Raw genomic sequence first — 1,153,433 nt, 5'->3', positions numbered from 1 at the left:
AAAATATATACTTCAAAAAGCAATTCATTTGCTGTAAGGCAATTTGGGATATCCTGTAAGGCGCTATATAAATGCAAGTTCGTTCTTTCTTTAGGTTTATTATACCAGAAAACACCAAGGAGTTCAAAATCAAGTCTTTATCAAGCTCAGTTTGGTATGGCCTAACTAAAGGCAAGAAGACCCTACTCAAGGGTTTCCATGCTGATGTTAAAATTGACATTTTTGTAAACACCAAGAAATTTGTAGCAAGACTTATTTTCTGTAAAAAGGGGATTAGTCTCAACCAAAAGTACATGCCCTAGATTTCCTTCCCTTTTGTAACTCCAAACACCTTCAACTTAGACATATATATTTATATATATATATAAAAAAGTGCATTAAAATATTACACCAACACACACGGTTAAATGCAAATTTCTGTGTTGCACTTAAAACTGGAGGCAGAATGTCCGCAGTTTAATTGACCTTCCCAAGAATAAAGCCAGGGTTTTGACCTGATAACTGACCCGACCATTCATTTCACCAACGCAGAGCAATTACTCCTAGTCAAAAAGGGAAACTCACCTACACTTCAGCAACATAATACAATGGGCCAGAATTTGCTGCCAAAATAATGGTGAGGCTAATGGCGCTCGCCGTTATGTATGTGTAAATGGTATGTTAAGGCGAAGAGCAGATGCGCGGATAAATGTGAATATCCAAAAATTACTGTCCGAGTTGCGCCATTAGTGTCGTGAAAACGGCATTTCACTGTCTGCTCACCATTGACATGCATTGACTATGATAAAGTTGCTGTATTTGCATGGTAGATACGAACTAAACCCGCCACAGATATTTAGAGCTAGTGCCCTTTTAACAATGCGGTAATTGTTAATTACTGCCAATCAACCTCTCTGGCACCGAAAATTAACTATTACAAGTGTGGAGTCTCATTCCTTCAGGATTTGAATTTTTCCGGGGGATTTTAAAAATGTCAAATTTTAATTTTTTTTCTTACTTTTCCTCTCGGTCTCTTTTATCTCTCTCAATCCAATCTTTCTTTCCCTCTCTTTATTTCTCTTACTGTACCTGATTTGACATTGAATTTAGCCCCTTTAATTCGCCCTCCTTCTCAGTCCTTCCTGTGTTTATTTCCAAATCCTTAAATCTCTTTGGTTGATGAGATACCCTGTTATTTGCCCTGTTCACTCAGGTCCCAGATGCCGTGTTTCCCTCACTGCTCCGTTATCAGCTCACACTTTCAGCAACTTTGTGGGCAAAATTTTCTGAGATGAAGGGTGCAAGGGGCAAGTCTAACTAATGGCAGGTGCCGTTAGATGCCCTGCTACAGCAAAATCTGACCCATTATGTTTACAAAACGGCATCGTCTTTGAGTTACTGTGAGTAACAAAACAGGACGCTCATTACTAAAAACAGTGCAAGCACATACATCACACTTTAACAATCTTAAAAAAGGGCCAAAAAAGCCAAAGGCTTAAATGCTGTGGGATCTTTTACACCCAACTGCTTCTCACCAGCACTTTCTAATCTGCAAAACTCCCTAGTCAAACAACAATTAAATGTCAATTTAGCTTTTTTACTTAGGAATTAGACTTTAATTGGTTTTAAACATATAAAAAACAAAAAGGCCAATTTGAACTGTAACTGATGTAACCACTGATTTCAGGAATGAAGAGCAATTACCCTTTGTAGCCTTAAATAGAGAGATTTGCATTCATGTAGCACCTTTCATGACCTCAGGTCGTCCCAAACAGCTTTACAGCTAATGAAGTACTTTTGAATGTAATCTCTGCCTCAGTGCTGCACTGGAGTATCAGCTTAGATTTTGTGCTAGAGTCTCTGGAGTGGGACAGGAACCCACAACTTTCTGTTGAGACGAGAAAGCTACCTATTGAGCCACGGCTGAGACACACCTACACTTCAGTAGCAGAATAACACATTTTGTATTAAATAATTCTCCTGCCCTTATCAGACAACACATCTTCACACTTAATGTGAGCAGCTCCATAGGAAAGCCACTGATTAAGATTATTTTGATATATATACTCAGTAACCACTGTTAACAAATCCAAGCTTACAATACGTAGATTTAAATATCCCAAATAGTATACAGGGTTACTCAGTGGCAGAGGTTCCTAAACTGGGGGGGCATGATGAGGTTATTGGGAGGGGGCACAAAGAGCTGCTGGCTATAACGCACTAACGATTAATGCCTGCAAATCCTATTCTCCATTGGTGTAGCACTCCTCGCAACTCTCGCAGTTCTCGATTCCTGACTTTTCTATCTCCAAAACTGCATCTCTATCCCCTGCAAACACTTCAGTTTAAATGTGTTTCATGCAGTTTAAAAAAAGTTGTTTTCTTTCTGGTCTGTACCTCTGTGCAGTATAAATTCCAATTGGAAGTGCTCATGAGCCCCGTGGTCCTCAATGCCATTGAGAAAGTAACAAAAAGCACCCCCTGCCTCCCAACTCTGCTTCAAAAATCTGTTTTAGTGTTCTTTGCCCTGAGTTCTACAGCTCTGTGAGACTAAGTTTTTAAAGCTGGGCATCATTCTTGTGGCTCTTCCAAAACCCCTACATCACCCACCATGTGAGGGGACCAAAACTGGACTTTAAATGTACAAGGACAAAATGGTGTGCTTTGTACAATATTGAACAGTCCAATTAATACAGCCTAATATCCTCTGTGCTTTGGTTATGGCTTCTTGGCATTGGTCTTGAACCATAACACCAAAATCCTTTTCTCTCTCAACCGATTTCAGATCTGTTCCATGTAAGTGTAAGTATACTTGGTGTTGCACCTGCCCAAAAGCATTGCACTGCACTTACTTGGATTAAATGCCAGAGTTTAGCCTATTCCCCCAGTGCATCTAAATCTGCTTGCAGAAATTTGATCTCCACAGTCCTAACACTTGCACTAATTTTTGTAACATCAGTGAACTCGGGAATCATTCCACCAACACCCATATCTAGGCCGTTTATGAAAATAATAAAAAGCAGTGCCCTTACACCGATCTCTGCGGAACATCACTGATAACTGGCCTCCAAGCAGATCCACAACCATTATTAAGAACAATCTGCTCATGGGACTGTAGCCAACTCTTAATCCATTGCAGCAACTTCCCACCGATTCCACAACATTCTGTCTTGTAGAATAATCTATGCTGAGGTAGCTTATCAAAGGCTTTCTAAAAATGCAAGTAGACAATGTCTACTGGGATACCCTCATCTACCATCCCAGTAACTTATTTAAAACAGCCTAGCAAATTAGTAAGACATTACCTTATTTTCCAGCTAAGCCTGACCACAAGCTTGACTCAACCTCAAACAAGTGCTGTTTATTTCAGCAAATCCCAAATAAGTTAACAGAATGACTCTCTACAATTCAGTAATTCACATCCCAGTTTTACAAACTGAGGCAAGAGGTATAGCTTCTGAAACTGTGCCACTGGAGCAATGACGCACCAACCTGGCTCTACTGTGAATACCACTGCATATCAGGTAGACCTCGGAGAAAGGGGAGGGGACTGACTAATTTCTTAACATTGCTAACTGTATCACAATGAGTTGAAAAAATAAAGTTAAAAGTATCAGAAACTGTACATGCTTAAACACAGAAAGTCCAATATACTAAATGACCATCGTTCACTGAACACAGGTCAGGCTAAGATGTCGAGTGGAAAATTTCACATAGTCTCATTTCTACTCTATTTTAATTTGACTTTCTTCCCGCCCCTATTTTTGACCTCAACATACCAAAGGAGAATGTGGTTTGTGTATCACATACTCTCCCACAACTAAATGCATTGCATTGAAATTGGTATCTGCTGCAGAGACTTGTATCTTAAAGTAGCATATTTCAGGCAGTGCTACTAAATTATAATCGTGTTGGTTACTAGTAAGCCGAATTAATTTAAATATATTAATATAATCCATATGACATCCATCTATGACAACAACTGAACATGTGTAATTTTGGCCAGAATGCCGAGCTTCAAGGAATCTCAAAAACCTCAGACCTTATTTAGTTGTACCAATTAACTCAAAAGGGCTGGGCAATGATCTTTGGCCAACGTAGGAGGGATGGGTCATGACAGTGTGGTAACATGGCAGGATTAAGGAATGTGGACTGTATAATGCTTATTGCATCTCAGTTGAACGATCTCCAGAACAAGCAGTCTTGATAACTAAACATATGTGGGGGAGACTACTCAGAAGTTTGAACAGTATGCCAAGGTTCCTTACCTCCAAACTCAACTTGAGCTAGCAACCAGGGAGTTTGATGGAGTTAAAACCAGTGGGATATGGGTGCTGGCGGCAGCCTAAGAGGATAGTTTCAGTATTGCTGACAGGAAACAAAAGAAAATTTGGGTTCATTCAGGTCTTAATGTTAAACAGGCAGCTGGAGAGGGTAACACCAGCTTTTGGATCGATAGACGAGGTAGAGTTGGGGTCATCAGCCATTGGAGGTATTGAGTTGCCATTGTTGCAGCAGGTAGGAGCATAACCAAGAGACTGTTAGAGGAGACACGCTGAAGGAAGATGAAATGATTGCGTCAAATGCACTGGATAAGTCAATTCACCAACAAGACTGGAATTACTGCAACGTACTAGGAATCCTGTCAACTGTTTTTCAGTTTTCTTTATCATGGAATCTCGTGGAACTGGGGTAATGAGTGAACAGAGGGCCTAAGATGATTTTCATCGAACAGCCCTGCTAAGGATTAATAGACCTCTGCACATTTTGTGACTCAATCATTCTAATGTTATCAGAATGCCCTCTGACTTAAACCTTTCGCCACAGAATGTTGAGGCGAAGATATATTCAGCCAGGGACACAATCCAAAGACAATTTTCTGTTGCTATGTTTAGATGATTTTTGCTTCTTTCCAAATTCAAGAACTTTCTATGGCAAGGCAGTGGGTGTTTCAGTATGGTTTTTAATGTGCACACAGGTGCAACCATAAACAATTAAACAGTCATTTTATCTTTGAAGCACATCCAATGTTGTTGCCTACTTTAGTCAGACATTGCCCAATTCATGAATGTATATTAAAATGTTAACCTTACTTTTGTATTTGCATTCCACATTTTTTTGACAAACTAATATCTAGGTCACTTACAACAAGAATTCCCTTAAAAAAAACACTTCTGGAAGAACCTCAACATGAGCAGGCAAGTGAACAATTTAAAACATGTCCACGGCTTCCACTACTGGAAGCATTTATAAATTAGCACAGCACCCCTACCAATCAGGAATGACATTTAATAGTGCTGTAATACACTCTGGACACACGTGAACCAGAAATGGGTTTGTGTTTCTTAACCTGCCTACTTGAGGTGTTCCAGCCAAATAATTTGAATTTTTCACTAAATTCCAGCTTACATGCATCATCTAGGTTGATGCGTCAGTTTGACATCAAGTGATTTTACTTTTTAAAAAAAATGACAAGTAATCTTACATTGTTGCCTAATTCAGGAATAACAGACAGTTTAACATGCGCATAAAGCCAGCTGTCCCACATCCAACACACCCAAATCAAGGGCCAGTCTTTCAGGCTAATTAGAAACTGTAAAGAACACAATGTAAAGGGTAGCTATGTGGCACTAATGTTCTACCATTAGTGTCCAGCACCATGGTGTAGAGGGACACAGGATCCATCACCCACTCTGCTGAATTCCCCATCTCAGCCTGAGGGGAGGCCAGATGTGTTCCGGCGGAGGTGAGTCGTTCACCTAATCTATATTGGGGAGCAAAAGGTGGTGGTAGAACAAATGGACTCTTGCTGCCATTGGCACTCTATCAATTTAAAAGTGCCAACAGACAAAAAAAATTATCCAGGAACCCCCCCCTCCCAAAAAAAAGAAAAGCAGTAGCCACACCCATAGCATTTAATTCAAGTTGAAACCAATTCTGCTCAAAACAATTTCTAGAAAATTCTTACCTCATCAGGAACCATCACCAGTGGATACTTGTCCTCAGACAGAAAGTTGAAGAGGCACCACAGCCTGAAGGCGTCATGATCAGAAATAGTGCAGTTTCCATTCTTGTCGTGTTTATAGTTCTTCTTAGCAGATAAAGTCCAGCAGAGTTCATCAAAGCTTTCTTTGGCAAAGGCGCCTTCCTCAACCTGAGTAAGACAGGTTTACATCTAGTTTACATCTAGTTGCTCCAACCAGACACCCATTTTGAACTAAACTTCCTTTCACACAATATTCACAAAGGGGAAGTCATGTCCTTTGCCTCCTCAGTCAGCTCTCTAACCCACATACCCAAGTAAAATTAGACTTTCTCGTACTTGGCACGATTGACCTATCAAAATAAGATTACATTCTATTATCTATAAATTTTATACATTTAGTAATAGATCCATTTTTTTTCTACGATTATATTTCTGGAACTTTCATTACTATTTCAAAAATAAAAGAAATATTACCAGCAGGAGTCATACAGATTTGAAACATCCTGACTGAACCTGAATGTTCATTTTAAAAAGGTTCCAGTGCTCATTCGCGGGAAAGATTCATATATGTTGTATAAAACAGTGATGATAATTTCTAACCAGAATGTATCACTAACACATTTCTATATGTCATCACAACGACAGTGACATATATTTTTGGCAACATAAGACTAGTTGGAAGCTTCCTAATAGAATTCTTACATTGTGCATGCAACTAACTTTAATTCTGATCCTTCCTTCCTATTTACTCACTTCTGTTAGGTTACCAGAAATCTACATAAATGTAACTTTATCATTCTGATAATGGTTATACTGGTTATAAATGATCTTTTATATAACAGGTACGGATAGAAACCTGGGGGCGGGGGGGGGGGGGGTGGAGGGCGGGGAAGGAAGGGTTCTTGACGGGAGACCAGCAGAACCCCTGAAGAAATGGTGGAGACCTGGCTGTGCCAAGAGTTTCCTCAATGATTTCTATGGGACAAAACTTCTGTCTACCCTTTACAAGGAAAATGATGGTTGGGGGTAGGAACTCCCTAATCCTGGAGTGCTCACATCTGCTTCACAGTCAGGACCTGGCTTTTGTCTGGGCCACTACGCTGACTGAGAGGAGGCGTACCGGCCTTCACAAGGGTGCACGTGAGCCCCACTGGTGGGGATCCAGGCCAGTCTGGGCCCCCAATGACACCCAATTTTTATGATGTGGAGATGCCGGTGATGGACTGGGGTTGACAAATGTAAGGAATCTTACAACACCAGGTTATAGTCCAACAGTTTTATTTGAAAATCACAAGCTTTCGGAGGCTTTCTCCTTCGTTAGGTGAAGTGTGGGATTCCTTGAAGGTTACCGCATTTGATTGCCTTGACAACGAGCAGTTGGAAAGATTATCTGTAATCACCAGGCATTGTTCTCTGACTATAAATGCGGTAACCTTCAAGGAATCCCACACTTCACCTGACGAAGGAGAAAGCCTCCGAAAGCTTGTGATTTTCAAATATAACTGTTGGACTATAACCTGGTGTTGTAAGATTCCTTACATTACCCAATTTTTAATAAAATGTTGGGAGATGGGCCCCCTTACTAAGGAGGCTGAAGATATAGAATCATAGAAAGGTTACAGCACGGTAGGAGGCCATTCGACCCATCAAGTCCGCGCCAGCTCTATGAAAGAGCAACCCAACTAGTCCCACTCCCCCGCCCTTTCCCCGTAGCCCTGCAAACTTTTTCCTTTCAAGTACTTATCCAGTTCCCTTTTGAAGGTCATGATTGAATCTGCCTCCACCACCCCCTCAGGCAGTGCATTCCAGATCCTAACCACTCGCTGTGTAAAAAAGTTTTTTCTCATGTCACCTTTGGTTCTTTTGCCAATCACCTTAAATCTGTGTCCTCTGGACCTTGACCCTTCCGCCAATGGGAATAGTTTCTCTCTATCTACTCTAGACCCTTCATGATTTTGAATATCTCTATCAAGTCTCCTCGCAACCGTCTCTGTTCCAAGGAGAACCACCCCAGCTTCTCCAGTCTATCCATGTAACTAAAGTCCCTCATCCCTGGAATCATTCTAGTAAATCTCTTCTGCACCCTTTCCAAGGCCTTCACATCTTTCCTGAAGTGCAGTGCCCAGAACTGGACACAATACTTCAATTGTGGCCGAACCAGTGTTTTATAAAGGTTCATCATGATTTCCATAGTTTTTTACTCTATGCCTCTATTTATAAAGCCCAGGATCCCGTATGCTTTTTTTAACCACTTTCTCAACCTGCCCTGCCACCTTCAACGATTTGTGCACATATATCCCCAGATCTCTCAGTGCCTGTACCCCTTTTAGAGTTGTGCCCTTTAGTTTATATTGCCTCTCCTCATTCTTCCTAATGAAATGTATCACTTTGCATTTTTCTGCGTTAAATTTCCACCCATGCCACCAGCCTGTCTATATCCTCTTGAAGTCTATCACTATCCTCCTCACTCTTCACTACCCTTCCAAGTTTTGTGTCATCTGCAAATTTTGAAATTGTGCCCTGTACACCCAAAACCAAGTCAATAATATATATCAAGAAAAGCAGTGGTCCCAGCACTGACCCCTGGGGAACACCACTGTACACCTCCCTCCAGTCCGAAAATCAACTGTTCACCACTACTCTGTTTCCTGTCCTTTAGCCAATTCTGTATCCATGTTGCTACTGCTCCCTTTATTCCATGTGCTGCAACCTTGATGATAAGCCTAACGTGCAGCACTTTATCAAACGCCTTTTGAAAATCCATATAAACCACATCAACTGCATTGCTCTCATCGACCCTCTCTGTTACCTCATCAAAAAACTCTATCAGGTTAGTTAAACACGATTTGCCTTTAACAAATCCGTGCTGGCTTTCCCTAATCAATCCACCCTTGTCCAAGTGACTGTTAATTCTGTCCTGGATTATCGTTTCTAAAAGTTTTCCCATCACTGAGGTTAAACTGACTGGCCTATAGTTGCTGAGTTTATCCTTACACCCTTTTTTGAACAAGGGTGTAATGAGAAGGGTCGGGTGTTGGTCCTGGACAAACACCTATCCAACTAGCAGGCTGGTGCCAGAGTTTCTGGCAGGCATGATCAGGTGGGCAACGGAGATGTGCCCAAAATGGCACAGAGTCCACACGGTCCGTTCAAATTGATGCCCTCCTGCTGGCATTGCCAGCTCCAGCCCAGGAGGGCAGCATCGGATTACAACTCTGTTGTTTTGTGCTTCCCACAAGTGATCACTGAGACTTTTTTTTTAATGATGACATAACGTGCTCAAGACAGCCACAGGAAAGATATCTTAGAAAGAAGACTCAACGAGGATAATTTTAACTTTGGCCGATGGTGTAACACGGGCGATATTGAATTAGCCATCCATTATACACCCCACCCGATTTTCCTTTATAATCAAGTCAATGGCCACCGATTCGATATCGCCCAACCAAACGAAAAGAAAAATACCATTCATTTTAAATGAATCAAAAATATCCACCCACAGTAGTGCCACTCGTGTTAGCAACATAATGGGCCAAACCTTGGTGGAGCGGGCCATCTCACGTTAGTTAGACTTCCTCCTGAACCCTTTAGCTTGAAAAATTTCCTGGAAGTGCAAGTTCGTAACAGCGTAGCGAAGGCAAAGGGGCATCTGGGACCTTAGTGAACGGTGGGCCCAATAGTGTATCTCCTTAACCAATGAGATTTAAGAATTGAGAAAGAAACAGTGGAACAACGGAGAAAGAGGGTGATTTAGAGTCAAATCAGGTACAGAAAGAGAAATAAAGAGAGGGAAAGAAAGACTGGATTAAGAGAGAGAGAAAAGAGTCGTTAATATAAAAAATTTAAAATTTATTAAATCTTAAGAATAATTCACTACCTGAAGGAATGAGACTCCACAGTTTGAATAGTTCCCTTTCTGGGCCAGAGAAGTTGACAGACTAAACTTTCTGCGGCGAGTTTAATGGGCAATTATAATGTGCAAATTCAGCAAGTTCTTAAAAATAACAGGGAGGCTAAGAGCGAGATTCTGTTTGCACAAAGCAAACGGCAGAGCGGTGTAAATCGACCAGCAAATTCTGGAGATTCGCAACTCACGGCATTCTCTTAACCCTCTGAATTTGCTGACCGATTTGTGCATTAATAACGGCGTGCGTCGTTAACACGCCGTTATTTTTCCAGCACGGTTTGGCCCAATGTCTGTGGCACCAGCGAGTTATGTGCCTACCACTGCTCACTGCTTTAATTTCTATACACCACAAACCCCTGAAATACATCCTCCACCAATCACATCCCAGTGTTATAAGTGTTCTATTTTTTTGTTCTTCCATATTTTAATTGCAGGAATTAATGTAAAAATGTTATTTTCAGATCTTAAAGTTGACATTTTAATCCTTGTGGTTTGTTGCAAGTGGTAACAGTAAACAGCACTAAACCATTAAAAAACGTATGTGAGGATTGTACTGATTTATTTTTACCCAAATAGGTCATTCTGTATTCTGGTTACTAATTTAACTCTAGTCATAAGCATAAGCATAAAGCAAAATCACTTTTCTGTAAATTATGTGGAATCAAGTGGGTTTATTATTTGAATTTGGCATTATAATACACGTTTGCCCCTTAATAGTATCACACTGAATTCCTTTAACCTGACAATACAGAATACAGTTCTAAACAGATTTTGGAGCGTCTGCGTTCTGGTCAACACAAACTTCCTCTTCCTCTCCAAAACAGCCACTAGCTACTAAATGCAGCCTGAATGAATGCACAAGTCTGAAACAGAAACTTCTCCACAACCACAGCATCTATAACAAACCAACAGAAGGTATACTTGCAATGGGTGTAAGTACAAAAGGTTCACCAGTTCTTAACTAAGCTCGGCACCTCACCATGCTTTCTATCTGTGGCAGATCAAGTGGGTGTAGACTATATCTATTTAATCTGCCAGAGATGGAATGCATGGTGAGATGTCCAGCCTGGCTAAGAACTGATGAACCTTCTCCCAACCGTGGTAGGTAATCTTGAGAATGGAACCTGTGACGATCAGATTGGGTGGAAATGTGCTCTATTGCCTATGTTACTGGACCACCCAACTATGTCTCTTCCGTATTATTTCTAAGAAATGTCATCAAAGTCCCACATTCCAGAGACTCAAGGTGGGCACCTGCCTCTAAACAATGAAGCTCTAGGGCTAAACGTGCAGCCCATTCAATGTGGGAAAGAATGCTAATTGCAGTGCAGCCACTCCCAACATTCATCACAAATTCCATGGTACCAGAGGCGGGTAGATGCATGCTTGCATGGAATAAGTTCAATGCAGTATTAATTGGCCCTCTTCCTGGTGAATTAAGTTTGAGGTTTTTGGGCCAACTAAAGGACTAGCCTCCCATTCCTTGTCCAAGATTTCAACATCCATTTCACTCTCCTCCCCAACACACCTGTTGAGAAAAGCTAACCACAAAATTACCATCCCAAATGGAATCGGTTAAAAATGACTCCAAAGTTGACATGTCTAAAAAGGCCTGAAGGGAGACCTCAGGCATTGACAAGAAATAACAGACTTGGACCTATGAAAAGATACAGAATTGTAGGAGCAAACAGTTTCCCTTGCACCAGATGCAAGCTATGTAAGGCCTATCTCATACCCCCATCTGTGAAAACCCCCATGCTGCTATAACAGAAGGAATCTCTGGGTTCTCCCACAAAGGGAACAAGTGGGTTGACCCCATGAAAAATAGAAGCATTGGCAGATGTCCTGCCAAAAATGCATGACTGTGGTCGCCTGTACGGTGTAACCTTGCAGAGATAGAGAGTGTAAAACCCACCACAACGGGTACATGAGAGAGACAGCAGGATGTGAGAAAACCTGCTGTGTCCCTGTCCAGGGATGTATGTCCAAAGGTGAAATACCATTGAAAATAGATTGAAGCTGAGCCACCCAGTAATACAGTGATGGAGTGCAGTCCCCTCTGGATCAGTTTGGCGCTATTTAAAGTGTGAATACCTGCCACTGTGACATCTGACGATTAAATGTGGTTCTGGCATACTGGCAACATTTGGAACAAATAGAGAAACCTGGGAAAAATATAAATTTAAGAACACAGATCCTCACTGAATGGGAAAAGGAAGATAAGCCGAATGGACCTTGTCTTCGAGGGTAGACACCCAGCAAAAATGAAATAGATCAACAAATTCTTCAGTATATTATGTAGCCAGAAAAACAGGCAAGATGATGACTAATGCTCAGAAACATTAGTGAATAAACCAGTATTGTCCTCCATCCAAAACCCTCTGTTGTGGACAGCTAGGGACCCCAAAAATTGTGTCTTTTTTATTAAAGAGATTATGGTAAGGGCATGGCACCAAAAGCAACCAAGCCCAATTCAACATTCAGTTGTGTGAAGATGACATCTTACACAATCAACTCTGCCCCATTAGAATCCTCCTGAGAACCAGCACACATTAGTCAGCCAAAGGTCAATCCTTTACACCCCAAAAGTAAAATAGTAAAAATTAGGGAAGCAAAATCCCTTACCACCAGGAAAGGAGAAGTAGGGCAAGAAAAACAAAAGAAAACACAGAAACCAAATAAGCCTCCCACTCAGTTACTAAGGACAACAGACAAGAGGATGTAACTTATGTTGGGAAGACAGAAGGATGAGGCTTACCAACAACAATTTCCCCTCCCACCTAAACTAGCTGTCAAGACTTGTTCAGTCAAACAACACAACACAAGAGCCACCTTGAAAAAACAGGCCTGCCAAAAATAAACTGTCTCAAAATGTGCTGCAATAAAAAAGGGGAGAAAACAGAAAGGGAAAATGAAACAGAATTCACAATTTTGACAAAGCAATCCATCCTGCCAGAAAAATAGAGCATTGCACATCACACACTGAATAAATTAGTGAACACTTCCCAACTATATTAATTTGGAACATAGAAATCACCCAGATGGAACAAACCTCCATAAACCTTAAACATCCTCCTCAGCGATATGAGAGAATGCTCACTCAAGCAGTAAAACAAACAGCTTCCCACTGGATAGTGATCGGAAGTTATAGTCAGCAATTACATAAAAAGGGGGAGAAGCCAATTTGCCAGATTTTTTAAAAGTATATAAAATATCTACAAGTATATAAAAAGGAAGAGGGTAGCTAAAGTAAACATTGGTCCCTTACAGGATGAGACTGGGGAAATAATAATGGAAAACAAGGAAATGGCAGAGGAATTGAACAGATATTTTGTATCTGTCTTCATGGTAGAAGACTCTAATAATAAACCAATAATAGTAGATAATCAAGGGGCAAAGGGGAGGGAGGAACTAAAAACAATCACTATCACCAGAGGAAAAAGTACTAATGGGTCTAAAAGCTGACAAGTCCCCTGGACCTGATGGCTTGCTTCCGAGGGTCTTAAAGGAAGTGGCTACAGAGATAGTTGATGCATTGGTTGGTTATAATCTTCCAGAATTCACTAGATTCTGGAAAGGTCCCAGCGGATTGGAAAACCGCAAACGTAACACCCCTATTCAAGAAGGGAGTGAGACAGAAAACAGGTGACTATGGATCAGTTAGCCTAACATCTGTCATTGGGAAAATGCTAGAATCCATTATTAAGGAAGTAGTAGCAGGACATTTGGAGACTCATAATACAATCCAGGAGAGTCAACATGGTTTTACGAAAGGGAAATCATGTCTGACAAATTTATTAGAGTTCTTTGAGGAAGTAACGGGCAGGTTGGATAAAGGGGAACCAATGGATGCAGTATATTTGGATTTCCAAAAGGCATTCGATAAGCTGCCACATAAAAGATTACTGCACAAGATAAGAGCTCATGGTGTTGGGGGTAATATACTGGCATGGATAGAGGATTGACTAATTAACTGAAAACAAAGAGTCAGGATAAAAGTGTCATTTTCAAAATGGCAATCTGTAACTAGTGGGGTGCCGCAGGGATCAATGCTGGGGCCTCAACTGTTTACAATATATATCAATGACTTGGATGAAGGAACAGAGTGTCTTGTGGCCAAATTTGCTGATGATACAAAGATAGGACACAAAGTGTCTGCGAAGGGATATTGACAGGTTAAGCGAATGGGCAAAAATTTGGCAGATGGAATATAATGTGGGAAAATGTGAAGTCATCCACTTTGGGAGGAAAAACAAAAAAGCAAAATATTATTAGAATGGAGAAATGCTAAAAAATGCCGCAGTACAGAGGGATCTGGGTGTCCTCGTACATGAAACACAAAAAGTCAACATTCAGGTGCAGCAGATAATCCGGAAGGCAAATGGAATATTGGCCTTTATCTCTAGGAGGATGGAGTATAAAAGCAGGGAAGTCATGCTACAACTGTACAGGGTGCTGGAGAGACCACACCTGGAGTACTACGTACAGTTCTGGTGCCCTTATTTAAGGAAGGACATACTTGCATTGGAGGCAGTTCAGAGAAGGTTCACTAGGTTGATTCCGGGTATGGAAGGGTTGTCTTATGAGGAAAGATTGAACAGGTTGGGTCTGTACTCATTGGAGTTTAGAAGAATGAGAGGAGATCTTATTGAAACATATGAGATTCTGAGGGGACTCGATAGGGTAGATGCTGAGAGGGTGTTACCCCTCATGGGGGAATCTAAAACTAGAGGGCATAGTCTCAGAATAAGGGGTCGCCCGTTTAAGATGGAAATGAGGAGGAATTTCTTCTCCCAGAGGGTCGCGAATCTTTGGAATTCTTTACCCCAAAAAGCTGTGGAGGCTGAGTCATTGAATACATTCAAGGCTGAGTTGGACAAATTTTTGATCAACAAGGGAGCCAAAGGATATGGGGAAAGGGCGGGAAAGTGGAGTTGAGGTAAAAATCAGATCAGCCATGATCTCATTAAATGGCAGATTAGGCTCGAGGGGCCGAATGGTCTACTCCTGCTCCTATCTCTTATGGTCTAGTATTCAAGCACTTCAGTGGTCCCAAATAAACCTGATGTAAATGAGCCAATCAAACCCTCCCACAAAAAAAAAAGGATCAACAAAACACTTTGCAGACAAGTGCTAAAGGAACAAAAACAATCAACTTAAAACATATAGAAACAAAACGGGGGCAGAGGCAGGGGGGAATCATGAACCCAGGAAAGATCACACCATTAATCTATATTGAATGCACTAGATAATAGAAGACTTAAATCCAGGGAGTAGGGAAAAGAGATTGTGAACCAAAGCGAGCATTTCATGAGGGTAATACCCATAAGCATTAGTTCTACACAGCTTTATGGGCCTCTTAACCCAGTGGGTATAGGTAGGCAATTATCTAAAGTATTTATCTGAAGTACTTCCATTGTACAACCAAAACAGTATACTAGCTTCCAGAACACCAATGAAGGAGTATGTTGGCGATAAGGTGGCAAAACTTAGGACAGATGTGAAGAAGTATTTCTTTACTTCCTTCTTGCAGCAAAATTATTTTGTTGTCAGAATTGTACAAAAATGCACACTATGTGTAAAGGTTCAGTGAATTGCTATGAACACCAAAACTTATTTGACCATCCTGTCACTGTGGCAATGCCCCTGAAGTTTAGCAGGTTCTGGTCAAATCAGTTTTGGTACTGACAGCAATTTACTGAACCCGTGAATGCACATCTTTCCTTTTACATAATATATGGAAAAGTTATAATTTTAGTACATTTTTAATGCCAATTGTAATAAGTAGAATTACAAAAATGAAGATCCCAATTCACAATATGCTTGGTTATTAACCTTTCAACTGGTTGTACTTCTGACTTTGATGTGGTAATGTTACTGGAGCCTTCCAATGTTTCCTGTATACATTACAATCTGACTTTTCAACTGTGCAATTAATTTCATACTATGGGACACATATATCAAAGGATTAGGAAATGGTAAGGGACTGGCAGCTCACAGTTATCTATTTTTTAAAGCTCATAAATTTTAAGTGAATTTCTGTGCATCTTGATCTGAGGGATGTCACTGTGAGGAATTAAACATTTTTTTAAAATTTAGCCATCCAAGATCAGCATACAGCACTCCTGCATTGGACAAGTTGTAACCAGATGCGATGTGGAGTTCCCTATATTCAGCCTCACCATTGTGCCTGAATTCTAATCTATTACTATACAAGTGTGAATTTTTTTTCACCTCCCTCACCAGCTTTTCGTGGTGAGGTTATTATTTAAATCCAGTTCATTCTGAATTGTAGGCAATTTTGTATTGCGTACCTATACCCACTGAGTTAAGAGACCCATAAAGCTGTGTAGAACCAATTCCCATCAACAACAAAACAAATTCAAAATATTTTAATTCCATCGAAGCCTGTATATTTTCCATTTCATTAACAAATCAGTAGCAAATATACTGGGGGAGAGGTAATGGTGCATGACCTGGGAGAACTTAAAAGAGAGAAAAAAATTAATTAAAAAGTTTAAGAGGGGAGAAAGAAAGGGGAGAAGATGCCAACTTCCATTTTGAAAGGGTTAAAAGACAGATTAACTCAATGCTGATGAAATGAAATGTATTACTGTTCGATTTAGTAATCGGAGAAATGGTAAACACTTATCCCCTTCTTTTTAATTAACTTGTGGATAACTCAACAGTTCAAGTGACATCAAAAATTGGTACAACGCTGGGCACAGAACTGTTTGGAAGGGGGAACAACTGGTGGATGACCTGTTCTAGATGTTTCTCCTAAACAAGATTCCTTGCCAAGAAACCTTTCAGAATTACCCCTGGCCTAGCAGGTCACTTATCATTACAGCACTGATTAGTGGCTGAGCTGCTGGCATCAGGAACTGTGGCTCAATTGGTGTTTTGGGCACAGGCAGAACATAAGGTTGATCCTGTTAACAGGTGCAAGGCTGATACACTGAAGCTACTTCACAGCATTTCCTCTTTTATAAATAATTTTGCAACTTTGTTACATTCAAGTATAATTGCACAAAGATGTGCTTGAGGAAAAATGTTTTAAATATTACAACAGACCTCTTTATGCATCCAAGGAAATGATGCAAAGGAACTCCCGGAGTATTGTTCTGCAGGGACTTGCATGTAGTTTCTGACACCAACTTTTGGGTCAATTGAATTGAAAACTGATTAAAATGGGTTAGCCCAGTCTAATGGGTTAAATTACCCTTTATCCCTGGAAATATTGAAAGAGGAAAGCAATTACTCTTTTCCTAGTTTTAGATTTAAGTTTCATTCCTTCTTTTAGGCTCCTCCCAATGCTATGCATCATTCCCCAGTCAAAAGGCCAACTAAGCAACCTCTTCCTCAGGCTGCTTTCTGTCCCACTCTGGAGGCAGCCATTCAAAGGGAGCGAGAATGACCTATGTAGATTTGCCCAGTGATTTCTCTCCCTCTCCTTCGAAAAATATCTCAGGATGGATTTTTGCCTCGGCCCGCTTTTGGTCTCAGGCTCTGCGGTGTGTGAGCAGCGCGCACCCTATGCTAAAAGGCCCGAGGATCGATGGAAATTGGCCTCATCAGCGAGCTGTCAGCGCTGGTCACGTCTCCGGAGGCAGCTCACCTGAGGGAAGACTTCAATTTTGGACCACCTGCCTTCAGATAATTCCCGGAAGTGAGGTTGGAGCAGGTTACCGGGGGCGGGTGGGGGGAGGCAGAATCTGTTCTTCTGCCTCTGGGACCTAGATTCATATCAAACTGCATATCTGAAAATAAAGACCTGGATAAGCCAAGGATTCCTTCAGTTGAATATTGGCAAAATCAAGACCATCCTCTCTGACTCCTGTCCAAACGTCCATGCCTCTGAACTCAACTCCATCAACCTTACCAGCTGCCATTTCACGCTGAGTCAGGAAGTGCGGAGCCTAGGTATTCTGCTCGAGCCTGCGGCTGCTTCCTCATCCCCATTCATTGTTACCAAAACTGTTTTCCTCCAGCTCCACAACATTGTCCACTCTGCCCCCATCTCTTCCAAACTCTAGGCCATGCCTTCATCACATCAAGGCTCGACTTCTCTAACACCCTTCTCGCTGGCCTCCTCACCTCAACCCTCCCAAAGCTTCAAATTACCACAGCCCACGTCGCCAGCCACATAGCCCCACACTCCTATCACCCATTGCTCTCCATACTGCAGTGGCTCCTCATTTCTCAACAGGTTGACTTCAAAATTCTTGCCCTCATTTTCAAATGTCTCCAAGGCTTCACACCACGCAATCCCCTCTGGCCTTATGTTCCTGCATGCATCTTCCAGTCATGCAACACCAGACTTCTGCTCACCCCTTGCTTCCCCCGTTCTTCCACTGGCAGTTAGTACACTCCTGCCTTCTGGAACCCTCCACCTTGCCATCTCCTTCTCTGCTTTCAAAAACTTCTTTGAACTCCTCATCGTTGGCTGTGCCTCCAGTTCCCAATCTAGCCTCTCCACTTTTTGTTCCCTATTTCCCATGCTTAGCATCCACGACATCCTTTTCCTCCCTATTATAAAGTGCTCTGAGACATCTTCCTACACCTGAAAAGCGTTATACAAATGCAAATCACTATCGCTGTAAATTAGCTCATCAAAGTAAAAGGTATGAAGTGGTTAATGTAAATTAGACAGGTCACCACCAAGTTTTGCAATGCTCTTGCCAGCAGATGGGCTAAGAGTTGATGAAGTGCTGAGCAAGTTGTACTGCTGGGACTTTCATCCAGCAGTAAGCACTCTGCCTCTTCATCATTCGGCTACTCTACAGTGCGATAAAGTCAGCATTTCTCCCACATCGCCAATACACGATTCAAATGCCGACATAAGGTAAACTGTTTGAGATGGGCTATTGAAGAACACTGCCTAGTCAAAAGATGGTTAAGTATTTAGAGAGTATTGGGTAGGCAAATTATCAAACATGACTGCACATTTCTTCCTTACCTCCTTACAACAAAAAGTGCTTTCAGGATTTTAATTTTTTTTAATATTAACACCATAAATCTGAGTTACATACAGCCCACAATTATATAGAGACAATTTAAATACAAAATATTTAAATAAATAACCCACTTAGTGTGAGAAGTATTTACCAGAAGCCCAGAGATCGCCATTAAGTCTGGACTGATATTTGCATCCTGGGCAGTAAATGTGCTAGTCTTGGTTATGTCATTCAAGAAAGCTGGTAGCAGGAGGATCCACTCCTGCACTGCTCAACTGCACTATGCAAGCACAGTGACATCACGTTCACAGACTTAGCTTCCTACCCTCCTGGATTCAGGACATTAAATGGACCCAAAATCATAATGCTAAACAGAGAAAAAAAAATGCATTCAGGATACCGCTGATTAAGGATTACCTTATCAAGGATGTATTTATTGAGATACGGCATATAGCCCTGGCTGGATACAGGCCCATCATCGTCATCTCTGAAATGCTCTTCAAGTGCCACTGGGTCATGCGGGATGTGCAAGACTGTACACAGATTATGAGATAAGACCTAGAGAACAGTAACAGGCACAAAGTTACTAACTTCCTTTCAGAATCTCAAATGACTGCCAGTATACTCAGTCAGGCCCATCAAGTTCCGCACCCATTTCCTTACGAATGCTGTCAGACAGCCACAGCAAAACGGTGACCTACACAATTATAAACTAGTAGGTACACTCCTCCCCAACACATTCCAATTGCGCCACATTGCTAACCTGAAAACAATCCTTAAAACTTGTGCAATGATGAGCAGTTTGTAGAACAGGCCCTTTAAAATTGTGTTATCACTATTTCAGTAACAGTACTGCAAGCTTTCTCTCCCAGAGTCGGTGTCTATATATTGCTTTCCATGATTCACAGTGAAATGGGGGGGCGGGGGTGGGTGTCAGCCTTGGCTCAGTGGTAGCACTCTCACCCCGGAGTCAGAGGGCAGAATTTTAACTGTGAAAAACGGGTGGGGGGCAGTGAAAGTCGCAACAAATTTCAGACCTGCCCCCAACCCGCCCATTTCCGGTTTTCACCGGGGTGGGACGAGGGGCGGGCAACCAACCTACTCCCAGGAGGCGGAGTGATCACTAAAACATCACAAGGAGGCTGCGAGCCTCCATTTTGAAAGGTTTTGCAATTTCAACCCCTGGGGACTGGGATTCCCAGGCCTTCTCCTTCACACCGCGTGAGAGGAGGCAAGAAGGCCCGAAACTGCAGGTAATTGCCTTTATGGCACAGCTTGTAGGCCTGGAGGAGCAGGAATGCTTCCCCCAGGCCCAACAAGCCTACCTGCAGCGACCCCCACAACGATCATGACCCCCCCCCCCCACCCAACGATCTCCGATCCCCCCCGCAACGATCACAGACACCTACGATGACCCCCGATCCCACCCAAACGATCGCGGACAACTGCAATGACCCCTATCCTGACCCCCTCCACCTCGGTGACTGACCCCCAATCGCTCCCCCCATGACGACTCCTCCGATGCCCACAGGTGCCCCCACTGGTGCTCCCATGTCCACCGCCCACCCCCATCCATACAATCAAAGACTTACCTGAAGGCTTACCTTTTCACGTCCTTTTCTTTGCTCTGCTCCTGTCTGACTGAAGCCAGCCTGTCAATAAGGCCGGGCCAGTCGGACAGGAAACCGACAAAAAAAAATAAAAACAAAATCGTACGAATGTCCGGGAAACCTGTCCGTGATTTGACCCCCTCCCCCATCCCCTTCCTGGCTCCGGGTCAAAATCCTGGCCAGAATATTCTTAGTTCAAGCCCCACTCTCAGCACATAATCTAGGCTGACACTCCAGCGCAGTATTGAGGGAGGTGCTGTCAGATGAGGCATTAAACCAAGTCTACCATCCCAGGTAGCCGTAAAAGATACCACTGCACTATTCGAAGAAGAGCAGGGGATTTCTTCCAGTGTCCTGGCCAATATTTATCCCTCAACCAACGTTACTGAAACAGATTATCTGGTCATTTATCTCATTGCTGTTCATGGGACCTTGCTGTGCACAAATTGGCTGCTGCATGACCCTACACTGCAACAGCGATTACACTTCAAAAGTACTTCACTGGCTGTGAAGTGCCATAAGATGCCCTGAGGTCTATATAGATGCAAGTTCTTTCTTTATTTGAAATGAATACACTGCTGAGAGAAAAACCAAATTGGATGGTAGATGGCTGGAAGCAAATTGGGTAGGAGAGGGAAAGGTTAGGTCTGGCAGGAGAAGAGGTAAGGAGGCAGACGGGGCATGCAGCAGAAGAATTTAAAGGCAGAGGAATAGAAGGCCAAAGGGGAAGCATCAGAACAACGAGGGGCTTCAGAGATATGAAGTAAGCAACGGAGACCAATACGTGGAATAAAATCCCAACTGATAAGATAGTAGAAGCAAGGGTCATAAGCATAAATCAGTGAAAAGTAAATTAACATCAGGTACGAGAGGAACTTCTTCATGCAAAGGCTGATAAATCTATAATAATATACCAGGTAGGGTAGTAGAGATGCAGGCTCTAGGGATATTCAAAATGCAATTGGATGCTGGACTAGAAGAATTGGAATACAAGATGGGTGAACTTTGGTGGGCTGAATGGCCATCAGCTTTCACATGTTCTGAAGCAAACAGCTCCCAGTCTTTTATTAATGTTGCTCTGCTAGCCAACTACCAGGAGGTACATGGGATCGGCCAGGGTATACTGCTGCCTCTGATTTCAGGGAAGTGGTTGGTCCTCTGCTCAACATCTCCCTGTGGTGCGATTAGTGAGATCAGTGACCCACTGTATGCGGCACTGTGGATGTGACTGCAACTTCCATCATTCCCCATCTCTCCTGATCTCACCGACACACGGTGGGAGATTTTCAACTTATCGTCTAGGCATAAAACTGGTGTTTCAGCTTGGCCACCTACTGAAATCAATGGAAGTGAAAATGGGTTGGCTTCTATAACGTGTGGGCAGGCTGCAAAATTTTGCAAAGCCAGTTTTACACCCAGGTGGCAAGTTGAAAATCTATCCCAAGTAATCATTCTTGAGGTGTCGGCCTTGACAGGCATGCCATTTGTGCTGAGTCTCATCCGATGTCAGCAGGTGTCACTGGATAAAGACCAGGAGCCAGAACCGTGACGAATATTTCTCCCCTCCCAAGCCCAGAGGCACTGAAGCTCCCACCACTGGCTTGGCTTGAGATCAGTTGACTCATACAACAAGGGATCAAGCTTTCCTGTACCATATCAGGAGTGATCCACATTCCAAAATGTTAAACCATCAACATAAGAGAATGTTGCACAACAGTGACAGTTCCAAGAATAAAGTCTAATTGTTGGTCAAAGGAAAGAAGCAAAAGGAAAATGAGCATTCCAGAAACAAATTCAAAATCTTCCCAAAAATAAAATGCAGAGCATATGACTTGTCTGTACTAAATACAAAAAAATCTAATTCCGAACTATATTATTTACAGTTTTGTACAATTAGCTCCTTTTCCACTGATGCAATCTCCATTCCATATCACTGCATCATTCACCTACAGCCTTACATTGTCTGAGTTCAGAGATTTACAATTTTTGTGTGATGAATGCTAACCAATTACTTGGTTGTTCCCTACTCATAAAGATTAAGAGTCACAAGTACGTATGGAACAACATGTAAGCTGGACTGTATAGATACTGCATCAAGTGGTTGAGAAGTTACAAAAAGTAATCAAAATTACTTGGACCTCAAGATGCATTACATCCCTTGAACATACTAACCTAGATTTTCTGATCTGACATAAGCCTGATGGGTAGTTGGGCAGTGCACGGGAAATGCCTCTCACTGGGTGCTTGTCTACTGGGAGCAGAAAATCCCATTCTGCTACAGGATTTAATGGTCTGCAGCAGCTCAAAGGGACGGACATTCAGAAACTTCCAACTGATGAAAGGAGAAAGCTTTTGAGGCTTGTTTGGAAGCAGCTGTTTAGATCACAGAGCAGCCCATTTATCTGATGGGGCAGTAGAGATTCTTTTGGAAGAAGTAAGGCCAAGGAGGAAAGCGTTCTTTGGCACTGAGAACCACAGACCTCCAAGAACAGCAGCCTGGGAGAAAGGGAGTAGGTTCCCACCAGTGTGTATGCTGCCTCCGCATGATCATGCACATGGAACAAAGTCAGCAAAGGTACAAGGATCCACTTTCATCTTACTTTAATGCAGTATACTAAGTAGGTGTGACACTTCAATTACCTACCTTACACAGTCTTAAATGACTTACAAGCTTTACCATGAATCCCCATGAGGAAGAGAGGTATACCCTCAGTCTTCTCCTGAAAGTGTTCCTTCACTCACATCCTTACATGCATTCAGCTGAAACATCCTCCCATCTAATCTAACTGACTGTTGCATGTATTTCATCACACCCACTTTGGGAGGAATGCTAATACTTTGATATAACATCTGATATGTATGAACACACGAATTAAGAGCAGGAATACGCCATTCGGCCCCTCGAGCCTGCTCTGCCATTTGATCAGATCATGGCTGATCTGATTGCGACCTCAACCCTATTTTCCCGTCTACCTACTATAACCTTTGACTCCCTTGTTAATCAGGAATCTATCTAACTCGGCCTTATAAATATTCAATGACCCTGCCTCCACTGCACTCTGGGGAAGGGAGTTCCACAGACTCACGATCCTCTGAGAAAAAAAATTCTCCTCATCTCTGTCTTAAATGGGAGACCCCTTATTTTTAAACTGTGGCACCTAGTTCTAGTCTCTTCCACAAGGGGAAACATCCTCTCAGCATCCACCCCTTCTAGTCCCCTCAGGATCTATATGTTTCAATAAGATCACCTCTCATTCTCCACTGCAGCTTTTCACTTCTTATACTCCTCTTAAAAAAGACAGGAGAGGGAGATCCCAAAATTGTGGGCATTGCCAAACAATATACTGCAGATGGCAGCTTGGGTGGAGAAGCCCAATATCCACAAGCGCAGGACCATGCTGGATGGCTTTGCAAAACTGCAGTCCCTGAAGGCCACCCTGCAGAAAAAGCACAGGTGCCAGTGCATTGAGGGAAGTCAACGAATGAGTTAGTGCTGCCCCTTGGACCTGGCTGAAATTGAGGCAGAAGTTTGCTGGCCCCAGAAGGAAGGCAAGTGCAAGTGAGCTCTTGACTTTATCCTAGAATTGTTTTGGGGGTCCATCGAACATGCCACAAATCTAAGTCGGGAACTCCCACACCCTCTGGGAGGTATTATTTCAAGCACTGTGCACAGCCATTGATCCTTTTGCGCACACTCTCTCACTGTGCCAAAGCTGGAAGGCACGCCTTTCTTGCAGACAGAGGTGGTGGCCAAGGAACAGCAAACAAATGCCCAGGCTTCCAGTCCTCGCTGCTGGTAGTGGATTGCTCAGTGGCATCAACAGCCATGGATGCAGAGGCTAGCCGTGGTCTCCACACAGTGCTTCAACTACTTCATCACCACCATGGAGTGCCACACAATAAATACGTCATATATATATAGCAATATATAGCTATATTGATGTATAGCTATTATGGCTATACATCAATAACCATTATCTTCCTAGATAATGGCTATTGAAGTATACAAAGATGCCACCTGGTCATTAGTTAAATGTAAACCTTTTCATGGAATCATAGAAAGTTACGGCGCAGAAGGAGGCCATTCGGCCCATCGTGTCCGAGCCGGCCGAAGAAGAGCTATCCAGCTTAATCCCACTTTCCAGCATTTGGTCCGTAGCCCTGTAGGTTATGATACTTCAAGTGCACATCCAAGTACCCTTTAAATGCAATGAGGGTTTCTTCCTCCACCACCCTTTCAGGCAGTGACTTCCAGACCCCTACCAAGAGCTGGGTGAAAAAATTTCCCCTCAGCTCCCCTCTAATCCTTCCACCAATTACTTTAAATCTATGCCCCCGGTCACTGACTCCTTTGCTAAGGGAAATAAGTTTTATTTATTGGTTCACGGGATGTGGGCGTCGCTGGCGAGGCCAGCATTTATTGCCCATCCCTAATTGCCCTCGAGAAGGTGGAGGTGAGCCGCCTTCTTGAACCGCTGCAGTCCGTGTGGTGACGGTTCTCCCACAGTGCTGTTCGGAAGGGAGTTCCAGGATTTTGACCCAGCGACAATGAAGGAACGGCGATATATTTCCAAGTCGGGATGGTGTGTGACTTGGAGGGGAACGTGCAGGTGGTGTTGTTCCCATGTGCCTGCTGCTCTTGTCTTTCTAGGTGGTAGAGGTCTCGGGTTTGGGAGGTGCTGTCGAAGAAGCCTTGGCGAGTTGCTGCAGTGCATCCTGTGGATGGTGCACACTGCAGCCACAATGCGCCGGTGGTGAAGGGAGTGAATGTTTAGGGTGGTGGATGTGGTGCCAATCAAGCGGGCTGCTTTATCTTGGATGGTGTCGAGCTTCTTGAGTGTTGTTGGAGCTGCACTCATCCAGGCAAGTGGAGAGTATTCCATCACACTCCTGACTTGTGCCTTGTAGATGGTGGAAAGGCTTTGGGGAGTCAGGAGGTGAGTCACTCGCCGCAGAATACCCAGCCTCTGACCTGCTCTCGTAGCCACAGTATTTATATGGCTGATCCAGTTAAGTTTCTGGTCAACGGTGACCCCCAGGATGTTGATGGTGGGGGATTCGGCGATGGTAATGCCGTTGAATGTCAAGGGGAGGTGGTTAGACTCTCTCTTGTTGGAGATGGTCATTGCCTGGCACTTATCTGGCGCGAATGTTACTTGCCACTTATGAGCCCAAGCCTGGATGTTGTCCAGGTCTTGCTGCATGCAGGCTGGGACTGCTTCATTATCTGAGGGGTTGCGAATGGAACTGAACACTGTGCAGTCATCAGCGAACATCCCCATTTCTGACCTTATGATGGAGGGAAGGTCATTGATGAAGCAGCTGAAGATGGTTGGGCCTAGGACACTGCCCTGAGGAACTCCTGCAGCAATGCCCTGGGGCTGAGATGATTGGCCTCCAACAACCACTACCATCTTCCTTTGTGCTAGGTATGACTCCAGCCACTGGAGGGTTTTCCCCCTGATTCCCATTGACTTCAATTTTACTAGGGCTCCTTGGTGCCACACTCGGTCAAATGCTGCCTTGATGTCAAGGGCAGTCACTCTCACCTCACCTCTGGAATTCAGCTCTTTTGTCCATGTTTGGACCAAGGCTGTAATGAGGTCCGGAGCCGAGTGGTCCTGGCGGAACCCAAACTGAGCATCGGTGAGCAGGTTATTGGTGAGTAAGTGCCGCTTGATAGCACTGTCGACGACACCTTCCATCACTTTGCTGATGATTGAGAGTAGACTGATGGGGCGGTAATTGGCCGGATTGGATTTGTCCTGCTTTTTGTGGACAGGACATACCTGGGCAATTTTCCACATTGTCGGGTAGATGCCAGTGTTGTCGCTGTACTGGAACAGCTTGGCTAGAGGCGCAGCTAGTTCTGGAGCACAAGTCTTCAGCACTACAGCTGGGATGTTGTCGGGGCCCATAGCCTTTGCTGTATCCAGTGCACTCAGCCGTTTCTTGATATCACGTGGAGTGAATCGAATTGGCCGAAGACTGGCTTCCGTGATGGTGGGGATATTGGGAGGAGGCTGAGATGGATCATCCACTCGGCACTTCTGGCTGAAGATGGTTGCAAACGCTTCAGCCTCGTCTTTTGCACTCACGTGCTGGACTCCGCCATCATTGAGAATGGGGATGTTTGCAGAGCCTCCTCCTCCCGTTAGTTGTTTAATTGTCCACCACCAAGTCCTGCCTATCCACTCCCGTCATAATTTTATATACCTCAATTAAATCTCCCCTCAGCCTCCTTTGTTCCAAAGAAAACAACCCCAGCCTATCCAATCTTTTCTCATGGCTAAAGTTCTCCCTGTCAACATCCTCGTAAATCTCCTCTGTACCCTCTCTAGTGCAATCACATCTTTCCTGTAATGTGGTGACCAGAACTGCAAACAGCACTCAAGCTGTGGCCTAACCAAAGGAAAGTATCCCGTATGCCTTTTTAACCACCTTATCTACCTGTCCTGCTACCTTCAGGGATCTGTGGACATGCACTCCAAGGTCCCTCACTTTCTCTACACCTCTCAGTATTCTCTCATTTATTGTGTACTCCCTTGCCTTGTTTGTCCTCCCCAAATGCATTACCTCACACTTGTCTCGATTGAATTCCATTTGCCACTTTTCTGTCCACCTGACTAGTCCATTGATATCTTCCTGCAGTCTACTCCTCACTATCAACCACACAGCCAATTTTTGGATCATCTGTAAACCTCTTGATCAAGCCCCCCACATATAAGTCCAAAGTCCAAATCATTTATATATACCACAAAAAGCAAGGGACCTAGGACTGAGCCTTGCGGAACCTCGCTGGAAACAGTCTTCCAGTCACAGAAACGCCCGTCAAGCATTACCCTTTGCTTCCTGCCACTGAGACAATTTTGGATCCAGCTTTCCCTTGGATCCCGTGGGCTTTTACTTTTTTGTCCAGTCTGCCTTGTCAAAAGCCTTGCCAAAATCCATGTACACTACATCAAATGCGTTACCCTCATCGACCCTCCTTGTTATCTCCTCAAAAAATTCAATCGAATTAGTCAGACACGACCTTCCGTTAACAAATCCATGCTGACTGTCCTTGATTAACCTGTGCCTTTCTAAATGATGATTTATGCTGTCCCTCAGAATGGATTCCAATAATTTGCCCACCACCGAGGTTAGGCTGACTGGCCTCTAATTACTCGGTCCATCTCTTTCTCCAATCCTCCGGCATCATACCTGTAGCCAGGGAGGATCGGAAAATGATGGTCAGAGCCTCCGCTATTTCCTCCCTTGCTTCTCTTAACAGCCTGGGATACATTTCATCCGGGCCTGGCAATTTATCTACTTTCAAAGGTGCTAAACCCCTTAATACTTCCTCTCTCACTATGTTTATCCCATCCAATATTTCACACTCCTCCTTAACTACAATCTCTGCATTGTCCCCCTCTTTTGTGAAGACAGATGCAAAGTATTCATTAAAAACCATACCCACTTCTTCCGCCTCCACACATAGGTTACTTTTCTCGTCTCGATCAGGCCCTACTCTTTCCTTAGTTACCCTCTTGCTCTTTGTGTATTTATAAAATATTTTTGAGTTTTTCTTAATTTTACTTGCCAGTATTTTTTCATGCCCTCTCTTTGCTTTCCTAATTTCCTTTTTAATTTCATCCCCGCACTTTCTATACTCCTCCAAGCTTTCTGCAGTATTGAGCTCTCAGTGTATGACATAAGCTTCCCCATTTTGCCTTATCTTACCCTAACTGCTCCTTGTCATCCAGGCGGCTCTAGATTTGGCAGTCACACCCTTTTTCTTTGTGGGAACATGTTTACTCTGAACCCCTTGAATCTCCCCCTTGAATGCCTCCCACTGTTCTGACACTGATTTACCTTCAAGTAGCTGTTTCCAGTCCACTTTTGCTAAATCACTTCTCTGCTTAGTAAAATTAGCCTTTCCCCAATTTCGAACTTTTACTCCTGTTCTTTCTTTGTCCTTTTCCATAACTATGCTAAATCTAACTGAATTATGATCACTACCACCAAAATGCTCTCCCACTGATACTCCTTCCACCTGTCCAGCCTCATTCCCTAAAACTAAATCCAGAACTGCCCCCCCCTCTTATTGGGCTTGCTATGTATTGGCTAAAAAAGTTCTCCTGAATGCAATTGAAGAGTTCTGCACCCTCTATAACTTTTGCACTGATTGTATCCCAGTTAATATTCAGGTAGTTGAAATCCCCTATTAGTGTTTGCTAGTGCTGTTGGGGAGGGTTTAAACTAAAGTGGCAGGGGGTTGGGAACCTGAGCAGGGAGAGAGAGGAAAGCGTAACAGGAAGGGACAGAAGGTATGGAGTAATAGGTAAAGTGTTAAAAAAGGAAAAAGCAGGAACTAAGCGTCACAAAACAGATTGAAAGTTCTTTATCTGAATGCACGTAGCATTCGTAACAAAATGGACGAGTTAACGGCACAAATAACTACGTATGGGTAAGATCTTGTGGCCATTACAGAAACATGGCTGCAGGGTGACAACGACTGGGAATTAAATATGCCAGGGTATTTAACAATCAGGAAGGACAGGCAGGAAGGAAGGGGAGGTGGGGTGGCTATGTTAATAAAGGAAGGAATCACTGTAATACAGAGAAATGATATTGGGACAAAGCATCAAGATAATGAAACAGTTTGGGTGGAGATAAGGAATAATAAGGGGAAAAAAACACTAGTGGGCGTAGTATATAGGCCTCCTAATAGTTGCAACTCTGCTGGAAGAAGTATTAATCAGGAAATAGTCGGGGCATGTAATAAGGGAACAGCTATAATTATGGGGGATTTTAATTATCATATTAACTGGACAAATCAAATTGGGCAGGGCAGCCTTGAGGACGAGTTCATTGAGTGGATCAGGGATGGATTTCTTGAGCAGTATGTAACTGATCCTACTAGGGGGCAGGCAACCTTGGACCTGGTCCTGTGTAATGAGTCAGGATTAATTAATAATGTCCTAGTTAAGGATCCCCTTGGAACGAGCGACCACAACATGGTTGAATTCCATATCCAATTAGAGGGTGAGAAGGTTGATTCTCAAACAAGCGTACTGAGCTTGAATAAAGGAGACTATGATGGTATGAGAGCGGAATTGATTAAAGTGGACTGGGAAAATAGATTAAAGGGTAAGACGGTACATGAGCAGTGGTGTTCATTTAGGGAGTTATTTTACAACTTTCAAAATAAATATATTCCACTGAGGAAAAAAGGGTGTAAAAGAAATGACAGCCATTCGTGGCTAAGTAAAGAAATCAAGGATAGTATCCGACTAAAAACAAGGACATATAAGGTAGCCAAACTTAGTGGGAGGATAGAAGATTGGGAATTCTTCAAAAGACAGCAAAAAGTAACTAAAGGATTGATTAAGAAAGGGAAGATAGATTATGAAAATAAATTAGCAAAAAATATAAAAACAGATAGCAAGAGTTTCTATAGTTATATAAAAAGAAAAAGGGTGGCTAAGGCAAACGTAGGTCCCTTAGAGGATGAGACCGGGAAATTAATGGTGGGAAACATGGAGATGGCAAAAATGCTGAACAAATATTTTGTTTCAGTCTTTACAGTAGAGGACACTAAGAATATCCCAACACTGGACAAACAGGGGACTCTACGGGGGGAGGAGCTAAATACGATTAAAATCACTCAGGAGATGGTACTCAGTAAAATAATGGGACTCAAAGCGGATAAATCCCCTGGACCTGATGGCTTCCATCCTAGGGTCTTGAGGGAAGTGGCAGTAGGGATTGTGGATGCTTTGGTGATAGTTTTCCAAAATTCCCTGGACTCAGGAGAGGTCCCGGCAGATTGGAAAACTGCTAATGTAACACCGTTATTTAAAAAGGGTAGTAGGCAGAAGGCTGGAAATTATAGGCCAGTTAGCTTAACATCTGTGGTGGGTAAAATTTTGGAGTCTATTATTAAGGAGACAGTAACGGAACATTTAGATAAGCATAATTTAATAGGACAAAGTCAGCATGGCTTTATGAAGGGGAAGTCATGTCTGACAAATTTGCTTGAGTTCTTTGAGGATATAACGTACAGGGTGTATAAAGGGGAACCAGTGGACATAGTGTATTTAGACTTCCAGAAGGCATTCGACAAGGTGCCACATAAAAGATTGTTACTTAAGATAAAAAATCACGGGATGGGGGTAACATTCTGGCATGGGTGGAGGATTGGTTATCGAACAGGAAGCAGAGAGTTGGGATAAATGGTTCATTTTCGGACTGGCAACCAGTAACCAGTGGTGTTCCGCAGGGGTCGGTGCTGGGTCCCCAACTCTTTACAATCTATATTAACTATTTGGAGGAGGGGACCGAGTGCAACATATCAAAATTTGCAGATGATACAAAGATGGGAGGGAAAGTAGAGAGTGAGGAGGACATAAAAATCCTGCAGGGGGATATAGACAAGCTGGGTGAGTGGGCGGAGATTTGGCAGATGCAATATAATATTAGAAAATGTGAGGTTATGCACTTTGGCAGGAAAAATCAGAGAGCAAGTTATTTTCTTAATGGCGAGAGACTGGAAAGTACTGCAGTACAAAGGGATCTGGGGGTCCTAGTGCAAGAAAATCAAAAAGTTGGTATGCAGGTGCAGCAGGTGATCAAGAAAGCAAACGGAATGTTGGCTTTTATTGCTAGGGGGATAGAATATAAAAACAGGGAGGTATTGCTGCAGTTATATAGGGTATTGGTGAGACCGCACCTGGAATACTGCATACAGTTTTGGTCTCCATACTTAAGAAAAGACATACTTGCTCTCGAGGCAGTACAAAGAAGGTTCGCTCGGTTAATCCCGGGGATGAGGGGGCGGACATATGAGGAGAGGTTGAGTCGATTGGGACTCTACTCATTGGAGTTCAGAAGAATGAGAGGCGATCTTATTGAAACATATAAGATTGTGAAGGGGCTTGATCGGGTGGATGCAGTAAGGATGTTCCCAAAGATGGGTGAAACTAGAACTAGGGGGCATAATCTTAGAATAAGGGGCTGCTCTTTCAAAACTGAGATGAGGAGAAACTTCTTCACTCAGAGGGTGGTAGGTCTGTGGAATTTGCTGCCCCAGGAAGCTGTGGAAGCTACATCATTAGATAAATTTAAAACAGAAATAGACAGTTTTCTAGAAGTAAAGGGAATTAGGGGTTATGGGGAGCGGGCAGGAAATTGGACATGAAGCTGAGTTCGGATCGGTCAATGCCCTGTGGGTGGCGGAGAGGGCCCAGGGGCTGTGTGGCCGGGTCCTGCTCCTACTTCTTGTGTTCTTTAGATTTGTGGTTGGGATCAGATCAGCCATGATCTTATTGAATGGCGGAGCAGGCTCGAGGGGCCGATTGGCCTACTCCTGCTCCAATTTCTTATGTTCTTATGTTCTTATTATTACTGTCCTATTGTCTTTGCACTTCTCAGAAATTTGGCTACATATTTGCTCTTCTATCTCCCTCTGACTGTTTGGGGGTCTATAGTACACTCCCAGAAGTGTGACTGCCCCTATTTTGTTCTTTAGCTCAACCCATATGGCCTCATTTGATGATCCTTCTAACATATCATCCCTCCTCACAGCCGTAATTGTTTCTTGAACCAATGTTGTCCCCCACTTCTCCCTTTTTATCTTGTCTGAAAACCCTGTGACCAGAAATGTTGAGTTGCCATTCCTGCTCATTTAAACCATGTTTCTGTAATAGCTAAGATATCGTACTTCCACGCGTCTATCTGTGCCCTTAGCTCATCTGCCTTATTCACTATACACCTTGCATTGAAGTATATCCCATTAAGCACTGCCAAACTCCTTTGTTGTCCAGTTTCTAACCTTTGTTTCCTCTGCCTTCCAAACTCACTTACTAATTTTCTGCCTTCCATTTACAGCTCTGTTTCTCTCCCTTCTGAATCTACGCTCAGGTTCCCATCCCCCTGCCAAGCTAGTTTAAACCCTCCCCAACATCAATAGCAAACCTCCCCGAGGATATTGGTCCTAGCCCTGTTGAGATGCAACCCGTCTGGCTTGTACAGGTCCCACCTCCCCCAGAACTGGTCCCATGCCCCACTAGCACGTGGCACTGGGAGCAATCCGGAGATTACTACCTTTGAGGTCCGGCTTCTTAATCTCTTTCCTAATTCGTTAAAATCTGCTCGCAATACCTCATCCCTCTTTTTATCTATGTCGTTGGTACTGATATGGACCATGACCTCTGACTGTTCAACCTCCCCCTCCAGAATTTTCTGCAGCCGCTCAGTGACATCCTTGCCCTGGCAACATACCATCCTGGAATCACGTCTGTGACCACAGAAACGCCTGTCTGCTCCCCTAACTATAGAATCCCCTATCACTATTGCCTTCTTGACCTTTCTCCTCTCCCCCCCACCTCCCCGTACAGCTGGGCCACCCATGGTGCTATGGTCTTGGCTCTGGCTGCACTCCCCAAGGGAACCCTCTCCCTCACCAGTATTCTGAACTGAATACCGGTTAGACAGCGAGATGCCCTCAGGGGACTCTCAGGGAACTTTTCTGTTCATGTAGGCCAGACAATTGACATGAGGAGTCCTGTTGCTCAGATGAGTGCCATCTTCAGTGCACTGCACTTAAAACAACCTTGTCCCCCACTGAAAGCTCTGTGCTGTGTCCAGTTAATGGTTCCTTTCCATAGGGAAAGTGAAGAAGGCGTTGCCCCTAGCCAACATAGTGTTTGCCATTTGCTTGATACATTGTGCACTGCAGACCTCCTGATGTGCCAGATGCCCTCTGCAGCCTTGGAAAGATTGAACAACATGAGAGCTTCTTGATGTAGTAATCTTCACTTCCATGAAAAGAGCCATCCCAGATGCTGTCTGAAGGTGATTTGTGCAGCAGATGGTACAACTGTACAACAGCCCGTTTAGTGAAGCAGAGGCAGTGAAGGCAGGTCTCTGACATGTCCATGGGGTGTCAGGGACTCCCTAAACGCGGCTGCTGGAGTATTGACGGATGTGGAAAAACACCTCAGGTGTCATTGCACATGTATTTGTTGTTCCCGCATCAATTCGTCGCTACCATGAATTTGTCTTCCTCATCTAAATCACGCAGCACTACATAAACACCCAAAGGAATTCCCAATTTCAGCACTTTGAATGGCACTATTTAAACGGCAGCAGAAATCAAAAATAATGACAGAATCATACAGCACTGAAGGAGACCTTCTGGGACAGGGGAGGCTCTTTTCATAGTGGGGACAAAAAAAACCCCAAAAATTGCAAAACCCTAACAAAAATGCAGCAAAATGCAACTGCAAATGCAAAATAAAACATTCTTTTAACAGCCATTCAAACGGTGTTCTCCCTTTAAGAAGCCTACTTGAGCAGGCCAGTCTCTGGATGTGCCTATTTTACACGGGCAAGGTGGGCTAAAGTTGTGAAATTCAACAATGGGGCAAAATTTGAAGAAATATATTGAAATAAGGATCATGTTGTCTGTTGTAAAGCCTCATTCTGTCCCCAAAAACACACATTGCAAAATGCCGCGTGCAGCAAACACAGTACAGCACTAATAATCACTCCACCATTGGCAGCTGTGCCTTCAGCTGCCTGGGTCCTCAGCTCTGGAAGTCCCTCCCTAAACCTCTCCACCTCTCTCTCCGCCTTTAAGACGCTCTTTAAAACCTACCTCTTTGTCCAAGCTTTTGGTCACCTGTCCTAAAACCTCCTTATGTGGTTTGGTGTCAAATTTTGTTTGATAATCGCTCCTGTGGAGCACCTTGGGACGTTTTACTATGTTAAAGACGCTATATAAATGCAAGTTGTTGCTGTTGTTGTTTGCCCCACACTTGCCCGCCCGCCCGCCCCCTATGATGCTAAATACGGTTGGCAGAACTTTCTAAAATTTATCCTTATGACTACATCAATTTCATATAGAACAAAACAAAATCTGTTAAAACCATTAAAATGCAACTCTTATATTTGAGAGCAATTCCACTTTTGGTTATGCCAGCTTTTTAAAAAAAAATTTTTAACAAACGATTACCTAGAAATATTTCCCAGCCATCAACAGGCAACCGGTTCTTCCAGAGCTCTGCCAATGCCATTCTCAAACTGATTTTAAATTTTAATTTTTTTTCTTACTTTTCTTTATGCTCTCTCTTAATCCAGTCCTAATTGCCCTCTCTTTATTTCTCTTTCTTTACCTGAGTTGACTCTAATTCACCCTTTTTCCTTCTCCATCATTACTGTTTCTTTCTCAAACCTTATACCTCATCGGTTAAGGAGACAGACTGTAGTCCCGTCGTTCACTAAGATCCCAGATGCCCCGTTGCCCCCACCACGCCATTATCAGCTCACGCTTTCAGCAGCTTGCAGGGCAAAATTTTTTGGAGCTCTAGGGTGAGGAAAAAGTCTAACTAGCGGGGTACGCCGTGAGATGCCCTGCCTCTGCGAAATCTGGGCCTTGATGGACCTGAATAAGTTCATTCTAAGATATTAATGAAAATCAGGTAATGGAATTTCTGTAACAGATCATGGTGCGTTTAAGTAATGCTACGAGTGAGTTTGATACTTCTTGTTTACTTTTATGCTGATCAAGGAGTGATGTCAGTGCTGGGTGATGGAGAAGTTTTCAACTTTCGCATCTAGTGTCATCAAGTACTCCTAGGATATACACACACATGGACAATATAAAGGTCCTTCTATACTTTCCAAAAAAAAACTTTAAAATGATCCAGAGCCGATGACAACATTCAAGGATGAGAAAAGGATATTCAGTCCATCAAAGCTTACCCTTCTCTCAGCCTAGCAACCAACTTTGTCTTGAATATGTATTTGTTGCTTTTAATTTGCCTGGAAATTTCTTCTAAACATTTATCAACCGCTGATTAAAAAAGTTCATCCTTATACCAGTTTTAAATTCACCTTTCACTAATTTAGGTCTATGCACCCTGGTCCTAATGGCTTGGCTTGACTTTGAAAGATTTATCTTAACTTTCTGTAAAGCTTACTATTTTATATACTGTCATGAGGTCCACCCTTAAGCTTCTCTCTAGTCTGTAAACGTTTGAACTTCTCTAATATTTTCTCATTTCTCAATTTCTTTACACCTGGGATAATTCCCTGCATCCTCCCCTATGCAGGTATATCCTTTTTGTGGCATGGTGACCAAAATTAAACACAGTGCTCCAAGTGGGGTCTGATCAGCGCATTGTAAAGCTTTTGCATAATCTCTATAGATTTCCACTGTGCCTGTTCGACCTGTATATATCTCAATATTATATTAGCTTTATTAATTACTTAAGCACATCATCTGGACATTGAAAATGAATGGAGTAGCATTAGCACAGCAAGACAGGTCCATATCCAAGTCTCCCTTTGCTAATTGTGTTCAATTCTTTGTGTACTATGCTGCATATTTTTTGCTCAATGTGCAATATTTTACACTGGGAACTGCAGTTCCTTTCTTTTAAAAAAAAAATCAAACCCTAATAGATAATTATGTTTGAGCCCAAAATCTTTTTGTTTTCTTCAACACATTTTGGTTGATTCTTCAATAGTTTTGTGTAAGCACAGGTAGCACAGGTAGCAATGGTATCACTGCAGGTACTGGCTTGGAAGCATTAATGAGCCTGACATTGTCAAGGGGCTGAATTAACAAATGCAGCTGCTGCTAAGGCACCTGATTAAAAAGCATCTCGATCAACGTTAATTCTGCCTCTTTGTATTTTCAGACTCAATAATTATTTTAATCTCAGTATCCCGGGGATGTCATCAACATTCACTGACTTAAGAACTCAAAACTTAATTAAAATGAATGGAAAGATCAGGGGTGGGAACCCTGGATGATTTGCCCTCCCTAGCCACAGACTCGAGGGCCAATTGTAATGCCATTCCCAACTTTTATCAGCTAACATAACCGAGTTCAGAGACCAAACCTGGAACCTTTCTGGTCTATATGGCTCAGCTACTCAATGGATAAGCTTGCTGGGACCAGCATGAGAACTTTAGCACCCAAGTATAACATTGCTGTAAATTGTCTGAACTGGATTCAACCCTAACTCACTCTGCCACCTGGTCCCCTCTTTCATCATGGGTTGCTGTAAAATGGCAGGTTGCTTTTCTTCTATTGGGGGGGGAGAATATTTAACAGTCAGCTCAGCAACTGCAAATATGCTTCCTAATGCCTGATGACAAAGCACGTTTAACAGCAGTTGTGAAGGAGCTTGTAGCACAGACTGTCCTCTCCCCTGCCCGCCATTCCCCCATGAAAGAGGCACCTGACAACAGTGGAAATCAAATAAACAAAGGAGTTAAGTGAAGTCTGAAAACATCAAGATTCTCTTGCCACAATATAGAAACCATCCATCAAATAAATGTTTCTTTCCTTTTTCCCCCAAAATTGTGTGTTTGCTATACTAATATTTATGTCCCCATTTAATACAGCAAATGTGTGTGTACACAACAGCTTCATGAATGGATTTTTTGTTCCAAAGTATTACCATGCCATGCAGCTACTAAAACCATGCTAAAGCTGCAAGATGGCTATTCAGCGACTTGTTAGCATTGCTACTTCTTTATTCCCCTCCCACTAGTGGTATGCAGGTCGTCTGTGAAATCAACAGCAATGTGACACCAATGTAATTTTAATGTGTTTGTGTATTGTGCAAGCCTTGACCCCGCACCAGTAATAATGCCACTTGGCTGCACTGCAACAGTAGCACCATCCCTGTCAAAACCATTAGATATTCATTGTAGAAAAAGGAAGAAGATTCACCAGCCTTATACCAGAAGACAATGCCATTTCTGATCTTCATTAAAAAAAATTTAAAAGAGACCCTCTTTCTAAATACAAACTGCTACAATGAAATATGATCAGATTATCATTTTTTTTTGTCTTTCTGCTTTTAAGAAAACCATCCAGAACAATTTAACTGAGCCAAATAGCATGAGACCGCAGCAGAATCAATCTTCCACAATCATGAATATTCTGGATTAACAATCATTAAAACGTGTCTCTATGTCCTACTGACACGCTCATTCTTTCTGGCACCTCTCAAAAAGGATGTGCGATAAGAACGTGAATTAAGTATGAAAAAAGGTCCTTCAATCCACCGACGCTTATCGCTTTAGCATTCCACCTCTTGTCATCCACATTGACTTAGCATATTTATAGTCACAAATGGAATGAAGAATGACTGCATGGATGCATTGTGTGGCTGCCATTTCCAACTATAATTGAGCTGCTTAGCAAAATACCCAGTGGGAACAAAACATGGCTGCTGCTATCCTCCTACCTCATACCCTTGTAGCAGAGTTAATACTTACCTTGACTCGGGTTTCTCTTTTCAACATTTTAAAATGCTGTTTAGAAAAAATAATAAAGTGACATTCTCCAATGAAGGGCTGATCCCGCAATCTGAAAGTCCCAGTGGAGTTCTTAGGGAGCGCATCCCAGAAAAAAAATTACCCCAACATAAAAGCATTCTGTCTTGCACACCACCAGGTACAGTCTACTACACAGGCATACATGACTCCTGCTGTCCTGTGATACTGCATCAACCTACTACTGCTACAGTATTGTTTGTGTAAGAATAAAAAGTTAGTCTTTTATGTACGTAAGAAATGATTGTCAGAATACTGGATCTTCATAGCTTTATGTACAAAGTGGCACTGAGGGTCTGTTAAATATCAAAGATGTTCCAATGAGAGGTACTCACAGCCCTCAGTAATGCAGTCAGACATGTGCCATTGTTACAGCATGTTGGCAGGTTTAAAGCGGTCAGGGATCTGTCACACTCAAAAGGGTTTCTGGGCCATGTGAACTTTTAATATATGAACAATTCCACACTATGACAGACACAGCGATATACAAACAGCAGCGCCTAATAAAATATAGTTGGGGACTATCCCTTTCCTAGACTGGTCCATGCTTTTAATTTTTTAATTGTTTCGGCCACAAACCCTGATTTTCCTAAATTTAAAAACAAAGACCTAGATTTAACAAATAGCTTCTTTAATGAGTATATAAAAGTGCACAGTACAGCTTATGGGAAGAGAAAAACTGGCATGGCAATGGCAGCGGCAGTTACAGTGCTGCCATTTTTTTTTGCATCTTGTGAACTTCATATGAAATTACAGGAAATTCATGATAAGATCTCTAGGGCATGTTTGTAGGAAAAAACACAGTCTATACTAAAATGTGTGCAAGTCACACAGATTATGCTACACACATTGTTCATTATTAAGTTTCATCCCAGATACTAGACACCCTGAATGAGGAAGTTTTGAGAAATGTTTTATTCTATTTCTTGAGCTGATAATGCAAGTATAAAAATGAGCCAATGATACATTTCTTGACCAAAGTATCCAAAAAGATGCAGCTAATTTCCTGTGCTGCACTTCCTGTCACATATTAGCTGTCGTTATGGTTACAGAGATGATGACAGAGTTGTCAGTTTCCTTCATCTTTCTGAAACGTCTTCAAAACCTTGTATCAGTTTTAACTTACAACACACGTGTCACGTGGAAGGATTTGGAAATACTAGAGTTCACATCCCCTCTAAATTATTCTGTAAAACTTCAATAATACCTAAACGCATGAAAAAATAAACCTACCACTCAGATCAATGCAAAATAGATCTAGCTCTTCTTTACAACTTTTGATGAAATTAGATATATTTTAAAAATATGTAAAAGTCTAGCTTCTAGTATGTGTCCATCACAGAAAAAAATCCTGATTGGTGAACCAATGAAAAACACAAAGACAAAAGCAATACTTGCATTTATATAGCGCCTTTCATGACCTCAGGACGTCCCAAAGCACTTTACAGTCAATGAAGTACTTTTGAAGTGTAGTCACTGTTATAATGTAGGAAATGTGGCAGCCAATTTACGCACAGCAAGGTCCCACAAAGAGCAATGTGATAATGACCTGTTTTAGTGACGGTGGTTCAAGGATAAATGTTGTCCAGGACACTGGGGAGAACTCCTCTGCTCTTCTTTGAAATAATGCCGTGGGTTCTTTTACATCCACCCGCAAAGACAGACGGGGCCTCGGTTTAATGTCTCATCTGAAAGATGGTACCTCCGACAGTGCAGCGCTCCCTCAGTACTGCACTGAAGTGTCAGCCTTTGTGCTCAAATCACTGGAGTGGGGCTTGAACCCACAACCTTCTGTCTCAGAGACGAGATTGCTTCCACTGACCCATAGCTGACACGGCTTACTTCAGCAGCTCTGAGCATACCTCTCACAAACGTCTTTCTAAGGCCTTTCAGCAGCCATGCTGCTTCCTCACCCCAACTCCCTTTTTCCCCCACTGTAAGCACATAACATCCAACTCACCATGTGTTGTGCCATGGCTGATTCACTAGTCATTTTAAAATAAAATATTTGCACAGATTATGTAATCAATGTTATACTGTACTCGTTTCTCTTAATCCCTTCCAAAAATATCCTCACTATGTCAATACATTTAAGAATCTTCCACACAAGTGTTTAGAAGTTATTTTACTTTAGTGGCATTTTTACTTCTTACACTAAGACTAAAAGAAAAATTTTCATGGACCTTAAAGGAAAATATAAAGTAATTTTCAAATCATTAATTGGTAAGTTTACCCCCAGTATAACTGATGCACAGAAACCAAGACGGTTCCAGTTTCGATCCCTGGTTTGTGCTGAGTTAGCTAATTTCAACCAGAGCAGTGAATATAGGCAGTGTATTTGGCTCCAGGGTCCTGTACTAGGGAGGAGAAAATAATACAAGCTAGGGTTCCCATTCCTATCCACTGATTCCTGCTGAAAAGTCTGAATGCATGAGGATTGCGTGAGAAGGGAAGGGGGCTGCGTGAGAAGGGAAGGGGGCTGCGTGAGAAGGGAAGGGGGCTGCGTGAGAAGGGAAGGGGGCTGCGTGAGAAGAGGATTGGGTTCGGCTGTGATGTCCCCTGCGGTTGAATATCCTGCCAACATTCAGTGCTTAGGCTCGCACACGAAAGATTGCCAGTTGGGAAAGGTATTGTGGGGTGGGGGGCAGTGTCTGGTGCCAGACACCTGAGGAAACTTATCTCCAAAACTCTGCTGCCCATATCCTAGCTCGCATCAAGTCCCGTTCACTCATCATCCCTGTGCTCACTGACCTACATTGGTTCCCAGTCTGGGAACGCCTCGATTTTAAAATTCTCATCCTTGTTTACAGATCCCTCGTTGGGCTTGCCCTCCCTATCTCTGTAATCTCCTCCAGCCCTACAACCCTCCAGTTCTGGCCTTTTGTGCATCCCTGATTTTAATCACTCCACCATTGGCGGCCCTGCCTTCAGCTGCCTAGGCCCTAAGCTCCGGAATTCCCTCCCTTAACCCCTCCGCTGCTACCTCTCTCTCCTCCTTTAAGACAAACCCAAACATACCTCTTTGACCAGTCTTTTGATCACCTGTCCTAATATCTCCTTATGTGGCTCGGTGTCAAATTTTGTTTGACAATTGCTCCTGTGAAGCGCCTTGGGATGTTCTACTATGTTAAAGGCGCTATATAAATGCAATTTGTTGTTGTTTGTTGTTATCTTAGCACAAGACTGCAACTTCAGGAGAGAAGGGCAGGGGAGGTCAAACAAAGTGAAGGTTTTCCCTCCTGGCGTGCAATAAATTACAACTATATTTAATTGGAGCTGGAAACTAATTCTAACAGTGCTTCAACTTTGACATGTTTGACCTTTCAAAAAGCTTCAATTAGAAGCAAAGTAAAATGTCACATTAAGAGATATATAACGGAGTTTACAATAATGAGCCCTAATGGTTAAATATGCCCTGAGTGGTCTCAAAACGTGGAATCTCGAGGGCAATTAGGGATGGGCAATAAATGCCGGCCTTGCCAGCGACGCCCACATCCCGTGAACGAATAAAAAAAAATAAAAAATAAAAATTTTGGCATCTCTTAATTACCTCATACTTTGTCTAAATCTTCTGCTGCAAGGAAAAAATTGCTTTGCGTTAAAATAATGACAATCCACTGGGAAATCAATTTTCTGCCCTCTACTTTATATATTCCCACTCAATTCACTTTCCTGATGGCTGTTTAAATTATGCTGCACACAGCTAGAATTCTGTCTCACTGAGGCTATGTCAAGATCAGGCAGAGGTGGCAATGGATGAGAGACCAGCCTCTGTCCAGCTTGCTATCTCTCTGGTAGTATTGCTGCCAGCAGAGTTTGGAAAATCCAGCAACAGCACTATCGATTCACACTATTCTTCATCAGCATATCCCTTTCTGTACCCAAACAGCTCCCTACCACCAGCACTTGGAGATGAGGGAAAATCACAAACTAACTGACCTTGCAGAATTACACCAGGTACAAAATCAGTCGATTGATATCATTCCCCTTATCGCCTTGAAGAAAAATTAAACCCATCGCTTATGGGTTGCTCCTGTTTCAAAATATACTATAGTCAATCTGTAAATTAATATTGAGTATGTCTTCAGGAAGATAATATACAGTACACCTTCTCGAAGTTATCTAAACAATACTGTAAAACTTGTGGATTTGTGCGGCAGTGGTACACATACAGTTTGCGCAACTGATACAATTACAAATACTTCTATGTCCTGCGAGTTGTGCAAATTTTTCACATCTCTCTTACCAGAAAGCAACTGAATATGCCAATGTATAAGCTTCACCCCCAGGTTTGCAGATCCTGCCCAGGTATGCTCTGAATTTAACAGCAATTCCACTTTATAAAAATGTTAAATCCCAAAAATCTTTACAGCTCTTAAGACAACATCTCTCTGCTCAGCCTTCCAGTTCTTAATTCCCCTTTCTCCAAAGCTACAACTACAACTAGTTAAGTTCACTTGGGGGGTTTTCTGCCATTACTACAAGTTTCCGATAGGTATTTTACTGTGCAAAACCACACTAGGCTGGTAGTGAAACTTTTAATAGAATGTGCGTACTTTGAGCTATATTGCAAATACAAACCTAATACAAAAACATTTTGACTCTGGAGGCAGTGGAATTTTGTGCCACAAGAGCTCATTGTAAGCAGGTATGGAATTCTGCTAAGCACTACATATTTCTTCTCTCCTCAGCCACTTTGCCCAAGACTCTATTTCTATTTTGAGTTTCTTTATTTTCGCTTCAAATTTTCTCCCCTCCCTTCCTCTCGAAGATGTTGACTCCTTTCTGGGATACAGTTCCATAAGCCCTCTGATATTACCCAATGGTGCCATTATTCACGTGTGAGCCTTAAGAATGTCATCAGGATATTCAACTATGGTGGGCATCACAGCCAAATCCTGTCCTCATCTAAAATTGATATGTGTATCTTTCCAGCCAGTAGAGACAATATTCTTCCCTCTAACCTGGAGGTGCTGATGAGAACTGCAGTGCTCTGACTGCTATTCTAACTGAGACAGCTAACACAGCACAGGCTGGGTATTTAAGCTGGCATCTTCCTGATCTATTCTCTGAACAGATTCACTGAGCCATTAGGCGAGTCCCCTCTCAGTCTCTTTAATGTGAAAAGTAATCAAATATTCTATCACATCAGTAAAGCTTCTGGAATTCCAAATGGCTGCCTACTATCCATTTGAAATTGACCGATACCCTCGTGTGACAACCCCACAAAGCCTTCATAAAAATCAGCCCCACCTGCGGCCTTGGATTTAACCAATAAGTTATCCAGCCACGTATTTTGACAGCCTCTCTGAATCTAGATCCCTGTTGAGGGAGCAGACAAGCAAAGTAGACAACCTTGTGGTCTCCACCAGTCGTTAGAGGTGTTGGAGTAAACCCGAGGTTGAACCCCAGCCATTCTCCCACTTGTCAGGTTGACCGCTTGCCTTTGCTCAGCATTCTGCCTAATGGCCCAGCTGAGGCCAGCAACTTACTGATGCAGCTGAAACCATAACTTGGTTTTTGATGCATAACTGTTTGTTTTATTTGAATTCTGACTGCACTGAAACTTGAAAATTAGCGCTTTTTATTCAATGCCATATCATGCGCCAGTAGTGTAGCAACTCTCTGCCATCACCAAATGATGCCAGTAATGTCAGCTCTGGACCATCATATAAGGTAAGCTGGTATGTACGTGGTGAGGCAACACTATGACGCTCTGCCACATCAACAAGTGATGTGGAGGGAGGGAGGCTCATTTCACTTCCTTTGTCAAGATGCAATCTTGATAGCATGTTGGTGGTAACTAGGACACAGTTATTTTCTCAGCTTTAGCTTTTAGCTAAAGTCAACAACAGCGTGGCAGATTCTGTGAGTGATTTCATCGTTTACCCTCATAAGTGAAAGATCTACCCCAAGAGTGTTCAAGACATTTTTCAGGAGTTTGGTCCATCCAGAAATAGGTCCATTTGCCTCTCCAGAAAACCATCAGGTCCCATGTGCCTGTTCAAGGGGTGAGGCAATGGTCAGCTTAGAATGGGCATTCTCTCCTTTTCCTGCTGTTCAATGCAGCCCCCACCAATCAAATTTGTTTAAATATGCAAGTTTACATTTCTTACATGCAAGTTTCAGCTTGTAGAATGAATGATCTGCACGTCCCTATTGTAAATGAGCCATATTTGATTTGGCATCCTCACAAAGCAGTCCTTAGGACACATCTGGAGTTTTTAAACTAGAGTTGCTTCCCAATTTCATTTGGGTCAAAAGGTAGTTGTCCCATTGTTTTATCAGCTGTCATAGAGGTCACAACTGAAACACCATTTCCACTATGTAGAAACATCCAGAACCTGAAATGATGTCATTCACTCAGAGCAATTTAGAGCATCTCAACAGTTATTTTCTTCCTACGGTACAACAACCCAAGGCAAACTGGTGATTAAGCAGTGGATATAATGAATGGTTGAGTGCACGTCACGCTGCTATCATCTTGCGAGGCAGAGGTTCAGGGAGCAGTTAAGGATCACTCCATCCATTCCACAGCTGCTTCCTGTGTATCTCTCAGTCAGATTCCAATTGATAATATAATGCTCCCACACGCAGCAATCCTTACACAATTACTAAACATTACTGTCCAGATTTGATTCCAGCTCTTTTCACAGATCAGTCCAGGCAGTTGTTATAATGGTGAGTGCGGACCAAGAATTATTTTTATTTGAATGGACAGAAGCATTTGATGGAATGCAGAATCTTTGGGACATTATTACACAAGGATCCACACATATTTTTCATTTTTGCATATAACCCTCCAATTTTTCTCCTCCTGTCCTGAAAGTACTGGCCTATGCCCTCGTATGGTCCCACCAGACCAGCTACCCTTGGTATCTCAGTGTTGGACAGCTATGCAACTCTGGATGGTACCATGGATGAGCCTTATTCTGTCCTCAACTGAGATGCAATTGTGTGCACTTTTTCAGCTATCAGCGGGAGTCACTGGCTAGTGATCGGGAGTGGTAAATACCGGTTGATATTTTTCCCTTTCTAGTCCCTGGGCATTGAGTTGAGTTGTAGTATCCTTCCTATCACTTGAGCTGAGATCAGTGATCTTACTCAACTGTATGTCTCAGTACCATATTGTGCAGTGAACCTATTTACTGAACTATTGCACTTTTAAAAATAAACATATCGAGATGTTTTGGCAGGTATCAAGGCAGGCTTTGTGAAAAAAGTGTGCGTGTGTGCAGGCCCACATTGATGGAGCCAGCAAATCAGTAAGATTTAATGTAGACATTTAGGGGATAACTTTCCGAGTGCACACTGGCGTGGGGGAACCTTGTGCAAAAGGGAAAATTAGGACCTGAAATTTTCCAATATGCATTAACGAGATTCCCTGCCGCCAGTGCATACTTGGAACAGTACCTCTTAATGTACAAAATTCTCTGTGGAGGAGCCATCCTGATCCCTCACTCTGCCATTGGGAGGGGAATGTTAATATTGAGGCCAAAATGTTTATATGTCGTGGGCTCATGACACCGAGAGAAATCATTTGTTGATATCACAGTTATATCCTCACTGCGTTGCAAAAATAACTACGTGTGTCTTCTTTAAAGGTCACTGTAAATAGAGATATGACTGTTATATGTTGTATTATTTCTGATATTTCATGAAGAGAATGTTTGAACACTCCCTGTGCCAAACAGAAAGCGGCTTTAAGCTTCACACCAGAACTGAAAAATGAGAGAATATATTTAAATGTCAACTTTGTTATTGCAACAGTTAATTATTATTTTTTTTTTAAAAAGACCTACGTGGCATTTTGGCATCAAAAGAAACAAGAATAATGTTTCATCTATTCAAAAAATGCCCTTAAAAAAATTTGGCTTGTGATCCTCCCAAGAGAGGTCAATTAAAAGTGGGTGAAAACACTTGAGAGTGATTATACAGCAGACAGACCATAATGCAGACTCACATGAATGAGTGTGCACGAGTGCATGAACGTAAATCCAGGCAAGAGAGCTGAGCTGACCAAAATAGGACTATTCTGTTTAACTTTGCAAAATACGGATTAAGCTCACAAGTATGGTTCTTTCCATTTAAATATTTTCACATAATTTTATTAATAAGACTGTCAGTTTTCTGACATTTCAGTCTTTCAAACAGTTATCAGTGACAATCTCCTAAAATGCCGTTTAGAAAGACTGGACAGGGAGGAAGTACATGTGGTCACTGTTTTAGGCTAACGAGGGATCAAGTTCTAGTTAGGAACAGAGCAGGCTTTTGGCATGTTTGAGAACTAAGACATATGAGAGCTATAGGAAGTAAGATGATGGGGACGGAGTGTTGAGGGGAGGTATGTGGGTGCCACTGGAGAGGGAAGATACAAAGGAGATTAGTTGGGTACTAATGATGATGAGGTTAGACCAAGATGGGGCCCATTGCATGGAAAAGGTCAACTAAGTAGAAGGGGAACCTGGGAAAAAATGTTATCTTGGAGGTGGGCATATCATGGAACCTTGAAGTTACACTTCATGCAGTTTCTGGTGGGCTCTGGAGTTTCTACTGAAGCTAAGTACTGAATTTAGTTTGGGTGGGTGGATAAGGATGGGGTAGCATTAAATCTTGCAATGCAGGTAATATATTTTAATTTGTTATGTTAGAGTTGGCAGTAGAAAGTAATTAAACGCAGGCTGAACAGTGACAAGTTCACTCATCCAAATGCCTGATGTTCATTTGAAAGCTAACCCTTGGTTGAACCAGTTCAGGGTAATATAAAAACTTCCAGCACACTATATTCCTCCTAAACTTGTGTAACTGCAACACACGCGAGGCTGAATTGGGACTGCAGTTTATCAGTAGGCAATGACACCAGTGTGTTTGGGGAGTGTCCCGCCATTACTTCATTCTGGCTAGATGTGTAAACCTATTGTGGGATATCCTGTTGAATGTGACCCTAAAGGAAACCAACCTGGCTGTGATTATGAACAGGAGAGCAGTAAAACTAACACTGCCCTTTTCAGTTGTTGCTGGCACGAGATGAGAAAATTCCCCCAAAACACAATAGCAAAGAGCAAATAGTAAACTATATACGTGTGCGTGCGTGTGTCTCTCTATCTTCCTCCTAACTTTGATTGGAATTTTTTCTCTTTAATTTGAATAGGTTAAATTAATGGCACGCAAATGCATGCCCAGTGATGAAGCAAACCCGCACAATGCAAGTCGATATTTATGAGCGATTACTTATCTAAAATGTTGGTATTATTATGTTGTGCCCAATGAATTTTAAAGAAAAATAATTGGTAAGGAGTATGCACTCTATTGAGTGAATAAAGTTTAGTTCAGTTTGGGAAGTGCCACTCCTCATGCATCTCATGTGCTATGTGCAATGAATTCCCTTCTCATGCTTAAGTTCTTACACCTTCTACATAGCACAGGTAAAGCCACTCAGTAGGCATTTTGGAGACATTTCACCTCTTTGCGCTGAGCCAGCCTTAGCTCAGTGGTAGCAGTCTCACTTCTGGGTCAGAAGGTCATTCTAAACCTCATTCTATAAGATATGAGCACGTAATCTAGGCTAACACTTCAGTTAGAGGTATTGTCTTTCAGATTAGATGTTAAACCAAGGCCCTCTATACTCTACTCATGTGGAGGTAAAAGATCCCATGACACTATTACAAGAACAACAAATGATTTCTCTCGGTGACCTGACCAACATTTATCCCTCAACCAACACCACTAAAACAGACCATGTGGTCATTTTTTTCAATGCAGTTTGTGGGATTTTACATTGTGCATTACAACAGTGACTACATTTCAAGAGTACTTTGTTGGCTATGAAGCACTTTGGAATGTCCTGAGGACAGAAAGGACTCCATATAAATGCAAGTTCCTACTTCCTTAGTGCGCATCTGGAAATCACACATTTGCCACCTTTGGAAGTCAGTGTCTACTGGGTCCCAAATACAGGCCAGTTTAGACTCTACCTTCTTGGCCATCAATATCTCTTTTACAAGGCTACTGATACTTGGTCCCTGACTGTTTGGAGTTACATTTTAGGCTAGGAGTCACAACAGTTTGTTTAAACATGCTAAATAATTAGCTCTTAATGACCAAGTCATAATGAGGTGGAGCTTTATATGAGAATGATGAGGAAAAACAACAAAAGTCACAGTAGTGACTAGATTTCAAATACTCCATTACTCAGCAATATGAAAGGGAAGCTAAGATTCATTACAGTTGAAGCTGCATACCGTGCAATAACAGCCCATCATGTACAGTTCAGACAACAAAGTCATCTTATCCCGTTCGAGCAGACTTTATTTCAGCATTTTCTTTACAGTTTTCAAAATGCACAGAATTTCCTTAATCCACCCTCTGCAAAAAAGAGATTATGTAAACTAAAATTGATATTCTTCTCACTTTCCCAATTTTTATCTTTCGGGAAGCAGAGCCAGCAGAATCTGGGCTGCAGATTGTAACCACAGCTGCCACACACAGCAGCAAAAGATACGGCACCCAACAAGAGGCGTGACACAATGATAGGCTTCTTGTGTCCCATCCCCATACCTAGAGATTTAACAGTTCACTCCCATATGCCATTCTATCTAAAAGCATACCCAAAATTTAAAATTCATCCACCTATGATAAATGAATCTGAGTGACAGGCACCAGAAGGTCTCATCTCTGTAGAGACAACTGAACCCCATAGAAATTCCAAGTAAAAATCAGATATGAGCAAAGAATTCCCAAGAACGCCATTCCTACAGATTCTCAAAACATCCATGACTATTCATGGCAAATGGCAGCTAACATTCTTGGAGCAAACACGATTATTTTCTTTGAGTATCCTGTTGGCCATTTTGTTGCAGTAACTGCTCCACCTCTTATCCTGAGGTTATGGTAGGTACAAACTTGGAAATAGTGGAATGAATGATAAAAGGGACAGAACAGGGGTGTGAACTGTGATAAACACAGAAAAAACAAGAAACAAATAAATGCAATTGGACTGATATCAGAAGAAAACAGACAACAGTAAGAAAGGTCACATTATAACACTGTACCATTTTCCCCCCCCTATCGATGCACATAAGTGCGATCCATTTCAATGTTTCCATTCTCTTTCTTGCTGTGATTACACTCATTGGTGTGTAAGTAAACTAGCTAATAGAAATGTGCTGTGCACAGGAAAAGTTTGTTCAAGATATGGGAGCACTGCACAACTAGATTGTAATTGCATGACTTTCTGGTTGGAAATGTGCTGCCCATGTGGACATTTGTAAAGCAGAATTGGAAAACTCTGGAATATTCACCACAGTACAAAGGCACCAATGTTCTACCCTTCCCTCTTGAAAGTGCTGCCTCATGCCACGTATGGTTTGACAGACACTGTCTGACTCCGGAACCTGGCCCAGTGGCCATTCTTCATGTTGGGTGATGGCAGACTATTCAACCACAGGGTGCAATACACAACCTCAATCTTTTCCCACCCAACGCACCGACAACAAGAACTTGCATTTATATAGCATCTTTAACGCAATAAAACATCCCAAGGAGCTTCACCGAGACATAATCGACATACAATCATTTTCCAGCACTCAATAACGATCAGCAGTGGGATCAATGGCTGGTCCAATTCCTTCTCCCCCCCCCCCCAACCTAGGGGCTGATTATAGCCCCCAACTGGACTCGCTGAATCAGCTAACTCAACACAGTCCAAGAATTATACCTAGCATTTTTCTGATCTGAATGGCTGAGTTTCAGATTGGGCAATGTAGTTATCCACAAGATCCATCAGATAAGCTGCACATCTAAAAAAAATGTTTTAAATGTTTCTAAAAACTGCAGTCAGTTCCAGTATATGTTGTCACACGTCAAGGATCAGTCCGAGAGGACATTTTAATAGCTGCATAATTAAACACCAATGTTCTGTGAATTTAAAATGAGTTGTAACCACTATCGGCAAAACAGCACTGTGGGATGTGTGTAATGCCATAAGTCCTCCATTGACCCAGAGTTTCTGTTGTACTCCAGCAGCAACAACATTTGTGTAAAATAAAAATGGGCAGAGTCAATGCAGACATTCAGTTAAAAATATATTAATTACTTCTTAAATTATGCATTCAAAGAAAAGACAAGGGCTTATTCAGTCTGTGCAGAAATTGTACTGCAATGTGGGCCAGAGACTCTCAAATGTTCAAAGGTTTCTTGGCATGTTCAGCGAAGGAATACTTTTTTTTGTTCAGTGGAGTGATAGCGGGAGTTCAGTCACCTCAGTACCAAAAGCAACAGACACAGTACAATACTGTGAAAGAAATCTCTCTGACACCGCTTTTACAGAGTTAATATTTGTTAATCCATTTTGAAATGATCAAAGCCTCACTTACAACTACCAGCTATCAACTACTGAATACAAAAGACAAAACTGCCTCAACAAATGTTGGTGCTAACAGCTAGACACTTAAGAAAGGGATTGTTCTCGGCTGGAACTGCTGGACAGAGAGAGCCACAGTCACTCTCACTCTCACACACAGACATACTTCATAGGTGGAGTGAGTGATTTGCTGCAGCTAGAATTTGTTATTGGTTTGATAGAAGAACGAACTTGAATTTATACAACACCTTTCATGCCCTCAGGATGTTCCCAAAGTGCTTCACAACCAATTCATTCTTTAAGTGTAGTCACTGTTGTTAGGTAGGAAATCTGGCATTTCACTGCCTTCGGGACATTTATACATACTGTGGCAGTCGGGTAGCAAATTGTGCTACGCTCAGTAACTCAGAAATTTGCGCGATTTGCCATGGAATATTCTGTCACTCTAAACCAATTGCCCTGTTTATAGGGAAGGATTTTGTTTAGAATTATAGAATGATACAGCACAGAAGGAGGCCATTCGGCCCATCATGCCTCTGCTGGCTCTTTGAAAGAGCAAATGCAATGGTTGTGCCCTCTGGGGTTCTATAGAGCCTTTCACGGCCTCAGGACATCCCAAATCACTCTACAGCCAATGAAGTACTTTTTGAAGTGTAGTCACTGTTGTAATGTAGGAAATGCAGCAGCCAATTTGTGTACAGCGAGGTCCCACAAACAGCAATATGATAATGTGACAATGACCAGATAATCGTTTTATTGATGTTGCGGAATAAATATTGCTCCCCGGCTCTTTTTCGAATAATGCCAGGAGATCTTTTAAGTCCACCTGAGAGAGCAGACAGGGTCTTGGTTTAACATCTCATCCAAAAGTACTCCCTCAGTACTGCACTGGAGTGTCAGCCTAGATTTTGCACTCAAGTCCCTGGTGTGGAACTTGAAGCCACAACCTTCTGACTCAGAGGCGAGAGTCCTACCACTGAGCCAAGGCTGACATATAAGAATTTCAAGTTCTTAAACCAGCCTAGCTAAATTTATCAATTTCAATGACTATTTTCCATTCATCTGTGCAGTACAGATAACCTGAACTAAACAGGTATTTTCCTACCAAACTACACTGCCACCCATGAACAGAAGACTTAAACCAACCACATTTTGTTTTTTGCAACAGTTTTTCTTTCTCCTTATTTCTCCAACAGTTCCCCCCCCATATCAATTTTGCCCACAGTAAGTCTGTCTGCTTTTGTTACTGTTTATTTATGACCCATTCTAAGCTCCAAGATGTATTATTTGCATTTAATGCTGTTCACTCATAGTATAAGCAAACAAAGAAAGCAAATTACTGCACACAATATTTATCCAAAGGCAAATCTAACCCAATAATATATAAATGGGTCCTAATCTGTACAGTCCATTTAGAGTACTAGAGTAAATTAAACCAATCAACTCAGTGTCCATCTTTTCAAAAAGTATTTCCAACCCAGAATCCAATTATTTTTCAAAAAGGTCAGTGTGAATGCCAGAGACATCTTACCCCAGTACTAAATAATGGTCTTTGGCAAGCAATTCCACTGTGGGCAGCATCACAGTCAAGCCCAATCCAAACATGCATTTTCTAGCAGCTATTGCTGGAGATTGACCAAGAGCAGGAAGTCTGGTTGAATTTTCCCCTCCCTAGCTCAGGGTACCAAGGTCTACTCTAGCACCCCAACTGCTGCCCAGGTTAGCATTCTGATCTGGACTTTTCTAGTCTGCATAGATTAGCACAGAACAAGGCAATGCAGTGATCCACTAAGCCACCAGGGAAATTAAGGAGACCGATTTTAAAGAGGGTACTGCCTTCAAAATTAGGTTATTTGGCAATATATTATTTATTTAGGAAGCAAGCAGAACCCAGGCAATTAATGCATCATCTTCAACACAATAGCATCATATGCAAACAACAATATTTGGTTTGTCGTGTCACATGTCTGTAAATAAATTTCATAAAAGGTTCATAAAATGCCTTTTTTTTAAGAATTTAAACAAATCAACCTTTGGGTAACATCTCTTTGGATCTATTGTTGGATTGACAAGACAACTGACCTTTCTTTTCCTCTATATCAAACTCCAATATGGAAGATTTTAGGTTCAAAACTTTAGTTATTGAGCCTTGAGCTTTTGCTTTAGTTGCACCTGAAAGAACCAGGAAGTACATAACGAGCAGAATGCCCTGTGCATGCATCAAGAATTTGTATGGCAGAGAAAGGGATGGGATTAAAATAATACCTGTTGTTTTCATCAAGTAGCACACAATGTTTTATACAATGATCTCTCAGGACATCAATATGGCTGTGATTTGTGGCAAAAGGCCATTTGTTGCTCAGATTTGCTAAAAAAAAACAGCCTTTTCATTCAAAATTGTAGTACTCGCACAGCAAATCAGGCTACACAAGCAAAATGCAACAATTCTCAGGGATTGCTGCGGGATGTTACATTGTGCCAAATCTCTTACCTTACTTAAGATGAAAGTAACATCTCACATGAAAGAATACATGGCCTGCTGCAATATAGCAAATGATGTGACTGAATGAATCTGTATGGTTTAAGAAGGCTATAACTCAAAAGAAAATTGCCACATTTTCTCCCATCTCCTGAAGGTACTGACTGACCCAATCGGGAGTAGTGTTCCACAGGCGCTGATGGAACCATTCTGAAGTACGGTTCCACAGGCGCTGACGGACCCATGTTGGAGTCCTGTTCCACAGGCACTGACTGACCCATTCTGGAATACTGTTCCACAGGCACTGACTGACCCATTCTGGAATACTGTTCCACAGGCACTGACGGACCCATCCTGGAATACTGTTCCACGGGCACTGACTGACCCATTCGGGAATACTGTTCCACGGGCACTGACTGACCCATTCGGGAATACTGTTCCACGGGCACTGACTGACCCATTCGGGAATACTGTTCCACGGGCACTGACTGACCCATTCTGGAATACTGTTCCACGGGCACTGACGGACCCATTCGGGAATACTGTTCCACGGGCACTGACGGACCCATTCTGGAATACTGTTCCACGGGCACTGACGGACCCATTCGGGAATACTGTTCCACGGGCACTGACTGACCCATTCGGGAATACTGTTCCACGGGCACTGACTGACCCATTCGGGAATACTGTTCCACGGGCACTGACTGACCCATTCTGGAATACTGTTCCACGGGCACTGACGGACCCATTCTGGAATACTGTTCCACGGGCACTGACGGACCCATTCTGGAATACTGTTCCACGGGCACTGACGGACCCATTCTGGAATACTGTTCCATGGACACTGACGGACCCATTCTGGAATACTGTTTCACAGGCACTGACGGGCCCATTGTGGAGTACAGTTCCACAGGCGCTAACTGACCTATGAACATAAGAAATAGGAACAGGTGTAGGCCATAGGGCCCTTCGAGCCTGCTCCGCCATTCAATAAGATCATAGTTGGTCTTCGATCTCAACTCCACTTTCCCGCCCAATCCCCATATCCCTTGATTCCCCATGAGTCCAAAAATCTATCTATTTCAGCCTTGAATATATTCAACGACTCAGCATCCACCGCTCTCTGCGGTAGAGAATTCCAAAAATTCACAACCCTCTGAGTGAAGAAATTCCTCCTCATCTCAGTCTTAAATGGTCGACCCCTTATCCTGAGACTATGTTGGAGTACTGTTCCACAGGCACTGACTGACCCATGCTAGGATGCTGTTCCACAGGCACTAGCTGCCTGAGTACCTCATGAGTTGGACATTCTTCATGGTCAGAAGTCGATATAACTATGACTGGGGGGGGGGGAGAGGGGTGAAGAGAGAGATAGAGCCGAGTGGGGGAAAATCACAGAGTGGAATCCAGAAAAAGGGGGCACAATCTTAAAATACAAACTAGGCTATTTAGGAGTGAACTCAGAAAGCACTTATTCACACAAAGGGTAGTTGAAATGTAGAATTCTCTCCCTCAAAAGGCTGTGGATACTGGGTCAATTGGAATATTCAAGACTGAGATCAGTAGAATTTTGTTAGGTAATGGTATCGAGCGATATGGTGAAAAGGCTGGTAAATAGAGTTGAGGTTTAGATCAGCCATGATCTGATTGAATGACGGAACAGGTTCGTGAGGCTAAATGGCCTACTCCTGTTCCTCTGATCCTAGCTCAGCTAAACAGCTGTGGAGTCTCAATTTTTCCCTAGGTACTTGTCAGGACTGTGATTTCCGTAGTCACATGTCACAGAGGCTTACAATCTAAGAGCTGAATTACTGCAGAAAGGATGAGAAAATAAGTGACTAACAGAACCTTCCAAGATGAGGAGGTGAATGTGACAATGTAACTCCATGTAAGTAACTTAATGAGCAATACAGTAAAATTCAGTGACAGATTCAATTGAAACAAAAAAAAATGCAATTCAATTGTGAGAGAACTTACCAGATTTTTAAACAAATTGGAGAGGTAAGGTGTGTGTGTGTGCGCGAGTGTGTGTGAATGAGTGAGTGAGGAGAGAATGTGTGTAATGGTAAGAAAGAATTATTTAGGTGAATTCCAAACTGTATTAAGAATCCTAAATGCTCTGTCTCTAAAAAGCAGATTAAACTCAAGCTCGGACAATACTTCTTCTGAACAGTTGTTACATTACAAATTTATAGCTTTTTCTGTGATGTAACCGCAGCCTGAAATTTCCTGGAAAGTTCAGGTGTAACTACGGCACAAGAGCTGAGTTGCGCTGGTTTTTTTCCAAGGAAATGCCCGCGCAACTGATTTACACCGGTTTTACTTTGAATCATCATTACGTGTGAATTTCCTTAGTCATTTGCGCCACTCCAGAGTTATGCCCACCAAAACTCCTCTTAACTCATTAACATAGCTCAGCACCCCCCTCCCCCCACCCTATGCAAAAGACCGGAGAATGCAAGTTTCTTGCCTTTAAGCCCATTCTGAACAGGTATAAATTTACTCCCCAAAATTTAGGCATAGCAGGTCCTAAAGTCACTATTTCTGGTATTTTATGGCAATTTTTTTTAAAACTACTTCTTACTGACACCTGGACTGTATTTTCTATCTCTTTGAATGTTTTTTTTACGGCATCTGTTAAATCAAAATGTGAAAAGCTTCCACAATTGCATTTTCTTACACATGCTGTGCTTAATGTGCATAAATGATGGTTTGATGGCTTCAAACTTTAATTTTCATTACAGCAATAAGGTAACTAGGGACTCATAGAAAGAAGATGGCGCTTTCATAAGAACATAAGAAACAGGAGGAGTAGGCCACGTGGCCCCTCGAGCCTGCTCCGCCATTCAATCAGATCATGGCTGATCTTCGACCTCAACTCCACTTTTCTGCTCGATCCCCATATCCCTTGATTCCCCTAGAGTCCAGAAATCTGTCTATCTCAGCCTTGAATATATTCAATGATTCAGCATCCACAGCCCTCTGGGGTAGAGAATACCTAAGATTCACAACCATTTAAGTGAAGAAATTCCACCTCATCTCACTCTTGAATGGCCGACCCCTTATCCTGCGACTATACCCCCTTAGTTCTAGACTCTCCAGCCATGGGAAACAACCTCCCAGCATCTACCCTGTCGAGCCCCCTCATAATCGTATATGTTTCAATTAGATCAACTAGATTCAATTAGATTTTCTCGGGCCCCAATTGTTTTACACCAGTTTTTAAGTTCCAGCATATGTTAATGAGATTCTCAGGAAATTTCGGTGTAAGTTGCCAAGTTAGATTGCCGTGGGAACTGGCATAAAGTTAGGATCAAGCAAAACCTAGCCCAATGTTTCACACTGTATTCAAATGACTACCTCCCTCATTCCAAACACATTGTACATTCAAATTGATACGGATTAATTCTCAAATTACAAATCAGAACCATGCTAATCTTACATTTTCTGTTCTCACTCATTAATCAAAAACATCTATAATATACTGAAAGTCTTGGGTGAAGTGTACACGTCCCATGTCATACTTACTTCCTATAGCACTTCCCCCGTTGCAGTCCTATTGTTATAAAATGGCGTATCCTTTGACTCATTGTGAGCAACGCCACGAGAGAGCTGCTAGTTTATCCATAAAACTCTCAGGATTCTAATGGAGATATATATACAAACTTTTATGCAGTCTTTTAACTGTTCAGCTTAACAATTCTGTCTCAATATTGTGTCATTTTACACTTGGTCTACTCAATACCATTTTCTTTTTATTCTAAATAACTTCTAATTTTTTAAGAAAGCCTCAAGGAAACCACAATCACTTTGGCAGCTTTCCGTACTATGAAAAACACGGTGTTAACAGAAAGGTAGAGACAGTCGACCTTTATTGCATTTTAACGTGCCTTCATTACAAGCAATGCTGTCTAATCTGTGAACTTATTATCAAACTGAATAAATACTATGGGCCTAGCTTCAGTGAGATCAATGAAAGCTGGGCTTTCAGCAATATTCTGATGGGGAGGGGGAGAATTAGAAATGATGGGTGAGTAAGGGGAGGGGGGGGGGAATTATGCCGTACTCCCCCAAAAACATTCACAGAATTATTACAAGCAGCCACCGGAATTATCTCACCTCGACATCCTAAAAATATTTTTAAATTAATCACCCCACTAAATTTTTTTTTTATCATTTCAATATGATTATATCCGAGAATTTAATTGGATTGATTAAAAGGTGAAAGGTTAAGAAACCCACTGTGGAAAAACATGCCTTTTTAGGACGAACTGTGTTCTTGTTGAAGCAGGTATGTCATGCACATACTTAAGAGAAGTATTCGTATTAGTTTAGTTTCCTACATTACAACAGTGACTACACTTCAAAAGTACTTCATTGGCTGTAAATGCTTTGGGACGTCCTGAGGTCGTGAAAGGCGCTATATAATTGCAAGTCTTTCTTTCTTACTTGAAACATTTAATATAGTAATTTCACCACTAATTTGTCAAGCAATTTTAAAAGAAAATACAATTTTAATTATTACTGGAAGCAGTGTAAAACTTTTGCTACTGGACCAGGATGGCCATTTTACCCGTGGGTGGTTTAGAATGTTGCAGCTGCACATTCCTATGCATGTGATCCAGTTCCCAGGCATCATGGGATACACTTACAGATATGCTATGTTCGCCTTTGGCTTCCTGCATCTTTTCAACCGGGCTCAATGTAAACTTCAAGAACCATATCTCATCTTTCTCCTGGGAACTCTATAATCTTCTGGTCTAAACACTGACTTTAACAATGTCAGACATTAGCTGTCTGCTTCTCTCATACACCTTCCACTTTACTCCGTTCACTTTGCAGCTGTCTTTTCCCCCCTTTGTCTTTCTCGTTCTGTTTTGCTGAGCCATTTTCATGCTCTTTAAGTTCTTTAATGCCTTTGCTTGACAGATGAATTTTTGTTATCTTTCATCACGTCTTTCCAGAAAGCACCTGTTGGCAGATTAATAAACCCACTCGCTGCCTCTTTGTGATACCAGTCTGTACACCTTGAGTCTTGACGTTCATATCGTGTTGTTTGCACCCCTCCCCATTCATTTTGTTCAGGCCTATGATGGTGTTTGCTTACCTTCCAGCATCTAATTTTGACAAAGGATCTACACGCAAAAGGTTAACCCATTTTGTTTCTTTTTGTAGCTACTGACAGACCTGCTGGATACTTCCAGAATTTTCTGTTTTCATTTCAGCTTTTCAGCGTTTACAGCTTTCCTCTCCGCTACGCTCCCTGTCCTGTCCATTACTGCGGTGGAGCTAGGCAAAGGTGCAACTTGGAATTTTGGATGGATTTGAATAAAATCCACAATTGGTTAAAATAAATGAGGGTACGTTAAACTTTCATTTAAGAAATACACACAAGTTCAACTACTGTAATGACTAAGAATTTGACAATTAAAATCATCCAACTTCTAGCCAAGCTACAGTGGTTGACAACAATATCCCACAAATGATAGTAAATCGGAGGAGAACGTTAGGTGGAAGCAGCATTGAATTCCAGGAAAACCTTCTAAATCCACTGTCAGTCCTAGATTTCACTCAGTTATGATCTTTTTTCTAAAGCCATTTGATTTTATATCTGATGGACTATGCCTTTAAAGTGCTAGGTGTTATGATGGACTACCCCTTTAAAATGCGAGGCAATCTGTTGGACTACCCATTTAAAGTGCCAGATGATTTGATAGACTACCCCCTTAAATAGCCAGGCGCTCTGATGGACGACCCCTTTGAAGTACCTGGCGATCTGATGGATTACCCCTTTAAGTTTCTCTTAGGAAAGAGCTAACTGTCCCACCTGCTTCCTTTTAACTTTGGAAATTCCACCAGTTAAGCCATACACAGATCGTGGCAGGTTCGATTCTGGGCCGAGTTACCTGACCTTAGCCAGGGCAGCAGTTTGGATGCTACAACTGGCCGTGGCATCCCTGAGAAACAGAGAGGGAAATAGTTCCCACACTCATTGCTAACATATGTGTCATCGGGTGATAACAGGTTTAAAATTGGCGATGATACCCTCCTCGGTCAAATAGACTGCTGATACTCGCTGCCTAGACACATGCATGAAGAATGACCGCTTCAGCAACATGATGGGGAACTAGATGTGCCCATGAAACTGTGCCTCAACAACTGGCTCCTTCAGGAAAGATGGGGAGTAAACTGGAGGGAGAAAAAAGTAATTTCAATCGTGTCAGTATGTGGAGCTCTGCCTATGTCTTTAAGTACATGTATACAGAGCTCCATTTTGCTTGAGTACAGAGCAGTGGAATCCACTGCTGCCCACTCACACTGCTCATAAAGCAGGTAACTGGGTCAAACACAATATGGCTGCGGCGTAATTCTGCAACCCCTATGCCACTACTTTTCACGTAAAAATCAAATACAGTTCTCTGAATAATCGTAATGAATAGTTTGTGAAACATCCCATTGAGTGGTATTTCAAATCCCCTAATGTGCAGGAAACCGTGAATGTCGAGAATTGGTGGGAACAGAAAAAAAAATACAATAGAGGTAATTTCCTGACTTTGAGTTCCTGGTCGGAAAATAATGCCCAGTGTGCACAAAGATTTCTGTTGCGATCACGATAGGTGAGGCTCACTGCCTGCAAAGTCACAAAATTACCCAACATATCAACAAGGTGTACTAGCAGCAGACCTTAGAGATGCTGGTCTCTGCTAGCTCCTTGAACATCTTCTCTTTCTGCCTCTTGTGGCCTACAGAACAGCAATCAATATTGTGGTATTGTCACAGCTGCTCCCACTGCTAATATTGTACATTGTGTGTAGAAGTAGAAATGTACTCTTCACATTAGACAATGTCATAAAATATTACTTTAAAGAGATCCGTAAGTATTACTGAAGCAGTGGTACAGACAGATGAATACTGGCTCCTTTCACAGGAATCTTTTCCTCACTTAAATCAATCTGGATAAGGGAGATGGAAAAAAAAAATCAGGCTGGGTTTTCAATCCTGAATACTATCCACTGACCCTGCTTGAAAATCCATGTGTGTCAACTTCAGTTGAGGACAAGATTAAGCTTGACTGAAGTCTTAATGAGAATGAAAAATCTACTAGCTCTCACTCTCTAGGATCACACATGAAGAACAGTCACTTGGAACATAAGAATAGGAATAGGCCATTCAATAAGATCATGACTGATCTGCACCTCAACTCCATTTACCCACCTTAGCAACATATCCCTTGACACCTTTATCTAACAAAAATCTTGCAATCTCAATCTTGGGAAATTTCAGTTGACCCAGCATTCACAGCCTTTTGGGGGAGAGAGTTTCAGATTTTCTTTAACCTTTGTGTGGAAAAAATGCTTCCTGATTTCACTCCTGAATGGACTGGCTCCAATTTTAAGATTGTGCCCCCTTGTTCTGGATTTCCCCATTAGAACAAAATAGTTTCTCTGTATTTATACTATCAAATCCCTTTATCATTTTAAAGACCTCAATAAGATCACCCCCTCAACCTTCTAAACTTAAGATTCTTGTGGGATTATTCGGTGAGGACCAGAGATGCCCCAGGAACCAAACCTCTTAACAAGAGTCAGCATTTCCAGGAAAGTAGGTGGGGGTGATGATTCTTTTGATTATTGGTGATTTATGAAGATACATGAGTTTGGGAAGTCACAACCTAATTCCAAGTGTGCATGTAAGTACAACATAAAAATGATTAGAGTTTGAAAATCTCACTCCAAAGACCAAAAGGATGCTTGGTGTGGGAAATGGAAGTATCATACTGGCCCTTCCTAGGCTGGGTTGAAGACACATTTGTAATTACATGATCAAAGGATTGAAAGAGCTACTAAGCCTGACAGTATGAAGGATAGTCATTAAACAGTTCAGCTCCATTATGATGTTGAGCTCAGTAACCTCTCAAAGCCATGCCCCCGAATAATGTCACTGCTTTACTTACTGTTTAAACAAAATGTTAGGCTAAAAGTGTCAGTTGTGGCTCAGTGGTAGCACTCTGAGTCAGAAGGTTCAAATCCAGAGATTTGAGCACATATTCTAGGCCGACACTTCAGTGCAGTACTGAGGGAGTGCTGCACTATCGGAGGTGCTATCTTTCAGTTGAGATGTTAAACCGAGGCCCCACCTGCCCTCTCAGATGGACATATAAGAGCCCAGCCTACTTTTTAAAGAGTAGGAGATTTCTTCCAGTTCAGCCAAAATTTATCACTCAATCAATACCAACAATAACAGATTATCTGATCTTTTGTCTCATCACTGTTTGTTGGACTTAGCTGTGCGCAAATTGGCTGTTGTGTTTGCCAATATTACAACAGTCACTGTACTTCAAAAGTACTTCCGTGGCTGTGAAATGCTTTGGACCGTCCAGAGGTTGTGAAAGGCAGTATATAAATGCTGGTTCTTTCTTTCTTAAACGTAGTTACTTTTAAACAGCGTAATCCTGAAAACAGATACTAATGAACTACCTCTCAATATCACTTGTGAAAGACAAAATCTTTTGGGTCTTTACACCATCATTATGACCAAAGTGATAACACTGGAAGACGTATTTATATAGTACCTGATCACAGCTCTCAGAAACATCGCAAAACACTTCACATAGAAATGAAGTTCAGTGGCTGTTGTCTATGTAGGCAAACTATGCCTCACTGTTATGTTGCAGCTTTTACTGTAACACACAGCAACTAAAAAACCTTTGCTGTATATAGCACCATCTATTTTATAAAGATATCTTTACACAGCTGGTTGAGTATTAATTTTCTGATTGCAATTTGCACTGGTGATTAGTCAGAATCAAACTACAGTTGAAAGGTCGCTTTCTTCTCAGACTACAGAAAACATGCAAACTGTGCTCCTTCCACAAAGCTTCAGAAAGTCATTAACTATTTTTCATTCTCCACACAGACTATTCTATCTTTCTGATCACACATATATATTCTTCTCAACCAATAGGACTGTCGATTGCACCAGCACTGACAGGACTTCCTCTGCACTCCCCTCTCATCTATTTTTAAACTAAAAAAAGTGTCTTGGCACAGGCTATTAAAAAAGAAAATCAGCTCTGATAACATCTATTGTTCAAATGTTATTCAGCACGTAGTTTAAACTTCTACACAAAGAAACTGTCAAGATCAACTTTTGATCAAGTGCTCAATAAAATGAATATAATTTAAAATATTAAGAGGCCAATATTCTCATATATAAAGGATGTCAAAACCTCAGCTCTATCTTTTATCTGCTGCTGTCACTTTCCAACAACCCTCTCTCGACCTGCATGTTGCATTAAAATTTTAGGCGACCCACTGAATAGTTACCCTAACAAAACACATAAATGAAATGTATATGGTAAATGGTATATGGAAAGGTAAAACTTTGCATTATTCACACACGGTTATGGGATATTAGTTTTAAAGAACCCGTGAGTCACGATTGCTTCTGCACTGCAGAAGAATTCTAACCACTTCTGCCTCGGTGCTGCTGTGTATTTCCTGTGTGCGTCTTTTACACAAATGTACGTACATATGAAAAAGTATGACATTACTGGCAAATTTAAATTTCGAGACTTTTCAGATGAAACGGTCCCAATTTGAGTCTGATCGATTTACGTCTGTAGAAGTTACCAGTGAAATATTTATTGTACCGGAGCCACGGCAAGTTCTATGGCTTATAAAAAAACACAGGGGGTGACCTGATTAACTTTATCCAGGACACTAAACATAATAAAAATACTGATCTGTAAAGAACACTAAACCCAGAGCAAAATGACACGTCTACAGTTTAAAGCAGCAGCCCTCACACACTCTCCCCTTTTGACACATTACAGATGAATTGAATGACTTCCTGCCACCTAAACTCCATTAGAAACGTGTTCCGTGTGTATGTTTTAAAAAAAAAATAATCCAAAATGATATAAACACAAACTTGTACCGAGTTCTGTTGTTGATTATTTTTTTTATATAATGTGCCCCCATCCTCAGTACCAACTCCCTTCCAACACAAGGCACCAACCAGAAGTCTCTAACTTTTGAGTGTTGCTCTCTCCCTCTCCCTCTCCCTCCCCTCCCCTCCAAGCTCCTGACCGGGGGAAGCCGACGCTCCGACAGCTGGACGGCCGGTTTACCTTGAGCTGGGATTTGGAGACTTTGCCACTTTTCTCCACGTCCAGCGCTGTGAACGCGTACCAGATGGACTTCAGCAACTCGCTCCGCAGCTCCATCACTGCACCGACTCCGGGCGGGGGGGGGGGGGGGAGGCGCGGGCAAGGCACGGGGGCGCGCGTGCGCGTGCCCGAGCGCGAGCCCCAGCCCAGCCTCTGGGCTCCTCCTGACGTCAGCCTCGCCGGGGCCGGGCGCGCCGCCGCAACACACACCCAGTGCGCGCGCTCACTGCCACCCAAGGGGCAGAGGATCGGAGTTGGTGTTGCTCAGTCCCGCTCCCTATTTTACTCAATTGCAGACTTTCCAGCTAACCCTCACTTCCGAGCAATTACCCGCCCTTCTAAATACATATATATACACACACACACTGATTACTGTGTTTTCTGGTATATTTTAGTATCAAACAGAACAAAGAAAAATACTTCCATTTAGATACAAGAGCAAAATACTGTGGATACTGGAAATCTGAAAAAATGCTGGAACCACTCAGCAGGTCAGGCAGCATCTGTGGAGAGGGAAACATAGATAAGGTTTCATGTCATGCCCTTTCATCAGAACTTCCATTTCTATAGCACCTTTCAGGATCTCAGGACTTCCCAATGCGCTTTATAGCTAATCAAGTACTTTTAAGTACGGACTTGCAGGTGACGAAGGAGGAAAGCTCCGAAAGCTTGTGATTTAAAATAAAACTGTTGGACTATAACCTGGTGTTGTGCAAGTCCTTACATTTGTCCACCCCAGTCCATCACCGGCATCTCCACATCACTTTTAAGTACAGTCAGTGTTGTAATATAGGTAGCGAATATGCACACAGCAAGCTCCCACAAACAGCAATGACATAAATGACCAGATAATAATTTTTTTTAGGTGTTGGTTGAGGGATAAATATTAGCCAGGACACTGGCAGAATTCCCCTGCTATTCTTCGAAATAGTGCCATAGAATCTTTTACATCTTGGAAGTGTAACGAACAGTGAGGAGGATAGTGATAGACTTCAAGAGGACATAGGCTGGTGAAATGGGCAGATACGTGGCAGATGAAATTTAACGCAGAGAAGTGCGAAGTGATACATTTTGATAGGAAGAACGAGGAAAGGCATTATAAACTAAGGGGTACAATTATAAACAGGGTGGAACAGAGGGATCTGGGGGTATATGTGCACAAATTGTTGAAGGTGGCAGGGCTGGTTGAGAAAGCAGTTAAAAAAAGCATACGGGATCCTGGGCTTTATAAATAGAGGCATAGAGTTCAAAAGCAAGGAAGTTATGATGAAGCTTTATAAAACACTGGTTCAGCCATAACTGGAGTATTGTGTCCAGTTCTGGGCTCTGCACTTTAGGAAGGATGTGAAGGCCTTAGAGAGGGTGCAGAAGTGATTTACTAGAATGGCTCCAGGGATGAGGGACTTCAGTTACGTGGATAGACTGGAGAAGCTGGGGTTGTTCTCCTTAGAGCAGAGAAGATTGAGAGGAGATTTGATAGAGGTGTTCAAAATCATGAGGGGTCTAGACAGAGTAGACAAAGAGAAGTTGTTCCCATTGGCAGAAGGGTCGAGAACCAGAGGACACTGATTTAAGATAATTGGCAAAAGAATCAAAGGCTGAGGAAAAACTTTTTTACACAGCGAGTGGTTATGATCTGGAATTCACTGCCTAAAAGGGATTCAATTGTGGCTTTCAAAAGGAAATTGGATAAGTACTTGAAGGAAAAATAATTGCAGGGCTATGGGGAAAGGGCAGGGGAATGGGACTAGCTGCATTGCTCTTGCAGAGAACTAGCACCAGCTCTCTGCATTGCTCTTGCAGAGAACTGGCACCAGCTCAAAGGGCCGAATGGCCTCCTTCTGTGCTGTAACATTCTATGATTCTATCCACCTGAGAGGGCAGACAGGACCTCATCCAAAATCTCATCCAAAAGACGGCACCTCCAGCAGTGCAGCACTCCCTCAATACTGCACTGGGAGTGTCAGCTTGGATTATGAGCTCAAGTCTCTGGAGTGGGGCTTGAACCCATGACCTTCTGAGCATTACCACCAAGCCAAGGCTGACAAGAGCTTGTGTCAGCCCAAAGTTTCTGATGACCCAAAACGGCCCCAAATTGGCTTCACATTATACTTTCAGTACTTGGCTCAGTCTTCACCCTCAAAATATTGTCCTCAAGTCAAACGTTCTTCCGCTGTTACTGGGGAATGGGGTCTCTTGCTTATTTAGTTTGTGCGCATTGTAACATTTTTTTAAAACTAAAGACATGATCTGGAATTTCTAACCTGCAAGCCAGGAATTCCTGTGTACAAAAGGTGGTCTGATCCAGAGAATCAGAAATCCTGGTGGAAATGTCTGACGTTTCAATGAAACCAAATAAAAACACGACCACCCATCCCTTTTCCTATCATCCCATCTCCATGCCGTTCTTTATTCAAGAAGGTGAATGGTCTGGAAAATGCTGGAGTCAGAATATTTTAATTGGTGGATGAGGGAGGAGAGGTAAAGAAAAAAGATACTTTAATAGAATATTATATAGAATTTACAGCGCAGAAACAGGCCATTCGGCCCAACTGGTCCATGCTGGTGTTTATGCTCCACACGAGCCTCCTCCCATCCCTCTTCATTTAACCCTTTCAGCATAATCTTCTATTCCTTTCTCCCTCATGTGTTTATCTAGCTTCCCCTTAAATGTATCATATGAATAATATAGACAGAGACTGCAACGAGAAAAAAACATAAATGCTGGAAATCCTAAATAAAAAGAGAAAATGCACAGCAGATCCACCAGCATCTGAAGAGAGAAAATACAGGATAATGCTTTGGCTCTGGATCCTTCATTAGAAGTGTTATCACTTGATAAACCTTCAGTGACTATATCACAACTATAATCCTTCAGGATAGCTGTCTGGATTTCCCAACTTTATAAAGAATGCTGGCAGACACTATGCACTTTGACCAAGTCAAAGGCCATAAACATCATAATGTTGTCCCAACAAACTCCACTGTGTGTTATAAGAAATAATAGACATATAGGGGGTAATTTTAACCCCAACGAACGGGTGGGTTGGAAGTTAAAATAACAGCGATTTGTAGCGGGAACGTATCCCGGCTCCAACTCGCTCACTTCTGGGTTTAACCCAGGCAGGTATGAGTGCGTGTGCAGAGCAGACACCAGGAAGTCCCGCCCCCACTTAAAGCCGGCAGGCCGGTACCTAAAGGGGCAATGTACCTCACTGAAATACTTGAGGTACTTAATTCTCTGTGTATTGGAAAACTTAACTGAATTTAACCTTACCTGTTCGGGTTTCTCATCGCTTCCAATTCACGTCAGGTGAAAGCAGGCGGGAAGGGCTGGATCCATGAGGTGAGTGCCTTTATTACACTGCTTGTGGGTCAGGAGGAGCAGGTGTGCTTCTTCTAGGCCCAACAAGCTCACCTGCAGACAGGACCCCCGCGATCGGCGGCCCCCCCCCCACCCAACCCTGATGCTGAACCTCCCCGCACTTCTCCCCCACCCCCGATGGTGGTCCTCCACCTACCTCTGACTCTTCACCCGACCTCTGATCTCTAAGTCCTGGCATCAGACCCCCGATCTCCACCTCCCGGCCCATCCGATGTCCTCCCCGGCCCATGATCCCTCCCTCCCTCCGATCCCGGCTGCAGCCTGCTACCACAGGCCTTCCTACCTGACAGCCTGTCAATCGCAAAGCCTGGAAGTAAAATTTGTCGATCTCATAGAGGTCACAATCTCAACTGATCTTCTGGACTTCGCACCCAAAAATCTCCCCACCCTCCCCGCCTCAAGGTCAAAATTCTGCCCATAGAGATCTCATTTTGGATTCAGATAGTGGCTTTAATCCAAGCCTTGTAATTACTGTCATTATTCTCTGGTACCTAAGACTTGTGGGAGCCAGAAATCAGTATTGGTGGAGCATTGCTGCTCCTGCATCTGACCTGTAAAGATTTCCAAAGGCACACTATGTTAACCAACAAGAGGCAAGCTCAATAAACAGAATAATTCTCAGCTCCCAAAATAGGCTGCTGATGAAAGGGGGTGCATAATCTTTTGAACTGCTCTATAATTTCTAAATGTTGTAAAAAAATACATTCCCTCTGTAGCACATATTCTGTGGCCCTGACTTTGGAGTCCCGTCGCACCAGTTTCCCAGTAGATCTAGAGTGGATGGGGCCAGAAATGTGTTTGGGATGCACTCTGCTGTTCCACCCCTTCCTCTCTCCCTTCACCGCCCCCCCCCCCCCCACCACCGTTTTCCAGAGGGCAATTGCAGCAGCATCAAATGGCATCATATATGGGCAGGCATGTGCATCCACTATGTTTCCCACCATTTGTGTTATTCCAGCGCTAGATAGGGCTGCCTATTAGGCACGGATTCCAAGTGTGCTATGCACAGACTCTATGCAGAAAAAGTAAGATTGAAAAAAGACATTTCTTTTGCACAGGCAGTGCACTGACCACCTCTTTTTCTGGCTGCGACAGGCTTTTGGGATCTGTCACACCACTTTTCCACCTCCAGACATGCACGACTCCCAAGGTGCAACGGTCAAGGCCTTTGTCTCAGTTGTTGCTGTTGACAAGAAGCAGCCCGAGAGCAAACATGTGGTCTAGATTACCCCTTAATGTGACATCATGAATGTAGTCTACAGCTTCCATTCACAATGCCGTGGGAACAACCATTCATATCATGTATGGAGGTTTATACACAGCACGTCTAACAAAGGGGTGACAGACACCAGGACAGCCATCTTTCCTTAGAACAGTTCGGAATTATGGGACAATTCAGTAGAATACATCTCTTCTGAGTTTAATCACATTCAGTTTTAACCCTTTCATCAGCCCAAACGGTTTTGCTTGAACGTGATGCCCTCAGGACAACACTGATGCTGCAGTTTGTTGTGGTGTCCTTCTTTCACATTTGCTTCAGTCTGACACTCCGAATGGAAATATACAAAAGACACGGCATCACAATTTTACCAAATTTATAACAAAGACAAAACTTCTGAAGTAGCTTCATAATAACCCAAGCTTAGTGTTGTACTGAGATCATTTGTACCGTCACAAATTGATGAGAGAGGGAAAGAGGGGAATCAAGAGAGAAGAAAATTCAACTTCCAGCTTATAAGTGACAGAGCAATGTAAAAGCAGATTTACATATCAAACCTCTGGAGACCCTAATGCAACCCCTCTCCCACTTCGTCCATTTATTTTGATAATCTGACAAGGATTGGAAAACATTTCAATTTATCTCTTGTACTCTTCCTCTCTGATTCTTACTTTTCTTTTCTGTATTCTACATTTTCTTTTCTATTCATTTCAAACCCATTTTGCTGATTTCCTCTCCCCCTTTAAGAACACACTGTCTTTCCTCTTTTCGTTTGTGCACCTTTCTCTAAACAGTCTCATCACTGAGCTGAAAGAAACAAAGAACATCTCCAGATCACCAGCAAGAATCATAGAATCATAGAAGTTACAACATGGAAACAGGCCCTTCGGCCCAACATGTCCATGTCGCCCAGTTTATACCACTAAGCTAGTCCCAATTTCCTGCACTTGGCCCATATCCCTCTATATCCATCTTACCCATGTAACTGTCCAAATGCTTTTTAAAAGACAAAATTGTACCCGCCTCTACTACTGCCTCTGGCAGCTCGTTCCAGACACTCACCACCCTTTGAGTGAAAAAATTGCCCCTCTGGACCCTTTTGTATCTCTCCCCTCTCACCTTAAATCTATGCCCCCTCGTTATAGACTCCCCTACCTTTGGGAAAAGATTTTGACTATCTACCTTATCTATACCCCTCATTATTTTATAGACTTCTATAAGATCACCCCTTAACCTCCTACTCTCCAGGGAAAAAAGTCCCAGTCTGTCTAACCTCTCCCTATAATTCAAACCATCAAGTCCCGGTAGCATCCTAGTAAATCTTTTCTGCACTCTTTCTAGTTTAATAATATCCTTTCTATAATAGGGTGACCAGAACTGTACACAGTATTCCAAGTGTGGCCTCACCAATGCCCTGTACAACTTCAACAAGACATCCCAACTCCTGTATTCAAGCTCCCAGCTCATCAAGAATTTCAGAAGAGCATCATCATCTTGTAATAAGCCCCTGATAGTTATATTCCATGTAAATTGAAGTAAAATCTACATTTCAATAAAACCACTTGCAAATGGGAGGACAAAATATAGAAGGCTAATGGGTATATTTCCTGAAAAAAAAGTCTTTACAAAAAGTCTTTCTTCCACAGTATTTTCTTTGAGGTGACTATTTTCCTCATCATTCAGGATTCAAGTCTACCAATGGCAGTGAGTAACTCAGCAGGGACCAGATCCAAATAACATCAATACTGATGTGTTTCATGCACCACTTCTTCTGCCACTGGACCACTTTTCCAGACAGATTTATCCCCTGGAAATCTGTCCTTTGTACACAGAAGTTCAAAAGCAGAGCCAACCATCATTCACAGAAGCACATGCTTGCATTAGGCCTTAGGAAATGTTGACTTGCCTCTTGCCAACCTCTCTCTAATTCTTTCTGTGCTCTCAGCGAGCCCTGTGATCACACTGATGAGCAAATAAACTGAATCTGCATATACTGGTGTATTAAAAAATAATGGTGCAGCAATTGTGAGTTGTGAAAATCCTGTACAGTCTTCAAAACATACTTTCCATTATATAGCAGAAAGGGCTTTACTGTATATTTACATCATGCACCATATAATACCAGTAGGTAAAACAGGAGTAGCGAACAGTGTTATTGGTGGGAAATTCAATTGACAATTACCACAAATCAATTTTTTTTAGTCAGCCAGACATCTGGCACTTGTGAAAACCCATCATCATTCTTAAGTCTCCAAACCAAACTACTGAGAAACCCACATTTACTTGATAATGAGTGTTCATTTTATCTTATTTTTAAAATCTCATCCTCACGTTCAAATCCCTCCACGGCCTCACCCCATCCTATCTCTGTAACCTCCTCCAGCCCTACAACCCTCTGAGAACTCTGCATTCTTCCAATTCTGGCATCTTGTGAAACCCCCTTCCTTTGCCGTGCTTTCAGCCATCTAGGCCCTAATCTCTAAAATTCCCTCCCTAAACCTCTATGTCCCTCTATACCTCTCTCTCCTCCTTTAAGATGCTCCTTAAAACCTACCTCTTTGACCAAGCTTTTGGTCACCTGTACTAATATCTCCTTCTTTGGCTCGGTGTAAATTGTTGTGATTACGTTCCTGTGAAGCGCCTTGAGTTATTTTACCACGTTAAAGGCGCTATATAAATGTAAGTTATGGTTACCCATTTACCTAAGCCCTGAAAACGTAGGTGCAAGTTGGCAAGAGCCAAGGCTAATGGACCCCAACACATGTGTTATGGGGTATGCTGGCATTCTACTGGCTAAAGCCGTGCAGCTTATCAGCACAGAACATCAGTAGGCTTCCTACTGCTTGTCTAGCTAGGACCAACCTATCCATTGGTATTGGCTCACATTTACCTGGAGCCTGGTAGGAAGAACCCCAACCCCAATGACCTGACTACCCGCCAAGATCTTCTTAATGATCTTCTAACTGGTCAATTATCAACAGTGCCCTGAAGTACTGTGAACCCGACTGGCTCAGATATTGGGTTACCGAGCCTGCCACAGAGGAATGACTCAGTTCCAATCTCCCATGAAAAGGACATCATCTTGTAACCAACTCAATCCCGAAGAAATGCTGTTTGCAAACAGAAAATAAAAGCAAGTTAAATTCCAAACTATATTTCTGTGTAGTATAAAATTATAAAAAATATAGATCACAATAAATTTAATCCAGCTTTCTTTCTACACAAAAAAATTAATACAAAAATCTTATTTTAAGGTGTGTGATATAGTAAATTTATCTTGACTTTACTTAAGGCTGAGTCCAGGTGTTATGATATGGGTGCCGAAATGCCACTACTTGTGCCCCACCTGGTGGGCTATTGATAGAACTGCACATCCAAGATTTTATCCCCTGCTCCTTTAACGGATAGAAATGACACATCAGAAGTGTTGAAGGCTCACAGTTCTTTCTACAGTCCGTGCACAATCAGCACTTTAAAATCAAAGGTGACCCAGTGAGCACTTTGCTAACACTAAAAAAAAAAGTTTTTTCAGATTCTACATCTGTATTAAGCAGGTCTGCAACAGAGCTCCAATTTGCTGGAGTCATGGGAGGGGGACAATTAAGCTTGGTGCTATCCCCTCCTCCCACTACTGTGAAAATATAACTGCAACTATAAAAGTGTTCACCAATGTCCTTCAGGGAATGGGACCTGCCACCCCTACCCAGCCTGGCCTACATGCGACTATGGTCCCACAATATGTGGTGATGTCTCAAGCCACTCAAGCCTTAAGGATGAACAATAAATGTGGTCTTGCCACTGTCACCCACATTTAAAAAAAATATTTTCAGGATGTGGCAAGGCCACATTTATTGTTCATGCTTTTAGAAGCTGGTGGTGGGCATTCCCTTTGAACTGCTGCAGTCCTTATGCTGATGGTGCTCCCACAATAGTGTTATGTAGGGAATTCCAGGATAATGACCCAGTGACAATGAAGGAATGGTGATATATGTCCAATCCAGGATGGTGTTTGGCTTGGAGGGGAACTTGGAACACAGGAACAGGAGTAGGCCTACCAGCCCCTTAAGCCTGTTCTGCCATTCAATTAGATTATGGCTAATCTGTACCTCAGCTCCATTTACCCGCTGTTGATCCATATTCCTTGATACCCTTATCTAACAAAACTCTTGTCGATCTCAGTCTTGAAAACTTCAATTGACCCAGCATCCACAGCCTTTTGGGGAAAGAGAATTCCACATTTCCACTACCCTTTGTGTGAAAAAGTGCTTCCTGATTTCATTCCTGAATGGCCCAGCTCTAATTTTAAGATTGTGCCCCTCTGTTCTGTATTCCCTCAACAGAGGAAACAGTTGCTCTGTAACTATTCTGTCGAATCCCTTTATCATTTTAAACACCTCAATTAAATCACCCCTCAACTTTCTAAACTCAAGGGAATACAACCCAAGTTTATGCGACCTGTCCTCATAATTTAACCCTTTAAGCCCTGATATAATTCTGGTGAATCTGCACTGTACCCCATCAAAGGTCAATATACTCTTCCTGAGTTGCGGTGCATAAACTTGGCTTGTATTTCCTTGAGTTCCTAATCCCTCGTCATTAAGAAAATATTCCAATTTGTCTTTCTTGGATCCAAAGCAGATGATCTAACATTTCCCCATACTGAACTCCATCTGCTATAGTTTTACCCACTTACTTAATCTGTATTGTCCCTTTGTAGCTTCCTGCTCCTATCTACTCAACTTACTGCACTTAGTGTCACCTGCAAATATGGATATACAACTTTCTGTTCCTTCATCTAAGTCGTTGATATATTTGGTGAAAAGCTGAGGCCCCAGTACAGAGGGGGTCACCACTTGTCACATCCTGCCAATCAGAATACATTCCCTTTATCCCTACTCTCTGTCGCCTACCTCCCAACCAATTACGAACCCATGTTGTAAGGTTACCCCCAATTCCTTGCACTTTAATTTTTGCTACTATCTTGTACGAAACCTTATCAATTACCAATTAGGCAAATCAGGCCAATTACCACCTCATCAGTCCACTCTCAATCATCAGCAAAGTGATGGAAGGTGTCATCGACAGTGCGATCAAGTGGCACTTACTCACCAATAACCTGCTCACCAATGCTCAGTTTGGGTTCTGCTCGGCTCCAGACCTCATTACAGCCTTGGTCCAAACATGGACAAAAGAGCTGAATTCCAGAGGTGAGGTGAGAGTGACTGACCTTGACATCAAGGCAGCATTTGACCGAGTGTGGCACCATGGAGCCCTAGTAAAATTGAAGTCAATGGGAATCAGGGGGGAAAACTCTCCAGTGGCTGGAGTCATGTCTAGCACAAAGGAAGATGGTGGTGGTTGTTGGACGCCAATCATTTCAGCCCCAGGACATTGCTGCAGGAGTTCCTCAGGGCAGTATCCTTGGCCCTACCATTTTCAACTGCTTCATCAATGACCTTTCCTCCATCACAAGGTCAGAAATGGGGATGTTCGCTGATGATTGCACAGTGCTCAGTTCCATTCGCAACCTCTCAGATAATGAAGCAATCCGTGCCCACATGCAGCAAGACCTGGACAACATCCAGGCTTGGGCTGATAAGTGGCAAGTAATATTCACGCCAGACAAATGCCAGGCAATGACCATCTCCAACAAGAGAGAGTCTAACCACCTCCCCTTGACATTCAACGGCATTACCATCGCCAAATCCCCCACCATCAATATCCTGGGGGTCACCATTGACCAGAATCTTAACTGGACCAGCCACATAAATACTGTGGCTACAGGAACAGGTCAGAGGCTGGGTATTCTGCGGTAAGTGACTCACCTCCTGACTCCCCAAAGCCTTTTCACCATCTACAAGGCACAAGTCAGGAGCGTGATGGAACACTCTCCACTTGCCTGGATGAGTGCAGCTCCAACAACACTCAAGAAGTTCAACACCATCTAGGACAAAGCAGCCTGCTTGATTGGCACCCCATCTACCACCCTAAACATTCACTCCCTTCAACACCGGCGCACCGTGGCTGCAGTGTGTACCATCCACAGGATGCACTGCAGCAACTCGCCAAGGCTTCTTTGACAGCACCTCCCAAACCCGCAACCTCTACCACCTAGAAGCACAAGGGCAGCAGGCACTTGGGAACAACATCACCTGCGCCTTCCCCTCCAAGTCACACACCATCCTGACTTGGAAAAATATCGCCGTTCCTTCATCGTCGCTGGATCAAAATCCTGGAACTCCCTACCTAACAGCACTGTGGGAGAACCTTCACCACACAGACTGCAGCGGTTCAAGAAGGCGGTTCACTACCACCTTCTAAAGGGCAATTAGGGATGGGCAATAAATGCTGACCTTGCCAGTGACGTCCACATCCCATGAACGGATTTAAAAAAAAGTGCCTCAGGAAGCCCATATAAACAACATCCATAGACACTCCCCTGCCCACCATGTTAGTGACCTCCTCAGAAAATCCAACTAGATTAGTCAGACATAACCTACCTTTCACAAATCCATGCTGACTCTCTTTGATCAGCTCATACTTGACAAATTGCTCAGTCACTCTGTCCTTGATGATAGATTCCAGTAGCTTTCCCACAATGGACATTAAACTGACAGGTCTGTAGTTTCCTGTCTTAAATAATGGAGTGAAATTTGTGATTTTCCAATCCAAATGGAAGTTATGGTGTTCCCACAACATTGCTGTTCTTGTCCTTCTCAGTGGTAGAGGGTCGGAGGGGAGGGAGGTGCTATTGAAGTAATCTTGGTGAGTTGATGCAATGCATCCTATAGATCATACATATTGCAGCCACATTGTACCGGTGATGAATCTCGAGTCTAGTGACATCCCAAGAACAAATTCAAGTCCAATTTTCACTCACTTAGAGGAGGACTGAAAGCAGCAGTATGGAGGGAGGCATCATTTCTACATTTTCTTTTTAATGTTGACTGAGACAAAAATGACAGTAATTCTACTACATGGGTTGACTCTAATCCTATTTTAAATTTTCCAAACTCCAACCTTGTTCTGATTTTAAAGATTGGCACTCCAATAAATTGTATGAAAGAGCCCCTCAAAGAACAAGAATAGCACATTAAAACAATGGGATCTTGGCTCCCCTGATTACCCGCTGGTTAAATGTACCACCCAATGTAGCGCTCAACTATAAAGGTCAGAAAGATCCCAAGTTCAACTTCTGGTTGGAGCCAAGTTAGCTGATGTCAACTGAGATGGTAGTGGGGACAGGACAAATGGCTTCAGTGTCTGAGGCTGGCATGGAGGAGGGGGTGTGGTGGGAGAGAAGACCCACGATGGTTCCTGCCCCGCTAGCCATCCAGTAACTCTTGTTCGAAAGTTTCTGTGTGTGGACATTGAGCGAGGACAGGGTTAGCTCAGCTGTAATGCCTTCCACGGTTGAAAACAATAAGCTGTTGACATTCACTGTCTAGGCTCACTGATAAAGAATGGCTATTTGGGTGAGGTGCCACAGAGCTGTCAATACCCACTGTACCTTCCCTGCATAAGCCACTACCTTCACGAAAGGGAGAAAAGGAAAGAAAATTCAATCAATTGAAAAGTGGGTATTGATCTCTGATAAATCTCACCATCTAAGCCCATAAAGAGCACACTGTTATAAATTGGATAGCCCAGTGGTGAAGGATAGAATACTACAGCCTGATCTTCAATTGCTTCCAAGCCTTTATTCACAGAGATCTACATTACCCACTGCACACCCGAGATAAGCTCTCATATAAATGGATACGAGAGTCCCCAATTGATATGCACTACCTGAATACAATTAACACTAATTGATATAAATCATATGGATACAATTAACACAGGTATAACTGCTAAATCACAAATGACAGAGGTACGATGCATTTTTTTTCCTGATTTCTTGTTGAAGTTTGCTCATTACCTTTTCAGGGTAATGGATGAGTTACTGAGCTGAATTAACATAGCAATTAACTCAGTGTTTGAGCAACTGTACTGTTTTCACTGTAGGCTAATTGAGCTCTCCTGGCTCTGCAACTTCAAGTTTCCAATACCAATATAATTTAATCAAGATAATTAATCGGAAAATAGGCCTCTTACGTTACCATTCGATAATAATGATGGCTTACCATTGAGTAAAATGGCACCTATCTGAATAGATCAAGAAGCCAAGATCTACCCACAGGGGGTCAAATTGATTTTGGAATAGATGTTGAAAAAACAGGTCCCTGTTCCTGAGCGCATCATCAATCCTCAAACCCCAAAGCCTGGAAGAAGTGCTGAGGAACTGAAAACAATTGCTCATAATGGAACGTGGTACAATGTTAGAAAAAAAAGTCAATGATTATCAAGATGGTCAAGGAGAAGACTGCACAAGGCTGGCAGAAGGATCACAGACTCTGAAATCTCCAGTATCTATTAAGGATTAAGTGGCAGAATTTTCTTTCCATTAAGTTTCTGGAGGGGGTTGGCAGCTATAAATTTGGTCATAACACCCCTGATTCTGCCAAGTTGTTTTTCATATTATTCACTATATTGTGTCACTTAACAGTTTTAAAATGCTGACCATATATACTTTAGACTATTGTATATGAGTATTAATATAAAGCGCATAAAAAACTATTTAACTTTTTATTTGTTCTTGGAATGTGGGCGATACTGGCGAGGCCACATTTACTGCCCAATCCTATTTGCTCTGAGAAGGTCTTCTAATGAGAAGGTGACAGTGGGCCTTCTGCTTTGTAGCAATTGTTTGTATAACTGAATGGCTTGCTAAGCCATATCAAAAGCTATTAAAAGTCAACAATGTAGTGTGGGACTGAAGTGACATGTAGGCGAGACCAGGTAAAGGTGGCTGGTTCCCTTCCCTGAAGGGCATTGGTGAACCAGTTGGGTTTTTATAACAAACTAAGAGTTCTGATTTTTCCGTTGGCTAGTGCACAAATTGCTAGATTTATTGAATTCAATTTCACAAGTTGCCACAGTGGGATCTGAACTCACGATTTCTGGTGGCACCATAACCACTACACCACTCTACCTGTAATAATGTTCTTGTTCTCCTTGTCTGCACTGCAGAAAGCTTTATAGGCAAAAGTAGAGTTCAAAATTAAAACACCAGTCTTTTCCCAAAATAAGTGAACACTGCAAATGATTCAAGGGTCTAAAATCATACGGTCATAAATCAAATTTTCATATCTACGCAGATAATTGATTTACATTTTTAACCATGGCTGATGCCTCTTAAGAAGAACCTTTGTCTTGTCTCAGAAGGCAGAGGATAAATATTAGGTGGAGGAAATGGAGGAGGCAGATACCACTGACACTAGGAAAGCCCAGCCGAAATTTGTGTGGTGCAATGTAGCCAAAGACAAACAAAACCTGGGAGAGAAAGCCACATTTGCAGGATCCTTCACTGTCCCTGCTTGCACCTGGAAAATATGAAGAGACTTATCAGGCACAGTAGTCTGCTCAATCTATCTCCATCCTATACCTCAAGACATCGGGAGGCAAAGTTCCGCACAAGCTCAAAGCACCAAAATGGCTCAAGTCCTGCAGCTCTCCATTTTGATGCTACATTCTTGTCTCATTGTGCAAAGTTGGCTAGCTACTAGCCAAGAAGGTGGTCCTCTTGTCAGTTTCATAACTACATTGATCCACAACCAAACATTCTCCTCCAAGCAGCTTAGGACCGTTGCCAGTTAGAGCTAGCTGGTGTCATATGATAGCCAATATGACAGGTTGCTGGTCAGTTTATAATGCCACCATGGCCAAAAGATCACCTCTTTTTCCAGCTGACTTTGTGGCGGATCCTTGAAGCCATTCCTCCTCCTAAATGTGTATATCAAGCAAAACGGTTAACAAGCACAACTATGATAATTAGTAGCTATGTTGGTTATGAAAAAATATCAATAATGTATTTTTTTTGTTGAAGACTTGTCCAGAACCTTTCTCCTTGATGCTGAAAAATTGTTTATGATTTCAAATGAAATCAAAATGTAAAAAACAACCTGAGGTGCCCTGTGTCCTGCACTTCTATTTTCTGGAGTGTTCCAATACACATGCTGTGCCTTTTCTTTCTGGAACTAATTTCCTCACTGAATATAAGTAGCAGGTCACTTACCTTGTGCCAGGTATTTCACAGAAATAGTTGGATAGCTTGAGATGTCCATTTGTGTCATACTGGTTATTGTCCCATTGGCGCCAACACAGTTGTTGCAGTTTAAATCCAGTTTCAAATAACCAGAAACTTCTTTGTTATTGCAGTCTATGTTAACAAGTTCCCATAGTTCTATGAGCAGTAACATCACCGCAGGCGGGAGAATTCGGCCTTGATGTTTTTATAAATATATGAGGATGTTGTAATGGATGTCCCATCAGAGTGAACATTAACCCTCCCACAGCCTTCCCCCAGTAACAAATCACCAAATGCTGCACATTGTTAAAAGGCAACTCAGAAATCGTCAGAGGTCAACAGCCAAGTACAGTTTTCAAAATTTATTTTCATATATACATACAGGTTCATATAGCATCAAGTACTGGACTTCAAAATGCAGCGTACACATTCTGAAAACTTGTCACTGATTGCCATTAAAATGCCCAGCCTGATGCCTGTTCCAACTCTGCACAGAAACCAACCCTACACCAGTTTCAGTAAACATTTCATCTTCAATAAAAAGCAAAACTATGGAAATTTCAATAAAACTATATCTTATACTGTACAAGTAAATCCACAAGTCTATCGACCAGCACAGCAGCTCTAAAACTCCTTTTGATCATAAAACCCTTACCATATTATGTAAAATCACCTGAGTTGAGATCAACATACACACAGTAAATTATTAGTCCTGAGAATAGACTGATTTAGTCTGTGAGTAGTTTATGTTTGGTTCCCAGGATTTTATTGGACAGTACTAGGTAGCAAACCACAGTTCGTTCATTCCTTAATGTGGCACTTTTTTCCTGATCCCCATTTTCATTGGCCATTATCTATCATAACTGTATCCTGTGTAATTCCTTCATGCTGGATTGCTGCTGTTGCCATGCCAATAGCTTCCTCCAATGTCTGCTGTTCCTCCAACTAAAAAGAAAAATAATGACATGGAGTCAAAAAATCAGGTGGGGTGAGGCACTGGGTTTCTGCTGGTTAATCTTTCAAAACTGTACAAGTTCTTTTATAGAGAGGCTTAATGCCACTGTTGTGGCCAATGTTCTTCCCTCAAACCAACTGGCTAGTCATCTCATTTACTGTTTGTGAGATCTTGCCGCATACAAACAGCAATGACTGGACTTCAAAAGTGATTCATTAGATGTGAAGCACTTTATGATGCCCTGCGGATATGATTAGGCGCTGCGCCAGTGTTAAGTTCTTCATAAAGGGTTAGCCAAACTAGACGATAGTAAGGCCCAAGTCACAGATCTCACACACTTCGCATGCTGGCAACCCCTGATAGGTGTCAAACCCACTGTACTGTTAGGTTACATACATTAACTATTATGGCATCAGATCATCTTCCCTGGCTCTAAAATTAATTTATCTAAGAGATTGAAAATAATGACCTTGTACCCAATTGCTGTTATTATTGGAACTACTGGAGTCAATGTTAAGTAACAGCTTTGACAGCAGTAAAAGTCTATATGTAGCTTTCTAACAAGTTTACCTGCTCCACCATCAATCAAAACCATAATTCTCTTTTAAAAGCCTGTTGCTGAAATCGCTCCCTTTTGGTTTGGATATCATGCGGCAACCTTGCCCCGCAGCAGTAGAAGGCAGCAATTTTTTCTGAACAGGGTTATTATTAACCCAGAAAGAAAGTATACCCTCCACCTGCCAGTAACAATTATTACTTTAGTTAACGTAGAATCAACCAGTTTGCTTGAATCTGCTTGTCCAAATTCCTCTCATAGCAGTCAGTGATGTCTGTGTGGCTATCGGTAATCAGAAAGCAGATCACCAGGGATAGAACAGATTCCAATCCAGCTTGTATCTTTAATTAACAATGGATTGCAATTAAGAGAAATAGCTCATCAGGGATAATGGAGACCTCTCCAGTTACTGGTCACCGCCTATAATAAGGACAGCGTACTTGGGGTTAAGAAACATATTGGTCCTAGTGAGTGGTTCCTACACTTAAATCGAGAGATAGATACCAAGGGGGATTAACCTTAAACTCTCCTTTCCCCTAGCTGGAATGTATACTTTGGTCTATGAGCAAACAAGCTGCTCCTCAAATATTTTCATTTCCATTGTTTACACGTACTAATGTAACAGCACATCATTTCAACCAGCTGCTGCACATTTATTTCTTGATACAAATTGAAGAATGCTTGAAAAAAAATTTAAACAGCAAACTCAAAAATCAAAGACAACCTTTCATATTCATTAATATAAATGTTCTCGTTTACACGTATACATTACAGACACACAAGACTGGCAGCCCTGGCATAAGAAGGGATTCGCTGCAAGTAAGAAAAACTCAGCAAAGTCCCTTTATGTTACGTTAACTTGCCAGCCCAAAAAAGGTAATAAGCGGAAGTGAAGTAACAAGGATACACCTCCCAGAATGACAATGTTTTTCACACCATGTTTCAAGATGATCCACTTTGCAATTAATCACTAGAAAAGATACCACATTCCCAGATCTATCAGGATTTTCACATTTAATGTGAGCTGTGATTATCGTTAAGGTCATACCAAACTTTGCTGATCTGTATAGTTCTGTGCTACCTCCTTTCAAAACTGAGGTCATGATAATTACTGTTCCCACTTCCGGCCGTTGTAAACCCACCTCATCGTCCTCCACAGCAAGTACCAGAACGGGTCTGGAGAGCACATGACAAAGAGATATGAAGAAGCTAAAGAAACAGCAGCAGAAAGAGGAAAAGAGCAGCAAGAGAAACAACAGCAACAGAAGAAACAGTATGACAGAGAAATTCAATCCCAGTCAAGGGACAGACACATGGAGAGAAAAGCAGAGCAGAAAAGATAAACAACAGACAAAAGCGTGCAAAACAAATTCGAAGTGTTGCACACAATTTACTTCTTCTGTATAAACTTATCCGTTGTATTTTCTTGATTTTTTCTATGTATATACAACCCTGGATCAAAATATATGAATTGCTTGTTTTTATATTTCGCTTGGTACATTTCGATCTGCGTCTACACAGGTAAATCAGGAAGGAAAAATAGAGCGGAGAAAGTACTTAGTCTACAGGAAAAGTCTAAACATGATCTGTGAACTCTTACTGAAAATGTAAGATTTTTTGTAGGAGTAATTCTAGGATCAAATAATATTTGGATTCCACAGAAATTAATATTTTTTTGACTGTTTTCGTCTTTAGCTACAGTCACCCTCTTTGATATGGAGATGCCGGTGATGGACTGGGGTTGACAATTGTAAACAATTTTACAACACCAAGTTATAGTCCAGCAATAAAATAAAATTGCTGGACTATAACTTGGTGTTGTAAAATTGTTTACAATTGTCACCCTCTTTAGCAGCAATTAGACTGTTACTTTTGGATCAATATGAAGCAGGTTTACCTGCGCACTGATACGGAAGTGGCAGGATAATGGGAGTTAGGTTGGTGAGCTGACCTTGGAGTACATGAAAGCAAGAGAAACAAGATCACCTCAAGTAGGTAGTCTCGCACTGCTTCAAGCTAACAGTCAGTGCGGAAAACTCCATGGTTGCTAAGGTCAATACAAGGCACAGTTAATGATATAACTCATCTGTTGTGACTGAGAATCTCATTTTACATATACCCGTCTCAGACTGGTGGTTGCAAGATGACACCCTTAGAAGCTTTAACTTCCTTTGGAGTCTAAGGATGTCGTTTCACTTTTCCACTTTGATGCAAAAGTGACAGTGTAATTCGAGAGTACTGACCTGACTCCGCATAGTTTCACACTGCTTTAGCTTGGAATATATCTCCAGTGCAATGTCAACCAGAGAGATTAGGAAAGGCCTCCTTAGCACTTCATAAGCAAAGCTCATTTAAATATGATGAGTATGTGGATGCTCCCATTTACGCTCTCAGTATATTTAAAGTTTATGGGAGCAGAGTTCTGTACATGACAGAGTCAGATTTGCAGCAGGCAGTATTGATCAAGTAGATACTGAAGCAACTAAGCCTGCAATCAGTAGCTATGGCATAACTGCAGCCTAAAGCATCTGGACAAAAAACACCTGCCCAATTTAAGCAATATCTGCTAGTTGGGTATAAATATTAGTCACAACACAGCTATTTTATCAGTGCATCTCTGCCAACATTAATTCGCTCTCTTCTTCCCCTCCTATCCCATTTATGTACACCATTTGCTTACTGAAACGTGCAGAAAATTGAATCATTGTGACAGGAATTTAATGGCGCAACTCTATTAACGAGATGGCCCCCAAAAACCTGGCTTACTGCCAATAACATCATGAACTGTCAGACTCCCAAACCTTAATCTTAGGCAGACATTCAGCACACTAAACAAATACAGTAGATGAGAAAGCTGACAATCAGTTTTTTTTTTACTTCCTGTTATGTAAATGTGCCCCAGCAGCAAAAACTTTAAGCATTTAGCAATTGTTACCCAACAAGATATTACAATTTATGGTAAAATTAACAAACTCCCATGTAGCATGTTAATATTGCCATAAATTGTACTCCCATGCAGTAATTTGATTTGTTCTGTTCTTCAAATTATATTAACTCTGCAGAAGACGATGGCCCCAGTCCCACTGTAACCATGGTGATGTCCTCTGTGGAATGTTAGGCTGAGGTTTGTTTGTTTTGTCGTTTAAATTCCCTTGGGGGTCAATGAAAAATCTTTTCTTGGAGCTTTCACCTGTAGTTCTTCATCTCTATCAGGAGATTTTAAAAAAGTTAGGGAGATACCATAGCAGTGCTAAACATACATGGTCTCTTAGAATGGATTAATTGGAAAAAATAGCCTTCAATTGTTTCATTGTTTATTATGTCAGTGCCTTTTTACATGGTACTGGAATCTTGGATACAGAAACATCATCCAGTTTGAGCCATCACACTTACCCACCTGTACTGCTATCTGTGTACCATTAGCAGTTGCTACTAACGCTACTTGCTGATGATGCTGCACCACCTCCGCTGCATGAAGAGCTGCTAAAGCCGAGTCCCCGGTTACCATCCCATCTGATGTCACTATAGCAACCTGGCAAAATAAGGTTCACAAATGAAGGCAAGTAAAGCCTGTCCACCGTATAAACTTTATCAATCCATTAGTTTCATTCCATTTTATAAAAACTGCTTGTACAAGTCGCGCATACAGAATTTTAAAAAATTATTATAAATAAACTGCTAATGCGTACAAAAGGAGTATGTTGTTTCTCCTAGTGACATTGTCCTAGTTTCTACCCCCACCCCCATATTCACACCGCTTTTTGGTTGAGGGGGTCCAGCCCATGAGCATCTCAATGAAGGCCGTCAAAGCTCCTCCATGGTGAATCCAACAGGACATGTATTTGAGCAGTAAAAGAAAGACAACCCCTCAATTCAGCTTCTCCTTCCCACCCCTCCAAGTTGACACAGTTGAAACCCACCTACTAAAGGCAGAAGCAAGTGCACACATCAGAATGGCCTACTGCTGTTCCGATGTTAGATGCAAAGTAATGCTCCCATTACACTGCCTTAACAGTGTGGACCTTCCATTCCAGGACATCCTATAATCTGGGCGCAAAACTGCCAATTTACCACTGAACTGGGGTCACTTTTGTGCTTTGAATTAAGAACTGGGTTGAGACATCCCAGACTCGCCGGAAGGATCCTTACAGTTGGCAGTGAGTGTAGTCTTTCATCTCAATAGCCTGAGGTGGAATCAAACCCAGATCCCAGAGACCCACCTATTCCCCAATTCTTTGGATTTTTTTAGGTAATGTCATACAACACATTGGACAATCACACTTCAGGAAATCTGAAATACATTGTTAAATATTTTTTGTAAATGTTCAGCAACAATTTCTTTTGATTCTAGGAAGTTGAGCTCTTACTAAGATCAATGTTAGTGACATTCACTTTTTTCATACTGCTTTCTAGATAAACTTTTTGTGATGCTTAGCATTTCTGGTGTTTTTCCATTATGCCGCTTCATTAAAAAGTTGATTCAAAAGATTTTTTAAAATATAAGATTGATTAGAAGTTATAACAATTAATTACAATACATAATTTGAATGTTTTTGATTATCTGCATTCTCAATTAATGATAGTAATGATGCAAGCCATAACATACCTGCTGTGCTTCTGTACCATCTGCCGTCACCATGGTAACTGTATGAGCACCCGTTGACCCTGTGAGGTCACCTTCATGTGTGGGTACAGCAATTGTCGTACCATCCTGAGTTACCATGGTGATAGCTGTTCCCAGGGCCTGCAAGTCTTCATGCGATAGACTAACCTGCAAGTAACAATGTAATTCTTTTAGGAAAATCTAGGATTGGTTACTGCTAAATAACAATAAATATTTCTAACTTACAAAAAAAGTCTCCATACTGGCTCTACCAAGTCGTGCTAATGGTTGATTTGTGGGTACTCTGTTATCAAGTTGTTGACTGATGTGGAAGAAAAGATGGTTTAACTTTAGCGACATAAAACAAGGCTATTTTGCAATCCCCAACAAAAAAAATAGGGATTTTTAAATCCATTTGCCAGGCATTTCAATAATGATTTTACATTGCTAAAATTCTAACAGTGAACAAACAACCATAAAAATATTTATTTTTCTCCCTCAATGGCTTAGTGGGTATAGCTACTACCCGCTGTGGTACTGAGCTACACAGAGCAGGTCTCAGGGTTGATCCCCAGTCTGTGCTGAGTTGGTGATATCAGTTGGAGAAACCGCTGGGGATACAATTGGTGCCAGTCTGCTGGATTAAGGAGCAAAACATCAGCCAGTTTTCCTGCTCTTGATTGCTATTCAATGACACCTGCTGGAAAGTGCAAGTGTGTTGCTATCAAACTGAATCAGATTTGGCCAGGATGCCCTCCATGGTAAAATAGCCTGTCTTTGCTCACCATAGGGACTCATAGATGAAAGATGGCTACCTGAACAAGGTATCAGAGGACAGGCAGCGCCTGTGGAAATGTACCCCATAAATGGGCAAAACCTTCAGCAGAGCAGGGGAGAAAGTTTGAAAAAAAACCTTAAAAGAATGTTTACTTTCTTTGTGTATTCACTTTTCACCCGGTATCCTAAACACACTGAATTGATTTTCGGGGTAAGAGAACAAATCACCATATAGCCCAACCTCCCAGGCTTTATTCATACCTGTTGAGTGCCATCCTGTGATATAAGTGCTACCTGAGATCCCAGCCCATCTTGGGTTACCATAGTAACCTGGGTGGGAATTCCACCATCACCTTCAACCCCCGAGAGGTATGTGACGCGCGGCCTTTTCAATGCAGGTTCAATAACTGTAGCTAAGAATGAATGAAATATAGGGGGTTAGAGAGACCCGGTTAAACACAAGTACAAAAAAAACCCACATCATGAGCACATACATTCAAAAAATGTAAAGCCGCCAGCTATAAGATGCTAATTTTGTTGATTTTCATTCCAGATTCAACCAGTGTACCATTTTCATTCATTTCAATTAGACAGAAAGTTTGACGCAAGTGTAACACTGAGTAGAACATTTTTGTGCGATACAACGGGTGTACATGTCAGTGAAATAATAATCCTAGTAAGAAGGTTCTGAACAAGAAGGAAAACTGTTGTGTGGGGGAAAGTCCTCGATGAGATTAGCAGGTAAATTTTACTTAATTTTCAATTAGCTTCTCACAAAAAAAGAGGAAGAACTTAGTGACAAAAAGAAAAATCAAAGACAGTGTGGATTCATATCAAACAGCAACATTATAAAAGTAAACTAACTCACTGTTATACTCATTTAAAACTGCTGTATCTTGACAGAGTCCTACTTGTCCTAAATTTGTACTTAAATTGTCCTCTCTTGGCATCTTTTTGTTAGACTTCCATTTATCTGACGTCCATTGAGACGGGAGCCGAGAGTGCGGCCGGGCACAGCTCGCGGGACAGAAGGTATGGAATTGGATCTATAATATGTTTAAGTACGTTTATTAAAATTTAAAATAAGTTTATCAATGGCAGCCTAGAGGCCCCCAGGAGTGGGTGTGAGGAGGTAAAGACCAGCACCAGAGCGCAGAAAGCCGATTTAATTTTAAATTTGAGAGAGGAGGCAGGAGAATAAGGCAGGAGGTGGCAAAATACTAAAGAAATGGGGAAAAAAATTGAACTGTAAAAAAAGATTTTAAAAAATGATAAAATTTAAAACTAAAACTTACCTGAAGAGAAAACGACATGGATGGTAGGAAGAATGGATGGTCTCTGAGAATGTTCCAAGCTATGTACACTGCCACAGTGACCAGATTGCACAATTACAATGTGACAAGTTTACGTAGGGTTTACAATATAAATGTGGAAATGGGAATATCTAATGGTAAAAACTGCTGCAAAAGTGTAACAAAAATGTGACAAGAATAAGATTTTGTAGACACTAAGTTGGAGAATATGGTCCCACTCCTACCTGCCTCTGCTTTCTTCCTATTGCTGTTTGCTTCTCCTCTCCTGCCTCTCTCTTTCTCTTTCCTTAACTCTTCTTTGTCTTCTCTGCCTTTTCTTTCCTTTTGATAGGGGGTGGGGGGGAACAGGTAGGTGACCAATATGGTGTGGTGTTTTGCGGAATGAAGCCACCATTGGCTGTAGGCTGCATATGGGCTAGGGGCGTCAAAGAAAATGTGGCTCTCTGTGACTCCTCTCCCTCCCCTCAGTCCCATTGTGTCCCCTGCCCATTCACCTTCTGACTACCCTTTCCTTATCCTTCCCACTTCCTACCATCCTCACTCCCATCATTACTCTCACTTTTTTGCCTTTGAACTACCTACTCAACCCCATTCTCCAATTTCCTCAGAATGTGGAAAAATAACATGCAGCTGGACGACTGCACACATTTATTTACAGATAACATAATGTGGAGAACCAGAAAGATTGGCAAAATACTAATACTGGGTGGGAAGGTTGGGGGTTGAAATTTCTTACTTGGTAGGTGAGGGAGGGTTGCTCGATTGGACAGTACATTATTTCCCAGTAGGGCCATTTTTACCACAAAATTGACGGTTGAGATTGCTTTGACTTTAGTTAGGGGCTTGCAGAAGACTTTAGGTCTGGTCCCATTGTAAATAATAGGTCGTGTAACATTATCTTTACGGTGCCACCGACTGAGACCACGCACCGTTTTTAGTATACAATAGTATGTAATACATATATCACACACGCTAATAGTTCTCCCACTGCATCGCTTTCATTGAATCCTCTCCTCATCTGACCTTTGTGACTTCTATCAGAGTCTATTTCTTCCCTCCACATGATACCTTAGTCTTACTTTTCCACAATGTTCCCTGATGACTATATTTTTGTTACCTGATCTTTCACTCACTGTCGGCAGATTTATCTCTCAATGCTCTCTGTGTTGCCCCAATCCAAATATAAAATAATGGACAGGAAAAGACCGCAGGTCCATCGAGCCTGTCCCAAACAGTCATGATGCAACTAAGCATCATGACACTCAGTGTTCCCTCCAACCAACAGCCATATAATCTTCTGGGAGAGGTAAAAAAAAGATTTAAAAACCCTAGACCAATTAAGGGAAAAAAATCTAGGAAATCCCTCTCCGACTCCGTATGGCGATCAAAACAAGTTCAGGCAATTACAGTGACCATGAGGTACATACCCAACATCCCACTTACCTTTTGCACGCAGTGATATTAGTCACGGCAAGAAACTCATCCAGCTCCTTTTTGACCTATTGCAGCGAATCCGCGCACACCACACAAACCGGTAACTTATTCCAAGTGTCAATAACCCTCCGCGTAAAGGAAAACCTCCTGACACCTAACCTAGTTCTATGCTAAAGTAACTTATACACATGACCCCTTGTTTTCCCTAACCTGTCTAGTTCAAATAGTCTGCCCACACTGACACCGTCTACTCCCTTCACCATTTTAAATACTTCAATTAAATCTCCCTGAAGTCTAATCTTTCCTGGAGTAAAAAGACCCTGCTCTTGTGGTCCTTCTTTAAACATTTTTCAGAGCCTCTATATCACCCATCATGTGAAGGGATCAAAACTGGACTCATTATTCCAGACGAGGCCTAACCAGGGTCTAGTACGATCCTTTTAGTTTTATAATAGATCGTCTTCATTATATGTCCTTGTACTCTATTTGCCTTCACAATAGCCTCTCAGCATTGGTGATACACTTTCAGCGACTCATGTACTATAACTCCTAGCTTCCTTTCGCACTCCACAGACTTACCCAGCGAGGTATATACCTGCTTCGCATTAGCTCTACCCATGTGCACGACACTGCATTTAGCTACATTAAATGACATCTGCCAGATCCGGGCCCATTCCCCTGTCGCATCTCGATCAGGCTGTAGTCTCTTTTTCTCACCGAGGGCCCTAACACAAGAACATAAGAAATAGGAGCAGGAGTTGGCCGTCCGGCCCCTCGAGCCTGCTCCGCCATTCAACAAGATCATGGCTGATCTTCTACCTCAACGCCATTTTCCTGCACTATCCCCATATTCCTTGATGCCTTTAATATCTAGAAATCTATCGATCTCTGTTTTGAATGTACTCAATGACTGAGCCTCCACAGCCCTCTGGGGTAGAGAATTCCAAAGATTCACCACCGTCTGAGTGAAGAAATTTCTCCTCATCTTAGTCCTAAATGGCCTACCCCTTATTCTGAGACTGTGACCCCTGGTTCTAGACTCACCAGCCAGGGGAAACATCCTCCTTGCATCTACCCTGTCAAGCCCTGTTAGAATTTTGTATGTTTCAATGAGATCACCTCTCATTCTTCTAAACTCTAGAGAATACAGGCCTAGTTTACTCAATCTCTCCTCATACGACAATCCCGCCATCCCGGGAATCAGTCTGGTGAACCTTCATTGCACTCCCTCTTTGGCAAGTATATCCTTTCTTAAGTAAGGAGACCAAAATTGTACACAATACTCCAGATGCGGTCTCACCTAGACCCTATATAATTGCAGTAAGACATCTTTACTCCTGTACTCAAATCCTTTTGTAATAACTGCCAATATACTATTTGTCTTCCTAAACTGCTTGCTGCACCTGCATGTTAGCTTTCAGTGACTCATGAACAAGGACACCCAGGTGCCTTTGAACATCAACATTTCTCAATCTCTCACCATTTAAAAAATACTCTGCATTTCTGTTTTTCCTACCAAAGTGGGTAACTTCACATTTTTCCACATTATATTCCATCTCTCATGTTCTTGCCCACTAACTTAGCCTGTCCATATCCCCTTGAAGCCTCTTTGCATCCTCCTCACAACTCACATTCCCACCTAGTTTTGTGTCATTAGCAAACTTGGAAATATTACATTTGGTCCCCCCATCCAAATCATTGATATAGATTGTGAATAGCTGGGGCTCAGGCATTGATCCCTGCGGTACCCCACTAGTCACAGTCTGCCAACCTGAAAAAGACCCATTTATTCCTACTCTCTGTTTCCTGTCTGTTAACCAATTCTCAATCCATACCAGTATATTACCCCCAATTCCACGTGCTCTAACTTTATTCACCAACCTCCTGTGTGGGACCTTATCAAAAGCCTTCTGAAGATCAAAATACACAACATCCACTGGTTCCCCCTTATCTATTCTACTAGTTACATCCTCAAAGAACTCCAATAGGTTTGTCAAACACGATTTCCCTTTCATAAATCCATGTTGACTCTGCCAAATCCTATTATTATTTTCTAAGTGTCCTGTTATCACATCCTTTATAATAGAGTCTAGCATTTTCCCTACAACTGATGTCAGGCTAAAAAGTCTGTAGTTCCCTGTTTTCTCTCTCCCTCTTTTCTGAAATAGTGGGGTTACATTTGCTACCCTCCAATCTGCAGGAACCATTCCAGAATCTATAGAATTTTGGAAGATGACAACCAATGCATCCACTATCTCTACAGCCACCTCTTTCAAAACCCTGGGATATAGATCATCAGGTCCTTGGGATTTATCAACTCTCAGTCCCATTAATTTCTCTAGTACTATTTTTTCACTAATACTAATTTCTTTCAGTTCCTCATTCTCACCAGACCCTTGGTTCTCTAGTATTTCTGGGAGGCACAAATCTTCCTGTCACCTGCAAGTTCCCACAACACCTTCATCTAAATCATTAATATAGATCGTGAAGAGCAGCTGTCCTAACACAGACCTCTGCGGGACTCCACTAGTAACCGGTCTCCACACAGGACCACTTCCATTAATAACAACTTTCTGCCCACGAGGACTCAACCAATTCCCTAGCCAATCCAGGATCTGCCCTCCTATCCCACTGGACTCTATCTTATGGAGGAACCTTTTGTGCGGCACCTTGTCAAAAGCTTTCTGAAAAACCAAATAAACACATATATCTCCTGGATGTATGTCTCTCTGTACCTCCAATTACACGTTCTCTGTCCCCTGCTCTTGGTACGCTCCCAGACATTCTGTCTGTCCCTGCAGCCTTTATTCTGTCCCCCAATTTTTCTCTCTGTCAATCTGTTTGTCTTTTCCCTATCTCATGCTCTCTGTCTTTCCCAATCTCTCTCTCTCCCTCCCAATCTCTGTGGGGGTGATTTTAAACCCCAAGAACGGGTGGGTTGGGGGCGGGTGGGAGTTGAAAATAGTTGTTTTTTGGGTCGCGACTGCAACCCAGCTTTATTTCCGGGTTTAACATCGGCACTTAAAAGTACAGGCTTCCCACTGGGAATGCAAAATCCGAAAATTTTGCGGTTCCGACCCAAAAAAACAACTATTTTCAACTCACACCGCCCCCAACCCACCCCTTCTTGGGGTTTAAAGGTACAGTCTGTGTGTGTGTGGTGGGGCAGGGGGAATTGGTCTGCAGCACCACCTGATGGTTTGAGCCAGCAACTGCATGCAGACATCAAAGCAATTTTTTTAACCCTGTAGGGCACTCACTTTGGAACAGTGGGCGTTATGTGACAAGATGTCATAACATTGAAAGTTCTCTTAAAGGGCCAACTACAGGAATCACAGATAACTGCAAAAATTGGACTTTTATTGTCCACAAGAGTAAAGACTGAGATCTGTCCAGTGATTTCCCAAGTGTTTAAAAGTTCCATCATTAGAGCTAATGGGCCACCTCTGGTATAGTTATCACTCTTAATAGCAAGATTCCCTAACCAAAAAACCACTACCAGAGAGACTGCAGCGACTATACTTAAGGTACCTACCTTGCTGGTGTTGTTGTTGCTGTTCGAACAAGGCCTGCTCACTTTCCTCTGTTGCTTCCATGTCACCATGTGCAGTGCGTTTGTGCGTAGCTAATGTGGAAGTCTGCCGGTACGTCTTTCCACAGTGGTTGCAGTTATATGGCTTGGAATGTGTGTGGACCACATGGTGCTTATACAGGCTGGAGTATTCTGTGAAACGTTTCCCGCAGCCTGGTACTGTACAAACATAGGGCTTCTCTCCTGAGGGAAAGTAAAGTCAATCAGTCAAGATCTAAACTTTCCAACCACAATCAAAGCACAAGAGCCTTTATTTCTTGTCTTTTTAACAATTAAATTATTTTATTTGTTACAGATTGCAATGTGTCCAATTGCTTATAAGTCACTCAAGCTCATTGAAGTTGAAGAATAAAAACAAACTGCACAGCTCAATCCTTTTGAAAGAATGCTTCATGTTCAATGCTAATTCCCTCCAAACTAGATTCACCTTTCTTCACCCCAGTTTTCTGTCCTCCTCTCCTGAGATCCCGACTGTTGTTGGATTATGGTTCCACAGGTGCCAGGAGCCTGTCCCAAGTGGCCATTCTTCACATACGAGTCTAGGTTGTGAGTGCTGACATGCGACTCGACTGTGGGGTACTTTACAGCTGAGCCTAATTCTGTTCTCAAATATGTGCACTTCAAACAAGAATCGCTAAAGAGCAGTCAGAAGCTGATTTCCCCCTCCAGCCCAGGGATGATGATCCAATTTTAGTGCCTCAGTTGAGATCAGCTAACTCAGACTGGGAACTGTACCTGGGAGCTTAGTGCTCCATCAGATGGTGCCGTCACTCGCACTGAGTCCCGTTCACCCATGACCCCTGTGCTCGCTGACCTACACTGGCTTCCCGTCCGGCAAAGCCTCAATTTTAAAATTCTCATCCTTGTTTTCAAATACCTCCATGACTCTACCCCCCCATATCTGTAACCTCCTCCAGCCCTACAACCCTCTGAGTTCTCTGCGCTCCTCCAATTCTTGCTTCTTGCACATCCCTGATCTTAATCACACCATCATTGGCGGTCGTGCCTTCAGCTGCCTAGGCCTTAATCTCTGGAATTCCCTCCCTAAACCTCCGCCTCTCTAACTCTCTCTCCTCCTTTAAGACGCTTCCTAAAACCTACATCTTTGACCAAGCTTTTGGTCACCTGTCCTAATAACTCATGTGGCTCGGTGTCAAATTTTGTTTGATAACGCTCCTGTGAAGCACCTTGGGACATTTTACTATGTTAAAGGTGCTATATAAACACAAGTTGTTGTTGTTCACTAAACTCAGCTTTTAATACTTTGTGCAATGAATGCCATTTTCAGCTATCAAACACAAGCAATTTGTGTCTGATTCTAAAGCAGAATCAGAATAGAGAGGCCAGTGTATGTCTCAATTGGCAGAATCCTGACAATGTACAACAGTATTTGCTTGAAACTGGAATAATGTTTATGTGAAGGACATTTGCTCTCACTACTGTGGAGAACATGATAAAAGCAGCTTCTGATGGCTCAAAGCACTTTCATTTCTTTCAAATGCGTCAATGTTAATCAACACCAAATTTTATTTGGTGTGTCCATGTTTTTATCAAACCAGCTGTGAACATCTGAAACGCAAGATGGCAACCAACATTTTCTAGATATTGCACAATAAAGTTTCAAATACACAAACAAAAAGATGCTCAATAACACTTTTTGTTGTGAAATATGTCTTTACAGCTGAGGGAACCGGTTCTACTGGTGGGAAGTATCCTTAATGTCTCTAAAAGCATAAATACTGTATTCCTTAAATTCTTTCTTAAACATCAGGTTTTGCAATGTTTTGTAGAATCTAAATTAAAACACACAGCCTTTTCATATGAAACAAACACAGATGCAAACACACCACAAAAGCTTTTATAATGCAGTGAAATTGCACTGTGCAACATTAACATACCAACATGTTAACACAATCATATGAAATTCCTGTATCTTGTTCTAGCAAAGATGCTAATCCATTTAAAGCATGTTCCTTTGAATTATTCAATTAAAATAGCAAAGGAATTTCACACAAATGCATTAATGGAATTCACCCCATACCACAACAATTTAATCGAAAATACAATCTCACGGGAAATTAGATATCTATTCACTCAATTGGACCTGCTACACGCTCCATCAGAGTTGGCTGTATAAATTAACTTAGCTTTACTGCTTTGTGTTCAATACTGCACTTTACCTGTGTGAATTCTCATGTGGTTCTTGTAATTAGTCGCACTGGCAAACCCTCGACCACAGCCCGGTTCACAGCAGATGTACGGCCTCTCTCCTGTATGCGTTCTGATGTGAACTTTACGGATATTGGAAGTAGTAAAAGAGCGGCCACAGCCCTCAAATGGACACTTGAAAGGCCGTTCGCCTGGAAGAAAAGCAGACACTATATTAATTGGAAATAAAACCTAAACCTAGATTTTTTAATTTACTGCCAAATTAAGTACGCAGCAGTCATTTCAGTGATTTACTCAGGGCACCCCTATGGCTCAATGGGTAAATGTACAGTCTGCTGTGGTACTGAATCATACACGGTCCCAGGTTTAATCCCTCAATTAGTTGATCTTAGCTGGGACAATGAAGAGGGTGCTACAGTCGGCCTCAATGACGCCAGGGTCGGATCTGAGAACATGAAGCAAGATTTTCACTCCTGCTCACTATGTAGTGACATCTGCTAGATGGAGCATATTGCATGCTCAGGTTCAATGTATAACTCAGAGGGTCCTGGAGGCCAACTTCCATTTAGGTGGCACCGTTCATGACCTCACGTTGTCCCAAAGTGCTTCGCAGCCAATGAACTATTTTTGAAGTGTGGTCACTGTTGTAATGCAGGTAAAAGGAGGAAAAGTGGGCAAATATAGATGCAGAATTCCTAATTCACGCAGAATACTTAGTCCTAATCCTAATCCAGGTAAATAATATTCTTCAAGTATTTATATTTTCAATGGTAAGCACATTAATTGTTTTCAATAAACTGATGACAGCAGCACATTTTAGAAGTGTAATTGCTTTTAAGTGGAATATTGGCTTTTGTTAGTACTTTGTGTTATGTTTGTTTATTTATATTGAATGGTTGAATAAATAATAAGAGCTGCAATACAAAGATTTACAAATTGGTTATATTTTATCTGAAGTTTATACAAATGGTGATTCAAGGATAACATCTCTTGGCAAACCATTCAGTGGCTTTATCAGGATCTAATTCCAGATAATAATAAATAATGTCAAACAAAGCAGTCATTTGCACCATCTTTCAGCACTGCATCTTAATTAATACCAGTAAGAAATGTGGATGTTATTAACACTGGGCACTTGGCCACCATTTAGATAGTTTGCTCCAGAAATTATACAAACTGTTTGCTGATCTATGTCTAAACAAAGAGATGGGTTACATCTAAACTCCAGTATTGTATCAAAATAATTTCTCTGTTACCAAATGTCTCTTTTTAATTCTTAACATTTCATATCCCACAAAAATATTCTCCCATTTTCTTTACCCTTCTCCAGAAGGTGATGATTGATGTGCTGGTATGATTCTGTGCCTGCCCACAACCTTCACTACCTCCCTCTAACTGGTCATTCTTTACATGTAAAGCTGCGCAATGAGTGTTGGCAGGCTATTCAGCTGTGGGAGCATCACCATCAATCCTGATCTCACCTGGTGTTCGCACTTACAGACTTTTCATCACGGGGTCACTGGGAAGTGATCAGGAGTGAGGCCCACCCAGCCTAGTGTGGCACAGTAAGGCCATTTGTAACAAAAGATAGATAGCAAATTATATTTTCTATTCTAAAGCAGGTCAAAACTTTTAAATATAAAGAAAAGTGGCACACATTATAATCCATACACTGGAAGTATAATGGGCTCACCTGTGTGAGTTCTAATATGTTTCTGTAAATCTCCTGATGTTTTGAATGCTTTATTACATGTGTCTTCAGGACATTTGTATGGTTTTTCTCCTGTGTGCGTTCTGGTGTGACTTTTCAATCCATAACCTGGAATTGTACAAAAATCACACATTAAGTTTAAATTTCACTGAAATATTTCACTCTCACCCGAACTAAATTAAGTACCAGCAGAACATACAGAATGGATCACACAAAGTGACAAATAGTCTGAGACCTCAGGTGGAATCATGGAAGTAAGACAGAAGGAGAAAAAGAAAGAACACAAATGGGAAAGAAAATGGCCCCGATATTTACGGGGAGGGAGCGGGGGCGCGTGTCAGAGGCCAGGAAACCCTGGAAGGCGGAGGTGTGGGGGCGTGGCGGGGGGGAGGGAGACGTGGCGGGGGGGGGGGGGGAGACGTGGCGGGGAGGGAGACGTGGCGGGGTGGGGAGAAGAGACGTGGCGGGGGGGGGGGGGGGGGAGAAGAGACGTGGCGGGGGGGGGAGAAGAGACGTGGCGGGGGGGGGGGAGAAGAGACGTGGCGGGGGGGGAGAAGAGACGTGGCGGGGGGGGGGGAGAAGAGACGTGGCGGGGGGGAGAAGAGACGTGGCGGGGGGGGGAGAGAAGAGACGTGGCGGGGGGGGGAGAGAAGAGACGTGGCGAGGTGGGGGGGAGACGTGGTGGGGGGGGGGTGGAGGGAGACGTGGCGTGGCGGGGGGGGGGGGGGGAGAAGAGACGTGGCGAGGTGGGGGGAGGAGACATGGCGGGGTATTCGACAGATCGTGGGGGTGTCAGAAGATCACAGCAGGTGTGCTTGGGGGGCCGGGGAAGCACTCCTGCTCCTCCTGGCCTCTCCAGAGCTCTACCCAACGCGCCTCAATAAAACTGGAAGCAGGCGCGTTCGCAGCGGGTTGGGGTCGGGTTTCATATCTTTAGCAATTTAACCCCGCTCCCCCCCGACCCCCTCCCACCATTCCAAATGAGGGAAGGCGAAAGTACAGAACCCAATAAAAGAAAGCAAGCAAGGTTGCCTTGTTCTCCTAAAGTTCCAGGAGGTTCAGGGTCATTCATGCAAATCACTAATTAATTTAAAAATACCCTTTCAGATAGCCCAGTGACCTACTGTACTAACACTTCTGTCCAGAATGTTGGGGTGCAGAATTCTGAAATTCATCACAAATTATCTTTCTGGGTCAAGACGTTAGAGGAGATGACAAGTGGAGACATGGCACTTGCTGAAAGGGAGACAAAAAGAACTCAGAGGGCAAGAATAGTCCGTTCTTGAGCACCCCGGGTGACAGGTGAAGGAGGCCCGTATATGTTTTAGGAATGCTAAACAATTTCAGCAATGGATGGGAAAAATGTGGACATCTTAAAGCCACCCATCAATTTTGTTTCTCTCCGATTTTCTCCCCTCTCCTGATGGTGATAACTCCTTGCTGAGGTATGATTCCACGGACAGCAGGCACCCTCCAATATCTTGTTCAAGTGGCCATAATGCGTGAGCCGTGACAGCGAGTGTCACCAGACTATTCAATCATAAGGTCACGATAGCACATGTGCACAATTCCAACAGGGGTCAATCACCCAGTAGCCATCTAGAGTGGGAACGTGGATGACTTGTCCCTTCCTAATCCAGGGCACTGAAACCACTTGTAGTACCCCTACATCATCCTGTTGGGATTAGCTAACTCAGCAGTGATCGAACCTGCATGACTCAGCTGCTCACTGGATAAACCTGCTGAGGCATGAGGGCAGTCAAAACCATCTCGTTTTAACTGGAGATTAAAATCCACACAATATTTACCCATCTCATTATTTTCAATACTGAAAAATACAATTTGCAACTCAACTAATCCAACAAAATTTTCCCAGTGTATTTCATAGTATGTGACAGGACAGAAGGAGGCCATTCAGCCCATCGTGCCTGCGCCGGCCCTTTGAAAGAGCTATTCAATTAGTCCCACTCCTCTTCTCTTTCCTCATAGCCCTGTAAATTTTTTCCCTTCAAGTATTTATCCAATTCTTCTTTGAAAGTTACTATTGAATCTGCATCCACCACTCTTTCAGGCAGTGCATTCCAGATCACTACAACTCGCTGCGTAAAAAAATGTTTCCTCATATCGCCTCTGGTTCTTTTGCCGATCACCTTAAATCTGTGTCCTCTGATTACCGACCCTTCTGCCACTGGAAACAGTTTCTCCTTATTTACCCTATCAAAACCGTTCATGATTTTGAACACCTCTATCAAATCTCCCCTTAACCGTCTCTGTTCTAAGGAGTACAGCCCCAGCTTCTCCAGTCTCTCCACATAACTGAAGTCCCTCATCCCTGGTAACATTCTAGCAAATCTCTTATGCACCTTCTCTAAGGCCTTGACATCCTTCCTAAAGTGTGGTGCTCAGAATTGAGCCTAATACTCAGCTGAGGCCTAACCAGTGTTTTATAAAGGTTGAGCATAACTTCCTTGCTTTTGTACTCTATGCCTCTATTAATAATGCTCACGATCCCTTGTGCTTTTTTAACAGGCTTCTCAACTTGTGCAGCCACCGTCAAAGATTTGTGTACCAACACCCCCAGGTCTCGCTGTTCCTGTACCCCCTTTAAAATTGTACCATTTAGTTTATATTGCCTCTCCTCATTCTTCCTACCAAAATGTATCACTTCACACTTTTCTGCATTAAATTTCATCTGCCATTTGTTTTACTTTTTCTGCAATATAAACCTGACTTTCTATATCGTAAATGTTTCTGCCATTACCTGTAGCAAATGCTTTTCCACAGCCCGGTTGCTCACACCGGTAAGGCCGATCTCCTGTATGGGCCCGTTCATGAACCTGCAATGTGACACAAAGAAACAGTGCTTAAAACTCACCACTCTTTTACCCATCTGTCACTATGTTAAAAAGAAACTAACCATTAGTTTTACAGATTATCAGTATTGCTCTGAATTGATATTAAATGTCCTTCTTATCTGACTGTATTTTTTGTTATGTACCATTCTCTATTGTACAGGATCCAATCAGATTACATAATGCCTGTCACTATTTATGTTCATTATCCGAACTCTAAAATTACATCACTGTATTAAATTTAATCTGAGTTATTGTATTTTTAAAAAAATTCCTCTTAATTTTCTTGCCTCTTCTTCCAAAAGTGTCTTCTCCTTCCTGGGCTACATTTCCATGGATGCAGGTCACTCTCTGGTACTTTACTTGTGGCCATCGTTCCTGTGTGGACCTTGACAGTAAGTGTCAGTGGGCTGATGAACCACAGAGGGCATCACAGCTGATCCCAGTCCTGTTCTCACCCAACAATCAAACATACGCATTTGCAGCAGAGCTCATTGGGCAGCAGTCTGGAGTGGCAAATCTGGCTGATACTTTCCCCCTCCCTAACCCAGGGACACTAAGGCAAATCGCAGTGCCCCATAGGCAAATTTGCTGAGAACAGATAAGCAACACAGACCAGGGATGGAATCTGGAAACTCCCAGGTCTGAATGGCTCACCCACTCACTAAGCCAATGGAGGAATGGGTCTAGTTATTGTGTATTACGTATACATTATTGTAGGTTTTCTTTACAATCCCTTCCTTTAGTGTTTCATTACTTCATTCAAAAGTTTTGCTCAATGTTTAATCTGCAGTACTAGTTCTCCTGCCCTCCCACTCCAACCAAAACATTAAATTAAGCAAAATTCACTGCAGAAAACGGAGGATGTAAATGTACCAAATCCTCACTGTGGGTGTGACAAAAATGTGGAATATTTTGTCCATGTTTTTTTTTCTCTACTGGCTTTCTGAGTATAAAATAGTTGAGCCATACTACAGAAGCACTGATGGGAACAATGTATCCTTAATATGCTAATATTTTGACTGAAATTAAGTGTGCCTGTCCCATCGGAAGCAGTCATAACTAATCAGTAAGGTCACTTGCTTTGGACCAGGCAATATAAACTAAATGGTACAATTTTAAAGGGGGTACAGAAACAGCGAGACCTGGGGGTGTAAGTACACAAATCTTTGACGGTGGCTGCACAAGTTGAGAAGCCTGTTAAAAAAGCACATGGGATCCTGGGCTTTATTAATAGAGGCATAGAGTACAAAAGCAAGGAAGTTATGCTAAATCTTTATAAAACACTGGTTTGGCCTCAGCTGAGTATTAGGTTCAATTCTGAGCACCACACGTTAGGAAGGATGTCAAGGCCTTAGAGAAGGTGCAGAAGAGATTTGCTAGAATGGTACCAGGGATGAGGGACTTCAGTTATGTGGAGAGATTGGAGAAGCTGGGGTTGTTCTCCTTAGAGCAGAGAAGGTTAGGAGGAGATTTGATAGATGTATTCAAAATCATGAACGGTTTTGATAGAGTAAATAAGGAGAATCTGTCATTAGAACGTATCAACAGGCTAACTGCAGATGATGCATATTACATTTCTCATCAAACTGCACAGACTGGCACCTTTGGGCCCTATCTGCTTATTGGTGATGAAGATGGTGGGTATTGTGCAGCGAATATTTGTGTCCCCCAGATTGAATTTCAAATTCAAAAAGGTGTTTATAATATATTTATAGAACCAGCATATTTCATGTATCTTTGTAGTGAGGCATTGAGGCGATGCACAATTCCATGGGTACATGCCTACATAAACTCTGCAAAGGCTATAGAATTGTTCTATTATCTCTCTCTTGGAAAAGTGTTTGTTTTATCCCTAAGTTCTGCAAGGAAGTTTTAAAGGACCTTAACCGGCTGGTTTGTCTATTTAATCTTTCATGAACTGGCTCCAATTTACTGTTTTTTTTGACTAATTTCAATACCTCCCTTTACTGCTTGCTTCTATAAATAATCACGTGAATATTTTGGGGGTGAAATTCGTCTCGGGCGGTAGCGAATTGGCAGCCCATTGTACACCCCACCTGTTGTTTCTTTTCCATTGACTTCAAGAATAATTTTAGCTTCTTGCAAAAGTGTTTGGTGTGACTAATATTACTCATCTTCTGAAGTGTGGTGAAAGTCCTGCATGTTATCCAGTAACAGGAAACAGGTTCAATGTTTGCCTGGGGCATGCTCTCTCAGATTACTTTGTGCATAAGGTGACGTTTTGGTTTTTAGGGGGTGAGGATGGGCTACGGAAACAGGGGCACAAAAAAACAAATTCTAGAATGATCTCGAATCGTGATAATAGAGACTCCTTAAGAATTATGATGCCAGCCTCCCTGGGTAAATGTTCTGGCTGGTGTGAGACTGAGCCTTACAGGCTAAAAGGGTCGCTGGTTTAATCTCTGACATTCTGGCACTCGCTGGCTCACACGGTATGAATGGCTGCTTGAATAGGGTAGGTAGGGCAGCAGATGCCCATGAAACCACACTGCAACATAAGTCATTGCCCTTGGAAGAGATGCTGAGAAAAATAAGCAAAACTGGAAAAAAATAAAAAATTTTGCTGAGATATTATTCCACAAGCAGTGCAGCTATCCAGTACTTGACCCGTGATTTTTTTTAAAATTAATTCTCGGGATGTGGGCATCACTGGCAAGGCCGGCTTTTAATGCCCATCTCTTGTTGCCCTGAGAAGGTGCTGGTGGGCCTTTTACATGAACCGCTGCAGTCCGTGTTGTAAAGGTGCTCCCACTATGCTGTTAGCATGAACTATGATCACAACAAAGTCTAATTTTGTCTCCAAGTGATAGCCACAGATAGCATGGGTTGCAGGATAATAACTGGAAGTGAGAACCATAATCGTTTTTTTCCCAGGAACAGCTGCAACAGCTCACTATTGTACTAGTTGAGATTGGCCAACTCAGCACACAACTACAATTGAAGCTGCAGCCTTCTTAGACTGTACTAAACAAGACTATCCATTTACACACTTAGCCATCAAGGAACTCAGCAATTTAACTTTTTCATGATATATATAAATACCACTTTGAAAGCTATTCTCGTTGAGAGATGCTCCATATAAAATGCTGATATAATGGGGAGCCGGACTGAGAGTGGCTGGCTAGACAATACAGCACCAACTCCAGTGGTTCAGTGTAAAAGTACAAAAATGATAGGAACAAGAGAACAGGAGTAGGCCATTCCGCCTCTTGAGCCTGTTCTGCCATTCAATTAGATCATGGCTGATCTGTATCTTAACTCCATCTACACGCCTTAGTTCTATATCTTTTAATACCCTTACCGTACAAAAATCTATCAATCTCAATTCTGAAATTTTCAATTGACCCCTAGCCTTCACAGCTTTTTGGGGGAAAGAGCTCCAGATTTCCACTACCCTTTGTGTAAACTGCTTCCTGAAATCACCCCCGGTGCTCTGATTGGGAAACCAGTCATGGCTAAAAACATTTTCACATAAAATTTTAATAGTTTTGTTTTTGTTGCAGGGGTATGGTCTTTAAAAAGAACCTTTAACAATTTTAGACAATAAAAACTTAATGAAAAACTGCTAAAAATTGTATCTGAGCACACGGTACGATTACAGTACCCACTGCTGCCACTAGATGGTAACAGCTACCTATTATGTCTCTAATGCAAACTCATGGCCAAGCTTCAAGTAGAGTGAAGGATAAGTACAAACATTAATTTGATTCAGTTACATACTGCAATTCTAGCCTACCGGGAGCTGATTTTTCTATCACCACTGTCCCATTTACATTGGAAAATGGGGCAGTAGGCAAATGAAAATTTGATTAAAAAATCCCACTGAACTGGCCACCTGAGGCCCGCCTGACTTGATTTTTGAGCAAGCATCAAAATGGGGCCAGCCCGAAACAGGCGGGAGCGTTATTTAAATGTATAAATTGGGATCCTACATCTTGTTAAACCCAACACAGTTTTCGAGGGCCAGTGGACGAGGGATGCTCCGTACATGCTTTGCCCGTTGTTCCTTGGTGTGGAACAGCCTAACCAGTGGTCCTTAAAGGGACCATTGCAGCCACTCCAAAAACAGCCAACATCTTTTTTCTTTAGTTTTTGCAGAGCCACGAGAGCCATAAAAATACTCCAGTCTGCTACCGGTCCCTCCGCAGCCCCTCTCTCAGGATCACCTGTTTCCCCCCTTCCGGAATGACAGTTGCATGGACAATGTCCAGCAGGAACAAGGCTGAGAGTGCCCAGAATCATTTCATGTTGGATCCCATCAGTCTACGTTGGAATCAAAAGCGGGCCTAAGATGTCAAAGGACAGCATACTGATCCAGTCTCCTGTACTATATTTTTCAAATTGAAACAACATGTATGTAAGTTAATTGGGTGAGGGCTAAAAACTCAAGTGCCCAAAGCACCAACAAGAAACACAAACCATGTCAACTCAGTTATTTACCTTTAAATGATGTGCAGTTGTATATAGTCGGCCACAGCCCTCGAACCCACAGCGGAATGCCTTTTCCCCTATCTGCTGGCCTTTAGCACTAACTCGCACTTCACCATCAATCACCAGCTGTATACGAACAAGAGGGGGGGAAATCTTTTAACGTTAATTAAAGCAATTTGTGTGGTACAGCACATTAATGCATATTGGGTATGCCTCAGATAACATTCACACCTCAACTTCAGCTGGACGGCAAACTTCTGATCTCAGGACAGCGTTCAGATGAGACAACTCATCAGTGGGAAGCAAACTGAAATGGTGATCTGCCCTGGCAGCTAAGCAAAGGTAGTTTAGGAAATATGACATTAAACGGTTAACTTTTTCATGATATTACCACCATGAAGCAAACTGACTTCTCAACTGTACACAAAAAGAAAGTGAATGGATACAAATCAGATAATGGACATATAGTCAGCAATATTGGGCAATAGAATGGTTCTATCAACAATAACGTGCACCTCATTAACTTTTAATTAAGTGCAAATGTGAAGCACCTGCAGACGTAAAGTTAGTTGGACAAATAAAATATGCAGTTTTGTTTATGACATTTTAATTAGAATCTAACCACTGACCTGTTGACCCTAGAGAGAAGCAGTTAAGTAAAGGATTTACTCTGTTAAAGAACTTTTTTTTAAAAAAAAAGAACTGCTCTCCGAAATAAGTGAGGGTACCCAAGCCTTGGAACAAATATTTCAACTAGAGTAAGTTACAGATGTGTTTCTGTCAGTTTTCATTGAAACTCTAATCTTAAAGAAGACCAATTTATTGATCAGACTGCCTGGAGTAATGCTTTAATCTTGATAAATTAATGCATTTAAAAAGGAAGCTTTTCCTTTAGTTTTTAGAATGCTTAGAGAAGTGTGTAACATAGAGTGTAGTGCAGCAGTTAACTCAGTAGTATAAGTTAGTAGAAGAAATACAGAGTAACATATAAATATGTGCAGTGTGTTAACTAATAGTAAAGAAAGATAAGATGTCCCAGAGCGGAAACCAGTACCCTCAGAGGAAGGCTGAACTTGTTTCAATATAGCAGTTAAACTGTTGCTGATCAAAACTGTATACCAACATCATCCAAATTATACATTTAAACAGGAAGTGTCCAACTTCTACTGGTTCTGCTGCAATATAAACTGCAAAATATTATCGTTGCCACAAATGAGTCAGGAAAGATGTGCCATATTCACCACTTCTCGGGGACTTATTTGTGTACCCCAAGGAGTCTCACACTGATCCTGTGTTGGAATGAAATTAACGGAATAAAGCGATACCTGCATAGGCTTGTCCTTGCTCGTATCCGAGGGCAGTCCGGTAGTGCTGCTGACCCCTTCATCTTCCTCAGACACCTGAAGAAACAAATGCGTACAACTATTGCCATTCCATGTAAAAATGTCTTAAATTATTTTAAAACCAAAAAGGTTCAAATACGACAAATATAATTTAAATCTCAAATTGCACATATTTGAAAAATACTTTGCCGATCTCCTGTGGCGTCGCTCAAGGAGTCAGAGGATACATTGTTTTATGCATTAAGTATATTATTTAAATAGAGAGAGACTGCAGAACTCTGAGGTACAGAGGGATCTGGGTGTCCTAGTACATGAATCACAAAAAGTTAGTATGCAGGTACAGCAAGTGATTAGGAAGACAAATGGAATGTGGTCATTTATTGCAAGGGGAATGGAATATAGAAGTAGAGATGTTTTGCTACAGTTGTTCAGGGCATTGGTGAGACCACATCTAGAATACTGTGTGCAGTTTAGGTCTCCTTATTTAAGAAAGGACATAATTGCTTCAGAGGCGGTTCAGAAATGGTTCACTCGACTGATTCCTGGGATGAGGGGGTTATCTTATGAGGGAAGGTTGGATAAGTTGGGCCTGTGTACACTGGAGTTTAGAAGAATGAGAGGTGATCTTATTGAAACATATAAGATGCTGAGAGGACTTGAAAGGATAGATGCTGAGAGGATGTTTCCCCTTGTGGAGAGACTAGAACTAGGGGCCACAGTTTAAAAATAAGGGGTCTCCCATTGAAGGCGGAGATGAGGAAATTTTTTTTCTCTCAGTGGGTCGTGAGTCTGTGAAACTCCCTTCCCCAGAGAGTGGTGGAGGCAGGGTCACTGAATATTTTTAAGGCTGAGTTCGATAGATTCTTGATTAACAAAGGAGTCAAAGATTATAGTAGGTAGACAGGAAAGTAGGGTTGAGGTCACAATCAGATCAGCCATGATCTCATCAAAAGGCAGAGCAGGCTCGAGAGGCCAAATGGCCTACTCCTTCTCTTAATTCGTATGCCATCTAGGGGATAATCTGAGGACCAATGACTGTATTACACACAAATTACATTTTTATTAAATCATATTCTGGGATATTTACTAATGCTTTGGATTGAATTGCACAACTCTGTCTATTGTTCTATGGAAAAGCATGAGTGGCCTTTATTTATTCACTCCTTTAGCTATGTATTTAATTTTCATCCCTTACCAGTTTTAAAGCTGAAAATAGACAGCAAAATAGTTGTTCAAGTACCTGATGGAAATGAACATCTGATATTTAGCAGCATTGGGTAGAGGGAGTGGAGTCTAGCTGAAATTTGGCAATCTTGCACTTTGGTAGTACTGGGGTCGATCATGGACTTTGGTGGCATTGCAGGATGGTCCTGGAGCTTGGCAGCACTGCAGTGGAATTGCAGGGATTGGCAGAATGGAGTATTCTTGGGACTGACATCAGCGTGGAGGGGAACTTGCGATTTGGCAGAAGGGTGTGGAATGTGGGGTTTGGCTCACTGCTGGATTCCTGATGTCTGTCAGCAGTGAGGGGTGACATCTAGTTATGGCAGCAATAGTTTGTAACTTTCTAAGAGATCTCTGCAAACATTAAATTTGGCATTTGTGATTAGTTCTTAGAAATGTATGTGTGTCTATTTTGTCTCTTTGCAATCCTTGCTCTCTATATCTCACAAAGTCGTTAATTAGAATGTTTACATTTTCTAATTATCAACAAAACACAGGTGATAATCAGAGGCTTTCTATTTGCTTTCAAAATTCAACACATTTTTAAAAAATCAATTTAGGTTGAGGAAAGAAACTTTATGTATGTGTCTCTCATGTCTATTTCTCTCCCTCTCTCATGGTTATCAGCAATCAGGATGTTTACATGTTCTAACTATTGGCAAAGCACAGGTGATACACAAGTGATTATTTGAGGCTGTTTCATTTGGCCATTTAATTTATTTGTTTCTCAAAAAAAGAGAACTCCAATTAGGATAAGAAGAGACTCTCTGTGTTTCCCTTTCTCTCTGCATAATATGCTTTCTGAAGCTTCTGGAGTATAATTCAAACACCAATAAAATCTACAATAGGTGTGTAATTAGTACAGTCTATCACATTTTTTCTCTTTCTCTCTCTCACTGTTTAAAAAGTCAGTACAAATTTTACTTCAATAAAGCTTTTGAAATGTTTTCTAGCTTTTCTTCAAATAATTTTGAAAAACAATCAAATAAATTTTGGTAAAGACTGAGAAAGGCATTCTTTTGTTTATTCATTTGACTAGCTTAAATGCTACTGATGAATCTTGAGAAATTGTGTACACTGCACAAGCTCAGAATGCAGGATCTGCCCTCAGCTAGAGAAAGTCACAGCTATGGGCAAAAACATCAAGTGCAAACCCAGGCTTTTGGAAGAGTTTGAGGCCTTGAAGTAAAAACTTTAATGAAGGTATTAAAAGACTCAAGGACAATCTAATTGATAAATTTAATCATGTTTTTAATTTTAAAATTTTGCTTGAAACCTTATTTTGGGCGTTAGAAAAAAATGGCAGGTGAAATTTTAAAAGAAATTTATAAAGCATTTTGAGTAATTGGATTGGTTCATCAACAAACTGTGATAGTGAAAGTTCACACAAGAAAACTGAATGGATAATATGGACACAAAAATTTACAATAAGAAAAGTGACATAAAAATGTGACAATGGGAAATAAAGTTTGTAGGCAAGAAATGTGTGCAGATGTAAGATTTTTAATCTAATACTAGTTGATAACCTGTGGTGCTGCATAAAGGGATTGAAGGCCGAGTGCAGTCTTCTGGTGAAAAGGGGTTAGAGGTCAGGGGATAATTGGACAAGTGCATGCAGATTTAGTTCTCATTTTAAAGTCATACATTTTGCCCTTATTTATTTTTATATAATATTTTGACAAAGTTTACCTCAGTCTGGGAAGCAGAGAAGTAGAGCTGGTTGCCGCATTAGGAGTTTCTTTGCCGTATCGGCTGAGCAGTTGGCTGATGCAAAACTAAGGCACAATAATAAATCTTTATGTTCTAAGTTTTTTTTTAAACAGCACTGTGAATCTCCCAGCTGCAGAAACACCTTTGCATGTCTGGATTGTCACTGACCAATTAACGTTGTAGGAGCAATCTTTTAATTGAATGAGCCAAAGGTTGTCCCAGATCACGGACAACGCATACCTTGTTGGCATAATGCTCAAGAGCACTAATGGTCTCATGATCAACGGTGCCATCTGTTGTTGCATGTAGTGCTTCCAAGCCTGCTTCCGTCTGCACAGCCAGGATAGTGTTGGAACCCTGCAAGGAGACTGGGTGGTGAATATATGCTGTTGTACCATCCTCCAGTTGTACGGCTTGTACTGCATCCGGGTCAAATTCATCTGGACAAAAAGAAAATTCGACAGGCGTCAGGTAAAATAAAGCTTTGCAGAATTTTTTTTTAAATACAACTATGGTAACTACTCAAGACAGCATGGAAACATGACAAGCCTAAACAATTTCCAGCGCGACAGAAGATACTTATAAATGTCCATTATTGATGGCTATTTTATTTAAAGTCGCAAGTAAATGATGGTGTAGCAATCTCAGTCCAATCATTTGGATCATTTCCCACCTTCAATTCCAACAGGCTTGGGGTTGACATAAATCATTAAAAGTAGCAATGCAGGTTATCAAAGCCATAAAAAGTGCAAACAAAGCATAGGGGTTCATTTCTGGAGGAACAGAATTGAAAAGCAGAGAAGTCATGTTGAACTTATATAGAACCTTGGTTAGACCCCACTTGGAGTACTACGCTCAGTTCTGGTCTACATATCACAAAAAGGATATCGAGGCACTGGAGAAAGTGCAAAGAAGATTTACAAGGATGATACCAGAACTGAGAGGTTCTAACTATCGGGAAAGACTGAATGGGCTGAGGCTCTTTTCTCTGAAAAAGAGAAGACTGTCAGAGGACCTGATAGAGGTCTTTAAAATTATGACGGGGTTCGATAAGGTAGATGTAGAAAAGATGTTTCCACTTGTGGGGGTGTCCAAAACTAGGGTTTCTAAATATAAGATAGTCACTGCTAAATCCAAAAAGGAATTCAGGAGAAACTTCTTTGCCCAGAGTGTGGAACTTGTTACCACATGGAATAATTGAGGCGAATAGCATAGATGCATTTAAGGGGAAGCTAAATAAGTACAGGAGGGAGAAAGGAATAGAAGGATATGCTAAAAGGGTTAGATGAAGTAGGGTGGGAGGAGGCTCGGATGGAGCATAAACACCGGCAGACCTGTTGGGTCGAATGGCCTGTTTCTGTGCTGTAAATTCTATGTATCATAATCACGCAGTATATGGTGCATATATGCATATATTTGTATAGCGTTTATATTTGCATAAGTAAGCTTCAATGGGAAAGGAGTGGTGCTGGTAGGTAGGGGCGAGGGTAGGGTTTTGGATCAGAGGGTTGCAGGGTCAGGGGCCTGAGGAGGTAGGCTCAAGCCTGTACCACTGCTAAGGAGAATCGAAACCAGAGAGCGGAAAGGAGCCCATATGCCAATCTGATCTTTAGAATCAGGTCGGGGCAAGTGAGCCCAAGACCAACCCACTAATAGAAAGGAAACTGAGTAGGTAGGCTGCAGCCTGAAATCGGAGTTGAATGGCTGCATACGGGTTGGGCAGGTAGGGGAGTGAGATCTGACTGCCCTGAATATTAGGGAGGAAAATCCCCAAAATTGTGTTAAATAAACAAAATGGTGAGTAGAGTTGGGCAACCTATGCAACAGTACCATCTTGTGGCAGGAGGCCTGCAATTACAGCATGACAGCCAAATGTTGACATAGCCATTATGAAATGTTGACATAAGATTTTCCTATCATAAATGTTGACATAACAAGCGTGTCTCAGAAATTGTGATAAAGGAAGTGTTAGAGCTGTTTATTAAGTACAGAAGGTGCTGGGACTATTGGAGACAAGTGATACATATTCTAGGCCAGTTAGCACTTTCAGGCTTCACAAAAAATGGCTTTATTGTTATAACATCACGCCATTGCTAATGATCCAGCATAGTGTAATTTAATGGATGAAACAATTTATTATATATAAACTAATAGTATTATTTCCCAAACAATGTTTGCTCTTTATTGTCCATACAGTTCTGGTCACCACATTACAGGAAAGATGTGATAGCACTAGACAGGGTCTAGAGGAGATTTACGAGGATGTTGCCAGGGCTGGAAAATTATGGCTATGAGAAAAGATTGGATAGGCTGGGGTTGTTTTCTTTGGAACAAATGAGGCTGAGGTGGAGATTTAATTGAGGTATATAAAATTATGACGGGACTAGATAGAGTGGAAAGGGAGGACCTATTTCCCTTAGCAGAGTGGTCAGTAACCAGGGGGCATAGATTTAAAGTAATTAGTGGAAGGATTAGACAGGTGGTGAGGAGAAATTTTTTCACCCAGAGGGTGGTGGGGGTCTGGAACTCACTGCCTGAAAGGGTAGTAGAGGCAGAAACCCTCAACTCATTTAAAAAGTACTTGGATGTGCACTTGAAGTGCCGTAACCTACAGGGCTAGGGACCAAGTGCTGGAAAGTGGGATTAAGCTGGATAGCTCTTTTTCGGCCTGCATGGACATGATGGGCCGAATGGCCTCCTTCTGTGCTGTAACTTTCTATGATTCTATGAACAATCAACTGTGGATTAAAAGGTGAAAAGTTTGGAGTGCTAATTTTCCAAGTATTAATTCTCCAAAGTGACCATTATCACATAACAGCATATGGCATATTGACCACCTGCATCCACAATGACACCTGAGATAATGCTGGATATTTTGGTAAAAAGGATGTACTCTGTTATGAGAGTTTTAATTGCAGTACCTTCTACTTACAGTAATTACATCAGAGTCTTTTCACCATTCTTTTCTCTGTAAATATAACTACAGCAAGATGCAAAAACTATTTAATGTGCATGAAATATCCACCTTCATATTGACCAAACCTACTTATTACCACCAGTTCTGATGAAAGGTCATCAACATGAAACTTAACTCTGTTTCTCTCTCCACAAATGCTGCCTGACCTGCTGAGTGTTTCCAGCATTTTCTGTTTTTATTTTCATTTTATTATCACGCTTGTTTAATTTCCTGACATCAGACAGGATAGGACAAGAGCACAGCAAATCATTTTTCAAGATACAAATGCCAAAACTACAGAAACAAACTCAATTGAGTACTTAATGGTTCGCTGTTTTAGTACTGGGTACTCTTTCCTTTCACTCTGAGAAATAATAGACCAAATGCAGAACCTTCAATTATTTATCTAATGTAATTGTAATAAGTGCTGATTATTAAATACAATAGGGAGTCATTAATTCCATCACTTATTTAATTATCTTAAAGCTTCCAATTTTGTCATTACATAATTGATACTGGATATCTGGATCTGCTCCAGCTTGATGCTGTCCTGCATAGAAATAAGATTTTAAAGTGCACACTATGAGAATCACAGCTACCTTTAGGGGTATGATGGATATATGCAGTGCTGCCATCTTCGAGCTGGACAGCCTGGCCATCTTCAAAAGGCAGAGAGTCACCTGTAGATTTAAATACATTCAAATGTTTGAAATGCAGGAACAAATTAAGGACTTCAAGTTATAGTTTTAAATTTCTTTCAATTTTTTTCTAACCTCATTAAAGTGATTTTCTCCCCTCTTGAGGTTCTCCTTCCCCCCTCCACTGAAAGAGTGGGCAAATAACCCGTTCCCTCCAGTTTTCCCAGTGATGTTCTGTAACAAACGACTAAGTGAAGCACAAAAGCAGTCAAGCATATTTATCTATTGATTTTCCTTCCCTGTTTCGGATGGCCTCTGTTCAACTGACTAACTAATCAAGAACTATATTAATTATCTGTTAAAACATGCTGGCGTGAGAGCAGACCACAGTGTGATGGTGCCTTGAATATACAACATGTCAGCACGATTTAAATGTACCTGGGAGGAACAGTGGGATGTGATAGGGTGCTACATAAATACAAGTTTGTTCTTCCTGCTTTACACTATCCACAGTACAACACACAGACTGCTTGCTAAATAAAAGTGTTAATTACTACAACTCTGGCACGAACTGTGTGGTGCTTCTGTGCATTCCGCAATATACGTGCTATGCTCTTGCTAAAATTCAAGGACTTCTTGTTCAATGACATGAGGTTTAATTTATTTTGTTATCATAATCTCACCACTGCAGTTTAATGAAATTGCAGATTCAAATCTAGTTAGATTTTGTGACGTGTTTAAAAGAAAGCCATTTTCTTCTGATTTCGCCATAGGTCTTTCTATACCATACAGCACCCACGGACAAAAGGGTGGGTTGAATGAATGCTGGTTACAAGGCCTCTGTCAATGGAATTCTATAACCAGCTGCCAGGAAGTGCAATTGAGTCACTTGGATAGCTCTCCCTATTACTGCCTTACCCTTTCTGTACACAAGTGCCTGGTCTCTATTCAGCACTTCCCTATAGCAAAGTGGATTAAAATTCAGCAGCATGAGAGATCATATACACGTGCCTGCTTGCATCACGTTGTGTGTTGGTGCTTCAAATAGCTCCATCTCTGTACGTTTTTTTGTAACAATCTACCATTTCAGGAAGTTTCATCAATGTGCTACTTTATATAAAAGTGGCACCACTTTGTAGGGATAATTTTGGTTGAACTCCCTCTGTTGTGTCAAACACTATTAGACTCCAGAATATGAACATGATCTCCACACATTAGTCAGTAACTTACTATTAAAACCATGCAAACATATTAACAATTACTTTAGGCAGAAGGAGGATAATGACAGATAGAGACAATTCTACTGAAAACACAACGTTCAACATGCCTAATAAAGTAGAATTGACTGTGTAGAAAATACAACTGTACTCTTCCATATCAAACTGGCTCTCGCTCATACCCTCGGACATAGTTCAGTATAAATGAAAGATATGTCTATATTTACCATCGTTACCTTTTTGCACCGTAACTTGTTGGATGTAGGCTGTCGTACCATCTTCCAGCTGAATAGTTTGCCCCTCAACCAACTTTGCATCTGTCAAATATATTCAGAAATCAATAAACTGGGAAATAATGCATTCGTAACACATTCATTGAATTGCATTGTGCAACAATCGTACTGAATATGTTCATTTAAACTTCCGCTACCTGCTTTTTAAATAATAAACGCCTTTTTTAAACTAGCAGGCAAAATAATTTCATATGACTGCGTTAATGCGTTTGTTACTAATATTGCCCAGTGCGGTTTCAATGCCTCAAAGTGCATCTAATACATTACAGATTATGCACAGTATAGTACATATTGGACTGTGGTAATTTGGTTTGTTGGCTAAACCCAAATCCATGTAGTATGAAATAAGCATAATAACAATCCTATAAGTTTATCCCCTGTATAGATTCAAGCAAAGATGATGCTACAATGGAACTAATGTAACACAAGGCAACAGTATTTTATATTGAAAATGGATTTCGTAATTTGCAATACATCAGAATGGACAAAAAAGTGGTTTCCAAATCAGACTTGCATACAGCAGATCTGGCGATACAGGTATTCCCTCTGATTCACTCTGCTATGGAGAGATGCCCGGTCTCCACTTGGCACCTCCCAAGAAGGACTGAGATTAGCAACGAAGTGGAGTGAGAAATCGAATCTCCATCCCAACATTTCATAGTACTACACGTTTGGCCACTGTAATTTAAATTCTAATTCATGGCTCACCTTTCAGTGTATGTTGGATGTAGGCTGTAGAGCCATCCGTAAGGGTCACTGCCTGCAGGCTCAGGCTCTCCATCATCTAGTGTAATCTAAAACAATGACAAAACACTAATATCAATTACTACTTAAAGTGAACAACTTACATATATATATAGTATCTTTAGCGTAACAAATCATCCCAAGACTTCAATAATATGAGAAAGTAGACACACAAGGTACTTAAACTATACAAAACAATACATATGGACAGAATATATAGGAATCAGAAACATAATGCTGGTTATGATGGACATCTAGTGTTGAAGATCTGCTTGTTAGCCCTCTAGAGGTTCATATTCTAGATACTGTACCCCAAGAATATGTATTTATATTTTCCATATACAATATATTTAGTGCAAGGAATACTAACAATAAAAAATGGCAGCAAACATTTAGCATCTTTATTTGTGAAAATCAATTGAGGTTCAATGTTTAAGCTTTCCAATGTGCCAGTGGCATAAAGAAATGGAGAGGGAGTATTGTTTAGAATGAAAACGTGAAACTCCCGCGCAAACAAGAGACTGATTCTGGAGTGTCTGGCATGTCAATGGCTTAGTATTCTGTCATCATTCTTACAATCTAATTTTCAAATGGTTTCAAACATGCTGGATTCTGAAGGACACATCTTTGAAACTGTTTCATCATGATCATGAAAAGTTACGGTGAACTCCATGTTCATTGCTGCATAAATACTTACAAATCTGCCCCTGTTTACATGTAGTCTTGCAGGTATTTTTTGTATGTTATTTTATATTTTCTCCCTTTCACCTATTTGACCTCCGTGGACCATACTCCGGATAAGGGAGAGCTGGTGAAAATGTTGCCAATTTGTGGGTGAATCCAAGTTAGAATCATTCGGATCCTACTTTCGACGAATTTTTACAGATTTCTCTGGGAGGGATATTGGACTCTGAATTCAATAGGAACATAGGAACAGGAGTAGGTTATTTAGCCCCTCGAGCCTGTTCTGCCATTCACTGAGATCATGGTTGATCTGTGACCTAACTCCATATACCCATCTTAGCCCCATATCCCTTAATACATTTGGTTAACAAAAATCTATCAATCCCAGATTTAAAATTAACAATTGAGCTAGCGTCAGCTGCTGTTTGCAGAAGAGAGTTCCAAACTTCTACCATCCTTTGCATGTTAAAGCATTTCCTAACTTCACTTCTGGAAGTCCTGGCTCTAATTTTTAGGCTATGTCCCTTTGTCCTAGACTCCCCAAACAGCGGAAATAGTTTCTCTCTATCTACCCTATAAGTTCCCTTTAATGTCTTAAAAACTTCGATCAAATCACCCCTTATTCTTCTAATTTCCAGGGAATACAACCGTAGTTTGTGCAATCTCGCCTCGTAATTTAGATAGAACTGCCTACAAAGCTCTCCGATCTCTTCTTTGAATAATAATAATCTAGGATGTCAGTTTATTAGGAATAACAAAACCTTTGTATATCGTAGGCAGAGTTACTGGTTTTCCTTTCTCATAAAACAAAAAAAAACAATCTCCAAAACCCTGGTAAAAATGTTGTCATCCCACGTAGTAAAAATAGAAATTGACTTCACTATAGACCAGTGCCCTAGTCAGTAAAAAAAAGTCAGTTATCAAACTTATTTTTATTTTCATGGAGGTTTACAATTAAAAGCACAGGAAAATGCACAACAAAAAATGTTAATCATTTTCCAAGTAATGCCAATCCTACACCCACTCCAAAAAGTACCACAGTTGGAATCTTTCAATATTCCCCAGCAGGTCTTTCACTCCTCCCTCCGGCTGCTATGTCTCCTCCTGGGGTCAAGGGACAGCAATGAGATTAAGACTTAATTGCAGCTATCCACGATTGGTCGACAGTAGTTTTTTGTGGGTTGACTGGAGCTGCCAATCCTTCCTGCCCTGAAATTCTTTCCACACCCTACAACGTCCAAAAGGTCAGTTTAGATTTACATAGCCAATTGGATAGCTATGACAAGATATGGTGACCAACCTAATTGATCAAACAAATGCCAATATGTACTGTCCAAAAACTGTGCTTCACAGTAGAAATACAATGCTCTCACTCATTAAATTTTTTTTAATCTAGACAATTCCCATTTTTATTGTTAAGGCTCTCAGTTGTAACACCAGGTTGATTACACTTGACATATTTCAGCAGCTAAATCAACTTAAGTCTGTATTGTTGATTTATATTGACTAATAACTGGATTAAAACTTTGAAGTGTGTTTCAATATGAGCCTTTCACATCCTTCATCCTGTTAGTCTGGCTGGAGTGTGTGAAGTTATGAATCCTCCCCTCTCCCATCCCCAGACAAGAACAGTGCTGTAACAGAATCCACACTCAATGCCCTTTAACAACTTACAATTAGTATTCAATAATATATATATATATATACATACACATAAACATTTTCCAGAGTACAACACCTGTAACAATATTTTGTCCTAATTTGCAACTGATTACCTAGTTGAAGTCTGTGTAAGTACTCTTATCAGTTATCATCGAGTATTGCTAATAGTAAGAATATTACTGTAGTTTGAGGGAAAACTGACAAGAGCTAACCTAAATTACTGATGTGGAAACAGAAGGCAAATAGCAACAACAGGATTGATGTTATGTGTGTGTGATGACAGACACTATATAAATCTTTCAAACCTTAACATATATTAGCATAGAAATTACTGTTTGTGATATTTGCTTAATACGGTCATATAACACTCATCAGTTATTTTAATGTAGGTATCAACCCATTTGTTTTAACACCTTTCTTAACAGTAGAAAAGGAATACGCTAATATCACAGTCATTTCTAGGCTATACAAATTCCAAAGTGGGCAAACTTCTGTTAACATTCAAAAAGAAAAATTCTGCCTCAAAGAACTTGTAAAACACAGTACTATATTATTAAAATCATGTCAATTATGTATTTTTGCCTCATTGTTCCTAATTATACTTTATACTCAGCTAGAACATACATCAGTAATATATTATATGGTACACAGAAAGTGAAAATACAGATGTACTAGTAATGTCTCTGAACAATACCAAGGAGCAATTTGAGCTGTGGATCTTCTATTTTCCTCATATATTGAACATTCCTTACATACAGTGTTCACTGTTTTGTTATTTTAAAAAATATTATCTCAGTAACAATAAATAATATAACATGTTCATCTCGCAAAGGGAAAAAATCTAATCGAAGAGTTAAATTCCGTGCAAATAAAATGCCCCTGCACATTTTAAACATCGAAACCCATTATTTCAAAGAGCACAGTAAATCTAAAACTGCTACTAATTATGTTTTAACTATTGAAGGTCCTAGGCAAAGACAATGTACCTCCAAGTTCACCTTGTTGTTTTAGTAGCAAACAAATAAAAAAAATACAAAGCCCAGTTTGAAAACATTAAGCACAAAAATTGTCTAGATGTGGCACAAGTGATAATTGAAGTGAACACACAAGGAGTTCTCAAATCTATGAAAGAGTACATTATAAATATTGAGAGATTATTAAACCTATTAAATCTTCTTGTGCCTCAGACAAATGATCCTGCCCAGACATAACTGTCTGCCAGCTTTGCGGACGAGATAACTCATCTTGCAACAGTAAGTCTCCATTTAATGTTAGACAATCACATAAAGGATTGATTTGGTCATGCTTATGATTAGATAATGCCCATCTGCAGAGTTCTAGGTTTCAAATGACTGAAAAACAAACCTTCAGAACCTGTCTTCAGTTAAACAGAGGCTAATTTTTTTCCTTTTCAAAATAGCCAGTAGGGCCCAGGAAGCATTAAATAAATGTTCAAAAATGGGTGTAAAGATAAAGGGTGTAAAGATGAATCCAGCAACAAATGCCAGTCAGTTTAACCTCAGTGGTGGGGAAACTTTTGGAAACGATAATCCAGGACAGAATTAACAGTCACTTGGATGAGTGTGGATTGATTAGGGAAAGCCAGCACGGATTTGTTAAAAGCAAATCGCGTTTAACCAACTTGATAGAGTTTTTTGATGAGGTAACAGAGAGGGTAGATGAGGGCAATGCAGTTGATGTGGAGATGGATTTTCAAAAGCATTTGATAAAGTGCCACATATTAGGCTTGCTATTAAGATTATGGCCCATGGAATAAAGGGGGCAATAGCAACATGGATACAGAATTGGCTAAATGACAGGAAACAGAGAGTAGTGGTGAACGGTTGTTTTTCGGACTGGAGGGAGGTATGCAGTGGTGATCCCCAGGGGTCGGTGCTGGGACCACTGCTTTTCTTGATATATATTAATGACTTGGACTTGGGAGTACAGGGCACAATTTCAAAATCTGCAGATGACACAAAACTTGGAAGGATCGTGAACAGTGAGGAGGATAGCAATAGACTTCAGGAAGATACAGACACTCTGGTGGCATGGGCGGACACGTGGCAGATGAAGTTTAACACGCAAAAATGCTAGGTGATGCATTTCGGTAGGAAAAATGAGGTGAGGCAATATAAACTGGAGGGCACAATTCGAAAAGAGTAGAGGAACATACGGAACTGGGGGTATATGTGCATTGAAGGTGGCAACTCAGGTTGAGAAAGTGGATAAAAAAGCATACGGGGTCCCACTCCCACTCTGATCTCTCTGTCCTCGACCTCTTATGCTGTTCCCGGGCTTTATAAATAGAGTCCAAAAGCAAGGAAGTCATGATGAACCTTTATAAAACACTGGTTCGACCACAACTGGAGTATTATGTCTGGTTCTGGGCACCGCACTTCAGGAAGGATGTGAAGGCCTTCGAGAGGATGCAGAGGAGATTTACTAGAATGATTCCAGGGATGAGGGACTTAAATTTCGTGGATAGACTGGAGAAGCTGGGATTGTTCTCCTTGGAACAGAGAAGGTTGAGAGGAGATTTGATAGAGGTATTCAAAATCTTGAAGGGTCTAGGCAGAGTAGATGGAGATAAACTGTTCACATTGACGGAAGGGTCAAGAACCAGAAGGCATAGATTTAAGGTGATTGTCAAAAGAACCAAAGGTGACATGAGGAAAAAAATTTTTACGCAGCAAGTGGTTGGGATTTGGAATGCACTGCCCGAGGGAGTGGTGGAGGCAGATTCAATCATGGCCTTCAGAAGGGAACCGGATAAGTACTTGAAACGAAAAAATGTGCAGAGCTATGGGGGTAGGACGGAGGAGTGGGACTAGCTGGATTGCTCATGCATAAAGCCGGCGCAGACTCGATGGGCCGAATGGCCTCCTTCCGTGCTGTAACCTTTCTATGATTCTATGATAAAAGATTTTAAAAACTCTAAGGAAACAAATAACTTGAAAAGTTTCTATTAATTAGAAAACAAAAGTAAAACTAAACTTACATAATAAAAATGGAAGAGAGATGTCGGGGTAAACAGAAGTAAAGCATTTCAATTTTTAAAAAAATGTTTAATTTAGTCACATTCGGTTATTACAGTAATAAAGTGATACCTTTATTAGTGCTTGCTTCGGCATCATAGTTTGTGAGCTGTAATTTTTTTGAAAGGCCTGTGAAGACTGGAATTTCCCTGCCCCAGCCAGCAATCACAAGAATGAAAGGTGTCAGTGTTACTGGATTTGCGAGTAAATGCACCACCTTGTGTGATGCTGAGCCTCACAGCCCAGGAAGGTCCAGGATTCAATCCTCAATCTGTACTGGAAAAAAACTGATCTAACCCAGGATAACAGTGGGGACAGTACAACTGGCCTTTTTTTGTCCCCAGGCTAAGGAGGGGAATGTTGGCCAAAATTTCTATTGTTGACTGATATCCAATGACTCCTGCTGGAAAGTGTGTGTGTGTGGATGCCAGGTGAAGACAAGATTGGGCTCGCCTGTGTTGCAAACCCCCTCATGTCCAGGTATCACATGAAGGCTGGTCATTAAGGCAATCTACTGGAGTAGCTCATGGAACCATATCCCAGCATGAGTCAACACCTTCAGGAGAGATGAGGAGAAAAGAGGAAATAAGAAAATAGAAAAGGGTCCAGCTAGAAAATCTCTGAGAAATTCAGCTAACACTATATCCTCTTAAAAAGTAAGAACAGGTCCTGAAGTAAGTCCAGTCAGTTTCCCAATTCTGAGCAAAATTACACATATCCAGCTTCAAGTCCAATACAGCACTTCCAAATCACACTCTCTCTCCAATACTGCCGCCTTCATCAATAACAAAATCTAGTTTCCAGGTCTGCAATCTCACCCGGTGGCCTCCCTGATTCATCTCACATCTGGTCTTGCTGAATCCTGCCTTCTCCCCTCATCAGCTGGTGCTTAGACTGAATCCTTCCAATGAAAAATACTGTAAATTCCACAAACAACACAACTGAACAAATCACAGACTTCTGACTAGCAGCAAAAAAAAGAAATAATACATGTGCCACATTGCAACTGACCACTTATTTCTAAATCATTTCTCTAGCCTCTACTTTGTGACAGGTCCTGCTGGAGACTACCATATACTCTCCCATTCTGCAATTACCTTCCACTTTAATCTGTCTCCTATCCTAGCACAGGACTTGTTGCTGACTGAAATAAAAACAGAAAATGCTGGAAATACTCAGCAAGTGAGGCAGCATCTGTGGAGAAAGAAACAGAGTTAACGTTTCAGGTCAATGACCTTCGTCGGAACTGGAAAAGTTGAAGATTAAACAGTTTTTAAGCAAGTACAGAGCCAGGGAAAGGAGGAGAGGAAGGGAAGGGAAGAAAAAAACAAAAGGGAAGGTCATTCAATTTAGTATACTGTTTTCGTTGCTCACGATGCGGTCTCCTCTACATTGGGGACAGCAAACGCAGATTGGGTGATCGCTTTGCTGCACACCTCCGCTCGTCCGCTAGCGTGACGCTGACTTGCCGGTCACTTGCCATTTTAATTCTCCGTCCCACTCCCACTCTGATCTCTCTGTCCTCGGCCTCTTACGCTGTTCCAATGAAGCTCAACGGAAGCTCAAGGAACAGCACCTCATCTTTCCATTAGGCATTTTACAACCTTCTGGACTCAACGTTGATTCAATAACCTCAGATCAAAGCCACTGCTCCCATTTTTTCGGACAGCAGGTTCTGGTAATGGTTCTGATGTTGCCATTTACAGCTCCTCTAGACCCATCTTTTGTTTCTTTACTTGTCCCATTTCCACCCTCCTTGCCTTGCACCATCACTCCTTTTATCATTTAATCACTCCTGCCCTCCACCCTATCAGAGACTATCCCTTTTGTTCTTTCCTCCCCACCTTTCTCTGGCTCAGTACTTGATTAAAAACTGTTTAATCTTCAACTTCTTCCAGTTCTGACGAAAGATCATCGTTAACTCTGTTTCTTTCTCCACAGATGCTGCCTAACTTGCTGAGTATTTCCAGCATTTTCTATTTTTATTTCAGATTTCCAGCCTCCGCAGTATTTTGCTTTTGATTTGTTTCTGACTGAACTGTTTTGAGGATATTCTAATGGAGTTGTGAGCTATAACGTCTAGCTTGTGTACGTTCAGGACCACCCTTCGTTCTTCACCCATAGTTCCCTCTAGATCAGTCCCCTAAGTATATCAAACTGCACACTTACAATTCTTGATCTTGGTCAGAAAATAATAAAACATCTTGAACAAAGAATGCCCTTGGAATGTCATTTTTTCCAAAGATAAGCTTCTCAGGCCAGGAGCAAAATAGGAATTGCTAGACGATAAAAGACCAAAGTCCATCTTTTTTGCCTTCTACCATCCTGGTAGTCGCATGATACAACGATAATGGAGTTGTTGACTAATCATAGCAATCAATCTCTATCAATTTTTCTACAACAGACGCAGACAAGGAAAACCTGTAGTATACAGCTTCGGAAACCATAGTTCCAAAGTCACCTGTTCCTCCCAAGCACGCTGCACTTACATGTCATGTCTCAAATTACTCATACACAAACCTATAAGGAACTACAAACAGAATCTATTGTTTAAAGCTACGGGCCACTGAAGTTTCAACTGCGCCAGGATCAAAAAACCAGCTGTCTGCCTGCTCAGGTGAAGCACGTACATGTTGCGACTGGAATAGTTTTTGATACTTATCCCCGGCTTGCACAGGCCAGGTTTTGATCATCTGTCTTGAGGTGCTATCTGCACTAACAGACACTACAGTTCAAGAATTTCACCAAAAATACAGCTTTGCATTTTTACACAGATATTTTAACTCCAATACATTAAAATGCAACTATTTAAACATGTATAAAGCCGAAAGAGAAAAATGATCGTTCACTTTTTATGGCCATGTTTAAACTGAGAGCCCAACCGGATTAAACCACAGAAATCAAATGGTTTGCCTTTACCTCCCTGATCAACAAGGTCTTTTCCCCAAAAAACTTGTTTAAATTAATTTTTCCTAACTATAAATTTCAGTAAAATCAATGAGGGACTCCCTCTTCCACCCTCCAACCCCAACATTTTAACATTCATATACATGCAACATGTGTACATAGAAATAAAAATGAAATTTAAATCCAAACAAATTAACAAAGTTAGTTGCTTCCAGAACAAATCTGTGTGCAGCACCCATTTCCAGAATAAATTTTCATAACACCTCATTATTTGTTATTGGGCAATATTTTATTATTGTATTGGTGTCATTCAAAAAAGCATCGATAAATGTATTTCCAGACAATCCAGTTGGAACAGAGAGAAGACCAGAGTTTGAATCCAGGAAGCCTCAGCTGACAATCACACTGAGGCGTCCTTCAGATAGCGATTTATAGATCACGGCTCAATGGACGGAGAAAACACTGAGCATGGATAAGGAGTTAAGCCAACAAGAGAAAGGGAATTCCCAGAGATTCCAACACCAGATCACATTTTCATATTCCTACCAACTAGCCACAAAACATCACTGGTGGAGACCACTGAGATCGCTGATTACTCACTTGTTTTGTAAACCAGAGCCCAGTACACATGAATACCACAAAAGGGAAATAATTCTTTTTTAAATATAAATTATTTCCAATAATTTTGAAAATATGATTTAATAGGCATATAATAACTGCCTTTATAAAATTCTATAAGTCACTGGTACTCAAGAAACAATCATCTGCCTACTCACCAAATAGGGACAACATTAGGCTAACTGTTCTCCCTATTGACTTTTAATGGGTGGTCCCTTTCCCAACTGTTGCTTTTCCTTATAGACTAAGAATATTACATGATGTGGAGATGCCGGTGATGGACTGGGGTTGACAATTGTAAACAATTTTACAACACCAAGTTATAGTCCAGCAATTTTATTTTAAATTCACAAGCTTTCGGAGGCTTCCTCCTTCGTCAGGTGAACGATGTGAAAACGATTTTTCACATCGTTCACCTGACGAAGGAGGAAGCCTCCGAAAGCTTGTGAATTTAAAATAAAATTGCTGGACTATAACTTGGTGTTGTAAAATTGTTTACAAGAATATTACAGTACAGGAACAGGCCATTTGGTCAATCAGGTCTGCATTGGTGTTTTCCTCCAAGAGCCATCTTGTCTAATCCCACACCCCATAACCTTTAACATTTATCTTTTTTAGGCAGCTATCTAATTCCCTTTTAAAATAATCTACGGTCTCTGCTTCAACAACAGCTTGTGGCAGAGTTCTACATTCTAACTACCCTCTGCGTAAAAGACATTTTTAAAAGTAGTTTGCAAAATTATGTGAATGATCATAAACAACAAATTAAACAGCTACCTGAAGATTGCACCATAAATGTAATCAAGAGTACTGTAGTAGAGATCGGCTTGCTTGTGGCTTGAGAATGCGACCATTCCGTCTGTTATTAAATTGTTCTATGCATCGGATGTGACTTCAGTTGTAACTTGGATGAGGTAGAATTTAATTGGGATAAAAGTGTCTCCTAGTACCTGTTCCTGTTTCCAAGGACAAATGAGATTTTGCAAATTACTTCTATGCCTCCAGCATACAGCATGGTATTCTGTTGGGAGTCACACTAACTGTGTTTGTCACCCTGAACACTGATTAAAACGGAATACTGTTGAATACTGATCAATGCACAAGGCACAGTTTTAAATGGATTTTGAAATAAGATGTTAGTCCCCTAGAAATAGGGTATTATTTAAAAGGAATGCTGAATATTCAAATAGAACATTTCAATAATTCCGAGGCCAGAGAATCAATTGATGCCGTCGATGCCTTTTGTCATTTTGGGGGAACACCAATCCTTACTATAAGCAAAAGTAAATGATTTGTACACTATTAAAATTCACCACCAACTTTCCAATAGCGTTAAATCTGAATATTCAGAAAGAAGCATTGTTCTGGAAAAATCACATGGTTTAACCCTTCCAACTGAATGGGTATTGAAAAGATCAGAGTGATAATGAAACAGGGGATTGTTTACATTAACAATGCACCCAGTAGATTTATTTGAAAGTAATGCTATAGTGAACCACTGGGTGAAAAATATATTTCTCCGTACTGCTAATTTTGGTAACTGTGCTCCAATGCCACAAGGGTATTTACATGAAACATCACTGTCTTAACAGGCTTCTGTGCTGAAACTCTGGCTGCCAGACTCCCATTAAACTCAATGATTTAAAGGATTTTTTAAAAAAATGTTTTTAAACTTCCATATTTTGAATGAGTAAAATGAGCCAATTATCAGAAACATTTTCTATTGCATTCAAAACTCCCAAAAAACAATTTGTGTGTTATTGTCTGGCCCCTGTAAAGTAAAAAAAAGAGACAAAGAAGGTATTGGATAGAGGCTGTGTGAAAAGCAGAGGTGAGCAAATATAAATTGTTGTACAAAGCACTCCAGTCTCACTAACGTAACGGGTATTTAGCAACTGAATGTGAAACAGACAAAAGTTTTTCAATTTCAACAATTCTTATGAAATAAAATTTTAAAAACATGCAAGATTCACCTTTTTGTTAACGTCATGATTGTTCTCACTTAAAATTGCTAACAATGCAATACAACTCACATCTACCCGAATACGAATTAACAGGTGACAATTCCGAACACAGTATGTCACATTATGATTGAGTCGTTTATTATTTTGCACAATTTATTATACAATCTACAATTTCAACTATACACCCTTTCTTTAAGGGGGCATAAAATGCAACTTTGCATCATTTGATCACAATGTTGTATCAAAAATTGTATCAAAAATAATGACTGCCTCTTCCTAACAACCAAATAAAATATGGTCTTCTAACACTTTCTAATGAAAATAGGCACAGCGGTAAGGATCAGAAATGACCATAAGAGTTTTATACTATGTGTGACTTGATTCTTCTCCTCCCCACTTTGCAAGAGTTTCGCATTAGTTTGAGGAACAGGCAGCAGTGAATACTTTTAATGTAAATCAATGACTCTACGTGTTCCACATCAACAGGTCTGAAACACAATCAATCATTGGAAAAATTCAGCAGTTGAAGGAATGCTCCATAGAGTTCCAGAGACACATCCAAGCAATTCACTCACATCAGAGCAAACTTTGTGGAACTCACTGGCATGCTCCATTATAGTTCCACTTGTCTCACAAAGAACTACAACATGGAAGCAGCCCATTCGGCCCAACCAGTCTGTGTTGGTGTTTATCCTCCATGTGAGCAGCAGTCCTAATTCCATGAGCCTGCTCTGTTCCCATATCCCTTTAACCACCTATCTAACCTATTCTTAACTGTTGACAATCTCTGGTTCAATCATCAACTCCTATAGTGCATTCCACAGCCTCACAATCCTCTGTGCAAAGATATTACCCCTGCTCTGTCCTAGATCTTACATTTAATCTCATATCTATGTCCCCTCATTCTAAACCCTTTATTCACTGGAAACAGCCCGTTTCTATTTACTCTGCCCCATCCCTTCATACTTTTAAACACCTCTATCAAATCACCCTTAATATCTTTTGTTCTAATAAAAACAGCTCCAATTTACAAGTATTTCTTTTTATTTTCTCATACGAGGCAACATCCTAGTGAATCTGTGCTGTACTCTTTCTATTGCCTCAACATCCTTCTTATAGTGTGGAGCCCAAAATTGCACAAACTACTCCAAATGTGATCAATCTTACTATGGTTTTATATTCTATATCTCTTATAAAATCCAGTATTCCAGTAGCTTTCTTCATGGCCTTATCCACTTGAGGTGCTGCTTTTAAGGACCTGTGAACCTGACCCCAAATTCATCTGTTCTGCCACATCACCCAGCCTTCCCTCAAAGTATAATTATTTATTTTTACCAAAATGTGCCACTTCGCATTTACTGATATTGAATTTCATCTGCCAGTTTTTTGTAAATTTCACCATCTTATCAATATTCCCTTGCAGCTTCCTTCGGTCCCCAGAATTATTTATTATGCCTCCTATTTTTGGATCATCTGCAAATTTGGACACCATTTTCTAACCCTAAATTCAAATCATTGATGTACACAGTGAACAGAAGCGGTGGCAGAACAGAAACTCCTGGGACACCCCAACCACTCTGAGAAACTGAGGAAAGGCCATCGACCAGAAACATTAACTCTGTTTCTCTCTCCACAGATGTTGCCTGACCTGCTGAGAGTTTCCAGCATTTTCTGTTTTTATTTCAATTTCCAGCATCTTCAGTATTTTGCTTTTGCCCTTAGCTCCTACTCTGTTTCCTTCCTTCTAAGCAGTTTTCAATCCAGTTTGCTGCCCTTCTCCTAATTCCATCGTCCTTAATCGCCTCCAAGTCTCCAATGTAGAACCTTGTCAAAGATTTTCTGAAAGTCCATCCACATCCACTGCATTTCACCGAGCCACCATATCTATAACTTCCTCAAAGAACGCCGTCAGGTTTGTTAATTTTCCAAGATGGTTTTGTCTCCTTTTTTGAATATTGACCATTCTCCAATCTTCCAGCACACGTTCACGGTCAATAAAACGCTGAAATATAACTTCTAGGGCATCCACTAGTTGTTCCTCATTTCTCTCAAGATCCATGGATGGATTCTGTCAGGTCTTGGCACTTTGTCCTCCTTTCTCTTAACTAACTTCTCCCAGTACCTTCCTTTTATTTATTATAATATTTCTCATCTTGCTTTCAACCATCGGAAACACTGGATCTTTTTGCTTTGGGCTAGAATTACAATGATCAAGTGCTCTTCTTCAGTCAGCTGCATACCAATTAAGTGTAAAACAGAGCTGTATTATTACTAGAGGGTTTTTTGTTGTTGAAGGTATAGTGTCCCACAGGGAAACAATCACACCCATGCACAAAACAAGCTAGATGCAGGTATTAAGGAAATATATTCTCACATTCTAATTTATATATTTTTTATTATTTATGAACACGTGTGGCTATTATTTTGGTGGTTTGTTTTTGATGGAATATTTTCCTATCAACCCAATTTCCATTGCTTGTGTGCATCTCCTCCAATTGCAACACAGACCCAACACATCCAAGAAAACAGTTACTGAATCCTAATTACTGAATAGCTGTCTCTCCCTTCCTCTCTTGTCCCAACTGTCTCTATCTTTCCACCTCCACTACATCTTCTTTGTTTCTGTTGCCCTGCTTCAGATTCTTTCATTCCCATTCTGTTGTTTTCCACCTCTTTGTCCCTTTTCATTCTTATCAGTTTCTTTCCCATATATCCCTTACACCGGGGCTTAAAGGGTTAAATTATGAGGCCAGGTTGCACAAACTTGGGTTGTATTCCTTTTCCCTTGGGTTTAGAAGGTTGAGGGGGTAATCTGATTGAGGTGTTTTAAAAAATAAAAGGATTCAACAGAGTAGATACAGAGAAGCTATTTCCTCTAGGAACCATAGTAACATAGGAACAGGAGTAGGCCATTCAGCCCCTCGTGCCTGCTCCGCCATTTGATAAGATCATGGCTGATCTGTGATCTAGCTCCATATACCTGCCTTTGGCCCATATCCCTTAATACCTTTGGTTGCCAAAAAGCTATCTATCTCACATTTAAATTTAGCAATTGAGCTAGTATCAATTGCCGTTTGTGGGGAATCCAGAAAAAGGGGGCACAATCTTAAAATCAGAACCAGGCCATTCAGGATTGAAATCAGGAAGCACTTTTTCACACAAAGGGTAGTAGAAATGTGGAATTCTCTTCCTCCAAAAGGCTGTAGATGTTGAGTCAATTGAAATTTTCAAGATTGAGATCAACAGGTTTTTGTTAGGTAAGGGTATCAATGGATATGGATCAAAAGCAGGTAAATGGAGTCGAGGTACAGATCAGCCATGATCTAATTAAATGTCGGAACAGGCTCGAGAGGCTGAATGGCCTACTCCTGTTCCTAGGTTCCACAGTGCAATGGCTGTAAAATTAACCCAGGGTTTTAATGACTGAATAAACTACCCAAAGTTCACTTCTCTAGTTTGTTAAAGCCTCTCTACAAGCCTACTGTTGTGTGTTACTGCTTTGTAACAGCTCATCACTCACCGTTGGATAGTGTATTAAACTCTAGGTCTGATCCATGATGTGCAAGCCTCTTGGCTTCTCTGCTAGTGTTGAAGATCCTTCTTCAAATGGTGTATCCAAGTGCAATGTTTACAACTTAAAATTATGATTTCTAGATTGCAAATGTTTCTAAATTGGTTTACTGTGAAATTGGTATGGTAAGTGGTTCTAACAACTTTGTTCAAGGTTCCAGCTTGTTGCTGTCATTTGTTTTACTGAAGGAAAATAAGTGACATGTTTAAAAAATGGCAGCAACGGGTTTATTTTAGCAATCAGATACACCAACTGAAAAAAAATAACTAGGTGTTCTGACGATAGAAACTAACAATTTTCTGGGAAAGGATTAGTCCGTTACAACACTTAGTGCAGGGCCATTTTGGTGCACGCACACAGAAAGGGAGAGAATCTGGCAGCTAATCCACTTTTCCATGAAGAAATTACAGACCAAATATATACGCAGGCAAAGAGATTGATTAAGAAGGGAAAAATAGAGTATGAGAATAAACTTGCAAGGAACATAAAAGTGGACTGTAAAAGCTTCTACAAGTATGTAAAAAGAAAAAGATTAGTGAAGACAAATGTAGGTCCCTTACAGTCAGAAACGGGAGAATTTATAATGGGGAACAAGGAAATGGCAGGGCAATTAAACAAATACTTTGGTTCTGTCTTCACGGAAGAGGACACAAATAACTTCCCAGGAATGCTATGGAACCAAGGGACTAGTGAAAAGGAGGAATTAAAGGAAATTAGTATTAGTAAAAAAAAAATAGTGCTGGGGAAATTAATGGGACTGAAAGCCGATAAATCCCCAGGACCTGATAATCTGCATCCCAGAGTACTAAAAGAGGTAGCCATGGAAATAGTGGATGCATTAGTTGTCATCTTCCAAAATTCTTCAGATTATGGAACAGTTCCTGCAGATTGGAAAGTGGCAAATGTAACCCCACTATTTAAAAAAGGAGGTAGAGAAGAAACAGGGAACTACAGATCGGTTACCCTAACATAAGTGGTAGGGAAAATGCCAGAGTCTACTATAAAGGATGTGATAACAGGACACTTGGAAAATATTAACGGGATTAGACAAAGTCAACATGGATTTATCGTGTTTGACAAACCTTTTTTTGAGGATGTAACTGTTAGAACAGATAAGGGAGAACCAGTGGATGTGGTTTATTTGGATTTTCAGAAGGCCTCTGATAAAGTCCTATATAAGAGGTTAGTGTGCAAAATTAAAGCACATGGGATTGGTGGTAATATACTGGCATGGATTGAAAATTGGTTAACAGACAGGAAACAGACAGTAGGAATAAATGGGTCCTTTTCGGGGTGGCAGGCAGTGACTAGTGGGGTACCGCAGGGATCAGTGCTTGGGCTCCAGCTATTCACAATGTATATCAATGATTTGGATGAGGGAACCAAATGTAATATTTCCAAGTTTGCTGATGGCACAAAACTAGGTGGGATTGTGAGTTGTGAGGAGGATGCAAAGAGGCTTCAAGGTGATTTAGACAAGTTGAGTGAGTGGGCAAATACATGGCAGATGCAGTATAACATGGATAAATGTGAAGTTATCCACTTCGGAAGGAAAAACAGAAAGGCAGAGTATTATTTAAATGGTGATAGATTGGGGAATGTTGATGTACAAAGGGACCTGGGTGTCCTTGCACACCAGTCACTGAAAGTAAACATGCAGGTGCAGCAAGCTGTTAGGAAGGCAAATGGTATGTTGGTCTTCATTGCAAGAGGATTTGAGTACAGGAGCAAGGATATCTTACTGCAGTTATACAGGGCCTTGGTGAGACCACACCTGGAGTATTGTGTGCAGTTTTGGTCTCCTTACTTAAGAAAGGATAGACTTGCCATAGAGGGAGTGCAGCGAAGGTTCACCAGACTGATTCCTGGGATGGTAGGACTGTCGTATGAGGAGAGATTGGGTCGACTAGGCCTGTATTCACTCAAGTTTAGAAGAATGAGAGGAGATCTCATTGAAACATGTAAAATTCTGACAGGGTTAGTCAGACCGGATGCAGGGAGGATGTTTCCCTTGGCTGAGGGGGTCCAGAATGAGGGGTCACAGGCTCAGGATATGAGATAGGACATTTAGGACTGAGATGAGGATAAATTTCTTCACTCAGAGGGTGGTGAACCTGTGGAATTCTCTACCACAGAAGGCTGTGGAGGCCAAATCACTGAATATATTTAAGAAGGAGCTAGATAGATTTCTAGACACAAAAGGCATCAAGGGGTATGGGGAGAGAGCGGGAATATGGCATCTCTGTCTTAAATGGGAGACCCCTTATTTTTAAACATTGGCCCCTAGGTCTAGTCTCTCCCACAAGGGGAAACATCCTCTCAGCATCTACCCCTTCTAATCCACTCAGGATCTTATATGTTTCAATAAGATCACCTCTCATTCTTCTAAACTCCAGTGTACACAGGCCCAACTTGTCCAACCTTTCCTCATAAGATAACCCCCTCATCCCAGGAATCAGTCGAGTGAACCTTCTCTGAACCGCCTCCAAAGCAATCATGTCCTTTCTTAAATAAATAAGTACTGTTAACAACCCATCTGTTGTATATTTTAGTTTGAAACCTTCCTATTTACTCATTTGGACAGTTAAGAGTGTCTTTCTTCACCATTCCTCCATTTACTTACTTTCTCCCTCTCGTGTGCTCTCCATCTTTCTATACTTGATGGGGCAAGCAATCAGCTCCCAGGCACGTGGCAATGTAATTCTGTACATAGCCACTTAGAGATGCATAGCCTCCCCACTGCTATTTCATCCTTTTCCTCCGAAGTCAGTTTCTTGTCTCCTCTCGGCAGCCCACACAAGATCGGAAATCTGCCATGATTTCTCTGCATGAACATATTGTTTTGTATTGACTGCCCCACTCTTGGTTTAGCAGACCTTTGTGTGTAACCTTGCACTAGTTACCTCAATGGACCATCTGACATCAGCAGCCATTCTCCACTGCTAAGAAATCAACCAGCTCTTCCAGTATGGTTGGTATCTAGTTGACAGCAATACACTCAACCTTGGAGTTTACTCATTGATTGTGTATTTATTGAAAGTTTTCCTAGCATTTACTTTCACTATGGTGATATTTTAACAGTTGATTTGACATTTTATTTTGCCAGAAACTTCACACTTTAGCTTCCAATTCCAGCCTCTTTCCCAGTTACTTGTTCAATGTACAACCTTGGTGTCCTGTTTGTCCCTGAGTTGAGCTTCAAACCCCACATGCAGTCCGTTACCAAGACTGCCTAGTTCCAACTTGCCCATCTTTAGCCCCAGTGCCACTGAATGTCATCCTCACCCTCGTCGCCTGCAGGCTTTACTTCTCTATGTTCTCCTAGTCTGCCTATCGAGCTCCACCCTACGCAAACTCCAATGCACACAGAAATGCAAGACCCCCCCATTCTGTGCTGATATCTGCTCACCTATTACCAAGTCCTCGTCAACCTCCGCTAGCTCTCAGTCCCTGTCCACTGATTTCAAAATCCTACTCATTTACACCTCCCTCTATGGCCTTGCTACACCATACTTCTGCAATCTAGCCAAGCTGTTCCAGTACAGCTACAACACTGGCATCTACCCGACAATGTGGAAAATTGCCCAGGTATGTCCTGTCCACAAAAAGCAGGACAAATCCAATCTGGCCAATTACCACCCCATTAGTCTACTCTCAATCATCAGCAAAGATGGAAGGTGTCGTCGACAGTGCTATCAAGCGGCACTGACTCACCAATAACCTGCTCACCGATGCTCAGTTTGGGTTCCGCCAGGACCACTTGGCTCCAGATCTCATTACAGCCTTGGTCCAAACATGGACAAAAGAGCTGAATTCCAGAGGTGAGGTGAGAGTGACTGCCCTTGACATCAAGGCAGTATTTGACCGAGTGTGGCACCAAGGAGCCCTAGGAAAATTGAAGTCAATGGGAATCAGGGGGAAAACTCTCCAGTGGCTGGAGTCATACCTAGCACAAAGGAAGATGGTAGTGGTTGTTGGAGGCCAATCATCTCAGCCCCAGGGCATTGCTGCAGGAGTTCCTCAGGGCAGTGTCCTCGGCCCAACCATCTTCAGCTGCTTCATCAATGGCCTTCCCTCCATCATAAGGTCAGAAATGGGGATATTCGCTGATGATTGCACAGTGTTCAGTTCCATTCGCAACCCCTCAAATAATGAAGCAGTCCCAGCCCGCATGCAGCAAGACCTGGACGACATCCAAGCTTAGGCTCATAAATGGCAAGTAACATTCGTGCCAGACAAGTGCCAGGCAATGACCATCTCTAACAAGAGAGAGTCCAACCACCATCCCTTGACATTCAACTGCATTACCATCACCGAATCCCCCACCATCAACATCCTGGGGGTCACCATTGACCAGAAACTTAACTGGACCAGCCATATAAATACTGTGGCCACAAGAGCAGGTCAGAGGCTGGGTATTCTGCGGCGAGTGACTCACCTCCTGACCCAAAGCCTTTCCACCATCTACAAGGCACAAGTCAGGAGTGTGATGAAATACTCTCCACTTGCCTGGATGAGTGCAGCTCCAACAACACTCAAGAAGCTCGACACCATCCAGGACAAAGCAGCCCGCTTGATTGGCACCCCATCCACCACCGGCGCACTGTGGCTGCAGTGTGTACCATCCACAGGATGCACTGCAGCAACTCACCAAGGCTTTTTCGACAGCACCTCCCAAACCCCCTTCCTCTACCACCTAGAAGGACAAGAGCAGCAGGCACATGGGAACAACACCACCTGCACATTCCCCTCCAAGTCACACACCATCCCGACTTGGAAATATATCGCTGTTCCTTCATCGTCGCTGAGTCAAAATCCTGGAACTCCCTTCCTAACAGCACTGTGGGAGAACCTTCACTACACACACTGCAGCGGTTCAAGAAGGTGGCTCACCACCACCTTCTCAAGGGCAAATAGGGATAAGCAATAAATGCTGGCCTCGCCACCGACGCCCATATCCCATGAACGAATAAAAAAAATCTCTTCCAGTTTGAGGTGCCATCTTAAACACTCTGCCCTTCTGACTTTGTGCAATCCCTCACCCCATCCCTTTTCATGCCCTTACACTCTGATATTTTCTTCCTAAACCCATCTGTATATCTCTGCCCAACTTCAAAAGTCTCATCAAACCCTATCTCTTCGACCACACCTTCACTCACCGCTCATAGGTCCTCTCCCATTTCCTACTCTGTGTTCATCCGCACTTGTAAAGCGCTGTGACAAAAACGTACCTTTCCCCTGTTGAATTTTTAACTTTTATTTCTTATTACTAGAAACCGTGTTGTGGTGGGGGTTAACACATGTCATAAAGGGTTAAGATTAACTTCTCTGCCTTTCCACTCTAAAATGCCATCTCTTCATCCAAGCTATCAATCACACCTCCTAATCTCTCCTTTCCTGGCACAGTGTTTTCTTTACACCTATTTATAAAGTACCCCAGAACATTTCTTTACGAAAAAGGCAGTATATAAATGCAAGTTGTTGTTGGTCCCAATGCGGACTTTGAAGATCGGATCAGGGATTTTAAAAGATCTGCATTTTTTAGTCCTCCTCTGAATATTGCCACATAAAAGTTAAAACATGAAATATTATATACAAAAAAGGTGCTTTTGAGCAATAGATTTTTTTTAGTGCTGCAATTGGAATGTAATTGGTCTGTGTTAATCTCTACATATTGGTGAAAATATCCATTGCAAAAAACCAAAAATATAACAAATGTCTTGGTTTGTTCTGACATGCTAAAGATGCTATAAGTGCAAGTTGTACTTTTTCTTTGTTTTAAACGTAAATTTAGCTGGTTTTGTATATTTTCCTAAATTTGGAGAAATCATCACTGAAGGTACTAATTTGAGTGTTTTTATCGGATTGAATCCTTCCCCTCCCCCACTGAACAAACAGATTCTAATATGATCTAGCTGTTGCACATTTCTTTTATGATATTTAAGTTTTGCAGCAAAGATATTTATACTTTTGGTTTGCGTAAACACTCCTGACCTACATCCCCAGTTTCTACAAACTGCATATTAAAGGTCAGGAGTAACAACTACGTTGCCAAGTCTCACTCATTGGGAATGGCAATCAATTTGGTTTAGAAATATGACCTATTTAGATGCTAATTACTCTTAAAAACAAACAGTTCCATTTTTAAATGTGATTTGCAATCTGCATCATTCTTAGTGATTAGAAATGTTACTCTTTAATAATTCCCAAATGTTGAGATCACTGGGTAATCAGCAGCAGGACGCAAAGTTAAATTGTGCTGTCGGAACAACTACAGAATGATTTTTTTTGTATATATAAATTTTTAAGTAGTTCAAATCTATAAAGAGGTGGACAATGCAAAAAAGTGTGGGTATTGCAACTTTAATTATTGCAAATAAAACTTCACAATTTGGACACAGGCACATTGACTGGAATTTTCATTATTTTTAAAAAGGTGACATTTTCAAATTCCAGCCTATTACAGCAGGCCACAAAACCTACACTAACCAAGACTGAGCAAAATACTAAAAGTTTAAAGCAGAGGGGGAAAAAAATGGAAAAATAAACAAATTCTGTGATGAAGCAAAACAGGCACACATTGCAGTATCCCAGGCACCATAAAAAGAACTCCCTAAAAACATCAACAGATGATTAATAAACATTATTTCGAATGTTAAAGAGATCAGAGCCCAAATCTCTTAACAATCAGATCACTTTGGCTGAAAAATGTGATGCGTTTTCGATGGGATATACAATAACCTCTATTAAAACTCTTGTTCCACTGGTACCAGGCGCTGGAGGCTGCACAACATCCCGGGAGGGATTAAAAACCATTAAGAGTGCTGGAAATACACAAGCAGATTCATCAACATCTGAAGCAAGGAAACAGTTAACATTTGGAGACCACCCCTCCCGACATCAGGTGCAGGCTGCACCCTCCAAACATTAACGTGCTCCCTTCACAGCTGCTGACCGACCTGCTGTGCATTTCCAGCACTTTCTGTGTGTATTTTCCGATTTGCAGCAGCCCTAAGGCACCGTGTATGTGTGTTTTATCTGTTTTTTCTGACCCAGACCTCCGCGCTGCCGGCCCCATTGACGCAGTTTACTTTGCTCTGCGGCAGACGGAGGGAGGTGGGGCGGCGGCAGAGGACATCTTAGAAGATTTCATCCATTAGCGCAGGACCACGGGGAGAGGGGGGGGAACCGGCGGACTAAAAGCCTGCGGTAGGCCGAGATCACACCCGTTGTTTGAAATAGAGGGCGAGAGGAAGGGGGCCGCCATCCCGCCTCTCGCCGAGTTTCCCCCGCCGCGTCTCTCCCGCCTTTCATTCCGGCGCCTCTTGGAGTCGGCGGCTGCTGCAACGCAGACTGGGAAAAAAAAATTTTACTAACCTTTTTTTCCAACAATTCCTCCGTGCGACCGCCATGCACCAGGGCAGGAAGCGCTGTGGCGGGAATCGCCGCCCCCGAACAGGCATCGGCGAATGTCACAGGCGCTGCGGCAATGCAAGAGAACATTGATATTCAGAGTCCCGGGCGCCCTCACTGCCGCGGCTTGCTCCAACCCCCCCCCCGAACAGGCATCGGCGATTGTCACCGGCGCTGCGGCAATGCAAGAGAACATTGATATTCAGAGTCCCGGGCCCCCTCTCTCGCTCTTTTCCCCCACCGCCAAGCCTCGCTCCAACCCCTGAACATGCATAAAGCGACATTCGCTATGCGCTGATATCAGAGCGAGGCAATATTCAGGGTCCGAGGCCTCTGAACCGGCATTTCGGACATGTAACAGGCGCTGCGGCGATGTCGGTGACTGGAAGTATTCAGGGTCCCGGGTGTCTAACCCGCCCCCAAACCCGAGGCCCGAAACACTCCGCCCCTGAACCTGTATAAATAAATCAATATCAAAGCCGTAAGGCTCCCAACCCATGATATTCAGAGGCCGGGGTAGAAGTCGATTCCCCCGAACGAGGATTAAAAAGTTGAATGAAATGCGCGATTGGATAGGGACAACAGTACAGGGTGATTGGCGGACCCCAGAACAGGTATAAAAACAGCACGGACCCAGTGAAAGGGGGCGGTCAATATTGATACTGAATTTCATATTGAGTTTGAGAGTGATGGAGTTAAGTTGGAAACTGGGATCTTAAATTTAAACAAGACCAATTATGTGGGTATGAGGGGTGAGTTGGCTGAGGTAGATTGGGAAATTAGGTTAAAAGATATGACGGTAGATAAGCAATGGCGAACATTTATAAGAAATAATTCCCAATTTCCAACGAATATACATTCCCTTGAGGAATAAAAACCCCATGGGAAAAGTGATCCAACTGTGACTAACTAGAGAAGTTAAGGATAGTATTAGATTAAAAGAAGAGGCCTACAGTGTTTCCAAAAAGAGTTGTAAACAATTTTACAACACCAAGTTATAGTCCAACAATTTTATTTGAACTTCACAAGCTTGCGGAGGCTTCCTCCTTCCTCAGGTGAATGTTGTGGAAATGTTCCACAACATTCACCTGAGGAAGGAGGAAGCCTCCAAAAGCTTGTGAATTTCAAATAAAATCATTGGACTATAACTTGGTGTTGTAAAATTGTTTACAATTGTCAACCCCAGTCCATCACCGGCATCTCCACATCACATCCAAAAAGAGTAGTAGGCCTGAGGATTGGGAGGGTTTTAGAAATCAGCAAAGGATGACCAAGAAATTGATAAAGAGGGAGAAAATTGAATATGAGTGTAAACTAGCAAGAAATATAAAAACTGATTGTAAGAGCTTCTACAGGTACGCAAAAACAAAGAGATTAGCGAAAGTAAACGTGGGTGCCTTAGAGGCAAAGACAGGAGAAATTATAATGGGGAATAAGGAAATGGCAGAGATGTTAAACAAATATTTTGTATCTGTTCACAGTAGAAGACACAAAAAACAAACCGTAAATAGTAGGGAATCAAGGGTCTAACGAGAGTGAGGAACTTAAAGTAATTAAGATTTGTAAAGAAAAAGTACTGGAGAAATTAATGGGACTATAAACTGACAATCCCCTGGACCTGATGGCCTACATCCTAGGGTTTTAAAAGAGATGGCTGCAGAGATAGTGGATGCATTGGATTTGATCTTCCAGAATTCCCTAGATTCTAGAACGATCCCCGTGGATTGGAAGGCAGCAAATGTAACCCTGCTATTCGAGAAAGGAGGGAGAGAAAACAGGGAACTATAGGTCAGTTAGCCTGATATCAGTAGCAGGGAAAATGGTCGAATCTATTATTAAGGACGTATTAACAGGGCACTTAGAAATCATAATATGATTAGGTCGAATCAACATGGTTTTATGCAAGGGAATTTGTGTTTGACAAATCTGTTAAGAGTTTTTTGAGGATGTAACTAGCAGGGTAGATAAGGGGGAACCAGTGGATGTGGTATTTTGGATTTTCAAAAGGCATTCGATAAGGTGCCACACAAGAGGTTATTACATAAGATTAGCACTCATGGGATTGGGGATAATATATTAGCATGGATGGAGAATTGGTTAACGGACAGAAAACAGAGAGTAGGAATAAACAGGTCATTTTCAGGTTGGCAGGTTTTAACAAGTGGGTTGCCGCAAATCAGTGCTTGGGCCTCAGCTGTTTACAATATATATCAATGGCTTAGATGAGGGGACCGAGTATAATGTATCCAAGTTTGCTAATGATACAAAGCTAGGTGGGAAAGTAAGCTGTGAGGAGGACGCAAAGAGGCTGCAAAGGGATATGGACAGATTAAATGAGTGGGCAAGAAGGTGGCAGATGGAGTATAATGTGAGGAAATGTGAAATTATCCACTTTGGTAGGAAGAATAGAAAAGCAGAATATTTTTTAAAAGGTGAGAGACTACGAAATGTTGGTATTCAGAGGGATTTGGGTGTCCTTGTGCACGAATCACAGAAAGTTAACATGCAGGTACAGCAAGCAGTTAGGAAGACAATTGGTATGTTAGCCTTTATTGCAAGGTTGGAGTATAAGAGTAAGGAGGTCTTGCTGCAATTATATAGGGCTCTGGTGAGACCATACCTGGGGTCCTGTGTACAGTTTTGGTCTCCTTACCTAAGGAAGAATGTATACTGCCTTAGAGGGAGTGCAACGAAGGTTCACTAGATTGATTCCTGGGATGAGAGAGTTGTCCTCTGAAGAGCGATTGAGTAGAATGGGCCTATATTCTCTGGAGTTTAGAAGAATGAGAGATGATCTCATTGAAACGTACAAAATTCTAAGAGGGCTTTACAGGGTAGATGCTGAGAGGATGTTTCCTCTGGCTGGAGAGTCTAGATCCAAGGGTCATAGTCTCAAGATAAAAGGTCATTGAGGTCCGAGATGAGGAAAAATTGCTTCACTCAGAGGGTTGTGAAAATTTGGAATTCTCTACTCCAGAGGGCTGTGGATGCTCAGTCATTGAGTATATTCAAGACTGAGATCGATAGATTTTTGCACATTAAGGGAATCAAGATATATGGGGATAGGGCAGAAAAGTGGAGTTGAGGTCGAAGATCAGCCATGATCTTATTGTAAACAATTTTACAACACCAAGTTATAGTCCAGCAATTTTATTTTAAATTCACAAGCTTTCGGAGGCTACCTCCTTCCTCAGGTGAACGATGTGGAAGGAAGGAGGTAGCCTCCGAAAGCTTGTGAATTTAAAATAAAATTGCTGGACCATAACTTGGTGTTGTAAAATTGTTTACAATTGTCAACCCCAGTCCATCACCGGCATCTCCACATCATGATCTTATTGAATGGTGGAGCAGGCTCGAGGGGCCATGTGGCCTACTCCTGCTCCTATTTCTGATGTTCGATGTGCCTCTGGTTGTTTTGGCACGTGAATCTCCTGAGCAGACTTGGTCCTGAGCACAATGCAGTACCTTAGCTGGGCTGCCTCTTATTGTCAAGTCCTAAATTACACAAGAGACCGTGTGGGAAATGGCTGGAAATCCATTGTTTGCTTTGCTGATGACAATTCATTAAAATGTTCACTGTTAACATCAATAATAATCACTCCACGACCTAAGACATTAAAAAAAAAGAGAGGGACTTGCATTTATTTGGAGCCTTTCACAACCTCAGGACCTCCCAAAGCACTTTACAGCCAACTAAGTGCTTTTGAAGTGTAATCACTGTTGTAATGTGGGAAAATTAAGTGCAGGGACAATTTTAGGAGTCTGCGACCCGTGTAATTGCAAGGGGGCCCAAGCGGGTCCAGTGATAAGTGCATTCTCAGAACTCGGTAATGTTAGCGCTGTGCGTTCGCTGAACTCGGTAATGTTAGCGCTGTGCGTTCGCTGAACTCGGTAATGTTAGCGCTGTGCGTTCGCTGAACTCGGTAATGTTAGCGCTGTGCGTTCTCTGAACTCGGTAATGTTAGCGCTGTGCGTTCTCTGAACTCGGTAATGTTAGCGCTGTGCGTTCGCTGAACTCGGTAATGTTAGCGCTGTGCGTTCGCTGAACTCGGTAATGTTAGCGCTGTGCGTTCGCTGAACTCGGTAATGTTAGCGCTGTGCGTTCGCTGAATTCGGTAGTGTTGGCGCTGTGCGTTCGCTGAACTCGGTAGTGTTAGCGCTGTGCGTTCGCTGAACTCGGTAATGTTAGCGCTGTGCGTTCTCTGAACTCGGTAGTGTTAGCGCTGTGCGTTCTCTGAACTCGGTAGTGTTAGCGCTGTGCGTTCTCTGAACTCAGTAGTGTTAGCACTGTACATTCTCTGAACTCAGTAGTGTCAGCGCTGTGAGTTCTCTGAACTCGGTAGTGTTAGTGCTGTACATTCTCTGAACTCGGTAGTGTTAGTGCTGTGCGTTCTCTGAACTCGGTAGTTTTAACGCTGTGCGTTCTCTGAACTCGGTAGTGTCAGCACTGTACATTCTCTGAACTCGGTAGTGTTAGTGCTGTGCGTTCTCTGAACTCGGTAGTGTCAGCACTGTGCGTTCTCTGAGCTTGGTAGTGTCAGCACTGTACGTTCTCTGAGCTTGGTAGTGTCAGCACTGTGCGTTCTCTGAGCTTGGTAGTGTCAGCACTGTGCGTTCTCTGAGCTTGGTAGTGTCAGCACTGTGCGTTCTCTGAGCTTGGTAGTGTTAGCACTGTACATTCTCTGAAATCGGCTGTTTCAATGTGAACATTCTCTGAACTCGGTAGTGTTAGCGCTGTGTGTTCTCTGAACTCGGTAGTTTTAATACTGTGTTCTCTGAACTCGGTAATGTTAGCGCTGTGCGTTCTCTGAACTTGGTAGTGTCAGCACTGTACATTCTCTGAAACGGCAGTTTCAACGCTGTGCGTTCTCTGAACTCTGTAGTGTTAGTGCTGTGCGTTCTCTGAACTCGGTAGTTTTAACGCTGTGCGTTCTCTGAACTCGGTAGTGTTAGCGCTGTGCGTTCTCTGAACTCGGTAGTGTTAGCGCTGTGCATTCTCTGAACTCGGTAGTGTTAACGCTGTGCGTTCTCTGAACTCGGTAGTGTTAGTGCTGTACATTCTCTGAACTCGGTAGTGTTAGTGCTGTACATTCTCTGAACTCGGTAGTGTTAGCGCTGTGCGTTCTCTGAACTCGGTAGTGTTAGTGCTGTACATTCTCTGAACTCGGTAGTGTTAGTGCTGTGCGTTCTCTGAACTCGGTAGTTTTAACGCTGTGCGTTCTCTGAACTCGGTAGTGTCAGCACTGTACATTCTCTGAACTCGGTAGTGTTAGTGCTGTGCGTTCTCTGAACTCGGTAGTGTCAGCACTGTGCGTTCTCTGAGCTTGGTAGTGTCAGCACTGTACGTTCTCTGAGCTTGGTAGTGTCAGCACTGTGCGTTCTCTGAGCTTGGTAGTGTCAGCACTGTGCGTTCTCTGAGCTTGGTAGTGTCAGCACTGTGCGTTCTCTGAGCTTGGTAGTGTTAGCACTGTACATTCTCTGAAATCGGCTGTTTCAATGTGAACATTCTCTGAACTCGGTAGTGTTAGCGCTGTGTGTTCTCTGAACTCGGTAGTTTTAATACTGTGTTCTCTGAACTCGGTAATGTTAGCGCTGTGCGTTCTCTGAACTTGGTAGTGTCAGCACTGTACATTCTCTGAAACGGCAGTTTCAACGCTGTGCGTTCTCTGAACTCTGTAGTGTTAGTGCTGTGCGTTCTCTGAACTCGGTAGTTTTAACGCTGTGCGTTCTCTGAACTCGGTAGTGTTAGCGCTGTGCGTTCTCTGAACTCGGTAGTGTTAGCGCTGTGCATTCTCTGAACTCGGTAGTGTTAACGCTGTGCGTTCTCTGAACTCGGTAGTGTTAGTGCTGTACATTCTCTGAACTCGGTAGTGTTAGTGCTGTACATTCTCTGAACTCGGTAGTGTTAGCGCTGTGCGTTCTCTGAACTCGGTAGTGTTAGTGCTGTACATTCTCTGAACTCAGTAGTGTTAGTGCTGTGCGTTCTCTGAACTCGGTAGTGTTAGTGCTGTACATTCTCTGAACTCGGTAGTGTTAGTGCTGTACATTCTCTGAACTCGGTAGTGTTAGCGCTGTGCGTTCTCTGAACTCGGTAGTGTTAGCGCTGTGTGTTCTCTGAACTCGGTAGTGTTAGTGCTGTACATTCTCTGAACTCGGTAGTGTTAGTGCTGTACATTCTCTGAACTCGGTAGTGTTAGCGCTGTGCGTTCTCTGAACTCGGTAGTGTTAGTGCTGTACATTCTCTGAACTCAGTAGTGTTAGTGCTGTGCGTTCTCTGAACTCAGTAGTGTTAACGCTGTGCGTTCTCTGAACTCGGTAATGTTAGTGCTGTGCGTTCTCTGAACTCGGTAGTTTTAATGCTGTGCGTTCTCTGAACTTGGTAGTGTCAGCACTGTACATTCTCTGAAATCGGCAGTTTCAACGCTGTGCGTTCTCTGAACTCTGTAGTGTTAGTGCTGTGCGTTCTCTGAACTCGGTAGTTTTAATGCTGTGCGTTCTCTAAACTCGGTAGTGTTAGTGCTGTACATTCTCTGAACTCGGTAGTGTTAGTGCTGTGCGTTCTCTGAACTCGGTAGTGTTAGTGCTGTGCGTTCTCTGAACTCGGTAGTTTTAATGCTGTGCGTTCTCTGAACTCGGTAGTGTCAGCACTGTACATTCTCTGAACTCGGTAGTGTTAGTGCTGTGCGTTCTCTGAAATCGGCAGTTTCAATGTGAACATTCTCTGAACTCGGTAATGTTAGCGCTGTGCATTCTCTGAACTCGGTAGTTTTAATACTGTGCGTTCTCTGAACTTGGTAGTGTCAGCATTGTACGTTCTCTGAACTCGGTCGTGTTAGCACTGTGCGTTCTCTGAACTTGGGAGTGTTAGCACTGTGCGTTCTCTGAACTTGGGAGTGTTAACACTGTGCGTTCTCTGAACTTGGGACCGTTTGTACTGTGCGTTCTCTGAACTCGGGAGTGTTAGTACTGTGCGTTCTCTGAACTCGGTAGTGTCAGCACTGTACGTTCTCTGAATTTGGTATTAGCACTGTGCATTCTTTGAAATCAGTAGTGTTAACGCTGTCCGTTCCCTGGGCTTGATAGTGTTAGCATTGTATTCTCGGAAATCAGTGGTGTTCGTGCTGTGCCTTGTCTGAATTCTGTAGCCTGCCTGACAATGACTGGATCAAATTACACATTCCAGAGAACTTGAATTACTGTGCAGCAGACTGGATCAATAATACACATTCCAGATAAAGGGTTGGGTGAGTATTGTCCTCTCACATCCTGTGGGTGGCAAGACCAGAATGTGTTACTGCCACCATTTATTTTGATGGTATGCACGTCCCTGTGACAGCCAAGAGCAGAAACGAACCAAAGCGTATTCATAGAGTAAGCTAATGGAACAAATATTCATTCTTTCCAATTGTTGCAGTCAAATAGGTCTCTGCTGAAGGTGTAAAGTCGCTAAAGATCGATAAAGTCGAGATTAGAATCATAGAATGGTTACAGCACGGAAGGAGGCCATTCGGCCCATCGAGTCCGTGCCGGCTCTCTGCAAGAGCAATCCAGCTAGTCTCACTCCCACGCCCTTTCCCCGTAGCCCTGCAAATTTTTTCCCTTCAAGTACTTATCCAATTCCCTTTTGAAAGCCACGATTGAATCTGCCTCCACTACCCCATCAGGCAGTGCATTCCAGATCATAACCATTCGTTGTGTAAAAAAAAAGTTTTTCCTCATGTCGCCTTTGGTTCTTTTACCAATCACCTTAAATCTGTGTCCTCTGGTTCTTGACCCTTCCACCAATGGAACATTTTCTCTCTATCTACTCTGTCTAGACCCTTCATGATTTTGAATACCTCTATCAAATCTCCTCTCAACCTTCTCTGCTCTAAGGAGAACAATCCCAGCTTCTCCAGTCTATCCACGTAACTGAAGTCCTTCATCCCATTCTTGTAAATCTCTTCTGTACCCTCTCTAAGGCCTTCACATCCTTCCTAAAGTGCGGTACCCAGAACTGGACACAATATGCCAGTTGTGGCCGAACTCGTGTTTTATAAAGGTTCATCATAACTTCCTTGCTTTTGTACTCTATGCCTCTATTTATAAAGCCCAGGATCCCGTATGCTTTTTTAACTGCTTTCTCAATCTGCCCTGCCACCTTCAATGATTTGTGCACATATACCCCCAGATCTCTCTGTTCCTACACCCCTTTTAGAATTGTGCCCTTTGGTTTATATTGCCTCTCCTCGGTCTTCCTACCAAAATGTATCACATCACACTTCTCTACGTTAAATTTCATCTGCCACGTGTCCCCCCATTCCATCAGCCTGTCTATGTCCTCTTGAAGTCTATCACTATCCTCCTCACTGTTCACTATACTTCCAAGTTTTGTGTCATCTGCAAATTTTGAAATTGTGCCCTGTACACCCAAGTCCAAGTCATTAATATATATCAAGAAAAGCAGTGGTCCCAGTAGCGGCCCGTGGAGAACACCACTGTACACCTCTCTCCAATCCAAAAAACAACCATTCACCACTACTCTCTGTTCCCTGTCACTTAGCCAATTTCGTATTCATGCTGCCACTGCCCCTTTTATTCCATGGGCTTCAACTTTGATGACAAGCCTATTATGTGGCACTTTATCAAACACCTTTTGGAAGTCCATATACACCACATCAACCGCATTGCCCTCTGTTACCTCATTAAAAATCTTAATCAAGTTAGTTAAACACGATTTGCCTTCAACAAATCCATGCTGGCTTTCCTTAATTAATCCACACTTCTCCAAGTGACTGTTAATTTTGACCGGATTATCATTTCTGAAAGTTTCCCCACCATCAAGGTTAAACTGACAGGCCTGTAGTTGCTGGGTTTATCCTTACACCCATTTTTGAACAAGGGTGTAACATTTGGAATTCTCCAGTCCTCTGGCACCACCCCCGATTCTAAAGATGTTTGGAAGATTATGGCCAGTACCTCCGCAATTTCCACCCTTACTTCCCTCAGCAACCTAGGATGCTTCCCATCCGGACCGGGTGACTTACCTACTTTAAGCACAGCCAGCCTTTCTAGTACCTCCTCTTTATCAATTTTTAGCCCATCCAGTTTCTCAACTACCTCTTCTTTTACTGTGATTTAACTCAATGCTTAAACTTATGGTCGCGTCTGTTGCCACCATAAATCAATCTCGACTTTATCGATCGTTAGCGACTTTACACCTTCAGCAGAGACTTATTTGACTGCAACAATTGAAAAGAATGAATATTTGTTCCGTTAGCCTACACTATGAACATGCTTTGGTATGTTTCTTGACTGTCACAGGGACGTGCTTACCATCAAAATAAATGGAATCGATTACTCTTTAAACATATGTAATGGTGATAATAGGGCAGTTTACACTACTATCCTTTCGGCTGATGAAGGGTTCAGCAATAAACTGCATAATAAGATGATCATGCCCTTCTGGTGCACAGAAGTGAAAAGATGCTGAAGAAACAGATTTTGCTAGAAGAGCAGTACTGGAAGTCTGTTTTGATAAGGTTTATCTCTATCGTTTGTCGCCTTGCTGAACAAAACCTGGCTTTCAGTGGGAAAACAGGTAAGCTTCTTGATCCTCATAATGGAAACTTTCTTGGCCAGATCGAATTGCAAGCTAATATAGATCCAATATGAGCGAGTATCTGAGATGCATCGAGAGGAAGGAGATTCGGAACAAATTGATTGAGCTCACGTCCTTCAAGCTATAATCAAATGGGTCCATTGTGCAAGATATCTTGGTGATTATGGCTTGCACTCCACATGTTAGTCACACCGAGCAGGTGTCTCTGACTTTGTGTATAGTTACCTGCGAGCTATCCATTAGTGCATTTGTAACAGAGCGTTTTGTCAGTTTGCTTGCCGCTGAGGGCAGCACTGGCGAGGGTCTGTGAAATACCCTACTAGGTCATCTCAAAAAACTGAATATTGATATCGCAGATTGCAGAGGACAATCCTATGACAACGGGAGTAATAAGAAAGGCAGCCAGCAGGGAGTACAATAAAGAGTGCTGGATATGAACGAGAAGGCTTTGTGGCATCCACAGTCTGAAACTGGCTCTTCGAGACTGTGCAAAGTCATCAGCATTGTCTGTGATGTTTTTCGGCATCCTGCCGTGCATCTACACGCTGTTTAGCTTCTCTTCTCAGCGCTGGTCTGTATCAAGGGAGCACATCACACAATCTACTGCGAGGGGGCTCTTAAATAACTGGTGGGAAAGTAGCATTAATAGAGCAAAGGTGCTTTGCTGTCAGCTAAAAGACATGCTCAAATGCTCTTGCCGTTCATGCAGTCGAGAAGAATGGCGGCATGACTGCATCGGCAGCAGAGAGCTTTGCCAATGAGATTGGCTCGTGGTGCTTCATTCTGTGCCTTATTATATGCTACAACCTTTTGTGCCAGATTAATCATGCAAGCAAAGCCCTAGCAGCAATATCAGTGTTGCCAGGAATGAGGTAATGCAGTATCTGCAGGCATATAGGGAAAAGGGACTCGCGTCTGGAAAGGTCAATGTGCGAGAAGTAGCAGAACAGATTGGAGCAGTAATGGAACTCCCTCAGGAAAGGCAAAGACAAAAGAGGCACATCAGCTAGATTGCTGTTGACATGCATTTCTGTGATACTTGTATTAGGTGGAAGAAGCTTTCCCCAACAGAAATTGATAAAGAACTATGTGAGGTCAACTCTGTCGCAAGAGCGTTTAAACGGCCTGGCAGAAATCTCGACTACTCAGATATTATAAAAGATTTCACTGCAGCCAATGCACGAGAAGCTAATTTGAGTTGACATACGGCTCATATTCTGAAATAACATTGGTGTTTCAAGACCTTTATAATCATTTGATCTCATTTACTCTTGTTTTCATTTTGTCATCTACAGTCCCCACCATTTATAGTGGGTATGTTGGTGTTAACCCAATTTGCCCGTTATATGTGGAGGACGGTAAAACCAAAATGATAGGTAACCAATATATTTTTTAAAAACAAGGAAATCTCACTTAGCAACTGCCTCTCCTAATTGTTAACAGTTGCATCCAGAGTCTCATCACTGAGGTAATCACACTTTGACGAGGTGCGAACAGCTGATTGAAACTACTTGAACACCCGAATTTGGTTAAAAGCGACAGAGCCTTTTAAATGGGTAAGTACAGGGTGAGAAGTTATTGAACTGCCCGAAATAGTGGGTGCGCTTAATACATTATAGGCACAGTGGAGACTGTATTTTTATATTGCCTATTCCAAACATGCCTTTTCACGATCATACATATGCGGATTTGACAACAGGTTAAATAGGTAGTATTTAGTATCGTTGTCTAGTAAAATGTATGGGCCCCAAACCGAACCTTTGCATGGCAGCCCCGCAATGCAGTGGAAAACTGGCTTCTGCTTAATTAAATATTTTTGGTGATCAGTTTGCATTTTAGAAATTTCCAGATGCACCACTGGCCTAAGTGCGGTAACTGTTATGTAGGTAAACATGCACGAACGTACGGAAAAGTGTAACTCAATAGAAAAAGATTGTTCGGTATTTATAGAAATTCAGCTGCCTCGTTTCCCTAAATTACTACAGTGACTACACTTCAGAAATACTTCATCGGCTATAAAGCGCTTTGGGACGTTCTGAGGTTGCGAAAGGCATAATATAATTGCAATTTCTTCCTTCTTTCAAAATCATCGTGTTCTTTATATATCTGCTAACGATTTTATTATAAATAGCAAACAGCAGAAATCTTTCCACGTTGTTATTCAGAGTTCGGGATACTTAATTCTGTCTATCATCAGCTCCCTCCCACCACCATCAAAAATGAATCCGAGCAAGAGGTACTAACCAAACTACAGAGCACGTGCCTGGCTTCTTACGGAAGAAAAATCGGCAAAATTTCTCCCCGACACCAGAAGACAGTTAAGGAAAATTCCACAATTTCCATCTATATCTTTAATATGGGCTTATCCCCTTCATGTCCTCAGCAAAGCTGGTACTTCCATGCATCTCTGGAGCTTCCAACATGGACTGCCCAGCTGTGGGGTGTTGACTGAACTGGAATCCCGTGTTGTTCCCACTGTTCTTACTTTCAAGCAAAAAAAGAGGCAAAGGAATGCTGTTAGGAGGCAGGATTTGTCCCAGTTGGTATAATTGAAAGTAGTAGCTCGCTGTGTGAAGAGCTGCTCAGCCACTGCCTGCATCCCACCATTCCATGGTGCAGCATTTCTGAGAGTGGCCCTCAAGGAAAATAGTGCATACAAGAATCTAATACAAGTGCACAAAGCAGATAGACGTGAACTTTGACGAACAGAATTTCAGACCTTTGACAGAAAGACCCTCATATAGTTGTCTTCAATTCCACCCTTTGTTTCTTATAACTTTTGGAATAATTTCTTTCTCCTGAATAATAGAACAATCTGACAATTCCCGAATGGGGATACTGATCTTATCAGGAACATGAAGCTATCAGGCGCCCAGCCTATCTAACCTGAGCAGCTGACAAAGGTGGGACTGGACTGCAAGATATCATTTCCTTCAGCGTTCCCTGGCAGATCCACAATGCAAATGTTATTCCTTTTATTTATTTTCATTTTTTTGAAACCAAGGAAGCGATTACCTTGGCCTACTTAAGTGGTTTGTCCACTAACACTCTTTAGTTTTCATTCACAAAGATCCTGAAGAAAGAACTGGCATTTATGGAGCACCTTTTACATCTGCAGGATTTCCCAAAGTACTTTACAGCCAATGGCAAATGCAGCAGCCAATGCATGCACAGCAACATCCCACAGACAGTAAGTGAAATGAATGACCAGTTAACCTGTTTAGTGGTGTTGATTCAGGGATGTATGTGAGCAAGACACTGGAGAATTCCCCTGCACTTCTTCAAATAGTACCATTGGATCTTTTACATCTACCTGAATAGGCAGATAGGGCCTTGGTTTAATGTTTCATCCAAAAGATAGCACTCCCTCATTACTGCATTTAAGTATCAGCTGAGATTATGTGCTCCAAGTCCTGGAGTGGGGCCTAAAATCCTGACCCTCTGATTTAGAGGCACTATTACCAAGCCAAGCTGACAATCCCATCTTTCATTTCCTATTCTCTTTTCTCTATTTCCATGAGTGGGTCCCTTCAAAGCTATGACTGCAGGGGTCAATTCTTGCAGCCACTTTATACTGAAATTTGTTTTCTCGTTCACTTCTGGAGCATAACCAGTGTGTTACTCTGCTTCATTGCAGCCATCTGATTGTAGTGGGCTCCAGAGGTTTGTCACACTTTTGATACAGGATTTCCTTCACCTGTCAACATTTATTATTCATTCTAGAGTTATAGCTAGGCCGGTATTTATTGCCTATCCCTGGTTGCCCTGAGAAGGTGGTGATACAACTTAAGACTTTAAGGCGCTTGAAGAAAAAAAAATTGTAGGCAAACTTTAATCATCAAATCTTATTTCAGATGTCACAACTATTTCAGAAGTGTTGTAATAGAGCAAGATATTTAAAGTATGATTGGCTTTTGTTATTTCACCAAACTAGGTTAAATTATGTTGTACCTCTTCCAGTTACATTCAAAAGCATTAGACAAATAGTGAGATTGTCAAAAGATGTAGGGGGTGGAATTTTCTGTGTATTTGTGCCTAGAGACAACTGTAATTGGGGCATAAAGCAAGTAAATGGGGTAAACGATTGAGGAAATTCAGGCTCAAGTCTTTTACGCACGTAATTATGCTACACCTTAATTTCCTCGCTCTTTCACACTCGTCTATCCCTGCGCCCGAATGCATCCCGGCTCATTATAATGGCTTTTCCCCCGGTCTAAAGAGCCATGCAGGTGAATTTCCAGAAATCACGCTGCTTCAAAATGGGTATAAAATTAAGCCTAGAATTTTAGGCACAGCAGAATACAGTCATTTTTCTGGTGTTTTATTTCAATTCTTTGTCAGCGATTTAAAAAACAATTATGCTCACTGAGACCTGGTCTGTATTTTATGTTTCTTTGAATGCATTTTAATGGCATCGGTATAAGTTATATAAAAATTGAAGAGCTTCCACGATTGCATGTGCTTAAGCATGCTGTGGCTAATGTGCATGAGTGCTGGTTAGATGGCTTGAAACCTTCATTTTTATACTTAAAGAAGGAATGTATGGTGCGAGTTCAGCACTTTCCTCGGGGCCCAGTTGTTTACGCTGATTTAAGCCCATTTTTTACGTATACTAATGAGGTTTGCAAGAAATTGAGGTGTAGTCATTGACCAATTGGGCGCAATTTTGGGTGTAACTTCCCGATTATGCCCCCGTGGGAGATTCCACCCAATGGGATCAGGTATTGCACAGCCAACAGAATATTCACAAATACCAAAAGTGTAATTTCTTTGTCACTGAGCATGTCGTGTGATGGAGGTCAGGCAAACTGTAATTCTATGCAGTGACCTGCAGTCCCAATACACAAGAAAATAAGAACGTTTCAAATATGGATCCTGCTCAGTTCCAAGTTTCAGAGTATCAGCAAAACCCGCTCTCACTCAACCATCATTTGTTAAGCAATTTGAGTAAAGGAATTTTTATTGTGCCAACATGAAACAGAAACAAAACCTTTTGTAATTTTTAACACTGCTTATTTTTTTTTAAAAAGAGTACATTTATAAAACTACTTTTATTCAAAGTATTACAAAATGCGACTTTGGATCTCCTGGAGAAGTTACAGTACACACAGAGTAAAGGGCAACGACTCTCTCACATCTAGCAGTGTGTAATCTGTATTGGTTTCAGTATCAGCTCCTGTAAATGCAGCACTTAAAACAATTATCCAACATGCCAAGGGAACTGATTAAAAAAAAAACAATTTTCTTGTCTTCTGCTGGAGTACACTTCCACGGGCCACCAGCAGACCAAGCTATTTGGCTTTTAAGGCATCACAGCTGAGTCCAACCATGTCCTCACCCAACATCCATACAGGCAGACTCTCCAGCAGGGACCAGACCAGTGGCTGATTTTTCCACCTTCAGTTACTGACCCAGCTGTAATCAGCTAACTCAGTATGGACTGGAGATGAACTCAAGAGCTTCTGGTCCGTGTGGCTCAGTACCTCCACATAGTGGATTTACCCACTAAACCATCAAGAGTGCGCTTTGAGCTGACGGTTTGAAAGGAGAATTTAGTTATGGGAGGTAATGGAAAAGATGGCCTTGATTTATCTCTCGTGTAGATATAAGTGTTACCATTTACACTGTGTGAACCGTACTTGTACACACATCTGATACTGGAAGTAATGAATACAATGAGAAATAGCCACTTCCTGGTTAAGCAATATGTGCACTTGATCCACTGCAGTCCAGTTGTCACTGACTTACTAACATTTGTGTTTTTCCTTTTCATTTACAGAGCCATTTGAAGCAAACAGTAGGTAACATTTTCCCCCTAAGTGCCTTGAAATCAAATACTTATTTTTTTAAAAAAGTCCCTTTTACACTTCTGTCCAGGATAGATTGAAGCAGCATTGTTTACAGATAGGAAAGTCGAAACCAGTCAGAGATGCTCCCTCCTCCCCATCACTTACTGTTGGATTGCCGTATTTTGTAAAGTCCAAAACCAGACGGACAGCAGAATAGGGATGCGGCGGCAGCGGGGGAGTGGGGCTGAGATGGCGGCTTCAGTTCTGCTGTTTGCTTCGTTGCTGATGAAATTTAGTAGGAAACATTAGTAATCTTATAACTAAAATTTCCACATCATAAGACAAAGACATAAGTGGAAAAAAAGACTTTTATTTTACAAATCAGACTTGTTCGGTTTACATTTTAGAATTATTTCAGATACCCCTCTTCAAAAACTGGACTGTTGTGGTGCAAAAGCAGACAGTTAGCAGCCCTCCACACACTGTTGCTTGCAGTGGGCCAGCTCTGCTGGCACAGACTGGTACAGATGCTCGAGCTGCTGTGTTTGTGGATGGATGCCAACAGTGACATCTGTCACACCTGACTCCTCTCTTGTTAGCATTAGGAAAGTTAAATGACTTATTTTGTCAGTCAATGTTTTTAATCTCATTTTATTTTTTGAATTGTGTTGCCAAGCAAACAGAAGGACAGAAGTTCAAGAGCGATACTGGGATGCCATTAACCATCCCAGCACGCTGAAGTCACATTGGCATAAAACTTGCAGCTGAAGAGCCGAGTCTCCACATTGCCTGCTGCAGTGTTTTTAAAAAAAAACAACGTTCATTCTAGATTTGAAACAGCAGCCGGATTCACTATAGAATGAACTTTGTAAATTAAACATGGCTTTAGTGTATTCTGAAATCACTACAATAACGTAACATAGAAAAAATATATAGAACCCTGCTAATAGTTACTATCCTTATAAAACATCTGCTTTATAGTGTTTTCATATCCTTGTGCAAACATAAGCCACACCAGTCACAATGAAGTAAAAGAAATACTTAAACACTACAATGGAATGAAGTACTTAACACTCCAGCTAGTGGGCTCAGTACAGTGAGACACTCTGTCCTTTAACTTCAGGGACCTGTGTTCCAATCCAACCCAAATAAACAGGTTGAAAGTTTTACTTTCTCTGTCTCTGATAGCTGTTTTGGGTCCCAAGCAAGATGAGTTTGAGCAGCTCAATTCAATTCCCACTGGGCATCTGACCACAACGTGAAGGTGCCCTCTAATCACAGTTCCCAAATGGCACACTAAAACATTCCTATAGAATTTAATATAGTTAGTTTGCTAATTCTTTAGACCTGTCATCGAAGAGAAACGTAGAATACATATTAATGGAGATTTTGTAGACATTAAAGGGTAGAAATTACTGTTGATCTTAATTTCTTATTAATGAGTTAACACCTCATTAAAATAGCAGAGAATTTGATATGAGCACATTGAGTGTTCACAAGATAATATTGCCAACGGCAGACATTAAAATATTTTTAATGTAAAAAGGAAGCAAATTTTTTTTAAAAAACTGTTTTCTGATTTCCAGATAGCAATGTTCATGGGATCAGTCAGTTTTACTGCAACTCAGTTTTTATGATTAATAAATGGCAATTAATATAAAATGTGTTCAAGGATTAATAATGCTACATGCATATTTTGCAGGTTTTTCTTGTAATTTGAATATCAAATTACACTTAGCTTGTGCTATGCAATGATGTAGATTGGGTTTTTTGGTTCAGATTTATTTTAAATTAACAAATCTGTTAGTTCCTTAAAACGTTTTACCTAATTTACTCTAATTGGTTAATAGGCCAGGTGTGGTGTTAGCAAAACTCCAGGGATGAAGGTTACTAAATGCAAGACCAGTATTCAGATACAAAACATTAATCATTGAAGAATCCAATCTGGCAACTATTTGGGAAATGAAGTTACAGAAAAGAAGTCCTCAGGGGTTCTGGGACAAAGAAATCTAATTCCCCTTCTCCAGTAGGCTGGAAAATCCATTTGATCAATGAGCTTGGGGCAGATTACTTTCCAGCTTTGTTAAAGCTAAAACAAAGCAGTTTGCCGCCTCCCAAATAACACCAGGTGCTTTTACGGTTAGCAGTTGCCTAGGTCAGATTACAGGAGACTGATATCCGTGTGCCAGCTTGCTGCGTCTACATTCCCAAATCTGGCTCCCTTATTCCAAGGGCAGAATTATCGGCACACAAAAAAAACAACCCTCTATATAGAAACCTTAGTTTTCCTTCTGTGCCTTTTGCTCCATCTGATCTTTTGTGATGTGTTGTGACTCCCTCCATGATTAACTCCTTGTCCAGACTAAAGGTCACGTTTTGCTCCTCATTCGGAATCATCTCCTTTGGTTAAAATTCAAATTGTAGTTATTGGTGAGGAAAAAGCCAATTCAGGAGAATTTTTTTTTAAAAAGTACTGCTCGATACCTTCAAAAACTTTCCCAGAATTGATCCCACCACCATAGTTTTGGGGTATTTACATGTCATACATGCTGGGCCTTGGACATTTGTCCCTCACCATATGTCTCCTTCTCTCAGTGGTTCTGGATATTTACTTAACAGTACCTGCTAATGTTCTAATGTAATGAAGGACCTCTACTGCTCTCCCATTATGGGGCCTCTACTGATTGATTATTTTACATTGTGGTCTTCTATTTTACACATTAAAATGCATTTCTTTCAATAGCTATAAACAATTACACATTTACTGAGGATGCATTATATGCACTATTTTTAATGCATGATACATGTTTTATTTCAGGATCTTGAAATTAGTTTTTGTATTGTAGTGTTCCCACCTGCACCTCAATATAGATGATGAGGTGAACAAATAAATTGTCTGAAAAACATGAACTATATTTTATATATTGGGAAAAAAAAATGATCAAAATTGCACTAAAAATGATAATATATATTCCATCAACCCAAGTTGGGGCCGAAAGAGCTAGTGTTTACATCATCAGAACTATACTTGTAATTCAAAATTCTTGGAGATTCTTAAGCCCCTTAGAGTTAAAACAAATGGTTGTTTCGCAGTTGTACTGTTTGATACAAGCTCGAGCATCATGAGAAACTGGGGACAAACTAGCATAAAAAAATAAGGAAAAAAACAACACAAACTGTGAATATCTCAATTCAATTAAAAAAAATGACAATACAAAATCCAAACTTTTGTACATGTTCAAATACAATTCTCAAGTGCAAATAAATTCCAAAATTATTAATGCGTCAACATTGCAATCCTGTCACTTTTCATTATGATGTGATTTGCGGGTGGTATCAAGTTACACTGCAGTGGAGACGATAAAGGCTTCCTTGCAGATATAAATATTGTCGTCTTTCTGTAGAAAAAACTTCCATTCAAACATCCAACAGGAGAAAGAAATCATTGCACTTTCTTTTCTTATACAGGGAAAAAAAAACACACAATGCAGACAGAAAGTCCTAGTGCATAAAGTATGCTTGCATACGGAGCAGGCTTTGGATGTGCTCCCAGCAGTCATATATACCAGCGTACACATAAATATAAGGAATGAACAGTCTTCATTATGATGGACTGAGAGCTATAAATAACGTACAGTGAAGTATGAACTGGGATCCTTTTGAAGAAAGCCACAAAAAAAGTCAGCATAGTGAAATATTACGGTTACAAAGCTGTAAAAATAAAATTCAGTCGGTCATTTTATTGCCTTTGTCCTGTCAAGCTATTTGTAGGGCCTTAGAAAGCTGGAAACTTTGGAACGAAGCAGTTTGATAAAAGATCTCGGTAGCATCTCATTGGACTCCTGTGCTGTGTACTTGAAGTAATTTTGTGGATGTGCCAGTACATCAAAGAGAGCTTTGATCAGCTTCTTGTCCTGTAAGATTTTTAAAAATCATAATGTAATACCATTCCGTGTCTAATATTATATATTACATGCTTTGTCACTCTCCAGATAACACACTTTGTTATTGATGCAAAACAGACTTAAAAAAGATAGCCACTCATTTCATGCTGGGTTCTTCAGACCTGAAGCTAGACATTTATAAACAGCTACAATTTGCTTCTAATTGACCTCAGACATGTTTAGAAGCAGTTTCTTACCTGAATTTGCCTATTTAGCCTACTTCCCCACAGAAAGTAACTGAGCAGTCATCTTAAATGGATAAGAAAGGGTTGGGTTCAACCTGATCTAACAGTTACACATTACAAATGTGCTCCAGCTTCCAGATTAATGTCAGCAACACCACAAGAGATCTACAATTATCTACAATTTATTAATATTCATTAAAGGTTCCACTGAAAAAAAAAATCACTCAAAAACAAATACTTTGCATGTTGGGACTATTTATCAGATGCCTATTATATATTAAAAACGGTGTGTGGTACCAAAATCCTGTACTTGCCGTTGAGCATCACGTTACGTGACTGAATAACTTAAGCAGAACTCCACCTGATGTTCTGTGGCAATCAGCTGTTATTAAGTCCTTTTTCTGAACTGTCAATGCAATTCCTAACACTTGCCACCAGATGGTGCTGCACCAATCCATTTGATGGAGCACGGTGGACATCTCAGTAAAGGTGACTTTTTTTTATATACTGTCCCATACATGTTTCTATCCCTGCCAAAAATACAATTTATACCTCATAATAAACTATTTAATTCCATCAACATGGCCCCGCATCACTAGAGCCTTACAATCCTGCTGAAGATTCTCCCCATGCCATTGCCCTGACATACTTCGCTTGCAGCCTAAGTTTTGTCGTCAACCATCCCTAACCTCCATCCAACAATTCGCAGGACTATTGTGGTGGCCGGCTCACAGTCCAAGTTCCTCATTCATGACCCAGTGGCATGCAAAAGCTTGGCACCGCCAACTGTACCGAACATCAGCCATGGAAATCCCACCACTATTCTCCCTGCAACGACGCTGAGTTGCAGGCCCTCAGAAGGAGTGGGGGAGTGAAGTGGGGGAGTGAGGGAGGGTAGGGGAGAGAGAAGGGGAGGCTGAAGGAGAAAGGGGGATAGCAGGGGGAGAAAAGGAGAGGCAGAGAGGGTGGTATAAAATGGGAGGGAGAGGGAGAAGAAGAGAAGGGAAGTGGGGGAGAGGGAGAGGAGAAGGGGAGGGAAGAGATAGGAATGGGAGAGAGATGGGGAGGGGAGAGGGGAAGTGGGAGAGGAAGGGGAGGAAAGGGGAGTGAGAGAGCACAGGAGGGATGAGATGGAGAGAGGGGAGGGGAGAGAGAAGGAGGGTGAAAGGGAGAGAAGGTCAGAGGAAGAGGGGAAGGAAAGTGAGTGGGTGAGAGGGAGGAGAGAAGGCGAAAGGGTGAGTATTTTTCATGCTAATTGTTCCATTTTCAAAAAAAACACCACTTGAATTTTGAAGCTGGTTAATTAACGCATCTGTTTTTTGATGACAGAGTCAGTGCTAATTCATTACATGTGCGAGACAGAGATTCTAACTGCTAACATCTATGAAACAGACAGACAGAAGGAGACACAGAAAGAAAGACAAAGGGGTAGAAATTACTAACTATATAACCAACACCTGTTTTAGGCAGTCACCCGGGACGACCAAAAAATGGGCACCACATATTTAGGAGTGGGGGCAGGGACATGATGGGGGCAAGATGGTGGGCAGAAGCACGAGTGTTTGGGGGAGGGGATGGGCAAGGAACTGCTGAGGGTCACATTTTCAGTGCATCCCTCATGCATCCTGTAGTGATTGATGGCTCCTTTCCACACCCATCACCTCCCACCCGAGAGAATAGCAGAGGAGGGAGAGAGAAGGAAAAAGAATTGGGGGAGGGAAAAGAAAGGAGGGCAGAAGCAGAAGAGAAGAGACAGAGAGGAATAGCAACCTGAAGGCAACAGAGACAAGCAAGAGTGAGAAACCATATTCTCTGACTTACCACTTAAAACAATACGGGTGATCTACTAATTTTCATAAGATCTCATTGGCAATTACACAGCCAATGTTCCCAGAACGTGTGTAACTGTATTGATATTGTTTTGTGGATCACATCCAGTCCAGATAATTAGGCACTTCAAATGAATAAATCACCTACCTTTAAAATTTCTTGATGGTTTTCTGAAGCATATAATCTACCATCTCGGACAATGTCTTCGACAAGTTGCTCATAGTCCTCTAGCAAAGAAATGTAAAAGTCAGTCAAGCATGAGAGAACAACTTCCAATATTTGAAAGGTCATTGACCTGAAACCTGATATTTATAGGGAGGAGGGGAGGGAGCAGGAGCACCGGTCAGCGGCCCGGAAAACCGGAAATAAGGGAATGGTGGCGATCCTGCCGAATTTAACGGCAAGACGCCATTAGAATTTTTTTCACTCTGTTTCCCGCCCTGCAGCCAACCAGATTGAGAGACTGGCTGGCTGCCGGGTGGGAAAGCCAGCTGTATAGAGGACCAGAGAGGAGGGAGGGAGAGATCACAGTGGGGGGAGGGGAGAGAAGAGAGCTAACAATGTACAGCAGAAAGGGATTTAAAAGATAATACTCCTGAGTTCCTGATTCAAGATCAGTGAACAAGGAAAACAACTGGCCCTGGATTCCAAGCTGTTGATGCAGATTTTGTAATTCTTAATAAAGATACGGAATTTTCTTGTACAAACCTTGATTAATGTTTTCAGCAAATTTCCACTTGTGTATATTTTTTCCTCTTTTCTCACCTTTTTACTGTCCATATCTTTTTCTTTCTGCCCCCTGCCCTATTTCTGCTCCTTAATGTGCCAGAATCTCCCCTTTTCAGCCTTTTCTGAAGTGCAGCACAGTGTGTATGTTTACAATGGAGTTATCATATTTTTGCCTTAGTGATACAACCGCATCATTGCAAAAAGTGCATTGTGAAACACTTAAGATCTTGGTTATGTGCACAACACCAATCATGGCAGCTATCTGTAATACAGCACATCATGAGGCTCACTCACCATCATAGGTGACATAAGGTATCTGGAACCCTTTGGCGCTGTTTGCTTCATTAGTTTTGAAGTTGACCCACAGCTTGCGGGACCTGGCAGTGAAGGCTATTGGCCGCTCGTAGGTCTGGCAGGTTTCATATGTTGTGATTGAGGTCGGCGAAGCTATAAATAAAATTCCAGAATTAAGAAAAAAAATTCCATTGAAAGCACTTTCCAATTTTATAAATGGTCTCCTTTAAGACAGGAAAAAGCAGACAGGTTAAAAACCAACACTTCTTTTTCATGCTCTTACTCCCACTATTTCCTCGCTTTCTCTCCTGAAGGCCCTGGTTCAGGCAGCAAATTTCTACAAATGGCGACAGCTCCTCCAGTACTCTACAAAGTAGCCATTCTTCCAGTTAGCCCATACCGTGAATGCTGGCAGGCTATAGGACGACACATTGCATCATAGCCGAGTTCCATTTCCTCCTCACCCGCCATCCATCCATACACCCTTTCCAGCACGGGGTCACGGGACAATTTGTTTTTGTTTCTGTGGCCTGGGAACAGGGGACCAATTCTAGTGCTCTACTGCTGCCCCAGCTAACTTAGATTGACAAAAGGATCCTATCTATGATCTTCCTGTTCTCATGGCTCAGTACCACACCGTGGTGCGTTTGTCCACTGAGGCATCAATGAGTCCATTTTCACGTTCTTGATAACGGTGAGGAATTGTTTACACCCATTCAGCTTCATGCTCTTTGTTCAAGCCAGATTCTAGATTCCAGACCACACTCCAGAGACTTGAGCACATAATCAAGGCTGACACATCAGTGCAGTACTGAGGGAGTTCTGCACTGTCAGAGGTGCTGTCTTTCAGATGAGACGTTAAACCAAGGATCCATCAGGTGGATGTAAAATATCCCATAGCGCCATTCAAAGAAGTGCAGGGGAGTTCTCCCTGGTGTCCTGGTCAATATTTATCCCTCAACCAACATCACTAAAACAGATTATTTGGTCATTATCACATTGTTGTTTGTGGGTCCTTGCTCAGCGCAATTTGCAGGCCGCGTTTCCTACATTACAACAGTGACTGCACTTCAAAAGTACTTCATTGGCCGTAAAGCACTTTGGGACATCCTGAGATCATGAAAGGCGCTATATAAATGCAAGTCTTTCTTTTTTTTAAGATTGTGTTCCCTGATGGCTCAGCAGATTTATCCAGTGAATAGCTAAACCATACAGATCAGGAACATCCCAGGTTCGGTCCTGGGTCTGTGTTGAGTTAGCTGATTTCTGCCAGACAGCAGATAAGGCGCTACACATGGCCTCAGCACCCGAGTTGGGGAAAGATCCTGATCGTTACCCAGAGACTCATCTGTATGGATGTTGGGTGAGGATAGGTTCAGATTTGACTACAATGAACCCTGTAATTAAATAGCCTGATCAGACTCACTGTCGAAGCTCATGTGAATAATGGCCAATGGGTGAGATAATTAAAGCACCAATGGTCAGAAAACTGTACTTGGCCAGAAGTGGAGAGGAGAAAAAATATCCTGTGCGATTCAAAGCAAACACTTAGGCTGAATCAGTCCAGTAGCAATTTCTGATGAATGTTAGTGTCACATTGCTAGATCAGCGCTGGTTTAAGCTTTCACATTCAGCAACAACTTGCTTTATACAACACCCTTAGCATATAAAAGGCGCTTTAAAAGTGTGAAGAAAAAAAATAGTTAATAAGGGAGCCACAGAGGGAGAGTTTAGGAAAGATGATCAACAGCTCGGTCGAATAGATAGGTGGAGAAGGTTTTAACAGTGTAGAGGGGAAAGAGAAGAGGTGGAGGGGTTTAGGGAGATTAGAGCCGAGGCAGATGAACCTTCTTCCAACAAAGGTGGAATGAAGTGGGGGGGGGTGGGGGGGCGCGTGCATCCAGTATAAAGCATTTGGGATACTCACAGTTTTTCCTCATGACCAAAACATCTCCACAGTCATCCTCAATGGGCAAGAAGATTTCAGGAACCACTATCAGGATTTTCCGTTTCGGAGGTGGGTTAATATTCCAGGTGCACTCCACATTTGCTGGGTAGTTCCCGGGATAGTTGGGGGATTCAATGTAGCCTGTGTATTCCCCAAGTTCCCCGCCACACTGACGATCTGTAGGAAGGAGACATGTGGAATGGATAATTGATCTGAAGATGAGCTAGAGTCTCAGAAGCAACATATTTCCTGGACCCTTAGATTGTTGGCCAGTCCAGGGAAATCTCTATCTCCTTGGGCCAGCTTAAGTTTGTGCTGAGGTACATTTCAATGGGGATTTCGACCAAGTGGGTATTATTCATGTGAGCGCTTGGGCAGTGACCATCAGCAGGTTATTTGACCACAGGGATGCAGTCTGACCCTGTCCCCACCAGATGTCCACAGAAGGGCACTTACAGGAGGTGCCACTGGAAAGCTATCAAGGGCAGAAGCCTAGCTGATAGCACCCCAGGCTAGCAGGAGAATGAGGCTAGTTGAGTGCAGATCAACTAACTCAGCACATCCAAGGTTGATTTTCCTCCCTCTAACCTGGGAGTGCTAAGGCCATTTGTAATGTTTACACGAGATCAGCTAACATGGCAACAGCCTGGGGATCAAGCCCGAGACCTTCCTCGTATGTTTGGCTCAGCTACTCATTGTCTTAATCAGCTGAGCCATTAAGGAAGCAATGATTTGCTTTATTACTGTAATATTAGCACTTAACCACAAAACGACACATATAAAATAGTAATTGCCTGTGTTCTTCTTTCACCTGTCTCCCATAGCTTAGAGATGGGGGCAACTCTAAAATACTTGGTTTTCATTGTCTGAAAACCAATGTTAGACTCAGTTTTCCAACTCATTGAAAATTCAACGTCTTAAGATTGACATGGTCACATCACATATTTTCTCAAAAAAGTATATTCTCATAAAGAATGAAATGAACTGGACAAATTCAGATCCAAGGTAATTCCAATAAAACTCAGTTTTGATTTGGAACCAGCTTTGACCTATATCCTAATCTGGTGCGAGCAATCAGCACTTCAACAGTTATACCTCAGACTCGTTACTCTGAAAATACTCTGCACATTTTCCAATCCACAAACCACCTGTATCGACGTCAAGTAGACATTCAAACTAAAAGACATAAAGAAGGTTCTCTGAGGTCGTAGTTGCCTTAGGACTGTGTAAGAGTTACAATGATGTTAGGGATGGAGGTGCTGTCAGGTGGGCTTTTTCTTGTAGCTCCCAAAATACAAGTGGGGTCTTACTTTTGCACTGTCGGACTGTAGTTGACCCATCAAAGTCAGAAGTGGTGTTGCCAGGACATGCGATGCAGTAATTCTGTCGAAACTCTGGCTGGTAGGTGCCCAAGGTACATCGTATGCAATGGTGAACTGTTGTGTTGTAATAATGGCCTGGAGAGCACTGAACTGTGGGAGTTTGAAAACAGTGTCACAATTACAAACACAACTGTCCATGACACACCAACATTGAATCTATTCATCGTTTAGAACCAAAGAATCTCAATAAAGGTCCTGTTAGACCAAAAATAGACTCTGGCTTCAGTCAGGATTCCTTGACTGCTCAAGACTGCAGAGGTTTTTATTCAGACCATGTCCCATATTTGTTTACCAAGGGAATTTACCCACATTTTTTTTAAAAAAAACCTCATTTTAATGGTTATCAGCAAATACAAAAATTGGTGCCAAGTGTTCAACCAATTTTCAGATATGTTGTGGAGAAATCCTGTTTGTATTATTAGTTTTTGTTGGGAATACTCATTCACTAAAGCCACATCTAGAACATCCAAACACTAATGTCACATCTAGAACATTCAATCACTAAAACCACCTCTATAATGATCATTCATCAATGTCATATATAGAAAAGTCACTCACTGCTGTTATTTGATTTAATAATTTCCTTTAAATTAAATGGGTATTGGCTTTGGAAATTTGCTCCTCTTTCTTGCACTCACAAAGTACATTCCTGTAGTAAAGGCAAGAACCAATCTCCAATACCCCATACAATTGGTATTTAAAAGGGAACTGCCCTATGTGTATTTATCTTTTTCAACTTTACAGTTCATTCTTTGAACTTGTATTATATGAGCATGAGAGGATTCCAAACGATAACAGAGCTCCCACTGATGTCAAGTAAATGCAGTGCCACATAAATCACACACATTTTAGCCTGATGCTAAAAATTGGCCAAAGGTTTTAGAAAAGAATACAACTCTTATCAAAACTTATCTCTTATCATTCACATTGTGTCCTTATAACCGTTTAATTGGACAATGAAAAGATTGCATGTGGAGATCAGCCATTTTCTTGCAGAGGGGGGCAACATTGGTTAGACAACCCTGGACCACTTTCATGTTGGTCATATGAGAGCACCATTGGCAGAGGCCTGTGAACAGATTGCCTGCGCACTCTCTCGGCTGGGAAATAGTGTGTTGGGGACCTTAAAATAGGGGTAAAAGATAAAATAACTTAGAAATGACAGCTTTCGAATAGCTCAGTTGATAAATGCACTACCAAGTGTGCAGCTGAGCCACACTGAGCAACAGAGTCCCATGTTCTATTCCTGGCCAGTATCAAATTTGCTGATCTCAGTGAGTTGGTGATAAACTCGTTGCAACTGGTTTCAGTAATCCTGGGGTGGGGAGAAGAAAATCAGCAAGGCTTTCTGCTTCTGGTAGGTATTGAGTGACTCCTGCTGGAAAGTGCATGCGTGAGAATGTTATGCAAGGACAACATCTGGCTTGGGTATGATGCCTCCTGCAGTCAAGGGTACGGTAGCATAGTGGTTATGTTACTGGACTCGTAATCCAGAGGCCTGGACTAATAATCCAGAGTCATGGAGTTCAAATTCCGCCAAAGCAGCTGGGGAATTTAAATTCAATTAACGAAATAAAATCTGGAATTTAAAAAAACTAGTATCAGTAATGGTGGCCATGAAACTACTGGATTGTCGTAAAAACCCATCTGGTTCACTAATGCTCTTTAGGGAAGGAAACTTGCCGTCCTTACCCGGTCTGGCCTACATGTGACTCCAGACCCACCGCAACGTGGTTGATTCTTAATTGCCCTCTGAAATGGCCTAGCAAGCCACTCAGTTGTACAATCTCGCTAAAAAAAGTCATAATAAGAATAAAACTGGACGGACCACTAGGCACTGGACACGACAAAGGCAAACCAAGCCCAGTTGACCCTGCAAAGTCCTCCTCACTAACATCTGGGGACTTGTGCCAAAATTGGGAGAACTGTCCCACAGACTAGTCAAACAACAGCCTGACACAGCCATATTCACAGAATCATACCTTTCAACCAACGTCCCAGACTCTTCTATGTCCTGTCCCACCCGCAGGACAGGCCGACCAGAGGTGGCGGTACAGTGATATACAGTCAGGAGGGAGTGGCCCTGAGAGTCCTCAACATTGACTCTGGACCCCATGAAATCTCATAGCATCAGGTCAAGGAAACCTCCTGCTGATTACCACCTACCGTCCTCCCTCAGCTGATGAATCAGTCCTCCTCCATGTTGAGCACCACTTGGAGGAAGCACTGAGGGTAGCAAGGGCACAGAATGTACTCTGGGTGGGGGACTTCAATGTCCATCAGCAAGAGTGGCTCGGTAGCACCACTACTGACCAAGCTGGCCGAGTCCTGAAGGACACAGCTGCCAGACTGGGCCTGCGGCAGGTGGTGAGCGAACCAACACAACGGAAAAACCTACTTGACCTCGTCCTCACCAATCTACCTGTCGCAGATGCATCTGTCCATGACAGTATTGGTAGGAGTGACCACCGCACAGTCCTCGTGGAGATGAAGTCCCGTCTTCGCACTGAGGACACCATCCAACGTGTTGTGTGGCACTATCACCGTGCTAAATGCAATAGATTCAGAACAGGTCCAGCAGCTCAAAACTGGGCATCTATGAGGCACTGTGGGCCATCAGCAGCAGCAAAATTGTATTCCAGCACAATCTGTAACCTCATGGCCTGGCATATTCCTCACTCTACCATTACCAACAAGCCAGGGGATCAATCCTGGTTCAATGAGGAGTGTAGAAGAGCATTCCAGGAGCAGCACCAGGCGTACCTAAAAATGAGATGCCAACCTGGTGAAGCTGCAACTCAGGACTACATGCATGCTATAGACAGAGCTAAGCGATTCCACAACCAACGGATCAGATCAAAGCTCTGCAGTCCTGCCACATCCAGTCGTGCATGGTGGTGCAAAATTAAACAACTAACGGGAGGAGGAGGCTCTGTAAACATCTCCATCCTCAACGATGGCAGAGTCCAGCACGTGAGTGCAAAAGACAAGGCTGAAGCGTTTGCAAACATCTTCAGCCAGAAGTGCCGAGTGGATGATCCATCTCGGCCTCCTCCCAATATCCCCACCATCACAGAAGCCAGTCTTCAGCCAATTCAATTCACTCCACGTGATATCAAGAAACGGCTGAGTGCACTGGATACAGCAAAGGCTATGGGCCCCGACAACATCCCGGCTGTAGTGCTGAAGACTTGTGCTCCAGAACTAGCCGCACCTCTAGCCAAGCTGTTCCAGTACAGCTACAACACTGGCCTTTTCACAACAATGTGGAAAATTGCCCAGGTATGTCCTGTCCACAAAAAGCAGGACAAATCCAATCCAGCCAATTACTGCCCCATCAGTCTACTCTCAATCATCAGCAAAGTGATGGAAGGTGTCGTCGACAGTGCTATCAAGCGGCACTTACTCACCAATAACCTGCTCACCGATGCTCAGTTTGGGTTCCGCCAGGACCACTCGGCTCCAGACCTCATTACAGCCTTGGTCCAAACATGGACAAAAGAGCTGAATTCCAGAGGTGAGGTGAGAGTGACTGCCCTTGACATCAAGGCAGCATTTGACCGAGTGTGGCACCAAGGAGCCCTAGTAAAATTGAAGTCAATGGGAATCAGGGGGAAAACTCTCCAGTGGCTGGAGTCATACCTAGCACAAAGGAAGATTGTAGTGGTTGTTGGAGGCCAATCATCTCAGCCCCAGGACATTGCTGCAGGAGTTCCTCAGGGCAGTGTCCTAGGCCCAACCATCTTCAGCTGCTTCATCAATGACCTTCCCTCCATCATAAGGTCAGAAATGGGGATGTTTGCTGATGATTGCACAGTGTTCAGTTCCATTCGCAACCCCTCAAATAATGAAGCAGTCTGTGCACGCATGCAGCAAGACCTGGGCTGATATGTGGCAAGTGACATTCGCACCAGACAAGACAAGTGCCACGCAATGGCCATCTCCAACAAGAGAGAGTCCAACCACCTCCCCTTGACATTCAACGGCATTACCATCGCCGAATCCCCCACCATCAACATCCTGGGGTCACCATTGACCAGAAACCTAACTGGACCAGCCACATAAATACTGTGACTACAAGAGCAGGTCAGGGGCTGGGTATTCTGTGGCGAGTGACTCACTTCCTGACTCTCCAAAGCCTTTCCACCATCTACAAGGCACAAGTCAGGAGTCTGATGGAATACTCTCCACTTGCCTGGATGAGTACAGCTCCAACAACACTCAAGAAGCTCAACACCATCCAGGACAAAGCAGCCCACTTGATTGGCACCCCATCCACCACCCTAAACATTCACTCCCTTCACCACCGGCGCACAGTGGCTGCAGTGTGTACCATCTACAGGAAGCACTGCAGCAATTCACCAAGGCTTCTTCGACAGCACCTCCCAAACCCGCGACCTCTACCACCTAGAAGGACAAGAGCAGCAGGCACATGGGAACAACACCTCCTGCACGTTCCCCTCCAAGTCACACACCATTCCAACTTGGAAATATATCACCGTTCCTTCATCATCGCTGGGTCAAAATCATGGAACTCCCTTCCTAACAGCACTGTGGGAGAACCTTCACTGTACGGACTGCAGCGGTTCAAGAAGGCAGCTCACTACCACCTTTCAAGGGCAATTAGGAATGGGCAATAAGTGCTGGCCTTGCCAGTGACGCCCACATCCCAAGAACGAATAAAAAAATAGCCCGCTGTCTAGGTTCATATATGAGAAACTACCCTTGAGTGAGGTACTAAGGAGAGGAAAGGAAAAAATTGTCAAGGAAAAAAATTGTCAGGTGAAAAAGTTTTATATTTACAGCTTTTCAATGGTATTCAAGAAATCTCTGATGCAAGTTAAATACAGGACTTGTAGAATTTGTGCTCCAGTATCAGCGATTAATCTAAATTTCCAAGGAGTACACTGTCATTTATTATATGTTAATACAAAACTTAAAAAGAAGCTTCCCGTTCACCAGCTTTCCTCACTCACCTTTAGTGTCACAGTCCTGGAATGATGAAGCTCCCTCGTGTTTTGTCATCAATCCTCCTCCACATTGGAAACACAGTGTTCGACCTGGCTCAGGCTGGTATGTGCCTCGACTGCATAACTGGCATGGCTGAAACCCATCTGACGAATAATGTCCTGGACTGCACTGACCTACATCAACAATAACAACAGAGGCTTTAAATGAGCTGACCAGACCTGCTTAAAATAAACAACATAAATCAAAATGCTCTGGACCAAAGGCAATGTTTATAAACCAAGTTCTGGGACTGAGTGATGAAATGGATGTTGTGTTGCCCTTTCACCTCTAAGATCTGCGTTTGAATTCAACTTAGACAGATGGAATGACGGTTTCCGTTGTGGTATTGGTTAAGAACACTAATTAAAATGTATTTAGACAATCTCAATCCTGTTCCCGGTGGACATAATCCAAAGCCACAGGCCACACTCATCCGGGGCTGGGGCACTTTATTGTACAGCATTGAGGCAGATCTACATTTAGGCTGGCTTAGTTTGGCTTTAATTATTTTGGTCAAAGAAAGTTTTGTTGAGGTGTTCTGACCCACCATGGCTCTTGTTCACACTTTAGCTGACGTTGGACAGGTTGTGCTGGATCCTACTGTGCACAAAAATAAAGTAGCATTTGTAACCCATTGACTGTTTCCTCCTGCATGCATTTGTAAATTACTGTGTTCATCATTGGAAATGTGCAGAGTCCCTCAAGATACTGTAACAGAAAGTACGCTTTTGAGTGCTGAAGGGCCCCTTATGGAAAAAAGTTACGGTGCAGAGAGGATGTAATGAAGTTATGTGTTGCATTAGTTGGGTCCTATACCTGATCTGGGAGAACTTGGTGTTGTCACTAAGTATAAATGTGGAAGTATTTGTTGAAGGAAAATCATGTTTGACTAACCTGATTGAGTTCTTTGATGAAGTAACGGAGAGGGTTGATGAAGGTAGTACGGTTGATGATGTGCATATGGACATTCAAAAGGCATTTGATAAAGTGCCATATAATGTACACGTTAGCAAAATTAAAGCCCATAGTATTAAAGGGACAGTAGTAGCATGGATACAAAATTGGCTAAGGGACAGAAAGCAGAGAGTAGAGGTGAACGGTAGTTTTTCAGAATGGAGGGAAGTATACAGTGGTGTTCCCCAAAGGTCAGTATTAGGACCACTGCTCTTATTGATCAATATTAATGACCTGGACTTGAGTATAGACGGTATAATTTCAAAGTTTGCAGATGACACGAAACGCGGAAATGTAGTAAACAGTGAGGAGGATGGTAACAGACTTCAGGAGGGCATAGACAGACTGGTGAAATGGGTAGATAATGGGTAGATACATGAAATTTAATGCAGAGAACTATGAAGTGATACATTTTGGTAGGAAGAATGAGCAGTGGCAATATAAATTGAATGGTACAATTTTAAAGGGGGTGTAGGAACAGAGAGACCTGGGGGTGTATATACACAAATCTTTGAATGTGGCAGGACATGTTGAGAAGGCTGTTAAAAAAGCTTATGGGATCCTGGGCTTTATTAATAGAGGCATAGAGAACAAAAGCAAGGAAGTTATGCTAAACCTTTATAAAACACTGCTTAGGCCTCAGTTGGAGTAATATGTCAAATTCTGGGCACTACACTTTAGGAAGGATGTCAAGGCCTTGGAGAGGGTGCAGAGGAGATTTACCAAAATGGTACCAGGGATGAGGGACTTCAGTTATTTGGAGAGACTGGAGAAGCTCGGGTTGTTCTCCTTTGACAGAGAAGATTAAGGGGAGATTTGATAGAGGTGTTCAAAATCATGAATGGTTTTGACAGAGTATAAGGAGAAATTGTTTCCAGTGGCAGAAGGGTCGGTAACCAGAGGACACAGATTTAAGGTGATCGGCAAAAGAGCCAGAGGTGACATGAGGAACCTTTTTTTTAAGCAGCGAGTTGTAATGATCTGGAATGGACTGCCTGAAAGGGTGATGGAAACAGATTCAATAGTAACTTTCAAAAGGGAATTGGATAAATGCTTGAAGGGAAAAATTTACAGGGCTATGGGGAAAGAGCAGGGGAATGGGACTAACTGGCCAGCTCTTTCAAAGAGCTGGCACAGGCACGATGGGCTGAACGGCCTCCTCCAGTGCTGTACCTACAATGATATTATGATATATGTTCCATTTACAGCACTGTAGAGAATTCCTTTATGAGGAATACTCAATGCCTAAACATAGATCAAAATATACACACACACACACACACACACACACACACAGAGGACAAATTACACAAATACATACATATACAACCACACTCCCTAGCACCTACACCAAACATACTGATATCTACAGACTGCCACATGCAGATTCACAGATAACACACAGTTAACTTACCCGTGCATACAGTTATGTTACGTGCTCCAGTTGGACCATGTCCATCAGTTCCTGGACATAAGTCACATGACAACTGTCCATCTTTTTCCTGGTAGGTGCCAGCAGGACATGGAAGGCATTTCTCCTGCTGTCCATGGTAGAAGGATCCCGATGAGCAGCTAACTGAGAAACAAAAGTGCTGGTGAGGAATCGCAAAAGAGCAATTCACCGAAATTCCTTTTTATTTATATTATGGCCAAAAATAACGTAATCATTTCTTTTCTTATTCAAATAATTATATATTTCATAAATAATTTCTGTGATGTACTGAAATCTAATCCCCTTGGGGCAGTGTAAGACTCAGAGAAGGTTTAGTAAGGATACCCCATCTAGTAAGTGCATTAGGAGGTCCTGCTCTATACAGCCTGCCAACATATTCCAAAAGAAAGTAAGGGCAAACTATCTGTCCTCATTTTCAGTAGTGCAACGTATGCTTATTTGTATGTCTGAGTTTAGGTTTTGAGTTCAATTTATAAAATATACCAATGCTATTTTAACTAAGTTTGATTAGTTTTGTTACCAGTTTATACAGTTTTATTTCATGTATTTATCTTAGTAAATTATTCTCCCATCTTCAATCCATCTAGGCCAAACACCTCTGCTGCTGAGAGGGGAAATGGGCAGCATGCTCCCAGACCACTGCTAGCGATCTGGTAGCTAGTCTCTAAAAGGTGCTGGGACTGCCAGTAATGTCTCTCTCTCTCTCTCTCTTTTCCTTACAGAAAGACATTTGGTGCCTGCCCACTCATCTTGCATTTCTCACATATACACAGTTCTTTCTCCTTTGTATTTATAATGCGCACAAGGTAGTTTATGCCCTTACACTTATATAATGAATGAGTGCAAATGAGAAAAGGCCAATCAACCCATTAAGCTTTCCCCTCTCCCTCCAGTATTTTAGAGCTGTCTTGTTTAACAATAGTCTTCACTCCTCAGCTCTCCTCTCCTCAAAGTGTTGATCTGCTGGGTGGAGAACATCAGTCATCTTCCAGGACCTTGCGTAAATGGCCCTTGTTTACGTGTGAGCCTGGACAGTAAATGTTGACAGATTATTTGACCACAGGGGGCTGGGCCCAATTCTGTCTTCACCCTACGTCCATGTACATACACTTCCAGCAAGGTGTCACTGGAGAGCCATCAAGCAGAAACCTTGATTAATTCCTCCACTTCCCAACCCAAGGGTGCTTAGGGTTTGATCACTGCCCGGCTAACATCAACTAACAGCACATAACAGGGTCCAAATCTGGGACCTTTCTAGTCTGTACGGCTCAGCTACTTGTTGGAAAAGCCTGCTGAGCCCTTTGCAGGAAGCACATGTCCATTTTCATCTGCCTCACGCCTTGTTATTAAGCCCATATCCATCCACTCTCTGATTAATAAGGAATCTGTCCCTTTTACTTTTTTAATACATCAACTAAATTTCAAAGTACACATATTTTCTTTTCATGTATAATTTACAAAAATATTTTAAATTTTAATACTAGGTCCTGTATTCGAGGGCAATGGGTAGTTCATGCAAATAAATTGGATTAACTATTAGAGGGACATTGATCCTAAATAGGATCCCATATTTTAAGAAGCTGCTTGAAGAATCAGATATGTTACTGTAGTAAAGCTAATGATTGAGGGACAAGGATATAAAAGATTTATTGTGGAACAGATGACCTCAAGCTGATTGAAACCAAGGTTATCGGTCTGTTCAGGATGTCAAACTGGGAGTCTGACCAAGTTCTTATGGTCAATAATGAGGGAGTGGCATGAGTGTCGCAAAGAGGATGCAACACCTAAGTGTCGCAAATGCAGCAATCTGTCTTGTGCTCTACATAGTTGTTTATTGTCACGTATTGCTAGCTCCCGTGTTTGTGCTCTCCTGCAAGTACAATGTGATAAAACTCTGCAGCGACTTCTCTAAAGTAGGTATTTTGTTTAATTTTAATTCAGAAAATTACAAACAAATTCGCTCCATGTATTCCCTCACTTCATACAGCAAACCAAGCTTTATGAATAGCTGCCACCTCACTCATCCTACACACTTACCACATCTCCCGTCCATCCACTCCTGCCCGATGTTGCATGCTTCCTGTTTCTCAGGTGCTTTTGCCAATTTCTTTGCCACTTCGTACTCCGTCCCAGAGAAGCGAATGTGGAAGCGCTGCTGGTTGATTGATTTTTTCAAAGTTTTAATCGCAGATTTCAGTTTCTTCTCCATCTTCTGCCTCAGACAGTTAATGTTGCAGCTGTCTGCAAGGAATGGTTTTCATTTTGTTAAAGTGAGTTGGAGTGAATGAGCTGGGCAGCAGCCGGAGTGAATGAGCTGAGACAATCTCAATCTAGTTCCCAGTGAACAGAGGCCATAGCTGAAAGTTGCCCCTAAATCGAGATCAAAGAATGGCTTGCATGCAAAACGGGCAAAAATGTCACCCTGGTGCACTCTGGGTTGCTCCTCAGGGACTTTGCTGAGGCATAGTAGAGAGAGCTTTTCTGTGCATGTAATTATGTTGCAGCTGACATGGGAGTACTTGATGGCACTAGGTGCCTGAACTAGAAAGTGCTTTATTCCATAGCACTAACGTTCTTTGTCAGGTTCCATGTGAATGCTGACGACACAAAGCTCTACCTCATCACCACCTCTCTTGACCCTAACCCTAACCCTCCATTGCTTTTGAATGGTCATGCTGATTGTCCGTCATCCAATATTTTTAAGGAGAGATTTCTTCCAATTAAATATTGGGAAGACCGAAGCCATTGTCTTAGGTCCCCACCACAAACTCCGTTCCCTAGCCACCGACTCCATCCCTCTCCCTGGCCACTGTCTGAGGCTGAACCAGACTGTTCGCAACTGTGGCTTCCGATTTGACCCTGAGCTGAGCTTCCGACCCCATATCCTCTCCATCACTAAGACCGCCTACTTCCACCTCCGTAACATCGCCTGTCTCTGCCCCTGCCTCAGCTCATCTGCTGCTGAAACCCTCATCCATGCTTTTGTCACCTCTAGGTTCAACTATTCCAATGTTCTCCGATGGCCTCCCACCTTGCACCCTCCGTAAACAAAATTTTGCTGCTCGTATCTTAACTCATACCAAATCCCGTTCACCCATCATCACTGTACTCACTGACTACATTGGCTCCTGATCCGGCAACACCTCGATTTTAAAATTTTCATCCTTGTTTTCTAATCCCTCCATGGCTTCACCCCTCCCTATCTCTGTCACCTCCTTCAGCCCTACAACCCTCCGAGATGCCTGCACTCCTCCAATTCTAGCCTCTTGCGCATCCCTGATTTTAATTGCTTCTTCATTGGTGGCCGTGCCTTCAGCTGCCTAGGCCCTAAACTCTGGAGTTCCCTCCCTAAACCTCTCTCGGTCTCTACCTCTCTCTCCTCCTTTAAGACACTCCTTAAGACCTACCCCTTTGACCAAGCTTTTGGTCACCTGTCCTAAAATCTCATGTGGCTCGTTGTCAAAATTTGTTTGATAATCGCTCCGGTGAAGGGCCTTGGGATGTTTTACTACATTAAAGGCGCTAAATAAATGCAAGTTGTTGTCGTTGTCGTCGTGAAAAGCACAAAACAAAGTTAAAGTGAACTACTGCAGTGCAGAGCAAGGGGATCATTTTGCACTATATTCATTCAGCATCATGTGTTCCATCTCTGGGAGGATATTTTCCTCAGTTTTTGCTAAATATTTGCAAACACAATTGCACAATGTTGGCTGTTACTTTGTAAATGAGAAAGAATAAAATGCCTACTGTGGTTTATATATAATTTAAAGTTCCCTTCTGTACATGAGAAAATGTGACCTATTGTTTTAAAATTTATACTTTAATAGCAATTTCAGCATTTTATTCTATTTTTGAAAAGTGCTTTAAAGTAGAATAAAATGAAAGGTGGAATTTTCCCACCCCTTTATTTTTTGCATATATCTATTTATGACATTACAGGCCCTTGCTGGTGTCTGAGAGAATGGGTCTGTGTATGTGTAGTAGAACATGCGCCTTAGATGCGTATATACTGCATTGAAGCCTGCTTTAATGTATACCTGATAAGCCAATAGCCTGCTTAAGTGAATGAGATATCAATGCGCAAAACCTTTTCTTATGACTCCCTGGGTTTTCCAGATTGGTTAAATGAATTAGTAGCAATTTTAAGCAAATCACAATATTATCAAATACAGCCGAACTGAGCCATCAGCAGCCCATTTGAAATGCTGGAGGTGTAATACAGCTTATCAATGCTTCATTATCCAGTACTAGGATATTACAATGCTTTTCGATTTTACCCGGGCAAGAATTTGATTTAGGAGCTAATTTACAAGGAATGATGGTAACTCAATCAATCTTTAAACTAAGCAAGTGCAATTTAGAAGGAGGACAGAGTATGACAATAAATTGGGAATGAGATGCTTTAACTACAAGCAGCATATTAAGCAACTGGCCTTGGGACACCATGACTAAAGTACAAATTTAAAGGGACAAAGTTGATTACCTCACGTGAACAGAGGTCAGTTGTGGAGGTACCTGTCCTATATTTTCCAGTTACCATTTTGAATAATTTCAAAGCTGCATTCTTCATCAAGTCTCTGAAATTACTCAAATTCGTCATCAATGAAAATTACAGAGAACTATCTGCTGCTATTTTCAATGCTCCCCCCATCCTCCTCCACCACAGTTGAACCCAGTTAACATGCAAGAATTTATTGCTTTTCTGAGGACTGTGGCATGTTAATCCCTCCCCTGCCCTCTGAACTCACTGCTAATACTCTTAGAAGAACAATCACTTCTTGCTGACATGTTTTGTGACCGACATTCTTTCAAACCTGCAGGTAGGTTAATACTATCTACAGGACATTTTATTCAGTCCTATATATAAATTTGAGTGGGTTAAAGAGATTACAATATCACCGTAAATGCTGGATCTATACAAGAACAGATTTTGACAGTAAAATCCAGTAATATCAAGTAATTTGATTTCCACAAGCTATGGTCAGGCTGGGTACAGCCACACTGTCCAACTAAGCTGGGTCCTGGAGTGTTTATTCATACCTATAATCTTTAGTGTTGGTAGTCTATTATAAAGCACTTTGTCTGCATTAAAGAGAATGTAATACACAAGTATAAATGACATTAGTTTCAAGCTTGCGTCGATTCTTGCCTTTGAGTCAGAAGGTTGTGGGCTGAAGCCCCCTTCTCAGACTTGAGCGCATAATCTATAGACTTATACTTTAGTGCACTACTGAGGGAGTGCTGCACTGTCAGAGATGCCAACCTTTGGATGAGACGTTAAGTCGTGACCCTGTCTGCCTATTCAGATAGACATAATGTAAAGTACTATTCAAAGAGCACAGAGTGCTCCTGGGGGCCTGGCCAACATTCCTCCCTCAATCAACACCACCAAAAACAGATTAACTGGTCATTCATCTTATTTGTGGTTTGTGGGTCTTGCTTTGTGCAAATTGGCTGCCGTGTTTGCCTACATAACAACAGTAAGCACATGTCAAAAATATTTCAATTGATGTGAACCATTTTGGGATGCAAATTCCTTCTCAACTATGTTCCTAATCATAGGTGAAACTGAACTGCTTTATAATCGACAGAGCAGCTTCACTACACAAGGGAATGGCGGAGGCCAAGCACCATAGGCTGATCCAGCCAGACTCATACTGAATGTTGTGTATAGGTCAGGCTACAAAAGATAAATAAAAAGCAAAATACTGGAAAACAAACAAAAATAGAAAAAGCTGGAAACACTGCAGGTCAATTAGAATTTGTGGAGAGAACAGACAGTGGACAATTTGGGCTCATCCCCTTCATCAGAACCGAAGAAGAGTCCACGTCTGAAGTGCTAATGGTCTGATCTTTCCACATATGGTGTGATCGAGCTGCTGTGTGTTCCCAGCTTTTTCTACAAAAGATAAAATCCTGAGCCAGTTGTGAAATTTATCCTGCGCAGACTTGAACAATTTTTTGCTGTTGCCAATTATCTACCCCCCTGAATCCTTGTGGGTTTTCCCAGATCCACGGGAGTCAGGAAGCCTGCAGGATCTTGCTCAGGTAGCCACTATTTAACTGTGAGCCCGTACGGTGAGTGGCGTCAGGGTACTTATGACCGCAGGAGCTAATGAGCGCCGAGCCCAAGTCTGCCTCTCTTACTGTGCCCACTCCCAGCAGAGGACAGCGATCGGGAGTGGGGAATCCTAGCTGACGTTCTCATCCCTGAACTAGAGGCCAGCTGTACCAGGCTTATTGCCATCCTGGCTGAGACTGGCTAGCCCAACACAGACCAGAATCGAACATAGGACCTCCCTCAACTGCAGTTTAGTCCCCAGATAAACTCTCTTAAAGGGGACCCTCGTTGTTTTTTATTTTAAATTGCAGAAAACTAAAAAACAACTAAAAAAGAATCTTCATTCACCTGTTATATCTTCCTTTCTTATCTCCGCTTCAAAGTCCAGTGTTATGCGGGTCACTTCTTTGCCCGGGGGGTTGCGAGTCCGTCGACCTTTCGCTTTCTTGGAAGAATCGCATTTTAGGTTGACAAAGGTAACTTGGCAGTTGTCTGTACAAGGGAAGGCACCTCCTTCATAATAAGGCAATGAAACAAAGCAAGCACAGTGAGTGGCTTCAGCAGGCACTGTAGACAGCTCCCCAGCTGGCCAATATTTATCCCTCAACCAAAATCAATAAAACAGATTATCTGGTCAAATTGCCGTTTGTTGGCCCTTGCTGTGCGCAAATTGGCGACTGCGTTTCCTACACTTAAAAAGTTCTTCATTGGCTGTAAAGTGCTTTGGGACATCCTGAGGTCGTGATAAATTCTTTCTTTCTTTCATTTCCTCCTTTAATTCAAAACTGTTGAAGTCCTTACCTCCCTCTCTCTTCCTTTCCTCCTATGATCTTCAGGCTTTTAAAACCCAAGTCTGCCAGCATTTGGACTCTCGGGGAATCCAGGGATATGGGGATTGGGCAGTAAAGTGGAGTTGAGGTCGAAGATCAGCCATGATCTGATTGAATGGCGGAGCAGGCTCGAGGGGCCGTGTGGCCTACTCCTGCTCCTATTTTCTTATGTTCTTATTTAACCACGACGTCTTGATTTTTCTCACTTTCTCTCCTACTCGTTTCAATCTTGACTCTTCACTTCGGCGTCTTAATTTAATAAAGTACCAGTATTGCATACCTCTGTGACTCTTATTACTACTGCGTGACGACTTCGAATGTAAATGAATAATTTATTTTAAAAATTCAATTTTTAAAAGTTTGTGTGGGGCATGGTTCAATAATGCGCCACTCTAATTTAACTGAGACTTTGGGTTTGATTTTGAAACGGAACTGCAGGTACATTGGGGCCGGGGGGGGGGGGTGAAGAAAGTCATGATTTCCAGGAGCGGGCAGAAATCCCGGCTCCAACACGCCTAAGAATGTGCACGACCCAGAGTCATCTGGGTGCTCGCGCCATTCCCTTGAACTACTTGAAATGTACATGAATCTAATTAAGAGTGAAGGCAACCGATTTCAACGCTGCCTCAGTGTGTTTCCCGTGCAGTGTGAAACACGCCATGGTGAACGAGTCGTGTTTCAGCCGGCAGCCATTTGGGCATTTAAATGCCTGTTTGACAGATGGGGATAAAAGGTGAATTATTGCAGCAGGGCACTCAGTTCTCTCAGACAAACTTTTGGCTGGGAGATCTTTGTGCTTAGACTGAAAATTCATGGTTTCCACTCAGAATTGTTCTGTTTGCACTCATTTCAACTTTTCGGACCCCCTCAAACTGACACCATCAGGATGGGGGAGGGCGCGATGGCTGCATTCGCCAGTACATCCGAGGATGAGGAACATCACCATCCTCGCCAGGCATGGCGTGCACTTCCACCACACAGTGCTGCACCACAGGCACCTGCACAAGAGCACAGAGGGGAACAACAGAGGGAGCGATGTTGCAGGAGGCACTACCCTCATCAGAAGGTCTATAGACCGAGGCTCAGCTTCCTGGACCTCTCTGAGGAGCAGTGCATGCAGAGGCTGAGAGTGAGTTGCCAGGTGGGTCGCAGACATCTGCAGCCTCCTTCATGCCAAGCTGCTCCCGCCTGCGCCTGGCAGCATCTCATGTTAAAGTGACCATTGCCCTCAACTTCTTTGTCTCCGGATCATTCCAGGGTACAACCGGTGACCCTGCCGTGGTCTCTCAGTCGTCTGCACACAAGTGCATCAGGCAGGTCACCGACGGCTTGTTTTGCAGGGCCTCGAAATATGTCAACTTCCCCATGGACGACCTCAGCCAGACAGAGAGGGCAGTGGGCTTCCCACGTGTACAGGGTGCAGTTGATTGCACGTATATAGCAATACGAGCACCTCCACACGAGCCAGGACTGTTCATCAGCAGAAAGGGTTATCACTCCATCAACATGCAGCTTGTTTGTGACCACCGCAAAAGATTCCTTCACGTGTGCGCCAGATTCCCTGGCAGCTGTCACGTTTCGTTCATTCTGAGGGAATCCAACATCCCGGGCCTCTTCCAAGCACCGAACACCTGTAAGGGCTGGCTCCTCGGGAATAAGGGATACCCCCTGCATATGTGGCTCATGACACCTCTGAGGAACCCCATCACCGAGCAACAGCGTCGATACAACGACAGCCACAGCGCCACCAGGTCTATAAGTGAACATGCTATAGGGCTGCTGAAGATGTGATTTCCGTCCCTCGATTGTTCTGGGGAAATGCTTCAATACGCACCAGTGAGAGTGGGTCGCATTATAGTAGTGTGTTGTGTCCTGCACAACATGCGCAACAGAAAGGGGTACCGGTTAATGAGACCTCATGTCCTCATCCACCATCCACATCTGCCATCCACATTGAGGAGGAGGAGGAGCAGCAGCAGGAGGAGGAGAACAAACACATGGGCAGAGCAGTGGCTCACCTGGCTGCTCGTGAGGGTAGGGAGTCACTCGTATGTGAACGGTTCTCATAAGATCAGAAAGTGTGAAGAGTCCAGTCCTCACACCACCTGGAAAGAGCAGCGCCTAAACCAGCCCCTACCCCGACTCCCTGCACAAAACAGTCCTACAACTACATATACACCCACTGTAAAGTGACCCACTGGGTGGCATCAAGTGTTGCCGGTCATGGTGAAGCACATGAAAGGGCCCTATCACAAAAGCCAGTCAGTAATGGGCAAGACATGGCAGCGGTGGTGAGAATGATAACATTTAATGTGACTTTAACAGAAACCAAACATGAATGAAAAACATGACAGATTGTCAGACACCCTTGTTCATACCCTTCGTGATCACAAATCCTTAGCCTTCCTCTTCCTACTGCTTCTACGTGGTGCATCCCCTGTGGCTGCAGCAGAGGAAGTGGCAGGTTGCTCATGTCCATGGCCGGACTGCTTAGATGCTTTTGGCCTACGCCCTCTGGGTTTTGGAGCCCATGAGGGCCCCTCCAAAGACTGTTCCACCTGCACCTGGAGAGGAGGCAGCATTGCGGGTACTGGTTGATTGAGGGGCAATGGGTGAAACGTGGGAGTGCTTTGAGTGGTGTCCCCACTTCCATGTCCCCTTTTGCCATCATCCCTCTCCTGGGCAAGGGCCACAATACTCCTACCACCCTGCTGGAGAACAGTTTGGAGGACATGTATGATGCCTTGGAAGCCCAGTTGTAAAGTTTCTGTCTGCCTGTTTAAGGCGGCAGAGTGTTGTTCACCATGAGCCCAAACGGCCATTGTCAGGGCCTGAATGGACTCATTTGTGAGCCATGCTTGAAGCTTAATGGAGGCTAGCCTTCTCTCCATTGCAGACATTCCCACACTTACCTGCGACAAAATCTCAGACATTTCAGCAGTTACGTACGACACTATCTCAGACAGTTGTTCACGTCCCTGCAACACTATCTCAGAGATTCCCTCTCGTACCTGTGCCACCGTTCCACGAATGCAGGAGCTGGACTCCTCCATCCTCTGGGCTATCGTAGAGAGCGTGTGTGACACCTATTCCAGTGCCTCGCAAATATGCTGCTGTCCCTCAATCGTTCTCCTTTAAAAGGATGGCCCTTAGGGTTCAGCATCTGCATCCAGCTGAGCAAAGCCCGGAGAGGAGTGCGCCCTCCGACGTGGACTCTCCACAGCTGCCCCTGCCACCAGTGTCTGCTCGTGCTCACTTGTGTGTGGTGACTGACCAAGTGCCAACCCAACTAACTGACTACTAGGAACAACCGAGGCCGGCAAGTCCTTTGAGGAATCACCCTCTGTCATCACTGTGGTCGATGAAAGGCCTGTAAGAGAACAGAAGGCAATATTAAGCACAGATGTCTCATGTCGTGATGAGCATACTGAGGTGTCCAACTGTTAACATCAATTCATGTTGTGTGTGATGAATGTTAAAGTTGTGTCACCAGACATTTGTGGGGTGCCAGTCTCGGCGTGCCCGATGGACAGGCACTCGAGGGTGCGGCTGATCTCCAGGGCCTCCTCCTCCGCATCTGTGAGGACCAGTGTTTGTGGAGGGCCCCCTCCAGTCCTCACCCTCTCGCATGCATTTTGCGCTCTCCTCTCCTAGAAGGGGAGAAAGTACAGACGTGTGAGTGAGTGATGGTGAAGTGGTCAGTCGATGAATGCATTGTTTTGGGTGAGGCTGACCATGAAAGAGGTGCATCAGAGGGTGAGTATGAGTCAGAGACATCACATTGGATCAGGATTGGGGTGAGTGGTAGGAGTGGAGTCACAAATGGGGAGGTGAGGAAGTGCTTGGGAAGTGAAGGTAAGTTGAGGATGAGCCTTAAGTGGGTGTGAGGAGTCGTCTTGGCAGTGCAAAATGAGTTGGGGGCGAGGGACGAGTGGGTGATGTGCAACACGGAATGCAGGAGAATCGATAAGTGTACTCACTTTTGCTGACCTAGTTAGGTCATTGAAACGCTTCCTGAACTGGACCCAGATGCAGGATATGTTACTCCTGCTGGTGACCTCCTCTGCCACCTCGAGCCAGGCCTTCTTGGTGGCAGAGGCAGGGCACTTCCTCCTGTCGGCCGGGTAAAATAGTTCCCTCCTCTTGCTCCTCCTCCTCCTCACCCCGGCCAGTAGCAGCTGAAGTGAGGCATCGGTGAATCTTGCAGCAGCTTTGACTCCATGCTGCTCCATTGGGTGGTCTTGCTCTTTGCTCCAGCAAAATCCACTGGAGCAATGGCCCTTTAAATCCAGACGCTCCAGCTGACAGCCTGTCATGCGGGTGCGCAGTCCGCCCACTGCGCAGCTTTCGGACGGCAAACTCGGAAACAAGATTAACGGCCACCAATTAAGTCGCGATCGCGTGGGGACCAGTAAGTTTTTATTAGTTGGGTTTGCCGCGCGCCCATTGACCCCGCCCCGCTGCCATCTTGCCGCCCTTTTAAAATCGAGCCCTTTATATAATTACAGGCTCTGACACAGACATAGAAGGGCTAACTTTATACATGAGATGACACATTTGATGGGAACGGAACTGTAAACAGTACTGAAAATCGGCACCTTTGAGTGCAACTCAATAGTTCAATGGGTAATTACATCACCTGATGGTACCTAGCACAAGGAGACTAAGGCCAATGATACACAATGCTGGGAATGTACCTAGCACAAGGAGACTAAGGCCAATGATACCACACAATGCTGGGAATGTACCTAGCACAAGGAGACTAAGGCCAATGATACCACACAATGCTGGGAATGTACCTAGCACAAGGAGGCCAAGAGTAGGGGTGCAGAGCAAACAGTAAAAGGTATACCACCATTCTAGCTGAAGCAAGAGCTGAAGGCCTGAAGAAAAAGGAGAATAAAAAGGAAAATCTTAAAAGCAAATCTAGAGACTGGTGTCCAGTGTTTTGTACCTGTGATAATTGGACGTCCGCTGTCCTGCTTTCCCTTAATACGTGGATGGAGGTGACACTTGGCATCTTTAATCTTGAAGGAAGCTCTTTGTTTGACCGGGGGAGCTAAAGTCTCTAAAAGGAAACAAGAGCATTTAAAGACATCTTAAAAAAAAAAGTGAATGGCCTTTTATTCAGTGACTGTGATTCCACTGTTCATTGTGTACACTTCATATTAAGGACACATAGCAGGGTGCAGCTTCACAATTAGAAACTCCACCTTAGGACAAAAATGAGGATGAGGCAAAATGCTGCAAGTCTGAACAAAATGTCTTAAGTCAACAAAAGATTTCAGCAATGTTTACAACAGCAGGGCGCCATTTTGTCAGGGGCTTACCTACACAGCCTGTAACGCTGGTGTTGTGTCGCTGTTGGAAACCAGCCCTCCGTATAGGTGCTCCACAGCTCACAGTGTAACTGTTATCAGAACCTGGCAGAAATGAGAACAGTATAAAGAGGCAGGAATGGATGTGAGATTATCGATGCTCTTTCATTGCTGGAAACATCGGCGTCATAAAATGCACAGAGCACTCACTCTGAACAATAGTTATTATTCTCCTCCTACAGTTTCCTCTCCTTCCCCACCTAAAGGCAGTGACTGATGCTGATGATACAGTTCCATGGCACTGGACATCTCCTGTACCACGCCCAGACGACTACTCTTCACCTGCAAATTTAGACAGGCTTTCCGACCATGGAAGACATCAACAGCCAAGCCCGATCCTGGCCTGACTGCCACCCACACACACGCACGCTCAACCCCACAGGGGTCACTCAGTTATATGGAGCCGCAATCCCAGTTAACTTTCCGCCCTCCCTGTGGGGACATTGAGGCAAACTGTGATGTCCCAGAAGCTGCCCAGCCAAAATCAACCAACTCAGCACAGACTGAGAATTGAACTTCAGGTCACAGCGATCAATGCAACAACCGCCTGAGCCTAAGAATATGAAGGTTAAATCATTCTTACAGTTTTTAGACAGATTTTCTTACAAATCAGAGGAGAGGGGGATAGTAAACTTCAAAGTATGTATTTTAACCAATGTATTTGGTTTAACCAAGCTAGTGCTTGATTTAACACCTGACAACAAAATAATCAAATACTACATACTCACGTGGCCTCCAGGCTTATTAATAAATGAAGCAGTAGGAGTCTTACAGAGTCCGTTAACATGGACTTTCCAGCAGGAGCAACTGGATAGTGTTAAAGAGTGCAAACCCTGGCGGATTTTTCTCCCTCTGTAATCCAAGGTGCTGATGCAATTGTAGCATCCCTAACACTGCTTTAACTAAGATGTTCCTAAGTTCACTATTTCTAGCAAAATTGTAGAAATGTTCCAAAAAAGCACATTTACCCTTTTGTTAGACAAAGTGACCAGAGGGAATCTTCCCGCTGTTTAAGGATGTTGCTAACACACAGTGACCAGAGGGAATCTTCCCACTATCTAAGGATGTCGCTAACACACAGTGACCAGAGGGAATCTTCCCGCTGTTTAAGGATGTCGCTAACACACAGTGACCAGAGGGAATCTTCCCGCTGTTTAAGGATGTCGCTAACACACAGTGACCAGAGGGAATCTTCCCGCTGTTTAAGGATGTCGCTAACACACAGCGACCAGAGGGAATCTTCCTGCTGTTTTAGGATGTCGCTAACACACAGTGACCAGAGGGAATCTTCCTGCTGTTTTAGGATGTCACTAACACACAGCGGCCAGGGGGAATCTCCTAGTTGGGCTTACGATATCATTAATACACAGGAGTTAAAATATTCAAAATTTGATATTAAAACAGTTTTTTTTTGACAAATCTTTCACTCTTCAAAACAAATGGAGAAACAAAAGTTGTTTACATGCAAACAGGTTTGTTAAAACATTTCTTGTTCTGCAAAATTTGAACTTAGGTTACACGAAAATCAACATAACCCAACTTTATCTAAATAAATCCCAAGATGGAACAGCTCTTCTCTGTAGTATTGCCAACTCTGGTTGGACATATTCCTGGAGTGTCATCACATGACCGCCTGTCTCCACCCGCCCCACCCCCACACACACACCATGGGTCGCCCAATATATCCATCCTCGCGGTGCACTGCCTTCCCACGACAACTGGAAACCGGATAGACTCTTCATTACCCAAATGGATGATTCTTGACTGTCAGTCAAATAGCCTTTTCTCCCCATGTTCAATAATTTTATAACTAGTATAACTAGTGTTCAAAGAAAATTAAAAAAAAACAGAATTTTTTATTGCCCCTATGCGTTTTCTCCCGGGTTGCTTGCAGCTGTGTCCTGGAGATTAGTCTTTAATTCCTGGAGGCTCCAGGGCAATCCTGGAGGGTTGGCAACCCAACTTCCTTGACCAACCAACAAGGACATCAAACTTTCCTCGCGAAGTTCAGTGATACTGGAAATGCCAAACAGGATTGTGGGTGGTAGTGTTACTCGTCACCTCCCGCGATGCCTACCTGCCTGGAAGTGGGCCTTGGAGGCACAGCTGAGGGAGCAGGTCTCCCTCTTCCCACTCTTGATGCAGGAAAGTTGTGCTCGAGGAGAGTTGGAACCCGACAGGCATTTTGCCGCCTCTGAAAATGAAAAGAAATCGATTTCACACGTCATGAAAAGCTGAGCGAAACAACAGGAGAGGATTAAAAAAAAACCTAAGGGGGGTCATTTTAACCTCACCCGCCTGCCGGCAAACTGACAGGATTGAAGATAATGAAAAGTAAAAGTGGGCAGTTTCCCGCCGGGCGGGATAGGTTAAAATTACCCCATAAAAATTCGAATATGACTTTGAATGCATTGTAAGGGAATGTTTCAGAACAAAGCAGCAAATTGAGCACATTCTAATTTCTAGGAGATCCAACGGGTTCAACAAATTTAGCCCAGCACAATTTTTGGGCAGAGGGCAAACCAATCTAGTGCACCTCAATTTCTGGGTTTCTATTAAACCAGCAGCTTTCAGAATAAAACTTAAAAGTTTAATCTAGACTTTACTGAGAGCTGCCGACGTACGATTCTTGACGTAGGGGTGAGAGCCCTTTTGCTTTACTACGTTTATAACTCTTTTTTAAAAAAAAAACAACTATATGAACGGCCGGCTTGGTTGAAGCATGGCTGTAAGTGAGTTGCCTGAAATTAATATCCGGACCTTAGTGAACTCACTGGATACAAAGACATTTTGAAAATGGATCCGGGACGATTAAGGGGTGATCTAATTGAGGTGTTTAAGATGACTAAAGGATCTGGTAGGGTAGATAGAGAGAAACTATTTCCTCTGGTGGGAGAGTCCAGAACAAAGGGGCATAACCTTAAAATTAGAGCTCGGCCATCCAGGGGTGATGTCAGGAAGCACTTCTTCACACAAAGGGTAGTGGAAATATGGAACTCTCTCCCCCAAAAAGCTGTTGAGGCTGGGGGTCAATTGAAAATTTCAAAACTGAGATTGATAGATTTTGGTTAGGCAATGGTATTAAGGGTTACGGAACCGAGGCGGGTAGATGGAGTTAAGATACAGATCAGCCATGATCTAATTGAATGGTGGAACAGGCTCGATGGGCTGAATGGCCTACTCCTGTTCCTATGTTGCTATGAAATACTTGGAAAATAAATTCTGCAAAAGCTAGAGGAGAAGAGCTCATCTTAAGTGGGCGAGCACCTTCCACCAGCATTGACTGCTGAAAGGAAAGGGTCGTCAGCGGCTGGTTTCTGCCTCAGGATGCTGTGGCTTTATAAATATTATACTGCAAGAGTATTTACAACACAAACTGGAGGTAGCTTTGGCGCTAAGAAGTACTTTATCCCTAATTCCCCTAGGGAGGAGGTGTCAAAGTCTTAACCTGCAGACGTTAGCAAGCCGTTGTACAATGAGATGCAGGGCATAAAGACCTTAAGTAACCTTGGACTGAAATTACAGCAGAAAATGTTGATACAAAGCAGAATCTGACCTTGTGCAGATGACCTGTGTAATGAATGATCTCGCAGGGAGTGGGAACAGCTCTGTCCTCCCTCCCCCCACAGATAGCTCTTTGACACCATCGCAGTGATTGACAGCGAGGTTCCTTGAATAGTATAAACAGTAAGGCCTTTTAACAATAACACACTCAAAAAGTAAAACTTCTCTGAGAGGGAACAGACTAAACGTAGCGAGTGTTGGAGGGATAGAATGTTTCAGGGAACATTTCCGATTGGAAAATAACATTTGGGAGGGAAGTGCAGCACTCCACAAACTACATTGATGCACAATTCATGGAGAACCATGGATGTTACGGAGCATGCAGGGCAAGATAAGCAAAAAAGGGAAGCTTATGTCAGACACCGAGAGCTCAATGCTACAGAAAACCTAGAGGAGTATAGAAAGTGCAGGGGTGAAATTAAAAAGGAAATTAGGAAAGCAAAGAGAGGGCACGAAAAAATATTGAGAATTAAAATTAAGGATAACCCAAAGATGTTTTATAAATACATTAAGAGCAAGAGGATAACTAAGGAAAGAGTAGGGCCTGTTAGAGATCAAAGAGGTAACCTATGTGTGGAGGCGGAAGATGTTGGTATGGTTCCTAATGAATACTTTGTGTCTGTCTTCACAAAAGAGATGGTCAAAGCAGACATTGTGATTAAGGAGGTGGAGTGTGAAATATTGGATGGGATAAACATAGTGAGAGAGGAAGTATTAAGGGGATTAGGATCTTTGAAAGTAGATAAATCACCAGGCCCGGATGAAATGTATCTCAAGCTGTTAAAAGAAGCAAGGGAGGAAATACCGGAGGCTCTGACCATCATTTTCCAATCCTCCCTGGATACAGGCGTGGTACCGCAGGATTGGAGAACTGCTAACGTTATACCATTGTTTAAAAAGGGAGCGAGGGATAGACCGAGCAATTACAGACCAGTCAGTCTAACATCGGTGGTGGGCAAATTATTGGAATCAATTATGAGGGACAGGATAAATCGTCACTTAGAAAGGCAGGGAGTAATCAAGGACAGTCAGCATGGATTTGTTAAGGGAAGGACATGTCTGACTAACTTGATTGAATTTTTTGAGGAGGTAACAAGGAGGGTAGATGACGGTAGTGCATTTGATATAGTCTACATGGATTTTAGCAAGGCTTTTGACAAGGTCCAACATGGCACACTGGTCAAAAAAGTAAAAGCCCATGGGATTCAAGGGAAAGTGGCAAGTTGGATCCAAAATTGGCTCAGTGGCAGGAAGCAAAGGGTAATGGTCGACGGGTGTTTTTGTGACTGGAAGGCTGTTTCCAGTGGGGTCCCTTGCTTTTTGTGGTACATATTAATTATTTGGACTTAAATGTAGGGGGCATGATTAAGAAGTTTGCAGATGACACAAAAATTGGCCATGTGATTGATAGTGAGGAAGGAAGCTGTAGACTGTACGAAGATATTAATGGACTGGTCAGGTGGGCAGAAAAGTGGCAAATGGAATTCAATCCAGACAAGTGTGAGGTAATGCATTTGGGGAGGGCAAACAAGGCAAGGGAATACACAATAAATGGGAGGATACTGAGAGGTGTAGAGCAACAAAGGGACCTTGGAGTGCATGTCCATAGATCCTTGAAGGTAGCAGGACAGGTAGATAAGGTGTTTAAGAAGGCATACAAAATACTTTCCTTTATTAGCCGAGGCACAGAATATAACAGCAGGGAGGTTATGCTGAACTGTATAAAACACTAGTTAGGCCACAGCTTGAGTACTGTGTACAGTTCTGGTCACCACATTACAGGAAGGATGTAATTGCACTCGAGGGGGTATGGAGGAGATTTACGAGGATATTGCCAGGACTGGAGAATTTTAGCTATGAAGAAAGATTGGATAGGCTGGGGTTGTTTTTTTTGGAACAGAGGAGGCTGAGGGGTGATTTAATTGAGGTGTACAAAATTATGAGGGGCCTAGATAGGGTGGATAGGAAGGACCTATTTCTCTTAGCAGAGAGAATAATAACCAGGAGGCATAGATTTAAAGTGATTGGTAGAAGGATTAGAGGGGAGCGGAGAATTTTTTTTTCACCCAGAGGTGGTGGGGGTCTGGAACTCACTGCCTGAAAGGGTGGTAGAGGCAGAAACCCTCAACTCATTTAAAAAGTACCTGGATGTGCACCTGAAGTGCCGTCACCTACAAGGCTATGAACCAAGTGCTGGAAAGTGGGATTAGGCTGGGTGGCTCATTTTCGGCCGGCGCGGACACAATGGGCCGAATGGCCTCCTTCTGTAAATTTTCTATGATTTCTGTGATTCTATGAACCAGGTACCACACATTAGTTGTGTGCATGATATTTGTGATTCATTTTCCTTGAACTATCCTGCCACGTAATTGGAGCGATTAAAATTGTACATACAGGGCTGTCACCTGTTTCCAAGTCTGTGGCTTTAGTTCTGATGTTTGCTTTGCTTTTAATGAAACTAATCGAAAACCTTCATAATCTCAATAACTAATAATTAATGCCTCCATGCCATGGATACAGAAGGAAGTGTTAAAATGGACTTTTGTTTACAAAAAAATGAGACTGTTGGTGTCCATTTTTCATTTTACAACACCTCTGGACAAACTATTAGAAAAACGTCTGGTTCAAAACTGGACAGATGGCGGCCTTAAGTTTACGAATGGACCCCAAACTCTTTTGGCCATGAGGAGCAAATCTAACACATACTGCGAGTGTTTTGAGTTCACTAAACCTCTCCAGCTCTCTACCTCTCTCTCATCCTTTAAGACGCTCTTTAAAACCTACCTCTTTGACCAAGCTTTTGGTCACCTGTCCTAATAGCTCCTTATGTGGCTTGGTGTCAAATTTTGTCTGATAACACTCCTGTGAAGTCCCTTGAGACATTTTACTGTGTTAAGAGTGCTGTATAAATGCAAGTTATTGCTGCTGTTGAGTGACAGGAAACACATTTAATATGTGCAGCACCTGAGTAAAGTGATCACGTAGGGATTTCAATGTAAGCTTTGTAAATCACATGCCAGCCGCAGTGTGAGGAGTCTTTTAACAGCAGGATACAGGTGAGCTCCCCTCTTTTTTTGGCCATAATTATCTCCCCTGCCCCAAACTTGTGTCAGGTGTCATCCCTGGTTGAGGGGGCAGGTGACTCCATTGCAATCTTACTCTCAACTGTTTCAAGGTGCACGAAAGCAGCCTGGGACCGGCCTCTACTGGATGCATCACCATAGCAGCAAAGCTGAGATTAGGAACTCAACAATTGAGGGTGGGGGGCAAACCATCAACATAAAGACAGAACCCATCACTCTGAGGTGCCTTAGTAATACTGCAAGGTTCATGGAGGTCAGAACTGGTAGCTCCAGCAGAATATAGGTTGTCCATTGAGACCATCCAGCTTTGAGTTCCAGTAGATAAGTCATGGTGATTCTCAGTAGGAGGGGTCCCCTTCCCCCTCTGCCATTCCCAATACTGGGGAGAACAATTTGCCTGGATAACCTTTGCTGCCCTTCAAAGTGCACTTCCCAGTGATATACATGATGCAGAATATCCCATTCTTCCAGCAGAGCGAGGGCAGCAAGGAGGCAAGAGGGCAGCAAGACAGGTTAAAATCAGGGGTAATATTCCTAACACTTCCTGTCTTTCAATGGGAAAATATATTACTTCCTGTACAGCTTATTTTAGAAATGATCTACATAATAACAGCAACTACACCTCAAAGTAATTAATTGTATTTGAAGCATTGGCGACGTTTTGAGACACATAAGATGGCCTATAATTGTAACTTCTTTCTGGGGTGAAATGCTTTTAATTAAGACAATGTTCCAGGATTGCTACTTCCATTAGTGCCACAAGAGGGCACCAGAGATCAGAGCTCTTCACATACCCACACAGTCTTTCTTGTTCCAGTGCAGTCTGTAGCTGTTATTCAGACAGGAGCATTGATAGCCTCCCAGAGTATTAACACAGCCGTGCTTGCAGCCACCATGGTTCATGCTGCATTCATCGATATCTGAAAGAGGCACAGAGAAACAGCAAGTGAATTGGCTTCTATTAAACAAGACACAACCTTTTTGTTTGCATTTTTATCCGGTTCCCAGGTCATCCAGTCCCAGGACTCCGCTATTGCACATTAGCATGACAGCGGCCGTGGGTAACTCTTCCACTTAGTTCCCTCAACAGCACAGCTCCAATCAACAGCTCAGTGTATGGCTGTGCAAACTTGTGTGTGACCACTACTAAGCTGAATACATTGAAGTCCAGGGCTGTGCATCAGCATTGCATTTGCTGTAATATCACAATCCTCGAAGGTTAGAAGTAGAAGAGTCTGAGGGAGGGGTTACAACAACCAAACGGTCTGTACCCAACAGAAGATTTCTTCGATTTGCCAAGTTTGCTGCATTACTTCATTATAAAAAATAAAAGTACTTAATTGGCTGTAAAGTGCTTTAGGACATCCTGAGGTCGTGAAAGGCGCTACATAAATGCAAGTCTTTTTTTCTTGTGCTGTGCGCTGCTCAACACTGTTCTTAGAAATCAATATTTTTAAGAGCAATTAACAACTCCATCCAACGGTTTGGCTCTAAACTAACCCTGAAAATGTGAACTGCAGAGGAGAACATCTCTTCTTAAAGAGGCACTGTATTCATGAAAATCCAACATATTGGTATGAGCTGCATTGAACATCATCTTGTCACCCAAGCCTGAAATATGATGAAAATGATGCACAGATTTTTTGCCTGTTCGCCCTCTGCCAACAAAAGATGATTTGCCAAACACCATTTTATCACGTCAGTGCCCCTTTAACCCCTTCAGCAGCATAAACTTACATTTAGCTCTGCTTAAATTGTCCTAATAGGAAATGGCCACTCACAGCACTTATATGTAGCACATTTGCTGATATGGAGAGCACACTTATATCTAATGTGCTCTGAAGCAGAACCATGTAAATCGGTTTTAAACACAACAATGATGTGTGAATGCTAATAGCACAGTGACTCAGTAGGTTGGTAAACTTCTGTGCTCTATCACAGATCATACAGTTCGTCTCCCGTGACAGTGGGATATCAAATCCCTATCTCAGCTGGGTCATCGGGGAGAGATTTGGCAAGTGGCGCGTTGGACACTATACCAAAGGGAAGCGAGCAAAAACAGGAGGGCAAGTCTTCACATGTGCTTGACAACTGCTTACAAAGTAACAAAGCAGGATTCTAGAATAACTTCTGAATCAATATCCTTTAAAGACAACTTCCCTCACCAAAATAACCAAAAGCTATTTTGCAGTTAACACCAATACAGCTGCCATACACAACTTGTAATACTCATAGCAATTTACTAATGCTTTGTTGTGGTTTCTCGGCAACAGCCTAACGACCTAGGATCAGAAGAGTGGCAACACCATCGACTCACAATTCAGTTCCGCAGAGGCCAGTTTCTATTAAGTGTATAATAATAAGGGTCATTTTCTGATAGTTGTTTGGATTTTGGGCCTAAAAATAATTCCCTTCAGCAAGTGTGTATCCATAGCAACAGCTTCAAAACTGTTTCTACCTCGGCATTTTGAGGAAAATGGAGATGAAAGGAGGCTGCAACAGTGGAAAAAAAATGAAAGAAAAGGAAATGAATACTTAGTAATGGAAAAATAAAAAAAAAGGTATTATAAAACTAAGGAAATAGGGAAAGAAAAATGAAAGGTTCAAAGAATGAAGAACTTAAAGGGGAAAAATAACTGCAGGGCAGGGAAAATGAAAGGATTAAAAAAAAGAAAGAATTGCAACATTTCATTAATAAAATCCAACATCAACTTTAATTGAAAGATTAGAAGCTGTTAATGTACTCCAAACTCGAGGCTACTGGCAGACAGCCATCAAGTCTACAGTTACATGAATGTAATGAGTCTGAGCCACATAACAGAGGGATGTCTCACCACAGCCTCCAGCACAATAAGATGCTCAGCTTCATCTGCATTGGTTTTCTTTGGTGGGGGGGGGGGGGGGGGGTGGGTGGTGGGCAGTGGAAAGGAATACAAGAGTGTTCATCACTTCTTCTGATCTGCAAGATCTTTTTATTCTACAGTCTGTGATACAATCTCTGTATTTATTACTGAACTCTAACGTTCCTCAAACAAATTTTGATAATGCTCCTGTGAAGCGCCTTGGGATGTTTTACTACGTTAAAAGCACTATATAAATGAAAGTTGTTGTTCTCGTTGCGCAGCTCCTGAAGTGCCCGAGATGGCCTAGGAGATCCTTGCCTGCCGGTTGATATTTAATAAATTGGTGCTTGAGGAATTTTACGTCCATATTGCTTTTAGTTTGTGGGGCTGTGTTTTTTAAAACAAGGCATTACTTTTGGTTACCCTATCGGTTTGCTGCCTGATGACTCTGGGCACAGTGGTTGAGCAGCGGGTAATTATTTGGCGACTACCAAACTCAAACAATCAGCCTCTGGGCCGGGCTCTCAATCTGGGCCTACCAACATGGAAAGGAGGAAGGGCAGAAAAATAGAAAGTAACCAAATCCACAGATACAAAAGCAAATCTTAAGAGTTTATGATACATCATCCGTCTTTCGGATGAGATGTTAAACTGAGGCCCCCCCACTACGTGGACGTAAAAGATCCCACAGCACTATTCGAAGAAGAGCAAGGGAGTTCTGCCCGGTGTCTTGGTCAATATTTATCCATAAACCAACATCACTAAAACAGATTATCTGGTCACGTATCACATTGCAGTTTGTGGGATCTTGCTGTGCGCAGTTTGGCTGCCACGTTTCCTATATTACAACAGTGACTACAATTCAAAAGTACTTCATTGGGTGTAAAACGCTTTGGGATGTCCTGAGGTCGTAAAAGGGGTTATATAAATGGAAGTTCGTTCTTTCTTTCAGGCAAGACAACAACATCAAAATGTAATTTATTTTTAATTCATTGGGCAGTGCCAGACTCCCTCTTTAAGGTGTTTCCCCCCTATTTCTTCTTTTCTTTATCCACACAGCACACACCACTCTCTGGTCTGTGGGGAGGGTAGACGAGTGAGCTGTTCCCAGATAGCAGCATGGTTTTCAAAAGCACCAAACCTCCCGGCATTGATGCAACTCAACGACGACGACAACTTGCATTAATATAGGGCCTTCAACGTAGTAAAATGTCCCCAGGCACTTAGAACGTGAACTCTGTGTGTGTGGAGAGACACGAGGCCAAACCTGGACTGTAACACTCTGTAGCACTGTGTGTTGGTGGCTGCAGTGCACTGCCTCATCTTGAGACTGCTGGATCACTCTATTTTCCAATAAGAGGTATCACTGGCTGCACTTGGCCTTAATTTTACAAAAACGGCAAAGAATTAAAAAGAAGAATTCTTCCACCATTGCACGTTGACTCAGCTGGCGCCAGATGCTTGGTAATTCGGTACTATCTAATTATAATTCACATCCCCCCCCCCCACCATTAGTTATGTTCTCCCAAGGGCCACACACCATTGCCTGGATAACATGACAGGCAGGCCTATCTCCAGACATCTGCCTCTTTCTCTGCCTGGTTTCTAATGGACGTCTCTCTTTCACCACCCCCGCCCCCCCCCCCCCCCACCATCACATAACTATTAAGAAGACCCTCCCCCCTCCCCCACCCAAGAGTCCCGTGGTATTGTATTATAATTCCACCAGGGATTCCATTTCATTGATCTTGTGAGTTTTAAAAAGCACTCTTAAGGCAATCTGTACAGCATCACCCCTTGTTAGCACACTGAGAGGAGGCCAGGTGCCTCACTACAAAGGTTAAGAGAGGAAATCTAGGGCTGGGTCACACCAACAACCCCTATGTCTGGCACACAGCAGGACTGACAGAGGATTACCTGTCCCTTCAACCAGGTTAAGCCAAATGACACAGGAAGACTGAAAGGAGAACACTCAAATCCACAAACATAAACCAAACAATGAAAGCAGATGTCAGATGTCACTGATACATCATTCAGGCCAAATGGCAACAGTAAAATCAATTATCTTTGCATTTTAAAATCCCATTGGATAAAACTACTTAATATGAGATCAAATCACCTCATTTTTATTAATTATCAGTGATTAACTGCAATTAACTGCAAGAGGAAAGTAGTCCAAACGGGAAAATTGAAGATGATTTTTCAGTGACCTTTTCAGTGAAAAGTTACAGCCACAATCATTATCATTGTGTAATTAAGATGGAGATAAAAAAGTGATCCAGATGGGTTTCAGAATCTAGCCTCAGGTGTAGATTTACCTAGGCTTCTCTGCACTAACATTAGGTTTGCATTATAAATGAGTACAATCAGAATCCAGGAGGAACCTCAGTCGTATACACAGGAGAGCAACAGTTCCAACTCAACCACTATTTCCATTTATTTCCATCTAAACAGGCAGCTGGAAAACACCTCGAACCCCCTGAGCACTCATTGATATTTGCCTCCACAAGACATTTTTTCACATTTTTGCAAAGCAATAGAGCTCACATCAGCCTGCATTGCAGACTTTAACTAACAAGTGAATTTAAAGAATGAAACTTGCATTTACGTAATGCTTTTCATGTTCTCAGCACATCCCAAAGAGCTTCACAGCCAATGAATAACTTTTGAAGAGCAGTCTTGTCGACGATTATTTACAGCAAGGTCCCACAAACAGCAACATTAAGCTGTTTATTTGATTGTGCTCGTTGAGGGATGAATGTTGGCCAGGAGAACTCCTTGCTCTTCTTTAAAAAAGTACCAAGTGATCTTTTACGCCCACCTGAACAGGCAGACGGCTTGATTTAATGTCTCATCTGAAAGAGTATTACACTAAACTGTCAGCCTAGATTTGTGTTCAAGTCTTAGGGTGTTACTTGAATTTGCAACCTTCTGACTCACAGGCAAATGTGCTAGCACTGAGCCAAGTTAACATTTATTGAACAAAAAATTAATAAGCACATATATAACAATGATATAATCTATCTGTACATAAATATTAAAAATGTTACATCAGTCAACAAACCTTACTTTCTGCTGCAATGTGTTTTGGTCACACTTTTGTGTCAACTTTTCCCATTGTAAATTCCTATGTTCTTATTTCCCATTCAATTTTCCTACGTCAGCTATCCCCTGTCACAGTGTAATTACAGGCTCTGGTCACCAGGAAGCTCTATGGAGCAAATTCACTAACTCTTTTGCTCAGCTCTGTCACCACCATGTTTTTTTAGCTTGAAGGTAAGTAACTTAAATATTTTAGTTTCTTAGATATTTTAATTAAATACATATTTAAATGTTGTGAATTATTTTTACATTTTAAAATAATTTAAAACTTTTTACCCTCTTCAAGGCCTCCTGCTCCTGTTTTGGGTCAGACAAATGCTTGCCTCCCTGCCTCCTTTCCCCTTTCTGGTCAACCTCATGTGATGCTCCACCATCGGGCCTGCTGCATCCTACTGGGGCAGACCCATTGATTTGAGGCCTTTCCACACCCTCAGACAAGTTTTGATGATCGTCCTCCTCTTATTCCAGCCTTTGCACTGGAGTGAGATCGTCCCCCACCTAATTCGTTCCACTCCCAGCTCTCAGGAGCGGGCGTTACCAAATAAGGCATTAATGTCAGACTGATATCATAAATTACATTTCCCATCATTAGTGCCACAATGATGCTGGTGTAACGAAGGTCTGTATACAACGGGTGTCCAGCATTGCTAGGGTTGATCGGGGCCTCTTAAAATCCATAGCCCCACCATAAGGAACGCAACCAGAGGGGAGATGAGGAGAACGTTCATTTTACGCAGCGAGTTGTTTTGATCTGGAATGCACTGCCTGAAATGGAGGTGGAAGCAGATTCAATAATAACTTTCAAAAGGGAATTTGATAAATACCTGAAGGGGAGAAAATTGAAAGGCTATGGGGAAAGAGCAGGGGAGTGGGACTAATTGGATAGCTCTTTCAAAGAGCAGGCATAAGCATGATGGGCTGAATGGCCTCCTTCTGTGCTATATGATCCCATGTGGAGTGCCATAGGGAGGGAGGGAAACGTCAGAAGCCACAGTCGCCCCAGGCTGCTCTGGCAAGCCGCCTAGTGATGGGTAACAGAGTAACATTAACAAAGGCCCGAGTTCAGGCTGTTCACCCAGCCAGGTATAAAGGAAGGGGAAAGATTATGTTTAAAAAAGAAGAGATGGAGTCTCACTCTGAAACTGTGATGAATTCACGCCGTCCACTACCGTCTTTGCTATCTAACACACATCCGGTTGTTGACAACCTGGGGGCTTGAATTGCGTTTCTAGATTGGAATTGAGAAAACAAATTCTTTTCACTTCCTAGATGTAAAGCTTTTATGATATTTCATTCAATTAATAACAACCTTTCAGAAATTTTCCTCCAATTAAGGTATAATTAAAAACACTGTGTGAACTGTACAGAGATCAACCCCCTCTTAATAGATCACATCTGCTTTATCTATGAAAACATTTTCAACCAAAGTGACTGCTTTCACTGTGGTTGTACATCCCACACTTGCAGCAATGTAAGCGGATACTTGACACAGAGGTTATGTACGAGCTAGTTAAATACCAATATGTTAAGATTCACCCAATGTCCATACACTTTACCTCCAAAATCCTCAGCTCTGCTGAAATGGTGAACAGCTGCTATGTAAACTGAGGTGGACCTGTGAGTCTGCCCCTCTTATTTTGTTTGGATTGATTTAAAGCTTTGATGGCTTCTCCAGATCAAAGGGCAGAACAATGATAAACTATGATGAATCACCTCAAGAGATCCCATTGTCTTTCATCTTTTCCCACTAAATCTCTATGGCAAGTGCTGCGGACACACCGGGGACTCATGAAATTCATCTGTCTAAACCACAACAGCGGTAATATCTGACACTACTCAATACCGGCACCCATCCATATCAAGCAGCATACTAGCAGTGGATTAATCATCATCAGTCTATTGACAGGACAACACCAGGCAACATCAACACTGGTGTATTTGAAAATGAGGCATTTCGAGATTTTTCTCCATTCCCTCCCATGTCAATCATCTAGGAAAGTTGCTTAATCCAAATATATCAAGTTTCAAACTTTATGTAAATATGGTGATACAGACTAATTACGAGATGGGTAGCCATTGTGTCAATGCTAACTATGTCGCTACGGTGTTGCTTAAACCTGTGGGAAAATGCCTGACACCGAAGAGACCCAGATCGCACCTTTTTAGGCCTTGACATACATAAATGTCATGTGAACCAATTAACCTTTCCCTTCTGCTAAAGGATACATGAAACTATTAGTGAATTGCTTCAGAACCACTAAGTGCATCATTATCGTGTGGTACTATAATGATTAAGAATCGACACTAGATACCTCACTGTCTGGCAGAGTTGTGTAAATCCCCAAAATGTATTCATGGTAAATACAAATACTGAACTATAAACAGAGCCATTCTGCGTGGCAACAGTTCACAAGCTCTGCTGGACCTGCTCCTTGAAGCTACTCATGGGGTTGGGTCCTAGTGGAACCGACACTTCTATCTTCTGATAAATGCCAGTCGTTTCTCCAGTTCTCACCAGGCCATTAGCTAGAGTGCCTCACCAAAAAAGAATAGTACAAGAGATTGTTAAATAACCAATTTATCAATAATGCCAAATTAGCTCCAGAAGGCTTGGGGGAGGAGAGAAAAAAAACGAGTGAAACTTTGTCTCAAGATATTCATCCAGCATTGAAATTGCTTCCCTTTCCTTTTACTTTCTTCCTATATTTTCTTTTGTTGTGCCTGCATGGATTATGGATACTCCATATGGGAAAGAGCAGGGGAGTGGGACTAATTGGAAAGCTCTTTCAAGGAGCCAGCACAGGCACGATGGGCCAAATGGCCTCCTTCTGTGCTGTAAGATTCTATGATTGCTTCATTCCAACCAATGTTTAGCTGAAGAAAGTTAAGATACATCCAAGACTGGATGTCGGACAAGCAGTCCATCAGCGTAGAGCCAGTGGAGGGGTTGAGAGAGGCGGTGGAGAAGTAGAGCTGTGTACCATCAGCGTACATGTGGAAGTTGACTCTATGTCTGCGGATGACATCGCCAAGGGGCAATATGTAGATCAGGAAGTGGGTGGGGATTCGAGAATGGTAATGGAGAGGGTGGGAAGTGAAGGCATTGCTGCAGATGCTCTGATGACGATCAGAGTGGTAAGAATGAAACTAAGGTCGGGCAGTCCATGCGTGGACGAATGCGTTGAAGGCTGCAGAGAGGTCGAGGAGGATATGGAAGGATAACGCACCGTGGCCAGTCACGGATGGCATTCGTGACTTCGGCAAGGGCTGTTTTCAATGCTGTGGGAGAAGCGGAAGCTGGATTGGAGACATTCCGACAGGGAGTTGCAGAAGAGAAAGGCATGGATCTGGGGGATGACAACATGTTCAAGAAACTTGGAGAGAAAAGAACGCTTGTTGGATAGGGCATTATTTAGCAAGGACAGAGGTGGATGACAGAGGTGATGACTGTCACTAACTGTCTTTAGCAACTTCACAAACGCACCATGGGGTAAATTTTTAAAACATCCCAACAACATTATATCATTTCATTGTGTTTACTTATCAAATAATTTAAAACGTACAATGGTACTTTGTGGGGTGATTGGATAACTACAAACTGCTGGGCAATTCTCCTCTTTCTTCAGTTTCAATCACTGCGCTAATGAGCATAAATCCACTTTAAAAAAAACTTTTGAGGGTAGCATGGGCTGGATAATTTAAACCAGGATACAAAGCTGCCGTGAAAATAAAGCAAACAATGTAGTCCTACCTTTACCGGGATAGTTCTGGTCAAACTGGAAGATACGGTCAGCTTATATTCGGGAATGTTTTCGAGTTTCAAGCTCAGTGAATGGCACAATGTAAAAATGTCGGAGGGTTCATTTGGCATCTTCACAACATTTTGTCGCAAGTAAAACCACAGTTTAATTTGTTTTCACACGATTACTATCACATCTAATTGTTTTTCATGTTTCTCCTCCTCGCAGGAAGAATTTGTGGAATGGAAGCACACAATCACAGGCTGCTTATCTAGGATTTTGGATTAACCCTCTGCATGCTGAATTTCATCAGTCATCAACATGCTTCCCTTTTTGTTAGTATACATTAATGACAATTGCACAATGTGCCCAAGTGGAAGCAATACACAGCTAAAGATGCATGATGAGCCTATGCAGTGGTCATGTTCTGAGTGGACTGAACTAAGAGGTACAGCTACAACAGACCTTTCAGGGCACACGTCAAAGAAGTGTGTGCATTCTGATGCAAATGTGAAAGCATGTGCTTTATCTTTTAATTTGTACCAATATGTGTGCAGAATCCTGACATAAACCCTACATTTCATATTGTATTCAGCCATTGCTCTCCCCGTCTCCCAGCACTGAACTCACACAGGGCCAGAGTCTTATTTCCCCTTACAAAACTCAACCGTGTTGCAAATGCCAACATGCCTGCTATCTATAATGTGCGATAGTGTGTTCCTGGCCAAATACTCTTATATCAAAAATCTTTTATGGGAAAACAACAACAACAACACCCACCCACACCCAAACCCAAACAAAACACTCTCCACATCTGCAATCAGTGCCCATTTGGAATTGGCACAAGTTATGCAGTGTGAGAGGCAGCCAATGTTACAATTTTCCTTGAAGACCCCTTTGGGACAGATGTCTCTGTTCCATGTTTCACTTCTTCGAGCAGCCTGACTGACAAGTGATGAAACTCATCCGAAATGAGATGAATGAGATCAAGTTACAGGCAACCCAACCATGGTTATTTGAACTAGCAACCTGGATGGAACAGAAATGTGTTCGCTGTTGTTTGGGAAGTTCAGTACATTAGCTCTATGATGGATCATGGAGTGTTAAATATAAGTTGAACAAACTTATTTCTACATAGCAAGCTCCTGTTCAGTCATGATTTCAGGACATGCGAGGGTAAATTCTCTGAGGCTCAATGCTGCAGGCAGGGCTTCACACACAGCTAGTGCATATTGGAAGATTTGGCTATGAGTGGGAACCCACCTGTGGTATGGGGCCTCCCAAAATCTACCCTGCAAAGTAAAGGGCAAGCACCTTCCTGTGGGCAAGGAGGTAATCCAAAGGTGAGTAATTGGAGGCGACTCTCAAAATTCACCAAGAGGTCAACTCAAAGGGTTGGCAGTCTGCCCTGTCAGCTGAAGATGGTGCATGATGTGGGGAGAGCTGAAAATGGAAGAGACTTTTATTTAACAAAAGGAAATGAACTCTTGTCCAGTTGGAGTGTGATTTTCCCATCCAGATTACCAGTTCAAATCTCAGGGTGGATTAGCTGAAACTTGAGTTTATCCATCGCTTGCCAATCAGGCTGTAAAAGAAATGCAACGTGGAAAGTGAGCCATTTGATCCTGAGGGGGTGCCTAAGGAGAAACATTACAATGCTATCTCTCCCGATATGACTAGTGTTTCCAGTCTGACAATTACAGATAGCCACCACTTGCTGATGTGGAGACCATGGAGTATGTAGTGCTGTCTTCCTATCAAGAGGATGCATGGTTGTGAGCAGTATGCTGAATATACACTGCCCAGCCCCACCCCGCCCATAAACCTCTACTATTATGGCACATCCAGCTTTGCCTTGTACTCCTCAAAGTTATGATGTGGAGATGCCAGTGATGGATTGGGGTGGACAAATGTAAGGAGTCGCACAACACCAGGTTATAGTCCAACAGCTTTCAAATAAATATCGTCCAACAGAATTTCAAATAAAGCTGTTGGACTATAACCTGGTGTGTGCGACTCCTTACATTCCTCAAAGTTAAGGTTCAGTCAAGTCTGGTCCAGTCAATGAAGCTGTGTCAGTGAATGGTTCCACCAATACCGGTCTGTAGGGTGATAGTTCTTACCCATGCTCACAAGCACAGATAGAAGTTCACTACAGGGCAACAGAATGAACAGCACAGAAGGAAACTTTTGCAAATGTAACTCATTCACCAGAGTGTTTTCACCTACACAAAGATACATGAAGACTGGAATTAGAAAGATCAATGCTCAAGTTTGGCTAGATAATATAACGGCCCACGGCTGGGTCTCTGTATGGACAGCGAATTACGCTCCTCTCCATACGAGGTCCAAATTCAGCCCTGGTTGCTGTAGATCTAGTGAGAATTACAGGCAGACAAAAAAAAATCTTACAACATTTTTTAAAACAACCTATTATTGATGCTGCTGAAAACAGAAGATGATGATCTCAGACAATGTGGATTACTTATTACTAACACTAGGTACAGGGCAGAAAATGCTTCACTGTCTAAATGGTCATCCCTACCTTGATGAACACATTTTAAACAACATATATAAGCAATAAACCGCTGTTGTAGGGTAGTTTACTTAAAAATAACCATCTCCATCTGGCTGATTAAAAGCATGGCCTCATCTTTATGATTAGTTACTCCCCAGTGAGTTGGCTTTGCCTTTGTGTTTATATAGTTGCTTGGGGGGGTAAAAGCTTCACATACTGTACATGCACTTGCACCGTGCTTGAGATTTTTATCTATTTCAGGAATTTTAAATAAGCTTCCTCAACCATGAGTGCATCTTACTATTGATTACAGGCCCACTGTTACATTTTTACTTTTAACTTCTAATAAAAAACCATGCAAAGAAGCATCGGTGGGGTGGGGTTGATATTCGGTTTGGGCGGGGATGCAGAACGGTTAGTATTGCAACTGCCTCCCATTATACACCCCGCCTAATATTCAGTTCCATTGACTTCAATATCGGGCATGGCATAAAACTGGCGGAAGATGTGATACCGCTCGTTTTGCGTCCCCGACCCCAAGCCAAATTTCACCCCCACCGTGTTCATTTTCTTAATCAACTTTATAATTCTTTCTGTATTCTTTAATATAGCATTTTAGTTTATAATCCATCTTCACACACCCTTCCACTGATGGGAGTACAAAAGAATAGGAAAGAAATGCACTTTGCCCAGGGAAGGATGTACACCTGGAAGCTGGTGTTCCCACTATTTTGAACGCTGATGCAAGATAATTCTATGACTCAATTACCCAATAAACTGAAGAGCTCTTCGTCAAACCTGTTGGGACAGAGTGCATTGAACTTTGCACTGCATCTGGCTGTGCTATTCCTGGCCTGGGAGTGCTTGATGCTGACTGAAACTGGGTGCCTGAAATGGAAAGTGTTCCATTCACCAGCCCGGACATCCCTCACATCGATGACACAAAATAATGAAGAATTATGAATTTTTAAACAATTGAACAAAAGGAGAAAAGCATACTAAAATACTTACAGACACATATAAACAAAAACTGTGTCGCTCGCTTCCTGTAAATGTTTCTCTACTCATTTATCACTCTCCTAATTCTTGGTTTTTCTTCTCTTTCTTTCTCTCTGTATGCTTCTCACACATTTTCTCTTGTTATCTCTGTCTGTCAATGACTCTTTCTCTCACTCTTTGCTCCTTGGTGTAAGTTTCTCCTTGTCTCTGTCTTCTGTATCTCTCATTCTTTCTGTGTGCTTACCTAACAGTTTTTGTCACTCTCTCTCTCTTTTTGTACGTCTGACATGTCTACTTGGAGGCAGATGCAGGGCTCGAAATCTCTGATGGCTAGGGCATGTGTTATCTTGTTGACCTGATGCAAGAGAGTGGTGGCAGGTTGGAAGTGGGGATCAGCGACTTGGTTGAAAGGCAGTGGTGGTGGGTGGGGGGAGGGGGAACAGTAAGTTGGGACCTGGAGATCAAGCTCAAAAAAAGAAAGGTGGGATTTGAGGCTTGGGCTCGGAGGGAGTGGAGATGCTGGGACAAATGTGGGAAGGATAGTCAGGCCTTCCCTCGGAATGCAGGGATTGGTTTCTGGTAACCATGTGAGTAATAATGCATTGTTATGTGGTTTACCACCAACCAATCAGCTCTGCAGGACAGTTTGGACCACAGGGGTTGCACCTTTTATTTATGTATAGATATGGAATGGATTAATAATGAGCAAACATGTGACCCCCCCATTCCCCTGAATTTTCTTTCTATTCAGTATTTTATAAATGTTGTTTTTAGGGGCATATGTTGAGGTAGGTGGGAAAATATCCTAACAACCTTATCTCAGAGTTTTTTTTTGTCGTAATAAGATTGGGTAAGAGATGTTTTACATAATATGATTGGTGATTAACAAAAGTAGAAAATAGCCAATTAGAAAGGCGAAAAACACAGAATTAACCAACAACAATGAAGAAGACACAACTAATAGGCAAGAAAAAACTAACAGACTTGAGTCATAATAGACACAAGAAATGTTCTGGTAAATAAAAGCAAACCTTAATTGAAAAAAAACACTGGAGTTTTAGGCCTTCAGAAAGGATCCTGCAGAACTCCGCCTTATCCCTTCATCTGTCTTCAGTCACAAAGCTACTTCTCAGGCTCTACTCTGTTATTGTGATCAGTTTTGATATAACTTGTCAATATTATAAAAAGAAAGAACTTGCATTTATATAGCATCTTATTACACGATGGGCGAATGGCCCCCTTCTGTGTTGTAAGATTCTACCATTCTATCCTCAAGATATCCCAATGCATTTACAACCAGTATATTTAAAGTGCAGCCACTGTTGTTATATAGTCAAACCTGGCAGCCAATCTGCACAAAGCAAGGTCACAAGAGAAAATGAAAGAATGGCTAGATAATCGGCTTTTGGTCATGTTGGCAGAGGGAGAAATATTGCCCAGGACACCGGGAGAACTCTGTGTTTTCCATGGGATCTGCAAATTGTTGTTGGGAAGAAAGTTTTCTTCTAATCTCTAGTCTAACGAGGCATGTGAGTTCTGCGCTCACAGTTTAAGTCAAATTGCTTACATCCATGCCTCTCAGCATTTTAAAGGGCCATGAACCATCTCAATAATGCAGGGCAATCCTGCTCCATCTAAAATTGAATAAACCATACTGCCTTCCACCACTGATACCCTAAAATAAATGGTAAGCAAAAGAATGTAATTGACACTTATGGATAAAGTAGGATATCAGGCATGATTAGTGTGGTGTTGAATTGAATAGTCCCTGCATTTCCAAAGCTTAGCTTAAACCTGTAGACCAATCTTTATAGTAAGCAAATCAAATGGATTAATGTGGGGGTTAATTCTCAGATTATTTGTGTGGAAATGAATTCTCACCGATTAATTGGTCTGGGGTGGTCATTCACAAAACACTTATGCAATGGAAGCACATTCTCTGATAGAAATACATTTTGGAAGAGGACAAATCTTATTTGTTTCAAAATGATGCAATATATTTTCCTGGGTTATTCACTATCTTGTATCTATTCTAAAGTAAGTTAAGACTGTAATTATAAAGTTAATCATACCTTTTTACAGCAACTCATTGTAATTCCATCACTAAAACTGTAATTACATTGCATTCTTTACGGTTGTAAGCCTTTAATGTGTAATGCTATTATAACGGGATTTCTGTAGTTTCTATGATTACACGGCTGTACTCAGACAACTGTAAAGCAGCCCTCGCCACTGTGGGTTTGTCTCTGGTCACAAAAATAGTCTTTGACGGATAAAGTCCTAGTTACAGTATCTGCTGTAGCAACTGCTGAATCATTAAAAAAAAACTTTGCCCTGAGTATAAAAAGTTGTTTCCACTGTACCACAGGCTGTCAGCAGTATAAAAAATTAGTAATAAGTTTTTAACATAACTTCAGCAACATGGAACTGTTTAAAGCAGAATCCCAATCAGTTCAGGAAAGTGAAAGGTTTAAACCAGAAATTCAGTCAGCATTCCCTAGGCACATCCCATTTGTCATAGTTACTTCAGTATGTCAACACCTTATGGGAAACTGGATTAAAAGTGTTCTTAAATTTCACTGTGTCCAATCCATTAACCCAACGCAATAGTATTTTTCAGTCTCTAATGTAGTGAACTCTGCAGATTCTCTGCAATGTTTCAATTAAGTCAGTGAATTATTTTCCTGTGTCCCTCGCTCTTTCCAACAAGGATATGGCACAGCCGAGGACTTCTGTCACAGCTACGTTTTTATGGCACTCTTGTCACATGATCTAAGCTGGCCTTGTCTTCTGAAGACTGCATGATGGCCAGTGCTGGATTTCTAAGCCTTCATTCATTTCAGCATATTATTAAAGAATAAGAATTGCATTGAAGCAAATTATACAATATTTGGGTTCTCAAACCTAACTTGAGAGAGTTTCACTCTTATTGTGTCTGATATCAGACCCCAGCTTTGGAGGATTCTCCAACTTAACCATTCCACGTGCAGGGACGGAACACTTTCACAGGTGATTAGGCAGCTCAATTAGTTTATCCCATTGAGAATATTCTTAGTTATAACCTTACATCATTCCAACTTGCTTGTCTCGGTTGGGTGAGCACCTGGACAGGCTGGCTGCACAGGGCAGAGATGAGGAATTTCACCACAGGGATCACAAAGAAGCAACTGGCATTGTCTAATTCACTTCAAATCCATCGGGAACTCAAAATGTCCATACATGCCTTCCATCCGTGTTTTACATGGACAGTCAGTGTTTGCACCCTTGTCCTTGTTTACCGGTGAAAATCAACTGTTCTGTACTCAACAGAGCTACCCCAGAGCTACCCCATCAGTCACTGCGACTCCCTTTAGCTTGTAACACTCATGCGGACATACCGAATGCTCCCTTGCTTGGTGGATGTTATGAATTTGGGACTACTGTGATACCCTTGCGGGTACAGTGGTGTCAGTTGCTCTCTTATGCGGTCTGAGTGCCTACCTTCTAATGGAAGTGGACTCCTCATGCCCTAAATCTGTTTTTGCAGTAGTGGGACTCCCTTGTGATCTAGTCTGGATTTCTGTGTCTTATGCACATGTACTGCTTCAAATTCTTCGAGTTAACACTGGGCGAGGCGATGGGCCATTTCGATTCGTAATCTGCTTTATTCCGCAGTAGGCAGAACACACAGATCAATGAGATTGATGAAATAAAGAATATGCAAACGCTAGCCGATTCCAGTGGGTCATCTAGCTTAACTTAAAAGCACAATCTCCCTGTACCTTGTACCTTGAAGCATTTGGCCTCCCAATACAGGCCTATGCTGAGTTGTGGGTCGGTAGCAGATGAATGGTAATTACAATGCGTAATGGGAAGTTCTCTCACAGACCCAAACAATGGGACGTTCATTAGCCATCGCTAGTTATTGAGAAGGACACTTGGTGTTGGAAACTTTTTTTTTTGATCTGTGGGGGCTGTGAGAGGCTTTTAAAAATCAGAACACAGACACCAAGAGGGAGTTGAGTTCAGAAGGCGGTGAAGGGTCTGTGGTCACTGAGTCAGGAGTGATCAGGCGTTGGAACCTAGGCCGATTTGCCCCTCCCTAACCTGGGGCACTGAGGCCAATTGCGTCAGCTGACCACTGCCTCAGTTGAGATGAGTTAACTCAGCACAGAGGTTGAACTTGGGACCTTTCTGGTTTGTATGACTCAATACTGCACCAAGCAGCCCATTTATCCGTTGATAACCATTCTGTGCATTTCTAATAGAGGGGTGGGGAGGGGGGAAACAATAGAGTGGAATTAGAACCATTGAAAGTAGCACAAAGGAGGCCATTCGGCCCATCACATCTGTTACAGCAACCCAAACAACCCCGCTCCTTCTCCGTAGCTCTGTAATTTCCTTTGTTTCAATTGTTTCTCCATTTTTTCCTTATAAGATGTGATGGGTGCTAGTTCAACTATTCTCTGTCGCAAAGCATTCTATGCTCCAATAACTCTGTGTAAATTTAACCACTTGAATTACTTGTTGCTCAACACATTCAGAGCCCTGGATTATGGCAATATTAGTATTAAAGGGATGGATTGGAAATAATTCTTTGGACTTTTATGTGAGCAATATGTCTGGATTTTTTTTTGTGTTTTACATCTGTTCTATAATATTCAACCTTATTTTTTTTAAGTTAACAATGAATTTCTCAGAAAATACATGACCTTTAGTCTTTAAACGGTTACAAGTTGGAAATTTTGTGGCTAAGCCACGAGGTACGTGACAAGGGGTTTTGTATGAATATGAGATATAATTTCATCAGCCATCAAAAGGCTACTGTTGCTTTAATGTGCATTACTGTGGTTAATATGTATTTTGATCTTTGCTCAAATTCCCCATGGCAGCATTTTCAGAAACCCTCTTCTTATCTCACGGCTCGTACAGAAACACAACACTGCTTGTTGTGAAGCATTTTAGCTGCCAGTGATGATAAACTTCCTTCTACAAGTCTCAAACTGCATTTCAATTCACCTTTTGAAGTGGCTACACTAAATGAGCGTTTTAATCTTAAAGCCTCAAGTTCAGAAACGCTGGAGTTATCAGATATTGCCGACCACATTTTTTTTGATTTATTGCGTTATTAGAAGCATAAACGAGCAGAAAGATTGAGACCTTTGGCTTCAATGTGTACAGTGACGGTCTGCCGGAGCCTTTCGGTGCTAAATCCTGGCTACAACTTTCAAAGTACATTTTCTATTGTGTTACTCATTACAATTTGTCCCGTTAAATCTGAACGTCTACAAACCTACAGAATTTTTTCTTTTGTATTATACAGAGGGGGGTCTTTCAGGCAGATATCTGGACATCTTGGTAGCCATTTTGAAGTGAGTAACAGCATTTCAGTAACAGGGTCACCATTACACAAAAGACATTCTAAGCACTTGTAACAATAGCTGCTTAAAAGTTTTACATTTGTGCCAAATTCCTCAGAGTCAATATGAACTCCAGTTATTTTAAAAACAATTCAGAAATTTAAGAGCTGAGCTCAGGTCCTTAATTTTAAAGTGATGATCACAGCAGACAACTAAATGGAAGTCCTTCACTCTGGTAGCACATTCTGAAATACTTCTGCTCGCTGATTAAACTGAAAAATGCAAACTTAGTGTTTTTCAAATTTAAGCTGCATAAAAGGTAAATTTTGTTTTAAGAGGATGACAAGTCCATGTGTTTCACATAACTCACTGGATTACGAGTTTCGTGAAATGGACTGACATGATAACATATCAAGTTCTATGAACTTGGGCTACTTAACCGCTTGTAATGTGTGTGGAGCTCAGGTATGCACAGCCAGGAAGTGAACAGAAAGAGCAAGCACACACAAACAATGAGCACATGCAATGAGTACGCTAGTACCAGAAAATGACCATGAAAGCTGTTGGATTGTCAGAAAAACCCAACTGGTTGACTGATGTCTGTCAGGGAAGTGAACCTGCCACTCCTACCCATTCTGATCTACATGTGACTCCAGTACTGCACGACTCTTAATGTCCTCAGGGCATGTAGGGATGGGCAATGAACTCTACCAATATCACCCACATCCTAAGACCAAAATAAAAAAAAGTGGGCATGCTGTGCACAGTAAGCTGACTAATGCAACGCAACTTGGTTTTATATTTTTCCAACATTGGAACAGCCACAAATTCAGTGTGAAGTACATTTTTTTTTAATAGTAATAGAACAATAGGATAGGATTATATGTGGAATAAAAAAAATCCCATGATGAGTACTGAAAATTTGATGACAGAGTGAGCTGGATGGGCTGACTGGACTGTTCCTGAGCTTGTATCAGGTTGGAGGGACTATCCAATCTGTATTGTTTCCCATTCAGAATTGAGATTGGGGTAGTAGGGTGGCCTGTGCTATGTCTGATAGGGTGGCTTACCAACTTGTAGCTTTGGAACGCAAAACCCATAATAGCATGGCTCTGTGTCATTAGAAGGTGCTGAGGAGAAACCAGGCACTTCCTCAAAGGAAAGGGAAAAAAAACAAAAACAAAAACAAATCGATGACTGAGCCACCCAGGCCACTGTCACACATCTCTAGCAGGGTCAAGGGCGACATTAGGAGAGGTGTGTAAACAGACCACCAGCCCAACCCTTTTAGCTATGGAACAAGTGTGGGACAAGTGCACATTGGAGAAAGAGAAAAAGTAAAGTGATTGCTGCACAAACCATACTCTGTTACACGGCCTTAAATGACAGAACATGATGTCATGGCTCTGATGCCACCTCAGACTCTTGCCCAGTTGAGGAACAGGTATCCTCTCGTGGACAATCCAGCTCGTAGTGAGATACAATGTCATGGTGTCAACTGCGTGCCTCTAGCACAAGGGACACTAAATTCAGTTTTCAATGCGTTGCACTTCTCAGGATATGGTTTGTTTTTACAGTCCCGTAACTATGTCATCAGAGCACAGACATCTGGTGTGCTGAGGATTTGATAGGGAATAGAATCATGGATTATGCCACTAAGTCTATTTAACATTGCCTCAAATTAATAGAATTCATCCCATGGTATCCCCTTATATAAACAGGCCACATGTCCATTCCATGTGGTCTGCTTATACAGTGGACTCAGATTTACCAAAATGTAATTCGTTCAACTTCACTCATCACCAGTTCTCTGCATTACTGAGTGTTCATTCCAGCCCTTCACAGAACAAAGTGAAAATCGATAGCATCCACCTACCTCCACAGTGGGTTAGGCCATATAACGTGTAACCCTTGCGGCAAAAGCATTCAAAGCTTCCAGGAGAGTTTACGCAGATGTGATCACATGTTCGGTCAAAGGAGCATTCATCAATATCTAAAAACGAAAAGGGAAATTAGTCACGGAACTGCACATTTTTAACCTGGGCTCATCTAACATGCTGACTATCCCAAATCATCCCAAAAGCAAAGATGGAAGGATTGGGGCAGAGTCCAAATCTCACAGACTGGAATAGTCTGCATGCGCAAGAATCAGAAGCTTGTCATAGACTCGGTCCAGACTCATGTGCACTAAATATAGAATGTGTTTATAACCACGTGTCACAGTTAGGAGTCACTATTGATTTAAAGGTGCCAAACCAACCATTTGCTCATAGAAGAAAGATATAAAAGTGGGAGCATGGAAATAACATGACACAAATATAGAGACGCAAGCCTCATTTTTCTTGCGTGCGACTCCTAAAACAGTTGCTGAGGTGAACACCTACACCTGCTTCTCATCTGGTAGCACAATGATATTTTAATAAAAGGACAGATTCTGGCCCACTTCTGTGTGACTTTTTCCATTTGCGAGTGCACAAAGGGGGAAGATTGTAACCGAAGAATCTAAAACTAACTAATGGCCAAGAGTCATCCTTTAAGAAACTTCTCTTACTCGCAGCTCCCGTAGTATCACCTGAACCTCAAAGAGCAGCATTACCACAACATGTTCAGCATCAGTGATGCAAGAAGCAGTTGAATGGTCTCAGACATTGTATCTTACAGGCAAGCTCCCAGCAACAGGAGGCGATAAAACATCGTTCGCCAAAATATCTCGGCACTAAAGGAAAACAAACCTTACAGCAATAAGAAGCTTCAAGCTCTTCCATTTTTTTGCTGTTATTTTCTGATCCAAAAGCTGAATAGCAAATTTCCCGCGACATTATAAAGTAATCTTTAAATTGGACTTATTATCAGTTGTTTCCTTTCAGAAATTTATGAAGATTTGCTGATAAGGTTGTACATATATCAGTTGATCTTTCTGAAGCCAGGAACAATGGAAAGGCCATGCAACCCAGGAAACTAGGCACAATCCTGTTACAAAGACTGGAATAGTGCTGTGTCAGGGTGTCACACTCCAATCTGTTCTTTTCTAATCAAGTATCTACAATCCAGATGATATGAAAAGGAAACTCTAATAGGAGCTAGTGAAAACACCATAGTTTGCTGCCCTTTCTCATATTTCTTACAGGTAGGACCTGCATATGACAGCGGCCTGGCTCGGCTGAACACTAGATCGCTCCGGGCACATGATAAAATCATCGTCGCAGAATTGAGTATTTGTGACCAATTCTCGTTACAGTCTTAGCATTATGAAGCAAAATACAACTGCCAAAATAATCATTCTGACACCACAACTAAATGTTTCCGTCCATGCTGACCAGGTCCTACGTAATCTCACGTTCTGATATAAAAAGGTAACCTGAAGTGCCAGCCGTGGCTTGGTGGTAGCACTCTTACCTCTGAGTCAGAACGTCATGGATTCAAGTCCCACTATAGAGACTTGAGCACATAATCTAGGCTAAAACTTCAGTGCAGTGCAGGAGTGCTGCACTGTCGGAGGTGCCATCTTTCGAATGAGTTGTTAAACTGTCTGCTCTCTCCGGTGAATGTAAAAGATCTCACGGCACTATCTTGAAAAAGAGCAGGGGAGTTCTCCTGGTATCCTGGTCAATATTTATTCCTCAACCGAAATCACTAAAACAGATTATTTGGTCATTAATCTCATTGCTGTTTGTGGGATCTTGCTGTGCACAAATTGGCTGCTGCGATTCTCCACATTACAACAGTGACTATACTTAAAAAAAGTACATCATCGGCCGAGAAGCTCTTTATATAAATCTAAGTTCGTTCTTTCTTTCTTTTACATGTAATAAAATCAATGTTAGAACTCGAGAGATTCACAAAAGCTCCATTAACCCGAGATGAACTCCTTTAAAAGCTCCTTTTCAAACACCAGCCACAAACATTTTTTTTTCTCTGAAAATCAAACTGCCTCCAGGTATGGGCTGGGCTAAGTTTCAGTTGGCACATACAAGAGTTATTGAATCCAGTGTGGAGTCAACTAAAACTGGGCTCAGCTCCACGACATAGACTGTAAAGGTTTGTTCTATACCACCACCAACACAGTGCTGTAGGGAATTTTGATATGGGTTGCTTACATGAAATTCTTGTCCTCCCATTTTTTTATTTTTATCTCTTATTTTTTCTCACTGCACCCCGCGACATTTGGCAGTCAAAGAGAATCAATGATCTAATCATTGACCCTTACTGACGCTACTGTTGAGCAAGCTACTCAAAGGTGAGCTAGCGTGGCTGAGACTAACTTGCCACCCAATTCTTTCTCCTTGTGGACAAGTGCCCAACCTCTGCACGTGCCTCTCCCCTTGAAGGATCCCTTTGGTCTCACTGCGTGGGTATTGTTGGCATGAATCCTTATCCTATCACTCTGTGGGAGTTTATTACAGTACAAACATTTAACATTGCCAAGCCACTGCATAATCCACTGGTTTGTATTAGTAAAGATAGGTAGATGTGCCTACTGGATCAGTAGGTCACAGCATGTAAATATACTCTGAGTCAGTGGTCACAGGTGGGTTGTGTGAATGTAATGGGATTACGCTATAAGGGGTGCATTTCTTTCCCCATCAACAATTGGGCAGGAGTGATATTACCACAGCTTGACTTTGGCTGTCAGTGGCAGGAATAGCAGACTGCTATTCAGAATTCTCCTTTCTACAAGCACAGCTGGTAGGGAGCTCCTGCTAAAGCTGATGAAGAGATTGGCGATCATCTGCCAGTTTCCTCTCTCCCTCTCGGTACAGGTGTGTGTCCCCTCGTATGTGTGTGCATACGTGTGTATGTGTGTACTTGTGTGTGTGTGTACACCAATGTCTGTGCACATGTGTGTATGTGTACATATGTGTGTATATGAGTACATGTGTGTATGTGTGTGCTTGTGCAGATGCAAAGGGGAAAACACTATCACTTTGTCCACTCAATGGATGCCAGACCTTGAGTAAATTACCTACCATAACATGCAAAATCCTGAGCGGACGAATCAGTGAAAAATGAATGTTCAGATAGTAAACTGTCCTTTCACCTGAGGAACCCTTGTTCAAATCCAGGTCAAAACTATATCAAGATTTCATCTCTCTGGTGTCTGGAAGAAGCTGAAGTGAAATGGGTTTGAGACAGTCCAAATCCAGTTCCTAGTGGGGGTGAATCGTGATTGCAGAAGTGCCCATAACTTGGCACAGACTGACCATCCAGCTCAGAAAGACCAAAATGATAACTGCTCTGGAAAGTGGAACAATTCACATACACACACACACGGTTATACTTATATAACCTTATCTCTCTCTAAATACCCATCTTTGGCTGGTAGCCAATTTTCTCCCAGGTCAAACAGTGGTAAATCTGCTGCCACCTGTCCTTGTAAAGATATTACACTCATATAAGTTTGATCCATGTTTGGATTTGGGTTTGAAACACCCTCCCTAGCTTTAATGGAGTAAAGCGTGTGTTCCATCCCTCAGCATGTACTCACATTACTACGGGGCACTGGCTTTCATTTAATCCATCTGTTTTCCTATATAAAATAATGTTATGATGTATTATGTTGTGGAAGCATAATGACCATCAATGTTAATGAGAACCACAGAATGATCAGACGGATCTGATTTTAATGAAATGTCACTGCTGACATTTTCAGCATGTTTTACATGGATTTGATTATTTTTCCCCAACTTTTTTTTCTCTTAAATGTGTGCTGCATTTGAAACTTTGATGCAATTATAAGAAATCTTTTGCTTCCTTCTGGGCAGAATGGAACTTTCGATTAAAAGCTGGCTAACCACAAAAATGCCACGCTGCTACAAAAACCAACAAGCTGTCCGCGCTGCAGCTAACAGTAGGAAAAAAGAAGCCATGATATATTTGGTCCTTGCAGTCAGAATCCCAACACGGGCCGGGGTGGGGGGGGTGGGGGGGGTGGGGGGGGGGGGGTGTGGAAAACAGCAGCAGCAATAACCTGTATTTGTACAGTGCTGTTCACGTGAAGAAACATCTCGAGCGCTTAGCAAGGAGGAGAGTGGTGGACAATGAGCAGCAAAAGTTGGAAATTTGGTGGGCTGGGGGGAGGGAAATGGAGCCAAACATCTGGTCAAAGAGAAGGGTCTTTAGGAAGTTTTTTCTGAAAGGAGATAGAGAAGTAGCAAAGTGGTTTGGGCAGAGAATTCCACAGGGCAGAAGTACAGTGGCTGAAATGTGTGGCATTTTGCAATATTTGCCACTTTTTAAATCAAGGTAAGCTGCTCGGAAAATTCGTAATTTTTTTTAGAACTTCTGGCTTGGGTGAACTATAACAACACAACACTCAAAAAACTTTACAGACTAGAGCAAGTCATGTCATTGAATGGAGAGAGAATAGGTTTGAAATGGGCACCTTAAGTATCTCAGGACTCTCACAGACTTTTAGGGAATGGGACAGATCACAGTGATTCCACTCTGTAGAATTTACTTCAGCTATGAAGAGAGACTGGGAAGATTGGGTTTGTTTTCCTTGGAGCAGAGGAGGCTGAGGGGGGACATGATTGAGGTGTACAAAATTATGAGGGGCACTGATAGGATGGATACTAAGGAGCTTTTTCCCTTCGTTGAGGGTTCTATAACAAGGGGACATAGATTCAAGGTAAAAGGCGGGAGGTTTAGAGGGGATTTGAGAAAGAACTTTTTCACCCAGAGGGTGGTTGGAGTCTGGAACTCACTGTCTGAAAGGGTTGTGGAGGCAGGAACCCTCACAACATTCAAGAAGTATTTGGATGAGCACTTGAAATGCCATAGCATACAAGGCTACGGACCAAATGCTGGAATATGGGATTAGAGTAGACAGGGCTGATGGCCGGCGCGGACACGATGGGCCGAAGGGCCTCTATCCGTGCTGTATAACTCTATGACTCTATGAAGGCTAATGAGTTTATTTTTAGGTGTGGGGATGAAGAGAGAAAATTTGGGGAAGCAAGCTCACTGTGGCAAAAAATTGAATATAATTTTTTTTGTAAATTCCCATCCCTCCAGGGTTAATGATGTCAATTATTTCACTTTGGATCACCACAATCCCCAGCTCAAATAGCCAGGCCGACAAACTCTTGGTGAGGAATCATAGCATCATACTGTATGTATTGTGCCAATAATTCCTGATTACTTCTCTTGCTTTCTCTCAGTAGACAGTGAGAGAATGCAAAACAACACCATGGAAGTAAGACTATTCCAGCATTCACTGAGTTAGTGAAAGTCTTCTATTTGAACAATAGGCCCTAAGGTTTCACTACTGTTGTGCCTACATAGCTGAAGGAGAAAAAGCTCTCCAGTCCCAGAGCCAGGTGGGCAATGATTAGAAGAAAAATATGGCAAAAATGGGGAAAAGATTTTACAAATGGGGAAATGAGGATGGCCTCAATACGCCCAGGCTAGGGTAAGGAAGCAAAAATAAATCAGCCAGTACCCCGATCCTGATTACTATCCGGTGACGTCTACTGGAAAGCACGTGTGTGTAGATATTAGGTGATGGCGTCCCATACATATTGTCACAGTAATGTCTTCTATTTTAGTTGTAGGACTCACATGACCAAGAAACAAAAATACTAAAAACAGTGAAGGAAGTTGAAGAACAAATCGTTTTGGAAAAGATGTCACCTTGAAGATCAGAATGAACACAATTTGGAACATATTGCCTTGTATTAATTCCAGCTCACCCTTGTAAACTGAGCCATAGAGTTAATGTTTAGTGTTTTTATGAGATAAGGAAACTGTATCTCAATCAGTAGACAAAGTAGAGTCAGAGAACAGAGAAATACATTCTGGTTTGATTGCAGCCTGAGATAATGCATGTTTCCCCGTGAAGCCCATACATCTCCCACGAGTCTTTACAACAAGCACACAATTAAAGAACTCGGGGTAAGGAGTGTGTGGAATTAGCCTGGCCTCAGTATATGAGCTGCTGTGCTGCTTGACTGCACTGCATGATGATAAGTATTAAATGCGATACAACAGACCATGCATCGTTTAGCTCCTTATTAATGTGAACCAGTCAAGCACTCAATGTCCTTTGTAGTTTTTAAACTCTAAATCCTTCCTGTCCTAGAATAATCGCAAAAATTATTTTCTGAATTTTTCTCCCAAATGGTGGTTAATTCGTGCCCCTCCCCTCGGTATGCACCCCATGCTGCTCAGTGGGGAGGGGATGGATGGTACCGCTGCAGTAGCATCAGCACAGATGGCCATTTTGCTACCAGAAGATGGCATAAGTCGACCCACCAGAAGGGACAGGATTAGTGCAGGGAGGATTCCTCTCTCCCTTCCCTGCACCCGACTTGTTACCAACCTGAACATGACCAGCCCTGATGGCAACGCTCAAGTTCATAGGTCAGTTGTGATTGAAATTTGAAGTTAGGAATCGTACAATCCAGCATTATGGCCACGGGGGCTACAATTTGTGTGAATTCAAACTTTAATTTCCCCCCCGCCCCCACCTTTTATAACTTTTTTTTCCCCCTTCTCCACTATGAAATGCTCTAAGGGAGAGGGTGGCTCCTAGTCCTCAGTCATAGGAACATAGGAAGAGTAGGCGGCCATTCAGCCCCTCGTGCCTGCTCCGCCATTTGATAAGATCATGGCTGATCTGTGATCTAACTCCATATACCTGCCTTTGGCCCATATCCCTTAACACCTTTGGTTGCCAAAAAGCTATCTATCTCAGATTTAAATTTAGCAATTGAGCTAGTATCAATTGCCGTTTGCGGAAGAGAGAGTTCCAAACTTCTATCACCCTTTTTGTGTAGAAATGTTTTCTAATCTCGCTCCTGAAAGGTCTGGCTCTAATTTTTAGACTGTGCCCCCTACTCCTAGAATCCCAAACCAGCGGAAATAGTTTCTCTCTATCCACCCTATCTGTTCCCCTTAATATCTTATAACAATATCATTTGGGAGCTGGATGTGTTACCCCAGGGAAGCTCCTCCCCTTTATTCACCACCTTTTCCCAAATGGCTCAGGTCAGCAACCTTTCACACAGTGAGTCAATGTGGAGATCCCATGTTGTAACATGCCACAGTGCACTTACATGCTTCTGTTACAGGCCATCCTCGTTCCACAGCTCGCAAGTCTTTATGTATTACCAACGACAATCAAAGTTAAATAAAAGAAACGCGTAGAACTTGCCTGAATACAGAACATTACCAATATAAACATTAAAACATACGGTCTCTTCAGTTTTGATGCGTGAAATTCTAAATGGGCCACTAAGTAAAAACAAAATGACTTCACATCGTGCAGACATTGCCAGTGCTTCCAATAGTTGGGGCGGGTGAGTGCAGGAGGAGGATGTGAGGTTGAGAGTCCATTCCGTTCAGACTCTGCTGCGACCACTCATGACTAAGGTTGCCAACACTAGTTGGATGTATTCATCACATGAGCTCCTGCCTCCAATCGCCTCGCCCAGTCACACAGCCTTTCCCCTCCCCCCCCCCACCATCTCTAATATTTTTATAACTAATAAACAAAAGTGTTCAAATAAAATGAAATAAAACACACAATTTTTTTTTAATGCCGCTATGATTTTTCCAGGAGTGTCCAGGAGATTAATCTTTAATTCCTGGAGAATTCAGGCCAATCCAGGAAGGGGAGGAGGAGGGCTACAATTTCCTCCATGTACTGTAAGTAGCAAAATTGTACGTGCATCTTTTACAAACATGTTCACGATTTTGCTACACACAGTACACAGAGGAAATCTTCTCTCCCCAGATTTGGACAGGATCAGGCTTCACAATGATGCCTCACATGGTCAAACAGCACAGTGACATGCACTGTCTAGGATCGCACATGGAGAACGGCTGATTGGGCAGGGTAGCAGAGTGCCTCTGAAATTGCCCTGCAGCACGAGTCAGGGCTTGGGGGAGAATTTTGGAAAAGCAAGAACGGCCCATGGTCCTCTCTACAAGGCTGTACAGTATTTAGAGACTGTGTGAAACAGCATATTTTATTGAGGTTGTTCTGCTACAACCATTGTAACAAAGTTTACTTGATGTCACAATGCTAAGGTAATGATCTCCCCGGCAATAGTAACTTTCAAAAGAGAATTGGATAAATACTTGAAAGGAAAACATTTGCAGGGCTATGTGAGACTAATTGGATAGCTCTTTCAAAGAGCCAGCACAGGCACGATGGGCCGAATGGCCTCCTTCTGTGCTGTACCATACTATGATACTATAGTGCACACTATACCATATAAAATAATACTATTTTACTGAAAACAGGGCAATTTCAAATTCCGACAAGAAAACGAGGCAACTTCAGGTGGACCACATCAAAGTAATTGTGCGTAAATAAGGAAGGTTTAATTCTGAGCTGTTCACTCTTCCTTGAGCAAAAACATGGCCACAATTCAGTGAGCCTATCACAAATCGCTATTTAATTAATGCATCGAGACTTTTCTCTTTGCCAGCGTTTCTGATGAAGCCTCTTTGTTCAGTCTTGAACTGTTTACATAGTCCCACCTGATATACTTGCTTGAATGCACAATGAACCCACAATATTTTATCAAGGTGTAATCCTCAAGGGATCTCACTTCTACTGCAACAAAAATAAGATTACAGTAAGGTTAAACTGAGGTGAGATTGACGAACCACTGACATACTCGACTCCAAACGTGGCATCACGATCCCTTGTTGTCTTGTCTGCGGTTCACATTCCTCTCTGCTGTCGCTGACTGTGAGGGATCACCACAGTTTTCATTTACATGAGGGCATCACTCCCTTATTTTGAGTAGGGTGGCGTCTTGAAGAAAATATGTACTGACAAATCTATCTTTGCTAACATACATTGCAATGACACACTTTGTCCAAATGCATCATCTTGTCCCGTCTGTGACCTCTTGCCATCTTCTAGCTCTTCTCCGCCCCCCCCTCCCCCACCCTTAAACATTGCTTTCCTGTACCAGAGGAAGCCCAAATGCTACTGTATGCATGCGATCTTGTGTCTTGAGTCTCCTTTTCAAAGTTAATTTTATGTTCCTGTTGGTGACAGATGGGCAATGCTGGGAATGGATCACCATTCAGTCTTTTGAAGCCAGTCAGATGTAGCATTGGTCATATGCAGACTGAAGCTCCTGCTACTTTGCTCCACTGAAGTACCAAACCTGAATTTTCCATCTGCTGTACTAGCCATCCTTGCTGCCTCTATGATACCCTCTTTACTCTGGAACCAGCACTGGTTACATCCCGTGTGGGTAATTTGGAACCCTCTGGCTTCCAGTTCTCAGTATGACCGGAGCACAAGTGAACGTGGCGATTATTCCAAATTATGGGAAGTTTTGTGTTGTGCGCTGGCAGCGTGAAGCCCAGAGGCTCACTGCATCTTTACAGGAGTCAGCTCTTCAAGTGGAGCTAATTACGTGTCCCTGTACTTTCATCTTTTTATATTCTGCCTTTTCAAATAAATTGTTCAATTCTGTTTTAAATGATGTAGGCCCTTCCTCAAGAGCCACTTTTTGCAAAACATTCCCTGTTGTAATAACTCCAAAAGATTTTCTTCCGACTTCTCCCTCTCAAAACCATTCAGAATTTTGAAAACCTCTATTAGGTCCCCCTTAACCATCTCTGTTTGTGGAAAGAGACTAATTCTCCATAACTATAACCTCTCATTCCCGGTATCATTCCAGCAAATCTTTCAAAGGCCCAATATTATCAGCAACGCTGCATGGCCTTAATATCCTTCCTACAACAGGGTGCCCAGAACTGCCCACAATACTCCAACTGTGGTCTAACCAGTATCTCGTACAAAGGAGCAATGCTGAAACTTTGCCCTTGTAACCTTCAACATTATCTGAAAGAAGGCACCTCCGATAGTGCAGCACTCCCTCGGTACTGCAATGAAGGGTCAGCCTAGATTACATGCTCGTATCCTGGAATGGGGCGTGAAGCTATGAGCTTCTCACTTCGATTGTGTTACTGTCTCATTCCCGACTCCTGTTCTGGTTCTATATCTCAGCACTGCTGGTTTGTTGTGAAAAAAAATCATCTGAATGAAATACAATGTACGAATCAGTGTTGACTGGGCACTGCTGCTTGACCTCGGAAATGAATTAAAAAGAATCTAGGACACTGGACTGTAAAGTGTGTTTGAGTATAGTTATAGGGCAAAGGCTTTCACCTCAGGAGTTTGAACTCAGACCAGAGACTGTCAAAAGATGCAAAATGGACAAGCTGCTCGAAGCATCACAGGTTGTGGCAGAAATGCAGGCCGACACCAGGTTAGAGAAACATCTGGATAACATTATCTGTGTGATCTTAGAAAGACTGCTTTTATACCAAAAGCACATCGTTAAATACTGAAAAATATTGGTGGTTCAAACCTTATGGAATATGAGCCTTTCTCTCTGATGTTGGGAGAATGACCCTGGAGCATGTGAGCTGGTAACAGCCTGGAGACTGTTCACTATGTAGCAGGGGCCAAATCCCATAACATACTAAGACAGAAAGACAGAAAGAAAGATATTCCAAGACATAGGAGAACTCCCCTGCTCTTCAAAATAGTGTCATTGGATCACTTACGTCTACTTGAGGGGGCAGATGGGGCCTCGGTTTAACGTTTCATCTGAAAGATGGAACCTCCGATAGTGCAGCACTCCCTCAGTTCTGCACTGGGAGTGTCAGCCTAGATTATGTGATAAAGTCCTGGAGTGCGGTGTGAACCCATGAACTTCTGACTCAAGAGATCAGTGCCACTAAATCAAGGCTGACACTAAAAATTAAGATGTTAGGTAAATGTTTTTATACCAAGCGTATTAAACTTGTGGAATTAGTACTGAAGAAGGTTGCTGAAGCAGACTCTATAGATGCATTCAACTAAATGTGTTTCTGGTGAGAGAACAAATTGAGGGATAGGGTCAGAAGGGGCAGAGGGATAGGGTCAGAAGGGGCAGAGGGATAGGGTCAGAAGGGGCAGAGGGATAGGGTCAGAAGGGGTAGAGGGATAGGGTCAGAAGGGGCAGAGGGATAGGGTCAGAAGGGGCAGAGAGATAGGGTCAGAAGGGGCAGAGGGATAGGGTCAGAAGGGGTAGAGGGATAGGGTCAGAAGGGGTAGAGGGATAGGGTCAGAAGGGGTAGAGGGATAGGGTCAGAAGGGGTAGAGGGATAGGGTCAGAAGGGGTAGAGGGATAGGGTCAGAAGGGGTAGAGGGATAGGGTCAGAAGGGGTAGAGGGATAGGGTCAGAAGGTTAGAGGGACAAGGTCAGATGGGGTAGAGGGATAGGGTAAGAAGGGGTAGAGAGATAGGGTAAGAAGGCTCATTAGGCCTAATTGATTTCTCCCAAATATTTGTATGTTTTTAATATTTTTTAATACTTTTACCAAAATTGAGTTCTTCATCATCCTTCCTCAGGAGAGGATACAAGAGCCAGTGTTAAACCCAGACTGCACTCTCCCCTAACATTTATCTGGCCCGCTCCCGATTTCTTGTTTCTATGACTAACAGAAACATAGTTCTAAATCATTTAATGCATCAAGAGTGTGACTCCCTGATAATCTCTGGCCGGCCCTCACCAACATTGGCTTCTCCCCAAAAGGCTTTAACCACAGGGATATTGAAATGTGTATACGTGACTGTAGGCCTGTAGAGATTACAGCAGCGATGTGTTTGATGAGTACCATGATGCAACTACACTGTGATAAGATAACCTGTAAAGTTACTCTCTGCAGGCCAAGTCTCTGACCCCTTGTAACATTCCTTGGCACAGGAACAAAACGTTCCATCAGTTCAGTCAGCAGTAAACTTCCCTATATCAGACGTGGGCCATAGGAGCTGAACCCTGTACTCCCTCCCTAAACCCTTTTGTTTTGCTATGTGCCCGCTTTTAAAAATCTGATTTTTTTGATTGCCACAGGTAAACTATCCTAAATCCTCGGCCCACCTCTTCCTTATATGCTCTACCCCTCGGTCCATCTCTCTCCTAAATCCTCCATCCCTCGGTCCATCTCTCTCCTAAATCCTCCATCCCTCGGTCCATCTCTCTCCTAAATCCTCCATCCCTCGGTCCATCTCTCTCCTAAATCCTCTGCCCCTCGGTCCATCTCTCTCCTAAATCCTCCATCCCTCGGTCCATCTCTCTCCCAAATCCTCCATCCCTCGGTCCATCTCTCTCCTAAATCCTCTGCCCCTCGGTCCATCTCTCTTCTAAATCCTCCATCCCTCGGTCCATCTCTCTCCTAAATCCTCCATCCCTCGGTCCATCTCTCTCCTAAATCCTCCATCCCTCGGTCCATCTCTCTCCCAAATCCTCTATCCCTTTGTACATCTCGCTCCTAAATCCTCTAAAGGGCGATATTACTGCTTGGATCATTAAGCAAACATTCTCCTCGCTGGAAAAGAATTATATCCAGTTTCATCAATCTAGGAAGGGGGTCATGATAATCATTTGTGACCAGAACATCGATAATCCACGTGTAACAAAGTTCATTGCTGTCTATCTTGGAACTACAGACTTGTGTGATTTACCGGGTACCGTAGCATAATGGTTATGTTACTGGACTAATAATCCAGAGGCCCAGACTAACAATCTGGAGACATGAGATCAAATCCTACCACAGCAGCTGGGGAATTTAAATTCAGTTAATTAAATAAAATCTGGAATAAAAAGCTAATATCAGTAGTGATGACCATGAAAACTATTGGATTATCATAAAAACCCATCTGGTTCACTAATGTTCTTTAGGGAAGGAAACCTGCTATCTGTACCCGGTCTGGCCTATCTGCGACTCCAGACGGACAGTAATGTGGTTGATTCTTAACTGCCTTCTGAAATGGCCTAGCAATCTACCACCACCTTCTCAAGGGCAATTAGAGATGGGCAATAAATGCTGGCCTCGCCAGCGATGCCCACATACAATGAATTTTTAAAAAATCATCTAAATGTCTCACATGACATCATCACGTGATTTGAGAGTGGATATGGGGTGTGCGCAGGGAAAGATTGGCATCGGCAGGTTACCTAGGCCTTGTCCTAGGCATGAGGCTATGCTGGGAACCTTTGCATTCTGTGTATGCAGGCGAATAGATGCTGCAAGTACTTTGAGAGTGTTAGGGAAACACTGCAGGCAGGAGCTCTCTCACTCTCCAGATTTAATTATATTTGGATTTTAAAAGTCAAATTAAGATATCTATATTAATTATATATTAAATCATGATAATTTATTGAATCCTGAGAGAATTTTGGAGATCAACTAAATGCAGACTTGTAAAATAATAAAAACAGAAAATGCTGGTAATACACAGCAGGTCAGTCAGCATCTGTATAGAAAAAAAGTCATTCTGATGAAGGGTACACACCTGAAGTGTCATAACTTGCCTTTTCTCTATGCAGATGTTGACTGACCTGCTGTGTGTTTCGAACATTTTCTGTTTTTATTTCAGATTTCCAGCATTTGCAGTTTTTCTTTTTATTTCACTTGTAAATTTAGTTTTAAGTGCTCCAATTATGAGTAGCCGGTTCTCAGAAAGTGGGGTGATGGAGTGGATTAACATACTAGCATTTCACCTCTGAGAACTTGAGTTCAAATCCAGCCCAGGCTGATGAGGTGAATATCTCTTCCTTCCACTGGCTGCACAGATCATGCTTGATGAGCTTGGGCAGTGTTAATCCAACTCCTAATGTGTGTGAGCCCCCAGAACAAAGCAGCCCCCAATTTAGCAATCTCAGATCCACAATTTACCATTCAATGAGTTCCCAATGTATTTTGTTATTAACGGAAAATGTTAAGCAGAAAATAGACAATTCCCAAACTGGAAAGGAGGAAGCATTTGAGGATCGATCACCTCAGGAAGTTCTCACATTCCTCTTCAAAACTGGGGGGTGAAGAAGAATTGGCAGAGGGCTGGGATTAAGGCCTGGCTGCCATTTTTTTTGCTAGAGCTTCCACATGGTGCAGTGAGAATTTAAAAAAAGACTAAGGGAGAAAAACAGAAACTAGCTGACTGGAACCAAATGATAATGCAAGTCAGTGGAAATAAAGGATTGATTAAGGGCAATAGTAATGATTGCGAGTCTGAACCATTGCTTCTTTACAACAATGTGGTATCGGTGCTCAAAATGATTTCGTGGCCATGCTAGTCCAGGATCTCAAAATCTGTAAGTATATCCCTACAACAAAACCGATTGGCCGCTCACAGCCATACTGCTGCACTACCCAGGCTCTACCACCAGAGGACCCCAGTGACCTATGGAAATATTTGCTCACCCTCCGGTGGCAGGAAAGCGGTATTGCAGAGCTCCAACATTCTACCCTTGACTCATTCTCCACAGGTCCAAGTGACTTTACTCTCATGGATTGTGCAGGTCCTGACCCTCGGAGAAATACTGGACTTTCGGCCTATGGAATTTTCATCTCTTGAGGAATGTTATTTCTGGACTGTAGCACTGACATCTAGATTAAAGATTATTTCACAATTTAACCTTAAGGGGAAATATTTGCAGGGCGACAGGGAAAGGGCAAGGGAGTGGGACTAATTGGATAGCTCCTTCAAAGAGCCAGGACAGGCACAATGGGCCGAGTAGCCTCCTTCTGTGCTGTATCATTCTATGATTCTGGTAATTTCAATACATGGAAGTGGAGATCCTACACATTATAAATATCCCTGGTCAGACCTGTTTTGAAATGGATATCATATCCAACAAGAAAACAATTCTGATCCTAATCGGATGACACTGTAGTACTGTAACAAGTATATTCTCACACTCCACTGCCTGCCCTCCCTCACAAACAAAATCAACACTGCTGATGCGATTTGAGATATCTACACAAATGACTCATACACAAAACGAACATGTTCCGACCCAAACATTTTTATCCTTAAAGTCTGTCACAGAAAATTAATGGCCAAATCTAAAATCTAATCTTTCTGGTTTTAACACACAGCCGATGACACTGTTCAGCCATCAGATAATGATAATAACAGAAGCACCAAACACACCCCACCTAAGGGTTAGCTGATGAGTTACCACAACTGCAGCAGCTGCTTTGTCTTTCAATGTAGTGAAAACCATAATTTCTGAACTCACCTTGTTACTATGTGACTCATGAGAAGCAACGTCCCAGCTCAAGCAAATAAACTGAAAATTGTAAATAAAAGTGAGATTGCAGTGGCTGCACCACAAACTTAAAAAAATAACTTGGGAATGTTGACTCACCTTGACAAGTCCTTTCATTAGTCAGCAGTTTGTAGCCCTTCTTGCAGCTACACTCAAAGCTTCCAATGGTATTCCTGCAGACATGGTCACAGCCACCATTGTGCAGGCGACATTCATCAATATCTACAGAGAGGCAGAGAGAGAGAGGCAGAGAGAGAAAGGCATAGAGAGAGAGAGAGAGCAAGTGAGGCATAGAGAGAGGCAGTGGCATAGAAAGGCAGAGAGAGAGAGAGATAGAGAGGCAGAGAGATAGAGAGATAGAGAGGAATGGAGAGAGATAGAGGTATAGAGAGAGACATGAAAGTATAGAGAATGAGGCATAGAGAGAGGCATAGAGATAGGGAGACAGAGAGGCAAAGAGAGAAGGAGAGACATAGAGATAAGGAGAGAGAGGTGCAGAGAAAAAGAGAGAGACATGGAGACAGAGAGACGTAGAGACAGAGAGAAAGAGAGGGAGAGAAGAGAGAACAATTCCAGAGTGTTAGTACCAGCTTCAAGACAATTCGGTGAACATTCAAAGTACATAAAAATGTTACTGAAGAGACATGGGTGCCTGTTCTTCCACTGGCCCTGATCATAATCTCTCATTCCTGGACAGGATACAAGAAAAATCTTGCTGTCTAACAAACAACTCTTCTCTCACCTCTCGTCTCTCCTTTTTCCCAATCTTTCTTATTTTTCTCCATGTTATTGGTACTACTGTGGTCACTAGTCCTCTAAATTTTCGTCTGTAGGCTCTAAATACAACTTTCATTACATCCTTCCTCTTCCCTGATTCTCACTCTGTTGTAATCAAGACTCAGTGTGCCATCTGTCATTCTAAATAATTCTTCCTAGAACCTCAAAACCTGTAGTACTCAAAGTCTTCCCTTCTTCTTAAAAATCAATTTGCTTTTGATTACCTATCCTCTACTTCCCGATTTATCCAATCTTCTCTCGTTCTCTTTCCAACTTTGATGGTCCACTGCACTATTGGGCCTTGGCCCCTTTCCCTGGGTTTCTTCATAAAAACGAAATGTTAGAAACTCTCCCAACTCATTCCTTCCACACTGATTTATTACAATATACTTTTGCCTTGGGTGACAGCTTCACAATATTACAATGATTTCTAGCTTGAATATTGCAACACAATGTTGGTTCGGAGTCAAAAACACATCACATCACTTTTGTGTTTAATTACTGTAAAGGGATTGAGAGGACTGGAATCCGGGATATCTAAGGCACAGATTCTAGCTTTTTAACCTTCAGATGCAGCTACTCATTATACCCTTGGGCAAAATTATAAAAAGTGATTGAGCAAAGAGCCACCACATGTAAGGATATAAAAGAAAAGATTTACTCCAGTCTCTACATGAGCTACATCTTTAATACATCAGGATATAAGGTAGTTTTTTCAGGTTATGAGGTATCTACCGCCACTCTAGTTAAAGTAGTTACTGAGTTCCTATAATACCCAAAGCATTTACAACACACCCTCTGTCACCTCTGCTACTGTTGGGTTAATAATTTACCACTACATCCCTTATTTAAAGTTTATATTTTCATACTTTTATTGAAATTTATTGACATTCAGTGGTACAGAATTTTCAGATGGGACAGAAAGGGAGATGGCATAGCCATATACATCGGGGACAAATGGGAAATAAATTAAATTGATCCTATGGAAGGGGTAAGCCACAGAAAGAATTACTCTAGTTAGAAATCTCTAATGTGAATAAATCCATGCTAACACTAGGGGTATGATACAGACCATCAGGTCAACAAAAGAAGGCTTCAAAATGAAGAGATAATAAGGGTGTGTGAGAACAGGAAAATTATGTTAATGGTAGACTTCAACCAATTATAAATTATGAAAATCCAAGTGATTTAGATTTTGATTTGGTAATGACTGCTTCATGATTCAGTGCATAGGGGAAGCCATAGGAGGCAGTGCTCATCTTGACCTGGTATTCGTAAATGACCTTGACAACTTACAGGAAATGGAAGCCATATCTCCTCTGGGGGGACAGCGACCACAGAACAAACAAGTTTAGCATGTTCAAGGACACAATAATATCAAAAACCAGAAGCCTGGTTTATAACTTTAAAATGGCGAAATTCAAAGAGATGACAGAATTTAAAAAAAATTATTCATTCATGGGATATGGGCGTCACTGGCAAGGCCAGCATTTATTGCCCATCCCTAATTGCCCTTGAGAAGATGGTGGTGAGCCGCCTTCTTGAACCGCTGCAGTCCGTGTGGTGAAGGTTCTCCCACAGTGCTGTTAGGAAGGGAGTTCCAGGATTTTGACCCAGCGATGATGAAGGAATGGCGATATATTTCCAAGTCAGGATGGTGTGTGACTAGGAGGGGAACGTGCAGGTGGTGTTGTTCCCGTGTGCCTGCTGCCCTTGTCCATCTAGGTGGTAGAGGTCATGGGTTTGGGAGGTGCTGTCGAAGAAGTCTTGGCGAGTTGCTGCAGTGCATCCTATAGATGGTACACACGGCAGCCACGGTGCGCCGGTGGTGAAGGGGGTGAATGTTTAGGATGGTGGATGGGGTGCCAATCAAGCAGGCTGCTTTGTCCTGGATGGTGTCGAGCTTCTTGAGTGTTGTTGGAGCTGCACTCATCCAGGCAAGTGGAGAGTATTCCATCACACTCCTCACTTGTGCCTTGTAGATGGTGGAAAGGCTTTGGGAGTCAGGAGGTGAGCACTCGCCACAGAATACCCAGCCTCTGACCGGCTATTGTAGCTGTAGTATTTATATGGCTGGTCCAGTTAAGTTTCTGGTCAATGGCGACCCCCAGAATGTTGATGGTAGGGGATTCGGTGATGGTAATGCCGTTGAATGTCAAGGGGAGATGGTTAGACTCTTTCTTGTTAGAGATGGTCATTGCCTGGCACTTGTCTGGTGTGAATGTTACTTGCCACTTATCAGCCCAAGCCTGGTTGTTGTCCAGGTCTTGCTGCATGCGGGCACGGACTGCTTCATTATCTGAGGGGTTGTGAATGGAACTGAACACTGTGCAATCATCAGCGAACATCCCCATTTCTGACCTTATGACTGGAGGGAAGGTCATTGATGAAGTAGCTGAAGATGGTTGGGCCTAGGACACTGCCCTGAGGAACTCCTGCAGCAACGTCCTGGGGCTGAGATGATTGGCCTCCAACAACCACTACCATCTTCCTTTGTGCTAGGTATGACTCCAGGAACTGGAGGGTTTTCCCCCTGATTCCCATTGACTTCAATTTTACTAGGGCTCCTTGGTGCCACACTCAGTCAAATGCTGCCTTGATGTCAAGGACAGTCACTCTCACCTCACCTCTGGAATTCAGCTCCTTTGTCCATGTTTGGACCAACGCTGTAATGAGGTCTGGAGCCGAGTGGTCCTGGCGGAACCCAAACTGAGCATCGGTGAGGAGGTTATTGGTGAGTAAGTGCCGCTTGATAGCACTGTCGATGACACCTTCGATCACTTTGCTGATGATTGAGAGTAGACTGATGGGGCGGTAATTGGCCGGATTGGATTTGTCCTGCTTTTTGTGGACAGGGCATACCTGGGCAATTTTTCATATTGTCGGGTAGATGCCAGTGTTGTAGCTGTATTGGAACAGTTTAGCTAGAGGCGCGGCTAGTTCTGTAGCATAAGTCTTCAGCACTACAGCTGGGATGTTGTCGGGGCCCATAGCCTTTGCTGTATCCAGTGCACTCAGCCGTTTTTTGATATCATGTGGAGTGAATCGAATTGGCTGAAGAGTGGCTTCTGTGATGGTGGGAATATCGGGAGGAGGCCGAGATGGTTCATCCACTTGGCACTTCTGGCTGAAGATGGTTGCAAACGCTTCAGCCTTGTCTTTTGCACTCACGTGCTAGACTCTGCCATCATTGAGGATGGGGATGTTTACAGAGCCTCCTCCTCTTCATAACACCTGATGTTGTGCAGTACCTTTTTTATTTGTTTTAATTCACCTGTAAACCAATCTGGCTCATTAAAAAGCCTCCTCCTTCTGTTAGCTGTTAAATTGTCCACCACCAAAATTAAAACAAATGGAATAGAAGCGTTTGTTCATCTCATCAACATTTCAGTCGAAGAGAAATCAAACACCTGTAAAATAATGTAAATACACCTGACCCAAAATGGATTGAAGAGGAAAAATAACCTCTACAAATTTGCTGGGAGAATAGGGGAAGAGGCTCATGTCAAAAAGGTACTAAGAGAGACCTAAAGAAAAGGTTAGCTGCAGAGGTAAAATATAACAGTTAAAACATTCTGCAACAGCAAGAGGGCACAGAAACAGGCCAATTTACCCAACAAGTCCATGCCAGTATTTATGCTCCACACGAGCCTCCTCCCACCCCCCTTAATCTAACCCTAACAATATACCCTTCTATTCCTTTCTCCCTCATGTACTTAGCTAGCTTCCCCTTAAATTCATCTATGCTATTCGCCTCAACCACTCCACACAAGTTGCACATTCTCGCCACTCTCTGAGTAAAGAAGTTTCTCCTGAATTCCTTATTAGATTTTTTTAGTGACTATCTTATATTTATGGCCCCTAGTTTTGGATTCTCCCACAAGTGGAAACATCTTCTCTACTTCTACCCTATCGAACCCCTTCATAATTTTCAAGACCTCTGTCGGGTCACCTCTCAGTCTTCTCTTTCCCCAGCCTATTCAGTCTTTCCTGATCGCTGTACCCTCTCAGTTCTGGTATCATCTTTGTTATTCTTTTCTGCACTTCCTCCAGTGTTTCTATATCCTTTTTTTGTAAAATGGTGACCAAAAGATGCAAATGGACCTGAACCTGAGGATAAGCACAAGATAATAAATATTCTGAATAATTACTACCTCAAAGCAAGACATCAACAACATGCCCTCCCTCCGAAAAAGAGCATCAAGGCATAATTCAAGACTTTGATATAAAGGAGATTGAAGTATGAGACATGCTGGGTTGGATTAAAATAGATAAATCCCTGGGGTTTGATGGTCTTTATCCCAGAGTGTTGGGAGAGATGAACAAAGAGATTTGCGAGGCACTGACAATCATTATGAGGGAGTCAATGGGACTCTGGGCAAAGAGGAGGTGAAAATCCTGGAATAATTAGATTAATAATTAGATGCAGCAGTGGGCTGTGTCTGGATGGATGTATTAAGACAGGTCAAATGGTGTTCCTCATCTGTAAGTATCTTGTGATCTCTTACAGTCTCTCTTCTACCATGTCATGTCACACAGTAATTGCTGGGCTGAAATGAATTAGTCACCGGTTTGGTCAATAAGGGAGCTAGAAGCTGTCCTCCTCTTCATTGCCCTCCCAGAATTTATATTGGTAAGTCAAGTGTGGCAAGAATCTTCTTTGATCATACAGAGATTTTTTTTTGGGAGGAGTTAGAGAACTGTTTAGTACCATTTACTCCATAGGGAAAGTGATCGCTACGCTGCTTCTGACTGTTGTCATTGTAGAGCAGAAAATTTGGGATGAGGTGATGGAAAAACCATAGAGATTCAACTTGTGTAGTGGCTGAGAAACCTCAGGGTCCAACCTTGAATACAGGTCCCTATACTGACCTCACTGCTTTTAACAGAAGCATTTATAAATACAATGGCTGCGTGTGGGGTTGTGGGGTTGTGGGGGGGGGAGGGCGGGGTGCCATTTGTCAGGTTCTGGATTATATTTATGTGATCAGCTGGTGAAATGGCCCCTGTTACAGATCAGCGACCGATGGCCCCTGGTAGAAGGCGGCAACCGGTGGCCCCCGTGACAGGGCGGCAACCAGAGTATTTTTTGTTCAAATGTATGGACAGTTTTGGCTTTTTGCTGGTGACAGACTGACAGGAGTCAAAAGCTTCCCAAACACTTTTGGGCTGCAACTGACTTTGAAAGGTCTCACAGACTTTTTTTAAAAAAAAAACTTCTTCAGGACACCGCCGCATCAATAATTATTATCTTCAAATGGCAATGAAGAGAGATTTCAAACATTTAATAATCTTGCAAATCTTACGAAGGGATACTCACTTCCACACAGCAGTGCGTTGCTGTGTTGTGTACAACCGGCAGTCGCTGAGTGATTGATGCACTTGTTAATGATGGAGCTACGAGTTCTGAAACACCCTAAAGACTGCATTTATTGGTTGTTTGTATTTCACTTGGCGAAGGATAATGGGCTGCACGAGGGGACTGGATAACCCGAGTTTCACGCAGCATTTAATGTGGCAGTATCTCCTTTTGTACGTATACAAAAGACAGATTTTATAACTATTGAAAACTGTATCTAGAAAATGTCCACCTGCAATACTTTAACCATGTTTCGATAGAGTGATAATTTATGGCTTTTACAATTGATAACCATTCTTCCCTTGCACCTTCCATATTTGTTTAACCCGTACACCAAAATAAACCATATTCAAACTGTGCCCCAATTACTATTGACTCATACATGGTACGTTTGTTTATATGCTTCCAATTGTATGTAGGCAATAAACACACTGAAGTTGCTCTGTCAGACAGCACAATACAGGTTAACATGGATCCACATCACAAGGATATAGAAAGAAAAGTCAATATTACAATGCAAAACTAGTGTGAGCTGCTGATTCAGTGAGTCTGCACAATGTCCTTTCAGCTCTGGGATTTTGAGTACGACCCAGACTGGTGGACAACTAACAAACTGCAATACTCAAAGTTGGATAGTGGCAGCCTTGACATTTATGCAAGAAGGTAAGTGTCAACTTGGCTCAGTGGTAGCACTATTTTCAAGGACCAAAAGTTAATGTTTCAAGCCTCACTCCAGGACTTGAGCACAAAATCTAGGCTGACATGTCAGAGCTGTTAGAGGTGCTGTCTCCCAAAAGAGATGTTAAACTAAGGCCTTTTCTGCCCTCTCAAGTGGATGTAAAAGATCCCATGGCACGATTCAAAGAGTTGGGGAGTTCTCCCGGTGTCCTGCCCAATATTCATCCCTCAACCAACACAATCAAAACAGATTATCTGGTCATTATCTCACAGCTGTTTGTGGGGCCTTACTGTGCACAAATTGCTTACCATATTTGGCTACAAAACAACAGCGACTGCACTTCAAAAGTAATTAATTGGCTGCAAATCGCTTTGGGACATCCTTGAAACATGAAAGGCATGGGAACAACACCATCTGCACGTTCCCCTCCAAGTCACACACCATCCCGACTTGGAAATATATCGCTGTTCCTTCATCGTCGCTGGGTCAAAATCCTGGAACTCCCTACCTAACAGCACTGTGGGAGAACCGTCACCACACGGACAGCAGTGGTTCAAGAAGGCGGCTCACCACCACCTTCTCAAGAGCAATTAGGGATGGGCAATAAATGCTGGCCTCGCCAGCAACGCCCACATCCCATGAACGAATAAAAAAAAACTACACAAATGCAAGAGTTTCTTCTTTTTCTCTCCTGACAGCTGCGTAATGTCTCGCTCCTCCAGAATTAAGGAGTAGTAGTTTCCCCAAGTTAGTTAGTTTGTATGATCCTGCTAGAGACAGACAACTTAGAGTGTACCATCTGCTTGGACACTACTGGCAAATATAAGTGTCGGATCAGGGACCACGTTGCAGCCTGAACAACTTGTACTTTGGCATCAAAGTGGACACTGGCAAATCAAAATGGCAGCTGTGGAACCAGTGGAAAAATAACTTCAACATTTGCTCTGGGATGCAAACCGATCCTTTCCCAGCGCTGGGAGAAATTCACAGCTGAACTCTTGTGCCAATGAAGTGAGAGAGATCTTGTACACGCTCATACAGGGTAGAGTTATCTGCGTGAAGCAGCATCAAAGACTGTCGGAGGATAGATAGTCATCGGTGTCACGCTTGAGTAGTGTTAAATCATATCTTGGGAGTTACCTTATTTTTAAACAGAGTCTATTTTATTGAGTTTGTAAACACAGCTCCTTCTACTGATGCAGTAAAATGTGATTGCTACAAGTAACAGGAGTGAAAGGAAACTTTTCAAGGAGTCTTTTTTGAAAACTGTATACAAGCTCTCTGAAAATATATTTTTTAATTTATTTTTCTTTCTCTGTCTTTCTCCCCCCACCCCCCATGAGTTCCTGTCAGCTGGGTGGTTGAGGCAGTCTGGGCTGCGGCCATCTCCATACCCTGCTGGCAGGGTTGCTGTGTAACAGGCTGACAGGAGGCAGAAAGTTTACATCCAGCTTTTCCTCCTCCCCCACCTGATCCGCTCTGCCGGGCTGATTCTCCACGCTATGGTGCTCCATCCTACGGACCCTGCTAAGGACCAACAAAATTCTTCCAAAATGTGACAGGCAGTCCTGAGATAATCTGATGTTGCATCCTTGCCGAAAGAGTCTTCACTTAAAAAGGACAATTTACAACTGCATACTTCCACACACTGGACTTCATTTTGAATGGGTAACTTGCATTGGTTTGGTCCAAAAATAGTCACCCTTTTGCACTGGAGTTGAAACCTTGTATACAAGATCACATGTGCCGTGGTGTTTTGAAACATTTAATATTATTATTGAAATGTATATATAAAATGGCACTTCTACACCCGAGATACCCAAAGTGTCAGGGAGGGAGGGCATTCCAAACACAGGTAAATCCAGGCCCATTTCTCAGGTCCCTTACCTATTGCGCTGAGAAATTTTTCCTCCAAAATGCTAGTTCCAAGTATGTTATCCCATCGAGGAAATGATTCCTTTCCCCGATGAGCTTTGGTGACACAACGTAACGATTAGCACTGGCAAAAAGTCAAACGCCTATTATTGGCATCAGGTCTAGCATAGGAACAGGAGGAGGCCATTCAGCGTCTCGAGCATGTTCCGCCATTCAATTAGATCATGGCTGATCTGTACCTTGACTCCATTTACCCGCCTTAGCTCCATATCCCTCGATACTCTTACCTAACAAAAATCTATCGATCTCAGTCTTGAAAGCTCCAACTGTCCCAGCATCCACAACATTTTTGGGGAGAGATTTCTACTACCCTTTGTGTAAGAAAGTGCCTCCTGATTTCCCTCCTACATGGCCTGGCTCTCATTTTAAGATTATGTCCTCACGTTCTTGATTCCCCCATCAGAGGTAATAGTTTCTCTGTACCTATCCTATCAAATCTCCTTAACATTTTAAAAACCTCCATCAGATCAGCCCTCAATCTTCTATACTCAAGGGAATAGAAGCCAAGTCTATGCAACCTATCCTCATAATTTAACCCTCTAAGCTCTGGTATAATTCTTGGACTGCACACCCTCCAAGGCCAATATATCCTTCCTGAGGTTCGGAGTCCAAAACTGAATGTGGTACTCCAGATGGGGTCTGACCAAGGCTCTACACAACTGAAGCATAACTTCCTCCCCTTTGAAATAAAGATCAACATTTCATTTATCTTTTTTGATTGCTTTTTGTACCTGCCTACTAGCTTTAAATGATTTCTGTACTTGGACTCCCAAATCTCTTTGCTCCTCTACAGTTCCTAACATAGGAACATTTGAACATAGGAACATGAGTAGGCCATTCAGCCCCTCGAGCCTGCTCCGCCATTTGATAAGATCATGGCTGATCTGTGATCTAACTCCATATACCTGCCTTTGGCCCATATCCCTTAATACCTTTGGTTGCCAAAAAGCTATCCATCTCAGATTTAAATTTAGCAATTGAGCTAGTATCAATTGCCGTTTGTGGAAGAGAGTTCCAAACTTCTACCACCCTTTGTGTGTAGAAATGTTTTCTAATCTCACTCCTAGAATCCCCAACCAGTGGAAATAGTTTCTCCATAGGAATATAGGAACAGGAGTAGGCCATTCAGCCCCTCGAGCCCGCTCACACCATTTAGAAAATATTCCAATTTATCTTTCTTAGATCCAAAGTGGATGACCTCACACTTGCCCACATTAAACTCCATCTGCCATAGTTTTGCCTGCTCACTTAATCTGTCCATGTCCCTTTGCAACATCCTACTCCCATCAGCACTGTTTACTATCCTTCCTAATTTGATGTCATTTGCAAACTTGGATATACAACTCTCTATTCCTTCATCCAAGTAATTAATAAATATGGTGTCGAGTTGAAGCCCCAGACCAGGTCACCACTTGTCACATCCAATGCCACAAAGAAGATTAAAAGGAGGTGCATATCTCACTCAGTGACGTGCGCATGCACGCAGGAGTCGGAGACAGGGGACGGTGAGGTCAGGGCAGGATCAGGAATGAGAGCCCTGGGAAATGATAAAAATTGTAAGAACGAGGGAGAAGACAAGTCTTTGGCCCAAGGATGAAAGTTCTTCTACATGTTGGGAGAGAGAAGTGGTACGTTTTGTAGTTTGCTTTGAGGAGGGTTGAATTGGTTTTTTTAAAGTTGTATTAGGGAGTACATAATTGGGGTGGGCGAGAAATCAATCTGGCTGCTGAAAAGATTTGTGAGAGATGTGCTCAGAGAAAGAAATGTAAATGTTTTTTGATTGGTTTCTGGGAAATTTCAGTTAATCAGTAAAGTGTAACAGATTTATTTTGATCCGTGGACACATTTAAAGTTTGACCCGCACTATACGCAAAAATACATGGAAGATACATTATCTTATCACAGCAGGAACCAGGATGGGTTTCCCCCACCCCCACCCCAGGCCTTGAGCACTGAGGTAATTCTAGACCACCACTGCTGCCCTGGCTGAACTCAGCAAAGACCAGGGACTGAACCTTCCTGGTCTGTATGGCTCAATGCCACACAAATGAATGTCATTATGCACTGAAAGAAACAGAAAGACTTGCATTTATATAGCACCTTTCAAGACCTCAGGGCATTCCAAAGTGCTTTACAGCCAATGAAGTACTTTTGAAGTGTAGTCACTGCTGCAATGTAGGAAATGCGGCAGCCAATTTGTGCACAGCAAGCTCCCACAAACAACAATGTGATAATGACCAGATAACCTGTCTTAGTGATGATGGTTGTGGGATAAATATTGGCCAGGACACCAGGGAGAATTCCCCTGCTCTTCTGCGAATAGTGCCGTGGAATCTTTTACGTCCACCTGAGAGGGCTGTGGAGGGGGCTGAATACTGGATGATAGGAAGTAGAGAAACCAAATCTGGTACCCAATAACAGTGAACAAGTAAATAGTTAATGATGTAAAACATTTACTGAAGTCTTCTCAAGCATTTGTAAACAAATAGAAGAATGTCAGTCAGTCAGAAAATGTATACAAGCCTTCGGAAATCCTGAAAATTTTACAGACAATTTAAAATTTACAAACAAGTTGGGGAAAACTTTACCTACAACTATTTTAACCCTTGTTTTCTCTATCTCTGACCTGACACTGATCTCTCAGCCTCTTTCTTGGCCTAAAAACTTAGGTCTGCATTAATAATGATGATGGATTCTAGTTTTTTTTTAAATTTGTTCATGGGACGTGGGCATCGCTGGCGACGCCAGCATTTATTGCCCTTGAGAAGGTGGTGGTGAGCCGCCTTCTAGAATGAACCTTTCACAGGTTCTGTACCTGTGTTCATTCACTTGCACTATTGCTTTACTTTAAATTGTTTCAATGCACTGGAATCATTGTTATTAATACAAATGCATTAGTCTACTAGAAAGTAAAAAGAGGAACACTAAGAAAAATAAAATTGTTTTACAACTATTACAGTGCCTGCTGTGCTGTGGTGTTCCAAGCAGGCTGTTTTGGGAACTCAACATGTTCAGAACTCCCTAAAAAGCTGATAATACCCCTTTAATACAAGAGTTTTAAGAACAGCACTGCACAAAGAGTCGGGGTTTCAGGGTGTTCCCACACTTTCCTATGGCTCGTGGGACTGAATCCAGCTGAAGCTGAGGGAATGAAATGCTCCTCTCTCTCTCTGTCTCTCTACTGGTTGTAAACAATTTTACAACACCAAGTTATAGTCCAGCAATTTTATTTTAAATTCACAAGCTTTCGGAGACTTCCTCCTTCCTCAGGTAAATGTTTCAGGACCTCCTTGAAGCCTACGCATTTATACATATAGAACAATACATGGTGTTTACAGACTGCCCCTGCAACTGCCCGTTGCCAAGGCAATCACCGTGTTCAGACAGAGAGGTGTCACCTGCAGAACCCCCGAATACACATTCAACAAAAAAACAAACAGGGAAAAAAAAACAGAGAAAAAAAACAGAGAGAGGCAGAAACATCCGGAAGGCAGAGAGAGCCAGCAAATGACCCATTATATTAAAAACAGATAACATTTGTTCGCTGGTGGGGTAACGTGTAGCGTGACATGAACCCAAGATCCCGGTTGAGGCCGTCCTCATGGGTGCGGAACTTGGCTATCAATTTCTGCTCGACGATTTTAAACGCAAAATCGTCGAGCAGAAATTGATAGCCAAGTTCCGCACCCATGAGGACGGCCTCAACCGGGATCTTGGGTTCATGTCACGCTACACGTTACCCCACCAGCGAACAAATGTTATCTGTTTTTAATATAATGGGTCATTTGCTGGCTCTCTCTGCCTTCCGGATGTTTCTGCCTCTCTCTGTTTTTTTTCTCTGTTTTTTTTTCCCTGTTTGTTTTTTTGTTGAATGTGTATTCGGGGGTTCTGCAGGTGACACCTCTCTGTCTGAACACGGTGATTGCCTTGGCAACGGGCAGTTGCAGGGGCAGTCTGTAAACACCATGTATTGTTCTATATGTATAAATGCGTAGGCTTCAAGGAGGTCCTGAAACATTTACCTGAGGAAGGAGGAAGTCTCCGAAAGCTTGTGAATTTAAAATAAAATTGCTGGACTATAACTTGGTGTTGTAAAATTGTTTACAATTGTCAACCCCAGTCCATCACCGGCATCTCCACATCATCTCTACTGGTTGTGAAGGTTCTATGTGAGATGAGTATGGACATCCCAGCTCAGTTCCCCTTGGGGATGGGCCCTTCACATAAAACAGATCCTAAAACTGCACTCAATTTGTGTTAACATAACCTCTCTAAGTTTGAGGCTAAGGCACAATGTCAAAGTAGATCAGGGAGTTTTACTCTCATAAAAATTCACAAAAAAACAAAAAAAAGCACTAATCAAAAATGGTACCTTGATCTAGTGCTATAAAATCAGGCCATTCTATACATTAAGGCAGTCATTTGTTGGCAATTTTACTTGTGATCAACTCTATTTCCCAAATCACTTTGTTTCCCGTTGCAGTTGAAACTAGCCTCTTCCATATTGTAGTATCAACCACATTCTATTTGCTGTGAAGATGCAATTTTATTATGTCCGTTACTAAAACTCATCCCAATTCAGACGGAAAGATTCATAAACCAGAGACTCCAATTTTCAACCATCTGCTTGGAAGGCTCACACTGTAAGCATCAGCCAAGCCTCTGTACAAAGCGAGAATCCGACAGCCCTCTTACACTGCAAGCTTCAGAGAGGTGCGGGTCAGCAGCACTCTATACATGGGCAATGTGCGCTTAAATACATGCACGGAGCTCCACACAGGACACTGGTTACTTTTTAAAGCTACTGATCAGCTGGTGGTCCCGCAGGCTGTTTAGGAACATTACTGAGCTAGTGTGAGCACCTAGCAGCTTGCAGCCTCCCCTCAAAATGGTCACACAATACTTCCCCTCGAGTCAGGTACTTGAAACCACATTTATGCAACCTGCTTTTATATAGCACCTTTAACACAGTAAAAGTCCCAAATTGCTTCACAGTAGTGAATATGATCACCAAGGGTAATTGGAGAAGTAGCAGGGGAGGTGACTGAAGGCATGGTTGAAGAGGTAGGTTTTCAGAAGGCTTCTGAAGGAGGGGGGGAATGACATAGCAAGGTGGAGGCATTTAGGGATTGAGTGCCAGAGTATTGGGCCCAGACAGTTGAAGGCTCTGCCACTGGGGATGGCAAGGGAGGGGAGGTGCCAGAGGAGGCCAGTGTCAGTACAGTGGAGGATGTGTGCTGGACAGAGGCAAGGTCAGGTGAAGCTGTTGGGAGGATTTTTAAACAAGGACGAGCATTCTGAATTCATTGCATTGGGAGGACAGGGGGAAAATGGAGGACGGTGAGGACAAGAATGAAAATTGAGCTGAAATAGCCAAGCAGGATTTAATATGGGGTAGGATACAGACAATGGCGTTTTGGACAGGTTGGAGTTGGAGCAAGGAATGGAGTTCGGGGTCCAGGATGCAGAGTTTTTGGCAGCAGATGAACTGGATGGCTTTGGTTTGGTCAGTTTTGGAGGAACGACAAGCAGTCAGGCAACAGAGTGATAGTCATGGAGTCAATGAAGGTAACAGAGAGGTAGAGCTGAGTATCATTGGAACACAGATGATGTCACCAAGGGGCAGGACGTGGATGAGAAATACCGTGAAATAGATGTGAAAACTGTGTCAGATCAGTGCAGAAATGACAATGTAACTGGCCCATTCAAATCAGAATATTTACCTCCTCTAAGAATTCCTACATCTAATTCTAAACTAATGAAGTCATGAAACACATCTGTCAATCACAGTCAAGCACGAGTGCTTAACCTTTAAGTTAATTAGTCTTCAATTTACATAATTCATGCTTGTACCCCAGGGGTCGTACAGCCTTGATTACTGCATTATGTAGGTATTTCAGCTGCCTATTAAGCCTTATTATTTCATCTGGATGGTTTTAGTTTACAGCTATGATGGCCTCATTCTATTTACTAAGCTTGGAGGAAGATTATTCTGGCCTTTGTATAGCAGCATTGTAAACATGTTCTTTTGAATGAATTTACAATATTGCTACACATAGTGACCAGGGCAATCTGCCCCCTGATATACTGTCTTACGAGTCACTTATCAAATGAGAACGTATCTGTAACTGCCAGTAGAGAACCTCTTTTAGGTTCAGACTGAAAGAGAGGTTCTCTGCTGACAAGTTAAACTAAATGTTTATTTGTACTGTATTTTGGTCCTGTTTTCCTGTATAAATGAACTAAGAAAAAGGGAACCGTTTCTCTGGGTTTCTTGGCACATTCATTGTTGTGTCTCTGCTTTAAAGATACTAATGTAAGTTTGACATTTATGTTACTTACTATTGCTCTCTCTTTTGCTACGGTTCTCTTTACTTTTCTCAGTCTCATTGCTTATCCCATTGCTCTTGGTGCTGTTTTTCTTCATGCACTCATTCCTCACAATTCCCCTCTATTTCCTTCCCTACTCTATATTTGCTGTCATCTCTTGCCAGTTTCTCTGCTCTCTCCCATTGCCATGCCCCAGCCAGCTGAGTCTCATTACTTCAAAACTTCTATCAAGTCACACACCCTCCATTCCAACGATTGTCATCATCCTTATTCCTTTAGATTTTCCAGGTAACCAATGCTAGGGGCAGCATAAATGGGGAATTCTGTCAGGTTTTATCAGAATTCCAAAATACTCCATTGGATGCAGAGCACACACCAGAAGGTTGGAAAAACCACAATTAAAATGGAAAACTGGCTGCCATTTTGAAATTCCACAGGTTTGGGTCACCTATTTAATGACTTTGACCAATGTGAGTTAAAGTAGGTTGCCTCCCCAAAACCCCATGAATTTGGGGAAATTCAAACTGTCCAAATGAGACAAGTGGATTCTTGGTTCCATGTTATTGAAAGTTCAATTCTAAACTGTCCAATCATACAAGCATATTTAGAAATATTGCAAAGTCAAAGTTGCTTAAGGATATAAAACTCTCCATTCATGGCTCAAGCATATGTCTTCTGTTGGTTTACTCTGACCAGACATATCAATTTAATTCAAATGCTTAACTCAGTTAAATGAGTGAGGAAATTGTAATTTATCCTAACATTTCGCTAAACTGATTGATCAACACTTAAAGGTATGAAATGTTTTTGTGGGAAATGTTGGCAAGAACTGACCTTTGCATGTCTTCCTGTCAGGCTGCAATGTGAATCCAACTGGGCAACTACAGCGGACACCCGTGACAGCGTCCTGACACGTGCTGTCACAGCCTCCATTGTTCACAGCACAGGTCTCTGCGGGAAGGAAAACAGTAGGGGTACAGATCAGAACAACCTGAGATTAAATACCACCACAGTATAGCTTCACAATGCACATTAAGGACATCAGAACTTCCTGCACAGAAACACCCGTCAGTCTGGAGTTGAATAGAACTGGAACCAGTGGCTTTTCCCTTTAGTCAGAGCAATAGGCAGAGGAGCTGGAAGTTTGGCAATGTCTTATACCAATTATACACGCCTCCTCCCACCCCCCACCCCGTCCAATTTTCTCCTCTCTTCAAGAGAACTGCTTTGTTACTAGATTTCTATAATTTATTTTTCTATTTCCTGCCTGTCTCTAACCACATACAAGTTATTCTTTCTTTAGTGAGATATACCCATGGGTGGTATCTTATGCTGCTGTCCGCTCCAGCTCCAGATCCAGTCATCCCCCTTCTACCTCAGAGGCTGGTCAAGCTCAGGGAACAAGCACATGCCTGTGGCTAAATGTCAGTGGAAACTGAGATTTGAATTTGGGTTTCCTGAGGTAAAAATCAAAAGTATAACTCTGCAGATCAGAGACTACACAGATTACCCTGAATAAAAGTGATTTGCAATGTGCTGAGCTTCCTGGAAATCTGCCTGCAGCAAAATGAAAGTAAATGACTTGGTGTCATATGATAACACAATCTAATTAATGTCAATTGATCAGCTCCACATGCCTTACATAAACATCACATGACACTGAATCTAAACAGATCCTCTCTAAATCTACTTGGCAAACCAGTTAAATGTAGAACCACTTTCCCACATTAAGCCCATGGGTCTATAAGCAGGTGGAATTACTTTCTTTTTTTTTTAAGACTCCATCATTGAACCACATGCTAATACAGCACACTACACCACTACTGTCACTTACACTTTGCATCAAGATCTTGTAACCAATGCTTATGTTATAGAAGTGCAGTGGAATTGACAACTTAATATGATCATACTTGGAATACGCGTGCAGTCCTGGTTGCCTACAAAAGAGCTGTGCAAGCATCGAGGAGGTGCAAAGAACAAAAATGATCCCAAGTGCAAGAGGGATGAGCAATGAACAAAGGTTAAAAGAACTTAATCTCTGTAGCCAAGGGAGTTACAGGAAGTGGGGTGGGTGTGTGTGGATGTGTGTGTGTGGTGGGGGGTGGTGCTTGTTGAAATGTATAACATATTAAATAGCTCACATAATGTAAATCTTCAAAGAAAGCTAGTAGGACCAGTCATCATGTAGGCTAGTGAATATGCAGATTTTAGGAGTATTTAAAACGCAGCTGGATGCGAGCCTGAACAAGATAGAGTACGAGAGGCTTAACTTTGATGCGCCAAATAGTCGTGTCATTGATTTTCCTTATGCTCTTATCAGTTCTCTGTTAAATGGAAAGCACACTTGTAACTTCTTGCTTGAGGAAGACATTTCAATTTACATAACACCAAAACCCAGAAATCTTTGAGTAATCAGGATTTTATTTTAAAAAACCCAAAAGACTTTAGAAGTAGTTCTTATGAAAGACAACTAACTCATCACAGGTGTTTCTCTTTAAATTGATGTTAATATTTTTCTGCCAGTATTTTGTCAACTGTTTCATGCTCTGGCCTCTTGTGCATCCCACCATTGGCAGCCATGCCTTCACCCGTCTAGGCCCCACGCTCTGAAATTCCTTCCCTAAACCCCTTCGCCTCTTTACCTCCCTCTCTACCCTCAAGACCCTCTTTAAAACCCACCTCTCTCACCGAGCTTTAAGTCACCCCTCCTAATATTTCCTTCTTGGGGTCAGCTTCAATTTTTGACTGATTACACTTCTGTGAAGTGCCTTGAGATATTTTCCTACATTAAAGACGCCATATAAATGCAAGCTGTTATTGTTGTAGTATCTCTATTTAATTATAAATAAATATATTAGCTACAGTACTCTTCCTGAGATTAATATTCACTATTCCAAAGCAAGTATAATAGTATATTGTCAGCCGTGGCTCAGTGGTGGCACTCTTGCCTCTGAGTCAGAAGGTTGTGGGTTCAAGTCCCACTCCAGAGACTTGAGGACAAAAATCGAGGCTGTGCTGCACTAGGTGCTGTCTTTTGGATGAGACATTAAACCAAGGCCCCATCTGCTCTCAAGTGGATGTAAAAGTTCCCATGGCACTATTCAAAGAGGAACAGGGGAGTTCTCCCCAGTGTCCTGGCCAATATTTATTCCTCAATCAACATCACTTTAAAAAAAACAGATTATCTGGTCATTATCACATTGCTGTTTATGGGACCTTGCTGTGTGCAAATTGGCTGCTGCGTTTCCTACATTACAACAGTGACTACACTTCAAAAGTACTTAATTGGCTGTAAAGCGCTTTGGGACGTCCTGAGGTTGTGAAAGGCGCTATATAAATGCAAGTATTTTTTTACATTCAATCCAATAAGCAGATCATTGCACTCAAGGGTAATTGTTAACCGCTTGGGTCATACAATTCTCCAAGAGAAAATGCCATAAAAAATATAGTTTCCAGAATATAGAGGGTAATATTTGCTTACAGGGACTGTGAAATTGTAAAGTGAGAAAACAGTTGTATAAAACCCTGACATCCTAACAATCCCTTAATCACAAGTCGTTAGCTATAAACAGCTGTATTTCTTTCATTTGGGGTGGGGGGAGGGTAAGGGAGATGATTAACAACATTTCTCCATAATGCTGTGATTAGTTAGTTATTAATTGGTGTAGGTAGCACGGCAGATCCTGTAACCTTTCAGGGTACGGTTTGCTGACAGTGAACTCACGCCGGTGAAAACTCAACTATTGACCTTCATGAAATACACATTCAATTCTATGTATGAAATATTTCAACAAACAGAGTGAGGGGAGCAGCATTAACTCAAATACTCTTGGTCCTGTCATCCATGACAAGCATTTAAAGTTTTCTGTTGGCTTGCCTGCAACCTATGAGCCACAGGAGTACAATCAAAAAGCCAGCAATAATTCCCAATTGAGTGCTGGCAGCCAACATAAACACTGCAAACTATGTAATGTGTGGCCATTAGAGAATTCATTAGAACTGAACAAATGTAAAATGTGTTAATTCTTTCCAAACAAAAACACGCCGTTTCTTATTTGATGTTTTTTTTAAACCTAACTAATTCTGCGAGATCTGGTGCAATTGTTACAGGGGAATTGTGCTTTGGTGAGTCAACAGATTCAAAAACTTTTCATTTTTTTTTGTTCTCCCTCAATAGTCTCAGGATAAGGGGTCGGCCATTTAGGACTGAGATGAGGAGGAATTTCTTCACTCAGAGGGTTGTGAATCTTTGGAATTCTCTACCCCAGAGGGCTGTGGATGCTCAGTCGTTGAGTATATTCAAGGCTGAGATCGATAGATTTTTGGACTCTAAGGGAATCAAGGGATAAGGGGATTGGGCAGGAAAGTGGAGTTGAGGTCGAAGATCAGCCATGATCTTATTGAACGGCGGAGCGGGCTCGAGGGGCCACATGGCCTACTCCTGCTCCTATTTCTTATGTTCTAATTCAAAACATCACATTCAACCCTTGGCCAGAAATGTAGGATTCCCATCAGTCGTATTTCTTCGCTTTCTATTTTTATTTCCTTTCAAAAAATTTCATAGGATCTGTGAAGTCACTGTACAATTTGTCACACAGTACTTGCAGATTATATTAGATCAAGTTGTTCAGATGGTTCTGCACAGGCTGGAAGCAGCACACTATTTACGGCCTAGATAGTTTGACGATTGTCCCTGGAGTTCGACAGAGGGATATAAAGGCCACTGCTTAAGTGGACTGATAGTCTTGCCGGAGTGATTTATTACCCTTTGTGGGGTTTTGCTAGCTTTCTAACTGGTCCACTCTTTCCTTCTTGGGTGTGATCTGGGGATATGTGGGGCACCAGCCCCCTTTCTGGAAGCCTGCACATATTCCTTTTCTAATGATCTGCTTTTCAATTGCATGTCAAATCCACCCATTCAAAAAATGAGGCAGTTATTTAAAGAGGAAGTCTCACTGGTAAGATTGCTTTTTGAATGTCAAGGGATTATGATTAACTCCTATACTTCTTTTACTTATTTTTGCTGATACGCAAATGCTGATGCCTTCATCTTGGAAAGTGGCTGGAAGGAGTTACTGGCCCTGACAGTGTGAGGTAATTGATTCACACACGGTTGAAGTGACCAGTAACCATGGGTCTCTGCTGACGATGGTTCAGCTCCCTTGCACCGTCGGGTACAGTACCTTCTTCAAGGCAGCTCTCCAGATGATATCATTAGCACTTTAAACAAAAATAGTCAATAAAACAAAACCAAGAGAAAAACGCAAACATAATTACTCTTTGTAATTTTACAAATGTATTTATACTTTCGAACCATTACCAATTCAATGATGGAAAGGAAGAGAATTGTGGGAGTTGAACATTTAAAAAAACCCTCCAATTTTGCCTCTCCTGAAGGTGATGACAACAACAATAAAGTGCCTTTAATGTAGTAAAACGTCCCAAGACACTTCACAGGAGTGTTATCAAATATAATTTTGACACCAAGACACATAAGGAGATATTAGGACAGGTGACCAAAAGCTTGGTCAAAGAGATAAGTTTTAAGGAGCATCTTAAAGGAGGAGAGGTAGAGAGGCAGAGAGGTTCAGGGAGGGAATTCCAGAGCTCATGACTCATGCTGGGGTGCAGTTCCAAAGGGTGTCATCTCTCTGGTATCTCACCGAAGTGGCTATTTGTTATGTGTGAATCTGAATCGTCAGTGTTGACAGGCTATTTGTCCCAAGGGACATCACAGCCAAGCCGATCTTTTCTCCACTTGAACACGTTCCAGTAGGATGTAACTGGCTGGTTATCAGAAGTGGGGACAAGAGCTGCTCTTTTTATTTTTCCTTCTCTGGTTCAGGGATGCTGAGGCCAATTATAGAGCTCCTATCACTGCTCCAGCTGAGCATAACTAGCTCAGCATAGACTGGGAACCAAACCTAGGTTAAGATAAACTGAACATTTCTACGTACAGTATATCACAGTGTTACAGATTAACCATGCTGCTATAAAACAGCACCAGCAAAGACTTTCAGTGCATAAAGACCATACCAATACCACTGTATAAGGCAATGTGTTGTACTACACTGATAAAGGGTTGGCATGGGGCTAGGCCAAAAGTTAATAGGAGTTGAGGCCAATGACACTGTATCAGATGGTCCCAGGGATTCACCCTCTAAAATGGATGCGTCATTTATTGGAGCAGGGAAACAATATCAGCGTTGGCTCGGGTAGGAGTTTCAAATGTGATATTGAGTGTGACACAAGTGGAAATACACTGAACCTGGCAATGACAGGATCAATGCTCAACACAACTGACCTTTGGCTGCCCTCTATTTTCTTACTTGCAAATGAGAAATAAAAAAGAGACTTTGTCACCTTCATTAGTTACTTTTACCAAATTTCAGTTAGGCAAATAGAGCATTTAATGGCAGCAGAGCACTCCTGGGGTGAGAATGGAAGAGCCAGGAGAATGAGTCTCTCCCTCTGCTCCAACATGCTGCACTGTGGACTGATGGGATACGGGTTTGCACTTGCAGTTCCCAGAACTCTCCAACACAATTCACTTCTTTAATCAACATTTTCTTTTCTTCTTCCTGGAATGAACAACACTTTACGACTGCTGTCTGTCTGACTACCTTTCGGAAAGAAACCAGCTCAGTATTTACTGCACCTCATTCCTGGCAAACAAAAACCCTGAGGTCAATTCACCCTTTTTGATTCCACCCCCCCCCCTCCCCAAAGTCTTCTGACATCTGTGAATCCATCCAAGCTTAACCTTCAGATTTCTGCCAGGCTTCACTGACCATCTCTGTTTCCCATTATACGTGGAAATGGTGTATGAAATTGTAAATCCAAGTCATTTCCTTGACTGATTACATCAGATTGCTCAACTCTGAGTCCCTGTTTCTTGTAGTTGTTTGCGGTACCTCGATCTGAGCCAGCCACTTACCGACGCACGTTTTTCCATCTGAGTGCAGGGCAAATTTAAGATGGCATCCGCACTTTGGGCCTTGATCGGTGTCATCACACGTGTGCTGGCACCCTCCGTTCCCATAGTTACACGTCACTGCAGAGAGAAAGTACATTATCAAGTCTCGATAAATGCTAAAGGGTAATATTAACTGACCCCCAGCCTCACAAATGTGTCAAAGAACATGTTTTGAGATTCTTATCTAACCAAAGCTGGAACTATCGCCTTTTATAGTTGGGAAACAAACTCTCTCAAGAATGTTTCTTTTGTTAGTTTATTTTGTTTTCCAAAAAAAAATGCTACTAGTTAGAAAAAAAATGTGATATAATCAGAGCCGCATTTTCTATCAATTAAAAGAAAAACAGAACAGTGAATTTTTGTCAGAGACAAATTTTTGGAATGCCGAACTACCTAAGAGCAGCACCATCCTTCAATATAACGCGTTATCCCCACTCTTTCTGTGGTTTAAGACTGCATCACCAAAATATCAAAATCACAATTCTGCAACAAGTTACTGGGGCTTTTAAAGCCCCAAATTTGAATCAGGTTTCACCCCTTTTCCCTCAACGTCTCTGCCTGAACCTTGCAACATCCCACAGCCCAAATGGACAGCAGATAACCTGCTCCTCCTACCAACCGAGTACTGGAAGAGACTGCAGGGATCAACGCATGGCCCATCACTGTGTGGCACTGTGACACCCCACTGTTATATCTCTTACTGTAAATTTGTCCAAATTTTATGAGATTCTTCTTCCTTCAGGACGTAATCTTATTTTTTTTTGGGAGCAAAGGGTTTTGCAGAACCTACAACTTTTATTTTTTTTTACTGAGAACCCAAGGTCAAAAGCCAAACTGAAATGAGTCTGAGAGAAGATGAGACAAATCAATAATAGCAGTTAGATGATGTCAAGCTTGGGTTGAGGCTCTGGCCATGGCCAGGCTTTGTACAATCCCATGCTCTGTTGATTTCCGACTGCAACATTCTAGGGAGATGTTAAGAAAAGGCCAGGTACTGCCCACAGAAGAGGAGGAAGAGATTAGATGAGGAGTCCATGCTGCTTTCGCATGCTGGCTGGTGTGAGAGGCAGCCCTCTACCATGAAGGAGGAGCTTGGATTGGAAGGGAATTGTGAGGGAAGAAAAATCTGTAGAAAAAACATTGTATGTTGTCTTATGGGTCATTGAAAAATCCCTCCCAAAAAAAAACACTATTTAAAGGTGCAGCTCAAATTTGTTAGTTGTGCAAAGCCCCTTGTTTGGAGGGAAAAAAAACCTGAAAACATAGTTTGCTCCAACAATGCCAATACATTTCTAAACTCCTCAACGTGTGTTTTTGAACCTGCACTGGCATTTATGGATTATCAGCCCCCTCCCTCACCTCCCATTCCCCTATTATCTCACTATTGGTTACAGGATATTGTTTACAAAAAAGAATCACAGTGGAGCCAAGATTGTGAATGCATGCAGTATTTTTAATTTTTGGTACTGATGGCTCCTGTCCATTATAACCCTGGAGCATCTTGCTTTGCTCACCCAACAATAATATAGTAACACTAGACAACAGGATCAGAAGACATGCTGGTAAGGCCCGGTTACCACCATAAGGTAATTTATAAAAATATTCCCTTCTCCACCTGTCCCCAATGACTGCCAGTAATTAAGACTGTTGGGTATTTATACAGTACAAATTGGCCAGGGGGGGGTCGGATGTTATCTTTGTAAATATCTAGCAGATGATTTTAATTTCTTTTAAATGAAACTGCTGGAATGCACAGCAGATCTGTTGGCATTTTAAAGATAGGGCCTATCACCTGAAACTGTAACCTTTGTCAAAACTCCCCAGTCTTTTCTCTTTACAGATGCTGATGGACCTGCTGTGCACGTCTAGCATTTTCTGCTCTTATTTCGAAGTTGGCAGTTTTTTCTTTTTATCTCATGTTATTTATTCGCTATTATAACAATAATGCAAAACACCATTCAAAATGTTGTAAAAAGAATTCTTAATAAACCGAATCAGACTCAAACTGGCTAGTAATGGTGGAAAGAATTTAAATAGAAACATAGGAAGAGCAGTAGGCCATTCAGCACCTCAAGCCTGTCCCCCTATTCAATTAGATCATGACTGATCTGTACCTTAACTCCATCTACCTGCCTTTGACCCATATCCCTCGATATCCCGAGTGAAGGAAAATCTATCGATCTCAGTCTTGAAAATTTCATTTGACCCAGCATCCACAGCATTTTGGGGAAGCGAGTTCCAGATTTGTGTGAAAAAGTGCTTCCTGATTTCACTCATAAATGGCCTTGCTCTAATTTTAAGATTATGCTGTCTTGTTCTGCATTCCTCCACCAGAGGAATTAGTATCTAGCCTATCGAATACCTTAATTATTTTAAGCACCTCAACCTTCTAAACTTAAGGGAATACAAGCCAAGTTTAAGCAACCTAGCCTCATTATTTAACTCTTTAAGCCCCGATATCAATCTGGTGAATCTGCACTGTACAGTCCCATTTCCACAGCTCCACAAACTAGAATGGCTTCAGAGGAGCCCAAGACTCTGATGGGCTCCTCTGCTTTTCCAGAAATATCGATAAATGGAATATGCAACACAATGGCATAAAGTAGAAATCGTTACATTTCTCCCCTCCACCACAATTTTCTCCTCTCCTCCTTTGAAGTTGCTGACACAATGCCCAAATGGCCATTATTCATACGTGAGCCTTATTAGAGTGGTAGCAGGTTATTGAACCACCGAAATCAACATAACAGAGTTTGATTTTTACCAGACCTCAACACACACACACACACACACACATCAAATCAAGTCCAGCAGGATTGGCTGGAATGCAATAATAAGTGCAAATCCTGGTCAAACCACTGCACCCCCTCCCCAGCTGAGATCAAGCCTCTCCCATTGGGAGAGTCTCCAGATATATTTTAATTCCACTTGTGAGGCTGACTATAACTCGCAGAGAGCCTTAATCCTCAAGTTGCCAGGTCAGCCACAATCAAAGAACTAAAAATCACACTCCACGGAGAGTCACTGTATATCTTCCAGCAACACAGTTCACTATTGGGATAATATCTTTAACACTGTGCAAACCTTAATACTGAGCTGAAAATGATACACAGATAGCAAGACAAAGGTGCATATGTTGAGACTTACACTTGCAATCCCGTTGATTCTTTGTGAGTTCAAATCCGGGCCTACACTCACAGGCAATTCCTCCCTTTGGAGTTTCCCGACAGATGTGAGCACATCCATGGTTTTTATTCATGCAGTTCATTCCTTCTGTAAAGAACAATCAATAAGAGAGAGAGTCCATCAAATAGCAGTAAACCAATATAAAACAGCATACAGGTTATTATATCTAGGAATCAAAACTGAGCACAGCTATGACCAACACTGTAGTCCGATATCAATCAATGCACAAATTTCTTGGATTTTGTTTTTGCCACATTTTGTTTGACCTTTTCTCACCAGAATTTTTCCACCAATCCCCTCAAAGCGCTGACTCTTACTGTGACAGAGTTCCATGAGTGCTGGACATACCTCAATGCCTCGTCCATTAGCCATTCTTTATGCGTGAGCTTTGGCAGCGAGCGGTAGCAGGCTATTCAATTGTGTGTGTGTGTGTGAGAGAGAGACTGTGCACGTGCAGGCTGTTATCACAGTCCAGCTCATTCCAAGATCCTCTCCCAACATTCACACGCGTACTTCCAACAGAGGCTGCTGGATAACAATCAGGAGCAGAAACCATGAATGATTTCCCCCTCACTGAGCCAGAGGCACCTCTACTGCCACACAAGCTAAGATCAGCTAACAGGACAGACTGGGAGCATCCTGGTCTGAGTGGCTCAGCTACTCTTAGATAAACCTGTTCAGTCATTACAGCATAGGAGGAGGCCATTCGGCCCATTGTGCCTGTGCCGGCTCTTTGAAAGGGTTATCCAATTAGTTCCATTCCCCTGCTCTTTCCCCATAGCCCTGTAAATTTTTTCTCTTCAAGTATTTATCAAACTCCCTTTTGAAAGTTACTATTGAATCTGCTTTCACCACCCTTTCAGGCAGTCCATTCCAGATCATTACAACTCGCTGCTTAAAAAAATGTTTCCTCATGTCGCCTCTGGCTCTTTTGCTGATCACCTTAAACCTGTGTCCTCTAGTTACTGACTCTTCTGCCACTGGAAACAGTTTCTCCTTATTTACTCTGTCAAAACTGTTCATGATTTTGAACACCTCTATCAAATCTCCCCTTAACCTTCTCTGTTCTAAGGAGAACAACCCCAGCTTCTCCAGTCTCTCCACATTATGCAAAAAAAAATGATTTTTGAGCCCTTATTCATTGTGAGGGTATGATTTTTTAGTTTAAGGATTAAGAATTGACCATCCAACGTCACCCACATCTCCGCCTCCTGCCCCCCCCCCACCATCTCAAGGTGAACCTATCATATCCCTCACTGCACCGCACGCTCTCTGGGAAATACGGCCAAGCTGTAGAAGGGGCGCAAACAAGTAACTGCAGTCCAGTCGCACTGAAATAATGACAACCTGGGGTAGGTAGCAGGGATCAAATTTTTTTTTGGAAAATCTACAAAAATAATATATTTCAAGAACTGTTAGTTGCAGATTCATAACATTATCTTGTTGTACCAGTAGCAGACACAAACACAGCTCCTTTAAGGTAGGAACCTCAACATTTTAAAACATTGCATTAAGGAAAATTTGAGAAATACAATGCGTGCTGACACTGAACTCCAACATCTTCTGTTATATTGCAATACCGGGTGAAAGGTCAACATCACTCAAAAGGGGTATTGGGACCTATAAATTCCTGGTTCCCTCTTATTTACCCTTTTCTCCATTTTGTTATCCTGCAGCTGCACCAAAGACATTCTAGAGGTTTCTGTTAAGGAATATTTAATGTTATCCTGTTTTATTTTTAATCTCGTTGAGAATCTTGTAAACATTGGATCCTTTATAAAAGATAGTTACCATGACATCAGTGTGTTGATGACATCATCAGAAATGAAAGGAGAAACAAAAAAAAAATCAAAAACCTGAGAAGAATTAATTCCACAGTAAAGTCAAAAAGAATACAACTTTTGCACACAGTTTTGAACACTTTTCCAAAGAAACTTTTTTCTTAGTTAAATGTTACCCCTTGTGGGCCTCTGCAGCCTTAATTAAGAGGCATAGTTCAATCTGACGAAGTGACCCCTCTGTACCTCACAAAGACATGGTACAAGGAAGTTCGTAAAGAGAGAGAAGTAAATGGCTCAGAAATAGTGTTGAGATGAATAATTATAGATGTATAATTTTTCTTTAAAATCTTTTGTTAAAATGCTTTCTTACACGAAAGGAAAAAGACAAAAAATGGCACAATTAATACGTTTTTTAAAAATTGTATTGACATCCATTATAAGGACTTGTTTCTAATCTGCAGTTCGACAATTCTAGCATAGCAACCACAAAGATTGGATGGGAGAGAGAACACAACAGTTTTTCATAGTAACACAATGGGAGGAGGAGGGAGAACATAACTTTCTTTCAAATGGAAAATAGAGGGGAAAAATGATGGCAACAATTCTCCTTAAAAGAGAGTACAAGGTTTGAATCCTTCATTTACCTATCTGACTATCATCACTTCATACAGGAATTATTCAGTGTGCCTCAGTTAGGCTAGATTACATTGACCTCTCACATGGAGTAATCCAACTGAAGCACAGAAAGGCACCACACACCGTCAGGAACTTGCAGGATGCAAGTAACTGCCCAATGGTGATGGTACAGGCATGCACTCTATCTGTAGCTACCTGTCAGTGACAGTACAGGGAGGAGCTTTCTGGGTTAGTACCTGCCAGCGACAAAACTGGCAGGAACTCAGTGGGTTAGTAACCAGTACTGGTAGTGTGCAGCTTCAGGTGTCCTAATTGATTTTGAGTTGGGCAAGGATGAGTGGGTTTGAAGCCACCATCAAAACCACCTATTTCCACCACCACAACATTGCCCACCTCCACTCATACCTCACCCCCACTGCCGCTCAAACACTTTGCCATCTCCAGATTCAATTACTCAAATGTTCTGCTTGTTAGCCTCTTGGGTTCTAAACTGTATAAATTTCAACTTGTCCAAAACTCCTCCACCCGAATCCTAACCTGCACCATTCCACTGCTGTCCTTGTGCTTGCCAACCCTTCACTGAATCTCTCTCAGCTCACACTTCAAATTCCTCATCTGCAGATTCCCTCCACGGCCTCAGCCCTCCTCACCTCCGCTACCTCATTCAGACCTACATTCCTTAGCTGTTCAGCTTCTGGTCTTTCTAACACCCTCCCTTCGATTCGTTTCACTTTGAGCTGCGGAGCATTCAGCCAATTTAGCCCTGCACTTTGGAATATTCTACCTAAGTCTTGCTATATCTCTCTCTTTCTCCCCTCCTTTCAAAAGCTTCCTCGAAATGTATCAATCTTGCTTTCAGTCACCTCCTTTAATCCCAATTCCTCCATTTTGAAATTTTCAATTATTTTCTACGTGCTTTGGGATGTTTTACTACATTAAAGGTGCTAAATAAGTTTAAGTCTTTGTTGTTCAACTCTATAGGTAGGAAGATATCGGTTCTGATCCCAGCAGAGTTATCTTGTCTTCTTATCATTTTTTTTAAGAGTTTGATAAAATCTCAGTCTTAAAGAATTCTTCAGATAAACTTCAGCTCGGTGTACGAGCAGCTGGTACAGATCTGCTTCCACAGACCCAGAGGGCTACAGTAATAAACATTCAAGTCTTAATGTAATTTCTCAACCTCAAGGCATTTCTCTGGGTGATTGCCGCTAACTCCTGCTCTCCAGTTATCTAAACACACAGACATCAAAGGGGATTCCATTAAAGAGGCAATATCCATAACATGGTCTGTTTTAAAATTCATTCTCTTTTATTTCTGAAGCCTTAAATGTAGACTTCATTCTTAAAAGCAATCAGGATTTTATTAAATGATGTAGAATTAATAAGAAAACTGCAAATCCTAGAAATCATAGACTCTTACAGCACAGGAGGAGGCCATTCAGCCCATTGTGCTTGTGCCGGCTCTTTGAAAGAGCTATCAAATTAGTCTCCCTCCCCTGCTCTTTCGCCGTAATTGAAGTGGAAACAGAAAATGCTGGGAATGCACAGCAAATCAATCAGCATTTGAAATGGAGGAAGGTAGGTCAACATAAATAAATAGCCGATAAAGGGTCACATCCAAAATATTAATCCTCTTTCAGATGCCGATCAACCTGCCAAGTATGAGGGGGAACCCGTGCCACCACGCTGATCTGACATAAACATTACACGGAGTTCAAAAATGTTGGAAATACACAGCAGGTCAGTCAGCATCGGTGGTGCAAAAAATATAGGTTAATATTGGACAGAGTTCTTCAGAACTGATTCTAAAAGAAAATCAGCATTCTAATTGAATCAAAAAAAGAGGGGAGGGGGTGACAAATAAAGACAAAGACAATCAGGTACAGCAGTCACTGCTGGAGAAATCCTGCTGCTAATCCATAAACCTTTGTAAAGAACACTTTAATGTTTTAAAAACTACCACAGGATTCTCCCTAAGCAAAAGAGGTGAGCAACTTGCCCAGTCTTCTTGCTTGTGTCCATGGAGATGGTTTGAAAGACGTTGTTGCACAGTAAAAACAAACTTCTGAGAGTGTTGATTCTCTGGGGATTCTCCATTCGAAAGTGTCTGTGGTTAGTGTAAGGATGGGGGCTCCTCCTCTCTCTTCTCTTCACCCCCACCCACCTCCCTCACGAAAACCCCTCCACCCAGCCTCACCTTTTCCTTGAAATAATTCTTTAAGTAGTTTTATTAAGAATACAATGAAGTATAGAATAAAATGAGTCTTCCATCTCAGCCCAAACCTGCTCCTCCCACAGATCATTCACAACCTATTATTGATTCCACCCCATACATTTAATCCTTTTTGCAATAAAAACTTCCCGATCTCCAAAGATAATTAAGCAAAACTCCAGAATATTAATCCACCTTCCCATCTCCAATATTCTGTTCTGGCCCGCTACCCTCCAGACAAACATTCCAGCTCCAACAGCACAGAAATCCCATCTGTATTTCATCATCTTGGTCTACACCTATCCCGATAACCACTAATCCCATGACCCCAGAACATACTAAAGCCATAATCATTCGTGGAGGCTGTTTCACACAGCTTCAGTTTTTATTTTAGCTTCTTGTAATCACCAAAGTGAGGGATATTAGTGCTGGGAAAGCAATGTCAGCTGTAGGGTAAAGCTCCCTCTAATCTGCCCAATAACATGCCTCAGACATGCAGTCTTCTTAATATTAGGAGAAAGTGCATGTTCCTCTCAAAATATAGATAATTTAGTGGCCAGTGAGTGGCTTTCTTCATCACCTATAGTCACCTGAACAAAATCGATACCAACCAACGGAAAAAAGACAAGTTCACATTTCCAAGTTCCCACACTGTGTGAACAGTCAAAATAAAACCTTTGACTAACTGACCAAAGCTTATAGGGCTCGATTTTGGCGTCGGGTTTCCGGCGGGTTTCCAGCGGGGGGGCCCGGAAAATCCCGATATCCGGTCACGTGACCGGATTGCGACGAAATCCCGGCCACTTCCGGGTACCGCGCTGACGTGCGGGGCTGCGCACGCAAGCCCCGCTGGTGGGAATCCCTCAGGCAATTAAAGCCAGCGGGGTTCCACTTGAGTGTACTTACCTTGCTTGTTGAGGTCAGTTAATGAGCTGAATCAGCTGTCAAAAGAGGAAGTGTGGGATTTTAGTTTCAAGGCAGTGAGTTTCACACACTGGGGGAAACAGTCTCTCTCCAACCAGGCGTGTTGCAGCCAGCAGCCTGTGGCAGGTGCCAAGGTGCACTCCATGGGGGACAGCCCTCACCCACGCAGGAAGCCACCGCGTCACATAGGGCAACCCCTGCCCCCCACCACACCCCGCCAAGCCAGAGGACAGACCGACACGAAACCGCAGCCCCAGTCCGAGGAACCACCCACCTACCCTGCACAACCCCTCAGACCAACACCTGCCAGATGGGTGGTGCGTGGACACCCTCGGAGGACGAACAGCATGACCAGCCCCAGCAGCCTCGCAGTCCACGCCGTCCGCCGCAGAGACGTGGAGCCCCCCAACACGGTGTTGTTGCACGCCCACCTGTACAGCAGGAGGGAGGGCTACCGCAGAGAGAGACGCATCGCAGAGGGCACTACCCTCGCCACAGGGTCCACAGACCGAGGCGCAGCTCCCCGGACCTCTCTGAGCAGCAGTGCACAGGGAGGCACAGATTCGCTCGACATGTAGTCGTGGAGATCTGCAGCCTCTTTCATGCCGAGCTGCTCCTGGCTGGCCCCAGCACCAACTGCTTACCTGTCGCTGTCAAAGTCACCACTGCCCTCCACACCTTCTCCTCCGCATCCTTCCAGGGTGCAGCCGGCTACACCGCCGATGTCTCTCAGTCGTCTGCGCGGAAGAGCCCTGCAAATACACCTGCACCTACTCTGCAGTAACACGATGGGTGGCATCAGTGGTGGGTCCTCATAGTGATACCCAGGAGCGGGCATTATTGGACACAACGGACAGGATTCGCGGAGACATGGCAGTGGTGGTGTCAATATAATGTGTGCTGTTTGTTGCTCTGAAATTCAATATAGGTAACACCCATGACAAACCGTCAGACACCCTTGTGCACCCCCTTCATGCTCACGACACGTTTGCCTTACACTGCCTACTGCACATATGTGATGCATGCCCTGTGGCTGCAGCACAGGTGGTGGCAGGTTGAGTGAGGCTGGCCGTGAGGGAGATGCACGAGAGGGTGAGTATGGGATGGAGCAATGAGATTGTATGAGGATTGGGTTGCGTGTTAGTGGCAGGATGAGTACTGGCGAGGTGAGTAGGTGGAGGTAAGATGAGGATGGGGTTTGAGTGGGTATGAAGGGTGATGTGACAGAGTAGTGTTGGCGGTGCCGAAGGAGATGTGGGGTGGGGGCAGTGTTGTGGCAGACGGAGTGTAGGGGAAAGACTTCGTGTTCTCACTGTGGCTGACCTACTGCGGTCATTGCAGCGCCTCCTGCACTGTATGCAGGTGGGCCATATGTTGGTGGCGCAGGTGACCCCCTCTGCCACCTCGAGCCAGGCCTTCTTGGTGGCAGAGGCAGGCCGCTTCCTCCCGCCCGCCAGGGGGAAGATCTGTGTCCTCCCACTCCTCCTCACCCCATCTGATGATACCTGGGGTGAGGCATCATTAAACTGGGAGCAGCCTTCCCCCTGGGCTGCTCCATGCTGCAATTTGTTCCATTGGTTGCAGCATCTGTCAGTGGAGGACTGCCCCTTTAACTAGAGAGCCTCCAGCTGACAGATCATACTGCGCATGCGCAGCCCGCCCGACGCGCAGGCCAGCGCCGCGGACCCCGGAGGAGCAGGTAATTGATTCCTATTAGTGTGTTGCCTGCTACGATCGCGCGGGCAACCCACTAATTTCGCCGAGCGTGTTGACCACGCTCCCGAAACCCAACCCGCCGGAAACCCGCAGGCCTGGTAAAATCGAGCCCATAGAGTCTGTATACTTGCAGGATGGGTTCTGTGGGATCTTACGTTGTCAGCACCCCAGCATGGATTTGCCTGCATGCATCTCTAATGTCTGTCCTACATGTGACCGTAGTCCCATAATATTTGGTTGACCCTTAACGTCATGGTGGCATTGGAAGCTACTCGGTTGTAAAACAATCATGGCAGAAGGAAACATGACAATCAGACGGACCTCTTGGCAATAACCCATGCATCGGATCACAAGACCCATGCGGTCAACGCTGAAAAGTCATTCTCACTAACATCTGGGGATTTGTGCCAAGTTGGGAGAGCTAAGCCACAGACTAGTCAAGCAAAAGCCTGATATAATCATACTCACAAAGTCATACCTATGAGCTAATATCCCAGACTCCATCGCCATCCCTGTGTATGTCCTGCTCCACCAGCAAGGTTGACCAACCAGAGGTGGGAGGACAGTGGTATGCAGTAGAGTGGGCTTGTCCCTGGGAGTCCTCAACATTGATGCCAGACTCCATGATGTGACATGGCTTCAGATAGATCAAGGCCAAGGAAACTTTCTGCTGATTACCACTTACTGGTTATACTCAACTGGCGAATCAATAATCCTCCGTGTTGAGCACTATTTGGAGGAAGCATTAAGAGAAACAAGGGTGGGGGCTTCAATATCTACCATAAAGTGTGGCTCGATAGTACCATCACTGATAAAGTTGGCCAAGTCTTTTAGTACATAGCTGCCAGAATAGGTCTGTGTCAGGTGATAAAGGAATGAGAGGCAGTAACCTACTTGACCTCATCCTCACCAACCTACCTGTTACTGACACGTCTTTTCGCAATAGCACTGGTTGGAGTGATCACTCGCTGCACAGTCCTTGTGAAGACAAAGTGGCACAGCAGTCTTGCTAGGTGGGGCAGACCAAGGACAAATCTAGTTGCCCAAAAACTATGTGTGCATGAGGAGGTGTGAGTCTACAATAGCAGCAGATTTGTATATCACCATAAGTTGTAACCCCATGGACCAGTGCATCTTAGTCCTCCAACACCAGCAAGCATTGCGACCAACTCTGGTTGAATAAAGAGTTTAGAAGGGTGCGTCAGGAGCAGCACCCGAATGAGGTATAAACCTAGTGAAAGCTATAATACAGTTTTATCTGCATGTTAAACACCAAAGTAGCAAGATAAGGACATAGCTAAGTGGCCCCAAAACAGACAGATCAGAGCAAAGCTCTGTAGCCCTGGTCAAGAATGGTGGTGGACAATTGGGCAACTAACAGGAAGAGAAAGTTCCATGAACATTCCCATCCTCAACTATGGTGAAGACCAGCATGCATACAACAGGCAAGGCTGAAGTGTTTACACGTATCTTCAGCCAAAAGTGGCGTGGATGACATTCCACTCGTCACCTATCGAAGTCCCCACCATAATAGATTCCCATGTCCACCAAATTTGGTTCACTCCATGTGACTTTAAAAAATGGCCAAGTGCATTGGACACATCCAAGGCGATGGGCCCTGACAACAGCTGTAGTACTGAAGACCTGCACATCAGAACAAGCTGCACGCATACTACTCCAGTGCAGCTATGACACTGATATCTACCTGACAATGTGGAAAATTGCCCAGGTATGGCCTATCCACAAAATGCAGGACAAATCTCCAGCATGGGTTTGATGGGCTAAATGGCCTCCTTCTGTGCTGTAACCATTCTATGATTCTATGAAATCTGACCCAGCCAATTACTGCTTTATCAGCCTCCTCCCAATCATCAGTAAAGCGATGCAAGGAGTCATCAATAGTGCCATCAAGCGACACCGACTCACCAATAACCTGCTCACAAACACTCAGTTCGAGTTTCACTGGAACCAGTTGGCTCCAAACCCTCATCACAGCCTTGATCCAAACATAGACATCATGGCAGCATTCAACCGAGTATGGCACCAAGGAGGCCTAGCAAAAATGGGAGTCAAGGGGAAAACTTTCCAGTGGCTGGAGTCATACCTAACACAAAAGAAGATGGTTGTGGTTATTGGAGGCCAATCATCATAGCCTCAAGACATCACTGCAGCAGTTCCTCAGGACAATGCCCTTGGCCCAATCATCTTCAGTTGCTTCATCAATGACCTTCCCTTCATCATAAGATCAGGGGTGGGGTTGTTCGCTAACAATTCCAAAATGTTCAGCTCCACTCACAACTCCTCAGATGGACTCCTCTGACTTGGACATTCCTTCATCGTTGCTGAGTCAAACCCTGGAATTCCCTACCTAACACCATTGTGAGAGCACCATCACCACAAGGACTGCAATGGTGCAAGGAGAAGGTCCACCGCCACGTTGTCTGGGCAACTAGGGATAGGCAATAATTGCCGCCTCGTCAGCCTTCCCCACACCTCGAGTACAAATAACCATTCAGCAATCCAGGGTACTGGGTTTTATCGATTAGTGTCAGCAGCCTTGGCACAGGCAGTGTGCACAGACATAGGCAGGGGTTCTATGGCACCCTTGGCAGATATTGTGCATCAATTCAATGAAGCACGCACAGTTAGCTGTTTCACTTCTCAGCACAAAGCACCTTTTCACACCCTCATGTAAATATTAACATCATGATGTATTTAATAGGATAGAATTAGTCTCATGTGGAGTCAAAAGAAAAATGTTTCCACCCAAGTGGAAGGTGTGATGATGTTTTTATAATGTATTTTACACTGCAGCAATGTGTCACTTATACTCCAGTCAGCGGTGGAGCTTTCAGCCTCTAAAATGGAGTGAGGTGCTGATGCAGGTTCTTCCATTCCTACGTAAGGGACACCAATCCTTTGTGCCATAAAGTGAAGAGCAGACAGTGAGAAAAATTCTAAATACCGATTTCCTCCATATCACAACTACACATCGTTCTGAACACTTATGCATGAATAAACTAGTCAATTTTTTTTGAAATGGTTGGAGCCCATCTTTTAAAACATTTGTCAATGTTATTTTAAGCTTTGAAAGCCAATGTACTACAGCATTTCAAACTCACTGTTTCCACTACAAGATCACGTTACATAATGCATACATGAAAACTATTTACCCAAGCTGACATACATCTTCTTCATAGTTAAGAGTTCAAATGAATAATTCGACATATTGCCAATCTTCTATATTTTTTCTTGTACAGATAATACTAATAGCACTGTTATATCAGCAGTGTAGGATTTCAGTGGGAAAAGTTGCAGGAATTCAACAGTTGCTCTCCGATTTAAATAAGAGAAAGAAACTTCAAATATTAGAAACCTGAAACATAAACAGAAAATGCTGAAAACACACAGCAGGTCAGTCAGCATCTGTGGAGAGAACAGACAGGCTAATGGTTTCCGTGTAACCCCTTGTCAAAACCCTCTCTGATTTAATCAGCAAGTACTGCACTCTGATTTAACCCAATGAGTACTGCAGGCACTATTGATTCTGCAGGTACTCTGATTCAACCCTGCAAGTGTTGTGCTCTCTGGTGTAACCCTTAGATAACTGCACAATGAGGCAATGCCAGGTTGTGCTGAACACTCTGTTTAACCCCGTGAATGCTGCACTCTCTGATGTAATCCTGCCAGTACAGGGTATCCTTTGTTGCTTTTTTTTAAGCTCCAATTTCTACGGCCTCGCTCTGTGAGGCTGACTTGTGCTGGGAGTCCTATGCGTACTGGACTCATCCCGGTACCTTGCCTGAGTGGCCATTTTTCCTCATGTGTGAGCCATTACTGTTTACCTTGCTCCAATATCAAAAATAATTGGTGATGGTGACAGTCATTATCTAAACAACAGAGCTCTTTATTGCTTCTGCTTCACAAATGATCTTCTTGCTCACAAGTTTACCCACACACCTGCCAATTCCCCAACTACTGCACAGAACTGCTATATAAACTCAAATCAGCATGAGTGCACATCAGGACTGTACGCATCAGTATCACCCACCACTGCCTCCCTTATCTAGTGCACCTAGTCACTGTCTAAACCTAACTGGAGTGGGGATCTGAGCAAAACAGCAGCTTAGCTTGATCAACTAAGTCACCAGTATCAGTGAAGCTCTATTGTGGTCTACAGCATTGCCATAGGCCAGTTGATGTCTCCTTTTTTTGTCGGAATCTCAAAATTGGAGCTTAAATGTCAGCTTTTGCCACTTATAAAACAGCAGAGGTACAATAATATTACTATAATTTCTATTATAAATATGGTCAAATGTTACCACACAATTAAATTAATATTTTTTTTTACAGATATAGCTTTCAAGCCTCGCACTCAACCAACACTGCATCTATTACACATGCAACTGAATTTTGTTATTGTTAACTTATGGCAATTGGCAAAGTAATTCATTCTAAGATATACATTACCAGTTACGTTTGCACCAACAGACTGGTGCAGATTCTTCAGTGATACTGCATTCTATAGCTTCTGAGCCAGTTCTGAGTTTATAGATTCAAGGTTGCCTCCAAGTATTTAACTGGCTGTGTGACAAAACATTATCTATACTGAATACCAGCCTTCAATTTAATATTATGATAACTCCTTTACTTTCCTCGGTCCCATTTTTTGTAATGTACTTTGTATTGTTCCCCCTTTCCTTTTTTCTTCCCAAACAGGTGAAAGTTAGGAAAGAGCTTGCATTTATATAGTGCTTTTCACATCCTGAGGATGTCCTAAGTACTGTATAGCCAATGAATTACTTTTTTTAAGTGTAGTCACTGTTATGTAGGCAAACATCAGCCAATTTTTGCACAGCAAGGTCCCCTAAGCAGCTAATGAAATTAATAACCAGTCAATTCATTTGTCATCGTGTTAGTTGAGGGAGTAATGTTGGCTAGGACGCTGGAGAACTCCCAGTTCTTCTTTGTATCTTTTGCATCCACCTCAACAAGCAGAGAGCACCTCAGCTTAATGTCGCATCTGAAAAGCAGCATCTTCAACAATGTAGCACTTCCTCAGTATTGCACTGAAGTGTCAGACTAGATTATGTGCTCAAATCCTAGGACAGGGTCTGAACCCACAAACTCTGACGGCATGGCTGGTATCAGGAATTCACAATGACAGACTCATTCCCCCCGCGCTCTGTGGCATGATACGTTCTTGGCACAATGCCATCACATTGCTCCATGATGTCTGGAGCCCCTTACAAACATTTGCATACACTTGCAGCTGAGTGTGCTTGGGGGGAAAAAAACTAAGAATCTCTTTGAAAGTTTAGATTAAAATTCCTTGCAAGTATAGCAAATACTAAATGTTTACATCTTATTCAGTACTAGGATGAAAGAAGGCATGGCAAACATGACAGAAAAATCTGTTGATGACCAGCAGGCAAACCTTGATATTTAAACACATGCACTGTACATTGAGGAAAGAAATAATGAACATTCTAGCCTGTTTATTGCAGGAATAGGGGGCCGAGAGGTGACTGGCTGTCTTGTTCTTTAATCAGCTTGTAGTCCCCTATTCCAGCATAAACCATGCTGGAATGTTCCTTATAACCAATAGGTGATAGCAATCGCTTTAGGAATGCAAGTTTTGATCATGCATTGATAGCCACTGTCTTATCTGAACAGGGAATAGAATGTGTATCGATACTGAATTGAAACTTTGTATCAATAGTGAGGTACAGGAAGCTCCCAGATTGTCCCCTCTGTTCAGGAAGCTGTTTGTATGTCCGTCAGCTTCAGTGGAGAATTAAGATGGCTGCACAGCAAAGAGCACATTTGCTTAGCTCTGAAGTCTTTGTCACTTGTCATGGACTGGCATAAAATAAAAAAAACTGCAGAAAAATTAACTCTTTCCTCTGAAAGTTTCAGTGCCTTCTGATAGTAGGAGTTTCACCAGAGAGACTTTGCATAGAATTCAATGGCCACCTGGAACTTTGTCGATTGGAAAAATGCCCTTTGACATGCTTTTGGTTGCCCTGGTTTAATTTTTCCATAATTTTTCACCTCCTCCCCTCAAGATGCAGCCTCATGCTGGGGTACAGCTCCACTGACACCATCAGCTCTCTTGAACTTCATTCAAGTCAGTGAGCATTGGCAGGCTATTTGATCATGGAGAGTACAATGTCCACGTATGTGCACTTTCCAGCAATATACCCTCCTTAAATACCCTCCATCTCCCTCTCCTACTTTAAGATCCTCCTTAATCTCCACCTCTGTGCCCAAGCTTTTGGACACCCCTCCAAATAGCTCCTTCTTTACCTCGGAATCCATTTTTTTAGATTTGACCTCTGTGAAGCACTTTGGGCCATTTTCCATGTTAAGGGCACTGACATTGTCATTAAAGGATCGGAATCAGGAGCAGGGACCCCTCCCTAAACCAGGGGAGGCTGAGCAAATTGTTCCTTCCCCAATATTGCCCCTGCTAACCCTGCACAGATTAACAATCAAACCTGGGTCCCTTCCTGATCTGTTTGACTCAGTGCATTGCAGCTACTGACCGAGCTATCAGGAACCTCATAATCCTGCTATAAGGCTGTCCTTAAACAATCAGAATATTCAAGTATCACTCTAGAACTATTTGTTGAGGTAATGGGAATCAGCAATCTGCATGTACTAATTTCATTTAGAAGGTACCAGTTCTGAAAGAGGATCTCCACCTGAAACCTCAACCTGTCTTTTCAGATGCTGCAGACCTGCTGGGTATTTCCAGCATTGTGTTTTTATTTCAAATTTCCAGCATTTGTCGTTCTTTTTCATCTCTTATGATTTCTTTGTTACTTATGCAACACTATATTTTCTTAAAAGGAATAAAACCTTTGATAAAAAGTTTAAAAAAATATTTAGGCAATGTTATGTATACAGGGGAGAATTAGGTCTCTCCAAACTTTTATTTTTTTAAAACTTAAAAACACGTCTGCTTTCTCTCCCAAAACTGACTCAAGGTGCTATGGCTTTAGAGTCTTCTCCAAACACTAAAGCTGGGCTAACTTCCTGCAGTTCCTGATAACATCTCCAAATTCCTAAAGCATCCCGTTCAGAACCTTGAGGAATTTGTGAAGACAGGCTAAAGGCAAGGCGAGGAAAATAACGACCTTGTAGAAATTATGTGGGGCTGGGGTAGAAGCCATCCAGCATACTACAACATCAAGCTCTTCCATTATAGGGAACCCAGATTCAAGAGAAGTCAACACTAAGGGCTCGATTTTCGGACCCCCGAACTGGCAAGTTCGTGGCGGGAGTGGGCTCCGAAAATCGGGGATTCCCAGGGCAGGTCCGGAGCCCGGCTCCAACCCGCCCACTTCCGGGTTCCCCAGTGACGTGCTTACATGCGCGCGCAGCCCCCGCATGCGGGACTGCCACTTAAACTAATTAAGTAGATACTTCAGGTCGTTAGCAGACCTGATTGACATGATATTTTAGGAGGGGGAGGATTTTCAACTCAACTGAGACTGTTTCCCGTACTGGGGGAAACACTCCCAGTTGAAATGGACGTGTTGCAGCCATCAGCCTGTGGCAGCTGCAAAGGTCCATTTGACGGGAGGAGGGGGGGGGGGCGCTGTAGCTGCAGTCATGACCTCCTCGGAGGACGAACAGCATCGCCGGCCACGCCGTCCACCTCTGACACGTGGAGCTGCACAACACAGTGCTGCACAGCAGGAGGGAGGGCAACCACAGAGAGAGATGCGTCGCAGAGGGCACTACCCTCGCCACAGGGTCTACGGACCGAGGCTCAGCTTCCTGGACCTCTTTGAGCAGCAGTGCACACGGAGGCTCAGAGTCACTCGACATGTAGTTGTGGACATCTGCAGCCTCCTTCATGCCGAGCTGCTCCCGGCTGGCTCGAGCACCATCTTCTTACCTGTCGCTGTCAAAGTCACCACGGCCCTCAACAACTTCTCCTTCGCATCGTTCCAGGGTGCCACCGGGGACATCGTCGACGTCTCTCAGTCGTCTGCACAAAAGAGCCCTGCAAATACACCTACACCCACTCTGCAGTGACACAATGGGTGGCATCAGTTGTGGGTCTTCATAGTGATCCTCAGGAAAGGGCATTATTGCACAAACCAGACAAGATTTGCAAAGACGTGGCAGTAGTGGTGCCAATATAATATGTAATGTGAGTTGATCAGAAATCAAATATAAGTAAAAACCATGACAAACCCTCATACACCCTTGTGCATCCCCTTCATGCTCACAACACGTTTGCCTTACGCTGCCTACTGCACATATGTGATGCATGCCCTGTGGCTGCAGCACAGGTAGTGGCAGGTTGAGTGAGGCTGACCGTGAAAGAGATGCATGAGAGGGTGAGTATGAGATAGAACCATGAGATTGTATGAGGATTGGGTTGAGTGGTAGTGGCGGGATGAGTACTGGCGAGGTGAGTAAGTGCAGGTAAGATGAGGATGAGCTTTGAGTGGGTGTGAGGAGTGACCTGATAGAGTTGTGTTGGCAGTGCAGAAGGAGATGTGGGGTGGGGGCGGTGATGTGGCAGACAGAGTGTAGGGGAATGAGTAAGTGTACTCACTTCAGCTGACCTTCTTAGGTCATTGAAGCGCCTCCTGCACTGTATGCAGGTGCGCGATATGTTGGTGGTGCAGGTGACCTCCTCTGCCACTTCGAGCCAGGCCTCCATGGTGGCAGAGGCAGGCCACTTCCTCCCGTCCACCGGGGAGAAGATCTCTGTCCTTCCCCTCCTCCTCACCCCATCCAGTAAGACCCGGAGTGAGGCATCATTAAACCTGGGAGCAGCCTTTCCCCTGGGCTGCTCCATGCTGTAATTTTGCATATTTTCTGCAGCATCTGTCAGTGGAGGACTGCCCCTTTAAATAGGGCTCCTCCAGCTGACAGCCTATGATGCGCCTGCGCAGTCCGCCCGCTGCAGAGCTTTCCAGCGCGAAACCCGGAAGCCAAGGTAAGCACCTTCAATTAAGCTGCGATTGTGTGCGGAGCACCCGAATTCAACCCCCCGCTGCCAACCCACCTCCCTCCCAATATCGGGCCCTCAGTCTTGCTTGGCAATTCATGTTAATTAACACCAAAAGTGCTTTCTGTAATTCCACTTTAATATTTCTGTTATGCTGCATTACAGCGTAGAAATTTTAATGTGTTTATATAAAAGATATTTTCAGAATGGTATTTGATGTGTGTTTTTTATTAATGGCTTAAGAGGTTTTTTTTGGCAGATTTTCACTTCCTATATATTTTGTGTTAGATGGGGGGGTGGTGGTGAGGAGAGTGTTTGCCTGTTGTTTTTAACTTTTCAAGGAGCTCTGTGGTATTTGGTTAGTGATTCATCTCACTAATTATTCCAGCTTGTTTGGTTTAAGATGTCTTGTTAGAAACAGATGGTGGAAAAAATACCATGTATCTCAGTTATTACAGTATAGAGCTCATTGATTCAAGATGGGTACATTTAGGAAGTAAAAAAACCAATCATTTTTGTTCCCCTGCTACTGATTAAGTTCATTATCCTGCTGTATCTAGTATACATGGATACATACAAGAGATTGAATTTTACAATGTAGTCTGGAACATAAGGACTGATCCATCAAGCCAGCGCCCGCATCCAAAAAAAATCTCGCCATCTCTCACGCTTCTCATTCATTCCCCTCCAGTCACCTACCATCCTTCATTGTCACTGGGTCCTACCCAACATCATCGTGGGAACACCATCGCCACATGGACTGCAGCAGTTCAAGTAGTAGGCCCATCACCACCTTCTCAGGGCAACTAGGGGTGGATAATAAATGCAGCCTTTCCAGTGTCACCCACATCTCAAAAAACAAATGAGAAAAGTTTGAATGTTGATGCTGTTTCTTGCATTTTCTTTCCATAAAGGATTGCCTGTTCTTCTCATTGTCACATTTTAAATCTTTCCTTTTTCAGAATTAAGTGTTCAGGCTGCCTATAATAGAGCATCAGTTTCAATTCCCTTCCTATTTGCCTGATACAAAAACTGAACTGGAGGGCAGAAGTTTGGGAGAGACAGGGGAAATGATCCAGGTCTTTAAAATGCTGAAAGGCATCAATGTAAGCAGGCTTTTTGATTCTGATAGAGCAGTTGCTCACAGTCTAAGACATAAGACTGGAATTAGGGGAACTATTTTAAATTTTCCATATGTTAATGTATTTACAGTCCTAACTTTAGACAATCTGAGAATAGTCCAAGTTTTGAGATGTGTCCAAGCTTGCACCTTTGCTGGCTGAAGTGAATTCTAATTTGCTGAATTCTCTACTTCCAAATGTAGATGAGATACCCTCATGAGACATTAACAGCAATTAAGGACTTTTATTGAAGATACAAGTTATTTATAGCTTCTCCATTTCTCTTCTGTTAGGTTTCCTCATGCCTCACCCTGGTTCATAATGTGGGCAGGCAACTTCTGCCACCTCTGGCACTCTGTAACCAGCGACCAGGAAGATGCACGAGAACAGGCTCATCCTCTGATTTGTCTCACCCGAGCTGTGAAGGAAGCTTCCAGCCTGCACCAGTGGCCCTATCGTATTACTGAGATTAGCTGTGCCATAAAGAGAATTGCAGGCACTCGTCCGATTTCCATGGCAGCATTTTGCAGCTCCAGTGATGCTGGTGACCCTTCTAGTTGATCTGCCCAAACATAGCTGCATTATTATCAAGTCATCTCCAAGCAGAAATTATTCCTAACAATGCAACTCAAGGAAAGAGCTATGAATGTCAAGGACCTCAACTGTAGAGTTCTTTTTAGGCAATGGAAAACCCCTGGAAGAGAGCCAGGAAACGACATTACATGCCCCAGGAGGGCAATAAAAAAAGATCACCAATACAATGGGGGTATTTTGTTAGGATCATTTCTTTTTAAAACCTTTTGCCACTGACCTATCAAAATTGCATCTATTAAGCCAAATCAAAGCGCAGAATCACAAAATTAAATGCAATTTTACATAATGCAATGCAATTATTTATAATTTAAAAATTCTTTAATTGGTTCAAAAGAGACCATTTTGCCCACAGCAGATCAACTTAAATAGGAAAATCTTACCCTTTAATAAAATCAATTGAAGCACTTTTTTTGTATGACCAAAGTATTTCAGTGACAGTTCTCAACACTAGAATCATATTAATTTAGTATATTTGGAGCCAGAGCATCTCCATCAATTGCTTCTCTACACAACCCCATGCTATTACCTCTGCAGTCCCCAAATGATCTATCCATGGCCACCCCCGATACTTCTTCGACATGCTGCCCTTCGGTAACATCATCTGAAGACATGGTGTTGGGTTCCACGCCTACACTGTTGACACCCAGCCCTACCTCTCCTCCACCTCGCTCGACCCCTCCACTATCTCTGTATTGTCGACTGCTTGTCCGACATCCAAACTCGGATGAGCTGCAATTTCATACAGTTAAACATTTGGAAGATTGAAACCACAGTCTTTGATCCGCAGATTACTTTAGTTCAACTTTGGTACGTTCAGGGCGAGACAGAGGACACACTTTGGGATTACACTGGGTGTGTTATTAATCTAACCAGTGGACCTGAGTAAATAAGATATGAGCTAGAATATGTGGATGTGCTAAGATGCTGAGGGCTTGTGATACTTGGGCATCCTGACGAATTCAGCCTGAAACAATGCGTAACAATAACACGTGCCTCTAGTGAAAGTAAAACAAAAAAGTGCTGGGGCAGGACAGAAATGAATAATATTCAGTTTAATATTTCACTGGCAAGTAATTATGTCCTGCCCTTTAACTTAGTGGCACCTCAAACTCTACCATGGTCTTTCTCCTGCACAGTTTCTGATGGTGCCCTAATGCTGGCCTGTTGTCGTACTGACTCCTTCACAAGTTCTTTCTTGTAGTCTTCTCTCCTTGTAACACATAACTGAAAGTAGTAGAGTGTGTCATAAGACAGGATGTCACAACACAGGAAGCTGCTTTTAAATAGTGATTGATGCTACCTGCAGCAAGCTCCAGTAATAAACCTAATTCAAAAAAGCATCAGGTTCCAAGTCATTGTAGTAATTATTAAGGGAGTCAGTTTCAAATAATTCGAAACAGAATGCCCGAGCAACCGTGCCAACAAACTAAAAACAGGTGCGTGCAGTCGGCAGCGGCAACAATACTCAGAACTGGGGGACTTCACACTGTGTGCTATTCTGCTACACCAATACACGGTAGGAAGGCATATCGCAAAATATTCAGGCCAACAAATCTTTCAAACTGATGATAATTTCTTAGATACAACTCACACCCCCCAATGCAGCAAGATGTGGGTTAATTCAAGATCCCGTGTCCACCTCACACTGGAGGAGAACTGTGAGTTCAATCTCACTTGCCCCAGAAAGATATATGGCTCATTGTGATGATCTGTTGTCTTGCATACCCAAACTTACAATCATCAGTCTACACAGTCAGCGACAGCTACAGTTGACCAGACAGTAACCAACGGCTACAGACAGTTACAGGCAAACGTAGCTGCAGCCAGCAAAACCGATACAGCTACAGTCTAGGTGAATTGACCATGCCATTGTGTTTTGTGAAAATGTTACCAACACAATGGGGGTAACTGTAACTTTCGCCAATTAGCTTTCCGGCGATGGAAAGGAAAATCAGGCGGGGTGTGCAACAGGCGGCCGATCCGTTATTGCCTGTTTTACGCCCTCATCCAAGTTGAACGTTTCTCCCAATATTCTCAAAGAAAACACTGGACCCAGTTTCAATTTTCCCCCAGGACATCCTTCGGGTTATTTCTTTGCAGTTATGGTACTCTCCCCATAACAAGCCATACAACATTTCAATATTTTGAACATTTCAGATTTTCCTCCAGTCTCTAGTGAAAAAGTTGCGAAGGATGCAAAATAGGGAAAATCAATTTTAAACTTTCACCAACTTAGCATTAAGTGGAGGAAAGTTTATACAATTGTGTTTTTTTTTTACAAAAAGGTGACAGAACATACTTTTATCGATTAAAATAAAAGGCTGACTACTCTTGTGTAAATACTCTTTTGTAAAGCATGGTTGAAACATTTCATGTAGTCTTGTGAAAATGTTGAATGAGCCTTAAAATACAATTCCAGGTGTCAAAACGTAAATTAGTCTGTCTCAAGGAAAACCAAGCCTAAAGAGCAAGAAAATTAGAATCTATATGGGTATGAATTTGACGCTTTTGGATTCATAGTGAAAATTCAGAAATAGGCCATACCGAACCAGATGAGCCTGTCCCTCTAAACAAAATGGACAATTCTCCACTGGCTCAGAGAGTAGATTAGCTGCACAGATCACGAAGGTCTCAGGTTTAATCCTGGTCCATGTTGTGTTACTTGACCTCGCTACACATATATATCATGTTCATGTATATCTTACAAAATCTACATGTACCTATCTGATGAGAGATTTCTTTTTAAGAGGAATTTAAAACAAAATTCGAACCATTTTCTATACCCGTTGTATTTAATCCTGTTAAAGGGGAAGGGTATTCTACCGAATGATCACATAACAGCCTCAGTGTTTATCTAAAAATGAATATCATGGATGCACATTCTTTCAGACATTCAGCATCCTTATCCCTTTTGCTTTGTTTAAATCTCATGATGCATGCTAGAAAGCCGAGAGTGTGAAAGGGAATCTTGTACAAGTTCATTTTTTTCACTACTTTTTAAACAGATCCATTGAAAGGAGACTGTTTCCTTAAGATAGCTTGCAGAAGGGAAGTCTCAGATAAATATTTATCTAACGTTGGAAGTTATTAGGTTAGAGCAAAGTGTGTAACCTCCATTGCTTGGAGCTGCCATTTATAATTTAAAATCTTTCACCTCTTAATGACCTCACAAAACCCAGTAAAATAGCGGGCTTTTAAACAGCGAGTCTGCCCATCAGGATCCCTTTTAAAAACCAATTCCAAAGATTATTAACTTAAACTTCCTTTTTTTCTCCTCTGTCCATCTGTTTTGTTTTTTGGAATTTTTTTTTCCTTAAACCGTGAGTATTGTTGAGATTATCATGAGAATTGGGTTGGAGGAGAAATCGAGCCAGACAGTGCACGGGAGCTGAATGAACTCTCATAATTGAAACAACACAATCGCTGATGTGACCCTGGGTTAATGGCTGTACCTCCACTCATGGCTCTCTGTCAAAGTATTTCCATAAAAATCCTAAACGTGCAACCGAGCAGCAATCAATCTGAAAATCCCTGAATGCTCTGGTAATAAACTGAAGAAAAGGTTCCCTTAGAGCACAAGAATGTAAGAAACACAGAGGAAGGAAAGGCTACCTGGCCAATCAAGTCTGCTCCTTCTACAGGCCAAGCACAATCTACCCCATCATAAATAAGAACACACGAGAGCATGAAATGAAAATGGATCATGTGGCGCATTGAGCAAATTCCATTGTGCCCAGCAACTGCTCAGTGCTCAAGCTATAGCAACAACTGTACAAAAGGTTTATTTTTTTAAACTTGTGGCCCTGGTCTGATTGTTGGTGTCTTGTGGGGACAGGGTGGAATCTGATTCGTGGCGTGTATTGATGGGTTGTATTGATTGTTGGTGATCTGTTCTGTCACCGAGTGCTGTGTTAGCTGTGTTGAGTCTCAATTGTTCAGAACGAGGGGAGTTGACTGTATTTTGAAAGCTAGGTACCACTTTTATTGGACAAAACTTTGGTGTTGTATATTAAGAGAATAGCAATCTATTAAGCGAGTTACTGCTGAATATCGATAACCATATAATCTAATTTCTCCCCTCAAACACACATTATCGGACTCTGACATCATTTACCCCACATGAATACCAGCAGATTCTGATGCAACCCAATCTCTCCTATATACAGTCTTCGACATAAGATGAACATCAGTGATAATACTAGGTGATATCCTGACTCTGATACTAGAACTATAGACACACACAAACACACACACACACACTGAAGCGGTTATTTCAGACTTTACTAAAAATGCTTCCTGAACTTTTTAAGATGCAGAGCTGATTTTGCTTGTGATCATTTTGAATACAGCCTGAGTAGCTTATGGAAAAAAGGGATGTTGTCCCTTTAATTGGTGATTTCAAGATAGAATCATATACAAGATTTACTAGCTACTGATGTTAATGTCCCATGTGTAACGGGACTAGTTTTTTTAAAAAACAAAATAGTTTAGTTGCTATGAAACATGAAACAACATCTGTGTGCTCCAAATTTAACCTGTACTCAAGAAATCCAATGAGGAATCAAACACGGAGTGACAAGGAGGTGAACCAGAAGTTCCAGTAATTTCTGCATAAAGTCCCCCGCCTTGTGTGAAGCTCTGGGCATCTGTGACTAGCCAGAAAATACTTGAATCAGATTTTTTTTAAAAATAGAACAGGGACATAGTGCATTGAAAAATGGCACCACAGGGTGAGAAGTTGGTGGGATATTGGTTCACATCCATGATGACCTTGCACCACAGGGTAGTAGGATATGGTTTTATAGTCATGATGGCCCTGCACCACAAGGCGGTAAGATATGGCTTTACACACATGATACCCTTGTAACACAGGGTCGCAGGCACTGGATATAGCTTTACAGACATGATGCTTTTGTACCACAGGTGGTAGGATACACACCGGTGCACCCATCTCAGCTGCATCTCTGTGAAAGCAATGGCCAAAAGCCAGCTAATTCCCAGCAATAAGAGACAGCCATCACCAGACCACTTCTGCAGTACTGGCTCAGAAGATCTGATGGGATAAAGGTCTCCTCTCTCTGCCAGCTGTGAGATTCCTTTTTGATATATGTTTGGGCAGTCTCAACTAAATTCCTAGTTGATGCGAGTCCATAGCACAAACTGTCTACAATTTGCCTCATATTAGCCTCACTCTGAAAGGTCACTGGGAGAGCTGGTGTGGAGAGTGGGGGGGGGGGGGGGAATCACAATGGTCCAATAAGAGATGCTTTTCTTTTGAGGAGAAGATATATTGTTGGGGCAAATTAAAGGATGCTTTATCCTTCGGCTGACTATGGTCAGGTTTAGCTGACCTGAGAGTATTTGATCTGGGGCATCCTGGACAAACATCTTCATTTTATGATATGCGTTCACTTATCTCATTACATAGTTTACTGATAGTGTCAAACCGAATAAATGAAAAGTTGTGACAACCCATAGCTTTGAGGGTTAAAGAAGCCACTGAAACCCCCGCAAATTTGACTGAACCACATAATTTGGCTGCGTTCCCCCTCAACGTTTTCCTTGGGTTGGAAGTTTTTTTTTAAAGATATGTACTGTTTTCTAAAACCTTGAGCTTTTTATTGAAGGAGCTATATTCCTTACTTTTTTCCTCCAAATGGCACTCCTCTGGAGGGTGGCGGTCAAAGTGTTACATGTCAACAACTTGCATTTATGAAGCACTCCGCATGTGGAGGAAGGTGTCTCAGAGTGCTTTACAATAAGGAGGAAATGGACACCAAGATAAGGGGGGGGTGGAAAATGAAATGATTAGGATGGAAAACTGAAGGCATAGTCAGAAAGGGGAGTTTAGTGGAGGTTTCTGAAAGCAGGGAGAGAGGTGGCAAATTAAAGAATTGACTTGAAATCCGACTCATCTATCTTCCCTCCACCCTGTCTTAGGAACTGACGCAACTGTGGGCTGATAGCTGCTCTGAATTTACCAGGGCCTGCCTGGGAAATGGGGTCAGGAACATCCAGCTGCAAAATAACAGCCCTGGTGAGATAGCAGGAGTACGATTTCACTTAAGCTTGATTTAAAAAAGAAAGTTTTGTTTCCAAATATAGTTTTGTACATTGTGACTCTACCACCAGCAGCGACAGATTGGTATCTTGGTCTCCTTTACATGAGGCCTGAGCACAGACCTTGTCAAGTTCAGCTTGTATTTCTGACTTGGACAGAATAAAACTGTATTCTGTTTTTTTGAGGGATCCAGCTCAGAAGATTTGGGAGGGTGGGGGAAGGGAGGGTTAGGTTACCAATTTACATTTCATTGATGTGTATGACTCTATAAATTACAAGCCAACCAATTCTCCTGCTTTCTGTGCAAGACTAGACCAATCCAAGTTCATTCAACATTTTGTGGGTGACCTTCTAATTTCTGCAATTTCAATCTTTCATTACTTATTTTGCTGATATGTTTTATATTAAATAGCACTCTCTCCCCAGCAACCTCTACTATCAAGAAGGAGAAGAGCAGCAAGACTATGGGAACGCCACCGCTTTCAAGTACACTTATCATCATTCCATCATCGTTGCTGGGTCAATGTCTTGGAATTCCCCATCTAACATCATCTTGGGAGCACCATCACCACAAGGACTGCAGTGGTGGAAGGCGGCCCACCACTACCTTCTTAGGACAACCGAGGACAAGCAATAAATACAGCCTTGCCAGCATCACCCACATCCCATAAACAAAAAAAAACTGGTAATTCGAAGCTTCCTGGGGCCTAAGCAACACTTGAATCAACACCAAATTTATCTGCACCTCATGTCTTGGGTTTTTAATTCACCCTCAAAATCTTCCTCTGGTTGGAAGGTCCAGATAAGATCGCACTCTCCTGTCTTGGTAAAATAATCTCACACGTGTATGGACCATGCCCCCTGCCCTCCCTCCCCCCACTCCTCCCTGGAGAGAAAAGGCTATAATTTTAATAGAGGGCTTTCACTACAGCTATGCATTCTGGGAGAGAAAGTAGTGGTAAATGTCACAGTCAGATAGGGCTGTGAAGTGATGTAAAGAAAACGGGAAAGAGGAAAAAGAGTGAAAGCAAAGAAAGAGAATGAGAGGTTAGGATCTATCATTACTTGCCCATGCCCCACAACCCATATGATGAACGCTTGCTGCTTTTAACCACTTTTATGTTTCTGGTGTAACATGACAGTTCATGACTGAAAACCTCATGCCTGAGATCTGTCTAATATTGACAACTTTTCCAACAACTCACAGGTGATAAAGCGTGTCACACCCAACAGTAGAATATAAACGGGTATTACCTCACCTCCCTCTCCCATCCCATACCACAACCCCATTATACCCCTCTCCCCATTCTATGTCACAGTGTTTAACTAGTGTGGCTGAATTGGGTATGCTTGACAGTCAGGGGCAGTGTTTTTTTCCCAGGTGCATCAACAATGGGTATTGTCCTCATAGACCGTCAGATAAGCTCGCACTGTTTGAAAATAAAAGCAGGACAAATTCTGGTGACGTTGCATTGGTGAAAACATTGTTTTCTATTTCACAGGCACAGTATCGTCACCTCGTTTTAAAATCGGCACGTGGAGCTACCTGCCCTTTTAGTTGTCGTGGGTGCCTCTTCCGTGAGCAATTCTAACAGATAGAAAGTCACGAGCAGGCATTCTCAATAAATAGGTTGGTACCACCGAACGCTGGTATAAAATTCACAAAAATTATTTGTTAAAAGTATGTGTCAGAGATTCTTTAACCGTTCTGCCGCACAAAGTGATTAACGATTAATGCCTGTAAGGTTAGTGGAAGCAAAAGCTCCAAAATCATTCAAGATTTTTAGATGCTGTGATGACAGACCATCGGTTTCTATGAAAGGAAGGGCTATTGAGCTGACTGGCCTCTCACATCTGGACTTATCTATGTGACCTATGGATCAATGAATTAAACAATCTCACCACAAAGATAGATCTTTATATATACCTCAAAAGATTAGAATCCACAAAACTTTGATACAACATGGCAGTCTGGCTGAGTTCAGTTAACTCAGTCCCCCTTTACAGCTCAAACTGCCTATTGAATGATTTGCATCAAATATACAGAAAAATTAAACTTTTTGTTGCAGTTCCCTTGATGACTCAGCCAATGAGCAGCTGATCAGGAAGGTGCCAGGTTTGACCCCAGGTCTGTGCAAAATTAGCTGGTCTCAGCTCGGACAGCAACGAGAAAACTGCACTTGGCCTCTCTGCCTGCGAGATTCCTACTCCTGATCCTGACCAACAATTCCTGCTGAGAGTGAGTGCAGGTGGATATCAGTGATGCTGACATCAGGGCCTGGATTTTTACTCCGGGCCGTGGAGAGAGCAGGGAGGAGGATTTCTGGATAGGAAACCTGGAAGTATGGGTTTTCTGGACGTCCTGACCATTTTGACATCAGGTCGTCTTTTAAATTTTATCAGCAGATTTCCTGCGCGACAATCAAGGGCTGTGGTTTTTTTTTCCAGGTCCATCAACAATGGGTATTTTTCTGATAGACCCAGATAAGCTTGCACAGTTTGAAAATAAAAGCAGGACATATTCTTGTAATGTTGCATTGGCAAAAACAGTCTAGATTGACAGGCTGATTGCCTGTCGGACGGGAAAGCAGCCGGGAGCAGATGCCCGAGGGAGGGGGGGGTCGATCATTGCGGAGTTGGGGGGGAACGACACATCGGGGACCGGAGATATCGGGGAGGGGGGGGCATTGAAAATGTCAGGGAGGGGAGGTCGGAAACATTAGGGGGGGTTGGAAACGGGTGGTGGGGGGGGGGGGGTTGGCCAATTGCCTGGGTCCGATGGCGGCAGGTAAGCTTGTTGGGCCTGAAGGAAACATCCCTGCTCCTCCTGGCCGACAAGCAGTGCAATAAAGGCACTCACCTATTGATCCAGCCCTTCTCGTCTCTCTTTACCTGGCGAGAATCACGAGTCCCGGGAATCCCAGTCCCAGGAGTTAAAAGTAAAAAAGCTATTAAAAGTGGAAGCACTCAGCCTCCTTAAAACATTTCAGTGACTGACCCGCCTCCTGAAAGCGGATTGGTTGTCCGCCCCTCGACCTGCCTCCGTTAAAACCGGAGGCGGGTTTTACATTTTTACCTTCTCACCCGTCCTTGGGGGTTAAAAGTCCCCCCCATCTGTCGGTTCTAGAATTTTCTCTTTTGATTTGAGTATTTACAAATGGGAATCAGGGGGAAAACTCTCCAGTGGCTGGAGTCATACCTAGCACAAAGGAAGATGGTAGTGGTTGTTGGCGGCCAATCATCTCAGCTCCAGGACATTGATGCAGGAGTTCCTCAAGGCAGTGTCCCAGGCCCAACCATCTTCAGCTGCTTCATCAATGACCTTCCCTTCATCATAAGGTCAGAAATGGGGATGTTCGCTGATGATTGCACAGTGTTCAGTTCCATTCGCAACCCCTCAAATAATGAAGCAGTCCCAGCCCGCATGCAGCAAGACCTGGACAACATCCAGGCTTGGGCTCATAAGTGGCAAGTAACATTCGCGCCAGATAAGTGCCAGGCAATGACCATCTCCAACAAGAGAGAGTCTAACCACCTCCCCTTGACATTCAACGGCATTACCATCGCGGAATCCCCCACCATCAACATCCTGGGGGGTCACCATTGACCAGAAACTTAACTGGACCAGCCATATAAATACTGTGGCTACAAGAGCAGGTCAGAGGCTGGGTATTCTGCGGCGAGTGACTCACCTCCTGACTCCCCAAAGCCTTTTCACCATCTACAAGGCACAAGTCAGGAGTGTGATGAAATACTCTCCACTTGCTTGGATGAGTGCAGCTCCAACAACACTCAAGAAGCTCGACACCATCCAAGATAAAGCAGCCCGCTTGATTGGCACCCCATCCACCACCCTAAACATTCACTCCCTTCACCACCGGCGCACTGTGGCTGCAGTATATACCATCCACAGGATGCACTGCAGCAACTCGCCAAGGCTTCTTTGACAGCACCTCCTAAACCCGTGACCTCTACCACCTAGAAGGACAAGAGCAGCAGGCACATGGGAACAACACCACCTGCACGTTCCCCTCCAAGTCACACACCATCCCGACTTGGAAATATATCGCCATTCCTTCATCGTCGCTGGGTCAAAATCCTGGAACTCCCTTCCTAACATCACTGTGGGAGAACCTTCATCACAAGGACTGCAGCGGTTCAAGAAGGCGGCTCACCACCACCTTCTCAAGGGCAATTAGGGATGGGCAATAAATGCCGGCCTCGCCAGCGACGCCCACATCCCATGAACGTATAATTAAAAAAATGCCAGGTTGTCTTCCCTAGAAATAATCTACATTTAGAATATTTTCGATTAGTTTTAAACATTTTCAGAGGTACTTTTATGAGAAATTCATTGAGTTTCACATGTACCCAAAGTCACATCAAATCAAAGGGTACTGACTGTTTAATTGACTGGTATTTTCTGCATGGAAATTTCAATTCTTTTTGAAGTTAACTTCTTTACCAGCAATACTGACTAAAAGCTGGTTCACTCGGTTAGGCATGAATCTGAATTCTGAATGTTTATTTTGTGTTTGCTGTAGTTTCAGATCCCTTTACTGGCTTTCCACACCTGCAGCCTCAAAACTCTTGAATCATGTAGTTAGTGTCTGTGCGCAGATCCTGTAGCTGTACTTGCCTAAAGTAACCAGTAAGTGTCACCTGAAATGCAAATCCATCTGAAGTGGACAAATTCAGAAACCAAACTGATACAAGTTGAGTGACTCAAGATTCCGAAACGAACGGAGTCCATCACCACCAACACAGACATGGTGAAATGTGTAAGAGTTTGTGTCAAATATGTAAGTCACACCCTTACGTATAAGAATAGAAATTTCACAAGTTCTCCCCCATTGGCTTTGTATCAGCTAATCTCCGGTAGGTCAGCCGGAGGGGTGCTACAATTTGCCCCAGCAGCCCTGGTCGGAAGGAAAATTCAACTCGAGTTTCACTCCTGATTCCTATCCAGTAATCACAGCTGGAAAATGTATGAGTCATTGGACAGGATTGGACTTGGCTGTAATACTCCCCACGGTCGAATAGCCTGCTATCTAAGTTCATACATGGAGTCCGGCCACCTGAGCAAGGTAGCAAAATTAAAGAAGTCAACTGTCGGTAATGTAGGAGTTAAAAGTGAGATCTGTGTTGCATGTCCCTGGGTAAGTAATCTTCAGTGATGCAGATGCTTTGCATGCCTGGATAAGCAGAGATTGCTGTTTGTCATTCAAATGTGAAACCAAAACATATACAAACACCACATTAGGGAAAAGAGCAGAATGTTTCCAGCAAAATTTTGACCAAAACTCCACTGACCACTTTCAGGCAAAGCAACCCTCAGTAATGACTGGTTTACACTCTGAACCATAATTGCAATAAAGGTTTCAATATAAATTAACAGCAACAAACACTAACTGTTCACAGTCAATGTCTCCATTTCTCATGGGCACTTTCCCATAGTCAGTCATAATGGCTGAAATTTTCACTTCATCCAAGGAGATGAGTTCCTGTTTTTACTGGTTTCTGTAGAGAATTGTTGGGGGGGGCGGGGGGGGGGAATGTCTGACAGTAACAGTGCTGAGCATCAGACTCTCAACTGGGACACTAATGTTTGAAACCTGGTCTTGCCCGGCAGTCCCAATTAGGAGTCTCCAGTAAACCACTTCTGATCGACTCCTAGGCTGCCAGTACTCATCAACTAGTCACTGTAAATTTAATGCGAACACCCAAAGTGATTCAACCTCTCGAAATTCCCTCTCTCCCTATTGGAAAACACTTGTCCTCTGTCAATGCTCCATTGTAAATGTGGACAGAGGAATTTATAACAGAAAAAAGGTGACCGGAAGTGCACATAGATATAAGATTTTTAATATATTATGGATATATTGTACTTTATACATTTAAAATCCAACTATAAATTTCAATTACTATTCCTTCTGGGACAATTTTGTAAACTGGCAATGAAAGGTTCGGACCACACAACAGGTTTTGATGAAGAAGGGCCATCTCATCCAATCAGAATACCAACTCTACCACCTTCTCTTTACAGCATCTGGCCGTCCAGTGTCCTGACCTCAAACAATTGTCCTGGCAACCGATTCCAGCTAGTGATCATCCTCTGTGAAAATAAATACTTCCCAACAATTATCCCAAATGTGCCCTTCATAATTCTGAATCTGTACCCTCTTGTGGGGTTTACTTGCTCTATACAGTTAAGTATCTTGTCTACCTCTATAAGGTTATCTGCTGGTTACTCACAAGCACCACTTTCTTTTGTAAACACAATAGGTTTGGATGAAGAAGACCCATTAGCCCATGTGATCTAACTTCTTGATAAATCCCTTTTTTGTTTTTTGTCTCAACTACACATCACAGCACCCTGAGCCTCCCAGTATGGCCATGTGAGGCAAATCACAGGTAACTGCTGGCCAGCCGAATCACAGGTAGCCACACAGGATTCCCTCTCCCACCAGTTCACCTTCCCTAAAATTAAGTTGAATAATCCTTACGAATTTTTAAGAATTACGCCTTCTACCATGAGACAGGATACATGATATCAAAAAAACGCCTGCTCCCACTAAATTACACCCAATGGCATCAAAGAATCTCCAACAAAAAGCTTCACGAGTCAGACCCCTGCCGACTGCAGCAATGTGGCTCACACACTGCTGTATTTTACTGATTTCTGTTACATATAACTCTTTGAATAATGATGGTTTAGGGTCAATGTGGGACAAAACTATGCTGCATTTTATGTCTGCACCTGTGAAGCACTCACACTTGGCTGCTAGCCATTCTGCCTGACAGTACTCTAAGATTTACTTCCACACAAGTCACCACTCTCCGTCACACATCCTGTAGAAACAGGCCATATTTCTGTGCATTAACACATTGCAAGATGAAGATGTGTATCAGGCTTTGATGATTTACTGCTTCCCCTTTTCATGTACAAGTATAATTGCGGTTCGATTCCCAGTCCTCTCTTTCATCTATAATGCAGTTGCCAACTGCTGTTATTTTGCTAGGACTGTCCTGATTTCCCCTCTGCATCTCTGGTAGCCTCAGATTCTGCAAGAAGCTTCTTCCCAACTCACCGACACTGCAGTGCCTCACTGCTGAGATGATAATACCCTTCCCCTAACTAACACCAATCCTGGAAACTCACTTCCCTCACTTCCGTCCTCTCAGTACGACTGTGGCCAATTCTCCTCTCCAGTCCAGACTGGGAGACATCAGATGTTGGTAATGGCAATATGCCCCAACCACAGTTTAATTACAATTAATATCAGCTCTGGCATCAGCTGAAAAGCAAAATTAAATTACACCTATTTTTAAAATTTAATAGACTATAGATATCTTCACTGAATGCTGCATTGTTTTAGAATATTTTATTGTTCCCACTAGCTGAAGTGTCAATTGACTACTTGTTACACAGTACAATAAAATGAAGGCGGCCTCTTTAATGGTTAACATGTACTTTCAATCACTCCTACAATGGTTTAGTTGGTAAATTTGCTGCCCAGCATGGAACTGAGCCATATGGACCAAGACCGTCTCAGATTCAATCCCACTCTGTGATGTGTTAGTTGATCTCAAACTGGGGTGGCAGCAAGGGTGTCACAACATGGAGGTGGGGGAAAAAAAAAATCAGCCAGGGTTCCTGCTCCTGATCAGTAGGAGAGGGTAGATATGGTTGAGCCGTGATCCCTCATTGTAAAGAGCTTGCTGACGCTCACCACCTTAGCTCACAAATGAAGAAGGGCCACATTGTTGCAGTACTGGAAGACAGGAAAGACACTTGGATCAGTGAGTCAGATCCTCCATAAGAGGAGAAAATGAAAGCCTTGCATTTATATTGCGCCTTTCACAACCTCAGGACGTCCCTACATTACAGCAATGACTATATCAAAAGTACTTAATTGGCTGTAAAGCCAATTAAGTACTTTTGATATAGTCATTGCTGTAATGTAGGAAACGTGGCAGCTAATTTGCGCACAGCAAGCTCCCACAAACAGCAACGTGATATTGACCAGGTAATCTGTTTTAGTGATGTTGGTTGGTGATGGGGATGGGGATGGGGGCAGTACTTTCTGAGATACACTGCACATAGATCACAGCTACAGTGGGTAAAAGCAACAAGTAGGATTTGAGATTTAGCATAGTCAATAGGCTATGATTGCTTCCCTGTTAACACAAGGCATCAGAAGCAACTGCACCATAAAATCCAATGGCACAGTCTGGCCTGCCACTTTCATATTCTGCACCCTGCTTAACAAGAGGCTTCAACTGCACTACCATACATAAAAAACATTGGATAAAAGACAAAAGGGGGCGATTTTAACCCTACCTGCCCGACAGGTAGGTGGGCAGTTAAAACCGCCCAGGCCCAGAGATGTCAGGAACCGACCAATAGTAATTTTTACCTGCTCAACTGAGAAGGCGGCAAGGAAACCCTCTCAAAGCCGGCGCTGTCCTTTCTAACATGTTCATGTTGGGTCCCAATGACATCATTGGGACCCAACTGCAATTTTAACTCGGTGGCCTGAGCGAGAAGTGGCAGTGAGTTTCCCACTCGGCCAATCTAGTGAAGAAGTGAATAGTGGCCAGAAGAAAAGGTAAGTTTTTCAAATCTTTTTCTTTACTTTCCTCGTGGGGCCAGGTGTAGCGGGTGTGCTCTACAGAGCCCCAGAGGGAAAGCTGAGGCCACCCTGCCACAGAACTGGCCTCCCCACCACCCCCCACCCCGAGATCACGCGACCTCTGCAGGCCGACCCTGGCAACCAATCCCACCATTCATCTGGTCTCGGTGGGTGGTTTCCAGGAAGTCAGCTGGTGGGCTTCAAATGAGGTCCAGGAGTTAAAATACCCCAGGCCTCATTTCTAGAGCAGCGGGTGAGATTCTAATTCACGCTGCTGCTCACCCACTGAAAAATGGCCCAGAGTTAAAATGGGGCTGCAAAGGACTCAGAATGGCTAAGCTAAAAAGCCTTCTGTTGGATATCACATTTACGCAGAAAAACAAAGTCTGCAGCACACGCAGAGAGCTGTACAATTTGATGTCTTGATAATCTAGTGCTTTAATTGTATGCACATATTACTTGACTTGATAACACCATTAATGCAAAGTTACTGTAACCGCACAGCTAAAAAGTACAATCTCACTGCATCCAGTAATGTTTAGTGTTGATGCACAATTTCTAAAGGGACATTTCTTTCACTAGTCTCTTGGCCAGTATTTTGTCATCAATCTTGAGCATGGACATGGGTCCATAGGATGACCAGGGAGTGCGGCCTTTGCCTCCTTTGTGTGTAAACGCAATTGTGATTGGGTTGAAAGTACCTGAGAGTGTGCTCACCCCTTCAACATGGCGGAGGGGTTGCAGCAGGTGGGTGTCAGATTGGGGTGAAAGGCTACAAGACCTACTGCCCAGTTCTAAGGCCAGTCAGACATTTACTCTCGCCGTCCCTCTAATTGCTTTTGCAAATAGCCTAGATCAAATGTTGAATGGGATAGTGGGGCATCAAATGCCACGATCCATGTTTTATGAAATTTTCCAAGGGTGTGTAATCTTCTCTCCCTCATTACCTCTGTCAAGGTCACTTGACAGGAATCTGGAAATTAATTTTCAGCTGAACGGAGCCGTTCTACGCAAAAGGTAAATAAACTTTAGTCTAAAAAGAAATATTCTGGGCACTGATATCCTCCTGCTAACCAACCTACGTACACACAGTAAAATACCCCCATCCCCATATGCATAACACTCACACTAGTTTTCTACACTGCTTGCTTGCACTCCTCAATTAGTTACTTGTGCCAAAGCCTCATATAATATTAAGGAACATTTTTCTTTTTGATTTAAAAAAAGTTCGCAATTTGACTATTTCTTTCCGTTCCACCACTCTTAATACATTGAGTAAATGGAGGAAATCATCCCTCTGAACTTAACATCATCGGCCAACACATCAGACTGAGTTAAAATGATTCTGAACTCACTCTTTGCTGGCAAACTATAAACTGTCAGATTCTAATAATATTGGGACACTGAGTGCAACAGTCAATGTTCAACTATATTACGAGTTCAGATTCTCTCGAGCACGTGAATATTCTGGCAGGAGACACAAATGAGAACTTGAACATAGGAACAGGAGTAGGCCATTCAGCCCCTCAAGCCTGTTGTGCCATACAATTAGATCATGGCTGATCTGTACCTCAACTCCAATTACCCGTCTGAGCGCCATATCCCTTGATACCCTTACCTAACAAAAATCTATCGATCTCAGTCTTGAAAGCTCCAATTGTCCCAGCATCCACAACCTTTTGCGGGAGAGAGTTCCAGACTTCTACTAACCTTTGTGTGAAAAAGTGCTTCCTGATTTCACTCCTGAATGGCCGAGCTCTAATTTTAAGATTGTGTCCCCCTCGTTTTCAATTCCCCCACCAGAGGAGTTGAAGTTGATTCTCTGAGTGTGCTTCCAAGGTGATCAGGTGAGTTGGGGCTTGTACCTACCATGGTCAGACATGACAACCGCCTGAACTCCACGAGGGCACTGTTCTGATGTGAGTGCTCTTTCCTTTGTGACTTTTAAAATGTATCACGACTTCATTACAGGGCCCCTCCAGCCAATGCAGGCTTCCTCCTGCCAGGTGCAGAACTTGGAACAGTTTGTTTCGAGCAGGCAAAGGATTAAAGGATTAATTAATGGAGCTCCTTTGTGTAAAGGAGCTGTGATTTACTGCAACAATGCTTGGCCTCAAATGGAGACCAATTGCCATAATATCTCATGTAAGCAAATGCTAGTTTGTGAAATGATTGATGAATGTGTAATAAAATAGAATTTAGTAGAGCTGTGACTTTGGGAACAATCAAATATTAAAACTACATAGAAGTATTGGCACTGGAATCTAATCTTGTAAAAGATGGAACAGCCCACAGTAAATTCAGAGAGCGAGCCTTTATGGGATAAGAACTTCAGAAACAGAGAACGTCAAATGTTACTGTAGTAACAAAAGTGCCTTATATTGACTATTCATAGATATGGGTAAGAATTACCAATCTCCTGCTGTAACTTTGGTGGCAGGTTGGCGGTAAACCTGGAGAAATCTTCCAGCTTCCGCCCTCCGTAAACCTGAGCTCATCCAAACTCTGCTGCCTGTATCCTAACCTCGCACCAGGTTCTGTTCACCCATCACCCCTGTGCTCGCTGACCTACATTGGCTCCCAGTCCAGCAATGCCTCAAATTTAAAATTCTCATCCTTGGCATCGCCACTCCCTATCTCTGTAACCTCCTCTAGCCCTACAACCCTCCGGGAACTCTGCGTTCCTCCAATTCTGGCCTCTTGTGCATCCCCGATTTCATTTGCCCCACCATTGGCGACTGCGCCTTCAGCTGTCTAGGCCCTAAGCACTGGAATTCCCTCCCTAAACCCCTCCACCTCTCTTTCCTCCTTTAAGACTCTCCTTAAAACCTACCTCCCCTGTCCTGATATCTCTTTATGTGGCTCGGTGTCAAATTTTGGCTGATAATGTTCCTGTGAAACGTCTTGGGACATTTTACTATGTTGTTAAAGGCGCTATATAAATGCAAGTTGTTGTTGTTGATGAATTGAGACCAGTTAAGTTGCCCCATCCCTCTTTCTGTCATTGTGTCACTGTATCTGTAGATTTCTTTCTTAGTAGCTGTTAAAGGCACTTTCAAGTTGTTGGGCAATTGCTAATTGAGGGGGCTGGATAATATGCAAATGATAGTATATAATTTTTATTCCTTGGATAACTTTAATGCTGCTGTGTACAGAAAATTCTATTGATTGAAATTATTTGTTCACTTTGATAGTATGATAAAACGAATTAGGACAAACAGGATGGCTGAACGTTTACAATAGTGTAATGCCTTTTGTGGTCAATGGCACTTTTTGTTTGTGACACGTCTATGTTATTTTCCTGTACCATTCAGAGAAATAAAACTCAACTGTGCTTGTAAGGGTCACATGGAACCATAACACTGCAGTACAGGTCGGGTGATATGAGCACCAGAACTTGATACCTGGTTGTGCTGGAGGCAGCCTGGCACTCTGCACCATGGAGCAACATGATGCAGATAACTCACTCGACTGCATATTTTCCCATCAACCACAGCTAGCTGGAGATAGCTTTATTTTAAATTTTGTTTGCCACTCCTCATAGATATTGGCATTTTGGGTGTCCACGGGCACATGGGAGCCGTCCAATTACATCACAAGACTTCCACACCACTTGAAAATCCATCACCTCTAAGTTCCCCACCGTTCTGATTTGGACATGTATCGCTGTTCCTTCTTTGTCACTGGATCAATATCCTTGAATTCCATACTTAGCGCCAATGTAGAAACACCATCCTGCAAGGAGTACAGCGGTTCAAGGAGAAGGCCCACCACCACCTTCTCACAGCAACCAGAGGTGGGCATTGCCCACATCCCAAGAATAAATAGAAATCATGCAAATTGGCTTCTGGCAAAATCCTGGATGCCGACAAGGAAGTGTCTGAACCATCAAAATTTCACACCAGCCTAACACTACAACACATTCAGTTGATACTCAATTATGGTTGCCTCGTGATTGGCAATATGACTAGTCTGGATATTTATCTGTGGAATTTCTACTGAAGCAGTTGCCAGCTGTGTACGAGAACTTAAAATGGCTGATCTTCATGGTGGTGGTGGTGGGGGGGGGGGTTTAGGAGAAAATAAAAAGCAAAATGAAAATGCGAGTATCTCCAACCTCACAATATCCTTACCGTCACATTGCTAGAGATAACATCAGCCATTTATATTAGGGGTACTCGTGCTTACCTTCTTCTTCAACAAAACTCCAACCACTACTTTCAATCAGTTAAGTACTTACAGCAGCAATATATAAAAATGGACATTAAAATGTTCCGGTATATTTTACCACAATTGTAACAAAAATGCTTTGAATTCAGTTCAAAGGACATTTTTAATGAATGTAATATTGCATACATATAAAAATGAATGATCAGCAATTAGTACAGGATGTAATATTCCTATTGGGACAACTTTAACCAAAAACACATCTTTTTATATGAGTCTAGTACTTGGCATTGGTTGAATTGAATTTGAAATCCAATAGCCATGCAATAAATTCACATTAAGATGATTTAGTAATCAAGTAATATTTTTAGCCAGCTGCACACTCTGGGACACCCGTCAATCACAGAGAGTAGAACAAGACTCAGCTAACCGCCGGAGTCAGATACAGCAGCTGCAGAGAAACTTTGTAAATTCTTTTCAAGGTGTGCCGCATGTTAAAGTCACAGTAACTAAGAACCTTCATTTATAATGCAACATGTAGGGTCGACATGACTTCAGAAAACAAATTATTGGAGCTCTAAATGAAAGCAAAGTATAAACAGCAAAAACATTAAAACTTAAAGATTTGTGTTCACCTTGAAGCTGGGGTTGCTTTCTTCAATGAAAGAGAGAATCCCTTACCAAAGTGATTACATTGGTCCTTAAATTATATATTTTTAAAATTCCCACCTGAGAGCTGTCTGTCAATCCCCTGGCTGGAATTTCTACAGATTCCAGCTCATGTGATGATTATCCAACTTTTATCTCTTACCTCAGTTCCTCTCTGCTATTCTCTTCTTCAGGGGAGATGCCTATTCATTTTAAATCTGTTGCGCACAACGATTTTCTACCCTCTCCTTCTACCATGGATGTTACTATCGCAGGGTAATGCTACAGCCTAATAACATGCTTCAGCCCACATTTTCAGAAAAGTAACTGCCACTGCACCAGTATGATCTCCATTCCCCCAAAACAAGCTATGCTTGTGCCTCACTGATGAAGTTGGCAATTTAATTCAGAATTATTGACTTGGAACTGTAAACTGACTGATGTTAGAACACTTTCAACTGGCAGACATCAGTTAAGACTGTCAACAGATGAAAGACTACAGACAATGGAGATCTCAAAAGGTAAGAGGTGATGGCTGTTGGTTCGGCTTCCAAGAAACATGAAGAAATGGTGTCTTTTAAAAATTGAAAGAAACTAAATCTTCTTTGCACCAAAGGATGCAGGAAGGATCAAGTGGTTGTGGTTTAATCGCTGAGAGGGGAATGGAAGTTGTGTACATGAAGGATGTGCAATCTAAAAGGAATTTATTGAGCGGAGACTGAAATCATCAGTAAAAGAATGGATAGGATGGGATGGGATGATAAATGGAGGAAGACATTGATATTTATAATTAACAGTTAAACACTGGGAGGACCAAAGCCATCGTCTTCAACCCCTGCCACGAACTCCGTACCCTCGTTGCGCATTCCATATCCCTCCACAGCCACTGTCTCAGGTTGAACCAGACCATTCGCAACTCGGCGTCCTAGTTGACTGCGAACTGAGCCTCCGACCTTATACCTTCTCCATCACAAAGACTGCCTACTTCCACCTCCGCAACATCGCCCCGCTCCGTCCCTGCCTCAGGGCATCTGCTGCTGAAACCTTCATCCATGCCTTTGTCACCTCCAGACTCGACAATTGCAATGCTCCCCTGACCAGCCTCCCATCCTCCAGCCTTCATAAACTTCAGCTCATCCAAAGCTCTACTGCCTGTATCCCATCCCGCACCAAGTCATCCGTCACCCCTACATTCACTCACCTAAATTGGATACCGGTGCTCCAATGCCTTAAATTTAAAATTCTCATCCTTGTATTTAAATCCCTTCATGGCCTCACCCCTCCCTATCTCTGTCACCTTGTCCCAGCCCTACAATTCTCCGAGAGCTCTATGTTCCTTCGACTCGGCCTCATGCTTCCCCTACTCCACTTACCCCACCATTGGCAGACATGCCTTCAGCTGTCTTGGCCCTATGCTCTGAAATTCTCTTGCTAAAGTTCTAACTCTCCACCTCCCTCTCCTTTAAGACCTCCTTAAAATTCACCTTTTTTGACCAAATTTTTAGTCACTCCTCCTAATATCTCCTTCTTTGGCTTCACATCCATTTTTGCCTGATTACACTTCTGTGAAGTGCCTTGCAACATTTTTCTATATTGAAGGCACTGTATAAATGCAAGTTGTTGATGTAGAAAACAAACAGAAAGGAAGGGAAGACAGAGCACTAGGGGATGCCTGAATTGATGCAATAATTCATAGGATGAGCCATCAACTACAGCATAATTAGATCAACATGAAAGGAAAATTAGTCACGAACACAGACTTGTGCAAGAACAGTATTCGAGATGTGCGTGACATGAGAATGGTCACCACTAATGGAATAGCCTTGCAGATACCTATGCTGGCCATCATGGATTAGGCTTGAACTTTCAAAGCAGCAAGATCATTTTAGAGTTAACAGCAGCTTCCATAACTTCAGAAAGTACAGATGTAAAGTCTGGCAATATTAATCAATTCAGTTTGGCGCCTGAGCCACCAACAGGCCTATGCTAATCACCCTGGCACCGCTCATGATATGTGCTGCAAAGTATCTGAAGATGAAGTTGCATAAAATCTTCCCTAACCTGACCATTGTTCCAATCGCTGTTCTAAGTTGTGCAGAAATGGTACCACAAAAATACTTGAAATGGTGCCCTAGTTTGATACTTCAGAAGTACCAGATTATCAGAAGCATCTCCCCATCAGATACACTTCAACACATCAACAGCCTGTGCCTCATTTTTGTTTCTCATGGATCAAAAATGTAACATGGTAGTTCAGTTTTCCAAAGGCGACATTGTTACATTTTCCTTAATTTATTCCTGTCTGCTCCAGCATTTCATTTTATGAAAGTTATCATTATTGTAAACATTAGATTATGGAAAATATGTCCCTGCTCTGCAAAGTTCAAAGAAATGTCAATCCTCCAGGCTTAAAGTCATAATTGGCATTTGTCAGTCTCACATCTGTCACCAATTTGCCTTATTGTCCATGCCACTAATTAACAACAAATGCAATTGCACACATCCAGTAAAAACACAATGAAATGATCTCTTACATTAAATAAGGTCAGACAACATTTATCTTCAGCTTCCTGCCCTTAGACTTTGATAAAAAGCACTGTCAGACGAACAGAAAATGCAGCAATACAGGGAACAGGAAGTGCACAACCTTCAGATTGTTAGTACAAAGCAAGCTCCAAATGGTCCAAAAGCACAGGTTGGAAACACATTTTACATTATGTGCCAGCCTTATCACTACAAAAAAGACAGATCCACAGTTTTAGATGCATCTCACGTTCTTTTGAAAAATCTGTAGCATTCTGTTAGCCACCATTATCTGGGATACTGCAGGTCAGACGTAACCTTTTGCTGCTGATGTATTGTTTGGATCTGCTCCAGTCAACTCAAACCCTGACAGGTCCCATCATTGGAACAAGTTCAACGTGAAATCCTTAAGTGGCGGATGGGGGGGGCGGGCGGTGAGGAGGGAACGCTCGTGTGGTGATCGGTTTGGCAAAAGGCAAGGTTTAAAAATAAGCTGCATACAATGATACTGCTGATGACAAGAAAACATCAGCAATGGCGTCTCTGGACCGGCAGAAGGTCCGTGGGGCAAATTTATAGATTGGGATGAGAAAAATAACCAACCAACCCTCTGACCCCCTCTGGAAAAAAGAGAAATACTGCTTAAATTTGTGCTATAACAAGTGTTTATTAGACCCACTATAGGGATTGATGTGAAATGGCATCAATTGAATGATAGAAGAGATGGGTTCTGGCTGTTGGAAGAGTCCACCTATCCAAAATCTTCTATCTGTCCCAGTCTTTTTTATCATTGCTATGACTGCTTACGGAATGCCGAATAAAACAAGCCTTCCACAAACACAACTTCAACATTAACAAGTCTTAATTGAACGGGTCACTACAGCAATGTCACCAAACAAAATATTGCAGCAGTCTCCTTATGGTAATCTCTGCCCTAGAGCCTCATTCTGCCCCTCAGAGTAATCTCTGAACCAGAGCCTCATCTTATCACTCGGAGTAATATCTGAACCAGAGCAGCACCCCCTCTGTCAGACTGAATCTGAGCAGCACACTTTCCTCAGAGTAATCTCTGAATCTGAACAGTGTCCCATCACTGAGAATAAATAGCTTGCTTTCACCTTGTATTAACCCGGGGTAATCCTGTGTTCGATGATACATCACCCTAATAATTAACAGCATGCATCTTCTTTGTACTCCAGAACAAAGCACAACTCTCCCAGAGTTTCAAATGCAATTTTTAAAAGGAGTTGTGGGGCTTACTCCTTGAATAATAATGATCTCTTTTTGAAAAAACAATTTTTTGATTATTTGTAATAGTTGGTCTGGTATCTACCATAAGCTCATGTCAGAGTTGGGCAGGAGCAGTCCACTGAGAACTTCTTTAGCCCCCCTCCCCCATTTGTGGGGTCACTGCCTGTTTTCCTGGAACACAATCCAAAGAGTCTCTTCCTAAAATTTAGCTGCCATCCTTCATCCTCGTGAGCCGTGCCCAGTGCATGGTGGAAGTAGCCATATTGTGAACATAAATTAGATAATGATTTCATTAGGATTGGCATTGTTGAGCTGGAGTCAAACAGGAGTCTCACTATACCTAGGAGACATGCTGAAAAATGCATTAAAAAAAAAATTGCCTTGTTTTGCTTTTTTCCCCTCTACATGTGCCTTATACTAGGAGGCGTAGCTCAGGTTGGTGAATAGCAGTCGACTGGATAAGTTAGTTTGAAGGAAAAACTTAGCAGGGCAATTATGCAATGCAGATAAGCACCTCTATCAGCAGGTTGTGTCCTGATGATGCAGGAGGAAATGCAACATAGAGATGGGAGTGACTGGGGCTAAGGGACAAAACAAAGAGAGAAAAAGACACAATGACCTCAGCCACTTGACCAAGAGAGCTGCATAAATAGGATCTGTGTGGGTTCCCAGATGTAAACACTTATCCATCCCGTATCCAGGACATAATAAATGCTTCAGTTGCACTTTTTACTGCAATCACTCAGCACTCATTTGGATGTATGTAAGTGTTTACTCGAAAGGATATTGTACTGACTTGAGTTTTTAGATACCGGCAAGAGAAAGCAAAAGTACAGCAGAACTGCTGAGAAGATGGGCAGGGCCGAGAGGCCTGTAACAAAGTCTGTGCCCGCTCCCCCTCCCCCTCAGCCACCAGTTTGTCCTGCCAAAACACAGGTGCTTACCTCAGCCAGCCAGGACCTAAAGATCCTAAAAAGAAACCAACAGCAGGAGTGCCCAATATAACTGGGTTGAAGCTGCCAAAAATCAGTCCAAAGTCCCTGCTCTGTTAATGTTAATTTTCTTTCCAGTGTCATTCATTACAAAGATATAATTTTTTTTACACTGAAGATCAGCTATTGGCCCCTCCCATCTTTATCCTTGGGTTTCCTGTAGTCATATAGACTTCTCTAACTCCTATCTACAAGTGTGGTTTCTTTGTGTACTTGCACTGCAGAGCTGCGTTATTTACTCTCCTGTTCCTAATCCCCTAAACTCCTATGTATACAATAGGAGAAAAAGATATTTTACAGCAACTGCTGAATACTGCAGCATCAAAATGTGTGGCTGTTGTGAGATGTTTGTCAGTTAGCGGCTCTGTCTCCGTGAAGCAATGCCCACCATGTTCATTTAAACCACAATAGGAAACTTCCACTGGTAGCAGAAACCTCTAATTACCGGTCAGAGTTTTTAGGTAATAATCACATGTTGTTCAATCATCAGGGACAGTTCAGGAGTCCGAAAGGCCTCTGTAACACTACAGTGTCAACAAGACTCCTGCCATCTTCAGGACTTCAAAATAATATTCTGCTTCACCCAGTATATAAAGAAGAAAGGCTTGCATTTTATATTCGCCTTTCATAACCTCAGGATGTCCCAAAGCAATTTGCCAGTTAAGTACTTTTGAAGTGTAGTCACTGTTGTAATGTAAGAAACGCGGCAGCTTTTTCGACAGCACCTCCCAAACCCGCGATCTCTACCACCTAGGACAAAGGCAGTAGGCACAGGGGAACAACACCACCTGCACGTTCCCCTCCAAGTCACACACCATCCCGACATGAAAATATATCGCCGTTCCTTCATCGTCGCTGGGTCAAAATCCTGGAGCTCCCTACCTAATAGCACTGTGGGAGAACCTTCACCACACGGACTGCAGCGGTTCAAGAAGGCGGCTCTCCACCACCTTCTCGAGGGCAATTAGGGATGGGCAATAAATGCTGGCTTTGCCAGCGATGCCCAAATCCCATGAACGAATAAAAAAAAGGCCAATTTGCGCACAGCAAGATCCCATAAACAGAATGTGATAATGACCAGATAATCTGTTTTAATGATGTTGGTTGAGGGATAAATATTGGCCAAGACACTTGGGAGAAATCCCCGGCTCTTCTTCGAAATAGTGCAATGGGATCTTTTAAATCCATCTGAGGGGTTCCAACTGTTCTTGGACTTCTTCAACATTAGCATCTTCAGCAACATTAAGACTCAAACATTGTTGGTTTTCATCTCCCTCAGTACTGCATTGGAGTGTCAGCCTAGATTTTTGTGCTCAAGCCTCTGGAGTGGGACTTGAACCCACAACCTTCTGACTCAAAGGCAAGAGTGCTCCCAACACCTGAGCCACAGCTGACACTTAAAGAAAAATAAGTCCACTGTACTGAGTACAGCAAACCGTGTGCAGCAGGATACTAAGGGAAGAGAGTGACAAAGGGCATTAACTACAACCATGTCAACGATTTAAAAGCGTGCTCTACATCCTGTGAAAATTATGGGAATACCGTCGCAACAGATGTTTGTAAACAGAGATGCACGACGGCGTAATTTTTTTTTAAAAAGTTAATTAATTTCAAACAGCTGCTCAAAGTAAACTCAAACAAGTCCATCATGAAAAATGCATCGCGCTGTAGTAGCTTTCAGGGGGCGTCATCCTGCAGCGAAGGAAAGTCCAGCTGAAGAGGTAAGCGACGTGATTGGAAGCCAAACGGTGAGCGGCAGTCACCAAGTGGGGTTAGCAGAAGTTGAGGAGCAGGTTGTCTGCGCATCCATGGAGTTGGAAAATGGCTCTGATGGAGGAATGACTGAAAGGGGGACATACCTTAAAACAAAGTTGTGGGGTGGGGGGCAAGAAGATCAAAGACAATGGTCAGATAGCCCCACACTCCAGTGGTCCCTGCTGATATGACTGAGTAAGAGGTCAACCAGATTACTGCACAGGAAAAAAATTGACTGACTCAAATAAATTGAAATCACCCAGTGAATATAAAGTCCTATGGCCAAAACTAAATACTGGAGACATTCATAACTCATTATAGAAGAGAACTTTTAAATGTTCAAAAAGAAAATCTTAAGATGGTTCCAAAAACTTGCACAATTACCAGTTCCAACTGCCCTTGGACGTCTTCAGCAACATTAAGACTCAAAGATTGTTGGTTTTCAGCTTTGTTCTTGGCACTTAGGGGTCTGTGTATTTATGTGGCACAGGGACTGGATGGGTCAGTGGGCTTCAAATGTCCTTTCAGCAATGGGCCGAGGTTTCGAGGTTTGAATCAAGTCCAGTTTGAGTATTCTCTAGCAGGCAACTATAATCTTAATTTTTTCCGAAACTAAAATTTGTCACAAAATTGTGAAGTACAGTCCTTATGGTCAGCACCATGAGATTTTAATCCCATCAGTATGGGTTGGATTCAAACCCAGGTCCATGGTTAGATCAGTGCCACAAACACTTGACTACAATGGACATGTTCAGATAAGTTCCCTTTCAGTTTTTGTATTTTTTAGCCCCCCATTCTTCATCTTCCTGCCTAATGCCTGGGGCCAAGAGCATATTACATAGAATTTACAGCACAGAAACAGGCCATTCAGCCCAACAGGTCTATGCCAGTGTTTATGCTCCACACGAGCCTCCTCCCACCTTACTTCATCTCACCCTATCAACATATCCTATTCCTTCCTTGCTTATGTACTTATCTAGCTTCCCCTTAAATGCATCTATGCTATTCGCCTCAACTACTCCATGTGGTAGCAGGTTCCACATTCTAACCACTCTCTGAGTAAAGAAGTTTCTCCTGAATTCCTTATTAGATTTATTGGTGACTATCTTATATTTATGGCCCCTAGTTTTGGACTCCCCCACAGATGGAAACATCTTTACATATGTGCAAGGCCTGCTCTCTACCCATCATCAATGCTACTTATAGCTGCTCAGGCATGACTTTTGCCCACCGATTATTCCTCCCTCCTGCTGGGAGAAGCCACCTCCCCACTTGACATGGTTCACATCTAGAACTGGACGGATCTGGACTCGAACTTGTGTTCAGCTTTGCGTCATGGCAACAAGTGCTGTAGTTCAGTGCCACTGTGCTGTCAACATTTTAATTACCTTTAAAGCATAAAATGACCTCTGGTAAGCCAAAACAAATGTATCTGAATACAAATATCTTAAGCCTAACTGCAGTGTTAAAGAGGACATTTTGCCCATTCCTGTCATTTAGGAGTAGGCTGTCTACACATTCTAGGGTTTAATTTCCTTTAGTAATGCACAGGTTAACGTACTTGTGTAAAATTCCTTCATTAGCTTAACAACTGCATTAAAATCGAGGGCAAAGGAATTTAAGTGAATACATTAAATAGGGGAAATTAAACCCCTTGGGGGCTTATATGACTGGTGTTTAAACACCTAATTAAAGCTGCAGACTACAGGACGGAAAGGTGTAAGGGTATCTCAGGTTAATGGCTGTACTACAGCTAATGTACAATGTGTTTATAAGTAAAACAGCTCGTCCTTCATAGGAATTTAATACCATAGCAATTAACAACAGGAAAATCCAAACATCAAGCTTACTCCTGAACAGAGAATGTAGAACTTACTCTTAAATATAGTCGTAGCAAATCACTTGAAAACCATAAGCAGGAGCTCAGTATTTTATTAACTTCCAAGAATAAAAAAATAATGTTCCCACATTCTACTCTGCTACTATGCAGTCATTATGCAGGTGGCTTTTATAGTATTGCATAAATCACAGCATAATCACAGCTTCCCAGAACATATCATTACAAGAGGCTATAAAAACCATTAGGAATTTGAGGTTTCATTAAAGTATAAGGGCCTATTCATTTTGTATCACTATATTTTACATATAATGAGCTGTCCAAATAGCTGAACTGCCCAAAGGTAGAGAGACGCTGACTCTCTAGACTTTCTGGGCAGTGGCGAGGGGCAGAGCCAATTGCAACTCCACAAGACATTTTCTCTGTCTGGATGGCCTCCCTTCATTTCTTCTACTCAAATCTACAGGTTTGCAGTTTTACTGCTCTGTAATGGCTACCAGAAATATCACACTCTTATAGACAAACTACTGATTTGCCTCATTTAAACGCATTAAAAATTGGGTTTAATTCCAGGAGTTTAGGACTACTGCAATTGGAAGTTTCTACAAATTTGACATCGCATTCATAAAATGTTGAGGGAATTTTTTTTAATGCAGCCTCTTTAAAACAGAAAAGGATTCAGTGCATCAGCTTCCCATTGGTGAAACCCACAGTTTATTCCATGCTGGTGCAATATGACGACTCACTTTTGACTTGAGAAGGTTTTCTTGTGATTGGGATCAGCTGGATAGTCCAATGACGCTGATAGTTCATTCTGTTTGTATTACAGATGAGTGGATTAAAAGCACCAAATAACTGGTGCTCTTTTCAACAAACATTAGTTTTTGTGAGGATTACTGCAAGTTCAGAAGGTAATTAAAATGTCTCAAAACACTTCACAGGGCAACTATCAGACACTGAGCTGTGATGGGAGAAGGATTGAGGGATGTGACTGAAGGCGTGGTCATAGAGCTAAGTTTTATGGATGCGTTTGAAGGAGGAAATAGAGTTAGCAAGGCAGAAGGGTAGGGAGAGTGTGGGGCTGAGATGGCTGAAGGCTCTGAAAGCAAAGGTGAGCAGAAAGAAGGGTGAAGGAGGAAAATGAGGAAGGCCAGAGTCAGAAAAGCAGAGGGCACACTGGTGAGCAGGGTTGAAGGAGATTTCAGAGATATGGAGCGCTGAAGCTGTGGAGGGACTTGTAGATGAAGATAAGGATTTTGACTTCTAAGTGTCGAGAGATGGGAAGCTAATGGAGGTTAGTGAGGGCATAGTGATGGGGGAGTGGGACATAGCGTGCAATAGGGTGTGAGCAGCTGAGATGCAGTTTATGAAGTGCAAAACCTGGGAGGCCGTCGAGGGGAATGTTCAAGTAATCAAGGTGATCTGGAGATGAAGGCAGCATAGATAAGGGTTTCAGCAACAGTGGGAGTGAGGCAAGGGTGTGGGCAGGCAATGTTTTGAAAGTGGAAACAGGCAGTCTTGGTGATGGCCAAGGTGTGAGGCTTGAAACTCAGCCTCAGGATAAAACTGAACACTGAGCTTGTGCATCATCAGATTCAGTCTGAATAAACAGCCAGGGAAGGGGGGGTGGAATCAAGGGCTAGGGCATGGAGTTCCGTAATGGCTTCAGTTTTCTTGATAAGATGAAGAAAGTATGGGCCCTGCTGACAAATACCACCTGACAAATGGGTGCCACAGCGAGGAAAAATGAGCACTAATCCTTTTGCCCCTTCTGCAGCTGAAATTTCTCTATGGCTTTTCTGGTGCCTGCACCAGACTACACCTGAAGAGGGCGCAAAAATGTAAATGACATTCAAATGGATGTCAAAGGGCTCTGCATACAGATTTCTTCTATTAGTGCCAGATGCAAATCAGGGGCAGACTGCCCCTATAAAAAACTGGGCACTACTGCTTCCTGAGCTGCCATTTAGATGCTTTCAGCATCAAAGTAACAGGCTGGTTATCAACAGTTCAACTAAATAACTGTTGTTTGCTAAGGTATTAACAGCTCATTAATAAATGATTAGGAGGACCATCCAACACAATCATAAACTGATGCTTGGTGTATCTAATCCATTGGTGTTTGCTTCCTCCCACAGGGCAAATTGTAAAGTAATGTTCCTCACAAACAGACCTACAGGTGACATCAATATCTAAGATGTGGAGATGCCGGTGATGGACTGGGGTTGACAATTGTAAACAATTTTACAACACCAAGTTATAGTCCAGCAATTTTATTTTAAATTCACAAGCTTTCGGAGATTCTCTCCTTCCTCAGGTAAATGTTCAGGATCTCCTTGAAGCCTACGCATTTATACAATATCTAAGTCAAAGGAAGTTCACAGTCAAATCCTAGTAAAATTGCAGCATTTCAATAGGTTGCTTCTGTAGCACAATAACCAAATCATAGACTCTTACAGCACAGAAGGTGGCCATTCGGCCCATCATGCCTGTACTGGCTCTTTGAAAGAGCTACCCGATTAGTCCCACTCCCCTGCTCTTTCTCCATAGTCCTGCAAATGTTTCCTTTTCAAGTATATATCCAATTCCCTATTGAATCTGCTTCCACCACACTATCAGGCAGTGCATTCCACATCATACAAACTCGCTGCATAAAGAAAATTGTCCTCAACTCCCCTCTGATTCTTTTGCTAATTACCTTAAATCTGAGCCCTTTGGTTACCGAACCTCCTGCCAGTGGAAACAGTTTCTCCTTATTTATTCAACCAAAAGTGAAAAGCTGTAGATACCCTCTTCATATTGGCCACAAGCGTACCACTTGCAGATTCATCTCACGAGGGGCTGGTTATAGAGACAGAGTGGAAGTTTTTGGCTGTCTGCTCTCAGATCCTTTCTACAGAAAAGTGAGACCTACATTGGTCTTTATGTGCCCCGAGGTAACTGGACAACACTTTGGCCAGTGGACCCAGTGCAGCCGCCAAACAGTCATTCCCTCAGTCAGATTCAAGGGCTAGCTGTTTCTTTGGAAGAGATCAGTTCTGTGAAGAAGCAATTATGAGAAATAAAGGTAATGTAAAATCGAAGTGAAACCACTTCAATTTATTTTCAATCAGATGACATTTACGTTAAAAGATGATGGAGTCTGACCTTCAGGCCGCAGGATGCAGGTGTGCTGGTTGTCACTGAGGAAGAATCCGTCCCGACATCGGCACTCGTAGCTCCCCATCATATTGACACAGATCTGCTGGCATCCACCGTTGCTATCTCCACATTCATCCACATCTAGTGAAAAGGAATACAGAGACATCATTAAAAATACACTAAAACATGATATTCCAGTGTACTGGAGGTAAACCTGTCCTCACCAAAAACCTTCCGTTTATGATCATATTCACACGAGCAATAGCAGAGGCCAAATTTTGGAAATGGGAATGGAAGGGAGAGAAACAGTACTTCACAAAGAGATAAGCAAACTTACATCCTACATATTTGAAGACTAGACATTTGCACAGACAGGCAGGGCTTTCACTACCCCCGCCCCGCCCCCCACCCCACCACCACCATTGTCACCTCCTGTGGGGAAAAATAACCGTATGAAATTGATTTGCTCTGTAACAAAGTGCATAACATTAGTTGGAACACTATGAGGTGGAACTCAAGTTCCCCACATGGAGTGTTCCAAATCTCAACTTTTCCATCAGGAAAAGCAATGGAGAGAGGCCAGATGGTTACCAACAGGATAGGAGGGCAAACTGTGACAAAACTAGAGATCAATTCATCTCACGCCACTAGTATACGCCTCCAAGTTGTCAACTCACGGCATGTACTGGCAGAAATCTTGGCACAGGTTACATGCCCTTCCTCTGGGTAAAAAACAGTCTTTGGTACAGAGAAATCTAAAGTTAGACATTAAACACAAAGTTGTAAAATTAATAACTCAGCAACATGCCTACTGGAAATATATTTCTTACTCTCAGAGGAAAGTAAAACACATCCGAACCATTCAGGTCCAAACATAAACCTTCAAGTAAAGCGACAAATCACAGTTTACTTTAGTACCAAATAGACCTGACTTTTGCCTTTATTTGTGCTTTTTGCATCAAATCATTTCAATGCAAATGGACCAGTGTTTGAAAGATCAACATGTGGAGATTGGACCTCAGAGGAATAAAATCGACAAGCCATACGATCATAGGAAGAGCACATATAGAAATTTCTACCTCTGGATTACTATTCTGGGCAAATTTTAAGGGGGAAAAGGAGTATTCTTTGTGAAGTGGTACTTTGATTTAAATTCAAGAACTGTGGAATAGATTGGGTGAACTATTAGAAGTGAAGGGAAACTTGTGAAGACTGAATGTTGCAGCTCAGATTTCTAAGTTAGGAACAGTTTGCTCCTTGACTATAAATTAAATCTCTAAGCCAGCTGTCAGCTAAAATTTGTTGATTTTATTTTGTGCCAAGAGTCCAGTCTACTCACTCCATTAACTGTACACCTATACAGAACTCCATCGGTTCTTAAAGGAACCTAAAGGCATAATTAAATATTATTAAAAGTTCCAGTGGTTTAATGTCCAGCTCTTGCCTGAACAGCTGGTATCCAAACCCAGGATTTTCAACAAGAAACTAAAATTAGCCTGGGGTAAAAAGGAAAGAAAAAAAGTGAACAATAGAAATCTGAAATAAAAACAGAAAATGGTAGAAATACACATCACCTGGATCAGAAAGACAGGATAATGTTTCCAGTGAACCTCTTTGTCAGAGTCATTCTCTTTCAGATGGTGTCTGACCAGCTGAGTACTGACAGCAATTATATTATTAATACCACCAGATGATCACACCACAGTGTGTCAGAGGCTTTGGTGGTACATCATCACCTAGTGGCCACTGCCTGCAACTACAGTCCCCACCGCTTATAGGAGGTGCGTTGGTGTTAACGCGATTTGCCCGCTTTACACGGTGGACGGTAAACCCAAAACTCAAACATAACCAACATATTTTTCAAAAAACAGGAAATCTCACTTAGCAACTGCCTCTCCTAACTGTTAACAGATGCATCCAGGATCTCATCGCTGAGGTAATCGCACTTTAACAAGATGCGAACAGCTGATTCAAACTGCTTGAAGACCCGACTTTGGCTAAAATCAGCAGCGCCTTTTAAATCAGTAAGTACAGGGTAAGTACTTACTGAACTGCCCGATATAGTCGGTGCGCTTAATACGTTATAAGCTGCGCCTTTGTAATTGACTCCTATGGTAATGCCAAATGGTTAGTGCCATTTGCCCAATATAGGCGGCTGCCCGTGGTAAGCATGGACGGTATATGTGGCGGGGACTGTACAGGTTACAGTAGAGCTACATCATCACCTAGTGGCCGTTGCCTGTAGCTACAGTGCCATCAGGATCTGTTTACATCGGGAATTCCCATTATAACTGATTGCATAGTCATTTTTGATGTTAAATATTGGCCGAAAATTGTGACAACAGGAAATGAAATATGTGGACAGGAAATTGTTGCATTCGCAAGAACTTTAGTACAATATACATAGATTATTGCTCTATGCGTGTCAGCTTGGCACAGTGGTAGCCATCTTACCTCTGGGGCAGACCGTTTTGGGTTCAAGCCTAAGTCTAGGATTTGAGCACATAATCTAGACTCACACTTCAGTGCTTTGCTGAGGCAGTGCTGCATCGTCAGGTAAAGTCTTACAGATGGGACATTAGGCCGAGGACTGTTTGCCTGTTTGGGTGCACGTAAAAGATTCCGTGGCACTATCTGAAGAAGAATTGGTGAGTTCTCCTAGTGAGATCAACATTCATTCCTCAACCAATACCACCAAAGCAGATTATCTGGTCATTTATCGCACTGTTGTTTGTGGGATCTTGCTGTGCGCAAATGGGCTGCCAAATTTGCCTACATAACAACAGTGACCGCACTTCAAAAGTAATTAATTGGCTGTAAAGAACTTTGGGATGTCCCAAGGGCATGAAAGGCGCTATATAAATACAAGTTCTTCTCATCTCTCCCTAACATGATCAGGGCCACTATTTTGGAATCAGGACCCCAAAGACAGACGCGCCCATCATGTAGTTTGCAGCTCTGCAGTAATCTATTTAAAATAAAATAAAACCATGATTTAGATGTTTTCTTAAAAGTTGGGTCCTGCTGTTAGAATATGCTTCAGCTAAGTATTGAGCAATTAATGTTGGGGCATATTAATAGTGTAGATCCACTTTAAAAGTCCATTATTCCCCTATTCATTTTCTTGAGAATCTATAGGGTTAATTTGGGTTGGGGATTTACATTATCAATGGAAATCTTCAACTCAGAAATCTAATGGGTCTTTCAGTGAAGTGATCATATTAATTTCAAAATCCAGCATGTAATAAACTTTAGATTCCTATATAGGAATATAGGAACAGGAGTAGACCATTCAGCCTCTCTAGCCTGTTCTACCATTCAATGAGATCATGGCTGATTTGTATCCGAACTCCATCCATCTATCTTGGCTCCATATCCCTTAACACTCTTGGCTAGCAAAAATCTATCGATCTCAGATTTAAAATTATTAATTGAGCTAGCATCTACTGCATTTTGTGGGAGAGAGGTCCACAATTCTGCAACCCTTTGCATGAAGAAGTGTTTCCTAACTTCTCTCCTGAATGGCCTGGCTCTGATTTTAAGGTTATGTCTCCTTGTCCTAGACTCCCCCACCAGCGGAAAAAGTTTCTATCTATCTACCCTATCAAAATCCTAAAAACCTCAATCAAATCATCCCCTAACCTTCTAATTCCAGAGAATACAAGTCTAGTTTACATAATCTCGCCTCATAATCTAACCCTTGGAACCCTGGTAAACATTCTGGTGAACTGCGCTGCACTCCACTCCTTCCAAGGCTAGTGTATCCTTTCTAAGGTGCGGTGTCCAGAACTGTACACAGTACTCCAGATGTGGTTAAAAGGGCTTTGTATAGCTGTAGCAAAACTTTCTCCCCATTACATTCTAGACCGCTATTATTTGATTATTTTTTGTACCTACTACATTTTAGTGATCTGTGTATCAAATTTATATTGTTCTCCTGTCCTCCGTGAGCAAAATCTCAGACATACTCCTCGTAATCTGTTCAATCCAGGGCACCGTCCAGTGAAGAGAGGAATATAATTTAAGTTATTACATTTGCAGCTCACACTCAGGGCTCTCAACACTGGGCTTTAATAAAAGGCGCAACAAATGTTGGATTTTGACAACAGAGGCTTGGTTCAGTAATTAACGTTAAATGTACAATAATAAATGCATGTTTATGTTCGAAGGAATAGATCGACAAACCCTGGCCAGATTCTGAACCAACAACGGGTTACGTATTTATCTATAAACTAGAGTGGAGCCAGAACAAATGTGATATACTGAGCTCTTCAATCAGTCATAAGGACTCATATTCTTGTAACTATTAAAGCAGCATTTTGCAAAAAGATTTGATTTGTACTACAAAACAAATTATATCTCTTCCTTTTAGATGAATGGAGCTGAGTATGTTATCCATGTACACTGCTTTTCCTTGTAGACTTTGCAGTTTTTCCTTGTATTTTCCTAAATGGCAGTGGACTTTTTCCTTGTGAGACTCCCTGTATGTGCATAACTGAAGACTACACATGAGCAATGATATTGCTCTGGTGATAATTTGCTAAGTAATGAAGAAACATAACCCACTAAATGTGTCCCAAATATTTAATCTACCCACTCTGTTATTTGTGTGGTTTTATTTCTTCTGGGAGCAGGAGGCGAAAGTGAAGCAGCATTTTGGAACCAGGCAGAAAACATGAGGGACTTTGGTTACGTGGAGAGACTAGAGAAGCTGGGATTGATCTCCTTAGAGCAGAGAAGGTTAAGGGGAGATTTAAAATTATGTTCAAAATTATGAAGGATTCGGATAGAGCAGATATGGCGAAAGTGTTTCCAGTGGCAGGAGAGTCGATAACCAGAGGACACAGCAAGTTGTTCTGATCTGGAATGCACTAGTTGAATGGGTGGTGAAAGCAGGTTCAATAGCAACTTTCAAAAGGGAATTGGATACTTGAAAAGGAAAATTTGCAGGGCTATGGGGAAAGAGCAGAGGAGTAGAACTAATTGGATAGCTCTTTCAAAGAGCCAGCACAGGTACGATAGGCTGAATGGCCTCCTACTGTGCTGTACAATTCTATGATTCTATGATAAAGCAAGCTGATTTAGCCGGTTTGGGACTTTCCTTCCTGCACTGACTCGAGACATATTTTTTCTTGTAAAATACAGGAATCTCTCTAACCTATGTGTCTTTTCCCCTTTTAACATGTGTACATGCTGCCAGGACACTTAATTACAGGTGAAGCTTTTTTTTTTAAAAAAAAGTTGCTTTTGTGAGGCACTTTTATATTTTCCCCTAAAATCGTCCTGTACTGTAGACTTTCCCCATACCAATAGGACCATTACTAGGCTTCCCCTAATGACTCAGTACAGCCATCCAATAAAAGCTCCTTGCCTTCTTCTGTGTGGCTGTGCCCACCCTCCACTCAATGCCTCCACACTAGACCACGACTTAGATTGGATAACTTAACAACCGGGGACCTGATACAAATCTGCAAACTATCAATCTGAGCACAGGACATTAACAAGCTGCACCAGCTTGCCTTTCCCCAAATCATTTACTCTCAAAAATGTTTAAAATACATGCAACTATTTCAGAAAACAGTAATATCTCTCATTTAGTGAAATTAACAGCAAAGATAAGAAACTAAGACACTGGCAGGGTGGTGTGGGGAAGCAATAGCTCTTCCACACACTACAGTCAGCACAGACTCCATTCTGTGCCCACTGATTGCAGGCAATTTTAGACAAAAGATCTTTGTCTCGTTAATGGCATTTTACAGTGTAGGCTCCCCCAATGTTGGCCTGCCTACAGACCCTTTGTGAGATGAAATGTCACTTTTGATGTGGTTGCCATTTAATTCTCTTACCTCTTGATCTTGTCACTTTGATTAATCTTACGCCCTCAAGCACAATTGCCTCTTATTTCTTTCCATGACCGAGAGGTTCAAATAAAGTTTTTAAGTATGCCCTCCAGCATTCCTTTTTTTTTAAAAGGCTGTATCCTCATCCATCACAGACATTGGGAACTGAAGTGTCAGACCTCTCCTAACCTTGCTGGGTAAACTTCATGTTCTTTGGGGATATTGAGCCTTGTGCTTGGCACAGCTACCTCATTTATGTGAAAAGTTCTGACTGTAGTGCAGCTTGGTGGGGTATGGTTTAGAGCTTCAGTCAGTAGAAATAATGCAGAATTGGTTCATGATCCAGTGTATAAAGAAAGTCCTCTGATTAACTTGGTAATGAGTGAACTTGACAGCATAGAGAGAGAAGGGAAATCGTGGTACTCCTGGCTGACATTATTAAATTTGAAATCCTCTGGGATTCAGCAATGCCAAGAATCAATACTCAGGTGTACAATTTTAAGAGGGCCACATTCAAGGGTATGAGGGAAGAGCTGAAATAAATCGCCTGGGAGGAAACTGCTTATTATTCAAGGACAAATGGAATACCTTCAGAAGCATTCAGAAGAAAAATGGACCAGCAAAAATATGCTAACCAAGCATGACGTTAAATGGATAAACAAGATCAGAAATTAAATGAGAAAGAGGAATGAACTCTACAAAACCAGTAGCAAGAAAAATGTGGGGATCCACTGAGAAGAATGCAGGAACTTCAGAAACATATGAGAGTGGCCAAGGGTCAAAGAATCTGGAAATTAGAATCATTACTACCCTGAACACATTAGTAAAATGTCAACTGTGGTTCTCCTGCCTAGGAAAGACGGCTGCTGTTGCCTACTTACTCCCACCATTTAAATATAAATGTTTTGATGGGAAGGATCCCCTCAGCACTTTTTCCAACTAAGTTTGATAATACACTGGCGTTATCATGCATGTAATGTCAAACCTGATACAAGACTACCTCCTCCATGGGGTAGTAGTCACAGCACTGAGCTCCAAAGTCGAGTTGGGCAACGCTTCTGGAGTTATACTGCAATATCTATATGAAGCAGAACCTGCTTTGCAGTGATGAATAAAGTTGTAGTATAAACATATGCGAAGATACTGAATGGTGAGGAAAAGGCAGAACCAGAACATTAGTTCAGGGTAAGTCATAACAGTGAGGTCAAGGCTGCAGATGTTCAAACTGGTTAACAGTAAATGTAGGCTGATATGAAAAATTCCCACAAAGAGGGATCTGTACATGAGAGAGGTTCCCAGATAGGGTGATGCAGGTCAAGCTAGTTGGATGCTTTGATGAAGGGACTGTCGGCTTTCTTTTCTGGATGAATGATCTGAAATGGCTGAATGGCCGTCCTAATTGGCATTTATCCTTCACGTTGGCACAAACTGGAGAATTTTGTGCTCTGTAAAACTTACAACCAGGTTAAGTGATTATCTATTGAACAACAGGGTTGCAAAAGGTCCATTGGTGGCTGGTACAGAGCAACAGCACAAAGTCAAGCCAGCAACACCCTCTTGTCAGAGAATGTTGGGCTTACACATGGAGTTTTTACAAATGTAACTCATTTACAATGGATAGGCAGATAAACAATGCACCATCTGGTTACTTTTCCAATTGATTTCAACACAAATCTTCCTCTGCAGTTGAAACAAGTATGCTCTCATGAATCATACTTTAGATAGAAGACAAAGAAACTGGATGAATATCTACTTACTAAGTGAATTGGAGATTGAGTCACAAATGCCCTATGGAATACAATGGCCCTAATCTCATTGGACCATGGAAGTGTAATCTGTGGATTGCAACTGGAGAGGGTTGAATGAAATAATTTTAGATTAATATTGGAGAGTTTCTTCTGGCTTTTCCTCTCTCACCTCTGGTTTCTCCTGCCCCATCTCCACCTTTTTGGTCCCTGTGTTGTCTTTCCACTGCTGTTTGCACCTGAGGGTGAGGTATAGTTCTGTGCAGGAGACATCCTCTTTAGTCTCGGTGAAATGGCTCTGTGTAGCCATCAGTTTCATTAATGTTACGCAGAAGGGGCTTGCCTCATAACCCACAAGGTACCTCAAACTCTCTCTAATCTCCATAGCAAGCAGAAGCAGAAAGATTAAGTTGAAGCATTCGAGAGGGTAGACAAAGGAGTAGGAAAAAAAAACCATAGCCAGGAAAGTAAGGACAGATCAGGAAAGGCAGCAGAAAGTAGTAATAAACAGGATGTGTCACTACAGACACATATTTTGATGTTACTAAGCAAACTTCCCTTTAATTTAGAGGGGAGGGATGTTAAGATCTACTGAATGCTATAAAGTTTGTAGTGGTTAAGATTTTTGAGGGCGTCTCTAGCATGGTTTATAAAGCCCATACCAAACAAGGATTAATTCAATTTATCCAGAGATATGAAGCCTCATGTAATTCTGACAAATAAATATAAATGAATATTTAAATGCTCTTCCAGCTCACTTTTGCACTGCCTTCAGCACATGGAGGAAGGAAATGGCCTCTTGTGATATATAAGAAATTCAGAGACCATTTCCTCCACGAGCTGAAAGGTCAAAGGGCAGCATTTTAACAAAAATGCAAGCCACTAGGGCCTTTCTGGGGCAATCAGAAAGTACTTTTCGTTTAAGAAATATATTATTCAGATGCCTTGTAATACTCCATTCATTACCACATAGTGCAGTGATCACACACCATGAGACAGAGAGGTCAATAGCTCTTGCTGTACTCACCACTACCCTTCAAAATGGACTAGTCCTGATAAAGTTTTGTTGTAAAGGGATTAGTAATAATTAGCAATTTTACTTTTGGCAAAAGCAGGGGGGAAATGATAACACTCTTGCTGGACCTTAAATAATGGATCTGCCCAATTGCCTCTCTCATGCTTCAGCCTCTCTGTTCTTCGCATGATCATTTCTTTAATATAAACCATTAACAGTGAGATGGAATGGGATTGAATGAAGTTGGTCACTTTTAGTGGCGGTAGAAAACACGATAGTGGGTCGGCCCTCCATTATACACCCGCCCAATTTTCCTACCCACTGAAGTCAATAGCACGAGGGAGCCAGAGTATAATGGTGAATCACTAAGTATTATTTAATTTGTGAACAGCTACAGGGACAAATATTTGTAAAAAAATTTACGTTAGCAAATATACACAAAAAAATCTCTCTATGTCGCAACCATTCCTCGCTCTCTACTTGTTATGGTCCTTTCTCCTCTGAACATTCCTCTCTTGTTCCTCCTAAGCTTAAAACAATCTATTTTATCATTGCTCCTCCTCCTACAGCCTCACTGTGTTGAACGAATTGCAATGGCATTCTTTTCCAGGACCTCAGTCTTCCTTTCTTCCTACAATCTAAAAGCTTTTAAAATGCAATCTTGGCATTATCTAACCACTAATTCTTGATTCACATCGTCTTTTATCCTATGCTTTTCAGCCTACCCAGCATCATGGGCCTATGTGACACAAACTTTCCATGGCAACCAATATGGCAGGGGCTGAGCTAAGGTGTCAGAGGAGGCGGGGGGAGGGTTATTAATGAGTATTGCTGAAAACCCCCAACTGAAGGGACATCCAATGACTAAATGCAAACTCCCTCCTCCCCAGGGTGCACTAAGCCAGATAGAGCAGGAAGGTCCCAGGTTTAATCTTTTGTGTCCACTGAGTTGTTGATTTCATCTGGGGCAGCAGTGGGGATACTACATTTGGCCTAAGTGGCCCTGAACTAGGGTGTGAAAAAATAAACAGCCAGGGCTCCCACTCCTGATCTCAAGTCTCGCTTGAGACCTGTTCATTAGATATGCATGTTCTCGAGTTCTGCATTCAGAATCCAAGTTAAATAACCAGCTCATATCTACATTGACCATTCTTCTCAGCATTTCAAAAACCTGGATAATGTCTCCTCAATCATCGTTCCTGAAATAAAAAGTTCTGTGAGTCTCTCCCTGGAACGTAAAGCCCCAAAACCAGAAATGTTCTAGTCATTCTTCTCTGGGCACTTTCCAACGCACTAATCTCTTTAGAAAGATAGGATATCCAAAATTACACACAATGTTCTAAATGTAACCTCATGATGAGCTATAAGGTTACAATAACTTGTTTTAACACAATCAAATGTCCTTGGACTGTCTCCCAGTACATGATTGGCTTGGTTGACAATAGCTTCACATTAGCTGAATACATTCAGTGAATGGTAAGTAACCACTTCCAAATCCACATTGTCCCTTTAAACAATTCTTTCCAATGCTGTCTCTCTGTGGATGATTCATACATAGCAAAATCTCACTTATACTAGTAATTATAGGGCTAGTACTTAGATACCTTTTATATACGAACCAGTCTATAATAAAGACTATTACAAGTTAATTCATGTATGGTATTAGGACATGTATGGTGTTATCACTAGAGATTTTGAGAAAATGATGATAAACATAAAACACTTCATTGTCATCAATCCCTCATCCTGTGCCTCAATCACTCCTGGCCAGCCACTTCCCTGTACAGTATCCTTCATTTGGCATTTAGATCACCTCTAAAATCCTGTTCATGCACATTAATTTAAAGCTTTGTTTTATTGCAGCTTTTTGAAGAGAGATGGGGTCTTCCCCTTGATGTTCACTCAATCTTAGGAAAGCTGTAATCCACTAACAAGTGATTGTGGAGGAGGTCACAACAGGATGCATTAAATGTAGTAAAACAACTTAACATGAAGAGAACTCCATTAAACCATTTTGGATTCAAAGATGTGCCCACAACTTAAACACAAAATACATCTGGAGAGTGCCCTTGATCCTTCTTTAGAAAAATGCAACGCACAACCACAAAATTCACCTGAAAGCTGCTGCTTGTTTAGGGAAAGTCACTCAGTTTTACTTCCCCATTGGTTTCAATGAGACAAACCACAGTAGATTTTGCAAACCAAAGGCAGTAATGAAGAAATTAAACAAGTTGAAAAAAATTTACATTACCTAGAATCTGCAATTATTTATTAATTTTTTAAGTTATCCTTCCAAAAAACAGCATTCACCATTACAAAATATAGCATCACAATACAGTGTCTAATTCACCTTTTCTTTGGCTGCATAAAAGCATCACAAGCTTATTCCAGCAGCAGTCCTCTGAGGGTTAACCTAGTACAGGAAGACAGATTCATGACCAGTTTTGTTTGTTTAATAATAAAAGAGTAGGCCTGCTGGAGAAGGGATCAGCTTGTAATAGGGCTGTAGATCTGGATACATACAATTTCCAGATGGAAACATATAATTTCCAGAAGGCCCAGGTTCAAAATGAGAAGGAAGAGCCTGATGAGCCCTTTGTAAACTACGCAAATATGAATTTTGGTTAAAACCTGGTGTTTTTTTTTAATGTTACTGAGGTGAGATATTTTTGTACAAACATGAGAGACATGTGGATAGTCCTGTGGCTGAAATGCTCCTTTAAAATGTTTTGGTAAGCTAATTGTCATCAAGGTAATAGATGCCAATGCTAGGAAAGGAAATCCTTTTCCAGCTTTGATAGTCAAGGGTAGAACTTCCAATGGCCAAGTTCATGTGTGACTGTTTACTGCGTTTGTACTTATGTGTGCTGCTTATATGCAAGCTGGGTTAACTATGAAACTGGGTTAACTATAAATTATGAAACTAGTGGCTCAACTTTGCTTGGTTAGGAATAGTATTGAAGGTTTTAGAGATCACTATAAACAGAGATAGTCAAATATTCCAAGCACATGATCGTTCTTGTGCTGCAGGAACCATGGAAATATCACTGTGGAAAATAACCAGCCAGGCTTGAAGAGTTAAAATGAAACTGTAGATTGAGAAAATGGAATTTTGCTCAACTATCTCTGGAAATTAAGGAGAAATTCTGCAAAACTTTTGCTCAGAAGATTAAATAAATGGTAGTATCCATTATGGGACAGGATCTATGCAAAGAATAGGTTTAACGGGCTGAAGTTTTTGCTTTATTGCTTTTGTTTGATAACGCTCCTTTGAAGCATCTTGGAACATTTTACTATGTTATAGGCGCTATATAAATGCAAGCAGTAGTAGTAATAGTAGTTGTTGTTGAAGGGCCCTTTTTTGGTCTGTGCTTCACATTTCACCAATGTAGAATTAGGTTTACTTATCTGAAAGCTCAATGCATAGGAACATGAGTTGGCATGAGTTGGTCATTCAGCCCCTCAAGCCTGTTCCGCTATTCAATAAGATCATTGCTGACCTGTACCTCAACTCCATTTACCCACCGTTGCTCCATATCCCTTAAATTCAAGGCATATTTTGAATTTATATGTGGGTGGGGTTGCACGTGCATGCTGACATTCATTTCCAGCCTCAAGCTTTTGGCTGTTGACACTGGAGAGTGAATACACACTCATCTGAAATCAATTTGCTTTCTATTTACACAGTGAGGACAGAGGCACCAGATCAAGTTCCATTTCCAAGCATTCTCACAGCAATATTAAATCAGGAAAACAAACCAAAAGGGCTGCTAAGTCCAAGCACAGAAGAAACTGAAAGAAAGCCAAAGTAAATTGGAACAAAATGGAATCCTGGTTCATTCATCTGGACATGTGACTTCACTGGGAAAACCACGGCCCCAATTAGGTTCCTTCAAAAGAGACAGAAATAGTATTTAATAGCCCATAGTCAGACAGGCTTTTATACTGTATTTGGCAAAGAATAGGGGGAAAAGCAACATACCTCAAAAGAAGCACTATTAGTCGAAACCAAAATTCCTGGAAAATAAATGTTTTGTCACATTTGAAGTCTAAATATATAATTCTTGGCTTCCAAAAGATTTTTATTATTCTCACTGAGCTTACTGAAGTCACTGGTTGGAAAATTCCAAAAAAGTTCAGATTTGTTTTACACCGTATATATTAGTATAAATTCACTCATATCCCCTCCCCCCATCAATATTAATTAAACTCAGATCTCACTCCCCAAAGCCTCATTGTAGAACTGAACCTTTCAGAGTAGGAAAGTCCCGGGCTTAATTGTTCAGTTATCTGATCTCAGCCGAGGCAGCAGCTGGAGAGGTTACCACTATCCTACTGAAATCCCCGACTACACCGACCCATAAAACTCTTTGTGGCTTGGGGCCTTCAGTTGGGCTCTGTTTCAAAACTTGCATTCTTCAATGGGATTGTTCTCTCTTGTCAAATTGTATGTGCACGTGTGTTTGATGTATCATAAGATTTGAAATTTTTCACCTTCTCCGAAGTGCGGCATGTCACATGACAACCAGACAGAAAAGGCACAAACAGTTGTGAGGTGTGAACAGCAACAGCAAACATCAAAACTAAAAAGACATTCTTCTTTCCAGTGTTTTATACGGGGTTCTGCTCCTGTTGAATCCAGTTTGTGTGTGAGGGAGATGTCTCATGGTAGTTCGAGAATTCATGTCTCTCTGCCTGCACCACAACATCCACTGTTACATGACAACCCGGCAGAAAATTTGCAAACGACAATCATGATTCGCAGGTGACAAAAAGCAAAAAAAATACAGATATAATTTTTTCAGCATTGTGTAGCAGTTAAACTGTTACATAAAAACTCTGAGCTAAAGGTGTTGTTCCTGTATTAGGTGGTTTTTGTGCATTGCTGAGGGGGACTGATTTTTCCAGGGCCAGAGGGGCATGTTTATGAGGCGGTTTGAAGCTGAGCCAGAGACACTGCCATTTTAGTCAGTCAGCCAGTCATGACAGGACCATCGCAAATAACCACCTGTTCATTCACGCTGCTCATTAGACGCTCAAATGTAGGAAAGAAAACTCCTTGGTGTAGCATTAAACCAGCTTCGGAAAGAATTACATATCCACTGTGTTGAGTAAGGGGAAGAAGAAAATAGTCTTATAATAATCTAAATAACTGAGAAAAATGTTTAGGGAGGGAAGGAGAGTAAAATAAATAAATGAACTTGTAGAGTAAGCAAATACTGTAAATCCACCTAGAGATGCAGGGCTAAAAACAGCTAAGAATGAGAGGTTTTGAGGAGGGAAGGACAACGTTATTTGCATCATAAACAAGGTTTATAAAGTGGTAAGTAAATAGTATTACAATCATTGCATATGTGTAATATTGTATTGTATCCTTCAGCATCAGTAATACATTTTACCTAATGTCAGTCATGCTACATATCACTTCAGTACATTTGCTTTATTACAGTGTTAGGCAAACTACAGTCATGTTTACGCTGCTAAAGGACCAAGGGTCAGGGGGAACTGCACTCCAGGCTGCCTGTGAACAAACAGGTGCATCAATCACTTGCCTCCTTGCAGACCACCTCACAAATTAGGTTTGCCACTCTTGTCGATTCTGCTAACCAGTTGTATATGGTTATGAAGAAAAAGTGGACTGCTCAGTGGACTGTCATTACACAGCATACAGTGCCAGTGGCATCAACAGGAGATTCCTCAGGCATAAAAGCAGCAAGCACAGTTGGAGCATCTTTCAGGAATTCCCCCATTAAAGATGTCAAGGTGTTTACACCCATGATTCAACAACAGCCATCTGCAGTGTGCTTGGGACGGACTCCAGAGAATCACAAGTGAAACATTCAGAGATCTCATGGCAGTGCAGTGCTCTGTACTCGAACAGGGCAGTGGCCAATGTCATGACCCAATCTCCAGCAGGGCCATGCAGCTCTTGGTACTGAGCAAGCAGGTGGGTCTCAAGTTGTCACCAGTCCCATGCCTCTACGTGCCTCTGGACAAGCAACAAAAGATAGCAAGCAAGCTGCATAGCTGGAACTGGACAGTCAACTCTTGACACACAAGCAGCACTACCTCAAGCTAAGTGGAATTACAACCAGGTCCACAGAAGACCACTGAGGAAGCATTCACAATCTCTCCAGCAGTCTGTCACCTCAGTGTAGTAGAGTAGAAATACCACAGCACAAAAATTCACATATCACAAGGGATAGGCACAGCAGCACATCACATTAAAGAAAGAAAGCAAAACTTGCATTTATATAGTGCCTTTCATGACCTCAGGATGTCCCAAAGCACTTTACAGTCAATGAAGTACTTTAGAAGTGTAGTCACTGTTGTGATGTAGGAAACACGGCAGCCGATTTTGCGCACAGCAAGGTCCCACAAACAGTAACAAGATATATGACCAGATAATCTGTTTTAGTGATGTTGGTTGAGGGATAAATATTGTCCAGGACACAGGGGAGGAATCCCCTGCTCTTCTTCAAAATAGTGCCATCGGATCTTTTCTGTCTGCCTGAGAGGACTGACGGAGCCTCGGTTTAACATCTCATCCAAGAGACAGCACCTCCAACAATGGAGCACTCCCTCAGTGCTGCACTGAAGTGCCAGCCTAGATTTTGTACTCAAGTTCCTGGTGTGGGATTTGAACCCACAACCTTCTGACTCAGAGGCGAGAGTACTACCCACTGAGCCACAGCTGACCCTAACACATGCTACATGTTCACTACTATTTTTAATAAAGATACAACACATCATCTTAAACTTTAGAATTATTGTTCACTTTGGAAATCAATAAATAGCACAACTTGAGGAATGGTCATTTATATATATATAAAAGAAGTAAATGTTGTGTAAAGAATGGTCTGGTCAACAGAGCTGAGCGAACCCATACTGCTCCCGAAGTGGCTGCTGAGCTTCTGCTAGCTCTTCACCATCATCCAATGCTCCTTCCTCCTCCATCTGTGTTATGGCTGAAACTGTCCTTTGCCTCTTTCTTCAGCTATGCTGTGCAGCATGTAACACACCACTACCATGCTGCCAAGTCTCTCCAGGCCAAACTATAGAGGCCAAACTTCAGAACTGTTTGAGCATACCAACTGTCTCCTCAATAATGTTCTAGCCTCTCAAATGTACATCTTTGGAGGCTCTTGGATAGTGAGTATGGGATTGTGTTACGGTGTCACGAGCCACAATTTGAGTGGATAATCTATATATACAAAGAGAAAACAATCCAACTTGTCTTCACCAGAAAATAATTGGAGAATTCATGATTCCCTTAAGATATGGAAATTACGAGCATTGCACAAACTGTGCATTCACATGCAGATTTTCTTGGCAGTGGTTCACTGAGTAGTATTCTTTTCTGTTAATGAATGCCATGGTTTACTGTACGGGTGCCTCATTGCTACATGAGTGTACTGGATGATACATTAAAAGGTTTTCAGTCTCTCCTCACGAGAGATTTTACTGTATCCATCAGCATGTTGAATATGGCATGTGTAACCTGGGTAATCCTTGCTGTTGCCTGGCAATAGTTTGTGGTAAAAAAGTTGAGTGTCATCATTACTTTTACTACTGTCACTGACATTGCTCCTTGGCTGGAGGTCATTCATGTATAGTTTCCAAACTGAGGTCTAGCCTCTCATACCTTGCTTCTTGGCAAGATTGAGGTAGCTCCGTTATGGATAATAGACACAGTGCTCCAGTAGTGGATTCTGGTGGACCACCTACTTATGGACTCGAATTTCTTTGGCGCTCCTCTGTTACTTCACCACTAACAACCTGTCCATGCTGATCCATTTGTGCTGCTGTGTAGACTGAAACAATACAGCCACTCCTTTACAATGACCCGGAAATTGCACTGAGCGGTGAACGAACGTTGCCCACTGCTCGTTAGTTATAAACTATTCGTGGCCATTAGTGCGGGAACTTCATCTAATGGTGAGTTGTAAAAAGTGCAGCGTCCTTTCCCAGGCTTCTTTGAATTGTGAAAGCGGGGAAAGGATCTCTCTCTCCCCTCAACTAATTAGCTAGAAACATCCTTGATTAGCCGCACAGAGTCAGAACCAGGAAGTGAAAGCTACAACAGTAAATTGAATGTAAAATCAGTTACATTCAATTGTAAAATCAGTTACAGTATCATAGAATCATAGAAGTTACAACATGGAAACAGGCCCTTCGGCCCAACATGTCCATGTCGCCCAGTTTATACCACTAAGCTAGTCCCAATTGCCTGCAATAGAATCATAGAAGGAATCATAGTAAGCAAAATAAAGAGAGGGTAAGAAATATCAAATTAAAAGATGGAGATAAAAGAGACAGAAAAAGATAAAAAAATGTTTTTTTATTTTTTATTTTTTATAAATGTCCAACAACAATTAAAATCGGAAGCAGTGAGACTCCACATTTTTAAAAGCTAATTTTCAGTGCCAGAGAGTTTGTTTGGCAGCCATTCCAACTTAACATGCCGTTAAAAGTTAGTTTTTACCTAAAAAAGCCAGCGTACTTTTTTTAAATGGAGAGATTAGTTTGTTTCCAGCTGGGCAGAAGAGCAAGTTCATGCTGGTCCATTCAATCAGCCGGCGAGTTGTCCTTCCCGCACAGCTTTCAAACAAAAGCCCTGAAATAACGGTAAGCCCTGTCAGCATTGCCATTATTTTATGAACAATTTCCAGGCCAATGTCTTTAGCTCTACACTGGACCTCTGGCACTCTTTCTGCTGCCTTAACACAAATTTTATAAAAGGAAGAAATTGCATTTATATAGCACCTTTCATGACCTTAGGATGTCCCAAAGCGCTTTACTGCAAATTAAGTACTTTTGAAATGTAGCCACTGTTATAATGTAGGAAGCATTAGCAATACCAAGCATCGCTAACATAAGGTTGGCTGGAAGGGCAAGCATGAGTAAATATGCATCTTCACCTTTAATTGGTATTTAACAAACCGGGAAAAAAAAACAGCTTTTACACTGGAACCATAAGTTATCCTTTGTTAGTCTGGTTTGGTTCTGGGAGACATTTTGGGACCTTGGCCAAGAATTGCTAATGAGCCATTGATGTCAGCATACCATATTATTAGACATTAATGCATAGTCAGCTTGTCCATTTACCTTAACAGAGTAATTTCATCCCCATAGTTAAGCACATGCACAGCTAGAGACTGTTAAAATCAACAATGAATCAAGCAATTCTATTAAAACTGAATAAAAACTGAACAAAAAGCTGAAGACCTGAATCAAATTGCCTGGAGGATTTTTTTTTACTAAAGGCGCTGAAGAAACGAACAAGGTGGAAACCCAATTCATCACAGATGCATCTGTCTACATATAGACGTTTATATACATATATATATATAACTACTTCCAGTCTCTAAACTGCATTTGCAGCATTTGCCCCGATTCTGTTTTGGGGCTACATAAACATCACAGCTGTACTACAGTAAACTCTTTCCTATTCTAGCCCTAATCATATAAAAAAGAAAAATCAGCTTCAAGTTCCCTCCTTCTCTGCATCCAGTTGTCTAAACTTTAAAGTTGCATTGTACTAAAGTGTACAACAGGAATTATGATTGTATGTAATGCAAAACGCATGTGTATTAAATCCTATGATGGTGGACAGACAAATCCACAATGACCCATACAGCTGAATAAAGTGAGAATACTTACACGGCAAGATCCTTCTGCGACTCGGTATGGTTTTAAATTTCACATGACACACAATTACAGTTTACTGAACTAGCAGTCATTGGTTAACAGTCACCAGAGTCACTCTCATGTTGCAAGCTAGGCACTGCTGGAGTCGAATGGGTATAGACAATCATGAACTATGTGAAAGGTTAGATCTCTCCTATTTCCATTTCAAGCTGCCGTCTGCAGTTCGGCTATTTACTGGTTCAGTTCTAATTCTTTTAGTTCTCGGTTGCTGTTCTTCTCTCATGGTCTTCCTTCCTTCCCACCAGCTTCCTTCAAAGTCTCTCGCATAAAATCAGTTTTAGCTGTTTTTCATTCTTTGAACATGTTTGTATTCTCCACCCATGGACTAAGGGACTGTTTGAAACGTGATAAATACAACTTGTGTCTTGGTCACTTGGACAATGTAACTGTCATTTCCAAGAAACAACAGAACACAAAATAGACGGTTAATTTTATTCTGAATTTATATTAAATAAAACCTTACAAAAATAATCAAATGCTCATTTTCTCAAGGTACAGGGTAATTAAACAGTAAAATTTTGCAGAATCAAAGCAAACATAGGGTAATGCAGTGTTGGCTTTCTACCACAAGTGTTTTTTTAAGCATGCTTTGTAAAAGTAAGTATCTCTCTTTCTTACCATACATATCTTGCAAATATAAGCACATCTATCAGCTTCAGCTGCCGACGGGCTTTGTGTGGTTGAGAACAGGTCAGCGGTCAGACTACAGACTGGGGGCAGTGGTTCTCACACTACCCCAGTGCTGCCAGACTTTGGGGTCTAAACCCCCCCCCCCCCCCACCCAGCAAAGCCGTCAGACCTCATGGACATCCCCTGCCTCAATGCTGCCAAACCTGGGACGCCCTTCGAGTGCCATGAGATGTTGTGAACCCTCCCTAAGGTTGGTATCCTCACCCAATTTCACCAGACTCCCGACATCCCATCCCAAAGCCACCCTTCCCCAGTGTTGCCAGAGTCTGGGGATCCAACTCAGTGCTGCCAGAACCCAAGAACCTCTCTCTCAGTCAGTGAGTCACTGGGGCACCCATACCCATTTGTGCCAGATCAAGGGTCCTCCCCAAACCTGCCAAACCCACAGATTCCACTTCCAATGTCACTAGATCCTGGGACCTGTCCCCATCCCATCCCCACCCCCCAATCTTTGCTCAGTGTTGTCAACCCCTAGGATGCCCCCCTGCCTCCAGTGAGCATAAACCCACATTCCATCCCCACACTCCTGCCAAAGCTTAGGTTCCTCTTCCCCAGTCCCAGGATCCACCCCAGTGCTGCCGAACAACAGGACTACAACTTTCATTGCTGCTAAACCCCAGGACCTGCAATCTCAGTTCTGTCAAACCCCAAAGGCATCCCCTAGTCCAAGTCCCCATTGTTGCTAAACGCTGTGACCACCCCTCCCTCATTCCCTAATGTCGGTAAATGCCAGATACCTGCCGTGCGATCTGGGTTTTAAAAAGGCAAGGTGAAAAAATTGAGCACATACGTAAAGGCATAAATAATAATCATTAAGATAGAAAACTACACAGGATTGAAGATCTCCAAAACATCAGTAAAAATCCCAGAACGCCATGTAATAACATGATTTGACATAATCAGTCACCGTGAATTGATAATACATTGTGTGTTAAATATCATCAGATCCCTGTTGCTATAAGTTAGTGTATCCTCCAACTCCAGGAGATCGGATACGTATATTGTTGTTATATAATCTACCTACGATATATTAAAAATCTTATGTCTGCATACGTTTGTCTGTAAAACCTTACTTCCCACTGTCACCCTATTGTCTTTTTAGTGTCAACTTTTTCCACTATATATTCCTTTTTTCACATTTATAATGGAAACTGCCTATGTAAACTTACCACACTATAATTACACACTCTTGCCAGTGCTGGCACTGCAGCACTTCAGTTTTGCATTTTCCAACTCCTCAGCCTTTACTGAACAGAAACTTCTATGCTCCAATCAGTTCTACTTCTCTGTTTCCCATATTACCACAAGTTTTGCTATTTTTAAATAATACCAAATCAAAGCATTACATAAGCATAAGGACACAGTGTATGGGTGTAATTTTAACCACAAAGAACAGTTGGACTGGGGGCAGGTGAGAGTGTAAATTACAGATTTTTTGAAAAGAGACCGCATCCCAGCTCCAACGTCCCCACTTCCGGGTTTAACCCAGGCGCGCCCGCGCATCCGAAACCCAAAAGCCCTGTCCCCACTTAATGCCAGTGGTCATATTGTTAAAGTGGCAATGTATCTCATTGAAATTGTTGAGGCACTTAATTTTTTGTGTATTAAAAAGGTAAAATTAATTTAACCTTACCTGCACGGGTTTCTCATCGTTTCTGAATTACGTCAGGTGAAAGCAGGCAGGAAGGGCCACATCCATGAGGTGAGTGCCTTTATTGCACAGCTTGTGGGCCAGGAGGAGCAGGAGTAATGCATCCAGGCCCAACAAGCTCACCTGGTGTGATCAGACGACCACCCCTCACCCCTCGATGGTGGACCCCTCCCAATGTCCAACCCCCACAATGCTCAACCAACATCCCCGATGGTCAACCCCCACGATGGCCAAGACCCCCTCCCTACCTCCGATCTTCTGGCGACCTCTGATCTTCTAGTGACCTCCGATCTTTTGGCATCCCGAGCACTTCCTCCCGTGATCTTCTGGCGACCTCCGAACTTCTCCACGGCCTGCGATCTTCTGCTGATCCGATCACCTCCGAGCTCGTGATCTGCTCTGCACCCCCCCACCCCCGAAGTCCTCCATGGCCCCTCCCCCCCACACCGACTTCTCCCTCCCCCCTCTCCAATTCCTGCCCGGTAACCAGCCAGCCTGTCAATCAGGTGCGAAACTCAGAAATAAAATTTATTGCCTTCAATTAGGTCGAGATCGTAGATTGTGGCCCGCCAACTTTACTTTCAGGTTCCGTGTCTAACTATCTCCGCACTCCACTCCACTCCACACTCCACACTCCACACTCCCCCCCGCTTCCTGTAAGAATCATGCCCCATGACTTTAAATGGGAATTAATTGACATCTGTGCAATTTGGTCCAATTAACCCCACCCACTAACCACGCTTCTCCTAAAGTCTACACTTGTTCTAGACTCCCTGTGTGCAATGCCATGGGAGCTCAATCATATATTAAAAAAGTATTGCTTCTGCGCACATTTCTTGTTGTGTAATACATACTCCCTGTAACATCTTACTTTTGCCATCACACGTTATCGATTGTCTCAATGTAAAGCAGCAGAAAATCAGAACTGAAGTTGAAGAAATGCATTAATCCAAAGTGAGGAAAACTGGCTAAAAAACTACCAATGAGAAACTACAAATGACTTATGAAAACAACTGGTCCTAAATGACCAGTCAGGAGAACCTATTAATGAAAGAAAGGTGAACCATCAAATCTCTTAAAAAACTTTTCTCATTAATTTTCTAATGTCCAAAATTCTAACTTAAAAGAGACATTAAAAAATTTAATATTTCACAGTGTAATTAAACTAGTGTAATTAATGTTTTTATTTGCAGGCCTCAGCCTCTCCCAAAAGCCTCGACTTGGATGATATTTTTGCCCAGAGCTGTTAGCTGAGGCAGATACTGCTGTCTGAGTATATATGGTATGCATCACACTTCCTGTTCGTTAGGCTCTGACATTACATTTTGTTCATTTGTTCCTGTTTCATGAACATGAAATCTGAGCCAAACAAATCTCAGCAACTATGAGAAGTGATGAAAAAGTGGAGAGGATGCAGAAGAGATTCACTCGGACAACAGGGACGAGAGACTTTAATTATGAAGAGAGATCAGAGAAACTGGAGCTCTTTTCATTAGGGCAAAGGAGGGTAACAGGAAATCTGATAGAGGTGTGTAAAATTGTGACGGGTTTGATAAGGTAAGACTATTTCCACTGATTGGTGAGTCAATAACTAGAGGGCATTTCTGATCACCATTCCTCCCCTTTGCAACAATATAACCTCCAAATCACCGTGTGTGATACTACAGGAGATCCATAGTATTACCAACACATGCATGCATTTTCTCTGGTCCATTCTACTTCCTTTGGATACTTCAGTGTAACACTGGCTTATGCAAGTTTCTATGCCATTGTGTCACCTGATTAGCTCAAATTTCATATTTCGAAATCAGGAACAAATCAGAACTTTCCAACTCTGAGCAGTGATGGAAGGCCACTAATAAAAAACAGACAGAAACTGAACCAAGTCACTCAAAATGTTTTTCAAAAACCTTTCATTGCCATATTTTTCTTTAGGCTAGACAGTAATTATGAGTTTGAGTTTTCTTCCAAGTGATTTCAATACAGGCTGCTGCATTAATTTTGAAATGTTTTTGAGACAAGGTTTGGCAAAAAAAGAATACATTTAATTGCTTATTTTGTTATTTCTGATACAGTGGCTGAGAGAAAGAGAGAGCGTGAGATAGAAAAACAGGCATGCACACACACAGGTTAGAAATACACTAATTATTTTCCACAAATCGATCAAAACAAACTTGCTTTCACTGTATCAAGGCAAAATTCTTACGGCAACTTTTCAAATTCTTTCATGCGAGTTGTGCACCTCTCCCCTATTTTCACACCCCAGCATCCCCCCCTCCCCAAACGGTGTAATCTCTCCACTCACCGTCGGCAATGCCATGGGAGATCTGCCATGCATACTAAACATGATACACGTGTGCACATGTCCTGTGCATATCACGCTTCCTGAGCAACACCGAACAAGAGGCAAAGTTGTATGAAGCATATTTCTTGCAGCTGAATGGCTAAAATAAAAATTCCTTCCAACAACCAGGTATACCGTTTTGGATACTGTTGTGGGAGATGGCTCACCAGGGGAAGGTGGCAGCGGCCAGGTTCATGGCACCGTGGCTGGCTCTGCTGCACAGGAGGGCAGGAAAAAGAGTGGCAGAGCTATAGTGATAGGGGACTCAATTGGAAGGGGAATAGACAGGCGTTTCTGCGGACGCAACCGAGACTCCAGGATGGTATGTTGCCTCCCTGGTGCAAGGGTCAGGGATGTCTCGGAGCGGCTGCAGGGCATTCTGGAGGGGGAGGGTGAACAGCCAGTTGTCGTGGTGCATATAGGTACCAACGATATAGGTAAAAAATGGGATGAGGTCCTACAAGCTGAATTTAGGGAGTTAGGAGTTAAACTAAAAAGTAGGACCTCAAAGGTAGTAATCTCAGGATTGCTACCAGTGCCACGGGCTAGTCAGAGAAGGAATGACAGGATAGCTAGGATGAATACGTGCTTGAGAGATGGTGCAAGAGGGAGGGATTCAAATTCCTGGGACATTGGAACCGGTTCTGGGGGAGGTGGGACCAGTACAAATTGGACGGTCTGCATCTGGGCAGGACTGGAACCAATGTCCTAGGGGGAGTGTTTGCTAGTGCTGTTGGGGAGGGTTTAAACTAAAGTGGCAGGGGGATGGGAACCGATGCAGGAAGTCAGTGGGAAGTAAAGTGGTGACAGAAACAAAAGGCAGTAAGGGAGAGTGTTCAAAACATGACCGGACAGATGGTCTGAGAAAGCAGGGCAAAGACCAAGGGAAGTCTAGATTAAACTGCATTTATTTCAATGCAAGAAGTCTGATGGGCAAGGTAGATGAACTCAGGGCATGGATGGGTACATGGGACTGGGATGTTATAGCTATTACTGAAACATGGCTAAGGGAGGGGCAGGACTGGCAGCTCAATGTTCCAGGGTACAGATGCTATAGGAAAGATAGAGCAGGAGGTAAGAAAGGAGGGGGAGTTGCGTTCTTGATTAGGGAGAGCATCATGGCAGTAGTGAGAGAGGATATATCCGAGGGTTCGCCCACGGAGTCTATATGGGTAGAACTGAAAAATAAGGGAGAGATCACTTTGATAGGATTGTACTACAGACCCCCAAATAGTCAACGGGAAATTGAGGAGCAAATATGTAAGGAGATTACAGACAGCTGCAAGAAAAATAGGGTGGTAATAGTAGGGGACTTTAACTTTCCCAACATTGACTGGGACAGCCATAGCATTAGGGGCTTGCATGGAGGGAAATTTGTTGAGTGTATTCAGGAGGAATTTCTCATTCAGTATGTGGATGGCCCGACTAGAGAGGGGGCAAAACTTGACCTCCTCTTGGGAAATAAGGAAGGGCAGGTGACAGAAGTGTTAGTGAGGGATCACTTTGGGACCAGTGATCATAATTCCATTAGTTTTAAGATAGCGATGGAGAATGATAGGTCTGGCCCAAAAGTTAAAATTCTAAATTGGGGAAAGGCCAATTTTGATGGTTTTAGACAGGAACTTTCAGAAGTTGATTGGGAGAGTCTGTTAGCAGGCAAAGGGACGTCTGGTAAGTGGGAGGCCTTCAAAAGTGTGTTAACCAGGGTTCAGGGTAAGCACATTCCTTATAAAGTGAAGGGCAAGGCTGGTAGAAGTCGGGAACCTTGGATGACTCGGGAGATTGAGGCCCTAGTCAGAAAGAAGAAGGAGGCATATGACATGCATAGGCAGCTGGGATCAAGTGGATCCCTTGAAGAGTATAGTGATTGCCGGAGTAGAGTTAAGAGAGAAATCAGGAGGGCAAAAAGGGGACATGAGATTGCTTTGACAGATAAGGCAAAGGTGAATCCAAAGAGCTTCTACAAATACATAAAGGGCAAAAAAGAGTAACTAGGGAGAGAGTAGGGCCTCTTAAGGATCAACAAGGTCATCTATGTGCGGAACCACAAGAGATGGGTGAGATCCTAAATGAATATTTCGCATCGGTATTTACGGTTGAGAAAGGCATGGATGTTAGGGAACTTGGGGAAATAAATAGTGATGTCTTGAGGAGTGTACATATTACAGAGAGGGAGGTGCTGGAAGTCTTAACGCGCATCAAGGTAGATAAATCTCCAGGACCTGATGAAATGTATCCCAGGACGTTATGGGAGGTTAGGGAGGAAATTGCGGGTCCCCTAGCAGAGATATTTGAATCATCGACAGCTACAGGTGAGGTGCCTGAAGATTGGAGGGTAGCAAATGTGTGCCTTTGTTTAAGAAGGGCAGCAGGGAAAAGCCTGGGAACTACAGACCAGTGAGCCTGACATCTGTAGTGGGTAAGTTGTTAGAGGGTATTCTGAGAGACAGGATCTACGGGCATTTGGAGAGGCAGGTACTGATTAGGAACAGTCAGCATGGTTTTGTGAGAGGAAAATCATGTCTCACGAATTTGATTGAGTTTTTTGAAGGGGTAACCAAGAAGATAGATGAGGGCTGTGCAGTAGACGTGGTCTACATGGACTTCAGCAAAGCCTTTGACAAGGTACTGCATGGTAGGTTGTTACATAAGGTTAGATCTCACGGGATCCAAGGTGAGGTAGCCAATTGGATACAAAATTGGATTGATGACAGGAGACAGAGGGTGGTTGTAGAGGGTTGTTTTTCAAATTGGAGGCCTGTGACCAGCGGTGTGCCTCAGGGATCGGTGCTGGGTCTGCTGTTATTTGTTATTTATATTAATGATTTGGATGAGAATTTAGGAGGCATGGTTAGTAAGTTTGCAGATGACACCAAGATTGGTGGCATTGTGGACAGTGAAGAAGGTTATCTAGGATTGCAACGGGATCTTGATAAATTGGGCCAGTGGGCCGATGAATGGCAGATGGAGTTTAATTTAGATAAATGTGAGGTGATGCATTTTGGTAGATCGAATCGGGCCAGGACCTACTCCGTTAATGGTAGGGCGTTGGGGAGAGTTATAGAACAAAGAGATCTAGCAGTACAGGTTCATAGCTCCTTGAAAGTGGAGTCACAGGTGGATAGGGTGGTGAAGAAGGCATTCAGCATGCTTGGTTTCGTTGGTCAGAACATTGAATACAGGAGTTGGGATGTCTTGTTGAAGTTGTACAAGACATTAGTAAGGCCACACTTGGAATACTGTGTACAGTTCTGGTCACCCTATTATAGAAAGGATATTATTAAACTAGAAAGAGTGCAGAAAAGATTTACTAGGATGCTACCGGGACTTGATGGTTTGACTTATAGGGAGAGGTTGGATAGACTGAGACTTTTTTCCCTGGAGAGTAGGAGGTTTTGGGGTGATCTTATAGAAGTCTATAAAATAATGAGGGGCATAGATAAGGTAGATAGTCAAAATCTTTTCCCAAAGGTAGGGGAGTCTATAACGAGGGGGCATAGATTTAAGGTGAGAGGGGAGAGATACAAAAGGGTCCAGAGGGGCAATTTTTTCACTCAAAGGGTGGTGAGTGTCTGGAACGAGCTGCCAGAGGCAGAAGTAGAGGCGGGTACAATTTTGTCTTTTAAAAAGCATTTGGACAGTTACATGGGTAAGATGGGTATAGAGGGATATGGGCCAAGTGCAGGCAACTGGGACTAGCTTAGTGGTATAAACTGGGCAACATGGACATGTTGGGCCGAAGGGCCTGTTTCCATGTTGTAAACTTCTATGATTCTATGATTCAACCGTTTTTTAAAAAGATAGTTAATTGGTACAGAGAAACTCTCCCGTCAATAGAAATATCTTATTAATACAACAGTCACAAGGTCCATATCCTGTAAATTCAAACATAAGTTTAGGAATCACATTTTTTTTAAAAAGAGAAAGATAGCCAGACATTTCATTGTGGATTCTGACCTACTAACTGAAGAGCAATTAAATTCTAAGTGACCTTACTCTGTGCATTTCTCTCACCAAATAATTAAGCACTGATTAAATTCAAGTTCTGTTCCTTTAGCACAATTCCACAATTAAACTTTGTGGCCTTGAAGGGACATAGCTAAACCTTACCCGCAGAATAAAACTATTCTGAATTACATGGCACAACACTCCATAAGGTAGATATAGATGAGGAATATGTTAGTTCATCCATACAGGAAAAACCCAACAGTCCCCTCATCATGGCATCTAACTGCTTCTTAAATGATTCCAGGATTTTCATTTCAAATACCCTACCCTGAAGTCCATTCCATATGACGATCACTTTTTGTATAAAAACGAACCTCCTGACATTGGTCCTAACTCAGGCTTTTATTCGTTTGGACCTGTGGTCCCTTGTCCTTGGGTAAGTGTTTTGCTAGAAGTAGTAATTGAGATTTACTGTTTCTATATCAATTGCTCTCCTATTAATCAATCACTCGTAGTATTTCACACAGGGGAGTCACAAACAAGTGTAGTCTACAGGTGAGGCAGGATTGGAGGGCAGTGAGTAATTGGATCAGGCCACCCAGACATAACTCAGTCCCCATTTTAAAGTCATAAATACTGTTGATATTTTGTTGCAATAAAAAAAAGCCGAGGAGATTTTTCAAGCAGAATCTTTCCTTTCTTAATCCACATTGACTGCTGTTACAATATCATAAAGGTAATCCTCAAGTTTATTTCTGGTAATTTATTACATTAGTTTACACAGTATTGCCACTAGATAAATCCTGTCCTTATAAACCTATTCTGAGCAATGCCGCGGGAGATCTGCTGCTACTATATTAAAATTGTGGATTCAGCACAGATAGTACACTCTAGACATCACATACAATATAATCCGAAAATGGGGAGCAGCTCGGAGTTGCACCCTGAAACTGACAAACCTATTCCAATTTGCAAATTTCCCTCAAACTCTCAGTGATCTCCGGCTGTGCTCACTTATAGCAATTAGAAATTGTGGCCTTCGTGGGACAAACACACCTTAGCACCACATTAGCAGCAGAATAATACATTTTGTGTTACACAGTAAAACACACCTGTCCTTATAAAACAGTGTAAAATCTGATTTATCATGAGCAATGCCACATGAGATATGCTTGAGGACATTAAATTTTGTATTATTTTGACAGGATGTCCAATATGGACAGCTTGAGTGTTTTATATGATAATTGGAATGTCAACTTCTATTGGGTGGTTGGGAAGTGTGGCTCAGATCTAATACTGTTCACAACTGTGAAAAAGAGGTGGTCACAACCCTAATAATCCTGGTGACAACACTGCATGTCCAAGACACCTTCATTTTGCATTTTGGGAGCAAACACAAGGAATGGGAGTATACAATCAATGAAAGAATACTGAAGGGTACGGAGGAACAAATAATTCCTTGGAAGTGTGAATATAGATAGATAAAGCAATCAAAATGGCAATAGCATTTGGGTTTTATAAAAATGGGCATGAAGTACAAGAGCAAAGGGGTTATGATAATTTTTTTACAAGATGATGGTTCGAGCAGAATTAGAGTACCACGTGCAGTTTGTAGTTTATAGAAAGGACATGAAAGCCACACAGCATAGATTCATCAGGATGATACCTGGGATGAGGAACCATAGTTTTAGGAGGAGAGATTTGAGATACTGGGACTTTTTCTACTGGAGCAGAGAAGGCTAAAAAGGAGATTTAATTGATTTTTTTTTAAATTAAGAAGGATTTTTATGGGCTGAATAGAAAATAACTATTCTAGATAGAGAGTCAGTGACGAGGCATCATCAATTTAAAATGGTCAGTAAGAGTACGGTTCGGAGAAATTTCTTCACAGTTGTGAGAACAAGGGGTGCTTTGCCACAGGGAGTAGTTAAGGCACAAACGATTACATCTTTTAAGGGATGAGTAGATAAACATTTGAAGGGGAGGAAGATGCAGGGTTATGGGGAGAAAGCAGAGCAGTGGTATTAGTTTTGGAATAATCTAGCAAAGCGCTCGCACAGACACACTGGATCGAGAGACCTCCTTCTGTGCTGTAAACTTCTACGATTCTACTGCCTTGTTTTAAAACTCGTGAAATACGTGGTTGGTTTGTTCTTCTTATTTCTTCATTTAAAACGTGGCACCCTTACCACTTTATATTCCGGATTGCACTTGGATTTTTGATAATGTTTAACACAATTCTGCCTTGAAGGCTTTTAAAGAAGATGTAATTCTGCTGGCTGTATTAAAGATCTGCTTGGAGAAGAAAGCAGAAAGTCAGGATCAATGGAGAGGGCCCCACTTGGAATGCATGGACTTGTGAGGCTCCATAGCAACCTGTTCTGTTCTGGCCAGAAACTTATAAGTGCTTTAGCTTCTATGGGGTAAGTGGAAACATCATGGGGATTCAGGAATTGGCAGGTTGGTTACATAAATCCTTCACAAAAAAAAGGTGTGGAATATTATGCAGGATGCTTTCAATGTTCACGTAAAGAGCACTAAAGATATTAGGGGGAATAGTAGAGAGTCTCACAAATCCACTCCAGGCAATCAACCTAGTGGGCGAGGATTATCTGGTGGACATAATGCACTTGGATTTTTGATAATGTTTAACACAATTCTGCCTTGAAGGCTTTTAAAGAAGATGTAATTCTGCTGGCTGTATTAAAGATCTGCTTGGAGAAGAAAGCAGAAAGTCAGGATCAATGGAGAGGGCCCCACTTGGAATGCATGGACTTGTGAGGCTCCATAGCAACCTGTTCTGGGTCCACCACTGTTTGCACTATTTAAAATTATATGGAGGAGAATACTTAACAGTGTTTTCAAAGTTGCTGATAACACAAAGCTAGATGACTAGTTCTCTACACATCAAAAGGAATGTGGTCAAATTAAGTAGATGAGATAAAAAAAGTCAAATGGAAATTATTGTGGATAAATACAAGTCAATGTACACTGGTACAAAAAGACTAATCAAGTACTGAGATGCATTTCAAAGGCATTTGATTGCAAGTCATACAGATTATTTTGTTCCTGCAGACCCATTTTGAATATTGTGTACAGTTTTAGGCATTGTACCTTCAAAAGGACATTGATGCAGTGGGGAAAATGACTGAGACTGAGATGCAACATACCCAAACTTAAAACAAATTACGATAAAAGGCTCAATATTGAACTTACCATCTTTGATGAAAAAATTGACAGGAGGGGGCATGATCCAGGTCTTTAAAATTCAGAAAACCATGGATAATATAGATGTAAGCAGGCCATTAACTTAGATTTAATTATAAGTTAGTGGACAGAAGCAAAAACCTGGCAAGCTGCAAGCATGACAAAAGATCGGAAGAATCTCCCCCCCCACCTCACAGATGTGGACTCGTCTCCCATCAATAGCAGTTTATGTTGCATCAATACATTTAATAAAAAGACATGACTGAAGGTTATAAGGATGAGTTATGGATGTAGATTAGCAAACACGGCATGGAATACTAGGGTCCCTGTCCTGATGCAGCCATGTAAATATCTGTAGAATACAACCAATCAGGATTGAGTAAAGAAGATCGTAATGTTAAATTGATATTATGCAGTTTTCACTTTTAAACTTTAGGAGCTGGATAGAAAGTTCTTTAACTGATATCTTCCCAGGAGCAGTTCACCAACAACACCCACCCACCCCGCAAATGTGTTTAATAAGGTTGGGAGAGCCCATCACAATTCAAATCATACATAGCCTATTGGGAATATCAGCCACATTACCTTTTCCTGATCTACACTCTATTTCCTTTTGCCTACATAATAGAAGTCACTTGCAGCTACATTACTTCTTTCAGATGGGAGGGAGGATGACGTCGGTTTTGAACTTCGTGTCAATACTGCTCAGTCATTGGTAGACAGGCGTTAGGCTCTAGATGGAGCTTTTCACAAGGCAAAATAAAACCCAGCAATACATTCTCTCCAAATTTTTATTTTTCTTGCTGCAGTAATAAATCACCTCAAAGTCACTTTACTGGATTTGTGGAAAAAAGGCATGGAATGGCATGATTGTAGGTGTGATAATGACCCAGCATTACTTACGGAGTCTCCCACTAAAAACTTTAAGACTTCTTTGTTTGTGTAAATTCCAATGTAAATTTTTTTTTCCAAAGATTAAAATTAAATCACAACAGTTCATGCTGCAGCACATTGATAGTCTGCTGTTAACAAATGTTCCCAGATGTCCAATGTGGCAACATTTAAACCACATGTTTACTGGCTGTTGCAGGGACCAATGTCTGATAACTGCCCAATGCAACAACACACCTTCAGTTTTTAATTGGGACAAGGGAAACACCACTGAAACAGTTCCAGTCCACGGTACTTTAATTCCAATTGCACGTGTAATATACACCGAATTGGAATTTCACAAAAAAAAATGCAGTAAACCAGAGGTAATGTTATGGATTTGAATTTCAGCTGAGTTACGTGCAGTTAATAGTCTGACACAGTAATCTGGGATCAGAACACTTCGTTTCATGGGAACACTGTGGAGGCAATTTTCACTTTCTACGGAGGCACAATATTGGTGTGAGCGGATGGGCCGCCCATTATCCACCCCGCCTAATCTTCGGGCAGGATTTATAACAGGTGGCCAATCGGCTACCGCCCATTACTGCCGCCGTTGACTGTGAAAATTATCCCTCGTGCCTTACTCTGTCTTGATGTACTGTTTGGCACATTGCCAGGCTGTGATTAATCTCTCTGGGCCTAGGTAAGTGGGGTATGTCCCCATGGAGCAAGAGTGTGCACTCTATATCAGACAACCACAAACTCCAAAACAAGACCAGAAAATTCTGCAGTCGGCATCTGGTAAAAACAGGCATGTTAATGTTTCATCAGAACTGGAAAAATTACAGATCAACAGTATTTAAAAAAAGAACAGAACAAAGGGAAGGGGGAAGAGATAAACACAAACACACAAGCATTAAAACGACCTGTAAAATGCTCGAATGAAAAAACAGGTTAAAGGGCTGAAGTGATATTCACATGAGGCAAGAAGAAGCGTACTGAGAGAATTTAAAGACGTTTAAGAGACACAAAGTGTGAATAGTTCAACTGATGGAGGGAGTGGGAGGTACGGCAGGTGGAAATAGAAACAAGAAAAGCGGAACAGGCTCCAACTACCCAGGAGAGAAAAAACAGCAGGCTGAAATCACTGATGCAGACTGCTCCGTCAGCATGCTGCTCAGACAGAGGGTCCCCACCCCACACACCAACCTCTACATGTGTACAGTTACCAGTGGTTTAATTTGGAGACTCTTAACTATGGTGATGGTTCATTTCAGACACCCAACCAACCAAAATATATTGAACTGTTTGTACAGATTTACTCAGTAGTTTTCGAGAACGGTCACAAGCTGAGGTGCTTCAGTTCCACACGTGCATCAAGGTTTCAGAGGGGACATTGTCAATATTGAAGCCTCCTGCTCTTATAACTAAAAACACCATGCAAACAGGTCAGTTCTTTCAAAGTGGAGAGTTGAAGATCTTCCAAAGAACAATTGATGAACTCCAATTAATCACTGAAAAAGGTCATTATTTTAAAATTCAATACTTGCAAATGGCTCAGTTGCCTCCTTAACCTCAGATGAAAACGGACGTTTCTCCTCCACCCCCGCACCCCTCTCCACGCACCCCTCCGACATCCCTTCACATTAGAAAGACATGACCAAAAAACAAAATACTGCAGATGCTGGAAATAGAGAACAAAAAGGCAAAAAGCTGGAAATACTCAGCAAATCAGGTGGTATCTGCGAAAGAAAGAGAGAAAGGCAAACATATATGCATTTACATAGCACCTTTCATGACCTCAGGACGTTCCAAAGCGCTTTACAGCTAATGAATTACTTTTGAAGTGTAGTCACTGTTGTAATGTAGGAAACACAGCAGCCAATTTGCACACAGCAAGGTCCCACAAACAGCAATATGATAATGACCAGATAGTGATGATGGTTGAGGGATAAATATTGGCCAGGATACCAGGGAGAACTCCCCTGCTCTTCTTCGAAATATTGCCATGAGATCTTTTACGTCCACCTGAGAAGGCAGACGGGGCGTCGGTTTAACATCTCATCTGAGAGACGGCACCTCCAACAATGCAGCACTCCCTCAGTACTGCACTGGAGTGTCAGCCTAGATTTTATGCTCAAGTCGCTGGAGTGGGAATTAAACCTACAACCTTCTTGACTCAGAGACAAGAATGCTACCCACTGAGCCACAGCAGAAATAGAAGTCAATCAGGCAGCATTTCAGATCTAAAGACCTTTCCTCAAGACTGACCCAGATACTGCCTGACCTGCAGAGTATTGCCAGCTTCTTCTGTCCTTTCCATGGATTATTTCCCCTTCATGCCTTTAAAAATAAATATTTCAAGCAGATCATCGTTTGCATTGACAAACTCAGAAGACTGCAACTGCCCACCTTCAGCCTGACCCCATTTAATTTACAGTCCCTTGTACAGGCTCATCATTGTGTCTATTAATTCAATTGATTTGGAGGGAAGCGGGGCGAGAGAGGAGTTCATCAATTTTTTAAACTAATCTCTCATGTGCAATAAACCTTCGGAACCAATAACTTTTCCATGTCCATTGCCATTCAACATAATGCTGACAAATGAATTATAGTCCTGCAGCATGGACATCAGTTATCTATTTTAGAGCATCATGCCATGGCGTGACACTCAATCTTTGCATCCTGGCTGAAAACCAAGGAAGGTCAAATTGTTGGCAAGTGATTAAAAGAGCTAAGAGACTTTGCAGTGTGCTGAGAAGTGGCTCTGAATTTTTTATTTGAAGTCCATTTGGATGCCACAGCTTTTCTGAATACTGCTGGAGCAATAAAAAGTTTGGACATTGTTTTCTGCAGCAACTTTGTTCATGTCTCAAGACTATTAATTAAGAAATGTTATCCCATGGAATCCAGCTTTGAAAAGCTAAGCAACCGGAAGGCTAATCAAAGCTTTCGACATTTATAAAGTAATAACATATTTCACTTAATTATGTACAGAAGATGACTCATAACCACACTAAAACAGACATATGTGGGTTAAGACAATTTATAGATTACACGACAATAAAAAATGTCAGGCAAACAGGACATGAAGCTGTCACTGTTTACAAGGCCAATGATTAGAATGACAACATTGTCAAGTAAGAAAATGATTCAGAGAGCTGTTGATTTTGGTTCCAAGTTCTTAGTTATAAAGCACTTGGATTGGAAACTACAAAGCAAATTTCAGGGAAGACCTGCTCTTGTTGGTTTGCATACACCTAGCAGAGGACTGTGCTGACTAGTGACCCCTTGCATCTTATGAAGTTGAAGGTTGTGACCACATTGTACAGTGAGGACCAATAAACTATTGGATTTCAAAAATCAATCCGATAATCTATCACAACCTATAAAGTATGGTTATGAACTTCCAATAAACACTTTTTAAAGATTACTATTTTGAATTGGTTAAATGCTGACTTTACTTGTGATGTGGATGCCGGTGATGGACTGGGGTTGACAAATGTAAAGAATCTTACAACACCAGGAAAGCCTCCGAAAGCTTGTGATTTTCAAATAAAATTGTTGGACTATAACCTGGTGTTGTAAGATTCTTTACATTTGACTTTACTTCTGTTAGGGCTGCAAACTTTGATTATACAAAAAATAGCTTCTGCTTGTTGAATTTGTTGTACGTGTCAGTGATTTCTCAACTCGTGGAAATAACACTAAAAACCAACTCAGGAGGCAGACGCGTTAGTATACAAACTGAAAAATCTGCATTGGATAAGTAGGAAGTGCTCTTTTGAGATTAGGTACGTAACAATATAGACTATTTTACCGTAGCTCCGGTTGCACTACACCTGACCTGAAGAGTTGATACTAACACTGTCTGCTCAATGTAGAAAAGTGTTCTGTTCCCCAGAACAGACAGTCATCACCTGGATGAGCACAAACATCCATGTTTGGATAACCTTGAGCTCCTTCTCATTATACAATATACGATTCCAGTCTCTCTCTCTAAAAATGCATAATGATCTCTAGTGGCTTTGAACAAATATCTTTATTTAAGGCTCATGGGGACTCACCTTTTGTGGTCTCTAGTCACTCTGGTGAACCAAGCTATGAGGACAGCTTATCTGCATCTTGGAACAGTTCTACTGATTTTCAGTGGGAGTCGAGACTTTGGATTGGGGGAACAATCCATAGTTACCCCAGTCAGGAAAAAAATTACTACTGCGATGAAAACCACAAATGCCACAATCACACAGCAGCTCAATCCAAAAGAGACAGATGGGTTCGAATTTCAGAGCACGAGAGATGACTATGGGTTCTGATGAACGGTTATTACACTTGTATTGTTAATTAGGTTTTTGTTCCAACTGCGGATCAACCTGCTAAATATTTTCTGTTTTTAATTCAGATTTTCAGGATTGATTATTTTACCTTAAAATCATTATTTGTTATGCATATTTATTTAAATTTTTCATATCAGGTATTCTTATGGCCTCTCTTCACTAAGCCTGCCACTTACAAATAAATCAGCATTTTACGCTATAGATTCTTATTTACCCAAACTTATTTTATTTAGATTTTTCTTTTACAGCGTTCAGAGACGGCCGACTTTGATCTCTTCAGTCTGGGCTGGCTCCAAGCTCCTTTCACTGGCTCATAATTTGATTCCTGAGATGGAATAGCAATATTCTTGCCCATTGCTCCTTCAAGTTGCCAAATTTTCCCTTCCCTTTCTCTGTTTTCCTGAAGTTCCCTGGTTTTTATTGGATTATCAGGTGCCCTCTGGTACATCACCCATGAGGTCACAATGTCAACAGGCTATCTCACTGCAGAAGGAATAACAGCCAAGCTCGATCCCGTGCTCACTCAGCATCCTCACACATGTACTTCCAACAGTCACTGGATGTCAGAACTGAAACTTTGGCCAATTTTCTCCTCCTTAGCCCCAGGTTCTGAGAACTGTTGCATCCCAACCACAGCCCAGCTAAGATCACCCAACTCATCACAGACTGGGAATCGAACCTAGAACATTCCTCATATGTTTGGCTCAGCTACTCACTGGATAAACTTGTGAGTATCAGGCCATTTCCATAAATGCAAGATATAATTTCTACGCTCATCAGCAAACATGTTGTTGTCTCTCAAATCCACGTCCATCTTTCCTGCAACTCCATATTTGAACCTCTCCAATCAGGTTTCCGCCCCATCCATAGCACTGAAATTGCTTTAATCAAAGTCACAATTGGCATCCATGCTGCATTTTCCCACCTCATCCTCCTTCACGTGTCTTCAGCCTTTCACACGGTCGACCACACCATCCTCCTCAAACACCTCTCTCCTCTGTTGACCAGGTCAGTGCGACAGCCATCACTTGTTTCCACTCTTACCCATCCAATCATAGTCAGAGAATGTCCAGCATTGGTTTCTCTTCTTGCCATCGCAAACATCCCTCTGGAGTATCCAAAGGTTCTATCATTGGCCCCCTCCTCTTCCTCATCTACATGTTGCCCTTTGGCAACATCATCTGAAGACAAGGCGTCAGATTTTGCATTTACACTGACAACACCCTGCTCCACCTGTCCACCATCTCTCGACCCCTCCACTGCCTCTGTGCTGTCAGACTGCACATCCAACATCCAGTCTTGGATGAGCTGCAATTTCCTCCAGTTATACATTGGGAAGATGGAAACCATTGTCTGCATCCCCCGCCATCAATTCTATCCCCTTCTCTAGCCACCATCTCAGATTGAACTAGACTGTTTCCAATCTAGGCGTCCTATTTGACCCCATGCTGAGTTTCCAACCCCATATCCTCTCCGTCACAAAAGACACCTACTTCTACCTGTGTAACACTGCCTGACTCTGCCTCAGCCTATCTGCTGCTGAAACCCTCGACCAAGTCATTATCACCACCAGATTGAACTATTCCAATGCTCTCTTGGTTGGCTTCCCATCCTGCATGCTCTAAACTCATTTAAAACTCTGATGCCCGTATCCTATCCTGCATTGTCCCACTCACCCATCACTCTTGTGCTTGCTGACCTACATTGTCTCCCAGTCCCCCAACGCCTTAAATTTAAAGTTCTCATTCTTGTGTTTAAATCCCTCACGGCCTCGCCCCTCCCTATCTCCTTCAGTCCGACAATCCTCCGAGAACTGCACATTACTTTGACTTGGCCTCTTGTGCATCCCCTACACCACTGCCACACCATTGGCAGCCCTGCCTTCAGCCATCTAGGCCCTACACTCTCAAATTCCCATGTTAAACCTCTCTGCCTCTCCACCTCCCTCTTTAAAATCCACCTTTTTGACCAAGCTTTTAGTCACCTCTCCTAACATCTCCTTCTTTGGCTCAGTGTGCATTTTTGTCTGATTAGTGTGAAGTGCCTTGCGACATTTTTCTATGTTAAAGGCACTATGTATGTAAATGCAAATTGTTGTTGATATAGAAACAAACAGAAAGGGAGGACAGAGCACTGGGAAACCCCTGAATTGGTGCAAAAGGATGAGCCATCAATTGCAGCTCAGGTAAAAACATAAGAAACAAGAGCAGGAGTAGGCCATACGGCCCCTCGAGCCTGCTCTGCCATTCAATAAGATCATGGCTGATCTTCTACCTCAACTCCACTTTCTCGCCCGATCCCCATATCAGCTTGATTTCCTTAGTGTTCAAAAATCTATCAACTTGATTAGGTAGACAAATTTGAAAGGAACATTAGTCACAAACATAGCTTTTCTTGGACCAAACTTTTGGTCACCTTGCCTATTATATCTCCTTCGTTGGGTTGGCATTCCATTTTTGTTTGATTATGCCACTGTGAAGCACCTTAGGATGTTTTTCTATGTTAAAGGTGTCATATAAATGCAAGTTGTTATTGTGAGTGTAGAATTTAGATGAAAATCTAACCGTGTGATGTAATTTGATTAAATATAGTAAACGTCAATGCGTTATTTAAATCTGTATTCCCAAACAGGTCAGATAAACACATTACCTGATATAAGCAAACTTCAGATCCAAACACAGCATCCCATGATTAAGAATAACCAGGAATCTTATTGAAAGAAGTTACAGCTGGCATTTTTCTACCAATCACATGACTTATACCATATGTCATAATACTGTAACATGCACTGAAAGTGAGGTCACTACAAAAAGATCTAAATCAGTTTTGAATGCAATTTTCATCATTCATTAATAAATATCAAAACTGTACACACAAGATAGAAGAAAAGATTGGAAGGATTGAGTTGACAGAATTCGAAAGCACCTGGGGTTGACCAGGTGAATCACAATGGTCTTTTCCAGCCTGTATGTTTCAATAGCAGTAACACAATTTAATGTGACGTGGGGTGGGGTGAATGGGGGGTCAGATAATGTGCATGAGCATTTCAGTCTTCACTCTTGTACATAATGGCATCAATGTTCCCATCGCTGTATTACTCCTTTAAACTCCACTCCACTCCCAAATATCCATATTAAACTACTGCCTGTTTAATCCCATTATACATGTGATTCATTAGCAAAGTCTACTAGTGATCCAGAAGGTGAATTTGTAACGCTGGTTCATTAATCTAACCACCATCTGTTAACACCATGCACATGAACCTCTCACAACTCGAGCTTCAAAAGCGAAAGAGGCAATTCCCAAAGTAAATCAATGCAAAACACTTCAACATCTTGATGTCTGGAGGTGACAAAAAACAACATGCCATCACAGAATAGTATTTAAATACATTTGGATTAAGATAAAAGAACAGTTTCACGTTATGCCAGAAGTCATGTACAGCTCCATAGCCTTGATGGACCACAAAAGACAAACATTTCACGTTGAAAATATGAAACGACACCACAGCTCTCAGATTTTCTATATAATGAAACCCCTGAGAGCATGTTTATCACATGAGGTAATGTTTTGAATGGCAGTCACACTGCTTACCTTATAAATTTGTTAGTCCCATTGAAAAATATACATTTATTCACACTGATTGCAGACACATGTTAAGAGTGTCACAGTACACTGCATTTGTTACAGTTCCTTCACACCAAATGTTAACATCTTTCAGACTGGTAAAAATACTCATCTGTTCTTATTTACTGTCTCTGCACCAAACCAAAGACAAATCAGTCATATTTTAGCACAGACTTCCTTGGCCAAAATGCATTTTTGCTTTTACATCTCTAATTTTTTCAAAAATTTTCTTTCCTTAAAAAATATTCCAATTCTTTTCTAAATTACAAAATTGCCTCTTCTAGAGATCCTTCATTTAGCTTCTCACCGCCACTCGGCAAGTCTGTAGACTTCTCTGGTATTGTGATGTTGGTGCTGTTTTTTTGATTCAAACTACAAGGTAATGGTCGACGGGCGTTTTTACGACTGGAAGGCTGTTTCCAGTGGGGTGCCGCAGGGCTCGGTACTAGGACCTTTGCTTTTTGTGGTGTACATTAACGATTTGGACTTAAACGTAGGGGGCATGATTAAGAAATTTGTGGATGACACAAAGATAGACAGGAAGGATGTAATTGCGTTTGAGAGTGTGCAGAGGAGATTGATGAGGATGTTGCCAGGACTGGGGAATTTTAGCTATGATGACAGGTTAGATAGGCTGGGATTGTTTTCCTTGGAACAGAGGAGGCTGAGGGATGATTTGATTGAGGTGTACAAAATTCTGAGGGGCCTAGATAGAGTGGATAGGAAGGACCTATTTTCCTTAGCCAGGGGGTCAATAACCAGGGGGCATAGATTTAAAGTGATTGGTAGAAGGATTAGAGCGGAAATTAGGAAAAACTTTTCATCCAGAGGGTGGTGGGGGTCTGGAACTCACTGCCTGTGAGGGTGATAGAGGCAGAAACCCTCAACTCATTTAAAAAATACCTGGATGTGCACCTGAAGAGCCGTGACCTGTAGGACTCTGGACCAAATGCTTGAAAGTGGGATTAGGCTGGATGGCTCATTTCTCAGCCGGCGCGGACATGATGGGCCGAATGGCCTCCTTCTGTGCCATGAATTTTCTATGATTCTAAGATTTCTATGAACCACTGCTGGAAGGCTCGTTCCTCATTTATTATTTCTTGGTCCTTAAATTGACTGGAGAAACCTCCACAGTCAACATCACCAACTCCAATTTCTCAAGTTACACTCATCCAAATTTCTTCAAATAAAACCCACTCACCTGCAAAAGTAGTATTTGTCAATAGTCTATTACCCAATTTAAGCATTAGAAGGGAATGCCTGCCAGCAGACCAGCAACAGCCAGAGGTAGTTCAACACCATTTGCAGTCCGGAAAGATCCATGCTCATTTGTTATGGATGGGTGACATTAAGTCACATGTACACATTTTGATTCCTACAATATTGACCGTTCTTATCTAAAGACTAATGAAAAGATAACAGTTGACACCATATGCAGCGACAAAGCCAAGCATCGCATGCTTACATTTAAACGTACGCAATCCCTCACTAGAACATTCCCCAAGATGCATCAATACTTCTCTGTATAGAATATAATTATGTTTCACTCAGAGTAATCTCTCTCTTTACACAATCACATTCCAAAAAATAACCTTCGAAAGGTTTGCATAATCAATTCTGTTAAATAGTTGATTATTAGGACAGTCAATGAGAGCGGAGGTACTAGGGAGGGGGGGGGGGGCGAAGAGCAATGGGCTACAATTAAATCATGATTAGATGGAATCTCCATTTATTTAAGCTCTATGGTATTGGTTTGTTCTTATGCCATAAGTGGGCCCAGTGACTAGCACCTCAAAAGGTGGCTTTGTAGATTCTGTAAGGTCGCTTCAGGGCATAAGTTTGCACCTGCTTTTATTAGTTTGTAATCATGCATGTTTTCCACCCATCTCCTCTCGTGGCTCCTGAACCAGCATTACGCCACTTTTGAAGTATTGCAGCTAGTTTCATTAGTGTAAGATTACAAGGTAAAGACAACATGGACAAGAAAGTGCTTCAAAGCTGTTACCTTGAGGCAAGCAGATGGGATTCGACATGATTTAGTTATCTGTGAGTATCAGGAAAAACAAAGGATTAAGTTTGAAATCTATACTCAGTAAATGATTTGGAGCACGTATTTTAACTGTGATGTGGAGATGCCGGTGATGGACTGGGGTTGACAATTGTAAACAATGTTACAACACCAAGTTATAGTCCAACAAATTTATTTTAAATTTCACAAGCGTTCGGAGGCTTCCTCCGGTGAATGTTGTGGAAATGAAATCTTCGAATCCTACGCATTTATAAATCACAGAACAATGCCTGGTGATTACTGCCCGTTGCCAAGGCAATCACAGTGAGCAGACAGAGAGGTGTCACCTACAAGGCCACCGAATATACAAACCCCCCCAAAAAAAAGAGAGATAGGCAGAGACATAGAGACATCCGGAAGGAAGACAGCAAATGACCCGTTATATTAAAAACAGATAACATTTGTTCGCTGGTGGGGTTACGTGTAGCGTGACATGAACCCAAGATCCCGGTTGAGGCCGTCTTCATGGGTGCGGAACTTGGCTATCAATTTCTGCTCGACGATTTTGCGTTGTCGTGTGTCTCGAAGGCCGCCTTGGAGTATGCTTACCCGAAGGTCGGTGGCTGAATGTCCTTGACTGCTAAAGTGTTCCCCGACTGGGAGGGAACCCTCCTGTCTGGCGATTGTTGCGCGGTGTCCGTTCATCCGTTGTCGCAGCGTCTGCATGGTCTCGCCAATGTACCATGCTCTGGGGCATCCTTTCCTGCAACGTATGAGGTAGACAACGTTGGCCGAGTCACAGGAGTATGAACCATGCACCTGGTGGGTGGTGTCCTCTCGTGTGATGGTGGTATCTGTGTCGATGATCTGGCATGTCTTGCAGAGGTTACCGTGGCAGGGTTGTGTGGTGTCGTGGATGCTGTTCTCCTGAAGGCTGGGTAATTTGCTGCGAACGATGGTTTGTTTGAGGTTGGGTGGCTGTTTAAAGGCGAGTAGTGGAGGTGTGGGGATGGCCTTAGCGAGGTTTTCGTCGTCATTGATGACATGTTGAAGGCTGCGGAGAACATGGTGTAGTTTCTCCGCTCCGGGGAAGTACTGGACGACGAAGGGTACTCTGTTGGTTGCGTCCCGTGTTAGTCTTCTGAGGAGGTCTACGCGATTTTTCGCTGTGGCCCGTCGGAACTGTCGATCGATGAGTCGAGCGTCATATCCCGTTCTTACTAGGGCGTTTATGTCTCTATGTCTCTGCCTATCTCTCTCTTTTTTTGGGGGGGGTTTGTATATTCGGTGGCCTTGTAGGTGACACCTCTCTGTCTGCTCACTGTGATTGCCTTGGCAACGGGCAGTAATCACCAGGCATTGTTCTGTGATTTATAAATGCATAGGATTCGAAGATTTCATTTCCACAACATTCACCTGAGGAAGGAGGAAGCCTCCGAAAGCTTGTGAAATTTAAAATAAATTTGTTGGACTATAACTTGGTATTTTAACTGAGCATTAACAAATGTTGCAGTTTTTAACCCTTGCCCTAGACCACAAAAAATGTCCATTAAATTAAAGGTGCTTGGGATAGCAATGGGGGAAATAAAGTTCTCAAGATTCGAAGGAAAGAGTGACTGTTTCATGCCTTGTTTTGAAAAATAAAATTGCATTGATGAGAATTCGATCCTTGCGGCAAAAAACATGCACAGTCGAATAATGAGACTATATAGGGCAAACCAAAAGTGAGATATGAAGCTATTTCTGATGTAAGCGCAGACTGTTTGTTAACCAAGGCTGTAAAATATGGGCAGGGGGGAAATGACAACAGGTGATCATCAGTATAAACATGAACTGAAGGAGGCAGAAAGAAAAGCCTTGCCAAATAAACCATTGATTATCTCCTCCTCCCTAGTATGTGTCATAAAATGGTTAATCCCTTCTTTTTAAAATGGATTTATAATGGACACATAACCTTCCACCCCCACCCTGTAGTTGGGAAGGGAATTGGAATTTAAAGACTGATATGATCAAACACAGACTGCTCTTAATTTGAAGTTGCTTAATTCCAATTATCTGTTAATTTTGATTTTTTTTCATGTCAAAAATGCTCACTCTGATGTTTTATTTTAAATACTTAATTCGAACTATTGGATAATACAATTTTTTTTTTGAGCACAGGGGGAGGCTGCATTCCAAAGGACAAAATGATTCGTATACTCCTGGGAGGAAATTGTCTGGAGAGCAACAGGCCATAGTTGAACTGTGGTCATTAATATTCCTGAATTTTGCTCAACTACCTTTGGGGAATGAGGTAGTATTTATGCAGAACTTTCCATCAGGAGATTAAGTGGGTGGAGCAGAGTCCATGACAGTGCAGACTATACAGGATCTGTGGAAATAGCGGCAGGCATGAGGCTTTTCTCATCTGCTGCTTTGTGTTAGGAAAGCATTCCCTTGCATTTCTCCAAACTCCAATTAATGAAACAGTTTGCCCTTCCCACACCATGTATATTGGTGGCCTTTATATTGGATATTTTGTCCACAACACAACAACCACAAGGTTCAGGTACAATAAACTGGCCGTCATTTGGCACACCAGGGTAGCTCAGTGCCATAGCAGAGTGTCTTACTAAAACGATGGGGGAGGGAACTGCAAGGTTTGGAAAAAGCAGACCTTTTCCTTCCTCGTCAATTTTCTCACCTGCCCCTTCCATTCCTTGAAGGCATTAACTCCTTGCTGGGATACAGTCCACAGGTGCCAAGCTTCCTCTAGAATCTCACCCAAATGGCCATCATTCACGTGTAAGCCTGGACAGTAAATCTTGGCAGGCTATTTAACTGTTGGGGGCATCCCAGAGCCCAACCTGGTCCTCAGTTGAAATCCACAAACATGCAGTTCCTGCCTGGATAATGAATGGGAGAGGTGATTTTCCCCTCTAAAACTGAGGCCAATTGTAGCACCCTTACCACCACCTAGCTTACAGAGCCCAGACCAGAGATCAAACCTGGTATCTTCCTGGTCTGTATATCCAGTGAGTAATGAGCCACTGGAGATCAAGTGGGTGGAGTAGAGTCCATGATAGTGTAGACTATATACGGTCGGTCTGTGAAAGCAATTGGGAGAACTCCTCAGACATATTTGCAGACACCAACCTAACAACAGCATAAACAATCTGTTGGAAAATGAAGCTTTGTATCCTTTTACTAAATAAATGAGAAGGCACTAGACCAAGCGCCATAACTCAGTTTAATTTGATTAATACTCACTTCAATGTGTGCTGTCCAATCGAAACATGCGGAACATTTTAGAATAAAAGCCCCTTGGTTTTAGTAGTGAGCTAGCTAAATACATGGAATACAAAAAGGACATGGACATCATAATCTTATGGCAAGCAATGATCGCTCAATAGCTGCCACGGTATTGAATACCAGGGATGTAGTCAATTATCTCAGCCACCAGTGTTGCTTTCTTATTTGCATTATTATTTGTGTAAAAAGGGCTGGTTGAGGAACAGATTATTTAAATTATTTAAACTTTCTGTTAAGAATAAATACAATTTTTAAAAAAATCTATGGGTCAGTAGTTTGCAGGTTTGCACCTCACGTCAGGACTTGAACTCACAGTGTTGACTGAGATTCCAGTGTAGTACTGAAGGAGTGTTGTATTGTCGGAAGAGCCATCCTTCAGATGAGACAATAAACAGACATCCTGCTTGCCTGTTCAGGAGAATTCAAAGCTTTAATAGGAAGATACTAAGGTTGGAATTCCGAAAGAACAAGAAACTGGACCAAAAGGCCTCGATCATCTGAACCAATCTAGTGTAGGTATCAGACTTCAACAAAAACAAACACAAAGCTGTCCCATCCTAATTTTAATGATTTCACCCCTCTTTCAGCATTAGCTTATTGAGCTAACCAAAGATCAGATACCCAAGGAAAACAGCCTCCACTCATCAGAGGTCAATGAGAATAGATTCAAATCTCCTAGGCTATTGAGCTGATTAAGCAACAGAGACAACAGCCTTATCCTTAATGACTGATTTACAAATTCTAAGAAAAAATTAAGAACATACGAGAGGAATTGTGTTTGCAGTGAATAGGAGATGTGTGGCTGTATATCAATCCTTATACATTACAAACATATGGCAAAACAAATAAAATAGGTCTTCAAAATGTGGAAAAATAATTGGTCCTTATCCAAAACAGTAGTCCCAAGAATTAAGCCCCACCCCAAAAAAGTTCAAAGAGAAAAAGTCTTTTATCCCATTCTCATAATCTAACAGCTGAGAGCCTTGTCCTTTAGATAATGTGGAGGACTGATCGTGGATTTGAAAAAAAAACTGAAAAGAGAAGAGAATTATGGGAGAGAAGGCTTATGTTTACAGTGTTGATATCACATGAGTAGAGCATGGGAGGAACTACCATTCTTTAAAGGCAGATTGCTCTTGATATTATTCCACACATGGGAATGCTCATTTACCTTCCATCATTCACTCAGGTCTTTTAACAGAATCCTTTACTGAACTTTCACAAATTGCTTTATGTAAACAGGAAGAATTCTTTGACAGACTTTGAAGCACGTTGGAACCATGGGACGATCTGATATAACGTGACAATGCAAATGTGTGAAAGTTTTAAGTACCCTATGTCCAGGAATTGGCCATAATTTATAGAAAGTCAACATACTTTGATGCAAGTTTTGACATGCACAGAGATGAAGTTGGGCAAATGGAAAATTATCAAACAAGTGGATGTTTCCACCAATAGCTAGCGATGTAATGTTAATGTGCTAAAAAGGTTCGGCCCTCGAGTTGGTGCTGTAAAACTGTAACACTAGGTGTCCTCAGTAAGCTATAATGCAGCTCCCTCTAGTGGCAGGAAATTCATGCTACAGCAATTCAATACCCTCCACACGTCACACGGTATTTTACAACCATATTTTCTGCGGTTCTTGATAACAAGAAAATGGGTCCCAGACCTTGGTCTTATGGAATTGTCATCCATTTTATAACCGTCACTGTCCACGAGGATCAGTTTTGTAAATATTGTGTGCTTGAGGTTGTAGAAAGAATTTTGAGAAGTTGGTAGAAAAAAAATTCAATGGCTTGAACCCAAGGTCCATTGTGCTATTTGAATTCAAGCTGAAGATGAATACAGCACTTTTACATCATCACACATTTGCAATGGAGGAAGAACTAAAGCTCATACTTCCAGCAGCAACTGCAGTTTGACCAACATTCTACCAGTGGGCTAAAGAGCCTGACACCAGAAAAGAACTGTTGACTCTTTCACCAATGATCTAGGAAGGCACCATGTTGTATTTAGATTACAACACTATGGTGATACGATTTACTCAACTTCTGCCAGATAACGTAGAGTTGCACGGACTGTAGTGGCAAGAGCTAATCTACGTATAGGAGCTATGCTACCCCCATTACATTCATCGAAATAAAACGCTCTATCACTGTGTTTCAAATCACACTAACATTCAAACCACTTGCTGCAATAGTGCTTCAATTTAAAATACATGATTCCACATTACTGGATAGTACATAGGGTTAGGGCATCCCTTGCATACTGCATCGATATTGCTATATCTTCAGATCCTTAGTCAAGCACAGGAAGTTCCGTGACTAATCCCTTTGAAGTGCAAGTTTTGTATGATTCACAGCTACATGTGGTTAATGCAAATGGCTGAACATTAAATAGCACATTTTTAAGCTCTGCAGTCTTTTATCATATGTTACCAGCTGACCTTAACATTATGTGCTCTCAGAATTGGAAGTAACTCACTCTGAATCTACCAGAGTATTTTAAAAAGGAGATGCAGGAGAAATTTTTAAAAATTGAATCCAGAAAAGCCTGCTTCCTGCAACTCCATGCACTTTTCTGCTAAGTAGTTTACTTATTCCAAATTTAACAAATACAGATCCTGTGTTGTTTTTATTTGACTATATCTTGCTCCATGTCACTGCTACAGAGACATGAGCACATAATCTAGGTTGACACTTCAGTGCAGTCCTGAGGGAGTGCTGCACTGTCAGAAGTGCCGTCTTTCGGATGAGACGTTAAACCGAGGCCCCATCTGCCCCCTCAGGTGGACGTAAAAGTTCACATGGCACCATTCAAAGAAGAGCAGGGGAGTTCTCCCCAGTGGCCAATATTTATCTTTCAACCACCATCACTAAAAAAAATTATCTGGTCATTATCAGTATGTTTGTGGGGCATTGCTATGCGCAAAGTGTCTGCCACGTTTTCTACATTACAACAGTGACTACACTTCAAAAGTACTTAATTGGCTGTAAAGCGCTTAGGGACATCCTGAGATCATGAAAGGCGCTATATAAATGCAAATCTTTTGCAAGTGTTTTTAGGATGAGAGAGGAGGGAGGGAGAGAAGGGAAGTGAAGGGGGAGGGGGACAGGAGACAAGAGGGAGAAGGAAGAGTGAATGCAGTAGAAGGGGAGAGGGGAGGAAAGTGCAATAGAGGGATAGGGGAGAAGGGATGAGATGAGAGGGAGAGGGAAGAAAGGAAGGAAGGAGTGAGAGGGCGACAGGAAGAGAGGGAGCGGAAAGAGGGGCAGGGAGAATGGGAGAGAGGAAGAGAGAATGGCAGGGAGAGGGAGTGAAGAGAGAGATGAGGAGGATAATAGGGAGGGGAAGACTGGGAGGTTAATTTCACTAAGTATTGCTCAGTGGGAGAGGCAGGGTGGAGGGAAAGATGTCCTCAGGTGAGTTGAGTGGGCTGCAATTAGCAAAATGATGGCCACCCAGGTACTGCTCAGTTAATTACAAGTGCAGATTGCAGGGTTCCTTCCATATATCTGTGCTCATGGAGGTGGGGCGGTGTGGGGGGGGGGTCCTGCTTCTTCCCCTTGTGCACTTAGTCCCACTTCTGTAAGTGCGCGGCAGCAGCACAATAGCTTTGCTCAATGGGGGGCGGGAGGGGGATCCAATGTGGGGTCGGGGAGGATTGTGCTCTCTCTGCTCAGTGAGGGTGGGGAAATTAAGCTTAAATTTGGATTGGTCGCCATATGCTGGTATTTGATTCTGGGAGGGATGTATTTGGCCTGGTCATGATATTTCTGCTCTGTGATGGGGTTTGGAATATTCATTTGTATTGCAGTCCCACTTTATCTGCTTAGTAAGGGCTTAGGCTCAGCAGGTTCGAGGTCTGCTCTGAGTTCTGGTTATGAGGTGGGGGGCAGCACAAAATTGCAGAGGAGCACATTGGCCGTTCAACCACAGACAAATATTACTTGTGGTTTCCAGTTGCCATTGGCCTATTGATCGAGTTAGACGTGAAGAATTAATTTTCTCTGCAGTGGTCATTTTACAGTATAACCTTTTGGCCTTTCAAATCTCATTCGCGCACAATGCCTCCGAAATATAGTGCTGCACTATGTTTAATGTCATCTGACATCGCAGCAGTACACAGTGATCACTGGGAAGAAAAGCAGCTGTTTTGGCATCTGTTACTTCAAAGGAATCCTCAGGGTGAAGACATTGGCTTCTTTACAACCCATTGTGTGTGGTAACTGGGTCTTTTGTGCTTGTAATGTTACTTGTGACTCAAGGAACCTATGTGAACTTACTTCTATTCGCCTTATCCGCTGTTCTCCGTGGAAATGATTGCTACAGCACCACCCAGTGATACAGTTAGGAAACACACCGAAATTTCATGGGAGAGGCTTAAGATCAGTTGAATGACAGTCATATCACATTAGGTAGAGTGACACTTGTTAATGAGTCACATAACGTTGCTGACAGCACCACGTACAAGCACAATACCGTTAAAATGGTGCAACCAACACCATTTTTAATATACAATAAAACAGAAATGAAGCCAATGTAATAATCAATGTCAAAATTGCCAAGAACAAGAAGAGTTACAGCAATGAGTTTCAAACAGTGCCAAATGGGTATAAGCCTGATCAGGGTGCTAGCATCTTTCAATAAATCATGAGAACATTGTGACAGTAAATCATGAGAACATTGTGATCATGATGATAGAGGTTTCATTAAAACTCACAAAACAAGTTGTGGCCAAGTACCAGGACTTATTCAAAGCAGAATTGCAGTTAGAAGGCATTCTGCAACTTCACGTTGATCCCCAGATCCGACCAGCACAGTTGCCAGCCAGGAAACTAGTTCAAGGAATTGTCAAGAGGCACGCTCATTAGCTTATTAATAGGAAAGTTCTTGCAACAGTGTCCTGATTGACTAGGTCTCTTCAATAGTGGTGATGTAAAAGGAAATGATCAAGTTCATTTGTGCATCGATGTAAAGCCACTTAAAGTCCTCAAGCATTATTGCTACCTACTTTTTACCATAGTTGATGCTCAGCTCAAGCTCGTGAAAGTGGAACTATTCACTGGTATCGAAGCAAAGAATGGGTTTTGGCAAGTTGCATTAGATGAAGAATGGAACCTGCCGACAACTTTTCAATACCACTTGGGTGATAGGGATGGGCGCAAATGACTTTCCAAATCTCTCCAGATCCTGAGGAATTTCAAAGAAGGCTTCATGAGAGACTTGAAAATCTGGAAAGAGTCTCTCTTACATTTTAGTCCATGGTTCAGATGAACAGGACCATGATGAGAAGCTAGGAGCCCCATTAAGATGATGCCAATTAAACTGAGCAAGAGTAAAATGAAGTTCAATGAATGAGAAGTAAAATATGTGGGGCATTGACTCTGAAGACCAGATCCTGGTGAAGTTGAAGCAATGTTTATGATGCCTTCTCCCATAAACAAACGTGTATCCAGAGAAATCTTGAAATCACTAAATACCTGCATTAGTTTACTCCAAAGTAATCTCCTCTTCTTGACTTACTGAAGAAGTTGATTTTTTTATGGGACTGTCACCATGAGCAGTGTCTGGATGAGTCAAGAAGATCATCCCTCAAACATCAGTGCTAAAATTCTTTGACATCAATAAGAATGTAGTTCCACCTGCAACTATCAGGGAAGGTTGAGCATGTTGAGGCTCTCTTCTCTGGACTAAGAGAAGACCTGATAGAGGTCTTTAAAATTATAAAGGGGCTATATAGGGTCGATGTGGAGAAACTGTTGGATGAATCCAGAACAAGAAGGCAAAGATATAAGATAGCCACTAACCGATCAAATAAAGAATTTAGAAGAAAATTCTTTACACAGAGAGTGATGAAAATGTGGCTGTTTTGCTTTCACAAGCTTGAGCAGAGCATCAACTAAGGTACAAAGTAGGTAGCAATAATGCTTGAGGACTTTAAGTGGCTTTACATCGATGCCCAAATGAACCTGATCATTTCCTTTCACATCACCACTATTGAAGAGACCTAGTCAATCAGGACACTGTTGCAAGAACTTTCCTATTAACAAGCTAATGAACGTGCCTCTTGACAATTCCTCGAACTAGTTGCATGGAGTGGTTGAAGCATTGACACATTTAAGGGAAGGCTTGATGCATACATGAGGGTGAAAAGAATTGAGGGATACGGGGGGCAGGGTGGGAAGAGGAAATTAGAGTGGGAGGAGGCTCGTGTGGAATACAAACACTGGCATTGGTCATTTGGGCTGAAAGGCCTGTTTCTATGCTGTAGATTCTATGTAACCTGTAACACATTTTTAAACTGGGAGTGGGAGCATGTCTCTTGCAAGAAGGTCAACCTGGGGCCTCTATGCCAAGATCTCTAACTGAAACAGAGTTAAAGTATATTCAGATTGAAAAAGAACTCTTAGTCACTGTTTTTGGTTTGGAGATATTCAAACTGTACAAATTTAGAAAGAAAATTACAATGAAAAGTGATCACAAACCACTTAAAGCCATTTTGAAAATAAAAGTCCAATTAGTGCACTCCAAAAGCTCCAGAGAATTAAGTCTTCAAACTATGAATTTGATGTTGTCTACAAGAGAGGCAAGGATATGTTTTCTCCCAAAGTTGCACCAATCCAGGAAGTCCCCCAACTGGAAATTTGGCTAACACCAATGAAACTTGCCCACTGAGAATAACTAAGTTTGAACATCATTGAGGCCGCCCATTATTACTGGGCTTTGGCACTTTAACTAACGGACAAGTCTTATTTATGATTTAGAATGTTGAAATATCTTAATGGGTTTTACATTTACTTTGCCCAGAGTATCGTAGTGAGAAGTTTTACTTTCGTATACGCAGTAGAAACAACACCTATCGATGGGGTTCTACCATCCAGGAAGCATTTTGTTCAAACTGATGAGTAGGTTTGTGCTGATGAAGTAGGCAAGGCTGATTACAATTTCAGGAATGTGTAATGAACATATTTTACTGAAAAACAGCCCGTCTGAATTTAAAATCCCTTCCCCTCTTGCCAACAGAAAAAAACGTCACAGAAGGAGGAAACTCACACCTAGGTTTCACACATACCAACATTCTGGGCCTGGTTCTCGCAACAACCCCAGAGCCGATTAACACCCGCAGTCTATCCTTGATATGAATACACACAGTCTCAGCAGCACCAGAAGGAACACTGATATTCTTCCTTTCTATGGATGCAAGGTGCTGTCCTGCCAATGAGGTAATTCCTCCACCTCCTTGATGTGCCTGTCCATTCTGTAGGTGCTGTATATTTTTTACAAATATACACACACATATATACATTCACACTTACACACACACACACACACAGGCTGATATTCCTCTCCTGACACTCCCCAGAAGTGTCCTTGTGACCTTGATGTCTTCTCGCGCCTCATTTCATGCAAGTGTGTGGACACGAGGCGCACTTGGTGGCACACTATTGGTTGCAGACCAGCAAGGAAGAGAAACTCTGGGCGCTTTTGGGGCAGCATTAAAGGGGGCAAGTATCGTAGGAGCCCCATGAAAGATACAGACCAATTTCTGTGCACTTGGGTGTTTATGGAAGAAAGAATTTTAGCTGCTTTATTATTGTTCTTGAATGTTTGAAAGCGTTGAAATACATTTTTGTCAGCCAGAAGCTCTTCTTGTTGAATTTAATGTGCCTTTCCTCATGCTTTTGCTGCTCCACCAAGCTGGAATGGCAGTAGAACCCCGAGCAGGAATCTGGGCACTTCTGCAATCAGCCTTGGAAAGAGTGGGTAAAAGGGTAGCACTGTGTTGACAACAGTAGATACAAGCAAGCCACACACACGTTCCAATAAAGCACATGTGCTCCTGGAATAGGTGTTCACGACTGTGCGTGAAAGTTGCAGCATTCCCCCCCCCACCTCCCACCCCCACCCTTCTGAAGTGGCATCTTGCTCTGTCATCTATCTCAGCCTCAGTCTCTTCCTCCTCCTCCTCTGCATAAGCTAAATACAAGAGGATTCCAAATGGCAAACCCATCATACTACTGGAGTCAGGATGGGGTGGGGGTTGCAATAAGAAATTACATGGCTTTTTTCAGTAATAAAAGCACTACTGTAGTCTTTTGGAACAATTTCAGAGACAGCAAATTGAAAATGTGGAAGAACAGTGAAAACAAAAGTCTCAAAGATTCAGCAAGAGTCTAACAGCTTATTCCTTTAACATATTAAATGACAGCACAAGAAGCAGTAACATCAGACGTTTACGAGGCAATCTGCCCCTGACCACTGACTGGCACAAGTAGAGCAAAGATCTGGGTGCAAGCACAAATTATGTCAATTTGCATGTCATTTAAATTGCTGTGCCCTGCTCAGATGCAGAGACCAGAAAAGTCAGCAAAGAAGTTTGGGGGGCTGTACTATTCAGGCGCAATGAAGATGAAAAGGGATTAGAACCCATTTTTCCTCGCCGTAACACCTGTAATTTGGGCGCTATTTGGGAGCAGGGCAGAGGGAAATCTACCCTTTATTTTTCTGGTGTCTTTTTTCTTAAAAAAATATATTTGCATAGGCAAGTGAATTGAAAGCTGTTGTTCTGTGCTTTGGATCGTCCTGAGGTTGTGAAAGGTGTTACATAAATGCAAGTCTTTCCTTCTTAAGGCAACAAGAATATCGCCAGTAACACGCTTGGTCCCATGTCAAGTGACCAACAAGATTATGAACTTACCTTATTAAAACTAAGCAAGATTGGATTAAAAACACTGAGCTGATTTTGCAAGTGACTGTGTACATTCGTGGCTTCATCTTCCTGTTGATAAGGCCGATCCTGTTTCTAATGCATTGTGGTTTCACAAACAGGGAGAAAGCTATGGTCAAAATTACATTGGTACCACCAATTTAATGCCATTTTATGCTCTCCCTATAATGCTAATTCAGGAGTTTTACCAGCACTTACTAGCACAGTGCCTCTGTTATAACTTTCAAAGTTGAAAGGAAAGGTAACATGTTTTAGAAATTGCATACAGCTTGTGTAAAAAAGTAGGAATATTGGGGAAAGACAATTTTGGCCATTCTCTCCTGCAGGCACTGTCTCAGGTCACAGTACTGTTCAGCTCCCTGCTACATCACCCAGTGGCCATTTTTCATACATGAGCCTAGATAGAGAGTGACAGAAGGCTGTTTGTCAGTCAATTAGGTATATCACAGTTCAGTCTGATCCTGTCCACACGCACATTCTCCAGAGACCAGGAGCAGGAACTTTGTTGGTTCCCTCTTTCCCCAACCCACCTAGTCTAGAAACACTGATACCAGATTGCAGTGACCCCACCTTCACACCCATATCATGTACCTGAGCACTGAGCAGGGATTGAACCTGGATCTCAGAACCTTACTGGGTGGTGCATTCACCTTTTCAGGCAGCAGGCATTTTTTTTCCTCTACAACATTTCTTTCGTTGCTTTGTGCTCATCAATTTAGGAAAAATCGAGAGAATTTCCATTTGCGACACCCAAGGGGTAATTTTCCTGTGAGGAGCTGCACAGAATGCAGAAGCATGTATTGGAAATTCAGATGCCTCTGTATGCAATTTTCCAACCTTTAATTTTAAATGGTCAGAAAATCAGGTACAGTACACACCCAAGTTTGCAATATGCACTCTTGTTTAGCAAAGCTCTCTGCTGGGAATGCAAAATCAGAAAATTATAAAGAACCCCTGGGTCAGATATACTGTGATTAGATGCAGAAGCTCCTTCCTCTGCCCCAGCTATGTACCTTAGAAGGTCACCCCCTGTTTCACCCATGTGACACTTTTCCATTTCCCACACAGCCACCCTGCACCCTTCTGACAAAGGTTGCCAATATAGTGCCAAATAGAGCCCCAAACCCACTAAGAAGTGGATTGAGACAGCCATAGCTCATTTCACATGGGACACTTACAGCTAACAGACAGGAGATATACATCTCATCAGCCTGGGTTGCATTTGAACCTAGGCTCCAAACATGAAATACTGATGGTTATGTGCGTCACCCATCTCAAATGAAATTTATATAACTTTTTTTAAAAAACACTACCATTATAAGGAGATTAATTCTCAATTATCACTTTTTCCTCTATAATATTCACAATGGTTTGGGCACACTAATTAGATCCTTGTATTTGCATTTGGAAATGTAATGGAATCACTATATGCACACTCAAAAAAGTGAACATCTTAATTGACAATGACTCCCTTGAACGCTTCTCTGAGTAACACTACCTCATACTGAGATCAAACCTTTTATGGTCATTCTTTGAGCTGGCAAATATACAGTGACATTACCAGAAATCACCATGACACAACAAATGTTTGTTCTATGAAGTTGTTCCTTTATGTAGCCAAGAAAATGTTTAATTGGTTTGAAACTGACCTAGGTATGAGACAGAGCTGCGGCTGGTCTGCGCTCTGCTCAACAGACTGGATCAACCGAGACCTTCCCAATTATTACCGGCACTGCAACATGACCCCAACAGACTGGAGATTGTGTCAGATGCATTGTGGCAAGCTGCAAGCTCCAAGTGAGTCACATTAAAATGAGTCCTGTGTCTGGTGCAGTTCACCTTCCAACCATCACTGGCAATTAAGGTCAGTAGACAAACCAAGCAAAGAAGCCACATTTCCAAAGATGATGCATTGACCAAACAAGCCATTCCTGGTCTGGCACAGTAGCTAATGTTTTCAGGAAGCTCCACTGAACTAGATCTCCATTTGGAACACTGCAGACTTATTTATGCTGTTCTCTGAAAGGTGGATAAATGGAAAATTTCCATATTTGGAAGTGATGAATTCCTATTGTTCTTGCAGTCTTTTATGTTTTAATGTTTAACCTCTCAGACTGACCATTGAGCTTGAGACATCGTGTGGCCGTTTGATGTTTACTCCTTGTAGCATTCTAATATAGTGTGTGTAGATACACATTTCATAGTGTGAAATGAATACCATTATCACAGTCCGACAGCTCTGCAGAAGGATCTCAGCTATCTGAAGAGTCCTCACCACATCCCAAATATCTACATGGCCATCGCCACACCCAAATAAATATTTAAGATACCTTTGAGGAGTGAAAGTCATCTAACACAAACAGAGGAACCCTGTTTTGTACTCATGACAACTTTTCCACAAAAATTAAATCAATTTCAACCCACGTGTGTTGTGAGGTTTGTGCTTTTCCAATCTCTCCTCCAGGACCCCTATACAAGTTTTGTTATGCACCTATACATTGACAAATGCTCATGATGGAATATGGGTTCATAGCTACAATGCCTACATTGCTGAGTTCTAGATCTCCAGGCATCACTGTTGGGAAGGCAAAGCACAGGGGACTGGGGAAAAAACTGGATGGAGCGTTCTCACCAGGCCATTCTCATATACCTCTTAGGAGCCAATGCAAAGTAGCATTTGTAAAGATCTGAGAATGGGTCACTTGTAAAATATTTGTTCATAGCCTAGGACAGGAGCTAAATGGTGAACAAAAATAATTTGTAGGTAAAAGGGTTCATTCTTTCACAGTAGCAAAAGACATTTCATCTTTATAATCTCTATTAATTAAAAGAGGTATTGTCAGAAATTTCTGGCTTAAAAGGTCAGATATTCCTGTGTGCAACAAAACTTTGCCCTCAGTGCTATCCAAGGTGATGTTAATCTGGAAGTGCCATTAGTGTCATTTTGAAAAGCTTAAAAGTGTGATTTTTAAACTCTGGGACCTAGGTTCAAATTCAGCCCAGACTGAGAAGACGCAAGCATCATTTCTCTACTGGCTTTAAGGGACTTTGCGAAATAAATGTATAAGGGTTTCAACTTAGGCCCTGGTGACAGCAAATTTACAACACAACTCAGATTACAATTTGCAATTAAATTTATATCATATTGCCTGGCTTACATCAGGTTGCCACTCAGATGGCTGCTGTAGAAATGTTGCACTGGTGCAGTAAGGATTGCTTTTCTATGGATGAGGTAACGGTGTAGATGAAGTGTTACATGGCTTTACTTGAATTTAGAGTGCTTTAGTGAGCTTAATGGCCTTTTCTTGTCCTTGACCAGTCATATAAATAGTATTCCATTCAACTGATGTTGACATCATTCCCCTCACAAAGCAGACAAAAAAAATCAACAAAAACTTACAATTAAACAGCAGGATCTTCTGGTAGAATCTTATGAAGATCACACTACTTAACTCCTCAGAAGTAGTGTTTGAAGAGATGATGCCAGCTCTGGTAGTGTCATCACAGCCATTAACACCATAGACTTTTCAAAGATGGTATTACCAGACTGCACAGTGGACAACAAAGCCTTCTAATAGAGCTTCTAGCTTATTCTTACGCATAGTGTTTCTTCAATATACAAGGGCACAGCATACATATATTTCAGTGAACGTGGCACAGACATTTCATATGTGTTCTTCATAATAATCGCATACCTTGGCTAATACTACAACCGTCTGGGCTAACTGTGATTACTTTCTTAAATGAAACGTTTCATTCTTTCGTTCAAGTTGCAGCATTTGTTGGGTTGGGTCCACAATAGAGATTCTTGGAGAATGGACTAAAAGAATGAATATTTCTCATATGATGGAAGACAGTAAATACTGGACTTCAGAGCTTACCAAGGCAGTTATGGCCATCGTGTGCTAACTTGAAACCATCATAACATGTGCAGCGGTAATTCCCTGGGATGTTGATGCACTCATGGACACAGCCTCCGTTGTACTCATTGTCACATTCATCAATATCTGGAAGACAATTAATCTCAGGGTAAGTCAACCAAAATAATAGAGGACGTCAATTTAACTCAAGCAGGAGCAAGATAGGAAGACTTCTTATTCTCTTGGTCAGTGTTTATTATTTCCCTTCACTTTCTACCTTCTCCGTTTAATTTATTGCATAGTCATTTCCTGTCACACGCCCATCATCAACCAAGCAAATTACATGGCCATGCTTAGTGGTACTCATGACGGGCCTAAAACAATTGCATTTACATCAGGGCCAATCAACCATGTCCCATCATTTCGAGTTGTCCTCCAACGGAAGAACTAATGAAACTCCTCACCAATGATTCCTAGAGTCAGACAACTGGCCAAAAATATCCTACGTTGTACCCTTTATATCCATCAACCATGCAGATCATTCTATTCTTAAATCACAAAGAAATTTCCAACTCTATGAAAGTCAAACCCTGTCTATATTAACACAGAGTAACAACTGATAGGATTTGCATGCAGAAGCAGAGTGCATGAACAGAAATACATTTTTGTTACTTATCTGCAAATCAGTGGAATTCCACTAAATGCAATAGATTGGAAAAAGCAAACGAATGTCATATGATTTGACAAAGAGAAATAAGTACACTAGGAGAAAGATTGGTATTTGTTGCAATTTGCTTATTTCAGAATATTGATAGAACTCAATTAGGATTTCAAATACACAATCATGTGAATTTGATACCCAATAGCATTTTCAAATGCGTTATATAGCTTTATAGTATACCTATAGGCATTTCGTTTATCATGGTTAGAGGATTATAGAGGTGCCATTCTGGAGTGTCACATATTAGAGAACCACAAGGTGGAAACACATGCACACTCCAATCCTCTGGGAGAATGGGAAGTTTAAGACCTTTCAACCTGTAGTATGATGTTGCTCTCCAATTGTAGATTGGTACTCTTGTGTCAGTTGTGCGCCTGTCCATGCAATAGCTTCTCTACTAAAACCCTCAAGTTACCAATTGTAATTGCAGTGTGAATGGTATCTCATCATGAGGACAATCAAAAACTTGGCTTCAAGTGCAGCTCCAAAATAATGTCAAGTAACTGAAATTAAGTGATCTATTATTGCTAATTGACGCATTATAGTTCCTGAGTTTCAAAGTAGTGACTATCTGTTCGGTAAGAAGGTGCTCTACTCCCTTCACAGCAAGGATAATTATCATGCATACCCCGTACAAATTAACCTCATCATTTACAAAGGGTATGGGAAAATATTTATGTATAATAATTATGAAACAGGGGGTTAATAATTGAGTAGTACTTCAACAGTAATTCAACATAACTGAGAGGGAAGTGATGAGTGGGTTAATATGGCGACTTTGTCTTTGAAGTACAATGTTTCTTACTGTTTTATATTTATCTTTGTCAGCAATGAATTCTCCCATGACAGCACCTTAATAAAGCTCCCAAATGTCAACATATTTGGCATCCTTCATGTTGGTATTGGAGAATTTACAAATCAGAAAACACATATTTCAATTAAAAATATGGAGACATTTAAAAAGCAGAAAAGAGTCAACTACAAGAGTCAAAACAGCAAACTACTGAATAGAGGCTTGCTTCAACATCAACCACGATTTGGAAAAAAGCTATTGCTTTTATGTACAATGATGTAAGCACAGGAAATATCAGTATTATTCACTCATTTTTCAGAAGGCTATGGTACTGCGGTCATATAATTCAGACAGGAACTTTCTGTTTCAAGTATTTCCAGTTGACATGTCATCGTGTGACCAACATTTTCTCCACAATCTTGGTTTTGGCTACTCCTGGTACAGGAAGTGCACACAACTGGAATGTATAAACATATAGCAGGGCTAGACTGACATGAATTTTCTTTATAATATTAATTGGTGTCAATGTAACACAAAAAACAAGCAAAAACCAAAACTTTGTTCATTAGATGATGATGCGTTATGAACTTCGAACATTGCTCATGATTACACTACCTTCACACTGTTTGCCATCTCCTGTGTACCCAGACTTGCAGATGCATTTGTATGACTTGGGGGTGTTCTGACAGATAGCATCAATATGACAATTATCTGTTCCTTCAACACATTCATCAACATCTGAAACAGCAAAAATGAGATGTTAGAAAAGGATCATTACTATGTAGTGTGTTAACCATAATAATCTGCTGTGGAATGTGAAAAATCCATTAGTCTTGGATCTAGTACTGCTTTGTCAGCACACAGACAGTTTTCCTATCTGCATGCCATCTGATACATAACAGTCTGATGCATGAAAACACTTAATGTAATCAGGCGGTAAGTAGTTTATTCAGGTTTTTTTTTGCTAGATTCGCTTGGTAAAATGTATGTTTTTCACATTTGGCAACGAAGTCTGTGGTTCCATTGTGAACAAACAAATTCTTCTCCCTTTAATATCATCACAAGGAGAAAGTCTCAAGGGCCAATTTTAACCTCCCCTTCCCTCCCCCCACCCCCACCGTGCCCAAGGACAACAGAGCATGTGGGGGCTTAATATCGAGGCATCGTCCTCCCCTCCGGGTTGGCGCCACACTCACGCCTGCCTGCCGTGTTTCGGATAGCGCGAAGTCCTCACCACCGGCAGGTGAGGGCCTCATAAATATGCAACAGTCGGGGCTCTATGACATAAATTGGACTCTGACGTGACTTTAATGTGTGGTTATGCGACTGACGACCAGTGCCGGGATCACCAGAGAAAGCTGGTGGCAGGCAGGAGCAGGCCCAGAAGAGGGGAGAGAAAGTAACTTAAAAAAAATATTTTTACGGTTTCCTTGTGCCTCTCCTGCCCTGGGCTCCCAGCTCCTCCCCCGTCCATGATCGCGCCGGACCCTGCCCCCCCACCACAATGCACTTTCCCCAACCTCGTGGGTCCCCAGCAGTAGCCTCCTGCCACCCAAAATCCTGCTCCTGCCCACCAGCCAGGTTATGATCCTCCAGGATCGGGGGGGGGGGGGGGGGTGGTGGTGGTGGGGAGACTCACCTGAGATATGGAAATGAAGTGCGGGGATTAAAATGGCTTGATGCTCACCCCACCACCCCTACGCCAAACCTTCAGCCCAAGTTAAAATTGAGACTCGATTCTCCAACTTGGACAATCATCACATTACAACCAGCAAGACTCGATTAGTGTTTACTCCTGAGATTCTGAAAATAGGAGTCTGTTCAAATTCTCATATCTAATTTTGTTGGGAATCCAAATATAAATCCAAAGTCAAAACGAAGAGAACAAATTGAAGCAATAATGATGTTGTGCTCTGATGTGTTTTTACCATATTTTGTAGTTAGGTGATATAGGTATTACTAAATGTGGATCTAAATGTACTAAATTTAGATCTTAAGGACTCCATCTGTAGTACATCTACTTTATTAATAGCTAGAATCCTTTCTATATTATGTAGTTAGAACCTTAACTGTCCATTGGCTGATTGGAGATAATTCTGAGATTCAACCTTGCTCTATGCCATTCTCAAGTTCTCTGTAGCCAGATGGCTGTGCTTTCCACACATAATTTTTCCTTTTCTGTTCATTTCATTCAAAGATTTATTACTTTTAGTACTACCAGCTTTAAATTATTACTTAACTATTCAAGAAAATAGAAAACAGCAAGGGGGTGGACGGTACATATTGACCCTTCACTTTTGGAACCTAGATTTGAATCTACGCTATACTGAAGGAAGAAAGTCTCCTCTCTGCCTATTCTTGAGTAAGATGAGTCTCTGTCATCTCAACCTAGTATGTATGGTTCCACAATTTGACAACCTCACCAAAAGAGGCCAGAAGGATGGCTGGTGTGAGAAATGGAGGGTCGGTGGGGGGGGGGGGATGCGGGCAGGAGGTATCACACTGGTCCAAAAGGAGATGGGTTTCCTGAAGGTGGGGTTAAATCACACATTATTGGGGACTGACCCTTCAGCTGGCTGTGCTATATATGACTGTGGTCTCTGAAATGGAGAAAAGTGCTGTATTACTTAGCACGGATATCCCAAATAAGAAGAAAAAATCAAAAATGTTTTAAAAAGGGATAGCAGCAAGAGGAGAATAAAAATATCATATGGGGGAAGAGGGTGAGGAAATAGTAAAGATTAACAGGAGAGAAAAAGTCAAAAAGTAGGAAATAAATAAATAAATACAATTTGAAAAATGAGGCAGTGAACTAATGAAAACATAAATAATGTTGATGCTCCTACCATTAACAATAGACCAATAACTCAGAACATGTTGAAACAATCTTAAATCGTTCATTACAGATTGGTTTGCTTTTGAAGTCGCTAGTGGAGGTCATATACCAACCCACCTTTCCACCAGTGCTTCTCTGGGAGGAGCAGGTATTTTTAAAGCACTGCTTCAGGTGAGTCTTTCCCCTGTAATACTGTCGCTGAAACTCATCAGTTGCAGTGTCATGCATCTGGCATTGGGCTTGATGGACTGCCGTCAGATCAGATCAGGGCACAATGAAGCAAGACCAAGTCTTGCATTCCCTAACCCCTTCCTCTGTAGTGAGGATAGTTTCAGGCACTTCACTTTCCAACTTGAGCATCACGAGTGTGACGATGTCTGGCACTGCTCCGGATATTTGTGCATCAATGAGTGAAAGGGAACAGCATGGTCAAATTGAGAACACAACAACCAGGCCACTCAAGCAGAACTTCATTGGTTGTTGGTTCTGAATTGAACAAGAGTTTCTTTGTTTTTCATGTGTCTGGATTTTATTTGCATCCGACACAAGTTTAAGACCGAACAAACTAATTAAGATGGCATCTTCATCCGCCAACTCGATTCAAAGAGTTTCCTGACAATTAATGAAAACAATGCAAGGATCATCTCAAACAAAATTATATGGGCCTCATGACAATTCAGTGAGTTTATCCAATAAGTGGCTGAGCCACACAGACCAGGAAGGTTCATTTCTCCAACTGTGCTGAGTTAACAGAACTCAACCAGGGAAGTAGTAAGGGAGGTACAATTGGCCTTAGTGCCCCTGGATTATGGAGGGGAAAACCATCCAAGGTTCCTGCTCCTGATCATTATCCAAGAGCTCCAGCAGGAAAGTGTACATGCATGAACATTGGGTAAGGACACAACTGGGCTTGCTGTGTTGCCCAACCCCCACCCCTACCCCAAACAGCCAAAATGTTTGCTAGCACTATCATAGATTGCACATGAATAATGATGATTTGAGGTGCCTGAGCAATAAGTCAAGAAGTCTCCTTCAGGAGGGATGGGGGATGGGAGGAGTTAAAAAAAAACACAGGCAGAGGAAAATTAGCACACAAATAAAATTATTTGAAGAGACTAAACAGAAGCAATCTTGCCAGTGACATTGAATTATGAAAATTTTATCATGAGTGAAAAAGCCACAACTCATGAGCACCACAGGCAGAATGTCTGGAACCATCACTGGTGAAATATTGTGTTTATTTCATGGGTGCTTACTCGTGAAGAAACCTTAAGAGCATCTTTAAATAATGGCATTATCTTGACACAATCTAAGATGGTAACAGAGTGCTTCGTTCTTCCCCATCAACTATGCTTAATGGGATTATTTTCTTCTATACAAGCTTACAGATCTGAACTTTCAGAAATTGTTGTAATGACTGTAGCACCTGACTACTAGGCAGCCATTTTGGATTGACCAAACTGCTCCATTTGTTTACAAGCTTGCAATTTGGAATTTCTAGCTTGTAAGCCACAGGGCATGGCCTCTTTAAACAGCTGTCTTTTTTAACTGGAAAAAGTTATCTGACAAAATGAGAAGGGTATATCATTGTGCCAGGAAAACAGTAACGTCTCTAGACTATATCTGCATCTGGAACATATCGCATTCATCATTTACCAATAAACTATCTTGACAAAACTAAACTGTAGAAGTGGATGTCCATTATAATGAACTTAAAGAGTAGTTACTCAACTGTGCTCACCCTGAGGCAAGAATTCAATTAAAGAAAAGACTAAGGCTCGAGGGAAACAAATTACTCAGAAATTATAGTCATTTCATAATTAAACATTTCGACTGTCTTTAATGAAATATGCAATGCGTGTGTACAGCCTTTCTATTTTAGAACCATTTGGATTCCTCCAAGTCTCAACATGCAAGCATAACGTGTTACGGTCACTATTCTGAGATTGCACCCAAATACCTCATTATTAGATGCCAATCGAGAGAGTGTTCATTCTGAATTAGCAGAGTCCGAAGAACGAATGTGGTTATGAAGTGCAGTATAGATCAATTTCTACCAACACAGATGCACAGATAAGCACTAAAGGAAAATATATTGGGGCTCAGCCCTGACAGGCATTTGTGCTTGCGCTTCATCTGCATGGTCAATTTCATAAACTTTATCCAAGTTACCTGGAGAGGAAGGGGAAGGAGAAGGCCCTTCCAGCACCACTCAATTATGTCTGCTGGAGCATCAACCAAGGAGTAGCATTGAGTCACTCACCACTCAATTTTCCTAGGGAGACACTGGAGCTTCCTCTGATTCTGCCCGATGCTGATACCAATGTTAAGTGGAACTCAAGTAGCTGGACTGAAGACTATAGTACTATTAGCTGTCTGCTCCTTTTTCTGAGAGTATTTTGAAAGACATCTTCCGAAAAATAAACATGGGTTTGATCTTTGACAGCTCACATAAAACTAATAAGAAAGAACAGTGGAGTAAATTTTGCAAGATGAAGCTTCTGGCGCAGAGTCTCACTCAATAGGATCAGAGAATCAGGTGCGGAGGCAAACATTCATGATTCTCCAATCCACAATCCTCGTCTTACCAGGAGCCTCACCTTGCAAAACCCATCCTCTTCTCTCTTTAAATGTGAGTATATGCCAGCACAACTCCAACTAAGTCAGTTCACTCCATCCATTCAAACATTTTAATAATATTACAGTACTCGGGTATCATCCAGTCTAATCAAACAAACTTCCAAAGCAACATTGGTATGAAGAACACACAGCCTCACACAATGAAATGGAAGGATAGATACAGTTTTAAAACATTAAAAGGTGGAACTTGTTTTATTTACAGATTTTTTAATAACATAGCCTTTCACTCAGCTGTACAATACACAGAACATTTATTTATAATTGGGTTCATTACCCTTTTTCTGAGTGAGCTTTTATGTCAAGCCTTCTGTTACTCTTCCTAATCTCTTGCTCCATGGCTCCATTCCCCTATCTATCATCACTGTGAAGCACCTTGGGATGTTTCTTATGTTAACGGTGCTATACTACAACAACAACAACAACAACAACAACAACAACTTGCATTTATATAGCACCTTTAACACAGTAAAACATCCTAAGAAACTTCACAGGAGCATTATCAAACAAAATTTGACACCGAGCCACATTAGGACAGGTGACCAAAAGCTTGGTCAAAGGGGTAGGTTTTAAGGAGCGCCTTAAAGGAGAAGAGAGGTAGAGAGGCGGAGGTTTAGGGAGGGTATTGCAGAGGTTAGGGCCTAGGTAGCTGAAGGCACGGCCACCAATAATGGAGCGATTAAAATCGGGGATGCACAAGAGGCAAGAATTGGAGGAGCGCAATGATCTCGGAGGGATGTGGGGCTGGAGGAGGTTACAGAGTTGGTGGGGGGGGGGGGCAAAGCCATGGAGGGATTTGAAAACAAGGATGAGCATTTTAAAAACGAGGTATTCCTGGACCGGGAGCCAGTGTAGGTCAGCCAGCACAGAGCTGATGGGAGAACAGGACTTGGTGCGAATTAGGATACGGGCAGCAGAGTTTTGGATGAGTTCAAGTTTATGGAGGGTGGAAGATGGGAGGCCAGCCAGGAGAGCATTGGAATAGTCCAGTCTGGAGGTAACAAAGGCATGGATGAGGGTTTCAGCAGCAGATGAGCTGAGGCAGGGGGGAGACAGGCAATATTACGGAGGTGGAAGTAGGCGGTCTTGGTGATGGTGCGGAAATGTGGTCGTAAGCTCACCTCAGGATCAAATAGGACGCCAAGGTAGCGAACGGTCTGGTTCAACCTCAGAAAGCGGCCAGGGAGAGGGATGGAGTCGGTGGCTCGGGAACAAAGTTTGTGGAGGGAACCAAAGACAATGGCTTCGGTCTTCCCAATATTTAGTTGCAGGAAATTTTTGCTCATCGGACAAGTAATGTGACAAATGAGAGACGGTGGAGGGGTTGAGGGAGGTGCTTGTGAGGTAGAGCTGGGTGTCGTCAGCGTACATTTGGAATCTGACGTCGTGCTTTTGGATGATGTCGCTGAGCGGCAGCATGTAGATGAGAAATAGAAGGGGGCCATGGATAGGTCCTTCGGGGAACTCTAGAGGTATAAGTGCAGGAGCAGGAAGAGAAGCCAAGTTGTTTTGTTGAAGTTGAATTTTTGTGCTTGTTAAGGTTAGGGATGTTAGTACACTTTCCCATTTTGGACATCCAGACCAGGGAAATGAGGAAAAATTTGGATGGTGAAGCATATCATCACGTGACTGCCCCAACAGGGATTTTCCTCCCCCCCACCCCCCCAACCCCAGGGGAACTGCACTGGTCACTAATTGCCCACCCTCAAATGGTGGCGAGGAGGGGATGGGGCCCAGATGTCTGGAGGATCAACCTCCCATCCACTCCACTTAACTTAACTGTGCTTTCCAGAGCCACCATATATAACGCCTTTCACATCCTCAGGACATCCCAAAGCGCTTCACAGTCTATGAAGAACTTTTGAAGCACAGTCACCTTTGTAATGGAGGCAAATGCAGCAGCCAATATGCACACGGCAAGATCCCACAAACAGCAGTGATATAAATGGCCAGATAATGTTTTGGTGGTGTTGGCTGAGAGATAAATGTTAACCAGGACATCAGAAAAATTGCCCTGCTCTTCTCTGAATAGTACCATGGGATCCTTTACGTCCACCTGAGAGGGCAGATGGCGCATCAGTTTAAGGTCTCATCCAAAAGATGGCACCACCAACATTGCAGCACTCCCTCAGTACTGCACTGAACTGTCAGCCTAGATTATGTGCTCAAGAAGCCTTCAGGTAAGAGGTTGCAGTACAATGAGGTCTGCTATGGATGCCAGCAGCAGGAGTAAAGGTTCAAAGCAGCAGTGAAAATGAGTTTGGCAGCCAGCACAGAAGCAACAATCAATCCAGGAGCTATCGGAGGAGTGGGGAACAGTTCAATAGCTATCAGGAGGAGCCAAGTATGGACCAGGAGATCAATGAAGGACCAAGGTTTCTTCTGGAAAGCTGTGGAGAAGCAGAGTGAAGCCTAGGACACTTTTTAAATGCAAGATACAAGCAAGAAGCAAGCGGAGAAGAGAATCACAACCAGTAGGACAGTGCAGTTTGCTCCAGGAACACTAATTGAGCAACAAGAGCCAGCACAGCAGAGGAGGAAAGCCTGGGAGCCTATGGAAGAGACAAACTCAGCCCCGGGAGCAGTAGAATATAGGTTTATGCCCACCACTCCGTACATAGTGCGTTCCTAATCTTGTCTGCTATAATTTACCTTCTTTGGCAATAACTATATTTGGTACAAACAAATTATCAGCAGATATATGCATATAGATTCTATGTATTAGTAACTTTAAGTAGTTTTTTGCATTGTCCCTACAAGTCAGAGCCAAAGTGTATATCACTGAGCCACACCAGAATCCAGGTAAGTCCTAGGTTCAATCCTAGCTGAGTTCAGCTAGGGCAGGAATAATACAGTGCAATTGAGCATAATCCCCCAGCTATCAATGGAGGAAAGAAGAACCAGGAGGAGGAAGAAAAGGAAGAAGAGCTAGAAATTCCTGCTCCTGATTGCTATACACTCAATACTGGAAGTAGGCATATATGGATGGCAAGTAAAGACCGGCTTGGGCTCGAGTGCGATATCCCCCATAAAATCGGATAGCCTATGGATACTCATCATCAAAGCTCATACATTAATGATGGCCACTTGGACAAGGTACTGGAGAGTGACTGTCTCTCATGGAACTATACCCTGTGAGGGAATCCAAGCCCTCAGAAGGAAGAAAGTTTGAGAAAAAAAATTGCTTTTTTTTTTGAAAGGGCAGTTGTATGATGGAGGTGGGATGCAGGCTCAAATCCCCTCCACCTCCCTTATTCATTTATTTCCCATTTTCAAAAAGGTGTTGCTGGCCAGGAGCGGCACTGGTGGTGGCTTGGAAGGGACGAACTTGAGGAGAAATTTGAGAGAAGCAGGATGGAAAGAATAGAAAAATACCAAGTGACTTGATAACATGTCTGAAAAGAATAACTTCACAGTTATGTGATCTTTTATTTTTGACTACTGCACATCACAATGTTTGCATTGAATCAGAGCAGCCATTCAACAGAACACTGTCTGACCACAATCATAAATAACATGCATTGCTCATTGCTCCATCTGCAATAAAGAAACTATGTAAAACACACTCAGCACGACATACTCCCCAGTCTGGCTCTGCATGAACTCAGGACCAAACCTGGCTTTGTCTCGGCTTAACATCCATATGCCCTCAATATAAATTGAGTAGATCAGTGGAAGGATAAATAGTCAGTGTAGAATAATGTAAAGATCCCTTTCAGCCGATTTTACACGTAGACTCATTTCATACTGATGAAATCCTGTTTTGCCAGCCGCACTGTTTTTTGCCACAATGTAAACACGGCATCTCAAAGATATTCTGGATAGTACTTGGCACAAATAATATAAGAACTGGTCTTGGTGCCAAAATAAAATTGGACTCCAGTTAAATTTAATAAACATTACATAATATTCAGTTAAGTGAATATCTCGACTGATTAATTTACTCTTGATTAATTAAGAGAAAAAATACAGTTTCTATTTCCAAAATGTCCGTGCCTTAGGCAATAGATATATAATCAAAACACGTCTGTTTACTACAGCACTAAATCACATCAGATCCCGTCACACCTGTCACAGGAAGAGAAAAACACAAGCTTCAGGTAACAATGAAGCATTACCCTGCAAGCTACTGGAACACAAATCCAGAAACTGATCATGTAAGTGTAGCACCACAGTATCAAAACAAGCCCTGTAAATGTTGGCATGACTATACCGTTGTCAGGATTTGTACAAAGGGACCCATTTTAAATGTTCGTTCCTCTCCAGTCATTATTGTGCAAGTTGTGGTTGTTCTTCACACTATTTGTCAAATTCCACACAACTGTTATTTTCCAAAGGGCGTGCAGTCATTTTCCAAATCATACCCCTGCTGTGGTGCATCAACCAAGCTCACCAGGCAAGATCCACCAAACGGCATTTTTTCAAATACAATAATATGTGGGAAAAGGTCAAAATGCCTGTTAATCTCGGAAGATTGAGGAATATCATGGACAGCAATATCAAATCAAAGTCAACAGAACCACCTTCTCAACACTTCCACCCCTTACCTCAACCCACAAAAAATTGGAAATATCACCCAGATGAAAAGTGACTCATGTATTGAGGCGTTTCCCAAAACAAATACAGAAACCCATACAGATTTAAAAAACTAGTTTTACAATGTTTAATTCCTCCTTCCACCTCCCCCATTGGAATGGTAGGTACATCATTAGCCAATTGTCAGTAACCAGCCTGCAGTTACTGTTGATTTCAGTTGTTATATGTAATTACAGCTCCTTCACATCACCAGCTTACTAACCGCTCCAAGTAAATTCCTCTGCTTAATATTTAAACACTGTCCAAAAACAAAACTTAGTCATAATTCATCGTAACTATTCAGGGATTTTCATTGTGACAATCTCAATTTATTACAATTTTTTCCGACAATGCAAATTCCCAGATTTAATCCCCAGACTCCCTCGATCTCCCCTAGCCAAGCTGCAAATGTAGCCACACTCTTGTTCCTATGACACTTTGAGCAACTTGGGGACAACATTTTTTGATTTCCCCCTCTCTCTTTCCAGCCTCCAACTGCCCCAAGTTGAGCTGTGCAGTTCAGAGCAAGAATCCAGCAGAAATCAAACCTGTATCCCTCCAATCTACTGCATGTTTTTCTCCAACATACTGCACTGCTCGAGTAATCCCATTTGTGTTTAGTTTGCCACCAGCTGCACTGCTATCATGGGTGGCAAACTCATGTAAATGCAGTGGCATTGCTGCCGTTGGAAGCAGCACCCACCACCAAAGTAGGTGCTTTTCAGCCACACCTCCAATATCTGATCATCGCACCACTTCATTATCCGACGTAAACATGAAGGAACATGGCTTTCAGCAAACTGAGCAGCTGAAGACCCGCCTCTAATCCATATTCAGGTAGAAAAATGGGGGTAGAAATTGGACCATGTGCCCGTTTTGCAGGAATAAAATGAGTGCAATGAGGCCCAATTCCGGGAACCAATGTCCTACACTCCAAGGCCGCCTGAACATCCAACCCCAAATTGAGTGGGGGCATTTTTTCAGGCGGCCCTGGTGGCCACCTAAAACAGTCGTTACGTTCCTTACATATGTAAATGAGGGGCTTAATGCCTGTTCTAGGTCTCCTCACAGAAATTGGGCAATGATGAGCAGGGCAGGCTTCAGGCCTGTCCCACTCAGGATTCTTCAGCGGCTGCTGAAGCCTAAGGAGCAGTCGGCACTTAAAGGTAAGGACTTGAGAAAATTGTTTTTTTTAAACAAAATCTTCGGTTGGAGCCAGAATCACACCCAGCCTCGTTGTTCGCTCCAGCTCCGAGACTTACCTTCCCCTCCTGGGACTTACCTTCATCCTGTTGCTGGTGAGGCAAGCGGCCCAATACTCTTCTCAGTAAATGTGCAGGCTGTCTGTGGCGGCATGACAGGCGCTGACAGCTCGCACAAAATTTATTAATGAGGCTAAATTTTGGGCCAAGCTTGGGCCTCCTGGTTGGAGCTATCGCTGTCTGTGCAGCGCCGATTCTGGGCCCAAAAACGGGCCCATATGAATTTCTGGGCCAAACTGGGAAAGCCAGTCTCTGTAGGCTTTCGGAGCTCCACTTTAATACAGAACTCCACGTAGAACAAACGCATAGGACCAGCTCCCCATGGTTACATTACCAAAACCTTTCCCAATAGAAAAATCACAGACTCGTATTTTAGTGGATCCACAATGCAATCGATTCCTGGAACCTGGGTCTGTTTATATTCCTGAGTGTAGCAGACAAAGGAAGACTCGTCTATAGTGCAAAAGCACCCACATATAGAGACTTTAAAACAACTGTGCATGCAGAAAAGTTTTCAAAAGTTGATCTGACTGCTGTTAAAAACTGCACTGGACTACAAACCAAATGGTTTCTACAGCAACAGAATCCAGGCAGGGGTAAACCAGGCTCCCCAGTGCATAACCATCACAGAGCAGGTGAATTTAAACTGTAATAAAAAAAACAAATGAAACGCATGGCCTTCGAGAGGAATGAAAGGATTAGTAGGATTACATTAAGGGTCAAAATTAATGGATTGTGCGTGAAGAGTAAAACTAATAACCCATTGATACAGGTTAATTGCTGCACCCAAGGGGCACTGAGGGTTCTATTCATATGCTAATCTCAGAAACCTACAATAACTTATTCATATGGTGGTAACGAATGACAGACTACATGGCATAATTATTTCTATAACCAATTGAAGGTCAACTCACAAGTGGAAGCATTTATAATACCACACATTCATTACTCTGCTTGTACCATGCATTTTTAAACTACTTAGCCTAGAAATTACCATTTGTGATACTATTGTACAAATGCTTAACATATTCATATGATATACCTTTGTCACCATTTTACTGGAGGCATTTAGAAAGGGCACAGCTAAGTAGCACCAGTGAGAATCACTGCGTTGAACATAATTCGTTCGAACTAATAAAGGAGCAAAAGAGATGAACACCCTTTCTTTGCTGGACATAGTCACATTATTTAAAACTAAACTATCCTTCAAGATAGGCAAGTGGTGAATTCTTCTCTGATTAATCTACAAGAAGCTAAATGCCAATATGTCCTCCAATTACAAAATGGAGAAGGGTTTATGAATTAACTGCTCAAAAACTAAACAAGAAACTAAGGATGAACTAAGCAGTGCCAGTGGAAAGTCCTGCAAAGGTTAGGTGTACGGCTGGATCACATTAACCTTGCACTGTAACAAGAAAACTGGAGCCAAAGTAAATACTCAGAAGTGCAATTTTATTTAGTTTTCTCTATCAGATATTAATGAAACTATGATTAAGTTCCATTCCAAACAGGGGCTGAAAACAAGAGTAGACTTCACTGGAATAGTTTTTGGCTTCAGTAAGTTTTGCAAATGAATCATTGGGGTGGGGGGGGATTGGTCATGTGATCATTTTTGTCATGTCAGATTTTTCAACAGTTTCAGAAGGTGTGATCCTGATGAGAAATATTTTTTCTCTGCCGAGTAGTGCATCCATGAAACAGACTCCCAGGAAGCAATTGGTGCTGTATTGATCAACTCCTTCAAACAGCTGTATTAATATCTGGCTCAAAATGATGCTGGAGGCTACAGGGCAAGGTATGGAGAGAAATGATCAAATAAGACACAATGGTTTCTAAGCTGCTGAGGCTGGGGGGGGGTTGAAAGTATTGTGTTCAGTTCTGAGCACCGTACTACAAAAAGGATATCCCTACCTGAGAGGGAGTATGAAGGTCAACAATGAGTTTGATAAATGGATACCTGAGCTGCAAGGAAAGACTAAGAGTGCAAGGGATGGTTACACTGGAAAAGCAGCAGCTCAGAGGAAACCTCACTGAGGTATTTTAAAAATGTTTAAGAGAATAGATAAACTGGATCCAAAATAATGTTCAATATTCAATTCTGAGGGTGGTAAAGGTGGAATAGCCTACCTTGGCTCAGTGGTAGCATGCTCACCTCTGAGTCAAAAGGTCATGGGTTCAAGCCCCACTCCAGTGCCTTCAGCAGATAATCTCGGCTGGACACTTCAGGGTAGTACTGAGGGAGTGCTGCACTGTCAGAGGTGCAGTCTTTAGAATGAGCTGTTAAACTGAGCACCTATCAGACCTCTCAGATGGATCGAAAAGAAACCATGGCACTATTTGAAGAAGAGCTGGTGGGTTCTCCTGGTGTCCGAGCCAATATTTTTCCCTCAACCAACCTCACTAAAACAGATTATCTGGGCAGTAATGTCATTGTTGTTTGTGGAGCTTGCTGTGTGGAAATTGGCTGCTGCATTTCCCAACATTACAACGATGACTACATTTCAAAAGTATTTCATTCACTGAAATGCTTTGGTACATCCTGAAGTTGTGAAAGGTGGTATATAAATTCAAGTTCTTTCGTACCTGGAAGGCAGTAGAAATGGAGGAGGTTATAAATTTTGGAATGTAATAGATAAATTTCTAGCTGATACAGTTGTTGAAGGGTGTCAGAGGGAAAAAGAGAGGGTAAGTAGTGGGTGACCTTTGGGATAGGCCTAGGGTAAAGTTTCTACTATTGTATCATAGTCTCCTCAAGCTTGCTTGATTGTGAAATTCTTCCTGACTGATTTAGGCAGAGTTTTTCCTGAAAATGTCCTTTTTTCCTCCCCCAGCAGTTAGCATTACTAGTGATTGGGAAGGGCAATGCATCATCTAATGGACAGAGGGAACATGGATGGGCCTAATAGCCTTTTTCACCTTTCTTTTCAAATGTTGTCTGGAGGTCAGCGGTAAATACAGAAGATTTAGGGATGGGTAATTATTCTCCAGTATTTTTAATCATCTTTAGGGATAAGGGAACATTTATTTACCCAGAACATTCCAGCTGAAGATTAAATAAGTGAGGTAGAGTCAATGATAGAGTAGATCATACACAGCATATGGAAGGATCAGGCTTGATGGGCAGTTTTCATGTTTCATATTTTGCACTATGTTCTTTCTAATTGAAAGATTTGTTTTTAAATCTGAAAATTCCAAGGGCACTAAATACTTAACAAATTGCTTGTTCACTGTGGTCATTCCTCTCAACACCCAGCAAGAAACTACCAGAGCCCCTCACCTCTTTGCCAAACTCCCTCACATGAAGACCTGGACTCAGCAACTAGTGAGGAGCAAGCCTGGAATGCCGCATTAGACTTGTTTATTCAGAAGATCAAGGTGGCTGGTACGTTGCAAACTGCTACTTGTGAATGCAGATGTCCCATTGTGCAGCTGATGAGGAAACTGAGACTGGGGACAACAACACAGTCATTTATCGAATGAATTTCTGTATTTCCAACTGGGGGAGCTACTGTTTGATAGGATAGGCTGTAGTCTGGGGTATGGTGGCAATGCACTTGCAAATTTATTGAGAGTGGTGCTGATCATCATACCACTTGGGAGGAACTCTTTGTATATGCTGTACAGCTAGCAGGTGCTCAAACTAACCAACCTGTGATTTTCCTTCTGGTTGGGGGGGGGGGGGGTTTGGGAGGAAGGTAAGTGGAGCAAGTTCAGCACTAAAGAGTGACAAATCCCCAGGAGCAGATGGTTTCCATCCCAGGGTTTTAAAAGGAAGAAGGTGAGCACATTGCAGATGCCCTAACTATAATCTTTCAAAATTCTCTAGATTCAGGAGCTGTCCCTCTGGACTGGAAAATTGCAAGTCACTCCGCTTTTTAAGAAAGGAGAGAGAGGGAAACCAGGGAATTATAGACCAGTTAGCCTAACATCTGTTGTGGGGAAAATGCTGGAGTCTATAATTAAGGATAGGGTGACTGAACACCTCGAGAATTTTCAGTTAATCAGAGAGAGCCAGCATGGATTTGTGAAAGGTAGGTCGTGCCTAACAAACCTGATTGAATTTTTTGAAGAGGTGACTAAAATAGTGGACAGGGGAATGTCAATGGATGTTATTTATATGGACTTCCAGAAGGCATTTGATAAGGTCCCACATAAGAGACTGTTAGCTAAGATAGAAGCCCATGGAATCGAGGGAAAAGTACGGACTTGGTTAGGAAGTTGGCTGAGCGAAAGGCGACAGAGAGTAGGGATAATGGGTAGGTACTCACATTGGCAGGATGTGACTAGTGGAGTCCCGCAGGGATCTGTCTTGGGGCCTCAATTATTCACAATATTTATTAACGACTAAGATGAAGGCATAGAAAGTCTCATATCTAAGTTTGCCGATGACACAAAGATTGGTGGCATTGTAAGCAGTGTAGATGAAAACATAAAATTACAAAGCGATATTGATAATTAGGTAAATGGGCAAAACTGTGGCAAATGGAATTCAATGTAGACAAAAGTGAGGTCATCCACTTTGGATCAAAAAAGGATAGAACAGGATACTTTCTAAATGGTAAAGTTAAAAACAGTGGATGTCCAAAGGGATCTAGGGGTACAGATACATAGATCATTGAAGGTGCAGAAAATAATCAAGAAGGCTAATGGAATGCTGGCCTTTATATCTCGAGGACTGGAGTACAAGGGGGCAGAAGTTATGCTGCAGCTATACAAAACCCTGGTTAGACCACACCTGGAGTATTGTGAGCAGTTCTGGGCACCGCACCTTTGGAAGGACATATTGGCCTTGGAGGGAGTGCAGCGTAGATTACTAGAATGATACCCGGACTTCAAGGGTTAAGTTACGAGGAGAGATTACACAAATTGGGGTTGTATTCTCTGGAGTTTCGAAGGTTAAGGGGTGATCTGATCGAAGTTTATAAGATATTAAGGGGAACAGATGGGGTGGATAGAGAGAAACTATTTCCGCTGGTTGGGGATTCTAGGAGTAGGGGGCACAGTCTAAAAATTAGAGCCAGACCTTTCAGGAGCGAGATTAGAAAACATTTCTACACACAAAGGGTGGTAGAACTTTGGAACTCTCTTCCGCAAACGGCAATTGATACTAGCTCAATTGCTAAATTTAAATCTGTGATAGATAGCTTTTTGGCAATCAAAGGTATTAAGGGATATGGGCCAAAGGTGGGTATATGGAGTTAGATCACAGATCAACCATGATCTCATCAAATGGCGGAGCAGGCACGAGGGGCTGAATGGCCTACTCCTGTTCCTATGTTCCTATAAAATAACCAATCGTCAATGAAAGACTCGGCCATTTGATGCCTGAGCCAGCCAGATTCACAGAAACCGGAATACTGATGATCATTCACCAGGCAACCTGGTTCACTAATGAAACCTGGAGTAGACCTACTGGGGGTTGGGATTTGTCCCACTCAGCTCCAGGGAATCGTGCAAGCCAATGCTCAAATGGGTAGGATGATCACAGCTGGACAAACATCAGGAAGCTGAATAGTGCTCTGTGCTGGTAGGCGGCAGAGTTTTAACTGTTTAAACTCCAGCAGTACCTCTGTGCTTGCCTGAGGATCCCCAAGCCTTGGATAGGTCAACCTGCACTGAAGCTCTCTTGACCTAGATGAGTAGAGTCTGACCCAATGGGAAGAGGCTGTGCACTCCATATCAGGCAACCAGAAACTTCTACCTGTGTGGATCTGTCAGTTGCTCCATTTGTCGACTTTTAAATATGGTGATGGGTTGTCTGCATGTGTCAGACACCCGGCTGATCAAAAAGAAATGGGGAGATTGGGCCCAGTCAAGTATGTAGCAGCAACCATTTCTTAGGCAGCGTGCTTGCTACCCAATCTTGTCTTTTATTGGGGGTGGAGAGAAAGAAGGGAAGAATTGCAAATTTCAGTAGGAACACCTGCAGACATAGTGGACTCCACAACAGAAAGTCCCGCAGCACATTCTGTAATATAAGCTCAGTAAGTTTATTTTCAGTATCTTCATTGTACTTTAAGAGTCTTCTAACCTTTAGCCAATGCATTAGAGAAGCATGATAGGCCTTAGAGCGAACTACTTGAGAGAAGTAATATACAGTGCAGAAGAACAGCACATTATACTCCCACCAGAGCTCCAACACATTGCAGAGCTCTGACCCAGTATGGAAGGAATCATACTGCAAGAGGACATGCTGTAGAGAATCCCTACTCACAAATAGGGCAGACTTGATGGACCTGCTGGTCGTTTCCTCCCAGTGAATTTCATACATTCGTAAATCCATCCTGGCATAGATGGTAATGCTGTCAGGGCACTGTGAGATCATCAGCCTGGCCTCATACTAGACAGTAGGGTATGACACTGGGCTGGACTGGACTGTACAAAAAGTAATTTGAATATAACTAGTGCAAAACAATTTGAAAATGCATTAAGGTGTCATGGTGGCACAGCTGGCCTGAGCTCCAGTGGCATGGAGTGATAGGGAACAGGCGCATGCTTGCAATTCCACAAGTGAAGAATTTTAGATCTCGTATGTCACTACAAAGAAGGTGCCAAGCAGAGGCCAGGCATTCCGTCACCAGGATGGGTATGAAGACAGGGGAAATCAGTGTCAGTTAGCCCCGAGCAACACCTTCTACTTGTTGATTATGGACCAACACTGGCCAAGATCTCGGTACCTTCTCGAAGCCAGGGAACATTGTGACACAGGAGTCTCCATGAAGGGAAAAGGGAGGAAATTAAATAAATTGCAGAAAATAAATGCAATCCAAGAGTGTTTGGGCCTGAATAACACATGCTTGCCAGGTTTCATGTCCTATTCCCTTCAATGGAAAAATCTCCTATGGATTTTACAAAACTCCAATCAGGTGCAGAATGCAACCAGCTTAAATTCTTAGTATGTGAGCTCATCCAAAAATCAAGAGTCTAAAAGCAGCCCAGGAACCTCAATGGTGTGGAAGGTTACAGGACAAAAGGGTAGGAAGTCACCCTCCCTCACTGCACAGCAGCTGGAGAGGGAAAAAATGGTTGTTTATAAACCATCAGCCAAACAGCTTGCTGTGGTCAGACATGTAATGCCATAGAAATGAATGGAGAAAAAAAAAGTACAAAAATTAGATTTGGGCTTAAGGGAGTTATCAATTTGTTACATCTTGAAAATTATCATTTACTAATCAATCTCCTATGGAATTGCACACAGTAAGTCAGAGAATGTGGTCACTCTCTTGCCCATCTCTGATATCCTCATGTTGATTCTCTTCATCTCTTCTCTGCTGCTTCTCTCCTCTTAACACTTTTTTTTGCTTCTCTCACTCTGTCTTCTTCTGCTTCTCTGCATTTTTCTTCTTTAGTTTCTGGTGAAAGGTGGTGTGTGATATGGTGTGCTGAGGAAAAGAGTCACTAATGGCTGCAGGCTGCATTTAGGGTGGGGGCTGCGGGGAAAATGCAGTCCTTCGCAGCTCCCTTCCCATCCTCTCCCATTATCAGTCATGCTTTCCCCCACCCCTGCACTTCCATCGCACCCCGTGTCTCTACCCCTTTGAGCCACTCATTCCCCGTATCTTTCCCTCCCTCTTACTGCACTGTCACTCACTTCACCCTTAACCCTTCAAGCACTCCTCCCCCAAACTCACATTCACTCCAAGGGTCAGTACTAAGAGGTCAGAGGCCCCCTCTCCCTGTTTCCTTTAATGAGGTTTCATTTGCTTTCAAAACTCAACATGTTACTCAAAATAGAATCAGTAAAATAAAACTGCCTGTCTCTATTTGTGTGTATGTCTCTCTTTCTCCTTCTGTCTCATCGGGGTTAGAAATTAGAATCCCTGTCTCACAGGTGTAGGCGATTAGCTTTGATCTTTTCTGCCAAAACATAGGTGGAGATAATTCAGCTGGGTTTTTTTGAAAATTGAAGCAACCTTAAATGAAGAAATCTCTTTCTCTGACACCTGTCTGTCTCTCCCGTAGCTTAATCCATTTTTTGAAGTTTATGGGCACAGAACAAATATTGCAACAGGCATGTAAGCAGAACAGTCATTTTTTTTCTCTCTTTCACATACACACACCTACAAAAATTGACACATAGATTCTTTATTTTAAAAAAACTGAATATAAATCTTACTTCAGTAAAGCTTTTGAAATTTGTCCCTTTGTTTTGCAAAATTATTTGAAGCTATTAGGCAGAAAGTGTTAGGAGGCAAAGAAACATATCCCAGGAGTACAGCTGACCAGTACTTATGCATCCTGGGAAATTAGGTACACTGCACATGCCCAGACTGCATAATGCAAATTCACAGCTCTGGCAAAAAAATATCAAGTCAAAGTCCAGACTTTCTGGAGAGGCAGAGACCTTCAAGTAAAAACTTTAATGACGGCATTAAAAGACACAACAATAATTCAATGGATAAATTTAAACATTTTATTTTGCTTACACTCTTATTTTGGACATTAGAAATTTCACAGTGAAAAAAAAATTTCAAAAAGCATTTGGAGCGATTTATAGCAAACTGGTGGACAGATTGTGCAGTCTCAGGGTAATGTACTCTTAACAATAAAATAACCACTATTGCATGTCACACAGTATGACACCTTGAACATTGAAAATACCCATCACTAAGCCACCTACAGGAGTAACATGTACTGCAGATACTTCTGAGTTTTCAATGAAACGTACGTCCCACTTATAAATTGAATATATAATAGATCTGCGTTCCCTTCCTTACGGCTCCCATGCCAAACACTGTACCCTGACTTAGCGGGCTGAAGAAGATCTGCTGCCAAACTTCTGCCAATAATACTCTGTAACCAGTTTCTGGGAGTTACCTCAAAACAACTCTTCATTCAGTTTCCCCTCACTCCCTGCAGAGAGCCTGGCCTCTGTTCTGTGCTTCCCCCACTGGTAGGCAGAGCTTGGGAATTCCTATCATGTTGAATCACTGTCACAATGTGTCTGAGCTCAAATATATCCCTTAAAGGGTCCTGGATCTTTCTGTCCTACTTCTGAGCTACTTCTCAGATTCCAATGCCTTATCTTGAGCCACAAGTATTTTGGAGAAGGTCGCATGAGGGATTGCCATGGTACCTTCAATTGCTCCTTCTAAATCTCAATCTATCAGTAATATAACAGGTCTGATAAACAACAGGATCAATGCAAACACCACCAAAGTTTTCTTAAATTACAGACAGAGGTTTGGAAATGGCAAGGGAGAGTGATGTACTGCCACAGCACCTTGATGCACCAACGTGCTGGGCCCTCAAATGGTAGGAGGTAGGTTCATACCCACAATTCTGCCAGGACTCTCTTGTCACTGGGGTAGACAGTGAATGGAGCACTATTGCTTCCCCACAGGAAGGAAGGTAAAGATGGAGGATGAGTTGCACACCACTTAGGAACCAATTCTAAAACAACTCTACCATGGACTGGTGAGAAAATCATTCATCTACTCACAGCTGACCAGTAGTGTGCAGCACCAGAGAATTTGAGAGAGGAATAAAAATTATTAGAAAAAACATGTTTATTGTTTTCATCAGGTGTAGAGAAGATAGCCATTAAAGACTGTGAAGGATCTAGAACAGGAATTAATTGAATTAATCTGATTCCCTGGAGGCCATTATGCCCCTGCTCTCTTCCAAAACCACTTTCCCTTTCTACCTCTCCACCTTCTTTCAAATGCCTCTTTATGAAACCTGTCTTCAACCATACTTTCATCTCTCCCAACCCCTCAATTTACCTATTTCTTCCTCAGTGCCATCTTCTTCCTCTTGAAAAGTGCTCCAAGACATTCTATATGAGGGGCACTATATATATTAAAAAAGTGTGAGGGATGCTTAGAAAAGTGCACATAATTGCCCTACCCAGCTACAAGTCTAATGTGCTTTTAAAAAAAAGCTCAAGTGAAATTAATTTGGTCACTGCAGCACAGAGTGACGAGGCTTGGGTTTGCTTCCACAATCCCCGATATTTGGTGAGTTACAGATGTCGGGGGGGGGGGGGGGTGCTGAGGAGTCATCCAGTCACATCACTACATGGAGGGATGAATCATTGCAAAGACAAGTCGCCAAGGCCAGTCTCATGCTTCCTAGCTGTTAATGTGGCACTGACAGAGATTACTGAGCAGCTCGTTTGCGCATTTGCTTGGCAGGAGTATGGTATTTGGTACAGGGAGACCTAGAGAGAAAAAATGGAGCAAACATAGAAAATAACTTAACAGCAAGTAACAAAAAATGTAACATCCACAGCTTCGCACTGAAATTTTATCCTAGGGGCATAATAGAATACAAGAGTGACAAACCTCTCCTCTGCACCAATAGGAAACGTATCCAGTACTCGGAGACAGTTAAATACTTTATATGCTGCCATTGATTTTGTGCAGGTCCAAGAAGCAAACAGCAATAGCTGTCAATGAGAAACAGAAGCACCCAGCCAGCTCTTCATCACTTCACGTCAAAGTTAAAATGTAATGAGGAACTATATGCAAATTCAATTTGGATTAATTTATTAAGAACTAAAATAGTTACAGCTGCTACTTGGACACGCCATAGGTAATATATATCTTTATTTTAAATTGAGGCCTGACTTCAGCTACAATTAGACAGGACAGCTCCTTCGAGTGGAACTTTCTCTTATCAGATCAGTTCCTGATGGTGTAGTCTGAATTTATGCTTCAATTATCTTGTTTGTAAACGGTCTCAAGACTTTCCCCTTTAAGTTTTCACATTTTCTTGCCAGTAATGGCCAAGTGCCTGAAACCAGTGTTTGATCTTGGCTATATCTCCAACCATCAAATGGACAGTTGGCATTCCAAATGGACACTTTAGAAAGAATCCAAGCTGTTCAAACCAGACAGCCTGTCAATGTAATAAACATCAAAAAGTGCTGCAGAATTGTGTCTTCCCACTAGATACCACAAATTGTGCTAATCCCAGAAGTGCAATTCTAGCCTAAAAAGGGGAGTGGGGGGCAGTAATTTGGGGCAAAACCCAGATCCACCGGGTTTCTGCCCCATTCAGAAATTTAAAAAGGAAGGTGCGTTGGGAGGGAGAGGGGCAGGAGCTTCTTACGCTACCCCAATTGAGCTGCTCCAGCATTTTCAGGCGTTTCCCGTAAAGTTTGCCCAAAGCACCCAAATAGGCCCCGCTGAGAACAGGTGCAGGTCCCCGTTCTGGGCCTGGTGAAGGTCTCACTGCACAGGAAGTTAAACAGGAATCAACTACAGAGAGATTGATTACCACCGATGAGGTTCCCTGGATTTCAGGGGAGAAGCTGAACAATATTTTTTACTGTCCTTTGTCTTCAGCCTGATCTGGGCCGTGGATTCCCCCTCTCGGAGATGCAGGGTGCCGCTCAAAGTTCTACTATGTCCCTGGGTCCTCTGCCTCTGTTGTGCTGCTACAGACGCAGGCACCCACCTCGAATTCGCAAATGACCCATTACCTTGGAAATGGGGTGGGGAGGAATCAGCAATGGGCAGAAGTCCATAGCAGTTCATATTTATGATGCTCACTAGCACCATCTAGAGCCAGGGCACCATTACTGCACCACTTTGAATTTCTGCATTGGACTTGACTGTTGATCACCTGTCAGAACACTGGATAAACATGGGAGGGAAAGGGAGGAAGGAGTGAAGAAATGTAGGACTTTTAATGTTTTGAAATGCAGGACCGCTGATTGGACTGTACTCCGAGCAGTCACTCTCTCTTACTACCAGAAAGTTCAGTCAAAGGGATTCCTCCAATGATACTTATCTCAGCATAGAAGTATCATTGCTGTCTGGCATCTGGCAACACATTGGGAGAGAACAGACAGGTATTGCTACTGAATTCTGTCTCAGTGGAGGGGCAGGGGAATCTAGTTTTACTGCCACCTTCTTTTTGTTAATTAGCCAACCAGCTAAAGTAGACCATAGAAGCCCCAAGAGTTTAACATAAGAAAGCACAGTGCCACCCATTGCCCACACTGCAATAAAAATCCACTCAATAATTAAACCTGTCTCTAAAATGTTTGGTGGAGGACGCAGCACTGCAAACAATAATGTCTTCAGTCTAGCAAAACAACATTACTTAATGCTGTTGACACCCTAGCAAAAGATAAATGAGTAATTAAAACGTGGCCAGGTGGCTTCATGGAATGTCTCATACTTGAGCAGATCACACCTTTTGCTCAGAATAAAGTGTTTGTGAATGGAAATAGAAAACTAGCTTCAACCTGAGCTGGTACTGTCAGCACATGTTTGCTTGTAACTGGGATGGCACATGTTTTGGGGAGGTGGGGGGGCAGGGGGGGGGGAAGGCGAGGAGAATTTTGAAGGCTTCTAACCACTAGCTCAATTTGTAAAAAAAAAATTGTATCTCCACACTATGCTATGGAGAGTATCCTTCTTGGTTACGCACAGTCCCATCAAACACCACGCTTTATTCACACTCCCATGTATTCAAACTCACTTCTATGCATTTTGATGCACAGGGTTCTGGCTCCACGTAAATCTTTTCAAAGCCCTGCTTTTCTTTACTTACCTGAGAATGCATTTATCGCAACAGCTTGTTGCCGATTTATCTCCAAAGTAAACAAAGCAATGTTCCTTTTGTCAACAGGCGGTGCACGTCACCGAAGTATGGTTTTCAGCTGTACTTCCAAACCAAGCACCGTCTCCAGGAGCAATGCTGCCTCTAGAGGCAGAGGTGGTCAAACAACATGGCTGAAGCAAAGTTGCTATCACTGGCCTCCACCAACTTCTTCCGGCCTTTGGAGAAAGTACCGACACCAACAGAATGATTGTCGTTTGTAACTTTAAAATAACTAGATTTTTTTTCTTGTATTTGTTCTCAGGATGTGGGCAAGGCTGGGAAGACCATGTTTATTGCCCATCCCTATATGTCCCAAAAAGGAGGTTGTGGGCCTTCTTGAACTGCTGCAGTCCTTGTGACGGTGCACCCACAATGGGGATTGCATGATATTCACCCAGCTTGGAACGTTAAGTCCAAGTCAGGATGGTGTGTGACCTGGGAGGTGGTGGTGTTTCCAGAACATTACTGCTCTTGTCCTTCTGGGTGGTAAAGATCATGGGCTGGGAGGTCCTGTTCAAGTAACATTGGCGAGTTGCTGCAGTACAACCTGTAAATAGTACATACTGTAGCCACAGTGTGCCATTGGTGGACGAGATAGATATCAACTCCAGTGGCAGGGGCAGCAGTCAGGAAGACTGCTCTGTCCTGGATGGAGTCAAGCTTTATCAATATTGTTGTGGCTGCACCCATTCAGGTGAGTCACTGAGTATTCCATCACACTCCTAGGTAAGCAGTGCAGATGGTGAAAAGGTTTCGAGAGGTCAGGAGGAGAGTAACTTGCCACAAAGCACACAGCCGCTACCCTGCTCTTGTAGCCACGGGATTGGTATGTCTGGTCTAGTTAAGCTTTGGTCAGAAAATGTTGGTGGGGGACTTGGCAATGGTGGTGTCATTGAAGGTCAGTGGAGGTGGCTGGGGCTTTTATTGTTGGGAGATGTTCATTGCCTGGCACTTCTGTAGCTGAGTGTTACTTACCGCATGCCAACCAATGCCTGGATGTCATGCAGATCCTGCTGTAGGCTGACATGGGTTGCTTTAATCTCAGAGGAGTTGTGAATGGAGCTGAATTCTTATGTACTTAGTGACTGGAGAGCATAAATTTAAGATCATCATCAAAAGAACAAAAGGAGAGGTCAGGAGAAATGTGTTAGAACATGGGATGCCCTACTGGGAACTGCTGGAAGCAGATTCCATATTAGCTTTTAAAAGAGAAGTGGATAAATATTTTTAAAAGAAAATTTTTAAAGGTTACGGGGAAAGGGCAGGTAATGGAACTCTTTTTCAGAAAACCTGCACAGGCACAATGGGCTGAATGGCCTCCTTCTGTGCTGCAAACATCTGTGACTTTCTATCACTAGGCAACGTCTACTGACCTGTGAAAGTAAGGTCATGAATATGGCAACACACCGAAGCAAGGTCACACATCACACAAGGACACACAGAGTACATCAGCACACAGTCAGACAGACAGACAGATAGACCTTTAAATATATCAGCAAAAGAAACCAAATGGGAATATTCCTGGTCTGACTCAGAGCTAGACAAACACCATGTTATAGCAAATCTATCACTGTTAACCATTTGCTAGGACTCTAATGACAGTCACAACTGGGTTCATAATCTAACTGAAATCTTCACATGGAGTTACATTACCTGGTCTGTTGTTTATGAATTCTGGTGTAGGAGTCTCATCATGATTTGTGATTTTTGTGGCCAAACAGAGGTACAAGTTATAAACCAAAAGAAAAATTCAACCGTAAAAGTACAACTTACAGGGTTATTTTGCAGTACACACAGTAACTATCCGCTGGCTGTGGTCAGAGATTAAATGGTTGCTTACACACATAACTGTTAGGAATTGAGGAACCATTTAGCAGTCACCCTATAGAGGGAGCTGAGGTCAAGGGTCACACCCCCTACTGAAATCCCAGGTAAGATCAGCAAAATCAGCTCAGACCTGAGACTGAATGTGGGATTTTGCTGGTCAGTATGGCTCACTGAACCGTGTGACTATTGAATATTATATCGTGTAGTTGGATATAATGAAATGCAGTTACACGTATAATTTACGAAACAAGAAGTTATTGTGGTTGCAGAGCTACCTCATTGAGAGCCAACAATATTAATAAGGCAGTTCCAATCAATCCACAGTCACAGATTTGTGTACTAAACCTGGATTAGTGTAACAGGTCTTTGTATAAACAAAACAGAGGATTTCCATCCAATGCTTCTCAACAGGAAAAAAAAACACATCAGCTGCACATTGTTTTGAAATCCCTCCAACTTTGGTTTCCACACCATAATTCTCCCGATATACACAGCTGTTCTATTGCGAATCAGGCTGCAGGATCCCAATACACATTGAACAGACCCTTACAGTGGGCTCCCCATGTGCATCACTGACTTTGGATATTCATCTTGTCTGGCCAAGAGTGTTGGCTACACTGTGGGTTGAATGTAAGGAGAAGAGAGAGAAGGACTGAATGGGGGAGAAAGAACAAACTCCAAGATTATGGGAAACACATAGGGACCTGAATTTGTAATGTGAAGCACTACCTTGATTCGCTGAATCAAGCGATGAGCCCACTATTAGCCTATGGCAAGGGGTATTCTTGGATCAATATAGATACACTATTGCAACACAGATAGCACAAGTTCCAGTGCAATAATGCTAATTATTTGTGGCTTCCTCTCTAATTTGTAAAGAGAATAAGTGATAGCTGGAAGTGACCTAATTAATGTATTCAGGTGATACGCTATACTGTGGGAGTGAAACTTGAGCCGTTTATTACGATCATTTAAATCACAAGATTAATTTACTGCATTAAAATTATTTCTAGATACCTGTTTTTATCCATAATATCCGCATCATTAATGTTACACAACCATTGTGGTGACAAAAATGACATCAGTGTCAAATGCAAACTTCTAGTGGTTCCCATGTCATTGCTACACAATGATGTCCACACAGTAGCATTAACAATGGTGATGGAATTACAGTACTGAAAAGTGAAATGTTTTGCGATTGATTTTCAGGAGTTCTTACAGTCAGTACTTAGTTACATTTAATAGTTTCAGAGCCAAGGGAGTCCATCCCAGTGGAGGGCCATGGAGTGTGAGGCATTATGGGAATCAATTTTTCAGGGGCCAGAAGTGGCCTGCAGCGTTCCCTTTAAGGTTAGGCCATTCCATGCCTGGTATCACTGGACAGAGTGTGCATGGGACATACTCTACCCATTGGTACGAAGAATTACAAATGGGGTATTGCAAGCGGCATAGGAGCCCGATTTGCACAGGCAATTAGGCTCCTGCCTCTTTTGGGCAGGATTGCTGGCCACCTATTTCAAGACCCTCTGAAAATTACATTGGGCACGCCTCGGGCGACCACTGGGCGGGCGAGGGTTTTTTTTTCAAATTTTGAACTGCCGGACACTCCATTTACCTTGAAAAATAGGGCGGGGAGCAGTTTAAAATCACCCTGACTCATTCCACAGGACACTTTCTATGCAGATTGGTCCAAGTCAAGGACACATTCCCCATCCCTCCCACCATAGACCTGGAGTAAAGCTGGACCAATATTCAGAGCCGGAAATTGAAAAGCTACCTAGCTAAAGTTGGTCATGATCATATGTAAACTATCATGGTTAAGGAAGGTTCTTGGACATCCTGAGCTTCTGGTGGTTACTACCTGCTTTGGATTCAGTTGGATCCAATTAATCTTTACAGAATGTTAACATTCACTTTTTTGCTGGTTGTTAGGATGTTGTAATAGGTTTTCAGTAAAGTTATTTTTATGGTTTCAGTGGAGTCCATGTCTTTCAGGATGTCTTAACAGCAAGAATTCTTTTATACTCTGAGCTTTGCTCATGTGACCAGGCACAGGCATACCTGCAGAGAATAATTTCCAAGTTTAAAACCCAAATATATAGGAGTGATTTGTCATTGCAGTTATCGGGGAAATAAAGTGTTTTCAAAGTAACTAATGGCAAAACTGCTTTTGAATTCCTCCGATGTGATTTAACGCTGAACTGGATGTTTAAGGGTCACTATTCTATTTTTCCTGCAGCTTTATTTTTTGTGATCCTGTTTGACAACTGTATCTACAATATAGACATAACGTTGACAGTTGCTTTTTTGAATCAGAAAATTCTCCAAGTAGAATTGGATTTCCATCTTTCTCCCCTAACTCCAATGATGGATGAACATTTGTCCTGGATATTTTGTCTCAAGTCATCTTCAGCCTTTAATGCAGCTTCGCTGGAACTATTCTGGAAGAATTGCCATTCAGCACTGGTCACAGGAATAAGATTGAAATCCAATAAATATATATTACTATATATATGAATATTAGTTGTACAGATAAACAAACGTCTTGTCAATCACTTAGCAATATTGGTTCCTTCACGATGACCATGCCGGGATTGGTGTACAACCAGACCATGAGAGTCTCAAATGTTCACTGGCAGAAGGGTATAGGTGGAACTTCGGAGCTGAAGTGAATTCTGCTCCCATTGGTATCAGCTGTGTCCCCTACTCCCTGTCCCTCGGATTTAATAGGTCAGGGCAGATACACTCTCAGCCAAACTCTATCAAATGTTATATTGCCAATCACAATCAAAGTCCAGAACCAGAAACAACCATCTCATCGAGTCTACTCCATTCATCTATGTATATATATTCTATCATGGATTTCCCCGACCCCCATAAGCTGTTGATTTCCCCCCCCCCACCACTTCCCCTTAAAGAAAGCACTGCAATTAATATCTTTATAACCTTCAATCATCCTCCTAGACAAATATTAGAACTCAGAATACTGCAGTCTAAACTGCCTTTCATAACTGCTATCATTAAATTAATCCTCAAATTGTAAAAAAAATTAATTCTATAAAATGATATTAATTTGCACTTGAAATGCCCACCCTGTGCTTTGGTTGACACAGACAAGAACTAGTACCAACATCTGGGCAAGAATTAATGCCAATATTGGACACTTATTTTCGAGAGTGAATCATCATCATCTACACATGACATAGGAAATAAGTGTTAAATTCCTAGGCTTTTATTTCCATTTGTTTCTTACCCCTCAGTTCATATTTTCTCATTTTTTCCACCTTATTTTAATCGGCTGGTTCTATTTATTTCTGTTTTTCCCTTTCCTTTCATTATTTTTCTCAGTTCTTATTTCTTCCTCATATTCTAGGTTATAACACACATATGGTTTGAGCACAGTGAGGTCACAAGGTCCTAATTTTTCCAGCTGTACGGACTGGGACTGCTTTCCGAACAGTCTCTTAGTCACCATCACCCCATACTCCTCCTTGAAGCTATAAAATGTGGATGACCCCAGAAGCAGTTTGTTTGATCAGGGAGTCCTAGATGCAACAAGTTTTAGCCCTGAAACAAAAATGGAATTTTTCTGGTAATTCAGGTTTCTTCCCCCTCTATTGTTTTTGTTCCATTTGTACAATAATTTCCATTTCCCAGCCAGATAATTATGTGAGGCAAGGAGAGCAAGCAAGTGGCCCACCCTCAGGTTTCTGCCTTTGTCAGATTTGGGGTGGTTACGAGGTGTGCGCAAGAGCAACTTGTGTACAGATTTTCTACTCACAGATTTTCTATTCCCCGGTTGGGCAAGCACCTGGTCTCTGCTCTGCACCTTCCCTTGGAGATCATCCAAGATCAGGAACTTGCTGTGTGGACAACACTGTCACAAACAAACCCAATTCAAAAAAAATCTGTGGACCCAAGAGCCATTAAAGCAGCAAAAGCCACATTGGCTGCAAGAGCCATAAGGACCACATGAACAGCAACAGCTGGAAGAGCAGTAGGATTCGGAAGACCCATACTGGGCTTGGAAATCACAACAGCTGCATCAGCCACATCAGCAGGGAGAGCCATTAAAGCCTCATCTCCAACACAATAGCTGTATGATACAACAATGTTGTTCTTCACCGCTTAATCAATGGCCAATAGAACCAATGGCCAAGTGAGAGAGATACAGATTTATGGATCACTCCCTATATAGGTCTGTCCTCAACTCATTTAGACAAGAACTGGATACGTCAACTCAGCAAGGTCTCATTAAAAAATATACCTCGCCATCAAGTTTACTCACTGAAGCGGCTGATTCTGAATGATGACTGAGTTTAAACTGAGTAAAAAAAAATCAAATAATAATCGTGGGAGATTTCAACTACCACCAAATAAACTGGCAAGGAGAGGTAGGGAAAGAGAAATGGAGTTTTCACAGTGTGTGCAGGACTGCTTTCTTACCCAGTATGTGAGAAGCCCAAGAGAGGAATCACTGCTAGATCTAGATTTTGGAAATGAACCAGAGCAACTGAGAAGAAAGCCTAGGGGAACATCTAGGCAATAGCAAACATAACCTAATAAGGTTTAAAATAATGATTGAGAAAGACAAGTCAGACAAAGACAAAGACAAAGTAATAGATTGGAAAAAAGCTAATTTTAAGGGGATGAGAATAGAACTAGGGAAGGTAAACTGGAAAAAAATTTGACAGACAAAGAGGTAGAACAGCAGTGGGAAATATTTAAAACAGTGATCAAAAAAGAGTTCAGGATAAAAATATTCCTCTACAAAACCAGAACAAACTAGCCAATAATGAAACACCATGGATGAATAAAAAGATATGGGTAAAATTGAAACTAAAGAAAAAGGCATAGCAGGGATGTGGGTTGGCAGCGTGGGGACGACTGAACGCGTGGCAAACCCGCATGAACCAAACTTACTGTTTCCAATGTGATCTCACGTTAATAGCTAATGATTAACATCCTCTCCAGGTTTCGGGCCCAGCACCTAGCCTGATTGACAGGCTGGCTGCCATCAGGAGCTCCACCGCGAAGCGGGGGGGGGGGGGCAGGAAAGAGAGAGCCAGAAGTCATCCGGCACTGGACTGGAAGACCAGGGTGGTGGGGGGGGAGGGGGAAGAGGGGAAGATCGGGGGAAAGATCAGGATGGTGAAGAGGGGGACGTCGGAGCAGGTTTTAAAGATAGTTGCATTTAGTGCTTTAACGTCATTGCATGTTTTTTAAATTTAATTTATTTAGTTTCTTTTGGGCGGTATAGTTAATACAAAGGAAGAATGTGTCAAAATGCATGAAGACATTAATAAACTTGCAGAATGGGTGTGTAATTGGCAAATGAATTTCAATATAAATAAGTGTGAGTAGGGGCATTTTAGTCAGAAGAATAAGGAAGCTATATACTGCTTGAATAATAAGAGTCTAAATGGGGTAAAGGAGCAAAGGGATCTCAGAGTAGACATACACAAATCACTAAATGTAGCAACGCAAGTTAATAAGGCCATAAAAAAGCAAACAAAACACCGGGGTTCATTTCTAAAGGGATAGAATTGAAAAGCAGAGGAGTTATGTTAAACTTGTATTGAACCTTGGTTAGAGCACGCTTGGAGTACTGGCACAGTTCTGGTCTCTATATATTATAAAAAGGATATAGAGGCATTGGAGAAGGTGCAAAAAAGATTCACAAGGATGATACCAGAACTGAGAGGATATCGGCACAGGCACGATGGGCCGAATGGCCTCCTTTGTGCTGTATCCTAATATGATACTAAGATACACTTATCAGGAAAGGCTGAACAGGCTGGGGCTCTTTTCTCTGGAAAAAAGAAGACTGATGGATGACTTGAAAGAGGTCTTTAAGATAATGAAAGAGTTTGATTGAGTAGACATAGAGAAAATGTTTCCACTTGTGAGGGAGTCCGAAACTAGAGGTCATAAATATAAGATAGTAGATAATAGATCCAATGGAGAATTCAGGAGAAACTTTTTTACCCAAAGAATGATAAGAATGTGGAACGCACGACCACAAGGAGTAGTTGAGGCAAATAGCATAGGTGCAATTGAAGGGAAGCCAGGTAAGCAAATGAGAGAGAAAGGAATAGAAGGGTATGCTGATAGGGTTAGATGAAATAGGGAGGGAGGAGGCTCGAGTGGGGCATAAACGCCGGCACAGACCAGTTGGACTGAATGGTCTTTTTCTGTGCTGTAGGCTCGATGTAACTCGATGTAAACTGCTAATCATATGAAAAATCACAAACAACATTGTAGGAATATATTGGTAGCAGTCAAGTTAATCCAAGTTTTCTTTTGCAATTTCTGAACTACGAAAATAATTTTGCACCAATTGGCATTTCATATTGTTTGTTTCTCAAATACAAAAGACCCACAACTCTCAAGCTCCACTGATGTCAGTGGTTTGCAATAACCTTTCAAACATCTGAGAATTCTCCATGCAGTGTGGTACCCCTCTTTGCTAAGTGCCAATAGCTCCATATCCAGGGATTGGATTTCAAAACCTTTGTCTCTCCCCACCTCCTTTCAAACCCTATCACTGCCTCACCCTATCCTATGTAGGCACTGGCTCCTGTATCAATACCCTTCTCCTCCAACACAGCTCATTTCCCATTTTCTCCAATCAATCCAGAGAGGCCATTTTTTCAGTTGTCACACACTCTCCCAAAATCTCTCTGCTCTGCCACCTACCTTCCTTAAATCTCCTAAAGACTCTTTTTTTTGACATCCCTTCAGCACTGCTCTGAGCTCTTTGTTTCTTCTACTCAGACACACCTTTTTCTTTCCACCTTGTGAAGTACTCAGATTTTTTTTGCACAATATAAAAATTTAAACTGTTCGTGTAGGTGCAACAGTCTCAAAGCTTCAACACAGAGTGTTTTGGAACATACCTGGAAGAGTCCCTTAGGGTGACACTCCCTCCATTCCTTTGGGGAAGCACATGGTCTTGACTCAGCACTTCCTCCTGACGATACTGAAACCATATCGTAGGGAGATCTGCACTCCACAACTTGCTGACATGATTCTGATGTGCTGCCAATAATCATCATTTATTTCGAAGGAGGCGTGGCCAAGAAACACATCTTCAATTTGACTTTATTTAACTTTTTTGGTGAAAATTTAAAATTTCCACAAGTTAAAAAGGACATGGGTTAACCTTCGACTCAGGGTGAAGCTGATTAAGGCTTCACCTGCTTCCTACGGAGACATCAGTTGGAGGTTTGGATAGGGAAAATTATGAAAGGTTGCCTTATTCACTACAAAGTGTGGAAATTACAACAGGCCACTGATGCAGAATTTCTGTGCCTTTTTTTTGTCATGGGCACTGTGATTATTTTGGATCTCGTATCTTAAATCAGTCTTCTGGGCAAGTCCTAACTTCTTATGCCTTCATTAGCCTTATTATCCAGGTAAAGCATTCAGCAATGCACCCAGGACAATGAACAGATGCTACTGGAATTATTCTTATACCTGCACAAGATCCATCTCGAGTCTTCGATAAGCGATGGAACACCGCATCAAGCCTCAATCTACTTTTAAAGTATTATGTAAATGTATTAAATAATAAAGTGAATATATTCTTTGATGAAGTAATGGAGAGTGTTGATGAGGGTAATGCGGTTGATGTTGTGTATTTGATAAAGTACCACATAATAGACTTATTAGCAAAATTAAAGGCCATGGGATTAAAGGGACAGTAGCAGCATGGATACAAAATTGGCTAAGGGACAGAAAGCAGAGAGTAGCGGTGAACGGTTGGTTTTCAGACTGGAGGGAAGTATCTCGTCGTGTACCCCGGGGGTCAGTATTAGGACCAGTGCTCTTTTTGATATATATTAATGAGCTGGACTTGGGTGTAGAGGATATAATTTCAAAACATGCAGATGACACAAAACTCGGAAATGTAGTAAATAATGTGTAGGATAGTAACAGACTTCAGGAGGACATAGACAGACTGGTAAAATGGGTAGACACATGGCAGATGAAATTTAACGCTGAGAAGTGACGTGATACATTTTGGTAGGAAGAATGAGGAGAGGCAATATAAACTAAAAATAGTACAATTTTAAAGAGAGTGCAGGAACAGACAGACCTGGGGGTGCATGTACACAAATCTTTGAAGGTGGCAGGACAAGTTGAAAAGGCTGTTAAAAAAGCATATGGGATCCTGGGCTTTATTAATAGAAGCATAGAGTAAAAAGCAAGGAAGTTATGCTAAACCTTTATAAAACACTGGTTAGGCCTCAGTTGGAGTACTGCGTTCAATACTGGGCACCACACTTTAGGAAGGATGTCACGGCAGAAGAGATTTACTAGAATGTTACCAGGGATGAGGGACTTCAGTTATGTGGAGAGACTGGAGAAGCTGGGGCTGTACTCCTTAGAGAAGGTTAAGGGGAGATTTGATAGGGGTGTTCAAAATCATGAACGGTTTTGACAGAGTAAATAAGGAAAAACTGTTTCCAGTGACAGAAGTAACCAGAGGTCAGTAACCAGAGATTTAAGGCGATCGGCAAAAGAGCCAGAGGCGACACGAGGAAACATTTTTTTTTAAACGCAGCGAGTTGTGATGATCTGGAATGGACTGCCTGAAAAGGGAGGTGGAAACAGATTCAATAGTAACTTTCAAAAGGGAATTGGATAAATACTTGAAGGGAAAAAATTTACAGGACTATGGGGAAAGAGCAGAGGAATGGAACGAATTGGATAACTCTTTCAAATAGCCGGCACAGACAGGACGGGCCAAATGGCCTCCTCCTGTGCTGTACCATACTATGATACAACAATAACATATTCTTACAGTCATAATTATATCTATCTACTTGGAATAAAATAACAAAAAGGTCACAAATCTAAATGCTAACCTGTATCTCTATAAACAACTGTTATAGACACAGTGATTTTTCTTGACTCCTGACAATCCATGGGACCGAGCTAAAATCTGCTTAACTATCAGCTATCTCAGTTTGTTCTGTTGTCTGTTAACTCTTTTTAAAAAAAAATAACTTTCAATTTTTTGCTAAGGCTACTTAGAAATTCATAACTTCCTGCCTCATTCAAAAAGTGACAGGCTGTCATATTCAGTATGGTGTCTGTATATATTTGAAAATCATGGCCCCAATTTTAGAATGGAGCAGGGCTGGCAGCGGGGGGGTAAATGGACCCGTGGGTAACCCGACCAATAATATGTCCATTTCCCATGCGATCACAATTGAATTGATGCCACTTAACGTAGCTTCTGGGTTTGCCATCGGAAAGCTGCACAGTGGGCGGACTGCGCACCCGCATCACAGGCCGTCAGCTGGAGGAATTCTATTTAAAAGACTGTTGCTCCAAAGGCTTTTGCTGGAGCAATGACCCAGAAACCACAATGGAGCAGCAGAGGGGCAAGGCTGCTCCAAGGTTCAGTGGCACCTCACTGCAGAAGCTACTGGACGGGGTGAGGTGGAGGAGGGAACTGTTTTATCCCATGGACGGGAGGAAGTGCCCTGCCTCTGCCACCAAGAAGGCCTGGCTTGAGGTGGCAGTGAAGATCACCAGCAGCAGCAACATCTCCTGCACCTGGATCCAGTACAGAAAGCGGTTCGATGACATAACTAGGTCAGCCAAAGCGAGTGCACTTATTGATTCTCCAACATTACTTGTTCCATTTCACTGCACCCCCCACCCCAACTCATTCTGCACTGCCAACACGACTCGATCACATCACTCCTTACACCCACTTAAGGCTCATCCTCAACTTACCTGCACTTCCTCACCTCCCCAATAGTCACCCCACCACCACTATTCACCCCAATCCTCATCCAATGTGATGGCTCTGTCCAATACTCACCCTCTGATGCACCGCTTTCACGGTCAGCCTCACCCAAACCAATGCATTCATCAGTTGGCCACCTCACCCTCGCTCACATCTGTTCTTTCTCCCCTTCTAGGAGGAGCGCGCAAAATGCAAGTGAGAGGGCGAGGACTGGAGGAGGCCACAACAAGCAGTGGTCCTCACAGATGCAGAGCAGGAGGCGCTTGAGATCAGCTGCACCTTAGACGCCTGTCCTTCGGGGACGGCGAGACTGGGACCCCACAAACGTCTGGTGACACAACTTTAACATTCATCACACACAACATGAATTGATGTTAGCAATACTTGGCATGTTGAACACCCTCAGTATGCTCATCGCAACATGACATATCTGTGATGATGCTTACTATTGCCTTCTGTTCTCTTACAGGCCCTTCAGCGACCGCAGCAACGGCAGAGGGCAATTCCTTTGAGGACCTGCCGGCCACTGAGGGTGCATCGTCACATCTAAGCGAGCCATCCACCAGCGCAGATACTTACACCTCGGTGGGTCCTAGTAGTCAGTTAGTTGGGTTGGCACCTGGTGAGTCACCACACACAAAAGTGAGCACGAGCAGACACTGGTGGCAGGGGCAGCTGTGGAGAGTCTGCGTCGGTGGGAGCACTCCTCTCCAGGCTCTGCTCAGCTGGACACAGACGCTGAACCCCAGGGCCATCCTTTAAAAAGAGAATGATCGAGGGACAGCAGCACATTTGAGAGGTACTGGAACAGGTGCCACGCGCACTCTCCACAATAGCGCAGAGGATGGATGAGTCCAACTCCTGCATGAGTGGAATAGTGGCGCAGGTACAGGAGGGAATCTCAGATAATATTGCAGGCACGTGAGCAACTCTGAGATAGTCGCACGTAACTGCGGGAATATCTGCGATGGAGAGAAGGCTAGCCTCCGTTGAGCTTCAAGCATGGCTCACAAATCATAGAATCATAGAAGTTTACAACATGGAAACAGGCCCTTCGGCCCAACATGTCCATGTCGCCCAGTTTATACCACTAAGCTAGTCCCAATTGCCTGCACTTGGCCCATATCCCTCGATACCCATCTTACCCATGTAACTGTCCAAATGCTTTTTAAAAGACAAAATTGTACCCGCCTCTACTACTGCCTCTGGCAGCTCGTTCCAGACACTCACCACCCTTTGAGTGAAAAAATTGCCCCTCTGGACCCTTTTGTATCTCTCCCCTCTCACCTTAAATCTATGCCCCCTCGTTATAGACTCCCCTACCTTTGGGAAAAGATTTTGACTATCGACCTTATCTGTGCCCCTCATTATTTTATAGACTTCTATAAGATCACCCCGAAACCACCTACTCTCCAGGGAAAAAAGTCTCAGTCTATCCAACCTCTCCCTATAAGTCAAACCATCAAGTCCAGGTAGCATCCTAGTAAATCTTTTCTGCACTCTTTCTAGTTTAATAATATCCTTTCTATAATAGGGTGACCAGAACTGTACACAGTATTCCAAGTGTGGCCTTACTAATGTCTTGTACAACTTCAACAAGACATCCCAACTCCTGTATTCAATGTTCTGACCAATGAAACCAAGCATGCTGAATGCCTTCTTCACCACCCTATCCACCTGTGACTCCACTTTCAAGGAGCTATGAACCTGTACTGCTAGATCTCTGTTCTATAACTCTCCCCAACGCCCTACCATTAACGGAGTAGGTCCTGGCCCGATTCGATCTACCAAAATGCATCACCTCACATTTATCTAAATTAAACTCCATCTGCCATTCATCGGCCCACTGGCCCAATTTATCAAGATCCCGTTGCAATCCTAGATAACCTTCTTCACTGTCCACAATGCCACCAATCTTGGTGTCATCTGCAAACTTACTAACCATGCCTCCTAAATTCTCATCCAAATCATTAATATAAATAACAAATAACAGCGGACCCAGCACCGATCCCTGAGGCACACCGCTGGTCACAGGCCTCCAATTTGAAAAACAACCCTCTACAACCACCCTCTGTCTTCTGTCGTCAATCCAATTTTGTATCCAATTGGCTAGCTCACCTTGGATCCCGTGAGATCTAACCTTATGTAACAACCTACCATGCGGTACCTTGTCAAAGGCTTTGCTGAAGTCCATGTAGACCACGTCTACTGCACAGCCTTCATCTATCTTCTTGGTTACCCCTTCAAAAAACTCAATCAAATTTGTGAGACATGATTTTCCTCTCACAAAACCATGCTGACTGTTCCTAATTAGTCCCTGCCTCTCCAAATGCCTGTAGATCCTGTCTCTCAGAATACCCTCTAACAACTTACCCACTACAGATGTCAGGCTCACCGGTCTGTCGTTCCCAGGCTTTTCCCTGCCGCCCTTCTTAAACAAAGGCACAACATTTGCTACCCTCCAATCTTCAGGCACCTCACCTGTAGCTGTCGATGATTCAAATATCTCTGCTCGGGGACCCGCAATTTCCTCCCTAACCTCCCATAACGTCCTGGGATATATTTCATCAGGTCCCGGAGATTTATCTACCTTGATGCGCGTTAAGACTTCCAGCACCTCCCTCTCTGTAATATGCACACTCCTCAAGACATCACTATTTATTTCCCCAAGTTCCCTAACATCCATGCCTTTCTCAACCGTAAATACCGATGCGAAATATTCATTTAGGATCTCACCCATCTCTCGTGGTTCCGCACATAGATGACCTTGTTGATCCTTGAGTCCATTCAAGCCCTAACAACGGTCGTTTGGACTCAGGTTGAACAACATTCTGCCGCCTTAAACAAGCTGACAGATACTTTAGAAGTGGCCTTCCAACACACCACACATGTCCAGCACACTGTTCTCCAGCAGGGTGGAGGAGTGATGTGGGCCTGGCCCAGAGGAGGGATGATGGCGAAAGGGGACATGGAAGTGCGGACGCCACTCAAAGTGCTCCCACGTCTCACCCGTTGCCCCCCTCTCAACCAGTACCCGCAATGCTGCCTCCTCAGCAGGTGGCTGAGTCTGCCCCTGCACAGATGCAGGTGGAGCAGACTTTGGAGCGGCCCTCACAGGCACCAAAACCCAGAGGGCGTAGGCCCAAAGCATCTAAGCAGTCAGGGGATGAACAAGAGCAACCTGCCACTACCTCTGCTGCAGCCACAGGGGATACACCACGTAGCAGTAGTAGGAAGAGAAAGGCAGAGAGAAAGTGAGCACGAAGGCTATGCACAAGGGTGATTGACAGATGGTCATGTTTTTCATTTATATTTGTTCTTTTGTTAAAGTCACATTAAATGCTATGATTCTCAACACTACTGCCACGTCTTGGCCATTCTTGACTGGCTTTTGTGATGGGGCCCTTTCATGAGGTTCACCATGAAGGGCAACACTTGATGCCACCCAGTGGGTCACTTTACAATGGGTGTATGTGTAGTTGCAGGTTTTGTGCAGGGAGGAGTGGCAGGGAGGGCTGGTGTTGGCGCTGCTCTTTCCAGGTGTTCTGAGGACTGGGCTCTTTCTGATGTGAGGAGAACTGTTCACATATCAGTGACTCCGTTGGAGTGATACCTCTTTCTGTTGATGAACAGTCCTGGCTCATGTGGAGGTGCTCGTATTGCTATATGTGTGCAATCGATTACACCCTGCACCCATGGGAAGCCAGCCTCAGAGTGGAATCCCATTGCCCTCTCAGTCTGGCTGAGGTCGTCCATGGGGAAGTTGACGTACTGCAGGGCTCTGCGAAACAAGCAGTCGGTGACCTGCCTTATGCACTTGTGTGCAGACGGCTGAGAGACCCCAGCGATGTCCCCGGTGGCACCCTGGAATGATCCGGAGGTGAAGAAGTTGAGGGCAGTGGTTACTTTAACTGCAACGAGTATTGAGATGCCGCTCGGCCTAGCCGGGAGCAGCTCAGCATGAAGAAGGCTGCAGATGTCTGCGACCACCTGGCGATTCACTCTGAGCCTCCGTATGCACTGCTCCTCAGAAAGAAGCTGAGCCTTGGTCTGTAGGCCCTATGGCGAGGGTAGTGCCTCCTGCGACGTCGCTCTCTCTGTTGTTGCCCTTCGTGCTCTTGTGCAGGTCCCGGTGGCGCAGCACTGTGATGTGGAGCTCCAAGTGGCGGAAGTGCACGCCGTGCCTGGCGAGGCTGGTGATGTTGCTCGTCCTCGGATGTAGTGGTGAATGCAGCCATGGCGCCCCACCATCCTCACTGTCAGTTTGAGGGGGTCCGAAAAGTTGTTAAATGTGTGAACAAAAGAATTGAGAGTGGAAAGTAAGAATTTTCAGTGAAAATACAAAGAACCCCCAGTCAAAAATTTGTCTGAAAGACCAGCGTGCCCTGCTACAATAAGTGACCTTTTATCCCCATCTGTCAAACAAGCATTTGAATGTCCAACTGGCTGCTGGCTGAAACACATCTGGTAGAACATGGGGTGTTTCCCACTGCACGGGAAACACGCTGAGGACGTTTAAAAATCGGACCCCTGCCTCGATGTGGACAAAATTAAGTACTTCAAGTATCTAAATAACTCTCTTAACGGTCATCCCACCAGCTTTAATTGCCGGTGGGTCTTCTGCAATCGGGAGGCGCGTGCGCACCCAGACATGTCAGTGGGGAACCCGGAAGTCTGAGAGTTGGAGCCGGGTTCCGAACCTGCTTGGGATTTCCCCGATTTTCAGAGCCCGCCCCCAACTCACCTGCACTTGGATTCCAAAATCGAGCCCCTCTTGTTTGACTTTCTCCCAAGCCTTTTGCCAGAGAGAAAGCAACAACAAACCTGGCAACATACATTACAAAATAAATGTGAGCCTGCAGGTAACTGTTTAAAATGAATTGTAACTGATTTAAAAAGTGACAACTACCAGCCCAAAACTAGACAGAAGTGCTTTGGTACAACTGTCTTCTCAGTGACTGCAAAAATAGGCAATGACACTCTGCAGCCAAATTTCCAAAACACTCCCCAAAATAAACCAACAATTGTAACTGGCTGCTTGCAAGCAAAATTGTGTACTGATCTGAAAACCAGGATATAGTCTGTAGTAGAATTAGACATATCGCTGGAATAATTCTGTAACGAATGATTTTTTTTTAACGTGGAGAACTAAGGTTGCATTAGAATTAAAGAACTTGGAACATTACACGTCTTTATTTTCCCCCACCACCAATTTCTCCCCTCCTCTCTCAAAAGCAGCAGCTCATACTCAATACGGCTCTACTACTTTCAAAGGTTCCCCAATACGTTCCCCAAGTGGCTATTCTTAAAGTGTGAAACCAAAGTTTCTGTGCTTCCTTCTCATGGATATAATTATGCTCTCAGAAGTTGCACAGAGTTTTTGACATCCTGAAGCCAACTTTCCAAAGTACTGCACAAGTAAAGCCAAAATTCTTACCGGCAAGCAAAACTGTACACTGACACCTATATCTTCAAAACTTGGCTTCAGAGCATATGGAGTCGACAGGCTATTCCACGGAGGGGTACAGTACAGCCCAATCTCATCTTCTCCCAATATCCAAACATAACCTGGAATAATCTTGGCATTAATGGCTCAGTACTACACACAAGTTCAACTTACCCACTGAGCCAACAGAAGAACACATTGTAATCCAGGAAAGACTGAACAGGCGGGGGCTCTTTTCTCTAGAAAAGAGAAGGCTCAGAGGTGACCGGATAGAGGTCTTTAAAATTATGACAGGGTTCGATAAGTGGAAACATCTCTACGTCTACCCTGTGAGGGAGTCCAAAACCAGGGGCCATAAATATGATAGTCACTAATAAATCCAATAAGAAAATCAGGAGAAACTTCTTTACTCAGAGTGGTCAGATTGTGAAATTTGCTATCACAAGGAGTTGTTGAGGTGATTAACATAGATGCATTTAAGGGGAAGCTAGATAAGTACATAAGGGAGAAAGGAATAGAAGGATATTTTGATAGGGTGAGATGAAGTAAGGTAGGAAGAGGCTCGTGTGGACCATAAAACATCTATTGGCCTATTTCTGTGCTGTAAATACAATGTAATGTACATAGGAACAGGAGTAGGCCATTCAGCCCCTCGTGCCTGCTCCGTCATTTGATAAGATCATGGCTGATCTGTGATCTAACTCCATATACCTACCTTTGGCCCATATCCCTTAATACCTACGGTTGGCAAAAATCTATCTATCTCAGATTTAAAATTAGCATCAATTGCTGTTAGCGGAAGAGAGTTCCAAACTTCTACCACCCTTTGTGTGTAGAAATGTTTTCTAATCTCACTCCTGAAAGGTCTGGCTCTAATTTTTAGACTGTGTCCCCTACTCCTAGAATCCCCAACCAGCGGAAATAGTTTCTTTCGATCCACCCTATCCGTTCCCCTTAATATCTTGTAATGTAATCCAAGAATTTGCAATCTATTCTGTGGAGCTGATTTCCATTACCTCCCGCTGGATTTTCCTTACAGTGCTCAAGTTTATTTTCTTTCCCTCTATTTGAAGGTTAACTCCCTTTTTTATGTTCATCCTCTGGCCTCCCCTGGGCAAACAGGTGACCTTATGTCAGGTTTTCACCAACACCACTCTGAGCAGACTGCGAGGAGGTAGGAACAGCAGCAGCCAGGGACAGCTCTCTGATTCCCTCCTCGCCATTAGGAATCATAGAATCATAGAAAGGTTACAGTACGGAAGGAGGCCATTAGGCCAGTCGAGTCCGTGCTGGCTCTATGCACGAGCAATCCAGCAAGTCCCACTCCCCCACCCTATCCCCGTAACCCTGCACATTTTTTCGTTTCAAGTACTTATCCAGCTCCCTATCGAAGGCCATGATTGAATTTGCCTTCACCACTCCCTCGGGCAGTACATTCCAGATCCCAACCACTCGCTGTGTAAAAAAAAGTTTGTCCTCATGTCACCTTTGGTTCTTTTGCCAGTCACTTAAATCTATGCCCTCTGGTTCTTGACCCTTCCACCAATGGGAACAGTTTCTCTCTATCTACTCTGTCTAGACCCTTCACAATTTTGAATACCTCTATCAAATCTCCTCTCCACCTTCTCTGTTCCAAGGACAACAATCCCAGCTTCTCCAGTCTATCCCCATAATTCAAGTCCCTCATCCCTGGAATAATTCTAGTAAATCTCCTCTGCTCCCTCTCTAAGGCCTTCACATCCTTCCTAAAGTGCGGTGCCCAGAACTGGACACAATACTCCAGTTGTGGTCGAACCAGTGTTTTATAAAAGTTCATCATGACTTCCTTGCTTTTGTACTCTATGCCTCCATTTATAAAGCCCAGGACCCTTTATGCTTTTTTTTAAAAACCACTTTCTCAACCAGTCCTGCTACCTTCAACAATTTGTGCACATATACCCCCAGATCCCTGTTTCTCCACCCCTTTTAGAATTATGCCCTCTAGTTTATATTGCCTCCCCTCATTTTTCCTACCAAAATGCATCATCTCGCATTTTTCTGTATTAAACTTCATCTGCCACGTGTCTGCCCATGCCACCAGCTTGTCTGTATCCTCTTGAAGTCTATCAATATCCTCCTCACTGTTCACTACCCTTCCAAGTTTTGTGTCATCTGCAAATTTTGAAACTGTACCCTGTACTCCCAAGTCCAAGTCATTTCACCTCCACCATCCCTCCCCAACTTCCAGTGCAACGCGGCAGAGATCGTGAACGCAGCATTGCGGGAAATTAAAAATCAGCTTTCCACCATTGCTATGGCACCACAGATTGGGGCTCCAATGCAACATCCTGCTGTGAAAAATGTTCTAATTCTTCTAATTTTATATTGAAATTAAATCATATAAAATAAGTGCAAGTTTCTGCAGACCACAGTGAAATCGACAGACAATTTTTATGTAAGGATTATCAGCAGCCTTTTCAATAAATGTCACCTTCCAATTACTATACAGTTGGTGAGCAAATGATTCCAGGAACAGATGACATTTGTGCTGGTTTATTTTCAGGCAGCTATGTTCAGACAAGAGTTATCTAGGTTAGGTGCTAGGTTCTGCATTTTCAGAAAAATGTCTATACTTCAAAAAGGTCTTACGCCCTCTGCTTAAATTTACATAAATCAGTAGGTACCAAATTGTCCTTAGCAGTGTTAGACCGTATCTCAGCAAGCAATTGTGCATTTTTGGAGCTTTTAACAAGAAGTCTGTTCCTGAATTAATGTCAAATGAGTTATTATTTGTATTTTAGGTTGATAATAGCTGGCTAACATAGCTGATAGATTCAGATATTGTGTGCTTCTCATTAGTATTCTAGGGGATGTTCTCCGTAAGTTTAAAATGTAATATTACCAAATCTGTGCTATTGTTTCTTTGACAGTGATTGATTGGCAGCCCTGCCATGTTTTAGTTTGTACCAGTCATGTCCTAAGTCTGCTATTTTCCAACTTTCAAGAGACATGAAATGCCATGGGAATCCTCCCTGAGTTCAAATGCACAGTAGCCCTGGGCTACACAACCCAAGATCCACACTACCTGATCACAAGGGACGGTGCCCGCTTGTGGTTAAGCCTGGCACAACCGTCAAGAGAAAAACAGTGTTTAAAAGCAGTAACACAATGTATAAGTTTTGCTATAAATCTTATAAAAAACCACAATATCAGTAGATTTTTCAAGGGTAGTAAGTCCCACCGACTTAAAGTAAGAAGCAATGCTGATTGTGTCCGGTTTTGGGTACCCTACTTCCGGCATGGGCTCGATGGGCCGAATGGCCTTCTTCTGTGCTGTAACCACCATTCTATGATTCTAAGGAGGTAGTGCAAAAATAGATTTACTAAGATGTTACCAGGAATAAGAGGCTTTGGTTTTTAGGAGAGAATGCAAAAACTAGGGCTCTTTTCATTAGAACAAAGAAAGTTAGGAGGAGTACTGATAGAAGATCTCAAAATAAAGAAAGAATTAGATACGGTAAATAGGGAAAAACTGGTGAGTTGGTAACTAGAGGGCATAAATATAAGTTGATCACTGAAGAACAATTGGAGAAGTTAGGATTTAAAAACACAGAGAGAATTGTTAGGACATGGACTGTCCTACCAGGAACAGTGGTGGACGCAGAATCCATAACAGCTTGAGAGAGAGAAGCAGATAAATATTTGAAAGAGAAAAAATATTTGAAGTGTTTTGGGAAAGGGCAGGGGAATAGGATTAAATGGAAAGCTCTTTCAGAGAGCCAGCACAGACACGATGGGCTGAACTTCCTCCTTCTGTGCTATAAAATTCTAGGATTGGGGTTATTTCCCCCAGTATGAATAAATTGCAGTTAGTCAGCCATTAACCTCTTTTATATAATGGGCTGCAAAGTTAACTTGTAACTCCATTCGATAGCAAGTCCTAATGTTGGGAAAAAGCACCAAAAATAAACATACCTCATTAGTTGATCATTTTTTGCAGCTGAAATCGTAAGAGTCAGTATCAAGCTAAAAGAAAAAGGCTCATACAAATACAAGGTAAAGTGGAAATCCAGCAGACTGGGAGAGCAAAAAGAAGCAACAAAGGGATACAAAGAAACTAATAAAAGGTGCAAAAAGGGAATAGGAAAAAAAACTTGCAAGGGCTATCAAAGCGAACACAAAAATGTTTATAAATATGTTAAGAGGACGAGAGAGGTAATGGGGAATGTGGGTCCATTAAAGACGGATGCAAGCGAGACTATAATGGATAGTAAGAAAATGACAGACTGTAGAGAAAGAGGACAAAATACCAGTGGTACAAGGGAATCTAAAAATAAGGCTAAAGTCAACTTAGTGGATTTAATATAAGTAAAAAAAAATGGTAATTAAGAAAATAATAGGAATTAAGATAGACAAATCTCTAGGACCTGATGGTCTCCATCCCAGGGTATTAAAAAGAAACAGATGAGGAAATTGCAGATGCATTATTTATAATTTTCCAAAGATCTTTAGATTCAGGAATTGTGCCTTTGGATTGGAAAATTGCAATTGTCACTCCATTATTCAAGAGGGGAGGGAGGGAGAAACCAGGTAACTAAGGACTTGGTAGTCTAACATCAATTGTGGGAAAGTTACTAGAATCTGTTATTAGTGACAGTTACTGAGCACTTGCAAAGAGAGTCAGCACGGATTTGTGAAGGGTAGGTAGTATTAGGCTAATCTAGTTAAATTTTTTTGAGGTTGTCACTAGTATGGTGGATAGGGAGTGTCTATAGATGTTATCAATATGGACGTCCAGATAAGGTTGTGCACATAGAATTGGAGGTAATCTTGTGATTATGGATTGGGAGGTAGGAAACAGAGTAGATAAAGGGAATGCACTCTGATTGGCAGGATGTGACAAGTGGTGTTCCCTAGGGATCTGTACTGGGGCCTTAGCTTTTCACCATATATATTGATGACTTGGATGAAGGAATAGAGAGTGGTAAATTCAAGTTTGCAGATGACACTAAGTTAGGAGGTACAGTAAATTGCGTGGATGGGAGCAGGAAGTTACAAAGGGACATAGACAGATTAAGAGAGTGACAAAACTATGGCAAACGGAGTTCAATGTGGGGAAGTGTGAGGTCATCCACTTTAAATCCGAGGAAGACAAATTGGAATATTTTCTGAATGGAGAGAGTCTAGGAGCTGTGGAGGAGGAAAGAGATTTAGATGTCCATGTACACAAATCACTAAAAGCTAGTGCACAGATATGAAAAATAATCAAAAAGGTTAATGGAATGTTGGCCTTAATCGCAAGGGGATTGGAATGCAAAAGTACAGCAGTTAAGCTTCAATTGTATAAAGCTTTGGTCAGACCCCGTCTGGAGTACTGCATTCAGTTTTGGGCACCACACCTTAGGAAAGATATATTGGCGTGGAGGGGGTGGAGCGCAGATTCACCACAGTGATACCAGTGATTAAAGGGTTAAATTATGAGGCCAGGCTGCATAAACTTGGCTTATATGCCTTGAATTTAGAAGGTTGAGGGGTGATCTAATTATTTTAAATGATTAAGGGTTTCGATAAGGTAGATACAGAGAAACTATTTCCTCTGGTGGGTGAATCCAGAACAAGAGGGCATAATCTTAAAATCAGAGCTAGGCCTATTTAGGAGTGAAATTAGGAAGCACATTTTCACACAAAGGGGAGTGGAAATGTTCACCCCCAAAATGCTGTGGATGCTGGGGGTCAATTGAAATTTTCAAAACTAAGATAGATAGATTTTTGTTAGGCAAGGATATCGAGGGATATGGAGCAAAGACGGGCAAATGGAGTTGAAGTACAGATCGGCCATAATCTAGCTGAATGGCGGAACAGGTTCAAGGGACTGAATGGCCTACTCCTATCTTTCCAGAACTCACAAAAATTATTTTTCCAGTTAAAAGCACATTCCAAACACCACCATCATGAAGAATTCTTTGGTCGGTTATCTCTACCCATCAGTCAATCACATATAACCGTTAAGTTATAACATTTGGCCCGAAGGTATGGCAAAGCAGGACTTCCATCTGCCTTTAGGCAAAACCATAGACCCCATCACAAATCACAGGGATAGGATTATTTAATCGAGGTTGGATGTCCATGCCAGTATGGGCACAGAGGTGCCTGGCAAAAAAATTAGAGCGGTGCCATGTCACACCAATGGCGAAACTGAGAGGTGAAGAGGGCCAAAGAGAAAATGTCCAATTTTGTAGATTTTATCAATCCCCTTTCGGATCTTAGGCCTTTATTAGGTCCACAGTGAATCTCATGCCATCTCTGAGCTGGCGAGAGTTCTGTTGAGCCTAACAGGAGTATAATTGCCAGAATTCCTAGGGTAGCCTGGCACAAGTCTCCCAGACACATGTGCAGGTGGGGGGAGCAGGCAGGCAAAGACTTACCTGCTCTCTCCCCGCAACCCGAATTTGGGCCAGAATTTAAACGAGGCAAGAACCTGGCAGATCTAGGTTCCGCACTAAATTCTGGTCCACAATTCTCCTGTTCTCCACCCCAGTCACCGAAATTTCGGTCTCTCTGCCGCACACTGCCAGCCAGGATGTAGCCTTTGTTTTTATCTGTGAACTGAGAGAGAAATCAGCCAAAAAGCATAAAATAAAAAACAAGGCAGACTGGAAGGAGGTGAGGAGAGACAAAGTGGAAAGCCCCCAATTGGCAGACTACAAGATGGTGCCGTTTTCTACAATGGTCTGAGCTAACGGAAGTACATGGAAATTGAATCTGCGTATGAGTCAGTCAGTCAGTCAGTCAATCAATCAAACACTTTGAGGAGAGCCTCCAGCTAACGTTATGAACCAGACTCTTGAGTCCTATGCTTTCTTTTAAGATTAACTTACCAGAGTTAATTGCTAAACACAAGACCATTTTGCAGCAACAGCAAACAGACAAAATGGCACTGGCACAGAGTGGTGATTCCTCATGACTTAACAGTTCATAGACATTGTTACAAAAGTCTTTTTAATGAGCCAGATTGGTTTACAGGTGAATTAAAACAAATAAAAAAGGTACTGCACAACATCAGGTGTTATGAAGAGGAGGAGGCTCTGTAAACATCCCCATCCTCAATGATGGCAGAGTCCAGCACATGAGTGCAAAAGACAAGGCTGAAGTGTTTGCAACCATCTTCAGCCAGAAGTGCCGAGTGGATGATCCATCTCGGCCTCCTCCCGATATCCCCACCATCACAGAAGCCAGTCTTCAGCTAATTCTATTCGCTCCACGTGATATCAAGAAACGGCTGAGTGCACTGGATACAGCAAAAGCTATGGGCCCAGACAGCATCCCGGCTGTAGTGCTGAAGACCTGTGCTCCAGAACTAGCCGCGCCTCTAGCCAAACTGTCCCAGTACAACTACAACACTGGCATCCATCCGACAATGTGGAAATTTGCCCAAGTATGTTCGGTCCACAAAAAGCAGGACAAATCCAATCCGGCCGAATACTGCCCCATCAGCCTACTCTCAATCATCAACAAAGTGATGGAAGGTGTCGTCGACAGTGCTATCAAGCGGCACTTACTCACCAATAACCTGCTCACCAATACTCAGTTTGGGTTCCGCCAGGACCACTCGGCTCCAGACCTCATTACAGCCTTGGTCCAAACATGGACAAAAGAGCTGAATTCCAGAGGTGAGGGGAGAGTGACTGCCCTTGACATCAAGGCAGCATTTGACCGAGTGTGACACCAAGGAGCCCTAGTAAAATTGAAGTCAATGGGAATCAGGGGGAAAACTCTCCAGTGGCTGGAGTCATACCTAGCATAAAGGAAGATGGTAGTGGTTGTTGAAGGCCGATCATCTCAGCCCCAGGACATTGCTGCAGGAGTTCCTCAGGGCAGTGTCCTAGGCCCAACCATCTTCAGCTGCTTCATCAATGACCTTCCCTCCATCATACGGTCAGAAATGGGGATGTTCGTGGATGATTGCACAGTGTTCAGTTCCATTCGCAACCCCTCAGATAATGAAGCAGTCCATGCCCGCATGCAACAAGACCTGGACAACATCCAGGCTTGGGCTGATGCAAGTAACATTCACGCCAGACAAGTGCCAGGCAATGACCATCTCCAACAAGAGAGAGTCTAACCACCTCCTTGACATTCAACGGCATTACCATCGCCGAATCCCCCACCATCAACATCCTGGAGGTCACCATTGACCAGAAACTTAACTGGACCAGCCATATAAATACTGTGGCTACAAGAGCAGGTCAGAGGCTGGGTATTCTGCGGCGAGTGACTCACCTCCTGACTCCCCAAAGCCTTTCCACCATCTACAAGGCACAAGTCAGGAGTGTGATGGAATACTCTCCACTTGCCTGGATGAGTGCAGCTCCAACAACACTCAAGAAGCTCGACACCATCCAGGACAAAGCAGCCCGCTTGATTGGCACCCTATCCACCACCCTAAACATTCACTCCCTTCACCACTGACGCACTGTGGCTGCAGTGTGTACCATCCACAGGATGCACTGCAGCAAATCGCCAAGGCTTCTTCAACAGCACCTCCCAAACCCGCGACCTCTACCACCTAGAAGGACAAGGGCAGCAGGCACATGGGAACACCACCACCTGCACGTTCCCCTCCAAGTCACACACCATCCCGACTTGGAAATATATCGCCGTTCCTTCATCGTCGCTGGGTCAAAATCCTGGAACTCCCTTCTGTTAGCGTGGATTTTGGACTTCCTAACAGCACTGTGGGAGAACCTTCATCACAAGGACTGCAGCGGTTCAAGAAGGCGGCTCACCACCACCTTCTCAAGGGCAATTAGGGATGGGCAATAAATGCTGGCCTCGCCAGCGACGCCCACATCCCATGAACAAATAAAAAAAAGATAAAAAGTCAATTAAATTGGTCTGTTGATTAAAAAATGCATTCCTCCATAAACAATACAGTATTGGGAGGTACAGATAAAGACTTCAGGACGCACAATTTATAGTATATAAAGGCATCCTAACACCTCTAAGCAGCCTTTCAAAGTTACCAGATCAGTTAAAATAGCTGTTAGTGTCTATTGAGTCAGACTATTCACATCACACACACTCCATATTTATCCCATTCCTCTTCTGTAAATTCATTTTAATGAACAAAATTGAAATCTTCAAATTCTGCAGTTATTGGTCTCATTTTTTTCCATTTAAAAAGTGTGAGTATTATTTCAGTAATCTGTGCACTGACTAATAATAACAAATAGAGCAGTAGTTTGCCAAGTTTTCTTTGTGGATTACCCTCTTTAAATATAAATACATTCCTGGGACCCCCCCTCCCCCACAGTCCTAACTTCTGAAGAACAACTAAATGAATTATTGGTGCACAGCATCAGAAATAATGTCCTAATAAGTTAACAAATACCAAAAAAATACAGAAATACAATGACTTCAGGGCCCCCTGGGGCTCTCTTGTGGACCCTCCTAGCATCCCAGTTTGAAAACTTTCGCAAGAGAGGAAAGAAAATCTTCCCATGTTGTCAGCGATCTCTACAGTTGAGATTTTGACTCTGGCGTGAATCTGAAGCTGATGCTATGTAAACAGTGCCTGACTCACTCCAGATGACCCTTCCATTACCAAGTCAACAATGTATGTTAGTTGCTCCCATCTCTTGGGTCTTTTTGTCAACCCCTCTGGCAAAATTCACACTTGTCTAGACAGCATTCCCAAGACGTTAGGTTGATACTTTTCAGCAAAAAAAATGAAAATGTCAGCTGCTGTTTGTTCTATATTAAGATCAATACTCCATTATTGAATGCCTAGACTAATCTTTACAGGGCAAAAATGTAGTGAACTAGCTCCAATATGTACCATATGAAGATCAGAAGAGTATAACGGGAAACGGATTTTATGAGAAGCTTACATAGGAAACACTGGGCAAGCAGACACAACAGGAACAGATGCTTCAACTTGCCATGCAGACTGTTGTCCTTATATGTGCAACTTGAAGTTCCTCCTCCAGCATATCATTTTTGTTATGTTTTCTCTCCAGTTTGGAAGGGGGGGGCGCGGTTGGTGGAGAAGAAAAGGCAATGTTTCTTTCTCCACCCTAAATAAAGTTATGTTGACACAGTAACAATATATACTAAATTCTTCACCAACTACAATGAAAGACAGAGCAAGGGGAAACAGCTGAGCTGACTTGGGTCAATAGGTCCACAATATTCAAGGAAACAAAGTTGGTCAGGCTCAACTATTTGCAGAGTTCTAACAAATGCAGCAAATGTCATAAAAGGTCATATCTTTGGGGATGTATAATTATTATACTGAAACCTGTCTGGAAGAGGTCCATTCTTCGTAGATGTCACCTTTCTGATTGACCCATGACTCCTACCTGAATTTCCTAGCCCACCAAAAAATCCTGGTTTCCGCCATTAGGCAGAAGGTCAAAACTATTAGCTGCAACATTTAAGGTTCTTACCCTTGGACGTTAGTACTGAGGAATCAATGTTTATAATATTGTGATACTGATCAAACAATACCAGACTCATCATTAGAAATGCAAGTTGTAACTAGTTGTATCGCAACAGCCCATATTACTGAAGGCAGGCTATTATGGGTTGCCTTGTAACATATAATGCAAACTAGAATAGTTATTCATTTTCTGCATATGGTGATTGCACCCATTAATGTCTCGGACAGGCTGTTCTGCTCTCAATAGTCCTAAAGTATGGCCCCCGGTAATATGGATCAAAATGTAAATCAGACAAATTCAGCCTTGCCCAAACAGATATCATTCTGGTAATTTTTCCAGGTGAAATTTGCAGCTTTGATGATAAATCACTGCATAAATTCATAAACGATTGCAATGTACTTATAATCTCCCGTTCCATTCTTTGTCCTCACTTCATGCAAGGAAGTTTAGGTAACCTCAGAACTACATGGTACTAGTTTCAATAATCTGCCAATTTAGATTTGTTCCACTAATTCTTGAAACTCAGTACTCAGCCTGGCTGTAATATGACTTCTGTAAATTTTAAGTCATACACTTTGTACCTTCTTCTCACTTCTGGAATCAATAAGTAGGGAACTTTTTTTTTTAGAAACATAGGTGAAAAGCCAAGGCTCATAGAGCAGGACACCACCAAGGTTAAAAAGAGTAGGAGAGAAGTCGAGGGGCAATGGTTAGGTAATGCCAGCTTGAGTTTGTAAATCCTGTAGATTGTAGGAGAAAGGGAAGACTGAAGGAGGCAAGAAATTCCACAGCTTAAGTCCTGGGAAAGATATGAATTACAGTAACAGATGGTACATGGACACAATATGATTACGAGGCAGTAAGTGAGGGTAACAAATAACCTCCAAGAATCAGCCAAAGCAACAACATTTTGTCCCATTTCACTTTTGTTCTGGAAGGCACATGGATACATTTCAGCTCCACATTTCCTTCCCGAGAATGCTTTTTTAAAAATTTGTTCATGGGATGTGGGCGTCGCTGGCAAGGCCAGCATTTATTGCCCATCCCTAATTGCCCTTGTGAAGGTGGTGGTGAGCCGCCGCCTTGAACTGCTGCAGTCTGTGTGGTGAAGGTTCTCCCACAATGCTGTTAGGTAGGGAGTTCCAGGAGAGTTCCCCCCCCCCACCAATTCCCATTGACTTCAATTTTACTGGGGCTCCTTGGTGCCACACTCGATCAAATGCTGCCTTGATGTCAAGGGCAGTCACTCTCACCTCACCTCTGGAATTCAGCTCTTTTGTCCATGTTTGGACCAAGGCTGTAATGAGGTCTGGAGCCGAGTGGTCCTGGCGGAACCCAATCTGAGCATCGGTGAGCAGGTTATTGGTGAGTAAGTGCCGCTTGATAGCACCGTCGACGACACCTTCCATCACTTTGCTGATGGTTGAGAGTAGACTGATGGGGCGGTAATTGGCCAGATTGGATTTGTCCTGCTTTTTGTGGACAGGACACACCTGGGCAATTTTCCACATTGTCGGATAGATGCCAGTGTTGTAGCTGTACTGGAACAGTTTGGCTAAAGGCGCGGCTAGTTCTGGAGCACAATTCTTCAGCACTACAGCCGGGATGTTTTCGCGGCCCATAACCTTTGTTGTATCCAGTGCACTCAGCCGTTTCTTGATTTCACGTGGAGTGAATCGAACTGGCTGAAGACTGGCTTCTGTGATGGTGGGGATATCGGGAGGAGGCCGAGATGGTTCATCTACTCGGCACTTTTGGCTGAAGATGGTTGCAAACACTTCAGCCTTGTCTTTTGCACTCACATGCTGAATTCTGCCATCATTGAGGAGCCTTCTCCTCCCGTTTGGTGGTTGACAATAAAACAACTTTCAGGACCGGATGGGGCAGGGGCTGCAGAGCTTTAATCTGATCCGTTTGGTGTGGAATCGCTTAGCTCTGTCTATAGCATGTTGCTTCCGCTGTTTAGCATGCATGTAGTCCTGTGTTGCAGCTTCACCAGGTTGGCATCTCATTTTTCGGTACGCCTGGTGCTGCTCCTGGCATGCTCTTCTACACTCCTCATTGAACCAGGGTTGATCCCCTGGCTTGTTGGTAATGGTAGAGTGAGGAATATGCCGGGCCATGAGGTTACAGATTGTGCTAGGAATACAATTCTGCTGCTGCTAATGGCCCACAGCGCCTCATGGATGCCCAGTTTTGAGCTGCTAGATCTGTTCTGAATCTATTACATTTAGCACAGTGATAATGCCACCCAACACGTTGGATGGTGTCCTCAGTGTGAAGACGGGACTTCGACTTCACAAGGTCTTTGCGGTGGTCACTCCTACCAATACTGCCATGGACAGATGCATCTGCGACAGGTAGACTGGTGAGGACGAGGCCAAGTAGGTTTTTCCCTCATGTTGGTTCGCTCACCACCTGCCGCAGGCCCAGTGGTGCTCAACATGGAAGAGGACTGATTCCTCAGCTGAGGGAGGACGGTAGGTGGTAATCAGCAGAAGGTTTGACCTGATGCCATGAAATTTCATGGGCTCCGGAGTCAATGTTGAGGACTCCCAGGGCCACTCCCTTCTGACTGTACACCACTGTACTGCCACCTCTGGTGGGTCTGTCCTGCCGATGGGACAGGACATAACCAGTGGCGGAACAGTCTGGCTGAAAGATATGATTCTGAGAGTATGGCTAGGTCAGGCTGTTGCTTGACAGCTCTCCCAATTTTGGCACAAGTCCCCAGATGTTAGTGAGGAGGACTTTGCAGGGTCGACTGGGCTTGGTTTGCCTTTGTCGTGTCCGGTGCCTAGGGGTCCGTCCAGTTTTATTCTTGTTGTGACTTTCTGTAGTGAGATTTTACAACGGAGTGGCTTGCTTGGCCATTTCAGAGGGCAATTAAGAATCAACCACATTGCTGCGGGTCAAGGGTCACAGATAGGCCAGACCGGGTAAGGACGGCAGATTTTCCTCCCTAAAGGGCATCAGTGAACCAGATGGGTTTTTACAACAATCCGGTCGTTTCATGGCCACCATTACTGATACTAGTTTTTTTTCATTCCAGATTTTATTTAATTAATTGAACTTAAATTCCCCAGCTGCCGTGGCGGGATCTGAACTCATGACTCCGGATTATTAGTCCAGGCCTCTGGATTACTAGTCCAGTAACATAACAACTACCATACCAACGAGGTTGTACTATCCCACAGATTCCGCAGAACTCATATCAGGTTACTTTCAAAATCGCTTTTGAATTGGAGTTCTGATGATAGGTCATCGACCTGAAACCGTAAACTCTATTTCTCTCTCTGCAGATGCTACCTCACCTGCTGAGTGTTCCCAGCATTTTCTGTTTTTATTTCAGGTTTCCAGCATCCAAAGCATAGTGCTTGTTAAAAAAAATTTCTTCCTTAGTTGGAATGAATGCCAGCTGTAATCCCACAATTATGGATAAAATTCCACCCTAATTCTGAACTGCAGTAGTAGGCCTTTTGATCCCTATTGCTTGTGCATACCTTGTGAAATGATCTGTAACCACAAGATTTAATATTCCACCTGTTGAACATTCCAGGGCCTAAAAAAAGTCAATATATTCAAGTTCAAAAAGATTCTGCAGTTTGGATATTTATTAATAATTACAGTAACAGAGGTTTGCTGCAAGCAACATATGGTTCATAACAGTTCTTCCATATCTTTATATATGTGGCCAACACAATCTAGTCATCAACATGCTATGTGGACACACAACAGATGTAATGTCTTTTGCTTCCAATTGTACTGGCAAGGTCAGTTGTATCTAGTGATTTCTTTCTTTGCCCTAGACCATCTGGAATAATAGGCAATCTTCAATGGTACATTGAGGAAGATATTTCAGCTGCTAACTCACTAAAGAGTGCATTGCACTTCCATAAACAGCAAAGTTTTCATTCCTGAATAATTGTAAGAGTTGGGTTTTTCAAAATGAAGGGGTTTTTTTATATGATCATCCATATCCATCCTAGATACAGAAAGATTCATCTAGATGTTTTTAAAATATGTATTCTTACGATGTGGACGACACTGGCAAGGTAGCATTCATCAACCATCCTTAGATGCCCCAAGGGCATTAAGAGTCAACCACAAAGTGTGGGGCTGGAGTCAGGGCAGACTGGGTAGCAGTAACAGGTCCCTTCCCTGAAGGATATCAGTGAACCAGTTGGGTTTTTACAGCAAACTTTCACCATCGTTTATTTGGTACCAGCCCACAAATGAACGGATTTATTGAATTCATTTTCAGAAGCTGTATTCCTAGAACAAGATATGGCCATTAATACAGCTATCACAGAGCCTGTTTGTCAGAACTCCCAGCAAAATCTTAAGTAGCCTACAGCAAACTGTACAGCTTCATCTGGGTTTACATACCTCATTTTTTCAGGTTATTAAAGGCCTTCCAGGCAATCAACCACACATCCATATTCCACTTTGCACCTGTGCTGAAACAGTCCTATTTCCTAATCATAAGCACCAATTAATCTGCAAAAAACAAAATTGCCATTTTCTCTTTCAACATATAGGATGATTTTTTTTTTGCATTGGTTTTAACGACACAGAAGGTACATCATTCAGGTCTGTTACATTCCTGCATCAATTCCAAAGGTTTTCAGAAATGAACAGGAAACAATTTTTTCTATATTTCTGGATGCTTGTACAATTATAGAAAGTAATAACGTGACTGAAGTACCCTGAATGCAATTGGCTCCTTTCATGTTGGATTTTCAGGCTTCACCAATGCCATGAAACTAAAGCAAATAGGGTACTGGATTGCATTTATAAAACAAAACCTGCCATTTTGTCCTTGTACAAGATCTTGGTTAGGCCTCATTTAGAATACAGTGTCCAGTTTTGGTCCCCTCACATGGTGGGTGATATTGAGGTTTTAGTAAAAGTTCAGAGACGGACCACAAGAATAATTCGCAGTTTAAAAAACCTTAACTACCCATATAGGATTTAAAAAGTTGTGTTTATATACTTTAGAGAAGTGTAGACTCAGGGGCGATTTTATTGAGATCTATAAAATAGTGAAAGGACTAGATTGTGTGCATGCTGACAAACTATTTCAATTAGATCGGTTGGGAGGAACAGGGGTTGTGCAAGGGAAGAAATAGGTTAGATGTTAGACGGTTCTTCATTTCCCAAAGAATGGCAGAACCTATGGAACAAGTTGCCAGCTTGTGCAGTGAGTGCTGATTCACTATATACCTTCAAGAGAGAGCTGGACCAGTTCCTGGCTGGAGAGGAGATCTAATCATACAAGAGGTAGGTACCAAATAATATGTCATGGTCAATGTGGTCTCCTGGACTAATTTCGATTACCTAGAGGCATCAATTGACCATGGGTTTTTGATCTGTTTTTTTGTTTCTCACAGGACGCTACATGGCACCTAGGGAACAATCTATCATGTGATGCATAAAGCTTCACAACTGTATGTGACAGGGTAGATAAACCAGCTGGTCTTTTCCTGTCAAACCTTTTTGTATGTTTGTATAAGTTAAGGTGAGAGTCCACTGACAGACACAGATATCATAGACAGTTTTAGTTTTGATTCATGTTTAAAATTGATGTTCAATCCAGTCACTCCTTGCTTATATGAAAGGTTTTGACAATGCTTTAAAACGGTCAGGGCTTTTTAGGAGTGCCAAAACACGCCACCCTAAAGACTAGCAGGAGGTCAAATGTCTCCAAAGATCAAATTACATTTTTTTTCACACTTAACAATACTGAATTTCGAACAGAGACCAAATTGACTTTTAGAACAGTTAATCATAGTTTCCCATTTTCACATGTCCCAAGTGTATCATTCCATCATGGGTCACTGAAGTTGGAATATCTTCCTTGAGCTTCCCTGATTGCATAGTGGGCAAGTTAACTGCCCTGATGTAATATTGAGCCAGGCAGATCAGGAAAGGGGCAAGAAGTCTCTTGACGTGATGCATAAGTCATCACAACAACAAACGCTTGCATTTATATAATGCCTTTAATGTAATAAAACATCACAAAGTGCTTCACAGGAGCGTTAGCAAACAAAATTTGACACCAAGCCACATAAGGAGGTATTAGTGCAGAGGTAGGTTTTAAGGAGCATCTTAAAAGGAGGAGAGAGGGGTAGAGAGGCAGAGAAGGTTTAGGGAGGGAATTCCAGAGCTTAGGGCCTAGGCAGCTGAAGGCACGGCCATCAATAGTAGAGTGGTTAAAATCAGGGATGCGCAAGAGGAAAGAATTGGAGGAGCGCAGAGATCTCGGAGGATTGTAGGGCTGGAGGAGGTTATAAAGATAGGAAGAGGCGAGGTCATGGAGGGATTTGAAAACAAGTATGAGAATTTTAAAATCGAGGCATTCCTGGACCGGGAGGCAACGTAGGTCAGCGAGCACAGGGATGCTGGGTGAACTGAACTTGGTGTGAGTTAGGATAAGGGCAGCAGAGTTTTCGATGAGCTCAAATTTATGGAGGGTGAAAGTTGGGAGGCTGGCCAGGAGAGCACTGGAATAGTCGAGTCTAGAGGTAACAAAGGTATGAATGAGGGTTTCAACAGCAGATGAGCTGAGGCAGGGGTGGAGAAAGGTGATATCATAACTGTATGGGATTCAGTTTCTGGTCTGTGCTGAGTGAGCTGATTTAACCTAAGTAATGGAGTGAAAGTCAGGCAGGACTCCACTCCTTGTCAGTATCCAGTGCATGTATGTGAATGTCAGTTAAGGATGGAAATAGGTTTGGATGTGATGCCTTTTGTGGTAAACCGCCTACAGACACTTTCTATTTACTTATGGAGAGCCACTTGGATGAAGTATTTGGGGGCTGTTTGTATCCATTGAACTGGATTCCCAAGTATGAGTCACCATCTTCAGGAGATGAAAATTCCCCCTCCCCCTGCACATTCTTGCTGCCCTAAGCATATCTCTCATGGTATTATGTTCCTCTTACCCACAACATAATCTTCCAAGTGTTCTCAGGTGTTTCTATTCTAACGGGAAAAGATCCAACACAAAACATTTCCTCTGACACCCGCACCTGCTGCTGATTAGCTGCTATCTCTTTCATCACAGCAGAAGTTCTCATCTTCCTGCTGTGCTGATTGAAGTCGATGTATTCTGTTCTAATTCCCAATGATTATCCTCCAGAGTCTTTATGAAGCTAATTCACTCTTGACTTACCCTCGATGTCAGATCAACTTTCTCATGCCATCAACTGGAACTCAGACTGTAAAGCCCTATAGATATACATTTCGAATACATGGGTTGAAACTTTGGTATGCTTCATCATGCACACCAGTCATGCATGATCTTGTAAGCACTGCATTTTTTCAAAGGTCTTCCAAAATTATATTTTGACCTTAGCAATTATTATAACTTGTAGCTTTATTATGCAACTCTCTTGTTTGTTTGAACAGTGACAAATTTCAGCCATTAGATCTGAAGAATGCTTCCCGCTAAACTCATCTTAATCGTAACATTTTCAGGAGAGAGCGAGAGATGAAGAGGAGAGAAAAAAGAAAATTAAAATTAAAAAGGGCTTGCATTTATATAGATAGTGCCTTATGTTTCTCAGAAACATTTGAATGGTATAACAACTTGCATTGATATAGCGCCTTTAATGTAGTAAAACACTCCAAGGCGCTTCACAGGAGCATTATCAGACAAAGTCTGACACCGAGCCACATAAGGAGGTATTAGGGCAGGTGACCAAAAGCTTGGTCAAAGAGGTAGGTTTTAAGGAACATCTTAAAAGGAGGAGAGAGAGGTAGAGAAGGTAGGGAGGTGGAGAGGTAGAGAGGCGGAATTCCAGAGCTTAGGGCCTAGACAGTTGAAGGCATGGCCGCCAATGGTGGGGCGAAGGAAATCGGGATGCACAAGAGTCCAGAATTGGAGGAACACAGAATTCTCGGAGGGTTGTAGGGCTAGAGGAGGTAACAGAGATAGGGAAGGGCAAGGCCATGGAGGGATTTGAACACAAGGATGACAATTTTAAATTTGAGGCATTATTGGACCGAGAGCCAATATTGGTCAGCGAGCAAAAGGGTGATGGGTGAAAGGGACTTGGTGTGAGTTAGGATATGGGCAGTAGAGCTTTGGATGAGCTGAAGTTTACAAAGGGTGAAAGATGGGAGGCCGGCCAGGAGACCATTGGAATAGTTGACTCTGGAGATAACAAAAGCATGGATGAGTGTTTCAGCAGCACACAGGGGTGGGGACGCAAGAGCAGCCAGAGGCAACTATTGATACAACTCTTTTCCCTGGGGAATACACCAACAATACTAACTACATACTTAATTTCTATCTCAGTAATTCATAATCACTCGATTTTGTCCTTCCCAAGCACTCTATTCAAGCTCAGCGTAAAAGAGAGCGTCCATAGGCTACTTCTGTGGAGTGAAAAATAACCTTATGTGTGAAGTGAGTGGGATAGCACCATATCTCGTGGTTAACAAACTATCCTTGCTCTGTTGGGATACGCCACTAATAGTAAAGGATCGCCACTGTATATTTATGACCTATCTGGTAGGTACAAACCACCACAATGACAGATCATATCTTTCAAGCTAAATTACAAATCAAATTTATTGCAAAATGTATATTTATACAGAAACAAAGTAAATCATCAGATAATGTGCAATATAGTACTTGAAATAGTTTTCTGAGCCAAAATGGCAAAACTTTTCAAAATTTTTTATTCAGACTTAAAGACTACTGTAATATGGGCACTTAGCTCCATGGAAATCCATTACAACACTGTGATTTGAAATTAAACCATTGAAACAAATAAAGATATTCCAAAACCCCGCTGTTTTTATCCCAGTTTGAGGAGTCCCTGGATCTGTCAATCATGCTAGATCAACAACAATAGTGAGAGATACTCTCGCACTCTGTTAATATGCAGTGCCATCCAGTGTCTGCATTACCTACAGAATGTTAATGCTGACACAATGTACACCTGGCCAGCTTTTGTAAAATTACATTTATTTTTATAGTTTGGTTATTAGGAGATAATGACAACATCTTTGAGTTAGTATTTTACAACAAGAATCTACAAATAAGGTCATCACTGCTCTTCAAATGATCCATAATTTAGTTAGCTTTAGTTTGAAAGCTACTGGGCCATCCAAAGTTTAACAAACAGGAGAAAATTTCTGTTGCAATGGAACATGTAGTGACTTCAAACAGGATTGTGTACTTGCTCCTCTAACAAACATACACAACAAAAGAAATTCATTCCAGAAAGCAGTTAACATAAACTAGTTTAAATTTGCCATTCTTGGCCTAGCTAAAATATGAAACGACATAATATAGAAATATCTTAAAACATGCTGCACGGCAGGGCCCGCATCTGTCACACTCTCCTTTAGTTGGTTGTATCTAGAATGTCATGCACTGAAGCAGTTTTGCATTGATGCAAAAGCAGTAGTACAACCAGAGTCAGTGACAATCAGATCAAACTCCTAGTTACAACAGAGGCCAAAAGGCATGCAACCATTTCCAGGAAGGAGTCTCCTATTATTTGGGCTTCATGCCAATGCAAGGATAAGTTTTAAAAAGGTCCAAAAGGATCTTGGTGAAACTTCTGAAAATGCGAAAGTTTAGCAGAGAGATAACAGTTGCCCTTTCGACCACTACCTACAATGAAGGGAGAGTAGAGCTCAAAGGTTGTGCTCACTTCATAAAGCCCATCGCCGAATCCCCCACCATCATCTTGGGGATCACCACTGACCAGAAACTTAACTGGACCAGCCACATAAATATTGTGGCTACAAGAGCAGATCAGAGGCTGGGTATTCTGCAGCGAGTGACTCACCTCCTGACTCCCCAAAGCCTTTCCACCATCTACAAGGCACAAGTCAGGAGTGTGATGGAATACTCTCCACTTGCCTGGATGAGTGCAGCTCCAACAACACTCAAGAAGCTCGAAACCATCCGCTTGATTGGCACCCCATCCACCACCCTAAAAATTCACTCCACCACCGGAGCACTGTGGCTGCAGTGTGTACCATCTACAGGATGCACTGCAGCAACTCGCCAAGGCTTCTTCGATAACACCTCCCAAACCCGCGACCTCTACCACCTAGAAGGACAAGGGCAGCAGGCGCATGGGAACACCACCACCAGCACGTTCCCCTCCAAGTCACACACCATCCCGACTTGGAAATATATCGCTGTTCCTTCATCATTGCTGGGTCCAAATTCTGGAACTCCCTACCTAGTAGAACTGTGGGAGAATGTTCACCACATGGACTGCAGCGGTTCAAAAAGGCGGCTCACCACCACCTTCTCAAGGGCAATTAGGGATGGGCAATAAATGCGGGCCTTGCCAGCGACGCCCATATCCCATGAACAAATTTTAAAAACTGTTTTACTTTAGAGTCCGCCCAGAGTAAAAACACCCTTTAAGCCCTCCGAGCTTCTAAACCCTTTGCCATTTTCAAAATAGCCACATTTTTTGTCTTGTACCCTAGGTCCAGCCCAAGTTAAACAGAAGTCATGGGGCAACTGATACTTCGGAGCTCACATCTCTGCTCAACTCTAGCATTAAATGTTAGGTAATAAGCACCCAGACAAAGAGGATTTAAAAGGCACATAGTTTCAAATGGGAAGAGCCAGAGGTCGTGGGGTTCGATATGCCACATGGACATCTGCAAAAGTTTACACAGATAATTGAATGTCATATAGGTACAATATAGTAATCCTAGGGAAATATAATTTTCACTTAGACCCACTCAAATATAGTGAATTTTATTGGAAGCAGAATGAAAAATATATAAACAAAAGAGGCAACATAGTCGTGGCTAGGTCATAAAGAAAGTTAGCAAAGGGCTACAGCAGTACCATATGTTGGACATTATATAGAAGGAAAATCATATACACATACAAATAACAAAAGTACTGAGGTTTTATATAAACAGTACGTCCATTGCTCCTGGTATAATACCATATTATTACAACTCGTTGACCTAACAAGATGCAACGTACTGATGTCATTATTGCTTTTGTACCATGCAGTTAGATCGGTTTGTTGTACAAATATTGTATTGCAACAATAGCCATGGGATATCCTCTTATGGTAGGCAGATTTTGACAGCTGCAAGGGACGTTGAGTACTCGGAGGTTCAAACAAGGTTCATCACTGTCTCCTACCTCAATCTTTCCCAGAACCTCAAAATCCCTTACCTCCCTCAGTCTTCCCTTCCTCCCACAATATAAAATCCAAGCTTGACATCATATAACTATTACTTTTGGAGTTAGCACATCTGTTGGTAGATGGTAGAAAACTGAAGTGTTTCTTGAAGCCACTCACACCTGTGGTGATCCCCACTGTTGCAACCAATTACTTTGGAAATGGTTTGTAAAAAGATCTTAAAGAAATTCTCCTGGGAAGTTAGAACTGTTAGCAATAGAATCACTAATTTACAGAGATACGGTCACTCTCAACTGCTAAGAATGAACTGTGAACAAGTCTATAAATTCAAATCAAAAATGTAATGCTGCTCGTCCCTCCATCGGGCTTGCTCTCCTCCAATTGTCAATATAGCTGCAAGCTCATGCCACCCCTTCTACGCTCCTCCCCATTCCCCTCCCTCCCTTCTTCACAATTTGACTCCATTTCCTTCACAATGCATTGCAGAGATAAATGTTTCATTTAAGCGGAAGCTAGATAAGTACACGAAGGAGAAAGGAATAGAAGGCTTTGCTCGAGGAACAGCACCTCATCTTTCAATTAGGCACTTTACATCCTTCCGGCCTCAACACTAAGTTCAACAACTTCAGATCATAACCACTGCTCCCATTTTCTCAAACAGCAAGTACTGGTAATGGTTCTGCTGTGGCCATTTACACCTCTTCCGGACCCATCTTTTGGTTCCTTATTGTCCCATTACCACCCTCCTTGCCTTGCACCATCATCCCTTTTGTCATTTAATCACTCCTGCCCTCCACCCTATCACAGACCTTCCCTTTTGTTCTTTCCTTCCCCTTCTTCCCTGGCTCTGTGTTTGCTTATAAACTTTTAAATCCCTAACTTCTTCCAGTGCTGATGAAAGGTCATCAACCTGAAACTTTAACTCTGTTTCTCTCTCCACATATGCTGTCTGACCTGCTGAGTGTTTCCAGCATTTTCTGTTTTTATTATAGAAGGATATGCTGATAGGGTGAGATGAAGTAGGGTTGGAGGAGGCTCGTGTGGAGCATAAACACCAGTATAGACCATTTGGGCCGAATCACCTGTTTTTGTGTTGTAAATTCTAAGTAAATGTAGCAGGTTCACCACCATGTCTATCTCTGAGCTTGATCCTGGAAAAGCAAGCTGAACAGAAAAGGCCATTTATGAGTGCATGATGTTAAATAAAATGTTGTACTTTTCATAGTGGATGTCAGAGCTACTTGACAACAGACTTGAAAATGATAGCAATTAAGATAGGCAGGGCAAGTAAAGATTACTGAAATATTTGTGGTTGTATTAGCATTTATTGTTGAAGTGCTCTTATGCTGAACCTGATGTTTCAATGCTTTTCATCTAAAGGCTGTGGCCAACACCCTAGTGATCCACATTTTGTATCATTATAGTCTCAGTCATTGTTCTTACAGAACCTCCAGCTGATAAAACAAGAGCTAACTAGTGCCAAGTGATCTTGCACCTACCTGTAACTGAGTAATGTTCAAAACCTGGACCATCAATTATTTTTTTTTTAAAAACTGTTTGAGCTGTGGAGTTCCCATTTCCCATACCACCTTAATGGCCTCCCTGACAGAGACTACTAATAATTGCCAATTAGTGTTGAGTTTGAGGCAGCTCTGTGCAGTGACAATTCTTCGTGTATGATGGTTATTCGAATTACAGCCAAGCTCAATCCTGCTCTCACCCGATGTCCACACACATACTTACCAGCAAGGGTCACTGGATAGCAATCTAAGGTAGGAACCCCGGTTCATTTTTTTCTCTCCCTAGCTCAGAAGCATTTAGGTTAAATGTAGCATCCCAACTTCTGCTCTTGACCAAGCTCATCTAACTCATACTGGGATCAGAGAGAGATGGAGGACAGAATACGAGAGAGTCACAGATCAAGGGAGCAGAAGGCTCTCAGTGAGCAACATCATGGAGATCTACTAGTGTTCGAAAATAATTTCTCTTGACTTATTATGTTTATTGTGCTCTTTCTCCATTGTCTTCTGGATGATTTCCATAATCTAGCGTGCACCATTAAGTCACAAATTGTGCTTGGTAAAGGAACTAGCACATTCAGTGGAAAGCACTTATTTCTAAATTATTGTCCACATCCAGGTATGTCAGCTTCAATACATCCTAAATTATGGCACAAGACAATAAAAGCCCTCATCTCCTCTATCTATTTCAGACCCATCCTACGGTGTAGCTTCAATGCATAAATTAACAGTGATGACACTAGCAGTCAAACAAAACAGTAGTTGGGGGACTTACATTTGTTTGAGAGGTACGTTGTGCAAGGTTGATTTTGGGTCTTTCTCCTTTGAATCTCAAGTAAGCTTTTAGAAAGCAAGAACATGGGGTGGATTTTAACCCTACCTGGCGGAAATGGAGCAGGTAAGCAGTTAAAATCCACCGCGTGACTTACCCACTGAAGTCTCACTCTGATCCTGCCGTTTCTGACTTTTACCGGCACTTCTGGACAGGCGCCTAAGCCGCTCACCCAAAGCCGGCAGGGTCCTTCTTTAAATATGCAGCTCAAGGTCCGATGATGTCAGCAAGCCCCGACTGCAATTTTAATTCCAGCCTGAGCGGGGAAGCCACTTTGGCTTTCCTGCCAGGTGAAGGCCTGTCAGAAGAGGATCGGGGGCAGAAGAGGCCATTCAAGTCAAGTTATTTTACTTTCCTTTGTGGTGCCAGGAGGAGCAGGATTTTCCGCAGGCCAACACTGCCTCCTGCCCGTGTTGGACAGGAAGTCGGCCGGCTGCATGTTAAAATCGGCATGGCCCCATTCTACCGTGAACAGGTAGGAAACAAACCTGCCAGCGCAGTTTCACGCCAGAAACCTGCTGCAAGTTGAAATCCACCCCCATATCTTTCATTTTCTCAGGCTCTGACTGATTCATGGAAGCCATCATTGTAAATCTAAATGAAGTTCAATTCGTGTAACTAAATGCAATATCATAGTTTATTAATAACTCACAATCATCACCCAAGTGAACACCAACAGGATTGAAGTCCAAAACAAACTCCAATCACAACACTCGGTATATTTAGTCCTGTTCTTTGTTGATATAATTAACAAAAGTGGTATTAAAGAACACTACATTTTAAGTGGTTAAGATACACTATCCTGTGGATAAACTTATCTGTGAACAGAGCAAAGGGAACACAGATTCTTTAAGTAGGAAGGAAAAATCCCCCACCATTTTGCCCATCAAACTTGCATGGTTTCAGGAGCTAGTCAGACCTTTTCACCTTTCTCTCCTCCTAATGCCAAGCTCTAGCCTTTTGTTTAATGCTCCTTTGAATATGGAAACTTAATCAGTACTTAAGTGACAATCTAGGGAACAGACTGACTCATTAAGTGTGAAGAAGTTACTCTTCAATTCATATTTACCTTGTTGTTTCCTTTGTTTATAATCTGGCCTCAAATTCCCTCCTTGCTGAGCCTGCACAAAATCTTACTGTACTCTCCGTGGGTTCACTATTGAGCTGAAGGTTCGCAGAATCAGGAGCAGCACTAACTGACCCACTTCTGACACCAACATACAACCAGGTTCATGTAACCATAAGTCTCCCAGATCCAGGCTTTTTGTTGACTGGAAAGCTATCATTTAAAGTAGGTTTTCAGTCATTCTAAACCTTCAGTTCTAAAATAGGCAGTGAGATTGGGGAAGAAGAGAAGCAAGGTAAGGAAAACATTTTAAACTTGAAGTTAGACAAGGTGTTAGAACTGGAGTACAGTTAGAATGGGTAGAAATCAATCCATTTACATTTTTTTTTTAAAAAGGGCGAGAACAAAGGACGACAGAGCGAGCACAAATTGTTTGATTTTTATATAAAATTGTGTTTTAAGTATTGATTCTCATTTGGTGGATTAGGGCTAATATTGTGGATCAGTCAATCCCTGTTGTTTGAGTAGCTTTATTATTGATGTTTATTTCAGTATCACAGTGCAACCGTTGTAAACAAACAAAACCAGCCAGCCCCTGGAGATAAGTGTTTCTCTGAACCTGCCAGCAGCAAACAGATCAAAAACTTCAGTCATGTTCTTCCTCTTTGTTCTTCCCCCTCCATTAAAATTGTTCTAAACACGATTACTTTGTTAGATATTCATTCTGTAATAGCAGGGATTCAGAGACTAAAAATCTAAAGCATTTGCTTTCAATACTTAAAAGCAACTGACCTCGGCTCCTCATCCCAAATTGCTAACTGTGATTCATAGGAAATTGGGAGCAGAGAGTGAAGGTCAGCACCTTAAGTATAGAAGACTGCATTAACAAACTCGGCTGCAAAAACAGCAGCATTGATCACATTATGTGATTATTTTCACCAATTCTGCACTAATCAAAGACATCAACACACTGTGGCTTTCAAGAGTGACTCGGACATCACTGTGCTTAACCATAAGACCATAAGAGATAGGAACAGGAGTAGGCCATTCGGCCCCTCGAGCCTGCTCCGCCATTCAATGAGATCATGGCTGATCTGATTTTTACCTCAACTACACTTGCCCGCCTTTTCCCCATATCCTTTGACTCCCTTGCTGATCAAAAATTCAAATATTTTTTGCTCTAAATTTCTTGCTCTAAAATATAATTTTCCTTTAAACACACAAACACCACCAGTTACTGGTTTGCTTTCATTGAGCATTCCTAAAAAAGTGTTGGGGTCGTTTTGCATACTGTGGAGTTTTATTTTGAAGGAAAACTGAGAGTCATGCTACCTAAATGTCCATCACTTGCCACTGAAACTGTTGGCACGCTAGATTATGGAAATCATCCAGAAGACAATGGAGAAAGAGCACAATAAACATAATAAGTCAAGAGAAATTATTTTCGAACACTAGTAGATCTCCATGATGTTGCTCACTGAGAGCCTTCTGCTCCCTTGATCTGTGACTCTCTCGTATTCTGTCCTCCATCTCTCTCTCTTGTATGGCCTTTTCTCTCTCTGTCCCTGTCCCTTGAACTGTCCACACAATTTTCTTCTCTCCAATATCGTGTTCTCTCTGCCACAATCTCTCTCCCCAGCTCATTACAATCTCTTGTACCCACCTGCCTGTTTCCTGATCTCTCCACCTGTCTCAATCTCACCCATATCTCAGATATTGTAGTTTCTGCCTCTATAGGAGCGCCATCTATCCTTATGCCAATCTCCGTCACATCTGTCTCTCCCCAATCTCTTACATCTGCATTAACAAACCTAGGTTTCTCTCCTGATCCTTTACATCCTATCACTCCTCCTCCCCTCTCTTCCCTCATGTCCTATCTTCTTATGTCTGCTGCCCCGACCTCCCACCTTCCTCCGTCTGCTCTCTTGTCGCCGACCCCCCTCCACTCCCCAATAAAATCTCTTCATTGTTCTAGAACCAGTTGGCCAGGCGCACTCCGTCCCTGCCCAATCTCTTGAATGCTCCAGGAGCCAGAATGGCCAAAAAAATTAGTTAGCTCATAGGATGGAAGGGAGCAAGGTAACATAAAAATCATCAGTAGGATTAAAGGAACAGGACAGCCAGGGCCAAGAGGGCATAGGGCTGGGGCTAAAGAGGAAATTTCAGTGAGGCCAGAGGAAGAGGGACTCCAAGCCAGAGAGAGGAGTTAGACTTCTTGCCTCTTTCTGACTCTAAGAGAAAGAAACTGAAACCTCTGCACTTTGGAAAGCAGAGAGGCTTCAGCACAGCAAATTTTTATTTGTGGCCAATAATGACTGAGTAGCTGGGTGACAGGACAGAGCACTAGCACCACGTAGTGGTGGGGGAACAGACCTGCAACTGCACCTTGACCACAAACTGCTTACATAGGAATTCACATTATAAATGTTTACATAGCAATTTTACATAGTAAATGCTGACATTAAAGCATTACTCAAAAATGCTGACAATAGGAAGTAAGGTTTGTGGACAAGAATTGCACACCATATGCAAGACTTTCATTAATACATACAGATTTTGTTGCAATATCGGTTTCTCCCACTTTAATGCAGCTATACTATTTTTAACTTTAAATTTAGCACTAATGTTGTACATTTGACTGAATTTGGTGCAATGTTAGGGATTGGATTAGTAATCACATTCATAAGTGGAACATCCCACCATGTTATTTTTGTCAACAAATTGCTACCTCTGGTAAGAAGTCAGTTTTAAGTTGGGCTGAATCCTAATGAATTCTCTTATTTATTGAGATTGCGTTTATGGGCACCAGCTACAGATATGAAAGGAATCAAGAGCTGATGAAAGTCTCACCAAGTTTGTGGCAAATTCAAAAAAGAATTACTGCTATTAAAGGAGCAGTATGTTTCATTTCAAAATAAGGTTGTATCACACCACTGTACCTCTGGAACATATTAGTTATTTAAGCACAGAAAGTCACTCACATATCTGTAGCCCAATTGGGCCCAAACTCCTCCAGATCAGCTGGAGCACCAGACAAATAGTGAAGTGACCTATCTCCACTTACTATGGGCTGCCTAAAACAGGGTCAGTACGCTGGTAGTTTGAAATAAATGCAAACTGCTCCAAAGTGAGTAATTAATGTCTGAAATGGGCTTCCAAATAGGGTAGTGACAGCAAAAACTATGGAATCATTAACAAGGGAGTTGGATGCTGTAATGAGGGAAAGGGTTGAGTTCTATAGGTTCAACAACAACAACTTGCATTTACATAGCGCCTTTAATGCAAGAAAACATCCCAAGGCTCTTCACAGCAGTGTAATCAGACATAAATTTACACCAAGCTAAAGGAGATATTAGGACAGGTGACTAAAAGCTTGGTCAAAGAGGTAGGCTTTAAGCAGGGTCTAAAGAGGAGAGAGACAGACGAAGAGGTTAGGGAGGGAGGGCCTAGATGGCTGAAGAAACGACAGCCAATGGCGAGGCGAAGGGAGTGGGGGATGCACAAGGCCAGAGTTGGGGGAATGCAGAGTTCTTGGAAGGTTGTAGGGCTCGAGGAGGTTATAGAGATAGGGAGGGGCAAGGCCATGGGGGGGGATTTGAACAAGAGAATGAGAATTTTAAAATTGAGGCATCAGTGGACTGGGAACCAATGCAGGTCAGAGAGCACAGGGGTGATGAGTGAGCGTGACTTGGTGCAAGTTAGGATACGGACAGCAGAGTTTTGGGTGAGCTTAAGTTTCTGGAGGGTGGAATATGGGAGGCTGGCCAGAAGAGCATTGGGATCATGGAGTCTGAAGGTAGCAAGAGCATGGATGAGGGCAGCAGATAAGCCGAGGCTGAGGCAGAGGCAGAGATAGAGATGTACGATATTACGGGGGTGGAAGTAGGTGGTCTTTGTGATGGAGAGGATGTGGGGTTGGAAGCTCAGCTTGTGAACGGTTCCTATGGAAGAATGAGCTAGATGGGTCAAATGGCATCCTTCATGTGTACTTACCTTTTGTGAACCTATCCTTGTCGAAGATGGTGCCCCAGGAGATCTACTTTGCATTAAAATATTGTCAGTCTAAGAATTACATTGTACTGCTTGCCCATTCAAAGCTTACCTCTTCCTTAAGATAATATGATAGTTGCAGGGTAAGGGGAGAAACACAGAAATATAGCACATTGAAATGTCAATGTGCTGTGACACAGACCTGTCACACAGTCGGCTTCTGACCTCAGTCATGGCATAGACGTTTTCAACACAATAGGAGGCCATTTGGCCCATCATGTCTGTGCTGGCTTTTTGCTAGAGCAATCCAAAACTAAACCCACTGTCCCGCTCTCCCCGTAGCCTGCCAGTATGGAAAAGAGGAAACTGGAGTGCCAGTCACCCCGAGCTGTTCTTGTACACTGTCACTAGCCTGATACAGTTTTGATTCAGCAGAGGCCTGGGAACAGATCTCTGCCCCATCCTCTCATCCGGGGAGAGTATAATAGGGAATAAAGTAGGTAACAGTGCAGGATTTTCTCCACTTCTGTCATGAAGGTGGTGATAATGCTGAGGTCGAATTCAACAAACACTAGCAGCTCTCTGGTACCTTACCCATGTGGCCATTCTTCACATGCAAGTCTTCTTAGTGAGTGGTGGTACACTATTTAACTGTGGGGTGGCATCACAGTCAACCCTAAAAATACAGGCGAGGTTACTGGATAGTGTTCAGGAGCAATACACCTCACTGACTCTCTCCCACACCCTAGCTCAAAGACACTGAAGCCAATTATACTTTCCCCACGCCCTACCTGGCAAAGATCAGCTAACTCAGCACAGACCAGGGACTGAATTTGGGGCCTCCCTGACTCAGTACCATATCATATGGTGCATTTATCCACATGGACAAACAAACAGAGAACCAAAAAATATATTTATTTAAAATCACTGTTTTCTTGTAATATATACCCAATACTAAATGCCTCCTATATAATTTCCAGGTAATATGCTGTAAACATCCTATGATAATTCCCATACAATATGTATGCTCATTCTTATTTATGCATCTACACAGAGTAAAATATACTGGGAAATCATCAGTAAAATACAGGACGAAGTGTGTAATAAGAACTGCAGATATTCACTTCTCAAAAGGAGTTAGACTCCACCTTACGCTGATGGATTACATTTCTAGCAGAGTTACCAGTGGTTATATCACAGACAGCAAAATATGAAGTTCTTTTGCCACAATTACAAATCTAAAGCAACTATTTTCTCAGCTAAAATTATGAATCATTTACTTGGAAAGTACATGAAAAACCCTAGAATGGAGCCCTCCGTTACCATTACTGGAACCACAGTGGAGCAGTACAACAGAGGGAATCACTGAAGCAGTATCATCAGTGCAGGATAATAGATAGTTGTCAGGGAGCTGCAAGGGAGTCATTTAACTGAACAATTCTGGTGACAGCTCAAACCGCTAAAGCAAAGCTTGAGTAGTTCATGAATGTCAGCAAAACCTCGATATTGAATTACTACCTAAATCCCGAGGCAAGAGATTCTTTACTTTGTTTAGTTTTTTGTAATTTTTAAAAAGTTTTCTTACCATTATGCAACAGGATGCAGAGAGTGGGAAAGTTGGCCTGACTGTTGGATAAAAGGGCAATGAAATACTGCAGGACAGCCCGAACGTGCAAAAGGAGTGGCTTTCCAACTTGAATGTGTGTAGAGGTTCCCCTGCAAATACTGATACAATCCCAGGAAAACCCTATGCTAACTTTAGTATCAGTTATCCAAAGGAAAACAATGCTATCATTGCAGAAAATGTCTTAACAGTGTACAGCAACAGAAATAATCTGTTAGTAAATCAACCAATGTAGAAATGTGATGAATTCATGGACCTCTTGGGTTTCCCTCATGGATCCCCTTGGGTCCTGGGACCCAGTTTCAAAACTTATGGTGTAGTTGGTACTACAGTCAAGCCAGTGTTCTTTCAACATAGGCACTAGGAAGTGTAACATAGACCATATAATACAGTCTCCATTCATATGTCTAGCCAAATTTCTGCAGTGATTGATGCAATGCTGCACTAAGGAATGGCAGCAGCCATTAGAAGACAACCACTGGGACAAAGATGGCTTGTACGGTAGCACCAGCTGTATTTAGTGAGATACAGAAACTGGATCATCACACATCCACTAAATGCAGTGAAGGGCTGACCAGGGAGGTCCCGGTTTTGGTCCCTTGTCAGGGCTAAGGTGCATAGAATGTACACCACTGCAGTTGAACAGCCTAATAGCATAACCCTCAAAGCTCACAAGTGAATGGTATGCCTGTGAACCATATCCCAGCAAGGAGTCAATCCTTTCAGGAGGGAGGGAGGAAAAAAATCCACAACAATAATACCACCGGCAATAGTCAGCAACCAACATCATTAAGAAACAATAGGAAACAACGTAGGGGTGCATTTTTATCTTCACCGCCTAGGTGGTAATCTGGTGGAGTGGACTGCCCGCCCTTTAACCAACCCGCCGGATTTTCATTCCATTGCAATCCACTCCACCAGATTATCACCCAGGTGGTGAAGATATCTCGTAGAATTTTAGAATCTCATGCCCTATCACAACTTGAAAAGCTGCAATAATTGGGATGTGCCTCCCTCCATCCGCTTCGCAAGCCACGATCAGCTCAAAAATGCAAATTAGAAAAGTGAAAACACCCGAAAAAAATGACACTATTTAAAAACCAGCAAGACTCATGGAATTCATAGAATAATACAGCACAGAAGGAGGCCATTCGGCCCATCGTGCCTGTGCCAGCTCTTTGACACAGCTATCCAATTAGTCCCACTCCCCGTAGCCCTGCAAATTTTTCCTTTTCAGGTATTTATCCAATTCCCTTTCACCACCCTTTCAGGTAGTGCATTCCAGATCATAACAACTCACCACATTAAAAAAAATTCTCCTCATCACCCCTCTGGTTCTTTTGCCAATTATCTTCAATCTATGTCCTCTGGTTACCGTCCCTCCTGCCAGTGGAAACAGTTTCTCCTTATTTACTATATCAAAACCCCTCATAATTTTGAGCACAAATTATATACTATTGCAATGTATCACCATACTTTTTAAAAACAATTATCAAAACCATCAGAAATTTCTGATCAATACACCATATGTCTCATCAGAAGAACCAAAAGAATTCCAAGTTACAATCATTCACTGAACACTATGCAATACATTTTCTAGGAGTCTCGTAAGAGCATTCTTTTAAAAATAAAATCCAATGTATAAACATCAGTTGGAAGTTCAGTACATGCTCAGGCTGGATCTCCCTGGTTTGAGGGCACTGGGGAACATGCAGAATGCTCAGGCTAGTTGGATTCAAACCAAGAAACTCAATTGTTAAGGATTGTGGCAAGCTGCATCCCTAACCAGCCAGTAAAGTTTCTGTAGTTACAGCAGGTCATTGCGTAGCTATTAGGAAAAGGAACTCTGGCTGATTCTCCACCCAGCCCCAGCCCCACTGCAGGAACGTTCAGGCCACTACTGAGATTAACTAACTTAACACAGGCTAGGGATCAAACCTGGGACCCCCTGATCTGTATGATTCAGAACCACAGTAGGCAATGTATTTAACCATCAGGGAGATGGCAAGAGTATTTTTTTTAAAGTGAAAGAGATTTTAAAAATGGGTTTGATTAGTGCTGCTCTACCCAGGTGATGCTGCCTTGCTCCACCTGTCTTGGTTCAGCAAAAAACGGTGTGTGAGATCATTGTGCCTTTACCTGTACTACATGCTGCCACCTTAACTCGTCTCACATTGTGGAGGTAGCAAGAGCACAACTCCTCATTTAGTTTCAGGTGACGTTTGGTAGAGTGTTAGTGGCAGAATCATAGTGTGCAAATGATTTTGTCATATGCTGTTTGTGTCCAAGTACATCCTCTGTTTGAAAAGCTGATGTTGAACTTTGAGGAGCCACGCTCTCCAAGATGAACTGTTGCCACCAAAAGGCTTGTCCTTAAAAAGCCATGGACAGAGTGGTATGGATGGCAGACTGGGCAGCAGGTTCCCAACACGGCATTTTCCCCAAACCCAACCAGGCCAGAGTGATTCCTCACAGAAAAAGGAGGAAAAGAAAAAATAAATGAAATCACCAGAAAATTCAACAGCAACACTGATGAGTGCCCAATCCCTGTGTTAAAGTCAGTGCCTTCAGGAGGACCAGCCAAAAATTGGGGAAATTTTTTTTTTTTTACATCGGAGAATATAGGACAAGGAAACAACTTACATTTGTATAGCGCTCCTCACTTAGAATAACATCTCAGGACACTTAAAATGTGGAGAAAGAGGACACTGAGTCAGGGTGGGAGGAATTGTAAGAGGGCACTGAAAGCGCATTGAAGAGATGGATTTTTAAGAGATTTTAATAGAAGCGAGAAGACTGGCAAGACAAAGTGGTTTAGAGAGAAAGTTCCCGTTGGCAAAGAGACAGTGGAATCGGCCACCAATGGTACAGCACAGTTAATGGGAGCCACAGCAGAGTTGGAGGAGCAGAGGGTGTGTGCTGGTACATATGGCTGTAGCAGATCACTCAAGTAGGGGGAAAAAGTATATTTACCTTTTAAGATTTTTGAGTACTGGAATCTAAAGGGGTGATGTGATGGCAGAGAGAGTTCAGAACTATTTTAGATTGTATTAAGGTAAGGTTTATGGAATTAATCAGTTTTCAATCATTTTGAAACTACTTAGATCATATTAGTGACCACCATCACCTCTACAGTCGGGTGTGTGCCATGCAATCTGGAAAATCCACAAAAATTCTCAGCAAAATTACATGAATATATTGTTTAGTATTAATTTATCACTAGAAAACCAAACTAATACTCATGAGAAAAGGGTCAGCATTTTAAAAGCACCTCAGTTTTGTTTTTAATATTTTCACTGCACTTGAACCTACAAGATAACGAGATTCAGTGCGCTCCTGTGTGCAATGGTGCTCCAAGTTTCAGGGCAAGCCAAAACACCCGATATAATTGGGTTGACATAAATTAAGTGATGTTACTTTATGTGCATCACCCATGATGCCCAGGTTAGACACAGGCTAAATCAACAAGGGAAATAAAACTGGAGTTAAATGAAATGAAGAGTTTTGGAATGGAGAAATGCAAGTTCACAACTTGATCCTCCATGCACTGAGTTGTTGATCTCAACTGTGTCACTATGTGAAACTAATGGCCAAAGCTAAGGTACATCCACAAAAGGAAAGAACCTCTCATAACGTAAGAAAGCACGGAACAAGAAAAGGCCATTCACTCCTTCACATCTGGCCCCTTTCAATGACCCTGTACAATTTGTTCTATTAAGTATTTGCTTTTTCAGCTTTGCCATTTTACTTTGTTAAAGGCATTATATAAATGCAAGTTGTTGTTGTTGAAGGTTTCTGCCAGAAACGTTAACCTGTCTTTCCCTCTCCGCAGATGCTGACTGACCGGCTGTGCATTTCTGCGCTTGTTTCAGATTTCCAGCAGTTTTTTTTTGTTTTTTTATTTACTTTAGCAAGTAGTCAATGCAACCTGTTTAATCTCCCAAGGAAAGATTGTGCAAAGTTTTCCCTGCCCCCTTCCCAAAGGTCAACCTGGTGAAACTCCCCAGCATAACCCGCTAACCTTATATCCACATTATTCATCCCTGACCATTTGCCTCCCTTTGCCATGACATTTCCAATAGTCCCAGCAACTCAGGAGCCGTCACGTGCCACACAGAACTCAATTATCCCTATCTGCTATTTATCTTTATAACCCTCAATCCCATTCCTAACCAGATATTCAGCCAGCTCTTCTTGTCAAAAGGCGTTAATCAACAGAGCATTAACTACTTTAGCTGGGAACCCGTTCCGCATATCTCAGCCAGGGTGCGTGACACAGGAGGACCGAGAAAGGGGAAGGGGAGAGAATCTCACCCTCAGAGGAACCAAAGGGGGGGGGGGGGGGGGGGGAAAACTTAAGCTTGAAGAATATTTCAAATTCCAGCACTCTGATCTTAAACAAGCATTGTTGCCATTCTGGAGAGATTTCAGGCAGGCTAAAATCTTGGGAACAGCTTTTCCAAAAGCTTCAAAATCATCGAACACACACACAAAAATAAAATATTTGCAATGTGGAAGTCCAGAGCAAACTTACTCCACAATAAACTTTGAGCTGAGTTTTGGAAGCTGGCTGTTCCAGGTTTTCAGCCTTCCTAACAATCTCCCGAGCGCTGTGGAAAATGCCCCTTAACCTGCCATTTGTGCCCTACTGTGCATGATTTTAGAGAAACTTTTGCATAAGTAGCACTAATTTGGGCATGCATTAGTGCACAATGGGATTTACTGTGGCTCTGAATAATGACACTTCCACTCTTGGAAACAGCCAAAAAAAAGAAAAATTGGGCATCAGTCGACTATCCCCTTTGAAGGAAACGAACATTCAGTTTCTTTCCAATCCCCATCTGCGACATATCTCGACTTTTTCCCCTATATTGATATTAATCACAAATCACTCCTTTTGCAGGATTATTGCCGCCTAATCAAATCATAAATATACTTAATGTTTTCAGCTGATCACAAACTCATTTTAACCACATTAACAGAGTTCCCAGAGCTACTTCTACTATCTCCTAATTTGTCTAGTTTTATTCCCGTCACAAACAGCAACCGCACCCGCCTCCCACCCCCACCTACACACAGGAACAAAACCAAGTCCATATAGGCAAGAAGATACATGGACTGGAAGTGCGTTCATATACACTTGAGCGTGTTATATACTGAAAAGCATAACAACAGACTCAGGTATGTCAGTAACACTCATCGCCCAGCGGTACTTGAAACACTCTCCAACCCGTGTTATCTTATATATTACTTAGAATTTTATAGCACAGAAACAGGCCATTCGGCCCAACAGTTCTATCCAGTGTTTATGCTCCATTTGAGCCAGATGGAGCCTGCAATATATACAGGTGGAGCTTACAGAGGGCAATTTCATTCCATTTCAGATGCAATCACTTTTTACCAGCAGTCAGTGGAGTGGCACAGCAACAAACAGCAAGCTGCTTGTGAGTTGAACTACAATAGCACCAGGTTTATATTTATTGCAGGATAACGGGCCACCTATATAAACTGAACTAACAATTTTTTTAAAAATTTGGGCGGTACACAGTACATACAGGAATTCAGCGGAAGGGCTTTTGTGCACTAGAACCATTCACCGGCCAAGGCTGAAAGTGCAGAAAATAAAGTAGCATTGCCGATGAACAAGGTTACAAATTGTGGCTTCAAAACTGCATGGCTGCAGTTATTCCATCTGCTGCAGAATCTTCCCTGTACTATAAACAGGGTGATTCCCACAGCACTGACAACCAGAGGCACTATGATACAACAACTATGATAGAGAGCTGCAATCGCATATTGCTTGCATGAAGCAGCACTAAATTTGTTTTTGTTTGGATCATCTTTGCCCTATGTGTGTCCTCGTATTTTTTTTAAGAATACTAAATATCAGAAATTTAAATAACGAGTGCCCTGGTGGCTTAGTGCGTAATGCATCACCCGATGTGGTGCAGAGCCAGGAAAGTTCAAGGTTCAATCCTTAACGAGTACTGAGTTTTCTGACCTCAGAGGGATACGGATACTACGACCATCCTTGGCACCCCTGAGTTAATAAGAGAGGAAAAGGGGAAAATAATCAGCTAGGGTTTCTGTTTCTGATCATTATCCAGTAACCATTGTTGAATAAGCACAGGATGGAGCTCAGCCATCACCCACCCCTCCACCCCACCCCACTACCACCATAGCGAATAGCCCGGCAACACTCTTCAGTCTCAGTTCACACATGAAAGATTGGCCACTTGGATGAGGTACCACAGCACTGTTGTCACCCGTGGAACCAAATCCCTTCATGAATCTCTACCTTTGAGAAAGCCAGAGAGAAACTGGAAGAATAAAAATTAAAAACAGATTGCACAGACAATCTTTAGACTCGTGTTAAAATAAACTGAGATAATGCAAAGGGTTAACAAATCATGGCTAAATCTTCACAGCTTCATATTCTGCATGCAAACACATTTGTTTCATGTGTTTACAAGTAATATGATGAAAACTGCAGAGGCCAGACATTGTGATCCAACACTTCACTGTTATTCACCAAACCGTATAAATGGGGAATGACTGTACAGCTGAGAAATGGCATTAAACATTTCTTGCAGAAGCTGTTCATTAGTGAGTGGTGACAATTTTCTTAAACATCATGATTTTATACGCTATACCCTTAAGCACTCAAGATATTGCCAGCATCGCAATGAAAGGGGTGCGGTGAATGTTAGAAATTATCAACAATCGATTTTAAACAGCAAGTACATTCATTGCACTGACAGAATCCTACATATTATACCACATCACCCTCCATTTATTAAGTAAGCGTGGATGACCTACAATCCACTCATTTAATGAGAGGTGTCTCGCTTACACATGCAGATCGCCTATAATGGGAAACATCTTTTGTTCTGCAGGGAGAACGTCAGCACTCAAGGTTGAACTGGATAATATTCCGAAACAGGCTACAAGATAATTTTGCTCGAGTAAATTTCCAGCAGTTGCTGTAAAGTGCTCAGGAAGCAATCAAATAGATGTTTAAAAAAATCCAGGAGATTTAATTCTTGAGTTGCTGTACCAAATGCAATATTACTGTACACAATGCACAGTACCACTTCATGTTTTTTCTGGTACTTTACTTATCCCATTCTTACAATCAAAAAACGTCAAGCAGCTAAAGCCCCAATCTCACATTACAAGTCAAGTCAGACTTGGAACAATGCCGATGTGAATTTATTTAATTCTCACTAAAGGGAAATTTCTCTGGTCCCACCAACTTTTTTTGTTAAATAACTGAATATTTAGGTAATAAGAAATGAGAAGACACACATGTATCAGCAGGGATGCTTTAACATGAGGCAAAATTAAGTGGTTAAAAACAGTATGCGATATGGTCAGCAAAAACAAATTCAGCTCTTCATCAGTTCAGTAGGAGACACACAACCTTGAGTGATACTGATCCATACAAACCAGGAAAGTCCCCAAGTTCGATTCCTGGTCCGTATCTATTTAGCTAATATCGGCTAAGCAGTAATGGGGGCACTAGAATTGGCCTCAGCGCTTTTGGGTTAGGGAGGGAGGGAAATCAGCCAGGTCCCCTCTTCCTAGTCACTGTTCAACGACTCCTGTTGAAAGCTCCATGTTTGTCGATGTTGGGTAAGGATTGGTTTGGACTTGGCTATGACGCCCCTCACAGTCAAATAGTCGCGCTGACACTTACTGTCTAAGTTTATACGTGAAGAATGGCAGCTTGGGCGAGGTACCAGATAGCTGCAGACACGTGTGGAACCATAACAATTGCCTTCAGAATAGTACAGGAGATAAATAACTAACTGAAATTCGCACAACCTACCAATACATCCACCCATTAGAAATTATTCAAACACCTAAAAGCTTCTCACGGGCTATTCTCAGTGAGCGTACCATAGTTTTGCAATGCTTTGTTGGCCAGTCACAGCACAGGTATCAAACTCACTCAATCTAATGTAACGACCATATATTCAGCTACGTTAAACTGTGCTTAAAGTGGTGCAAATTCTTGGTTAAATGTTCACTCAGCACTTTGCACAGTAATGTGTCAACATCATGCTGAATAAGTCCCAGCTTGTTCAGATTACATTTTTCAGCAAATACATATGTCAATCGCCCAGCTAATAAACTAAAGACTAAAAACACATTGCTGTGTTTGTTTTGTTATTGCCACAATGTCAGCAGACACAAGTAAAACAGGATCTGAAAAGCCAGATTTGAGTGTGTGTTCGTAAGTGTTGTATCACGTCTGTGCTGGCTGGATCCGTGGCAAGCCAATTGATTATTTAATTTTCTACTGATTTACAGTTTGCAAGACAATGAGTCAATTAGAAAGCAATTAATTGGCACCTTTTTGGTCCTATCTAAATGTGGGAAGAATACTAAACTCACCCAACACCAAAGAATATATGATATATATAAAAATATCCTATACAATGTTCTGATTTCTTACATCTACCATTATAGCTATTGTGTGTAGCTAGTTTGCTCAAAGTGTACTACAATTATAGAAGACCGGTTTGCATTAAGAATTCACTAAATAATTTATGTTGCATGTCATAATTGTTTGGTGGACACACAAAGATCTGTGGCTTTGCTTCTTCAACTTTCTAAAATATACACAGATGGCAAACTTTTATCAAACTATAGTGACAAAGATGATATCCCGAACAGGTCATGTTTGAAAGATAGTGCTTTTATGAGAAGACCAGAGAATGGAGACCATAGTTAAAATACTTCAAGGATTGTCAGCAATTTTCCAGGTATATGAATGAGGCATTAATGCAGGTTACTTAAACATTTAAAGTTACTCACAAATTGTCTTTTAATTGGACCCAAATTGCAAAAATGTTATCTTGCCCAGTTTGTCTTTTCTTTTCTCTCCCCCTCAGTAGGGTTGTTGATCTTATTTAAACACATGCCCTGTCTCACACAAACACATATACAGACGGATCCCTTGTACAAATCAGACCCCTCTGAGCCCTCTCTCATTTCATGATCTGAAACTCAAGGCTCAACAGATTTACAGAAGGAAAAATATATATATTTAAAAGTGGGGGGGGGGGGGAAGAGATTTCTTAAGGTTTCCTTACCTTGGTTTGTCTTGCTTCCCGCGGTGCTGAGTGGGTTTAAGAGAATGAGAAGCAAACAGTAGCAGCCGGACAAACGGACAGCCCCCATTCTGCTCTGCATTTTCAGATGAGTCTTTCTGAGAAGGGATGAGACACGATTTTTTTTCTCCTCTCTCTCCTCTTGAAGGTCCTGATGGAGCTGAAAAGAACCTCGGTCGGAGCCTCCCACGTCAGTCAGATCGCCCTCTGTGGGATCAGAGGGTCTGCTCTGTCCTGCTCATTGCTTTAGCACCAACACAAGGTCTGAAGGAGAGGGGGGTGGGGAGGGGGGAGAGAGACATACACACGAGAGAGAGAGAAAGAAGAGGATCAGAGATGGAGAGGGTGAGTCTCTGGATCTTGCACTGAATTCAAAAAGGGGGAGGAGGGAGACACACGCAATGCTTCCAGTCTCTGCAGGAATTTACAATCAGCTGCTGCCCCAAAGAAATTCCTGCTGGAGAGAGAGAAAAAAAGGCTGGAGGAGGACTTCCAGTCTCCATAGAAACGGCTTCTTTGGGATCAGGAGGTCAGAGCAGGACCATGTGCAATCAATGGATCGATAAAGGCAGGACCATGTAGCCGGCCCAGCCCGGCCATTAGAAAATGCACAAATCCAGCAACCGATGAATGGACCTTAAGGTTCTGCCATTCAGGACCAAGTGAAATATCACAACATAAATTGATTTTAATGCACAGGATTAGTAATAAAGGCAGATTGGGGTGGGAGCACCAGCAGTACAAGTTAAATGTTTTTCTTTTAAAAAAAATTAAACACAATTCGCGGTCACCTACCCGATGAAACCGGGAACTTGAACTAGCGATCGAGCAATTCAAAACTCAAGATTAAACAGTGCCACGAATTAATTCCCAATTTTAAAAAAAAGTTCAAATGAGGCCAGCCTGCGGGCCGACTCTCTCCAATTAGTGAGCGGCGACATTTCCATGTGTTTGAAACGGCAGAGTATTTAAATAAGTTTGATTATATATTGTGTGTGTGTGTGTAATGCAGTCGATTCACACCGGGGACTGTTAACTCCATGCAAATTCTCGTTACGTAATTCCCACATTAGTCAGCGCGGTGGCAGCCCCGGTTTGTCTTGTTCCCGCAAATCGAAATCTGAAAGCAACATTATTACTCTTTCTTCTTCCCCCCTTTGCCCGTCTAACCCTAAGCCGATTGCCACTGTAAAATGTCAACCTCACGCAGGGGTAAAGTCACCGCGACAATAAATCACTCCAGACAGGGGTGGAGTTGCCACTTGGGGAAATAGGGGCTCATTCCAGAGGGACAAGCAGACCAACACGATTCCCATATGGGAGATGTCTCGGTGGGCGGGGTAACTAGTGACTCCACCCCACCCCCCCTTCCCCTAAATCCCATTCACTCTTCAGCTAAGAGACTAAAACAATGGGCAACTTTGAAGATAGGGACGTGTTTATTTATTTTTTTCCCAAGATTGTAAAATGCTTCTGGAAAGAATTACTTATAATCAGTTATAATTTAGAATACACACACAAACATACATTGCCTTCCTGTCACTTCCCATTGCATTCATGTCTGTTAAACGGCTAAACCACTGCCGTTATCCTAAGCAGAATATTAATATTTGGCAGGAAAGTGAAAGACTAAAAGAATTTATGTTTCTATTTTAGAGGCTGCTGTAATTAAGGGAAAAATTCTGGTACATTTTGTAATTCTGTTCGTTGGGACAGGAAATTTACAGCATCAAGTCCCTGCTCCAATATATTTTATGACAAATTATGTTTAAGTAAAAAATATATAGTATTGGATGAGCTAATCAGAGACATTATAAATCAGAGTAATCAAAGGACAATGATTATTTGTGTGCATGTGTATTTGTGTACATGTCTGTGTGTGCATGTCTGTATATGTGTGTGAGGTAAGGATAGATCACGCTCAGCTGGGATGTCCGCCAAAGTGGAATAGCCTGCAGATACTCACTGTCCATGCTCACACAAAGAGTGGCTACTTGGGCAAAGAAACAGTAAACAAAACAAAACGCGGCAAGAAGAAGTAAAATTCAGAGCAGGAGAGACAAAGGAAAAAAATGCTATTAATTCTTTAATTTTTTGTTATCCAGTTCACCTAACACCAATCACAACTTTCCCCATCTGAGGTTTTAAATTTAACAGACTTGACAGAGAGGAATCTCCAGCCTGGTGCTATTGTTGCACAAAATATATTTTTAAAAGAAATAGCTACAATAGAATTGATAAGGTGATTAATTAAAATATCACATTATTTGGGATTTTAAAATTGTATTTTCAAAACTGTTACATTGCAGGTTGATTCTGTAATGGTGGACCACAGTATCTGTTTGTTGCAGAAATCGTCTGACACCACCAAATGATGTCCATCAGGGATGATGGTGCACAGCTTCTGAGTCTACAGCACACTCTCTTGCTTTATTGTGCTAAATGTTGAAGGAAAAACATCTGAGTGAGGACTAATTGGATCCTAGCGTCCTTAATCAATGCATTACTGATCGATCAGTTAGAGACTATATGCTGCAGAGAGAAAAAGAAGCCCTTTGAGGCAGGACTGTGCATCATCAACCACAAATCCATTGATCCAGATATTTCCAAATATACTGGTCAGCTGGGGACCAACCAGCACCATCGACAAATCATCTATTAATTTTTCCAGGGGAAGTATCACACAATGAAACTAAATTTGCACTATAGATAGAAGTTTCTAGAAAATGTGCAATAAATCCACACCAGTTATAGTATGTGGTTTATTTACCAAGATCTTAATTCAGAGCAAAGGTCCCACCTCTCGATACCGGATCTAAAGTCAGTTGCAAATCAGGTGAATTTTTTGCAGGCTGATCTGAATGTCCACTTCAAATCTCATATCATTTGCTGCAGAAAAGAAACGCTTGGTGCACGCATCAGACTGGTGAATTGTTTTGGAGAGGGTTGGCAATTTTTGTGCTTAGCAGGCTGACAGAAGGACAGTGCAAACAAACTGAACACTTTTCCACTTTATGTTACCATTGTCAGCATCGTTCACTCCCACGTCGGTACGTCAAGGACCAGATACAGGGTGAAGCTCCGTCTAGTCCAACCCCTAAAATCTGTCTTAGTCTTGAACTCAGAGAGCATCCATTATAACACCAGTGCCAATTTTCTATTTCCCTCATCAACCATCATCGTTGCCTGTCTGAATGAGTTGACAATTATTGTTAATTAATGGTGATTTGTTGGTAATTTAATACAGCTTTATGCACAGGGCTAGTAACTTGAAGGGTAAGTCATCCTCCTCCCCACTAGTTTTTAATCTATCTCTTTTCACCCTTGGTCTCTGCAGGCCACTCACCAACAGCAGCTGCAGAGGGAGGAAAGCAACCTCTTTCTAAGAATCCACCAATCTCAGAACTTGCCATTTGAAAGTGTTTGACTGTGGCCTGGAGATGACTTTCTCGCCCGTTTTCTTTTCCTCCTTGTGGGGATGTGCCTGGCTTCTTCACAGTGACAGGATCGAGAGCAGGAATTCAACAGAGTGGGGTGGAGTGGTGATTTAATGCACTTATCACACACAAGGGTACAGTAATATAAATACAGGAGTGGTAATTTAAAACACTCTTGACACATGCACCAATTCAGGTTAATAGCATATATAAATACTCTGAAATGCATTCAGTTTCAAATTACTCTGATTCAAATTCAGTGTGATCTCCTCATATAAGTGCAGCTTTAGAGAGATAGGTTCAATAAATACACAGTGACAGCAACTGTAACAGGAGCTAGATGTTTACTGCTCTAACGTACTGTTACAGGAGCTGTGATAAGAGTGATGTGCCATTATAGGAGCTAGGTGCCATTACAAGGTTTGTTACAGCACTGACATTCTATTACAGGAGTTAGACAATGTTACCAGGTCTGATATAGCAGTAAAGCTCTATTACAGGAGGTAGGTACTATTACAGGGTTTGTTACAGCTATAAAGCTCTATTACAGGGTTTGTTACAGCATTAAAGTTCTATTGCAAGAGTTCTATTATAGGAGCTACATCACCCTCAGTAGGTAAATTGGATCTTTAACCCTCTGCCATAATGCTTAACTAATTAGGTCATTTCAGCATGATTGTAACAGATTCCAGAAGTTGATCCCGTAAGTTTTATTCCAGAGGACGTGGATTCAAGCCGAGTGAAATGTGTGGTATAAAGCTTTCTGGACTATGCACTTCAAAATCTCACCTCCACAAAATCTTTTTCCTCCAGTCCTGGATTTTATGTTTGCCTGACTTATAAGGGCAGAACATAGCAAATAGCTGCCCCAAATCATTCAAGCACAAGGTATTTGTGGGTGTTTGATAATGCTGATAAGGGGGCACATCCTAGCAGAAGCTGATGCCACCCTATTGGCATCTGTTGCACCTGAAAGTGGTATAGGGATTTGCAGAAACTGCAGCATGCTCTCAGTAGTCAGGGAGGACCCAATATGGTGAGTAGTGCTAATGGTTATCAGTCTCGGTACTTGCAGTGGCCTGTGGCTAGATTCTAATCAGCACTCTGCTGTCTTAAGTTGGCATATCACATTGAAACTGAATCAGATACATTAGCTTAACCCTTAAAGAACCATTCAACGGCATTTGTTAAATTAGCTGCTTGGAATTCCACATTATTACATTTGTACACACAGGAATGCAAAATGATGCAACTGGGAACTCTTTGATGTAATAGAGTCCACCATCTTCTCAGGGCATTAAGTGCAGCCTAGCCAGCGTTGTCCACATCTCAAGAATACGTTTTTTTAAAGTCACCACATCTACAGCTACAAATTGTTTATTTTTACTGGAATTTCAGGAAATACTAAAATAACAATTAAAATGTCACACATTAAAGTTGGTGCCGCAGTGGACTTGCTGCAGAAGAAATCCTTCCCCGGTGGCTAGGAGTGTGTTTGGAGAAGGCTGAGCATGGCTGAAAGGCTCCCAAAAATGGTTACACTGCCCTTTTAAAAGAAATGAACACTGATTAGCATCAAGTCCCTGGCATGGTCATTAGCAATGTACACACTGTCGTCAAAACCAAGCCCAACCCAAGTTTCACCTGTATTCTGTCTGAGTGAATGCTGCTAACATCGTCCTTGGCAAGCTGAGTTTCATACAGGTGGCCACCTTACCTTCTAACAGGGTTTCCATGCAGTGTGTCACAGTAGCTCTAGCATACTTCCAACCAGGTCCTGTGTAAATGGAATCAGCCATGATTTGTTAGCGGTCCAAGCTTGGTCACACACTGCTACTGCAGACGTGAGGCGTATTAAGGTGCCAGCTTTGGCTCAGTGGTAGCCCTCTCACCTACTGAGTCAGAAGGTTGTGGATTCAAGCCCCACTCCAGGGACTTCAGCATGTAATCTAGGCTGGCACATCTGTGCAGTACTGAGGGGGTGTTGCACTGTTGGAGGATTCCATCTTTTGGATGAGACGTTAAACCAAGGCCCTGTCTGCCCTCTCAGGTGGACGTAAAAGATCCCATAGCATTATTCGAAGAGGAGCAGGGGGAGTTCTCCCAGTGTCCTGGCCAACATTCATCCCTCAACCAACACCTAAAACAGATGATCTGGTCATTTATTTCACTGTTTGTGGAAGCTTGCTGTGTGCAAATTGGCTGCCATGTTTCCTACATTATAACAGTGACTAAGCTTCAAAAGTACTTCATTGGTAAAGCGTTTTGGGAGGCCTTGAGGTTGTGGAAGGTGCTATGTAAATGTAAGTCTTTCTTACCAGCCAGGACTTTCAGGAGTGAAGTTAGGAAACACTTCTACACACAAAGGGTGGTAGAACTTTGGAACTCTCTTCCGCAAACAGCAGTTGATGCTAGCTCAATTGTTAATTTTAAATCTGAGATTGATGGATTTTTGTTAACCAAAGGTTAACATTTATTAGCTGAAGCATAGAATATAAGAGCAGGGAGGTTATGCTAGAACTGTATAAAACATTGGTTAGATCATAGCTTGAGTACTGCATACAGTTCTGGTCACCATATTACAGGAAAGATGTGATTGCACTAGAGAGGGTAGAGAGGAGATTTACGAGGATGTTGCCAGGGCTGGAGAATTTTAGCTACGAGAAAAGATTGGATAGGCTGGTGTTATTTGGAACAGAGGAGGCTGAGGAGAGATTTAATTGAGGTGTATAAAATGATGATGGGACTCGATTGGGTGGATAGGGAGGACCTATTTCCCTTAGCAGAGGGGTCAGTGACCAGGGGGCATAGATTTAAAGTAATTGGTAGAAGGATTAGAGGGAAGCTGAGGAGAATTTTTTTCACTCAGAGGATGATGGGGGTCTGGAACTCACTGCCTGAAAGGGTGGTAGAGGCAGAAACCCTCAACTCATTTGAAAAGTACTTGGATGTGCACTTGAAGAGCTATAACCTACAGGGCTACGGACCAAGTGCTGGAAAGTGAGATTAAGCTGGATAGCTCTTTTTTGGGCGGTACGGACACAATGGGCCAAAAGGCTTCCTTCTATGCCATAACTTTCTATTGTAAACGATTTTACAACACCAAGTTATAGTCCAGCAATTTTATTTTAAATTCACAAGCTTTCGGAGGCTTCCTCCTTCGTCAGGTGAACGATGTGACATCGTTCACCTGACGAAGGAGGAAGCCTCCGAAAGCTTGTGAATTTAAAATAAAATTGCTGGACTATAACTTGGTGTTGTAAAATCGTTTACAATTGTCAACCCCAGTCCATCACCGGCATCTCCACATCATAACTTTCTATGATTAAGGGATATGGGGCTAAGGCGGGTATATGGAGTTAGGTCACAGATCAGCCATGATCTCATTGAATGGCGGAACAGGCTCGAGGGGCTAAATGGCCTACTCCTGTTCCTATGTTCCTAGCTTTTATTAGATTAAGAAAGCAAGAGGCATACTTGCCTTGAGTCATGTCCTCCCTGCCTTCAAAAGCTTTCCTTAAAATAATAAGGGGAGCTGGAAAGACTGCACCTTGCATCCTGTTAAAATGTTGAGAATAATGAAGAGTCTTTCAGTCGAGAACATGTTCTTGGCAGGGTTTTTATTTTGACCATTTTATCAGTAAAAAGCAGAAGACGGTTGTCTCCTGTGCTGATCTCCAGTTGACTGTACCTCCTGAACCCTTTGTTCTCGTTGACATTGTCTTTTCAGTTCCCTTGTATTTTTCTTGGTGGGTGGGGGTAGGAGGGAAGAGGAATAGCCAGGAGAAAGCCAATCTACTATTTTACATGTAATATTTGTAAGCCAGCACTGAAAAAAAAATGGATTAGTGCCAGAACATGGTGAGGCTCATGCAATGCTGTTATGTCCTCACACTGAGGGCTCGGTTTAAGCATCGTCTGCACGTCCAGTCAGATGTGACAAACATCTAATATAAAAGGAATGAGGGCACACAGTACCAGAAAAGGCATGAGCTATTGGGGAGATGCAGTGTGGAGTAAAGAACCTGACATGGGTCAATAGAGGATGGAGAAGAAGGTACTACAGTATAGTCTGACCACAATTACCTGTCCTTCTGTAATCTTTAATTGAAAATGCAAGAGCATGAAATTGAATCGTTTTATTTACTAGCTGAGAGGTGGATGATGACTCAACCATTGAGGCAGCAATACCCCGATCACATCTGTTACTACTAAATTTTTATCCTATAGCTTATGTCAAAACTGAGACTTTTTTATTTAGATACTTATCAGAAGTATTTTCACCACAGTAGATGTATATTTGCATCAGCAAAAATTTCCTATTTGCCACATCATGGAGGTATGACATCAGAGTATTCAGAGTTGGCCATCCTAAGACCACTTGTTCCCTTTTGGTAAGATCACCCTTCAGTGTTGGGCAGAGGGGTAGATGATGATGGGGGGGGGTGGGGGTGGTGGTGTTTACCATCTCCTCCAGCACTAAGGCGAATCTCCATTTCTGTTTGGTTCAGTGCTAACACTCTCTGGGTCAGAAGGTTGTGGGTGCCCCACTCCAGAATTTGAGCGCATATTCTAGTCTGACAACTTTAGTGTAGTTCTGGAGGAGTGCTGCATTGGCAGAGGTGCCACCTTTCAGATGGGATGTTAAACCAAGGATCTGCCTGTTCAGGTGAACATTAAAAATTCCCAGGGCACTTTTTCAAAGAGAGCAAGGAGTGCCTTGAAAAAACCTTTCTCCATCAACCAACACCACCAAAACAGATTGACTGATCATGCATCCATTGTTGTTTGTGGGACCTTGCTGTGTACAAACTGGCTGCCACATTTGCCTATGAAATAACAGTGACTACACTTTAAAAGTAATCTGTTGGTGGAGAAGCACTTTGGAACAGAATCCGTGTTCTTTCTTTTCTTTCACGGGATCCTAGACATCAATTATAATAAACAATATTTTGCCAGCTCCAGCAAATCACCCCTCCCTCAGTCAGCGTGGATCTAAACCAAGTGGAAGTACGACTCCCATCTCTGCAGACATCAAGATAGGATTAAACTGTGCAATAAATCAAACGATTTACTGACCTATTCAGACCTGTTACTGTCCAAATTCCACACATTACTTGCCAAGCTTACTTTGCCTTTCCTGTGTAGACAGGAAATGAATTATTTCACTTTTTTCAGTGTTTTCAACTGTTGAATGATTCATCTCCTCCTCCAATTATTTTGTATTAGTGCACTGATTTGTTTTCTCTTATCCCAAATCCCACATTTAATTGATTTGTAAGACTTAGACAAAACATTTGACTGATGTCGAGCAAAAATGTTATCTCATGTATATTACTGGAAATTCCTGGCTGAGGCCTTGGCTCAAACATAATAAGGCTGCAGGAAATTTTCTTGGATCAGTTGCCTGAGATCTGCCATAACATGAAGTGGAAGCATTTATCCATTTCTGATGTTACGGTACCTGTGGTTGAACAGTGCAGGTAAATCAAAGCTCAGAGTGCTCCTGTCGAGGGGAATTTTCGGAATAACTTTTATCCAGAGGCAATGATAGACAGGTTAATCATTTAAGTGTGGGGGGGGGGTACAAAAGTACTTCTCTGTCAAAATCAAATACTTCATAAAAAGATCACTTCACCATCCCTCTCCTCACCTCAGACAGTGAGTTCTCAATCTTGGTCAAGTTGTCAATTATCCAGTCAAAGAGAGACAAGGAAACAAAAAACATTAAAGATTTCAATTTGCACCTCAGCGCTGCGCAAACAGTGGTTTTAAGGCGGCTATGAAAATACCCACAATTGCCATCCATTCTCTCAGTCGAAGTCCAGTCAAAAACAAAATTATAAAAAGCTTTGAAGTTATTCCATGATTACTGTGAATCAAGATGGTTCTGTGCATTTCATGAATTCAACTTTATAATACCCAGCATTTGGTATGTATTAGAAAGCATATTTGCAAGGGGTTATGTGAAAGAAAAGACTGCAGTTCAAAAGTTGAAAAGGTCTTTGAGTACTTAAAGAGTTGAAGATCATGTGTCAATTCATATTTACAAATTCTCCTTACATGTTGCTGTTACTGCTGACAGAGCAGCCAGTACCCAATATGAGAGGTGAAAGCAAACAGACTAAGTCTGAGATGATTTTACATTAAACATCATTTTGGACAGTTTTGAGTGGTACTTTCAGATAAATGTACGATGATCATGCCTGTTTTTGCTGTAACTCAACAGGCTACTTTCTCAATGGCAATACCAGTTGTATGGAAAATTTGGAAAGGAGAAGCAGCTAAAGTTTTCCTCTAACAGTCCTCACACACAGGGGAACCAGCACCAAGAGCACATTTCTGATCACATCTGGCACTTAAACTTTACACAGTCTCCTGAGTCGAAAGGTCCATCAAGGTCTTGAAGACCTGCTACAGTTCACCAAAGAGAAGGTTGCCCACTTAGACAAGTGGTACCAGAGGAAGACCCTTCATAGTGAATATTTCATGTCAAAGAAACAAAATGGTACAATAGCCCTCAGCCCACAGATTGCAGTTGATAAGTTCTGGAGTCCCATCACCCTTGAGCAGGTAAGAGTTTTATTTGTCAAGGGGGTGGGGGAAGTAATTTTGAAATAAGTTCCATTTGTTCAAAGCCAACCTCACTCATTCATTTTATTTCCTTGAAGACACATGTGCTACAGGCAGACTAGGGGCATCGTGGACACAAGCCATCAAACAGGATATAGGAAAATATCTAATTTCTACCAATTGCCATCTGGTACACCAATTGAATAGAAAGCACCAGCAATACGACCAAATAACTTGCTTCACCCTTACCTCAATGGCACCTAAGGTACAATGACTGTGCCACAAAGAAGCAATCATTGTTGCCTATATGGCACCTTCAGGCAAGAATGCCGCTGATCTCTGGATTTAGCAGAACAGCTGCCCTCCCAGCAGCAGCAGATGTGTGATGAGAGATCTAGGATGGGGTCCAGACACTCATGGGTCAGCAAGTGCAGGTAATTCAGGAGTTGGTAGAGAATAGTGACTAGTCATGGAAAATCAAGATATAATCCTTAAATTTCAACTAGCAGTAACTAAGCAGTCGGTAGAGTGAAACTTTCTCCAAAATAATGAGCATCAATGTGTTAGACTTCTTCGTATACTGGTGCTAACTATATGGCAGGCTAGTTAAGGCACTCACCTACTGTCAAAAAGCTGTGTCATTAAGATATCTGTGCAACTTCTTATTTATTTAACCCCTACCATCTTACCACGAGTATGTGTTCAACATTGATTTTATAGCTTTTCGTTATCTGGGAGGCCCTTTCATGTGGTCTTCTTTGGCAGAACAGGAACATGAAGGATTTGTAATTGGGATCTACACAAAGTGACAATTTGCTAGACCAAACTTCCATCTCATAACACATAAAACAAAAGTTTGGTGATAGTTCCACAGTTATGTCTAAGGTCTTCACAATTCTACCATTCTCAAATAGCCTATAAATTCACAATCTACACAAAATATAACCCACAAAATTAATTTTACAGATTTGAAAAGCTTTGTGAATAGGGCCCTTTATTAAAAACCAAAAAATGTCATTGTTTAATGAACTTACACAAAGCCATCTCCCTTAATCAAATTTACTCAAAATATTTATTAGAGTGTGACAAGGACGAGGCCTATAGAAGTAAACACTGCATAAGTCTAATCTGAAAATCCAGCCTTTGAAGCTCAATGAAAGCATTAACATCTCTTAAAATGTCTTAATGTGTGACAAAATACCCGATTAATCCCCCAATTAAAACAGATTAAAAGCCAATGCTTTTGGCAGTTTGAAAGAGGGAGACATGGAGCAGAAATGCAACGTGTCAAGTTCATCTGTGGAGTTATAATGTTTGATCCCAGGCCAGTAACTTTCAAAGCTTGGCTTGCTTTGTTGAGTTATGCAAGGTTCTTATCCAGCATCTTTGGTTTGCATAATCTGATCAACACAACATTCCCAGTCTAAATGTAGTCCATCTATAGAGTTCAAACAGACATGTAACTACTTTTTAGATACTTACAAGATAATTTCAATCAAGGAAAGATTGCATTGGCAAATTATAACACGCACAATGCCGTATCAGCAGAGAATGTCTAGTTTATAGACAGAGATCAACTGGCCATTGCATAAAGAATGGATTGCTGAGAAATGCATTTGTTTATCTTTTCCTTCTGTACATTTAGTAATCGTTTGGAATAAGCGATTGAAGATATTGCATTTGCTTTTACTGAATTAAAATTCAGGGAAAGGAAAATCAAACCGCTTATTATGCATTTAAATATCGAAGAATATTATCAGTTTAAAATGTGCACAATATGGTTCTGGGACGTAAGATCTATCTTACCTTCATTTGGGAGGATAGATCTATGTCCAAAATACCGTGAGGCTAATCATGTTGCACGTTGTACATATTTTTAACTGATGGTATCTTGAATGGTCATAGGGAAAATATTAACTACATGGGAGCGATTTCTAGACTGTAATCTAATTGAGCAGTTCAGATTGTTTAGATGCAGAATATTGGATACTGGGATTGATTACAAGGTTAATCCAATTGAGAGCTTCAGGCAGTTTATAAAAAAAAAATCTTGTCTTTTTCCATTTTATTATTGTTCCTCTCTTTCTTCCTAAGATCCAAATATGCCAACCTACAGACCCTTCCTCCTTCCTCATTTTCATCGTGTTCAAATCAAGACACAATCACGCCATCTCCTACTCTACCTTATTCTGAGATGAGGTGAGAGTGACTGCCCTTGACACCAAAGCAGCATTTGGCAGTGTGTGGCACCAAGAAGCCCTAGTAAAAGTGAAGTAAATGGGGATCAGGAGGAAACTCTACAGTGGCTGCAGTCATGCCTGGCACAAAGGAAGATGATTGTGGTTATTGGAGGCCAATCATCTTAGCCCCAGGACATCGCTGCAGGAGTTCCTCAGGACAGAGACCTCAGCCCAACTACCTTCAGCTGCTTGATCAATGACCTTCCCTAGATCATAAGGTCAGAATTGGGGCTGTTCTTTGATGTTTGGACAGTGTTCGGCTCCATTTACAATTCTTCAGATAATGAAGCAGTCTGTGCCCACATGTAGCAAATCCTGGATAACAGGCAGGCTTGGGCTGATACGTAATAAGTAACATTCGCTCCACACAAGCGCCGGGCAATGACCATCTACCTCTCTATCCACCTCCCCTTAATATTCAATGGCATTACCATCGCCAAATCCCTGATCATCAATATCCTGGGCATCAGCATTGACCAGAAACTCAACTGGACCACTTACATAAATGCCGTGGCTGCTACTGCATTCATGGGTGTTCTGCAGTGAGTGGTGCACCTCCTGACTCCTGAGAGCCTCTCCATTACTTACAAGGCACAAGTCAGGAGTTTAATGGAATACTCCCACTTGCCTGTATGGGTGCAGCTATAACAGTCAATATGCTCGACACCCTCCAGGACAAAGTAGTCCACTTGACCAGCACCCTCTCCACCAGCTTAAACATCCACTCCTTCCACCACCAGCATATCGTGGCTGTAGTGTGTACTATCTACAAGATGAAGTCACTAAGGCATCTTAAGCAGTCCCTCCCAAACCTGCAACCTCCACTACCTAGAAGGAAAAGGACAGCAGGTGCATGGGGACACCATCACCTCCAAGTTCCCCTCCAAGTCACACACCATCTCAACTTGGACATATATCCCCGTTCCTTCATCGGCGCTAGGTCAAAATCCTGGAACTCCCTACCTAACGGCAATGTGGGAGTACTTTCACCACATGAACCACAGTAGTTCAAGAAGAAAGCTCACCATCATCTATTCAAGAGCAACTAGGGATGGGCAATAAATCCCGGTCTTGCCAGCGACACCTATATCCCGAGAATGAATTAAAAAGAGAACTTTCATATGATTTCAAAACCGTGGAACTTCTTACTTCCCTTAAATTGACCATCCCCTGTAATCTGCAGGTTTTTAAAATGTAAATTTGGTATCTAACCACTACTTTGTGATTTATCTCATTCGCACTTTCCAACCTTGGTGGAGCCCTGCACTTTGGGCCTTTGCCCTTCACCTTGGCTTCTCAGTAATTAAAAAAATACATATAGGAAAATTGATACCGGGTGTGATTACAAGGCTGTAGGGTAATGTCACAAACTATTAGTGGTAAATTCCAAGTCTGGTATATAAGTGCACTGCAAAGCTCAAATGTTATTCTAGGAACCCAAAAGCTAACACGATAAATCTAAATTCTGACAGATTGTGATTAAAAGGGAACTGTATTCAGCTTGATTGCCATAATCCCGAATGTTCTAAAAGGAGATTAGCTGTCCGTTTATTTGTGGCTCTCAGTCATCCCTTGTTCCCATGTTTTGTGCTTTAAATCTGCTTGTAAGGAGCCGTCTGGGCACAGATATTTTCTGCAAAATCTTCCTTTCACCCCCCCCACCCCACCCCACCACTACCCTCCCTTCTCCCCAGTGGAACCAGCCACGTCATCACAAAGACAGGAAGTTGTGGGCAGCAGTGCTCAGGATAGCACCAGAGCAAGACACCATGATGTTATGATTTGTGGTAGGGTTGGGGGTGGAATGAGACGTTTTACAGAAAGTGGCCAGCAGTTTTAAATAAGATAGTATGGAAGGAAGGGGAGAATAAAAGAGACATCTGCCTTTATTGCATTATGTGATCATTTATAGAGTGTTCATTACTTCAGCAAATGTCAGTGCTTCATATTAGTTTGAATATGTAAATTAGAGACATTCCCTTAACAATCAATATCTGACAATGTATCAGTTTAAGCAACCAATTTCAGGTAGTTTACTCTAAGCAGAGGACTACAAGATGAAATGGGGGTCACTTTAACTTTCAGGAATGGTGTAAAATGGGAAATATCAGATCGACCATCCATTACACACCCCACCCGATTTCCCTACATTACAACACTACATTTCATACAGCACTTTGGGTTGTCCTGAGGTTGTGAAAGGCGCTAGATAAATGCAAGTCTTTCTTTTTCTTTTCATTGACATCAGTGGAAAGGAGAATCAGCACGGTATGTATACCATTGCTGTTCCTGTTTTAGTGAGTTAGTTCAAAAAGGCTGTCCTTGGAATTTATTGGACTATTTGTACCAAGCTTTGAAATTCTGATCTTCTACATGTTGCTATCGGCCTATGTTAATATGGATGAATATTTCTTGTAGCATGTAGTTCAATCTAAAAAGTAAATCAAACTTTGCTCATTAAAAAGCTTCTTCAGGCACTTCTGTGCAAATTGGGTGCACTCATGTATTTCCAGCTTTAAGTGCTACTTTATAACCATATGTTTTCTTGTGTAGAGGTTTTCAAGTGTCCTGGTCTGGGAATTCCTGGTGGAGGGTACATTTACTTCCTGGTTTTACAATACTTTGGTGTCTGCCAGATCAATCCATTGTTCCAATGATGCCCACATTATGCATAGCTAACACCCTTTCAGCAGTTGATAGTAAACAGGGGCTCCGTTGTACAATGGTTGCCACGTACATTGTTTTCCTTTGGAATTGGTAGTGATCAGGACAAATAGAAATAGTCTTGTTTTTATTTTATAAAGGGCCTCACAATTTCAACCAGTTCCTGAATGGGCGTTGGGCCCATACCATAAAACCGTACTGAATAAGGCACAAATTGGCAATTTTGGTCGGGCCACAGGATGGTTGACATGGGAAATAGAAAAATATTGTACTGAAGCAGTGGGAAGGGCTTCTCTTCTGAGGTTGGGGTTGAGTCACGTTGTTGGGGAAGAGCAGAGGAAACCTTACCGTGCGGGTGACAGGTCCTACACATGACCTGGGAATGCGTGATGCTGACACTGGTTGACTGAAATGAAAAGTGTTCCATTCCCAGCACGAACATTCCCCATCCTTGCTCAGCAAAAAAAAAATCAGAAATAGGTTTTCACTCTCATGCACTGCTAGTGTTATATCCCTAGTACGATTCAATCTGTGTATTTAAACACGTTTGAAGAATTTTATACAATACCTTTTATAAAATCACCATCTAAACCTGACAATAAAGTGTAAGGAGGACGGCCTTCCTCATCTTTCAGCAGGCAGTGTTATCATGAGGGCAAAACCTGCATCTGCACTCCCAGTAGGGTTGCCAATCCTGCAGGATTATCCTGGAGTCTCCAGGAATTAAAGATTAATCTCCTGGACACTACTTCCAGCAACTCTGGAGAAAAATTATAAGGACATTAAAAAAAAAGTTTTCTTTCCATTTTTATTTTAACACTTTTGTTTATTAGTTATAAAAATATTAGAGAATATTAGGGGGGAAAAGGCTGTTTGACTGACAGTCAAGAATCATCCAATTGAGTAACGAAGAGTTTGTTTACTCTCCAACTGGCGTGGAAAGGCGGAGCGCTGCGCGGATGGACATGTCGAGCGACCAATGGCGGGAGTGTGGGGGTGGGGTGGTTGGAGGTGGGAGAGTCATGTGGCAATACCACCAAGAATACGTCCAATCAGAAGTGGCAACCCTAACTCCCAGTGGAACATTGCTTTATTGATTTGGAGGGCTTTCTATCAACGGGGGAAAAGAGTTACTATGGTGACTGCTAGCATGAAGCCTTTACCACTTGCTGCAAAATCTAAGCATTTACATTATCGGAAGTGTTCTAACTCCTCTCCACCACTGAGCTGCCATGAGAAGTCACTCCTATGAGGTTAATCTAATTTACTGTTGCTGTTGCTTTGTGCAAACCTGGCAAGTTATCCCACCATCTCCCCGGATTGCCAACTGTTGACATTGGACTATAGCAACATTAGAACAAGGTATTATCGATCCTGTCCTCGCTGAGAGCCGTGTGATTCCGGGACACTACCTGTAATTAGCTGCTTTGTGTCATTTCATAGACTGATTCATTACTTTTAAGGCAGGTGGTTGTTGATTGTGACTAGAAGGCTGGGGCCTGCGGCATAAGTACCTGCAGTTTTACCAATAGCTTAAATAAATGTACTAGTCACATACCAGGGGTTTCTCAGCTCAGCCCTCTCCCTTCCCCCATCAAAGAATATTTTTGGAAGTAAAATTATGAGGTTGTGCATTTGTTGGTAATCAAATCCACCACAGAGAAATGCGCACACACACACTCACTCACACACACAAATACCATGATTGAGAACGGTTTTGTCAGCAGAGATGAATTTCAAGTAACCCAAGCAGTGAAGCAAGCCTACCCTCAGCCCAATAACACTTTCAGATGTGAGGGTTTTTGAAACCAGCTTCAATGAGGATAATTTCTGCAGTGAAACTGTTGAATTTAATAATTTAAAAAAAACTTGCTTAGAAAATACAAAGTTCTAAGACAGAGCTGTGGATTCAGGTTCCTACAATGATGAGAATGTAAAGTTTGAAATAAAATCAGCGAGTTTCTGGATCTATTTAGTGAGAACACCCCCCTCAGCCCTTAAGAAGCAAGACTCAGCAAACATCAGTGAAGCTCAACGTACCTGCGCCAGTAGAAGGCAAGAGTGTTTCAGAGCTGAACCAAAACAATTTGTACTGCAGCACTGCTGGAAATGGTATTGCAGCCCCTCTGGTCTGGTGGAATGCGGGTGGAGGTGAAGCTAGAAGACAGCCACGGAACTAAAGCCCAGATCTAATTTCTCTTAAAGGACAACTCCACCCTACTGATAATTGTGGTTAAGCTGAGAGGTCACTGACTACATTAGGGACTCATTGTCTGTGCTCAACTGAGCAGAGCTGCTGGTGTCAGAAATTCCAGGTATCTTGTCTGGGTTTTTCAGATTAGGGCGGTGCCATTTTTGCCATTCTTCTTCAAAGCTCTGTGCACGAAGTTACCTTGCATCACTTCCCGTTGTCATGTATAGCCATCACTAGATATACCTTCACGACATCCCTTGTAGGGACAAGAAACAGAACCTGATATAGCGATACATCAAACCACACACCATGGGGGGGACGACAGGAGGATTTCCCTGTCACAGTCTGCCCTAATATCCATTGCTGCCAAAAAAGGACTCATAGAATAAAAACACCTCCGCAAACTCCAGCTCTACATGATGCAGAGAATAGCACAGCTGGAGTGTGCTTTGAGGATCTAAGAGTTCAGATGATGGTGAACACACTCAAGCTTTGCTCTTGGGGTTTATAATGTCCTCCCAAACTATTAATAGATTAATGCTCCGTTACCTGCATGTAACTCTCCACAGCTTCTGTGTTACCCTGCATAAAACACCCTACAGTCAATGGGTGATCCTACATAAAATACATGCCACAGCCTACAAGTTTTAATTTATGAATCACAGTAGCCAATTTGTTAGCCTGCATGTAATGCACTGCAGCCTTTCTGTTATCTTGCAATGTACTGCAGTCTGTGTATTATATTGCATGTAATAGACCACAGACTGTGTGTCATCTTGTAATGTACTGCAATCTGTGTAGTAGTCTGCATGTAATGAACCACAGTCTCTGTGTTATCTTGTAATGTACAACGGTCTGTGAATTAGTCTGCATGTAATGCACCACAGCCTATGTTATCTTGTTATCAAGGTGTTGATGATTTTCATAACTAAAATTGGCTGTAAGAATTCAAATCATCAACCAGAATTGTATTGTAATGATATGTAAAAGTGGGGAGGGGTTATTGCCCTCTAGTGGCTGGAAGGAAATAGCAGCTTATAAGGTGGGGGAGGAAGCACCTGTTTGACCTGGAAGTGTCAGGGGTCAGATTCAAGTTAAAACAAAACTTGTGCAAAATAAAAGCTTTGTTATTCAGATTCGCTACCTTGTGTGTCTGATTTGAAGCAGCCCATACAATTATCACTGAGATATTACAGTAATTATTAAATTTTCCCCCAATTTTGATCAGGAATGCTCCTTCCGGCTCCACAGCACTGGTGATTGGAAGGGAAGGTTATGAGGGTAATTTTCTAACTTACCTCTGAATGGGAGCCTCACTTGCCGGCTGTGCATATCAAAAATTTGAGTTGCACTGCGCACAATTTTCTGTCCATTTTCTGTCCATTGTAGACACCGCATGCTCAGATTTCCACTATGTGCTGCCGACAAGGCAAGGCTTCTCACTGGGAGTACAAACTCAGAAAATCACCACCTACAGGGAAATAGAGATAGGGACTGAGAAGTCAGCTACTCCGTGGGAACATGGTGGTTCTGGGATTCATTCATTGACACACTTTCAGGGACCCTGGTGAATATTGACAAACTCTCAGGGACCCTGGTGAATATTGACACACTCTCAGGGACCTTGGTGAATATTGACACACTCCCAGGGACCCTGGCAAGTGTTAACCCATTAAGTTTGGGCATGGAAGGGAGGCTGCATTGTTGAAATAATGTTTTTGTCTGTTGTGTTCAGGTCTCTGGAGTGGGGTTTGAACCCACAACCTTTTGACTGAGAGGCAAGAGTGCTCCCACTGAACAAAGCAAAAATATTCATCACCCTGTGTGTCCTCATGTGGTGCTTAAAGTAGTCATTTTGACTATTTTTAAGAGAAGACAGCATTTATTCCATTTTATCATTTCAAAACAAAAAAGGTACAAATTTAGGATGTCATCAGTGCTGAGGTTGGGGTGAGTCGTATTTGGACTGACTATTCCAGCACTTTGATTGCAGATGCAATGCTCGACAGAGCGACTGATGTGTATGTAAACTGAAACGTGTACATTTATCCTTGGACTCTCAGTATGGTTTCATGCTGCTGCTGAGCAGATTACCTTGTTCTGCTATTGTGTATTATTAAATCCTGCCAATCCTACTGGCGGATAAAGTGGGGGTTAATGCACAGTAAAAGCCTAGATTCTGAGAACAGCCTCCATCATTAAATCACATTCTATTGATGTTTGGAATGAATGTTAAAAGGCCTTTATGCTGGAATAAAGGATCGCAGCTGATTAATGGATCTCAAGCTGATTGAAGCACTTGGCTGCTCCTCACATTTTAATCAGTTTTGTGTCTTCTACTTCACTATAAAATATGCTGGAATGTTTATTGTAACCATAAGTGGATCAGTATTGGTGTTGGCAGGAACATGAGCACTTCTGGTCTCTGAACGGTGTGTCATAATGTTAAGACCCAAGAAATTTGGTAAGAATACAGTGCAAAGACAGAACATGCTGAAGCACCAACACACTGGAGTGTCAACACACTGGAGTTCCAGTGTGTTGGAGTATCACCATGCTGGAGTGCCAACACGCTAGATGCCAATATGATGAAGGAGCAACACACTGCAGTGCCAACACTTTAGCATGCCAGAAAGCTAAAACATGGTGTATGGACATGATAGAGTATTAAAATACTGGAGTGTCAAATTACCAACACATTGAATTATCCACATAATAGAGTGCCAACACACTGGAGTGCCTAGATACTGATGTACCTACACATTGGAGTGCCAACACACTATTCCATGGAGTGAGCGCTTTGGGCAGAGGGGTCCCAGATTTTGATAGTTCCATCTCAGGGATGCATCAAACTCAGGGGATATGTTTTACCTTCAGGAGAGAATGATAGAAAGCCAGGACCCCACAGGCTACTTTCACTTGCCTCCTAAAGATTGGTTACAGGTCTCCATTGCCAGAAGTCTGGGAGAGGTCGCTTATCTGTCATCTCGAACAGGAAATCGCGCCTGGCTTGGGAGTCCTGTCTGGAGTAGAAATAAAAGAAATGATCCACTGGGGGAAGGTATTACAAAGAGAAGACAATCTTTCTATAAAAGTCTTCACAGGAGAGGTTCTCTTAAAACTGCCTTATCTTAAGTGCAAGAATGGAATCACACATTGCAGGATTGTTTGTGACAGTACTGAGCTACCCAAATAGTTGATGTCATCAGAAGTGATGTTTATTGCAGAACGGGTATCAGTCTCAATTCATCAACTTTTTTTTTATCATCGAAGGTTAAAAGGAGGTCTGATAGTCTTGTTCAATATTAGGAAGGGCTTTGATAAGGTGAATAGGGATAATCTATCTCCAGTGGTCGATAAGTCAATAATAGGAGAGCATGAATTTAAGATAATCACCAAAAGATTGAAGGGAGAATTTTTTTTACGCAGAAGGTTATGAGGACATGGAATGTCCTACCAGAAACAGTGGTGGGAGCAGAATCTACTTTAAAAGGGACATGGTTACATAATTGAAAAAGAAAAAAATTTAAAAGAGAATGGGAAAAGGGCGAGGCAATTGGATTAAGTAGATAGCCGTTTCAAAGAGCCAGCAAAAGAAAGATGGACTAAAGGGCCCCCCTCTGCACTGTAAAATTCTATGATTTTAAGAATTGATATCAGCCTTCACCAGTTTTTATTCCAACGCTGATAATTATCAAACTAAATGCTCCGGCAGAAGATCTAAAAAAAACAGAAAATCCTGATGGCTGTGGACTGAATATCCTACATCATTTTGTGGGGGTAACTCCTTCCCCCACACATTTTCCTGCCCTGCCTACCTGTAACACACCTGCTGTAAGTATAGATTCCACCACCCCACCCATTTATTTCTGTACCTTTAACTGCCTGATAAGAACACTCTTCTGACCTGTAGTATAACTAGTTTATAATGGATGATCTGGGACCATCTTGTTGTGTCCTGGATCAGGCCGAACCAGTTCACATAAAATTGTGCACTCAGTGCAGGGGTCTGTCTAACATTCCCCACTCCCACCCCTGTCCAGTGCACATGAATGAGCCAGTATCACTGCAGTGACAAAATGAGATCTGCATCAAGACACAATAATATCACCACTTCAACTTACTGGGAAATCAAGCCAACCTGGGGTTCAGAGTTTGAGCCCAGGAGTCCACCAATACATGTTGTATATCAACTTGGAATGTTCCACTGCTCCCTCCCGTTCCCCCTAAATATTTCAATCAGTGCCTTAACTTCTTTAATTCAACATTACCAGTGATTTTGAAACATATGTCATGAATTCTTTTTAGTACTAACAAAAAAGATCCTCTTGTATCAATCCTGAATATCCAAAGCCTGACCTTACAAAAAAAATGAAATAAAATAAGCTAGATTGGATAAATGGGATGAGGTTTCACTAAATCTGCTTTCTCTAAAAAATCACCAACAGACTATCTACCAAAGAATTTGATGCAGTTTTGCTTTATTTGCTGATAGTCAGAAACTGGGTCTACAACTTAATTTGGAGCACTTCAAGTTCCAATTTGTATTATAACAGGATTATTAGTGCAAACGCTTCAGAATATAAAGCAACTGATTTATCTATAGATGGTTATGACTATGGGACCAATTTAATGTGTCTAGCCCTCGGCTCCTTAACAAGCTTTTGCATCACTGATGTGTGTTATAGGTTACATTGCTCAATTGCAAGCAGCTAAGAGCAATTTACAAATATTTTCAAAGTTTTGCATCAGTTAGTAACAGTGGCAAAGTAAATTCCCGATAAAGGACAAAGGGGAATTCCTTATAAGAACAATCCTCATTGAGGCATAGTAGCTAAGTTTCACAAACGTCTTTCGGATGAGATGTTAAACTGAGGCCCCTTCTGCCCTCTCAGGTGGATGTAAAAGATCCCATGGCATTATTCGAAGAAGAACAGGGGAGTTCTCCTAGTGTCCTGGCCAATATTTATCCCTCAACCAACACCACTAAAACAGATTATCTGGTCATTATCACAATGCTGTTTGTGGGACCTTGCTGTGCGCAAGTTGGCGGCCGCGTTTCCTACATTACAACAGTGACAACACTTCGAAACTATTTGGTTTGCTGTAAAGAACTTTGGGACATCCTGAGGTTGTGAAAGGCGCTATATTAATGCAAATCCTTTCCTTTGCTCTCGGAAGGGCAGCCGGTGGACTATAGAATTCATGCTCATGACTGCCCACCCTGTGCATTTCCAGGCTCAGCCAATGAATTTCAGCAAGATTATTCGCAATCAACCTCTCCATTTTACTCCCCGTTGGACAAAGTAGGTTGAGATATTAGATCCTCAAGCTCCCATTTACACAGTTTTTTGGGCTGTTCCCCCCCTCCTCTCTCTACAAGATACTCCCCTCCCACAAAAAAAACTCAGTGAGCATCAATTAACCTGATCTAAATCATGTTTCTTTTTGAAAGTTCCCTCTATGCCTTAAAGTGAGAGAAATTAATAACCTCAGAAACACAGAACTGGTTTCCTAGGAAACATTCTGCCCACATCAGAAAACTGAGGCCAGGACTGCCCAGAGAGCAGTGCCAGTTTGCAATGCCACCACTTTAGCACATTCAAATAATTCTTGAAGTGGATCTCACTGAAGCACCACAAGCAATTTAATGTATTTTTTTAAATATTCAGTATCTCTCCTGGATACTGGGAAGGGACTGGAATCTCTTCTTGGATCGGGATTCTGCACTGTCTGCAGCGGGCTGGGAGATTCAGCCAAATCCGATGTACCGATACTGCCACCTGCTGTCGGATTGACAATGCGATTCTGTCCTCTTCCCTGTCACTTAGGCTGATCTGGAAATTCGAAAACATTGAGCAGGAGTGCAGAGTACAAGTGATTTTCCACAATGTTTATACAGCTATCACGGCAATGTACTCATCAGAAGTGCATGTAAGTGCACTTTAGAACAATACTTCAAAAATAGAATGCTGTTTTATATTTATAATATTAGTTTAGGGTGGCTCTGAATTACAGTACGATATTTACATTAACTATGCTTTTGTCAGTCAGACAGTCAACAGATTCGTGGTTTACTGGAGCTGGAGAAAAAGGAATAATAAAGCTTCACACTTACAAATATTGCCTTTATTTTTGTAGATTTAGCAGGACAGATTTTTGTAGAAAGGTGTTCGGAAGAGCACATGATGGCTCATTGTCAAGAACATAAGAACATAAGAAATTGGAGCAGGAGTAGGCCAATCGGCCCCTCGAGCCTGCTCCGCCATTCAATAAGATCATGGCTGATCTGATCCCAACCACAAATCTAAAGAACACAAGAAGTCGGAGCAGGACCCGGCCACATAGCCCCTGGGCCCTCTCCGCCACCCACAGGGCATTGACCGATCCGAACTCAGCTTCATGTCCAATTTCCTGCCCGCTCCCCATAACCCCTAATTCCCTTTACTTCTAGAAAACTGTCTATTTCTGTTTTAAATTTATCTAATGATGTAGCTTCCACAGCTTCCTGGGGCAGCAAATTCCACAGACCTACCACCCTCTGAGTGAAGAAGTTTCTCCTCATCTCAGTTTTGAAAGAGCAGCCCCTTATTCTAAGATTATGCCCCCTAGTTCTAGTTTCACCCATCTTTGGGAACATCCTTACTGCATCCACCCGATCAAGACCCTTCACAATCTTATATGTTTCAATAAGATCGCCTCTCATTCTTCTGAACTCCAATGAGTAGAGTCCCAATCTACTCAACCTCTCCTCATATGTCCGCCCCCTCATCCCCGGGATTAACCGAGTGAACCTTCTTTGTACTGCCTCGAGAGCAAGTATGTCTTTTCTTAAGTATGGAGACCAAAACTGTATGCAGTATTCCAGGTGCGGTCTCACCAATACCTTATATAACTGCAGCAATACCTCCTTGTTTTTATATTCTATCCCCCGAGCAATAAAAGCCAACATTCCGTTGGCTTTCTTGATCACCTGCTGCACCTGCATACCAACTTTTTGATTTTCTTGCACTAGGACCCCCAGATCCCTTTGCACTGCAGTACTTTCCAGTCTCTCGCCATTAAGAAAATAACTTGCTCTCTGATTTTTCCTGCCAAAGTGCATAACCTCACATTTTCCAATATTATATTGCATCTGCCAAATCTCCGCCCACTCACCCAGTCTGTCTATATCCCCTTGCAGGTTTTTTATGTCCTCCTCACTCTCTACTTTCCCTCCCATCTTTGTATCATCTGCAAATTTTGATATGTTGCACTCGGTCCCCTCCTCCAAATCGTTAATATAGATTGTAAAGAGTTGGGGACCCAGCACCGACCCCTGTGGAACACCACTGGTTACTGGTTGCCAGTCCGAAAATGAACCATTTATCCAAACTCTCTGCTTCCTGTTCGATAACCAATCCTCCACCCATGCCAGAATATTACCCCCAATCCCGTGATTTTTTATCTTAAGTAATAATCTTTTATGTGGCACCTTGTCGAATGCCTTCTGGAAGTCTAAATACACTACGTCCACTGGTTCCCCTTTATCCACCCTATACGTTATATCCTCGAAGAACTCAAGCAAATTTGTCAGACATGACTTCCCCTTCATAAAGCCATGCTGACTTTGTCCTATTAAATTATGCTTATCTAAATGTTCCGTTACTGTCTCCTTAATAATAGACTCCAAAATTTTACCCACCACAGATGTTAAGCTAACTGGCCTATAATTTCCAGCCTTCTGCCTACTACCCTTTTTAAATAACGGTGTTACATTAGCAGTTTTCCAATCTGCCGGGACCTCTCCTGAGTCCAGGGAATTTTGGAAAACTATCACCAAAGCATCCACAATCCCTACTGCCACTTCCCTCAAGACCCTAGGATGGAAGCCATCAGGTCCAGGGGATTTATCCGCCTTGAGTCCCATTATTTTACTGAGTACCATCTCTTGAGTGATTTTAATCGTATTTAGCTCCTCCCCCCCGAGAGTCCCCTGTTTGTCCAGTGTTGGGATATTCTTAGTGTCCTCTACTGTAAAGACTGAAACAAAATATTTGTTCAGCATTTTTGCCATCTCCATGTTTCCCACCATTAATTTCCCGGTCTCATCCTCTAAGGGACCTATGTTTGCCTTAGCCACCCTTTTTCTTTTTATATAACTATAGAAACTCTTGCTATCTGTTTTTATATTTTTTGCTAATTTCTTTTCATAATCTAACTTCCCTTTCTTAATCAATCCTTTAGTTACTTTTTGCTGTCTTTTGAAGAATTCCCAATCTTCTATCCTCCCACTAAGTTTGGCTACCTTATATGTCCTTGTTTTTAGTCGGATACTATCCTTGATTTCTTTACTTAGCCACGGATGGCTGTCATTTCTTTTACACCCTTTTTTCCTCAGTGGAATATATTTATTTTGAAAGTTGTAAAATAACTCCCTAAATGAACACCACTGCTCATGTACCGTCTTACCCTTTAATCTATTTTCCCAGTCCACTTTAATCAATTCCGCTCTCATACCATCATAGTCTCCTTTATTCAAGCTCAGTACGCTTGTTTGAGAATCAACCTTCTCACCCTCTAATTGGATATGGAATTCAACCATGTTGTGGTCGCTCGTTCCAAGGGGATCCTTAACTAGGACATTATTAATTAATCCTGACTCATTACACAGGACCAGGTCCAAGGTTGCCTGCCCCCTTGTAGGATCAGTTACATACTGCTCAAGAAATCCATCCCTGATGCACTCAATGAACTCGTCCTCAAGGCTGCTCTGCCCAATTTGATTTGTCCAGTTAATATGATAATTAAAATCCCCCATAATTATGGCTGTTCCCTTATTACATGCCCCGACTATCTCCTGATTAATACTTCTTCCAGCAGAGTTGCAACTATTAGGAGGCCTATATACTACGCCCACTAATGTTTTTTTTCCCTTATTATTCCTTATCTCCACCCAAACTGTTTCATTATCTTGATGCTTTGTCCCAATATCATTTCTCTGTATTACAGTGATTCCTTCCTTTATTAACATAGCCACCCCACCTCCCCTTCCTTCCTGCCTGTCCTTCCTGATTGTTAAATACCCTGGCATATTTAATTCCCAGTCGTTGTCACCCTGCAGCCATGTTTCTGTAATGGCCACAAGATCATACCCATACGTAGTTATTTGTGCCGTTAACTCGTCCATTTTATTACGAATGCTACGTGCATTCAGATAAAGAACTTTCAAATCTGTTTTGTGACGCTTAGTTCCTGCTTTTTCCTTTTTTAACACTTTACCTATTACTCCATACCTTCTGTCCCTTCCTGTTACGCTTTCCTCTCTCTCCCTGCTCAGGTTCCCAACCCCCTGCCACTTTAGTTTAAACCCTCCCCAACAGCACTAGCAAACACTCCTCCTAGGACAGCGGTCCCGGCCCTGCCCAGGTGCAGACCGTCCGGTTTGTACTGGTCCCACCTCCCCCAGAACCGTTTCCAGTGTCCCAGGAATTTGAATCCCTCCCCCTTGCACCATTCCTCTAGCCACGTATTCATTTGAAATATCCTCCTATTTCTACTCTGACTAGCACGTGGCACTGGCAGCAATCCTGAGATTACTACCTTTGAGGTCCTATTTTTTAATTTACCTCCTAACTCCCTATATTCTGCTTTTAGGACCTCATCCCCTTTTTTACCTATATCGTTGGTGCCTATGTGCACCACGACAGCTGGCTGTTCGCCCTCCCCCTCCAAAATGTTCTGTAGCCGCTCCGAGACATCCTTGATCCTTGCACCAGGGAGGCAACACACCATCCTGGAGTCTCGGTTGCGGCCGCAGAAACGCCTGTCTATTCCCCTTACAATTGAGTCCCCTATCACTATAGCTCTGCCACTCTTTTTCCTCCCAGCCTGTGCAGCAGAGCTACCCGTGGTGCCAGGAAGTTGGCTGCTGCTGCCTTCCCCTGATAAGTCATCCCCCCCAACAGCATCCAAAGTGGCATATCTGTTTGAGAGGGGGATGGACACAGGGGACCCCTGCACTACCTGCCTGCATCTCTTACTCTTCCTGGTGGTCACCCATTCACTTCCTGCCTGTATACCCTTTACCTGCGGTGTGACCAACTCGCTAAACGTGCTATCCACGAGTTTCTCTGCATCGCGGATGCTCCACAGTGAGTCCACCCGCAGCTCCAGCTCCGAGATACGATCGGTCAGTAGCTGCAGGTGGACACACTTCCCGCACACATGGTCGGCAGGGACACTGGTAGTGTCCATGACTTCCCACATCTTGCAGGAGGAGCATATCACGGGTGCGAGGTCTGCTGCCATGACTTGCCTTAGCTGAGTTACCCCTTTTAAATTACGTTGAAATTAGAAAATGTTAACTATACTAGGGACCTAGGTTCACTAAAAAAAAACACTATCTGCTATAAAACCTGCAGATTGTCTGTCACAGAGTGAATCATACAGCACAGAAGGAAGCCATTCGGCCCATCATGCCTGTGCCAGCTCTTTGAAAGAGCTATCCAATTAGTACCACTCTTTCCCCACGGCCCTGCAATTTTTTCCCTTTCAAGTACATTTCCGATTCCCTTTTGAAAGTTACTATTAAATCTGCTTCCACCACCCTTTCAGGTAGTTCATTCCAGATCATAGCAACTTGCTGCATAAAAAAAGTTCTCCTCATCTTCCCCCTGGTTCTTTCGTCAATTATCTTAGATCTGTGTCCTCTAGTTACTGATCCTCCTGCCAGTGGAAACAGATTCTCCCTATTTACTCTATCAAAACCCCTCATAATTTTGAACACTATTAAATCTCCCCTTAACCTTCTCTGCTCTAAGGAGAACAATCCCAACTTCCCTAGTCTCACCACATAACTGAAGTCCCTCATCCCTGGTACCATTCTAGTAAATATCCTCTGCACCCTCTCCATGGTCTTGAGCGTTAGGAACTGGTTGCCCCGACTGTAAGTTCCTAGCCTCTGCTGTGCAGTGATAATGAGAAGCAGTAGTCGGGCATGGAATGGGGGAAAAAAATGAAAAATGAAATGGAGATCCACCTGAGGACATTTAACCAATCTTCAAGCGGGGAACACAGTACAAAGCAGAAGGTTGCAGAGGCCTGGGTGCAGCTCACCTGTTGGACCTTTCTGCCAGGGATGGTGTGCGCTGCAGGGAGATCACATCTTCTACCCTATTTGTTTCGGCTCGTCACTGGCTTCCAGCTGATGACGATGCAGGCAGTTTGAATTTGCCCTGTTTACAATGCACAGCAGGTTCACCGTGCAGGCTGAATAACGAAGGGACTACACCTGCACAGATGTTCAAAGTCACAGGTGTGACTTTACCTTTCCGTTCACAAGTCTGTCTTGATTTTGGGGATGGTCCAAACAGATCAGCCACGAAAACATTTTTTTTAAGGTAATTGTCAAAAGACCCAGAGGGGAGATGAGAAATTGTTTTACGCAGTGAGTTGTTATGATCTGGAATGGTGGAAGGGTGATGGAGGCAGATTCAATAGTAACTTTCAAAATGGAATTGGATAAATATTTGAAAAGGAAAAATTTGCAGGATTATGGAGAAAGTGCAGGGGAGTGGGACTAATTGGATAGCTCTTTCAAAGAGGCGGCACAGACATTTGGGGCCGAATGGCCTCCTTCTGTGCTGTATGATTCTTTGATTCAAAGATTCTATGAAATTGCTCGCCCACACCAGTGGGCTGAGTTATCAGTTCACCCACAGCCAGAGCAACCTGAGGTTGCCATTGGTGACAATTTGTTCATGTGCACTTGCCTCATTTATATTATGGGAATGCCTTCAACAACAGGCCTACCGTCAAAAGCACTTCCATAGTATGAATAAGGCATTAAAAGGAAAGCAAATCCCAAGCAAAAAGTGGTCACTTACAGTCTTCAAACTGTTGCAGGAAAATATCTTGAGGCTGAAGAAAACCGGAACCGTGGAACTTTGTTGAATTTTTAGTATCTTTTGCTAACGGCACCTTCTGGATATAGCAAACAACAACTGCACTTGTATGGTATATGATTGCAAAACATAATACTTTAAGCTGCACATATTAATACCTCTGCCTGGGCGTGCCTGGAGGACCCAAGCACCTTTGGAAATTAGCCAAGAGGTGAGAATGGTAACAGTGATGTTTATAGTTACACATCTTTCAAAGTAGACCAGAAATAAGAAATTAGGCAACTTTAAGTATTTGTGATAGTATCATCATTGCATTTTCTGCAGCAATGGCTGGAAAATCATCCATGCTTTTGTTACTTCCATACTGACTATCTTGTACATCCCCAATTTCCTTTGCCCCACCATTGACGGCCATGCCTTCAGCTGCCTGGGCCCTAAGCTCTGGAATTCCCTCCCTACACCGGTCAGCCTCTACCTCTCACTCCTACTTTAAGACACTCCTTAAAACCTACCTCTTTAACAAACTTTTGCCCACCTGTCCTAATATCTTCTTCTGTGGCTTGGTGTAAAATTCTGTCTGATAGCGCTCCTGTAAAGCGCCTTGTGACATTTTTTTTTTATTCGTTCATGGGATGTGGGCGTCGCTGGCGAGGCCAGCATTTATTGCCCATCCCTAATTGCCCTCGAGAAGGTGGTGGTGAGCCACATTAAAGGTGCTATATAAATGCAAGTTTTGCCACATTAAAGGTGCTATATAAATGCAAGTTGTTATTGTTGTTGAAAATAAACAGGCTCCTTTTAGTGCGTTTTACTGGAGTTACTGGAGTGCTGAATTTGTACCACATTTTTGGTATTGATGCCACACCATCATGGGCACCAAACCAATTACAATGGAAAGAGACTTCCATTTATATTTTGCGTTATTTCATCTCCCAGACATGTCTCAAGCTATGTCACGACAATGAGTTACTTTGAAATGCAGAGATTGTTGCTACATAGGCAAAGGTGGCAGCTATTTTGCGCACAGCAAGATCCCACAATCAGCAATATGACAAATCACCAGTAAATCTGTTTTGTTGTGGTGTTATTGGTGGAGGGAGGGATGTTGACCAGAACAGGTGGTTCATTACAAAAATACTACCAACTCAGCCAAGCACACGCATTTAAACATGGTTCCTAATCATCCAATAGTATGCAGCCACACTCAGGGCCTGCAATTCTCAACCCTCATGTAATATTATTGGACAGTTTAATAAACACTTTTTATTCACTTGCATTACCTATGAACAGTATCAATATCACACTGCACCAATACTATAAAGCCACTGTGAGCCATCCCTCATCAGACAAGCCTAATGGATCATGAGGAGCTAACAGTAACTAGCTCTGGAAGTCACCGCCTGATTTGAAATCCTTTTTCTTTTCTTGCCAATTTTTCTCTCATGAGCTTGTAAGCCCAAAATCTGGAAGAATGAAATGTGTGGGGATGAGGAGATTATATTCGTGTTTATGAGAAAGTTAGAACTGGAAATTTACAGTGAAAAGATCTCCCTGTCAAGTTGCCAAGGAAATAAAAGCCATGAATGGATACACCCTACCCTTCACCATCACAACTGTCAGAGAAATTGTCATCTCCAACATACAGATCCTTGTGGAAAATATATGAGTCGGAATAACGCCAGTCCTCTGCTTTCCCATCAAAATAAAGAGGCTGCACCTAAGAAATCCTGTACACACAGGGGTACATTTTGTGTAATTGCAGAATTTTGTTAGCCCGCCTGACTAGTGTAATCAATCATTGGTACAACATATACATCAGGAGGGACAAAAACACTGGATTTGATGGAATCTGTTGCTCCCTCATTTCCAGCTGCAGTATATGAAACACTGAGGTACAAAACATTTGGTGCAGTCCTAACAATAGGGCACAGTGCCTACACAGAGTGGACAAAGTACAGTAAATTGTTGAAAGAAAGACATAAACCAAAATAGAAACATTAGAACTAAAATAATGTTCAGTATTACCCTCAGATTTGTAGTGCCTAGCTGAGGCGACCCATTCTTCATGTCCAACCAGTGAGTGTTGGCAGGCTATTTGATAGTGGGAGCAGAGGTGGCACCCACGCCCATACCAATCCCAGCTAACCACCAGTGCAAAGAGTGTGAGACTTCATCCTAATGGCTGGCATTGATGGAGGACACCCACTTAGCCAAGGATGACATGGGGGAGAGGAAGAAAACAAATGATAATTACCGTACAAATATAGGAAAATAAATATTGAGCAACAGGGGGTCGGAAAGAATTATAAAGGCATGTATTAAACCTTGGTGACTAATGCTACAAACCAGCCTAGAATAAAGTGTCATAAACAATTGGTTATTGTCATTTTTTGTGGATTATCAATTCCAAACTGTTCAGGCCTGCGCGAGGACACAATGGTTGCATTTTCCTTTGTTTTTTTAAATGAACGCAAAAATATTACAGATCAGTTCATCATGCTAATCCTGGCCAAATGCATGGAAGTATAACTTTATGGACACAAAGTCAAGGACAAACGGGGACTGATTCTAATACACGTACAAATTCATGATTTTTACACTGGCCTCTGGAGCCTTAATGCAAACTCATCATTTGAGTGAGATTTGTGCACACGGACAAACACCTTGCAGTCAGGTGCACCTGTACGAACTGTAAATATGGATGCAGTAAGCTCCATCCTACGAATTCACTATACCTCCATTTTAATATACAAAATGCAGCTCTCTTCTTGCTGGACCCCAGTCTGAGTCGGGGGTTTGGGGGTGAGGGGTGGTGGGTGGGAATCTGTCGCTGGACTTCCTTGGTTTTAACATTTAGAATCTCTAAACAGCACCAATACCACAATCATACAATTTAGTGAAGGCATGAGGAGAATTGAATAAACCTTGAATTTATTCCAGTGCACTACACTTACAGAATAATAGAAATTATAGCAAAAATTAAGCTAATTTGTCCCATCGTGCCTGTGCTAGTGTGAATTCAACTGAACCTATCCACTCTAATCCCATTTCCAGCCCCTTCCCTGTATCCTTTTATATTCTTCTTTTCAAATGCTTTTTAAATGATGTTATAGTCCCTGCCTCAATATGCACTTGTGATAAAGCACTCCATGTTCTAATAACTCTCTGTGAGAAATTATTTCTTCCATCTACATCCTTTGTTCTTATGATATTCCTCAGCCCAAGCCCCCTTCGTGCTGATTTGCCAACCAGTAGAAACAATCTTTTGATATTTATCCTTTTAACATCTTTAATAATTTTGAAAAAGGATCTGGTAGTCTAGTGCTTATGATACTGGACTAGCAACTAGAGGATGTAAATTCAAATCCCACTGTGGCAAGTTGTGAAATTGAAAACAATAAATCTGTTAATTTGTGGACTCGCACCTGAAAAAATGTCCATGAAACTTGCTGTTTTTGTTGTAAAAACCCAACTGGTTCATCAATGCCCTTTAGAGAAGGGAATCTGTCATTCTGACCTGGTCCGGCCTCCAGTCCCACACTATGTGGTTAACTCCTAATGCCTTCAGGGCAACTAGAGATGGACAATAAACTGCTGGTGTTGCTCACATCCTAAGAATTTTTTTTAAAACCCTCTATTAAACCCCTCCTTAACCTTCTCTGTTTCAGTGAAAAGGTTACCATTTTTTGAATCTTTCTTCATAACTTTAACCTCTTATTCTTGGTATAATTCTGATGAATCTTCGCTGCACCCTTTCCATGGTTCTAATATCCTTCCTATAATGGGATGCCCAGAACTGCATGGATTTCCTAAAATATATGGCCTAACCAATGTCTTGTAAATTGTTTTTTTTTCACATTTATAGCAAATTCCTTGTTCCCCATCTTTCCTGACCTTTGTTGGGTTGCAGTTGCATGGATGCCAGGGGCTCTCACCGTTGTGGCCATTCTTTTCAGCAAGGATCACTGGATAGGGCCATGAGTTGGAATCCTGGCTGATACTCTCCTATACCCCCAGCCAGGGGGCTGAGGCTAATTGTAGCACATAGAGCGATTATCAAACGTAAGACCTTTTGGTCTGAATGACTCTACCATAGCATGGGGTGCGTGTATCCATTTTGCTTTTGGTTTAAATATATATAACAAATCCACCAGTGTTGGCTTGCTTCAACCACTTACGTTACAGGACTACTGATTTCATACCGCTCTCAAGCACAGAGCCAGGAAGGTACATTTCCAAGCTGGTTTCATTACATCTTGTAATTTGCTGGGTTTGTACTGCCTGGAATACACAGGCATGGTCATCATACACTCTAATGCAAACAAGCTACACAATTAGCCAACTTGGAGCATCAATCACTGAGTTAGGTGGTAGATAAGGTTTCCTAATTCTTTATCTCTTATGTTTTTCTCTAAAGGATCGATCTTAAAGTGCTCACTGGTAGGCTAGTTTTCTTAACATCCAGGAATTACCTACCTTAAAAAGTTGTATCAGCAAATGTAACTACATCATCTGTCACACATTGCACATTGCACACCTCCCTCTAAGTAATCTGGTAAAATGCTTTGTATGCCACTTTACCAGATGCAGTATCTCTTTAAGAGGATTCCAGAGCAGCATTGTTTCCTAGATGAGTTAGCTGCTTTTCCTCCTCCTGGTTCATATGGGTCACTTTACCAGTACAGTACTGCCCATTCATTTCCACTGGCAATTACTCCTGTAACAAGTCTTGACTGTATTTAATTTTACATTTATAAAACCTCAGTGACTAATGCTACAAGCCAGCCTATAATTAAGTGTTATAAACATCTACTTATTGTATGTTCCTCGCCACATCTATACATGTAACACTTTATGGCAGTGATGTTTTTGTGGGATTAACAACTGTAAATTGTTCAGGCCTGTGGTGGATACAAAGGTTGCATTTCATATGGAAGAGATGTTCTACAGTGATACTTCAGCAAGAGGCAGTGATTATGTATTTAAAATAAAACCTTGTCAGCTGATGGAAAATGAATACATGAATACACAAACAAAGTGCAAAAGGTCAAAGCCATCAAGTCCACTCCTTCTGTAAGCCATGTGCACTCCATTGTCTCATGGACACTATTCCATTATTTAATCTTCTGAAGGGAAATTCTGCAAAATTTCTACCGAACTCCAAAGGCAATCAAGTAGAACTCCAAAATATCCACCTAATATTACTCCTCCATGATTTTAATCTAGCTGGTTGGTTTCCACAATGATATTTCCACAGTCCCAGCAGCACAGGAATCATAATATTTCATGGAATATTTCATTATCACCGTCTACACTTACCCACATAATCTTCAGTTACGTTTCTAACCAAACATTGGTTCTGCTCTTTTTGAAGGAATTAATTGACGATGCTCATTCCTCTCACCATTTTACAAATCTGCACTGTATATCTTCTTAAGAGTGGTGAAGTGTTTCTCTTTATATTGATTTTTGTATATTTATAAAGCGTTAAGTAATGTTTATGACAACCTTGCAAGACAGAAACTGCACAAGGGCAACCTAAAAAAAATCCAGGAACTAAAATTTGCAATGGCACATATGAGGATTTAAAAGTTAAAAAAAAATAAAAATGACCTATTTCACAATACTACGATTAGTGCCTTCATTAAGGTTTTTCCTTGAAAGCCTCAGCTTCTCCCAAAAGCCTGGGCTTGGAATTGATACTGTTGCTGAATTTGAATTGTGTAATCTGAACATATGTAGTGTGCATCATTTCCCTGGATACACCTGTACTATTTAGTTAGCTGTACTGATGGAATATTTTTCTTTAGATTCCAGGAGTTTTTGCTCATGTGGTTTTTCAAAATTATTTGAAGAAAAGCTTAGAGGAAAATGTTAAAACTTTATTCATGTACAGTTTATATTGAGTATTTTTTTAAAACTGAGGATGTGTGCTTTTTTTAAAACAGAGAAGCTGTGTGTGTGTGTGTGTGAGTGAGAGTGTGTGTGAGTGTGAGAGAGAGAGAACAACAGAGAGATAGAGAGAGAGAAGGAATAGCAGTTACCTGTTTTGGTTTCCTGCTTTGGTTTTGTGTTCAATTAAGTTTAGAAATCACATTAAGCAGAGAGAGAGAAAGTCAGAGGATCTTTCCTCATTATAATTTTAGTTTATTTTTAAACAAAGGATTTAAATTTTCAAGTTTACAGCCTCTATCATCAGATTATTATTTGTGTTATGTTGGCAGTTAGAACAGCCTCTAATTATCACCTCTGTTGTGTTGCTACAACAAATGTTACCTGTATGGTAAATATCAAAAACAGCAGGCTATAGACAGAACTAAGTGACCCTAGATCTGATGGATCAAGGCAATGCAGCCCTACCACATCCAATCAAGAATGGTGGTGAATAATCAGGCAACTAATAGGGGGAGAAGGCTCCACGAGTATCCTTAAAGCTTAATTGTGGCAAAGTCCAGCACAAGTGAAAGAGACAAGGCTAAAGTGTTTGTAAGTGTCTTCCACCAAAAGTGCCAAGTTGACATTCCTATTCGGCCTCCTCCCTAGGCCCCCACCATTATAGATGCCAGTGTCCAGCTAATTTGGTTCACTCCATATGACTTTAAAAAGTGGCTAAGTACATTGGTCACTGACAACATCGCGGCCATAATGCTGAAGGCCTGCACACCTGAAGTAGCCGCCCCCAAGCCAAGCTATTCAAGTGCAGCTATGACAATCGCTTCTACCCAACAATGTGGAAAATTGTCCAGGTATGTCCTCTCCACAAAAACCAGGAGAATTCTAACCCATCCAATTACTGCCCTATCAGCCTCCTCCCAATCCTCAGCAAATTGATGAAAAAATCACCAATAGTTCTATCAAGTGATATCTACTCACCAATAATCTACTTGCAACACTCAGTTGCATTCTGCCCAAACCACCCAGCTCCAGACCTCATCATAAAGTTGATCCAGCAATGGGCACAAAAGCTAAATGTCGAAGGAGAGCTGAGAGTACTGCCCATGACATTAAGGCAGCATTTAACTGAATATGGCACCAATGAGCCCTAGCAAGATTGTAGGCAATAGGGGTCAAAGGGAAAGGCCTCCAGTGGCTGGAGTCATACCTGACAAAATGGAAGATGGTCACGGTTGTCATCACAGCCCCAGGACATCACTTCAGGAGTTCCTGAGGTTAGCATCCTCGCCCTAACCATCTTCAGCTGCTTCATCAATGACCTTCCCTCCATCATAAGGTCAGAAGTGGGGCAGTTTGCTGACAATTCTAGTGTTCTGCTCCATTCACAACTCCTCTAATAATGAAGCATGCTAGCCTACAGCTAACCCACAGACTTGGATAAAATACAGGCTTGGACTGACAAATGGCAGACAACAATTACACCACAGAAATGTCAGGCAATGACTATCTCCAATAAGAAATGGCCCAACCACATCCCCCTGACCTTTCATGGTACCACTGTCGCTAAGTCCTCTCACCATCAGCATCCAGTGGTCACCAATGATCAGAAACTTAAATTAACCAACTGTATCAGCTACACGAACAGGGTAGAGATTGGTCACACTGTGACAAGTGCTCATGTGCTGACCCCTCAAGCCTCGCCACCATTTACAAGGCTCAAGTCAGCAGTGTGATGGAATACTCACCACTCAGTTGGATGGGTAGAGCCACAACAAAATTCAAGAAGTTTGACACTATTCTGGACAGTGCAGTTCATTTGATCAGCAGCCCTGCTACTGAATTCAACACCCATCCCATCCACCACAGGTGCACTGTGGCTGCAGAATGTACTATCTACAGAATGCACTGCAGAAACCAAGCAAGCTTTCTTTGACAGCACTTCCCATTCCATGACCTCTACTACCAAGGAGGACTACGATGTGGAGATGCCGGTGATGGACTGGGGTGGACAAATGTAAGGAGTCTTACAACACCAGGTTATAGTCCAACAGCTTTATTTAAAATCACAAGCTTTTAAATAAAGCTGTTGATTTTAAATAAAGCTGTGATTTTAAATAAAGCTGTTGGACTATAACCTGGTGTTGTAAGACTCCTTACAAAGGAGAACTACAGCAGAAAGATCTTGGAACACCATCACCTCCAAGCTCCCCTCCTAGTCACACACCATCCTGATTTGTGCATATATCACCATTCCTTTATAGTCACTGGGTCGAAATCCTGACATTCCCTATGATTTGTATCATTGTGGGAGTACCATCTCCACAAGGACTGCAATGGTTCAAGAAGAAGGCCCACCATCACCTTCTCAGACAATTAAGGACAGGCAATAAATCTGGCTTTGTCAGTGTTACTCATGTCTTGAAAAGAAATAAAAATAAGTTGGAACAGTCTCTAATTGTCACCTGTGTTATGTTGAGTTAGAAAATGTACACATTCTAATTAATAACAGATGTCAGACACAGAGCGACATAGAGGCAAACACAAACATACATAAGAACATATGAAATAGGAACAGGAGTAGGCCATACGGCCCCTCAAGCCTGCTCCGCCATTCAATAAGATCATGGCTGTTCTTCTACCTCAACGCTTTCCTTCCCCTATCCCCATATCCCTTGATTCCCTTAGCGGCCAATTATTCATCAATCTCAGTCTTGAATATACTCAATAACTGAGCATTCACAGCCTTCAAGGGTAGAGAATTCCAAAGATTCGCAACCCTCTGAGTGAAGAAATTTTTCCTCATCTCCGTCCTAAATGGCTGACCCCTTATCTTAAGACTATGAGCCCTAGTTCTAGATTTTCCAGCCAGGGGTAACAGCCTCTCAGCTTCTACCCTCTAAAAAAATTCTACGTTTCAATTCTTCTAAACTTCAGAGAATATGGGCCCATTCTACTCAATCTCTCCTCACAGGACAACCCTCTCAACCCAGGAATCAATCTAATGAACCTTCGTTGCACCCCCTTCTAAGGCAAGTATATCCTTCCTTAGGTAAGGAGACCAAAACTGTACACAGTACTCCAGGTGTGGTCTCACCAGAGCATTATATAATTGCAGCAAAACCTCTTTACTCTTATACTCCAACCCCCTTGCAATAAAGGCTAACATACTGTTTGCCTTCTTAATTGCTTGCTGTACCTGCATGTTAACTTTCTGTGATTCATGTACAAGGACACCCAGATCCCTTTGACTACCAATATTTCTTAGTCTCTCATCTTTTACAAAATATTCTGCTTTTCTATTCTTCCTACTAAAATGGATAATTTCACATTTCCCCACATTATGTTACATCTGCCACTTTCTTGCCCACTCATTTAACCTATCTATATCCCTTTGCAGCCTCTTTGCATCCTCCTCACAGCTTACTTTCCCACTTAGCTTTGTATCGTCAGCAAACTTGGATACATCACACTCGGTCCCCTCATCTAAGTCATTGATATAGATTGTAAACAGCTGAGGCCCAAGCACTGATCCTTGCAGCACCCCACTAGTTACAATCTGCCAATCCGAAAATGACCTGTTTATTCCTACTCTCTGTTTTCTGTCTGTTAACCAATTCTCAATCCATGCTAATATATTACCCCCAATCCCATGAGCCCTAATCTTGTGTAACAACGCATGCACAGACTCTTTCTTCTCCTTAATTTGAGCTGTTTTTTTCAAATTAAAAACAGATGACTTGAATTTTTAAAGCTCTATTAATCACCTGTGTTTTGCTGATAGAAATTAGAATGTTTACTTTTTCTTATTGCTGTGAGACAGACCGACATAGAGAATCAGGCAGTGATACATGACCAGGAACCAATAACAAAACAGCAAATTCAATATTTACAGAGATCCCTAAGAAAGCCACAAACCAGTGCTGCCAGACATGGATCCCTCCCAACCAAAGCTGCCAGACCATGCTCTGCCCCATCCTCATTGCTGACAGATAGCAGGAATCCATCAGGATCCAAATCTCAAATTTGCCTTCCACAGTTCTGCCAAACTTCAGGCTCCTCCCCCACAGTGATGCCATATCAATGGATACACTTGTTGCCAAACTGCCCCAGCTGTAATACTGCCAAACTTAAGGACCCCCATCCCAGTTCTGCCAAACTTAAGGACCCCCCAATGTGACCAAAGCCCAGCACCATTCCCCAGTGTGACCAAAGCCGAGGACCATTTCCTAATGTGACCAAAGCCCAGGACTGACCCCAAGTGGTGCTAAACCCCATTCCCCCTCCCCGGTTCAGCTAAATATCAGATCTCTACCTCCAATGTTGCATCTTAAATATCAATTTTCTGTGTATTCTCAGCTTTAAAATGGTATGGGTTAAAAAATAAATACATTTATATAATATATAGATACAATTAAGGCCACTTAATTACAGTTTTCACAGAATAAAGGACACAGTTGTGGAACTCAATCTCAAAAGCATCTGTAAAAATCACAGAACATCATTTATTTAGAAATGGAATTTGGCTTATTCAGTCACTGTAAATCAGTGATCCTGATGCTATTTCCTGTGAGGCATAAACACATGTATTGTTATAAAACAGCGAATCCTCTAACTTACCATAAGCAATGCCACGAGAGATCTACCAGTACTGTGTAAAACAAATATTAAAACAAAATGTGATAATACAGTACCTCTCCAAATAAATATACAATGCATACAAGATGGTCCTTTCAACACATTGTATAAAATTTTATCAATGTCCCTTCCTCTCACATAATTGCAATACATCAGAGGACTTTAGTTCTAAAGTCAGGATACCATGATGCAAATCATTGGGGTTGTTAGATAATCTTCATTGGATCTAATTTTTGGCAACGTTAAGGTAATCCGATACATGAGTATGTGACCACTCAATTAAATATTAATTTGATGTTCTAACAATTCCCAAGAGTAAAAGACAAATCTGGAACATTACTTCAAATTAAACCATACACTAGGATGAGAGGCTGCAGGTTCGAACAAGCAAAAGATAAATTTAGGACTGATGTCAACTCATTCTCTTCGCACAGAGGGTTCAACGTATGGAACGGACTTTGGGGTAGGATAGTTCAGGCAAGAGTCCTGGAATCATTTAAGAAACAGCTAGATGCTGTGATGGGGACATTGTGGGTTCTTTTGAGATGGATGTGCTATGAATGGTCTTCTTTATCCAAATATCTTGTAATCTGGGGCCACTGTAGTTACACAGAGTGCTTCTTCCCCTTGCTACCATCATATTGGTACCCTCCACATTCAAATGAATCAAAAGTTGTGTGTGCAGAGCAATGCAGTTCTTTCACCAATATCGTGTGCAGGCTCAGAAACATTAGCTTTACCCCCAAACACAACATCACATATCAATAAAACAATTTAACAAACCAATTAACCTGGTTTTGTAATCACTGTCGGGAAATGAAGGGTGGGAAATCTGTGGCCTTGGTCACTCCCTTGCACCTTCAAACATCCAGTCACGACTGCAGTTGGAGCTGGACTGCAAGCAGATCACCTGCCAGCCCTGTCGACCAGAATAGGTTGCAAGGCAAGGAGAGATGTGAAAATGAGAACGTGAGATAACACAAAATTACTCTCTTCCCCCCACCCCCACCCCCCCAAAAAACACACAGTGGCAAAGGGAAATCACATCAGGTCACTTGTTCCATTAATACTGCACCCAACAGGACCCCAATGTTTATTTGCTGGAGAAGCTCAGCAAGTGAGATTGTCGACCTGAAACGGTAACTCTGTTTCTTTCTCTACAGATGCTGTCTCACTTGCTGAGCTTCTCCAGCATTTTCTGTTTTAATTTCAGATTTCCAGCATCCGCAGTATTTTGCTTTTGACCCAATGTTTATTTGCTATTTACTGATTCTTTCTATGGCTAGATTTAAACTTTGCAGTAGCAGAAGACACAAAGATAAAAGCTAGGCTTCAGGAAGCAGAGGATACAAGCCAGGCAGCTGGCCACCTGGTTGAATTTAAGAAGTGTTGATCTTTTTATTTTCTGCAATGTATACACAACAGTTGGCTGGGAGTGCAGAACATCTGCTCCACAATCTCGAGGTTCTAATGACCATTTTCCTCTTGCAGTTCACATTTTAAGAAATTAATTTTGGTGATCATTGAGATGAAGGATGTTAGTGCTGACAAACAGGAAATGGAGACAGAGACCTGGAAATTATAGACCAATCAGCCTAACATCTGTAATAGAGAAAATGCTTGAGAGGATCGGATGGAATGCTATCAAGGCTTATCAAAAGAGCCACAAAGGCCATCAGGAGTAGTAAGCAAGAACAAAGCAGGAATAGGTCATGGCTCACTAATCTGAGGGAATCCTTTCAGGGTTATCCAACAGATATCATTTTCTTGATTTTTTTTTTAAGAAGGTGTGCAAAAATTTTTTAAAAGGTTTAAAGCAATTAATGGCAGATTGGCTGGTTGAATAGAAAACTGCCTTGAAAATAGGAATTGTAAACAATTTTACAACACCAAGTTATAGTCCAGCAATTTTATTTTAAATTCACAAGCTTTCGGAGGCTTCCTCCTTCCTCAGGTGACCACATCGTTCACCTGAGGAAGGAGGTAGCCTCCGAAAGCTTGTGAATTTAAAATAAAATTGCTGGACTATAACTTGGTGTTGTAAAATTGTTTACAATTGTCAACCCCAGTCCATCACCGGCATCTCTACATCTTGAAAATAGGAAGCAGAGGTGCTATAATGAAAATAGATGTTTGATGGGCAATAACCAGCAGAGTTTGCAGTTTGTGCTTCTCAGTCTCTTGCTGTTCACAGTACAGTGCTAATAGATTACTTGGACTTGCACCATTAGAACATTTGCTAATGATTCCTAACAATGTGCCAAGTAACAATATGAGGGAGGTAAATAGCATTTAAAGAGAATTGGACCAATTAAGCAGATGGGCTAAGAAACGACAGATAAATAGAAGGTAATGCATTTCGGAACAAGGGTTGGCAAACATGTACCCAATGAAGGTAGAAAAGGAAAAGGATTTCACTGAGATCCATCAGCCTTTACTGAATGTGATGCTCATCACTAAAGCTAACCTAATCTTAGGATACATCTCAGAAGCATTTGAATATTATATGGTGCAAGTTACTCTAACCTTGTATAGATCACTACAGAGGCAACATTTGGAATACCCTGCAATTTTGGCTGCAGGATACAATTTTAAAATTAAAATATCATGAGTCCCAGCAAAACAGTTGATGCTGAGACAACTAATTCCTTCAAAAAAGAGCTAGACAAATGTCTGTGTACAAATGTGTTTTGGAGTTTTAGGGTTAGGTATAGACTGAGATGACCTAATACTCAATAATATCTGACAGTACTGTGGTTTTTAGAAGGCAACAGGCCAGGATTGAATAATGGGGATACATATATGTATATATATATATATATAAAACTGTTCTGGAATTTTGCTTGATTATCTTTAGATATCAAAGGGTATTTCTATAGAACTTTCCTCAGGACACTTAATAGGTAGGTTAGTGTTCATGATATGAGAGATTCATACATTCATCAGTGGTTTTTGAACTTTTCTTAAATTTAAAAGTCCTTGTCCTTATCTTTAAATCCCTCCATGGCCTTGCCTCATTCTGCAATCTCCTCCAGCCCCAAATCTCCCGGAACACTCTGTTCCTCTGGCTCTGGTCTCTTGTGCAATCCCCCCCCCCCACTTTGTCCACCGTTGTAGGCAGAGTTTTCAGCTGCCTGAATCTTACTCTCTGCAATTCCAGTTATAATAATAACAATAATGACAAATTACATTTATAAAGTGCTGTCAACATCTCAAGGTGCTACACAGAGGTGTGGGAAAAGAACCTCCCCACCTTCGTCTCCTCCTTTTAAAACCTTCTCAAAACCCATTTCTTCCCTCCTAAGCTCTCCTTTCCTGGCTCAGTGCCCATTATTCTTAAGCCTTTCTGTGAAGTGTTTTGAGATGTTCATTACGTTAAAGGTGCTATATAAACGCATCTTGTTGTTGTTCTGTGTGGGGATTCCCTGCAAATATTGACATGCTCTGGCTCTCCAGAGGAAGACAGTGTCATCTATCCAATGGAAAACAATGCTGTCAGTGTAGAAAAAGTTTTCTTCACTGATAGACAGAAAAAGGAATATCATACTACTTCCACAACAACTATAGAATGCAAAATTTGATACACTTTGCTCATGATGTGTGCATGTTCAGCTCCAAAAGGACATAAATCTGAGGACCTCATGGACCTAGGATTGTCAATGGATTCCGGTTTGAAAATGTGTGTTCTTGATAAATGAGCTGGCAGCCCCAATTGTGTGACTTGTAGGACAATGGACTAACTATTGATCAAATCTACAAACATCGTGCTGATTATCTTGTGCCAGTATGTGTGGTTTACCATGAAATGTCATGCCAATGAAGACTGTACTTGTGTCTGGGTTTCTGTAAACTAAAGAGAACAGAAACAATTTGAAAATCTTCCCACATTTTTCTAAATCTTAGCCCATTTTAGCATATGTTCAGCAACTCAAAAAGTAAATACTTTGTGAAAAACTGAATAAAAATGTAAGCGAAGCAAAGCAGTACTCAAAAATAATAGTTAATGAATCAAACTGGTTACTCCTTTCATTTTAGAAAGAATCAGCCATTCATGTAGGTTTCAAAGTGATTATTCTGTCTCTCATCTTTCACTAATAAATTATGTAGTTCATGAGAAAGCTGCTCAAATCTCTGGAAATAAACTTTTATACAAAACAGTCCTTTTATGCTAATCTTTCTAAGTTGCCCATCCTAAGTGCATCATTATAACATGGATCTTTATCTTCAAAGCTCACTGTTGGATTAACTCCAACTGTTTGGTTGCCCAGACACTAAACTAAAATGCCAAAAATCGAGAAGCATGTTCTATGCAGCGTCTAATCATCGTGCCTTCCATAATAAGTCAGCAGTGGTATTAACAACTCTTAAAGAAATACTTCACATATGTTCTCACCTAGCAACAACAAGAACTTGCATTTATATAGCGCCTTTAACGTAGTAAAACATCCCAAGGAGTGATATCAAACAAAATTTTTCACCGAGCCACGTAAGGAGATATTAGGATAGGTCAAAAGCTTGGTCAAAGAGGTGGGTTTTAAGGAGCATCTTAAGAGATGGGAGAGAGGTAGAGAGGTGGAGAGGCTTAGAGAGGGAATTCCAGAGCTTAAGGCTTAGGCAGCTGAAGGCACGGCCGCCAATGGTGGAGCGATTAAAATTAGGGATGCGTAAGAGGCCAGACTTGGAGGAGTGCAGAGATCTCGTGGAGGTTACAGAGATAGGGAGGCGCGAGGCCATGGAGGGATTTGATAACAAAGGTTGAGAATTTTAAAATCGAAGCATTGCCATACCAGGAGCCAATGGAGGTCAGTGAGCACAGGGGTGATGGGTGAACGAGACTTGGTGCGAGTTATGATACAGGCAGCAGAGTTTTGGACGAGTTCAAGTTTATCGTGGGTGGAAGATGGGAGGCCAGCCAGGAGAGCATTGGAATAGTTAAGTCTAGAGGTGACAAACGCCTGGATGAGGGTTTCAGCAGCAGATGAGCTGAGGAAGAGGCGGAGATGGGTGACGTTATGGAGGTGGAAGTAGGCGGTCTTGGTGATGGAGTGGATATATGGTCGGAAGCTGATCTCAGGGTCTCAATTCAAGATAGGCCCTGATTATATGCCTCTGACATGTGAAAACAAGTAGTTACAAGGGACTTTGCAATTTAAGCAGCATGTATACCTAACATTGACACCCAGCTCTACAGCTCCACCATTTCTCTCAACCCCTCCATGGTCTCCTGTACTGTCAGACAGCTTGTCTGGTATCCAGCCTTGGATGAACTACAATTTCCTCCAGCTAAATAATGGGAAGTCATCATCTTCAGCCCTTCCACGGACTCCGCAACTGACTTCAACCCCCTCGGCTACTGCCTCAGGCTGTTCCAGACTATTTGCAACATCAGGGTCCTATTTGATCCTGAGCTGAGCTTGTGACCCCATAGCCTCTCCATCACAAAGACACCTACTTCAACCTACATAACATTGCCCACCTCTTCCCCTACCTAGCACATCTGCTGCTGAAACTTGCATCCATGCCTTTGTCAGCTCAACTATACCAACGCTCTCCAGGATGGCCTCCCATACTCCACCCTCCGTAAATTTCAGTTCATCCAAAACTCTGCTTCCCATATCCTATGCCACACCTACCCCATTCACCCAGCAACCCTGTCCTCACTGACTTGCATTGGCATTTGGTCCCCTCAATGCTTCAAATTTAACATTTTTACCCTGGTTTTTAAATCCCTTCGTTGCCTCACACTTCCCAATCTCTAGAACCTTCTCGAACTCTCTGTTCCTCTGATCTCCTGTGTATTCCTCCTCCCTTTGCCCCACTATTGGTGGCTGTACCTTCAGTTGCTTAGGCCCACGCTCTGCAATTTGCTCTCTAAACCCATCAACCTCTCCACCTCCCTTTTCTGCTTTAAGGTCCTCCTATGTTAACCAAACTTTTGGTTACTCCTCCTAATATCTCCTTCTTTAGCTCAGGGTCCATTTTTTTGACTACTCCTCTGTGAAGCGCCTTGGGGCGAATTGCTATATTAAGGGCGCTACATAAATACAAGTTGTTGTTTTTGTTCTTTCACTTGTATTGGAGGAGGAAAAAATACATAACTATATGAAAGCTCCACTCCAAAAACTTGAGCACATAATCTAGGCTGACACTTCAGTGCAGTACGGAGAGAGTGCTGCATTGTTGGAGGTGCTATCTTTCAAATGAGATGCCCCATCCACCCTCTCAGGTGGACGTAAAGGATCCCATGGCACTATTCAGAGAAGAGCAAGGGAGTTCTCCCAGTGCCCTGACCAACATTTATCCCTCAACTAACATCATTATAAACAGAATAACTGGTCATTTATCTTATTGCTATTTGTGGGATCTTGCTGTGCACAAATTAGCTGCCATGTTTGCCTACAAAGCAACAGTGACCACATTTATAAAGGCAAGTCTTTCTTTCTTGCTCTTCCCCTCTATTCAACCGGGCACTCTTCTCCCTCCCCTCCATTCAAGCTGATACTTTTTTCTCTCTCTTCCCCCGCCCCGTCAAATTCAACCTAACATTTTTCTCCCTCTCCTTCATTCAAATTTAACCTGCCATCCTTCTCCCTCTTCAATCCAGTTCAAGTTGATACTCTTCATCCGCCGTCACATTCAAGATGGCACTTTTCTTTTGTCCCCTCTGTTAAAGCTAGCACTGAGCTTCCCTCCCCAGTTTAAGCTGTCAACTATTTCCTTCCCTCCAAACCCCTCGTTACATGTTGGCACTCTTCTCCTCCACCCCCCTCACATTCTTTCTGGCACTCACACTCCGCACTCTCTCTCAGTTAATGCTGGCACTCTCCTTCCTCCCCCACTCCAAAGAACCACTCCCAGGTTCTGCCCGCTTCTCTTCATTGCCACCTATTTCCTCCTTCCCTCTCCATTTTATTGTCATTGATTTCCCTTCCCCCTTGATTGCACTCCATTTCCCTCTCCACTTCATTGCCACTCATTTCTCCTCCTTCCTCCTCCCGTTCATCCACTCCCCTCTTACATCAGTACCATTCCTCAGTGCTGTTGCTAATGGAAGGGATTTCCACTGCTGCATATGTAGGTTGGTTTAAGATATGGTTTGAAACAAGCATAGAAAATACTGGCTCGCATAGTGCCGTGCATCTTAGCAAGAGGGCGGATGTACAAAGGAGGACAAAGTTCCACATCTCTGTGAGAAAGACAACTTACAGAAACCCAAGAGGTCTTTGAAGGAATGAATCATTCGATCCATGTAAAGGAACGTCAAGAATATGTCATTATTAAATACTATGTGAAACTTTATATTGAACTGATTTACTAAATAGGAATTACACAAGCTTCTGCAATCTCACAGATCTTCAAAGCCATTTGTAGTTTTAATTCTTTGTGCCATCTTCTTGGCATTTCTTTACAACTGGCAGAATGGATATCAAAATGCAAATGTTTCAAGAGATTGTGATGTTCCACATTTGTTTGAGTGGAGATTATTTCAAGGAGAACAGTTCTGTCAGCTGTAGTAATTTCAAAGCAAAGTCAACCCCATGCATAGATTTTTAAAAATTCTTCCTCTCTATGAAGAGGAATGTTAGACTTCAGAACCATCCTGTAGTGAAAACCCAATAGTCAGTCAAATAATAGCTGTGTGAGGGCATTTAAAACATATCTATATAGTAACCAGAGAGTAATTATTATAATAATAGCTTTTTGATGAACATAGCAGGCCAATGAAAGGATTGGAAGTTGGAGGCATTCAACTGACATTGGCAATGAAATAAGCCAACAAGCAGCTGATCTGAAAGTAGATAGAGAGATCTTCTTCCTTTCCGGATGCCGATTCAGAACAGAGATTACTTGGTTAAGTTTGCCTGGATCAGCAAAGCCCAAAGGGGCACACCTTCAAAATTAATTTGCTCAGACCAACTGTTCACTGACACCAGCTGAAGGGGAATCAGTGCCTACCTGATGCAACAAGATAGATTGCCACAGTATAGTAGTATGTTCAATGGTCAGATAGAAGTCTCTGTCCCCAGTATTGTGCAAATAACTGTAGGAATTGTAGTGTCATCCCTTCTAAAGCCTTTGTATCATCAGTGATTATTTACAAGCAAGAGATTCCTGCTTATAACCACAAGGTATGAAGTATCCCGTTGCTTACAAAGCAGCCTATTTAGAATAGAATGATGAAGGCAGGTGGGTTGAGTACTCCGATTATTATGAAATTAATGTTGAAATCATTGTCCAAAGTGGGTTCTTTACATACAAGAGCCACAATCGTGCAAAGCTTTGTAATACTCAATACATTTTATGCACTTAGCCCTTCCCCTTGATCACCTATCCAAAGTATCTGAGAATCCAGCTCACAGACTTCTCTACAGGCCATTGAATGAGCAGCATTTGGATATCGATGAAAAGAGTTACCACACTTTTAATATTCATGCCAGAAGTAGAATCAGAGATATTATTGCAAGTTAGCCTGGAAGCAGGCATGATTCACACTGTACATACACAATGAAGTGAAACATGGAAAACAGAGGAACTATTGCTCCATTTCTGTGGCACTAACATAATTCTTGGCCATCGATTTGCTGGCTTCTGTCACCGATACAAAACATTACATTTTCTTTTCTAATATTGCATATACAAAACAAAATGTGGAAACAGTATTTAAATCAGCACTCAGCTCACTTTGGCCATCTGAACTGTCATTCTGTGCTGCTATAAGTGTATGGAGATGCGTTCCTTGATTTATGTCTAGTATTTTAAAATAGCTTTTCTTAAGTTGGAATGGTTTGAATCAGTATTGACCTGTCTCACTGTAGGCAGAAATCCAAGTGCAGGATTTTTTTCCCTTTGAAAGATGTTCGTTCTCCCCCATGCGATAGATGTCCTACTGTGTATTTCAGAAGATAATGAGCAGCTACCATTGGAGCCAGGCCTCAGGTGGTTTTTGGAAACAGGCAGTTCCCAATACAGAACAGCATCGACTCAATTAATTATATTCCTTACTGCACAGTACATAAGACATGGGCACAAGTAAGGAAGGCTCTAACACTTAAACAGGGAAGTATTTTTCCAGGATGGTTTCTCAAAAACAACAACAACAACTTGCATTTATATAGCACCTTTAATCTAGTGAAATGTCCCAAGGCGCTTTACAGGAGCGATTATCAAACAATATTTGACACCAAGCCACATAAGGAGATATTAAGACAGGTGACCGAAAGCTTGGTCAAAGAGGTAGGTTTTAGGGAGCGACTTAAAGGAGGAGAGAGAGGCGGAGATGTTTAGGGAGGGAATTCCAGAGCTTAGGGCCTAGGCAGCTGAAGGCACGGCCACCGATGGTGCAGCACAGAAAATCGGGGATGCGCAAGAGGCCAGAATTGGAGGAGCGCAGAGATCCCAGAGGGTTGGAGAGCTGGAGGAAATTACAGAGATAGGGAGGGGCGAGGCCATGGAGGGATTTGAAAACAAAGATGAGAATTTTAAAATCAAGGCGTTGCTGGACCGGGAGCCAGTGTAGGTCAGTGAGCACAGGGTGATGGATGAACGGGATTTGGTGCGAGTTAGGATATGGGCAGCAGAGCTTTGGACGAGCTCAAGTCTATGGAGGGTGCAAAGTGGGAGGCCGGCAAGGAGAGAATTGGAATAGTAACAAAGGCACAGATGAGGGTTTCAGCTTCAGATGAGCTGAGGCAGGGGTGGAGATGGGCAGAGGTTTTGTGCAGAAGTACGCAAAGTTCTCTTTATCACAAGAAATCTGACATCATCAGCAACTTGATTTCTGACACAAATTTTATTTCTATACACAAGTAGTTGGTTGTCTACCTGGGATGGGATGGGATAGGATAGGATGGGAGGAAGCTTTGAGGACAAAGTGGTAGCTGGGTCTGGAAGTATAGGGGTAGCTACAAAGGATGAAAGCAGTAGCAGGCAGACTGAATCAGAGGGAATGCTTAATTGGGGGTGGAGACAGACCCCCCCAAAGTATTCAAACCAACCTCCCATCAGAAAAATAACTGAGATATTGATCCCTCCCTTTGAATGTAAAAGATCCTAGGGCAACATTCGAAGAGAAGGGGGGTTCTCCCAGTGTCTTGCTCAACATTTCTACCTCAATTAATCTCATTGCTGTTTGTGGGACCATGCTGTGTGCAAACTAGCTGTTGCTTTTGCATACAAAATAACAGCGACTATACTTCAAAAGCAACTCGTGTTTGTAAAGTGCTTTGGGGCGTCCTGAGGATGTGGAAGGCGTTATTCTAAATGCGAATTCTTTCTTTTGTGGTTGGTTCTCATTTTTATGGGTCGCGGGGGAGAGTTGGGTTTAGACTTGGGACATTAAGGGGGCAGTTCTGTCACTATATCGACTCCACAGTTCACGGTGCATAGTCTGCATATCATTTGTCAAGAGTTTTGAAGTTGCCACATGTCACTTCCTTGTTGCCATGGTAAAATGTTGCTTACTTTTAAAAATGTTTTGAGTATATGTTGCAAACGGTACCTTTCAGATTCGTGATTTGATGCAAATTATTCTGCATATTACAGAGGGTGGATTTTGCAAACCATTCAGCTTCAGACCGTCTGCGCGATGCCCACAAAAGTAACTTTAATGGGATTTCCTGATGTTTTATTTACATTTAGCAACATTTTAACTGACTGTAAGGGGCGGAGCCCCAGCTCTGTTTAGTTTCAATATTGGAAAAGTCCATTAACTAAGGGGAATAGCGAAGCCGCAGAAAATATTGGCATGTCATCATAAAAATGAAACATACACAGGCTATGCACACATCACAATATAGTTACATTATTTTTCCACAATATGTTAAATGTTCTGTTTGATGTGTAGTTATGTGCCTCAATGCAGAAGCTTGGGTTTTATGTCCTCCCCTGCTGTGTGCGGGGTGGTAGGGTTCGGTTTGAAGTTACAGGCGGGATTCGGGGATCGGTGTAAACACGGAGATCAGAGCGATCGCACGGGTAAGTGGGCTAAACTGCAAAAACTTTCATTTACACTCACCGTCCATCGTTTTACTTCCTAAAATGCATCTTCACGACAGATTATCATGTCGACAAACTGCCTTTTCTAATGTTGGGAGGGGGGGGGGAATTAAAATTACCTGGCAGATTTGCTCTTGTTAATTGTATCGGACGGGTACAACTTACAGTTTTGAAGTGCTCAGCTGTATTATGAATTGATATTTCGCTATTTATGCACCATTCCATTTATCATACAGGTCTTACGGTTAAATATCGAGAATATGGTGGCAATTGCTGTTTAAAGTTTTAAGACACGACAGACATTCTGTTAAGGAGATTATAAAGTTAAACTGCAAATGCTGGAAATCTGAAATAAAAACTTAAATTACTGGAAAAACACTACAGATCAATCAGTACCTGAAACAGGAAGGCAGGTTAACGTTGAGGATAGAGAACTTTCAGAACCAGTGATGTTGAAAGGTCCCACCCCAAATGCTAATCCGTCTTTGGCTTTTAGATTCTGATAGACCTGTGTATTTCCAGTATTTTCTGAACTATTTTGTATCTGTGGATTAACTGGTGTGTTTGCAGATCTGTGCTGATCATTCATGTGATGTCAGTGTATGCAGGGGTCCTCTGCTTTGTGAGGGCCGAGAGACTTGTGGCGAGTGTACAATCATATAGCAGATGGCCCTAGTGACTGTGTTACAGATATTTGTTCACTAGTGTAAAAGATGCACGAGGCTCAAATACTGCAAACGTATGTGGGTTGTGGCAGTCTCTTGTACAAGTGAAACATGTTGGTAGCAGATTGTTGGTGGTGTTCCATTTATTTTTAAAATGCTTTATATCTCCTGAATTTTCTGTTTTTAATTGTTCTGGAAGTTTGTTTTTAAATCCACTCTGAAACTCACTGCACTGTGTGGTTGATAAGTAATGACAGTGGGGTCTATTTTTATTCTCAGTGCAGTCACTGGTCATGTCCCTGGTGTGTGGAATTCTCCCCGGCACACAGAGAATCCATTCGGTTTGTTGTAAAGAATTCAGAATTACAAGTGCTAGGTCTCAGTTCCATCTTTGGAATTTCCAGGTTTGTGCTGAATTTAATAAGGGGACTCAATGCAGCACCCAATTTTGAACATTACAAGGATAAATAGAGCCAGTATGGAGATGTTACCAGTGCAACCCTGAGCAGTGGAAGAGAGAACTGTATCCCAATTCCTGATCCCTCATCCAGTGCTTCTTGCATGTGTGGATGTCAGGTGAGGACAGGATTAGGCTTCACTGTGATGTCCCCAAGGTGGAATAGCCTGCCCGCATTCACTCTTTAGACTCACACATAAAGAATGGCTGCTTGGGTTAGGTATCGGAGGGTGACTGGTGCCTGAGCACCTGTATTCCAGCATGGGTCAACACCTTCAGGAGAGAAAAGGGGGGAAAAAATCATGAAACACAAGGAAGAATTATAAAAAAAGAGATAGGTCTGAATGTTTCATTAACTCAATTGAAAAGGAAATCACCCCATAATCTGTAGCATTGCATAAACTTGTGGGTCTTTGACATTTATACTCAATCTCAACAATAACAATGTGCACTTGTAGCATCTTTAATGTAGTGAAACATCACAATCATGGGGGGGGGGGGGGGAGTGGGGGGGGAAGAGTCAAGAAACTATCACTGAGCACGAGTTTGGAAGGAGGGTTGAGGAGGTGGCCAAAGTCACAGTTGGAGAGGTGGGTTTTGAGGAGATTTTTGAAAATGGAGAGAGATGTGGCTTGGCAGGGGGCGTGTGGACTGAAACCATCAATGTTGGAGAGAATGAGTGAGGGGGAGGGGGAATAGATGGCCAGAGCTGGAAGAGTCTAGGGAGCAAGTGAGGATGTGGGGCTGGAGGAAGTTGCAGAGGTAATTGGGGAAATGGCCATGGAGGGATTTATAAAGAAGGATAGGGATTTCAAAATCAATGCACGGGGAGATGGGGAGACGGTGAAAGTCAGCACGGACATGCATTATAGGTGATAGAGGGGTTATCGAACTTGAATTGCTGTCTTATTGAGTGCATGCTGCAGAAACACCAGAGTCTTTTATGTAAAGTTTTTTTTGGTAAATGTTGTGTAACTGACCTGGAATTTGAGGGCCATTTGTTGTGTATAATCAGGAGCTATAGGGCGCAACATTGGTTTTACACCCGCCTAATTTACTCCCCATTGAAGTCAGTGGTGAGTAATATTGGGCGGGGTGTAAAACTGGTGCTCCACCCGATCCTGTCTGTTTCCCACCTGGCGACTTAGGTTAAAATGAACCCCATATAATGTACCAAATCTGGCCTCTTGCGAATCCCCATTTTTCATCGTCCCACCATTGGCAGCCGTGCCTTCAGCTGCCTGGGCCCTAAGCTCTGGATTTCCCTCCCTAAACCTCTGTCTGTCTCTACCTCTCGCTCCTCCTTTAAAGATGCTCCTTAAAAACAAGCTTTTGGTCACCTATCCTAGTATCTCTTTATGTGGCTTGGTGTAAATTTTTGTCTGATAATGCTCCCGTGAAGCACCTTGGGATGTTTTATTAAGTTAAAGGCACTATATAAATTTAAGTTGTTGTATTGTTGTTCTCTCAATCTCCTGGAGGTACTTTTAAAACAGTTAAGAGCAAAAGGAATGTTTTGAATTTCTGCTAACATTCCAATATTTATGAATATAGTTATTTTTTCCTGAGCTGCTATAACATAGGTAAATATATTAAAGATCATTCAGAACTTGTTGCTCAGACCCAACGACTCCAAATTTAGAATATCTGTTTTTTTAAAAAAACTATAAAATTCAAAATTGCATCTCGCTTGCTTTGTGCTTACCTGTGAGATTAAATCTGAGCAGTGTTAACCTTACACATGTATAGGTTCAAGGAAACTCCTGTCTCCTTGGACCAACCAGTTTTGTTTATCAGCTCATGCTGAAAAAAACATTAATTCTACAGTAATAAAGGAACAGCAACTTCACCTGTTCACTTCAAGCTCACCCTGTCATCTTTATTTCCTCATATTTTCAATGTAACCTAATCTTTTTAAACTGCACATTGCTTTTACTTGCTTTTCTTCTGTTGTCTTCCTGCTTTTAAGAGGTAGGAGTAACCAGTGAGATATTTGGGACTGTAGAAAGAGCCCCGTATACATAGGCTTACCCAATAGATGAAAGACTGAGAGTAGACCCACGTGCAGTTGGGCTCCATGCGAACATGGTTCGTCTGTGAGAACATACTGGCTGAATCTAAAGTGAACACAATATAACAAATAATCAGTTAGTAAAAGTAGTTTAGCCAGGGAAACCTCTCAGTGTCCAGGCCAACATTTATCCCTCAACCAACATCACCAAAAACAGATGATCTGCTGATTTACCTCATTGTTGTTTGTGCAGGGCCTACAGGGCCTGTGAAAACTCACCATAACACAGAAAAACTGCATACAACCACTGGATTAGTTTAATTTAAGCATAGTATATTGTGATATGATTTGCTTTATTATTAATGCAGCGTGTAAACGTTCTATGGGCCTATTTCTTCATGCATTTCACATTTATGTTTTAATGGATCGGGGTCAGGGGGCTGTGTGCTGGGGTGGGGGGGGTGCGGAGGGACCCCCAAATATTCTTGGTGTCCAGGGTCCCAATAATCCTTAATCTGTCTTTGTGTTTGTGGGATCTTGCTGTGTGCTAATTGGCTGCTACTTTTCCCCACGTTGCAACAGTGACTTCAAAAGTCCTTCATTGGCTGTGAAGCACTTTGGGACGTCCTGAGGTGGTGAAAGGCGCTATATAAATGCAAGTTCTTTCTTTCTTTTCAGGTTAAGTAGGCATCTTTACTGCTAACTGCTTGATTTGGGCAAAAAAATTCAAATTAGTTCTGGGTAGGAAATGGAATATTGAATTTTGTGCCCAAATTCCGAGGCAGGATTCACTCCACGCCAAGTAAAAAAAACTTTACACAAACATGCTTGACTCGAGTGGAGCTGGGATGAGTCTGCGCCTTCAGGAGCAGGGTGTGGACTACAGCCATTGCTGCTGGAACTAAGAGCTTGCCAGGGTCTCAGGAAGCGAAGGGCCGCAGATGGGCCTCGGTACATGCAAGGGATTGTGGGTGTGGTACAACACCACAAGCAATTTATTTTTCAGAAAGTTCCTCATTGATTGGAAAACGATTTTAAAAACCAGTTTTGCAACACAGAGCTGAGATTTCGTAGTTTGACTCCTATGATGCAACTGTGTCAGTCCTTGAGGTGAAAATACTAAAAATGCAGGGAATTAGAAAAGTCCCATTGATTGTATCACAGAAACCCAGGCACCGTGTTGCTCAGCAGTACTCTGAAAGATGTGCCATTTTTTTTTCAACAGATTTATTATCCAACTGGTTTTAGAGGGGAAAAAGAAACAGACAAAATGCCCAACAGTGAGGACAAATTACCCACAAGAGGCAACAGTGACAAAGGTCAAGAACAAGAGGACAAAGGAGCTCTGCTCGATGATATCCAGTCCGCTGGGGGAAATGCCAACACTGACATGCCCGGCCTCCGCAAGCCTGACATTTCCTGCTGTAAGTACAAAGTGACCATTCACCAGGCAGCAGCAACAACAACTTGCATTTATATAGCGCCTTTAACGTCCAAAGGTGCTTCACAGGAGCGTTATCAGACAAAACTTAACACCAAGCCACATTAGGGGATATTAGGGCAGGTGACCAAAAGCTTGATGAAAAAGTTAGGTTATAAGAAGCGTCTTAAAGGAGCCCTGTTTCAATCCCTACAACGTCACCCAAAGTCACAATAAATAAATTCAAATAAATATTTATATTATTAATGTATAATAACGAAAATAATTAATGAATATAAATGTGCAATAATGAATATTAATATGTTAATTAATGACAAATCGCCCACTGAGCTGACATCGCCTGATTATGCTTATTTAAATATTCTCCCTATACTTAACCCAAGATGCTATGGGAACGCCATTGAGTCAGAATGTCGGATTCCAGCAGCTATTGAAGGACTATTGGCTTTCCTCAAAGTGCTGTTGTTTTTTTTTAAACTGACCTAAAAGGCTTGGGGCACAACTACCCTTTTGAAAGATTGGCCTTTGAAGGCTAAGGGTGGACCATTTTTTCAGGGCCGCCCCTGAAGCAGCCTTTCTAAACACGTGCTGAGCTCAGGCACTCGAACCATATTGTGGGGAGGACTCCTAATCTGAATTAAATTTGAGGCCATAATGAGTCCAGCACATGGTAGGTGCTCTGCTCTGAGTGCCACAGGCACTTCGGGGGGGCATTTAATACCCTGCTGGACAAACAAGGCATTGAACAGGCCTCAGGCGTCAGTGCTCCAATATGTGGGGATCTGGTGTCCAACACATGTCGCCACTATGGCAGAGGGCATTGCATTATTGGCTCCATAATCTCAGTCACTGTTACGAAGTTGATGTTCGAGCATTCCATGTCGCTAAGCAAAACAGGTCCAAACTGGTTGTGCAAAGTTGCTGACCTCATATTGCCTCCCCCTTTGAACTGACTTTGACTGTTGCATGGATAACAATATGTAACCTCAATGGAAGTGTGTGGCAGCACTACTTGGCTTTCATTTTCCCCTAACAATGTTTTTTTTAAACCCTCCTCCCCTGAAGGTGCTGACTCATGCTGGAGTAAAGTTCCACAGATGCCAGCAACCTTCTTCACGTGTAAGCCCAGACAGTTAATGCTGGCAGGCTGCTCAACTATGGGACCATCACAGACAAGCTTGATTCTCCTGACTCAATGTCCACACATGGCCACTTTTAAGCATGGTCACTAGATAGTGATCAGGAGCAGGAACCCAATGTGATTTCTCCCTCTCTAGCCCAGGAGCACCGCGGTAGGCCATGGGAGCAACCACTGGGGAAAGAGGTGGGTGGGGAAAATGAAGGCACATGTTCCCACCCCCTAAATTTTTGACATCCATTATGTGCCATTCTTCCCCAGCTTCAAATGTTGTCCCGAACTCTTTACAAGTTGTTATGCCTCTGACTGAGGGCAATTATAGTGCCCCTGCTGCTGCCTGGCTGAGTAGATGGTTCACAAGTTTAATTTAACTCCACAAATCCAACATCCTCTAACAAGCTTATATATTAAACTTAACAGTTCACTGAATCTCATCCAGGTATGTAAAACATTTAGGCTACCATTAGCCTTATGTAGAGATAACTAATGAAAAGTTATATACAAAAGGTTCATGCTATACACAGGGACAGTGATATACACAGGGACCATGGTGTACACAGGGGCAGTGCTGTATACAGAGACAGTAATGTACACATGGACAGTGATGTACACAGGAACCATGCTGTACACAAGGGGAGTGCTTTCTAAAGAGTCAGTAATGTATGCAGGGACAATGATATACACAGAGACCATGCCGTACACAGGGACAGTGATATATATGGTACATTGCAGAAGCAAGATTTTTCTGGCATAATTAGCAAGAACTGAAGAATTGCTATAACAGTTTTCAGTCACAGCCAAAAATTAGGAGCTTATAAAAGCTTCAGAGTAATCATTGCAGGCTTAAAACTGAAACTAAAATCCTTCAGACAGGGTGCAAAGCTACACAAAAACATGAAAGAGATTTCCAAACATGATTATTTCTATAAGTATTTGAAAACATTATCAAGATTTAAAAACAGACTACAAAAGAATAAGAAAGGAGCTGTTTCCCACCAGACTTAAGATTTGTTTGAAACTCCATCTGCTCATGGCCTTAGGACTGAGATCCCTATAGTTGCAGGCCTGGATACCTTTGAGGTTTGCATGGGGCAAGATCAGGCGTGTGAGTGTTCACTTAAGGCAATTACAGGTGTGACACCTTAACTATTAATTAGTTTTTTCCCTTTAAAATGCACTGCAGTCTGACAAATAGAACACCTTGTTGATTGCAGCAAACAGGAGCTGAATTGTCCAAAGGGCGTGTGGAGGAGCAGGAAGAAACAGGCTTTAAAAGCTTGGACGCACCAAAACCTATTTTTTGCTTGGCTCCATTTATGCCAGAAATTGTCACATGGGGACTTTCTGCTGGTATAGTTCGTAGCCGGCTCCACCCACAGATTTTCAACAAATAAATATGGCTGCCTCCACCTGCGCCTAGCTGCCCTGCAGTTTTTATCTTACCAACACCACCAAAAACAGATTATCTGGTCCTTTATCTCATCACTGTTTGTGGAACCTTGCTCTGCACAAATTAACTACCGCGTTGCCCTACATTACAACAGTGACTACACTTCAAAAGAATTTAACTAGGTGTGAAGTGCTTTCAGACACCTTGAAATTGTGAAAGACGCTATATAAATGCAAATTCTTTCTCTTTTTTCCTCACCTTGGAATTGACATCTTTGTGCCCATTAAGGCCATAAGCTCTGGAATTTCCTCCCCAAACCTCTTCTCCTCTCCACCTTGCTTGCCTCCTTTAAGATGCTGCTTAAAACCTACATCTTTGACCAAGCATTTGGTCACCTGTCCTAAAGTCTCATTTCTTTGACTTGGTGTCATATTTTGTCTGATCATGCCCCTGTGAAGCGCCTTGGGTCGTTTTACTACGTTAAAGGTGTTATATAAATGCAAGTTGTTGTTGAAAAGAAAAAGCTGAGACGTCTGCACACATTACAATACATGCAATGTTCACTGGAACTACCCGGTGCTTCTTTCTAAACTTCTTCGAACCTTATGAGAAAGGCCACAGTAATTATATGTGTAAAGCCGCATAGAACCATATAATGGCCAGAAACAGGATTGATTTAAAAAAACAACGTTCTCTCGGAAGTTTGGAAATAAAGCCTGATGCACGCTGCAGGCTCAGGAGTGCAAAGTAGACGACAGATATTACAACTACATCTAAGGTAATCAATGAAGGCCATCAGAGGGCATCCAGTGACTGAAGTGGGATGACAGCCATCTTCTCACTCCGGCTGTTCTGAGCATGAAGCAGGGCTTAATAAAAACCAGTCTTGAAGATAACCTGCAGACCGACCAGCTAACTGATCCAAATAGTTGACCTCGTTTCAAGCAGCAAACAATCCGACTTGAACCTCAATTCAAACCTGCTGTCTGTAAAGGCTTATGATCTCAGAGGTGGATGTGGTGGGCCAGTTTCTTAATTATTCTCCCCCTCCTGACTTTGATCCTCTTTTAGGTCTCCCAAGGCTGGCTTTCTTTATAAGCCAAGAGAACAGAACGGTGACTTGAGACTTGCACTCAATGCCACTCATGAGCCAGTCGCTGGGAGGTATGCATGAGAATGACTTTGAGTGAATTGCCTGCTGATTTCTCCTTCCTTCCTCCCCTTCTTTGCCCCCCCCCCCCCCCAATACACCGAGGCACCAAAACCTTCTTTTGTGATTCACCTTGAAGGCAGGGGCAGAAACATGCCATGAGGTGGAAATCATTAATATGGTCCTGCATCCCAGCATGTTTGAGAGAGTTAGAGTTAATAGTGAAAGATTATTTCCACTGGTCGGCTTGGATGGGGCAGCTAGCACCAGTACAGGCACAATGGGCAGAATATCCTCCTCCTGTATTGAAATTTCTATGATTCTATTTTGGTGTGTGCTGCCTTGGTGCCATATTATAACAAATCGTATGTCAACTCACGTACCGACTTAACTAAGAACGAATAAATGTTGGTTCAGCACTTCTGATAAATTGATACAGATTGTTAGCTAAATAGCTTCAAAAGTAAACTGGATTTAATGGGGGTAGGTGGCACAGTGGATCATGCACTGTTTTTTACTGCTGGAATCTGGGTTCCAATTCAGTCCATAGAGAAGGAATCAAAGTCTCATCTTTCTGCCAATTGTAAAGGCTCCTTTGTGAAACAGATTTATGGCAAACACAACTCGGTTCACAATGGATACGAGTCCATACCACAAAATGGCTGTAAATTGGTACTCTTATTCAGCGAGACTTCAAGGATGCTGGAAATGGATGTTTTCCCATTGGCAGAGCGGCGAGAGAATTGGCAAAAATGCTACTGTATGCTTCTGAGATGGGGGTTCAAGACAATATTGGAGAAGAGTAGATTGAGTTTTACTCTGCATCTGACCTATGTTATACCTGACTTGGGAGTTCTTGGTGCTGACAGTAGGTACCCAAAGTGAAAAAGGGTTCCACAAGGTTATGGGGATATTTAATACAGGCCTTCAAAATTATGAAGGGTTTTGATAAAGTAAATCAGGTGGAAATGTTTCCACTGGCAAGAGGGTCAGTAACCAGAGGACACAGATTAGATAATTGGCAAAAGAGCCGGAGGGGAAATGAGGGGAATTTTTTTACACAGCAAGTTGTTGTGATCTGTAATGCACTGCCTGAAAGGGTGGTGAATGCAAATTCAAAGGTAACTTTCAAAAGGGAATTGGATATATACTTGAAAAGGAAAAACTTGCAGGGCTATCGGCAAAGAGTGGGGGAGTGGGACTAATTGGATAGCTCTTTCAAAGAGCCAGCACAGGCATGATGGGCCAAATAGCCTCCTTTTGTGTTGTAAGATTCTATGGTTCTACAAGCTTGTAAGTAGATTCTCTGCCCACCACATACAGTCCACAAAGTCCCGGCTTCAATTCTAGGTCTGCACAGAGTGACCTGATCTCAATGAGGAACGGAGTTGCAGTGCTACTGGACTCTGCCCTGAGACTAGCAACAGGATCAATAGCCAGTGTACCCACTCCTGATATCTAATGACCATTGCTGGAAAGTACATACATGTGAATGTGAGGTGATAGTAGCAAGGGGTTCAGCTGTGACTCCCTCCAGGATTAAATAGCTGGCCGATGCTCACTGTTGAGGCTCACACATGAAGAGTGGGCACTTGGAGTGGTACCGGAGGGATACCCAGAAGAAGTCAGTGGTTTTAGGAGAGGAGAGACGAGGAGGTGGGAATGTTGCAAGATAAAGACAATTAGTGCAATTACATCCCTCACTTTTAACACACAAAGGAAAAAAAAATCACAACTGAATTGTCTTTTCTTTTTTCCCCTCTGTATTTCTAGTGTATTTGTACAGATGATTGTCTTAAGATGCAGATAAAAAGAAAACTGGTTTGCGAATAGAGGGGAGGAGCAGAAATAACCATCAGTCACAGAAACCAGCAGCTACTACAAGGGCTCTGGACAGTTTGACAGTGCTGCATTTCCTTGAAACAAAACCCCTGTTACTAATAGGTTGAACCAACAATTTGGTAATTCATATCTGTACCTTTTTCTGGTAGGCCTCACTATCCATCACATAAACTCACAAAGTCCCATTCAAAACTTTGATGTTGACTGACCTGCTGTGCATTTCCAGCATTTTCTGTCTTTATCTCACTTCTGCATGGGGTAGTATGTGGCTAAATGTATGTGCACTATTCATAGAAGAGCAGGGGAGTTCTCCCAGTGTCCTGGCCAATACTTATCTCTCAACCAATACCACTAACACAGTTATTTATCTCAATGCTGTTTGTGGGTCCTTGCTGTGCACAAATTGGCTGCCACGTTTCCTATATGACAACAGTGACCGCACTTAAAAAGTACTCCATTGGCTGCGAAGCGCTTTGGAACTTCCTGAGGTTGTGAAAGGCGCTATATAAATGCAAGTTCTTTCTATTACAAGTTAATAAAATTAAGGCATCATAAATTGCGAGCAGAGAACTGAAATAGTTTTGCATCTGAACCCCAAGTTGTTACTGCCTGGACATGTATTGATATTTAAATATACAACACAGATTGTAGTGTCCAGTACGCTGTGGCATGTAACAACGTAAAGACACTCAGTTCCCAACATAATCATTTACATCTCAGAATCCTGTCACAAAATCCGATGTTTTCACAATTTAAAATGTTCTTGTTGTTGACCACTAAATTTGTTTTGAAACATACAAATACTATTTGAATCCAGCTCAAGCATAGATCTTAGGCTGATACACATTTGTGGTTATCCCTCCCCTTGCCCCTACCCAGGTATAAAGAGGTTTGTCAACAGGCGCTGAATGGCAATGGGTCGTCTGTGGCGGAGAAGATCTATTTTTAAGCTCCATTCTTTTTGAACAGGAGGAATTGTGCAAGTTGCCTTTAACTGTGAAATGGGAACCTAGAGACTAAACCTGTGGCAATTGGACCCATATCAGCCAAGCAATAAATAGCATCCCACTAACACGTCCAGTCAGTGCCATGATTACGATCACACTCAGCTGTGCATTTCTAGGCAGCCGCTGTCTAGACATCCAGGAGCAGATGAAGGGCAGCTCTCACAGATCATAACATGTCAATTTAACACAATTTTTATTCAGGGGGTGGGGGAATGTTCATTTCTTTAATGTCATCATCACCTGGCATATTGAATTGATTTGAAAAGCTTTATCGGTGCTCAAAATAAGGTTACTTTCTAATTATGTCAACTTCAGAGTCTCTACCTATTCATTAGATAAAACAGGCAACAGGCATGAATTTTGTCCCTGGTTATGGGTAGTGACTGGCTGTTTTACAGTCTTGCTATTCAGTGTCAAGCAAATAGCTGTGTGAATGTAGCATGTTCTGCTGGACTAGGGAGAGAGGGCCTATTGCCTTTTGCTTAAAATAGAAATCATCTATCTGAATTCCAGATAATACTGAAATTAACAAACAAGAACTTTCACCTGTACATTTTACTGGTTGTCTCTATTCTTACTGTAGTAGTGGAGAGGCAGCTGGAAGCAGACGTTTGGCACGGAATCCCATCTTTGCGAGCGTGCTCTACAATGGCATCATGAATTAGGAATGCTGCTCACAGCCCTCTATTGTCCCAATACCTGTCATTACTGGAGACGACTTAGTTCTGCATGATCTCACTGAACAGGAAATCCTAAACAAAGTGTCTACTCTTGAGTATTTTTTTTTGACTTGTAGTATAAAGCTTAAAACAAAGGAATACTAAGACAGAAGGAAAGGATATAAAAATCTCCCTTTAAACATTCAGGATTGTGTGGCAATTTGGATGAATACAGTTTCCATTGTTGTGCAATAGAATCTGCTCAGTTAACTCCTTAACCATCAGTTGGACAAATTATTTTATGTTATGCAACAACTTGCAACAAACCCTGCAAATTTCTACACTTACTGCGCTTGGTATCATTCGCTGCCCAACTACAATGTCCTGTTGAATGCTCTGAATGGGCATCAGACTTCCTCCTGGGCATCCAGAGAATGACTGTTTACCATGAGTTTGAGAGCATCATTAGTTGACTAATTTTCTGTGGAACCAGATAGAAGGTTGTTGTCATTGAGATATAGGAGCACCCTCTCAGTCAGTATGGTGTCTATGAGTTTAACATGACTAACAGTAAGGATACTGGACTAAGGTTCCCAGGGTGTGACTCAGATCTCTGTTGTGTGGAGGGATGCTGCTTTACACATGGATGGGTCAACATCAGTAAATGGGCATTGTTGAAGTGGAAGAGTGAGTGACCAGCTAGTTCCTCAGACAAGACTTCTTCAACTCAAGCATGATTCCATTAGGGCAGTTGCTTTTCCTTGAACTGCTTTTGTTATTTAATGATCTCATGTTCCACTGGGCAGTATTTTCAATGTAATATTTTTATTGGAACAGTGGAGATTATGGGGTGTTTTGATGGAGGTGTTTAAAATTATGAAGGGATAGGACAGAGTAGCTAGGAATGGGCTGTTTCCAATGATTGAGGGGTTTAGAATAAGAGGACAAAGAAATAAGATTAAATGTTAAAAATTTAAGACAAAGAGCAGGAGAAACCTTTTTACACAGAGGGTTGTGAGACTGTGAAATGTACTAGCACAGTGAGTGATCAAAGCAGAGACCATGTCAACATTTAAGAATAGATTATAGAGATGGTTGAAGGAAAGGGGAATAAAGGGATATGGGTGGGCACATAGGATTAGGACCACTGGTCATGTGGAGGATAAATACCAACACAGACTGGTTGAGCTGAACAGCTTTCTTCCATGTTGTAATTTCTGTGTAAAGAGTCCCAAAGGGAGTGTAAAAGCTGGTTTGTAAGTGGATCCAACCAATAATAAGTAATTTGCTGCAACAAATCACTTTCCATAATCCTCAGTAGAAAGATTTCTAAATGGTGTCAGATGAGAATTTAAAGTAAAGTTCTTGTATTTGAGACTTGTGAGGAAATATTTAATAAACTATGCTAGCTAACAATGCAGAATTTGATCACTTAAAGTTTGATATGTATTGGTATTTGCTCATCAATATATCCAACTGCTAATTGCTCCAATTTAATTTCCTGTACTCCAGGAAACATGGGAGTGGTTATCCATTTGACACGATGGGACTTCTTTCAATTCTTCCAATGAGTGTGCACAGATGGGTGCCACAGAATATAAATATAAAATGGTGAGATAGAGAACTCAGATCAGAATTCAATATCTATTCCTTTAAAGCAACATTGAATGTTTATTCTGTTTATGATGAACAAGCGATATCCTCAGATTTCCAAGTACTTCAAAGAAGATACAGTAATGGAACAAATGGTAGAGTATTTGTTCCTACCATCTGTTATGCCCTCCACAACAAAATAGCCTGCTGCCACTCACTGTCCAGGACTACACATAAAGAAGGTCCACTTGGCTGAGGTACTGGAGGGCAGCTGGAACCAGTGGAATCAGTAAAAGTCATTTTTCAGGAGATCTTTGGAGAGGAAAGGGAGGTTGGAGATGGAGTGCTAGTTTGCAAGGACAGAGGGATCAAGGTGGGTTTTTTGAAGGGGAGAGTGATGAAAGGGAGGAATTGCCTAAGAAGAGGGAATCACTTACAACATCAATTAGCAAAGAAGAGAAGTTAGGTGTTCAGTAGATTATTGGATACGGTATGAAAGAAGCAGGAGGTGGCGTCATGGAGGAGATGAGCTCGGGGAGGACATAGGAGAGGAAGAAGCCAGAGTTTATCTTTGCTCTCCACAATTATCTGGCCAGATCTGGCGATGGATGGTTAATCCAGTTGTGTGCCAGATATGCTCAAATCTGCACCCCTTGGACTTGAGTAAAGATGGGGTCCATACCAGGGGGAATGACCAGGATGGGAGACAGTGAAGGTTTTGTTGGGGACAAGAGCATTAAAGGTGGAGCTGTGAGAGTGGGTGAGCAAATTGACAGCTACAGTGTATCATGGTGAATGGAGGGCCAAAGGCTATCCATTGACCTATTGGCATTCGCTGCAGAACCTCAATTCTTAATTTGAAAATGATCAATGTTTCGTTTCAATATTATAGAGATATACATCTTAGTCATTATATTATAGAGATAAACGTCTTGGTCATTATATTATAGAGATATACGTCTTGGTCATTATATTATAGAGATATACGTCTTGGTCATTATATTATAGAGATATACGTCTTTGGTCATTATATTATAGAGATAAACGTCTTGGTCATTATATTATAGAGATATACGTCTTGGTCATTATATTATAGAGATAAACGTCTTGGTCATTATATTATAGAGATATACGTCTTGGTCATTATATTATAGAGATAAACGTCTTGGTCATTATATTATAGAGATATACGTCTTGGTCATTATATTATAGAGATATACGTCTTGGTCATTATATTATAGAGATATACGTCTTGGTCATTATATTATAGAGATAAACGTCTTGGTCATGATATTATAGAGATATACATCTTGGTCATTATGTTATAGGTATAGGGACATCTATCATGGTCATTTTGAAAGTAAAGACATGCTGTCTGTATTGTATCCCTTCCACAGCCAGCCCTCGAAGACTAATATCTATGACTGAAGTTATGGAGACTGCCCGAGATGTGTCCAACATGGCCATTGCTCATGAAATCGTTATAAACAGCAACTTCCAGATCCAGCAGATGGAATCTCCTCAGAACAGGTAAGCAAACCGAATAAAGGCCTAATTTACTGAGTTTAGTTGCTTAATTAAATTATTCATGTGCTTCCCCCAATGGATCAGTGAGTTTATCAACTGAGTAACTGAGCCATTCGGACCAGGAAGATCTCAGGTTAATCCTCAGTTGGCTGATCTCAGCTAGGGTTGACAGTAGGGTTAATACGCTTGGCCTCAGCACCCCCAAGATAGGAGGGGGGAGGGGGTGCGGTGGAAAAATCAGACATGGCTCCCATCCCTGATTGCTATCTGACAACTACTACTGGAAATGCAAGTGTTTGGAGTCGGATTAGGACAGTATCAAGCTTGGTTGTAATATGCCCGAGTATAGTATCTTGGAGGCACTCACTGTTGAGCCAGTAGGTCAGTGTCTAAGTCACTGCACTAACCAGTTGTAGCTTAATTAGAATTTCTAGCCTAATGTATTATCCTGCTACTAAAGTGCAAAATCCCTTTAAGGCTAAAAAGTCTAATTGATGTTAAGTAAACACTGGGTTAATTAAAGGTCTGCAGACATTGTGGCTAAGGTATTTTCTGTTGCTGGAGAGTTTTTCTGTACAATGGTAGCCCTTTTTTCAATATATCTTTCTTTCCCAAGTGTATCACAAAAATTTGCATTAGTATGGCATGTGACATCCTAAGTGTGACGGACAGGAAGTTGCGCTGACAAAGTTATTATAATGTGATAGAATCTAGTCAATCTCCCGTCGCACTGCACATGGTAAGTCAGATTGACAGTCATGATATGTTGGTTTATAACAATAGGAGTGGTACAGTACATATGTTGTTATACAGGTGATTGAAAATCCCTGGAAAATCGGCCTCAAGCCAACAACTCGGCACATCCCAACGCAAGTGGCGAGCACAAGGAGGGCTGAGAGCCTACACATAAGCTTATTAGTCTCCTGACTAAATGAAAGACAGCCACCCCCATGAAGAAGCTGAAGTGCCTAAACAATGCTCCAGCTACCCAACGTCCACTTAGGAACAGGTGCTGAAAGGGTGGCTACTTTCCATTAAAAAAATACAACTCAGGCACCCTTGCCCTTTGTTTCCAATGCCCCTGGCCCTCCTGTCCCCCTTGCTTGGTGCCAGTCCGTGCCCCTTACCTCCCCCACTATGTGCCCGGTGCCCACCCCACCAGGAAAGTGAGCACAATGGGCCTTGAACATAATGGGCAGCCAGCAGCCCTTTACTGGCTGCTGACTCCCAACAATGTGGCCTGGGCACTCCCAATAACATGTGCCTGGGTGCCACTGAAACATGCAACATCTCACTTTATCTGGTGAGATCAGCTCACCGTGTACGCAGGGTCAGTGGCACGGTGCTCTGGCTGCATCAATTGGCTCCATCATTTAGTAGAGTTGATGAGGTGTTGCCGATGGAGTTGAATGGATTGGGTCTCCCATGTAATTGGTTGGTGATGGATGAATGTGTTGAGGATCCAGGAAGAATGTAAAAAAAGAAAAATAAATAAGGAAGGGCAAAATGAATGAATAAAATAAATAGGACAGGCGAGGTGGGAAAGAGGAAATAAATGAGAGACTGAGCTTTGAAATAATAAACGTAGAGCTGGTAGAAATAAACTTTTAAAAATTGCAGTGACAAGAGTTGGCTGGGATTTGAAATAACTAAAAGGGGGAGGAGTAGTTGTGGAGAGAAATAAATAAATGGAGAGGAATGGATGACAGCCAGTGAACAAACAGACCATCAGACAAACCACATGTAATCCTTCTCTGTCTGGTACTAGTAGTGGGTACACTTGAAAAAGTAATACTTTGGCTGTCAAGTGCTTTTTGGACACCCTGAAGATGTGATAAGACGCTATATAAATTCAAATTCTTCCTTTCTTACACATCTGGCACCTCTTGAGGCACGGTCACAGGGAGATTTTCCATTAAACATCTGTCCATTTCTTTCACAGTTTGGAAAGAAGAGTGAAGGAGATTGTGCACAAAGCATTCTGGGATAGCCTGCAGGCCCAGTTAAACGAGACACCACCACAGTACTCGCAGGCCATCAAACTGGTGCAGGAAGTTAAAGAGGTGAGGGTTAGAGATAGCCTGAGGTCCAGTTCAGGCCGGACTGGACCAAATCAAACGTGTGCTAAGTTAATTGGCCCAGATCTCACTTCTCTTCCTTGGGCAAGATAGGTTGGAATTGAACACTGAAACTTTAAGGCTTCTGTTTACATCATTACAGCATCATCCACATTTGCTGTTCATCTGTCAATGAGTCAGTCTGTATCATGGAGTGACTCCATAAACCCTTCAGTGTTGTGCCAAATTGGTGATGTATGCAGTAAAACTGCCAAATCCATGTTTACCCTTGCACTAGGGTTAGAAAATATTTTAAAAGTTGCTCATGTCTTGGCAATTAGGGTTACTTCATAAACCACTAAATTGACTCTTCGCTCTCCAGAAACTCTGGCCCTAAATTTCAGCAGGGGCTGTCCCGATGTCCTGCCGTGGCTTCGGTGGGAGTCCAGCGAAACCACCAGGGAAGCGGCAACAATTGAGTTTTCAGCCCTTTAAGCTGCTTCTCTGGGGGTTTTGCCGATCTCTCACCTTACGGCAGGACAGTGGGACAATCGGTCCCCTCCCCCACGGAACTCCAGGGTCTGTGATAAGTCCAGAGGAAGTTACTCTGGAAAAGGACTACATACAGATTCTGGTATAGGAAAGGAATTAGTCAAAGGGGCTAGAAAGAGCAACACTCTGCGAAGGGTCTGAGAGAGGAATGGTGAAGGAGAGCGAGACAGAGGGGTAATTGCAGCAAAATCATTTAAAAGCTGGAAAATTGCTTTATCTTTCAGCTTTGACCAAGTTGAAAACTAAGTGGGCCAGCATAGTTTGCAAGTGGAATTTTCTAGAACTACCACAGATATTTTCTACCAAAGCAACTACATGAGATTTTCTCTGCTTTTAACAAGAAAGTGATCAGAACCCACTGAACACAGCCTCAAATTCATTTCAGCCTGCTCCTAAACATCCAAGTCAGAGATGGTGGCCATGCTGAATATTAGCCCCCCAATTCATTTAGCTTCATAAAAGCTATCTAGGAGAATTCAAACGGAATTGTAAAGAAACTACAGCAAGGAATAAAGGTATCAGAAGCAAATTTAAAGTCGTCTCCTTTTCAGTTGCAGATTTATAAAGAATACAAGGATAGATATTCCGATCGGTGAAGCTCACATAGGAACATTTAATGTGCTAGTATTGTATTGTTTTCACCCATGTGTGTGTTTCAATACAGGAATGTGGCACAAGCACATTAAGCGTTCGTACATGAATTTCACCAGTCTGTTTCTCTGGCTGTCCTGGTCCAGTTATTTCACGTCTGGCATCTTAATACTTCACGGTGTCATGTTGATCCATAGCAAGGATGTACTGGGCACTTGCAAATGAGATAAGCCAGCTTGTAGCAGGAGGGAACCTAAGGCAAGACCAAAGGACTGCCATTCAGGGCAGGTTGTTTAATACTTCTTCAGGACAGCAATAAAGACACCATCTTCAATTCTAAATCATTCTTTCTCAGAACCTCAAATTGTACAAGTCCTTACATCCCGCAGTCTTCTCTTCCTTCAACAATCTACAAGGCCATACAACCCAAGCTTGCATCATCTAACCATGGCTACTTCATTTTCTCTCCCGCTGTTTTCATTTTGGGTCTTGTCCTGCACTGTGGGCCTTTGCACTTCAGCTAGGATTATCCATAAAAAATAATTGATTCTGGCAAGCATTTCCTTTAGAACACACAACACACTTGGTTCTTGAGGACCACGTTATATTGAGTGCAGAATGTATAAACCATTTAATCAAGAGACCAGATCTTCACACAATTATTGCTAGGCTAAGCTGTTACAAGGTATGAATTCTTCACAGTTGGATCCATGAACTCCAGATCTTGGAATTTAGCATAAGAGTAAATGAGGCAGATGGGAGTAGAGCTGATGGTCTGAACCGAATCTCACTCATTCATTGTTGGTTTTTGTTCTCTCTAGTCACTGTTTTCTCTCCTGCTTCCTGGTCACACCCGTTTGCGGACACAGATCAGTGAGGTGCTGGACATGGAGCTGATCCAGCAGCAGGCCAAGCACAACGCACTGGACATCCAGCGCTTAGCCGGCTTCATCATAAGCATGATGGCAAATCTGTGTGCGCCAGTCAGGGACGAAGAGATTAAGAAACTGAAAGGCCTCACGGAGACTGTATCACTCTTCAGGTATGTTTGGAGAGGGGAGTGGGTGTGAGGGCATGATATTGTACTGTCCCACCAGAGTCAAATGGAGTCTGAAGCAATACTCCTGGAAAGATTCACAAAGATAGTATTTGTGAGATGTACCCAAATTGCTGCTAACTTTTTTACATTAAAAGTTACAGAGGTAGGATAACCCCCTTCGATCTATGCTTCATTCCTTTTTTTATAGAACCCAGCATTCCATTTGCTTTCTTGACAGGAGCCAGGAATTAGTTTGATGTGACGGATTTATCTGCTGTGACTCCCAGATCGCTTTCCTGATTTATTTTTGTCAGTGTTTTCCCATTAATCTTGCAATCCCCCTGCTTATTTTGCATCACCGACTGCATGTCTTTGCACCCATCATTTATGAAAATGTCGAAGTGTATTGGTTCTATCACCAATCCCTGCAAGACCACACTCATCATATTCCTTCAACTAGAATCCTTACCATTTACACAGACCTTTTGTTTCCTAATGCTCAGCCATGATTTGACTCATCTTATGCTGCAAATACTAGGCCTGTTTATTTTCCTAACTAGTTTTGTATGAAAAACCTTAAAAGCCTTACTTAACAGCCAAGTAAACCACATCTACACTGTCACCCCTTCTACATCTTTGGTTACTTTAAAACAAAATTCTGTTAAATTAGTCAGGCGTGACTCCCACTTTATAAAGCTCTTGCCAATTTGTTTATATCTCCCTCAATCTTCAACCAGATTGTCCTTAACAATCAATTCTAGAATTTTCCCTAGTACCAAGGGGACAATTTCCAAGGGAACGTAGGAATTGCTAGACAAAATGACTGAGGTCCATCTAGTTCGCCTTCTACCATCCTGGTAGTCCCATGATACAATGATAATGGAGTTATTGACTAATCATAGCAATCAGTCTCTATCGATTAGTCTACAACAGACCCAGATATGAGGCAAGAAAAGTCCCAGTGGTGGAGAACTTTGGGAGCCAGAGGTCCAAAGTCACCTGTTCCTCCCGGGTATGCTACACTTACTATATTTCATGTCTCAAATTACTCATACTGTATCCCACAATATTATTTTCTGAAAGAAATCTAATTTGCATTTGAATGAATCAATATTATCTGCTTCCAACGTCTCCCAATAGGCCTGTTCTATAGATTTACCACTCACTCACTGAAATAATGTTTCCACAGATTTGTTTTGAATTTACCCCCCCTTTAAACACTGGCCGTGTTTTCTCGTTCTACTATTTCCAGCTGAAATCCCTTCTGGATCATCTCTTCAGATGATGATTATAAACCACTCAACGTATATCCACACAGTTTATAAATTGGGATTGCTGCCTAATAATCACTCCCAGATAAGCATTATTCTCTGTATAAGCCATCTAAATCAATTGATTAGGTCAGAGACTCATAATTACTTTTTACACCACTGACATATGTTAAACTTTGACAATAAAACTTCTTAACAAACCACCAGTGGCCTCTTCTGTTTGTTCCATGCATTCACTTTTAAATATGTTTCGGTGATCACCCACTGAAGTATCCCACAAGTTTATTTGGTCTCTCTGCAGTTAGTCACCCTGCTCCTGTGCAACCATATCAGAGTAAAATAGCCTATATCGTCAAGATGGGATTAAAATCGTTAGTCTGGTTTTACCTTCTCTTAGGGAGATCTTCTGTGTGCTTGACCTGATGAAGATCGACATGGTGAACTTTACCATTCAGACCTTGAAACCGCACCTACAACAACAGTCCATCCAGTACGAGCGCAGCAAGTTCCAGGAGTTCCTCAACAAACAGCCCAGTAAGCAACTCAGTGAAACGGTCATCGCTCGGCCTGACCTTAACAGGTGCAACGGAACCGTTCCTGTAGAGAATGAGTTCACAAGTGTGGCATACAGCTTTCGGCATGTGGTTGTTTGTCTAAACGGGACACTTGCAGTACACTGTTCAAGATTGATGCACTGGGCCGTATTTGCTACTTTTACCGAATTTTATTGCTGCGTGTTTCGGTGGCAGCAAGGAATCCAGATGTAGATAGAACCCCTGGTAGACACCCGTAGAGGACCTTCAGATTCAAGTGTGACACCTTTTGTAAAGCTGGGAAGAGGAGGGACTGGGGGAAATGGCCAGTATAACTGTGAAAATGTGAAGACCCAGGAGTAAGAAGAACTAAAGCTTCAGAAAAGACAGTGAGAAGATAAACTGCAGGAACTAATGAGAATTAACGCAGAGAATTGAGGAAGCTGGAAGTGATGTGCTTAAAATAAAGGGAGAGGGCAGACATGAGGATGGGGAGGGGGAGGGGGGTGAAGAATTGCTCTGGTAGCTATTTACAAAGAAATTGTTAACATGCTATTCCTGACTGCATTTACAGTGTTGCTCCATATATTGCAGCTAAAGTGATTCCTCCCTCCCCAGAGAAGAGTTAAATACAATCATTTTGTGGACGGTTAAGAATAGACCAAGCACAGTTCAGAAAATACAGCTTTTAAATTTGCTATTACTCCACCCCCAACCTCTCACACAAAAATAAATAAAATGAAAGGCATCAAGGGAAGCAGTCATAAAGGTGATGTATGAGCTAAGGCTTCACACTCTAGACTGCGCCTTAAAGTTTGGTTCACATGGGCTTAAATTGCTCTTGACCGTCAGGACTAAAATCATTATAAGGATTCATGACCTTCAGGTCAATTCCAACATCCCCCGGCTCACCACCTAAAAAAGGAAAATGCACCCCAAACAACATTGCACTGTTCCATTTTTTTCCCAAGGACACTATGGATTTAAAATTGTTTGTAGATCTGAGACACAACATTACAAATGGACAGAAGATAATACTTGCGGCTAGGGTGTGACAGAAACGCCCATGTTCAAAAGTGAAAGTGTTTCACTTCTCAAACGAAGAAGCCCTGAGGTTTACTCCAGTATACATACTGAACGTGCTGAAACTCTATCCAGTTTCCACATGCTGACATGGGCAGGGCCTAAATAAGAAGGGTGTGTTACACCTTATTCATGGTCCAACACATTTGTGGTAGCACAGGCTACAGAAAATTATACACTTCTAGCCTCAGATAAAAAACGATTCGCTCTTTTGTTGGTCTCCCCAGGGCACATGTAATGCGCACACCTCGTTCCCCACCTCAGGGGAGTGGCGGGCAGCCTTCTCTGGTGCCTCTTTGATGCTGGTTACTAAAGGGCAACTCCCTTAATTTTCTCCTTCCCATTGGAAGTGTCTGGCCTTGCCTCAACTTTGCCCCCTCTGCCAGCGCAACCCGAGGCTGAGACTCGGCACGCGAGGAATCACAAAGTGGGAATCCCTCTTGTTCCACTGTGAACCAGACCAGCGGTTGTGGCAGCTTCCTAAAGACTGCAGAGAAATTGGAAACGGCGCACAGCTTACTGATCTTTTGTTGAAACCTAGGGCAGTATCTATGCAGTCGAGAGGCTAAAGTGAGAGCGTGCAGTTACATATTCATACAAAAGCCTCAATTACTGTCGGTGGTACTTAGCATGTTTGTAGGACATTCATCTGTCTGCTTTTTAATGCAGGCATTAAACCTGTTTATTTTAAATGAGTCAACACCTCCGGCAAAATAACACAAGAATGACATACAAATGTGTTAACTCATACATCAACAACTTGCATTTATATAGCGCCACCTCCCAAGGTGCATCGCAGGGACGATTATCAAAACAAATTGGACACGGAGCCACATAAGGAGATAGTAGGACAGGTAACTAAAAGCTTGGTCAAAGAGGTAGGTTTTAAGGAGTGTCGTAAAGGAGGAGAGGGAGGCAGAGAGGTTTAGGGAGGGATTTCCAGAGTTTAGGGCCTAGACGGCTGAATCCCAGGGGAGTGGGCACCGCGGTGTCTGTACACACCACTACCACTCTGGTTGAAATTAGCTAACTCTTCACAGGTCAGGAATCAAACCAGGAACCTTTTGGTCCATTTGGCTCACTTAGTTGTTGCCTTTATCAACTGAGCCAGTGAGAGACCCTTAATGCAACAGTAGTTTCTACACCAAACAGTCATATTTACCTTCTTCCATTTCCCATTTCTCAGATGCCCTGGAGCACACAACTGCATGGCTGAAGGCAGCAGCTAAAAAAACTGCCAATTCAGTCTCACCATCTCAAGGCAACCGTCCAGCAGTGGTGAGCCCAACAGTGGTGCTGAATCAAGGCTACATGAACTTGCTGAAATGGGACCATGACGGCGACACTTATCCAGAGGTAAGCTCCGAGTCATCAGTGAGTGGGAAGTGCCCATTTGAACGTGTTTAAGAGTGCTGTGCCTATTACTCATAGTTGTTCCCATGTTGTGTATGTGGATAGCCTGCTCCGTGCTGCAAGAGGGCAAGTTCCCTCAAGAAGGGCGAGCAACCACAAGACTGGCGTGATGAATAAAGTGCCTTCACGGACTCAGCTGAAGTACCTTATATGCCACCACTACATTTCAGTCTTAAGTGTGCCAAGATCAATTAAATTAGTCACAATAACTTTTAATTAACAGAGGATACTGAATCATACAGTGCAAAGGGACTGAATTAATATCAATAGACAATCATGTTATTGAATGATTGTGTTATTTTAAGTTCACTGCCAGCCTTAGGCCAATGCTGCCAATGTGGTTGCATACAGTCTCACTCTGTGGGTGGGCTGTGCTAGTTAATTCCTCCGATTTTTTCTTTCTTCCTCATTCACACCTCTGCAGGTCTTCACTTGCCTCTCACTTGCAATCTCTTTGACCCCGGTCACATGCAGTTGACATGTCCCAATGGTTCCACATTACTGTGCGAGCACACATATTAACTTCAGCTGTGCACCAACACGGAAATGTAAAGAGAAGGGTGTACTTGGTTTTTGTAGAGCAGTCTCAGTCCTATTGGTTAATTGGTTTGTGTGTGGACCCAATTTGTCATGATAGTGACATAACTGTGCCCATCCCTCCTCCTCTACCCAGTCATAGTCTGCCATTGCCATGGCCTTGTACTTAATTCCTATCAGCAGTCAGTGCCCCCTCTACTTTCTATCCATGAAACCAGCAAGTTGATGTGTTTCATGGTGGCAGATTCAGGAAGAGACAGAGAAGACGCATCCGGGTAGAGTCAGACCGAGCGGTGGACTAGTCTCCTGAACAACATAGAGGAACCTGGCAATTGCATAGAAAAAAGTCCTATGTTTGCTGATCAAAGTTGAAAGGGGCCCAAGACTTTTGCGGTTGTTGAAAGTGTGAGGCCAGCTCTGGTCATACTGTCAGGTTCCATTACTCCTTCTGCACAATTTCTCCCAAAGGCCATCGGCAATCAAAAAAATAAACAAATAGAGAGAAATAAAATAGATTCTGTTTAACAATTGACTTTTGAAAGTATTCCTGATGCTGAGACTCAATCCAAGGTTCAGTGGCTGAGAATGGGTTTCCTGATCCCCTGTCATGAGGTACTGATAAACTGTTGGTCTCTTGCAGATTATTCCTCCACAATTTTAATTCAAAATAGTCATTACAAAAAGTAAAATTCAGGTTTATTTTGATGATAGGGTTGCTTCAAGTCGGTTATTAACAGAAAATAAATGGCACTGTCTGCATCTGAAACTGGATCATTCCTGGAGCTAACTTCGCATCTGCCTACACCTACAGAAATGAAACTTAATATTATTTGCTCCTCGCCAGTTTTGTCAGGTTGCGATCCCATCCCACATGTACAGAGGCACCAAAATCAAATACTCTGTCATTCCCAGTGGTGCAGTGGGGGAGGGGCAACGCACTGGGAGTGGAAGAAAAGTATTAAAATGAAGGGAGGAAAATTCACAGAAAAACTGACCCCAAGATACATTTGAAGTCCAATCACAATCCAGGAACCTGCTCATCATCACTGTTTCTAAAAGAGAAAGTTGTTTTGAAAATAAAAGTGAGCACAGCCAACCACTGCTCTGGGTTTGGAGAAGTCAGAATGTGTTTATTTTTCCCAAAGATGGCAAAACCTTCAGTTATCACAGGGACAAATTTAGGAGGGACGAACACTATTATCAGGTCAGGGTTTTTCTTTTGCTCTTATCGCCCTTCCTTTCCTGAGGGTGCTGACCTTTGCTGCAGTACAGTTCCTGGGCGCTGCCAGCCTTTAGGTACTGTGAGCAAGTGGCCATTCGTGTCTACACCATGAGTTTTAGTGAGCTATTCAACCATGGCCAAGATCACAGCCAAATCCAATCCCGACATTCACACCCGCATGCTGTCCAGCAGAGGTCACTCAATTGCAATCAGGTATGGGAACGTTTGCTGGCTTTCCTCCCCGCCATGTCCCCATAGGCCAAAGTCTGCTGGGGTCAATTCTAGCAGATGCAACTGCAGTGCTGGCTGAGTTCCGCTAACTCACCAAGGACAAGGAATCATTATCTGCCGGATTTAGTTTGAACTGACTTGACACTTTAAATGAGCTCTCATTCATCAGATGTTCCCGCTGTCCAGCACTGATTGACTGAATGCTGTAGCCTTTCTGCTGACAGACACCATGAACCAACGCTGTGTTTTTTTTCCCCCTCATTACAGACTGTGCTGATGGACAGATCACGTCTGCAGCAGCTGCAGCAGAGACTCGATCAGCTGACTCTGGTGGCTTCCGTCCTTTTGGTAACCAGTAATGCAGTGGGAGCAGCCATTTTTGGTTTGCCTGGGTTTGTAGATAAACTAAAGCAGGTGACTTGTGTCCTGTTGGATGGGCTGAATTGCAAGTAAGTTAATCTGACCACCTGTGTCTCCAGGAAACAGGAAGCAGCAGCGGAGGCAGAATATTTTGAAGCATATCTATCAACACTTGCTATAATTACAACTCTATTCCTTCAGTATACACAGGTGCAAATATTGCACAGTGCAAATCAACTTCCAGCTGTGAGAGAGTAGACAAACACCTGTGTGGTTCAGTATCTCGCTATAACTGCAGAAGGCTGACAACATAATGCACAGCTTCTCTAGTTCTTGTCTTGCCTTCTTGAGTTATAATCACAAGGTAGGTTTCAATGAAGAAAGCTCTTTTGCCCCATTTGATCTCATCTTTCCAGAATACCAGCTCTACAGCCTTTCCCTTTCAGCATTGAACTGCCTTTTAAATGTCCAGTCCTGGCCTCAAACACACCTCCAAACAACCTATTATAGCTGTCAATCACCCTCTGTGTAAAGGAACACTTCCAAGCTTGGACTATTTAGCCTCGCCTTCTCAAGCCATGGGACTCGGTGTTCAGCCTGACTGTCTCCAGCCATAGGGCTCAGTGTTCAGTCTGACTGTCTCCAGCCATAGGGCTCAGTGTTCAGTCTGACTGTCTCCAGCCATGGGACAGGGACTGTTTATTTCCACTAAAAATGTTAAACATGTAAATCCATCAACAATGAAAATCAGGGGCCTTTGCAAATGCCAATCAATGATCAAAGTTAAGAGTGGAAGCAGTAAAGGTAACTAGTGCCTTTTTGCATTTAGATGTTCAGCAGGGAGTCCAAACTCTTTATGCTTATACGCATAAGGGTTTATTTTCTCAACCTGTACTCATGGCAGGAGCCTCACTTGACGAGAACGCATATTGCAAATTTGGGATCACACTGTGCGCAGTTTTCCAATTAGTAGTTTAAATGCTTGGAGAATCTTTTGCAGTGCAGATCCATATCACAGATATGTGCCCTGCAACGTTGGAAAGTTACCCCATAGTCTGTTAAGCCTTTAAATGTTATTTATCCTGCTCCAACTAATGGTGTTGTCCAGAACTGACAAACGTCAGTGTATTTATTGGCCTTGAAGGATTTACTGACTGGTTGAGATACTCTGTTAACACTTTCAAATCATCTAGAAGCCAGTGAGCTTGGAGGTTCTCGATTACTTTTTGGGGGGGTGGGGGTGGAGAAGAGGTGAAGTAATTTTGTACGATTAAGGTAAGGGATGGTGGTAGTACAGAATTTGAATACTTCTTCAATATGAGCACTAAGTAACTGCATCAGATCGGGAATAGGGTGGGCCTGATGCAAAGAAATGCTACCTCTACTCCACCTCAACAATTTGCCTTAATCCCATCTTCAGAGAACATTTCTATTTACAGCCCCTCTCTTTTGACCTCTTGGGTTGAAACTGCCAAATTATGGTCACATCCATTAGAACCAAATTAAGACATCAAACAGAGAGAGGAGATCTTAATCCCATCAGTATGAGCCCACGTCCATGGAGTTAAAGACCAGTGTGTAAGCCCACTGTACCAGTCACTTGCTTCTTTTTATATGTGTTTAAGTATCATTTGGCAGTAAAGAATATCTATAAATATTAATATCTGATGGCGTTTCTAGCCCGTGATGCCAAACATGATTTCTGGTTCAACAGGAGTCAGGGAGATCAGTGACTTGAGGGAGATTGGTGAAAGTCCACAACAATTACCTAAAGAACAAAGTGAGCTGGGATGGGTGGGATGGGTGGGCTGAATGGCCTTTTCACATTTCTCCATTCAAATATTGTAACTCTTCATCCAGAAATAGCCCAAATACCAGGGCACACTGGGATTTGCACTTGGTTGTTGAGTGCCGTGTTCTGGTGCCTGCAGTTGCACTTTCTCCTGCTAATACTGAAGCCAACATAGGAACGATGACATATTTAAAGAGACTGTTACCTTTGATTCAATACATTTTGACAATCGTGTTGCCTTCTGATGATTTCACCATGAATCTATGTTGCTGAGTCTACAATCACTGATCCCACTGCACTATCTCTGCTAAGCAAATGAACGTAAGCCGCAATGGGCCTACTTTTATTTGGTGATATGCAGAGATATTTATTCCACCGGCTGGGCCCTGTTTTAAGCATATAAAGCAAGGACATCTTCCCAGGTTCATCTGCTTTTCAGGGCCATCATGGGCAGGCCTCTCCAAAACAAGGCATTTTGGTGGTTAAGGCTTGAAAGTATAACAAGTGGTTGGCTGCAACAGGCTGACAACCATTCGTCTTATTGAACTGTTGAAATGCCACTTATCTTACCATTGTTTGCCCAACATAAGTGGGCATGGGACTTGCATAAATATAGCAGGGATACAGGATTGTTCAGGAATATAGACCTGGTTTGGGGGCGGGGAGGAAGCCAGGTGGACCAAAGGCGGAAATGCTGCTCAAAAACCTTTACAGAGCAAAAGGATATATACAAATTTGATTCATTTAAGGGGAAGCTACATAAGCAAATGAGGGAGAAAGGAATAGAAGGATATGCCGATAGGGTTAGATTAAGAGGGGTGGGAGGAGGCTCGTGTGGAGCATAAATGCCGGCATAGACCAGTTGGACCGAATGGCCTGTTTCTGTGCCATAGACTCGAAGTAACAAAAAACAAGTGGGGAGGGGGACAGGATTCAGAACTCTCATTTAAATCAAGAAACTTGACAGGTCTGAACTTTCCCACTGCTTTCTGTCCCACAGCCTGTGCGGCACATCTTGTTCCCCTGGTGTTTACCCATGGCCTGCGATGAGATGTTAACCAGAAGGATTATGCATTGTCACAGCTGTTGAATAGAGTTGTGATCCTCTTTATCTTCTTCCGAAACGCATTGGGGTTGGGCCTGGTTCCTACACAGATCTCGATTCAGCTTAAACCAGCTGTGTGCAAAACAAGTAGACTGTATTTAAATACAGAAAATGCTGGAAACACTCATCAGGTCAGGCAGCATCTGTGGAGAGAGAAACAGTTAACGTTTCAGGTCGATGACCTTCCATCAGAGTATGCTGTATTGGTAATCAAAATGACTACTGGTGGGGAAAATGGGCACCTGCACATCGATGCAAAATAATTGCTCTTCTGTTAAGGGCAGAATAATTTCAAAATAGGATTTATTTTCACTTTATGGGAGGTTTTTGTTTTCGGGAGATTAAGGGGTAGTTTTTGTTTTCTCCCAGGGCTATTCATATCTCACTATTTCCTAAACTCGGTGCCAAGCCTCTGCAGTGTCTCTTGAGCCAGCTGCTTGGAGCGACTCACCTTTGGATTTTTCCTCATCCCTAGAACCCTTCCACAGACATGTCTGAGGTCGGGAACTCCGCATGGGGAAAGGCTGCATTCTGCGACTCTTGGCATTGTGTGTGGGGAGTAGCAGGTCCCCCGTGTAACATGCTGCCTCAAAATAAAATTCCTGCACATATCATTTTGGAAAATGTTAATTTAAGACTGTTTAAGTCTGATTTACCCCCCCCCCCCCACTCCACCACCACCTCCATTTTGACTGTTTTCTACCTTGCCCCCATTTTACATCCAAGTCCTATTATCATATTTCCTGTTCAGCTGAGTGTAAGGAACGATCTGGACTCTGTTCATTGGCGATCACCTGTTTGGGTGGCCAACAGGAGGACAGATGTTGGGGGATGGGGGGGGGGTTCCTAATTTTGCCAGTTTCTTTCTCCCGATCACAAGCTCGGTTGAAGCTTTAATCTTTAAAGCCAAGAACAGCTGGAGCGTTGAATCCTGAAAAGGTGAAATCTTTAACCAAAGGGTCCCTCTCCCTCAGTGACAACAGAAAGCTTTACATTAAAGGATTCTTGTTTTGCTCCTCCCGTCAATCTCCAGGATGTTCAGGTTAGAAGAAGCTTTACTTGCAGTCAGTGACCAGGTGCACAGAGAGGTCAGCAGGTCACTTCCTGAACACGGATACATTCCTCTGACAAGTGAGCAAGAAGCCACCTTAAAAGGACAAATCAGAAGCATTACACAGAGAGACAATGTCATTCGCAATCTGATAGGTGAGTCCTGTGTAGATCTGCAAAGTAAGCCATGTATTCCTAAAAGGTGATCAGTGGAGTTAAGCTCAACCAAGACAGTTTTCTGAATGATGTTAAGCTGTAAAAAAAAATGTGTTGTTCTTCTTTACTCAGATTAAAAAACAATGTTCCATTCACTCCATTTATAATCATCATTAACAATGTACACAATGGCTCAGTTGGTGCAAGCAATGCCCATTGTAGAACTGAGGCACCTGGACCAGCAAGATCCCAGGTATGATTTCCATTCTGTGCTGAGTTAGCTGACCTTGAGAAAAGCAGCACTATAATTGGCCATAAAACCCATAGGAAAGAAAATCAGTCAGGGTTCCCACTCTTCAGTTGTGATGCCCTCTGCCCCTCCCATAGTTGAACAGCTTACCACTACTGTCTTTGCTCACACATAAAGGGTGGCCATGTTGGCGAAGTGCCAAAGGATACTGACATCCACGGAGCTGTACCCCAGTATGGGTCAGCACCTTCAAGATTGGATAGGAGAAAATTGGGATGGGGAGGGAACGTTTAAAATAATGTGCTACAATCAGAAGCATGGGTGTATTGGAAATATTTTCAACATTTAAAGCATTAATCAGGAATGTCCAGTTGATGGGAAATGTCCACCAATAACTTTCTTCCCCCTTTGTCTTGGCACGAGAAGAAACTCAGTAAAGGACGGAATTTGTGAACAAAGTGTCCACAGATCTTTCTCATGCGAATCAATCCAAACCCTTGGATAGTTCAATAAAAAACAACCCAAACCTCTGGATAGTCCAATCAAACACAATCCAAACATCTGGATAGTCCAATCAAACACAATCCAAACATCTGGATAGTCCAATCAAACACAATCCAAACATCTGGATAGTCCAATCAAACACAATCCAAACATCTGGATAGTCCAATCAAACACAATCCAAACATCTGGATAGTCCAATCAAACACAATCCAAATCTCTGGATAGTCCAATCAAACACAATCCAAACCTCTGGATAGTCCAATCAAACACAATCCAAATCTCTGGATAGTCCAATCAAACACAATCCAAACCTCTGAATAGTTCAATAAAAAACAATCCAAACCTCTGGATAGTCCAATCAAACACAATCCAAATCTCTGGATAGTCCAATCAAACACAATCCAAACCTCTGGATAGTCCAATCAAACACAATCCAAACCTCTGGATAGTCCAATCAAACACAATCCAAATCTCTGGATAGTCCAAACACAATCCAAATCTCTGGATAGTCCAATCAAACACAATCCAAATCTCTGGATAGTCCAATCAAACACAATCCAAACCTCTGGATAGTCCAATCAAACACAATCCAAACCTCTGGATAGTCCAATCAATCACAATCCAAATCTCTGGATAGTACAAACACAATCCAAACGTCTGGATAGTTCAACAAAAAACAATCCAAACATCTGGCTAGTTCAACAAAAACAGCCCAAACATTTGGATAGTCCAATCAAACAATCCAAATCTCTGGATAGTCCAATCAAACAATCCAAATCTCTGGATAGTCCAATAAAACACAATCCACCGCATTTCTGTTTGAATGTCAATATATTCTGCATTCACTGCACTAATGCAGAAACTTGTTCCATATATTAACTGAGATCACTCCATACTTTTTAATAACCATATTTTTTTTAGCATCATCTGCGCTGTCTGCTAGACCATGCCTTGCCAGGCCTCACCCTGCTGGGCTACTGTGCATTGTTATTTAGCTGGTTTCATCATCCTGTATCTCTTTCCGTAGGTGAGCGGATACACTCGTACCTGAAGGGTTTTCTCAGTTCCTTGAGTCCACAGAACTGTCTTCATGCTCTCCCAGGGGGCCTTGCTCCAATTCAAGCAGAGCTAAAGGAGATTGGCTCCACATTCAGCCGTATTCTGCATCACAACAGGATGGTGTTCGGACCCTATTACTCAGGGATTCTGGGGAAGCTGCTTTTCACAGACGGAGATGCCGGGATGGACTCCCGCTAAGTTTGAAAGTGGGAACTGCGGCAGAACCATAGGTAAGGACCAGCAACGAGAGAGGTGAATGAGCATTGTCTGAGGCAACATCTTAACCATATCCTTCTAGAAATACATAAAATGTTCAGGAAAGTAACCAAGAAACATAAATCCCATTAAATCCAATATTCCAGAGCACTAACAGCCATTGCCAACCATTGAAAAGCAAACTTGCTTTTCTGTTTTTACGTATTTTATCCCTTTATCTTGGATCTCCCTGTGCCATACATCTTCCATGGACAAGAAGCTAAGTGAACAGCCTGCGCCCAGCATGGCTCCAATGCCCCTTGGAGCTGTGCGGACACAAGGTACTTCCCCGTCACTGGGCACAACTGAAACCCTGAGGTCAGCGAGTGTAGGATCACAAACATAATGCACACCATGCAGAGGTGTCCAAGGCACAATTCAACAGTATTACCAAAACTATCAGCTATAAATTGGTGATGGTCTATTACCATGGTTCTTATTCTACTGTTTTTCTTGCTGATAAGGTGCACACTGTAGCTTGGCACTACATTCTATTTGCTTTAAATGTGTCATTTTACTTCAGAATGCTTCACGCTGAAACTAACAAAGTGATGCTTCACTTGTTGGGTGTAATATTGATACTTGACACCCAGTAGTGGAAGTGCCACGGGGACTGTGAGGATCCCTCAGTTATAGCTGTGCAACTTTACTGGCCTTAAAACCCACTCATGGTTATACATTTGCCACTTACTATTGGTTAAATTCAGAGGATTACGCATCAGGAGGAGGAGAACAAAGATGTTGTGATAAAGACTCAGTGCCTGGAGCATCATTGGATGAGTCCAGTAATATTACTTAGGCCCATGACGTCATGCAGTTAAGTGTCAGTTAGCTCCTCACTCCCTGGGTCCATGACTGAGACCGATTGTAGTGGTCTACCACTGGGATTTGCATATTACTCATGGGCTAACTTAGGTTAATCGGTTATGGAAACCGTTGCCAGAGGTTTCACCCAGCTACATCCACAGGCCAAAACATTGTCATTCCCACCAATGGACCTTGGCAAAGGCACTCAATGTATATTAGAGTGGTTCCTACACAGAGTACAAATGGAGCTACGGCATTAATAGGTTTTATTTTTATTTACCACCATAAATAAAGCACACCTAGTAAATGGTAGTTTGACTAGGATAAGAGAGGAGGAAAGGATTGTGTGTCTCAGTATATAAATTACTCTGCCCCCACTCCTGTAAGATGCTCCCAAATAGCTGATTCTCTACACACAGTATATTCTGACCCAGTGATCCTGATTATTGTCCTAAGAACATTCAGCTGTGGAGTAATACAGGTCTTGGTCTGGCCTCCCCTTCTTCTCTACCTTCCCCCATTCCCCACAGACTGCTGCCATCAAACAGCCTGTGAATATCATCCTATGTCTGATCTAAGTTAATGCGGTGACAGGTGCACTGAGCAGGAGCCCGGCATTGTACTGAACGATTGTGCAAGCAACTGACCTGTCCCTCTGCTAAAGTTCAGTGACGGGATCGGTGAATGTGCAAGAGTGCTCGTTGGCTCGCACAGGTTTTACCCTTAGAATTGACCTCCAGACGGCCCTGGCATCAGAAAGTCACCCAAAGTGGAGAACCTGGATCCCTTCACCATGTCGTACAAGGTACTGCAGCAGTAACCTGTCGAAGCCTTGTTTGAAATTATACTCTTTTTCTTTGGATCTTTTTACTGGAGGAGCCTTTTAAAGTTTTGTGCATGTATGTTGATCGGATGCCATCTAGTGGTAAACTGGAGTTGCCCAACAGCTGGATGACACCAACGTACAAATGCTTAATACATTTGTGCTCGAGTCTCACTCCAGAGTCTGAAGTACAAAATTTAGGCTGACATTTCAGTACAGTACTGAGGGAGTGCTACACTGTCGAAGGTGCCATCTTTCAGATGAGACATTAAACAGAGGCCCTGTCTGCCTTCTCAGGTGGATGTAAAGGATCCCATGACACTATTCAAAGAAGAATTGGGGAGTTCTGCCCGGTGTCCCGGCCAATATTTATCCCTCAACCAACATCACTAAAACAGATTATCTGGTCGTTATCTCATTACTGTTTGTGGGACATTGCTATGTGCAAATTGGCTGCCGTGTTTCCTACATTACAAGTGACTACACTTCAAAAAAAAGTACTTAATTTGGCTGTAAAGTGCTTTGGGACGTCCTGAGGTTGTGAAAGACGCTACATAAATACAAGTTTTTTTTAAACTTACATTTATGTAACGCTTTGGAAATGTCCCATGGCAGTTTTTTTTGCGGGGGTTGCAGTGACTGTCATTATGTAGCAAAAGACAGAAGCCATTCTACATGAGTAACATCACAAAACAGCAATAAGATGAATGTGGAAGAGTGGTTTGCACACTCATCTGCAAGGCAAGAGTGTTCTACAGCCGAGAACCCACTACCATCCCTACAGTGGTAACACTCTGGGCAGGGGCAAGGGGCTGAGGGTAATGGAAGAAGGAGAACGATGAAGAATAAATGATTAATGCAGCGATGGGGTCGGAGGTGGGTGGTGTTGTATAACAGCATCGTTTGGTGAGATGTGTTTAAAAAACGCTCATGGAAATTTTAAACAAGGACTAAAAATTTGAAGTTAAAGAGTTTCTCTGCCCCAATCCTCGGCCCAACTGCAGTGTTATTCATAGTGATTGAAGCTTTTTGTAAACCGAGGTCACACCAGTAGGTGGCATCAACTCCAACAATATGAACATTTTTAAGTTGAATCTTTTGACACTAACCAGCAGAAAATAGCAGCCGGCTGTAATTCAAGAAACTACTTTTAAGTCCAAAAATAAAATTTACAGATCTAGACACTTTTTCCATTGTGTTGGGACAGGATTGAAAAGGCCATAAAAATGTATTATTGAAGTGTTGAAATTTAAAAGTACGCTCTTTGACAAATAGCACATCAGTTCTACCATCGGGATAGAAGCATTTCATGTAATGTGAGGCTGAAATATGGAGCACATTTTATAAAAACAAAAGCAATGCAATTTCTGTTCTGATGACATTGTAACCTGACAGCAAAATGAAAGCGATACAGATCCATACGGTTTAATTTCTCTCTCCCAATTTTTGACTACCTCTTTAAAGTTTCAACAAAAAGCTCCTTCCGCAATTTTGTTCTTTTCTACTTCTATACATTTTTAAAACAGAGCCTCCTCACCAGCTCTGTGACCAGCCACTAGGAGGCGTGCAAGAGCATCCTCCAGTTGTTGACATGACGGTGTTCCCTCTTAACCCAATGAGAAAGCTTCAGTTCGCCACCTTCCTCACTGGCATGGCAGAGAGTGGGAACTCACCATGTGGGGAGATCACAGGCCCAATTCAGTGTCCTGCCAAACGAACATACAAAATTGATGGGCAGGAAAAGACCAGCTGGTCCATCAAGCTTGCCCCACGCCATGATGGCTGGAGCATCATGACTGAACACTACCTCCCTCCCCACTACCTCCCTCCCAATCTCTCGCCCACCCCCACAGCCATGTAATCTCCGGGGAGAGGCAAAATACCAGAAAAAACCTAGGGCCCATAAGAGAAAAAATACTTGAATGTGTGCCACCCTCCACTTCAACTGTAAAAAGATATCTGGTGTATTGGCGAGTTAACTGCACGGGTAACTAATCTATTACTGGACACTGATATTAATATTTCAGAATATGTCAGGGCAAATATAGATAATCAAAACCTCTTTTCATCTCCTCCGTGGTTCTTAACACCGGTTAAGGATGCATACACTTAAAAATTACACAATATGGTAATAGCATACAAAATTATTCTGTATATTTTAATGGACATGTTAACATTAAAGTTTTACCTTAGAAAGGTTAAAGTTGAAATGGCATAGAAGATAATTTTATATGAACATTTTTCACTCTGTCACATAGCGTAATTTCCAGGCTATAGATTTTGAAAAACTGTTTGTGCTCCTGCTTTCAGTCTATTGCTCACACCAGCATAAACCAAATAATTCATCTTTAGCTGGTTGGAACGAGGACCGTCTGTTATCAAAGCACGTTCACTTGAGCCTGAATGCCGATAAATCAGCAAGAAGAGCCATGAGAAAGCAGTGTTGCATCAAAACGTGCTGCCTTGTGCCGAGTGGGACTCTAGCCCAGCTCCCACACACCTTCTCCTGACTCCCATCAGAGCAGACAACGAAAAGAAAGCCTGTAAATATTTTAAATGCACTATTATATTTTTAATAAGCTTACGTGAGATGACAAATAGGTTGTCCAAGCTAATGAGCTTCAGGGATTGCAGTTTAATCTGGGTTATAAGACAATCTATTCATTGATTTTGTTTTACACTGTTATGCTGGCTGTGCTTGTTGCCTCATGTTTCATTCATTGTCCTTTATACCTCTGTGGGTGACGAGGTTGTAGATGGTTAGTGATGCAGTTACAGCAGGCTGTATATTTTTTACTGCAGAGGTTAAAAACTGTGGATGCTGGAAATCTGAAATAAAAACGGAAATTTCTGGAAATAGACAGCAGGCCCTGAAAAGGGAAACGGCAGGTTCAGATTTTGGGTTTGACCCTTGATCAAGGTGTTGCTCAGTTGACTTAAGAACATGAATAGGCCATTCAGCCCCTCGAGCTGATCTGTATCTTAACTCCATCCACCCGTCGTAGTTCCGTAACCCTTAATAACCTTGTCTAACAAAAATCTATCAATCTCAGTTTTGAAATTTTCAATCTACTCCTAGCCTCAACAGCTTTTTGGGGAAGAGAGTTTCAGATTTCCACTAGCCTTTGTGTGAAGAAATGCTTTGTGACATCACCCCTGAATGGCCTACCTCTAATTAAGGTTTTGCCCCCTTGTTCTGGACTCCACCAGACTCTATCTACCCTATCAATTCCTTTAATCATCTTAAACACCTCAATTAGATCACCCCTTAATCTTCTATACTCAAGGGAATGCAACCTGTCCTCATAATTTAAACCTTTTAGCCCTTATATCATTCCGATGAATCTACATTACACTTCCTCCAAGGCCAATATATCCTTCCTGAGGTGCGGTGCCCAGAACTGAACGCTGTACTCTAAATGGGGTTGAACCAGAGCTGAGATAACTGTAACATAACTTCCACCCTTTATATTCAGCCTTTTTGAGATAAAGGCCAACATTCCATTAGCCTTTTTAATTATTTTTTGTACCCGTCCACTAGCTTTTCGTGATTTTTGTACTTGGACCCTAAATCTCTCTGCTCCTCCACAGTTCCCAGCTTCTCATCATTTAGAAAATACTCTGATCTATCTGTCTTAGGTCCAAAGTGGATGACCTCACACTTTCCCACATTGAAATCCATCTGCCACAGTTTTGCCCACTCACTTAATCTATCAATGTCCCTTTGTAACTTTCTGCTCCCATCTACTCTATTTACTGTGCATAACAGACCTGTTATTTTAATGAGCTCCTGCCTTATATTTTCTAGCTTGCAAGTAAACCTGGAGAGTAGTAAACACTGGTGGACGTGAGATCCTTGCTTATAAAGCAGTGTAGTTACAACAGTGAGCCACAGGGTCTGCCTCAAAAGACAAGCAGACATTTGTCTTTTCTGCCCCTTCCCCAACATTTGGTTAATCGGGCTATTTGTTCATCTAAATTAGTAATCCAATTTTTAAAAAAGTAGCTAAAGCCCAAATCACATGAGCCCATTCTGTTCCTGTTCTTACCCAGCCTTGTAACACTGGATCAAACCTGGGCCATTCCCAGTCTGTATGCCTCAGTACCACACCAGGCAGTGCATTTACCCATTGACTTGTTAAAAGTGAGATCTTCATAGAAAACATTTTTCAAATAAATCTTGCTAAACTATTTTTTCAGACATTTGTCTTTTTGGGGGGTTTTCTTTACTTTACGAGCTCATTACGGTGATGAGTGATGGGGACTGGAACTCTTCTAACTTCACTCGCCCAGTGTCGTCAAGCATTCCCAGGTCAAGAATAGTGCAGCTTCTACCCTGATGTAGTCTCAGGTCCGACTTCGAAAAGCATGATCTACTGCACCATTGTGACATTTTTTCCGATTCCCGCAGCAGCCATCCTGTGGCCTCTTTGAGTGAGGTGAGGTTGCTAATCAGAGCTGTATTCAGGACAGTTTTAGACTGCAGGCCCATGTCCACAAGGGTTGATTGAGACTGCCCAGGGTCATTTTACATAGAACTCTTACAGCCAGTAGAATTGACAAATAGTCCAAACCTTATTTGCGCCCTCCAGTTGGTGTAACCCTTTAAATCCTGGCTTCTTATCATCTAAACCATGGTTTATCCAAATAACTTCAATCCCTTTGGAAATAGTTTGACTGAACAATAGGCTGTAACTTACAGCATTTGTGTCTTTTCTTTACATGAAAGAGACTTAATGCATACAAATAAATACAACTTGAACTATGCGTCAGCCAAGAGACGGATGGGTATAAGTGATCCCTTGGCCTCTGTCAATATGCAATTAACAACTTGCAATTATTTAGCACCTTTGACGAAAGGTGCTTCACAGAAGCGAAAACACGCCAACCAGCAACAGGAGTTTTGGGTGTTGACCAAAGGCATTGTCAAAGAGGTCAGTTTAAAGGAGTCTTTTGAAGGTGGGTCTGAAGAGGCAGAGGAACTGAGAGTGTAAGTCTTGGAATGAAGGGCCACAATGGCTGAAGGCTGTTTCACCAAAGGTGGAGAGGAGGGAGATAGAGAGAAAGCTAGCTTTAGAAGAGCAGAGGGACTGTGCGGGCACATAGGGTTGCAGAGGTAGGGTAGGGTGAGGCTGTGGAATGATTTGTAAACGAGGATAAGGGTTTTGAATTCAATGCATTGAAGCCAGTGGAGATTACTAAACACAGTGGTGATGTTCGAGTGGAAATTAATGCAGGTGCTAGAAGAGCATGAGAGCAGCTCAGTGATTCACCTACACTTCTTTCATTATGGTGTCAGTCCTCCAACTGCACAAGGGAGGCTGAAACCATTGCTCAGCACAACCCTCTCCTCCTTACTGACGGCACATCAATGCTCCTGTCTGTGGGCACAATAGAAGTCAGGGCCTCTACTCAGCGCTCCCCCCACCCAGATATTGTAACAGCATAGATCAGACTAGGGCGTCTTAACAAACATCTTCCCCACCCCAATCCCCCAGCCAAAGCCACAACCAAGAAACTCCACTCACCGCTTCCCTTCTCCAAACTGCACAGCCCAGATCAAGAACTTTCCCTATGAAAAATCACGGACTCAGACCCACGTAATGTCACTTCACAACACAGCCTACTGGGTCACTGATGAACTAACACAAAATTGTGTTAAAAAGAAAAATATGAAACCTGATTAGTTCAGCATCTCGCAGTAGAACTAAAAATTTGGAAAGGATTCAATTAGAATGGTTTATACCAGTGCACCCTCAGCCTTCCAGCATACAAAGAAAACTGGACCTCTGCTTACTGCACATAAACAGCATCGTGTTTCAGCAAAAGTTATACCAACAAAAATTATATCAACCTCGACAATGTTAAATGTACTGAATGGTTCAGTTTATTACTATTACCTGTATTTCTGGTACCTTAGATACATTCCAGGTATTTATTGGGTATTTTAGCTTGCTGTTTACCTCTATAAACATGGAATGATACAGCACAGAAGGAGATCAATCGGCCCATCGTGCCTGTGCCGGCTATTTGAAAGAACTATCCAATTAGTCCCATTCCCCTGCCTTTTCCCCATAGCGCTGTAATTTTTTCCCTTCAAGTATTTATCCAATTCTCTTTTGAAAGTTACTATTGAATCTGTTTCCACCTCCCTTTCAGGCAGTGCATTCCAGATCATCACAACTCGCTGCGTAAAAAAAAAATTCCTCATGTCACCTCTGGTTCTTTTGCCAATCACCTTAAATCTGTGTCTTCTGGTTGCAGACCCTTCTGCTATGGGAAATAGTTTCTCCTTATTTACTCTGTCAAAACCGATCATGATTTTGAACACCTCTATCAAATCTCCTCTTAAACTTCTCTGCTCTAAGGCGAACAACCCCAGCGTCTCCAGTCTCTCGTCATAACCGATGTCCCTCATCCCTGGTACCATTTTAGTAAATCTCTTCTGCACCCTCTCTAAGGCCTCGACATCCTTCCTAAAGTGTGTTGCCCAGAATTGAACACAAAACTCCAACTGAGGCCTAACCAATGTTTTATAAAGGTTTGGCATAACTTCCTTGCTTTTTACTCTATGCCTCTATTAATAAAGCCAAGGATCCCATATGCTTTTTCAACAGTTTTCTCAACTTTCCTACCACCACCTTCAAAGATTTGTGTGCATACACCCCCAGATCTCTCTGTTCCTGTACCCTCTTTAAAATTGTACCATTTAGTTTACTTGTTATTTGTATAAATGTATTTTGCGACTACACGGCCAGTTTTCTGTTGTATATTATAAACTATTGTAATTATGACTTAAGTTGCAATATTAAAAACCACGTATTATATAATTTGTTTCTGTTCCCGAGCTTGTAAGTTAGTGTTTCAATAATTGTCCGCATTTCCAGAAATATATTTAGCACAAATTGAGAAGTTGATTCGTTGTATTTAAGGATTTGTAGCCAAATTCAATGGTTTCCCACTCTTGCTCCCCCCAATTAGTGGCAGCACCACACACACACACACACCATCCCCACACACACACACAACCCACTCAGCCAGAAGGTTGGGACCCGCTCAGCTGGAGATTTCATCACCAGGATCAAAGATCCTCTGCAACGAGGTGACAGAGGCACAACTCAATCGAGACAAGTCTTGTTCTGGCAACCGCCATCTGTTGTCCCTCCCCCATTGCTCGCTGGAGACCTGACAAGACCCAGCTGGCCAAGATACATGAGCTGCAATGACAGGCAGCTCTGCGACTCACAATACTTGACACTGGAAGTCAAGTGAGTGACTGGTCTGGAGACATCAACTTTTATTTCCATTCTAATTTTGTCTGTCCAACATGCACACTACCTCACTGCATCTGATTCAATACACTGTTAAGGTGCTTTACTCAGCGTTGGAAAAGCTGAAGTGGAGCATGGTGTTCTCAATTTGTTTTCTTTGCCCATTTCTTCCCCCTCTGTTGACCTTGACCCAGTCGCCTCCAGTGTAATTCTTGGAACTGCTATTAGGATGCGTTGTGGTGACTTGCTTCTCCATTTTGTTCTCTTGCTTTGGGTGTGAAGCGCAAAGTCCTCATAACAAAGCAGAAAACTGGACCGAGCTGTGTGTAAGGAATCAGGCAGTAATTCCATATTTTATGACCCCATTACTAATATCGGAGCTGCTCTGATGATTTAGTTGGTAAAACCAACCCTACAGGACCCAGGAAGTCCCAGGTTCAATTACTGGGTTGTACTGAATTGGCCAATCTCAGCTGAGGCAGTGGAGGAGATGTTTCAGTAGGCCTTGGCGTCTCTGAACTAGCATGGGGAAAAAAAAGTCAAATAGGGTTCCCACTCCCGATCGCTATCTGGTACCCTGGTGGAAAGTGCATGTGTCTGTGGGCGTCTGGTGCAGATAGGATTGGGCTTGGTATGATGTCCACTAGAGTCAAATGGTCTGCTGACACTGACTGCTTAGCCTAACACATGAATGATGACCAGTTGGATAAGGGCAAACGTTGTCAGCACCAGTGAAACCGCCCACCACCGACAGTCAGCACCTACAGGAGAGGAGGGGCAAGGTTGGTGGGAAAACTAACTATTATTCCTTGTGACTGGCTCATTAGAGCAGCACGCTGATGATGACATTCACTCCATGAGTGTAATAACTTCTCGTCAGGCTCTTCCCAAATCCTTATCCGTTTACAGGAAAGCAGTTATGGGGCAGAATACCCCCCAAAAAAGGTTACCATAGCTCAGGCTCAATAGCTTCAATTATAGACCTCAATTTCATCTTTGAAATTCACAGCAACACATTTACACCATTATCGCCCAGTCACTTGTACTGCTAATCAATCCCTGGAATTTTATTTCCTCTCCATTATCCCAGGAAATGCCTCTCTCACACCGTCCTCCTGTCAGTCCCTAACTCTGCGTCCACTAATTTTATCTCAGCCAATGATTAATGCAACTCACTGCTGGATACAGGCTTGATGGATGAATTAAACTTTTGCCCTCCTTAACCGATTTTTTAAAAACACTAATCATACAACGTCACAGCTTCCTGCTCAGAGCCTCCAGAGATCATAAGTCACAGAACTTGTTCTGCCCATAAATTCTATTAGTCTATTGAGTATATTCCTTCATCACTTTAACTCAAGGAGATTTACTGGAAAACAACTTGTCCTTTTCTACTGTCTGGCTTGTGTACTGACCCCAGTTTTTTTTTCTATTATATATTCAAACCTAATTAGAATTGTTAACAACAATAAAAGCTAATCATGATTACCTCATTTCTAAGTAAAGGATCCATGACCATTATTTAAAATATGATGCAGCAGCACCTAAACTGTTCAGCGCATTACAGTGACTGAGTTATGTCATTAATAATATGGAGTATACAGTTTGTGGCTGATATGATTTCTAGTGATGGTAATGTTTTTCAATATTTCTCTCCCCTAAGTAACCTGGTAATGTTGCACAGAAGTCTCCCACCACTAACTCAAAGAATTGGAAGATTGTTTTTCACCCCAAAGTTAAAGTTAAGTGGAACTGGATCCCAGTAAAAGAGTTCCGATGAGGAAGGTCATTTGGCACACCTTAGCTCATTCATGCAGAAAGACCCGACAAGACAGGGAGGGGACAATAGGCCAAGATTTAACAGTGGAGATGTTGGGATGGAGGACTATTCTGGAGTTCTGCATCACCACCTTTTTGTTTTTTATGTAGAACTTTCAGGAGATTAAATGGGTGAGGCTGAATCCACAAGAGGGCAGATTGCACATAGTCTGTGAAAGGAGCAAATGGCCTTTTGTTATTCCATTCTGTTTAAATATATATATATCAAAGCCAATAGTCTCAATGGATAAAAATGAGGCCCTCATTTTGATGTTGAACAATTGGTTTAGACTAAGCTTTCCTCACAGAAGCAAACCTGTTGTTGATTGCATGTAGAGTGGTAGTGACCAAACATTTACAGCCTGGATATTTCCCTTTCAGAGCTAAAGGAAGAACCGAGGCAGTAGTGACTCCTGGGGAAAAAAGTAGAGATTTTATTAAGAACAATAATGCCTGTTAAGGGCTATGTCTGCTCATGTTAAGTATACTATCCCTTTCACACCAATATAACAAAAAATGACAAGTATTAGTTTGCTTTAGAAGATAAGGATGGTGTGCAGTGGGTCAGGGCACCAAAAGTCTGCGTGCAAGCAGCTGGAACAGTGGATTGAGGTCTCATTCCACCAAGTTCCTGATCCCAACAGCTTAACTAAAGCAGTGATCAGCTGAGGCATACAGACCAGGACAGCCCCAGGTTCGATCCTCACTCTGTGCTCTGTATGCTCAGTCAGCCTGGTGGTATGAGCACTGCAAGGTGGGCTCACCAGTCTTGGGCTAAGATTGTAGGGGGGGGGAAGGGAATCAGCCAGGGTTCCCGCCCTTGATTACTATCCAGTAAAGCCCTACTGTAAATGCACATATGCCGAAATCAGGTGAGAGCAGGATCAGGCTCAGCTCTGATGCCCCCATAGAAAGAAAGAATTTGCATTTATATAGGGCCTTTCACAATCTCAAGATGTCCCAAAGCGCTTCACAGCCAATTAAGTACTTTTGAAGTGTAGTCACAGTTGTAATGAAGGAAACTCAACTGCCAATTTGCACACAGCAAGGTCCCACAAACTGCAAGAGGTAATGACAAGATAATCTGTTTTAATTATGTTGGTTGGATAGTTCAATGGTATTCCCTGGCGTGTGTGGAACCGTGTCCCAATGAGGAATAGAAGCCTTCAGGAGACAAGTTGGGAAAATTGGCATGAGGAAAATCTTTTTTTTTAAAACGCATGCTAGTTGTGATGGCTTACTTTATATTTACTCTTTTTTAGATATAGAAAATAGTGGCAAATGACTTAACTGGAGAGCCAGGTGCCTGCAACAGGCTTGGAAAATTAAAAATTAGTTCAACTGCACAAAGTATTTTAGCCAGTGTTTGAAAAAGTGAAACAAAGCAAAGCAAAGTAATTGTTTCTGCTTCTTCTGTTTGAATAATTGCTACAACCCATTATTCTCTCAATGTAATTAATATTGATACAGAACAGATCCACGTATACAGTAGTTGTAAGAATATAGATTTCTCATCCTTCCTAGTCTCTGACTAAGAGGGCATAATGCATTTTTAACTTATTACACTCATTAAAGTTTCAATTGGATTGCTATCGTTTCAGGCCCAAGTGCATGAATCGATGAAGAATTTGGTCACGGCTCCTTCATTATGAATGTTCTTCACCCAAGGACAGTGCAATTAGTCACTGGCAATGAACAGTGCAGTCCTGACCATGTTCACTAAAGGTGGTTCTGGAAGGGACAGCTCCTCGGAGAGATAGGAACCTTGGCTACAATGTCATTTTTTTTTGTCAAATTTCAGTCTGAAAATAAGGTATGTACTCCCCGAAAAGCTCAGCTGGTTCGGTGAGTAAGCATTGGAGCCAACAGACCAGGGAGGTGGCAGGTTTGATCCCTGGTCTATGCTGAGTTGGTTGATTTCAGCTGGGGCAATTGTAACATCACGACAGTTGGCATCAGTGCCCTGGGTTACGGTAATGAAAATCACCCAATGTCCTGCTCCAGCTCAGCAGTGACTCCTGCTGCAAGCGTTCATATGTGGCCCTTGGGTGAGGACTGGATTTGGGTTGGCTGAGATGATTCCCCCCACACGTGAAGATATGCCACTTGAGTGAGGTAATGGGACAACAAGGAATTAATAGCTTCCAGAAAGGACAGGAGAGGAGAAAACCAGATGGAAAAAGAAAGGGGAATTACATGAATGGTGGATCTTTAGCTTCAAAGGAGTTTGTGGGCGGGGGGAGGGGTGAAGAGGGAAAGAGATGTGCAGGGGGCCAAGTCATACACAAGACAGATTACGTTATATGTTCTTAAAAGTTTGGAATTTATTTCCATTCCTCGATTTCAAATGGAAACTACATCTTTGACTGTCACAGTGTTATGTTGACGGTCTCAAGACCAGTTATTCACTGCTGGTGTTAGGGAGCCCTTTCCTATTCTCACCCAGCTTCAGAAGACTTCTATCTAAAGGGTTAGCAGTTTTCAGGCACCCAGGGCAGTGAAATGAGAGTAAGTTTGGGTATGCAGTCTGACAACAGCAAATTAGGAATGTGACTTTGCAGAAATATCCAGAAAATGGAAGTAGCAAAGGGCCAGTAAGAGATTGAAAACATTTCCTTCTTACCCCTGTGACTGTGAACATGGAATACAAAGCTATCCAGTCTACTAGATGCATTAATTAGTTCCATCAGCTTTTGGCCAAACCACTATACAAGGACCCTCATGGACATAGAGTTTCTAATTTGGAGTTGGGAAGTTAGCACTGTCCACCTCAAAAATAATGACAGACAGAAAAGAGAAGCCTCAAGAGACTGATAGAGATGGCCAGCCATGGTTGGCTGCATAAGTATATACTTTTGTATTATTCACTTTTAAAAACTTGGAGCAAATTAATAAACAAAAGTTTAACTTCTCTGCTAGCACAGATAGGGAAATCCTTTGTGCTGGGGTCTGATGAGTGTAAGTAGCCAGTCACAAGGTTTAGAGTCCAGGCCTGTCACAAGATTTGAGGACCAGGCTGATGTGTTGAACGGGGCTGGAGCCCTTCTGATTGTCAAGTGATGAGGGACCGGAGGCTGTTGTTGTGGTTGTGGTCTGAGACCGTCGGGTGGTTGGTGGTGCAACTCTGTCGGATACTCAATCTACCCAGTGGTCTAAGGCAGTTTGAGATCAGTGGTCCTGGACTGTTGGGCAGGCAGTGATTTGGGGCACAGGAGAGACTGGTGGTCAGGAGAGGAATGGTCGGGGACAGTGTCTGGTGGTCAGTGGTCTTCAGGGAGTCTGTCACATGGTAATGTGGGGCTATAGTTGTCTGATCAGTTCATTTCTGCCATAATTATGCTGTCATGATCCTGTGTCTCATTTCTTCCAGGGTTAGACATACTCTCTTTTTGCTGCAGCCATGACTTGATCTCAGTGCCACTGACCTTTAACTGTGATTTAGTGTCAGGATCATGCAAAGCCAGCTTACCTGCTCCTTTCAAGCTTTAGTTCCCTTCTGCGGTTAGAGTTTTGATGAACTTAGTGCAGACCAAACACAGTCAAATACATATTGGAGAGGGAGCTGATGCAGCTGACTGTGGAGGAGCAAGCAATGGGAGCAGGTTAGGGCAGAGGCATTGGTGAGATCGGGTACAGAATGAGAGGCAACTAAGATTATCCTGGTGAGCAGAGACACCAGAAGTAGTGGCAGAGACTTTGAGACAGCAGCAACACTAAGAAAGCATACAACAACAACTTGCATTTATATAGCGCCTTTAACATAGAAAAATGTCCCAAGGCACTTCACAGAAACCAAATCCAGAATCTCTTACTTTGTGAAGCTATCTGCTGCTCTCCATGTGATTCAAACAAGTAAGAAGAATGTTGAGACTGAAAGTACAAGTAATCAATTATGTTTAGTGCCCCAAGTCATCAATTAAATTCAATACTATAGTGAAAAAGCATGCCAAGCATTGCAAAATACTGTCGTTTGGTATCAGTTGGTGTGACTTGCTCTGAAGTCAATGGATAATGAGTTCTAATAATGCAATGAGTTCTTGGGTCAAAGTTGACGCTTGCTTGGCTTCAACCCAAGGTCTTGGTTGCCTTATACAGCTGCAGCATGGGCTACCAGAAATGGTTCATTACCTACTAAATGTGCCCACTCGCTGCTTCTCCCAGCTGCTATGGGCAGGTGGTAATATATTAGTATTGTCATTAAGTATGACTTTCAGCCAAAACAGGCGACCATGTGGCCATTAAGAAAGTAATCCAAATGACTACAGACAGGTGGGTTCTTATTTACAGTAATAGGAAATCTGGCACCTGTGAAATTTAGTGACCTTCCAAAGCAATTTATTACTGACCCTAGGTTGCCAATAAAGTTAAGATATTGTATCTAATTACATTTTTAAATACTCTATATATATGTACAGCTAATATTTAATTTGTAATTAACTTTTCTTTAGTCAAAGTGGACTTTGAATGTAACATGCATTCTCACTGGCTAAATACTGCTACAGAGAGAAGTAGGGTATGAAATCTTGTGTTGGGTACATATATGCCACTGCAGCCTGAAATAAAGTGAATGAATACTAGGAGAGGCCATCACAAGTGATCAGAGAGTCAGCACACACTATGGAAAAATAAGGCAAATATTGTGAAAGTACAAGAATTTATTGCAGAGGTAACTCCACATTAAGATGGATCTCACATTTCAAATTTTTTGTCTATTTGTCCTAGAAGGGATTTTCATTGAATCATAGAATCATACAGCACAGAAAGAGGCCGCAGTGCCTGTGCTGGCTCTTTTGGGTTAATTAATAATATTACGTTGCTATTAAATTAATTTCAGTCCACAAATGGGGTAAACACCCAATAAACTAACTATTTGGAAATGTTGATTAGGCCCATTGGCAGGAATTAGAACTGGCAAACAGAATTCTGTTTCTCACATACTAGATAACGTTGAGACAATGGAGTTCATGAGTATATTTTAGAGACAATTGCATCTATTAATATACAATGGTTTCACTCATTTGAGCACAGCATGAGTCTTAGCTGAAAACGTTACGGGGTGGGGGGGCAGGTTTCCTCCTTCGATTGGTAGCGTAACAAGTTAATCCTCGACACAAACAGCTGGGGGAGGGTCAGAGGTCAATTTCGTCTGTACATGTCACTCTGGAAAACATAGTCTGCAGATATTTGAATTTGAAAGTCAGGAGGCAGATCACTCTTGTTTTCCAAAGTTAGCACTGGTCAGTTCAGCAAATATTGATATGTAAAATGAAACTAGGCCAATATCAAGGACTAAGTTTATGTAATTTCTTATTTTTGATGTTACAAGGAGCAACAGGAAATAGATTGAATTTCCCTGAAAACCGTGTTCTATCCAATCATGTAAGGAGTCTTACAACACCAGGTTATAGTCCAACAGCTTTATTTGAAATCACAAGCTTTCGGAGCTTTCCTCCTTCGTCACTCACCTGACGAAGGAGGAAAGCTCCGAAAGCTTGTGATTTCAAATAAAGCTGTTGAACTATAACCTGGTGTTGTAAGACTCCTTACATTTGTCCACCCCAGTCCATCACCGGCATTTCCACATCATGGCTATCCAATCATGTATTTCATGTAAAATAAAACAGTTTCTTTGTTTACAACTGGCTTATATCGCTAGAGTGTTTATCATCTGCCTTCCAGAAGATAGGAGAAACGCACATGGGGCAACATGCAAGCTCACAGGATCCAGTACACACATGGGGTCTTATTATTACAGTCTCTGAGTCACACTATTACATGATTAGATAGTGGGCAGTAAAGGTGCACTCCCAATCGTAGGGAATTGGGGATCCACTTATGGGAGAGACCAGTGATGGTAAACCCAAGAGAATATCTAATGCACACCTGGATTTTATAACAGTTCAGTTTATAAATACAGAAGGCAATCCCTGAAATATTCTGCTGACAATTTGTTGTCTTGCCTCTGTTTTGGCTGGAGTATCACTGCTTTACTTCAATGTTGTAGTGCTGAGATATTGAATAGAAACACCCTGAGGAATCCATTTGCCAATAACACTGAAGGCAGCAAGAAGACAGAGATACTTATGATAATTTGGGTTTTTGGTTTATTCCTGTCTTCAGTGATGTTGACATTATTCCAAGATGTTTCACTTCACTGCCTTCTGGTTTCTTATTGGATTTCAATCGCGCAACCTATTTCAATTATCTATTTTAACACTCTCCCACTATGCATTAGTATTCCAGTGTAATGAGATGCCAGCTTCTGATGAATAACCCTGACATACAACGTAATTGCAGATAATGGGTAATGTGGTCTCCAGACTCCACGCAGAGGGGACCATTACCTTGCAGAAGGTATAATGGAGTAGTGAGCAACATTCCCAAGAAAACAACGTGCCTAAGGTTAACTGCCTGGCATATTGGAACACCTGCAAGACTTCATTTCATGTTCAGTCACAGGAAAGAGAGCAAGCAAACATAAAACAAACCTTTTCTAGTCCAGTAGTTGCAGTTAAAATGCTTAACATCTCAAACAGTTTCAGCATTGACTGGGAAACCTCTCAATCTGCAGTTGTGTGTAAATGACTGGATCCAGGTCAGTGCGTGGGCAGTTTATTGAAGAACAGTTTACTAAAGACCATTAAACCAGCTTGTGTCGCCAGCTTCGGAGCCTGTGGCCGCTACTAGTTTTCTCAGCAGCTCTGATTAATGTTGGGACATATCAATTCATACAGAGGAGTTGAGAGGTATGATGACTGACATACACTTAGCCTACTGAAAAATGTATTCCATTTCAATGAATCTGCATTGAGAGTAAGCAACACTGAGACATTGCACATGTTAAACTTCATGGGACATCCAAGCAGAAGCTAATGAACTAATTACTATTCTTTACTTCCAACATTCTCTCCACATGAGTCACAGCCTTGCATGCTGGTAAATGATAGCGCATCATGCAAATGTGGTATTCACAGTCTGTCTGAGCAGCAATTGGGCAGTAAACATAGGAAGCATCATTCCTGATTGGATATTATCGCAGGGACAGCAAGGTCTCTTAGCCTCTTCAACACAAGCAAAATCATGTTATATCAATTACAAACTGACCCTTTCTGCTAATCCAGTTAAATGGCATACATCTGTCTAAGGCTCAACAGCTGTTAAAAGGCCTAACAACTTTATAACAATATGTCATCAAACCAGGTCACCCAGGTTAATGAACCACCAGTTCTTTACAGACAGTTAAAGCCAACATTAACCAGTCACTAAAGCACTTCCTCGAACATTAATATTTGCAATGAAAGCTGCATCTGCCTGATTCAAATTTTGATCCAAAAATATTTATGTAAAGTTAAAAATCATCCGGGTGAGCCAAACTGTGCCTTTTTCTGTACTCTCTTATTCCACTGAGTACATCTCACGGCGCTACTCAGCTACGTGGTCTCATTTACTGGGGTACATTTTTTGCCTAGCACTTAATGGACTCAAACTAAATTGATCCATGAACTTTTTAAAGGTAGATGTGCTCCCTTTGGAAAATACACTCCGTTCACTGCTTACGACCACGGTCATCAATTTGCAATTTTCACGGATAAAATCACAGAACATAATCCCAAAACACTGTTGAAAATACCAGAAATCTCATAAACCCATGTAATAAAAAAATTGATTTGACTTCTTCAGTCATCATAAAACAATGGTCCTGCTATCATTGGTTCTGCGTCTCCTCAATCACTTCTTTATTCGTTCTAGTCATCTGATTATCACACCTCCCTTAAACCACTGACTAAGTCAAAAATATCCCAGAATATATGAGAATCTTTGAGTGTGTACAATATACACACACAAAAAATATAATGGCCCAGATTTTGCCATTAGTTAAACTTGCTCTTGCACGTTTAGGTTTTAAAGTTTTTCACGTGGCAAGTTGCTGAAAGTGCAAGCTGATAACGTCACAGCGAGGGAAACAGGGCATCTGGGACCTGAGTGATCAGGACAAGCAACTGTGAATCTCCTTAAGCAATCAAATGGAAGGATTGTGAAATTAACCGCGCAAGGACTGAGAAGGAAGTGCAAATTAGGGTGGGTGAATTCAATGTCAAATCAGGTACAGAGAAGGAAAGAAAGATCGGATTAAGAGAGACAGAAAAAAAAAGACAGAAAGGAAAAGTAAAAAAAATGTAAACATTTTAAATTTTACATTTTTAAAATCTCCAACCACAATTAAAACCTGAAGGAATGAGACTCCACGCTTGTAATAGTTAATTTTCAGTGCCAGAGAGGTTGACTGGCAGTAATTAACTTATCCCATCGTTAAAAGGGTACTTAGACTGAAATGGACAAGACTTAACTTTCTGTGGCAAGTTTAGTTCATATCTACCATGCACATACAGCAACTTCACGCTGTTCAATGCATTTCAATGGTGAGATAGACGGCGAGATGCCGTTTTCCCAAAGCTGACGGCGGAGCGGCGCATCTCGGACAGCAACATTTGGATTTCTGCGCATCTGCCCCTCGCCTGAAGTTATTGTAGCATTTGCGCATAAATAATAGTGAGCACCATTAGCCTCACCGTTATTTTGACAGCAAATTCTGGCCCGTTGTTATTACAAATTTCAATCAGTATTTTGGTACTAAATCATCTTTTTGTGAAAGGAAGTGGGAAATGATTTATATGCTGGTATGTGAGCAGGTTCAGAGCTACGAGTGGTTTAAACTTTTGTTCCCTTCTTTCCTGATGGTGCTGGCTCAGGCATACTTCGTCCAAGTGGCATTGCCTCAGGCATTAGCTCAGGAGGCTAGTTAACCCGCAGGAGTTGGGTGGGGGGGGAAAATCACAGCCAGGCCAGATTCTGCCCTCGTGTGGTGTACACAGATGGGCATTTTCCAACAGAAATCAGTGGATGACAATCAAGAGAATCCAGTCTGCTTTTCTGAGGCATTGAGGCCTATTGAAGAGCCCCCCCTCCTCTGCCACTCCAGCCAAGTTCAGCTAACTCAGCACAGACCAGAATTCGAACTTGGGATCTTTTTGATCTGTGTAAGAATATAGTTTAAAACAAGAATAGTCAAATATCCCAGCTCGTATAAGGCCAAATCATTCAGCAAGAGGGCGATGTTGAGGGGAGGTGTGGTTTAACATCTCTGTAAGAAGCACAACTTACAGAACAACCAAGAAATAACTGAAACAATGCTGAGGCATTAGAATGATGAAAACATCTTTAAGTCAGGAGATAAGGGATGTGGTTACTAAGCGACCAACATACCTAAGTACTGATAGCATCGAAAGGCTATGTAAAGAATAGACATAGCGGAGCTGTGCAAGGCCATGAACGGGTCAACACTCAGATAAAGGGGTCCTATGCATGAAAGGAACAAACTGTTTACACAGCAGAGATAAAGGATGAGGTAGCCACGCGAACATGGTACGGCTCATCTCTGGTTGTTTAACACAGAATCAGCTTGGGGGGGGGGGCGGGTGGTGGGATGATTTATGACTTTGAGATAAGACCAGAGATGCATACTTGCAGAACCACGCAGCCAAATAGTATAAAGATTGGGCATGCTCTCTCCCAAAGGTTAGAGCTCTCGAGAGGACAGATGGAAGTCCACTATCCCAGGTCACCATGGAGGTCAGATCTGATCAACCTGTCCACGGGAAAACCAAGTTGTATTAATTGCTTGTCATTTAATGTAATCCGAAGATAGTTGTATTATAACCATAATATTGTCGGGAGTTAATCTATTCAAACTTGTTGTTTAGTAACAACTTGGGCCAGAATCAAGCAGAAGTTATTGTTGAAGGATTAACAACCCATGTGTTGTGACAGTAACAAAGAAAATCCACTAACAATCTGTATGACTCAGTACCACACATGCACAAACATAATACACAAGGACCACAAGGAGTCACTTAAGACCGTCTTAATCCATGCAAAAAACCTGCTCCTGCATTCAATAAAGCCTCAACTCCTTCCTACCAGATGGCTGCAGTCCTTCCACAGTAAACTGACTACAAAGGTGAGCAGGTAGCTGGGAGTTAAGAGAGACGAGTAATTTTTTTATATGCCGGAAGTTTATGTCAGATTAAAACACTACAAACTGAGCCGACTCAAAAAGACAAGTATTACTGGGCACCTGCCTCACCAAACGTCCCACAGTTCACCCAATAATTCCGCAGTTGTATTATCTAATTTCCACTCTCCACCAAGAGGGGAGAAGGAGGCACCTCTATGACGGCAGATAATGGAGGTTCCACTGTAAACCGTATGTGTTCTCATTCAGTGCTTTTTGTTTGCCTAATAAATGATTTCATTGGCTTTAGGATAAAGATTTGCAAATTAATTATTTTTATCTGCAGGATAGAGAAGTGTTGATCCAACAGAACATTCGTGGCAAAATAAATGTGAGGTTATCATGATTGCACTGTTGGATCTTTTAGTTGTTCTTGATCTGTATTTGATGGCATTAGGAGAAAGCTTCATTTTAGTCCTAAGGGCACCAATGTCCATATTTTAATTCAACCAGAAATGCACATCTCGAGTAAACCATACAGCTCGCAGGTTTGATTTCACATGATCCAGGCTAAATTAGCTGATCTCACACAGGATGGCAGTTGGGATTCTATGGGCCCGATGTTAGCAGGGCTGCGGGTTCTCGGTGGGGGGGCTATCGAGCGCATGGGTAACGCGCCCGGTGAAATTAGTCAGCTTCCCGCGCGATTGTAGCAGACAATCCACTAATTGGATCCACTTACCTGGTCTTCCGGGTTCCCCACTGCTGATCTGCGCGTCGGGCGGGCTGCGCATGCGCAGTAAGATCTGTCAGCTGGAGGCGCTCTATTTAAAGGGGCAGTCCTCCACTGACAGATGCTGCAACAAATAGCAAAAATTACAGCATGGAGCAGCCCAGGGGGAAGGCTGCTGCCAGTTTAATGATACCTCACTCCAGGTATCAACACATGGGGTGAGGAGGAGGAGGAGGACAGAGATCTTCTCCCCGGCGGACGGGAGGAAGTGGCCTGCCTCTGCCACCAGGAAGGCCTGGCTCGAGGTGGCAGAGGAGGTCATCAGCGCAACCAACATATTGCCCACCTGCATACAGTGGAGGAGGCGCTCCAATGACCTCAGCAGGTCAGCCAAAGTGAGTACACATAGTCTTTCCCCTACACTCCGTCTGCCACATCACTGCCCCCACCCCACATCTCCTTCAGCACTGCCAACACTACTCTGTCACATCACCCCTCACACCCACTCAAACCTCATCCTCATCTTACCTGCACCTACTTACCTCGCCAGTACTCATCCTGCCACTACCACTCAACCCAGTCCTCATACAATCTCATGGCTCTATCTCATACTCACCCTCTCGTGCATCTCTTTCATGGCCAGCCTCACTCAACCTGCCACTACCTGTGCTGCAGCCACAGGGTATGCATCACATATGTGCAGCGTAAGGTAAACGTGTTGTGAGCATGAAGGGGATGCACAAGGGTGTTTGAGGGTTTGTCATGGTTGTTACTTATATTGAATTTCTGACCAACTCACATTACATCTTATATTGGCACCACTACTGCCATGTCTTCGCGAATCCTGTCTGGTTTGTGCAATAATGCCCTCTCCTGAGGATCACAATGAAGACCCACACCTGATGCCACCCATTGTGTCACTGCAGAGTGGGTGTAGGTGTATTTGCAGGGCTCTTTTGCGCAGACGACAGAGAGACATCGGCGATGTCCCCGGTTGCACCCTGGAAGGATGCGGAGGAGAAGCTGTTGAGGGCAGTGGTGACTTTGACAGCGACAGGTAAGAAGATGGTGCTCGGGCCAGCCAGGAGCAGCTCGGCATGAAAGAGGCTGCAGATGTCCACGACTACATGTCGAGTGACTCTGAGCCTCCGTTTGCACTGCTGCTCAGAGAAGTCCAGGAGGCTGAGCCTCGGTCTGTGGACCCTGTGGCGAGGGTAGTGCCCTCTGCGACGCATCTCTCTCTGCGGTAGCCCTCCCTCCTGCTGTACAGGTGGATGTGTCACAGCACTCTGTTGTGGAGCTCCACGTGTCAGAGGTGGACGGCGTGGATGGCGAGGCTGGTGAGGCTGGTGATGCTGTTCGCCCTCCGAGGAGGTCATGACTGCAGCTACGGCAGCCCCCATCCACAAGATGTACATCTGAGGGGGTCCGCAAGGTAGGTACATGTCTCCGGACCCTGGGGTAAGTGTGCAGGTTGGTGACTTTGACTGTCAGGAGGAGGGTGGTGGAGGCCAAACTTTGTCCCAAGTGACAGAGTGGCCTCCTGCAATGGGTGAGGGTCTCCCCCGCCCCACCTGTCAAATGGACCTTTGCAGCTGCCACAGGCTGACAGCTGCAACACGTCCATTTGAACTGGGAGTGTTTCCCCCAGTACGGGAAACAGTCCCAGTTTGCTCTAAAATCCCACCCCTCCTCACATAATCCCTTAATCAGGTCAGTTAATGACCTGAAATACCTAAATAAATATTTTCAAGTGGCATCCCGCTGGCTTTAATTGCCTGCGGGATTCCCACCAACGGGGGCTGTGCGCGCACGCCGGCGCGTCAGCGGGGAACCCGGAAGTGCGCGGGTTCGAGGTGGGCTCCGGTCCCGCGCCGGGATTCTCCGATTTTCAGAGCCCCTCTGCCAGGAACGCACCCGATAGCAGGTGCAAAAATGACGCCCTATAAATTGGCTTCAGTGACTGAGGCTAGGCAAAAGAGAGAAAAGAAATCAGCCAAGTCTCCCACTTCTAATTGCGATCCAGTGGCTCCTCCTGCTGCTGGACATCAAGTAAGGACAGGGTCGGACCTGGCTGTGTTGCCACTTGTGGTTGAATAGGCTACCGACACTCAATTTCTAGAGTGGAAAATTCAGAGTGGCCACGTGGGTGAGGTACTAGAAAACTGCCAGCACCAGTACCCTACATCAGAGTAACAGCAAGCACCAGTACCCTACATCACAGTAACAGCAAGCACCAGTACCCTACATCAGAGTAACAGCAAGCACCAGTACCCTACATCAGAGTAACTGCAAGCACCAGTACCCTACATCAGAGTAACAGCAAGCACCAGTACCCTACATCACAGTAACAGCAAGCACCAGTACCCTACATCAGAGTAACAGCAAGCACCAGTACCCTACATCAGAGTAACAGCAAGCACCAGTACCCTACATCAGAGTAACAGCAAGCACCAATACCCGATATCACAGTAACAGCAAGCACCAGTACCATACATCACAGTAACAGCAAGCACCAGTAACCTACACCAGAGTAACAGCAAGCACCAGTACCCTACATCACAGTAACAGCAAGCACCAGTACCCTACATCAGAGTAACAGCAAGCACCAGTACCCTACATCACAGTAACAGCAAGCACCAGTACCCTACATCAGAGTAACAGCAAGCACCAGTACCCTACATCAGAGTAACTGCAAGCACCAGTACCCTACATCAGAGTAACAGCAAGCACCAGTACCCTACATCACAGTAACAGCAAGCACCAGTACCCTACATCAGAGTAACAGCAAGCACCAGTACCCTACATCAGAGTAACAGCAAGCACCAGTACCCTACATCAGAGTAACAGCAAGCACCAATACCCGATATCACAGTAACAGCAAGCACCAGTACCATACATCACAGTAACAGCAAGCACCAGTAACCTACACCAGAGTAACAGCAAGCACCAGTACCCTACATCACAGTAACAGCAAGCACCAGTACCCTACATCAGAGTAACAGCAAGCACCAGTACCCTACATCAGAGTAACAGCAAGCACCAGTACCCTACATCACAGTAACAGCAAGCACCAGTACCCTACATCAGAGTAACAGCAAGCACCAGTACCCTACATCAGAGTAACAGCAAGCACCAATACCCTACATCAGAGTAACAGCAAGCACCAGTACCTTACATCAGAGTAACAGCAAGCACCAGTACCCTACATCAGAGTAACAGCAAGCACCAAAACCCGATATCACAGTAACAGCAAGCACCAGTACCCTACATCAGAGTAACTGCAAGCACCAGTACCCTACACCAGAGTAACAGCAAGCACCAGTACCCTACATCAGAGTAACAGCAAGCACCAGTACCCTACATCAGAGTAACAGCAAGCACCAGTACCCTACATCAGAGTAACAGCAAGCACCAGTACCCTACATCACAGTAACAGCAAGCACCAGTACCCTACATCAGAGTAACAGCAAGCACCAGTACCCTACATCAGAGTAACAGCAAGCACCAATACCCTACATCAGAGTAACAGCAAGCACCAGTACCTTACATCAGAGTAACAGCAAGCACCAGTACCCTACATCAGAGTAACAGCAAGCACCAAAACCCGATATCACAGTAACAGCAAGCACCAGTACCCTACATCAGAGTAACTGCAAGCACCAGTACCCTACATCAGAGTAACAGCAAGCACCAGTACCCTACATCAGAGTAACAGCAAGCACTAGTACCCTACATCAGAGTAACAGCAAGCACCATTACCCTACATCAGAGTAACAGCAAGCACCAGTACCCTACATCAGAGTAACAGCAAGCACCAGTACCCTACATCAGAGTAACAGCAAGCACCAGTACATTACATCAGAGTAACAGCAAGCACCAGTACCTTACATCAGAGTAACAGCAAGCACCAGTACCCTACATCACAGTAACAGTAAGCACCTGCACCTTACATCAGAGTAACAGCAAGCACCAGTACCCTACATCACAGTAACAGCAAGCACCAGTACCCTACATCAGAGTAACAGCAAGCACCAGTACCTTACATCACAGTAACAGCAAGCACCAGTACCCAACGACACAGTAACAGCAAGCACCAATACCCTACATCACAGTAACAGCAAGCACCTGTACCCTACATCAGAGTAACAGCAAGCACCAGTACCCTACATCAGAGTAACAGCAAGCACCAGTACCCTACATCAGAGTAACAGCAAGCACCAGTACCCTACATCAGAGTAACAGCAAGCACCAATACCCTACATCAGAGTAACAGCAAGCACCAGTACCCTACATCAGAGTAACAGCAAGCACCAGTACCCTACATCAGAGTAACAGCAAGCACCAATACCCTACATCACAGTAACAGCAAGCACCAGTAACCTACATCACAGTAACAGCAAGCACCAGTATCCTACATCACAGTAACAGCAAGCACCAATACCCTACATCACAGTAACAGCAAGCACCAGTAACCTACATCACAGTAACAGCAAGCACCAGTACTCTACATCACAGTAACAGCAAGCACCAGTATCCTACATCACAGTAACAGCAAGCACCTGTAACCTACATCACAGTAACAGTAAGCACCAGTACCCTACATCACAGTAACAGCAAGCACCTGTAACCTACATCACAGTAACAGCAAGCACCTGCACCTTACATCACAGTAACAGCAAGCACCAGTACCCTACATCAGAGTAACAGCAAGCACCAGTAACCTACATCACAGTAACAGTAAGCACCAGTAACCTACATCACAGTAACAGTAAGCACCTGCACCTTACATCACAGTAACAGTAAGCACCAGTAACCTACATCACAGTAACAGCAAGCATCTTCAGGAGAAAGGGGGAGAAAACTATGGGACAAAAATGTAAAAAATAATGCAATTTCTTTCTCTCCTTCAGACATTCTATGAGAAAATTAAGTTCTCTTTAAATATTCAGCACAGAGGAAATAAGGATTTATACAAGGATGGAGCGCAACATTCATTCATTTTGTTTTATTGAACTGGATTTGAGTGAATTTTGAAGCCTAATATGAAAAAAGATGACCGGAGAGCAAGGAATGCACAACACTGAATATTTGATATAGTCAGATTGGTTGGGAGTACAGGAGCGTACCTATTTCAGGAGCATTTGTGACTGATTTTTTCTGAGCGACTCCTTGACTGGTTACAACTAAATCATCTCAAAGGCTCCTGTGTCAGTGCTGTCCATCAGAGACCAACGGGTGTTGCCATTTAATGCCCAATCCAAAAACCAAGTGAGGCAGGAAAGGAGTAAATTCGTGGCTTGGGTTCTGCTGTGCTACTGATGAAAATTCACTGAAGAGCTTAATAACTAATGCTTTTGTCATAAGACACAGAAGTGAGTGGAACAATGGACTTTTGGCACATGGTTTACATTATAGAAATGTCTGAAACCACAACTCAACAACTGAAATGTCAGGCCAAAAGGGCAGCGATCCTGGAGGTCAGGGGATTAGCAAACAGAACAAAAAGGTAAATCTGAAACATGAATGTAGGAGCAAAAAGTAATTTATGTGAGGAAAGACAAAAACAAAATTCAGACAGAAGGTTTCCCTGGGCAACAAGAAATCGAATCTGAATTTTATACCCGTTATTGCAATCTCCACAGAATTAACTTTTTCTTCAAAATTTAAAAGGTTTTGAGAAAGTGGTTTGCAAACCTTTTTCAAATTTGTAAACAAACATAATCCTACGAGGCAAATTACTTCAAACACAGACCATCAGGCTCTCTCCATGGCTCAGAGGATAAATGTACCACATGAACCATTCAGATCAGGGAGGTCCCGGTTCGATCCCCGGTCAGATGATGTCAGGCACTACAGTTGATGTGTGTTCCTGGGATAGGAAGGGGAGTGGAGTGGGGAAATCAGCCAGTTCCGGTCAACCCTGCTTGAAAGTGCACCTGTGTAGGTGCTGGATAAGAACAGAATCAGTGACTGCGATGATGCCCCCATAGCTGAATAGCCTGCCAACACTCACCGTCCAGCCTCAGGTATAATGAGCGGCCAAAGCCGGACAGTTGTGACTCTAGAGGTCAATGGATTGGCAATTGGCCTGAGTGAGGTACCAGCTGAGTGTCATGGCCTATGGACCTGCACCCCGGCATGAGTCAGCTCCTTTAGGAGAGAGAGGAGAAAACTGAATAACAATAAGGCATAATTCACATGCATATTATGTCATCACACCACTCTTCTGCCTCCCCAAGTAGTAAAATATACTGCAAGCACTTTTTCATGAAGACAGCATCTCTTTAACGGTAGACTGTGTTACAATTAGATGATTACCAATAATCTGTGGTCTGACAGGACTTTTTTAATGTCACTGGTTTGAAAATGTATTCAACTAAACCTTATTATATGTGTAATCATATTGACTTTACTCATTAAAAAAATCCACTGTAACTGCACATTCTTAACTAGCAACTGTAGAGACAAAGTAGCAAGTAATAATAAAATCTTAGACATTGATAAAATCCTCTTACTTTACCTCCTTGCCTCATTATACATTGAGCAATTCAAAGGGTCAATTATTTCTCTCAGACACCTTCAGGGACGTCCGTTGGATGACACAAGCAGGTTTTTTTTTGGTATACATGAATATCCAGAATAAATTAAAATGCTGATCACACTGAATCAGCAGGAACGGGCTGCGCATTAGAAGGGTGAAGACATGTGTGTTGGTCTCACACGGGTGCATAGCAACGAGCAACACACCCTTCACATCCCACAGACCAGAGAATTCTCATTAAATAACACTCCAAAAGTCTGTGCAAACCAGACTTCTTGTATACTGTGCAGATATTTAATCTCAGCAAAATCACAGTGCCTGAAATTTTCCTTTTGTCAGCAAGCACAAGTCAGCCACAGAAATTTCTAGATTTGGCAGTTCTTGAAAATTACTACCACTAATAATTAATCACCCAGTAGGTGTCCACAGTCTATAAGATCTGGACTAATGAAAGGGCTATATATTATATCGATTTACTTCATAACTTTAAGCGTCAGTTTGTCTCAGTTCGTAGCATTCTTGCCTCTCAGTCCGATGGTTGTACCTGTCACCTCCACTCCAGTACTCGAGCACATTGTTGGAGGTGTCACAAATCAGATGAACCATAAAAGCAAAGCCCCATCTGCTTCTTCAGGTGGATGTTAAATATTCCACATTTTTTGAAGAAGAGGAGCAGGGAGTGTCCTGGACAACATTCCTCTCTCACCAAATAACAGACTAACTGGTCATTGATTTCAGGTTTTTTATTGGGAGCTTTCTGTGGAAATTAGCTGCTGTGTTTCCACACATACCAACACTAGTTAACTTCAGAAGTTATTTGTTGGTTATGAAGCTCTCTGGGGATGTTCTGAAGATGTGATAAGGTGCTGTATAAATGGAAGTTGTTCTTTAAAGTTGCTCCCTAACACCAACTTCCAAGTGTGACACTCTAAATCACAATCAGACCACTAAGTAAAACCAATCTTTTCACAGTTGCCATTTTTGGAATTGGACAGTTTTGTAATTTTCCAACCCAAGCCTAGTTTCCTGTAAAATACAATAATTCCTGCAGTGTGGCAGCTTTTCCTGGGGTGACAACAGAAATAGCTGCAAAACACACCAAGGTTTTATTAAACAAAGAATACCTCACACAAAATCAAGGAGAACTGGGAGAGGAGTCCTAACTCATTTTTAAATGAAGGGAAGCAGAAAGGAGGTCATCAGTTGGTTTCGATCTCTGTCAGAGGAAATCGATCCAATTTAAAGCACTGCACAACTCTATTATTCCCCTACAAACTGAATAAGATGGACTCTGCTCTCTTTGTGGATCCGAGCCAGAGTCAGTCCCAGTTCTGTCATAGACGTTAAGAGTTTTTAGGGTTGAGACATGTCCAAGGTTGTGGGGAATCAACACTTCAGCGGAACTGCTGTAAGTCCATGGGTAAGCATCTAAACAGTTCACACACAAAACTGGTCACAGATTAGAAATGCATCACGAAATATGGCCTGAGAAAGAACCATTTCATCTCAGAGAAAAGGGTCACTGTTAAGACCAACATATATGCTCTCATGTTGCAGAGTTGCAGTAGGATCTTCCACAAAAGCAGGAGGAACATATGCTGATAGCCTGAGTACATAAGTCAGACGCTCGGAGGCAAGTTAACTGGAAACAGAAGCAGATGTGGGTGAGGCATTTGGAAAAGATTGCGGGGCGGGGGGTGATTTGGAGGGGGAAGGTTTTGTTCCTTAGTGTAGCTCTGTCAATAAAAGATGATTAAGTGGCGAATATCTGACAGCTCTATGTTTAGAACAAACTCTTTAGACAGTTCTGTACATTTATACTATTACTGTTATATAATTCACCTCATTATAACATAAAGCATGACAGGGACTGGCTGTTGTCGTGGGATCGCCCTCTGCACTTTTTCACCTTTAGGAACTGGGTTCAAATCCAGTTGAGACTGCAGGAATGAATATCTCTTTGCCAATGGTAATGATAAAATGCAATTGGACAGCCTCAACCCAGCTTCCATTGCAGACAAATCCACAACTCAAATTGATACTAAATTGCTTAAAATTAGCAATCTCATTCAAAGTCTCCAATAAGGGGAGCTGATGTTGGAAGTGAAGAAAATCATATTAATGTATTGGAAACATTCATCTGAATTTAAGGATAAAACACACTGGGGTTAATTTCCTCAGTGTATTGGAGCTAGTGGACACTTTAATTGTTTGTTAACTAATACAGTAATTCTGTGGGTCAGTGTTCACAGAGGCTATACCTTCAGCCTATGCTCCTAAAATTGCTCCTGATAGTAATCACCATTAAAGCACAGACCCAGCGTTAAAGCTTGTTGTGGGTTTTTTTTGCTTAAGTACTGGTTGCTGAGTAATTAAAAGGAAACATACAAATTTCCTTCATTCACACGCTGCTAATTTCCTACAATTGAAACTGCCTTAAAAGAACCAGAAAAAACTGCCAGAGTTTGAGGAATGAGAAGAGCAGGAGAAAGCTGCCTGAAACAGTCAAATAGGAGTGCTCCTGTGAATACAAAGAAAGAAAGAAAGAAAGAAAGAAAGAAAATCTTGCATTTATATAGTGCTTTTCACGACCTCATGGTATTCCAAAAAGCTTTACAGCCAATGAAGTACTTTTGAAGTGTAGTCACTGTCATAATGTAGGAAATGCGGCAGCCAATTTGCACAAAGCAAGGTCCCACAAACAGTAATGTGATAATCTTTTTATTGATGTTGGTGAGGGTATAACTATCGATCAGGACACCGGGAAGAATTCCCCTGCTCTTCTTCGAAATAGTGCCATGGGATCTTTTACATCCATCTGAGAGGGCAGATGATGCCTCGGTTCAACATCTCATCGGAAAGATGGCACCACCGGCAGTGCAGCACTCCCTCAATACTGCACAGCAGCATGGGTGTTGCATCAAGTTTATCTTGGCTGGACCCTTTGGAAGAGGAAAAACCAAAAGCAGGAGCCGAAACATCATGAGAGGATAGCTTGGGAGATTGAACGAGCTAGGAGACCAGGCACTAGGGCTATCCAATGGAGTACGGGTGCTGCAGACATACTATCTATCCATACCTCTGAAGGACACATCAGAAGGGTCAGCCAGTCTGCAGTTCTCCACTACATTACCGAGGTAACAGATGCCCCATTTTGAACACATATTAAAGTTCAGCACTGGGATTCAGTGGCAGCCAGTAGGCAGAAAATTTTGTTTTAAAAAAAATCAGTTTAAAATAAAGCATTACAAAAGTGTCACCATGTTTTGAAAATGCTCAATAAAATATTACACCCAGATTGAGAGATGAGGGAGACAATGTTGAAAAGGGTGTTGCAATGATCCCGAAAGTTATAGAAATCTAGAGAAGGACTCACAGGCTCGTCCCTCGTTCCTGGGGCTCATCAGTATTCATTGTAACTCAACGGAGAGAAGTGAAGTTAATGCACCAGCTCCAAATCATTCCAGGGTGAGATTTATGAGCCGTGTCGTGCAGCATATGCAGCTTCAGCAAGTCAAGCCAGCATATTCTGCTCTCATACCAACCATTTCCCTACCCTCCCTCTCTCCCTGCGGAGCAGCACATGGCTGTTATTACATTATCGTTACACTGTCGTTAACTTTCTTAGAAAATAAAATAAGATGTGAAGTAAAGCCCATGAACTTCAAGGTCACTGTTGAATCTGCACGAGCTGATTCAGCTCTATTGGGATCTTTATCAATTCCCCCAGTTTGGAAAGAACCCTGTTCATTCCAGTTAAAGACAGCGACAGGTGTTGAGATGCGCCCCAATCTACTGGTAAGCTTCCCATAGAAACAACAACATGATTAATAAATCTGTATCAAATATTAAAAATATATATGTTAAGATGCGGCTCAGGCCGTGAGCTGCTGTTCTAATACAATGGTATTAAAGGCACCCAAATGTTAACACTGCACACAAGTTAATTTCATTTTTCTTCACGTAACATTTTTCAAATTTCTAATCAGTGAGAGTTAGTCAGAATAGAATACGAGTCTTGATACAACAATTCAACAGTTCAAGGACCCTGCAAAGGTCTTATTGAACTTCTAAGGTTCGTTGTAATCCAAGATTGAATGAGAAAGGTTTAAACTTTAGTAAGGTTTAAAACAATTTTATATCTGTCAGCTCAAAATCACACAGGCACTGCTTACAAAATACCTCTTCAATCTCCTGCCTGGTGCAGTTTGGGTTAAACCAGGAGCCTAATTGCAAAATTGTCAGATATTGATTGTTAAGGGAACAATTACATACGCAACGCTGACACGTACTGAGGTAAACCATCATTTCAATTTACTGACACGCACTTCCAGTTTGGACAGGCCATCTGTTATTTACTCGTAGTTTCTCTTTCTGCAAGGAGGGTGATTGAAGTTATCCTAATCCAATGCTACCCCATGGGTCTGTGCAAGACACTCACTCACTGAAGTGAGGGAAGATTTATTGCTGCACAGACTATATCATTACAGACCAGCCAGAAATAATGCACCAAGGTTACTTCGACAGCATCTCCTTCCCCTGTGACCTCTACCACCAAGAAGAACAAGAATATTAAAATTTTGAGGGAATGCCATTTACCTCCAAGTTCCCCTCCACGTCACACACCATCCTAATTTGGACATATATCTCCCATTCCTTCATCATTACTGGGTCAGAATCCTGGAATTCCCTATCTAACACTATTGTGGGATCACCATCACCACATGGACTGCAGTGGTTCAAAGAGAAGGCCCACCACCACCTTCTCAAGACAACGAGGGATGGGCAATAAATGCAGCCTTGCTCACTTCGCCTGCATCCTGAGAAAAAATTTTAAAATGACTTTGTTGCTCATACGTTAAATGTTCAGTTCCTCACATGATTACCATTTGGTATCAGATTGGGACCTGTGTGTTATCCTCTGTCTCCATCGTTCTCAAGCTTTGTCAGGCCAGAACCCACCAAAAAGTTGAAATCAGCCCTCGTGGTTGACTTACCATAGACAGTGAGTCAGAGCACTGCAACAGACAGACAGAAAATGAAGGAGAACTAAACGGGGCATGTGAACATACATCTCCTTCAGCACAGCCATCCGTTCCCCCCTCACCCCCATCCCCACCTCAGCCCCAAACAAGGCCAAACACTTTTAAAAAGAAATTTTGAAGCAAAAACAAGCACTCTCCCCCCTTGTTTTTCAATATGATGCAGTTACCACCCTGCTTCTTTTTGGTCAAGAAAAGATTTGAACAGAATCCTGTCGCGCTGTCATTTTTGAAGAGAAAACAAACTGCGGCAGTTGAAAGTGACAGGTTCCTGCCTCGCCATTGGTGGATTGGCAGTGTGCGCAATCAGGCCATGGATGATTTAGTCAAGGTCAACTTCAATCAATGTTTGGAATCATTCAATCAGGTAATAAAATCATCTTGACTTATACAGGAGAGAATTTTTTTTTGTGTGTGTGTGTGTGTGTGTGTGTGCTAATTCTGCAACAGCTGACAGGGAGTAGAGAGTCAGAGACAGACTGATGGGACTGACCCTCTGACAAAGGAGAGGAGCATGCTCAGAAATTTAAGCAGACATCTCACCGGACTGGGTAAAGAGAGAGACGTCACGGACTTCACGCTGCTCACTGTGAGTCACTCAGACTGTCCACCAGCCCATTTTTGGAGAAGAATGGTTCTCATGTCAAACAATTAGAAGAACACTTGGTGCGTTTGAGAGGATTTTGTAAAATTGATTTTCTACCAGAAAGTGAGTGCCTGAGGTCATAATATATCAAATCATAGTATAGAAACATTTCTCCTCCCTGTATACCTCAAGTGACTGTGTGGTAGCCAGAGTGTTTTATTTGATTCCTTTTTGGGGAGAGAATTGTAAAGGTTTTAATACATCAAATAGAATTACAGTGAGGGGTATTACAGAGAACAGATTTTATATGCTTTGTTTTGTTTAACAGTACCTTGAGGAGAGTTGTATATCCAAGTTTGCAAATGACACTAAGTTAAGAGACACAGTAAGCTGTGCATAAACGGACATAAACAGAGTGGGGAAAACTGTGGCAGATGGAGTTGAAAGTGGGGAAGTGTTAAATCATCCACTTTGTATCAGAGAAACACAAATCGGAATATTTTCTTAATGGTGAGAGACTAAGAGCTGTGGAGGAGCAAAGGGATTTAGGTGACCAGGTACACAAATCACTAAAAGCTAGAGCAACGATACAAAAAGTAATTTAAAAGGCTAATGGAATGTTGGCCTTTATCTCAAGGGGGTGGAATACAAAAGTGAGGAAGTTATGCTTCAGTTATACAGAGTGTTGGTCAGACCCCACCTGGAGTATTGTGTTCAGTTTTAGGCACTGCACCTCAGTAAGGATATTTGGCCTTGGAGGGGGTGCAGTGCAGATTCACCAAAATGATACCGAGATGTAAAGGGTTAAATTATGAGGACAAGGTGCATAAACTTGGTTAATATTCCCTTGAGTTCAGAAGGTTTGAGGTGTTTCAAATGATAAAGCATTAGGGTAGATACAGAAAAACGTTTCCTCTGGTGGGGGAATCCAGAACAAGGAGGCATAACCTTAAAATTAGAGCTAGGCCATTTAGGAGTGAAATCAGGAAGCTCATTTTCACACAAAGGGTAGTGGAAATCTGGAATCTCTCCCCCAAAAGGCTTTGTATGCTGGATCATTTGAAATTTTCAAGACTAAGATCGATAAATTTTTATTAGGTTATGGTATCAAGGGATATGGATCAAAGGCGGGTAAATGGAGTTGAAGTACAGATAAGCCATGATCTAATTGAATGGCTTGGAAGGAATTCCAGGGGCTGAATGGCCCACTCCTGTTCCTATGAGGTTTTAATACCTGTAGTGAATAAAGACTCGGGACAAATATAGTTCAGAGTAGTTCAAATGTATTGTGTAAACAACTATCATACCCTAGCCTGAACTAACTGGCTTCTACCAGTTAACTATACTTCTGATCTCCAACCTCTTACTCAGACAGACATTTCCTATCCTGCTGTTTCTAGCCTCTCAATGTGCTCATTTCATGTACAAAACATGGAATAGATGAATACCCTACAATATCTACAAACATCAGTCCTGTCTATGTTGAAGTTTTCCCTGAATCAATACTTTATTAATAAAGATTAAATGAGGAAATACATTCAAACCTACAATTTCTGTACAGGCAGCACCAGGAACTGAAACAATAGAGAAAGCAATAGTAGAAAAAATGAACACACTTGCATTTACATTATTTATAATACACTCGTTATTCTGAAGATCACTCTGAAGTTGTTATGTTCTGTAATTTTGAAAGTTTTTTTAGTTTGTTGACATACTATCGATGAAGGTCCTTTTCTTACACAGCTGCGTCCCTAGTGGAGAACATAAGAACATAAGAAATAGGAGCAGGAGTAGGCCACACAGTCCCTCGAGCCTGCTCCGCCATTCAATAAGATCATGGCTGATCTTCTCCCTCAACTCCACTTTCCCGTCCTATCCCCATATCCCTTGATTCCCTTAGTGTCCAAATATCCATTGATCTCAGTCTTGAGTACACTCAACGACTGAGCATCCACAGCCCTCTGGGGTAGAGAATTCCAAAGATTCACAACTCTCTGAGTGAAGAAACTTTTCCTCATCTCGGTCCTAAATTGCCGATCTCTTATCTTGAGACTATGACCTCTAGTTCTAGACTCTCCAGCCGGGGAAACAGTCTCTTAGCGTCTGCCCTGTCAAGCCCTCTAAGAATTTTATATGTTTCAATGAGATCACCTCTCATTTTTCTAAACTCCAGAGAATATAGGCCTGTTCTACTCAATCTCTCCTCATAGAACAACCTTCTCATCCCAGGAATCAATCTGGTGAACATTCGTTGAACCCCCTCTAAAGCAAGTATATCCTTCCTTAGGTAAGAAGACCAAAACTGTACACAGTACTCCAGGTGTTGTCTCACCAGAGCCCTATATAATTGCAGCATGACCTCCTTACTCTTAGCCTTCATTGCAAGGGGATTGGAGTGTAACAAAACATTTGCCTTCCTAATTGCTTGCTGTACCTGCATGTTAGCTTTCTGTGATTCATGTACAAAGACACCCAAATCCCTCTGACTACCAACATTTCTTAGTCTCTCACCTTTTAAAAACTATTCTGCTTTTCTATTCTTCCTACCAAAGTGGATAATTTCTCATTTCCCCACATTATACTCCATCTGCCACCTTCTCGCCCACTCATTTAACCTGTCCATATCCCTTTGCAGCCTCTCTGCATCCTCCTCATAGCTTAATTTCCCACCTAGCTTTGTATCGTCAACAAACTTGGATACATTACACTCAGTCCCCTCATCTAAATCATTAATATAGATTGTAAACAGCTGAGGCCTAAGCACTGATCCTTGTGGCACCCCACTAGTTACAACCTGCCAACCTGAAAATGACCCATTTATTCCTACTCCCTTTTCTGTCCTTTAACCAATCCTCAATCCACGCTAATATATTACCACCAATCCCATGAGCCCTAATCTTGTGTAACAACCTCTTGTGTGGCACCTTACTGAATGCCTTTTGAAAATTCAAATCTACTACATCCACTGGTTCCCCTTATCTACCCTGCTAGTTACACCCTCAAAAATTCTAATAGATTTGTCAAACATGATTTCCCTTTCATAAAATCGTCTGCCAACACCTATGAGGACATAGGAGGAGTGACATTACTAATTCGTAAGATTGCCGACCCTGGACTGGAGCAGTCAGTCAGGTCCACTGGAGAGAGCAAAATTCAGCTCTCTGTGCCTATTCCTGCAAAGTCATGATGTGGAGATGCCGGTGATGGACTGGGGTTGACAATTGTAAACAATTTTACAACACCAAGTTATAGTCCAGCAATTTTATTTTAAATTCACAAGCTTTCGGAGGCTTCCTCCTTCGTCAGGTGAACAATGTGAAAATGATAATACATTGAACATGCTTATTTTTCACATTGTTCACCTGACGAAGGAGGAAGCCTCCGAAAGCTTGTGAATTTAAAATAAAATTGCTGGACTATAACTTGGTGTTGTAAAATTGTTTACAATTATTCCTGCAAACCATGTGCACTTGTGCTTTTTTTGAATGATCGTCATGTTTAGGAAATAAAAACCATTACACAAGAAAAGAAACATTTTTGGCAGGATCGAAAGAGCAATATACAGGCCAGAAATTACTGTTGGTGATAATACATTGAACATGCTTATTTGACATTCCCCTGTCCACCATTTTAACAGAGACATTTCCCGTTTATGGGTCAGCACCTCCATTAAAATAGTGAGTAGAAGAATGTCACATGAACATGTTCAGTGTATTATCACCAACAGTGATTCTAGCCTTGTGTTTTAAGGTTCCAGAAACAGAAAATGTTTGAAATGTAAGGCAGGTTCATCAGAATTTAAAAGAGAAAAATAACAGTTTAATCTTGGGTGTCAGAACTCAGTCCAAATGGTATTGTTTCAATGCTAGTAGTAATAATAATGATAATGATAATGCAAAACAATCTAGAAAAAAGAAAGCCATTAACTGCACTGGAAGCTGAAATTCCCTGGCAAATTCCAATCTGTAGAGTTCATCCACCAAATGAGAATTAAACTCTGGTGACCTGAGCCTTTGTTTACTGAACAACTCAACTTTGTAGCTATAAAGGGACACTTTAGTATACATTATACATTAAATGGTACAACACTCCAGTCCTTAAAAAGAAGCGCATCATCAGACTTACTTTGAACAACACCATGGGAGATCCACTACTCTATAAAAATGTTTGGGGTTGTCACACTTTATAGAAAACACAAATAAATCACAACCGAACATTCTTTTTAAAAAATGTACACAAAAAGAAAGAAAGCCAGTTAGAACTTGATGGTTTTTCTTTCAGACAATCTGGCCTTTCCCCAAGGAAATAAACCAAATAGCTAGCAATCTAGAGCAATGCTCAATGACAATTACTCTCTAATTGATCTCAGGAGATACCTATTTAGACTACTTCCCCCCAGGATGTACCTTAGCTGTGCACTTAAAGGGACAGGCCATTAGCAACTAAACATCAAAACTGTGCTCCAGGCCACAGGCTACCTGTCAGCAATACCAGTGTGACAAAGACTGCGCTGAAATAGTTATCTGTGATCTTGTCTGTTTAGGATGTGCAGCCAGCCATTCACCGCAGTCCATAGGATCCCATTAGTGGAATCCACAGTACTCTCAATTCCTTCTCCGTCTCCCCTCCCAGTGCCATTTGTACATATCACAAGAATATAACAGCATGTTAGTGTCAGGTTTCAAATAGAGTAAACAGAGTCTGAGTGACGGGCAGCACAAATTATCAAGCATGAACTAGGTTCATTGGGTGTTTAATCTTCATCAAGGATCAAATTAAGCAAGTAATTATATCCATAATGTGTCTGTGACCATCACAGAAACAAGACCCATTTCCAGGAGAAAAACCATGGAATGGAATGCCTCCGATTACTTAATGAGCTGCCCTAATTAGATTAGGTAAATTGGCCAGGGTGAGTTAAAGATAAGGGGCAAGTGAGGATATCGCTCATACTTGATACGACTTTATCCATCACCTGAAGGGAATCCAATTGTTGTGACAGCTGAAATAAAAACAATATTTAAAAAAATATTAATATAAAACATGAAGACTTTGCAGAGCTGGATTTACTTATTCATTTGATACAGTTCTGCCTATCGATTGCCCCATTTCTATGGAAAGATTTGAATTAAAAGGCGCTCAGCTGCCAGAAATTCTATTTGTTGCACAATTTTCTTTTAAGAGGCTCTTCATTCTCTCCCAGAGATCAAGCCTTCCTATGCCTGCCGAGTTAGAACCTGGGTGACTTTGATGTTATCCAATGCTTGTTCCTGGCTCCATTACAGAATCAGCATCATTAACATTCACTGATTACCTTTTTTATGTTCTTTTCTCTCTTTAGGTTACCTTTTTTAAAATTTATTCGTTCATGGGATGTGGGCGTCACTGGCGAGGCCGGCATTTATTGCCCATCCCTAATTGCCCTTGAGAAGGTGGTGGTGAGCCGCCTTCTTGAACCGCTGCAGTCCGTGTGGTGACGGTTCTCCCACAGTGCTGTTAGGAAGGGAGTTCCAGGATTTTGACCCAGCAATGATGAAGGAACGGCGATATATTTCCAAGTCGGGATGGTGTGTGACTTGGAGGGGAACGTGCAGGTGGTGTTGTTCCCATGTGCCTGCTGCTCTTGCCCTTCTAGGTGGTAGAGGTCGCGGGTTTGGGAGGTGCTGTCGAAGAAGCCTTGGCGAGTTGCTGCAGTGCATCCTGTGGATGGTACACACTGCAGCCACTGTGCACCGGTGGTGAAGGGAGTGAACGTTTAGGGTGGTGGATGGGGTGCCAATCAAGCGGGCTGCTTTATCTTGGATGGTGTCGAGCTTCTTGAGTGTTGTTGGAGCTGCACTCATCCAGGCAAGTGGAGAGTATTCCCATAGGTGCAACCACCAGGGGAGGAGAGGATAAAGTGATGTTTCTTACAATTTTTTCTGGCACGAGTTCTCTCTGCTCTGAATCCCAGAATTGCCCCTGATGTCACCTCCAAATCGTTATACATTTTTGTGCCTTTGCCCTGTTTGCCCTGACCACTTGTCCACAGACCACACAGCAGCCACTTTCTGAGGAGATACAAAGGCAACAATTGCCAGGCCTCTGCCAATGCTGCTCAAGTTAAATTGCCAGGAAAAGTGCTGCAGCAGTCTGATCGCCTCTCTCTACGGGCCGACCAACTTCCGCACTGAGCACTGTCACTCCTTCCACATACAGACCGACCAACACTTCTGCACTGAGCAGGAGTCATTCTTTCCACATACATGTTGCCAACATTCTTATTTTCAACAGTATCCAGAAGATGAATCTTTAATTCCTGGATACTCCAGGACAATCCTGGATTGTTGGCAACCCTATGTAAGGTCTAAGTCTACTTACATAGTTTTCTTTTGCCATAAAAGCAGCTTGCATTGTGTTACAAATGCAGAATTTGACAGTACAGTTACTTCCATTTTGATCTTACTGATGGTATTTACAAGACACAACAACTTGATGCCACTTCCTCTCAGACGCTAAGCTTCACTGGGTTTACGTACACGACACAGGTCAATTTCGATTGAAACTCAGCACAGTGAAAAAGATCATTTGCACCCATGAATGGTCCCATTTTGCTCTGAGGTCCTTAAACTGATAGAAAACCACTGCTACTCTATGTATGGTTCACAAAGCACAGTCACACGTAGCAATTTACATCACATCAGACAAGTTGATTTAAAAACAAAATCGTTTCACAATTCAGTGATTGCACCATTAGTGCTGCATTTATAAGCTGGAACTAATTTTATTTGAAGCAACTGAACAATTTACTCAACGCTCTGAAACCCACCATGTTTATACAGCGAGCAAATTCCAGAGCACCGGCTAGAACATGAAATAACTGAGTATGAGGGGTTTGAGGAAATTGAAGGGTGATCTGATTGAGGTGTTTAAAATATTTAAAAGATTTGAAAGGGTAGATACGGAGAAACCATTTCCTCTGGTAAAGGAATCAAGAGCAAGGGGCCATAATCTTAAATTTAGAGCTAGGCCATTCAGGAGCAAAATCAGGAAGCACTTTTTCACACAAATCTGGAATTCTCTCCCCCTAAAGGCCGTGCATGCTAGGGGTCAATTGGATCTTTCAAGAATGAGATTGATAGATTTTCATCAGGTAAGCGTGTCGAGGGTAATGAAGCAAAGGCGGGAAATGGAGTTGAGGTACATATCAGCCATGATCTAATTGAATGGTGGAGCAGGCTCGAGGGTCTGAATGGCCTACTCCTGTTTCTAATGTTCCAATACATGTGCACAACACCTCGAATTTACTTTCTAGTGAGGGAAGGCCAGGAATGTAAAGAATGCATCTGAAACTGTTGCTCTGCACTTCCCACTTCTGATTGTTGTCCAGTAGCTCCTGTTGGAAAGTGCACGTTGTAGACGCCAGATGAGGACATGACTGGGCTTGCCTGCGATGCCCCCACAGCTCAATAGCACTCTCTGTTAGATTTCACACACATGATGATTTACCACTTGGGCGAGGTACCAGAGGGTGATGTTTACTCGTGGAACTGTAGGCAGCAAGGAGACCAAAAAATCCTAAAGTAAAAGTTGACCGACACAGTTGTCCACACCTCCTAGCGGGCAAGTTAAGAGCAGGATTGTCAGAGATCTACAAGCAGTTCAGCTGCCCGTTCTCTCAGACAGACTATCCTGTGGGTGAGTCAACAAGGACAACTGTAGAAGATAACATAATGAACAGGGGGGGGACAAAGTGAATGACTTGGGGACATGATAACTTCATTGATTGTAAAAATGTAGAGAAGAACTCACAGTCTCTTCCCTCGTTCCTGGCGCTCATCAGTATTCATTGTAACTCAACAGAGAAGTAAGTGCACCAGCTCCAAGTCATTCCAGGGTTAGATTATGAGCCAAGCCAGCACGTTCTGCTCTCATACCAACCATCTCCCCACCGGGAAAGCACATGGCTGTTATTACATTACTGTCACATTATTGTCATCTTATTACCTATTCAAAACACGAGCCTTACTTCACAGTTCCAAGGTGACTTTCGTTCTACTTTTAATGGTTTTTCTTGAGGTTTGGTTGAAAATGTGTCTCTTGAAGTGACTGGTATTAGAAATCCCAAGACACCTCTTTCTTTCACCCCCATTCCCACCCCCCCACCCCAACCAAAACACACATACACACAAATGCAGGCAGGCCTGTGAGTTTGTGTGCAACGATCCATTTCAAGTTTAGCTAAGGAGATGGTTCTCCAGCACTGGAACACTAAGAAAAAATGGTGCTCAATTAAAGCAAATATCTTTACGTGTGAAACTGATAGAAATAAGCCATGGTTTATCATAAATATAAAATGATTCCCAAGGACCCCGTTGATACATCTTTATTGTTCCTCCAATTTTCTCCCTTTGCCATTCCCGCTCTGAAGCTGGCGACTCACTGTGTGGGCCATTCTTGACCTGAAGCCTAGCCAGTGAGTGTTGGCAGGTTACTGAGTGATAAGAGGCATCTTAGCCAATCCTGTCCTCACCTGATATTAGTCAGGAGCGCAGAGTGATTTCTCCCTTGTATCCTAGCCCAAGGCCATTAAAGCCTAATTGTAGTAGGCCAACTGCCCTAACTGAGATCAGCTAACAGTGCAGACTAGGGATTGGGCTTGGGACCACCCTGGTCTGTTTTGGTCAGTATCATACCACATAGTGGACTTACCCACAGACCCATCAGGGTGGCAACAATAACCAGATATTTATACCTGGAAAAGTCTCGGGCTCGAGCCCCTGGTTTGTGCCTCCCTGTACTTTCTTTCATTTTCTTTTTGTTTCTCTCTTCTAACTCCTTAGGAAGCAATGAAAAAGGACCATTTGCACTAAACTGGTTTATTTGCAAATCATAATAAGCATGACAAATTACAGAGTGAATAAATTGTAAAACATGTACCAGCTCCTTAAACAGGTGCAAAATTAGGCCCTGTTCGTAATTCATGAGAATATGAGAAAGCAAAGAACAAGAAAAGGTCACTCAGCCAATCATCCCATTCCTTCCATAGATCACATGCAATCTACCCAATCATCAGCTCCATCATTTAATCTCCTGAAGGAAAGTTCCGATTAAATGCTCCATGATTGCACAAAACTCCAGAATATTTCTCCATCCCTACGTCTCCATTATTAAATTCTAGTCTGCTGCTCTCCACAGACAACACCCAGGAACACAAAACTATTGTGTCCTATGGAGTAACTGGTCACAATCCATAAATATCCTTATATCCTATAATCTCATTCCCAGACAGATATTCTACTAGAAACAGACTGAAGCCTCAGTGTAAGCCTCAGCTATTTACAATCTATATTAATGACTTAGATGTAGGGACCGAGTGTAATGTATCCAAGTTTGCTGATGATACAAAGCTACGTGGGCAAGTAAGCTGTGAGGAGGACACAAAGAGTCTGCAAAGGGATATAGACGGGTTAAGTGAGTGGGCAAGATGTTAGCAGATGGAGTATAATGTGGGGAAATGTGAGGTTATTCCCTTTGGTAGGAAGAATAGAAAAACAGAATATTTTTTACATGTTGAGAAACTATTAAATGTTGGTGTTCAAAGGGATTTGGGTGTCCTTGTACATGAAACACAGAAAATTAACATACAGATACAGCAAGCAATTAGGAAGGCAAATGGTATGTTGGCCTTTATTGCAAGGAAGTTGGAGTACAACAGTAAGGAAGTCTTGCTGCAGCTGTACAGGGCTTTGGTGAGACCACACCTGGAGTACCGTGTACAGTTTTGGTCTCCTTATCTAAGGAAGGATATACTTGCCTTAGAGACGGTTCAACGAAGGTTCACTAGATTGATTCCTGGGATGAGAGGGTTGTCTTACGAGGAGAGGTGGAGTAGAATGGGCCTATACTCTCTGGAGTTTAGAAGAATGAGAGGTGATCTCATTGAAACATATAAGATTCTGAGAGGGCTTGACATGGTAGATGCTGAAAGGCTGTTTCCCCTGGGTAGAGAGTCTAGAACTAGGGGGCATGGTCTCAGGATAAGGGATCGGCCATTTAGACTGAGATGAGGAGAAATTTCTTCACTCAGAGGGTTGTGGATCTTTGGAATTCTCTACCCCAGAGGGCTGTGGATGCTCAGTCAATGAGTATATTCAAGACTGAAATTTAGAGATTTTTGGGCTCTAGTGGAATCAAGGGATATGAGGATCGGGCGGGAAAGTGGAGTTGAGGTCGAAGATTAGCCATGATCTGATTGAATGGCGGAACAGGCTCAAGGGGCCGTATGGCCCACTCCTGCTCCTATTTCTTATGTTCTTATGTTCTTAAGTAAGCCAATTCATTCCACCACAATTTAACATGATTTTGGATGGACCTTTACTCCATTGGGATTAGAATCAATTGGAACCCAGCCTCCACTATTGCAATGTAGTCTCTCTGGTTGCCAGCAGCTATAATTTGTTTTACAATCAGATCTTTTTCTTGTGCTAACCTTTTATCTAATTTCTCCCATGATATAGTTCCTGTCTGTAGCTGGATTGCAACCTTACTTTCACCTTGATCTCAATCTGGCGGAATGGCTGGTTGGACAGCGATCATGTGATAGCTCACATTCCATTTTTACATTTCTATTTGGTGGATTTTAGTTATGCTCATCAAAGGGTGTGTCTGAGGTGTCGTCTTTCGGATCAGTCGTTAAACTCGTCTGCCCTCTCAGGTGGACGTAAAAGATCCCATGGCATTATTCGAAGAAGAGTCCTGGCCAACATTTATACCTCAACCAACATCACTAAAAAAAAAGGTTATCTGGTCATGTATCTCATTGCTTTTTGTGCGTAAATTGGTTACACTTCAAAAAAAGTATTTAAATGGCTGTAAAGTGAATTGGGATATCCTGAGGTTGTGAAAGGCACTTTATAAATTCAACTTACTTCTTTCTTTCAAGTACTAAAGAACAGAACACTTTCCCAATTTTTGCACCTAGTGTAAGAATCAAACACTCCCAGCTAATGAATTGCATGGGCCAATTGCTGAATAAAACTTCTTCTATTTTGTCCCAACAATTTGTCTTAATCCCAACTTCAGAGTGTTCCCTACTCCACCACTTGTGAATTTGTCTCCCATTTCTCACATGGGCTATTTTTCTGGCCTCAAGGCTGCCAATTTAGTGTTGAGCTGTGGCCAGTTTTGTGCTGTGGGCATGCACCCATTTGTAACTGGGTTGAGACTACCTAAATATATTTCACTTAGGACCATTATAATACAGAGATTTTCAGCCCAAATTTGGTCCAAGTGGTGAAAGGTCATGGTTTCACCTCAGTGTACCACCAACTCCTTTTCAAGTTACCATAAACCAGTCTTTAGGAATCTTCACCCCAGACAGTATCCCCTAACTAGGCCTCAATTGATGTGTTGTACAACTGGGAGCCAAATTGGCAACTCACCAAGTTGCAAAGTACAGAGGGCAACTATGCCCTTCAACTCTCAGTATATTTGTGCACCAATGTATTTGTGCTGCCATAATAGTCCAGTATTAATAGTAAACAAGACAAATGCGATTCTGCTTTGTCATCCAGGGAGAAGAAGTTGAGAGCATCCTTACAAAAGGAGCATTACCTTCACCAAAATATGGAGTTTTCCAATTTGAAAAATATATATTTTTACTCAGACTGGCAGAAGTTGGGAAGTGGTGTTGCACATGGATTGGTACTGGGACCACTGTTGATCACCATTTACATAAACGATTTGGACTTGGGAATCAGAAACACAATTTCAAAATTTGCGGATGACACCAAGTTGAGGGGTATAGTTAATATTGTATACAAAATACAAGAAGACCTTAATAAACTTACAGAATGGGTGTGTCAATGGCAAATGAATTTCAATATAGTTGTGTGAGATGGTGCATTTTGACAGGAGAAATAAGGAGGCCACATACTCCTTGGCAAATGAGAGTCTACATAGGGTAGAGGAGCAAAGTGATCCAGGGTACAGATTCACAAATCATTAAAAGTAGCAACGCAGGTTAACAAGGCCATAAAAAATGCAAACAAAGCATTGGGGTTCATTTCTGGAGGAACAGAATCGAAAAAGAGAGGTTATGTTAAACTTGTATAGACCCTTAGTTAGACCACACTTGGAGTACTGTTCACAGTTCTGGTCTCCATATTACGAAAAGGATATAGAGGCACTGCAGAGGGCGCAAAAAAGATTTACAAGGATGATCATAGAATAATAGAAGGTTACAGCACAGAAGGAGGCCATTCGGCCCATTGAGTCCGCGCCGGCTCTATGCATCAGCAATCCAGCTAGTCCCACTGCCCCGTAGCCCTGCACATTTTTTTGTTTCAAGTACTTATCCAGTTCCCTTTTGAAGGCCATGATTGAATCTGCCTCCACCACTCCCTCAGGCAGTGCATTCCAGATTCTAACCACTCGCTGTGTAAAAAAGTTTTCCCTCATATCACCTTTGGTTTTTTTGCCAATCACCTTAAATCTATGCCCTCTGGTTCTTGACCCTTCCGCCAATGGGAACAGTTTCTCTCTATCCACTCTGTCTAGACCCTTCATGATTTTGAATACCTCTATCAAATCTCCTCTCAACCTTCTCTGTTCAAAGGACAACAATCCCAGCCTCTCCAGTCTATCCACGTAATTTAATTCCCTCATCCCTGGAATCATTCTAGTAAATCTCCTCTGCACCCTCTCTAAGGCTTCACATCCATCCTACAGTGCGGTGCCCAGAACTGGACACAATACTCCATGTGTGGCTGAACCAGTGTTTTATAAAGGTTCATCATCTTCCTTGCTTTTGTATTCTATGCCTCTATTTATAAAGCCTAGTACCCCATATACTTTTTTAACCACTTTCTCAACCTGCCCTGCCACCTTCAACGATTTGTGCACATATACTCCCAGATCCCTCTGTTCCTCCACCCCTTTTCGAATTGTGCCCTCTAGTTTATAGTGCTCTCCTCATTTATCCTACCGAAATGCATCACCTCGCATTTTTCCGTGTTAAACTTCATCTGCCACGTGTCCGCCCATGTCACCAGCCTGTCTATATCCTCTTGAAGTCTATCGCTATCCTCCTCACTGGTTACTATCCTTCCAAGTTTTGTGTCATTTGCAAACTTTGAAATTGTGCCCTGTACTTCCAAGTCCAAGTTATTAATATATATCAAGAAAAGCAGTGGTCCCAGCACCGACCCTTGGGGAACACCACTGTACACCTCCCTCCAGTCTGATAAACAACCGTTCACCACTACTCTCTGTTTCCTGTCATTTAGCTAATTCTGTATCCATGTTGCTATTGCCCCCTTTATTCCATGGGCCGCAATTTTAATAGCAAGCCCACCATGTGGCACTTTATCAAACGCTTTTTGAAAATCCATATACACCACATCAACTGCATTGCCCTCATCTACCCTCTCTGTTACCTCATCAAAAAACTATCAAGTTGGTTAAACACGATTTGCCTTTAACTAATCCGTGCTGGCTTTCCCTAATCAATCCACACTCGTCCAAGTGACTGTTAATTCTGTCCCGGATTATCGTTTCCAAAAGTTTCCCCACCACCGAGGTTAAACTGACTGGCCTATAGTTGCTGGGTTTATCTTTACACCCTTTTTTAAACAAGGCTGAGGGGTGACCTAATATGAAGGGGTTTGATAGGGTAGACGTAGAAAAGATGTTTTCACTCGTCCAAAACTAGGGGATATAAATATAATCCAATAAGGAATTCAGGAGAAACTTCTTTACCCAGAGAGTGGTTAGAATATAGAACATGGAGTAGTTGAGACAAATAGCATACATGCATTTAGGGGGAAGCTAGAAAAATAAATGAGTGAGAATGGAATACAAGGGTATGCTGATAGTTAAATAAAGTAGGGTGGGAGGAGGCTCATATGGAGCATAAACAACAGCATAGACCAGTTGGGCCAAATGGCCTGTTTCTGTGCTGTAAATTCTAAGTAATTCTATGTACATACTTAAAAAAATGTATCTAAGCCGCTGCACCTAATTTCTCTTCAACAGCAAGTGTATCTTAGTTATTCATGATGTTGAGGTCACTGCACTCCACACTAACCACTGGGCTAATTTAATTTTGATTAAATTGAGATTTAAATAATTGATTGGCTCACCATCCAACTGAATTAGCAGTTTATGATCTTGCCCTTTTTAAAGGGACATTGTTTTGCAGTATCAGGAAACTTTCAGGTTAGAATCAGTCTTTTTTTAAATTCTGCTCTTACGTTAGATGATTTGATGCTGTATATCAATTTCTATGAATCTCCACACAGATCACATGTAGCACGGTTTGCTGCCCATAAACTGCAATTTTGCATAAAAAGTCCTTGTGGCTTCCAAAAATGACAGTTCTTGAGCAGATATCAGTGTGCACAAATCACTTGCTCCGCCTGTAGTTAATGGTGGGCTCGCAGAGGAGTCCATGATGGATGACTCAGCAAGGTGCTTGTTGTCTCTGGATTTCGGATAAATTGAATTTTTCTGTACCTTGTCATGTATTTTTATTAACTCTATTCAACTTCTGACATCCTAATCATTTGTTTTGTCATTTCATCTACCTACTAAGGCATGTCGCAAAGTGTTTGTTTTCCAATTATTAAGAGAATTTCTGTACGGCTTTGGAAATCACTGTTGGTAAAATCCACCAAGGAGACTATAATCATCAACACAGGAGGTCTTTATAATTGGAAGGCTCCAAAGACCGGGGTTTTTACTGATGACTGAAGAGAGATTGGGCTTTCTGTGCGCTAGCAGCCATACAACAAGCTGACACTGTGAGAAGAAACAGAAAGCCCACAGAGGAGGTTCCACATAATGTCACAGCAACAGCAGTGCAACATATTAATCCGATAAAGAAAAAAGAAAGAACTTCCCTTTATATAGTGTCTTTCATGATCTCCAGACTTCCCAAAGCGCTTTACAGACAATGAAAAAAAAGAAAGACTTGAATTTATATAGCGCCTTTCACAACTTCAGGACATCCCAAAGCATTTTACAGCTAATGAAACATTTTCTTGTAATGTAGTCACTGTTACAATGTAGGAAACGTGGCAGCCAATTCGCACACAGCAAGGTCCCACAAATAGCAATGAGATAATGACCAGATAATCATTTATAGTGATGTTGGTTGAGGGATAAATATTGGCCAGGACACTTGGAAGAACTCCCCTGTTCTTCTTTGAAATAGTGCCATGGGATCTTTTATGTCCACCTGAGAGGGTAGATAGAGCCTCGGTTTAATGTCTCATTCGAAAGACAGCACCTCCAACAGTACAGCACTCCCCCAGTACTGCACTGAAGTATCAGCCTGGATTATGTGTTCAAGTTTCTGGAGTGAGACTTGAACCCATGACCTTCTAACTCAGAAACGAGAGTGCGACCACTGAGCCAAGGTTGATACTGTGATCTCTTCATAGTGATCAAGGACAACTCCCCATTAATAGAAAACATCTACTTTCACATTTGTGCTTGCTGCAAATTTTGGAACTAGATTTAGGAAGAGAAATTTCCAGATATGATGAGCAAGTCAGTTGGAATTGTGTCAAATGGTTGCTCGGTGCGTCAAATAGTCCACATTTTCTTATTAACCTTTATTCAGTCAACACTGTAGCTTTAAGGTAAGAGTAGCAAGTAATATAAACAATGCTGGGTATTTATCACTGGAGGGAGCACAATTGGCAGCTAAACTTTAAATCACAAAGGATCTTACATTTGTATCCTTGATGACACAAAATATTCAGGAAGGAAGAAATATGTTTTGTTCACTTACCTTCAAATTTTTATTAAAAATTCAAGTAAAAACGCCATAACTGGAGTAAAATGTGACGTGTGGCGATCCTACTACAACAGAGTACCAGGAAAATCAGGGAGAAAGGATGTCTAGAAAGTGAAAGGAGAAATTATTTTTCTTTTGAAAAGGAAGAGGATGCCTCTAGCAAAGACCTTAAATCCCTGTGGGTGGGAAGCGTGGAATAATTTCCCTCCTGACTGTAAGAAAATCAATAGACAGGACGACATGCCGAGAAAAATTGACAATTCACACAGGACTGGAAAACTTTGACAAGCAGGCTGACCTTAAAAAATTGTCAAAATAATACCATCAGAATAGAGGCTATTTAAAGTAGAGTGACCAACTTAATTGGAAAAAAATGTTCGGGCTGGGGATGAAAATATGCCCTCTAATAAGGCTTTATATATCTTTAAAATTTAAAGTTAAACAATATTCTCTTTAAATACAAAGTGTCAGTGAAGTCCAGCCTGGTTGGAATTTGTATGTGGGAAGCTGGGCATTGGTTTGAAATGCTAACTGATGTCTCCAAGTGTCAGCAGCTGTGCTTGTCAAATGGTCTCAGACAGGTACAGATTCTAAATCTGCAGATCTGAAGGTGTGTCTGAGTATCCTGGAAGTGGTGTTGATATTGGGATATAGAATGCATATTAATGTTCGTAAGAGATCATATTTAAATGTTTAGCAATTAGGAGGCTGTTGCTTTCTTTAAGGTATATCATTGGGCATGGTTAATTGTCTTGTCACGTTTTAACCTCAGCAGCAGATGTGTTTATGAATGTTGATATTGTCAAAACTTGACTGAAAGTCTCACATCAAAGAAACTACTGGATAAAAGAACTGGCTGCTGAGATGAGTTCATTGCTGAATTTTGATCAGGGAAGAAGTGGCCATCAATAAAACATTGTGAGGGGGGACTGAATATCTTTCATGGCTCTGCTCACAGAGGCACCTGGAACAAGAAGCCGAGAAAGACCAAGGAAGCACTGGGTAAACAATGTCGTGAGTACCCAGATAGGGGTACAGATGACTGAAGCAGCCAGGCTAGTTCAGAACCGACAGCAATGGAGTGAATTCATTTGGCCCCATCATTGCTGCCGAGCTAACGGATGGGAATTTAGTAATAGTGGTATTGAGGAAAGAGGAGTTACCATCTGCAGCAATTTATCTAGAAAGATTGCTCAACAAAACTTGCTGTTTATCATCACCTCTGCATTAGAAAACTCAGAAGGGTAACTAACCTCCTGTGGCCAGTGCAAAAGATACTCATGATTGATTATTGTACTATCCAGTATTGCTGAATCATAATCCTAGGCTTTGGTTTGCTGTTTAAAATGTAACTAAATACTGTAAGTTATTTTAGCCATTAAGAACTCTGATCTGTATGGTGATATTCTGCCTACCAAGGTGACTGTGAATGTAGAACAAGTCTGCACAACTTCCAGCATGAGGTTTACTGCAACTGGGGTAAATGTTAACTTTGGGATATGAAAACTCTGCAAGAGGTTATTATATAAAACATACAGCTTCTAGATTGCAAGGGACAAGGTCTGCTTATGGGAACTGCTGTGAAATGATTGAAAGAGAAAACAGTTCTTAAAAACCTGAATTGGAACATGACTCAACAAATGAAAGTGGAGCACTTGGAAACTCAAAACTAGACTAAAACATGCAGGTAATAGTCATCCTTGAAATCACGAGCTGTGGAAAGGCTGTCTCCCATAGACTACCCCTGTATTCTCATTCTTCTGCTTGCTACATTCTCTCTAGATACCCCCCGGTATCAGCAGTTCAAAAGCAAGAGTAGCACATGATACACTGGTTAGTGCAACCCTGTTGTGACGCATTGATCATACTTTCATCAAACAAATAAATTCCGCTCGGACACCCAAAAAAAAATTAAATCAATTGAAAATATATCAAATTTAAAATCAGATTTTCTCAGCGCTAATACTAGAGTTACTCTGTAAAACTTGTAGACATTCTAACCACCCATTAATATCAATGTGAACTGCTCTGCGAATGTACACTCACAAGTTCAATTATTTTATTAATGAGTGTCCTCCCCTCCATGAAAGGAAGCTCACTCATGGAAAAAACAGATTAATTTTTTTATCATCATCATTCTACAATAATTCTCAGCAGTTAGATTTGGAAGCAGCATTGTCATTGTTAATAATTAACATTCTTTGATTCCCTGAGCTTATTGTAGTGTCACACTGAGAACAGCTCTGAGTGAGAGATGTTTATCACAAACTACCCATGGTTTGTGAAACCTGCACTACTCAGCAACAATGGAATAAGGCTATTGGTATTCACATAACTCACTGCTGAGCTGAATTGATAAGAATGGAAGGAGTTCAGATGAAAGGAAATTGCCCACAGTGCAAATAAACTGATTCCTAGTGGAGGTAGAGTGATAGTTTTGCACGGCTGTACTGTGCAACTTACTGCTGAAACCCTATTGCAACTTACATTTCTGCGTTGATCCTTAACCTAGAAAAATTCCATTTCATTCTACATTCTTAGCTGAGGTATACACACCAGGAAGAGCCCAGGTTCACTACCCCAGGTTTGTGCTGAATTAGCTGATCTCAGCCAAGGTGGTAGCTGGAGTGCTACAATTTATCTTAGTATCTCTGGGAAACAGAGAGAGAGAGAAAGAAAAAATCAACCATGGTTCCTGCTCCTGACTGGTGACTGTCGCCAGCAAGTCCACCTACAGATAGCAAGTGAAGACAGTACAAGGCTCATGGCTGTGATGCCCTTCACATTCCAATAACTTACTGACACTCATTATCTACCCGCAGGCTGTGGAGGGCTGATTACTGGCACCCATAACCCAGCATTTATCAACACCTTCAGGAGAGGAAGGACGAAAACTGGAAAAGAATAATATCTCTAACAGAGTAAACACGTCCTCTCCACAACTTACTGAATCTGCAAATACCTGCAATACATATTCAGAAACTGCATAAAAGAAAGGAAAATAAAAACAGGAAATTTAGGTACCATCACATGGCTCCCAGAGAAGATTATCACCCGTTTTACCTCAGTGTTACTGCTCCCCAGGAAAATTCACCTTCATCTGTTTTATCGCTGGTAGCTCAACTTCTAACAGATACATAAACCAAAGCAGCTGAAATTCAAGGCATGAGTTTGGAGATAACCCCTTGAACTGTACATTGGCAGGACAGACTCATTTGTATCAACAGAACTTCTCATTAATGGAGTTTAAGGCACTGTATAGTCCATTATGCTGGTCATTCCACAAGATCTGTATCAGCACATACATGGTTGTATTTAAGACACAATGGCCAGGATTTTAACCCAGAGCCGTGAAGGGGGAGGGGCGGTTGAATCGCGGATGGGAAACCTGGAAGTACGGGTTTCCCGGACATCTTTATGATTTTGAAGTAAGGACGTGTTTTTGTGTGGGCTTCTCATCTGACAGGCCGGCCTGATTGACAGGCTGGCCTCAGTTAGATGGGAGCAGAGCAAAGAAGAGCACATCTTCAGGGAAGTGTTCAGGTAAGTCTTAGATTGTATAGAAGTGGGGGGGGGGGTGCATGGTGGGGGGCACTGGGGCATGGGCAGATATGGGGCATGGGCAGGCATGGGGGCATGGGTGGGCATGGGGGCATAGGTGGGCACGGGGGGTCAGTCATTGGGAGGAGTCAGTCATTGGAGGTCAGTCATCGGAGGTTAGTCATCGGGGGTCAGTCATCGGAGTCAGTCATCAGGGGTCAGTTATCCAAGGTAAGTCATGGGGTGGGATCAGGTTTCAGTCACCGGGGGTTGGTCACCGAGGGGGGGATCGGCATCTGGGGTCATCGCGGGGTTCCGAGATCATTGGGGGGTGGTCGCAATTGTTTGGGGGGGTCGGGGGTTGCGATCATTGTGGGGGCGGCGTTGCGATTGCTGGGGAGGGGACACTGTAAGTAGGCTTGTTGAGCCTGAGGGAAGCACTCCTGCTCTTCCAGGCCTACAAGCTGTGCTATAAAGGCACCTACCTGCCGTTTCGGGTCTTCTCGCCTCCTCTCATGCGGCATGAAGGGGGAGGCCCGGGAGTCCCGGCCCCCAGGGGTTGAAATCGCAAAACTTGAAAAAATGGAGGCCCGCAGCCTCCTCGAAAGGTTTTAGTGGCCAACCCGCCTCCTGAGAGCGGGTTGATCGCCCGCCCTCGTCCTGCCCCGGTGAAAATTGGAAATGGACGGGTTGGAGCGGGTGGGGGCCAGGTCTGAAATTGCTGCAATTTTCAATGCCCCCCCCCCCCGCCCCCAATCCACCCGTTTTTCCCTTTTGAAATCCTGCCCAATGTCCATGATTTTCAATTTTGTTTTAGATTCATTATTGTAACTTGTGTAGCTATTTCTTGTTATAAACATCCCAGTTGAGCACCCCAGTGACTCTGTCTGTAAATGCATTGCCTGGTGTGATACTGGAATGGGATAAGCTACATTACTGAAATGAAATGTATGTCATGGACAGTATGTAGGAAATCTGAGGCCACAGTGACTTCACTACTCCTCAGTAACCAATAGTAAATGAGATGTCATGGCAACCCTGATCATGTACTTGGATTGGAGGAATGAGAAACAGCTGAGAAATAAAATAATGAATGGAGAGAACAGGAGATGAAATGACACAAGGAACGCGATGGTAAACCTCATCAGAAAGGTTCGGGTCTTTTAAACAGAAAATGCTAGTTATATTAACAAATTCATCAATTTACTTATTAAAGTGGCAGCTTATTCTTACATTTCCTTCAGAAAAAATATAATAATGGCAGCTATCAGAGTGCCACTTATGTAGAAAAGCACCAAGAGAAAGGAGCAAGGAGGTAAATAAGATGACATCATTTGCTGTTGTGTCACCCGAGAGAAAGATTCTCGTGGCTGCGGAATTGGGTTCTCTCGGTTTCTATCAACTAAGCCCATCAACTTTGGATTCCCATTTCAGAGCCCATCAGAACCGTCACAATGATTATTCATCTTGCAGCAGTCAATCCTGATAAGCACTGAGCCCACTTCTAAATTAACTTACCATGTTTATTGATCGCCTTGAAATGGAGGCTATTACTCATCAAAATCCATTAAGGTAGCTTTTAAGTTTTGCATAGAAAGCCTCAGAATATCTGTTGGTAAATTACTGTACAGTAATAAGCTTGTTGATTCTTAAACTATTTGGACTAGAATCATAGAATCATAACAGCACAGAAGGGGGCCATTCGGCCCATCGAGCCTGTGCCAGCTCTTTATAAGAGCAATCCAGTTCGTCCCATTTCCCCGCTGTTTCCCTGTAGCCCTGCAGATTTTTTCCCTTCAAGTATTTATCCAATTCTTTTTTGAAAGCCACGATTGAATCTGCTTCCACCACCCTTTCAGGCAGCACATTTCAGATCATAACAACTCGCTGCATAAAAAAGTTTTTCCTCATGTCGCCTTTGGTTCTTTTGCCAATCATCTTAAATCGGTGTCCTCTGGTTCTCAACCCTTCCTCCAATGGGAACAGTTTCTCTTTATTTACTTTTCTAAACCCTTCATGATTTTGAACATTTCTATCAAATCTCCTCTCAACCTTCTCTGCTCTAAGGAGAACAACCCCAGCTTCTTCAGTCTATCCACGTAACTGAAGTCCCTCATCCCTGGAATCATTGTAGTAAATCTTTTCTGCACCCTCTCGAAGGCCTTCACATCCTTCCTAAAGTGCGGTGCCCAGAATTGGACACAATACTCCAGTTGTGGCCGAACCAGTGTTTTATAAAGGTTCGTCATAACTTCCTTGCTTTTTTACTCTATGCTTCTATTTATAAAGCCCAGCATCCCGTATGCTTTTTTAACCACTTTATCAACCTGTCCTGCCACCATCAAAAATTTGTGCACATATACCCCCAGGTCTCTCTGTTCCTGCACCCCCCCCTTAGAATTGTACCATTTAGTTTATATTGTCTCTCCTCATTCTTCCTGCCAAAATGTATCACTTCGCACTTCCCTGCATTAAATTTCATCTGCCATGTGTCCGCCCATTCCACCAGCCTGTCTATGTCCTCTTGAAGTCTATTACTATCCTCCTCACTGTTTAGTACACTTCCAAGTTTTGTGTCCTCTGCAAATTTTGAAATTGTGCCCTGAACACACAAGTTCAAGTCATTAATATATATCAGTGATTTGCTTGATATCATCTTTTACCCTCCCATTTTGTTTAGATTTGCTAGTTAGTTGTTAGTTTTAACAAGGTGATATATAATTAATTTTTCAAAATCTCATAAAGAGAGATTGTAGTGATGTGTACTTATCCAATTGAACATAAAAATACTTAAGAATCTTAGCACCTTCCTTCAAGAAATTCAACTTACTGAGGCTAAACTTCTTGAATTGGGGAAAGAATGAATGGCCTATGTCTTAACTTCTCAAAAAGCATGAAGGGTATTCCACCAGTTCAGTTGGTAAAGGCAACAAATATGTGCTTGCTATTACTTTATTAAATTAATAACTTAAACTAGATAAATTAATTAGTTAATAAAACTAAAAATAATTGAGTGAATAAAAACTTTAATTAATCAAGTAAATAAATCAAGGTTAGAATGGGATGGCAGGGCAGGTGATCTGTCGTAACTGCAGCATGTGGGAGTTGGTGGAGACCATCATGATCCCAGGCAACCACATCTGCAGTAAGTGCCTGCAGCTCGAGGAACTTCAGCTCAGAGTTGTTGAGCTGGAGTCCGAGCTGCAGACATTGCGATGCATCAGGGAGGGGGAGAGTTATCTCTCAGTACTTTGATCCAGGAGGCAGTCACATCCCTTAGGTTTGGTAGTAGTTTAGATTCATTCAGTGGTCAGGTACAGGAGGATGTGACTGCGAGTCAGGCAGGTATGGGGACTCAAGATGCAGTGATGGAGGTGCACCAGCCTTTGACCTTGTCCAACGAGGTACTTGCTACCTGTATGGATGAGAACAAGGGCTGCAGGGAGAATGCGCAAACTGACCATGGCACCGTGGTACAGGAGGCCATTCAAGTGTGGGGGTGTAAAAAGAAATGTGGTAGTGCTAGGGGATAGTATTTTCAGGAGGATAGATACTATTCTCTGCAGCTGGGACCGGGAGTCCCGAAGGCTGTGTTGTCTGCTCGGTGCCAGGGTTAAGGATATCTCCTCAAGGCTGAAAAAGAACTTGGAGCATGAAGGGGAGGATCCAGTTGTCGTGGTCCATGTGGGAACCAACGACATAGGTAGAACTAGGAATGAGGTTCTACTGGGGAGTTTGAGGATCTAGGGTCTAAATTAATAAGCAGAACCTCAAAGGTAATAATCTCTGGATTACTACCTGAGCCACGCACAAATTGGCATAGGGACAAACAGATTATAGAGTTAAATGCGTGGCTGAAAGAGTGGTGAGGGAGACAGAGGTTTCGATTCATGGGACACTGGCATCAGTACTGATGAGAGAGGGAGCTGTTCCGTTGGGACAGGCTTTACTTAAACCGGGCTGGGACCGGTGTCCCGGCAAATCGTATAACTAGGGCGGAGATAGGGCTGTAAACTAAAAAGGGGAAGGGGGAGGATTCAGGTGAGGGGAAACTTAGAAATCTAGAGAGAAAAGTCAAGGCAATAGAGCAGTATAGCAGTTTAGGTAAAGATAAGCAGAGTGTGACGGGAAGGGACAGAGAGTTTAATGGTAATAGTGCATCAGCGAATAAGGTCAAATCAGGGAAAAATGGTACAAAGTTAAAATTAAAGGTGCTATATCTGAATGCACGAAGCATTCATAACAAGATAGATGAACTAATGGCACAAATAGAGATAAATGGGTTTGATCTAATAACCATTACAGAGACGTGGTTAAGGGTGACCAAGGTTGGGAATTAAATATTCCAGGGTACTTGACATTTCAAAAAGACAGGCAAAATGGAATAGATGTGGGGGGGGAGGGTAGCCCTGATAATAAAGGATGACATAAGTACAGTAGTGAGAAAGGGTATTGGCTTGGAAGATCAGTAAGTAGAATCAGTATGGATGGAGATCAGAAGTAACAAGGGGCAGAAAACACTGGTGGAAGTAATTTATAGGCCCCTAACAGTAGCTATACTGTTGGACAGAGTATTAATCAAGAAATAATAGGAGCTTGTAACACAGGTAATGCGATAATCTTGGGGGACTTTAATCTTATTATAGACTGGACAAATCAGATAGGCAAAGGTAGTTTGGAGGACGAGTTCATGGAATGTATTCAAGACAGTTTCCTAGAACAATACGTCGTGGAACCAACCAGGGAACAGGCTATTTTAGATCTTGTCTTGTGTTATGAGACAGGGTTAATTAGTAATCGCATAGTAAGGGATCCGCTGGGGAAGAGTGATTTTCACGTTGAGTTCGAGAGTGGTGAACTTAAGTCCGAAGCTAGAATCTTAAACTTAAATAAAGCCAATTGCATAAATGTGATGGGCAAGTTGGCTAAGGTAGATTGGGAAATTAGATTAAAAGATATGACGGTAGATAAGCAATGGCAAACATTTTAAAGAAATAATTCATAATTCTCAACAAATATACATTCCATTGAGAAATAAAAACTCCATGGGAAAAGTGATCCATCTGTGGCTAACTAGAGAAGTTAAGGATAGTATTAGATTAAAAGAAGAGGCTTGTAATGTTGCCAAGAAGAGTAGTAAGCCTGAGGATTGGGAGAGTTTTAGAAACCAACAAAGGATAACCAAAAAATTGATAAAGAGGGAGAAAATAGAATATGAGAATAAACTAGCAAGAAATATAAACGCAGATTGAAAGAGCTTCTACAAGTATGTAAAGATCAGCCATGATCATATTGAATGGCGGAGCAGGCATGAGGGGCCATATGGCCTACTCCTGTTCCTATTTCTTATGTTCTTATGTTCTTAAAAAGGAAGAGAGCAGCAAAAGTAAATGTGGGGCCCCTTAGAGGCTGAGACAGGAGAAATTATAATGGGGAATAAGGAAATGGCAGAGATGTTATACTAGTATTATGTATCTGCCTTCACAGTAGAAGACACAAAAAAGAGACCAGAAATAGTGGGGAACCAAGGGTCTAATGAGAGTGAGGAACTTAAAATAATTACTATTAGTAAAGAAAATGTACTGGAGAAATTAATGGTACTAAAAGCCAACAAATCCCCTGGACCTGATGGCCTACATTCCAGAGTTCTAAAAGAGGTGGCTGCAGACATAGTGGATGCATTGGTTGTGATCTTCCAAAATTCCTTAAATTCTAGAACGGTCCTAGAGGATTGGAAGGTAGTAAATGTAACCCCAATTCAAGAAAGGAGGGAGAGAGAAAACAGGGAACTACAGGCCAGTTAGCCTGACATCAGTCGTCGGGAAAATGCTGGAATCCATTATTAAGGAAGTGGTAACATGGCACTTAGAAAATCATAATATGATTAGGCAGAGTCAACATGGTTTTATGAAAGGGAAATCGTGTTTGACAAATTTATTAGAGTTTTCTGAGTATGCAACTAGCAGGGTAGATAAATGGGAACCAGTGGATGTAGTATATTTGGATTTTCAAAAGGCATTCGATAAGGTGCCACATAAAATGTTGTTACACAAGAAAGGGGTCATGGAATAGGGGGTAATATATTAGCATGGATAAAGGATTGGTTAATGGTCAGAAAACAGAGAGTAGGGATAAACGGGTCATTTTCAGGTTGGCAGGCTGTAGCTAGTGGGGTGCCGCAAGGATCAGTGATTGGACCTCAGCTATTTACAATCAATATTAATGACTTAGATGAAGGGACCGAGTGTAATGTATCCAAGTTTGCTGATGTTACAAAGCTAGGTGGGAAAGTAAATTGTGAGGAGGACACAGAGTCTGCAAAGGGATATAGACAGGTTAAGTGAATGGGCAAGAAGGTGGCAGATGGAGTATAATGTGAGGAAATGTGAGGTCAGTCACTTTGGTAAGAAGAATAGAAAAACAGAATGGGGGAAAAAAAATTTGATAGGGCCTATTATTGGGCGGGGGTAGCACGATCCGCTATTACCCCACGTCCAATGGCCCCTGCACAGGCAGGACGAGACTTTCCTGAGGCCTGAGGACTTGCCTTCAAGCAGCGTTCCGAATCAGTGTTGACATGAGGATTCAATGCAATTTGCACTTTCCACCAGCAGGGGGAGCCCCAATCTCTTAAAGGCAGGCCATCTCTTCAAGGTAGCTGGTACCTGTTATTTGCTGAAAATAACAGTCTGCTGTTTGCACGGAGTCTGAACGGAGATCAGACATCGCACACATGTAAAACACAAATGCAGCTCCTGTCCCTATATTTACAAACTGATGAGTTATGTTAAAACAATCAATAAAGGTTGCGCATTACTAAATCCCACATCCTCCAATCTGCATGCCAGACCTCACCAATCTGCCGATCTGAGTTGGTACCAGGCCTGCGAGAGTGTGAGCACCAAGGTTCTCTGCTGATGCACTAGAGGCCTTGGTGCAAGAGGTGGACAGAAGGAGGGACATCCTATATCCACAGTGGGGGGGTGGGCAAGAGGCCCTCTGGACATACACCCAAAAGGCAGTGGGAGGCAGAGGGGGACGAAGTCAATGCCAGGTGCACAGCATCACGAACATGGATGCAGTGCAGGAAGAAGTTCAGTGCTTTGACATGAGTGGTCAAGGTGAGTGAGGTCAACTGTCAAGTGGCGTCTCCCACCAACTGCACCACTAGCCGCATCCACTGCTCCACACACTACACCCCCCATCGCCCACATACCAACAAACTCTTTCCATCGGTACTCAACTCTTCCAGTCAGATGCTTCCTCTCACCCTTTCACATTATCAGTGTTGCAAACCTCCCACCCACAACTCACAGGCCACATACACTGGCAGCTATTCAACCATGACAGGCACATCACCCAGATACACATCCCGCTTTCTTGCAGGAAAAAGTGGCGCATAACAGGAGGCAGCAGCATTTAGCCCCACGAGCCTGTTCCGCCATTCAATGAGACCATGGTGGACCTATGACCTAACTCCATATACCTGCCTTAGCCCCATATCCCTTAATACCTTTAGTTCACAGAAATCTATCAATCTCAGACTTAGAATTCAAAATTGAGCTAGCATCAACTGCCGTTTGCAGAAGAAAGTTCCAAACTTCTCCCACCCTTTGCGTGTAGAAGCGTTTCCTAACTTCACTCCTGCATGTTTTGGCTCTAAATGTTAGGCTATGTCCCCTAGTTATAGTATTCAAGTATAGGAGACCTCCAAAAACAGTTACAAGTGTCCCAGCAGCCAGAAGCAATAATCCAGCCACTAACCTGTAAATCCTGCATGATCCCTTTAAATAGCGCTGGTGGGAGTCCTCCAGGCACTCTAAGACATATTCAGATGGTCAGGATTAAGACTGTGTGTTGAGTTGAGCGTTCAATCCCAAAATGGTGTCTATCACTTTAAATCAGCGTTGCACACTGGTTGTATCCATTTTCTTCTTACTTAAAATGCTTTTGGCATTCGGTATTTGCGCGTGCGCTAACTCCTGTACCAAGATGACGTCCGGCGCATGACACGTGGAAACGTGCATACGCAGCCGACAACGGGCGCTATCCCACACACACAAGCGACCAACCGCCCCCTCATGTCCGTGCCCCCCCACGATCTCCGATCCCCCCACGATCTCCGAACCCCCCGATGTCTGACCCCCGATGACTGAGCCCGATGACCCCCCAATGACTGCTGACCCTGATAACTCCCCCGATGACCGCTGACTCCCAATGACCGACCCCGATGACTGACCCCAACCCCCCCATGACCAACCCCCCCAATGACCGACCCCCCGATGACCCCCAACCCCAACCCCCCCACCTCGATCACCCCCGATGACCGACCCCTCCTGCCCCCGCATCTAAGGCTTACCCATTGGCATCTGCTCCCTGCTTGTTCTCCCATCCAACAGACAGCCAGCCTGTCAATCTGGTTGGCCTATCGGGCAGGAAACCTACAGAAAAAAATTGAAAGACGTCCTAATGTCAAAATCGTAAGGACATCCGGGAAACCCATACTTCCGGGTTTCCAGTCAGGAATTCCCCCCCCCCCGTCCTCTTCCCAGCTCCCCGTTAAAATTTACCCCCTAGTTTCTCCTCTGTTTCCCCCCATTCCAAGCTTATGTCCTTCACGAGGACTACTTCCAGCCCCTGGTAGCTATTTCTTGCTAACTATTGTCCCATCGCCAACTTCTCTTTCCCTTTGAATGTGTGGTCACCTCTCAGGTCCATGGCCATCTCTTCTGCAACTCGCTGTTTGAATCCCTCCAAGCAGCTCTAAAAATTGGCCCTAGCCAAAATCACAAATGACACTCTCTGTATCTGTGACCAGGGTGAATTGTCCTTCATTGTTCTCCTTGACCTCTCTGTAGCCTTGGCACGGTCGATCAAACCATCCTCCTCCATTGTCCAGCTTGTAGTCAGACCATCTCGAGCAATGGTTCTTTTCCCGCTCCTGCATCATCACCTCTTGAGTTCTCCAAGGATCCATCCTTTGCTCTCCTCTCTTCCTCACCTGTATGCTGCCTGTTGGTAGATTGCTTGGACGACATTCAGTTTTGGACGAGCCATCATTTCCTCCAACTAAAAATATTGCGAGGGCTAAAGCCATAGTCCTTGGCACCCGGTACAAATTCCGTATGCTTGCCCCCAACTCTATCCTCCACCCCAGCCACTGTGTCAGACTGAACCAGTCTGTTTGCAACCTTGGCATCCTGTTCAATCCTGAGCTCAATTTCGGACCCTATATCCTCTGCATCGCAAAGACTGCCTACTTCTGCCTCCATAACATCGCCTATCTTTGCTTCTGCCTCAATGCATCTGCAGTTGAAACCCTCATCCATGCGTTGGTCACCTCCAGGCTCAGTTACTCTAACGTTCTCCTGACCAGCCTCCCAACCTCTAACCTCTGTAAATTGCACCTCAATTCAAAATTCTGCTGCCTGTATCCTATCCCAAACCAAGTCCTGTTTGTCCATCACCCCCATCCTCACTGACCTACATTGGCTCCAGATCGCGAAATGCCTGTAAATTTAAAATCCTCATCGTGTTTAAATCCCTTCATAGCCTTGTCCCTATCTCCGTAACCTCCTCCAGCCCGAAACCTTTCCTGAACTCTCCATTTCTCTGACTCCAGCTTCTTGTAAATCCCACACCCCACCTTCACTCCATCACTGGTGGTGGTCTAGATCCCACAATTTGCAATCATAGAATCATAGAAGTTTACAACATGGAAACAGGCCCTTCGGCCCAACATGTCCATGTCGCCCAGTTTATACCACTAAGCTAGTCCCAATTGCCTGCACTTGGCCCATATCCCTCTGTACCCATTTTACCCATGTAACTGTCCAAATGCTTTTTAAAAGACAAATTTGTACCCGCCTCTACTACTGCCTCTGGCAGCTCGTTCCAGACACTCACCACCCTTTGAGTGAAAAAATTGCCCCTCTGGACCCTTTTGTATCTCTCCCCTCTCACCTTAAATCTGTGCCCCCTCGTTATAGACTCCCCTAACTTTGGGAAAAGATTTTGACTATCTACCTTATCTATGCCCCTCATTATTTTATAGACTTCTATAAGATCACCCCTAAACCTCCTACTCTCCAGGGAAAAAAGTCTCAGTCTATCCAACCTCTCCCTATAAGTCAAACCATCAAGTCCCGGTAGCATCCTAGTAAATCTTTTCTGCACTCTTTCTAGTTTAATAATATCCTTTCTATAATAGGGTGACCAGAACTGTACACAGTATTCCAAGTGTGGACTTACTAATGTCTTGTACAACTTCAACAAGACATCCCAACTCCTGTATTCAATGTTCTGACCAATGAAACCAAGCATACTGAATGCCTTCTTCACCACCCTATCCACCTGTGACTCCACTTTCAAGGAGCTATGAACCTGTACTGCTAGATCTCTTTGTTCTATAACTCTCCCCAACGCCCTACCATTAACTGAGTAGGTCCTGGCCCGATTCGATCTACCAAATGCATCACCTCACATTTATCTAAATTATACTCCATCTGCCATTCATCGGCCCACTGGCCCAATTTATCAAGATCCCGTTGCAATCCTAGATAACCTTCTTCACTGTCCACAATGCCACCAATCATCTGCAAACTTACTAACCATGCCTCCTAAATTCTCATTCAAATCATTAATATAAATAACAAATAACAGCGGACCCAGCACCGATCCCTGAGGCACACCGCTGGTCACAGGCCTCCAATTTGAAAAACAACCCTCTGCAACCACCCTCTGTCTTCTGTCGTCAATCCAATTTTGTATCCAATTGGCTACGTCACCTTGGATCCCGTGAGATCTAACCTTATGTAACAACCTACCATGCGGTACCTTGTCAAAGGCTTTGCTGAAGTCCATGTAGACCACGTCTACTGCACAGCCCTCATCTATCTTCTTGGTTACCCCTTCAAAAAACTCAATCAAATTCGTGAGACATGATTTTCCTCTCACAAAACCATGCTGACTGTTCCTAATCAGTCCCTGCCTCTCCAAATGCCCGTAGATCCTGTCTCTCAGAATACCCTCTAACAACTTACCCACTACAGATGTCAGGCTCACCGGTCTGTAGTTCCCAGGCTTTTCCCTGCTGCCCTTCTTAAACAAAGGCACAACATTTGCTACCCTCCAATCTTCAGGCACCTCACCTGTAGCTGTCGATGATTCAAATATCTCTGCTAGGGGACCCGCAATTTCCTCCCTAGCCTCCCATAACGTCCTGGGATATATTTCATCAGGTCCCGGAGATTTATCTACCTTGATGCGCGTTAAGACTTCCAGCACCTCCCTCTCTGTAATATGTACACTCCTCAAGACATCACTATTTATTTCCCCAAGTTCCCTAACATCCATGCCTTTCTCAACCGTAAATACCGATGCGAAATATTCATTTAGGATCTCACCCATCTCTTGTGGTTCCGCACATAGCTGACCTTGTTGATCCTTAAGAGGCCCTACTCTCTCCCTAGTTACTCTTTTGCCCTTTATGTATTTGTAGAAGCTCTTTGGATTCTCCTTTGATTCTCGCATCCCCAAACCCCTCAGTCCTCCATCTCCTTCTTTTCCTTTAAGGCCCTCCATAAAACCCACCTCTAAACAAGCTTTTCATCACCCATCCTAATCACTGCTTCTTTGGTTGGCATCAATTTTTCCTTATGCCTCTGTGAAGCGCCTTGGGACATTTTTCTACATTAAAGTGCTGTAAAAATGCAGATTGTTGTTGTTATGACCTGAACGAGACTGCAAATTTAGCATCAATTTATGTCTAAATTATAGGCAGCTTTCTTCGTAGTGTGTCAAGGCCCGCAAGGAGCTCAGCTTACAGCGTCCCAAGTTCTTTTCACTTAAGACCCTTATGCCTGGCAGGGAATGTAAACTTTGATCCCCAGGGTTGGATTGATACTAGGTTCAGGAGGTGAAAGGGCAATTTGTTAATCCATTTTTATTGAAGAATTTGAAAAATGATAGAAAGATCAACAGTATTGTATCAAATATAACCATCAGGGAATGTTATAATGAGGGGCTGTTGCACCTTTCAGATCAAAGCATTATCAACATCAAAAAATAGCTTGGGGGCAAGAGGAAGGCAAAAATAACAGTGTATAAATTCCTACTGGGAAACATTTAACTGAAAGTTCGATATAGGTGGATGATGGAACTGTTTCACATTGATTAAAAGTAATTTGCTGTTCAGTATGTGGAGCTGGTTCAAGATTGCCAACAGCGTTTCTGGTCCTCGTAGAATTACTGCATTGCAGCTAAGTTCCTGTTATCTGTCAACACATACACAACGCCAGTGACCAAGGGACAGCGGCCCACTGATCCGAACAAGACGGCCAAATTATTGTGGGTAATACTCAGCTTACATTTGCAATATTACACAATGTAATGCTGCTCTTAAACTATAAGTGATAATACAATATAATATATAATGTCTTGAAGGCTAACTCATACGACCTTGGTCCAGAAGCAAGCTCTCACCGACTTCTTGACAGGGGTCTAAGTCCAGACAGACTGAAGAAATGGGGGGGAAATGTTTTTGTTTTTTTAACTGCCCTCTTCTACTTGGTCCATGATAGTGAAAACAATTCGAGACTGTGGTTTAATTGTTATCCAAACATGGTACTCAAGAAGAGCTAAGAATATCATTTTGCAGCCTGAGGCTTATTTATCAAGGTACAAAATAGATAATTTTACCCTCAGGTTAAGTCTTTGTGCAATAGTGGAACATACCATGTACACAGCAGAAAGATCATCAACCACTGTAATATATAAGTGAAGAGAGATGAAGGAGGCAGTGGCTTCAAGATGCAAGCTAAATATATAAGGGGTGTAACTACTCTCTCATATTCTCAATGGCGTTGCATGTTACTCAAAATACACCTATGGCAGCCCTGAATGTACAGTATGAAAGACTGATTAAGAAACAAGCAGCACTTCTGATTGCTTTTTCAAATTTGGAATTTCAGTGCTCACTTCCACAGCGATGGAGGAGTACATTATATCACTGAGCAATAGTGCCAAGCTGTACAGAGCACTGGTCCCTTGTCAACACCAGGTCCTGTGATATTGCAAAGGGTTTCAAAGTCACTTTCATGGTACCAAAGTAATAATTCTCTTGTGATGTTTCTAACTTAAGTATATGAACAAGATTTTACTTATTTTTGTAATACCTCCTCCAAAAGAAAGAATACACTGGGGTATAATAATGGACCTCCAAAGCAGAGTGCATTATACTGTGATATATAAAGCAGCATTACATCTCTGCAAGAGTGTGAGTGTAGGATGTTAGAGCTCCTCCTATTTAACTCCACTTTTGGTCACCCCTCCCAATATCTCCTTCTTTGACTTGACATCTATTTATTCGATTGCGCCTCGGTGAAGCGCCTTGAGACATTTTTCTACGTTAAAGGTTCTATATAAATGCAAGTTGTTGTTATTGCTTACAGCAGCAGGGATTCCGGTTTCAAGGACTCAACCCCAAAGTTAAGTCAAATGCCTGGGTAAGTCGCAGGAAACCAGAGTCCAAAATGCCAGGGAATATACTCAAGACAAAATAACAGGTGATTCAAACTAACAGACAAACTAGATGTCTGTTTGCAATACTAAATAAGATAATAGATAATAGATAATGGCAGTGCTTCACCAACATTATTGTAATCTGTGTTTCCTGTACTATATACATCAATTAAAATTGATTTTTAAAAAAAGGACAAATTGCATTTGATTAAGTTTCATCATTTCTAAATGATGATAAAATACTTACAGTCAACATGTTGTTATTTCCAAACACTCTATTCATGTTTCAATAATCATTTACACAAACACTGCAACACATTTAGGAACAATTAACTTATCGTATGGGTGTCAGCTCAACTCAGTTGGTAGCATTCTCCCCTCTGAGTCAGGAAACTGATCATACAAGCCCCATTCCAGAACTTCAGCATGTAATCTAGGCTGACACTCCAGTGCAGTATTGAGGGAGTGCTGTATTATTAGATGCTAAACTAAGACTGTCAACTTGCTGAAGTGAACAGCATAGTATTGTAAAAAGGTGAGTAGGGAGTTCTCTCAGTGTCCTGGCCAACATTCTTCCTTCAGCCAACTCCACCAAAAACAGATTAACTGTTAATTCATCACATTGCTCCTTGAGAGCTTATCTACCTTTCCACTCATACCTTTTGAAAGAAAATGTTTTAAAATCACTAAAACTCCCTTTCATCTGCTTCCTGTCTACAGGCATTTAGCTGTAAGGAAATGCAATTAAATTGTGAAATGTGAAGGAAAGAAGGAAGAAAGATGAATAAAAGCTGCTTTTAAAGCACCGTCTGGACTCGGATTCTGGGAGAACAATATTGGTGACCCTGCTCCCAATGTTTACGCTACTGAATCCAGCTTCCTTATCCTGTTGGCAAGCTAGGCCTAAAAACTGTAGTTATGAGTTCGCTGTTGGGGTAGATTTAATTCTGTAAACTGAGAGCAGGTTCACAGATACCAGTCTCCCAGAATCCAAAGAAAAACAGAGCCAGTATAAAAGCAGCTTAATAGGAGCATCACCTCGTACATATTCTCCTGGGATGCAAACCGGAAGCATAGAAGTCAAATTAACATTTGTTTACAAGGCTTGATATGTTTCGCAGAAAAATTCACATATAATCATTCACCTTGTAAATAATTTTGCTATCTATTTTAATCTCTTCTTCCCCTTTATATCCCGGACCCCCCACCCCCATCCAGAGCTCTAAGGTGCCGCATCATTCCTAACTGAGAGGATAGGCACTTGACTCATTCCCAGACCTCCATCAATAGACTCCCAGGAAAACCAGTTATTGCCATGTCTTGTAAAAAGGAGTTGGATAAATCCCCAAAGCTTTTCCACCATCTACAAGGCACAAGTCAGGAGTGTGATGGAATACTCTCCACTTGCCTGGATGAGTGCAGCTCCAACAACACTCAAGAAGCTCGACACCAACCAGGACAAAGCAGCCCGTTTGATTGGCACCCCATCCACCAGCCTAAACATTCACTCTCTTCACCACCGGCACACCATGGCTGCAGTGTGTACCATCCACAGGATGCACTGCAGCAACTCGCCAAGGCTTCTTCGACAGCACCTCCCAAAGTGCATAAGACCTACAAAGCATTGCAGAGGCAGCCCTGGCATTCAGATGGGAGTGTATCACTGTGCAGAGTCTGGTCGTGCTGTAGGGTCGGTGCTGATGGAGTGCTAAGAATGCTTTTCAGCAGATGGGTCTATTAACTGGTAATTTGCTGAAGTGAAATTTATAAATCATTCCCATGGAGCTTAAAAGAATTGGTTCGTTACAAAAAGAGACAGAATTGAGTCCCAGTGGGAATAAACAGACTCCTTTCTGTTAGCTGGCAGTTCTCTTGAACAAACATTATTAACTTACCACCAACCTTGAAAACAATGTTCTTTTTTCATATAAATTCTCCAGAATAATGATACACTGCAAACCTCAGTTCTGTTGTCTATTTTCACTGTTACCAGATGAGATGTTTCCTGTACATTTTATGTGAATTTTTTTTCCCTGGGGTCTTTTACTGCACATCACCCATACCCAAACACAAAGGAGAATCCACCAATTAAATTGAGGAAACATTGAGAGGGTTAAGATGTCCTGATCCAGTCATGATATATTATCACATTTACTGGCCATAGAAATTCCTAGTAATTAGCTGTGAGATATTTCTCACGAAGCTCAGCGGCCATTTTAGAAGTTGGTAGGGAAAATGCAATTTATAAATCCCACAGGATTTGCTGGACTGATCCATATTTGGCCGAAGAATGCCCGTAGATATGGGATTGCGGCATTTTAAAACATTTTTCCCTCACATGACTATTCCAGAGGGGACCTGCTCCCAGGCTTTTGCCTTGAGTGAGCCATTTGAAGGTACACCAGAAATACCTCTGCTTTAGCCTCCCTTCCTGCCAGTAAGTGACTCCCGCACCACTAGTGCCCTGGTTGAGATCAGGAACTCTGGACGTGGTGAAACATGATTTCCTTCCACATTGTGGTGCAGCATCAGCACAACAACAAACAGAACTACATCACCAGCCTAACTTGGCCGTAAGCCTCTAATGCTAAGTCATGGAAAATATTTATTGTCTGAATTAAAGATAAACAATGCAGAAATAATCAACAGTCCCTAAGAGGTGAAATAATTGCTTAGGCGAAAAGGCAGAGTCAGCCTGCAGCTTGCAGGATTGATCTGACGCGCAGTGTAATGCAAATTTTGTTTAACGACAAGATTTTTGATTCCAATCGAAAATTAGCACTTGCTTATGGATGAGCATTTAAAACCACGCAGGAAGCCGGGATAGGTGACTGCAAACAGAATATGAAATTGCTTCACATCAATTATTCCTTTATCTCCTGTTAGTAATTGGGAATAATAACAATTTAAAAGGAAGGGACAAGGTCCTTGGTATAATCACAGAAGTAAATTCATCAGGAAACGTTAGTGTAATGACCGTGTGAATTCTGCACACTTAAGAGACAAAGAAGTCAGCCATTCACCGAGGAGAATTTATATCTTCTACTATTCTGGTGTTAGCTGTGGCTCAGTGGTAGCATTCTTGTCTCTGAGTCAGAAAGTCATGGGTTCAAGTCCCACTCCAGAGATTTGAGCACAAAATCTAGGCTGACACTTCAGTGCTGCACTGTTGGAGAGGCTGTCTTTCGGATAGAGATGTTAAACAAATGCCTCATCTGCCTTCTCAGATGTACATATAAGATTCCATGGCACTATTTTGAAGAAGAGCAGAGGAGTTCTCCCCGACACCCTGGCCAATATTTATCCCTCAACCAACATCACTAAATAGGTCATTATCTCATTACTGTTTGTGGGGCATTGCTGTGCACGGATTGGCTGCCGTGTTTCCTACATTACAACAAATTAAGTACATTTCAAAAGTACTTAATTGACTGTAAAGCGCTTTGGGATGTTCTGAGGTCATGAAAGGCATGATATAAATGCAAGTCTTTTTTTCGTGAATGAAATAGCAAAGAATGTTTTCTTTCCTTTGTTCATAGGATGTGGGCGTCGCTGGCAAGGCCGGCATTTATTGCCCATCCCTAATTGCCCTTGAGAAGGTGGTGTTGAGCCACCTTCTTGAACCGCTGCAGTCCGTGTGGTGAAGGTTCTCCCACAGTGCTGTTAGGAAGGGAGTTCCAGGATTTTGACCCAGAGACGATGAAGGAACGGCGATATATTTCCAAGTCGGGATGGTGTGTGACTTGGAGGGGAACGTGCAGGTGGTGTTGTACCCATCTGCCTGCTGTCCTTGTCCTTCTAGGTGGTAGAGGTCGCGGGTTTGGGAGGTGCTGTCGAAGGAGCCTTGGCGAGTTGCTGCAGTGCATCCTGTGGATGGTACACACTGCAGCCATGGTGCACCGGTGGTGGAGAGTGAATGTTTAGGGTGGTGGATGGGGTGCCAATCAAGCGAGCTGCTTTGTCCTGTTTGGTGTCGAGCTTCTTGAGTGTTGTTGGATCTGCACTCATCCAGGCAAGTGGAGAATATTCCATCACACTCCTGACTTGTGCCTTGTAGATGGTGGAAAGGCTTTGGGGAGTCAGGAGGTGAGTCACTCACCGCAGAATACCCAGCCTCTGACCTGCTCTTGTAGTCACAGTATTTATGTGGTTGGTCCAGTTAAGTTTCTGGTCAATGGTGACCCCCAGGATGTTGATGGTGAGGGATTCGACGATGGTAATGCCGTTGAATGTCAGGTGGTTAGAGTCTCTCTTATTGGAAATGGTCATTGCCTGGCACTTGCCTGGCGCGAATGTTACTTGCCACTTGTCAGCCCAAGCCTGGATGTTGTCCAGGTCTTGCTGCATGCGGGCACGGACTGCTTCATTATCTGAGGGATTGCGAATGGAACTGAACACTGTGCAGTCATCAGCGAACATCCCCATTTCTGACCTTATGATGGAGGGAAGGTCATTGATGAAGCAGCTGAAGTTGGTTGGGCCTAGGACACTGCCCTGAGGAACTCCTGCAGCAATGTCCTGGGACTGAGATGATTGGCCTCCAACAACCACTACCATCTTCCTTTGTGCTAGGTATGACTCCAGCCACTGGAGAGTTTTTCCCGATTCCAATTGACTTCAATTTTACTAAGGGCTGCTTGGTGCCACACTCGGTCAAATGCTGCCTTGATGTCAAGGGCAGTCACTCTCACCTCACCTCTGGAATTCAGCTCTTTTGTCCATGTTTGGACCAAGGCTGTAATGAGGTCTGGAGCTGAGTGGAACCCAAACTGAGCATCGGTGAGCAGGTTATTGGTGAGTAAGTGCCGCTTGATAGCACTGTTGACGACACCTTCCATCACTTTGCTGATGATTGAGAGTAGACAGATGGGGCGGTAATTGGCCGGATTGGATTTGTCCTGCTTTTTGTGGACGGGACATACCTGGGCAATTTTCCACATTGTCAGGTAGATGCCAGTGTTGTAGCTGTCCTGGAACAGTTTGGCTAGAGGCGCGGCTAGTTCTGGAGCACAAGTCTTCAGCACTACAGCTGGGATGTTGTCGGGGTCCATAACCTTTCTTGTATCCAGTGCACTCAGTCGTTTCTTGATATCACATGGAGTGAATCGAATTGGCTGAAGAGTGGCTTCTGTGATGGTGGGGATATCGGGAGGAGGCTGAGGTGGTTCATCTACTCGGCACTTTTGGCTGAAGATGGTTGCAAACGCTTCAGCCTTGTCTTTTGCACTCACGTGCCGGATTCTACCATCATTGAGGATGGGGATGTTTACAGAGCCTCCTCCTCCTGTTCACCACCATTCACGACTGGATTGGCAGGACTGCAGAGCTTTGATCTGATCTGTTGGTTGTGGAATCGCTTAGCTCTGTCTATAGCATGTTGCTTCTGCTGTTTAGCATGCATGTAGTCCTGTGTTGTAGCTTCACCAGGTTGGCACCTCATTTTTAGGTACACCTGGTGCTGCTCCTGGCATGCTCTTCTACACTCCTCATTGAACCAGGGTTGATCCCCTGGCTTGTTGGTAATGGTAGAGTGAGGGATATGCCGGGCCATGAGGTTACAGATTGTGCTGGAATACAATTCTGCTGCTGCTGATGTTGGTGTTTCCCAATGTCCCATTCTCTGCTAAGCTCTCAATGGAACGTAGAGGCAGCAAGTAGATGGAGTCATGTCTTCAGGGAGTGAGACTCACTCTTGGTTGCTCGCACCCATTTTCTTCAGGCGAGTTAGAGCCACAGGACCTGGGAGCACATTCAAGTGTCTGCTCTGTTGGATGGGGAACGATGTATTACACAATGGGATTTAAAGAAACACTAATTAAAACCAGACTCAAAAACATAAGTAGATGATAAGCAACTAATAATCTTGTGAAAAAAACTGGCAAGATAGCAAGACCATAGGTCTGTTCATGACTGCCTTCCTTGTTACTTCAAAGTCAATCAGCATGAGGCATTCAAGCATTTCCACCTGAGTAACGTCAGAATTTTTCCCATCTAAAATGGAACATGCCTTACTTATCAATATTTGAACAGTCCTATTTGGATAAATGGTCCAACCATTCAACCTTCTTTAAACCGAATCATTAAACTGAGTTATAATTGCTATATGTTGTTGTTCTCGGTTCCTCTGTTGCCTCTCAACCAATTACAGGTGGCACAGGCAATTATCTGTAAGTATTCTGCAATCGTTGGTGTCATGTCATCTGATCTCCACCGTTGACAGGTCCCCATTTGGTATAGTGTATGCAAGCACTGGGACCAGTACAATGGGAAATCACAAAGAGAAAGACAACAGTCCTGAAATAAGTCCAGAAGTAACATGGAGAAGCAGAAAAAATTGATGATAAATTATAAATATTATAATCTTGCATTTTGAAAACATAAGTATTCATTCAGTCTGAATGCTCTTTTACCTCTTCTAGATGCATTTGCACTTGAGTGTTCGTGGGTTGAAAATACAGCTGAAACAGAGGGAAAGTTCTTAGATTTTGCTTTCTGGCCTCAAGAGCAGCAGATACTGTATATACTGGTTCTTTCCAGCCTGCTTGGGTAATCCTTTCATCATGATGCTAGGAGCTATGAATTTTACTGGGAAGATTTGGTGTCTTTATAACTCACATTTCTTGCCTGATTTTGGTTTTGCCAATGCTGGATTTCTTTTTAATTTGCAGCTATTATCACCAGTTAGAAAATGATTTTTTTTTTACTGTAACTCAAAAGCAAAGACCTAATCAATTTACAGATTTTAAAATAAAGTTGCTTACATTCAATTTGTATTATAGCTTTTTTTTTAAAAAAGGCAGACCACATTAAAAAAAAGTCTAAATTAATATAAAGGGGTTAGGATATGGGCAAACCTGCATATAAAACTTGGCTCAGCAGCCAGACATCATCATTGCCCTCTCAAAGGGAGCGCTGGACATGATTTTTTTTTAGAACCTTGAATAGTTTATTAACCGTTTGTGCCATGCCACAAGACAGTACATTTTGGTTGCTCAGCTCCATGCTGCCAGGTTATCTTATGGGCTACTTCAAATTTCTTAATTTTAAAAAAAGTAAACAATCTCCCCCTTTAAATACATTTTGATTCAAGGTTAAACTCTCTTTAAAAGGTCATTTTTCCTTCCCCTTCCCTGAGTCTCCCAATGCCACTCACACTTTCAGCCAAAAGAGTTAGTTACCTTCAACCTCTGCCAATGCCCTCTGTAAGTTGCTACTCAGAGATGCCCAACATGTAAAATGACTATCCCTCCAAATTTCCCTCCTTTCCTGTAGACAAGTGCTAACCCGCTGTTTAGTGCTTCCCAAAGCAGCATGAGTGAGATCAGGAACTCAAGAGATGAAGGAATGCCGGGACGAACCTAGGACTAAGCATTCTGTGCAGCAGAGTGGAGCTTCAGTGTGTTGCCTTACTGCACATAATTAAATGCAGTGAAAGGAAGACTTACATTTGTATAGTGTTTACAAGCCCCAATCCAGGACTTGAGCACATAACCTAAATCGAATCTTCAATGCAGTATTGATGGGATGCTGCATTATCTTTTGGATACGACCATAAATCAAGGCCGTGTCTTTCTGTTGCTATTGGAGGAGCAGGAAGTGCTCCCTCAACCAAAATAAGAGTAACTGGTCATTCATTCATTTGCCGTTTGTGGGACATTGTTGTGAGCAAATTGGCTGCCGCGATGCCTACATAACAGGGACAGCACTTCAAAAGTAACTAATTGTCTGTGAAGCACTTTGGAATGTCCCAAGGATGTGACAGTGACTACACTTCAAAAGTACTTCATTGGCTGTAAAGTGCTTTGGGAAGTCCTGAGGTCATGAAAAGCGCTATATAAATGCAAGTCTCTCTTTATGTTAAGATATCTCAAGGTGCTTCACATAATGAATTACTTTGAAGTGCAGTGATTTTTGCTATGTAGCAGCCTATATGCTCAATGCAGCAACAATGTTCCACAAACATGCAGTGACTGCAATGAGATGAATAATTAGTTAATCTGCTTTGATGGTACTGGTTGAGAGAGGAACAAAGTGAAATCATTTTCATTAGAATTGCAAATACGACTTTTTGAAAAGTTATCCAAAAATGAAGTTTCTTTCTGCTACTTTAGGTGCTCCATTCTTTTTTTGACTGTTCCTTATCTATAATTCCAGGTCATACTTTACCACTTCGTTTGGCCTTCCTCTGGTTAATGCTGCTGCATATTTTCCTCCATGGTTGTGTTATAACCAACAAAAACATTCCAGGTTTAAAAATAAAATAGGACAATCATTACAAGTTTTAAAAAAAATTGGAAAATGTTGACTCCATTACCTGGACAAACAACAGTTTATCACTGTAAAAAAAAGGTACCTTGATTAACATCTCTCATCTGGAAGTGTGGGGCCTCACTCCATCAGACTACCTTTTTGCTGTGTTAATAGTTTCACACAGATGTTAACTTGCTCTGTTTCACGAGATCATTATTCTATATCACCGAAAACGTTAAACTCAGATAGCACAGCTTTGTGGTCATTGCCATTTAGAGCTGTGATCAGTTTTAATGAAGTGTGATGAGGTCTGTTTTAACCCAGAGGATCTTTTTGCTCACCAGTTACTGATAACAAAATTCCCGATTACCCAGGCAGTCAGAAATGCTTATTTCATGTTATGTTAACTGAAGTTCGGCGTTCAATGGGGACTCTGTTTTCAGAGACCCATCGTTGTGCACCCAGTGCTTGCTTTTTTAAATGATGAAGTAGCTTCATAAGTCAAGATCAGGAAAAAGTTGTCATCTTGAATGGCTCCTGGCCAGAGCTAAAGTTCTAGAGCCCAAGATCTCTCTAGAAAGTTTTCACCATGTTGCAATGTTTTGTTACTTTAAATCGGTATACAAAAAATATTTTAAAATGTGAATAAGGGCCCCGATCTATCTATCTATCTGTCTGTAATAATAGAGTAGTCTGCAACCTTGGCTCCTATCATTTGATATTATTTCTGGGAACAAACCTCAGAAGGTCTGTCACAAGCCATCATTCCACTGGATATCAGTTAATTTTACAAACTGTGAATAGTGAAAAAAGTTGGACTGTGGGGCCAAATCATAGCAATTTGCAATTTCATAGTAGAGGATACCACTAATCTGAAAAGGAAATTCTACAAGTATAGATATGGATTCAGCAATCTATGAAGGAAACCTACTTTTGCAAGTTCATCCTTGCTGCCAGTACCACCACACACAAACAGCTTTGCTTTTTAGAAAAGGTAATTTCTCACACACAAAGAATTTTTCTAAATTCCATAGCAGCCTGCCCTATATATGTTGCAAGACACCTTTAAAAGTAATGTTGCTACCGAGCACAAATGCTACACAATTAATATGACCTTGAATATCCAAAAATTACTTACAACCTAAACAGGAAAATTAATTTTTAAGTTATTCAACATGAAGCAGTTCTTCACTGCCTTTGACTTATTCAGCAGGGCTTCAAAGGGATATCATTAGCATGCAGAAATCTACACTGACTAAAGGAAAAAAATTGGATTGGCAATATTCCATCAACTCAAGTCCAGCAGTGTCTGAATCAAGGGCTAATTTGTGACGGGGTTAAATCAAAAGGAAACTAGATTTTTTTCATTTGTTCATGGGATGTGGGCGTCGCTGGCAAGGCCAGCATTTATTACTCATCCCTAATTGCCCTTGAGAAGGTGGTGATGAGCCGCCTTCTTGAACCGCTGCAGTCCGTGTGGTGAAGGTTCTCCCACAGTGCTGTTAGGAAGGGAGTTCCAGGATTTTGACCCAGCGACGATGAAGGAACGGCGATATATTTCCAAGTCGGGATGGTGTGTGACTTGGAGGGGAACATGCAGGTGGTGTTGTTCCCATGTGCCTGCTGCCCTTATCCTTCTAGGTGGTAGAGGTCGCGGGTTTGGGAGGTGCTGTCGAAGAAGCTTTGGTGAGTTGCTGCATTGCATCTTGTAAATGGTACACACTGCAACCACTGTGTGCTGGTGGTGAAGGGAGTGAATGTTTAGGGTGGTGGATGGGGTGCCAATTAAGTGGGCTGCTTTGTCCTGGATGGTGTCGCGCTGTCAGAAAAGTACAGGTTTCCTTTTTTAAAAAAATCATTAAAGCTCAATGAAAGAACCTATTTGAAACACATGATATGACAGGCAAGCTTATTGTGAGAAATTTACTACAGTGTTCATTAGGTCATGGCATTAGACACGCTTGTAAGTTTGAACTGCAAGAATGATACTTGTAGCTGAAACAGAATCACATTCTGGTAATGAAGCATAAATTCGTTATTCCATTCAGACTGAATGGCATTGATCTATTCAAAGAAAAACAATGTAATGTTTTGAAAAGATGTAGGCTCTAGTTGCCAGTTGAAACAGAGGTCTAATTTCAAAAGAGTGGCTTTCAGAGTTAAATTTCAAAACTACAGGCTAGGGATGAATATATTCTCATCTGAACACTCTTCTTTTTTCTAATAGATCTCTTCAGTCCATGCAATCTACCGCCCCAACTCCAACCTCCCTTTCATCTCATATTGCCTCCCACATCTGTGCCCATCTCCATGCTTGAACCTCTTCAATCAGGTTTCCACGTCTGCCACAGCACTGAAACAGCCCTAATCAAAGTGACAAACAACATCCTCTGTAACTATGTCCACGGTACACTATTCCTGATCCTTCTCGACCTATCAGCAGCCTTTGACACAGTTAACCATGCCAGCTTCCTCCAACGCCTCTCCTCCGTTGTCCAGCTGAGAGACTGCCCTCGCCTGGTTCCACTCTTACCTATCCAGTCGTAGCCAGAGAATCTCACGTAATGGTTTTTCTGCAAGCCCACGTCCCATTACCTCTGGATTCCCTCAAGGATCTATCCTTGGCCCCCTCTTATTTCACATCTACATGCTGCACCTTTGACATCGTTCAAAGACATAATGTCAGGTTACACATGTACACTAACACCACCCAGCTCTACCTCACCACCACCTCTTGATCCCTGTGTCGTCAGCCTGCTTGTCCGACATTCAGTCCTAGATGAGCCACGATTTCCTGCAATTAAACATTGGGAAGACCAAACCATTATCTTCACCCCTCTCACAAACTTCGATCCCTCACCACTGATTCCATTCCCCTCCCTGGTCACTGCCCCACGCTGAACCAGGCTCTTTACAACCTCGGCATTCTATTTGACCCTGAGCTGATCTTCCAACCACATATCTTCTCCATTACAAAGACCACCTACTTTCACCTCTGTAACATCGCATGTCTCCACCGCTGCCTCAGTTTATTTGCTGCTGAAACCCTCATTCATGCTTCTGTTACCTCTCGACTTGACTACGCTCTTCTGGCCAGCCTCCCACCTTGCACTCTCCCATCAACTAGAGCTCATTCAAAACTCTGCTGCCCATATCCTATTCACCCATCACCCCTGTGCTCGCTGACCTATGTTGGCTTGCGGGTCACCAACACCTCAATTTTGAAATTCTTATCGTTTTCAAATCCCTCCATGTACTCGCCCCTCTCTCTCTGTGACTTCCTCCAGCCCTACAATTCTCCGAGTACTCTGGTTGCCCCCAATTCTGGCCTCTTATGCATCCCCAACTCCCTTCACCCAGCCGTTGATGGCTATGCCTTCAGTTGTATAGGCCTCTAGAACTCCCCCCCCAAACCCTCCGTCTCTCTCACCTCCTTAAAATCCACCTTTTTCACCAAGCTTTCAGTCACCTGTCCTAATATCTCCTTCTTTGGCTTGGTGTCAATTTTTGTCTGATTACCCCCTTGCGAAGCACCTTGGGACATTTTACTATGTGAAAAGCACTATATAAATGCAAGTTGTTGTTCAGTACTTTACCCATTTTTTCCCCTTCAATATATTGGCTTTTGGAGGTTACAAGGTATTTGTGAAACAGGAAAACGTACAGGATTGCCACCAAATCAGAAGTTATCCGTTTCATAAAAGGTCAGTGCAGCGTCACAATCAAATCCTCATCAGACCTGATGTATATCAGATTATTACTGAAGACGAAAGGACACTGCTGGAGATTTTGTAGTGTGTGAATGGTACAAGTTTAACACCTGTGGGAACTCTTACCATCATCCATTGTAGCTATTCTGTCCTTTTGGCAGAAAGCCCATTATTTTATTAATATTTTTCAGCAACTAAAATGGAGTGTATGGCTCAGATGGAGAACAACAAAATATTTATTAAACCTATCCCCAATGGCTGGTATGGTCTGCCTTTCAAAGCTCAAAAATTTGTATACAGTCACACACTTTACATATACACTATAATAGTGAGCTCACCGATTTTTTCACTAAGTATACCATGCAACACTTCTTGAAATGTAGCCCGTGCCTTTTGATATGCTTTATTTCCAATTTTCTTGAAATTTGAATTGTACCGTCTTATTCCCTCTCTCTCCATCCCTCACCTTCCCTTTGTTCATTTGCTATCTTTATCGCTCATTCCTTCTCTCACTGCCTCTAACGTTCAGCGCTACCGACACCAGCTGTGTCTGGTAAGCAGACTGGCCTTCTCTGCGTGACATTTTCTACAGCTGTTCTTCATCAGTTTTAGGATTCAAGTCAACATATGTTACATTCTCATCTTATGCTGCACACAGAATTATATATTGTGTATGTGAGAAGGAAGGAGAAACTAAGTTCAGGGATGCAGCAGAAACATTGAGGAAGAAACAGTGATGTCTGTGGGGGACTTGGAGAAGCTTGGATGTTCTTGCTCACAATCTCATTATTCAATAACTGTAATCTAGATATTGTAAAAAAAGATTTTATTTAATAAATCTCCAAGAAAATAAACAACCATATTAGAAAGAGCCATATTAACTTGTTACAATCTATGAGTTTATGCTGAAATCAATAATGTAGGCGATAAAAATATTGCAATTAACATATTGAAGCCTTTAGTAGAAAACAATCTACTTAATCAAATCTGAATATGTAGGAATGGGATGGCGAGATGTTTAGGAAGTATGTAAATCTTGTTTTCTAAAAAAAAAGTTCTTCATAAAAAACAAAGCTTTACTTTTCAGAAAGGTGAAAACTAAGTTTAGGAATCCTAATTTTCTAAGTGTTGGGACATAGCAGAAGATAGCACAAGTGCTGGTGCAGACAGCAGTGAATGGTTTGTATGTTACAATTATTTCAAAATATATAGGTTAGCTGGGTATACTGGTGACTGTTTTACTGTGGTTGATCACGTCCTTTCATTGTTCTGCACCTTTCACATCGGCACTGATTGCACGGGTAGAATAGCAGAACACGGCATTCAATAGCTGCCCTTCAGTCATTCGAGAGCTGCATGTGGCTCCTGAGCTAGTGGTTGGCTTGCCCTGCCCAAAGGCAACGTAAGCACATTACAAATTGGATTTTGGCATTCATTTAGAGGGCATTGGACTACAGGTCAGAACAAATTATATTGACATTATACAGACCATGAGGCGGCTAATTCTGGAGTATGACTTGCAGTTTTGGTCACCCTACCTCAAAGGCTATAGATGCAACAAAAAGGGTTCGGTGAAGAGGGACCAGGATAATTCCAGGCCTCAGGAAATTAACTAACGAAGAAAGGCTCAAGTGAGGTCACATCAGGGAAAAGTAGTATGACTTTGAAATTAAAGGAACTATATCTGAATGCACTAAGCATTCGTAACAAGATAAATGAATTAATGGCACATAAATATTCCAGGGTACTTGACTTCTAGAAAAGATAGGCAAAATGGAAAGGGGGTATCCCTGATAATAAAGGATGAGATAAAGGCAGCAGTGAAAAAGGATCTTAGATCAGAAAATCAGGATGTAGAATCAGTATGGGTGGAGCTAAGAAATAACAAGGGGCAGAAAACACTGGTGCGAGTAGTTTATAGGCCCCCTAACAGTAGTTATAGTGTTGGACAGAATATAAATCAGGAAACTAGAGGAGGATGCAACAAGGGCTATGCAATAATCATGGAGGACGTTAATCTTCATATAGACTGGGCAAACCAAATTGGCAAAAGTAGTTTGGAGGACGAGTTCATGGAATACATTTGAGACAGTTTTCTAGAACAATATTAAGAGGAACCAACTAGGGAACAATATTAAGAGGAAACAACTAGTATTGTGTAATGAGACAGGGTTAATTAGTGATCTTATAGTTAATGATCCTCTGGGCAGAGTGATCATAATATGATGGAATTTCATATTGAGTTTGAGAGTGATGCAGTTAAGTTCGAAACTAGGGTCTTAAATTTAAACAAAGTCAATTACGTAGGTATGAGGGGTGAGTTGACTAAGGTAGATTGGGAAATTAGATTAAAAGATATGACATTAGATAAGCAATGGCAAACATTTAAAGATATATTTCCATAATTCTTAATGAATATACATTCCCTTGAGGAATAAAAACTCCACGGGAAAAATGATCCAACCGTGACTAACTAGAGAACTTAGGGTAGCATTAGATTAAAAGAGGCTTACAATGTTGCCAAAAAGAGTAGTAAGCCTGAGGATTGGGAAGGTTTTAGAAATCAGCAAAGGATGACCAAGAAATTGATCAAGAGGGAGAAAATTGAATATGAGAGTAAACTAGCAAGAAATAAAAAAAGATTGTAAGAGCTTCTACAAGTATGTAAAAAGGAAGAGATTAGCAAAAGTAAATATGGGTCCCTTAGAGGCAGAGACAGGAGAAATTATAATGGGGAACAAGGAAATGGCAGAGACGTTAAACAAATATTTTGTATCTGTTTTCACAGTAGAAGACACAAAAAAAAATACCGGAAATAGTGGGGAATCAAGGGTCTAATGAGAGTGAGGAACTTAAAGTAATTAAGGTTAGTAAAGATAAAAAAACTGGAGCAATTAACGTGACTAAAAGCCAACAAATCCCCTGGACCTGATGGCCGACATCCTAGGGTTTTAAAAGAGCTGGCTGCAAAGATAATGGATGCATTGGTTTTGATTTTCCAGAATTCCCTCGATTTTAGAACGGTCCCCGCGGATTGGAAGGTAGCAAATGTAACCCCGCTATTCAAGAAAGGAGAGAGAAAACATGGAACTATATGCCAGTTAGCCTGACATCAGTAGTAAGGAAAATGCTAGAATCTATTACTGAGGACGTAGTAACAGGGCACTTAGAAAATCATAATATGATTAGGTAGAGTCAACATGGTATTATGAAAGGGAAATCATGTTTGACAAATCTATTGGAGTGTTTTGAGGGTGTAACTAGCAGGGTAAATAAGGGGGAACCAGTGGATGTAGTATATTTGGATTTTCAAAAGGCATTCGATAAGGTGCCACATAAAAGGTTGTTACACAAGGGCTCATAAGATTGAGGATTGCTTAACGGACAGAAAACAGAGAGTAGGAATAAATGGGTCATTTTCAGGTTGGCAGGTTGTAACTAGTGGGGTGCCGCAATAGGGATCAACAGGTGGAATGGGACAGAAGCCCGTGACAGAATAATAATGAACTCTGCATGGAGTAGGCTTAATGTGCCAAATGGCCTCTTTTGATATTATGGCTGGAGGCCCACCACATTCATTCTGTTGCTCCATTCACATCCCTAACAAAAAATTTAGTGAAGCAGAAACAAGAGAATAGCCATTTTTTCTCCTTTCGTCATTACATTTTAATGAGTAGGATCAAGGGTGGACAGTAATCCTGTCACCCCTTCCCCAATGAACACACTACACCACAGCCATAGCAAGCCATTGCTGCCAGCTTAGCTGCACATTGCAAAACAGGTTAACTTGACTGATGCGAGCACCAAAAATAAAATGGAAGATATGAACTCTTGGCTTGGGCTGTGGGATGCTCAAACTATATTAATGATTGGTACAGTGCTAGTTTCTATTTTGGAAAATTTTAATATACACTAAAGATGGGACTACAAGATCAGGCACTGTTTTTCCTCACACTTCTTAACAGACTTTTGACAGTGCTTTGATGGAAAACGCAGGGCTTGTCAGATTTTTTTTTTCTCTCCTCAGGGAATGCACCAGAGCACTGAGTAGGAGGCCAGCAATCTGAGGATTAAGATTTGCAGTCTCCCTTTTCAGATGAAGAAATCTACTCTCAATTTCGATACAGTACAGTATATAGGGAGTCATTCACCGTGAATTGATCACACATCCTGTATTTAATAATGCTTGATTTTGCAGCGATGTATGTCTGGGATCAAATATTGGAGCTGGAATATTTTCTACGATAATCACAATTTTTCCAATACTAATACTGAAGGAGGCCACTGATAGACTTAATATGGCTTTGTTCCTTGCCTCCACAAATGATTCCAGAGTGTTTTGTCCCAATATTCATCTCTTTGCTACACTTTTAGCATTTTTGACCTGCTTGATAACTAATTCTGTGATTTGGTGCCCTCTAGCTGTGCCTTGAGCACCAGTGTTATTGCACACAAATGCCAAAAATTTGGGATCCAAGGGGCTCATTACAAGAAATTTGCAAAAAGTGGGTTGGGAATGGTCACTTGAAACTCATTGAAGCTCCTGAGATTTATTGGTGAAAGGGTTTAAATCAAGACAATGTGATAAGATCAAAGATATGTTGTGGCTTTTGTAATGGAGCACAGGAAATCAGCTCTTCACTGCAAATAACTACAACCCTGCAAATAACTGCAAAGCAAAAGCATTTGGTATTGTTAATCTTGGTCCATATGAAAGATTTACACAGAAACAGTTTCTCAGGTTCTGTTTATTCATTGATTTCCAATTGTACAAATAATGGCAAAAAGAAATAACAAAAACAGACTGGAAGCCCAAGTATATTTACAAACTCGTATCGTTATGAGGTCAGTCTAGTTTTTGCACAACAATCCTAGTGTTTGGTACCATGATATGTCCAGTTTCAACACTTGGTCATGAATCTACAGTTATATACACATAGAAATATGTCTTTCAAGTACTGCAATACAGAACTGGAAAATTAATAAACACCCATCAATACATATTAGATCCAATGCTACCCATCAGAAATGTCTAAAATTTAGAACAAGATATACACCAGTAAGCCCTGCTTAGTGTCTACACAGCATTCACAGCCCTTGACCCAGAGTACAAATATTTTTTAAAAACTTAATTTTACAACAGTAAAACAATAATCAGGTTGTGACTCAAATTAGGTGAAGCGGCTACTCCCCCTGCCCATTAGTGCACTTTTACTGAGATTATTACTGTTAATCAAAACAGAATCAAGACATGAAGAATATCTACTAAAAATCTCTACAAAATTGGTTAGTTGTTCATCATTAATCAAGATGTTCTGGGTAAATCCTCTCAAGTTATTTAAGCAGACAAATTTGATTTAAAATACTGCTGCTTAGATATTTGTACATAATTTGAATAATTAAAAAATACCCCTTCACTGGCCCATTCTTTTGGGTCAAAAGCCATTTTATGGCATTATGTCCTGCTCAGTATGAATTAGTAATTACATTTGTTTGCTTATTGGAATAACTGTCCAATGATTTTGCTGTTACATTAAACGGCATCTATTAAGTTTCTCAAAGAATCCCCACAGAAGTTGACAAGTGTCCTAGCAGTAAAATGACGGCTTGTCTCAGCATTGCCTGCTGGTTGCAGCTCAGGGTAGCCAGTCACTCAAGCTCATCTGCCATTGCTCAGCTTGGGTGTAAATTATGTTGTTTCTCGATTGGGCTGATATATGGCGCAGTACTGCATGATGGGGTGTTCCACCATTGAGGAGGATGGTGACAAAATGGCAGATGCCAGCTGCCTCCATTACAAAATTCATTCTGAAATCAGGAAATCATGGGAGCTACATTGACCATGGTCATGAAGGAATCCATTCCCCATATGATTCTGTTCTCTTAGCTGTAGTGACAAACGTCTCCAAAGGGAAAACTCTAAAGATTTTTAAAAAGTTGACACAAGTGCAAAAGCAGAAATATGTTATGCCATCCGGAATTCAGTCAAGTTCAACCCAAATACAGATTTGTACCAGTTGAAGGAGTGGCTCGGGGGATGGGGGTTGCAATTCTTTAAATGTTTATATGTTTGTACACAACGGCTACTAACAGAAGGGGTGTTCTATAACCTTATAAATTACACAATGAAATTATACAGAATTTCATCCCCTTGTGCAATACCATGGTTCCAGCATAAAACTGGTAATGTTTCAATCCCCTCTACATGCTTTATTAAAATGCTCTGCCCTCCTTGTTATTACAGTCCTGTAAAAATGAAACAGAATATGGCAGTTTTTCATTTACCATAAAGACTCTCAATCCCACAGTACCCTTTATAATCATATGTTTGACTGAACATGTTAAAACTACCTTGAACTTTAACTCCAAGACCCAGGTATGAAAACGGGATTTTTCACATTTGTAAATTTATCTTGCATAGGCTGATAAGGACACCATTCTGCTGTAAAACAGAAACACTGCTTGGAATCCCTTCCAGTAATTCATAGCAAAACTTTGTACTTTCTGGTGTCTTTCGGCTTCACTCAAATACAGGTTCAGAGTTTAAAATACAACAATACTTCTGAAAGGAAATACACCATGCTTCCAGACACTTAAGACTTTGATCTTACAGCTTCTTCCATGTGGAAATGGTGGTAATGATGCTGGCAGGTGAGAATTGATTTGAACAAAGCAAAATAGTTGAGATGTCTGCAGATTAAGATGATCAATGATCATTTTTCAGGACATCAGTTCAGAAAGAAGGTTAACACTGCAGCTAAGAAAAACTTACACTTTAACTGTGGTACAATTGCTACGGAATCCAATGATCTTAATCAGGGTTTTTTTTGGGCGGTGGAGGAAGGGTTGAAGGAAACAATGGACAAGTGAAAAACCTATGATTTAACGAAAATATGTTCAGTGTAAAATAGAAATAAAATCTTTTTGCTCACATTATATGTACTAAGGCTCTGGGGACAGTGCACATCACTGCTTGCTGTTGCACTAAAAGCAGCATCAACCAGATTAAATATGATTTCTCCATTTGACCATTCTCACAAAGGGCAGATTAGTGCTGTTCACAATGATTCTTCTTTGGTTATGTGGCTAAATTTCTTGATGGTTTCCAAGCACTTGTTAGGTAAGAAGTTCTGAAAATGCTTTTCCTATGTTGTGCTGTTACAAAGAAAGTGGAAACCACTGTTGTACAAGTGAACTTCGGTTTCATGTTCTCCCTTGTGTGGGATGCTGCTGTTCAGATGGTTTTAATACTCCCTCATGTTGATCTGGGACACCCATTGCCATATTTCCAGTAAACATACACTCACCCCAGAGTTTCAGCTACATGGAGTTAAAACAAAGACAAAATGTAGGTGATGTTAAACTTAAAACACATACAAAAGATTAATAAAAATGTGATTGAACATCACATGCTCAACACAATACATTGATTTCCACAGAAGCAAGGCTAGAAATGATCCAGTTTGAGTCTTGAAATTTTTGTGCATTTTTAAAACAGCTTATCTAGAATATATATGAAAAATATTTTAGGGAAATATGTAATCCAGATTACAAAGGGGAATTTGAAGATTAAATAGAATTGAAAGAGTAAATGGGAGCCTGGAAACATTGCTATGTATCCAACAAATTAGAACACACGGACAGGAATAAATCTTATTTATCTGACCCCAACAGCTAAACAGATAGGATTTGATTTAAATGCATTGGGAGTAAACAGGTTTAGAGAAAATATCCTGCAAATAGGGTTTCCCCAAGTAAGCACATTCCATTTGCAGGCACATACTGGTTTGATTAACAGTGCTTTCCAAGGTCTGGAGAGCATGGTGGTACAGTGTATTAAAACATCAACGTGATGTTATTTGATGGTAGGAGGCAGCTCCGATCCTTCACTCCACTGAGTTTCTATCTCAGCTGTACCTTTCCGGGGAAGGGAATGAAAAGAGGGGAGACAGGGTTTGAGCAAAGGCAGGGCATTTTTGAAGTCTTGTATGGCCTACAACCTTTGTAGAGGAGAGATAAAATTGGAGGAAAAACCATCACCAGGCTATTACATGCCTTCTAATGGTTGGCTGGACAACAGCAGTGACAGAGATCTGCAAACAGCTGCAATAGCTTTTTGGCCACAAGAAGTGAGTTGGTCTGTTAAGACCATGTGTGTGGGGTTGAGCAAGTAGAGAGGTGAGGAGATGTTGGGAGAAAAGAGAGGAAGACAGGCTTTATAAAAATCAAAACAGCACATGAAATGATGCCATGTCGCTCTGATGACTGATTGTTTATAAAATATGCAAAAATCAAGCAGAAGTGTCAACTTTCAACAAACATTTATTTGTGGAAATCAGACATATCAACAGGCTGTGCCACACAGTTAAAGGACTCTGGACATCTTTGGACTTCCTATTCCCCACAAGTGAATTTATGATCTTACCCGAGTCTTTGGGGTCTGCTTGGTGCTTTCTCACAAAGACATGAAGGCAGGAAACCTAATTTACTCACCGAACAACTGATCACAGATGGTCACTGGGAAAGGCTTAGAACTGGTGGTTGGCCACACTGATAGCCAGCGATCAGGGCAGAAAGTGAAAAAAAGGGGAAAATATAATGAAAAATGTTTTATACAGTTATAGAGAATTCAGACATGCAAGCAGTCAGTTATTTCTTTAGATGTATTTACTTAAGTGGGTTGCCTGCCACTTTGGATCATCCTGCTGCCATATATGCAAGGTTACCTGAGTTACTGTCCTCACTTTGACCACCAATGACATTTTGGAAGTGACCAATGTAACTGGTAGAATAGGTAAGGGAGAACCAGTGGGTGTGGTTTATTTGGATTTTCAGAAGGCCTTTGATAAACTCCACATAAGAGGTTAGTGGGCAAATTAAAGCACATGGGATCGGTGGTAATATACTGGCATGGATTGAAAATTCGTTAACAGACAGGAAACAGGGAGTAGGAATAAATGGGTCTTTTTCCGGGTGGCAGGTGACTAGTGGAGTACCGCAGGGATCAGTGCTTGGGCCCCAGCTAGTCACAACATATATCAATGATTTAGATGAGGGAATCAAATGTAATATTTCCAAGTTTGCTGACAACACAATACTAGGTGGGATCGTGAGTTGTGAGGAGGATGCAAAGAGGCTTCAAGGCGATTTAGACAAGTTGAGAGAGTGGGCAAATACATGGCAGGTGCAGTGGATAAATGTGAAGTTACCCACTTCGGAAGGAAAAACAGAAAGGCAGAGTATTATTTAAATGGTGATAGATTGGGGAATGTTGATGTACAAAGGGACATGGGTGTCCTTGAACACCAGTCACTGAAAGCAAACATGCAGGTGCAGCAAGCAGTTAGGAATGATGGCCTTCATTGCAAGTGGATTTGAGTACAGGAGCAAGGATGTCTTACTGCAGTTATACAGGGCCTTGGTGAGGCCACACCTGGAGTATTGTGTGCAGTTTTGGTCTCCTTACCTAAGAAAGGATATACTTGCCATAGAGGGAGTGCAGCGAAGGTTCACCAGACGGATTCCTGGGATGGCAGGACTGTCGTATGAGGAGTGATTGGGTTGACCAGGTCTGTATTCACTCGAGTTTAGAAGAATGAGAGGGGACCCCATTGAAACATATAAAATTCTGACAGAGCTAGACAGACTGGATGCAGGGAGGATGTTTCCCCTGGCTGGGGGGGTCCAGAACGAGGCTGTCACAGTCTCAGGATACGGGGTAGGACATTTAGGACTGAGATGAGGAGAAATTTCTTCACTCAGAGAATGGTGAACCTGTGGAATTCTCTACCACAGAAGACTGTGGAGGCCAAGTCACTGCATTTATTTAAAAAGGAGCTAGATAAATTTCTTGACACAAAAGGCATCAAGGAGTATGGGGAGAGAACGGGAATTATGATATTGAGATAGAGGATCAGCCACGATCATATTGAATGGCAGAGCAGGCTCGAAGGGCCGAATGGCCTACTCCTGCTCCTAGTTTCTATGTACTAAGACAAGAACCTTGTGCCTTTCTCTTCTCTCTCCCCAAAGACTTTGCTTCCAGGGTGTGCTCCATCAAACAGATGAGCTGAAGAAACTCACCCAGCTAAGGCAAGCATGTTTGAATGACAGGCAGCCCTGAGACTCAAATGTATGACCTGGTTGAGAGTAGGATGTGGAACTGCTCGAGATGATCTGAATGCTTTAGCAAGGTAAGCAACTTATTTAGAAAAAAATGTATATGCTTGATTCACATCAGAGAAAATTCATTATCAGTCATACTTTTAAAAAAAACAATTAAATTCCATTCAGACACACTTTTACAATCAACTGAAAATTATAGAATTTGTTGGTGCAGAAATATAATCCTAACTTTCAAGATATTTACTGCACCATCGACAGTTGCAATAGTGCCACCTGAAATCTAGCCAAGAATAGGAACTGCAGAAGGAACAGTATGAATGCGTGGGGGTGAATTTAGTAGCAGACCGCATTTTACTAAAAGATCATGATCAAAGTCAGCTGCCAATCTGCACAAGCCCACTGAAATAAAATAATGGGTTATAGCAAGTAAATATTTTGCTGGACATTCATTATTTTTTCCAATCAGTCTGTCTCAATACTTGGAAAGATTCATTTCTAGCCCCGCTGAAGTGGAGAAATGCATCCAATTTCTCTCTTCTTCCTTCTGTTTCCTTATGCCAAAGAGATACTTTTAGCCAAGGTAGAGTGGTGACGATGGACCGCAGTGATGCATCAGTAAGCTCGATCGTGCATGGCATGAGGTGAGCGCCCTCTTATGACTAATCACACAAGCTCAATGGCTCAGTTGGGTTGTCTGAGGAGATGTTGCTCCAACATTATTTGGGGGGGGGGGGGGGGGGGGGAGGTAAAATTGACTGCCAAATCACAATTTGCAGTTTTACACCTAATCATGGTCTGATCCAGGGGAGTGCTGGAAGCATATTCCCTGGCCACCTTCTTAGCTGCAAAAACGGGAGAAGGAGGAGAAACAAGACAGGAGAAAACAAAAATGGGACACAAACGACGAACACTTCCTTGTACAAGGACACAAATTAGATGGTTCCTGATTTCAACTGTGCCATGCATGACTCTTTTTCCCCATAAAATGTAGTAAGTTTCAATGTTGACAACATAAAACAGTTTATATTTCAAAATCCATTTTGCACAGCTATTAATAATTAAATGTTAGTTGCATGTTAAAATGAACATTCCTAACAGAAAGCATCCATGGTCAGAAACAATCACAAAAGGAATAAACTTTGTAAATTCACGTTATCTTTCTACATGATAATATGCTTAATACAACTGCAAATAGGATTCCAATTGATTTTTTTTTATCAACTAGAGATAGACAGGAAGAGAGGAGTTTATTTTTAAAGTCACAAGAAAAGAAACTGCATTATTTCAAAGTCCCTGTTGTGCTGTTTTAGAGCATCGCAGTGAGGTGGTTAATAAGTATATTTGTGCAGAGTTCAATCTTATTATGGACACCAGGTTACCAGCTTTTGTTCAAAGAAATATGGCTTCTGTTTTCTGTATCAAACAAATGCTTCTAGCAGTACGTGAATCAGTATAAAGTATATACAGCAATTTAATTTACAAAACCTGGTATTGTTTCTTGAGAGTTACAATAGCCACCCACCCACATGTACATAAAACTTCATAAGAAATGTTTGGCCTGGATAATTTAAGAAAAATAACATGAAAAATAAACTCAAAATATGATTAACTTAAGTTACAAAAAAATGGATGTATATACTTATTTCATCAGTGTTGTCTGCCCTAGACTATGGATAGCAGGTAAATGGTATTTCTGTAGAATGAGACTGGTCCTGCCAGTTTTAACTCCCTCTAAATAGAATGTTCAATGACTACCCTACCTTGTGATGCAACCAAGAACTGGTGAAACTGTCTAATGAAGGAAGCTTAGCTCAAAGACATTCACCACTTGGATTCTAACTCCAACTCTCTGGTTGGGGGTCAAATGTTCTTATATCAGAGCTAGCAAGCTTCATAAAACCACTGTCCTTTTATTGGTTACTAGTTGTTGTCATGCTTCATCAGTAACAAACAAAATTTTAATTTTTGACTCCTTTTGAACAATGTGATAAAGATCACAAGTTCAGTCCATTTTCTTTTCAATAACTTATTCATACAAGGCAAGTAAACCAACCTGCAAAACAGACATTTTATAGGTCAGGGCCGTTAATGACTAACAGTAGATTTACTTACTTCTAACCTTTCAGATAAGGTACACGTACATAATTAATGTATACATGCACTGGCCCAGTACTTTTACCTGTTTGCCATAACTGGCAAGTAATGTTTGGGGGGGGGGGAGGGGGCGTGGTGGTGGTGGAGGGAGTAAGAAAGGGATGTGATGTGGCAAACTGTTCACCGCACTCACACTTCCCCGACTAGGAGATACAAAATTCAGGGAAGCCAAGCTGCAGCAGTTCTCTGAGAGTCCACACAGTGAAGCAATTTAGGCAAGGAAACCTGATGTCCTTACCCGGTCTGGCCTATATGTGACTCCTATCCTTCACCAATTTAGTTGACACTTAATTGTCCTCTGAAGCGGCCTAGGGATGGGCAATAAATAGGGCCATGCCAGCAATGCACATATCCCGAGAACGAATTTAAAAAAAAGCTCATATCCTAGTTACTGGGTTGTTTTGAATCGTCCATATCTAATGGAGACCAATTCACACATGAAACAGCTTTGTCCTCATCGCTCATGTCTTACAATGCACTTTGAACTGGGGTTTAAAGTTGTAGCAACAATAAAAGTTCCATGGAAGAAGGAATAAACAAACCGCAAAATGGCTGCAATTCCAAGTAGCACTAACAAGAAAGGCTGGCTTCCTAACCAAAGAACTGAAAGTTTGAAATCTCAGCCTGGGTGTCACTTAACTCCCATTTAAGATTTCATTTTTCTATGTATAAAACTATATTGATTCAGGATTATTACTAAGGTGTGGAAATTAGAATGAGACTTAAAATTTTAATCTACAAACATTTTACATAATCTTTCTAACAAAGTAACACCTTTTTACATCAGTGTGGGGCTGGCCTTCCTGGCTGTCAATCTGCTTTGAAATTAACAGCAGCGATAGTAAATAAATTGTTATTGCTTTGCTTACACTGAAGTTGGTAACTGCATTAGAATGCCTAGTTTTAAAATCCTATTCATATTGAGATCTGATGAATAAAATGAGTGCATTTTCCACTAACTCATGCTAGTAGTCTTAAGAGCACAATGGAAACATTTTGCAGGATAGCATTTACTGCGAGCTAGTGGCGTCCAGCAGAAATTGCATCATTTTCTTCTATGTATATTAAGGTCAACCTTTCATTGGTCAATAACTGATCTTAATAGAACACTTTTTATTAGATATATTACACAAATGTCTGCTTATGACCATAAATTGCAAAAACAAAATCCTAGTTTTCCAATGTCAACAGAACAGCCTTACACACGGTATAAGGCGTCTGCTATTATTTACAACATGGTCTATAGTGAATGTTAAATATCCTTCTCCCCCTACTTAATTTTACCATTATGTACAGGAATGGTAACTTTAATTAAATATGTCATGAAAAACCTATAAAAAAGGATTGCAACAGGGGAGCTAAAGATATAGACACACAAGACTATCACACAGTGTCACCAATAATTTTACGCAGAAAATTAGCTGAAAATACACTACCTATATTTACAAAACTTTCTATCCTCTCCACTGCTCAAAGCAGCCACCAAGTTTAATGATTATATTAATGGAATTCAGACTGGGTTTTAAAAATTCTTCTTTCAATGCTCCCTTTAGTTTTGAAGGCAATTTTTCTTAACCTTGAATTCTTTCGGTTGGGCTCCAGTAAACTATTAGTCTCATCCACCATTTCTGCTAATCGGATCTGTACATATAAAGTATCTCATTAGGCAGAGCTGATACCACATCAAATTTCACACAAGACACTGGAATCATTCTCCATTTTCTTGAGGAAAGCAAAAAACAAATAATAGTTCATATATTGTGCAGCTCCTAATCACAGTGAATGCGCAATTAGTCTTTTTTTGGAGCTGTAATAGATTCTGTGCTCTTTTCTTTTACCAGTCCCCCCACACCACCACCTCTCCCCCAACCCACTACACATCCAATTATTTTTGATTGCAACAAACTGCTCATTACTTGCTCAAATCCAACAATGGTCTCACTCCACCCACTATGAATGATCTTTGCCATATGTTAAATCCTGCAGCCTCAGTTTCATCCGGGTAGTGCTTGTTCTGCTTCACCATTGGAGATCAACTCTCAGCAACGCCCCAAGCCAGTTTTCTTTTAATATAACAAAAAGAACAGTCGAACAGAGGATTGATTACTAGTGATGCAAAAGATTGCAGCGATTTGGGTTTTTAAACAGCTGAAGGCAATTCCTTTTACCAAGTCTGACAAAATCAACTCAACTGATTTACCTTCTGGATCACACTATGGTGTACAAACTGATTATTGTAATCAGGATATTATTAAAATCATATGTTGGATAAATTATGATCTGTACAATACTTTCAGATACCAAAATGTGTTTGATGCCTGTCTAAGGCGAGACAAGACTAGGCTTCTGAAACACTTGAGTCCAGTCAGACTTCAACATCCGAATTTCAGGAATCCAACAGGAAATTCAAGGAATCAAAAAAGACAAAACATTGGTGCGGCAGTCGTATCAACAGCTGACATTTTCATCACATCTCAAAGCACTTTACAAGGCAGAGACATGGGTAATGAGCAGGAATTGGTGGGTGAGGAGGGAACCAAGGGTGCTGTCATTTAGGTGGCTTCTAAAGGCAAGGAGAGTTCGAATTCCAGAGACCAGAGGCATTGTGACTGAAAGATCGACTTCTGATGTAGAGCAGAACAAGCAGTAACCCGGAGTCAGAGAAACTGAAGCTACAGGATTTAAAATATGGCTGGAGAAGATCACTCAATTAGGGTGCAGCAAGGCCAAACAATTTGAAAATTAGAAGGAGGATTTAGAAAATAATTTGTTGAGGTATAAGGAGCCTGGCAAGATTGGATTGATGGACTTATGGAACTGTGCGCTGGAAAGGACACGGACCATAGAGTTCTGGATTAGCTGAAGTTTTTCGGGAGTGGGGGGGCGGGGGGAGAGCGCGGAAGATATGTGGATATGTCAGTGAAGTCAACATTTAAGAAATCAGGGTGATGAATGGGTGGATTATACTGGGCAGCTCAGGGTTGGACCCTAGATTCACTTAAACAGCTAGCAAGGGAGGGTGCTGGAGTCAGTTGCTGGCAGAAGCCAAAATGGATTGCTATATTTTGCTGATGTTGAACTGAAGGAAATTTCAGCTGATCCAAGAGTTGATGTTGGGTAGGCAGTCAAATAGGACAGCAGTGGTCTTCGAGTCAATCGTGGTAGCAGAATGGTAGAGTTGGATGTTGTCAAATGGTTGTAGATTTACATCGCTAAAGGGTACAGTGTAAATGATCAATAGGAGGGGACCAAGAATGGAACCCACACCAATTTACCATACGGGCACAGGAAGAGAATCATTTAATAGGCTGCATAAGAGCATATAAGGTGCTATGAAAGAAAAGTTGGAGGAAGAGAATGGAGCAGCCAGCAGTGTCGAAAGTGGAGAGATATCAAGTGGGGGGAGGGGGGGCTCCAAGCCACAGTCACAAAGGATGTTGTTAGTGATTTTGACTAGGGTGGTCTCGATGCTATGGGCAGGTTGGAAATTGGCTTGGAGGGTTTTCCCAGCCCTCCCTCTGTTGCAAATGTTTTCAACATGCTTTGTAAAATAGCGTAATACAGTATTACTAAATGTGTTAGTGACATCTACAGACAGAACACCAATACTGGAAACTAGTTTCCTCATCAGTTATCCATAGTTAAGACAACTTGGATGCACTGTTGAATCTGACACTGGCTAGTAGGAGACTTCCAGCTGGATTTAACAGACCTTCTCTGTGGACCTCTTAATATTTAAAAAAAATGTATTTCCCATAGGAATTAAACTGAACTATAAGATGGGCTCGTGGCAAATTGTAACTCTGTTACTAAGATGATATCACAATGGTCTGCTTAATGTTGCCAAATAATGTATCCCTTTCAAAACCTGCTTGCCCGTAGGAAATCAATAGCTGATGCAAACAATTAAAAAAAAATTGTTACAACGGCCAGAACTCCTGAAATACAAAATAACTTTGTGTTTCAATTTACCTAATAGGTCATTAGGTGGTGAAAAACAAAATACCACATATGCTGGAAATCTGAAACAAAGACAGAAAGTGCTGGAAACATTCAGCAGGAGTCAGCATCTCTGGAGAGAACAGACAAGTTAACAATTCTGAAAATCAATGTAACCGAACTATGGAGAAAGAAATCAAGAATTCCACACATTAATGGATGACGTACAATAAGTCAGGACCAACCAATGTGTATATAATACCGTATACAAGCTATATGATAGAACCCAATGTGTATGATTCTAGTAGACACTTCTTCAAAACTGAAATGTTAACTTGTCTGTTCTCTGCACAGATGCTGACTGATTTGTTGTACATTTCTAGCATTTAGATGGAATCTCTGCAGGCGCGAAGTACCAGTCTCAATTATAGACAGTGAAGTCTTCCAAGCACAAAATAGAAAGTGAAAAGGGAAGAATACAATTGAAAGATTCTAAAATGTCCCTTGCACCAATTCTGAAAATCAATGTAACCGAACTATGGAGAAAGAAATCAAGAATTCCACACATTAATGGATGACATACAATAAGTCAGGACCAACCAATGTGTATATAATACCGTATACAAGCTATATGATAGTACCCAATGTGTATGATTCTAATGGACACATGATAATTCAAAGTTGTTTTTGTGCTAAAAAAAATCTGAATAATCCAATAATGTGAATTAAGTAACATAAATAATAAAGTGGGAATTTAGAGCTTAAAAAAATTGGAATTATCAGATAATTCAAATAAAGTAACTTTGAATTAAGAGTAAACTGTATATGGCAAACATTTAGCTGTTGTAAATAGGCCAGACTTAAACAGTTCTGTGAGATCTCAGAAATTGCATTATTTTTGATCACTCTGGATTGACAAAGTAGAGAATATCTCAAATTTGATCACTTATAAAAGCCAAATGGCACATCTGTCTCATAATGAATTTGCTAAAGTAAGCGTTTCTATAACCTTATTAAAAACCTTGATTCTTTCAGATCAGACATGCCCCATCCTGAAGTAAAAATTAAAAAAAAAATATTGTAGCCAATGTGGCTAGAGCTCATTCAGCCTCTTCAGTCATTTAAAAAAAAGCAGCCAAATTTAATTTATTTTTGTGTGGTAGAAACACTGTTTAAAAAAAATCACAACACATAAATAAGGATTTCTTCTATTAATTTAAGCCAATTTGGTTGAACCATATTGCATCTTTCTTCAACGAGTTTGGAAGTAACCAAACTGCAAGACAGCTTGGATGAGGCATGTGTTGTGAAATTGTTTAAATCAAAGTGTTTAAGAAAGCAAGCTAAAAGGATAGCTGGTCTGTTAAAAGCATATTAGATCCATCAGCAGAAACACCCAACCAATAGTACCTACTGAAGATGTGTTGCTCTGGAAAAGATGCAACGGGCCCAGGTGCTAATGCGTGCAACACTGACATATGCCTTTTAGTAGCATTTGGGTGGATTAAGTAACAGTGCAGTAGCTCACAGTGCTGGGAGGTTAGAGTATTTCAAAGTTCAGGCGTGGAATAAGATTCCTAAGTAATTTTCAGAGTTTTTAAAAATAAAGTAGCTGAAAGATCACCAGGATGTCTGAAGGCAGCTGTAGTTGAATTATAGAGTACAGTACAGGAAACTCAAGTACGAAGTTCCCTTTGGGAAAGAGTGTGAAAGCAGCTTTGAGTGCCCGCCAAAAGAAGCGGAGAAGTGGAACAGGTTCACAGTGCAAAGGCACAGAGTAGCAACAGGAGCACCAGGTGGTCAGAAAATGGTGGTTTCATACTTTGTACTGATTGTCCTCTTGGAGTCCTGCTTGGAGTCAGCTATCCATGCCACGCTGCCATGCGATTGAGAATCTTGCTCAATGGAGTCAATCTACAAAAGCGACACAAGAACAGTTCAAACAAATGTGAGAGAAAATGCAAAATATACTGGAATGCAGACTGTTCCTGTGACGTGCATTTAACAAACAATCCAAATCTGATGAGAAATGCACTGAAGTTTGCTGACAATCTGATGAGGCGATAATTTAGGGCTGCAATCAACATACAGACTTGCAGGGTGAATTTCTGCAGGTTTTTCTCCGGCTTGTCCACTGTAACTTCGTTGGAAGTGCAGCGGAAACCACAGAAAAACAACATTAAACGGTGAATAAAACCCACGTAGTTGAGGATTTAAAAAACATCCCTTCTATGTATTACTGGTAAGGAATGGATATCTATGAAAAACACAGAGCTAAAGACAAAAAGGCTGTCCTGTTAAAGTGTCTAAGAATGTGCAATACTAATGGCAAATTCTGCAGGCTTACTTGTCCCATTAGAATGCAACCACCATACATGGTTGTGCACTTCAGCGACCTAGGGCCATCCATAAATGGCACCTTTTTCAAAACAATAAAAGGAGAATTAAGTTCAGTTAAAAGTCGTTCCCCCTGATCAAAATGAACAATGAAAATCAATTAAATAAAAAATGAATGGGGCCAGAGAATTTAGCTTATAACTTCAGAGTACTCTCTAATGATGATTATGAATGAGGCCTAATAACACCAGTAACCTCAACAGCTGGTTCTCATAATTGCATATTTTTCCATTTTGTTTTTGCAAAACATGGTGGTAAAATAGGGTCTCAATTAGGAACTATAAAAGTCAGTGCTTTACTATAACATACTACTATTTACTTGTTCTGATTCCACTATGCAGTTTAAGATCTGATGTCAAGGCCACATCAACAGGTCAGTTAAACCATGCACGCAGTCACACGTCCTTAGTGGTCCACTGAGCGCAATAATGGACAGAATCCTGTAACTTGCTCATTACTCTTATTAATAAACACACATTAATGCCGAAACTGTGGATTTGGCAATCACAAGGGTAAAATGATCTGTGTTGGTGCAACACCCTGTGAATTTTATACTTACCGGATATAGTGTGATTTGCAGCCTGGGCATTGCAATTTTACTGGTTTCTGAGTGGGTTTGGGAGATAAATTACTTGCACTAATGTTGAGGCATCTGTATAAGACTCTCCAAGCATTGCACTGACACCAGCACCACAACAAAGTTAAAAATTATAGAGGCACTAGCCTTACATGTCAAAACGTCTTCTTGTATGTTCTACATTTAAACTGTCAAAATCATCAACTATAGAATTTTCAAGTTTTCCCTAGAAATGATTTTGCCACCACCTGTCATTCTCTAGCTATCAGCTGTGCTCAGTTACAGCACTCTCACTTCTGTGTAGAAGGTTGTGGGTTCAACTCCCACTCCAGAGACTTGAGCAAAAAATCTAGGCTGACACTCCAGTGCAGCATTGAGGGAGTGCTGCACTGTCAAGAGGAGCTGTCTTTTGAATGAGACATTAAACCGTGGTCCCGTCTGCCTTCTCAGGTGCACGTAAAAGATCCCGTGGCATTATTTCAAAGAAGAGCAGGGGAGTTCTCCCCAGTGACCCGGCCAATATTTATCCCTCAAACAACACTTAAAAACAGATCTGGTCATTATCTCATTGCTGTTTGTGGGACCTTGCTGTGCGCAAATTACCTGCCGCGTTTCCTACGTTACAACAGTTACTACACTTCAAAAAAGTACTTGATTTGCTGTAAAGCACTTTGGGGTGCCTGAGGTTGTGAAAGGCGCTATAAAAATGCAAGTCCTTCTTTCTGGGTCATGCTCTTCTCACAACTACCATTAGTGTCAATCAATAACAACAAACAACAATGTGAATTTATAAAGCTCCTTTAACAGAATAAAAACGTCCCAAGGCGCTTCACAGGAGCATTATCAGACAAAATCTGACAATAATTGGCTGACAGTTATTATTTGGTAGGGCAGGGCTGGTTCTGCCATTGTTTTTCTCCAGGAGCAGCTCTCTTACTTGAGGTCCCTTCAGAATGCGTGAAACTGTGTTATTTGGGGGTTTTGATCTCTAAGCTCCCACCTCTTACCCTTTAAATTGCTCCCTCCCCCAAAGCAAAAAAAATCCTTTCACAGCCTTGTATATCTGATCATGTGGCACTGACCTTACAGTGCTGCTGCCAGGGCCAGCTCAATTTCAGTGATACCGGCTCCAGTGAATCAGGGGCCTACTTGAAGAAGTATCTCCAAAATACCTTTGCAGGTAGGTAGTGCTAGAGGAGCAACACAAATTCTTTTGGTCTGTACGGAGCTTCCTCACATATCTAGAAAGGTCTGACAGCTAGAAGCAAAAGTCATGCTTTAAACAACTTGTGCACATGTAAGTGTGCCTGTGCACAGTTATTTGTCCGTTGCCACTGGTGCTGCGGAACCAAGCCCTGGGAGCAGCAGTTATGTCATGTTAATGTAATTTGCAAATGGGCAAATTTATCATAGCTTATTTCAGTCCCACCCATGAGCTGATTGGCAGGAGATGCATGGAAGGCAGGGAGCAAGTGCACTTTTTCTTATTTCCTTCTTTATCTTGAGTATTGGTCCTACTTTACAGGCAAATTAGTCATTACCAGCACTTGCATCAGAGGTCAGTCAGCATTTCCAGTGTAAAAAAAATTGAGGAAGGAAAACTAAAATAGCAAGCAAAAGCATTACTGTAAACTGCTGTTCTCAGCACAAATCTAGATGCTGCAAGGTAAAAATGACAAACAGGAAGTTCCTTTGGAGAAGCAGAAAAAGACTGAATTCAAAACCTGAATCTCAAGTCAGGAACAGATTCATTCTTTGTCACATTCACCTAAGACAGAGACAGGGGAAATGAGACACCTGTTTGGAATCCTAAGGGGTAACTTACCCCTCCCCAAAATCATGGACCAAATTGAACACTGAGGAAACACTAAAGCAGTAAGTCGGAATCTCAAAGTGCATGAAAACATCTTTGCACATGTTTGTGGGTTTTTTTTGCACAGACTAATACAGATGTAATTGGAAGGGGCTAAATTCAGAATCTGAACATTGATGACTCTTGTTATCTGTACTCAGTATTCCTGTGCTACATCTTCAAACAGATATTCATAAATAATTAAAATTTACTTCACAGTTCATATTAGTGACCACACCATCCTCCTCCATTGCCTCTCCTTCGTCATCCGGCTAGGTGTGACTGCCCTCCCCTGGTTCCATTCTTATCTATTCAGTTGCAGTCAGAGAATCACCTGCAATGGCTTTTCTTCCTGCTCCCGCACCATTACCTCTGAAGTCCCCCAAGGATCGATGCTTGGCCCCCTCCTATTTCTCATCTACATGCTGCCCCTCAGCGACACCATTTGAAAACACAAAGTCAGGTTCCACATGTATGCTGACAGTACCCAGTTCTACCTCACCACCATCTCTCTCGACCCTGCACTGTCTCTGATTTGTCACACTACTTGTCCAACATCAAGTACTGGATGAGCAGAAATTTCCTCCAACTAAATATTGGGAAGACCGAAGCCAGTGTCTTTGGTCCCCACTACAAACTCCACTTCCTAATCACAAACTCCATCCCTCTCCCTGGCCACTGCCTGAAGCTGAACCAGAACGTTCACAACCTCGGTTTGGCCTTGAGATGAGCTGCCGACCACATAATCCGATCCATCACGAAGACTGCCTACTTCCACCTCCGTAACATTGCCTGTCTCTGCCCTTGCCTCAGCTCATCTGCTGCTGAAACCCTCATCCATGCCTATATTACCTCTAGACTTAACTATTCCAATGCTCTCCTGGCCAGCCTCCCATCTTCCACCCTCCAAAACTCTGCTGCCCTTATTCTAACTCATACCAAGTCCTGTTCACCCATGATCTCTGTGCTCGCTAACCTACAATGGCTCCTGGTCTGGCAATGCCTCGAATTTAAAATTCTCATCCTTGTTTTCAAATCCCTCCGTGGCCTCACTCCTCCATATCTCTGTAACCTCCTCCATCCCTACAACCGTCCAAGATCTCTGCACTCCTCCAATTCTGGCCTCTTGCGCATCCCCGATTTTAATCGCATCACCATTGGCGGCTGTGCCTTCAGCTGCCTAGGCCCTAAGCTCTGGAATTCCCTCCCTAAATCTCTCCACCCTCTTATAAGACGCTCCTTATAACCTACCTCTTTGACCAAGCTTTTGGTCACCTGTCCCAATATCTCCTTATATGGCTCGGTAATGCTCCTGTGAAGCGCCTTGGGACGTTTTACTATGTTAAAGGTGCAAAATAAATGCAAGTAGTTGTTGTTGTTGGATTTAAAATGGTTGGAGAACACAACACCTGCTCCCAAGCCCCCCTCAAGGTGATGCATCCACTTTATTTTTAAATTATGAACACCATCACTAAGTTTGTTGCATAGAATCCATTAAGTATAGACCAAACTTTTATGAAAATCACTTCATTCTACTTTGCTAGAAAACTAAAATTCTGGTCTATTTACTGGTCAATATTACACTAAAATTTCATTAATGGAGATGTAGATTGAGTGTGAGGAATAAAATCTTGGCACTCAAATCCTATATAGATTAATCACTTAAAAAGGTAATTAGACAAGTATTTGAAAAGGAAGAATATAAAAAGAATTAAAAAAGATACAGGAAATAGGATTTGTCAAAAGCTGTGGTTGAAGAACGAGCACCCATACAGGTGTGATGGACTCCTTTCTGTGCTGTAATTTCTCCGATTATATTATTTACATGTCTTCTGTTGCCAAAGAATTTTAAAATCTTTTCAGTTCCTTTGTGTCTATTTCTAACTCCGAGAATGTAATATTCTCCATTTCATTTGTGAAATGTTGCAATTAAATTAAAAAAAAAACTCGAGTACACTTTCAAAACTCATGAGATTCTGTTTTAGCTTGACTTGTTTCCTAATATAAAAGTTCCAAACCTAGCGTTCCATACTATAAATAGTTCTTATATTATTTTATTACTTCCAGAACCATCAAGATGTACATTAGAAACTGCAGATTATAGCTGGAAATTAGGCTCCAGTGATGAATCTTTCCAATGCCTATTTTAATGCTGGTGGCAGCCATGCATGAATGGGAATGTACGTGAGAACATTGGAAACAGTGATACATATAAATATAGAGAGAGAAACCTGGACTCCTTGGCTGAACGAATGCAGCGGTAGAGGCGGAAGCGAAGGTCTGTGAGTAGTGCACGTGTGACAGTAACAGCATCTGCTATTAGGTGGCTGCACCTAGTTCATTTGGCAAGAAACGACAGCAGAGTCATTAGTGAACCAGTTACAGCATACTGTTAAATCCAGCCAGGTCACCACTTCTAGATCAGCAGAATAATTTATTAATCGAACCCACTCATTTATTGGTCAACTGCCACCCATTACTGATGTGTTATACAGATCACAGCAATGGAGCACAAAGTTAGAACACAGTTTTTAAGCAAGCTCAAATATAACATTAAAATCAGTTCATTGTTTCTGTGGAGAAGATTTGTATTCATTAAGGTGAGGGATGTTAGCACTGGTGAATGGGACATTTTCCTATTTCAGATACCTAATGCCAATATTCAGCACTCCCCAGTCAAGTCTAGCACTCAATCCCAATGAGATGTGCCAACCCTAACCTCAGAAGAACACAGCCTTCTCCTGCACCGGCTGCTGCTCTGTACCCTACCGCAGGAGAAACTCTAGATTTGGGATGGCTCAGTATCTAATTAAGCACTGGATTGAAAGCTTGAACTTGAATCCTAGCTTCGAATGACACGGGGGCTTTGGCTGGCTGTTGCTTGGGGCACTCTACAAAGAACAATGCACAGGCAGACTGTTCACCTTCTATCAAAGGCACCTTGATGGAGACAACAGATTTCGGTGCCCTAAACTATTCTGTCTTTGTTCCTGGTTGTAACAGTGATTACTGTAGTGTGGAGACAGAGAGGTCAACTTTTATCCTATCAAACTGCTCAACATAAAGAATTACTACTGTACATAAGCATTTTATTAACAATGTCCATCTGATAGAATACCAGGTCACTATCCAAAATCTAAACCCAATAATACCGTCCTGAAGTATACACATTTTTCTTGTACCAAATCAGAGTTTCATCAATTTTGTTAAATCAAGAGCATACTATGTGTTTTCAGTGTATTACAGAGCTTGAACACATGGGGATTGGTGGATACTTACAGTGGATTTTCTCATGCTGGATCGTGGTTTGGGGACCGGTTTAGAAGACCTCACCTCCGCAGACTCCATCTCAGCTGCGGAAAAAGACTTGTGAGTAGGTTTCTGGGCTTGCAGTGCAAGCTGGTAGGCCACTTCAAACGCCTGTCCTAACGTAAGGATTATTTCATACGTTAAATTCTGAAAAAGAAAGCATTGGATATTGATATATTACTTCAGTTTTTATTTCAAGTTTCAATACTGTATTATATAGTAATTTCCACTGTGTTCTTATTCATTTTAAATGTAAAGAATCTTACAACACCAGGTTATAGTCCAACAATTTTATTTGAAAATCACAAGCTTTCGGAGGCTTCCTCCTTCGTCAGGTGAATGTCAGGAAATCCTTGAACGTTTCGCATTTATATTCAGAGAACAATACCTGGTGATTACAGATAATCTTTCCAACTGCCCGTTGTCAAGGCAATCAAAGTGTTCAGACAGAGAGGTGTTACCTACAGGACCACCGAATATACAAACGGCCAGAACACAAAACAGAGAGAGAGGGAGAAACATCCAAAAGGAAGAGAAAGACAGAAAATGACCAATTGAATTAAAAACAGATAACTTTTATTCGCTGATGGGGTTACGTGTAGCGTGACATGAACCCAAGATCCCGGTTGAGGCCGTCCTCATGGGTGCGGAACTTGGCTATCAATTTCTGCTCGACGATTTTGCGTTGTCGTGTGTCTCGAAGGCCGCCTTGGAGTACGCTTACCCGAAGATCGGTGGCTGAATGTCCTTGACTGCTGAAGTGTTCCCCGACTGGGAGGGAACCCTCCTGTCTGGCGATTGTTGCGCGGTGTCCGTTCATCCGTTGTGGCAGTGTCTGCATGGTCTCGCCAATGTACCATGCTCCGGGGCATCCTTTCCTGCAACGTATGAGGTAGACAACATTGGCCAAGTCACCACCCACCAGGTACATGGTTCATACTCCTGTGACTCGGCCAAAGTTGTCTACCTCATACGTTGCAGGAAAGGATGCCCCGGAGCATGGTACATTGGCGAGACCATGCAGACACTGCCACAACGGATGAACGGACACCGCGCAACAATCGCCAGACAGGAGGGTTCCCTCCCAGTCGGGGAACACTTCAGCAGTCAAGGACATTCAGCCACCGATCTTCGGGTAAGCGTACTCCAAGGCGGCCTTCGAGACACACGACAACGCAAAATCGTCGAGCAGAAATTGATAGCCAAGTTCCGCACCCATGAGGACGGCCTCAACCGGGATCTTGGGTTCATGTCACGCTACACGTAACCCCATCAGCGAATAAAAGTTATCTGTTTTTAATTCAATTGGTCATTTTCTGTCTTTCTCTTCCTTTTGGATGTTTCTCCCTCTCTCTCTGTTTTGTGTTCTGGCCGTTTGTATATTCGGTGGTCCTGTAGGTAACACCTCTCTGTCTGAACACTTTGATTGCCTTGACAACGGGCAGTTGGAAAGATTATCTGTAATCACCAGGTATTGTTCTCTGAATATAAATGCGAAACGTTCAAGGATTTCCACATTCACCTGACGAAGGAGAAAGCCTCCGAAAGCTTGTGATTTTCAAATAAAATTGTTGGACTATAACCTGGTGTTGTAAGATTCTTTACATTTGTCAATCCCAGTCCATCACCGGCATCTCCACATCATTATTCATTTCAGACAGTGAAATTAACAAATCCAGCTCCTATTAATCAACCTGTAAAACACCATTCTATTTTAATGAAGTGTCCAAGTTGTGAATTGCTATGGTCAAGTCTGAGCAAAATCCTTCATAAGGTGCTACACTTTAGCCTGCTGGCCTTACAGGATGTGGACGTTCTACTGAGTGACCTTGGCTGATCTTTACTGTTCTATCATTTTCATCTCAATTTACTAGAGGCCCACTGCAAGCCTAGAAAATATAAAAAACAATTGATTACACTGTAACATCTATCACATCTAGAAGTCCATCTTCCCAGATATGCCAATCTGATGGCATATGAATGATGCTGCCAATTTTGATCTTCATGTTCCAGGTCATACAATTCTATCAGGGTCACAGATTATCTTCCATCCACAGCATTTATCTTCTCCAATATTGTTAATTGGTTAAATCTCATTGTAATGTTAAAAAATTACATATTTGCATTTATACATCAACATTGAAATATCTCTGAGCTTCATACAATGAATTGCTTTGGAAGTAATGCAAATGTTTTTATGTAAGTAAACTATTGATTAGTGCAGGCTTTGCGTAACTTAGAGATAAGGGCAATATACTTTATTAAAAAGGATTCTCTTAAATTAGTTAAGCTTTCTCGCTAATGTTTCATTGAAAGTTATTTCAATCTAGTTTTAAAACTGTAAAATTATATTTAATCTATCTTCCTTGATTCTGTGGCACTTGGGAGGCCACCTTTAATCAGGTACAGTGTCAAACCTGGAACAAGTATCAAGTTACTTGATGTAAGAATTAGGAAATGGAGGAGATCAGCTGGTGATTCAGTTGAAGACAGTGCGCAGCTGAGCCATATGGACTGGAAAGTGCCAGCTTCGATCGCTGGTCTGTGCTGAGTTAGTTTGATTTCAGCCAGAGTGATGGTAGAGGTGTTACAATTGGCTCAGGGATGGGAAAATCAGCCAAGGTTCTTGCTTCCCTATTGCTATCCAGTGACCTCTGCTGGAAAGTGCACGTTTTGCCTGGATCAGGCTTGACTGCGGTGCCCTCATGATTCAGGAGCCTGGTAAAACTCACCATCCAGGCTCACACGTCACAAATGACCACTTGGTTGAGACAGCCAAGTGTGACTGGAACTGCGGAAATATACCAAAGCTTCAGGAGGGAGAAAAAGAATGGAGGGGAAAAAAAAACATGTGGATGTGGATTGTAGGGAGAGACAACATATCCAGCTGAGTGCGCAACCAGCATCTCTTTTGTGTTTTGTTGGATAAGTGATTTAACAAGAAACAGTCAGATTAATTTGTTACCCAGAAATTGAATTATATTAGCCACTTCTATACTAATAACTGCATCAAGAGGGGGCCCACTCCTTCGATCGAATGCAATAACTAGGTGAATGAATAATGCCACTATGTAAATACGAATTGAAAAAAAAATAGGCATTATCAATCATCTAATTATACACTGTCACAGTCTGCACTGCACACATAGTGCAAGGACGTATATATTAAAGAATTAGACACCAAAAGGACTCCACCAGGCTGAATCCAGGTTGTAAAAATCACAATAGCAGTTTTAAATATTATTGTGGATGGAAACTGAAACTTGGTAAAGGTTTCAAATCAGGGAGTACTCTGGGACAAGACACCATAACGGCTTTATCCTAAAATGCTTGTTTGAAATATACATTGGGCATATATTTTAAGAAACACAAAACATCTTCAGCAGATCTCCCAGTCAGAGTTACCACCTTCGCCTATTTCTAACACTAGATTGGAAATATGTTGCTTAGTCTTAGCTCCGAGTACACCTTTCTGTTCAATGCTTTCTGAGAGCAGCAGAAGGGAGTTCTAGGGGCCTAGAGTTGTTGATGAAAGGTCATGATCATGTACTTAGCCTTGGAAAACACTTAAGAAGGTGGCAGCCTCAATCAGAAGAGCAACTACTTCACAGTGAGTTTTTTTAAAAAAAGACCTGTGAATAATATCATCATAGCTCTTTACACTTTAGATGGAGTTTTTTTTAAACTGGGGGGCATGGCTACTGGAGAGCCTCATTTTGCAATATTCCTTTAATAAGCTGTTTTCATCAGGCCCCATGTCCAAGGTGGTGTTATGCTACATCATTTGACTATAGTCATGAAATCTTGAATTACATCAAAACTACAGCACAGAAAAAGGCCAATCAGCCCAACTGGTCTATGCCAGTGTTCATGCTCCACACAAGCCTCCTCTCTCCCTACTTCATCTAACCCTATCAGCATTCCCTTCTCCCTCATGTGCTTAACTAGCTTCCCCTTAAATGTACCTATGCTATTTGCCTCAACTATTCCTTGTGTTCCACATTCTTATGACTCTTTGGGTAAAGAAGTTTCTCGTGAATTCCCCATTGGATTCTTTAGTGACTATTTTATATTTATATGACCTCTAGTTTTAAGAGCGTAAGAAATAGGAGCAGGAGTAGGTCATACAGCCCCTCAAGCCTGCTCCACCATTCAATAAGATCATGGCTGATCGTCGACTTCAACTCCAACTCCACTTTCCCGTCCGATCCCCATATCCCTAGATTCCCTTAGAGTCCAAAATTCTACCTATATCAGCCTTGAATATACTCAACGACTGAGCACTTCACAGCACTCTGGGGTTGAGAATTCCAAAGATTCATGACCCTCTGTGTGAAGAAATTTTTCCTCATCTCGGTCCTAAATAGCCGACCCCTTATCTTGAGACCATGACCTCTAGATCTAGGCTCTGCAGCCAGGGGAAACAGCCTCTCAGCATCTACCTGTCAAGCCCACTCAGAATCTTATATGTTTCAATGAGATCAACTCTCATTCTGCTAAACTCCACAGAGTATAGGCTCATTCTAGTCAATCTCTGCTCATAGAACAACCCTCTCATCCCAGGAATCAATCTAGTGAACTTTCGTTGCATTGCAAGTATATCCTTCCTTAAGATAAGGAGACCAAAACTGTACACAGTACTCCAGGTGTGGTCTCACCAAAGCCCTGTACAATTGCAGCAAGGCTTCTTTACTCTTGTACTCCAACATACCAACGCCTTGCAACATACCTTGCAACATGCCTTCCTAATTGCTTGCTATGCCTGCATGTTAGCTTTCTGTGTTTCGTGTACATGGACACCCAAATCTCTCTGAACACCAACATTCAATAGTTTGTCACCTTCTAAAAAACACTATTTTTTTATTCTTCCTGCCAAAGTGAATAACCTCACATTTCCTCACAGTATACTCCATCTGCCACCTTCTTGCCCACTCACTTAACCTGTCTATATCATTTTGCATCCTCCTCACAGCTTACTTTCCCACCTAGCTTTGTATCATCAGCAAACTTGGATACATTACACTCGGTCCCTTCATCTAAGTCATTAATATAGATTGTAAATAGCTGAGGCCCAAGCACTGATCCTTGCGGCACCCCACTAGTTACAGCCTGCCAATCTGAGAATGACCCGTTTATTCCTACTCTCTGTTTTCTGTCCGTTAACCAATCCTCTATCCATTCTAATATATTACCCCCAACCCCATGAGCCCTTATCCAGTGTAACAATCTTTTATGTGTCACCTTATCGAATGCCTTTTGAAAATCCAAATACACTGGACTGCCCCACAACTTGCTATCCATTCTGCTACAGGAATTCTGGAATAGGACACCTCATCTCATGGTTTTGAATGGGAAGTGGCAAAATATCAAAGCTTTCCAAAAATGCAAACCTGAAGATCTCAAATTGATGAAAAATTATATAAACAATACAGTCATAACCGTCACCAAACAGTGCCTTCTTTGTGTAGGATTTATAAAGCATCACACGGACATTACAACTCAATTCTAAAAAAAGAGCACCATAAACCAAATCAGTGATAACCAAGAAAGGGAAGAAGGGTTGGGGTCATATTTGACATCTATTATCCAGGAATTGAAAGCCAATATCATACCACTCAGAGGGGAGCACAATGCGCATCATCTGGTTACTTCTTTTGAAAACTAAAGAATAAAAATGACATACTACATCAAGTGTGCTGAAAACATGGCAATAGTGGTGATTTGTCTGAAGGTCTTTAGTGATGTAAGCAAATGTACAAAGGTCTTCAGGGTCCTGAGCAGCACAGGAAATATTGCGGATTTCATGCTCAGCGATAATATTCTGTTAATGAAACAAAACAAAACAAACATTATTAAATGGTTTGGAAAGTTTACCATTCTAGAAAAAAAAACACCACAACAAAGAAACTGAGGGGTTGTGTAAATATGCTAAGCATATTTACTGTGTGCGACACCTTGTTGGAACAAGTCACTTTCAACTTACCCAGCACGTCATATAAAAATACATTAAAGTATGCTGGCAGTAAGGTAACAAGATAATAATTTAATATCATAAGCTGTTTGATTAAATTAATGCCATTAACTCTCTGCCAGACTCCCTCTGGCAGGTATTTTAGCCTCCTACAAAAGCAGGCACTCTCATCTATTAGGCCATCGATGGTCCAAGAGTGCAAATGGCCTGCTTTAAGGTGCTGCTTTAAAACAATCAGAAGGTCCATGAATGCGGCCTGACTTTTCCTCTTCCTGCATATTCTCCAACCCCTTGGCAGGGAAGCAACGCAGCGGAGACTGGAACCTAAACAGATCCAACCTGTGACCTATCATTATATACGCTGAAAATGATACTCTAATAGGCTACACTACTGCACTGTATTATATTGGACTATATATTATGAGCAACATTCATTTTTAGTTTATTTTTTACTGCTGCACAAACATTGAGAATGGTTGATATTGATTTTGATTTGTCCTGTGCAAAGTGCAAAGACAATTTAAGTGCAGCATGTGCCTGCATCAAGGCTTTTCTTGGTGCTCAATTTCTCTTTACTACAAAGCATCTAAGTCTACACAAATTACCCTTTCACTCTGACTGGCTTTGCTATCAATACATGTTTGTTACAGTGGCATGGAATGAAAGATTTTACACTGTCAGCAGTAGCGTATGCCTTGGATGTGGCAGAACTAATGGGGTGATATAAAGACAAACTTCAGCTGGCAGCCTAGTAAATAAAACATAGTTTGGACCATGAGAGCTGCAAAGACAATTTGAAATAACTAGTCTCAGCAGGAATGGGAAATCTGTACCTGTGGCCAGCTCAAGAGATACTCAAGACACTTTGTAGATTTCACAGAAACAAAAAAGAAGTACTATTGAGAGGACGATAAAGTTGATTTGATGGAGGGTTTCTGCTGGCATAATGCAGAAATATTTCTAGAACCCTTCAGTGTCCTTCCTACACTACTGCTTTATGTAGTAAATTATACGGTTTAATATAGGTATACAGTGTTATTGGCTTTAGCCATTTTAATCTATCTTTTCAGGAATTTCCGTATTTTGCAAGAAAAAGAACTCTAACTACCCTGCACTTGGAAGTATGGCTCTGAAAGTGGGCGCACATGCAAAATATACATCACACTTGCACCTAACAGCAATAAATCACAATTGAGCAATCGTATAAAAAAGAAAGCCAGTCACTTCCTGCTGAGCTTGCTAACCTGGATGTCCCAAAGGGAAGGGCGCAGAAAATAGCTAGCTTAAACACAGCTCCATTGTAGCCACTCCAGACCCTCAGACTACCCGTGAACAATGCACTGAGAGATTAGCTAGTGTAGATAAAAAGATACCCAAAACGAAATAAGAAAATCTGGTAATTTACCAAGGGAAGAGAGAGATACAGGCAGACAGAAAGCAAGTAATAGGTGCAGATGTAGAGTCAGACCGACTAACAGGTTGCAATGATTTGACATTGCAGGGTGCATTCAATAGAACAGGCAGCATAAGTAGATCCTTAATAGGGGTGTACCCAAAAATTAAAAAAATTAATAATTTTCAATGCACATAACCCATTGTGGAAGAGACATTTGTAGGCTACAGAAATACGTTGGTCTCAACTACACTTTACATTAAGCATGTCTTAATTTTGTTTTCACATCTTTTGTGCTGCATTTTCATAATTTTGGACAGATAAAAACACAAGGAAATGTCACCTTGATCTGGAAACACAGATCTGCCCACACTTGTGGGATAATCTGCATTTGATGCAAAACATAAAATAATTGAAGAGCAGAGTGGAGAGACTGGAGCAAGAAGACACTTGATTTCTAGGTCTTAGGCCTTTGATTTCAGTCCATAATAACTTAAGAATACAAAATTAAATGGAAAAATATATTAGATCATGAGATATCAAGTTAAGCAAGTTTAAGATAGGCACTTCAATAAGTAAATAGCAGAGAGCATGACAATGCCATTAAATGTCAACAGGACAGACGAGGAAGTAAAACTCCCGAGTGTGTTTTATTGGGAATGGAATAAACCCATTGGTAGATTAAGGCTCAGTATGCAATAATAAACACACCATTTCTAGAGGGCAAGACATTCCCAGCAGTCCTGTTTTACATACATCAGATTTAAGTGCAGTATTAAGTCAAAGAGTAATCTTTTAAAAGACATATAGGATATTAATTCATTCACGAGGTGAAAACAGACATATAGGCAATCCAATACAAAACAGATGTAAAATCTAATTTTTTTTACTTTTCTACACTTATGTGAATCTAAAAAAATGCACTAAAAATTCAATTGAAAAGCAGGATATACGAGATGCAATGAAGGTAATGATGCTTAATAATTCGACAAGTACCTTATTGAAGGCATCAATGAATTTTACACCTTTGTATGTGATGGAGAGAAAAATAGTTGGAACCTTTTTCATTTGTTCAGTAGATTTCTAGACAAGAGAAGAGGGGAAACATTAAAGACTCAAACATAGTTTAGTCCAAAATACTGTGCCAATTTGTGACCAATAGATACAAACCCTCATCTTTGCACAAGCATCTTGTGTCGATTCTGTCCCCTTCAGCTCCTTAATTAGCATGGAACCCAAATACTGCAACAAATGAAGACAAAGTTATTCATAATAGCTCCAAAAAGTAAATTGCCCTGGATTATCCTGTAAAATGTTCTTTGAATTAAAGCATGCTTTATAACATTTTTTTGGGAGAGGGGTGAACAATAAGTCATATGCCTTTTAAAAATTATAGATGTAAAACTATTAAAAAAGAACATGCTTCGAATTTCAGACATTACACTTTGTAAAACACAAAGTGTAACTGAACAATCTTATAAAAGGAGGGAATAAAAGCAGTTATTTCCTGCTGTCTTTTTAGGCTTGCAGATAACCTAACCTCACCTCTGAAGACGAGCCAAGCAACTGCCAACCTATGGAAGCTTCCAACAGCAATTGTCCTCAGGATATGTCTTCTTAAGACCACTTTCTCACAGTAAGTACCTAAGCAGTGGCCTTAAAGAGACAGTCTAGGTTAGCAGCTGCACATCACAGCATACACCCATGAGCAATGCCAATGAAGATCAGCTAGTAACTACGTGTTTCTGGCGAAGTATTTTTAGTCCCCTTATTTATATCAACACAAGATCAACAAGTGATCCGAAAGGAACTATACACATTTATGCATGAAGAAAGGATGGTGAAGTAGAGGCAGAAATTTTAGCTTACACTTCAGTAGAATAAAAAGGTTTTGACAGCAATTATGTATATAATGTGACTGTTCACAATCAGCAAGCAAAGCACACTAATTTAATATCTTGGCTGAACAATTACTTTGGTAAGAGACCAGCCCAGTAAGGAATGTGGTGGGGTCAATGGGAACATTAACAATGACGATACCTAGTGGGTAATTGGCTCCCAGTTTCTTCAGTTATTGTATTCCATACATTTTTGGAACTTAAAGCACAATAGTGCTTCAGATAGGTGAGAATGCCATTTGAAAAGTATTAAGGGCTGAAATAAGTACATCATTTAATGATACATACATTTTGTTTAATAATTAATGGACATTGAACATAGGATTATATACTCACGTTAGCTTCATAACCACAAGACTCAAAGATGAGTTTCTCTGGCTGGTGCTGCCAGTTCTGAACAGGGGCATATGGTGTTGCTAAACTTGGTGGCCGAAGTGTTAATCTCGACTCACGTCGGTCATCCTGGGGAAATGATACAACAAAAACTCGTTGGTAGAAAATGTCTGCCAACTTAATCAAATTGAACCTTTGCAATATGCACATCTCAATTGTATCAAGCACAAGGCCAAGTTTAGATTGGTCGCTAAAACCAAATCTGGGTTCGCATATCTGAAAATGTCTGAAGAAGCTCAAATGGGAATCAGAAACTAGTTGCGAACTTGGTGCTGTAGGGTTTAACAGCAGCACAGGCATAATGGTGTGCAGACGTGGTGACATCATCAGCAGTCATTGCCCTTGGAAACACACTTCGTGAAGGAGACACCAATCTGGCTTCACTCATGAGTTGAATGACAATCATCAGAGAAGTTTGAACCCTCAAGAAATGCAAAAGGGAAATATGATGTGTGGTGACCAGTGTGAAAAAGCACATGTTTCCGATGCTGCATGGTTTACACTTGGTTAAATTGTTTTATCAGTCTCAAAAGGTTTCCCATAAAAAAATTATAGCAAAAAGTTTGTGCTGCATGGAGGTTTTATATCCAATTTTCTCCTTCGGCTCCCCCAAATGGTTTTTGTAAGAGAAGTTTTAAGTTAACATTTTTTATATTATCAAAGCATTACATTTTCAGGTCCAGATTATTTATATTACCTATATAGCTATTGATACATTTACATAAAAGTTTTACACCCATCTCATTGTAGAGCCACAGATGCCAAGAAATCTTAGAAAGGAAAGCCAATCACTGCCTGCTGCTGCCAAACTGCAAAGAAGCAATCATCCTCTAAATGACTTTAGGATGTGCCCAACAGGGACTGGCCTCTAACTAATCTCAGACAATGCTTGTTTACAGTAGTTGGACCGTGTGTCGTAAATGGACAGGACAGGTTACACCTTAGCAGTAGATTAATCTTATATGGTACAATGCTGTTATCCTTATAGAGCAGTGTATCCTTCAACTTTCAGCAATTACAGTATTTAATCAACATTGTCACATGGAGGTTAGATCACACTCAAAATCCATTTTCAAAAATTGTAGATAAACTCTTGGCAAATTGTTCAGTTTTAAATGACAAAGTCTCAGAGACAGGTCTCTTGCTGCTGCTGATGCACAGTGGTATGAAATGGGAATAGACTCATGATCAAATATATTTCCTCCCACTTCTCTCCAGCTCACCCTATTGCGTCCATATATTTTGTCTACCTTCTAATTTAAAACAGGAAAAAAAAGAGAAATTGTGTAGACATTTGACTTGTGTTGAGATGGAGAATGCAACAGGAAAAAAATAATGTAACATGAGATTATAGAATGCTGCACAGACTGTACAAATGTAATCTAAAGAAAGAAAATGCAGTCTGAGAGTTTGGAAAAATCAAACACACATTTCAGATGAAAGAGGACAGATTGCTTACAGAACATTGAGACACCACAAATGAATTTGCATCTTACATAGGCAGTATGACCCACTGAACTACTGATTTTCCACTGTGGACTCTTAGGTTTGCAGAGTGCACAGTGGAGCTCATGACAGCTGCAAATTATGGCAAGCATCGGATGAATAATTAAACATCCAAAAATGCCCAATTATTTAAGCTAATGATAAAAGCTATACTTTACTGCAAATTACAGCAGAAACAGCTGCACAGGCAGCACAAGAATGAGAAAATCCATTCTAATCAAAAAAAATCACCTATGTGGCTTCAGGAAGAACCAGCTGCAGCTGTGTCAGGGTTTTAAATGACAATGATTTTCAAGTCTTTTGAACGGCAGATAATTATCTTGTTAAATTTGTATGGACATTTAATTTCAAGTCATTTCATCAATCATACTTCATCAATCAACAGGCAAAAACAAAGTTTTCAAAAATGCTCATATTCCAATTTCTCTGTAGTCATCATGACAATTATTTTTGTTCACGTGTGATATATGTGAACCAGAATGTGTGTTTATCCTTTGATATTTACGCTTCCTTGTTTTACAGTTAACATTATTGACAAATTATGTAGCATTAATGGACTTCAATATATTTACTTGCCATTACCTGGAAGGTGACATGCTCCAGTTATAAGTGCCACCTTCATTTCTCTGGTACTAAGCAAATGCTGCTCATTTGAACCCGAACTTTTGTGAAAACTCTACATTTATTTTAAGGTCTCTGCGACAGAGCCTTCATATCTATGAAAACCCAAAGATGTTTTATAAATACATTAAGAGCAAGAGGAAAGAGTGGGGCCTATTAGAGACCAAAAAGGTAACCTATGTATGGAGGCAGAAGATGTGGGTATGGTACTTAATGAATATTTCGCGACTGTCTTCACAAAAGAGAGGGACGATGCAGACATTGTAGTTAAGGAGGAGTGCGAAATATTGGATGGGATAAACATAGTGAGAGGGGAAGTATTAAGGGGATTAGTATCTTTGAAAGTAGATAAATCACCAGGGCCAGATGAACTGTATCCCAGGCAGTTAAAAGAAGCAAGGGAGGAAATAGCAGAGGCTCTGACCATAATTTTCCAATCCTCACTGGATACAGGTGTGGTGCTGGAGGATTGGAGGACTGCTATCGTTGTACCGTTGTTTAAAAAGGGAGCGATGGATAGACCGAGCAATTACAGGCCAGTCAGTCTAACATCGGTGGTGGGCAAATCAATTCTGAGGAACAGGATAAACAGTCACAGAAAGGCACGGAGTAATCAAGGACAGTCAACATGGATTTGTTAAGGGAAAGCCGTGTCTGACTAACTTGATTGAATTTCTTGAGGTGGTAACAAGGAGGGTAGATGAGGGTAGTGCATTTGATGTAGTCTACATGGATTTTAGCAAGGCTTTTGACAAGGTCCCACATGGCAGGCTGGTCAAAAAGTACAAGCCCATAGGATCCAAGGGAAAGTGGCAAGTTGGATCCAAAATTGGCTCAGTGGCAGGTAGCAAAAGGTAATGGTCGACAGGTGTTTTTGTGACTGAAAGGATGTTTCCAGTGGGGTTCTGCAAGGCTCAGTCCCTTGCTTTTTGTGGTATATATTAATGATTTGGACCTAAATGTAGAGGGCATGATTAAGAAGTTTGCAGATGATACAAAAATTGGTCGTGTGGTTGATAGGGAGGAGGAAAGCTGTAGACTGCAGGAAGATATCAATGGACTGGTCAGGTGGGCAGAAAAGTAGCAAATGGAATTTAATCCAAAAGAAATGTGAGGTAATGCATTTGGGGAGGGCAAACAAGGCAAGGGAATACACAATAAATGGGAGGATGCTGAAAGGCGTAGAGAAAGTGAGGGACCTTGGAGTGCATGTCCACAGATCCCTGAAGGTAGCAGGACAGGTAGATAAGGTGGTTAAGAAGGCAAATGGAGTACTTTCCTTTATTAGCTGAGGCATAGAATATAAGAGCAGGGAGGTTATGCTGGAACTGTATAAAACACTAGTTAAGCCACAGCTTGAGTACTGTGTACAGTTCTGGTCACCACATTGCAGGAAACATGTGATTGCACTACAGAGAGTACAGAGGAGAATTATGAGGATGTTGCCAGGACTGGAGAATTTTAGCGATGAGGAAAGACTGGAGAGGCTGGGGTTGTTCTCTTTGGAACAGAGGAGGCTGAGGGGTGATTTAATTGAGGTGTACAAAATTATGAGGGGCCTAGATAGGGTGGATAGGAAGGACCTATTTCCCTTAGCAGAGAGATCAATAACCAGGGGGCATAGATTTAAAGTGATTGGTAGAAGGATTAGAGGGGAGCTGAGGAAAACCAGAGTGTGATGGGGATCTGGAACTCACTGCCTGGAAGTGTGGTAGAGGAAGAAACCCTCAACTCATTTAAAAAGTACCTGGATATGCACCTGAAGTGCCATAACCTACATGGCTACTGACCAAGTGCTGGAAAGTGGGATTAGGCTGGGTGGTTCAATTTCAGCCAGCGCGGACACAATGGGCCGAATGGCCTCCTTCCGTACCGTAAATTTTCTATGATTCTGTGATCTGCAGTGCTGCTTTGTTTGTTTTTCTTTACTATAAAATAATGATTTTGAAAATTCTTAGAGGGGGTGTCAGTATCAATACAACATACAAAAAATACAGGAAAGGACCATCCAGTCCATGACACCTACATACGAACATACGAATCAAGAGGAGTAGGCCATTCTGCCCCTCGAGCCTGCTCTGCCATTTGATAAGATCATGGCTGATCTGATTGTGACCTCAGCCCTACTTTCCTGTCTACCTACGATAACCTTTTTTTTTTATTTGTTCATGGGATGTGGGCGTCGCTGGCAAGGCCAGCATTTATTGCTCATCCCTAATTGCCCTTGAGAAGGTGGTGGTGAGCTGCCTTCTTGAACCGCTGCAGGTGGCCTCATCCAGACTTGGAAGTCACTGAGAATGACTGGTACCTGGGTATGATAAGACTGTAATTATTAATGGGTTCATAAATCAAATCATGAGATTGAGCACTCCAACTCCCCCTTCCCATCTCCAATGGGATCAATTCTAGGTACCACTTTTTACATTTGAGAATCTCCTGTGGCCTTGCTCACGGATAGTTGGAAAAAATTATACATCCTTTAGCTACATTTATTGTAATAGGTTGAGAGGTTACAGTACCACCTAGAATCGTAGAAAGGCTACAGCACCGAAGGAGGCCATTTGGCCCATCGAGTCGGCGCTGCCTCTATGCAAGAGTAATCCAGCTAGTCCCACTTCCCTGCCCTTTCCCCGCAGCCCTGCAAATTTTTCCTCTGGCGCAAATAAAAATAGCAGCGATGTCAATACAACATTAACCATTAATTTCAATATATTGGAGGCGTAACAGCATTACTAACTCAAGGACTTCAGTACACTGTATTTATTAGGTTGTTTTATTCAATTTTAGGCCCTTTTCTGCCTATAGAAGTTGCCATTACAGATACAACCATGGCACAATCTAATTATGTACATACTGAAGGATCAACAATTCTGATGTAACCACTGCAAATCTGTTGAGCGTTAATCAACATTTGGTAATAATCACTACTGACCATATTTCCCTGTAATGAATTATGATTAACTTCAAATCCCTAGGATTTCTTTTCTCTTCATTTGAAGTTTTTAAATGGTATGTAATATTTTTGTTTATAGAGTACTTATTACTTTGGAAGAACTGGCTGATAGGAATTACTGGGGTTGATTTTCAGGTCTAAGGGCAGGAAGTGTGTTTTGCACTTAACCAACTGGAGAGGGTTAACTCTAGCAGCTAAATTATGATAAAGGAGGCAAGTTCCTAGCCCTGCACTGGGAGTTTAGCTGATGGGGTGGGTGACGCACAGATGGAGAATGAAGCAGAGAAAAAGATAATGTAACAGGAGATTATAGAATGCTACACAGACCATACAAGTATAATGTAAAGAAAGAAAATGCTGTCTGGGACCCGAGAGGGTCGTTCTATGAAGAGAGATCGAGTAGAATGGGCCAATATTCTCTAGAGTTTAGAAGAATGAGAGGTGATCTCATTGAAACATATAAAATTCTTGGAGGGCTTGACAGGGTATATGTTGAGAGGCAGTTTCCCTTGGCTAGAGTGTCTAGAACTAGGGGTCATAGTCACAAGATAAGGGATCGGCCATTTAGGACCGAGATGAGGAAAAATTTCTTCACTCAGAGGGTTATGAATCTTTGGAATTCTCTACCCCAGAGGGCTGTGGATGCTCAGTCATCGAGTATATTCAAGGTAGATATCGATAGATTTTTGGATACTAAGGGAATCAAGGGATATGGGGAAAGGGCAGGAAAGTGGAGTTGAGATAGAAGATCAGCTATGATCTTATTGAATGGTGGAGCAGGCTCAAGGGGCCGTATGGCCTACTCCAGCTCCTATTTCTTATGTTCTCATGTTCCAGAAAACAAATATAGTGTGATTCCCGCAATTTGTAGGACCAAATCAAAACACAGTGGTGCCACAAGCCATGAAACAAAAACTTTTCATTGAGTGGCCAAAAACAAAATGTTCACATAAAAACATCACTAATTATACTTACTATCTGTTCCTATAAATCATTTTTACATCCAGCACAGCACCTAGCTTTACCGGAACACCTGTTTCATATGGGGTAAATTGATGAAATAGTGTTCATCCAGTGTAAATGCCAGCAAATTGCATGGATATCTAAGTGACACCATATTTACATAATCAACATATTACAATTCTGCGCCCATCAAATCCCCAAGCGGAAATCAGCATGATATACATTAAGGGAAGAGATCTAGTGTAATTGATCTATGGCCATATTTCCCAATTGGTTACACTCTAATTATAACTATTTATGGAATGTAACCAATCGCAAAATCTACACTAATAAATTCAGTAGTGTGAGGGAGCTGAAATAACATGAATAGTTGAAGTGAATCGGTTCCAGTTTGGGAATCGGAAGTAAAATTTCAAAATTTGCAGACGACACCAAATTGGGGGATGTGGTTAATACAAAGGAAGAATGCGTCAAAATGCAAGAGAACTTTAATTAACTTGCAGAATGTGTGTGTACTTGGCAAATCAATTTCAATATAGATAAGTTTGAAGTGGTGCATTTTGGTAGGGAGAATAAGGAGGCCACATATTGGATAATAAGAGTCTAAATGGGATAGAGGAGCAAAGGGATCCAGGGGTACAGATACACAAATCGCTAAAAGTACTGACGCAGGTTATTAAGGCCATAAAAAAGGCAAATCAAACACTGGGATTCATTTCCAGGGGATAGAATTGAAAAGCAGAGAAGTTATGTTAAACTTGTATAGAACCTTGGTTAGACCACACTTGGAGTACTACGCATAGTTCTGATCTCCATATTATAGAAAGGATATAGAGGGTGCAGAAAGATTCACAGGGGTGATACCAGAACTGAGAGGATATACTTATCAGGAAAGGCTGAACACGCTGGGGCTCTTCGAGGAAAGAAGGCTGAGGGGTGACCTGTTAGAGGTTTTTAAGATAATGAAAGTGTTTGATTGGGTAGACATAAAGAAAATGTTTCCACTTGTGGGAGAGTCCAAAACTAGAGGTCATAAATATAAAATAGTCACTAATAAATCCGATAGGGAATTCAGGAGAAACAACTTTACCCAAAGGGTGGCAGGAATGTGGAACGTGCTACCATAAGGAATGGTTGAGGCAAATAGCATAGATACATTTAAGGGGAAGCTAGATAAGCACATGAGGGAGAAAGGAATAGAAGGGTATGCTGATAGGGTTACATGAAGTAGGGAGAGAGGAGGCTTGTGTGGGGCATAAATGCCGGCATAGGCCAGTTGGACTGAATGGCTTGTTTCTGTGCTGGAATTTTGATGTAACTCAATGATCACTCAAGCAACTTCAGTCAGAGATCACTTTTTACTGATGGCAATTCAGCTCCATCATACTCCACTGCAACTTTACGCTCATTCCAATGAAGTTACCAGCACTCACTGTTTAAGCAGAGATCGTCAATAAAACAAAATGACTTAAAAAAAGAGAAAAAATCCAAAAAGATATTAAATTAATTTTTTGCATTGATTTAATTTTAAAAATGAACACAAATATTTATAGTAAGTCATAGAGTTATACAGCACGGATAGAGGCCCTTCGGCCCATCGTGTCCTCTAAAATTCCAATTTTGGTTAACGCCTCCCTGTACAAATATTTACTGGTGATTTTAAGAGGAACAAACATTGTGAGGTCATGAAACTTTAAACCTAGGCATTGAATAATGAAAATAAAACCTTATTGTGGCTTCTCTGTAAATAAATCTAGTCAAATGAAAGAAGTTGAGTCAAATGTCAAATCAAATATTACTGATCACTTAAATCTTTGGTGAAATTAAGGAAACTATGAACTTTCTGAAGGACAGTTATGTCAATTCAATCACTCGTCAGGTATTATGTTAAATAAAGGCTGCTGTCTCTTTAAATCTAGTATTGATTTATCAATGCAGTTTGACATTTACGGTTTGTGAAGCACATTTCATCCTATGATTAATGGCACCTCTAAGTTATCCTACAACCCTTGCCAAGGACAGAATGAAAAATGTTCACCGTATCACAACTACTTACTACTTCACTGGCCCATTGCCATGGGCCTTTAATTATTATTTTTTATTTCGGTACCTTTAATAATGTGTACATGCTGCATTTTGCATTTTTATCCATACACTGAACAATTCAGGGGCTAGATATTGAATGAAGGGCATATTAAACAATTCAATTAGCCAGCTAAAGGATTTTACCATGACACTGTCGGTTTTCTTTCGGTCAACTATTTTAGACCATTTTGCTGGAAATAATTAAGCTAATTTTGCAGCATATAGACCACAGACATAAACTGAATGAATAAGTAGAATGCAAGCATACAGCAAACAATTCCATACTGTCAGACAGCTCGTGTGTGGGGGGAGTATGTCACGGGGCTCTGTGATCAGTTACATAATTTTAAAGTTTATTGTAGACAATCAAAGCAGAAAACTTCATTAAAAAATTCAAGATGTAGACTAATTCAAGATCCTTGCTAACACAAGTTGTGGTCTCATTAAAGAAGGGTCTGACATTGCTTTTTTATTAATATATTAAATTACATCCAACTGCTACATATATGTACACTGGAGAATATGACCCAAATGTTCCTTCAAGTAGGAGTATTCCCCAATGATAAGTTTACATTTCAGTTGATGAGAAATGATTAGAATTAAGATCTTTAGGGGAGGCTTAAAAAACCCCCCACTTCTACAGGAAGAGGAAAATAAGACAAAAAAACATGGTGGGTGAATCATGCTGCTGGGACCTTGCTGGAGTCACCGGAGGGGGGCAGAAGGCAAGGAAGAAAAAAACTGTAAGGGGGCAAAATATTGTTTTTAAAAAATCTGTTCAAGCAGAAACCTATTTGATAAAACTTTAAATTCCACAAGGTTTGTCACATCACCTTGTAATTAATTTGTAATTTTTTTGTGCTTCAGTGTATATTCACATCACAGTTGGCAAATCCATTAATGCCATCACAATATTTGCCTGAAAAAACTAATTGTTTGTCTTGTGCATTCACAACTGTGCTATGCCATAACCTATAAGGAAACCCAATCAATGGGTAGGAAAAGACAAAGGCCTTCACCTACATAAACATTCAAAATGGTAATTATGATTGGGACTTTATAACATTGCAATTTCTCTTGTAGTCAAGTCTTTAGAATGTACATTTGCTTAACACAGCAACCGAGATATCCAAATATTTGGCTGTAAGGTTTGGTTTATGGCAGTCCCAGCCAACAGAGTGTCTTCCATCCCTGTTCTCACATGCTGGTCATATGGTGGCAAATCAATCCTAAACAGTCAGAACTCTTCTTTAAACCTTCAGAAATTTGGCCTTACAGAGTGATTTCAAATTGCCACGGTTCATTTTTCAGCTGGAAAGGCAACCATCAAAAAAAACTTCCAAGAAAATATTAACTTTCCCTGAAGAGCCACATCGATATATCAGTCATATTTCATACATATACTATAAATTACAGAATAAAGGTATAGAAGTGTCATTTTTATCTTACGAAAGCGCACACTACTTTTTAATAGTATCGGGCATAAACAGGAACTGAATAAAGCATTGAATTGACTAGTTTATTAAAGAGATTCCGCTTATCTGCATATTTGATAACAAATTAAAGATGATATTGCACTAATTATTCAGGAGAGAAGCTGCACAGTTCAGAGCAACAAATGCAATTTTGTGGTGATTCATTTAGAATTTGGCTCAGATGTCTAGTGAAAATTACCTCTCTCTTGTTCAAGGAAAAACAAACTCAAATTGAAAAATTTGGACCAGCGCTATATTTCCAGTGTTCCATTGACTTTGATAGCCACATTGGCATGGATTAAATTCTGAATTAAAATGATGTGTCCAAACAAGGAGGATTCAGTCATCTTACTAATTATTCCTGCTACAATCAAATGGGTCAGCATCTCTATGGATTGCAATCTGAAACTTTACAACCAACTCATGTTTGGAAGTCTAATTTCAGATGAACTTGGTGAGTTCGTGTTCAGATCACCAGATGAATTGTGCTTTCCCAGGGGAAGGAGGAGGGGAAAATAAAAACTGAAATCGTAAACAATCATGAATTGAGATTGGCAGCAGTCAAAACAGTTCTTGCAAGCTGTGTGGAAAAGGGACATGATGGGATTGGGAAAATGTAAAGTGACATATCACATTTCAAAACAGGCACGTCTTTTTAATCTTTCCCTTCAGAAATAAAATATGCTAAACTGCTGGCAATAAGGTCGATGATAATGAAACACACAAACATATGAATATAGTATTTGAATAAATGGAAGATCTGACTTTAGGGATTATGGTAAATGTGCTCCCATGATACAATGTCCAGCTGTTGAGTATTAGTGTTCTTCGTAAATTATGGGACATAACAGCTGTGCCTTCAACAACAAACCACCATGACAAATCTGAGTCATTCATCATCTAACATTCAGCATCTTAATAATGAAAGCCTCCAAAAGGTTTCAACAGCTTCATTTGTATTCATAATTTTATCTGGGATTAAATCTCAAATGGGGTGGGCCTGACAATTTGCAATAGACTTCTTTTTTACGCAGTTCTTGAGCATCTCAGCTCCCCTGGATAATGATCTGGAGCAAGAACCCGGTCTAACTTTTATCCTTCCCTAGCCCGGTGGCTCTGAAATGAAACGTAGCACTCCGACTGCTCTCAGCTAAAATTAGCTAATCCAGCACAAGTGACAAATGAAACATGACAATCTTAATGACAAATATATTTTACCTACGTAGGAAGAGAGATTTTTGTCCCTCCCCAAGAATGATGCATTTGAACTTGAGATTGGAGTGTGATGCAAAATAATTGGTGTTAATTCCAGATGGGCATTGGCCGAGCTATAGTGTATTGAACTTCATGAAGTACACGTCAATGAAAAGCACTTGCACCTTAAATCTGCTCTGGCTAAAAAAAAGACAAACAAACAACGAACAGCACCATTAAATTTATGCTGATAAGTCTCTGGTTATGCCTTCTTTCTGCAATCTGAATGACATTGCTTTTGTACACCATCACCTAGCTCTTGATAACTAAATCCAGATGAAAGATCCCTAATTAATGTGAAGTTCTTGTTTAATTAGGCCTTTTATCTCTCAGAAAAAGTAGGGATAAGTGTTCCTATCACTTCTCATATCTTTGGAACCACAGTATACAGAGCAATATAGCAAAAATATAATAATTTGCACAGTATCATTTCCGAGAACACACACAGGGGTGAAAAGTCCTCTCCTGGAAAAGGTGAAAATAAAACCAGAATTAAATTTCAGATGAATGATTTACAGATCCAAAAAAAAGTTCTGCGAATAGCACAGTAATATGAAAGGGATAATATAAATCTACTGCAACTGTAATTCCTTTGAGGTGTACGACAGTTGGCCAGTTTTCTTCTATGATGTTCAGTAACAGTAAGGGCAAGATTTTAAACTTAAAATTAAATAAACACGGTCTTGAATTTCAACTTGCTTAAAATGAAACCAATGAGGCTGAAAATGATTTGGTAACATTAGCTTTGGATTTATCATAATCGTAAACAATATCATAACCAGAATCATTAATATTGTGGTCCCTAATAACTCAGTATTTCAAGAATATGGATTGGCCTGATTCCCCCCGTACCCTCCAACAGCCAACACTTGCACAACTCAATTGCAACTGATGAAAAAGCCAAGATTCCACTGCCACTACCGATCAACGTGAAAACCTGCAAACAACACTGATGAATGTTAAGCCTCAGGAAATTTGCACAATGATCTATTAAATCAGAGCAACGAAGAATCAATACAAAAACTGGTCACTAATACTGTGTTTATAAAGGATAAAGTGAACTACATTTATCCTGAAATCCAGTCTACTTTGTTCCAGTGTTATATGAAGCAAATATAGAAAAGGTATTGTGGATATGCAAACTTTGTAATTATTTGCATTGTATAAATAGGGTTCTTAGCTTTTGTGTTAAACTGAATGGAAGATTTTCAACTGATATAGATTGCAGTAACATGGATCAAGCATGTAAATGCCACAAAAAAAGTAACACCATATTTTGCCAGGAAACTGGTTTATGTTTGCTCATAAATACCTTTTCAAAATGAATTAGGTATCACTGATGCCATATCATAACACCAGACTTACTACATATCTGTGAAGTACAAAACACCTATCCAAAAATGTCATGGAGATCCAAAACTCCAGAAGACTATGTTAGGTTGAATCTTGATTTTATCACTGAGGATATACGAGAGGTGATAGCATGTTAGTTTCCAAGTTTGCATTGATTTTGGTATATCTTATAGACTTAAGAATCCATCAACAAGTAAAAATGCAAGTTGTCCCAGCCAGATATCTCTTGCTGGGATGTGATTAGTTTAAAAAGAAAATGTAATGAGGTGTATAATTTTGCATATACTTTGGGGTTAATCCAATTCAGGCTGATTCTCCTGTTGGTGACTTTCTCTGGAGGAGGGCTCCTGCTGGCATGTCCTTGCAGAATTCCATCCAAATGCGTGACAACTATTTACCTGAAGTATTTGAGGCTAGAGTCCAACAAATCAGAGATTTAATTTGAGATGTCCAGCTTTCTGTTTATAATTGATGAAACTCCGAAGATGCAAGGGAGTCCAGCAACTGCTGTACTCTTCTCATTCTCAGAGAAAAGTAACAAAGGGCTCAGACTTGCCATTATGGGGCTAAACAAGAAATTGCACAGTCCTTATAACACTGTGTTTAACACTGCACTAATTCAGGAACTGCTGGATTACTTATTAGAAGTGGAAAGATGTTGTGTGCCCTTTGTAATGACTGAGTTATATGATGAAATTTTGTGATGAGTTACAAAGGGCCAAGCCAAAGTTCAAAGCCTTTATAATCGATAGCCAATGCCATTTCTTTCACGGTGTTCTAAAGTCAGCTTTCAGTGTGATCACAATTGGGGTTGATTTCATCATCCATTTGGGCACCTTGTTCAACATATATGGTTTCGAGTTTGGGATGTACACAGTCAATGATGAGAGCCATCTCAAGCATGACACAAAGCGACGACACTTAATTCTTGACACATTGCTTGTGTTGTGGCCTCTCTTCTGTTCAGTGACACAGCAACTATAAGGAAATATGAAGCTCTACATACCACATTAACAGTGAGGAACACAGTTGCTGCAGTGTGCAACTGAAAATAATTGCTGACTGTGGCAATAATGAAAAGGCTGGACACTGAGAATATCTACATCTACTACAAATTCAAATGTACTTAGGGTTGATGCCAGAATTCTAGTTGAGAGTAAGCCAGGGTAAGAGTTCATTGATTTAGGCCTGCTACCTATGCACAGTGCCTTTGGTCAAGCAAAACAACTTGGAATTCAGCTTTAGCATTGTGCCTTTTTAAGTATTTGAAACATCACTCTGTTATACAACACATGTCTCTGGCCCATATAGAAAAGATGCATTCTCCTCAAACTTTATACACTGGAAGTTTTTTCTTCATTGTTTCGATGCCCGCTACACGAGTTCTAAACAGTTTGCTGACAAAACATCACTAAATAAAAAACGCAAATGAAAATAAACACCAAGAACAATGAATCCTGGAATAAGTACAATTTGTGTAAATGTGCAAAAATTCCTGTCCTGTAAAAGTTCAAAAGAAAACTGGAATTTAATGCCAATGAGACTTACTTCAGGGATAGAGTAACTTCCAGGACTGACTGGGTGCATCCAGATGCTGCCAAGTATAACCTGGTACCTGGACTCAACCCCTGGCTCCCTCATAGTAACTCTGTCATGCCACTGTCAGTTGCTTCTTCTACCACCTGTGTTCTAAAACATTTTTAAAATAATCTGTGCATACTGTGTTCAAATGTACACATGCATTCATTTTTTTCTAGTCTTCGAGGGCCACACATTCTGTGGCTTGCCTGTTCCTAGGCATTCACCAAAGTTGTTGTGGATGTGGCTGCATAACAGCAGATTTGACTCTTCCTCCAATGGGACAGCAGCAGTGGTAGGGGAAGGGTCAACAAACAGGAGAGCATACGAGAGGGCATCTTTGCCTCAGTGGAACATCTAACAATATTCAGTAGCCTGCTCCAATGAAACAAGCAGTGGCAAATTCAAAAGCAGACCCCGGATTACAGCAAACAGTCTCAATGCAAACACAGAAATAAAAACTTCCAATGGAGGAGGAAACAGCAGTAATTATATAGGTTCATACTGAGGGAGGCCAACAGAAACAAAATAAAACAAGTTGTGGATGGCACTAAATTGTGGCCACTGCACCAATCTATTAAAAAGACAAGTTCCTCTTAATGGATATCTTTATTTTAATTGTATGGGCTTAACGTACTATGTTAGAAGATAACTACAGCTTTACCACAAGCACATTTTAAGCTTTCTTACATTTTGGTTTACATCTGAATGCACAATTGCTATACAGGGAGAAAATAGAACTCTAATGATTGTGAGCTGTATGATACCAGTTGCATAAAGAGAAATTGCAATTTCTTTCAGGCATTAAGGGGCTCCACATGAAAGAAACCTGTTTTGTAACATTTGCACATATTTGAAAGTATGCAAAGGATGCTCAGAAAATGTTACTTGCCAGAAGACCTTAACAGAAAACTTCAGCAAGCTGGTGCCCACCTGTCAAGTGCCATTTTCAGAACCCAGATCAAATTCCTTGTTCTTAAATTCCATCCCTGAGGAACAGGGAGGCACCAATAGCATCACGAGCAAACCTTGCACAATGTACGAACTAACGTAAAACTGTCACAATCGCGCCATAACTTTCTAAATCTAACGTGACCAGGAGGCAAATTCAGAAACACTTTGTCAAAAGTATTAAACTACTGTAGCCTGGTGCGCTTCAAGGATACAAAGTTTCGCAGGATCATGACCGCTGATGCCCTACAGTGCTTATCATGCTGGAGTTTGCAGGTCAGCAGAGGGCACGTTAAACAGACAGCCACATCACCACAGGTGCTTCCCCAGTGCCCACCTGTTCCACATGAATGGAAATCAAGCACCTGCTCACCATCCTGGGCGGGGGGGGGGGGGGGGTGGAGTTTAAACCAGCTGCCCTGAAACCCCACCCACCCTGTCAGCTTGTTGTCTAAGGGGATCAATACAATTTTTTTTGTTGGAGGAGGCGGGGGGGGGGGGGGGGGGGGGGTGATTGTTTTGCCTTTTTGGGGTTGAGGCTGCTCCCTTCACCTGGATTCTTCCTCCGTTGGGGTCCACTTACACTTCTCTGGAGGCTAGTAGGCTTCATCCCTCTTGATATATTAGCCTCCAATAATAAACCAGGCAAACGGGAACGCCCAGCGCAGGACGTCTCTGTCCCATTGACGTCACTGGCCTTGTTAATAGGCGGCGGGGGCTCTATTCCATACGAGGCTGATTGGTTACCAATGACTTAGCTTAAGCATGTCGCTGTTCCTTCCTGTGTGTTTTGCCAGACTTCCGCTAGAATTATGGAGGGAACCCATTGCAACCCTCAAATAAATTAGGGGTCATTCATCATAAAAACCTAAATCTAAACTAAAGTTAACTTGCATAGGACTACAAGTCTCATTTACTCTTAATAGGGCTGACAAACTAGTTTATAAACAGGATAAAAGTAAGACTGCATGAATGAGCAACTCCAACTTCTTTGTTTATTGTAATTACGTATAATTTTTCACTCTAACAGCTTTATGCCACTCCATTAATTTTGAAAGTTCATGAGCCGTTGGATATGATGTGGCTGTTACGAAAAAAGCGAAGTGATTAATAAACCAAGTGCACTTCCATTCAACATCAACACGGTAGCATAGTGGTTACGTTACTGGACTAGTAATCCAGAAGCCTGGACTCATAATCCGGAATCATAAATTCAAATCCCACCACGGCAACTGGGGAATTTAAATTCAATTAAATAAAATCTGGAGTTAAAAAAAGTAATGAAACTACCGGATTGTTGTAAAAACCCATCTGGTTCACTAGTGCCCTTCAGGGAAGGAAACCTGCCGTCCTTACCCGATCTGGCCAAAATGTGACTCCAGACCCACAGCAATGTGGTTGATTCTTAATTGCCCTCTGAAATGGCCTAGCAAGCCACTCAGTTGTAAAATCTTGCTAAAGTCATAAGAACAACAAAACCGGACAGACAAAGGCAAACCAAGCCCAGTCGACCCTGCAAAGTCCTCCTCACTAACATCTGGGGACTTGTGCCAAAATTGGGAGAGCTGTCCCACAGACCAGTCAAGCAACAGCCTGTCATCGCCATACTCACAGAATCATACCTTTCAGCCAACGTCCCAGACTCTTCCATAACCATCTCTGGGTACGTCCTGTCCCACCGGCAGGACAGACTGACCAGAGGTGGCGGGACAGGGATATACAGTCAGGAGGGAGTGGCCCTGGGAGTCCTCAACATTGACTCCGGACACCATAAAATCTTATGGCATCAGGTCAAACATGGGCAAGGAAACCTCCTGCTGATTACCACCTACCGTCCTCCCTCAGCTGACGAATCAGTCCTCCTCCATGTTGAGCACCACTTGGAGGAAGCACTGAGGGTAGCAAGTGCACAAAATGAAGTCCCCCACCCAGAGTACAATGTCCATCACCAAGAGTGGCTCGGTAGCACCACTACTGGCCGAGTCCTGAAGGACATAGCTGCCAGACTGGGCCTGCGGCAGGTGGTGAGCGAACCAACACGAGGGGAAAAACCAACTTGACCTCGTCCTCACCAATCCACCTGTCGCAGATGCATCTGTCCATGACAGTATTGGTAGGAGTGACCACTGCACCATCCTGTGGAGATGAAGTCCCGTCTTCGCACTGAGGACACCATGTTGTGTGGCACTATCACCGTGCTAAATGGGACAGATTCAGAACAGATCTAGCAGCTCAAAACTGGGCATCCATGAGATGCTATGGGCCATCAGCAGCAGCAGAATTGTATTCCAGCACAATCTGTAACTTCATGGCCTGGCATATTCCTCACTCTATTATTACCAACAAGCCAGGGGATCAACCCTGGTTCAATGAGGAGTGTAGAAGAGCATGCCAGGAGCAGCACCAGGCGTACCTAAAAATGAGGTGCCAACCTGGTGAAGCTACAACTCAGGACGACATGCATGCTAAACAGTGGAAGCAACATGCAATAGACAGAGCTAAGCGATTCCACAACCATCGGATCAGATCAAAGCTCTGCGGTCCTGCCACATCCAGTCGTGAATGGTGGTGGACAATTAAACAACTAACAGGAGGAGGAGGCTCTGTAAACAACCCCATCCTCAATGATGGCGGAGTCCAGCACGTCAGTGCAAAAGACAAGGCTGGAGCATTTGCAACCATCTTCAGCCAGAAGTGTCGAGTGGATGATCCATCTCGGCCTCCTCCCGATATCCCCACCATCACAGAAGCCAGTCATCAGCCAATTCGATTCACTCCACGTGATATTAAGAAATCGCTGAGTGCACTGGATACAGCAAAGGCTATGGGCCCCAACAACATCCCGGCTGTAGTGCTAAAGACTTGTGCTCCAGAACTAGCCACGCCTCTGGCCAAACTGTTCCAGTACAGCTACAACACTGGCATCTACCTGACAATGTGGAAAATTGCCCAGGTATGTCCTGTCCACAAAAAGCAGGACAAATCCAATCCGGCCAATTACCGCTCCATCAGTCTCCTCTAAATCATCAGCAAAGCGATGGAAAGTGTCGTCGACAGTGCTATCAAGCGGCACTTACTCACCAATAACCTGCTTACCGATGCTCAGTTTGGGTTCCGCCAGGACCACTCGGCTCCAGACCTCATTACAGCCTTGGTCCAAACATGGACAAAAGAGCTGAATTCCAGAGGTGAGGTGAGAGTGACTGTGCTTGACATCAAGGCAGAATTTGACCGAGTGTGGCACCAAGGAGCCCTAGTAAAATTGAAGTCAATGGAAATCAGGAGGAAAAACTCTCCAGTGACTGGAGTCAAACCGAGCACAAAGGAAGATGGCAGTGGTTGTTGGAGGCCAATCATCTCAGCCCCAGGGCATTGCTGCAGGAGTTCCTCAGGGCAGTGTCCTAGGCCTAAGAATCTTCAGCTGCTTCATCAATGACTTTCCCTCCATCATAAGGTCAGAAATGGGGATGTTCGTTGATGATTGTACAGTGTTCAGTTCTATTCGTAACCCCTCAGATAATGAAGCAGTCCGTGCCCGCATGCAGCAAGACCTGGACAACATCCAGGCTTGGGCTCATAAATGGCAAGTAACATTCGTGCCAGGCAAGTGCCAGACAATGACCATCTCCAACAAGAGAGAGTCTAACCACCTCCCCTTGACATTCAACGGCATTACCATCGCCGAATCCCCCACCATCAATATCCTGGGGGGGGTCACCATTGACCAGAAACTTAACTGGACCAGCCATATAAATACTGTGGCTACGAGAGCAGGTCTGAGGCTGGGTATTCTGCAGCGAGTGACTCACCTCCTGACTCCCCAAAGCCTTTCCACCATCTACAAGTCACAAGTCAGGAGTGTGATGGAATACTCTCCACTTGCCTGGATGAGTGCAGCTCCAACAACACTCAAGAAGCTCGACACCATCCAGGACAAAGCAGCCTGCTTGATTGGCACCCCATCCACCACCCGAAACATTCACTCTCTTCACCACCGGCGCACTGTGGCTGCAGTGTGTACCATCTACAGGATGCACTGCAGCAACTCGCCAAGGCTTCTTCGACAGCACCTCCCAAACCTACAACCTCGACCACCTGGAAGGACATGGGCAGCAGGCACACAGGAACAATACCAACTGCACGTTCCCCTCCAAGTCACACACCATCCCGACTTGGAAATATATCGCCGTTCCTTCATTGTTGCTGGGTCAAATTCCTGGAACTCCCTTCCTAACAGCACTGTGGGAGAACCTTCACCACACGGATTGCAGCAGTTCAAGGCGGCGGCTCACCACCACCTTCTCAAGGGCAATTAGGGATGGGCAATAAAAGCTGGCCAAGCCAGTGACGCCCACATCCCATGAACGAATTTTAAAAAAATAGACACAGCAGGGTAGTTGGTGTGCATCAATAATTTTTAAATAAATGTAATGGTAAAGTGACAGCAAGAACTGGACCTCAGGATAATTGACATGCTCTCATAAGAACATTAAAAAATTCAGAATGAGAACAGGCCATTCAGCCTATCAAGCCAGAGTCCCTGCATGATTATTTTATCCTGGACTTCCTTCCCACACTTACTTCAGAGGACATTCATTTCCTTTCCCAATCAACTCTGAAAAAAAAAACCTAAGTATTATTAATTCTCTCTATAACTCTCATTCCAGCTCTTCTTTAAGGAGCCAACTGGCCCCGAATCAACTAATTCAGTGTTTATGTAGGGGTAGCTTGGCAAAACCGATGAGCATGGAAAAGCGGAGCCTAAAGGTGACAAAAGCATGGATGAAGATTCTTGTGGCAGTGGGGGTTGCAATAGGGATATAGATTGGATAACATTACAGAGATGGAGGTCGACAGTCCTGGTGATGAACTAAATGTGGAATTTGAAGCTCTGCTCAGGGTTAAGCTGGACGGCTAGGTTGCATAACATAGTGGGCATCCAGAACAATGGATAGGATCAGGGGCGAAGATGTGGAGTCTCTGGTAGGGACTGAACAGAATGACTTTGGTCTTGCGAATGTTGAGTTGCAGAAAGTTGCCTCATCCACAACTTGATGTCGGACAGTCAGTCAGAAGCACAGCGACAATCATGGATTCAAAGATGGTTGTGGAGAGATGAAGCTGGGTGTCCTGGCATACATATAAAAGCTTATCCCATATTTATGAATAAGGTTTCAGAGGGGCAGAAAGCACATGATGAATAGGAGGGGCTAAGGAAGGAATCTTGAGGCCACCACTGTTCTACGGCGCGGACTCGATGGGCCGAATGGCCTCCTTCCGTGCTGTAACCTTTCCATGATTCCATTCCATAATTCCATCACCCTCTTAAAAAAAAATGGTCCCTGAATTTTGTATTTTCTTTTGGTATCCTTAATGTCAAAAAATGTGCCCTAGTCCTCAAACCTTGGGCCCAACAGAATGACTTTCCTGCGTCCAAATTCTCCATATCCATAACGGGTACGGTAGCATAGTGGTTATGTTACTGGACTAGTAATCCAGAAGCCTGGACTAAAATCCAGAGTCATGAGTTCAAATCCCGCCACGGCAGCAGGCGAATTTAAATTCAATTAATTAATTAAATTCAATTAATTAAATAAAAATCTGGAATTAAAATACTAGTATCAGTAATGATGGCCATGAAACTACCAGATTGACGTAATAACCCATCTGGTTCACTAATGTCCTTCAGGGAAGGAAACCTGCCGTCCTTACCCGGTCTGGCCTAAATGTGACTCCAGACCCACAGCAATGTGGTTGATTCTTAATTGCCCTCTGAAATGGCCTAGCAAGCCACTCAGTTGTAAAATCTCACCAAAAAAAGTCATAATAAGAATAAAACCGGAAGGACCACCCGGCATCGGACCGCTAGGCACCGGACACGACAACGGCAAAACACCAAGCCCAGTCGACCCTGCAAGGTCCTCCTTACTAACATCTGGGGACTTGTGCCAAAATTGGGAGAGCTGTCCCACAGACGAGTCAAGCAAGCCTGACACAGCCATACTCACAGAATCATACCTTTCAGCCAACATCCCAGACTCTTCCATCACCATCCCTGGGTATGTCCTGTCCCACCGGCAGGACAGACCGACCAGAGGTGGCGGTACAGTGATATACAGTCAGGAGGGAGTAGCCCTGGGAGTCCTCAACATTGACTCTGGACCCCATGAAATCTCATGGCATCAGGTCAAACATGGGCAAGGAAACCTCCTGCTGATTACCACCTACCGTCCTCCCTCAGCTGATGAATCAGTCCTCCTCCATGTTGAGCACCACTTGGAGGAAGCACTGAGGGTAGCAAGGGCACAAAATGTACTCTGGGTGGGGGACTTCAATGTCCATCACCAAGAGTGGCTCGGTAGCACCACTACTGACCGAACTGGCCGAGTCCTGAAGGACATAGTTGCTGGACTGGGCCTGCGGCAGGTGGTGAGCGAGCCAACACGAGGGAAAAACTTACTTGACCTCGTCCTCACCAATCTACCTGTCGCAAATGCATCTGTCCATGACAGTATTGGTAGGAGTGACCACCGCACAGTCCTCGTGGAGACGAAGGACACCATCCAACGTGTTGTGTGGCACTACCACCGTGCTAAATGAGATAGATTCAGAATGGATCCAGCAGCTCAAAACTGGGCATCCATGAGGCGCTGTGGGCCATCAGCAGCAGCAGAATTGTATTCCACCACAATCTGTAACCTCATGGCCCTGCATATTCCTCACTCCACCATTACCAACAAGCCAGGGGATCAACCCTGGTTCAATGAGGAGTGTAGAAGAGCATGCCAGGAGCAGCACCAGGCGTACCTAAAAATGAGGTGCCAACCTGGTGAAGCTGCAACTCAGGACTACATGCATGCTAAACAGCGGAAGCAACATGCAATAGACAGAGCCAAGCGATTCCACAACCAACGGATCAGCTCAAAGCTCTGCAGTCCTGCCACATCCAGTCGTGAATGGTGGTGGACAATTAAACAACTAACGGGAGGAGGAGGCTCTGCAAACATCCCCATCCTCAATGATGGCGGAGCCCAGCACGTCAGTGCAAAAGACAAGGCTGGAGCATTTGCAACCATCTTCAGCCAGAAGTGCCAAGTGGATGATCCATCTCGGCCTCCTCCCGATATCCCCACCATCACAGAAGCCAGTCATCAGCCAATTCGATTCACTCCACGTGATATCAAGAAACGGCTGAGTGCACTGGATACAGCAAAGGCTATGGGCCCCGACAACATCCCGGCTGTAGTGCTGAAGACTTGTGCTCCAGAACTAGCTGCGCCTCTAGCCAAGCTGTTCCAGTACAGCTACAACACTGGCATCTACCCGACAATGTGGAAAATTGCCCAGGTATGTCCTGTCCACAAAAAGCAGGACAAATCCAATCCGGCCAATTACCGCCCATCAGTCTACTCTCAATCATCAGCAAAGTGATGGAAGGTGTCATCGACAGTGCTATCAAGCGGCACTTAATCACCAATAACCTGCTCACCGATGCTCAGTTTGGGTTCTGCCAGGACCACTCGGCTCCAGACCTCATTACAGCGTTGGTCCAAACATGGACAAAAGAGCTGAATTCCAGAGGTGAGGTGAGAGTGACTGCCCTTGACATCAAGGCAGCATTTGACTGAGTGTGGCACCAAGGAGCCCCAGTAAAATTGAAGTCAATGGGAATCAGGGGGAAAACTCTCCAGTGGCTGGAGTCATACCTAGCACAAAGGAAGATGGTAGTGGTTGTTGGAGGCCAATCATCTCAGCCCCAGGACATTGCTGCAGGAGTTCCTCAGGGCAGTGTCCTAGGCCCAACCATCTTCAGCTGCTTCATCAATGACCTTCCCTCCATCATAAGGTCAGAAATGGGGATGTTCGCTGATGACTGCACAGTGTTCAGTTCCATTAGCAACCCCTCAAATAATGAAGCAGTCCCAGCCCGCATGCAGCAAGACCTAGACAACATCCAGGCTTGGGCTCATAAGTGGCAAGTAACATTCGCGACAGATAAGTGCCAGGCAATGACCATCTCCAACAAGAGAGAGTCTAACCACCTCCCCCTGACATTCAACGGCATTACCATCACCGAATCCCCCACCATCAACATCCTGGGGGTCACCATTGACCAGAAACTTAACTGGGCCAGCCATATAAATACTGTGGCTACGAGAGCAGGTCAGAGGCTGGGTATTCTGCGGCGAGTGACTCACCTCCTGACTCCCCAAAGCCTTTCCACCATCTACAAGGCACAAGTCAGGAGCGTGATGGAATACTCTCCACTTGCTTGGATGAGTGCAGCTCCAACAACACTCAAGAAGCTCGACACCATCCAGGACAAAGCAGCCCGCTTGATTGGCACCCCATCCACCACACTAAACATTTACTCCCTTCACCACCGGCGCACTGTGGCTGCAGTGTGTACCATCCACAGGATGCACTGCAGCAACTCGCCAAGGCTTCTTCGACAGCACCTCCCAAACCCGCGACCTCTACCACCTAGAAGGACAAGAGCAGCAGGCACATGGGAACAACACCACCTGCACGTACCCCTCCAAGTCACACACCATCCCGACTTGGAAATATATCGCCGGTCCTTCATTGTCGCTGGGTCAAAATCCTGGAACTCCCTTCCTAACAGCACTGTGGGAGAACCGTCACCACACGGACTGCAGCGGTTCAAGAAGGCGGCTCACCACCACCTTCTCGAGGGCAATTAGGGATGGGCAATAAATGCTGGCCTCGCCAGCGACGCCCACATCACATGAACGAATAAAAAAAAAGTGCCCCCTCATCTTCCTCTTCTCCAGACAGTAAAGTCCTGAGGTAGAAAATCTTTCCTCAATGCTCAGCCTTTTAACATTCAAGAATCATCCTCATAGTCTAACTCTGCATTCCTTTCAGTAATTCTAAACTTTCCTGCAGTTTGCAGACTAAAACTGAACACAATACTCCAGAAGTGGCCTCATGCAGGTCAGACAGAACTTCAACATCACCTCCTTTGACTTATTGGCCCAGAATTTCTTGAAAACTTGTGTTGAAACAACGGCATAACGCCAATTTTTTTTTGCAGAAAAGATTGGAGGAAATTCTGGCGTATTTGTACCCAAATTTCCTCGATCTTCTACGCCAATTCTGTGAAACCTCTGCCGAAACCCTCCCCCACTCATTAACATAGCTCCACCTCCCATGCTGGTGTGCATCTCATGTAAATTTCCTGATTTACACCAGTTCTGAATGAGCTGCAAATTCATGCCCAAAGTTTTAAGTGCAACATGACCCAAAGTTATATTTCTGGTGTGTTATGGCTATTTTGTTGAAACAATTTTCTTTATTTCTCTTTATTTACATCTACACTGTATTTTCAGTACCTTTGAATGCATCTTTATGGTATCAGAATTATTTGCATTAAAAACTGAAAAACGTACACGGTTGCATTTTCTTAAACAGCTGTGTCTAATGTGCATAAACAATGGTTTGAACTTTAATTTTCATGCATATAGAAGGACATAAAGAAGGCATATGGCTTAAGTTCCGAGCTTTCCTCGGGCCCTGATTGTTTACACTGATTTCCACTTGTTTTAGACTGGTTTTTATGCTCGGACATATGCTAAGGAAATTTTGGCTTAATTTACAAACGGGAAGATCAGTGTAAATTCCAGCATAACTTGCTGGTTACATTGTTTCAGTAAATTCTGGGTCGTAGAGTCGCACCCTTAGCTATACATCCCAACATTTCATTTTCTTTGTTCATCAACTGCTTTGTTACCTTAAGCATGTTTCAATTTAATATGCAATCCACACGTAGTATGCTTCTACCCAATCTCATGCCTTTACATTTAACCATGTTGAATTTTGTCCATCATCTCTCTGCTCACTGACCTGGCTCGTCCATTGGATTACAGCTCATTAAACACTGAATCCAATTTAGCGTCAACTACCAACAGACACCATGGACAATACCCCACCTTCTATGCCATCTATAAAAGCAGACCCAAATCCGGCTTCTGTGAGACATCACAGAGCCCACTGGCAATTAACTTCCTCCCAACACACCACTATGTTTTGCTGTCTACCTTTCAGTCACGCATCGATCCAACCGAATACTTTGCTATCAATCCTCCGTGCGCATATACCTTGTGAATCAGTCTGCTGCACGAAATGCCTTCCTGAAATCTAGTTAGATAATTAACACCACCTCATCCTCATCCAACAAATCTATAACCTCCTCAATGACACAGTAAATTGGTCATTCACAACCTGCCCTTCTGATCCTGTGATGACCCTCTCCAATTAGGTCCTGTCCTTCCAAATTATCCCTTGTACTATTCCTCATTAAATCTGAACCAGTTTCCCCACAATTGAGGTGTCACATGTCAATACTTTGAGGGTTTATCCCTTGTCCCTTTTTTAAAGATAGCGGTTATATTTGCTATTTCCCAATCCACTGGGATGCTACCCGATTCCAATGAATTTTGAAAACTTATTGGATTGAAGGGAGAGGATTTGCAATCACACCTTGGAACCACATTTACCTTGAGCTTCCTAAACCTTTGTACTATGTCTTTCTTGAAATACAAGCGATATCCAGTCTGCTCTCTCCCTTATATTCCTCGCTCAGCTCAGGCATCTCACGTCATCCTTTCAATGGCAAAACCAGTTTCAAAATATTGATTTTGTAATTCCAACACTTCCCTCTCATCACTTTCTCAGTACCACCAGTAAATGGTCCAATGTCCTTCTGCAACATTTGCTTGCTCCTGATGTTCTTAAAGAATGTTTGTTATTGTCCTCTATATTCCTTTGAAGTTCCTCTTTGCACCTGTTGTCAGTTTCTTGACCTTCCTTTACTTGTTTGTATAGCTCTCCCTTACCTGCTCCTTGTACATTTCAGAATTTTATATGCCCGTTCTTTCTCCTTAATGCTGATCATGGCTTTGCTTCTCATTCCTTGTAGTTTTACACTCCTGTTTGGGTCTTGACTTGTTTCTAGGATAAACTTCTTCTGCACTGTAAAAAGGTACATCCTTAAAACCCATTTTCCTTCCACATCCTTCCTCTTAAATAGTTCTTCCCACTTTATTTCTTTCCTACAGGATTTAATCCCCTCAAAGTCTGCTATCTTGAGATACAATTTCTCAATCGCTTTTATTACCTGTTCTGTCCTCATTTCCACCTTAAAATCCACAACTTGATCATTAGACCTCAAATGTCCCCTTACTTCTGCCTTGGCTTAGTATTCCCTCCTCATTAATTCACAGTCCTCTCTCCATTGTAAGTTTCCCCACCTGCTGTTTAAGAAAAAAATCCATAAGTACTTCAACAAATTCCCACACACATTCAGTTTGCCTCCACTGTGAGTGGTCATCTAAGTCAGGAAAATTAAAATCCCCCATGATTACAATTATGACCACCCACAGTGATACATTTAGCTCTTAGTTATTCCCCTTTTATCTTCTAGGTCCACCCAAAGAGACTGTGCCAATCCTGAGTTCCTTGCTCTCAGCAATGTGCAAACCTTCCCTTATGAACAATGCCACCTCAACTCAACTTTGCTTTTCTATCCTTCTTGAAACACATGTAGGTAGCCCTGAAAATTTGTTCTCCACTCATCCTTTCCCTTTAAAAAATCTAATAGCTTTGTTTGTGAAAGTCAGATATGGGTTGAAACAAATCCCCGTAAGATACGACTCCAGTGAATAATCATCCACTCAATTCCTTATATGGCTCACTTAAAACAGTATCAATTTGTACTATGTTACATATACAGGCCTTGTATCGAATTACTGACTGAACTAATAACTGTGAATAATCAATAATGTTGGTGGTTATTTTAAACAGTTTTTCTCACAGGCAGGTGGCCACGAAGGAGGACTAATCTTCTGTATTAGCATACATTGGAGAAAGAAGATGAGATAAATATCTAAATTAGGTTCAAGAAAACAGACTTTGTAAGAGAGAAATAAGCTATTTTTTGTCAGCTTTGCCTATTACTTAGACTGACTCAAAATGATTGAGTTTAGATGTGATTTCTCTCCCTTCTTCAGTGTCTGACAACAATCTCACAACACTGGCTATGGAAGGCTAAAACATAGCAGGCAAAATGAATTTTAACATTGCACTGAGATACAATGCTTCAATTAAACAGTAAAACCCACTGAATAAACAATTCTTCAGGACTGTGGATGCATTCCAGGTTCTTGGATCCATGACAGAATCCAGAGTTACTCACAGCCTGTGGTCCTTGATGTATAGCTTTCATAATTATAAAAAAATCTAGCAACTCATCTCAGCATTATTCTAAATATAATTTACACTAGTGAATAAACGACAACTTGCATTTTATATGGCACCTTTAATGTAAAAAAGCATCCTGACATTTAACAGATAGAGGCAGATAAGGGAGTGAACACTGAGTCGTGAAGGGAGAGGAGGGGTGACTGATAGATTAGTTGAATAGATGAGTATTGAGAAGGTTTTTGAAGATGGAAAGGGAAACAGACAGGCGGAGGAGATTCGGGAGGGAGTCCCAGAGCTAGATCTCTAATATGGAGTTATAGTAATTTGGAGTTATAGGAGAAGTAGGACTTTAGCAGTTAGAGACAGAAGTTGGATTTTTTGAGGAGTGGGATGGTAACATCAATTCTGTAAGAGGTAAGGGCAGTGCTGGAGAATAGGGACAGGCTGGGGATCCGTGAGCATGGAATGGAGGAAAAGAAGTTGGGAAAATACAAGCTGAGACAGGAGGAGGATCATGGAGGGTGGTGGTGGGTTTCATGGATGTGTGAGATGACGGAGAAACTGTAGAGTTTGGGGGAAGTGGGAGCTTGGTTCGGAGGAAGGGTTCAGCTGGAAGTTATAGAGGATGGGAGGAGAGGGTCAGAGGAGGCACAGGCAACTGAAATCCTCAATTAAACACAAAACCCAAACTCTGACCTGACTGGGGAGAAGTGGTATGATACTGAATGAAGTGCAACTCCAGTGTGCTATAAAACTAAGTTTAAAAAACTTGGAAGTGCCTTGCTGTCCTGGACACTTTTTCAATCTAGTGGGAGTTAAATATTTAGACAATACTGGCGCTGATGTCAAGTTCTCGACACAATAAAATTTTAAATCATTGAGAGGAGTTCTGCATATGTCTAATCATACAAATTTAGCCCTTTCTCCTCGACATGAGAATGGAGTCCCAGTCGAGACAGTGTCAACTACATGACTGAAACCTATAGTGCAGCCACTGATCTCAGACTGGTAGCTACAGTATAAATACAGCATCGGAATGTGCCCAAAAGGAATGAAATAATCTTGTGAGAATGACTAGTAAGTGCAATCCATACATACCACAGGTCAGTTAAAAACATAATTGGGCAAATCTGGGAGCAGGCTTTCCTCCCACTCTTAGCAGCAGAGATGAGCGTTCAAGTGAACAGATATAGCTACTTACCATGGAAAAACTACAAACAAAAAGATTAAAACACTGAAAACCATGTGACGGCTGTAATTTTGGAAATAATGAAGGAGGTAACACAAACAAAAACAAAAGGTCAGCATGACAACACTCACCAGTATCATAGTTATTGCCCTTTCACATTCCTGAACTAAAGCCAGTTAACATGGCATGATTGTGATATCCTAAATTTACCATCTTCCCTTTCGGTCTTTCTTTCCTGATAGTATCAACATTGACAGAAGCATACCTGCTATCTCTGGAATGTATTGATTAGTACTTTTGCAGAATAAAATAAGCTATATAATCAATACAACATTATCTCTTTTTGAAATAACTAGTACTCTTACCATTTATCTGATCACCACTGTTACATGCTGCACTCACTGATCGTGTCTCTTCATTTTCTGTTGCTACATCAACATTAATTTAAGGGTAGGGCTGTGTAAGAATTTGTTTTCCATCATTTTTCTCAATTATTGGGGAAAAAGGAAATCTTTACATTCTACATATCATGTTGTATAATCCTTATTAAAAGCTGCAAAGAGGCACAGATTGAAACGCTGCATGGATTGGCATGAAGATTCGACCTGTATTCTTCATTTGAAAATACTCATTACCTTTTAAGAATGAAATCTATTTTTAGTAACATGTATTTTTGTGAAATAACACTTTGCAGTCTAAAGGAATAAGGTACCTTTTCCAATCCCATTGAAATTGTCCTCTTCCTAGGTAGCCCTTCATTAATCAACCAAAATGGTAGACAAATGTCCTTCACCTAGGCATTTGAAACTGCTGCTCAAATTACCTATTAAGAGATGCAAACAAGAGAGTGCAGGGCAATCTGCCCTCTAATTTTCCTTTCCTTTCTATGAAGAAGCACTGCTCGCCTCCACCCCAATGACACAGCTAAGGTCAGGACCAATTTGCAGGAGGTCAAGCACTAACCTACATCCAACCACTTCATGGCACAGATCATTAAAAATTATTTTTGAGACATTAAACCGAGGTCCTGTATGCCCTCTCAGGTGGACGTAAAGATCTCATGACATTATTTGAAGAGCAGGGGACTTCTCCCGATGTCCTGGCCAACATGTATCCCTCAATCATAACATAAAACAAATGATTTGGTCATTTACTTCATTGCTGTTTGTGGGAGCTTGCTGTGCATTTCCAACATAACAACAGTGACGACACTTCAAAGGTTACTTCATTGGCTGTTAAGCACTTTGGGATATCCTGAGGTTGTGAAAGAGGCTAAATAAATCTAAGTCTTTCCTTCTTTATCTCTTTGAATGTTTAATTGAATATCAAGTAAAAAATGAAATCTCTTGTCTATCAAACTGTTCCACATATAAATTTGAAATTATGTATTGTATTGGTATCCAATTATTTTAGGTTCCAAGTTACCATTCATGACTTAGAAACCTGTCTATCTCTTGGTGTTGTTCACACAGGATCTTTTTTTGGAAGTGAGTAGGTCTCAGCAGTTGATACCTCCGAGCTGGCTCATAATAGTGAAGCCCCCAGATTCGGCAGGGGTTAATGGCTTTATCAGGCCTTCAATTTAATTACAATTTCGGTTAGAAATGCTTAAATATTTCCAGACTCTTCAATTTAATTAAACCTTCAATTAAAACTTTTAAATCATTAGTATTACTTTAATTTGCTTATTTAAGCTTTCAGTTTTTGGTGTGGAAATGTAATGGCTGCTTTCTGTGATTGTTGTAAAGGGAATTCTCAGGTCTAATTGGTTCCTGCTAACCAAATGACTGATAACAGCACAGAGAAAATGAGAATTCTACATTCATTCATACAGACACAGTTCATTAGTTATAGAATATAGCTTATCAGAAATTTGGTCGGTGTTGATCATTTGGCATGTGTTCATCTTTCACTAAACATTCAATTCTGTATTAAATGAGATACTGCTTGGTGAAAAACCCAGCAGACCTACTTTTATCCAAATGGATCTTTGAACAGAAGAATTGGTATCTCAAAAGTTATGTATGGAAGAATTCATTAAGATGCAGATAAAGCTATAATTTGGCAGCTGCAGTGTGTATTTAGACATAAAACAAAATGATACAGTACTGTTAATGATCCAGTCCTTCGTAAAACCAAAACACACAAGTTCCAGGTAAACTGCACACATACTGGTATTCCCGAACTGGTCTTACATACATTAGCAAAAGCAATCAATAATCCTACAATGTCTTTACTCCATTCTTTGACCATCTTATTTTGTACAAATTCTACAGGATACTGCACTTTTTATCCCTTTACTTTCCTGGAAAATAGCTACGATTACATCACTGCGAGAGAACCACATAGGTGAGCAGGTGGTTCATAACCATTTAATAAATGCATCATGCTGCAAATGTAACGTTGTATTGGTCATCTGGGACAAAAATAAGCTGATCTCAGCACAACAGAAAATACAAGACGTTAAACAGCTCTGTATATATTACATTCTTAGCTGGAGTATGTTAGAAGCTATAACATTGTCAAGAGGTTCAGATCATGTCAAGCGACAGGACTGGAACTTTGGGGGTGGGGGGGGGGGGGGTAATTTTAACCTAGCTTGCCAGGCGGGAAACCCACGGAATCGGGTAAAATGCCGGTTTTACACTTCGCCCAATATTACTCTACACTGATTTGAATAGAGAGTAAAATCGGGCTGGGTGTAAAACTAACGTTGCACTCAATCCCATTAGTTTCCGGGCAGGTGGGTTAGGTTAAAATTGCCCCCTCACTTTCTGAATGCCACCCAATTGATTGTATATGAATCACAAAAAGTTAGTATACAGGTACAGCAAGTGATTAGGAAGGCAAATGGAATGTTGTCACTTATTGCAAGGGGAATGGAATATAAAAGTTGAGATGTTTTGCTACAGTTGTGCAGGGCATTGATGAGACCACATCTAGAATACTGTGTGCAGTTTTGATCTCCTTATTTAAGGAAGGACACAATTGCTTTAGAGGAGGTTCAGAGAAGGTTCACTTGACTGATTCCTGGGATGAGGGGGTTATCTTATGAGGAAAGGTTGGACAAATTGGGCCTGTATACATTGGAGTTTAGAAGAATGAGAGGAGATCTTATTGAAACATAAGATCCTAAGGGGACTAGAAGGGGTAGATGCTGAGAGGGTGTTTCCCCTTGTGGGAGAGACTAGAACTAGGGGCCACAGTTTAAAAATAAGGGGTCTCCCATTTAAGACGGAGATGAGGAGAAATGTTTTCTCTCAGAGGTTGTGAGTCTGTGGCACTCCGTTCCCCAGAGAGCGGGGGAGGCAGGGTCATTGAATATTTTTAAGGCTAAGTTAGATTCCTGATTAACAAGGAAGTCAAAGGTTATAGTAGGGAGACGGGAAAGTAGGGTTGAGGTCACATTCAGATCAGCCATGATCTTATCAAATGGCAGAGCAGGCTCGAGGGGCCGAATGGCCTACTCTTGCTCTTAATTTGTATGTTCATATGTAAATCAAGAGTGCATTACACCCTCAAGCACTGGTTTGATTTTTTCAACAACTGCAATTTTTACTAATTATTCATCTTTTCATTCATACTTTAATCTTAATTCTTTCCTAACCATCACCAGCATGCCTAGTTTTGCATTACGTGACAAGTTTTAAAAAAATTATTCTGGATGAGAGTGTTTCAAGTGTTCTTTCATGTAAGAGCAAGAAAGCTTTTATTCAATTAAAGCTACAAATGTGTATGTCCCCAAATACATTCTTCTCCATTACAGCTGCCAAATACTAATGCGAGTAAAAGAAACTTGAAAAAAAGTGTTAAAACATGAAACAAGTTGGTTGGTAAAAGAGCCAGAGGAGACATGAGGAAACTTTTTTTATGCAGTGAGTTGTAATGATCTGGAATGCACTGCCTGAAAGGGTGGTGGAAGCAGATTCAATAGTAACTTTCAAAAGGGAATTAGATAAATACTTGAAGGGAAAAAAATTTACAGGGCTATGGGGAAAGAGCAGGGGAATGGGACTAATTGGATAGCTCTTTCGAAAAGCCGGCACAGGCATGATGCATGATGGGCCGAATGGCCTCCTCCTGCGTTGTATTTACTACGATACTATGAAGTGTCAGATGTTATTCTGCTACATGTATTATCTAGTGGCTGCAGTTCCCAAAGATATGCTCAGCTGCAGCAAAAGTAAGTCCAAGTTTGCAGAGTATTTTCATACCTCACCACATTCACAAATCCAAAGATGTGCCTCAGGTACTCCAGTGAAAATAAATCAGGCCTCGACCAGGGGGCTTGTATGAATTTATACTAAATTTTGTATCTGTTGGCCAGTGTCTATGACCATCCCAAGGATTACCAAAATCATCAGACCTTATAGTATCTAGAGAATTGTTTCTATGTTTTGTAATACTAATGAAAACACCACTCATGTGGTTTGCAAGAAGTCCACAGCAGGGTACATTTGAAAGGCTTATTTTCTCATTTTCTGTCAGTAGTGGAGACAAGCAATCAGATGCAATGTAAATCAAACGATTATAGCTGGAAGTATGTCGTTATTTCCAATAGCATATTACATTATGTAATAGCTTTTTTAATCCCCAAAAAGGGCATAGATCATAAAAAAGTCAATGCAAAGGAAGATGAAACTATAACAAACTGGTAAATTACAACAGTCTACAGTTATAATTTTAAATTTTCTTTTTTTATAAACCATGCGAAAGGTGAGAGATGTTAGTGTTAAGGAGAGGAGCACTTTCTATCTTAGGCACCAAGTGCCAGCATCAACCACTCTCCGGTCAGATATAACATGGTTATATCAATATCATGCTCAACCCCAACCTCAGAAGAGCACCTGCAGCTGCCAGCCACCAGGAACTGAATTGAACCCACCTAAACTCATTTCATACTGGACTCTCAGATAGATAGAAATTACTTTGATCTTATCTGTCTTGGCTTGATTTGAACATAGGTCTGGGAGGTGAAAGGCTAATGACTAATCAAGTGCAGTCTATTATACAGAAATGATTGCTAGTTGCTAAGGATTTTGAACATGAAGATTACTGATGATGCTTTCAACATTGCAGCACTGTAGCATTTATAGCTTCTAATGAGCATCATTAGATGAAAATGGGGCACTGAAAGTTTTAGAAAGAGAGATGCTTATGTTTTGTAGGAGAAATTCTCTAAGAATTGTCTTCAACGCATCCTCAAAATGGAGTCGGTAGTGAGACTGAATGCTATGAAAGGAAAGGGCTAATGCTAATTAAACTGCAAAGGTTTATACAAACAAAACATTTATCAGGCATAGAATACTAGCCATCAAGACCACAAGCCCACAGATGGCTCATCAAGTGGGACATAAAAATGTCCTGCCTTATTTGGACCTGTGGGTGACCCCCTTGTTAGCAAAAGTCTGAGAAGTTAGGGAATAAACGTGAGACCTTGGCATGTCTAGGTGCCGGTGCTTCATTCATTTGGAGATCGGCGACACCACAAGAGCTGTGTGAGGTGACTGACGCCAGTAGGACTGAGCTCTTCTGACATATGTGTCACTCAAATTGATCAATAGAAGTGAGGAATTTTTTTAGAAAATTATGGATATATAAGGTGAGTGTTTTAACACTCAGTTACCAGCCCTTAGTTTAGTTCTGTTCTTGTAGAAGGTATAGAAGTACTTTGTCTTGTATATGCAGAAGAGTCTGTAATATTGGGAAGTGCATCTCTGACACAGAGAGAGAAAGGTTACAGAATTTAAGATTGTAGGGATATACCAGGAAGCTACAGGCAACTATATGTGTCACTTTGATATATAATTTTGCTTAAGGTCAAGGGATTAAAGATTTAAAACGGCTAGTCCAGATACAACTACCAGCTTGGAAGATGAATTTTCACAGGAGCAGAGGATCCAGGAGGAATGGATAGCACCTCCACAGACGGAAGTTCATCACTCTGAGGTTTCAGAAGGCTAACACCATCCTCTCCAAGGAAGGTGAGTCAACCAGCTCATAAGGATGAGGTCATATAAAGTCTGGAAAACTTGCTAACAATAAACATGTAGACTTGAATCTATTCAACAGACTGGCTATCTAACTTGTGAGCTATGTAAGGAGTGATCCTAAATTAATCTCACCAATTTACATCAATCTCAGACACTGATCTTAACCGATAATCAGCAAGTAGTTAATGCTGAATTACTATGACATACTGAACTGCTTTGTAACCCTTGTTATTTATTTAGTCAATTAACCCTATTTCCTAATTATTTGCATACTCAATGTTTAAGTTCATTTCTGCTAACTACGATTATGTTTAATAAACAGCTGCTAGTTCATGACTTGGTTGTCTGATTTCTTTGATAATTGGCAGAAGAGGGTTCATTCATTCACTTAGCCGCTTGTGTGGATCCTGACAGAAGATTGGTAGTGTAAATGCTAATATAATCTGAACTGATTGATGCAAGACAGTTTGGCGAGCCAAACTTAAGCATCATTAACTCTTAGGCATAAAATGGGTGGTAAACAGCAGATGGTTCCTTGACAAGGAGTTAAGGTGTAGGGTTAAAGATTTATCTGGTTCCCTCGATGAATATTCTTGTTAGGGTATCGATTAGTGTTCTTGCAATGTGTTAGTCCAACTAAGGTAATCCCTCTTCGTGCTACATCTAATACTGTTGTTAGGATTTTAAAATACTACCAATCATGGAGCAGCAACAATAGTGTCTTACCTTCAGTTGGGACGATCGTGGTGGTTTCTGAGGTGGTTCTTCATAGGGTCGGTCTCCAAGAGATGCTAAGATTCGCTTCCGATGACCGAGTAAGGCTATTTTCAGCACCTAACATAACACAAAACTTAATCAGAAAAAAGAAATGATCATGCAGGAAACTGTTTATCCTACTTCACCCTGTGGGTGATCAATCAACTGAGTATCCTTGAACACACTTCTCAGATAAAGTCACTTGAGGTCAGGGTGAATGAAAAATATAGAGGTTGCAGGAAAACCAGTCCTTTTCACAACTTACAGCCAAGGCTGATAAGTTCATCTGATAAGAAATACTATCCAATAAGAATCACTCACAACCTACCAGCAATCTGCTCTTCACACAATTATGCGACCTTGCTGAATTGACAGTTATACCAGATTTCCTTTCTCAAGAAACAGTAACTGAATGTTCAGTCACACACATACAAGTTTCTATTTCATAAAGAGAAATCTCTTAGTTACTGTATCCATGCTCCATCTTCAAATAATCAAAAATTAATCAAGTACTTTTTAAACAACCTTTCGTGCTGAAGTTTTCAATAAAACACAGAATTTCAATGATCTATTCTCTAAAAAAATGTTCAAATTAGTACCCAAACGGTTATATACCTTCATTTAAAAGAGAAACTTAGTTACTATAAAATAGTGTTTGAACAAATGAAAGGAACCATCAGATGCTTAGAAAAAATCTTTATCTACTACTCAGTAATTCAGTTTCATTTTTGATTACACCAGGTTAGACTGTTAACATTTTATGATGAAGTTCAATCAAGTTATTAATAAAAACTTTTTGATACAGATCCCTCTTTTGGGATCTTACTTTCTCTTGCACTCTTGTTCACGTGCCATATATTATCTGCAGCTATGAATTGGGCAACCTGGTACCATATGGTTTTTTCTATGCTAGTCTGAATTAATTGCTGGAAGATATGGAAGAGCAGCTTTTGGATGAGTCCATTCGAATTTTCCCAGCCTTTCTGTTTAAAAAAACAACTGGGCTCCACTCATTGCTGCTCCACGACGAAAACCAACTTAGCTCAGCTTATTGTCCCTCCACAGCAAATCCCGAGATGGGAAAGCTGCAGTGTAGTAGAGTGCAGAATGAAGCCATGCCTCATTGGCTAGAGTAATATGTAATCGTGGTCCAAAGCATTTTGTCTGCATAATGCCCCAGTTTAACAACTTCTGTATCTGCATTGAATTCTGGAGCCAGATAACTGTCTGATGCCAGATTCTCTGTTAGTGGATTTTCTTTTGTGTTGCAAGAATATCCTACAATATACATGCCAGCATTTTGTAGAGTCAGATAAAAGGCAATTTTTTTTCCCCCCACAGAGTACTCTCAAGGCATTTTCTTGTTTCAATTCTCAGACATGCCAGCCTAGCAAACTAGCTAAAGCTGATAAACAACTTCAAAAAAGCTGACAAAGCCCCCAAAAGGCTCACAACTCACAAACAGCCCTCATTATAAACCTATGACATGTGAAAACAAAAAGCACACAGATGCTGTAACTTAAGCAATAGGTATCTACAATTTGTTCTACTTTATTCACTTGTATTGTGGAAAAAAACATGCGCATGAAAATCTGAAGGGGACAATAAAAATGTTGAAGGCACAAAATTGGGAGGCATCTTTGGTGGGGAGGTCTAAAACAAACTTCCTTGGAAAATTTACAATTTTTACATTAAAATTATGAATTCTGCTGAACTTTTACTTCACAACTGATTGGATTTTTTAAAACATTTGGATTTTCAACAGACCAACACTCAACCAAAAATTACCTCAACAGCCACTCTTGCACATCCAACAGCCTCACCCCAGTTTACAAGGTCACTCTACCCTTTTTGGATCCAAAGACACTGTACTCTATCCAACTCCCCGCCCTTTCATAGAGACACTCTCCACTTCCAATCCTGGCAGTTTCCCTCTCCCCTCAAATTGATCGGACACTCTACACCCTCCACTCCAGTTCAAGTTGGTACTCTTTCACCCTCCCATTCAAGGTGGCACTCTTAAACCCCTCAGTTCAACCAGACATTTTCCAGCTCCCACCCCCCCAGTTCAAGATGGCACTCTCCTTCCCTATTCCATCTTAGTGAACGCTGGCACTCTCCTTCGTCCCCCGTCCCAACACTTCATCCCCACTTTTCCATTCTTCTCCCCAAAGCATTGCTAAGTTTTTGTCCCCTTCACTGCCATCCATTCCCTCCATCCCATTCCCCTTCATGCCATCTATTTCCCCCTTCTATCAATGCTGCTCTTACCCGAGCCCTGCTGACTGAAGTGATTCTGGTTGCTATATGCTATAGATGGGAACCCTTGTTTTGCAAGAATTCCCTCCTACAGTATGCAGCAACTGGGATCCTTTCCAGGAGAAGCAGGACCCATAGCGTAGTGGCACTGAGGGGAGATATGCAGACTGAGCCCCCAAAACACTGACCGTCAGTGTGACATGCTGATGATTGGATAGAATCATTCAGTACTTGTGCAAAATTCAGGAAAGTAAGCAATAGAGTGGTGGCTAATGCTTTTAACAGAGTTGAGCCGAGAGGCATTTTCGATACCGAACATACTATGATTCAAACTGGCATTCAATCCAGAGATCTAATTTTTTGTTTAATTTGTGAGATAATGCGTAATTTCTGCCTGGCTACAGGAATATTTACAATGGTATTTTTGATGATATTTGCTGAATTGGATGTGGTGATGGGAGGGGAAACATTTGGACTGGAATGAACTACTCTGTGATACCAATTTGCATTCATGCATAACTGTTCTGCAAGAGCATAGATTCTATTGAAAGAACTCTTGACGGTTGGTTTCAAACAAAAGAAATAGGTGTAGAAACGGTCAGAGCTCTAATTAAGCTAAATTAGCGAGCAGGGGCAGTTGATAGAATTTTACTTTCATCAATCTCTAGTATCACCTGGCCACAATTTGGTGCCAGCAGCAAATGTGGAAGTACTCTAGAATATACATCATGGGAACTCAGATCAAACTTCTTCAGATCTTCACTAGTCCCAGATAAAATCCTGACCTTTTTGTATTTTATTGCCAAGTAATTTTTGATACAGTTAGCTAGTTTCACATTACTTTGATGTGCATTCGTCCACATCAAAAGCCTCAGGTACAGAGCTTCAGACCATCCAAGTAAAATTCTATTTCGGCTGACACTTCAGTGCTGCATCGGGGGTGCCATCTTTCAGATGAGACATTAAACCGTGGACCTGTCTGCCCTCTCAGGTGGATATAAAAAAAAAATCCAATGCCATTTTGAAGAAGAGCGAGAGAGTTCTGCTCAGTGTCCTGGAAAATATTTATCCCTCAATCAACATAGCTAAAACAAAGCACCCGGTCATTATTTCATTGTTGTTTGTGGGATATAGCTGTGAAGCAAATTTGTCTGCAGCTTTTCCTTATATTTTTGAACAGTGACTACAATTAAAAAAGTACTTAATTTGTTGTAAAGTGCTTTGGGACGTCCCTTGCCTAATAATTCAATTACATATCCAACAGTTTGTGCAGCTGTTTCTAATGTCCGAAACATAACCTGAAAGAGTTATTTGGGTAAAAACTATCCTCTTCCAAAGCAGTTATGCATAATTCACAAATTTAAACCATTAAATTCATTCCAGTCCAGAAGAAATACAACAACTTGCATTCATATAGCACCTTTAACGTAGTGAAAGGTCCTGAGGTGCTTCACAGGAGCGTTATCAGACAAAATGTGACACTGAGCCACATAAGGAGATATTAGGATAGGAGAGCAAAAGTTTGGTCAACGAGGTAGGTTTTCAGCAGCGTCTTCCAGGAGGGTAAAGAGAGGGAATTCCAGAGTTTTCATCAATGGCTATTTTATAGGTAGATAGATTAGATAAGATTGATTAGATAGATAAATATATAAATCAGAGCAAGATTCATCCCCAGGCTGCTCTCACACCTCAACGTTTGTCAGAGCCTGTGGAGCAGGTGAGCCACAGCTCGAGGCAGTAAGGCAGATCTGACTGCCCCAACCAAAAAAGAACTACAGTCCTACAACTCACTTCATGGTGAAGTAGAAATAAGATAGAATTATGCATAGAATATGATTTTTCAGCAGGAATCAGGTTGATAAAAACAGCATTTTCACCATCACATTATAAGACGACGTAAACATTTATTTAGCTTACATTTACAATTTCCAGTTCCCAGAGGTTTTTCACACAGTCCATTGAATTATACCCACTGGACAGAAAGGTCTGAATGTAGTCTTGCAGTCCAAGTGATTCCAACCATGCTACGATTGAAGTATTGCTGTTCCCATCAAAACCAAATGGTTTAATCTGTAACACAAAATCAACAATCAGAATACACTATATTGAGTTGTCTCAGCCGATAAAACTATAACAATGGAGGTTCATCTTGTTCTCGTTACTAAGAATAAAAACACTACAATTTTGGAGAGGTTACCTACTCTTCAATCGTACTGATTTTTCCCCCTGAAATTTAGTTAGTTAGTCCAGAGACCTATTACATGGTGAATTTTAGAACCCATGTGTTTTTCTTATAGTTAAAATCTATCATAACTGGTGACATATTTGATGCTCCAACAGCCTGTGCCATGCAGTAGAACATTGCATCCATAATTCCCCATACTGGGGACCCATCTTAGCTTTTCCATCAAGGAGCAGCAAGGAGTATTTTGTTTAGTCAGTCAAGTGTCTGACACACACTGACACCAATCACCATGTTTAAGAGTCTCCAAATTAAGCTGCGAGAAATCTATACATGCAGGCTTTTTGTTTGCCTGATACTGATTACGCATTTGGTTCCTAAAAGGACACACTTCACTTATCCAAGTTCAGTGACCATAGGTACAGTTGGCAGAACCAAGGCTTAGGAACCCCATGAATGCATAGGTGTACAGCTGAAGTCTAACTGTCCAGCCTACAAGATTAGAACACTGGCAAGTCTGCCACCGCTTGTCTAGCTGGGAACACCCTACTTGTTAGGATATTAGCTTACAGAGTTAACTGCAGCCAAATGGAAAGAATCCTAGCTCCCAGTGATCGGACTATCCCTTCAGATTATATCGTGAGCCAGGCTGGTTGATCAACTGGAACACGACTGACCTAACTTGTTCAGGTTACAGATTACTGAGAGAAGATTTGGTTCCAAACTTCCACTGCCAGGTATATCGTCTTGGAACCTTCGCGACTTCAGTAACCCTGCTTTCCTTCTCTTCCCAACATAAGTTTGAGCCTTCAGTAAATGGACAATAAGTAGCAGGACCTCCACGAGTGACATAGCGAGTAACATATGGGGAACATGCAGGAGAATGGATTTGACTAATGGCAAATGAAGAAAAACAACAGGATGGGTTGAAGGCCCGTTTCTATACTACTAACATTCCATGGTCCTTTGAAAGCCTGTAATGATGGCGAGGGTATGAAATGTGAAGTGCTTGATACACTTTAGATACTCCGTTTCCAAACTGAAAAAACATTCTATTACCCAGCACCAGCCCCTCTCACCCTGACAAGTCAAATATTTTTTAAATGTCTAGATTTTAAAAAAATATAGGATTCACATATGGCAGAGCTCTGGGATACCAACATCCCACAGCTTTGTCTTTTTATGCATCTGCTGAGCATTTCTCGTCGAACTATATGCTCTTCTACTAAAATACAAGTCTTCACAGAACTGTCATTAAAATGATGCTCAAAGACGCTAAGGAAAGCCCTAAAGATTATTGTAGACGTGAGTACCAATAATTTACATGGCATTAAGAATTACTTGCTGCAAATATCTGGCATTTGACAATTAAAATGTTATTCACCACCCTCATCTTCCTTTTGCTTACTTGCCCAGGCATTGCCTGACATTTTTAAAAGATGAATTCAATGTAATATCAAGGGATTATGGCTGTTAATAGGACTTAAAGCACGTAAACCCTAAACTGCTTTGGTTGTGCATTCAGCATAATTAATGCAAGGCTGAAACTGTAACTGCTGAGCTTTTTCACAATTCATTGATCATAGTAACAGTTAAGGAATCTTGGGAATGTAGTCTTAAAAGTATTCAAGATGTAGCTTCACAATTTGCAGTCTCCACAGGCAGCATATCAAATTCAAACCGACATATTATGTTTCATATGCAAGAAGCACATCTTCAGATTAATTTCATAATACTGCAAATAAGAGATGATAAAATTTAAACTTTTTTTTGGAAGACATCAGTAGCCGTCACCTCCTCCTTCTCTCTCTCTCTCTCTCTCTCTCCTTCCCTCCCTCCACCCCCCACCTCAAAAAGGTATATTACAGCTAGTGAAGGAAAAATGGTACATTCCAGCATTGGAAGTACTATTCTTTGTTGGCCCTACTCCCTCAACTGGATGGAGATGAATTAATGAAATTTGAATTCCAGACAGTCAATATCTTTTCAGCTCCCTATTGTTTCCCTCAAACAGCAAGAAGGATGCATGCATCATGTAATGGAGGCTCTGGAAAAAAAAAATAACCAATTCACCAATGCTTTTTCTCCTTTTAGGTCTCCTTTCTCCTTGCTGACCCTTGTATACAATACCATTGCTGAATGGGCAATGAGCCAATTTGCCCCAAGGCCTGTACCAATGCCCTTTGAGAGTCAGTAGAAAGCTAATTTGAGAATCCAGGAATGATATTCCTTTCAACCTGACATAATAGTACATTTATTTTGGATTTTAGCTCGACTGAAAGACTGGGTACATCCTTTTGACTTCTTGGCAGAAACGTGAGTACAAGCCTATGTCCTGTCACTCATTCCAGTGGAGCAACTTTAAGTCACAAATTTAAATTAAACCATTAGATTACATCTGGACTTAAGGGAGGGCTCTGACACAGAATCCTATAGCACTGATGCATTCACTGATTGCTATCCATTAGAACTGCTCATGTGAATCCAGGAAGCTCACAGCCAGCAACAGAATATTGAACAAATGCACAGACCTCTAATTTCAGGGCAATGATGAATTCTAAATGTACATTTATCCAGGTTTTAATTCATTTAATACTCAATTTTTTGTCACACTAAAATTCACAATAAAGTCAAATAAATCACACCTTTTTAAAAAAATTGTCCAAACGGAAGCAAAACTAAATCAATTCCAATATGAACATATACATCGACGACATTTTCTTTCTATGGACCCACGGTGAGGAATCACTAAAGAGACTACACGATAACATCAACAAGTTCCATCCCACCATCAAGCTCACCATGGACTACTCCTCAGAATCGGTTTCTTTCTTGGACACACGAATCTCCATCAAAGACGGGCACCTCAGCACCTCACTCTACCGCAAGCCCACGGACAACCTCACGATGCTCCACTTTTCCAGCTTCCACCCTAACCACGTCAAAGAGGCCATCCCCTATGGACAGGCCCTGCGAATACACAGGGTCTGCTCAGACGAGGAGGAACGCGATGGACACCGACAGACGCTGAAAGACGCCCTCGTAAGAACGGGATATGATGCTCGACTCATCGATCGACAGTTCCGACGGACCACAGCGAAAAATCGCGTAGACCTCCTCAGACGACTAACACGGGACGCAACCAACAGAGTACCCTTCGTCGTCCAGTACTTCCCCGGAGCGGAGAAACTACACCATGTTCTCCGCAGCCTTCAACATGTCATCAATGATGACGAACACCTCGCTATGGCCATCCCCACACCTCCACGCCTTTAAACAGCCACCCAACCTCAAACAGACCATTGTTCGCAGCAAATTACCCAGCTTTCAGGAGAACAGCATCCACGACACCACACAACCCTGCCACGGTAACCTCTGCAAGACATGCCAGATCATCGACACAGATACCACCATCACACGAGAGGACACCACCCACCAGGTGCACGGTTCATACTCCTGTGACTCGGCCAACGTTGTCTACCTCATACGTTGCAGGAAAGGATGCCCCAGAGCATGGTACATTGGCGAGACCATGCAGACGCTGCGACAACGGATGAATGGACACCGCGCAACAATCGCCAAACAGGAGGGTTCTCTCCCTGTCGGGGAACACTTCAGCAGTCATGGACATTCAGCCACCGACCTTCGGGTAAGCGTACTCCAAGGCGGCCTTCGAGACACACGACAATGCAAAATCGTCGAGCAGAAATTGATAGCCAAGTTCCGTACCCATGAGGACGGCCTCAACCGGGATCTTGGGTTCATGTCACACTACAAGTAACCCCACCAGCGAACAAATGTTATCTGTTTTTAATATAACGGGTCATTGACTGTCTTCCTTCTCTCTCTCTCTCTGTTTTTTTTTGGGGGTTTGTATATTCGGTGGCCTTTTAGGTGACACCTTTCTGTCTGCTCACTGTGATTGCCTTGGCAATGGGCAGTAATCACCAGGCATTGTTCTGTGATTTTCAAATGCGAAGGATTCGAAAATTTCATTTCCACACCGTTCACCTGAGGAAGGAGGAAGCCTCCGAAAGCTTGTGGAATTTAAAATAAATTTGTTGGACTATAACTTGGTGTTGTAAAATTGTTTACAATTGTCAACCCCAGTCCATCACCGGCATCTCCACAATATGAACATAGGAACAGGAGTAGGCCGTTCAGCCCCTATAGCCTGTTCCACCATTCAATGAGATCATGGCTGATCTGAATCCCAACTCCATCTACCCGCCTTGGCTCCAAATCTCTCAATACCCTTGGCGAGCAAAAATCTATTGATCTCAGATTTAAAATTATTAACTGAGCTAGCATCTACTGCTTTTTGTGGGAGAGTGTTCTCCACTTCTACCACCCTTTGCGTGAAGTGCTTCCTAACTTCTCTCCTGAATGGCCTCTCTCTAATCTTAAGGTTATGTCCCCTTGTCGTAGACTCCCCCAACCAGCGGATAAAGTTTCTCTCCATCTACCCTATCAAATCCTTTCAAAAGTACTAAAAACCTGAATCATATCACCCCTTAACCTTCTAATTCCAGAGAATACAAGCCTAATTTATGCAATCTATCCTCATAGTCTAACCCTTGGAGCCCTGGTAACATTCTGGTGAATCTGCACTGCACTCCTTCCAAGGCCAATATATCTTTTCTAAGGCTCTGAACTGTACATAGTACTCCAGACGTGGGTCCAACCAGGGCTTTGTCAAACTGCAGCAAAACTTCCTTCCCTTCATATTCTAGCCCTCTAGTTACAAAGGCTAATATTCCATTAACCTTTTTGATTATTTTTTGTATCTGACTACTACATTCTAGTGATCTGTGTACATGGACCATTAAATCTCTTTGGACCTCCACTGTTCCTAGCTTTTCACCATTTAAAAAAATACTTGGATCTATCCTTTTTTGGTCCAAAATGGATGACCTCACACTTACCTGCTTTGAAATCCATCTGCCACAGTTTTGCCCACTCATTAACCTGTCAATTTGTAATTTTATGCTCCTGTCCACACTACTTACGATGAAACAGAACATTCTCCCAGTAGAAGCATGCACCTTTGCACAGACATAATAGCCTGAAGTCAATGACAAAATAGCATGTTGTGGTATTTCAAACCCCTCACAATGTAATAATGGTATAGCTCAAACCAGAAACCTTTACCCTGACATCATCGGGATGATAAAAACAGTACATCAGATACGTAGCAACGTTAGAATCCCACAAATCTGAAAAACTGCAATAATGCCAATATCTGTTAGGACACTATCACTGCAACTGGATGCCAATCAAGTCCTTGGTCTTTCTCATCATACTTTAAGCTTCTGTTATACCCTGTTTAGAGTGTGGCAAACAAAAAAAACATATTTGTTGTTCATTCTGGTAAGCTCAAAATCTGTTTGGAACAATTAACGTTCTGAGCAGAGCCAAAACTTTACACCATCAATTTGGATTCCTTGTTATATGAAAATCGAGAGTGAGAAAAGGCCAACAAGCCTGTTCTTCCAAAATTACGTTTTAGAAGATTTCCAAATCAGATTCCATTTTTATTAGCAATCTAGCTCAGTGGCATTTTAAAATAAACTGGTAGTTTTTGATGGGTTCATGTATGGTCACTCTATATTTCCCTTTTCACACACATCACCTGTTGACTTGCTTCTTTATCCAATATCACCCTAAAAGAACAATCAAGCTAATCAAACTATTAATATCTCTATAACCTTCAGTCTCCCGATACAATAGATATTGATCCACCTCCTTTGAAAGGTGCCAGCAATCCAACAACCTACAATGGATTCACAAATCCATAATCTTCTTCAGGGAGACGTTATATAATCTTAAACCTTGCTTGAGGCATGTGAATTTTGTACTTGTGTCCCGTTCTATGCTCATGGTTAAATAATGTATTTACATCTGGACCTTTCATTATTTTGAAGAGCTAATGTCTCCCCGCTACCATTTCTCCAGCTGAACTAAGTAGTCACTGCACCTTTCTTTAAAATTTAGTTCCATAAGGCCAGGAATCAACTTGGTCACCCTTTTATGAACAATTTCTAATGCATCTATATTCTTTTTGAAGTGACCAAACCAGCAAGTAAAACTCCAGAACTGGCCTCACCATTGATCCGTACAAGGTCAGCACATCCTGTTCCGATTCATAAGCCAATGTTCTTCAGGTGGACCCCAGTACCCAATTAATAATTGAGTCACACGGACCAGACGCCTTCTGATCATTCATTTTTTGACCTCTGATCTAATTCTATATGCATTTTCCTACATATATCCACATTAAAAACCACTTACCGTTTCTTAGACTATTTACATAATTGATCTAAGTCTAGCCGAAGATGATCAATCTCCTTCCTACCTGCCCACAAAGCTTTGTGTAACCAGAAAATCTAGTAATACTTCTGCAGTCAACTGGTTGCAGATTATTCACAAATATTGTAAATAGCAGGAGTTCTAGAACAGATTCTTGTGGTATACCACTACTTACTTTTTCTCAGGTAGAACAATTTCCATTTATCAGCACCCTGTTCTGTTGTCAAGCTAATTCTCAATCCATCTATCATTCAATCCATCGAATCCATTTATCAACTAGTCCTTGAGCTTTAAGCTTTTCTACTAGGCACACATGAGGAACTTTGTAAAGTGCCTTTTGAATAAAGTGAAGCTCTGTAGCAGAAGCTACATCTACGAGATTACCCTTGTCCATTAGCTTAGTTGCCTCCTCAAAGAATTCAAGGAGGTTTGTAAGGCATTTCCTTCTAAAACAATACTGACTGCGCCTTATACCTGTGCTCTTCAAGTGTTCATTTAAAGCATCCTGTAACGTACAATCAAGCATAATTCTTCCAGTATGGACTTTAGGCTAACTAGCCTGCAATTATCAGGTTCATGCCTTACCCTTTTTTTTTTTGAGTACTTAAATTATGTTTGCCAGGCTCCAGTACTTGGTACTATAGAGATCTAAATAATATTAAACATATCATCACTAATTTCCTCCTCTAATTCCTTGAGGATTGTGGGATGTATCCTAACTGGTTTAGGAACTTTATGGATATTAAACCTTCCAGTTTCTGCAGAATATATTCTTCATTAACTTCTATATGCGCTATGAATTACTTAGTCTCATTTACTATGAGGGGAATTTGTATTGTATTCCTTAGTGAAAACTGCTATAAAGGATCTATTCAGTCTATCTTCTATTTCCTGATCAGACGTAATAGTTTTACTAATTTATCCTTTAATAGATCATCTTTGACAGTCTTCCATTGTTAACATAGTTGTACATTTTTTGGGGGTTCTCCTTACTGTCCTCTGCAATTTATCTCTACTTCTCTGACTTTTCCTACCACTTTCTTTAATCATCCTCAGTTGACTTTTGTCGGAATGCCAAATGCCAATCCCCAATTATTCTGTGCTTCATAGTGTTTTAAAATATTTTTGCTTGGTTTCATTTTCCTTCTACCATCTTTATTAACTCATTGAGGTCTAGGTGTTGCTATGCTTCTCTGATAATTGAAATATCTACTTTCTGCATAACAGCTTTAAATACATTCCATTTCTCTTCTATTGTTGTATTTTTAAGTGTAATTTCCCAATGAAGACATTTCTCATTGCTCGAAAATCTGTTCTTCTAAATCCTGTACCACCCCACTGTTGTCAACGAACCTCTTTGAAAAGAAGTACCTCCTAACTTAGCGCTATGCTTCCATAACTTATATTTTTGTATCCTGGTCCTCCCCAACCTATCAAGCTCAAACAACCTATCCACTGAATCTAGTCTAATCCTTTCATTATTTTAAAAGATCTCAATCAATTCTCCTCGAAGTCTATGCTTTTCTACAGCAGAAAGCCCCAGCTCACTCAGCCTATCCTGCTAACTGAGGGCCCTTAAACTAGGGGGCCTTCCTCTGAACCTTTTCCAAGGCCTCTATATCTCCCACCATGTGAGGACAAAAACTAGACGACACTTCCAAATCCGATGCACCAATGATGAAAAATAGCTGCTGCATCACTGACTATTCTGGGCCTTCTGTTATCAAATTTCTTCCATGTGTCACCATGCAGTCAGCAAAGCAGGCAAGCTACACGACAGGATGAGGTGATAGGATAATGGGAGCGGTTGCCATTTTCCTTTTACCGTCTGCCACCAGAAAGTACAAGCAACATTGGTATTACCACCATAGGTGTCAGCCTTGGTTCAGTGGTAGCGCACTCGCCTCTGAGTCAGAGGCTTGTGGGTTTAAGCCCCACTTAAGAGACGAGCACATAATCTAGGCTGATACTTCAGTGCCGTACTGGAGTGCTCCATTGTTAGAGGCGCTGTCTTTCAGATGCGAGATTAACCTGAGGTCCCTTCTGCCCCTTCAGGTGGACGTAAAAGATCCCATTACACTTTTTGAAGAAGAGCAGAGGAGTTTCTCCCAGTGTACTAGCCAACATGTATCTCTCAAACAATACCACCAAAAGAGATTATCTGATCATTTATCTTATTGCTGTTTGTGGGACCTTGCTGTGTGCAGATTGGCTGCTATATTTCCCTAAATTACAACAGTGACTACATTTCAAAAGCACTTCATTGGCTGTGAAGCACTTTGGGACATCCTGAGGGCATGAAAGGTGTTATATAAATCCAAGTTCTTTCTTTGATACAGATGCTAGATTCATATGTTGATACCACTGGTTAATTACTATACATGATAGCAGATTCTGGTCACCTTCGTAGCTATAGCCTCCCTTACGTCTGCACATCTCCAAATAAGTACCAATTATAATAATAACCTTCATGGTTCATTTATTCTGCCAGTATTTCTAGATCAGTATGTCCTTTGGTATTAAGTTTGCAGGATGACACTTCAACAAGAAACATCTTGCCTGTGAAATAAAATACGATTTTAACAAAGTGAGAAGGCTGGGGAGGGAAGTACAATGGAAGGATGAAAGCACAAATATACATATATAATGGAATAATGTATTGGTGGAATCTTATTTACATCAACAATGTATCAAAATAAATCAGAAGCTGAGTTGTTCGGCCACATGAAGAAATTGAAAAGGTAGCAAGTTCAAATTCAGTTAGACAACCATCTTTTCAACCTGAAATTATTTAATTCTTGAGACTGTTTCAGAGCCTTTCTAACACAGAAATTATTTATTCTCTACTTGTTCAAGATTATGAGCAAGGTTGAAATTACCAGTAGACCTAATTTTAAAAAAAAGTGATCCACATATAGCCTTGTACACTTTGAAAACATTTCTTGCAACTAAAGCAACAATTAAAACCTGCTGAAGCTTTTATATCAAAAAAAGCAGTGAATAGCACAAGGTGGACATTTGAGTTGGGATTTTACAATGACAATAAAGGAAGATCGTGTAGATTTTCCTGAAAAAAAGTATTGAACAGGATCTGATTTGCTCACCTATGGCACTGCTGCTTCATATATTTTTCAAGGACCATTTATGGCCCACTTCCCTTCACTTATCCCTTGAAAAGCCTGATCTTTTGTATATTTCTGGCCCCTCCAATAACGGTCCAAAAAGTTGTGAAATGCTGTCAGAGCTGGAACTGAAGGCTATTCCCTCCATATAGAATCCATAGTTTTAACAGATCAGTCAACCCTATAGGTTTTCCCTCATTTCCTATAAAGAAGTTCCCAGCAGGCAGCTACAAATGTCCAGGTTAGCCGATCTAAAATCAGGAACTATTACACTGATATAATGGAAGGCCAGTGTGGGACCCATGTTTTATCTTTTTGTGGTCCAAGTATTAGAGTATTCCTGAAAATGGTCCTCCAGGAAGATGCTGCTCAAGATTATGGCCCTCAACAAAAAGTTAGTGAAGAGCCTTGCCTTTTGGTGTGTGGTGACAAAATTAAATCTTTTACTAGATCCCACTGCTGCATGGAATAGGAAAATTCCAGTTCTCAACAAATTCAATCCTCTCTGTGCAAAATCTGTGAAACTGGTGCAAGATCTGAAAGTATTCTGTGCCATAGTCTTAGTGGATTTTGCAAAGCCCACTTCAACAGAATTCAATAAAAAGTTAAACGATATAGGTATCCGACATCCTACTAAGTGATATCCATTCAAAAAACCTAAAATGTATACTTTGGAACAATCTTCATCTAGTTTGTCTGCAAGGATTTCAACAGAGAGGAGGCTAACAGCTGGCACCAATTCCTCAATCAATACTGTCATTTGATATTTTTTCCAATATGTACTAACATCATTTTAGTTATATAATGTAGTTGAATCTGAAAGGACCTGCAAGTGGTGCATGGTTTATGGTTCTTTGCATCTTGCATGTTTTCATCATAAAAATAAATTCAATTAAATCTATACTACAGAATCACCATTCTATAATTTTTGTCAAGATCTGAAATGGGTGATGAATGTGAGCGTATCAGTTTGGGGATTCATAATTTCACACTGATTTGCATTAATGCATCCAAAGGGGAGCATAGGTTCAGAATCATTAGTTTTGAAATATTTTGTTTCAAATGTGACCCATTTTACAGAATTTACAAATTTGTCTTACTCCACGCAGAAGAGCCAGTAACATTATGGATGCCTTTAGCCATTGTGGCTTGGCTCCAGTACAAGATAACAAAGGAAGCTGGGTCTGTTGCGATGTTTGCAGTAGTAGTGAATTTCAAAGCATGATCTTTTATCTCAAAGCTTTAACATGAAGGCCATATTTCAAACTTTTCCCAAAATGCCCTTAATTCATGCAGATCCCAACTTCCTGCCATCACCGTGAACACTCCAATTCATGGAGTGAACTCATTCATGGTTGACAGCAATTACCAACAGACATGGTGAGAAATACAGCTTTTATTTTCTGAAAACACATAATTTGTAACTAAAGGTTCAATATAAGTATAAGTAAAAGCACTTGCTTCAATCATTGTAAAGGACTCTGTACAAAATAGTCCAGTGAGGGACCAATGCTATGATTCTTTCTGGTTTCACAGGATTCTGGTTCACATTTCTCACTTTCACAACAAGAAAGTGTGTTCTGCAGTAATCTCTTCAGTTTATTACAACACTTAAGCGCTGTTAGTCCTTCCTAAAATCATCATTGTTTGATAAATGAGAATTGCTCTTAAAGTGGCTTAACATTATGAACAGTTTTTAAAAAATGTTTTGTTTAGCCATCTTGATGAAAAGCCTTCACACAGTATTACTGTGAAGCTGTGCACTCTTGGATATATGAATGAAACTTCAACACAGGAGGCCATTTGGCCCATTGTGTCTATATTGTCCATACGGTAGCATAGTGGTTATGTTACTGGACTAGAAATCCAGAGGCCTGGACTTCAAATCCCGTCACGGCAGCTGGGGAATTTAAATTCAATTAAATAAAATCTGGAATAAAAAAAAACTAGTATCAGTAATGATGGCCATGAATCAACTGGATTGTCGTACAAACCCATCTGGTTCACTAGTGTCCTTTAGGGAAGGAAACCTGCCGTCCTTACCCGGCCTGGACGAGATGTGACTCCAGACCCACAGCAATGCGGTTGATTCTTAATCGCCCTCTGAAATGGCCTAGCAAGCCACTCAGTTGTACAATCTCGCTACAAAAGTCATAAGAAGAATAAAACCAGATGGACCACCCGGGATAGGACCACTACGCACTGGACACGACAAAGGCAAACTAAACCCAGTCGACCCTGCAAAGATCTGGGGACTTGTGCCAAAATTGGGAGAGCTGTCCCACAGACTAGTCAAGCAACAGCCTGACATATCCATACTCACAGAATCATACATTTCAGCCAACGTCCCAGACTCTTCCATCACCATCCCTGGGCATGTACTGTCCCACCAGCAGGAAAGACCCACCACAGGTGCAGTACAGTGATATACAGTCAGGAGGGAGTGGCCCTGGGAGTCCTCAACATTGACTCCGGACACCATGAAATCTCATGGCATCAGGTCAAACATGGGCAAAGAAACCTTCTGCCGATTACCACCTACCGCCCTCCCTCAGCTGATGAATCAGTCCTCCTCCATGTTGAACACCACTTGGAGGAAGCAATGAGGGTAGCAAGGGCACAGAATGTACTCTGGGTGGGGGACTTCAATGTCCATCACCAAGAGTGGCTCGGTAGCACCACTACTGACCGAACTGGCTGAGTCCTAAAGGACATAGCTGCCAGACTGGGCCTGCGGCAGGTGGTGAGCGAACCAACACCGACTTCACTTCATCCTGACCAGTCCACCTGTCGCAGATGCATCTGTACATGACAGTATTGGTAGGAGTGACCACTGCACAGTCCTTGTGGAGACGAAGTCCCGTCTTCACACTGAGGACACCATCCAACGTGTTGTGTGGTACTAACACCGTGCTAAATGGGATAGATTCAGAACAGATTTAGAAGCTCAAAACTGGGCATCCATGAGGTTCTGTGGGCCATCAGCAGCAGCAGCATTGTATTCCAGCACAATCTGTAACCTCATGGCCTGGCACATTCCTCATTCTACCATTACCAACAAACCAGGGGATCAACCCTGGTTCAATGAGGAGCGTAGAAGAGCATACCAATAGCAGCACCAGTGTACATAAAAATGAGGTGTCAACCTGGTGAAGCTACAACACAGGACTACAGGCATGTTAAACAGTGGAAGCAACATGCTATAGACAGAGCTAAGCGATTCCACAACCAACGGATCAGATCAAAGCGCTGCAGTCCTGCCACATCCAGTTGTGAATGGTGGTGGACAATTAAACAACTAACGGGAGGAGGAGGCTCCGTAAACATCCCCATCCTCAATGATGGCAGAGTCCAGCACGCGAGTGCAAAAGACAAGGCTGAAGCATTTGCAAACATCTTCAGCCAGAATTGCCGAGTGGATGATCCATCTCGGCCTCCTCCCGATATCCCCACCATCGCAGAAGCCGGTCTTCAGCCAATTCGATTCACTCCACGTGATATTAAGAAACAGCTGAGTTCACTGGATGCAACAAAGGCTATGGGCCCAGACAACATCCCGGCTGTAGCGCTGAAGACTTGTGCTCCAGAACTAGCCATGCCTCTTGGCAAACTGTTCCAGTACAGCTGCAACACTGGCATCTACCCGACAATGTGGAAAATTGCCCAGGTATGTCCTGTCCACAAGATGCAGGACAAATCCAATCCGGCCAATTACCATCCCATCAGTCTACTCTCAATCATCAACAAAGTGATGGAAGGTGTTGTCGATAGTGCTATCAAGCGGCACTTACTCACCAATAACCTGCTCGCCGATGCTCAGTTTGGGTTCCGCCAGGACCACTCAGCTCCAGGCCTCATTACAGCCTTGGTCCAAACATGGACAAAAGAACTGCATTCCAGAGGTGAGGTGAGAGTGACTGCCCTTGACATCAAGGCAGCATTTGATCGAGTGTGGCACCAAGGAGCCCTAGTAAAATTGAAGTCAATGGGAATCAGGGGGAAAACTCGCCAATGGCTAGAGTCGTACCTAGCGTAAAGGAAGATGGTAGTGGTTGTTGGAGGCCAATCACCTCAGCCCCAGGACATTGCTGCAGGAGTTCCTCAGGGCAGTGTCGTTGGCCCACCCATCTTCAGCTGCTTCATCAATGACCTTCCCTCCATCATAAGGTCAGAAATGGGGATGTTCGCTGATGATTGCAGAGTGTTCAGTTCCATTCGCAACCCCTCAGATAATGAAGCAGTCCGTGCCCGCATGCAGCAAGACCTGGACAACATCCAGGCTTGGGCTGATAAGTGGCAAGTAACATTCACACCAGACAAGTGCCAGGCAATGACCACCTCCCCATGACATTCAACGGCATTACCATCGCCGAATCCCCCACCATCAATATCCTGGGGGTCACCATTGACCAGAAACTTAACTGGACCAGCCACATAGATACTGTGGCTACAAGAGCAGGTCAGAGGCTGGGTATTCTGTGGCGAGTAACTCACCTCCTGATTCTCCAAAGCCTTTCCACTATCTACAAGGCACAAGTCAGGAGTGTGATGGAATACTCTCCACTTGCTCGGATGAGTGCAGCTCCAACAACACTCAAGAAGCTCGACACCATCCAGGACAAAGCAGCCCGCTTGTCTGGTACTCCATCCACCACTCTAATCATTCACTCCCTTCACCACTGGCGCACTGTGGCTGCAGTGTGTACCATCTACAGGATGCACTGCAGCAACTCACCAAGGCTTCTTCGACAGCACCTCCCAAACCAGTGACCTCTATCTAGACGGAAAAGTAGCCATGATGTGGAGATGCCGGTGATGGACTGGGGTGGACAAATGTAAGGAATCTTACAACACCAGGTTATAGTCCAACAATTTTATTTTAAAATCACAAGCTTTCGGAGATTATCCCCTTTGTCAGGTGATTCACCTGACGAAGGGGATAATCTCGGAAAGCTTGTGATTTTAAAATAAAATTGTTGGACTATAACCTGGTGTTGTAAGATTCCTTACATTAGACGGAAAAGGGCAGCAGGCACATGGATACAACACCACCTGCACGTTCCCATCCAAGTCACACACCATTCCGACTTGGAAATATATCACCGTTCCTTCATCGTCGTTGGGTCAAAATCCTGGAACTCCCTTCCTAACAGCACTGTGGGAGAACCTTCACCACACGGACTGCAGCGGTTCAAGGCGACTCACCACCACCTTCTCAAGGGCAATTAGGGATGGGCAATAAATGCTGGCCTTGCCAGCGACGCCCACATCCCATGAACGAATAAAAAAAAACCTCCGTTTTGAAACGGTCTACTCTAATTCTATTATTTTTTGCTCTTTCCCTGCACCCTTTCATATTTCCTTCATCTATCTAATCCCCTATTAAATGTTGTGATTGACTCGGCTTCAACGGCCACTTGAGGGAATACATTCCATATCCTAGCAATTCTTGGTGTGAGAAAATTTCTTCCAGCCACTTCCTTTTCTTTGAGATTCACAAAAACAGAGTGCACTCATGTATTCAAAAAAACTTGTTAATCAGATCTCCACATTCTTTTCTAATTAGCTATTGCATATGCAGCAGAATCCATTTTGCATTGCAAATTTAAGAAAAGTTACATTAATCCCAGTGGATATAATAAAATAAATGGAACAACAGCAATTTGATACCATTCCTTAAAAACTGATGTACATTTCTACATTGTAAATGACTAAATTCTAATTTTATGCTGAATTTGAGTCTATTTTTGGCCTGCTACGATACAAAATGCTATCAAAAGTCTTACCTTTGGAAGGGAACGTGCAACTTGAAGAATTTTTCGCCGATGTCCTGCTTCATGAATTCCAAGCTCTCGCAAGTCCTGCTCTTCCATTATGTTACTCCCCTGGGGAGACAGACAGAATTAAAAAGCCAGAAACCCTTAGTCCTGCTCAGCAGTGCACAGCTCGAGTATTCAAATCTGTCCATACGGCTTCACAACTGTTGGCCTGCAGCATTGGTCACACGAGAAAAAGATTGATTGCCAGAGCCTGAAGCGTTTGAGATACACTGCAATATCGCAAACTTCTATTATTTCCATAGACTCAGTAGACCAGAATTAAATTTTATCAGTGTTATTCCAAAAGAAAGATGGAAGTTACTATTGGGCACCATCTCCTCCCGTGGGATTGGTTCTGGGAGGACAGTTTGTTTTATAACACAAACTACTCAGAGCTTCTAACTTGATTAATATCAACCCCAGGCTCAGTTCCAACTTCACAAGACTTTCATATTGTGTCAAACCTGATTTTAATGTTGTAAAGACTTGTTGGTGTTCTTTTTCTTTCAAAAAGGAAAAAACTTGGAAGTCAAAGCGAAGTATTATTTAGCAATTTAGTAATTTACAAACCAATATTTTCCAAAGGATAATTTGACAATAAATGTCTTCTTTTGGACATTAGAAATTGCCATGTCACAGGTTACAGACTACCACTCCCATTAACTCAACGACATCTAATCCATTTTGTCAGTGCTTATCCAGCCTATGATATAGTATCCAAGAACTGTCAGAGCATTTAAACGTACGATTAGTAACGAAAGTAGTTGAATCAATTGTCCAAAGAAAAGCATAAAGATTCAACCACTTACATACAGATATACAACTATATTACATACAGACTTACAATCTGAAGGTAATCCATGATTGGATTTTCTCCATCTACAGTACACAATCATGTTACTAATATAACAAAAAAAATTGAAGTTGCTGTGTTCATCACTTTTTTTTTTAAAGAGGGAAACAAACCTTAAAGCACTTACTGTTAATGAGAGGTACTATAAAACCCAAGACTAAGAAATTGTAGTTCATATACAACATATAATTGCTGATCTCAAAAACACCAGGATTTAGATCCCAGGCTGATTGGGAATGCAGCTTATTTAGCTGCAAGTTGGCATCAATCTCAAAACCTCAATAACCATTTACATATGCCACATTAAAGAACGAATGAGGCTAAGGAGAGAGCTATAATGTAAAAACCATGTTCCACAGATCAGTTTGACTTTTCCTCTCTCTTCACAGCACACAAAATAATTAAAATCATTCTGACACATTGTCAGCTGTAGCATATGATTTTGTGTCACTCATCAATCTGGCAAGCATAAACAACTTAAAACATTTGATACTTAGCGGCTATGTGGTCAGGTTAACATAGTTGTGAACAATGGTTTGTTGTAACAAAATCAGTGCCCTTTCAAAAAGTCACATGGTTTCAAAACCTTTCATCTCCTTCTGTCAATTTCTATAAAGCCCCGATGTTAACTCAGGGCAAGCATTATATTCACCCCGGCTCGTTGACATGAGGTCCAGGCCATTTTAACATCTGGGTCTCATCTAAATAGACCAGGTCCAAACCCGGCGTCAATGATGTTAGGCCAACAGACGGGAAACCGGAGGCCACAACCGGGGACCTACGGGAAGGTAGGTGAACGGAGGGGGGTACCGATGCAATCATAGGTAGCCCGTGATCCTCCTGCTCCTCCTAGAAATCATTAAAAAATAATTAACATTTTCAGCACTGTCTGGGCCTGTTGATCCTAAGCGCAGGTTTCCCTGGCGAGGCTGGCACCAGGTGCTGACCTCGCTTCTGCCAGCTAAAAGGTGGTTGGGGTCTGAATTACATCATCAGACCCCAACTTCTGAATGTCAACGAGGCCCTTGCCTGATTGGGGTGGGGCCTCACACGCTGCTCGAAATACACTTGTTAAAATGGCGCAGGGCGCGTGTGCAGTGTTCCTCCGTTGAGTGCCACGCTGCCGTTGTCTTAACCCTCCACAGGCTCCGTTCTCTTTGGGCACGGGGGGGTTAAAATCGGGGCTTGAGAGTATAAGAGTGGCTTCCTTAAGTGGGCCTTGGCCTCTATGATCTCAAAGCTGTACTTTTTCTGTGCTTTTGTCCTTGCAGAGATGCAACCACAACATTATCCCACTTGCAACTATCTGCTTACTGAATTTGGCATAAATTTATGATGTGTTACTAAATTCTCTTCAAAATGGTAGATACAACTGCACAATCTAGAGGTTTACAAATTCACCCATTTAATATCTTTTACACATGAGCAGTTGTTTGAAGCACAATAATTGAAATCTGCTAAATGTACAACATAAAAACTTGTGAAAGTCTGTTACTCTTCCTAACACCGAGTTCTGATCGAGTTAAAATGTTTCTGTTAAATAACAAACAATTTTATTTTGATACGGTACAATAAATTCCGCCTCTTTTTGTCCTCTCCTGTTCAAATCTTCATTTACTCTCAGAGTTCCCGTTTGGTTCAAACAGACACTTTTGAAAAGATTCTCGTCTTGTTTGGAACTCTCTGCTTTTAACTCCTGAGATGTTCAACTTTGAGCTTAGCTTCCGGCTCCATATCCCCATCATCACAAGTACTGCCGGTCATCGGAGGGTGGGGGATAATCGAGAGAGAGTCGGAGAAGGGGGGGGGGGGGGGTGGGATTGGCTGATCGCATGTGTCGGATGGCGGCAGGTGAGCTTGTTGGGCTGCAGGAATCACTCCTGCTCCTCCTCGCCCACAAGCAGTGCAATAAAAGCATTTACCCGTTGATCCGGGCCTTCTCGCCTCCTCTTACGTGGCAAGATTCATGAGCCCCGGGAATCCCAGCCCTCAGGAGTTAAAAATAAAAAAAAGGTATTAAAATGGAGGCATGCAGCCTCCTTAAAAGATTTTATTGACCGACCCGCCTCGATTGCGGATTGGTCAGCCGCCCCTCGATCCGCTTGTTAAAACCGGAAGTGGGCAGATTGGAGGCGAGTTGGGGTCAGATTTTACATTTTTACCTTCCCACCTGCCCCAACCCACCACAGTCCTTGGGGGTTAAAATTACCCCCAGTTACTCCAATGCTCACCTAGTCGGTTTCTCACTTTCCACCCTCCAAAAACTTGAGCTCATCTAAAATTCTGCTGCTCATTGTCACCACCCACAAGGCACAAGTCAGGAGTATAATGAAATACTCTCCACTTGCCTGCATGGGTGCAGCTGCAACAATCAAGAAGCTCGACACCATCCAGGGCAAAGCAGCCTGCTTGATCGGCAGCCCATCCACCACGATAAACATCCACTCTCTCTACCACCGGTGCGTCATGGCTGCTGTGTGTACTATCCATAGGAGTCATGATGTGGAGATGCCGGTGATGGACTGGGGTTGACAATTGTAAACAATTTTACAACACCAAGTTATAGTCCAGCAATTTTATTTTAAATTCACAAGCTTTCGGAGGCTTCCTCCTTCCTCAGGTAAATGTACCTGAGGAAGGAGGAAGCCTCCGAAAGCTTGTGAATTTAAAATAAAATTGCTGGACTATAACTTGGTGTTGTAAAATTGTTTACAACTATCCATAGGATGCACTGTAGCAACTTGCCAAAGCTTCTTTAACAGCACCTCCCAAGCCTGCGACCTCCACCACCAAGGACAAGGACAGCAGGTGCAAAGGCACACCATCACCTCCAAATTCCCCTCCGAGTCATACACCATCCCAACTTGGACATATATTGCTGTTCCTTCATCTTCGCTGGGTCAAAATCCTTAAACTTTCTACCGAACAGCAATATGGGAGCACCTCCACCACATGGACTGCAGCGTTTCAAGAACAGGGCTCACCTCCACCTTCTCAAGGGCAACTAAGGGTGGGCAATAAATGCTGGCCTTGCTAGCGACATCCCGAGAGAATGATAAGAAATATCTCCAGAGTCAATTACTCGAATTTTCATCTCGTCGGCTGCTCACCTTCCACCCTCCAAAAACTCAAGCTCATCTAAAACTCTGCTGTCCATAACATACCCTGTACTGAGTTTCACTGACCCAACACAGCCCTCCTGTTGATCGATATTGGCTGCTGGTTCTCTAACACCTCAAATTTAACATTCTCATCTTTGCGTTTAAATCCTTCCATAGCCTCATCTACCGCTCTTTACCCCTTTATTGGCAGCCATGCCTTTAGCCACTTAAGTCCCATTCTCTGGAATTCCCTCCCTCAACCCTCTACCTCTCCATCTCCCTGTCCTGAAAACCCAACTCTTACCAAGCTTTTGGTAATATTTCTTAATTATTTGGCTCAGCATCTGTATTTTACTCATGACTGTGAAGCACCTGGGGACATTTTTCTACCTGGAAGGCACTTCAGAAATGCAAGTTGTTGTTGTTATTAAATGTTAATACCAACACTTGCATTACTTCCTCAATAATACTTGATACAAAGATAATAATAGAACACTGATGCCATAAGTACAGTGGTGAGTACATATACAGTAAGATATGCATACTTTCCATGGCTGTAAACACAAATCTTCAAAATGCAACAAACCAGTTCTTTTTTGATCAAAGGAACAACGGTGCTAATTAAATTGAGGAAATAAACCAATTTGATCTTTTGATCAAAGTCATAATTTAATGTTTATGCAAATGAAACAAATTCAGATTTTGTCACTGTCCCACACAACTGAAATGAGAACTTATACTTTCACATAATTTAAGAACTTTTGTAGATTTTGCTTCTATATAAGAAAAGCAAATTAATTCAGATACCAATTACACAAAGATAAATTGTGTTCAAACATAACTTCCTAAATGTTTGCCGCTACATCTAATGTTTTTTTCCCACTAAATATCTTCTGTAATAAGTTGCTGACTTTTACTATAGATGTTACTATTTGAAAATCATGAGTTAAATAAAATAACAAGCGTGACTTTCTTCTGAAGTACCTTAAGTGAATCAGCAGAGGTGAAAACTTGCAGGTAATCTCTACAATTACACAAAAGGTGTGTTACTTTAGGAATACTTGTTTCACATGGATGTACTACAAAGTAGACTCAGTTTTAACCTACAGCATCAAATAATGATACCAAGACTGCAGCCATGCTACGTGACCAAAGTTTGTATTAGCTCCTTGACCAGATGCACCTCAAGATCTTTCAGATTTATGTCTCCACCACATCAGCTGCTTTCCGTACAGTTAGTGATGTGCACGAACACAGTCTGTCTTGGAATGGCAGCTGCGTCAAGTGGATCTTCACTCATATTGTGACACCCTCCATACAGAACAACTGATGGCTGGTAGTGAATTATAATTGTAAACAATTTTACAACACCAAGTTATAGTCCAGCAATTTTATTTTAAATTCACAAGCTTTCGGAGACTTCCTCCTTCCTCAGGTAAATGGAAGGAGGAAGTCTCCGAAAGCTTGTGAATTTAAAATAAAATTGCTGGACTATAACTTGGTGTTGTAAAATTGTTTACAACTGTCAACCCCAGTCCATCACCGGCATCTCCACATCGTGAATTATAAGGCAGCTCTGTAATTCAGTCAAGGAGTTCTGATGTCATGAGCAACAAAACCAAAGCTTCAGTGGTTCATTAATGAAGGCAAAATTGCAGGACTGAATGTGAAATCTGGGAGATTTCAGGGCAATCAGTGATAAAGATCATTAAATTGCAGACTAAGTTTTTGTGCTATTATAATGGTAAAAACAGCGTGATGTAGGACCTTAACATGTATGGCACCATTTGGCTATACTTTAGTAATAGCAATTTCCTTTTTAGATTACTAGGAAATAAACTAATCATATACAGGCTTCCCTAGTGAAGTGGTGTGTAAGTGCACCATCCAGCATTGCGTACTGAGCCATACAGAGTAGCTACGATCTGGCTTTAATCCATGGTAGACTGTGGGCAGTAGAATTAGGGGACACAGGCTCAAACAAGTAAAAGGTAATTAGGACTGATACCAGATCATTCTTCTTCAAACAGTGATCAACATATGGAATAAACCTCGAGATGGAGTAGTGGAGGTAAAATCCCTGGAATCATTTAAGAAACAAATGGATGCGACAGAGGGGGACATCAGGACCTCTTGATGGCTAAATTAAGGAGGGCTTTCCTCATCAAAAATCATCATGATTTTGTGATTCCAGGGCTGCTGCAGAAAAGTCCAGCAACAGCATGTTAAAGGAGAGCTACAGATAGTATCATAGTAGGTACAGCACAGGAGGAGGCCATTCAGCCCATCATGCCTGTGCCAGGTCTTTGAAACAACGATCCAATTAGTCCCATTCCCCTGCTCTTTCCCCATAGCCCTGTAGATTTTTTCCCCATCAAGTATTTATCTAATTCCTTTTTGAAAGTTACTATCGAATCTGCTTCCACCACTCTTTCAGGCAGTGCATTCCAGATCATCACAACTCGCTGCGTAAAAAAATGTTTCCTCATGTCGCCTCTGGCTCTTTTGCCGATCACCTTAAATCTGTGTCCTCTGGTTACCGACCCTTCTGCCACTGGAAAGTGTTTCTCTTTATTTATTCCTTCGAAACTGTTCATGACTTTGAACACCTCTATCAAATCTCCCCTTAACCTTCTCTGTTCGAAGAACAACCCCAGCTTCTCCAGTCTCCCCACATAACTGAAGTTCCTCATCCCTGGGACCATTTTAGTAAATCTCTTCTGCACCCTCTCTAAGGCCTTAGAATCATAGAAGTTTACAACATGGAAACAGGCCCTTCGGCCCAACATGTCCATGTCGCCCAGCACAAATTGGACGGTCTGCATCTGGGCAGGACTGGAACCAATGTCCGAGGGGGAGTGTTTGCTAGTGCTGTTGGGGAGGGTTTAAACTAATGTGGCAGGGGGATGGGAACCGATGCAGGAAGTCAGTGGGAAGTAAAGTGGTGACAGAAACAAAAGGCAGTAAGGGAGAGTGTACAAAACATGACCGGACTGATGGTCTGAGAAAGCAGGGCAAAGACCAAGGGAAGTCTAGATTAAACTGCATTTATTTCAATGCAAGAAGTCTGATGGGCAAGGCAGATGAACTCAGGGCATGGATGGGTACATGGGACTGGGATGTTATAGCTATTACTGAAACATGGCTAAGGGAGGGGCAGGACTGGCAGCTCAATGTTCCAGGGTACAGATGCTATAGGAAAGATAGAGCAGGAGGGAAGAGAGGAGGGGGAGTTGCATTCTTGATTAGGGAGAACATCATGGCCGTAGTGAGGGGATATATCCAAGGGTTCGCCCACGGAGTCCATATGGGTAGAACTGAAAAATAAGAAGGGAGAGATCACTTTGAAAGGATTGTACTACAGACCTCCAAATAGTCAACGGGAAATTGAGGAGCAAATATGTAAGGAGATTACAGACAGCTGCAAGAAAAATAGGGTGGTAATAGTAGGGGACTTTAACTTTCCCAACATTGACTGGGACAGCCATAGCATTAGGGGCTTGGATGGAGAGAAATTTGTTGAGTGTATTCAGGAGGAATTTCTCATTCAGTATGTGGATGGCCCGACTAGAGAGGGGGCAAAACTTGACCTCCTCTTGGGAAATAAGGAAGGGCAGGTGACAGAAGTGTTAGTGAGGGATCACTTTGGGACCAGTGATCATAATTCCATTAGCTTTAAGATAGCTATGGAGAATGATAGGTCTGGCCCAAAAGTTAAAATTCTAAATTGGGGAAAGGCCAATTTTGATGGGATTAGACAGGAACTTTCAGAAGTTGATTGGGAGAGTCTGTTGGCAGGCAAAGGGACTTCTGATAAGTGGGAGGCTTTCAAAAGTGTGTTAACCAGGGTTCAGGGTAAGCACATTCCTTATAAAGTGAAGGGCAAGGCTGGTAGAAGTAGGGAACCTTGGATGACTCGGGAGATTGAGGCCCTAGTCAAAAAGAAGAAGGAGGCATATGACATGCACAGACAGCTGGGATCAAGTGGATCCCTTGAAGAGTATAGAGATTGCCGGAGTAGAGTTAAGAGAGAAATCAGGAGGGCAAAAAGGGGACATGAGATTGCTTTGGCAGATAAGGCAAAGGTGAATCCAAAGAGCTTCGACAAATACATAAAGGGCAAAAGAGTAACGAGGGAGAGAGTAGGGCCTCTTAAGGATCAACAAGGTCATCTATGTGCGGAACCACAAGAGATGGGTGAGATCCTGAATGACTATTTCGCATCGGTATTTACGGTTGAGAAAGGCATGGATGTTAGGGAACTTGGGGAAATAAATAGTGATGTCGTGAGGAGTGTACATATTACAGAGAGGGAGGTGCTGGAAGTCTTAACGCGCATCAAGGTAGATAAATCTCCGGGACCTGATGAAATGTATCCCAGGACGTTATGGGAGGTTAGGGAGGAAATTGCGGGTCCCCTAGCAGAGATATTTGAATCATCGACAGCTACAGGTGAGGTGCCTGAAGATTGGAGGGGAGCAAATGTTGTGCCTTTGTTTAATAAGGGCGGCAGGGAAAAGCCTGGGAACGACAGACTGGTGAGCCTGACATCTGTAGTGGGTAAGTTGTTAGAGGGTATTCTGAGAGACAGGATCAACAGGCATTTGGAGAGGCAGGTACTGATTAGGAACAGTCAGCATGGTTTTGTGAGAGGAAAATCATGTCTCACGAATTTGATTGAGTTTTTTGAAGGGGGAACCAAGAAGATAGATGAGGTGCTGTGCAGTAGACGTGGTCGACATGGACTTTAGCAAAGCCTTTGACAAGGTACCGCATGGTAGGTTGTTACATAAGGTTAAATCTCACGGGATCCAAGGTGAGGTAGCCAATTGGATACAAAATTGGATTGACGACAGAAGACAGAGGGTGGTTGTAGAGGGTTGTTTTTCAAACTGGAGGCCTGTGACCAGCGGTGTGCCTCAGGGATCGGTGCTGGGTCCGCTGTTATTTGTTATTTATATTAATGATTTGGATGAGAATTTAGGAGGCATGGTTAGTAAGTTTGCAGATGACACCAAGGTTGGTGGCATTGTGGACAGTGAAGAAGGTTATCTCGGATTGCAACGGGATCTTGATAAATTGGGCCAGTGGGCCGATGAATGGCAGATGGAGTTTAATTTAGATAAATGTGAGGTGATGCATTTTGGTAGATCGAATCGGGCCAGGACCTACTCCGTTAATGGTAGGGCGTTGGGGAGAGTTATAGAACAAAGAGATCTAGCAGTACAGGTTCATAGCGCCTTGAAAGTGGAGTCACAGGTGGATAGGGTGGTGAAGAAGGCATTCACAGCATGCTTGGTTTCATTGGTCAGAACATTGAATACAGGAGTTGGGATGTCTTGTTGAAGTTGTACAAGACATTAGTAAGGCCACACTTGGAATACTGTGTACAGTTCTGGTCACCCTATTATAGAAAGGATATTATTAAACTAGAAAGAGTGCAGAAAAGATTTACTAGGATGCTACCGGGACTTGCTGGTTTGACTTATAGGGAGAGGTTGGATAGACTGAGACTTTTTTCCCTGGAGAGTAGGAGGTTTCGGGGTGATCTTATAGAAGTCTATAAAATAATGAGGGGCATAGATAAGGTAGATAGTCAAAATCTTTTCCCAAAGGTCGGGGAGTCTATAACGAGGGGGCATAGATTTAAGGTGAGAGGGGAGAGATACAAAAGGGTCCAGAGGGGGCAATTTTTTCACTCAAAGGGTGGTGAGTGTCTGGAACGAGCTGCCAGAGGCGGGTACAATTTTGTCTTTTAAAAAGCATTTGGACAGTTACATGGGTAAGATGGGTATAGAGGGATATGGGCCAAGTGCAGGCAATTGGGACGAGCTGAGTGGTATAAACTGGGCGACATGGACATGTTGGGCCGAAGGGCCTGTTTCCATGTTGTAAACTTCTATGATTCTATACCACTAAGCTGGTCCCAATTGCCTGCACTTGGCCCATATCCCTCTATACCCATCTTACCCATGTCCAAATGCTTCTTAAAAGACAAAATTGTACCCGCCTCTACTTCTGCCTCTGGCAGCTCGTTCCAGACACTCACCACCCTTTGAGTGAAAAAATTGCCCCTCTGGACCCTTTTGTATCTCTCCCCTCTCACCTTAAATCTATGCCCCCTCGTTATAGACTCCCCTACCTTTGGGAAAAGATTTTGACCATCTACCTTATCTATGCCCCTCATTATTTTATAGACTTCTATAAGATCCCCCTGAAACCTCCTACTCTCCAGGGAAAAAAGTCTCAGTCTATCCAACCTCTCCCTATAAGTCAAACCAGCAAGTCCCGGTAGCATCCTTATAAATCTTTTCTGCACTCTTTCCAGTTTAATAATATCCTTTCTATAATAGGGTGACCAGAACTGTACACAGTATTCCAAGTGTGGCCTTACTAATGTCTTGTACAACTTCAACAAGACATCCCAACTCCTGTATTCAATGTTCTGACCAATGAAACCAAGCATGCTGAATGCCTTCTTCACCACCCTATCCACCTGTGACTCCACTTTCAAGGAGCTGTGAACCTGTACTGCTAGATCTCTTTGTTCTATAACTCTCCCCAACGCCCTACCATTAACGGAGTAGGTCCTGGCCCGATTCGATCTACCAAAATGCATCACCTCACATTTATCTAAACTAAACTCCATCTGCCATTCATCAGCCCACTGGCCCAATTTATCAAATCCCGTTGCAATCCTAGATAACCTTCTTCACTGTCCACAATGCCATCAATCTTGGTGTCATCTGCAAACTGACTAACCATGCCTCCTAAATTCTCATCCAAATCATTAATATAAATAACAAATAACAGCGGACCCAGCACCGATCCCTGAGGCACACCGCTGGTCACAGGCCTCCAGTTTGAAAAACAACCCTCTGCAACCACCCTCTGTCTTCTGTTGTCAATCCAATTTTGTATCCAATTGGCTACCTCACCTTGAATCCAATGAGATCTAACCTTATGTAACAACCTACCATGCGGTACCTTGTCAAATGCTTTGCTGAAGTCCATGTAGACCACGTCTACTGCACAGCCCTCATCTATCTTCTTGGTTACCCCTTCAAAAAACTCAATCAAATTCGTGAGACATGATTTTCCTCTCACAAAACCATGCTGACTGTTCCCAATCAGTACCTGCCTCTCCAAATGCCTGTTGATCCTGTCTCTCAGAATACCCTCTAACAACTTACCCACGACAGATGTCAGGCTCACCGGTCTGTCGTTCCCAGGCTTTTCCCTGCTGCCCTTCTTAAACAAAGGCACAACATTTGCTACCCTCCAATCTTCAGGCACCTCACCTGTAGCTGTCGATGATTCAAATATCTCTGCTCGGGGACCCGCAATTTCCTCCCTAACCTCCCATAACGTCCTGGGATACATTTCATCAGGTCCCGGAGATTTATCTACCTTGATGCGCGTTAAGACTTCCAGCACCTCCCTCTCTGTAATATGTACACTCCTCACGACATCACTATTTATTTCCCCAAGTTCCCTAACATCCATGCCTTTCTCAACCGTAAATACCGTGTGAAATACTCATTTAGGATCTCACCCATCTCTTGTGGTTCCGCACATAGATGACCTTGTTGATCCTTAAGAGGCCCTACTCTCTCCCTAGTTACTCTTTTTGTATTTGTCGAAGCTCTTTGGATTCTCCTTTGCCTTATCTGCCAAAGCAATCTCATGTTCCCTTTTTGCCCTCCTGATTTCTCTCTTAACTCTACTCCGGCAATCTCTATACTCTTCAAGGGATCCACTTGATCCCAGCTGTCTATGTATGTCATATGCCTCCTTCTTCTTTTTGACTAGGGCCTCAATCTCCCGAGTCATCCAAGGTTCCCTACTTCTACCAGCCTTGCCCTTCACTTTATAAGGAATGTGCTTACCCTGAACCCTGGTTAACACACTTTTGAAAGCCTCCCACTTATCAGACTCTCCCAATCAACTTCTGAAAGTTCCTGTCTCATCCCATCAAAATTGGCCTTTCCCCAATTTCGAATTTTAACTTTTGGGCCAGACCTATCATTCTCCATAGCTATCTTAAAACTAATGGAATTATGATCACTGGTCCCAAAGTGATCCCTCACTAACACTTCTGTCACCTGCCCTTCCTTATTTCCCAAGAGGAGGTCAAGTTTTGCCCCCTCTCTAGTCGGGCCATCCACATACTGAATGAGAAATTCCTCCTGAATACACTCAACAAATTTCTCTCCATCCAAGCCCCTAATGCTATGGCTGTCCCAGTCAATGTTGGGAAAGTTAAAGTCCCCATCTATTACCATCCTATTTTTCTTGCAGCTGTCTGTAATCTCCTTACATATTTGCTCCTCAATTTCCCGTTGACTATTTGGAGGTCTGTAGTACAATCCTTTCAAAGTGATCTCTCCCTTCTTATTTTTCAGTTCTACCCATATAGACTCCGTGGGCGAACCCTCGGATATATCCCCTCTCACTACTGCCGTGATGTTCTCCCTAATCAAGAACGCAACTCCCCCTCCTCTCTTCCCTCCTGCTCTATCTTTCCTATAGCATCTGTACCCTGGAACATTGAGCTGCCAGTCCTGCCCCTCCCTTAGCCATGTTTCAGTAATAGCTATAACATCCCAGTCCCATGTACCCATCCATGCCCTGAGTTCATCTGCCTTGCCCATCAGACTTCTTGCATTGAAATAAATGCAGTTTAATCTAGACTTCCCTTGGTCTTTGCCCTGCTTTCTCAGACCATCTGTCCGGTCATGTTTTGAACACTCTCCCTTACTGCCTTTTGTTTCTGTCACCACTTTACTTCTCACTGACTTCCTGCATCGGTTCCCATCCCCCTGCCACATTAGTTCAAACCCTCCCCAACAGCACCAGCAAACACTCCCCCTAGGACATTGGTTCCAGTCCTGCCCAGATGCAGACGTCCAATTTGTACTGGTCCCAACTCCCCCACAACCGGTTCCAATGGCCCAGGAATTTGAATCCCTCCCTCTTGCACCATCTCTCAAGCCACGTATTCATCCTAGCTATCCTATCATTCCTACTCTGATTTGCCCGTGGCACTGGTAGCAATCCTGAGATTACTACCTTTGAGGTCCTACTTTTTAGTATAACTCCTAACTCCCTAAATTCAGCTTGTAGGACCTCATCCCGTTTTTTACCTATATCGTTGGTACCTATCTGCACCACGACAACTGGCTGTTCACCCTCCCCCTCCAGAATGTCCTGCAGCCGCTCCGAGACATCCCTGACCCTTGCACCAGGGAGGCAACATACCATCCTGGAGTCTCGGTTGCGTCCGCAGAAACGCCTGTCTATTCCCCTTACAATCGAGTCCCCATATCACTATAGCTCTGCCACTCTTTTTCCTGCCCTCCTGTGCAGCAGAGCCAGCCACGGTGCCATGAACCTGGCCACTGCCACCTTCCCCTGGTGAGCCATCTCCCCCAACAGTATCCAAAACGGTATACCTGTTTTGGAGGGAGATGACCGCAGGGGACCCCTGCACTGCCTTCCTACTCTTCCTCTGTCTGTTGGTCACCCATTCACTGCCTCCCTCAGTAATTTTTATCTGTGGTGTGACCAACTCACTGAACGTGCTATCCACGACTTCCTCAGCATCGCGGATGCCCCAAAGTGAGTCCATCCGCAGCTCCAGAGCCGTCAAGGGGTCAAACAGTAGCTGCAGCTGAACACACTTCCCGCAGGTGAAGGAACCAGGGACACAGGAAGGATCCCTGAATTCCCACATCCCACAAGAGGAACATGACACGGGTCTCGGATCTCCTGCCATGACTTAACCCTTAAGTTAGCTTAACAACAACTACAATGTCAAGAAAAAAAAAGGAAAGAAAAACTACTTACCAGTCACCAGCCAATCACTTACCTGTTGGCTGTGACTTCGTGCCTCCAGCAGCCTTGACATCCTTCCTAAAATGTGGTACCCAGAATTGAACACAGTACTCCAGCTGAGGCCTAACCAGTGTTTTATAAAGCTTTTGTATAACTTCCTTGGTTTTGTACTCTATGCCTCTATTAGTAAAGCCCAGGATCCCATATGCTCTATCAACGGCCTTCTCAACTTGTCCTGCCACCTTCAAAGATTTGTATATGTGCACCCACAGGTCTCTCTGTTCCTGCACCCCCTTTAAAATTGTGCCATTTAGTTTATATTACATCTCCTCATACTTTCTACCAAAATGCGTCACTTCATACTTCCCTGCGTTAAATTTCATCCTCCATGTGTCTGCCCATTTCACCATTCTGTCCATGTCCTCCTGAAGACTTACTATCCTCCGCATTGTTTACTACATTTCAGAGTTTCGTGTGATCTGCAAACTTTGAAATTATACCCTCTATCCCCAAGTCCTGGTCATTTATAACAAAAAGAGCAATGGTCTTAATACTGACCCCTGGGGAACATCACTGTATATTTCCCGCCAGTCTGAAAACCAACAGTGTGTGGTAGATTCTTGGAAATGACTCAAGTGTTCTTTACTCCAAAGAGGATGAGAGAGATGCTGCAGCATGCTCCCAGGGTGGAATAACTACAGCAAATGTGGCCAAGCATGGTGGCCCTCTTTAGCATCACAGGCCACTGTCCACATAGTAACTGGTCTTCTCGCTACAGCTGGTTGTCCTTCTGTTTCAATTGCTCTGTACTTGTCCCATCGCATAGCTACGGTTTAAGGCCTTCAGCATATGATGATGATGAGCTGGAAGACTTTGCTGGACTGTATTGGAGCATGCTCTCTGAGCTGTCCGGTCATCTGAAGTACTGCTTGAGGATGTCTACGGTGTGTTCTATAATGTTCATAGCTGCAGGAACCTCATTTGTATTTTGTGTTCCACAGTTGTCTGAGGGGAGTCATAAGTTATATTTCCAGAGGATAGCCTTGATTACCTAGCAACTAACCTGTTTAACTCAAATAATGAAGGTACTGTGATTTGCCTTCAAATAAAAGTATTGTGACTGCTGCCTTTGAACTGGACATTGATCTGCATTATTTTGTGTTAATCACAGGTGAGCTATAGATGGAATGGTAGGCCTTGTGATTCATGATGATGGCAGGGACTCATGGGTGACATCAATGACGTTTTGGACTGTGGGAAATCCTGACATATGCGCTCTCATGCTGCTGCTGTTTGTCCATGGGGAAAGGGATGAACCGGTTTGTTCTTCCATATAACAGATCAGTCACTGGATTAATACACCTGTGCACCGCTGACTGATTTAGGTGATGGATATCTCCTGTGGTACCCTGGAAAAATCCACAAAAATTGAGGGCTGTAATGACATGGACAGTCACCAACAGTGCTATGCCCGAGATGGATGTTTGGCTGGAAGCCAGTATGCAGCATTTGGCAAAATCTTTGACGCACAGCCTAAGGAAACAATATTAATCCTCCAACAGGTGGGAGAGGGTCGGGGGTTAAAAATTTTAAATCATGAAAACGCAATACCGACCCGCCGCATACTCGCCTGCCGCCATTTTTACGGCGGCAGGTTGTGTGGCATGCCTATATCCTGTCTTCGAGAGGCGGAACACTTCATTATAATATTTAAATCAGGCTTTAAATCAGGGAAATCCAGCAGCGAAATGGAGATGGGAGGAGCCAGATCCAGCGAGTATATGCTTTTTATCGCGTTCTTGTGAGCGAGGAGCAGGATTACTCCCCCCAGCCCCTCAAGCAAACCTTCTGTTGATCGCGGCCTCCCCTCGCTGCCGTGATTGGCCAACCTCCCACTTCAAACCTGCGACCCCGAGGCCGTCTGCCTCACAATCCGTCAACACCCCCCCTTCAACCCACGATCTTTCCCTCCTCCTTCCCAGTTGCCATTCTGACCCCCTCTTCTGCCCAGTGATGCTTCCCGATTGCCGGGAATGTCCCCAGTGGTCCCCAGCTGCAGCGTCCACCGCTGGCTTTCCCGCCCAGCAGCTGGCCAGCCTGTCAAACAGGCCAGCTACCGGGCGGGAATTGGAATGAAAAAACGATAGAGGTCTTACCGTTAAATTTAGCAGGACCTCCACATTCCCAGGATTAATCCCCCCCCCCCCAATAAATATCGGGGACGCAGTTTCTCAGACAAATCCAGGTAAGCATGCCTTTGTCGATAAATGCAAGTTGGATGTAAACGATGAGTGCAGCAAATATGCCACTGGTGTTGGGCTTTCCTTTTTAACTCCTCCTCCAAATAATAAACAGAGAGTCCCAAACACTCCTTCCAGGTGAAACAGCTATTCACTTATACTTTCAATTTAGTACACTGTATTCACTGTTCACAATGCAATCTCCTCTACATTGGGCGATTGCTTTGCTGAACACCTCCGCTCAGTCCGCAAGCATGACCCTCATCTGCCAGTTGCTTGCCATTTTAATTCCCCATCCCACTCTCACTCTGACCTCGGCCTCTTACGTTGTTCCAATGAAGCTCAATGGAAGCTCAAGGAACAGCACCTCATCTTTCGATTAGGCACTTTACAACCTTCTGGACTCGACATTAATTTCAATTATTTCAGATCATTTTTTCCAGATAGCAGGTGCTGGTAATGGTTCTACTGTTGCCATTTACAGCTCCTCTAGACCCATCTTTTGTTTCTTAACCTGTCCCATTACCACCCTCCTTGCCTTGCACCATCATCCCTTTTGTCATTTAATCACTCCTGCCCTCCATCCTATCAGAGAGCTTCCCTTTAGTTCTTTCCTCCCCCCCACCTTTCCCTGGCTCTGTACTTGCTTAAAAACTGCTTAATCTTCAACTTCTTCCAGTTCTGACGAAAGGTCATCGACCTGAAACGTTAACTCTGTTTCTTTCTCCACAGATGCTGCCTGACTTGCTGAATATTTCCAGCATTTTCTGTTTTTATTATAGAGGGATTCTCATTCGGATATCCATGCAGTCATTTGAAATTATACCAAAAAATTGGCACTAACAAAACCCTTGCCACAAAGTTAAATCTAAAAAAGTGATGCAGCAAAAAGACAAATCACCAACATTATGCTGCAGGCTCAATTACTGAGAAACAAAAAATGTCAGTACACCATTAAATCTTCAACGCTATGACGACAGAACTGAGCAATTCTGAATGCCTGTTTTATATAGGCACAATTGAGCCGCAGCACAATCCTAGCATTAGAGTTGGGAAATGGTATTCATTTCAATTTCATTGTTATATTTAATGAAGCTCCTGCCTTCTTTTAGCAGTGCAATCACTATATGCATTAATGCTCTTTAAATATCCAACCCTGCATGAGCTGATTCAATTAGGCAGAGTGCATCAGTGCAATGCGATTGTTTCAAAAGTAAAGCTTTGTGGGATATTTAGCTCTATGAAAGAAACAAAATCAGCAGCTTTACTGCAAGGTCAGACCCTAAGTCAAGCGAAAAACAAAGCAGTATCACTAGTTGGTGAAGAAGAAAAAAACTTGTATTTATATAGTGCTTTTCAAGTCCTCAGGAGTTCCCAAAGCACTTCACAGCCAATTAATTATTTTGAAATGGAGTCAATGTTGTTATGTAGGCATATAAAATCTGTCCAGCTATAAGCAGCTGAGCACAAAGTAAGCATCATTATGTGAATTTCTACAGGGCCTGATAATCTACATCCCAGAGTACTAAAGGAAGTGGCCCTGGAAATAGTGGATGCATTGGTGATCATCTTCCAAAATTCTATGGACTCGAACAGTTCCTACAGATTGGAGGGTGGCAAATGTAACCCCACTATTTAAAAAAGGCGGGAGAGAAAGAACAGGGAATTACAGACCAGTTAGCCTCACATCAGTAGTGGGGAAAATGCTAGAGTCTATTATAAAAGATGTGATAACAGAACACTTGGAGGGCATTAACAGGATTGGACAAAGTTAGCATGGGTTTATGTAAGGGAAATCATGCTTAACAAATCTACTGGAGGTTTTTGAGGATGTAACTAGTAGAATAGATAGGGGAGAACCAGTGGATGTGGTGTATTTGGATTTTCAGTAGGCTTTTGATAAGGTCCCACACAAGAGGTTAGTGTGCAAAATTAAAGCACATGGGATTGGGGGGGGAATATCCTGGCATGGATTGAGAATTGGTTGACAGACAGGAAACAGAGAGTAGGAATAAACGGGTCTTTTTCCGGGTGGCAGGCAGTGACTAGTGGGGTACCGCAGGGATCAGTGCTTGGGCCCCAGTTATTCACAATATATATATATATATATATAAATGATTTGGATGAAGGAACTAAATGTAACATTTCCAAGTTTGCAGATGACACAAAGCTGGGGTGGAATGTGAGCTGTGAGGAGGATGCAAAGAGGCTCCAATGTGATTTGGACAAGTTGGATGAGTGGGCAAGAACATGGCAGATGCAGTATAACGTGGGTAAATGTGAGGTTATCCACTTTGGTTGTAAAAACAGAAAGGCAGATTATCTGAATGGCAATAGATTGGGAAAAGGGGAGATGCAACAAGACCTGGGTCTCCTTGTACACCAGTAGCTGAAAGCGAGCATTCAGGTGCAGCAAGCAGTTAGGAAGGCGAATGGTATGTTGGCCTTCATTGCAAGAGGATTTGAGTACAGGAGCAGGGATGTCTTACTGCAGTTGTGCAGGGCCTTGGTGAGACCACATCTGGAGTATAGTGTTTTTATGTTTCTACAGAAGTTTTGGATGTGGGGGAGGAAGGGGGAATAAACAGTCAACACAGACAATACTTTATCATGAATCTGAGCCCTCAAGCAGAATTCGGTGTTTCACATTTGATCCTTTGTCTCAGCTGAAGCACAACCAGCTTAAAACCCAACTTTCACGCCGACCCCAAAGCAATGAATTTTTTGTAGAGCAACTGAGCCACACCGGTCATGAGGGTCCCAGATTCTTTTCCTGTTTTGAAAGGCTTTATAAAGTCTAGTGTTGCTTTGTCTTACTGTTCTATGTATTTTTCAACCTCCAAATAAATTCACCAGTTTTAGCCTGTTCACATTGCTGACAGGCATGATATTTTTTGCCTTTTGATATAGATAGGACTATGTGGTGGGCATCCTATCTGATCTCCAACATACTGTATACTGTACTTAGGTAACCTAATCCTCGGCATGTTGGCTTAGACTTGGTTTACTTAAGGAAACCTCTTTGCTATGAATACAAGACAAAAGTTTTGAGTGAAAGACTGAACCGTAACGGACTGTACTGAGTTCGCTGATGTCAGCTGGAACGGCGGATAAGAGCGCTACAGTTAGTTTCAGCGGTTGCAAACTGGGGAGGGGAATATCAGCAGAGACTCATGCTCCTGATTGCTATCCAGTGACCCATAATGGCAGTGCAAATGGGTTGGTATCGGGTGAAGACAAGATTGGGCTAGGTTGCGACTCCCCCTCTCCACTCCTGGTCACCTGCTGACATTCACCGCCTCAGTTCGTATATAATCAATGGCCACTTCCCAAGATACTGGCGAGAAGCCGACACCCATGGAACACTGCCTCGGAAAGAGATTAACATCTTCAGGAGAGGAGGTGGTGAAGGGAGAAAATTAGTGGAAAAAGAGAGGAAAACTTTTTTTTTTAAAAAAAGGAAGCATCTCTTTTTGTCCTTGCTCCTGTCTTTATTCTGATCGTGTAAGGGAATACAATACCAAATTATGAGCACACGCTTGCTGTGATGGGAGTTGTCACAGCTGTTGATAATCACAGGCATTACAGTGTTCTCTATTTTAATCACCGACTGCAAAACTATAACACAAAAGCTAAATCACAATCTTTTCTACATAAGACAAGCAGAACTGCATAACACTTAACCCCTTACCAGCTAGCAGAGAAGGCCAGATTTACCTCGCTGACGTTGAAACACAACTCAAATAACCCAAAGGGATCTTTTTCATAACATTTCCTTGCTATTCTTTCAAGCAATTGACTGTTATTCCCATCGTGTCAATCACAGATAAGGCCATCTCTGATCACTTCCTTGTATCCCTCTCCACCCACATTCCCCTTCTGACCCCACCTCCTGTGCTCGCCCCTGGAAAAAACTCTCACCCAAGTCACTTACAAATTCCCAACTGATTAACCTTTTGCCCTACATTCACCATGACATTTCTGCTCAATCACACCCTCACTTCCACCTTTGACGACCTTGCCATTAAAACCATTATTCTCTCTCACCCTGGTCATTCTCCCTGGTGTGCGGCCCTCATCTCCACTCCCTTAAGTCCGAGGGACGCAGGCTTGAACGTTTGATGGCGGACAATTGGTTTAGCCATTCATCGCAGATTGGACTGGATCACATAATGCATTATTGGGTCCTGCTCTCCTCTGCCAAAACTGCTCACTATTCTAGGGTGATGCTGGAGTGCAAAGATAACCCCTGGCTTCTCTGCGCCACTATAAACCGTCGTCTTAAATCCCTCTCCCCTGCCTCCTCCACCCTCACCTCCAACAAGTGCGAGGAGCTCGTGGACCACTTTGTCACAAAGATTGAGACCATCCGTTCAGCTTCCCTCCCTTCCCTTAGTCCATCAAGCCAAACTTCTCCGTTTCCCCCCCTGCCTTAGACCTGAACTCACATCTTTCTCTAGTTTCTCTCCTATCTCCTCTCATGCCCGCTCCAAGCTCATCTTGACCATGAGACCCACCTCCTGCTCCCTCGACCCTATTCCCAACAAATGGCTGACCACCCAACTTCCCTTTCTGGCCCCCATGTTAGCTGAAATTTTTAACGGTTCCCCGTCCTCACATACTGTACCCCTCCTCTTCAAATCTGCCGTCTTCGCCCCCCCCCTCAAAAAACTTACCCTTGACCTCTATGTCCTTGCAAACTATCGGCCCATCTCCAACCTCCCTTTCTTCTCCAAAGTCCTTGAATGTGTTGTCGCCTCCCAAATCCATGCCCATCTTCCCGCAACTCCATGTTTGAATCCTTCCAATCAGGTTTCCGTCCCTGCTACAGTACTGAAACGGCCCTTATCAAAGTCACAAATGACATCCTATGTGACTGTGGTAAACTATACCTCTTCATCCTTCTCGACCGGTCTGCAGCCTTTGACAAGGTTGACCACACCATCCTCCTCCAACTCCTCTCCTCCATCATCCAGCTGGGTGGGACTGTGCTCAACTGGTTCCATTCTTATCTATCCAGTCGTAGCCAGAGAATCACTGGCAATGGCTTCTCTTCCCGTTCCTGCACAGTTACCTCTAGAGTCCTCCAAGGATCTATACTTGGCCCCCTCCTATTTCTTATCTACATGCTGCCCCTTGGTGACATCATCCAAAAACACCACCTCGCCACCACCTCTCTCGACCCCTCCACCATCTTTGATTTGTCACACTGCTTGTCCGATATCCAGTACCCGATGAGCAAAAATTTCCTCCAACTAAATATTGGGAAGAGGGAAGCCATTACCTTCCATCCCCGCTTCAAACTCCGTTCCCCAGCCACCGAGTCCATCCCTCTCTGAGGCTGAACCAGACCGTTCGCAACCGTGGCGTCCTATTTGACCCCGAGATGAGCTTCCGACCACATATCCGCTCCATCACCAAGACCGCCTACTTTCACCTCCGTAACATTGCCTGTCTCCGCCCCTGCTTCAGTTCATCTGCTGCTGAAACCCTCATCCATGCCTTTGTTACCACTAGACTTGACTATTCCAATGCTCTCCTAGATGGCCTCCCATCTTCCATCCTCCGTAAACTTGAACTCATCCAAAACTCCGCTGCCCGTATCCTAACTCACACCAAGTCCTGTTCACCCATTACCCTTGTGCTCGCTGACCTACAATGGCTCCCGGTCCAGGAACACCTCGATTTTAAAATTCTCATCCTTGTTTTCAAATCCCTCCATGGCCTCACCCATCCCTAGCTCTGTCACTTCCTCCAGCCCGACAGCCCTCTGAGGTCTCTGCACTCCTCCAATTCTTGCCTCTTGCACAACCCCGATTTAAATCGCTCCACTGGCGGCCGTGCCTTCAGCTGCCTAGGCCTTAGGCTCTGGAATTCCCTTCTTAAACCTCTCGGCCTCTCTCTCTTCCTTTGAGACACTCCTTAAAACCTACCTCTTTGACCAAACTGTCCTAATGTCTCCTTTTGTGGCTCGGTGTTACATTTAGTTTAAAAATCACTCCTGTGAATGGCCTTAAGATGTTTTAATACATTAAAGGAGCTATATAAATGCAGGTAGTTGTTGTTTTACTTCATCTATTGCATACATTTTCTAATTCCAACAGAAATATTCAGACAATGTTTGCTTAATTTATTATATAATTTAATATGCCAATGTACACTTAATGTAGCACCGTTAACATAGTCAAACATTCTCAGAAACTTCACGAGGGAGGGAGAGAAGTGACAATGAAGAGGAGTTAGGAGAAGAGTAGGTGACGCGTTTGCTGGGAGAGATAAGTTTTTGAAGGTGGGAGAGATGTAGCAAGGAAAGAGTTGAAGAGCATCCAAGGGAACAGAGTAACAACGGCTGAAAGCTCTGATCCAAATCATTGGGGGGGGGGAAGGCGGGTTGGTACAGTGGTGGGGGGAGGGAGAGGGGAGCAGAAAGTATCTTGGAGGTGGAAGAGCTGCAGCGTAGGGCTGTTGGAGGATGGCCATGGAAGGATTTGTAAAATAATAAAGTTGGTATAATTCTTTCCAGCTTGAGAGAAGGAAGAAATTCCACACAGTACTGTAATCTGTCAAGTACATTTGGAAATCACTATAAAAGCTTGTAAAATGATTTAGTTAACAAGCTGAGAAGCAAAAATGCACATGGACTGCTTGACAGCACCATACAACAGCCTGTGTTAGCAGTGGGAAGGGGAACTGAGATTCAAAGTAGCTTTGATTTGGTAGCAGCCTGTCACATTTGAATACGGCTCACTTGTTGATGCTGATGTTGGCAGCTCAGTAAACATCTCATATGCATAATGTGCAACCAATTTAAATATTTCACATTCACAGATCAATTATAAATGTTGCAGAAAGCATACTTTAAAGTCATCTCCCTATTAGCTTATTTCCCTTTCTAGCCAAATTAGCAATTTCTTCGTTGTGCTATTATTTGCAATTTGAAAAAAAACTGTGTGAATACACAATGCACAGATGCTAATAAAGACTCAATTCTCTGTAGGCTCTTTCAAATGTTCCTGATGACTGTAATTATAAATATCTGGATTGCACCTGCTCCAATTCCTACCTCTTTTTGCCTTGGTCACTGATTTGCCACCAGTTGGTACAGCAAAAGAGTAATTACACAGAATTTTACAGCACAGAAACTAGCCATTCGGCCCAAATGGTCAATGCTGGTGTTTATGCTCCACACAAGCCTCCTCCCACTTTACAACATCTCACCCCATCAACAAATCCTTCGATTCCGTTCTCCCTCATGTATTTATCTAGCTTTCCCTTAAATGCATCTTTGCTAACCACCTCAACCACTCCATGTGGTAACAAGTTCCACATTCTCTGAGTGAAGAAGTTTCTCCTGAATTCCTTATTGAATTTATCAGTGATTATCTTACGTTTATGGCCTCTAGTTTTGGACTCCCCCACAAGTAGAAACATCTTTACGTCTACATTGAGGTTTTTTTTTTAATACGTTCGGTGGCACAACAATAGGATGCAGGTATAAGCATATGGAAGAAAGGCAGGCGTCTCATGACTTTTACCTTGGCAGTTCTAGTTACATACAAAGACTTTTCTGGGTAAATGCGCTGCCTGATGTGGCACTGAATCATGCAGACCCTGAAGATCCCAGATTCAGCCCTGATTTATGCTGAGTTAGCTGATCTGATTGGGGGTGACAATTGGGGTACCATAAATAGCCTCAGCATCCATACAGCAAAACAATCCTGCTATTGATCTCTATGGATTAACCCTTGCTGGTAAGTGCGCATAAAGTCATCAGGCTCAGTCTTGGTTGTGTTGACCATCATGCTCAAACAGCCTGTAAAAACTCATCGCCTAGGCTAACACAAGAATTGCAATGCTTCAGGCCACTTTGCTGTGCTTTTTTTTTGTGGTTGAAGACTGTGTTATGCTGCTGAAAATAAATGAGTGATATCATTCAGAATAAAGCTACAGAACGTTATTAGCTGGTGACTTGAATTGGGGTTGTATTCTCTGGAGTTTCGAAGGTTAAGGGGTGATCTGATCGAAGTTTATAAGATATTAAGGGGAACGGATAGGGTGGATAGAGAGAAACTATTTCCATTGGTTGGGGATTCTAGGGGTAGGGGGCACAGTCTAAAAATTAGAGACAGATCTTTCAGGAGCGAGATTAGAAAACATTTCTACACACAAAGGGTGGTTGAAGTTTGGAACTCTCTTCCGCAAACGGCAATTGATACTAGCTCAATTGCTAAATTTAAATCTGAGATAGATAGCTTTTTGGCAATCAAAGGTATTATGGGATATGGGCCAAAAGCGGGTATATGGAGTTAGATCACAGATCAGCCATGATCTTATCAAATGGCGGAGCAGGCACGAGGGGCTGAATGGCCTACTCCTGTTCCTATGACTGCATTGCCCAGGACTCAAAAATGTTTAAACATTTGAAAACTGCACATATGATGAAAATGGGATGCAATCTGAAAATACATTTAAACTGTGCCCTTAGAAACCACACTGCAGTACTATTTTACTGATAATAAACAGTTAAAAATGCCACATACTCAGCAAAATCTCTCAGCAATTGTAATTTTAAAAGAAAATTGCTTTGATCTCTGTGCAATATATAATAATCAAGGAGAAGATTGAAGGTGCAAATTCTTTGCCCATTTCTTTGTAATACACTTCACGTAAAATTTAACAATCCTAATTGAATACAGTCAGTGGGTTTTGTGCTGTCATGTCTCTTGGCAGCTGACAATTCTGATTTCTGTAACTTTAGTGAGTTGACTGAAAAGTGATATAATTTAGATAGAAAGCACTAACACACTATTCATCAGTATTCTGTGCTGCTCTCAGGATTCCTATCCCTCCAAAAATGGATTAAATGAACATTCATGAAAAGTTAAAGAAAAAGCCAATTTTCATTTAAGGTCTTGTTAAGGTGACTAAACAGGAACTCATTCAGTATTCTGCACTTACAGTCAAGTCAAAAAGTGAATATTTTGCTCCATTATCAGTTCTGAAGCTAGCAAACTTACTGAATGGAAAGATTTTGAAACATCACTTTAGTAATAACAGAAGTAAATAGCAACAGGAGTTTCTGTCAGTGACCTGGCTCTACCGGCATTGTCAGCATATCGCAGTGGAGTAGGAGGGAGCAACCTGGGACCAGAGAAGGCAAAACAGGTACGTGACTTGTACCATGTATACCCCTAGGCAGGTGGTGTATTGCAAGAGCGATGGCTACCTTAAGCATGATGGAGTGCATGAGGCTCAGTCTCACCAGGGATGCTGTAACTGAGGTGTGCAGAAAGGCCTGCAAGAAGAGTTGGCCATCTGCTATGCACAAGATAGTGAAGGTCACCAATGGCCTCAACTTCAAAGTTGCAGGATCATTCCAGATACCAACAGGCGACATCTCGAGTGTAACTTTCACTCTACTGGCCTCTTTCAACTAACTATATACCTTGTGTTAACAGAATGGCTGGTGTTAAAAATGATTGTGTGACTCTTACAGCATCATAATCTAACCTAAATCATAAACTAATAAAACAATGTATTGTCAATGAACCTGGCTGTATTATGTTGCCTACAAAACAAGTGATTACATTTCAGAAGTAACTCATAGTCCATAAAGTACTTCAGGACATTCTGAGCAAAGGCAGATATAAATGCAAATTCTTCCTTTATTTCAAAATGTTTGTGTGCAACTATAGCGTGGTTTTTCCTACATTAACAATTTGAAGACTTGTTTTCTTTCATTGTTCCTTCCATAACATGAGATATTAAGTATGCTGATATGGCTGGAACCCGCAGTAAGTATTTTCATTAATTTAATTCGCAGGAGCAGTGGTGAGCGTTGCAACGTCACTCTCTGCGATTTCTGGCCCACTGTTTCACTGTGACAGCAGGAATCACTGCTGAGAATGCCCCCTCAATTCAGTTCATACTTCATGCAGAAACCTTAGTAAATTACTGGTGCAATCCTTCAGAGAACATACTAAAAGCAGCGTCTTTCATTTGTTCTAGTGGATAATGAAGATCATATAGCACTGATTAATAAACTGTCCTAAACAATACTCTCCTAGGACACAAAATGGCATCTCAGTGGATAACAAACATAAATCAACTCCTTGCACCTCTATTTCAAATGAAGTGCAGCACCACTACTACATTTTACTGATAAGCACATTTACTGAATGACAAGTATAAGGCTCTAGGTATGCATGGCTTCATAACAGAGCTTTAACAGAAGATCTTTCAGAAGTTGTGTGACCATTGAAGATGCATTTAACCAAATTTCAGACATATTTAGATTATTTTCCTTGTTCAGTGAAGCTTTGCTTTTGGTCTTAACCAAAAAAGGGTAAGGAATCTTCTCAAAATGAAGTACTAGCCTATCTTCCAGTGAAATGTACACCATAAAGATGCTTGCTAAAAAATATTCTTAGCAACAAGAAAGAATCAGCCATCTTAGATTATTCATAAGTACCAGGTGGGCTTTTTGAATGGCCAGTCTGTTATGGTATTCGGAGAAAACTGTTATACTGACATAACGTAAACACAGCTTGCATTATGTCACCAGCTTCATTGATTCAACAGTGGCACTACTTAGTCTATCCCTACAAAACTTTGGATTTGGCGAATGTTTCTTTCAATGGACTAGGTGTTTACATGCTGCTACCCTTGCTTTGATCATGTTGAATGATGGTATCACCCCTTCATTTGGCCAGGATAGGGGAACAAGGCAAGAATGTCATTTGTGCTTGCTAGTGTTTTTGTACTCAAACTTTATCTTGAAGATTGAATGGCATTCTCAGACTTTGTGAAAAAGAGCCCTGGAATTAATATACAAATACTGAGAAAGAAACTAACTGTAATTATTAGGTTAAACTATTGACCTTTTACTTTTAGGGCCTAGGTTCAAAAACAACCAGAATGATGGGATCAATGCCATCTTTCTTTCTGACACCTGCAAGGGTCTTAAAATGGTTGTGAGACAGCATACAACACATTCTCGGATTACACTTCGGTACAGTATTGAGGGCACGTTACATTAGCAGAGGTGTCATTCTTTGGATGAAATTTTAAACTGAGGTCCCACCTTCCTGTTCAGGTGAATGCTGAAGGTCCCTTGGATTTATATGAAGAGCAGGGAGCTCATCTGGCGCCCTGGCCAACATTCTTCCCTTAACCATCATCACCAAAAATAGGCTAATTGGTCAGATATCGCCTTGGTATTTATGATTCCATCATCATAAATGGCTGCTGCATTCACCTTTATAGCAACAAAGACTGCATTTCAAAGTCGTGCATTTCTAGAGCACTTTGGGATGCCTTGAGAAATACAGCAAGATATTATATAAATGCAAGTCCTTGTTTTAAAAGTTTCGTATTTTTAAATTTATTTTAAAAATTAGCATTTATAGTTTACTGTTAATATAGTAATATAGTAGTAAAGCTACTTCTGGCATTTGACTGATATCACTGTAATATTAGTGTTGATTTACATGTCAAAGTACAAGCTGAAAACATACAAAACTGTCCAGCCCAGCAAAACAGTACAATTTAAGGGTTAATTTTTTTCAGCTTAAATTTATTTAACACATTTATAATAAATGCTGTACAGCCAGAACAATTTAATACAATTAATTTTTAAAATATACCATATGAGGCATTTACCTCAGGCAGCTCCTTTTACAAGAAGCAATTTTAAAATTGTTGTAATTTCGGTCAGAAGGACATGGTTCTAAAAGAATAATCTGTTGAGCCAATTGGTCTCACTCAGTCCACCTGGGAACACTTGCATTTTATCTATATTCTCCAGTGATCGTTGGTTACACCCTCCCCCACCAAAGAAAGCACAGTCCAAAACTGCCTTCCTTTCTCTTATACCTATCTCCATCTTTGCATTCAGCAATCTGCTGAATTCTTATGGGTAAAACTGTCCTGGATTCTGTTTGACATGCTAACTTAATCTGCATGCAACAAGCTCTTTCACATCACATCACCCTTCAATTGTTTTCCTCTAATGTGCACGATCTGAACTCCTGAAGTCTATTTTAGGAGTCCAGAGATAATCACTGTAGCCCTCTCTGTTGGGTAAACATGCATTTTGAGCTAAAGTGACCAGAATGTAATGCAACATTGAGAGTCATTTCATTAATCAGTTATTGAATTAGTACAATTTGCTTCAGCTGCTCCTCACACATCCCTAATGTTCTGTTTACCTTGCTGATCATAGTCTCATATTGTATGCATTTTCAAGAGCTGGTTAAGTACTGAACCTTTTTCCTCTTCCAATATATAACCATCACTCCTTCCTGTTATGGCTTCTATACATATATGTGAAAGGTAAAAACATTTGCATCTCTTCACATGGTCACTTTCAGCCCAAATGTCCATCTTGCTAAATCACTTTGCATAGAGCCCACTTTTTCCCACATAGCTCATTCTTATTTAATGATGCTGTTTCAGTCCCCTTCTCTAGGTCACAAACAGATTGGCAAACAGATCCCTGAGGAACTCCATTACACAAACTCTGTCCCTTTATCATATCCTCTATCATCGTCTTGTCAAGACAAATAACAAGCCTACCAACATAAATATTACCCAGTTACCCTTCTATGTCGAAAGCCCTTACATTTGTTTAATTCTGTTACCTCATCAAACGTCTTAATATTCCAGGCATGCAATACTCACAATTCATCAACTTCGTCACCTTCTCAAAGTCATCTTTGTACAACCTGGTATGAATTAACCCCATCACCATAAATGTTGCTTTTTGTTCTTACTGAAATTAGTGATGCGGTAAATAGGTAATTAACTTAAACCCTGTGACAGTGACTTTCTGAAATTAAAACGATCAATGTTAGGGAAATATACTCATTGTGCAAGAGATTTTACTGAATTCTGACAGAGTTCCAGTCTTAATTTTCTGTTAAATGGTAACTGATCTGCCCTAAGTTTCAAGCATTTTATACTTTTAATACCCAAGCAAATTTTGCCCATTAAGAAAGTCAGCCACAGGGAATTTTGGATTCATTTTTATCCAATATCTGACTGAAGGAGTTGATTTAGTTGCCTCAGTGATAATTACATCACTACAACTATCCATGGATGGTTCAACAATCGATAAAAAAAACTTCAGGGTCGGTATTGTTTTGACAAGAAATGGAAATGTGTATGAGTGAAATATTATTTCAGTAATCCTAAGCCAATCAAAATATTCACTTTTATTTAGGGGACAAAATGACTGCTTTTATAACAAAGCATTCGCTAAATATAAGAACTGTCAAGGGCCACAGAGGGACGTGAATGGAAGTGGAGCACAAAAGAACTATCAGTGTATATATGCCTCTGGAAGCTGCATCTGTAGCTCAATGTGTTCAGGTACTCCACATCACTGTAAATGTTTTATTGCAACTTAGTTCAATAACATTTCCCCAGGGAAAGTTGTTGTAAAATAAATGATTTTGAAAGTCACTGAAGTCAATGCAACAAACAGATTGGTGCATTGTTTGGATGAACTTAGCACAAATGTTGGCATGCCTCCTGGTACATAACAGAGCATTCTTCCAAGGCAAGACAGAAGTTATTTCAGCAGATAATGCCAAAAGTTGTCAGTACCATATCTGATTAGATGCTGCGCTTTGCCTCCAATGTTCTCTGGTTGAATACTTCTCTGAAAATGTGTAAATTTATCTTGAGTCAATGGTAAGTCTGACGACAGCAATTAACAGTTAATGAATAGATCTTTAAATATGTATTCTGTTAATAACATTGCAATACTTATAAAATCTTCTTTTAAAAATAGCCTGAAGAGAGATCATATGGCATTATCTATATTCTGGACTGAACGTAAGGAACACTTGAGAAAGATCAAAATTCAGAATTTGATCCTTATGGGATAATACATAACAATGAAAGGTTCCAACATGTGTTTTGGGATGGTGAGTTTCCCACTGAGCATTGCAGTTGTGGGGAGGCACTGAGCCGATGTCAGTCAGGCAGTCTCTCAAGAAGGAAGGAAACAAAATTATACAGACACAGTCACCTCAAGCTCCTCTCACCCCACAGCAACAAACTGTGCATAGCATAAAGAGGTGCAGAAACATGTTTTCAGCCTGACCTCTTACTATATGATAGAATGATTAATGGAAGAAACTTTAGCTTGCTAAATTATCTGTACATATGATTCACAAAATAAACTCTGCATTTTCATAACAGCAAATGAATACTTTGTGAATCACGGCAAAATTGCAGATTTATGCTCAGTGCACAGGAACCCCTGAACTGCGCATTCCAGCACGTAGAACCTGAATGAAAATCATGTCCCTTATGTTCAGTCCAATATATACTGAATGCTATAGAGTCTCATTCAGGCTATTTTTACAAGTACATTTTATAAGTATTGTTATGTTATTAGTAGAATACATGCAGCAATGCCTATTGCACTACAACTTGAAGCAGACTAACAGCCAATACTGAGATTTTCTGTTCCATTAGTTGGAAAGACATTAAAGAACAGTTTCATTAACTTTAATCTGCATTTAAGTCACAAGTATTCACTGTAAAAATAATTTTAACCAGTAATGTCTCTTATGTCCTCAGCTCAATCAGTTCATATTTGGATTTGTGCTATTTTCCATCTTTAGGCTGATTAAAAATTTAAAGCAATTAATTTTTTTGCCCAGTTAGTGTGGTCTCAAGACTTATCTCTCTCTTTACATTACTTCTTCACTGTAACAAAAGATTGCTCATTAAAACAAAATATGTTCTTGGGAAGGGTAAGCGATTTCTCATGGTATAGCACAAGCAGGAAAAGGAACATTACACAGATTCTGCACTTTTGCTCTCCTTTCATTATTCAAATTGTTGATAGATGCATTCAAGTGTTCTCACAGGGAGGATGCACCATCACAGTAGAAGATTTTCCAAAAATGGAAGTTACATCAATGAATGAAATGGAATTGCAAATAATTGTTAAGCACCTTCTGCTTTTCAAGTGCTCAAGCACAGGTTACGTTTTCCCCCATTCCAAGCAATAAATTGAAAAAGAAATGGAAAGGTTGTGATGTTCAAAGATCTCAAGGAAAATGAAACAAGTTAAAAAAATTAACTCAGTTTTTAAGAAAAAACATCGACATACTTTCATAAATTTCATGAACATTTTTCAGGAAAGATATTGTGCCAAGAATTCTCATCAGAGCAAAAGACATACACATGATTGCAATGCTCTCTTCACTATACATAACTTATTGTGTGGATCAATATTGGAAGACAGGGCTATTTATCAAAATGGATGCACAGTAAGACTGAATACTAATCAATATATAGCTAATCTGCATGAAAAATTATTAAAGATTCAAAAAATGAGGAATTTAATAAAGAGATAAAATTTGACATTACAAAAAAACAAGACAAATTCAAAAACACAAAGAAGCTATATAGACAGAAGAAAAAAATGTCTGCAACAGAAACCATAATGTTCAGCCACTACTGAATGCAAAATGTACAGCATTAGAGCAGCCAAATGGCCAACTTTCAGCTGATTAGGTTTGTTCTGCCATTAACAGGGGATACCTTTTTTAATAAACCACGCTTGTGCAAAGCTCACTCTTAATTTCCATTTCTTTTATTGCCTTCTAATCCAAAATTAATGACCCTGCAGCTATTGTAAATCTACAGGTGTCATAAATGGATGTCAGCTGTGGCTCAGTGGAAGCACTTTCGCCTCTGAGTCCCACTCCAGAGACCTGAGCACAAAATCTAGGCTGATAATCCAGTGCGGCACTGAGGGTGTATTGCAGTCGGAAGTGCCGTCTTTCGGATGAGACGTTAAATAGAGGCCCCATTTGCCCTCTTTGGTTGACGTAAACGATCCCATGATATTATCTCGAAGAGAAGCAGGGGTGTTTTCCCCAGTGTCCTGGCCAATATATATCCCTCAAACATCACTAAAACAGATTATCTTCACATTGCTGTTTGTGGGACCTTGCTGTGTGCAAATTGGCTGCCGTGTTTCCTACATTACAACAGCGACTACACTTCACAAGTACTTAATTGGCTGTCAAGCACTTTGGGATATCCTGAAAGGTGCTACATTAATACATGAACTATAGTAAGCACTATTTATTCATCATTCAATAACCAATATGACCTTTAACTTTAGTTTATTAGTTCCATTGAGAAGACTTGTTTCAGTTTTAGTCAGATTGATTGTTTAAACTTATATATTTCTGGTGCTCAAGCTATGGATGCCAGGACTGTGAATGGAACATTTGAACTCTTCCAGTACAAAGAGTCAGCAAGAGGATTGCCCAGGTCTGATAAACAGAAATCCTTTCACTACTCTATCCTCCACTGCACCAGTGTGAATTTTTCAATTTTCCACATCAGCTATCATGTGGCGTCCCCAAATGAGATTACCAACTTAGTGTGAATTAATATGGGCAGATTTATGCTGAGAATATACACTGAGCATGAACTGTGGCCTTATAAGCAAGTGCTATTTGTAGATTAAAACTGTTTACAAGTTGCAAACCAATGTGCAGTGGGTGTTTACCCATGCCCCTTCTATTGAGGAAAAACCTCCACACAAAACAGACTTCCCTTTCTTAGAACTGAGGTCATGGATTCTTGATCATAACCTCAGTGTCAATCTTGTGTACTTATTGCTTTATTGATGTCATATGCCCAACATCCAGATTCATCAAATACCTCTGAAAACAAGGTGATCACAACTATATGTAAAATATATCATTTTGCACTTTGAAATGAAACTGAGTGCTACATGCAACCTTCATAGAGCAGTAACAGTACTCCCAGTTCCCACTAGTACCTTGTTTCCCAGCAACAGCATCCAGAGGCACTATCAACCAACCATTAAAATGACAAAGTAGAGGAAACAGGCCCTCTTGTCCTCATTTCTGTTGCTCTTGTCTCTTTCCCATCTCCCCCATGTAATGAGCTGAGCAAACTTCTCTTCACTAGGCCCTTTCTCAGAGAGCATTTTTTCAAAAACACAATACTAGCTCCACAGACACTAACTCTGTGACTGCCTTTTCACTGAAACAGCTGAAGTTATATGTCACCAGACTTCCATTGCCAAATACTTTGCAAAGAAATTGAAAAATTGACAACTAATATTACAAAAGTCAAGAAATAGATTTTAAGTTTACTAAAGCAGAGAAATATTTGGAGAGCACTGAAAGAAAAGAAATAACTTGCATTTATAGAGTTCCTTTCACATCCTAAGGACTTCACAATTCTGAAGTGCAGTCACTGCTGTTATATAGGTTTACAAGGCAGCCATTTTATGCACATAATGAGATAAATGACCAGTTAATGTGTTTTAGTGGTGTTGCTCGAGAGAAATCTGCTGCTCTTCTTTGACTAGTCCACCTGAACAGGCAGACCGGGTCGCAGTTTAACTTCTCATCTGAAAGACGGTATTTCCAACAATGCATAACTCCCTCACCACTTCACTGAAGTGTTAGCTAACATTATTGTGCTCAAATCCCTGGGCTCAAACCCATGATCTTCTGACTCTGAGATGAGAGTGCTTATTCAAATCCAAAAACAACTGTCAGGAGTGAATTACTGGAAACTTTCCTCGTGAAACATTTTCCATATCCAATGAACTAAAATGCAGTGTGATAACATTTTTCTTTTTGTACAGAGGTCTTTCATTCTGGTTCCACTGATATTCTTTGGGAAAGTACCAATATCATGTAGAGGATACACTTGTGGATTTCAAAGCAGTCTAACACACTGTGACTGCTTCTGGATTAGTTTGCCAGCCATCTGAATGCTAGAACCGAGTTACTGCTTGTGACCTCTGCCACCCACCCAGGATATTATAAGGGTGATTTAAAAAAAATCTCTGCCAGTGTCATCCCTCTGGGTAGCACACAAAGCACCACAGGAACTAAGGCTCAGGCTCTTTCAGATAGTGAGCTGCTAAGGATTTTAACCACTTCTATGTAACATAACATTGTGCACTCTCTTTTGACTTTGCATGGTATTTATCCTCTCCTCTGCCGAATTGCTTCTAGAATATCATGTTTGTAGTTCAAAGATTTTTATATACTTAAACACTGTGCTGAAACTGTTCCAGTCTTATTGCAACTGCTGGTTAGAGGTATAATAGGTTGTGAAATCTAAAGCAATCGGTCAGGAAACTATGGGTCATTCCAGATGTATATTTTCTATTGTTCCTCTTTTACAAACTAACAGGCAAACTCTCCTGCAGAAATGCCCACTGCTCTTGCTTGTTAAGTGTTCCTCACTCTCATCCCAAACCTGCAGTTTTTTGCTCAAGCTACCAGCACAAGTAATCTGTGTACACACACAGTATGAACATGCACATATACACAAAATGTAAATGAGCAATGCTTTCTCTTAAACAAAATGAAAAATCTGCTGATAAGATGCAGTGTAAACATCTTTGGTTCTATTCAGGGTTATGAAGAGAGTCAGGGGCAACGGGATTACAAATCAATGGATACCCACCCCCAGACAGAGTGAAACTCCTTGGGGAGAAAATCAAATTGGAGAGGTGGGCAATAAATCTAAGAAAAAATTCAGGCAGTTATGTCAGGGCTGGTTGTAATCAGATAGCTGCTGTTATATACCAGTCGTATTCTCATCTAAAGGTTCCATTTTTTGTATGCTTCCTGGCCAATGGGTGAAATTGTGCAATATAACCCAAACCAATGAGGTTCTTACTATAATATATTCAAAAATGTACAGGTATATAGCTTTGAAAAAGGCATGTTATTGAAGTACACGACTAGACAGAAATAGAGGAAGAGGTTTCATTTTTAACATGAGCTCCCAAACGCAGTGCGTATAGTATAATCTCATTTCAATTTGCAGTTACGAGTGTGAACAATGGTGAAAGCTACTCCTGTTGTATTCAGAATTATCCTGGCTTACTGCATTTTGCAGAATTTCACTGCAAACTTCAAAAACTCTAATTGCGAGTTTCTGCAAAACTCTATGCTGAAAACCAAAGTTTACGGAACGCATTAATCCTAATTATACTACCTTCATCAAAAAGGTGCTGTGCCTTGGCTCCTGATAAAACACATGTTTTGCTCTCTTATGGAATATGTTGACCACAGCAAACTATGTAAAGACACAAAATGCTGGACTCCAAGCGACTGTGTTCACGAGTATGCTGAAACATACTATCAGCATCACGCTTAGAAACTGGTAGCAGAAAGGACAGAGGGTCAAATGGTACAGATTTCTAGCTGATAGCTTCAGTTCTTATTACGTGAAGATGAATTGCCCCAATCAGCTCCAGAATGCCACAATATGTGTATACACACAACTTCCGTAAATGCAAGCTCTTTCTGCCGAAAATTAACAATTATACAATCACCATAGCAGAGCGAAGGGAAATTACCAAAGAATTCTAAATATAGTACAAGGCATGCATGAATTCTACAGTTTTGTATTCCTTATGGAATTCTGTGAGAAGTCTGCACAAATTGATTGCAGTAACTATTCTTCTTTGTTCTTACAACCAAGTAGATGAGAAAGAACAAAGAGGTGAAATAGATGGCTAACCACTGCATTATTTAGACTCTCCTACGCACATTAATATTTGGTTGTGATGACTAATTTACTTGCTCAGTTTAGCAACCAGTTTGACAAGAGACAAACATTCTGATATGTAAAAGGTCGACCATTTATCCATTTTAAATTCATTGCTTATTAAAATGATGGGTTGAGCCAGAAATCACTGAAGACCTAATCTGGCAAACTGGAAATGGACAGCGCAGACTGCAGGGGGTTTAAGGAACAAATCAGAAAAAGTCTTGGGAGTGAAAACACAGTGTATCAGTTGTGCTGACTGGGAAAGAAATTCCGACTGGGAGTAATCAGCTGGGGTATTGCTGTGTGGTTCCTAGTGGCCAGTGAGAACTAACATTGGTGTTTACTTGTAGGCACACAAGTGAATGATGCGGCAGGATCCATAAAGGGAACTGGAACTAAAAGGAAGAAGGAATAGAGTGTGAATAGAGAAATTGCACACCCTCAAAAAAAATTCTGGAAAATAATTACCAGGATTTTTATTGAAAATATATACAGCAAACAAATGGCCATCAAAAGTAGCCATTGATTTCACTCATATTTTGTTAGTTGGACAAATTTCAAAATCACACAATTTATTAAATGAGAATCAATGTCTGAAATCATACTTTGAGGCAAATGTTTCCTTAATAAATACAGGTTAAATAATATTTGAAGAAATTATATTTAAATACAGTGCATAAAATTGAAATGGGATGGGGCAAAGTACATATACTTAAGAGAATAACTAAATATTGAAAAGGACACGTTTTGTTGGGCATAAACAGATGGTTGTTAGAAGATGCAAAGAGGTAAAGGCTATATGTTCAATCATTCTTGTTTCACTTAGTTATCATTGCACAGCAGTATTTGAATGAAGAATTGACTGCTAAAACATCCTACGAATCAATCATTTTGTCAGTAAAAAATCTGAATGGTACAGGAAAGAAACAAAAATGTACGATCTGTGGAGCAGAATGGGAGGGGTTGAAAAGGATGGAAAGATATCAGCTTCCAGACACGATCTTCAAGGAATGAAGGTCAGAAATCAATTTTGAACAACAAGCTGTTCTAAAGAGAAAAGCTTTGTCCCTGCCCTACTTAAAATTTCTCTGCACCTCAGCAGCTATTTAAAGCTGATCTACAATTTAGAATTGGTCAGCCATGACACAGCTTGAAAATGTACTTGAATTTCATTCCAATGTAGTACTGTGGATCGAATACATAATTCAGGCAAAGGTTTAACCCAGGAAGAACTCCTGAGTAAACACACAATACAAGAGCAGTGCCTATTACCCTGAAAAACCCACTCAACCACCCTGTCCAATTTACACAAAGCAACTAAAATTCAACTTAGATCAGCTGGGACTCAATTAACTTGTTTCACTTGAATTCACATAAATTGGCATTAATTTATTCAGATTGGAACTGCATAGGTCAGCAATGTTCCAAATAGGTTGCAGAGGATTATTGATATAATTAATTTATATCTGCATCTTCTGATTCCCCAAATTCATTCTAGAGTCAACTTGGTATGAATTTTGTGAACCCTTTGCTCTAATCAAATTAAATATTGTATTGATGCACAAACAGGCCGCACCCCAAATTTAAACCTGCTAACCGGAAAAATAATTCACACACACACACACGAGCCATACCACTGACTTTTGCTTTAAAACAATGAGGACTAAACAAGAGCACAGTATACTCCCTTTTCACATGACTTTCTGCTGAAAACATGAATGGAATTTGAACATGCTACTACCCTTTAGCTACAATTTCAACCAAGAAAAATAATAGTCACAATATGTTAAAAAATGCTCGGAGAAGAGTAACAGTTTGTGCCTCCTGAGCTCAGACAACGATATTTTATAAGTATTGAAGATAGCAAACCATATGCAATGGGACATTCAAACCTTTTAATCTGTCAAGAAAAAGCACAAACTTCTCTGGCCGAAACTACTAGAAACATTAACTTCTTCATTAGCTCACCTGTCATGGGTAACTGATCAAATGTACTGAGGGTCACTGTCATGGTTTTATTGTAGTATCCTCCATGCCACCATACCTCGCCCTAACTGACTGACTGAAAGCAATTTTTTGCTTAGCAACACAGAATGTCAATAAGATACCAGGACTGGAAACTATACCATTTTGCACTCAACTAGACAGCCAGTCTAAGAACTAATCAAACTCATCACAACTTAAGCTGGCAGATTGGGGCGAGACAGCCCTGGAATTCAAACACACAATCTCTGGGTCATGAAGCTAGTGTACTCCCTGCAATATTAAATCTTCTAAATACACTTTGCAAAACATAGTTCTCATACTTCTTCACTTTTGTTGTGCTCCTTATGGTTTGGGGTAAATGTTGAGACAGGGAAAAAGAGAGGAAGGAGAGGGACAGTACAACAACTTGCTATAGTACGTCTGGAAGTAAGACGTAGACAGGGAATGTTTAGCATCATAATAGCAGTAAAATAGACCAAACCCAGTTGAAGAAACCATTTATTATTTACTCTACTTTTATTATATGTGAAGCGTTGAGCTGCTTTGATGTGAAAAGGCACTATATAAATGCTATTTTCACAGTTCTTCAAAAATTAGCATTTTATGCACTTTAGTTAATCCACAAAGCAGCACAAAAATGGAACATGAAAATATCAGGATGCAACATCAAATACCCTCAAAATAGAGCCTATTTTCCAATAGAGCACTGTAAATCGGGATTAGTGCATATAATACATTAAATGTTTAATGGCTTTCTTTCCCAATGATATTCCTGGTAACATCACTCAGGATTACACTGGTTAAAGATCTATCTGTCTGATTCACATCCCTCTCTGATAGTGACTGAATTATTTGTGTGACATACATTCTGGTCCCATCTGTCTGGTAATCATCTGCAATATGGAAATGATTGACTGTGCCTCTCAATGCGTATATGAACACTTCAACAAATGTTGACAACACATTTTCTTGCATCGATTAAACCGCAAAGGCACGATGCGGGAATGTGATGCATATACTTTGTTTTGTCTTACAACAGTGGCTAGGTTATTCAAGAAACTGCTAAAAGCAGTTTTACTTCATTTATCAAAAGCTCTGTTTACACTGCAGATTATGTACATTAATTTGCTACAATTTTCCAAGTGTCACCTAGGCTCAGTACATTGCACTCTTGCTCTGGCTCAGAAGGTTGTGGGTTTGAACTCATTATCTAAGCTGACTCTTGACTGGAATACTGACACTATTCAAAAGAGAAACAAAGCATTCACCCAATGGCCAGGTCAACATTCCTCCCTCAGTAAATAAAAAGATCAAGCTGATCATTCATCTTATTGTTGTTTCCGGGGCCTTACTGTATGAAAAATAGCTGCTACATTTGGTTACATAACAGTCATTGCAGTTCAAAATAATTCATTATATGTGAAACACTGATAAGTCTTTTTTCTTCTATATTATCAGTATAAAACATACAAACTGAGATCCCCATTTATCTTTTAAATGCCTATATCATGCCCCCAAACAATGCACAAGTTTCTCCACATATGCCAGCCCTGTACATATTAGAATACTCCAGGCTGAAGTCCAATGTTAGCCCTATTTTCATTTTGATATTAATACAAGCTCCTCTCATACTTTACGACAGGCACAGTTTCTGGATAAATGTCTTGGACTCCCGGCAGCCTCCTGTTATATTCCACGCCCACCTGAGCTGCTTCCCTGAAAGCTCAAACACTCTGTTCTTTTAGTCGAGGGGCTGGAGAAGTGCTGGTACACTGAAGACTTAAATGTCATATCTTACCACCCAGCCGCGTAAATGGCACGACAATACCAGTGCCAATCAGCAGCTCACCTCTTCTGAGGAAATAGCTTAAACTATATACACCTGAACAAGTTTAATTTTATTGAACATAAATATATGAGGATAGATCATTGGGGTATTTATTTTAATTCCACTGAGGTTGCCATGGACAGTCATGCCTTTGTGTGCTGCAGTGGCTCCTGGGTCAAACTGTACCTGATAGAAGGTAGATTAACACTAATACTATGACAAAAGCTGAACAAAAACTGGAGAAACCCTTTAAGCTTTACACGTTATGAAATATAATTAAAAGGTTATAAAATATTGGAAACTATATATTCTCCTCCTGCACATATCAATGCTGCAGGACTTGGAACAACGGTTATCATTATGCTCCACAATATGACTTCCAATTTTCACTGCATAACATACTCAGTTACAAGTTTACCTGATAATGTTGTAAAACACAATCCTGTTAGATCAAAAACGTATGGGCACACAAGCCTTTGAGGAGAGGATGGGAACATTTCATCACTATGTATGAACCTGTCAGACAGAATGCACAAATCCTTTATTTTGGAAATAATAGTGTGTAAGAATTATTCTAGCTGAACTCCTTTTCAGCAACGTCTGCATCCTTCCACAAAGCAATGAAGGAAAACGAGCATGAGTAAATGTTCTCCCATGGGATCAAAGTAGAACATACATATTTAAGAGTAACAAAGAGGTATCTTCCTACCAAGGCTATAAACCAAAAAGTAGGTGAGAGCCAGCCAACCAAAGAAAATTAAATATACCATAATGAAAGAAAGGCAAGGTTTGAAGCCTTTTATAAATTACTTATATGTTAACAGTGCTCCAAAATGTGCAATATATTATAGCAGAATCACTCAAAGCAAAGTCTCACAAAGGATCAAATAGATGACTACTGACGTACAAAATTCATTATTGTCTGACACAATATTCTTGTAAGCATACCTGATCTAAATTAATTATAATTTTACTTGGGGTTATAAAAATTCTGTATGGACTGAAGAAGTATGACCAATAATATCCTGCTTATTTGAAGAAACGCATGCAGTCATTTCCCTTCACATTACATAGAATGTACAGCACAGAAACGCCCAAAAGGTCCATGCCGTGTTTATGCTCCACACGAGCCTCCTCCCTCCCTACTTCATCTAACCTTATCAACATATCCTTCCATCCCTTTCTCCTTAATTTGTTTATCTAGCTTCCCCTTAAATGCATCCATGTTAGTCGCTTCAATTACTCCTTGCGGTAACGAGTTCCACATTCTTACCACTCTCTGGGTGAAGAAGTCTCTCCTGAATTCTCTATTGGATTTATAGCTGTACATGGTACAGCTGAGCTCATGAAGAGATCTACTCCCTCTTAAAGGACCAAATGAAATATTCTTTGGCAAACCATCCAGATGAGGTCATCTTCTTACCGTAAGTGTAACCAATCCATTTCTTCCGCCCTTTTGTAGCATGCTATCATTCTCCACCCGGGACACTGAGTGACTGACTTCCTGGCCACTATGCTGGTTTGTATCCCCCCCATCAGAAGGTTCCATTGGAACATCTTAGTCCCTTGCTCATTTCTTTTCTTCTCCTGTCATAAAATACTTGGCTGCATTTCCCCAGTTTCCATTGTTGCATTCTCCAACTGATTTGGCTGCATCTGGGAGACGAACCATATAGCCATGTCCAATCATTCTATAGTGTTAGCACATTGGGGTACCAATGTATTGCACCCCAATACCAAAATTTCTGTTTGCTAATGGGTATGGGTTAAGAATTTTTTTTTGCCTTCCTCATGGTCTGGCCATATTTGAATGTTAGCATATAAGTAATATCTTTTTTATTGACTATCGTTTTATTTAGTTAACATCCAAGCTACTAAGAGATTTCTTGCAAAGTAATGGCTGAAATCCCAAAACCTTTATATGCTGGTTAAAAAAGCTAACTTATGTGAAACAACTTACACATCACATCTCTGGAGACACTGGTATGGTTGATGCAGCTTTCTATCGCTCATGGAATGACTGAATAAAGGAAGGGCAGAATATGGAATTTGGGAAATAGAATATGCAATCAGAAAAATATTAACACTGCTGGTGTGAATGAACTCAGTCACAATTGGGATAAATTCACTGTACAGTAGCTTGTCCATTGATTGATTGTGCAAACTACTGTACAAATATATCACAATATAATCAGATATATAGTAGTGCTGCCAAGGGGAACCTGTCCCCTGTTTGAGTTCCTTCACCAACTTCCTGATTCTGGTATGACATGTTGTAATATTTCCCATGCCAACCTCAGAGCTGGACATGTTAAAGTATGACTAAAGTAGTTTTGAGGATTGAAGGGAATAGGAAAGCAGTTCCAGACCGTAGGAAGTCCTGAGAAAGTTTATTCTTTTACCTTATTCTCCTCTCATCTCCTGAAGCTGATAACTCATGCTGAGGCACCCTGTCATAGTTCACCCAGTTGGCCACTGAATACGGCAGGCTATTCAAACTTAGTGGGTATCATAATTTAGTACATTCTAGTTTCACAGGTGCCAGCTGTGGTACCACATCTCATGTGCAAGCGGGGCAACTGGCTGCAGAGGATCGTCACAGCCAAGCCTGATTCCATCCTCACTCAACATCAATGCAAACGCACTTCCAGCAAGGGTCACTGAACGTCAATCAGAAACTTGAGTACTTGATATCAACCAACTTAGTATAGACCTGAAGTCAGATCTAAGATCCATATGGCTCATTATGAGTACACGTTGTGTTTACAATACCAGCAGAAAAGCCATCAGAGCAAGGTTTTAAAGTGTGCTTCCAATTCAGCTCCTACCCATCACAGAAGTTTACTCCCTGGTCTGTGTACGGTTATCCACTGTCAACTGGGACGCTAGAATTGATCACTGTGTTGCAAGGTTTTGGCAGGTGGGGGGGAGGGGGGGGGGGGAAGGAAGATACGGGGTTCCTGTTTCCAATTAGCACTCAGTTCCCATGCTGGAAGCACATTTGGGATCAGACTTGGCTGTGGTAGCTATCTGCAGCCAGGTGGCCTGCCAAGGCTCCATCTGACTTTGCGCATTAGCCATAGCACCATACCTGGAACCTGTTAAACCTTGCTCCAGCCAGGGGTTGATGCTTTCAAAAGAGGTGGAGTGGATAGAAGAGGATAAAGTGCAGAAGAGGATAGGCAGGACGTGACAAGTAGTGTTCCCCAGGGATCTCAACTTTTCACTGTATTTATTATTGACTTGGATAAAGGAATAGAGAGTTGTGTATCCAAGTTTGCAGATGACACTGAGTTAGAAGGGACAGTAAGTGCAGATGGAAGCAAGAAGTTGCAAAGGGACATAGATAGATTAAGTGAGTGGGGAAAACTATGGAAAATGGAGTTCAATGTGGGCAAGTGTGAGGTCATCCACTTTGGACCCAATAAAGATAAATCGAAATGGTGATAAATTAGGAATTGCAGAGGAGCGGAGAGATTTGGGAGTTCAAGTGCACAAATCATTAAAAGCTGGTAGACAGGTACAAAAAGCAATCAATAAGGCTAATGGTCTTTATCTCAAGGAGGTTGTAATACAAAGGGGAGGAAGTTAAGTTTCAGTTGAGTACAGCCTGGGTCAGATCCCATCTGGAGTACCGTGTTCAGTTTTGGGCACCACACTTCATGAAGGATACACTAGCCTTGAAGGGTGTGCAGCGCAGATTCATCATAATGATACCGGGGCTTAGAATTATGAGGACAGGTTGCATAGACTTGGCTTATATTCCCTCGCGTGTAAAAGATTGAGGGGTGGTCTGATCGCGGTGTTTGAAATGTTAAAAGGAATCGATACAGTAGATACAGGGGAACTTTTTCCTCTGGTGGGGTAATCAAGAACAAGGGGACATAATCTTAAAATTAGAACTAGGCCATTCAGGAGTCAAATCAGGAAGCAATTTTTCACACAAAGGGTCGTAGAAATCTGGAACTAGAAATCTGGAGTTGAGGTGCAGATCAGCCATGATCTAATTGAAGGAGCAGGCTCGAGGGGCTGAATGGCCTCCTCCTGTTTCTAGTGTTCCTATGTTTAAAAAAAATGTTCCGTGCTGAATACTAAACACCTATCATTGTGCCACACAGTAAACCAGACAGCAAAAGTTATGGTCCAAAATTCCCACATACCGTTACCATATTAAATAGAAGGTACTGACACAGCGGGGCACATGGTAGGTCACTCGCCACACCTCCAAGCAGCTGAACACACAGCACCAGAAGAAACCTGGAATTTACTATATCAGCTCGCACATGAAGAATAGCCACCAATAGCAATGTAGGAACATACAAAAGCAGGAAAGACGACTGCAGTCCATCTGGCTAATACCAATGTTCAGGAAATATCCCACAATACCACTCGTATCCCTCCATCAAATTGTTCTCCAGGTGCTCTCCCAACAATCTGACATTTGCTGACGCAATAAGCTTCCACCACCTCTTTTGGCAATCCATTCCATACATTCACCACCCTCAGTGAAGTATGACACTACACACTTTTGTAGAAGCTTTGACTACGTTAAACATATTGCCATTTATTTCGTCTACACCCTTTAGGATTTTGATTTCTTCAATAAGATGATCCCTGAGCCTTCTCTTCTCCACTGCACACATTCCCAGTTTCTGCAGCCTTCCCTTATACTCAAGTATCTAATCCCAGCTCTCAAATTAGTTGCCCTTAGCTGCACCCTCCCCAATACCTGGATGTCTTTCTCATGATACGGTGACCATAACTGTCCACAGTACTCCAGCTTCCAAAAGCCAAGGCTTCTTCTTGAGTTATGAGCATTTATCTAGTAAGATACGATGTGGAGATGCCGTAAGATACAGCAGAAAGTCTAGTTCTGCATGCTGTATCAAACGTGTACAATATGCAACTCTGCAATATTCAGCTTTCCACTAGTTTGGTAGGCCTCATTTGCTAACAGGGAATTATGCACCTCCCAAACCCACGACCTCTACCACCTAGAAGGACAAGAGCAGCAGGCACATGGGAACAACACCACCTGCACGTTCCCCTCCAAGTCACACACCATCCTGACTTGGAAATATATCGCCGTTCCTTCATTGTCGCTGGGTCAAAATCCTGGAACTCCCTTCCTAACAGCACTGTGGGAGAACCGTCACCACACGGACTGCAGCGGTTCAAGAAGGCGGCTCACCACCACCTTCTCAAGGGCAATTAGGGATGGGCAATAAATGCTGGCTTCGCTAGCGACGCCCACATCCCGTGAACGAATATAAAAAAAAGCTAAGGCTGGACCAGCTCTGTACAAACTCAATTTCTTCCTGAGATTTGTACCCTATTCCTCTGGCTATACAGCCCAAAACTCTATTTGCTCTCTTTACTGCTGTTGAACACTATGCTGATAGCTTCAGCGATCTATCTACCAGTAGCTACTAATCCCTCTCCTGTGTCATAGAATAGCATAATTTAACTGCTATTGACACTCTTTATTATCCTTTCCCAGTCTCCTAGATTTGAATTTGTCCATGTTAAATGACATCTGCAATTCATCAACCCAGCTCCCCAATCTATCCATGTCTTTTTGTATTGGATCAGCCTGTTTTTTGTTCTTCGCAGTCCTTACCAGTTTGGCATAATCTGCAAACTTGAACAGTTTTGTTTCTGTCTCCATTCCAAGTCATTTATGCACAATGTGAGCAGCAACAGCAACAGCACCAGCACTGATGCCTGATTGCACCCCACTAGCTACCATCCTTACTTAATCCAGCTCCACGTACAACTACGCTTGGCTTCCTCTGCTTCAGCCAATTTTCAATCCATTTCAGAAACACACTATCTAAGCTGTGCCTTCCAATCTTGTGGACCAATTTCCTATATGGCAACTTATGCAAGTTACAGAGAGGCTGCCAGTGCCTGTGGAACCACACCCCTCTCATATACTAGTGTATTCAAGAGAGGAGGAAAGGAGAAACGAAATATAAATCAAATACTCAACAGATTAAAAAATAGAATGCCAGTTTACACTCGAGAACAACTTCCATAACTTACTCACAGCATAATTCCCTGTTAGCAAATGAGGCCTACCAAACTAGTGGAAAGCTGAATATTGCAGAGTTACATATTGTACACATTTGATACAGCATGCAGAACTAGACTTTCTGCTGTATCTTACTAGATAAATGCTCATAACTCAACCATAACACAGAAACTTTGTAAATTTGTTTCTAAAACCCCAATTCACAATCGGTCACTTCAGTAAAGACTAGTTTTAGATATTAAAATCCAATCAAAGCAGCAGCTCCTTTAATGAGTAATTATAGTATGTTTTATTACCTTACATTTCACTATCCATTTGGTTACTGGATTAAAAACAAAATTTCAAAACCCAAGATTAACTCTACAAAACTTGTAATGTCCAACAAAAATGGTAAAATTCATTACTTTCAACTTCTTATTCTTTGACAAGGAGAGAAGTGTCAGATTTGATAGACTACCAAGAAATAATTTTCAAAAATCTACAATTTTTAAATCACATACATCTTTTGAATGAATGAAATAGTGTGTACATGTGTAACAGAAGGCCAGTGAAGTGGCACATAATTTACTGCTCATTCCTCTCTACAGCTTGCAGCTGAGAGCATTTTTCTGTTCAAAGGTATTCTGGAAAAGATTTTCATAAAATATGATTAACATTCCTCTCAGCACTCAATTGAGCACAAATAAAATCACCAAAAACTATTAATTTAAAAGTTAAATGCAGTTAAAACTGTTTACAGATGACAGTTAATAGTTATTTTTCTTAGAATAAACTGAAATTTTTACTTTCGCTAGCTTTCATTCCTCCATGGTCAAAGTCTCTTACTCTGGCTTCACTAATGCAGAGACCAGATAAAGAACTTACGACTGTTACAACTACAACAGTCCACAAATCCTGACTCATGAAACTACTTAGACAATACTACAAATATTTCTACATCCCAAGGAAAGCAACGTTAAATGCAGATTCAATGGCCGCAGAGACTGTGTTGGTAAGACTTCGAAATTTAACCTATGACGGTTGAGGGCTCTCTGCAATTTCATTTCCAATAGAAGCAGATGTGAGAATTCCTGCACACATTATTCCAATCTGATCTCAGTGTTTGTGTGAAGGTTGGAGCTCAGTTTGCCATTTGAAGCTTGCACACAAACTGTCACCAGCGGTACTGTACTGAGCTATTGCTGCTAGCAGTAAAGCAGTTACAGATTGCAATAAAGGCCTATAAAGCACTGTAGACTTCAGGTAAATGCAGCCCTTACTGATTAACTCTTCCTTGGCCCTGCCATTCATAAAATGGGTATGTGAATGGTGCAACTCATATCTTGATTTTACATGTCATCTTATTTTTGGAATCAAAACTCACAATTATGCAGCACACTAGGCAGGAAACCGATGTTACAAAACAAAGTACCTTTAATACACATCTCATAACACCAACATCCTGAGAGAATACCCTCATTCCCGAAGCATCAGTGCTACTGCAATCATTTAAAGTCAGATTAGTTCCCTAACAATTGTGCATCCAGTGGAAAAACAATGAAATTCTAATTCAAAGATTAACCATTACTGATCATTAATATTAAGAGAAAGCAGATATCAGTAGTGCGACTTGGGCTCAGTACACTGACCGAACAGTCTTTAATGCTTATTAGGTTAGAAGCAGATTGCTATTTTACGAACAACACCCTGGGCCTTGTCCTTTTTGTCAGGCTTTGCTGCTATTCAGAACTGTATGCTCCAGAAGGACCGTTAATAAGACTGCATTGCTCTTTTTAAAGGTTAGATACAAACTGGAAAAAAAAAAGAATATTTAGGAATTATGCTCAGTTTAAATTAATTTTTTTTTAAACAATGAAAACTTGAAATATACGCATTTCAAAAAGCCTTCACACTTCAAATCCATCTAAAATAGAGAAAAGCATTATATCACATATAATGCATGTCAAGAGACACTCAGTGCATTTTTTTTCAAATTATTATATTCTTGAGGGGAGGGGAAGAGACACACAGGGGAGGGGAGAGTAACCAAAGGGAAGCATAGACAAATCAAACCTGTCTGTATATTTGTTTGACCGCTTCAGAAATTGGGAACATACTAACCCTGCACAATGAAATCTGGTTATCATCAACTTCTCATTTTTAACCAACTTTTTCCCTGGAGTCAATAGATGATCCACTGTAGTCAGAAAAAGCACTGAAACCTAGGTAAGTTGGTAAGAGCTAATGAGAACTACTTTACTGGTCTGCCATGAGTTTTTAATATCCTAGTTTAATTATTTTTGACTGTGGTACAAAAATATTACTGAAGTCTTCCAAGGGATAAGGTTCTGAACTGGTGAATCAGACTCAATCTTACTTGACAACTTTTACTTTTGATCATTGATTTGAATGCTTGGCAGGAATGCATAACATAAGCTTAAATTGAATAAACTGCTGAAGATGTTAAATGGCTAGCATTGACTAAGGCGGCATAGATGGGTGTACTCACCATGAAGCGCACATCATCGAACCCATTCAGCACCAGCTTGCTTTCATACTGTTGCATCCCAATGGACTCAAGCCATTGCCCGACACTCTGTTCCAGTATCCGTGAACCTGTTGAGAGATTGATCGGCAAACGCTTCAGCAAAGAAAAGCCGTTGAGGCGATAACAGCGGCACTCCGAGGAGGAGATATGGCACTGCCACATCATGGTCCCCTGCAACATGTGCTGGGGCAACTGATCCAAGCAAAATACCACTAAGTGCAGCACCTCACACCTTTGCACCAAATCCAGAGAATGCTCTAAACCCCCGCTGAGTTCCTAATTAGACTTCAGGCATACCAGTCTGTCAGTCTTTGCATAGATTTTAGTAATCCACAGTGATGGTCATGCAGAGTGGTTGTCAAATATCCCAGACTCTCTGGTGTCCCCATTAGTTAACTTGTTTGAGTCAAGTATGTGGTATGCAGCATCTGGGAGCTGCAGCTTCTGCACTCAAGTCAGCTCAATCGGCTGCACTTGCTGCCGCTACTCTGGTTGTTAATAATACAGCGGGGAACTGAGCCTCAAACTCATATTAATGATCTGCTCTTGGTGCTGCAGCAGTGTTCATTGTCTGCCAGCTGAGCTCCTCGCTTGGTCCCTTCACACTATTATCTCCCTATCTTCCCCCTCCCCCTTGGAGCTCCTAGCACACATCACTGATTAGAATACACCATCAGCCATTCAATAGCCTGAGCAGCTTACGACTGTCAGGAGAAATAAGGCAACTTCAGGAGGAATGAAAAAAAGCTGAAAACTCTGCACTCTGCGGCAGTAAGCATGCACTTCTGGTACGGATTTTAGTTATAACGGCTACGAGTGTTCAGTGTGGACTTCAGCAGGAAGCGAAGGGCTTTGTTTCAGAAAATTAAAATCCAAATCTTCAGATTTTTCTGAAAATTTTCCTTCCAAACCTTAGCGTGCTTCAATCAGTGAGATGCTGTCCACACCTGATTGATCTGTTTATACATAATTGCCTTCCACAGGGGAAACTCAACAATTCAGGAATACAAATTAAAGCAAGTGAATTCATGAATGCGATGAATTTGCTAATCTTCGCTAAACTGCTAGACACAGGACGACATATTTGCATAATGAGCGACAGTTATTAAAGTCTTAATTTCCTGACTGGGGGGGCGGGAGTAAAGGGATAAGAGAGAAAATGGGAGGGGGGACAGGATGGGAGAGGGAGGGGGGACAGGATGGGAGAGGGAGGGGGGACAGGATGGGAGAGGGAGGGGGGACAGGATGGGAGAGGGAGGGGGGACAGGATGGGAGAGGGAGGGGGGACAGGATGGGAGAGGGAGGGGGGACAGGATGGGAGAGGGAGGGGGGACAGGATGGGAGAGGGAGGGGGGACAGGATGGGAGAGGGAGGGGGGACAGGATGGGAGAGGGAGGGGGGACAGGATGGGAGAGGGAGGGGGGACAGGATGGGAGAGGGAGGGGGGACAGGATGGGAGAGGGAGGGGGGACAGGATGGGAGAGGGAGGGGAGGGCAAAGGGGGGGGGAGGGCAAAGGGGGGGGGGAGGGCAAAGGGTGGGGGGGAGGGCAAAGGGTGGGGGGGAGGGCAAAGGGTGGGGGGAGGGCAAAGGGTGGGGGGAGGGCAAAGGGGGGGGGGAGGGCAAAGGGGGGGGGAGGGCAAAGGGGGGGGAGGGCAAAGGGGGGGGAGGGCAAAGGGGGGGGGAGGGCAAAGGGGGGGGGAGGGCAAAGGGGGGGGGGAGGGCAAAGGGGGGGGGGAGGGCAAAGGGGGGGGGAGGGCAAAGGGGGGGGGAGGGCAAAGGGGGGGGGGAGGGCAAAGGGGGGGGGAGGGCAAAGGGGGGGGGAGGGCAAAGGGGGGGGGAGGGCAAAGGGGGGGGGAGGGCAAAGGGGGGGGGGGAGGGCAAAGGGGGGGGGAGGGCAAAGGGGGGGGGAGGGCAAAGGGGGGGGGAGGGCAAAGGGGGGGAGGGCGGAGGGAGGGCAAAGGGGGGGAGGGCGGAGGGAGGGCAAAGGGGGGGAGGGCGCAGGAGTGGAAAGGGGGGGAGGGCGCAGGAGTGGAAAGGAGGGAGGGCGCAGGAGTGGAAAGGAGGGAGGGCGCAGGAGTGGAAAGGAGGGAGGGCGCAGGAGTGGAAAGGAGGGAGGGCGCAGGAGTGGAAAGGAGGGAGGGCGCAGGAGTGGAAAGGAGGGAGGGCGCAGGAGTGGAAAGGAGGGAGGGCGCAGGAGTGGAAAGGAGGGAGGGCGCAGGAGTGGAAAGGAGGGAGGGCGCAGGAGTGGAAAGGAGGGAGGGCGCAGGAGTGGAAAGGAGGGAGGGCGCAGGAGTGGAAAGGAGGGAGGGCGCAGGAGTGGAAAGGAGGGAGGGCGCAGGAGTGGAAAGGAGGGAGGGCGCAGGAGTGGAAAGGAGGGAGGGCGCAGGAGTGGAAAGGAGGGAGGGCGCAGGAGTGGAAAGGAGGGAGGGCGCAGGAGTGGAAAGGAGGGAGGGCGCAGGAGTGGAAAGGAGGGAGGGCGCAGGAGTGGAAAGGAGGGAGGGCGCAGGAGTGGAAAGGAGGGAGGGCGCAGGAGTGGAGAGGAGGGAGGGCGCAGGAGTGGAGAGGAGGGAGGGCGCAGGAGTGGAGAGGAGGGAGGGCGCAGGAGTGGAGAGGAGGGAGGGCGCAGGAGTGGAGAGGAGGGAGGGCGCAGGAGTGGAGAGGAGGGAGGGCGCAGGAGTGGAAAGGAGGGAGGGCGCAGGAGTGGAAAGGAGGGAGGGCGCAGGAGTGGAAAGGAGGGAGGGCGCAGGAGTGGAAAGGAGGGAGGGCGCAGGAGTGGAAAGGAGGGAGGGCGCAGGAGTGGAAAGGAGGGAGGGCGCAGGAGTGGAAAGGAGGGAGGGCGCAGGAGTGGAAAGGAGGGAGGGCGCAGGAGTGGAAAGGAGGGAGGGCGCAGGAGTGGAAAGGAGGGAGGGCGCAGGAGTGGAAAGGAGGGAGGGCGCAGGAGTGGAAAGGAGGGAGGGCGCAGGAGTGGAAAGGAGGGAGGGCGCAGGAGTGGAAAGGAGGGAGGGCGCAGGAGTGGAAAGGAGGGAGGGCGCAGGAGTGGAAAGGAGGGAGGGCGCAGGAGTGGAAAGGAGGGAGGGCGCAGGAGTGGAAAGGAGGGAGGGCGCAGGAGTGGAAAGGAGGGAGGGCGCAGGAGTGGAAAGGAGGGAGGGCGCAGGAGTGGAAAGGAAGGAGGGCGCAGGAGTGGAAAGGAGGGAGGGCGCAGGAGTGGAAAGGAGGGAGGGCGCAGGAGTGGAAAGGAGGGAGGGCGCAGGAGTGGAAAGGAGGGAGGGCGCAGGAGTGGAAAGGAGGGAGGGCGCAGGAGTGGAAAGGAGGGAGGGCGCAGGAGTGGAAAGGAGGGAGGGCGCAGGAGTGGAAAGGAGGGAGGGCGCAGGAGTGGAAAGGAGGGAGGGCGCAGGAGTGGAAAGGAGGGAGGGCGCAGGAGTGGAAAGGAGGGAGGGCGCAGGAGTGGAAAGGAGGGAGGGCGCAGGAGTGGAAAGGAGGGAGGGCGCAGGAGTGGAAAGGAGGGAGGGCGCAGGAGTGGAAAGGAGGGAGGGCGCAGGAGTGGAAAGGAGGGAGGGCGCAGGAGTGGAAAGGAGGGAGGGCGCAGGAGTGGAAAGGAGGGAGGGCGCAGGAGTGGAAAGGAGGGAGGGAGCAGGAGTGGAAAGGAGGGAGGGAGCAGGAGTAGAAAGGAGGGAGGGAGCAGGAGTGGAAAGGAGGGAGGGAGCAGGAGTGGAGAGAGGAGAGAAGAGAGAAGAAAGGGAAGAGGGGGTAGGGAGAAGAAAGGGAAGAGGGAGTGGGGAGAAGGGAGGGAAAAGGGAGGGAGGAGAGGGCTAATATTTTTGGTCCAATTTTATTTAGAGAGTGTGTTCCTCTCCAACAGGTCCGTGTAAGCTTCCACCTGAGTCTCGCCTTTTCCACGTTCAGGGCTTGCACCTCTGCAGACAACAGGACTTCACCGATAATGCCCTTCGGCAGCTGTCAGAAAGAGATTAACGGCTGTCTAGTGGAGACATTCATTCTGATTTCTCCTCCCTCCATGGGGATATACCAAACACTTCTCTGTGCAACAAGTCTGAGATGGAAACTCAATGGAGCAGGTCCCTTCACTCAGACAACGCTCCAACTCAGTGCACTCGTTGCCATGCAACATTCACCAGCCAAAGTACAGTAGCAATCTGCTTCGAGGACTCTGCCAGTGATGTCTCAGGCAGTGGACCCGCCTCCATGTGGGAATGTGCTTTCCTTTCACTCAACACTTTCCACTGACGCTGGAACAGCTACCTGCGACTCTAACTTTAGGAGTCGCAGGATTAATCCTGCATCCTACCAAATTAAGCCATAATTCAATGCACGACAAACAAGCCACCCTGACTGATTATGGTTTCAAATGCTGCACACTGAACACAATCCTTTGTTACCATTTACCACTTTTTTTAAGATTCTACATGCATCTTGTTAGCCACATAAGTTTATGACATCATTTATGTATGCCCCAAATAATCAGAGCATTCACATTCAGAAGAACCCAACAATCATTTGCAGTCTGGCTTCACAGTAGTAAAGCTAATTAGTCCCATCCAAATTAAATATAACACTGGTTGCTTTGATGTGCAAGCCAAATTAATTCTACTTAACTTTCAAGTGTTGGAACAAATGTTCACTATGGAAACAAATGGATACCAGTCCAAGGACATCAAACTGTACAATGTGTAAAAAGATATAGAAACTTTGCAAAGTGTTTGATTATAGAAGATTCCCCCTCAATTGTGCAAATTCACAATCCTTTCCTTCCCAGAAAATATTCACAGTAATTGCATCTGATGTAGAATGCAGTACTCATTTGGTACCGTATAATCTGCACATACTTGTACAGCAAAAGACTGGTCTGAATTGAACTTATGTTTGGTAAACTAAAGGCACTTGTATATTATTAGTTTTCCATTCACAGCAGGCTTGTATCACCCCAACTACCACATTATAATATAACGGTGAACTCCATCCCAGGGATGGAATGCCAAACCTGTGACAGAGGTCAGAATTGCAGGATATCAGGGTCTTTTTTCTCCATGTGGGCCCCACAATCACCAATGATGTGCTGGTAAATGTAAAGCCACGAGTGGAGCATTTTGAGATTGTCTGAGCATTCTTTCAACTCCCCAACACTACAAAACTCCTTTATGTTACTGTTTTTCCATAAAGCCTAAAATTCTGGTTTTGACTCAGCATTTGTAGAGTTACTTTTTATTCAGAGGGCTATGGGTTAAATTGTTTTCAACACAAGCCCAAAGATAAATAAAGAGAGACATAAATGCAATTGTTTTTGAACAGGCACTCTCTTTCTTGGTCCAGACTGTAGTGGAAATTTGCATAAAATCATAGCTTTGCAACATCTCTTCAGGACTGATTAGTCTTTGATTTTAAAAATAAACTTTCCACAAGCTTTATATAGATTCACAAATCAAGATGAAAGCCAATTTGTATTGCGTCACGATCTTACTATGTAAAATACTGTAAGCATCGTGTTACGGCCAGCAGGCAAAATATGCCACGTTCGGTGGTTTCTTTGTAAATGTAGGCTATTCTAATGATGTGAATACTTTTCTTTAATCTCAAGGTGTAATTACTAGTCGTTACCTCACATGTAAAGACATTCAATTCGAGTTTAAACACAACCAGTGTAAAATGAATTGACTTTTATGCAAATTCCAATTTAGTCAACCAAATAGCTAATACACATTTACATACTCTTACCGTACATTTACCTGAAGTATTCTGCCATTCTTTTCTGAAATCACTGTCAATCCCTGCACCAATGGAACTCATTATTTTTTCAATCTAGAAGAAGAAAGCAGCAGTTAGGATACAGAATGTTTTGACAATGGTACATTTCTTAATTAATCCTGACACTTCCAACTGAACACCGTCATCAGCAAGCACAAGCCAATTTAAGCGAGTCATGACATTAGCTAAAGCCCAGTTCAGTCTTATAGACAGATCTGTTGCAACAGGCCACCCTTTTTAAAAAAAACATAAACATGCACATCCACTAATAAAAAGGAAAAAGCAGACCAATCCAGCAGCAAGTATTGATTAGTATTAACAGGCACATCCTCAATTTCCAAGTCTACAAAAGGTCCGGAGTCCCTCACACCATTCTAGAACCAATTCCACAAAAAAGAATCTTACACTGTACATAGATTTAGTTCTGCGAGGATTAGGTATTGGAGGTAGAAGTTTCCGCTGTGGGAGATCAAATAAATGCACGATAATGAAGTAAACTGCAACCACAGAGGACTGGTCGTCATATTACAAATATAGCCTTGACTTAATAATCAAACTCATTTATCAAACACATCTTCTGCAGACTGCACAAATAAGCTGCAAACAGGAAAAATGCTCTTGATGCAAGGTCAAATATTATTAAGCTGCTGGATTCAAAGATGAATTAGCAAATCCAAGTATGTGTGTAAAGGACATTTGCATATCACAGCAGATCTCACAGAATGAATCAGATACTTCAATTTGATGTTTTACATGCATTAGCAACTGGAGAGCCGCAACACTATCCTTAATGCAAATACCTATATTATTTGTTTATTATTGGTTGTTTTAAGTAGTGTTGAGAACCAACAAAACTAATTTTTTGCAGAAATGCTGAAGTGAAGCAAAATTCAGACATAGTTACAAAAAAAGAAATTCAAGTTTATGGAACCTTGAACTCTCACCAGAAAATCAATCCATTATCTGGCTTCACGGTGAGGGTGCGGGGGAGGGGGAACAATAGCCCAGTGACTGTAAAGGGTTAAGAACACTGCCAGGAAGATTACATTTTTAAAAATAAACCAAATGCTGTTTCCATAAATTACCAGAATCCCTCTCCATTCCTGTGTAAACGAAGATCATTGAGATTATAGCTGCACATGAGAAAGATCAGGGCTGAAATTCAAATATTTTTACCAAATAATTGACTGATGTACTATTTTCTGTCATCCATGCAGTGGCTTTATGCCATTTGATAAAATATAATTTTAACGTTGTATTCTTATTGGAGTGTCAATCAAAAAGGAATATGACCTGAGCGCTTATGTTGAACAACTGGCACTCAAATGCAAATCAGTTGAAGTATTCACAAAGGAAATAGATTCCAGTAGCAAAAGGGAGTAGAGGACAGAGGCATGGCATAAAGACAGGAAGGAAACTAAAAGAGTATATGTGAGTGCTGAACATTGACCTTGAAAGAATGAGGCAATTCAGTCTCTCAATTCTACAACAATGTAGCATGAATAATTCTTCACTGTAATAAAACAATGATGACAGATTTGAGACAGCTAGGGATATATTCTTTTTCTGTGAGGAAACAAACCCTAGACTAATTCAGAGTTTAAATTTTTCAAATGACTTTGATCACCCACAAGTCTGTCACGGTTAAAGTTGGAGATTTGACAATGGTGGAAAAACTCAGCAATATTATAATCAATATATGCAAATTACATGTTAACATACCCTCAGTTTGATAAAGATCTGAGGGCATCTCAGGCATCCTGGTTGGTTCTGCGGAAACCACAGGCATCTAAAAATGTCATGACACTGCAGCTAGGCAGTGCCTCACATGGCCTCATGCACAGTGCCCTTCAAACCTCCAGAATCTGTACCACGATGCCAATTCATTTCAAACTAAAGCTAAGGTGCAACTGACCAACTTGTAAAGCCCAGCTCTCCTCCAAAAAAAACTATCCTCTTGCAGGGCCTGTGGGGTCGGTTGGGTGGTAACATTCTGTGTAAAGGATGCACATCATTTGATGAAAATGACCTACGAGATAGGTAACCTTCCATGCTTCATTTTAGCACAAACCAAAGTAATATAATTCAGAAGATGGAGGCACCTGCAGAGGTGACAAAACACCCATGGCCAGACCTGCCACAGCCATTAACACATGCAGAAAGTAATGTTTAGTAAATGTGAGGTTTACTCCATCTGGCAGGCTTGCAATTAATCAGAACCTCATTAAGAGATACCCACAGCCATGGAATGGTTGGAATGCCCTTCAACCTGTTCTGCTAAGCATCTACCCAGCAAGAAGGCAGCAGTACAGAATGCACACAACAACCCATTTAGCATTTCTCTGCTTCATCACCAGTTTTGCCCTGGGTTTTTACATCATAATGAATTCTGTGCACTCAATCTATTTTGGGAACAGATTCTGCTCATTTTTGTACGTAAGCCCCGACATCCATCACTGCAGCTTACAGGGAATTCAACACAAGAAATACACAAAACTACTAATCGTGGTCTGTGTGAGATCCGAAAGAGCTTCAGAGTTTCCGGGGTCAAAGAAAGTTCATTGAGGCTTTGAGTGACCCACACATTAAACCAGACTGCTATTCTTCAATAGATCTGTGCCAGAACCCTTATCTCCCTCTACAGAGTAAACCAGCTGTGCTCGGTTCCTCTCAGGAGTTGTAAATGGCAAGCTGATGTTGTGAACTGGGTTGTAACCCTAATGCGTACTGTCCACAAAGGATGCAAGGTTGGCATAGACTTTCTAAAATCCCCTTTCCAGGAGGGAGTCTAAGGTTCTGAGAGAAGCACTTGTACCGAATAGGGTGTCAACAGCAAACATTTGTGTGTAGCTTGTCTTGAACTACCCATCCTCCACAATGGAAAAGTAAGTATGCCAAGCCAGTTAAGGTTTGAAATCGTTTCTATTAGTGATCAAGGGTTTGGTGGGTCCTTAAATCTCTTCCTTCAGGGGATTTTAATGAATATTTTTATGCTGTATTCCGACTATCTGTGAACATGTAGTTCATGAGATGTACAGTGCTATGTGGTATTGGGAAGACCTTGGCAATACCATTCTGGATGTGGCCACAATCTCTTTGTTGGGGGACTGCCATCCAAGGGGTTTTCTGCTGTTGGCTTACATGATATTCAATGTCAACTGGGCTGGTGTCTCCTCGGTATCAACTCTTGCCGTGTGTCCCCGGCACAAATGCCCAATGGGAATAGATGAAAGCATTGAGATTGGCGATTCCTAAACACCCGCAGGGCTCCAGGTGCAGGTCCAGACCTACGCCTGCAATTATGTGGCCAAAAACAGAGTGAATCTCACCCACGGCATTGGAAGTAGTGGCATTAACTACAATGCACGAACTGCATTCCTTACCACAGATCAGTAGCTTCCAATAACGCAGTGAGAGCCATGGCAGAAAATGGATAAACACAATCTATTGAAACAGTTGTTACAGGATTAAATACATGAGAGCTCATTCTGAAGTTGAAATTGGAGGCTGGTTGCAGAAAGGTCAGCATCTTCCCTAACTTGTATTATAAAATTTAAATGATGCTAATGGGATCTTTTTTAAAGCTTCTAGCAGTGGGAGCCAAATACTTATTCCCAATATATTGATTTTCTATGACTCAAAAGGGCATTTTCACAAAGTAGGACCCTGGGACAGGTCTGGCAAATTCTGGCAACAAATTCAAAATCATGAGTAAGCACAGTGCTGTTGTAATGTTGATCCTTGCCATTTATGCAACTAACAGATTTTGAGAACTGGCTCATACTTGGATCCCCTTTGCATGAATATATACTGCAATTTGTTTTGATACAGGCAATGTACTTCACTGCTCAGCGCCACTGCATGTACCAAACGATCATGGTAAAGCTGGGGGTAGGACGAGGGACGGAGAGAGAGAAACAAGAGAGGACGAGAGAGAAAGAGAACGAGAACTGTACTGAGGCTTACAATTCCAGATGTGTGCCTCAGCCCTATTGGTTTGTGCTTGCCCGTTTTTAAAGCTTGCTCAGTGGTCATCTAGAATGTACGTGATTGGTTGATAGCTGCTGCCAAGCAAACTGGAAAACGCACTGAGAGCAGAGTGTACTAACACAATTCAACTTTATTTTATTTCATTTTTAATTTTTTTTAAAAACACATGTTCTAATAAGGACAGCTCTGTTTTATTGATTGTTGTATGGGAGGTTTGTTGATCAGTGCCTAATCTGTGTGAATTTTCTGAATAAAACCTGAAAAAGGAAGAAACATGTACTGGCTGGTTTTGAAACTGAGAATAATTATAAACTGAAATCTAATCTAGACTACTCTTGTAGAGAATGGTAGATAGTGTCCAATTCAACAGTGAGAGGTATGATGTGAGGGCAGAGAACACAATCTTTTTAGCTAAGGAAAAAAAAAAACTGGTACAATGGCACAGGTCTTGGGCCTCATATGACACAACAGTAGACAACCAAGTGTGGCACCAACAATGTAAATGCCATGACATTGATAGGTACATGCTAAATAGATGTTTTGCCCAGAACCAATTAAGCTTGGCTTTACTCCCACAGTATGTACAGGGGATGTTTAGTGAAAAACATGATTTTCAGATTATGAGATAGCATACAGTCTATATGAACCAGTCTAAATACACAAATTTGATCTGAATATATACTACATTAATATGGAGTACTGCAAAAATCACTGTCCTCTCATTTTGACCTTAGGTGAACATTTTAATGCAGATATTTGCTTCAAGTTTTAGGATTTCCCTCCTCTCTAAAGACATTTCAAGCTTAGCTCTTCTTTTGGCATATTAATGCTGCTTAAGCCATGAAGCAAGGGGGGGGGGGGAGGAGGATGGGGAAGAGATAATGGAAGGAGGAGGAATGGAAAGAGGAGAAGGAAAAGGAAAAATAAAGTGTACTTTTCCATGGAAGCCAGCAGCTCATCCAAGTGGACATTCTTTACATGTCAGCCTAGACAGTATGTGTTGGCAGCTATTTGACAATCGTAGAGAAGCCCAATCCTCCTCACATCCACATATGTGCACTTTTCAGCAGAGATAATTGACTGCGCTTTTCAGCAGATAATTAAGAGCAATGAGCAATGGGACCCCTGGATGATCCTCTCTCCCTAGTCCAGGGGCGCCGAGGCCAATTGTAGCAGCTCCACTGCCTTCCAGGTGAGGTCAGCTAAGTCAACATAGAAACTATGAATGGCTCGTAACACACTGAGTTGTTCATTTGCTGAGTAAGCCATGGTGGATCTCCTACTTTTATATTTAAGTGGAATAACTATAAACCTCAATTGTACATGTTCAGATTCCATCAGCTTAAGAGACCGTATCAAAATGTAACAGTTCTAGTATTTGACAATTTTAATATTTCAAATAGAGGGAGCAATAAATATCCAAGTATAAGTAGGATACTTTTGCTAAAGGAACCTGGCACATGATTAGAGCACGCACTTACCAACTTTGTGTAAATAAAACATTTTTTTTACTTGTAAGTGAAAAATTTACACTGAATGAAATTGAGAAACATAACCATCTGTAATATAACAGAAATGAATAGGAATAGTATCTAGGAACCAGATTATCCTATGAGAAGCAAGCAATAATTTAGAAAAATTATGAAAGTGTGAATAATGACAAGTTAGCAGAACCACAGTGGGAAAGTACAGTATTACACTCGAATGTACAGTTCCTATCATAATTTTTCGACTGGCACTCGAGGTCTAATTAAAGGCAGTCACTAATTATGAGATTCTTTAATTGTAAATTTAAGGCCCAAGTTCTTGGCTAGTGCAATACATTATTATCTTCAAGACAGACAGGAATGATGATAACTTGTACTGTGACACTGTACACCATGATATAGGACAAAGAGAGGAGGAAACTTTTTTTTTTACAGAGGGTGTGAGGCTATGGAATTCACTATCAGAGTTAAATGACTGAACCATTTAAGAATGGGTTAGATAGGTGGTTGAAGGAAAGGGGAATAAAGAAATGTGTGAACAAAGCAGGCACATGGGATTAGGACCACTGCTCACGTGGAGGATAAACACCAATATGGACTGATTAAGCAGAACAATCTGGCTGAAATTAACTGGGCAGAAGACTTAGCCAACAGGTTGGTAGATCAGCAGTGGGAAATCTAACACGAGAGGAACATTTTGTACAAAATTAAAATATTTCTAGAAGGCAAAAAACAGGTAAATAAATAAATAAATAAAGAGTTCTGTGGACAAATAGAGAGATTAAAACTAAACAGGAACTTAAAAGGGAGACGCATGATGAAGTTTGCATTGACAATACTAAGAAAATTATGAGGAATATAGAAAATGTAATGTGTGGTGAAGATTAGAAGGGCTAAAAGGAAATATGAAAAAAAGAGTATCAGGTAATGTAATATGAAAAGCGCTATTTTAAGCATATAAAAAGGAAAATAAAGTTAATGTGAACAGCACCACTCAGGAATGAGGAAGGGAATCTAACCGTGGAAGATGATGGTATGGCAGAGATATCAAATAAATATTTTGCTTTTTTTTTTACAAATGGTGGTGGAAGTGAAAGTGTAGGTGTACGAGGAGGAGGATATGGAACAATTGTTACAGATAACTGCAGAAAAGAAAAAAGAAACAACTTCCAATTATATAGCACCTTTCATGCCCTTAAGATACCCCAAAATGCTTCAGTGAATTACTTTTTTTTTTGAAGTGTAGTCATTCTGCTGTTTTGCAGAAATACGAGGCAGCCAATTTGCACACTAAATAGTCCCACAAACAGCAACGAGATAAACTGTTTTTGGTGGTGTTGGTTGAGGGTTAAATGTTGGCCAGGACACTGGGAGAACTCCCCTACTAGTAGAAAGAATAAGGAGGTCACATACTACTTGGATAATAAGAGTCCAAATGGGATTGAGAAGCAAAGGAATCACAAATACACAAATCACTAAAAGTAGCAATGCAGGTTATTAAGGCAATAAAAAAGGCAAATCAAGCACTGGGGTTCATTTCAGAGGGATAGAATTGAAAAGCAGAGAAGTAATGTTAAACTCGTATAGAACCTTAGTTAGACCACATTTGGAGAAATGTGCACAATTCTGGACTTCATATTATAGAAAGGATATTGATGCATTGGAGGGGGTGCAAAAAAGATTCACAAAGATGAAACCAGAAATGAGAGGATATACTTATCAGGAAAGGCTGAACAAGCTGGATCTTTTCTCTCTAGAAGAGAGAACGCTGAGGGATGACCTGATAGAGGTCTTTGAGATAATGAAAGGGTTTGATAGGGTAGACAAAGAAAATGTTTCCACTTGTGGTGGAGTCCAAAACTAGAGATCATAAATATAAAACAGTCACTAATAAATCCAACAGGGAATTCAGGCAAAACTTCTTTACCCAAAGTGTGGTAAGAATGTGAAACGCGCTACCACAAGGAGTAGTTGAGGCAAATAGCAAAAATGCATTTAAGGGGAAATTAGATAAGCACATGAGGGAAAAAGGAATAGAAGGGTATACTGATAGGGTTAGATGAAGTAGGGAGGGGGGAGGTTCATGTGGAGCATAAACCAGTTGGGCCGAATGACCTGTTTCTGCGCTGTAGTTTCGATGTAACTTGATGTAATGCTCTTCTTGAAATAGTGCCACAGGATCTTTTATGCTCATCCGGGTCTGCGGTTTAACATCCCATCTGAAAGACGGCATCGCCGACAATGCAGCACTCCTTCAGTACCGCACTGAAGTGCCAGTCAGGATTATGTGCTCAAGTCCTGGAAATGATGCTTGAACCCATGACCTTCTGATTCAGAGGCAAAAGTGCTATCACTGAGCAAAGCTGACACTTGGTTCGAAGAAAATAGCAAAACTCAAGGTGGATATGTCACCAAGTCCTGACGGCATGACAAGTCAGAGAGGACATAGCAGAGGCTCTGGCCACAATTTTTGAATCCTTCTTAAATGTGCAAATTGTGCCGAGGGACTGGAAAGTAGCCAATGTTAGAATCCATAATTTGAGATATAAATCAGTAAGCATTTAGAAATGCATGGGTTAAATAAGGACATCCAACACAGATTTGTTAAAGGCAAATTGTGTTTGACAAATTTCAGTGTTTTTTGAAGAAATTACTGTCTGGAAAACAAATGGAATCCAGTAGATGTAGTGTGCGTGGATTTTCAAAAGATATTTGGTATGGTTTTCCACAAGAGGCTTGTTAGAAAAATTCAGGTGTATGGTATAAGAGGAAATGTAGCAGCATAAATAAAAAGTTGGTTGACAGACAGAAACAAAGATTTAGGGTTAATGGGTGTTGCTTGGAATGGAGAAGGATTGGAATTGATGTACCCCAGAGATCAGTGCTAGGTCGATTTTTGTTCTCTGTGTATATGTAGACTATTTGAATTTGGGCATGTGGACCACAATCTTGAAATTTGCTGAGGTCACAAACATATGGCGATTGTTGAACAAAGGGTTATAAAAGGCTTCAGGAAGACAGAGGTTAGTGGAATGAACAGATAGGTAGTGGATGCAATTTAATGTGGATATGTGAGAAGCAGTACATTTTGGGAAGAAAAGCAAAGAATGGGAGTATACACTCAATAGAAAGATAGTGAGGGATCTGGATGAACAGAGACACCTAAAGGTTCAAATACATTCCCTAAAGGTGCAAGTGAAGGTGGATAAAATTATTTTTTAAAAAAACCAACAGCATTTTACATTTTATTAGAGATTTAATTTAATAGAGCTTTTTAAAATTATGAAGGTTTTGAAAGAGGTAGTAGAGTAGTAAAACTATTTCTCCCGTATCACAAACAGATTATCTGGTCATTTATCCCATTGCTGTTGTGGGACCTTGTTGTGCCCAAATTGGCTCCTACAGTTTCCTACGTTACAACAATGACCACAATTCAAAAGTTCTTAATTGGCTGCGAAGCGCTTTCAGATGCACTAAGAAAGGAGCTATATAAATTCAAGTTTGTCCTTTTCTGGTTGGGAAGTCAATGATGAGGGGCCATTGATTTAAAATAGAAATCTTAGTGAGGAGAGAGGTGCTAACAAATGTCTTCACACAGAGGAATGATGGAGCATGGAATGCTTTGTCACAAGTCGTGGTTGAGGTTCAGGCCATTTCATCTTTTAAGGGAAAATAAATAAATATTTGAAGCAGATTTACAGTGCAGGACTATGGAGAGAGCACAAAGCAGAAGGATTAGTTTCGGATGGCTCTAGCAAAGAGCCAGCACAGATACAACGGGCCAAATGGCCTCTTCCTATGCTGTAAATTTCTACAGTTTTAGGACTCCTTTTAAAATATAGAAGAAAAAGTCTCCTTCTTCCTCAATTGTTACATTGTTCCCCCTTTTTTATATAAAGGATGTTTGCTCCCTGCCCAAAATTAATCACAGGACAGCATGTAGTATTCATCAATTATGAGTACAGGCAGAGAATTCTGTTTCCAAGCTATTGCCAATGTTCTCGAGCTGGCTGCCAAGTATGAGAGAGAGAAAGAAAGGCATCTCTGTCTAAAAATGTAATGAGACACCAAAGTGCCCGGCTATTTTACACTACTCTTCCAACCGGGAGCATGTAACGACTGCCAGTATCACATGGGGCAGCAACTGAGGTAAACTTATGCTGACCATCTTCTATTCTTCCTCCCCACAACGACAACTAGTGTGTGTGTATATATATATATATATATATATTTATTATATATATATATATATATTTATCACCTTTAACGTGGTAAAAGGTCCCACGGCGTTTCACAGGAGCAATTATCGAACAAAACTTGGCATCGAGCCATGTAAGGAGATATTAGGACAGGTGACCAAAAGCTTGGTTAAAGAGGTAGGTTTTAAGGGGCATCTTAAAGGGGGCGAGAGAAGTAGAGAGACGGAGAGGTTTAGGGAGGGAATTCTAGAGCTTGGGGCCTAGGCAGCTGATGGCACGGCCACCAATGGTGAAGCAAAGAAATTTGGGGATGCGCAAGAGGCCAGAACGGGAGCACAGAGATCTCAGAGGGTTGTGGGGCTGGAGGAGGTTAGAGATAAGGAGGGGTGAAAACAAGGATGAGAATTTTAAAAATGAGGCGTTGCTGGACCAGGAGCCAACATAAGTCAGCGATCGCAGGGGTGAAGAGCTAACAGGACTTGGTGCAAGTTAGGATGCCGGCAGCAGAGTTTTGGATGAGCTCAAGTTTACGGATGGTGCAAGGTGAGAGGCCAGCCAGGAGAGCATTGGAATAGTCGAGTCTAGAAGTAACAATGGCATAGATGAAGGTTTCAGCAGCAGGTAAGCTGAGACAGGGGCGGAAACGGGCAATGTTACCGAGGTGGAAGTAGGTGATCTTGGTGGTGGTGGTGTGCGGGGTCAAATAGAACAGCACAGTTGCGAACAGTCTGGTTCATCCTCAGACAGTGGCTAGGGAGAGGGATGGAGTTGGTGTCTAGGGAACGGGGTTTGTGGTGGGGACCAAAGACAATGGCTTCGGTCTTCCTAATATTTAATTGAAGAAAATTTCTGCTCATCCAATACTAGATGTCAGACAAGCAGCTTGACTAATCAGAGGCAGCAGAAGGGTCCAGTAAGATGATGGTGAGATAGAGCTGGGTGTCGTCAGCGTACATGTGGAACCTGTTTTCAGATGATATCACTGAGGCGCAGCATGTAAATGAGAAATAGAAGGGGGCAAGGACAGATCCATGGGGGACTCCAGTGGTAACTGTGCGGGAGGGGGAAGAGAAGCCATTGCAGGTGATTCTCCATTTAACAATTTTTTTAAAAACGGTAAACTCACTGGGGAAAATCTAATTCAAATGCCAATTGAGATGAAGATTTAAACTGAAGTTCTTTGTGCTTCAATGCACCCTCACTAAAATCTACCAGGCTGGATTTTTTTTTAAATGTCAGTTGAAATTATTTTAGATGCTTAAATGGCATCACTGTGCCACTGTGACGTGATGCCAGTAGAAATATAATTTTATCCCTACACGAGTGTGAGATTAACTGTCAGAAACAACTGTTCTAAACTCGTGGAACTTGCACACTAGATTCATCATTTAGACCAGCATGATAGTAGAAATATATATTTAGCATGGTTCAAACTGATTTTTGTAAACAAAAAATCAGTCAATTACATCCATTCATGTTGCTGATAGAATACACCAATCCAACAAATAAAAATGTAATAAGGCTTAAACTGGTTTGTCTAAATTGTGTGTAGTACATGCTATATTGAGACGGCATAGGTGACTCTTCCTCCTAGTCATTTTAGCAAGACGATATTAATTAAATTGTACATTGTGACCAGATCCAGAACTTAATTTCCGATCTTCTGACTGTGACTTGAAAAAACAAAAAAAAGTGATGGAAACTCCCATCCTGATCGCATCTTGTGCTTGACCCTTCAGCTTCCCATTTTATGTCATAAAGACTGCCTCTCCACCAGAAGCTTGTAGGTAGCAGGAAAGAAACAGCAGACAGTTTGAGCTGCTTTGTTATACTGCACAAGTAAAGAAAATAGAAAAGGGATCTAGCAGAGATAAAGATTACATTTAAAAAAAACTGATATAGAAAGCATTTTCTCCCCCCCCCGCCAAAAAGAACTGGAAAAAAAGTATAAAGTATAAAAATGAATGAGGCACCAAATTTCTTCCAGTAGCAGAAAAAAAAAATGGAGCTATGCTTCCAGGAGAAGGCTGGGGAGACACTTCGTGATCAATATGGTTTCTGTATTGTGCCAAACTCTGAAAGGGACACCATCTCTGAATTGTTTTCTTTGTTTTGATGGACATTCATTGCTCAGTATGGTGCTGCTGTACGAATGAAATAAGTAAGTATGAAATATTGATAAAAATGATTCTGGATTAAAGTGGGAACACTTCTTCCACGGATCCTAAATGAACTGCCCCTACCCCATTAATCTTTTATTTGGAAAAATATTGCAAACTATTGAATTGAGCTAAATTCAATCAGTGCTTACCAAAACAAGTAACATTGAAACTTAACTGAGGATAGAAGGGCGATTTGACACGCTCACATGACACTATGCTAAGGGAGAGCACTAGCCCATCATCCTAATTAGTTCCTTGGCAATACTGAAGAACTCCACTAATTTTTGCACTCGGCCAGCAATTTATACATAACACAAAAGGGTTAAAAAAAAACAAGGCCGTAGGTGACCAAGTAGTATTACTGTAATAGACAATTACCTCCACTGTACAAACAGCTAATTATTATGCCATTAGTAACATGCAGCAGGCCACTCAAGAAATGTGTGCTGCATTTACTGAACAATGGCTCTTTGCCCAGTGAATTAAGCTTCTTTACATGTAGTGATCAACATGTTCACCATTTTGAGATCAGCCCATCATGTCAAAAGTAATTTTAATCTAAATAGTTTTAAATTAATTAAAAAATTAGTTCTGTGCGCACAAAAAAAAAATCACAAAAATGCACAATAGCTGTAAAATAAACTACTAGGAAATACCGTTAAAATTTAGGAGAAACTGTTTAATTATCCATTGCTTATCCTGAGATGAACAATATTTTTGAACATTTCATAATTAGCAGCTGGTAGAAAAGATAAAGAAAGTAAAATATTGCAGGGATGCAGTTTATCATCCAAGTTATTAAATGTACCAGTAAGCAAATCAATATCATAGATTATTAAACTTAAGTCTTCAAGTTGTTTAGCTTTAGATTCAAGATTTAGTCAACTGCTTAATTCTTACCTTGATCAATTCCATTCTGGCACAATAAATAATTTATCAAGCGTTTGATGGTTTAAAATGTAAGCCAACAATAATCAAATTCATAAAGCAAAACAATGCAGATGCTGGAAATCTAAAATAAAAACAGAAAATGCTGGAAACACTCAGCAGATCAGGCCGCATCTGTGGAGAGAGAAACATATGGTTAATGTTTCATGTCGATGACCTTTCGTCAGAGCTGTTTCGCTTTATACAGATGCTGCCTGACCTACTGAGTGCTTCCAGCAATTTCTGTTTTTATAATCAAATTCATGGAAGACCAATTTTTCGTCAGCAGTTCTAACGAAAGACCATCAACCTGCAACATTAACCCTATGTTTCTCTCTTCACAGATGCGGCGTGACCTGCTGAGTGCTTCCAGCATTTCCTGTTTTTACAATCAAATTTATGGAGGACTTAAGCTAGTGTATGAACAGTGATGGCCAGGCTGTGGCTACATCTACACCATTAGTACTGTTGACATCTGAAATTATGCTTTTGAGGCGGTCAAAGAGAACTAAGATTTGTAAAGAGGATAGCAACCCGAACATCAAACATGGAGCCCACAACAAGAAATTGCTCCGTGCAAAAAACATGTAAAATAGCTCATTCTGATCTTCAAAACAGGAGGCAGAGTAAATAATAGGACAAAAGGAAGCTGCAAGGGTCTATTGATAAGATGGTGGAATGGGCAAAAAAGTGGCAGATGGAATTCAATGTCAGTAAATGTGAGGTGGTACATTTTGATTAAAAAAATTAAAAATAATATTTTAAATGCAGGAAATCTGGGTGATGTGGAAGAGCAGTGGGATTTGAGGGTTTGAGTTCACAAGATATTAAAAGCAGCACCTCAGTTGAATAAGGCCACAACAAAAACTAGTGAAATACTGGATTTTATGGCAAGAGGTATAGAATATAAAAGTCAAAATGTAATGGTGAAACCATATAAAATCTATCGGAAGGGATATTGAGGCAACAGAGAGGGCATACTGCAGATTCACTAGGATGCTACCTGGTATGAGTAAATACAAATATGAAAAACTCAGGGCAGGTTGGATACATGCGGTTAGGACGACTGCTTGCATGGAGGATAAACACCATGGATTAGTTGGGCTGAACGGCCTGTTTTCGTGTTGTAATTTCTATGTAATTCTATGCAAAAACATTGCAGTATCTGGTAAGTGTGTCTTCATTCCATCTAGGTCCTGTTTCCATTTGTGAAGCACCTTGGGATATTTTAAATGTTAAATACGCTATATAAATGCAAATTATTTTTGCTATTGTTTTGTATGAAGTTTCTCTCCACCACCACCCCTCCCCCCTCAATGTTTCATATGTATATATCGGGGATTGCCAATTATAATCAGCTATGGTCCATGTACATGATTCATCAATCTTAACGCTTACAACCAGTTCAGCACTTCTACTGAGCCGTAACTGTTAAGAGTATTATTTCAACTATTGTGTTCCTTACTCGTTATAAATTTATTTCCACCTGATATCAAGAGGAGAAACTTGAATTTCAATTTAAACTTGAAATATGACTGCCTTAACTTTTGTACATGACAGATTTAGTGCTTGCTACGACCTACCCCATGAGACTGGAATGGGCAAGATAAGATTACTCTATTATAACTGTCACCGGCCTAAGTAAATCATATGCACACAAATTAGTAATGTATAACCTTGACAGTGGTGACCAGGAGTGTTTGTCCTACAGTGTAGATGGAAACACAAAATTACAGAGCGATATTAATAGATTAAGTGAATGGGCAAAACTGTGGCAAATGGATTTCAATGTGGGCAAGTGTGAGGTCATCCACTTTGGACCTAAAAAGGACAGATCAAAGTACTTTCTAAATGGTGAAAAGCTCGAAACAGTAGAGGTCCAAAGACATTTAGGGGTCCATGTACATAGATCATTAAAATGTCATGGACAGGTACAGAAAATAATCAAAAAGGCTAATGGAATGCTGGCCTTTTTATCTAGAGGACTAGAATACAAGAGGATAGAAGTTATGCTATAGTTATACAAAGCCCTGTTAGACTACACCTGGAATACTGTGTTCAGTTCTGGGCACTGCACCTTAGGAAGGATATATTGGCCCTTGAGGGAGTGCAGCATAGATTCACTAGAATGATACCTGGACTCCAAGGGTTAAATTACGAGGATTAAACTGGGGTTGTATTTCCTGGAATTTAGAAGATTAAGGGATGATTTGATCCAAGTTTTCAAGATATTAAGGGGAACTGATAGGGTAGATAGAGAGAAACTATTTACGCTGATTGGGGAGTCTAGGACTGGGGGACATAGCCTAAGAATTAGAACCAGGACTTTCAGGAGTGAAGTTAAGAAACACTTTTACATGCAGAGGGTGGCAGAAGTTTGGAATTCTCTTCTCCAAACTGCAGGTGATGCTAGCTCAAATGTTAATTTTAAATCTAAGATTGATAGATTTTTGTTAACCAAAGGTATTAAGGAATACGGGCTAAGGCGGGTATGTGGAGTTAGGTCACAGATCAGCCATGATCTCATGAATGGCGGAACAGGCTCGAGGGGCTAAATGGCCCACTCCTAGTCCTAACCTTTGCCTTAATGTACATTACTGTCAATCATTGCTCATTTTCGCTCAGGAATGGAAGTGAGTGATGACTGACCAGTCAGAAAGCAAGCAGCTTCAGGAGTGGGGGAAAAAAAGATGATGGGATACGTCTGTGCTCTTACCATCCCGCACCTCAAGATACTGCAAGGTTCACAGGAGCCAGACTGTGATTTACTGTTTGCAGACTCCATGAATACACTGCTAAACATATGACTTGTTACAATAATATCACCAGCCTACAAAGTGGAGCGAGCGCCCTTTGACTTACTGATAGCATTCCCGCCTCTGAGTCAAAAGGTGAAGGGTTTGAGCCTCACTTTGAACAGTCTTGGCGAGTGGAAACCAGAGCTCCAGCTCTGAATTCTTGGTTGACATCAAGCGGGATACTTGGTGAGGGTGGCCCCTCCTCATCATATTTGTTGTGGGAGCCCGTAAAACCCTCCTGCCGTATAGGATTAACCACCCTATCAGCTGATATAAAGATGGTTGCGGCCACAGAAGCAGCGTTCACATTACAGCCTGTCAAACCATTAATCAGCAAGCGAATCCTTCCATTTCTTCACACTAGTCTCCAAACGGGAAGAGTGTAAAGATATGAAAACAACCAGCCTACATGTCCTTAAAAAGCACTCGCTCAAAATTCAGAGGGCCTCATGTCTTTCCAGAGGCTGTTGCTGATTTTCTGAATGTAACAGCTATTCTCCCACAAGATTAAATACTTTGGAAAAGTTTAGCAACTTAAATTATACTACAGTTTCCAGGTTACAAAATAATAGGACTATATTTTGTAATTTCCGCAGAAGATCTAATTCTCCACACAAAAGACAATAAATCTTATAGGAGGTACTGAAAAACAAGGCTGTGTCACAAACAACTATGACGTCTCAATTATCTTAGATTTATGTCTCAAATCTAATGGATGTTACGAGTTTCTATCCAAACAAAATACCCTGAAGGTGGTTTTCAGTATTTTTCTGTACTTAGATTACATCATAAACCTTTTCAAGTGGGAGAATGTTCCAATCTCATGAGATATAATGTGGTTTGATCTAAAATTAATATTTGCAGATTTCAGATTATTGATTTTTGATTATTTCAAAAACCTCAAATTTAGCTCAAATCTTAAATCTCAGGACTTTTCATTCTGACAAAATGTTGTTCTCTGGTCATCTCATATTTATCATATTTGCTCTAATTTCCTTTGCTGTAACAGGGGGTTATGGTACATTAAAGTGCTGGTGTTTAAGAGGAAAGGTTGCAAGACTTGTTAAGAAAAAAATGGTGGGGAAAAAAAATATTTGGAAATATCTATGCTCCATTGTCCAGGGCAATGCTCAGGTTTTCTGTATCCAGGCACATTAACTCTTATGTCTGTGCGCAAGACACACATGCATGCTATTTATCTATTAAAAATGCCTGTAAATATATTGTAACTCAGGTGTTAAAATTCACTAAAATGAATGTTGTTTTAAGAAAAGCATTTTTTGGTAATCCAGAAAAAGCTGGAGAGAATGGGGGTGGGAGGGGGGGGGGGGTTATTTCTGTCTGAAAATATCAGCTGGGCATTTTTATCTAAATTCCCAATTAAGAATTTCTTCCCTGCTCTTCCCCACTTTTGTGCCGTCAGAATAAGGATCTCCATGCTGGGGAGAGGAATATTTTCTGATTTTTTGCTATCAAGCAGCTTCAAATCAGGGATATTACGTTAGGAAACAGGTACACTGCCCAACATGCCTTTCTCCCACCTTGAATGAATACCTTTAATGCAGAGATCCAGTATCATTTCCTTCAACTACCATCTTTGTGCCCTCTGAGAGTCTAACAATTCAGAGCCAATTCATGTTAAATTATGGACAACTTTGTGCTATGGATTCATATCCATTCGTAACTAGCTCAAAAAAACAACTGTTGGTCTCTGAGCCAATCTGTTTGCTTTCCAAGCCATATAACAGTGTACAGAGTAGAGAAAAAAAATAACCAGAACTGCCTCCATCAGAAAGACTATTTCTACCTCAAGTATATGATCCCTGGGGCAGTGGGGTACATTCACGACAGAATTCCTGCACCACATGACAACAGTAAAAAAAGCATACATCCCACTCTCCATGATATAATAATCTTCAAAATGATTATAAAGAAATTATACAAATTCAGGAAGGAGAAATGTAAATCTCTAATATCATCATGCTCAACAAAATCCACACCTTGCAAAGCATAACAAAGTAATCATTCGAAACACATACTCACATGTAGCATTTACAAAAATGCTTCGGACATATGACCAGAACAGTTCCGTCATACAATATATTTAACTGCGTTATCCATCATACCCAGTTTGTAATGTCATCTAGTGCCTTTTCACTTCCTCTACTTGCATTTCCATAGCAACTACCAACACCAATGAAAATGAGGCAGAGAACACATATCAAAACATACCACAAACACTAAATTCCATGGATTACAATGTTTAATTCAACCAATCAATACCTGACATGCTCACATAAATCGATGATGAATTTACAAAGGAAGACTTTGAGCAAATAATCCAAATAAAAATGTCTCAAATTGTGAAGAAACCACTGCAGCAAAAGCAAAAATCATCACAAAAGTGACATATTGGAAAGTGAGACTGGAAATATGCCAAGAACAGCAGCAACTGAACAACCTGGATCTTCAACACCAACCGAAACTGTGGATACCAATAAGTGAAGGCACATCAGAAGAGCATTACACGAAACACAGATCACAGGTGCATCAGCACCAAAGGAAAATGTTTATAAATCTTTCATCAAATATCAAGGTAATTAGAGAAAAGCAAAACCAAAGGGATCAGGGCACAACAAAAGACAAACAAAAATCAATTACAATTCAGGAAGTAAGAGACCAAGAACCTGTGAACACGATCAGAGACAATACAACATTCTCTTCGCCATCCACGCCAATAAAAGAGGATCAGTGATACAAAAAGCAATTAAGAAAATGCAATCAAATGCACAAAAAAAACCCAACACAAATAGACGGCTCAATACAGGTCCACCCAAAATCTACAAACTCAGCAGGATTTCAGGGGCATCACACACTCATAGCAATCGCACATAATTTGTGAACGTCATTCACATTTAATCTGCTTTTGACAAAACGTAATTTTGTCTGTATTAGATTATTGATTTTATTTTTTTTAAAACAGCATAAAGGGTTTTAAATATACATAAGTTCACACAGAAATGCCTAGGCATTTCGATATAGAACAGCCAATCCCAGATGACTTTTCTCTATGGGTTCTCTGTACAATGTAAATGAGGAATTATGTAACTGGCTCCTGCTCAGTAAAGGGAAATTTAATATGTTGATTGTTAAATGGCCCGAGCTATCGCAAGTATATCCTGTGTAAACGACTAAGAATCATGGTCCAATCATAAATATTCAAAGATGCTAGTTTGTTCTTGAAACAGTTCTGGGACAGATCAAAGAACCAAAATAGCAAGGTGGAGGTGGGAAGGCTACCAAGGAGAGCATTTCACAAACTGATTGTCAAAGTGATGAAGGTAGGGATGAAAATTTCAACAGCAAAAAGAGTAAGGTAAGGGGAATGTTCTTAAGATGGAAAGCAACTGCTTTGGAAACAGGACAGATATGGCATTTAAAAGTCAGCTAAGGGCCAAATTCTAAGGTTGCCCCATCAAATTTATCCTGAACGGGCAGCTAGGGTAGTGCTACCTAAACTGGCAGATGGGGCCTTGGTTTAACATCTCATCTAAAAGATGATACCTCCACAATGCAGCATTCCCTCAACACCTTCTGAATCAGAAGCAAGCATGTTACCAACTGACAAAGGTGACATTAGCAAGAGCAGGACCATAACAGAGTAGTGCCACAGTGTAGAGCACGTCAAAGACCTTGGAGATTTCCACGGCAATGATGGATGATTCAAAACGTTCAAGAACAATGCTCCAGAGGTACATTGTATAAGCAATAAGATCATATGTGGAGGGCTGAAAAACTATACTATATAATCATGAATTAAACGAGAACTTTCAAAATGATCAATAGTTTGAGAGTTAACTTTAATTACTAAGAGCAGCAGTTAGAAGGGTAAAAGGCAACTTTCTTAGAGTTACGGTGAACAAGATCAAATTTTCAAGGAGAAGGAAATGTGAATTGGGAGCAAAGGATTAAGGAGGCAGCACAGGATAGGGATAAGTTCACACGTCATATTGGAATCCAGCGTTCGTTTTATCCTTTGGTGAGACACAATAGAACAATGGAGGGCAGTTTTTTCCCCCCAAGATTGAGATGAGTTGGAGGAGTAAAGCAAGTCAACATTGCTAACATTCTCTCTTGGAAAGCTAGCAATGATACCTTGAGGACAAAATAAGAGTGGAAAGGACGCTAAGTTGTTATGAAATGGATAGCCCAGTGGTGAAGGATAGAATACTAGAGCCAGGTCTTCAGTTGCTTCCAAGCCTTTATTCACAGAGCTCCCCATTACACACATACCACACCCTATATAAGCTTTCATAAAAAGGATACAAGAGTCCCCAGTTGACACACAGCACCTGAATACAATTAAGTCTAACTGATATAAATCACATGATACAATTAACATAAGTTACTAAAAGTAGCTTTGTCAAGTAACCAGAAGTAGCATATACAATGCTGCATTTACAGATGTGACAAGCAAAGACATAATTAGATTGGAATGCTTCAGACTGATCGAGAGCAGAATTTTGACTAGATAGTATCATAGTAGGTACAGCACAGAAGGCGGCCATATGGCCCATCGTGCCTGTGCCGGCTCTTTGTAAGGGCTATCCAATTAGTCCCATTACCTTGCTTGTTTCCCTTAGCCCTGTAAATTTTTTCCCCTTCAAGTATTTATCCAATTCCCTTTTGAAAGTTACCATTGAATCTGCTTCCACCACCCTTTCAGGCAGTGCATTCTGGATCATTACAACTCACTGCGTAAAAAAATGTTTCCCCATGTTGCCTCTGGCTCTTCTGCCTATCTGTGTCCTCTGGTTACTGACCCTTCTGCCACTGGAAACAGTTTCTCCTTATTTACTCTGCCAAAACCGGTCATGATTTTGAACACCTCTATCAAATCTCCCCTTAACCTTTTCTGTTCCAAGGAGAATAACCCCAGCTTCTCCAATCTCTCCACACAACTCAAGTCCCTGGTACCATTCTAGAAAATCTCTTCGGCACCCTCTCTAAGGCCTTGACGTCCTTCCTAAAGTGTGGTGCCCAGAATTGAACACAATACTCCAGCAGAGGCCTAACCAATTTTTTAATAAAGATTTAGCATAACTTCCTTGCTTTTGTACTCTATTTCTATTAATAGATGCCCCAAAACAGTTACAATGATTGAACCCAGATGTTGCTCCAGATCTGACAGAAGAATGTCAGCTAGGCCACCACACAAAAAAAAAAATTAGCAACATTTTTACAAAAACTCTAGGGAAAAAAGATCTACAAGACTGTCTTTATGAAAGTGCAGGACATACTCAAGAGTAAAGAAAAATATTTTCTTACGTGCAGGTAGATCAAAGAAACAGCTTTCAGTTTTATTTATCTCAAACAAAATAATTTAAATACTTAAAGTAGCTGTATTCCTTAGCTCACACACACCACTAAAAATTGTTCAACATCATTCCCTTATTAAGAATTTGCTTATACAATTCACCCAATGTTCAAGTAATTATACAATTTTGGATTTGGACATATATCGCCGTTCCTTCATCGTCGCTGGGTCAAAATCCTGGAACTCCCTACCCAATAGCATTGTAGGAGTACCTTCACCACATGGACTGCAGCGGTTCAAGAAGACCAAACACCACCTTCTCAAGGGGAACAATGGATGGGCATTAAATGCGAGCTTCGTGATGCCCATATTCAAAGAATGATTTTTTAAAAACGCAGATTCACGAGGATGCTGCCTGGTATGAGGAAAGTCAAATACAAAGACAGACTTGAAAAATTGGGTCTTTTCTCGTTAGAACATTGCTGATTACGGGCGATATAACAGAAGTGTTTGAAATTATGAAAGGATAGGACAGGGTAGATAGAAGCAGACTGTTTCCAGTTATGGGGTCAAGAACGAGAGGCCACAGATACAAGATTAAATATAAGAGATTTAGAACTGAGGGCAGGAGGAACTTCTTCACACAGTGTTGTGAGGCTGTGGAATTCACTTCAGTTAGTGGTTGAGGCAGAAACTATGCCAACATTCAAGATTAGATTGGATAGGTGAATGGAGGTAAAAGGGTAAATGGGAACAGGGTGGATAAATGTGATTAGCACTATTTGCTTATGTGGAGGGTAGATGACAACACAGACGCGCTGGGCCGAATGGCTTGTTTTCATGTTGTAACTTCTATGTATTTCGATGTAGGACATTGAGATTGCGAACAGTCTGGTTCAGTCTGAGACAATGGCTGGAGGAGGGGACTGAAATCGGTGGCTAGGGTACAAAGTTTGTGGCAGGGGTTAAAGCCAATGGCTTCAGTCTTACCAATGTTTATCTGGAGTAAATTGGAGCTCAGCCACAAGCAGTCCGACAACACAGAGGCAGCGGAGGGGTTGAGAGGAGTGGTGGAGAGGTACAGCAGGGTATTTCCAGGATGCATGTGAAAGCTGACCCTTTGTCTGTGGACGATGTCACCAAAGGGCAGCAAATCTCACCATCTATTTCATTTCCCTACCCAAATCTCCACCTCTCTCTCTCCAATCTCCCTTTCTCTGTCCCAGAATTGCTCGGTCCCTCTCACACAATCGGCTGCCTTCCTCTCTCTGTCTGTCCCACAATTCCTCTAGTCTCTCTCTCTCTGTCCCCCCAATTGATCTCCCACAATCTCCCGAGCAAGGGCTGGTAGATGGCAAATAAAAGCAGGGTGGGCTGAAAATTGAAGTCAAAAGTTAAGTCAAATAAGTTAAAGGCTAAAGAGGTGGGTTTATGGAGCATCTTACAGGAAGAGAGGGATGTGGATGTGCAGACGATGTTAGGGAGGTAATTCCAGAGCGCATTCCAAGGTATTTGAAGGCACAGCTGCCAAAGGTGGGGCAATGGGAGGGGGAGGTTGAAAAAGAGACCAAAGTCAGAGGAACAGTGATTTTGAGGGGGTGGTAGGGTCAGAGGAGATTACAGAAATAAGGGGTGGGGGCATGAAGTGATTTAAATGTGGGGATGAAAATTTTAAATGTGAGTTGTTGGGGGACCAGGAGCCAATGTAGGTCAGTGACAATAGGGGTGAAAGATGGGCAGAACTTGGTGCAGGATATGAGCTGCAGAATTTAGAATGAACTGAAATTTATGGAGGTTGGAAGGCCAGTCAGGAGAGCATTGGAAGAGTCAAATCTGGAGGTGACAAAGGCATGCATGAAGGTTTCAGCAGCAGATATAGGGGCAAAGGCGAGCGATATTACAGAGGTAGAAGTATATGGTCTTTGTGAGGGAGAGGGTTATGGAGTCAGAAGATCAGCAAGAGCATGAACAGAACACCAAAGTGACAAACAGTCTGGTTCCACCTGAGACAGTGGCCGGAGAGGGGAATGGCATCAGTGGCAAAGGTACTGAATTTGTGGTGGGGGCAGAAGACAATGACTTCGGTCTTCCTGATGTTTAGCTGATTTACCACTAAAATATGAATAAATGCTAACAAACGGGATATTTACAAATAACCCTGCAATTTCCCCTGCCCCCATCTAAAAAAACTTCACTATTAAGGGTGACCTGATGGAGGTCAAGATTATAAAGGATTGTGATAAGATAAGTAGTGAAATATATTTTTTCCACTGTTTGCTGAGATAGTAAGGAGGAGGCACAAATGGAAGATATTAACAAAAAATTAAAGGGGATGTTAGTAAAAAAAAAAATCTCTTTACAGAGGGTGATTAATATATGGAATTCTCTGCTACACACCGCTGTTGAAGCATTAATGTAGCTTCTTTAGCATAGAAAACAACCCAAAGCACTTCACAGAGGCAGTGGGAAAAACAGATACCAAGCTGAAGGAGAGATTTAGGAGGGGTGATCAAAGGCTTACTCCAAACTTTTAACTTCAGCGAGAGCGTAAAATGGGCGATATCGGCTCCGATGCTCGCTGTTCATCCCACCCGATTTTTCTTTCCATTGACTTCAATGGCCACCAGTGGAAGTGCACAAGAGGCAGGAGTTAGAGAAACAGGGAGTTCAGGGGAGAGGGTTCAGGGCTGGAGAGGTTATGCAGTTAATGAGGGGTAAGGCTATGTAGGATTTAAAAACAAGGACAAATTTGAGATGTTGGTGGACCGGAAGTTAAAGTACGTCAGCAGGGATGGGTTGATGGATGAGCAGGTCTTAGTGCAAGATAGGATGCACTTTTAAACGGGAATTAGAAAGTAGCTTGAAGAAGAGTAATATTAAAGGTTATGAGCAATGAGCAGGAGAGTGGGATTAGAATAAGTGGTACATGTGGAGAAAAAGATAAGTCCTAGTTTTTGTGCTTTAACATCCTATAATTCTAACTGTCATCTTAACATTATAGGTTAACATGGCAACTTCAGTCTTTTTTACTGTGTTGTTTTTTTATGCAGGCTATGTCAGTCATTTTAAGGTCTTGAATTTGCAATCAACAGCTAGAGGAGGTTGGGCTAAGTGACGTGATTTATGATTTCATAATTGGACATTATGGCCGGGGTTTTCTACTTGTGATCTTGCCAGCCCATGATTTTCCCTCATTTTCATGAACAGGAAAATCATGGGCTGACGAGTGCAGAGTGTAAAACACCTGCCTATATTTTTGTATTACATTTCCTGCTCCAAGAACTCTCCAATTTTGTATCGAAACATAATGTAAAATATTAACCAAAATTTCCATTGTCGTTTTTGTAAAATCACCAATTTTGCTGCCCACGTGTAGACCCTCGAGTTAGGTCTCCCTTGCTGTTGGATTGCTCTTGAGACGTTGTTGATAGGCAACATCCCTGTACGGCTTCGTAACAAACATGACTTCTTAACTGGCCTGAAAATCATCCCAGAATCCAGAACAGCATGCTACACAGATTTCCAGCAAATTCTAATGAGTACAAAATATTTTTATATAATCTGAGGGAAGTGCTTGAACAGAAAGTATTCCTCCATTTTGTGAAATATAGGCCCCGGCGTTTACAGGAGGGAACGTGTTCGCTGCCGGGAAACCCGTAAACGCGGAGGTCCTGCAGAATGTAAAGGCAGGACATCATTACCATTTTTTAAATTCCGTTTCCCGCCCGGCAGCCAGCCAGGAGGCAGGATACGGGGGGGGGGGGGGGGGGGCAAAGATCCTGGGGCATGGGGGAGGGTTGGACCAGCAATCAGGAGGGAGGGAGAGATCTGGGTTGATTTGGGGGGGGGAGGGTTAGCAAAGACCGCGGGGCATCGGGGGAGGGGGGGGGGGAAGGTGGAGGAGGAGGACTGGCAATCAGGAAGGAAAGATCGCGGGGTATAAGGGGCCGGGGGTGGATCCGCAGATCGCGGGGCAGATGTGGTGGTCAGACCGGCAACCAGAAGGGAGGGAAAGATAGTGGGACATAAAGAAAAAAGTCAGCCGATTGCACCATCAAGGAGAGACTTTGATCGTTAGCAGGTTTGCTTGAAAGGCCGGGGGGAAGCATTCCTGCTCCTCCTGGCTCACAAGCAGTGCTATAAAAAGCACTTACCTGCTGGATGCGGCTGCTCCTGTTTCCATTTAGCTGCCGGGTTTTCTGAGCTCTGGGAAACCCGGCCGGCCAGCATTAAATTTAAATCAGGCTCCTAACTGCACTGTGGGAGCCTGTTTTAATTATAATGAAATGTTCCGCCTCTCGAGAGCGAGACACAGACCCGGCACGCAACCCGCCACTGTAAAAATGGCGGCTGGCGCGTACACAGTGGATTGGGGTCGCGTTTCACGATTTTTAATTTTTAACCCCCACCTTCTCCTACCCATCGTGGGGGGGTTAATATCAACCCCCTAATGTCAATTTTCAAACAATGTCATTATAAATGACATCACTCAGTCCAATCCCCCGTAAGTGAAATAATGCCTTATAATTACTGAAAATACGTAGCATTAATAAAATCTAACAGTACTATCATTTTACTGATCATACCCACTTGTTTGTAGATTGGACTGAATGCACTACGATTTACCATATTTGGTCTGAAACAAGGCTCTGAAACCTTTGTTTAAGTTCTTAGCATCGTGCCAATTACTGTCATGTGATGACGTTAACAAATCATTGCCTTTCAGTTGGCTCCATTTTCATTTAATGCAGCTAAACAGGGCATACCTTTAGATTTGCAGTTTCCAACCCCATCTTCTCCTTCACAAAATTCAATCTCTAATCACTTCAATTTAACTGATTTGGATTTCTTCCTTCTGTTCAAGCGCACTCCACATCATAGCTGTTACCATTTTTTATTTAAAAGGCTATTGAAAATCCACTTTTAAAGGATTAATGCTCGATTTACAGTATGATATATATGCAATAAAAATTAATTGCACGCAATTTCAAGTGCCTTTTTTTCCAGTGTCAACGCAAACCATTAATTGTAAACAGTAGAATATTGTAGGGAACTTGCATGTAACAGGACTCTCAATGAGAGTTGGGAACAATCTGTGACTGCACAACAATTTGCGTCCATTTCCTTTATGAACTTCCGACTTGCAATTCACACATTGAGGAAGATGTGAGTACAACAAAGACAGGTACTCCATAGCCTGTTTACCACAGAAAGAGTCTACATTTTGTTGAAATAACCAATTGCCTGAACTGTTCATACATTTAGAAAACATCACCTCAATTTGAGAAAAGCATGGAGTGCACTTTATGTGATGATTCAGCTTTTCCTGGTTAGTTAATTTTTGATCCACTTCAAGATCTCTAAAATCCATACAGTAAATTTTCCAGACCATTAACTGTACCCTGAAGATATCTTTTGTGCAAAAAAATCAAATGGCTCCCAAAATTCAGTCACTGTAGCTCCAAAGAAACTTCTCAGCGATTTCCCCACACTAATAAACTTTTGAGTTCATATTAGATCAAATTTCTACTCTGCAAAAAGTAAATTTTTTGATCAAATTTCAATAAATAACAGTAATCACCTGAAAGTATAATGCTTATTCTTGTCTTGCCACAGGAACTTTCAGTTCCTTTTAGGATACGGACCTTTTACCTTCTAGTTTCTCTATTGCTGGTCCAACCTCCCCCCTTACCTCCTGTGACCGTTGCCAACTCTCCCATCAACCCGTGATCCCTCCCACCCGATTGCCGGGGACTATCCCAATGGTCCCCGGGTGTGGCCTTCTACCCTTTAAGGATACTGACCTTTTACCTTCTCGTTTCTTCAGGCCACATACCAACTACAGCAGGGAAAGCAGGTCAACAGCTCCCTGTACCAATACACTCCAAGCTGACAACTAAAAGCTGCTCAAGAACACCCCAGTGATCAAACTCCTTCTTATTTTCTTCTCACTGTAGGAAGACTTTCCGTCTGCTCAATGCTTTCCTACAGTTGGCATCAAGAACTCAGTCAAGTTTACTTTTTTGCAGATCGAGGTGGAGGAAGAGGGGAAGAATCATACTTTGCATCAACAGTCTGTGGTGCTCTCCATTGGTTCTCCAACTAAGCACCCTCAGTCCATTCGCGGGGCAACTCGGGATGGGCAATAAATGTGGCCTTGCCAGCATCGCCCACATCCTCAGAACAAATTGAAAAAAAAATAATTTTGTCCTTCCATGCTCCAGTTGAGAAATAGTGTTCTTGTGTAAGACAAACACAGAGCTGCTTGCAATAAGTCTGATCTCTCACTAGCTTCAGTACTTAAAATAAGAGACAAATCAAACTAGAGCCACATTTACTACTAAAATATGTTTATGGTTCATCATTAACCGATGCAGATTTCTTCAGGTTCCCATAGGTCTCAACTGCTATTTTTAAAAGAGGCTTTCTCAAACAATCTTCCTTTCCTTTCACAAGAGCAATTCTGAACATGTGCTACGAAATAGTAGAGCTGAACGAGGCAGCAAAGCATTTGATATCTACATTAAAATCTGCTTTTCAGTGACGTACCTGGTAGAAAACCAGACCAGTACAGAGAATATTAAGTTATCAAGTTACAAACTGTAGCATAATAATTGATGTTTTTATATTGCCTGAATCAGTTATGTCATTTTAATTCCTTAATAACACTGGAGCAAACCAGGCAGGCACAGTTTCAGTGTTCATCAATAAACTTAACAGACTCTCAAAGGTCATGCTTTTATCCCCACTCTAGCTTCTATGTGCAACATTTCTAGGCAGAAAAATGTAAACATATTTATTGAGATTATCTGTTTTTAAATTCAGAGAGTAGGTGTGGCAGTTCCGGGCTGAAAAAACAAAATCAGTTGTATTAGTATCAATGCTATAAACACTTTTAAAGATACCTTTCATCCTAGTTAAATGTTGGACTGTTAAAATGATCTGCAGGTAAATAATTAATCAAATGCAGTTGTGCTACTCTAGCTGTGGATTTTTGCTTCGTATTTATTTTTTCTCATACAATGCACACAGAAATCAAGGGGGACATCAATGAGACCCACCAAGTCAGCCATTTTGAATGCAGCAATAGTCCAGGAGCTGGTGTGAATTCATCAAGAATACATTTATTTTTCCCCACACACGCTTAGATGGTATTACATGCTCATGTTATAGTACTTCTGGTTTACATGGTGACAGCTAATCAAGCTGAACTAGAATGAATAATTTAGGTATGTATGTACTAGAATGAATCCTTAGGGGTAAATTATTTAATAACTAATCTGTTCTCCACTCAAAAGCTTTCAAGAAAACCATAAAGTACAGCTATCAAAAATACAATTCCATTTCTGATGAACTTTAATGGTTCCAGAAAAGAATGCTACTTTAAGCCTTGTGTTTATACTCGGAGACTGCACTGAGAATTGTTCAAGTTGGTCAGAACTGATATCAATCTTTCAGTGCTTACAGAAAGTCGACTGTTCCTACATCAGACCAGATCCAATTACCTGATGTATGTGCTGCATTTCAGTTCCCTAATATCAACGCAACTTCACACTGTGGGGAGTAAGTGGCTATAGGTTCACACCAAACCATTTATCCTAGTCAAATCTGACCTGTACCCATCACAGCAATCTCCAAACCAACAGGAGCTTCTATGAAAAGCACCAATAATATTGTACTATCCACACTTGCAGTTTTACGATCAAATCAGTTAGCAATCTGTAGCAAGTGCAAGCTCAGCTTTACAGAAATCAGGATGCTGCCAGGAGAACAATATTTCGGTCTAATTAGACCAATATAATTACCTAAAACAAATTAACCCAGCTTGACCTATAACATCTTTTGGTTAAAAAGATCTTTTGCCTAAATTTACATTATTTTAATACCAGTAAATTATTCGGTTGGCCAACATAAACAACAATTAAAAACTGCAGAGTTAGCTGTACGTACCTCCTCCCATTCCGACTGAAAGGATGGTGATTTTTCTAACCGTTTCTTCACTGAACTGCAGTTCGAAAGAGACTCACTGCGACTTCCCAGCATGTCCTCCTCAGGTGGAGAACACGTAATGAGGTCTGAATCCGATTTTGACAAACTTCTTGCCAATTTAAGGTCCGCTTTACCCTTTCCACTTGGCCGTACCCTTCCCAAAGTACATATCCGGTTTTCTACTCCCTTGCTGAATGAAAGCTTTTTACTTTGAACAGCCTCGGAGCTTATAAAAACCTCTGGATCCGTCTGGCTGATGTTGGTGTGAAGGATTGTTTTATAGATTACCTGCTGCTCTTTTTGCTCAACAGTATCTGCTGCAGCAGAGTTCTTAATGCCAGTGTTCTCTGCCTGCCCTGTTGCACAGTGTTGCCTCTCTGGCAACTCTCTGCTTTGCATCGCTTCAGCTTCCACTCCCACTTTGCTCAAAGCAGCTAGTAGTGTGACTGGATCGTCCTGAATCTCACAGATTGGAGGTGACCCATGTAGAAGTCCCGAAAACTGCTCAGGAATGAGAACGTCCTGCGATTCAACCTCACTTTTCATGTGATCTTGAGGAGCAAAAAAAATAAAAGAACAGTTTATTAAATATCCAGCCCACACAGCTGGAACAGACAGCTGATTGTAAGAGATTTCTGCAAACACCCAGTCACACAACATTTGTGAAATTCCAATCCCAAAGCTGATTTATTCAGCCTGGCGAAAGACATCACTGCCTATGTCTCGTCTTTATCAACATTAATAGCAGACACTTGCTTTATATGGACAGGGTTCTACAAATAAAATTGCAATGAAAGGAATAGATCAGGGTGGAAAAAACAGTCAGCCCCTAAGGAAAACAAACATTCAAAAGCACAGAAAAAAATTGCAAGAGGTATCAGATTGCTCCATTTATACACAATACAATCCTCATTGATAAATGTTTCCAAAAAAAATGTACAACTTTCCTTAGTAGCCATATACTTAGAGCAAAAGAGAGCATTTTAAAATTTTTATTCTTTCAAACCTCAATATATACTGTTTATACAGTTAACCCCTCCAAATTACATCTGTTTGCTAAAACGTAAAGAAAACAACATATAATTAAAATTGCAGCATGCCTTTTTAAATAAGCATTTTTAAAAATTCATTACTGGGATGTGGGCGTCACTGGCAAGGCCAGCATTTATTGCCCATCCCTAATTGCCCTAGAGAAGGTGGTGGTGAGCCGCCTTCTTGAATCGCTGCAGTCCGTCTGGTGAAGGTTCTCCCACAGTGCTGTTGGGTAGGGAGTTCCAGGATTTTGACCCAGCGACGATGAAGGAATGGCGATAGATTTCCCAGTCGGGATGGTGTGTGATTTGGAGGGGAACGTGCAGGCGGTGTTGTTCCCATGTGCTTGCTGCCCTTGTCCTTCCAGGTGGTCGAGGTCGTGGGTTTGGGAGGTGCTGTCGAAGAAGCCTTGGCGAGTTGCTGCAGTGCATCCTGTAGATGGTACACACTGCAGCCAAGGTGCGCCAGTGGTGAAGGGAGTGTTTAGGGGGTGGATGGGGTGTCAATCAAGCGGACTGCTTTGTCCTGAATGGTGTTGAGCATCTTGAGTGTTCTTGGAGCTGCACTCATCCAGACAAGTGGAGAGTATTCAATCATGCTCCTGGCTTGTGCCTTGTAGATGGTGGAAAGGCTTTGGGGAGTCAGGAGGTGAGTCACTCGCCGCAGAATACCCAGCCTCTGACCTGCTCTTGTAGCCACAGTATTTATGTGGCTGGTCCAGTTAAGTTTCTGGTCAATGGTGACCCCCCAGGATGTTGATGGTGAGGGTTTCGGTGATGGTAATGCCGTTGAATGTCATGGGGAGGTGGTTAGACTCTCTCTTGTTGGAGATGGTCACTGCCTGGCACAAATGTTACTTGCCACTTATCAGCCCAAGCCTGAATATTGTCAAGCATGGTATACTTTGAAAGAAATGTCACAATACCAGAAATCGATCCTGTTGTGGAGGCTGACATTTTGGCAGACACATTACAAGGAAAGGGAATTCACTGTGTTCTTTAGCTGCTCTTATATTGACCTCATTTTAAACTCAGATTCGAGGAGACTGTTCCACTGTTAAATCTGGCTCCCCTTTCCTAGCCGAAGACTCAGACCCAGTCTTTTATAGATCTACGAGGCTACTGCAGGGTTAAGTGAACCAGATTAAGCTCTGGAAACATGGGGAACCAGCTTCATGATATCCAAATTAAAACAAGGACAATAAGAAAACAGCTTTTCATTCAGGTAAATTGACAATTTTTGTGAATTGTAAGTGGAAATGTTACTACATTAAAGTCATGGATGACTGGAAACAGGTGAACAGAATTTACAAATCACCACACCTGGTCAACAGTCTATAGAACCAATACTGTTCAATTATTATTGCATTCAACTCAAGGTGGTCAAAGTACTACTTTAATTGCACCACATTTCAAATCAAAACATTTCTGATCCTGGCAATGACACTCAAGTAAGTCACTGAGCATTTCTTTTGGTTTCTGCACCTCAACAAAGCTAAAATTTACTCAGCCAATCTACAGTCTACATATAGAATGCATCCTTTACAATAAAATATTTATACAATGATAATAATGCATGACCAGTGTGATAACCCATCTTGCATGACCAAAATGAAATTTAGAACATCAGACACCATCACTAAATTCAAGCAGGTAAAGGTCGGTCTCCCAAGTGAATATTCATGAAACAATTTTGAACACTTACAAAATAAACTTCTTTCACAACTGAAGTGGGGATATTGGTCAGCACTTTCATTGTACAACTAAGGACTTGACACTTATCTTGCTATGATACCCCTCGCCCAACAACTCAAAGTGCCAAAATAATTGCCAATGCAAAAGTTGAAAACAAAATCAAGGCAGTGCCTTTTTAAATTGCCTTTTCCCTATTTTCACTTGTGTCCCACACTGATAGGCTGGCTGCAAAAAATGAAGAGGGGGGATATCCTACTGGCAGTTTGAATTAACTTTTGGTGCAGGTCATACTGGGGGTTTGAGATTTTTTTCTAAAACCACTGGCAAGCCACTACTGGTCGACGGGTGCTTTTGTGACTGGAAGGATGTTTCCAGTGGGTTCCACAGGGCTCAGTACTAGGCCCCTTGTTTTTTTGTGGTATATATTAATGATTTAGACTTAAATGTAGGGGGCATGTTTAAGAAGTTTGCAGATGATACAAAAATTGGCCATGTGGTTGAAAGCTACAGACTGCAGGAAGATATCAATGGACTGATCAGGTGGGCAGAAAAGTGGCAAATGGAATTCAATCCGGAGAAGTGTGAGGTAATGCATTTGGGGAGGTCAAACAAGGCATGGGAATATACAATAAATGGGAGGATACTGAGAGGCGTAGAGGAAGAGAGGGACCTTGGAATGCATGTCCACAGATCCCTGAAGGTAGCAGGACAGGTAGATAAGGTGGTTAAAGAAGGCACACAGGATACTTTCCTTTATTAGCCAAGGCATAGAATATAAGAGCAGGGAGATTATGCTCGAACTGTATAAAACACTAGTTAGGCCACAACTTGAGTCCTGCATACAGTTCTGGTCACCACATTACAGGAAAGATGTAATTGCACTAGAGTGGGTACAGAGGAGATTTACGAGGATGTTGCCAGGACTGGAGAATTTTAGCTATGAGAAAAGGTTGAATAGGCTGGGGTTGTTTTCTTTGGAACAGAGGAGGCTGAGGGGTGATTTAATTGAGGTCTATAAAATTATGAGGGGCCTAGAGTGGACAGGAAGGACCTATTGCCCTTAGCTGACGGGTCAATAACCAGGGGGCATAGATTTAAAGTAATTGGTAGAAGGATTAGAGGGGAGCTGAGGAAAAAGATTTTCATGCAGAGGGTGGTAGGGGTCTGGAACTCACTACCTGAAAGTGTGATAGAGGCAGAAACTCTTATCACATTTAAAAAGTACTTGGATATGCACCTGAAGTGCCATAACCTACAAGGCTATGGACCAAGTGCTGGAAAGGGGGATTAGGCTGAGTAGCTCTTTTTTGACCAGCACAGATACGATGGGCCGAATGGCCTCCTTCTGTGCCGTAAATTTTTCTATGTTCTACCAGACCTATATACTCAATAGTTGCAGGTACAGGTGTAATGTGACTGGCTACAGTTCTGTCATAGAGGGTCTCCCCACATCATTTGCCAGTTTTATAATAGAACTAGAATATGTAGGTTCTCCTCAAAAGTACAGTCCAACAGTACCACTTTGGAACTGCTCTGATTTCTGTGTATTATTCCTTCGAACCCTTCTTACATATTTTTCCTGTACTGTAATAGTGACAATAACCTGCATGCCTCGGTTAGGCAGCTGAGATGTGCACTACATACTGTTTTCTCTGGTAATTGCACATAATCTTTATACAGCCCGACCTCCTCCCACCACCCCCCCAACCATTCTCAAGCTGAGATGATAGATAGACAGCCTAATTCAAACACAACCTCCAGTGCTGGAGATACCAGAGCATAGAAACATAGAAAATAGGAGCAAGAGTCGGCCATTTTGCCCTGTTCTGCCATTCAAAATGATCATGGCTGATTGTCCAACTCAGTACCTGGTTCCTGCTTTTTCCCCATATCCCTTGATCCCTTTAGCATTAAGAAATATATCTATCTCCTTCTTGAATACATGTAATGACTTGGCCTCCACTGCCTTCTGTGGTAGAGAATTCCACAGGTTCACCACCCTCAATGAAGAAATTTCTCCTCGTCTCGGTTCTAAATGGCATACCCCATATCCTGAGACTGTGACCCCTGGTTCTGGACTCCCCAGCCATCGGGAACATCCTCCCTGCATCAAGTCTGTCCAGTCCTGTTAGAATTTTATATGTTTCGATGAGATCACCTCTCATTCTTCTAAACTCTAGTGAATATAGGCCTAGTCGACCCAATCTCTCCTCATACGTTAGTCCTGCCATCCCAGGAATCAGTCTGGTAAACTTTCGTTGCACTCCCTCCATGGCAAGGACATCCTCCCTCAGATAAGGAGACCAAAACTGCACACTATACTCCAGATGTGGTCTTACCAAGGCCCTGTATAACTGCAGTAAGACATCCCTGCTCCTGTACTCAAATCCTCTTGCAATGAAGGCCAACATACCATTCGCCTTCCTAACTGCTTGCTGCACCTGAATGCTCGCTTTCAGCGACTGGTGTACAAGGACACCCAGGTCTCGTTGCACCTCCCCTTTTCCCAACCTAACACCATTCAGATAATAATCTGCCTTTCTGTTTTTACAACCAAAGTGGATAACCTCACATTTATCCATGTTATACTGCATCTGCCACGTTCTTGCCCAATCACCCAACTTGTCTAAATCACATTGGAGCCTCTTTGCATTCTCCTCACAGCTCACATTCCACCCCAGCTTTGTGTCATCTGCAAACTTGGAAATGTTACATTTAGTTCCCTCATCCAAATCATTTATCTATATTGTGAATAGCTGGGGCTCAAGTACTAATCCCTGCGGTACCCCACTAGTCACTGCCTGCCACCCGGAAATAGTATAGTTGGGGGTGAGTCACCTCTGAATTTTTTCCCCCCTTCCTATGGGAACATAGGGAAGTACAGGAGAGGAAAAGACTCTGCAGTCCATCTAGTTGGTCCCACAAATGAACACCTCGCAATCGCCCATTTCCTCAAATATCTGTCTGTTCCAAACTATCATCCTCTACTGCCGCTCAGTTCATTCCAAACCCTTTGTATAAGGTATTTAAATTTAAACTATGTGCACCCTCTGTCTCCCTATATTTGGGTAGTCCAGAGGGGTGGGTAAAGGTCAAAATGAGTAGAAAAAATAGGAAAGTGAATCAAGTCTGGGTGCTATTACACATGGCCCAGCAGTTTCTTCCATCCAGCTTTTAGAAGTCTTGGGGGAGGTCACTGGCCGACCCACTCAGCCGAGGGAACAGTGCTTGAGCACCCGAAAAAGGGCGAAAACATAGAAGGGGGAAGATGGTTATCTTTTTTTAAAATTAAGCGGTAATTACACATTACAACAACATGGAATTACACAGAATCTACAGCACAGAATCAGGCCATTTGGCCCAACTGGTCTATGCCGGCGTTTATGCTCCACACAAGCCTCATCTCACCCCACTTCGTCTAACCCTATCAACATATCCTTCTATTCCTTTCTCCCTGATGTGCTTATCTAGCTTTCCCTTAAATGCACCTATGCCATTCACCTCAACTAAGCTGCGCTTACTTTACATCGGTTACATTCGTCGAATGTGCCACGGCACTTCACAATCGGGGAGGGGGAAAAACAACACTGAGCAGGAATTAGGAGAGGTGACCAAAGGTGTGGTTCAAGAATTAAAATACAAAGATTAAACATGCACATCATGAGCAGGTCATAACAAAACTGAAAGAAAATCAGAAGAATTTTTAAGACAGATGCAATAGATGGTCTTGCGAATTAGCATCATTTCTAAAAACAATAATCACAATTTACTTTTGTTTGTTTAAATACAGAGCGCAGATGACCTCAGCTTGGAGTAGTTTGTAAACTGGTAATGAGAGAACGGAATTATGAGTGGACCCCATCCTCCATTCGGGGTGCTTGTCATTTTAATTGTGCCCAATTAATTCAGCTCTCACATAGCCAGGCTAACTGATTGCCTCAAACAAGCCAGTGTTTGTTACCAACAATTTTTAATTTTTTTTCTTGATTTTTTTTTAAAAAGCAGTGCTGATAGAATCCCTCTTTAAAATCACAATCCATTTTTAATTCTTGCTGGTATCTTGTTTACGCAGAATCCCAATGACTTAATTTGGTTTCAGAATTCTGATCTGCAACATCTGATTTAACAGAGTTCCCTGTTTACACAGACCGATCTCAAAGGATTATCTCCGAAGCAGAATTTATTTTTCTTGTGGCATGCAAAAGCACCCACACAGCCAGCACACTGTTGGTATGTCCGTGTGCTCAGTAATGAAGCTCGCTGTCAATTACACTGCACTGCTTCTGAATTAGGCCTGCTACAGAAGCTAGCCCAAAGTCAGAGTTTGCTTTGGGCCAGGACCAATTCAGAGCACGCAAAGCTCTATCAACCATAATTCAGATTTTACCAGCCATCTAATTTGCCTGACATCCAAGTGGCTATGCAAAAATAGGATACAAGAGGAAGACAATGATCAGGCATGAACAAGAGGAAAAGAATGAAGGCAAAAAGTTATTAAAGGACTATGTATTGCATGGGGTTAGTCTACTGCCTTTTTACTTCATGATTCTAATTCAGACCACGGAAAGTTTCCTCTCTCTGCCAGCTGTAAGGATCCTATGTGAAATGAGAATAGGCAGTCACAACACAGTTGCTCCTGGGTGTGGTCCTACAGTACAAACTGTCTCAAGTTCAGTATTAATTAGGGCTGTTAATTAATCGCAGAAGGCATTCATTTTTTTGGAAATTAATTTTTTTAATGCACGTTAATTGCAGAAGTTACGTGACAAGTACCCAATTTGGAATTTTAGTATTAACACACTAAAGCTGGAAGTGCATGTGTGTGGATGTTGAGTGAAGACAGAATTAAGCTCTTAGTGATTCTTCCTGTAGTTGTGTAACTTGGCAATCACTATCACCACTACATGAACAATAGCTGCATGCATGAGGTCCTGGAAGGTGGCCTGCACCTAGGGAACCATACCCCAGAAAGTTAATCCTTCAGGAGTGGAAAACTGGTGAGAAAAAGGGATGGGGAAAAATCATCACAAAGAAGTGCATTCTATGGTACATGTGAATACGTATGTTATAACACATCGGTTCAACTTCAATACTATATTTATACAAGTCAACCGAACCCCAACACTAAGCTCCAAGTGTTTCATGACACATATTGCTGTGCTGCTGCATTGCAGAGCTTCATGGAGGTATGATGCTATACTTGTTGCATAGCTACTTTCATCATAGAAAACATTTTCCATCACTTCCCATAGAATTTTATAAACTTCAAACTACAATAAAATAAACTTATGTACCACTGCTACCAATGATTGCCACTTTATGGACAAAGCTCAGGCATGCACTGATGGAAACAAAGGATCCACACAGTGTGTGCTAATGGTCTTCCCATACAGTGAATGTTGTTATTACTTTGGCCTTAAAAATTGTCAAAAGACCAACTTGTTAGAGTTAATGGGCCATAATTTGTCAAAATAACTGTGAGCGTGATGGGATTTGCCGTTATTTATGCGCAAATGCTACAGCAACTTCAGGCAAGGGGCAGATGCCTGGTTAAACGCGCAAATCCAAAAGTTGCTGTCCAGATGTGCTGCGCTTAGTGAAAACGGCATCTCACTATCTACCTCATAATTGAAATGCATTGAACGACGTGAAGTTGCTGTATTTTCACAGTAGATACAAACTAAACTCGCCACAGAAAGTTAAGTCTTGCCCATTCCAGTCTAAGTACCCTTTTAACAACGAAATAAGTGATAATTACTACCAGTCAACCTCTTTGGCATTGAAAATTAACTATTACAAGTGTGGAGTCTCATTCCTTCAGGTTTTAATTGTGGTTGGAGATTTTAAAAATGTAAAATTTAAAATGTTTGTAATTTTTTAAAAAAACTTTTCCTTTGTCTCTTTTTTTCTCTCTCTCTTAATCCTATCTTTCTTTCCCTCTCTATTTCTCTTTCTGTACTTGATTTGACATTGAATTCACCCATTCTAATTTACACTTCCTTCTCAGTCCTAGTGCTGTTAATTTCACAATCCATCCATTTGATTGGTTAGAGAGATACACAGTTGCTTGTCCTAATCACTCAGGTCCCAGATGCCGTTTCCCTCGTGACGTTATCAGCTCGCACTTTCAGCAACTTGCTACACAAAAAATTTAAAAACCTAAACGTGCAAGAGCAAGTTTAACCAACGGCATGCCCTGCCACAGCAAATTATGGCCATCATGTTGGAAGACATGCTTCGTGTAGCAAGCTTCAAAGGATTCTAAGATTGATGCCCAATTTTTTTTATATCCACAGGAGGCAGTACAGCAGGATTTCCTTCGCTGGTCAGAACATCTGATTATTTTTCCTGTTTATGTAGCAAATTGTTTGTCAAAGACACAATGTTTACTTTCCTTTTAACCCTTTCTCACATGTTTCATTTTTAACCAGAGATTTAAATGCCATCTTCTACCTAAGCTTGGAAAATACGTCCTGGTATCTGGAAGAAACAAGGAAAAGTGGGCAAGGCAAGTTCCAACTGGTTAAAATAACTTAATTAAAAAATGCAGCCTTGTTTTAAAATATTGGAGAACACAAAAACCTCACTTTTAACAGATGTTGATCAGATTAGCACTTCAACTTTACACTGTTCCCACCTAATCTAAATGATTTATACCACAATTTTGCTTTAATTATGAAACTGAAATGTAAGATTTATTCCTTAAAGCAGAAAAGATATTCTAGGACCCAACTAACTTTCAACAATACTGGAATTAACTGTTCAATGTAAACAATTGGAACAAATCACTTAGATTTATGAAACACAACCTTGTAATCCAAACGTTAAAATGGCAAGTTGAATTGGCGTACTTAGGTAGATTGAAATTGTACAGAAAATTAACAGGGTCATTGAGGATGGGAAACTCAATGACATCATATTACGAGCCAACATCCTTAAGCAATGAAGCATGTCCTCAAAACCATTCCATGGTCAAAGAATCCCAATAATTCAATAAGCTTCAGTTACACACAGACATTAATTTGAAACACAATGTAAAATGTTATTGCCTTTAGAATTCAGTTAAATTTATAACCAATTCCAAAGTGCCTATTCAGTCAGCAGAGGCAGCAGAGTCTGGCCCAATGCCCACAAATTCTGCTGAAGCTCAACAGGAAGACATTAGTTTTTAGGTGTTGCACAAACATTATATTTGTTTTGTTTACACTGGAAACAGCTAGCAATGTCAGATGTGCCCATTTAATCTTGCAGTACAAGTTGCTGTAGGAACATGTACATTTGACATTTAAACATTGCAGGGAAATTCTCCATTTGCTAAAAACAATGTCTTTGTAATCTGGACCTTTTTTTTCCTCATAAAGGAACATGTCATTTTGTTCCTCTGATGCCAGACATCTGTGATGATGCTTCACTTCTATTATCTGCTCTTACTTACCAATCAGCTCCCCAACTGTGTAGTAGGCTTACCCTGGTGTGGTGCCAGACATTAATCAGGAAGGAAAAATAAACTTGCATATAATATGCAAACAGATGGCACGGTGAGTAAAGACAGTGTGTTCAGTATATTTACTGCTCGCTTGTGTACACTGCTAACATGCATGTTTATAATTTTCTTCTGACAGTATACACAATCAAAATGTTTTTTCATGTGATATTTTGAAGATGGTATGATTCCAATTAATTTTTTTGCTCCAGGAGTATTCATAAAAATCTGCAATTCCCCACACAGTCTAGTCAGGCATACCTGGAGAACTGCTTATAGCTCTGGTTGCTGCAGTGTAAGGGAGTCATCCAGGCCCTATCTGATGTGCAGAGGAGAGCAACAAAGCTGATCCTAGTGTTAGGAACAATGAGGAACAACTCGATATGCGAGGGCTCTTCAGAAGGGGTGTCCTGCTGAGCATCTTGTCTATCTAGACATATATAAAGTAATGTAATGGAATAGAAAATGTAAAAACAGAAAAATGCTCTGGGCAGCAGCAGAAGAGGGCATAGATTCAGAGCTATGAAGGGCAATTTAGGATAGGCATCCTAAAATAGAAACACTGATTCACACAGAGAACGATCAACAGCTGGGGCAAGTTTCCAGGAAGGGTAGCACACTCAACTCCTTTAAGAAATAGCTAGAAACTATAAGCAGAAGACAACAGGTTGGTATTTTGGAAAGACAAAATCAAATGGCCAAAAGACCTTCTTCATCTTACCCTAGATCTTGTGATCAAAGAGTTCCTGATCACTGTAATGTGGGCAAGTGGAGTAGCAGAAGGGCACGCAGTGAAAACGTCGCCCTCAGTGGCTCCATTCCAAATACCTCACTCCGAATGCTTGAGCTACCCCTTCACGTTCCCAGCACCCAATCACTACTTCACCTCCTCCCGTTTGAACTACCCCTCAGCCCCTGTATCCTATAATCCCCCTTGGTCTGCTGTCAGTTACCTCACCTTTAACTCTCCATAGGTAGGTGGTGAGAGGCCAGAAGCCCTCTCACCCTTAACCAATTTCCCTCTGAACCTCCCTCTCCTTTCTTATCTGTTTCCCTCAGAGGCTTTGTTTGCTTTTGAAATTCAAATTGATTTTTAAAAAATGAAATCAATTAGAAAGAGGAAAGAATCTACCTGTCTCATCTTTCTCTCTATTTGTGTCTTTTGCTTTCTCCCCTGTTGCCTCATAGGTGTTAGAAATTAGAATCTCTCACATGTGTTAGCAATGACCATGCCTAACTTGTCAACAATAGATGCAAGATAATGAGTTGGCTTCAAAATTCAAGTGCTGATTTTTTGATGATGAAAATTGAAATAGCTTTAAATGAAGACACATAAATTCACCCTCCTTTCTCTCATCCCCCCCTTTCTCTTCCTCAGCCTAATGCACTTTCTAAAGTTTATAGAACACAAAAGAAAAGCTACGAGAAGTGTGTAATCAGAACACTGCTAATTTTCTCTCCCACACACAGTTTTTAAAAACAAAATATTAATTTTACCTCAATAAAAGTTTAGAAATATGTCCCCTTGTTTTTCAAAATTATTTGGAAAAAAACTAGAGTTGAAAATTCTGGAAACGAAAGAAAAATATTCTATCACAGCTGAATGAGCAGTATTAATTAATTACATTTTTCAAAGTGATGATGCAGTTATGCTCTTAGCAGCTATCCATAGCACAGAGGCCCAAAAAGATCTATAGTCCATATCAGTGCAGGTCGCAGATTAAAGTAGAAAGTTGCATAATTGGAATTCAGGAGGACTTGAATGAGCCGCTGAGAGGAAATCCTAAAAATCTATCCAGCAAAACCTGAATTATGCATCAGTAAGCCAAGTGAGCTATGCAGCATGGTCAGCGAACCTATGAAGGTTGAAAATCTTTCAACGGTTTCTGAAACATTACGAGATTCAGAATAAAATGTTTGACCTTCCCCCAGCCCTCCCCCCCGCTAGATATGATCTATGTCTGCATGTTAAATCTCAAAGAACTTTAAGTGCAACTTAATCACAAAAACTGGTGACAAAGACAGAGATGAAGTCATTCCTGCTTTGAAATACAGATTTAGACACCCAATTATTGGCATTGTCCACGTTTTGGAATTCATAGACGGACTCATGAGTCCCTAGTACTTCCTCTTGTATCTTAGCATAGTAGCAACTTCTGAATTGGAATCTCCTACTGGGAGGGTTAAGAAGTTACGGTCTAATTATTAGATGTAGCCATCATGGATGTTCAATGTGCACAAAAGTAATGAAGACTCTTAACATTTCATGGACAATACTAATTTTGTGTCAAAGGTAAACATAGGGATGCTTTTCATTCTCTAGGCAGCACCATAGCAGACTTCTGACTAGCCACAAGAGTCAGAATCACAGCCCTGAATGTTTCAGAATCCATCTTCATTTAAGGGGGGGCAGCTTGTCAAACTTAGCCTGGAGGAAAAGGAGTAAAAAGCAGGGTCAATTAAATGGAGCAGTTTCCTGCACCCATTGAAATGCAGCTCCTGGAAAATTGCCCAAAGAATAGTTCTGATAGTGTCAAGAGCATAGAGTGGACTTGGTGTTGATACAAAATTTTGTGTCACACTAAATAAAATTATTTTAATTTTACCCCTTTAGTTCCTAATTAAAACATCTTCTATTTTGTACAATCCTGTAATATTTAAAAATCAACCATTTTTTTACGACAATAATTGTACAATAATGTTAAAAAGGTAGCTCTACTGTCTCCAGAGTGTGCAAGGCTCATCAAAAAAGCTGGTGTCACGGGCGCCTCTAGAGTCAGCGCCTCCACCAACATCAATATTAATATTACATGAAGGTAGCCATCTTTTCTGGCTGTCAATTCACTCAGCCCATCATAGAAGCAAGCAACACGCTATTCATTAACTTCAGGAATTTGTTTAGCCTTTGAGGGTATGGTATCCAGAAGCGAAGTAACGAATTGCGACTTTGAAACAGTTGTACGTGCATATTTGTTTTTCTGGTCCAATGGAGTCCACAAACAGGATTGCACACTGGGATACTTAAGCAACACCGCAGAACCCCTTCTTGAATAGGTTTTACAATATAAATACCACACAAGCGTATATATTGGAGATACTTGCGGGCACTTCTGTTCAACTGATGTACTAGTGACCATTCCTGGATCCAAGATGTTAAAGACAAATCTTTAAAAAAAAAACTTACATGCACTTAACATTTGATTCTAAAGTATGGGTACCAGTGAATATTGGCTGTAACACTGGAAAACAAGTTCTCATAACAATACCTTTAATTCTGGTGCAGTCTATTTATTATCCAGTAATAGCACTTTGAGATTTTCAGGCTAATGCGAATGCCAGACTTGAACTGCTTAAGAGATGGCATTGCTTCTCGAAGGTTGGCTGTGATATTTCTCAGGTCAACACATGGAGCTCCAACTGTCACTGCTTGCTTGCTCTACAAGATGATTTATACTGTAACCAACCTTGAACAGAATAAGCAGACTGCAAATGGAATGCAGAAGCCTCTGCCAACAATTACTATGCAGCAAAAAAAAATCTTTTAAAGGTCATAAGTATAGCTGAGCAACAGAGCAGTACAAAGACGAAATCTGTATTTTTGCCTGCCATTAACATCCAAAATAAGACACCACACAATGCTTCATTCATCAATACTAAATTAGTCTTCTGACTAACTGTATTTGCTCCAAAGTGTACAGTACCATCTGTGGCCAGTAGCAGGAATTACTAACTGTTCCTTAGGGCTAAACATAAGGCAATCCAGGCAAGAAAAGAATTTTTACCAAGAACTTGTTCATCTGAAATGATGATTTATGTTTTAAAGATTTTTTTTTAAGCCTGCTTTCCTTAGGCGAACCTTGATCCTGAAGTTTCACTTATCCTGTTGTGGAAGAATACCAAAGCTATTCTTTGAGGTGATGTTATTTCATATTTTATTATGCCCCAGGAAGGAGGAAACTCTAGTTTCTCCAATAGCTTGGTTTGTACAGTCCATACATTAAAGTGATTGCAGTGGTGATCTTCTTTTGGGCCAGGAAGGAACTGGATTGGTTCCCTTACTCCTCAAGGTTATCTGTTTTATGATCACAGCCTTACCAGACCCCAAGTCATAATGCTAGTATTTCTCCAACAAAGGAGAGGATGACGTGTGCAGAATCCTAAATCAGAACACCAAGATCTGTTAGTATGTGACTTCATATGTGGCCCATCAGAATCTCTAGTATGCACCTAAGTAGCCCACAAAGACAAAAAGCTTGCACATTCCTTATTGTAGCAGATCAGATGTGGGGGGAAAAAGCTCAGCTTAATGTCAGGCAGAATACCAAGGCTTCACACATTGCACTAAGCCTGAAGTGAAGTGAAGGAGAGATTGATAGAGTTCAGGCCACAAGCATTGAGATGCTGGGGAGAGCCAAACAAGGTATTAAACGAGAGGAAATTATGCCTCATTGTGGCCCTAATGTCAGACGGCAAATGGAGAGAATAGCAACAGCAGTGAAATTGATGATAGAAGCCAAAATGGAAAGCCAATTTCAGAGAATCCTGCCATTTTTAAAGAGATTTTGGTAGCTTTGAGGTTGCGTCGTGATGGCCATTTGTCAAAATGATGTCAATATGGAGATTTAGGGAGGTAAGGAGAGCAAAAAGCAGTAACTTCCCTCACTTTACTGAGCACAGAATTCATCAAGTTTTCTAAAGACATTACAGTAAGTGATACCAAAAATTTTATTTACACTACGAGGTGTACTGAATTTCAGTTTTGCATTTCTTACCAATCTCCTCCCGCCCTCTTACGATATTGACTCCTCACTTCATTACAGTTTCATGACACCAGCAGCTCTCAAGCACTTAGAAAATCATAATATGATTAGGCAGAGTCAACATGGTTTTATGATATGGAAATCATGCTTGACAAATTTATTAAGAGTTTTTTGAGAATGTAAGCAAAGGGAAACCAGTGGATGTAGTATATTTGGATTTTCAAAAGGCATTCGATAAGATGCCATGTGAAAGGTTGTTACACGAGATAAGGGCTCATGGGGTTAGGGGTAATATATCAGCATGGATAGAGGATTGCTGAACAGACAGAAAACAGAGAGAGTAGGGATAAACAGGTCATTTTCAGATTGGCAGGCTGTAACTAGTGGAGTGCCGCAAGGATCAGTGCTTGGTCCTCAGCTATTTACAATCTATATTCATGACTTAGATGAAGGGACCGAGTGTAATATATCCAAGTTTGCTGATGATACAAAGCGAGATGGGAAAGTAAGCTGTGAGGAGGACACAGAATCTGAAAAGGGATATACACAGGTTAAGTGAGTGGGCAAGAAGATGGCAGATGGAGTATAATGTGGGGAAATGAGAGGTTATTCACTTTGGCAGGAAGAATAGAAAAACAATATTTTTTAAATGGTGAGATACTATTAAATGTTGGTGTTCAGACAGATTTGAATGTCCTCGTATAAGAAACACAAAAAGTTAGCATGTAGGCACAGCATGCAGTTAGGAAGGCAAATGGCATGTTGGCCTTTATTGCAAGGTGGGTGGAGTACAAGAGTAAGGAAGTCTTACTACAATTGTACAAGGGTGTGATGAGACCTCACCTGGACTGTGTACAGTTTTGGTCTCCTTATCTAAGGAAGGGTATACTCGCCTTAGAGGCAGTGCAACGAAGGTTCACTAGATTGATTCCTGAGACGAGAGGGTTGTCCAATGGAGAGATTGAGTAGAATGGGCCGACATTGTCTGGAGTTTAGAAGAATGAGAGGTGATCTCATTCAAACATACAAGATTCTGAGGGGGCTTGACAGGGTAGATGCAGAGAGGTTCTTTCCCCTGGCTGGAGAGTCTAGAACCAGGGGGCATGATCTCAGGATAAGGGGTCGGCCATTTAAGACTTAGATGAGGAGGAATTTCTTCACTCAGAGGGTTGTGAATCTTTGGAGTTCTCTTCACCAGAGGGCTGTGGATGTTAAGTCATTGAATATGTTCAAGGCTGAGATAGATAGATTTCTGGACTCTAGTCGAATCAAGGGATATGGGAATTGGGCGGGAAAGTGGAGTTGAGGTCGAAGATCTTATTGAATGGTGGAGCAGGCTTGAGGGGCCCGATGGCCGACTCCTGCTCCTATTTCTTACGTTCTTATGTACTTCAGCCAAATGGTTATTTTTCATTTGTGAGCCTCAACAGTGAACATTAGCAGGCTATTTGCCTGCAGATTGGCACCATAGCCAAATCTGACTCTTATCACCAGACATCCACATATGTGCACTTCCAGCAGACATTGATGGATAGCAATTGAGAATGGGAACCCAGAACAAATGCCCTCTCTCTAACCCAGGGGCTCTTAGTCCAACTGGAGGCACCCCATTGCCATCCAGCTGAGATAAACAAGCTCAGCGCAGACCAGAGTTTGAGCTAGGTAGCCTTCTTGATCTGTGTGGTTCAGCTACTCACTGGGCTATCGGGGCAGCACACTTGTTTCAGTACAGACTTCTTTGGAAGGGGAAAACTGCACACAATTACATCAGATTGTATGATATGATTTTGCAGCCACCATAGAATGCTGCTGGACTTCATATAGCTCCATACCTCATATTTAGTGATAATTATCAGTTAATCAGACAATTTTCATAGTTATTTTTTGCTTCCCACACTGCAGTGTTGTAAGCAAACTTATTTAGCATATTAGTACCAGTACACCAGTAGGAAAAATCATGCTGAAACCAATACTCTTTAATGTTGCGGCAATACTCTTGTGCAATCCTTAATTTATCATCTCAACTTGTTCCCATCACAACTACTGCTCCTGACAGAATGCAACCATTAATATGTCATTCTATTATATATAGCTCCAAAAAGGACATCATTCAAGGTTGCAAGGGAAACATCTAGAATGTACATTTGGACATTTTTCACAATTCAAGCAGACATAATATGGAAATCTCACATATCCATCATCAAGCTTTAAATGACAATGCTGCACTTCATATCATTAAATTGCCTCATCTTTCAATAAACGGTATATAAGCCATCAACTAACCTGGGGTAACAATAATAATAGATGGAGGCTTAAGGTTGAGAGCCAGGTTTGGTTTGCTGCTACAAAGGTTAGATGGCGAGCTGGTCTCTTGACTCTTGACTGAATGATTGGCATTAGGTGCAGGTATACCCTGGAGAGAAAAGAAAGTTATTTTTTCCCCCATTCTCAGTAACGTAGTTGTGTGCATACACAATAAGGCAACATGATATATGTATGTCACAAAATAACAGATCAGATTCCCCCATTTTTCTGAGCCCCTGAACTCTTTTTTTTAATTTGTTCATGGGATGTCGGCATCGCTGGCAAGGCCAGCATTTATAGAATCATAGAAGTTACAACATGGAAACAGGCCCTTCGGCCCAACATGTCCATGTCGCCCAGTTTATACCACTAAGCTAGTCCCAATTGCCTGCACTTGGCCCATATCCCTCTATACCCATCTTACCCATGTAACTGTCCAAAATAGAATTTATTGCCCATCCCTATTTGCCCTTGAGAAGGTGGTGGTGAGTCACCTTCTTGAACCGCTGCAATGCGTGTGGTGAAGGTTCTCCCTCAGTGCTGTTAGGTAGGGAGTTCCAGGATTTTGAACCAGCGCTGATGAAGGAACAGCGATATATTTCAAAGTCGGGATGGTGTGTTACTTGGAGGGGAACATGCAGGTGGTGTTGTTCCCACGTGCCTGCTGCCCTTGTCCTTCTAGGTGGTAGAGGTCGCGGGTTTGGGAGGTGCTGTCGAAGAAGCCGTGGAGATTTGCTGCAGTGCATCTTGTAGATGGTACACCCTGCAGCCACGGTGCGCCGGTGGTGAAAGGAGTGAATGTTTAGGGTGCTAGATGCGGTGCCAATCAAGCGGGCTGCTTTGTCTTGGATGGTGTCGAGCTTCTTGAGTGTTGTTGGAGCTGCACTCATCCAGGCAAGTGGAGAGTATTCCACCACACTCCTGACTTGTGCTTTGCAGATGGTGGAAAGGCTTTGGGAAGTCAGGAGGTGAGTCACTCACCGCAAAATATCCAGCCTCTGACCTGCTCTTGTAGCCACAATATTTATGTGGCTGGTCCAGTTAAGTTTCTGGTCAATGGTGACCCCCCCAGGATATTGATGGTGGGGGATTTGGCGATGGTAATGGCGTTGAATGTCATGGGGAGATGGTTAGACTCTCTCTTGTTGGAGATGGGTCATTGCCTGGCACTTGTCTGGCGCGAATGTTACTTGCCACTTATCAGCCCAAGCCTGGATGTTGTCCGGGTCTTGCTGCATGCGGGCACGGACTGCTTTATTATCTGAGGGGTTGCAAATGGGACTGAACACTGTGCAATAGTCAGCGAACATCCCCATTTCTGACCTTATGATGGAGGGAAGGTCATTGATGAAGCAGCTGAAGATGGTTGGGCCTAGGACACTGCCCTGAGGAACTCCTGCAGCAATGCCCTGGGGCTGAGATGATTGGTCTCCAACAACCACTACCATCTTCCTTTATGCTAGGTATGACTCCAGCCACTGGAGAGTTTTCCCCGATTCCCACTGACTTCAATTTTACTCTGGCTCCTTGGTGCCACACTCGGTCAAATGCTGCCTTGATGTCAAGGGCAGTTACTCTCACTTCACCTCTGGAATTCAGCTCTTTTATCCTTGTTTGGGCCAAGGCTGTAATGAGGTCTGGAGCCGAGTGGTCCTGACGGAACCCAACTGAGCATTGGTGAGCAGGTTATCGGTGAGTAAGTGCTACATGATAGCACTGTCGACGACACCTTCCATCACTTTGCTGATGATTGAGAGTAGACTGATGGGGCGGTAATTGGCCGGATCAGCACTACAGCCGGGATGTTGTCAGGGCCCATAGCCTTTGTTGTATCCAGTGCACTAAGCCGTTTCTTGGTATCATGTGGAGAGAATCGAATTGGCTGAAGACTGGCTTCTGTGATGGTGGGGATATTGGGAGGAGGCCGAGATGGATCATCCACTCGGCACTTCTGGCTGAAGATGGTTGCAAATGCTTCAGCCTTGTCTTTTGCACTCATGTGCTGGACTCTGCCATCATTGAGGATGGGGATGTTCACAGAGCCTCCTCCTCCCGTTAGTTGTTTAATTGTCCACCACCATTCACGACTGGATGTGGCAGGACTGCAGAGCTTTGATCTGATCCGTTGGTTGTGGATTCGCTTAGCTCTGTCTTTTGCATGTTGCTTCCGCTGTTTAGCATGCATGTAGTCCTGTGTTGTAGTTTCACCAGGTTGGCACCTCATTTTTTGGTATGCCTGGTGCTGCTACTGGCATGCTCTTCTATGCTCCTCATTGAACCAGGGTTGATCCCCTGGCTTATTGGTAATGGTAGAGTGAGCACAGCACCTCATGGATGCCCAGTTTTGAGCTGCTAGATCTGTTCTGAATCTATCCCATTTAGCATGGTGTTAGTGCCACACAACACGTTGGATGGTGTCCTCAGTGTGAAGACGGGACTTCGTCTCCATAAGGACTGTGCGGCGGTCACTCCTACCAATACGGTCATGGACAGATGCATCTGCGACAGGTAGATTGGCGAGGACGAGGTCAAGTAGGTTTTTCCCCTTGTATTGGTTCGCTCGCCACCTACCGCAGGCCCAGTCTGGCAGCTATGTCCTTCAGGACTCGGCCAGCTCGGTCAGCAGTGGTGCTACCCAAGCCACTCTTGGCGATGGACATTGAAGTCCCCCACCCAGAGTACATTCTGTGCCCTTGCTACCCTCAGTGCTTCCTCCAAGTGGTGTTCAACATGGAGGAGGACTGATTCATCAGCTGAGGGAGGGAGGTCGGTGGTAATCAGCAGAAGATTTCCTTACCCATGTTTGACCTGATGCCATGAGATTTCATGGGGTGCAGAGTCAATGTTGAGGACTCCCAGGGCCACTCCCTCCTGACTGTATATCACTGTACCGCCACCTCTGGTGGGTCTTTCCTGCCGGTGGGACAGGACAAACCCAGGGATGGTGATGGAAGATCTGGGACATTGGCTGAAAGGTATGATTCTGTGAGTATGGCAATGTCAGGCTGTTGCTTGACCAATCTGTGGGACAGCTCTCCCAATTTTGGCACAAGTCCCCAGATGTTAGTGAGGAGGAACTATGCAGGGTCGGCTGGGCTTGGTTTGCCTTTGTCGCGTCCAGTGCGTAGTGGTCCGATGCCGGGTGGTCGGTCCCGTTTTATTCTTACTACGACTTTTTGTAGCGAGATTGTACAACTGAGTGGTTTGCTCGGCCATTTTAGAGGGCGATTGCTGTGGGTCTGGAGTCACATATTGGCCAGACCAGGTAAGGACGACAGGTTTCCTTCCCTAAAGTACATTAGTGAACCTAGGTGAACCATCTGCAGTATAATGGGAAGGTGCCACATGGTTGCCCAGCCTCTGGTTTGGGAGGTGGCATGGCATTTCTCGGCCATATTCATGCACTTTCTGGTAGGGTGCTAACAATAAACAGTGATTTTGTAATAAGCTGCTTGACTCTTCTTCTCAGCCATAGAAGGTGCATGGCCCAGGAGGAACCAGCAAATGAAAAATTACCCTTATAAAAAGGAACAAAAATAATGTCTTATTAATATAATTTATTTATAACCTAAATACTGTAGCAATTGTAACTTTTTAAACAAGACATCCAGCTATAGATAACCAAAAAGTAGTACGTCAGAAAGACCTAGTAACAAGATTTTGTCTCACTTCAAAAAAGAAACTTGCACAAAAGGAGTGTGGTTTTGTTGCAGAATAAAAGTACAATTATGTAAATTTTAAATTAGATTAACTTTTGCAAAGGAAAACTCAATTGCTAAATCCACTGGAACGCCATGGCTTAAAATCAGAGTGAAGATCCCGTTTTTAATCTATAACTGGTTCTCAATGATGCATTATTACCTGTATGTCAATATGATCCACTATACTACATTCATGCTACAGTACATTACCACACTTTCCTAAAAAGCTACAAAATTTTGCTTACAAAAGGAATTCCACTAGGAATGTGCCACGGGACCTTTTTGCATTGCCTTTTTTACTAACCTGAGATGAGTTGAGGTTCCGACAAGGTTTGGTTGCCACTTCAGAGGATACAGAAGCAGGCCCAGCCTTCTCATCTGTAAGCACCAAATGAGACAGAAGTTTTTCTTTTATTGTATTGGTACTGCCAAGAAATACCTTTGAACATTGTGGACATGGATTGTTCTTTCATCCCAGACAGTTTTTTTTCCTGTTGCTCTAAGTCCCTCCCCCAACATAGCAGCTCAAACTGACCAACTCATCCATAAAGCTAAGTCCAAACATAATTATCAACTGAGAGTGATATCTGTATCATTGGTCACAGTCAAATGTCGAATATGTTTAGATACTGAGCTTTCTCTTGAATTTTCATCTTTTTATCACAAGTTTAACGAAGGCGGCCTTTTGGCCCATTTGATTTTTTTTTCTGCAATACCAAGGCTTACCATCTTCCCATTATAGTTTTTCATGTCCATCTAAACAGACAGAACCTATGAAGGATGGCACTTCTGACTGCATCAATCCCTCAGTATTGCATTGGAATGTCAGCTCAAATTATGTATCAAAACCCAGAGGTCAGAATGCTGTCAACGGAGCCCAGCGGACACATATAAATTATCCCCGCCACAAACTTATGCAATATACTATATGGTTAAATATTTGCTAACGTTAAAAACAGCAAGGGAGCAAATGCTAAGCAAAGAACTGCAATACAGTGAAACGTGTACAAATTGACACCACCAAAACACAGACATTCACTGACAGACCCAAATAACGTACATTGTAAAATATAGAAGCTGAACCTTGAAACAACGGACACCTGCAAATTATGAACTACTGACAGCCTTCAACTCACCAAGTCCGTTTACAACTTGAAACACGAGACACGCAGGTAAGTGTGAGGCAGCAATGGGCGGAAGAAACTATCCCAGGGATAGAGCGGTTTCTCTGCCGCTATGGATTCTGGGTAAAGAACTCCCCATTCCACAAAATCCGGGAACTGCTGGTCGGGGATAAGTCGGGAATCAGAGGCCCTGAAATCATGGGATCACGCGGGGGGAGGGGGAGGAGTGGAAGGCTGGGGAGCTGGAGACTGGGAAATGGGGGAAAAATCGGGGCTAGAGGGAGACTGGAGGCTCGGGGGGGGGGGGGGGGGGGGGGTGAAGGATGGAGAGAATGGTTTCCCCTTTTCCCCGCCCTCAGTTTCCCCTCTTCGCCTATTCACGGGTGGCCTCCTGGCTCTTGGAACTTCTCACACAACAGCTGCTGGCACGAAACCACAAGTAAAGATTCTCAACTACAGGGGACCCAGCCTTTATAAGGAAAATCCAATAACATTTGTGGAAGTCATGTGATCAGATGTCACATGGTCAGAACATCACATGATCAAACCTCCAGGAATGCCTCCAACCAGAGTTGGCTACCTGATTCCACCAGTATGTCAGATATTAATGAGCTGCTAACAGCCTCCTACCCACCTCTTCAAACATTAGCAGCAGCAGCAACACATGGAAGGAGGGGGTCCAAGACAGGGGTCTGCAGGACATTAATGTTTCCCAATTTGGCTGGCATCTCCTCGGCATTCCGGCAGTGCCGCAGTCACCTCTCCCTGTGCAGGCTGCCAATGTGGCAGATCCCAGGATCAGGACATCCCTCCCACAAAGGAAAAGGACCCCGGAATGGCAATGAACTGGGAAACCCAACGAACAGGAAATGAACTGAAATCACATTCTGCTGGCGGGGCTTCAGAATTCGGCATAATCCCAGGTGAGGGTGAAAAAACGAAGGAACGCTGCAGGGGACACAGCCAATCCCGGGATAATTGGGGCCAGCCATTCAAGACTGAGATGAGGAGGAATTTCGTCACGCAGAGGGTTGTGAATCTTTGGAATTCTCTACTCGAGGGCTGTAGATGCTGAATCATTGAATATATTCAAGGCTGCGATGGATGGACTTTGGTACTCTTGTGGAATCAAAGGATATGGGGATCGGGCGGGAAAGTGGAGATGAGGTCGAAGCCATGATCTGACTGAATGGCGGAGCAGGCTTGAGAGGCCATATGGCCTATTTTTGTTACTATTTCTTATGTCCTTATGTAATTGACCCATCCAGTTTACTGTACATACAATGACCATTTTGGAAACAGGGACACCTGCAAATAAAGGACACCTGATTCAAGTCCCTTAGGTGTACCTAATTTCAGTGTTTCACTGAACTTCAGGAAACCTTGGGAATACTGCCAAGAGATCAGTCACCTCAAGATGGGGGTTGGAAAACTAGTTTTTTTTTTAAAAGTTGTCAAGCTATATTTTTTAGGTCATTGTATGGGCTTAACCCAGATTCCTCTTTTAAGCATTGGCACTCTTTTAGTTCTGTACTTCAGCGGACAAGGGTTGATGTAGTTACCAGATACAAATGTAAAAATGTTATCTTTTATCCCCTACGTTTCAAATGAGTGATTTGTTCCCCCGATAGCCTAGTTGATAAATGCAACGTCCAATGATAATAAGCAATACAATAACTTGCAATAATATAGCACCTTTAACATAGGAAACATCCCCCAAGATGATTTATAAGGAGTAGGGAGAATGGTCGCCGCACCACAGCATGAGATTTAGGAGAGATCATCAAAAGCTTGGTCATAAAGATGGGTTCTCAGAAGATTTTGTTGAAGGTGGAAGTAGAGGGGCAGAAGGGTTAGCTTGAATACCACGTGGTGGGGGTGGGGGTGGGGGTGGGGGGAATGTTTTTGAAAATAAAGTTCTGTTAAACATGAAAACAGGTGAATGCATTAAAACTGGCAGTGGAGCTCCCACATTGCCTAATGGGTAAAACAACCACCTGGCATTGCACTAAGCCATAAAGACCAACATGTCCCAGATTGATGCTCCAGGTCGCAATTAAGTAACCCCTGCTCGATATTTTCTATGTGTGGATCTCAGCTAAGAAGAGGATTATGCTTGGCAGTTATTCTCTCCACATTTTAATAGCCTGCCAACACTCACTGTCCAGGCTCATGTGAGGAATGGCTACTTGGGAAAGAGCTGACGGCAGTCATAGAACCGTATTCCAAGAACGAGCACATTCAGGAGAGCAGGGGAGACAACAAAAAAAAATCCATATTAATAGGAACAATTTGTAGATTCACCAGGGGTGACAATGTAAGTTGAAATTTTGAAATTAGAGACTGCCATGAGGGATGCTGCTCACCCAAATACAATTACGTACACACAAAAGACTGTGCTTCTCATATGCAGATCCTCAACGAGGTTCAAGGTGTACAGAAGCCCTGGTTGGTTTCTGGATTACTTTCTGAGAGGCACAAATCTGAGTATCAAGATTATACAGACCATGAAATAAAGACGTCCAACAGAGTTTCCATGTATGAAGATTAAGCACATGAAATGCAAAGCAATGCATAGCAATGCATCATAGACTCTTTAAAAGTCTGTATGTATAATGCCAGATACTATTTGATAGTAAGGAACAGCACCTGATGAAGATATCCCCCTGAAAAAGGGCAGTATCCCTAGAGGTTCCAACCCACCACCATTCAATGACTCAAAATTAATTCCTATTTGGAGGCTGACAGAGGCAAAAGTCAACATCCCTTCAATCTCAGCTCTCTCTCCAACTGCACCAGTCTAGCATCACTATTTATATCACATATCATCAGAAGTCAAACTGCCATAATCATTACCAACTACAGGAATAGAAGGAACAGAATCAATGTTAGAAACATATGAAAGTGTCACAATTGATGTTGATAAATTGTTACTGGACCAGTTGTACTTGAGTACAACTGATTCTTTTTTTAAAATCAAAGATTTCCTCTCTAAAATGTGCCATTCAGAAGACGTCACAGAGAATAAATAGCATGCAGTAGAGAGGTGCAGTGACCAGAAGGGGAATGGAAAGATTCATGTCAAAATTGGCAGCAATTTTACAGCACAGTCATGACCTATTCTTGTGGTATGCACAGTTTATGTCCCTAATGTGAAATTCTGACAATTCATGGCAGCAGAGGTAGGATTTTGGGACAAATCTGCCACTATAAACAGAGCTTTAGAAACGTAGGGAGTCACCAGAAAACAGGTTGTGATCCTATTTGCACAGACTGAATTCCAAGCCACTTTTCAGCAGTGAAAGGGTAGGGTTATGCATACATTACCCCTAAGGGATGGTTTGTTTAATTTAAGGAATTATACAAGGCTAATAATTCAATCTATTTTCCCTCCAATGGCTCTGAGGAACTATCTAATTTAAGAAACCTATTTGCATGTTGATTAATCACTGTCGGAGAAACAAGCTCACTCCATCAGGTAATTTCTGCAAACAATGATAAGTAGCAATTTATATCATTAGTTTTCTATAAAGAATTGCCAGGAAACACTGCAAATTACATCATAAACAATCAGGCGATTTAGAATAATTGTCTGAAGACTATTCTGAAAATCAGGATCTTTGACACTTTTGAGCCATTGCTCATCATAAACTCTAATAAATCAATATTTTTCATTTTGAACAAAAATTTGATTACATGGCTTACGTGATGATACCCAATGCTGATTTCTTGTGTATTTATCTGCATCTTTTCTGAAAGCAACAATTTAATTTGAAACGCAATTACTCCATGGACGTTATAGATGCTGCTGTGGCAAGTCATCAATATTTCAGATTCCACAAACTCGTAGAAATACAACAATATATTTATTGTGGTTTATTTACATTGATATGAGGTCAGATCAGAACTGGTATGTACCTAATTTTGACTCTTGCAGGGGTCTTAGTGATGGACAATTTGAGAAATTTTCACCATGTATTTTTGCACTCGTCAATGATTGAAATGCAATATTCTTCTACTTTCTGTACCCACTGTCAGCACCAGCTCGATCAGGTATAGCATGGATTTAATCCAGAATACAGCTCCCTCTACAATGCTTCAACAACTTGGGAAAGACAGACTAGTTTACCATTAGCTTTTGTGCTGACTTTTTATAGCTAGCTTTTAATGATCCATACCTGGAATCCTAATCCCTCTCATCATCTACACCCGCCTGAAGTTCCCCATTGTGAATGTGATTTGCACAGGTATGACAAAAACACAGACTGCAGGTACTGAAGCTGTGAATTAAAGCCAGGCAAGCCAGATTGTGGAATATCACTCCTCACCGTCTATTTCAATCTTATACAATGAAGATGAACTGTCTCATCCCAGACTGATTAAGCCAGATGTCCCTTATTCATTTTGAGAACAGCAGGAAATATTATTTTTAAACCCATACCTCAAGGAGGGGAGAGGGGTAGATGGTTGTATTAACAAAGCCTACTTGCAAATCTCTGATCAGAGAAGGAGTTAACAGGACAGCCAACTAACCGGTAGGGCACACAGAACAGGATACAGAGACACATGAGCAATTGGGTCAGCCAGCTAACTCTGGGGAGGAAGCCTGGCCTAGCAAGGAAAAATTTACCCATCTCGAGCCCAGGGCTGGTCAGAATCAAAAAGCTGACTGAAAAAAGTTAAGCAAGTCTATTGATACATATCTACTCTTCAAGACTATAGGGAGAGATTTACAATAGAAAAATAATACTTTTGATAACTGTTCTCATAATTCTGCATTTATGAAAAAGTCTGGAATTCCTCAGGAATTACCACCACCAGAGCATATTTATACCAATAAAATTAGGCCCTGAAAAGAATGGTGTTGGTCAATTTCCAGATTTTTGAGAGTTTAGCTCTTCTACCTCAATCAATTGGTTACATAAGGCTAATTATTAAATTACTCTAATTGATCTCCCATTGAATTAGTGCATGCAAATTCAATGCAAATACAGGGGTTTCTGTAATATTTTATAGGATTGGACAATGAGGCATCTGCAATTGTGCTCTGAATGCAAAAGATCAGTGATGCACAAAGACAGACCTAGATCAAAATCCAGGCCACTAAAGCTTTTAATTGCTTGGATCTCCAAATGTTTCAGTAGGTTTTGATGCATACAATGTTGAACAGATGCAGGGTTACACATAAGATTACTTTTCAGTCTCAATATCCAGGAAATAACATGAATTAATATCTCCATAGCTGCACTATGGATTGCTTTTAAGGAGCTCACTAATGGAGAATTGTACAACATTGTTATGGTGTGATATGGCTGAGTACATCATTACAGCATAATGAACCTCACTAAAAAGTAATGATGCACTACCACTTTATGGCATAATTTCTTTAACTAAAGGCCCCCATGGTCAGTTCCCAGACCAGTCAGTCGTTTACCACCTATAATTAAATTAAGCTGCATGTCTAAAGATAGAATTTTTTACAAATCAGTGACCTCCAGAAATTTCCACATGGGCTGAGTGACTGTGATGAAAGGTATTCAAATGAGGATAGGATGGTTAATAAATTTACATTTCTTGTGGGGAAAATATTCATGAATGCCTAAGCATCCAGCACACTTTGAGTACTTATTAGATCTTAATTATCCATGAAATAATAAATTACTCGGTCATCTAGGAAATAAACTTACTAAATGATGTATCTTGACGCATTAGGACTTCAAGCAATTTTTAAGTCTCATTTACTTAAAACATACTAGCACATCTTCCATGGTGTTGCTCACAGTGAGTCCAAAGTTTTATTAGAGCATGGGCTTTATAATAAGTACTATTACAAGAAACAATAACAAAGGCATGAGGCAAGGCCTAATGACCACTGGGTAGTGGGTCTCGGGTTTGGCAATACTGAGATAGGCGCTGAGGTTCTAGCGATACTTTGAGAGGGTCCATAGAAGCACTGGGAAGGATGTTTTGGGAACACTGAGGCGGATGTTCTGGGAACACTGAGGCATGTCCTGGAATTAGGGAGCACAGGCAATCCTGCCAAGGAGCTTTTCAGTGCTACGTGAGTCCAGCAGTACTGGGAAAAGGATTTTGGGACATGCGAGTGGAAGGGGGGTGGCAGTGTCAGAGTTTGGCATTAATGGTGGAGTTGCAGTCATTTGGAATTATTGGAGGAGAGCAGGGTCTACACTAACTTGAGGGGATGGGAGGGAAGGAACATCAGGAACAAATTCTATCAGCCTCTTTCGGACAATAAGGCACTGCCCTCCCAACCTGCTTCTGTCCACCAGCCTTCTCCCCTGACCCATCCATAGCATCTTGTGTGCCATCGGGTATTTCCCATTGTTTTCCCCCATCAGTGGTTCCTGTTATGCTCCTGCCTTCAAGGATAAGAGAAAGTTTTCTGCATCTTAAAATTAATGAATCAAAAGTGATGGGTTGGGTACGCAATTTCCGAACGTGTATTCCTGGCATGCGCCAGGAGTGAAAAAGCAGAGAATGTATTTCTTAGTGCACTATTAGTGAGTTTTGCAACTTACACTGTATTTAGTTAACTTCAATTTCCATAAGCAAAAATTTCACAAAAACATTCAAAAATTGATAGAGAAAATATGTGAACTTTCAGGAAAAAAAATTCCATAAGCCCGTAAAATGTTTCAGAAGCAGCTCAAGCTGAGGCCTTGAAGTAAAAACCTTTAATGAAAGTATTAAAAGACAAAGGACAATTCAAAATTATCGTGAAATATATAATTTTTTTATAACCTTATTTGGAACATTACAAATTTCAGTTACTGAGGCAAAATGGCAGACAATTTTTTTTCAATAAGTACTGAGAGTGATCTGATTGGTTCAGCAACAAACCATGACCGGCAACTGTTCACATATAATTATAAAATGCTTACATACAGTTTTCCCATTATAATGTTGACATACTACAGGAAGTAATGTTTGTGGACAGGAAGTATGCATCATATGTAATATTTTTTAACATAAGGGTAGATGGGCAATATAAACAGTGCATGATGACTGGTTGAAAGAGCCAATGCACACTCAGCATGCCAAGTAAGTAATTCAACATTAAAAAAACAAATCTGTTCAACATGTTCAGTACATAATGCACAATAAGAATGGAAAAGATGTCACCACATCTTACTGTACAAATTTAACTCTGACACACATGAGTTGAGGTAATCAGCTGGTTCTGGACTGCTTTTCTAAAACCTTGCTACACTTTGAACTTCTAAAACTGGAATTCTTAAGATTTTTGTAATCCTGGACAATGATTATATGTCACAGTGGCAGACTATGTTAACACAAAGCTTGAAGCCAGATTACCCCTGGTGTTCACAGCTCTGCAGGAGATTCAGAACATTTTTCCATGTGCATTGATCTTTGCTTTAACCAAGAATTCTCATCTGTTAGACCTGCTACAACCATCATTTATTCTGTACATTATTTGCCTTTGCATTTCCTACTGCAACTTCATATCCTGTAAGTGCATATTTGTCATTGGCATTTATTTTCAGTGCAAATTTACCCACATGCTCAAGTATGTGATGCATAGTTTTGCTTCAGTGTTGTATCACTCCCATGCAGCACCAGTGCCAAACGTATATAATGCTGCTGATTATAAAGTGATGTGAAAAATGCTGTAAGTGTTGTGAAAACCATCTGGACAGAGTTGGATTTTGCCATGTTAGTGCTGCACAAGATGTGAAATTGCAAATTATCCCACTGTGCACCCCGCAGCATACGCCAACATCACATACATGTCTCAGTACACAATCCAATGTACTTCTAATTCAAAGTCATGTAATTCAACATTTTTAGCACTAGATTCCTACTTCTACTATTTATATTGCTCAATTCAAGTTATTAGATAATTCAAAGTTTTCTGAACTAAAAAAAATTGAACTATCAGGAGTGGAGTGCAAAGGAACAGGAATCCCAGGCCCATAAACTTCAAACTTCCCCATGTGGTGCTAGTGGAAGATGCAACTCCACACTAAATACTGACACACTGCAAATGTGAAAGCAACGAATCGCTTGGATCTCTCTCACCTTAATCCTAACTCTTGGACTGTAACTGTTCCTGTTCTGTTTTTGTGGCATGCTTATGCCTCCAGTGCATGATGCACAGGTCTCATGCAACCAGCGACACTAGCATGCCATCAAACCAATATAACAGAAGCCAGTGGAGTCTTGTTTCAAACTATAAGTAAGTTCACTGGGGCAATTCTTTACTTCTTTCCCCGGTCCAATTGCTGCTTTCACTCTTCTGACCCGTCTATCCATACCAGTCAAATAACTGCAGTTATTCTACATGGCAAGAAATATTTCATATGTCACTCTTGCCATTCCATCAGATTTGGTAATGCACCTTGGTTGAATCATACCTGTTGGCCTTGTAAAAATTCTGCTCATCACCTTGATCATTCTGAAGAATTGTAAGCCAACCTTATTTCTGCTCATAACTTCAATAAATCCATTACTGGAGGTGCTAACTGCAATTTTATTGAAAAACAACACTGTATCCTTCTTGCAAACACTCCTCCTGGTTCCATGCCAAAGCTGCCTCCTGTGAATGCAGTTTTCCACTTCTCTTGTAACCTGATGGTACAGTTGCTGATCCCTTTTGACTCCTCCAACTCTTAATCTTGGTCTTGGATAAAGAACATCCTGACACTATTTCAATCTGTTTGACCTTAACAACAGCAGCAACCCCAACTGCCCCATCCTCCATTATCCATAAGCTCCCCATCTAGCATGTTTGCTGGCTGCTAATCTCACCAACTTACTTTCCGTAAAACTCAATACACCACTCCCCCCAGTAGGTCATCTGCATTTCTTTCCAGAATGTCCACTCACTCGTGAACAGGGTCCCATCTATGACCTCATTGCAAATAACTGTACTGACATCCTGGCACTGACCAAAAGTCGACTCATGGGAAACCACACTTTCCCCTTTACTGAAGCCTTATGTCGGAGTACACTTTCCATCACCTGCCCCAACCAAATCACAGCTGTGGCATAATGGCCCATATCAATAAGTCACTCCTTAGCCTCTCCTCCGATTCCACCTTTAAATACCTCACCCTGCTTTAAAGTCCTCCTTGTCTACTAACCACAAGCCTTAATTTCTCCTTTCTTTCCTCCTTCAGCCTCTGCACCAAGAAAGTCCTCATCCTTGGCTATTTCAAACTTCACATCAGCTCCCCTTGCCCTCTCTCCTCCAAATTCACCACCATCTTGTCCTTGCTAATACTCTCCCTCCACATGAACTCTCTTACCCATATTTAACCCTCCCCAACCTCACTACCTCCCATGGCCTTTCGACTCCCATAGTCTCCATCACCAAGACTATTGCTGACCACTTCCTTATTTCCTTCCCCATCCACATATCTCCTTCAACCCCACTTCTTTCAATATCTGTCCTTGGAAAAAAACTCTCCACCAAGCAGATAACAACCACACTTTCAAACTCCCAACTCCCTCACTTTCTCCCACATCCTGCCAGGCAAAGATAACCATAGGCTCCTTTTCTCTACTACCAACCATCCTCACATCTAACAAGTACAAGCAGCTCATGGATTTCTTCACCATCAAGATTCCGACCATCCATTCAGCTGCCTCCACTTCTGCCTCCTAAGCCAAACCTCCCAATCTCTCTCCCACCTCTCTCTCGTATCTCCCTATATTTTCTCCAGGCTCAGCTTGTCCATGAGACCGATATCTTGCTCCTTCGCTCCCATCCCTGTAAAATGCAAGGCCACTCATTTACCTAATAGGCTCGTATGCTGGCTGATAATGTAAATGGTTTAGTCTCTTCGAACGATTACCCCTCCAGTAGAAACTGCTGTCATCGCCCACTCCTCCAAAAACCCACCTTGACCCCACTGACCTTGCAACCAGCCCATCTCAATCCTCCCTTTTTTCTTTAAGGTCCTTCATCCCTCTCGGCCCTTTACTGCGTCTGTGCTATCAGACCGTTTGTCCTACATCTAGTCTTAGATGAGTCTCAACTTCCTCCTGCTAAACACTGGAAGATTGAAACAATCTTCAACCCTTGCCATGAACTATGCTCCCTTGCCATGAACTATGCTCCCTTGCCACTGATTCCATCCCTCTCCTCAGCCACTGTCTCAAGCTTCATCAGGCTGTTCGCAACCTTGGCATTTTTTTCAACCGCAAACTAAGTTTATGATCCTGGATCCACTCTGTCACAAAGACCATCAATTTCCATCTCTGCACTATCGCCTGTCTCTGCCCCTACCTCAGCCCAGCTGTCACTTAAACTCTCATACGTGCCTTTGTCAACTTCAGATTGATTACTCTAATGCTCTCTTGGCCAGCTTCCCATCCTCCACCCTTAAGTTCATCCAAACTCTGGTACTTGTATCCTATCTTGTATTGAGTCCATCTTGCCCACCATTCCTGCTCTCATTGATCTACATCGGCTGCCAGCCTTCCAATACTTTAAATTTATAATTCCAGTCCTTGTATAAGCAAAAAATATTGACAATTTTTAAGCATGTTGTCACATCAAAAAGTCTCAAAGCAGTTCACACAATGAATCACAAGGGACGGAGTGAGAGACAGGATGGAGACCATGGGGCCCCTGGAGTAAATGGAAAAAGATTTGAGGCATGAGCAATTAATTACTGCACAGAGCAATTTCAGGTGAAGAACTGGACAGCCAAGAGCATGGCTTTTGTAGGGGGTCATATTGGGTTAAGTTGTTTAGAAATTCACCAAGCCAGACCCTATTGGAGGCTTTGGAGATACCAAGGCAATGATTGGTGAATCATCTAAGTGTTCGAGAGCAGAGTTTGAGAAGCGATTAATGCGGGCAACAAGTTCACCATTGAAACAGCCATTCTGAAAAACATATCGCTGATTAGAAATTGGGCCAGAAGAGAGATTGAAGAGATTGTATAGGACAGGGATAAATTTAGTGGGATATCATGCAGATGACAGGGATGCCATCATAACAAGAGGCTTCCTGGAGTTCAAAGGATCGAACAGACTTGGCAGGGAGAATGTTCAATGTCTGTGGTGATGCCAAATGAATAAAACAAAACATGCATTTATACAGTGCATTTAATGCAGAAAAACATCCCAAGGTATTTCACTCAGGTGTGTGGAAAACAGATGCTGAGCCAAAGGAGGAGAGATTAGGAGGGGTCAAAGAGGCTGGTTCGAAGATAATGTACATGCATTTGACTGTCCAGAGCAGCACATCATTGTGGGAAATATGACCAAACAAAAGCTAGTGTAACAGATTTTTGGGGCAGGAGGAAGAATTCAGTTCATTCAGCATACAATGAAGATTTTGTTGATTTTTTCCTAATATCGATTCTATCAAGAGCAAGTCATTCTGTAAAAGCTTCCTATGCTGAGAAAAGCCATTCAATAATTAGCACCCTTCTACTCTTATTACTGCAACACCTTTGAGATTTAAGCAGAGTAAAGTGCCTCATTTACAACTGATTTGCCAGCACAGCTAAGAATATAGTACATTACCACACAGGTATATTTGTAATGAACATCTATGAAGTATGCAGTTCATTTTCCACTTGGTTGGATGTTTTGATTTATAAAATACAATCCTTCATGGTGTCAGAAAATAAATCTCTACTAACTGGATATCCATGTGGTGAAGGATAGAATACTACAGCCTGGTCTTTAGTGTTTCATACTATATTTCTGTATTTTTTTTCCAACCAAATCAGCTCCACAATTTTTTCCAAGTACTGTCTGTCTGAATTTCACATCACTGGTCCTGAAAGAGAGGCCAATCTACCTTTGGCTGGCCACTAGGAGGCATGAGATACTGCACAGGCAGGATAATCACTTGCAATTTCCCCCTCCTCTCCCAATACAGTTCAGATCAAGAAATGAATACAGTACAGTATCTAGCCCATACACACCCAAGCTGTAGCAGGGTGCTACTATTCAAACATTTAGTTCCACAGCACTGTCAAACAGCTAGTATCTTTACTCCAGGGTGTTTCAATATATACAGTTACGTATTTAGGCGTTAGTCAATTATTTATCTTGTGCTCAGTGCCAGAGACCACTCCCATAAGCGAACCCTCACTCCCTACAAACCAGAGTGTGATTTTAAACACACATCTGATAATACAGTATTGCATAGACATTGAACAGAAACCATTATTATTGTAAGCAGCTACTAGGCCTCTCCTATTTGCCTAATTTTCAAATAGTGGAAGAATAAACAGTGTGCCAGATTGTGAGACTTAGGCTATGAACCACAAATAAGGTTCATTACAAGTAAAGTAACTGGTAGCAAGCAGTCAATATAGCAGATTTCACTTGTTAACCAAACATTTAACTTACACCTCTCCAACATGCAAAAGTAAAAGATCTGACACTTTGCTAATTCTTAATACTAAACCTGGACCAGTGTCAGTAACAAAATCTTTTATGTGAGGTTTTGCCCAACAACCACAGAATCTTTAGGCATTTATCCTTTCTATATGATAGGTGTTTAAAATTATGAAAGGATGGGACTTGGTAGATAGAAGCCGTCTGTTTCCAGTACTTGAGGGGTCAAGAACAAGAGGCCATAGATACAAGATTAAATCTAAGAAATTTAGAGAACAGGAGAAACTTATTTACAGAGACCTGTAACATGGAATGGTTGGGCCGAGTGGCCAGGTTCTGTGTCATAACTTCTATGTATTTCTATCTCTGTGAACCAAGAAGGACTGATAAACTGGAGAAGACGATTCTGTTCAATCCTTCAGAATCAACAGCTTCTGGCCACTGAGCTGCCCTCTCCCCCTGCTCAAAAACCTGTCTCCAGTCAACCAAGGTGACATGTTGACAATCAGCTAGATTCAATAGTCTGATGATTGTGCAGATAGTAATTGGGAAATGTTTCTGCTAAGTTCAACAATAATGGCTATGAAAAGAAAAAGGATTAACATATCAAGCCCCACTGATATTGTGACCGCTATATGCGACCGTGTCATATGTGGATCTACCTTTTCCTCAATGCAAATTTTGCATCGCACCTACAGAAAATGGATTCTACCTTAACCAGAGACACAACAACTACAATAATAAATTTAAAGTGATCAGTAGCATCTGAGGTTGATAATAATATAAGCTTTATGATTTGAATTATGACAGAAGTCCTATTCATCAGATGCACGTCATCCATGTTGGAAGTCTCATAAAAATAGTTGATTTAAAAGTGAACCCAATTAAGAACCCACTATCAATGGGTGGTGACAAGACAGAGATTTTAAAATTGTGATCTTAGTCACAATTTGACTATTACATACATTATAAACACACACACAGAAAATCACCGAGTTCTCAGAATGAAATATGTGCTAGTTAAGTGGTCTGGAAAAACATACAAAATATTTCTGGTTATGTGTCAACTTTTAAACACTCTTTATGAGGACCACCTTAAACTGCAGGCAGTCATAAACCTCCCAAGATTCAGAGTCTGCACAATTACAAAATCCATCACATTTAATAATACTCTTTTGCTAAGATGAAGAGCTGTTCCTTGGTTGCAAGTGAAGGATCATTTGTTCACACATTGCTTTGTTACAGTTAATGCATATAAACAAATACATTATGGATTCAACACCTGAACATTCCTTCAAGGCATCCATAATTAAATCTTCCTGTAATAAATTGTGATCTTATCTTAAGTGCATCTGCATGATTCAACCCACTTACTAATGGACCAATTCACATTGACTGAACTAAAAATCCATGCAATTTTGAGAAATGATTATTAGTACTTTTAGAAGATGGTCATTTTTTCTGCATTTGTGATGTTTACAGGTGATTTGAGGATGTAAAAAAGAACACCTCGGCCTCCATAGAAAATCACAGTCACTTGTTCTTTTCTTGAGAGTATTTCTTGAGCAATCTCAACTCTTCAGTTGGGAAAAAGCCAACGGGCCAGATTTTGCTGGAACAGGGCATCTATGTGTTCCATTATTTAGACTTGTTTGTGCATGTTTTGGTTTTAAATTTTTTTTTGCACACAAAGTTGCTGGAAGTGCGTGCTGACAACAGCACAGCGAGGGCAACAGGGCATCTGGGACCTTGGTGAACAACGGGACAAACAGTCTATCTCCTTAACCAAAGAGATTAAAGGATTGAGAAGTAAACAGAGGAAGGATTGAGAAGGAGGGTGAATTCAATGTCAAATCAAGCATAGAAAGAGAAAGAGAGAGAGAGAAAGAAAGATTGGATTAAGAGAAAAAAAAAGGGACAGAAAGGAAAAGAAAAAAAATTTAAATTTAAAATCTGACATTTTTAAAATTTCTTAAAACAATTCACTTATAATTGTTTACTTACTGGGCAAGAGAGGTTGATTAGCACTCATTAACAATTATCATGTCATTAAAAAGGTATTTATGCTGTTAATTACAAGACTTCACTTTCTGTGGCGAGTTTAATGGGCAATTAATGTGAAAATGCAGCAAATTCATGAAAATCACGGAGGGGATAAGGGCGAGATGCCGTTTTCACGAAGCAAACTACGAAGCGGCGCAAATCGGCCAGCAACTTGTGGCAATTCGCAATTCACGGAGTATCTCTTTCTCGCTACAAGTTCCTGGCCAATTTACACATTAATGGCTGTTAGTTTTTCAGCAAAATCTAGCCCTTTGCATTATAACGGAGATGAAAAATGGAACTGGAGTGAACATAAGAATAGGAGTAAGCCATTCAGCCGCTCAAGCCCATTCCGCCATTCAATTCGATCATGGTTGATCTGCACCTCAACTCCATATCCCTTGCTACCCTTACCTAATAAAAATTTGTCGCTCTCAGTCTTAAAAATTTGAATTGACCTAGCATCCATAGCCTTTAGGGGAGAGTGTTCCAGAATTCCAATACCTTTTGTATGAAAAAATGCTTCTTGATTTCATTCTTAAATGGCCTAGCTCCAATTTTATGATTGTGCCCACTTGTTCTGGATTCCCCGACTAGAGAAAATAGTTTCTCTGTATCGACCCTATAGAATTCTTTTATCATATTAAACACCTAAATTAGATCACCACTCAACCTTCAAAAAACCCTTCAAGGGAATACAAGCCAAGTTTTTGGAACCTGTCTTCATAATTTAACCTTTTAAGCCCGGTATCATTCTAGTGAATCTGTGCTGTACCCGCTCCAAGGCCAATATATTCTTCCTGAGGTGCACTGTCCAAAGCTGAATGCAGTACTCCAGGTGGGGTCTGACCAAGGCCTTGTACAACTGAAGCATAATTTCTTTCCCCTTGTATCCCCTGAAGAGATAACAGCCAATATCCCATTAGCTTTTTTGATTACTTTTTTGTGTTTGTGTACTACCTTTTAGTGATGTGTACATGGACACCTAAATCCCTTTGCTCCTCCACAATTCTTAGTCTCTCGCCATATTCCAATTTGTCTTTCTTGGATCCAAGTGGATGACTTCACACTTCTCCACATTGAACTCCATCTGCCACAGCTTTGGCCACTCACTTAATCTATCTATGTTCTTTTGTAACTTCCTGTTCCCATCTACACATCTTACTGCACCTCGTAGCTTAGAGTCATCTGCAAACTTGGCTATACAACTCTCTCTTCCTTCATCCAAGTTATTAATATACATGGTGAAAAGCTTAGGTCCCAATACTGATCCTGGAGGAACACTACTTGTGACATCCCACTAATCAGAAAATGTTCCCTTTTCCCTACTCTGTCTCTTTCCTCCTAACCAATTTCCAACCCATATCACAAGGTTACCTTTAATTCCATGCACTTTTATTTTTGCTAATCATCTCTTATCAAATGCCTTCCAGAAGTCCACAGACAACATCCATAGACACTCCGACACTCAATTGTCCACCATGTTAGTGATGTCATCAAAAAATTCAACTAGATTAGTCAGACATCATCAACCCTTCACAAATCCATGCTGACTCTCTGATCAGCTTATACTTGTTCAAGTGTTCAGTTACTCTATCTCCAATGATAGATTTCAGTAACTTCCCCACACTGATGTTAAACTGACAGGTCTGTAATTTCCTGGTTTCTCCCTCCCTTCTTTCTTAAATAATGGAGTGACATTTGCAATTTTCCAAGCCAGAGGCACAATTCCTGAACTTATAGGGTTTTGGAAAATTTTGACCAACACATCTGCAATTTCCCCACCTGTTTCTTTTAATACCATAAGGTGCAAACCATCAGGTCCTATCTTGTTTATCTTAAGTCCCATTATTTTCTCCATTACCATTTGTTACTGTTACTAAATCCAATAAGTTTGTTATGTTCCCTTGTACAACTGGTATTTTGTCCTCTTCCTCTACTGTGAAAACGGATACAAAGTATTCATTTAACAAGTTTGAAACTCCTTTATTATCCATTATAATATTAACCACATCTGTCTTGAATGCGCCGACATTCCCCCTTACCACTCTTTCTCTTAACAGCTGAATAAAAACTTTTACTATTACCTTTGATACTGCTTGCAAATTTGTTTTCATACTCCCTTTTTGTACCTCTTATTACTTTCTTTGTATGTCTTTATTGCTTTTTATAGCTCTCCAAGTCTGCTGGATTTCTGCTTTTCCTTGCATTTATATAAGCCTTTTCTTTTCGCTTGATACTATCTCTTACCTCTTTTGTTGGCCATGGTTGCTTAACTGCATGAACAGAGCTTTGGCCTTTTAGGGGCATGAACTGGCTTTGTATTGTACCAAAGACTTCTTTGAATACTTCCCTCTGTTTGTTTCTAGGTTTACTCATTAACAGCTCAACCCAGTTTACTGTAGTCAATTTATTTCCCAACTCTTTAAGACCATAAGACCATAACAGATAGGAGCAGGAGTAGGCCATTCGGCCCCTCGAGCCTGCTCCGCCATTGCATGAGATCGTGGCTGATCTGATTTTTACCTCAACTCCACTTTCCCGCCTTTTCCCCATATCCTTTGACTCCCTTGCTGATCAAAAATGTGCCTTGAATGTATTCAATGACTCAGCCTCCACAGCTTTTTGGGGTAAAGAATTCCAAAGATTCGCGACCCTCTGGGAGAAGAAATTCCTCCTCATTTCCGTCTTAACCAGGCGACCCCTTATTCTGAGACTATGCCCCCTAGTTTTAGATTCCCCCATGAGGGGTAACATCCTCTCAGCATCTACCCTATCGAGTCCCCTCAGAATCTTGTATGTTTCAATAAGATCTCCTCTCATTCTTCGAAACTCCAAATGAGTATAGACCCAACCTGTTCAATCTTTCCTCACAAGACAACCCTTCCATACCCGGAATCAACCTAGTGAACCTTCTCTGAACTGCCTCCAATGCAAGTATGTCTTCCTTAAATAAGGGCACCAGAATTGTACGCAGTACTCCAGGTGTGGTCTCAGTTGTAGCATGACTTCCCTGCTTTTATACTCCATTCCCCTAGAAATAAAGGCCAATATTCTGTTTGCCTTCCGGATTACCTGCTGCACCTGTATGTTGACTTTTTGCGTTTCATGTACGAGGACACCCAGATCCCTCTGCACCGCAGCATTTTGAAGTATTTCTCCATTCAAATAATATTTTGCTTTTTTATTTTTCCTCCCAAAGTGGATGACTTCACATTTTCCCACATTATATTCTATCTGCCAAATTTTTGCCCATTCGCTTAACCTGTCAATATCCCTTTGCAGACACTGTATCCTCATCGCAACTTGCTTTTCCAACTATCCTTATATCAGCAGCAAATTTGGCCACAAGACACTCTGTTCCTTTATCCAAGTCATTGATTTATATTGTAAATAGTTGAGGTCCCAGCACTGATCCCTGCGGCACCCCATTAGTTACAGATTGCCATTTTGAAAATGACCCTTTTATCCCGACTCTTTGTTTTCTGTTAGTGAGCCAATCCTCTATCTATGCCAATATATTACCCCCCAACACCATGAGCTCTTATCTTGTGCAGTAATCTTTTATGTGGCACCTTATCGAATGCCTTTTGGAAATCCAAATATACTGCATCCATTGGTTCCCCTTTATCTATCCTGCCCGTTACTTCCTCAAAGAACTCTAATAAATTTGTCAGACACGATTTCCCCTTCATAAAACCATGTTGACTCTCCCTGATTGTATTATGAGTCTCCAAATGTCCTGCTACTACTTTCTTAATAATGGATTCTAGCATTTTCCCAATGACAGATGTTAGGCTAACTGGTCTATAGTTACCTGCTTTCTGTCTCACACTCTTCTTGAATAGGGGTGTTACATTTGTGGATTTCCAATCCGCTGGGACCTTTCCAGAATCTAATGAATTCTGGAAGATTACAACCAATGCATCCACTATCTCTGTAGCCACTTCCTTTAAGACCCTCGAATGCAAGCCATCAGGTCCAGGGGACTTGTCAGCCTTTAGACCCATTAGTTTACCTAGTACTTTTTCCTCTGGTGATAATGATTGTTTTTAGTTCCTCCCTCCCCTTTGCCCCTTGATTTTCTACTATTATTGGTGTGTTATTAGCGTCTTCTACTGTGAAGACAGATACAAAATATCTGTTCAATTCCTCTGCCATTTCCTTGTTTTCCATTATTATTTCCCCAGTCTCATCCTCTAAGGGACCAATGTTTACTTTAGCTACCCTCTTCCTTTTTATATACTTGTGGAAGCTTTTACTGTCAGTTTTTATATTTCTTGCCAGTTTACTCTCAATTTATTTTCTCCCTCTTTATTATTCTTTTAGTCATCCTTTGCTGGTTTTTAAAGTTCTCCCAATCTTCGGGCTTACCAGTAATCTTTGCCATGTTGTATGCTTTTTCTTTTAACCTGATACCATCCTTGACTTCCTTAGTTAGCCATGGTTGGTTCACCCTTTTTGTGGAGTCTTTCCTCCTCACAGGGATATATTTTGTTGCGAGTCATAAAATATCTTCTTAAATGTTTGCCACTGCTTATCCACCATCATACCATCTAATCTGTTTACCTAGTCCACTTTAACCAATTCAGCCCTCATTCCTTTATAATTGCCCTTATTAAAGTTTAATACAGTAGTTTCAGACCCAAGATCCTCTCTCTCAAACTGGATGTGAAATTCTATTCAAGGGATCCTTTACTTTGAGATCATTAATTAATCCTGTTTCATTACCCATTACCAGATCCAAAATGTCCTGTTCCCTGGTTGGTTCCCCGACGTATTGATCTAAGAAACAGTTCCTAATACACTCTATGAACTCCTCCTCGGGGCAACTTTTGCCAATTTGATTTGTCCAATCTATATGAAAGTTAAAATCGTCCATGATTATTACATTACCTTTTGAAGATTGCCTCACTTAAATTTAAAAACTTGGAACATGACACTCACTTCTATCTCTCAAAAGTAATATCAAATTCAATCATATTATGGTCACTATTAACAAGATCTTTCCTTACAGTCAGATTGTTAACTAATTCTGGTTCATTACTTATCATTAAATCAAGTATGGCCTTATCCCTGCCACTTCTAAAACACACTGTTCTAGGAAACAGTCCCAAATACATTCTAGAAATTCAATGCCTTTACTACTTGAGCTATTTTGCTTCTCCCAGTCTGTGTGAAAATTAAAATCTCCCATTATAACCACATTACTTCTGCAGTGTGCTTCCCCGATCTCCATATTTATACATGCCCTACTACATCACCACTGTCAGGAGGTCTGCAATCAGCTCCTATCAGATTCTTGCATCCTTTACTTTTCCTTAATTCTACCCGTACTATTTCTACTGCCTGTTCACCCGAAATGAAGTCCTTCCTTACTACTGCTGTAATTGTGTCTTTTATCAATGTGGCTACAAGGGTCATTCTGTGCAAAACCTGGATGGAACCACCAGATGACTTTATACTTGCAGTTATATAGCGCCTTTCACGACATTACGACATCCCAAAGCATTTACAGCTAATGAAGTACTTTTTGAAGTGTAGTCACTGTTGCAATGTAGGAAACACAGCAGCCAATTTCCGCACAGGAAAGTCCCACAAACAGCAATGTGATAATGACCAGTTAATCTGTTTTAGTGATATTGGTTGAGGGATAAATATTGGACAGGACACCGGGGAGAACTCCTCTGGTCGTCTTCAAAATGGTGCCACAAATCTTTTACATCCACCTGAGAGGGCAGACGGGGCCTCGGTTTAACATCTCATCCAAAAAACAGCACCTCTGACAGTTCAGCACTTCCTCTGAACTGCACTGAAGTGTCAGCCTATACTTTGTGTTCAAGTCTCTGGAGTGGGACTTGAACCCATAATGTTCTGACTCAGAGGCGAGAGTGCTACTGACTGAGCCATGGCTGACACTGTCTGACTTTAAGCTTGGAACCTAGAATAAACTGATTCAGCAGGCAGTACAAGGAAGTGAGTTTCAAGTAGAAGAAAAGATGCAGTTCGATCAGTTCCTATAACAGGATCGAAATATGTTAAAACTCGTTTTCTTTCTAAAACTTTGTTTTATCTGAGATGCATTATGGCAACTGAAAACAAAAGACTTTCAATTTCCAAAGAAATTCATATATAAATGATTAAAAACTAAGTTATGAACCTTCAGACTCCTGTAAATCATTTTCAGAAAAGAATCTTAGTAAGATACATAGGTAAAGAGTTGTGCATATAACTTAAATTTTTCAACAAAACACAACAAAATCTCACATATAATGTAATAGTTTTCAGCAGACAAACTTCTGTAGTAACAAGATTCTTAAATGTTTCTTTTTAAATGGACTAACAAGGCCTAGTAAATCTAGCAACAAAATGAAGGAATTCTTATTCAAAAGATAACTGTACCAATTTTATTTTTTCCTGGGCAGTGGAATGGGGATGGGATGGGAGAAGGCAGCCTGATGATTTCAGACACTTTCATCTGCTTCTAATTAGTCCAGGCTGCAATCCCAGTATCTCATTTATACCTCTTCAAAAACATCCTAATCCACGGGAGCCAGGTTTGAATCATTAGGAAAGCTGGATAAATTCTATGTACTACACATAGTAGCCAATTACCTATAGCATTGCTCATGGCCCGTCAGAGGAAATGGGATAGGGCAGGATGTGTCACGTCTCGCAGTAGCATTATTAGGGACACCGTGTCCTGCTGACCAACCAGATAATGTTTGGGATCTGTTTTCTTCTTGCTCATTTTGTTACAAGTCCCTTCCTGGCAGTTTACTTTTCTCTACCACGCCGCCACCACCATCATCATCCCCCCTCCCCTCACCCCCTGAGCTTTGCCTTGTTCCTCTCTCTTGGTGGTGTGCTTTTGTAATTCATGCTTACCTGCAGTCACAGTTTTCTTAGTTTTTCTTCCTCCACATTGTGTACTTCAATTTTGGTGGTATGAAGGAAGGGATCAGGAGCATGTAAATGAGAAGACTGGACATGTGGGCAAGCAGGTGAGGAACAGGAGCAGCAGCAGTCTGGACTGGCAGAGTGGGGGACCAGGACTCCAAGCGCTTAGGTAGGGAAAGAGGCAGGACACTGCAAAACTGGAAAGGAGTTTTGAAACATCAGATATGTGCAGGCAATCGGGTCCAAGGCCACGCATATGCAATTGGGCTGCATTATTAGGAAAAGAAACATGCACAACAGCGTTGTTTTAAAAAAAATGAAGCTGGAAGCAAAAAGAGCAAGTGGCGTTGTTTTAAAAAAAATGAAGCTGGAAGCAAAAAGAGCAAGTGAATCCTAGGCATCCAAGGCACAGGTGGACCTATGGAAACAAACTGCACTGTTTCAATGGGGAATATGATACAGGTAACTTTCGCGATTCTAGGAAGATGGTAGTGGTTGTTGGAGGCCAATCATCTCAGCCCCAGGGCATTGTTGCAGGAGTTCCTCAGGGCAGTGTCCTAGGCCCAACCATCTTCAGCTCCTTCATCAATGACCTTCCCTCCATCATAAGGTCAGAAATGGGGATGTTCGCTGATGATTGCACAGTGTTCAGTTCCATTCGCAACCCCTCAGATAATGAAGCAGTCCGTGCGCACATGCAGCAAGACCTGGACAACATCCAGGCTTGGGCTCATAAGTGGCAAGTAACATTCGTGCCAGACAATGACCATCTCCAACAAGAGAGAATCTAACCACCTCCCCTTGACATTCAACGGCATTACCATCGCCGAATCCCCCACCATCAACATCCTGGGGGTTACCATTGACCAGAAACTTAACTGGACCAGCCACATAAATACTGTGGCTACAAGAGCAGGTCAGAGGCTGGGTATTCTGCAGAAAGTGACTCACCTCCTGACTCCCCAAAGCCTTTCCACCATCTACAAGGCACAAGTCAGGAGTGTGATGGAATATTCTCCACTTGCTTGGATGTGTGCAGCTCCAACAACACTCAAGAAGCTCGACACCATCCAGGACAAAGCGGCCCGCTTGATTGGCACCCCATCCACCACCCTAAACATTCACTCCCTTCACCACCGGTGCACCGTGTACCATCCACAGGATGCACTGCAGCAACTCGCCAAGGCTTCTTCGACAGCACCTCCCAAACCTCTACCACCTAGAAGGAAAAGGGCAGCAGGCACATGGGAACAACGCCACCTGCACGTTCCCCTCCAAGTCACACACCATCCCGACTTGGAAATATATCTCCGTTCCTTCATCGTCACTGGGTCAAAATCCTGGAACTCCCTTCCTAACAGCACTGTGGGAGAACCTTCACCACACGGACTGCAGTGGTTCAAGAAGGCGACTCACCACCACCTTCTCAAGGGCAATTAGGGATGGACAATAAATGCTGGCCTCGCCAGCGACGCCCACATCCCATGAATGAATAAAAAAAAAGGTTTGGCCAGCATCGCCAAAAAACAGATGATCTGGTCATTGTCACATTGCTGTTTGTGAAACCTTGCTGTGTGCAAATTCAAAATTTCCTACATTACAACAGTGACTACACTTCAAAAAATACTTAATTGGCTGTAAAGCGCTTTGAGACATCCTGAGGTCGTGAAAGGCACCATAGAAATGCAAGTTCTTTCTTTCTCATCATTCATTATGAAGAATTATCAAGAATTATTCATTTTTTGTGTTGAGTTATAACCATCATTCATTGGCTCTCTATTCATCTCAGTCATACATAAAATAGCAGCTGCAGCCACTTCAAAAAAAACAAATTCAGCAATGCACTTGGTATAAATTCCAGCCTTTCAAAGAATTGCTTTTCTGAGTTTCTATGAGATCTACTTTTCAGCAAATTAATCTGTAAGAGTTATTTAGCCAAAGGAAAAAACACGACCACTTTTTTCTGCTTTAGATATACAGAAGTACATACACAAATTTAAAAATGCTGGAAAGGCTGAAGAGTTGATTTTCCTATGAAACTTGTTTCTGGAGCAATTTTTTGGCAGATTTATGATCCATTCCATAATTAATCATAGGGCTCAATGCTACCTCCTAACATTCAACAATTTATTTAATTTTTTTTCATTTTTCAAGATCTTTTATTTCATTTTGAAAGTTGAAAAAATACACAATGCTTAAATTCAAGATGGCCAGAGGCTATTTCTATGTACTAAATAAATGTGAACCCAACTGTGGTGCCTAGAGGAAAAGGCAGCATCTGGTACGTGTGACAAGAAAAGCTGACAACACAATAAATCATAACGATATCAAATGACACAGCTTGAGCTACTCTCACGTCAGTAACGTGTTTAATCTGGTATGCACATTAATGCTGGTTCTAGATAACATGACTAGTCTCTATCAGAATTATTCCATCTATTTGTAATCCCCAGTAAAAACCATCAATCTTGCATGACATGGGAGCAAAATTTCATGTTGTGGTATCACATCATAACAATATATTTATGTAGAATGTTCATTTCAGGAAAAATACCTCCTATAACAATTTCTGAACTATCATAATTTATATACTCTCATTCCAAAAGATAAAATAGCCTCCAGATTAAAAATGAAACTCAATGCAGGTGTGTTGGGAGTTGTAGCAATTGAAGCATACCTTTGAACTTCAAGTCACATGTTCTGTACTTACAGGAGTTCCTGAATATTACAGGAAATTTTTCCCGATATATAGAGATGGGATGGAAATTAGTAATCATCTACAGAAACAAAGAGAACATGGTGTCTATCCTAGTATCCCACTAAGGTGTAGTGGCTTTAAAACTGTGATAGCACAGAATGAATTAAACTTTACAGACAGGATTCAGCCATTAGCTTTAGGGACACATCAAGCTTCAGTAAACCAACCATTTTCAATGCCCAAGTTCATTTCAGAAGTGGCACTTACAGATTAACATAATCTCACAGGGAATATAGTTTCCCTCTATATAGTGTGTAAATACCAACACATTACCTGTACTTTCTGCTTTGTGTTGGGATACATCCAAAGTGGTTAGCTTCTTTGTTTCCGCAGTCAGGAGAAGTTCATAGGGATTTTCATCTTCCTCAAACTCTTCTGGAGTGTCCTTCACATCCGAATCCTGAGAAAAAGCAATTACCCTCGCATCAAGTTCAAGAGACAAGCCAATGTCGACAGGATCCTGAAATATCCTGAAGTATGTTAAATGCACATCAAATTGAAGCAACGAGGAATCCATGCAATTTATGTTATGATTTCATGTAACTCTTTTCTTCCTTCCTTACCTCTCTCCCCAAAATCATGATTTAGTTACTCTGCACATCTTACACTCCTACATGATCTGACTAATATGTTTTAATATTGCACTTTACTTGTTTTAAGAAAATATGATATACCAGCAACAGAAAGAAATAGTTGCCCATAACTTATAAAGACACCATCATGGTTGCAAGGACTAAGAAAAAGCAATCAAATAAATTAAGATACTAATCCTACCTTTTAAAAGCCTGAATATTGTTGGAGAAGAGGGGGCTAAGGGAGGTAAGTTATCCCAGTCTTAAGGTCCTGGGAAAGAATGAATTGGCAATAAGTCTTGATTTCAACACAGTGATGATATCGGGAAGAGAGAAAAGGAGTAAGATGACTTACTTACAGCTTAAGAACAAGAGGGGAACATTCTGAGCAATACTCACCATAGAATCATAGAAGTTTACAACATGGAAACAGGCCCTTCGGCCCAACATGTCCATGTCGCCCAGTTTATACCACTAAGCTAGTCCCAATTGCCTGCACTTGGCCCATATCCCTCTATACCCATCTTACCCATGTAACTGTCCAAATGCTTTTTAAAAGACAAAATTGTACCCGCCTCTACAACTGCCTCTGGCAGCTGGTTCCAGACACGCACCACCCTTTGAGTGAAAAAATTGCCCCTCTGGACCCTTTTGTATCTCTCCCCTCTCACCTTAAATCTATGCCCCCTCGTTATAGACTCCCCTACCTTTGGGAAAAGATTTTGACTATCGACCTTATCTATGCCCCTCATTATTTTATAGACTTCTATAAGATCACCCCTAAACCTCCGACTCTCCAGGGAAAAAAGTCTCAGTCTATCCAACCTCTCCCTATAAGTCAAACCATCAAGTCCCGGTAGCATCCTAGTAAATCTTTTCTGCACTCTTTCTAGTTTAATAATATCCTTTCTATAATAGGGTGACCAGAACTGTACACAGTATTCCAAGTGTGGCCTTACTAATGTCTTGTACAACTTCAACAAGACATCCCAACTCCTGTATTCAATGTTCTGACCAATGAAACCAAGCATGCCGAATGCCTTCTTCACCACCCTATCCACCTGTGACTCCACTTTCAAGGAGCTATGAACCTGTACTCCTAGATCTCTTTGTTCTATAACTCTCCCCAACGCCCTACCATTAACGGAGTAGGTCCTGGCCCGATTCGATCTACCAAAATGCATCACCTCACATTTATCTAAATTAAACTCCATCTGCCATTCATCGGCCCACTGGCCCAATTTATCAAGATCCCGTTGCAATCCGAGATAACCTTCTTCACTGTCCACAATGCCACCAATCTTGGTGTCATCTGCAAACTTACTAACCATGCCTCCTAAATTCTCATCCAAATCATGAATATAAATAACAAATAACAGCGGACCTAACACCGATCCCTGAGGCACACCGCTGGTCACAGGCCTCCAGTCCGGAAAACAACCCTCTACAACCACCCTCTGTCTCCTGTCGTCAATCCAATTTTGTATCCAATTGGCTACCTCACCTTGGATCCCGTGAGATTTAACCTTATATAACAACCTACCATGCGGTACCTTGTCAAAGGCTTTGCTATAGTCCATGTAGACCACATCTACTGCACAGCCCTCATCTATCTTCTTGGTTACCCCTTCAAAAAACTCAATCAAATTCGTGAGATAGTGGCACTGATAAATAGAAAGATGGGAACGGTTACAACAGTGAGAGAAGAAAAGTGAAAGAAATGCCAGAAAGCAGGTGTAAGTTCAGGTACACAGCTTGAAGATGTTGGGAGACACCATAGAGTTGGAGTTTAGAGAGCAGAGGATCAAATAGATCTGACAGGGATAATACCTGATGTCAGTCATAGTGGTTGAAAAGGATGGGAAAATGGAAAATTAAGCAGGATAGGTCAGCTTTCCTTCGAAGAGCAAAGAACTGCCATACGCAAAACAGGAATGAAACAGAGTATTCACAGAAGGAGGGCATGGGACCTAGAAAGGCAGTAAGTGCACATGAATATCAAATAGACTTTAAATGCTAAGTTAAATGCTTGCCCCCCCAGAAGACCACCACCCTATCATTGCTCAGAAGAATAATGCTACCACTCTGCTATTAGCTGCTCCGGCAGTCAACTCAAATCAAAATCCCAATGTCCTTGGCTATTTGATAAACATAACCATTCCAATGACATTCAAACCTATGACACGTGAATATAAGTGAGATTGGTTTACACATCATTTCATCTGAATATTGTAATCACACTCTCAAAAAGGTCCAAAGACTGCAAAATGTTCCTCAAAAATAAATGAATATTAATGAGTCAGTCTATAGTGGAACAGCTATGAAAGCAGCAAGGGTAAGGTAACTTTGAACATTTTTTCGGTCTCTGGTGATAACTGTTGAATTGATCCTTATTCTCTTGAATAATGTGTTCAGGTTTTAACGCATGTAAATCGGTGTAACGCATGTAATTGGTGTCTTTTGGATTTATCTACCCTAGTTCATAGCTTCCTCCATCTTGTTCGTTCACACTAGCATTTAATTTCAGCCAGAACAGCTCTTACTGAATGCCAGCTGCATAAAATCAGTTCACAGGAGGTCATCTTCACCAAAAACAACTAGTAATAAAGCTTCTCAACCCCTCGCCAGAGGTCAAAATCCCAGCTTCACTATTATTGGATCATAACATTTGCACAGATGAGTGAAAAATTATGACCTCACATTAGCTGTGTCGCTGACATGTCAAAATGTTGGCTGGGAGTCAAACCTATATTCCCTGTGAAATTATGTAATTAAGCCAAAGAGAAAAAAAGTGGAAAAACTGAACATAATAGGTGAAATATTGAATAGTTTGTAACATTTCAGAATTAAATTGTATGTACTTGAATTTTTGATATAGTTGCCATATTTGAAATCTGTTTTCAACAGTTTTACAGAAATGTATACAATCATAGAATACTTCCTCAATTGCAGTTGAATTTTTCCCTTGCTTACAAATGCTATGACATTTTAGCGGGGTTGAGTCATCTACAGATGGATAAATTAAACACCTCACCACAGGGTCTTCTCTGTCCTGAGGGCATAACACTGGTATCTGCAACATCCTTTACGTCATATATCAGCTCAACTCCATTTCACAGCTCCCGCTGTAATCAGTCCATCGTTAAATCTTTCACTGTCCCTTCGGACCATCATTCTACCTGTTATCGGACAAGAACTTGCTTGGGCAATCTCCGTTGCCATTGCTTAACCCAAATTAGACCAATTTCTTCATTCTCAACATACTGGTCACCCGATCCTGCGGAAACTAGGTGCGAAGCTGAGGTGTCCGCCTGAGGCGGGCGACGTCTCATTAATATATGCTAATTGGGTCCCTGCCACTGAGATAGTACCCCGAGTCAATTTTAACAGCCTACTGGCTGGATTGACCGCTGTGGTTGCTCCAACTAGTGAAACCTGCTGGACACCCAGCAGAGGTCACAAAAGGTAAGAAAAAAAAACTTTTCTTTGTGGGGCCAGGAGGAGAACAGAACATAGGTCGTTCAGCCCCGATGTTCTGTTCTGCCATTCAATTCGATCATGGCTGATCTGTATAAACTCCATTTGATTCCATATCCATTAATATCCTTACCTAACAAAAATCTATCAATCTCAGCTTTGCAATTGTCAACTGACTCAGCCTCAATAGCTTTTTGGGGGAAGTAAGTTCCAAAGTAGGAATGTTCCCCTCAAGACCCACAAGGAGAATCTGGACCTCTAGGTTGCGAGCTCTCATTCCCCTTCCTACCCTCAAAACCCTGCCAAACTCCCCCTTCCGTGACTTACTGAGTGCCAGTGGCAGCCTCCAGGCCACCTGATCTTCACCTATCGGCAGCAAACTACATCTTTAAGTCCTTTTCAAGCGGGCAGCTGGCCAGCGAGATGTTAATGAGCCCTGAAAAATTGCCTGGGCCTTTAAGGAGATTCCTGGGCAGGAAGTTCGACGGCTGCCCCCAGTTTTCCACCCGGAGGTTAAAATCCACGCTACTGGTTTCACATTCTCCAAATCTCTAAAAGAAGCCACCCTCACAAAGCAAACTTCTGTATTTAGTCATCTATCATGCAACTGCCATTATACTTTCACAACCTCTTGTACTTCACTACAGAATTTCACAACACTGCAATGTGATTTCTATCACACTGACCTTCTCATTAACAATATGGCACTTTTACCGATATTGTGTACTGTCAGTTTTTGCATATATGCTATTTTGTATTCCTGCCAAGATGACAACATTGGCAAAGTCAAAATAATTGAGTTGCTCCTTGTAATGCCACCTGATTTCCTAACTGGTTCCCATGGTGCTCTGCATATAAAAATATATCCCCACACTCAAAAGCAGCAGGATACATCCTTGACACTTGTGACAAAAATTAAGCATTTTTGCCTATGATCAATGACATAATTGGTTTCTTTCGTGGTATATATGGTGTTGAAGACCAGGTTCATTCACACAAAATGGACCAACTTATTCTGGTACATAATGAGGTATTATTGACTTAGTCATGTATGCAAAGGAGGAACCAACCTGATCAATTCAATACAGAGATTTTGTGGTTATGTCTGAATATATTTTTGACTGTCAGCTCTTCTTGAATTTAAAATGCTTTGTCCTGGCCATTTCTAAAATAAAAATTTTAAAAGTATTGTCCGATTGATTTACATTGCAATTTAGGGTAGCCAATATGACTGTTATCTTCTATCTTATGAGGATGGACAATTAAGCCCCCATCTACTATAAATCTACAAAGTGTTATTACTACAGCTCACATCCATTTCCTGTTCATTAAATCTGTTTGGCAGTTACAGCCGAAGCCACAGTCTAGTGAAATAATTATTTCTACCTTCTTCCTAAGTCAGGAAAGATCAGATCATGTGGAAGCACAAAATATACCCAGGAAGCCAAACTACATTAACAAAGGTTTTCTGTTCAATTCTGGACATTACAAATTATCCAGATATTGACCAGGTAAAGGGACAATCTAGACCAGTGAGCGAGGCATTCCTTATGGGGAAAAAAAGCAAGTGTATCCTCTTTGTCATCTGCATTTTGGTCCTTGACAAAATCATCTGCAGACATGGCGTCAGCTTCCATATGCAAGGTGATGTCACCCTCTCCACCGCAGTCTTGGATGAGCTTTAATTTCCTCCAGCTAATCACCGTTAAGACCAAAACCATCGTCTTAGGGCAACCCCCCCCACCCCCACTTCCCCCCCAACAAATTCCCTTGCTACCGTTTTGATTCCTCTCCCTGACCAGTGTCTCAGGTTGAACCAGATTGTTCACAGCATCCTATTGGATAGAGCTGATTTTCCAATCCCATATCCTCTCCATCACAACGATCGCCTACCACCTCTGTAACATCGCCTGCCTCTGCCCGTCTCAGCCCATCTGCCGCTGAAAGCCTCATCCATGCCTTTGTCACCTCCAGATTCGGCTACTCCAACGGTCTCCTGGCAGGCCTCTCATCTTCCACCATGAGCTTCAGCTCATTCTGTTGCCCGTATCCTATCCCGCACCAAGTCTCACTCACCCATCACCGCTGTTTTTGCTGACCTACATTCCCAGACCCCCAATGCCTTCAAATCAAGTGCTTCTGGGATAATGAATTCATAGCATCAACACTCTTCTATATCTACAGTAGCAGTAGCTAAATTCCCATCAACAACCATCTCGGGCAATATTCAAGTACTTCTGTGCCTGGCAGGCTTTCTAGCATAAACGTTGTGTATAATTTCAAGAAACAACCAAGAATTCCCTTTGGTATATACGGTCTAATAATACTAAAGATCCCCTCAAGTGAACAGATCTCCTTCAGATTCAAGACAAGATGCATAAACACTCAAATGGAAAGTCACTCAGTGCACTTTCCAAATATTTTGCAGCTGGCAAAATCACTTTCCCCCAAAGATATCTACCTCTGAGCTCATGCTCTCTGGACTCAGTCATATGTGACAAATCAGTCAAGACAAAAAAGTCCTCAGTGGTTTTCCTCCATTGTTACTATTTAAAGCATGTTCCCAAATTGCATTCTTTTCACAGTTACACCATGTATCTGAAAAAAAAATCTCAATTAGGGGAAAAATCTAATTTTATCTATCCTGCTACCATTAGAGTCAAGATTCCAATAATGGCATGGAACACAAATTTCAGTCAGCCACCCCCTCCTCAAGGATGGATTCAAAATAGTAAGGAATAAAATCTCCAGTGCAGTGAGATAATTCAATGTCCAAAACGTCATCATCTTTAATCATGTTGAAATAAATTAAACCATAGTCCCTCTTTAACATAGTTAACTCCCCAAGCCAGATCAATTGTTATTATTGTTTACAATGGTATTTAATAAATTTGTAATAATGTTGTCTACTGACAGCAACCCATACAAGCACACTATTACCAACTAGCTTTGATCAATTACATTTGTCCAAGAACATATGAGCATTTTTAATTCATAGAAATATAGAAAACAGGAACAGGAGTAGGCCATTCGGCCCTTCCAGCCTGCTCCACCATTCAATATGATCATGGCTGATCCTCTATCTCAATACCATATTCCCGCTCTCTCCCCATGCCCCTTGATGCCTTTTGTGTCTAGAAATCTATCCAGCTCCTTCTTAAATATATTCAGCGACTTGGCCTCCACAGCCTTCTGTGGTAGAGAATTCCACAGGTTCACACCCTCATCTCAGTCCTAAATGTCCTACCCTGTATCCTGAGACTGTGACCCCCTCATTCTGGACCCCCCCAGTCAGGGGAAACATCCTCCCTTCATCTAATCTGTCTAGCCCTGTCAGAATTTTATATGGTTCAATGAGATCCCCTCTCATTCTTCTAAACTCGAGTGAATACAGGCCGAGTTGGCCCATTCTCTCCTCATACGACAGTCCTGCCATCCCAGGAATCAGTCTGGTGAACCTTCGCTGCACTCCCTCTGTGGCAACTATATCCTTTCTTAGGTAAGGAGACCAAAACTGGTCTCACCAAGGCCCTGTATAACTGCAGTAAGACATCCTTGCTCCTGTACTCACATCCTCTTGCAATGAAGGCCAACATACCATTTGCCTTCCTAACTGCTTGCTGCACCTGCATGTTTGCTTTCAGTGACTGGTGCACAATGACACCCAGGTCCCTTTGTACATCAACATTCCCCAATCTATCACCATTTAAATAATACTCTGCCTTTCTGTTTTTCCTTCCGAAGTGGATAACTTCACATTTATCCACGTTATACTGCATCTGCCATGTATTGCCCACTCACTCAACTTGTCTAAATCGCCTTGAAGCGTCTTTGCATCCTCCTCACAACTCACAATCCCACCTATTATTGTCTCGTCAGCAAACTTGGAAATATTACATTTGGTTCCTTCATCCCAATCATTAATATATACTGTGAATAGCTGGAGCCCAAGCACTGATCCCTGCAGTACCCCACTAGTCGCTGCCTGCCACCCTGAAAAGGACCCATTTATTCCTACTCTGTTTCCTGTCTGTTAACCAATTTTCAATCCATGCCAGTATATTACCACCAATCCCATGTGCTTTAATTTTGCACACTAACCTCTTATGTGGGACTTTATCAAAGGCCTTCTGAAAATCCAAATAAACCACATCCACTGGTTCTCCCTTATCTATTCTACCAGTTACATCCTCAAAAAACTCCAATTAATTCCTTGAATTTACGTAAATGACAAATAAAAACAAAATAAAGCTTCGCTTAATGGGAAATGAACTGAAGCTCTTCAGCAGCAACACTTCCTTCACACTGCAGAGAAATTAAAAGGTTCCCATAAATGATGTCCCAATGTCACATCATTGACATCTCAAAGTCTTGAAGGGAAGGTGGCTTCCACGATTACGTTCCCTAATAACAGGGTACCAGGATGTAACTACCACCGACATGTCCGGAGGATGCTGAGAATCCAGAAAATTAAAACTACTACAGTAAAAAAAGTGAGCATTTTCACCCAAATCATTCATAACTGAAATCTGTCCTATAGTCTGTGTCCAATTTTTATTCAAGGTTACAGCACCCTCTGCTGGACCTTCAGGTTTATTGTATCGTATCCAAAGGACTACTGATGCTCATTTGTGAATTTCACAAACAAAAGTCTTAAATGAGATTTGGTTTTTTGAAATGGAGTGAGTTTTTTTTTAATATTCAACTGACATAATACTTTACTGCAAGTTGTTAAATGTTTAACACTTCTGTGAATCTTATAACAATCAAAAGGTTTATGGTGCACTTTCTAGCTTTGGAAACCCAGCACCAAATTTAATCTTGTGAACCAAATAGTCCACAAGTCTATAGTAGAGTTTACTTTTCAGGCTCTTAATCCATTATTTTGTTATATTGAATAAGTAGCAGTGATCAAAATAATTTTTCAGTTATATTTCAGGTAGCTCTACTTTTCTGTTTATTATACCTCAACAAGAAACCACAAGTCTTTTTCCCAGAATCTGACCACTGCTGTTACAAGCTGGATAGCCCGGTGAAGGTTAAAATACTAGAGCCTGGTCTTCAGTTGCTTCCAAGCTTTTGTTCACAGAGATCCACATGACATACACCACACCCTAGATAAGCTCTCTTATATATGGGTACGAGAGCCCCAACTGATACACACCACCTGAATACAATTAACACTAATCAATATCAATCACATGGATACAATTAACAACTGCTTCACACTCAGTGATGTTGGCAATGTAAGACCCCACCTTACAGTAAACTCAAGTTAGCCAAAAATAACATGCATATGTAGCCGACGGTCTGCGATGCCATGCAAAGCTAGTGACTGAAACAATCAACTACATGCTTCAGAACCAAGTTTATTAACTATTATTATGGTCGCAAGTCAGGGTCAACTTCTAACTTTTCATCTCTGCCAAGTGGGAAGTTTTGCATGGATGAAAACTAATGTATCAAAGCTGCCACACCAAAGCAGCAAAACGCAAACCAGCAAAGCATTTCACCCATGTATGACTGCAGCAACTGAACCAATGACTGGTTTTATATTTATAAAGGGCTTTTTGTTCACTCATCCATGCATTTGTTTTAACCTTTCAAGTTCTAGTACCTTTCTGAAGAATTTTGAAAAAATATATTTTTCACATCTACTTAATAGTCTCAATATATCACAGTTGAAAGGGCACTCGAACAGTTTTGATACATTAATTCTTCAACATATCAAGATTTCTGTTCTTTGTTCAGTTCTTCATCTCCTGGGCTCTTCAGCTGGACCCTGCTCTCCCAGGCTGCACTGTGTTTACATTGGCACAGCTTGCATAATAAGTGCTATAGTAGTCTTACTGCCCAACATCCATCTGCTGTTCTTGTGGCTCACTGATAGCACATGAAACAGTCAATATAAGACAAGGAGTTAGAACAGGCAGCACTATTCCTATCTATGCTGATGGGTTCATCAATTTGAAATGTGGCAGGCCCAGTAACATAGGAAAGATCTGGTCGCAGTGATGTTACCTCATTGGTGCATCCACCAATGGAAAGCAGCACACCGATGCTGGACATTAATGTGGGGCTACCACAGTATTTGTACAGGTTAGTCAGAATAATTTACAGGCAGAACACTGGATGTCCAATTGCCAGACAAGACAAAAGATCACCTGGAGCATTCAGGCAAACAGAACAAAGCCAGGAGCAGGTAATTGCAGCAGACAGCAGTCAAAAAATTACTTAGATATATGAAGGTTTTCAATACAATTTGATGTGAGAGGCCAGGCCAAAGCCACAAATTCAAAATTACTCATTAAACTCAAATTTGAACATATTTTTGTTTCTATAATAAATGTGTAATTTCTTTATGAATTATCATGAAAACAGCTTCTTGCAGAGCCACAGAGAAAACCAGAAGGGAAAATAGTCTTAATACAATGAAACTGCTGAGATTTGTCAGCTCTTTTTCATGTATGCCATGGCTGGCACTGTGATATCCCAATTATGCAACACATGGAGCCCACCAGAGAGTGTGCTAATGACTGTCAATTGCATCATGAGGTCAGTTCCATTCATTAAAGAAATGTACAATTGCTTCCATTACGAAAGGTACATTTCCTTGACATTTTAAAATATGTTTTACTTATATACACTGAATCTTGGAGCTAAGGTGATCAACTATAGCATATGGTTAATAAGTTTTTCAAACAAATTACCATTATTTTAGCTTAATGTGAATGATCTCTTCAAAGCATTGGATCCCAAATTAGAGTCTGCAAAGTCTTCAGATTTCTTTCCATCTGGGGTTGGATATATTGTGCACTGCAAACACTTTGTCTGAAAAATCTTGCAATCAATATTTTTTGCATACTTTTTGACTTAGTAACACATTATTTTGCACAAATGATAACACTGTTTTCCTTTGGGTAGATCAGGGGTCCCAGGCAATGCAGCCAATATTTGCAGGAGGACTTCCACACAGTCAAGTTTAAAAAACACTGCTTTAATGGAGCAACATTATTGAGCAATTCCAGCTTGCAAGATAATTGCAAAATAACCAATGTAAGTTTCTAACAAATGCTGGTGCAAAATAGTGGCGGCTTGTTCTCCAGGTTTGCTTTAGCAACTATCTTAGAGCTTCAAAAAAATGTGACCTGCTTCTATGCAAGTCGCAGTTTGAAATGTTTAAAACATTACAAAGACTACAGCAGACTTGCATTATATCAAACCCTTGGTAATGCTTAACTACTGCCATCACTATGACAACTGCTCAGGCTATTGAAAGACATTAACATGATAATCCTGCCCTACATCCCTCCTGCCGAAAACAAAATAAAAAGAACGCTTGTTCAAGAAACTAAAAGACAAATACTAAGTTGTATAAATGAACATCAGTAGTACCAAACCAATTCTTGTCCATTCATACCAGAGCATTAAAACAGAAACTGCATTTCAAAAGCAAATTAAGTTTTGCATGGGACAAGGAATTTAAAGACACACTACTTAACAGATGGCATTCTAGTATCAGCCTACCAATCAATATGAAATAATCAAATTGATGTCACTGGGGACATGCAATTGCAATATGTGGAAAAGTACACTAAGTGACCAACAATTCATGATTACTCTTGAGCATTTTAATGGATTATGATGTTAAAGAATTGTGTATTTTGTTTCTGCCAGACACACATTTATTCATAACATTTTGCTTCATATTTGTAGCAGATTTATGTTTTGATTCTTGAAGACTGCCAATTAGATAGCTTCGGAATTACTACTGTATAGAGAGAGTGGCTGCTGGAAACAGACCACTGGCATTAATTCCATACCTGCAGTCTCAACCAGTAAGACATTTACTTACGTAGAACACAATTTAGAAATGCTATTCATTCTTTTAGTACTGACCTTGATTAATTCCTGGCTTGAACTTGTTTCCTTATCAGACGCTTTCAAACTTGCCAGGCTTTCTACAGAGTGTGATGTTGCATTGCACAAGGCCTCATATGGACATTCCTCTTCTGGCTGGTTTTCAAATTCTGTAATAAGCTTGGTTAGTTCCATTTGTTCCTCACCTTCAAGTTAGGAGAAGGAACAAAAACAAGATGAGATGCATCTCCAGTCAAGTTCACACAGACAAACACAATCTGCTATCAAAGAAGTGAGTGTTAAACACTCTACCCACTGGAGACCATGCATGATCATTTTTATAGTATTAAACACTTAGTAAACAATTATTTGTTTTTCATCAATGGCTTGCATTAAAAGGATGAAGCGATATAAGAGATACTACTGCCTTATTCATTATGTGCAGGCTTAACTTTGCCTTAATTTCTCTGAATATGCTTACGTATAACTGGGCTTCCTGCTAGTAATTTTAGTCATTTTGAGTATTGTTAGTGTCAAAATGTAGTAAAATTTTACAGTTCTTCATTTAAATCCCTAATGGAAGACAGCTTAGTTTGAGAGATATAGGAAAGAATATAACTATGAGAATGAAATAGATCCAGGAGCAGAACTTACCTATTGTGTTAATTAACAAAAACAATATGCATCCAACATGTTCAAGATTAAAAATAAGTACAGTACTGTGAACAGTAAAATCAAGAGATTTACATTTATTATATCTATCTTCTTGCTGGAGCAGAACAATTTTTAGCACAATGATATGCTAATGGCTGTACTGGCCTTTCAAACATTTCCAACAAATTCATCATTGAATTATGAATGACTTATGCTGGATTTAGCTTCATCACAGGGAGTTCTATCTTGTGCCTCTGCTGAAACCAATAAAGCAAAACTTACCCAATATATTATGCGTTTTTTCCCTTGATTTCACCATTTCACAGACACAACTATCAGTTTTCAGAAATACCAAGCATGCATCTACAATATTTATCTCACCCCCCTGACCCAATTGAGTCTACAGCACAGAAACAGGCCACACAAGCCTCCGTCCAGCCCTCCATCTAACCCTATCAGCATATCCTTCCATTCCTTGTTCCCTCATGTGTTTATCTAGCTTCCCCTTAAATGCTTCCATGCTATTTGCCTCAACTGTTCCTTGTAGTAGCAAGTTCCACATTCTTACCACTCTTTGGGTAAAGAAGTTTCTCCTGAATTCCCTATTGGATTTATTGGTGACTATCTTATATTTATGGCCCCTAGTTTTGGTCTCCCCCGCAAGTGAAAACATCTTCTATACGTCTACCCTATCAAACCCTTTTATTATCTTAAAGGCCTCTATCAGATCACCCTTTAGCCTTCTCTTTTCCAGAGAAGAGCCCCAGCCTGTTCAGCCTTTCCTGGCAAGTATATCCCCTCAGTTCTGCTATCATCCCAGTGAATCTTTTTTGGACCTTCTCCAGTGCCTCTATATCCTTTTTACAATACGGAGATTATGCATAGTATAATATGGAGACCAGAACTCTGTACAGCCACTGCAAGAGCCAAAAGCATACAGTATTTTTTAATATATTATACTAATATCACTCTAATGATCAAAGATATTAGTATAAGTCATAGAATGATAATCATATGATGATTAGGCAGCATCATATGATTAGGCAAAGTCAACATGGTTTTATGAGAGGGAAATCATGTTTGACAATTTTAAAGGTTGTAAAGCAGGGTAGATAAAGGGGAACCAGTGGATGTAGTATATTTGGAATTTCAAAAGGCATTCGATAAGGTGCCACATAAAAGGTTGTTACACCAGATAAGGGCTCGTGGGGTTGGGGGTTACATATTAGCATGGATAGAGGATTGGTTGATGGACAGAAAACAGAGTAGGAATAAACAGGTCATTTTCAGGTTAGTAGGCTGTAACTAGTGGGGTGCCGCAAGGATCAGTGCTTGGGCCTCAGCTATTTACAATCTATATTAATGACTTAGATGAAGGGACCGATTGTAATGTATCCAAATTTGCTGATGATACAAAGCTAGGTGGGAAAGTAAGTAAGGAGGATGATGATGCAGAGAGTCTGCAAAGGGATATGGACAGGTTAAGTGAGTGGGCAAGAAGGTGGCAGATGGAGTATAATGTGGGGAAATGTGAGGTTATTCACTTTCGTAGGAAGAATAGAAAAACTGAATCTTTTTTAAATGGTGAAAAACTATTAAATGTTGGCGTTCTGAGGGATTTGGGTGTCCTTGTACACAAAACACATCAAGTTAACATGCAGGTAAACAAGCAATCAGGAAGGCAAATGGTATGTTGGCCTTTATTGCAAGGGGATTGAAGTATAAGAGTAAGGAAGTCTTGCTGCAATTGTACAGGACTTTAGTGAGACCACACCTGCAGTACTGTGTACAGTTTTGGTCTCCTTACCTAAGGAAGGATATGCTTGCCTTAGAGGCAGTGCAACGAAGGCTCACTAGATTAATTCCTGGGATGAGAGGTTTGTCCTATGAGGAGAGATTGAGTAGAATGGGCCTATACTCTGGAGTTTAGCAGAATGAGAAGTGATCTCATTGAAACATAAAAGATTCTGAGGGGGCTTGACAGGGTAGATGCTGAGAGGTTGTTTCCCCTGGCTGGAGAGTCTAGAACTAGGGGGCATAGTCTCAGGATAAGGGGTCAGCCATTTAGGCCTGAGATGAGGAGAAATTTCTTTACTCAGAGTGTTGTGAATCTTTGGAATTCTCTACCCCAGAGGGCTGTGGATGCTCAGTCGTTGAATATATTCAAGACTGAGATTGATAGATTTTTGGACTCTAGGGGAATCAAGGGATATGGGAATCGGGCGGGAAAGTGAGTTGAAGTCGAAGATCAGCCATGATCTTACTGAATGGCGGAGCAGGCTCAAGGGGTCGTATGGCCTACCCCTGCTCCCACTTCTAATGTTCTTATGATACAGAACAGGAGGCAATTCAGCCCATCGGGCCTGTGCCAGCTCTTTGAAAGAGCTATCAAGTTGGTCTCATTCCCCTTCCCATATCCCTGTATCCCTGCAAATTTTCCCCCCTTCAGGTATTTATCCAATTCCATTTTGAAAGTTATTATTGAATCTGCTTCCACCATCCTTTCAAGCAGTGCATTCCAAATCATAACAACTCATTGGGTAAAAAAAATTCTCCTCATCTCACCCCTGGTTCTTTTGCCAATCTGTGTCCTCTGGTTACGGGCCATTCTGTCACTGGAAACAGTTATCAAAACCCTTCATGATTTTGAGCACCTCTATTAAATCTCTTCTTAGCCTTCTCTGCTCTGAGAACAACCCCAGCTTCCCTAGTCTCTCCACATAACTGAAGTTCCACATCCCTGGTACCATTCCAGTAAATCTCCTCTGCACCCTCTCAAGGCCTTGACATCCTTCCTAAAATGTGGTGCCCAGAATTGGACACAATATTCCAGTTGGGGCCTAACCAGTAATTTATGAAGTTTAGCATAACTTCCTTGCTTTTGTATTCTATGTCTTCGTTTTTAAAGTCAAGGATCTCGTAAGCTTTTTTTTAAAAAAAACTTCTCAACTTGTCCTGTCACCTAAGATTTGTACACGTACATCCCCAGATGTCTCTGATCCTGCACCTCCTTTAAAATTGAACCATTTAGTTCATGGTGCCTCTCATTTTTCCTATCAAAATGCATCACTTCACGCTTCTCTGCGTTAAATTGCATCTGCCATGTGTCTGCCCATTTTACCAGTTCTAATTCTCTTTTACTTATCTTCCTCTATAATTGTCTAAAAAAGAAATGACAGTACACAGATTTGCTTTGTACAGTTGCTCCTGCCACCAAGAAAATAGAAAGAGGGATGGCAAGTAACCTTCAAGCATATCACATATCTCAAATATAACAAAGTGGAGTTGTTCATTAAATGTAATTTCATCAAAGGCACTCAATATCAAGTTTAACAAATACAACTGTCCTTACCCGTAGACTTTTGATTACCAGGCTCAGAAATGGAAAATGGAGGTGTTTTGGACACTGAAACTGTCTTTTCCATGTTCCTTGAGATCACTTTCCCTGCCATATGATCTGCACAGAGAATGATGAAACAGGAGAACTAAAAGGAAACATTGACTGGTCTCCCACCAAAGAACTGTCAAACAATGATAACACACCACCACCCAGTACAACACCCTGTATAATATTCCACTTTATATGGTCAACCTCATTCTTCCTTGGATTTACTTTAAAAGTAACTATAGCAAACTAAAATTTCTTAAAGACTGCCCTGACTTTGTCATTCGAGTGGTAGGAACATTTCAGAAATACAAAATTCTAGAAACAACCTGGGAGCCCTGAATCCCAAAAACCAGATCAATTTAGATTAGCAAAATATTGTACCAAATGGCTGACTCAGGTGTTTGCTCTAAGACACATAAATCTTTACAGTGGTGCTTCAGTCCTGGCAAGAGCAATAATGTGCTAAAGCTTTAGTCACCATAATACTAGGTGTTACCACAGTGATTTTGGCATGCAATAGAGTTTTGGAGCAACCAAAAGATTTTGCCTGGTGCTGCTGCCTTGGTATCAACTTTTCACCTCACCACTTCTGTATGCAGTGTTAGGACATTCTTCACTTCCCTCACTATCCAAAACATTTGCCCATGTCTTTTTTTTTGGGTGAGTAGCAGCATCCACACATGCTGGCGCACTAAAACTGAGTAACAATCCATTTATATTTCTGACGAAAGGTCATTGACCTGAAATATTAATACTGTTTCTTTCTCCACAAATGCTGCCTGACCTGCTGAGTATTTATAACATTTTCTGCTTTTTTTTTACATTTCCAGCATCCACGGTATTTTGCTTTTGAATCCATCTATATTATTCAGTTGGCAGCAGGAGAGGAGTTGCAATTGGCTTGAGAATGCCTTTTTTTCTGCAATCTCATATTCCACATGCCCACTGTTGCTGAATTGCAATGGAGGTTGTCAACTGGAGTTTTTCTTAAACAGGTGGCACTGTCTATACAGGCTCCTTGGGTGATAGCTGCTATCTCCAGCTGTCAAAACATTGCAAGTTTACAATGCAAGTTTACAATGCACAATTGCTGCCAACTTCAGCAATTGGCAGCAAACTCATGCTGTAAATGGGGTACAAGATGCACCTTCACATATGATCTTGTTTCTTCCACATACACGAAAGCAACCTTCATACTGTACGGCTTGATGACAAAATGTAAAATGGAGCCGTAATTCAAATACCTATTTTTAACAAATACTGTGTTTGATGTATACGACCAGTGTTGCTCTACTAGAGCACCAGTACAGAGCAGCAGTTGTGGGGTGGGTTTCCAGGTGCTTCACAGCCTAACAGTATCAAACTGCAGGACCCAATAGCACACACCAGGTTTTAATATATACACATTTATGTTAAGCAAACATGCACATCCTCATATAAGTATACTTGTTCTTGTAAAATCACTTGAATAGAAATGAACCTCAAAAAGCTGTAAGGCATAATTTTAAGTTTAACAAGTTGATATCCCAACACATTAATGGGGAATGTTAGAATTCCTGGAAGGCAAGTTTTTTTTTAAGCTCAGCCATGCCACCAATGGGAGGTTTGGGCTGAATTAAATTGAAACACTTCCCCAAAGGGAGAAGATAGGAAGCAAAAACAATTGAGGGCAAGATAACCCTGACCCAATCTTCTGCGTCCCCTAGCACCAAAGAGTATGGATAGCAGATGCATAAACAGAGATCATCTGCCGTCACCCCCCACCACCACACACACACCCCAGCCCCGTTACCCTCGCCCCACAAGGAAATGGTGAGTTTCTTGAGATGAAGATAGAAAGGTTTTTTTTTAAAAAATGGAAGGTAATAAGCTTAAGATGTTACCAAGAACAAAGGCTTTGTACCTTGAATAAGAGTTGCAATCTCTTTACTCTTCTGAGCTGGGTGTTCCTGCACAATTTCTAATGCTGACTTCCCACGAATATCTTTAATATTAACATCAATCCCTGTCAAAAATAGAGCATTGTTCACATGCAATCATTTGGTCAGGAATTCTTCATATCTTAATTAGGTACCAATGTTAACTATCTAGGTAGCCAAACATAAAACAAGTGTCAACCATTAGTAGTTACATTGACTGCTGCCCAGAGAAGCAAAGTACTCCCCCATTGGAGGGGAGATGTAATCAATTCTCTTTAGTAAATCTCACAGCTGTGAGTTACAAAGCACCACTTTTTTTTGTCAGTCAAATGAACCTAGCAATGTGTTGATAAATTCCAATGCAAGGTAGATCTTTGCAAAAAAATGACTTCGGAAATAATTACAAGCTGTAGGAGGTCAATAGAACTTCCCAAGCTGTAGGAGGTCAATAGAACTTCCCAAGCTGTAGGAGGTCAATAGAACTTCCCAAGCTGGGCAATGGGCAAGTTCAACCAATAGTTCTGTAACACTGCAACTTAGCAACTGAGCATACTGTAGTGTGAAGGTTGATTACAATAACGTAGCTTTAGGCCACAATATTTTGAAATAGTTAATCAACGTTTTGGAATGTTTGAACAGATTGTACTGTAGAAGAAAGTAGTCTGTAGAAACAAAAAAGATAGTATGGAAATGCCCATGGAAAATGCTGAGTTAAATGGACAAAGAAGTGGGATGGCTCCTAGAGTTCAATAGCCTTCAGAAAGGGAAAGAATATGCTGGTCAAAGGTGATTTGATGTTTACTGGTGTTAATTGCAAGGACATCAACAGCTATCTGTTCAGACATGAACTTGAGCACAGAGGTTGGGAAAGATAGAGATTGAAGTGCTCTAATAGAGTGAAGACATTCAACTGGGAATTTGGTGAGTGAGGGAATTCGGTGCAGAGGGGGAAGGAGGTGCTAAGTGATTTTAAACCAAAAAACTATGGACTAAGATTGAGCAGAGCATAAAAGAAGCCGCACGAGGAATCAAAACAAGGGAAGGAAGAGCGCCGAGGTTAAATCAGTAAGTACTTAGTTCATTGATTAGTGTTTTAGTGTCAGGTAAACAGTAAAGTACCTTAAAGCTAAACAAAGTTTAAATAACTGTTAGCTAACATGGCAGAACAGGGTTTCTGAGCTTGAGGGGCGGCTGGCTTCACTACAGTGCATACGGGAAGCCGAGAGTTTCGTATATAGCACGTTTCAGGGGGTGGTTACCTTGCAGCTACAGAGAGTTCAGGCGGAGAGGGAGTGGGTGAACACCAGACAGGCTAGGAGAAACAGGCAGGCAGTGCAGGTGTGCCCTAGGAGAGTGGCACTCATAAACTGGTATGCAATGTTGAATACCAGTGAGGGTGTTGACACCTCAGGGGAGTGCAGTCAGGAGCAAATCCACGGCACCGTGGGAAACTCGGCTGTACCGGTGGGGGGGGGGCAAAAGAAATGCAGTTGTTATAGGGGATTCAATAGTCAGGGTGATACAGGCATTTCTGCAACCCCTGACATGAGTCCCGCATGGTGTGTTGCCTCCCTGGTACCAGGATAAAAGACATCACTGAGAGGGTGGAGAACATTTTTTTTATTCGTTCATGGGATGTGGGCATCGCTGGCGAGGCTGGCATTTATTGCCCATCCCTAACTGCCCTCAAGAAGGTGGTGAGCCGCATTCTTGAACCACTGCAGTCCGTGTGGTGACGGTTCTCCTACAGTGCTGTTAGTAAAGGAGTTCCAGGATTTTGAGGGGGGGGAAGGGGAACAGCCAGAAATCGTGGTCCATGTGAGAACCAATGACAAGAAGCAAAAGGGTCGCGGTCCTGCAGTCAGAGTTTCAGGAGCTAGAGAGGAAGTTTAAGAGCAGGATCTCAAAAGGTAGTAATCTCTGGATTACTCCCAGTGCCATGTGCTAATGAATATAGGAATAGTAGGATAAGACAGGTTAATGCATGGCTGGAACAATGGTGCAGGAGGGAGGGCTTCAGATTCCTGGGGTATTGGTGCCAGTTCTCGGGCAGGAGGGATCTGTTCAAGATGGACAGGTTGCACCTCAACAGAGTTGGGGCCAATGTCCTCGCGGGGGAGGGTTTAAACTAATTTGGCAGGGGAATAGGCACCAGGATGAAGCATTAGAGACGAGAAACAAGGTGCACAGAGGACTGGGAGCAACAAGTACAAGAGTAAAGAATAGTTCAGAAACAGCAGGGATCAGACAGGGGGCAAATGCGAGGCAGTCTGAGATTGGAGTGCATGTGCATAAATGCACGTAACGTGGTAAATAAGGTTGGTGAGCTGCAGGCTCACGTCGCCACATGGGACTATGATATAGTGGCAATAACAGAGAACTGGCTCAAAGAAGGAGAGGATTGGGTACTTAATATTCCTGGCTACAAGGTATTCAGGAAAGATAGGGAAGGAAAGAAAGGAGTGGGGGGGGAGGGGGGAAGGGGGAAGGGGGAGAGGGGGAAGGGGGAAAGGGGGGGGAGGGGGAAAGGGGGAAAGGGGGAAGGAAAGGGGGAAGGGAAGGGGGAGGGGGAGGGGGAAGGGAAGGGGGAGGGGGAGGGGGAGGGGGGAGGGGAACAGCACTGATCGAAAAAAATTTATAGCACTGGAAAGGGATGATGTAGTTAAGGGGTCAAAGACAGAACCTATTTGGTTAGAATTAAGGAACTATTAAGCACTGGGTGTATACTCTAGGCCATCAAATATTGTGAAGGAGATAGAGGAGATTATTTGCAAGCAAATTACAGAAAGATGCAAGAAGTATAGAGTAGTGATAATGGGGGACTTCAATTATCTCAATATAGACTGGGACAGTAACAGTATAAATGGCAAAGAGGGGGAGGAATTCCTGAAATGCATTCAAGAGAACTTTCTGGAACAGTGCATTTCCAGCCCAACCTGGAAGGAAATAGTGCTGGATCTAGTTCTGGGGAATGAAGTGGGGGAGCATTTGGGGGAACAGTGATCATAATATCATTAGGTTCAGAATAGTTATGGAAAAGGACAAGGAACAATCAAATGTGAAAATGCTTAACTGGAGGAGGGCAAATTTTTCAGTGAGTCAAAAAGGGATTTTGCCCAGGTGGATTGGAATCCAAAATTGGTAGGCAAAACAGTAATTGAACAATAGGTGTCATTCAAGAAGGAATTGATTCAGGTACGGAGTAGACACATCCCTATGAGGGGGAAAGGAAGGGCATCCAAAGCTAGAGCTCCGTGGATGACTAAAGATATAGATTTTAAAATGAAACAGAAAAAGGAGGCTTATGACAAATGTAAAGTTCATAGTACAGTAGAGAACCTGGTTGAATACAGAAAGTACAGAGGAGATCTAAAAAAGGGAGTTGGGGGGGGGGGGGGGGGCAAAGAGAGAGTATGAGAGTAGATTAGCGGCTAACATAAAAGGGAACCCAAAAGTCTTTTATAAACATATATATATAGTAAAAGGGTAGTCAAAGGAAGCGTGGGCCCAATTCGGGATAAAAAAAGATCTTCTTGTAGAGGCAGAGGGCATGGCTGAGGTACTAAATGAATACTTTGCATCCGTCTTCACTAGAGAAGCGGATGCTGCCTTTGTTGTTAATTATATCCATTTTATTTTTTATCAATTAATATTAATTGTATTCAGGTGGTGCGTATCAATTGGGGACTCCCTTGTATCCATTTATGAGTGCTTATCTTGGGGGTGCACAGTGGGTAATGCAGATCTGTGTGAATAAAGGCTTGGAAGCAACTGAAGACCAGGCTATAGTATTCTATCCTTCACCACCTGGCTATCCAATTTATTACAATTGTAGTAGTAAAGGAGGAGATAGTAGCGATACTGAATATGATAAAAATAGATAAAGAGGAGGTACTTTAGAGATTGGCAGTAGTCAAAGTAGAAAAGTCACCCAGTCCAGATGGGACACATCTTAGATTACTGAGAGAAGTAAGGGTGGAAATTGCAGAGGCTCTGGCCACAATCTTCCAATCCTCCTGAGATATTGGGATGGTGCTGTAGGACTGTAGAATTGCAAATGTTACTCCCCGGTTCAAAAAGAGGAGGGATAAACCCGGCAATTACAAGCCAGTCAGGCTAACATTGGTGGTGGGGAAACTTTTAGAGACAATAATCCAGGACAAAATAAATTGGCACTTGGAAAAATATGGGCTAATAAATGAAGGTCAACACAGATTTGTTAAAGCAAAATCGTGTTTGACTAACTTGGTTGAGTTCTTTGGTGAAGTAAGGGAGAGCGTTGATGAGGGTAGTGCAGTTGATGTTGTATATATGGGCTTTCAAAAGGCATTTGAGAAAGTACCACATAATAGGCTTGTTAGCAAAATTAAAGCCCATGGGATTAAAGGGACAGTGCCAGCTAGGATACAAAATTGGTTAGGGGTACGAAAGCAGAGAGTAGGAATGAACAGTAGTTTTTTCAGCCTGGAGGGAAGTATGCAGTAGCATTCCCCAGGGGTCAGTATTCGGACCACTGCTCTTTTTGATATATATTAATGACCTGGACTTGGGTATACAGGGAATAATTTCAAAGTTTGCAAATGACACGAAACTTGAAAACGTAGTAAACAATGTGGAGGATAGTAACAGGCTGGTGAAATGGGTAGACACACGGCAGACGAAATTTAATGCTGAGAAATGTGAAGTGATGCATTTTGGTCGGAAGAATGAAGAGATGCAATATGAACTAAATGGTACAATTTTAAAGGGGGTGCAGGAACAGAGAGACCTGGGGTGCACATACACAAATCTTTGAAGGTGGCAGAACAAGTTGAGAAGGCTGTTAAAAAGCATATGCGATCCTGGGCTTTATTAATAGAGGCATAGAGTACAAAAGCAAGGAAGTTATGCTCAATCTTTATAAAACACTGGTGAGGCCTCAGCTGGAGTATTGTGTTCAATTCTGGGCACCACACTTTACGAAGGATGTCAAGGCCTTAGAGAGGGTGCAGAAGAGATTTACTAGAATGGTGCCAGGGATGAGGGATTTCAATTATGTGAAGAGACTGGAGAAGCTGAGGTTGTAATCCATAGAACAGAGAAGGTTAAGGGGAGATTGGCAGAGATGTCAAAATCATGAAGGGTTTTGACAGAGTAAATAAGGAGAAACTATTTCCAGTGGCAGAGAGTTCGGTAACCAGAGGACACATTTAAGGTGATCGGCAAAAGAGCCAGAGGCGACATAAGGAAACATTTTTTATGCAGCAAACTGTAATGGTCTGGAATGCACTGCCTGAAAGGGTGGTGGAAGCAGATTCAATGCTAACTTTCAAAAGGATCAATACTTGAAGGGAAAAAAATTACAGGGCAATGGGGAAAGAGCAAGGGACTGGGACTAATTGGACAGCTCTTTCAAAGAGCCGACACAGGCATGATGGACCGAATGGCCTCCCCCTGTGCTGTACCTACTAATACTATGATACAAACGTGGTGAACTTCACAGGAAAACTGAGAAAGAAAAGTAGTTACACTAAAGCTGTCACATAGCAGTGATAAGAAAGGATATAATGGGAGAGAGTATACAGCTCGACATGGAGCTACAACAAATCCTCCACAGAAGACTTCAGCTGGAACAGCTCCCAGAACAAAGATAATCACTGTGTTCCGTTTGTATGGTTGCCCCATAGCATAAATGTAGCGCAGTGTTCTCTTACTGCTATGGTTATGTTGCTGACTTTGTCTGTCATAAATAAAGATTAAATTAATTTTTTTTAAATTACATGTATAGACATGTCTGATTTGACAGACCCGAATCCAAATTATATTGAGGCATGGTACAGATCATTTTGGCTAATAATGGCGCTAAACCGGGACTTCAGATCACAAAGCAGCATCGCGGGATATCTGGGGTCGCGATGTGGTGCCTCGCTGTCGGGGAAGCGGGGGGGAAACGAGGAGTCTGAGCTGTTGGGAGGCGCTCTCCAGGCGGCAATGGTCAATACTTATGGCCAAGTGACCCGCGTGTGTCTGGTTACAGTGGAGTTATACAGCTTGAGCCGAACTCATACAGCTTGGAGTGGGCTACCTAACCTTTCAGCTGACGGTAACGGGGGTGGCGGGGGATTATTTAATTACATTTGTAATGTCGAAGGACGTTGGAGACCTCTCTCGGAAGGTCAAACATAAAGCTAATCCGTATCAGGAAACAAAAGATAAGATTTGTAGACCCATGCATGCAGGCGCAATACATAACGGATTTGACTTTTAAGTGACGAATTAACCAGCTAATGGATAATTGCAAAAAATTAAAAAGGTGTGAAAATTAAGTAAGAAACAAATCATTAAAAACATTTAGTAAAAAAATGAACAAACAGCCGGATGAATAAAGGACTTGCCATTAGCTTAGATCAGGAAGCTGTTCTTTAAAAGCTGAAATGTGTTGGAAGGAAATGGTTGAGGCTGGAAAACTGAACTCAGTCAAATAAAACAGCTAGATGCCATAATGGGGAGATGCCAGAGTTGATCTTTGGGAAAAAGAAAATCAAAAAGGGGTGAAGGCTCTTTTTCCAAAACTATCTTGTGTGCATCTGACTACTAAGTACTGACCAATACCTATGCAAAATAAAAAATAGCTTAAATAACATAAATGTCAGGATTTATTTCTGTTTAAATCACTTGTATGATGGCCAAACATTATTTATGTGCATGGGAAACATTAGCCACAGTCTATTCGAAAACCTATGTTTGTTATCTTAGGTTCAAGCAACGATAGATCCAAGAACTTACCAGATGCTAGAAGTATTTGGACCACATCCGTCTTCCCAAACAAGGCAGCCTCATGAAGTGCACTACCCTTCTCTGTCTGGGAATTGGGCAAAAGGGAGAAAGGAAGAATTTTGTTTTCAATTCAGACAATAATTATTGCTCCTACCCAATTTTTAAAAACAAGTTGCCAAATTTTGCAGTCGTTAAAAAGTTGTAAGCACAACTGAGCTTGCATTTATAATTTTTTTTCTCTTTATTTGTTTCCTCCCTAGTCCCCTCTTCTGGAGGCCATGATTTATACGGGAGTGTGTACTGGTCAGAAATGTTTCCTGCCCATTTTGACCGTGCCCATTCGCCACATATAGGCATACACAGTGGTCAGGTTATTCAACTACAGAGGCCATCACAACCAAGCACATCCATTCCTCACCCAACGTCCACACAAATACCCATCAGGGGTTATTTGATAGCTATTGAGAGAAAGAATCCTATTCAATTTTTATCTCCCTAGCCCTGGAATGAAAGGCAAACTGTAGAACCACAGAAACCTCAATTGAGATTAACACAGAAAAAAGGAATTAAACCGAGGATCTTGCTGGATTATATGGCTCAGAACCACTTCAATTACTCATTGAATCATCTACAGCCCCAGGACAGCACCAAACCCTGAGAAAGTTTGCAGATAACTGCAAAGAAAAGGTTTATCAGACTAACTTGAAGTATACTAATGTAATACTGCTATTGATTTGTCTTTATATTGTATTATATGTTAAGTGTATACCTAAGTACTATTGCATGTACTGTATGCACAATAAAACTATGAACGCTTGACCTCAATGTTTCAAGAACTGTATTAATTTTGAGGAATAGATAGATCATAAATAAAATCCATCCTCTAACACATCCACAATATCAAAATTCTGAGACTTCCTGTCTGTCACAATTTAGTCACTTTTGTGATTTTGTGACACGTCTGTTTATATTATGTTTACTTGGTAATGCAGTAAACCCTGCTAAAGTTACCATTATATTAGCTTTCATGGCACTTCAGTACCCCAACCATTGGTGATGAGTCACTCAGCTCGACCCATATGGTTTTCACTTCATTTTGCTTTCTTCACAGGTAAGTTGTATTTAAGTTCTTATTTCTTTAATTTTATATGTATTAATTGTCATCCCTCCCTGCTAGTCTCCATGCTCTCTGTCGACTTACCTGTGCTGCTCCTGCAGCTCCTGCCCTGCTGAGCTGTCCCCACAGCCTCTGTTTCTCTCAACTTTCATCAGTCATACTGCTGCTCCTACCCTCCTTTGCTGCCCCCACGGCATCTACCAGCCTGCCCCCACCGCCTCTGATGGCTTTTGCGGCCTCTCTTGGACTTTTATTTCCACCGCCTATACATGCCTTCTCCTACCATTTTTTCTGCACACACACCAGATCTGCTAATCTTTATAGACTCCCAGCCTTCATTGCCACCTACCCAGGTCCTGCTCCCCCCACCCCTCACACTCCTTTGTTTTATTGTAAACAATTTTACAACACCAAGTTATAGTCCAGCAATTTTATTTTAAATTCACAAGCTTTCGGAGATTTTCTCCTTCCTCAGGCAAATGTTTCAAGATCTCCTTGAAGCCTACGCATTTATACATATTGAACAATAATACATGGTGTTTACAGACTGCCCCTGCAACTGCCCGTTGCCAAGGCAATCACCGTGTTCAGACAGAGAGGTGTTACCTGCAGAACCTCCGAATACACATTCAACAAAAAAACAAACAGGGAAAAAAAACAGAGAAAAAAAAACACAGAGAGAGGCAGAAACATCCGGAAGGCAGAGAGAGCCAGCAAATGACCCATTATATTAAAAACAGATAACATTTGTTCGCTGGTGGGGTAACGTGTAGCGTGACATGAACCCAAGATCCCGGTTGAGGCCGTCCTCATGGGTGCGGAACTTGGCTATCAATTTCTGCTCGACGATTTTGCGTTGTCGTGTGTCTCGAAGGCCGCCTTGGAGTACGCTTACCCGAAGGTCGGTGGATGAATGTCCATGACTGCTGAAGTGTTCCCCGACTGGGAGGGAACCCTCCTGTTTGGCGATTGTTGCGCGGTGTCCGTTCATCCGTTGTCGCAGCGTCTGCATGGTCTCGCCAATGTACCATGCTCTGGGGCATCCTTTCCTGCAACGTATGAGGTAGACAACGTTGGCTGAGTCACAGGAGTATGAACCATGCACCTGGTGGGTGGTGTCATCTCGTGTGATGGTGGTATCTGTGTCGATGATCTGGCATGTCTTGCAGAGGTTACCGTGGCAGGGTTGTGTGGCGTCGTGGACGCTGTTCTCTTGAAAGCTAGGTAGTTTGCTGCGAACGATGGTCTGTTTGAGGTTGGGTGGCTGTTTAAAGGCGAGTAGTGGAGGTGTGGGGATGGCCATAGCGAGGTGTTTGTCCTCATTGATGACATGTTGAAGGCTGCGGAGAACATGGCGTAGTTTCTCCGCTCCGGGAAAGTACTGGACGACAAAGGGTACTCTGTTGGTTGCGTCCCGTGTTAGTCTCCTGAGGAGGTCTATGCGATTTTTTGCTGTGGCCCGTCGGAACTGTCGATCGATGAGTCGAGCGTCATATCCCGTTCTTACTAGGGCGTCTTTCAGCGTCTGTAGGTGTCCATCGCGTTCCTCCTCGTCTGAGCAGACCCTGTGTATTCGCAGGGCCTGTCCATAGGGGATGGCCTCTTTGACGTGGTTAGGGTGGAAGCTGGAAAAGTGGAGCATCGTGAGGTTGTCCGTGGGCTTGCGGTAGAGTGAGGTGCTGAGGTGCCCGTCTTTGATGGAGATTCGTGTGTCCAAGAAAGAAACTGATTTAAAATAGGCTATTTGCTATTTAAAACTTTGTTTTAAATAGCAAATAGCCTATCCCAGCCTCCACCATTTCACTACTCTATTTAAAATGCAAAATGGTCTCAAACAAAAACTCTTTGGCTTCTCAACTTTTCAGTCTTGCCCTCTGGCCCTCTATCCCCACTTTCCTCCAGTTCTGTTTCCCTCCCCAGTGCTCCAACCTAGCCCCACTGGTCTCGTTCCATTCCAACTGATGCTTCCTTATGAAGCGTGCCCCTCGACTCTCATTGAAAATCCACATTTTACATTTTTAAAATATCTTAACCCCTTGCAACCTTCTTTAAACAGTTTCTCTCACTCCACTTCCCTCTAATAACTTTACTTCACCCTCTCTCCCCTCACAATACCTCTTATATTAAATTACCCAATCCTAGCTCTCAACTTGCTCTTTCAACCCGCATGCAACTTAAAAAAATATCTACAATACTCTGACCGCACTCATTAAAAATATGTGGAAGACTCATTCCACTCGCCTCCATGCTCCTTTTCCACCTTTGCTCATGGCATTCCTTTCCTGCTCATCAGTAAGAAAAAACTGTCCCACTACATTATATTTAAAAAGTCAATCCATAGCACACACTGCCTCCCACACATCAGACATCACACTTTACCAAATCTACTGACTCATCAGAAGCAACCCCACAGGGGATCAGCTAGTGAGATAAAATAACAAGAGGAGGCAAAGCAATACATTGGCACTGTCCATTAGAGCAATTTGGGGGCATACAAAGCAACAAGACACAGGTTCAATACTCCACCGGGTTGAATTCCTGACCTACAGCTATGCTGTGCGAAAAGGCGTCAGAGAAATCTAATTGGATGTCGTCACCTGATTACTTTTGCACAGCTCCTGGTGATCAAATAACAAAATGGCCAGGATTGCATCTTCTGATCACCATCAACAACCCCTGTTGCAACATGTTGTAGCCATCATGTGTGGACACAGTCAGGCTAGGTTTTAATGGTACCCATAGCCTAACAGTTCACTGGCACTAATTGCCCCACCTCATGTGGGAAAATGGCCACTTCTGCAAGGTACCAATAAGTCACCACTACGAAAAGAAACATATATCATTAGGTGTTCCTTGAGGAGGGGCAAGATGAGAAAACCGGAGTACGTACACAAAAAGTCACTATTGGTATTTTGTGCCCTTATATACAAACACTCGGTCCATTACCTGATAGTTAATGTCCATTCCTGCTTCCAGAAGGACTTGCACTACTGCTCTTTGCCCATTTCTTGCTGCCAAGTGAAGCGGTGTGTGTTTCTTGGTGTTACAGCTCAGTAGGTTTGGGTGGGCATTTAGCAGCATTTTCACCACCTCCAGCCTCCCATAGAATGCAGCCAGGTCCAGTGGAGTTTCAAATTTGTTGTTTCTCATCGTAGGATCTGTGAGTTCCTCAAGAAGAACTTTTACAACATCTGAGTGACCATACTGTGCTGCACAGTGCAAGGCCGTCTCATTGTCATTGTTCTGTTACAAAAGGGATGACAAAGTGCACAAAAATGATTAAGCAACTCAAGATATTAATCAGAATAAGCCTATTAATGGCTTGCACTCACAGCCTTGTGCTATCCTAACACAATTATCCTACCCCTATAATTGGCAAATTATAGTATTTAAAGAGGTATAATCCATAGTCTATATGTGTTCAAGCTTTCCAGTTATTTCACCAGATTTTTTTTTAAGTTTTGAAAATACTTCATATTTCAGAGAAAAGTTTTAACTGTGATTAGTTGAAGAACCGGCAGCAAAGGAAGCATTAGAACAAAAATCGCAGGCTTACAAACTTTTCAAGCTTTCACTAATTAAATTGATTACATTACTATGCCTTCATACAAATGAAAAACTAAAGATATATCTCCACTAAGGTTTAGTTGCATGCTCCAGAGCAAAAGTCAGCACTGCTTTTATAATATTTCCATGGAGACAAAAAGAGCAAAGAGAAAATAGATTACAATGTACATGAATAAAAAGACTGAAAACAACCATATCATTTTATAGACTACAAACTGTAGTTAGCAGCAAAAAAATTATGCAATATCCCACATCAAGCTTTTTCAAACAGACAAGACGACATTTACAAATTTAGTTGCAAGAGATGTTAAGATGATGGAAATATGATTATGTAAAGCTAAGTATTAATATTTTGTGTACTAATTCCCGCATTCTGAAACAAAACACCCAGTGAATTAAAAGATACAGTTGAACAGTGAAGGAAGAAAAGTGAAAGATTGAACAAAGTCATATAAGTGAGCCAAACCAGATTAGAATGCAGAACCTAATCAAATTGATACAGGCTAATGCTTCTCTAATCCAAAACATTTTAGTTTGTGGCATTTGCTTGTACATGCAAAGGATGAACACAAAATTTAAAAATGAAACAGTTATGACACAATTTGGATCTTGCTGCAGAAAAAGCATTTTCTGGGCTATTTATTTGGTGGCTTGAGGCACCAAACAAGATTGGTCCGAAAACAAAAGGTCAACAAACTATCTTTAAATAGCAAAGCATCAATACTTCAGTTTAACTCTTTTTCAGCACCTGAAATGCAGCTCGTCGCCAACTGTTCTTTGAAGGCAGCTTACTTCATAAATTACGGTTACCCATCATACAGAAAGCTCAATTTGTATCTTCAATAAATGATTTTCAAACCACAGAATCGTTATGATTTATACTGAACTTAAATTATTTAGTTCATGAACATAGTAAGACATGAAATTAAATGTGAAACAGCCATACATAAATGACAGTGTAGCCACATAAATACACACATATATACACTCACAACATACATATACACTAACATGACTGAATAGAAAACTTGGCATAAGCTTATTGTACTAACAATTCACATGAAATCAAACACAAAAAACAGAAGTACAAAACTGTAATAAATTTTCATGTGTAACAAATGAAAAAATCTCCTTAGCAGTTGATCAATAATTTCCTTCATTACCTGCTGCAATACTTTGTTAGTACTCCTTGTAGGTTTCACTATTAAGTCCATAAAAACTTTGATGCGAAGCTCACTGTCAACCTTAAACTTCACTGTGTAATGCTTGGCTCAATCGAAGAATCCTGCCCTGCCTCTAAAAGTACTTTATTCATCCTCAATAGGTGGTATAGGTCTGTATTTCGATGTGTTTAAAGGGGAGTGAGAAAACACAAAGTTCTTCCATGGAAATGGAACCAAAGCTCATGTAAAAGTAATGTACAGCAGCTATCTAACATTAGCATATAAAACAATTGGGATTGAAAAAAAAACATTTTTTTAAAAATGGATTGATATGAATATATTGAGTTTTATGTATTCCATTCTTCCAGTAACCAGTATTGTTGGTACTCTGGTCTCAGGATGCAAGAATGCCTGTCATATCCTGCATCATAAAACTAGCAATACTGATCCAGGTTGCATATTTCAAAAAAGGCAAGAGGAGTTCTTTCTGTGCCAGTCAATACAGTAAAAACTGCCATGTATTTTAGCACGAGTCACTATGAGGATACTGTATTTATTGGTACCTGTGTATTTCACAGCATCTGTGGAACTCAGTAATGATTATAACTGAAAACTGCAGAATATCCAATATATTCTGTAAATGTGAAAGACACAGTAACTCAGATTTAAGTTATGGGTTGGACCCAATTATATATTCCATTTAATCAGGTGTTTAATTATTTTGCTTCAAGTTTTGTTAAATTTGGCTTTAGTGAGCACTTCCTTAAGTGCAAAGTGCAGTTAAAGCTCATTACATGTAAGCTTCCTCTCACCCCTTTCCATATCCAAATGGTCTTACCCTGAAAATCTCCTTGTGGGAGTGAAATACTAAATTCACAAGGCCACAGTAGCCCCAGGTATGACACATACAAGCAAGTAATAAGCTCACTATGAACATTAAGTTCTCAAACTAAATACAAAAATCTAAACATGGCTTTTATAAATGGTTAATGGAAAATTTGGCAAAAGAAATTTCCCTCGAGCAGTTTTATTTCTGTATTCGTGCTGCCAAGTGCCCATGCATGAAAAATGTACAACTGTTTGAAAGGGTAGAGTCCTAGTTATGACATTTTACATAATACTGCAGCATGATACCTTAAACAAGATATGTATGGCAATAATAACATTTTTGTGCATTTGTGTTGCTAATTCAGTTATTGTAAATATTGAATAGACTACTGAACATTCCCAGCTCCTGACCACAAAGTTACAATTCCTTGCCCCAGTCTTTGCTGACATTGTTAATTGCACCCTTTCTCCTTCCTTCAAAACCACTGTCAGCACCACTTGCTTCAAAGTCCACCCATGACCTTCCATCTTCTCCAATTACCACTATTTCTGACCTCCCCTTCTTCTCGAAGGTCCTTGAAAATGCTCCTACTTGTCAGTTAAGTGCTCACCTCTACCACAAATCTCTGCTTGAATCTCTTCTTTCCAGGTCCACAGCACAAAAGATGGTCCTGGTCAAAATTACCAACAACATCCTCTGTGACTCTGACCATGATGTGCAATCATTCCTTATCCTCTTTGACCTCTCCAAGGTGTTTGACACAGCTGATCGCACCTTTCCCCTCCATCGCCTTGGCGGATTGCCCTCTTTCCTGCCCCAATGTAGCAAGTGAACCTCCAGCAATAATCTCTCCTCCAGTTCCCCACTCCTAACAATCACCTATGGTGCAGCCCAAGTTTCCATTTTTGACCCTCTCCTATTACTGATTTACATGTTGCCCATTGCACACATGGGGTTAGTTTCCATATGTATGCTGACAAAATCCAATTCTACCTTTTCACTACCACCTTCGACTCCATGTCTATCTCTATGTTATCAGACTGCCTATCAAACATCAAGACATGAAATGGCTCGGAATCTCCTCCAATTGGACACTGAGATTGCCAGAGCCATTTTATTTGGCTCTTGCCAAAAGTTCCATACCCCAGCCATCAACTCCATCTCCTTCCTCAACTGCTCACTCAGACTGAACCACGTAGTGAAAAACCTTAAGAGTTCTGTATGACCAAGAATGCCTACTTCCACCTCAGCAATATTGTTCACCTCCTACCTCACTCCATTGCTGGTGAAACCCTTATGTACACTTTTCCAATGCCCTTCTTGCCAGCCTCCTGTACTCCAGCTTCCACAAACTGCAACTTGTCCAGAGCTCTGCCACCCACATCCTGTCCTGATTTCTCACCTATCACTTGACTCCTCTGTTGGTTCACTGTCCACAATGCATCAAATTCAAAATTCCTATCCACATACACAAATCCCTCCTTGGACTCGCTTTACCTTACTTCAGCAACCTCTTGCAGCCTTGTATTCTGTTCTGTGCTCTTTAATCCTCCAAATCTGTCCTTCTCTACAATCCCTCTTCTCTCCACCCCACCATCAGTCGTACAAGCTTTCAGCCATCTTGTCCCTCCTCTCTGGAGCTCCCTTCCAAAACCCTTCTGCCTCAATACCTCTCCCTTCCCTTTTAGAAGACCACTTAATATCTAATTATTCAACCATGCTTTCAGTCACCTCTCCTAGCTCGCCCACTATTGCTGATTAGCCATTTTCAATTGTGTGAAGTGCTCTACAACATTTTCTATTAAAAGCACTACATAAATGCACGTTCTTGTCAGTGCCCGTATACAATACATAAACAGGAAAGCAATGTTTTTATTTTTGCAATAGGAAAACAATCTGTTTACCACTGGCAACCAGTCAAGCTATTCACCTAGCTTACAATTTCCCAAAAAAGGCAATTAAATTCAAAACATTTAGCTATCAGCTACCCATTGAGTATCCTGCTATCTCTGCTTAACACATGGTAAAAGCATGTAATTTCAGCTTGCAGTAGAAACCAGAATAATTCCAACAATCTTTAAGCTAGTACAACAGTGAGGGAGAGTAGCAAAATTAAATTAAAAAAGAGTAACAGTGAGGGAGGAAAAATTGAGCTCAACATCTCCTGGGCTTAAAAGGGGAAAATTCTTCTCCAAAGGTTCTCATTCCTGTTAGAAAGTGCACGTACGATCATCAGGCGAGGGCAGATTCAGCAGTCAAACAGCCTGAGAATACCCAATGTTTAGGCTCATATATAAAAGGATGGTTACTTGGGCAAGGTGCCAGAGAGCAGCTCGTACCTGGAGAGCCATATCCAGCAGAAGTCAACAGTTCGGGGTGGGGGGTGGGGGAGCTAAAGAATTGGGAAGGAAGGCCACATTTCTCACACACACACACACACACACCTCATATGCAAGAGTGCTCAAATAAGGGAATTTTTTTTTTCCCTGAGCATTCAGATGAAAAAACATTCCTACCACAACTCAAGTCTTAATCCCATCACAAAATAAGTGAAAGGAAATTAAAGGGGGGAATAGGTCCTTCTTTAAAGCCAACCAATAGAATCATATGGTGGTGTGGGAAAAGGGAATAAATGGAAAGAAGTCCTAAATGCCAACTCTGACCTTGAGTTATTCATATAAAAAGGAAAGGCAAGGTTTTGAAGTAACACCACAGCTCAAATTTATTATCTAAAAGTAATCTAAATACAACACTGCCAAATAGCAATAAAATAATGCTGGCGGTGTTTTAGGCAATATCACTTTGCAAGCAAAATAATTCAATGGAAATATTTTATTAAGCTTGCAATGCTCCATACAATGAAAACATCCAATTATACTTTTTTAGAAATCTAATTCAATCAAATGCACCAATGTATCACAGTCATGATAAAATGCAAATCGAACATCTGAACATTTCAAGACCACAGACATTCGTCCCTTAACCCAGCAGCAGAAGGCAATTGAGATTCTGGGATCCCACTCAGTTGAGGCAGAGGTGTCCTGCACCCACAGTTGGTTTGTGCAGAACATTAATGTTCAAAGATCAACAAAAAAAATTCTGATACTCCATTCTGAGGAGACCCTTACATGAGCAGAACAGTAAAGAAACAATGGCCAACAGAAAACTCATTGTATTTCTCTGTCTTGTTCTCTTTACAGGAGCTGGAGGAGGAAAGAAGCAGAGAAAAACTGATCTGATACCAAGACCCGAAACAGCAGGGACAACCAGCAAAAAATCAACCTCTCACTCACCAGCCCAGATAGAGACACTCAGGGGGATATAGATAGTTCAGATGAAGAATGAACCCTGGGTGATGCATGACACACAAGGAAGTCAGAGGAAGTAATGGAAATGGAGAAGAATATTTCTGAGCAGAGGCTAGAGATGTCAGGCATTGGCCGAAGAATATTTGGTCAACAATGATAGATATCCTGCCATGAAAAGTATATTAGCAGGGCATCAATCTCATATGAATGCACTGCAATGCCTCTTCAAAAACATCCAGCAGATGGCACGGCTGGTGGCTGAGTCGATTGTCCTCCTTTGCGGCAGAAGCAATGAGGGCTTCTCAATAACAGAGCAGCCTGGAGCAAGCAACAGCTCCGGGAATGTCTGCTGACATCCCACAGATACAGAAGCCTGGAGGCAAGTCATCACCTTGTGTGTGCAGGTGCAGGCTTTGACTGGTGGCTTTTAGACCAATGGAGACAGAATGGGGAGCAATATCTACCCTATACTAAGATTGCAGGGTACCAATTCAGATGGTTTCCAGACGACTCGCAAAACTCTCTCCCAGAAATTAGGAAATATTATTAATTTCATAAAGTATATTTTCCCACAGATCAGTGGCAAGTAATATCCTGGTCTCATGCCTCGTGGGAGAGTAGGAGATGGCTCCAGGAGAGCAGCAGAGAGTTCTCTGCTCAATCCTGTTAGATACCTACACAGGTGGAACAGGCTGTGGAAATTCCAAGTCCAGTGAAATGTCATGGATCCATCCCGGGTCTCAGTGGCCCTGAAATCTCCATCCCAAGAGGCTCACAGTCATCTATAACAACTGTCGACAACTCAGACCCTCGTGTTAAAATAGGATTCAGGAAAAATAGAAAAGGGTAATGGATGGTCGTGAGTTTAATTGAGTTCTCAGTTATAAAAGTGTCAGAATTAATGATTGTTTTTAGGAATATTGTCATGATTCTTCTGTTGAAAATAAAGTTGTACTCGAACTGAAAAAGGTGTGCAGGCGCTCAGGAGCCTCATGGGATTTCTGCTTTTAATAATGAAGGAAGTGCTCTGAAAGGTTGTACATTTAAATTACGTGGAGTTTCCTGGTTATTACAGTTGTTGGAACATGATCAGACATTACCGAAAGTCTCTGATGAGTTTGTCTCAAAGCTGTGACCCTGCTGTGTATTCATGTCAGAGTTCCCCTGGTTTGGAGGTTCAGCTTCTGACTCAGTTTTCTCTGCAGGAATCTCAACTTCCAGGCTTTTCTGAAGAGCAAAACTGTGGTGGTAACAGTAGGCAACCACAATTCATGACAATACTGGGAGCATAAATCGAGAGTCCCTCACCTCCCCAGCTGAATTTTCACTTCAGCAGGTCAATGACCTGTTCAATTTTAATTCGACTGCTTCACTGGTAGTCCTTCTCAATGGTATTAGAAATCACAGTAGTACTAGGTTCCCTTCATCTCCAAGAAGCCAGCCAATGTCTTGCCCTTGATCCTGAAAGAGTGCAAGAACACTCGACTGCTAAAGGCCCTGCATAATAGGGACACTGACTTGCAAAAATCTGCACTTGTAGGTGCACATCAATAGGCCATTAAGGGGCCAAATCGCGTGGGTCGACAGTGGGAGCTCGTATGGCCAAGTGCAATCTATAGCTCCAAGCACTCGTTGGAACTCTGCACACAATGGTCTTGTTTCTGTGTCAAAATGTAATGAACTGGGCTGCCCTATCCAAAATTACATGAATTACCCTTATGCAAGAATGGACATCAAACTGTTCTAAGTTACACCTGTTTTATATTGGCATGTTCGATCAATGAATTCTAGGGCAGAAATGATTTAAATTAGGACTGATGGTCATTCTGACCGAAAGCCATCATCTGCATGGCTGCATCTTAGTTGGTGCAGGCATATCGTACATCCTCTGTCACTTCCAGCACAATTTCTGGCAGTTCTTAAATGGGACAAAAAACTGGTGGATCCTCTCTCCTCTCCAAACTGTGCCCCCCAGATTGATCTTACAGTTTACCCACTATCTGGTGTTTGTTAGAACTGGGGAGTGGTGGGGAGGGTGTCCCCTCTGGCAGCACTGAGGAGTTGTTGTTGCAGGATCCAGCAGCACAAGGGAGGGGAGGGGTGGGGGAGGGAGGAAAAAAAGAGGGTGTCCAGTGTCCGCCAGCAGTGGGGCAAGTCCAGGAAGCAACCAGTAATAGTTTTGTGAAATGTATTTGCTCAAAAAAGCTTGCTTTCTCTACCATTTTCAGCTACTTACACAAATAACTAGAACAGCTACATAACCAAATGTTCAGCAAACAAAACCTGTTTTGGAATTCAAAGCACAGATGGTCTAATCACCTATCTTGCGATGTGCCTATGTATGAGAGAGAAACAACAAAGACTTAAAATTCACCTTGGTGCTCTTTTTCAAATCATTTGGTAAAAGGAAAACAGAAATTCTGTTACACCATGAGAAAAGACTTTCACCTTGAAAATACATACATTTTCTGCATTCTAAATGTTTTTCTATGAACAATAATTGTTTTCCCATCTATTCCTCGCTCCAAGTTTGCTTCCTCTGAAGGAAAAGAAAAATCAACATTTTAGCTATTGTGAAAATGTTAAACCTCGTAGAGCTTCTTCGCCCAGATTCTTTTGAAAGCACGTGGAAAAACAGACTGATATTATAGGCTAAGAAAAAACATGTTTGCACTTGGACTGAAATCATACATGCAATATCCTGGACAATTCTTTACAAAGCATCTGCTCAGACTGTAGAATTCTGGGAACCGCAGGCACAGATTAAGTTGATATTCACTTTGTCAGCTGAAGGAAGTTAAGTCTGGAAAAAGTATCAACTCCAAATGCAAGCTTCCAGGAGTGCTTTCATTAATGTAAAAATAGTAACAAAGATACTCAAACACAAAGACTAGATCAGAGGCAGGTTTATTAATATGTAATTTTTAAAACAGGTTTTATAAAAAACTAACTTTGAGCCCATAACTGGCAAGCTGAGGGGAGAAAAGTAGATGGAAAAAAAAGTTGCAAGTATTTTGAGAGCGATTTGCTGTGCTTGTACTCTCTTATGGGGAGATTCTGCAGACTGATGATTGTTGATTTGTTCATGTAAAATATCTGAAGATTCCCAATAGGCTGTTTTTACAGTGATTTCGATTGATAAGCTGCAAAGCTCTTGAACGGTGATTTGTTTTATAAATATGGATGAATGAAACCCAAGTGTGATGCAGATAGGCAATATGATAGACGTACTAAAATGTGACAGACAGGAAGTACATGCTGGATGACAATCTCTCATGGCACTACTTATGCAAAGTTGCATGATATGAGACATAAAATGCACACTATTTTGGGGCGGAACTTGCTCCGACTGGTGCGGCAAAGCTGTCCGCACATCCTGCGAACAAACACCACAAGAATACTTAGCTCGTGGTCTCCGACGTCCATTTGCTCCCTCTTCAAATTTTTTTTTTTAAAGTTCAGCGCTGTGAAATCAGCACAGGTTCCTTGTGTCGATAGACTGTGGGAATGAAAGCCACGCCCACAGAATCTGTCAAGAAAAGACGTCCTGCCCACAAGCAAGCAAGTCGCGATCATTCCTTTACAGTTAACATCTGTATGTTAGTTTAAATAAAATTATAAAAAGCCAAGCAAATTATTTAATTTAATGAAACTCACAGAAGTTTTTTTTTTAATTTAAACTTTTAATTTAACGATCAAAGAATATTAAAATGAGTAATGACATTCCACATTTTTTAAATTTAATTTTTTGTTGTTTCTCAATCATTAACAGTAATGTAGAACTAGTATTTTCCAGCGTACCTTTTGGTGGCAGAAGTATCTTCATTCCAGCTGGGCAGATGGGTAAGTGTGCGAATTTTGAATGATTTTATTGCTTGTAGTGTGGCGTGGCCCTTTAATTCAGACCTGTCAAACCACCAGCGAACCAACGGGAGCAAGTTCCCGATTTCCAGGTTTTAGTGCGCGTGTGCGCATTCGCGAACTTGATTCAATGATTTGCCAGGAGAGAGAGAGAGAGAGAGAAAGAAAAAGAGAGAGAGAAAAAAAAACGAACGATGACCAGCATCCTCAGGTGAGTAATTTCTGTGCCATTATTTTGCCACAATGGATCTGTGTTCCTTTAAGGCCACCAAGTCTCAACACAGGCTGAGGTCATTGAAACTTAAATTGTTGTTTGGTGCTCACCAGTTTCAGACTTCAGGTCCTAAGTACACAGTTTTTAAGATTGCTTTGCATCTGTGATAAATGCGGCATGTGGTCTGTGACATGCAGACGTAGTGGTTTTAATACATTACGAGTGAATCTTCCATGGTGATGCTCAAGGTAAATTCTGTGCTGTTTTATAAGAATACGAACATTTTATCACATAAAACACAATGGTCCAGGATTTGCTGGAGCAAAGCATCATGAGCCCAGTTATTTTTCCCTCACCCTTCAGCTTGAAATTTTTTTGCGCTGAAGTGCAAGCTGGTAACGGTCCAGTGAGGGCAATGGGGCATCTGGGACCTTGGTGAACAACAGGACCAACAGTCTATCTCCTTAACCAATCAGATTTAAGGATTGAGAAAAAAAACCAGGAACAGAGAAGGAAATAGGGTGAATTAGAGTCAAGTCTGGTACAGAAAGAGAAATAAAGAGAGGAAAGTATGATTGGATTGAGAGAGAGAGAGAAAAAAGAGACAGAAAGGAAACTATTTTTTTTAATTTAAATTTTAAAAATCTGTAACAATTTCCTATGAGAATCTACAGTCTCAACTGTTCCCTTCCTGGGCCGTGGAGGTTGAGTGACATTACAGGAACATAAATCTTGTCATTAAAAAGGTACTTACCCTGTTACGTACCAGCACTAACTTTGTGACGAGTTTAACTGGCAATTAATGTGCAAATGCAGTAATTTCTTGAAACTCACGAGGAGGTTGAGGGCAACGTGGCGTTTTCATCAGGCTAGAGGCGGAGTAATTCACGGGGTATCTCTTCCACAAGTTGCTGGATGATTTACACATTAACAGCAGCAAGCGCCATTGAACTCGCCATTATTTTGGCAGCAAATTCTGGCCCAAAAGTACAGGCGTATGTCTCTTTAAGGCCGTGAAGTTAAATAAACACTGAACGAGTTCCTACTGAGATCAATTAAAAGGCTGGAAACATCCTGGTTCTGGGTCTTTGTGTTTCTTGCCTCCTGTTTGACCTTTTTCAAAACCCATATCTTAACCATCATCAAGCCCACCTATTTCTCCCTCGACAACAAGGCCCACATTTGCCCCGACTTTATCTCCACTGCCGCGAAAATGCTTAACCACCTCCAGACTCTGTTACCCCAATGCTCCCATTGCTGGCCTGGCAAGCTCAGCCCTTCCCCAATTGCACACTCAAAACTGTCAACCCACATCCTATCCCACACTAAGAGCTGTTGCATTATTCAGGCTCGACAAACTTTATTGGCTCTTGATTCGTCCACATCTCAATTTCAAAATCCTTGTCCTCATCTACAAATCCCTCCACAGCCTTAACTCACCCTACCTCTGCAACCTCAATCAGCCTTATATTCTTGCATATACCCTCTTCACTTCTGATTCTGGCCTCCTTTGCACTACCATAGGAACATAGGAACAGGAGTAGGCCATTCAGCCCCTCGTGCCTGCTCCACCATTTGATAAGATCATGTCTGATCTGTGATCTAACTCCATATACCTGCCTTTGGCCCATATCCCTTAATAGCCAAAAAGCTATCTATCTCAGATTTAAATTTAGCAATTGAGCTAGCATCAATTGCCGTTTGCAGAAGAGAGTTCCAAACTTCTGTCACCCTTTGTGTGTAGAAATGTTTTCTAATCTCGCTCCTGAAAGGTCTGGCTCTAATTTTTAGACTGTGTCCCCTACTCCTAGAATCCCCAATCAGCGGAAATAGTTTCTCTCGATCCACCCTATCTGTTCCCCTTAATATCATATAAACTTCGATCAGATCACCCCTTAACCTTCAAAACTCTAGAGAATACAACCCCAATTTGTGTAATCTCTCCTCGTAACTTAACCCTAGTAAACCTACGCTGCACTCCCTCCGAGGCCAATATGTCCTTCCGAAGGTGCAGTGCCCAGAACTGCTCACAGTACCCCAGGTGCCGTCTAACCAGGGTTTTGTATAGCTGCAGCATAACATCTGCCCCCTTGTACTCTAGTCCTCTAGATATAAAGGCCAGCATTCCATTCACCTTATTGATTATTTTCTGCACCTGTTCATGACACTTCAATGATCTATGACCTGAACCCCAAAGTCCCTTTGGACATCCACTGTTTTTAACTTTTTACCATTTAGAAAGTACCCTGTTCTATCCTTTTTTGATCCAAAGTGGATGACCTCACATTTGTCAACAGTGAATTCCATTTGCCACAGTTTTGCCCATTCACCTAATCTATCAATATCCCTTTGTAATTTTATGTTTTCATCTACACTGCTTACAATGCCACCAATCTTTGTGTCATCGGCAAACTTAGATATGAGACTTTCTATGCCTTCATCTAAGTCGTTAATAAATATTGTGAATAATTGAGGCCCCAAGACAGATCCCTGCAGAACTCCACTAGTCACATCCTGCCAATGTGAGTACTTACCCATTATCCTTACTCTCTGTCGCCTTTCGCTCAGCCAATTTCCTAACCAAGTCCGTACTTTCCCCTCGATTCCATGGGCTTCTATCTTAGCTAACAGTCTCTTACGTGGGACTTTATCAAATGCCTTCTGGAAGTCCATATAAATAACATCCATTGACATTCCCCTGTTCACTACTTTAGTCACCTCTTCAAAAAATTCAATCAGGTTTGTCAGGCACGACCTACCTTTCACAAATCCATGCTGGCTCTCTCTGATTAACTGAAAATTCTCGAGGTGTTCAGTCACCCTATCCTTAATTATAGACTCCAGCAATTTCCCCACAACAGATGTTAGGCTAACTGGTCTATAATTCCCTGATTTCCCTCTCTCTCCTTTCTTAAAAAGCAGAGTGACCTGTGCAATTTTCCAATCTAGAGGGACAGTTCCTGAATCTAGAGAACTTTGAAAGATTATAGTTAGGGCATCTGCAATGTGCTCACCTACTTCCTTTAAAACCCTGGGATGGAAACCATCTGCTCCTGGGGATTTGTCACTCTTTAGTGCTATTATTTTCTTCATTACTGTTGCTTTACTTATGTTAATTTTATCGAGTCCCTGTCCCCGATTCAATATTAGTTTTCTTGGGATTTCCGGCATGCTATCCTCTTTCTACTGTAAATACTGACACAAAGTAATCGTTCAACATGTCCGCCATTTCCCCATTGTTAATGACAATATCCCCACTTTCAGTTTTTAAAGGGCCAACACTGCTCCTGACCACCCTCTTTTTCCTAATATAACTATAAAAGTTCTTTGTATTGCTATCTCTTGCAAGTTTCTTTTCATACTCTCTTTTTGTAGTTCTTACTATCTGTTTTGTGACCCTTTGTTGATCTTTGTATCTTTCCCATTCGCCAGGATCTGTGCCATTTTTTGCCTTTTTGTATGCCCTTTCCTTATGTCTTATACTGTCCCTGACCTCTTTAGTTGTCCATGGCTGTTTTTTTTGGCAAGTAGAGTTCTTGCCCCTCAGGGGTGTGAACCGGTGCTGTATCACGTTAAATGTTTCTTTAAACATTTCCCACTGATCATCAGTCGTTTAACCCATTAACAGATTTGCCCAGTTTACTGTGGACAGTCTCTGTCTCATCCCATTGAAGTCGGCCTGACCCAAGTCTAGAATCTTAGCAGCTGATTCACTTTTTTCCCTTTCAAACACTACATTGAACTCGATCATATTATGATCGCTATTGGATAGATGTTCACGCATAGTTAAGCTGTTAACTAAATCTGGTTCATTACTCATTTCCCTCTACTCCACAGCCGTCAGCCATTGCAACCCCTCAATCTGTAACCTTTTCCCTAAAACTCATCTTGCTACCTCACTCCCTCCTTCAAAAGCCTCTCTTTGATCTTGCTTTTGTTAGCACCCCAATCAGTCTTCCTCCATTTGTCAGAGTCCAATTATTTTTGTCTTTGTCAAGTCTCGAGGACATTTGGGTGCTATAGTCAGCTTCTCTTGATGCAAAGTCGTTACAATTTTTTTAGCACTAAATACACGTTTTACCATGTTACTCATGTTGCTTACTTTGAATTATACGAGTAGACTATAGAAGTGCAAGTTGTTATTTTTATAACTTTCAAGGTGAGATCAAAGTTCAATTGGTCTGCAGGCTACAAGTCAGAATCAAGGATGAAACGTCTGGCTTTTTTTCTTAAATAACCTTGAAGTCATAGGTTGCAACATTCTGAGTTCTGCTTTAACAAAGCACTTTGTCCATTTCAAGTGGCTGTTGTCTCTTCAAAAAAGAAATTGTTAGAAGAAATTTACATATGAGCTAACAGCTGTAAGAGATTTGCCTATAAGTTTGCCTGTAATTCAGTGCAACAGAGAAGTGGGAGATGATGGGCAGGAAATGCACTTACATATTGTTTTTATTACAAGACTAGCAGATCTCAATGGCATTGCTCATCGGGGGGGGGGGGGTACACTGCTTTATAGAAATAGGAGTAGCATCAAAATGTGGCAGGGTAAGTGTTACAAGAACTAAATGTGACTGTCACGGGACTTTTTGATCATTTCTCCATGGCGGGGGTGGGGGGGTGGGATTACATTTAAATGTTGGGTTTTTAAAGCAAAGTGTATTCACAAAGTGTAAATAAAAAAAGCACCAAGACAAATGGTGGTTAAAATGTTAATAAGCTACATATTGATGTTGCTTTTCCAAAGATTGTAAGCAATAAGCAATTTGTTAGGCTGTCTCAATCAGTATACACTTCATACCCACTGCGTTGGGAAGTCTCTGGTCCCATGCACTCAGCATGGGTGGTCACACAGGCCTTCTCTTCTATCTGTGGACAGATGCTGATAAAAACAGAGACAGAGACAGAGACACAGGCAGTTAAGGTCTTCTAACAGAAAGCTGTGAGAGGGCATGCTTTGGTCAGGCTCACAAGTTTAGCATGCAAAACAGTAGCTAGCAGTTAGTTTGTCAAGTAAGATAATCCAATGACGTGCAAAAGTGTAACAAGTTCATTATTACGCAAAGACAAGTTGTACTGATTAAACTACGTAAATCTGATCATAGCACTGCTCTGTATGTTCACTCAATGTGAAATAAAACAATTAGTATCTAGCCTCATTTTACAAAATATTTTCTCCGGCCACCTTCAAAAATTTGGAAAAGCACACGTGAAAGATACAAAATATCCGATTCAGATCATGAGGGGGTACAACTATTACAATCATGGGTTACACTATGTAAAGTTAGACATTGGGCAGTACAAGCACATCCCTAAACCCAAGACACTCAGACTGCTTACAGGAATGACTGGTGTTGTTGTATCCCAGAAAATATCTCAGGCAAGACCCTCAACTTGCAATAGTGATACTTACAAATGCATGCATGCTTTATGCAGGACTTTTCATATGTTACTAGTGGATCTCCAGTGGCAATGTACAAAATAATGCTTTGTGCATTATATGGTAAAATACTCCTTTTATATCATCCGACATACCAGTAACATTGCCACAGGAAATCCACCACTATAAGTATACAAGAAACTAATTATAAATTTATGTTGTTGGCACCACAACTGTCCAGTTTTTTTAAAAAAACAAAACTTCTCATACATATGCCCATGGCAACAGTCACTGTCTTTGGGTAATGCTTGTTTATATGCATAGGTTGCTTATATGGATTTTGTGAATAATTTTATGATACAGCACATGTAGACCAACAACTGGCAAACAGGGCCCACAATCAGAGTTTAGAATTTTTAGGTAGCTAGTCTTAGTGCAGATACAAAAGCTGAATAAAATACTATTCGGGCAACAAGTGTAATGTGTCTGGTACTATTTACTGTACACAAAATTGCATATTTCAGTTCATGAGTTCGAGGGGGGATTGGCCAAAAAACGACGGAACAAAGTATTTAACTAGTATTGTGCATATGGTACATCCGATATGACTTGCCTTTCCTTTAGTTCAAATAAGCACTAACATACCCTATGTACTTTTTTCTTCCTGTTTTCCACTTTTCTTTCTTGATGCACGTGTACAATCCATTTGAACAGTGCCGATTTTCCTTTTTATTTCAGCATCAATATTAGAGCCATTCTATTGCGTCAAATTTCTTCTCTTTACAATCTTTATTATATATTGCATTGCACAAGGAGGGGTAAAATTCAGCTTTGGCAGGGACGCAAAACAAGCAGTAATGGATCAGCTGCCCATTATATCCCCACCCAATTATAAGTCAGGGTGTATAACGGCCAGCCGATATGCTACCACCTGGTCTGTACCTCTGCTGAAGCTAAATTTTACCCCCAGGCAGTTATGACCAAGTGCAGTTTTCAGGTGAAGCAAGGTTAGAGTTAATTGGACCAGGGCTCGCAGTAATTACACCGCCCCACCATACCCACAGTGGTGACTCCTCAACAGATCCACTGGGGATATGGAGGAAGACGGTCTAATTACAACCTGACAAATTTACATGGGCAGTTTCCATTATAACTTCCTTTGTCCATATTTGTAATGTAAAAAAATTTAACAGGAAACAAACGCAGATCCAAGATTTTAAATAGATTACTAGTTGATTTCCCAAGGCATTGCAAATAAAAACTACACTTCTATTGAGTTCCTAAGTCAAGCAGATTTAGAGAGGTTATTTGGAGGTGGGGGGCAGAAGGAGGAGCTGCAGCAGAGCAGAGGATACAGGGTTTGAGGAAGTAGTTTGAAGGGGACAAAAATAACGGGCAGGATCATTTTAATATCCCCTTCCCCTCCTCGGTGCCTCTTCTCCTTCCCCCTCACTCCCTCCCTCTCGGGTGCTACTCATTTGCATCTCCTAGTCAGTGATTTCATAATGATAGAGGCCAAGAAACAAGTTTGACCTGTCCCCTCAGCTGCAAGTACTGCAAAATGCAGAAAGGCCGAATATAGCTTGGATGGAACTTTAACATTTAACAAAAGTCATCTTTTTTGACAGTTAGTTATTGGCTTCTCTACACAATGTACCAGTGAACCAAGCATTAGATCAACTTAAGAACCTGGTCATGAATCAACCTACTTTTCTTGACTCTGAGTTGAGCGTGCAGTTATTGCTCAAACAGCGTGTTAAATAAGTTAGTATATGCAGGCTCATCTCCACAGCAGACGCAACATTAATCTGTTAAGTGCACAATAAAAAGTGGTGTTTGCATTCAAATTGAAAGTAGTCCCTGACCACTTATGTAATCTGGATTTTAATTACTGCAGTTCAGTGCTCACTGTGAATACACATTTAGAATATGAACAAAAATTGCTAGAATTGTCTCAAACTCAAGCAAACAACAAACAAGACATAGAACATAGAACATGAACAAAAGAAACAGAGACTGTAACATAGGTGACAGGTAAGGTGGAACTGAAACGTGGGCAAGGAAGAGGAAACGTGAAACAGCAACATTGGTGTACACACCTTGGCATTGATATAAGGGTCAAAAGGGCCATACTTTTTGAGGTCTTTGCTCTCAATAGCATTCTATGAGGGAAGGAAAGAAAATGCAAATGATAAAATAAGGTTACACTGAAAAATAAAGATGAATGAACTGTGATAAAATGCAATGACAGTTAAAAACAGTTGGCAGATAACCAGTAAGAATTTAGATTCTGAGAGCTATTGATCAGAACTTAATCATAACAAACTCAATTTTAAATTCTTCTGTTAAAAGTTTAGGAAAAAATACACTTGGAACAAAAATAAAATTATACAAAATTAGGAATGCACACAAGAGATCAGAATTTGACCAGTAAATTAAGAATTATTTTCTCCACAGGCGCTGTTCCCAGAACTATCTATTGAGTAGCCAGCTGGGCTGCTATTCCTGTGTACATACTGACAATAGGATTTTATTTTCAAAGTTTAGCAGCTGACCCACTGCTCCTGGAAGTTGAGAGTATCCATAGTAATAAAAAAACTGCTTCCACATCTAGAAAAGGTTTTCTTAAAGCAGCAGTCTTCAATTTTTTCTTTAAAAAAACTAAGTACCCATAATAAATAAATGAGCAGTTTGAGTCTCTCATGTGCATCTACACCAAGGAGCAGAAAACAGTTGGCTTTTCTTTTTTCACAGCCAATATCAAACATTGGGCGAAGACCCACTTCCCCATTGACAGAAAAGGTTGGTTTGTAAGTATTTTTTTTCCCCATACATATAGGGATCGGTCCCTACTAAAATACTCTTGCTTTTTTAAATACAGTGCACTTGAGTAATCTTTTATTGTACGTAATTAACTAAAAAAGGCCACCTTGCACACTTTTTTTTTTAAAAACAGCAATTGGGCTGACCAAGCGGATCACGGTAAAAGACCTGATAGGGATTCAAGTGACATGAAAAAAAAAACTGGTCGCATACTACCTTCTCCCCCAAGTTTACATGGTAGCACAAGCATGTTTATACAGAAAATGAAGCAGCAAATGAAGTAAACTACATGCATGCACAGCACATACAGCACTGGGTGTGGCAAGGTCATCAGCATGCTGCCCGTTGCATGAAATGCCAGCAATTGACCACTGTGGTTCATTTGACTGCTTTTACAGTACCTGAGGGTTAAATAGATCATTTCAAAATGTGCATCTGAAAGGGTGGAATTATACTATACTGTTCCATCTTGACAATACTAAATAGTTCTTTCAGAACCCAAGATTTTTTCCACTAGTACAAAATAACCTGGTTTAAGGCAAGTCTACCATCTCTAGAAATGCACCAAATAACGAATCTTGCTATTTTTGTCTGAACACAAACCCTTTTTTTTAAAAAAAGGGCTCTCATTTCTAATTAAAGCACACAGTCAGAATGATCCAGAAGTAATTATGGTACACAAACTAAAGATTGCAAAAGTAAACGTGTGTACATCATCATACAAATAAAGCCATCAGGTGCATTTCTGAGTGGATGAAAGAAGTCCATCTAAATCTCTGTCCAACTCCAAACACACAGTTTTTAGGTACAACATATTGTTAAAACTAGATAGCCATGTAGTGAAGGAAAGAATACTCGAGCCTGGTCTTCAGTTACTTCCAAGCCTTTATTCACAGAGTTTCCTCGAGCACACCCCTCACCCTGGCTAAGTTCTCCGATAAAAAGGATCCAAGAGAGTCCCCAATCGATACCCACCACCTGAATACAATTAACCCCAATTGATACAAATCATACAATTAACACGTATTACATTCTAAAATGTTTTAGATAGTGAAGAGAATTTCTGTAAATACTTTTAGTTAACAAATTACAAATATGCAATGGCCAAACACCCTTGAACTTTAATCTGAGCACAATTTTTTCATATATAGAGCAGCCTTTCTGCATTGTAAAAATGGCATCTTTTAACTGTCAATTGTTAAACTGAAAAAAATGATGAAAAGAAAAATTTACTCAATTTACCAGAGAGCAGTTCAATAGATGGCAGAGATTTTCTTTTTACAGCTGAAGATGTTCTTACAAAGAGTAACTGACCCATTATAGACTTTCTCATTGTATATCTATTTTTTCATATTGTACTTTTGTGTTTTCTGAAAATACACCTCTCTATTTAATTGTATATAGATTGGTCGTCGTTGTCGTCCGCAAAATTTCCTCAGAGTTTAATACCCACCTTTCTAAAGGGCATTTGGCAGTGTTCGATCGAGATTGTATCTATTCCAGTAAACAGGAGAGTAAGGTAACTGTTAATCTTCAGGTCAAGTACCTCTACTAATGACAGATTAGTGAAAAAGTACAGCTTTTAACATTTGGGGAGAAGGTTTGGAACTGCTATAAAACCACAGAGAAAACAAGTTCTGTAAAAATCCAATACTGAGACCATGTCCAGAAAATGCACAGAATTGATTAAGATAGTAAACAATAAAGTTGAAAGCACAATTTTCATTTAGCATCAAGGAACAGGACAGTGAGATTCTTCTTGTTTTGGTCATCAACCACAAAAAGTGACAATAAGCACGAACTTACAAGGACAGGGTACAAATCAATAGAAGCCATTTTCCCCTCAGTGAAATACTTCAGGATTTTTTTTTTCTGCGATAGTCATTTGAAAATAGCTCAATCGTCTTATGGGCAGCAATAGTGTCGCCACTCTGTGGAGGCTAATGTGGAGACTTGAATGTGGGGAGCATGATTGGCAAATTTGCAGACAACACAAAAATTGGCCGTGTAGTTGATAGTGAAGAGGATAGCTGTGGACTCCAAGAAGATATCAATGGGTTGGTGGAGTGTGTGGAAAAGTGGCAAATGGAGTTCAACCCGGAGAAGAAGTGTGAGGTAATGCACTTAGGGAGGGCAAACAGTAAAAGGGAATATATTGAGAGGGGTAGAGGAAGAGAGACCTCGGAGTGCATATACACAGTTCCCTGAAGGTGGCAGTACAGGTAGATAAGGTTGTGAAGAACGCATACGGAATGCTCTCCGTTATTAGCCGAGGTATAGAATACAAAAGCAGGGATGTAATGATGGAACTGTATAAAACGCTGGTAAGGCCACAGCTGAGTGTTGTGCGCAGTTCTGGTCACCACATTACAGGAAGGAGTAATTGTTCTGGAGAGTGTGCAGAGAAGACTTACAAGAATGTTGCCAGGGCTTGAAAATTGCAACTGCGAGGAGAGATTGGACAGGCTCGGGTTGTTTTCCTTGGAGCAAAGGAGGCTGAGGGGTGACTTGATCGAGGTGTACAAAATTATGAGGGGCCTAGATAGAGTAGACAGGAAGTACCTGTTTCCCCTAGTGGAGAGTTCAAGAACTAGAGGACATAGATTTAAGCTGATTGGCGGAAGGATTAGAAGGGACATGAGGAAAACCTTTTTTACCCAGAGGGTGGTGGGTGTATGGAATTCGCTGCCCGAATTGGTGGTAGAGGCAGGGACCCTCAACTCTTAAAAAGTAGCTGGACCTGCAGGGCTACGGACCGGGTGCTGGAAGGAGGGATTCGAATGGGCATCTGGTTGTTCTTCAAGCCGGCGCGGACACGATGGGCCGAATGGCCCCCTTCTGTGTCTTTTCTATGGTTCTATGGCTAACTGATCTACTACCTATTTCCAGTATTTTGAGTTTTCATTTTAGATTTCTATCATTTGTAGCGTTATCTTTATATTTCTGAAATGATATTATTCTACTCTAATTTAAAGGAAATTAACTTAAAGCTGCTTTTTTCTTTCATGAAGTAACACTAACTGCTAAGTAGCAAGGAGAATGAAAAAAAAGAGAATTATTGATTACATTCTTAAGTACTAAAGGCCAGACTGCTATATTATAAAACTCTGGCTTGCAATAAAACTTTGTTAATAGCAAAATATAATTGCAGAATTAATTTTGTCAGATGCAAGAAAATAAAATGGCTGAATTTTAGTAGACCTGAAGTAATTTCCAAATATTCTAAACACTGGACTTAGCTGTCCTTTCTGAATGATCCTACAGTTTCAGTTCTTGCCCAAAAATTTACAAAATACTTGCAAAGCCTATGGTCAGTAGCACAGATCAACAAAGTGTCTCAGTGCAATCATTTGTATTCCTTTTAACAAGCAATGGGAAAGAGATAGAGGTACTAAATCAGTTAGGACCAGGAATTTAAAATCATTCCCTTATGTCAAAAATAGAACAAGTAGCTTAATGTAATGACTCGATCTAATTCTCTGCTCAAGTGGTTGTAAAACTATTTGATGGAGGATAACGTTGTAGATACATTAATCTCATGCAGGTTATACAAAATCTAACTGTACATTTAATACATACAAAAGCAAAGAATTGAACTTATAAATCAAACTTTATCCAAGAACTAGCAGCATTTTGAATTTTTTCTGTAAATATGTTGCTCTTCAAAAAAAGACCAGCAGTTTCAAAACCAACTACTTCTGAGTTCAATGGGCTCGGGATCAGGGTCCCCTCAATTTCAAACCTTAATAAATAAACATATGATTCAGAATGTGTGATTTCAACATATTGTTAATGTTAAACTCTGATGAACCCCAAAGTGATAATCATTAAAAAAAAAGTGTGCTCATAAGGAGTTTGGGCAACTTCAGCCTAATTTTTTAATCAGGACACAGGTCAAGAAACAAAAATTGGCACAAAGTTGAACTATTCTGAATATCTCACTTCGACACCTTCTAAGGAGAAATTCACCCTGTGGTTGGGATGCTCTCCTGAGGTTAGGGTTCAGGTATATTGTTGGGGCAGAGTACAAGGAGGTTTATTATACTATACCTGACAGAATTCTTCATGCTAACAGTGGGTAGTCACAGTGGAAAAGTGTTCCACTCCCCAGGACTAATACTCTCATTGCACGTAAAAAAAGTAATCAAAGTAAGTTTTAAAATATTGTGCTGGCCTACTGAGTTTAAGTGCACCAAGTATCCCAAGTGCTGTTTTGTGCAGACATATCTGCCTGGTTTGTATAAAAGCAGAGTGTGTGTCCATATTTCTTAGTCTCCATATTGATGTACAATGATTTGGAGACACATAATATGGGCAAATAACGCATCATAAACACAAAAGACTCCAATATTTTTCACCCTTCAGATATTCAATACAAGTGCACTTACCAATTATCTTAACAGTATATACAGATCAATTCAAGTACATTACATGTGCATAAACTTTCAATATTTATTTTCTAACTCCTCCCATAAATTTCAGACCAAAATGTAGCTCAGTACAGTACAAACCATTTTGATGCATTCAATATTGAAGAAAGCAAACAACAGTGGCATGACTCACCACAAACTTCAATACCCTAAAGGGAAATCAATGTGGAATTATTCTTCATTGCACCCAAATACTGAGCGACAATAATTATTCTCAGTATGTGATACCTCAGTCTGTCTTTTAGCAGTTTCACCTTTTGACAAGACACATTATCTGTCCAAATAGTGCTGGACAATGAACTGATTTACTTGTGAGTTACACAAGCACATTTCCATGGGTTGTTCAAAAACAAAATAAGTTAGCCAGAGTTCTTCCTGTGTAAAAAAAACAAAGTGACCTTGTAACCAAAAGCTATATTTCAAATTGTTGGGAAGCTGCGCAATACATTCCTGAAAAAGATCTGAAATGTGCCAGTAATTAGTCGCTTATCGTAGGCTACTTTTATTTGTCTGATGCAACTTGTGGAAGACAAGGGCAGGGGTGGAGAAGAGAGGAAATTGAGCAGTTATTCAAACTACTCCTCCCACAGCAGCCTTCTCCTTGAAGCTTTTAATCACTAAGTGTGGTCATGTGTGATCACTTTAACTCCATTGAATTACCTGGAACACACTGCTGCAGATTGGCTTAAAAGCTAATCTGGATGAGACCAAGATGGGAAAACTTAGTGCTGCTTGGCTATAGCTATATACACCAAGCAATATAGGGACAAAGTGGTACAGAGGAAAACATTAGACTGAAGCTATCTCAAGATGCTAACATGTTCCTTGAAATTGGGTAAATTAGGGAATATTTCATGCTGAAAGCACTACCCTCAAGCTTTCCTTCCCTTATATGGAATGCTCTAAGGAACAATTTGCTTTTGATTCATTGACTGTCCATTCCACAACCTTAAGAAGGTTGCAAATAATATAGAAGACTCAAGCAATTGAGGCCAACATATCTTATTTGTTTTTAAAAAGTAGCTAGGTGTTGGCTCCCTAGTTAAATTTCCACAAGGGTTAAAATCATATCACTACCAAAGGAAGATGTTTTTTGTTCCTGATACAAGCAACTAAACATTTTGATTGGCACTTTGAGCTCAGACAGCCGGTGTTAGTGATCAGACTGATAGAGCATAGGGCAGGTCAAGGAAATGTTAGCTGCTGGTGAGAAGTGGCTTGCATTATTTATCAGTGCCACTTTATTTATGAGCAAACCTCACTAGTAACTAAAAATGGAATGTTGAATATTGCTCAGAGTATGCCTTGATCCCAAGAAATTTTCATGGAATATATGAAAGTCAGTTTTCAGTCCAAGAGACTTGTGTGGTCGATTGGAAATAGCACTAAAGCAGATTTACAGTACAAAAGGAATGGGAATGTATTTAGGGGTTTACTGTTGTGCCACAGTCACTGTAAAACCTTGCTGCTAGAAACTCTTACTGTAAACCTATTATAATGAAGCTTCTACCAAGATATCGCAGCAGTCAAGTTTAGGCCATGACAAGATAAATCCCTGATCAGAACTACTTTTCAGGTCCCCACCTCTTTGTAGAGTTTTTGACAGTACCTGAATGTCAACAAGAGGAAATGTAAAATTAAGATACATTCCATCATTTATAAAACAGATGAAATACATATCCGCCAACACTACTTTTCACAAACCCTTCTAAGACTTCAGACCTGTTCGTTGACTTTTGCATGGGATGGTCCTTGATGAATAAGAAGTCTGACTATATGTGCATCCCCTTTCCAAGCAGCCAGGTGAAGTGGATAACATCCTTTGCTGTCTGCAATGTTAGTGGAAGCTTCATTCTTCAGCAGCATTTCAACCACTTCCCTATGAGCAAGAACAAGCATATTAAACAAATCTTAAAACAGAAACTACAACTATAAAATCCTGCAGTACTTTTCAAACTGGTCTGCCTAAATCATAATTGAGTGCATGGCATACCAACAGTGTTCTGAATTAACCATAACTAAATGTTTATTGCACAGTCCACTCCAGTTTCTTTTAACTATGTTAAGCTTCAACTAAGATTTTTTTTTTTAAAAAGGTACAGTATATTTTTATTTCTGTATTCTTTGAGATCACCACACACCATCTACAGGTGATAAAGTGGGTAACACCATCTTCTCCCAGACCACAACTATGCTATGCCTAGCGACTGGGGAGGTACAACAGAGATACTAGAGTAAGGCTTTGAGCAAATATTTCTCCCATCTCCAAGACAATCTTCTAGGCTTCAAATGCAACTTTCTGTGATGAACCAGTTCTCTAATTTATGAAAGGAACATTGGAACATTCAGCCCCTCAAGCTTGTTCCACCATTCAATTATATCATGGCTGATCTGTACCTCAACTCAATTTACCTGCCTTTAATCCATATCCCTCAGTACCAGTATCTAACAAAATCTAGCAAACTTAGCCTTGAAAATTTCAATTGACCCAGCCACCATCCACAGACAATGGGGAAGCAAGAACCAGATTTCCACTGCCCTTTGTATAAAAAAAGGGCTTCCTGATTTCACTCCTAAATGGCCTAGCAATATTAAGATTATACCCCCTTATTCTGGATTCCCCAACCAGGGGAAATAGTTTCTCCTTACCTACCTTTGTCGAATCCCGCTTCAATTTTAAAGACCTCGATTGGACAACCTCTCAACCTTTTAAAGTCAAGAGAATACAAACCAAGTTTATGCAACCTGTCCTCATAATTTCACCATTTACTACCTAGTATCATTCTGGTGAATCTGCACTGTGTTTCCCCTCCAAATATCTTTCCTGATATCTTTGTGAGTTCTGATGAAAGGTCATAGACCTGAAATGTTAACTCCTTCTCTCTTCACATATATTGCCTGACCTGCTGAGTGTTTCCAGCATTTTCTGTTTTTATATCTTTCCTGAGGTATGTTGCCCAAAATTGAACGCAGTACTCCAGATGGGTTCTGACCAAGGCTCTGCACAAATGAAGCATCACTTCCTCCCCTTTGTATTCCAATCCCCTTGAGATAAAGGCCAACATTCCATTATCCTTTTTGATTACTTTTTATACCTGTGCACTAGGACACCCAAATCCCTTTTCTCCTCCACAGTTCAGAGTCTCTCACCATTAAGAAAATACTTCGATTTGTCTTTCTCAGATCCAACACGGATGACCTCACACTTATCATAGAATCATAGAAATTTATGGCACAGAAGGAGGCTGTTCGGCCCATCGTGTCTGTGCCGGACGAAAAAGAGATAGCCAGCCTAATCCCACTTTCCAGCTCTTGGTCCATAGCCTTGTGGGTTACAGCACTTCAAGTGCACATCCAAGTAGTTTTTAAATATGAGGGTTTCTCCCTCTACTCCCCTTTCAGGCAGTGAGTTCCAGACCCCCGCCATCTTATGGGTGAAAAAATTTCTCGTCAACTCCCCTCTAATCCTTCTACCAATCATTTTAAACCTATGCCCCCTGATTATTGACCTTTCTGCTAAGGGAAATAGGTCCTTCCTGTCCACTCTATCTGGGCCCCTCAATTTTATACACCGCAATTAAATCTCCCCTCAGCCTCCTCTGTTCCAAAGAAAACAACCCCAGCCTATCCAATCTTTCCTCATAGCTAAAATTCTCCAGTCCTGGCAACATCCTCGTAAATCTCCTCTGTACCCTTTCTAGAGCAATCACATCTTTCCTGTAATGTGGTGACCAAAAAACTGTACACAGTACTCAAGCTATGGCCTAATTAGTGTTTTATACAGTTCTAGCATAACCTCTCTGCTCTTATATTCTTTGCCTCGGCTAATAAAGGAAAGTATCCCGTATGCCTTCTTAACCAACTTATCCACCTGCTCTGCTACATTCAGGGATCTGTGGACTTACCCACAGGAACTGCAGGTGCAAACCTACATCCTATGACAGCAGGCCAGGCTGCCACTCCAGTACACTTCCCACGCAGCTTGGGAAAATATTTCCCCAATGTCTACGTGAAGGCCAACATGTATAATATTCAAGTTATGAAAGTGAATTCAATTTCAGGAAGTTAATTATACTTCAGTATCACAGCAACTGAGTTTTCCTCAGAATAGAAAAAAAAATCATGTGAAATTTCAACTTCAAATTAAAAGTATCTGTTCCACATAGCTTTGTTGAACCTCAGTTTCCAAAGTATACTTTAAACCAAAATTACGATTCTATTTATGGCTTAGTTTTCAAACAGTTGTGTTTGCTCTGATTCGCTGATGTGAATATCACAGCAAGATTTGTGGTTGATCAAGATATACAATATCAGTTTTTACTCAATGCTCCATTCCCTCAATCATCAAAATTGTGATCACAAATCCAAATGTTTTGCCTGCAAGCACCTCACTTACTTTTGTCCATTAAGAGCAGCATGGTGCAGTGGAGTATATCCTGAGCTGTCCACACAATTGACATTTGGTCCTCTCCAAATGCTGAAAAAGAAAAAAAAATAATAATTTTTCCTTTCAGAAATATTAGCCCCCCTCCCCAATAAAAAAAATGTAAGGAATCTTACAACACCAGGTTATAGTCCAACTGTTTTATTTGAAAATCACAAGCTTTCGGAGGCTTTTTGCTTCGTCCTCCTGACGAAGGAGAAAGCCTCCGAAAGCTTGTGATTTTCAAATAAAACAGTTGGACTATAACCTGGTGTTGTAAGATTCCTTACATTTGTCAACCCCAGTCCATCACCGGCATCTCCACATCATCAATAAAAAAAAAGACAATCCCTGCTCTAATAGCACTAACTGCTTGCAAAACACAACTTTCTAACAGGGCAATTCTATACATTGTTATGATAGTGCACTGGAACAAAAATGCCTGACATCGTGAGGTGGAGGGACACTGTTCTATCACACTGATCTTAGCTACATTGCTGCGAGGAAACATAAGACGACAAATCGACAAAGGGCATCCACACAGTAACATGGAAGGAGATCACCACGTCAGGCACAAGAGTTCTTCAGTCCTGTCAAGAGAAATTTAAGAGGATCTGTCCCCTCATAGGAGTAAACATATAAAAAATTCTAAATCTTCAAAACACACAAAAAAAAGGAGAATTCAATGCCAACACAGCTAAAATGTGCTCAGAATGTTTAAACATGATGGAACATGCTATTATGCTTTTTATAGTCCATTTGCTTTGTACAACTTCAAGCAGCAATTGCATTTTTCCCACCTTCATATGCTTTTTAAAAAAAAACTGATTCCTTGTGGCCTTTTATCCACAATTCACCAGCAGTAAATTAACTCCAGCTCGGCCATTTAGAAGGGGGTTAAAAGCAGTTGAAAAAAATAATGTGCTAACTTGAGGTACTCTTGCTCTGCTCTTCCCAGCTGTTTATCAATTTGCAGAAATGTAGGCGCTTGATATATGGGACAGGTTCAAAGCAAGAGAGAAAAAACGCTGTGACATAGATCAAAATTTAAGACTGCAGGAAAATAGGCTGATTGTTACAGTGAGGAGTCTTTCAACATTCCAATGTACCACTGTCCATGGGCCAGAAATGAGGACTAGATCAAAGAATCTCTCCCATTTCAGCCTGAGAGAACAAGATTTTGTCTTACTGGGCTATTTTCCAAAAACTACAAAAGGGTGAGAGGAGGTCTGGGCGGGGTCGGTGTGCCACCACTTCAAATGGGATGCACTGTTGGGCTTTAGCTAAGAAAAAACCCTGGTTGGAGTTGGGATACTGAGGCCCAGGATGTTGTGGGTCAGATGTTGTTTGATTGCTGGCGCATGATCTTTTGCATATTACTTCCTTCCATATATGTATAAGAGTTGAGGGAACAGGTAAAACCTGTTTAACTTTTTTTTAAAAACATTCTTGAGGTTTTTTAAAAATCTCACTGCAGGGTGAATGGTACTTACTGTACAGATCACCTACCTTGTTTGAACACCTGTGGCTTAGCAGTGAAACTGGTTACATTTTGATCAAGCATCAGCTACGGCTGCACTGGGAGCCAAGTTTAGATGCAGACACATCATGTTTCACTGTCTAGCCTCAGAAATACTACAAAGTTGGTAGCTCAAATCACAAAGCTCGCCACTTTATAGAGTTTCTAAAAAAGTTTTAACCTCAAATACATGAATGGGTACATAGGGGTACCTTCAGATTAATATGATGTGGAGATGCCGGTGATGGACTGGGGTTGACAATTGTAAACAATTTTACAACACCAAGTTATAGTCCAGCAATTTTATTTGAAATTCACAAGCTTTCAGAGGCTTCCTCCTTCCTCAGGTGAATGTTGTCCACAACATTCACCTGAGGAAGGAGGAAGCCTCTGAAAGCTTGTGAATTTCAAATAAAATTGCTGGACTATAACTTGGTGTTGTAAAATTGTTTACAATTCAGATTAATACACAAAGTACAGCTATTGCAGAGCCTTATCCTGGAGTAATCTTCAAGATAAAAAGGACGCAGCACAAACAAACAGTCACATTAACATGTGCTGTTACTTTTTTTAAAAAAAACACAGCAGCACACAGCAGGAACTAAATTAGCTTTACCTTAAGCAGAACACCTGTGCCCAATCAAAACTAATTACCAGGCCCTAAGAACACAGAAGTGTCCTATGTATCATATTGCCAATTTATCTCAATCCATAGCATCCACATTATAAAAGACAGTTTTAAGAATAGAAACAAAAACCTACTGTAGTGTTCAGTCTAACATCCATATGCTTCCTAATGACAATAGCTTGCTAGTTAAGTGGACAACCACGGTCATATTCAATTTGTCCACAAGGTGCTGCTATAACTTGCTTTGTAAGAATGACCCAAGAGCCCTTTGCAGTCAATATAACCAACAATATAGTAGCACTTTGGAAACAGTAATTAACGTGCAAAGAAAATTTATTTCAAGTCTGCAACAAATATAGGAAACTTATTTGCATTTCTGAATATTCATGAAATCATTGATAATTGATTTTAAAAATCAAAAGGAGGCCACAATTCATGAAGTTATTGGTGATGACCCTGGACAAAATGTTTATTCTCTTACCAATTTCAACCTCCCCCACCATGCAGATGTAAATAAGACATCAAGCAAGGTTTTATACACAGAACAACGTGCAAAGCACCCTGCAAACACTGCAAGGCCACGCACCCACCCCACTTAAAAAATGCCTTTTTCTTCCATTTAGCACAAGACCATTTTCAGAGCAAGTTTGTTTTTCTGTAAATTCCAGCTCTCTCATCAAACAAACCATTAACATTAATAAGAACAAATGAAAGGGCACAAATTAGACAAAATTTTACAGTTCATATCATGTGCTAGCAATATTTGAGGTTTCAGTGTTTTAAAGGGGCCATGTGGCAAGAAATTCTGAGTCACAAGCTGAACAAGGTGGTGCATACACAAGCTACTACTTTTCAAGAGTGACCATTACCAGCAGCTTTAAAAAAATTATGAAACCTGATCACTGGTCATCCTATTTCTGTTGAAACTGAAAAATTTCACAAGACAATCAGAACAAAAAAAAGAGATGGAGAAGTTGGTGGTGGGCCAAAAATGTGAGGAAGTTGAATTAAGAAGTGAAGTTTTCACACCAGTGCAGTTGGAATACTGATTTCCCCATCTTGGCTGCCCTGTTGAGGCCAGCTCAGCTGCATTAGACACAGGAACCAAGTCAGGCGCAAATCAGAATGGCCCAAGGAGACCAGGATGGGTCAGAAGAGGTTACTGACTAAAATAACTTAGCTACTATGCTCACTATGTTGCTCAGGAACTCCTCCATGCTAATTTTTTCCTTTCCTGTTCCCCCACAACTCAGAAATCCTAAATTCAAATCCTTGACTCATACATTTGCAGATTGCAAAAAAAAAAGCAACCATGGGTTTAAATCCAAACCAACTGCTTTCTTTCAGCCCACTAAATTTTTCATTAAGGCCCAATAGCTACTATGCCTTTTGACCAGCTCAACTTCCTTCCATTTACTATCATTTTGTTTTCTTTGCATAATACCTGACAATTTCAACACACCAAATTGTTCCTAAATGTATATTTCCAATATTGAACAGAACACTGCTGGCTTTGTGTAGACAAAGTATTCTTTACTCCCAACACATTGAGCCATGGAACAGTAGGGCAGGGATTTGTGTCGAAAATTCTTCACAGGCTGAGCTCCTGATTTAGGATATATTGTAACTGCACCAAGTGGAACCCAGTCACTTCCACAAAGGGACCTGCTACTGGCCAGTTTCAGAATGGCATTTGGCGAGGTCTGGGAGCAGGTCACCTGTCCTCTCAGCTCAAAAATGCATATTGCAAGACACAAGAAAGGGGAAGATAAGAAACTAACATACAAAATGAAAAGTAATTTTTTTTTTAATTGAGTTCCTACGCCCCTGAGGGAGAAAAAAAGAGGGAATAATCCCAAACCAGCCACCTGCCTGTTGGAACAAGATCGATCAAGCCTGTGGAGATACTCCACAACTGACCCTACCATCTTCCGATCATCAGGCGGAGAAGGAGAAAGCAGGGGAATATTTACAATGAATAACTTTGATCTACAACACAATCTGTTTTGATGAAGTAATATATTCTGCAGTTGTGAACAATTGATTTCTGTATACCATTGTTACAAAAAGAGTTCAGAATCTTTATTACAGAAAACTAACCTGATTGCACCCGCGTTCCATCACGAGAAAGTGTGCCCAAAGCTACAGAAACCACAAAATATAAGTTCCAGCAAAACCAGAGAAGTTGGACTTAAATAGCTGCCTAATGATGAGTTTCTACACCAAGGTTGAGGAGCTGACCAATTTAGATTTACTGTATGGCTACATTTTCATTTTAAATCTTGTATTCGCAGTACTGACATTAATGACTGAACAGCAACCAGGAACACAAAATTTAATGGCTTTTAAAAAATATACTGGTTTACTCCACAAAAAAAGTCCAAACAAAAATGTAAGAAAGACATGGACATATTATACATAAGGATTTAAACATTTGTTGTGTCCTTTCACCGTTAATCTGTTTAACATGATTGATAAGCCAATTATGTTGTCTGCTTTCAGGATCAAGTTTTTTTTGCACCAGTCAATTTAAAGATTACTCAGTTCTCGAACACTGACCTATCGTAATGAAAGAGCGCCAAGCTGACCTCAGGAATGAGCTCAGATTCAGTTCTCAACACCATAGTGCTTCATACTAACTTGCTTCAGAACCCTAACTTATTAAATTATCAAATACTTCAAATTCCAAGAAGTGTTGGAAATCTTCCAGCATTTTGTGTTTTTGGTAATAGAAGGAAAGCTTCATCTCTTTTTCTTAGCTGAAGTACCAGAAAACTGACTGCATTGTGTCAAATGCAGAAGAAAAATAACTGAAAAGGGAAGCTGGAGTTGTAGAATTTGTGATTTATTCAGTATACACACAGATGAATTTGGGGATTTAACAAAAATCTAACAATTAATTCCCAAAAAAATAAAATGCAATTGTGTTGAAATACTTTGATATTGGGGTATCCCTTGACCGAATCAGCAGAAAAGTTCAAAGTGCAAACCTTCAGAGTCGTTAAACGTACACAAAATCTACCCGGTGCCAAGGTAACTAATCATTGCTAGGATAAAAGTAATAAAGTAAAGAACTTGCATTTACATAGTGCCCTTCACGACCTCAGGGCATCCCAAAGCACTTTACAGCCAATGAAGTACTTTTGAAACGTAGTCACTGTTGTAATGTAGGAAATATGGCAGTCAATTTGCGCACAGCAAGGTCCAACAAACAGCAATGAGATTATGACCAGATAATCTGTTTTTAGTGGTATTGGTTGAGGGATAAATATTGGCCAGGACATTGGGAGAACTCCCCTGCTCTTCTTTGAAATAATGCCATGGGATCTTTTACATCCACCTGAGGGCAGACAGGGCCTCGAATTAACATCTCATCCGAAAGACGGCACCTCCTAATAGTGCAATTGACCTCAGCACTCCTTGGTTAAAGATGGAGGGGGGAGAATCCCACTCCCAATCGCTACTCAGCAACCCTGCTGAAGATTCAAGTGTGGATAAATAGGTAGGGATAGGATTGGGTAGTGAAAAGAGACAAAAGAATAGGTAGATTTTAAGGATGCAGCTCGAATAGCTTACCTTTGTGAAACAGAACTAAAATGTTTCTTTTCCTCCATCATTAATACATTTATTTGTGACCATTTCAGCGAAGTAATACATACTTCTTTCTGCGTGCTTTGATAACTTTGTTAAATTGTGCAACATGAACTTATCAAAGTTTTATTTGCCATTTAGAAGTAGAAACCAACCATGAAGGCTGCACATACTGGATAAAGATGAAACCTGTCCTCTCACGTAACCAAACAATTGCATTAAAATCCAAATGACATAACTTTGCAAAAAAAAAGACAGCTGCAGGGCGGAATCAGAGACATGGGCCAATTATCAGTTGACCGAGATAACCCTTTTAGGGTTCAATCGAACTCATGCATTCTGAATCTATTTTGGGTACTAGGGTTAAGAACAAGTAAACCATATGCCTGATGCACATAACGTCACTGGAATTCAGTGCCGAGGCTATTAAAAGCAGCTTCAGCACTGTAAAGGACACACAACAGTCTTTTATGCAGCACGTGTCAAAGTTTGTACAAATAGGATAAGATCCTTTTTGACAGCACAGAATTGAATTTAGTTTGCTAAGTTTGGCAGAGTAAGACAAAAGTCTCTTCATGCCCTGGCAGAATATGACCCGAAAAGACAACGTTTAATGATATTGACAAACAATTTACAATGATTCATAAGAGGAGAGCATCATTGAGTAGAGATAAATCACGTTGCAAACGCATTAGGGGCCACTTAAGTACAACAGTATGTATATCATTGACTGTCTATTCAATTAGGATAACGTATTAATCAAGCTAACAGTTTCCAACAGCCAAAAAGGTCAATATAAGAGTCACTATCAATGCGTGTCTGAACAAATCAGATTCAATTTCCTGACACTTTAGATCAAATATCTAACTGACCTAAGTTATCAAGTTACCCATGAATGAAGGTATTTCTAAACAGGTTCCTAGTTTACTTTCCAATAAAATCTGCTGCAGATTGCACCACTTGACATGGAAAACAAATAGCATTTAATTATTACCAGTGACACATTGAATAATTATGTGACATTACAGCAACACAAGTTTTCTCCCCTCTTCACACCAATAAAATCAACCAATACAAAGACTGAATGGGATCACAAATATTGTAAACGCAACATAACCAACATTCTTTGTCAACTTATTTCTTCTGCTGCTCTGGGTGGAGACAAGGACCCAGAAGGAAGATAACTGCGCTCATTGTGAAGTCACCCACACCTGGAATGTGAATCTGACTGTTGCTCTTGTAGTATGTTCCCTGCAGATACCATATATCGAAACTTTACGGTCACACTTCTGGTTGCTGCAAGTGTCCTCAGGGTTGGTCAGGTCTTCCATTCTGTCCGCCAAGATATAAGAATGCGCTGTTTGCCACACATGGAGCCGAAATTTCATCACAGAGATAAATCGGCCCAGGTTGAGAATCTCCTGTTTCTGATATTCCCCATGGACTATTCTTGACAGGTAAAAGAGCTTTGCACCCTGGTAGACCTCTGTCCAGAACCGGTGCTTCAGCCTCTTCTTGGTCTTCCTCAGCTGCTTCTTGTTTTTGAAGGTTTCAAAGTGTGTGAGGACCCCCATGTGAACGACAGAAATACCAAGACAATTTAAGTGTCCAATGAAACACGAAGCAGCACATTACCGTTGCGGCTAGCACTGTACTAGCTCCACAGACCTACTGAACTGCTGTCAATACAAGACTGTTTAAAAATCCAGTAAAATTTGAAATATAATTAAATAATTTTAGCATCTATTTAAATGTTCAAAATTTACTTAATTGTGAATTGCACAATTGAGGTGCTCTTTCCACAATGCTGGCCGTTACCTAAATCAAAATGCATATGAGCAACATGTTGAATTGAATACAGTTTACCCCAAAAGCTTAAACAAAAGTGAGCAATAAGATGGAATAACGAACATCTGGCTTTAGTTCTTCAAATCTCCATTTAGTCACATTGACCATTCCATTTCTTAATGCTTTATTTATTTGTTTGTTCTTGGGCTGTGGGTAACACTGGCAAGGCAGCATAGTTGCTCTAAGGGCATTAAAAGTCAACCACATATGTGGAACTGGAATCACATGTTGGCTTGACCAGGCAGGGGTGGCAGGTCCCCTTTCCTTAAGGACATCAGTGAACCAGTTGGGTTTTTATGACAATCCAGAAGCTTGCGTGGTTATTCTACCTGGTGCTCGCCCACAAATTACCAGATGTATTGAATTCAATTTCACAAATTGTTAGAGTAGAATTTGAACTCACAAGCTCTGGATTGCTAGTCTTATACCAAAACCACGAGGCTACCATAACCTCTTCTGCTTGGGATGTAGGCAAAGATGCTGGCAAGGCCACATTTATTGCCCACCTCTAGTTGCCTTGAGAAGTGCCTATGGCAGGGCACTCAAAACCAGGCAAAATATTCTAAATGTGGCCTAACCAATTATTTATATAGGTTTAACATTACCTGCTTGCTTTTCTACTCTGTGCTCCTATTTATAAAACTTGGTATCCCATATGCTTTAAACAGTTTCACCAATTTGTTCTCCCAGGGTTCTGACCAATCATTAGCACAGCTGGCTAATGGACTGGCTAAGATCAGTCTGTGAAAAGAACATACGGAGTCTGATATTAAACAGATTACAATGGGGGCAGCCAGACACTTTAGAGCAGAAAGCCTTGAACACAGAAGTAGACCAACCAGATAAGGAATTTGATATACATTGTGTCTGAAGCTATGAGACCAGAATCCCAGTTTATTTTCACTTGTCAGCAATGATGTGTTTAAACCTAAATATCCTTGAACCATTTAAAAAATGAACTAGTTAAATACAAGGCCTATTCCTTACAAGGAAAAAAAATGAGTTTTAGGCCAATCATTGCTCCGCAGAGTGCAAGAGATAAGATTTTGTTGGACTTGCCACCACAGCTACATGACGTTTTACTGCAAACATGACACTGAATCTCAGTTTGAGTACAATGTTCTTCTGTAATCATTTGCCAAAGAGATTCAAATGTTTGAATCAGCTGTGGAGGAAAGTTTACCCCACGAATGTGCTCTAGACCGAAGCCTGAACATATCAGCTGTCCCTTCACTTTCAAATAGCATGTGGCACATAAAGTGAGCAATGTAACCTTGCAATATCTATTTCTAAATAAGCTGAAAAGAAAGGAAGTGACTCTAATTGCAGACAAGTATGATGCATTTTAAAGCCCAGTGTGAGAGATCAAAAGTGAATAGACAAGTCTAAACAGGATTAGCAAAGGAAACCAACACTAAGAGGTAAAGATAGGCATACAATTAGCTTACTTTCTGAATACCTAAAGGTTAGTTTCCAAAATGGTTTTACTGTAGATTTAGACCATGAAATTAACTTATTTATCCAATATAACAGGGAACAGAAAAGAATTCCACAACACACAAATTGTACAAACAGTATTCAACATTTAAACCTCAGATACTCCGCTTATGACACTAACAATGGACAATAGTTCGTTGACAACTATAACTGAAAGAGAAAGACTCAAGACAGTTATCAAGATTCTTCAAAGTCGCAAGAAAGGCGTTATTAAGTGAGTATCTCCCTGTTCAGCTGAAATAACAAGAGTGTCCTGAACTAATACAAGAGCGAAAGAAAGTGATATAAATGTAAATTTGAATGGCAATCATTGGGCTGACAAAACATAGGTCAACCATCCAGCAGTGAAAATCCAGCATTGCAAGGCTCAATGTATCATAGATTGTAATTTGTATACCATGTCACCACCACTTCGAAGCTCTAGCAGGTAAGACATCTGCCTTCTTTCTCATAGCATTTTAGAGTGAATGAATGCTAGGATTTTTTTTCCTAAACACTCGGATTTGCTAAATAGGATACAGTAAGGCTTTAACAAATCAAAGACTGGAAATTTGCATACAGTGTTACCACTACTTCAAAATGCTAGCAGCTAAGTCACCTGCTGTCTTTTTCATAGCATTTCAGATTATTGGTTTTTGTTGCATAGGAATGTAATTAGGTCACTCAGCCCCTCGCCTGTTCTGCCATTCAATTAGATTAAACCAGATCTGGACCTCGACTCCATTTACCCACCTTTGCTCCACATCCTTTGATGCCCTTACCTAGGGGCAGATGCAAGTAATGATGTGCAGGTGGAAGTAAACTGTCTTGATAATGAATAGCATGTGGGACTTAAGTTCAGCTCGGGGTCAAACAGGATGCCAAGACTGCACATGATCTGGTACAGCCTGACAGAGTGGTTGAGAAGGGAGAATGATGTTCATGGCAAGGGACTAGAATTTGTGGCAGGGAAAGAATACCCTTTGACCCTACGTGGTTAAGATCTGGAATGCACTGCCCGAGGGGGTGGTGGAGGCAGATTCAATCATGGCCTTCAAAAGTGAACTGGATAAGTACTTGAAAGGAAAAAATTTGCAGGGCTACGGGGAAAGGGCGGGGGAGTGGAATTAGATGGATTGCTCTTGCATAGAGCCGGCGCAGACTCGATGGGCCGAATGGCCTCCTTCAGTGATGTAACATTTCTATGATTCTATGACTTCAGTCTTTCCAATACTGAGTTGGAGGAAGTTGTTAGAGGAGGTTGAAGAGCGATAAAGCAACATTGTCAGTCACAATGGATGTCATTCATGACTTTGACGAGGATGGTTTCAGTGTTGTGACAAAAGAAAGCTGGGAGTGGAAGGATCCAAACAGGAAGTTTTAGGTGAGATGGACACAGAACTGGGAGGAGGCAACACGTTCAAATATCTTGAAGAAAGGGTGCTTGGAGATGGGTTGGTAGTTGCAGAGGGCGGATGGATCAAGGAGGCGGGGGGGGGGGGGGGGTTATTTTGAGGAAGGGGTAATGACTGCAACTTTGAAGGGAAGAGAGCTCTGCATAAACCAAATATAAAGAGAGAAGTTGGGAGCTTTTTTTAAAAAAATGAGGGTTGTAGAGACATGAATATCCTACCAGAAAGTGGTGGAAACAAAATCCATAATAGCTTTTAAAAAGGAAGTATATCAATATTTCAACAAGATAAATTTTAAACTGTATGGACAAGGGAATGAGACTAATTGGATAGTCCTTTTAGTAAGCTGGCGCAGGAGCGCTGGGCCAAATGCTATAAAATTCCATGATTCTATAACTACCGTAAACCTCAGCAACAAAGAGCAGGGAGAAGGACAATGCTCAGTGTTGGAAGCGTGATAATGGAAAGGGAATTGGCATGCACATTGTATGAGGATGCAAAGTACTTTTTGGGGAACAATACTAAAAAAAATATAATTTATTTTAAATACAAGTCTGGAACTAACAGCCCATCTTGTGATCATTTGTATCACATCACAACAGCACAGAATATTAAAAGAGAAGAAAAAGTTGCTACTACTGGCCAAATAGTCTTCCAGTCACGAGAGAGAAGGGCAGTCAGTCATTCAGGACAGAATAGCTAGAAAAGGTGCTCTTTGGAATGCAGATTAGAACACTGTGAAAATAGCTGGAAACCACATGGGAAACAGTAATCAAAGGTTTAGGTAGGGAACCAGATAGCAGGATTGGAAACCAAAAGCACTGGATAACCCAAGAGGTCAAAAGATCTATTACTAGTAAAAGGTTTTGGAAAAATGCTTCCTAGTTCATGTGTCAGTTGGGAAAGATGAAAAGGTAGAAGAAAACAAAATGGGAGAGAAAGGAATAAAATCACATTCAAGTCTTGAGCACTAAAAGCTTGTGCAATAAGTTTTTCCATCATATGATGAAAGCAGACAGGAAGATTTGATATTAAAAAAAAGTGCCCTTAATGGAATAACGATAGCAGCTTGTGCCCACCCTCGAAGTCTGTCATTCCATGCTACAGTCACTTTCTTTTTTTAAAAAAACATCTGTTATGGGTTTTTTTTGAGATATGAATCCTAAATAAAAGTGTTTTTTTTAAAAAAGTGGATAAGAGGCTCCAAATAAGCTTGCAGCAAATTACGAGAAATTGAATACATTTTAAATCTCAAATTTAATTTTACTCAAAGCACAGACTTGTAGGAAGTCAAGAATTACTACCCAGGTAGCCAAGTTCTGATTACAGGATGTGTAGCCTCATGCTGAACTGATTGTGTGGCTCCCAACTACTTGACCTGATCATTCGTAAACTTTTCACATTTAACCACTTAAGCTTCCAGTAAAGGAAGCCACATCACAATTGCATTTTGAAAACTGCTTCACATAAATACTGTTGTGTTGGCAAGGTCTCCGACATTGATTTACTAACAACAGTAAACAATAAGCTAAGATTTGCATTCTAAACAGGATTTTTGACAAATAGGTGCAGCTTTCCAGCCAAAACTTTTATAGGCCAAACATGTTTTCCTGACATAGCAACTTTAATGGTAGAAGCGGCAAGAAAACAGATACAGCATTAATGGACACATAACAGTATATAGATAATATGGGGAACTGGTCAAACTATTGTACAAGTTTATTCCATTTTAGTTTTACATGGCACAAGTGAAACTGCTCATGCTGTTATTAGAAAACAGCACAGAATTGTATGTAAAGAGATAAGCTTACAAATCATTGAACTGAGAGTGACCAGAGGCTTCAGTATTAATGTTTTTGACCTCGAGTACCAGACAAGCAGTGATCAAATTTTATTTGCAAACATCAGTTGTCCATGCTTCTACATAAACTACATATCCAATAAATGCAATGTGCAAACCCCTCAAAATCTTCTATGGGCACATAACCACCACTGTGATAGTTGGAGATTCTGCTACCAAAATGTGGGACAAGAACTTGTTCAGTTGAGCAACCAAGTGTAAAAAGGCAATTGTCTCAAAATTAAGTTACTGTGCCCTGGTCAAGAAGGAAGGTCATGCCCCGATAAACACATGGTCATAGTGAAATTACAAGATGTCCATTATTGCTCAGCAACAAAAAATGTTCTTACACAACTTTTGTACTAGCTATTTACTAACTTGTAATTACAGTAAATAGTAATGGATTAAACTAATATTTTTCTACGCGTTCCTTGAACAGCGAACTGAATATGTGGAATTGCTTAAAAACACACAAGTCTTCCATCCTTCTTTGTTAATTAGCAAGTTCTATTCAAGTAGTTTATCTCTACACTGATCTATACTCACTGCCGCATGATGCGCCTCAACTGACTGCAGTTTGCAGTTGACCTTGTATTTAATGTTAAAACTCATTCTGGAAGATAACTCAACCATGAGAAAATTGGGATCACATGGTTGAAGAAGAAAGCTTTGTTGCTTTCCATTCTCTCCCTCTTCCTCCTCCTCCTCCTCCTCCTCCATGCACAAAAATAAAATGTACATGATACATATATATTATACTGCAAAAGTGTGGTTTTGCATAACATGGAAGATTATTCAGTACCTTCTGTGAAGTAAGAATTTAACCCTTCTTTATATGGCATGGCGACAAACTCTCCCAAGATTTTCTCCATAAAGATAAAAATGTTGCAGGTGGACCTTGCAGTTAGAAATTATGACCTAGCACAGCTTCAACAACATCTTGACCACTTGAAATGGATCAGCTTAAATTCCAAGCTTACTGACTTGTAGCATTCCAAATATCAAGAATAGTAATGTTTATCTGACGGAAAGCAACTTTAGTACTGCTCTCTGGTAACAAGAGCAGCTCCCCACTTCAGTTTCTTCCCAATCTACTAATTTCAAAATATAATTGCAATGCCAGTGCGTCTCAGCAATAAAGATTCAGGCTATTTTTAATGAGGCGTTCCAGTGTTCTGGGGACACCATACAGTAGCAAATTGTGCTAAGTACCACATATTACAATTACATAGCCAATAGATTCAATATTCTGTACCTTCACGAATTATATCTACTACAAAGAAATGCACTAATATAGATTAAGAATAATTTCACCATGAACTACAAACTTGGTCAATCGGCTCCCACAGCGTTATAGTCATTGGTCAAAGCCGGAATAGAAATTTTGACGGGTATTGCCATAGAACTGAGTCAAGATGTCTCAGCTCCTGGAATAGCAATGAACAGCATCATCTGAACACTCAGTTAAATGCTGTCACAGTGTCCATCTGTGCATGTTCACACTGAAGGTGGTGCTACTGTGATGCAGCCTTGATGTTCTCATTTCAATTAAATATTTAAAAATTAGTAGATTACAATTGCTCTCAATGGCCCCAGGCTTATTTTTGAGAAGGGGTCGGGGAGAAGGGAGAGAGAAAAAGAGAAGGAATCTACTAGGGTTCCTATTCCAGTTGGTGGTAATTCAAGCTGATGGATGATCCCAAGAGGAGTTGCAGCCCTCCACCCTTACCCAAATGGTTACATGTTGTGTACAAGCCTAGACAATGAGTGTCAGTAGGATAATCAGACATGGGAAACATCACAGTTGAGTCCATCAACCATGCATGGAAACTTTCTAGCAAGGATCACTGGACAGCAATCAGGAGCAGGATTTTTCTCTTCCCTAATATGGTGGCACTGAGACCAACTATACCCTGCCTGAGATCAACTAACTTCAGAAATCACCATTTAGCACAGGACCTTCCTAATCATCGTTGTTCAGTTAACTCGGCTTTCTGCTTCAGCCATTAGGATGGTCAACTATAATGTGATGTTGCTTTAAATGCTAAAACATTTCGAACTACTGTAAGATGACTACCAGTATTATACAATGCCAAACAAGCTGGCTTAGTGACAGTTTGCAAACAAATCTATTTCTGTGGGTTTACATCTCATGGCTTCCACAGTCTCTTGCCCTTTTTCCCTTATACATGGAATCTCAAAGTACACCCTTTCATTGTTATCCTAAAATTTCTGTAAGAAAAGTTTAATTATAACAAAACATTTCACTTCAAAAACCAAGGAAGAAATGTAAGGTGGGAGCTCCATGTCAAAATCTTATTTTCTGTGATTATTATAGACAATTCTCAACTCCCAAGTAGGAGGAAGAAAAGGACAGATATTTTGGTAACACAACCTAGCACTTCTGAGAATAGCACAGTTTTCCATTCAATTATATAAGTAGGGCATACTAACACTAATTACATTTACCAAACTAACCACGTGACACTCTAGTAACTACATGGAAAGCATGTCTCTGGGAGCAGGGAAGAAGTTGCAAGTGAGAAGTTGCAAGTGCAGACCACACAGAAACCAAGCCAATCATCCCCAAAGCAAAGAATGAAAATCATGTTAGAGAGCACTATCAGCATGGCAGGAAAGAGTAGCAGCCCACCAAAGATGAGGGAAAAGAAATAAAAGTCAGACTGAACAGACCAGGGCTGATTGGTTGCATCATCACAGCCAAGGTTAGGACTTGAGCAGAGGATGCTGGCAGCAAGAGGGAGTTTGGTAAGCATTGACCACGCACAGACTGGGCTGATAGATAGCACCTATGCGGGGAGGATTGGCACTCAGGAGTGAAGGACGCTGGTGGCGCAGGTGGGGAAGAGTGGCAGACCGCCAAGGGAGATCTGACTTCCTACAAGCGGCAAAGATAATGCAGCACAAGGAAAGTGGAACAGGGAAACGGGTCCTAGTAGCGAGAGCACACAATATTTAAGATGCTCATGTAGGGAAGGCCTAGAAGGCATAAAAGGAGGTTCATGAGCAAGGGATGCATAACAGCCTAATGGCCACCAAGGCAGTGTAATTTTTATTCATTAATGTCAGGTGTAATAATTAAGGTGTCGGTCTTGGTTCAGTGGTAGCACTCTTGCCGGAATGAGAAGGTTGTGGGTTCAAACATCACTACAGAGACTTGAACACATATTTATACTATCACTTCAGTGCAGTAGTGAAGGAGTGCTCTACTGGTGGAGGTGCCTTTTGGATAAGATGTTAAACCAACGCCCCATCTGCTTTCTCAGGTGGACATAAAAGATCCACCTTTTTGGATTTTTATTTGAAAAAGAGCAGGAGTTCTCCCAGTGTCCCAGCCAACGTTTATCCCCCAAACATCATTAAAATAGATTAACTGACCATTTATCTCATTGCGGTTTGAGGGACCATGCTGTGTGTAAATTGGTTGCCACGTTTCCCTACATTACAACAACAGCACAGGAGGTCGTCATTCGGCCCATTATGCCTGTGCCAGCTCTTGGAAAGAGCTATCCAATTAATCCCACTCCCCTGCTCTTTCCCCATAGCCCTGCAAATTTTTAATTTAAGTACTTATCCAATTCCATTTTGAAAATTGCTATTGAATCTGCTTCCAACACCCTTTCAGGCAGTGCATTCCAGATCATAACAGGCTGCATAAAAAAAATTCTCATCTCCCTCTGGCTCTTTTGCCATAACTTGCATTTATATAGCAGCTTTAATGTAGTAAAACTTCATAAAGTGTAGTTACAAGAGTAACTACACTTCAAAATTACTTCGTTGGCTGTGAAGCGCCTTGTGATGTCTTGAGGCCATGAAAGGTGCTATAATAAATGCAAGAAGTTCTTCTTGTAATTACTGCTAAATATTTATCTGCAGTATTTTCAAGATTCAGTTTCTTAAAAAAAAACTTGACTGATACTGAAAGTTAACTCTACTAAGCCCCATTCCAGAGACCAGAGTACATAATCTAGGCTGACATTTCAGTACATTACTGAGAGAACTGCTGTACTGTCAGAGGAGCCATCTTTCAAATGAGTCGTTAAATCGAGGCCCAATCTGCCTTCTCAGGCGAATGTAAAAGATCCCACGGCACTTTTCGAAGAGGAGCAGGGGAGTTCTCCCAATGTCCTGGCCAACACTGATCTCTCAACAAACATCACCAGAAATATCGATGATCCACTTATTATCTCATTGCTGTTTGTGGGATCTTGCTGTGTGCATATTGGCTGCCACATTTCACTACATTACAATGGTGATGACACATCAAAAGTACTTCATTGGCTGTGAAGAGCTTTGGGACTTTGAGATCATGAAAGGTGCTAGATAAATTCCAGTTCTTTCTTTTCATGCATACAAGGCATTGTGTCTAATAGTTGAGAATAAGTTGCACGTTAACTAAACAGCCTCAAACTGTACCTCAGTCTAGGTGATGACCAGTATCTTGATAGTGGGACTGAGTAAGAACTATTTCCAAGCCCAGGCCACCAATTATAACTAGAGACTGTGGTCATGCAAAATAGATAAAATTGATCCTCCAAATATTTACAAGCAATCTACGTTCAAACAAGTATTAATCTACAGAATGGAATGTGCAATAAATTTTGAATACTGACCAAATATTTCAATCTAGAAGGATATTTTATGTTATATAAAAGTGCTGCCCCGACTTTTAAAAATCAGTGCTGGAGTTAAAATTCTATTGATTTACTTTTGAATAGTTTTTTTTCAATGTTTTAATAATGTACACTAATAACTTTATGGGAACTTGTCAAGATGAATGTGAGATTAATGGCATATGGAAGCTCAAACACAGTTACATTATTCAGCTACTATACTATTAACAGACTGCACAAGTGCCAGTCCATAGAGAGGCCATTCCCTGTGGATGCTGCCCTTTTGATACTCATTATCCAGAAGCCCAAGGCTGGGATATGCAGAAGAGGATGCACAAAATGCACTTTACTGAAGCTGATCATGGGGTTGGGGGGGGGGGGAGAAAGGAGAGAGAGAGAGAGAGAGAGAGAGAGAGAGAGAGAGAGAGGAATTTATTTTGTATAGGTAACTTTTAAAATTCAAACGTAACTAAGTTAAACCAGTATTAACTGGAGGAATTGTTTCAGGATAGGGCAAGTCATATCCCTCTGGCCCAGCACCCAGAATGAAGACCTAATGCCACCCAGAAGATGTCTAGGTTGAATAAAGATTGAGACTGGGATTCAAACTTGGATTGATTCATCTGTAGCACTGTGCATTAAGGGACAGTTCCCTGGGGACTTCAAGCTCTTAAAGTGAAACTAACTGCCAAATGTAACAGTTTATTGTGCCTAAGGAAACAGACAAAATACAACAAATCTTTGAATCGCGAATGAAAACACTGGTATTCATACATGTCAAGACATTCCTGAACTCAGTTTCATAGGATAAAGAGACCCTTTATACCTTTTAAATGCCACAGTGTGAAACTCAACTGGAAAGCCTGACATGCAGTGTTCTGTCTGTCCAATCACTTGTACAAAGCAGGTCCTGTTAAACCTATATTTATCTTGATTGCAAACCTGTTCATCTAAGAGTGGATCCACTGCAGCACCAGGAATATATGTAAAACTTCAATGCCAGTTTCAACTGCTTGTGCAAGCCAGAAGTTTGCCTTTTTAGTGCATACAGGAAATTAATTCATGTCTGAGCAAATGTTCCCTTTAAAAGTTCTCATTAATATCATGGTTACATAATCAGCACACTGAAGCGCCTGACATAGTTTCCTACTTTTCTGCCCAGATCTTGAATTACATTTTTATGACAAGCTTTGAAAATGATTTGGCTGCACTTCCCTGATGGCTCCGCTACTTAACACTCTCAGAATTTATTGCAGCCTGCATTGAGTTGGCTGATCTCATCCAAGCTTCCAGTAGGGGCACGACAAGTGGCCTCACATCTCTGGAATCATTTTTTTTTTGGCTAGGGGTAGGGGGTAAAAAGAAGAGGGAGAAACAACAAAATTTCCTTCTCTTCATTGCAATTCAGCAACACTAGCTGGAAGTGTGCATTATGTGCACATCAAATGAGGGTAGGATCAGTTGGCTGTGATGCCTCTTATGATGAAACTGCCTGTCAACACATTATCTAGCTTCATGTTTGAAGAACAGCCACTGGATGGAATCACACCCCAAATCAAAAGTCACCACTTTCAGGAGAGGAGGGGAAAAACTGACAAAAATAAAATGTAAACATTTTTCAAAAAAGTTATTTGATTGTGAGCTGAACCATGCTCCTGCCAAATCAAGGGGTTGAACTGCCTCAGAGAAGTCTTGAGCTGATCTGGACATGGTCTCATACACATATATTCACACACACTAAAAGCCACATTTTCACCATTGTTTTGTTTTGGCAGAAAACACCAGGAGCAATGAAAATGCTTGCGAAGTGAGCTGAAATATAAAATGGACTCCAGAAGAACAGCATCTCCACAACTGAGGAAACGTTGTGCCAACTATGACCCCAAAACAAAACATTAAACCAAAGCTTCTGGTGCATTAATAGTTTGGACAATCAAATCCAAATGCTGTGGCCAGTTGTTACGAACTTGGAAACTACATGACACCGGGTGCTTCGGTTGCATGGGATGCTTTTTGTTCATTTGTTTGTGGGATGTGGGTGTCGCTGGCAAGGTCAGCATTTATTGCCCATTCCCAATTGCCCTAGGGAAGGTGGCGGCGAGCGCCTCTTGAACCGCTGCAGTCCATGTGAAGGTTCTCCCACAGTGCTGTTAGGTAGGGAGTTCCAGGATGTTGACCCGGCGACGATAAAGGAATGACGATATATTTCCAAGTCAGGATGGTGTGTGACTTGGAGGGGAAAGTGCAGGTGGCATTGTTCCCATGTACCTGCTGCTCTAGTCCTTCTAGGTGGTAGAGGACGCGGGTTTGAGAGGTGCTGTCGAAGAAACCTTGGCGAATTGCTACAGTGCATCCTTTAGATGGTACACACTGCAGCCACAGTGCACCGGTGAAGGGAGTGAATGTTTAGGGTGGTGGATGGGGTGCCAATCAAGCAGGCTGCTTTGTCCTGGATGGTGTCGAGCTTCTTGAGTGTTGTTGGAGCTGCACTCATCCAGGCAAGTGGAGAGTATTCCATCACACTCCTGACTTGTGCCTTGGAGATGGTGGAAAGGCTTTGGGGAGTCAGGAGGTGAGTCACTCATTGCAGAATATCCAGTCTCTGACCTGCTCTTGCAGCCACAGTATTTATGTGGCTGGTCCAGTTAAGTTTCTGGTCAATGGTGACCCCCAGGATGTTGATGGTGGGGGATTCGGTGATGGTAATGCTGTTGAACGTCAAGGGGAGGTGGTTAGACTCTCTCTCGTTGGAGATGGTCATTGCCTGGCACTTGTCTGGTGTGAATGTTACTTGCCACTTATCAGCCCAAGCCTGGATGTTGTCCAGATCTTGCTGCATGCGGGCATGGACTGCTTCATTATCTGAGGGGTTGCGAATGGAACTGAACACTGTGCAATCGTCAGCGAACATCCCCATTTCTGACCTTATGATGGAGGGAAGGTTATTGATGAAGCAGCTGAAGATGGTTGGGCCTAGGACACTGCCCTGAGGAACTCCTGCAGCAATGTCCTGGGGCTGAGATGATTGGCCTCCAACAACCACTACCATCTTCCTTTGTGCTCAGTACGACTTCAGCCACTGGAGAGTTTTCCCCGATTCCCATTGACTTCAATTTTACTAGGGCTCCTTGGTGCCACACTCGGTCAAATGCTGCCTTGATGTCAAGGGCATGGGTTACTGATCTCAGTAAACTCCTACCAGTATATCTGAGAATCAAACTGGTTAATGAACAATTTGAAATTGTCCTTCAGCCCAGCAAGTACATGGTTACCTTGTTAATGTTACATGTTGCTGGTCATAGGTTGGAAAATATGATTCACTTAAATAGTGCATTAGGGATCATTGAGCAACTGGCCCAAAGAAACAATGGTGAGTTTGCCAATGAAACAGGTAGTGGATGTTAATCCATTAGTGAATGGTAACATTTGTGATGCATTGTCAGCTGATCATAAAATCTCAGAAATTATAGCACTGAAGGCAGCTGTTCAGCCCATCACACCTGTACCAATGCTAAAGTTTAAACTGAAGCTATTACCTAATCCAATTCCATTGCCATTTCCCTATATCTTTTTATATTCTTCCTTTTCAAGTAGTTATCCAATTCCCTTTTAAAGGATTACTGTCTCTACCTGAGTAACTACTTGTGATGAGTATTCCATGTTCAAATAACTCACGTAGAAAATAAATTTTAAAGTGATAATCCTGAGTTTATGCCCACTTGTTACTGATTCACTAATCAAGGGAAACAACCTTTCACTATTAACCCTCTCAAAACATTTGATAATTTTGAACCCCTTTCATAATTTTGAAACCTCTATTAGATTCCTCCTTTAACCATCTCTGTTAAGAGTGAAAAAAGCCCCAATTTGTCAAGTATTTATTCATACCTGTAACCTCTCAATCCTGACATCATCCTAGTGAATCTTCAATATAACCTGTTCATGGCTCTACTATTTTTCCTGCAATGGGGTGCCCAGAACTGTGGCCTAAACAACATGTACAAAGGTACTTGCTTTTATATTTTGATATTCAGTAGGTGACACTGACATCATATGTCGAAGGCTGATGGTCACTATAGCTGAGCACTAACCACGGTCTAAGTTTCAACATCATACAGGAAGGGGAATAGAACAGGGGTTTGAAAGGTATGAAGCTGTTCTACTCCACCATATATGCTGTCGAAGCATTGGACAGGATGAATAATTGGACAGGATCAATAATAATGACATCAGCACCAAAGTAGGTGAACTGTTCAGTATAGTCAATGCTGTTAGTTCTGACTTGCAGACAAGCAGATGTTGGCTATTGGAAATGCACATAAAAGGAGGAGCAGGAGAGGAGAGAGAAAGCAGAGTGGGGATGAACAATAAAAGGAGGAGCACGAGTGGGGAGGAAGGTGAAAAAAAACTGAAGTGACGTCAGCACAAGGGAAGGAGCTGATTGGTGAGTAGCTGGTGGGTAGCGATCATAATTCAGTTAGATTTAGCATAGTTGTGGAAAAGGACAAAAGATAGAACAAGAGTCAAAGTTCTAAATTGGGGAAAGGCCAATTTTGCTAAGCTGAGAAGTGATTTAGCAAAAGTGGCCTGGAAACAGCTACTTGAAGGTAAATTAGTGTCAGAGCAGTGGGAGGCATTCAAAAGGAGAGATAGTGAGGGTTCAGATCAAACATGTTCCCACAAAGAAAATGGGTGGGACTCCCAATCGAGAGCCCCCTGGATGACAAGGAGCATACAGGGTAGGATAAGGCAAAAAAGGGAAGTTTATGTCAGACACCAAGAGCTCAATACTGCAGAAAGCCTAGGAGTATAGAACATGCAGGGGTGAAATTAAAAAGGAAATTGGAAAGCGAAGAGAGGGTATGAAAAAATACTGGCAAAGTAAGGAAAACCCAAAAATGTTTTATAAATACATAAAGAGCAAGAGAATAACTAGGAGTATGGCCGATTAGAGACCAAAAAGGTAACTTATGAGTGGAGGCGGACGATGTGGCTATGGTTCTTAATGAATATTTTGCGTCTGTCTTCACAAAGGAGGGGCACGATGCAGAGATTGTAGTTAAGGAGGAGTGTGAAATATTGGATGGGATAAACAGAGTGAGGGAGGAAGTATTATGGAGTTTAGCATCTTTGAAAGTAGATAAATCACCAGGCCCAGATGAAATGTATCCCAGGCTGTTAAAAGAAGCAAGGGAGGAAATAGCGGAGGCTCTGACCATCATTTTCCAATCCTCACTGGATACAGGCGTGATGCTGGAGGAATGGAGGACTGCTATCGTTGTACCGTTGTTTAAAAGGAGAGCGAGGGATAGACAGAGTAATTACAGGCCAGTCAGTCTAACATCAGTGGTGGGCAAATTATTGGAATCAATTCTGAGGGATAGTATAAACCATCACTTAGAAAGACACGGATTAATCAAGGACAGTCAACATGGATTTGTTAAGGGAAGGTCATGCCTGACTAACTTGATTGAATTTTTTGAGGAGGTAACAAGGAGGGCCGATGAGGATAGTGCGTTTGAAGTAGTCCACATGGATTTTAGCAAGGCTTTTGACAAGGTCCCACATGGCAGACTAGTCAAAAAAGTAAAAACCCATGGGATCCAAGGGAAAGTGGCAAATTGGATCCAAAATTGACTTAGTGGCAGGAAGCAAAGGTAATAGTCGACGGGTGTTTGTGTGACTGGAAGGCCATTTCCAGTGGGGTTCCGCAGGGCTCAGTACTAGGTCCCTTGCTTTTTGTGGTATATATTAATGATTTGGACTTAAATGTAGGTGACATGATTAAGAACTTTGCAGGTGATACAAAAATTGGCAATGTGGTTGATGGTGAGGAGGAATGCTGTAGACTGCAGGAAGATATCAAAGGACTGGTCAGGTGGGCAGAAAAGTGGCAAATAGAATTCAATCCGGAGAAGTGTGAGGTAATGCATTTGGGAAGGTCAAACAAGGCAAGGAAATACACAATAAATGGGAGGATACTGAGAGGTGTAGAGGAAGAGAGGGACCTTGGAGTGCACGTCCACAGATCCCTGAAGGTAGCAGGGCAGGTAGATAAGGTGGTTAAGGCTGCATTTGGGATACTTTCCTTTATTAGCCGAAGCATAGAATACAAGAGCAGGGAGGTTATGCTAGAACTGTATAAAACACTAGTTAGGCCACAGCTTGAGTACTGCGTACAGTTCTGGTCACCACATTACAGGAAAGACGTCATTGCACTACAGAGGGTACAGAGGAGATTTACGAGGATGTTGCCAGGACTGGAGAATTTTAGCTATGAGGAAAGATTGGATAGGCTGGCGTTGCGTTCTTTGGAACAGAGGAGATTGAGGTGTATAAAATTATGAGGGGCCGAGGTAGAGTGGATAGGAAGGATCGATTTCCCTTAGCAGGGAGGTCAATAACCAGAGGGCATAGATTTAAAGTAATGGGTAGAAGGATTGGAGGGCAGCTGAGGAAAAATGTTTTCACCCAGAGCATTGTAGGGGTCTGGAACTCACTACCTGAAAGGGCAGTAGAGGCAGAAACCCTCATCACATTTAAAAAGTACTTGGATATGCACCTGAAGTGCCATAACCTACAAGGCTATGGACCAAGTGCTGGAAAGGGGGATTAGGCTGGGTAGCTCTTTTTCGACTGGCAAAGACATAGGCCAAATGGCCTCCTTCTGTGCTGTAAATTTTTCGATGTTTCTACTTTCACCAAGCCAATTGATACTTACTCCAAACTTGGTAACAACTTTGGATAGATGGAAATTCATTTGATGACATTTTGAAAGTCTACATATATTGTAAAAAAACCCATCACATTCATATCTTTAGTTTTAGAAATTCAAGCATTCTTTTTACATTTTAATACGGGTCCTTAATTATTTAAGTCCTTGTATTGTAAGAGTTACTTCCCTAAACTATTTGGCACGGGAGGAGAAAAAATAAAATCACATGCACATTGTTGTTGCATTGTGCACTTGTAGTATGTCAAGATTAATCTCCGCACTTCTTTGTTGAGGATTTCATTATTAATGGGTCTCTTTCCCTGTCCCCACCCAAATAAAATATTTAAAAATATATCAGGAATCTCAATTTTAATTCAAGAGCCCTGGATTCTAAGCCCCAAGGTTAAAAAAAAAGCTCACACTGACCCAAAAATAATTTGATTCTCTTACCATCATCACCAGTAATTGAAACTATAAAACGAGGGCACTTACTCAACACTATCAAATTACAATTTGACAGGGGTGCTGTGGTGTACCACAGGACAGGAAAAGAACAGATATAAATCTAATGGTTTGCTGCAGATTTCTAATCTACTTGCAATGAAGTTTGTTTTAAACTGACACTGTAAAGGTCAGAGATTTATTCTCTAAATATCAAAATTCCACATTTTAAATGGAGAATTATGACTGTGTAATTCCATAAACTAGGAATAAATCGCAATTTTCAGCATAGGGTTGCAACCTGCTTGGTTTTAGACTGAACAGTCTGGAAAATTTAAGTGTAAACAGGCACCAAAAGCAAAATTTAAGTCAGTTTTTCCACTTAATGTTGTGTCTCAAGATGTGGAGACATTATTTAAGGTTTTCAATTAACTTTCATCAGCAACAAAGAAACTATCAATTTTGGACAAAAGATAACAATTCTATTCCAGGTGTGTAAATTGAAAAGCTTTTCTTTAAAAGTGGCACACTCCTCTTAACAGCATTACTGACTTCACAAATGTCTATACATTTTGTGACCTCTGCATATTGCATGTATTGTGTTCTGAAAGCAACCACAGTAAAAGATATTTGATGCTGGGAATAGTACCAGAATTAGGCACCGTGCCCCTATTTGCAAGTGGTGAGTTGTGCCACATTTGCGCCAATGTGAGCTAATTTGCGCCCAATGGTCTGAAGAGCTGTTTGCACCAGAGTTTCATAAGTCAACTCATTCACACATCTATTGGAGGACTCACTGCCATAATTCCTGTGTGAAATTAAGTAATGTGCTGGGGTGCTTGAAAATTAGAGGGCAGATGATTATGATTAGAATCATAGAAAGGTTACAGCACAAAAGGAGGACATTCGGCCCATCGAGTCCACGCCGGCTCTATGCACGAGCAATCCAGCTGGTCCCACTCCCTGCCCTATCCCCTGCAACCCTGCACATTTTTTTGTTTCAAATACTTATCCAGTTCCCTTTTGAAGGCCATGATTGAATCTGTCTCCACCACTCCCTCGGGCAGTGCATTCCAGATCCTAACCACTCGCTGTGTAAAAACGTTTTTCCTCATGTCACTTTTAGTTCTTTGGCCAATCACCTTAAATCTATGCCCTCTGGTTCTTGACCCTTCCGCCAATGGGAACAGTTTCTCTCTATCTACTCTGTCTAGATTGTATAAATGCAGAGATTGGACAAGCATGTAACAATGGCATAGTGGTCTTAATGGGGGACTTTAACCTTCACACAGATTGGGAAAAGCAGACTAGCAACTGTCAGAAAGGTAGTGAATTTCCTGAGTGTCCCCGGGATAGTTTTCTACAGCAGTATGTCCCAGAGGCAACAAGGGGGCAAACCATAATAGATTTAGTAATGAGTAATGAACCAGATTTAGTTAACAGCTTAACTGTGCGTGAACATCTATCCAATACTGATCATAACGTGATCGAGTTCAATGTAGTGTTTGAAAGCGAAAAAAGTGAATCAGCTGCTAACATTCTAGACTTCAATGGGATGAGACAGAGACTGTCCACAGTAAACTGGGCAAATCTGTTAATGGGTAAAACGACTGATGATCAGTAGGAAATGTTTAAAGAAACATTTAACCTGATACAGAATCGGTTTATACCCCTGAGGGGCAAGAACTCTACTTGCCAAAAAAACAGCCATGGACAACTAAAGAGGTAAGGGACAGTATAAGACATAAGGAAAGGGCATACAAAAAGGCAAAAAATGGCACAGATCCTGGCGAATGGGAAAGATTCAAAGATCAACAAAGGGTCACAAAACAGATAGTAAGAGCTACAAAAAGAGAGTATGAAAAGAAACTTGCAATACAAAGAACTTTTATAGTTATATTAGGAAAAAGAGAGTGGTCAGGAGCAGTGTTGGCCCCTTAAAAACTGAAAGTGGGGATATTGTCATTGACAATGGGGAAATGGCAGACATGTTGAATAATTACTTTGCATCATTATTTACAGTAGAAAAAAGGATAGCATGCCGGAAATCCCAAGAAAACTAATATTGAATCAGGGACAGGGACTCGATAAAATTAACATAAGTAAAGCAACAGTAATGAAGAAAATAATAGCACTAAAGAGTGACAAATCCCCAGGAGCAGATGGTTTCCATCCCAGGGTTTTAAAGGAAGTAGGTGAGCACATTGCAGATGCCCTAACTATAATCTTTCAAAGTTCTCTAGATTCAGGAACTGTCCCTCTAGATTGGAAAATTGCACAGGTCACTCTGCTTTTTAAGAAAGGAGAGAGAGGGAAACCAGGGAATTATAGACCAGTTGTGGGGAAAATGCTGGAGTCTATAATTAAGGATAGGGTGACTGAACACCGAGAATTTTCAGTTAATCAGAGAGAGCCAGCATGGATTTGTGAAAGGTAGGTCGTGCCCGACAAACCTGATTGAATTTTTTGAAGAGGTGACTAAAGTAGTGGACAGGGGAATGTCAATGGATGTTATTTATATGGACTTCCAGAAGGCATTTGATAAGGTCCCACATAAGAGACTGTTAGCTAAGATAGAAGCCCATGGAATCGAGGGGAATGTACGGACTTGGTTAGGAAATTGACTGAGCGAAAGGCGACAGAGAGTAAGGATAATGGGTAAGTACTCACATTGGCAGGATGTGACTAGTGGAGTTCCGCAGGGATCTGTCTTGGGGCCTCAATTATTCACAATATTTATTAACTACTTAGATGAAGGCATAGAAAGTCTCATATCTAAGTTTGCCGATGACACAAAGATTGGTGGCATTGTGAGCAATGTAGATGAAAACATAAAATTACAAAGGGATATTGATAGATTAGGTGAATGGGCAAAACTGTGGCAAATGTGAGGTCATCCACTTTGGATCAAAAAAGGATAGAACAGGGTACTTTCTAAATGGTAAAAAGTTAGTAACAGTGGATGTCCAAAGGGACTTAGGGGTTCAGGTACATCGATCATTGAAGTGTCATGAACAGGTGCAGAAAATAATGAAGAAGGCGAATGGAATGCTGGCATTTATATCTAGAGGACTAGAGTACAAGGGGGCAGATGTTATGCTGCAGCTATACAAAACCCTGGTTAGACGGCACCTGGGGTACTGTGAGCAGTTCTGGGCACCGCACCTTCGGAAGGACATATTGGCCTTGGAGGGAGTGCAGCGTAGGTTTACTAGAATGATACCCGGACTTCAAGGGTTAAGTTACGAGGAGAGGGTGCACAAATTGGGGTTGTATTCTCTGGAGTTTCGAAGGTTAAGGGGTGATCTGATCGAAGTTTATAAAGATATTAAGGGGAACAGATAGGGTGGATAGAGAGAAACTATTACCGCTGGTTGGAGATTCTAGGAGTAGGGGGCACAATCTAAAAATTAGAGCCAGACCTTTCAGGAGTGAGATTAGAAAACATTTCTACACACAAAGGGTGGTAGAAGTTTGGAACTTTCTTCCGCAAACGGCAATTAATACTAGCTCAATTGCTAAATTTAAATCGGAGATAGATAGCTTTTTGGCAACCAAAAGGTATTAAGGGATATGGGCCAAAGGCAGGTGTATGCAGTTAGATCACAGATCAGCCATGATCTTATCAAATGGCGGAGCAGGCACGAGGGACTGAATGGCCTACTCCTGTTCCTATGTTCCTATGACCCTTCATGATTTTGAATACCTGTATCAAATCTACTCTCAACCTTCTCTGTTCCAAGGAGAACCATCCCAGCCTCTCCAGTCTATCCACGTAATTTAAGTCCCTCATCCCTGGAATCATTCTAGTAAATCTCTGCACCCTAGCTAAGGCCTTCACATCTTTCCGAAAGTGCAATGCCCAGAACTGGACACAATACTCCAGTTGTGGTCGAACCAGTGTTTTATAAAGGTTCATCATGACTTTCTTGCTTTTGTACTCTATGCCTTTATTTATAAAGCCCAGGACCCTGTATGCTTTTGTAACCGCTTTCTCAACCTGCCCTGCCACCTTCAACCTTCAACAATTTGTGCAAGTATACCCCCAGATCCCTCTGTTCCTCCACCCCTTTTAGAATTGTGCTCTAGTTTATATTGCCTCTGCTCATTTTTCCTACCGAAATGCATCACCTCGCATTTTTCCACGTTAAACGTGGCAGATGAAGTTTCTGCCCATGCCACGAGCGTGTGTATATCCTCTTGAAGTCAATCACTATCCTCCTCACTCTTCACTACCCTTCCAAGTTTTGTGTCAACTGCAAATTTTGAAATTGTGCCCTATACTCCCAAGTCCAAGTCATTAATATACATCAAGAAAAGCAATGGTCCCAGCACCGACCCCTGGGGAACACCACTGCACACTTCCCTCCAGTCCGACAAACAATTGTTTACCACTACTCTCTGTTTTCTGTAATTTGACCAATTCTGTATCCATGTTGCTATTGCCCCCTTTATTCCATGAACTGCAATTTTAATAGCAAGCCTACCATGTGGCACTTCATCTAATGCTTTTTGAAAATCCATATACACCACATGAACTACATTGCCTCATCTACGTTCTGGCTGAGGATTGTAGCAGCAGACTGGGGTGCTTGGCTCAGAGAGCTGACCGTCAGCCAGCTTGACCGGATGTCGCACGAATGTTATTGTGCCACTTTCAAGATTGTCTGCCTCAGGAGCAGCTAGCACAGGCACCAGAGAAGGGATGAGGACATGGCATAGGAGGTATATATGCAAGAGCCCACAACTTCAATGGGTCAGACCTGCAAACCCTCCTTGATGAAATGGAGCAGAGGTGATACAGATTGCTAGGTGTCTATGGGAGAAATCCTCCATAAAATGTCTCACATGCCACATGGAGGGAGGTGGCACTAGCACTGAGTGCCAACTCTCACCCCCAGGACAGCAGACCAGTGTCACAAGAAGTTCAGCGACCTTACCAGGGCCAGCAAGGAACCACAATTGACACTTTCCCTTATCTTCCTTGGACACCAGTACACTCTTCACCCTCTAAAATTAACAGCTGCACAAAAAGCCCTTCACAATGCACTATGGTTAAGGGGGGCACTAACTCAGGATCTTGCAGTATGGCAACTCATACTCTGGGGAGCAGGCCATGGAGCTTGTGGGGGGTCAGTCTGCTCTTGCCATCGGAAATGGCGAGGTCGGGGAAATGTAGCTGGCACCAAATTAATGACTGAACACCAACAACACAGTTACTACGGATATCCATGTGAGAAATCATCGAGCCAGAAGCATCCACCCACTTCTCTGCCTCTTTAATCCCAAGGGGGTTACGCTCTCCCATTCTTAACTTGTACCATCCCTTCCTGCAGATCCACCACAACAGGAAGGGAAGCATAGGGAAGGGCAGAGGGAACTAATAGAAAGTTATAGAGGGCAAAACATAATGGTTGAACAAATGGCTGAGAATTTTGAAACAGAGGGAGTTGGAGACGAGAGGAAGTCCTGTGTTAGAAAAATGGAAGACGTGTGTGGGATCTTAAGGCATTAGACACAAAGGTCGGGTGGGGCAGGTCCATGTAAAGATTTGAATGCATGTACAAGAACTTGGAAGTTAACATGCCAGAGCACACAGAGCTTGAAGAGAGAGTGATGCAGTGCGGAATTTTGTATTGACAAGTATGCAGGCTGTGGTATTTTTGATCAGTTTTCTTGTGGAGGATTGAGGTGGGGAGGTTAGCCAGGAGAGCGATTGAGAAGTCGAGTCTTAAGGTGATAAAAGATAAAGGTTTTGGTGGTGGGGGTGTGGAGGGGAGGTGCGCGGAGAAAACAGTCTTGGTAAGGAAACAGATATAAGACGCAAGAACGCAAGAAATAGGAGCAGGAGTAGGCCATTTGGCCCCTCGAGCCTGTTCCACCATTCAATATCATCGTTGATCTTCGGACTCAACTCCACTTTCCTGCCCTATCCCATTTCCCTTGGAGTCCAAATATCTATTGATCTCGGCCTTGAATATTTTCAATGACTGAGCATCCACAGCCTTCTGGGGTAGAGAATTCCAAAGATTCACAACCCTTTGAGTGAAGAAATTCCTCCTCATCTCAGTCTTAAATGGCCGACCCCTTATCCTGAGACTATGCCCCCTAGTTCCAGATTCTCCAACCAGGGGAAACAGCCTCAGCATTTACCCTGTCAAGCCCTCAAAATCTTATATATTTTGTCTTATCTATGTCACAAGTCTTTAAGAAAAATTAAGTAAGGCTGGTGCGCACCTAGTTTCTTGTACCAACGAGCTGGCACATTTTAAATTTCACACTGAAATATAGTCAAAAAACTATGTGATTAAGACTAACTTTCACACACTCTTCTCGTCTTCCTCTTCATACAAAAGTTACTGTACACTTTAGACAGTATATTCTCAAAGAATAAGGAAAATGCTCATGAATAATGGAGATTTCTTTGAAATGGTACAGACATGACCACTCTTTGAAATACTCTTGTAATCTGAATGTGCTTGTACAACAACTTCATATAGCACATTTCAAATAACGAAGTGACCCAAGGGACGTTACTTAGGTGAACCGAATTGGAAGTGGCAGAGAAGTTCTGAGATACGATCAAAGGTAATTGCTCAAAGAGGCAAGTTGCGAGATGGCTTTTGAAGGTGGGCAATGCAAAAAGACATAGAAAAAAAAAGCCCAGAGTACAAGGCATGGTCGAGATTTGTAGGAGCTATGAATCTGAAATTCAAAATTTTGAGATAGTTACCAATTCAATTACCTCTTCATGGTCCACAATTTCTGTTTTACAGATTTATGAACAGTCACTTTTAAGTCAATAGGACCTGCCTCACTTTAGAATAAACTTCAGAGTGAGCAGTTTCACTGCAGTACTGATCTTGAGTGAAGCTTAGGTATTAAAAAATGAGCATGGACACATTTTTTCCTGGCATAATGGGAAATTAATCACCTTGCTGTAAAAATGATTGTATGCTCACACCGTAACATCTTTAGAATCACATATCTCCTCAGTGTTCTCCTATTTTAACCTTTTAGAATTTTTTTTTTAATATTCGTTCATGGGATATGGGCGTCGGTGGCGAGGCCAGCATTTATTGCCCATCCCTAATTGCCCTCGAGAAAGTGGTGGTGAGCCGCCGCCTTGAACCGCTGCAGTCCGTGTGGTGAAGGTTCTCCCACAGTGCTGTTAGGAAGGGAGATCCAGGATTTTGACCCAGCGACGATGAAAGAACGGCAATATATTTCCAAGTCAGAATGGTGTGTGACTTGGAACGTGCAAGTGGTGTTGTTCCCATGTGCCTGCTGCTCTCGTCCTTCTGGATGGTAGAGGTCGCGGGTTTGGGAGGTGCTGTCGAAGAAGCCTTGGCGAGTTGCTGCAGTGCATCCTGTGGATGGTACACACTGCAGCCACTGGGCGCCAATGGTGAAGGGAGTGAATGTTTAGGGTGGTGGATGGGGTGCCAATCAAGCGGGCTGCTTTGTCCTGGATGGTGTCGAGCTTCTTCAGTGTTGTTGGAGCTGCGCTCATCCAGGCAAGTGGAGAGTATTCCATCACACTCCTGACTTGTGCCTTGTAGATGGTGGAAAGGCTTTGGAGAGTCAGGAGGTGAGTCACCCGCCGCAGAATACCCAGACTCTGACCTGCTCTTGTAGCCACAGTATTTATGTGGCTGGTCCAGTTAAGTTTCTGGTCAATGATGACTGCCAGGACGTTGATGATGGGGGATTCGGCGATGGTAATGCCGTTGAATGTCATGGGGAGGTGGTTAGACTGTCTCATGTTGGAGATGGTCACTGCCTGGCACGAATGTTACTTGCCACTTATCAGCCAAAGTCTTGCTGCATGTGGGCACGGACTGCTTCATTATTTGAGGGGCTGCGAATGGAACTGAACACTGTGCAATCAGCCGCCAAAATCCCCATGTCTGACCTTATAATGGAGAGAAGGTCATTGATGAAGCAGTTGAAGATGGTTGGGCCTAGGATACTGCCCTGAGGAACTCCTGCAGCAATGCCCTGGGGCTGAGATGATTGGCCTCCAACAACCACTACCATCTTCCTTTGTGCTAGGTATGACTCCAGCCACTGGAGAGATTTCCCCCTGATTCCCATAGACTACAATTTTACTAGGGCTCCTTGGTGCCACACTTGGTCAAATGCTGCCTTGATGTCAAGGGTAGTCACTCTCACCTCACCTCTGGAATTCAGCTCTTTTATCCATGTTTGGACCAAGGTTGTAATGAGGTCTGGAGACGACTGGTCCTGGCGGAACCCAAACTGAGCATCAGTGAGCAGGTTATTGATGAGTAAGTGCCACTTGATAGCACTGTCGACGGCACCTTCCATCACTTTGCTGATGATTGAGAGTAGACTGATAGGGCGGTAATTGGCCGGATTGGATTTGTCCTGCTTTTTGTGGACAGGACATACCTGGGCAGTTTTCCACATTGTCGGGTAGATGCCAGTGTTGTAGCTGTACTGGAACAGTTTGGCTGGAGGCACGGCTGGTTCTGGATAACAAGTCTTCAGCACTACAGCTGGGATGTTGTCGGGGCCCAAAGCCTTTGCTGTATCCAGTGCACTCAGCCGTTTCTTGATATCACGTTGAGTGAATCAAATTGGCAGAAGACTGGCTTCTGTGATGGTGGTGATATCGGGAGGAGGCAGAGATGGATCATCCACTCGGCACTTCTGGCTGAAGATGGTTGCAAACGCTTCAGCCTTGTCTTTTGCACTCACGTGCTGGACTCCGCCATCATTGTGGATGGGGATGTTTACAGAGCCTCCTCCTCCCGTTAGTTGTTTAATTGTCCACCACCATTCATGACTGGATGTGGCAGGACTGCAGAGCTTTGATCGGATCCATTAGTTGTGGAATCGCTTAGCTCTGTCTATAGCATGTTGCTTTTGCTGTTTAGCATGCATGTGGTCCTGAGTTGTAGTTTCACCAGGTCGGCACCTCATTTTTGTGTACACCTGGTGCTGCTCCTGGTATGCTCTTCTACACTCCTCATTGAACCAGGGTTGATCCCCTGGTTTGTTGGTAATGGTAGAGAGGAATATGCCGGGCCATGAGGTTACAAATTATGCTAAAATACAATTCTGCTGCTGCTGATGGCCCACAGTGCCTCATAGATGCCCAGTTTTGAGCTGCTAGATCTGTTCTGAATCTATCCCATTTAGCACGGTGGTAGTGCCACACAACACATTGGATGGTATCCTCAGTGTGAAGACGGGACTTCGTCTCCACGAGGACTGTGCGGTGGTCACCCCTACCAATACTGTCATGGACAGCTGCATTTGCGACAGGTAGATTAGTGAGTACGAGGTCAAGTAAGTTTTTCCCTCGTGTTGGTTCGCTCACCACCTGCCACAGGCCCAGTCTGGCAGCTGTGTGGTTCAGGACTCGGCCAGTAGTGGTGTTACTGATCCATTCTTCGTGACGGACATTGAAGTCCCCCACCCAGAGTACATTCTGTGCCCTTGCTACCCTCAGTGCTTCCTTCAAGTGGTGTTCAACATGGAGGAGGACTGATTCATCAGCTGAGGGAGGGCGGTAGGTGGTAATCAGCAGGAGGTTTCCTTGCCCATGTTTGACCTGATGCAATGAGATATCATGGGGTCTAGAATCAATGTTAAGGACTCCTAGGGCCACTCCCTCCTGACTGTATATCACTGTACCGCCACCTCTGGTGGGTCTGTCCTGCCAGTGGGACAGGACATAGCCAGGGATGGTGATGGAAGAGTCTGGGAAGTTGGCTGAAAGGCAAGATTCTGTGATAATGGCTATGTCAGGCTGTTGCATGACTAGTCTGTGGGACAGCTCTCCCAATTTTGGCACAAGTCCCCAGATGTTAGTGAGGAGGACTTTGCAGGGTCTACTGGGCTTGGTTTGCCTTTATAGTGATCAGTGCCTAGTGGTCCGATGCCAGGTGGTCCGTCCGGTTTTATTCTTATTATGACTTTTTTAGCGAGATTTTACATCTGAGGGGCTTGCTAGGCCATTTCAGAGGGCAATTAAGAATCAACCACATTGCTGTGGGTCTGGAGTCACATATAGGCCAGACTGGGTGAGGACAGCAGGTTTCCTTCCCTAAAAGGACATTAGTGAACCAGATGGGTTTTTAAAAGCATTAAATTTATCTCAGGTCCATTGGGCTACTGTCCCTCATTACACTACATCCTTGGATGAAGGAAGAGAGAGTCCTATATCGAACTTTGTTGACTACACTAAGTTACGAGGCACAGTAAATAGTGTAAAATGGGAGCAGAAAGTTGCAATTGATAGATTAAGTGAATGAGCGAAACTGTAGCAGCTGGAGTTCAATATGGGAAAGTGTGAGGTCATCCACTTTGCACCTAAGAAAGATAGAACAGAGTATTTTCTAAATGGCAAGAAGCTGGGAACTGTGGATGAGCAGAGAGGTTATGGGGTCCAAGTACAGAAATCACTAAAAGCTAATGGACAGGTACAAAAAATAATTTAAAAAGCTAATGGAATGTTGGCCTTTATCTCAAGAGGGCTGGAATACAAAGGGGTGGAAGTTATGTTACAGCTGTACAGAGCTCTGATTAGACCCCAGTAGGTTCTGGGCACTGCACCTCAGGAAGGATATATTAGCCTTAGAGGGGTTGGAGCGCAGATTCTCCAGAATGATACCGGGACTAAAAGGGTTAAATTATGATGACAGATGGCCTGAACTCGGCTTGTATTCCCTCGAATATAGAAGATTAAGGGGTGATCCAATTGAAGTGTTCAAGATAATTAAAGGATTTAATCGGGTCGATAAGAGAGAAACTATTTCCTCTGGAGGGAGAATCCAGAACAAGAGGGCAAAACCTTAAAATTAGAGCTGGGCCATTGAGGTGTGATGTCAGAAAGCACTTCTTCACACAAAGGGCAGTGGAAATCTGGAACTCTCCCCCAAAAAGCTGTTGAGGCTAGGTCAGTTAAAAATTTCAAAACTAAGATTGATAGATTTTTGTTAGGTAAAGGTATTAAAGATTACTGAACCAAGGTGGGTAAATGGAGTTCAGGTACAGATCAGCCATGATCTAACTGAATGGCGGAACAGGCTCAAGAAGCTGAATGGCCTATTCCTATTCCTGTTCCTATAGGGAAATTGTTTTATCAGAAATATTTAATTTCTCAGGAGGAAAATCCTCAGAAATCTAATCGCAATAAAATATTCTTGGTTTCATACAATTTCTGGTTCACGTTTTTAATCCTTGTTTGAGTTCTTAAAGAAAGAACTTGCGTTTATAAAGCATCTTTCACAACCTCAGGTCGTCTCAAAGCGCTTTACAACCAATTAGGTACTTTTGAAGTGTAGTCACTGTTGTAATGTAGGGAAATGCGGCAGCCAATTTGCACACAGCAAGGTCCCACAAACAGCAATGAGACAACGGCCAGATATTCTGTTTTAGTAATGTTGGTTGAGGGATAAATATTGGCCAGGGCACCAGGAGAACTTCCCTGCTCCTGTTCAAATAGCACCATGGGATTTTTTTTTTTAAAAACCACCTGAGGGCAGATGGGACCTCGGTTTAAAGTCTCACCCAAAGATAACACTTCGACAGTGTAGCACTGCACTTTGCTCAGTGCAGCACTGAAGTGTCAGCCTGGATTATGCGCTCAAATCTCTGGAGCTCATCCAAAACTCTGCTGCCCGTATCCTAACTCTTACCAAGTCCCACTCTCCTATCACCCCTGTGCTCGCTGACCTACATTGGCTCCCAGTGGGGGAATGCCTCGATTTTAAAATTCTCATCCTTGTTTTCAAATCCCTCCATGGCCTCTCCACTCTCTATCTCTGTCACCTCCTCCAGCACTACAACCCTCTGAGATCTCTGCGCCCCTCCAATTCTTGCCTCTTGCACATCCCCAATTTTAATCACTCCACCATTGGCGGCCGTACCTTCAGCTGCTAAGGCCCAATGCTCTGGAATTCCCTCCCTAAACCTCTCAGACTCTCTATCCAGTACAGCTACAACACTAGCATCTACCCGACAATGTGGAAAATTGCCCAGGTATGTCCTGTCCACAAAAAGCAGGACAAATCCAAACCGGCCAATTACCACCCCATCAATCTACTCTCAATCATCAGCAAAGTGATGGAAGGTGTCATCGACAGTGCTATCAAGCGGCACTTACCTGCTCACCGATGCTCCAGATTGGGTTCCGCCAGGACCACTCGGCTCCAGACCTCATTACAACCTTGGTCCAAACATGGACAAAAGAGCTGAATTCCAGAGGTGAGGTGAGAGTGACTGTGCTTGATATCAAGGCAGCATTTGACCAAGTGTGGCACCAAGGAGCCCTTGTAAAATTGAAGTCAATGAGAATCAGGGGGAAAACTCTCCAGTGGTTGGAGTCATACCTAGCACAAAGGAAGATGGTAGTGGTTGTTGGAGGCCAATCATCTCAGCCCCAGGGCATTGCTGCAGGAGTACCGCAGGGCAGTGTCCTAGGCCCAACCATCTTCAGCTGCTTCATCAATGACCTCCCTTCCATCATAAGGTCAGAAATGGGGATGTTCGCTGATGATTGCACAGTGTTCAGTTCCATTCGCAACCCCTCAAATAATGAAGCAGTCCGTGCCCGCATGCAGCAAGACCTGGACAACATCCAGGCTTGGGCTCATAAGTGGCAAGTAACATTCGTGCCAGACAAGTGCCAGGTAATGACCATCTCCAACAAGAGAGTGTCTAACCATCTCCCCTTGACATTCAACGGCATTACCATTGCCGAATCCCCCACCATCAACATCCTGGGGATCACCATTAACCAGAAACTTAACTGGACCAGCCATATAAATACTGTGGCTACGAGAGCAGGTCAGAGGCTGGATATTCTGCGGCGAGTGACTCACCTCCTGACTCCCCAAAGCCTTTCCACCATCTACAATACACAAGTCAGGAGTGTGATGGAATACTCTCCACTTGTCTGGATGAGCGCAGCTCCAACACTCAAGAAGCTTGACACTATCCAGGACAAAGCAGCCTGCTTGATTGGCACCCCATCCACCACCCTAAACATACATTCCCTTCACCACCAGCGCACAGTGGCTGCATTGTGTACCATCCACAGGATGCACTGCAGCAACTCGCCAAGGCTTCTTCGATAGCACCTCCAAAACCCGCGACCTCTACCACCTAGAAGGACAAGAGCAGCAGGCACATGGGATCAACACCACCTGCACGTTCCCCTCCAAGTCACACACCATCCCAACTTGGAAATATATCGCCGTTCCTTCATCGTCGTGGGTCAAAATCCTGGAACTCCCTTCCTAACAGCACTGTGGGAGAACCTTCAGCACACGGACTACAGCGGTTCAAGGTGGCAGCTCACTACCACCTTCGCATGGGAATAGATGCTGGCCTCGCCAGTGGCACCCACATCCCAAGAATGAGTCAGAAGATAAAAGCCTCCTTTCAACCTACCTCTCTGATGACCAAGTGTCATGCGTTCGGGCACCTGTCCTAACACCTCCGTATGTGGCCCGGCGGTGGGGTGGGGCGGAGGAGGAGGAGGAGCCGCCGCCGCCAGGCTTGAACCCATGACGTTCTGACTCAGAGGCCAGAGTGCTACCATTGAGCTGACACCTAGACCACATATTTAAGTTCTTGTAATGAAAGTTGTCCTATTATGCACAAGAAAAAAAAAGTGTGAAACTGCTCATGAAGACAACTGAATGCAATCCTACTCCCAATGATAAAAGAATCTACACCTATAGTAGACAACCATCCCTCCATTAAAAAACTGTATCTGTATCTTTTCCAGTTTCCAGAGCCCTTTTCTCCACATAAACCACTTCATGTCTACCTCGAAAGTGAACATTGCTGAACAAGTTTTAGTGTTAAACTAAACCATCACTTTCAAATGATAACTCCTCAGTTTTTGACCTTTTTTCCTTTGGAGAAAGGAAAGGAATCAATCAACTAGATCAATATGTCTGTACAAAACTGCAATCAATTCACCATCTAGAAACATAGAAAATAGGAGCAGGAGTAGGCCATTCGGCCCTTTGAGCCTGCTCCGCCATTCATGGCTGATCCTCTATCGCAATACCAATATTCCCGCTCTCTCCCCATACCCCTTGATGCCTTTTGTGTCTAGAAATCTATCTAGCTCCTTCTTAAATGTATTCAGTGACAATATTCTGTACATTTTTTAAGAAAATTAAAATCCGTTAACACTTAAAAGGCTCCATTTCCTCAATCACTCCACAAACCATCATGTTTAATAAGGAATAAAAACAAAAATTGTAAACATTCAGCAGGTCAGACAGCATCTGTTGAAAGAGATAGGGTTAACGTTTCAGGTCGATGACTTTTCGTCAGAACCCCAAAATGCAATAAGGACATGAGTATACACAAATCTATTAAATTGAGGGTTAGCCATTTGTCTACATGTGTACTTATATCCAGGAAGTGGAATAATTTTTCATGGCGTCTAACAGAAATTATAACTATGTTCTTTTATACTTTCACCTGTTAATCTTGGTTCAACTGGCTAATCTACTTTTCTACCTATTAAACCTGTTCCAAGTTTATCACATGAAACTGTACATTCCCATTCTGGATCATTCCTTTCAAAAAAAAAACAATTTACCTCCTTCCAAAGTTCAACACTTCATGAAAGCTACAAATAACACTCTTCAGTGTGGGAATTTATTGGCCCACACAAATACTATACTAATCACAGATCGTAAATGAGTAAAGAAAAACAACAATTGGCATTTAAGTGGTACCTTTAACGTAGGAAAATGTCCCAAAGCACTTCACAGAAGCATAATCAGAAAAAACTGACAATGAGCCAAAGAAAATGATGTTAGGAGGGGTGATTAAAAGCTTGGTCAAAGAGGTAGGTTTTAAAGAGCGTCTTAAAAGGAGGAGAGGCCAGAGAAATTTAGGGAGAGAATTTCAGAGTTAAGGGCCCAGGAGACCGAAGGCACGACTACCAATGGTGGGTTGAACAAAGTGGGGGATGCAGCAAGAGGCCAGAGTTGAAGGAACGCAGAGATCTCAGGCTGGAGGAGGTTACATAAATCGGGAGGCACGAGGCCACGAAGGGATTTGAACAAGAGGATGAGAATTTTAAATTGGAGGCATAGGTGGACTGGGAGCCAATGTAGGTCAGCAAGCACAGGGGTGATAGGTGAGCAGGACCTACTCCAGGATAGGACACTAGGAGCAGAGTTTTGGATAAGCTGAAGTTTATGGAGGGTGGAGGATGTAAGGCCACCCAAGAGAGCATCGGAATAGTCGAGTCTGGAGGTAACAAAAGCACAGATGAATGTTTCGGCAGCAGATGGGCTGAGGCAGGGTAGGTTACGGAGGTGGAAGTAAGGGATCTTTGTAATGGGGAGGATCTGGGGTCAGAAGCTCAGCTCAGGGTTAAAAAGGACGCCAAGGTTGTGAACAGTCTGGTTCAGCCTGAGACAGTGGCCAGGAGGGAGGATGGAATCGGTGGTGAGGGAATGGCTTCGGTCTTGCCAATGTTTAACTGGAGGAAATTACTGCAGTCGGACAAATAGACTGACAACACAGAGGTAGTGGAGGGGTTGAGAAATGGTGGTGTGGTAGAGCCGGGTGTTTTCAGCGTACATGAGGAACCTGATGTCATGTCTTCGGATGGTGTCGCAGAGGGGAAGCATGTAGTCAGTATAAACGATACCATACAATGAATTTCAGAGTTTGAAGTTTGTTATCAGAAAGTTAAGTTACTATTTAGTTCGTAATACTTGAATGTAATATGCCCCAAGAACAATCATTGTACACCTTAAAGAATTGCCAAATTAGGCTAACAACCACATGGAAAACTGGTCATATTGCAAGCAATGTCAGAGCCTCGAAGTGGCTAGAATCATTACAAACATTTGGAGAAGCAGCATTACCGAATCAAAATCACATGCACGGATACCAGTGATGCAATTTATCCCTCGCCCAGACAAGATGTCTGATATCCTATTCATTCATCTAAATGAAGGCAGCTTTCCCATTTATCTGTCATCCCCGCACATTGTTAAATCTTTGAACCTCCTTGGAAACCAAAGGGAATGCAAGTTGTACTGTTCTTATACATAATCTAACAGATATTAAAGCCATTGTATACAATGTTCCTTCCAAGGTGAAAGCTTTCTAATTTTTCAGAAAGGAAACCCGAGTAATTGTTATTGGTGATCACTCAACACAACCAGGCTTGGCGCTCTCAAAGCTAAAGACCAAGCCTGGTCAGAGACAAAAGACAAGGCAGTGCAAACTGCAAACACAGTCTAATGTAACTTCCCAGCTGAGGAAACATTTATATTGTAGAATTGCTTCCTGAAGTGGTCATGCAACACCAGCTGCAGCTCCCATTGCTGTCGAATCTGCCCTACTTATGCCAAGTAGTTTGTAAAACAACCAGCTCCAAATAAAAACGCACGTGTGCAGTTAAGTTCTAATCTAGGCCAACAACTGCCCAATAGCTGGGCAAAATTCAGACAAACAAATGGAAATGAAATTACTTTGTTGTTGAGCTGCAGGGTCTCCCAGGAGTTTTAAAAAAAAGTCTGCTTCTGATGACATCCACACGAAATTTGTATTGCCAGCAGAGCCACTGCTCCTAGAGATGAGGACCAGAATTGCATTAGCGCCACTCATTTACATTGCAAGTTTGCCACCAATTTTGAGGATGTCATCAATGGCACTGATGTAAACACAGCTGAGCAAAGTACACCAGATACTATGGCTGGTGGTGAGTCAGCCAGGTTAGTAATTGACTGGACATCCGCACATGCCAAGTGTGGATCACAGATCTGTGGCCACGAATACAGTGGGTCTCAAGAGACTTTTGTGATCAATACTTTATATGCATCATGTACCACATGTCTTGTTAACAAGAAAATCAAAGAATCTTGCAGCACAGAAAGAGGCCATTCGGACCATCGTGCCTGCTCTTTGAAAGAGCTATCCAATTAGTCTAACTCCCCTGCTCTTTCCCCAGAACCCTGTAATTTTCTCCCCTTCAAGTATTTATCCAATTCCCTTTTGAAGGTTACTATTTAATCTGCTGCCAGCACCCTTTCAGGCAGTGCATTCCAGATCATCATAATTCACTGCTTCAAAAAATTTCTCCTATCTCACCTCCAGCTCTTTTGCCAATTACCTTAAATCTGTGTCCTCTGGTTACCGACCCTTCTGCCACTGATAAGAGTTTCTCCTTATTTGCTCTATTAAAACCCTTCATGAATTTTGAACACCTCTTAAATCTCCCCTTAACCTTCTCTGCTCTAAGGAGAACAAACCCAGCTTCTCTAGTCTCTCCACATAACTGAAGTTCTTCAGCCCTGTATCATATCATTCTAGTAAATCTCCTCTGCACCCTCTCCAAGGCCTTGATATCCTTCCTAAAGTGTAGTGCCCAGAATTGGCCACAATACTCCAGATGACACCTGACCAGAGATTTATAAAGGTTTAGCAAAAAGAAACTTTCAGTATGGCTTTTAAAAATAAACTCTCAAGCAGGCCGAATGCACAAGAGCCAAAAATAATGTGCCATTCAGTTTATCAATTAAAATTTGTTACTGCAAGTCTTAATATTTGTGCCAGCTTTCCCTTGCATTAAAATAGTTAGGCTTCCTCAGCAGCTTTTCAGAATCTCACTGATTAACTACTACAGATAATACTCGTGGTAATCCTTTCCAAAACCACATTCTTGTCTCTAAGGTTTCAAACTCAACTAGACAGCTCTTTGGATTTAAATCCAATTTCCTGCTGCATGTGTCAGAAAAAAACTGGTTGAATGATTTAAGAAATCAAGTGTTCAAATAGGTGATTTTACATAAAAGCAGAAGGAATGTGTCCAGAGACATTCCTATCAATGATGTATGTTGTTGCTCCATGTCTATAGAGTGGTCTTGATGGGCCAGATGGTCTTTTCCCATCCTTCGTTTTGTACATTACGAAAATCTACTTTAGGTTTAGAAGAGACGCAGATTACTTCCCTACACAGTAGTGTCCTAACAAGATCAGACCAACTTCTGTCAGATTACAAAAATGTCTGACATATGCGCCACACTCTGAGAGGGTTGAGGTTGGAAAACCTAAAGAAATCCCAAGCTTTAGTCACTCCTCACAGAAGGTGATGGAAGGGGTACAGAGAATATTGGGACAGTATGCTCTTGACCACATTATGCAGCAGAATGCAGGATGAAGAGCTCAAAATGCACCCCACACCAATTCTGGTTGAGGGAATGTGGCTAAAAACATTCCCATCTACTCTGCAGAACAATGATATCCACCAAATTATCCAATCTTTACCAGTTTTTGGGAACGGAATATATGCGGTCATCAAATCAGTGCTGTAAACATTTTATTCTATCCCATTAGTCTTTTCAATTAGCTTATCTTATTCCCTTTCACCAGTGAGGTGGATATTTGGAATGTTTGTTTGTTAAGGTTCATGATGCAAAAGAGAGTTTAATGCTGGACTCCTCTGCGATTGGAAAAAAAAAAATCAAACCTGTGACCATACACATCCAAAAGCATATTGGTTCTATCCAAGCCAGGGTACTAGTGCGTTTTCCAGGTTTATTAACAATAAATCAACTTATTCCTCACCCCAAATGCCATTTATAGGATGCATGTGATCTCAGAAATAATTTCTCTCTTAGGGCTGCTTCCTTTTCTCCAAGTTGTCTCAGTTCCTCCAAACCTCTCCATTCTACTTTCCCTTGCCCCACTTTACCCCATCAAACAACTGTCTGGTTAATATCTCCTTCTTGGTCTTGTGTTTCTGGCACTTTATCTGCATCTAAACTGCTGGTATGTGTTTCCTCTTATAGGTTTCCTACACCCTCTCTACTACTATCTTTAATTGCAGAATATGGCAAATACATGGAGTTAAATGGTATTGCACAGCTGCTTCACCCATGAGGTCACTTTTACACACACCTCTACCTTCCACAATATTTCCTTCCCCCCCCCCCAAAGAAGGAAAATGGTTACTTTAAGTAGGTTATTTAGCCATACAATTTGCACTGTACATGTAGCGATTATTGGGTGGAAGTGAAATGGAAGTTTTGGTACCCATAAACAAAAACATCACACTTTTTAGATAAAATTTAATTACTTTCAATTTATTGCTACCAACATACGCTAAAGAAAAGCAACACAGATAAATGAGTGAAAATCTTAATAGTGACCTAAAATAAAAAGAAAAAAAAATCTATTGTCTCCTCCCTAGCATCACAAAAGAGTTTTACACATGAACTGTGCAGTAACTGGATAACACACTCGCAACACCAGACTAAACTGTCTGAAGTCGACCTGTAGTTTAAGTTATTATTTGTTCATTCTATATGTCTTTTGCCGACAGCCAACAGCCCTGAAGATCAAAATTTCAACACATTGCAAACGATTCCAATAGAGACTCTTGAGCCAGACTCTGCACACTACTTTCCCTCACATTCCCCAAGAAATCTCTGTCCACGTTCAACATTCTTTTCATTTGACAGTATTTCTGCCACACCCTTACAAAGTTCCACAGTGCTATGTTACACTACACATAGATAACACTATCAGACTTCCAAATACAACATGATCAAGCCAACTCCCAATCTATTTTAGCTTTCTTCAAGTCCACCAAAGACTGAATAAAATGACATTAGGATATCCTCGGTGGTTAGTAACATGGAAACACATTTCACTTTGGCAACGCTGAATGTTTTACAGTTGCCCAGCCACCCAAAAGCAACTGACTGAAAGGTGAGACAGAGCTGATGTTGCTGCCTTTGACTCCTAGCACCTTCAAGTCTCTTGGGAGCCAGCAGATGGGTTAAAATTAGCAAATTCATAACTTTCTACAGTACTGTGTAAAGCAAAATCATATGGAAGAGTTATCAACTCCCTAGCTTCTGTCATAACATATATCTGATAGCTTCCTAGTGAAAGTGCTGGACCCAATAATTTTTTTAAAATGTTAAATATTTTAACAAAAATTAAAGTTATGATAATAAGATAGCATTCTATTTCCAGTCTGAGAAAGCATAGATCAGTTGCCATTCTCTAAATTATCCCCTTTCTAAACTAGTAACAAACACTAGGGGGGTGATTTTAGGAGGCAATTGCGGGTGCGTTGGGGGCAGTGGTGGCTCCGAAAATCGCGGAAATCGCGGAAATCCCATTCGGGTTCGGAAGCTGGCTCCAACCCGCCGATTTCAGAGTTTCCCAGAGACCCACTTGTGTGCACGCGGGTGACCCGAAAATTGAAGTGCCGCCGGCAATTAAAGCCAGCAGGATGACAGTTAAAGAGCCAAATGTATCTCATTGAGGTACTTAAGGCACTTTACCTGTGACAGATTAAGTACTTAGAAAGATTTTTTAAACTTACCTGGGCAGCTTGCCCACCACTTCTGATTCACACCTGATGAAACCAAGCACGAAGGGCCGGTTCAGGAAAAAAGAAACTAAATAAATTAAATTAAAAAACCATCGAAGTGAAAACACTAAATGAACCTACCTTTGCATCCAGCTCCAATGTCCGATGTCCCCCCCTTCACCCCCCCGATAATCCCCTCTCCCCCCATCTCCCCCCTCCCCGGCCCCCCAGCCTGTCAATCAGGCTGACTGCCAGGCGCAAAACCCAGAGAGGAGGTTAATCATCATCCAATCAACATGCGATCGTGTCAAAAACAGAAAGTTTTGTTCATGTGGGTTTGCCACACGCACATTCTTCACCACTACCTACCCCGCCCCGCCCCCCCCCCCCCCCCCCCCATCCCCGCTACCATTGTAAAATCGAGCCCTATGTGTCGGCTATTAGCTATGTGCACAGTTTGGTTCAGAAATACCAAGTCAGTTGAGGTGACTGAAAGGAAAATAGATATTTATACTTGAGAACTAAGTATATTAAGAGATATGGAGGAAGGCAGGGGATTAAAAAAAATACAGCTGCCATGTCTAACCAAATGGCCTTATCCTGCTTCTACGTGGTGTTGTTGGTTCTTTAATTGCTCTATACCACGGCCTCTTGTCCCTACGCCCCCAATCCCAAGAATACCGATCAAAGCCATGTCTCGGATTATAATTTTTGGAAAAAGTTATCAGTCCTGATAATGTATAAAATGGAATTCATAAAAATCATGAAAAGACTTTTAGTAAAAACAAAGCTGCCTTTATTTTGTGCATTGCTCTCTCATCATCTCATCTCTCCTCTTAAGCCCTTCACAACTTTTCTCTTTCCATGCCACCCTTTCCCTTCCTTAGATTTCTCTTCTTCCTTCTCTCTTCCTCCTTATTTTCTCTGCAACTGCAGATAGGGAGAAGCAGCAGCACTGGGACTCTGATTTGCAAGTAGTGACATGTACCTCCCACTCCCAATGGCTCACTCTCCCTCTAGTCAGGACCTGCAGTATCACAGATTCCAACTGCTATGAGTGGGCAGAAATGTTTTTTTTTAAAAAACTTTCCACCGAAAGATCAACTATTTCTACCAACAGGTTTTTAGGGCTACCTCACTCATCTGTTGCCAATGTCTGGTTTTTCAGTCAATATTTTTTTTCTTGGCAAGCTGCCTATTTTTAAGAAAAAATACAGCAAAGTAATTTTCATGAAAATAGCCTAGATTCTGTCTGGTTTTCTGGTCACTACCATTTTAGAGCTGATTCCAATTGACCACAAGCCAGCCAGTCAGGCCAAGGCCCAGCCATATCAGGAGGCACATGACAGAAACAGCCTGAGCACACGTGGCACAGATTGAGGTGCATCAGCCACTGCCATGAAGTGCTAACAGCAAGGACAACAACTCCCATCATGCTGCTTTCCAACATACATAGTGACGCCAATGAATCCGATGGCCTGTTCGCAGGCCTCATTTATTTACAAAATGTTACTATAAATCAATACTTTGCTGCATAAATTGAACTTAGGGTACATCAGGGAATAGTTCTGGCTTTCAATTTTTCATGGTGTGCATACCCACAGAAAAATATGCCAGAACATCAGGACAAAAAAATACAATGAGAAGACTGGCTATTGAAGAAAGTCTGATCACGACAGGAATACTGGCAAAAGCACAATTGTTACTGATAGCCTGTAAGCTATAGGAGTTGGTACAAAATACATACGATGATCCTCAGCGTGTGGCACTTCCAGGTTAATGAAGTACATTGATTTTAAATGTAACTCTTGTTTTTCCTTAATATTTAGCAAAATGTAACCATTGCATCATCTCTATAATTGTCTGTGAATTTTCATTCTTGTCAGAACACACGAGAAAATCCCAGGAAATTAACTTGCAAGCAAATAACACTGCAATGAAATATGATGAGGAAAATGTGCAGTCTGAATTAAAATTTGAAAAAGATATGGGAACATTAGAACAGTAAAAAGTTAATTTAAGTTCTACTTTCTAATTGAAAACATTATTAATTCAGCAGTCTCAGGAAGTAATTTATTTTTATTTGAAGGCTGTTCTATCAGTTCAGTGTGCAAATGCAATACAACGCCCAAATACAAGAGGCTTCACTTCTAATTTGCACTGATCTCTAAACAGCACATGGAAGTAGATTAGATTGAATAGAGTATAAAAAAACAACTATCAGGAGTTCTTAACAATGGAACTGACTGGGAAATGACTTACTCTGTCAGAATTCTGTGCTTTGATCGGCTATAAATTTATCTGGAATCAGTTGTCAGTGAATCAACCCAGTGCCTTTTTCAAAAGTAAGTGCATGGAGTTCTGCATGTGGTATGAGCTATTTTCATTGGCAGTTCACAAGGGCAATTTCTCCAGACATCTGGCCAGTTCCAATTTTTCCCACAGTTAACAGCTATGTTCCAATGAGTTTGGTAAGGGCTGTCTGAAGTGACTTTCCCAGGATATTTACAAGGAGTATAAAACTCCACATTTCCTTCTATCCCACCCCAGTAAGAATATGAAGTTTTATCACAAAACTGAACCACATTTTAAGTGAAAAGCAATACTGAAAAAATGTCACTGTTAGGATTTTCTCAGATGTTACAGGAAGTTATGTTGAGCCTTTACAAAACACTGATTCAGCCACAACTGGAGTATTGTGTCCAATTCTGGGCAAAGCACTTTAGGAAGGATGTGAAGGCCTTGGAGAGGGTGCAGAAAAGATTTACTAGAATGATTCCAGGGATGAGGGACTTCGGTTATGTGGATAGACTGGTGAAGCTGGGGTTGTTCCCCTGAGAGCAAAGAAGGTTGAGAGGAGATTTGATAGATGTGTTCAAAATCATGAAGGGTTTAGATAAAGTAAATAAAGAGAAACTGTTCCCATTGGCGGAAAGGTCGAGAACCAGAGGACATAGATTTACGGTGACTGGCAAAAGAACTAAAGGTGACATGAGGGAAGACAGCAAGTAGTTATGATGTGGAATGCGCTGCCTGAAAGGGTGGTGGAAGCAAAGTCAATCGTGGCTTCCAAAAAGGAATTGGATAAGTACCTGAAGGGAAAAAAATTGCAGGGCTACAGGGAAGGAGTGGGGGAATGGGACTAACTAGATTGCTCTTACAAAGAGCTGGCACACGCTCGATGGGCCGAATGGCCTCCTTCTGTGCTGTAACCATTCTGAGATAATTCAAAAGGAGCTGTATCAAAGAGTGCACAACACTTGCACTTATCACTGTGCTATCACATATACTTACAAAACCATTGATCTGTGTATGAATAGCTGAGAACTGCACTAATTAAACTGCTTTTAAAAGGCACTTCGAACAAGCATGGTGCAGTGCAGGTCTGTCCAAACTGAAGACCCAATGGAGTTGATTTTTTCTGATTAGTTTTATGTGGTGGTGGTAATTTATTAAGTAGTTCCTGCTATGCTGCTGATGGACTGATGCAACTTATCTTTTAATACTTCACCATCTTCCCTCCTTTAAATTAAAACAAATTCAAACACACAGCAATTGAGAATAGCAGAACTGGGGATGATGCAACTGGTCAAGAATAACTGGTGTTTCACACATTCCAGACAGGATCAGCCAAGAGTACAAAAACATTTACTTCATAGGAGACATTTCTTAAAACTGCAAATACACAATTGTTCCCTTTCTCCTCCTCCCTTCCCCATCAGCTACTCTCTGATATTATACCCAAATGGTCATCTTTTTATGTTTGAGCCTAGACAACAAGCATCATCAGTAAGATCATCGCAGCCTAGCCTGACCATGCCCTCACATGCCATACATATGTGCACTCTCCTACTGTGGTCACTGGATAGCACTTACGAATCAAGGAACCCGAGCTAATTTTTCCCCTTCCTCGAAAGGGACAACAAGGCAAAATGTAATGCCCTAATTACTACCTTGAGTGAGATCAGGTAACAACAGCACAGGCCAGGAACCAATCATGGGGCCATCTGGTCTGCATAGCTTTTTACCCAGGCCACAGCTTTACAGCTTTTGTAGAAACATGGATAGAATTGTGGAATTGAATCCACAAAACACAGGGAAAAATCCCCAAATCCAATGTAATAAAAATGGAATGTGATTTCTTCAGTCATCATAGACCAGTGATCCTGCCTATTAGTTTACCAGAGGATAATCATTTCTAATGGAGAGGGCTGAAGTGCCATTTGAACAGCAGCTGGTGTTTTGTTTCACTAATTGCACTGAGGTTCCCAAGAACACTATGATCTTTTTGGGCTTGTGCACTTTTCTAGTTCTACTGCAGAATATATCTTTTCAAAAAGTGTTTAGAAAAAGAATCTTACAAATATTATAATAAAAGATGTGCAGTTTGAAAGCTGCAACGTCTCAGTAGTCAAAGAGGTTAAATCATAAGCCAGTCATTGGTAAAGCACTAATCTTCAACAGGAATTTTATTTGCTGGCTAGACAGTATTTACTGATCTCTAACTGTGAACGGCCAAGAATCAGACTGTTTTAATTATTTCATTTTAATCATTCTTATAACCAGACTGTTAAGATCGAAACAACTTGATTGTAGGATTTTTCTATACGTAGTCTTGCTGACTAGACAGTACAAATGTGGACTATGAAGAAAAGTGAAGGATAAAAAAGGTCATTTAGTTCAAAGCTCATCTCTTTAATACAAGAACTAGCAGTAATATTGTGCCACTAATATAAAGAACATCCTAAAGCACTTCACAGATAGGCTTATGGAAAATGGACATCAAGTCAGGGAAGGAGATTAGGATGGGCGACCAAAATCTTGATTGAAGAAATGTTTTTTTGAGCATGTTTTTAAAAAGGTCCAGAGCTGCAGGAGTAGTAGTAGAATAACTCTCCCATAACTAGGTTCCCAGTTTTCTGTCAAATTGGAATCTAATCCCACTGATGAGGCAGCTTTAAACCCAACTTTACCTTGGCAATGCTCATCAATTTTTCAAAAAGTCATGTATTGCTATAATTTCTTCTTTAACTTATTCCTTCATCTGATCAAATTATCACTGGTTACTCACTCAAAATAACTCTCTTTTTACTATGGCATATTCTCAATCTGTCCGGTTCCACTTGCCCCCATGTTCTCGCAACAGACCATTACTGAGCATATCTAGTCTGTCCCATGGATACACCATGGAAATAAATTCAGGCTGCATAAAGGGTAATGCACAGATTAAGTTTCCTTGGTCGATCCAATCCTTGATGGAGGAGTATGAACACTCACAACCCTTTCATCGCCAAGAATTGTAGGGAGCATTTTAAAAAAAAATTAAATGCATGCACTAAATAAAAGTTTATAAATAATTTGAAAATCCGGCAAGAAAACAAATGTCCAAATATCTACAATGGAAATCCCCCTTGGGGAATGCTAACTTTTGACAAAAAGACAATTATACGGTATAAATGGATTCAACTTTAAATCAACAACAAATCAAACCTGTAAATGCCACTCAACCAATACTAAAATTTAATTTCAAATTGAAGCCTTTCAGGGCTCAAAATGGTAGGCCTGTTAAGGGATGAAATATATTTTCAGTTATTCCTTTAATCTATTATACAGAGTATACTATTCTTCAGCAATATGCAATGAAATAAAAGTTATTTCAGTTACAATCATAAGGTACACTAATTCAGTTCTATATCCATCATAACAACAGTAATATAAATGTGTTAAAATAGAATAAAATGGTAGTGTCCACCATGGCAAACTCTACATGAAACTAAAATACACACACATCTCCAATGTAAAAAAACAGATGCCATGCACTGCACAGTCTAAGAATTAACAAATTCAAGGGAAGGGATTTTGACAGGAGAATCAGTAAATTCATATGGTCATTTTGTTTGAGGGCCTAAAGATAACCCTTAGTTTGACACACACATGTGCAAAGTGGGATTATTACATCACACACAAGAATAAAGCATACACAAACTTTACTTGGCTTCACAGCAACACACCTCTGCCGACTACATAGTAAGAATAGGCAATTTAGCACAGCAATAAATCGTGTTTCAGGAAACCATCATTCTTGTATGTGGTCAAATAGACATGTTGACCGATTGCTGTACATCTGTGTGGAAGCCAACCTTAGAACTCAAAACAGTTCGAATAACAACAAAATAAAGTTAAGTTCTCATTTCCATTAAAGAAACTACTCAAAAGCAAGCATAACCGCCAAGGCACAACACAACAGCTTTCACAGCACATCACTTCGCACACACTGCTTTCAAAACAGTATCCACTGGATTCTCCAAATAAAACGGAGAGCAGAGGGGAAAAGGAATCACAGATCCCTAATGCAGGCTAGCAGAAACTAAACCAGTCACCACTCGGCACTTGAGACTATTTAAGGATATTCAGGAACAGTAAGTTGAAACTTGTCACTTTATAATCTGCTTTCGATTTAAAGACGAAAGCTTGTTTGGGGGGGGGGGGGGGGGGGTGCCAGGGGAAAGAGTGAGAAACAGAAGCAAAGCAATACAATACAATGCTCAAAGCAATTATGACAAAGCTTTGAGGCAGTCTAGGGACTAAGCAAATTAGGTGTTCTATTGTATTTCAGCTTTTCATAACAGTTACACATCACCTGAGCCAGGTTTATCAGTGGGTGAACCCCACTGGGCCTCATCTTCATTAAACCAGCATTGCATAAAGGCCTAGGTAAAACCAAAAAAAAAGTCCATCAATAACGCATAGTAACGAATGCTTTCCCCCATTTATACCCTACACACACACACTTTAACGGGCATATTGCAACGTGCACAATTGTTTGAAGTTACAGTTTACAACTTCATTTGAGCTGCCAAAAATTCGCATAGCAGGGGAAGGTTGGCCAAGGCCAGCAATCAGGAAATCCTCACCACTGGCCTATAAGAGCAGGCTGAGCAGCCTTGAGAGGGGATTTATTTTTATATTCTCCTCCAATTTTGCCTCCTCCCCTCCTGAAGACAATGATTCCTTAACTGGGATATGCATGGGAGTCACTGCCAGTACTGCAGCCAAGTGTTCTTTATTTTTGTGCGACCTTCCCCAGTCAGTGTTGGTAGACTATCCAACAGTGGAGGATTTGAACCCAACCCTGCCCTCTGCCCATCCACACACATTCACTTCCAGCAGGGTCACTGCACAACAATCAGGAGCCATAGTCCTGGTTCACTGTTCCCCTGTTTAACCCAGGTGTTCTATAGCCAACTGTAGCATCCCTATCCCAGCTGACATTAGCTAATACAGGTACGGTAGCATCGTGGTTATGTTACTAAACGAGTAATCCAGAGGCCTGGACTAATAATCCGGAGTCATGAGTTCAAACCCCACCACGGCAGCTGGAGAATTTAAATTCGATTAATTAAATAAATAAACATTCTGGAATTAAAATACTAGTATCAGTAATGGTGGCCATGAAACTACATGCCCTTTAGGGAAGGAAACCTGCTGTCCTTACCCAGTCTGGCCTATACGTGACTCCAGACCCACAGCAATGTGGTTGATTCTTAATTGCCCTCTGAAATGGCCTAGCAAGCCACTCAGTTGTAAAATCTCGCTAAAAGTCATAAGAAGAATAAAACCGGACGGACCACCTGGCATCGGACCACTAGGCACCGGACACGACAAAGGCAAACCAAGCCCAGTCGACCCTGCAAAGTCCTCCTCACTAACATCTAGGGACTTGTGCCAAAATTGGGAGAGCTGTCCCAAAGACTAGTCATGCAACAGCCTGACATAGCCATTATCACAGAATCTTACCTTTCAGCCAACTTCCCAGACTCTTCCATCACCATCCCTGGCTATGTCCTGTCCCACTGGCAGGACAGACCCACCAGAGGTGGCGGTACAGTGATATACAGTCAGGAGGGAGTGGCCCTAGGAGTCCTTAACATTGATTCTGGACCCTATGAAATCTCATGGCATCAGGTCAAACATGGGCAAGGAAACCTCCTGCTGATTACCACCTACCGTCCTCCCTCAACTGATGAATCAGTCCTCCTCCATGTTGAACACCACTTGGAGGAAGCACTGAGGGTAGCAAGGGCACAGAATGTACTCTGGGTGGGGGACTTCAATGTCCATCACCAAGATTGGCTTGGTAGCACCACTACTGACCGAGCTGGCCGAGTCCTGAAGGACATAGCTGCCAGACTGGGCCTGCGGCATTTGGTGAGCGAACTAACACGAGGGAAAAACTTACTTGACCTCATCCTCACCAATCTACCTGTTGCAAATGCATCTGTCCATGACAGTATTGGTAGGAGTGACCACCGCACAGTCCTCGTGCAGACGAAGTCAAGTCTTCGCACTGAGGACACCATCCAATGTGATGTGTGGCACTACCACCATGCTAAATGGGATAGATTCAGAACAGATCTTGCAGCTCAAAACTGGGCATCCATGAGGCACTGTGGGCCATCAGCAGCAGAATTGTATTCCAGCACAATCTGTAACCTCATGGCCCGGCATATTCCTCTACCATTACCAACAAACCAGGGGACCAACCCTGGTTCAATGAGGCTTGGGCTGATAAGTGGCAAGTAACATTCGCGCCAGACAAATGCCAGACAATGACCATCTCCAACAAGAGAGAGTCTAACCACCTCCCCTTGACATTCAACAGCATTACCATCACCGAATCCCTCCCATCAACATCCTGTGGGGCACCATTGACCAGAAACTTAACTGCCACATAAATACTGTGGCTACAAGAGCAGGTCAGAGGCTGGGTATTCTGCAGCGAGTGACTCACCAAAGCCTTTCCACCATCTACAAGGCACAAGTCAGGAGTGTGATGGAATACTCTCCACTTGCCTGGATGAGTGCAGCTCCAACAACACTCAAAAAGCTCGATACCATCCAGGAAAAAGCAGCCCGCTTGATTGACACCCCATCCACCACCCTAAACATTCACTTCCTTCACCACCGGCACACAGTGGCTGCAGTGTGTACCATCCACAGGATGCACTGCAGCAACTCGCCAAGGCTTCTTCGACAGCACCTCCCAAACCCACGACCTCTACCACTTAGAAGGACAAGAGCAGCAGGTACATGGGAACAACACCACCTGCACATTCCCTCCAAGTCACACACCATCCTGACTTGGAAATATATCGTCGTTGGGTCAAAATCCTGGAACTCCCTTCCTAACAACACTGTGGGAGAACCTTCACCACACGAACTGCAGCGGTTCAAGAAGGCGGCTCACCACCACCTTCTCAAGGGCAATTAGGGAAGGGCAATAAATGCTGGCCTCACCAGCTACGTCCACATCCCATGAACTAATAAAAAAGTCAGCAAGGGCTTGAAGGATTGAACCAAGGGCCGGGATTGAACGAAGGACCTTGCTGTTCTCGGTGGCCTACATGCGCTAAATTTATCTCAGATGGTCAACAACAACAACTTGCATTTAACATAGTAAAACATCCCAAGGCGCTTCACAGGAGCATTATCAAACAAAATACGACACCGAGCCATCTAAGGAGGTATTAGGACATGTGGCCAAAAGCTTGGTCAAAGAGGTCGGTTTAAAGGAGCGTCTTAAAGGAAGAGGGAGAGGTAAAGAGACAAAGAGGTTTAGGGAGGGAATTCCAGAGCTTAGGGCCTAGGCAGCTGAAGGCACGGCCGCCAATGGTGGAGCGATTAAAATTGGGGATGCGCAAGAGGGAAGAATTGGAGGAGGGCAGAGATACTGGAGGATTGTAGGGCTGAAGGAGGTTACAGAGATGGTGGTGGGGGGGCGGGGGGGACGAGGCCATGGAAGGATTTGAAAACAAGGTCAAGCAGAATTTTTTTTGAAAAATAGAATCCTGTTGCCTTGGAACTTTTCACTAATATTGAGTGTTAACATAAACTGTACTCTGACTGCTGGATTACCTAACTGTACACACTGTAGCAATTTCATGAAATACATCCTAATACCTACCCCAATTTAACCAAGGACTTTGAAAATACTGTATTACCTGCCAACGACTGTGTTCTTTTCTCAACATTGTCAGCATATCCCTTGGAATAATATTTTATTGCTATGAGTTGTACAGGTCACTTCCATGGACTTAGGTATGTTAATTCGAACATTAAACTGTACAGAGGAGCAATAATCCACAAAGAAAACAATTATTTTACAGTTAATTGAAAGCTGCTATTTTCAAAAAGCAGTGAGAAAAAAACAATACCTTTTCAAAATGAAAATTATGTACAAAGCCCCACAAATCATTAACATAGATTTCATATATGAAGTTCAAGTACTTTGCTTCCTCTAAAGGTAAAAATCTTACTTTACCAACTTTGCAAAATATACTTGGAGTGCAAGGGCCATTTCCAAATCGACATGACCAGAACTTACACAGCTGCTATCTTTCACATATTATCCACCCCAATTACCACATCTAACAAAGCTATCCCTGCACACATAGGGAAGTTCAGAAATAGCATAGTCCCTATCGCAGAACTCCAGCAAACTGCACTCCACCAATTGCTCGACAAGTTTATCCAGTGAACGGCTGAGCCATATAAAGCAGCAAAGTCCCAAAGTCGATCCTGGTCTGTGCTCACCTGGGACAGCAGAAAGACTGCTACAATTGGCCTCAGTATCTCCATGGGTTACAGGCAGAAAGAAAGAAAAGCCTGGATCCAGATCTTCATCACTAGTCAGCGACTATGCTGCAAGTGTGCATATGCGGATGCTAAGGAAGAACAGTTACCAGGCTCAGCTGTAATGCTTCCTGTGACCAAACAACATCCAATAACTTCTATAAATATCAGCTGCTTGACATAGAGCGGAGGAGGACCAACACCCATTAAACCACAAGAAACTAATGCGTTTGCAGGGGGAAGGGAAGGAAAGGAAAAACTGGCAAAAGAGGAAAAATGGCAAACGTATGCAATTAAAAACTCAATGAATCTGACAAGTGATGACACAGCTCAATATTTCATTGTCAAAACAGTATTGTTACTGATTAGTGATATCTTTACAAAACTTACAAACCGGAGTGAAATGACCACATTTTATGTAATGGATTCATTCAGATGAATACAATCGCAGCTTTAGGACATTCTCTCCATAATCCAACGTGAGAATTTTTAAGAAGTGTGCTGAATTGAATCACTTAATCGCTGCTGAAATTTTACACGGAATATTGTTTAAAACAAAGAGCTTTAATATTGTACAGTCTTGATCGTTTTACCACGATGCATGTATGTTAGTTTGGGGATTATGAAGCATAACTGATTATTAGTGCAACAAAATATTTGGACCAAAGTCTGTGCGGCAGGACTTCAACCACATTAACAAACTTAATATCCTGTGGCGCATGGGTAGGATATGCATATACATCTAAAGATGGTAACCATAATTGAATTTCCAGAAAGTACACAGGAACCAATGACAAAGACAGAAATAGGTTTGAGGTCTCAAAAGCTGTTTAAGGAGTTAGACACTAGATAGAAAAGTAAGTCCTCAGGGGTGGGAATCGCTGGACAGGTTAAAGAGAGGAAGATTAGGAAGGTTGTGTGGCTGCAGAGCTGATGCAGAAAGGAAGGGTCCACATTTTAGGGGCACTGGAGTGATTTCTGGAACAAGGGAAGGCTATACCAAAGGGACAATCTTCACCTGAACCAAAACTGCACCAACAACCTTGCAGAGAAGGTAAACAGAACAGCAGAGAAGGATTTAAACTAATATGGTCGGGAGTGAAGAAAATCTCAGTTTGAGGCTAGAAATAAATAGTGAGAAAATATTATGAAGAAAAAGGGGAAGAAACACTAAAAGGGTCGGTGTGGATGGAACACGCGCATCAAGAAATTAAATAAGGAAACCAGGAAAAAGAATAGCAGTCAACATTCCAAAATTTGGGAGTCAGGGCTGAGTGGTATGTACATGAATGCACAAAGAATTCTAAACAAAATTAGAGAGTTAGAAGCATTATTAACTATGGAGGGATACAATACAGCAGCTATAACATAGATGTGCCTTAAATTTGGCCTGGACTTGGAACTTAATTATAACATTTTCAGGAGAGATAGGAAAATTAAAAAGGGCGAGGCAGTGTTAGTAAAGGATTATATTACAGTGCTAGTATATAACAATGACCTAGAGGGTTGCGTTAAGACAGAATCTATACGGATGGAGCTCAGAAATCGGAAGGGAAACTCCTGGTGTGCGTTACAGGCCATCAAACAGTGGAGGTGAAATAGAGGTGGAAATCTGCAGACAGTTCAGTGAGATATGGAAGAACAGGACGGAGATCAGCCATGATCTTATTGAATGGTGGAGCAGGCTCGAAGGGCCGTATGGCCTACTCCTGCTCCTATTTCTTATGTTCTTATGTAGGACAATAAAAATAGGTGATTTAAACTGTCCCAAGATAGACTGGAATAAAAGTAATGCATGTGGTCAGAAATGGGGAACATTTCTGAGACTGCATCCAGGACTATGTCCTAGACCAGTAGTTTTCTGGTCCAACAAGGAAAGAAATGTTTGAGGGTGCAATTGTTCTGAGAAATGAAATGGGGCAAATAATAGATGAGAATTGAAGAACAATTGGGAAATAGTGACCACAGCATAATCAGGTTCAATGCAAGAACAGAAAAGGACAATGAAGAGTCAAAAAGAAAGGTGCTGGACTGTAAAAATGCCAAGTTCAGTGAGATAAAAAAGGGAACAAAAGCAAAATATTGCAGATGCTAGAAATCTGGGGGGAAGCAATTAAAAATGCCAGAAACACTCAGGAGGTCAGGCAGCATCGGTGGAGAGAGAAACAGAGTTGGCGTTTCAGGTCGATGACCTTTCATCAGAACTAGACGATGTTAGAGATGAACAGCTTTTAAGCAAGTACAGAGCCAGGGAAAAGGAGGCAGGAAAAGAACAAAAGGGAGAGATCTGTGATAGGATGTAGGGTAGGAGCGACTAAATGACAAAAGTGATGATGCTGCAAGGCAAAAGGAAGTAATAATGAGAGAAGCATAGAAACAAACGATGGGTCCAGAGGAGGTATAAATGGTTGTTGCAGAATAGCAGAAGGGGAGGGAAGCATGGCAAAGAGGAGGAGGCTTCCGTGGCCCAGGAACATGGCAGGAGAAAGGCAGATCGACCCCCAGGGATGTGGACCATCCCACTGGCCATGTACAGATAGGGGATCCTCATCCCAACCACCAGCCCACTGTTCCTCCACTCCCAGTGGCTCTAATGAAGCCATCCTCCATCACTAACACCTGCTCTCCGAAAGAAAATGGTGGTTAAGGCCTAAAGTTGTTAAACTCAATGTTACAGCCGAAAGTGCCTCGTAGAAAGATGCGGTGCTGTTCCTTGAGCTTCACTGGAACAGTTGGAGGCCAAGGACAGAGAGGTCAGAGTAGAAGTGGGATGGAGAATTGAAATAGCAAGCTACCGGAAGCTCAAGGTCACACTTGCAGACTGAACGGAGGTGTTCAACAAAGCGATCACCCAATCTGCAATTGGTCTCCCCAATATAGATTGGCGATCTAGCTCTGGCCCAAATTAACTGGTAGACAGGTCGATAAATCAGCAGTGGGTCATTTCTCAATACAAGATAGATAGAGTAGAAAATAAATATATTTCTATAAAGGTAAAAGTGGGTTCCAATGTATAGAGCTCCGTGGATAAAGAATTAAAGAAACTTAAAAGGGAGGCATATGATAAAGTTAGGGTTAACATATTAAAGATAGTCAGAAAGAACAGAGAAAGTGTAGAAGGTGAAAACAGAGTTTAGAAGGTCTAAAAGGGGACTATGAAAACAAACTGGCAAATAATATAAAAGGGAAATAGCACAGGCATTTATAATCATGGAAAAACTAAGAATAGTTAAAGGGAATAGAGTCACTAAGGGATGAAATGGGGAATCTAATTGTGGAGGACAAATATATGGCAGAGATATTGAATAAATATTTAACTTTTTTTTTTACAAATCATAGTGGAAGTGAGAACGTAGGTGTACTAGAGGAGGATATGGAACAATTCCTAGACCTAACTGTAGAAAAGGAAATGGTTCTGAAAAGGTTAGCAGAACTCAAGGTATATAAATCATTAGGTCATGCACCATAGGCTTTTGAAAGATGTCAGAGAGGTCATAGCAGAGACTCTGGCCACAATTTTATAATCTTCCTTAAATATGCAAATTCTGCACGAGACTGGAAAGTAGCATGTGTTCAAGAAAGGAAGAGGAAAAACCAGGTCACAATAAACTAGTTAGTTTAAGATCAGTTGTGGGCAAACTCTTAGAAACCATAGTTTGAAATTCGTAAGCATTTAGAAATGCATGGGTTAAACAACAACAACAACAACTTGCATTTATATAGCACCTCTAACGTAGCAAAATATCCGAAGGTGCTTCACAGGAGCAATTTGCAAACAAAATTTGACACCGAACCACATAAGGAGATATTAGGACAGGTGACCAAAAGCTTGATCAAATAGGTTGGTTTTAAGGTGCGTCTTAAAAGGAGAGAGGCGGAGAAGTTTAGGGAAAGAATTCCACAGCTTAGGGCCGTCAATGGTGGAACAATTAAAATTGGGGATGTGCAAGTGGCAAGAATTGGAGGAGCACGGAGATCTCAAAGGGTGGTAGGGCTGGAGGAGGTTACAGAGGTAGGGAGGGGCGAGGTCATGGAGGGATTTGAAAACAACGATGAGAATTTTAAAATTGAGGTGTTCCCGCAGCAGAAGCCAATATAGGTCAGCGAGCACAGGGGTGGTGGGTGAACGAGACTGTGCGAGTTAGGATATGGGCAGCAGAGTTTTGGTTGAGCTTAAGTTTATGGAGGGTGGAAGATGGGAGGCCAGCCAGGAGAGCTTTGGAGTATTCAAGTCTAGAGGTAACAAAGGCATGGATGAGGGTTTCAGCAGCAGATGAGCTGAGGCAGGGGTAGAGACGGGCGATGTTACAGAGGTGGAAGTAGGCGGTCTTGGTGATAGAGTAGATATTTGGTCGGAAGCTCATCTCAGGGTCAAATAGGACTCCAAGGTTGCAAACGATCTGGTTCAGCCTCTGACAGTGACCAGGGAGACGGACAGAATCGGTGGTAAGGGAACGGAGTTTGTGGCGGGGACTGAATACAGTGGCTTCAGTCTTCCCATTCCCAATATTTAGTTGGAGAAAATTTTTGCTCGGACAAGCAGTGTGACAAATCAGAGACAGGAGAGGTCGAGGGAGGTGGTGGTGAGGTAGAGCTGGGTGTCATCAGCGTACATGTGGAATCCGACATTGTGTTTTCGGATGATGCAGCTGAGGGGCAGCATGTAGATGAGAAATAGGAGGGGCCAAGGATAGATACTTGGGGGAACTCCAGAGGTAACGGTGTGAGAGTAGGAAGAGAAGCCATTGCAGTTGATTCTTTGGCTATGACCGGATAGATAAGAATGGAACCAGGCAAGCACAATCTCACCAAGCTGGATGACGGAGGAAAGCCATTGGAGGAGGATGGTATGGTCAACCGTGTCAAAGGAAAATCAGCAAAGATTTGTTAAAGACAAGTCATTTTTTACAAATTTAACAGGAATTTTTTGGATATTTAAAGGGATGTAGTAGATGTAGTGTATATGGATTTTCAGAAGGTATTTAATGGGATATTTTACAAAATGCTTGTTAGAAAAATTCAAGAATATGAAGCAAGAGAAAATCTAGCAGCATGGACAGAAAATTGGTTCATGGACTTGAAACACAAACTCAAAATCTGCTGACAGAAAAGTAGCAGGTTTGCCAACAGTGAGGATGGCTATAAAAGACTTCAAGAAGACAGACAAGTTAGCAGAATTGGCAATTGCAATTTAATGTGGATAAATATACAGTAATACATTTTGGAGAGACAAAAACAAGGAATGGGAATATACGCTTTATGAAAAGACACTTAAGGATGTGGATGAACAGAGACCTGAAAGTGTGATTTCAGGTAGAAAGAGCTATTAAAAAGAGCAGTAGAATTTTGGGTTTTATAAATAGGGAGAGGCATAACAGTACAAGAGTAAAGATGTAACCATGAACCTATACAAACATCCAATAGGCCACTGATAGAGTATAGTGTGCAGTTTTGATCTTATAATAGAAAGGGCATTAAAAAGTTATAGAGACTATACAGCACAGATTTACCAGGATGGTACTTTGCCACAGGGAGTAGTTGAGGCAGAGGAAGATCAAAACTATTCCACTCTCCCTATAGTGTTGTGATTGCTCCAGCAAAGAGCCAGCACAGACACAAAGGGCCAAATGGCCTTCTTCAATGCTGTAAATTTCTAGGGTTCTATGGAAAGATCATCTCTGCTGACCACAAGCTTAATATTTTTCTTCTGATAGCAGTTCCAGAATATGAGCTGGTTCCCATCGTCCCACAATTGCACTGTTTATACTGTATGGTAGAGTAATAACTGTGTCTGCCATTCTGACCGTGAACCTTCCTGATGTCAGGCCAACAGGGTAAAAGTATTGTTACTGGCCTGCACAAGCAGGTTGAAGAGTTAGCCTCATGCCAATCCCATCCAGTTACCTTTGTACTACCACTGACACTGCCTCTGAAAGCAGGGAGGCAGTTACAGATGCCTTCAGAAGCACCAATATCACCTAATTTATACAGGCTCTGGAGGCAGCTGTGATAAAATGAGGAATTAAGTCCTTGGATATCTGAACAAAACTAGCCAAGTACTCAAGTTTTAATAAGTAACCCTCCATGGAGTCTATTTAGATCTTTGCTGCTTATCGCAAGACAATCAAGGATATCACAGAAGGCCATTCTATCAACATACCTGTTTGAGCTATCCACTGTAATCCCATTTCCCTATATCCTTTTATATTTTTCCTCTTCAAATACTTAACCAATTCCCTTTTAAATTATTAGCATGGACATGTGAGATTACCACACACACCTGCTCCCCAGCTGGATTCTCAGATCAGAAATCTCCAATGTAGAGACCGTGGACTCAATTTCCACAGTACTCAAGATGATTCATACCATAATCACTGCACGTACAGTTGTAGACAGAAGTCGTCAAATTATTTAACCGAGTTACTAGTCCAAAATCAGTGACTAAAGATTATTTGTATTAGCTGTTTACTCAACTGTGTCATCATCTACACAAGAAATCACATAGCACTATACTCTCATTCCACCAGAAGAAAATCTCCCCATCCCAATATAGTATTTTAAATAGATGACTAAATATTGTGTGGCAATAAATCACCTGTGGCATTGCTTACAAGGCTTTTTTAAAAAGGGAGCAGAACCAGAGCAGTTGTAGCAGACATTAAAGATCTCATTACTATTTTATTTAGCTCTCTCGTTGTCCTCAACCAACAACAAAAAAAACAATACAATGAACTTACAATACATGCACTTCATTGCTGTTTGTGAAATCTTGCTCTGTGCAAAATGGCTGCCACATTTGCCTACGTATCAAAAGTAATTTATTTAGATCTGAGAATTTTATAAAGACTGCAAAAAAAAAAATCACATTGCATTTTTAACAGAAATATTTCATTGAATATGGCACTTCAAAACCCACCTCAAAAAAAACCTCAATATCAATTATTACTTGCAGGCTTAGTTATCTTATTTACATATTATGTAGGTTAAAGTAACACATCTGAAGTTTATCATTACTATAACTGAAGCAGATTTCAGATAGCATCCCTTGCCCCACCTATACCTTATCTGCTGAACGGCAAGTGTACTAATTAGTGTATGTCGTCTGAAGTGATTAATCACCTGCCACATAGATGAAAGAGGGATCAAACCTCTACACACCCTAATTCTAAGCATCTTTATGCTGATAAGTGCAGCCAACCACAGATCTGCAGTTCTCCCGCCACTAACAGCACCGTCTTGTATAAAGCAGACGACCTCCAGACCGGACAGCAGAGATACAGAATTTTCAAGGTTTCATAAGCTGTTGGTCTCCATTTCACTTTTAATGGCCATATTTTTTTCAGAAGCTGCAGCACCAACTTAAAAGTGACACATGGAGGTCACAGATCTCCATGTGAGTGCCATTCTCCCAGGACTGCATAATTAACACAAAAATAAAAATGCCTTCTGATAACTGTGAAGTGCAGACCCATGTACTAAGGGAATCATACAGAAATCCACATTTAGCCTCACATTCAGATCTAAGATTCCCCTAGTCAGACGGTTTGGCTTGAATGGAAAGAGATGATAGGAGGAAGGGAAAATTCAGAAACATCACCCACTCCTTTCTCATTAAGAATCAGTTTATACTGCAACCTGAGCATCATGGCTAGGTAGTTTCCTCTTTGCAGCGCTAAAATTGCTGTAGGACTCTGGAGTCAGGAGTCAGGGCCCCCCCCCCCACAGAATTGATTACATGGAGAAGCAGCAAGACCTGCCCCCCACCCCGTAAAAGGTAGACTCACATTGGTATTACATGGGCTTGATACCACATGGAGCCTAACTCCAGTACAGTGTCAAATCTGGTTCAAAAAATGAATGAGATCTCTTGGACCTCCACAGCACTTTTTAAAAAGTGTTCCTCGAGCTCACTTAGATGTTAAAAGAGTGCAATCTCAAACTCATGGTTCCAAGATAAGTGCACAATTAGTGCACTTCACTGCAATTGATAAAGAAAAGAGCAGATACTGTGAAGATACTTACAGGTCATCTGCCCATTTTCTTGGAAGGAATCTTACAACACCAGGTTATAGTCCAACAGTTTTATTTGAAAATCACAAGCTTTCGGAGGCTTTCTCCTTCGTCAGGTGAGTGTCGGATTCCTTGAAAGTTACCACATATATAGTCAGAGATACATAGTTCTCCTCTTTTGGGGAAACAAATGTTGTATGGAGATTAGCAGACCATGGTTTAATAATGGAGATGGCTGAGTAGTTTGGAATTTTACTTCACTACCTTTGAGAATCTCAATGTTTTGAAACAGAATTTCTCTCAGATGACTAAATGCACTAGGTCAAATAGGCAGATTGTATGTGATCTGTGCAAAGAAGAGACTTGATAAGTTAAATTGACTTTTCTCATTCAATGCTTCATGCATTTTCATTAAAAAAAAGTGAAGAAACCCATCATCCGGTTTCAAAAGTACAAAAATGAAAAGTATGAACTAATGACCAGTATTCTACACTGGGGTTCATTTCTAGAGGGATAGAATTGAAAAGCAGAGAAGTTATGTTAAACTTGTATAGAACCTTGGTTAGACCACACTTGGAGTAGTGTGCACAGTTCTGGTCTCCATGTTATAAAAAGGGATTTGGAGGCACTGGAGGAGGTGCAAAAAAGATTCACAAGGGTGATACCAGAACTGAGAGGTTATACCTATCAGGAAAGATTGAACAGGCTGGGGCACTTTTCGTTAGGAAAGAGAAGGCTGAGGGGTAACCTGAAAGAGGTCTTTAAAATTATGAAAGGGTTTGATAGGGTAGACGTAGAGATGTTTCCACTTGTGGGGCAAGTCCAAAACTAGGGGCCATAAATATAAGATAGTCACTCATAAATTCAATAGGAAATTCAGGAGAAATTTCTTTACCCAGAGAGTGGGTAGAATGTGGAAGTCACTACCCCAAGAAGTAGTTGAGATGAATAGCATAGATGCATTTAAGGGGATGCTAGATAAACACGAGGGAGAAAGGAATAAAAGGTTGTGCTGATAGGGTTACATGAAGAGGAATGGGAGGAGACTCATGTGACGCATGAACATCGGCATGGACCAGTTGGGCTGAATGGCCTGTTTCTGTGCTGTACATTCCATGTAATACTGCCCATATCATTCATTCCTAAAATGTAGTTTACTACATGCTATATAATTCACTGTAGCCTTGAACATTTATCAAGAAAGGGCAAAACTGTTTACTTTAGACCCTGATTTGGAGATGCCGGTGATGGACTGGGGTGGACAAATGTAAGGAGTCTTACAACACCATGTTATAGTCCAACAGCTTTATTGGAATCACAAGCTTTCAGAGCTTTCCTCCTTCGTCACTCACCGGACGAAGGAGGAAAGCTCCGAAAGCTTGTGATTCCAATAAAGCTGTTGGACTATAACATGGTGTTGTAAGACTCCTTACATTACTTTAGACCCATTATTGGACAAATTTTCACATTAATTTTCAGTACTCTCCCTTGCAAAGGCAAAAGGCCATGTATGAGAATATTTGTTATCTCTCCCATTGGGACACTTTTTTGACATGCAGAGATTTATGCAGATTAACTAGTCTTTCAAAACTTCTCCAACTTAAATACATAAACCTGCGGAGAGTACCCAATGCCGATTTAAAAGCCATTGTGACATGGCAATTATAGTTTTATTTTAATTTCAAATAGGAAGGCTGGTCAGCTTCTGGTCAGATAAGCTTAGGGGGATAAAAAAAACATACGTTTCCCTTAACTTATGAAACAGGGATGCGTATGGAACAGGTAAATGTGCACCACTTCCGTAATGCACACCCTGTATGACAATAACCACATTAATCAAATGTTAACTGTACCATTTGCATCAGAGTATACAGACATTAAAATTATCATAGCTGAGAACTGTAGCAACAGTTCTCATTGAAAGCTAATGAATTATGAAAAGTCCTTCAGTTGTGTATAAATTATTCTAATTCTGGTTTGGAACATTACCACAGCATAGGATTTTTTTCCAGAAATGATATGCATAGAAAAAGGGTATGCATTTTGAAAGTTGAAAAAGCTTAAGATTAAATCACACCATTTTCACAGACAATTTCAATCAAATCAAATACCACACAAAAACAGAACTAAACCCAATGTAAATTACACACATTTTGCTGCAGATGTAATCAACCATTCTTTCTGAAGCCTTCAGAGCCACACAAAGTTTGAATCCATGTTCTTATTATTTACATAGATTTCGAATTACTAATAACAGATCTTGATGTTCTGAGTTGGGATCTATTCACCAATGGTGCAAGAGTCTTGAAACAGCCTTTTTCAACTCCTAGGCTCCAAAAAAAGAAATACGGCAAACCAATAAGAATTAAAAGAAAAATATGACTGAGTTGCCGAGTCCTCGACAGACAACTTTTGGGATATAGTCCCCCCACAGCCACAGGTTGGACAACCCTAGTTTAGGATAAGCAATGGTTAAAAGTAATCAAGTCTTTTTACTGATTGCAATTAGTTATCAAAGCTGCACACGAGCTCTTAATAACTTTGCATCATATATAAAAAAACTGCACAGAAATGGTCCTGTTAAATTCTGTAGCTGGTTGGCTTGAATTTGAGTAGCACTGTACAGAAGCATGCGATAGGAACAATTATAATATAGTCAAAAGCTTCAGGAAACATCAACCACTACAATTCCGACTGCATATGTGGTTTTAATTTAGTTTCTTTGTCATCTTTTTTTTGGCCTGGCAATGATTGAGTGATTTTCAACAAGATGCATGATTGTGACATAATTATGACACAATTATCAAGACATAATCTATGATTTGCAGGAAATACTATAGCTATTTTATGTAACAATGTTTTTTTAAAAACTTAAATGATTATTTTAATTGAATATTTTTGCAAATGTAAATACAACAATTTCTGACTTTCTGTATGTTTATCCGGATGCTTCACCGCATAATGCCACATTCCCACAGCTCTTCATTACTGAATAAATGCCTAACCTGAACAATTGGCTCCAATGAAATCCTGGTCATTTTCATACAAGAAGCCATGAAAGGATAGTTTGCATTTACAGTACTAAAATGATGGGGTGAAGATGGATTAGAGATGTGCATATACTGTTGATAGTGTTTCTGTCATGGGACTCAAACAAACAGAGATATTAGATCTGCAGGACCCAATGTTTGAGGGGTCCTATTCTGCTGCTCCTAGTTATGCCAATGATTATTCATATCCATGCACACAATCACCACTGAATAGTGGTATAAGAAATTTCTGGGGGGGGGGGGGGGGGTAGGAGTTGAATTATTAAGTATTAAGTATTTTGCTTCATCAGCAAATGCTGTTCAGAGAGCTTCTTGAAGTTAACAATGCAACACTGTGATGGAACTTTATTAACACATGGTTGAAATAACTACTACCCTCCTCTTCACCAACCCCCCCCAAATCAGCGAACAATTGTTAAATAGTTTATCTCTGTCGTCTGAGCCAAGCCAGTGACTCCTTCAAACAACTTTCCTACATCCCCCCCCAAAATAAACAATGCAATCACCAATCAACAAAGAATGCTTCTCATTTGGTTTTCTTCAAGGCCAACTGATAATCAAGACAGCCCATTATGGCAGCTTCACAAGTTCAAAGCTTAAAGAAACTGCTTTGACACTTCACGTCCATAAGATTCAGAAACCCTTAGCAACGCGGGTGTCATCTTTCACCCACTGTTGCCCATTTTCAATATATGAATCACAGCTTAATTGTTCAATTTATCCCATAAGTGACAAGCAGGAAATACCAAGAAGAGACCTTTAACCATGAGAAATTTCACACGCTGCAATTAGAGGCCAATGTGTCAATGACTCCCGACAAAAAACAGCCGATGCTCAGGAATTCCGCACACACCACACTGCACAATAATCGACTTGGCTATTTGCTGTCTTCATTTGTTCAAAATTATGCACTATCACTTCATTTAAAAATAGTTCCCTGTGCAAGTCACAACCCCACTGATAAGGTAATTACAGTAACAGGATACCATACTGTATATTTCACCACTACAATGCCTCAATATTTATCCAACACAGTCAGCTTTTACTGCCTTCAACACCAACAGAATTCATTAATTGCAGACTTCAATCACCATGAACAGGCCTTCCTGTTGCAAATACTTCCTCCTGCTTTAGGTTAGTAATCTCCAGAGACAAAATAGTTACAAGGCAAATATTGTTTTGTTTTTATTATGCCCTTTTCTTGGTGTACCTCTGTGCGAAGCAAGTCACTTGTATGTATCCTTTCCAAACAACCACCACAGGGCATAATTATACTCATTACACCAAAGTATATTCTCTTGTACAAACGACCCCAATATTAAAACAATCACCTCTCATAACACTATCAGAACAGTGAAAGCTTAAGTGTCAGGATTACCAGATGGTCCAACCTATGAAATTACAGACATTTATGTTACTTCTCAAATAAAAGAAGAAAATTCTAGAAATATACTGCAGGTCAGTCAGTGTCTGTGGAGAGGAATGACAAGGTAAAGTTTCAGGTAATCTTCCATTAAATCTATCAGGCAAGTAAAACCATTGGTATATAATAGATACAGTATTTCCTGCAAATCAGAGATTATTTCTTGATAATTGTGAGATAATGATGTCACAATTATGTATACCCTTTATCAGGACTGAAATCTTTATTTCTCAGCTTGGCTACTTAGTTGGGCAACTTGGAATCAGTTTTCATTACGGTGAGCAAAGTTCTCTCTCATCTTACGGACAGACACGCAAAAATAATAATGGTGATGAACGAAAACTTAAGCTGACTTATGCATCTCCTCCATTAGCTGCAGAAACTTCCTAGCAACAAAAGTCTTGACCGTGATGTAGGAAACAAATTGTAAGCGTAAGTACTGTTAAAATGCTGATGGTTTCAAGTCTCTCTATCTTGACCACTGGGGTTCTCTAGTCTGAAACTAAATAATCTGATCAAACTGTACTGGAACTGAAATTCATCCAATTGTATAGAACCTTGGTTAGACCTCACTTGGAGTAATGTGCACGGTTCTAGTCTTCATATTATAAAAAAGGATATATAGAGGGACTGGAGGAGGTGCAAAAAGGATTTACATGGATGATACCAGAACTGAGAGGTTATAACTATCACGAAAGATTGAACAGAATGGGGCTCTTTTCTAGAAAAGAGAAGGCTGAGGGGCGTCCTGATAGAGGTCTTTAAGATTATACGAATAATGACAGACAGGAAAAGACCCTCTGGTCCATCCAGCCTGTCCCACTCAATAATGATAACTTGTGTATCACCATATATTCACTTACTCCCCACCATGTGACCTCCTGGGAGAGGCGAAAAACCAGATTAAAAACCCAGGCCAGTGGGGGAAAAAAATCTGGGAATTTCCTCTCCAACCCTTTTGGCGATTGAAACTAGTCCAGGAGATCACTCTATGCATTACATTGTCTATCTTTTGTAAGAGTTTGATAGGATAGACGTATAGAAGATGTTCCCACTTGAGGGGGAGACCAAAACTCGGGGCCACAAACATAAGATAGTCACTAATAAATCCAATAGGGAATTCAGGAGAAACTTCTTTACCCAAAGAGTGGTAAGGATGTAGAACTCGTTGCCACAAGGAGTAGTTGAGGCGAACAGCATAGATGCCTTTAAGAGAACACTAGATAAACATATGAGGAAGAAAGAAATAGAAGGCTATGCTGACAGGGCTCGATGAAGAGGGGTGGGAGGAGGCTCGTGTGCAGCATAAACACCAGCATGGTCCAGTTATGCCAAATGGCCTGTAGCTGTGCTACATAATTCTATGTATTTGGCAGTGAGAAAGAGTTAGAGCTATTATCTGTCATGACAGTCAGGGTGGTTCCCTACAAGAGAAACTAGTATTGTATCAAAATTCACACCTTTGGCAAGAAAGGCTTCTTATGGCATAAAATCCAAGCTGAGCAGCAATCTCAAGGAATACATTTGTTGAACTTGCTGCAATGAGAAGGGACTCCATGTCACCTAGAACTCCATTCTAAAACTCTGCTCAATCCACTCTGAAAAGGAGTAAGAATCTCAAAACAATTTATGTGCCGGTAGACGTTAACATAGAAACAGGAGTAGGCCATTCAGCTCCTCGAGCCTGTTCCGCCATTCAATAAGATCATGCCCGATCTGCACCCTAACTCCATCCACCCGCCTTGGCTCCATATCCCTTAATACCTGAAAAAAATTAGAACTAAAAGCTGACAAGTCCCCAGGTCCTGACAGACTTCATCCTAGGGTCTTAAAAGAAGTGGCTGCAGAGATAGTAGATGCATTGGTATTAATTTTCCAAAATCCTCTAGATTCAGGAAGGGTCCCATCAGATTGGAAAATGGCAAATATAACTCCTCTATTCAAGAAAGGAGGGAGACAGAAAGCAGGAAACTACAGGCCAGTTAGCTTAACATCTGTCATAGGGAAAATGCTAGAATCTATTATTAAGGAGGTTATAGCAGGGCACTTGGAAAATCTCAATACAATCAGGCAGAGTCAACACGGCTTTATGAAAGGGAAATTGTTTTTGACTAATTTATTAGAGTTCTTTGAGGAAGTAACAAGCAACGTGGATAAAGGGGATCCTGTGGACGTGGTGTACTTGGATTTCCAGAAGGCTTTTGACAAGGTGCCACATCGAAGGCTACTACACAAAATAAGAGCTCATGGTGTAGGGAGTGACATATTAGCTAACCAATCCTTTATCCATGCTAACAGGAAATAGAGAGTGGGCATAAATGGGTCATTTTCAGGTTGGCAAGATGCAACGAGTGGAGTGCCACAGGGATCAGTGCTGGGGCCTCAACTATTTACAATCTGTATCAATGACTTGGATGAAGGGACCGAATGTATGGTTACTAAATTTGCTGATGACACAAAGGTAGGTAGGAAAGTAAGTTGTGAAGAGGACAGAAGGAGTCTGCAAAGGGATATAGATAGGTTAAGTGAGTGGACAGATGGAGTATAATGTGGGAAAATGTGAACTTGTCCACTTTGGCAAGAGGAATAGAAAAGCAGTATATTATTTAAATGGAGAGAGATAGCAGTACTGTGAGGTACAGAGGGATCTGAGTGTCCGAGTACATGAATCACAAAAAGTTAGTATGCAGGTACAGCAAGTGATTAGGAAGGCAAATGGAATGTTGTCATTTATTGCAAGGGGAATGGAATGTAAAAGTAGAGATGTTCAGGGCATTGGTGAGACCACATCTAGAATATTGTGTGCAGTTTTGGTCTCCTTATTTAAGGAAGGACATATTGCTTTAGGAGACGTTCAGAGAAGGTTCACTCGACTGATTCCTGGGATGAGGGGGTTATCTTATGAGGAAAAGTTGGTCAAGTTGGGCCTGTATACACTGGAGTTTAGAAGAATGAGAGGTGATCTTATTGAAACATACAAGATCCTGAGGGAACTTGAAGGGATAGATGCAGAGAGGATGTTTCCCCTTGTGGGAGAGACTAGAACTAGGGGACACAATTTAAAAATAAGGGGTCTCCCGTTTAAGACGGAGATGAGGTGAAATTTTTTCTCTCAGGAGGGTCGTGAGTCTGTGGGACTCCCTTCCCCAGAGAGCGGTGAAGGCAGGGTCATTGAATATTTTTAAGGCTGAGTTAGATAGATTCCTAATTAACAAGGGAGTCAAAGGTTATAGTAGGTAGACGGGAAAGTAGGGTTGAGGTCACAATCAGATCAGCCATGATCTTATCAAATGGCAGAGCAGGCTCAAAGGGCCGAATGGCCTACTCCTGCTCTTAATTCGTATGTCCGTATGTACCCATGGCTAGCAAAAATCTATCGATCTCAGATTTAAAATCATCTACTGCTTTTTGTGGGAGGAGAGTTCCACACTTCTACCATCCTTTGCGTAAAAAATTGTTTCCTAACTTCTTTCCTGAATGGCCTGGCTCTGATTTTAAGGTTACATCCCCTTGTCCTAGACTCCCCCACCAGCAGAAAAGGTTCCTCTCTATCGACCTATCAATTCCTTTCGAAATCCTAAAAACCTCAATCAAATTAGCCCTTAACCTTCTAAATTCCAGGGAATACACAGCAAGTTTAAGTAATCTCTCCTCATAATCTAACCCTTGGAGCCCTGGTAACATTATGGTGAATCTGCGCTGCACTCCTTCCAAGGCCAATATATCATTTCTATGGTACAGTACCCAGAACTGTACACATTACTCCAGATGTGGTCTAACCAGGGCTTTGTATAGCTGTACAAATTGTCTAACTCTCTAGTTTTAAAGGCTAACATTCCTTTAGCCTTTTTGATTATATTTTGTACCTGACTACTACATTCTAGCGATCTGTGTACATGGATCTCTAAATCTCTTTGGACCTCCACCGTTCCTAGCTTTTCACCATTTAAACAATGCTCAGATCCTTTTTGGTCCAAAACAGATGACCTCATACTTAGCTGCATTGAAATCCATCTGCCACAATTTTGCCCACTCACTTAATCTATCAATGTCTCTTTGTAATTTTACGCTCCCGTCTACAATACTTACTGTGCCACCACTATGTGTCATCGGTAAACTTGGATATATGGTTCTCTATTGTGTTATCTAAGTGATTAATAAATATTGTGAATAGTTGAAGCCCCAGCATAGATCCTTGTGGGACACCACTAGTCACTTCCTTCCAATTCAAGTACATACCCATTATCCCTACTTTCTGTTTTCTACCGCCTAACCAATCTCCTAACCAGGTCAATAATTTGCCTTCCATTCCATGAGCTTTAATTTTAGCTAACAGCTAAAATACACTTAAGTACTGTATTTGCCATTTTCAGCTGCTGTTCAACTTGTTTCCTGTATATATTTCCATCTCATAATAAACCTGAATTAATAGTTTAATATCGAGCTAAAAGGCCTTGCCATCATTCCATCTGTCGGAGATCGGGGAGGCATGGTAGGCAATTGTACTATTTCCTATGCGTGCCGTAGCAGTAGAAGAGTGGTTGTGTGGCACATAATTCCATAAACGTCACACATAAGTTTAAATTTTCAGTTGATAGACAGTTACATCTGGCTTTGAAAACTTTTGAGGTGATCAAGAGTAAACAGTATTTGGGATAATAGCCTGAATTGTAACACCCAGGTCTTAATGGACATGAGGGCACAGCAATTTATATTAGGTGATCCATAGCTCAGACTGTCCTGCCATAAAACTGCCAATGGAGAAATTGTAGCAGCAGGTGGCAATCGTGGAATTTACAGTGGGAATAGTAGGGTGAGCAAGAACATTGCCATCTGATGAAAATAGTGTGCTGCTTTCGTAAACATGGTATTTCAATACTAAAATATAACTTTCCATCTCTAATCCTCTATGCTCCTCATACTGTAGTATGGTCCTACACCATCTAAGAGGCCATTCTTCATATGTGAGCCTGAACAGTGAGTTTTTGCAAGCTATTTTACAATGTCTTGGGAGGTGGCCCTTCACAGGCAAGCACGATCATATTCTTTTCCATACTTTCAAGCAGAGGTCACGGAGTAGGAACCTTGGCCAATTTTTCCCTTCCCAATTACAGGGTTCTGAGGCCAATCATAGTGTCCCCACAACCACCGAGGCTGAGATCAGCTAACTCACGCACACTTGGGGTTGAATTTCAACCTTCTTGGTCTGTATGGCTTAATTCACAATTGATCCAATTGGAAAATAGTTGTTGGATTATGATGGAACATCTTGTAAAGATGGCCTTCACTCTAATATTCTCCTTTCTTGGAGGTTACTTACCTCCCCTTTTCAATAGGATGATTAGGCAGATAATCTCTTGCCCGACTTCTATCTAGGAGATACTTCAATATATTTTAGGTTAATTTCCCCCTCTGATTTTTCTTTCCATATACAGAGGCACACCACCACAAATGAGACATTCTTACTGGTGTAATATGCACCTGCCCTGATCATTTCTACCGTTAACTTTTAGCTATTCCAAACCTTCGACAACGAGGCTGAGCTATGTAAAAATACGTACCTGGAACAGATTCTAGGTAACAATTTGTTGCCATAACAGCTACAAATTGGTCAAATTCAACACAACTAATGTCAAGATGTACAATCACAAGAAGCCAATTTTTTAAAATTACAGTTAAGCACAAATATACGACAGCAGTCTAACTCCACAATATAACATTCACTTGAACAATGCAAATCAGGATGCTGTCCTAGCTAGTGCAATCTATTGTAATACATGAGCTCATGCTTAAGTGTTCTCGTGAGCCAGACAAATTTATCCTGTTGATGCACTCAGATGATATAGTTTGAGGTATGTTTGATCTGCAAGTCAAAACAAGTTGTCCATCATGGAAAATGGCTACAATGTGGAAGCAGAATTCTCCCTGGGTCGCCACTTTAAGTCAAAAGTATGCTGTAGTCTCAAACAGAAGCAATAATGCTTTTCTGACATAAAAACAGAAAATGCTGGAAAAGTCAGGCAGCAACTGTGGAGAGATGCTTTTCTGACATCTCGTTTTAGTACAAAGCACCCACTTCAAAAATAATCTTACAATTCAGATTCCTCTTAAAAGCCTATTTCAGCTAGTTACCTATAATATTAATAGATTCCTGCATGCACGTGCCGCCCATTCTCAGCGAGAGAATGAGCTGGGGAAGAGAAGAGAAATACCTTGGATAAACCGTGAAGGACAAATTTTCCATTCATACACACATTTTCATGGTCTCCCACCAAGGGACCACCATTCTCCATCCTTCAACCAAGGCAATGTGCGGAGGGGATAGTAACGAGGTACAAGCGGATCAAATCCATTACAATATTCAATTAAACTGCCAAAACCTGAAATTCACAATCCTTTGAATTTAAAGATCAACAGAAATCTAGAATCAACCATCATTTTTAGTTACGGAATGAACATTTGAGTTGAATGCCGAAGGCTCTCACCTAATGAAGAAGCATTATGTTGTGTCTTAAATGTTATGTTAATTTGTGCTAGTCAAGCACAGGTCGGTGTTGTTCATGATTTTCCTCAAAACCTGCTTTCATGGTTGTTTTCACCCTTGCTCCTAGAAATCTGTTTCCCTCATGTCAACTAATGAATTTTATCCAAGGCAGTATTTCCTGCCCATAATTCATAATTGACTTAGAGTCTAGCAATAACTACAGGCAACAAATTTTCCAATTCCACTTGTGCCAATACGAGGCAGCATCAAGTTAGGAAAGAGGGCTTGGTCTGTCGCCCACAAAACGCACTTGCATCTTTCGGACGTTGTTATAGCACAGGTGCCGGGGTCACAAGCAGAATCAGCAGACCCAAACTACATTGCTAGGTCCTGTATCACTCTCTGTCCAGAGAAACACAAACTCAGAAATCCACTCACTGGCAGCCAAACGGTGGTTAAATTTCAATGTTAGGGAGAATGTGACAGGAACATCAGCTCTGTAATATTAATAAAAATTTTAAAACTTTTTAAGTTAGATGTGTGTTGGGCTGCAGTTATCCTGAAGCAGGTGTGAAGTCCAAGTGTAAATAATAGGAAGCAAAGACTAATGATCAATGCCATAAGTTCGAACTGGACAAAGGCGACCAGTAGACTACCCAAGGGGTAAGTCTTGAGAACACCACTATTCAAAAAGTTTACCTTGGCCAAGAGGTGCAAAATTACCACTTCGCGGCGGTCTCACACCTCTTGCCAAGTACTTTACACCAAAATTGCATGACACAGTTTCCACCGAAGCAAAGCCAAAGCCACTTTGCATAAACTGCATAATATAACTAATCTAACAGCCACACTGTCAGAGTGCTAAGGGCAGAGAGCTCCAGCCTGTCCTCTCAGGCAGAAGAAAAAAAATTGGAAGACATAATTGAAACCAATAAACAACTACCATTACAGTACTGCCTTTTCATCTCCATGATCTGAACTCAAATCTGAACTCAACTCAAATCGTTGGACTATAACTTGGTGTTGTAAAATTGTTTACAATTGTTAACCCCAGTCCATCACCAGCATCTCCACATCAAATCCAGCCAGACAGACAGAATGGCATTGGTTGTAAAAGGTAGGAAATTGAGTTATATTCCTAGTACCAGCACATCCTTCTCCCCTTCTAGTTAATATTTTTGAGCCACAAAATAAATGAAATTTCAAAATAAACTACAGAGACCACTAAAAGTTTCATAAAATTTAAAGATCAGTTTGGCTCATATTGAAGGTTTTATTCTTGCACCACTTCCTTCTTCAAAAAGGACAATGTACTTTCTTTTTATAACCACTACCCAAGCTTAATTCTATAAGGATACAGATGTAATTAAGTTCCTCTCTTGACTAATACTAGCATTTATGTCAACTGGAAATGTACATCAACTTATTATTTTTGATTGCATTTAACAAGGTGCTATAACAGACATTAAGAATGCAACAGAAAATGCTGGAAACAAAGATCATTCAGCATAAGTGGGAACAAGTAGATGTATCAAGCTGGGCCCTTCAAGAAGTTCTGAAGAAGGGCCCTACTCGAATTATGGACTTTCTTGTTCTCTCCACGGATGCTGAATGATCAGTGTGTGTTTCCATCATTTGCTGCTTGTATTTGAGATTTCCAGCTTTTTTCATTTCTAAGATCACAGCAGCAGTCCTTGCAATATTGAGATTAAGTTTACTTGCTTCGCATATCAGCAAGCATCAAGTCAAAAAGGATACAAACAACCAAATTCTTATTGTTCCACTGAATATTTTCTGTTCAACAAAGAGTACTGGTGATAAAAGGGGAACAGACCTGGAGGAGTTAACCAGCTTAACAGTGTGCAGGAGCTGAACATTAATCACGTACTCACATTACCAGGTTCAAGGGTAAATGTATCTGCTCCATCACACTCCATAGTTCCTGCAAGGCAGCTAGCAAGATGAACTGTTTATAAACAAGACTTTTTTAAAAAAAAAGTCGGAAACAAAAGAAAAAAAAATGTAAATAATTCTTGCTAATCTTTTGATGTTTTAAAACGGGATCCTGACACTTTCGTTGCAAACACGCAAGCAACCTTTTATGACACAAACAAACTTTTAAACCAAAAAACAGGCTACTAATACAGGGAATGCAACCATTTCCTCACTCCCTTAACGAGAACTTCAACATTTATTGCTCACTGCAGATTGCACAATGTCACTGTGCAAGGAACCAGCCCCAACCATACAAAACGGTTTTTTTTAAAAAAACAAGAGTCACTACTCCCGCGGCATCAGCTCGCTTTTTAAACTGTAACTATTGAGATGTTTCTAAATGCGAAGTGATCGCAGCCTTAACACTGGCCGGGTATTTACTAAACACAGGACGGGACTGGACTCCAGACCAACACAATCGGTCCTGCCCCATGCACCCCCCCGACCCCCGGCCGCCTTCTCATCCCATCCCAGCCCGGGCCGGGCCCAGCCACCCCCTCCTCATCCTTACTCGAGTCTCAAGTTGTTGCCTAACCCACCTGAGAAGGTTGGAAAGCTGAGGCAGGGACACCGTTCCGCCACCGCCGCCTGCCGACAGCCGATGCCTGCCGCTCAGTAGCTTCTCCACTACGGCCACATTGCCGGTCCTCGCCGCTTCCAGCAGCTCCTGCTCCTTGCCCATGGTGCCGAATCGGGTCGCCTCAGGTTCGCCGAGCCACCGTTTCGATCCCCGATCCCAGTCCCGTTCCCGTCCCCCTCGAGCCTGCAATCAAGCGCAGGCGCACACGTCCCTTCTCTTCTTCCCCCGTCCCGAGTCAAGCGCAGGCGCACACGTTCCTTCTCTTCTCTTCCCCACCCCCCCTCCTCCTTTTTCCCCAGAGTCAAGCGCAGGCGCACACGCTCCCCAGCCCGCAGCCTCGCTCCGGCGGCGTCTCCGTCAGGGAATTCGCCTGTACAGATGACGTAATCAGTCAGCAAGGTATGCACCCAGGGAAGTGGTTTGCTGGGAGAGGGATTCGCTGCAGTCGCCCCATCCTGGTTCCCCTCCATAAAAGCTGCTAAAGCTTCATTAGCAGCATTCTGGGAGTGTTAAAGGCGATAGTTAAGATCACAATCATGGAGACAGATTGCAAATTTTTTTTTTAAATGTCATATAAAGAAGAGAAAGAATTTGCATTAACATGGCGTAGTTCATGACCTCAGAATGCCCCAAAGCACTTTACAGCCAATTAAATACATATGCACTGGGTGCAGTTCCATGGGCATCAGCAGATGTCTGATGTCTTGCTCCTGGCTGCTCTTAATGCGCAAACCTCGACCAATAAACAACTATCCTCATGGAATGCAGGGGAAGCAAGCCCCCAAGTGGTTCATTTGGCTTCAAGATGTCACATTTGGCAATGGATGATTGGAACTGAGTGAACCCTCCTTGGGATACCCAGTAACCCAATATCTGTACCAGCCTGGCAATAGTGATGATGATTAAATAACCAGCCAGGCTCATTAATGGAATCTACAGGAGTACACCTGCCACTTGGGCTGAAATTCTTCCCATTTGGCTCCAGATAACCCTGCAAGCCAATGCCCTGATGAGTGATCTGGGTTTCATGGAGCAGGCAGGGGGAACTTTACCAATGGTCTGTGCTGGTAAGTTGTCATGCTTGTAGCTGGTTAAACATCAGTTGTACACCTGTGCACATTTTAGGTCCTCTAATCCTTGGCATTGGTTAATCTGTGCCTAAGCTCTCTGATGGGTGCGATGTGTGCTTACAGGGAAAAAGAGTACACTCCATATCAGGCAAAAGGAAACTCTCCATGTGGATATCTCAGTAGCTTAGTTTGGAGACTTTTATACATGGTGATGGTTTTCATGTGTTAGACACCGACCTGATCAAAATAAAATGTATGAGCCTGGATCATGTTAGCAAGCTATTCACCGTGGTGAAATGCATCAGAGCCAAACTTAATCCCGTCCTTATCCAATGATGAAGGGGCAATTTCCAGCAGAGGTCACTCGATAGTGATCTGAGGCACTGAGGCCAAATGTAGTGCCCCACCACTACCTTGCTTGAATCAGCCAACTTAGCTCAGCCTATGGATCTTCTTGGTCCATATAGCTCTGTAGAATGCCAGAAAGACAATTTACCACAGAGCTATCAGGAGTATCTCTCATATGTGTGCTTAAGTTAACAATGAATCCACAATTGATATAAACAGAAGGCAAGAGGGAAAGTTGCCATTTAAATATCATAGCATCGGAAGTGCACAATCGCTTCTCTAGGAGGGAAATCAGCCAAAAGGAATAATAGGACCAACATATAAAATTACCCCCACACACCCAAACAGGTACATAAATTTCTACTCTCATGTAAGAACGTAAGAAATAGGACCAGGAGTAGGCCATGTGGCCCCTCAAGCCTGCTCCGCCATTCAATAAGATCATGGGTGATGATCCACCTCAACTCCACTTTCTGGTCCTATCCCCATATCCCTTAATTCCCTTAGTGTCCAAATATCCATCGATCTCAGTCTTGAATACACAACGACTGAGCATCCACAGCCCTCTGGGGTAGAGAATTCCAAAGATTCACAACCCTCTGAGTGAAGAAATCTTTCCTCATCTCGGTCCTAAATGGCCGACCCCTTATCCTGAGACGATGACCCCTAATTCTAGACTCTCCAGCCAGGGGAAACACCCTCTCAGCATCTACCCTGTGAAGCCCTCTAAGAATTTTATATGTTTCAATAAGATCACCTCTCATTCTTCTAAACTCCAGAGAATATAGGCCCATTCTATGCAATCTTTCCTCACAGGACAACCCTCTCTTCCCATGAATCAATCTCATGAACCTTCATTGCAACCCTTCCCTAGGTTAAGGAGACCAAACCTGTACACAGTTCTCCAGGTGTGGTCTCACTAGAGCTCTATATAATTACAGCAAGACTTCCTTACTCTTATATTCCAACCCCCTTGCAATAAAGGCTAATATACCATTTGCCTTCCTAGTTGCTTGCTGTACCTGCATGTTAACTTTCTGTGATTCATGTACAAGGACACCCAAATCTCTCTGACTACCAACATTTCTTTAGTCTCTCACCTTTTAAAAAATATTCTGCCTTTCTATTCTTCCTACCAAACTGGATAATTTCTCATTTCCCCATTTTATATTCCATCTGCCACCTTCTCGCCCACTCACTTAACCTATCTATATCCCTTTGAAGACTCTTTGCGTCCTCCTCACAGCTTACTTTCCCACCTAGCTTTGTATTGTCAGCAAACTTGGATACATTACACTCGGTCCCCTCATCTAAATCATTGTTATATATTGTAAACAGTTTGGTCCCCTCATCTAAATCATTGTTATATATTGTAAACAGCTGAGCCCCAAGCACTGATCCTTGCGGCACCCCACTAGTTTACAATCTGGCAACCTGAAAATGACCCGTTTATTCCTACTCTCTGTTTTCTGTCCGTTAACCAATCCTCAATCCACGCCAATATATTACTGCTAATCCCATGAGCCCGAATCTTGTATAATTACCTCTTGTGTGGCACCTTAACGAATGCCTTTTGAAATCCAAATATACCATATCCACTGGTTCCCCCTTATCTAGCCTGCTAGTTACACCCTCAAAAAACTCTAATAGATTTGTCAAACATGTTTCCCTTTCATAAGACCATGCTGATTCTGCCTAACCCTATTTTGATTTTCTTAGTGCCCTGTTACTACGTCCTTAATAATAGATTCTAGCATTTTCCCTACTACTGATGTCAGGCTAACTGGCCTATAGTTCCCTGATTTCTCTCTCCCTCCTTTCTTGAATAGCGGGATTACATTTGCTGCCTTCCAACCCCCCGGTCCGTTCCAGAATCTAGGGAATTCTGGAAGAGCAAAACCAATGCATCCACTATCTCTGCAGCCACCTCTTTTAAAACCCTAGGGTATAGGCCATCAGGTCCACGGGATCGTTGGTTTTTAGTCCCATTAGTTTATCCAGTCCTTTTTCTTTACCAATCTTCATTACTTTAAGTTCCTCACTCTCATTAGCCCCTTGGTTCTCCACTATTTCCAGTATGTTTTTTGTGTCTTCTACTGTGAAGACAGATACAAAATATTTGTTTAACGTCTCTGCCATTTCTTTATTCCCCATTATAATTTCTCCTGTCTCTGCCTCTAAGGGTCCCATGTTTACTTTTGCTAATCTCTTCCTTTTTACATACTTGTAGAATCTCTTACAATCTGTTTTTATATTTCTTGCTAATTTATTCTCATATTCAATATTTCCCTCTTGTTCAATTACTTGGTCATCCTTTGCTGATTTGTAAAACCCTCCCAATCCTCAGGCCTACTACTCTTTTTGGCAACATTGTAAGTCTCTTCTTTTCATTTAATACTATCCTTAACTCCTCTAGTTAACCATGGTTGGATCATTTTTCCCATGGAGTTTTTATTCCTCAAGGGAATGTATATTCATTAAGAATTATGAATTATTTCTTTAAATGTTCACCATTGCTTATCTACCGTCATATCTTTTAATCTAATTTCCCAATCTACCTTAGCTAACTCGCCCCTCATACCTACGTAATTGGCTTTGTTTAAATTTAAAACCACTAGTTTCAGGCTTAATTACACAATATTCAATCTAAAATAGCCTGTTCCCTAGTTGGTTCCTCTTAATATTGTTCCAGAAAACTGTCTTAAATGCATTCCATGAACTCGTCCTCCAAACTACTTTTGTCAATTTGGTTTGCTTAGTCTATATGAAGATTAAAATCCCCCATGATTATTGCATTACTCTTGTTACATCCTCCTCTAATTTCCTTATTTATACTTTGTCCAACACTATAACTATGGTTAGAGGGCCCAAAAACTACTCCCACCAGTGTTTTCTGCCCGTTGTTATTTCTTAGCTCCACCCATACTGATTCTACATCCTGATTTTGAGCTAAGATCCTTTCACATTACTGCCTTTATCTCGTCCTTTATTATCAGGGCTGCCCCCCCCCCACCCCCTCCTTTTCCATTTTGCCTATCTTTTCTAAAAGTCAAGCACCCTAGAATATTTAGTACCCAACTTTGGTCACCCTGCAACCACATCTCAGTACTGGCGACTAGATCAAACCCATTTATCTCTATTTGTGCCATTAATTCACCTATCTTGTTACGAATGCTTCGTGCATTCAGATATAGTGACTTTAATTTTAACTTTTTACTATTTTTTCCTGAGGTGACCTGAGTCACTAATGCCCTATTACCTTTGTTAAACTCTCTGTCCCTTCCTGACACACTCTGCTTGTTTTTATGCAAATCGCTACTCTGCTCTACAGCCTTGACTTTTCTCTTTAGACTTATAAAGTTTATGCAATATTTGTTTTAATCTGGGATTGAGAAAACTGCCTTCAGTCTATCTTGCTCATCCTGTCATTCAAGTGCATTTACAGAACCATCTCAGCCCACCTTTTTCTTTGCTATTTTTCTGCCCTTCTCAAGCTGTTGACTCTTGGTGGGACTGTTCAAAAGCATTGGGCAGTACCTCATCCATGCAGTTGGGATGGAATGGTCACATCTGTTCCACACCAGAGCCCAGACTTTGAGACATTTTGGTGTGAAGACCCATGTCTATCCCCTCTTTTAAACTACCTCCAGTACTTATTTCCAAAATATGTAGAAATTTTTTTTTCCCCATGTGCCCTTTTCATTTTGAAAGAATGAATTCTCACACAGCAAAATACACAAGCAGCATCATCCTGACCCACCTGACAGGTCTACTGTACACAGTTAGAGTGATCCGAAGGGCTGAATTGGTTATGCATTTTAGGGAGCCTCTTCATGGCCGTTAATACTTTTATAGCATGGAACTACATTGGGGTAGTCCCAGAGATCAGAAATAACCTGCTTGAAGAAGTATTGATTCATTCCCACTCCTGACCACATTAATCGGCATCAACAGAAATTCTTGCCAAGAGTAGAGGAATGTCAGTGAGTTATTAATATGTCGATTATTAAGGAAGTGGTAACAGGGCACTTAGAAAATCATAATATGATTAGGTAGAGTCAACATGGTTTTATGAAAGGGAAATCATGTTTAACAAATTTATTAGAGTTTTTTGAGGATGTAACTAGCAGGGTAGATAAAGAGGAACCAATGGATATAGTACATTTGGACTTTCAAAAGGCATTCGATAAGGTGCCACATAAAAGGTTGTTATTCAAGATAAGGCCTCATGGAGTTGGGGGTAATATATTAGCATGGATAGAGGATTGGTTAATGGAAGAAAACAGAGTGTAGGGATAAACGGGTCATTTTCAGGTTGGCAGGCAGTAACTAGTGGGGTGCCACAAGGATCGGTGCTTGGGCCTCAGCTATTTACAATCCATATTAATGACTTAGATGAAGGAACCGAGTGTAATGTATCCAAGTTTGCTGATGATCCAAAGCTAGGTGGGAAAGTAAATTGTGAGGAGGACACAAGGAGTCTGCAAAGGGATATAGACAGGTTAAGTGAGTGGGCAAGAAGGCGGCAGATGGAGTATAATGTAGGAAAATGTGAGGTTATTCACAGGATGATGTGGAGATGCCGGTGATGGACTGGGGTGGACAAATGTAAGGAGTTGCACAACATCAGGTTATAGTCCAACAGCTTTATTTGAAATCACAAGCTTTCGGAGCTTTGCTCCTTCGTCAGGTGAGTGAAGGGTTCCATAAAGGCACAGCATATATAGTCAGAGAACAATGCCTGGTGATTACAGATAATCTTTCTAACTGCCCCCTATAACACCTCGGCAGAGAGATAATCACAGCAATCAAAGGAGTGGATGGTGTTCAGACAGGTTAGTCAGGGAAACATTACATCCAAGAATACTGAATACACAAGGGGTCAGATCACAAAGACAGAGAGAGAGAGAGAGAGAGACCAGAAAGGCAGAGAGAGAGAGAGAGAGAATGACCAGTTGTATTAAAAACAGATAACTTTTTTCCGCTGGTGAGGTTACAAGTAGCGTGACATGAACCCAAGATCCCGGTTGAGGCTGTCCTCATGGGTGCGGAACTTGGTGATCAATTTCTGCTCGACGATTTTGCGTTGTCGTGTGTCTTGAAGGCCACCTTGGAGAACGCTTACCCGAAGATCGGAGGCTGAATGTCCTTGACTGCTGAAGTGTTCCCTGACTGGGAGGGAACCCTCCTGTCTGGCGATTGTTGCGCGGTGTCCGTTCATCCGTTGTCGCAGTGTCTGCATGGTCTCGCCGATGTACCATGCTCCGGAGCATCCTTTCCTGCAACGTATGAGGTAGACAACGTTGGCCACACGAGTATGAACCATGTACCTGGTGGGTGGTGTCCTCTCGTGTGATGGTGGTATCTGTGTCGATGATCTGGCATATCTTGCAGAGGTTGCCGTGGCAGGGTTGTGTGGTGTCGTGGACGCTGTTCTCCTGAAAGCTGGGTAATTTGCTGCGAACGATGGTCTGTTTGAGGTTAGGTGGCTGTTTGAAGGCGAGTAGTGGAGGCGTGGGGATGGCCTTAGTGAGGTGTTCGTCGTCATCGATGACATGTTGAAGGCTGCGAAGAACATGGCGTAGTTTCTCCGCTCCGAGGAAGTAGTGGACCACGAAGGGTACTCTGTTGGTTGTGACCCGTGTTTGTCTTCTGAGGAGGTCTATGCGATTTTTCGCTGTGGCCCGTCGGAACTGTCGTACTTCCCCGGAGCGGAGAAACTACGTCATGTTCTTCGCAGCCTTCAACATGTCATCGATGACGACGAACACCTCACTAAGGCCATCCCCACGCCTCCACTACTGGAACTAGGGGGCATAGTCTCAGGATAAGGGGTCGGCCATTTAAGACTAAGATGAGGAGGAATTTCTTCACTCAAAGGGTTGTGAATCTTTGGAATTCTCTACCCCAGAGGGCTGTGGACGCTGAGTCATTGAGTATATTCAAGGTTGAGATAGATAGATTTTTTGGACTCTAGGAGAATCAAGAGATATGGGGATTGGGCTGGAAAGTGGAGTTGAGGTCGAAGATCCATCATGATCTTATTGAACGGCGGATCAGGCTTGCCGGTCCATATGGCCCACTCCTGTTCCTATTTCTTATGTTCTTATGTTCATATATAACTGCAAATAAATGGCCTCAGTTATAGAAGCTCCACCCTCACTAATTTCCTGTGCCATTAGATGATGATTATAACTTGCAAGTCACAGATTCCTAATTATGCCCATCCAATATCAAGACAGTCTGAGGACTGCATGTTAGAGTACATTGTGTCTTATTCTTATACCCTAAGACTTCAGGCTCAGACTTATCTGATAAAATGAATGCAGAAAACAAAAAATGCGGGATATACACAGCAAGTCCATCAGTATCTGAAAAAAAAAGCTTCCGTAACTGGTGGGCGCCGCGGGGACTGGAATGTGTACTAGACGCTGGAAATAATATGATTATATAGTTTGATTCGTTTCCTTTGTCTTTTGTATGATTTGGGTGTTTATTAGTTGTGCCCCTCTAAAAAGGGAAACATTTGTAAGATTATTTTGGTTGATGATACTGAGGTAACCCAGTGTCTCCTTATGGATGATTTTAGAAAAAGCATCTGAAGAAAAGAAAACAGGATGGTGTTTGGATGCTTCCAGCATGTTCGAAGGGGGTGAAATTCTATTCCCTCTGTTGGCTATAAGAATCCTGCATGAAATAAGTTTGAACACACTCAAACTGGCTGCAGACCCATGTGAAATATGCTAATAATGTAGGACAAATTGTCACACTTGTTCAGAAAGGTTATAAAGGTTACTCTTTTGGACTCCACCAACACTTTAGTGTTACAGCTGCAGAGTCAATATTACTAACACAGGGAACAATTACTCAGTTCTGCACAAAAGTTGTAGAATTTTGAGACTTCAATGTAGAATTTCTTTTAGGGTTCTCCTGGCCGCCAGTTGTAACTTCAACAGAGGAACCATGGAAGCCATGGGTGAAATGTATCAATGTCATTTATGCCGTTTCTCGGGGGTTTCCATTGATCTTCTGCCGAAGTTACGCAGATGATCGGGAGATCCTCGTAGAAATTCAACCCCATTGTTTTTCCATAAACTCTGACCAGGTTATTTTCACAAACCCCCCTTTACCTACATTTTCAATTGATCAGTCTCTTTAAAAATACTTGAATATATCAATTGTCACTTCCTACAGCCCTTGTATTTCACGCAGAATGGAAAGCAGCTATTGCTGATTCTTCTCCATAAGCCCCACAGGGCAATAAGAAAATAAGAAATAGGAGCAGGAGTGGCCATATGGCCCCTCGAGCCTGCTCCGCCATTGAATAAGATCATGGCTGATCTTCGATCTCAACTCCACTTTCCAGCCCGATCCCCATATCCCTTGATTCCCCTAGATTCCAAAAATTTATCTATCTCAGCCTTTAACATATTCAACGACTCAGCATTCACAGCCCTCTGGGGTAGACAATTTCAAAGATTCACACCCTTCTGAAGGTAGAAATTCCTCCTCATCTCAGTCTTAAGTGCCCCCCCGCCAAGTTCTAGACTCTCCAGCTTGGGGAAACAACCTCTCAGCATCTACTCTGTCAAGCCCCCTCAGGATCTTATATGTTGCAATGAGATCACCTCTCATTCTTCTAAATTCCAGATAGTGTAGGCCCATTCTACTCGATCTCTTCTCATAGGACAACCCTCTCATCCCAGGAATCAATTGAGTGAACCTTCATTGCAGCGCCTCTAAGGCAAGTATATGCTTCCTTAGATAAGGATACCAAAACTGTACACAGTACTCCAGGTGAGGTCTCACCAAAGCCCTGCACAATTGTAGTAAGACTTCCTTACTCTTGTACTCCAATTCCCTTGCAATAAAGACCAACATGCCTCTTGCCCACTCACCTAACCTGTCTATATCCCTTTGCAGTCACTTTGTGTCCTCCTCACAGCTTACTTTCCCACCTAGCTTTGTATCGTCAGCAAACTTGGATACATTACACTCAGTCCTTTCATCTAAGTCATCAATATAGATTGTAAATAGCTGACGCCCAAGCACTGATCCTTGCGGCACGCCACTAGTTACAGCCTGCCAATCTGAAAATGACCCGTTTATCACTACACTCTGTTTTCTGTCCAATAACCAATTACTCTATCCATGCTAATATATTACCCTCAACTCTATGAGCCCTTAGCTTGTGTAACAATCTTTTATGTGGCACCTTATCGAATGCCTTTTGAAAATCCAAATATATTGCATCCACTCGTTCCCCTTTATCTACGCTGCTAGTTTACAACCTCAAAAAACTCTAATAAATTTGTCAAACACGATTTCCCTTTCATAAAACCGTGTTGACTCTGCCTAATCATATTATAAGTTTCTAAGAGTGCCTTGTTACCACTTCCTTAATAATGGTTTCCAGCATTTTCCCGACGACTGATGTCAGGAATATAGCTGGAATGCAAACACCAAGATAACTTTTCAATCTTTTTTGTCTAGAATTCTGCAAATTAAGCATAATCAAGCCTATAGATTAATTATCTACAGAGTCTATGATCCCTGATTAAAATTATTGATGACACTGCAAGGCATAATTACAAATGACTGCAGTACTGGGAGTGTGACAAAAAGCAGCTTGTGCAGTCATCATCAAATGATTCAATGTTGATGAATGTATTCAGTAGAACTTAATACAATTCATTTATAATTTTATGCCTTATTAAAGAGAGTTAATTAACTAGCTGCAGGTAAATCTTAGTAAAAGCATATTTTTGTATGTGGATATAGAATTATAGAACGATGCAGCACAGAAGGAGGCCATTCAGCCCATCGTGCCTGTGCCGGCTACTTGAAAGAGCTATCCAATTCATCCCCCTTTCCTGCTCTTTACCCACAGCCCTTCAATTTTTTCCCCTTCAAGTAATTATCCAATTCCCTTTTGAAAGTTTTTATTGAATCTTCTTCCACCACCCTTTCAAGCAGTGCATTCCAGATCAAAACAAGTCGCTGTGTAATTTTATTTTCCTCATGTTACCTCTGGTTCTTTTGCCAATGACCTTAAATCTGCGTTCTTTGGTCATCAACCCTTCTGCCACTGAAAATATCATTATTTACTCGATCAAAACCCTTCATGATTTTGAAAACCTCCATCAAATCTCCCCTTAATTTTCTCTGCTCCTAAAAGAACAACCCCAGTTTCTCTAATCTCTCCATGTAACTGAAGTCTTTCATCCCTGGTACCATTCTAGTAAATCTCCTCTGCACCTTCTCTAAGGCCTTGACATCCTTCCTAAAGTTTGGTGCCCAGAATTGGCCACAATACTCCAGCTGGGCCTAACTTGTGTTTTATAAAGGTTTAGCATAACTTCCTTGCTTTTGTACTCTATTTATAAAGCCGAGGAGCCCGTATGCCTTTTTAACAGCCTTTGCAACTTGTCCAGCCATCTTCAAAGGCTTGTGTACATACACCCCCCAGGTCTCTCTGTTCCTACACCCCCTTTGAAATTATACTATTTATTTTATACTGTCTCTCCTCATTCTTCCTACCAAAATGTATCACTTCACACTTCCCTGCATTACATTTCATCTGCCATGTGTCTGCCCATTTCACCAGTCCGTCTATGTCCTCCTAAAGTCTGTTACTATCCTCCTGACTGTTTACTAGATTTCCGAGTTTCGTGTCATCTGCAAACTTTCAAATTATGACCTGTATACCCAAGTCCAAGCAAATTATTGACCTGGTTAGGAAATTGGCTGAGCGACAGGAGACAGAGAGTAGGGATGATGGGCAGGTACTCAAATTGGCAGGATGTGACTAGTGGTGTCTCACAGGGATCTGTGTTGGGGCCTCAATTATTCACTATATTTATTAATGACTTAGATGACAAGATAGAAAGCCACATATCTATGTTTGCCGATGACACAAAGATAGGCAGCATTGTAAGCAGTGTAGATGGAAGCATAAAATTACAGAGAAATATTAATAGATTAAGTGAATGGGCAAAACTGTGGCAAATGGATTTCAATGTGGGCAAGTGTGAGGTTATCCACTTTGGACCAAAAAAGGATAGATCAGAGTACTTTCTAAATGGTGAAAAGCTCGAAACAGTGGAGGTCCAAAGAGACTTAGGGGTCCATGTACATAGATCATTAAAATGTCATGGACAAGTAGAGAAAATAATCAAAAAGGCTAATGGAATGCTGGCCTTTATATCTAGAGGACTAGAATACAAGGAGTAGAAGTTATGCTGCAGCTAATCAAAGCCCTGGTTAGACCACACCTGGAGTACAGTGTTCAGTACTGGGCACCGCACCTTAGGAAGGATATATTGGCCTTGGAGGGAGTGCAGCGTAGATTTACTAGAATGATACTTGGATTCCAAGGGTTAAATTACGAGGAGAGATTACACAAATAGGATTGTATTCCCTGGAATTTGGAAGATTAAGGAATGATTGATCGAAGTTTTCAAGATATTAAAGGAAACTGATAGAGTAGATAGAGAGAAACTATTTCCTCTGGTTGGGGAGTCTCGGACTAGGGGACATAGCCTAAAAATTAGAGCCAGGACTTTCAGGAGTGAAGTTAGGAAACACTTCTACATGCAAAGGGTGGTAGAAGTTTGGAACTCTCTTCTGCAAACAGCAGCTGATGCTAGCTCAGTTGTTAATTTTAAATCAGAGATTAATAGATTTTTGTCAACTAAAGGTATTAAGGGTTATGGGGCTAAGGTGGGTATATGGAGTTAGGTCACAGATCAGCCATGATCTCATTGAACGGCAGAACAGGCTCGAGGGGCTAAATGGCCCACTCCTGTTCCTATGTTCCTATTAATATATATTAAAAAGAGCAGTAGTCCCAACACTGATCCCTGCGGGATCCACTGCACTCTTCCCTCCAATCTGAAAACAACTGTTCACAAATACTCTCTGCTTTCTGTCCCTTAGCCAATTTCCTATCCGTGCAGCTATTGCCCCTTTAATCCCATGGGCTTCAATTTTGCTAACGTCTATTATGTGGTACTTTATCAAATGCCTTTTAAAAGTCCATCCACATCAACCGCACTACTCTCATCAACCCTCTCCGTTACTTCATCAAAAAACTCAATCAAGTTAGTCAAACACAATTTGCCTTTAAAAATCCAAGCTGGGTTTCATTTATTAACCCATAGTTTTCCACGTGCCAATTAATTTTGTCCCGGATTATTGTCTCTAAAAGATTCCCCACCACCAATGTTGGGCTGACTGGCCTCTACATGCCAGGTTTATCCCTCTCTCCTTTTTTGCAATCTTCCAGTCCTCTGGCAACACTCCCATATCTAAGGAGGATTGGAAGATTGTGGCCAGAGCCTCCGCAATTTCCACCCTTACTTCCCTCAGCAACCGAGGATTCATCCCAGCCGAACCGGGTGACTCGACTTTGAGCGCTGCCAGCCTTTTAAGTACCCCCTCTTTATCTATTTTATCCTATCCGATTTCTTTACTATCTCATCCTTTTCTGTGATATTGGCAGCATCCTCTTCTTTAGTGAAGATATATGCAAAGTACTCATATAGTACCTCAGCCATGTGCTCTGCCTCCACAAGGAGATCTCCTTTTTGGTCCCTAATCGGCCCCACCCTTCCTTTGACTACCCTTTTACTATTTATATGTTTATAAAAAATTTTTGTGTTCCCTTTTATGTTACCCACTAATTTATTCTCATACACTCTCTTTGCCCCTCTTATTTCCTTTTTCAGTTCTAGTCTGCACTTTTTGTATTCAGTTTGGTTCTCTACTGAATTATGAACCTGACATTCATCTTACGCCTCCTTTTTCTGTTTCATTTTAATCTCTATATCTTTAGTCATCTAGGGAGCTCTAGCTTTGGATTCCCTTCCATTCCCCAACGTGGGAATGTGTCTAGTCTGTACCTGAACTATCTCCTCTTTGAAGGCCTCCTATTGCTCATTTACTGTTTTACCTGCCAATCTTTGATTCCAATCATCCTGGGCCAGATCCCTTTTCAACTCACTGAAATTTGCTCTCCTCCAGTTGAGTATTTTCACATTTGATTTTTCCATATCCTTTTCCATAATTACTCTAAACTTAATGATATTGTGATCACTGTTTCCCAAATGCTCCCCACTGAAACATGATCTACTTGCCCCACTTCATTCCCCAGAATCAGATCCAGCATTGCTTCCTTTCTCGTTGGGCTAGAAACACATTGATCAAGAAAGTTCTTTTGTGCACATTTCAGGAATTCCTCTCCCTCTTTGCCCTTTACACTGTAATTTTTTCAGTCTATATTAGGATAATTGAAGTCCCCCATTATCACTACTCTAAAGTTCTTGCATCTTTCTGCAATTTGCCTGCAAATTTGCCCCTCTATCTCTTTGACACTATTTGGTGGCCTATATTATACACCCAGCAACGTAATAGCTCAGCTATTGTTCCTTAATTCTAATCTAATCTAGATTGTGTCTTTGAACCCTCAGGTACATCATCCCTTTCTAGTGCTGTAACACTTGCAATCCTCCAGTCCTCTAGCACCATTCCCATATCTAAGGAGGATTGGAAGATTGTGACCTCTGCAATTTCCACCCTAACTTCCCTTTGATCAATGCTGCCAACCCCCCTCCTATTTTTCCTTCCCTATCTTTTCTGAATACATCGTAGCCAGGTGCTCATTCCTCCCCTTGTTTGAGCCATTATATCATAATCCCATGTGGTGACTTGTGTTTGCAGCGCACCAACCTTATTTACCACGCTCCGTACATGCACTCCAAACCCATCTTAGACTGCCTCGCATTTCCCCCCGCCTGATCCCTCTTAGTTCTGAACTACTTTTTATTTTAATGCTGTTTGTCTCCCCCAGTCCTCTGTGCATCTTGTATCTCCACTCTAATACTTCATCCTGGTGGCCCTCCCCCTGCCAAATTAGTTTAAATCCTCCCCCACTGCACCAGTTAATCGCCCTGTGAGGGTATTGGTCCCAGTTCTGTTGAGGTGCAACCTGTCCAGCTTGTACAGATCCCTCCTGCCCCAGAACTGGTCCCATGTCCCAGGAATCTGAAGCACTCCCTCCTGCACCATTTCTCCAGCCGTGTGTTAACCTGTCTTATCCTACTGCTCCTATACTCACTAGCATGTGGCATTGGGAGTAATCCAGAGATTACTACCTTTGAGATCCTGCGCTTTAACTTCCTCCCAAGCTCCTGAAACTCTTCCTAACTATGTCATTGGTTCCAACATGGACCATGACTACTGGCTGTTCCCCTTCCCACTGCAAAATGTTCTGTACCCGTTCAGTGATGTCCTTTACCCTGGCACCAATGGGGCAACACACCATGCAAGACAATAGAAACTATTGAAAGTATAAAAAATATAGAGCTGATGGCCCAGTTGGTACAGACATGGCCCACGGTAATACTAAGTTATAGAGACCAGAAAGCATAGTTTCACTTCCAGGTCTGTACTAAGTTAGCTGATCTCATATGTGTGCCATCTATAAATCAGTGACTTTTAAAATATAATTTTTAACAAATATTATTTTAAAATTAAGATTCTAAATGCAATTTTTCTTGTTTAGAAAAAGACATTAGGGCAAAACAGTACAAAGATGATTTTTTAAAATTAAAATATCTAATACATACAAACTAATGATGCATTTTATATCGCACTATTGCAGCATTTAAAAATCATATATTGTTAATCATTTATTTATTTGGTCCATACTGTAGTAATTTTGCCTGCAGCAAAACATTAACTAAAACATTTAACTTTTTTTAAAACCTTGGATTTAGTTGCTGTTAATTAAAAGCCCAGTGAATGGACTGAATATATTCCCCTTTCCTTTTTCTCCCCTCCTGCCTGCTGTGCACTGTTTGTCCAGCTACATGTAAAGCACCTGGAGACTGTGGCATTGCACACAGGGAGTCAAAATCAAGAGACCAAGATGATGCGGGGTTAGAGGGTTGGGGATAATTGGAATAGAATGTTCAGATGCAATTCAGTCCCCATTTTACAGGAGGGGGAGGGGTTACAGACCAGACAAGTCTGCCAACAGGTGGGTTGGGTTCCAGGCTCAGAAAGACCATCAGCAGGATGGGAGACAAATGTCCTTTTGTGGGGGATGGAGGGGTTTAGTCTTGAAATGTCTTTCAGGGGAGAATTCGGTTACTGGGGGATCGGGTTACCAATCCTGATTGGGAAGTGCGGGGAAAAGTCCTTCTGAGGGCTTGGGGGAGGGGGGGAATCCAGGACAGAAAAGATCAGCAGGGGAGGAGGGGCAGCGGCAGGCCAGAGCCTCAATGAGGGGAGGGGGTAATTCCCCAGTCCCCACAGGTCGTTCCACAGGAGGGGTTGTTCTAAGAGACCTTCAGAAAGGAAAGGGGTCCAGTCCCAGAAAGTCCTACAGCGGCAGGGTTGCCGGCCACGAATGGAGGTTCAGTGGAGATGGAGATGGGGATGGGAGAAAAGTCCTTCAGTGGGGCTGTGAGCAAAAAGATCTTCAATGAGGGAAACTGGAAAATGTCCATCATTCAGGGAGGGAATATTTTCGAACTAACAACAAGGGTTGAGAGTATGCTGGCCAAGAGAAGATGTTGTGGGCCATGGGGGTGTGGAGGGGGGTAATTCCCAGTCCTCATAATATTGTCAGCTTGGGGAAAGCGAGGGGTCCATAGGTCCATGGGCAAGCCACCATTTCACCTAAAGTGTGAGCAGCCCCCGTCAACAAGAAGGCAGGAAAGAAGCCTAAGTGGCAGGCGATTGAGGTGGCGGGCAGGTGGGCATGAGGGGGGCTGCTGAGGTGGCAGGTGGGAGGGTAGAGTCCAAGCCTGCTGGCGTACAAGGAGAGAGTAGTCTAGTTGACGAGCAGCTATTGGGTGGGTGGGGGGGGGGGAAGGACGAAGGACGAGAACAGTATCAGGCAAGCAGCCAATGCCAATAGTGGGCAGGGGGAGGGCCGAGGTGAGGAGAGGGTGAATGCCCAAGGCTGTGGTTGGACGAGTGGGGGAGGGGGGGAAATATTTCAGGTGGAATTCAGCCTAGGCTGCTGACGCAGTTCAGGGTTTATAAGTTTGGGAGGGGGGGTTTGACGGAGACACATGAAAGAATGCAATCTACATCAAGATGCTTATATATGAAAGCTGGAAGCTTTAGAAAAAAGATGACCGAACTGGAGGTTGTTGTGGCAGTAGAAAACTACAAATTGTTGGGAATATCAGAATCATGGCTAAACCCAGTGGATACAAATTAATTTAATCCAGGGGTATGGAGTGTGCAGAAAGTTCAGAAAAGACAGAAAAGGAGGTGACGCAGCCATATGTGTCATGGACAACTAGGAAGTAAATTAAATTGATCCAGTGGGAGGGGTAAGCCACTGAAAGAACTACACTGATTAGAAGTCTTTAATGTGAATAAATTCAAGCTGACATTAAGGGATTGCTACAAACCACAAGTTCAACACAACAAGGCTTTCATATGAAGAGATAAGAAGGGTGTGTGAGAACAGGAAAATTATGCTAATGACAGACTTCAATCAACCAATTATAAATTGGGATAATCCAATTGGTTCAGATTCCGAGTTGGTAAATATTATGCATGACTGCTTCATGACTCAGCGTGTAGGGGAAGATGTAGGAGGCAGTGCTCATCTTGATTTGGTATTCGTAAATGACCCAGACAACTCACAGGAAATGCTCCTCTGCGAGACAGAGAGCACAGTATGAACAGGTTTAGCATGATCTGGGTCTCAATCAGACCAAAAATCAGGAGCCAGGTTTCTAATTTTAAAAGGGCTAGATTCAAAGAGATGAGGGAAAAATTAAAACATTTATTGCGATAGTGTAAAATGGGTGATGGCAAGTCGGCAGCCCATTTTACATTGAGTTCAATGGAAATAAAAATCAGGAGAGATGGAAAACAGGCTGCTGGCTCACTATCACCCATTTTACACCATCACACAAAGTCAAAATTAACCCCAAGGAGTGTGACCATAAATCAATTAACAATCAAATTAAAATGAAATAAAAAGGAATATTGATCTTTACAAATTCTACAGGAGAAGGGCTCAATAGGTTGGATATGGGAACATGCAGAAATAAGTTAAAAGGTGTTCAGAGAAATCTAGAAAAACAGTTCGCTACAGAGATAAAATATAACAGAAAAAATGTTTTCAGTGCTGGAATAGCAAGAGAGCTGTCAGAAAAGAGGTGTGAACATTAAAAGATGCCACCAGACCTGAACCTGACAATGTGCACAAGATAGTAAATATTTGGAATGATTGCATCCTCAAAGTATTTACAAAGAAAGACATCAACAATATGCCCTTCCCCCAAAAAAGAATACCAAGGCATAATTCAAGACTTTGATATGAATGAGATTGAAGTACGAGACAAACTGGGAGGGCTTAAAATAAATAAATCCACAGGGTTAAATTATCTTTATCCCAGAGTGCTGGGAGGGACTAGCAAGGACATTTTTGAGGGAAGCACACTCAGCAGATACCAGTGGATTAGAAACATGCTAACGTGGTGTGCATGTTCAAAAAGAATGACAAAGTAGCACAGTCAACAACAGACCCATTAGTTTTACTTCAATTCCATGTAAAATAATGGAATCGATTATCATGAGTAAACTTGAGAACTATCTGTACAACAGCCTAGTAAACTGCAGTCAACCTTAGACAGGGAAGATCCTGTCTGACCAATCGCCTTGATTTCTTTAAGGAAGTGACAACCCAAGTCGACCGTGGTAACCCGTACGAGATTGTGTAAAGTTCCCCATACAAAAGATTACGAACTAAGCTCAAAGCTGCAGGGAATCAGAGCAAAACCTCGGCATGGATAAGAAAACAATTAATATTCGTTAGAGGGGTAATGTACGGGTGAGGGGAATACTAAGTTGGGTGCCCTAAGACTCAGTGTTGGGACTACTACTTTTACTAATTTACATCAGTGACTTGTATTCTGAAACTCAATGGTTAATTCGTGGTTAAATTTGCAGATGATAACAAACTAGGTAGGGCAGTAGAATTGAAGGAAGAAGCCCAGAAACTACAGAATGAGCTAAATAAAATATGAGTGGGGCAAACAAGGGCAGATGAAATTTAATGCAGACAAGTGTAAAGTATTGCATGTAAGAAGGAAAAATGGGCAACATACATACTTGGTGTTGAAATAGCTACGGATGAAGTTGAAAGAGATCGAAGAGTCTTAGTAGACTCAATGTTCAACATGTTCAGCCAACGTCGAGCAGGAATCAAAGCAATAAAATGTTGAACTATTTAGCCAATAGAGTAGAATACAAGTCAGAGGAAGTTGTGATCATACATTGTACAGTGTTATGGTCAGACCGCACCTGAAGGACTATATCTCATTCTGGTTGCCAGGAAACAAGACAGGCATTCAAGTGCTGGAGGCAGTGCAGAAAACAGCCACAAGGCTGATAAAAGAAAGAACTAGCATTTATACCACGCCTTTCATGACCTCAAGACATCCCAAACCATTTTACAGTTATTGAAGTACTTTTGAAATGTAGTCACTGTTGTAATGTAGGAAACATGGCAGCCAATATGTGCACAGCAAGGTCCCATCAATAACAATGTGATAATGACCAGATTATCTATTTTAGTGACGAGTTAACGGCACAAATAACTACGTATGGGTATGATCTTGTGGCCATTACAGAAACATGGCTGCAAGGTGACAACGACTGGGAATTAAATATGCCAGGGTATTTAACAATCAGGAAGGACAGGCAGGAAGGAAGGGGAGGTGGGGTGGCTATGTTAATAAAGGAAGGAATCACTGTAATACAGAGAAATGATATTGGGACAAAGGATCAGGAGAATGAAACAGTTTGGGTAGAGATAAGGAATAATAAGGGGAAAAAAACACTCGTGGGCGTAGTATATAGGCCTCCTAATAGTTGCAACTCTGCTGGAAGAAGTATTAATCAGGAAATAGTTGGGGCATGTAATAAGGGAACAGCTATAATTATGGGGGATTTTAACTATCATATTAACTGGACAAATCAAATTGGGCAGGGCAGCCTTGAGGAAGAGTTTATTGAGTGTATTAGGGATGGATTTCTTGAGCAGTATGTAACTGATCCTACAAGGGGGCAGGCAACCTTGGACCTGGTCCTGTGTAATGAGCCAGGATTAATTAATAATGTCCTAGTTAAGGATCCCCTTGGAATGAGTGACCATAACATGGTTACATTCCATATCCAATTAGAGGGTGAGAAGGTTGGTTCTCAAACAAGCGTACTGAGCTTGAATAAAGGAGACTATGATGGTATGAGAGCGGAATTGATTAAAGTGGACTGGGAAAATAGATTAAAGGGTAAGACGGTACATGAGCAGTGGTGTTCATTTAAGGCGTTATTTTACAACTTTCAAAAAATATATATTCCACTGAGGAAAAAAGGGTGTAAAAGAAATGACAGCCATCCGTGGCTAAGTAAAGAAATTAAGGATAGTATCCGACTAAAAACAAGGACATATAAGGTAGCCAAACTTAGTGGGAGGATAGAAGATTGGGAAGTCTTCAAAAGACAGCAAAAAGTAACGAAAGGATTGATTAAGAAAGGGAAGATAGATTATGAAAATAAATTAGCAAAAAATATAAAACAGATAGCAAGAGTTTCTATAGTTATATAAAAAGAAAAAGGGTGGCTAAGGCAAACGTAGGTCCCTTAGAGGATGAGACCAGGAAATTAATGGTGGGAAACATGGAGATGGCAAAAATGCTGAACAAATATTTTGTTTCAGTCTTTACAGTAGAGGACACTAAGAATATCCCAACACTAGACAAACAGGGGGATCTGGGTGGGGGAGGAGGGGGAGGAGCTAAATACGATTAAAATCACTAAGGAATTGGTACTCAGTAAATTAATGGGACTCAAGGCGGATAAATCCCCTGGACCTGATGGCTTACATCCTAGGGTCTTGAGGGAAGTGGCAGTAGGGATTGTGGATGCTTTGGTAATAATTTTCCAAAATTCCCTGGACTTGGCAAAGGTCCCAGCAGATTGGAAAACTGCTAATGTAACACCCTTATTTAAAAAGGGTAGTAGGCAGAAGGCTGGAAATTATAGACCAGATGCCCAACATCTGTCGTGGGTAAAATTTTGGAGTCTATTATTAAGGAGACAGTAGCGGAACATTTGGATAAACATAATTTAATAGGACAAAGTCAGCATGGCTTTATGAAGGGGAAGTCATGTCTGACAAATTTGCTTGAGTTCTTTGAGGACATAACGTACAGGGTGGATAAAGGGGAACCAGTGGATGTGGTGTATTTAGACTTCCAGAAGGCATTCGACAAGGTGCCACATAAAAGATTATTGCTCAAGATAAAGACTCACTGGATTGGGGGTAATATTCTGGCATGGGTGGAGGATTGGTTATCTAACAGGAAGCAGAGTGTTGGGATAAATGGTTCATTCTCAGACTGGCAACCAGTAGCCAGTGGTGTTCCGCAGGGGTCGGTGCTGGGTCCCCAACTCTTTACAATCTATATTAACGATTTGGAGGAGGGGACCGAGTGTAACATATCAAAGTTTGCAGATGATACAAAGATGGGAGGGAAAGTAGAGAGTGAGGAGGACATAAAAAACCTACAAGGGGATATAGACAGGCTGGCTGAGTGGGCGGAGATTTGGCAGATGCAATACAATATTGGAAAATGTGAGGTTATGCACTTTGGCAGGAAAAATCAGAGAGCAAGTTATTATCTTAATGGCGAGAAACTGGAAAGTACTGCAGTACGAAGGGATCTGGGGGTCCTCGTGCAAGAAAATCAAAAAGTTAGTATGCAGGTGCAGCAGGTGATCAAGAAGGCCAACGGAATGTTGGCTTTTATTGCTAGGGGGATAGAATATAAAAACAGGGAGGTATTGCTGCAGATATATAAGGTATTGGTGAGACTGCACCTGGAATACTGCATACAGTTTTGGTGTCCATACTTAAGAAAAGACATACTTGCTCTCGAGGCAGTACAAAGAAGGTTCACTCGGTTAATCCCGGGGATGAGGGGGCGGACATATGAGGAGAGGTTGAGTAGATTGGGACTCTACTCATTGGAGTTCAGAAGAATGAGAGGCGATCTTATTGAAACATATAAGATTGTGAAGGGGCTTGATCGGGTGGATGCGGTAAGGATGTTCCCAAGGATGGGTGAAACTAGAACTAGGGGGCATAATCTTAGAATAAGGGGCTGCTCTTTCAAAACTGAGATCAGGAGAAACTTCTTCACTCAGAGGGTAGTAGGTCTGTGGAATTTGCTGCCCCAGGAAGCTGTGGAAGCTACATCATTAAATAAATTTAAAACAGAAATAGACAGTTTCCTAGAAGTAAAGAGAATTAGGGGTTACGGGGAGCGGGCAGGAAATTGGACATGAATTTAGATTTGAGGTTAGGATCAGATCAGCCATGATCTTATTGAATGGCGGAGCAGGCTCGAGGGGCCGATTGGCCTACTCCTGCTCCTATTTCTTATGTTCTTATGTTGGTTGAGGGATAAATATTGGCCAGGACACTGTGATTATTGATCCCTAGTGTCAGGGGTCTGAATTAAGAGGAAAGACTGGAGAGACTTGGGCTTTTCATCCTGGAAAGGTGTCTGAGACGCAATCAAATAGTGGTATCATAGAATCATAGAAAGATTACAGCACGGAAAGAGGCCATTTGGCCCATCGAGTCCGTGCCGGCTCTATGCAAGAGCAATCCAGCTAGTCCCACTCCCCCACCCTATCCCTGTGGCACTGCAAATTTTTTCCTTTCAAGTACTTATCTAGTTCCCTTTTGAAGGCCATGATTGAATCTGCCTCCACCACCCCCTCAGGCAGTGCATAACCATTCGCTGTGTAAAAAAGTTTTTCCTCATGTCACCTTTGGTTCTTTTGCCAATCACCTTAAATCTATGTCCACTAGTTCTTGACCCTTTTGCCAATAGGAATAGTTTCTTTATATCTACTTTGTCTAGACCCTTTTGAATACCTCTATCAAATCTCCTCTCAACCTTCTCTGTTCCAAGGAGAACAACCCCAGCTTCTCCAGTCTATCCCCGTAACTGAAGTCCCTCATCCCTGGAATTATTCTAGTAAACCTCTTCTGCACCCTCTCTAAAGTCTTCACATCTTTCCTAAAGTGCGGTGCCCAGAACCGGACACAATACTCCAGATGTGGCCCAACCAGTGTTTTATAAAGGTTCATCATGACTTCCATGCTTTTGTGCTCTATGCCTCTATTTATAAAGCCCAGGATCCCGTATGCTTTTTTAACCGCTTTCTCAACCTGCCCTGCCAGCTTCAATGATTTGTGTACATATACCCCCAGATCTCTCTGTTCCTGTACCCCTTTTAGAATTGTGCCCTCTAGTTTATATTGCCTCTCCTCATTCTTTCTACCGAAATGTATCACCTTGCACTTTTCTGCTTTAAATTTCAACTGCCACGTGTCCGCCTATGCCACCAGCCTGTCTATATCCTCTTGAAGTCTATCACTATCAACCTCACTGTTCACTACACTACCAAGTTTTGTGTCATCTGCAAATTTGGAAATTGTGCCCTGTTACACCCAAGTCCAAGTCACCAATATATATCAAGAAAAGCAGTGGTCCCAGCAGTGACCCCTGGGGAACACCACTGTACACCTCCATCCAGTCTGAAAAACAACCGCTCACCACTACTCTCTGTTTCCTGTTACATAGCCAATTCTGTATCCATGCTGCTACTGCCCCTTTTAGTCCATGGGCTTCAATCTTGATGACAAGCCTATTATGCGGCACTTTATCAAACGCCTTTTGAAAGTGGTAGACAAGGTAGAAAATAGTATGGAAAAAGTTAAAATGGAATACTACTTTAAATTAAACTGTGGCAGTTGGACAAGAGCACACAGGTTCAAACTAATAAAAGGTAACTTTAGGACTGATATTAGGAGGTTCTACCTAATGTGGAGAGTGATCAACACTTGGAATGGCAGAGTGGACGAAGGTGAAAACCCTGGAATCATTTCAGAAACAAATAGATGCAGCAATGGGGAGTGTAGGGTTGTTCTGGATGGATGTAATAAGACAGGTCAAATGGTGTTCCTCATCTGTAAGTATCTTGCGAATGCTGCTGATCTCTTTTACCTCAGGGCAAGGAGGCTGCACACTGCCCAGCAACATATCATAAACTCATATCATAAGGGGCGAAAGGCTGGTGCAGAGCAATCAGCCATTGTGTAGAAATGTAGAAGGATACACCAACAATCTTTTCCAAATTCGGCTTTATGCCAGTGTTACTCAATTAAAATGGAAATCGCCTGTCACAGCGCCACCTACAGGTACTGCAGGTAAATGCTGACAATTTTAAACTTTCCCAGAGACAGAGGGGTCGATTTTCGGATGGCCGAGTTGGTGCGTTCGTGGCGGGGGGGCTGCTAAAATTTGGGATTCCCAGGGCGGGTCCGGAACCCGTCTCCAACCCGCCCACTTCCGGGTTCCCCAGTGACGCACTTAGATGCGCGCACAGCCCCCGCATGCGGGACTCCCACCGGCAATTAAAGCCGGCACGATCCCACTTAAACCAATTAATTACATAGTTCAGGTCGTTTGCAGACCTGATTGGGAGGATATTTTAGGAGGGGTGGGATTTTCATATCAACTGAGCGTGTTTCCCGTACTGGGGGAAACACTCCCAGTTGAAACAGATGTGTTGCAGCCACCAGGTTGGGGGGGGGGAGACCCTCACTCATTGCAGGAGGCCACTCTGTCACTTGGGACAAAGTTTGGCCTCCACCACCTTCCTCCTAACACAAAAATTCACAAACTTGGAACCTCAACTCCAGTGTGCACAAAAGAGCCCTCCAAATACACTTACACCCACTCTGCAGTGACCCAATGGGTGGCATCAGGTGTGGATCTTCATGGTGATCCTCAGGAAAGGGAATTATTGCACAAGCCAGAAAAGATTTGCAAAGACGTGGCAGTAGTGGTGATAACAAATTTTAATGTGCTTGGCAAAACAAACAAAACTAAATGAAAAACATGACATTCTGTCATACACCTTTGTGCATCCCTTTTGTGCTCACAAAACGTTAGCCTTACATTTACGGGAACCCCTACGTGATGCTACCCCTGTGGCTTCAGCAGAGGTAATGGCAGGTTGCTCTTGTCCATGCCCTGACCGTTGAGATGCATTGCGCGGACGACCTCTGGGTTTCGGTGCCCGTTAGGGCCCCTCCAAAGACTGTTCCACCTGCACCTGTGCAGGGGCAGACTCGGCCACCTGGAGAGGAGGCAGCATTGCGGGTACTGGTTGAGAGAGGGGCAACGGGTGAGACGTGGGAGCGCTTTGAGTGGCATCCCCACTTCCATGTTCCCCTTCACCATCATCCCTCTCCTGGGCCTTCTGGCATTTAGGAACATAGGAACAGGAATAGGCCATTCAGCCCCTCGTGCCTGCTCCGCCATTTGATAAGATCATGGCTGATCTGTGATCTAACTCCATTTCCCTGCCCATACAAGATTCTGAGGGGACTCGATAGGGTAGATGCTGAGAGGATGTTACCCCTCATGGGGGAACTAAAACTAGGGGCATAGTTTCAGAATAAGGGGTCGCTCGTTTAAGACGGAAATGAGGAAGAATTTCTTCTCCCAGAGGGTCATAAATCTTTGGAATTCTTTACCCCAAAAAGCTGTGGAGGATGAGTTATTGAATACATTCAAGGCTGAGTTAGACAAATTTTTGATCAGCAAAGGAGTCAAAGGATATGGGGAAAAGGCAGGAGAGTGGAGTTGAGGTAAAAATCAGATCAGCCATGATCTCATTGAATGGTGGAGAAGGCTCGAGGGGCCGAATGGCCTACTCCTGCTCCTATCTCTTATGGTCTTATGAAGATGGCCCCATGCTAGGAAATGTTGGTAAAATCGTTGCATCTACCAGTACAGAGAGGAGCAGGGTGGCCTTGGATAGTCAAGCTGGTAATAGCCATGCAATTTGGCTGCTGCTCTCTTTCCATTGCAATAAATAAGTTGTATTATCAGCACGATTGCAAAGGCTGGAATGGACAGCTGCTTTCAAAAATTCCTCGGATCTATAAATTGGATATTACTAAAACTCATTCTTGAAACTTGACAAATTGGAGGAGATGGAGCAAGTACATATCGCAATGGAGGACAATTTTAGACTTGATCAGCACAATGAATGACCTAGAATAAAGTTCATTTCAAAATATATAGACATTTGTTTATTTTTTAGCATGCAAGCCATGGAGAAACACTGCATTTTCAGCCCAAAATTGTGCAGTGCATTATAAATTGGTTTTGGCAGGTCTGTAGACACAGCAAGGCAGCCAAACTGAGTACAATACCGGAGGGGTTTATTTGTTTTTACAAAACAAAACAGAATCAAGTGCAATCTCTTTTAAATGATCAAATATTATTTTAAAATTATGCTTTGTCATGCTGGCAAAGTCTTGTAGGACACTTCTTTTTTACCCATAGAGGAGGGCACAGTGTTAAAATCAAGAATGATAAGAGGTCACTGCATTTGGCAATACCAGTTTATTTTTCTTTATTTTTTCTTTGCTGGGGTATAATTCCAGAGGTGCCAGCCTTCAGTACCTTGGTCAAGTGGCTGCTCTTCACATGTGAACCGAGTCAGAGTCTCCAGGCTGTTTGATTTGGGCTAGGGCGGGAAATTATAGCTGAGTTGGATCCTGTCAACACACGCTTGCACTTTCCAGTAGGAGTCACTTAATAGTAATCAGGAGTGGGTATCCCAGGGAACTGAAAGGTGCAGTGGGTTAGACACTGGCTTTTCACCTCTGGGACCCATGTTGAAATGCAGTTCAGAATGCTGTCTGCTGGCTATCAGGCTCCCATGTAAAATGAGTTTGGGCAGTCTCAATCCAGTACAAAGTGGGCATTGGGCAACAGCACAAAATTGCTATGAGTATATAGTCACTTCAACCTCACACTGCATTGGTGCGCATGGACTCTAACCTCACATCCCTTAAGTACGTACAGACTCTACTCTCACACTATGAGTGCATACTCCAATTTCATACTGGAATCAGCACACATATACTCCGGCTTCACACTGCCATCAACGTGTAGATATACTTCGACTGCACTATCATTGGTACACAGACATAGATATTTATTAGGCATTTCTTTTAATGAAAGATTTCATTTTTGCTAAACAAAGCAGAGAACATAAGTTGAGATCAATTAAAATATAACATACTTTAAAATAAATTGCAAAGGAGAATAACTTGAGCAAATAAAAGCAAAATGATAACCTTTAGGCTTGGTTCCAATAAATTACCAACCTCTTTTAAATATTAGTAACCACGTATTTCCAAGTCTCCCTCTTTTCATCTGTTTCCAAAACTGATGAGAGAAAAAGTGACAGTTAAACAAATCCAAATAAAAAAAATGGGATGACATCTTTATAATCGATGCATCTATCATATATTAAAATCGGTGAGTGGATCGCATCATTCCATCTCTGAATGCATTGAAAAGTCCAAACTCAGACTGTGGGCCCGATATTAGGAGGGATGCAGGTTGGCACTGGTGGGTAATGCACCCAGTGAAATCCGTGTGCGCCGCACGCGATCGCAGCCTAATTGAAGGTACTTATGCGTGCTTCCGGGTTTCCCGTTGCAGACCTGCGCAGCGGGCGCACTGCGCACTCACATCACAGGTTGTCAGCAGGAAGAGCCCTATTTAAAGGGGCCGTCCTCCAATACTCCTCCTGCAGCAACGAACCAAATTGGCAGCATGGATCAGCCCAGAGGCAGGGCTGCGCCAAGGTTCTCAGACTCCTCACTCCAGGTGCTGCTCGATGGGGTCAGGAGGAGGAGGGAAACGTTTTTCCCAGCGGACGGGAGGAAGTGGCCTCCCTCTGCCACCAAGAAGGTCTGGCTCGAGGTGGCAGAGGAGGTCAGCAGCAGCAGTAACATCTCCCGAACCTGGGTCCAGTGCAGAAAGCGCTTTAATGACCTAATCAGGTCAGCCAAAATGAGTATACTTACGCATTCTCCCACATTCCGTCTTCCACATCACCTCCACCACCACACAACTCCTTCTGCACTGCCACCACAACGCTCTCGCATCACTCCTCACATCCACTCAACCATCATCCTCACCTTGCCTGCACTTACTCACTGCCCTAGTTCCCATTCGAACACGACCACGCAACCCAATCCTCATACAATCTCACGGCTATGTCTCACACACACCCTCCCATGCATCTCCCTCACGGTCACCCCACCCACACCAATGCATGCAGCGGGTCACTATGCAACCATCACTCAATCACGCCTCTTTGTTTTGCCTTGAAAGGAGAAGTATTAAGGGATATGGGCCTAACATTTCCCCAGTCTCATCCTCTAAGGGACCAATGTTTACTTTAGCTACCCTCTTCCTTTTTATATACTTGTAGAAGCTTTTACTGTCAGTTTTTATATTTCTTGCTAGTTTACTCTCAATTTATTTTCTCCCTCTTTATTATTCTTTTTGTCATCCTTTGCTGGTTTTTAAAGTTCTCCCAATCTTCGGGCTTACCAGTAATCTTTGCCATGTTGTATGCTTTTTCTTTTAACCTGATACCATCCTTGACTTCCTTAGTTAGCTGTGGTTGGTTCACCCTTTTTGCGGACTCTTTCCTCCTCACAGGGATATATTTTTGTTGCGAGTCATAAAATATCTTTTTTAATGTTTGCCACTGCTTATCCACCATCATACCATCTAATCTGTTTACCCAGTCCACTTTAGCCAATTCTGCCCTCATTCCTTTATAATTGCCCTTATTTAAGTTTAATACAGTAGTTTCAGACCTAAGATCCTCACTCTCAAACTGGATGTGAAATTCTATCATGTTATGATCACTGCTTCCCAAGGGATCCTTTACTTTGAGATCATTAATTAATCCTGTTTTGTTACCCATTACCAGATCCAAAATGGCCTGTTACCTGGTTGATTCCCTGACGTATTTGTCTAAGAAACAGTCCCTAATCCACTCTATAAACTCCTCCTCAGGGCTATTTTTGCGAATTTGATTTGTCCAATCTATGTGAAAGTTAAAATCGCTCATGATTATTGCATTACCTTTTTTACAAGCCCCCCTTATTTCCTGATTAATATTTTGCCCTACAGTGTAGCTACTGTTAGGGGGCCTATATATTACTCTCACCAGTGATTTCTTTCCCTTGTTATTTCTTACCTCCATCCAAATTGATTCGACATCCTGATCTTCTGAGCCAAGATCATTTCTCACTATTATACCAATTTCATCCTTTATTAACAGAGCTACCCCATCACCTTTACCTTTTTTCCTATCCTTCCAAAATGTTAAATAACCCTGAATATTTAGCTCCCAACCTTGGTCCCCTTGCAACCATGTCTCTGTAATGGCCACCAGATCATACCCATTTGTTTCTATTTGTGCCGTCAATTCATCTATCTTATTGCAAATGCTGTGTGCTTTCAGATAAAGAACCTTTAATTTTGTCTTTTTACCATTCTTTCCTACCCCGGCCCCATTTGCTCGTGCACTCTTATGTTTGTACACTCTGTCCCTTCCTGACACACTCTGTTTATCATTACCCCCATCACTTTCCTGTACTACTTCCTTGACTTTTCTCTTTATCAATCTAAACTTCGCCCCACCTGAGCCCTCCCCCCTCTATTTAGTTTAAAGCTTTCTCTACCGCCCTAGTTATTCGGTTTGCCAGAACACTGGTCCCAGCATGGTTCAGGTGAAGCCCGTCCCAATGGAACAGCTCCCTCTTTCTCCTGTACTGGTGCCAGTGCCCCATGAATCGAAACCCACTTCTCCCACACCAATCATTGAGCCACGCATTCATCTCTCTGATCTGATTTACCCTGTGCCAATTTGCTCGTGGCTCAGGTAATTTTTTTCAAACATTTTTCGGGGAAAATGATATTTTAAAAGCTGCCGGCCTTGGCTCAGCAGTAACACTCTAGTTCAAGTCCCACTCCAGAGATCTGAGCACATAATCTAATCTGACACTTTAGTGCAGTATTGAGGGAGTGCTGCACTGTTGGAGGTGCTGTCTTTGGATGAGCTGTTAAACCAACCTTTGCCCTCTTGGATAGATATAAAAGATCCCTTGGCACTATTCAAAGAGCAGGAGAATTCTCCTCGAGTCCTAGCCAACATTTATTTCTCAATCAAAATCACTAAAAAAAAATGATCCGATCAACATTTTATTGCCGAGTGTGGGACCTTGCTGTGTGCAAATTGGCTGCTGTGTTTCCCTACATTACAACAATGTCTGCGCTTCAAAAGTACTTAATTGGCTGAAAGAGCATTTTGACATTTTGAGTCCTGAGGTCATGAAAGGTGCTATATAAATGCAAATTCTTACTTTCTTTAAAAGTTGCATACTTAACAGTTTAAAAACAAAACTTTTCAACTTTTTGTTTTCTCCCTGTAACTCTGAAGACTTGCAGTGGAGACTGTAACTGCTGCATATCATGGTCTAAAGAGAAGCAGGAGTTGAGCTGGAGGTGGCTACAAAAGTAGTTCACTATTTTTAACGTTTTATTTTTGGAATTTGGAATTACTCAGCAATTAATATAACACACAAGGGAAAAAACTGAGTAAAAATAAAAATGGAGAAAGAAAAATAAATTAAAAAAGAGGCCAACATCACATTATATATAGCAGGAGAGCACTATTCCAACAATAATAAATTGAAGTACATGGTCAGAATAGCCAGACATCTGAGACAAGGCTGAGCCAATCGACAGTAACATTAAAAGATAACATAAACTAAGGCAAGAGATATTGTTGTCTAGACAAGGACTAAGCTGAGAAGATGCATAAGGAGCCTGTTCAAGCCCCATATTGGCAGAGTTGTTGGGATCAAGGGAAGAAAACATGGAATTTATACTCGGAAAGGTGTAATAAAAATGTATTTCTTGGTCCAAATTCAATTTTGTAAACTTACTTACTTTGTACCACAGCATTTAAGAGGTTAACACCCAAGGTCACACAAAATAGTCTTGTCAGCAGAAAGCTATCAACTCATAAGAGACAGTTGTCTGGGAAAGGACTCCTCAAGATGTAAGGTTTTGTTTGGGCCTACACTGGTAATCTAAACATGTTAACTGGTCAATCATTCGAGGGGCAGGGAGGGTATCTGTAATCCTCAATGTCTTCCACTGTTGTCAGAGATGGCCCACATTGTTCCACAGAAGTAGTTTAAGACACCTTATTGTACTATTCAATTTGCCCAGTGTGGCACAAAGCCAGCCAAACTATGAAAGCCCCCCTGTTCACAGTTTCAAGGATAGGCCACAGACTGGGGTATTGTCAATGACTGACAACTCACAGAATTAGATCGGCAGCTCACAGTCAGTCTAGAATCAGAGAGAGCAGTCAGTTTTTGAAACTCACAGCCAACAGCCAAAAGGTTGGCCGTATTTTAGAAGCCTGAGCCAGCTTTGCCAGGGAGAGTAAAGCTAGAGGAGGTTTGCAGTAACTAGTCTGCTGTTTGAAATTAATGTTTAGAGAGAAGAAAGTTGTGTCTTTGTTGTGTTATATATGGAGGGGTGTGGGGAAATATATATCTCATGTATTAAATTGTCTACATATATCTTATGTAAATAAAACCACTTATTGGTTCAACGTCTATGGGCATGATTTTAGCCTCGAAAAATGGGTGGATTGGGGGCACGGAGGCATTAAAAATTGCAACAATATAAAACCTGCCCCCAACCCGCTCATTTCTGGTTTTCACAGGGGCGGGATGAAGGGCGGTCAACCAACCTGCTCTCAGGAGGCGGGTTGGTCACTAAAACTTTTTAAGGAGGGTGCAGGTCTCCATTTTTACAGGTTTTGTGATTTTAGCCTCTGGGGGCTGGGATTCCCAGGCCTTCTCCTTCACTCCAAGTGGGAGGAGGTGAGAAGGCCCGAAACTGCAGGTAAGTGCCTTTATAGCACTGCTTGTGGGCCTGGAGGAGCAGGAGTGTTTCCCCCAGGCCCAACAACCTAACTGCAGTGAACACCCACAAAGATCGCTGATGCTCCTCCAACGATTGCGACCCCCCACAACGATCGCGACCCCCGCGATGACCCCTGATCCCAATCCGCCCTTCAATGACTGACCCCCGATCCCCCCCTGATGACTGACCCCCTCCTGATAACTGACCACCCTGATAACTGACCCCTCCCCCCGATGACTAACTCCTCCCAATGCTCCCATGCCAAGCCAATGCCCCCATGCCCCCCACCCATCCATCCAATCTAGCACTTACCTGAACACTTACCTCTTCCTCTTCTCCCGTCCAATTGAGAGCCAACCTGTCAATCAGTCGGGTGGGAAACCGTCAAAAAAAAATGATGTCCTTACGTCAAAATCATATTTCCGGGTTTCACGTCTGCAATTCGACCACTCCCGCCCCCTTCCTGGCTCCGAGCTAAAATTATGCCCTAGGTCTCAAATTGCTGAGTGTGTATCCTGTCCACCATTTGGAGAGAGAGGAGAACTCATGTAGCAGCATGTGATACATTCCAGTATTCAATGTACAGAGTAAGGGTTCTCCTTTACAATCCGCTGGTCATTCTATTACTTACCTGGATGTTGGTCAGAAGGTGTACTCCACATTGTAGGGGAGGTGAGGTCCGCTTATGGAAGTGGCCTGTGACGCTGACTCCAAGAAACTGTCTTGTGTAATATCAGGGCTCCAAAGGATCACACCAACGTGGGTGAACACGTATCCAAGCTGGTCAAGCAGAACATAAGAACATAAGAAATAGGAGCACGAGTAGGCCATACGGCTCCTTGAGCCTGCTCCGCCATTCAATAAGATCATGGTGTATAAAATTATGAGGGGCCTAGATAGAGTGGACAGGAAGGACCTATTTCCCTTAGCAGAGAGGTCAATAACCAGTGGGCATAGATTTAAAGTAATTGGTGGAAGGATTAGAGGGGAGCTGAGGAAAAATGTTTTCACCCGGAGGGTGGGGGGCCTGGACTCACTACCTGAAAGGGTGGTAGAGGCAGAAACCCTCATCGCATTTAAAAAGTACTTGGATATGCACCTGAAGTGCCATAACTAACAAGGCTACAGGCCAAGTGCTGGAAAGTAGGATTAGGCTGGGTAGCTCTATTTTGAATGGAACAGACACGATGAGCTGAATGGCCTCCTTCTGTGCTGTAAATTTTCTATGTTTCTATCCCTTGATTCCACGAGAGTCCAAAAATCTATCTATCTCATCCTAGAACAAATTCAACGACTCAGCAGTCACAGCCCTCTGGGGTAGACAATTCCAAAGATTCACAATTATCTGAGTCAAGAAATTCCTCCTCATCTCAGTCTTAAATGGCCCTTATCCTGAGACTATGCCCCCTAGTTCTAGACTCTCCAGTCAGGGGAAACAACCTCACAGCATTTACCCTGTCAAGCCCCCTCAGAATCTTATATGTTTCAATGAGATCACTTCTCATTCTAAACCCCAGAGAATATAGGCCCATTCTATTCAATTTCTCCTCATAGGACAACCCTCTCATCCCAGGAATCAATATAGTGAACCTTCGTTGCACCGCCTCCAAGGGAAGTATATCCTTCCTTAGATAAGGAGACCAAAACTGTACACAGTACTCCAGATGAAGTCTCACCAAAGCCCTGTAGAACTGTAGTAAGACTTCCTTACTCTTGTACTCCAACCCCCTTGCAATAAAGGCCAACATGACATTTGCCTTCCTAATTGCTTCCTGTACCCGCAAGCTAACTTTTTGTGTTTCTTGTACAAGGACAGCCAAGTCTCTCTGAACACCAACATTTAATAGTTTCTCACCATTTAAAAAATATTCTGTTTTTCTATTCTTCCTACCAAAGTGAATAATCTCACATTTCCCCACATTATACTCCATCTGCCACCTTCTTGCCCACTCACTTAACCTGTCTATATCCCTTTGCAGACACTTTGTGCCCACCTCACAGATTACTTTCCCACCTAGTTTTGTATTGTCAGCAAACTTGGATACATAACACTCGGTCCCTTCATTAAGTCATTGATATAGATTGTAAATAGCTGAGGCCCAAGCACTGATTCTTGCGGTACCCCACTAATTACAGCCTGCCAACCTGAAAATGACCCCTTTATCCCTACAATCCATTTTCTGTCCGTTAACCAATCCTCTATCCATGCTAATATATTACTCCCAACTCCATGAGCCCTTATCTTGAGTAACAACCTTTTATGTGGCACCTTATCGAATGCCTTTTGAAAGTCCAAATATACTACATCCACTGGTTCCCCTTTATCTACCCTGCTAGTTGCATCCTCAAAAAACTCTAATAAATTTGTCAACATGATTTCCCTTTCATAAAACCATGTTGAATCTGCCTAATCATATTATGATTTTCTAAGTGCCCTGTTACCACTTCCTTAATAATGGATTCCAGCATTTTCCCGACGACTGATGTCAGGCTAACTGGCCTGTAGTTCCCTGTTTTCTCTCTCCCTCCTTCCTTGAATACTGGGGTTACATTTGCTACCTTCCAATCCGCTGGGACCATTCTAGAATCTAGGGAATTTTGGACATGAACTTGATCGGATGACAAGAATCAGAGAAAATAGGCATGTCAGAATTTGGGAGGGGAAACAACAGGTGCAGTAGGGCCAGTGTTTGGGGCTCACCATTGGCCCCCATTCAACGAGATTGATTGGTGGTGGAGAAATATGGAGCTTCTCAAACCCCAGTACCACTTAGTCCAATCCTGGAGCAGGCCCAACAGTCAACTGAGAACTCTGAGATGAGTGCAGCCCGCCCTCTCCTTTTGCACAATAATTCAAAATAGGATAAACGAATCCATTTAGCCTGAGATAGACAATAATTCTCTCCCATTGGTCCACCTTTGATGCTAAGCAAAATGGCATCGTGCCCGTCTCCAGAGAACTGGAAGGCTCAGGTGTGCTGCGAACAACAGGTCAATAAATTTTTTCATTCCTAAGCCCAATGGGACCACCACAGGAAATTCCAATACAGAATGTGGTGGGTTGGATGAAACAGAGACAGCTGTGGTGAACTTGACCTTCTGTAATATCATGACCCAATATGACTGAAGGGCCACGTTTAGATGAAATGCAAAGTGGGAACCAACCCTCTGCCCTCTCCTCAACACTGACCTGTAATTAGAGGCCTCCAGTAATAGAGCCACACTGGCACACAGTAGGTACAAAATCATTTTCAGTTGTCCCTCCCATATTGGTTGCTACTCGATAGCCTATTAAGTGCTGACTAAATAGCCTCCATTTCTCATCGTACATCATATTCTTAATGTACAATTGAGACCAGCTTCCCATGTCTCTTGTAAGCAAAACAGATTCACCGTGTGCTTAGAGATCAAGATGGAACAGGGTTGTGAAATCAATCCATCCTCTTCAACCTTACTAATCTAAAATGACCCCAGACTTGACAGCTGTCTGAAAACCTGATACACAGTTTCTAGGGTGGAAAGAAAGTGTAGGATCTGGAGGTATCAAAATATGAAAATGCCCATATAATAGTAGCCATTGCACTTCAAATGTGTGTGAAATACTTTGAGATGTTTTGAAGTGATCTGGCACTATATAAATGCAAATGTGAGTATTACACTGGCCCAGCACCTGCTGCAGCCAGTGAACGAACGGCTGTTAGTTAGACTTGCCCTTGCCCGTTTAATTTCTATGAGATCTTGCACTGGAAGTTGCAGTAAGAGGGAGATAGAAATGATGCAGCGCCCTCTACAGGGCATCTGGGATCTGAGTGAACAGGGCAAGCAACTGTGTATCTCCTTAACCAATCAGATTGAAGGATTGTGAAATGAACTGCTTATAAGGTCTGAACAAGGAAGTGTGAGTTAGAATAGTGAATTCAATGTCATATCAGGAACAGGAAGAGAAATAAAGAGAGGGAAAGAAAGATTGGATTAAGAGAGAGAGAGAAAAAGAAAGAAAAAGTAAAAAAAATACATTTTAATTTACACTTTTAAAAAAAAATCTCCAACAATTAAAACCTGAAGGAATGAGACTCTAGAAACATAGAAACATAGAACATAGGAGCAAGAGTAGGCCATTTGGCCCTTTGGGCCTGCTCCGCCATTCAAAATGATCATGGCAGATCGTCTAAGTCAGTATCCTGTACCCGCTTTTTCCCCATATCCCTTGATCCCTTTAGCATTAAGAAATATATCTATCTCCTTCTTGAATACATCTAATGACTTGGCCTCTGCTGCCTTCTGCACTTGTAATAGTTAATTTTCAGTGCCAGAGAGGTTGTTTGGCAGTAATTTAGACTTATCACGCCATTAAAAAGGGTACTTTGACTGAAATGGACAAGCCCTAACTTTCTGTGGCGAGTTTAGTTTGTGTCTACTATCCAAGTACAGGAACTTCACGCCATTCACTGTATTTCATTGGTGAGTCAGACGGCGAGATGTCGTTTCCACGAAGCTAACAGGGGAGTGACGCATCTCGGACAGCAACTTTTGGATTTTCGTGTTTAACTACACATCCGCCCCTTGCCTGAAGTTGCTGGGCAATTTGCGCACAAATAACAGTGAGTGCCATTATCCTCACCGTTATTTTGACAGCAAATTCTGGCCCATTATGTTTTAGATTATTTACAAAAATGCTTGCCAGATCTGCAGGACAGATGTAAAAATGGGATAAGCCTTAATAATAAGTGTATGTTCATTGCAGACAGCTAGTCTAGAAACAAGTGCCGCTATGCAACTCAAAAATATGCAGTTAGAGAGGGCTTGTGAGGCATTTGCACACTGATTATTGAGCCTAGCAACAGCTTAAATCTGATTCAAGAATGTCTACCACTTCTTCTGAACTGTAGATTCTTTTGATCGAACCCAAAAAGGTAAAATAGCACACTCTTAATTTGTAAACTATACATTTTTTGCAAAAACATGTTGGGCAAATCGTTTTATGATTACAAGCAAAGAACACACTGACGAAAATCAAGTTGAAACACTTAATTACATCGCTTGCATGTACTTTCGCAGCACAACCCATGACCTCTACCACCAAGGACAAAAGCAGCCGTATCATGGGAACACAATCATCTCTAAGTTCCCCTTCCAGTCACACACCATCCTGACAAACATACATCATTCCTACATCGTCACTGAAAGAAAAAAAGAACTTGCATTTATATAATGCCTTTTACAAGTCCCCTGACAAGTCCCCTGGACTTGATGGTTTGCATCGAGGGTCTTAAAGGAAGTGGCTACAGAGATAGTGGATGCATTGGTTGTAATCTTCCAGAATTCACTAGATTCCGGAAAGGTCCCAGCGGATTGGAAAACCGCAAACATAATACCCCTATTCAAGAAGGGAGTGAGACAGAAAGCAGGTAACTATAGACCAGTTAGCCTCACGTCTGTCACTGGGAAAATGCTAGAATCCATTATTAAGGAAGTAGTAGCAGGACATTTAGAGACTCATAATACAATCAAGGAGAGTCAACATGATTTTATGAAGGGGAAATCGTGTCTGACAAATTTATTCGAGTTCTTTGAGGAAGTAACAGGCAGGGTGGATAAAGGGGAACTAACAGATGCAGTATATTTGGATTTCCAAAAGGCATTCGATAAGGTGCCACATAAAAGACTACTGCACAAGATAAGAGCTCATGGTTGGGGTAATATACTGGCATGGATAGAGGATTAGCTAACTAACAGAAAACAAAGAGTCGGGATAAAAGGGCAATCTGTAACTAGTGGGGTGCCGCAGAGCTCAGTGCTGGCGCCTCAACTATTTACAATGTATATCAATGACTTTGGATGATGTAACAGAGTGTTTTGTGGCTAAATTTACCGATGATACAATGATAGGTGGAAAAGCAAGTTGCGATGAGGACACAAAGTGTCTGTAAAGGGATATTGACAGGTTAAGCGAATGGGCAAAAATTTGACAGATGGAATATAATGTGGGAAAATGTGAAGTCATCCACTTTGGGAGGAAAAATAAAAAAGCAAAATGTTATTTGAATGGAGAAATACTACAAAATGCTGCGGTACAGAGGGATCTGGGTGTCCTCATACATGAAATACAAAAAGTCAACATACAGGTGCAGCAGGTAATCTGGAAGGCAAACGGAATATTGGCCTTTATTTCAAGAAGGATGGAGTATAAAAGCAGGGAAGTCATGCTACAACTGTACAGGGTGCTGGTGAGACCACACCTGGAGTACTGCGTACAGTTCTGGTGCCCTTATTTAAGGAAGGACATACTGGCATTGGAGACAGTTCAGAGAAGGTTCACTTGGTTGATTCAGGGTATGGAAGGGTTGTCTTATGAGGAAAGATTGAACAGGTTGGGTCTATACTCTTTGGAGTTTAGAAGAATGAGAGGAGATCTTAATGAAACATACAAGATTCTGAGGGGACTTGATAGGGTAGATGCTGAGAGGATGTTACCCCTCATGGGGGAAATCTAAAACTAGGGGGCATAGTCTCAGAATAAGGGGTCGCCTGTTTAGGACGGAAATGAGGAGGAATTTCTTCTCTCAGAGGGTCATGAATCTTTGGAATTCTTTACCCCAAAAAGCTGTGGAAGACGAGTCATTGAATACATTCAAGGCTGAGTTAGACAAATTTTTGATCAGCAAGGGAGTCAAAGGATATGGGGAAAAGGCGGGAAAGTGGAGTTGAGGTAAAAATCAGATCAGCCATGATCTCATTGAATGGCGGAGCAGGCTCGAGGGGCCGAATGGCCTACTCCTGCTCCTCTCTCTTTTGGTCTTATGGTCTATTTACAACTTCAGGATGTTCCGAAGCACGTCATGGCCAATTAAGTACTTTCAAAGTGTATTAACAGTTGTAATGTAGAGAAATGCGCAGCTAATTTGCCCACAGCAAGGTCAAGATTCTGGAATTCCTTACCTAACGCCATCGTGGGAGCACCATCACCACAAGGACTGCAATGGTTCAAGGAGAAGGTCCACCACCCCCTTCTCAGGACAACTAGGGATAGGCAGTAAAGGTGCTATATACCCTGGCTACTGTCTGAGGCCGAACCAGACAGTTCGCAATTTCGGCATCCAATTGACCCTGAGTTGAGCTTCCGCCCCCATATCCTCTCCATCACCAAGACCGCTTACTTCCATCTCTGTAATATCGGCCGTCTCCGCCTCTGCCTCAGCCCATCTGCTGCTGAAACCCTCATCCATGCCTTTGTTACCTCCAGATTCAACTATTCCAATGCTCTCTTGGCCAGCCTCCCATCTTCTACCCTCTGTAAATTTAAGCTCATCCAAAACTCTGCTGTCCGTATCCTAACTCGCACCAAGTCTCATTCTCCCATCACCCCTGTGCTCGCTGACCTACATTGGCTCCCAGTCCAGCAACCACAAATTTAAAATTCTCATCCTTGTGTTCAAATTCCTCCATGGCCTCGGCTCTCCCTATTTCTGTAACCTCCCGCAGCACTACAACCCTCCGAGAATTCTGGCCTGTTGTGCATCCCTGATTTCCTTCGCTCCATCATTGGCGACTGTGTCTTCAGCTGTCTCAGCCCAAGAACTAGAATTCCCTCCCTGAATCTCTCCATCTCTCTACCTCCCTCTCCTCCTTTAAGATGCTCCTTAAAACCCATCTCTTTGACAAAGCTTTTGGTCACCTGTCCTAATATCTTTTTATGTGGCTTTGTGTCAAATTTTGTTTGATAACGCTCCAGTGAAGCACCTTGGGACGTTTTACTATGTTAAAGGTGCTATATAAATGCAAGTTGTTGTTACGTTCTTTCTTAAAACATTGATGAAACTGACCACTGCCCCAGGCAAAGCTTACTCAGATTACTTTAAGGATTCAAACTAATTTGAAATTATTCTCCATACTCCCCTACCCCACATACACTCACACTGTCAGGAGTTAAGGCCGCACATGATCGCAGGTGCCTTTTTAAAAAAAAATGTAAGCCCCTTAAAAAAAGTGGCGGGGCTGTTCAGTGTAAACGTGTCCCTTTTTTTGATGACACTGGGCCACCCATGTCACCGGTCGTGGAAGGCCTCAAGCGTCTGGCAGTCACAGCGTGCTTCTTCTCCAGGGCCACCTGGGCGTGGAGAATGCCGCGGAAAAGAGGCAGACAGTCGTAGTGAACACCCCCAGGGGCTGTGTCTAGCCTGGACCTGTAGATGGTTACCTTGGTCAGGACCAGGAGCAGATCCAAGAGGAGATCCTCAGACTTGCCCGCCCCACTCCTCACCGGGTGGCCAAAGATCAGGAGCACGGGACTGAAGTGCAACCAAAATTTGAGGAGCAGTCCCTTTAAATAGTGAAACAAGGGCTGCAACCTCTCGCACTCAGTATAAATATGGGAAACGGGACTCATCCAGGCTGCAGAAATTGCAAGCAGTCAGTGAGTCCATAAAGTGGCTAAGCAGCCTCTGTGGGCACTGCTCTGTGCAACACTCTCCACCCCATATCCCGAATGGTGCAGGGGAGCACTGCTGCATAGAGAGCCCTCCATAGGGGACCCCTGCCTCCATAGACAGCAGATGGGAGATGAGGGCAATGAAGTGGAGATTGTGCAGGAGCAGCCAGTACAGGAAACCCTTCCGTGGAGAGTGGAGTGGCACGGAGGGAATTTCTGAGAGACGGCTCATGTTGTGAGGCACAGGCTCCCGAGGGAGGTTTCGGGGCCTGGCACTGGGATCACTCCACACACTTGAGCCTCCTCAACACTAGTGGAGTCAGGGCCGAGCGCAACTTTTAGCGTCTGGATGGCTTCGGCTGCGTACCAGACATGACGCCAGAGCAGGCTGCTTGCAATTTCTGCAGCCTGGATGAGTCCCTTTCCCATGTTTACACTGAGTGTGAGAGGTTGCAGGTCCTGTTTCACTATTGAAAGGGGCTGCTCCCCAAGTTTTGGTTGCACTTCAGTCCCACGCTCCTGATCTTTGGCCACCGTGAGGGTGGGCAAGTTGGAGGATCTCCTTGTGGGCCTGACCAAGGTGACCACGTATAGCTCCAGGCTAGACGTGGCTCCTGGGGCCACTCGCTCCGACTGTCTGCCTCTCTTCCGTGGCAATCTCCACGCCCAAATGGCCTTGGAGGAGGAGCACGTTGTGACTGTCGGTACGCTTGAGGCAGCTGGCGGAAGAAATACGTTGCCAGCGCACACTATCTCAGAGGATCCTCAACGTACAGGTGTCGCTGCAGGGTCCGAAGCACAGGTGCCTTAAAAGTGGCCTTAGAGGGGGGCGGGCAGGTCGGTGGATGTCCTCGTGGGCCTGCTCCTGGGCCTGTCCAATGTGGCTATCCACAGGTCCAGGTTGGACGTGGCCCGTGGGGGCGGTCGCTCGAACTGTCTGCCTCCCTTCCGCGGAATTCTCCGCGCCCGGGTGGCCCTGGAGATGAAGCACGCGGTGTCTGCCGGAACGCTTGAGGCTTTTCACGACCGGTGGGCACCGCAGGGGCTGGAGTGCATCCTGGACCGGAATAGTAAAATTTTGATTTGATACTTGTTTTGGTTTTTTTCTGTACATAAACACACGCTGAACCCCCCCTTCTTATAAAAGGGGGGGCCTAAAAACACACAAAAAAAGTGGCCTTGGGTGCTGAGGCAAATTGAAGCAGCATGAAAAATGATTATGATTTAATTTAGATCTTTCAATTGACCTGTTGGGATGACATGGGTGGGCCCAGTGTTATCAGAAAAAATAGGACACGTTCACACATAACCCCCATCCCCTTCATGGGCTTAAAAAAGCATCCTGAGATCAACGACCCAAACTTGGCCTTAGTGACCAAGTCACAGATGGTGCATTTACCTACTGTGTCATCAGTGTTAAAGATGAGCAGACCAGGCCGCGGAAGTTTGAGATCAGCGGTGTATTTTGAATTTGAGATTACCGCGCGGTTTGTCCCTCCCCCGGTCCCGTCTGCCGGGGCCTGAGACGAGCGCCCATGGATCTGGAAGAAGAGCCGAAGTTTAAGCCCGCTGTGACGGCGGCAGCAACAGCACCCGCCGAGCCGCCGAAGGCCGGTGACGCGGCGGTCACTCCGGCTCCTTCATCAGGAGAAGCTGAGGGTGGGTCCGAGCAGCCGGGGCCCAGCGTCACCGCGGCCGGCGGGAGCCAGGCCCAAGGGGAGAAGCCGGCGGAGCCGAGGGAAGGCGGCGCGGAGGAAGAGGAGGATGAAGAGGGAGATGCCGGCCAACAGGCCAAGAAGCTGCGGGTGGAGCCGGTCAGAGACAAAAAGGACAAGAAGCAGAAAGTGGATGAGGACGAAATCCAGAAAATGCAGTGAGTGCGCGGGCGAGGCCATAGTAACCAGGTCCCTAGCAACCGGTGTCCTAGCAACCAGCCGGGCCCCACCCCAGAGGCTTCTCTCCTAGACCTGGTGAAGATTTGAGTGGATTAACCATTTTCATCTGTGGTTTAAAATTTAATTGCCCCCAGTAGATGCTAGCTCAGTTGATAATTTTAAATCTGAGAGTGATAGATTTTTGCTCATTAAGGGTTATGGAGCCAAAGTGGGTGGATGGAGTTTGGTCACAGACCAGCTGTGATCTCATTGAATTGTGGAACAGGCTCAAGGGGCTGAATGGCCTACTCCTGTTCCTGTGTGACATTGGTGATGAGGAAATGTTGCAAACTCGACTAATCTGAAATATTGAAAGGCAGCGTGTGCACAGCAGGCCAGTCAGTGTCAGTACCTTGGATGTCAGGGGATATACGAGAATGGATTAGGAAAAAAAGGAGGGCTTTTGGCAGATACAAAAGGCTAAAGACGGAGGAAGCCCTAGAGGAGTACAAAAAGTGCAGGGGGATACTTAAAAAAGAAATTAGGAGATCAAGGAGGGGCCATGAAATAACACTGGCGAGCAAAATAAAGGAAAATCCTAAGATGTTTTATAAGTATATTAAGGGTAAGAGGATGACTAGGGAAAAAATAGGGCCCATTAGGGACAAAAATGGCAATCTGTGTGTGGAGCCAGCAGATGTAGGAGGGGTTCTAAATGATGTTTTCACTATGGAGAAGGACGATGTAGACATAGAAATATGGCAGGGGGACTGTGATATACTCGAACATATGAACATCGAGCGGGAGGAGGTATTGGCGGTTTTAGCAGGCCTAAAAATGGATAAATCCCCAGGCCCGGACGAAATGTATCCCAGGCTACTGTGTGAGGCAAAGGAGGAGATTGCGGGGGCTCTAACACACATATTCAGAACCTCTCTGGCCACAGGGGATGTGCCAGAGGACTGGAGAACCGCTAATGTAGTACCATTATTCAAGAAGGGGAGTAGGGAAAAACCGGGGAACTACAGGCCAGTGAGCCTAACGTCAGTGGTAGGAAAATTATTGGAAAAAATTCTGAAGGACAAAATTAGTCTCCACTTGGAGAAGCAAGGATTAATCAGGGATAGTCAACATGGCTTTGTCAAGGGAAGATCATGTCTGACTAATTTGATTGAATTTTTTGAGGGGGTGACTAGGCGTGTGGATGAGGGTAACGCAGTGGATGTGGTATACATGGATTTCAGTAAGGCCTTCGATAAAGTCCCCCACAGGAGACTGGTCAAGAAGGTACGAGCCCATGGAATCCAGGGTGCCTTGGCACTTTGGATACAAAACTGGCTTAGTGGCAGAAGGCAGAGGGTGATGGTCGAAGGTTGTTTTTGTGACTGGAAGCCTGTGGCCAGTGGGGTACCACAGGGATCGGTGCTGGGTCCCTTGCTGTTTGTGGTCTACATTAATGACTTGGATATGAATGTAAAAGGTATGATCAGTAAGTTTGCTGATGATACAAAAATTGGTAGGGTGGTAAATAGCGAGGAGGATAGCCTCAGTCTGCAGGACGATATAGATGGGTTGGTCAGATGGGCGGAACAGTGGCAAATGGAATTTAACCCGGAAAAGTGCGAGGTGATGCACTTTGGAGGGACTAACAAGGCAAGGGAATACACAATGAATGGGAGGACCCTCGGCAAGACAGAGGGTCAGAGGGATCTTGGTGTGCAAGTTCACAGATCCCTGAAGGCGGCGGAACAGGTAGATAAGGTGGTAAAGAAGGCATATGGGATACTTGCCTTTATTAGCTGAGGCATAGAATATAAGAGCAAGGAGGTTATGATGGAGCTGTATAAAACACTGGTTAGGCCACAGCTGGAGTACTGTGTGCAGTTCTGGTCGCCACACTACAGGAAGGATGTGATCGCTTTGGAGAGGGTGCAGAGGAGATTCACCAGGATGTTACCAGGGCTGGAGCGCTTCAGCTATGAAGAGAGACTGGGAAGATTGGGTTTGTTTTCCTTGGAGCAGAGGAGGCTGAGGGGGGACATGATTGAGGTGTACAAAATTATGAGGGGCACAGATAGGATGGATACTAAGGAGCTTTTTCCCTTCATTGAGGGTTCTATAACAAGGGGACATAGATTTAAGGTAAAAGGCGGGAGGTTTAGAGGGGATTTGAGAAAGAACTTTTTCACCCAGAGGGTTTTTGGAGTCTGGAACTCACTGCCTGAAAGGGTTGTGGAGGCAGGAACCCTCACAACATTCAAGAAGCATTTGGATGAGCACTTGAAATGCCATAGCATACAAGGCTACGGACCAAATGCTGGAATATGGGATTAGAGTAGACAGGGCTTGATGGCCGGCGCGGACACGATGGGCCGAAGGGCCTCTATCCGTGCTGTATAACTCTGACTCTATGACTCCTTAAATTCACCTTGCAGGACCTCATCCCTTTTTTTACCTATGTCGTTGGTTCCAATATGGACCACGACTACTGGCTTTTCACCCTCCCCCTCCAGAATGCCCTGTAGCCGCTCCGTGACATCCTTGACCCTAGCACCAGGGAGGCAACATACCATCCTGGAGTCACGTTTGCGGCCGCAGAAACGCCTATCTGTTCCCCTTACAATTGAATCCCCTGTCACTATAGCCCTGCCACTCCTCTTCCTCCCCTCCTGTGCAGCAGAGCCACCTGTGGTGCCCCGAACCTGGCTCTTGCTGCATTCCCCTGATAAGCCATCTCCCCCAACAGCATCCAAAGCAGAATATCTGTTTGAGAGGGAGATGGCCCCAGGGGACTCCTGCTCTACCTGCCTAGTCCTTTTACTCTGCCTGGCGGTCACCCATTTCCTTTCTGCCTGCGTAATCTTTACCTGCGGTGTGACCACCTCACTGAACGTGCTATCCATGATAGTCTCAGCATCGCGGATGCTCCACAGTGAATCCACCCGCAACTCCAGCTCCGAAAGACGGTTAGCCAGCAGCTGCAGCTGGACACGCTTCCTGCACACATGGTCGCCAGAGACACTGGTAGTGTCCATGACTTCCCACATAGTGCAGGAGGAGCATATCACGGGTGCGAGCTGTGCTGCCATGACTTGCCTTAGACTCTCAGACTCTCCTCCCGCTCTCGGTCTCCCTTTATACTGTGCTCACCCCTAATGAGTTAGATTAGATGCAGGGAGGATGTTTCCGATGGCTGGGGAGCCCAGAACCAGGGGTCACAGTCTCAGGATATGGGGTGTGCCATTTGGAACCGAGATGAGGAGAAATTTCTTCACTCAGTGGAATTCTCTACCACAGAAGGCAGTGGAGGCTAAGTCATTAGATGTATTCAAGAAGGAGGTAAATATATTTATTAATGCTAAAGGGATCAAGGGATATGGGGAAAAAGCAGGAACAGGGTACTGAGTTAGATGATCAGCCATGATCATTTTGAATGGCGGAGCAGGCCCGAAGGGCTGAATGGCCTACTCTTGCTCCTATTGTCTATATTTCTATTAATGTTTCAGGGACAAACCTTCACCAGAACCTGCAGTCCCATCCTAAGCTTTACCCTCCCTTTCTTTCATGCCCATTTATATTTTAGGACCATTTGCTGCTGACTCTACCCTATTTATACTTTGGGGAGGGAGATAATTCAGCAACAGTGTACAGCTCCTGCAGAATCCTACTTGAACTTTGCCAGTCGGCCTGCGCCAAGTCATTTGAAGACTCCTATAAGCTGTCTGGGGTGGGGGAAGAGGGTTAGAGATCAGCTGGCATATCAAAGCCAAACACAATTCTGTGCTCAAGCTATGCCTGCAGGAACTTTGCTGATATTCCCCTTCCTATCCCTCTCGTACAAGTGGGTGCTGTGAAGCACTTTTACTGCTTCCTTCTGCTGGTGGTGTGAGCAGTCAGTGTAACTGCATGTTATGTCCTTGCACTGCAGCACAGATAGTGTTGGTAGTATTGACTCCATCAATATAATTTTGGAGAACTCTAATGGATCTAATACCAACAGAATTAAAAAGAGAGAAAGCCTCTAGTGACTATTAGTAATAACATAAAAATAGCCCCAATTCTTAACCACAGTAGAATAAAAAAGCTTTTAATGGTACATAGTCTTAATAAGGTTGTAACTTCAGTTTCAAATGACATCCATTAACAAGTTGAGCTTCAGTGTAGTGGGTTTTATTATCCTTTAGCTTCACTTCTCATCAATAATTCTACATTTATCATTTCATCTAATCTGTAAAAACAAGATTTAAATTTTTGTTCTCCTTACTATGAGCAGCCATTTACTTTTAGAGAGATGAGCAACCAATTGCCTGATCATGTCACTTTTGGGAACGGTATATTTGAGGAGTGGTCTGTATATTAAGTGGAAAGTATGTTCCCACTTAGAAATGTTATTTGTTCTAGTTTAGCAACATGAAACAGTCAAAGGATTTTTTTTTTGCTTACGTGTTTCAGTTTTGGGTCTGGTTTCGAACCAGCTGCCAGAACTTGAACACGATGTAGTTTGTATTGGTGTTGATTGATGGAGCTGAAGGTTCCTGTAACTGAAATTGAATGTCTTTCAACTGTTAGCTCGCTGTTGATGTTTTGTCCTGAAAAAGTGAAGCAGCACAACAGAGATCCTGAATTCAACTTTAGGGAATCTTGTACACAAACTCTGTGGCACGTGTATTAAAAGGAGTGCATAGAAACTTGAAGCAGAGTCCATAAATCTTTTTAAAGTGGAATTAGCTGCTTGAAAAAAAGGAATGTTAAATAATATGGGGAGACACAGGAGTGTGGATTTACATCATATAACGTAGAAATTACAACATGGGAACAGCCTCTTTGACCCAACCAATCCATGTTTCTCCTCCACACGGGCAGCAATCCTAATCCCATGTTTCTGCCCTGTACCCACATCCCTTTTATCAACCCTTTCCTTCAACCACCTATCTAACCTATTCTTAAATGTTGACCAGGTCTCTGCTTCAATCACTAACTGTGCTGATGCATTCCACAGCCTCACAACCCTCGTCTTTAAAAAAAAAAATTCCCTGGTCTCTTGCCTAAATCTCTTGCTTTACTGCAGAATATTTATCCATCTTCACATCTGTTGTACAGGCCTGGTAAACTACCCAGCATTGCAGAAACTGTCAATATTTGATCATCTCAATCTATACATATCCTTGAAACCTCATTCCCTTACCCAACCTCACAACATGTTGCATCTGCTGGTTTCACTAGATGGCATTGTTTGGTGTAGTTAAATATTGCTTCTGAAGGCTTCAAATTTTGATCACAAGACTGGAGATTTGTCAGTTTCCCAAACTTGCTTCAGATGGAAGTGGGAACTAAACTACCCACACTCAACAGAACTCTGGTAATTCAGTTAATTTAAAGACAACTCAAAGAGTTCACCGAAGATGACAATTGTATATTTAAAGGAACTATTTTGTTTTCCCAGGATCCTGGTTTCATCCTTTTCAGAGGAGCAGTTGAACCGCTATGAGATGTATCGTCGCTCTGCTTTTCCCAAAGCTGCCATTAAAAGGGTTAGTCATGCTTCAGTCAGTCTAAGATTGCAGGGTTTGCTGTCAATAAAAGTTTTGTTTTTTTTAAAAATCCATTCAAATTAATCTGATATTAGTTCTTTCAATTCCAATTTTTTTTAAATTGGGGAAACCAACAACAGAAACCAAAGTTTAGTTTTAGAATTTTTTTAGATTGTAACTGGCATGTGTTTTGCAATCAATCAACCGTGAAATCCCAGCATTAAAGTATCTGTAGTAAAGTATTGCAAAAATCCCCCAAAGTGATTTTATTTGCTCACCCAATTCATGTAAAAATGATTTTTAATGACCCTGCCCTGGGTTGTTACTGATATTCTCTTTCCTCCATACGCTGTGTCACTGCTGTTCAGCGATGTAGAGAGTCTGGGATGCACATTTCTCCAGACTGGATAATTGGCCACGAGAAGGTGCACTTGTGTTCAGCAGAATTGATTGGCAAGTTTTGGACTTGCTAGTACAGTGGGTAAGAACACAGTCCTTTCATCTGGTACATGGATTCAGATCCAGCCCAGACTCTCGTGATAAATGTGTCTTATCCCTCCTGACTGCGAAGGACTTACACAAAATTAATTTAGGGTAATCTCAATCCAGGCTCCACAGTACGATTATTTGGCACATTCATGGCAATGTCACTTGGTGCATTTACACGACAACTGCAACATTTGTGTAAAGTGGTTTTGCTTTGCACAGATGCGACATATATAGGGTAAAGTTGGAATCCAGGGTCAGGGCTTTGCTTTGGAGTCAGTTTAAGCTGTAACATCTGATTTACACACCAATTTTAACGTCAGTGCAAAACGGATTTGAGTTCACACCAATGCTAAATGTGTGGAGTGTGAACGTATTGTTAGAAGCCATGAGGAGAGAATGTTAGAGAGACAATCCATCTATTCTCCCGCACCTCTTAGCTGTCGGCTAGATTATTTCCAGGGGCCAGGGAACAGACCATGTACCTGTCTGATTGGAATAATATGTATGAGAAATAACTAACGGAGAAGAAAATGTTACTTACTCCTATTTATTCCCACCTGACAGGTAAATTGAAAAGCCCTTTTTCATTATGCAAAATGTTTTCTCCAGTTTGCACAACTGAAAACTGCATTTTTAAGTTTTTCAAAACAAAAGGCCTAGGCTAGTGAGCCTTCATTTCACAACAATTCTTTGCCATTTTGTGCTTGCACATTATTGATAATCATGTATAAATCAAATTACAAGGGTTTAATATTTTGGAAGGCTATCAAAACAGGATGTTTTAGTTGCATTATCTATCTACAAGACACAATGGCCATAGGCTAATTCACAATTAAATTAACTATGCGCAAAGCATTGTCCTTAGTTGTAATACAAATTGGGGTTTGTATCTTCACATTGGCTATTCTTAGTTACCAGGCAAGTACACTAAGAAAAACATTAGCTATATTTATGTATACTTCATATACTCTAGTCCAGTATTTGTGATTTTGCCCTGCTCTCTCTTCCAGCTGATCCAGTCAATCACAGGCTGCTCAGTATCTCAGAATGTCGTGATTGCCATGTCTGGTATTTCCAAAGTCTTTGTGGGTGAAGTGATGGAAGAAGGTGAGTTCAAACAGTAAAGGTTTTAAATCTGCTAATTAACAGAAGCAGAAGTGGGAAGACCGAATGCCAAAATTACACATTTTGGAGGATTAAATGGTTTTTAGAAGTTTGAGTGCCTGATAGTTCGTGTCAGAACATTGGGGTAAGAGATTTAGGTCACTTAATTTTATGTTAATTATACTCTGCTGCTGAACCTAGTAAGAATAATGCATTTATTTACTCAGCTATAATTATTGAAGTGAGAGATGTTTTACTGATGACATCAGAATACAGAAAACCATTTTGAATGTGTTTTTAAAAAAAGATATCTAACGTCGAAGACTGAAAGTCACTGTCGAAAGTGAAAGATGTTGGCTGTCGCAGCTGCGACTGCTTGCTTCAGATACTGTATCAAGCTTAGGGTTCCTCCTTGCTTGTCTGGCAGTTGATTTAAGGTTGGAGTGTAATCTGTCAGAAAAAATGTGACAGCCATCTGCACCAGTTAACTGAACATTCGAGAAGTTGATTTCGTTTCCTGAGCATTTATAGGGATTTTTCAGTGAAAGTGAAACAAAACTCATGTGAGCTTCACCACTGAAATTAATTTCCTAATGTAAACTTATCTCTTGGTAGCATTTGTAGCCTTAATGACTGTCTTATGACTGACTTAAGTTATGACCTTGTACTAATTTTTTAAGATTGCAAGGCTGAGATGTGGGAATGCTGGCTACCAGCTTCCTGCTTAACCGAATTCAGTTACTGGTTACATTTCAAACGGCCAGCCTTTTACTAAAAAAAACATACACCTTCTTTCTTTTTCTGTGCCAACTTGAACAGGTATAACAGCCTGCCTATCTAACTGCTGGGGGGAATGACTACCAGAAGGTGGATGCACTAGCCATCTTCAGATGCTGCTCAATCAATTCTCGGGACAGCATTTCTGGGCACAGGAGGGAAGGAACCTTCAAATGCACACAAAACTCACTCCTGGCAACACAGTGATGCATTCTTTTTGCTGTGGCATAACCCAGCACCAACAACAAACTACCTGTGGGATATCTGCCAGTAAGAGTAGATAATTACGGTCTGCACATAGAGCTGGGAAAACACCAGGAGTTATGAACCCTTCCTGTAAGCCAACCTCCCATCCACCCCCACGACCCCAAAACTGGACCAACGTTAGGGCTGATTGCGACAGAGACCTCAGTGCCCTCCTCAACCCTAGTTTAACACATCACATGCTCCCACCAGCCCCTAGCCCTGGTATAGAGCAACCCCCTGCCAGTCTATTTGGATTGTGTAACTTAAAATGACTATGTATTGTACTTGCCACTATTGTGGAATCTAATACCATGTACTCTGTCAAACCATGTCCTGAGAAAAGGTGTAAACTTTTTTTTTAAAAAATGTTGCCAACTTGATATTAAGATGAGAAATTAAAAGTGCCCTTCTCAGCCCTATCCGCAGACAGATCTACTCTTGCTGTGCATCTGTTATAAAGGAGTCCATGCCCCTAGAAATTGTGGCAGTACAGTTACAAGGAGCCCCTTCACAACAATGCATATGCAGACCTCTATTACAACAATTGCTGGGCATTTTATTTTTTTTAAAAAGCTGTGCCTGCTGTTTTGAGCCCTCAGGGAATTTCTCTCCGCTCATCCCTAAGCCCAAGTCTCCCCCAGTGCTGCAAATAGTTAACCACCTCTACCAATACCAAGTCCACTATTTCCTCCTATGCACCAATTCCATTCCCTAGCCCTCCTCTCTTTCTCTCACCAGTACGTGTTGCACCAGCATTTGGATAGCCTGTCTTCATCAGATCTGTGTATTGGCTGCCATCTTATCACATACCCTGACCTTCAACAAGGGCAAGTCATAGAAATTGAGTGCATCAGTAAAGGAATATGTGTGAGTGCCATTAGAGATGCTAGGAAATATAAAGAAGGGAGAATTGAGGAAGATTGAGATATTATCTGATGCAGAGGGAGATAAAACAATGGAGGACACATGCAGAAATTGAGTTTTTTTTGCCCATGGCCACTGCCACAGGAGGTAAACTAGTTCCTATAAAATTTAATTGGAAACAGGGACTGAGAATTAGGAAATCTGATGAACACCAATTTTTTGAGGTGTGATTTCTGGTTTACCAAGCATTGGATTAATAAGTAATGAATTGATGTTTGTACATTATGCTAGTTGACTGGTGGCTTTAATTACCTGTCTGGGTTCCTGCTGGTATGCTGGAGGTCCAACTGAGCAGAACTTGTTTTTTTTTTAAAAATCAAATTTTACTGACCTTTTCTTAACTTTTTGATATTAGCTCTGGATGTCTCCGATAAATGGGGAGAAACTCCACCCTTGCAGCCAAAGCACATGCGGGAGGCAGTGAGAAGACTTAAACTGCGTGGACAAATCCCAAACACAAAGTACAAGAAAGTTTCATTCCATTAACAGGAGACCAGCTGAGATGCTGTATGTTTTTATGTGTCGTGGGGCCTGAGCAGAGATGTCAGCCATTTTTCCTTCTAGACTGGAGTCCCAGTAACTGAAGTTAAACAAACAGGTTTTCAATATTTTATTTTAAAGGTATTTGTACTAATTGAAATTGAACCAAAGCTAACTTCTGAGAGGGCACTTAGTTTTCTGGAGTAGATGTTTTAATCCTGTATAATGTCCAGGGAGACTGAGTTTAGTAAATTATCAAATAAGATCCACATTTTTATTTTCTCTTCCTTCCCCTTTCCCCAGACACTTGTGGTGGAGGTTTTATTTCCAGTCACCAATGTTCTGCCTCTCTTGGGCATAGGGTATTAGTACACCCACTACATTGCAATAAGAGTCAGCTGCAGGAGATATTTTTACAATTAGCAGGCTGCTTAACTCCCTGCTCAAGATTTGTAAATAAAAACTGTAGATTGTTCAGATTGGTGGTATAGCAGGTATGTTAATGTACTTTGAACGAGATTAGTTGAGTGCTTCAATGTTGCATAAATATGGAAAGTAACATTAACAAGTTGATTAATTTGTAATTTAACCTGCAACTCATATGTAGAGTATTTCATTGTTCAGAATGAAATGCAAACTTGTAAAGACACTGTACAGAATATTGTAAGAGGAAGAACCTTCTTAATAAAGTTCTTTAAAAAAAAAATCAGCTGTTTCAGATAACTTTGCATTAAGTCATGTCAGGAAAGGGCACCAGTGTGGGAATAACATTGGTTGTCCATCTTTTGTGGGTGAATGGGTGAGTGTGTTATAAATGGTTCTAAGGGATTGGGGGGGGGATTTTCCAGGACAAAATTAATTGACATTTGGAAAAGTATAGGCTAATAAAGTGTTTGACTAACTTGATAGTTCTTTGAAATAACAGAAAGGGTTGATGATGTGTATATGGACTTTAAAAAGGCATTTAATAAAGTGCCACATAATGGACTAGTTAACAAAATTGAAGTCCATGGGATTACAGGGACTGGCAGCATGGATACAAAATTGACTAAGGGACAGAAAGCAGAGAGTAGTCGTAAATGGTTGTTTTTCAAACTGGAGTGAAGTATATAGTGGTGTTCCCCAGGGGTTGGTATTAGGACCACTGCTCTTATTGATCTATATCCAGGACAAAGCAGCCTGCTTGATTGGCACCCCATCCACCATCCGTGCACTGTGTACCATCCACAGGATGCACTGCAGCAACTCGCCAAGGCTTCTTCGACAGCACCTCCCAAACCCGCGACCTTTACCACCTAGAAGGACAAGAGCAGCAGGAACATGGGAACACCACCACCTGCACATTCCCCTCCAAGTCACACACCATCCCGACTTGGAAATATATCGCTGTTCCTTCATAGTCACTGGGTCAAAATCCTGGAACTCCCTTCCTAACAGCACCGTGGAAGAACAGTCACCCCACAGACTGCAGCGGTTCAAGAAGGCGGCTCACCACCACCTTCAAGGGCAATTAGGGATGGGCAATAAATGCCGGCCTCGCCCACATCCCATGAATGAATAAAAAAAATATTAATGACCTGGACTTGGGTATAGAGGCTATAATTTCAAAGTTTGCAGATGAGACAAAACTCAAATGTAGTAAACAATGTGGAAGATAGTGACAGATGTCAGGAGGACATACAGACTGGTGAAATGGGCAGACACATGGCAGATGAAATTTAAAGCAGAAGTGTAAAGTGATACATTTTGGTAGGAAGAATGAGGAGAGGCAATATAAATTAAATGGTACAATTAGACTTGGGGTGTATGTACACAAATCTTTGAAGGTGGCAAGACAAGTTGAGATGGCTGTTAAAATATATGGGATCTTGGGCTTTATTAATAGAGACAGTATAAAAGTAAGGAAGTTATACTAAACCTTTATAAAATACTGGTTAGGCCACAGTTGGAATTGTGTGTTCAATCTTGGGTACCACACTTTAGGAAGGATGTCATGGCCTTAGAGAGGGTGCAGAAGAGATTTACTAGAATGATACCAGGGAGGAGGCACTTCAGTTCTGAGGAGAGACTGGAGAAGCTGGGGTTATTTCTCCTAAGAATTGAAAGTTAAGGAGAGATTTGATAGAGGTGTTCAAAATCATGAAGGGTTTTGATAGTTTCTCCTTATTTACTGTTTCCAGTGGCAGAAGGGTCAGTAACTCGAGGAGACAGATTTAAGGTGATCAACAAAAGAGCCAGAGGTGACATGAAATTATTTTTTATGCAGTGAGTTGGAATGCACTGCCTGAAAGGGAGGTGGAAGCAGATTCACTGGTAACTTTCAAAAGGGAACTGGATAAATATTTGAAGGGAAAAAATTTACAGGGCTATGGGAAAGAACAGGGGTATAGGACTAATTGGATATCTTTCAAAGCTAGCACATGCATGATGGGCTGAATAGCCTCCTGTGCTGTGATATTATGAATAATGGATCTGAAAGGAAAAGCTCATTAATGCCTTCCATACAAGGAACAGTGAAAGATGAGAAAAAGCCAGTCAGTCCATCAAAATTCATTCTTGTATCATTATCCTAGAATCCAGTTGCATTTTGAATGCCTATTAATGTCTGTCTCTATCAGAACTGATGATTATTTTAAACATGAGGAAAGAAATTAATACTTGTTAGTTTTCAAAATGTACTTAAGTACTGTGGTCCTACTAACCCCATACTTCAAAGTAATATAATGGTTTACTTTATACAGTGTAATATTTTATATCTTACCCTCCACTTTCTGCAACTATTGCTGTATACCTGTTTTACTGAAGTTATAAATAATTAAGTGACACGATGGATGAAAGCTTCTTTCATAGCAGGACCTTGAGTAATACCAGCTGCAGGTCAAACTTTAAGGATTATATAAAAGTTGTTCATCCTAAAAAGTCATTCGAGGTTGTGTATTTCCAGGTGAGTAGATGGGCTGGAACGGTGAACTCAGGCCTTGGACAATGCCACTCTGTAACCAGCTCCCTAGCAAGTGCAGTGTAGCAGCGTTTCTCCTGATCCTGTTGAATTTAGTTCAACTTTCATTTAGCAACACAAAGTACTGTCAGTTTTAAGAAACTATAAGTAAAAGGCAACGGGCTGGTTGTTTGACTCTGTTGACGTAACTACAGTTTACCAAGACACCTCAAGCATCACAGCAGATAAAATTTAATGTCAATTAAGTTGCATCTATTGACACCAATTTGAATACTTAAGTGATAAAGAGGCACATTGTTTAAGCAGCAATATACCAGAGACTCAAAATTTTAGATGATGTAAATTTATTTCAAAAAATATTTAACATAATACTGGTTCACAGAACCAGTCAGCAACCTGTACAGGAGTGGCTCTAAACAAAACAATGTGGAACTGTGAAAATACCACACAGAATTTCAACATGAATGCCTCAAACACATTTTAAACCACTTCTTAACTTGCAGTTTTACCACTGTGTTGCAATGCTCATGCATTCTTAATTGTACAGTACTAAAAAGTATTATGAGCAAAAAGCTGGATGTGCCTTTACTCACAAACAACCAGCTTAGTCAATTTTCAGCTGCTTATGTTACACAAAATGTACCAGTAGTTGTGACTTCTAAACACATCCGCACCTCAGTTTTAACAAATTACACAAATGTAACCTGGAATGGATTTTTTTTTCAAGTTTTTGTATTACTACAGTTGACTTTTGCTGGACTGCTCCACTTGTTAAATTCAGTATTACAATAATTGGAGAAATGCTGGCTTGATATTTTGATGAGAGGGTCATCAAAATACAATTTGATCAGGCTGATCATCCTTTCCACAACTGTAAAAAAAGGTGCACTAGAACGCTCAATGGGGCAGCTGTAAGAATGAGGATATCCGTTCTGTCTGCACCTTTGCAAAAATACAGTATAAGAATGTTAATTTTAACATTGCAAAGCTTTGATCAGAAATAGAAAATAATAAATTCAGTGACTAGGGCAATTTGAAGTCCCTCTTTCTGGTTTAAATTAGCTTTTTTTTCCCTCTTACTCTTAGATAAGCACAAATTAAGCACAGGGGGTACTGTGTTGGAGGCTCTATTTTTGGAGGACATTTGCACAAAATGAATTTTGATGGAAAAAAGAATGATAAGAGTTGGCTCTATTTCCCTGATTTAAAGTCTTCGAAAAGATTATAGCCTTTCAGTGAGACGTTAAACTCGTCAAAATGTTTGCACATATTCAGCCGATCAGTATTTCCGCAGAGGTGCTTTGAGAGGGGTTTAATGTTTGTGCATTCTGCAATATTCCAGTGAAGTGCTAGCTTGAAACCAACACAGTGCAGGGCAATAATTGTACTCATATGAAACAAAGCATTGCACATTGTATGCATTACAAAAAGGATTAACAGGAGCATAGAGTAATTCGTAAGGTGCAGTAGAGAAGGGAAATCAGTCAGAATTTAACAGTTCAGGTTTACTAAATCAATTGTGCTTTTGTATACATATGGAGATCATTACACCACCTATACAGCATTTGATAACAAAAGAGTGGCAGTATTTAGGAAGATTCTGGTAGATTTTAATACGTGCACACATATAAAATACTTCACTAAGTAGTGGGCTGGCTCAGTACTGGTGTTGAAGGTGATTAGAAGAATTCTGAATGCCAGTGAATTACCATAATAATCCATATACCATGAAGAAATTAGGGCAGTGCAGAGTGTTAGAACATCAATGTACAATGGCAAAGTGTGATGGTGCAGGGGTTGTATTCACAAGCCTTCATTGCCGAGTTCCCATGGGGAAGTGTTGCTTTTTATGAGGGAAAGAAATAAAAGTAAAAAAAAATCTCGTCATGCCAACAAAAGGAAAAGTCTCACTCCAGCAGTCATTACATTGTCTGTTGAGGACAGATTGCAAGATGTGAGGGGGGGGGGGGGAATGGGAGGGAGAGGAGAGAACAAAGGGAGTTTCTGGGCTATTGGTTTTTAAATCAAAGTAGTTAGGCTTTCAGGAAGATACTGTAATCATTTGAATCCAAAGACTCATACAAAATTTGATTCTGGTGAAAAATCTCCAGACACATACTATACAGAAGTCTATTGCTAGCTACAAAATCTCAGAAAAAATAAGTTACTGGAAAAAAATATGAACGATATCTTAAAATAGTGTTTTAAAGGGTAGATTTAATCATTCCTGGCCAAAAGGTAAGAATGTCTCACTTCACACCACACACTGAGTCGATGATTAATAAGAGGTCCTTCAACACAGAAGTATTTTTCTCTCAAAATCAAGTCTTCCTGAAGTATTTGATGTAAAGTTAGGCACTTTCACTGTAGACAGGAAAGACAGTCACCATAACAATTACATTTTAAGCTCTTAACTTCCAAATAAAGTAAGATTTGAATCATATTTTTCCCTCAAGCACTTATTGATGCTCTTGAAATGAAAACAAAAAAAAGGTGTCACACAATAAGTTGGGATCAGCATTCTGGAGCAACTATAGTTGACTAATATGAATATGTATTAACTTTAAAAGTTGCTTAAAACAGTAATTACTTGTTCAAAGTTCATACGGGTCTGTTGCAGTTGGAAGTGGATAAAACTGGAAATAGGTAAACATCTGTTTAACAACAAAAAGTCACAGCCAAAAGATTAATGTGTTCAAAGAGATGAATTTCAAAAATAAAGTGACAGCAGTTGCATTCCACTTCAAGTTAATCTGTGTAACAAAACCAAGGATGGTTGGGTATATAAATGATCAAACTCATCAAGACCATTATGTCACTTAACCTTCAAGATTGGAAACACAGACAATGTCAGATAAGCCATTAGGCACAATATAAAGCAACTGAAAACATTCTGGAAATTTGTTCAGTGTGTTATTAAACACAAAACCATTTCAATTTTACTTGTTCAAACCAGGGAAGTTCCTAATAGCTGAACTCCACAGGCTGTAAGTTAGTGTAGCCAATACTACCATTAGATTAGTTGGTTATTCCAACACTCAAACACTGCAAGTGCAATTCCTAAAGTTAGCTCTTCCTCCTTCCCTCAATTCCTACACTGATTCCTTAACTCTTGGGAGGCAACAATATCCACGTTATCAGATTTAGGATAACTCATATGATAAAGTAAACCTCCACAAAGGAGGGGACAATATGTAACAAAATGATAAACCTATTTATTAAGTAATCAGGCCGTCCAAGGTCACAGATTCAGCTTAGGGGGTGAAAGTGACACTATCGTTAGCAAATAACAGGGTGGTGGAGAGAATTGTGGTTTGCCCAGCCCAATATCCAGTTGAGAAAAGGCAACATGGGGTCAGGGAGCAAATTCAAGTCTGAAAGTTATCAAGAACATGACAACAGGCTACCCCCTCTAGTCTAAACTGACATGCAAAAAAAAATGTTTTTTAAATCTTTCATTGCATTGTCGCAGTGGAGGGAGCTTAGCACTTTTGAGTAGTGAGCGTTCAATTCTGAAACACCAAAATCAGTTGGTGGCCAAGATTACTCGTACCTCAGCTATGAGACAGAAAGCTGAGCTTTATGGAAGAGTATTGCATCTCCAGAGGAAGGATAAAACAGTCTTGTACTCAATGTGGCCAACCTGAACTGCCCCACTGCTAGTCACAGTGGTAAGAAATGGCAGTCAAGGATATACCCATTGCCCAACAGAAAAATGGAAGGTGGAGAGCAGTAACAAGGAAACAATAACAAAATATTTATTTTATTTAAAGAGTTTCAAAATGATGTTTTGCTCAGTAGTTGCCAAGACCAACATAGTGATGCATTTGGGAAGGGAAAGGGAGATATTAAGCTTAATATGGGCTATCTGCAAACAGTGACAAAAACAAGAACAAAACTTGAAATCTAGGGCAGCTACTTTACAACAGGGAAAAAAATGGGAGTCTGCACACATAATCATGCCCAGGATAAAGTTCCACAGGCACCATGTCCCTCCAGTGCCTACCCACGGGCACCACGTCCCTCCAGTGCCTACCCACGGGCACCACGTCCCTCCAGTGCCTACCCACGGGCACCACGTCCCTCCAGTGCCTACCCACGGGCACCACGTCCCTCCAGTGCCTACCCACGGGCACCACGTCCCTCCAGTGCCTACCCACGGGCACCACGTCCCTCCAGTGCCTACCCACGGGCACCACGTCCCTCCAGTGCCTACCCACGGGCACCACGTCCCTCCAGTGCCTACCCACGGGCACCACGTCCCTCCAGTGCCTACCCACGGGCACCACGTCCCTCCAGTGCCTACCCACGGGCACCACGTCCCTCCAGTGCCTACCCACGGGCACCACATCCCTCCAGTGCCTACCCACGGGCACCACATCCCTCCAGTGCCTACCCACGGGGCCAGTCTTTATGTGTGAGCCAAGACAGTAACTGTCGACGGATCATTCTACTGTAGAGGGCATCACAGTGGAGCCTGATCTCCCCCAACATTCATACACATGCACTTCCAGCAGGGGGTCACTATGGTAAGGAGCAGGAACTAAAGCTGATTTTTTTTCTCTTTTTACTGAAAGGTGTGAAGCTAAGTCCAATATCCCTCCTGTCACCCAGCTGAGATTTGCTAGCTCAGTTTGGGTCACAAATTCTCCAACTCATTCCATTTTAAACATTAAAAATACTTCCTCCCCCACCACTTATTATGGCATAACAAGTATTAACTTGCAATGACATAGAAAGTGTATTGTTACAATCGTATTGCTGGCTGATTTTTGACCTATACTTTACAAATTCATCCTTAGTAAGCAAAAATAGTCACTGTCCCTTATAACCCAAAGCCCATTATAATGGTTAATATGACCACCACCTATTCTATGGTTCATCGGTGGACAATTGATCAAAATCAGTTTGTCAATGCTCTAAGTCAGGCAAAATACAAAATAATTTAGTGCCTATTGTTATAAAACTGCTGGCCAGTTTCAACTAAGCTGTGCATATAATAAACCTGACAATATCAAACACACACAATGTCATTAGCTACAGTAGCAGGAAAGTCTGCTGTTCCAAACCCACTGGAAATATGAAGACCTGATGCTCCCAAGTATCTGTAAGCAACGAACAGACATCTATTACAGCTGAGGGCAACATCTGACACGTTAGAAACCAAGCATCAAGTCTCCATTAACCCAAAGAGTTAGGCTCAGGTTTAAAAAAAAAGGGGGCCATTCTCTGGCAACTCCCAATACATTTTAGTCTTGTTTTTAATCTGAGTACTGCGCATGCAAGAGCTTGAACAGCCCCGTTTACTCTGCACTCACTATGGGGGCAGCTTGGATAACCAGATCAATGCTTCAGCTATATTTAAGTGTGGGAGACCCTGGTGTTCTGATTTACTGCACGGGGTGTATGGATGCAATAGCTGCAGTAAGTCTGCAATGCCTGCAAGAAATTGGATCCTGCACCATTTATTCTCAGATTTAACCAGGACTGTTTTGACTTGCAGCATTTTGGAAACAGGCACAAACCCGACAGCTCTCCGGGGAAGTTGAGTGCTATTGGTTTTGTTTGGACAGTAATTAATGCTGGAGATTTGAGATACATGACCACCTGGCCACATAAGGCAAAGAACAAATCTACAAAAGGTGTAAGCTTTTACTTCGTTTTGAAACAGATTGGTCGGGATTCCAACATGCAGTGCACTGAGACACCACACAGAAACAAAGAGCGATCTTATTAAAACAGAACTTGCTGAACTGAGTTTAAGGTTACTGAAACAAAAGCAGAATCACAATTTTAGAAGACTACTTATTTTGGACAGAACTGTGGATGTCAACAAAAATAAAAATAAAATCAATGACAGGAGTTTGCACAGCATTTACCCCTGAATGAAGTCTCTGATATAATTGAGACTTGTGTGACTCTAACTGGAAGATTCAGAGAATTACACTAAGTTCAGAACTTGTTACCACAATTTATCTATTGACTAGTGAATTTCTAATGGGCAATAGCAGGTAAAACAACTCGCCTCCATGGAGAGAATTTGGGTAATGGCAAAGAAATTATAATTTAACATCCAGAAATAGTGTTAGCAAAATGTGCCATAATATAGGCTGAGATTAACTGACTAACACATACCACAAGAATCCAGTGTGTACATTATACCTGTGCATAAGCCACTCCTTATTTTACCATTTTACAAGTGTATAAGTTGCTCCCTGTGCACAGAAGACATTAAAATTTGGACAAAGGTGTGGCCTATGTATCAGATCGTAAGCACAAAGACTATTCAGTGCAGTAAGGTTAAAATCACATCATGAACACCATTTGGCTGGTCTTATTTTATAGATGCCACAACTAATTCTAACTCCCCATTTATGGTAAGAGAACATGGTGTTTCACTGAGAGTATGTGATTTGACAACTTTTAAGAAAATACAGACAAACTCTCTCATCTGCACATAGACTCCTTCATGGAGAAGGGGTGAAAAAGGGAAAGAGGAGAGAAACAAGAAAATAGAAGTGCGAGCTGTGGACTAGTCTGGAAACCTGATCAATGTTATTGTGCAACAAGCCTCACTCTAAATGAGTTGATTTACCAAGTTTTTCCTCCCTCCCTCTCGAGGTGGAGCATCTAATGATCACAAACTAGATGATTTATTTGATAGTCTGGCTGAAAACAGGGTAAAAACTTGCTACCAATCAGTGCAAACTAACTTAAGCGACAGATTGGTCAAGAACTTGAACCTGCAGCTTTCCAGTCTGGAAGGAATTCTCACCAACGTATCAGATTTGTTTGGCAAGATACCTACAGCAACAGTCACTCAGAACTGGGAAGACTGCAACATTCATGTGGTCTTCAGGATACTTCCAGCAAAATTTAGTTTAATTTTGTCACGAGTGTTTGTAATTTTTTATATCATGTTTCAATCTATTACCGTTGGCTGGTTTCTATTTTGCCCACAGAACTTGCAGCAACAGTCCCAATTGCACAGTGAACCACTTCTCAGGATCTCCGAAAACCATACTCACACGACAGCTGTCAAAGATAGCAAGTGGCTTTAAATTATCTGTTAAATCTGTTCAATGTGTACACACAGTAGAACAGTAAATATTAGGGAAGCACGAGGTTACAAAGATGCACCTGTAATTTAGTTGCAGTTAATGCTGCTCATCGGTTATTACGCCCAATGTTATTCTGTTGTTTATATCCCAGTAAACCGATGCTCCCAGTTGTTTGTCATATACACAGTACTCATGTAACATCCCTCCTCATTTTTCACCCAAATGCACCAACCTAACTGCTGCTGCCGGAAGCCTCCTGCCATAAAGCTTGCAAGCTAGTCTCCAGGCTGGTTACCAACTTAACTCTTTGCATTTTTATAATCGGCACAATCACACTTGAAAAGTTCAATGTGCAACAACGAAGTTATTGTCATCTTGACACAAATGAATGAAAAACATTGTTGGTACACAAGTAAGGTCTCTTCTGTGCAGATTCGAAGACCTCACTCTTGTGCCTGTTGTTGCTGGGTGCACTTGGTGACTCAAGACTAATGCTGATCTGCTCTTTCCCGTAGCCAATCACTAAGTAAGGTTTGTTCTAATTGGACATTGTCTTGGCTGTTGGCAGTGGCAACAATGTGCTGGGCTGTAGTAACCATCAAAGTTTAAATTCAGGATTCAGTTTTTTTACTTCTTGCAGCAATCTCTCTCTATCTTGGTTTGCCTTCGTTAAAGCTTGCTTCATGCTGGCAAGTTCCTGGCTAAGGAGCTCATTCTGCTTGAAACACTGAAAGAAAAAGTAATGAGTATCATAATCTCCTCAGTAAAGGGTCAGAGCAATAAGAGGATTTTAATATGTCACCCAAGTGTTGAAACCTTGTTGGATCAATGAAACAAAGCATGTTTTCACAGCAGTGTAAAAGCTCTATTACTCTCCCTCAGAAAAGTACACCTGCTGCTGAGGCAACTGGTTATCGCTACAAGTTTAAGCTTCATTTGAAAACCATTTCCTTCTAGTTAGAGGTTTACACAGTTTGAATTAGCGTTGATTTTACTGATGAATTATTGAATACACTATCTAATGGCTGCAATAACTGAGCAGGTACACATCTGCCATGGTTTTTCTAGCATTCAGTTTTGTCTTGCACCAAAAAGAATTTCTGGTGCAATAACCCCACAAAGGAGTCACACTTTCTCATTTAATGTCCATTAAAAACAAATGCAAATGCTTTGTCACAGAGAGTAGTTTTGGCACAGTCAATTAAATCTTTTAAGCGAAGAGTAGATACACATTTGAAGCAGTGGAGGGAACAGGGTTATGGGGAGATAGTGGAGCAGTGGGATTAGCTTTGAAAAAGCCAGCACACAATTTGCAGAATGACCTCTTTCTGTGCTATAAAATGTTTTTGGTTGTAAATCTATTTTATAAAATGAGCCAGAGTGACATCAGTGGGCACAAATCCACATTTCACCACTCTAGTGACCACGTAGGAATGCAGTGGCAAATAATGCACCTTTAATGGTATTTATAGCCATGCAGATACTGCATCTCTGGATAGCACGAAAATCTTAGTGCGTTAATCTTGAATAAACTAATCAATTAAGGTTCAGCTCAAAGTAATCGCAGCAATTTCACAAAAGGTTATTAGAAACGCAATCTAAATTTGCACACATACCATATCCTGGCTAGTGGCGCCGCCCAGATCGGATGAACTCTGACCCTCTGACAGTGACTGCATTCCTGCAGTTTTGATTAATCCAAGTTTGATTTGATGTGATCTCGGCGTGACCAAATGATTCTCCATTTTTCCCACTATTGCTTCATTTTGACCTGACTGCAAGCCTAATACAGAAACCAAATAAGTCAGAACGACTGAAACAAAAACTACAACACAAATTTAACAAAACCAGGTTCTTGTCTACTTTATCACATGCCCACTTCTCTAATAACCAACCATTTTTCTTTGGATGGGGGAAAAGCAGGAGCGGGGGAGAGTGGAAAGAGGGAAGAATGTTGGTTAATTCATTTTAAAGACACGTACAAGATGTCAAGAGAAGGCACAGCGCTAATGGTACTTACATTTGCAATATGTAGCAGAGTCTTAATTATGAAGGATCTCAATTATTCACCAATTTCCACTATCATACTGAAGGATGGTGGAAATTGGTGAATAATTAGACCTCCCCTTACACATAGGGTGACTAAGTTTTTAAGTTTCTGATTAGTCTATTTACACTAATCAAGTTCCCATCATGTACAAATAAGATCCACATTTTCCATTTTAGAAATGAAATATCCCTGAAACAAAAAATGCCAGTAGCCCAACTCTTGGTCTCCTGGAACTGAAGTCCTGATTCCTGCTGGTCTCCAAACTAAGTATCTGCTGCATGAATAGTAAATTCCACTCGGTACTGGATCAAGAACTTTCAGTCTGTGAATAGTTTTTTCTCCTCAGGTACTGCCTTTCTCCCTTTCTAAACCACATTCATCACCCCCCCTCAAAAAACCCACCCTCGATCCCACTGTCCTTGCAAACTATTGCCACATCTCCAGCCTCCCTTTCCTCTCCAAAGTTCTTCAGCAAGTTGTCGCCTCCCAGATCCATACCCATCTTTCCTGCAACTCCGTTTGAATCACTTCAATTAGGCTTCTGCCCCTGCCACAGCACCAAACTGACCCCAACCAAAGTCACAAACAACATTTTCTGTGACTCTGGTGCATTATCCCTCCTCATCCACTCTGCAGCCTCTATCACTGTTGACCACACCAGCTTGACGAGACTGCCCTCGCTTGGTTTCACTCTTGCCTATCCGATCATAGCAAAACAGCTTCTCTTCCCATCCCTGCACCCCTAACCCTGGATTCCCCCCATGCTGCCTCTTGGCGACATAGTCTGCAGACATGCTTCCATATGTATACTGATGACACCCAGATCTACCTCTCAATCCTTCCACAGGCAGACTACTTGTCCAACATCCAGTCTTGGATGAGTCAATTCCCTCATTAAACATTGGGAAGACCAAAGCCATCGCTTTCAATCCCCACCAGAAACTGTGTACCTTTCCTACTGATTCCACCCCTCTTCTAGGCCACTATCTCAGGCTGAATCATGCTGTTTGCAACGTTGGCATCCTATTCCAACTCGAGCGGAACTTCCCACCCTTATTCTGTCCATCACTAAGGTCGCCTACTATTACCTCCATAACATCGCCCGCTTCTGGCTCTAACTCAACCCATCAGCTGCTAAAGCCCTTCATCCATTCCTTTGTCACCTCCAGACTTTACTTGTTTCAATGTTCTCCTGGCCAGTCTTCCACCCTTCGTAAACTTCAATTTTTCCAAAACTCTGCTCTTGTATCCTATCTCGCACCGAGCCTCAGTTGCCCATCACCCCTGTCCTCGTTGACTTACATTGGCTGCCCAACACCTCAAATTTAAATTTCTCTAACTGCTTAATGTTTAAATCCCCTCACCATCTCTAACCTCCTTCATTTTTCTATGTTAATGGTGCTACATAAGTACAAGTTGTGAGAATAACATTAGCACTCAATTACATTTTAGCATATGTATACAAAACTATGTCCTAACTCCCTTGGACATTCCTGTAGCTAATCCAAAGTATGGATAATGGGGATGGATATAATAGAGATCCCACTGCTTTGACAGTTTCTTCACAAAAATTATCTACTTACTCCTTATACAAAATGTCCCGTCATCAATCCGCTGAACAATGAGGTGATCAACATCAAGGCTTATAGGTACAGGACCAGGAGATGTAGGATATAATCGTGGACCATCATCCTTTAAGTAACAAGAATTTAATACAAATAAATATTTCATGTATCAATAGCCCTCAACAGTTTAAATTTACACAACAGCACTAGGCACATTGACTCTGCTACAATCACTCCCAGATGGCTCACTGGTTAAGTGCAAAGTGTGGACTGATACTGAGCCAGAAAGACCAGGAAGACCAGGAAGACCTCAGGCTCCTTTCCTGGTCTGTGCTTATTTAGTTGATTTTAATGGGTGGGGGAAGGGGGGGGGGGGTGGAAGGAGGCAGCAGCAGTCAGGGTGCGATAAGGTGTCAGAAGACCTGGGAGGGGAGGGGTATGAATCCAAGCAGGTCTCCCCATTCTCAATATTCATCAAATCATTTTGAAATGTTGTATTGCTGGATGAACAGAGATTGCTCTCTGGCACAAACATCTAACTGGGTCACTTTACTTGTTCTATCTTCCTGCAGAATTTCTCCAGCTTCTTTTTAAATATAAAAAGGGAAAACTATATCAGGATCCAGACCAATTAATGTCCAATACCTTCAGAGTAATTCTACAGTGAAAAAGTTCTATCTTCATTGGAATTACTTCTGGAATCATCTCATCCTCCAAGAATGGGCCCAGGTGCGTGAGTGATGACATCAGCAGCTCTGCATTGTAATTGTTGATGTGGAACTGCAGAAATCCATTCTTAACAGCAAGTGGAGAATGAACAGCTGAGCTCGGTCCTGATTCGAATCTCAAACACACTGCAGGCTGGGTTCTGTTTGACTCCAGTGAACAGGGCTTCTGAAAACCTGAGTCCCAATTGCAAAAGAAACATTAAACATTAAAAAAAACTATCCCTTCAAAAATGCTTCAAAAATTCTGTTTTGTTAAATCTTTAAGTGCAATTTTTTCGGAGGCATAAACAAACAATATAACCATTATAGTCCTTGTGGAGCAGAGAGCTTGTGATCAGAATAACAAGCACCTCAACCAACTTCGACAGTGCATGGAGTAAGGCTTTATTCTTTGTTTTTGTTCTGGGGGTTACAAAGTCCAAAACAGCTACACTAGAAAAATTGTTCAATTACCATCAATTTTGCAACCATTTAATCTGAAGCCTTTTGCTGAATTACAGTGAGATCAGCAAAGTCTCTTCAGTTTACAGCCACTTTAACAGGCAACAAATAGTTTGTGTCAACAGGAGGGTGTGACAAAGGGACAAATTCATCAATTCATCTATTAACTGCAATTACAATTCTATCAAATTCTGACATTGCGATCAGGTTTTAACTCGAATAAAACCTATTAAAATTGACCTCAGTAAATTAACCCAATAATACTGATGTATTGTATATATCTGTATACTTTTCAGCTATTTAAAAGTGCTCCCCATCTCTCTGAAGGCACAGACTGTTGCTGAATTATTAGATGTGCCAGAAGCCCTCTTGGACAGCTGGGTTTTTTTATTAATAGTTTAAAGTTTAAGTTACAGTAGTGACAGCTAGTTGACCTGAAAAATGTTCCCTGATAGCTAAATTGAGCTATTATAAACACAGGAGATAATCAAAATCATGGTTAAAATACTGCTGGAAAATGGTCCCCTTCATTTATTTGTGTACACAATATGGTTATTTATTAAAAAATAATTCAGTCATAAACCAACTTGAAGAAAAGTTATTTCAAATTGAAATTATCACTGACATTTAGCCACATGCTGAAATCCCCCAAGAAAATTAATAAATTGGATTGTATGAAGTAAGTTTTTTTTTCTTGCTTTGTTGTCAGAGTTGGGGGTAAGAAGAGAGGCGGGGAGAGGGGAAAAAGCTCATCGATGCCTCCCAAGGTTTGTCCAAAAATCAGACATACTGGAGCCAATAATAGCTGCGAGTGACAACCAGGTAGTGATATTGAAGTGCAGGATACTCAATTGCTCATTTATGATTTTTTGGAGTTGATGGGACAAATTTTTTTTTTAAAAAAAGCCAAACAGCAGGTACCAGGGCAGAAATCGATGGACAAGAAGCTCCAAATCATCAGAAAATGGATAATTTGGTAATCCTGGCATTTAAGTGCAGACTGTCATCAGATAAACTTGCAATGCTATGTTATGTTATGTGACAACATTAATCTTTCAGCAAGGATGTTCAACACAACAACTGTAGAGTGTGGTTCTTGAATGGTCAGCTGCTGGTAGAAAAGAAAAATACTAGCATTTATTTAGCACCTTATCACATCAGAATATCTCAAAGCACTTCACACATCAATTCTTTTTGTGGTGCAGTGACTGTAGGAAATAACACTGCCCTCAACTCCATCACTTGTTACAAAGAAGGAACAGTCAATACCAGGAAGTGATTCTAGCTAGCAAACTAATCAAGGGTTTCAGGTAGTGGTTAAAAGCCACTCCAGCATTGCTCTCACGATTTATGATGCCATCTGTACTCCTTGATGAGATTACTATCGAGTCTCTTCATTCTCAATTTCATCAGCCTCTCTACTCTGTGAACTGCATCTAGAATAAACAAAGAGCACATTCCAACTCAAAGCACTCATATTGCTATAGCCAGCAGGCTTCCCTGTCTGAATCCATAACATCATGACATGTGCATCTGGTAAGATCACTACCAAGTAGTTGCTCTCATGAAACCATTATTCCCTTTTTAATAAATTGAGTTTGTCTTCTTTTGGGTGAACCGTGGGGAGGCAATGTTAAGATTCTTTTTCTCCTTCCCCACCTACACCAACTCCATTCCTTTTAATACAAAGTTGAACATTCCTTCATTAGCTTTTACTTTGCATGGGTACGATCCAGGAATACCACATTCTCTTACGCTTTTCTCTCATTCTGGTTCAGTTGTTGCTGGCATAAAAATCTAAATAGGATTTTTTTGACCTAAAGCTTCATTATGAATCATGTCACAGGCTAAAAAGCAAACATTTTAGTTCACAGGAGTATTCATGAGTCAACTGGTCACTTCATCAGCTCAAATTCGAAATGTACAAGAACGATGGGAATATCCTTCCTTGGGTTTACTTCCTCTCATGACAGCTACAATGTTGAATGGCCCTGGAGGGTCAATAGATGAACAACTGACCCACCAAGAAACCCATAGCGTTTATTTTTCTGGTTTGGCCCATGGATGTTATTGTAACTTCAAGGAAGGAGCTCTAACCAAATCATGAAAAGAACTGTCTCTTCCACAAGTTGCACTTATACCAATGATTGCATTGTCAATAAGGATCTTGCATTGTGTGTCTCACCAGTCGTATGGCTGCTTAGAAACTGCTGCACTCCCATGTTGCCCAGCTGATCAAGAATCACTTCCTTTGCCTGAACACTGACAGACAGGTTATCACCTATGTCAATCCCACAATTCACGTCAAATATCTTCAGCAACAAGACTGATGCCTGGGAAACAAAGCAGCAACTTAAATTTCAACATTTAAAAATATACATCAAAAATCCTTTTGACAGCATAAAAAATTCTATATTCATTTCACTGTCAAAAGGTGCTAAATATTCTGCCACAGAGCTAGTAGCATAGAATCATACAGCACAGGAGGCCACCATTTGGCCCATCTTTGAAAGAGCTATCCAATTAATCCCACTCCCCTGCTCTTCCCCCATAATCTTACAAATGTTTCCATATTATGGATGGACCACCTCTAACTACAAAAACAATCAACTATTTAATTAGTTACTGACCTCCAGTTATTTTGCCCCACACAGATTCTTTAGCTGGGAAGATGTTTGTAATCAGTTCTCCACACTACTTTACATACATGGATGGCTGGTAGAAGGCATGAAATTAGAGAGACAAGTGAGACCAACATCCATTTTCACTTTCCAGCATCTCCATCTTGCATTCCAGTCAATGGGAAGAGTTTAAATCAGCTCATTAGGCTAATAAGAACAAAACTTACATCAAGAAGAAACACCAATCAGGAAAGTTACAAGTGAAGTAAAACAGACCCTCACCAGTTCAGCATTAGAATCATCCTCACTGTGAGTTGATGAGCTAGTGATTGTAGAAGGTTTGTGAAAACCCTCTGATCGATGCCCTCCATCTACACTTTCTGGTAGACTCTGATTGCTGCCCATTCCAGGTGCCAGATGTAAGCTGGTGTCGGGGGGAAGAGATTCCTGTCCAGATTCTAAGAATTAGAAGTGCAAGAATCAACACTATACAAAGTTACCCGAAGTGATTATTTAATATATTTATAACACTTTGAATGTAAATAAAGAGTGCAATTCATCAAGAAAATGATTGAAAAGCTGTACTGTTTTATCATGGAACCAAAGTTACAAAGGAATGGCGAGTGACCCCTAGTAAGAAGGGGTCGCCATCTTTTCAATTTGAACAGATTAACTGAATTCAATTAACCGGTTTATGCTCAAGTTTCCTAATAGAGCAACTCCACTCCCAAAAGGGATGAAAGCTGGTGCCCTATTGAAATATCTGAAAAATTCCAAATTATCACATCGAATTCATGAAACTAATTGTTTTTTTTAAAAAAAGGTATTAGCAGAACTCCCCCCAATGCAATCTACTCATAAGTCCCCCAGACTTGTACAGAGGTTTATCCAGCTGGAAAGCCAAGGTGAAGAAGCTATTACACACCAAAAAATCCAGATCCTGGGAAAATTTTTTCACTATTGCGCCTAGTCTAGTCCCATGAGTGGAGAGGCCCCAGGCATTTGGTAATCTTGGACCCATGGGATAGCTTAGAGGTTTTGATGCCCTAGACTATTGTTCAGTTATATTCTAAAGGAGCATGACAATAAGAATGATTGAGATGGGCTGGTGGGTAAAAGGCATCACCATCAGGCTCAATAGGTGCCAGGTTGCACCTCTGATCTGTACATAGTTAATGGATTTCAGTAGTGACAGCAGCTGGGGGCACTATAATTGACCTCAGCACCCTGGGCTAAAAGGATACAAAACAAATCAGCCACAACATCCACTCCTAATTTCTACCCAGTGATTCATGATGGCAAGTGCTTATGGAAGTCATACAACAGTACCAGGCTCAGTGGAATGCTCAGCATGGCTGAAGAACCTGTTGAGAATCACTATCTAGGCTCACACGAGGAATGGGCACTTGTGTGTGGTACTGCCAAGAGGCAGTCAGTCAGTTGGTCCAAGAGGGGAGGGCTGCCAGTATGAGTTGTTGCCTTCAGTGAGTGGAGGGGTGGGGGGGACCTGCAGTTGGTGCTCAGAGGTTGTACACTTGGTATGGAAATCAGCTGAGAGGTGCGTCATGCAGAGTGAAATGGAGCATTAGCAAGATCCGTGCAAACCTGCCCACTAAAAATCACGGAGATTTGGATCAACTTTACTGAAACAAATTTAAACCTATGACATGATGTCTGAATTGAGACCATTATTTATGGCGGAGTTGAGATCGCCATTATTTGTAGTGTCATACTGGGGACATTATATGCGAGACAAAATAAAACTGTGATAACTCACTGCACCTCAACATAGGCTGCCCATTCATGATCTTTGCATGCATCTGAAACATTTGGTCTATAAAGTACGAAGAGTGGTGTTAAAAACATTTGTCAGCTTCTGGCCAGAAACACTTTCCAGACACCTGCTTCCATCTGGGTTAACACAGTAAAACCTTAAGGTATTAATCTAACAATGCTACAAGTTAGTTCCACTCAGGCTTTCCATTCCAGTCAGTTGGTCCTGAAATAAATACAATGTGATTGATGGTAAAGCTGGACTTTAATTTCTCTCTCAATTTGCTAAATGACTATGATTCTGTTCAAACACAGTATGTACCTGCTTCCAGGAGGATAACATACTTCTCACTGCTGTCACTGTCCACAGATATTCGATCTTCTGTCAGACTACCATCAAGTGATGTAGTATCCAGGGAATGCTGCGAGGAGGTACGTTTCATGTTTAAAAACCGCAGTTTGGTGCTGGATAAGGAGGAGGATAAACTGTCTTCACCTTTAGTCAGCTGCTCTCTTCAGAAAGAAAGGAAACTTGGCTTAGTCAGGAGCAGTGGCAAAATGTGGATGTGCTATGACAGAGTCCCCATGTTTTCCTTCAGGGACTCCTAAAAGCACCATTTAAAAGGGCAGAGTAGTATTCCAACATCGCTCAATATGGAATAGTGCTTCATTGTGTCTAAGCTGTGTGTAAATGAAAACTAGTTATAGAGCCACTACAGCAAAAAATATCTGGAAAGCATCGTACATGCTTAGTAAATCTTTAGCATTTTCTCAGCCCAACTAATCACAGTTCTGCTATCACTTACCTGACTCAGCCCCACGCCCAAAACTCTACCGCAACCAGGAACAAGGCTCGAATTTCCTATTCTCCAGAGTATTTATTATGCGCTTTGGAATATGGTTTGATCAAACTAGGTTTAAGTCCGTCAATTTATTCAGAGGGCTGTTGGAACATGGAATGCTTTGCCACAGGGAGTGGTTGAGACAAGTACCATTGCACTTTTTAAATAAAAATTGGATAAATATTTGACTATGCGGAGACAGTGGGATTAAGTTTGAACTGATCTGAAAGAGCTGACATGGACACAATGGGCTGATTGCCTTCCTTCTGTGCTGCAATATTCAATGGTTAGGTGTTTCCTAATGCCATATAAAAATTGGAGTGTTCTCAAGATTCCAAACAGCACTGTGAACATAATCGTGACTTAAGGAAAATGGGACAGCGCCCAACATTACGTGACCGCCCTTAGTGAACCGTAAGAATTGCCTATTTACCCTTTCAAGAAAAAAAACAGCTGCCCCACACACATGGTATACACAAGCGATAGCAATCAAGTTTTAAAATAGAAAAGCCAGCAGAAAGTGATTAGGACACAAATGACTGAAGTAAAGCTCAGGGAAGCTTATCTTGACGCTTCAAGGAGGTGTAATCATAAAGAAACTGGATGTCAAGCTGAAGAAGGGACATATTACGAAGGTTCACTAAAAAGCTTGGTCAAAGACAGAGATTTTATGGAGCATCTTAAAAGAAAGAGAGGGAGCTGGAGCGGCAGAGGAGTTTAGGGAGGAAATTCCAGAGAGTGGGGCCTACATGACTGAAAGCACTAACAATGGTGGGGAGATGCACAAGATGCCATAATCGGAGGAATGGAGAGTTTGGTGGGGGTGGCTGTGGGGCTGAAGGAGGTACAAAGCTCGGGATCGACAAGGTCATGAAGGGATTTAAATGTGAGAATGAGAATTTTAAAATCGAGGCGGGGGACCAGGAGCTAATGTAGGTTTACAAGGACAGGGGTGGTGGGTGAGTGCTGCTTGGCGCAGGGTAGGATATGGGCAACAGGGTTTAGGATGAGCTGAAGATTAGAGAATGGGAAGCCAGCTAGAACAGGAACAGTCAAATCTGGAGGTAATAAAAGCATGGATGAGGGTTTCAGCAGCAGATGGACTGAAATAAAGGTGAAATGGGGACTCTGATGGAGAGGACATGAATTCGGAGCTCAGCATGGGATCAAATAGGATACTGAGGTTGCAAACAGTCTGGTTCAGCCCAAGACAGTAGCCGGGGAGGGGGATGGAATCAGTGGTGAGGGTATGTGGACGGGGCTTTGGTCTTCCCAATGTTTAACTGGAGGAAGTAACAGCACATCAAGACTGGATGTAAGACAAAAAGTCTGAGAACATGGAGGCTGTGGAGGGGTTGAGAGTGGCAGTGGAGAGATAGAGCTGAGTGTTACCAGCACACATGTAGAAACTGACCCAACATCTGCGGATGGGGAAATCTAGAAGTAACGGTGCAAAGGTGAGAAAAGAAGCCATTGCTGGAGATGCTCTGGCTACAGTCAGATAGTTAGGAGTGGAACCAAAAGAATCAACGGAACGCCCATCCATCGCAATAAAAAACAGATTACAGTGGCAAACAGGAAAATATAAAAGCAACTTCACCAAATGGATTTACATCATTAAACAGGCTCTATTCAAGGAGACACACTACTTTCGAAAACATTCATGCATGTTTCTCTTCCCTCCCTGCGCCCCCCCCCTCTCCCCTGACCAGAACTACATTTCTCCTCCCCACCATACAGCCGGAAAGCCATCTCCTTCTCCACCACACCCACTGAGCCAAACTGACACTTGTACAAGTGATGGGTAAAGGAATCAAGACTGAAAGAGCAACTGCAACACATGAGGCAGCTCAGTAACGTAGAAACCTGCTTGCCTGAGGTTTAGAATTATTGCAATATCTCACACCAGCATACATTATGCACTTACTGCCATGGACAATGCTTTTCCTTTTGCAAGTTGTCAGGAGACTTGCAACTCATTCATTGCACATTTCGCTTCGAGATACTCTATTTTATAGCCATGCTTAATTTTTTTTTAAATGTTTTTTTAAAAAAAAATCTCAGCTGTAGATTATTCACTAATTTTCCACTGGTTTAGGCTGGATTTGAAATTAAAAGCAAAACACTCTGCAGCAGTAAAAAAGGAATAACCCTGATCCCACTTTTATACACATCCTCCTAATGTAATATATTTGGATTTTCAAACAGCCTTTGATAAGGTACCGCATAGCAGACTCATGACTAAGGTCAGAGCACGTGGAGTCAGGGGACAAGTAGCAGAATGGATAGCAAGCTGGATACAAAACAGAAAACAGAGAGTAGGGGTTAAGGGTAGTTACTCAGACTGGCGGAAGGTGGGAAGTGGTGTTCCACAAGGATCGGTGCTGGGGACCACTGTTGTTTACCATTTACATAAACGATTTGGACTCAGGAATCAGGAGTATAACTTCAAAATTTGCAGATGACACAAATTGGGGGGGTATAGTTAATACAGAGGAAGACTGTGACAAAATAAAAGATATTAATAAACTTGCAGAATGGGTGTGTACTCTGCAAATGAATTTCAATGCCGAGAAGTGTGATGTGGTGCATTTTGGTAGGAAGAATATGGAGGCCACATAATCCTTGGAAAATAAGAGGCTAAATGGGGTCGAGGAATAAAGGGATCTACCGGTATCATAATAGGTACATCACAGGAGGCGGCCATTCGGCCCATCGTGCCCGTGCTGGCACTTTGAAAGAGCTATCCAATTAGTCCAATTCCCCTTTTCCTTCACCACAGCCCTGTAAATTTTTTCCCTTCAAGTATTTATCCAATTACCTTTTGAAAATTACTATTGAATCTGCTTCCACCACCCTTTCAGGCAGTGCATTCCAGAGTATTACAACTCACTGTGTAAAAAAATGTTTCCTCGTGTCGCCTCTTTTGCTGATCACCTTAGATCTGTCCTCTGGTTACCAACACTTCTGCCACTGGAAACAGTTTCTCCTTAATTACTCTATCAAAACCGTTCATGATTTTGAACACCTCTATCAGATCTCCCCTTAACCTTCTCTGTTCAAAGGAGAACAACCCCAGCTTCTCCAATCTCTCCACATAACTCAAGTCCCTCATCCCTGGTACCATTCTAGTAAATCTCTTCTGCACCCTCTCTAAGGCCTCCACATCCTTCCTAAAGTGTGGTGCTCAGAATTGAACACACTATTCGAACTACAGCCTAACCAGCATTTTATAAAGGTTTCGCATAACTTCCTTGCTTTTGTACTCTATGCCTCTACTAGTGAAGCCCAGGATCCCATATGCATTTTTAACAGCCTTCTCAACTTGTCCTGCCACCTTCAAAGATTTGTGTACATACAGCCCCAGGTCTCTCTGTTCCTGCACCCCCTTTAAAATTGTACCATTTAGTTTATATTGCCTCTCCTAATTCTTCCTACCAAAATGCATCACCTCACACTTCTCTGCATTAAATTTCATCTGCCAAACGTTGTCCCATTTCACCAGTCTGTCGATATCCTCCTGAAGTCGGCTACTACATTTCTGATGTGGAGATGCCGATGATGGACTGGGGTTGACAAATGTAAACAATCTTACAACACCAGGTTATAGTCCAACAATTTTATTTGAAAATCACAAGCTTTCGGAGGCTTCCTCCTTCGTCAGGTGAATGTCAGGAAATCCTTGAACGTTTCGCATTTATATTCAGAGAACAATACCTGGTGATTACAGATCATCTTTCCAACTGCCCGTTGTCAAGGCAATCAAAGTGTTCAGACAGAGAGGTGTTACCTACAGGACCACCGAATATACAAACGGCCAGAACACAAAACAGAGAGAGAGAGGGAGAAACATCCAAAAGGAAGAGAACGACAGAAAATGACCCGTTGAATTAAAAACAGATAACTTTTATTCGCTGATGGGGTTACGTGTAGCGTGACATGAACCCAAGATCCCGGTTGAGGCCGTCCTCATGGGTGCGGAACTTGGCTATCAATTTCTGCTCGATGATTTTGCGATGTCGTGTGTCTCGAAGGCTGCCTTGGAGTACGCTTAACCGAAGATCGGTGGCTGAATGTCCTTGACTGCTGAAGGCCCTGCGAATACACAGGATCTGCTCAGACGAGGAGGAACACGATGGACACCTACAGACGCTGAAAGACGCCCTCGTAAGAACGGGATATGACGCTCGACTCGTCGATCGACAGTTCCGACGGGCCACAGCGAAAAATCGCGTAGACCTCCTCAGAAGACTAACACGGGACGCAACCAACAGAGTACCCTTCGTGGTCCAGTACTTCCCCGGAGCGGAGAAACTACGCCATGTTCTCCGCAGCCTTCAACATGTCATCGATGACGACGAACACCTCGCTAAGGCCATCCCCACACCTCCACTACTCGCCTTTAAACAGCCACCCAACCTCAAACAGACCATCGTTCGCAGCAAATTACCCAGCTTTCAGGAGAACAGCGTCCACGACACCACACAACCCTGCCAGGGCAACCTCTGCAAGACATGCCAGATCATCGACACAGATACCACCATCACACGAGAGGACACCACCCACCAGGTACATGGTTCATACTCCTGTGACTCGGCCAACGTTGTCTACCTCATACGTTGCAGGAAAGGATGCCCCGGAACATGGTACATTGGCGAGACCATGCAGACACTGCGACAACGGATGAACGGACACCGCGCAACAATCGCCAGACAGGAGGGTTCCCTCCCAGTCGGGGAACACTTCAGCAGTCAAGGACATTCAGCCACCGATCTTCGGGTAAGCGTACTCCAAGGCGGCCTTCGAGACACACGACAACGCAAAATCGTCGAGCAGAAATTGATAGCCAAGTTCCGCACCCATGAGGACGGCCTCAACCGGGATCTTGGGTTCATGTCGCGCTACACGTAACCCCATCAGCGAATAAAAGTTATCTGTTTTTAATTCAATTGGTCATTTTCTGTCTTTCTCTTCCTTTTGGATGTTTCTCCCTCTCTCTCTCTGTTTTGTGTTCTGGCCGTTTGTATATTCGGTGGTCCTGTAGGTAACACCTCTCTGTCTGAACACTTTGATTGCCTTGACAACGGGCAGTTGGAAAGATGATCTGTAATCACCAGGTATTGTTCTCTGAATATAAATGCGAAACGTTCAAGGATTTCCTGACATTCACCTGACGAAGGAGGAAGCCTCCGAAAGCTTGTGATTTTCAAATAAAATTGTTGGACTATAACCTGGTGTTGTAAGATTGACTACATTTCTGAGTTTCGTGTCATCTGCAAACTTGGAAATTATACCCTCCATACCCAAGTCCAAGTCATTAATATAGATCAAAAAGAGCAATGGTCCTAACACTGACTCCCGGGGAACACAATTGTATACTTCTGTCCAGCCTGAAAAACAACCGTTCACCACTACTCCCTGCTTTCTGTCTCTTAGCCAATTTGTATCCACGCTGCCTCTATCCCTTTAGTCCCACAGGCTTTAATTTTGCAAACAAGTGTATTATGTGGTACTTTATTAAATGCCTTTTGAAAGTCCATATACACAACATCAACCGCACTACCCTCAACAACCCTCTCCATTATTTAATCCAAGAACTCAATCAAGTTAGTCAAACACTATTTTCCTTTAAAAAATCCGTGCTGACTTTCATTTATTAGCCCGTACTTTTCCCAAGTGTCAATTAATTTTGTCCTGGATTATTGTCTCAGAGTTTCCCCACCACCGACGTTAGGCTGACTGGCCTGTAATTGCCAGGTTTATCCCTCGCCCCTTTTTTGAACAGGGGTGTAACATTTGCAATCCTCCAGTCCTCTGGCACCGTCCCCATGTCTAAGGAGGACTGGAAGATTGTGGCCAGAGCTTTTGCAATTTCCACCTTTACTTCCCTCAATAACCTAGGATGCTTCCGATCTGGACTGGGTGACTTTTCTATTTTGAGTACTGCCAATCTTTTAAGTACCTCCTCTTTATCTATTTTTATCCTAGTCAATATCGCTACTACCTGCTCCTTTACTGCTACAATGGTAGCATCTGCTTCTCTAGTGAAGACTGATGCGAAGTATTCATTTAGAGCCTCAGCCATGCCCTCTGCCTCCACAAGATGATCTCCTATTTTGTCCCACCCTTTTACTAGTTATATGTTTATAGAAGACTTTTGGGTTCCCTTTTATGCTAATCTATTCTCATAGTCTCTCTTTGCCCTTTTTATTCCCTTTTTTAGATCTCTGTACTTTTTGTATTCGGCCTGGTTCTCTACTGTATTATGAACGTTACATTTGTCATATGCCTCCTTTTTCTGCCTCATTTTAATCTCTATATCTTCAGTCATCCAGGGAGCTCTACCTTTGGATGGCCTTCCGTTCCACCTTGTAGGGATGTGTCTATTCTGTACCCAAACCAATTCCTTCTTGAAGGCCTCCCATTGTTCAATTACTGTTTTGCCTACCAATTTTTGATTCCAATCCACCTGGGCAAGATCCCTTTTTAACTCACTCCTCCAGTTAAACATTTTCATTATTGATTGTTCCTTGTTCTTTTTCATAACTATTCTAAACCTAATTAAATGATCACTGCTCTCCAAAAGCTCCCCCACTGAAACATGCTCCACCTGCCCCACTTTTGATACACAAATCATTAAAAGTAGCTACGCAAGTTAATAAAGCCCTAACAAAAAAGCAAATAAAGTACTGGGGCTCATTTCTAGAGGGATAGAATTGAAAAGCAGAGAAGTTATGTTAAACTTGTATAGAACCTTGGTTAGACCACACTTGGAGTACTGCGCACAGGTCTGGTCTCCATATTATAAATAGGATATAGAGGAACAGAAAAGATTTACAAGATACCAGAACTGAGAGGTTGTACCTAGTAGGAAAGATTGAACAGGCGGGAGCTCTTTTCTCTAAAAAGAGAAGGCTGAAGGGTGACCTGATAGAGGTCTTTAAGATTATGAATTGATAGGATAGACGTTCAGAAGAAGTTTCCACTTGTGGAGGAGACCAAAACTAAGGACCATCCATATAAGATGGTCACTAATAAATCTAATAGGGAATTCAGGAGAAACTTCTCTATCCAGAGAGTGGTTAGAATGTGGAACTTGCTATCACAAGGAGTAGTTGAGGCGAGTAGCTTGGTGGACTTAAGGGGAAGCTAGATAAGCACAAGTGAGAAAGGAATAGAAGGTAATGCTGATGGGGTTAGATGTAGAGCAGTGGAAGGAGGCTCATGTGGAGCATAAACACCAGCATGGACCAGTTGGGCTGAATAGCCTGTTTCTGTGCTGTACATTTTATGTAATCAGTCATACAGCAGCATGCCCACATTTTGGGTTTGGTAGGAAAGCAAAAGATGCAGAGGCCCCAAAAAAAGGAAGTGGGGGAAGTTTTAAAATAAAAATCTCCCCCGTCAGTGCTGAAAATACCAAAAGCACCCATAGATTTGAAAAAAACTCAAAGTTGAGGGACTATAATTTTGAAGAAAATTTCCCTAGTGGCAACGTAATGCTGAACCAGAGGTTTGAAGGAGGAAACGACCTCAACTGTTCAATTTGTGAAAAACCCACCTCTTCACATTTAAAAAAAAACCACAGAAAATAAAACCAGAGTAACTTACAGGAACTCTCCACCTCTCGGAGTTCAGTGTTGTAAGATAACTGTCAGTCACATTTTGATGCCTCTCCCAGGAGATTTAATGTGGCTGCTGGGGGGGGGGGGGTGGGGGAGGAAAGGAGAAGAGGGGGGAGAGCTATGCTAATTCTAAGGCCAGTTTGATCTATGAGGGACGGGACAGGCTCGAAGGACCAACTCATCTTTTGCTGTCCTTTTTCATATGTCCTTACAGCATTCCTTAAATTGAATGTTTTTTGGGCCTGTACAAACCTGCAGCAAAGTTTTGTTTTAAAGGCTTTCCTGCCTAACTGATAAATTGGTACCCTTTATCAGCAGCAATTTTCTTACATGATTGCAGAGACTTGTAATCAAGTGGAAACTATTGGTGGGATTTGGAAAATCATTCATTACCAAGATGAACTATCTATGGCTGGCCAATTTGGAGTTTTTCTAAAAATTGAATGACGTATATGTTCTATTAGCAAAAAAGAAATAAACACCCAGAATTCTACCCCTTTGCTTTTGGAGGTCATCCAAATTGTGTTCAGCAGAACAAGATGTGGGAAATGTGTAGTACATTGCCCAAAGTTCAGATCCAGCCGAATTGATGGGATGGAAGTCTCTTTTACCAGTTGCAAAGGTCCAAAGAGAAATAAGTTTGGGTTGGCTCAATCTAATTCTTTAGTGGGCATGGAGCCACAATACAAAATTAACAGAGCTATTCAGAAAAGCAATAAGTTTGGCCAGTTTGGAAAGTGGTTAGTCACACTGAAGCAATATGGGTGTTTTTCTGTGATTGGAGTTACACCATATTTTTGGGGCAGAGTAGAGGGAGCTTTATTCTGCATCAAAACAGAGATGCAACCGACCTGGGATTGCTTGACGCTAGGTGACACAAAATATATAAAAGAACTGGTTCAATACTAGTAAAATGCAACACTGAAGAACTGCATATAATCAGGACCTAACACTTTTGCAAATCATTCCTTGATATTACATAGAATTTACAGCACACAAACAGGCCATGCTCCACAAGAGCCTCCTCCCATTATTTACTTCATCTAACCCGATCAACATATCCTTCTATTCCTTTCTCTCTCATGTACTTATCTAGCTTCTCTTTTAATTCAATTTATACCCAGTTTAAAAATAATTTAGAATCTCCAGCTTTCACTTGAATCAGCTGGACTAGTACAGAAGACTGCTTGAGTTTATTCAAATTCTAAAGAGTGGTATAGCACCTCTGCAATTCGCCCATTTGTATCTTTGGGTGAAAGTGATCACAATTCAGTATTGACCACATGGTGGCGCTGCCATGGTGACAAAACTGAAGTGTGCAGCGTCCAAGCAGCCAGTCTGCACATCCTCTTATCAGGGTTGGGGGATGGGGTGTGATGCTTACTGTAATAGAGCTGTTATAACCAACTGTTTATTAATTATTCAATCAAATGAAATGGTGATGCATTCAAGCATCTTTAAAAAGTGCATGATTTCAGATTCAAAGTCATTTTCAAAATGGTACGTCATTGAGCTGTGGAACCAAGTGGTAGCATTCAGTACAATGCGGTGAGGGAGCTGCTGAGCATAAGCCAGATGCTTCCCCAAGAGGAGGGAAGGGCAGGCAAGTCACCCTGTGTTGCTCTCGTGCACCTCCCAGCAGCACTGGTAGGTGCATGGGAGCAAGTCACCAACTTCTTCTTTTGGTCAGGGTAAGGTAAGTCATACTAAGACACCGAAGAACTGGAGAAAATCAAACAGGGCATCAAATATTTACATAGCAATTATCAATAGACCCTCCACATTGCGCAACAAAATGCATTCTGCAGAGCAGTAGTTCAGGCATTTCCTCTAGCGGACCAACCATGAATAATGAAACACAGCTATTAGGCATGCAAAATTTAATGGACTGTTGAAGCTGGCGTTTGAAACTTATAATCTAAATGCAGGAAATAATGTGGGGAAACACTTCCTGCTACAGCTCTATTCCCCATTAAGAGAAGTATATTTCACCCAACTGCTCATTTCCCAAATGTGTCTATACACAAAGTTTCATATTCACCCTGCATGATGCTTTACAACTGCTGCTTTGAGGCAGAGTCAGAACTGGATTTGTGTGTAGAATTCCCCTGTTGCGATTGTGAGATCAGAGCTGAGTCTTGTTTTGGGTCATAAGAAACTCCACAATATATAATTGTGAAGGAATTAACAGCTTGCCAATGCAGTGGCAACTGGTGTTTGCAACTATATTCTGGGAAAGTCTGATCGCTATCTTGGTTCCTCTGCATTGATGGAAGATGGAGGAATCTGTATCCCTGGCGTGTTTGCAGATAACCTCGTAAGCAATCTCCTGTCAGGACAAATGGTTTCATTGTTTTCCCAGACATGATACGAGTTGGCTACTCTGATGAGGAGTCAGAGCCAATATCTGGGACAGTGGTCCCAAAGGGGGCCCTGTTTACCAGACTCAAGTGAGGAGCTGAGAGTTTGATATCCAAGAGACTGCTTGGTTACCTGTGAAAACCTAACTTGATTGAGGATTCTTTCACTGCCAGTGCTTCACAGGGGGTTACCTTTTATAGATTGTGAAAGATCAACTTTCCATTAGCCCAAATCAAAGGGAAGAGAGATATAATTGGGACTGGCATTGCTGCTGCCTCGCTCCATTCTCAGTGTATGGGCTAAAGGTTAACAAGAGACTCCTGTACAAAGTCCATCACTCACTGCATGAATTACTAAAGAGAAACTCTGAAGCTTCTAGATTATAGTCTTAAACAGTTTTAAACTACTGGTGAGGAATCAAGTATTGTTACTGTCCTTATTTTGCTTCTGTGTGTTTTTCCGGTCTCTCTAATTCCTGACTTTCAGGCCAAATTTTATGGTCTGTCAGTGTTATTTTCTGCCAATTAAGGAGAGTTCAGGAGTTATCCAATATTGTTTCCAGTATACATACAAACGATAAATGGGGTTCATTGTTCACCTTGGACATACTTCGTCCTCAATACTGGGCACACAAGGTCATATTTCACTTTATAAGCAATGAAGGCTTGCCTATGGAAGCAGAGTTGTGTGTTTGGCATAAGTAGAAAGTATTGGAAGAGAGCTCAAATCATTAAGTGACATCATGAACTTCTGCTCATGACATCATGAATATGAATGAGACTCCCTTTTCAGTTCCCAAATATTCTATATGGATAACTGCTGGCTAAACTCCACTAAATAAGGCTGAGCAAAAGTCACTGTGCCTCTGTTTATCGAGATGAAAAAACTAAAATTATTCCAATTGCCAAAAATTCATCTGTGGCAGTTTGGGCAATTGGAATTAGTCAGCGTTAAATGCACCAATGAACAGATCTTTCCAAGAAAATCCTAAATTTAAAAACTCTTTAATTATATCCCACTACATTCTATTGTCTACTTCACTGCAGTGTTAAGGCAGTGCTGCACTGTTGAAGGTGCCGTCTTTCGGTTGAGATGTTAAACCGAGGACCCATCTGTTCTCTCAGGTGGATGTAAAAGATCCCATGGCACTATTTCATGATGAGCAAGGGACTTTACCCCCCCGTGTCCTGGCCAGAAATATTTATTCTTCAACCAAAATCATTAAAACAGATTATCCGGTCATTATCTCATTGCTGTTTGTGGGACCTTGCTACGTGCAAATTGGCTGCCGCGTTTCCTACATAATAGTGGCTAAACTTCAAAAGTACTTAATTGACTGTAAAGCGCTTCAGGACATCGTGAAATGCATCCTTTCTTTTTCCGTTTCACAGTGTACGGAATCAGGCCTTAAAGCAAATGGCCCCATTTCAAAACAGATTTACCAATTAATCAACCAATTATAGATACAAATTGCTAGCTTTCTGTTTGTATTACACAGTAGCCCAATGTGCTCTCAGTGATAGGTATGAAGTTCACTTTGTTCCAGACAGTCTGATCTGCAAGGCTTGCACATTGCAAAAAACTTTTAAAATTGCCTATTTTATTACTAATTAATGAAGCATTCAAAAAGTTGCTTTTTATTAAAAATACAGATCGCAGAATAAATCTTTTCTATTAAAATGTGGTTGAACTGGTGGTAGAAGAATCTTGAGATTATTATTGGGAAGTGAATGTGCTAGTGATTGAGCATTTATCCCATTTTTTTTGAACTTGTGGTGTCAGCATTAAGCACTTGTATCGGAGAGGGTAAAGCTCCCTTTGCACTGTCCCTACATAGTAAGGAAATTGTCCACAGTGATCAAGAACAGCACAATTATCAATGCGATGATGATAGCGGTGAAACTGCGTTTGAATAACAGCGCAGTTATGTGTCACTTGTCACAAAGCATAGTTAGTGTATTGGTAACAATGTGCTGGGTTGGTGCAAAACTCAAACAAGTCAATACATTTTAACCTTATGCTTCTCATGCAACACAATAACAATAACACTTATATAGTGCCTTTGACCATACAAGATGTTCAAAGGCACTTTGCAAGAGTAGGAGGAAAAGGAACAGCTTGGGAGAAAAGATGGGTTTTGACTAGGTTTATTCAGGGGAGAAAGAGAACATAAGAAATAGGAGGAGTAGGCCACACGGTCCCTCGAGCCTGCTCCGCCATTCAATGAGACCTTGGCTGATCTTCAACCTCAACTCCACTTTCCCGCCCAATCTCCATATCCCTTGATTCCCCGAGAGTCCAAAAATCTATCAGCCTTGAATATACTCAACGGCTCAGCATCCACAGCCCTCTGGGGTAGAGAATTCCAAAGATGCACAATCCTGAGTGAGGAGATAGATAAATTATACACACATGCACGTGTGGAGGGGTCTCATACAGAATTCCTGAGAGCAGGGTCGAGGCAACGGCAAGTTTTATCATCAATGTTGGGGCAGAGGAAAGGTGGAACATAAAGGAGGCCAGAATCAGAAGACTTAATGTTGGAGGAGGGAGAGTAGGTCTGGAGGGGATTACAAGGATAGGGTGGAATGAGGCCACGGAGGGATTTGAAAACATGGTTTTGGATTTTAAACGTGTTGAGGGACAGGGAGCCAGTGTCGGTCTGCTGGCTTTATTGAATTCCTTCATTCTACCACTACCCACACGACCACATGCGACCACCAGCTCTCTCCCCAGTGTTACATAACTTGAAATACTCTCCCCAAGGGAAACCAACTTTTAGAGTAGAATCGAGTTGTGCTGCTAGGTGTTTTTGACAGTTCAAGTGGACAAAAGAAAATTTCACTTGCCCACTGCAACATTTTTCTGTAAACCTAGTGTTAGTATCTACCAGTGAAAAACACCTGCTCAAACCCCCTAGTTGCTCATTGCCAGATCTCAGCCAGGCCCCTATAGGACAGTGCTCAGCCAAATGCCCTCGCCAACAAACTATGTATGAGTGTGGTGGTGGGAGGGAACATACACACATACTCAGCATTGTCCCCAGACCGTTGCTGAGCGCCTCCTTGCAGTTGACTTCAAGTGGAGTCAGTCAAGGCCTGGGAACAGGTCTCTGTCTGCAGGATTAAATACTGAATTAATTTTTACTTCACTAGTAGTGAAAACCTAGTTCTACACTAAGTTTTAGGTCAATTCATGTGAAAGCAATTGCTCTTAGTAACTTTATTTCAGAATGGGGCGGGGAGGCAATTATCTGCACTCCGGCCAGGTTTCCCTAAATGGCAATCAGACATTAAGAAAAGTTGTAGATGAATCAATCCATACTACTCAAGCAGGTCACAAGCGACTGTTAATAAAGAGTCACATGTTGCCTGCCTTCTCGGGGTTTTGTGGTGTGGTGGTGGTGGGGGGGGGCAAATATAAAATGAAATGTTAAAAAACAGCTTAAGTTTTGCAAGATGTCACAGAGCATGTGTGTGTAACAAGCTGTTCCCCACTTTGCAACACTTTGCCCAGAGCAAGTGGAAAGGGAACAAATATACACTGGGCAAGGCACCAAAGGTAATACTGTCATCTCTATAGTTTCACAGCATTGCTAGAGGCTTGGAAGCATGGCAATTGCTTGCTTCCTTGACTAGTGGTGTGGGTTGAGGAGGGGAAAGATAAGTCTTTTGCAAACAAGAAAAGCACTAAATAGCTTGCTTAGTTTTTACTCTCTATGCAGCCTCTGGAGATAAAATTTAATGAAACCATAAAGAGAAAATAATCACTGCCTACAGAAACCTTTCAACTTACCTAGAGGATGACAGAGAAAGCATCTTTTGCATTGTGTTAGCCATCTTCTCCTTGCTGAGACTGAAAGCATCTTTTGTGAGAGAAACAGCTTCTTTTGTTAAATCCACAGTTATGAGCAGAGCTTCTTTTGCAACATCCTTTGTTACACTCAATGGAGCCGAATCTACCTCAACATCCCCAAAAGGAGGGAGATCAGTCTGCACATTGCCGTCAGATGTTCTGCTCCTCCTCTGTGGGTCCAAAATCAAAGACATGCTTGTAGCTAAAATGGGATTGAAGGTGGCACAATCGATGGTCTCCTCGGGAACCTCGGCCTCCAGTGACTCCACGGCTTCACATGCTTCTTCCACAAGCCCTTTTTCAAGTGATTGATTCGCCATCTCTTCAGCATTAGAAATAGGAGTACTGCTCACAACTGTGCCATCTTGTGATAAAACACCATGATCTAATGACGTCCCCATACTCAAATCTCCGTTGTGAATCCCGCTGTCATCCATAGAGCTGATCGTATTGTCCAGCTGATCAGTTGTTGCTCTGTTCAAAGGCTTGTCCTCCATGGCCAAGCTCTCTCTACTTTCACAAGGTGAAAGTTCTGACTCAGCGAGGCTTGTGCTTTCAGAGTCCTGGGATTTGGCATCACAACCTGTGGTTGGTACAGGATGGAGCAGTAAAGCAATTTCTGCACTCTTGATCAACAGCCCTATGCAAGCACTGCCAGATTTAACTGGATTTTTAGTCAATCTTTCCATATCCTGAGCCAGGTCTTCCTGTAGCTGAGCGAGACACTCCTTCAGCCTCAGTAGTACAAGGTAATGGTAGTGGTTCATGTGTACTTTTACATGGGCAGTGCTGTATGCAAGAACATGTATATCTGCCTCAGACTCATCCTTTATGCTGGATTCTTTCACTCTTGCCTGTTGAGTGTTCAGTTGTGCATCCTTCTCTTTGGAAGATCTCAGTGTCTCCGAGTCCATGAAATCCTGCCTTGCATTAGCCTGCAACCCATTTCCCAGGGGTTCTGTGCAGCTGAACATATTCAATTTATCGCCCAAACTACTGTTGGAATCATCTAAATCAGCAGAATATTCAGAAGCTGGATGACTGGATGGTACCTTGGATTGTTGAAACTTAGTAGGTTGGGACACCCAAAGGGAGAGGGGAAATGCATCCACAAAGCTGAAAGGCTTGCCTTTCGAACTCTCCATGCCCTCAAAGTCCAACCAGAGCTGACAAAAATGGACTGACCAAATATCTGCAGCCGACGATGCCTTTAATACATCATAGGTAAGATTCTTCTGTGCGTGTATTCTGTCCAAAATGATTTGTTGCTCATAAGCATGATGGAAGAAGACATTTTGCAGCACATCAAAACTGTCTGCAGATTTAGGGAACTCCTTATACGACACATGAAAGAATTCAGAGTCTTTGAAAGCTTTTAGCACCATTTGGAGATCGGAGTGTGTGCAGTTTAGGGAGTGTCGTGTGTTTGTAGCCACAATGTCTGAAGTCTGAATGGTGAGGGACTGAGGCCTTTCCGGATGAGCCATCACTTTCTTCTCCACTGGGATAACGAACTGCAAGGTAAAGAGAAAAAAAATCTAATATTTAGAACTGTTTTATGGGTCAAACTATGAAACCAATCAAAATCTGAGCAAGTGTGTCAAAGCAACACAAAAATCCACAGTACAAATACCACTGCACTACAATACGGAAAATTGACAATTTTATTCCCTCTCTCTGCAAACCCCACCCCCCCCCCCCCACCACCAACAACCCCTGCAAAAAAATTCTAAGCACTGCCTCTAAATCTGTCCAAAAGGGTGGAAAGTCTTTCTTTTACACCGGAGCTCCAAACTGCATTCACCAATTTTGAAGCTAGCATAATAAATGCAAATGTTCCAACAATGTGAAGTGAAACACTGGAGAAAATCTTGGATTGGCATTTTATATTCACCTCACTGGTGATCAGGGTATTGTCACAAAACTCAAATCTTAACTTGCCAAAACCGTGATCACTTACTTTGACAAAATAAGTGACAATGTTATGACTATTTTGTTGAGCTGGTTAAATTCCAGCGATATCCTTTGGCGTATACTTTAGGGTCCCTAAGCCTTCTTGCCAATGGGCTTATGGAAGTGTCCCTGCAGGTACAATTGTGGGCTATATATCAGGGAAAGAGAATGCTGCCGGTGTGGATTGCTCAGGAGGGTGGTTTGGAGATGGTGATGCATACTGGACATCCAGCTGATCAAAAAAAGTATTTTAAAAAAAATTTGACAATGAAAATCCATAAACACGTAAGCGTACTTCTTTTAAAAAAAAACCCTCCCCTTTAGATCTCCAATTACTATGCACCATTGGTAATCAGCTTTTTCGTATGCTGTGTGCAGCAACAGCCAGAATACAGTTCCTCTTATTTCCCCCTTCCTGCATACCTTTGATAGACTAGCGGTGTTAGGAAACCACAAACACTGGCCCCTATCCTACCAATCCACGCTGCAGTGTTTTAGTACACCAATGTACCGCACAATTGAGCTGCCCTTTATTTAATCCACTGAAAATAACTTTGCTACAAAGGCGCAGTGCCTCAGCAGCTTAAGACACCGGCCTTTCAACCTTGGAACAGACTGATGGGACGAAAACATTCTCTCTCGGTTGGCAGAGATTTTGAGAATCTCAATCCAGTTCTTACTGGGGGGTGGATCAATAGCACAAAACTGCTCGTATGGCACAACCCGGCCACACAGATATAGAAGCAAATGTTTACTCTACACATGTTCTGTCCCATACCTGGACTGAACAAAGCTCAAAGAGCCCTGTTCTGCAGCACTGACGCTCGTAACAAAGTAAGCACAAAACTCTTCTCCCACCATCTAATTTTTTTTAAAATGAAACCGACATCAGGACAAAAAGTACATATCCTTAGGGACAAGCTGCCTTTAAATCTTTAGTGTCATGAAGCAACAGTGTGCATGTTTTCAAGATCTGGATGACTCAGTTTCCAATCACTGATCCTGTGCAGCTTTTTATAGTGCACAGTTGCTAGCAGTTATATTAGATCATTGTCAGCAAAAAAATAAGACTGTACTTAGACTACAATACTTCAGGACTGAGTCATGAAATCATATAATTAGATTTCCATCTTTGCTCCTTACACCTCCTTTACTGAAGGTGGCGTCTCATACTGGGGTACACAAAAGAATTGGGAGATCCAGCACTGTTTAACTATCAAATATAAGCCCTATTCTGTTCTTACTTGGTGCCCACAGACAGAATCCTGGTAGGGTCACTGGACTGCGATAAGGAACAGGAACCTCGGCTGATTTTCCCCCTCCTGAGCCCTGGGGCTGATGTTCCCCCTCCTGAGCACTGGGACACTACAAATTTAAACAACCCCAGTGTTCACTAGGCTGAAATCAGCTACCTCAGCACAGGACAGAGGGACTGAACCTGGGGCCTAAAAGATGGAGTTCATCCTGAGGTGCATACACCTAATGAGGAAGGAGAACCAAGATAAACTAATAAGTTTGCAGACACCCCACTTTACAATCTATAGCATCATGTAACAATTCAAAGACATTTCCTTTGCTTCAGTTGCTCTGCATTTGAACAGTGAAAGTTAATAAGAAAAAGGCATCTACTGTCAAATGACTGCAGATTAAATACTTGTCCTGGATTAAAACCCTTGGCATAGGGACAGATCCGTACAACAGTACATTATTGGAACCTCTTTTAAGTTGCAATTGGAAAGCAATGGATTCTGCATGTTGCCATATGCTATCCGCTTACTAATTGTCTAATAATGCAACTGCTTCCTTGTACATGTGCATCAAATTTTTGAAGTACAAATATTAGTCAACTCAGAAAAATATCAACACGAGATAAAAACCTGGTATAATGCTCATTAAAACTTAATTTTTTTTAATATATATATATTGGGAGGATTCAAGTATAAATCAATAGATAAGTTCAAGTATGACAGAAATGGAACGCATTACATGAAGGTTTCGCTTTATGCAAGTCTTGTAATATATTATAGATATATCAAATACATAGTGAAAATTTGTAGATACAAATGGTGGAGCTGGCCACATGAGAACTAACACTCTCAAAAGTGGTCATCAGTCCCCTTGTGGAACACAAATCATATCGCTGCAGATCTGCACGCCACATACTCTATAAAGCTTGAATACATAATTCCATTATTAAATATAACCTTAGGCAGTGACTAACCTTCAACATGAGTCCATTCATACAAAAGTCAACATGTTCATCTGCTTTCACAGAATTATTCAATTTATAAATGGCTTTAAACTGCTGTAGTGTCTGATACAGGTCCAAAGAGAATGAGTTCATCCATAGCATGCTGATCGGATCCAGTGTAAATTGCAGGGCATTGAGCTTTACATAAAGATTAGGGCAAGGCACTGTTGATGGGGAAAAAAGTAAAATGAAGCAGCGAAGAATGAAACATTTTGTTTGAAACTGGCATATTTACAAACATACAAGTTCATTTATAGTTAATTGAACGAACAGTTAAATTCTACTGAAAACAGCCACTTCCTGATCAATGGAAAATTTGCTTGGTACTTATTGCATCAGAATGGCTAGAGTGTAAAAGGTGGCCCAGTAAGGTAGTATACAAGTAGTACACTGAAGTGATCAAATGTGGTTGGATCGGGGTGCCCAACCTTTGCCTTTGTGGGCCAGTTAGGTATGCACCGTGGAGCCTTGGAGACCATAAAGTATAAAATCAATGTCGCCCTTCATTTCCATATATCACGTATTGCTGATACTACCTGACGCAGTGTTCCGATTTAGGAATTATTTATCCATGAGGCAACAAAGCTAAAAACAGCCCTTTCTAAACCTCTGGGCCCTCCAAACTCTACAACAAATCCCCAACTAAGTATTACAAGCACAAATAGGACTGAATGCCAAGGTTGAGGACCAGACTGGGCACAGGTTGACACCCCTATGACGGGATATCAATAGCATCCCCTCGATTTACCCCACCCCCACCACAGCAAGTGAATTCCAGATCAGAGTGGAGACAAGCACCGAGCTTTCCGTAGAGGAATATTGTTTTGGGGGAATGGTGGTGGCCAAAATGCAGGCAGGAAAGAAAAAACTAAAGTCTTAAATGTTCATGAAACATTTGCAATAAAAAAGGAAATTTACATTGTGCCAAGAGATTACCTGAGAAGCCATAAAGTATTAAGGCAGTTGGCTGGCTAACCTCACTATAAAGAATGCAAAATTCGACCATAAGCTCATTTGATCCATATTACTTTCCTTCAATTTTCTCTCCGCTCCTGAAGGAGCAGCTAATGTCCTTCACCCAATCCTTTTAGATTTTTACCCAAAAACTAACCAACTTGTCCTCATTAAGTCCCCTGAATTAGGAGACGCATTAGTTTCACATTTGATCGTGTATTTTATATGGATCCAGTATCTAATATGATCTCTCTAGTCTTGCCGCTAGTACACATTAAAAAGCTAAAGGCGCCTAACTGATAATGATTTTATTGTTTTTCAATACAAAATTACAAGTCTGACAATCATTTCTCCTTTTCCTTACATTTCCTTGAACTCGGTACATTTCACTTGCACCCTTTACCAGAGAAAAAAATTGTTGGGATGGGGATAGCAAATGGGAAGAAGCTGACCCCGTGAATCGATTTGCCATCCCGTCTATCCCACCCCGTGTGTCGCTGTTCCATTCCCTGGCCAACTCTCTTTGACAATTACCGACATTAGAATTCATTGCAGTTCCATTTCCCCTTAAGCAGAGAAAATAATGAGTGCAATAAAGAGGCAGTGCTATCCCAGCTTCTAGTGTGTATGGTCCCAGTTTGGTTGGTACATTGGTTGGGACCATGCCAGCCCTCATAGCACAACTCCTAATTAACAGTCCCATGCTTCCTAGAGTGATTGCAGAGAATTAAATCCTATGATCAGCAACCCATATTTCAATTTTATATATTATAAAAAAACATAAAAATTGCCAAGAGTTCAGGGGGGAACCCCCCCACAGAAAAGGATAGCCTGAATTTAAATTACCATTCTGTCTTCTATTGCTGCACGAAACCTGGTGGCTTATGCCCGATTAGCCTCATGAAAACCTTTATAGGAAACCAATCTTTCACAAGTGGTTGTTAATGCACTTACACTAAGACAAGAGTTGAGGAACATTTTATATTTGGATCACAAATATCAATAGTGTGGTTGAATTAGGAATCCTACATAATAGGAGTGACTGGAAGAGGGTTTTTTTTGTTGCAATTCTACCTTTTGTCACAATAGGGTCAGCATTTGAATTAGTCCTTATCCAATGGAAAATGTTTTAAAATTAATTCAAAGAGAAGTTGGCGCTGTTCCCACTGCAGTCCCTACTACAACTGTGCAAACAAATGAGGCCATAACAAGAATTAAAAATCAAGCAGTGGTACAGAAGACAGAGAACATTCTTAAGAGCTGGCTAGTCAAAACAATTGACAAAATAAAATAATTGATCAACAGTTGATAAATTATGTTCACTCACCCTTAAACCCAAGTTATTTCAATGGAATATTTCCATCCTCATGAGATTTTATTTTGTTATGAACTGCATTGGCTCATAAAAAGGGAATTACCTACAAGAACTGCATTGCTTGGACACATTGCATTAGCTTTAGACTAGTCAGAAAAATGCCAAGGAAGTAAAATTATTCTATGGCCGTTAACAATATTCTACAGCCTGCAGATGAAGTCAGAGATGCGTTAAACATACCACTCACAAGTCTCACAATATACACCAAATTGAAGTGAACACTTGCATAGAAGCTGCACTCCATTTGTATAAAAAAAGCACACAATTACATGATCCCTGTGCCTATCACATCTGCTATACAAATAAATACAGGTTTGTTTCATCAGTATCAAAGCTGGTCATTCACTCAAATATCAGCTTCTCTTCTATAATGGGCAGATAACTTACCATAACATTAAAACATAAGAAATAGGAGCAGGAGTAGGCCCCTCGAGCCTGCTCTGTTATTCAGCAAGATCATGGCTGATCTTCAACCTCAACTCCACTTTCCCGCCCTATCCCCATATCCCTGGATTCCCTTAGTGTCCAAATATTCATCGATCTCAGTCTTGAATATACTCACTGACTGAGCATCCACAGCCCTCTGGGGTAGAGAACTCCAAAGATGCACAACCCTCTAAGTGAAGAAATTTTTCCTCATCTCAGTCCTAGATGGCTGACCCCTTATCTTGAGGCTATGACCCCTAGTTCGAGATTCTCCAGCCAGGGGAAACAGCCTCTCAGCATCCACCCTATCAAGCCCTTGAAGAATTTTATATGTTTCAATAAGATCACCTCTCATTCTTCTAAACTCCAAGAGAATATAGGCCCATTCTACACACTCTCTCCTCGTAGAACAACCCTTTCATCCCAGGAACCATCTAGTGAACCTTTGCTGCACCCCGTCTAAGGCAAGTATACTCTTAGTTAGGTAAGGAGACAAAACTGTACACAGTACTCCAGGTGTGGTCGCACCAGAGCTCTTTTTAAAATTGCTGCAAGACTTCCTGACTCTTGTACTCCAACCCCCTTGCAATAAAGGCTAACAAACCTTTGCTACAACATTTGCTACCATGTCTGTAGTGTGGGTGTACAGGAGTCATACAAACCCAAAAGGTGATGAATTTTAGCCATACAATGTGCAGTGTAATAATGAAACAGGACATGTTGTTCACTACAACACAGATTAAAACGATCATCTAACAATAACTCACAAGCTTGCCACATTTACCATGCATTTTGAAAAGTTACTTATTTATCAAAATCTTACCAGGAAATTCTTTACTGTCAGGAAAATAGTATTCAGTGAATTCGATGTGAATTGCTGACATGCCAGCTGGAAGATGGTATGATGTCCTGTTGCAGGAAAGTAAGGTTGTGGGCTTCTTACCATGCTGACCTGCTGCTGAGACCTTAAATAAAATGAAGCATTAATATTATATTAACCATCACCTCCAAGAGCTTCAATTAATTTATTTTTATAACTCAAGTACGAGCAAGCTTTCTACCATTTAATTACACAAACCTGGCCAAGATGGCCATCAGATATATCAATAGTCAGTGACACAGGTAATGTATAATCATTATAGTCTACAATATAAACTTATGGCATTTTGCCAGATTCAGCATTGTCGAATGTGAAATATTTCAGAGACAGGCATTCGAGGTTAATGGATGCAGAGCACCATGGAATGACAGATCTGGGTTGAAAATGAAATTCACCTCATCACAGCCCAAGCCATCTTGGGAGATGCAAGATGCATTTCCTCAGTTACCCCCACCCCTCCAAGGAGTTACACTTGGGAGATCCAGGAGCACATCACTGGCTGCATTCAGAAACACATTTAGAGTGGGATAGTTACCACTGCCCAAAAATATAGTAACACTCTGAAGCTTGCTTCACTGCTCCTTTTACCACAATACAGCTTTAAATGATCAAAGCCACATGTGAATATCAATATCAGTAGGAGAGGAGGGTAGTAAAAAGATCAGTTAAATCGTCCAGAAACTTACATGAGGCAAAAGTCACACCACACTTTTACAAATTATACAACATATATTCAAAACCTGGAACATAAATTCCAAGAGAGAAGATCAAAACCATAAAGAATACATTTGGACAGTTACATGGGTAAGATGGGTATAGAGGGGGATATGGGCCAAGTGCAGGCAATTGGGACTAGCTTAGTGGTATAAACTGGGCGACATGGACATGTTGGGCCGAAGGGCCTGTTTCCATGTTGTAAACTTCTATGATAATACATTTAGAACCAGGGTCCTCGAATTCAACAGTGCCAAAACACTACTTACAGTAAATTACTGAGGACATTACTTCCTGTTACATCATACTGTTTTGACATTGTGAAAGATCAAGTCAGGTGCCACAGGGCATTTGAGCTCAAAATGAACCATAGAATGTATGACAAATAGGTTCAATCTTTTCTTCACTAGGTTTACAATTTCACTTCTGCTGTGCTGAAGCCTTGCAGACAATGTGGAGAAACATTCTCCAAATTGGCCTTATGACATAGCCATGTCACAAGCTGGAGCAGCTGCAACTTCACCCACCAGCTCCTGACCAGCAAGGGAGTAACACAAAGATGAACACTCTGCAACTAATTTGCAAATCTCTAAGACTCTAACTGTCTTGATATGTGCACATCAGTTGCTTTACCTACATACAGTCACCATACTGCACATTATTTGAAATCCCGTTTCTTTCACATTGCGTGAATTTGTGCAAGTGAAATCTATCTAGAACAAATTCCAGACCTCTCAGAAAAGGAGGAGGACAGTTTGTAATTCTGTGTATGTGCACAGATCAGTAGGACTTGAATATCACTTTAGGTTAAAAAAAGTGCTCTTACAACTGCTCAGCCGACATGCCAAACAACATGAACTACTGAATTACATAATGTCGTCCTCCTTCTCTGAGAGGTGTGGAATTTGTTCCAGATAGATTTCACTTGCTCAGATTCACCCAATGTGAAAGAAAAGGGATTTCAAATAATGGGATAATAGGTCTACTGGTGCCAGTCTCAAAAAAAGCATAGTCTTTGCAACCTGTATGAACGTACGATATGCTCAGGCTTATCATAATTTATGAACTAGTTTCTGAAGCAATCCTTTTATGTTTTGAAGGATACACTTCGAGCAGAATCCTTTTCCTTCTGCTTACAGAAGCTGCTTTGGCAGAAGGATTTACCAAGGCTGGCTCCTATGCCCAGGAGCCTTGAATGAGCTCCACATAAGGATAGAGACTGGACCCTCACAGGTACTATTGCCCTCCATCAAATCAAACTCCCCAGCAGTTATGATGGGGTCCTTTTTACTAAGTTTGGAGCAGACAACACACAGAGAATCATTCAACATTCGTAGACGAGTGGGTGTCAGTCATCCAGATAAGTCTGTAACATTCAATGCAGGTCTTCAAATCATGCACTGGCATTGACCAGAGCAAGATAACTCAAGAAGGGATGATCTAAGCACAAGGAAAAAGAGCATGTCGCGGTTGGTGAGCAACAAGCACTTCAATAGATTAAAGCCTCACAAAGGCAAAAGGAAAAAGTCTCCATTTAAGGGTAAAACTCAAATTCACAAACAAAAGCCAGACTTTCATTTTGCAGAGACAACTACAATGATGGCGGTCAACAGGATACAAGAATCAATCAAGGAATGGCTCAGAATGAGGCTATGTATGTAAAAAAAAAGGATAAAGAAGAATGAGGAAGACAAAAGTTGCTTAACAATGTTTTTCACCATGTGGAAAGCCAGATTATTCATCCATTTGTGAAGACTGAAATGAGAAAGAAATCACTTCTTTTGAAGCAGAAGTGAGTGTGAAAGATGATCTCCAATAGAACCACTCACGTGTACATAATATTTTTACTTTTAAATCCTAGTCTGTACTTTAGTCTTGGCAAGTGGAAATAGATTTTATGCATAAGTCTTCCAATTTTGTTCTTAGTATTTCTGACATTTGTTTCCTGCTGGATTAGTTACACTTCTGGACTAGTATGCCTGCCAATGATCAAAGAAATTACTGGATACCAATCTGATGAATACATTATAAACCTAAGCAACAATCCAAGATGCACGATGCACAGCAATACCTCAAGATTATTTTTACTTTAGGCTACCATGAATTTGCAAGTGGCAGCAAATGTTATGGCCAGAAGCATTCTATACTGAAGCTCGAGGGGACAACGAATCAAAATACATTATATGGAGAAATTGTACATGCTTTTCTCAGTCAAATGCTGGAAGAGTTAAAAGGTTTATATTACTCCAAAGACATCAGGTGTGGTAATAATGTGGAAGATGACAGTGACAGTACAGCATCTAATGCTGGAGGTTTTCCCCCTGCACCCTCAAGAAATGCAATTTGCTGTAACTGTAGGTTTCATTTATTGAACCTATCATTTCACTTCAAAGTTATGTTAGGAAAAATATTAGGAAGCATTCCTAGCCTGGAACATAGCTGTAGTATAAAGAAAGAATCTCAAGGGCTACACTGATAATCAGTTAAATATAAACTAACCAGGGCACAGTGCCACAACACATTAACTTATCAACTCACCATGTTAGGCTGCACCCAAGGTTCCCAATATGGCAACTTCTCAATTTTGTCTGCGTTACTTGGTGGAAACACTACCCCATAATGGAAGGTAGAAAACAAAGTTTACACCAAAAGGACAGCAATTTGTGTGCCACTTTACGTACTTGTTCACTGCTGGTTTTGAAGTGAGATCAGATCAAAGCTCTGCAGTCCTGCCACATCCAGTCGTGAATGGTGGTGGACAATTAAACAACTAACGGGAGGAGGAGGCTCTGTAAACATGCCCATCCTCAACGATGGCGGAGTCCAGCATGTGAGTGCAAAAACGGCTGAAGCGTTTGCAACCGTCTTCAGCCAGAAGTGCCAAGTAGACGATCCATCTCGGCCGCCTCCCGATATTCCCACCATCACAGAAGCCAGTCTTCAGCCAATTCGATTCACTCCACATGATATCAAGAAACGGCCGAGTGCACTGGATACAGCAAATGCTATGGGCCCCGACAACATCCCGACTGTAGTGCTGAAGACTTGTGCTCCAGAACTAGCCGTGCCTCTAGCCAAGCTGTTCCAGTACAGCTACAACACTGGCATCTACCCAACAATGTGGAAAATTGCCCAGGTACGTCCTGTCCACAAAATGCAGGACAAATCCAATCCGGCCAATTACCGCCCCATCAGTCTACTCTCAATCAGCAACAAAGTGATGGAAGGTGTCGTCGACAGGGCTATCAAGTGGCACTTACTCACCAATAACCTGCTCACCGATGCTCAGTTTGGGTTCCGCCAGGACCACTCTGCTCCAGACCTCATTACAGCCTTGGTCCAAACATGGACAAAAGAGCTGAATTCCAGAGGTGAGATGAGAGTGACTGCCCTTGAGATCAAGGCAGCATTTGACCGAGTGTGGCATCAAGGAGCCCTAGGAAAATTGAAGTCAATGGGAATCAGGGGGAAAACTCTCCAGTGGCTGGAGTCATACCTAGCGCAAAGGAAGATGGTAGTGGTTGTTGGAGGCCAATCATCTCAGCCCCAGGGCATTGCTGCAGCAGTTCCTCAGGGCAGTGTCCTAGGCCCAACCATCTTCAGCTGCTTCATCAATGACCATTCCTCCATCATAAGGTCAGAAATGGGGATGATCGCTGATGATTGCACAGTGTTCAGTTCCATTCGCAACCCCTCAGATAATGAAGTAGTCCGAGCCCACATGCAGCAAGACCTGGACAACATCCAGGCTTGGGCTGATAAGTGGCAAGTAACATTTGCGCAAGACAAGTGCCAGGCAATGACCATCTCCAACAAAAGAGAGTCTAACCACCTCCCCTTGACATTCAATGGTATTACCATCACCGAATCCCCCACCATCAACATCCTGGGAGTCACCATTGACCAGAAACTTAACTGGACCAGCCATATAAATACTGTGGCTACAAGAGCAGGTCAGAGGCTGGGTATTCTGTGGCGAGTGACTCACCTCCTGACTCGCCAAAGCCTTTCCACAATCGACAAGGCACAAGTCAGGAGTGTGATGGAATACTCTCCACTTGTCTGGATGAGTGCAGCTCCAACAACACTCAAAGCTCGACACCATCCAGGACAAAGCAGCCTGCTTGATTGGCACCCCATCCACCACCCTAAACATTCACTCCCTTCACCACCGGCGCACCGTGGCTAAAGTGTGTACCATCCGCAGGATGCACTGCAGCAACTCGCCAAGGCTTCTTCGACAGCTCTTCCCAAACCCGTGACCTCTACCACCTCGAAGGACAAGAGCAGCAGGTCCATGGGAACACCACCACCTGCACGTTCCCCTCCAAGTCACACACCTTCCTGACTTGGAAATATATCGCCGTTCCTTCATCGTCGCTGGGTCAAAATCCTGGAACTCCCTTCCTAACAGCACTGTGGGAGAACCTTCACCACACGGACTGCAGCGGTTCAAGAAGGTGGCTCACCACCACCTTCTCAAGGGCAATTAGGGATGGGCAATAAATGCCGGCCTCGCCAGTGACGCCCACATCCCATGAACGAATAATAAAAAAAAGTAGAGGGCATCAAACAGGTCAACCAGCTTGGCAACTATGTGCTGGGTTGGTACTGAATTTTACAATCACTGTTGGCTCCAAGTTGGCAGCTCGGTTCAAGAAGTATGCTTCAGACTAATGGCTCTTCAGTGAAAGTCACATCCAGAATGTTAGGTCTTCATGACACCGTGACAAGGCTATTAAAAGTTAAGATTTTTTCTACTACCAGAAGCTTGGTAACTGAAGGAAATGTTTTCTTAATTGGAAAGATTTATGTTGCGAAGCCCAAGCATATTCAACCAACAAAAGCTGTGAAGAACCAGCAGCATTGTACACCGAGAATGAATGTCCAATACCACCTCCCTACCTGATAAACATCCAAGTCATCAACACGGACGACCACACAGCTGGAACGCAGCCTGCTCCAGAGTGGCTGCCGAGAATCAGGTGAGATAGCAGTTGCCGACTGATCACTTGCACGTCTTTTGCCAGCGCCACTTACTTTCCGAGTCGGTGACCCCACTGCAAAGAAAACAAGAGTGAAAATTTCAATAACCGGTACTCTCCCAGTGCTGAACAAAGCACAAAGTCGCTGCTTTGAAGCATCTTCTGTAAACAAGATGCTCGCCAATGGCTTTATGCCAAGTTACAAATTTCTATATTTCATGGAGGCCCACTATCAAAGCTGTCCTGTGTACAAGTTTCACGTGAATGGTACCTTGTGTATTATTCTGCTGCACGACCAAGATTTAAGATGTAATGCACAATACTTCAGGCAAAGTGTCCATGGGCTTTGGAGATCAGCTATTGAAAACCAGGTGCTGAATAAGGCACTTACCTCACTGTCATTTTTCTTATATATTTCAGGCACATTCCATCCCTTTTCAATCAGTTTTCAATCAGTTTTCTAGCCTTCCCCTCACCTGATGCCATGGACTCCTTTGCAGGGTTCAGTTCAACAGGCCCTCTGGAAACTCGTAAAAGTGGCGAATAGTTATACATCTATACGGAATGCCGGCAAGCAGTTCAAATGCAGACACCAGGCCGTAGCATGTTTTCACCTGATGTCCACTCATGTATTTCCAGTAAGGGTTGCTGGATAGCGGTGAGCAGCTGGGACAGATTAAGAAACTCTATACTGCAACCCACCCAACCTGCACAAGAGGAATCCTGGAACCTTGGATGAGTGCTGGTGGGATCAAAGCAGAACAATCTGACTCAAAACTAATCCAACTGGCAAGGTGGGTTTTAAGCAATACAAGATATTACACCTTCCTTCCCCATGCCGAGTAACATCGATACTTGTAGCATTGACCTAGATCCAATACAGTATTTCCTACAGCACCCCCTAATAACCCTAGTAAATCCTAAATACAGGCAATTATCTAGTTTTTCTCCTTTTCTCAGGAGGTGGAAAATCCCCCTTTAGTCAATATGAATCAAATTACTAAAGGAGCTAGCTCAGTCTGAAAAACAAAATGAGTATTCTCCCAGACTGAGTCTGGAGAATTCTTTCAAGACATGGTTTTAATTTCTGGGTTACTGCAAAAATGGCCAAACCACAAAAAGAAACATAAAACCCAGAAAAGCACATAACATCCAACCTACTGAACAACAGAATTGATGTGTATTTCTAAGGAACTCTTATAACAAAGGTCTCCTAAACTATCCCAGAAAATACAATAAACATTACTACAAGCTGCCTTGGTCCTCCATAGACCATCCATTATTTGACTCAACTATCAGATGTTCATCCGAATTTTAAAGAAGTGGCATTAGTGTCACACTAACTCAAAGTTGGACATTAATACAATTGTTACAAGTTTTGGGTCTGCCTTAGATATTTTCAGGCACAGCAGTGCTGGTCACTCCTGTATGGAATCTACACATCTTAGAGAGGAGTGAGAGCAATTATACAATAGCGAGATCCAGGGGTTTCACAAACTTCTTGTTAAATGTGCCAAAGTTTATGAAAACCAGAGCAAGCAAGAAGCTGTTGCAACAGTAGTAATAAAAACTTGTTTGGTTGCCAATTTGATTTCAGACCCGTGACACTTCCAATCTCAAGGTCAATTTTCCAGCACAAAGTCAAACCCATTAACCCACAATTCTAGAGCCTCTTAAGTTATGGCCTCCTTGCCTCACTGAGAATCCGGCCTCTTGCGGCCTACATGGATAAGTGACTTCCTCTGAGAATGCAAACCCTGGGTCACGATGAACAGATGTTTGTTTCACTGATATCACCCTCTAAAAGTGGTTATTGTCCTATCTGAAAAAGATACAATCACATAACTGCAGGCAGAAATAGAACTGGACAGCACAGAAAACAAAATTATCAGTAACAATGTTCAGACTGAATGTTTATTTACCTTTCCTCTGCAAAGGTATTAAGCTTTGTTCAGTTACAAAAAAAGCTCAGTTCCTTGCTTTGGTAACACGAGCTCACGTCAGTCAAACACTGGAAATGACATCTATAGGAATTGACAAAAGACTGAAAATTTACAGAATAGCTTCAGCCCAATTGTCAGTTAGCAGCTTTCATAGACATTGAAGATACATCTTCTCAGATCAAATACTGAAGACTGACATCAAGTGCAGTATTAAGGGAGTGCTGAATTGTTGAAGATGGTGACTTTCAGATGAGGCATTAAGCTGGGGCTTTTATTCAGTATCCTGGCCTGTTCAATTAGTCGCAAAAGATCTTATGACACTATTTTAATGGCATTCTCCCAGTATCCTGGCTAATATTCATCCTCCCATAATCCAAACAGATTAATTCATCATTTATGTAATTTGCTGTTTGTGGGGCAATGTTATGCATAAATTGGCTGCGACGTTCTCCGACATAACAGTGATTCATTGTGAAATGCTTCAGGAGGTCCCGAGAACATGAAAGGCACTACAGACTACGCTGGATAATTTTAAGTTGTTTAATGCTTTAAAAAAAAATTGAATTATTCAGTCAATTGAAATAAGCAATCTAATAACAGGAAAGTAGGAATTTAATGCTTAAAGAATTTGAATCAGAGCATTTGAATTAGATGTCTTTGAATTCGGAGTAGGTGGTGTATAAACGGAAGTTATTTTTTTCTGTAGCCTCATTTATCCAAGAAATAAATTCCACCTCTTGCCCCTGAACTCAACACAGTTCAGAGTCTTGCAGACCAATTTACTGAATAAGAATCAATCTTCTGCAGCTTTTGAGAACTATGGCTGGGTTGTCAGTCTGTAACATCGGGATCTAGCAGCACCACACAAGATTCTTGTCACATCTTAGATTTAACATTTATGAAACATATGGGACCTAGTAGCACCTGCACCTCAACCTGTTTTAATCAACCCAAAAACTAGAATGCCAGCAACATCAGTTCACATACAGTTTGTACCTGTACAGCTCCCTTTCAGCCAGTGGTATAGCCTGTAATTCTCTTCTTTGTATGGAAAAGTTCAAATACAAAATTAGCCATCACTTCCTAGAAGGGCCATTAGAACATGTATTAAGCCATTTGAAAGCTCTGACTTGTTACTGCTACTCAGTGCAAATTCTCCAAGTATTTCTGCGTAAAAGGAACACAGTGGTAAATCTCGTAACCCAGACAAGAACTGGCAAAACAGCAGAATGGAGAGTTCAAATTACAAAGACTGGGAGCCCAGGACTCCACAATTTCACAACTACTGTGATAATGTACAAGAGTACTTGCAATTTGCCATCTAGATGAAATCCCATCTTGTAATGCAGTTTTTATGTACTATATACTCTTCCCTGGTACCAACCTAACTTGGTACAACTTTTGCCTTTAGGTCAGGTTATTGGTTCAAGCCCCACACTACAGCTTAAGTACATCATCTAAACTAACTCCAGTGTAGACCCGAAGGAGTACTGCACCAGAGGTGGTGTCCATCAGAGGAGACATTAAACTGTAGTCCTGTCTGCCTGTTCCAGTGCTGCGCGTGGATATTGACAGTCCCAAGGCATCATTCACAGAAGAGCAGGGAATTCACTCAGTCTTCTGGATAAAATTGCTTCTTCAACCAATACTCGCTAAAAACAGACTTCACCGGTTATCTTATTTGTGGGACCTTGCTGGCACAGAATGGTTGCTGTGGTTATTTACATAATCACTGCACTTCAAAAAAAAAAATTACAAAAATGCTAAGAGTACTTCTAATATGCATTTCAGCTTCCTCCATAACTTTAATCACCAAGATACAACTAAAGCATGATTTGAAATCCAGTTTGCAATGCAAATTCCCTCTTGATATTTGTGCAACTCAATTGTTCAGTTGCCAATCTTGTATTCAATATGCAACAGTGAAAGACATACTATGATCAGTTTGAAATGTAACTTATTATTCACAGGTTACTCAATTACCTTAATTTATACCGTTCATCAAGTAAAGATGAATGGTGCTGAAGTGGAGGTTTTTTTTTCCACATTTCCTATTTAGTGATGAGCACAAAGCTGGGTACAATGGAATGAAACTGAATTGTGGAATCCTTTTGTGCAATCAGTAGGAAATGCATCTTAGATATGGATTTTACAAGTCTATATCTCCTTTAGATGTAGCAATTTAAATACTCAAATATCAACCATCAACTTCTGAAAGATGAGAACAGCAAACAGATGTTACAGACTAAGAAACAAACACAGCATCAGATTCACTCTCACTCAAATGACAATTCTATTGACTGGTCAAGGATCAGCCTGGTTGCAGCCATTAGGCAGCCCATGCACAATAAAGTTCTATCTTACAGGCTACAGGAAGGAGGGAAAATGATGCCTCAAAATCCAGCAAGGAAGAAAAATTTGAATTAGAAAGATTCAGAGAAGGGACCTCATTATCCGTTTTGCCTCGAAGTGAAATTCGATAACCATTGCATTGTTACTTACTTCAGAATCTTATTATGGAAAGAATACAGTGTGGTATGTAAAACACAGAATAATAATAATTATTCTGATGTATTTGCTTATTTTATTAGAAAATAAACAAATACATCAGAATAATATCCTGGAAAAAATAATTATAACTTGTACATATTATGGTCAGCAACAAAGTCATTTTTGATTAGAATGCTCAGCACCCTAAAACAGCTTATGACTGTTTCATGATAATGTATGCATAAAATAACCTATTAAAAAATTTCATATAGCACTGAAAAGAAATGAGCTCTCATCCACTAAACAATCTTTAAACTTCCAGTTTCTGGATAAGGTTGCTGAACACACTTGTAGATTTGCATAAATATTTTCTTAGTTCAACTTGCACCTATACTGTGTGGGGAGCATGTTTTGTTTTCACTAAATTTGAACCCACTTTTCCGTGGAATCATGAGAGTCAAAAAAGTGGTCAGGTAAGCCATGAGGAGTAGGCACTGAGAGGGAGATATCATAGGACTAAAATGGGGCTTTGAAACCCAGATCAAAACCTTAGATTTCTCTACACCCCTCCCCTCGCTAATAAATCGTAGAGGAAAGCAATGTGGATTTATAAAACCTGAAAAAGTATGTTTCAGAACTTCTATGCTAATCTTTGCTTTTGTATATTTTGCATGTTTAGGATACAACATTTTTCATCCAGAAAACTTAGTTCAGCCCATTTTGGAAGCCCCATTAAGAAATCTAGTTGCACAAACACACACCTTTTCTTTTACCAGGAGATTCTTTTGTTGGAGATTTTACAATTGTTGTGGCCTCATGATGATCTATTATTGTTTGTACTTTGGACTGAAACTCTTGCAGCAGGTCTTGGGCCCAGCGTGTTCTGGCTTCCATTGCTTCACAGTGTCTAACCCAGTGTTTGCAGCTATCATCTGCAAGAACAGTCATGCAGAGCTTCATTAATTAACGATACTTAATACAGAAGAGATGAAGTCTAAAGCTCTTTGGGCAGCTCCCAACATATCACAACCTAATCCCATGGCATCATCTTGGACTGCCATCAACTGCAGTAAAGAAGCTGACCATCGCTGGAAACCCCATCTACAATCAGTGCTGTAACTAAACCAGCTTTGATACTGAAACTCCTTGAACCGTGGGTGGCCAAACTGAGCCGAAGGGCCATATGTGGGCCACTTGGCTCTGGCAATCTGGTCCTCAAAGCCGAGGCAACTCGGTTGTATGCGCGCTAATATTTCTCATTGTCTGGTTTGTCCAGTTCTAATTTTTTCGGTCTGAGGGCTTGGGAAGGTATGACCTTAGCGTGGTTGACTCACTGGTGGATAAATGCTACATCAGAACAAGATGATGGGCTCGATTTTACCGGCGGGTTTCGTGCGCGTTGCCAGTGGGGGGGGCCCCGAAAATCCCGATATCCAGGCACGTGACCGGATCGCGCCACGATCCCGCCCACTTCCGGGTTCCCCGATGACGTGCGGGGGTGCGTGCGTAGCCCCCGCTGGTGGGAATCCCGCAGGCAATTAAAGCCAGCGGGATGCCACTTGAGTGTATTTATTTTGCTTGTTCAGGTCATTAACTGACCTGATTAAGGGACTGTGTGTGATTTTGGAGAAACATGGGACTGTTTCACACATTGGGGGAAACAGTCCTAGTTGAACTGGACGTGTTGCAGCCATCAGCCTGTGGCAGCTGCAAAGGTCCATTTGACAGGGGGGGGGGGGGGGGGGGGGAAAGACCCTCACCCATTGCAGGAGGCCGCTCTGTCACTTGGGACAAAGTGTGGCCTCCACCACCCCCCTCCTGACGGTCAGTCACCAACCTGCACACTCACCCCGGGGTCCGGAGACATGTGCCTACCTTGCGGACCCCCTCAGATGTACATATTGCGGATGGGGGCCGCCGTAGCTGCAGTCATGACCTCCTCGGAGGGCGAACAGCATCACCAGCCTCACCATCCACCTCTGATACGTGGAGCTCCACAACAGAGTGCTGTGACACATCCACCTGTACAGCAGGAGGGAGGGCTACCGCAGAGAGAGACGCGTCGCAGAGGGCACTACCCTCGCCACAGGGTCCACAGACCGAGGCGCAGCTCCCCGGACCTCTCTGAGCAGCAGTGCACATGGAGGCGCAGATTCACTCGACATGTCGTCGTGGACATCTGCAGCCTCTTTCATGCCGAGCTGCTCCTGGCTGGCCCCAGCACCATCTGCTTACCTGTCGCTGCCAAAGTCACCACTGCCCTCCACAACTTCTCCACCGCATCCTTCCAGGGTGCAGCCGGGTACACCGCCGATGTCTCTCAGTCGTCTGCGCGGAAGAGCCCTGCAAATACACCTGCACCTACTCTGCAGTGCCACAATGGGTGGCATCAGTGGTGGGTCCTCATAGTGATACCCAGGAGCGGGCATTATTGCACAAAACAGACAGGATTCGCGGAGACATGGCAGTAGTGGTGCCAATATAATGTGTGATGTGAGTTGTTCTGAAATTCAATATAGGTAACACCCATGACAAACCCTCAAACACCCTTGTGCATCCCCTTCATGCTCACGACAAGTTTGCCTTACGCTGCCTACTGCACATATGTGATGCATGCCCTGTGGCTGAAGCACAGGTGGTGGCAGGTTGAATGAGGCTGGCCGTGAGGGAGATGCATGAGAGGGTGCATATGGGATAGAGCCATGAGATTATATGAGGATTGGGTTGCGTGTTAGTGGCGGGGTGAGTACTCGCGAGGTGAGTAGGTGCAGGTAAGATGAGGATGGGGTTTGAGTGGGTATGAGGGGTGATGTGACAGAGTGGTGTTGGCGGTGCCGAAGGAGATGTGGGGTGGGGGCAGTGTTGTGGCAGACGGAGTGTAGGGGAAAGACTACGTGTTCTCACTGTGGCTGACCTACTGCGGTCATTGGAGCGCCTCCTGCACTGTATGCAGGTGGGCGATATGCTGGTGGTGCAGGTGACCTCCTCTGCCACCTCGAGCCAGGCCTTCTTGGTGGCAGAGGCAGGCCGCTTTCTCCCGCCCGCCGGGTGGAAGAGCTCTGTCCTCCCCCTCCTCCTCACCCCATCTGGGGTGAGGCATCATTAAACTGGGAGCAGCCTTCCCCCTGGGCTGCTCTATGCTGTAATGTGTTCTATTGGTTGCAGCATCCGTCAGTGGAGGACTGCCCCTTTAACTAGAGAGCCTCCAGCTGACAGATCGTACTGCGCATGCGCAGCCCGCCCGACGCGCAGACCAGCAGCGCGGAGCCCGGAGGAGCAGGTAATTGGATCCCATTAGTGTGTTGCCTGCTACGATTGCGCGGGCAACCCACGCTCCCGAAACCCGCAGGCCTGGTAAAATCGGGCCCAATGTGTTCGTATCAACAACCTGGGATATATGCAAACTAATGGCAATATTAATATAAGCTTTATATGTGCCCCATCCCTCCTAGAGTGGCCATGCCGCCCATAAAAACAAAAAGCTTGGCCACTTCCTACCTTAAACAGTATGAAGAACAAAGCCAAGACTTCAATACCAATTTATTCAAAGTTTCTTAATTTTTCTCCCCATTTTTGAGGTTTTCTCCTAATACCCTGTCACTATTCCTGGATGAAGAGCTTCCAGCTCAAGAGGCTGATTGTGAAATATCTAACAATTTCCATTATTAGTCTAGTTCTTTTGGTTAGCAGAACTCACTTACTTGCCCAGTGGAAGGGGTAGTAATCCAGACTCAAATTTTTAAATGTTAACTGTATAGCTCCACCAGCTACTCGATGTTTGGATCCTCCTACATAAAAAATTAAGGAAACACATTACAGACAGAACTCAAAAAATTTTCCAGCACACTCTGGTATCCTAAATGCTGGTAGTGAAAATCACGAGCTCTGACGTTTCTCATTATTGGCGGCTGGGGGGAAAAGGCGGCAGAATAATTTTAGATTACCCTCATTAGACCTGTGAATCCAAAAATAGAAAAATAATTTCTGAAGACATTACTAGATATTATAAACATTTGCTCATTACCTTATAGGTAATACCTTACCTTATATCCAGTTTCCACTAATAACGTAGAGCCCTAGCTCCTCACATTTTGGACCAACGGTCTGCAACCTTTAAAGCTGCTACTACCACCTCCATGTATATAGTGTCTTTAAAAGAAAAATGTCGCAAAGTGTCCAACAGAAGTGTAATCAAAAAAGTGAATTTTGAGCCGAAGGAGGAGTTATGGACGAGGGGTGAATCAAAGCTTGGTCAGATCTGGATTTTACAGAGGGTCTTATAGAGCGAGGTGGAGAGGTGAAGGGCTTTAGGGAGAGAATTCCAGAGCGTGATGGCGTGGTGTTTAGGCAGTTGAATGCATGGCCACCGATGGTGGGGTGAAGGGGGGTTGCACAAGAGGCCAGAGTCAGAGGAATGGAGAACTCAGGATGGGGGGCGGTGGTTATAGACTGGACAAAGTTACAGAAATGGGAGGATCAAGGCCATCAAGTAATTTAAACAGAAAAGATGAGAATTTTAAATGAGGCTTTTGGGGACCGTGAGCCAATGTAGGTCAACATATGTGCAACGGGTGAACTGGACTCATGCGGGATAGGATACAGGCAGCAGAGTTTTGAATAAGCAGAAGTTTATGGAGGGTGGGGGATGGAAGACCGGCCAGGAGAGCATGGGAATAGTTGAGTCTGGTCATGACAAAAGTGTGGGATGAAGGTTTCAGCAGCACTTGAGCTGAGGTAAGGGCTGAGGCAAGAGGTAGAAGTCAGCAACGATGATGTAAGAGATATGGAATTAGAAGCACAGTTTGGGGTCGAATGGGATGCTGAGGTTGTGAGCAGTCTGTTTCAGCCTGAGAAGCGAGGGGGATGGAATCAATGGCAAGGGCACTGAGATTGTGGCAGGTGTCAACGATGATGGCTTCAGTGTTGAACTGTTTAAAATGGAGGAAATTGCAGCTCATTCGAGACCAAGTCAAATAAGCATGCTAGCAACATAGAGGGAGTGCATTGGTCGAGAGAGGTGGTGGAGAGATAAAGCTGGGTGTTGTGGGTGCACACGTGGAAGTCAATCACATCTTGGGATGATGGCGGCAAGGGGCAGAGGAAGAAGAGGGGGCCAATGATAGTTACTTCTGGAGTTCCTCCAAGGATCTCTGCAGAGACAGGAAGAAAAGCCATTGCTGGAGATGCTCGGGCTACAATTGAATAGTTAAGAGTGGAACCAAATTAGGGTGGTCCCACTGAGCTGGATAACAGAGGAGAGGTGAAGGATGGTGAGGTGAACTGTGCCAAAGGCTACAGAGAGGTCAAAGTGGGATAATGCACGGTCACAGAGATATCGTGTTACTTTGCAGAGGACTGTTTCAGTGCCGTGGCACGGGTGTTAATCTGATTGGAGAGATTGAAATAAGGAGTAGCGGGAAAGATGGGCACGGATCTGGGAGGTGCCTTGTATTTCCAGCATTTGCAGTTTTTCCTTTTTATCTCATACATTTGTTTACAACCCCATATCCCTTTGCCAGACTAAAGTAGCTGTCAGGAATTGCAAAATATCTTTGGCCAAAACAGGCGATTTTTAAAAAATTAAGCATTCACCCCCCATCCTCCTAAATGTGAAATTTCATAGCACTTATGTAACAGTAACAAACACTATAGATGTACTTGTAGTGTTTCACAATCTTGGATGAAAACCTGCTCTGCCCTGCCAAACCTCAATCCCAGTAACTAGCTATATGATTTCACACTCATTCTCAGAATAACCTTTCGTATGTACAAATTGTACGGAATTACAAGCTTGGAGCAGTTGCAGACATCGTGCATCACTAGTACCTTCTTCCTTTGAGAAACCATCATCACAAATGTGCAAGTCCAGGCGTGAAATAAGACTGTGATAGGATGATTCTTTCACATCGTACATTTCAAAGTACTGGCTAATGCTGTTAGAACTGCTGCTTGATGAAGCTGGTTGTGTTCGTGCCTGATGGGTAGTCGGCATTGGTCCACTTGTCTACAAAAGATGGCATTCACAACAAGGGTCATTTACAAAGGTGAAGTCAAGCTATAGGCAAATGCCAGTGAAACTCAAGTATAGTCAGGCTGTACAACAGCCTAATGGTAGTGACTCAACTGCTTTTAGTCAGACCTATTATAAAACCCAGTGAAATCTAGGATCACATTGAATACATTTTTTCTCCCTCTCCATTTTTTTCATGTATATACACATTATCCCACTTCTTAACTACTGTCCTGTGTATTGCTGCTTATGGGAAACACATATTTACTAGTATCATTTACACAAACAGCAAGTAGAAACCATGGTGGTTCTGAAAATTTCTCAGACTTAACTATTGTAAATTTTGAGACGTTCAACAATTAAACTTGTGGGAACTTCAAAAACTGTGGAAATAAAGGACGTTTTCCTTCACTCCATCAGAAAAACTCAGTTATCTCTTGTACGTAATTCTGATGTCAACAAGCTCTGGCCATCGAATGGAGATTTTAACACAGTGTGGAAGCCTGAGATTATTTTGCTCCCTTCATTACAGCTACGGGTAATCAACTACAGGAGGGTCAACTCAAAATCTTACCACACCATTACATTAATGCACTTTAACCATTGAAAATGTATCACTGGAACAAGTGTCAGCTTGGCTCAGTGGTAAGTCTAGCCTCAACCAGAAAAGTGTGGATTCAGGACTCCAGCACGATTCAGTGCAACAGTGTGCTGCATTGTCAGAGATGGGGTCTTTCAGAGGAGGGGTTACATTATTTGCCTTTTCAGGTGGATATCAAAAAAAATTCCCATGGTACCATTTGAAGAGCAGGCAAGTTCTCCTGTGTCCTGGCCAACATTCATCCCTCAACCAACATCATCAAAACAGATTAACTGGTCATTTATTTGATTTGATATTTGAGGGACCTCGCCATGTGAAAATTTCCTTCTGAGTTTGCCTGCACACATTTACTTCTAATATATGCTGGAGGTGCTCAGTTTGACATATTTTGAAGACATCAATTATAGACCCAGATTTCCAGATTAAATCTACTCCAGACGCCTTCAGGAAACTCCCTTAGATTCTGCGAGACGTAGTTGATTGATTTTAGGCTATACACCGCTCTGATTTATCTTGAGCGTTGGGCATCAAGCACAGTTGTGATCAGACCAGTCTGGATCCTGAACAAGTCAACTCAATAAAAAAAACATAAAATACACCTCAAAACATCTTAAACATTGGGATATGTTTTCTATGTATGTAAAAATATACATTACTAATAAAGTGCACTTGGTTCATCATGACAGCTTAGTCAAACATTTCCTTTAACACAATACACACATACATACTCAAAAAAACTGTCTACATTAAAAGATTTAGGTGCATGCACACTTCCTGTATGCACAAGTTGTTTTCCTAGTGTCACGTTGTGTCACACCAACTTTTTCCTCCGTTATAAATGCCGTTATATTAGGGTTTGCCTATGTAAACTCATCACCGTGGGTTCCTACAAATACACGATATGCTTCAATTATATTTTCTTCATGTGCTTCCCATGACCCCTACCCCCCGCTCCCAAAAACAAATTCTCACAGTAGCTCAAACTAGCAAACCTGGCCCTCGAGAGAAAGTCAAAGTGGGAATGTCAATCAAAAGCAGAGGTCGAATTCAAGTCTGGGATACGCGCACACACACACACACTCATGTCAGAAGGAAAATCACCACTGGCCACTTCTGTACATGTCCCCAGCAGCTGGCTGAACAGTGGGATTAGTATGAACTTTGAAGGCCACTCATATTTACAGGTGGTATGCGGATCAAAAACATTTTAGGGAGTGAAAGAGGGGAAGAAAGATTTAAAAAAAGTTAAAATTTAAGCTGTGTTTCAGTGACAATTGTAAAGAAATGCAATTGGAGCATTAAATTCAGAGGACTGTGTCGACTAGTATTTAGACGGGGTGACAACAAAAGGTAGTTTTGCATCCAATAATCGGTCACACTCTACTGCCCGTATCCTAACTTGCACCAAGTCCCGTTCACCCATCACCCCAGTGCTCGCTGACCTACATTGGCTCCCGGTCTGGCAACGCTTCAATTTTAAAATTCTCATCCTTGTTTTCAAATCCCCCCATGGCCTCGCCCCTCCCTATCTTGTAAACATCTCCGGCCCTACAACCCTATGAGATTTCTGCGCTCATGCAATTCATGTCTCTTGCGCATCCCCGATGTTAATTGTTCCGCCATTGGTGGTCATGTCTTTAGCTGCAGAAGCACTCTGCTCTGTAATTCCTTCCCTAAACCTTTCTGCCTTTCTCTCCTCCTTTAAGACGCTCCTTTAAACCTACCACTTTGACCAAGCTTTTGGTCACCTGTCCTAATATCTCTTTACGTGGCTCAATGTCAAATTTTGTTCAATAACGCTCCTGTGAAGTGCCTTGGGATGTTTTACTACTTTAAAGGCGTTATATAAATGCAAGTTGTTATTGCTGCTGCGACAACTAGATTCACAAGAACTCAGTGGGATCATTGCCATGTTAGGCTGGTGGATTCTACTCTTGGGTGAGTATAAAAGCTGACATTGGAGTCAGGCTCTGCTTTGGGCTGAAGGCCAAAATGCTGGGGCTCAGTTTTTTTTTTATATAGCCAGTAGTTGTGGAGAAATAATGTGGAATAGTGTGATCAGTTCAGTATTTTCTTTATGTACAGGAAGTGAACTAAAAGCCAGTGGAATAAGTGAGGTTTGATTACAATCAATTTTCCATATTTTCAAGTGTTGTAAAATAAAGCAATCTAACGATTCGCAGCTGGTCTTGTCTCACTAAATGTTCACTCCATTTGCTTTCAGAGAGGTTGAAGTAGTACACGTGCAAAAGACCTAAAACTATGGTTTTGGGTCAAAAGAGGTCACTACTGCTACATTCCCAGGTTAAATAATTGTGCAAGCAGAGTTTAGGCAGTGAGAGTCAATGTCCAGAGTAAAGTGTTCAGACACTGAACCCAAGAATGGATCTTGGGCAATTCCAAATTTTTGACAGCCTGACTACAAAAAGTTACATTACTCATCGACTAGTTCAACTCTGAAATATTAAAGGCTACAATGCTGAACACCATCTGAAACACATTCTGCAATTCACTACAAGGCACGTTAACATGTCATCTTTACTGCAGTTCTATTTACAGGTTATCCAGAGTAATATCCTGTACAGATGGTCCAGTGATAGCATAGCCTGAAGCATTTGGGTATTGCAATCCAACCTCGTTCACGTTTGAGGTGTACACTTTGATGAGACCATATTAACATTTCACTTCGAGGATACTCTAAAATGCATGCATGAAAGTAGCAGTTTTAATAAGCTATTCAAATAGTCACACACACAATTATATTCCAGAGAGTTCAAACCAGCTCACAAATGACTTCAGTTGAATTGTCAGAGCCAGACTGAGTTATCAGCTGTCCTGTGCTTACACCGAGTAATCAAACTGAATAAATAAGTCAATTCAGCTTTAGTGAAGCCAACTCAAGGTCAAACCAAATCCTTCAGATCTGTAGGAACATGTATGGCAATGGTCAATCCAAGAGTGTATCACAATGTTTCAGTCTCAAAACAAGGATCCCTAATCAAACCTCCTTAACAGGAAAAGCAGCCTGGAAGACAAAGAATGACTTCCATCAACACTGTTTAAATTACACACGGAATCAAGAATTGATGGGGACGGAAGAGAAAAAAAAAAGCTGACACCCAATTTTAAACCATAAAAGAAAACAACATATTGAAAAAATCTGGATTTACTGCAACTGAAGAGCCTGCATCAGTTGGTACTTGTAAAATTAAACTGATCAATCTGCTGAATCTCATTTGCACTAACCCCTGTAGTGTCTGGAGCCATTCTCTTCCGCTGCTTGGCTGAATTCTCCATGGCCTCGCTGAGTGACTGTGCATATTCAATCATTGCTTTCAATTGGGAATCAGTTAGAACCCACAGCAAATCATCCAACAGGAACATTAGCTTTGAGCCCACCACATTGCAGTCTTTCACCTGGTATAAAACAAAAGTTAATTTTTCCAAGAGCAAGAGCAATCATACAAATATAATGCTATATAATTAGCATTAGCAAGTGTAATCATACAAATATAATGCTAGGGGACTAGAATGCAAGGGGGTAGAAGTTATGTTACAGCTATACAAAATCCTGATTAGACCGCACCTGGAGTACTCTGTTCAGTTCTGGAAGGATATATTGGCCTTGGAGGGAATGCAGCGTAGATTTACTAGAATACCACCTGGACTCTAAGGGTTAAATTACGAGGCGATATTACACAAACTCGGGTTGTATTCCCTGGAATTTAGAAGATTAGGGATGATTTGATTGAAGTTTTCAAGATATTAAAGGGAACTGATAGGGTAGATAGAGAGAAACTATTTCTGCTGGTTGGGGAGTTGAGGACTAGGGAACGTAGCCTAAAAATTAGAACCAGGACTTTCAGGAGTGAAGTTAGGAAACACTTCTACATGCAAAGGGTGGTAGAAGTTTGGAATTCTCTTCCACAAATGTCAGTTGATGCTGGCTCAATTGCTAACTTTAAATCTGAGAGATAGACTTTTGTTAACAAAACGTATTTATGGATATGAGGTTCAGGCGAGTTTCTGGAGTTAGGTCACAGGTCAGCCATGATCTTATTGAATGGCTAAATGGCCTACTCCTATTCCTATATTTTTCTGGACTGCTGCAATTCACTGCCAATTAGCAAAGAAGTGCACTTCTGCCCAGCAGATGATCTAAATGACCGAGATGACCGAACTCTCTTTACTTAATTGCTGACGTCCCTTCGGTGGCCTGCTAAGTCCATTACCTGGTGAACTCCATCACATGATCAAATTAACATGCTAAATGGTCAGTAACACAATCTATACAACTGAATTGATAAGCCAGTCAGGGTCGATCTACCCAAAGTTGAATGTGTGTACATCAAGACTACCGCTTCTCAATCTGGTTAGAGATTTGCACACACCAAGCATGCAGCCAAAATGCAACAGAACATGTATAGCAAATTGGACTTGACTGGTCAGTGATAATATAATTTTATCCTCATCTATTTATAGCAAGATTGTATAGAACAAGACTCTTCCATAGATTTAGTGAAATGTTGTGTGGACGAGCTGACAAACTGTGGAGCACCGTAGAGACTAACTGAAAATATGTTTTTCCAGTTTAATTGACAACTCGTTCTTGATCTCCTTACCTGCTGTCATCATATTTACAGTCAAGGTAAGCACTGATTAAATGTAGCTGACCTAGCAGGTTTATTGAAAGCTGTGTAATACCAACCGGAGGGTCATAGGTTTGAATGTCAGCTTCAAATATCATTCCAATTCATCCTTCCATTTACTTTCAGTATTTCATTGTTGTTGGTGATGCCAAATAGTTAAATGACAAGTATATTTTACTGACTTTCTACATAATCAAGTATTATAGGTGGGGAACTCAGTGGTGCAGTGGCCTTTCACTGCTGGGCCCTGGATTCAAATGGAGCCCAAACTGAAGGGCGAGAAATTCTGATGTTTGTTCAGTTCAAACTTATTCCCTTAGTTTTATGTCTTTGTGCTGCCAGACACTATGTAAAAGTGCCCTCCATATCATCATGAAGCAGGACACTCAATTGATTGCTTCGCTAAAGAGGAATTCTGCACAAAATGCCTGCTCCATGGCTGCCTGCAACCAGCATTTGGAAAACTTAAGACAAGGGCATCTCCTTTTGTAATACTTAACACTAGGCACAATTCAGTGGAATACCTTCATCTTTAATGACTATCTATGTATGAATGGCATAACCAATTAAAGTGTCCAAGGTTGGTGGTCTGTACTTACCCTTCTCTTAAGTATAAGTTTGATTTTTGACTGGTTGGTGATCAGCCTTAGAGGCGTACTGATAATGTTCTGATCACCTGGGATGGCATCAGCTTCAATACGGAGTGTCTGCCAGTTTATTTCCTTAAAAGTCAAAACCTGTTAAAAATACGTTGCAGAATTCAAATTATAAAGCTCTTAAACTAAAAAAAACACCAATTCATTGGAGTTAGTCACCTTTACTTTTTTTTCTATTTGCGACATGAACAATGAAACTTACTGTGCGCACAACTGGCTTGTCAAAACAAGCACAAAATGTACTGATACAATGATGCAGACACAGATATTCAGTAAACCAAAGTTTGTATTATGTTGGGGGCAAGGGAACAGAAAAAAAGCTTTGCATATAGCAAGTACTTGGTTATGCTGTTGAGACATGGAACAGAATCCAGCCTAAAGTCATAACTTGGGGAAACCACTGGAGAGATGGGAGATGGATGGGAAGAAGAAAGAAAAACCTGAAATCAAATTACCAAATAATCCAAACAAAATTTTTAATTTCTTTTGCCTTATATGAATATAGCATCAAGAAATAAGATTAAATGTTTTTGCTTAATATTAAGTTATTTGGTTTAATTGGTTTTAGTGCAGGGTTTTTCCCTCCCCACTGTTCAGTGAGTAAATGCATCATTTTGAGTTGTGTGGGTGTGTGGGGGGGGGGGGGGGGTGGTGGAGGAGGGTACTTAGCCACAGAAGAAAGATTGCAGGTGGAGTACTGATTCATCAGTTGAGGGGAGAATGGTAGGTCATGATCAGCACAGGTTTCCTTGACCTGAAGTCTGGTCAATGTTAAGGGCTTCCAGGCTGAGCCATCTGCATGCATACTACTCTGCCCCCGCCTCTGGCAAGTCTATCCTGCCCGTGGGGCACAACATATAGAGGGATGGGTGAAGGGGGAAGTCTGGAACATTTGCTTAAAGATATGATTCTGAGAGTACAACTATGTTAAGCTGTTGATTGACTAGTCTCCAGTACAATTCTCTCAACTTGGACACCAGTTCCTAGATGTTAGTGAGAAGGACTCTACAGGGTCAAATGGGCTGAGATTGCCCAAGGCTTGTCCAAAGATGCCCAAGTTGTTGCTGTAAGGTCCATCTGATTTTTCCTTATTTTTGAACTGAGTGACTTACTAGGCTGCATTAGAGGATAACACCGTTCACTCTGTAGTGTGGGATTAGAATCGTGCATCGGTCAGACTGGATTAGGGTGGCTGACTCCTTTCGTTGAAGGACGTTAGTGAACCAGTTGTGTCACATAGAATGATTCAGCACAGAAGGTGGCCATTGGACTCATCTGCCTGTGGATCTGCCCATCCCTCTTTGGAAAAACTATCCAATTAGTCCCACACCCATGCAAATTTTTCCCCTTCAAGTATTTATTCAATTCCCTTTCCCTTATTTTTGAATCTGCTTCTACCACCCTTTCGGGCAGTGCATTCCAGATCATAATGACTCGCAATCTGCTGTTGTCATGGTTATTTTTCTGGCAGTAGCCCACAAATTACACTGGGTTGCCAGTACTCTCCTTTGCCAAAACTGCTCACTAATCCAAAGATAACCCCCAGCTTCTCTTCTCCACTGCAAACTGTCTTCTTAAACCCCGGACCCCTGCCTCCTCCACCCTCACCTCCAACAAGTGCTCATGGACCACTTTGTCACTAAGATTGAGACCATCCATTCAGCTACTTCTGCCACCTCCCTGCCTTCTCCTTGCTCACCAAGGCAAACTTCCCCTATGGTTCTCCCCTGCCCTTGCCCTGAACTCACATTTTTCTCCAGTTTCTCTCCTATCTCCCCTCATGCTTGCTTCGAGCTCATCTGACCACAAGACCCACCTCCTGTTTCCTCGACCCTATTCCGACCAAAATGACGACCCAACTTCCCTTCCTGGCCATGTTGGCTGATATTGTTAACGGTTCCCTCTCCTTATGTACTGTCCCCTCCCCATCAAATTTGCCATTATCACCCACTTCCTCAAAAAAAGTCACCCTTAACCCCTCTGTCCTTGCAAACTACCACCCCATCTCCAACCTTCCTTTCCTCTCCAAAGTCCTTGAACTTGCCTCCCAAATCCATGCCCATCTTTCCTGCAACTCCATGTTTAAATCCCTCCATTCAGGTTTCTGCCCCTGCCACAGTACTGAAACAGCCCTTATCAAGGTGATAAATGACATCCTTTGTGACTGTGGCAAACTATCCCTCCTCAGCTTTCTCGACCTGCTTGCAGTCTTTAACTTGGTTGACCACACCATCCTCCCACGTCTCTCCATCATCCAGCTGGGTGGGACTGTGCTCACCTGGTTCCATTCTTATCTATCCCGTCGTAGCCAAAGAATCATGTGCAACGGCTTCTCTTCCTGCTCCCGCACCGTTACCTCTGGAGTCCCCCAAAGATCTATCCCTGCCCCCCTCAAGTTTCTCATCTACATGCTGCCCCTTGGCGACATCATCTGAAAACACGTCAAGTTCCACATGTACATTGACGACACCCAGCTCTACCTCACCACCACCTCCATCGACCCTTCCAATGTCTGATTTGTCACACTGTTTGTCCGACATCCAGTACTGGAGGAGCAAAAATTTCCTCCAACTAAATATGGGGAAGACCAAATCTTTGGAATTCCCTCCCTAAACCTCTCCACCCCTCTCTCCTCCTTTAAACCTACCTCTTTGACTAAGCTTTTGGTCACCTGTCCCAATATCTCCTTGTGACTCGGTATCAAATTTTGTTTGATAACGCTCCTGTTGGGACGTTTTACTATGTTAAAGGTGCTATATAAATGCAAGTTGTTATTACAGTACATAACCATTACATGACCATGAAATTATATTGGGCACTCTTATTTCAGTTCCTACTGTGGATAAGCCCACAGCATAAAATTGCCTGTAATATGGTATAAATGGACATACTCTTAGAGAGAGGCCTTGTGGAGATTGGGGTAGGGATTGGAAAAAAATAAATCACACTGGTGCAGCAGAGTGTCTTTCTGCGATTTAAGTCAATTAAAAACTGTTGGAGCAAAGCACGATCTGGAAAGGTTCAATATAGACGCTGCATTTCATTCGCCTATGCAGCAACCCTCTCCTTGAAAAGCATAAATATCCATGGCGTATTAAAAGTCATGTCTGCACAAGTTGACTTCCTGTTGCCATTTTTTTGTCACGGTGCATCAATGCCACCCCCCCCCCCCACCCAATTATAAATTCCTGTATCCAGATGTATAATGGGTTTTGCTGATGCAAACTCATCACTCTGATTCTGCAATCTGACCACCATGTTTGTACGAAATTGTTCCCTAAAATTTTTTTCATCCATTTTTCCTCAAGAATTGAAATTTCTAATTTCCTAGACAAGGTATCAAACAAAAAAAAAATCAGAATATTGTATATTTCATGGTACCAACTAAATGCATCAATTGAATTGTTAGTTTGTACCTTTTAATGCCTTCAATAAAGTTTTAACTCTAAGGCCTCAGCCTCTCCCAAGAGTCTGGGCTTCAATGGGATATTTTTACCTCCCAACACTGAGGATTTTTCAAATCACACCTGTAGATTCTAAGCTTGTGCAGTTTGGAGCATGGAATCTGGAGTTATAGGGTGGAAATGTGTGTCCTCTGATCCTCAGGATTTGAGCGTTTCTTTACTTTTTCCAAAAGATTTTGAAAGAAACTAGGCGATTGATTGCTCAAAGCTTTTATTTCAGACAAGTGATGAATTTATATCAATATTACAATTGATATTTTTATATTAGGAACTCATCACAGGAAGACAGAAACAGCTGTGCAAACACCAATGTATTCTTGGGGACTCTTGGTAGGAAAAAATTAATTAACAAAGAATTGAACTTTTAAGTCAACTATTGCTTTTCGTATCTATTCAATCAAAAATGTCTCCTGAACTATTTTCAAAGTTTGAATTTTTACATATACCATAAAAATATATTTGGAAACTGCATAAGCAATGAACTTTTGAGCATTTTATTAGGTAATCTGTTTATGGAAATTTATGCATGGACTATAATTGCAAACTGAGTTAAATATGCTCCAGGCGTATGCCAGGAGCACACATCAAAGAAATTGTGCACCCCCAGCCCATGATTTTGCATTCATTAATTTCAACAAACAGAAAATTTACACATAAATGATATAACACAATATAAAGCTAAGAACGGACTTACAATGGGGTAGTGATTGTGATTCCTAACATGCTGAAATGTGGGAAGACTGATAGTTCGAAAAGGGCCAACTGCTGTTTGGATCCCATTCTTCTGGGCTCCCTCCCCCAATACTACCAGATCCCAGCAACCCCCATTACTCCAAAACCCGCTCTTCGGTCCTGCTGGACTCTCCACCCCTAGATCCTATGACCCCCCCCCCCCCACCCCCCTTCACTGCTTTCAAACTTCTATATTGCATTCCTAGTGGTCCCCAATCACACAACCACCTCCAATATTCTCACACCTTGAGAACTCTCTCCTCAATGCCCCCAAATCTCATTGAAGTCTCTACCAGCAACTTAAGGGCCTGCTCAAGTGTTCCTAAAACCTCCCTCTCCAATGTTCCCAGACCCTGGTCATTGTCATTTAAACCAGAAACCTCATTCCATTGTTGCTGGTTCCCACGGCCAGCCCCAAGGCTACTAATTCAGTGTCTCTGGTGATATTACTTTGCATAACACCTCTGTTCTTCTAACCTTCTGACTCAGTATGAGCATTGCCATGCTAGTATAAATGAATAAAATTGATTACTCTTTTAAAAAAAAAGGCTGATGCAATAGAAAAAAGTACAATGTTTTAAAGCTTTTATTACAACGTTGGGTAACCATCTTTTTCAGTCGAAGTAAAAAGTTGTCATGATTTTTTTAAAATACTATTCCAGAAAATATGTATAATGCTAAATGTCAGCAGCTCAAGAAAGGCTCACTGTACTCGCAATGGAATTTGGAAGTTGTCTTACTTAATGCTGGCTGTATACTGATCTCATAAAGGAATCTTACTATGCAGCAGAGTGCAGTTTCTGTTTAGTTCGCCAGCTTTCTCTGCTAATAAAATCACAGATGTTGCAAATGTAAAAATAATACAACTTCACATTTCTTAAGAGCTTTTGGCCTACTCAAAGGGGAAAAAGGGTTAGTTACCAAGCATGTAGTTTATAATAAACACACCATATAAAATGAGACTGCAAACAAAAATATAATTCAGAAGCTGAGGCATTCAAGAATTATTATTCAATTGATGACCAAACAAGCTGTGCATTATTTATGCTCATTGGTGTTAACAGTTTGTCTCAGCTACATGATTTTAATCGGTGTGATGGAGTGCTGACAAAAATACCACCAGAATTTCCCTTCCTTTTGACAGACCTTTTATACATGAAGTTTACTGTTGTGCATTTCTAGAACATTTTACATTTCCTCGACAAGTACAATACAGCTCAATCAGACAGGAATAGGAAAAGATTAAGTATTTTTATGCCATGTCACCATGTGACTGGCCAGACACCTGGTAGCTTGTTTATCATCAAATTCTATTTATGGAGAAGAACACTATAACTTTCATTCCTGATCATGTACACATATGCACACTTGTTAAACTGTCAATAGTTAGATCATTTGGCTTGCAAACCAAAAATGTTCACATCCGTCGGGGTCGTGCATAACCATCTGTTAATAAGAAAGCTTTTGAACCATTTCAATAAAGGGATTTCCGTAAGAATGTTTTTATTTTAAGATTGCAATTACTTAAACTTGAAAAATGCTGTTTATTATATAAGCACAACGGATTAGCTTCAATAAAAACAGAAAGTGCTGGAAATGCTCAGCAAGTCAGGCAGCATCTGTGGAGAAAGAAACAGAGTTAACGTTTCAGGTTGATGGCCGTTCATCTGCTTCCATTCTTTGCACTAAAAATACTGCCATTATATACACCGAGGCCCTGGGATTGGATCCCCTGTAGGCCCCATTTAATAGACTTCCTTAGTGGAAGATATAGATTTTGTCTGTTATGGTGGTCAGTCCGTTAACTGGAGGTCACACTGCATAGTAGCCCAGTTCAAATTGTTGCATCTACTTGGTAGGGGTGTGAAGTCAGTAGCTGGAAATTGACACAAGTGCTATGAACTCTTACCTCCCCTCGCTCTGGATCTGTAATTCTTGTGAAGCGGAGATCACTCTGCTGCCACTTAGGATTCACACTATAGCCTTGAAGTTGCCACAGCTCAAAGGAAGTATTGAATGCTTTTGCTTCAATTTTAACGACAATGGAATTCACCACAATAGACATTCCTTCCACCACCTTTTCAGCAAAGCCATATTCACTGGGGAGACCAAGAACAAAACAATTATTTTGCCATCATGTAACTGAATGCTGCAGCTTAATAAACTCAGTAACTTGGATTTCAAAACATAGACAAAACAAAAATTGTGAAACAGTGTATACATTGCATCATGACTGCAAAAGACACACCCAAAGGTTCACAGGCATGAAATGGTTTGTCTGGTCAGTTTAACAAGCATCTCCAAACATGCTCTTGAATTGCTCTTAACTTTGCAAAGATCACCTTTAACCTGTTTTCTTGGTTGAAACATTTTAAAATGATTCAGAAAAGCTGGGAAATACAAAAAATGAGAACAAAAAAAATGGAAAGAAAGCTGTAAATGGACAATGGAGAGAGACTTGTTTGTGGTAGACAAGCCCCATAATTGAAGGCAAGTAAATATGGTGAGGTAAAGCATACAGCAATGTGATATTTACACACCAGTTATTAAACCACTGACAAAACTGGTTGCAATCCCATTGCAGTAGCTGGTCTAATTTGAGACAGAAAACAATGGTGAGCAAATTCAATCTTCAAAAAGGGATAATTTGATTATTCATAAAGGGATCAGGAACAAATGGAATACATCCAAAAACACTTGGTTTGGGGCAGAAATAGTGGGCATTGTGACAAAAACCTCACATAGCTCACTGAACACAGAAATGGTTTCAGAAGATTAGAAAATTGCTAATCTTTTAAGAAGAAAAACACATGTATGACCCAGGGAAGTCTAGATCTTTCACTTTGACATCTATTCTTCAGAAAAATACCACACCCTATAATAGAAGCAATTTAAACACCATCATAGAATCATAGAATCTCAAAGCACAGAAGGAGGCCATTCGGCCCATCGTGCCATGCCGGCTCTTTGAATGAGCTGTCCAATTTAGTCCCACACCCTAGCTTTATCCCCCATACCCTGAAAATTAGTCCTTTTTCAGTACATGACCAATTTCCCTTTGAAAGTTCCTATCGAATCTGATTCCACCACCCTTTCAGGTAGTGTGTTTCAGATCTTAACAACACTATGTGTGAAAAAATTTCTCATTTCCCCTCTAGTTCTTTGGCCAATTATTTTAAATCCATGACCGCTGGTTACCGACCAGCCAGAGGAAACAGTTTCTCCCTACTTGCTCTATCAGAACCTCTCAAATTTGAATAGCTCTATTAGGTCTCCCCTTAACCTTCTCTGCTCTGAGAACGATCCCAGCTTCTCCGATCTCTCCACACAACTGAAGTCCCTCATTCTTGGTATAATCCTGGTAAATCTCCTCTGTACCCTCTCCAAGGCCTTGACATCCTTCCTAAAGTGTGGTGCCCAGAATTGTACACAATACTCCAGATGAAGCCTAATCAGTGATTTGTAACAGTTTAGCATGACTTCCTTGTTTTTGTATTCAATGCCCCTATTTACAAAGCCAAGTATTCCATATGCTTTCTTAACCGCCTTATCAACTTGCCCTGCCACCTTCAAAGATTTGTGAAAATGCAGCCCCAGGTCCTTTGCTCTTGCACCCACTTAAAATAGTACCATTTCGATTATATTGCCTCTCCATGTTGTTCCTCCCAAAGTGCATCACTGGACACATATCCACATTAAATTGGATCTGCCATGTGTCTGCCCATTTCATCAGTCTATGTCCTCCTGAACTCTGCTACTGTCCTGCTCACTATTTACTATGTTGCCAAGTTTTGTATCATCCGCAAACTTTGAAACTGTACTCCCTGCACCCAAGTCCAGGTCATTTATACATAAGAAAAGCAATGGTCCTAATACTGACCCCAGGGGACCCCACTACGCACTTCTCTCCAGCCAGAAAAACATCCATTCACCACTACTCTCTGCCTCCTGTCCCTTAGCCAATACATACCCAAGTTACTACTGTCCCTTTAATCCCATGTGTTCCTATTTTTTGAATAAGTTGGTTATGTGGTACTTTGTCAAATACCTTTTGAAAGTCCATATATACATCTACTGCACTATCTTCATCAACCCTGTTACTTCATCAACGACTCAATCAGGTTAGTCACATACGATTTGCCTTTAACAAATCTGTGTTGGCTGTCCTTTATTAATCCATGCTTCTCCAAGTGAGAATCAATTTTGTCCTTGATAGTGGCCTCCAGTAGTTTTTCCACCAATGTCGTTGGACTGATTGGCCTGTAGTTACCAGATTTATCCCTCTCCCCTTTTTTGAACAGGGGTGTAACATTTGCAATCCTCCAGTCCTCTGGCACCACTCCCATATCCAAAGATGATTGAAAGATTGTGGTCAGAGCTTATGCTACCTTCACCCTAGCTTCCCTCAGCAACCTTGGATGCTTCTCATCAGGGCCGGGTGACTTGTTAACTTTGAGTGATGCCAACCTATTTAGCACCTCCTTTTTAATCCTATCCAATATCTCTACTTCCCCATCCTCTACTGCGACATTAACTTCATCCATCCTCTTCTTTTGTGAAGACAGATGCAAAGTACTCATTTAGTACCTCAGTCACGCCCTCTGCCTCCATAAGATTTCCTTTTTTGACCCTAATCGGCCCCACCATCCCTTTAACTATCGTCTTACTTTTTACATTTCTTTAATAAAAGATTTTAGGGTTCCCTTCTTTGTTACCCGCTAATCTTTTCTCATACTCTCTCTTTGCTCTTATATCCTTTCTCAATTTCTCCCTGCACTTTGTATTCTGCCTGGTTGGAATACTTCATTAAGATGGAAAGTGAAGTAGTCCAATCCAAAACTAGGGTCCTAAATCTAAACAAAGGAAACTACGAAGGTATGAGGAGTGAGTTGGCTCAGATTGGGAAGCTTCATTAAAAGGCATGACGGTGGATAGGCAATGGCTAACATTTAAGGTACGAATGCATGAATTGCAACAATTATACATTCCTTTCTGGTGCAAAAACACAAAGAAAAGCGGTCCAACCATGGCTAACAAAAGAAATTAAGGATAGTATTAGATCCAAAGAGGAGTCATATAAAGTTGCCAGAAAAAGTAGCAAGCCTGAGGATTGGGAGCAGTTTAGAATTCAGCAAAAAAGGACCAAGAGATTGATTAAGAGGGGGAAAAAAAAAAGAGTACGAGAGTAAACTTGCAAGGAACATAAAAGTGGACTGTAAAAGCTTCTACAAGTATGTAAAAACAAAAAGAATAGTGAAGACAAATGTAGGTCCCCTAGAGTCAGAAACGGGAGAATTTATAATGGGGAACAAGGAAATGGTAGAGCAATTAAACAAATACGTTGGTTCTGTCTTCACGGAAGAGGACACAAATAACTTCCCAGAAATGCTTCGGAACCAAGGGACGAGTGAGAAGGAGGAATTAAAGGAAATTAGAATTAGTAAAAAAAAAGTGCTGGAGAAATTAATGGGGCTGAAAGCTGATAAATCCCCAGGGCCTGATAATCTGCATCCCAGAGTACTAAAAGAGGTAGCGATGGAAATAGTGGATACATTAGTTGTCATCTTCCAAAATTCTACAGATTGTGGAACAATTCCTGCAGATTGGAGGGTGGCAAATGTAACCCCACTATTTAAAAAAAGAGGGAGGGAGAGAGAAAACAGGGAACTACAGACTGGTTAGCCTGACATCAGTAGTAGGGAAAATGCTAGAGTCTATTATAAAGGATGTGACAACATGACACTTAGAAAATATCAACGGGATTAGACAAAGTCAACATGGATTTATGAAAGGGAAATCATGTTTGATAAACCAACTGGAGTTTTTTGAGGATGTAACTGGTAGAATAGATAAGGGAGAACCAGTGGATGTGGTTTATTTGGATTTTCAGAAGGCCTTTGATAAAGTCCCACATAAGAGGTTAGTGGGCAAAATTGAAGCACATGGGATTGATGGTAATATACTGCATGGATTAAAAATTGGTTAACAGACAGGAAACAGAGAGCAGGAATAAATGGGTCTTTTTCAGGGTGGCAGGCAGTGACTAATGGGGTACCGCAGGGATCAGTGCTTGGGCCCCAGCTAGTCACAATATATATCAATGATTTGGATGAGGGAACCAAATGTAGTATTTCCAAGTTTGCTGAAGACACAAAACGAGGTGGGATCGTGAGTTGTGAGGAGGATGCAAAGAGGCTTCAAGGCGATTTAGACAAGTTGAGAGAGTGGACAAATACATGGCACGTGCAGTATAATGTGGATAAATGTGAAGTTATCCACTTCGGAAGGAAAAACAGAAAGGCAGAGTATTATTTAAATGGTGATAGATTGGGGAATGTTGATGTACAAAGGGGCCTGAGAGTCCTTGTACACCAGTCACTGAAAGTAAACATGCAGGTACAGCAATCAGTTAGGAAGGCAAATGATATGTTGGCCTTCATTGCAAGAGGATATGAGTACAGGAACAAGGATGTCTTACTGCAGTTATACATGGCCTTGGTGAGACACCACCTGGAGCATTGTGTGCAGTTTTGGTCTCTTTACCTAAGAAAGGATATACTTGCTATAGAGGAAGTGCAGCAAAGGTTCACCAGACTGATTCCTGGGATGGCAGGACTGTCGAATGAGGAGAGATTGGGTCGACGTGGCCTGTATTCACTCGAGTTTCGAAGAATAAGAGGGGATCTTATTGAAATATATAAAATTCTGACAGGGCTAGACAGATTGGATGCATGGAGGATGTTTCCCCTGGCTTGGGGGGGGGGGCGGTCCAGGACAAGGGGTCATATTCTCAGGATACAGGGTAGGACATTTAGGACTGAGATGAGGAGAAATTTCTTCACTCAGAGGGTGGTGAACCTATGAAATTCTCTACCACAGAAGGCTGTGGAGGCCAAGTCACTGAATATATTTAAGAAGGAGTTGGATAGATTTCTCGACACAAAAGGCATCAAGGGGTATGAGGAGAGAGCGGGAATATGGTATTGAGATAGAGGATCAGCCATGATCATATTGAATGGCGGAGCAGGCTCGAAGGGCCGAATGGCCTATTACTGATCCTATTTTCTATGTTTCTATGGTTTTCGACTGTATTCTGTCCCTGCCATGTGTCATAAACCTCCTTTTTTTGTTTTATTTTAACCTCTATTTTGTCATCCAGGGAACTCGAGCTTCAGATGCCCCATCTTTCCTCCTTATGGGAAAAAGCTTGAATGGTACCCGAACAATCACCACCTTGAAGGCCTGCCATTGCTCATTTACTGTTTTCCTGGCCAATCTTTGTTTCCAGTCCACCTGTGCTGCATCCCTTCTCAAATCACTGAAATTGGCTCTCTTACAGTTGGGTATTTTTACCTTTGATTTTTCCTTGTCCTTTTCCATAATTACTTTAAACCTAATTATATCATGATCACTGTTACCCAGGTGATTTTTCCCCTCTGAAACACACTCCACTTGCCCTACTTCATTCCCCAGAACTAGATCCAGCATTGCGTCCTTCCTCGTTGGGCTAGAAGCATACTGTTTAACAAAGCTACACATTGTAGGAACTCTTCACCCTCCTTGCCCTTTATTCTTTTTTTCCCCAGTCTCTATTAGAAAATATAAATGAAAAAATACTTGAGGCAAGAAAAGGGGGAAAACCCAGTCGATGAAGTAGGAAGTGAATAACTCACAAACTGGAAAAAAAGTTCATTAACCCCTAGGTACTGGCAGATGAATCAAAGGAAGGATTGAATAATTGATTTATATAGTGCTTTCATGTCCTCAGGTAGTCCTAAAGAACTTCACAGCTAATTTATTACTTTTGAAGTGTAATTCCTGTTGTTACATAAGCAAACACGGCAACCAATTTGTGCACAGCAAGGTTCCACAAATAAAGACTAAAGTCTAGTTAGTCTGTTTTTGGTGGCGTTGGTTGAGGAATAAATGTTGGGAAAACTCCCCTGCTCTCATTCAAATAGTGCAATGGGATCTTCGACATCTACCTGAAAATACAGATACAGCCTTGGTTTAACATCTCATCTCTGACAAAGTGGCACTTCCCAAGTTCCTCACTGAATCTTCAACGTAGACTGTGCGCTCATGTCCAGGAGTGCGGCTTATACCCACAACCTTATGACTCAGAAGAAAGCGTTACCATTGAGACAAGCTGATACTTATTCTCAAGCAGCCTTTTTCTTTTAAAAACCAAAAAAAGTTTTCAGACTCTGCACTGATGTTGAAATAAACCCTAAAAGTATGCTAAGTTACTCGTATCAGAAGTAGTTTCATCAGAAGCTATAACTTTAGTAGCTTCAGGTTGAAGTTAACCAAACAAAATAAAAACTTCAGTTTTGTGCACCCCATTTTCCCTCCCCCATTTTGTTAATGTACCTTTACTTCTAACTCACTTCTAATATCATTTTTTCTCCCATGCCTGGTGGCATATGAGGCAAGCCATTTCTTCTACTGCTTTACATCCAAGCTGCTTGCCTGACTCACAACTGCCAAACAGGAGAACTGGCTAAACGTGATGGGGGTGGGAAGGGTTGCCACTCTACTCCCATTGGATACAAGTACCCTGCTGGATGTCAATGCAGTGTTTCTGCCTGCTGGGGCCATTTCTAAAGAAAACATTATCTTAATTTTTATTTTTTTAAATTTCAAATGGCAATAATTAAGTAATTTTATGGACCCGATTCATTGCAAGAGTTCAACCATAGTTCGTTTGAAGTAAATGTATAAATCTGGGGCAGCAATGTGTCACATTAATAATAAATAGTGATTTAGCAATGAATTGATTGCACCAAATATTATTGAAATGTTGAAAAATTCTAAGCCCTTATTTCTTCTAAATGCATGAAAGTATTGCACTACCTTTATCGCCAAGATTTTTTCAGGGAGTCAGGAAGCAAGCGGATCCAGCTGTGGAAGATGCTGGCAAGGCCGCAATTACTGCCCATGCTTAGATGCACAGTAATTGTTTGTATACTTGAGTGGCTTGTTAGCCCACTTCAGAAGCCATTAACAGTCTGTACTTGTCACATGTAGCCCAGACAGGGCAGGGATAGCAGGTTCCTCATATAGGAAAATAATGTCCATGTACAAACTGAACAGTGGTCCGGGAAGTCACAGAAGGCCATGACAAGCATGGAGATCCAGTCAGATCTACTCTCATCCCCAGACACTAGGGGAACAAGGGCTGCCCAAAACATACAGATTAGCACAACACTTACTGCTCTCTGCAAGAAGATGCACCCTCCAACATAGAGCAGCCCGATCCCTCCCACCATAATCATGTTGATTAAGAACCTGTGGGACAAATGCCTGTCAGAGGACTTGATTTACAACCTCAGCCTAGAACTAGATCACCTTCCTTGAATCCAACTCAAGTACTCCCTTCACCAACTCCAACACGCAACCTTGGAGAAAAGGGCATTCTGCTGCAAGATAGAAAATAGGAACATAACTCCTTGCAGCTGTACATGAAAAAGTGACCCAACCCAAGGACAACTCCAGAAAGGTAGGTCTTATGCATCCATATCTATTCTCCCTTGTAGCCACCACGATAGAAGTATACAAGGCTACCAGACATGTATTCAGTGTACTCTCAGAGAAAGCCATGTGAACCAATATGATTTCTCTTTTTTTTAAAAAAGTGTAAATATTTGACTTTTTTTTGGCCCAATACGTCTTGCATCCTATTGTCCATTTTTCAGGGGGAAAAAAATCACCTACATCATGTCTCACAAGAAGCTCCACTTGTCAATGATCCTTGTCCTAATCAACTTTCAATGACGCTGTCCCCAATGTACCAACTTCAAAACGCTCGTTTTTAAAAAAAATATGTTGAAGGCATTCTATAAATCCATGTATTAGTTGTTGTTAATTGATACACTCAAAGCAAAATTACAGATTTATAATTTAAAAGAAACCTATAAATCTGCTCTTGGTACCAAAGCATTAGGGAGATAAAATACTGTTTGGCGGGCAGGGGGAGTTACAAGAAATGATCAAAGCTGGCCCACATATCCTTTTCTCCTATCTAATTGCTTATGAAGACAACAATAGAATTCACTAATAATTTTAAACAGAGTAAGTGCATGCCTCAACATTTTAAAACCATTGTCTTATTCTAAGCTACAGAATCAAGACCAAGTTTGGATGAAGTTCATTGTTGCCTTTGATCATGGGCTTTTCTCTATAATTAATGTGACGATTGGTTCACAAGTCATGAAATAACAAAGGTCAGGTATAATTACAGTAATCGCAGGGGTGCAATATTTTGCACGCATTAGTATGCTGATATTGTGGCTCTCAGCATGATGATTACTTCAAATACTTGCATTTCAGAGGGGAATTATCTGCCACAATTATTAGGTTTTAAAAGGGGAGACAAGTTGCAAGTGTTTTTAAAAGGGACTGTCTGGGTGAAATTGAGCTCAGTTTCCGTTTGGCAAGAGCACAGTTGAACAAAAGAAAAATGAACTGAACCTGACTTTACTGAAAGGATTCATTTCTGAAACTGCTATAATGTTAACCTGGTTGTGGGGAAGTTGAGGGTGGGTTGGGGGGGTGGGGGGAGGGGGAGAGGAGAGGTCAGACCCATCCCCCACTACTGCATGTGGGTGCTCCTGTGTGCCAACTATTTCGGTAAATCAGATTAATAAGCAGCAGCGTGTCAGTGCAGCCAATGAAAATAGAGATGTTTTAGATCATGGAAAACATTTTTTTTAATAAAAGCTTATTACTGGGGCAACTGGTTGCAAAAGAAGTTCGAATTTCTAAGGAACTTATCAGGAAAGGTTTTACAAAATATCAGATCAAGACTTGAGAGGTTTAAATGTGCAATTAAAATACATCAAATATCTACAGATCTGTGTCCACAGTCCCTGACCTTGGGGGAGGGGGAAGAGGAGAGAGGAGGAAATAAAGAGGGAGCACAGGAAGGAAAAGGCAGCTGGGAAGATGGCCCTTGTTGTGCTGCTCAGAGTTGCACCACAATATCTAGGGTGACTTGTACGAGTTTTTCTTCTCTCCCTCTAAATGCTCAGGTTCAGATGGCCAAATTACAGTGCACCAGAGGATAGCTGTGTGCATCAATATAAAATCAGTTACAACAAATATATAATACTGGGGGCTGCCTGCTTCACCCATCACAATGAACATAAAAGTGATTTTCGGGGAATTTTTGAAGTTTTCTTTTTAATAAATCTTCATAGAACAGTCAACCATCCTGCATTTCAGCCACATGCTGCAAAAAAAATCCCTAGTTTAACAAATGGTTCACTTAGAAGCCATACTGCCACCGACAAACAGGTGACCGAAACTAACCAACTGGCAATAGTCATAGTTGTTACTGCACGAACACTACAGAACCAGTTTCCTCACAATTTTGAGACATGACTCAGTCTAAGGTGACTGCATTTTTATTCCCTACTTGAGAACTGTCTTAAGCTGAATATTCTTACTGTTTGCACCAGGGCATAACAGAAAGCAGACCAAGTTCCCACTGAGATATTTAGTCACTTCTTTATTGTTCAGTTAGACCCATTTGCTCATATCTATGAGGACCAACACAATGAGTGTGTGTGGAATGCCTCAGAGCTATACAATGCAGCTCTAAACAATGCATGTCACAATAAGCCAGTCTAAGATTGTTCTAATAATAGATCAAGTTCATTAATGTTTAATAAAATGTTGGTATGTTGATACTCCCTTTTTTACAATACTGGAATGCCAGACCTTTCAGAAAATTGTATGCCAATGTAGAATTGAAGCACATACTGGCAGGATGCAACATTTCCTCCAACAACCACACCCAAAGCCTTGTACAACTCATTCCACATACTGCTTAAGGCTGGGATCAAGCATATGGCATCAGTATTATTCCAGAAGATTAATTTACCTATTTGCCTCAACTGTTCTGCAATGTGAAATAAAAGATTTTCCCATTACAGATAAAGAAATAGATTTTCTTACTTTCAACTTAATTCAGCAAAAATCACAAATATTTGCAGAAATCAATTTTTTTTTGGTCTCGCCTCTGTTCTGAATATGCTAATTTTCATTTAGTTCTACGAGCATCAGTAATACTCATTTTTGAGTCTTTACCTTGAGTGTGGGCAGACTATTCAATGTGGGGACAGGGCATCACAGCAAAGTCAAATCTCTTAACACAGTCAGGGGTCACCAAAAACCCTGACCAATTCCTGTCCCGTCCCCTCCCCTCCCCTCCCCACGCAGAGGTGCTGAGGCCAAGTGAAGTGCACTTACTTATACTCTGGCTGAAATCAGCTAATTCAGCACACATCAAGGGTCAAATTTGATTCTGTATTGATATGTAAAGGTCAGTTCCACTCCAAGCAGTGTACTTACAAACTGAGCCATTGTACTAAGCTGGGTGTTCATGATTTTACCCTTAATTTTAAAATAAGCTGCAAAGCTTCCACACACACAACCATTCCTTACTTTCCACCTAGATGCTGTCTGACCTGCTGAGTGTTTCCAGCATTTTCTGTTTTTATTACTTTCCACTTCTTGGAATTTAACTGTGATTGGTATATATTGTATCTGTCAGCTTTGCTCAGGCAGTAGCATTCTCAAACCCCACCTTAAGATGTGAACAGATAGCCTAGGTTGACAAACCTTTGCAATACTGGGGGAGTGCTTCATTGTCAGAGCTGCCATCTCTTGGATGAGATGCTAAACAATTTATTCTGGTGAATGTTACAGAACCAAGGCACTATTTGAAAAGTAAAAAAGCACACTCCCGGTGTCCCAGCCAACATAGCTCATTTAACCAATGCAATAATATAGATTAACTGATCATTGCTCTTCGTTGGAACTCACTGTGCACAACATGGCTTTGAGTTGGCCTACATAATAATCAGCGTACTTCAAAGTTACTCATTGTACGTTTAGTACTCTGAGGTGTTGGAGATGTGATGAGGCGCTATGTAAATGCAAGTCTGTCTTTTTCCAGACAGTTGATCTTTAGACTCTCACACAAACATACTCTGATCTAAAATAAGAATAAGTGCATCATAAAAATTGTTAGCCACAATATTTGTGGTTAAAACATTTGCTGTTTTCCCTGCATTCAATTATGTAGCCAGACTATTTATTTTGCCTCATGCTTATTGTTCACCTATACGTATTCAATATATAAAAATGGTGCAATATTTTTTAAAACTCTTAACAGTAAATGAGAATCCAGTTATAAAAGTACCACCAATATAACAGACTGACCTTTGACCTGCTGTAATGGCAATTGGAGATGGCCCATTTGGAGGTCGAGGTTCCTCACAGGTTCTCATCTCCACTTCCACTTTGTCTAGGAACTAGGGAAAAAAATAAGAGGGGAAAAAGTACTCTTGAAAATATTAAATTGCAAGTGAACAGCTGCAAGTGCAACTTTCATCCTCAAAGTCTACAAGAACACTTGTTAGAGCTAAAACTCTAAACTAAACTAATCTACAGATTTTATTTTGACCGACAGTATACACAAGGGTCAAACATTACATTTTCTTGGGTTACTGATTCCAAGTAATTGAAACTTATGACCCAGAAACAGCATTTTTCCTCTCCTGTAGCCAAGTGGATCACTGTATGAATATTTCATCCCACCATTGCATCTCTCTCTCCTGAGCAAGATCGACAGAACTGATGATAAATTTCAGTTCGGAAAATCAGATGCTTGCTATTGTAATTTTCTGTCCCTCTCACTCTGGGAAAAATTTCTTAATCTAACAGTTTATTACACTTGGCCATCTATTTTCATATCATTTAGGTCATTTTTTAGTAATCAGTAGTACTTCACCAAGTTACAGGAATTGAAGACGCTGGCATTACGATGTAAATAACCCTGTTTACCTTATCCTGATTTTGTTTCACCCATATCACACTGCCTCTACTATGCTCAACATACCTGTATATTGCTTTAAAAAACAACCACTGCTACTCTTACAATAAATGGTCTCCAATACAAAGAACAAGGGCGGAGGGGGAGAGCAACTCAAACAAATACATGGATGACAATATATGCGATAATGCCAATCAAATCCAACCCGAAACTTATAATAGAAAGCTGAACAGATTTCTGGTTAGGAAAAATAGTACAGCATTTAGTCAATTATGCAGACCTGAGATAAATAAATTAAAGCTGGACAAACTTTTAGAAATCCATCTTACCAGACAAATGGGATGGGTCTTGAGCTTAGTCCATTGTATCTGAAGAAAAGAATAATGCCCAACAATTGTTTGTTAAAACAAATCACAATGAGCAATCTGCTAGCTGTTTTTGCTATCAAAACCAGCATGATGTTCATTACATGAAGCACAATTTCAATTTACTGTTCAAGTTATTGTCCATTTCTTCAAAGAGTGATATTTTACAATGCTTCCACAAGAAAGGCAAAATTATGCCCTGAAACAAAACATTGAAGTACCAATCACACCTGTTCAGCTGGTGCAAACAAAATCTGATGCATGACTTACAAGCCAAAGGGATTAGTCTATTCAACTGTCTTGTTGCTATAACTGTTAAGATAGATACAGGTTATTTTAAGTCATACTAATACTTTGTTGCAAGGAAACTTGGAATTTACAGCATATTAATATTCATCCCTTGTTCTGTACTATAACGTTCTATGATTCTTTTATCATTTAAGAGGAGGAATACACAATAAATCAAAGACTAATGACTGGTATTCTGCATAATTAGGTCAATATGGGATAACTTGTCACACTAGATAAGTATTGCTGATCAGCTATATAAGTTTCCAAAGCTTCATTATTTTAAAAGCGCTGATAAAATTTCTTTGTTCAAATGACCTCTGGTTGTTGCCATAAGAGCCCTTTTTTTCCCACAGGCCACTTTGCTTTTACCATAACATATACTTCACACTTCTGCTGATTTCTGATTGTAGGGTACTCCCATCAATGGCCATACAAACAACTGCAGCAAAAGGTGAACGTCAGTCTATTCCATCCAATGGCACCTACCGCAAGAGATAAGCTATTACAATAAAAGTGGAGAATCCAGATGGTGAAATGCTAGAGGATCACTTACGCCATAACCATTACAGTACACCCAGATCTTCTTGCAGCAGGTAATACTGTAAGCTTGGCTACAGTGTTCAGATCAGTGGTCTGGAGTACAGCCCAGTAACTCCAGAACAGTCTTAGGTCCACATCAAACCAAAAGTCAATCCCAAAGCATTGGATAGTGCTCAGAGAAACCCATTTTTGCAGTACAGCTGGAATGGGTAAAGATTTTTTTTACAACGATATCAATTTGAAGATTTCCTCCCCCCCAACAAAGTTGTCGTCAAAATACCATAGTCAAGAAGAACATCATTTATACCCAGCCATTCCCATCTGGTGAGAACAGAAAAAACTTCTTGCTGGAGCACTTGGTTTGCAGCACTCAAATTGTTGTCTCATGACTGTACTCATACAGAGACAGATAAATGTAAGGAGTCGCACGACACCAGGTTATAGTCCAACAGCTTTATTTGACATCACAACTTTCGGAGCTTTGCTCCTTCGTCAGGTGAAGTGAAGAGTTGCATCAAGGAACAGCATATATAGCAAGAGAACAATGCCTGGTGATTGCAGATAATCTTTCTAACTGCCCTTTATCACACCTCGGCAGAGAGATAATCACAGCAATCAAAGGAGTGAATGGTGTTCAAACAGGTTAGTCAGGGAAACATTACATCCAAGAATATGGAGGTGGGGTCACAAGGGGTCAAATGTAGCAGATGCTGGGGTTTGTATTAAAGACAGATAACTTTTTTTTGCTGGAAATCGCAGCATGTCCGGCCGCATCGGTGTATGGAGAACAAGCCAACTACGACTTGAGTCTGGATGACTCTACGTCAGGTGGGGTTTCATGTAGCGTGACATGAACCCAAGATCCTGGTTGAGGCCGTCCTCATGGGTGCAGAACTTGAGTCATCCAGACTCAAGTCGTAGTTGGCTTGTTCTCCATGCACAGATGCGGCCGGACCTGCTGCGATTTTCAGCAAAAAAAAGTTATCTGTTTTTAATACAAACCCCAGCATCTGCTACATTTGACCCCTTGTGATCCCACCTCAGTATTCTTGGATGTAATGTTTCCCTGACTAACCTGTTTGAACACCATTCACTCCTTTGATTGCTGTGATTATCTCTCTGCCGAGGTGTGATAAAGGGCAGTTAAGAAAGATTATCTGCAATCACCAGGCATTGTTCTCTTGCTATATATGCTGTTCCTTGATGCAACTCTTCACTTCACCTGACGAAGGAGCAAAGCTCCGAAAGTTGTGATTTCAAATAAAGCTGTTGGACTATAACCTGGTGTTGTGCGACTCCTTACGTTTGTCCACCCCAGTCCATCACCTGCATCACCACATCGAGACAGATAAAGGCCTGAATATACACCACTTACCCTGATGGCTGCCTTGTTGCAGTATACCCTGGTTATAGCCAGCCAAGTGGGCAGATCCAGCACATTTTGCAGCACTTCCTCATCCAGTTCCAGATTAGTCAGCTGACCCTCCCCTTTAAGTGTACTTAGATTGATTTTGTCAGGCGAGAGATTCTTCGTAAACCTGAAATATGAATTTCAATAAATATAAGCGTCAAGTCCATCACTTAATAGCACTGGGAACCCTAAATATTCCAGTCTATTATTTAAAATCTCCATTTCCAAAATAACATTGTCAACAAGATTTATATAGCACCATTTCTGTAGAAAACATCTTAAGACACTGTACTCTAGGTTTGGGGCGGAGGGGGGGGGGGTGATATAGTGAAGGAAAATGAAGGAATAAATGCCCAGGCATGGTGAAACAGTTAGGAGAGATTATTGAAAGTTTGGCCACAAAAATGAGTTTTGAGAATATTTTTAAAGAAGTGGAGAGAGAAGCCAAGAGACAGAGGGAATAAAACTCCAGCCACATTTGCCAAAAGCAAAATACTGCAGATGCTGGAAATCTGAAATAAAAACAGAAAATGCTGGAAATACTTAACAAGTCAGGCAGCATGTGTGGAAAAAGAAAGAGTTAATGTTTCAGGTCGATGAAGTTCCATCAGAACTGGAAGAAGTTGAAGGTTAAGCAGTTTTTAAGCAAGTACAGAGCCAGGGAAAGTGTGTGGGGGGTGGGGGAAGAACAAAAGGGAAGGTCTGTGATAGGGTGGAGGGCAAGGGTGATTAAATGACAAAAGGGATGATGGTGGTAATGGGACAAGTAAAGAAACAAAAGATGGGTCTAGAGGTGTAAATGGCAACGGTAGAACCATTTTCAGCACCTCCTTTCCGAAAAAATGGGAGCAGTGGTTATGATCTGAAGTTATTGAAATCAATGTTGAGTCCGGAAGGTTGTAAAGTGCCTAATCGAAAGATGAGGTGCTGTTCCTTGAGCTTACGTTGAGCTTCATTGGAACAGTGTAAGAGGCTGAGGACAGAGAGGTCAGAGTGGGAGTGGGACGGAGAACCAAAATGGCAAGCGACAGGAAGCTCAGGGTCACGCTTGCGGACCGAGCGGAGGTGTTCAGCAAAGCGATCACCCAATCTGCATTTAGTTTCCCCGATGTAGAGGAGACCGCATCGTGAGCAGTGAATACCGTACACTAAATTGAAAGCTGGGAGAAGGGAATAGAGCCCTTATAGAAAGCAGGGTGGGAGGAAGTGTAATCAAGGTAGCTGTTGGAGTTGGTGGGCTTATAGTAGAGCCACCTTTGCCCAGTTTGCTGAAGGCTCTGCTCCTAATTGTGGGGCAAGGATTGGTTGGGGGGGGGGGGGGGGGAAACGGGAGGAAGAGAAAAAAAGGACCAAAGGCTGCAATAGTAGGTTGCAGAGGGATTTTGAAGAATTTTGGTGTCACACTAGCTGCAAAGAACACTGACCCAAAAAAGACAAAAAATTAGTGTGTTCTGGATAAAACTGGTTACACTATGCAAATCAGGCAATTGTCTCAATTTTCATCTTTTTGCAGATTAGCATTTGGTGCCTTTTGGTCCCCGATCATTTGCAAAACTGCAAAAAAAAAATCATTTCCAAAAGAGAAAAAGACAACTTCTCAGTGGCTGAATAAAAATAACTTGAAATGCTATTGGAACCTATTGTATATAAACCACATCGTTGAATTTGAGTTGAGCATTGTTACCAATTTTGACAAAAGTATGTTTGTTCCCTGCAGCACGCCCGGGCAATCATTTGACAGCTAATCACTATGTTCAACCCATAATCTTCAAGACATCACAATTAGTAGATTGTTCAGTGTAACTGATGAACTAAAACAATCCAAACACACTATGCAGATTATAAAAGTTTAGAATCTTGATTTCTTTTAGAAACTAGAGTTTTTAATATATCAATGATGATTCAGCTGGGTTTGAGAATTTTTGCAGCATTAAACATTTTACACAATAAAGTTCCTACATTCCACACAATAAAGTTCCTACATTCCAAGATGCTAATGCTATTAGTATGCTAATTGTTCCAGAAGAATACATTTTGTTTACTCTGTACCCAGTACAACATTTTCAAAGAATCAAAAGGCTTTTGTGAACTGTAAACATTTGGTTCCTTGGGTGTTTGTCACCAATTTGTCCAGTAACCACCTTAATTTCAAACAGATGCTGCAAATACTTAATTACTGAACAGTTGGTTCTAGTCAGACTCCATTGCATCATAAAGCTATGGATACCTTCATTCAATTCACTGATGAGGGTGACGACACCTCGAAGGAGTGCAGTCCGGAGCGTGGCAATGTGGGACAAAGGACTGTACAGGGGAGCAGAGTGAAGTGTCAGAATGCAGTGGTTATAGGGATTTTAGTAGTCAGGGGGACAGCCAAGCATTTCGGCAACCACTGACTTGAGTCCCACATGGTGTGTTGCCTCCCTGATACGAGGGTAGAGGGCATCACAGAGGGTAGAGGGCATCACAGAGGGTAGAGGGCATCACAGAGGGTAGAGGGCATCACAGAGGGTAGAGGGCATCACAGAGGGTAGAGGGCATCACAGAGGGTAGAGGGCATCACAGAGGGTAGAGGGCATCACAGAGGGTAGAGGGCATCACAGAGGGTAGAGGGCATCACAGAGGGTAGAGGGCATCACAGAGGGTAGAGGGCATCACAGAGGGTAGAGGGCATCACAGAGGGTAGAGGGCATCACAGAGGGTAGAGGGCATCACAGAGGGTAGAGGGCATCACAGAGGGTAGAGGGCATCACAGAGGGTAGAGGGCATCACAGAGGGTAGAGGGCATCACAGAGGGTAGAGGGCATCACAGAGGGTAGAGGGCATCACAGAGGGTAGAGGGCATCACAGAGGGTAGAGGGCATTTTGGGGGGGGGGGGGGAGGGGGAACAGCCAGAAGTCATGGTCCATGTGGGAAACAATGACACAAGAAGGAAAAGGGTTGAGGTTCTGCAGTCAGAGTTTCAGGAGCTAGGCAGGAAGTTAAAAAGCAGGACCTCAAAAGGTAGCAATCTCTGGTTTACTCCCAATGCCATGCGGTAGTGAGTATAGGAATAGTAGGATAAAACAGGTTAACATGCAGTTGGAGAAATGGTGCAGGAGGGAGTACTTCAGATTCTTTGGGAAGGAGGGACCTGTTCAAGATGGTCAGGTTGCACCTCAACAGAGCTGGGACCAATGTCCTTGCAGGGAGGCTAACTAGAGCTGTGGGGGAGGATTTAAACTAATTTGGCAGGGGGGCGGGCACCAGGATGAAACAGGAAGAAACAAAGTGCACAGAGGACTGGAAGAGACAAATAGCACTCAAGTAAGGAATAGTTCAGAAATAGGAGGGATCAGACAGGGGGAAAATGGGAGGCAGTCTAAGATGGGTTTGGAGTGCATGTGCGTAAATGCATACAGCATGGTAAATAAGGTTGGTGAGCTGCAGGCACAAATTGCCACATGGGACTATGATGGTGGCAATAACCTAGATCTGGCTCAAAGAAGTGGAGGATTGGCCACTTAATATTCCTGGCTACAAGGTATTCAGGAAAGATAGGGAAGGGAAAAAAAAAGGGTGGCAGTACTGATCAAAGAAACTATTGTAGCACTGAGAAGGGATGATGTAGTTGAGGGGGGCCAAAGACAGAATCTATTTGGCTGGAATTAAGGAACAGAGGAGCCATTATGCTATTGAGTGTATACTATGGGCCAACAAATAGCGGGAAGGAAATAAAGAAGCAAATTATAGAAAGATGTAAGAACTGTAGAGTACTGATAACAGGGGGCTTCAATTATCCTAATAAAGACTGGAATAGTAATAGTATGAAGTGCAAAGAGGGGGAGGAATTCGTGAAATGTGTAGAAGAGAACTTTCTCGATCAGTGTGTTTCCAGCCCAACGAGGAAGGAAGCAGTGCTACATCTAGTTCTGGGAATGAAGTGAGGCAAGTGGAGCATGTTTCAGTGGGGAAGCACTTGGGGAACAGTGATCATAATATCAGGTTTAGAATAGTTATGGAAAAGGACAAGGAACAGTCAAGCGTAAAAATACTTAACTGGAGGAAGGCTAATTTCAGTGAGTTAAACGGGATCTTGCCCAGGTGGATTGGAATCAAAAATTGGTAGGCAGAACAGTAATTGGACAATGGAAGGCCTTTAAAGAGATGGTTTGGGTACAGAGCAGACACACTCCATCGAGGGGGAAAGAAAGGGACTCCAAAGCTTGAGCTCCCTGGATGACTAAAGATAGAGATTAAAATGAAACAGAAAAAAGGAGGCTTATGATAAATGCAAGGTTCATAATACAGGAGAGAACCAAGCTGAATATAGGAAGTACAGAGGTGATCTAAAAAATGGAATAAAAGGGACCAAGGGAGAGTATGAGATTAGACTGGCAGCTAACATAAAAGGGAACCCAAAAGTCTTCTGTAAACAGGGTTTATAAAAGGGTAGTCAAAATTTGCCAACACAAAATTCAAATTGCTGAGAGGAACACATTACATAGAGCAAATCTGGCCAACTGCTAATTTCCAAGTTTTGATTCACAAATGTGCAACCATTGGCTGTAAAGACTCTCGAGGTCACGAAAGGTGTTATAGAAATGCACGTTATTTCTTTTACACATAGCCCTGTCTACCAAAGAGATCAGTATGCTCCTAAAGTAAACTACAAAACACAGACATCAAGTGTTGGACAAACCCAAGTATGTTTTTATTACAAAAACATCATAGCTACCTCTGGAAAATCCTCATCATCAATTGGCTATGTTACCAATAGACCAGTTCTACTACTCCCTTCACATAATACAACAAGCCATTATTAGTTTGCTGACATTAGCTCTTGAACATTTACAAGGAGCACTGTAGTCAACTCTAGTTGTTAAATGAATTTGAAAATCTGGTGTGGTAGCCACACTTTCAAGCAGATTTTTAAAAAAATCCTTTAAATATGGGCACCAACAAAAGATTCCAGATACTGACTGACTCTGACTAGTCAGGGTTGTCATCTGCACAAATGATTACATGGCTCGACACAGTCATTTTACCATAGCAAAATCTCACCTCCACACAAGTGAAATACTGATGAAAGTAAATGGAAAGGTTTGGATAAATTAATCTATTTGTCAACATCAGGCCTGCTGCTGCCACAGAAATGCATCTTACCCAGCCCTAACCAATCCACACCAGATATATGAGGACAGCAGGAGAAGCCATTCTCGGAGATGTATAAATACTGTGTTGGGACAGGTAGGAATGGAGCCAGAGGAACTGTGCTACCAGGGGAATATCAAGAGCCAGGGAGAAGGATGAAATTGTCCACGTTAAAGACTGCAAAAAGAGGTAGGTAGCCACAATTGTCATTACAGAAGACATAGTTAGTGGTTTTGAAACCACACTGAAGGGACCTGTGGAGGGGATTGGTGCACAGTTGGGTAGCAATGGCACAAAAATTTGAGAGAGGAAGGAAATAGTGGAAATCACTTGGCAGCTTGAGAGAACATGGGTAGATTAAAACCATCATCTTCGGCTCCTGCCACAAACTCCATAACCGTGCCACCAATTCAATACCCTGCTCTGGCCACTATCTCCTCTTGAACCAGACTTTTCACAACCTCGCTGTCCTGTTCAATGTTGGGCAGAGTTTACTAACCCGTATCCTTTCTATCACAAAGACCATCGACTTCCACTTCTGTACTATCGGCCACCTCTACCCCTGCTCTGCTGAAATCTTCATTTAAGCCTTTTCCACTTCCAGACTCAATTACTCCAATACTCTCCTGGCTATCCTCCCATTCTCTATGAACTTTAGCTCATCCAAAACTCTGCTGCCCATATCCTATCCCACACAAAGTCCTGCTCACCGCCACCCCCATCCTTGCTAACCTGCTCCCAGTCCCTAAACATAATGAAAATTCTCTTTCGCTTACTTAAATTCCTAAAAGGCCTCACCCCTGCCCACCTTTGTAACCTCCTCCAACCATACAACTCCCCCACCACCCCCCCCCACCAAATTCTCCATTCCTCTGACTTCAGGCACCTAGGTCTTGCACTCAAATTCTCTCCCCAACCATCCAACCTCTCCATCGCCTTCCCTTTCTTTAACAATCTCCTTCAAATCCACCTCTTCGAAGAAGCAGTTGCTCACCCTCCCAATATCTCCTCCTTTGGCTCAGCATCCATTTTTTCCTTATATCTCTAAAGCACCTTGGGATGATGTTCTTTGTTAAAGTCACTATATAAATGCAAGTTATTATTGATCTAGAAACATCTATAGTTCTTTACAGAATAAACTTTTATTTTTGAACCCAATGGTCTTCATTAACGCTTAGAATGCTGAGCAACAGTAGTAATAATGGGATAACAGCAGGCTTGGAATACATCTTTGAAGCTTTCCTAAAAACCCTCTCACCAAATTCTGAAATAGGACATACAGATGATACTAGAATAGGTGGGAACAGGTATCATTAACCCCTTAAGAGGTTCACCTGATAACAAACTAACATTACTGCCCAAAATCATCTTCCGTCCAACCAAGCATTTTAAAATCTGTGTTGATTTTTTCCTTAAATTTTGCCAATCGTATGGCTTCTTTTTTTCCCCTCTCTGCCACAATGCATTGACCTCACAGCGCCTTGGCATGGTAAATGAGGAAGTCCCCCCCACCTTCTATTTCCTTTATTGGCACAGCCCTGCAGCACCTTATTTTAGAATTTTACAGCACAGAAGGAAGCCATTTGGTCCATTGTGCTTGCACCAGTTCTCTGAAAAAGCTGTCTACGTAGTCCTATTCCCCTGCCTTTTCCCGCTACCCCTTTAAATTTTTCTGCAAATATTTATCCACCTTTCTTTTGAGATATTAGATTCTGCTCCCACCACTCTTTCTGGTAGGGTATCCCATGTTCTAACAATTGTGTGTGTAAAAAAATCCTCCTCACCTCTCTTCGTCCTTTTGGTGATCTGACATTTATGCCCTCTGTGGTATGACTGTTAATGTGGCACAAGAGACAGCTGAAGCTATAATGTCAGGTTGACATCAGTTCAGCAACTATTTGGAATTAAAACTACACTATTCGCAAAGGCAGTTTTTTTTAACTCCTGCAAAGCCCATAGCCTACAGCGAGATTCCTTAATATTTCCTTAGACGTACAGCACTTCACAATGCATGCAAGTCATGATCAATTAAATAAAAATTCAGATAAGGCACAATGTGAAATGCGAGTAATGTAACTAAATTGTGACACATTGGCACAATAAAAGCTTGTGACTGAATATCGGAGTATAAGAGATTCAGGCCATCCAATACACCCCTTTGACTTTAATAATTGAAAGGGCCAGATTTTTAGCTACTGGCACAATTGAGGCTTGAGTGTCCATTGGTGCAGTCAAGCCAGCCAGCAATGCTAATTAGTCACTAATAAATCCAATAAGGAATTCAGGAGAAATATTTTTACCCAGGGAGTGATGAGAATGTGGAACTCGCTACCACATGGAGTGGTTAACACATTTAAGGGGAAGTTAGATAACTACCTGAGGGAGAAAGGAATAGAAGGATATGTAACAGGGTGAGATGAAGTAAGGTGGGAGGAGGCTCGTGGGGAACATAAACACCGGTATAGACCAGTTGGGCCGAATGGCCAGTTACTGTGCTGTAAAATTCTACGTAACATGTTCCAATGTACTGCAAGACCTCGTGTTAAGCTAAAGATTGCACAATACTATGTAGGGCTTCTGCTGGAGTTTTTTTTTAAAAAGGCACCAACAATGTACATTTAAAGAAATTCAAAATTAACTTTGGCTGTCAGGTTTTTTTCCCCCAGAAAGAAATGGAATTGAAGTGAAGTGGTTTTGGATTGAAACAGCAAATGCTGAGCAGCCGTGTGGGTAAATGCATTGGCAGTGTTGTCGAATCATACAGACCAGCAAGGCCTACCAAGATAGGTAATGGATAACACCAAGGCAGCAGTGGGCACTGCAATTGGCTTTGGTGTCCCTGAGCCAGGAGGGGAAAAGATGCATAAGAACAAGATCAAATCTAGTTATGATGTCCCCTACAGATTACTAACTGGCGAAACACTCAGTTTGGGTTCATGCAGGTAGAATGGCCACTTGGGTAAAGGCTCGTCAATGTGAAACACTGCCTTTAGGAAAGAATGGAAGAGAAAAAAATTGATTATTTCCATTGCAGGAACCGACGAACGATTCCAGGAACTATCAACAGGCGGAAATAGGACCAGGTTATTTAGTGTTGCTAAGCAAAGATAATCAATTCCCTCCATCTTAAATGTTCTTGGCTGTGACACTAATGACCAAGGAAAGCAGCTCTGAATTTCTATTAAGCACTTCACTGAATGTCATCCATATAAATATATTACAATTACCAGCCCATTAGAGACAGTGATACATGCACACAAACTGACCGTCATTCAGATGTGGCTTAATAATACAATCCATGAAATATGCAGTCTATAAAATTAACTGATCTGTTTGTTTACATGGTCAAGATTTGAAAATGTATACAAATTCAACAACTGAATCTTGAGCTGGGGAGAGAAAATTGCAAAAGTGACTTTCTTTGGTGAAACACCCATTCCCAATTAGCTATATTTCACATTTGCTCCACCCCATATTCCCACAGCAGAGCCAGTTGTGGGAAAAAAAATAATTTCTTCCAACTTAGAAGTAAAAGCAATTCAGAATCACTCCTGGAACAGCTGGCTCCCAAAGCAACATGTGCAATTGATATATAGATATTCAGCTAGACATCATTGCCCCTTTCAGCTAGCAAACACTAAATCAAGCCAAAAGTTTACAGTATTTCTGAAAACGTAAAACATTTTACCTTTCAAATGACCCTGAATATTTATCTGAACAGCACATATGATGCAGTTCCATAAATTAAATATATTATACCCATTTGCTTTTGCAAGTTTAATATATATATTAAAAAAAAATCTACGGCTCAAATTCTCTTAGAGTATACTAAACTATTACTTTCAAAAGCTCAGACAATCCTCTTAATCCCCATCTGGGTTTCCTGTTACCATCATGTTCTTCAATTCTCTCCATATTTTCCCCGGTTACTAGGATTACAGCATCCCTTTTACTTTAGATATATGACAACCATAATCTAATCTCGTGGTATTTCTTTTTAAATGAAACTGCTTCATTTTCAAATCTTACACTTTAAACATCTTATACAATAATACCAAGTGTCAACTGGTAGCACTCTGATCTCTGAGTCAGAAGACTGACACTTTGTGTCTGCTGCATTGTCGAAAGTGCGGTCTTTCAGATGACATGTTAAAATTGAGGCCCTGTCCGCCTGCTCAGTAGGACGTAAAAGATCCCATGGCACTATTCAAACAGGAGCAGGGAGCTCTCCTGACGTTCTGGCCAACAATCCTCCCTCAACCACTGCCACCATCACTATAAAACACAGTTTCTTGTCATTCATTCGCTGTTCGGGAGACTTGGCTGCATGCAAATTGACTTGTGTTTGCCTACGTAAACAGTCATGATGTGGAGATGCCGGTGATGGACTGGGGTTGACAATTGTAAACAATTTTACAACACAAGTTATAGTCCAGCAATTTTATTTTAAATTCACAAGCTTTCGGAGGCTTCCTCCTTCGTCAGGTGAACGATGTGAAAATGAAATCCTCGAAATGAAATCGCATTTATAATTCACAGAACAATGCTTGGTGAGTACAGACAGTTTTTTCAACTGCCCGTTGCCAAGGCAATCAGTGTGCAGACAGACAGGTGTTACCTGCCAGGTCTCACAGAATATACAAATCACCAAAAAAAAACAACAAACAAAAAAAGAGATAGAGAGGTAGAAACATAGAAAAGACAGCAACTGACCCGTTATATTAAAAACAGATAACATTTGTTCGCTGGTGGGGTAACGTGTAGCGTGACATGAACCCAAGATCCCGGTTGAGGCCGTCCTCATGGGTGCGGAACTTGGCTATCAATTTCTGCTCGACGATTTTGCGTTGTCGTGTGTCTCGAAGGCTGCCTTGGAGTACGCTTACCCGAAGGTCGGTGGATGAATGTCCATGACTGCTGAAGTGTTCCCCGACTGGGAGGGAACCCTCCTGTTTGGCGATTGTTGCGCGGTGTCCGTTCATCCGTTGTCGCAGCGTCTGCATGGTCTCGCCAATGTACCATGCTCCGGGGCATCCTTTCCTGCAACGTATGAGGTAGACAACGTTAGCCGAGTCACAGGAGTATGAACCATGCACCTGGTGGGTGGTGTCCTCTCGTGTGATGGTGGTATCTGTGTCGATGATCTGGCATGTCTTGCAGAGGTTACCGTGGCAGGGTTGTGTGGTGTCGTGGACGCTGTTCTCTTGAAAGCTAGGTAATTTGCTGCGAACGATGGTCTGTTTGAGGTTGGGTGGCTGTTTAAAGGCGAGTAGTGGAGGTGTGGGGATGGCCATAGCGAGGTGTTTGTCCTCATTGATGACATGTTGAAGGCTGCGGAGAACATGGCGTAGTTTCTCCGCTCCGGGGAAGTACTGGACGACAAAGGGTACTCTGTTGGTTGCGTCCCGTGTTAGTCTCCTGAGGAGGTCTATGCGATTTTTTGCTGTGGCCCGTCGGAACTGTCGATCGATGAGTCGAGCGTCATATCCCGTTCTTACTAGGGCGTCTTTCAGCGTCTGTAGGTGTCCATCGCGTTCCTCCTCGTCTGAGCAGACCCTGTCCATAGGGGATGGCCTCTTTGACGTGGTTAGGGTGGAAGCTGGAAAAGTGGAGCATCGTGAGGTTGTCTGTGGGCTTGCGGTAGAGTGAGGTGCTGAGGTGCCCGTCTTTGATGGAGATTCGTGTGTCCAAGAAAGAAACTGATTCTGAGGAGTAGTCCATGGTGAGCTTGATGGTGGGATGGAACTTGTTGATGTTATCGTGTAGTCTCTTTAGTGATTCCTTGCCGTGGGTCCATAGAAAGAAAATGTCGTCGATGTATCTGGTGTATAGTGTTGGTTGGAGGTCTTGTGCAGTGAAGAAGTCCTGCTCGAACTTGTGCATGAAAATGTTGGCGTATTGGGGTGCGAATTTGGTCCCCATGGCTGTTCCGTGTGTTTGGGTAAAGAACTGGTTATCGAAGGTGAAGACATTGTGATCCAGGATGAAGCGGATGAGTTGTCGGATGGCGTCCGGAGATTGGCTGTTGTTGGTGTTGAGTATTGATGCTGTCGCAGCGATGCAGTCATCGTGGGGGATACTGGTGTATAGTGCCGAGACGTCCATCGTGGTGAGAAGTGTTCCTGGTTCAACTGGTCCGTGGGTACTGAGTTTTTGTAGGAAGTCTGTAGTGTCGCGACAGAAGCTGGGGGTTCCCTGTACGATGGGTTTCAGGATGCCCTCGATGTATCCAGAGAGGTTCTCACACAGGGTTCCGTTGCCTGATACGATAGGACGTCCGGGTGTGTTGGCTTTGTGTATCTTTGGGAGGCAGTAGAAGTCTCCCACGCGGGGAGTACGTGGGATGAGAGTGCGTAGGATGTTTTGAAGGTCTGGATCGAAGGTCTTGATCAGTTTGTTGAGCTGGTGGGTGTGTTCTTTGGTCGGATCTGCGGGTAACCGTCTGTAGTGTTCCTGGTTGTCCAGGATGCCCCAGAGCATGGTACATTGGCGAGACCATGCAGACGCTGCGACAACGGATGAACGGACACCGCGCAACAATCGCCAAACAGGAGGGTTCCCTCCCAGTCGGGGAACACTTCAGCAGTCATGGACATTCATCCACCGACCTTCGGGTAAGCGTACTCCAAGGCGGCCTTCGAGACACACGACAACGCAAAATCGTCGAGCAGAAATTGATAGCCAAGTTCCGCACCCATGAGGACGGCCTCAACCGGGATCTTGGGTTCATGTCACGCTACACGTTACCCCACCAGCGAACAAATGTTATCTGTTTTTAATATAACGGGTCAGTTGCTGTCTTTTCTATGTTTCTACCTCTCTATCTCTCTATCTCTGTTTTTTTTTTGTTTGTTGTTTTTTTTTGGTGATTTGTATATTCTGAGAGACCTGGCAGGTACACCTGTCTGTCTGCACACTGATTGCCTTGGCAACGGGCAGTTGAAAAAACTGTCTGTACTCACCAAGCATTGTTCTGTGAATTATAAATGCGATTTCATTTCGAGGATTTCATTTTCACATCGTTCACCTGACGAAGGAGGAAGCCTCCGAAAGCTTGTGAATTTAAAATAAAATTGCTGGACTATAACTTGGTGTTGTAAAATTGTTTACAATTGTCAACCCCAGTCCATCACCGGCATCTCCACATTATAATTACAAATGTCACCTCATTATAACAGAGCCTGTATTTAAACTGTAATTGTCAGACTCCATAATTGTGTGAACTTTATTTTTTTTTTAACAATTATGAACAAGTTATTGCCACGAGGTTGCAATTTTACTTGCAAATGTTTAAACAAATATTGACAGTTAAACAAGTTGAATATTTCAAAGATGCAGCCCTCTTTCGGTTAAAATCAATAGCTTTCAAGTTTATGCAGTTTAAAACAAAATCATTTTTTCCCAATATATTAAAAGATTGACCTTACTGAAAATTAAAATAGGCCAATTCTTTTGTGCTGCTCCATCTCCAGCTTGTCAATCCAATATTAATGTTTAGAACTAAATGACTTTGCCTCACAATCACCATTAAAATGAAGGGCATCTTAATTGCTGTAAATTATTATCCAGTGAGTTTCTTCACCTTCTTTGCCCTGCATTTTGTAAACGTGTGGAGACATCATTCACGCCTGAAAATAACATGATTTATCCATGGCAAAAAGCGGTTTGTTGCCGTCACTCGAAGTTTTTAATGCTTTCACAAGATACAGACAAAGGCGACAATTCTTTGCACATCCTATCTCACCTGTGCGTGAAGGTGGTATAAACCCAAGAAAAATAGGACCAAGGGACATAAATGGAAGTTAATGGAAAAAGTAAAATTTAACACATCATATAACCCAGAAGAACCTTCTCAGTGAAAAAGGTTTGGAATAACCTGTCAAGTAATTTAATAGATGCAGAAAACATTGGGGTTATTCAAAATACAGTTCGACGCTATGAGAGTTGGAACAGGAGAGGCCATTGGCTTGGACAGCTAAATGGCCTTTTCTCAACCCTGACTTCTCATGGGGGATGAGAAACGGCCGGGGAAAAGAGCAGGGTAGTGCGACTAATTGGATAGCTCTAAGAGCTGGCACAAGCATGATGGGTCGAATGGCCTCCTTCTGTGCTGCATAACTCACTGATATGTTCTATTTATAGTCTTTCCAAATTTTTACTGTATGAAATGAATTAACATCCTCATTATACATACAGGGTTCTTTTAAGTTTGGTATTTCAAGAGAGACAAGAGCTAGGGTCAAAGAACATAAATGGAAGTTAATGAAAAAGTAAAAGCAGACCAAAAATCCCCTGCAAGATATAACAGGATTATTCAAAAACAGATCACAAGGAGAAAGCAAAGCTGTTACAACGTAGACCGGGGCGGGGTGGGGAGGGTGAGGGGGGAAGCATTTGCCAGTCACGTTGCAAAATGTACTGCCTCAGAGTGACAGGATGCAGGAGAGAGATCTCAATCATTCCACACAAGGCCACTTCATGTCAACGATACAACATGGATGTGCAGCCTGGCCAACTGAAGTGGATATGTGCGACAGGTGCCACACTCAAACTTGAGACAGGATGAATTGTAACCACCTGTTCACTGGTGCTTTTAGACACTGAATACCAATAGTTTCCCCTTTAAACTAATGATCCACAATACCAAAACAACACAATTAATGACCTCCATCCTAAACAAGTCAGGAATTGTGAATATGCCTCATTTAATTTTTGTTGCTATACAAATAGTGGTCATTTTCTGTTGATGCAATTCCTGCTCTTCTCATTACTTGTACTGATATGCACTTTATCAGTAATTTTAAGTACAGTATAAATCACCCTTGAAATGTCATTAGAATAAATAGCCTCAACGCTCATTGGACTAATCAAAGTTAGGATTAATACCAACATTGTTATAAACGAGCTCCTCCCTAGATGCCTTTTGAACATTCAGAAACAGAGCATAGAGGAAGACAAGTCTGCCATAAAAAAAACTTCAAATATTCAGCTGCAACAGATCAATATAGCACATCAAATATCTGCACATTTTTTATAAATACACTTTTTGTTTTAAAGAAAAGCAAATAACCTTCTTTATCTTAAAAGATGCTCCCTGTCCTATTTATTAGGGTTGCCACCTAATCCTTTGAGGCCTGACATTGGTCCATTCCTGTAAGTGAACCCTTGCTCCTATAAACCACAGTGATCATACATGCACAATATCTTATTGTTGTGCTGCCTACAAGTTGGATGGAAATCCTAGTTACTGATGAGGACATTAGTCCTCGTGATCTCCTGGAGTTCAAAAAGCAGAAGAAAAAACACTGGATTGTCATATAGGCTATAAACTAATGGAACAGGTTTATTAAAAAGTGACAGCCGTAGCAAAAGACAATGCAGCAATTTATAACACTTTTCAAGCATTCTTAACTTGCTCTCCCTCCTCAGGTACAAAATAAGAAAAGGTGCAACATTTAACTAACTCTATTCATGATATTAAACTTGGACTAGTATTCGCATTGTAACTCAAAGAAGGAGATTTGCATTGGCCCACAGAGCTCCATGAGAAGTACCGCCATATAAGCTGCACTACACAGATACCAGATAGAACTGTCCAACTAGCTGCATGCTGCCAGGGATAACCCGCTTATATTCTTCCAATTTGAAAAGTGGGATTTAGAAAAACAGAAAAAGATGCTTTTGTAGTTGGATCCAGCTTTTTGAATTAACACAATAGCTTCCTGAACTCCCATTCCAACCCACCCGCTCCATTACAAAACTCAGTCCATTTGCACACGACCAAACATTTATTTAATTTGATAAATTTCAGGACAAACCAAGCAGTCTGCGTTCCATGATTTCTACTTGCTTTTCAATCAATATAGATATGATTAGGAAGTGACATTTAGCATAACAGTGAAGCACATTCTCTCCCTCCCAGAGAAACAAGTTAGCAATAACCAAATTTAAAATTTACCATCACATCTCAAATAGATGATAAAAATATAACCTTCATGACTTACATTGTGATAGCTCCCCTATTTATCACAGAAACAAATCCTATGATTTGTCTTTCAGGAAGAAATACAAAACTTTCTTGGACAGAAGGCAAAAACTCCTGAAGGTGTTAATACCCTTCCTGGGTGCAACTAGGAGCTACACCAAAGTTTGAGCTCACCCTCCCTTGGTGGAAGTAGTCCTGTGTCTCCACGGTAAAGCTGAAGTTAGACATACATCATGGCTATGAAGCTGAAGCCTACGAGAGGTACAGTACGGCATTAACTAACATACACACTGCATTGAGAAAAAAAGATTGATATTGAAGGTGCAGCCTACATTTGATTTTTTTTCCTTTTGGAGTGAGGTGAGGCTCAAGTATGGGGACACACGCTATTTCTGTGTCAGTACAAGACAGGAACACCACCCTAGTTTGCCCTAGAATTCTCACCTACAGAACATCTGAATTTTCAAATGGCAAAAAATGGATTCAGAAACTGAATGAGCCCAGTGGACTCCTTTACTAACTTAATGTTGACCAAAAAGAGACTGCATGACTATTTGCAAAACACATACCTGAATTTGAGATGGGTCAATGCACACAAGATGGGATGCTGTAAAATTGTACTGGAACCAATTTTATTTCAATGTTAGTAATAACGCTACACAAGGTGAAGGGCCACTTCTGATCTCAAGTGAGGCTGGATTGGGGCGGGCGGGGTGCGGGAAAGAGAATAGAACAGAACAATTAGGAGAAAGACCTCACATCTTTCAAAATGATCATGCTGTGGAATTGGCTCTCCCTATAAACAAAGTGAAATTTGGGGATCAGATATTCCCAGCTTCGTAAATCTTTCAAAGCAAGCATGAAAAACCTCATAACAGCATTCTCAATATTCTGAGTGGCTTCCTTTATGATTCATTTACATTTCATTACATTTGTCCTTCATGAGTGAAGGACATTTTGATAGTGGCTTGCATCCAAGCATAATGGACATTAGCTTTACATCCCTATTCATGCAGTGTTTAACTGTTTATGCCACATATTTTGTGACACTTACTTGCAGTGGTACAGACCAGAGAATGCTGTATTCCTGTTTGCTGCGCAACTTTGCTGGAGAAAACTCCTCCTGCAAATGGTATGGCACGTGTGAGCTTTTCGTCAGCCTCTAATATGTCTCATATTGGCAGGTTTAATGACCCAGGAAAATGAAAGGAGGAGGGGGGAAAAAGACAAAAGAGGTTAACTACAAGCACACACACACACAAAAAGGACACCATAAGCAGCTGGTATTTAAATGGTAGCTGCATCAGCCATGGAAGTAGAATCCATAATAGCTTTTAAAGAGGAAGTGGATAGATACTTGAGAGAAAAAAAATTAAAGGATTTGGGAGAAGGGCAAGATGGATAGCTGATGATGATGGGCCAAGTGGCTGACTCCTGTGCAGTGAAATTCTATGATTCTGCAAATGCCCTTGTCAACTTATATCCAATTTCACTTCGTTTAGGTAAGTGGGATGTGTTCTGACAGAAAGACAGACTTAGATTCATGATGTCTTAATCAAGACTTGCAGAAATATCTTCAAACACTGCACAACAATTTACATTGATATACCACTCATTTTGGAAAGAGGAGTTTTATAGATTACAGAACAAAATGGGAGGGAAAACAACAAGCAGTATGGAGTTAAAGGATGGGCCCAAAAGGGCAGTTGGAGAAACATCTTCAGTAGGTTTTTGAAAGCAGGGATGTTGGAGGCAAGGTGGAGGGATTTTGCGATGACTTCCAGGAGGCAGGGACTTGATGCTGAAAGAGCGACTGCCACTGGTCGAGCAGAGGACCAAGAACAAGGAATAGCTGAGAATGAGGGGAGCAAAGATCCAAGGAGGAACACGGAGACAGAAACACTCAATATCCAGCAATATGCTCAAGTGTATTGGTCAATAGTTTGTCTTGGAGACTTTCAACTCTGTCAGATACTTTGCTGACAGGAAAAAAAATACATCCACTATATCGAGAGCAAATTGAAACATTTAAGATAAAACAGGCCATGTCGCAAACTGCACATGACTTATTGTAGCGGAGATTATGCAGAAGTTGTTACATAGAGAAATGGGTATGGAAAATATTAACTTTTCAAAACAATGGCAATTACTCATGGTCAGGTTAGAATGACATATAAATCAAATTCATAGTATCATAGAATCTTACAGCACAGAAGCCAGCCATTTGGCCCATTGCACCTGTGCCGGCTCTTTGAAAGAGCTATTCAATTAGTCCCACTCCCTTGCTCTTTTCCCATAGACCTGCAAATTTTTCCCCTTCAAGTATTTATCCAATTCTCTTTTGAAAGTTACCATTGAATCTACTTCCACCACCTTTTCAGGCAGTGCATTCCAGATCATAACAACTCACTGTGTAAAAAAAATTCTCATCTCCCCCCTGATTCTTTTGCCAATTATCTTAAATCTGTATCCTCTGGTTATCGACCCTCTTGCCAGTGGAAACAGTATCAAAACCAGTCATAATTTTGAACACCTTGATTAAATCTCCCCATAATCTTCTCTGTTCGAAGGAGAACAACCCCAACTTCTCTAGTCTCTCCACAAAACTGAATGCCCTCATTTCTGGTACCATTCCAGTTAATCTCCACTGCACCTTCTCCAAGGCTTTGACATCCTTCCTAAAATGTGGTGCCCAGAATTGAACACAATACTCCAGCTGAGGCCTAACCAGTGATTTATAAAGGTATAGCATAACTTCCACGCTTTTGTACACTATGCCTCTATTTATAAAGCCAAGGATCCCATATGCTTTTTTTTCCCCAGAATTCAGCCATATCAACTTGTCCTGTCACCTTCAAAGATTTGTCTACGTGAAGGCGGCTCACCACCACCTTCTCAAGGGCAATTAGGGATGGGCAATAAATGCTGGCCTTGCCAGCAACACCCACATCCCATGAACGAATAAAAAAAATAACTGCAGGTCTCTGTTTCTGCACCCCCTTTAAAATTGTACCATTTAGTTTATATTGCCTCTCCTCATTCTTCCTACCAAAATGCAGCACTTCACACTTCCCTGCATGAAATTTTACCTGGCATGTTTCTGCCCATTTTACCAGTCCGTCTATGCCCTCCTGAAGTCTGCTGGTATCCTCCTCACTGTTTACTACATTTCCAAGTTTTGAGTCATCCGCAAACTTTGAAATTATGCCTCCTATAACCAACTCCAGGTCATTAATATTTATCAAAAAGAGCTGTGGTCCTAATACAGACATTCCTCATCATACATCCCATCTTATCATACCACCATGGTTTTAAATGCAATTACAAGTTTTCAAACTACCCTCCAAAGTCCAGTATTCAAACCTCCATTGTAATAATGTAGTTACAAAAGTAGGTTTAAACAAATCAGAATTTTGTTTAATTCATTCTGAGGATATGGGCGTCACGAGCAAGGCCAGCATTTATTGCCCACACTCTTGAGGTGGTGGTGGTGAGCTTTCTTCTTGAACCATTGCAGTCCATGTGGTGAAGGAACGGCCACAGTGCTGTTAAATGGGGGTTCCAAGATTTTGACTCAGTGACCAGAAGGAACGACAATATGTGACCAAGTCGTGATGGTGTCTGACTTGGAGAAGAGCTTGAAGGTGATGGTGTTACCATGCACCTGCTGCCCTTGTCCTTCTAGGTGGTGTCTTTTAGTGCTCCAGTTGAAGATTTTTGTAAAAGGGAAACCGACACTTGGTCACAGTAAGACAGCACTATTTATTTCACAAGACACCAGTAGTAAACAGTCCATTCTCATGAGATTTCAGAGCTTAAAAAGAAGTTCCATTTTTTTTAATATAAAGTTAAATGTACAAAACCAGGATCAGTCCCAATCAGTTGTGCACCATGAGGTGACATGTCAAATCTCTTCACAAATTGTGGTTAATTATTGCAGTTCACATTTTACACTTAGACAGCCAGTGCACGAGTTGAGAAAAAGGTTGGCTGCAGTGTGGCTGAATATTTTAGCTTTCTTGTCCATTGTATTATCAGCTCAAGAAGGTAAGTATGAGTAATATGGGGTGTCTACTTGCAAGGAGGACTGTACCCCAAACCAATTGTCCTTCCCAGTTTAATATAAGTAGGAGAGAACTGATCTGTGAATTCTAAGGTTAGCTGACATGTCATTTTAGATTTTATTTCATTCTGTCTGTGTGCTTGAGATTTTACTTTTAAATGGTGTTTAAGTATTCTTTGCACAACGTGAACCAATTACAGTGTCATGCACTGGCACGGGCTCGGTGTATCACTATTCGCAATGTTGGAACAAAAAAATAATTACATGGGGAAGTTGGGATGGGGACTGGTTGGGCCTCTGTTCAAGGAAGAAGCGGAGAGCCAACAGGCCATCCTGATAGGTGATGGAAATGAAGAGGGACTAGATGTCCATGGTGAAATGAACATAAGAAATAGGAGCAGGAATAGGCCATACGGCCCCTTGGGCCTGCTCCACCACTTAATATCATGGCTAATCTTCGACCTCATCTCCACTTTCCTGCCTGATCCCCATATCCCTCGATTCCCCTAGAGTCCAAAAATCTATCTCTCAGTCTTGAATATACTCAATGACTCAGCATCCACAGCCCTCTGGGTTAGAGAATTCCAAAGATTCACAACCCTCTGAGTGAAGAAATTCCTCCTCATGAGTCGTAAATGGCCGACTCCCTATCTTGAGACTATGTCCTCTAGTTCTTAATGCTCCAGCTGGGGAAACATCCTCTCAGCATCTACCCTATCAAGCCCTCTTAGAATCTTATGTTTCAATGAGATCACCTCTCATCCTTCTAAACTCCAGAGAGTAGAGGCCCATTCTGTTCAATCTCTCCTCATAGGATAACCTTCTCATCCCAGGAATCAATCCAGTGAACCTTTGTTGCACCGCCAAGGCCAGTATATCCTTCCTTCGGTAAGGAGACCAAAACTGTACACAGTACTCCAGGTGTGGTCTCACCAAAGCCCCGTACAATTGCAGCAAGACTTCCTTTCTCTTGTACTCCAAGCCCCTTGCAATAAAGGCCAACATACCATTTGCCTTCCTAATTGCTTGCTGTACCTGCATGTTAATTTTCTATGTTTCGTGTACAAGGACACCCAAATCCCTCTGAACACCAACATTTAATAATCTCACCATTTAAAAAAATTCAGTTTTTCCATTCTTCCCACCTCATATTTCCCCACATTATACTCCACCTTCTTGCCCACTTAACCTGTCTATATCCCTTTGCAGACTCTTTGCGTCCTCCTCACAGCTTACTTTCCCACCTAGCTTTGTTTCGTCAGCAAACTTGGATACATTACACTTGGTCCCTTCATCTAATTCATTAATATAGAGAGAGACGGTTAGGGCCGGGGAACTGGAAACTGTGAAAGTGGCGGAGGGCATCGGAAGAGTCACGGACGGAGGTCCCACTCCCACTCTGACCTCGGCCTCTTACACTGTTCCAATGTAGCTCAACCAAAGCTCAAGGAACAGCACCTCATCTTTCGATTAGGCACTTCACAACGTTCTGGACTCAACACTGATTTCAATAACTTCAGATCATATCAACTGTTCCCATTCTTTTCAGATAGCAGGTACCAGTAATGGTTCTGATATTGCTATTTACAGGCATTTGATAAGGTGCCACATAAAAGGTTGTTACACAAGGTAAGGGCTCATGGGGTTGGGAATAATATATTAGCATAGAGGATTGGTTAAATGACAGAAAACAGAGAATAGGGATAAATGGGTCATTCTCAGATGGCAGGCTGTAACTAGTGGGGTGCCACAAGGATCGGTGCTTGGGCCTCAGCTATTCACAATCTATATTAATGACTTAGAAGAAGGGACTGAGTATAATGTATCTAAGTTTGTTGACAATACAAAGCTAGGTTGGAAAGTAAGCTGTGAGGAGGACACAGAGTCTGCAAAGGGATATGCACAGGTTAAGTGAGTGGGCAAGAAGGTGGCAGATGGAGTATAATGTGGGGAAATGTGAGATTATTCACTTTGGTAGGAAGAATAGAAAATCAGAATATTTTTTAAATGGTGAGAAACTATCAAATGTTCGTGTTCATAGAGACTTGGGTGTCCTTGTACAAGAAACACAAAAAGTTAGTATGCAGGTACAGCAAGCAATCAGGAAGGCAAATGGCATGTCGGCCTTTACTACAAGGGGATTGGAGTACAAGAGTAAGGAAGTCTTACTACAGTTGCACAGGGCATTGGTGAGGCCTCACCTGCAGTACTGCGTACAGTTTTGGTCTCCTTATCTAAGGAAGGATATACTTGCCTTAGAGGCAGTATAATGAAGGTTCACAAGATTAATTCCTGGGATGAGAGGGTTGTCCTATGAAGAGAGCTTAAGCAGAATGGGCCTATACTCTCTGGAATTTAGAAGAATGAGGTGATCTCATTGAAACATAAGAGATTCTGAGGGGGCTAGACAGGGTAGATGCTGTGAGATTGTTTCCCCTGGCTAGAGGGAGTCCAGAACAAGGGGGCATAATTCCAGGATACGGGGTCGGCCATTTAGGACTGAGATGAGGAGGAATTTCTTCATGCAGAATCTTTGGAATTCTCTACCCCAGAGGGCTGTGGATGTTGAGTCATTGAATATATTCAAGGCTGAGAGGGATAGATTTTTGGACTCTAGGGGAAACAAGGGATTATGGGGATTGGGCGGGAAAGTGGAATTGGGGTCGAAGATCAGCCATGATTTGATTGAATGGCGGGGCAGGCTCGAGGGGCCATATAGCCTACTGCTATTTCTTATGTTATTATTTACAGCTCCTCTAGACCCATTTTTTGTTTCTTTACTTGTCCCATTACGACATTCCTTACCTTGCATCATCATTGCTTTTGACATTTAATCACTCCTGCCCTCCACCCTATCAGTGGCCTTCCCTTTTATTCTTTCCTCCCCTCCCTCTTTCCCTGGCTCTGTACTTGCTTAAAAAAGGTTTAATCTTCAACTTCTTCCAGTTCTAATGAAAATTCTTCAACCTGAAATGTTAACACTGTTTCTTTCTCCACAGATGCTGTCTGACTTGCTGAGTATTTCCAGCATTTTCTGTGTTAATTTAGCTGACCAATTGGCTAGAGATGCCTCTTTGGTTGGAGATCCATGGGTTCCTCCAGAAGGGAAGCCGGTGGCCACAGCCAAAAGGACTCAGATAGTATTAGACATGAAGACCTAGCAGGCCACAGACCACAACATTGTAATGGCCAAGCGTGCCGTCCAGCAGGCTAATGACCTTCCACCTTCCTTTGCACCAAGCAAAGATTCACTCGACCTAAACGGAGAGGTCCTGTATTATGAGAATGACCAACACCTGACGTGGGTCACATCCCTGTGTTTGAGGAAAAAATTGATATTTTATCAGCACCAAATTGGAGGACATGCCTCTGCATCACAGCTGACAGAGATGTTGCACAGTTGCTTTGGTGGCTGAAAATGCGCCCGAATGTGTAACATCACTTCAGCCTGTGTCTCATCTGTGCTCAGATGAACCCGGCCCCTGTAAGGCAAAAGGTCCCAATGGGAACCTCCCACTTAAACAATGGTCCTTGGGAAACATTGCAGATTGATAATACTGGACCATTACCCAGAGCCAGAGAGGGGGTACACGTACATCTTGGTGCTTATCGAAATGTTCACCAGATGGATAGAGGTGCTCCCGCCCAGAAAAATGTCGCCAGCACGGCTAAGATTCTGTGGGAACAAATTTTTACCCGATGGGATTTTCCAGAGATAAGAGAATGATAATGGATCACATTTCACAGCAGATGTGATAACACATCTGTGCTGTTAGAGTGGAACAACATTTCCACATGTTAGACTATGCCATTGTGTACTAAAAATGTAACAAGCATCAAAGAATTGTTTTACACAATGTACATAATCATAAAATGCATTTAATATATAACCAAACATTAATACAAACGGTTTGTATTAACCACATTTATTTTAGGTAACCACATTTATTCAGTATATTAAAGTAGTTAGCTTGGACGATGTGTATTTAAATCCCACAGTTCACACTTTGTTTGAGTTTTGTAGACATAGAAGAATGTGGCATGTCTGAAAAAAGGCAAGCTACATTCCCCAAAAGAGATAAGGGGAACAGTATGTGCCTTGCCATTGTCTATTAACACGTTACTGTTACCAGCCTAATCTCAATAAAATTGTTGAGATTAAGTATCTTGCCATTGTCTAAGGCACGTTACTGTTATCGGCCTAATCTCCTCATCAAAATTGATGAGGCTAAGTCTGGCCTCCTCAGCAAATTGATAATATCAAGTCGGTGCCGTCGGCCAGGGTCTTTTCAGCAAACTGACTAGGCTAAATCTGGCCTCATCAATTTTGATGGTGTTAAGTCATATCACATGATCTTCAGCTAACAGTGTATAAAGATACAACTCAAAGGCTCAGGATAGAGGAACCCCCAGAGGGTGCAGACTAGATTTGTCTGGGCGGACGTAAATGCTCGCAGGAGCCTAACACCTGTGTAGTCGGAAGAAGTCTGCAGAACGCAGGATCCGCAGGATCAAAGAAGGTGAAGGCCAACAGGACCGCAAGAGGCCAAGGCACGAGCTCAACCCAGCGTGGAAGCAAGTAATATATCTCCAGTTTCCATTCTGTAAACTGCTGCTTAAATACAGAGTGTATTAAACTGTTCTTGCAATAAAGTACTTGCTACTGTAACCAATTGGTGTCAACTCGAATCTTTCAGAACTGGGAACAAAGTAGTAGAGCAGGAGGTCCTCCTAAGCAGTCCTAGACTGCAATCCCAATACATATCCCTTGCCACCCAGAGTCCAGTGGGATGGGAGAACGGTTCAACCGCATACTGAAAGCGGGACTTAAAAAAAGCTATTATGAAAGGAATGGACAATTTGGTCAAGACTAGTACAGATTGGGTCACAGCCTTGCCAGGCATGACTCAAACAGTGATGTGGGAGACAGGGGTATCGATTCATGGGGCACTGGCACCAGTACTGGGGAAAGAGGGAGCTGTTCCACTTAAACCAGGCTGGGACCAGTGTCCTGATGAATGGAATAACTAGGACTGTAGCTCGGGCTTTAAACTAAAAGGGGTGGGGGGGCAAAGAGGGGTCAGGTGAGGGGAAATTTGTAAATCTAAAGCGAAAAGTCAAGGCCATAGAGCAGTGTCTGTCTGTCCATATATATATATATATATATATATATATATATATTTATTAAAGAATGATTAGCCACTCTTATCCTCACACACAAGTAGTTAAATCGCACATGTAGCATTTAGGTAGCAGCAAAGCATGATGGGATACTTGATCATTATGGGAGCAGCTTGTAACCCACACTGTAAAAGCTGACAAAGGCAGGTTTGTTGGATTTGTGGCTACCACCTCGCTTATCTCCAGAACACACAAGGGAAAGTTTATCCAAGGCCGAAGCCGACATTGTTTATCCTAACCAGCTCACTTCGGATGATTAAAGGAGGAGCGGTGTATGTCTCCAAGGTCACCCCAGCTCAAAAGGGAGTCAGATAGGAGCAGCTGCTCAGGACTTTGTGAAGACACTTTGTGTAGTTTCAATGTCTGGGACTTGTGTTTATTGATAAGGGTTCTCCTCAGGAATGAGAGATGTTTAATGTCATGGGACGACCCAAGGTAGCCCTGACAAGTGAGTGGCAGGCTATACCACCCAATGAAACCCACTGTAGTTACGTAGACCTGTACCACCTTCCACAGCAGGTGGGCGTTGCTTATTGAAAGGTATAAACATGCTTGTAGTGCTGATGTTCCTTTGAGAGTTAGTCACGAGCTTGAGGAAGCTTGCCACTCTCCCTTTGTGCACAAGGTTTTTTAATAAACTTGAACTTGGTCAGCAGTTCCGTCTCCGTCTGGTTTTGCTCCAAAAATTTGAATCTAACAGTAGCGATTTGGGTAAAGGTAAGAAGAGTGTGACAGGGAGGGACAGAAAGTTTAATGGTAATAGTGCATCAATGAATAAGGTCAAATCAGCGAAAAATGGTAAAATGTTAAAATTGAAGGCACTTTGTCTGAATGCACGAAGCATTCTTAACAAGATAGGCGAATTAATGGCACAAATAGAGATAAATGGGTTTGATCTAATAGTCATTACAGAGGCGTGGTTGCAAGGTGACCAAGGTAATCAATGTAATGGGTTAATTAGTAATCTCATAATAAGGGATCCTCTGGGGAAGAGTGATCATCTTATGACAGAATTTTACATTGAGTTTGAGTGTGACATACTTAAGTCCGAAACAAGAGTATTAAACTTAAATAAAGTCAACTACATAGGTATGAGGGGCAAGTTGGCTCAGATAGATTGGGAAATTAGATTAAAAGGTATGATGGTAGATAAGCAACGGCAAACATTTAAAGAAATATTTCATAATTCTCAACGAACACACAGTCCATTCAGAAATAAAAACTCTACAGGAAAAGTGATCCATCTGTGGCGAACTAAAGAAATTAAGGATAGTATTAGATCAAAAGAGACTTATGATGTTGCCAAGAGTAGTAAGCCTGAGGATTGGAAGAGTTTTAGAAATCAGCAAAGGATAACCAAAAAATTGATAGAGGGAGAAAACAGAATGAGAGTAAACTAGCAAGAAATATAAAAAGGTTGTAAGAGCTTCTACAAATATATAAAAAGGAAGAGAGTAGACAAAGTAAACGTGGATCCCTTAGAGGCTGAGACAGGAGAAATTATAATGGAGAATAAGGAAATGGAAGAGAACGTTAAACAAATATTTTGTATCACAGTAGAAGACACAAAAAGCATACCAGGAATAGTGGGGAACCAAGGGTCTAATGAGAGTGAGGAACTTAAAGTAATTCATATTAGTAAAGAAAAAGTACTAGAGAAATTAATGCGACTAAAGGCCGACAAATCCCCGGGATCTGATGACCGACACTGTCGGGTTCTAAAAGAGGTGGTGCAGAGATAGTGGATGCATTGGTTGTGATCGTCCAAAATTCTAGAATGGTCCCAGTAGATTGGAAGGTAGCAAATGTAACACTGCAATTCAAGAAAGGAGAGAAGAAAGGAAACAGGGAACTACAGACCAGTTGGCCTGACATCAGACATTGGGAAAATGCTGGAATCCATTCCTAAGGATGTGGTAATGGGGCATTTAGAAAATCATAATATGATCAGGCAGAATCACCATGGTTTTATGAGACGGAAATAGTGTTTGACAAATCTATTAGAGTTTTTTGAGGATGTAACTAGCAGGCTCGATAAGGGGGAACCCTGTGGAGACGAAGTCCCGTCTTCACACTGAGGACGCCATCCAACATGCCGTATGGCACTACCACCTTGTTGAAGGGGATAGATTCAGAACAGATCTAGCAGCTCAAAACTGGGCATCCATGAGGCACCGTGGGCCATCAGCAGCAGCAGAATTGTATTCCACCACAATCTGTAACCTCATGGCCTGGCATATTCCTCAATCTACCATTACCAACAAGCCAGGGGATCAACCCTGGTTCAATGAGGAGTGTAGAAGAGCATGCCAGGAGCACCACCAGGCATACCTAAAAATGAGGTGCCAACCTGGTGAAGCTACAACTCAGGACTACATGCATGCTGAACAGCGGAAGCAACATGCTATCGACAGAGCTAAGCGATTCCACAACCAACGGATCAGATCAAAGCTCTGCAGTCCTGCCACATCCAGTCGTGAATGGTGGTGGACAATTAAACAACGGGAAGAGGCGGCTCTGTAAACATCCCCACCCTCAATGATGGTGGAGTCCAGCACGTGAGTGCAGAAGACAAGGCTGAAGCGTTTGCAACCATCTTCAGCCAGAAGTGCCGAGTGGATGATCCATTTCGGTCTCCTCCTGATATCCCCACCATCACAGAAGCCAGTCTTCAGCCAATTCGTTTCACTCCACTTGATATCAAGAAACAGCTGAGTGCACTGGACACAACAAAGGCTATGGGCCTCGACAACATCCCGGCTGTAGTGCTGAAGACTTGTGCTCCAGAACTAGCCGTGCCTCTAGCCAAACTGTTCCAGTACAGCTACAACACTGGCATCTACCCGACAATGTGGAAAATTGCCCAGGTACGTCCTGTCCACAAAATGCAGGACAAATCCAAGCCGGCCAATTACCGCCCCATCGGTTCACTCTCAATCATCAGCAAAGTGATGGAATGTGTCGTTGACAGTGCTATCAAGCAGCACTTACTCACCAATAACCTGCTCACCGATGCTCAGTTGGGTTCCGCCAGGACCACTCGGCTCCAGACCTCATTACAGCTTTGGTCTCAACATGGACAAAAGTGCTGAATTCCAGAGATGAGGCGAGAGTGACTACCCTTGACATCAAGGTAGCATTTGACCGAGTGTGGCACAAAGGAGCCCTAGTAAAATTGAAGTCAATGGGAATCAGGGGGAAAATTCTCCAGTGGCTGGAGTCATACTTAGGACAAAGGAAGATGGTAGTGGTTGTTGGAGGTCAATCATCTCAGCCCCAGGACATTGCTGCAGGAGTTCCTCAGGGCAGTGTCCTAGGCACAACCATCTTCAGCTGCTTCATCAATGACCTTCCCTCCATCATAAGGTCAGAAATGATGATTGCACAGTGTACAGTTCCATTCGCAACCATGCAGATAATGAAGCAGACCATGCCCACATGCAGCAAGACCTGGACAACATCCAGGCTTGGACTAATAAGTGGCAAGTAACACGTAACACTCGCGCCAACCACCTCCCCTTGACATTCAATGGCATTACCATCACCGAATCCCCCCCATCATCAACATCCTGGGGGTCACCATTGACCAGAAACTTAACTGGATCAGCCACACAAATACTGTGGCTACAAGAGGTCAGAGGCTGGGTATTCTGCAGCGAGTGACACACCTCCTGACTCCCCAAAGCCTTTCCACCATCTACAAGGCACAAGTCAGGAGTGTGATGGAATACTCTCCACTTGCCTGGATGAGTGCAGCTCTAACAACACTCAAGAAGCTCGACACCATCCAGGATAAGACAGGCCACTTGATTGGCACCCCATCCACCACCCTAAACATTCACTCCCTTCGCCACCGGCGCACAGTGGCCGCAGTGTGTACCATCTACAGGATGCATTGCAGCAACTCGCCAAGGCTTCTTCGACAGCACCTCCCAAACCCGCCACCTCTACCACCTAGAAGGACAAGGGCAGCAAGCACATGGGAATAACATCACCTGCATGTTCCCCTCCAAGTCACACATCATCCTGTCTTGGAAATATATCGCCGTTCCTTCATCGTCACTGGGTCAATGTCCTGGAACTCCCTACCTAACAGCACTGTGGAAGAACCTTCACCACATGGACTGCAGCGGTGGCTCACCACCACCTTCTCAAGGGCAATTAGGGATGGGGCAACAAATGCTGGCCTTGCCAGCGACGCCACGTCATAAGAAAGAAAAAAAAATGTACGTAGTATATTTGGACTTTCAAAAGGCATTCAATAAAGTGCCACGCAAGAGGTTGCTATACAAGATAAGGGCTCATGTGGTTGGGGGTAACATACTAGCATGGATAGAGGATTGGTTAAAAGGCAGAAAACAGAATAGGAATAAACGGGTCATTTTCAGGTTAGCAGGCTGTTACTAGTGGGGTATCGCAAGGATCAGTGCTGGAGCCTCAGCTATTTACAAACTATATTAATGACTTAGATGAAGAGACTGAGTGTAATGTATCCAAATTTGCTGACCTCAGGAAGGATATACTTGCCTTAGAGGCGGGACAACAAAGGTTCACTAGATTGATTCCTGGGATGAGAGTTTGTCCAATGAGGAGAGATTGAGTAGAATGGGCCTATACACTCAGAAGTTTAGAAGAATGAGAGGTATCTCATTGAAACATAAGATTCTAAGAGGTCTTGACAGGGTAGATGCTGAGAGGTGGTTGCCCCTGGCTGGAAAGTCTAGAAATAGGAGTCATAGGTTCAGGATCAGGGGTCAGCCATTTAGGACTGATGTGACAGAGAAATTTCTTCACTCAGAGGGTTGTGAATCTTTGGAATTCTCTACCCCAGAGGGTTGTGGATGCTCAGTCATTGAGTATATTCAAGACTGAGATGGATAGATTTTTGGACTCTCAGGGAATTAAGGGATATGGGGATTGGGCAGGAAAGTGCAGTTGAGGTCGAAGATCAGCCATGATCTCATTGAATGGTGGAGCAGGCTTGAGGGGCCGTATGGCCTACTCCTGCTCCTATTTCTTATATTCTTAAGTTTTTATTGTTGAGGAATCTTGGGGGAGATCCAAGATGCAATAAAGGAATTAATACAGGTGAATAATGAGCCGAATAAAAACCAGAATCTTACTCAAGGTATCACGTGCAGCCTGTACGCAGCATTTGGTCCAGAAAGACCTTGACGACAGAGAGCAACTGGATTCCATCGTTTATCCATAAAGGACAATTAAGGAAGTGGTTCAAAGGGACTGGGGAGTTTGATTAAGACATGATGCGTCAAATGGGGATGGCATTCTTGGCCCACCGAAGAGAGGGCTAAAAGAATATAATCCCGATGGTACTGGCCTTGCCCTTACTGGAGAAGAATGGAAGCCAACCCTGGAAGGTGAACCAGGTACAATTGATCGGAGTAATGGAGGATCCGAGAATTGGGCCGGTACATAAGCAATACGAGGAGTATTCACGACATTTGATAAAGAGCAATGGTACATGGATCGCACTAGATATGGAGTGCTGTACCCTGAAAGGATCGACCTGGACCTGCAGGTGTGACATAGTGAGGCAACACACCATTCTGGCTTGTGGATTCACGTTAGACGATGAATCTCCAAACTGCAAGATGAGTTTAGAACTATGAGAGAAACAAAGAACGAACATAGCATACAACGGTAAAGGAAAATATTGTGGAACAACCATGGCAGCTAGCATGACAGTGGGGACAACCAAATGCCCCATCATACAGACAATGTTTTGCATTCAGCCAGTGGGAGGAAATATAAAAATATGAGGCAAGACCGCAGTTCCTGTTCACCATCACAATGTGACAAACTTGCAAATAATGATGCCACTGGAAAATGAAGCTATGCGGGTCATCCCACACGTCGGACATTACATATCTCCATTGTCACTTAGTCTGAAATCCATAATCCACAGAACTAGAACCTCTCAGCTGCTGTAGTCTGGGAACAGCTTGTAGAAAGCATCACATTATCAGCGTGAAACAATAAAAACTGCAGGTTGAAAGGAAGTGGGTGCAGTTTCAGTTACACCACTAACCACTGAAAGTAACAAGATCACCAAAGTACTGGATACAGTAACCAGGTGAGATGCAGTGTGGCAAGACAAAGATGCCTCAATTAGTGGTTGTGATCTTTGAAATAGTCCAAATATTTTCAAATAAAGTGACAACCAGAAAAAAAATTGCTCTTGTTCAGCGAAGTGAATAATGACACCACTGCATCAGCCAATGAGTTAGAGGCGGGGCGGGATTTATGGTTTTAGTTTAGCATCTCCGAACTCATGACCAAAACTACAGCAAACTGAGTCTCCCGAGTACAGCAGGATTATTTCTCCAGCAAAATGCAGTGAGTGGAGGACAGTTACATAATACTTATGTGCATGAAATCAATCCCAGTCACTTACAGCACTGCAGTCTTCTGACGTAATTGACAGGGGAATTGCCCAATCATCTCCATTCTTGCTGGAACTTGGTGTCACTATATGCAGCCCTTGTTCGGCCCCTACAAGTGCTGAAAGATTGGGAAAATGGAGTGGTTCACAAAGTCCATTTTGTTCACCAACTCAAACAATCATCGTCCCTTGGCCCATGTCTCAAGACACGGCTTTCCCATATGAAAACAAAAAACAAACAGGAAAATACAAGATCATTGACAGATCAGTTGGTCGCTGACTTCACAACAGAACAGGTAGAGAAAATATCCAGGAATTAAATTAGGTAAAATATGTGGATTTGTGTACATATTTGCCAAAGAACTCTTCACAGCAACACACAACCAATGCTATAGCAACTAATCAGAACACAAAGGTGGTGTGTTTTTTAAAAAACACATCAGCCCATTTTGCTTTCAGAAAGAGGTAGAGAAATAATAAGCATCAGAGATAGAGAGACATATATGGGAGAGCAAAAAAGGGAGAATTTTTTTGAAAACTTTGTCTGTGAAGCATCACCGAGCGATCAACTCTTCTTTTATTAAGTCCAATCCAATAAATGAACGTAAAACAATTTGCCTTGTACACAACCAGGTTTCTGCTGCAAGGACTTAGCCCCCAGGATTATTGGGGTTCGATACAGAACAAAAGGTTGCTGATACTCTTCAGAAGAATGAAAGGCTCCAATGCGCAGTGACTCTCTTATGACCACCATGTCAACTGCAACTCTTTCGAACACAGAATCTGATGCATCATTTCACATCATCAGATGTGGTTCATCAAATGCACGAAGCATATACAGCAGCAAAATTCATTTCAAGTAAACTGTCAAGTGACAATATGTGTGTGCAAATTATTTTTCTTCAATGAGTTATCACTCTACCAGTGAAATATATTCTGTGAAATAAAACACTACCCAACACAGAGTGTAAAAAGGTTAAGACAATGCATTGGAAGGGGTGGCAGGAAGAACAAAGTACGTACAATTTTAAACAGCACTTCGGGATAGATTTAGCAACTGAAGTTACTGGGCAGCCTGCAATTCTGTAGTACTAGAGTCCTTTTCTGTGAGGGTCAGAGCGGTAGAGGAACAATGCATTATTTAGACTGTGGTGCAACTCACAGTAAAGGATTCCACTGAATTTACCCTGTGGAATGGCCACAAAAGAGAGCATGGCTTTTCCTTTATATTGCTTTTAAGCCACTTCAGATAAAAAAAAGTTAAAGATGTGAACCATTCAATATTTAAAATGAAGAAAAAGAAATTGCCTGGCGGAGATACTGAACCTAAATGTGAGCACGAGGGTACAAGAATTATTCAGCGATCACATGACAGCTGCAGTTAGTTTGACAATGCAAATGTGTGGGATTAGCCAACTACACCCAGTCAAATCAGCTGTTGAGATCATCTGTACTCATGGTTTAAACAAAAATATTCAAAGAAACAGATCTTACAAATTAACTTAAAAGGGACATTCGATTCACCGAGTCAGCTCTTTTGTGCAATTGGTAATGTTCATGGACTCTTCCTCATCCAATCCTCAAAAGGAGGAGAGACTCCAAAATTTCCCCCTGACCCCTGAACAAAAGACAATGCTTCTACATCAAGGAATTATTAAATTGTACTGAAGTTTCATATTACAACCAGTTCATAAACCAAGTGTATAACAGATGCGCAAAAAAGGGACACTAAAAATGTACTTTTAATTTACGAATTGAGGTCTTCACCATCCTCATTGCATGATTTCTTTAAACAAGTATTTTTAAAAATATACATTTTAATTGATGCGGTCAGTGTTCTCCATGAACCAGTATTCTCAGTCACATGATCAGACCTAGCTACCGTCAGTATTCTGCTGCCCGAGTTGGTAAATGCAGTGTTAACTGCAATATATGTATAACCCTCTACATGCCGTATGCATTTCTCACACACAGCTATGTTCTTTTTCATTTCTTTGTATGCATGACCTCAAACACATCCATATTGCACTCATCAACCATCAAAACATGCGCACCCTAACGCAACAGCTAACATGAGTTGGGCATCACCAACAGTTGCAACACCATTATTTTCCCCACAGAAATCAAACTTTACTCCCAATTTAATTGTCAAACTTGCTCAGTATTTACCTGAATGAATGCAAAGCACTTCACACCTACCCCTCCATTTCTGTGGAGCAGCTTTCCAGCTTCTATCATTCTTATCTATCTTTATATTGGGAAATTGCTCCTTGAATCAGGTCTATAGTTCAGAAGTATTGTAGAAACCATTTACGCTGCAGGGTAGCCCGATCAATTCAGAAACATCTATACTTGTAGTTATTTGAAAAGTCCTAAATTCAAACTTTTTCCATTGGTACTAGTACATTCACCAATACCTGAAAAATCATCTGCCCATGACAGCAAAAGCAAAATGCCATCACTGGCCTGCAGAGATGGTATGGGATGCTTCAGCTGCTCAGTCTGAGAGCAGCTGAAGCATCCCAGGGCCGTGTCCTCGGCCCAACCATCTTCAGCTGCTTCATCAATGACCTTCCCTCCATCATAAGGTCAGAAATGGGGATGTTCGCTGATGACTGCACAGTGTTCAGTTCCATTCGCAACTCCTCAGATAATGAAGCAGTCCGAGCCTGCATGCAGCAAGACCTGGACAACATCCAGGCTTGGGCTGATAAGTGGCAAGTAACATTCGCGCCAGATAAGTGCCAGGCAATGACCATCTCCAACAAGAGAGAGTCTAACCAACTCCCCTTGACATTCAACGGCATTACCATCGCCGAATCCCCCACCATCAACATCCTGGGGGTCACCATTGACCAGAAACTTAACTGGACCAGCCATATAAATACTGTGGCTACAAGAGCAGGTCAGAGACTGGGTATTCTGCGGCGAGTGACTCACCTCCTGACTCCCCAAAGCCTTTCCACCATCGACAAGGCACAAGTCAGGAGTGTGATGGAATACTCTCCACTTGCCTGGATGAGTGCAGCTCCAACAACACTCAAGAAGCTCGACACCATCCAAGATAAAGCAGCCCGCTTGATTGGCACCCCATCCACCACCCTAAACATTCACTCCCTTCACCACCGGCGCACTGTGGCTGCAGTGTGCACCATCCACAGGATGCACTGCAGCAACTCGCCAAGGCTTCTTCGACAGCACCTCCCAAACCCACGACCTCTACCACCTAGAAGGACAAGGGCAGCAGGCGCATGGGAACAACACCACCTGCACGTTCCCCTCCAAGTCACACACCATCCCGACTTGGAAATATATCGCCGTTCCTTCATTGTCGCTGGGTCAAAATCCTGGAACTCCCTTCCTGGTGTCCTGTTATATACATTGTGGGAGAACCGTCACCACACGGACTGCAGCGGTTCAAGAAGGCGGCTCACCACCACCTTCTCAAGGGCAATTAGGGATGGGCAATAAATGCCGGCCTTGCCAGCGACGCCCACATCCCGTGAACGAATAAAAAAAAAAGCTATGTTTTCTGACCACCTCTGACACAAAGCTGCTTGGCATTTATGGTGATGGAGCTGCAAGTCCAAATGGTTCATTTCGGTGCTGGCTGCCAAACCAACTGCAGTAGGAACGCTTTATCCTTTTAGCAAAATATGAATATTAAATAGATTGGGGGGGGGGGGGGGCGGATATGGACCTGAACCTCGGCCTTCCAGAGGAGGACTGCCTTTGAATAATCCACCTCGTCTCCTCTGTTCCTTGACCAGTTTTTATTGAGATTGGATTGCTTTTCCAAGGGAGCAGGGGATAAAAAGAAAAAACACAGCAAACTGATGTATCTATATGTATATAACAGGACACCAGATTGATTTTTTTCTGCAAAGAAGTGACAATACATAATTTCATCAACTTGCAGTTATTATACCTCAATCATTAATCCTGCAGCGAGGACATTATGTCCAACAGCATGAAACCGTCTGTAACGCCTGACAACACCTACCAGCCTTAAAGAAATCTACCCCTACCTCCACTGTATACATTCTTAAAAAAAACTTCCAGTCAGTAATTTCATATTGGAGTCCAGATGAAGCTTCTAAATCATTGCATTTTTTCATCTGATGGAAGTTACCTGAATTTCTTGATCCAGTTACTGTCTGCTATTCATCATCTCTCTGTGGCCCTGTTCCTTTCCAAGTAAGAATTTCTTTAGTTCCAATACAGACTACTATGGCCCTGCTAAAGAAATGAGGTCCTGCTGGAGAACATCAGAAGCTAGGAACTAAATTAAAAAAACAGGACCTCACAGATGGTAATTTCAGGATTACTACCTAAGCCATGTAGTAATTGGCACAGGGATAGACAGATCAGGAAGGTGAATGCGAGGCTGAAAGAGTGGTGTGGGAAGGAGGGGTTCCATTTCATGGGACACTGGCACAGGCAGGAGCTGTACCGCTGGAACGGGAATCCACCTGAACCAGAATGGGACCAGAGTCCTAGCGGAAAGGATAAATCGGGCTGTGGACAAGACTTTAAACTAGTAAGACCAGGGGGGGGAGGATCTAGTGAAAATAACAAGTCTGAAGATAAAAACAGATGAGAGTAAAGGTCAGACCAAAGTAAGGAATAAAGGTAATCAACGGTCAGGGAACAAATACAGTTATGGAACATAAGTATAAAATGACTTAAAAATAAAGTGATGGAACAATTAGAAAAAAAAATTAAATTGCTTGTACAGCAATGTGAACAGCATCCAAAACAAAAGTGGGAAATTGGAGGCAATAATCCATAGTGAGGAGCCAGATGTAGTAGGGATAACTGAAACATGGCGTAAGAACGAACAGGACTGGCAGTTAAATATTGCAGGATATAATGTACTTAGAAAGGATAGGGAAGGAAGAAGAGGGCTGGGATAGCTGTGCTAACTAGAGATAACAATGGCAGTTGAAAAAAAGGGATATAATTAACATTAAGATAGAAACAGAATCCACATGGATTGAGATGAAAGATAAGGGATCAATCACGCTAATAGCAGTATTCCACAGACCACCTAATAGTGGAAGGGAAGTAGAGGACAAAATATTTAAGCAAATCTATGAAATGAGTAAAAGACATAGAATAATAATTATGGGAGATTTCAACTACCCCCAAATAAACTGGCAAGAACATGTATGTACAGGAAAAGGGAATTAAGTTTTTACAGTGTGTTCAGGACTCCTTTTTGACCAAGTACGTAAGAAGCCCAAGAGAGCAAATCGCTGCAGGATCTAGTAATGGGAAATGAATTACAGCAGGTAAGACAAGTAAGCGTAAGGGAACACCTAAGTGATAGCGATCACGATATAATACAGTTTAAAATAATGGCTGAGAAAGACGGAAGTAAGACAAAGACCAAAGTGGCAGATTGGAAAAAAGCTAATTTTATGCAGATAGGAATGGAACGAGGGAAGGTAAACTGGAAAAAAATGTTGACAGAGATAGAACAGCAGTGGGAAATATTTAAAACAGCGATCAAAAGAATTCAGGGTAAATATATTCCTCTAAACAGCAAGAACAATCTAGCCAATAATGAAACACCATGGATAGAGAGAGCGATAGGGGTAAAATTGAAACTGAAGAAAAAGGCAAAAAAAAAGTACATAGACAGTAAAAGAGTGAATGACGAAAAGGGAATACCAAGAGGTTAGGAAAGAAGTCAAAGAGGAAATTAAATCATCAAGGAATGTAAGAAGCAACAGAAGAAAAACCAGGACAGGGATAGGGCCTCTAAGGGATGCACAAGATGAACTCATAGGTAATGACAGCGAAATGGCAGAAGTATTTAATAGCTACTTTGCTTCAGTATTTACCAAAGAGACTAACAGGGTGGACATGACATTAGAAGAAGAGATCAAAAAAGATATAACTACATTTAAGGGGGGGGGAGATAACTGATAAACTGATCAAGCTTGAGAAGATAAAATCCCTTGTCCAGATGGATTGCATCCACGCATTAAAAGAAAGTTAGGGAAGAGATAGCAGAGGCATTATTAATATGTATAAAAATTCATTAGAAAAGGGAATAGTGTCAGAGGACTGGGGGACAGCTCATAGAATCATAGAATGGTTAAGGCACAGAAGGAGGCCATTCAGCCCATCGAACCAACGCCGGCTCTCTGCAAGAGCAATCCAGCTCGACTCACTCCCTGGCTCTTTCCCCGTAGCCCTGCAAATTTTTCTCCTTCAGGTACCGAGCTAATTCCTTTTTGAAAGCCACAATTGACCCTGCTTCCACCACCCTTTCAGGCAGTGCATTCCAGATCCTAACACTCCCTGCGTAAAAAAGCTTTTCCTTACGTCACTTTTGATTCTGTTGCCAATCACTTTAAACCTATGTCCTCTGGTTCATGCCCCTTATGCCAGTGGGAACAGATTTTCTTCATTTACTTTGTCTAGATTTTGAACACAAGTTGAGCTCATGTTATTCCTATATTTAGAAAGGGAGATAGAACAAGTCCAGGGAGCAATAGACCAGTTAGCTTAACGTCGATGGTAGGAAACATAATCTATACTCAAAGATGTAATAGAAAAACATCTAGAAACCGAAAATATAATAAAGAATAGTCAGTACAGATTTCAAAAGGGGACGTCATGCTTGACCAACATTATTGAATTCTTTGAAGTAGCAACAGAGAGAGTAGACAAGAGTAATGCAGTAGATGTAATATATTTGGATTTTCAAAAGGCCTTTGATAAGATACTGCATAGTAGACTCATGACTAAGGTGACAGCATGTGGAGTCAGGGGGCAGGTAGCAGAATGGATAGCAAGCTGGCTATGAAACAGAAAACAGAGTAAAGGTTAAGGGTAGCTACTCAGACTGGCAAAAGGTGGAAAGTGATGTTCCACAAGGATCGATGCTGGGACACTGTTATTCACAATTTACATTAACGATTTGGACTCAGGAATTGGAAGTACAATTTCAAAATTTGCAGATGACACCAAATTGGGGGGGATATAGTTAACACTGAGGAAGAATGCAACAAAATACAAGACATTAATAAACGTGCAGAATGGGTGTAATTGGCAAATGAATTTCAATATGGATAAGTGTGGGGTGGTGCATTTTGGTAGGAAGAATAAGGAGGCCACATACTGCCTGGATAATGAGAGTCTAAATGGGGCAGAGAAGCAAAGGGATCTGGAGGTACAAATACGCAAATCACAAAGTAGTGACGCAAGTTAGTAAGGCAATAAATAAAACAAACCAAGCACTGGGATTCATTTCTAAAGGGATAGAACTGAAAAGCAGAGAAGTTATGTTAAACTTGTACAGAACCTTGGTTAGACCACACGGTGCACTGTGCACTGTTCTGGTCTCCATATCATAAGAAGGATGTAGAGGCACTGGAGAAGGTACAAAGAAGATTCACAAGGATGATAAGTATATCCTCTCAGTTCTGGTTATCAGGAAAGGCTGAGGCTCTTTTCTCAAGAAAAGAGAAGGCCAAGGGATGACCTGATAAAGGCCTTGAAGATTATGAAAGGGATTGATAGGGCAGACATGGAGAAAATGTATCCACTTGAGGGGAGTCCAAAACTAGCGGTCACAAATAATATAAAAGAGTGACTAATAAATCCAGTAGGGAATCCAGGAGAAACTTTTTTTTAACCTAAAGAGTGGATAAGAATGTGGAACATACTACCACAAAGCATAGTTCAGGCAAACAGCATAGATGCATTTAAGGGGAAGCTAGATAAGCACGTATGGGAGCAAGGAATAGAAGGATATGCTGATGGAGTTAGATGAAGAGGGATGGGAGGAGGCTCATGTGGAGCATAAACACCGATATAGACCAATTGGGCCGAACGGCCTGTTTCTGTGCTGTAGACATCACATAACTATGATGCCAAGTAACAGTACTAGTTGTGAGAACATGCATTTATAAAGCATCTTTAAATGCAGAAAAACATCCCAAAGTCCTCCACAGAGGTATAATCAAAAAATGAATGCCAAGCCAAAAAAGCAGATATTTGGAAGGGTGACCAAAAGCTTAGTTAAGGAGGGGGAGCTTTAAGGAGGAGAGGGAGGTTGAGTTTAGGGGCAGAGATTCACAGTATGGGGCATATGCAGCCGAAGGCACAGTCGCCAATGGTGGGACATAAGGAGGGGGGAATTTTCAAGAGCCCAAAATTACATGAATGGCAAGTTCAAGTGGGTTGTAGAGCTGGACAAACTTAGAGATAGGGAGGGGTAAGATCATGAAGGGATTTAAATATGAGGTTAAGAATTTTAAATTTGAAGCTTTGGAGGACCACAAGCCAATGTGGGCCAATGAGGACAGCAGTGATGGATGAGCCAGACTTGATTTGGGACTGAGGTTTATAGAGGATGGGATGCCGGCCAGCAGAGCATTGGAAGAGTCAAGTTGGGAGTGGACAGAGGCATGGATGAGGGTTTTAGCAGCAATAGGCAAAGGTAGGCGTAGAGACGGGTGATGTTACATAGCTGGAAGTAGGCAGTTTTTGTGATAGAAAGGATGTGGGGTTAGAAGCACAGCTCAGGATCAAATAGGATGGCAAGGTTCCCAACAAGGTGGTGCAGCCCAAGAGTGGAAGGGCAGGGATGGAATCTGTGGCACAGGTATGGAAACTGTGGTGGGGGCTCAAGACGGAGGCTTCGATGTGCCCAATTCTTCACTAGGGGAAATTACAGGTCATCCCAGACTGGACAAGCAATCTGACAACATGGGCAGTGAATAGGGATTCAGAGAGGAGAGGTAGAGCTGGGTGTTGTCAGCGTATGTGTGGAAGCTGACCCAATGATGTTACAAAGGAGCAGCATGTAGATGATGAAGAGGGCACCAAGGAAAAATTGTTGGTGGGACATGAGAGGTAACTGCACCCGAGTGGAAGAGAAGCCAAGACAGCAATCAGGCACTTCAGACCATCTTTAATTATCAAATAGCTTTTCCCAATAACTTTTAGAAACCTCCAATTGGGAGAACCTTCACCACACAGACTGCAGAGGTTCAAGGCTCACCACCACCTTCTCAAGGGCAATTAGGGATGGGCAATAAATGCCAGCCTCGCCAGCGATGCCCACATCCCATGAACGAATTTTAAAAAAATTAAAAGCACACAGCCCAGAAGCAATGTTTCAGCTCAAGAATCAAATCATTAATAGTAGGGGTGGGGAGGGAACATAAGGAATGATAGGTGATATGCATAGTATTTTCTTCACCAAACTGAAGTTATTAAAAACCTAAAATGATTTGAAATCAATCTCTTATAATTTCAGAATTCTCCATATAGTGGTGAAATCACAGAATCCTCAAACTTGGATGAAAATTCAGAGACACAAAAAAAATGTTTCACAACTTCTACAATGAATTTCTCCAGCTTCTTTTCTTCAAATAACACCTAGTTAAGTGGAAACACAAGTTAAATGTTGCAGCAAACAATTTGGGAAGGGTGGGGGATCCCTTTACCGCCTTACACAACCAAATATAACGGTCACCTTAATAACAGCGTACTTGTTACAAGGACTCTATTCCCTTCTCTCAGTTCCTCTGTCTCCGTCGCATCTGTTCTGACGATGCCACCTTCCACACCACTGCTTCCGATATGCCTTCCTTTTTCCTCAACTGAGGATTCCCCTCCACTGTAATTGATGGGGCCCTCAACCTTGTCCATCCTATTTCCCGTACTTCTGCCCTCACACCTTCCCTTCCCCTCCCTCCCAGAACCGTGACAGGGTCCTCCCTTGTCCTCACTTTCCACCCCACCAGCCTCCACATTCAATGTATCATCCTTTGCCATTTACGCCACCTCCAGCGCGATCCCACCACCAAACACATCTTCCCCTCCCCCCACTTCAGCATTCCAAAGGGACTGCTCCCTCCGCAACATCCTGATCGACTTTTCCATCACCGCCAACACCTGCCCTCCTCCCCACGGCACCTTCCCCTGCGAGCACAAGAGATGCAACACCTGCCCTTTCACCTCCTCCCTTCACACCATCCAGGGCTCCAAACACTCCTCCCAGGTGAAACAGTGATTTACTTGTTGTACTTTCAATTTAGTATACTGTATTCACTGCTCACAATGCAGTCTCCTCTACACTGGGGAGACCAAACGCAGGTTGGGTGGTCACTTTGCCGAACACCTCCGCTCAGTCCGCAAGCGTGACCCTGAGCTGCCGGTCCCTTGCCGTTTTAATTCCCCGTCCCACTCCCACTCTGACCTCTCTGTTCTCAACCTCTTACACTGTTCCAATGAAGCTCAACGTAAGCTTGAGAAACAGTACCTCATCTTTCATTGAGGCACTTTACAACCTTCCGGACTCAACACTGATTTCAATAACTTCAGACCATAACCAATGCTCCCATTTTTTCCCCTTTTTGTTGGACTGCAGCTGCTGGTAATGGTTCTGCTGTTGCCATTTACAGCTCCTCTGGACCGATCTTTTGTTTCTTAACTTATCCCATGACCACCCTCCTTCCCTTGCACTATCACCCCTTTTGTCATTTAATCACTCTTGCCCTCCACCCTATCACAGACCTTCCCTTTTGTTATTTTCTTTCCTTCCCTCCCTCCACCCTTTCCCTGGCTCTGTACTTGCATAAAAACTTGAACTCTAACATCTTCAGTTCTGACGAAAGGTCTTCGACCTCAAATGGTAGTCTGTTTCTTTATCCACAGACGCTGCCTCACTTGCTGAGCTTTTCCTGCATTTTCTGTCTTTATTTCAGATTTCCAGCATCCACGATATTTTGCTTTTGACTTGTTACCAAGGCATCAGAAAACTAAAACCCTCCGTTGTAATATTACTGCACACAGCCAGCTTAAAATTCCAGCTGGTTTGGAATTACTATTAGGGCATCTGGACTGGAAATGTAATGAGGGACTTTTGCCTATTTTAATAAAACTACTTGGTGTCAAAACTGGTGAAAGCACCTTTCACCTGTGATGTGTTCTACAAACAATTCTTCCTCCCTTAGTAACTCGACTGTTTATTTCAAATGGAAATTTATTTGGGTTTTCATGTCCAAAACCTACTTGGAATCACAGAATGGTTACAGCACAGAAGGAGGCCATTCGGCCCATCGAGCCTCTTTGTAAGAGCAATCCAGTCAGTCCCATTCCCCCACTCCTTCCCCGTAGCCCTGCAAATTTTTTCCCTTCAAATATTTATCCAATTCCATTTTGAAAGCCACAAGTGAATCTGCATCCACCATCCTTTCAGGCAGCACATTCCACATCATAACTGCTCACTGCGTATAAAAGATTTTCCTCACGTCGCCTTTGGTTCTTTCACCAATCACCTTAAATCTGTGTCCTCTGGTTCTCGACCCTTCCACCAATGGGAAGTTTCTCTTCATCTACTCTATCTAAACTGGTCATGATTTTGAACACTTCCATCAAATCTCCTCATAACCTTCTTTGATCTAAGGAGAACGACCCCAGATTCTCCAGTCTATCCACGTAACTGAAGTCCCTCATCCCTGGAATCATTCTAGTAAATCTTTTCTGCACCCTCTCCAAGGCCTTCACATTCTTCCTAAAGTGCGGTGCCCAGAATTGGACACAATCCTCCAGTTGTGGTCAAACTAGCATTTTATAAAGGTGCTTGCTTTTATACCCTATGCCTCTATTTATAAAGCCCAGGATCTCGTATGCTTTTTTAAACCGCTTTCTCAAAGTATCTTGCCACCTTCAAAGATTTGGGCACATATACCCCCAGGTCTCTTTGTTCCTGCACCCCCTTTAGAATTGTACCATTTAGTTTATATTTCCTCTCCCCATTCTTCCTGCCAAAATGTATCACTTCACACTTCTCTGCAGTAAATTTCATCTGCCAATTCCACCAGCCCGTCTATGACATCTTGAAGTCTATCACTATACTCCTCACTGTTTACTACCCTTCCAAGTTTTGGGTCATCTGCAAATTTTGAAATTATGCCCTGTACACCCAAGTCCAAGTCATTAATATATATCGAAAAAAAGCAGCAGTCTTAGTACTGCCCTCTGGGGAACACTGTATTCCTTCCTCCAGTCTGGAAAACAACCATTCACCACTACTCTCTGTTTCCTGTCACTTAGCCAATTTCATATCCATGCTGTTACTGCCCTTTTTATTCCAGATGTTTCAATTTTGTTCACAAGCCTATTATATGGCACTTTATCAAAGCTTTTTGAAAGTCCATAATTTTGTCCCGGATTATCATTTCTAAAAGCTTCCCCATCACAGCGGTTAAATTGACTAGCCTGTAGTTGCCGGGTTTATCCTTACACCCTTTTTTGAACAAGGGTGTAACATTTGCAATTCTCCAGTCCTCTGAAGCCATCTCCATATCTCAGGAGGATTGGAAGTTTATGGCTAGCAACTCTGCAATTTCCACCCGTACTTCCTTCAGCACCCTAGGATGCATACCATCCGGACCGGGTGACTTATCTACTTTAAGCATGGCCAGCCTTTCTAGTACCTCCTCTATCAATTTTCACCCCATCCAGTGTCTCAACTACCTCCCCTTTTACTGTCACCTCAGCAGTAACTTCTTCCTTGGCAAAGACAGATGCAAAGTTCCTCAGCCATGCCCTCTGCCTCCATGTGTAGATGATCTTTTTGGTCCCTAATTGGCCCCAATGCTCCTCTTACTACCCGTTTACTATTTATATGTCTATTGAAGACTTTTGGATTTTCTTCTATGTTAGCAGCCAGTCTATTCTCATACTCTCTCTTTGCCCCTCTTATTTCCTTTTTCACTTCTCCTCTGTACTTTCTATATTCAGCCTGGTTCTCACTTGTATTATCAATCTGACATCTGTCATATGCTCCCTTTTTCTGCTTCATCTTACTCTATCTTTTTCGTCACCCAAGGAGTTCTGGCTTAGGTTGCCCTACCTTTCCCCCGCATGCAAATGTATCCAGATTGTACCTGAACCATCTCCTGTTTGAAGGCTGCCCATTGTTCGATTACAGTTTTGCCTGCCAATCTTCGATTCCAATTTACCCGGGCCAGATCCGCTCTCAACCCAATGAAATTGGCCCTCCACCAATTAAGTATTTTTACTCCAGATTGCTCCTTGTTCTTTTCCATAACTAATCTAAACCTTATGGTACTATGATCACTGTTCCCCCACTGACACTGGCTCGACTTGACACACCTCATTCCCCAGAACCAGATCCAGCAATGCCTCCTTCCTCGTTGGGCTGGAAACATACTGATCAAGAAAGTTCTCCTGAACACACTTCAGAAATTCCTCCCCCTCTTTGCCCTTTACACTATTACTATCCCAGTCTATATTAGGATAGTTAAAGTCCCCCATTATCACTACCCTATAGTTCTTGCACCTCTGTAATTTCCCTGCAAATTTGCTCCTCTATATCCTTCCCATTAGTTGGTGGCCTATACAATACTTAATAGTGTAATGGCACCTCTACTGTTTCTTAACGCTAACCAAATAGATTCTGTCCTGTTTAGTATTTAGTACATTTTTTAAACCAGTAAAATTGCTGCCTTGGACCTACTTAAATGCAGATAAAAAAGAACCGATATGGCAGAAGCTTGAAAGAAGGCAGCACTTCGTATCCCCATGAGTGCTAGTTTCATAGTTACATTTTTACTTCTCTCTTCCCCCACCCCCGACATTGCACAAATGCTCTTGGGTCCACCATCAACAGAAATGGCAGCTTGTAGCAAAAACAGCAGTGAACTTTCAGATGAACCAGCTGTGTTGAGGGAGGGTAAAATTTTGTTTCATTTTTAATAGGTATAGGCAAGCAGTTCAGACAGTATGCCTTTTCTTCAGCTTTAAACAGGTTTCTTCAAAGTACAAAGAGCATCACACTACTTCAAGCAGATGTTAAATGCAATCAATTCAGTTTGGCAGAAGCTCTTGAGAATTTTAACTTATCCAAATGACGGAGCAGAGCAAAATGAAGCATGACCAACTTAGACCGCTGGCTCAAATCTCCAAAGATTTGAATGTTCAGACCGGATCAATACCAAATCTGTCAAACCGTAGAGCGGGATTGAAACACAAAGGCCACCGTCGATTTTTCCAAAGGAACCACAGTACTGAAAAGACTGCAATTTAAAAATCAAGTAATGCATACTTTTAGCCAACAGAAACTCAGCAGGTTGTATTAACAAAATGGAATGATGGAGATTTTTACACCTACTCCCCGCACCCCACCATTTCAATGCGGGGAGGGGAAATGACCTGGATGTCTGACATACTGCCCGTTGTCAAGGCAATCAAAGTGTTCAGACAGAGTGATGTTACCTACAGGACCACCGAATACACAAACGGCCAGAACACAAAACAGAGAGAAAAACCACCAGCGAAAAAAAGTTATCTGTTTTTAACACAACGGGTCATTCTCTCTCTTTCGGATGTTTCTCTCTCTCTCTCTCTGTTTTGTGTTCTGGCCGTTTGTGTATTCGGTGGTCCTGTAGGTAACATCACTCTGTCTGAACACTTTGATTGCCTTGACAACGGGCAGTTGGAAAGATTATCTGTAATCACCAGGTATTGTTCTCTGAATATAAATGCGGTAACCTTTCATGGAATCCCACACTCACTCACCTGACGAAGGAGAAAGCCTCCGAAAGCTTGTGATTTTCAAATAAAACAGTTGGACTATAACCTGGTGTTGTAAGATTCCTTACATCTGAATATATTCAACAACTCAGCATCTACAGCCTTCTGGGGTAGAGATTTCCAGAGATTCACAACCCTCTGTGTGAAGAAATTCCTCCTCATCTCAGTCTTGAATGGCCAACCCCGTATCCTGTGATAATGCCTCCTAGTTCGAGACTCTCTAGAAAGGGGAAACAATCTCAGCATCTTCCCTGTCAAGCCCTCTCGTAATCTTATATATTTCAATGAGATCACCTCTCATTCTTCTAAATTCCAGAGAGTATAGGCCCATTCTACTCAACCTCTCTTCAAAGGACAACCCTCCCATCCCAGGAATTAATCTAGTGAACCTTCACTGCACTGCCTCTAAGGCAAATATATATTTTTGTATTATTCGTTCATGGGATGTGGACGTCGCTGGCAAGGCCAGCATTTGTTGCCCATCCCTAAATGTCCTCGAGAAGGTGGTGGTAAGCCACCTTCTTGAACCGCTGCAGTGCGGTGAAGGTTCTCCCACAGTGCTGTTAGGTAGGGAGTTCCAGGACTTTGAACCAGCGATGACGAAGGAACGGAGATGTATTTTCAAGTCGGGATGGTGTGTGACTTGGAGGGGAAGGTGCAGGTGATGATGTTCCCATGTGCCTGCTGCTCTTATCCTTCTAGGTGGTAGAGGTCGCAGGTTTGGGAGGTGCTGTCAAAGAAGCCTTGGTGAGTTGCTGCAGTGCATCCTGTAGATGGCACACACTGCAGCCACGGTGCGCTGGTGGTGAAGGGAGTGAATGTTTCGGGTGGTGGATGGGGTGCCAATCAAGCGGGCTGCTTTGTCCTGGATGGTGTCGAGCTTCGAGTGTTGTTGGAGCTGCACTCATCCAGGCAAGTGGAGAGTATTCCATCACACTCCTGACTTGTGCCTTGTAGATGGTGGAAAGGCTTTGGGGAGTCAGGTGGTGAGTCACTCGCCACAGAATACCCAGCCTCTGACCTACTCTTGTAGCCACAGTATTTATATGGCTGGTCCAGTTAAGTTTCTGGTCAATGGTGATCCCCAGGATGTTAATGGTGGGGGATTTGGCGATGGTAATGCCGTTGAATGTCATGGGGAGGTGGTTGAGACTCTCTTTTGTTGGGATCTATATCCCTTTGCAGACTCTTCTGCATCCTCCTCACAGCTTACTTTCCCACCTAGCTTTGTATCGTCGGCAAACTTAGATACATTACACTCAGTCCCTTCTTCTAAGTGATTAACATAGATTGTAAATAGCTGAGGTCCAATCACTGATCCTTGCGGCACCCCACTAGTTACAGCCTACCAACCTGAGAATGACCCGTTTATCCCTACTGTCTGTTTTCTGTCCTTTAACCAATCCTCTATCCATGCTAATATATTATTCCCAACTCCATGAGCCCTTACCTTGTATAACCACCTTTTATGTGGCAACTTATCGAATGCCTTTTGAAAATCCAAGTATACTACATCCACTGGTTCTCCTTTGTCTACCCTGCTAGTTACATCTTCAAAAAAACTCTCAAATTTGTCAAACATGATTTCCCTTTCTTAAAACCATGTTGACTCCACCTAATCATATTATGATTTTCTAAGTGCCCTATTACCACTTCCTTGATAATGGATTCCAGGATTTTCCCAACGATCGATGTCAGGCTAACTAGCCTGTAGTTCCCTGTTTTCTCTCTCCCTCCCTTCTTGAATAGCAGGGTAACATTTACTACCTTCCAATCCACTGGGACCATTCCAGAATCTAGAGAATTTTGGAAGATCATAACCAATGCATCCACTATCTCTGCAGCCACCTCTTTTAGAACCCTCGGATGTAGGCCCATCAGGTCCAGGGATTTGTCGGCTTTTAGTCCCATTAATTTGTCCAGTACTTTTTCTCTAGTGATATTAATTATTTTAAGTCCCTCACTCTCATTTACCTCTTGGTTCCCCACTATTTTTGGTATGCTTTTTGTGTCTTCTACTGTGACGACAGATACAAATTATTCGTTGTGGTGTTTCTTTATGTAACAAGTGACTAGACTTGATTTCTTTGGCTGTGAAGTACTTTGCGATGTCCTGAGGACGTGAGTGAACCTATTTAATTGAGTACGAACTCTTTTTTTCGAAAGGAGATGGCATGCCCAACATGATATGGAGGGTGCAAGTACATATCAACAATTCCTCATGCAGCAGGTTGCAGATCTCAGCTGTGCTATCACAGGCATTTTGCTGCAGGAAAGAACAAATGGGGGAAACAATATCCTCACACAACCTAGGCTATTGATTCTCATGCCTCCCAATGCCCGTAACAGCAGCAGAGAGTGTCTGGTAGGGGGTGGGGGGGGGGGTGAATGGTGGGGAAGAGAGGAGGGGGGCTGATACTTCTGTCTTGGTGGAATGGTTGGGGGGGGGGGGGTGGGGGGGAGGAAATAGAAAGTTATATTAATCCAGAAGATTATGATTAGTCAACTGCTAAGGAGTGCATTCAAATTATGTCAGACTGTTCGGTATCTTTTTAAAAAAATATATAAATGCACATTAATGTTTTGAGAGTTCTTTACAGTTGTACCACAACAGCACAGCTGCCCGCGCGGTCCAGTGTTGGCAGTTTGCTTTAAGATATGTTCCACTTCACAAACGACTGTGATTTCGTTTTCATTTCCTCCAGCATGATACTTTGAGAATTCTATTAGTACTTCAGTGTTTGTGGAAGACTGGCACTCAAGACTGTTTAAAATATTATACCTCAGGTTTACTGACATACAGTAAAAGAATTAGCTGATTACAGGAAAATTGTACTTTGGGTATGTGGCACAATGGCTTCCAGATTTAAATAATAGACACAATGGAGCACCACAGTTTAATTCTCTCAAGGACACAAAATATTACTCTGAGATGATGCACAACTGGTAAATTAACATAAAACTCACAAAAAAACACAAAAAAAAATCTAACTACCACACAAGTATATCACAGTGACAATAACACAGTCCTGAAAATTTTCTGTAGTAATTTCCTCCCCACATTGCCAAAATTAAAACTGCCAAGCTTTCGGAGACTTCCTCCTTCCTCAGGTAAATGTTCAGGAGCTCCTCGAAGCCTACGCATTTATACATATAGAACAATACATGGTGTTCACAGAATGCCCCTGCAACTGCCCGTTGCCAAGGCAATCACCGTGTTCAGACAGAGAGGTGTCACCTGCAGAACCCCCGAATACACATTCAACAAAAAAACAAACAGGAAAAAAAACAGAGAGAGGCAGAAACATCCGGAAGGCAGAGACGGGCACCTCAGCACCTCACTCTACCGCAAGCCCACGGACAACCTCACGATGCTCCACTTTTCCAGCTTCCACCCTAACCACGTCAAAGAGGCCATCCCCTATGGACAGGCCCTGCGAATACACAGGGTCTGCTCAGACGAGGAGGAACGCGATGGACACCTACAGACGCTGAAAGACGCCCTAGTAAGAACGGGATATGACGCTCGACTCATCGATCGACAGTTCCGACGGGCCACAGCAAAAAATCGCATAGACCTCCTCAGGAGACTAACACGGGACGCAACCAACAGAGTACCCTTTGTCGTCCAGTACTTCCCCGGAGCGGAGAAACTACGCCATGTTCTCCGCAGCCTTCAACATGTCATCAATGAGGACAAACACCTCGCTATGGCCATCCCCACACCTCCACTACTCGCCTTTAAACAGCCACCCAACCTCAAACAGACCATCGTTCGCAGCAAATTACCTAGCTTTCAAGAGAACAGCGTCCACGACACCACACAACCCTGCCACGGTAACCTCTGCAAGACATGCCAGATCATCGACACAGATACCACCATCACACGAGAGGACACCACCCACCAGGTGCATGGTTCATACTCCTGTGACTCGGCCAACGTTGTCTACCTCATACGTTGCAGGAAAGGATGCCCCGGAGCATGGTACATTGGCGAGACCATGCAGACGCTGCGACAACGGATGAACGGACACCGCGCAACAATCGCCAAACAGGAGGGTTCCCTCCCAGTCGGGGAACACTTCAGCAGTCATGGACATTCATCCACCGACCTTCGGGTAAGCGTACTCCAAGGCGGCCTTCGAGACACACGACAACGCAAAATCGTCGAGCAGAAATTGATAGCCAAGTTCCGCACCCATGAGGACGGCCTCAACCGGGATCTTGGGTTCATGTCACGCTACACGTTACCCCACCAGCGAACAAATGTTATCTGTTTTTAATATAATGGGTCATTTGCTGGCTTTCTCTGCCTTCCGGATGTTTCTGCCTCTCTCTGTTTTTTTTCCTGTTTGTTTTTTTGTTGAATGTGTATTCGGGGGTTCTGCAGGTGACACCTCTCTGTCTGAACACGGTGATTGCCTTGGCAACGGGCAGTTGCAGGGGCATTCTGTAAACACCATGTATTGTTCTATATGTATAAATGCGTAGGCTTCGAGGAGCTCCTGAACATTTACCTGAGGAAGGAGGAAGTCTCCGAAAGCTTGTGAATTTAAAATAAAATTGCTGGACTATAACTTGGTGTTGTAAAATTGTTTACAAAAATTAAAACTAGAAAGGTAGAATTAAGTGTCAGCTGGGCTCAGTGGTTAAAGCCCCACTCCAAGATTTGAGTACATAATCTCAGGTGACCATTCAGTGCAGAATTGAAGGACAGCTGCATTAGTAGAGGTGCTGTCTTTCAGAGGAGACATTAAACGTAGTTGCTACCTGCCTCATTCAAGTGGACTGTTAGAATTTGGGCTTCTCCAGGTACTTTTTAACCTGATGACCAATACAAAAGTCAGCTTGCACAGAAAAACCCATGCTTCCTATGAACCTAAGCAACACCTTATGCACAAAATAATCTGGGATAGAATGCAAACAGATCGGTTTCCTGTCATTGGATTACATCCAAAATTTCACTGTGTCCACGTCACTTCAGAAGATAGTAACACCAGACGTTTTTGTAGCAGACTAAACTACCAGATTTATTCAGGCAGATTTCATTTACAGCAGCGAATAACTGCAATTTGAAGTTACTTCCAATAATACAGCAGTTTTGAATCTCTTCACGTTATGATTAAATGGACAAACTAGTCAGTGGAGTCCTTTTAAATGGCTTTCCCTGCAACCAATAAACACTTCTCAAAAGGGAGCAGTTGCCAATCCCAACCAGTATTGAACTGTAGGTTTTTCTTCCAAGGTGTCAGATCTTTCCTCCATTTTTGTTGCAGCTATGTCAAAATCTTATGTCACTTGTAGATCAATGGTCCAATTCTTATACCCATAAAACCCTTTGAAATACAGTCACATATCTTTCAGAAGTCAATCTGGGAGATAAAGAACAGCAAGCTTCATGACACATACACAAAGATAAGCATACTCCAACATTTCTGACAAATGCTATCTAAGCCAAGGCAATCCTGATTAGATTATGTTACTTAATCACCAAATTAATACACAATTTTTCCCAGCACTTAAGTATGGTTGGTAATTACCAAAATACATACGCTTATTGGGAAAACAAATCAACAGTATTGACTTGACTGGCCCAAGACATATTTCATTCAAAGCCAAATTGCCAACATGCAGTTGTAGAAGCCATTTTGAAAGTCAGATCTTTCTGAAAAGAACCTGTGCTTGAGCTAATAAAGGCAGGAGAAAGCAAACTCACAAGTATGGATAAAAATGCCCCATTTTTATCACAAAACCCCTGGCATCATTGGTATTCCTCCATCAACCATCAAAAACAGAACAATGGTCATCAGTTTCTTTGCTACTTGTGGGACTTCGCTGTGTGAAAAAAGTCAATCACATTCACCTATATAACAGTGGTTTCACTTCAAAACAATTTTTAGGCTATGAAACACAGATATTCTGAGTGATGTAATAAAGTGGTATCTTAACAAGCTCCATCTTTCCAAGAACATCCTAATAAAAGGTCTAATGAGGTAATCATTTCCTGCTTTTAAGTTGGGGGAAGGGAGATTCAAATTGCAAGACTGTCTGCATATTTGCACATTATGCATTGTTTAATGAGGATGATTACATAATGCAGAGGATGCATAATTGCGCTAATATATTTTAACAATTGATTGCTGGGGGGGGTTCAGGAAAGTTGGTTCAAAAATGTAACAGTAAATTATGGGGAGAAATTAAGAACCTCAAACAAAAATTGAAAAAGATGAAATTGTGTTTTGGAGGTTTAATATAAGTGTAGAGATTTATGAAAAGGGAATGAGTTAAAATAAAATGCATTTCGGAATACAGTGTTTGTGTATAATACATATATATATATATATATATATATATATATATATAGATAGATACATATAGATTATAGATAGATATAGATTATACACACATGTACATACACACAATGTATGTCATGTGTTGAGTAAATATTTCTATATAATGTGTATTCAATTTGCATAATGTATATTGATAAAATATAGTATTTATGGAATTTTATATTTATTTTAGTGTCAGTTTGTGGAGAAGGGAAGGTTGTGCTTATGGAAAAGGACAGCAAGCTGTGTTTACTGTGGAGTGTCCAACAGTGGATCCATTAGAACACAGGAGCAGGTTTTATGTTCGGAACACTGGGTGCAAAAAAAGGAGTACAACACTTCACAGGAAATAAAAAGTTGGGTGTACCAACAATTTTGGATGCCCGTTAATCCAATTAGCACTCCCGTTACATCAAACTTAGTATTGGGAGTGCTACATCATATAATCTGCCTTTGTTTAAATAAATTCTTTTCAAAGGGTATGGGTTATATTGGAGTTTGTTTATATGAGTCTGAACTCATCATTGAGAACGTATCCAGAGGCCCAGAGTGATACATTTAAACAGTGTGTGAGAGGAGCAGCAGCATAGCATATCGGGAGACTCAGAGCGACACATTTGAGCAGCTTGGCGTATCGGGAGACTCAGAGCGACGGATACTAGACAAACAGTGGGAAAATTCAAAAAGTGATGTCATAGCCAGCACAGAATGAGAAGCGGTGGACCCGAGCAATTAGAGCTTAAGATAATACTTAGTGCTTAATTTATAATTTAAGAGCATAATAGCCTTTCAGTAAACAAATAGACCCACGTGGCTAAATAGCCTAAATAGATCCAAGGGGACAAAATAAACTAAGTCGAGGAAACCAACATTAGAGGGGATCCAAATTGCATTAAATAAGTATTGGCTATACATAAATAATAAATAATCAGAGTAATTAATGACATTAAATTAATCAGCTAATTAATAGACCTCAAGTGATTCTATTAGTTCTAGATATAAATTAGTGGACAGAAAAATTGATTGATTGATTGATTGAGGCAGTGCAGCCTATTCGGAAGCGTGATATGTCGACGTTGGTGACCAACGAGACAGTCCCGATTGCCATACCTTGAGGCACTCCAGCTCAGAGTCGTTGAGCTGAAGTGCGAGTTAGAGACACTCTGACACAAAGGAGGGGGAGGAATTATCTGGATAGTTTTCTCAAGAGTACAGTCACACCTCAGAGGAAAGCACAGGTGCAGGAAGAGGAGAGTGGTCACAAGTCAGCAGGGTAAGGGGAACCAAGGGGAAGTCGAGAAGGAGGTTCCATAGACACTGGTCCTATCCAATAGGTACAATGTACTTGCTTCCTGTGAGGATAAGAATGAAGGCTGCAGGGAGGACAGCCAGAATGCTAACCATGGCACCATGGAGTAGGAGGCAGTCCAGGGGGAAGGCGCAGAATAGAAAGGTTGTAGTTATAGGGGATTTGATAATTGGGGGATAGATAGCGTCCTCTGCAGTCACGACCGAGTGTCCAGGAGGGTGTGTTGCCTACCTGGTGGGAAGGTAAAGGATTTTTTAAAAATTCGTTCATGAGATATGGAATTCGCTGGCAAGGCCAGCATTTGATTGCCCATCCTTAATTGCCCTTGTGAAGGTGGTGGTGACCCGCCATCTTGAACCGCTGCAGTCCGTGTGGTGAAGGTACTTGTACAGTGCTGTTAGGTATGGAGTTCCAGGATTTTAACCCAGTGACCATGAAGGAACGGTGATATATTTCCAAATCAGGATGGTGTGTGAGTTGGAGGAGAACGTGCAGGTGGTGGTGTTCCCAAGGGCCTGCTGCCCTTGTCCTCTCGGAGCAACTGGAGAGCAACTTGGAAAGGGAGGGGGAATATCCAGTTGACGTGGTCCATGTTGGGACAAAAGACATAGGGAAGAAAAGGGAAGAGGTCCTGAGATGGGAATGTCAGAAGTTAGGAACTAAATTTCAAAAAAAGGACATCATGGTTGGTGACTTCGGGATTACTACCCAAGCTACGTGCTAATTGGTATAGCAAGATCAGCAATGTGAATGTGTGGCTCAAAGACTGGTGTGGGAAGGAGGGCTTCCATTTCATGGGACACTGGCACCAGTACTGGGACAGGAAGGAGCTATACTGCTGGGATGGGCTCTACCTGAACCAGAATGGGACCAGCGTCCAAGCGGAAAGGATAAATAGGGATCTGGTGAAAATAGCACAAGTCTGAAGATTAAAGAAATAGGAGACAAGAGTAAAGGTCAGAACAAGGAAAAGAATAAGGGTAACAAACGGTCAGAGAACAAATACAATTATAGAACTTAAGTATAAAATGACATAAAAATAAAGAACAATCAATAAAAACAAATTAAATTGTCTGTACAGCAATGTGCACAGCATACGAAACAAAACGGGGGGACTGGAGGCAATAATTCGTAGTGAGGAGCCAGATGTAGTAGGGATAACTGAAACATGGATTAATAAAGAACAGGATTGGCAGTTAAATATTGCAGGATACAACGTATTTATAAAGGATAGGGAAGGAAAGAGGGGGGTGGGGTAGCTGTACTAAGTAGAGACAACATAATGGCAGCAGAAAAAAGGGTTATAAGAACATTAAGATAGAAACAGAATCCATATGGATTGAGACAAAGGATAAGGGATCAATCATATTAATTGGGGTATTCTACAGACCACCTAATAGCACCAGGGAAGTGGAGGAAGAAATATGTAGGCAAATCTATAAAATGAGTAAAAAAAAAACATTGAATAATAATCATGGGAGATTTCAACTACCCCCAAATAAACTGGCAAGAGGTGGGGAAAGGGGAAAAGGAATGGAGTTTTTACAGTGTGTACAGGACTCCTTTCTTACCCAGTACGTAAGAAGTCCAACAACACAGCAATCACTGCTGGATCTAGTAATAGGAAATGAACCAGACCACATAAGAGAAGTAAACGTAGGGGAACATCTAGACAAAAGCGATAACATAATAAAGAGTAAAATAATGATTGAGAAAGACATAAGTAAGACAAAATCCAAAGTAGTAGATTGGAAAAAAGCTAATTTTGAGAGGATGAGAATGGAACTAGGGAAAGTTAACTGGAAAAAAAATGACAGACAAAGATAGAACAGCAGTGTGAAATATTTAAAACGGTGATCAGAAGTGTTCAGGAGAAATATATTCCTCCAAAAAAATAAACTAGCCAATAATGAAATACCATGGATGGACAATGAGATACAAGTAAAATTGAAACTCAAGAAAAAGGCACACTCTAAGTACACAGAAAATAAAGGAGGATGACAAAAGGCAACACGAAGCGGTTAGGAAAGAAGTAAAAAAAAGTTAAGAAAGCAAACAGGAACTACGAGGGCATGCACAAGATAAACTCACAGGTAATGACAGTGAAATGACCGAAATATTTAATAGTTACTTTGCCTCAGTATTTACCAGGGAGACTAACGAGGTGGGCTTAACATTAGAAGAGGACAAAAATGATAAGACGACATTAAGATAGGAAGGGGGGGGGGGGGGGAAGATACTTGATAAACTAAGCAAATTTAGAGAGGATAAAACCCCTTGTCCGAATGGATTGCATCCACGCATAAGAAGTTATGGAAGAGAAAGCAGAGGCACTATTACATATATATAAAAATTCATTAGAAAAGGGAACAGTGCCAGAGGACTGGCAGACAACTAATGTTATTCCTATATTTAAAAAAGGAGATAGAATAAATCCAGGGAACTATAGACCCAATAACTTAACATCGGTTGTAGAAAAGATAATGGAATCTTTACTCAAAGATGTAATTGAAAAACATCTAGAAACCGAAAATATAATCAAGAGTTGTTAGCACAGATTTCAAAAGTCATGCTTGACCAACGTTATTAAATTCTTTGAAGAAGTAACAAGGATAATGCAGTAGATTTGGATTTTCAAAAGGCCTTCAATAAGGTATCGCGAAGTAAACTCATGACTAAGGTCACAGCATGTGGGGACAGGGATCAGAATGGATAGCAAGTTGGCTACAAAACAGGAAAGAGTAGTGGTTAAGAGTAGCTACTCAGACTGGCAAAAGGTGGGAAGTGGTGCTCCACAGGGATCGGTGTTGGGACCACGGTTGTTCACAATTGACATTAACGATTTGGTCTCGTGAATCAAAAGTACAATTTCAAACTTTGCGGATGACACCAAATTGGGGCGTGTAGTTAACACAAAGGAAGAATGTGACAAAATACAAAACAACATTAATAAACTTGCAGAATGGGCGTGTAACTGGCAAATGAATTTCAATATAGATAAGTGTGAGGTGGCACATTTTGGTAGGAAGAATGAAGAGGCCACATACTGCTTGGAGAGTAAGTCCAAATGCGGTAGAGCAGCAAAGGGATCTCGGGGTACAGATACACAAATCGCAAAGCAGCGAAATGTTTCCACTTGTGGGGAGTCCAAAATTAGAGCTCAAAAATATAAGTTAGTCGTTAATAAATCCAATAAGGAATTCAGGAGAAACTTCTTTACCCAGAGAGTGGTTAGAATGTGGAACTCGCTACCACAAGGAGTAGTTGAGGCAAATAGTATGGATGCATTTAAGAGGAAGCTAGATAATCACGAGGGAGAAAGGAATAGAAGGATATGCTGACAGGGCTAGATGAAAAGGGTCGTGTGGAGCATAAATGCCGACATAGACCACTTGGGTCGAATGACCTGTTTCTTTGCTGTCGATTCAATGTAACTCGATGTACCTTTAATGTGTGATGCATGGAGGGGGAAGGTTGGGAGTTTGGGTGGAATGGTGGGGAAGTATTAAACATTTGGGGAGAAAAGATCAGGGAAGAATGCAGTTACAGAAAAGTTGGTGGTGATGAATGGGAGTTTCATTGAATGATGGGGAGCAATGAAAGTTCAGGGGGCGCAGGGAGTTTGGTAGCGAGTGTAAAAGATATTGGTGAGGTGAGGTGCAAGCGGAAAGAGGAGAGTTGGGAGGGATTTATGAAAACGAAGGAAAGGCATGGAGGGGAATGAAAAAATTACACATAATATATACACAAGACATGCAGATACACAGGCTGGAAAAGAGACTTGGCGTTTGGAAACACAGTCTACTCTTAATTCCAAGCAGCTTAATTGCAAGTCAACTTTTTAAACCACTAAATTCCCACTTTACTGTGTTATGTACATTGCTTAATTCAAATTATTGGATAATTCAGTTTCTTTTAAAACTCAAAAAAACTTTGAATTATCTGTCGACTACGTAGAGCGCATTTCAACGTGTGCACGAGAGAATCTAGAAGGGGATTCATCGGCGTGAGATAAAGGATGTATTTTTGGGTTAAGAGAAGGATTGGGCTTAGGGTCTGCATGTAGTAGGAGCATTGTCACAACTTCTGGGAGTTGTGTGTGGGGGGTACGAGGGTATGGCAGTCGTGCAAGGATGAGGGAGAAGCAGAACTGAAGTTGTGGCATTTAGGCATAGTGAAGGTGATTTTATGATTTGGGAAGAGGAGGGAGTTTTCAGATGTGACATTACTGAAAGCCCAATGGGGACCGTGAAATGTTGCTTGGGTGACAAAGAATATTGGGGCAGCCCCAGGATGTGGGTCCCTGGCTGGTCCATACGAACAGATCCCAGGATTGCCTTCTCAGCACTGCTCGAGTCCTGGACCCCAACCCTGATTATGCTTCCAGATACTGGGGCCCCTTTTTGTACTGCCAGGTCCCAGGACCTCACTCAGTGCTGCTAGACTTCAGCAACCCTCCAGGGAAACAAACTCAACATTCCAAGGGTCATGGCATTTGCCAGCAGAGGACTTCTTGAAATAAAGCAGCATTAGTGGCGAGGCGAGGCAAAGTGGAGAAATGACGTCCCACAGTCTGACAGCACCAAAGGGGTGGTCCTTGGGTGTGCCAACACAGAACAGCCAGGCAGATAAACACTACACCACCCCGGATCCACGTATCCCCCCCCCGCCACCCCCACCCGAATGTTGGCTTGCAACCCATCATTACAGACTCAAGTTCCCAATTCCTTCCCTTAGATTTACTGCAGGAGCAGGAGGTCTGATGTGCTGCCCAATAAGCAGGTAAACAGCCAGTGCTAGGAAGAGCCATAGGAGGATAATGATGGAGGGAGAATGATGGAAGAGGGGAGGCTGGGGTGGTGGGTGGAAAGATGAGACTGGCAGAGGTTTGGCAGAGGGGTGTTGAACAGGAAACATTTTTCCTTCATTCTCCCCAAGCCCCACTCCCTTGATTGCCCTCAGCCCTTCCCAATCCATCCTATTCGCTTCCATGTTCCTTTACCCCCTCCAACCACACACCCCGTCCCCTCAAATTCAAACCTTCCTTTTGCTTTACCCCCCTCGAAACTTCATCCCATTCCCTCCTAGCTAACCATAGCCCGAAGCCTGCTTCTCTACATTAATCAGATAATCAGTTCTTGAAATTGCTTAATAGTGCTTGCAGCATATTTGCTGACTGCTTTTCAACATCATGAACTGCTTTTCTGGCTAGGAAAATCATATAACTCTGGCCTGGGGGGAGGGAGGAAAAAGGGGCTGTGGCACAGCAGGCAAAGGCTTGATTGGAATGCAGGCCAGTGGATGTCCCCAAAACCAGGCAGTAGGAGACAAAGGAATGAACTGGCAATGTAGTGGAAACCACCAGGAGAAGAGCAAGAGGCAAAGGAACGGGTAGAAACTACGCATTGGCAGAAACCAGTGAGGTCTAAGGGATGGCAGTGCAGTGCAGGAAAACATGTTTTAAAATATACAAAACGATTAAAACTTAAATATACCTACTTGTAGGCTTTAAAAGCCTGAAACCCCTTACAGTGCCACCTCAGCTAGAAATGGACAATCGAGATCTTGAGGCCAGGCAACAATGCCATTACCTTGTTGACCAAGCATGGAGAAGTCATCAATAGAAAAACATTAGCATGACAAACAGCAAACAGAAAAATTGAGTGCAATAGAAAAAGTTGTAACAGAATGAATTTATATAAAAAGTGCACATATACGGAAAACTCGGACAGCATTGCTCACAGTGAATCAGAGGATATGCTCAAGTATGATACCTGAAGTATGCCAGGATGCTTAAAGGAAGGACATGTTATATCCAAGACTTTTTAATATATTAATACCAACAGCTCTCCCTTAGCATTGCTTGTATGTTATTTGGTAGTGAGTCATGTCATACAAAGTAATGCACAATGTATTATTCTGTTAAAACGAAGCTGTGTGCCTTCAAGGCAACAAAACCCAATTGTTAAATCAACACCAACGTAGATCAAAATGTAATTGTTGCATGGTCAGAAAACTGCAAATTGAAATGTGATTTATTAGTTTCAGGCTGTTTAATATTTTAAAATTGTTTTACATGTGTGGCATCTGGAACCTAACAACTGGGCATGCTAGATATACTAAAAGCATGGAGGACTCCCATCAGCGGATCACCCATGTCACAGCTGACAATAAGTCAGATCATACAGGTTTCTAAGGTCAGGAATACTGTACTATGTAATGCACAAGGCATTATTCTGCTTAGGAGAAGCTTTGTCCCTTGTCCTTTTAAGGTCATAAAGTCTGATTTCTGTTCAGTAAAAACTAAATGAATTCATTGAGTTGAATTGTTATTCATGCTGTAGGCCAGAATGTGATTCATGAAGTCAATACAGACATTTGGATTCCAATATTTTCTATTACAGATGAGTTTCTCTGTATATTACAACTGACTGTCTTTATGAATCTTCATATTTTTTAAAAGTCACATAGGAGTATTTCAGTAAAATAAGCCTGTACATCACTTAAGTGCACAATTAGGTTTACAATTCATACTCTTTGCTGTATGGCAACCATTTTCACACAGGCATCTCAGGATAAGCTGAGATCATCTATCTGAACACCCAGAAGTCCACATTAAGAGCACGGCAATCCTCCATCATGAGCAGCCATACAGTTAACATTATTAAGTACCACTGATTCCAATCCAGTCCCTTGATGCACAGCCAATGGTTTCAAGGCACAAAAAAAGATTAAGTAGCAACACAGAATTACAACAGCATGACACACTGAATCACACTCCAGCACAGAACACTCTTGGATTTGTTTCTGCATTAGGACATAATGGAAAACAAACGGGCAATACTTGGAGAACAAAAAAAAACAGCAACCACTGTCTCTCCTTGCCCACTCCCCCCATTTCAATTTTCGCACCTTTTCTTCAGAAGGCATAACACGTGATCCTAGAATGACCTCAGCAGGCTATTTGACCAAATAGGGCACCACAGCCAAACGCAATTTTGCCCTCATCTGATATCTGCACATATATTTTCCAGGTGTCACGGGACAGTGATCAGGTCAACACTCTGGTGAATACGCTCCTCCCTAGACCAAATCTACTCTCTGGCTGTGATCAGTCTGCTCAGCACAGACTGGTGATCAAGCTCATGATCTTTCTGGAGTACTGAGCGCAGTTCTGGGCACCGCACTTTCGGAAGAACATATTGGTCGTGGAGGGAGTGCAGCGTAGATTACTAGAATGATACCCGGACTTCAAGGATTAAGTTACGAGGAGAGATTACACAAATTGGGGTTGTATTCTCCAGAGTTTAGAAGGTTAAGGGGTATTCTGATCGAAGTTTATAAGATATTAAGGGGAACAGATAGGGTGGATAGAGAGAAACTATTTCCACTGGTTGGGGATTTTAGGAGTAGGGGGCACAGTCTAAAAATTAGAGCCAGACCTTTCAGGAGCGAGATTAGAAAACATTTCTACACACAAAGGGTGGTAGAAGTTTGGAACTCTCTTCCGCAAACGGCAATTGATACTAGCTCAATTGCTAAATTTAAATGTGAGATAGATAGCTTTTTGGCAACCAAAGGTATTAAGGGATATGGGCCAAAGGCAGGTATATGGAGTTAGATCACAGATCAGCCATGATCTTATCAAATGGCAGAGCAGGCACGAGGGGCTGAATGGCCTACTCCTGTTCCTATGTTCTCATCTGTATGGCTCAGTCCTTCATCCATTTACCAACTAAACTATTGGGAATACTTAATCTGTTGCTACTAAAGTATTCATATTGAGAAATTCCTGATCCTTAATCTGTCTTTTTAAAAATAAATTGAGTGCAAAGATTCACTGAAAACACCATGAATCAAACATGGTAAAAGTTAAAATCAAGGAAACCCGTAATACTTAATTCAGCAGATTCTAATATGATGCACAAATAATGAAAATAAAAGTCCGGACATGAACATTCTACACTATTTTTGCTAACTGCACAAAGTATTATTGGTGAGCATCTTTTTCTTTTTTTTTGGTTATTAGAAATATTTTGTAGTAGGTTCAAATAAAATTTTCTTCTTAAAATGTCTGTTAGAATAAATTGCAAATTACCAGTGTGGTTGGACATTGTGCTGCTCACAAATACTATTTACATTGTTTCTGCTCAGCATGTTAACGCAAAGCAAAGGAAATAATGAAAGATCATGTCTCAGTTTCCTTTATGTTATTCTTAAATGCCTGTGCAGCTATTAATCGCAACCTATAACACTAAGAATTTGGGAGGATTAAAGGTGAAGAATTAAAAGCACCAGAGTGAATAATAGGACTCTGTTCACAACTGTATCCTTCCTTTATTAGCGTCTCTAAGCCTGTTCAGCTTTTGGACAAGATATTGCACATGAATAGTGTTTTAATTCAGATGGAAAGAGTAGTGCGGGAAGTTAGAAGGCTCCAATTTGAAGAAGAGATCTGGATGATCTTGAGTATCAAAGCATAGTGCTTGTCTATCCTACTGGCAAAAGAAATGGTGCATCCTTCAGGTTGACCTGAATGAGACCATAAAATTTCCTCTGCAGCTTCTGTGTGCCATGCAAAGGTCATAATGTGTGTGCTGGCTCCATGCCGCTCACTGTATACTCTACATTCCACCACGCTCACCACCCCCCCATCCAAATATGTTGAATTCCGAATCACTATGTCACTGTGATACTAAACAGAAGATTGCGGTTTCACCACAAGGACAAGATTGGGGGGGGGGGGGGGGGGGGGGAGGGGGGGCTGGCGGGGGAAGAGAGATCATCCAAGCTATCCCCATGCAATCTTACTGGGCATTGACCAGCACCAGCAAGGGCCTGGGAGCAAGTTTCCCACCTCACCGCTTGGTCAGGGCACCTCAACTGAAGATTGGGGGAGAGGCAGGTGTTGAAGAGAAACACACCTTAAAAATAACAGAACAAATGACATGTAATAACTGCAGAATATTTCAGATAATAGTCCCATACTCTTGGAAATGTTGCCCCCACCCGAATGATCTCTCTCCCTTCTTCAAAAGGCTTCTAAAAACTTCTCGCTCTCAGTCAGAGAATTCCAGAACCTAAGGCCCAGATGGGTGAAGGCACGGCTGCCATTGGTGGGGCAAAGGAAGTGGGGATGTGTGAGAGGCCAGAGGTGGAGGAATGAAGAGTTCTCGGAGGGTCATAGGAGGTTACAGAGATAGGGAGGGGAGGGGCAAGGTCATTCCTACCGCCGCCCAGATGGTCCAACAGAGATGAGAAATTCAATTCTTCGGCAAACTTGCCTCCTACCACTCCAATGCCATGGTCTGGGTAAAACCGCCATCTGCATCCCGGGCATATCTGCCTAATCACGGCCTTAAGCTCTGTGCACATTTAAAATGTGGCACCTTTAACAGATTAACTATTCTGTGCTACCGAGACACTATGAGAAAGCCTTTGCAACAATTAAAGCTCTGTCACAATGACCATTAAGATTAACAAAAACCACACACATTTCTAAGCCTTGGCTCAGTAGTAGCACTCTCGCCTCTGAGTCAGAACGTTGTGGGTTCAAGCCCCGCTCCAGAGACTCAAACACAAGATGTAGACTGACACAGTCAGAGGTGCGGTCTTTAGGCAGAGTTATGTTATGTTAAACAGAGTTTGCTCTCTCAGGGTGGATACAAAAGATCTCATGGCACTACTTCAAAAAAGAACAGGGGAATTCTTTCCAGTGTCCTGGAAATTTTTTATCCCACAACCAACACCTAAAATTGGTCGTTTATCACATTGCTGTTTGCGGGACCTTGCCGTGCACAAATTAGCTGCTGCATTTCTTACATTACAACAGTGATTACACTTCAAAAAGTACACCATTGGCTGTATAGTACTTTGGGACATCCTGAGGTTGTAAAAGGTGTTATATAAATGCAAATCTTTCTTTCTCGATGCAGACCAGACTGGAGTAAGAGGCCAGTTTATCTCAGCGATGTTGTTTGTAAAACCAACAGAACAGACCATGTGACTGATTAAAAGGATTGCTCATGAAACGGACAAGTCTTAACATTTATCATCGACAAACATCGCAGACATTCACACCCCGTCCCCTCTTTACTCAGCCTTTTAAAACTGGTAAATGGGTTTTAAGTTTATCATTGGCAGCAATTACAACACATTTATAGAAAACCCGTTTGAATCAATAAATGTACAATAACTGTATAAAACTGAGTTACATTCACATAAAGTAGCTTACGGTGACTCCACTAACCGTACCGCTATTCCCCGTTTCTAGGTACTGGACAGAAGCCCGCTCAACACCAGCCGCACTCGCCCCCCTCTCCAACCCCCCACACTGACCCGACCCCCCCCCACTCCCCCTCCGACCCCCCGCACTGACCGGGCCTCCCTCTCCCCCTCCGACCCCCCGCACTGACCGGGCTCCCCCTCCGACCCCCCGGACTGACCGGGCTCCCCCTCCGACCCCCCGCACTGACCGGGCTCACCCCTCCGACCCCCCGCACTGACCGGGCTCACCCCTCCGACCCCCCGCACTGACCGGGCTCCCCCTCCGACCCCCCGCACTGACCGGGCCCCCCCTCCGACCCCCCGCACTGACCGGGCCCCCCCTCCGACCCCCCGCACTGACCGGGCCCCCCCTCCGACCCTCCGACCCCCCGCACTGACCGGGCCCCCCCTCCGACCCCCCGCACTGACCGGGCCTCCCTCTCACCCTCCGACCCCCCGCACTGACCGGGCCTCCCTCTCACCCTCCGACCCCCCGCACTGACCGGGCTCCGCCTCCGACCCCCCGCACTGACCGGGCTCCGCCTCCGACCCCCCGCACTGACCGGGCTCCCCCTCCGACCCCCCGCACTGACCGGGCTCCCCCTCCGACCCCCCGCACTGACCGGGCTCCCCCTCCGACCCCCCGCACTGACCGGGCTCCCCCTCCGACCCCCCGCACTGACCGGGCTCCCCCTCCGACCCCCCGCACTGACCGGGCTCCCCCTCCGACCCCCCGCACTGACCGGGCTCCCCCTCCGACCCCCCGCACTGACCGGGCTCCCCCTCCGACCCCCCGCACTGACCGGGCTCCCCCTCCGACCCCCCGCACTGACCGGGCTCCCCCTCCGACCCCCCGCACTGACCGGGCTCCCCCTCCGACCCCCCGCACTGACCGGGCTCCCCCTCCGACCCCCCGCACTGACCGGGCCCCCACTCCGACCCCCCGCACTGACCGGGCTCCCCCTCCGACCCCCCGCACTGACCGGGCTCCCCCTCCGACCCCCCGCACTGACCGGGCTCCCCCTCCGACCCCCCGCACTGACCGGGCCCCCACTCCGACCCCCCGCACTGACCGGGCCTCCCTCTCACCCTCCGACCCCCCGCACTGACCGGGCTCCCCCTCCGACCCCCCGCACTGACCGGGCCCGCCCTCCGACCCCCCGCACTGACCGGGCCTCCCTCTCACCCTCCGACCCCCCGCACTGACCGGGCCTCCCTCTCACCCTCCGACCCCCCGCACTGACCCGACCCTCCTCTCCCCTCCGCCTCTTACCTGGACAGGTGTTTGAGGATTTGCTTCTTGATGAGACCGGCCATGCTGTACTCGGCTCCGAGCCTTCAGCCCCCTCCCCTTGCCCACTGGGCGGCCGCTCAGGCCTTCAGTTAGTCCCCGCCGCCTGCCACCTCTCTCCAGACATGACCCCTCGGCGCCCGTTGGGTTCCCCAGCTGTCAACCAGTGGCGCCTCCGCCGCCTTCCCTCAATCCGCCGAGACCGCCCATTCCGGGCAAGATGGTTGGGCGGTGCAGCGCGGGGGCGGAGAACAGCACTGCGCCACCTGGTGGCCAGCGCCCGAAACAAAGCGCCGCCTGGTGGCCAGGGCCCCAAGAATAAAGCACAACGGTTTCCTAAAATAAAACTTCTGTACCTGGGCTCATGCACAGGATGTTTGGCACAGTTTAATGTTATTGATGCATTTTTGCTTTCTTTAAAAAAATATTTTAATTTCTCCCCTTCAATCTTCTGTCCTGAAGGTCATGGCTCTTTCTCTGCACATTGTTCTAAATGTAAGGAATCTTACAACACCAGGTTGTAGTCCAACAATTTTATTTTAAAATCACAAGCTTTCGGAGATTATCTCCTTCGTCAGGTGAGTGAGTGAATGAGAGGTTCTCAAATCGCATATCTTATATTAGACTGGGACACCATCACACCAATCAAAGGTATCGTTGGTGTTCAGACAGGTTAGCCACGGAAAACAGTAGGTCCCAGTATACCGAATACACAATGGGTCAAATTACACAGACAGAGAGAAAGAGACCCGAAAGGCAGACAGAGAGAGAGAGAATTTCCAGTTGTATTAAATAAGATATGCGATTTGAGAACCTCTCATTCACTCACTCACCTGACGAAGAAGATAATCTCCGAAAGCTTGTGATTTAAAAAAAAAATTGTTGGACTATAACCTGGTGTTGTAAGATTCCTTACGTTTGTCCACCCCAGTCCATCACCGGCATCTCCACATCATTGTTCTAAAGGCATTGGCTCCCCGCCAGTGTCTCACCCAAGTACCATTCTTCATGTGTGACCCTAGACAATAAGTATCAGCAGGCTGTCGAACCAGCTGAGGGAAGAGGGTGAACCTTGACCATGCCCTCACTGAATGTCCAGTTGTACACACTTCAAGTTGGAGTCATGAGATAGTACTCAGAATCAGGAACCATGGCTAATTTTCCTCTCCCTAGCTTAGATAAGCTGTCTACCTACCATCAACCCAGCAGAGATCAGCTAACCAAGCACTGCACTTTTGTGCAGCTCCACAAAGTGGGTTCACTGTTCCTGCCACTGAATTCCTGACCTCAGTGTGTGGTGGCACTGAGGGAGACCAGGAACGTCTGCACAAGTGGAGAAAGGAAAAATGGAGGGAAAGATAGGCTGCTTTTAGTGATTTAACTATTTTTGGACTAAAAAACACCATTGGTGGAGGCTTTGAGTTAGTCACTGACCGTCTAGGGCACAGGAGGTACTGGTACCCAGGAGAGCAGTAGCGGGGAACAGTCACAAGACAATATGCTCTCAACAATCCGTTAACAAATCAAAAGAAATATTGAGATTTGTAATAATACTTATAAAGTACTGCTTTTCCTGAGAGACTTGTTCCTTGTCTCCTTCAGTGTGCATTGCAGAAACGCCTGCAGGCCTAGATAATTGAGTCAGTATTTCACATGGAGGGTAGGATAAAGCGACTTTCTATATTTCGATTCGGACCAGGCCTGTTGGTTGCGTCATGCATACATAACTCCCCTGCAATGTCACGGTAGTAACTCAACTGTACCGACAAATTAATATCTTTTTGTCGCTAGTTTCCTATTTCTCTTTCAATAGGTTTTATACCTTTAACAATGTAACTCCATAGAGAATTGAAATGTATCCTATAAGGCTCTAAGTTTAATATATCTTTCCCTGTGCAATTGTATTATGATGTGGATTGTATTACAATTGTATTATGATTGTATTACAATTGTATTATGATAGGGCTTGATGTGGTGATGGACGGCTAAACCAGTTGTAGACCGATATGCTCAAGTCTGAGCTGCTTGGACTTGAGCAAGCAAAGATAGGGGCCAAACTAGGGAGGATGACTGAGCTGGGAGAGAGTAAAGGTTTTGCTGGGCACAAAGATATCAAAAGTGAAGGTGGGGGAGTGGTTGAGCTGCAGAAGTATCTTGCAAAATGGAGAGCCAAAGGCTAGGCAGTTGGGAGAAAGTTGCAGGTGCAAGTGGCTTGTGGGCCAGGTTTTTCCAGGGTTGGATGCAGAAAGAAGTGGGGGCAGGACGGGCATGTGGGTGGTGAAGGAATACAAAGAAGTGGACAGAGATGGCCTTGTCGGTGATTGAGACCATGAAAGTAGAGAGGCCATGGGAGATGGCAAGGTCGAAGGGGTAGCCATGAATATGGGTAGGAAGGTCTATATGGATGAAGAGGTTTAGGATGGACAGGAGGGCAGTGAATTCAGGTGAGAGAGGGCAAGGGAGCTGCGATGGGGTTTGAAATCTCCAAAGGTGAGGATCACTCAATGCAGAGCAAGAAAGGGAGGAGCAATAGAGGGAGGCCAGGCTGGTGCAGCAGCAGCAGAGGCACACAATACCTACCCACCAGTATCTCCACAGCAGAATAAACAAAGAGGTGCACATAACTGCATTTCTTAGAGAAGCACTGTCTCTGGAGGCTTTGCTTTAGTAACGGAGAACTACAGAGCTTTACTGCATGCTACAAGAGGACCTACAGCCCACCCATCACTGTGCTGCACTGCAGTAGAATTATAGAAAGAATCTTAGAATGTTACAGCACAGAAACAGGCTATTTGGTCCATTTGAGTTTGTGCTTGTGTCTTTTTTCCACGAGCCACCTCATGCTTGTTCCCCACAACCTGTAATATTCCTTTTTATCAAGCAAATATATAATTGCTTTTTAAAAAGAGTGTGTGTTCACTTGTTACTATCTTGCGCTGTCCTTAAATCTATCCTGCCGCTGTGACGAGATCAAACCTGAAAGCCAAAAAGCCAAGTGCTTGGCTCTGTTGGGGTATCATTAGCCTTTTGGCACTGAGGTAGACCTCATCTCACGGCTTTTGCATCACAGGACCACCTGGAAGATCCAGATCCAAAGCTCTTTAGCTGATGGGTTACACGACCTGAATCTTTGGCCAACAATGTCTTGATCCTCACATGCCAATAACGGTTCCTGCTGCTCATTTGTGCACTCCCCTCTGGTTCACTCTCTAACTCCCCAGAGTAGACATGCTTGAAGTGCCACTTGGGAAGGAGTGAGTGAGTGAAGCATTCCCAGGGCCAGATGTACCAGGGACTTCAGGTTCTTCCTCCAGTACATTTATAGAAGGAAAAAAGGAAGAGAGATTTCAACGGTGTCCTGATGAACAGAGTTCTCATGGAATTTCATTGGAAGAAGTAACATGAGGGTTTCATGATAATGGTTTGCTGACAGGTAATGTGGGGTACAATAGGATGAGGAAGCAGAGAAGCAGAACTTCATCACGATCATCAACTGACACGTTCTGCATGATCTTCTTCCCCAGGATTTGAAGAGCCTCTTCCTTTTAGAGGGCGGAGGGTTGGAGGCTTGGGGGGGAGCTTTCTTTTGACTGTTAATGGCTATCTAGTCCTTGAGAAAAATACAAAAAATGAAGATTACCTTTCTTTACCATATTATGCAGTAAAAACCAGGTGTCAGCATGCTGCCCATATAATGGTGTGATGACAGGGGCCTGCACCAAGCAATTACATTCCATTTGAGACTTTTTGTGGGATGAATGCATGCAAGGATGACGGCTGGGAGTGTCATTGGCACAACATTGCCTCATGGGCATTGAGGGTAAGCAAGTGCTTTAGCACAGTGTGTGGGGTGGATCAGTGTAAGTGGCAGATATGCTTAGCACAATACATTATTGGACGGTACGGCTGGCTTTTCTTACTTTGTCTGACCTGGTACGGTCATTAAAATTCTTTCTGCACTACCTGTTTTTGGGTGGTTAAATTGGCAATGACTGCCCTAGTCACCTCCTTCTATACTCCTGGGCAACTCTCCTTGGAGCCCTGTGGTGTTCTGCACCAAAGCGACTCTCCCTTGTCTGCCTCACTTCCTGCAACAGCACCTCTACTGCTTTATCTGCAAACCTGGGGACTCTCCGCCCTCCTGCAGACCTGCCAGACATCTTATTTAAACTTTGTATCAGCAAAAACAATGATGATAACGCTTGCCCTTTTAAGTTGCTGCAAGCCTTTAACTGCTGCAGCCAGAAACTATTTCTTGCTCCCAATGGGCAATCAGACACATTCTGCCACCTAGAGCTTGTCCAAAATGTTACAATAAGGTATCGCCCAGAAAGTCCAGCAGGGTCAGCTGTCATGATGTTGGATGGGCACGATTCATGCTCTGCCAGCTCAGGCTCATACCAAATTGGAAAATCCAGGCTTCAATGTCTAGGCTCACATATGAAAAATGGTCACTTGGGTGAGGCACTGGAGATTGATAATCGCCCATGGCTGTACCCCAGCATCAGTCATAGCCGACAGGAGAGAAGAAGAAAGAAACGGGAAAAAACTACAAAAAACAGTGCCATTTATGGATTGCATTGGCAGAGGTCTGAGAGCAGGTTACCTGGCTGGCTACTCACTTGACTGGAGAATGGCGTGTGTTGCTTAGTGTGGTGGTGCTCTCGATTCAGGAGAGGAACACATTTTTATTTCTCTCGTTCTACTTTGAAATAGGGCGGTCAGTTGAACATCAGTGGTGGGGAAACTTTTAGAAACGATAATCCGGGACAGAATTAACAGTCACTGGTCAAGTGTGGATTGATTAGGGAAAGCCAGCATGGATTTTTTTTTTATATATTCGTTCATGGGATGTGGGCGTCGCTGGTGAGGCCAGCATTTATTGCCCATCCCTAATTGTCCTTGAGAAGGTGGTGGTGAGCCGTCTTCTTGACCCGCTGCAGTCCGTGTGGTGAAGGTTCTCCCACAGTGTTGTTAGGTAGGGAGTTCCAGGATTTTGACCCAGCGACGATGAAGGAACGGCGATATATTTCCAAGTCGGGATGGTGCGTGAGTTGGAGGGGAACGTGCAGGTGGTATTGTTCCCATGTGCCTGCTGCTCTTGTCCTTCTAGGTGGTAGAGGTCGTGGGTTTGGGAGGTGCTGTCGAAGAAGCCTTGGCGAGTTGCTGCAGTGCATCCTGTGGATGGTACTACAGCCACAGTGTGCCGGTGGTGAAGGGAGTGAATGTTCAGGGTGATGGATGGGGTGCCAATCAAGCAGGCTGCTTTGTACAGGATGGTGTCGAGCTTCTTGAGTGTTGTTGGAGCTGCACTCATCTCGGCAAGTGGAGAGTATTCCATCACACTCCTGACTTGTGCCTTGTAGATGGTGGAAAGGCTTTGGGGAATCAGGAGGTGAGTCACTCGCCACAGAATACCCAGCCTCTGATCTGCTCTTGTAGCCACAGTATTTATATGGCTGGTCCAGTTAAGTTTTTGATCAATGGTGACCCCCAGGATGTTGATGGTGGGGGATTCAGCAGTGGTAATGCAGTTGAATGTCAAGGGGAGGTGGTTAGACTCTCTCTTGTTGGAGATGGTCATTGCCTGGCACTTGTCTGGCGCGAATGTTACTTGCCACTTATGAGCCCAAGCCTGGATGTTGTCCAGGTCTTGCTGCATGCGGGCTCGGACTGCTTCATTATTTGATGGGTTGAGAATGGAACTGAACACTGTGCAATCATCAGCGAACATTCCCATTTCTGACCTTATGATGGAGGGAAGGTCATTGATGAAGCAGCTGAAGATGGTTGGGCCTAGGACACTGCCCTGAGGAACTCCTGCAGCAATGTCCTGGGGCTGAGATGATTGGCCTCTAACAAACATTACCATCTTCCTTTGTGCTAGGTATGACTCCAGCCACTGTAGAGTTTTCCCCCGATTCCCATTGACTTCAATTTTACTAGGGCTCCTTGGTGCCACACTCTGTCAAATGCTGCCTTGATGTCAAGGGCAGTCACCCTCACCTCACCTCTGGAATTCAGCTCCTTTGTCCATGTTTGGACCAAGGCTGTAATGAAGTCTGGAGCCGAGTGGTCCTGGCGGAATCCAAACTGAGCATCGGTGAGCAGGTTATTGGTGAGTAAGTGCTGCTTGATAGCACTGCCGATGACACCTTCCATCACTTTGCTGATGATTGAGAGTAGATTGATGGGGTGGTAATTGGCCGGATTGGATTTGTCCTGCTTTTTGTGGACAGGACATACCTGGGCAATTTTCCACATTGTCGGGTAGATGCCAGTGTTGTAGCTGTACTGGAACAGCTTGGCTAGAGGCGCAGCTAGTTCTGGAGCACAAGTCTTCAGTACTACAGCTGGGATGTTGTCGGGGCCCATAGCCTTTGCTGTATCCAGTGCACAAGTTTCTTGATATCACGTGGAGTGAATTGAATTGGCTGAAGACTGGCTTCTGTGATGGTGGGGATATCGGGAGGAGGCCCAGATTTGATAAAGGCAAATCCTATTTAACTAACCTGATAGAGTTTTTTGATGAGCTAACGGAGAGGGTAGATGAGAGCAATGCAGTGATGTGGTGTATATGGACTTTCAAAAGGCGTTTGATAAAGTGCCGCATGGTAGGCTTATCATCAAGATTGCGAGTCATGGAATAAAGGAGACAGTAGCAACATGGATACAGAATTGGCTAAGAAACAGGAAACAGAGAGTAGTCGTGAATGGTTGTTTTTCGGGCTGGAGGGAGGTCTACAGTGGTGTTCCCCAGGGGTCGGTGCTGGGACCACTGCCTTTCTTGATATATATTAATGACTTGGACTTGGGTGTAGAGGGCACAATTTCCAAATTTGCAGATGACACAAAACTTGGAAGGGTAGTAAACTAGGAGGATAGTGATAGATTTCAAGAGGATATAGACAGGCTGGTGGCATGGGCGGACTTGTAGCGGATGAAATTTAATGCAGAAAAATGCGAAGTGTTACATTTCAGTAGGAAGAATGAGGAGAGCCAATATAAACTAAAGGGCACAATTCTAAAAGGGGTACAGGAACAGAGCGATCTGGGGGTATATTGCACAAATCGTTGAAGGTGGTAGGGCAGGTTGAGAAAGCGGTTGAAAAAGCATACAGGATCCTGGGCTTTAAAAATAGAGGCATAGAGTACAAAAGTATGGAAGTCATGCTGAACCTTTATAAAACACTGATTCGGCCACAACTGGAGTATTGTGTCCAGTTCTGGGCAGAAGAGATTTACTGGAATGATTGCAGGGATGAGGGACTTTAGTTACGTGGACATACTGGAGAAGCTGGAGTTGTTCTCCTTGGAACAGAGATGGTTGGGAGGAGATTTGATAGAGGTATTCAAAATCATGGAGGATCTAGTACTTATCCAGTTCCCTTTTGAAAGCCATGATTGAATCTGCCTCCACCACCCGCTCGGGCAGTGCATTCCAGATCCCAACCACTCGCTGTGTGAAAAAGTTTTTCCTCATATCACCTTTGGTTCTTTTGTCAATCATCTTCAATCTATGTCCTCTGATTCTTGAACCTTCCACCAATGGGAACAGTTTCTCTATATCTACTCTCTCCAGACCCTTCATGATTTTGAATAACTCTATCAAATCTCCTTTCAACCTTCTCTGTTCCAAGGAGAACAACCCCAGCTTCTCCAGTCTATCCACGTAACTAAAGTCCCTCATCCTGGAAGCATTCAAGTAAACATCATCTGCACCCTCTCTAAGGCCTTCACATCTTTCCTAAATTGTGGTCCCCAGAACTGGACACAATACTCCAGTTGTGGCCAAACCA

The 1,153,433-nt window shown here is 42.1% G+C and overlaps 7 protein-coding genes and 1 long non-coding RNA gene across 22 annotated transcripts in view; 2 read left to right on the top strand and 6 right to left on the bottom strand.

Annotated features, from left to right (window-relative positions):
- Positions 1 to 63,036, bottom strand: part of def6a (DEF6 guanine nucleotide exchange factor a) — a 131,267-nt gene extending 68,231 nt beyond the window's left edge. The window contains exons 1-3 of one of the 2 annotated variants that reach the window (XM_068007364.1): positions 62,752 to 63,036; positions 19,247 to 19,387; positions 5,948 to 6,133 (exon numbers count right to left, since the gene is read on the bottom strand). In XM_068007364.1, the coding sequence (XP_067863465.1) occupies positions 5,948 to 6,133; positions 19,247 to 19,387; positions 62,752 to 62,847 (423 nt within the window). In that variant the 5' untranslated portion in view covers positions 62,848 to 63,036. The remainder of the gene's footprint in view (positions 1 to 5,947; positions 6,134 to 19,246; positions 19,388 to 62,751) is intronic. The other variant, XM_068007363.1, reaches the window with a different exon arrangement.
- A 14,831-nt stretch (positions 63,037 to 77,867) lies between these two features.
- LOC137344413 (zinc finger protein 76-like) lies at positions 77,868 to 133,976 on the bottom strand. 4 transcript variants are annotated; one of them, XM_068007362.1, is made up of 15 exons: positions 133,884 to 133,976; positions 112,027 to 112,112; positions 111,253 to 111,342; positions 109,770 to 109,850; positions 106,455 to 106,654; positions 103,263 to 103,337; positions 101,947 to 102,063; positions 97,392 to 97,467; positions 94,613 to 94,738; positions 92,931 to 93,110; positions 90,694 to 90,933; positions 84,673 to 84,824; positions 83,638 to 83,802; positions 82,425 to 82,563; positions 77,868 to 78,465 (listed from the first exon to the last, which is right to left on the bottom strand). In XM_068007362.1, the coding sequence occupies exons 2-15, from the start codon at positions 112,100 to 112,102 to the stop codon at positions 78,404 to 78,406; spliced, it is 1,779 nt and encodes a 592-aa protein (XP_067863463.1). In that variant the 5' UTR covers positions 112,103 to 112,112; positions 133,884 to 133,976; the 3' UTR covers positions 77,868 to 78,403. The 4 variants fall into 4 exon arrangements, with proteins under 4 accessions (XP_067863463.1, XP_067863460.1, XP_067863462.1 ...); XM_068007359.1 differs by having other exon boundaries at positions 82,429 to 82,563; XM_068007361.1 differs by having other exon boundaries at positions 82,429 to 82,563; positions 111,262 to 111,342.
- A 14,486-nt stretch (positions 133,977 to 148,462) lies between these two features.
- LOC137344412 (signal peptide, CUB and EGF-like domain-containing protein 3) lies at positions 148,463 to 435,303 on the bottom strand. Of its 2 annotated transcripts, XM_068007356.1 has the most exons (22): positions 434,788 to 435,303; positions 354,792 to 354,914; positions 352,684 to 352,809; positions 295,791 to 295,925; positions 246,774 to 246,899; positions 243,588 to 243,704; positions 237,485 to 237,601; positions 221,670 to 221,792; positions 206,372 to 206,488; positions 186,749 to 186,874; positions 181,385 to 181,501; positions 179,260 to 179,352; positions 178,884 to 178,997; positions 173,448 to 173,612; positions 169,076 to 169,279; positions 167,000 to 167,161; positions 164,598 to 164,765; positions 159,550 to 159,711; positions 158,219 to 158,416; positions 156,292 to 156,444; positions 155,416 to 155,495; positions 148,463 to 153,223 (listed from the first exon to the last, which is right to left on the bottom strand). In XM_068007356.1, the coding sequence occupies exons 1-22, from the start codon at positions 434,885 to 434,887 to the stop codon at positions 153,071 to 153,073; spliced, it is 2,979 nt and encodes a 992-aa protein (XP_067863457.1). In that variant the 5' UTR covers positions 434,888 to 435,303; the 3' UTR covers positions 148,463 to 153,070. The 2 variants fall into 2 exon arrangements, with proteins under 2 accessions (XP_067863457.1, XP_067863459.1); XM_068007358.1 differs by lacking the exons at positions 352,684 to 352,809; positions 354,792 to 354,914; positions 434,788 to 435,303 and adding exons at positions 314,048 to 314,481; positions 315,955 to 316,019.
- A 49,959-nt stretch (positions 435,304 to 485,262) lies between these two features.
- LOC137344411 (T-complex protein 11-like protein 1) lies at positions 485,263 to 525,723 on the top strand. Its single transcript, XM_068007355.1, has 11 exons — positions 485,263 to 485,302; positions 489,682 to 489,880; positions 500,074 to 500,206; positions 502,146 to 502,266; positions 504,225 to 504,445; positions 506,111 to 506,247; positions 508,516 to 508,685; positions 511,000 to 511,181; positions 515,023 to 515,195; positions 516,977 to 517,238; positions 521,204 to 525,723. Exons 2-10 carry the CDS (start codon positions 489,727 to 489,729, stop codon positions 517,204 to 517,206), a joined length of 1,521 nt encoding a protein of 506 aa, XP_067863456.1. The 5' UTR covers positions 485,263 to 485,302; positions 489,682 to 489,726; the 3' UTR covers positions 517,207 to 517,238; positions 521,204 to 525,723.
- A 74,711-nt stretch (positions 525,724 to 600,434) lies between these two features.
- On the bottom strand, positions 600,435 to 945,657 carry LOC137344410 (ankyrin repeat and SAM domain-containing protein 1A-like). 10 transcript variants are annotated; one of them, XM_068007350.1, is made up of 29 exons: positions 945,405 to 945,468; positions 919,912 to 919,981; positions 868,791 to 868,871; positions 866,117 to 866,273; positions 859,241 to 859,303; positions 841,769 to 842,065; positions 837,715 to 837,790; positions 830,934 to 831,035; positions 828,995 to 829,099; positions 825,028 to 825,194; positions 813,353 to 813,479; positions 788,211 to 788,284; positions 784,185 to 784,314; positions 766,894 to 767,483; positions 738,469 to 738,522; positions 738,045 to 738,117; positions 732,263 to 732,369; positions 684,273 to 684,371; positions 668,791 to 668,943; positions 664,585 to 664,692; positions 629,656 to 629,781; positions 628,592 to 628,663; positions 628,418 to 628,504; positions 625,741 to 625,878; positions 620,028 to 620,204; positions 618,980 to 619,081; positions 613,745 to 613,836; positions 604,198 to 604,254; positions 600,435 to 603,024 (listed from the first exon to the last, which is right to left on the bottom strand). In XM_068007350.1, the coding sequence occupies exons 4-28, from the start codon at positions 866,258 to 866,260 to the stop codon at positions 604,233 to 604,235; spliced, it is 3,285 nt and encodes a 1,094-aa protein (XP_067863451.1). In that variant the 5' UTR covers positions 866,261 to 866,273; positions 868,791 to 868,871; positions 919,912 to 919,981; positions 945,405 to 945,468; the 3' UTR covers positions 600,435 to 603,024; positions 604,198 to 604,232. The 10 variants fall into 10 exon arrangements, with proteins under 10 accessions (XP_067863451.1, XP_067863445.1, XP_067863446.1 ...); XM_068007344.1 differs by lacking the exon at positions 919,912 to 919,981 and having other exon boundaries at positions 945,405 to 945,657; XM_068007345.1 differs by lacking the exons at positions 604,198 to 604,254; positions 919,912 to 919,981 and having other exon boundaries at positions 945,405 to 945,657.
- A 5,848-nt stretch (positions 945,658 to 951,505) lies between these two features.
- On the bottom strand, positions 951,506 to 987,110 carry LOC137344409 (uncharacterized). The gene is made up of 3 exons (XR_010968350.1): positions 986,642 to 987,110; positions 972,167 to 972,227; positions 951,506 to 952,142 (listed from the first exon to the last, which is right to left on the bottom strand). It is a non-coding gene; the product is annotated as an uncharacterized lncRNA (long non-coding RNA).
- Positions 986,731 to 997,340, top strand: taf11 (TAF11 RNA polymerase II, TATA box binding protein (TBP)-associated factor). Its single transcript, XM_068007343.1, has 4 exons — positions 986,731 to 987,115; positions 992,560 to 992,647; positions 994,147 to 994,243; positions 996,543 to 997,340. The coding sequence occupies exons 1-4, from the start codon at positions 986,778 to 986,780 to the stop codon at positions 996,671 to 996,673; spliced, it is 654 nt and encodes a 217-aa protein (XP_067863444.1). The 5' UTR covers positions 986,731 to 986,777; the 3' UTR covers positions 996,674 to 997,340.
- Positions 997,341 to 999,953: 2,613 nt separating this feature from the next.
- On the bottom strand, positions 999,954 to 1,145,827 carry LOC137344407 (bridge-like lipid transfer protein family member 3A). Its single transcript, XM_068007342.1, has 21 exons — positions 1,145,617 to 1,145,827; positions 1,081,046 to 1,081,208; positions 1,078,804 to 1,078,842; positions 1,077,862 to 1,077,953; positions 1,066,541 to 1,066,730; positions 1,060,379 to 1,060,516; positions 1,058,377 to 1,058,547; positions 1,054,346 to 1,054,523; positions 1,052,221 to 1,052,307; positions 1,049,281 to 1,049,451; positions 1,044,007 to 1,044,161; positions 1,038,331 to 1,038,472; positions 1,034,723 to 1,034,916; positions 1,030,489 to 1,032,062; positions 1,016,188 to 1,016,378; positions 1,014,375 to 1,014,550; positions 1,013,657 to 1,013,804; positions 1,010,948 to 1,011,204; positions 1,010,321 to 1,010,429; positions 1,008,304 to 1,008,470; positions 999,954 to 1,007,414 (listed from the first exon to the last, which is right to left on the bottom strand). Exons 1-21 carry the CDS (start codon positions 1,145,658 to 1,145,660, stop codon positions 1,007,286 to 1,007,288), a joined length of 4,515 nt encoding a protein of 1,504 aa, XP_067863443.1. The 5' UTR covers positions 1,145,661 to 1,145,827; the 3' UTR covers positions 999,954 to 1,007,285.
- Between the last annotated feature and the right edge of the window lie 7,606 nt (positions 1,145,828 to 1,153,433).

The sequence above is a fragment of the Heptranchias perlo genome, chromosome 27 (genome assembly GCF_035084215.1).
Source record: "Heptranchias perlo isolate sHepPer1 chromosome 27, sHepPer1.hap1, whole genome shotgun sequence".
Lineage (NCBI taxonomy): Eukaryota > Metazoa > Chordata > Chondrichthyes > Hexanchiformes > Hexanchidae > Heptranchias > Heptranchias perlo.
The sequence above is the reverse complement of the archived record's forward strand: the minus strand, read 5'-3'. Positions and strand labels throughout refer to the sequence as shown.

Excerpts from the sequence above, each read along its gene's own strand:
- LOC137344412 (XM_068007356.1), bottom strand. The coding sequence starts at position 434,887 with ATGCAGAGCAGAATGGGGGCTGTCCGTTTGTCCGGCTGCTACTGTTTG. Across the intron at positions 237,602-243,587 it reads AGATGGAAAAACGTGCGTCG|AGACCTGTGCTGTGAACAAT; the intron begins GTAAGTGGCTGG and ends TCCTTCCCGCAG. Across the intron at positions 206,489-221,669 it reads TAATGAAAGGACTTGTCAAG|ATATTGATGAATGCTCCTTT; the intron begins GTGAGTCAACAT and ends TTTCGTTTTTAG.
- taf11 (XM_068007343.1), top strand. The coding sequence starts at position 986,778 with ATGGATCTGGAAGAAGAGCCGAAGTTTAAGCCCGCTGTGACGGCGGCA. Across the intron at positions 987,116-992,559 it reads GACGAAATCCAGAAAATGCA|GATCCTGGTTTCATCCTTTT; the intron begins GTGAGTGCGCGG and ends TTGTTTTCCCAG. Across the intron at positions 992,648-994,146 it reads CCAAAGCTGCCATTAAAAGG|CTGATCCAGTCAATCACAGG; the intron begins GTTAGTCATGCT and ends TCTCTCTTCCAG.
- LOC137344407 (XM_068007342.1), bottom strand. The coding sequence starts at position 1,145,660 with ATGGCCGGTCTCATCAAGAAGCAAATCCTCAAACACCTGTCCAG. Across the intron at positions 1,058,548-1,060,378 it reads AACTTATACTTAAGAGAAGG|GTGAAAGACTGCAATGTGGT; the intron begins GTAAGTACAGAC and ends GTTTTATACCAG. Across the intron at positions 1,044,162-1,049,280 it reads ATCTCCTGGTAAAAGAAAAG|TGGGGTCACCGACTCGGAAA; the intron begins GTGTGTGTTTGT and ends TTTTCTTTGCAG.
- LOC137344413 (XM_068007359.1), bottom strand. The coding sequence starts at position 112,102 with ATGATGGAGAGCCTGAGCCTGCAGGCAGTGACCCTTACGGATGGCTCT. Across the intron at positions 84,825-90,693 it reads GCAACAACAACACCAGCAAG|CTACAGTTATTGAACCTGCA; the intron begins GTAGGTACCTTA and ends ATTCATTCTTAG. Across the intron at positions 78,466-82,428 it reads GTACACAGATAGCAGTACAG|TTGGAGGAACAGCAGACATT; the intron begins GTGGGTAAGTGT and ends TTTTCTTTTTAG.
- LOC137344410 (XM_068007344.1), bottom strand. The coding sequence starts at position 945,547 with ATGGGCAAGGAGCAGGAGCTGCTGGAAGCGGCGAGGACCGGCAATGTG. Across the intron at positions 829,100-830,933 it reads GATTGCAACTCTTATTCAAG|ATCATATGGCAGGGAAAGTG; the intron begins GTACAAAGCCTT and ends TTCTCTGTGCAG. Across the intron at positions 613,837-618,979 it reads CGTTCAGCCAAGGAGTCCAG|ATTGACTCCATTGAGCAAGA; the intron begins GTTTCTCTCTCT and ends TCGCTTTTGTAG.
- LOC137344411 (XM_068007355.1), top strand. The coding sequence starts at position 489,727 with ATGCCCAACAGTGAGGACAAATTACCCACAAGAGGCAACAGTGACAAA. Across the intron at positions 506,248-508,515 it reads GTTCCTCAACAAACAGCCCA|ATGCCCTGGAGCACACAACT; the intron begins GTAAGCAACTCA and ends CCCATTTCTCAG. Across the intron at positions 511,182-515,022 it reads TTGGATGGGCTGAATTGCAA|GATGTTCAGGTTAGAAGAAG; the intron begins GTAAGTTAATCT and ends GTCAATCTCCAG.